Source organism: Cetorhinus maximus, chromosome 15, assembly GCF_964194155.1.
Source record: "Cetorhinus maximus chromosome 15, sCetMax3.hap1.1, whole genome shotgun sequence".
NCBI classification, from domain to species: Eukaryota; Metazoa; Chordata; class Chondrichthyes; order Lamniformes; family Cetorhinidae; genus Cetorhinus; species Cetorhinus maximus.
The window spans coordinates 37,408,270-38,489,723 of record NC_135893.1 but is presented as its reverse complement, the minus strand read 5'-3'; the positions used below and the strand labels follow the sequence as shown (position 1 = coordinate 38,489,723).

Sequence of the window (1,081,454 nt, the reverse complement as noted above, 5' to 3'; positions counted from 1 at the left end):
AGTATGATGTTTCAAGAGGCAAAGGCAGGCTTGACAGAGAAGATATGCAGCCTGTTCCAAACAGACAGTAGCCCCTTCAAACTATTTAGCACATGCCAAAACCACATATGAGCTTATAGTGGAGACTCTGTTTTCTGATGATTCTGGCAGACACACAGGAGGCAATGCAACTCATTGTAAGCATTTTCTCTGAGGCAGCAAATGCCTTTGGCCTTACTATTAGTCTAAATAGAAGTGCTGTACCAACCATGGCCCTGAGGAAATTACGATTGACTGCAGATCAGTATTGATTGCAGCAAACTCAGTGCAGGAGAACAGTTTACCTATATTATCTCAAATTATACCACTGCCACCAAGGACATGGACAATCCATCGCCCAAGGCCAAGAGCTCCTTTGCTCACCTCTCAAAGCTTCAGGTGGCAGGACTGCATCACAAAAAATGAAGTCCTCAACAGAGCCAATCTGCCCAGCATTTAATGCATTCTCTTCTAACACCAATTGCACTGGGCAGGACATGTGTCACACATGGAGGATCCTAGAATGCCAAAATAGTGCTTTCTGGTGAACTATGCTTCAGTAAGAGAGATCACAAACACTTCCAAGACCAGCTGAAATGACAGCTCTCTCTGGTTGACATTGACCAATGGGTGTGGGAGCAAGAGGCTGGTGACATAGATACACACAACAACAGGAAAGCAAACCACTTGTTCAAAACAAACAGATGCAAAACTGTGAAAGAAAGGCACACAGTACCGAAGGAGACTGCCTATATCAGACCCCTTCCAAACCAAGAGTTCCTGTTGCCCGACAGCTCAAGAGCCTGCAGATCAAGAATTGGCCTCTTCAGACATGAATGATCATGCCAAAATCCACAGGAACAAGCCTTCCCATGATCTTTAGCTGAGAAGAATCTGCCATCAGATGGCCCATCAGCATTTTGCTGACAGAAGACCGGTGCCCTGCTACATTGAGAGGACGCCATCTGGAGGCAATGTCCCTGTGGCATTAGAGGTGGCCATCAGAACAGGAGGCTCCATGCCCCAAAAAGGGAGCCACAGTTAGGAAAGGCAGCCCTCACCCTTCCCACCCACATCTCCCTCCCAGAACCATGAAGATCTGTTTCCCCACCAATCCAAGGAGCCTACATGCTTGGCCCCTCTGAATTTTTATTTTAAACTTATCCCTCCAAGGGTTCTTCCATGTGGAGGCATTTGTCACCCAGTACACCCACTGGGAGCTAATCTTGCCAATTTTCTTCCCATGTAATTTACCCCTCCTGCTAGGGATCTGCCTGTGGATCAGCTCTCACTGGCTCTACGCATCCCTGTTCACGTGTGAACAAGGCCCTTTCCATCCATGGATTTATTGTGGATGGTTGCATTGAGATCATGGCTGTAATGGAAACCTGACTGAGGGGTGATGGCATCTTTCCTCTAAGTGAAGCCTCCCCACTTGGCTATACTTTGCACCAGTTATTCCATCAAGACCATCATATTGCCAGTTTGGAGCGTATCACCAAATTACTGTCACTTTTTGACCTTGCCATTTCACGTGCTCTTGCTACTCCCATCATACCAATTACAGATAAGGCCATCTTTGATCAATTCCTTGTATCCTGTATCACTCTCCACCCGCATCACCCTTCCATGCCCAAACTTAATTTCCTTCTGTATCCACCCCTGGAAAAACAATGCCTGAATTCGCTTGCAATTGCACTTTCAAAATTGCAACTCCCATTTACCACAACCTTTCTGCAGCTATCGATTTCAGTGTGTCACTGGTTTACCACAGGATGATTTTGTGTGTCAAGTGCAGCTGCATGATCCATTGCTGCTGGTTAGCTTACTGTGAAGAGAGAGCCAAGAGCCTAAGTCTGTCCTGCCAATACACAGCCTCTGCATCACCATGACGCCTGATAGTGCCTTTTTCATGGCAACACACAGCAATGGAGAGAGTGTTTCACCTTTAATAACAAATACAGAAGACACTTCATCCTTAATGCTATCAGAGGGAACCAAACAGGAGGTTGCAGTTCCTGGGTTATATGCCCCATTAAATTGGTGACATTGGGAAGGATCATCGCATTCTAATTGTCAGTGTCCACCTCAAGCTGGACTACCCCCACCCAATAAGTAACTGATCCAGCAACATCTGCTTTCCTTTCTAGCTGTGTGAGGATTAAATATCATACCATCATAAGCAGATGCTAAATGGATATCCATGAAGCAAAAGGTGAAGATTCTCTGGCTTGAAAAGTGGAACGTTAGGACTGTGTGTTCTGGCATGTGTGAGGGCTTGCAGTCAACAGGCAATGTACATAAGATGGCTCTGATTGATTGAGGGCTACAAAAGTTCAACAACGGCATTGCTGTTCTCCAAGAGACTAGATTGGTGAACACTGGATCAATGCGTGAGGCCAATTATGCCTTCTACTGTCATGGCAAAAGTGCAATAACCACTGTGAACATGAAGTTGGCTTTGCTGTCAACAACAAATTGACAGCTAATTGAGAGGCCTGTTGCGACATTTGAATGACTCGCATCCATTTGATGGTAATCAGATGGAGGTTTTGTCTCTGCTTATGCACCAGCTTCCTATGCCAAAGACAAAGATCACTCTTCAACATTCTGGCTGATACGCTACAGCATCTGCCAATGGAGAAAAGTTACTTCTCCTGGGGCACTTTTAACGTAAGAGTTGGATCAGACAGAATTTCATGACAAATGTGCCTCAGTCATCATGTTGTTGGCGAGGTGAACAAAAATGGACAGTGGCTACTAGAACTTTATGCGTGGCATGGGCTTTGTGTTACCAACAGCTTCTTCCAGGGCAGACATCAACACAAGGCGTCATGGTGCCATCCAAGATTGGGCCATTGGCACCAGCTTCACCTGATAATCACCAGAACACATGATTTGTCCAGCATTCTTCACACCCACATCTATCACAGTTCAGACTGCGATACTGATCACTTATTTATCAGTAGCAGGGTGAAGGTGCAACCATAGAAAATACAAGGAAAGACAATAAATGTCAGAAACTCTCGGGCAGTACCTTCCACCGGGGGAGTGGGGGGGCGGGGGGGGGGCGGGGGGTCACCGGATAAGGCTGATGAAGCATGGAAGTCTCAACGGTCAATCATCTATGAAGCTAAAGTAAACACATTTGGCAAAGGAAGAAACTGGAACAAAGATTGGTTCGAGAACCATCTTGCAGAAATGAGTCCTGTCAGTGAAGCGAAGAGCACAACTCACCTGCTTTGCATCATGTCTTCTAACCCTAAAGCATGTGACAATCTCATGCTCGCCAAGGCAGTTGTGTAGAAAACAACAAGGTACTGTGCCAACAAGTACTGGATAAATCTATGCGAAAAAATGCAAACTGCTAGTTACAATGGCACCTTTGTGCTATGTATGCCAGTATCAAAAGAGCACTCATCCCCATCATCACCAATGTTGCCCATTTGAATGACAGGGACAAGCAAATGGCCCACTAGATAGAGCACTACTCCGAGCTATACTCATATGAGATGGACATCTCTCTGCCTGTGCTTTATGATCTTCTGCAGCTCCCTGTCATGTCTGAGCTTGATGCAGAACCTTCATTACTTGAGCTTGAAAGGGCCATTGGCTCCCTAGCAACAAGGAAAGCACCTAGAAAGGAAGGAATACCAGCTGAGCTACACAAGAATGGAAAGCCACACCAGTTGCCATCCTCAGTGACTTCCTGCTCCTCTGCTGGAGAGAAGGCTCTGACTCACAGGATATATGTGACTCAAAGATCATTGTGTTGTACAAGAATAAAGATGATCGATGGGATTGCAACAATGTGGGGCATCTCACTCTTCAGCATCACTGGGAAGTCCTTTGCCAGAGTCATTCTAAGGAAGCTTCATTGATTAGCCAACAGAATATACCCTGATGCACAAGATGGTTTCAGGGTAGGCTGATCTATGGTAGATATATTCTCCCTATGTTAGCTTCAAGAGAAGTGCAGAAAGCAGCAAACACCACACTCCACCTTGTTTTTGTGGATCTTACAAAAACATTTGACACTGTGAGCAGGACATGCCTCTACCGGCTGTCCTCCCAAGCTTCACAGTCTCATATGATCTTTCCATGATAACAAGCATAGCACCATTCTGTTTGACAGCTCCACCCCTGATGGTTTTGAGATCAAGGATGGGGTGAAACAGGACTGCGTTTTAGCCTTTACTCTGTTTGGTATCTTTTTGTTTGACCTACTAACCTGTGCTTTGCCTGCTGACATGGGAGGAGTTTACCTCCACATACGATAAGATGGGAAACTCCACAACCTTTCAAGATTGAAAGCCATGCCAAAAGATTGGCATGTCCTGATCAGAGAACTTCTGTATGGCTGTCATGCCCAGTGAATGCATGCCTTATTCGTGACTTCAAACCTGGATTGTGTTCCTGTGGATGCTTCTGGAACTGTCTTTTATATTTTAAAATGGATATCCACAAGGTGGCTAAGATGGTTGCCAAAGGGTCAGGTGACCATTGCAGCTTCAACACAGAATATCTCAAGCTTCCAGAAAGTTCCAATCGAATCATCCTGGGTGGAGGGCTTCCCCTTGAATGGACATGCCTAGATAGCACCCCTCTGTGGAATTTACCCCTGCCATTCTTCAAAGTTTACTCCAAACACAGAATCAATGGACCTTATCTCCAAGATCAATGCTTCACACCAGAGAGCTGAAGTGACCAGTTATCCACAAAATAAGTGAAAGACTACAATCTATCTCCTTAATCACCTTGAACTCAGCAAATGAGGAGGCTATCACATGGCTTCAGGGATTTGCATTCACTAAATAAATAAGTAAATCTATCTCCTATTGTGAAATGATGTCTTTAGACTTCCAAACCATTCTGGTTAAACAATACAAATATTGTTCATTTGATGGAAACCAGCTGGAGAAAACGAGTTTTGATCTGAAGGCCCCTTTTAAAAAAGACCTGGGCAGTCTGCAGAGAAACTCCAAAAAGACAACAGCTGCGGAAAAGGCAGTACCATATTTTCCCTTTAAGAACCTGGAGGCTGTAAAGTCTTCAAAAGCCTCACAGCTTGATTCCTAAATTCAAGTCCACCTGCAAATAAATTGGACCTCCTGACACGAAAGCCACAAGTGCCTAGCTTCATGACCTGCTGAAAATTCATCTCATAGAGGAAATCCTACAATAATCCTGATACCAAACTCCAGCTATCTGAACTCGTCCAAACTACATCTCAAGAGCAGAAAAGACTTCCTTCTTCACCAGACCCTCAAAGACTGCTTTCCTACAATGAGCTGGACGCATGAACAATGAACTATTCTTTTGTTTACAATTTGTAAAAGTATACCATTTTCTTTAACTGTGCGCTTTTTTGTGTGTGGGAGTGATTGATAAACCATTTAGACTGTCACGTAGAATGTGAATAAATAAACCTCTTTATGTAAACCTACAAACGCTTGCTGCTGTTATTTCTAAATTCACCACACACACACACTGGGCGCTAAGAACCACACCTATCTCCCTCTCCAAAACCTCATTGATTACAAGGGGAAAGGAATTGGGAGTTTCAGCTATTTCCCCTTCCCTGTTCATAACAGTGCTGATGATGCAATACTAGTTGCTCAGACAGAAGGCCAGCTCCAAAGATTCATGGATCATCTGTCCATGCCTTTGTCATGTTCTCCCTCACCATCAGTGTCAAAAAAAACAGTAGTTATGGGACAGGCTGTTGTGTCTCTGCCTGTGCTTAGACCCAACAATAAACCACTGGAAGAGTCAGTAAATTCTGCTACCTTGGATCTACAGTGTCAGACAACCTGCCTGTTGACAAAGAGCTCAGCTCACAGATCGAAAAGGCAGCTACCATCATTGGCTGACGAACAAGCGGGCATGGAAAAACAACAAACTCGTAGGATCAAGATGGTTATATGCAAGGTCTGTATCCTCAGCATCTTACTGTATGGCAGCAATGCCTGAACAACTTACACCTACCAAGAAAAAAGGCTCAATAACTTCTATCTCGGGGCTTATGATGCATCTTTGGCATCACATGGAAAGACAAAGTCATAAATGAAGCAGTCCGTTCTATAATCATGCCTAGCACTAATCAAACAAAGAAGGCTTCACTGGCTTTGGCATGTGCACAGGCTGGAAGATGGCCACATCCCCAAGGATATGCTGTATAGGGATATAGCCCGTGCCAAGAGACCAGCAGGGCACCCTAAGCGCTAATTGAAGGATGCTGTCAAAAATATCATGAAAGCTCTCAACATCAATAATGACAATTCGAAACTCTAGCTGACAATCAATGCAAATGATGATACCGGCTACCATAACGACATATGGTTTGAAGCTCCAAAGCTGACGCGCAGCCTTGCAAACAAGGCGTCAGCAGAGATCATCCAGCAACACCGACAAGAGATAACTTCATGTGTGACACTTGTGGCAGACTTTGCCTTTCTAAAATCGACTTGTTCAGCCATCAAAAAAAGTGCAGTAGATAATCTCAACTGATCGCACCTAAATTCCGAGGCTGTATGCCCATCATCCCTCACAGATGGACCGAAGCCAACACGACTTCCTCAGCCACATCCTCACTTCAAACTTTGCTACCCTAGTCCCCAATAAAATCATTATTCTCTCTCTCTCACCCTGACTGTGCCCCTGGTACCGCCTTCACCTCTACCCCCTTAAGTACAAAGAATGCAGACATGAAAGGATATGTGGACAACTGATTAGTCATTTGCTACCAGATCTGGACCACAAAAAGCCCTATCAGGTCCTGCTCTTGTCTGTTAAGACTGCTCACTATTCCAGGATCACCCCACGCGCGCCCCCACCCCCCCCCACTACTTCTTTGTTCTACGGCAACTGTCTTCTTAAACTCCTTTCCACTGTCCTTTCCACCCTCACCTCCAATTATGTGTGAGGAGCTTATTGACTTTTTTGTCACTGAGATTGCGATCATCCAATCAGCTGCCTCAAACATTTCCCTCCCTTTCATTAGCCCGCCAGTCCAAACTTCTTCTAAAAGCTCCCTCTGCCCTTGCCTGGAACTTGCATCTTTCTATAGCCTCTATCCGATCTCCCACCACAAGTTCCCAAAGCTCATCTTGTCCATGTGTTATGATCCCACACCAGAACCCCAAATTTTGTTAGGATCTGGGTAGTAACAGTAACTTTTGTTGTAAAGTGGAGAAAATTTGAAATCCCAGTTACTTACTAAGAGAATAAAGCCACAAGATTCCATGGCTTTAAACAAACTTTTGCTATACAAAAGTCAGCAAAGCAAACAGCCAACAACACCTATCTTATACTCTAACATCCAGAATTAATATGAGATAAACATGAATTAATGGGCAAACTGTGATCAAACACATCACAAACTGAACATTACATGGCAGTCACAACGTAGCCAGGTCCTCTGAATTTTCTCAACAACACACCCAGATGTTAGCAAGTCTTTAAAACTTTGCCTTGCTCCTGAGGGATTTCAGCACCACTCTTTTGATAATCTATCTGCTGATTTCCCTCCAACTCAGACTGCCCAATGACTGCTCACATCCCAGTTGCTCAGTCTCCTCCCAACACTGTGCCCCAGTGGATTCATAAGGCTGCACCTCAGCAGTTACTGGCACAATTTCAGCTCTCTAGTTACTCTGAGCAGAATCAACGACTGCCTTTCACTTCAGCTTCACTGGGTTGATAACTGCCCTGGGTTACTCTTAACCTCAATCTCCTCAGCAGCACAAAGCTAGCAACCTTCTGCTGTCTCCTCCAGCTCCAGACTCACTTAAGCAACACTGCTCACCACAGGCTGCTGTTCCCTCTGCCCCTTGAACTGATCCGTGTGACCTGTTAATATCTCAGAATGAAGTTCCGCTCTGCTCTGAGCCAGGGTCTAATGTATCAACCTTGGTATATTCTGTACTTTAAGTGTCAAATCTCCATTCAAAGGTCATCCCCACAGGTGCTAACTTATAAAAACAAACAGACAAAAATATTGACTTCCTCACAATTCCACCCCTTGGGAAAAAGAAAGCTTCACGATAATGGAAGTTTGTTTACAATAGCTTTACAGTTTCTTTACAAGTTCTTATCATAAACTTTTAACAAATGGCTTGTTGGATACTGTACAAGTTGCCTTTTCATATTTCACAATTACACCTCTTGTGTTTACAGAGTTATAAGAACTTAACCAAAATAATCGAACGTAGTGAAGGAACATTGAAGTTCTCTTTAGAAACAACTTGACCAGCTTATATTTTTATTTTGTGCTGTGGCTTTTCAGCTTTTCTAATGGAACTGCAAACCAATACATTGGTTCCCTCTTCACATATGGATATGTATTTGTCAAGCTATATGATGCAAACATACATACAAATTAGGAGGAGTAGGCCATTCGGCCCCTTGAGCTTACTCTCCCATTCAATAAGATCATGGCTGATCTGATTGCGACGTCAACTCTACATTCCCGCCTACCTGTGATATTCTTTGACTCCTTTGTTAGTCAAGAATCTATCAACTCTGCCTTAACAATATTCAAGGACCCTGCCTCCACCACTCCCTGGGGAAGAGAGTTCTAAAGAGTCATGGCTCAGAGAAAAGCTTTCCTCATCTCCATCTTAAATGCGAGACCCTTTATTTTCAAACTGTGTCTGCTATTTCTAACCTGTCCCAGGAGGGGAAACATCCTTTCAGCATCCACCCTGTGAAGTCCCCTCAGGATCTTATGTGTTTCAATATGACCACCTCATTCTTCCGAAATCTAATGGATACAGGCCCAGCCTGTCCAACCTTACCTCAAAAAGATACCCCTCCCAATCCCAGGAATCAGTCAAGTGAACCTTCTCTGAACTGCTTCTAATGCATTTATATCCTTTCTTAAAAAAGACCAAAACTGTACACATTACTCTAGGCGTGGGGCAAATTTTTCCATGCCTATTGGCATCAGGCATGTTCAAAGTTGTGAAACCAGTTTGCAATTGTCTGCTCAGCCCGCCAATGGTGGGCTGCGTTTCTTGCCATCAGACATCAGGAACCTCATTGTAATACATCTGCATATCATTACAAGCCCAGCCCACCGGAATCATCCCCCAACGCTGCATCATCCACCCACGTTGGTGGAAAAACACGCCGGTGCAGGACACATCTTGACAAGTGTGAAATGCAGAACTCAAAACTTACCATCACATCACAAACAACCGAGGAACAGAAGGCGCTGGAGCCCGACAGCAGGGGAACCTGGAGGAATGTCTATTGCATGCTGGGTGGATTCTCATGGACACGGCTCCGCTGTGAAGCAGTTCACGGAAGTCACCGTCGAGAGTCTGCTCCAAGCGGATGATTGCCAAGGGGGTGGAGAGGAAGGTCCAGCTGTGTTTGGGACAGCAAGATGTACATTGGTACAAATGACATAGGTAAAAAAAGGGATGAGGCCCTAAAAGCAGAATATAGGGAGTTAGGAAGTAAGTTGAAAAGTAGGACCTCAAAGGTAGTGATCTCAGGATTCCAACCAGTGCCATGTGCCAGTCAGAGTAGAAATAGCAGGATATATCGGATGAATACGTGGCTGAAGAGATGGTGTGAAGGAGAGGGTTTCAGATTCCTGTGGCATTGGGACCGGTTCTGGGGGAGGTGGGACCAGTACAAACTGGACGGGTTACACCTGGGCAGGACCGGGACTAATGTCCTAGGGGCAACATTTGCCAGAGTGGTTGGGGAGGGTTTAAACTAAAATGGCAGGGGAACGGGAACCTATGCAAGGAGTCAAGAGGAAGGGGAATCAAAGACAAGAACAAAAGACAAAAAGCGGAATAAGAAAAGTGATAGAGAAATCAAGGGCAAAAATCAAGCAGGGCCTCAGTGAAAAATAGTGGGAACGGGACAAGTAATGTTAAAAAGACAAGCCTTAAGGCTTTGTGCCTTAACGTGAGGAGCATTTGCAATAAAGTGGATGAATTAACCGCGCAAATAAATGTAAACAGGTATGATATAGTCGGGATTACGGAGACATGGCTGCAGGGTGACCAGGGATGGGAACTAAACATCCAGGGGTATTCAGTATTTAGAAAGGACAGACAAAAAGGAAAAGGCGGTGGAGTTACATTGCTGGTTAAAGAGGAAATTAACACAATAGTGTGGAAAGATATTAGCTCCGACGATGTGGAATCTGGAAGGGTAGAGCTGAGAAACACTAAGGGGCAAAAAGCGCAAGTGGGGGTTGTATATAGACCCAAACTGTAGTGGTGATGTTGGGAGTGGCATTAAACTGGAAATTAGAGACACATGTAATAAAGGAAAATCTGTAATTATGGGTGACTTTAATATGCATATAGATTGGGCAAATCAAATTAGTAACAATACCATAGAGGAGGAATTCCTGGACTGTATACGGGATGGTTTTTTGGACCAATACATTGAGGAAGCAATGAAAGAACAGGCCATCCTCGACTGGGTATTGTGTAATGAGAAAGGAATAATTAGCAATCTAGTTGTGCGAGGCCCCTTGGGGATGAGCGACCATAATATGATAGAATTCTTCATCAAGATGGAGAGTGATGTAGTTGATTCTGAGACTTGGGTCCTGAATCTTAATAAAGGAAACTACGATGGTACGAGTTGGCTATGATGGATTGGGAAACGTTACTTAAAGAGATGACAGTGGATAGGCAATGGCAAACATTCAAAGAGTGCATGGGTGAACTGCAACAATTGTTTATTTCTAAACAAAAACAGAATTACCCAGAAAAACTCAGCAGGTCTGGCAGCATCAGTGGAGAAGAAAAGAGTCGACGTTTTGAGTCCTCACGACCCGTCAACAGTTCTGTTGAAGGGTCGTGAGGACTCGAAACGTCGACTCTTTTCTTCTCCACCGATGCTGCCAGACCTGCTGAGTTTTTCCAGGTAATTCTGTTTTTGTTTTGGATTTCCAGCATCCGCAGTAGTTTTTTGTTTTTATAATTGTTTATTCCTATCTGGCGCAAAAGTAAAATAGGAAAGGTGGCCAAACTATGGCTTACAAGGGAAATTAGAGATAGTATTAGATGCAAGGAAGAGGCATACAAATTGGCCAGAAAAAACAACAGACCTGAGGATTGGGAGCAGTTTAGAATTCAGCAAATGAGGACCAAGGGATTGATTAAGAATGGGAAAACAGAATACAAGAGTAAGTTTGCAGGGAACATAAAAACTGACTGTAAAAGTTTCTCAGTATGTGAAGAGAAAAAGATTGGTGAAGACAAATGTATGTCCCTTGCAGTCAGAAACAGGGAAATTTATAATGGGGAACGAAGAAATGGCTGACCAACTAAATACATACTTTGGTTCTGTCTTCACAAAGGAGGACACTAATAACATACCAGAAATGTTGGGGAACACGGGGTTTAGTGAGAGGGAGGAACTAAAAGAAATCAGTAGTAGTAGGGAAATGGTGTTGGGGAAATCGATGGGATTGAAGGCCGATAAATCCCTAGGGCCTGATAATCTACATCCCAGAGTACTTAAGGAAGTGGCCCTAGAAATAGTGGATGCATTGGTGGTCATCTTCCAAAATTCTATAGACTCTGGATTTGCACCTGAAGCGCTGTAACCTGCATGGCTACGGACCGGGTGCTGGAAAGTGGGATTAAAAATTAGTGGACTAGTTTCTTTTTTTTGTCTTTTTTTGGCTAACACAGGCATGACGGGCTGAATGGCCTCTTTCTGCACTGTAACTTTTCTATGGTACACCAATAGTGCTATTAGGAAGGGAGTTATCAAAGGCACTGAAGACTCTGCAATCATCCCACTTCTGACTGTATGCTGGAGAGGAGGTTATTGGTGAAGCAGCTGAAGATTGTTGGGCATAGGACCCTAAGGAACTCCTGCAACAGTACCCTTGGACTAAGATGACTGGCTTCCAACAACCATCTTCCTTTGTGGTACATGTGACTCCAACCAGTAGAGAGATTTTCCCCCAATTCCCATTGATTTCAATTTTTCCAGAGCTCCTTGACGCCACACTCAGTTAAATGCTGCCTTGATGTCAAAGGCATCACTCTCAGATCATATCTTCAGTTCAGCACTTTTGTCCATGTTTGGACCAAGGCTGTAATGAGGTCTGGAGTTGAGTAGCTCTGGAGGAACCCAAACCGAGTATCAGTGAGTAGGTTATTGCTGAGTAAGTGCCACTGAAAAGCACCGTTGATGACACCTTCCATTACTTTGCTGATGATTGATAATACACTGCATTGGATTTGTCCTGCTTTTTGCAGTCAGGGCAAACCTGGGCAACTTTTAACATTGTCAGGTAGATGCCAGTGTTTTACTGGAACAGCTTCGCTAAGTGTGTGGCTACTTCTGTAGCATAATTCTTCATTACTACAGTTAAGATGTTGTCAGGCCCCATAGACTTTGTAGTAGCCAGTGCCTTCAGCCATTTCTTGATATCATATGGAGTGAATCTAATTATCTGAAGACTGGGATCGATGGTAATGGGGAACCCATGAGGAGGCCGAGATGGATTAACTGCAGAACATTTCTGACTGAAGATGGGTACAAATGCTTCAGCCTTATCTTTTGTACTGACATGCTGGGTTCCCCCATCATTGAAGATAGGGATGTTTTTAAAGCCTCCTTCTTCGGTTAGTTATTTGACTGACCACACCTTTCATGACTGGATTTGGCAGAGGGGGGTGGTTTGATGTGATCAGTTGTTTGTGGGATTGCTTAGCTCTATTTATAGCATGCTGTTTCTGCTGTTTAGCGTGCAAGTAGTGCTGTGTTGTAGCTGCGCCATGTTTCATCTTAATTTTTTTTGCATACCTGGTGCTGCTCTGGCACGCTTTTCTAAACTCCTCACCGAACCAATGCCATTTCCTGTTCTTGCCCTGAACTGAAAAATTTTGCTGACTTTGCTCCCAATTTCCACCCTTCTCTCACTTTCACCTTCTCTTCCCTGCCTGGACTTCTCTGTCTCCATTTCTGAAGATAGGCTATCAAATAATATTCATTATTAGTCCACTGATTCCCACAGCTACCTTGACTACACATCCTTACCCTAAACTTCCTGTAAGATTCAATTCCTTTCTCCCGGTTTCTCCGATTCCAACGCACCTATTCGGACAATACTAGTGCTTCCGATATGCCTTCCTTTTTCCTCAGCTGATGTCCTCTACCCCTGCTCTGGCTGCAGGGCGGGCAGTGGCATCACCAATTCGGCTTGGCAGGAGGTGGTCAGCGCCAACGCCCTGCAAAAGTGGGCAGCTAACCATTGCCACAAGAGGATGAATAATCTCCTTCATTCCACCAGGGTAAGCCACTCTTCTCATCAATTTCAACTCTCACACTCACAAACCCATCACATATCCACAGGGACCTCACTCGCTGCCAGTTCAAGGGACATCACCATTCACTCCCTCACACACAACTTCATTGTCCTCATCCCGTTCATGGGACCACTCATCACCCACACATGCCAGGCATACTTATCATCTGGCTGGCGGGCGTCCTGCTTACACTCCATCTCTATTCATGCAGGACAAGCTGGCACACAAGGGCAGACCGGTGAAGGAATGCCTGAAATCAAGGTCCTCACGGACTTTGAATACAGAGCCATCCAGTTGGCCGGCGATGATCTGGACCATTCCTGTGCTGATAGTGAGGTCGGTGCTGCTCTACCAAGTGAGGATCCAGCAGTGCCACATGCATCAAGCAACCATGCTGTGAGTGATGTGTCATGTTTCACAGGCCACTGCCATGCACTAATTATCTCCCTTGCTTTCGCAGGCACATCTGCCAAACAGCCGACGGTGCCCTCAGCCCAGAGCCTCCAATCAAGCCCAGAAGAAACCTCTGAAGAGGTACCTTAATGTACCCTCCTTGAAGTCCCATCACAATGCTCACCTACACCCTCTATCAGCGCAGAGACACACACCTTGGTGGGACGGAGCTTTAGAGTAGCCTCGGGATAACAACCTGATGAGCACATTGCACTCTGATCCACAGCAGGCAGCAGCAGGGGCTTCCCAGGTGTCCGGCACTTGAAGTGATGCTGGAGGCCAGAAATTTGCTGAGTCCAAGTCGGATGACGAACCTCTGAGTTCAGTTATGTCACAGTTGCTGGAGCTAGAATGGCAAGCTCAGAGGCCAATGAGCTGAGGTCAAAACTGGTAGGATGGTGGCCGCCATGGACACTTTGGTCTAGGACCTCACTCCTGCACGGGCTCAACTCCATCGCTGACACCATAGTTGGCCTCCAACACTGTGTATGCGAGAAGGGTGTGGGGCACATCGATATCACTCCAACTTTCCCTTCTCCTCAAGGAGTCAGCCAGGGACCCTTGGGGCACCCATAGGGAAGAGGATCAGCACCTAGGTGACTCCGTGAGTGTTCGGCCCATCCATATCCCCTCTTCCTGTGACCTCAGCAGCTCCAGCTCCAAAGCTCAAGGAGGATGTCACTGCCACACAGCAGGACCCTGAAAGCAGGCCAGGGCCCTCCAGGTCTCAGCCCTCCATGGATGCCCATCAAGGTCATCACATAGGGCATAGCAGTCAGCAGGCTGCCTCCACCTCTGCTGTGGAAGTCCGGGGAGCACCAAGATGTAGCGGCATGGTTAGGGAAGTTAAGATGATATAGTTGCACGGGTGCTGGGCACGGGTGTTAATCACTTGTACTGTGGCTTCTTGTTCTGATGAGCAGTGTTCATGTCACTCAGACGTGAAACTTGCTCCCTGCACAATGTAGAGGCAGGTGTCTCAGTCCAGGGCCTCTTCCCTGTGCAGTGTCTAACCTTCAGACCAAAGTGATGGTCCAGCTTCACACTCATGGTCACATTAGTGATGCCTGCACCTCGATGATGCGTGTCATTGCTGCAGGATGTCATGACAGGTGTCACCGAGTTCTGTCATTCTCTGTGTGCTCTCAACACCTTTAACATGGGGCTGGCCACCATCTCCTCAGCAATTGTGACCAGCGACGCTGTGCTCCTGAAGGGGTCAGATGCTGAAAGCAGACAAAAGATCAGATGCTTTTAAAGTTTCATGGCTGCGTCTCCATGATATGACCTTGATCACAGAGCGCAAGCAAGCTGCCCTCGGCCAGGCAGGAGTCAGACATTCTCGGAGGCTATGTGAAGGTCTATGGAGTGTCCTCACTGCATGTTGTCATCATCCCCCTGCAATCGAGTGACTATTAAGGCCTCCACTGCGTCTCCATAACAGGAGCATTATCATAGAGGGTATGAGAGCTGCCATAAGCCAAACTGGAGTCAAACATTCATTGGTGCAATGTGAGGACCAATGGTGTCTCATCACTGCATGTCGCCATCATCTTCCTCCACAAATATAGCAGTTATGAGGGCCTCCCGAGCACGCCTGCCTCGTCTGGCCAGTGCGAGGGCCTCATCGCCGTCATTGTCCCTCCTCACCCTCATCCCCGTCAACATCCTCCTCATCGGAGGAGACCTCCAGCTCCTGCATTCCTCCTCAGGCAGCTCCTCTCCCCGTTGCAGCGCTAGGTTGCAAAGGGCGCAGCAGCAACAATACGTCTTACCCTCTGTGGACTATATTGCAGGGCTCCACCAGACCAGACTAGGCACTGGAACCTAATTTTCAGCATACCGATGGCTTGCTCCACCAAGTTGCAACTTGCAGCATGAGCCTCGTTATACCTTTGCTCTGCCATTGCAGTCTGAGGCTGCCACACAGGTGTCATCAGCCAAGTCCTCTGCGGGTAGCCCTCGTCTCCGAGGAGCAATCCCTGCAGCCTATGTGGACCCTGGAAAACGTGCGCAGGCCTGCAGGATGCGTTTGTGGTGGCCACACACCAGCTGCACATTCAGTGATGGGAAGCCCTTGCGATTAACATAGTTTACCACTCGTTGCAATAAAGATCTGAGCGAGTGTAATCGATCGCACCCTGCACATGTGGGAAACCCGAGACCTGGGCAAATCCAATCACTCTTGCAACTGGCTCTACTCGTCCCAGGCAAAATGCACATAGTTGTGTGCCCTCGTGAAGATGGCATCCATGACCTCATGGATGCATTTGTGGGTGGAGGCTTGTGATATACCACAGAGGTCACCTGTGGAACCCTGAAAGGAGCCACTGGCATAAAAATTGAGCATCACAGTCACTTTCATGGCAACTGGCAGTGGATGCCCTCCATGGCACCAAATGCTGCAGCAGGTGTCAGATGTGACCAACCAGTTTCCTAGAAATGCACAATCTTCAGCGACACTGGTTTTCTGTCATCTGCAGGGATGAAAGGCGGCATCTATAGACCCTGGGCCTAGCTAGGCGCTGACAAGTGACGGCTCGCTGTAGCTCTTCTGGAGCATGTGCCGGAGCCCCAGCCTTCTTCCTGAGAATTGATAGACCTCGTGAAGGGACATTTTCAGCCCAAGCCCTCAGTCATGATGCAGAGGTTCCGGTTCAATTCTTGCAATAGAGCCCCAGGTGAGACAATTGCTAGCTACGTGGCGAATTTGAAGCAACTAATGGAACATTGCAAGTCCGCTGAGACTCTGAACGACATGCTCAGAGATCGTTTAGTGTGTGGAGTGAAAGGAGACACTATTCAGAGAAGATTGCTGGCCATGTAAAGCGCTGTAAGAGATTCACAAACAATACAAGGGGCACAAAATCGTACCGTATTCCAAATCGGGTGGGAACAGTCAGCCGAAAGTGGCGCATAAAAGCAAGACTCCACTGTGAAGCGGGAAGCAGCCCCTGCTAACCGAAAAATAAGAAGAAATAATTTAGCAGCTCAGTCGAAGAACACTTTAATCGATATGGAAACAGTCTTTTAGCGATTGGCAGTTTAAATAAGTAGAATGTTACTTTTGAGGGGACTATAAGCTAACGGTCAACAGAGCAGCCAAACTGGACAGGTACCCGTATCCAGAAATCGAAGGCCTATATGCCAAGCTAGCAGAAGGGGAAATGTATACAAAGCTTGACAAGTCATGCATCTCAGCAATTAGAGTTGGATGACGCCTCCCGGGCATTCATCACAATTGATATCCACAAAGGGTTGTACCAATATACACACTTACCTTTCGGTGTTTCCTCAGCCTGTGCCATTTTTCAGAGAACAATGGAAAGCTTACTGCAGGGACTACCCCAGGTTGTAGTCTACTTAGACGATGTGCTGATAACTGGATTCAGTGAAAAGGAATATTTGGCTAACCTAGAGGAAGTTCTAAAATGCTTTTTACAAGCAGGAGTGTGACTAAAAAAGGAAAAATACACTTTTCAAGCAAAGGAAGTAATCTATTTGGGCCACCAGGTAGTTTCTCAGAGGTTACACCCAGTTGAAGAGAAGGTTAAAGCAATAAGAGAGGCATCTGCGCCCAAGAACGCCTCTGGACTTAAATCATTTTTAGGATGATAAATTATTATGGGTGATTTTTACCTGTTTTATCTACAGTTCTGGCCCCTCTGCATTCACTGCTAAGAAAGAACCAATATTGGTCTTGGGAGGCACCACAAAAAGAAGTTTTAATGAAAGTGAAACAGCTGTTACACTCATCCAATCCGTTAGTGCATTATGACCAGACGAAAGATTTGGTGCTAAGGGGTGCTCCCTATGGAGTGGGCGCAGTACTCTCTCATAGAATAGACGATGGCACAGAGCGGCCAATAGGCTATGTATCCAGGATGCTTACCACAGCTGAAAAGTATATTCTCAGATTGAAAAGGAAGGTCTGTCGATCATTTTTGGTGTAAAAAAAAATTTCACCAATATGTGCATGATTGTATCAGGCCACAAACCACTATTGTGTTTGTTTAGCGAGGAAAAGGCTATACCACCAATAGCCTCAGCAAGAATACAATGATGAACCCTGATTTTGGCAGCTTATGAATATACCTTTGTACATAGGTCTGGCATTTACATCGCAAATAGTGATGCCCTGAGTCGCCTGCCCTTACAAGAGAATGAGGAACATGTCCCAGTTCCATAGGAACTCGTTTTACTGTTAAATTTTCTAGATGCCTTGCCAGTATGTGCCAGACAGATCCCAAAACTCAATGAGTGGGGACTCAGTCCTATCTCAAGTGAGAAATCAAGGGTTACATGGTTGGTCTCAGGAGCCAGTCTCCAATTAAATGAAACCGTTCTTCAACCAAAGAAGAGATGAGCAGTCAAGATGGCATTCTATTGTGGGGTCCACAGGTAAAAGTTCCTCCAAAGAGGAGGGAGCCACTTTTAGTCGAACTACACAGTGCCCATCCAGGAATCTCCTGAATGAAGACCATAGCGTGCAGCTATGGTGGCTGGGGGTGGATGGTGATATTGAAAATGTGGTAAAGCACTGTTTGCAATGTCAGCAACTGCAAAAGTTGCCGGTAGCAGCTCCATTGCACCCATGGGAGTGGCACCCAGGTAGACCCTGCATGCGATTACACATCGACCAAGTCAGACCATTCCTTGGAACCATTTTTCTACTGATTATAGATGCCCATTCCAAGTGCTTAGATGTTCATGAGGTCAAATCACCAACATCGGGTGCTACAATAGAGAAACTACTCCAGAGCTTCACCACCCACGGACTACCAGAAGCAGTCGTATCCGATAACGGCACTGCATTCACGAGTGCCGAGTTCCAACGATTTATCAGCCTCAATGTTATCACCCATGTAAGCACTGCACCATACCATCCATCATCAAACAGACTGGTGTAAAAGGCAGTTCAAACTTTTAAGGCAGGCATGAAGCAGTTAACAGGTAATTCGTTGGAGACCAAGCTTGCACGCTTTCTTTTTCACTACAGAACGACCCCCCACACAACAACAGGAGCAACACCTGCAGAATTGTTGATGAGGCGCTGTCTTAGGATAAAACTGAGCCTAATATTTCCAAATTTGGAGGGGAAGGTGGAAAAGAAAGTCAAGGAAACCAAAAAGCTACACATAATTTGCATAGCCGTGAGAGACAATTTACTGTTGGGGAAGCAGTATATGTAATAATTTCGGTGGAGGACCGAAGTGGTTACCGGATAAAGTAAGTTCAGTGACTGCACCATTATCATAACATGTGGAAGTGAAAGGCCGAATCACCTGTAAGCATGTGGACCTTTTAAGAAAAAGAAATAGCACAAGAAGATATGGTTCCATCTGTAACCATTACTGAATCAGTGTTTCCTGTTGAAGATGCTCAACCAAGGACTGACATGTCTGATGTCTCTATCAGAGTGGAAGGCACTGAACTGCAAGTGCCCAACAAGGTACCTGATGTTCATGCAGTTCCAGAGAATGTGGTTCCTGAAAAAGAATCTGGAAGTCGTGGAGCTGCGACATTCCACATGAATCAGGAAACCACCTGAAAGACTGAACTTGTAAACTTCATGACCTGTGTAAATATTATAATGTCATAAGGTAAATATACTTGTAAATACAATATGTACAGCAAAGTTAAAGGGGGAGGAATGTAGTAATTATGGTTTTGTTAAATGTTTGATTGTACCTTTAAGAATAGTCCTGTGATATAAAATCACATGATTGGAGTAAACCAACGTGTTGGCAGCATGGGCTGCCTCCACAATCAGTATAGAGATAGAGGTGGATTTGAAAGCACACGTGTGGTTGCTGCTGGCTGTATTGTAAATAAACCTAATGTTTCCACTTAGAAAGTTGTCTGCAGATCAACTCTATTACATATAGGCGACAAGGCCACACTACAACAATGCCTTGGGGCAACAATAAACCCTTTTCCTGCTAACAAACAATATTTCCGCTTCCGCTATCCCTCACGTCAGGGGATATTAGCTGTGCCAAATTTATTTTTGCAAGAACCCAAACTTTCAAACAAATTTGTTCATTCATGTTTGAATTATTCTGTCTGAGAAAGTAGAAAATCGCCCGGGTATGTCCTGTTCACAAAAAGCAGGGCAAATCCAATTCAGCCAAATGCAGCCCACTCTCAGGCATCGGCAAAGTAATGTAAGTTGTTGAGAGAGCTATCAAGCGGCACTTAATCAGCAATAACCTGGTTACCAATACTTAGTTTGGATTCAACTCTAGACTCTCATTGCAGCCTTTGACCAATCTTGGGTAAAGGAACTGAGCTCCAAATCGCACTCGCACCTCAGCGAGCGACTGCCCTTGACACCAAGGCAGCTTTTGGTCGAGTGTGGCATCAAGGAGCCCTAGCAAAATTGAAATCAATGGGAATCAGGCAAAAACTCTTCCCCGATTGGAGTTATATTTAGCACAAAAGGAAGATGGTTGCGGTCATTGGAGGCCAATCAAATCAGCAACAGAACATCTCTGTAAGAGTTCTTCAGGGTAGTGTCCTAGGTCCAATCATCTTCAACTGCTTCAAAGATATTCCCACCAACCTATGCAGCGAAGTGGGGACATTCGCTGATGAACATCAAATGTTGGTAGCATAGAAAAAGTAACAGGGACAGAAACACAATGAGGGAGAGTTGGCCAAGGGAGAGGTTGGGTTGGGGGGGGTGGGGGCGGGTGTTGTGGTGAGATGAGATACTCCATGTTGTGATTTTGCCAACTGCTAGTTCTTTGACAAATCCAGCACTGCCAGTTGATTAAAGACATTCGCAGGTATCAAAACTCATTTTGTTCCACACATCAGAATGTCTGAATTTAATGCAAAACATCGCACTCTGAAGGGTGAATGAGCAGGTAATAGCTGATTTTGGCTATGAATTCCAGATTAAACACTCAACTCTGTTTCATTCCTTTTCATAATTTAAAATAAAACTATATATTTTTCTGCTTTTAATTATATTACACTTGTCCTTATCCATGCCCATTTTGAGAGTTTTCTGGCAAAAGCAGCAGCTTAGGGTCCAAGGAAACTGGAGAGAACCACTTTCATATTAAAACAATTTATTTCAGGGTTGGTTCAATATAACGAGAGAGAAGCCTCCTGAGCTTTGCTTTGTAGGTCCTACTACCCTCCTCAAGTGTACTATTTGAGTGTTGAAGATGTCAGCTGTTATTCTAGGCAGCATATCTCCAGAAAGTTTGAAATGATGCTACCTGCAATTTTCCTGTCCTCTTTAGGGATGTGCTTTGCTTCATGGGTAAATCTAACATGATAAAGCAAGCAAATGCAAGCAAAGTTCAGCTTTCAATTCATCAAGTTTACTAACGAACAGATGGGACACCAATCTTGGTTTTTAAAATCAATTTAAGTATGCCTATCTGCTACTCCACCTCTATCAGTAACCCTTTACTCTTCTGTTTACTGCTATGTTTTCTTGTATCTGCTATTCATTCACTCTTACTTTTCATTTCCCTGCTACATTATCCCATTTCTCTTACTCTGTGTTTTCTATTGTTCACCTGGTACGTTACTCCCTCCTTTTCTCTGCAACAGTTACTTTTACTTTGGTGTTAGTTACTTTCTTCCACTCCCTTTCTTTCTGTTACTGTCTGACTGATCCTTGTGTTTCCTCTAACATTCCAGTGATCTCTAGTCCTTTCCAACTGCTCCAGTGATCTTCCAGCAATCACCCCCAGTTTCCAAAAGAGCCCATGATGTACCAGACACTGTCAAACCCCCAGTTTCTAAAGAGCTGATCAATTAGCTGTACAAAATGCCCATCAGGCCTCTGAAAAACCGATTGGTGTGTTGCACAAGTGGGCTATCCTCTCCTGACCCTGAATTGGTGAATTAATATGCCTTTGGCAGCTTAACAGCAGCAAAAGACACTGTAGAATTGTGCAGAATTTGTATCAACCCAGGGTCCATGTTACTACTGGATTCACAGTGCCTTAAAGTGCAATTTAGTAATGCAAAACTGACCAGAAACAGATGGGGGATGACTGGGAGATTTAACTTCATTCAATCAAACACAGTGAGGAAGACTGTCTATTATAAATAACCTAATTTTGTAATTGTTGGTATTTTCAAACACAACATAGTGAGGTGGCAAACTGTCAAAACCTGACTAAAACAATGTGTTTAGCCATTTTGTTGGAAACGCAGTTAGAACGATGTAGAGTAAGCATTCCATGAAGATAGAATCAATAAAGTTGCAGAGGCAATCTATTACTTAGCTGATTCTAGAGGTGGAATCATCCCAGATTTGCACTAAGTGCGTTAGTGGGCGGGGAAAAGAACGTTTTACCCACTGGCCGCAATGGTGGCTTTTCACGCCGTATCACACCAATCCTGCCTCATTAATCATGCACAAACACGCCATTTCACTGGCAGACAGCCTCTGATTCACCCACCACACCATCACCTCACCGCTTCCTCACGCCAGGCGCCATATTTAAAGTGCAGCTGTGCACACACCTCAGTGTTTCTAACCCCGACATGGCCCCGAAAGGCAAGATGACTGCAGCCCCCCGATTCAGTGATGCATCCCTGGAACAACTTTTAGATGCAGTGGATGCCTACCACGATGACCTGTACCTTCACTCTGGCAGAAGCAACAACAGCACCACCAATCTGGCTTGGGATACGGTGGCAGTGGTGGTCAGTGCCAATGCCCTGCAAAAGAGGACTGCCACCCAGTGCCAAAAGAGGATGACTAATCTCCTCTGTTCTGCTAGGGTAAATTACTCTTCTCATCAATCTCAACTCTCACAAATTCATCTCACACATCCACAGGGATCTCATGCACTGCCAGTTCAAGGGACATCACAATTCACTCTCTCTCTCACACACCTTCGTTGTCCTCATCTCGTCCACGGGAGCACTCACCACCCACACATGCCAGGCGTACTTATCATCTGGCTTGGCAGGCACCCTGCTTATGCTCTCTCCATCTCTATTCATGCAGGACAAGCTGGCACACAAAAGGGGAGAGGTCACAGACTGGTGGAGGAATGCCTGAAATCAAGGTCCCCATGGGCTTTGCAAACAGAGCCATCCAGCTGGCCAGCGAAGATCTGGACCATTTCTGTGCTGACGGTGCTCAACCAAGTGAGGATCCAGCAGTGCAACATCCATCAAACAACCATTCTGTGAGTGATGTGTCCTGTTCCACAGGTCACTGCCATGCACTAAATATCTCTCCTTGCTTTTGCAGGCACATCTAGGAAACAGCTGAGGGAGTCCACGATTCAAGCCCCAAAGGCACCTCAGGAAAGGAATCTGTTGCAACCCTCAGTAAAGACCCGTCACAGCACACACCCACACCCTCTACCAGTGCAGAGGCACACACCTCGGTGGGACCTAGCTTTAGGTAGCCTCGGGGTCACAATCTGGTGAGCATATCACACTGTCTGATCCATAGCAGGTGGTTGCAGGTTTCCGGCATTCGGAGGACTGCTGGAGACCAGAAATCTGCTGAGCCCAAATTAGATCATGAGGCTGTGGACTCGATCATACCTCAGTTGCTGGAGCTGCAGAGGCAAGCTCGGGAACATCAGGAAGGGATGTCCGCTGCTCCCCTCAGATTGCAAGGCACAATGGAGGAGTCTGTCTGCCTTCAGTCTAAGGTGATAACGCAGGCATGCCAATGCGCTGAGGTCAACACTGGTAGGATTGCGGACGCCATGGAGGCCTTGGTCCAAGACATCATTCAGTTGGGCGTAGGCTGAACTCCATTGCTGACACCATGGCTGGCCTCCAACAGTGTCAACTCGAGAGGGGTGCGGGGCAGCTCGATATCCCTCCAGCTTCCCCTTCTCCTCAAGGAGTCAGCCTTGTGCACCCATAGGGAGGAGGATCAACAGGTGCACACCCTGGGGCCATCCATCCAGGTGACTCCGGGAGTATCCAGCCCATCCAAATCCCCTCTTCCTGTGACCCCAGAAGCTCGAAGAGGGTGGCACTGCCACACAGCAATATTCATGTCACTCAGATGTGAAATCTTTCTGCACAAGATAAAGACAGGTGTCTCAGTCCAAGGCCTCTTCCCTGTGCTCTGTGCAGCCTTCAGACCAAAGTGATGGTCCGGCCTCACACTCCTTGGACACATTACTGATGCCTGCACTGCGACGGTGTTCGTCATTGCTGCCAGAATGTTGTGGGCAGATGCCACAGAGTGTTCTCATTCTCTCTGTGTGCTCCCAGCACCTTTATGGAGGGGTTGGCCCCCATCTTTTCAGCACCTGTGACCAGTGACGCTGTGCTCCTGAAGGGCTCAGGTGCTGAAGGTGGACAAAGGATCAGGTGACTCTAGAGTTTCATGACTGCATCTCCACGATCATGGAGCGCAAGCGAGCAGCCCTCGGCCAGACAGGAGTCAGACATTCTCAGAGGCTATGTGAAGATCTATGGAGTGTCCTCATTGTATGTCGTCATCATCCTCCTGGAATCCAGCGACTATTAGAGGGGCAAAAACAAAAAATGCTGGAAAAACTCAGCAGGTCTGACAGCATCTGTGGAGAGAATGACAGAGTTAACGTTTCGAGTCTGTATGACTCTTCTTCATATCGACTCAAAATGTTAACTCTGTCTTTCTCTCCACAGATGCTATCAGACCTGCTGAGATTTTCCAGCATTTTTTGTTTTTGTTTCAGATTTCCAGAATCCGCAGAATTTTGCCTTTGACTATTAGAGGGCCTCTGCTGCGCTTCCATGACAGGAGCTTTATCACAGAGGGTATGTGTGCTGCCGTAAGCCAGACTGGAGTCAAACATTCACGGATGCGATGTGAGGATCTCTGGTGTCACCTCACCACATGTCGTCATTATCCTCCACAAATCTAGCAGCTATGAGGGCCTCTCGAGCATGCCTGCCTTGTCTGGCCAGTGCAAGGGCCTCATAAGCTGTCATTATCGCCTTCAAGGACCTCCTCACCCTCATCACCAACAACATCCTCCTCATTGGAGGAGACCTCCAGCTCCTTCCATTTCCTCCTCAGCTAGCTCCTCTCCCCACTGCAGCACCAGGCTGTAAAGGGCGCAGCAGACAATGACGATGCGTGACGACCTCTGTGGACTATATTGCAGGACCCCACCAGACCAGTCCAGGCACCGGAACCTCATTTTCAGCAACCTGATGGTTTGCTCCACCAAGTTGCGAGTTGCAGCATGAACCTCGTTATACCTTCGCTCTGCTACAGTCTAAGGCCACCGCACGCGTGTCATCAGCCACGTCCTCTGCGGGTCGCCCTTGTCCCCGAGGAGCCATATCTGTGGACTCTGGAAACCATTAGGGATCTGCGACTGACTGAGAATGCAGACATCGTACACACTCCCTGGAAACCGTGTGCAGACCTGCAGGATGTGTTTGTGTGAATGCAGTAGATGGCACCCTGCACCTGTGGGAAACCTGAGATCTGGGCAAATCCAATTGCTCTTGCATCTGGCTCTCCCGGTCCTGTGCGAAATGCACAAAGTTGTGTGCCCTCGTGAAGATGGCATCTGTGACCTCATGAACGCAATTGTGGGCAGAGGCTTGTGGTATCCCACAGAGGTCACCTGTGGACCCCAGAAAGGACCCACTGGCATAGAAATTGAGTGCCACTGGACGGCCAGTGGCAGTGGATTCCTTCCATGTCCCCGTGGCGCTAAATCCTGCAGTAGCTCGCAGATCAGTTCCTTAGATTCTGGTTCTCGGTCATCTGCAGTGAAAGGTGGCATCTATAGACCCTGGGTCTAGCTAGGCGCCAACCAGCGATGGCTCGCTGTGGCTCTTTGATAGAGTGTGCGGGAGCCCCAGCCGCCCCTTCTTCCAGAAGGGGCTGCTCCTCCCTCTGCTTGGCTAGGTGCCTCAGCTGCTCTCTTCTCCATTGTCCTCACTCTCTGTGCGTCAGTAGGCATACAGCTCGTTCACCAGGCTCCATGCCCCTGATGTACTCCTCCTGCAGGATGAAAGAGAGACGTGTGGATGAGCAGGGCTGCACTAAGAACTTGTATTTGTTCAGTCTGAGGGCCCCTGAATGCACCCTGGAGAGTGCTGGCCACCACCTGGATGACCAGATATTAGTGCACTGCATAACTGCCCAAAACCCCACCTTCCTCCACCCCACTCCACCCGACCAATTGGTGGCAGCTTTGCCCATTGGACTGCATGCTGTGCTCTCAGCTCAGGCACAGGCATTCTCCTAATCCACACTGCAAGGCTGCACAGTTAGCTTCTTTTAGAGTTAAAACAATTAACTAAATTAACAATAACAAGGGAGAAATCAAGCACAGCCCCTAAGTCAGGTCAGCTGTAAAATCAAGGAAAAAACTTTAAAGGAACCTTACAAACATTAAACCAAAATGTGATTAAAGGGGTCAACAAACCACCCCAGTCCCTGCGGCGCCCACCGGGCACGGAAGGCCTCGAGAGTGCTGGCAGACACCGCGTGCTCCCTTTCCAGGCCACGAACGTAGCCACGGAAGAGGGACAAACAATCGGGCGGGACTCCCCCCTCGATCGTCCGCTGCCTGGACTTGTTAATGGCCAACCTGGCCAGGCCCAGGAGCAGGTTCACGAGGAGGTCCTCCTCCTTCCCGACCCCCTTCCGCACCGGGTGTCCGTAGATCAGGAGCGTGGGACTGAAGTGCAAACAAAACAGCAACAGAAGGTTTTTTAAATAACTAAAAAGGGAGTGCAGCCTATCACACCCTATATAAACGTGGTCCACGGACTCCACAAGACCACAAAAAGAGCAGGTGTCTTGGGAGTCTGTGAACCTACACATTTTACGATTGTAGGGGACTGCTGCATGCAACACCCTCCAACCCAGGTCCCCGATAGAAAGCGGGAGGACACCTCCGTAGAGGGCCTCCCATCGGGGGCCTCCACCACCGGACGGCAACAAGGCATGCCAGGGTGTGTCCGGGCGGCGGACGAGGGCGAGAAAATGGAAGGTGTGCAGCAGCAGTCCGTACAGGAAACTCCTCCGCGCCGTGCCAAATGGCACGGAGAGCATGTCCCCGAGGCGGCTCATATTATTGCGGGGCACCGGCACCCGAGGGAGGGTTCAGGGCTTGGGGCCAATGTGAAATTTCGTCCGAACAGGGGAACGTTCAGCCAGAAGATCACCGCGCACCTGGGCCACCTCGAGACCTAAAATGACATCGGGTCCGAGCACGACCGTCCTTAGGTCTTGGATGGCATCGGCTGCGACCTGGACACTCACTGACGCGCGACGCGCCAACTCCTGCGGGAGCATCCAGCCCAGTCCTCCGCCACCCAGCACGTCCCCGATCCTGGTCACCCCGGCAGCCACAGCCCTCCTCTCCGCCAGCCACTGAAAAGGACGGAGGGGCGGATTCCTGAGCAGCGGCTCTCTGACGATAGCCGCTACTCCTGACAGGGGAGAGCTGCGTCGCGAGGCGACCACGTTCCAGACTTTGATCAGGTCCTGGTAAAAGACGGGCAACGCCTGTAAGGAGCCACCGAGGCCCCTCTGCTCTATAAACAGGAGCTGCACGTCATAATTCAGGCCGTGCACCTGGCGGAAGAAATACGTCGCCAGGGCACACCATCTCGGAGGAGGCTCGACGTAAAGGTATCGCAGCAGGGTCTGAAGACGGAAAGTCGCCATCTGCGTGCGTAGGCACACTAGCGCCTGACCGCCTTCCCTAAGCAGTAGACTCAGAACCTCAGCAGCGACCCAGTGCAATCTTTTGTCCCAGAAGAAGTCAATGAGCATTCTCTGGATTTTGGCGACAAGTCCGGGGGAGGGGTCAAAGTGACCAGCCGATACCACAACATGGCGGCGATCAGCTGGTTTATGACCAGACTGTTAGCTTGAACATGGGGGAGACTGGGCTAAACAGGGTTGACGACATTGCAAGGGACTGTAAGCGCCTCCACCAGTGACTGCTCCATGGCCAGCTTTAGCAAGGAGAGTATACAATGTGCCCAGTCGCCCAACTGTTCTGCAGTCCATAAAGATGCTCATTAGTTTGCAGTCTGTGCCCGAGGGATGAAAAGTTCTGGAGCATTTGGTGGCATTTTCAAGCCTCTGTGTTGCTTGAGTGGGCAGATAAGCTAGAGGCCCGATTCCATGCATATCAACGTGGCTGCCCCCGAACTGTCTCAGCTGCGGAGAAATGGTCACTTTATGCAAGGTGTCCCTAATGCGTTGCCGCTTTCCTCCCCCACCAGGCTGCACTTGATTTTGCACTACCTTCAACCGCAGGTCAGCCTTTACCCAGCACCCCAACGCGCCTCAACTGCAAGGCAGCCTTTGTCCCCTACCCCCCCAAAGTCACCTCAACTACGTGACAGCCTTTGTTCCACCCCCCCCAATGCGCCTCAACCGCAGGGCAGCCTCCCCCCCACCATGTGCCTCAATTGCAGGGCAGCCTTTGTCCCCCGCCACCATCCCCCCCATACGCCTCAACCTTGAAGTCCAACAGGGGTCCCTCACAAGCGCTCTGCAATGTTACTGTGCACTCACCTCCAAGTTCCCCCGTCAAAGTACAGCCCGCTAAGGACACACCTTTTAAATATTGTGAAATACGTCGGCATGATTGGGCAGATGATCCAGTGGGGTGGATGAGTCTGTTAAGCTGGCCTTATAATGAAATGCAGATGTATTACAACAAGGTTCCCAACATCCGATGGCCAGGAATGCCCACCATCGATGGGCTGAGTGGATGATTGCAAACTGGTTTCACGACGTCATGAAACCAATTTTTGGCCTCCTCGTTATATTGTCTGCTCACTCCACTGAACACGCCCGACGCCAAGGGGCACGGACGATTTCACCCTATAGTTTACGACACCTCTGAAGGTCCATGAGCCACAAGCCCTTGAGAAGCTGGCAAAATTCCTCAAAAACTTCAGGGTGCTAAGAGATACATCCCCACAATGGAATTGGCCAGGTTGGGTGTGCAGGGTGTGGACTCGTTCCCCAGACCCTTTTCCCACACTAGTGAAAAATTGGGGGCACCAGGAATGGGGGCATAAATCCTGGAATCTGGTCCCATCTACCATTTTTAAAGGTCCGCAGAGTCTGGCGAATATCTAGCCCTTAATGTCAGTGGTGGTGATCAAAAAACTAAAAATAAAAAATGCTGGAAATACTCAGCAACCTCTGTGGAGAGTTCTTCTCCCAGACCTGTCATGTCTTTCCAGCATTATCTGTTTTGATTTCAGCGTTCCAGCAACCACAGTATTTTGCTTTGGTATTTGTGATCATGAATTTTGAGGGAAGGAAATCCGCTTTACCTAGTCTGGCCTATACATTAATTCAGAAACACAGCAACATATTTGACTCTGAACTTCCTTCCGAAATGGTCTAGCAAGCCACTCAGATTCAACAAACCACTACCAAACTCCAGAAGGACAAGATTGAATGGATCACCCTGCATAGACCTCAGCACCAGATTCTGGCACAAATAAAAGACATCCAGCCCAGTCAACCCTACAAAGTCCTCTCGAATAACATCTGAGTACTTATGCTAAAATTGGGAAAGCTGTCCCAGAGACTAGTCAAGCAATAGCCTGACTTACTCACATGGCCAACCTTGCAACCAATATTCCAGACTCCTCCATCACCAATCTACTGGCAGGGCAGATCCACCAGATGTGATCACACAGTGGTATAAATTGGGAAGGAGTGGCCCTTGGAGTCCTCAATTTTGACTCCAGACCTCATGGAGTCCCATGGCATCAAGTCAAATACTGGCAAGGAAGCCTCCCGCTGCTTGCTACGCATCACTCTCTCTCAGCTTATGAGTCAGTGTTCCTCCATGTTGAGCACCACTTCAAAGAAAAACCAAGGGTAGCAAAGGCACAGAATGTACTCTGGGTGGACGATCTTCAATTTCAAAACCAAAGAATGGCTCAGTACCACCACTACTGATTGAACCAGCGGAGTCCTCGAAGACATATGTGCCATGCTGGGCCTGTGGCAATTGGTGAGCGAACCAACACAAGGGAACATAGGACTCAGGAGTAGGAGGAGGCCATTCAGCCCTGCAAGCCTGCTCTGCCATTTAATAAGATTATGGCTGATCTGGTTGTGGTCTCAACTCCACTTTGCCACCTGTCTGCCATAACCCTTGACTCCCTTATCTATCAAAAATCTGCCTAACTATGTCTTGAATAAATTTAATGACCCAGCCTCTACTGCTCTCTGGGGAAGAGAATTCCACATGCTATCAACCCTCAGAGAAAAAAATTCTCCTTATCTCAGTCTTAAAAGGAAGACTTCTTATTCTTAAACTGTGTCTCCTAGTTCTAGTCTCCCCCACGTGTGATATCTACCCTGTCAAGTCCCCTCAGGATCTAATATGTTTCAATAAGATCACCTCTCATTCTTCTAAACTCCAATGGTAATAGGCCCAACCTGTTCAACCTTTCTTCATAGGATAAGCCCTTCATCCCAGAAATGAATCGAGCGAACCTTCTCTGTAATGCTTCTAACACAATTATATCCTTTTTCACAGACCAAAACTGTGCACAATATTCCAGATGTGGTCTCACCAAGACCCTGTGCAACTGCAGCAAAACTTCCTTACTTTTATATTCCATTCCTCTTGCAATAAACACCAACATTCTATCTGCCTTCCCAATCACTTGCCTGCATACTAACTTTTTGTGACTCATGTATCAGGGCACCCAGATCCCTCTTTACCATTGAATTCTGCAATCTCTCTCCATTTAAACAGTATACAGTTTTTTCATTCTTCCTGTTAAAATTGACAAGTTCACATTTTCCCACATTATATTCCATCTGCCAATTTTTCCCCACTCACTGGCTATATCCTTTTGCAGGTTCTCTACCTTCTCTTGACAACTTACTTTCCTACCCATCTTGGTGCCATCATCAAATTTAGCTACCATACCCTTCATCCAAGTCATTAATATAGATTGTAAATAGTTGGGGCCCCAGCGCTGATCCCTATGACACTCCACTAGTTACAGCGTGCCAACCCAAAAAAGACCCATTTTACCTACTCTTTGTTTCCTGTTAGCTAACCAATCCTTTATCAATGCTAATATGTTACCCCCACACCATGTGCTCTTATCTTGTGTATTAACCTTTGATGTGGCACCGTATCAAATGCCTTTTAGAAATCAAGTATACCACATCTACAGGTTCCCTTCTTTCCACCTTGCTTGTTACTTCCTCAAAAACTCTAAAATAAATTAGTTAAACACAATTTCCTTTTCACAAAGCCATGTTGACTCTGCCTGATCACACTGATTTTCTAAGTATCCTGCTATAACCTCCTTAATAGTGGATTCTAGCAATTTCCTTGTGACAGGTGTTAGGCTAACTGGCCTGCTTTCTCTCTCCCTCCTTTCTCAAATGAAGATGTTACATTAGCTATTTTCCAATGCTCTAGGACCTCTTCCAGAATCTAAGGAATTTTGGAAGATTATAACCAATGCATCTACCATTTCTGCAGTGTCCTGGGCACGTGCCAGCCTTTAGGTCTAATACTTTTCCTAGCACCTTTCCAATCGTGATGAGTATTGTTTTAAGTTCCTCTCTCCTCTCCACCTTTCGATTTTCAAATATTTTTGGGAAATTTTCTAAGGTTTTCTACAGTGAAGACAGACACAAAATACCCATTCGACACCTCTACCATTTCATTGTTTTCTATTACCAATTCCTCATGCTCACTCTAAAGAACCAACATCAACTTTAGTTATACTTTTCCTATTTAAATACTTGTAAAAACTCTTACTGTCCATTTTTATGTTACTAGCTATCTTTCTCTCATGCTCCACTTTCTCCCTCTTTATTTTTTTTTAGTCATTCATTGATTTAGTCATTCACTTAAAATCTGACCAATCTTCTGACCTACCACTAATCTTTGCAGGTTTGTACAGTGTTTTTTTTTCAATTTGATGCAATCCTTGACTTGTTTATTCAGCCATGGATGATGCATCCTTCTAAAAGGGTCTTTCTTTCTTACTGGAATGCATCTTTGCTGAGATATATTAAATATCTCTTTAGAAGTCTGCCACTGCATCTCTACTGTCCTACCTTTTAAGCTAGTTTCCCAGTTCACTTTAGCTAGCCTTGCATTCATACTCTTATAATTACCTTTATTCAGGTTTAAAACAGTAGTCTTAAACCCATACTTTAACTCTTCAAACTGAACATGAAATTTTACCGTATTCTGATTGCTATCACCTAAAGGCTCCTTTCCCATGAGGTTATTAATTAATCCTATTTCATTGCTCATTACCAGGTCTAGAATAGCTTGCTCCTTAGTTGGTTCTAGAAGGTACTACTGTAAGAAATTGTCCCATATACACTATGAACTCATTTTCCAGGCCACCTTTGCCAATCTGATTCTTCCAATCTACATGTAGATTAAGTTATCGCATGATAATTATAGTACCTTTCTTGCACACTCCATTTATTTCTTCCTGTAAACTCTGTCCTACAGTATAACTGCTGTCAGAGGACCTGTAAACTACTTCCACAAGTGACCTTTTACCTTTCCTATTTTTTATCTCTACCCAAAATTATTCTACATCTTGCTCTTTCAAGCCAAGGTCATCTCTCACTACTGTACTCCTTAATTAACAGAACTACCCCACCACCTTTTCCTAACATCTTACCTTTTGAAATGTCAAACACCCTTCAATATTGAGGTCCCAATCTTGGTCACCCTGCAACCATGTCTCTATGATGGCTATCAGGTCAAACATATTTATTTCTGTCTATGCTAACAATTCATCCATTTTGTTACAAATGCTGCATACATTCAACTACAGAGCCTTTAACTCTATCTTTTTACCATTTTTGTAATCTCTAGCCTCGTCTGCTGGTGCATTCTTAAATTTGTATTCTCTGCCCCTTCCTGTGCCACACTCTGGTTAGCTTAAACCAAATCACTACCCTACTCTAGTACTTCGTTGTTACCCCTTGATTTACAATATCTCCTCTCACACAATCCCTTCCCCTCCACTATTTAGTGTAAAGCCCTCTTTACTGCACTAGTTATATGACTAGTTATTTGAAGGGAGGCATTGGTGTAGTGGCATTGTCACTGGACTAGTAATCCAGAGGCCCAGGATAATGCCCTGGGGCAGATGGTGAAATTTGAGTTCAATAAAATCTGGAATCAAAAGTCTAATTTAATGATACAAAAACAAAAAATGCTGGAAAAACTCAGCAGGTCTAACAGCATCTGTGGAGAGATAAACAGCGTTAACGTTTTGAGTATGTTCTTCGGTCACACAGACTCAAAACGTTAACTCTGTTTTTCTGCCCACAGATGCTGTTCGACCTGCTGAGTTTTTCCAGCATTTTCTGTTTTTGTTTCAGATTTCCATCATCCACAGTATTTTGCTTTTATCTAATTTAATGATGACCATTGTCAATTGTTGTAAACATCCATCTAGTTCACTAGTCTGCCATCCTGCCATTACATGACTCCTCTGAAATGGCTTGTAAGGTGTGGGTCTAAAAGGAATGAAAGTCTAAAAGGAATGAAACTGGACGGACCCGCTAACATCAACCTATGCACTAGAAATGACAATGACAAAGTCAGCCCTATCAACCCTGCAAAATCCTCCTTACCAACATCCTCAGGGTAGTGCCCTTAGTCCAACCTATTCAGCTGTTTCATCAATGACCTTCCTTCCATCATAAGGTCAGAAGTGGGGATGTTTGCTGATGATTGCATAATGTTCAGCACCATTTGCAGCTCCTCAGATACTGAAGCAGTCCATGTCCAAATGCAGCAAGACCTGGACAATATCCAGGCTTGGGCTGACAAGTGGCAAGGGCCAGGCAATGGCCTTCTCCAACAAGAGAGAATCTAACCATCACCCCTTGACATTCAATGGCATTATCTTCACTGAATCACCCATTATCAACATCCTGGGAGTTATCATTGACCAGAAACTGAACCGGACTAGCCATATAAATACTATGGCTACAAGAGCAGGTCAGAGGCTAGGAATCCTGCAGCGAGTAACTCAACTCCTGACTCCCCAAAGCCTGTCCACCATCTACAAGACACAAATCAGGAGTGTGATGGAATACACCCCCACTTGCTGGATGAATGCAGCTCCAACAACACTCGAAAAACTTGACACCATGCAGGACAAAGCTTGATTGGCACCTCATCCACAAACTTTCACCCCCTCCACCACCAATGCACAGTGGCAACAGTGTGTACCATCTACAAGATGCACTGCAGGAACTCACCAAGGCTCCTTAGACAGCAACTTCCAAACCCACGACCACTACCATCTAAAAGGACAAGGGCAGCAGGCATATGGGAACACCACCACCTGGAAGTTCCATCCACTCACCATCCTGACTTGGAACTATATTGTTGTTTCTTCACTGTCACTGGGTCAAAATCCTGGAACTCCCTCCCTAACAGCACTGTGGATGTATCTACACCACATGGACTGCAGCACTTCAAGAAGGCAGCTCACCACCACCTTAAGGGGCAATTAGGGATGGGCAACAAATGCTGGCCTAGCCAGCGACACTCACATCCCATGAACGAATATTTTTTTAAAAAACTTGCCAGCACACTGGTCCCAGCACAGTTCAGGTGAAGCCTGCCCCGATGGCACAGCTCCCACTTGCCCCAGTACTGGTGCCAATGCCCCATGAATGGAAACCCATTTCTCCCACACTAGTCTTTGAGCCATGCATTCATTTCTGTAATATTATTTACCCTATACCAATTTGCTCATGGCTCAGGTAATAATCCAGAGATCATTACCTTTTAGGTTTTGCTTTTAAATTTGGCCCCTAGCTGCTCATAATCCCTAAGCAGAGCCTCTTCCCTCATCTTATCTATGTCGTTCGTACCAATGTGGACCATGACAAGTGGATCCTCCCCCTTCAACTGCAAGTTCCTCTAAAGCCCTAGGCAGATGTCCAGAGCCCTGGCACTGGGCAGGCAACAGTTGTCTGGACACTCACTCTCTGATGCAGAGAACTGTGTCAATCCCCCTAACTATATTGTCCCCTAATGCCACTATGTTCTATTAACTGCCCCCCACTTGAACAACTTCCTGCACCACGGTGCCATGGTCACTTCGCTTAACCACCTTGCAGCCCCACTTTCCTCTCTGCCAGCTTCAAGAACCTCAAACCTATTGGGCAATTGCATGGACTCATGCTCCTCCATATCTACCTTCTCGATCCCCTTACCTGCTCACTTGCAGTCACACCCTCCTGTTCCTGAAAAAATCAGAAGGCCCTAACCAAGGGGTGTGACTGCCTCCTGAATTAAAGCCTGCAGGAAACTTGCCCCCTCCCTGAAGCATTGCAGCATCTGCAACTAGGCCTCCTGCTCAATGATTCTGAGCCAAAGCTCCTTAAGCTGCTGACACTTACTAGGGACATGTTTTCCCTGGATCACACTGGTGGCCAGGAACTCCCATATTTTGCAGCCGCAATATATCACCTTTTCTCATATCTTTATAATGTTTAATTAATTATCATTTTCTTAATTAATAAACCCTACTACTCCCAGTGGGCTCTACTACTGCTAGCAAACCTTATTAGCACTTTTGAAACGTTTTATTACTTTGGTAATTTATTAGTAAATGTATGATAAATGAGCACAATACTCACCAACCAATCACTTACCTGCTTCTCTCTTCCCTCACTGCACCAAATACTCTTACTCACCAAATTCCCAAGCTCACACTCTTGTCACAAGTTTCACTCAGTGATGAGTTGCTTTCTTTATGTGCTTGGCAAGACCATCTAGTTTTATACGAGCAAATTCTCAAGTTCACACTCTGTGACTAGCTGCACTCAATGATGAGTTGCTGTCTTCAGCTTACTTACTGAAATCCTGCTTGACCTCGTTCTTGCCAATGAACTTGATGCATCTGAACATGACAGCATTGGGTGGAGTGATCACCCACAGGCTTTGGGGAAACAAAGTCCTGTCTTCACATTGATGACACCCTTCATTTTGTTCTGTGACATTACTGATAAGCTAGCAACTCAAAACTGAGCATCCATGAGGAACAGAATTTAAGAAAAAATTAAATCCTGTCTTTTGGTTTTCTTTTTGCTGGCTTCATGGGGATTCCTTTTTTTTTTCCAAAAGGGTATTGGTCTCTGTGGGGATCATAACAAATTTGGAGCTCAACCAGGATCTCAAAACACAGACAGGAAAACAGGTACACTGGAATTTTCCAGAATTTTAACCAACAAAATTTCACATTTACTTCTGCTGTCTTCATTAGGAATAAAACTGGCTACCTTTCATGCTCAGGCCTTTTTGGAGAAAGATGATTTGTCTGTTAGTGCTTTAGAACAGTTGACAAAGGTTAATTTGAAGGCTGTGGCAGATGAATTAGGAGTCAACATGAAAATCAGGAACTAGGAAAGCAACGATTGTTGAAATAGTTGCTCAGCACTTGGAGCCGAAGGAAGAAAAGGATGGTCCTACAAATGTTCAGGTCGAATTAGCAAACATTGAATTAGAGAGAGGATGAAATTAGTGCCATGCTCCAGTATATTATGAACTATCAGACAATACTTTAAAATTTTGGACCCAAATAGACTATTAAAATGGCCACCGAATTCATGTGGTCCTTGGCATTTTGGGCTGCAGATAGTCGCATGGACATTCACAGCCAGCCGGGAAATTCACACATCTGCTTGTTTAAGAATGGACCGTCAACAACAAAACTATAGCATTCCAGCTAACTCATCTTTCTATTTCACAATGGACAAAGGAAACATCAAAATTCGGTGTATGTTAGACAAACGTAAAAGGGATCCCATCAACCCTCCATTTTATTATGATGATTTTTGTCATCCAGACTAGACAAGGTGAATTGCGATGTGTCAAATGACAACGCAGGGTGTGTAATCAACATCCCACCTTTGTTTAGACAAAGAACTTTGAACTTGTACAAGTCAAATGCCAAGAACAGCTATGTTTTTGTCTGCTTTAAAAAACAGAAAAATCTGTTTGCAGAGACAGAGTTCCATCAAAGTCCATCAGAGAAGACATCGAACCAGCTGCAAGTCAACTACACAAGTTAATAAATAGCAATACCATGAAAGTGGCAGAAAGATTCCCCCAAAGTATTCCAACTTCGCATACACCTGAGAACCAATCTCCTGGAAATATAACCAGAAGTTTCTGTTTACAAAATCTTCACTTCAACTAAAAGCACCAACTCATCTAAGAAACTATAGGCCTGCCATAAAACAAACACTGAGACAATTATACCTTGTGATTATATATTTTTTCTTCATCTGTACCTATTCCGAATAAGATGGATGAGTGAGGCATTGCTTTTTTAAACCTCCAGAACAAGCGTGGGATAATAAATAACTATGTTTATTTTTAAACAAAAAAAAAGCTTGCTGCAGGAATTACTTAAATTGGGACAATCACTCTGAGGGTAAGAAAATACACACACCTCACATAACAACACATAGTTCACAGACAGTAAGAAAACACTTAAATTTTGTCCGTTACAGAAAGAAATGAAAAAAAATATGAATTAGAAGGGCAGAAAAGGAAAGAGAAGGAGCAACGTGAAAACTTTAGTTAGAATTAGAAAGGGAGAACTGAGAAAGAGAGGAAAGGAGTAAGAAAAGAGGCAGGGAATTGGAAAGAGCACGTGCATTGGAGGGGAATGGTGAGGGTAACCCAGGGCCAACAACTCATCATTTTGAATTGTTAAGGAGTATTTGCTTGGTGCCTAAGATTAGTGAGGAAAGAGTAGAAATGTACTTTGTGTCGTTTGAGAAAGTTGCTACAAAACTGAAATGGCCTAAAAAAGACTGGAGTGTACACCTACAGGGTGTTTTCGGGGGGGAAAAGCTTTAGAGGTTCCTTTCAGAAGGGTAATAAGGTGACTGTGACAGAGTAAAAATGCTGTTCTCGGTGCCTATGAGTTAGTAGCAGAAACCACAGGCAGAAATTTAGAAATTTGAAAAGAAAACAGAGGAACTTTGTGGAGTTTGCTAGAGCAAAGAAATGGCATTTAATAGGTGGTGTAGATCGATGAATGTTGAACAAGACTTTGAGAACATTAGGCAAGTGATTCTGGTGGAATAATCTAAAAAAAAGTGTTCCTGTGGGTAAAAAGTCCCAACTAGACAAACTTAATGCGCACCAAATAAAGGATGCTGCAGAAATGGCAGTAATCACAAACTGACCAAGCATATTGGTAACATGCCCCAGTTTGGAAACTCACAAGGGAAACTGGAGAGATAGAGGGCTTAATAGTGAAAAAAAGTTTGTTTTGGCGAGAAAAATGGCAAAGGTAAAATAATAGGAGGTTTGCTAAAAGGGAAAGTCTGGGGGATAAGTTTGATTCAAGGGAATGACTTGTTATCCTTGTCACAAAAGAGAACATGTAAAGGTGGAATGTTGGAAGTGGAAAAGCAAGTCTGTAGCAATAGTACAGTTGCACAGTGTGCTCCCATAGGGTACTGCCCTAAGGGTAAAGTGTCCTCAATTTTGTCTGGTGAGGCAGACAAGGCAATTGTTATCTTTAGAGGAATGCAGGTGATATAAAGCTTTCTCCAGAAAGTTTGCTGAATGCATAAGTATTGATACGGTGTGTTGATAAAAATCATTTACCTGTTCCTCTGCGTAAGGTTAAGATGCGACTACATTAATGATCATTTTTCTGTGGGGGTTGTCCTAGTTTACTTATTGAAGGGGTAGATTTCTTATTGGGAAAGGACTTGGTTGGAGATAAAGTATTGCTGTTTCTAGTGGTTTTGGGAAAACCTGCTGAAGATGCTGAAACTGAAGTATTTCAGGGAAGGCTGTGACTTGGAGAGACAAATTTCTTTTCGTGGACGCAATGTTAAAATTGATGCTCTGACTAAAGATGTGCTGGGAGTCAGAAGCTTGGCCTGCTAGTTTAGAAAGGATATTGGAGCATCAGGCTAAGAGGGAAAAGTTAATGAGAGTTGGAGAAGTTATAAAACAGCCCAAATTAAAAATGCAGATAAAGCATGTGCAAGATGTGGCAAAGCCAGTAGGGACAGGATTCACAGCTAATGATGACACAAAGGAAAGGGATTGCTCTGATAGAAAATTGGGAACTTGAGTCCAGTGTTAATGCTATAGAGCTGCAGGAACAAATACATGTTCTTGCTAATTAGAACTTCAGAAAGAGGAAATGGCAACTTTTACTAACGATCATCAGCCACTTCCGCAATGACCTTCTCTCCATCAAAAGTGGGGATGTTCGCTTATTATTGAATAGTGTTCAGTACCATTCATAACTCCTCAGATGCTGAAGCGTTTGCATGCAGAAAGACCTAGACAATAATCAGCCTAAGCCTGAAAAGTGGTAAAAAAACATTTGTGGCTCATAACTGATGGGCAATCTCCAGTAAGAGAACATTTAACCACCTCCTGTTGAAATTCAACATCATTACTATTGCTGAATCCCCTACCATCAACATCCTGTGGGTCACCATTGACCAGGAACTTACTTGGACTAGCCATATAAATACTGTGGCTACAAAAGCAGGTCAGAGGCTAGCTATACTGTGGTGAGTGACTCACCTCCTGGTTCACCAAATCCTGTCCAGCATCTACAAGGCACAAGTCAGGAATGTGTTGGAATGCTCTCCACTTGCCTTGATGAGTACAGCTCCAACAGCACATGAAAATCTGGACACCATCCAGAACAAAACAGCCCAGTTGATTGATGAAGCAGCTGAAAATGGCCAAGGACACTATCCTGCAGAACTCTCATAGCAATGTCCTTGGACTGAGATGAGTGTCCTCCAGCAACCATCTTCCTTTGTGCTAGGTATGATACCAACCAGTGGAGAGCTCCATCCCACCACCCCCCTCCCCCGATTTCCATTGGCTTCAACTTTGCTAGGGCTTCTTGACACCACGCCCTCGGTCAAATGTGGCCTTGATGTCAAGGGCAGTCACTCTCACTTCACTTCAAGTTCAGCTCTTTTTTCCATGTTTGACCCAAGGCTGTTACGAGGTCAGGAGCTGAGTGATCTTTTCAGGACTTAAGCTGAGCAATAACCTGCTCATTAATGCTGTGTAAGAGCCGCTTGATAGCACTGCCGATGACACCTTCCATCGCTTTGGTTATGATTGAGAGTAGACTGCTGGTGCGGTAATTGGCAGGATTAGATTTGTTTTGCATTTTGTGGATAGAAGATTCCTGGGCAATTCTCCACATTGTAGGGTAGATGTCTGTATCATAGCCATACTGGAACAGCTTGGCTAGGTGTGTGGCGAGGTCTGGAGCACAAGTCTTCAGTACCACTGTTGGGATGTTGGTGGTGTTCATAGACTTTGCTGTATCATTATATTATCTAAAGAGACATTTTGTACAACACTAATAGCCAATAGTGAAACTCAGGCCAAGGTTTATTTTCGTTTGTTTATTTTAGTATTAATATTTAATACTTACATTCTTCTATCAGATTTTCAATGTCGAAGATGACCCACTGTGTTCACCCAATGCTTTCTGTATCAACCTGAGTCAAGTTAAGAATCCTTAAAGTAGGAACCCCAGTAAGAATTGCAGTAAGCTGAAAAATCTCCAATTGCTATAATCTGTTTCCGTCTTCTGAGTTAGTTACTAATCCAGTCCAACAGCTAATCACATTTGCTAAATGTAATTTCCCAAAGATTGGGTGACATGTTAACAATGCTCTTAGGTCATGAATATTTTCTATGACTGCAGATATATACTCCATACAGAAGCCTTAAGTTTGAAAATTAAACTTCTCCACCTCCTACTGAGTAAAGATGGCATCAGTGTAGTTCAAATTTATCCGCACCTCGAGTTCCCAGGTGCCATTCCTGGTCTGTGTTGAATTACTTGATCTTCGGCAGGTCAGGAATTGGAACACTATAATTGGTTAGGCTAAAGAGTCCCTTAGGCTAAAGAATAAAAAATGTCAGCTGAGGCATTCTGTTCTGGCGTGGATAAACAAGACTAGATGGCTCCACTCTGATTTCTCCATTGTCAGTACCTCAGGGAGAAAGTGGGCCTGGTGGGGTTGAGATGGGAGAGCAGGGGTGGAAGAGGAGGCAATTGGTAAAGGGAGATGAAAATCGACAGATGGGCATGCCCCATTGGCTCCGTTTCACACTGGTTATCTGTTCCCATTTCAAACATTTCCCCTTGGCTGGTTTTAATATTAGTAACAAGATATAATTTAACTCTCTAAACTTATTTAATTCTCCTTTCTGTACCTTTGTTCTCTGGTGTAGGATTCCTGTAGGATTCAGGAACACTGCCAGGGTATTGAATAGTACAAAGTGACAGAATTCCCTCCTTATCTGTAACGGCCTCTTCCCAACTCCCCCCAAAAAGTGCCTTAGTTGTACAAAAAGACTATGGGGTGAATTTCCGCAAGGCATCTCATATTCTAGTAGTGGAACTATGGTGGAAACCACAAGTGGCATCAGAGAAGTTACAAGGAAACTGGCCCCGTCCTCATTTCCTCCCTGCTACTCCTAAATCAGAACTTGCTTAGAGTCAATGTGTTATCCTGAGGAGAAAGATTGATACGAGTACAGACAATTATTTACAACAAACTTTTGCATTACTTAACCTTTAGCATGTGAACTCTGCCCATTGCTGATCATTACCCCAATACTTCAGAGATGGCATTTAAAGGTTATATCCTGAACTATTCTTAATCTCTTGCAGCTGTTACTGCCCTCATTGCGACAATCACAATCTCTTCTAAAATATTCCACTTTCTGCGGTTGCCAAACATCAAAGAGCATCAGTGCTGCTTTTGGAAATGAACAACTGGTTTCCCATTAAATTGAAAGCTCAGCCATCACAGCAAATTCACCTGGCAGCAGAGTTGCTTAATTACCTCAGCTGATGGTAGCCCCTTAAAGTCTTCGATTAATAATAATAGCATTCAGTCAACCTGTATTCACGGCTTTCACCTAGTCTGCAATTCCCACTTTCCTCCAGCTAGGCAAAAATTCTGCTATTCAGCTTAGTGCTCACTGTGGCCACCATTGAGCATTTAGTTTCAGTTTATGAATTGCTCACAGCCTTGCTGTCTTTGTTGTACTTCTCGTCAGAAAACCCCAGCAGCTTGTTTGTATTGGTCGAGGTCAAGGTCTTCAGCTACTTGCAGCAACTTAACTCCATCAGCATTGTTCATCAAGGACTCTAGCTTATTGATCAACTCTGACCAGTTTGGCCTGTCATAGGGTTTCCATTGCCAGCAGTGTTTCATCAAGTCATATCTGGAGGGCAAAGCAGAGAAAAAAAAGAGTTTCTTTTAAAAGAATATAGCTGATAAAATTTCCACGCTGGTGTTTGAGACTTCAATTCTATTTTACTATGTGGAAGAGGTGCTGAACGTTCTTCCTTTTCATAGCTGGCATGATAATAGTTCTTCTGAAGAAATGTTTAATCTCTCCTTTGTTCTCTGCAGCACGAAATTCCTTTTCAGAACAAATATCGCTACTGACCAACAGTGCAGGACCTCCTGTTACTAATATATATTGATCAGTAACTGGGGGATGTCACTGCTATAATGTTAGGGGTAGGTTTTTGATCATTGTGTTTCACCTGTTCTGTGCAAAGACAGAGAGATCTGGGGGTTTATGTGCATTGATCTTTGAAAGCAACAGAAGATACTGAGACGGTAGCTAGCAAAGCAAATGGGATCTTGGGCTTCATAAATGAATGTATCCAGTACAAAAGCAGGGATGTTATATTGAACCTTTATAAAGCTCTGGCTCGGCCACAACTAGAATAGTGTGCCCAGTTCTGGTCGCCACACTTTAGGAAGGATGTGAGAGTCCTTGAGAGGGTGCACAGCAGACTTACCAGTACCATTCCAGGGATGAGAGATTTTAGCTACAAGGTTAGTTTGGAGAAGCTGGGGTTGTTCTCCTCGGGGCAAAGGAGATTGAGGGGAGATTTGATAGAGTACAACAATATTGTGATACGTTTAGATAAGGTAGACAAAGAAACGCTGTGCCCACTAGCTAATGGTACAGGACCGGGGCAAGAGGACTGAGGTCCAAGGCAAGAGTTATGACGACTGGTGGGGTGGGGGGGGGGGGGTAAAATGTGAAGTGATAATAGCCTGAAACTCGCGGCCTACTGGGGTGGTGGAAGTGAAAATTATCACTAAGTTCAAAAGAAATTGAATAGGAACGTGAGGGAAATAAACTTGCGGGGCTACAGGCATAGAGCGGTGGGTGGTTCTGATTAGTTTGCTCTACAGAGAACCAGCATGGACTCGATGGATCAAATGGTCTCCTTCTGTGCCGTCATGACTATGTTCAGTTGGGAGATGAAATAAACCGGGCAAACTATGAGGGAGCAAGTTATATGTGGAAGGAACAGGACTGATGGGTTGAATGGTCCTTTCTCATTCTAAGCATTTTTTCAACCTCAGAGATCAAATTAAATATTTTAAAATGAGTTTGGATTATGCATAGTTTTTACAGAAGATGAATAATTACACACCAAACGATCTAGAGAGCGATAACCGGCAACAGAAAATGCATGCCCAATTCATGTATCTGGCAATACCACCTCAGGGCAGCTCAATTGATCTGTGAATTGAATACCAGTTTTCCAATTGCGCCTGTTGATTTTGTCACATTGGAACAGTGGGTGGTTATAGCATGGGAAATAGCAGTGAATCCAACTAATCAGCTCCTTCTGATAGAAGTCACACTGAGATCCACCTGGCAAGGGCCAGTTAAGCCTCCTAGCGCCAGCCATTCTGGTTTCATCAAAGAGTTCAGCATCACTCTCCTGGGTCAGTTAGCCCATTTTGGTTTGTTGTCCTTGTCTGACTATATGACCAGACTTGGACAATTTCTCAGAGTGTATTACTGAATGTTTCCCTCATGATCAGAAGGGGTTTAGAGGAAAGAAAGGCTAATTCAATTAGGATCAATCATTTTATGTGGAGAAAGATGAATACAACACACCTATTTTTAAAAATCAAAGCAGCAAGTCTCAAAACATTTTTATTTTGAATAATATCTCAAGAACAAATGGACGAAGTTTTCTAACTACTGCTCCTTGAACATCAAATTCTACGGAGAAAGTCGGAAGTTTTAAACACCAGAACAATTCAAAAACATTTGGATTTTAGAAACAGTGGCAAAACAGTGTATAACATTTGGTAGAATTCTTCCATAACATTTACACTTGAATGGTGAAGGATCTAGTAGTTGCAAGGCTTAAGAATTAGATTTTAACAAATGAAAAATTAACACTTGATCCCACTCATAAAGGTGAATGATCATAGTCAGTCAGATGTTAACAAACTGGATCAATGGTAATTTAGTGCTGAATGTGTTCACTGATATTGGTTTTGTTGATCAATTGTCAGGACTAATATGTTCCATTACACTGGATGGAGAAATGAAGGGTTTCTGGTGATAGCCAGAGCTGGTTATAGTCATCCCATGAAGTCCACAGCTACAGAAAATCATTGATGGATCATAAAGCTAATCTACATTCACTTTTACCATTATAACTTCTAAACTCTAACTTGGAGTGTTCCATATCTCATACAGTTGATTGCCAATTCCATTTATCATCTTTCATTAATACTTTAATTTCACCTACAGGTGTAGAAGCGCAGGAATTACAGCACAGAAAGATGACCCTTCGCCCATTGTGCCTGGTCAGATCACTGATTGTTCCTTTCATTGTTCTATATTCTTTGCTTTCAAAAGCTTTTCAAATTCCATTTTTAAAAATGTAATAATCTCTGCCTCAATAGTCAATTGTAGTAAAGTGTTCCATGTGTTAATAACCCTCTATGTAAACGCCTTTTCTAACTTCCCCTTCATTCTTTCAGATAATCCTGACTCGATTCCCACTCATTACAGATTCACCATTCAACAGAAACAACCTTTCATTATTTGCTCTCTAAAATATTTAATCATCTTGAAAACCTCTTCACAAATAACGCTTACAGATGTTTTCCATGTGCAAGCATACAGTGCTTGCATAGTAATACACTAGTCCATTAGGGTAGTTTGTACAGTGTGTACCGTTTGGAGTCCAAGGTGTTTTAATGAGAGTTCCTGAAATTTAACCAAATTGGAAGCATCAGGTGTCTTCAAAAATAGAGCAAGGAGCTTCAGAATGTTTGGGTATTGCTCTGAGAGTCTGGGTCTGGGTGGACCTCTAGGAGCACGTTCCAGGTCATTATCACTTCCCCAATTCCAGGCAGAGCCCAATTATCAAATCTCCTCACTACCATATCTCCTAGAGATATTGCATAGATTTTATTTGTTATGGGGAAGGTGTGGTTTACTATTGAAGTGAGAATATTTGCTGGTGAATGCAGAGTGTTCAGTATCATTCGCAACTCCTCGGATACTGAAACATTCTGTGTCTGCATGCAGCAAGAACGGGGCAACATTCAGGCTTGGGCTGAGAATAGGCAAGGAACATTTGTCCCACACAAGGCCAGGAGATGGTGAGTTCAACCACCTCCCCTTGACATTCAAAGGAATTACCATCACGGAACCCCCAACATCAACATTCTGGAAGGTCACCATTGACCAGATACTTAACTGGAGCAGCCACATAAATACTGAGCAGAATACAAGAATAGGTCAGAAATTAGGAATTTTGCAGTAACTCAACTCCTGACTCCCCAAAGTCTGTCCATCATCTAGAAGGCGCAAGTCAGGGGTGCGATGGAATATTCTCCACTTGTCTGGATGAGTACAGCTCCAACAACACTCAAGAAACTTGACACCAAGAGTGCTTGATTAGCACTTCACCTACCATCTTAAACATTCATCCCCTCCACCACTGGCACTCAGTGGCAGTGGTGTGTACCAGATACAAGATATACTGCAGAAACTCATCAAGTTTCCTTCAACAGCACCTTCAAAACCACCAATTTCTACCAATTAGAAGGACAGGGCAGCAGACGCATTGGAACACCACCACCTGCTAGTTCCCCACCAAGCCACATACTATCCTGATTTGGATCTATAATCGCCGTTCCTTCACTGTCACTAGGTCAAAATTCTGGAACTCCCTTCCAAACAGCACTGTGGGTTTACCTACACTACAGACTGCAGCAGCTCAAGATGGCAGCCCATCGCCACTTTCTCAAGGGCAATTAGGAGTGGGCAACAAATGGTGGTCTTGTCAGTGATGACCATGTCCCATGAATGAACAAAAAGCATAAAAGTGCACATCTTTTTATTGGAAAATGTATATGTGGATGGAAGTTGAAAGCCATTGTGGTTTGTTTGTAAACTTTCCTTTAATCAAGTAGCCTGTCGGCATTGAGGGTCACATGTGAAGAATGACCATTTAACCAATGTACCAGGAGGATGTTGGTGTCAGCAGAACCAAATCATACCCTTGTCAGCTTGTAAAACCAAGCCACACTCACCAACAGCCTACAGAACCAAAGCCTACCCATAAACATCTTCAGGATATATTCAAAGGGAAGGAAAGAAATTGGAGAAAAAGTATTTCAAATTGTACAACATTTCTTAGTTTCTGTAGCTTTGCTAGGAACCAAAAATTACCCTATAATTAATCTATTAAAATGGAAAAAAATGATTCCTAGATCTGTATAATAGCCTAGAAGAAAAATATAGCTGATTGAACACAGAACACTAATGGCAACATAAAGATGGGGAAGGAACAGGCTTGGATGAGCTCTTGAGATGAACGATGTGACAGCTGAATATCTGTTGAACTCATTAACCTGGATTGCTGCAGTGATTACTTATTTTCAATTGTGCATGTGCACTCAACTCACTCGGTTCAACAATTAGTCCAAACATGGTTTTATAACCAAGTCCTTAGCACTTCATACTTAAATCAAAAACATTATTCCTAACAAAAAACAAATAGGCGAAAGGGAGAGTTAATGTTGTAATTGTGCAAAAACATATTTGACATTTAATTGCGAGTAAAATGCCAGATCTTTTTGCTCATCACTAAATTGTTTGCACGTCTAAAGTGTCACAATAGATCTCTCCAACAACTATTCTTGCTCCCTAGTGTTCAATGTAATGCTGCACCACAATCATTTGAAATTCAGGCTACTGGTGGGGCGGGGTGGGGGGCACAATATGGCGAGAAGGCCAAAGATCCGGGGGTGGGGTGGGGGGAGGAGTCCAGGAGTGGGCGGAAAAGGAGTTCAGAGGCGGGGGTTTGGAGGGTGCGGTGGGGAAGGGAGTTGGTGGGGGGGGGGAAAGGAGTCAGAGGGCAGTGGAGGGGGAAAGAGGGAAGAAGTATGGGTGAGTGATTAAGGGGGTTGGTGGTGTCAGGTGAACGTGCAAGGGAGAGGTCTGTGGAGTCAATGCCTGCCTCTTGGGGAACGAACTGAAGGTGGGCTTGGTAGGGTTGAAAGGCAAATGTTAGAGGAGGCAGAGTGAGCCGAAAGGGTGGGAGGGTGAGTCTGTGACAGTAGCAATAGAGGGTACGGCAATGGGTGGTTGGTGGGAACTCAGAGGCAGACACAGACTCCGGGGATGGGATGGAGGAAGTTGGGGAGGTCAATGTTGAAGGGGTGGGATTCTCAGGAAGGAAGGAAACATGCATGTTCACCTGTACATCCTGGAAAGAAAAGGGTTCAGGGTGGTAGGTGACGGTAGGAAGGTGATGCTGGCGTGGGGGGGTCAACAGTGATAAGGGAAAGGACATGGGTGACTCCTTTCCCCCTTGCCCCCTTTCTCCCCTGCCCCCCTGACTCCTTTCCCACCAACCCTCGACTGTGATGAGGGTAAGGACATGGATGACTGGGAAAGGACAGGGGAGCTGAGCAGAAACGTGATGACTACCATTTTTCTCAAATGGAAAGTGAGCACAGCCTCGTGTTGGACGGGCACAGGTGCTGCATGGGAATGTGATCAGTGGCTGGGCGGAGATGCAGCTCAGCTCAGATGGACAACTGAAAGAGAACCCCAGCAGGCAGCATTGAAAATGCTCAGGACATTGAGATGAGTGTGATGGAGGAATGCTCTGCCTACGTAGGAGAGTGCTTGCACGAGAATCAGAAAGGCCCTGTCACACACACACTGCTCCCTCGTAGTCCTGCTGCATGCAGCTGAATGGCTAGTGGGGTAGAATGCAGGGCAAGGACCTGCAAAGCCTGTAAATAAAGTTGAAAGACAACATTACACAGTGAAAGTGAATATATTTTCAGAATATAAAGTGACAAAATGTGTTCACCCGTGTAGCTACTTATGATCAGAAATTCTTAGTTTTTCCAGGCCTGCCACTTCTCCTAGGTGCTGCCCTGACATCCGTAGGAAGGGTGGAGACAGCCTGTGCAATGGATGGCCCTATTGCCTTTGATGACATTAGTGTGCGTCCTCTGTAGAGCTGAGGTCTTGAGGGCCCGGTTTGCTTTGGCTGTCCTCCTGTGGGCCAGCTGTTCCCTCTGTGGTTACAGAGGACTAAGTTGAAGGGGTCACAGGCAAAGGGGACTTGGAGGAAGAGGATAGCCTCTGAGATTCTTGAGTGGATGACCCACAGGTGTCCAGCTACAACTCCTCCTCCCTTCAGGTGCCCAAGGGCCCTGACATGACTCCTTGAGGGAAAGAAGCACCTGAAGGGATATCAAGGTGCCCCATTTCCCTCTGATGTGGCCACTGCAGGAACTCACCAATGGCTACCGCGATGCAGTGCAGGTCTGCGCACATCTCCACGTTCTGCTGAACCAGGATCTCTATGGCTTTCCCATGGAGACCTCCACGCATATGTGGGCACCACTTCATGAGAGAGCAGGTGGACGCACACCTCTGACTCACGAGCCACTCTGTGGAGGGTTTCCAACAGCTGTGAGATGTTTCCCCCGTCTTCTGCTGACTCTCCGCAATGAGTTGGAAGGCCAAATCCAGAGGCTCGTTATCTGACTCAGACCTCACAGATACCTCTTCCCCAACAGTCCTCTGAATGTCAGGGAGCTTGGCTGAACCTGCCTCTCCTGCTGCGGACACGTGCCCATGTGGTGACCACCAGACTGTGAACCCAAGCCTGCTCTAGATCTAGGTCCCACCGAGGTGTGTCTCTCTGCGCTGGTTGAGGGTGTGGGTAAGTGCTGGGACGGGTCTTCCAGGCTGCTTATTTCCAGCTCTTCAATGGAGGAGGTGCCTCTTGGCTGGAAGTGAGGACATGGATGGAGCTGAGAGACTGGCTGGCTGAGGGTGTCAGTCACTTGGCAGAGCTCCCTGTGAACCAAAGTATAGATAATTAGTGCATGACAGCAGTGTCAAAAGCAGGAGAGAGTACTCAAAAGTTGCGTTGAGAGGGATGATGTGGTGCAGGATCCTCACATGGGTGTTTGCCGCCGACCTCACTGTCACCGCAGCCACGGTCCACGTCCTCACCAGTCAGTGTGATGGCACACCCCTCAGTGAGTGAGGGGCCTAACGTGCGTCACTCCACCCCCGATCTCCCTGCTGTTGTGACCCAGCTTCTCCTACATGAAAACAGGTGGAGAGAGTGAGAGCAGGATGCTGGCGTGGAACGTTTGTGTGGTGAGCGGAGCCATGGACAGGATGAGGATGAGACTGATGGGGATGTGAGTGTGTTTGAGAGGACTAGCGGTGTTGTCCCTTGGGGTGTGAGATCCCTGTGGATGTGTGATGGGTTTCTGAGCGTGTGAGTTGGCGGTGATGAGATGGAACAGATGACAGCATTCATCCTCTTCCTGCACTGAATGGCTGACCTCCTCTGTGCTCTCGTGGCACTGACTGCCACTGTCACTGCCTCTCAAGCCGGATTGGTGACTCTGGTGGATCTCCTGCAGCCAGAGTGGGGGTAGAGGACATTGCGGCAGCCTTCCACTGCATCCAGCAGGCATACAGAGTGATGTCACTGAATTTGGGGACTGCCGTCTTCTTTGCTTTCTGGGCCATCTGTCACCTGGAGCAGTCCTGGTCTGAAGACATGAAGTAGGCTGTGCTCTGGTGCACTTTAAATATGGCACCCAGAGCGAGAAAGCTCTGAGGTCACAGTGTGGTGGGAAAATCTGAGCCTGCCCGCCAGCAAGCCATCATGTTCCCCGTGAATGCATAATTAATGAGGCAGGACATGCCGGGAATGGGATGATACAGCGCAAAAAGCCACCAGTGTGGCCAGCGGATAAAACGTCCTTTTTCCCGCCCGCTATCGCACTGTGTGTAAATCTGGGACGATTCTTCCCTCAGACAGAGTTACATTGCTTCCCATTAAACTAAACATTCCACCATCAAATAGTGAGCACCTTAATGATAAAAGGACCAGATTTAATATTTCATAGAACATAAAAAAGTTAACTTGTTTAGCTATAAGTTATTTAAACAGAATGTCATTTTTAATGTTTTATCTTTAAATCATTCATAACTAAAATGGTTTGGAAATATGTACATGGAATCCAAAACCACAAAGATGAAATAAAGTGAGAGCAAAAAAAAGAATCACTGAATCAAAAGAAACAGCAAGCTTCTGATGTGTGACTTGTGGGAAGTGATAAACGGAGCTTAAAAGTGCATCAGATTCGCTATTTAGTTTTTACAAAGCAAGGCGGTCAAGATCCTGTGAGCAGGCCAGTTGCCTGCCTTCATCAGGAAAGGTGTCCAACATGCAGTGTTAACCATGGATAGCAGCTGAAATAAACAGGATAAAATAAGGCTTTTGTTAATGGGATGTGGGCATCACTGGCTAGCCCAGCATTTATTGCCCATCCCCAATTGCATTTAAGAGTCAACTACATTATTGTGGGCAGAATCTTGCCTTTGGATGGCGGGCGGGCCCCACTGGCTTGGGAGCGGGCGGGCAGCCAACCCCTGCCACTGAAACAAGGCCCGCCGCCATATTAAGTGGGCGGGCCAATTAAGGCCCGCCCAGCAGCATCCCCGACGGGAAGCGCTATGTGCTTCCTGTTCTGGCGGGGGGGGGGGGGGGGGTGGGGGGGATTCCCCATCTGTCAAAGTGTGCTTTTTCACGCATGCGCACAAAAGAGCGCACTTCTCCCTGAGGCAAAGTCCTGTCTCAGGGAGAATACTGACAGTGGTAAAAAAATTAAAAATAGAAACATTAAAAAATTATTAACTTGTCCCCCTCATGTGACAATGTCACACGAGATGGAACATGTTAATAAAGAACACAAACTTTATTATTTTTGTACAAAACAGACATGAAACTTCATCCCGCCAGTGGATGAAGTTTCATGAATAATCAGAAGCCCGCTGGGGCTCCTGGCCTGCTCACCAGCCTTAAGGTTGGCCGGGCAGTTCTTTAAGTACTTCAACTAGCCTGTCAATGGCCTCACTTGGCCATTGACAGGTCGGCGGGCGGACAGCTGATTTTGCTGTCTGCCCGCCTTCCTAAAAATTTAAATGGCCCGGGATGACGTTGGGGATTCCTCCCGACGTCATCACACATCATTTTCCCCTCAGCAGCCGGGCCCCACCCCCAAATCGCCAAAGGGGAAAATCCTGGCCTGTGGATCTGGAGTCGCATGTAGGCCAGACCAGGGAAAGATGGCAGATTCCCTTCCCTAAAGGACATTAGTGAACCAGATGGGTTTTTACAACAATCAACAATGGTTTCATCGACTTAACTCCAGAATTTTGTTAGATTCACATTTCACCATCTGCCATGAAATTGGAACCCAGGTCCCCAGAGGATTACACTGGGTCTCTGGAATACTAGTCCAGTGACAATACCACTATGCCACCACTTCCCCTGGCTGCTAAGGACACTAGGAAATGGAAGAGTCACATCTTTTAATCCATTAGATAGGGAAAAAATAAAAGTCTAGAACAATAAACTGCTACAATACAGACACAGAACAGGACCAGTGTTTGTTGTCTGTTTAAAAAAAGGCAACCTGTGCATCTGCCAGGGATTGGGAATAGTGAGGGGAGGAGACACTCCACGAGAGTCCTTGCAGTATTTAAATAATGGATGGCTAGTGAGTTGGGTTGCCAAATTGGTTGCAATATGCCTTTAAGGCATAGCAGCATGCCATCGCATTGTCTCATGTGATCAAGCCTCAGTTTCACTTTGGTCTGGAACAGAACACAGCAGGCACATCCCTGCTGCCTTCAAGCTTTCTATATATATATATATATATATATATATATATATATATATGTATATATATATATTCACATGTGCCTGTTCTTAATAAATGAACTCACAACGTGTTTGCACAATCCCTTATGAGCGATTGATGCCTTTATATTGTTATAAAATCTGGTTGGCTTCAATTTTGAAGGTTTCATCAAATATCCTCCTGACCCAAGTTGCCCTGCCCCCACACTTCCACCATTGGTCCACCCACCAGGCACACTGCCTTTCCATGGCCAACTGGAAAGCGAACAGTCTCCTCAGATATTTCAATTGGATTCATAGTGACTGTAAGTGAAACAGCCTTTCCTGCCCCATCTCCAATACTTTTATAACTGATATATGCAAGTATTAATAGAGAACAAGTAAAACACTTTCTTAAAACGTCCCTATAATTTTTCTAGAGCATCCTAGCGATTAATCTTCAATTTTGCTGAAATGACACATTTTGCCAAAGTTTTTCGTCTTGCACTCATCAGGACAAATGCAAGAATACCAAATTTTGAACCATCACAACAATTTATACTACAGGGGAGAAGGGTTTTGATTGGTTGGCAAGTCAACTCCAATTAGCCAAATTTTATTTCCTAGAGATTCCAGGACAATCCTGGAGAGTTCGCAACCCAATAGTGAGTAGATAATTGAGGGACTCCCAAATTCTTCAAAGCTGCAGTCTCCCTGACTAAGAGGGAAGATTTGTTAGATTAATTACACCCCAAATAGGAGAATAAAAAGAAAGCCAGGAGGAAATTTCTGCACAAATTACTCAGGCCTTGGTCGTACATCACCATTTCATCATCGTCATTGGGTCAATATTCTGGAACTGGCTACCTTATACCATCACAGGAGCCCTGTCAGCACATGGATCTCAGCAGTCTAAGGAGATGGCCCACCATCACCCTCTCAGACAATTAGGAGTCAGGCATAAATGCAGTCTTGCCAGTGATAACACATCCAGAAAATATTAAAAAAAGACAATGCACATCTGATTGTACCAAATATATTACATGGGCGGCAATCGCTAATGTTCATTGAACTTTTGACAACAGTTTCTGTAATCCTCCACACAGTAAATCCTGGGAGTGTTTCAACACCCTCCTCCTGTCAGAAACTGGCTGGAACAGAAGTTAATTTCAAAGCAGTCCACTCACTGTGGATGGAACTAACCTGACAGCTCTTTCAATGGGCTGAATGGCTTTCTTCTCTATTTTAAGATTTTATGATTGCGGGGCCAGGAGGAACAGCTGTGCTTGCTCAGGACTCCACTGCTGCTTCCGGTTCCACCTCCAACCCCAGCCCTAATGACGTTTGGAAAATCCTTCTGAATTCTTCACCACCACTGGCTAACTTAGCCAGGTGCCGGCTGAGCAGCACTGTCTATTCACCAGCCAAAGCAGACAAGCTGCCATGGAGCTGAGGTACAGATCAACCATAATCTAATCAAATGAGATCACAGACTGGAGCAGCTAAATGGCCTACCCCTGTTCCTACACAAGAACAACTGAATATATACAATAAAAACAGGTGAAAGTTCTCTGTTCAGATAGCAAATGGCGATTTACTTACAGTGCATTGCTACTGTTAGACGGTTTGGGCATTCTGTAATTTCTCTGCAGCTTTGGAAAAATTTCTAGAGGCTGAAACTCAGGATACGGAGGAGAACCTGTAAAGCAAAATGATTAGGGGGTCAAACACTTACTGTTGACATAGAATTTAGATGGCGCATCAGTAGTGTGTGAAACATCTACCTGTTGGTGACAGTACTTGAACCAAAGCCATGTTTCAAATCAGCAGTTTAAACATCACTTAGGGAACATGAAGTAACCACTACATTGAAGTGCATATTCAACATATCTTCCTACCTTTCTACTTCAAAGGGTTAAGGAAACCTTTGTACCAGAGGCCTAGCATCAATACAAAGTGGTTTCCAGTGTGAATTTTAAATTCATAAATTTACAGTAACAGTGTAGATACAGCCTAAATCCAGAATCACACCCCAGCACGGAGGAAGGAGTTTCACTCCACACCAGAATGTCAAGATTTGACTCTAGATTTATGTAAATGCAGTATCAAGTCCTGACCTGATTCTGGAGTGAAGTGGAGTGAGACTCCTTCTTCCATGCTGTGGGTGTGGCTCTGAATTGAGGCTGGATCTACACCATTACTGTAGTGATATATAGCATGATACAAATGCTATTATTGCATAAATGACACCTAGCAGCTTGCAGCACAGAAATTCAATACTAGTGATATCATCAAAGTCTCAATGCCTTTATTAAAACTGTATTTCTGAATATTTTTAAAGAAGAGTTTCACATTGAGTCCTTAACATCGATTAGGAACATGAGACAAAAATCCATCAGACACATCAGAAGAGAGGGTGGCAGAGCAATAATAGAATTATGCATTTAAAATTCATTAAATCAGTCTGTTTACAGAGCAACATACCTAGAGTAACTACTTCATAAATAAGGATCCCAAATGACCACCTGTGAATAAAAACAAAATTGAAATACAATTCTTCACTCTCAATGTAGGAGCAAGGTCACTCTCAAAGCATCAATGGATATCATTGCCACAGAAGGCTGTGGAGGCCAGGTCATTGAGTGTATTTAAGACTGAGATAGATAGGTTCTTGATTGGTAAGGGGATCAAAGGTTACGGGGAGAAGGCGGGAGAATGGGGTTGAGAAACTTATCAGCCATGATTGAATGGCAGAGCAGACTCGATGGGCCGAATGGCCTAATTTCTGCTCCTATGTCTTATGGTCTTATGATATTTAGGCAAAAGTACAGTTAAGGGTTAATATCACAACCATTTGGCAATGACTTTCTAGAAAGCATTATTTAATGGTCTTCAGTTTCAAACAAACAGGCTGTAACTAAGAAGTGAGCTAGGAATTTAAATCACAGACACACAGAACATTTAACATGTGACATGACACTGACATGTTTGACCATCTTTGACTGAGCTCTCCACCTCGTGGCTCCTGAACGTGTCGTGATCTAGTCCACAAATGATAACGAAGGGAGATGGTGGCATAGTGATAAAGTCACTTGACTACTAATCCAGAGGCCCAAGCTAATGCTGGAGAGACATGGGTTCAAATCCCACCACGGCAGCTGGTGGAATTGAAAATCGATTAATTAATAAATCTGGAATTGAAAGTTAGCCATTGGCAATGGTAACTATGAGACTATCATCAATTGTCATAAAATCTCATCTGGTTCAGTAATGCCCTTTAGGGAAGGAAATCTGGCATCCTTACTCTGTCTAGCCTACATGTGACTCGAGACTCACAGCAATGTGGTTGACTCTCAACTGCCCTCTGAAATGGCCGAGCAAGCCACTCAGTTCAATGGATGGGGCAAAAAAAATGCTGGCCTTGCCAGCGAGGCCCACATCTCATGAAGGAATAAGTAAAATACTAGTCCAGATGAAAAAAATGGAAGTGAGAGAATTCAATAATACCCCAGTGGTGCCCAGAATCTATAAAGTACCCTTTCCCATTGTGCACCCATGTTACACCTCACAATGGTTTAGATCCAATTGAACTGTGTCCCCCTTTCCCAATTGAAATAAGTTATCTCATACTCACGTATCACTCTTTTCTGTGATTGGTCGCTTTATGACCCTCTCTGGTGCAAGCCATTTAATCGGAACCTGGGTTGCTTTGTGGGATGACAGGGTTCCAGTTTTGTAAACATCAAATGCCAGACTCAGACCAGTGAGTTTAACAGTCAGATCTTCATGGATCAAAATATTCCGGGCAGCGATATCCCCATGGATTAGTTTGTGCTTTGTAGTCAGATAATCCTGTTCCAAATGGATAGACAGTCTGAATAATGTTTTGGATGCACGGTATTGGAAGTCTTATTTAAATGGGTTTTAATATGAACGCGACAGTGATTCTGCTGAAGAAACTGAACAACAGTTAATCTGCCGATGACACCAACAGGGTCAGGATTTCCATTCTCTCTCTGTGACCAGCTTATGCCAGTTAATTCATCAAAAAGTATCAGCTATGACAAACAACCAGGATACTAAAGAGGTTTTGTCCCAGAAATCTACCTAATCTACTAACTAATTCTGAAACTATTGTAAACTTGAATAGTGATTTACAAATTACCAGTGAATTTGTCCCTGACATGCTATTAATCTGACTCAGTCACAACAGTTTAGTATTTCTGCAGACACAACAGAACTTCTTGCCCACAAATCGAACAGGTTTTTTTCGCAAGGCAGAAATGAGACACAAAATGCCACATCTGCATCTCAAAAATTTGAGCAACAGGTAAAGCTAGCTGTTTCATGCTGCTACTATGCAGTAGAAACACGAGTGGTATTCACCACTAACAGGATGCTGCCATCAAGCCAAAAAGGCGTTCTGCCTATCACACAAATGAGTAATGTGATGTATGAATTTCAATGCTAGTGTGATGCTAGGTATGTAGGCCGTACGTCCCAATGACTGGCGGATCACATCAAGTAGCATGTCCCAGCCACTGTTCACAATGGGCAAGATACCCAACCAGCCCGTGTTTGCAAAATTCAAAACCCAGTGTCCAACATTAGATCTGATTCCGCGATTGGACAACATTTGCTAAATAATTCTGAGTGTGCTAAGAATTACGCTGACAACCAATTTAAGATTGTCAATCAAGCTCAGAGTGTGGCACATTTGCGTGTACTGGAAGCTACATATATTAATACAAAGGCCTTGTTCTTTGCAGATTGAAAGATCATGTACACATATTGCGCCTGTTTCAGCAAAACAAAATAAGTTATAGCCATTCGCTGGTTCATTCCCCAGGGCAATGTCTTGACCAGAGTCAAGCTGCCTGGTTTAAATTTCAAACAATGCTTGGCAGTTAACTGCCAGTCACCATCAACTGATGCATTCTCCATGGCAACGCCTCTACCAGAGTCCACATGCCAACCAATCAGCATTCTCTTGTCATACAGTATAAATGTATTGTTTCCCCTGACATTGGTATTTTCTTGCAAATTGTCTTGATGAGTGTAAGACGAAAAGCTTCAACAGAAAAAAGAAAAAAAAAAATCAATTTTTTCAACAATACTTAAGTTCTGTACTACAAAATGACTACATCTACAAGGACAAGGGCAGCAGATATATGGGAAAACCACCACCTGGAAGTTCCCCTCCAAACCACTCACCATCCTGACTTGGAAATATATCACTGTTTCTTCACTGTCGCTGGGTCAAAATCCTAGAACTCCCCCCTAACAGCACTGTGGGTATACCTACGCCACAGGGACCGTAGCGGTTCAATAAGGCAGCTCATCACCACCTTCTCAAGGGCAATTAGGGATGGACAATAAATGCTGGCCTAGCCAGCGACACCCACATCCCATAAATGAATAAAATTAAATGTTTCTTTCCAATTTTATTTTCCCATCTCCACAAAACACATTTGAGTTTCCTCTTCAAACAGCTGTCTCCTCCTAATGTAACTGACTGACAATGACCAGCCTAATGCAAATGGGGCTAGAATCTGAATCTGGTCAGCTCGTCAAGTTTAATGGCTGTAATCCTGATAGGAATTGGAGCTAGAAACACCTTATGGCTCTGAACCACTCCATTTCACCCAGTGACCCAAAAGGATGCTAAAAGCATCTGCATTACTCTCTGGGGACACAACTACACTTCCAAAGTGAAAATATTTGAATTATTTTTTGAGACACTTGCCTTTTATACTGTAACAGAACAAATGGTTGGACAAATCAGGCTTCCTACCCTACCATGGGGGCCATAGATAGTCCCTGATTGAAGAGGGATCTGTTACTACAATCCAGAAATATAGAGGATGAATCAGAATTTGGAAACTTTTGAGCCATTTGTGAGATTAAGACCTCACCCTGTGTGTTTTTTTATAAAATATATACAGATGTCCTCATGGCTATTTCTAAAATTTTAAAACCTGGACAAAGGTCTTTTAAAATGGCGGAGTCCGTGACCCTTGAACAAAAGGAGCTACCTGACAGTATCAGAGAAACTTACACCTTGTTATCTCTAGACAGGCCCTAACTATCCCCATGGGTTACACACACCAAATTCAAAGAGAACTATACAAAGGCCATCTACATTTCCTATCCCGGGCTGGCCAACCAGAGTCTGCTAGGACAAAGCACACTGTGTCTCCTTTCAATTCTTAATGGTTGGGATATTTAACAATGTTGGGGGCCCAGACAAGGGATACACGTCCTTTGTCAAAGGCGGTGTAGAGAGATGAGTCATGTGACATGGCCCCAACTACACTGTTTCTACTGGTAGGAGATGGTATAGAAGTCTAAAACTGATTCACTTCTGCATGCCTACCTCATTGTGTGAAGTCAACACCACCAGAAACGTGAATTAACCAGCATCAGTTTCAACCTGCTGACCTCCATGAAGGAATACCTCATTGGACTTTGATTCAGGACTCTGGAACCCACATGAAACAACAATTCTTTTTCTCTGTGGTCTTTGCCCTGTAAATCTTTCTTTCACTATCCCTCTTTTACTGTACGAGGGCACAGGAGTTAACGTTGTGCCCCTCCTCCCACATTTTGAGCATGACTGAAGTCCCAATAAACACCATGAAAGAACAAACCATGAACTGCTATAAAAAAAAACTGCGGATGCTGGAAATCCAAAACAAAAACAGAAATACCTGGAAAAACTCAGCAGGTCTGGCAGCATCGGCGGAGAAGAGCAAAGTTGACGTTTCGAGTCCTCATGACCCTTCAACAGAACTAAGTAGAAATAGGAAAGGGGTGAAATATAAGCTGGTTTAAGTGGGGGGTGGGGGGGGAAGAAGTGGGGGGGTTGTTGGGACAAGCAAGCAGTGATAGGAGGAGATAACCAAAAGATGTCACAGACAAAAGAACAAAGAGGTGTTGAAGGTGGTGATATTATCTAAAAGAATGTGCTAATTAAGAGTGGAGAGCAGGACAAGCAAGGTAGCTCTGGTGGGGGTGGGGTGGAATACATTTAAAAATAATGGAAATAGGTGGGAAAAGAAAAATCTATATAAATTATTGGAAAAAACAAAAGGGAGGGGGAAGAAACGGAAAAGGGGTGGGGATGGAGGAGGGAGTTCAAGATCTAAAGTTGTTGAACTCAATATTCAGTGCGGAAGGCTGTAAAGTGCCTAGTCGGAAGATGAGGTGCTGTTCCTCCAGTTTGCATTGAGCTTCACTGGAACAATGCAGCAAGCCAAGGACAGACATGTGGGCAAGAGAGCAGGGTGGAGTGTTAAAATGGCAAGCGACAGGGAGGTCTGGGTCATGAACTGCGTTCTATCACACAAAATAAATAATTTCAAATCACAGTGAATTAGTTTGCAATGGCTGTATCCCAATTTAGCCTCATAATTACTATGGGCTTTATTTTTGACCCACCCCACCCCACACCACCGTCCAAACCGGGCATATTTTCGGTGGGCAGGGGGAACATAAAATATGAGGGGTGCCCAGCCCACCACCTTCCTACCCACCCCCAAGCTGCTCCTCATAATACCGAAATCGACAGCCCACCCACCATATTTAAAACATTGACGATCAATTGAGCTTGTTACCAAGCCAATTGACCCACCCACCCCACCCTCCTTCGGCTCTCGAGTCCCTCCTCACCTTAAAAACCTGAGACTTATCATTCACTGGCAGTCATCGCTCTTGTTCCTGTTCCTTCTGCAGTCTTAGCAGTACCCACTACCAAGCTCTGGCACTGCCAGGACTGCTAGAGTTGCCAGCCAATCAGATTAACCAGCAGCTCTCAAGGGTGAGACTTCCTGAAGGGCAGAAATCCCACTCTCACCTAGTTTAACCCATCAGCACCATGTTATGGCTGTGGGACAGGCTTCTTTCTAGTGCATTAGCTGCCAGCCGACTTTCCTTCTGGTAGAGGTGGGGAGGAAAAGAGGGGCAAGCAGTCTACAGCCCCTCCCCCACACCCCCTGTAAAGTCCAACCCTTTGAAAAACTCAAGACCTCCATCAATCAGACTGATGTGATTCCATCAGTGAAATCAGCCTCAAAGGTTAAATACTTTCTCTACCTTGGCAGTGTGCTCTCAATCACTGCAGACTATGCAGAACAAGACTTCCTTAAAGGTATGGCCACCGTGCGCTCTTTCAGCCTCACGAAAATCACTAAGAACAGGGCAGGCAGTATGATAAGGTAAAGAATTGCATCAGGCTAAACACCTTTACAGGTAGGAATTATTAGAAGACAATATAAAGAGGAAATGCAAATATGATTGATCATAGGCAACATTCCACAATATTAGAACATAAGAACTAGGAGCAGGAGTAGGCAATTCAGCCCCTCGAGTCTGCCCCGCCATTCAATATGATCATGGCTGATCTCATTTCAGTCTCAACTCCAATTTCCCGCCCTCTCCTCATAACCTTTCAACCCGTTACTAATTAAAAATCTGTCTATCTCCTCAAATTTATTTAGCGTCCCGTCATCCACTGCACTCTAAGGTAGTGAAGTCCACAGATTCACGACCCTTTAAGAAAAGTAATTCCTCCTCATCTCTGATTTAAATCTACCACCCCTTAGCCTAAAACTATGGCCTCTTGTTCTAGAATGCCCCACAATGGGAAACATCCGCTCCACGTCTACTTTGTATATCCCCTTTAGGATCTTATATACCTCAATTAGATCTCCTCTCATCCTTCTATTCACTGGAATCCTTAAATTAGTCATCATCACTAGCAGCCAGAACCTGTTCAACTGTCTCCAAACCATCACATCTCAGTAGGCCAAGGCATAAAGACATCACTAGGAGGAACATGGAATGAAACTTCAAATGTTTCAACACAAAATCACAGGGGAAAATCTTTCAAAAGAGCTTTCGTGCTTCAATGTTCAAAAATCTAAAAGAAAAAGTGCTAACGCTGGAACAAAGGACTTTCCACGCAATAACTGAGTCATCTTTGAGGTGGGAGTCGGGAGATTTCTCAATGTCGCGATCGTGCTTCCAATCCGATCGTGCCCGCCTGCACTATTTACATCTGACAGAGTTGGGCCTGCTGCCAGAGAAGGCGGCAGAACCAGGCTGATATCAAGGTGGCCAGGTTAAAAGGCCTGCCTCTGTTTACTGAGACATCAGCCCAGTTCTGGAGATCAATGTGAGGCCTCCAACCCTCACCCTCTGCCCTCTGCTTAACCTCTCACCCCATATGCCTCTTCACCCTCCCCTCATCCCCCACCACCCCTACCATCACTCTGCATACCTCCCATACACCGCCTCAGCCCCCACCAACTCACCCAGTATCCACTATAAACAGAACTCAAGTTCTATAACCACATTTGGAAGTCTGTGAAAAGCTCATATTCAGTCAAAATTTGAACATATGAATTAGGAACAGGAGTAGGCCACTCGGCCCCTCAAGCCTGCTCCATCACCCAACAAGATCATCGCTGATCTGATTGCAACCTCAATCCCACATTCCCACCTACCCCTGATGACCTTTCACCCCCTTGCTTATCAAAAATCTAACTAACTAAGCCTTAAAAATGTTCAAATACTTTTGAGGAAGAGTTCCAAAGACTCACCACCCTCAGAGAAAAAATTTCTCCTCATCACTGTGTTGAATGGACGACCCCTTATTTTTAAACAGTGACCCCTAGTTCTAGATTCTCCCACTCGGAGGAAACATCCTCTCCACATCCACCCTGTCAAGACCCCTTAGGATCTTATATGTTTCAATCAAGACAGCTCTTACTCTTCTAAACTCAAGCCTAGCCTGTCCAACCTTTCCTCATAAGACAATTCTCCCATTCCGGGCATTAGTCTAGTAAACCTTCTCTGAAATGCTTCCAACACAATTACATCCTTCCTTAAATAAGGAGACTAATACTGTACACAGTACTCCAGATGTGGTCTCATCAATGTACTGTAGAACTGAAACATAAGCTCTCTACTTTTGTATTTAATTCCCCTTGCAATAAATGAGAACATTCTATTAGTTTTCCCAATTACCAGCTGTACCTGCATGCTAACCTTTTGTGATTGATATATTGAGACACCCAGATCCCTCTGCACCTCAGAGCTCTGCAATCTCTCAGTATTTAGATAATGCTTCTTTTTTATTCTTCCTGCCAAAATGGACAATTTTACATTTTCCCAGATTATACTCCATTTGCCAGATCTCTTCCCACTCACTTAACCTATCTATATCCCTTTGTAGCCTCCTTATGTCCTCTTCACAGCTTACTTTCCTACCCATCTTTGTATCATCAGCAAATGTAGCAACCATATCTTTGGTCCTTTAATCCAAATCATTTATACAAATTGTAAAAAGTTGAGGCCCCAGCACTGATCCCTGTGGCACACCACTCGTTACATCTTGCCAACCAGGAAATGACCCATCTATGCCTACTCTCTGTTCCTGTTAGCTAATCAATCTTCTATCTATGCTAATAAACAAACATTACTTGAATAACTTAAAAACCATAATCCTCTTTGATAGGCTCATAAATCTGTCAAAAAGAACAAGCATACATTCCCCTGGACAGCTGTCTCAACATGTCCTGCTGAGCAGAATCCATTAGAGTCTGTGCATATGCCTGAGCTTCTGGTGATGTTCAAAGCTTTGAAAAAGCCAAACAGATGGCTGAGCTGAACTTTAAGAAAAAAGTGAAAGCAATGGGACATTTCACACAATCAGATCTGGATTCCAAAGTGGGCTAGCCTTTGAATATTACACAATCCAGAATAGCAATTTATCCAGACAATAATGTACTCCATTGCAGCTGAAAACTTTTCCACACTTACAATGCTGGCCTTTCCCTTGACAGCTTGTCAGAAGGGACAACATGGCATCCACATTATTTGATGTCCACTGACCTTTTTAAATCAAATCCCTATGATTACTCACTGTAGTAAAACCATATATAATTTATGTCACAGCATTTCATAATGACTTGTGGAGTAGACAACACCTTTTGTACTTACCTTTCATATGGCTTCCGGCTCCAAACCCTGGTTCACAACACCTTGGTGATGGTGTGATTCACGTCACCTACAAAAAGCCACCCTCCTCTATCAAAATTTTGGAAGGTCTTCTACAATGGTACCGACAATGTTGAAACTGCATCATGTGGGCTCCCAAACCGTCCCCTTATCCTGCACTAATGAAAATTGCCGATGCTGGGAATAGGGGCAAAATCCTGGATTCGGGCTCTACCCGCCATATGCACTTCTGCCCCTGTCAAGGACATGAAAATCTGGCCCGGAACATTTCGCAAAGTGGAAGAATAGAAACATGACCCTGTTCCCGGAACAAAACTAATTACAACTAGTATGGGAAAGTTTTGGTTTGTGCTAATATATAAAGGGCCATCAGCTTATGAATCTGTGGAGAAGCTGCTCCTTGAGCCCTAAATATGGACAACATAACTATGTACAGAAAAGCAGATAATTTTTTAATTGTTTTTTTTTCCCCCTTAATTTCCATTTTGGTATTGGTTTCATTATTCAGTCCTAGTGCCAGAAACACCCTTGTTCAAACATGTGTCAACACAGCACCACCCAGAGGTTTCCAAACGCACAGGAAGAGGTCAAATTGTACCAAGTAATTCAGGAAATTATAAGCATTAAAACTTCCCCACCTGAAAGATGGGAGATTAGGGGCACAACTCAATATTTTAAGCTTAGAATCATTTTGCTGAAAGTAACATAACTAATCAAATTCAATATAATTAGAGCCAGTACATTAAAGAGGCAGAATTTGATTAAGAGCCTTGAACATCTAGATAAGGATTCCAATGAAAGCAGTGCCCCTACACCTCTTTGGATGAACACTGCTGACTTGGGGCAACCATATACAACATACACCCCAGCACAAACATTTTTTACTCTGAAATTTGACCTTCCATATTCTAGCATTGAAAGTAACAACAAAATCACAGAAATACAGAAGCAGGCCACTTGGCACATTGAGTTAAAGAAAAGGCACATTCACAGGATGTGGGCATCGCTGGCTGGGCCAGCATTTATTGTCCATCCCTAATTGCCCTAGAGAAGGTGGTGGTGAGCCACCTTCTTGAACCTTTGCAGTCCATGAGGTGTAGGTACACCCACAGTGCTGTTAGGGAGGGAGTTCCAGGATTTTGGCCCAGAAACCGTGAAAGTGCTTCACCTGACTCCAAGAAAGAAGTTATGTTTAGACCCACACCTCGTTTTTTTTTTGTCTATGACCCTGTAAGTTCCTCAACTCCAAGTAACTGTACAACTCCTTTTTAAAGTTATCTATAGAATCGGCTTCCATCATCTTTTCAGATAAAACATTCCAGGTTCTGATAGCTGTCTGGGTAAATTTTTTTTAAAAATCACCTCCCTGCTTAATCTTTGTCAATGAATCTGAATCTATGATTTTTGGTTATTGTCCCACTTCCCAAAAATTAAAGATTTGCGTTTATATTGCTCTTCTCACAACTACACTCTAAGTCCTCTACAGCCAATGCAGTACTTTTTGAAGTGTAGTTACTGTTGTAATTTAGGAAATGCAGCAGCCAATTTGCACACAACAAACTCCCACAAACAGCAATGTGATCATGGCCAGGTTATCTGATTTTTTTGTAATGTTGTTTGAGGGATAAATATTGGATAAGACTTCAGGGATAATTCCCCTTCTCTTATTCGAAATAGTGCGATGGGATCATTTACGTCCACCTGAGAGCGCAGACACAGTTTCTGTTTACTATCGCCTCCAAAATACAGTGCATCTCCTCCAAAATTTCAACACTCTCGCAGTAACGCACTGAAGACTCAGTCTTGAGTTTTGTGCTCAAGTCCTGGAGTGGGACTTGAACCCACAAAGGCATGTGTGTTGGCAACTGAGCCATGGCTGACATCTAAAGGAAATAATTTTCCCCTATCTACTCCAGAAGAACTTCTCAGGATCTTGAAAACCTTTAATCCACCAGCTCTTAACGTTCCCTTTTCCAAGGGAAACAGTCCTAACTTTAAAAACCCCACCCCACAACAACTCCCTCATTCCCGGCAATTCTCTTCCACAGCTTTTCTAAGGCTTTTATATCTTTCCCAAAGTGTGGTGCCTAAAATTGTCCACAATACACCAGCTGAGGCCTAACTAGTAACTTATAAGCCCAATTAACCTATATGTTTTTTCTTAATTGCCTTATCAACTTGTCCTGTCACCCTTAAGGATTCGTGAATATGAACACCAAAGTCTCTCTGTTCATCAACATTTTTCAAAACCCTGCCAGTTATGGTGTACTGTCTTTCCTTATTAGATCTCCAAAAGTGCATTGCTTCACATTTCTCCACATTGAAGTCCATCTGTCATAACTTTGCCCATTTCACCATCTTGTCTATTTTACACTGAAGCCTAGAACTGTTCGCATCACTATCTATTACTTCACCAAATTTCATATCATATACAAACTTTATAATGCTGCTCCCTACACCCAAGTCTGGATTGTTTATAAAAATTGAAAAGAGTAATGGACACAAAATTCATCCTCCAAAACCACTTCTCAGTTTGAGGACCATCCACCCAAAACCACTTTTTCTTTCCACCCTTTCTTAATCCATACCACCATTTCCCCTTAATTCCATGGGCTTCCATCTTCTCTTAATAAGCCTCTTGTATGGTACTTAGAATCATAAAAAGCTTACGGCACACAAAGAGGCCACTTGTGCCTGTGCTGGCCGAAAAATCAGCCACCCAAACTAATCCCACTTTCCAGCATTTGGCCCTGCAGGTTACGGCACTTGAGATGCATACCCAGGCACCTTTTAAATGAGTTAAGGATTTCTGCCTCTACCACCCTTTCAGGCAGTGAGTTCCAGAGGCCCACAACCCTCTAGATGAAATTTATTTTTCCTCATCTCCCCTCTAATCATTCTACCAGTCACTTTAAATCTATTAACCCTTAGTCAATAACCTCTCTCTGCTAAGGTAAATAGGTCCTTCCCATCCACTCTGTCCAGGCCCCTCACATATTTGTACATCTCAATCAAATCTCCCTTCAGCCTCCTCTACTCCAAGCATAACAGCCCTAGTCTATCCAATCTTTCCTCGTAGCTGCAATTTTCCAGTCCTGGCAAGGTGGCAACATCCTTGTAAATCTCCTCTGTACGTACTTTAATGGAATTATATCCTTTCTGTAATGAGGTGACCAGAACTGCACACAAGTGCTCAAGTTGGGGCCTAACTAATGTTTTATATAGTTCCATGCGTTGTTGAATGCCTGCTGAAGGTCCATATACACAACATCTACTGCACTATTTAGATTAGTGTTGCCTCAAAGAATTCAATCAAGTTAGTCAAACAGGCCATGCTAGCCTCTCTGTTGGCTCTCCTTGATTAACCCTAAATACCTACTGTCGATTAATATTGATTGCAGTTTCCAATTTATAAATTTAGAATCATTACCTGATGAATTAGCCCTTCAAGAATTAATATCCTTCCATCAAAGATGTATTGGCATCCAAAAATCTCTAAAATTCAATTAGAATTTTAGAGCACACAAGGAGGCTATTCATACCGTGCCACCAGTGTTGGTTCTCCGAAACAGCAACGCACTCTAACCCGACTGGTTTCATTCCTCTACCCTTTCTCCATACTCAATTTTTATGTTTCAAGTATTTATCCATTTCTTTTTTATACTCTATTATAGATTCTGCTTCTCCCACTATTTCTGGTCAGGCATTCCATGTTAACAGCTCTCTGCATAAAGAAAAATCCTCCTAAATTCCTTTGCTTTTTTTAATGATTTTAAATCCATGCCTTCTCATTACAAACTCATGGATCCTTGCTATTATAAAGCTATTAATGAAACATTTGCCCTTTTGGGAACACATGTTTAAAGCATCCAACATCTTCCTGAGTGAATGAGCAACAAGTTTTAGGAGAAGCTGGGGTTGAGTTGTGCTTATAATTTGCCTTCTTCCCTTTATGAAAGGCGGCGGAACAGCACAGGGAATCTTGGCAAGTCAATTGGTTGTGTCACTCAAACTAAGCATCTGACATTGGCATTTTCTTTGTACATATTTTTGGCGAGAAACCAATTCCTGGCACTGATATCTCTCATGGTCTGATGATTGGTCATACATCTGAAACATTAACTCTGTTTCTCTCTCCACAGATGCTGCCTGATCTGCCGAATATATCCAGCATTTTCTGTTTTAATTTCAGATTTCCAGCTTCTTTGGCATTTTGCTTTTGTAAAATTAGTTTAAGTCTGGGCCAAGTGCAGAACAATTATCTGACAATTAGATGCATCATCCCAAATGTGAATGTGACTATTTGTTACGGTAGTTAAGCTGTACTTTCTCTTGCTAAAATAATGCTGGCTATTCCAAATTTTGGTAAACTCTGTTTTAGTGGACAGACCTGATAGGGAATTTATGCGATACGGCCCCAGCTTATTTCACTTCAGACTCTTAAGGCCAGCTGGTGAAAAGAAATGGCCTTTTACCTAGAGTTTGGGCTAGATTCAAACTCAAGCCTCAGGAATGAAAGAATATAATCCAGTACAACCCAGTCAGACTAAGAATTTATAACAATTAAAATTCACTGTATATCTTTATGGGTGACTAACTATAGTATCTAGCCAGTTTCACTAATGAAAATACAGGGCAGAAATCCATGTGTTATCTCTGGTGCAAACAAATTAAAGCAAAATTCTAAGTGTAAACCTACCAGTCCACATGCTACTTGTTTTACAATGCTGTACACACTTTTCTCTGTGAGTCTCAGTACAACTTCTCCAGATCTAGCTTCAGTCTATTAATAGAGAAAAAAAAAATAGGCATTAGAAAAATAAACCGGGTACTCCAGGTAAAATCTAACATGGTCCAAACATTGAATTCCCTGAGGATACAATAAATTTCAGCTTTATTCCATAATTTAGAAAGATGGTGCAAACTGTAAATCTGGATTAGAATAAAATGTTCATTGTAGAGTATTTTAATGCTCATTATATTGAATATTGGTGGTTGGGTGCAGATCCAGAGACACATAAGCAAGTTCTTATTTAAAAACTTTGGCAAAAGGATAATTCACATTCATGGTCTAGAAATGTCTGACAGGTGTGAAGAGGGGGAAAGAATGGATTTGCCTCACAAATATTAAGGGTGACAAAGTGGTTGCAAAACCTGAGAGAACTACAGAATATCGGATGGTCCAGTACAGAAACAGGCAAGTCAAACCATCCATTCTGTGCCAGTATGTTATGAGCTGCCCAGTCCAATTTGACTAACACACTCAACTTAGTTTCCCTTTTTAAAAATAATTCTCTGCATTGTTCGAACAGTGGTTTGTGGAAGAAAATTCCATATTATAATTATCCTCTACAAAGAAATGGTTCTACCCTTTCCTTTAATTCTTTGCCTTTATCTTAAAACATTGTGTTCTCTTTTAAGCTTTCACTGGACATGCAAAAGAATTCACCACTATGGTGGACAGGAAGGCCCGATACACTATAGTCCATATGGGTCCATAACCAAGGGGTGTAGATTTAGGGCAAGAGGGGATTTGAGGGAAAACATTTTCACCCACAGCAGATCTGACATTCACTGCCAGAAGCTGTGATAGAGGCAGAAACCTTCATAACATTTAAAATAGCACTTGGATTTGCAATTGAAGTGGCATAACCTACAAGGATTACATGGACCTACACGGACCAAAAGAATTGGAAAGTGGGAATAGGCTGAATGGCTCCTCGTCGGCCAGCACAGACTCAATGGGCCAAATGGCCTCCTCTTGTGCTGTAAATTTCCATGATTTCTATTGTTCTATGATACTTACTTTACCAGAACCATCTGTAAATCTAGAAGATCTCTAGGAAGTCATCCCTTAACCCTCTCAGCTCCAGTGGAAAAGCCCTAACTTCTCAAATCTGTCTCCATTATAGTAACCCTTCAAGCCTGAAAATAGTTTCTCTCTTTACCCTATTTAATTCTTTTGTCATTTTAAATACCTCAATTAGGTTATCCCTCAACTTTCCAAGTTCAAACATTATGCAATCTATCTTCATAATTTAACTCTTCAAACCCTAGTATTCTGGTGAATCTTCCAAGGCCAATATATCTGTCCTCAGGTGCAGTATTAATAAATGGGACCCGACCAAGACTTTAGCATTACTTTGCATTCTAGCTCCTTTAAGTTAAAGGTCAACATTCCATTAGCCTTTTGGATTAGTTCTTGTACCAGCATACCTGCTTTTAGTAAATCAGTAGAAATGAACACTTTCATCATGTTAAAATAACTCTGAACCAATGCTTTGTTTCTCTACTACAACCATTACCACTCCCTTTGCCTTTTGTTCCATGACATATTTGCTACTTAATCTCTCACTCCCGCTAACCTATCCCTTTTGTTCTATCTCTCCCTCTGACCTTCAACAGCATCAAGCCCATCACATTTCTAGCTCCCTTCGGTGCCAAAGAAGTTATATTCCACTCAAAACATTGGGCCGTAACTTCCTCGGACTGGCAATCAGCATTGGATTGCCATTCCGTGCCCAATTACTTATGTGATTTTTCTTCCAATCCTCTCTTGCCGGACTTTCCGACTCACACCGGGCAAGTTCCAGGCAGTGCAGCTCTTCCCCGGGGCCCAGCACCCAAGTCCAGCTCCATTGAAGTGAAGGACACGCCCCTTTTCTCTCAGCACGAACTGCTATAAACCAGGTAAGTTAAAGGTCCTATTGAAAATTTAAAGGTGCTTGACCGGCCAGGGAGAAGGATAGGAGGTCAGGGGGGTTCGGGCCAGGTTGGGAGGTATGGTATCAGGTTCCAGTTGGGCTTGCATGGGGGATTTGGTCAGGTCAGGTTGGGCCTGCGGGGATGGGGAAGGCCTGAAGTATGTGTGTGTGGGGGTGAGAGTTGAGCCCCTGGAGAGAAGAGGTGGGGCTGGGGGGCAGGGACGAGTCCTGTGCAGGTGGAGTGAATCCCATCCCAGAAGGAAAAAATAGTTCGGACCTGTACTCATATTTACCAGTTTTACTGGTGTTCCATTTTAAGGTGTACAAGCTCTGTTTGGACCAGTATTCTTATTTCCCAGCTTTAACTGTTTTTTCCTCCTGGGATGGGGTGTCAGGAGTGTGGCGAATACTGTGGGGTGGGGGGGGGGGGGGGGGGGGGGGGGGGGTAGAGAGAGAGAGAGAGAGAGGTAGTATGGGGTGTGGGTGAAGCCCCGTTTGTGGGGCAGGGGGTCTGGATTTGTACAATAGTTACCCAGAAGTTAGAAGAGGTTTTAATTTTTCTAGCTTTTTCTGGGTAACTACTAGTGCAACACGGTTGGAACCATCTGAGGTTTGCGATTTAAATCGCATTTTCAGATGTTTCCCAGTGCAGGGCAATTGCCCAGAAGTTAGCACTTCTGGGCAATTGCCATGCAAACTGTTACCTGGGAACTTCCAAAGGGGATTCCTCACCGCATCTCTGGGGTACCCCTCAAATACGACACTGGGGAGCTCGGAAGTTAGGGCCTATTAGATCTGTTTCTCTCTCCACTGATGCTGCCAGACCTGCTGAGTATTTCCATCACTTCCTGTTCTTAGTTACTATATTTACTATAATTTATTATATATATCAAGTTTCTTTCCATTATGAAAATCATCCCATTTTTCTTTCTTGGGCCAAAGTGAATAACCTCACATTTCCCCACATTGAATTCCATTTCCATAGTTCTGCCTGCTCATTTAATATATGTCCATTTTAACTTTATCCTCTCATCTACAGGACTTATTGTTCCTGCTGTCATCTACAAATTTGGATATATAACTCTCTACTCCTTTATACAAGTCATTCATCTGGCCTACAATGGAGATCCCTGGGGAACATCACTTTACACATCCTGCCAATCAGATTACTTACTATCTATCCCTATTCTCCGTCTCCTAGCTTCCAACCACTAACCAATCCATGTCACAAGGTTACCCCCAATTCTGTACGATTTAATTTTTGCTGATAATCTCTAATGTAGAGCATCATAATCAAATGTTTTTCGGCAGTCCATAAAGACAACATCCATAGACACTCCTGTATTGACCACGTTAATGACCTCCCCATAAAATTCAAGTGGATTATAATCAGCTGTCTTTCACAAGTTAACACTGGCTCTTTCTGATCAGTTCATCTTTGTCCAACTACTCGGTCAAATGATAAACTGCAGTAATTTCCTAACAACTGACATTAAACTGGTAGATTTGTAATTTCCAGGTCTGTATTTACCTTCCATCTCTCTCAAACAATGGAGCAACATTTGCGATTTGACACTCCAAAAGCCACAATTACTGAATCCAGACACCTTTGGGAAATTGCTTCTGTAACAATGCCTCTAATTTCTTCACCTATTTCCCTTCGTTACCCTGGGGTAGAAACCATCAGCTCTTGGAGGGTTGTTTGTCTTAAATCAGATTATTTTCTGCATTACCATTTCTTAGTTATATTAATTCAGTAAATTTCTCCCCTTGACTTGTACCACTGAAGTTTGGTTCTATTCCTCTGTGAGAATGAATGCAATATGATCAATTAGCTAGTCTGTTATGTTTAATTATCTATTACAGCTTCACATGCATCTCACTGTAATGGACCACACATTCCTCCCACCCCCATTTCCACTCTGGAAATATATTCCACAAAACTTTTACCATTACTTTTGGTATTCATTGTAACAGCAACCTTTATTTACATAGCACTTCTAATGCCTTTTAAAAAGGAACTACAATAATCATGGGAGGTTTTAATCTTCATATAGATTAGATGAATCAAACTTGCAAAGGTAGACTAGACAATGAGTTCATAGAATATATTTGGGGCATTTTTTGAGAACAACATGTTCTGGAACCAAGGGCCAGGCTATTTTAGAGATCTGGTAATGTGGTTAATCTGGTTTAAATAATTACCTATTAGTAAAAGGGTCCTCTAGGCAAAAGTAATCATCGCACGATGAATTCCACTTTCAGTTTGAGGGTAAGAAATCTCGGTCTGAAACTAGTGATTTAAACTTAAATAAAGGCAATTACAAGGATATTGTGATGAAATCAATAATTTTGTGTGGATTTTTTTAACTGTGTTTTTAAGTTAGCACCTGTGGAAGTGACCCTTGGTTGACTGGAGATTGTCACATTTAAGGCACAGAATGTTCCAGATTGTTACATCTGATTGTCTCCAGGCAGGCGGCTTTACCCTGTTGGGAGGTATCACAGCTTATGAGTCAGTTCAAGGGTTAGAGAACAACAGTTAGAAGACAGTGCACCTGGCCAATATTTGCCCTTGAACCAGCATCACTGTCTGGCCATTCATCTGTTTGCATGTTTGCGGGAGATTGCTGTGTGCAAACTGCTGAGTTTCCCAAATTACAACAGTGACTACACTTCACATATTTAATTGGCTGTAAAGTGCTTTTAGACACCCTGGGATCATGAAAGGTGTTATGCAAATGAAAATTCTTTATTTTTAACCACAACCACTTGCACCTTTGTCCTTCTATATGCTTAATTCTTGTGGCATGCTAGCACAGTATTTACACGGCACGTCCAGTTCAGTTTCTGGTCAGTGGTGGAGTGGTTTGATGATGGTGATGCCATGATCATTATTTAATTATAATTAGGGAACCGACACTTTCAGTCATACCTCATTAAATGCTCGGGAATTATACAACACAATAAGTTATTCACAAACCTCACGTAATTGCCACAAGGAATGCAATAGGCATCCCCCACTCACATACTCCAGAAACAGGTAAAGGGGCAGTGTCTGTGTTCGACATCCCAACAGTTTCACAATGGACTCATGGTTACAAACTTTCATGTGGAACTTCAACAGGTCCAAGAAATCTAATATCTCCTTTCCATTTGCATTATCTATGGAAAACAAGCCAAAAACACAATTCAGCTTTATAGATTATGGAAACAGTATGGTTGGAAACAGGCAAGGATCGAACAAACTTTACAGCGAGCTAAACGTGGGACTAGGATTTCGGACGGTCTCATGAGAGAGCATGACCTTCCTCACAGGGTCCAGAGGAGCACTTATGTTCCACCTGGACTCTCAAAAAGGACATTTTTTTTGACTTACCTGGATAGCCTCTTCTCCCTTCCTGCCAGCTTCCAACCTGATTCAGCCTGGCAGTAAAACCCATCCAAGCTCAGGCTCTGGTTATGATGGCACAGGAAGACCCAGTTTACAGAGATTCCTGCCCGTTTTGGGCAGACACGTGATCCATATGCAGAACGAGAAAGGGCCAAGTACTGCGCAGGCAAGTAGTTTGCCCATTCTTAACTGTTCACCCGCCACTGGGCATGAGGTGTTAAAATCAACCTCGTGGATAAGTGAGAATATAGCTCCCTCCGCTGACAAAACTCTGCTACAACCCCAAAAGCAGAACAACATCCCACAAATATCACTGCAGGAGAAATTATTTCCACCACAAGCTAACTGATCAAAAGCAAAACAAAGTTCTTGGATAAAAGAAACCATTTAGCCTAGTGTCCTAGTATTCCATTATTTCTTCATATTATTATAGTTTTATTATCGTATTAATGAGCCAGGCCTTCCGGTCTCCGGATAGTTGGAGCCCGGACATACAGTTCAAGATGCACGTTGGGACCCCACAGAAGTCCCGCCATGCTGACCTCTGTGGGAATTGCCCTGGATGTTTGAACTGCCAATGGGCAATTTCCTCTCCTCCCTGGGACCCTCCATGAATGCCTCCAACTCGGAGTTAGAGTCGGAGACTTCAGACAGTTCCGTAGAACTTAGCTGAATAGTTACCCAGGAAATGTTAGACAGATTAAAACCTAGTTCAAATTCTGCTTAACTACAGAATTTATAGCTCCCCAATACTCACAATGACTACCCCCCTGACCCGACTACCCAACTACCCCCCACCATCCAACTATCCCTCCTATCCTGACTACCCCCCACCCACCAGATGGCTGTCCTTCCCATCCAGATCCGACTACCCCCATCACCCAACCCCACCCAGTCGTTCATTTATCTACTCACCTATTCACACACCTTCATCCATTCACTAACAATCACATAGGATCTTTAAACTTAGCATACAGCAGCTAGTGCCGTAAAAAGATGGGGTGACTTGTCTTCCCTCACAACGCCATAGTACTGTGATGGAGCTCTCTGATGGATGCTGCACTCTGCATTTCTGGAGAAGCCAAGCTGGAAAGACCCAGCAAGAAACATGGAGTAGCCTCTGGGCATGGAAAAGTTTGAGAAGAGCAGCAATCCGATCATGATAACTGCTTCATACAAGATCTGAACCATCATATTTAGTCGATGAGCTGAATGGCCTCCTTGTGCCGTAAATGAGTTTTTGACCCATAAAGTCGTAAAATGCCTCAAGACAAGGAGCATAACCAGAAACATATTGACACAGAAGCAAAGGAGGACACATGGTGCCAAGTGACCAAAAGCTTAGTCAAAGATTTTAAGGATGGTCTTAAAGGAGAGTGATAGAGAGACGAAGAGGAATTCCAGAGCACAGGGTCTAGATGGCCAAAGGTGCACCCACCAATGGCAGAGTGAAGGAAATCAGAGTTCCACAGAAGGCCAGAGTTGGAGACCAACAGAGTTCGAGAAGGGTTGTAGGAGGTTGCAGAGAGGAGCAAGGCCAAGGAGAGATGAGAATTTTAACAATTGAGGTGTGGCAGAACAAGGAGTAAATGTGGGTCAATGAGCACAGGGATGATAGATAAATGAGACTTGGTGCAAGTTAAGGTATGGGCAGAGGAGTTTTGGATATGCTGAAGTCAATGTCAATAAGGAATTCATGACCACAAACTATTCATCCATGTAGTAACTGGTTGATGTTAAGTAAAACCTTGCATATTATGTGCTTGTAAAGCATATCAATGTATTTCATATGAATATACAAAATAGGAGCAGAAATAAGCCATTCGGCCCCTTGAGCCTGCTCCACCATTTGATAAGATCATGGCTGATCTGTTTGTGTTTCGAGTTTTACATTCCCATCTACCCCCAATAACCTTTGATCCCCTTGCCTAACAAGAATCTGCCTTAAAAATATTCAGTGACCCCGCTTCCACCGCCTTCTGAGGCAGAGTTCCGAAGTCGCACAACCCTTAGAAAAAAATTGTCCTCACCTCTGTCCTAAACGGGCGACCCCCTAATTTTAAAACATTGCCCCCTAGTTTTGGACTCACCCACAAAAGGAAACATCCTTTCCATATCCACCTTGTCAAGGCCGTTCAGGATCTTATATACTTCAATCAAGTCACTCCTCACTCTTCTAAACTCCAGTGGAAACAAGCCCAGCCTGTCCACCCTATCCTTATAAGACAACCCACTCATTCCAGGTATCAATCTAGTGAACCTCCTCTGAACCACCTCCAAATTATTTACATCCTTCCTTAAATGAGACGACCAAAACTGCACACAATATTCAAATTGCAGTCTCAAAATGCTCTGTATAACTGAAGCATAACATCCTTACTTTTATGTTCAATTCTTCTCATAATAAAGGATAGCATTCCATTAGCTTTATTAATTACTTACTGTACCTGCATATTAACTTTGTGACTCATGCACGAGAACATCTAGATCCTCTGCAGCTCAGAATTCTGCAGTCATTCTCCGTTTAAGTAATACTCTGCTTTTTTATTCTTCCTGCCAAAGTGAACAACTTCACATTTTCCCACATTATACTCCATCTGCCAGATGTTTGCCCACTCACTCAACTTATCTATATCCATCTGCAAACTCTTTGTCCTCTTCACAACATACTTTCCTACCTATCTTTGTCTCGTCTGCAATTTTAGCTACAATGCCTTTGTTCTCCTCATCCAAGTCATTGATATAAATTGTAAAAATTTGAGGCCCCAGCAGAGACTCCTGCAGGAGTCTACTAGGCACATCCTGCCAAATCAGACAAAGACCCATTTATGCATAGTCGGTTTTCTGCCAGCCAGCCAATCCTCTATCCAGGCTAATATGTTACCCCCTCCACCTTGAGCTTTTATTTTCCGCAATAACTTTTGATGTGGCACCTTATCAAATGCCTTCTATAAATCCAAGTATAGCACATCTACAGGATCCCCTTTATCCACATTGCATGTACTCCTTCAAAGAAATCCAATAAATTGGTTAAACATGATTTCCATTTCACAAAACCATGCCGACTCTTCCCGATTATCCTGTGTTTTTGTAAGTGCCCAGTTAGCCAGCTATAACCTCTAATGACTAACTCTAACACCTTCCCCACGACCGATGTCAAGCCAACTGGCCTATACTTTCCTGTTTTCTGCCTCCCTCCCTTTTTGAATACAGGGGTTATATTTGCTACTTTCCAGCCTGATGGAACCTTTCCAGAATCTAGAGAATTTTGGAAAACTAACACCAACACATCTACTACCTTATTAGCCACCTCTTTTAAGACCCTAGGATGATGTCCATGTGGACTCAGAGACTTGTCAGCCCGCAGCTCCATCAGTTTGCTCACTACCGCTTCCATAGTGATTGTAATTTCACCAAGTTCCTCTCTCCCTTCCACTTCCCAATTTACAGCTATTACTGGAATGTTTTTTGCATCCTCTGTAGTGAAGACAGAAGCAAATTATTTGTTCATTTCATCCATCATTTCCTTATTAACTCCCCACTGTCACTCTCTAGAGGACCAACACTCACTTTACTTACTTTAATCCTTTTTAAATACCTGAAGCTATTGCTATCTGTTTTTACATTTCTAGCTAGCTTCTTCTCATACTCTAACTTCTCTCTCCTGATTAACCTTTTAGTCATTTTCTGCCGTTCTTTATATTCTAACCAATCATCTGAGCTGTCACTCATCCTTGCACAGTTATATGTTTTTCTTTAAGTTTGATGCTTTCCTTAACTTCTTTAGTTAACCACAGATGGTGGGTTCTCCCTTTAGAATTTTTCTTTGTAGTAGGAATGTACTTATTCTGAGTATTCTGAAAAATCCCCTTAAATATCTGCCACTGCTTCTCTGTTGATATATCCCTAGCCTAGTGTCCCAGTTCACTTCAGCTAGCTCAGCTTTCATGCCCACATAGTTGCCCTTATTTAAGTTTAAAATATTAGTCTTAGACCCATTCTTATCCCTTTCATATCGGATGTAAAATTCAATCATTTTGTGGTCACTGCTACCTAGGGGTGCCTTTACCCTAACATTATTAATTAATCCTGTCACATTACACAATAACAAGTCTAATTTAGCACGCTCTCTGGTTGGTTCCAGAACGTGCTGCTCTAAGAAACTCTCTCAAAAACATTCTATGAATTCCTCATCCTCGCTAATACTGCCAATCTGATTTTCCCAGTTTATATATAGGTGAAAGTCACCCATGATTATTGCTGTCATTTTATCACAAACACCCAATATTTATTCTTGTATTCTTGTTTGTCCTACATTGTGGTTACTATTAGGACCACTCCCACTAGTGACCTCTTTCCCCTATTATTCATCTCAACCCAAACTGAATCTACCTCCTGAGCCAAGGTCATCTCTAATTATTGCACAAATGGTATCCATAAGATTAACAGTGCTACGCCTCCACCTTTACCTATCTTCCCATTCTTCTTGAAAGCCATATACGCCCCAATATTCAGGACCCAATCTGTGTCATCCTGCAGCTACGTCTCCATAATGGCTATCAGATCATATTTATTTACTTCAATGTGCGCTATCAATTTGTTTACTTTGTTATGAGTGCATTCAGGTACAGAGCCTTTAGTTTTGTCTTTTTGTTATCTTTGTGACATCTAGTCTTGATTCTTGGTGCATGCTTAGGTTTTTTCTCTCTGCCCCTTCCTGCCGTTCTCCGACCCTCATTTCCCATATAACTATTTTCCTCTCTTACCTTGTCTTTACTCTTCGATATACCACATATTTCCACATTTGATCCCTTTCCCCCACTATTGTGTTTAAAACCCTCTCTATTTAAACAGTTCACAAGAACACTGGTCCCAGCACGGTTCAAGTGCAGACCGCCCCTACAGTACAGCCCCCACTTTCCCCAGTACTGGTGCCAGTGCCCCACAAACCGGAACCCACTTCTCCCACTCCAGTCTTTGAGCCACATGTTCATCTCTCTAATTTTATGTACCCTATGCCAATTTGCATGTGGTTCAGGTAATAACCCAGAGATCATAACCTTTGAGGTTCTGCTTTTCAATTTAGTACCTAGCTCCTCATACTCTCTATGCAGAACCTCATTCCTAGTTCTACTCATGTCATTGATACCTACATGGACCACAACAACCAGATCCTCCCCCTCCCACTGCAATTTCCCCTCCAGCCCTGAGCAGATGCCCCGAGCCCTGGTACTGGGCAGGCAACACAGCTGTCTGGACTCTTGCTCTTGGTTGCAAAGAACAGTGTCATTCCCCCTCACTATACTGCCCCCAACAACAAAAGATTAGAACATGGTAAGCAGTTGCTTTCACTGACACTGAAGGTCATTCATGTAAAGACCTGCTACACATCACATCACCATGTTCCACATCAGCACAACTTCAAGTTCAAACTTCAGATCATCTTTTCTTCAGATCGAGCAGGGAAGCTGATGAACGGCTCAAAACCTGCTTTCCCCAGGAAGCTATCCATATCTTTCACAGAGACACAGACAGACATATTTGTTAATTCATAACAGGTTTTGCTTCAGAGAAAGCGAGAATGGGAGGCAAAATTTCAGATCCTTTACAGAACAAGGGTTAGCATGGAGTTAAGAATCTATATTAGTTATTTTTAAATTATGTCATTAAATGTAGATTTTAGCCTAACCTATACATGAATAAATTCTGTGATTAAGGGCCCAGATCATTTTTTAAAAAGCTTCAAAGCTGTCAGCCTCAAGTACTCACCCAATGACAGCTAGGCTAAGGGATAGTCAACTCCCGCTGTCTGTACCCCCACTCTATTGCAAATTTGTTTACCTGCACAAATTTGTTTGTACACCTGATTGAGGTTTACGTTCCCAAAGCTTCTCTCATCCACAATTTAAAATGTTAAACTTCTCATCTAAACACATGTTGGTCCCGAAAGGTTAATAAAATATTGAATACAGAGGCCATAAAAAACGCGGCGCATTTTCTTCCCCACATAGAAAGTGCACACTGCGCATGTGCCATCTCTAACTGCACGTGGTTTGCTGTGATTTACAGGATACGGTAACTCCGGGCCAGTATTTTGGAGTCCAGGTACAGACAGCACTTTACTAAAAATGAGCAAGTGAGAGCCAAGCAGAAAATGTCCCAAGAAAGTGATGAGATTTGCACAGAAAGTCACAATCTTAGATAGACTGAAAAATGGTGCAGGTACTACCATGTTGGCCAGGGAATACTCTGGGAATGAATCCACAATCATGTACATTAAGCAACCTGGGGGAAAAATAAGTGCCAGTGTCAGTGTTTCTGGTAGTCATACTGCCAGGTTAACTTTTGTGAGCAGGAGAGATCCACACTTTGAGTAGCTTCTCCATTTCCTCTATGTGAATAGAGCACCAGCATCAAAGGCGGACCCCAGTTAACGGTCCAATCATTTGAAACAAAGCACTTGAATTGTACCAGTACATAGAGTAGTAAAGATGACGAAGGTGGTGCAGAAGGTGCTCCTCCTTTGACTTCCAAAGGATTCTCAGCTAGCACTGGATGGTTTGATCGCTTTAAAAAGCTTTTCGGTTGTATAATGTGAAGTTGGTGGGGGAGGCCGCTTCTGCTGACCATGCAGCTGCAGGAGAGTTTCCCAAGGTGCTGTAGGAATACACTGAGGAGAGAGGTTATCAGGCAGAGCAGGTCTTCAACACAGACAAAACTGGCTTGTTCTGGAAGAAGATGCCAAGTAGGGCCTACATTTCAAAAGAAGGAAAAACAGCTCCTGGGTTTAAAGCAGCAAAGGACAGCTTGACACTTCTGCTATGTGTCAATGTAGCTGGCTTTAAATGTAAACCAACACTGGTTCATAGGTCAGGAAACCCTTGAACTTTCAAAGGGAAAAATAAATATTGTTTGCCAGTCTTTAGGAAGGCTAACTGCAATGCCTGGGTTACCCATATTTGAAGACCAGTTTGCCAATTGCTTTGTGCCAGAGGTCCGCATTTATCCTAGGGAAAAGAACCTGTCTTTCAAAGTTTTACTAATCCTCGATAATGCACCTGGGCATCCACAGTCTTTCGCTGAGAACCATCCAGATGTTGACATTTTGTTTAGATCCCCAAATACAACCTCACTTATCCAACCAGTGAACCAGAGGGTCATTGCCTCATTCAAGGCTTACTACACCCAATGAAGTTTCAGCCAAATCTTTCATCTTCTGGAAGCAGACCAGTCAACTACATCCTATGATTGCTGGAAGCAATTCAACATCCTCATAGCAGTCGGCATAATTAAACATTCACAGGATGAAGTTTGTGCTTCAACCATAAATGCCTGCTGAAAAAAAACTTAGCCTGAGACTGTGAATGATTTCACAGGGTTCTCAATGTGGATTCTGAAGTGGCCAGGGTTGTTGACTTGGTGAAACAAGTTGGAGGGGAGGGCTTTGAAGATGTCACTATAGCTGAAGTGGATGAGTTGCTTCAATCTCATCAAGAGGAACTTTCTACAGAAGAATTGATTGAATTGATGAGATTAAATGAGCCTAAACAGGAGCAGGAGCAGGAAGAAGAGCCTAAAAAGGCTCAATTCACAACTAAGATTCACAATTCACAACCAAGCAGATCTCATAAGGTCAGCCGAGGATTTGAAGAAACAGGCGACAGATCACGATACAAAAATGGAAAGAAGCATTGCCTTCTGTTGAGCGATTGACAGCTATTGCTCCTTACAGAGAACTTAACAAAACTGAAAAACAAAAGGCGAAGCGGTCAACAATAATGTTGTTCTTTCCATCCACATCAACGCCTGCATCAGCCACGTCACCCACTCCCTCTACCTCCACTCTCAAGTACAATATGGTACCTGGACAGTACAGTCATGTACTGTAATTTATACTATTCTGTAATTGATATGTTTTACATTGTTCTTGTTTTCCTGCATTGCCAAACAATCTCTGCAGTAAAATTGTCTTAAATTTACTCAAAAAAACACTTTTTATTGCTTTTTTTTCCCTTTAAAAATGTCAAATTTTGAGATGGCTGGAACCTTTCTAATTCACTCCCATTATAAAGTATGTTCACCATTTGTGATTTCACCCTTTGAGAGATTTTGTGGGAACAGAACCCCCACGAATGGTGGAACTTTACTGTAATTTCAAAATTATAAAGCACACACACCCCATAATGACAGGCGCCCCCACACACACACACACGCTCGCCCCCCCACACACACACACACGCGCGCGTGCGCCCCCCCCCACACACACGCGTGCGCGCGCCCCCCCCACACACACACACACACACACACACACGCGCGCGCGCCCCCCCCCACACACACGCGCGCGCACGCCCCCCCCCACACACACGCGCGCGCACGCCCCCCCCACACACACGCGCGCGCACGCCCCCCCCACACACACGCGCGCGCACGCCCCCCCCCACACACGCGCGCGCGCGCCCCCCCCACACACACGCGCGCGCGCCCCCCCCACACACACGCGCGCGCGCCCCCCCCACACACACGCGCGCGCGCCCCCCCCACACACACGCGCGCGCGCCCCCCCCCACACATACGCGCGCGCCCCCCCCCACACACACGCGCGCGCCCCCCCCCACACACACGCGCGCGCACCCCCCCCCCACACACACACACGCGCACACGCCCCCCACACTTTCCTCTCCCTGTGAAAAGCATCTGACTGATGATTCAGATGATGCAATAGATTTCTAGGCACATTGTTTACAGTTAAGACATACACCACTGGGGCATTTATAGTTTATAAATAGGTGCCTTGCAGAACATTATCAGCAAAGATTACTGCTAATACCTTTCAAAAGAAATTGACTGCGATTGGTTCAAGTATGTGCTGTCCCATGTACTTCAATGAACACGTCCCCAGTTAGATTGAATTTTAGCTTGTAAACTATAATGTATTCACTTTTGGCTTGTCTTGCAATCACAAACAATGAAGTGGGCTTAACTTGGCATTGTCCAACTATGTAATCATACCAGCATGGCAAAACTACAAGAAACAAACCTTTAAAAAAAGCTCAAGAAATGGACCCTTAGGGCCGGATATTCCCCTTGGAGACGAAAGTCATTATTTGGGAGATTTCCTGACATTGGTCCTGCCTCCTGCCAGCATTGCTCGCCCATGCTACCTTCGCAGTGAATGGCAGGAGTCAGGGCTGCCACCTCCTGAAGCAGACCCAAGGTAGCAATGGAAGTGGGCTGATAATGAGGCAGATAGGTTTGAAGGCCCGCGCCTGTTCACTGGGACTTCGGCCAAGTTCTATACATGAATATTAAGCACCCTAGCCCTCACCCCTCTCCCACCCCCAATGCTTACTCCCCCAGTATCCACTATGGACAGAACTCAAGTCCTATAATAACATTGGGAGGTCTTTGAGATGTTTTTGAAACCATCAAAGAAAACAAACAGTGATTCAAAAACCTCCAAAATATACTCCTCTTAGGAGCTCAAACTGTCAATCCAAACAAAGCTCCCAGTTCCCTTGATGGCTATATCAATAATCCCTGCTGAGCTGAATCCATTAGTGGAGACCAGAGCTCAGCCAAGCATTCATAATGAGTCAAAATGCTTCCAGAGCTAAATACACTGAAACCTTTTAAATAGTGGAGCAGATGGCCCCCTGTTGCATTGCTTCAAAGGCTAAACAGATGACTGAGCTGTCAATCAAAGAAGTCACTCATCTGTTCAGTTATTTCAAAGGCTCAACAAATGGCCATCAATCAATGTAAAGATTAAAGCACAGGTTCCAAATGACACATTAAAATCTGAATCTCAATACCGCTGCATGCAGAAGAGCAATTTATGCATCTGAAAACTTTCACAATGATAGTCAATTTAATGGTCACTTACCTTTTAAGAACAGAAGTCCTATCATCAATCACTGCATTAAAAACATACTTAAATTATCATACAGCATCTAATTGTGACATGACGTTGGCAACAACTTTTTAAAACTTATCTGTCAAAAGGTTCCCAATTCCAGAATAGGCATCCCCCACGGCTCATGGCTCCTCTGACATGATGTGGTTCACACAAGCTTCATAAACCCACCCATCTCACTGAAAATCTCAAACTCAATGAAATTCAAAATTGAAGTTGGCATTGGCACTGCCAAATTTCTGCCTGTGTGCAAGTGCATTGGGTCGTGACCTGCCACGTTTTCTGCACTGATCAAAGTAGCAACCAGCGGGCATGAGGTAGCAATTTCAGATTTCCAGTCCCCCCACCACCCCACCCCTCCATTTGCTTGGGTTTGCCCCGTGTAGAGATGGCAAAGTAAGATCAGTAAGTACTACCATTGCTTACTATTATGCCTCTTGATTCAACTCAAGGAATGCTTCAATGGTGTAGTTTCGTGATAAAAGGAATTTTCTGCATTTCTTTCTACTGTATTGTGCTTAACCTATAGGATTTAAACTATTGAAATGGAGCTAGAGTAAAATCCAGAATATCAAAACTTGAATTCCAATTTGAATCTTCTAATTGGGCATTCAGTATAGCATGAAAGCTACCAATTAGTTAAGAATGTCATGTTCTATGAAGATCGCATTGGTCATATGCTCTAATTTGACAAAATTAAGAAAGTATATAAAATGAGTATCTCTGTACCATCCAAAATAGAGTGTTAAGGCCTTAGTTTTCAGAATACCATTTATCCCACTGTTAAAGGCTGTACAAAGTAGAGTTGAGCCATTCAAAAAAAAGGTAGGATTGGAAAGCAGGAAGAAATATTCCTCACTTACCATGGAGAGATTTAAATACGGCTTTCACTTCTCCAGACCCATCCGTAGTAAGGATATTGGCCTTATATATTGGTCCATAGCTTCCACTCTGCATGTACTCCAAATTCCCAGTTAGGTTTTCTGCTGGGATTTCCCATCGTTTTAGAGAAGGATCCTTGGCTGCCAGAATCCATTCTGTTGCATTTGTCATTAATTCATATTCATTCTCCAACCGCTTCACAGGCTCATGTTTGTCTACACAAAGATTCAGGTTCAAAAACTACAATTACTCAAAAAAAAGTTAAAAAGGCTGCAATCATACAAGTACAAATATAAAAGAAATGCATAAGATGCAGACTTTGGATAGTGTAAATTATAAAATGATGCCTGGTATGGAATTATTATCGCAAGGGTTCAGAATATTTCAGAATCCAAAATCCCAAAACTTAAGGAGCCAATGAACATGATTTCAATGTAATTACATTGAGAAAGCACAAACAGCAATTGATTGAGCTGGTTATAATCCCAATGGAGGGTAGCACAAAAAAACATTAACAAGCAGTTTCCATCAATGGGTTTTGGAAGCAGAGAGGATTGTAAACATTTGAAATTGGTTTTATCTTCCCCAAACAGCATGTTTAGCATGTGACTATGAGGCTCAAACTGCTTTTATTCCCCTGAGCATCAATGCTAAACTTGCTATATTAATGCAAGGTGCAGTTGATTTATAAGCTACCTTTTAGACATTATCATGGGGACAGCCCGTGCATGTTCACTGATAACATTCTGCTCTGCCTCAACCTTCTGCATCAGCTTCATGGCCCACATTATTGCTTCCAGCTGCCTTTCAAACAGTTAAAGTAAAGAGAAATGAAAGGATGACTGAATTGCTGTTTAAAAGAATCAGCGCAGGCCTGCTGGGCTGAATAGTCACCTTCTGTACTACATTATTCTATGATAAGGATGGAGAAGCAGTTTGTTCCTTCACACAGTTGCTTCTGGTGCCAACTTGAAGATTCTTCACATTCTAAGATTCTAAAATCATACAACTTTCCTTCAGGAATTCGTTTCCTCTGTTCCTATCATGCCCAAACTGTGATTACTCCCAATAACTCTCCTGAAAAATCCGCTACCTTAAACATTCACTCCCTCCACCACTGATGCACAGTAGCAGCTGTGTGTACCAGCTACAAGATGCACTGCAGGAACTCACCAAGCCTCCTTTGACAGCACCTTCCAAACTCGCAACCACTACCATCTAGAAGGACAAGGGCAGCAGATACATGGGAACACCACCACCTGCAAGTTCTCCTCCAAGCCACTCACCATCCTGACTTGGAACCATATCACCATTCCTTCACTGTCACTTGATCAAAATCCTTGAACTCCCTTACAGCACCGTGCGTGTACCTATACCACATGGACTGCAGCGGTTCAAGGCGGCAGTTCACCATCACTTTCTCCAGAGCAATTAGGGATGGGCAACAAATGCTGGCCTGGCCAGCGACGCCCACATCTTGTGAAAAAATAAATAAAATGGGAAGTACTGCATGTTCAGTAATTGCAGATTAGCCCATAGACCTGCAGGATTGAAGAGGAGAAGGTAACTACAAAGCTCCAACATTTGCTAATGCCCCACTATAATCTCAGGTAATAGAAGATCACCCACCTTGCAGTATTATGACTGGAGCACGCTCCCTCTCTTGTTTCATCTTACAAGTCTTCCATAAGACTATAATGATCAGAACCACTGATGAGAAGCCAAGGATCACTGGGATGATGATAACCCCATTGTTCACACCATTTACATCTGTGAGGGGAGGAAGAGACAGGTATCTGTTGTGTGACAAAACCTCAAACACACAACCCCAGAAATTTCCATTAATGTAATCTTCAGTGGCATTGATGTCCATGAATTAGAATGGTTCAGTACAACATGGTTAGCTGTAATGAGGAACGCTCCCTCTACTCTCTCCTATGAAGGGCAGTGTGACCACTTGACACACTTTCCATGGTGTACCTTCTTTGAGTGGAATTGTCAATTCACTGCCGAGATGAGGCAGTTCAACAATCTAGGGCCAGTCATATCCTACAGAGACATCATAAAATCATAATACCAAAATACTGCATATGCTGGAAATCTGAAATAAAAACAAAAAAATGCTAGAAATACTCAGCAGCATCTGTGGAGAGAAAGAGAGTTAACATTTCAGGTCCTGAATGGGATCTGGTGAAAGGTCATTAACCTTGTGTTTATGAGAGACTTGATGAGATCAGCCCAAACTATAAAATAGTCTGCTCTTTCCCAAATATTAACAAGGGGTTAAATTGAAATTAGGACTCAAACAGCTAGACCCAAGCATGCAGTTGTTACACCACTATAACCTACATTTTTTTTTTTAAAAAGTGCTTAAAAATTGTTCTGCTGCTGGAAGATGAGAAGCATTAAAATCACAAACTGCATAATATAGAAAATAGAGAAAGGAAGAGTTGCATTTATAGAGTGCCTTTCAGGACCATAGGATGTTCTAAAGTGCTTTACAGCCAATGATGAACTTCATTGTAGTCACTGTTGTTGGAAATGTGACAGACGATTGACACACATATGGGGAGATGGGGTGTAGTGGTAATATCACTGGACTAGTAATCCAGAGGCCAGGTTAGTGCTCTGGGGACATGGGTTTAAATCCCACTGCAGGGGCTAGTAGATTTTAAATTCAATTAATTAAAAAAATCGAATTGAAAATGAGTCTCAGTAATAGAGACCATGAAATTATCACCAGTTCTCTAATGCCCTTTGGGGAAGGAAATCTGTCATCCATCCTTACCTGGTCTGGTCTACACATGATTCCAGATCCACGGGGTATTGTGGTTGACTCTTAGTTGCCCTCTGAAATGGCCTAGCAAGCCACTCAGTTCAAGGCATTTAAGGATGGGGAACAAGTGCTGGCCTTGCCAGCAACACCCACATCCTATGAAGGAATAAAAACATTTAAAATCTCACAAACAACAATGAGATAATGACCAAATGCCAAATAATTGTTTCTAGTGCTGTTGGTTGAGAGGTAAGTTTTGGCAGACATTTGGAAGAACACCCGGCTCTTCTTCAAAATATTGTCACATAATGTTTTAAGAACAGAAGGGGACTCAGTTTAGCAACTCAACTTAAAGACAGCACTTCCAACAGTGCAGCACCCCTCTCAGTACTGCACCGGAATGTCAGCCTATATTTTGTGCTCAAGTGTCTGGAATGGCATCTTTCTGGCATCTACAATCTTCCGACTCAGACGAGAATGCCCCCACCGGCCATGCAATTCACCAAAAAAATTAAAATTAAACAAAAGAGGTAAATAGAGACTTACTACATCGGTTTGAGGTGCTGAAATTGCACTGGAGGCTCATTAGAATTGAACAGATGGTGACAGCCAGCAGACAGAATCTGGAAAACATGCAAGCATCAGCAAGTAAGAGAAAGAGGAGGTCAATAATACGTCAGGTATCTTCGAATTAAGCAGGTGCATTTTTGAAAACCGCAGTTAGAAGAGGGAGAGCTCTTCCTAACTGCAGCATCCCCCGATCCCTGCCCCACTAATAACATCCTGACCAATCCCAGCTCATCACCTGTTATAATTCGCGCTCAGTCACTGAGTAAAGGAGGAATCTGGAGCCAGTCTTTCCTTAGCGTAGGTTTATTCACAAAACTCAGGGAACACAGGCACAGGCGCCCTCTTCCATGCCCCCACCCCACACAGGTGAAAATCAGTTCTTACATAAACTTAAGGATAATGCCTTAACTTCTCCCCCAATTAGTAACAGCCGCTCTCAACTAGAGCATGCATTTCATTGTGATGGGACTGCAACATTAATGCACCGACAAGCTGACAGTACAAAAGCCAGATAAGCCTGGGAGCCAAGAGAAGATTTATCGATCTCCAAGATTGATTGTGATGAGACTGCCAGCAGACAGGGGCCAAACATTAGGTGCTACAATTTCTGGGACTTCTTCTCTGGTCTATTCTGGCTCTCAATATCCCTCTTCCAGAGCAGCTGGATTCTATTCTGACAGCTAGCTCCTCAACTGTGTCAAAAAGCACAACCCCATCCCAATATTTTGGGAGAGGTCAACAGCTAGCCAAAGCATCAGGCAGAATTTTTGCCTCATTGCAGTTCAACCCTCATTATGAAATTTTTATTCAAATTTATATTTTGCAAACTTTCATCATATTCTTTAAACTCTCCGCTCTCAAAATCCTCTTTCCTGCAGTTAAAGAAAAGACTTCTGTGCATTTCTCTTCAGAAGTTATACCTTCATGTACTTTAATGTTGGGTAGTACATGTCTAAATCCCGAGTGACTAGGGAGGTACCACAGGATTGGATAGTGGCAAATGTGACACCCTTATTCAAAAAAGGGCGCAAGGACAATTCTAGTAACTACAGGCCAAGCAGTTTAATACCAATGGTGGGTAAGGTTTTATAAAGAATAATCAGGGAAAATAAAAATCAACAGGCATTTGGGAGAGTTTGAGTTAATTAAGGAGAGCCAGAATGGATTTGTAAAAGGCAGATCAAGCTTGACTAATCTAATGGAATTTTTTGATGGGGTAACAGTGAAGGTAGATGAAGGGAAAGAAATGGATGTTGTCTGCATGGATGTTAAGAAAACATTTGGCAAAGTACCACTTAAAAGGCTGGTTCACAAAATTGAATCTTATGGAATAGGAGGAAAAATATTAGATAAAAATTGGCAGACATAAAATACCGTGTCATGGTAAATGGCTGTTTTTTCAGACTGAAGGATGGTGGACCGTGGTGTTCCCCAAGGGTCAGTGCTTGAGCCATTTACTGACTTGGATATTGGGACAAAGAGTAAATTTTCAAAATTTGCTGATGAAATGAAACTTGGAGGTTTGACAAAAAAGTGAGGATGATAGTAATCGACTGCAACAGGGCATGGATAGACCAGCAGAATGGGCAGACAAGTAACAGATAGAATTTAATACAGAAAAGTGTGAGATGATGCATTTTGGCAGAAGGGATAGGGAGAGATAATTAAGACTTAATGGCACAATTCTAAAGAGCGTTCAGGAACCTGGGCTGCATGTGCACAGATCTCTGAAGGTGGCAGGACATATTGAGAGAGGGATTAGCAAAGCATACAGTATCTTGAGCTCCATAAATAGGAGGTATTGAGTACAAAATCAGGGAAGTTATGCTGAACCTTTGTAAAGCTCTGGTTAAGCCCCTGTCAGAATACTGCATCCAGTTTTGCTCACACTTTAGGAAGGATGTGAGGGTCATTGAGAGGGTGCAGAGGAGATTTACCAGAATGGTTTCAGGGATGAGGGGAATTTAACTACAAGGTTAGGGTGGAGAAACTGGGGTTAATCTCCTTGAGGCAAAGGAGATTGAGGGGAGATTTCATAGGGGTGTACAAGATTGTGAAAGTTTGGAGAAGGTAGACATGGCAAAACTGTTCCCATTAATTGATCGTACAAGGACTAGGGGATACAGATTTAAAGTTTTGGGCAAGAGATGTGGGGGATGTGTGTAAGAACCTCTTTATGCAACAAGTGGTGATGACCTGGAATCCGCTGCCCATAAGGGTGGTGGAACTGGAGACAATTAATGATTTCAAAAGGAAATTGAATGGGGGCTTAAAGGTGTTATGGCACAGCTGATATTAAATGTCGAGCTGCCCAAATCCCAAAAGGAAACTTGTAACAGCTGTCAAAATGGGTTTTTGCAATTTGTATAGTATGAGGAGAGGTTCTGAAATCAGGGAATTATGTATCTGACTACTTGTGATGATTTTATAGTAAAATAAACATTTATTTTAAAAAATTAAAGCAAAAAAAACAATTACACTTAAACACAAGAATGGCTTTGCCCAGTAAACAGTACTTTAAAATAGTTCTACGAGATCTTAACTACCCTCAGAGCTAACCTTCCCCTTTCTGGTCAGCAACTATCCTTATAGATTTTAAAATCTATAAAATTCCGGTAATTTCACCACACAGTGCCTTTTTCCTTGGGGTGTCCTCTGAAGCTGATGGCAACTGGTTCTCAACTGGTCTGGCCTTGTTCACACGGTCTTCTGGGAGTTCTGACCAGCTATCCTGCTGTCTTCTGGGAGATCTAAACAGCTACCCCTTCACATTGGCTTCAATATTTCCTTCCCTTTGATCTCTCTATTGTCTCAACCAGTCTCTTCAGAAATGCTTTCTTCCCAGCCTTGATTTGACTCTTCTTTACTTTAGCTCTTAGGTATTTTAAAAAAGTAAACTTAACCTATCTTTACCGTATTTACTTACACCTTTTTACAATCTGCATATATCCCCCTTTGAGCTAAAACAACTTAATTCATATCTACTCATGTTATTGCTTTATGTAAAACTCTGATTGAAGTTCCCCTTGGTTAATTAACATATCAAAATCACTTCTTACTGTTGGCTTTAGACTCTTGCAGTCACTCTGGCTCTTACTGCAAATACCATATTTACACCCCCAACAGCCTGTCTTCCAGTGCATAAGAAATATGACAGTTATTAACAGAAGAAAAATATTACCATTTCTTATTTTCTTGACAGCTACCCCCTTTTTTAGAAAATGAACATTCATCATTCAAAAAGATGCTTTCATTTTCTCAACCTCTTTCCTATTAATTATTACTTATCTCTATACACTATACTATAATGTTATAAAATGCATGCAATAACATGATAATATACCCAAGGTTTCAGTAAAAATAGAGTCCATTTCAGTCATTTTTTCCCCAGGTTTCACAAGTCCAATCTTCCTTACACCTTAAACCCTTGATAATGCATCAGCAATTAGGTTTTCCCATCCAGCCACGTTTTTAATTTGCAAGTGAAATGGTTGTAATAATAGACTCCATCTAAACAGTCTAGCATTCTGGTTTCAAACTTTTCTAAAAATCTTAACAGGTTATGGTCAGTGTAAACAATTGCTTCTGATGAATTGCTCGCAACATAAATTTCAAAATGTTGCAATGCCAGTACCAAACTCAGTATTTCCTTTTCAACGGTGGAGTATTCTTTTCTAAGAATATTTAACTTCTTTGAAAAATATCCCACAGGCTTTTCAAACCAGTGCTGTTGTGAACACAGTTTTCAGATTCTTGAATGTATTTTGGGACTCTGATGTCTAATGAACTTCTTGTTCTGTTTTTTTTAAAAAGTTCAGTTAATGGAGCAACCATGCTGCTAAAGTTTGGCACGAGCTTCCTGTAAAATCATTCATGCCCAGAAATCATAAAAATTCCCTTTTCGTTGAAGGCACTGGGAACTCATCAATTGCCTTTATTTTTACATCTCATGGGCCATCTTACCATGTCCAACAGGATGGCCTAAATATTTGGCCTGTGCTTTCGCAAATTCACTCTTAGCTAAGTTCACCACCAAATTAGCTTCTTGTAGATGACTGAATGGTTCTCCCAGATGCTGTAAGTGCTCCTCCCATTTTTGACTGAATACCAGTGAATCATCAATGTACACAACACAGTGACTCATTCCATCAATAACCTTATTTGTTAGTCTCTGGAAGGTTGCTGGTGCCTTTTTCATACCAAACAGCATGACTTTGAAATGACAGGGCCATCTGATGTTACAAAAGCTGAAACCTCTTTCGCCCTTTCCGATAGGTACTTGCCAATATCCTTTCAGCAAGTCAAACTTTGTAGTGAACTTTGATTGTCCCGCTTTCTCCATGCAGTTTCCAAACATGGAATAGGATATGAACCCACTTTCGTCACTGCATTCGCTTTTCAATAATCCACATAGTCTTTATGTTCCATCCGGCTTCGGTACCATCACAACAGGTGAACTCCAATTGCTGCAACTCAACTTAATAATGTCATCCTTCAGCATAAATTCAATTTACTTTTGCACTTGTAATAATTTTAACTGGATTCAACCAATACGGATATTGCTTGATTGGAACAGAATTCCCCACATCTACATCATGTTTTTCCCAATTTACCTCCACATAGTTTTATGTGACTGCAATAGCTCTCTCAAGTCACTTTGATTCTTAGCTGGAAGGTAGCTCAGTATTTCACTCAAATTTTTAAGCGCTTCCTCATTGTCCAATTGAATTTGAGGAAAGTCAATTTCCATCCCTACTTCCTTTTCTTGATTCATCACTACTAATACTTCTTTTTGGTTATCCTCCCTATCGAAGTGTATTATATTTATATGACATACCCTCTAGGTTTTTCTTCTATCTGGATTTATTACTAAATAATCAACTTAATTTCTTTACAATTTCGTAAGGCCCACTAAACCTGGCTTTTAACAGTTCGCCTGATGCTGGCAACAAAACTAACACTTTTTCCCCAGCTACAAAGCTACAAGTCTTTGCCTTCCTATCTGCTTCTGTCTTCATCACCTGCTGTGATATTTTTAAATGCTCTTTAGCTAACTCACATGCTCTGTTCAATCTTTCCCTGAATTTTGATACATGATCCAAGAGTGTGGTTTCTGAATTCTTACTCACAAACATCTCCTGAATTAATTTGAATGGTTCTCTCACTTTATGACAATACACTAATTCAAAAGGACTAAACTTTGTTGAGTCATTAGGTGCATCTCTATTAGCGAATCATAGGAGCTGAATTCCTCTATCCTAGTTTTGTGGGTAATCCTGACTATATGCCCTCATCATAGTCTTTAGAATTTGATGCCATCGCTCTCATGCCACTTGTGATTCAGGATGATAAGCTGACGATTTAAACTGCTTTATCCCCAGTTCATGACTTCCCTAAGCAACTGTGACATGAAATTTGAACCATGATCTGATTGTATTTATTTTGGAAAAGAATTTGGTCAATTCTTCTATGATTTTTTGCTGTGATATTTCTCAATGGTATCGCTTTTAGGAATCTAGTGGATATATCCATGATTGTCAGCAAGGTACTGATTTCCAGTTTTGTCTTAGGGAGGGGTCCTACACAATCAATTAGGACCCTAGTAAAAGGTTCCTCAAATGCTGGAATAGGAATTAAAGGTGTAGGTTTTATTATGGCTTGAGGTTTTCTTATCACCTGACATGTGTGACATGTTCAACAGAACCTGACTGCTTCTTAATGCAGTCCAGGCCAGTAAAACTGTTTTGGTATTTTGGCCTGGGTTTTCTTTATTCCTAAATGCCCCCCTACTGGAACTTCATGAGCTACTCTCAGAATTTCCTTCCTGAATCCAGAAGGTATTACTACCTGATACACTTCTACTCACTTCTCATCTGTAAGAGTATGAAAAGGTCTCCACTTCTTCATTAATACATTATCCTTAAGATAATATTCTGGAATACACTTTCCCTTTGTGTCTGAATAAGCTGTTTGGTATAACTGCTTTATTTTTGGATCTTTTTGCTGTAACTCTATCATTTTCCTTGAGCTAAACACTGTAGCTTCATTCTCCTCCATTCTCTCTTCCTGAACAATCTTATCAAAGATAGTATAAGCTAATTGCACTTCAGTTTCTTTGTCCTGTCTTCTGGACTCCTCCTCCTTTCTCAACTTATGAGAGTGTGATCGTGACACCACACTGTCCAGAAACAAACCAAGATATTCTTCCTGCAACACTTCTTTTTTGCAGGCTGTTCAACTACAGTTGGCATCACCAACATCTGTGACCCAGCTACATCATTTCCTAAGATAAATTGAACCCCTGAAACAGGCAATTTTTCCTCTACTCCTAGAACCACCTCACCTGTTTTCTACTTACTCTTTAAATTTACCTTCCACAATGGAACAGGTTTAGCATCTCCAGGAATCCCACTTATCATCACCTTTTCCTGTAACACTCCCTCTGGATAACAAATATCACTATCCCTTAACATTAAGGATCGACTAGCCCCTGTGTCTCTTAAAATCTTATCTTTACCAACTCCTCCTTGTATACATGAAAAGACTTTTCCCTCACAGATGAAATCTTTAAACATGTTTGCAAGCTGCCTTTCAATGCCTTTGAATAGGCTGTGAACCCATTTTCACACTTTTGGCTAATACTTGTGCTTGCTTTTCTGCTTGAACAAATCCTGTCAGTTTGTCCTGTTCTAAAGCCTCTGACGTTACAACCCCTTTCATAGTCCCTACTAATCCTAAATGTTTCGCATGTAACCCCAACACATTGTAATAAGATTGGCCATACAAAGTCAATGAAACTTAAGTTTTCTTACATCTCGTCCACTCTCAGCACCCTCCTTCCTAGTCTGAGGTGAAATCTCCTTAGAATCTCCCGCTGTTCCTTCTCTTCCTCTCACTTTCCCATTTTCTATCCTTTTCAGATTTGAAAAGGTGTCAAAAAAAAAGTTTTGATTTATGACCCAGCTCATAATCATCTGCTATCTCTGCTGCCTGCCTAGCAGTTTTAACCCTTTGTTCCTCCACATGGGTTCTTACTACTGAAAGAAGTGAATCATTAAATTCTTCCAAAAGAATTACTTCCCTAAGAGCATCATAGGTTCCTTCTATTTTTAATGCCCTTATCCACCTGTCAAAATTACTTTGTTTGACTCTTTCAAACTCAATACAAGTCTGTCCAGGCTGCTTTCTCACATTTCAAAATTTCTGTCTGTATGCCTTTGGAACCAATTCATAGGCACTCAGAATAACCTTCACTGCATCATATTCCCCAGATATTTCTTCTGACAGCGATGCAAATACCTCATTAGTTCTACCTACCAACCTAGACTGTAACTGCAATGTCCAAATTTCTTTTGGCCATTTCATCTGTTTACCTCTCTTCTCAAATGAGATAAAGAATATTTCAACATCTCTTTCCTCAAACTTTTGAAGAGCTTGTACAAATTTAAATATCTCTCCACTTGTACAAAAGTGGCCATTTTATCCTCAGAACCTCCCTCAGCCTCAGATTTATTTTTTAACTTCCAGCTTTCTGACCTGATATTCTTGTTCTCTATCTCTTTCCTCCATTGCCAATTTCTCCAGTTCCAATTCCCTTTCCCATTTTCTTTCTCTCTCCTGCCTTTCTGAGTGTTCCCTTTGGAATGCCCTTCATCGTTCTTTTTCTTTTGCTTCCAATTCAGGTTTCTTCAGTTCCTTTGCTTGTTCAAGTTCAAGCTTCTTCATTTCTAACTGAAGTCTCACTACCTCCAGCTGTGACTCACTAGTTTCAGGTATCCCTTCCAATTTCAAACACTGTGCTATTATTTCAATTATGTCTCATTTCCTTACCCTTGTAGGTAAACCTAATTGTAACGTATCTGCTAATCTTGTTAACTTAGCTTTAGTTATCTTTTGTAAACCATCCAAGGTTATATATAACTTCTACTCCCAGATAAGTATTAGTAACTGCCAAAGCCATTTTGCAGTCTCCCACTTTAAAATCTCACAATACCACTTCTGGTTCATTATACTCCTCACCCTTGTTGTCTTTAAATTCACCAATTCCAAGCCAATCAAGGAATTATTCTTTTAATATCCCACAAAGAGTCCCCAATTTTGTTATGCCATGGCTGATGGTAAATGCCAAGCTGCCCAAATCCCAAAGGGAAGCTTGAAACAGCTGCCAAAATAGTTTTGGCAATTTGTGTAGTAGGTTCTGAAATCAGGGAATTATGTATCTGACTACTTGTGATGATTTTATGGTAAAATAAACATTTATTTTAAAAAATTAAAGCAAAAAAAAAAACAATTACCCTTAAACACAAGAATGGCTTCACACAGTAAACAGTACTTTAAAACAGTTCCACAAAATCTTGACTACCCTCAGAGCTAACCTTCCCCTTTTCTGGTCAGCAACTATTCTTATAGATTTTAAAATCTATAAAATTCGAATAATTTTAACTACACGGTGCCTTTTCCTTGGGGTGTCCTCTGAGGCTGATGGCAACTGGCTCTCCCAATCGGCCTTGTTAATATTGTCTTCTGGGAGTTCTGACCAGCTATCCTGCTGTCTTCTGGGAGATCTAAACAGCTACCCCTCACATAGGCTTCAATATTTCCTTAAATGCATTCCTTCCCTTTTATCTTTCTATTGTCTCAACCAGACTCTTCAGAAATGCTTTCTTCCCAGCCTTGATTTGACTCTTCTTTACTTTAGTTCTTAGGTTTTTTAAAAAAGTAAACGTAACCTATCTTTACTTACACCTTTTTACAAGTTGCATATGTCCCCTTTGAGCTAAAACAACTCAATTCAAATCTACTCCTGTTATTGCTTTATGTAAAACTCTGATTGAAGTTCCTCTTGGTTCATTAACATATCAACACCACTTCTTACTGTTGGCTTTAGACTCTTGTAGCCACTCTGGCTCTTACTCCAATTACCTTATTTACATCCCCAACAGCCTGTCTTCCAGTACGTAAGAAATATGACAGGGTTATTAACAGAAGAAAAATATTACCATTTTTTGATTTCTTGACAAAGGAAATAAACTTGCCGGGCTACAGGGATAGAGCGAATAAATGAGACTGACAGGATTGCTCCATTGGGAGACAGCATAGATTCAGTGGGCCAAATGGTCTCCTTCTTTGCCATAAATGACTAACTGGAGATCAGGATAAACCTCAACACCACACTAAAAATCCAACTTCAAGCAGCTCCGCAAGTTGTTAAGATATCTGAATGTTTAAAGAGAGTAAACCAGAGCCTCCAGGTTATCTGGTGAGACAGAGCAAGTGCTTCCAACTAAAACTAGGTAGAGATGCCAGTCATTATTAGGAACTCTGTGGCAAAATCCAGAAATCAAAGCAGTATACATCAATGGCAAATGGTGGCAGGGTTACCGGTGCCAACTTCACCCACAGCAACACAAAGCTGACAAAAGTTTGTCACAGCTAAGAGAGAAGCCAGCCATCCTTTACCTACCCTTCTCTCACCATCTGCCTTCCCCAAAACAACTGTTCACATTCCTTACCTCGCTTAGCCAAGTGCTGCAATTGCTTTCTGTCTGTACCCAAGAGGCACCTCGTAGCCTTTTACTCCCTCAGTCTTCCTTAAACTATACTTTCAAACACATCCTGGTATATTCAGTCCTTTCCTCCATCACCTGTATACAACATGAATAAGAATTCATCATTTAAAAAGTTGCTAGTCTACAGCGATGCCAAAGAAACCTAACACAACCAGCAAATGTGGCTAAATTTGTTCAGCACCTCGTTATTCAGTGAACTCTCCTGGTTCAGGTTCCTGTGTAAAGTTTCCTCTTCCCTAACTAAGCCTGATTTCATTGGCAGAACCAAGATAAACATTAGACATTTGTCTACTCTTCATTATTAGTAAAGCGATGGAAGGGATCATCAACCATGTCATCAAAAGGCACTTGTTTAGCAATAACCTGCTCACTGATGTCCAGTTTGGGTTCCGCCAGGGTCACTCAGCTACTGATCTCATTACAGCCTTGGTTCAAACAGGGACAATAGAGCTGAACTCCAGAGATGAGGTGAGAGTGACTGCTCTTGACATCAAGGCAGCATTTGACCGAGTGTGGCATCAAGGAGCCCTAGCAAGACTGAAGTCAATGGGAATCAAGGGGAAAATTCTCCACTGGTTGGAGTTATTCCTAGCACAAAGGAAGATAGTTTTGGAGGTCAATCATCTCAGTTCTAGGACATCACTGCAGGAGTGCCTCAGGGTAGCATCCCAGGCCCAACCACCTTCAGCTGCTTCATCAATGACCCTCCTTCCATCATAAGGTCAGAAGTGGGGATGTTCGCTGATGATTGCACAATATTCAGCACCATTCATGACTCCTCAGATACTGAAGCAGCCCATGTCCAAATGCAGCAAGATCTGGACGATATCCAGGCTTGGGCTGACCAGTGACAAGTAACATTCGTGCCACACAAGTGCCAGGCAATGACCATCTCCAACAAGAGAGAATCTAACCTTCTTCCCTTGACGTTCAATGGCATTACCATCATTGAATCCGCCATTATCAACATCCTGGGGGGCTACCATTGACCAGAAATGGTACCGGGCTAGCCATATAAATGCTGTGGCTACAAGAGCAGGTCAAAGGCTAGGAATCCTGTGGCAAATAACACACCTCAACTCCCCAAAGCCTGCCCATCAACGGCAAGGCACAAGTCAGGAGTGTGATGGCATACCCTCCACTTGCCTGGATGAGTGCAGCTCCATCAATACTCAAGGAGCTTGACACCATCCAAGAGAAAGCAGCCTGCTTGATTGGCACCCTATCCACAAACATTCATTCCCTCCACCACCGACGCAAGTGGCAGCAGTGTGTACCATCTACAAGATGCACTGCAGAAATTCACCAAGGCTTCTTAGACAGCACCTTCCACACCCACGACTGCTACCACATAGGAGGATAAGGGCAGCAGATCCATGGGAACATCACCACCTGGAAGTTCCCCTCCAAGCCACTCACCATCCTGACTTGGAAATATATCGCCGTTCCTTCACTGTCACTGGGTCAAAATCCTGGAACTCCCTAACAGCACTGTGGATGTACCTACACCACATGGACTGCAGCGGTTTAAGGAGGCAGCTCACCACCACCTTCTCAAGGGTAATTAGGGATGGACAATAAATGCTGACCCAGCCAGCGATGCCCACATCCCCTAAATAAATAAAAAAGTCTTATGCACACTCTTACCCTTAAATTCTGCTTAATGAACAATAAATCCAATCAAACGAACAGCAATACACTGCAGAGAGTATATTATACTTTAAATACAATCAAGTCTCACAATGACTTGAAATGTTATCAGTGCTGCAGCTCCTATTCTCAGTGGACATCCGATGGTGTTGCTATTCTGGAGAGTAAATACAAACTGTAACAAACCACCCTATTAAGGCATTGTGTGGCAAATGACTCAGTAAACGCCGTGTACATGGCATATAACATTCTCTCACTGAATCAGCTCAACTCTACCTGTGGCTCCAATTTCAAACAGTATAGTGTGATTAAAAAGTTGAATATTTGAAACAAAGCCTATAAGAAGTATATGGGGATTAAACAGCCAACCCCTCTAAAATAGATGTGGGGTGCGCAAGTATACAACTGATACAGATGCAATGCAGGCAGCAGGCTAATCTGATGCATCCTGCTCTTTTAAATGATTGCTGTATGCAGCCAGAGTTACGAACGCTGTATGTAGGCTCCCTGCTGATGCAGCCAGATATCATGAGAAACTAGTATTACTTAAAAGGCAGCCTGAACATTTCAAGGTGAAGTGTGGCTGCAGGAAGTGGTAGGAGCTTTTTGAAAAGTGAACCCAGGTATTCAACCCTTCCCTTCTCGCCAAGAATAGACACAGGTAATGTAGCAAATGCAATATACCTGCAGTTTCAAAAAACCTTTGATTAGGTACCACTTAGTGGACCCGAGACTATGTCAGGACGTGTGCAGCACAGAGACATGTAGTAGGATGACAGCAAACTGCCAACAAAACAGAAGACAGGTTAGGGATTAAAGATGATTCTTCAGGTTCGCAAAAGTTGAGAAGCAGTATTCCACAAGGATCACTGCTGGGACCACTTGTTCATTATTTATACAAATGGATTTAGACTTTGGAATTGGAAGTGCAATTTCAAACATTGCAGATGACTCCAACTTGGGAGCTGCTAAGGTAAACTGTGACAAGATGCCACTGAGAGTACTTTTAAACCCCAAGAATGGGCAGGTTGGGTAAGGACGAGATGCAAAATTTTGTAAATATCAAGTCCAATCTTAGTTAACCCACTTTGTTATTTTACAATCACCAGAGGAAATAATCTTTCCACACTCATTTCAAACCTCCGCATAGTTTTAAAAACCTACGTCAAAATTTCTTATTAGCCTCGTTTTGTTCGAATGAAAATCCTGAAGTTTTTTCTCATCTCTTAGCCATCCTGGTCCTGATGAATCTACACCGTACTCTCTCTCTCTGCTATTAATTTCTGTTTCATACGGAGTTGTCCAAAATTGCACACAGTATATTCTATATGAGTGGGTGGTATGGCGGTGGCCAACAGACCAACATGGTACAAACTCAGGCTTGCCCTGTCCTTTTGACATAAATTGAACCATACACATTTCAGGTGGGGCAAAACCATTCTTATGGTTTGAACGAATGTGGAAGAAATAACAATTGTAATGTTGTTATATTTTTATAAATTGATGCTTTATGCCTATTGGTTATTGGTTGCCCTTTTCAAAAGCAGACATTGTGCACCAGGTACATGGGGATAGGGCAAAGAATACTGTAAAAAAGTGGGCAAATTTGTACAGCCCATGATCACATTAAGAAAACACGTCCCGTTGAGTGAGGCATCGATACGGAACTGTTTGATAAAGGAAACCCCTCCCCTTTATAAGCAACTAAAACAAAAAGCTTCAGGAAAAGGAAACAAAAAGTCTTTGTTTTTCTTTGACAAATAAACCTTTGGGTCACAGATTTTATACAAAAGGTGTTTAAACAATGAAAATGCACCTGTAATGGCAGCTTAAAATATCTGTAAATGATCAACTACAGCATCTGATATTTATAATAATCATTTCATTGGTTACCTTGGTATATCAGACTTGCTTAAGTCATCATTTAATTTTGTAAAATTAAATGAAGATTGCAGAGGTCTCTGGTGCATTGCTTTATGCAATAGGTACAAGGGGCACCTTTGGAATACTATGAACTATGTGAACATCTCAAAACTCAATAGCTCCTACAGTAGATCATTTTTGTTCAAAGACTGTGACAAGATAGAGTGTTTTTTTTTATTGTGAGTTCTCATTTTGTTCCTCTTAGCTTAAAAATATAGGTTCTTGTATGAGAGTGATGTCTTTCGAAATGGTTTCTGAAGCTGCACACCGAGGGATTGTGTCACCTCCTGACTTTACTTGAAGTATATCAGAATGAAGTCTGCAAAGTTAAGATTGTTGATTAACAAAAGAAGTATGTGATAGAAAAGGAGTCACCATGCATCATTATTGATCTAGGGAGGTCTTGTGGCACATTGGTAGTGCCCCTGCCTCTGGTTCAAGTCCCACTCCAGGACTTGATGACCAAGGAAGATGCATTCAATATGCAGCCAAACAGGTTGAGTATCAACCTGTAAATCTTTCCAACACATGCCAATGGACTGGACTAGCCATATAAATACTGTGGCTAAAACAGGTCAGAGGGTAGGGAATCATGCGACGAGTAACTCACCTCCTGACTCCCCAAAGCCTGTCCACCATCTACAAGGCACAAGTCAGGAGTGTGATGGAATACTCCCCACTTGCCTGGATGAGTGCAGCTCCCACAACACTCAAGAAGCTGGACACCGTCCAGGACAAAGCAGCCCACTTGATTGGCACCACATCCACAAACATACACTCCCTCCACCACTGATGCACAGTAGTAGCAGCAGTGTGTACCACCTACAAGATGCACTGCAGGAATTCACCAAGGCTCCTTAGACAGCACCTTCCAAACCCATGGCCACTACCATCTAGAAAGACAAGGGCAGCAAATAGATGGGAACACCATACCTGTATTTCTCCTCCAAGTAACTCACCATCCTGACTTGGAAATATATCACCCTTCCATCACTGTCGCTGGGTCAAAATCCTGGAACTCCCTTCCTAACAGCACTATGGGTGTACCTACACCACATGGACTGCAGCAGTTCAAGGTGGCAGCTCACCACCAGCTTCTCAAGGACAACTAGGGATGGGCAATAAATGCTGGCCCAGCCAGCGACACCCACATCCCTTGAATTAATAATTTATTTGTTTTTTTTAAATACAGCATGATGAACCAGGAGATGTTACATATGTCACCTTCTCCAGCCTGGAAGGATCTTGACACAATGAAATTCAGGGCTATGGTCATCTTTACAGCCACTGGCAGTGCTCTCCTTGCCCTGCAGGTCTGGCTGCAAGCACTGACCAAGTTCTGTAAGCACCTCCTCCATAAAATGCGCATATTGTTCCTGGCTTCAGTTAAGGTTAACAGAAGTGGTCCTGGCAGACTTAAGATGGAGAATGCCTCCTGTTGAGAGCCCTCCTTCCTGTTCTCATCCTCCTTCTGTATGCAATTTTGGTCTACATACTTAAGGAAGGATATACCTGCCTTGGAGACAGTACAGGGGAGATTCACCAGATTGGTTCCTGGGATGAGGGGGCTGTCAGAGGCTGAGTAAATTGGGCCTTTGCTCTCTGGAGTTTAGAAGAATGAGAGGTTATCTCATTGAAACAAGATTATGAACGGGGGTGACAGAGTAGACAATGAGATGTTGTTCCCTCTGACTAGGGAATCTAGAACATAGAGGCAGGGGCTCAACATAAAGGGTCCATCATTTAGAATGGAGGTGGGGAGTAATTTATTCACTCAGAAAGTTGTGCATCTTTGGAATTATCTACCCTAGGGGATTGTGGATGCTCCATTGTTGAATATATTCAAGGCTGAGATAGGCAGATTTTTGGTCTCTGAGGGAATTGAGGAGTATGGAGAGTGAGCAGAAAAGTGGAGTTGAGGTAAAAGATTGGCCATGTTCATATTGGATGGTGGAGCAGGCTCAAGGGGTCAAATGGTCTACTTCTGCTCCTATTTCTTGTATTCTAATGTTCTTATGAGCAGCTTTTCCTCTGCTTTGCTGCCTATGTTCCATCTCTATATCATGCTGGAGCCAAAGGGAATTGCAACTATAGCCCCATGTCTGGGATCAAGTAGTATGCCCAGAGCCCCTGCCACCCCATCCAAGGCCTTCTCCAAATGCAGCACTGCTCCCTGCAGAATTCTGAAACTTAAAACAACACATCAAAACATCCAGCACTTCCACTAACTCAAACAGATCCAGTAGAAAGTCATCAGCAACTAACCTGCAAGCTGGTGGGTGGCTCCTTCATGTTGCTGAGCACATGATCAGCTGTGCAAGCTCAACAGAGGGTATTAGCTAGAGTGGCGAGGTCAGAAAAGGCAGTACTTACAACAAATCAGCATTGCACACTGACTGACATCGCATTTTGCCTACACTGCACATGTCTGTTGCACGCTCATAATTCCTATGCTAATGCCCTCACTGGATGACATTGGGCGTGCGCTGAAAGGGTTCTTTATTCTTTCATGGGGTGTGGGCATTGCCAGCATTTGTAGCCCATCCTTATTGCCCTTGAACTTTTTAGCTTGCTAGGCCATTTCAGAGGGCAGTTAAGAGTCAACCACTTTGCTGTGGGTCTGGAGTCACATGTAGGCCAGACCAGGTAAGGGCTGCAGATTTCCTTCCCTAAAGGACATTATTGAACCAGGTGTTTTTTTTTTTTACAACAATCGATGATAGTCTCAGTCACCATTACTGAGACTACCTTTCAATTCCAGATTTATTAATTGAAGTTAAATTTCACCAGTGATGGCATTCAAACCCATCCACCCCCCCCGCAACCCCCGGGGAATTAGCTTGGGTCTCTGGATTACTAGTCCAGTGACATCACCACTACGCCACCATCTTCCCCCATATGGGTCTGACGCAAATGTCATTTTGAATCTAAAACAGCACCCATAGTGCCGAATTAATGGACGCTATGAAATCAGACAAGTGGTAATGATGGTATTGTCAATAATTACTTTGCATCAGTATTTACAATAGAGGCCAGAATGTCAGACATCCCAAAGTAACTAACATTGAGTCAGGGACAAGGGTTCGCCAAAATTAACATAAGCAAAATAATAGCAATGAAGAAAATAATGATGCTAAAGAGTGACAAATCCTTAGGACAAGATGGTGTCTATCCAAAGGTTTTAAAGGGAGTAGGTGAAAACATTGTAGATGCCCCAAGATTTACCTTATAAAAAATTATCCTGTTTCGGGAACTATTCCATTAAATTGGAAAATTGTGCATGTCACTTTGCTATTTAAGAAATACGAGAGGGAGGAATGAGGGGATTATAGATCAGGTCAAATTATTGATCAAAATCCTGGAACTCCCTTCCTAACAGTGGGTGTACCTACACCACAGGGGCAGCAGCGGTTCAAGAAGTCAGCTCACCACCACCTTCTCAAGGGCGATTAGGGATGGGCAATAAATGCTGGCCCAGCCAGTGAAGCCTACATCCCGTAAATGAATTTTTAAAAAAGTAGCCTAACATCTGTTGTTGGGAAATTACTAGAATCTACAATTAGGGAAAAGATTGCTGAACACCTTGAAAATTCAGCTGATCAGAGAGAGCCACCATGGATTTGGAAAGGGGAGATCAAGCCTGACGAATCTGACTGTATTTTTTGAAGATGTGACTAAAGTGAAGAACAGGGGACTGTCTATGGATGCTGCTTATGTAGACTTTCAGAAGGCATTTCTTTTATAATGCCCCTCATTAAAGACTGTTGGCTAAAGTTGAAGCCCATGGAATTGAAGGCAAATTAGGGACAATGGGCAGATACTTTAATTGACAGGATAAGTCTAGTTGTGTCCTGCAAGGATCTGTATTGGGGCCTCAAAATTTATTAACGACCTAGACAATGGGAAAGAAAGCCACATGCCTAAGTCTGCCAATGACAAAAAGAAAGAACACAGAGTAAGCAATGTAGATGGAAGCATAAAACTACAAAGAGATATCAACAGATTAAGTGAAGGAGCGAAACTCTGGTAAATGGATTTCAATGTAGGAAAATACAAGGTTGTCTACTTTATACCTAAAAAGAATAGAAGAGGGTACTTTCTAAATGTTGGAAAGCAAGAAACAGTAAATGTAATAATCATTTCCACTCACATCTTCATTTAAGAACTAAACCAACAATCACTATCTACAAAAATAGCATCTTAAGCATGACTAATTGAAACATTAATTAGCGTCAAACAACACAACATATTGAGCAAGAATATGTAGTCATGTGAAAAGGTGTTACCAGGTTGGCTGAACATTTCAATCCTCCCGTTGATTCATCCCTGATAAGCCAGAACTGTACACTGCAAGTAAATAAATAATGACACTGCCAGAGACTTTAAAAATCTGGCCCAGGTAATGTAATCAAGTATTTTACTAATTGTAACAACAGAAACAGCTTTAATCTGTCCGGGGAAATGACTGCCTCCTGTGTTTGAAACCCAAATACACATTATTGTCATTTGCCAAGTGATAAATGTCTAACACAATTTTGCCAACTATAAAAATACTTTTTTAAAAATTCTATTAAAGTCCAATTCTCCATTGTTTTCCCTTTTCTTCATTGCAACTCCTTCTTTGTTTTTAATTTTAAATTTTACTTTGCTTCCCACCAAATCTAACAGTTCATTTCTCAAAAGAAAAACACCACCTACTTATCCCCTTTTATCCCTGTATTGGAAGCGAGGGACAGTGGCCACAGCAACGTGACAGCAGGTGTCAACAATGCAAACAGCAACTCACAACACCAGCTGATAACCACCCCACTTGTGGCAGAAGCTGCCTCTACCTCTTATGAAACAAAAACAGAATTACCTGGAAAAACTCAGCAGGTCTGGCAGCATCGGTGGAGAAGAAAACAGTTGACGTTTCGAGTCCTCACAACCCTTCGGCAGAACTGAAGTATAGTTAGGAGAGAGGTGAAATATAAGCTGGTCTAAGGTGGGGGGCGGGGGGAGAGAGAAGTTGAGGGTGGGGTGGTTGTAGGGATAACCAAGCAGTGATAGGAGCAGATAATCAAAAGATGTCACAGACAAAAGGATCAAAGAGGTTTTGAAGGTGGTGATATTGTCTAAGAAAAGTGCTAATTAAGAATGGAAGACAGGACACTCAAGGTACAGCTCTAGTGGGGGTGGGGTGGAAAGACTAACAAAGTTTTAGTTTTAGATTTAAAAATAATGGAAATAGGTGGGAAAAGAAGAATCTATATAAATTATTGGAAAAAAAAAAGGGAGGGGGGAGAAACGGGGTGGGGATGGCGGGAGGGGGAGTTTAAGATCTAAAGTTGTTGAATTCAATATTCAGCCCGGAAGGCTGTAAAGTGCCTAGTCGGAAGATGAGGTGCTGTTCCTCCAGTTTGCGTTGGGCTTCACTGGAACAATACAGCAAGCCAAGGACAGACATGTGGGCAAGAGAACAGGGTAGAGTGTTAAAATGGCAAGCGACAGGGAGGTTTGGGTCTTTCTTGAATTGGGCACTTCAGCCAGCAGCTAAAGTGCACCTTATGCAGGGATGAGAGTGGTTTGAAATTCTTTTGTGACAAGAAATATGTACACATTATAGTGCAAAGCAGCAAAGTCACTGCAGGGTGAAGGGCCAGAAAATTATAGCGCTTTTTATGATCTGTAGTGAAATGCAAATGCTTCTAGGTCACTTCAAATATGTGGAATTATTAGGCTTCATGTGGATTTAGTTTCCCCTTTGTTTACCTTCTATTACTGTCAAGACAGTGGATCAAAGCATTTGTCAAATGCATTTTCAAATCACCAAAGTGGTCTCAGCATTTCAGCATTCAATGCAGTTAGCACATGTAATACAGGATGAAGTCTATACTAACATAAAGTGACATTGCTGGGTTATGTACAGTTATCCCTTGTTTAGAATTCCTAGCGTATTCATAAAAAGTGGGCATGTTGAACAAAAATCACTTTTGCATAAAAAAGACATGTAATAAGGATGTATTTTATTCCTGACCTGTAATTTTTACATTAAAAACCTATTGGCTGCCTTGAATCTAACTGGCCCAAGAATCCCCTTAGTAACTTACTAACTCTTAGTAAATTGCCTCTTGCTCACCACTTCCCATCTCCAACTCATCGCTTCCCACTTGCCACCTCTTCTGCTCGCCGCCTCCCTCCCCATCCTCCCACTCACTGACCTTCTTGCTAGCCACTTCCCTCCGACCCTCCCACTCACTGCCTCTCCCACTCGCTAACCTTCCCTCTTGTGAGCCCTCACTGTCCATTTAGCAACGGGTCAAGAGAAGGGGGGGAAGAAGTGGGGCAGGAAGCGGCAAGCAGGGGGGAAGCAGCGAGCAGGAGGGTCAGCGGCGAAGCTGTAGTTTGGTTTTTTTTATAAAAGACTGAGCATACTCAGTAACCGCGCTAAAATGAAAACATGCTTTAAATGCAGGGTGCCTGTGTATGCGAAGTGAAGCAAAGGACTAAAGAGAAGGGTGGGGTGGTAGGTCAGAAAAGTATTTCAAAAGGGCAGAATTCCATAATCAAAAAGTCAGAATTCCAGCAAAAGGCTGGAAAGGAAATTTCTCATCCCTACATATGAAACTATCCCATTGCCAATGGATTTGCTACATGTCCATCGTCTCATGGAAATGGAATGATGATGACGAAGGGGAGGTGGGGGAATGTTAAACTGAAAATTGGACTCATCATGATTAAGGAGGCATTCCACAGGAATTTTGTTGGCACAAATCAAAAGGCAGAAACGTGATGAAAGTCATGGGTTGAATCTCAATTGAAACCAGGACAATTTCAGAGGCATTTCAAAACAACAATTACGCTGGCTCCCAATAAATCCCACACAATAGATGTGGGCAGGTAAATGCATTCATAGAACACCAAGGAGGGGCTAAATTAGGTAATCCTGAAAACATGCACAGGGAAAACGGTCTGCGATTAACCTGCCCCACAATCAGTTTCACAAACGATGAGAATATCTGCATAACGAATCCCCCTTCTCACATCCCACAATCTCTTCTGATTTAGGAGCTGCAGATGGTGTAAGCTCACACCTCTTACTTTCTCCTCTCCCCTCACCACAATCCAATCCTTGTACCTGTTTCCTTTCAGAAATCCAAGAGCTGCGGCCTGCCCAGGGAAGAATGCAGGAAGAGCAAGATGACCTTGAAGATAAACAAACATTGTCATAGTCCCAGCCACCAGCTCAGATATGGACACTGCAGATAATTCTGAGGATAGAATGGATGTGGAATCTGCACGTGGTGAGTTGCTGGGAACAGGGAAGAGGATAGCACAGGTTCTAGCTCATTGGAGGGTGAGGTCACACACTCAGATGATGGCTTTGATGGAGTGTGCTACAGAAGGCTCATGGTTACATGCAATCAAATACTTGGTGCACAGGAAAGCCTGCCAGAAAGCAAGCAGTCAAAGCCAAAGAACATGGAGGTGGCTCACCCAATTCGTGACAGGGCTTTATGCAGAGATTGGAGCCCATCCTTTCCAACATGGAACAGATGACCAATGTCTCAGCATCCATTGCAGCATAAGCTGCATTATCCAAAGTCTTGGTGCTGCAGTAGAAGCTCAGACCACCATCATGGCTCTGAATACCAGTTTGCAAAGGGGCTTCCAGGCCATCACAATACTCCTGCAATCTGTCCGTCTACAGATCTGCTCTGGAAAGACTCTCCACAGATATAGCATCCTGCTGAGGGCTCTTCTGCTCCTCCTCCCTCTTCCAGCAGATGGTCCTGCTCTGCTGGCATCTCTTCATTCTCCCAGTTATCGTCAATGCCAAGAGGAAGCCCGACTAGGTCACCAATGTCTGAAAGAAACTGATTTGTGCACAAGCCTTTAAGTCACCCTAAAAGTAACTTAGCACCAGCCAGACCACTCCCTGTGCATTAATGAAACTTTAACCAACTACAGAAAACACCCAAAACTAGCAGAATTGCAACAACAGTGAGGAGAAATAAACCAGCAGCTGGACTCTAAGTAGTTAATGATTCCTTTAAATAGCACTGGTTCTTCAGGCTGCTAAAGTTCATATTCCACTGTGTGAGGTTAAGCAAGGGCATTGACTGCAGCGTCGAGCTCCAGAATGGCAAAGCTGACATCAAATCAATATTGCACACTGATTGACCTCAGGATTTCCCTGCTCAGCATGCTGCTGATGGACATTAGGTTGTACAAACTAAACCCCATTACCAATCTAGCATCTGGTACACTCCTTGTGGAAGTGTGGCTAGGTGTCCTGAACACCATTCAGGATACTCAAGGATCATAGTGTTACTGAGTCCAAGTTCACCCAACAATGCCTTCTAATGCCACAGTATGGTCTACACTCCATCATTCTGTCAAACATCTGTTACTTGAGACACTGGAATTGTGGAAATCAGGTACAAAACACTCAATTGTCCTTTTTTCCCTTTTTCTTGACTCCTCAAAGCCTGTACACCATCTACAAGGCACAAGTCAGGAATGTGATGGAATACTCTCCACTTGCCTGGATGAGTGCAGCTCCCACAACTCAAGAAGCTTGACATCTTCCAGGACAAAGCAGCCCAATTGACTGGCACCCCATCCACCAGCTTAAACATTCACTCCATGCACCAACAAGCCACAGTGGCAGCTGTGTACCACCTACAAGCTGCACTGCAGCAACTTACCAAGGCTCCTTAGACAGCACCTTCCAAACCTACAACTGTTACCATCTAGAAGGACAAGGGCAAAAGATGCATGGGAACACCATCACCTGGAAGTTCCCCTCCAAGCCACTCACCATCCTGACTTGGAAATGTATCGCCGTTCCTTCACTGTCGCTGGGTCAAAATCCTGGATCTCCCTCCCTAACAGCACTGTGGGTGTACCGACACCACATGGACTGCAGTGGTTCAAGAAGTGATCCAATTAAGGATGGACAATAAATGATGGCCTAGCCAGTGACACCCACATCCCGTGAAAGAATTTTTAAAATGGCCTTTATGAGCAACCATTTTTTCATTTGCCAACAACACTTGCGGAATAGAAGTAAATCCCAACAGTAACACAGCACTGTACCAATTCCATATGAGATCATGTCAATGCAAAGCAGGTTCAGGTACATACCCACATAGATCTGCTTGTATAAATGAATGGGTATGTAGCAACTCTAATAGCTGAGCAGCAAAATTATGTGTTGGAGACATCCTCTAGTAATAAAAAAGTAATGAGGTGTTCAGCAAAAATATGAAAAATACTTGCAAAGTTATCAAAAGCTGAGATTAAGAGATTTTATAAATATATTGGAAGCCACAGTGATTAGGGGCAACATGAGCCAATTAAAGATGCAGGCTAGAACCTAATGAACAATAAGGAAAGGGCAGATTTATTTGATGAGTAATTAGGCCTATTTACAAGGAGATGGGGAGGGAGTGGGGGAGCAGGGGTACCTGGGCATCCCGAGGAGGCAGAGATCCTAATGAATTTAAAAGCAGGGCCTCATTATATAATCATTTTGTTCCCCTTCTGGCATCCAGCCAAATTGACAGACTAGCTGTCAGGCAAAAAGGCTGGCAGCAGAACACTCCAATCAGGGTTCCTCAGAAACTAGCCCAGTCAACAGGGGAAGGTTGGTCACTGGTGATGGGGGAGACAACCACAGCAGTGAGGAGAGACCATAATCAGCAAAGCGTTTGTTGGAGGGGTCGGGGTCAGGGGGAATAAGGGTGGGGGTGCACTCCTCCTTCTCATGATCCGAAAGGAGTGCTCAGCACTTACCTTCAGCAGCCAGCTGCTCCCCCATCCTTTTAGCTGCTGGTTTCTGAGCCCTGAGAAATCCGGCCTATGTGGCAGGTTGCGGTGGCATTTCATGAATTTTAAGGACCCCAACCCTCTCCGCCCATTGTGGGGTTGGGTGAGGGAGCTGGGGGATTGTCTAATATTGACCCCTTTGAATCCATTTTCACAGTAAAGGAAGAGAACAAATACCGGTGGTACCAGGGAACCTAGGAATAAATAAAAAGGAACATAATGGACTTTTAACATTAATTCAAAAAAGTAATGAAGTAAATAATAGGACTTAAGCTGGACGAATCCTGGAGATAAGATGGTAATTGGCTGGAAATCAGGAGACAGTGGTGTAGTGGTAATGTCACTGGAATAGTCATCCAGAGGCTCAGGCTAATGCTCTGGGGACACAGGTTCAAATCCCACCACGGCAGCTGGTGGAATTTAAATTTAATTAATAAAATCTGTTATTAAAAGCTAGTCTCAGTAATAGTGACCATAAAACCATTGTCAATTGTCGTAAAAACCCATCTGGTTCACTAGTGCCCTTTAGGGAAGGAAATCTGCCATCCTTACCTGGTCTGGCCTACATGTGACTCCAGACCCACAGCAATGCGACTGACTCTTAACTGCCCTCTGAAATGGCCCAGCAAGCCACTCAGTTCAAGGGCAATTAGGGATGGGCAACAAATGCTGGCCCTGCCAGTGACACCCACATCCCATGAAAAAAATAAAAAATGAAAGGCTAGGGAGAGAAAGGAATTTACTCTGATTGGCATGGTGTGACAATTAATGTTCCACAGGGATCCGTACTGGGGCCACAGCTTTTCACTATATAGTAATGATATGGTTAGGATACATGTGAATGGGAACTACTAAAAACTGGTGAATAAGTACAAAAAGAGATAAAAAGGCTAATGGAATATGGGTCTATAATCTCAAAGAGTCTGCAATTTAAAAGTGTTTCAGTTGTACAGAGTCTTGGTCACGTCCCCCGATACAGCACAGGTTCACCAGAGTGACACCGGGGGTTAAAACATTAAACTATGAGGACAAATTGCATAAACTTGACTTGCATTCCTTGACCTAATAAACGTCTTTAAAATGGCAAGGGGATTCAAGGGGTGGATAAAGAGAAAACACTGCTGCCTTTGGCAAATCCAGAAGAAGACATAACCTTAAAACTAAAGCCAGGTCATTTAGAAGTGAAATTGATTAGCACGTTTTCCACACAAGGGCTCGTAGAAATCCAGTACTAATCCCACCCAAATAAATTGTGGGACAATTGGAGCTTTCAAGACAGAGATAGATGGAATTTTGTTCAGAAAGTTGGCAAAGGCCATGGAGCAAAGGCAGGCAAATGGAGTTAAAGTGCAGATCAGCCATAACATAATTAAATGGCAGTACAGGTTAGAGGAACAGAATGGCCTTCTCCCGTTGCTATAATTAATGCACCTCGTGGTCAGTCATGGCAGTATTCAGGCTTCCGACATCTGAACATAACTGGGAAGACTGCATCCTATTTGCTGAGCTGTTTTGATCTGTAATCACGCTGACTGCCTCCTCCTTCAACTGATCCAGGAACAATCCTAACTTTCTACAGCCCACATCTTAAGTAAGGTTTTCATCAGCCATGGTGGTCAGAGGATGCAGATTATAGTAATCACCGCACCAATTAAAGTTAAAACCCGAACTTTAATCCTTCCTGCCGAGCCCTTGGGACTTGTACCAACTCCATCCATTGCTCCCAGAGCAGTCTCTGCAATGCTGGAAGCTCACCCACAGCTTCTACTTCCAGTTATCTGCCCATCTCATCCACTGATACTGAAACATTCCCTCAAACACCTTGCTCCTCATATTGAAAACACAGGGTGGGGATACAAGAATCATTAAGTTTTATTCATGGGTGGGGAACTGCCTAGGAATTAACTCATGTTAATTACACACAATTCAGACTACCCAAATTGATTGCAAAAAGCTCTCAATAGCAACCTTGGGCAACATCAACCATCTCTCTGGAAAACAGGGGAGAAGCCACCCTTACCCATTCCTTGAGTCAGTCAGATGGTAAAATGCCCACAGTTCATTCTCCCAAGCTTATGACCTGTAAAAGCCTTCAGTCCGGTTCTGACAGGGTCTCTGTTACTTAGCATATGACACAAGCAAAGCAGAATCTAAAACAAAAAAAATGCAGGAAATATTCAGCAGGTCAGGCAGCATCCATGGAGAGAGCCCAGTTGTTGACCTCTCATCATAGGATAAGTGAAAAGGAAGCTTTACCCTGTATCCAACCTGTACTCTCTTCTCTCTGCCTGCCCTGGAAATCCTGAATGCCTTTTTGCGTGTTTTCTCTCTCTCCACAAGTGTTGCCTGTGACCGACTGAGTATCTATTTTCATTGCGATAGGTCACACTTCACTGCAGTCTACCCTGGGATAATAAGACCAGGAAATTCTCCATCCCGGGAGAGGCTTCCCAATTTAAAACCTCGCGCGCGCGCGCGCACAGCTACAATCTCATCCTCAGCTTTGGAAATCTCCGACCCCCTCAGGCATGAGCATCCCTCACTGAGCTCCGGAAACGGGTTACTTTTCTTTTTCTAAAATGAACAGATACACGTGCCAAACTTTACTTTTACTTCTTATTAAAAATGAGAAAGTAGCGTGTATCACATCACAGTACCAGGTCTCGGAGGGAGACGAATGGACCTCTCATACACAATAAGAGGTTTCTCAACTCAGCTTCAAGGATCCCCGACGGTTTCCATCCGATGTAAACCACACTCGCTGCTTTAATGATCACGGCAGAATCTGCAATTAGAGACGTACAGCCCTGACAATTGACATTTTCTCCTGGTTTCACTGTCCCTTTCCTTTATCTGGGTATAGTTTACACGATTAGAAAGATTAAGTGCTTTGTTGAACAAACCAGTCACCAAAGGTGAACCTGTCATGGGAGAGTGCAGTTCCTAATAGAGATCAGCTCACCTTTTGGAGGATGTGACGCACTGTGCAAGGGTGTGGCTGTGGAGTCTCCTGATGGCACTATTGCCCAAATAACTCATCTTTGTGGTATTTACCCTGGGTGAAGGAGGGACCTTTGAATCTACGTTGTAATTACAAACCCGAGTCGACTGCCATTTTGGATAATTTTGTCTTTTGGTGCCAGACAGAAACTCCTGTCTGGAACTGTACGAAAGGGTGTCACTGGGCCAGAAATCAAGTGTCTCCTCCAGCTGAGGCAGAGCCGCTAATAACACACCCTCACAAAGCAAATTCCACTCTCATGGTCAATGATGCAGATTAACATCCTGTGGACTGGTCAGTCAGGAGCTATCTGCTGATCTCTACAATCACCCAGGCATACACAAGACAGTGGAAGAGAGAGGGAGAGTGAATCCAACCCTGCAGATCCTATGGAGGGGAGTTAGTCCTGACCAGCATTTATCCCTCATACAATATCAGTAAAGCAGATTATCTGGTTATTACCAAATTCCTGTTTGTGGAAAAGTATCCAGGAACCCTTGAAACATTTTGGATGCCTTTTAAATCTACCTTCAGTAAATGTTTCCAGAGTGTAGCCAACATCAGCTATCCTCCCTAATCCTATCAATTTCAATGGCTTTAAGATGAGTTTGTGGTCAAATTCAGCCAGGTGTTGTAAAGTAGTTGCTATTTAAATGCAGTTTAGGATGAATTATTTAACTGAACGAGACAGGCCGGTGCCAAGATTGTCCCAATACCTGTCCTCATTGAGTGTGTAAACAAGATGGACTTGCAAATGGAGCTGTGGCAACGTCCCATTGAGGCTCCTTTAAATAGAGTCTAAACTCAAGTATACAGAGTGACTGTCTTCACCATCTGCTTGTATGGATCAGAATCATGTACAGAAAACAAATGTGACTGCTGGAGCACTTCCATTAATGCTGTCTTCAATCCATCATGAACATCAGGTGGCAGGAACTACATCACAAAAAATGAAGTCCTCAACAGAGCCAATCTGCATTGAAAGCATTCTCTTGAACACTGGACATGTATCACACATGGAGGATTCCAAAATGCCAAAAAACCATGCTTTGTTGTGGACTATGAGACTGTGATGCACCTCACAAACAGTTCCAAGACCAGATAAAAAGACAGGTCTCTCTGGCTGACAATGACCAATGGGTGTGGGAGCAGGAGGTGACAGAGCTGGATGGTGCTCAAAAACCAAGAAAGCAACCTATTTTTGAAACAAATAGACATGAGGATGTTGAAGAAAGGCACAGATAATGAACAAGTCTATATATATCAGAGCCCCTCCAAACCAGGAATTCCTCTGCTCAGCTGCTCAAAAGCTGCAGATCAAAAATTGGGTTCTTCGCTCACCAAGGATTATGCCGGCAACCACAGAGAGAAGCCTTCCCATTATCTTCACTTGCAACAAACCTGTCACCATCATCAGGATAAATTATTCTTTTTCTTGCTTGTCATTTTATGATTGTTTATTGAAGATGTGTTAAAATCCAGGAGAGATAACCATCTGTTTGTATTCACTGTCTGGAGATTGTTCTTTGAAGATTTTAGGAACATTCAGTAAAATTCATCATGCATTAAGATGTAAAATTTTATTTAATCAACTTTTGTAATTTTTTTACACAGATCCTTGGATACCTTTTAGAGAAAAGCTTGAGCAAATTTCCTCTGCTTGGATTACAGGGTAAAATAAACAAATGCCAACTCCATCAAGTCAGTGCCGACTTTTCAAAAAGTTTGGTGCAATTTAGCAAAAAGATGACACATAGCCTAGAAATGTAGTAAACAGTGAGGAGGATATTAACAGGCTTCGGAGGACAGAATGAAATGGACAGTGTTACAATCCCTGTGGGGGAACCATAAACCAAATTAAGCAAATTTACCGAAAGACTGCGAAATGAAGAAATTACCACCAAGATTTCACTTTATGCATCTTTTACTTTAACACATATCAGGACCAACATAAATTAAACATGAATTAACAGGCAAATGATAATTCATATAAAAAGCTAAATTTCACTTTAAATAGTCCATACGACAAAGATATGTCTTACACAACCACAAGCACCCACATCACTCCCCACACAAATTTGGCATTATATAGCTACACAGCTCCACAATATGCTGTCCTTTATTCATTCAGGGTAAGTTAGGGGTCCTATCCAACAACGGCCTTCACCTCTGAGTGGTACCACCTGTATCTAGTGAGGATTGGAAAATGATCCTCAGAGCATCCGTTCTTTCTTCCCTGGCTTCCTTTAACAACCTGGGATACAATCCGTCTGGCCCTGGTGATTTATATACCTTCAAGGATGTTAGTCCCTCCAATACTTCCTCTCTCATTATGCTTATTGTATCTAATATTTCACGCTCCTCTTTAACTAGAATGTCTGCATCATCCCTCTCCTTAGTGAAGACAGAGACAAAGTATTAATTGACAACCCTGCACTCATCTTTAACATCAATGCACAAATTATCATATGCAGCCCTGATAGACCCTATCCTTGCCTTAGTTATTCTCCTGCTCTTAATGTACCGGTAAAACATCTTTGGGTTTTCTTTGATTTTGCCTGACAATATTTTTGTCATATCCTCTCTATGCTTTCCTAATTTCATTTTTTACTTCACTCCTATTCTTTCTATACTCCTCTAGGCTTTCTGCAGTATTCATCTTTTGCGCTGACGTGCTGGGCTCTCCAATGATACCTCAAAGATTTTGCAATTTTTATTTATAACGAGAAGATTTGTGCACTGAATTCAGGAGTAATAAGTCCACTAACACTTTAGAGATTTTAAAAACTAAATTAGAACATTTACTAACAGAAGAAAAGATTTCAAGCACATAAGGTCACAATTGCTTAATACTATAACAAATCACAAAATTCCTAATTAACCTGACTCCCAACTATACACCCTCTTTAAGGAAAGAGTCCAAATTAGTTTATAATTTAAAAAAAACAAGCCAACAAGCTTACCACAGCACCCACTCGACAGTGGAATTCCAAAGGCTTTCTTCCACCTTTGGTTACTGGATACAGCAGACTTCTGCAAAAGTGGCTGGAGGCTCCCCCAAGGCTGTTTTGAGATCTTACATGGCATGGCTCCACAACATAGACTTCCATTTCTTTTTATATATGTTTCTCTCTTGTTAATCTGTAAATTCCATTGTTCTATATGTCTTTGGAAATTTACTTTTCCCATCATAGAAAAATTTTTCATGTTGCCAATATGGTCAGTACCTTTGGGAAAAATAAACACACTGCTTGGCCTTGCTTATCTTATTAGTTGTAAACATCCTATCATCCCTTTGAAGACTAAATAACTCACAAAGGTAGTGCAGTGGATGTTGTGTACATGCATTTTAGCAAGGCATTTGACAAGGTCCCACATGGCAGATTGGTCTGGAAAGTGAAAGCCCATGGGATTCAGGGAAATGTGGCAAACTGGATAAAAGGTTGGCTTTGTAACAGGAAACAAAGGGTAATGGTCGATGGATGCCCTTGAAAATGGAAAGTCGTCTCAAGTGGTGTTCCACAGGGTTCGGTGTTGGGACCCTTACTGTTTGTGTTATATATTAACGATTTGGACATGAACATGGGGGGCACGATTGTGAAGTTTGCAGATGACACAAAGATTGGCCGAGTAGTGGATAGTGTAGAGGATAGCCATAATCTCCAAAATGATATAGATGAGTTGGTGGAGTGGGCAGTAATGTGGCAGATGGATTTTAACATAGACAAGTGTGAGGTCATACATTTAGGAAGGTCAAACAGTTACAGGGATTACACAATAAATGGGAATATACTAAGAGGGGTAGATGAAGTGAGAGATCTTGGTGCACAAGTACACAGGTCCCTGAAGGCAGCGGTTCAAGTAGACAAGGTTGTAAAGAAGGCATATGGAATGCTCTCTTTCATTGGCAGAGGTATAGAATATAAAAGTAAGGATATAATGTTGGAATTGTATAAAACACTGGTGAGGCCACAGCTGGAGTATTGTGTGCAGTTCTGGTCACTACATTACAGGAAGGACATAATCGTTCTGGAGAGAGTGCAGAGGAGGTTTACAAGAATGTTGCCAGGGTTAGAAAAGTGTAGCTACGAGGAGAGATTGGATAGGTTGGGGTTATTTTCCTTAGAACAAAGAAGGCTGAAAGGTAACTTGATTGAGGTGTACAAAATTATGAGGGGAATATATAGAATGGACAGGATAAAATTGTTTCCCTTGGTGGAGAATTCTAGAACCAGGGGACATAGATTCAAGATAAGTGGCAGAAGGTTTAGGGGGGAAATGAGGAAGAACTTTTTTACGCAGAGGGTAGTGGGTGTCTGGAATTCGCTGCCCAAGTTGGTGGTAGATGCAGAAACTCTAAACTCTTTTAAAAAGTACCTGGATCTGCACCTTAAGCGCTGTAAGCTGCAGGGCCAAGGGCCGGGTGCAGGAAGGTGGGATCAGAAAGGGCACTTGGGTGTCCTTGGGCTGGCTGGGCAAGATGGGCCAAACGGCCTCCTTCTGTGCTGTAACTTTTCTATGGTTCTATTTATGTAAAAATGCAAATTTCCTTCATACCTCATATGCTAAGACCTCATCCATTTTTACTCATTAGCATTTCAAATGCCTTTTACCCCTAACTTTTTTTGATAATTTTAAGCTTGCAGTCTATCTGACTCTAATTCAATTAAATCAGCTACACAACCAACTACACTCACACCCATAAACCTGCTTTACAATAAACCACAATAATATCATGAAAAAAATGTTAGTTTCACGACAAACAGCACTCAAGAAGCTCAGCACCATCCAGGACAAAGCAGCCCATTTGATTGGCACCCGATCCATCAACTTAAACATTCACTCCCATCACCACTGATGCACATTAGTTGCAGTGTGTACTTTATATAAGATACACTGCAGGAACATACCAAGCTTCCTTCCTTCCAAGCCAACAACTTCTACCATTTTGAAGGACAAGGCAGCAGATGCAGAGAAACACCACCACCTGCAAGTTCCCCTCAAAGCCGGACACTATCCTGACTTGGAACTATGTCGCTGTTCCTTCACTGTTGCTGTGTCAATATCCAGGAACTCCCTAATAGCACTGTGGGTGTGCCTGCAACAGACGGACTGAAGTGCCTCACTGCACCTTCTCAGGGGCAATTAGGGATGTGCAACCAATGCTGGCCTATGAAAGAATAAAAAAAGTTAACTGTAACCAAATGGATTCTGTTGAGGACATTCTCTCTCTCCCCAACACTGTAATATTCTCCTTAATCAATACTGTCACCGCTCCTCCTCCTCTTTTCTTCCCTACCTTTCCTGAACACCTTGTATCCAGGAATATTTGATACTCAGTCCTACCTTTTTTAAGCCAGGTTTCTGCTTTCACCACATCATTATATCGCCATATATCTATCTGCACCTACTGATCACCATTTTATTCTCACACTCTGTGTTTACATACATGTACTGCAATCCTAATTTACACATTATTTTCCCTCTTACTTTGAACCTACCTTGCATATCTCTATATCCACGGGGGAGTAGAGACCATGATTCAATTCAATGGGATCTCTGAAAAGCTCCATTTCTTTTCTTGACACCTCATTGGCTGCTGATGGAACCAATACCTAGAAGTAAGGTGTCTGTGACAAGCCAGGTTCACTCCAATGATGAGCAACGCCCGTTATTTAAAATCAGCATTATATCAACATTTTTAAATATCACTTTTACCTTTCTGAATGTTTTCACAGAATCACAGTGCAGAAGAGGCCCTTTGGCCTATCGAGTCTGCAACGACACGTGAGAAACACCTGACCTACCTACCTAATCCCATTTACCAGCACTTGGCCCATAGCCTTGAATGTTATGATGTTCCAAGTGCTCATCCAGGTACTTTTTAAAGGATGTGAGGCACCACCCTCCACCACCACCCTCCCAGGCAGCGCATTCCAGACCGTCACCACCCTCTGGGTAAAAAAGTTTTTCCTCACATCCCCCCTAAACCTCCTGCCCCTCACCTTGAACTTATGCCCCCTTGTGACTGACCTTTCAACTAAGGGGAACAGCTGCTCCCTATCCACCCTGTCCATGCCCCTCATAATCTTGTACACCTCGATCAGGTCACCCCTCAGTCTTCTCTGCTCCAATGAAAACAACCCAAGTCTATCCAACCTCTCTTCATAACTTAAATGTTTCATCCCAGGCAACATCCTGGTGAATCTCCTCTGCACCCCCTCCAGTGCAATCAAATCCTTCCTATAATGTGGCAACCAGAACTGCACACAGTAATCCAGCTATGGCCTCACCAAGGTTCTATACAACTCCAACATGACCTCCCTACTTTTGTAATCTATGCCTCAATTGATAAAGGCAAGTATCCCATATGCCTTTTTCACCACCCCACTAACATGCCCCTCTGCCTTCAGAGATCTATGGACACACACACCAAGGTCCCTTTGTTCCTCAGAACTTCCTAGTGCCATGCCGTTCATTGAATACTTCCTTGTCAAATTACTTCTTCCAAAGTGTATCACCTCGCACTTTTCAGGGTTAAATTCCATCTGCCACTTATCTGCCCAATTGACCATCCCGTCTATATCTTCCTGTAGCCCAAGACACTCAACTCACTGTTAAACACCCGGCCAATCTTTGTGTCATCCGCAAACTTACTAATCCTATCCCCCACATAGTCATCTATGTCGTTTATATAAATGACAAATAATAGGGGACCGAGCACAGATCCCTGTGGTATGCCACTGGACACTGGCTTCCAGTCACTAAAGCATCCTTCTGTCATCACCCTCTGCCTCCTACAACTAAGCCAATTTTGAATCCACCTTATCAAATTACCCTGTATCCCATGTGCATTTGCCTTATTTATAAGTCTCCCATGTGGGAACTTGTCAAAGGCTTTGCTGAAATCCATATAAACTATATGGTTATATTAAAGCCTCTTAGATATTCTTAAAGTATATCGAGTCAGATCACAGTCAGGGTCAGGCATGAACTCATTGAATGGTAGCAGAACAAGCTCAAGGTGCTAACTGACCTACTGTTGTTCCTATGGCCAGCCTTAACTCTAACCAAACATTATGTTCCCTACAATCAGGAGTTTAGCTTTACCAGCCAGTATCTAGTCATATGACAACATGACTAGAGTCCACAGCTTTTTGAGTTGTCATTCCAAATTGTCATTATCCTTTATGTGATCAATTACTTCCTGATTTCATTCCTGAACGGATTAGCACTAACTTTAAGATTACACCCCTTTGCTCTTGGCATCCTATGCAACTGTGATGAAGGTAAACTTTTCCTCCTGGTCCTTCTCAAACTCTTTGCAGCCTTTGCCACGATTGATCAGACCATCCTCCTCCAACGTCTCTCAGCTGTTGTCCAGCTGGGTGGGACTGCTCTCACCTGGTTCCATCCTTATCTGTCTAGTCATAGCTAGGGAATCACCGACAATGGCTTCTCTTCCTGCTCCTGCACCATTGCTTTAGGTGTCCCCCAATGACCTATCCTTGGCCACGACCTATTTCTTACCTGCCTGCTGCCCCTCACTGACATCATCCAAAAGCAGTGTTCGTTTTCACATGTACTCTGATGGCATCCAACTCTACCTCACCACCATCTCTCTCGACTCCTCCACTGTTACTAGACTATCAGACTGTTTATCTGACATCCAGTAAAGGATGAGCAGAAATTTCCTCCAATTTAATATTAGGAAGACTGAAGCCATTGTTTTCAGTCCCCACTCCAAACTCCGTTCCTTAGCTACTCACCCCATCTGTCCCTTGGCAACAGTCTGATATTAATTCAGTCTGTTTGCAACCTTGGTATCACATTTGACCCCAAGATAAGCTTCCAGCCTTATGTTCATGCTGTCAGTGAGACTACCCATTTCCACCTCTGTGACGTCGCCAAACTTCACCCATCTCAGCTCAAATGCTGCTGAAACCCTCACTGATGCCTTCATTTCCCCTAGACTTGACTACTGGTCACCTACTTCCTACCCTCCATAAACTTGTTATCCAAAACGCTGCTGCTCGTGTCTTAACTCAAACCAAATCCTACTCACCTATCACCCCTGTGCTCACTGACCTGCATTGACCCCAGGCCAAGCAAGGTCTTGATTTTAAAATTCTCATTCATATTTTCAAATCCTTCCATAGCCTCGCCTTTCCCTATCTCGTTGATCTCTTCTAGCCGCACAACCCACGGAGGTATCCACGCTCCTCTAATTCTGCCCTCTTGAGCATCCCCAATTTTAATTACTCTACCTTTGGTGGCTGTGCCTTCAGTTGGCTAGGTCCTAAGCTCTAAAAGACCCTCTTTACACCTCTCCACCTCACTTTCCTTCTTTAAGATAATCCTCAAACCTACCTCTGACCAAGATTTTGGGCATCTGACCTAATGTCACCTTTTGTGGCTCAGTGTCATATTTTTGTTTTGTAATGCTCCTGTGAAGGACCTTGTCATTCAAATTCTTAAAATAAACACAGAATACAGACAAAATAAAGACAGAAAATGCTAGAAATACTCAGTAAGGTCAGGCAGCATCTGCGGACAGAGAAAATGTTTCAGGTTGATGATCCTTCTGGGAGAAAGTTAGAAATGTAATAGGTTTTAAGCAAGTGACAGAGAGGAGGACTGGGAAAAGAGCAAAATGGAAGGTCTGTGATAGGGTGAGAGGCAGGAGAGAGTAAACGACAAAAAGGTTCCTGGTACAAGGCCAAAGGAAGTGGTAATGGGACATCATAAACAGCTGCTGTCGGAAAGTAGAAGAAAAACGCATGATAAACAAAACCAGCAAAGAGAAAGTTTGTGGTCTAAAATTAGAATGTCGAGGCTGGAAGGCTGCAAAATGCCTAATCGAAAGATGAGGTACTATTCCTTAGGTTGAGGTTCACTGGTAAAATACAGGAGTAGAGGCACAGAAAAATCAGCTTGGGAGCAAGGTGGAGAATTACAATGAAAAGCGACTGAAAGCTCGTGGGCAGACTTGGGGATTGAACAGAAATGTTCCACAAAACAGTCATCCAATCTACGTTTAATTCTGTTTATCATTTTAAAAATATTGATAGCTAACCCTTCAAGGGAATTCAAATTCAAAGTAAACCAAGTTTATGTATCTTGGCCTCATGCTTTAACCCTTGAAGCCTTGGTATCATTCTAGCGAATCTGCACAGTACTCCATCAGTTACTGCAGTAGCATTATACTCAGCCCACCACCAGAGCGAGACAGTCTCCCATTGAGGGTGCTAATAATACTGGGAGCCAACCAGTATTTAATGTAGGTGCATGGAGGCTTGTTGGGCTGGTTGTGCAGTTCTGGTGCACAGTGATAAATCCACCACTGAGGAGAATCTAGCTGTTTCTCAAACATCCAGTGATTCCAAGATAATTAACAGGAAAACAATGTTATTAGTATTTTGGATGCTATATATTTGCTGGCTACCAACAATCTAATTGAACAGTTCGGCTGACACTGCAAGACATTTCCTTCTATGGTTTATAAAATCATCGGAACAGATATTCAATTACTCCTTTTATGAACAAGTACTCAATAATTTGTAACCAATTAGAAGGTAGCTTAGGTTTAAGTTGTTTACATATTGTGCTGAGCTTCTGTGTTTGAAAATAGTTTGAAAGGGTGCAGTATAAAGAGCAATCGTGTAATCAGGTACATGAGGCATCACATTAACTAAAATTATAATAATGCTACATGTTTCGGCCTACGACACTAACGCATGATACTTGTTATACATCACGTTTCACTGCAATTGTTAGCCATGACTTCACCATGTCTTTGTTACATGTATAAGTGCACAGGTAACGAAGGCAGGATCCAGTGAGCAAGACAAGAGATAAGGGTTCAATTTACTGTTTGCTAGACTTAGTCTAAGGAGTTTCCATGGCACTGAACTGAGTGTTCCCCAGGGTTGAAAATTGTTGTTCATGATATTTTGCTCATGTTATTTATTGCCACGTGTAAGAGCTTTACTGAAGGAGAAAGAAGTCATAATATGCCCAGGGTGCTTCAGAGGTGCAAGGATTAAAAAGGTGTACACAGACATACACACATGCAAAATACTGCAGATGCTGGAAATCTGAAAAACAGAAAATGCTGGAAATACTCAGCAGGTCTGAGGTGGAGAAACAGAATGAAAGTTTCAGGATAAGTTAGAGATGTAACAGGTTTTAAGCAAGTAGAGGCAGTGAAATGGGTTTGGTGGGGTGGGGGTGGTGGGGGGGGGGGGGGGGGGGAGGAAGGGGAAGAACAAACGGAAGGTCAGTGTTGCAATGGAAGGCAGGAAAAATTAAATGCCAAGAGGGGTAATGGTACAAGGGAAAAGGTGTTAATGGCTCAAGTTAAGAAACTAAAGATAGATTGAGTAACAGTAAGTGGCAACAATAGAATCATGTAGGAGCAGTGGTTATGATCGGAAATTCACTGTTGAATTTGGAAGCTGTAAAGTGCCTAATAGAATGATGAGGTGATGTTTCTCGAGTTTCCGTTGCGGTTCATTGGAACAGTGTAGGAGGTTGAGGACAGAGTGAGAGTGGGCGGAAAATTAAAATTGTAAGCAACTGGAAGTTCAGGGTCACGCTTTTCGACTGAATGGAGGCTTTCCATTAAGAAATCTCACAATCTGCATTTGGTTTCCCCATGCTACAGCAGGTGGATGGTAAATGCCAAGCTGCCCAAATCCCAGAGGGAAACATGAAGCAGCTGCCACAGCTATTTACAATTATACTTATTTCCAGATGCGGGCTTTGGATTCAGTAAAAGGAGGCCACCAAAACTAAATTAAAACTTTATTAATAGAATAAATGATTTTAAGCACATACATAGATCTACAAATTACTACTATGTTATCTTCTAAGTCCCCTAATTACTCTAAACCCCAGTTACACCTGTTAAGGCAACAGTGAGACATACAGATTTTAAAAGGCCCAGGCAAAGTAACACACAGTACCCTGAACAGTCAAATTCAAAGTGAGTTTTTCTCAGCTTCGGTTCCTCAAAGACAGCAGCTTGAGGCTTAGATGCTGGAGGCTTTTCACACTTGTGTTAGATCTTAGACTTCGTGCCCTTACACGTAACCTTCGCTCCTTTATACATATCTTTCCCTTTGAATGCAAATTCCCACTGTTTCACTATGTCTTTGGGCTTTACCTCTCTAATAATAAAATCTATCATAGTATGAATTTTACCAGCAATCCTTAGGAAAAATAAACGCACTGTTCCTTCTCCTGGCTAAGTGTAACATTTCATTCCCTCTTTTGAATTCAAGCTAGTCTGGTTTATTTAAAATTGCAAATGTTCCCTTTATGCCTTACATTTTAAAACTTCCTCCGTGTTTACCGACTTAACATTTCAAACCTAGCTTATCTTGATACATCAAAGACTTCAGACAAGCTGCCTTTAATTTAATTAAGTCACTCACACACAAACATAGACACAGACACCACTATTACTCTACTTTACAATAAATTCCAATAACATTATGAAAATTAATATATTTTCCTGACACCCCAGTGTAGAGGGGGTTGCAATAGTACTGAAGATATGTGCTCCAGAACTAGCTGTGCCAAGCTGGTCCAGTACAACTACAACACTGCCATCTACCCGACTATGTGGAAAATTGCCCAGGTATGTCCTGTACACAGAAAGCAGGAGAAATCTGACCTGGCCAATTACCACCCCATCAGTCTACTCTCCATTATCAGCCAAGTGGTGGAAAGTGTCATTGACAGTGCTATTGAACAGCACTTACTTAGCAATAACCTGATCACTGATGCTCAGTTTGGATTCCGCCAGGGTCACTGAGCTCCTGACCTTGTTATGCCTTGGTCCAAACATGGACAAAAGAGCTTAACCACAGGAGTGTGATAGAATACACTCCAGTTGATTGGATGAGTGCAGCTCCAACAACACAAGAAGCTCAACACAATCCAGGACAAAGCAACCAGCTTGATTGGCACCCAAGACACCACAATAAACATTCGCACCCTCCACCACCAGTACGTACCATCTACTGCACTGCAGCAACTGACCAAGATACCTTTGACAGCACCTTCCAAACCCACAACCTCTATCACCTAGCAATACAAGGGCAGCAGACACATGGGAACATCACCACATGCAAGTTCCTCTCCAAGCCACTTACCACCCTGACTTAAAAACTATTGCCATTCCTTCACTGTCGCTGGGTCAAAATCCTGGAACTCCCTCCCTAATAGTACCGTGGGAGTACCTGCACCACATGGACTGCAGTGCTTCAAGAAGGTAGTTCACCACCTTCTCAAGGCAATTATGGACGGACAATAAATGCTGGCCTAGCCAGTGATGCCCACATCCCATGAATGAACATAAAAAAAACATGAGCAGTGAATACAGTATACTAAATTGGAAGCAGTACAGTAAATTGCTCTTTCACCTGGAAGGCACGTTTGAGACCTTGGACAGTGTAAGGGAGGTGGTGAAAAAACAGTGGTGCATCTCCTGTACTTGCATGAAAAGCTAAGAGCACATTGGGGGTGGTGGAAGGATGCATAGGGGTATCACGGACAGAATTATCCCTTTGGAATGCTGAAAGGGGAGGGGAAGGTAGTGGCATCATTGGAGGTGGTGGAAATGGCAGAGAATGATCCACTGAACGTGGACACTGGTAGGGCAGAAGGTAAGGACAAGGGAGTGCAACTCTGGGAGGGAGTGGACAGGGATGAGGATACAAGTGTAGGAAATGGGACAAAATAGCCAAGGTTCTGTCAATCACGGTGAAGAGAAATCCTTGTTGAGGAAATAGAAAAACGTATCAGAAGCACTGGTATGCAAGGGAGCACTGTCAGGACGGATGCGATGAAAAACTGGAATAATCGGATCAAGTTGGTGCAGGAAACAGGGTGGGAGGAAGCGTAGCCAAGGTAATTGGGAGTTGGTGGGCTTACAGTGGAAATTGATTTACCACTTAAAAGCAGGAAGGGAGATAAGAGAAGTGGAGCCGAACATGAGAAAGTGAGGGAGGTAGAAATTTGAAGGGACCCTGACACAGTCATCAATATACCATAAACGAGGGGAGGGACTTGAATAGGACAGGGACAAAGAATGCTCCACGTGTCCCACTAAAAAAGCAGGCATAGCTCAGACCCATACAAGTCTCCCATTACAATACCTTTTGTGTGGAAGGAGTCATAGTAGTTGTTCAGTGAAGAACAAATTCAGCTAAGCAGAGAAGGATAAAGATGGTGGATGGCGTTTGTTTGGGCCTCTGTTCAAGGAAGAAGCGTAAAGCCCTCAGATTGTCGTGGTAGGGGGGGTTGGAAGTGTAGAGGGACTGAATGTCTACGGTGAGAGAGAGAATTAGGATCTAGACGCTGTTAAAGTGGCAGAGGATTTCAGAAGTTCCTCCCCAAGTTCACTTTTAATAGCATTAAATATTTTCTAGGCAAATGAATTGTTTCACTTTTTCGGCCTTTTATTTAAGTTTGTGTGGATTCAGAACACTGTTCATCGCTTTCTTTATATCTTCAGGAATAAAGTTAAAGATTCTAATGGCTCAAATAAAAACCGTCTTAGGAATGCAGCAAGCTTCAGCAGTGACTAGTGCTTTATACGTAACCATCATGGACCATTGCCGGCCATGTACTTTTCTACAGTTTCCATCTAAGCTTCTTCAGTTGCAATAACTCAACTGAACTGGGAATCTAGCACCCTATCACAGGAATTACTATATTAAAGCATATGTAGTCCATCCTTTAGCTGACTGCATTCAATTATTGAGCTAAACAAATACAAACTTATTTGATGCAAAAGTACAGTCGTCCAAAGAAAGGTTTCAGTCCATTTATTTGCTCCAGTATAGCGAGACCTGAAGCTCTGATTTCTAGAGGACAGGTGAGAGATTCTCCAGTTCAGAGAGTGGTGCTCAGATTTCCATATCGCTTACTACTGGACCTGTCCATCTTATCACCAAAGGTTCTGAAGAGTCATATTGGACTTGAAATGTTAATTCAGTTCTCCATGTTGCCAGACCGGAGTTTTTCCAGCATTTTCTGTTTTTATTTCTTACCAATGGCACCTCGTAAACAAAGAAAACCAGCCCAGAAGGCGGAATCGAACTAGGAAGTTGAATCAATGACAGTCTGAACTTGCAGATTGTGCTCAGGTAGAGTGCTGACCATTGCTTCGATGAATGTAAAATGCTCATTATGTTTATGTTTATTATACAAAAGAGCAGCTGGACAAAAATTTACACCCAGACTCTGAAATAGTGAACCAGAGAGTCCTGGTTGGTAGCACTTTGTGCATCAGTAGCTAGGTTTTTGCCACTAGGCAATGCTAGTACTGCATCTACCAATTATCTCAGAATCACCTTAACTTGAACAAGGTAATATTCCCACCTTCAAATGAAATGGTTGCAGCACATTATGGCAACAGAAATGGTACTAGAACAGGATGAGATCAAATTTCTTATTGTTTTGACCATTTGCCGGCTTATTACAAAATCCAATGTTTTTGCCAGGGTGAAGCCAAACCAACCAAGCAATTCCCAACACATTCTACACATTCTCCGATTCTTTTTGATGATTGTAAGAGTTCCTGCCCTTACACCTATGTGCAACTGCACGTCAGCCAACTAGCTCTTCAAATTCTCATCACGGATCCCCTACTTCTCTGGTTTTCGAGGACTCATCACTTACACACATTGCTATGTGATCTCTGAGCTGATCAGCTTTTCTAACGTCTTTGATGTATGACTATTCAGCACTAATAGGTGGTCTGCCCTGATTTTACTACCAGGATTGGGAACTCACTTAGAGTCCTAAGGTGCAGACCAGAATTTGACTGTTTCATGGTGCTACGTTAGACACTAAACCATTTGAAGGTATTAAATTACACATTGAGAATCCCTGATGGTTCAGAATTACTGAGGAGACAACAGCGCACTCGGGTGCCCAAGGAGACAGCAACACATCAGTACTCCAGGGAGGTAGCAGAGTCAAATGAAAGCTTAAAAAAATGTAGAATCAATATTTACTTTAAAATTCTTCACTTCCCCCCTGTTGGAGCATTTAACTTTCTTAACTTGATTTATCAGAGTTCTCAAAGAACCTGCATGATGCATCTCCTCAAGGGTTAACTTGGCAAAAGTTCAAGGGTACGGTAGCATAAGTGATTACACAAGTAATCAAGAGGAGAGAGAGGCTGGATTAATGGTTTGGAGATGATTTTAAATCCTGCCACAGCAGATGGAGCGACTTGAATTTAATTTACAAATCTGAAAAAAAAACCTGCTAGTCTCTTAATAATGATCATGAAATTTCAAGATTGTTGTAAAAATCCATCTGGTTCACTAATGTCCTTCATGGGAGGAAATCGGTTGTCCTTAAACAGTCTGGCCTATATGTGACTCCAGACCCACAGCGATGTGGTTGACTCCTTAAACTGCCCTGAGAAATGGCCTAGCAAGTCACTCAGTTGTAGGCAGCTCACCACCACCTGTTCGATAGCAATTAGGGATGGGTAATAAATGCTGGCCTTGCCAGTAACGCTTACATCCCAGGAATAGATAACAAAAAACACAATGCCATTTGATATGAATCATTGGGCATTGTGTAATGGGGCTAATGCCTCAATATTTTTTATAAAATATATAATTATACCATGGCTAATTTCTAAAATATTAAAACTGCACAGTTACCTTTTAAAATGGCTGAAGTGATGTCTGGCGGTGACCCTCAAACAACACGAGCTATTTGGCAGTATTGCAGAAACTTGTGCCTCATTATCTCTGAAGAGGCACTAAGAACCCATGTGGGCTGCAGAGATCAAATTCAAAGCAAATAATACCAAGACAATCTGCCTTCAGAACCCAGGCTGGCCAGCCAGAGACTACTAGTCTGCTAGGACAAAGGGCTCTGCAGCCTTCCTTTCAAATTCTTAACGGTTGGAATTTCAACAACCTCAGGAACCAAGACAAAGGGATATATAAACCCTTTGTCCAAGCCAAAATGGAGAGGTGGGAGTCATGTCACATGACACCCCCCCCTAGCTGCAGAACCTGTAATATTGCTTTGTGGTGCTGCAAAGCCCAGTCTGCTATCTCCCATTTATCAAGCAGCAGCACAGAAAAGGGGCTTTGTCCTGGTTTGAATGCCTGGCCCTATCTACACTGTTTCTACTGGAACTTCCATACCATTGGCTACAAGACTGATTCATCTCCATGCACCTCTCATGATGGAAATCAACTTTATTGGAAAAGTGAATTGTCCAGCCTCAGCTCAGCCTGCTGACCTCTGTGAAGGAATACACCAAGGGACTTTGATTCTGGACTTTGGACTTTGTGAAACAATAGTTCTTTTCTCTGGTTTTTGCCCTGTAGATCTTTCTCTATGAGTGAAAACCCTCCTCTCGTGTTTGAGTGTGTGCAAATAAACTAACCCTCTAAGTTGACCCTATCTCAAGCTTGCTGTGGGGTTATTAATAGAAAATTGGATCACACCAAAACCAAGGGGTTGGGGAATACACCAGCGCATATAAAAGAGGAAGCAAATCAAAACGCCTTTCTGTTTACAGATGGGTGGCGAAAGGAGAAATCAGGGCTGGTTAAATTAAATTCCCTCCTGTTTTTAACACATTGATTTCCAATTACCATTGCCAACTGCTCAATTGCCAGGCAAACTGCCAACAATGTGTTCTGTTATATTAGCAGGTTAAAATTAAAAGCTAAGGATTTAGGAAAGAGGTGTGGCCTCATGTCCTGTACGCAGGGGTGAAACAGACTTCAGGCAAGTCTGCACACTGGCTTCAATGATTGTATAACTGAAATCTCAAAGACACCTTCCAAACTGGGATGGAACCGCTTCATAAGTAGCAGTTTTATGACTGTCACAATTCAATATTTACCCGTCACAGATGACATTCTGCTACGCGAGATACACATGTAGGTTGATCCAGCCAGTGGTGCAGTGGGCACCTTCAGGCCTCACCTTAAAAAAAAATCACATCTCATTTTCTATAACGATCTGCTCTTTTATTTGGTACAGTAAAGATAAGCAATATAACAATTCTAGTGGATTTATCAAGATAGCATTCTTACCACAGCATTTCTACAACAAACGCAATTTGCACAACCCTTTTAACAGGATTTGGAAAAACCTATTTCAGCACACTTTCAATTCTTTTCCAAGCAAAAGGCAGTATCAAAAAACAAAACAGTAAAATGTATTAAATCAAGAAGCATTGCATTTATTTACAGCACTTCAGTGGTCCTAGTACAATATTACTTGAATATATCAGAAACATTAATGTAATAATGCAGGCAACTATTTCACTGTGTATACAGCTTACAAGTTGCAAGGAACAACCTGGCTGGAGATCTCTGTTTCATTCTCGTACACTTGTTCATCTTGTTCTTGCATATTATACATTTTGAAATGCAGTAGTGACTTGTTAATCTGATGTGTGTTAAACAATGTAACTCAGTATTAACACAAATTTACAGTTACATTGGTGTGTCATTCTAAGCAGAAATCAACTTTAAGCGTGTGAAGTCACACAGAGAAAAGTTAATTATTGGCCGAGTGATCAAAACAACTTGCCAACAACAGTTGTGAGTGCTCAAGGAGGAAACTTTACATCAAATTGCTTGAACAGAACAGCCATCAAGACACCATTTTGGCTTCAAACATGTTTTTAGACACAGTGAATCGAGGGGAATTTTCTCTCTCAACATCAGTCACTATCATATGTCAAGGCAGAATCAAAAGGGGTTCAATTTTCCTCTATTGCCCCATCGACTGAATTCAGGACACTGTGTGCTTTTGCATAAAAAGGCAGGAGATGCAAGCAAACTTTCAGACTGGTCCTTTCTTTTTAAAAGTATAAACCAAGTCAATGTATGCTCTGTATGCCTGGTGCAATGTTTGAGTGACTTCACCTCTGTCCTTCTTCCTTACTGCACACTTCCACTCAGCCGTCTACAGCAAGTTTCATCACTTCAGTGGCCCAATAGACCAGTACCTGTAACAAGAACCATACAAAGGATTAAATGTTTCTTTGTGACCAGCCAGGCCAAAAAAATAATAAAGGGGGAGAAAATAAACTTTGAGGGTAAACTAACAAGTATTATAAAAACAGACAGAAAGAGCTTCTTTACATAAATAAAAAGGAAGCGAGGCACCAAAGTAAACATAGGCCCCTTAGGTAGTGAGGCTGTGGAAATAATAATGGGGAACCAGGAAATGGCAGAGGAGTTGAATAAATACTTTGCATCAGTCTTCACGGTAGAAGACACTAATAGCATTCCAAAAATACTGAATAAAAAAGTGGGGGGGGTGGGAAGAGGAGGAAATAAATACAATAACCATCACTAGGGAAAAAGTACTCGGGAAACTAATGGAGCTAAAGGCTGATAAGTCCCTGGACCTGATAGGTTGCATCCTAGGATATTAAAGTAAGTAGCTACAGAGATGACGGATGTACTGGTAGTAATAATACAAAAATCCTCAGATTCTGGAAAAGTCCCAGAGGATTGGAAAACAGCCAATGTAACATCCTTATTCAAAAGAGAGGGAGACAAAAAACAGCTAACTATAGACCAGTTAGCTTAATATCTGCGATTGAGAAAATGTTGGAGTCTATTATGAAGGATATAATAGCAGAGCATTTAGAAATACATAATATAATCAAACAGAGTCAGCATGGCTTCATAAGGGGAAACCATGTCTGACAAATTTATTAGAATTCTTTGAGGTAACAAGCAGGATAGATAAATGGGAACCAGTTGATGGAAAATATTTATATTTCCAAAAGGTATTTGATAAGGTACTGCACATAAGGCTACTTAATGAGCCCGTGGTGTTGGGGGTAGCATATTAGCATGGATAGAGGATTGGCAAATTAATAGAAGACAGAGTCGGGATAAGGGGGGCATTTTCAGGATGGCAACCTGTAACTAGTGGATTGCCACAGGGATCAGTGCTGGGGCCACAATTATTTACAACATATATTAATTACTTGGATGGGGGAAGTGAATGTATTATCACCAAGTTTGCAGATGACACAAAAATAGGTGGGAAGGCAAGTGGTGAGGATGACACCAAGGGTTTACAGAGGGACAGGTTAAGTGAGTGGGCAAAAACTTGGCAGTGGAATATAATGAGAGAAAAGGTGAGGTTATGCACTTTGGCATAGAGGAGTTGAATATTATTTAAATGGAGAAACACTGCAGAAAGCTGCAGCACAGAGGGATTTGGGGGTCCTCATGCATGAATCCCAAAAAGCTAGCATACAAGATCAGCAGGTAATAGGTAAGGCAAGTGGAATGTTGGCCTTTATTTCAAAGGTAATGGAGTATAAAAATAGAGAAGTCTTGCTAAAACTATACTAGGCACTACTTAGGCCACACCTAGACTACTGTGAAGAGTTTTGGGCCCCTTATCTAAGGGGAGATATACTGTCATTGGAGGTAGTGCAGAGAAGGTTCACTAGATTGCTCCCAGGCATGGAGGGATTTTCTTATGAGAGGCTGAGTTGGTTGGGCCTGTACTCGTTGGAGTTTAGAAGAATGAGAAGGCGGCCTTATTGAAACATATAAGATTCTTAGAGGACTTGACAGGGTAGATGAAGAGAGGTTGTTTCCCCTTGTGGGAGAGCCGAGAACCAGAGGGCATAATCTCAGTGTAAGGGGCGCTCATTTAAAACAGAGTTGAGGAGGAATTTCTTCTGAGAGCAGTGAATCTGTGGAATTCTTTACCGCAGAGGGCTAGATATTCAAGTATATTCAAGGCGGAGATAGACAGATTTTTAATCAGGAAGGGAATCAAGGGCTATGGGGAAAAGGCAGGAAACTGGAATTGAGGGCTATCAGATCAGCCATGATCTCACTGAATGGCAGAGCAGACTCGATGGGCCGAATGGCCTGCTTCTGCTCCTACGTCTTATGGTCTTATTAGTGGCTTAGCAATTCAGTTCGTAAATATTATCTCCAACAAAAACAGCATGAATGGCAAGCTGTCTGTCCTCTATCTTGAGTCACTAGATCAGAAAACCATTCTCAGCATACTGACGTCAAAGGTATCGATTACTTGCATACTAATATCAGTATCGCTGTACTGGTAGGAAATTCTTGCATATATTGTACTTATTATTTATGGGCCAAATCTAGAGTGTTGTATACAGTTTTGGTATCTTTATTTGAAGAGGGGTACACTTATGTTGGAGGCAGTTCACTCGGTCAATTCCTGGGATGAAGAGGTTGATTTATAAGGAAAAGTTGATCAGGTTGGCCTTATACTCATTGGAGTTTAGAAGAATGAGAGGTGATCTTATTGCAACATAAAAGATTCTGATGGGGCTTGTCTGGGTAGATGCTGAGAGGATGTTTCCTCTTGTGGGGGAATTCAGAATTAGAGGATTAAAACTAAGGGGTCTCCGGCTTAAGATGGTGACGAGGAGGAATTTCTAGAGGGTCGTGAATCTTTTGAATCTCCACCAGAGAGATGTGTGGAAGCTGAATCATTGAATATATTCAAAGCTGAGATAGACAGATTCTTAAACTACAGGGGAGTCAAGTGTTATGAGGAACAGGCAGGAAAGTGGGATTGAGACCAAGATAAAATTCATATGAGTAGTGGGACAAGCTCAAGGTGCTCCTACTTATGTTCTTATTTGGCATACTGATACCTAAAATACCAATATCAAAACATGGTTTTGCAACACCGATATCTGCTATATTGATATCGATAACCTGGTATACTGTTATCTGGCATTTCACTACCAAGATCTAGAATAATAAGGCATCCAAACAAGCCAGCAGGCAGTGGTAGATCACAAACTCCCTTTGAAAAAAACAAGACTCACCTTTAAAACCCTCTTCAGGCATACATACTGGGGGAAAAAAGAAAAGTTAGTTGCTGTAAGTAGAAACCTCTTCATTGTAAAATTCTGCACAGAAATCAGGTACATTTTAAGATCAAAATTTACCAACTATAAAACATTAAATCATATCTATATGTTTTACTTCTTTAAATGTTTAGAAATTCTATTGGTATTTTATAGTTACAAATAATCTGTATCAAAATGATCATTGACCACTTTACAAATGAAATCAAGTTAGATTGTTCAACTGTAATTTATTTCAAATTAAGGTAAATTTACAAATTCTAAGAAAACATCCAAACTCTCCTACCTTGCATTATATCATCCATTGCTGTATAATCAGCAATTGGTTCATCAGCCTTAAGTGCAAAAGATAACGAAACAGAATTTAACTGCTTGCCATAAATTTGCACATTAACACAAGATTATTTTAATGATCCGTCAAAAGTCTGCTCAGATCAAATTTGTCAAGTATTTTTTGTGACTTGCACAAGAATTTTAAATATATTTTTAAGAACAATTTGAAGTACAGAAATCATATGCTTTTGTACTGCAGATACGAACAGGAAATTGCAGGCCAGTTAGTCTCACCTGGCTTGTAGTTAAAGTCCTAGGGTCTATAATACAGGATGAAATTAGTGAACACTTACCAAGGATCGGAATAATCAGAAACAGTCAATGTGGATTTTTAAGGGCTAATTTTACTTTTTTGGGTCGAAATCAAAGTTTAGAGAGAAAGGGAATTAAATGGATACTGTTTATACATTTTTTTTAAATAGAAGGTAACAATTAGGTTGAAGTTTATGAAAATTATGGCACTTGCACTAAAAAGAATGTAGCTGCTGCAGAGGGATGGCTCAGTCATAGAAAGCAACAACTGGGGTAAAAATGGATGATTTCCAGAATGTTGGTCATGGTGTACCCAGGGATCCCTTGTCTTCTACTTGTATCAATCATTTTGAAACAGACATTCAATTACTTACAACTTTAACAACCATACTAAATTAAAGCCATGTCAAATTATCTGTTAGGATGAAAAAGATTGTGTGGATGAGCAGAATGGGTGGACGCAGTTAAATACAGAGAATTGTGCACTAATGCATTTTGGGAAAAACCATGAAATTAATTCACCTCTTAACAGAGTTGAGGAACAGATCTGGTAGTGAAATCAAATTTTTTTGAAATATAAAAAGACAGAATTTAAGATAAAAAGGCTATCAAAAAGTCTGGGCTTTGTATATTTGGCACTTTGCCAGATACCCCATTGCAAGATTATTGAATGAACCATGGAAAATGTACATTCATTGGAATTATACCAGAATGAGAAAAAATTGTGAAGATAGGCATGAAAGATTGGATTTTTTCACTGGAATAAAGGTGAAGTTGGGCACCGATAAAACATTTCACATTCGTCCCAGGTTTAGAGAGAGTCATTAAGAGATGCACTGCTTCCACTGGTTGACAAATCAGTAACATGGGAGCACAAAGTCAGACTAAAGGGGGAAATCTGAAGAATTGTTTCACAAGGATCACTGGAATATTTACTCTAAGTGGGTATTGAGGCAGGGACCATGACACTTTAAAATTAAGTTGGATAAACATCTCAGAAGGACAAATATAAATAGATATGAGGAAGACAAGGAAATCAGATTGCAGTAGACAGTAGCAGAGCTAACTCAATGGGGTTAATGACCTTCTACTATGCTGTAGATTCCATGATTCCACGAGGTTCAATTTTTGCAGCCTTGTCCGTGGTTTTAACCTAAAGCAGTTTTGCAGGGTCAAAGGCAGTACAGAATGCTAGCTTTAAACACACTACATTTAATTAATTCTTTTTTTTAAAAATGCATCTAGTTACCTGCAGTATTAAATCACCCGAGTGATGGAGGGAGTTTCATCAATTTGCTGCAACTGTTTACAAACAAAAGCTGAAACCAGGAGGATGACTAGAAATCTGGAATGTTACCAGAGCGTAACAGAATATAAATTTAACACACCCTGTTGGATAATTCATCAGTAGGTGTTTGCAATCCCGTTGGAGGTGAAACCACTGCCAGTCAGTAAAGAGGAAAATAAAATATCTTGACTACATTTCTATCAACGTATTACCACTAAATCATGGCTTTAACAAAAAAAAGTTAACACACAGCAATTCCAGAATCGCCAATTGTTGAATAAAAATACCTTTAACAGAATGACTGATTCTGGGATGACTCCCAGGTTTCCCAGTGTTGCAGTGTCATCAGTTAGCATTCGTCCTTCCAGTGACAAATTCTGGTCAAATGGTGCAACAGAAAAGGCGTGCATGATCTGGAAGAGAGGTGAAGGTTTTAATAGGCAGCTGGAAATCAGGAATTCCTGCTGAAAACAATCTGCCCAATCAGCACCCTACGGACATTTCCCAATACTTCCCCTTGTGCAAATCCATGAACGTTATGTAGAAAACACAATTAGTCATTTGGTAAAACTAACGGGGGAGGAAAACTTAAAATTAACAATAATGTCTCCAAAAAGTGAATTCTTAATATAGATCATACTTCATGTGACACCTCCTGCTTTGGGAAATAGAATATCGAAAGTAACTATTTTACCGGAAAGCTCATACTGTTGGTATTTCTTACTATACGCAGAAAAAAAAACACACAAGGTTTGCGTTTGGAGGAGTATCATTTCATCCTGTAAAATAGCAGCTTAAATTCTAGCCCTACATAATTGGTAGTTTTGTCCTTTATTCGCCACCAATTGTCCTGCCACATGGTAAGCAACTGTTTCTAACCATCTGAAATGCTTTCGGTTATTCTATTACCCCCACTATTCCTCAAGTGCAACCAGAGTGAAGCTGCTCCCAACAATAACCACTGACCTCTGCAGGATTCAGATAATAGCCAAACAGTTTGAATTTTGCTTTAGTGGATTGTTAACTGACCCCCTCAACATGATTACTGCTTCGTACTCTGGTATGCTGCTACCTAAAAACACAATGGAAGTGAAAAGAAAAATCATACAGAACGTGCCACATAGAATTCTTTGGATCATGAAATAAATGATCCAACATTCTCATTACTTTTTGACAGATCTGAACTCAATCTACTTTCTTGCAACACCCAGAATACCTTCTTTCTCTAGATACACATCCACACGTCTTTTGAAACCATTTATAATGGTTAATTTTAATGGTTCTCTTGTTAACTTACTCTATAAACAAAATCAAATCTGATAGTTACATAACAGGAGCTTTATCTCACTTAAAATCAGCATCTAATTTACCTAAAACATTTGAAAATAGTTTACCTGTATTTTCAATTCTTTGAGAGTTTGGTTGGCTGACACGATGAGTTCCTTTTCTCCACGAACTCTATGTCGTGTACTACGTCGAATTCCCTGTTTATAGTACGTGCTGCTGTTACCTCCACCAATGCAAGGGTGCGTCAGCTTCCGCCGTTTTGCTCCATTACTCTGAAAGCAGAAGGTTTGACATCTACTTTTGCTTTCAACTACATAAAGTGGAGAAACTTTACCTATTAATTTCCGAGTCCAATTAGTGTAGAACATGGAGGAAAACATTTCAACTTCATAGTCCGTAGACATCACTGTTTAATTCACTATTAAATGCTAAACGGGTTGCTCACTGGTCAGCCATGGTATGTCCACCATTTGAGTGTGCGATTGAGAGTGAGTGTGTTCCTCCCAATTCCCGAATTACTCATCTCTATGCTTTCAAGTTCTGATAAAAGATTGTGCCTGAAAGATTGTCCATTAGCTTCACAGATGCTGACTAACCAGCTGACATTTTCTATTTTGTTTCAGATTTCCAACATGTGTAGTTTTTTTTAAACTTAGATCTGTTGAGAACACATTTATTTTGCCTAACCATATCCTACCCTAGTTTGAATCACTAACAGTCAGGTGAGGCAGGGGCGGGCACTCTCAGTAAGACCCTCCTCCACGAAGAGACTAGAACTATCTGCAGGTCGACAGAGTGTTGTTGAAAAAGCTGAACTGTCAATAACATCATGGGAGCACAAGAGTTGGTTACTTGATTGTGATCTTGCTAATCAACACTGGCAAGGTTCAATCACATAACCTATGTGGTGGGTGGGCCTTGCCCGTACCACTTAGGACCAGGTTCCTGTGAAGGGGCTGCTGTGAAAAGGCTATAATTGTAAGCTCAGTTAAAAACCCTGGTGAAATTAATATTTGTGCACTGATATACTGTCTCCCAGAACCAGACACAAGATGGAGGTAAACGCATGGTTCTTTGAAGAATAGTGCACAACAGTGACAATCAGCCCCTTCTTGAGGGCACCAGACGCTCAGAATACTTTGGAGGATGCATAAGAACCATGTACAAACTTTCAGTGGTAGAAAAGCCAAAGTCTAAGTTAACAGCTGATAAATAAAAACACTACAAATTATCAGTGAAAACAAAATATTCTTTGCAAAATTTAATCTCTTTTGCAGTGGTAAAACACACCATAACTATCTGAGACAAAATAAGATGGCTTACGGTGCAGTACTGCAGTCAAAGCAATCTCTTAAAATGCCCCTCTACTGTTCCAGTTGAATGGTTTACCTTGGTCATGTTAATTGGAAGTACAAATTCAAAAATAAATTACACCGTTGCAAATGTGTTATGTACTAATTTGGCATTTAGAAAATGAACTTGAGTATTATACCAGGTTAATGCCTTCCTTTTAATGTGCGTGGAAAATGGAGAGGAATTATTCCATCTCATTCTCTTTGTTTATTGAATTATTTCAATGAAAATACCAAGTTTCTATTTTTGTCCCCTATGCAAGTTACGATGGCACAATAAATGGGTTGCAACGCCCTTGATCCCTGGTGTCAGCCTCGAGTTTATTAGTCAACTATTACAGAAACATACAGTAATATTGTGCTAGCCATGTATAAATATACACCAGCAAGGAAAAAGAAAATTCTTCAAATTTAAAAGAAGTTTGTTCGTAATTTATTTATTTTAGAAATATAAGACTGCAGTTTTAAATCCCAGATGAGGCCAACAATATAACCAATTATCCAAGTTTGAAATATGAACATATATGCAATGTTTAAGAACAAACTCAATGAGATTCCTTCCAACCACTCTTATGCCACTTCAAATAGATCGAAATACTACCTGGTTAAAGTCAGGATCCTTCTCTCCTTCTACCTTGCATTCCTCTCTCTCCTCCTCTGCCTCAGAACCACTCAAGTTTAGCTCTGGTGCACCTTCTTTCATCACCTGAGAAATTAAACATTGATCATGCAATATACCCTTATTATAAAATAACCAGTTTACTTAAAGATAAACATTGCTGCAATGTCAATTAGGCAACTCAGTTGTTCTACTTTAAAGAGGTCGTAGGTGCTTGCTCCATCATTCTGTGACTATCATCCTGACCTTGGGGGAATGTTTCAAGATTGTAGTGAGCAAAGGTCCAGTCACCTCAGCATTTCACTTGGTGCAGTATTAGTGAACAATCCCATTTTTCAAACCTCACACTGCAGAGGATATGAAGCTGTTTTTTGCCTCCCCAAGCGTAGGATTCTGATGGCCATACGCTATTTAAATTATGGTTGAACGGTCCGTAAAGTCAGCAAATCCTATTAATTAATTTGGTCTTTTCATCCTATTAACTTTATCAACCACATTTCACAACCAGTCCAAGATCATGAAAGGAAATCAGAAGCCCTAGTTATTGGAAAACGTTTATTTAGTGCGTTACTTCTCAGTACACACAGGTAATGTAATCCTCAGATGAGTTTTTAGAAAGTATTATGAGAAGTTAAACTCAAAACAACCTCTAATTAAAATTGGTGGCACAGGATTTCAGGACACCAACTACCTGTGACACTAATCAGGATTAAAGAAACTGTACTTTACAATCCTTACATTGTTTTCTGTCAATTTATTTCTTAAAGTTCCAAAGCAAAACATGAGAACATTAAAGAAATAAGAGCTGGAGTAGGCCATTTGACCCCTTGAGCCTGCTTTGCCATTTAATAAGAACATGGCTGATCTGATTGTGGTCTTATCTCCACTTTCCTGCCTGTCCCCCATAACTCTCGTCAATCAAAAATCTGTCTAACTCAGTCTTGAATATATTCGATGACCCGGCCTCCACTGCTTGTTGGAGAACAGAGTTCCAAACACGAATGACCCCCTGAAAGAAGAAATTCTTGCCACTTCTGTCTTAAATGGGAGACCCCTTATTTTGAGATTGTGCCCCCTAGCTCTAGGTTTCCCCCACAAGGGGAAACATCCCCTCAGCAGCAGATACTCAGCATAACCCCTCATAATCTTGTGTTTCAATAAGACCGCCTCTCATTCTTCTACACTCCAATGAGTATAGGCCCAACCTGCTCAACCCTTCCCCATAAGACAAACTCCTTATCCCAAGAATCGGCAATGTCAACCTTCTCCAAACTGCTTCCAATGCAAATGTGTCCCTCCTTAAGTAAGGTGACCAAAACTATGCACAGTGCTCTAGATGTGGTCTCACCAATTCCCTGTACATGCTAAAGCAAAACTTCCTGACTTTTATACTCCATACCCCTTGCAATAAAGGCCAACATCTGTACAACACATTTGCACAGCAATGTGGAATAAGTAGTTCAGGTGCAACTGAGTCTTGGGAACCAGTCATCTGCTCAAGGTCTCCAATGGGAAATGGGATAATTGGATGGGCAATTACATTGATGACAAAGAAGCTGTTTTTTCAGCAGGGCATCTAGGGAAATGTTCAAGAGGAAGGGAAAACCAAAAAATGTTTGCAACAGAAAAAAAATTGCATTAAAAATTGCTAATACAAAGATATTCAGGGTGACAGCATAATAAATAATATTTATAATAATGAAGAAAATGCAGGAAATACTCAGGTCTGGCAGAATCTTTGAGACAGAGAAACAGAGTTAATATTTCAGGTATCACCTTTCATCAGAACTGGAGGAGAAATTTCTCCCCTCTAATCCATCTGCCAATTGCTTCAAATCTACGGCCCTTGTTGTTGACCTCTTTGCCAAGGGAAATTGGTCGCACTATATTTAGGTGTCTCAGTTTCATACACCTCAATTAAATCTGTCCTCTTCTATAAGCCCTGCCTATTCAGTCTTTCCTCAGAGTCAAAATTCTCCATACCTGGCAACAACCCCTTAAATTGCTTCTGTAGCTTTTCCAGTGCAATCATCCTTCCTATAATGCAGTGGCCAGAAGAGTCTGCAGTCTTTTGGCTGTAGTCCAACCAGTGTTTTATACAGTTCTAGCGTGATCCCTTTGTTCTTATATTTTATGCCTTGGCTAATAAAGGAAAATATCCTGTATGCTTTCTTAACCACCTTATCTACCTGTCCTACGACCGTCAGAGAACCATGGGCCACTGATAGTGCTATCAAGCAACTGGTATTAACCGATAACACACTGACACTCAGTTTGGGTTCTGCCAGGACAACTCAGCTCCAGACCTTATTACAGCCTTAATTCAAATATGCACAAATTTGATGAATTCCAGAGGTGAGGTCAAAGTGACTGCACCTGACATCAAGGCAGCATTTGACAGTATGCGTCATCAAGGATTCCTAGTAAAGTTCAATAGGAACCAGGGGAACTCTCCACTAGCTGATGTTATACCTAGTGCAAACAAAGGGAGATGGCTGTGGTTGTTGGAGGCTAATTATCTCAGGAATTTCTCAGGGAAGTGGCCCTAGCCCAACCACTTCAAATACTTCATCAACAACCTTTCCTCCAACATAAGGTCAAGAGTGGGGATGTTCAGTGATGGTTGCAGTGTTCAGTTCCATTTGCATCTCCTCAGATAATAAGCAGTCCATGTCTGCATGCAGCAAGACCTAGACAATATCCAGGCCTGGGCTGATGAATGGCAAGAAACATTCACGCCACAAGTGCCAGACAATGACCACCTCCAACAGGAGCAATTCTAACCACCACCCCCACCCCCACCCCGTGACATTCAACTCCCCTACCATCAACATCCCGGCAGGTAGCACTGACCAGAAATTTCACTGGACCAACCAGAGTTAATATTTCAAGTATCACCTTTCATCAGAACTGGTGGAGACACCTAAACATCAACTCTGTGGCTGCAAATGCCAGTCAGAAGCTGGCTAATTAGCAGCAAGCAACTCACTTCCTGACCCCTAGAAACCTTCCACCATCTGCAAAGCACAAGTCAAGAGCATAATGGAATAATACTCTCCCCTCGCCTAGACGCATGCAGCTTCAATAATACAAGAAGGTTGACACTATCCAGGATGCTCTGCTTTTCTATTTTCCCTACCAAAGTAAATAACTGCACATTTCTCCAGATCACTTAACCTACCTATATCCATTCACAGGTTCTTTGCATCTCCTCATAGCTTACTTTCCCACTTAATTTTGTACCATCAGCAAACTTGGACACATTACTCGATCCCCTCATTTAAGTCATTGATATAGACTGTAAATAGCTGATGTCTAAGCACTGATCCTTAGTGAAGTAGTCCACTGTTGCAGCCTTCCAACCTGAAAATGGCCCGTTTATCCCTACTTTCTGTCCATTAACCAATCCTCAATGCATGCTAATATATTACCCACAATTCCACGAGCCCTAATCTTGTCTAATAACCTCATGCGGCACTTTATGAAATGCCTTTTACAAATACCATCCAGTGATGCCTCCTTAGCTACGCTGCTGGTTACAATTTCAAAAAAACTAAGTTGTCAAGCCTTTCATAAAAATGTGTTGGCTCTGCTTAATCATATTATGATTTTCCAATTGCCCTTTTTCCACATCTAAGTATTTTCCCTACTATTGATATCAGGCAAACTAGTTCAATGTTTACAGTCTCTCTTTCTCTCTTCAATAACAGGGTGACATGTGCCACCTTCCAATCCATGAGGACCATTCTGGAAGATCAAAAACAATGTATCCGCTATTGCTGTAACTACCTGTTTCAAAACCCTAAGATGTAGGCCATCAGGGCCAGGGGATTTGTCAGCTTTTAATCCAAATAATTTCTCCAGCACTATTTCTTTCCCAATTCCAATTTCTTCAAGCTCCTCATTCTCACTAGTATTTCCAGAATGTTACTTGTTTTCTACCATAGAGACAGGTGCAAAGTATTCCATGCCTCTGTCATTTCCTTATAATTTCTCCTGTCTCCTAAAATGTCTCATCTAAGGGGCCTATGTTTACTTTTGTTAATCTCTTCCTTTTTACTTACATATAGAAGCATGGGTAATCTGCTTTTATGTCTCTTGCAAGTTTACTCTAATTCTCTTCCCTCCAATTTTGTGGTCATCTTTTGCTGAATTCTAAAATCTTCCCAATCCTCAGGCTTCCTACTCTTCCTGGCAAGATTATGAGCCTCTTCTTTAACCTAATAGTATTTTTAACTTTTCTTGACAAACACAGTTGAACCACCAGAGCAGCAATACATGCATAAACAAGCACACATTGATATTTAAAAAGATATTGTGATTTAACAATATACTATACAAGGGTAAAGCAGCTGGAAATTATATTTATGTTAAATGCTGGCTTTTTTTGAAATTTTTAGTAATGTAGGATTAGCTAGAATAACAAGTGGAATTTTTAATGGAATACAAGCTTGAGAAAGCTGCTTTCAGTTAAGTTCCAGTAATTAAATTACAAAAGTCTCTCAGGAATACAATTTATGAAACAAAGTCTCACCTTTATACTCTCCACCACTTTGCGAATATAGATAGTTGCCTGTGTGTACTCTCTCAAATCCCGTTGCTGTTGACAAAGCAAGCCCTCCCGACATTCTCCACAAAGATCTACACATTAAAAAGCAGAGTTTGCAACTTGGCATTTTCAGTGATATAAAGAGCGGGAGGTCTGAAGCATCCCGGACTCCAACAGGTTTTCCAGTCCTATCCTTTTTGCTGTTCCTATCATTCACCCACACACATCCTTGGTTTACAGCTTCTTCCAATGGTTATGCAACCTCAGTAACAGCAGACCAAAATGCAGCCTATACCATGATCGAGAGCTCGCTCTCTTTAAATGTGGGGTTGGGAGGAGCAGTCTTGCTTCCTCCCTTTCCACATTCAGATGAATCAACTTACCTGTTAGCAACAGGCGATCCTTGAGGCCTGGCTTCAGAGGGCCCGATGCTTGCACTGGCTACCTCAAGGCATGCCCATTTGAAACAGGAGCCTTGAAGTATTAGGCTCCTTGTTTGCTTATGCAAAGAGCCTTACGCATGTTTCAGGTGTGGGCCCAGCACAAAATCTTCTATCCTTTCCCAATATGACAGGGAGCACACTTCTAAACAAACATGTGCACGCGCTTCCTGGCCACCATAATGGGATCTTAGTAGGACCTTTAGCACCCAAAAGACAGGTTTTGTGCAATCAAATTTCCAAGACACTGTTGGCTCAGTTCTTGATTACTTTTACATTCATTAGTGTTTTATAGTAGGGCACTGTTTGATTTCACTTGATATCATTTTTAAATCTTGTAATTGAAAGCAGGAAACAAAAATTTGCTGTTCAAAATATTGTGGCAACAGTGGTTCAGTAGCTTGTTCAATAGTGGCAGCAAATTCTACTGGCCATGTAATCAAAATGAATTATATTTCTGCTTTCTGACGAAGAAACTGACAAAGAATCTTGCCAAATTGGTTTTATTTATGTGCTACAAAGTAATTAACCCATTTTGTGGGAATATCACGATGAAATACATGTCACTGTATTGTAAAAAGCTAGTTATGCTTTCTCCTTGCAGAATATTAGCCAGTTTCAGCTTCCAAAGAGATTGTGGCTGATTGGGCTTGCATCTTTTAAGTGTGAGAAAGGCTATACTTTGGATTTGTGCAAATACCACAGCTGAACATGACTCTGTGGCCATGGGTGATAGAGCGTATCAATACCCATTTCACTTGATGTGTAGGCATCCTGCTGTATGCTGCAGCTCATGTTGGAACTCGAGCAAAACCTCACCAGTACTACAGGTTTTAAACATGAGGGGGAACAGTATGGTTACAGTAAGTGCAATTATGGTGAGGGGAATGATCTAATTTACAGCATATACAGCATTATAACCAGTGCTTGAAAACTCTTTACAAAAGTAGGGACTCGAGAAAGCATCAGACCTTTCAAGTTAAAATAATTTACATTAATTGCAGAAATATAACAATCAAACCCAAGCAGGAAAATCCGCTTACCAGGGCTGGTGCTATATTCCAGTTGTACAGTGCCAGTTTCTCCAGTGTTCACCAGTCGAATAACTTTAATTGTATTGTCAACAACAAATAATTTGTGGATGATTTCCCATTCATTTGGCCATAAAAGAGCTACACTGTGCAAAGGAAGATACAGGTTATTGAATTTTGAAGGAATGTTTTAGTTAAACAAAACCACAAACACACAAAATATAAGAGGTTTAATATTGCAGGAGAAATGCATCTCAAAAATAGCACAAATATTACAGGCTTTTGAGCCAAAATAGTCAAACACTACCTAAAACAGCTATCAGCATGAAGGTGCCAATCATCCTTATCCTGATAGGTTTGACTGGATGGATGTAATCTGAACTGCCGAGATCTATTTATTCAGTCTTCTCCAGTCTTATCTGAGAATACTTTTAAGTCACTATCCCCACAAAATTTTGAAGTATTCATAGCAATCTCCAAAGTAATGAATTTCTTGCTGCAGGTAAAATGCTTACTTTGAAAGTTCAGCTGCCACACGCAAGTAAAAACTGCCATCAGTGCATTGTGAACATTAGCAGGTTCAGTGCCTCTTCAATAATATACACTACGGGTCAAAGGCCCATGGCATCGGAGCCTCTATCTGAGACAGGCTTCCAATTGCAAGAGCACTTAGGAACAAAACACAATTCTAAGATACTTCATCTCTGATAGAGAAAAATGGACAGACTGAGATAGAGCTTTGCATATGTAGACAGAACTTAAAGGCAGAGGAAAGTCAATTACAAAAAGTAACATCCACCATTCAACCTCCACATCTGGATGAGCTTAAGTTTATGGAAGGTACAAGATGGAAGGCTGGCTAAACAGCACATTAGAATAGTCATGTTGGAGGTAGCAGAGATATGTGTACAGAAATAATGGTGAAACACAGCAAGCCTCCGAAAGGATTGACACCACCATATCAGCTGTCAAGCAGAGGGCGAGGATGAGGGCAAGGGCGAGCCAGTGGATGCGAGTGTGAGGTGCTGAGCAAGTGGTAGAGTGTGGGTGCGAGTGGGTGAATGAGCAGGTGTGGGAGTAAGCAAGTAGGCTGGTGTGTATGGGTGAGGGTTGTGAGGGAGTGAAGGGCAAGCGGGTGTGCGTGGTGGAGAGACAGGTAGAGGGTCGGGCGAGAGAAGGGGAGAGGGTCGGGCGAGAGAAGGGGAGAGGGTCGGGCGAGAGAAGGGGAGAGGGTCGGGCGAGAGAAGGGGAGAGGGTCGGGCGAGAGAAGGGGAGAGGGTCGGCCGGCAGAGGGCCAGAGGGTCGGGCGGCAGAGGGCCAGAGGGTCGGGCGGCAGAGGGCCAGAGGGTCGGGCGGCAGAGGGCCAGAGGGTCGGGCGGCAGAGGGCCAGAGGGTCGGGCGGCAGAGGGCCAGAGGGTCGGGCGGCAGAGGGCCAGAGGGTCGGGCGGCAGAGGGCCAGAGGGTCGGGCGGCAGAGGGCCAGAGGGTCGGGCGGCAGAGGGCCAGAGGGTCGGGCGGCAGAGGGCCAGAGGGTCGGGCGGCAGAGGGCCAGAGGGTCGGGCGGCAGAGGGCCAGAGGGGCGGGCGGCAGAGGGCCAGAGGGGCGGGCGGCAGAGGGCCAGAGGGGCGGGCGGCAGAGGGCCAGAGGGGCGGGCGGCAGAGGGCCAGAGGGGCGGGCGGCAGAGGGCCAGAGGGGCGGGCGGCAGAGGGCCAGAGGGGCGGGCGGCAGAGGGCCAGAGGGGCGGGCGGCAGAGGGCCAGAGGGGCGGGCGGCAGAGGGCCAGAGGGGCGGGCGGCAGAGGGCCAGAGGGGCGGGCGGCAGAGGGCCAGAGGGGCGGGCGGCAGAGGGCCAGAGGGGCGGGCGGCAGAGGGCCAGAGGGGCGGGCGGCAGAGGGCCAGAGGGGCGGGCGGCAGAGGGCCAGAGGGGCGGGCGGCAGAGGGCCAGAGGGGCGGGCGGCAGAGGGCCAGAGGGGCGGGCGGCAGAGGGCCAGAGGGGCGGGCGGCAGAGGGCCAGAGGGGCGGGCGGCAGAGGGCCAGAGGGGCGGGCGGCAGAGGGCCAGAGGGGCGGGCGGCAGAGGGCCAGAGGGGCGGGCGGCAGAGGGCCAGAGGGGCGGGCGGCAGAGGGCCAGAGGGGCGGGCGGCAGAGGGCCAGAGGGGCGGGCGGCAGAGGGCCAGAGGGGCGGGCGGCAGAGGGCCAGAGGGGCGGGCGGCAGAGGGCCAGAGGGGCGGGCGGCAGAGGGCCAGAGGGGCGGGCGGCAGAGGGCCAGAGGGGCGGGCGGCAGAGGGCCAGAGGGGCGGGCGGCAGAGGGCCAGAGGGGCGGGCGGCAGAGGGCCAGAGGGGCGGGCGGCAGAGGGCCAGAGGGGCGGGCGGCAGAGGGCCAGAGGGGCGGGCGGCAGAGGGCCAGAGGGGCGGGCGGCAGAGGGCCAGAGGGGCGGGCGGCAGAGGGCCAGAGGGGCGGGCGGCAGAGGGCCAGAGGGGCGGGCGGCAGAGGGCCAGAGGGGCGGGCGGCAGAGGGCCAGAGGGGCGGGCGGCAGAGGGCCAGAGGGGCGGGCGGCAGAGGGCCAGAGGGGCGGGCGGCAGAGGGCCAGAGGGGCGGGCGGCAGAGGGCCAGAGGGGCGGGCGGCAGAGGGCCAGAGGGGCGGGCGGCAGAGGGCCAGAGGGGCGGGCGGCAGAGGGCCAGAGGGGCGGGCGGCAGAGGGCCAGAGGGGCGGGCGGCAGAGGGCCAGAGGGGCGGGCGGCAGAGGGCCAGAGGGGCGGGCGGCAGAGGGCCAGAGGGGCGGGCGGCAGAGGGCCAGAGGGGCGGGCGGCAGAGGGCCAGAGGGGCGGGCGGCAGAGGGCCAGAGGGGCGGGCGGCAGAGGGCCGGGCGGCAGAGGGCCAGAGGGGCGGGCGGCAGAGGGCCAGAGGGGCGGGCGGCAGAGGGCCAGAGGGGCGGGCGGCAGAGGGCCAGAGGGGCGCCCGGCAGAGGGCCAGAGGGGTGGGCGGCAGAGGGCCAGAGGGGCGGGCGGCAGAGGGCCAGAGGGGCGGGCGGCAGAGGGCGAGAGGGGCGGGCGGCAGAGGGCGAGAGGGGCGGGCGGCAGAGGGCGAGAGGGGCGGGCGGCAGAGGGCGAGAGGGGCGGGCGGCAGAGGACGAGAGGGGCGGGCGGCAGAGGGCGAGAGGGGCGGGCGGCAGAGGGCGAGAGAAAGACGAGCGCGAGACGAGTGGGGGTAGGGGGGTGCAGGGGCGGTGAATGGGAGGGGAGCATGCACATTTAGCTCACCAGTCTCAGGGTTCTCGTTCACCCTCACCCCCACACACCAACAGGCACTCTCACAATAGGAGAGTGAGCAGGGTGCACACACACTCACTCTTTCACATTCACCACTTTTCTTTCTGACATTTGTTCATCGGCCCCCTGAGGCTGAGAAAAATTGACATGTGGCACCCACGCGACAAGGACACGCCTGCACTATACAAATGAAGCACAACTTGCTCTGCTTTGTATTCCAGTCTGTTTCACATCCTCCCCCACCTGATTTTTTGCATGTCGAGACTGAACCAGTGAGGGGAGACTACACATTATTTTCATTTCAGTTTTCAATGAAGCAAGTTTCGAAAGAAAATAAAAGTTAATTACATTGGAACCATAACTTAATCAGTTGCTTAAAAATGGATTACATGTTTGACCCTCTGCAGGCACACATTATTAAAACGATGGAATAAGACTCACTGTTTTGAATCCTCTTTGGTCATCGACTCCGCTGTAAACATGAGACCTCCGTGCGGACAGAGAAGTGCATTGTTGCCCACAGATGATACCGGACTGCATTTCGTTGGCTTCCTTCAGCAAACAGAATCAAATGAATGCACAGGGGAGGGATTTATAACAATGTAACATGTTCTACATTGAAGTAGATTCTTTTGCTCTGAGAACAAGATCATTTCCCCTCTCAATTAGAACGTTGTTAAAATGCAGATATTATTTTAAGACCCATGCTCAGATTGCACCTTCAAGTGATTTTTCTGCCTTGCACCATGCACCTCCTTATCTAAAAAAAACTGAGCTTACGTGCACTGATATGGGTTGATGATACTGCATTCTTCCAATGTGGCATCACCAAAGTTGCCAGGTCTGTTGCTGAGCCATAACTTTCTTACAACTCAACAGTGGCAAAGCTGAAGCCCATCCTGCTCATTTCTCATCAACAGAAATGTACCTCTGACACAAGCTCTATCAAATAGTGCAAGCACCGAGGAAACACTAGGTGATAGGATTTGGTTATCAATTAACTTTCAGTGCTATAGTGGACAACTGACCTTGGCTGCAAATGTACTTGCATGTTAATTAACTAATAATATATGTGAACTTATTCATAGTGTAAGTACTATAGCTCATAAAGGTTGATCATAAATATTGGTTTATTTATTCTTTGAAGATAACTTCCACATACAAATGAAATGCCCATCATCCAAGAACAGGTAAAAGCACAGCAACACTGCCCCAGTAACATTTTGGTGCCTTACTGGTCACTTAGTCCTTCTCCATCCTTGCTACATTTAGTGACATGGTCTGGAACTTTAATCTAGTTCTTTTCAAAAGCAACAGCAACAAGGAGACCAACTGATGCAGTGAGGAACTGAACACACAAAACAGGAAGCTTTCCCATGTACAGAATTACACAGAGACAATTAAGGAGGAAGCTTTGTATGTGGATGCGAACTATCAAAAAAACTGACAATTACCCATGGGATGTTATTTTAATATTTCTTCCATTATGAACCCACATACAAATAAATCATACAAAACCCCACACAAAATGGAGTCAAAATGGCGACATAGTTCTAAGTTAGGATGATGAGTGGCTTAGAGGAGAGCTTTGGTGGTGCTCCCATGCATCTGCTGTCCTTGTCCTTGTTGGAAGGCCAGATGGTAGAGGTTGCAGCTTTGGAAGGTGCTGTCGAAGGAACTTTGGCAAGTTGCTGCAGTGCATCTTGTAGATGGTACACACTGCTGCCAATTTGCACCAGTCATGGAGGAAGCAAATATTTAAGGTGGTGCCGATCGTGCAGACTGCTTTCTCTTGGATGGTGCTGAGCTTCTCGAGCTGCACTCATCCAAGTAAGTGGAGAGTATTCCATCACGCTCCTGACATGTGTCTTGTACAAAGTGGACAGGCCTTGGGGAGTCAGGTGGTGAGATAAACACTGTAGAATTTCCAGCCTCAGACCTGCTCTTGTAGACACAGAATTTATATGGATGGTCAGTTCAGTTTCTGGTCAAGATTAAACCCAGGATGCTGATGTTGAGGGATTCAGTGATGGTAAATCCATCGAATGGCAAGGGGAAATGACTAGATTCTCTCTTGTTAGGGGATGGTCATTGACTGGCACTTGTGTGGTATGAATGTTACTTGCCACTTATCAGCCCAAGACAGAACGTTGTCCAGGTCTTGCTACACGCAGACAAGGGCTGCTTCAGTACCTGAGTTATGAACGGTACTGCACAATGTGCAATCATCCCCAGTTCCGATATTATGATGGAGGGAAGGTCGCTGATGATTCAGCTGAGGACTGAGCCTACCATACTACCCTGAGGAACTCTTGCAGCAATATCCTCGGGCTGAGATGACTGGCCTCCAACAATCACAACTGTCTACCTCTGTGCTGGGCATAGCTCTAACCAATGGAGGGATTTCCCAGATTCTCGCTGGCTTCAATTTTGCTAGGGTTCCTTGATGTCACACTTGGTCAAGTGCTGTGTCGATGTCAAAGACAATCACTCCCACCTCACCTCTTGAATTCAGCGATTTTGTCCTTATTTGGGCCAAGGCTCGATTGAGGTCTGGAGCTGAATAGCCCTGACGGAACCAAACTGAGCATCAGTGAATAGATAGAAACATAAAAGTAGGAGCAGGAGTAGGCCATTCGGCTCTTCGGGCCTGCTCCACCATTCGATATGATCATGGCTGATCCTCTATCTCAATGCCATATTCCCACTTTCTCTCCATACCCCTTGTTGCCCTTGATACCCAAAAATTGATCAATTCCTTTCTTGAATATATTCAGTGACGCGGCCTCCACAGCCTTCTGTGGTAGAGAATCCCACAGGTTGACCACCCTCAGTGGAACTTTTCTTCATCTCAGTCCCAAATGGCTTGCCCTGTATCTTGAGACTGTGGGACCTGGTTCTAGACTCCCCTACAGGGGAAAACATCCTCCCTGCATCTAGTCTGTCTAGCCTTGTTAGAATTTTATACGTTTCAATCAGATCCCCTCTCATTCTTCTAAACTCTAGTGAATACAGGCCTAGTCGAACCAATCTCTCTTCATATGACAGTCCTGCCATCCCCAATATCAGCCTAGTGAACCTTCGCTGCACTACCTCTGTAGCTAGTATATCCTTACTTAGGTAGGGAGACCAAAATTGCATGCAATACTCTAGGTGTGGTCTCACCAAGGCCTTGTATAACTGCAGTAAGACATCCCTACTTCTGAACTCAAATCCTCTTGCAATGAAAGCCAACATACTACTTGCCTTCTTAATTGCTTGCTGCAGCTCCCTGTTTACTTTCATTGACTGGTGTACAAGGACACCCAGGTCCCTTTGTACATCCACATTTCCCAATATATCACCATTTAAATAATACTCTGCCTTTCACATGTTTTTCACATTGAAGCATTTAACTTCACATTTATCCGCGTAATGCAGCATCTGCCGTGTGTTTTCCCACACACTTGTCTAAATTGTCCTGAAGCTTCCTTGCATCTTCGTCACAGCCCTGCCCAGTTTTGTGTTGTTAGTGAACTTGAAAATATTGCATTTGGTTCCCTCAGCCAAGTCACTTACATATATCATGAATAGATGGGGCCCAAGCACTGATCTCTGCGGTACAGTACTAATCACCGTCTGCCACCCAGAAAAAGACCCATTTATTCCCACACTCTGTTTCGGGTCTGTCAGCAAATTCTCAATCCATGCCAGTATATTACCCCCAATCCCATGTGCTTTAATTTTGCCCACTAGCCTCTTATGTGGGACCTTATCAAAAGCCTTCTTGAAATCCAAATACATCGCATCCGCTGGTTCTCCCTTATCTATTCTACTAAATTACATCCTCAAAAAACTCCAGTAGATTAGTTAAGCATAATTTTCCTTTCATTAGCCCATGTTGACTTTGTCTAATCCTGTTGTTCCTTTCTAAGTGTTCTGTTACCATGTTGTTTATAATAAACTCTAGCATTTTTGCCACTGCTGATGTTAGGCTAACTGGTCTGTAATTTTCTTTTTTCTCTCCCTCCTGTTTTAAATAGTGGGGTTACATTTACCACCCTCCAATCTGTAGGAACTGATAGAATTTTGGAAGATGACCACCAATGCATCCAATATTTCCAGGGCCACTTCCTTTAGTACTCTGGAATGTAGATTATCAGGCCCTGGGGATTTTTCAGGCTTTAACCCCATTAATTTCTCTAGCACAATTTTTCTTTACCAATACTGATTTTCTTCAATTCCTCCCTTAGTTCCCTAACATTTTTGAGAAATTGTGTGTGTCCGCTTTTGTGAAGGCAGAACCAAAATATGTGTTCAATTCTTCTGCCATTTCTTTGTTCCCCATTATAATTTCCCCCGTTTGACTGGAATGAACCTACATTTGTCTTCACTAATCTTTATCTCTTCACACATTTATAGAAGCTTTTGCAGTCAGTTTTTATGTTCCCTTCAAGTTTACTCTCATATTCCATTTTCCCCTTCTTGATCAATCTTTTTGTCCACTTTTGCTGAATTCTAAACTGCTCCCAATCCTTAGGCTTGCTGCTTTTTCAGGCAATTTTCTTTTGTCTCCTCTTCAGATCTAATACTATCCCTTATTTCTTTTGTAAGCCATGGTTGAACCACCTTTCCTGTTTTATTTTTGCACCAAGCAGGAATGAATAATTGTTGTAATTCATGCATACGTTCCTTAAATATTAGCAATTGCCTATCCACCCTCAACCCTTTTAGTAAGGTTCCCCAATCCATCATTGCCAACTCACGCTTCATACCCCCGCAGTTCCCTTTATTTAGATTTAGGACCCTAGTTTCGGATTCAACTTCTTCACTTTCCATCCTAATGAACAATTCTGACATTTATGGTCGCTCTTCCCCAAGATTGTTCAATCTTGTTCAACGTCAAGATTGTTAATTAATCCTCTCTCATTGCACGATACCCAGTCTAGGATAGCCTGTTTTCTAGTTGGCTCCTCAACGTGTTGGTCTTAAAAACCATCACGTACACACTCCAGGAAATCCTCCTCCACTGTATGATTGCTAGTTTGGTTTGTCCAATCTATATGTAGATTAAAATCACCCATAATTACAGTAGTACCTTTATTGCATGCATCTCTAATTTCCTGTTTAATGCCTTCTCTTACATCCCCATTACTGTTTGGGGGCCTATAGACAACCCCCAAAGTTTTCTGCCCCTTGGTGTTTCTTATCTCCGCCCAAACAGATTCCACATCATGATTTTCCGAGCCAATATCCTTCCTCACTATTGCATTGATTTCCTCCTTTACTAGCAATGCTACCCCACCTCCACCTCCTTTCCCTATTTTTCTGTCCTTCCTAAATACTGAATACTCCTGGATGTTCAGTTCCCATCCTTGGTCACCCTGCAGCCATATTTCCGTAATTGCAACTATGTCATGATCATTTTTATCTATTTGCGCTGTTAATCCATCTACCTTATTGCAAATGCTCCGCGCATTAAGATACAATGCCTTTAGACTTGTCTTTCTAACCTTGTTAGTCAACTTAGCTTTATATTGCACCATGACAATATATGCCTTCCACTTATGCTTCTTACTTTTCTGTCTTTCGTTTCTACCCTTGTTTCCCCCTCCTCTGTCCCCTTACTCAGGTTCCCGTCCCCCTGCTATTCTAGTTTAAACCTTCCCCGACAGCACTAGCCAACACCCCCCACCCCCAAACAACCCAAGGGCATCGGTCCCGGTCCTGCCCAGATGCAACCCGCCCTGTTTGTACTGGTCCCGCCTTTCCCAGAACCATTCCCAATGTCCCAGGAATCGGAAACCCTGCCCTCTACACCGTTTTTTCAGCCACGTATTCATCTGATATATCTTGTTATTTCCACTATCGCTAGCATGTGGCACTGGTAGTAATCCTGAGATTACTACCTTTGAGGTCCTACTTTTTAATTTACATCCTAACACCCTACATTCAGCTTGTAAGACCTTATCCCTTTTTTTTAACGTATGTCATCGGTACCAACATGTACCACGAACATTGTCTGTTCAACCTTCCCCTTCAGAATGCCCTGCAGCCTCTCCGAGACATCCTTGACTCTAGCACCAGCGAGGCAACATCCATCCTGGGGTCTCTTTTGCGGCCGCAGAAACGCCTGTCTGTTCCCCTTACTATTGAATCCCATAGCACAATAGCCCTGCCACTCTTCTTTCTCCCCTCTTGTGCAGCAGAGACACCCGTGATGCTATGGGCTTGGTTCCTGTTGCTTTCCCTGGAGAATTAGATTCCTCCAACAGTATCCAAAATGGTATATATATGTTAGAGGAGGCAGCCACAGGGGACTCTTGTAATACCTGCCTTTCTCTACTCTGCCTGGTGGTCGCCCATTGCCTTTCTGCCTGTTCAGTCTTTACCTGTGGTGTGACCAACTCACTGAACGTGCTCTCTACGATAATCTCAGCATCATGGATGCTCCACAGTGAATCCACCTGCATCTCCAGCTCCGAAATGCGGTTAGCCAGTAGCTGCAGCTGGACCCACTTCCTGCACACATAGTCACCAGGGACACTGGAAGTGTCCATGACTTCCCACATAGCATAGATTATTGCTGGGTAAGTACCAGTTGGTAGCACTCTCGGCAACACCTTCCATCATTTTGCTGATGAATGAGACTAGGCTGACAGGGTATTAATTGGCTCAACTAGATTTGTCTTGCTTTCTTTGGGCAAGACATCCCTGGGCCATTTTCCATATTGTTGTTTAGATGCCTACGACAGTTCTATTGGAACAGTTTGACTAAGGGTACAGCTAGTTCTGGAACATAAATCTTCAGTACTACAGCTGGGGTGTTATCAGGCCCACAGACTTTGCTGTATCCAGTGCCTTCAGCCGTTTGATATCATGTGGACTGAACTGAATTGGCTGAAGACTGGCATCTGTGATGTCAGGGACATCAGGAAAAGGCTGGAGATGGATCACCCACTTGGCACTTCTGGCAGAATATAGCTGCAAATGCTTCAGCCTCGTCTTTCACGCTGGTGTGCTGGGCTCCCCCATTACTGAAGATTGGGATATTTGTGTAGTCGTCTCTTCCTGTTAGTTGTATAAAATTAGAGAGCACACAGCTCACAAACCTAGTGAGATTCTTGTATTAGGTCATAAAAAAATGGTGGGGAATAACAACTTGTTTAAAAAAGCAAATTTAATGTAAAAAAAAATCCCCAGGTGCTTAACAAGACAGATATCATTAAAAATGTTTTCACCCTGAGCCACAGGAGTTTGATCAAATGCTTGGTTGAAGACATAGGTTTTAAGGAACATCTTAAAAAGGAGAGTTAGGTAGAGACAGGGGGATTTAGAAAGGAAATTCCAGAGCTTGGGACCTAAGCAGCTGAAAGCATGTTCAATGGTGGTGCGATTAAAATCCAGGAAGCAAAAGAGGCCAGAATTGAAGGAACACAGATCTCGAAGGCTACTGGAGGAAATTAGAGGGATTGGAAAGGACGACCCTATGGAGGAATTTGAAACTAAGGATGAAGATTTTAAAATGCAGGCTGGGAGACAACATAGAGATCAGCAAGCTCAGAGGTAATATGTGAATGGGCTTTCATGCAAGTTAAGATATAGGCAGCAAAGTTTTGGATAAGCACAAGTTTATGTAGGATGGAAGGTAGAAGGCTGGCTATACTAAAATAGACAAATATCAAGATAACAAATGCGTGGATGAGGGTTATAACATCAAATGAGCTGAGGTATGGACAAAGTCAAGCATGTTATGGGGGTGGAAGACAGAAATCTAGGAAATAAGAGCAGATGTGTGGTTGGAAGCTCAGCTTGTGGTAAAACACAACACCAAGGTTGCGAGCAGTCTGACTCAGCTTCAGATAGTTGTCAGGGGTGGAAACAGTGGAAAGGGAATGAAGCCGAAGCTGGGAACAAAGGCAACGGCTCTGGTTCTCCCAACATTTAGCTGGAGGAAATTTCTGCTCATACAATACTGGGTGTCAGGCAAACAAAAATGACAAATCAAAGGCAGCGGAGGATTAAGAGAGCTGGTGGAGAGATGAGGCTGAGCATCTTCAACATACATGTCGAACCCAATGTGCTTTTGGTTGATATCGCCAAGAAGTAGCATGTAGATGGGAAATAGAATGAGGCCAATGATAAACCCTTGGGGCACTCGAGGTTATGGTATGGGAGTTAACGGTGCAAGGTTCAACAGCAATAAAAATCAAACTTTTAGAAGCCATTTAATAAAGTTTCACTTCAGGCTTTTGGAAAAAAGTTTAAGGCCTGCCGAATAATCAACAATCATTAAACTTATAAATCTGATTAAGGACTGAGGTGCAAATTTGAGGTCCAGTTGAAGCAACTTATTGTAAAGTTATCTGTAGATCATCAGGACCATATTTAGAAAACCATGAACAATTTGGGGCACATTCGGGCAACAGTTCTGGCAGTTATGCCAAGATCATGCTCAACAGTGGCCACTAGCATTGACTCTGCTTAATTTGTGCGATCACTTAGAGGATATCACGTTAGCGTGGGGCCAGCAGCTGCCCATGCCACAATGTGCATCTGACAATGTGCATTCCATCAGAAGCTCCAGTGCCAACCAGCTTTCTAGCTCTCTATAACTGCCAATCCTGAACCAAGCATTCAGAAATCCCTAACCAGACTTGTTGAATAGGCTGAACAACGCTGCGCTCTTCTGGAAATCAAATAATACTCAGAGGGGATGATGCAAGGACCAGTTGTCAGGGAGACCGTATGGGAAAAATGCGCAAGTCTAAATTTAATGATGACAGTCAGATTCAAGACCAACAACAGACTGGGGAAAGTTTGACTAAAAATACTTGAAATATAATGCATTCTAAAAATCAGAAATCTGCAGCGGTGACTGTCAAATTGAGCACTTTAGAACAAAATAAAAAGCTTAGAAAGATGGCAATTGAAGTAACAACTACAAAAACTTGGTGTTTCTGGTGATAGGAGAAAATGTACTAAGGTGCTATCCTAGAATAAGGCCCAATATGCATCAAGGACCAGGATGAAGTGGTGCTTGTATTTCCCCCACGTGACTAAATTTGTAAATAGAGGCAGCATTCGTGGCGGGTTTTGCCATTTATATGTGCAGTTGATGAATATGAAAGCCATTTTCAAAGTAAGGCCAAAGTATAAATTGTACTTGACCAATAACTGAAGCCAGGAAGCATAATTCTTTCCCCACCTTACGAAAAATGCACACATCAGTTTAAAATCTTACATTATTTGGAACAGCCAAAGTGTAATTAAATAATATGCAGAACTTATATAAAAACAAAACAAAATGTCACCTGATAAACTTTTTCCATTCTTCGACAAAAAACTGGGAAACAACGTATAGAACATCAGTCTCCTGGAAAACATACATTAAGGTACTGTAAATAAAAACCTACATGATTATCGAACAAAGTCAAAATTATCAGTACATTGTGACCTGCATGAGAAATATGTCAAACAAAACGTTTAATCATGGCAGCCATATTTTACAATTCTTAATTTTTTTGGTGATATACCTCAATTAAGAAATGTTATAGTCAACATCTCTTTTTCATTGAAGGCTTGCTATTATCCTAGTTGAACATGGTGTTATATTATTTCTCCATATTAATGAAAACTCAGATCACTTTGCCATGATGGGTAATTCCAAGCAGATTCCAGTGCTTCTTCACAAGAGGAAAAATCAAGACTCAGTTCTCTGCAGGATGCTCGTGTACCAAACTGACAATGGAATATTGGGAAGCTTGGGAATAAGCAATTTGCCGTCAGCCCTTTCCACTATTTTCCTGTCTTTCTTTGTGCTTTATTTGTAATAATTGTGATAGTGAGCTAATCCCCACATTCTACCCTCCCATAATTTTTGTCAAGCTCCAGGCCTCCTTTTCACACTGCTGCTAAATCCTAGTATAGTATCAGCTACATGTATCTGCCTCTCAGATTACCATAACCCATCCATCCCACCGTCCACTCCAGAAGAAACACATCCAGTTGCATCAACACTTTGAATAAGCAGCCCTGGTAATTTATTTATATCATCCTTTGTTCAATGGAAATGCTACCAGACTCTTGTCGTGGATGTGAGTGGGGTGGGGTGCAGAGTGATGGGGTTTCCTTGAAGTAAATCATGCTGCTGGTGCACCTTTGAAAATGCTACGCCCGCCACTGGCATGTAAAGGGATTTATCCAGGTTTCCTGGGTCTGCTCATTTGCATATCGGAGTCTCTGGCGTGACATGGAAAAAACGTGCAGTTCCCCTGGTTGCCAATGTTAGAAAAGAATAGGGAGACTGCCACTTTGCAATTGCTGTATTAAACTAAACTACACATTGGCATGGCGCTTTGCTACTTATGAAGATTCCAATCATACAAGAAAAGGTTCGATCATTCGGTGCTAACTTATTTACGCAGGTGATGATTAAAGGAGCATTCACGTAGGGGCAGAGGGCTAAAAAAAAATGTTCGTATTGTAGGATGGCTAGTAGTTTGAGAGAATGCCCTTTCTTTGAAAGTGAGGAAGGGGAGGTCAGACTATGATGGCAAAGATGGACTGTGTTTTGGGAAGAGAAGAGTGCAGAAATGATTTGGGTTCTGATGCCCCTTGCAGCAGTCACTGAGGACTCCTTTGAGTGCTCACCATGATTGTCTGCTCCATGTAGTTCTGCATCCAACTGAACAACAGTCTTCTCATCAAACAGGTCAAAGTCCAGCCCTTCCTGAACGGTGAAGTGAAGGATACAATAGGCTCCAACTATTCCACATCATAACCCAGTTTCGCTCCTGACCTGTCAGGCAGTGAAAACATCTCTTTAACACCTTACGGTCCCCTCAGTCTAGTAGAGGCATGTGCCTCTTTGTAGTGCTGTCAACGTCAATTTGCATTTATGGTCACTCTTATAAAACTATTGCCCTATCTCGCAGCTGTCCTGCTGTAATGTCAAAAGTGATGAATTGCCCCTCTCTCCACAAATTGCAACAGTGACTCAACAAATGCAGACCTGTACCGCACCATGGCTGATATTTTCAGATAGATCCCATAGCGGTTTGAATTGACCCTGGCGTCACTTAAGTTAGGGGGCTGCTAACTGCCACTCTGGTAATAGAGTTGTACAGGCAGGTGAGTGTGGTTGGAGATTTTCCTGCAGCAGGTCTCTAGATGATGCTGCCTTCTTGTTGAAAATGGAGCCAAACTCTCCTTAGCCCCAACCTGTGCTCCTCCTCCACAATAACTTACAGGGAATGTTGTATCTACTCCAGGGAAGTCCTGAAAGCCAACAGTGGAATCTGAAAGTTTACTAGTGGATGAGCCGGTGTGAACCAGCTCAGGTATTTGTAGCCAAAAAGCCTAAAAACTAAAGTATTTAAACTGTAGAAAGCAGTGTTCAAATTCTCCAGATTCTTCCGGAATAAACTTTGCACTTCCACGTTGATCAGATGGTACCAACATCTCATATTTCAGTCTAATTTATCAAGAGCGCTTTAGCAGTGAAAGCTTAGGAAATCCTCAGCTGCTAGGTGCAGTTCCTACTGACAGATGCAAACGCGGCCAGTGGTGAATCTGCAGGTAGATTGTGGGGAGATTTTAAAAGGTTTGACGGAACCCGGGTAGACATTTTTTGGCGGAAATTGAGCACAAACGACCCGATTTTCTTGTGCCATTTATACACTGTTAGTGTGCTGAAAACAATGAGGAAATTCTCCCTTGCCCCATCCCATTCACTGCTCTTAAGAGTACTGCATTGTAGTAGGGAACATCCTCTGGGTGAAGCTAATCCCAGCTCAAGTGAATACCAAAGGGTGTAATAGCATTCCTCAACCCATGCCATCTAACGGCAGATAAACCCAATGCTGTTTGAAGGATGTCGCGGGTGTAAAATGGCAGCAACAATTAAACAGATAATGCTACTCACTGCACTTCTAAATGAGTTAATTCAGTGAAGTACTTGGGAGAGATTATAAGTACTTCATAAATTAAAGTATTTAGTACGTATTTTGCTTGTACCTCTAGACCATGTTTTACATGCTTCCAACAGTCAATAAGAACCTCTGACAAGTACTTCTGCCGCATGGAAAGAAAATAATTACCCATTTAACATGAATCACTTCCCTCACAACTAAACAATTGTAATTAAGATATATACCAATATTTCACATGCTAAATTCAGTGGCAGAAAAATAAATATGTTTTGCTTATTTTCATGATTGAAAGGTAATAACAAATAGGATCGCCTTGTCAAGCCTCTTACCTCAGGCCATTTGATTAGCAGCGGTCTGTTCTTGTCTTGAAAAAGACATAGAAGTGCTGATTTCTGCTCATTTGCCATCATCTTGCTCAGAGTCTCATTCTCTTCACCCTCCTTTTCTAATACCTTCTCCACAAAACAAAAAGTTTGCAGTTAGACATAGGAAGTTAGGCTTCAGCTAAGTGTTGAGTCCAATTCTAAACATATTTCCTAAAGCTTGGTGCCAAAGCCTTGGAGAGGATGCACAATAGATTTCCTACAATGGTAGAAGAGATGAGGGGCTTCAGTCATGCAGTGAGACTTTAGAAGCTGGATTTATTCTGCTTAGAGAACAGAAGGTTTAAGGGGCGATTTAACAAAGATGCTCAAAATTATGAGGGGTTTTGCTAAAGTAAGTAAACCAATCAGGAGGAAGATGAGACACTATGTGGCAAGTTATGATGATCTGTAATGCACAGCCTGATTGGGTGGGAGAAGCAGATTTAACAGTAACTTCAAAAGGGAATTAGATATATTCTTGAAAAGGAAACACTCTGAGAAAAGAACTGGAAATTGGGAATAATTGGATAATTCAAAAAGCCATCACAGGCACCATGGACCGAACAGATGACGCCTACTCTGTAAAATTCTGATTGTATAGTCTGCAATTCTATGCAGCTCACTGCCATGCAACTAATTCCAAAAAATTAAAAACCACGTCCTTTGATTATACTTTATTTCCTGCAAAAAAACAGAAATTAGCGAAGAGCAAGTGACTTTACTGGCACAAAAATATAAAATATTTTTCTACAGGATGATTCTATAACTACAGCATGATAAAAGACTGGGTAAACTAGCAGGATACAGTAGTGTTAAGAGATGAGGTTACAGGGCGACATGATATCTAGGTAAAGATTCACCCCTCTAGTGGGGAAACAGAACAAGGGAAATTAATCTTAAATTAGAACTAAACTTGTCAAAGGCAGGTCCAGGAAAAAAAAGCTCATTGTACAAAAAAGATGAGGAATGCACTGTCCCTGAAGGGTACTGAGGGGGTGTTTAAGCTGAAATGGTATAGTTGATATTGAGAAAGACTGTGACAAAATACAAGACAACATTAGCAAACCTAATGAATGGCCTATAAATGGCAAAGCTATTTCAATATAGGTACGTAAGGTGGTGCATTTTGGATGAAAGAATAGGAAACCACATTTTCTGGAAAGGAAGAGTCTGAATGAGGTAGAGCCACAAAGCAATCTAGCGGCACAAATACACAAATCACAAAGTAGCTATATATGTTAAAATGGCCATAAAAAAAGCAAACAAAACAGCAAGATTCATTGCTAGTGGGACAGAATTAAAAAGCAGAAAAGATGCATTAAGCTTGTATAGGTCCTTGATTAGACCATACTCAGCACTGTGCATAATTCTGGTCTCTATATAATGAAAAGGATATAGAGGCACTGGAGAGGATGCAAACAAATTTGCAAAAATGTTACCAGAACTGAGAGGTTATGCCTATTAGGAGATTGAACAGGCTGCGGCTCTTTTCCCTAGAAAAATCTGAGGGAGACCTGCTGGAGGCCTTTGAAGAGATGAAAGGGCTTGATGGGGTCAGCATAGAAAAGGTTTTTTCCATTTTTGACTTGCTGTCTAACATGATTGATGAATTTTGTTGTCCAATTCCAAGGAAGTATCTGTCTTGCTATGCAAGAAACAAACCAATTGCATTTATAACAGATTGAAGTTAGTTTCTTTTAAAAAACATCAAGTGTTGCTATTACCTGACACTGTACACAAGGCGAGTGATAATGTGGGAACTCAGGGGATTTTGGGAAATAAGCCTTTAGTCTACGCCACGTTTCAACAGACACGAGTCTTCTTTCAGTTTCAGATGTGCACAAGTCCCCTGTTGAAAAGATTTATGAATTACTAAACCTCAGTTTCTCTGGCTAAATTAGTGATTTTTTTGATCCTCAATCGTTCAAAATCCTCAAGTTTCAGATGCACCCTGGGCAGCAGACATAGGAGTTTCACCTACACATCCTAGGACAAAAGGTAAATTCTCATTTCTCAGATCCTTACCCTGGCAGCATTAATTTTTGCCTCACGTATTTATCTCGTCATGTTTTATACTCTGAATAAGATTGCGACACATCCAATCTTTCCTTCCCTCTATTTTACTTCCTGTACCTGATTTGATTCTAATTCATCCTCCTTAGTCGCTCCGGTTTCTTCCTCAATCCGTTAATCTTACCAGTTGAGACAATGCACTGTTAGTTTCACCTTCGCTAATGGTCCCAGATGTTCTGTTGCCCTTGCTTTCAGCTCACATTTCCAGCCAAGTCATGATAAATAATATTTGACCAGAAACAAAAAAACGGGGTATACTGTGAGATGCCCCACTCCAGCAAGATCTGGCCCAATATCTGGTTAACAACTAGCTAATTAAAGAGAAATGTAAGTTTAAAAAAAATAAATTTCATTTCATTAAACATCTCTCACATACCATGTGGACAGACAAGATCTTCATTGAAGTTCAGGTCTTCATCATCATCTTTTTCTCCTGTCATTTCGTCATCCCCTTCAACAAATTACAATGTTGGATGATTTCCCCAAAACATACACAACAAAAATAAATGTCAAATTACACTAAATAGGCAATGGTTATACATTAAATGAGATATTTTAATATGAGCAGTACAACACATCATAAAGGGTCAAAACATAGCAAGAGTTAAAATGAGGTGGAAGTGAGCCAACATAATCTTTCTTCAGAATTCAAATAGACACTTTCTAAATCTGAGCACCAAGTTTTGTTACAGCCATGTTGTTAATAAGACCAAAATTTATTGTACCTTTCAGATACCCTTAACAACAACCAGGAGCTATCCCTAAAATTTTGATCCAAGTGAATTACAAATTTTCAACAAAAAATTACAGGCAACTGAAAATCTTTTTCGCAATGCAAGGTTATGTATTTATGTCATATGGTTTGTTCCGAATGATCAGATTATTTACCAATGATAGGTTCTTGTTCCCATTCTGAGAAGGAAGTTCAACTTAGCATTTTACTTCTATCAAAGATTATGGGTTTCAGCCCCACACCAGCACACAATGGAGGCTGGTGCTCCACTAGAGGGAATGCTTTAATGCCAAAGGTGCCATATTTTAGATAGGATGTTAAACTAAGGCTCCATCAACTATTCAGATGTATGATAAAGATCCTGTAAAATAGGCTTCCATTTGTATAGCACCTTTAACATAGTAAAATGTCCCATGCTACTATACAAAGAACAACAGGCAGTTCTCCCAGTGTCCTTCCAACATTCCTCCTCAACCAATAACACCTAAAATAAACAAATTAACCATTTATCATTGCTGATGCAGAATACCTGCCATGTTCGCTGCACTCAGAAATTCTGTGCAAGAGTCTCAAGATATTGATGTAATAAAATGCTACATAAATATAACTACCTTTCCCTGGGTCTCTAAACATATTGCAAGTGCTGTAATTTTAATCAAGTGACTTTCTTCATTCTGTTCAACTCTGTACTCGTAGTTAAAAAATCATGACTCTTCAGAAGCAGATAAAATCCTTTGGTATTCAAGCTGTAATCATCCCCATGGTCTCCTTTGCACAGCCACCCAATTGCTTAGGATCAAGTTTTGTACACTATAGAAGTACTTTGAATTGCTTTGGGAAGTTACATGCTGAACTCATACATGAAAATGCTGTCACATAATAGATTGGCAGTAGTGAACATGGGCTTACTCTTACAGTAGAAAGATCTCCAGGATCTGGACTGCTCGCTCTGAACTGGGGCCAACTGTAAACTCAGCACTTAACACCAATATTCCCAAAATTATACCCCTGAACGGATTTCTTGCTTGTGATGAATGAAGGATGTTCCTCATTAAACTAATACTATTCTACAAAAGCGTTTGGTGACTAAATGATCCATATAACCACCTGTGCTCTTGACATTAAGCAAGATGAAAGGACTGCCTCTCCCTCCGGGCTTTTCTCTCGAGTCTGCAATGGATATATTGAAGCCCGCACAATGTCAGTTGTAGACTTTAGTTTGTGATAGAGTTAGGGAACATGGGATGCAACCAAGATATATGTTTATAGTGCGCCTGGATCAAAGGCTCTGAACAGAGCTACTTTCGAAGTAAGACTGCTATGAGCAAGAATAGTTAAATCCTGGTTTTTTTTGAAGAGAGAGAACAGTTTATTACTTTTAAAGCAAATATTCAGGCAAACAAAATCTTTATGGGCCAATTTTAACACAGTCTTCCTAGCAGAAACCAGATGGCAGGCATTTAAAATGGCAGTAGTGGGCTGCAATTTTAACCTGTTCTTTTGGGCAGGCATTCAGAAGACGGCAGCATAAGTCTTCTTTAAATATATTAATCGGGCTCTGATTACATCATTGTGGTCTGACTGCAATTGTAACTTGAGGCCTGCACAGGAAAACATTATGATCTCCCCTGGTAGATCAACCCAGTAGCAAGTGGGCCTGTGGCCAGAAAGGCAAGCTGCTTTTAATATTTTGTGCGCTTCCTTGTGGACCAAGAGCAGTTGAAGGGCTCCCTCTTTCTGCCAGGAAATTGTGGGTCACCCCAACCTTGGTCTACCCTTCCCCCCTCCTCTGACCACGATGTTTCCCCTAAGCCTCTTAAGCATTTATCTAGCTGCTGGTAACAGTTCTCCCAAGTCCTCAGCAGAAGCCTCCTGCTGCCTGAAACCCCACTCCTGTCTATTGTTTAGCAAGTGCTTCTCACCAGAGAGCAGGTCCAACACTGAAGAGAGACAGAGTTTCCATCCACCTCAACCCCTACATGCACAACTTTCTTTTGAAGTTAAAATATGGGCTTTAGTGACTGTCTTAGTGCCCTGGGTGTTTATTGCTTTCTGGAATGTCCAAACACAATTCCTTCAGATTTTTTGGTCTTGTGTCTTGAAAAGGACAGATTCTGCCTTGGCTGAGGGACGTAATGGTTGTTTGTTACAGCAGATTTGAATTGGCCCACGGCATGTTCCACCAAGTAGCCCAAAGGTGAAAGTGAACAAGGCTGACGATACAGTAAAGCAATTGAGGCCCCAGTAATCATTGCAATCTACATGTGTTTCCTTGAAGTGTTAAAAGCTGCAGACAGTGTCTGAACTTGGAAAAGTGCAATGATGAGAGCAGAGAACTTCAAGAATGAGGAAAACTGCACTAGCAGTATTACTAAGAACCTAAGGCTTTTGCAAGATGGGACATATGCCATCCAGTACCACGTCAGGATACTTTTTATGGCTGTGATTAGCATGTGCTGCCACCAGGACCAAAGCCGAAGCAAATTCCTACGCCACGTGAAGAACGTTACAATGATTTACCACAAATTTTCAATCAGACACAGATGCAAAACATATTACAAGGCACATACAACAATACTGTGGTTAAATCAGTTATCTAAAAATTTCCTACAGGAAAGCGGCTGTGTGTTTGAGAAGCACCCATCTCATTATTTCTCATCACCTACTTAAGCTGAATAATGGAATCGCTGCACCCTTAATGAGTCCCTTTTGGAAAAATACCTTTGGCATGCAGATTGTTTGGGCCTTCTCCATTGCTTTTCCCATCAGCATGTTCTGGGTCATCTTCCTTCCCATCCAACTGATTCAGTGCTAGTTGGCGCCAGCTTCGAAGTGAGGCTTTTCCCACCCAGTATCCTTCATGGCTAGAAAAGTGAGGAGATGATAACTAGTTAGGTTTCAAACAAGCATCTAATTAACAACCTAATAAAATAGTTTAACCTTACTAATCTGGAATTCAAAGTGTCAGGACAATACCAAATTCAAGTTCAGACATTAAAAACAATAAATCTCAGTAACAGAACAGGACAAATGCACAACAAGATTACTTACACAAACACATTACTTAACATAAATACGTTAGGAGAGCTGTTAACCATCTTCATCTTCTGGTTTGAAGGAGGTAACTGAGATCATCTATCAGTGAATAGCATCATTCGCAGAACGAGATGCAACATCCAGGGTACATTTGGGGTTACAGTCGTCATCATGGTGGCAGCATTCTGTTTCTCCACCAGCCAATCCTAATTCCTGCCACCCCAGAATAGAGTTGGTTCTCTGAAGTATCAGAAAGGTCATGAAGCCAGTGGCTTCTCTACAGCAGAAGCTGGTGACAGCACAAAATGTTGGGGGGGGCGGGCGGTGCCACTGCAGCTGAGAGAAATTTAAAGGCTAGGTTCGCTTTGACTGCTAACAGCAGTGCCTCGTGAACCAATGCCCAGTCTGGGACATTCCTGGGAAATCTGGGAGGGCAGTAACTCTCGGTTATCATCCACACTGATGTTCTAAGGCCCATTACAAGAAAGGCTTTGCTCTGGTATTCTTGCTTATGAAAATTAGTGGTAGCATAGAAATTAAGCTGATGCAACAACATAAGTGAAACATGCATAACTATGTTTCAACGCAAAGACAAAGCAAAGGTGGAAATAAAGCTTTATTTAAGAAAGGAAAGTATAAAAGGGAGTTAGGTAGCCTGTCACACCCTCTCATTGCAAAAAGCAATCTGGTAGAATGGTTCACCTACTTATTAGCAAACCTGCTCAAACGTCATTCCATTAAAAGCGATGGAATGAAATCAGGCTGATTTGTTAATGGCAGGGCACAGTCTAGGACATTACAACTAATGTGGTGAAGGTAAAAAAAAATACTTCCACATGTAGACTCTGTTCACACAAGGTAATTGAGTGGGTTTCTGGATTAACTACCGCCCTTACACATTCATTAGTCATTTCTCTGGTTGACTGTTTTGCACAGCTTACCTTTCTGTGGTCACAGCAGCATGGGGAGTATCATATATCATGGAATATTTACTCATCCAAGTTTATATATATGCCTATACATATAACCCATACCTACTATGAAGATTTTTTTCCAACACATGCTAAAATTCCTGCCTATGACATGCAGTTCCTGTCTACAAGCTACTTATGCTACTGTTTCCAAATCAGCCTTGAAAATCACTAAATTATGAGAAAATTATATGTAAGGGTATAAACATTTATAAACATCTCCTATGTAAACACTTCACAGTTAAAAATGGATCATAAATTAAATGATCAAACCACTTAAATGTTTTGGAGCTGAAAAGTCTCAAGTCTTAAAAAAAAACAAAAAAAAAGTTAATAGATGGCGGTTAAATTAATCCACTGAATTATCTTTTAGGACCTTTACTAATGTTATTTCCAGGGTTTCAGCCAGGGATTCAATTAGCTACTTTTACCTCAACAACCGTGACAGCAATGCCTTCAAGCACATCTTTGCATTGAGCATGTGTAGGTTGTCCAGCATGCAGTCTATGTATCACCAAAAGTTGAAAAGTAGAAGAGTTGTCTCTAAGGATTTGGGAGTTCTAAAATATCAGCTTGCTTAATAGTAGTACTTACACCTCAATCAAATAGTCATGGGTTCAAGTTCTACCCAAAGACTTGAGCAAATAATTTGCGTCAGTGCTGTCCAATGCATTTGTCACAAGTCACATGTGGCTAATTGGAAATTCAGACATAGCCAATTGTATTCTTCATTAGCAAACACAAAGCAATTACTAGGCACCATCATTAGGCTAGTGATCTCAATACTCGGATTTGCATGTGTAATCTGTGTGCAATTATTGGCAACACAGAAATGTCAAAAAGCAGTGTGAAAATATCCTGTGATGCGAACGTAAAAATGTGCAGGATTAGGCCATTCAGCCCTTCGAGCCTATTCCACCATTTGATAAGATCATGGCTGATCTGATTGTGGCTTCGAGACCCCAAAACCTTGTCTGGGGTTGCAACCCACAGTTTGGGAAGTCCTGCCCTATACCCCTTTGACTCCTTTGTTAGTCAAGAATATATCTAACTCTGCATTAAATAGATTTAATGACCCTGCCTCCATCGCTCTCTAGGGAAAAGAACTCCACAGACTCAAGAGCACGAGGGCCCCTGGGTTCTATGGGCTTTACTTCCTGTTTCTGCTTATTGGTTGTCTGTTAAAATAGCGAGCAACATGGATGAAGACGCCAAATCTCAATACCATGGAGACTGCAGCAATATTGTATGAACAGGGCCGTTCAACCAATCGGAATAAACACTCTAGTCCAGAAGAAAACAGCCAAATCACCTCTATTTCGACTGCATATAGTCAGTTATAAAACTCTCTTCTGAAAAATTGTAATCATAAATCTTGGAGATCATATAATTGATGAGTATTTAATGGGATAACCAAAGAATATTATTCATGCAAACTGTCTAAGTACCTTGAAGGTTAAATTTACCTGGAAATTAAACTTCTCAAATGTTCATTAAATGCTTTAGGGCAAGAATGAAAAGACATGAGCTGGTCAATGATGGGCAAAATGGTTGAACAGTACCACAGGGGCAATATAGAAGGCAATGGATTGATCAGGGGAGGCTGACTAACAGGAATGTGAGGAGCATTATGACAGATGACTCAAATGTTTCATGGGCATTTTGGGTTCCAGTCTCTTGGGTCCATTCCCCTTTGAGGTTGCCCGATCCTGTTCCCAATACCATGTTCCAGTATATTATGAACTTTAAGGCAACGCTTTAAAATTTTGAACAAAAACAGACTGTTAAAATGGCTGCTGCAAACCATGTGGCTTCGGCAGTTTCAGCTCCAGCCATGTTTGTTACCTGCTTTTAAAAACAGCAAGACTCAGCTCTGCAGAGACAAAGACCACCGGGAAGCCATCGAACCAGCTTCAGTCAACTAAGCAGCCAAGGTAATAAGCAGCAATCTTTGAAAGTGGGAGAAGGACTTTCCCCAGCCTGTTCCAACTTCAAGTTCAACTGAAAACCAATCACCTGGAAATTCAACTACAATAAGCCTCACAGCTTACTGAGAAAACTCTGCTTTTTAAAAAAATTCATTCATGGGATGTGGCCATCAATGGCTGGGCCAGCATTTATTGCCCATCCCCAAATGCCACTGAGAAGGTGGTGGCGAGCTACCTTCTTGAACCATTGCAGTCCATGTGGTGTAGGTACACCCGCAGTGCTGTTAGGGAGGGAGTTCCAGGACTTTGACCCAGCAACAGTGAAGGAATGGCAATATATTTCCAAGTCGTGGCTTGGGGAGAAACTTGCAGGTGGTGGTGTTCTCAAATGTCTGCTGCCCTTGTCCATCTAGATGCTACTTGGAACGTGCTGTCAAGGAGGCTTGGCAAGTTCCTGCAGTGCATCTTGTAGATGGTACACACTGCTGCCACTGTGCGGTGGTGGAGGGAGTGAATGTTTGTGGATGGGGTGCCATTCAAGCGACCTGCATTACCCTGGATGATGTCAAGCTTTGAGTTTTGTTGGAGCTGCACTCATCCAGGCAAATGGAGAATATTCCATCACACTCCTGACTTGTGCCTTGTAGGTTCTGGGGCACCAGGGGGTTAGTTACTTGCTGCAGGATTCCTATCCTCTGACCTGCTCTTGTAGCCACAGTATTTATATGGCTTGTCCTATTCAGTTCTGGCCAATAGTAACTCCCAGGATGTTGATAGTGTGGGATTCAGCGATGGCAATGCCATTGAATGTCAAGGGACAACGGTTAGATTCTCTCTTGTTGGAGATGGTCATTGCCTGGCACTTGTAAGGCACGAATGTTTCTTGCTATTTGTCAGCCCAAGCCTGGATACTGTCCTGGTCTTGCTGCATTTGGACATGGACCGCTTCAGTATCTTGAGGAGTCACGAATGGTGAACATTGTGCAATCATCAGCAAACATCTCCACTTCTGACCTTATGATGGAAGGAAGGTCATTGATGAAGCAGCTGAAGATGGTTGGGCCTTGGACAACACCCTGAGGAACTCGTGAAGTGATGGCCTAGAACTGAGATGACTGACCACTAACAACCACTTCTATCTTCCTTTGTTCTAGGTTTGACTCCAACCAGCGGAAAGTTCTCCCCAATTCCCATTAACTCCAGTTTTGCTAGGGTGCCTTGACGCTACACTTTGTCAATGCTGCATCAACAAGCATCAACTTATCAAATAAACTACAGGCTTGCCAAGAAAGAGGATTATACATTGTAATCGTATTTTATTTTCTTCTTCAGTATCTATTCTTAGTGAGAGTGATAGTGTCAGATTAGATTGAGTGAGGTGTTACGGTTTTAAACCTCCGCTGCAAATTTGGACTAATAAATAACCTTTATTTTTAAACTCACAAAAAGGCTTGCTGCTTGAGTATTTAAATTGGGGCAACCACGCTCAAGGATAAAAAAACACACACCTCACATACACAAAATCAGATTAATCATGGTCAGCAAAACACACAAATCCTGGCCGTGACAACAATCACTGTCTATTACCCAACACTCCCCACCCAATACTGCCAAGCTCTAAAGCCCCTCTCCAATCTTGGTCGGTGCCCACTCAATTCCAGACTGTATTCTCAGCACTCCCTGATTCAATAAATAATACAATTGCCCTTCTTCCCAGTAAACCCACAATCTGTCCAGTACTGCCGGGACGTCTCTTTTCAGTGTTTCTGGGACTCCCTCCCAGTGCTACCAGATTTTGAGATTCCCCTCCCCCAGAAACAGCATTGAACCAAGAGACCTGGATTCTCAGGATGGCAGACTCTGGACTCTTTTGTACTTCCTGGCCCCAAGATTGCAGTCACTGCTATTAAGTCAGTGAGCGTGGTAGCACTGCTTCACACAACATCCTTGTTCTTATAAAACCACCACCTGATCAAGCAAATCTTTGGGAAATCTGTTAGTGCAAATGAATGTAATTCAGAAATTAAAATTGAGAAACTGGTTTAATATTGTGCCCAGCTTGAAGTGCCAGAACTCAATTTGCAACACTAGATTCAGACAATATGCTTTATAAATGCCAGTGGATTTTTGTCTGCAGCTGCTTACATGTGAAGTGAACAGAAATCCTTTGCAAAACAAAAACAGAATTACCTGGAAAAACTCAGCAGGTCTGGCAGCATCGGCGGAGAAGAATAAAGTTGACGTTTCGAGTCCTCATGACCCTTCAACAGAACTGAGTAAAATTAGGAGAGGGGTGAAATATAAGCTGGTTTAAGGGGGGAGAGAATTCTCTCCCCCCACCCCCACCTTAAACCAGCTTATATTTCACCCCTCTCCTAATTTTACTCAGTTCTGTTGAAGGGTCATGAGGACTCGAAACGTCAACTTTATTCTTCTCCGCCAATGCTGCCAGACCTGCTGAGTTTTTCCAGGTAATTCTGTTTTTGTTTTGGATTTCCAGCATCCGCAGTTTTTTGTTTTTAGAAATCCTTTGCATATTGGGTAGTGATATTTCCATAGTGCAGCTTTCCTTGATGGATTACAACTATCGAAAATCACAAAACAGTTTATTACACATAAAGGCAAATGGTGCTTAGTAACGGGCATCATCAAACTAAACAACTGGCTAAACTACAAGATGTACTTGTTAATTTTAACTGTAGGAGGTGAGTTCAGTACCAGTTACCCTGTGCCAAGCAAGAGACTCAACAGCAGCCACAGGACTTAATCTATCAAACTGACAGTGAACTTAAACCCCAGTTGGTGGACAGTAGGGTGCAAACTGCCTGAAGAAAGAAGTTCTTGAAACTTAAGCAAGGGCACGTGGCACAAGGCAACAGTAAAAAGTGCAATCAACAATTAAGGGTTTCAACCAGAATGCGCATCAGTGGTAATTAAGTGTCCTTCTTTATTCGAAGCTCCTTCAATCAAATACTTCAGCCTCAAATTCCCATTTTGCTATTCTGTTCACGCATTGTCCAGCACAGATATCCAAATCATCCAAAATTCTGTAGCATTAAAATTCTTCAAATTCTGGATACACCACCCATCATTATGAAACTATGGGTATCAGCAAAGAGGTGACCGAAGAGAACTGAGATGAGAAATTTCTTCACTCAGAGGGTTGCAAACCTTTGAAATGCTCTACCCCAGAGGGCTGTGGATGCTCAATTGTTGAGTATATGCAAGAGTTTTGGACATTTAAGGGAATCAAGGGATATGGTAATCAGGTGGCAAAGTGGAGTTGATAAAGATGATAAGCCGTTATCTAATTGAATGGGAGAGCAGTCTTTAGGGGGCCATATGGCCTACTCTTATTTCTTTTTTAATATACATGAGACATGAGCAGCTCTGGTAAGGATTGGTTTTAGACCTAATATATCTACTTCATAGTTTTACCCTAAAATCTTGTTATATGGTTGGCACCAACTCTGTCTTGGTTTTAGACTGTCAAATCAGTTATTTTTTTCCATCAGCACTTAGACATCAAATAGATCTGTACCAGGGAGAAGTTTATATCAACTCTAAGTACTAGGAAATACAAAGTCAGGAAAGATACCATGAGCAGAAGGTATGGATGAGGTAAAATGTTCCACTGGTATATGAGGCTTCTTTACAATCTTTTTGTGCTTTTATAAAAGTTCAAAAGTCTGCAAGAAACTGTTACTGATGACCACAACTTAGGAAACAAAGTGTTTTATCCGCAAGTATAGAAGATCAAAAACAAGTTAAATCCGCACAATGATCACCTGGAAAAATAGGTCTGGAGAAACCTTGTGGCTCCAGGCACTTACCCTGAGTGACAATGTCTCTCAGGCTGCCTTCCCTCTTGATGAAACATTCCTTCAAAGATTCCCTTAAACATGCAAGAGCAAACTGGGCGTACAATAAAAGCACCTTGTGCTTCAATAGGCAGCAGACATGAAGACACCCCAGTCGTAAATTGCATAGCATTCAAGCAGAGAACCGTCTTGCTCCTTCAGGATGAGATGATGAACACAGCTGAGAGTGCCAATGGAGAACGGTGACCCCACCCAGCAGCAGACACCTTTAATAATGTACGTGACCACCATCAGTGCTCAGAACATCTTATAAGGCTACACTTCAACTCCTTGCCCAGACCCTTAATCTTTTGGCAGCATTCAAATGAATCACAGAAAATCCCAAGGTCCATCTAGTCTTCCCTCTTGTTGTCCAAGCAGTTATAACTTATGCGCTTTTTAAGATACTTGCTGACCTTGGAAATCTCAGCTATTTTCTACTTTCACCACTCTAATAAGGTATTCCAAAATCTGATGACCCTCAGTACCTTCTGAAGTCAGGTTTGAACTTTGCACTCGTGTCTCCTTGTTCTGATGTTCTATACCCCTGACTGATCCTCAACATTAAAAACAATAGCATTTAATCTGATGCCTCAAGACCATCACAACTATGGCAGATGATTGACTAATAAGCTCAGAACAGATATCCATGATGCCACACACACAATCGTCAAGAAATGCTGGCTTCTGTTCTAAGGTGGTTCAAATGCTGGCTAAAGCTTGAGGGTAACTTGCTTTATCACCTCATAAGAACATAATAAGAACATAAGAAATAGGAGCCATTTGGCTCCTTGACCCTGCTCCTCCATTCAATGAGGTCATGGTCAACCTGATCTTGGCCTCAACTCCACTTTCCTGCCTGTCCCCTATAACCCTTGGTCCCCCTATTGTTCAAAAGCGTCTCTCAGCCTTGAATAAGTTCAATGATTCAACCTCCATAGCTCTCTGCGGTAGGGAATTCCAAAGATTCATGACCCTCAGAGAAGAAATTCCTCATCTCAGTTTTGGGAGGCCCCTTATTCTGAAACTTTGCCCCCTAGTTCTAGATTTCACCACAAGGAGAAGCAACCTCACAGCATCTACTCTCCCAAGCCCCCTCAGAATCTTATATGTTGCAATAAGATTACATCTCATTCTTCTAAATTTAAAGAGTATAGACTCATCTTGCTCAACAACATCATTTCTCCTTGCACATAACTACCTAAACTTAAATTTCAGTGATACCAGTTAGGTGAAGCCAGGTAAGAAAGATGAGAAATGAATAAATGCAAGCACAAAGTCACAAAATATATTAGTTAAAGTTTTAAAATAAATATGCCAATAGAACTATACCAAAATCTACAAGAGAAATAAGCAGTAGTCTTCAGACAAATACAAACCATTTATCTGGCCTGTTTAATGGATGGTTTCAAAACAAAAAGTACCTTTGTAATGTAGACCTGGTCAGGTTGGAGATAATCTTGTAATCTTCATTTAACTGATTCTTTAATCTAAGAATCCTGCATTTCTCCACCACACAATCTCTACATAGAGCAGAAGCTAAGGATAAGAAAAGTGTTTCATTAGTATGCAGTACTTAGTTTGCAACTTTTATACTCTACATTTTTGGTTCTTACAAGACCAAGACTGTTACTAATAGTCATATCTAGATTAATATTAGTGTTTATTGTTTAGCTCAAAAGATACTTCCAGATGTTTAACAAGCAGAGGGTTTTGCTGGCAAAGTAAAGGCTCACGAGAATACAGAATTATAGCTCAAGCAGGTGTGCAAAACACTCAGGAGGTGCTCCGACACAGTTCTTACAATTGATAAGTAGGCACAACCAATCCCAGATAAAAAGACAAAATAGTGGCTGGGTAGGCTCTATGAAAATGAAGCACAGGCAGGAAAAAGGAGAAAAAAATATTAAAATAGGCTCTGGAAGATGATCGCGCAACAGGCTCATTTTAGCCACACACTCTCCCCCATAACACTGCGAAGTTCAGATGGAGTGTTGAAAATGGCTTTGCAAAAAAGGCTTAGCAGATCAGCACAGCATGCCATGTGCTACACAAGAACCACATGCAGGGTATACCAGGTATGTTTTACTGGACTCTATTGCCCATAAAACTAATCAGCTCTGAATAAAATAGATCAACAAAAATATTCATTGGTTGTGAAGTGCTCTGGGGCTTCCTGAGGACATGCAAGGTGGTAAATGTATGCAAGTTTGTTATTTCACTAAAGTCAACATGAACACAATTATAAATTACTAGCAAATGGGCTACACTTCACTCCATATGCTTTATACTTTTAATATCTGATATAATGTGCACACAATAAAGGAAAAGAAATACAACCAAGACAACTGTTGAGTAAAAATCTGAAATTTAGCCCCAAAGTTATACAGGGCTGGCTCTGTTGCAAATGGTTCATCCTTACCAGGGCATCAAATGAAATGGTTTCCTTTTTAACTTTGCCTTACAACGACCAGTCCTGCTAGAACCACTTTTACAATTCATTTTGGTAGGAAGCATGAGAGTCAATATAAGCTAAATGGGACAATTTTAAGAGGGGGGAGGGGTGCAGGAACAGAGAAACATGGGGAAAAAGTCCTATCACCTTGAAAGGCTGATGTACAAATTGAGAATGCTGTTGAAAAGGAAAACGATCATTTATAAATAGAAGCACAAGTACAAAAGCAAGGAAATGATGCTAAATCTTTATATAATACTGGTTAGGGCCTGTGGAGTATTGTGGCCAATTCTGGACACCACACTTTAGAGAGAGCGCTAGAACGGCATAAGGGATGAAAGACTAAAAGAGCTGGGATTGTTCTCCCTCCAACAGAGATGGAGAAGTGGGGATTTGATAGGTGTTCAAAATCAAAAGGATTTTAGCAGAGTAAATAAGGAGAAACTGTTTCTAGTGGCATAAGGATCAGTAACCAGAGGATACAGATTTAAAGCAATTGGCAAAAGAACCAGAGGCAACACAAGGAAAAAAAGTTATGTAATAGTTCTCATGGTGTGGAATGCACTGTCTGAAAGGGAGGCAAAAGCTGATTCGATAGCAACCATAAAAAGGTAATTGGAGAAAGACTTGAAGGGGAAATTTTTCAAGGCTGTGGGGAAAAAAGGAGCATAGAACTATTGGATAGCTCATCCAAGGAGCTGGCACAGGCAAAATGGGCTGAATGGCTTTCTTCTGTGCTGTGTCAGCTTATGAATCCAAAATACTCCTCTGTCTTGACGACTCAGAACTTAAGATTTCTCCTGTAAATGCTGCTTCATAACTTTACAACTCATTATCGCATTTCTGTGTTAAAGAGGCTGATCATTGTTTTATTCTGGAGAGCAAGTTTGAGATTCCTTTACTAAAATAATTCAATATTTTCTTTGGTCACATTTTAAAATACTGCCAGTTATAAAACGCAGACACCTCCAATATGTTACGGTCATGACAACAGTAACTATCAGATTTTCATTGGTGCAGAAGCCAAAAGAAGAACATGAACACTTTATACTCCTAATTATCAGATATAGTACCTCAAGATTACTCAGGTTTATAAGAACGGAACACAGCTTCAACTACATTTAAAACTATAGAGAGGGCTGTAGAGAGGGCTTTAAACTAAATGGGTAGGGGGGCGGGGGGGGGGGGGGGGGGGGGTTCTGGAAAGGGGATAAGTAGGCTTACAAAACAAAAGGACATGGCAGCCTTGCAGGGCAGCTATTTCGGCAATGATACCCCGAGCGTGACAGCAAGGGACAGGGTGTACAAACATAAAAAAAGGCAACAAATAGGGTCAAAAAGGGAAAAAATGGTAAAAAGCCAAAATTAATGGCTCTTTACTTAAATGCACATAGTATTTGGAACAATATCAATGAATTAACGGCACAAATAAAGGTTAACGGGTATGATCTTCAGAGCCAAATTATTGGTTACAAGGAAATCATAGCTGGGAACCAAATATTCATGGGTATGTGACTTTTCGAAAGGGCAGGCAGGAAGAAAAGGGTGGTGGAGTAGCTTTGTTAGTGCAAGATGGAAAAAGTATGATAACAAGAAAGGGTCTTGGGTCGGAAGATGTAGAATCCATATGGGTGGAGGTAAGAAATAACAAGGGGAGGACGACACTGGTGGAGTGGTCTATAGGCCCCCTGACAGTAGCTATACTGTAGGGCAGAGAATAAATCAGGAGATAATGAGGGCATGTAATAAAGGCAGTTCATTAATCATGGGTGACTTTAATCTTCATGTAGATTGGGAAGATCAAATTGGCAGAGGTAGACACGAGCAAGAATTCATACAGCTTATTTGGGACAGTTTCTTGGAACAATATGTTGTGAATCCAACCAGGGATCAGGCTATTTTGGATCTGGTAATGTGTAATGAGGCAGGTTTAATAAATGATCTCAGAGCAAAGGATCCCATAGGAAACAGTGACCATAACATGGTAGAATTTAGCCTTCAGTTTGAGAGTGAGAAACTCAGGTCAGAAACAACTGTGCTAAACTTAAATAAGAGTAATTACAATGGCATGAGGACAGAGTTGGCTGGAGCGGACTGGGAAAGCAGTTTAGCAGAAAAGACCGTTGATAAACAATGGCAGACATTTAAGAAAACAGTTCATGACTCTCAACAAAGATATATCCCAGTGAGGAAGAAGGATTCAAGGAAGGGGATAAACCAACCATGGTTAACCAAGGAAGTTAAGGACAGTATCAAATTGAAAGAAAAAACATACAACGTGGCAAAGATTAGTGGTAAGCCAGATAATTGGGAAAGCTTTAAAAACCAAAGATGACCAAAAAAAAAAATAAAGAGGGAGAAAATAAATTTTGAGGGTAAACTAGCAAGTAATGTAAAAACGGACAGTAAGAGCTTCTTTAAATATATAAAAATGAAGAGAGACCAAGTAAACATAGGCCCCTTAGTAAATGAGGCTGTGGAACTAATAATGGGGAACCAGGAAATGGCAGAGGAATTGAATAAATACTTTGCTTCAGTCTTCATGGTAGAAGATACAAATAGCATTCCAAAAATACTAAATAATCAAGAGGCAAAAAGGTTGGGGGGTAGGGGAGGAAATAAATACAATAACTATCACTACAGAAAAAGTACTAGGGAAACTATTGGGACTAAAGGCCAATAAGTCCCCTGGTCCTGATGGGTTGCATCCTAGGATAATAAAGGAAGTAGCTATAGAGATAGTGGATGCACTGGTAGTAATCTTCCAAGAATCCGGAGATTCTGGAAAAGTCCCAGGGGATTGGAAAACGGCCAATGTAACACCCTTATTCAAAAAGAGAGACAGACAAAAAACAGGTAACTATAGGCTAGTTAGCTTAACATCTGTCATTGGGAAAATGTTGGAGTTTATAATAAAGGATGTAATAGCAGAGCATTTAGAAATACATAATGTAATACTGCAGGGTCAGCATGGCTTCATGAAGGGGAAATCATGCCTAACAATTTTATTAGAATTCTTTGAGGAGGTAACAAGCAGGATAGATAATGGGGAACCAGTAGACATAATATATTTGGATTTCCAAAAGGCGTTTGATAAGGTACCGCACATAAAGTTACTTGATATAAGAGCCCATTCTGTTGGGGGTAATATATTAACATGGATAGAGGATTGGCTAACTAATCAAAGAAAGAGAGTTGGGATAAGGGGGGTATTTTCGGGATGGCAACCTGTAACTGGTGGAGTGCCACAGGGATCAGTGCTGGGGCCTCAATTATTTACAATATATATTACTGACTTAGATGAGGGAAGTGAATGTTCTATCGCCAAGTTTGCAGATGATAAAAATAGGTGGGAAGGCAAGTGGTGAGGACAACACAAGGAGTCTACAGAGGGGTCCAGACAGGTTAAATGAGTGGACAAAAACTTGGCAGATGGAATATAATATGGGGAAAATGTGAGGTTATGCACTTTGGCGGGAAGCATAGAGGAGCTGAATATTATTTAAATGGAGAAAGACTGCAGAAGGCCGCAGCACAGAGGGATCTGGGAGTCCTTGTGCATGAATCCCAAAAAGCTAACATACAAGTTCAACGGGTAATAGGGAAGGCAAATGGAATGTTGGCCTTTATTTCAAAGGGACTGAGTATAAAAATAGGGAAGTCTTGCGAAAACTATACAAGGCACTAGTTTGACAACATCTAGAATACTGTGAACAATTTTGGTCCCCTTACCTAAGGAAACGTATTCTGGCATTGGAAGCAGTCCATAGAAGGTTCACTAGGTTGATCCTGGGTATGGAGGGATTTTCTTATGAGGAAAGGTTGAGTAGATTGGGCCTGTACGCATTGTAATTTAGAAGAATGAGAGGCGGCCTTATTGAAACATGTAAGATTCTTAGGGGGCTTGACAGGGTAGATGCTGAGAGTTGTTTCCCTTTGTGGGAGAGTCTGGGAACAGAGGGCATAATCTCAGAGTAAGAGGTCGCCTATTTAACACAGAGACGAGGAGGAATTTCTTCCCTCAGAGGGTAGTCAATCTGTTGAATTCTTTACCGCAGGATGGCTGTAGAGGCTGGGTTGTTAAGTACATTCAAGGCTGAGACAGACAGATTTTTAATTAGTAAGGGAATCAAAGGCTATCAAAGGGGGAAAAAAGGCAGGAAAGTGGAGTTGAGTATTATTGGATTAGCCATGACCTCAACGAATGGTGGAGCAGATTTGATGGGCCGAATGGCCTACTTCTGCTCCTATGTATTATGGTCTTGTCGTCCAAAAGGGTGTATTTTGTCCTTTAGCGTTTGTTCATTTTATGACAAACAGCACCAATCTCCTTCTCGTGATGCTTGTGAAAACGGAAGAAAGAGGAGAACAATGGAGTGAAGATGAACTTTAATGCTGCAGGTAACTATCAGAAATGCACACAGGTAAAACAATGAACTTGGAACATGAGGCACCTCAGAGTCAAAATAGATGCTGAAAATATCAACAGATCCCTAATCAACATGGTTCACAGTTCCCTGCATAGCCCTTAGCTGGGCACAAATGTATAAGGGCTTCCGTTTACAGTTATATTGCAAAATACTAGTAAATTGAACTTAAATATCAAGTCTTCAAGAGCTTGAAAGCACAGTAAACAAAGAATGAGAAAAGAGAGATCGAATGGCCTGGCTATTGGTCAGTATGGATTCAAGGTGGGTATTTTTTTGAGAGTGGCGATAACAATGGTTTTGAAGAGAAAGCAGTTTCAGAGAAGAGTGAGCTATTGAATGTTAGATGGCAAGAAGGCATGGAAAAAGCAATAGGTGGTCAGGAGATAAATGGGAAAGGCATCAACAGGAGCATAAGATCTCGAATAGATGAGCTTGTCGACAGCAGTGTGATAGATGTGGGAGAAACAGCAGAAAGATGGAGGATCACAACAAAAACAGGTGGGGAATTGGGGGAGAAAGGGAAAGGGAAAACCAAGATACAATTTCACAAATGCTTTCAATTGTGGAGATTAAATCTTTGCATTATTTGCACTTGATATTCAAGGTTAGGATGGAGGGGTTGAGGGAGAATACTTTAAGGCAGTTGCTTGTAAAGAAAAATGCTTGCTTTGATTAATTATGCTTAATCAAAGTAATATCTTGCTGTTTGTCAAAATGCATTTTCAGTAGCCTCCAAAATATTGGTAGCAATTGCACAAACTCCCAACTATGGTCAAAACAAATTAACATAATATGATCAAAAGTAATTTTGTCGCTTATAAGTAAATTATCCTACTTTTATCAGCCCATGTCAACAGAGAGCAATTCAAAGACCAATATAACAGGCCTGGTGCAAAGCAATGCTCACTCGGCTTGCCTCCAAACTCAGAATAGTGGTCTCTACTGCAATGCGGTTGATCCATTCACCACAGTCGTCTTTGTGGAAAGCTAGTTTTTGATACCAATTTGTGTTACAGGTCTGTATCCTCCAAGATAAATAAACAATCTTCTTCAAGAAATTTCAGTTCTTGGAGGAAGACATCTGACAAGAATACTTAATTTTCAAATCTGTCTTCATAATGACAGCAAGATAAGCATTGTATGCTCCTTGGTTATCACTCTGAATTCCACATACAGTACAGTACCCACACCTTCAACCCTCTGCCACAAATAATGAAAGGGGCTCAGTTTCTCAGGGGTATCATATTCCTGAAAGTAATTAAATTTTGCTGTTTTTATTTTTATTAAAATATGCTTGTTATTTGATTATGAGATACCAAGTCTCACAGATGTGAAGGTTTGGGCTACTGTTCTAATTGGTGCAGATTACTTACAGATAACATTGACCCAAATGCTAACACAATGCACCAATTTCAGGTAAAGAACGTCTTGCGCAGTCCAAAAAAAGTTTCCTCAATTATATTCAACTCTTCCTCTGGGAGCAAGAGAAAAAGATGCTTTCCCCAGTATAATTTCCCATTCTCAGCTGGATGTAGAATCAAGGAAAATCTTCCTTAAATTGAGGGATTATGAATTCATCTATAGTAAGATCCTGTTGCTCAGAGCAATTGGGAGTAGCTGAATCGATTCTATGCTATTTGTGTAATTATTGAGCCCTGAGATTCAGTAAAACTGGAGTTGGAGGTTGCCAAACTGCAGAAGGTTCTTCAGAACTTAAGACAGATGTGGTTATTAGCTTATAACAAATTTCTGTATCAGTTCTGAGAATGGAGTACAAGTAGGTACCATTCTTTTTCTGACATGATGCTAGCTGCAGATGTGTTGGTTTCTGGTGAAGGATTGAGTGCGGGATTTTTTTGGAGGGTGGGGGAAATGGTGTAATAATCATGATTTCAGAAAGAAAGACAATGTTAGAGAAGAACCAACTATTGACAATGTCAACATGGGAGTAGATCAAATATATTAACAATCAAAGGTGGCAAATCTCACCTAAAGAGCTGCCATCCCTTGACTCAGCTCACAGTGGGCACCTTGCAGAGCTTGGGAAACACATCAAAATGTCTGGAAATCATGAGTCAAGAGATCAGGCGCACTGGAAAGGAGCTTTAAGAATCTAGGTTGATCTTAGGGTACATTTATTCTACAAACTTAACTGTGCAAAATGGTTCTAGCTTAGCACCAATGCTGAACTTGTAGTGGAAACCCAAAGATAAGGCTCAACTGCTTCAGGGTGTCTGCAGCGACTTCATGGGCACTTTTTAGACCTACCAGACATTAATTTAAATAACAAGTGTGAGGATTCTTCCTATTGCACACTTGCATTTAAATTTTAATCCTTGGGGGAAGTTCCTCTATTTGTACATCTACAACACTCTTTTCTGTTCACAACTGGAGTTCCAGTCAGACAGGATCCAGGCTGTATGACACAGGGTACTGCCACGCTGCTTCCACTTAATACACCCCCAAGGAGTGGCAATCAAAGCCCAAACCCAAGCAATATGGAAACATTTTAAAAAGTGGATTGGAATGTGCCAATGAGCAAAACTAAGGAAAGTTTTGAAAAAACTCAAAAGGAAGCTTTCTGTAAAAGAATCAGACAAAACGACACTGGGTAATACAGCACTTTTGTACACCAAGAAAACAGTATTCTTAACCCAAAAAAATCTTATTTGTAATCCAAAGGACAATAAAGAGGCAAAAACACAAACACAAAAACACCTTTGGAAAAAAACTAAGGCAAGCAAAGGAAAATTGCATAGAATTGCACAGCATTTAAAACAGAAAGAGGTAATTTGGCCCCAGATAGCCCATGTCAGTGTTTATGTTCCATACAAGCCCCCTCCCATTCTACATCATCAAACCCAATTGATATTCTCTATTCTTATCTCCCTCATGTGCATCAAACTCATCTTGAAATGAATCTCTGCTATTTGCTTCAACTACTTGTTGTGGCAGTGGATTCCACATTCTAATCACTCTAGGAATTGAAGTTTCTCCTGAACTTTCTTCTGGATTTATTTGTGACTTCTTATATATCTATATATATATATATATATATATATATATATATGAGAACTAGTTCTGGTCTCCTCCACAAGTGGAAATATCTTCCCTATATCCACCCTATCAAACTCTTTCATAATATTGTAATATCTATCAGGTCACCGCTAAGCATTCTCTTTTCCAGAGAAAGAGACTCATAATCTGGTCAATCTTTCCTGATAGGTATAATCTCAGTTCCATAGTGTCTCAGTTCTGGTGGCACTCTTGTAAATTTGTGTATTTTTGCAACTTCAGTGCTTTGATATCCTCTTTATAAGCTGGAGACCAGAATTCTACACAGTATTAAGTGTGATCTAACCAAAGTTCTTCACAAATTTAACGAACTCCCCCACTTTCAATTGTGCTCCTCTAGATATGAACACCAGAGCTTTGTTTGCTTTTTTCTAAAATGGCCCATGTAACTCCTTCAGGATATATGTATCTGTACCCCAGATTACTTTGCTCCTCTATCCCATTTCAACACAATTTTGTGAGAAATGTGGCCTCCTTATTCTTCCTACCAAAATGCATCATATCACCTATCTATATTAAAATTCATTTGCCACTTACACGCCCATTCTGCGGGTTTAGTGCAGTGCACTCGAACCAACAAAACTGAGTTTAATTTAATTAAGATTTCTAAATTTAACTCTTCCAATCAGTTTTTGACCATAGTGAGCTCTGCAGACCTTTTACAAAATGTTACAAACTGGTTTACTTACCATCCAATCTGGGACCACCTCCGTATCTAGCATAGAAGATGTCTGCTGCTTTCTGAGAGATTCTTTTAACATCACAGATTTTGTCAGGAATAAGTCTGTTATGCGCACACAGGTGGCAAGAATTATCAATTGGCTTTGTTACTGCAGAGTCATCCAGCCACTTCCGTAACCAGTCTACTGGTAGAAATTCATAGTGCTCATCTAAAACAAAAAATGAAAGTTTTAGTTCACGTTCTGTAACGAGTAGACATTTAATGTTACTTTGACACTATATATAAAATATCAAGACAGTTTTTTCTTGTGTGAAAGCTTTCAGCCTACACCTTCAGTAGCTGTACAGGTAGTGTTCACTTGTAAGGAAAAGTAGAGGCAGCTGTGATGATGCACAATTGACCAAGTTTACTGTCAAAACTCTCCTTTCGAGCTCACATGCAGAATGACCATTCGGGGAAACAGCTCAAGGGATACTGACATACATGGAACTTTATCTACCAGGTTTTGCTTGTAGGAGACATGGGAATTTTTTTTTTTTAAGATTACAAAGCGGCTGGTGCAAGTGGAGCATGGGGAGGAGATGCAGGGAACATGTCAACTCATTGCAACATGGTTAAATGTGACAGGCTCACTGAGCCAGGAACACAGGTAATGTTTCATCAAGTTTGCCCTCTTCCATTTTGGCATGGTACTTGGAGCTATTGACTAATCATAGCAATCAATCTCTATCAATCAGTCTACAACAGATCCAGACAACAAAGGCGAGAAAAACCACAGTAATGGAAAGAATGAGAATTATACGCCCAAAGTCACCGGCGCATTCTAAACATGCTACACTTAACTACGTCGTTTCTCAAATTTCTCATATACTGCATCACCAAAATATTATTTTATGAAAGAAATCTTTTATTTTTATTTGAATGAATCAATACTATCTGCTTACACTGTCTCCTAGGGAGCCTATTCTAATAAACTTATCACTCGCTGACAAATAATCTTTCCAGAGTGGCTTTGAATTTACCTCCTTTCAAGCTCAGTGCTTTCTGGTTCTGCTGTTCTGGACAACATGAAACAGTTCCATCACGGGCAACATAACTAGGTCCTAAAGAATCCTAAAAGAGAGCAACACCTCTCAGCCTTTTTTGCAGTGGAAAGGTGCCCAATTTATACAATTCAATCCCTCCTGTACTTCTTCAATAGCTGCAATATCCTTTTTTGTATTGTGGTTCACCAATTGGGCTTTTTCTATCCACCTTTCTTGTATGCTATGTTCACTTTCTTTACATAATAAAATGGTCTTTCAAAACCACAATGAAGTTTTTTTATGTGCATCAGCCAGCAATGCTCAATTTTCACAATACCTGAAAAGAATGCTGCCTCATATCATTTTTTAAAAATTATTCTGCAGAACATGCAACATTCGTAATGCTAATTTCCACAAAGGCATTAGGGAGGCTGGAGAAAGACTTAGAAAAGTAGTTTCAGGGATGGGGGACTTTAGTTATGTGGAGAGATTGAAAAACTGTTCTCCTTAGAGAAGAGAAGGTTGTGAGGAGATTTGATAGAGGTGTTCAAAATCATGGGGGATCTGGACAGAGTCAATAGAGAAGAACTGTTCCCATGGGTAGAAGGGTCAAGAAACAGAGGACACTGATTTGAGGTGAATGTCAAAACAATCATAAGCAACACGAGGGAAAACATTTTCCTTGACGCAGCATGTGGTTAAGACCTGGAATGCACAGCCTGCAAGTGCAGAGGAGGCAGATTCAATCATGGCTTTCAAAAGGATATTGGATAATTATCTGAAGAGAAAGAAATGACAGGGCTATGGGTAAAAGATAGGGAGTGGCAATGCAAAGATACAGCACAGGTATGATACGCTGAATGGCCTCCTTCTGTGCTGAACCATTCCATAATTAAATAAGCTCTACACTGCTCTGACATTATTTTGAGTCCAGAATAAGCAAGCAAAAATCTCTCAGCTGGTATTAGAGTTCATGGTTCCCCTCTATTCCAGATGAGATAGTAGTTTCTTATGGTTCCACTTATATCTCACGACCACTCCACAAACACATTTTAAAACAAGACTACTAATTTTATTTAGTACAGGTCTTCAATAAGGTGCTGCACACCAAGTTGGCTACAAAACGCAAAACATTAGGGATAAGTATTTACTCAGGCCTGGCATATTTTTTTTATTCATTCACGAGATGTCAGCTTCGCTGGCTGGGCCAACATTTATTGCCCATCCCTGGTTGCCCTTGAGAAGGTGGTGGTGAGCTGCCTTCTTGAACCACTCCAGTTCATGTCGTATAGGTACACCCACAGTGCTGTTAGGGAGTTCCAGGATTTTGACCCAGCGACAGTGAAGGAACGGCGATATATTTCCAAGTCAGGATGGTGAGTGACTTATAGGAGAACTTCCAGATGGTGGTGTTCCCATGTATCTGCTGCCCTTGTCCTTCTAGACGGCAGTGGTTGTGGGTTTGGAAGGTGCTGTCGAAGGAGCCTTGGTGAATTCCTGCAGTGCATCTTGTAGATGGTACATACTGTTGCTACTGTGCATCGGCGGTGGAGGGATTTTATGTTTGTGGACGTGTGCCAATCAAGTGGGCTGCTTTGTCCTGGACAGTGTCAAGCTTCTTCAGTATTGTGGGAGCTGCACTCATCCAGGCAAGTGGAGAGAGTTCCATCATACTCCTGACCTGTGCCTTGTAGATGGTGGACAGGCTTTGGGGAGTCATGAGGTGAGTTACTCGTCACACGATTCCTAGCCTTTAACCTGCTCTTGTAGCCACAGTATTTATATGGCTAGTCCAGTTGAGTTTCTGGTCAATGGTAACCGCCAGGATGGTGACAGGGGGTATATATTGATGGTAATGCCATTGAACATCAAGGGGCGATGGTTGGATTATCTCTTGTTGGAGATGGTCACTGCCTGACAATTGTGTGGCGTGAATGCTACTTGCCACTTGTCAGCCCAAGCCTGGATATTGTTCAGGTCTTGCTGCATTTGGACAGTATCTGAGGAGTCACAAATGGTGAACATTGTGCAATCATCAGTAAACATTCCCACTTCTGACCATATAATGGGAGGAAGGTCACTGATGAAGCAGCTGAGAATGGTTGACCCCCAACAGCCACAACCATCTTCTTTTGTGCTAGGTAAGACTCCAACCAGCAGAGTGTTTTCCCCGATTCCCATTGACTCCAGTTTTGCTAGGGTTCCTTGATGCCACACTCGGTCAATTGCGGCCTTGACGTCAAGGGCAGTCACTCTCACCTGACGTATTCAACTCTTTTGTCCATGTTTGAACCAAGGTCAGGAGCTGAGTGGCCCTGGCGGAACCCAAACTGGGTGTCAGTGAGCAAGTTACTGCTAAGCAAGTGCTGTTTGATAACACTGGGTTCAAGTATCTGTGGTGCCCTAGTCAGTCTTAACAGCAGTTTTGGATCATATTATTTGTGTTAATGCCTTTTGATTGCCAAACTTGTCAGTGAGGTAGTCGATGCATTGGTTTTAATTTTCCAAAACTCCCTAGATTCAGGGAAGGTCTCATTAGATTGGACGACAGCAAATGTAACATTTTTCAAACAGGGAGGGAGACAGAAAGCAAAATGACAGGCCAGTTAGCTTAACATCTGTCATAGGGGGTCCATTAACTATCTCACTAGCCACTTCTTTTTAGACCCTAGGATGGTCCATCAGGACCCAGGCACTTGTCAGCCTGCAGCTCCAACAATTTTAAGATGCTCCTTAAAACTTATGGCCAAGCTCTTGGTCGTCTGCCTTCATATCATCTTGATTTAGTATCAGATTTTGATTTAATGTTCCTATGAAGCACTTCTATATTAAGGGTGCATATAATTACAAGTTGTCTTGTAATTTGTCTGCCTTCTCAGTCATAATTACACTCCTAAATTTGGTGTCTGTATATTTTGAAATTGTGCTCTGATTCCTGAGCCAAATCGTTTGAATAATTAATGGATTACAACAGCCCCAGCAGCAATAGGGAAAATGTTAGAAACTATTATTAAAGAATCCAAAGCAGGGCACTTGGATAAATTAAGGTAATCAGGCAGAGTCAACATGGTTTTGTGAAAGGGAAATCATGTTTAACCAACTTATTGAAGTTCTTTGAGGAAGTAACATTTGCTGTGGCTAAAGGGGAACCAGGTGTATGTACCGTACTTAGATTTCGAGAAGGCATTTAATAAAGTGCCACATCAAAAATTATTACGGAAAATAAAAGCTCATAGTGGGTAACATACTGGCATGGGCAGAAGATTGGCTGGCTAACAGGAAGCAGAGATGGGTGTTTTTCAGGCTGGCGAGATGTAACAAGTGGTGTGCCAGAGATCAGTGCTAGGACCTCAACTGTTTACAATTTATATAAATGACTTGGATGAAGGGAAGGACAGCATGGCTGCCAAATTTGCTGACAACATGAAGATGGATAGGAAAGTAAGTTGTGAACAGGACATAAGGAGGCCACAGACAGATAGGTTAATTGAGTGGGCAAAGATCTAACAAATGGAGAATAATATGGGAAAATGTGAAATTGCCCATTTTGGCAGGAAGAATAAAAGCATATGATCTAAATGGTGAGAGTACAGAGCTCTGAGATGAAGAGCGATCTGGGTGTCTTAGTTCATGAATTGCAAAAGGCTAGTATGCAGGTACAGCAAATAATTAGGAAAGATAAAAGAATGTTATCATTTATTGCAAGGGGAACTGAATACAAAAGTAGGGAACTTATGCTTCAGTTATACAGCGCTAGTGAGACCACATCTGGAGTGTTGTGTACAGTATTGGTCACCTTATTTAAGGAAGGATGTAAATGCATTGGAAGCAGATCAGGGAATGTTTACCAGACTCATACCAGGAATGGGCGGGTTGTCTTATGAGGAAAGGTTGGACAGGCTAGGCTTGTATCCACTGGAGTTTAGAAGAGTAAGAGGCGACTTGACTGAAACTTTTAAGATCCTGAGGGGTCTTGACAGGGTGGATGTGGAGAGAATGTTTCCTCTTGTGGGAGAACCTAGAACTAGGGGTCACTGTTTAAAAATAAGGGATCGCCCATTTAAAACAGAGATGAGGTGAAATTTTTTCATTCACAGGGTCACGAGTCTTTGGAACTCTCTTCCTGAAAAGGCGGTGGAAACAGAATCTTTGAATATTTTCAAGGCAGAGGTGGATAACTTTTTGGTAAGCAAGAGGGTGATAGGTTATCGGGGGTAGGCAGCATGCAAATTTGAGGTTACTATCAGATCAGCCACGATCTTATTAAATGGAGGATCGGGTTCGAGGGGCCGAATGGCCTACTCCTGCGCCTTGTTCATATTTTAATGAGGACAGTTAGAGGTAGGAAGGAATAGAAGGAATTTAGAGACAATATTAATAAACTTGCAGAATGGCAAATTATTTTCGATATGAATAAATGAGAGATGAGCATTTTAATACGGGGAATAAGCAGGTCACATGCCCCTTGGAAAATAGGAATGTGAATATGGAAGATCTAGGAGCACAGATTCATAAATTGTTAAAAGTAGCAATGCAAGCCAACAAAACTACAGAAAGTGTAAACAAAGCTCCGAGGATCATTTCTAGATGACGATGACTGAAAACAGCAAGGTTGTTAAACTTGTATAGAATCCTGGTTACTCAACTGTGTACAGTCTGGTCCCCATATTATAAAAAGGATAATTAAGACCCTGGAGAGGACACAAAAAAGATTTACAAAGATGATACCAGAATTGAGAGGATGTAACTATCAGGAAAGACAGATCAGGCTGGGGTCTTTTCTCCAGTGATCTAATAGAGGTCTTTAAAATAACGAAGTGGTTTGACATGGAAGACAGAGATGTTTTCACTACAAGAGTCCAAAACTACAGGAGTCATCAATACATATCAGTCACTGATCAGAATGTGATGTCAATGCAGTTTTGAGAATTTTAAACCTTAGCAAGTATGGCATAATTTAGCATCATTTATTTTTGTTTCTTTTTAAGACAAGGTATTGGCCTGGATTTTGATGCACTGACTGGCAAGGCTGTCAGCGCTCACCGTTATTACAAAATGTATAGCAACTCCTGACATCAACAGATTAAGGCTGAAATTCAGAAGTTGTCAGTGAAAACCTACTCCACCATAGGCTGCGCTGTTGCAGTCTCCACCAATTGAATCTGCACACAGATCACTGCCAGGGCGTGAGCTTTGAGTAATTACCAACCACACACACTAAAGACAGATGAAAAAGTTAGAGCTACTGTAATCAGGAGGAAGTGATTCTTTTTAAAAATGGCATAAGTAAATAGTTCTGAACTCCTGCTCTGGCCCTGAAAAATTAAGTACAGAATCTCATTCCCTTGAAAATAATTAATAATGTTGCAGATTTTATTTTTCTAAAAAGCTTGTGTGTTTTTCTCTTATGTCTCAAACACAATCCTGTGTGTCCAACTTTAATTTTGCTTCCTATACAATGAGTTAAATGTAATTTCTTATTTCCTGTTTTTTTTAAACTTCCTCTCAGTGAGGGTTCTTCAATCTGATTGGTTGAAGAGCCACTCTGCTGCTTGCAGTGCTCAGAAGCCCAAAAGGGGGGCACACTCGATCAGGTGCCAGATGACTCCACTGACAAGCCTGCAAAGAATCTCTGGTGAACAGCAAAATCTGGGCCTATGTATATTAACTGCTCAAGAGCATGGTCCAATTATGCAGTCATCAGCAAACTAATGGTGCTAGTTGTTCATTACACTTAGGCTTACCCACGGACTTCTTGTGGACTTTTGCACTGGGACTTGATCTAAAAGGGTCAAAACAATGCATTTCCTTCTATGGGGAACGTGGAGCCCATGTGAACAGGGCAATCATGTTCAATTAGGCTGAAGAATTTTTACGGAGTCTAAATAAAGAATGCTTAATTCAACATCAAATCATGTACAGAAATCAAAAACAAAGTGAAAGAAAGATGGGATTGAGGGAGAAATACATGAGGCAGGACAGAAAAAGTACAAATAAAGTCCACACTTGTAGAAGTTAATATTCATTGCCATTGGGTTTGTTTGGTAGTAATTAAGATTGAACATGCTGTTAAAAATTCACATACACTTGAATGGACAAGCCCTAGCTTTTTCTGGTGTGTTTAGTGGGTAACAAGCAAGTACCGCAACTTCACAGTCTTCATGTATATGAATGCTCAGTCTCTCGGCGAGGTAATGTAGCTTATGGAGAAGCAGAGCGACTTGGACACCAACTTCCTGATTTTTCGTGATGTGTGGTCTGAAGATGTGGCTATCTGATTTATTCTTTAATAAGCGAGCGCTGTTAGTGTCACCTTAATGCCTAACCGCAAAATTTAGGCCATAATTTTTTAAACAAGAGCACTAATCAACAATCAATGATTGATATTTTTCTATACTTATTTCCACATATTCAAATGTATAAAGACATCGTCTTCAAAAGATTTGCTATGGATTTGACTTTTTCCCCCCCATTATTTCCCTTTTCCACCCAGATACATATAATCCAGCGAGACTGGCAGTGTTGTCTCATCGCACCCCAGGGGGAATTCTTTTTGCAAGGGTGTGGCGTCAGGCTATTATCATGGACACAGTTGTAGCACAGTTGAGCTCAGCAACATGCATAGAGACTGGAAGCAAGTTTTCCATTCGCATGTCCTTTTGTCCATAAGACCGTCAGGGCAATTTAGGAGTAAACAACGACTCTATGAAATATTTACTTTTCACTTAAAATTGTTTTTCTTGTCAAGGAATCAATACATTAAATAAGATCCTGGTTGATTCTTGTGTGTTCAACTATTCCTACAGGATCAAGAAACTTTCCACCATTACGACCAGCAATGTCACCTACACAGCATTATCGGACAGGTTTCCTGTACAAACATCACAGCAAGATGAATGGGTTCCTTCAAAGAAAATTCTTTACACAAGTGTACATACAATAACCGTACTCCATCCTCTGTTAAATTTACAGACCTTCTTTAGCTGGTAACATGTTAAAGAGCTCTTGCACCTCCTCATGCTTGGCTTTGCCTTTGTCCACACTCTGCTTCCGCATCTCAGCCATTTCCATGCACCACTCCTCAAATTTTTTGTTGTCACGTTCAACCATCTTTTGTAAATGTGCTGCAAAAAGGGAAGGAAAGTTCCTTAGGAACTGGGAAAAACCCGTGACTAATGTAGTGCCAACAAATCTTAAAAGTTCCACGACAAATGTAACATTTTTACCAGGTTTCAAACCCATAAATTTATTGATTTCTATGCCCAAGATATTAACAATAGCAAAGCTCATCAACAATAATTATTTAAGAAATATTTTCTCAATTATCTAATAACATAACATTTGATTTATTTTAATATTGCATCACTAGATGCAGTTAACAGCTATAAAGTTGTAGAAATTAGTCTGAAAGTAGTGCTACAGGTAGAATTCATGGGTTCATGGACTAAAGGTTATGCCTCTTCCAGTATTGAAATGTACATTGTACTGTAAACTAAATAACTTTTCTGAAAATAACACTCAAATTCTTCAGATTAACTGAAACTGAATGAGGGAAAAAGAACTGACTAACAAAAAGTGCATTGGGGAGATGTTCCAATGTTCCTCCACCAACCAAATCACTTCCCCATTTTCCAGAAGTGACAACATATCTTCCCAAATATAGGCTTTAGATAGCAAGACACAAATGGCTGGATGTCATACATCATACATGCCACTTGCACCCCAGTAAAACCAAGGTTTTCCTCCTGCGATCTCAGCCAGCACTCCCAACCAACAATGGTGCTGCAGAGATTTCTCTCCCACCATTGAGATGGGTGCCCCAGCAGCACTAAACAACGAAAGCAGCTCCTCTTAATTTTGTAAATGTTGAAGAGTCAGTGGTGCAATGTTTGAATGGAGACCTTGTTCTGCCCTAGGAGGTTTTCTTTATTTCCAAACTACTTTCCAACATTTAACAGTGTGGACACAAAAGGAATACCAGTGATCAGAATATTGAATTACCAGCAAATTTCAGGTGCATTTCCAAGCACATAATTGTAATTTTTGCACTTAAAATGCTTCGGACAGACCAGGACTGTTGGTTTATTGCAATATGAAATCACTAACATTAAAATCTATCAAATGTGCAGTTCTGGTCACCTCATTACAGAAAGGATGTAATTGCACTAGAGAGGGTACAGATGAGATTTATGAGGATGTTGCCAGGACTGGAAAATTGCAGCTAGGAGGAAAGATTGGATAGACTGGGGTTGTTTTCCTTGGAACAGGGGAGGCTGAGGGGTGATATGACTGAGATGTTGAAGGTTGTGAGGGGCCCGGATAGAGCGGATGGGAAGGACCTATTTCGCTTAGCAGAGAGGTCAGTGACTAGAGGTCACAGATTTAAAGTGATTGGTAGAAGTATTAGAGTGGAGATAGGTAAAATTCTTTCACCCAGAGGGTGGTAGGAGTCTGGAACTCACTGCCTGAAGGGGTAGTGGAGGCAGAAACTCTCAACTCATTTAAAAGGTGCCTGAATATGCACCTGAAGTGCTGTAACCTCCAGGGCTACAGACGGAGTACTGGAAAGTGGGATTAGGCTGGGTGGCTTGTTTCTCAGCCAGCGTGGACACACAGGTAGAGTGGCCTCCTTCTGTGCTGTAAATTGTTCCAAGTATCTAAAAAGGAGAAATGTGCAGGGATGTGGGGAGAGGTGGGGGAGCAGCAGTATGTGAATTGCTTCTTAGGAGAGCCAGCACAGGCACAATAGGCTGAATGGCTGCCTTCTGTGCTGCAATGATTCTAGGAAAAGCACTGTGGAAAAAATAAATTGAAAGAGATATTAATGCTTACGTGGGAGTTGAACAGTTATTTCCTTTTCCTTGCCTCCTTCCACTTTACGCCTGTACACCAACATGTAAGCATTCCTTGAACAGTGAACACCTTTAACACATTTGGGTTTTCTTGTCTGTGACTTTGAAGGCTCTGCTAAAAAAGCGCAATGCAAAACCAGAATATCAATACTGGCAACAGAATTGAAATATACAAAAAAGGACAAGACCACATCATAGGTATATCAGGAATAAGATTAATGTTAGAGAATTCAATAGCACGGTTTATTTTAAGTAATTAGCATGCTGCAATTTTGTTGCAACAGCAATTATATTTGCATTATTATGCTGTGCAATGAAACATTCTAACAAGGTGTTCAAATGACAAAGTGTAGGCATTCAACTTCCAATGTGGTTTCATTGAAGACAGCAATTCATCTTAAACCTTTAGTGTAATTATGAGATCAAGAAAATCGCCAGAGTGTTGAACTATTTCTACTTCCCAATTATATGCTGCCCCTCTGCAACATCATGCGAAAAACATCACAGTGTTCGAGAAACTACACTGATAACACCCAGCTCTATCTCACCATCCTTCTCACGACCCCTCTGATGCCTCTATATTGTCAAGCAACTTGTCCGACATCCAGTCCAGGATGCACCAAAGTTTCCTCCATTTAAACATTGAGAAGGCTAAAACCATTGTCTTCAGTCTATGACATAAACTCAATTCCCTAATCACTGACTTTATTCCCATCCCTGGTCACTGTCTCAAGTGGACCAAGACTGTTCACAACACTGGGGGTCTACTTGACCCAGAGATGAGCTTCTGACTCCATGTCCTCTGCATCACAAAGACTGCCTACTTGCAACTCCGTAATATTGCCTAGTTCCACCTCTACTTCAGGCCATCTGCTGCTTTTGCTACCTCCAGACTCAACTATTCAAATGTTATCTGGGTAGCCACCCACCTTCAATTCTGTATAAACTTTAAGTCCATCCAAAACTCTGCTGCACATACCCTAACTCACACCCAGCTTCATTCACCCGTCACTCTTCTGCTCCCTGATCAGCAGTGGCAAACGACCAGTCCATTTTAAAATTCTCAGTGTGTTCAAATCCCTGTGGTCCTGGACCTCTCCATCTCAAACCTTCTCCAATCCTACAGCTGTTCAAACATTCAGCATTCTTTCAACTCTATCCTCTTGTACATTCCTCACTCCATCACTGGTAGCCATCCCTTCTGCCATTTAGACCCAAGGTCTGGAATTCCCACACTAAACCTACTTTCTTCTCTGACCTCTCAAGTTGTTCTTAAAACTCACTTCTTTGAACAAGTTTTTGGTCACCTGCCCTAATGTCTGCTTATGTGGCCCAGTTAATTTTTTGTTTCACTGTGCTCCAGTGAAGCAGTCTGGGGACATTTTATTCTTTAAAGGTACTACATTAATGCAAGCTTTTGAATCAGAGATCCTACTTTTCTGTTTAGCCTTGCTACTTACTGGAAGGAATGAAGAAAGTTATACCCTACAGATGGAATACTGTGTGGGTCAATAACTAAGATGTAGCACTAGTACTTACAAAATTAACGAATGGATTTCCAATTATTGCAACAACACCAGTTCAAAGACTTGAGAAGCTTAAAATATGAAGAGACAGATATGTTGAGATTAGAAGCAGATGCTGGTGATTTCTAAGAATTAAAGCCCTCAAAATCCTTCAAGAACCCAAAAAAAGGATCAAACACAAAATGCAAAAATCTGATTATACAGTGAAGATATGCTAATTTGTCACTATAATTGGCCTCAGCACCACTGGGTTAAGGAGGGGGCAAATGGCCATGATTCCTGCTTCCGATGGTTATCCAACAACCTTCATTAGAAGTGTAGGCTCATGAACGAGGACTCAGTGGGGTGTAATCCTGATTCCACCCTCAATACTGTATTTGAATGAAGGTGTGAAGGAGGAGAAGGAAAAGAAAAGGAAGATGGCCATGGAAAAAGGAGAGAGAGAAAAAGAGCAGGGGAGGAAAATTCACACAATATGAACTAATTATTCTGGCCAAAAGCAACAGGTGATGGTTTAATCATAATAAGTAATGAACAGGAGCAAGTCCTCAAGCAGATCTATTTTTTAAACTAAAGCCAAAGACTAAAATATCAGATTGCACCACATTGGCATGGAACTCATGGAGGGTTGAGATGTAGATCTGTGAGAACGATTTCTTACAAGGTCCCACCACAGGGTGGAGCAGGCTGGATACTAGGGAAAACGGAAAGGCCAGCCAGCTAAAGCTACTCCTGCAAACCCCCAATTATGGAATCATTAGCAAGCAGCATTAACAAAAGACTATGAAATCATCAGCCTATTCCCTCTGCTTGAAAGGTGCACAACACGCAAGTCTCTATGAAGGTAAAGGGACAGAAAAAAGTTCAAGTTTTTTGTGAATTATCAGATATTGCACTAAAGCAGCTATTAGTAGTATACATTTATTTCAACCCATAACTGTAGCACTTCTCAGTTACTGAGATTACAGCAGTACAATTAATATTTCACCCAACAGCGCAAAATAACTATGTTGTTGATACAAAATTGGTGATTAATTTTGTCATTCTCTCTCATCGGCTCATCTATCACTGGAGTTTGTGAATCAATACACTAGTTAAATGTCAACTGTTCAAGCATTTAAACTTGTTTAAGGTTAGAATGTGAATTGCATGGGAACATTTCGCTCAGCACCTGAGTCACAATATGCTGACAGGAGTGGTATACATGGGCTACCCACCATGATCCTCTAGGTGCTGAGCTCACCACCTCAGGCACAACAAGAATACATGTCAGCGGACCACTCTTGGGCATTTCAGCGCACAGTTTCAGAGCCACATTGGCACATGAATTGATTGCCTGACTTACCACCAAGCCAATGCAGCCTGCAGCACTGAAAACCTCAAGGACCAAGCATGCATCAAGGAGGTGTCTCACTCTAAACACAAAATATATCTGTAAAACTTCTGAACATGGCCCAACATCAAGCCACTGGTTGCTCACCAAGATCTTCCTCTATCCCCAACTGTAGCTTCTTCCCTTCCATTTTCTCAATCTCCTCATCATTAAACTTATACCAGTCGCCGGTCCTGTCATCTCGCACGTGTGCAATGTAATGGCCGGAATATGCACTCACCCCTCTGTGGATCAGCACCGCACTCAGTTCATAAACACAGCCAATATCTAGAGGTGTACAGAAATGGAAGAAAGCATTTAAATCAATGCATAATGCTGCTGGAACAACAATTCTAACATTAACCAGCAAAATACTAATTTTTGCACGTAGACCATATTTAACAACGTGCAGCGGAAAAGGGATTTTGCCGTTATTTCCTTGGACAACGCTATGCATAGCTAAAATACAAAATTGACATAGATGAAATAAGATGTTGCTGCATCCATCCCTTAAGTTGTTAATCATTATGCCTATAAATGTTACCAAATTCTGACTAACAAGCAAGTCACAAAACCTTACATATTGTCAGAAGTTCCACAAGTATGCTCCAGATATAAATGGCAGCATGCTATATAATTAGCTACATTCAAGGCTCAGATAATCTGCCATACATACAGTAAAGCAACAATTACATTCAAATTCCCAGGGACTGAGTCTTCAATTCACCCATTTGTTGGTTCAACAACAACTGTAGATAGAACTAGGAGCCTGCTGTGAATCTTAAGTTCCTCAATTTCTGTTCTCACTGATATCATTCACTAGATCTCAAATCTTCTTACTGCTTCTGGAACATTTACAGGGTGATGCAAATTGACTAAACAGCACTTACAAAAAGCTAGAATTTGATGGAACTTGCGATGCTCAGTAATATCCTATAATTTTATACACAGGCCAATGGGAGTATATAACAATGTAACTCAACATAGAATAGCCCAATAACAGTCAATACTTGTTAACTTGTGCTTCGGTGACGCATTATCAACATTTAATTGCAATCCATTATTCAGCTCCTCATGGCCCTGTACAAACCAACTCTAAACCATCACAATTCATGCTTAAACCATTCATTAAAGAGTAAGGGCTTGTCTAACATTGACACTCATTAGCACGTGCAAACGACACCACAAAACTTGTGCATCAATGAGATTCTGTTATATTTACCCAATCACTAGCTCTCGTGGACAACCCCTGTTATGATCAATAAAGGCACTCAGCAATACTATTTTTTCATTCTTATTTCATAAAATGCAGGTGGCATTTTTAAAAATAGAAGCTATTTTCTGTTCTGAGCAAAACATTTAACCTTATGTTTGCTGGGCAGGTAACCGCCATTTATACACTACTCATCTTGATATTAAACTTTATGATGGATTTAACAGGGCTTTTTTTAATCCATAATTACAATCAAATTGGTTATATCATCTACAAACTTTAGGAACATAATTTTAAACAAAATAAAACATTATTCCAATATAAAATGCATAAATGTCTTAATTAAGCAACCTGCACTTGTGTCGCAGTACAAAAATGTCAGATATAAATATACACGGTTGCTAAATTGTTAGTGTGAATTGCTAACCTAAAATATTTGCATCCGTCAGTGGCATACTTTAAATAAAGATCATTTCAAATGCTTTTTGGGTTTCAAAGCAAGACAGTTTTGTAGGAGATAAATTCAATTCAGTGTTCCACATGAAACAAATAAAATGTTTATTTTCATTATACAACAGGAACAGGTTTTATAAAAGCTGAGCATTAAAAACTATTCATTAACAGTCCTATGCACGTCTACAGAACTTATTATATTGGAGGGCCTACTCACAATATCGCTTTTGTTTGAAATTGCTATTTAAATCGGCTACCTACAGAGAAGCTCATGGTCATACTGTTGCTAGAACATTTAAAGGGTGATGCAAAATTAATGATGACCTCATTCCCAAATAACACAATCCTACAAAGTAAAATCTCAATGGGTCAAACTCGGATGACACAAAATTCCGCCTGTGTCGAAGTTATCAACCATTCTCGCCAGCAGAATAGCAAAAGCTATAGAACAATGCCTGTGACCAGAGGAAATTCTGCAGCAGTTGATCTGGATTAGTAGAACTTTTTGCGCCAGCAAGAAAAATAATGCCAAAATCCCTTGAGAGGTGCTTCCGTGGCACAAACAAGTCGGCCTCTTCCGCCAGGGATCAGGTGACCACGTCAAACTGAATGGAGTCATTAGATCTAAGTGCACTCAAATTTCTCTGTGAAGCAACATTCAAAGCATGCGAGTATGGTGAAAATTGAGAGAAAGTTAAGCGTTGTTGATCAGAGGGGAGAGGTTGATAGAGCAAGCGGAAAATTGTGGCGCAAAGCAGAAAGCAGACATCAGAAAGTAATAAGTATTAGAATGACTCAATTTGTTGCATTTCAAATACAGTGTAGACTGTGCTTGTATATAGGATTTCATAAAGACTTATTCATGTGGCAAATTAGGCCTCCTTGACTATCACGAAGCTCTGCTTAGCCCAAATTTGAAGGTTCCCCTGGGATTTGACTCAGTTCACTATAGGATTGAATGAGCCTCTCTCATCTTGTCATGGCTGCAAAATCAACCATAGTTCTGCATTTGCAGGTGGCAGGGGGAAAATGCTTTCAGAAACACTGCTAGTGGAGCGAAGTAGTGGAGCAAGTGTTTGTTATCCAGTTGGTATATAGGCATTATTAGCAGTTCAACCTCACAACATGCTCTCATATTTTTGCTACTTCTCTAAGTAAATTTTCACAGATACCAATGACCTGAATTACCAAGGAAACGATCCTTGAATTTAGTGCGCTTTCATCAACCTCAACGCACTAATAAATTACTTTCACTGCACTTGTACAGCAAAGCAATCTTAAATTTTACTTTTAGTACCCTGTTTTCTGTGCTTTTCTATCCCACACACAGACAAAGGTACACAGAGAGGCTTTGAAAGACTCCTGGCTGATGTACTATAGCCTCCCTGGTGTGACAGGCATTGAAACCAGTGACATCAATATAAATTTAATTTAGTGAAGATCAAACCAGCAAGTTAAGGCTACAACATATTAATTTGTAGCAACCATTTGATAAGTTATGTACAGTCACTGTATTTACACTAGTCTCACAAGCACTTCGTAAAAAGAGTAACAGTAACAGATTAAATATAACTCCAAGGAATAACTGTAAACTGTCTGATCAGTTTACCAGATTTGCTCCTTTTTGCTCCACTACTTGGAAATTGTGTAGAAACAATTTACTTGCATAAGCCAAATATTTCATTTTCTCACTTGCTGTTCATTTAAACATGTGACAATCTCACACAGTGAGAATCACTCTCATCAGTCCATCTCTGAGAAAATCCATTTGAAAATAAGTTAATTCTGTTGCTGTGGAAACAGAAGCCAAAAGCATCACAACATTAGATTACCCACTTTCCATTCAGCCTTCCTCATTCTTCTAATGCTCTTCATGCAAAGTAGGAGGAAAAAATGAGCCAATATTCCTGATAAGGATGTCTCTGACAGCAAGCACACTACAGAGCAAATGACAGTGCAAAAGTATCAGACAAAATACTCACTGATCATAGCTTCACTCTGTATAGTGGAAGTAAGATCTTCCATTTTACGTAGAATTATCAGAGAAACAGGCCATTCGGCCCATCCGGTCTGAGCCACTGTTTATGTTTCCCATGAGCCTCCTCCTACTCAACTTAATTTAACCTCCAACAAAATCTCCTATTCCTTTCTCCCCTACGTTCTTATCTAGATTTCCCCAAGTGCATTAATGCTAGTCGCCCCAACTACTCCTTGTGGCACTAATTTCCACATTTTAACCACTTTCTGGGTAAAGAAGTCCCTTTTCTATTTCTTATTGGTTTCATTAGTGATCATGTTATATTTATGACCACTAATTTTGTATTCCCACAAATGGAAGCATCTCTTCACCTACCCTATAAAAACTCCTTCATCATTTTAACAAACTCTATTAGGTAATCCCCAGAGAATAAAGCTCTAACCTGTTCAGTCTTCCTATCAGTTCTGGTATTATCCTTGTAAATCTAATCATCTAGACTTGGGTATGCAGAGAACAATTTCAAAATGTGCAGATGTCCCAAAATTTGGAAGCATTGCGAACTGTGAGGAGGATAATGATAAAACTTCAGGAGGACATAGGCTGGTGGTATAGGTGGATATGTGGCAGATGAAATTCAACGTATAGTAGTGTGAAGTGACGGACCTTGGTACAAAGAATGAGGAATGGCAACATAAAATAAAGGTACCATTCTAAACGGGGTGCAGGAGTAGAGGGACCCGAGGGGGGATATATGTGCATAGATCATTGAAGATTGCTGGGTTTTATAAACAGAGGCATAAGAATACAAAAGCAAAGTTATGAAAGTTTATAAAACACTGGTTCAGTCTTAACTGGAGTATTGTGACCAATTCTGGATATTGCACTTTAGGAAGGATAGGAAGGCATTGGAGAGGGTGGAGAAAAGATTTACAAGAATGTAATGAGATAGATTGGCAACGTTGGTGCTATCCTCTTCACAGCAGCGAAAATTAAGAGGAAATTTGATAGAGGTGCTCAAAATCACGAGGAGCCTGAACAGAGTGAAACCGCTCCAATTGACAAAAGGGTCAAGAATCAGAGGTGACATGAGGAAAAACTTGTTTAATGCAGCAGTTGGTAAAGTTCTGGAATGCATAGCCTGAGTGTGGAGGAAGCAAATTCAAAAGGAAACTGGACAATTTTTTTACAAACAAATTGCAGGCTTTGAGGAGAGAGCAGGGGAGCAGGGCTAAGTAGTTCTTACTGAGAACCCAAGGCAGGAAAAATGGTCTCCTCCTGTCCTGTAACCACTCAAAGGTTTTAAATTTGCAGATCAAAATGTGCATAGTATTCCAAATGTGGTCTAACTAAGGTTTTATGAAAGTTTAATTTACCTTCTCTCCTTTTCAATTCTATTCCATGACAAAAGAACACCAGTGCTTAGTTTGCATTTTTTAATGGCCTTTTTATCTCGACCCTGATTGTGGGTAGTTGCTCTAAGGTTGGCTACTGTCTAAAACAGCAAACCTGATAGTATTATAGTGGAACACTATAAACAAGGTATCCTTTTTTGGGTCACCCATTTTTTCATGGGCAGATATTTATCACCATGCTTCAGGTTCTCCAAATAAAGCTTTTGGGAAATGCACATGGCAGAGTTTTCATCTGCTTGATGAATGGACTACAATTTCTCTCCTGGAAGTACGTTCTCACTTGAACAACTTCAAGGATCATAGGTGCAAGTAGACAAGAGCCAAGTGAATTTAAACATGTGGAGCCAAGCAGCTAGCCAATAAGGGGCTCCCACCCAGTGTATAGCCTACCATACTGGTTTACAAGGTTAGCTAACAAAGGGTGCAAAGAATCCCAGCGCTCAGTGACAGGCCCACTTCTCCAGGTCTGAAGACCAAGCCAATTGCCTATACAATCATCAAAAGTACTGCACAGGTATCAGGTTTGACTCTTCTGATTGTCCTTCAACAGGCAGGCTTAGGGTTAAATTGGATGGCCCACGAATACAGTAGGGGGAAATCATAAAAACTCAATAATTTCATGGAATGCATGCAGCATGCCAAATAAATTCTACCTACCCATTGTAACAATTTCTGTATGCAACCAGTGCTCTCCCAATAGCTTATCAGCTGTGCATATCAGCAAGAAGCCTGATATTGATGCCAACCTGAACCACTAAAGCTAGCTTCGACTACTTAAACAGAAAGTTCATTTTGAGCCGGTACTGAAAGTTGTTCTGCAACTGAATATGAGTTGAGAAAATAACTTGGCCCCAGGTTTTTGGACACTTCAATACAGGTCTTGGTGGCAGAGTTGGAAAGATGTCCTGCATCCTGAAAGGGTCAGGAAGCCCTCCAGGCACAAAATGAGAAGGCAATGGGAGCAGATATCCAGGGGAGATTAATACCAGGAGCGTAGCCCCAAGGGCCTGGATGCAGTGGCCAAAATTTATGACCTCACAAGTGGTCAAGGCCAATGAGTGATCATGCCCCATATCCTACCAATTGCAACATTAGTCTCAAGACACTGCACAATTCACAACATCCCACACCCCCTTCAATCATTTAACAAAAATCTTTATCAATCAGGACTCATGCCTAACATTCATATGCTTCAGCTCACAATCACAGATTTTGCATTTTTGCAAGCCTCACAGCCATATCTCTCAGCTTGCACACCCCGCTCGACTATTCACTCACGACAGTCACATCTCCAAGGCCTTGTTCAATTTCCTTCAATAAACATCAGCAGCCTCCCACCAGCCATGCTGCAGCCTCACAGGAGCACTAGGACAGGCAAAGGTACCTGGAAGACAGGCACTAAGGAAATGCACAGAAGTGATTAATTTATTTTTGCCTGCAATACGGCATGGCTTCATTAATAAATTTGGATTGATATGTTTTGATAATTTTTATTTTTGCATTGTGACCAAGAGGACAAATGTGAAGGTCAGCGATAGAGAGAAGGTAAGATGTAGGACTGTCAATGAATGGGGAGCTGATGTTGGCCTTACTTGTATCGCTTTAGAGTTACTTGATCACATTCAGCCTAAGCTGAAGGGAGCTGCATAGGTTTCAGCCTCCCTTCCTTATACTCTTTGCGTTCCTGCTCCTCAACTTCTTGTCTCAACAGTTGAATACAGCAAGGTTGTGCAGCATACCAGAACAAATCTTGAGCCCCACTCAGCTGAGAACTGCAGGGCTCCTTCCAGAGCAGTCCAGGCTGATCCAGATCAGTGCTTCAACACAGCTTTGTTGTACTACTGTATAATACTCAGGGCAGGCGGTGGCATAGTGGTAACGTCACTGGGCTAGTAATCCAGAGACCCAGGGTAATGCTCTGAGGTGGCGAAATTTGAATCCAATAAAAATCTGGAATTAAAAGTCTACTGATGACCAGCTGGTTCACTAATGCCCTTTAGGGAGGAAAATTTGCTGTCCTTACCTTGTCTGGCTCCATGTGACCCCAGGCCCACAGCAATGTGGTTGACTCTTAAATGTCCTCTGAAATGGGAGCAAGCCACTCAGTAATGATAAACTCAGCCCTGTCGACCCTGCAAAGTCCTCCTACACAACATTTAGCGCCAAAATTGGCAGAGCTGTCTCACATACTAGTCAAGCAACAGCCTGACAAACTTACTCACAGAATCATACCTACAGGTAATGTCCCACCATCATCGCTATCCCACTGGCAGGACAGATCCAGCAGAGGTGGTGGGCACAGTGGGGAGGGAGTTGCCCTGGGAGTCCTCAACATCGACCCAGACCCCATGAAGTTGCTTGGCATCAGGTTCAACATAGGCAAGGAAACCTCGAGGCTCAGGAAACACTGTGGGTGGTAAGGACACAATGTCCATCACCAAGAAATCGAGCTGGCCGAGTCCTAAAGGGCACGACTGCTAGATTGAGTCTGTGGTAGGTAGTGTGGGAACCAACTAGAGAGGAAAACATGCTTGACCTCATCCTCACAAACCTGCCTGCCACAGATGCATCTGTCCATTGCAATATCAGTAGGAGCGACCACCGTACAGTGTTTGTGGATATGAAGTCCTGTCTTCACATCGAGGATGCTATTCATTGCGTTGTGTGACACGATTTCAAACAGATTTAGCAACGTAAGACTGGGCAACCATGAGGCACAGAATTAGCAGCAGCAGAATTGTACACAGCCATAATCTGTGCCTCATGGCCCAGCATATTCCCGAGTCTACCATTACCACAAAGCCAGGGGATCAACCCTGGTTCAATGAAGAGTGCAGGAGTGCATGTCAGGAACAACACCAGGCATAAAAATGTGGTGTCAACCTGGTGAAACTACAACACAGAATGACTTGCATGCCAAACAGCATAAGCAGCAAGCAATAGACAGTTATACGATTCTACAAACAACCGGTCAGATCTAAGATCTGCAGTCCTGCCACATCAGTCGTGAATGGTAGTAGGCAATTAAACAACTCACTGGAGGCGGTGGCTCCACAAATATCCCCATCTTCAACGATGGGGGGGGGGGGGGGGGCACAGCACATAAGTGTAAAAGAAGTGCCTAGTGGATGATCCATCTTGGCCTCCTCCAGAGGAACCCAGCATCACAGGTGCCAGTCTTCATCAATTCGATTCACTACACGTGATAAAGAAAGGCTGAAGACACTGGATACTGCAAAGGCTGTGGGCGATGCCAATACTCCAGCAATAGTAGTGAAGATTTGCACTACTGAAGTTGTCACGCCCCTAGCTAAGGTGTTCCAGCACAGGTACAACACAGGCATCTACCCTGCAATGTGGAAAATTGCCCAGATATATCCTGTACACAAAAAGCAGTACAAATCCAACCCGGCCAATTACCAGCCCAACGGTCTACTCTCGGTCAGTCAATTGGCAGAAGGGGTCATCGACAGTACTATCAAGCAGCACTTGCTTAGCAATAACCTGCTCACTGATGCTCAGTTTGGGTTCTGCCCGGGCCACTCAGCTCCTGACCTCATTACAGCCTTAGTTCAAACATGGACAAAAGAGCTGAATTCCAGAGGTGAGGCGAGAGTGACAGCCCTTGACATCAAGGCAGCATTTGACCAAATGTGGCATCAAGGAGCACTAGCAAAACTGGTGTCAATGGGAATTGGGGGAAAGCTCTCCGCTGACTGGAGTCATACCTAGCACAAAGGAAGATGGTTGAGATTGTTGGAGGTCAATCATCTCAGTTCCAGGACATCATTGCAGGAGTTCCTCAGGGTAGGTCATAGGCCCAACCATTTTCAGCTACTTCATCAATGACCTTCCCTATATCGCAAAGTCAGGAGTGGGGATGTTCGCTTATGATTGCACAATGCTCAGCACCATTCTCAGCTCCTCAGATGCTGAAGAAGTCCAAATGCAACAAGACCCGGACAATATCCAGGTTTGGGCTGAAAAGTGGCAAGTAACATGCATGCTACACAAGTCCCAGGCAACGACCATCTCCAACAAGAGAGAATCTAACCTCTTGACATTCAATGGCATCACCACCATCAACGTCCTTGGCAATGGGGGTTACCATTGACCAGAAACTGAGCTAGACGAGCCATGTAAATACTGTGGCTACAAGAGCAGGTCAGAGGTTAGGAATCCTGTGGCGAGTAACTCACCTCCTGACTCCCCAAAGCCTGTCCACCATTTACAAGGCACAAGGCAGGAGTGTGATGAAATACTCTCCACTTGCCTGGATGAATGCAGCTCCCACAACACTCAAGAAACTTGATACCATGCAAGACATAGCAGCCCACTCGACTGGCACCCCATCCACAAACATTCACTCCCTCCACTGATACAATGACAGCAGTGTACACCATCTACAAAACACACTGCAGGAACTCACCAAGCCCCTATAGACAGCATCTTTCAAACCCATGGCCAGTACCATCTAGAAGGACAAGGGCAGCAGACACATGGGAACACCATCACCTTCAGCCACCCAACATCCTGGCTTGGAAATATATCGCCATTCCTTCCTTGTCGCTGGGTCAAAATCCTGGAACTCCCTCCCTTACAGCACTGTGGGTGTACCTACACCACATGGATGGCAGCGGTTCAAGAAGGCAGCTCACCACCACTTTCTCAAGGGCAATTAGGGATGGGCAATATATGCTGGCCTAGCCAATGACACCCACATCCCATGAATGAATGAAAAAGCTGTGTTGCAGTATTGCACTTGTTATGCACCTGCTACACCCAAGTGCATGCTTCGCAAACCGGAGTTATCAGCCATGGAGTCACTGGACAGCCTTGACCATCCAGCAGCCACCCTTTGGTTTGCCATAGTAATTAAAATACAGCTGGCACAGAGGACTGCCACAAAATGAATGCATGAGTATTGACGGGATACGGGCATTGGCCTGCATGATGCATTGCCTGTCTGGCAGAGTTGACATTTGACATATGAAAACGAATGCGCATGCAGTCAATGGCACCCTGCACCATGGGGAAGACTGCAATCCTCGCAAACCTCTGTGCTTGTTCTGGTTACTTCTCTCTGGCAAGAGGGAATGAAATAAAATTTGAGTTATCATTCTTTGCTTAGAGAATGACCTTCCCTGTGCAGCTGTACACTGCAGACTGAGAGATATTGCTAAAATCTCCAGGAGCTTAGCAGTTAGGTACCAAGTTCATAGCCAGCCACTTTCAAAGCCACAGTGGTCCTTGCCTTGCTCAGAGGTTGGGCTGTGGCTGCAGTAATTGACCTATTTCACCAACAGCCTCCTAAAGGGAAGTGCTGACATCTCAAGCATTGGTCACCGCTAAAGTTCAGTTCAGAGAGTTGGTTCCTAACTGGGTGTATATAATTTCTTTCCAAGAGACTTCCTCCACTTTTCCCTCTTCCAGCAGCTTGCCCTGCTTTCTGTGGTCTAAGCTCAATTTCCCACTTATACTTAATACCAAGAGGCCTACTAGTCCACCAATGTTTAGAAGCAGCTTGTTTTTGCAGAAACCTTTAAGTCAGCTGAAAAATATTTCAGTAACTGTCAGACCACCCCCTGTACTTTTTGAAATGTTAAACAGAAAGCACCTGAAAACAGAATTGCAGCAACAGCATGACGTTATGATCTGCCTACTCTACATGTTGCTAGCAGGTGTTAGGTGCACATGTACCAAACTCTTTATCAATATAGCACACTTTGCATCAGCAATGTGTACTAGCACTGCAATTACTATTTTGGAAGCTTAAGGTTGTGTAGCAGCCAAAAAAGAGTCACTATCAAAACAAATTTCACCCCTGCATCTTGGAATCAACTCGACCCAAAAAAAAAATCTAACTTCTCCACTTGCCCCCACAAAGACAGTTACTGTTCTGATGAAAGGTCACAGACTTGAAACACTAACGTTGTTTCTGTCTCCACAAATGCTGCCAGACCTGCTGAGTATTTTCAGCACTTTGTTGTTTTTCAGGGTTATCACTAGCTGGCTTTTAAAAGATTATTTCATGATGTGGGAGTCACTGACAAGGCCAGCATATGTTATCCAACCTGAATTTCCCTTGCAACTGAATGGCTTGCTGGGCCACTTCAGAGCGCTGTTAATAGTCAACCACATTGCTGTGGGTCTGGAGTCACATTTTGACAAGACCAGGTAAGGATGGCAGGTTTCCTTCCTAATGCTAAAGGGCATTAGTGAAGGATATGATTAACAAGTGTGAGGCTAGATCGCTGCAAGTATTTAAAGAGGAGGTAGATAGATTTCTGAAATATCGGGGAGTTGAGGGCTATGAGGAGCTGGCACGAAAGGGGAGTTGAGGCCTGGGGCAGATCAGCCATGATCTTACTGAATGGCAGGGCAGGCTCGAGGGACCAAATAGCCTATTCCTGCTCCCATTTCTTATGTTATCAACCCTCAGCAGGAAGGCAACAGGCACATGAGTGGCATGAGGAGCGGCACAAACCTGCTATTCGGTTGCTTCCATACAAGATATTGATATTCCAAGTGACAGAGGCTAAATCTGCCAGAAGAGCATTTGCACTACTAGGTGGTGACCTGAGAGCGGGCAAAGGATTTTGACTAATGAATTGACAAGTTTTGCTTAAATTCAGCACCATGTTGGCAGCTCACATTCACTTCAGTTATGCACTTAAATGGGTAAAAAATCCAAGGTATTTCATTATGGTAATGAGCACATATCTTCTCCCCAGGAAAAAATTCTGCTGTAGTACAAGTTTTGGCCCAGCATTAAAAAACTCTTTCAAAGAACACATCTTTAAAACTAAGTTGATACAACACGGCTGCCAAACTTAAACCCATGTTAACTATTTCTGCGCGCATAGCAGAAGGCAACCAGTCTACTTTCATCTGCACACCTATGTTCATCAGCAAATTGAAGAGCTGAATCAGGCACGTTTATTTGGAGCAAAAACAAGTTGAGTGATGAGTGTCTTCTCATAACTGGAAACCCAAGGCTCCAGAATCACCACAGGCACTCCTCACAATCAACTCTATCTAATGCATGCATCTCTTTTTCAAGCTAGGGTGTTTAAAATTGCACAATATTTCAAATGTGGCCTCAGCAGAGATCTACAAGGGTAGAATAGTTTCCCTCAATCTAGTTAAATTTGATAGATATTTATACCATAGCTTTACAATGACTGGAAATATGTAGTTAGTTAATTCAATATAATCACAGCCAGATCTTTTCCTTCCACATCAGATCTACAAATTTCTGTTCCTCTCCCAATCCTTGAAAGTGTTGTCAGCCCCAAATCTCAGCCTATCATTTCTACATGTCTGAATATCTCCAATTAGGCTTCCACCCTTACAACAACACTGAAACAGCCTTAACCAAAGTCACAAAAGACATCTTCTGTGACCATGTCCATGGTGCACAATCCTTCCTTGCCCTTCTAGACGTTTTTTGCAGCCAACCTTCTCCAACACCTCCCCTGTCATTTAGTTCAATGGGATTACTCTCCGTTGGTTCCATTCTAACCATCAGGGCATCTCCAGCAAATGCTTCCCTTTTTCACCTCTGCACTCGCTTGAAATCTATACTTGGTCCCCTGCTCTTCCTCATCTTCAGGCTGCCCCTTGGTAACATTACCTGAAGATATGGGGTCAAATCTCACATTGAAAATAATTTGTTCAAACCATATGCTGCAACTTGTACTATCTACTTGCCAAAACGCGAGAACTTATTGAACACATGGCATTTGTTTTTGCTTCATGTATTTTCTTGCCAGTGGACCCTTTAAAAGTTTAAAACAATCCCATTCCTGTCTTCTGAAATCTCTACCTCCATTGTCTTCTAAACATGCCTTTTAGTTAATCTCAGCTGGTTTTAAAATTAAACTCTCAATCCTCATCACTTCTTCTTTTGGAGTATTTTACATGTTGTGCTTTTAGTAATTTTAGTTGCGATCCCAAAGTTTCACCTTTGCATCTAAGGACATCTTTGTCTTCAATATCCTTTCAAACAATCTGGAAATAAATTAACTTTTGCTTTTGAGCAAACAGTGTAAAACATGCAAGAACTGAGTCAGTCCTTGAGCAAATATTTTCACTAACCAAGTGCCAGCTAATCAGCATGTTAATGGGCCATCAGGAGAAGCAAACACTCATTTCCCACATAACAGATTAATTTGAACTGGGACCTCACAACTAAGGGAGAAAAACAATTCTTGAAATAACTGAAATCCAACATAATGACTGAAAGCATTAATATGAAATTATTCCTTACCTTTCCTTTCAAGGTATGCAGTTAGGTCTAAAACTTCAGGAAAGCTGATGTAAGAGTTTAGTTTTTTCTTATGACCAGTTTGCCTGCAGAAGTTAAATTTGAGAAATTCAGATTATGAACTCTAACTGTAAAGCTTTCAGGATGGAAATTCACCTTGGGCTGCGGTGCGATAGAGGTGGTATTGTATTGGCTGCCCGTTATACATAGCACTAGATATTCAGTTCCATTGCAGTTAACGGAATTAAAAACCAAGTTCTGGGAATAATGGGCGGTGAATCAACAGCACCAATTTTGCTTCATGACCAGAGACAGATTTCTACCCCATGATGTCTTATCAAAAAAAGGTTAATGTTTTATTATAAGGTGGTTAAAAGTTAAATGGCTGCCCAAATATTGGATTTAAAAAACCAATATTGAAATAAAATCTAAAAATTAATACCTCAATCACAAAATTTTAATTTCATGAATGTTATTTTCTGTGTTTTAAACTGAAAGGGTGGTGGAAGCAAATTCAATAATTACTTTAAAAAGGGAACTGGATATACTTTAATAGGAAAAAAAGCTCAGCACTAAAGGGAACGACTGGAAGGGTGGTACCAATTGAATAGCTCTTTCAAAGGGCTGGCACACTGTATTGGATTGCATGACAATGAACTGTGTTATAAGATTCTAAGATTCTCTAAGTGGTCACAACAAGCTTGCTGGAGGCGGAGTGCTTAAAGATGTGGATTGCTGGAAGACAATACAGTCGCTGGTCACACGCACCAGCCACCAAAATGAATCACTGGCAGAATCTACAAGTTTCCAATCTGGCTGAGGGAATTGATCAAAACTTGAAAACACTACATCAAAAACCAAACCTACTACCTGGTGTTAACCATGCACTTAATGTAGCAAATAAAACAGATTCTCAAATCAAAGCCAATATCATTAGCTAAGCAGAGCAATGAAAATTGTTATAGAGCACTTAGAAAACTTGAGAACCACAATTCTTTGGCAAACTACTCAAAACAGGAATATCAATTTAAATGTAGCTGATTTTTGTTTTAAAACCGGTTCTGCATCAATAAAATGAACTGCTGCAGGCCCTGAGAAAGAATGCACTTCAGGTGTAGTACTGACAATGAATAAACAGTGAGATCTGGAGTAATATCAAGTGGTTACTGACTGGGTGTCTCTAAATTCCTAAAGAAGCAGTGTCCCAGTGGAATTTGGATGACAATTCAATTTTATTCGATTGTCGAACAAACGCAAAAAACATAGTGTTACTTGATCTTTTCTTTTGAATAAATGGTAAAAGGCTACAAATGCTTTTGTAAATTTCTGGCAGTGTAAATGTGCAAAATAATGCAGGCTAATAGTGGATTCAATCAAGGTATTCAAAAAGGTATTGGATGGCTATCTGAAAAGAAAGAATGTGCAAGGTTACGGGGATAAGACAGGGGAGTGGGACTAGGTAGAATGCTCTTTCAGAGAGCCAGAGCAGACTCGAAGGGCCGAATGGCCTCCTTCTTCACTGTAAAGATTCTGTGGTTCTGGATATTTAGCATTGACCTTTCCACTTCATGACCAAATTTGACTTCAGAAAACCTCATGTGGTGTTTACAGGATATTTCTAATTGGAATAAGCATCTCTTGATAAAAGCAGTATATAACCAAGCTATACAGGTTGGCAGTGCCTAAATTCATTGTTGTGTTGATCAAAGTCCAGGCATCTGAAAGGGTCATTGCTATTGGTTTCAATGTTCGTGGCAAGATAATGGGTTAAAAAAATAACCAAACACCTGCCCCTGTATGGTGCTTGCCAGTGACGAGCCCTCATGTCTGGCCATCATTGGTGACAGGATCAGGCACGACAATTTCCCATACTCATGTGGTGGAATAGCTGCCTACACTCGTTATCTGAGCTAACACATGAAGAATTGCTACTTGAGCATGGTAATGAAGGGTAAACAGCAGCCTCTGGCACAGGACTCCAGCAAGAGGAGTGCAGAAAAATTAGAAAACCAAGCCAGAATGCTACACAGGGATCATACTCAGAGAAAGAAACTTCTTGTAACCTTCACCATCAACCCAATCCACGTGTTCAACAAATTGTATATGATTTCCACATTCGAACTGATTCAAAAGCTACACAAGAAAGTGTGGAGAAAGTCTACTTCATAAACACACACACCTGTGAAAGTGAATGAAGTTTCAACTGATTGTCACAAATTATAAGAATCATAATCCTAAATAGTTTCCACACCCCACTACTGAGCAACAATTTCAATACTTACATTCTTCAAATGAAGCATAGAATTACATAGAATGTGCAGCACAGAAACAGATCATGCAACTCAACCAGTCCATGCCAGTGTTTATGCTCGATTCGAACCTCCTCCCATCCTTCCCCATCTATCAGAATATCCCTCCATCCCCTTCTCCTTAATATGTTTATCCAGCCTCCCCTGAAGTGCATCTATACAATTTGCTGCAACTACTCAGTGTGGTAGCAAATTCCAAACTCTCACCACTCTCTGGGTAAAGATATTTCTTCTGAATTCCCTATTTGATTTCAAACTGACTATATAATTATGATGTTCTAATCTGATTTATTGACTAGTTCTGCTGTTCCCAAATGAAACTGCATTAATAAAACCTCTCAATTTTGACGGTCTCTATTGGGTCATCCCACAGCCTTCTCTTTTCCAGAGGAAGAGGCCCAGCCTGTTCAGCTTTTCTTGATGTGCACAACCTCTCAGTTCTGGTGTAATCCTTGTAAATAGTTTTTGCACCCTCTCCAGTGCCTCTAAATCCTTTTCATAATGTGGCAATGAAACTGCACTCAGGAGTCCAAGTGTGATCTAACCAAGGATCGATACAAGCTTGTTTTCAATCCTATCCCTCCAGAAATACCATAGATTGCGGCGTATAAGTCAACATGTGAAGGCTCAAAAAATCCTTCCAAAAATGAGGGTCAACTTATATGTCAAGTATAATACATGAAGCGGCATTGGTTTTGGATGCAGATGTTCTACTGCAAGCATTGAAATTATACAGCAAATCATGGCTCGAAAACTGACTGCCGAAGTAAACAAACATGTTCGTGAAAACAAGCACAAATATTCACTGATAATGCTTTCAGCAAACTGAATGCGACTGACCTGTCAAAGACAAACCTCAAAAGCTGCAAATTGAGTGTTCTCGGAAGGCTGAGTAGTTTAATTTTTCTAGTGGCATTCTGTTTGTCCTGACATTCATCACAAAAGTACCTATTATCTCCTTCCAACTTTTCTTCCTGAAAGAAAATTCAAAATTAGTGCAAGGGCTCTAAAAGGGAGCAAAAACATGCAAAGCAAATTCTACATGCATGAATTGGTTTCTTCTAAATAACATATGCCATGTTCGTGATAATTTTCCTCACTAATTCGTGGGAGACTGTGGAGCATCTCTGTTCAATCCACAAGCATGACCTCAAGCTTCCGGTTGCCTGTCATTTTAATTCTCTGCCCCACTCCAACTTCTCTGTCCTTAGTCTTTTATGTTATTCCAATGAAGCTCAGCATAAGCATGAAGAATAGCATCCACCTCATCTTTTGATGAAGCATCTTACAACCTCTGGATTCAACATGCGCTCAATTTCAGATCATAACCACTGCTGCCATTTGTTCGGACAACAGCTTTTGGTGATGATTTTATTATTCCCATTTACGCCTCCTCTGGACCCACCTTTTCTTTATTTGTCCCATTGTTATCCCTGTTGCCTTGCATCATCTCTTTTGTCATTTAATCTCTTCTGCTTTCCACCCTATCCCAGACCTCACTGCCTCCTTTACTTGCCCCTCTATTTTTTTAAAATTTTGTTCGTGGGATATGAGCCTCGCTGCCCAGGACAGCATTTATCGACCATCCCTAATTGCTCTCGAGAAGGCGGTGGTGAGCTGCCTTCTTAACCACTGCAGTCCATGTGGTGTAGATACACCCACAGTGCTCTTAGGGAGGGAGTTCCAGGGTTTTGACCCAGAAGCTGTGAAGGAACAGTGATATACTTCCAAGTCAGGATGTTGTGCAGCTTAGAGGGGAGTTTCTAGGTGGTAGTGTCCCCATGCATCTCCTGCACTTGCTATCTAGTTGGTGGAGGTGACAGGTTTGGACGGTGCTGATAAAGGAGCGTTGGTGAGTTGCTGCAGTGCATCTTATAAATGGTACACACTGCTGCCACTGTTTGCTGGTGGCGGAGGAAGTGACTGTTCAAGGTGCTGGATGTGTTGCCAATCAAGCAGGTTTGCTGTGCCCTGAATGGTGTCAAGCTTGATTGTTGGAGTTGCACTCATCCAGGCAAGTGGAGAGTATTCCATTACAGTCCCAACTTGTGCCTTGTAGATGGTGGATAGACTTTGGTGAGTCAGGTGATGAGTTACACCCGACAGAATTCCCATCCTCTGACCTGCTCTTGTAGTCGCAGTATTTATATGGCTAGCCCAGTTCAGTTTTTGGTCAATGGTAACCCCCCCAAGATGTTGATAGAAGATTCAATGATGCCCCTTGACATTCAATGGCGTCACCAATGGTTGGATTCTCTCTTGTTGGAGATGGTCATTGCTTGGCACTTGTGTAACATGAATGTTACTTGTCACTTGTCAGCCCAAGCCTGGATATTGTCCAGGTCTTGCTGTATATATATATATATATATATATATATACACATGGGCAGCTTCAATATCTGGGGAGTTGCACAATGTTCAGCACCATTCACAATCATCTGCAAGTATTCCCACTTCTGACCTTATGATGGAGGGAAGGTCACTGATGAAGTAGCTGTAGATGCTTGGGGCTAGGGCCCCAAGCATAACTATCTTCCTTTGTGGTAGGTATGACTCCAACCAGTGGAGTTTCCCTCTGATATGCAATGACTTTTGCTCGGACTCTTTGATGCCATACTCAGTCAAATGCCGTTATGATGTCAAGGGCAGTCATTCTCACCTCTTGAGTTCAGCCCTTTGTCCATGTTTGGACCAAGGCTGTAATGAGGTCAGGATCTGAGTGGCCCTGGCTAAACCCAAACTGAGTGTCAGCAGCAGGTTATTGCTGAGTAAGTGCTGCTTTATAGCACCATCTACAACACTATCTATCACTTTGCTGATGGCTGAGAGTAAACTGATGAGGCTGTAATTGGCTGCGTTGGAACTGGCCTGATTTTTGTGGACAGGACATACCTGGGCAATTTTCTACATTGCTGGGTAGATGCCTGTGTTGTAGCCGTACTGGAATAGCTTGGCTCGGGGCACATCTAGTTCTAGAGCACAGGTCTTCAGTACTATTGCTGGAATATTGTCAGAGCCCATAGCCTTTGCAGTATCCAGTGCCTTCAGTTGTTTCTTGATACCGTGTGGAGTGAATCAAATTGGCTGAAGACAGGCATCTGTGATGCTGGGCACCTCAGGGGGAAGCAGAGGTGGATCATCCACTCAGCACATCTGGCTAAAGATGGCTGCAAATGCTCCTTGTCTTTTGCACTAATGTGTTGAGCTCCCTCAACATTGAGGATGGGGATATTTGTGGAGACTGCTCCTCCAGTTAATTGTTTAACTTTCCAATATCATTCACGGCTGGGTGTGGCAGGACTGTCGAGCTTAGATTTGATCTGTTGGCTGTGGGATCGCTTAGCTCTGCCTATCATATGCTGCTTCCGTTGTTTGGCACGCATGTTGTTCCGTGTTCGGCACGCATGTTGTTCCATGTTCGGCACGCATGTTGTGTTCCAGCTTCACCGGGTTGACGCCATATTTTTAGGTATGCCTGGTGCTGCTCCTGGCACACCCACCTGCACTATTCATTGAGCCAGAGTGATCCTCTGGTTTGATGGTAATGGTAGAGTGGGGTATATGCAGGGCCATGAGATTACAGATTATGGTTGCATACAATTCTACTGCTGCTGACAGCTAAGATGTACCAGCTTAAAATCCATTACATTTCTAACTTTTTCCAGTTCTGATGAAAAGGTCATCAAACCTGAAAAATTAACTTTGTTTCCCTCTACAGATGCAACTCGCTTTGCTGAGCATTTTTGTTTTTATTTCAGATTGCCTTCAACCGCAGTATTCTGTTTTATAAAGGAGATTTTCTATGCTTCAACTTTTCAAAAGAAGTTGGGCTTCCAATATAAACAAAAAGCAAACACTTTTTGCAATACCACAGAACTTAAGTGGGTTTTATGAACATTATTTTTATTTACTGTATGACACGAAAGCTGTGGCCGAACCTCAATCCATAATGTATTGAATGGAGTACCCTTCGATAAAATGCTGATTAAGTTGATCTACAAGAAATAAGCTTCCAGGCTTGAAAACCAACTGACTGCACTTTGTATTATGTACAAAGAGGAAAATATATTGAAGATATATCCTATAAGAATGTCAACTGAGATGTCAGAAAGAGGTATTAATGTCTATAATGTTATTGGAAATTATTTTTTAAAATAGAGTTCTAGTGGGGTCTGTGCCTGTGTATGTCTTAATTGGATTAAAGCCAGCTAGTCTAGGTGTTTAGATGTATAGTAGTTTTCAGATGGTAATTAGATAAACGTTAAGGAGGGTAGAAGATAAGGTGTAAATTTGCATTTGTTAAAAGAAACATTCAAGACTGCGGGTGAAATCTTATACCTAGCTAGAAGATGCCAAGCAATGTATTTATTTTTTCAGTTTGCTAACAAAATTGGTGGGATGAAAGGATGTTATTATTAGAAGAGGTAAAGTTAAAAGCCTAGCGATACAATGGAAAATTTACATTCAAAGAGAAAGATATGTATAAAGGAGATTGTTGTAAGGTAGAGGCATTTTAAAATCCAACAAGTCTGAGAAGCCTCCAGCCTGTAAGCCCTAAGTCTGTCTGCAAGGACCCAGAGCTGAAAGAAACTAATTTTGAATGCGACTGTCCAGGGTGTGCTTTGCCAAGGATCTGTTAAATCTTTTGAGTTTTACTGTTGCCTTAACGGTGGTGTAACAGGGTCAGATTAATTAGGGGATTTTTGTAGTTATTGTAGTAGTAATTTTGTAGACATATGTATGTGTTTACAATTCAAAGCCTGCATCTCGAAACATATAAATTGCAAAAATGGGCTATGACAGTTGTTTCAAGTTTCCCTCTGGTATTTGAACAACTCAGCCTTTATCATCGGCTGTGTCATAATAGAGATTCAGGGAGACAATGCAGCAGATGGATGGCAAATCCAGGGGATGTAAAAGTTCGGGGATGTGGAGGGAAGGAGGTTACAAAGATAGGGAGGAAAAAGATTAAGAGGAATTTAAATAGGAGGGTGAAAATTTTATATTTAAATGAGTTATCAGGAGCTGGGAGTCTATACAAGTCAGTGGCGCAGGGATGATGGATAGGATGGGACGAGCAGAATTTTGGATGAAAGTTAACAGGTCTGGAGAATGGAAGGTTAGCCAGGAGTTCATTGGGGCAGTCGAAGTTGGAGATCTCTTCATGAGTACACTTATTTATAAGCCAATTTCTAACCAGTTCTTTTCTTTCCACCCCTCTGCGTAGTTTTTTGGCGATTTTGAAATCTTTTATAAGGAACTTCAGCAGAAGCTTTCTGAAAATCTACAATTGTATCTCAAGGAACGCCATCTCCATGCTGTCAAAGCCAATGAGGGGTCAGGCATAAATGTTTCCATTTATGCAGATTGGAAACAAAATACAACTATAAGTTGCTCAAAATTTCTCAAGAAACAAAAACAGGGAGCAAATTTAGAATCAAGGAATGGTGTAGATATTAAAACTTTAATTCCTTTCACAAATGCATTGAGTGAAGCATTCTTGGAAGGGCTTTTCACGGTTACCACAAAACGCTAATGTTTCCTCTCCTGGAATAAAATTTATGAATGAATGGGCATTATTTTGCAAACAAACTACCAAACCAGCTGCACAGGCTTAAAGCCCTGCCGAAGACCAAAAAAAATGGTTGGTATCAGTCCTAAAACTGCTTAGATGTCAAGTATGCACTGATCACCAAACAGGAGCCTGAACTTGATCCCATATCTTGCACATTAAAAGATGACTGCCATTCACCAATTGTTCGTCTGCAAATAGTTCTTTTCCCCTCCAACTATCCTTGTCACTGCCATGGGCCTGACTAAAGCTTTTCAGAACCAAGTAGTACAGTGCACAATTACGTGCAAAATACTTTTCTATTCATGCAGGCTGCTCACCCATGTGCAAATATAAATATACGCAAAGCTTCAAATTTTGAATAGGAATTTGCTATCATTTCTCATACTGAGATATTAAATCCACAATGCAAGTTGTGTTCTAAAAAAATTCTGAATGTTCAATACAAAAGGAAAATTTCCATGGACTGCATCTGCACAAGTAAAATTTATATGAAGATTAATGCAACACAAGAAGAACTACGGCACCTCAAACCTGCTCCACATTTATTAAGATCATGGTCGAACTTATACATCAACTCCAGCTTACAATCCATTCCCCATATCCCTCAATTCCCTTAGTGCCTGAAAATCTATCGACTGAATGCACACAACTGAGCATCTACAGCTTTTTGGGTACAGTATTCCAACGACTCATAACACTCAGGTGAAGAAATTTCCCCTCAACTCAATCCTAAATAGCAAATCCTTAGTCCAAGGCTACAACCTGCTACTTTTGGTCTCTTTAACCAGAACAAAGTCTCTCAGCATCCACCCTTTTAAGCCCTCAATTTTATACATTTCAATGAGATCACCTCTCATTCTTCTAAACCACAGAGGACGTAGGTCCATTCTACTCAATCTCTCCTCATAGAGCAGGCATCTCATCCCAGGAATAAATTTAGTGAACTTTCATTGCACTCCCTCTAAGGAAAGCTCTAAGACAACATCCTTTCTTAGATATGACGACCAAAGTTGCACACAATACTCCAGGTACGAACTCAGAATCACAATTGTTGCAGGGTTGGAGGCCATTTGGCCCATCTTGTTTGTACCTGCTCTCCAAATGAGCAACTCACCTCCTGCTATTCCTTCGCCTTCTTCCTATAGCCCTGCACATTCTTCCTTTTCAGATAACAGTCTAATTCCCTTTTGAATGCTTCTATTGAACCTGCCTCCACCACACTAAGGTAGTGCGCATTCCAGACTCTGACCACTCATTGCACAGAAATGTTTTTCCTCATATCATTTTTGCTTCTTTTACCAATTACTTTAAATCTGTGCCTTCTCACAAGTGGGAACAGTTTATCCTGATCTACTCTGTCCAGACCCTCCCTCAAAACCTTAATTAACTGCAGCAAGACTTCTTACTCTTATAAGTCAACCCCCCTTGTAATAAACATACAATTTGCTTTTCTCGTTGCTTGCTGGCCCTGCATGTTTACTTGGGTGATTTGTGTACAAGGGCCCCCAAATCCTTTTGCATACCAACATCTGTTAGTGTCTCACCTTTTAAAAAATATTCTGCTTTTCCATTCTTCCTACCAAGCAGATAATCTCACTTCACCACATTATTCTCCTTGGCCAATCACTTAACCTGTCTTTTTCCCCTCACCATCCTCCTAACAGTTAACTTTCACACCTAGCTTTTGTAACACCAGGAAAACTGGGTATTTTACAATTGGTCCTCTTGCCTAAAGATTGCAAATAGCTGCAGCCCAAGCACTGATCCTTGCAGCACTCTATTAGTTGTAACTTGCCATACATAACAAGCCGTTTATTCCTCCTGTTGACCAACCCACACTAAAACACTACCCATAATCCTATAAGCAGTAATCTTATATAACAACCTCATGTGTTACCTTATCAGATGCCTTTTGAAAATCCAAAAAATACTATTTACTGGTTCCCCCTCATCCATACTGAAAAAATCCTTAACAGATTTCTCAAACAGGACTTCTTTTTCATAATACCATGTTGACTCTGCTAACCATATTATCATTTTCCAAGTGCCATGTCCTTTATAATACATTTCAGTGTTTTTCCTATATTCCTTTAATTAGAGATGCTGGCATCACTGGCAAGACCAGCATTTATTACCCATCCCCAACTGCCTTTGAGAAAGTGGTGGCAAGCTCCCTATGTGACAAAGGAGTGACTTGCTAGGCATTTTAGAGTTAACCACATTGATGTGGGCCTGAGGTTACACATCGATCAGGCCAGGTAAAGTTAGCAGGTTTCTTCCCCTAAAGAGCATTAGTAAGCAGGATGGGTTTTTAGAACAGATAGTTGCATGGTCATCATAACTGATACTAGCTTTTTATTCCAGATTTACTTAATCAATTGAATTTAAATTCCCCAGCAGGCATGGTGGGATTTGAACTCATGTCGCAGGATCATTGGTTCAGGGCTCTGGATTAATAGTCCAGTATTATAACCACTATTGCTGCTACTAATAATCAGGCCAAATGATTTAGAATTCCTTGTTTTTTCCCACTCCCCTCTCTTGAACAGCAGGGTTACATTTGCCACCTTCTAATTCAGGCTACTATCCTAGATTCTAGGGAGTTCTGGACGATCAAAACCAACACAGTCACTATCTCTGCAGCCAGCTCTTTTAAATCCCTAGGGTGCAGGCCACTGCGTCTGGGGATTTTTCAGCTTTTAGCCCCAGTAATTTCTGCAGCCCATTTTTTTCACTAATATTAATTACTTTAAGTTTCTCACTCTCATTACAAATTCTAGCGTGTTCTTTGAATCTTCTACTGTGAAGACAGATAGAAAATATTTGTTTCACTCTCTGCCCATTTCCTTACCTCCCATTATAATTTCTCCTGTCTCTGCTTCTATGGGGCTCTCATTTATTTCCACTAATCTCTTCCATTTTACATACTTATCTAAGCTCCTGTATCCGTTTTTCCATTTCTTGCTAGCTTACTCTCTTATTCTATTTTTTCCTTCTTTATCAATTTCTAGGTCAGCCACGTTGATTTTTAAAACCCTCCTAATCCTCAGGCTTACTTTCCTTTCTCCCATCGTAAATCTATTCTTTTAATATAACACTATCCTGAACTTTTCACTTTCCAGTCAAGTTTTTATTTCTCAAGGGAATATATGTTTGTTCAGAATTGTGAATTATTTCTTTAAATCCTTTCGATTTCTTACCTCTTGTCACATCTTTTGACAATTTCTTAACTTTCTCCAGCCAACATGCCCATCATACCTTTGGAATTGGTTTTGATCAGTTAGTTGTGAATACAGTTTTGGACTTAACCACATCATTCTGAAACTTCATATCCTATTATATCATGGTTACCCTTCGCCAAAAAATCCTTTACTAAAATATTACTAATTAACGCTGTCCCGTTACACAATACTAGATCTTAAATAGCCTGTTCCCTAATTGGTTCCTTGACATATTATTCTATAAAACTGTCAAGTGCATTCCATGCACTTGGCTTCTAAGCTACTTTTGCCAATTTGGCTTCTCCAGTTCATGTGACGATTAAAATCCTCCAGGATTATTGCATTAACATTGTTGTATATTCTCAATTTCCTAATTTAAATATTAGATACTGATATTATAACTCTCTTCAATCGTCTCCTGTCTGCACCAGGGTAAATGAAAAAATATGACTTTTGATTGGGGCAAAAAGCTGTAAGATTAGTGAAATTCAAATGGACTCGACAATTATTTCTGTATTGTGGGGGTCAGTATGGTGGGTGAAAAAAATATTCCTGCAGAATGAGCCATGGGGCCTTTTGTCCCCATTACTGAATACCAAGGTACCTTCAGAAATTCCTCAATGCAATCTGTCAGTTGCTTGTGTCCTTGGATATTTAACTCCAGTTCATAAAAACGGGATAACAGCTTAGACTCCCTCCCGCACTGATTACACCTGAAATTAAACAGAGATATTCCTAATTAAGCGGAGACTAAACAAATTACTGTTTTGAAAATGCAGTAGTATAGTATAAATTATAGCTTGACAAGTGGAACTCAGCTTCCATGTTAGATGTACTTGGGATATAAGATGTTGAATTAAACAACCATCAGATTCCCGCCTGGATCACCACAAATTTCATTCATTTCGAATAGCTGAACATTTGGTCAGATTACTCGTCTTCTCTCAGACTTGCTAACAATTACTTTCAAAAATTCTGCTCGGTCACAGGTTAGCAAATCAATTTATTTCAAAATTTCGATAAGTCAGCTTTCATTGTTCTATTTAATTTTAATGTTCTGTTTAATTAGTTTGTGCAACCAATGTTAAGCTGCTAACTGTCAGTGTGGATGTAAAATGTATACAACAGGAAAAAGATAATTATATTTACAGATCATCTGCATCACTTTGTATATAGTGAGGTAAATTCAAGATATAGTTATTTGATGTCGACATCATGTTATTTAAAAAGTAATGGACAGTTGCAGAAAACACAAAAGTGCTAAAATGCCTTCAGCAAAAAACTTGCATTTATAAAGCGCTTTTAATGTAATAAGACTCAAGGGGCACTTCACAGGGGCAGAGTCAGGGAATAGCTGGCAGTGGGGCAAAAGGGGAGGAAGTTAAAAGGATAGGCGACTAAATAGGTGATTTTATGAAGCACTTTAAATAGAATGGAGAAAGTGGGGGGAGTGATCAGGGGAGTGAATGCCAACACTTAGGGCCTAGACAGCTGATGATATGGCTGTCAATGGTAGGGCACAGAGAGCCAGGGTGTGCAATGGGACAGATGGGGGTTTCAGCAGCAGAAGGGCTGAGGCAGAAGGAGAGACAGACAATAGTTATTGAGAAATAGTCAGTCTTGGTGACGGACAGGATCTGGGGTTGGAAACTGAGCTCAGGGTCAAAGTAAAAGCAAAATACTGCGAATGATGATGATCTGAAATATAAACAAAGAGCTGGAAAAACTCAGCATCTGTGGAGAGAGAAGAGAGAAAGATAGTTGACGTAGAGTCCAATATGACTCTTCATGATTAAATTGGAGGCTAGAGAATGGAGATTGTGGCGTGATCTACAAACAGTGGGCCTGATTTTCCCCTCCCAACGCTGAACACACCCACTTCAAAACCAAAAGAAAGGTAAACTTATTACAAGCTCATAAAATGGTCAGTTAACAATCCCTTTCGCAGCTGTGTAAGCAAGCCCCAATAGACCCAAATCCATTAGTGTCTTGGGGCTCAGCCAGGCATTCATAATGAAGTCATTTTGCAAAACACACATCTAGCCATCTGTTCAGCCTGCTTTGTTGATACAGTTGCCGGTGAACGGAGGTGGGCCTTGGCATCTGCCCGCCTCCGTTGCTGCCCTGGTTGGTAACAGTCCCAACTTGACCCTTGAGGACCAAAATTCCGGTGAATGCGCTGACTTTACGAAGTCAGGATTGCAATGCCTATAAATGGCCCGACTCACACTTCCTGAACCAAGGAGAAAAATTCAGCCTAATGACTTGGGTTGTTCCAGTGGAGGAAATTTCTGCTCATCCAAGACTGGATGTCGGAGGGCGAGCCAAACAACAAATGACCAATGTTTTCAGAAAACAATCTCTAACCTAGTTTGGTTTATCTTGAGTTTTGGTGATAAGAATCAGTTAACTGTTTATGTTGGTTGTGAGTTTTCCCCCACAATTTGGAACAAAAAGAATACAGGTTTTGAGGCCATTATCCCTTTTGCCATTCATCTCTCCTGTCTTCTATCTTATCATAGACCCTCCCTTTTGTTCTTTTCTGCCCGTTCTCCCTTTCTCTGCCTTGATACTTGGTTAAAACCGGTTTTGTCTCCAAGCATTTTCCAGTTCTGAGAAAAAAGTTATCAACTTGAAATATTAATTGGTTCTCTCTCCACAGATGCAACCTGACAGGAGTTCAGCACAAAAATCCAAGCTAGCTCGCCAGTGTGGTATTGAGGAAGTACTTCACTACCAGAGGGGCAATTTTTCAGATGAGACATTAAACCAAAGCCCCATCCGTCCTCTCAGTGGGTCCCATAGCACTATTTTGAAGAAGTGCAGTAGAGTTAACCCTGCCGTCCTGGTTAATATTTATCCCTCAGTCACAAATATAGGTAATGGTTTCTGAGAACTTGAGTGCAAATTGGCTGTCACATTTCCTATATTATAACAGTAACTACATATCAAAAAAATAGTACTTCATTGGTTATAAAGTATTTTGGAACGTCCTGAGGTTGTGAAAGATACTACATCAATGCAAGTTTTTTTAACTTTTATTCAGCAGTTCCTATTTTTAATTACAGGTTTTTCATTGCACACCTTGCTCTTATGTAAAAACCCATTTAGCTAATTCCTTTTAAACTGCTAAAGGATAGCTTAAAAATAGCTCATGATACTCTTCATCACAATGAGAAGCAGAGCTCCATCTTGCCTCAAACAGGTTTTTTTTGCATATGATTGCCTAATGTATTATAAAGACTGGTATCAGGAAATGAGTTTGCCTTTGTGGGCTGATATTATAGACAGTTGAGTCTTGTCTTAGTAAATGGCTTTGAGAGGACATAAACAGTCATTTTGTCGGGGGTGGGTGCGGAGGAGTGGGATGGGGGAGGGTGTACCAGTGCCTGCAATCAGAACCTAAGTTTGTTTAAGTAAGTTTGCTTCACAATTCTAATTTTTGAAATGTTAACAAGTTTCAGTTCTCAGCCAGGTTTCCAGGGCAGACAACTAAGAGGCTGCATGAATTCATAACTTATCTACTTGAAATAGAGGCTCTGCTGATTGCCTGTGAAGAACGTCTTTGATTTTCAGAGGAATTCTACATTTTGGAAGTACTGCAGAATTGTACATAAGCTGGGGATTTCCATATACTTGGCTACTACTTACTGCACTTCTCATACAAGGTGACCAAGAGGGGCTAATTCAGTGACTGAGCTCAAATGTTATTGGACGGAGCTAGCTCTAAAGACGGGCATGTACTGAAATAGTTCACACTTCATTTAAGTCAAATCTTTGATTGCTATTTTCTTGCTGAGTCTTTCTTCTGTGTTATAAAACAAGTAAACCAATCTGACCATCAGTTTGAAGTTGAAGATGACAAACAGCCATTGTTAATATCCACTGCTCAAATTGTACAGAACTAGGTGAGCAGCCCCAGTGGCTGCCACTGCTTAAACCTGCAACAAAAACAGTAGTGGTTAGTCCAATGGAATGCTATTCCATTCACAATGCTTGCCAGAATGCAAGTTTCAGTTCAAAGAAGATACATGTTGCTTATGGAAACTGACTTTTCACTGTGAATCTGAATTAGCAGTGTTTGGATAGCACCTGAATTATAATCATCATCACAGAGCACCTTTCAGTTTAGGTTATCACCAATATTTGCTTTAAGCTGCATGGTCATGCAGCAGCCTAAAAATCCTTGCATACACCACGCACAAGCCAATCCTACCAAGTTGCTGCGCAAACAAATTTAATGGCCCCATGAACCTAAAGGAGTCAGCCACAAACTACAAAATAAAATCAGGATTATGTCAGTCATCACCCGACTGCAAGTTCATGTATAGCTTGAATGACTGCATCCAGATCAATCTAAGTAAACCTGATACATTTCTTTACAAGATGAAGGATTTATTCACCATTTGGCCAAATAAACTTCACAAAACACCAATGATTGCAGCACACAAACTTTGTAACAAGTGTAAACATTAAACATTGCCTTGAAATTTGTAATTTCATTACAATTAAAAATGTGGTGACCATGAGAATACCAATACACAATAACTATTCATGAAGAAGTCTCCCGATCTCAGTGGTGATGGGAAGAATCCAGCATGAAAATTCAGCATTTCAGCCCCAACAGAAAAAGCTTTGGGATCACAATCACTCAGCTGCCCCTGTGCACCTACTAGGAAGCAATTACAAGATAGTCCCAGCAAAGGCAGAGGAATCATCTATGGAACCTGAACAAAATGGCATTACAACGAGAGGTAAATAAACTCATAATACAGAGATTCCCAGACAAAACACACAAGAAAAATAAATAACTTGCATTTATATAGCACCTTTTATGACCTTAGGAATGAAGTATTTCTCAAGTGTAACCAATGTTGTAGCTTAGAGAAACAGCAACCAATTTGCACTCAGCAAACCCCAAAAGCAGCATCAAGATAAATGACCAATCTGCCTTAGCTATGTTGATTGAGGATAAATATTGGCTCAGAAACCTGGAAACTCCCTGACTCCTGTCCGAATACAGTAAAACTTTTGTTACCCGGCATGCTCCAGGAATGGGTGGTGCTGGTTAGCAGGGAGTTACATTACTCTGGAAACAGGGCACAGTGCTGCTCTGTCTTTGAGGGGTTGAGGGGAGAGGGGAAGCAGCTGGGCAGTCAAGGGCCCCAGCACAGCAGGGAATCAAAGTCAAGCCACAACAGCTGAAATCCAAGCCAACACCATGACCTTCAAACTGGCTTTAGAGCTGTCAGTTTCACATGATAATTGCTCCGAGTGGTAACTGCTGCTTCAGATTTCCACACAACTTCGTGGGTTTCCAGCTTTACAACTGAAAACCAAGCTGACACCACAACTGAAGACCAACCCCGACATTGGTGTGTTGGAAACCGCCATTTAACTCTGTTTCTGACCTTCAGGCTGGCTTTTTAAAAAAAATCGAGCATTCAGCTGGTAGCGCGCCAGATAACATGAAGTTGATCCATTTCAGAAATCAGACAGGGCCAGAGTTTAACATCTCAGCTAAAGGCAGCGCCTCCGACAATGCAGTGCTTCCTCAGTGCTGTCCTGAAGCATTAGCCTAGATTGCTATGGAAATCTCTGGAATGAAGCTTGAATCCATGACCCACCGACTCAGAAATGAGAATGCGGTCATCTAGTCTAGGCTGACTCCTTAGAAATCAAAACAACAATTTACTATCTGTGACATTGTTCATCGAGTCAGAAGGACCAGTTTTATAACAATAGACATCTTCTCAACAGAATGAATTGGGCAAGTGTGACAGGAAGTAACTCAGATTTGGATGAAGTGATATAGGTCTCCCATGGCATTGCTCTTGTTTTAAAATTAGGGGTTGCTCTTTTAGGACAGAAATGAAGAGCTCTATATCACTTCATTTTTATCTGAGGATTGTGCGACTTTGGAACACTACCTCAGAAGGCGGTGGAGGCAGGGGTCATTGAATATTTTTAAGACAGAGGTAGACTGATTCCTTTGCCTGTTATCAGGGACAGATGGGAATGTGGAATTCAAAACACATTCAGTCATGATCTTATTGAATATATTGACCAGGCTCGAGGAGTCCAATGGCCTACTCCTGTTCCTATTTCTTATGTTGACAATGCCAGTTCTGTACCTACCTTTTCTACTTTATTCTTGGGATGTGGGTGTCACTGGCAAGGCCAGCATGTGTTGCCCATCCCTAATTGCCCTTGAACTGAGTGGCTTGCTGGGCCATTTCAGAGGATGGTTAAGACTCAGCCACAGTGCTATGGGTCTGGAGTCACATGTAGGCCAGACCAGATAAGGATGGCAGATTCCTTGTCTAAAGGACATTAGTGAATTAGATGGATTTCTTACAATAATCGATGATAATTTCATGGGCACCATTACCAAGGCTAGCTTTTTATTAAATGAATTCAAATTCTACCAGCTGTCATGATAGGATTTGAACCCGTGTCCCCAGAGCATTAGCCTGGGACTCTGGATTGCTAGTCCAGTGACATTACCACTACGTCACCATCTCCCTCTGAAACCAGAGCAAACAGGGCAACAAACTGCACCACCTTAACCAATCAGATTTAAAACTGAGGAGTAAACAGCACAAGGACTGAGTAGGAAGAGTAAGTTAGAGTAGATCGATTCAATGCTAAGTCAAGTACAGAAAGAGGAACATGGTGAGGAAAAGAAAGACTGGATTAACAGAGGGGGGAAAACAAACAGGTAAAAACACATTTTAAATTTAAATTTCCAACAATTAATAGCTGAAGGAATGAGACTCCACACTCGTAATAGTTAATTTTCAGTACTAGAAAGTAATTAACAAGTACCACATTAAAATTGAACTTAAGACTTGACTTGTTAAGACTCAACTTTCTATGGAGAGTTTAGACTGCATTTACTATGTAGCTGCAGCTACATTTCAATGGTTATGAAGACAATGACCATTGACTTCATAACCATGAAAGACATGCCATTTTTTCAAAATTAATGGCAGTGACAAAATTCAGACAGCAACTTCTGGATAATGACATTTAAACGTGTGCCTTGCCTGAAATTGCTGTTCTAGTTGTGCAGAACAACAGTAAGGGCCATTAGGCTCACCATTATTTTGACATCACAATCTGAAACCATTGGTTTGACTTTGCAAATATATTAAAATAACTGCACTCCTGGTGTTGGGGGAAACAAATGTAGAAAAGTAATATACTGATTTTTTTCTTTAATTCATTCATGGGATGTGGGCATTGCTGGCAAGGCCAGCATTTATTGTCCATCTCTAATTGGCCTCGAGAAGGTGGTGGTGAGCTGCCTTCTTGAACTGCCGCAGTCCAGGAGTAATTTGCTCGAGAAGTTCCTTTTTAAATTGTTGACCTTTCAGACTCAGAGATAGACTACCTAAAAGGCTTAATTCGACATTCTAAATGAAAAATTGTTTGAAATGAGAGTTCCCCTACTGTAAGCAGTTAAAAAAAAAATTTTACTGTTCAAATTCCATGCTGAAAGCAATTACTCACTTGCTGTGTCTGAGCTCCTGGTATATAAAGACAATCTTTCTAGAGTACAGTAGGTTCTCATGAACCAATAGTCACATGGAAAATTCTAATGAAATTTCACAACTTCATCTCCATAATCCTACACGGCCAAATCAGACCCACTGTCTACAGCACTGGAATGAGTAAAAAACGACTTATTGTACATTTCATACTGTGAAAAAAGGAGCAAACGCCAAATCAATATGGATATTGTCTAAAAACTAGAATCGAGGACAGGAAAACTTGTGGGATATTATTTTGTACTAGCGTGATTGTTAGTACACAATGACCAGCATTAGAAATGGGACCAATAGCAAAACTGCAAGCCTCATCTTACAAAAGTATTGCTACTATTTCACCAGTGATTTAAATTATCTAAGACTCTTCCTCTAACCCAGGCTTCAATGGATTATCCTAAATAAATTTAACATTATTGTGTGGTTTCCAGTTAGAAAAATTATTCACTAAAGAAAAGGGGATAAAGGCAAAATCCAGATTATAAATAATGTTAAAGGTGATTGTAGTAATTATGGGTTTATTTAGTGTGTAATGTACCTTTAAGAATAATACTGAAGATCACGGTTGGCAGTAAGTAATAAGAGAGTAGCGCAGGCTACCTCAGCAGCCAGTGTAGAGATAGAATTGGAGTTGAGAGCACACGTGTAGTTGCTGCTGAGTATATTGTAAACAAACAAAGTTTCCACCCAATAAGTGTCTTCTGATCAACACTATCACTAATAGCACAACTCGACCACCCTACAACAGTAATATAAATAATTCAGTTTAGAAAAAAATATAGGGAATAACGTAACTGGAAATACAATAGGAGGGAGAAGAAAACAAGTGTGGCAATTTACAGCATCAGGACAAAAAGTCTAATTTGCTCAAATAGGAGCGTTCTATACACACAAGAAATAAAGCAAAATGTTAATCCAGTTTAAAGGGTATAATGTGGTTGCCATCCCCAAGATATGGCTAGGCTATTGAGTTGGATGATCAGCCATGAATGAATGGTGGAGCAGGCTCAAAGGGCCGAATGGCCTACTCCTGCTCCTTGTTTCTATGTTAAAAGCTAGGCTTAACTGGGAGATGGATGAGGTTATAAGGGCGGACAGGGAAGTTGAAAAAGGTGGAATTGTAGAAAGAGAGAGAGCATCACTTAACAGTAGGTAGTGAAAACTCTGCATAGAATTTAAAGAATAGAAAAAGATGGAAGACATTGGTGGGAGTTTTCTAGACCATCTGACAGCAATGATAAAGCAACTGAATGCATAAACACAAATTAGGACAGCTTGTTGCAAAAACAGAGTGGTTATAATTGGACATTTCAGTTTTCATTAACTAGAAGCAAAACAGCTCACGTCCCAAAGGCAGGAAGTTTCTCTAGTGTATGAGACACAGTTTCAGGGAACAATAAGTTCCAGAACCAACATGAGAACATGAGTGATGAGCCTGAATTAGTCAGCAACCTAAATGGTAAAATAACACCTAATTAATTGTGGCCATAACAATAGCATAGTGGTTATGCTAGGCTAATGCTCAGAGGACATGCAACCAAACAGCACTGCAGCAGCTGAGGAATTTAAATTATTTTAATAAATAAAATTGGAATCAAAACATTAGCCTTAGTATGTGACTGAAACTATCAGATTGTTGGAAAAACCCATCTGGTTCACTAATGTCCTTCAGAGAAGGAAATCTACCTTCCTTATCTGGTCTGGCTTATTTGTGACTCCAGACCTATAGCAAATGTGGCTGCCATTTAAATGCCCTATGAAATGGCCCAGCAAGGCACTTGGTTACATCACACCACTCTGAAAAAAATGTATTAATATCAAACTGATCATCAACCTGGGCATTGAATTCAGACAGAACAAAAGAAAACACTGCTCAGCCTACCCTGCAAACTCCTCTTCACAAACAAAACTGGGCCAGCTGTCCCACAGTCCATTCAAGCAGCAGCCTGACATAGGTATGGTACTGAGAGAATGTCTTCCCTGTGCATCCTATCCCTGGGCAAGTCTCACTGGCAGGACAGACCCATCAGAGGTGATGGCACAGTGGTATACATTTGGCAGGGAGTGGCCTTGGGGGGTCCTCAATAATAACTCCAGACCCAATGGAATGTTATGGCTTCAGGAAAACTACAGCAAAGAAACCTCCTGCTGATTACCAACTACAAGAGATGAATCAGTACTCCATGTTGTACACCACTTGGGGAAAGCAAGTAGGTAGTACAGGACGTACTCTCTATGGTGACTTCAATGTACGTCACCTTTTGTGGCCCTGGAGAACCACTGCTGGCCAAGTCCCAAAGGACTTAGTTGCCAGACCCTGCTTATAGCAGAGAACCAGAGGGAAAAGCCTACTTGATCTTATCCTCACCAATCTGTCACTGACGTATCCATGACAGTATCAGTAGGAGTGATCCCAGGGTCCTTGTAGAGACAAAATCCTGCCTTCACACTGAGGACACCATCCATCATGACCAAGACCAGCCCAATGAGACTATATCTGGAGTGCTGTGTAGTTTTGCTCTCCTTATTTGAAAAACAGGATAGAATTGCATTAGCAGTTCAGAGAAGGTTCACGCGACTCATTCCTCAGATGAAGGGCTTGTCTTATGACAAAATGTTGAACAGATTGCGCCTATACCCATTGGAGTTTAGAAGAGAGGTGATCTTATTTAAACTTATAAGATCTTGAGGGGACTTTATAAGTTGGTTACCGGTAGGATGTTTGATCTTGAGGGGGAGACTAGAACTAGGGGAGTTTAGAAAAAAGGTCTCACTGTTAAGATGGACATGGGGAGAAATTCTCTCTCTCAGAGGGTCATTAATATGTGGCATTCTCGTCCTCAGAAATCAGGAGGCTGGGTCAGTGAATTTATTCAAGGCTGAGTTAGACAGGTTTTTGATAGAAAAGGGAGTCAAAGGTTATGAAGGGCAGACAGGAAAGCAGGGTTGATACCACAATCAGATCAGCCATGATCTTATCAAAAAGCATAGCAGGTTCAAAGGGCCAAATGGCTTATTCCTGTTCCTAAGTCCTATGTTCTCATGAAATCTTCAAGGACAGTGGGGCCCAGCACATCAGTGCAAAAGATCAGGTTGAAGCATTTGCAATTATCTGCAGCCAGAAGTACCAAGTGGATGATCCATCTCAGCGACCTCAAGGACCCACCATCACAGATGCCCATCTTCAGTCAATTCAGTTCACTCCATGTGATATCAAGAGATGCTCTGCACATTGAATACAACAAAGGCTAATGTGCCTTGCTAACATCCCAAATGGAGTATAAACTTGTACTCCAGAATTAAACTTGCCTCTAGCCAAGCTTTTGTTTTACAACTACAACACTGGCACCTACTCAGGTATGTTGTGGCCACAAAAGACAGGGCAAATCCAATCAGCTAATTAATGTCTAGTCCACTTCCTACTGCCTTCTTGAACCGCTGCAGTCCCTGTGGTGTAGGTATACCCACAGTGCTGTTAGGAGGGAGTTCCAGGATTTTGATCGAGCGAAGGAACAGGAAAAGGATGGTGAGTGGCTTGGAGGGAAACTTTCAGGTGGTGGTGTTCCCATGCATCTGCCACCCATGTCCTTATAGATGGTAGTGGTAGGTTGGAAGATGCTGCATCAAGGCTCCTTAGGAAGCACCTTCCAAACCTATGACCAATGAAGATGGTGCCCAACCATCTTCAGCTGCTTCATCAATGACCTTTCCTCTATCATAAGGTTAGAAGTGGGGATGTTCACTGATGATTGCAGTATCCAGATCCATTTGCAATGCTCAGATAATGAAGCAGTCCATGCCACCTGCAGCAAGACCTGAACAACATTAAGGCTTGGGCTAAAAAGTGGGAAGTAATACTTGCATCACAGAAGTGCCGGGCGATGACCATCTGCAACAAGAGAACCTAAACATCTGCCCTTGACATTCGATGGCATTACCATTGTCAAATCCCTAATCAACAACATCCTGGGTGTCACATTTACAGAAACTTAACTGGACAAGACACACAAATATTGTGCCGACAAGAGTGGGTCAGAGGTTAGGTATTCACAGCAAGTGGCTCTCAGCCTGTGAACCAACAAATGCAAACTATTTGAACAGAATGTACATATAGAGATCAGATCAATTACCTACTGCACCTCATATCATAACATTTTTTAAAATGCCATTCTGCTCCTTGTGTAGATTTTCACAATCCTTGTACTAATGGCACTGAACTTTTCTCTCGTAAGCTATAAATCTTCATGCCATAACCTGGGGTCTCCAGGTCATGCTCACAGAATAGAGGGTGGGATATCCCATTAGAGACATAAAGGATGACCTCTGAGACCACCTTCAACTCTGACCAGGATTTTCATCATCTTGAATGAATCACACTTCCTTTTGATGTGTCTCACAGCAGCTACAATATTTGTTCAGGCAAACGCATTGCTGGGCTTTTTCAATGAAGATTGATTTGAATCTGGGATGCAAACTTTTACAATGACTATCATGCAGATGGAGCAGAAAGTTGTAAAGAGACATTGATAGATTAAGTGAGTGGGTAAAACTGTGGTAGATGGAGTTAATGTGGCGATGTGAGAGATCATTCATTTTAGATCCAAAAAGATAGATCAGTATTTTCTAAGTTTTTCTAATTTTCTAAGAAACTGGGAAGTGTGTAGCAACTGAGCAATTAAGCAGTCAATATACAGAAATATAAAGCTCGTGGACAAGCACAAAAAATAATTAAAAGCTGAATGTTAGGCTTTATCTTAAAGCAACTGGATACAAAGGGCTGAAAGCTTTGGTTAGACAGCACCTGGAGTGCTACCTCAATTCTGTGCACAACACCTCAGGAAGGATATTCTAGCTTTGGAGTGAGTGCAGTGCAGATTTACCAGAACTATACTGGAGTTAGAAGGGTTAAGCAATAGTGGCAGATGGTATAGACTCAGCTTGTACACCCTTGAATACAGAAGGTTATGGGATGAGAAAATTGAAGTGTCTCATATGATTGAAGAATTTGATAGGGTAGATACAGAATATGCATTTTCTCTGGTCATAGAGTCCAGACAAGGGGACATAGCCCTGAAATTAGGGCTAGGACATTCAGGGAGCATCTCTTTACACAAAGTGTATTGGAAGGTTGGAACACTCTCCCTCAAAAAGCTGAGGCTAGGCCAATTGAAAATTCAAAACTAAGATACAGGTAGATTTTTGTTAGGCAAATATATTAGGGATAATGAGCAAAGATGGGCAAATGGAATTGAGGGACAGATAATCTAACTCAATAGTGAAACAGGCTTGAGGTGTTAAGCAGCCTACTTCTGCTCCTATGCACCCTAGAAGATGGCATTTACACCCCTAGAAATATGGTCAGGTTCAGCAGCTATGTTCAACGAATTAAATCTTCTAACCCAAACAGGTGAAAACCCTTATTTGGTCGAAGTGCTCTACTTTACCCTTGGGATGCTCCAAAATGCTCGGCATTCAATACATTACTTTTTGATGTGCAGTGACAGTTCACCAATAAACCTTTTGCAAACAGCAAGATCCAACAAATGACACAAGATGAATGACCAGTTAAATTGGTGTTTATTAATGTTAGTCAAGAAAAGCGTGCTGCCCACGACACTGGGAGAACAGTGGTTCGCTCTGGATAGCGACAAGGAATACAACAATCTCTTGCACTATCAGGTCTGGCTTTAGTTTAATGACAACACCTTTGACAATGCAGCATGGGGACAGAGGCACAGGTGGTTATCGATTCTCTGGAGAGCAATTTAATCAGTCCCATTCCCCTGCTCCATCCCATAGCCCTGCAAGTTTATTTCCTTCAACTGCCTATCTAAATCGTCACCACTTCCACAATCCTCATGGACACCAAGGTCATGACCACTGGCTGCATAACCACGTTCTTCCTAACCGCCACCCAAATCCCTCGCCTAAAACTTTAAGTCCGTGTTCCCTAATCGTTGCTCCATTAGTTAATGGGAACAGCTTCTCTTCGGCTACCTCATCTAAGCCTGTAAACCTCGATCAAATCTCACCTCAACCTCCTTGACTCAAGGAGAACAACCCCAACTTCTCCAACCTAACCACGCAGGTAAAAGCCCTCTAACCCTGGAACCATTCTTATAAATCTGCTCTGCACCCTTTCTAGAACCCTCACAACCTTCCTAACCCTAGATGGTGGATAACACCACCCTATTCCCCTTGACTGTGGGGTCCACAACCAACGGAAATAGATTTAGGGTGAGACACAAGAGGATTAGAGGGGATTGGAGGAGAGGGTGTAGGAGATCTGGAACACTACCTGAAAGGGTGATAGAGCCAGAAACCATGACAACATTTAAAAGGTACTTGGATATGCATGTGAAATGCCAAAGCTTAGAGGGCTACAGGCTATGAGTCGGAAGGTGAGATTAGGCTGGGTGGCTTCTGGTCGACCTGCGCTGACACAATGGGCCGAATGGATTCCTTCTATAAATTTCTTTGATTGCTATGAAGTGCAGTGACTAGAATTGGATGCAATACTCTACTTGCCAGAATTTTATTAAGGTTCAGCATAACTTCCTTACTTTTGTACACAATACCTTTAATCATGAAGCACAAGATCCCATTTACGGTGCTGACTGCTCTCTCAATTTGTCCTGCCACCTTTGAAGATCTACATACACGTGTCCAGAGGTTCCCTCTGTCCCTGCATAATCTATAAAACTGCACCATTAAATCTATATTGCTTCTCCCTATCTTTTCTCCTAAAATGCAACACCTTATAGTTCTCTGCATTAAATTCATATTTTCAATACCACACTGAAGAAGTGTCATTTTAGAATGTGTGCTTAAGTTCTGGAGTAGGGTTTGAAACTACAACCTTCTGATTTAGTGTGTGAGATTAGCAACTTAACTAACGTGATCCAAAAGACAGGTCTTTTAGTGGAGGTGCTCTTAACGCTGAGTTCAAAACCAGCCCACTAAGCTGGAAAGTATAAAATTCACATGTATGGCCCCAAAAAGCTTGACGTAAATTCTTCAACTGTCACACCATCCAAAATTGCTGCCTCATGCTTGTAGGTGAAACAAGATATATTGCCCAAATAGAAATACATAGTATTTGGTAATTGTGTCCTCAAAGGGTTATGTTGAGGGATTCAGAGTGACCAGAATGCAGAATTAACTAGATGCATTTGCATCAGGCTCTGAATCAGTGAGGGTGACCTTCAAGGAATGGGTAGAGACACATCTGTGAAAGAGTATTCACAAAAGGCAAAGAAACCTGCAGATGGTTGAAACCGTTAAGCAAGTCAATCAGCACCTAAAATCAGCTATTAAAAAAATAGGGTTAAATTAGTACTGTGGGCTACAGTAAAGACTTAAAACAGATAACTAAATTTAATAAATAAACAAAGTTATTAGCTAGATTAAAACCTACAGACAAATGAATGATATTTGAAAACTTGAAAACCTAATTAAATAAAATAGAGACAGAAGCGCAAGTGACGTGCTGCAGTTGTACGGGCACCACTGTGATCCACAATAAGTACATGTGCAGTAAGTGTCTGCAGCTAGAGGAACGTCAGCTCAGGAGCTGATGAGTAGGAGTCCGAGTTTCAGACACTGCAATGCAGCAGCAAGGAAGAAAGTTATCTGAACACCTTGTTCCAAGAAGCAGTCACATGCCTTAGGTTAAGAACTTCAGATTTACTCTGCAGTAAGGGACAGGACGATGTGGCTACGAGTGAGACAGGTATGGAAATCCAGATGGCAACATTGGAAGAGCCTCAGTCCTTGAACCTGTCCAATGGGTTCAAGATTCTTCCACCTTGTATGGATGAGAGCAGGGACTGCATGGTGGGGGCGGGGGGGGGAATGAGCAAACTGACCACAAGCCATGGTGCAGGGTCCCATTCAAGTCGGAGTAACAAGAAATGTAGTAGTGGTAGGGGAATCGATACTGTTCTCCGCAGCCAAGCATGGGAGTCCCAAAGGTTATGTTACCTGCCCTGTGCCAAGGTTAAGGGCATCTCCTCAAAGCTGGAGAGGAACTTGGAATATGAGGAAAAAGTCCAGTTGTCATGGTACACTTGAGTACCAACAACATAGGTAGGACCAAGAAGAGGTTCTGCTGAGGGATTACAAGCAACCAGGGTCAAAAGTTTTTTTTAAAAAGCAGGACCTCTGATAATCTCAGAGATGATAATCTCTGGATCACTACCTAACGCATGATCAAATTGGCAGAGGGTCAATAAGATCAGATAGTTGAACTTATGGCTCAAAAATTGATTTGGGAGAAATGGGTTTCAATTCATCAGGTACCGGCATCAGTACTGGGGAAAGAGGGAACTGTACTTTGGGGCAGCTTCACTTGAAACATGCTGGGGCCAATGGCCTGGCGAATTGAATAACTAAGGCAGCAGATAGGGCTTTTAACTAAATAATTGGTGGGTAGCAGGTGGTGCTGGCTGCAAGTGAGGAGAAATTTAGAAAGTGAAAGAGAAAGTACAAGTCAATAATGCAGGGTAGTAATATGAGTAATGATAACCAGAGTGTGACAGGAAGGAACAGAGCATACAACATTAGGAGCACATCAGCAAATAAAGAGTAGGGAAAAAATGGTAGAGATAAAATTGATGGTTGATTCCTGGGATGAGAGGGTTCTTGTATGTGGAAAGGTCGAGCAGGCTAAATCTACGCTTGTTGGATTTTAGAAGAATGAAAGATTACTTTATTGAAACATAAGATTCTGAGGGGACTTGACAGGGTAGATGTTGGGGGCACAATTTCAGCATAAGGAGTGGCCCATTTAAAATATAAATTAGGAGAATTTCCTAGCTCAGAGGGCTGTGAATTGTTGGAATTCTTTATCCCAGAAAGCTGTGGAGGCTGAGTCATTGAACATATTCAAGGCTGAGATAGACAATTTCTTGAGTCAAGGGTTTTGGGGAACAGGCAGGAAAGTGGAGTTGAGGCCAAGGTCAGATCAGCCATGATCTTATTGAATGGTAGAGCAGGCATGAGGGACCATCTGGCCTACTCCTCCTCCTACTTATCTTATGTAGCATCCATGGACGGAATGAAGAAATTAAAATTTCAGGTGTGGACTCCGTCAGAATCTCCTGAGTGTTTCCACCGTTTTCTCAGATGTTATTTTTCTGATCCGCACAAGTTTTGCTGATGATAGGATTGAATTATTCCAGGCAGTAAGGTTTTTGATTTTGCCCCGAATGAGTGATTGCCACAGTTTAGTCATCTGGAATCCACTGGCTTGTTTCACCACCATTGTTTGAAATATATCATTTGCAACACTGCATTGTATTTTCTGTTCTGAAAAGGAGTGTGTTAGAGTATATATACCTGCATTTGCAGGTTTTACTGAAACCAAGGCAGTTTGGCTAACTTAAGAAAATTATGGGTGGAATAAAATGTTTTGAAATTCTTGACACAAGACAAAAACATCTTAAAGTTAACCAATATGAAGCAGTAGCTTCTTACTTTGCTGAAGGAAGGTATTGCAGCAGAAAAATGCGTAACAGAACATAATTAACCACTGCCTAACCTTCAGGCAATGGTACAGGGTATTGAAGTGAGATAATCAGTTGAATGCTCATGACAGTTAAAGTGATATAATGTTCCAATTAAGTGTATGACAGGGAATCCAAAACGTTTAAAATCGTGCAAACTGGCTTGTTTTCTCCTTATAGTGGTTAATCTCTGAATCAAACACTGAATTAAATGTTACATTATTGTATCACAGGGTGCATTTTTGTTAACATTCTATAGAAGATAGATATGAAAGAGACATTGAATAGTATGAAAACAACGTACAGTTTAAAAATCATATGCATGAATTGAAATAAATCAAATCAGCCAAATTCACTCATCACAAAAGAACATATACTACCAGCAACAAATTACCAGCTTCTGTTTCTCTTCCTTTTCCCACTGCAATTTCTTTACTGATACGTTTTACACTGAAGTATATCTGAAAAGTTCTGCAGCACAAGCAAAGTTCAGTAATAGATTCCAGCACACTCACACTGTAACGTAGGCGTACTGTCCACAGAACTGTTGCTGTATAATATTCTGTACATCTGGATTGTTCTGTTTTGATAGTGTGTCCTCTAGCAGTGACATAAAAAGCTTGGAGAATTCTTGAGCATCCTGTGGATGCAATTGTTAAATATTTTAATCATTTGCAATTAAGATAAAAGTAATCATCGTAACTACCAGATATAGTTAATTAAGCAATGCATAAATTAATGGTTAGGAGAATTTATAAAACGGGAAAATCTTAGAAAGGACATTTCCATCGAGTGCGAAGTGAAGTATGTCATTGCTAATGTAGTCTTCAAAATCCTAACAATTTAATAAAGTTGTGATCTATTGGACTTGATTACCAGTTTTTTGTCGTATTTACAGCTTGAAGTTAAGCGTCCATCAAAAGCAGAGTGGACCCTCAACCACAAACAATGTGAAATTATCTTCTATTTTAGTACTCTGTACCTGCCAAAAAGGACTAAACATTTTAAAGCTAGAATAATTATTACAAAGGCACTAAGAAAGTTTAATACAGCTCTTGAAAATCTAGCATTAAAAATGATCTGTAAAACTGTAGTTAACAGCAATTAAAACACTGGCATGCTACTCCAGCAGACTATTGCATTTAGGTAACAAGATATTTCTCTCTCCAGAGATGCTGCATGACCTAAGTATTTGCAGCACATTTTGTTTTTATTTCAGATTTCCAGTATCTACAGTATTTTGCTTTGCAGAAGATATTTCTGTGAATGCTCACTAATTTAGAAGCAAATAACTGACGATGCTCAACTTTTTACTGTGCTCCCACCAGATTTTTACTTGCCCTTCCACATTTACACTTTCTGACCCTAGATTACATGGTCTCAAAAATCATTCCCTTAATCTTCCTCCACCTTCACCTTCACAATATTAACTACATCATCTGCTGCCTGTCTTCATGCTTTCTCCTTAGCTATAGGCACTCACGATTTCGAACACTTTTCCCATCTCCAGCCATCTAAATCTACTTGGACTCTCCTGCTGGTCTCTTTGCAAATTTTTATCTTAAAGCAGTTTTGCTTAAAGATCTACCCAAATTGTTAATTATCTTGCAGATGCTGACCAATACGTATTATTTGCAGTTTTCCCACATTTAGTGCTTACTTTTTATTAACTGAACCACCACTGTTGGATTGGGCATTAGGTTTCCCTGTTCACTGCTACACCAATTATAATTCTTTATGTTCCTGCAACATGCAATACAAAAGCACAACCCAAGCATGAAATGCCCTCTGACTTGGTATTTAATACTCAAGAAACTATAGTGCCAACTATAAGCCAACAGAAAATATTAGCAAAAAAAGAATTTCCTATTGTTCAAATTGGATAGTTTAACTAGGGTGTTTATTTGCAATTTGGGGGTCATAGGAATCCTGATCCATGCATTACATTTCTTAGCAAACTAGTTGCTTGGATTCACATCCATTTACCTGCTGTTGCCCTGTATCCAGGCCCAGTGCTTTTACAAAACCAGAAGGATCGATATACCGTCTATTGCTACTTTGCAGCAAAGCAAACAAGTACTGAAGGTGCTCACAGATGGACTGCGGTTCAAATTCTGAGGTAGAAAACACAATATTAGTAACTGATCATTGTTGTAATTAATCTTGTTTTTCTCTAGAATGCCTCACCTTCACGCTTTATAGCCTATAGAGCAAAACATACAAAACAATCCACTTTAGTGATCACTTCTTGTTATAATATGGATGTAAATGGTTAAATATTGCTTGCTAAAACACATTTGTATTGAATTGGCACCATTTCCATTGATCATACGGCCCTACATTCCATTGTACCAAACAACCCATAAAGAACACTTTACTCTTGTCTCAACTCTATAATATACTGCAGGTATACTGAAATGGAGCCAAGACTAAGCAGTGCACAGTACTTTTATATAGTTTACCAATCAGCTGTGTAAACTGCTGGTCAACTCTGCTCAGCCTTTTCGCAAAACTGCCTACCAGCACTTTAAAGCTCTCAGTTCTAATGGTTTTGAGATCACCATCGTCTGATTTAATGATCATTCAGGCCCCTTTCCAAATCTGCCATTATAACTCAATTGCGCTGCATTTAAGTCTATTTCTTCTACAAAGTGTAAGCCACATTGTTTGAAGAAAAGCAACACCTCCACACAAGAAACTGCCTTCATCTTTCAAGTGTGGTGAATAAATGATACTGTATTTGTTTAAACAAATTCTCATTGCATTCAAGAGCATCATACGAACAGCAAAATTGCTGCTTCACCCACTGTGCAAGCCAAGTGCGTTTGTGAGGCATCAGTGCAGTTTTGAACTCTACAGCATAACCACTGGGGTGGGTGGGGAGGGTATATTTTCATTTTATAAACTATGCACATACTTACATTTTATAAATGTGTACATTTATTTGTATATACCAGAATGTCAAACATTAGACATTCATTACGTACATCATTATCCTCGAACAACACCGCATGGGGAAATAACATTCATGTTCAAACAGTAGTCTTCAAGAGTTTTTTTAATAAAAATAACTCCAAAGAATATATTAATTTGAAATCAACCTAACAATGACTTACATTAGGATGAATGCAACAAGAAAGTTGCCATGCTGTGATGTAACAGATACCTCTTCTACTATTAAAGGCGCTTAAGTTTTGGGGCCACATGATGATTGAGCAAATTCAAAAGCAATCTGAATAAATTAACTGAATGGGTCTTAATGTCAATGGATAGCCTTTGATGGAGATGATGCCTTTACGGGGAAGCCAGTTAAGTACACGAGTGAGAAAGAAGGTTATGCAGATAAGGTTAAATGAAGTAGGGTGTGAGGAGGTTCATGTGGAGCATAACCACCGGCACAGACAAATTAGGTTGAGTGTTACAGCACAGAAACAGGCCAACGTACAATGGAAACGCAAACACAATAAAAGAATGCTCATTTGTAAAGGCAGAAAACAAACAAGTTTGAGGATCATTACTAAGCATTCAATGAAAGCATCCAGTTAATGAGAATTTATTAACAAAGGGTATTCACTTACCTGGGTGCATCTAAAGGGGTTTGACTAAAAATTATTCTAATCTAGTATCTAGGCCATAAAGTTTGGCCACAACTGAAATAACTCATGCCTTCTTGGGAAGCCTATTTTCAAAAAGAAAATGACCATCTGGAATCAGAGAAGGGCCAACTGGGACTCCTATTCCTATAAATTACGAACCAGTCTTACATTTTTGTATAATGTCCCTTCCTTTCTCCTTATGTCTAGTTTTCAAAGCAGACGTCAACTTCAAAAACCCACAGTTTAGACCTTAACAGAAATTGAGCTTTTACACTAAATGTCTGATTCAATAAATAAGGGTAAAACAGGGAAGAAAATTTAGACACATCCTGACCTCAAAATACATTCTCAAAACTGACCCTCACTGTGACAGTTTCTAGCTTCATCATACAAAGAGGGAATACATTATTCCTTAACCAAGTGAAAAAGGAACTTCAGCCCAGGACTGCCAATCCTGTTCTTGCAGGTGCTATAATTCAGTGCAGGCTCTCTCACTCACTACCTCTCCACACAACTTGGGCTGAGATCAAGAACTCAACAGGTAATGAACGCACAGAACCCATGTCCTATGACAAAGCACATTACCACATCCATGTACTGGGACATTTTCCACAGCTGCTTGTTTTTACACTGTCTATCTAAGGGAAACTGCCATATCAAGTTCTGGATAAGTTTGTCTTGAGCTGAATTAATGATCATGCTTATCATCATCCAGGCCATGACCACACATCTAATAATACAGAAACTATTAAAAAACTACTGCACTGAAATGTGGTCGAAGACAGTTTTTTCTCAATTTCCTCAAGGCTAATCTACAGCCAATACTCACCTGCATCTTCCTCAATCCCTTCTCCAGTCCCTATCTCCTTTCGAGGACCATGGCAGAGATACAGTGCTTGTCGCAACTCAAGGTTGTGAAACCAAACCTGAAGCAAGGTGTTGACGTAACAAGTAGCTCCGAGATTAGTCAGTCCTACAAAGGTATTCTTAGAAAAAAGAAAAAGAGTTTGAATTATGAGAAATAATTTATTTTTTTTTACAAACAAGGTGAGGATTCTGGGTTTCTAAAATTGCTAAACTATAGAGCTTAAAGGGAACTTTCTGTAGATACCAGCCCAACTGCCCAGTAACTGACCAAAAATATGAAGGGCCTAGCTCTCAGGATGTATTCTAAATACAGGAAAGGCAGTGTTAAAAAAAAACATTTAACACCATATTCACAACTTTGCCCAATGCATTTCTGATTCAAATTGCTGGGAATGCAATCTCAATACTCATTCTCATGGCATATATATTTGTACTTTATTCTTTTGGTGCATCTCTGACAAAGTGTGCCAACGTTTGTAAAATGTTATTGATATAGCCATGAGCAGCTATTCAGCAGTTTTTAAACAGTGATAAATTACTTCCCATTAAGACAAAGATTAAAATTATCCAGCACCATTTTATTCAAATATTATACAACCTAAAACTGAAAGAAGTCAAAAAGCACCATCTCCTAGACAGCCTATACTCACTAGCAAGTATTCCATTAAACATCTCCTCCTCCAAGAGCCTTTGGATATTTTACCAATTAACCCCCTACTGCGTATCTACACAGCATATTACAAATATCCAAACAATTCAGATCTACCAGCGGAGTTTCCAGTAGGTCATGCAGATCAATTCACCCAAAAATCAGTCAAACCAGCACCAAAGGTGAAAGAATAAGAAATAGTAAAAGATAAGTAGTCACTTGTAGGAGTGGTTTGCAGGCCCCCTAACAGTAACTATATTGTAGGATGAAGTATACAGGAAAAAATAATTGGCGCTTGTGAGAAAGTACAGTGATAATCATGAGTGACTTTAATCCAAAAATAGATTGACGAATCAGATTGGCAAAGGTAGCCTTGAAGCTCAGAGTGTGCTTTTGGGAGTTTCTTACAGCAGCACTTTCTACAGCCAACCAGAGACAGCAGGCTATACTAGACCTAGTAATGTGTAACAAGATTGGATCACATCATGGGAAAGACCCCTAGGTAGTAGTGATCATAACATGATTGAATTTCACATTCAGTTTGAGGAAGAGAGGAGTGGGTCTAAGACCAGTGTTTTAAACTTAAATAAAGGCAATTATAAAGTTATGAGGAGAGAGCTGCTCAAGGTTTTTTTTAAATTCATTTTATGGGATGTGGGCATCACTGGCTAGGCCAGCATTTATTGCCCATCAAGAAGCTGGTGGTGAGCTGCCTTTCATGAACTGCTGCAATCAATTTCACCCACAGTGCTATTACGGAGGGAGTTCCAGGATTTTGACCCAGCAACAGTGAAGGAACGGCGATATATTTCCAAGTCAGGATGGTGTGTGGCTTGGAGGGGAACTTGTAGGTGGTGGTTTCCTATGCATTTGCTGCCCTCGTCCTTCTAGGGGGCAGAGGCCATGGGTTTGGAAGGTGTTGTCAAAGGAACCTTGGTGAGTTCCTGCAGTGTATCTTGTAGATGGTACACAGTGATAACAATGTGCATACATGGTGAAGGGAATGAATTTTTAAGGTGGTGGATGGGGTGCCAATCAAGTGGGTTGCTTTTCCCTGGTTGGTGTCGAGCTTCTTGTGTTATTGGAGCTGCACTCAACCAGGCAGGAGGACAGCATTCCATTATAGTCCTGACTTGTGCCTTGTAGTTTGTGGGCAGGCTCTGGGGAGTCAGGAGGTGGGTTACACTCTGCAGAATTCCTAGCCACTGACCTGCTCTTGAAGCCACAGTATTTATATGGTCAGTCCAGTTCAGTGTCGTGTCAACGGTAGCCCCGAGGATGTTGATAGTGGGGGGTTCAGCAATGGTAATGCCATTTAATGTCATGGGGAAATGGTTAAATTCTCTCCTGTTGGAAATGGTCATTGACTGGCACTCGTGGGGCACAAATGTTACTTGCCACTTATCAGCCCAAACCTGAACATTGTCCAGATCTTGCTGCATTTGGGCATGGACTGCTTCAGCACCCAAAGGCTCAGTGCTAGGGCCACAACTATTTACAGTCTATATCAATGACTTGGATGAAGGAACGCAACGTGTGGTTGCTAAATTTGCCGATGACACAAAGGTAAGTAGAAGATTACGTTGTGAAGAGGACATAAGGAGTGTGCAAAGGGATATCGACAGGTTGAATGAAAAGGCAAAAATTTGGCAGGTGGAGTATAACGTGGGAAAATGTGAACTTTTCCACGTTGGTAGGAAGAACAGAAAATAGAAAAGCAGCATATTATGTAAATGGAGAGATTGCAGAACTCTGCGGTACAGAGGGATCTGGACGTCCTGGTTCATGAATCACAAAAAGTTAGTATGTAGGTACACCACGTGTTTAGGAAGGCAAATGCAATGTTGGTGTTTATTGCATGTAGAATTGAATATAAAAGTTACCACAGTTCTACAGGGCATTGGTGAAACCACATCTTGGGCACTGTGAAAAGCTTTGGCCTCCTTATTTAAGAAAGGATCTGATTATCTCAGAAGCAGTGCAGAGAAGGTTCACTCAACTGATTCCTGGGATGAAGGGGTTATCTTATGAGGAATGGTTGGGCCTGTTGGAGTTCGAGTTTAAACTCCCATTGGAGTTCAGAAGAATGAGAGGTGATCTTATTGAAACATAAGGTCCTGAGGGGACTTGAAAAGGTGGGTGCTGAAACGATGTTTCCCTTTGTGGGAGAGACCAGAACTAGGAGACAGAGTTTAAAAATAAACAGTCTCCTATTTAAGATGGGGATGAGGAGAAAATTTTTCTTCGAGGATCACGAGTCTACGGAATTCTCTTTCTCAGAGAGCAGTGGAGGCAGGGTCATTGAATATTTTTATGGGTGAGTTGGTTAGATTCTTGACTAACAACACAATCAAAGGATACAAGGGTTAGGAAGGAAAATGGAGCTGAGGCCACAATCAGGTCTGCCATGATCTTATCAAATACAGAGCAGGCTTGTATGAATTGCAAAGGCAAATTACATAGGGCAGAAAATCGAGTTTCCATGATCTTTTGCACTGATTTGAATAAATACTGCACTCAAAGCTGGCCCAGCACATAAAACTGGCCAGAACCCGAGACTGAATTCATCACTATGGCGCGTTTCCACTAATTCTGCCACTGTGCCATTAGGGGCCTTCAAGGAGGCTCTCAAAATTAAGCTTTTATGGTGGAAGAACAATAGACATCTTTAAGGAAGTAAGTATTTAATTTACAAAGGAATTGACTACTGTACACCAGTGTAACTAATAAATGGTTTTCTTGGTTCTTTTCAATTATTTTAAATTAGATTAGTCACAGGTGCCGGACCGGGCACTGATTAAAATGCTTACATTCTGCGATAAACTCATTTTTCAGTTGTATTAATGAAACTGCACCAGGTTACCACTCAAATAAGTCAATTAATTATTTTTTAATGTAAGAAAAAAATTATATTCTAACATACTTCCTGAATGCACCGGTCCATGGAAGATATAAGCTTGTGACTGTGCAAATGAGTTTGAGCAGGAGCTTGAACCAATTGTTATTAATTCAGAAAACTAGTGTAATTCTGATCACAATTCATGCCCAGATGGCAGATTTCACTTGAAAAGAAAACTCTACCCATTTACATTTTGCACCAAACTATTGCCAAAACACACTATTTACTCACCTTGCACCTCCTTTCAGAGTTTGGATCATCAATGTTGTGGAAGCTATTTTCATCAATTTCTCCCAGCCACACATGTTCACCAAGACCCACTAAGCAGTTTGGGTTTCCTCTACAGTTGCGTCTAGATTGTGGAAGGGGAAAGCAAACATCAGTAATAAAGCCATGCATGAATTCTGCAGACAATTACTATAGCCCCCTTGCCAGCAAAAAACTGTTACAGCATATGGTAATCTAATTGTCTAATCTTGCCATTTTAGTTTGTGATTTTTGTTTTACTAACTCACTCAAAGCTTCCTATCGTGCACCCTATTGGATGTCCTTGATTTGACTGTACACTCTGCTGAGTGAACAAAAGCAACAAAGCATCTATTAGAGACAGGGAGGTAAGGAAAGTGGGTGGAGAAGCCAGTTTCCATTTCTGATCACTATCCAGTGACCAAGGCAGCAAAATTAACATCTGAGGAAGGACAAGATCAGGCTGCCTTCCTACCATGGTCTGAATCTCAGTACTCACTACCTATGCTCACAAAGAATGGGTCTGGGTAGAGTTGCAGAGAGCTCATTTCCACAGAACCAAATCTAAGTTACTGCTTTCCACAAGAGAGTATTTCCAATTCTTACTGGCTACATTCATGGCTGGCAAATTAACCCTCATTTAAATTCATTCTATAATTTACATGGGATTACTTACATGGGATTACTACTTACATGGGATTTTATAGCACAGATATAGACCACAATCCAAAGGTCAACATGCCTGCACTTATGCTTCACGAGCCTCCTGCCACCTTGCTCTGCTTATCTTAACATATACTTCAGAGTTCTTTCTCCTTCATGTACTTATCTGCCACCCAATAGATAAATCTATGCTATTTAATTTAACCACCTCTTGTAAGAGTTCCACATTATCACCACAATGAGTGAAGGAATTTCTCCTAAATTCCTCAGTGTATTTCTTTTTGACTATCTTGTATTTATGACCCGTAGTTTTAGATTCCCCCCACAAGCTGAAACATCCCTATGCCCACCATATTGAACCACATCATAATTAAAGAACTCTATTAGATCATGTTTCAGGCTTCCTTTTTTGTTAATGTAAAAATGAGACAAGGGCCCAGCCAGTTCAGTCTTTCCTGATAGTTGCACCCTCAGTTCTGGCATCATCCTTGTAAATCTGTTATGCATTTTTCTCCAGTGCCTCTATATCCCTTTTATAATTTGAAGACAAGAGCATATGTATATACTCCAAGTGTGGTCTAATCAAGGTCTATACAAGTTTAACATAACTTCCCTGCTTTTGAATTCTATTCCACTAGAAATGATCCCTGATGTCGATTGCATTTTCATGGCTTCACTAAACTGTATTGCTCGTTTTAATGATTTGTGATGCAGGTTTATATGCCCATTCTGTAAGTTTGTTACTGTTTTTGTGTATCTGGCATGGTGAAACAAGTCTCACTGTGTTGATTTAAGCGAAGCTTAAACTTTTGTTAGACCACAAAACCAGTTTTAAAAGGTCACAATTACACAGATCTGTGGATAAGAACTGCTTTTGAAATCCTTGATAAAACTGCAGTTATATTAACTCAAAAAATTCCATAGCATACTGTGAACCATAGCATACTGTGAATTTAAGTTAAAAGCTTAGGTGAAGAATTAAGAAAGTGAAGGAGAAAAATGGAGACGACCAGTAAATAATGGTAATGCCAAATTGCTGAGCATCTACAGAGCATAACTTTTATTGTATATTATTAAATGTGACCTAATGGCATCCAGAAAGTGGGCAGAGGCCCAAAAGGGAGAACAGAAGCACTGGAAGGGCCAACCCAACCTCAAGATTACAAAGTGGCTTTAATGTTTTGCTGGGCATACAGAAGGAAGAGAAGAGCAGGAGTAAGCCAGAAACTGCAAGATCAGATAAGTGTCCATTTTGGCTGCAATCGTGAGATACAACGAGATCAGAGGCAGTGTGTAAACACGGATATATCCATCACAATGCAAACTAGGTTTTATTTGGATTGGCTGATATTCAGAGCTATTCTTCTCTGGGGCCTTATTGTAACATTATTGGCTATCCCTCACTAGTGAGGGTGATTGTCCTCCAATGAAGATGGCTTATGTGGCCAATTCAGGATCTGCAGACAATAAGGCACATGGGGAATTTGTGGTCACGTAGGACACTTGGTCTTTTAAAAGTTTAGGTCATGGCGTGTTCTTTTAGCCACTCTCGCTTTTCTCCTTCATTTCATCGTCATTGGGTTCTCAACATGTTGGGATTCTTCCCAAAGACTCTGCCACCATCTGGTTCGGTCCAAGGCGAAGTTCTCCCAGGAGTTGATGTTAATGTTGCATTTCTTCATGTAGGCATTCAGCATATTCAGTGCTTCTTCTGTACTGCCTGAGCTGGGAGAAGACGATCTGCTTTGGGAGCCTGGTATCTGACATCCGAACCATACGACTAACCCAACAAAGCTGAATATCATAGCCTAAATGCTTGTGCTTGCCTGCCTATTTTAATAAGCATTTGAAGAAACATCAGCAACAGTTCCTTTTCCTGATCTAACAAGGTCTACAGTGGCATTTTTTTTTTTATTCATTCATGTGAGTGTTGCTGGCTTGGCCAGCATTTATTACCCATCTCTAATCGCCCTTGTTCAGAGGGCAGTTAAGAGTCAACCACATTGCTGCGGGTCTGCAGTCACATGTAGACCAGACAAGGTAAGGACAGCAGATTTCCTTCCCTAAAGAACATTAGTGAACCAGATGGTTTTTTACAACAATCAACAATGGTTTCATGGTCATCATCAGACTTTTAATTCCAGATTTTTTATTAAATTCAAATTTCACCATCTGCCGTGGTGGGATGCGAACCCGGTTCTCCAGACCATTACCCTGGGTCTCTGGACTAACAGTCCAGTGACAATACCACTATGCCACCAGGAGCACCTATATTAGACAGTGAATCCAGGTTCTGGCAGGGTTGTCACTCTGTCACTGGAATGTTGCCTATTGGGCACAAAATAATTTCAAACAGGATTAGATTACCAACATACATTTCAAAAACATTTTCTTACTGATTGCAGCACCATAACAACCAACTAGGCATGGGGTTTAGAAGGTTAATACCAAATTAAATATTGGAAAAAGTACAGCTGTAAGTTCAATCCACATGGCTGTTGCAATATCAGGATACTGGATGAGTATCTACTTTCCCCTGACAGGGACCAACTAAAACTTGAGGTTGCGGTGAGTCAAACAAAATAAACAAGTCCTCAAGAGCCATCAGAACATATTTAACATTCTCATGCAATTTAAAAAATAAACTGTACATATCTATTTATTAAAATTAACAAAACTCCCATGACACCAGCCACACATGGTGTATCCTGTAACATTCTAACATATCACAAAGTAGAATGTTGTTGTGATGCCAAGAATGCAGATATGTGCTCCCTTGAAGCTAGATGGTGTAATTGCTCTGAATGGATTGCGTGTTCATGTGCAGGTTAAGTTAAACAAAGGCCCTTATAGTTTCTTTGACAGGTCAGTTAACAAGCTGGATAGTGTCATACCAGTACATTCTTCAAGAGGAAGCTGAAACAAAACATTTTAAGATTATTTTACATCTGGTAAGATAAGAGAACAGAATGCAGGAGGGGAAAAGTGTACATTACCTAAACTTCAAAAATCTTTGTTTAAAAAGTTAAAACTCTCATTTTGAGATTTAGGTTGGGTTGTTTTGTTTGCTAATCTGCTAAAGCTCCCGAAAAATTACAAGTTGGGGATAAGGGCAATGTTTCCTCTCAGCTACACGGCAACCCAAAAGTCCCCACATGTGTCACACAGAAGTTGGCCACTTTAAGTTGGCATGTGTGTACAGCCATGACAAAAAATTTAAATGGGTCACACACACAAGCAAATCACCCATGCACTCCTAAAGAAATTAGAGCATATGTTGGAAAGGAGTGCATCATATAAGAATGATCCAATTAGATGTGCAAGATAAGTTTAATTAAGAGTGCCAAAGCGTGACAAGTGCAACAGAAAAAAAGGGTTACACTTAATAGCACATGCCAGATTCAAGCTTTAAAATTTTATTCATTTGCAGCAATGTAAAAGCGGCACAGGAAGCAAAATATCCTGAGTTTCACAGAAATTAGTGCAGCCTCTGAAAGTGTACACGTTAATCAACCACTACGGAAAACAGGCCAACGACATCAGTATTCTGAGTTCTAACCCCATTTACTGCCATCCTTGGCCGCACTGCCACATCCAGCTTGCATTATGCTTCTGGGGTGGACAAGTGAGAGAATGAGTGTAAGGAATGGGAAATCGGGCAAAATCGCACACCCTCATTTCAACACAGCCTGTGTTATTTGAGCTGCACCATTAGCAGATAAAACACAATTTCCAGTTGGTCGGGAACCGAACTCCAATCAACTTACAAACTCCAAAACTTTGCATCAATTCCAAGGACGATGATGGTGTTGCATTTCATGATTCTGCAAGGTGAACCCGTTGCCTCAGTGACTCTTGAGGCCAAGGAAGTAAAGGACATCCAAACCATTTCAAGGAATCATGCATACAAGTATGGTTTGAAGATTATTTTCAACTGCACCAATAAAATCAGCTATGCACTTCAGCTTCATCTATGAGTTCACAGTGATAAGCAGGACCTTCAGAGTAGTCCTCATCTGGTTTTGCAGTGGAAGGCAATGCTCCCGCTAAGCTAGGTGCATGTACGGTCATGCATCAGCTTGAAAGTAACCGCACAAGCCTTGCTCTGCATTGAGCAGTGTGTTTGGGTCTGAGCAAATAAAGAAATTTTAAAGGGAACTTTAGTGGAAGGTTAGTTCTTGCCCTGAAGTTGATGATGTACTTTATCAGTTACATATCAAGCTTCAGTAAATCTTGTTGGCAAACTAGATGTCTATTACCAAAACAAATATTTTCAGAATGTCCAGCACAGAAACAGATCACTCAGTCCAAGCCAGGGTTTATGTTTCACGTGAGCCTTTTCTCATCCCTTCCCATCTATCAGCTTCTCCCTCATAAGCTTATCTAGCCTCCCCTGAAGTGCATCTATATAATTTGCTGCAACTACTCAGCGTGGTAGCAAATTCCACACTCTCACCACTCTCTGGGTGAAGATGTTTCTTCTGAATTCCCTATTTAATTTCATAACTATATAATTATGATGTTCTAATCTACTGATTTATTGAGTTTTATTTATTTTATTTATTTATTTAGTTCTGCTGTTCCCAAGTGGGGAACCACACTAACAAAACCTTTCATAATTTTAAAGGTCTCTATTGGGTCATCCCACAGCCTTCTCTTTTCCAGAGGAAGAGACCCAGCCTGTTCAGCTTTTCTTGACAGGCACAACCTCTCAGCTCTGGTGTAATCCTTGTAAATAGTTTTTGCATAGTGCCTCTAAATACTTCTCATAATAATGGCGACGAAACTGCACTTAGGAGTCCAAGTGTGATCTAACCAAGGATCAATACAAGCTTGTTTTCAATCCTATCCCTCCAGAAATACCATATATTGCGGCGTATAAGGCGACATTTGAAGTCTTGAAAAATCCTTCCAAAAATTAGGGACAACTTACACGTCAAGTATAACATGTGAACGGTGTTGGTATAGGTGGTTGCCATTTTAAAAACCGTCAAATTCATTGTCTTTGGCATATGATGCAAAGAGTTCATTGAATTTATTGAGTCACTATGGCTATGGTGTCATCGCAACGGATCAGATTTGGTGTTTCCGGTTTTAGAATCATCTCTCCACAACAAATAAACTTCCTCTTCATCCAACGGGTTCGATATTCTGCATCTTTTGAATAATCGGATGAGTTTGTACACTAATAGCATCCCACAATTTGATAATGAAACCACACAAAACATCAAAGGGGCAGCATGCATGTTCCCACTCTTTGTGAAGATTTTTTTCTGTCAACCATCCACCTGCTCCATTCAATGCGAACATGATCCTTGAATGGCATGTTGAGGCATACATCCAAAGGTTGAACAACGGGTGTTAGACCCTCAGTATAACTGCAATTTAGATGTCATTTCTTCACAGGTGCCTCATGATCTCATCAGTTATGTTGGATCTGAACCTGTCACACACTAATAAGCTCCATTCTTTTGAGTGGGCCACTGGATGCCTATTCCACACATTAGCGACCCACAGTTTCACTCCATTCTCATCCATCCAACCGTTGTCATGGATATGCACAAAAACTCTTGCAAAGCACTTGATTTTCAGCATATTTTTATATTTGAAAATTACCATAGGCTTTAATTTTGTTCCGTCAGCCCTGGAGACTAGTACCACCACTGTGAATCTTGTCTTCTCACATACTGTGGTTTTCACCAGAACTGTTTTCGAACCTTTCCACTCAACAGTTCGGTAGCTGTGTGACATAACTGGTACTCATGATTGCCACTGCCTGATGAAGAACCGCTTGAAACTGGTAATTTGGCATAGAGATTTTTTTGGAAGTCTCTAAGCAATCTTGGTCTTCTGCCACAACATAGACATTTTCCTTCCATAAAATGGCTACACCAGTTAACTTTGGGTTTGAAATTTTTGCTGGACTCCGTTTTATTTGGCCCACTTAAGTTTGCATATATGCTTTGCATTTCTGGTGACAACATAACTATTCTGATCATTTGAGCGCCAATTCCGATAAATGTTTCACAAGATCAAGGCCAAAAGCTGGTCCCTGTTCTCATGGCACATTTATTCTTGGGCATCTTCTTCAGGCCGGATTCCTCCTCCTCCCATTCTCACACCAGTTTTTCACCAACTCCGAATTCCCTCGCTGCATCACAGTTATTTGACGAATTAGCAAGTGTTACGACTTTTAGTTTGAAATCAGCTTTGAACACTAATTTTTTTTGCCGGAGGATCCATTTCTGTTTATCATATCGCCATCATGTTCCCATGCGCTGACTTATAAGTGAAACATGCATTTCTGAGGTGAAAACTGAGGTTGGCTCCTGCTGCAAGTTTGACATTTCTTAGCAGAACAGGGTGCACAGGGAAATCGACTTATACACCGAGTATAGGCCAAACCATGAATTTTTAGCATAAAATTTCAGGTTGACTTATATGTTCAATCAACTTATACACCATGACCTATGGTAAACCCTAGCGATTGGTTAGCTTTTGTTTATGGTCTTTATGACCTGCATCACAGCTTTTAATAGTTTGCGTATTTGTACTCCTTTTCTCCTCTACCCTATTTAGGCTCTTACAAGTAATACTTAACAAAATGTAATACTTCGCACTTATCTGTGTAGTGATGATCTATCCAAGAACAGGTCCTCTGCTCATTTTTTCATACCTCACAATCCTGCACTTTCCTCGTCAGCCTCCCATTTTCAACTGCAATGAGCAATATGACCAGGGAAAAGAATACTGAGGTAGTTTCCAGTCACCTTCCTCATATATGTTTAGAGGAAACACAAGTCCTCTTCCTGAAGGATCCTCTGCCACTTAATTGTGCTGAATTTCATTTGCCAAATGTATGTCCATTCTTCAAGTTTAATGTCTTCTTGTGGTTTGTTGTACTTCTTAAGTGTTGACTATGCCTCCCAATTTGGTGTCATCTACAAATTTAGGAACTGTGGCTTTGATTCCAGTATGTTAATATAAATTGTAAACAACATAGAAACAAGAGAAGGCCATTCAGCCCACCGAGCCTGCTCCGCCATTCCCTATGATCATGGCTGATCGAACACTTCAATGCCTTTTACCCACACTATCTCCAAAACCCTTTACGTTATTGTTAATCAGAAATCTATCAATCTCTACTTTAAACATACTCAATGACTTAAGCTTCCACAGCCCGCTGGGGTAGAGAATTCCAAAGATTCACAACCCTCTGAGTAAATAAATTTCTCCTTATTTCGGTCTTAAGTGGCTTCCCCTTATTTTGAAAGTGTGTCCCCTGGTTCTAGACTCCCCAACCAGGGGAAACATCTTACCTGCATCTACCCTGTCTATTCCTTTAAGTATTTTGTAGATTTCAATGAAATCACCTCATTCTTCAAAACTCTAGAAATTACAGGCCCAGTTTCCCAATCTTCCTTCATATGACAGTCCCTCCCATCCCCGGAACAAGTCTGGTGAACCTTCATTGCACTTCCTCTTTGGCAATAATATCCTTTCTGAGTTGAGGGGACCAAAACTACACACAGTCTTCCAGGTGCGGTCTAACCAAGCTTCTATACAATTGAAGCAAGACTTCACTACTCCTGTACTCAAATCCTCTTGCAATAAAGGCTAACATTCCTAATAGCCTTCCTAATAGCTTCCTGCACCTGCATGTTAGCCTTCAGTGCCTTATGGACAAGAACACCCAGGTCCCTTTGTACATCTACACTTTCTAATCTCTTACCATTTAGGAAATACTCTGCACATCTGTTCCTTCTACCAAAGTGAATAACCTCACATTTTTCCACATTATATTCCATCTGCCATGTTCTTACCCACTCACTAAGTCTGTCCAAATCCTCCTGTAGCCACTTTACATCTTCCTCACAACACACATTCCCGCCTAGCTTTGTATCATCCACATCCAAATCATTGATATATATTGTGAACAGCTGGGGCCTAAGTACCGATCTTTGTGGTACCCCACTAGTTACAGCCTGCCAACACGAGAATGACTCGTTTTCTGCCTGTTAGTCAATCCTTAATCCATGCCAGCATATAGCCTCCGATCCCACGTGCTTTTATTTTGCTAATCAATCTCCTGTGGGAGATTTTATCAAAAGCCTTCTGAATATCTAAGTATACCACGTCCATCTACTTTCATTTGTCAATTTTGTTAGCAATATCCTCAAAAAACACCAAATTCATCAAACATGATTTCCCATTCTCAAATCCATGCTGACTATGGCCAATCAGCTCTTGATTATCCAAGTATCCATTTATCACATCCTTTGAAATAGATTCTAGCATTTCCCTACTACTGATGTAAGGCTAACAGGTCTGTTAGCCCTGGTTTTCTCTCTCCCTCTCTTCTTAGATAGTGGGTTGACATTTGCTACCTTCCAATCTTCAAGGACCATGCCAGGATCTATAGAAATTTGGAAAATGATCAATGCATCCACTATCTCTATAGCAACCTCTTTCAACACTGGTGTGCAGAATATCAGGTCCCAGGGACTTATCAACTTTTAGTCCCATTAATTTCTCCAATACAACCTTCTTTCTTGTACTAATTGCCTTCAACTCCTCATTCTCCTTAGTCCCTTGGATCTCTAAATCTGGGAGATTTCCTGTATCCTCCTTAGTGAAAACAGACACAAAGTAATTATTAAGCTTCTCTGCCATTTCTCTATTTCCCCATTATGAATTCTCCTGACAGTGCCCTCAATTTGTCTTAGCCAAACGCTTCCTTTTTCCGGCCGTTTGAAAATCAAATATTTTACACCTAGTGTATTACATGTGACTATTCTCTGTTACCCTTCAAAAAATTCACAGATTGGTTAAGTAAGACTTTCCTTTTTGAAATCCATGTTGATTGTTCAGTACTATATTTTAACTTCAAGACACAAATGAAGCCAATAATCCAAACACAGATGAAGCCAATAATCCAAACTATCAGTAATTTACTTCCTTTGGCTTCATTATTTCAAAGACACACTTGTAGCTGCCTTCTGAGTGTGAACTAGTCTTCACAGCCATCAATATCTCTACCTCATTCTCTCAATTCACCACATGAAGTTATACAACTCATTATCAATAAGAAAAGCACTTGAAGGGGAAGCTCCACAATTATCTAAATTTTCCATCATACTTTTATTAGTTTGATTAATTCCATTTGCATCATGCCCAAAATTCTAAAATACAGTGATTTCTAGACTATGAATCCCTGGATAGGGCTATTAAATTTGTCAGCCTTCATGGGTCCGAGTACGTCAAACCATATGGAATACCAGTAAAAGGAACATTTTTATTTAAGGCCAATATCCCATTTTAATGAAGAGCAAACATTTGCCTGAGAAAAATATATTGCAATAAGCAGAGCGTGTCGATTTAAAACCATCTCCAGAAAATGGGGCACAGAATCCTCTCTTAACCTATGTGAAGATCATTCCCAAGAAGATGCCTGTGATACTGATCATTCTGAATTTACCATCACCCCTGTCTCAAAGATCTACATTGGCTCCCAGACCAGTAATGCCTCAATTTTAAAATTCTCATCCTCATTTTCAAATCCTTCCATGATTTCACACCTTCCATTCTGTAACCTCCTCCAGTCCTTCAATCCCAAGGTCTCTGTGCTCCTCCAATTATTTTGCACATTCCCGATTGTTTTTGCTCCATCACTAGCTGTCATGCATTCAGCTACCTAGGCCATTAATGTCTAGGATTCTGTCCTTAAACTGCTGCCTGGCTCCTTCTAGATACTCCTTCAAACCTACCCTTATCTCTGTGTCACCTATCCTAATATCTCATGTGGCTCAGAGTTGAGTTTTGTTTATCATCCTGAGGGTCTTGAAATATTTTACAACTTTAAAGATACCAAATACTTGCAAGTTGTTACAGTACAATTTCTCTCCAAAATTATAGTTTTCAGCATGAAAGCTTATTATTCTATTTTAATATTTCACTAAAATTTTGTTTTAAATGTTGTATTATTTAAAACAGAAGATTTGCCACTTTTCTGCCAACCTGCATGTTTTGTCCAACTCGCAAATTTTTTGCTGCCTACTCCAAATTCACTGCCTGACTGAGAATCATCTACAAATCTGATCAATATGCATCGAGTTTCTGAAACCAGCTCAATGATCCATGTTGGAAACAACAATGGTTCCAACAGTGGACACTGAGGTACCGGCTTAATAATTCTCCCCATCTTGACATAATGGATATTTAGTCAGTAAACAACTATGTGGAGATGATTGATAACTCTCACATCAGAGCGCTGGCGGCTAAATAGGTACTGGGGAATTCTCCTATTGCCTCTAATTGAAGGATGGAACCTGTAATTTGAATGAACCAAGACTTGCACTGCCCAGAGACACCACAGCTGGATTTTGTACCAAGACTTAAAATTGGTTGCTACAAAAGTCTTAGAATTTAACAGTTTACTTTTAGAATGATTCCAATTTTGCTTTAAAGCCCTGTCCAATATCTTGTATGTATTATTTTGTCTGTGTGTTAATTAACTTAATCTCACCAAGTAGCTTTAGCCTACAAGTATTAATCTGGCAACATCACATTTTCCAACATTCAGGACAGACAAGAGAACATAATGGGCATCCCAATTGGCTGACAGTGAGTTAAATGAATTGGGGGTAATACCTGATACATAAAAGGGTGCAGTTTTTAGGTCATGGGAGACGTGTTCCATTTACAGAAATTAATTATTTCTGAGAAGACAAGAATGTTAGGCAAAAACCCAAAATGTAACAATTGATGTCAGCTAAAATGTCACCTCACAGGCAAAACAAGCTGCTCTAAGTATTAATTTAATTAAATTATCAGAAGTACAAGAGGCCATTCAGCCCATCGTGCCTATGCCAGCTCTTTGAAAGAGGGATCCATTAGTCGCACACGTGTGCACTTTCCCTGTCGCTCTGCAAATCTCCCCCTCATCGCGCATTTATCTAATTCTCTTTTGAAGGTTGCGACTGAACCTGCTTCCACCACCTTCTAAGGCAGTGCATTCCAAATCTTGACTCAATGTGTAAAAACCTTTTTCATCAGGTAGTCTCTGGTTCATTTACCAATTACCTTAAGTCTGTATCCTTTGGTTACAATACTCCAGCTGAGGCCTAACCAGTGATTTATAAAAGTTGAGCATAACCTCCTTGTTTTTGTACTCCATTCATAAAGGCAAGGATCCCATAAGCTATTTATTATGAATAAAAAAGGTCTTATCAATGTGTCTTGCCTTCATCAGCTATTTCTGTAAATACACCCAGGTCTGTCTCTTCCTGCATTCCCTTTAAAATTGTACCATTTACTTTATATTGACTCTCATTCTTCCTACCAAATGCATCTCTTCACTGTACTAAATTTCATCAGCCATGTACCTGCCCTTTTCACTAATCTGTCTCCCTAAAGTCTATTACTATCCTCATGGTTGACTATCTATCCAAGTTTCGTGTCATCTGCAAACTTTAAAATTATGTCCTGTATAGCCAAGTGCAGGTCATTAATAGATCAAAAAGAACAATGGTCCTAATACCGACCCCTGGGGAATGGTCAATAACCACCAGTCTGGAAAACCATTTTAAAAAAACTACTGTTTTCTGTCCCTTGTCCAATTTTGTCTCCATGGTAGCACTGTCACTTTAATATCACAGGTTTCAATTTTCTCAACTGTTACTTTACCTTCTGAAAGCCCATATACACATCAACTGCTCAACTGTCATCAACTCTCTCTCCATTATTCCAAAGGACTGAATCAAGTTAGTCAAATACAATTTGCTTTTAACAAATCCATACCAGCTTTGGTTTATTAACCGTTTCTTTTTCAAGTGCCACTTAATTTTGTTCCATTTTTGTCTCAAAGTTTTGCCAACACTAGGCTGTTATTGCACAGTTTACTTATCTTCCCTTTCTTGAACAGTGGTGTAATGTTTTCAATCCTGCAGTCCTCTGGCATTGCCCCCATATCTAATAAGGAGTTGAATGTTGTGGACTCTGTATTCATAAAGAGCAAAAAAGGCAAAGCCTATGAAATTGTAGGCCCATTAGCTCAATAATTCTTGGAAAGTTATTCAAAAGAATCATTAGGGATATTCTGTGCTGTGGGATTGGAGGACAAATCCTGAATTTATTGTAGACGGAGGGCTGTCATTAATGGAAGTGGTCCTGCATGGTTATTAATACTAGTAGAGTCATGTGGGTCCTGTTTTAGATGCATTACTGCCCACCTTTTTTAGATTTGTTCACAGGATGTGGGCACCGCTGTAAGGTTGGTATTTTTGCCCATCCCTAATTGTCCGAGAGTAGGTAGTGGTGAGCCACTTTCTTGAATTGCTGCAGTCAAAGCTGTACTGTTAGGTAGGGAGTTCCAGGATTTTGGCCCAGTGACAAAGCCAGTGTCTAGGTCAATGCAGGTTGATCCTTCCAGTTGCCTTATTAGACTTTCTCATAGGGGCTTGAGTCGTTTGGTAGGCCATTTCAAAGAGCGGTTAAGAATCAACCACATTGTTGTGGGTCTGGTTACACAGTAAAGCCAGACGACTGCAGGTTGAGATTTCCGAATCAACATCCTGGAAGTTACCATTGACCAGAAACTTAACTACAGCATAAAAACAAAAAACTACTGCGGATGCTGGAAATCCAAAACAAAAACAGAATTACCTGGAAAAACTCAGCAGGTCTGGCAGCATCAGCGGAGAAGAAAAGAGTTGACGTTTCAAGTCCTCATGACCTCATCAGTTGTTCTGTTGAAGGGTCATGAGGACTCGAAACGTCAACTCTTTTCTTCTCGCTGATGCTGCCAGACCTGCTGAGTTTTTCCAGGTAATTATGTTTTTGTTTTACTTAACTACAGCAGCCATGTGAACACTGTGGCTGCAAGAGCAAGTCAGAGACTGGGAACTCTGCAGCAAGCAATTCACATAATGAGTGCCCAAAGTCTGTTTATCATCTGCATGGCAAAGCAACCCACTTGATCGGCACCACATCCACCATCTTAAACATTCACTTACATTCACCAGTGCACAGTGGATGCACTGCAGCAACTCGCCAAGGCTCCTTCAACAGTACCTTCCAAACCATGACCTCTACCACCTAAAAGAACAAGGGCAGCAGATGCATGGGAACAGCAGCACCTACAAGTTTCCCTCCAAGGTATACACCATTGCCCAACCTTCATTGTCACTGGGTCAAAATCCTGGAACTCCCTCCCTAACAGCACTATGGCTGTATCTGGCTGCAGTGGTTCAAGAAGGTAGCTCACCACCACCTTCTGAAGGGAATTTAGACATGGAAAATACATGTTGGCCTTGCCAACGACACTTACATCCAAAGAACGAATAAAAGAAAATAAAGTGCTGGGCACAGCAGAACAAGGATACACCAAATCAATGGCCTCCTTCAGGAGTCAATTCTAGTTCCATTCCTTTTTAATCTGTACGTAAACACGCCTGTGACCATGTGGAAATCCATCTATGCCGACGACAGTGCGTTTGCTACTCAAGCTAATAACTTTCCACCTGGAAATTACACACATGAAATTTATGGCAGAGAACTGCCTGAAATCATGTTTTGAACTAAGTTTTTAACTACGTGTGCCCACCTTTGGCCCATGGTTTGAATTAGCCAAAAGTATTATCAAGCTCAAATTGAAAATGAACAACTGATCTGGCATCAACTGCCACTTGGGAAAAAGAGTTCCCCTTACAACACCTGGTTAACGCCGACAAGACAATGCTCACCCTACTGCTATGGAAGACATCCTTAGCCAGTTCCTAATCCAGAAAACCTGACAGTGAGCAAGTTCAAAACTGAAAATAACTCATTACCAAACCAGTCAACTCTGCCGAGCAGGAACACCTCCACTTTCCAATTGTATGCTCTCATGTTCCAGAGATTGGGGGGTGGGAGACGGGGATGGATGGATGGATTGGGGGGGGGGGGGGGAGAGAGAGAGAGAGAGAGAGACAGACAGAGAGAGGTGGCGGTGGGGGGGCAGGGAGAGAGGTGGCGGTGGGGGGAGGGAGGGAGAGATGTGGCGGTGGGGGGAGGGAGGGAGATAGGTGGCGTGGAGGGGGGAGGGAGAGAGGTGGCGTGGAGAGGGTGGGGAAGAGGTGGCGTGGAGGGGGTGGGGAAGAGGTGGCGTGGAGGGGGGGGGGGGAAGAGGTGGTGTGGAGGGGGGGGGGAAGAGGTGGTGTGGAGGGGGGGGGGGGAAGAGGTGGTGTGGAGGGGGGGGGGAAGAGGTGGTGTGGAGGGGGGGGAAGAGGTGGTGTGGAGGGGGGGGGAAGAGGTGGTGTGGAGGGGGGGGGAAGAGGTGGTGTGGAGGGGGGGGGAAGAGGTGGTGTGGAGGTGGGGGGGGAAAGAGGTGGTGTGGAGGGGGGGAAAGAGGTGGTGTGGAGGGGGGGAAAGAGGTGGTGTGGGGGGGGGAAGAGGTGGTGTGTGGGGGGGGGGGAAGAGGTGGTGTGTGGGGGGGGGGGAAGAGGTGGTGTGTGGGGGGGGGAAGAGGTGGTGTGTGGGGGAAGGGAAAGAGGTGGTGTGGGGGGGGGAAGAGGTGGTGTGGGGGAAGGGAAGGGGGGGGTGGGTGTGTTGGGGGGAAGAGGTGGTGGTGTTCGGGGGGGTGGTGGGGGGAGAGCCGCACGGAAGGTGGTGTTGGGAGCTGATGTCGCTCCCTCTCCGCAATCTGGGGCGAGTCCCAGTGCAGATTCCCGCCCCCCGGGTGAGAGCAAAATCCGCCGCCCGCCGCTGAGTCCTCTCGCCCGGCTCCGCTGTGTCTCCCCCTGCCGGCCTCCAGCCCCGCCGTTACCTGCGGGCATCCCTGCGACAGGAGCCCAGGCGGATGCGGTACGCCAGCTCGATGTGCTCCTGTTTCACCTCCTCCGGCCTGACGCTCTCGGTCCACTGCCAGGCCGCCTTCTCCAGCTGCTGCTTGGGGGCCATAGGCGCCGCTCAGCCTACGGGGAGGAACCGGGGACTATCCGCTCTGCCTGCCCGCCCGCGGCCTTCACTCCGAGCCTCGGGCCGGGGACTGTCCGCTCTGCCCGCCCGCGGCCTTCACTCCGAATCCTAGGGCCTGCTCCGCGCCGCCAAGCAGCCGGGAGGGTGACGTAGTCCACACAGGAGCACAGGTTCGGGTGACGTCATGGCCGCAGCAACCTGTGACGTAGTACACAGGCTGGAGCTGCCTCTCATTTGCTCTTCATTGTGGAAATGGTTCTTCATTATCCTGCAGTGTGCAGGAGGAGGTCATTCAGCCCATTGTGTTTGCACTGGCTCTCTGAAGGAGCTATTCACCTCGTGACATTCCCCTTCTTCCCATAAACCTGCACATTCTTCCTTTTCAAACAATAATCCAATTATCTTTTGAATGCTTCAATTGAAGCTGCCCCCACCACGCTTTCAGGCAGCGCATTTAGGATCTTAACCACTCAATGCATGAAAAAGTTTCTTGTCATGTTGCTTTTGCGTCTGTTACGGACAGGAGGAAATTTAATTTAAAACAGCCCTGATTTCTCCTCTCACCACTCATCCACAAACAGAAAGGTGTTTTGATTTTTGATTTCCCCCTTTATAAGTGGAGGTGTATTTTGCCCCACACTTCAGTTTTTGGAGTGATCCAATCCTCTATTAATAACCGCACAGCAAACTCGAGGTAGGGTAAAATCAGAGGGTTAGTTTATTTTACACACATTCAAAAACGCGGGAAAGGGGTTCGCAACGTAGCCCCTGTACATTCACGTATCAAAGAAGGGATGAAGGCAAGAAAGGGGTACAGGGCAAAGACAACAGAAAAATAAGAATTACTGTTTCACGTGAGTCCAGAGCCCAGACTTATAAGTCCAATGGTGTATTCCTTCAGAGAGTTTAGCTGGCTGAAACTGATGCAGGGTGATCCACTTTTCCAGTAGTGCTGACTTCCACAATGAGAGAGCACATAGAGATAAACCAGTCTTGCAGTAGGCACTGGTACAGATGCTCAGATGTTCCAGTAGAAAACAGTGTAGATAAGGACGAGGCAATTTAAACCCGAACAGAGTTCTGTTTCTGCTGCTGCTTTGTTGATGGAAGATGGCAGACTGCCTGGATTCAGCTCCACAAGGCAATATTACAGATTCCAGCAGCTTGGGGGGAGGGGTCATGTGACATAACTCCCACTTCTTCCCATTGGTTTGGACAAAGGGTGCATATTCCTGGCTGGATTCTTGAGATGGTTAATATTGCATCCTTAATAAGTTTCAGCGGTTTCAGGGCTCCTTTTACCTCGCAGATGTATTGTCTCCAGTGGCCAGAGCTCTGCCTTAGAAAAGTAAAGGGTCTTTGTGCATTTCCTTGGAATTTGATCTCTGCAGTCACAGGGGGCATTAGCACCTCTTCAGAGATAACGAGATCCTTGCTGTTTATGAAGATTAGTATTCCTTTTGTGTGAGCCGAAGCTAATCAGGCTTCAGTCAATGTAAAGCCTTTGTCCATTTTTTAAAAATTATAAAGTAGCCAGGACAATATAGACATGTGTATATATTTCCTTTATGTCTTCTGGGCATGACATTTCCCTTTTGCCAATTACTTTAAATCTTGCCCTCTCATTCCCAAACTTTTCATGAGTGAGTAGTGTTTCTCCCTACCTACTCTGTCCAGACCCCTCATGATTTTGAATACCTCCATCGAATCTCCTCTCAGCCTTCTTTTCTCCAAGGAAAACAGTCCCAACTTCTTCAATCTATAAATATAACTCATCTGAGCTTTATTATGCCACTCGTAGAATGAGCTACTTTCTATATTGGCCGCTAAAAGGAGATTTTCACCTTCCCTTTAGATCAGAAGGACAGGATAGGATAAACATTCTTTAGACAAATGCAGTGAGTCTATAAACTGAATGAATTTCAGGCACAAATTCAACTTGGCGTGGTAGCCATAACTGAATCACGACTACAGTATGGTCAGGGGATTTACAAGGGTGGTTCCAGAGGTGAGAAACTTTGGTCACATAGATAGATTGGAGAAGCTGAGGCTCTTCTCCTTGGAGAAGAGAAGTTTGAAGGGAGAGTGTTCAAAACCAGAAAGGGTCTAGACTAAGAACACAGAAAGAAGCTGTTCTCATTGGCGGATGGATAAAGAACCACAGGGCACTAATTTTGTGTGATTGGCAAAAGAAGCAACAGTGCAATGAGTGGTTAAGATTTGGAATGTACTGCTCCGGAGTGTGATGGAAGCAGATTCAATCAGAATAGTCAAAAGAGAATTATCTGGAGAAAAAAAAATTGCTGGGCTATGGGGAAAAGGCGGGTAAGTGGCACTAGGTGGGTTGTTCTTGCAGAGAGCCAGCACGGATACAAGGGGCCAAATTACCTCCTGTGCTGTAAGCATTCTTTGAGCCTATGGCTAGGAACTATGTACAACGTATTGTAAGGTCAATGGGAAGCATAGGGAAAATGGTAGGGTGTAGAAGTAGCCTTTGAAATTAAGGATGTAATCCCTTCACCAATAAGGGAGATGACAGGGGGTAAGCAGGTAGCGGAGACTTTATGGGAAGATTAAAAAGTGAGGGTTGTGTTTATGCCCATTGGTAGCCTCTTTGAGGTGGGACACTAAATTGCATCAAAATGGCTATGAAAAAGACAAATAAATAAACAGGACAGACCACCCAGCATCATCCTAGGCATCGGATATGACAAGATACACCCATCCATCAAGTGGTACTTACTCAGCAAGGCCTGATCACTGAAGCTTACTTTAGGTTCTACAAGAACCACTTGGCTCATTTCCTAAGTTCTGGTATGGACAAAAGAGCTGAATTCCAGAGCTGAAGTCAACGGAAATCAGAGAGAAAACTCTCCACTGGCTAAAATCATACCAAGCACAAAATAAAGATGGTTCTGGTTAGTGGAAGCCAATCAACTTAGCACCAGTACATCGACAGCATTGAACCATTATAAGGATATAAGTGGGAATGTTTGCTGATGATCAGTCCCATTCATAACTCCTCACATACTGATGCAGTCCATGCTATATGCAGCAGGTTCTGGACAACATTCAGGCTTGGGCTGATAAGTGGCAAGTAGCATTCGCGCCACAAAAGTGCCAGGCAATGACTATCTCCAATAAGAGAGAATCTAACCATCTCCCCTTGATATTCAAAGGCATTACCATCACTGAAACCCCCACTATCAACATCCTGGGGGATGAGTGCCAATCACGCAGACTTCTTTTTCCTGGATGCTTCTTAAGTTTTGTTGGATCCTCACTCCTTCCACCACCAATGCACACAGAGAGCAGTATATACCATCTATAAGATGCACTGCAGCAACTCGCCAAGTCTACTTCCAAACCCACAACCTCGACTGCCTAGAAGTACATGGGCGGCAGATGCATGGGAACACCACCACTTGCAAATTCTCCTCCAAGCCACTCACCATCCTGACTTGAAACTATATCGCCATTCCTTTACTGTTACTGGGTCAAAATCTTGGAATTCCCTCCCGAACAGCACTGTGGATGTACATACATCAGATGAATTGCAGCATTTCAAAGAGACAGCTCACCACCACCTTCTCAAGGGTCATTATGGATAGGCAACAAATGTTGGCCTCACCAGTGATGCCCACATCTGATGCAAGAAGATAAAATTCATGGTGAGCTGTCAGGTGCATTGATAAAAATGATGGACTCTTCTTGTGACCACATTTTCAGCATTCATTTCTAAAGGTGATGTACTCCCCATCATCTCAGTTCCAGGACATCACTGCAGGAGTTCCTAGGCCCAACCATCTTCAGCTGCTTCATCAATTACCTTCCCTCCGTCATAACGTCAGAAGTAGGGATGTTGGCTGATGATTGCACAATGTTCAGCACCATTTGCAACTCCTCAGATACTGAAGCAGTCCATGTTCAAATGCAGCAAGATCTGGACAATATCAAAGCTTGGGCTGACATGTGGCAAATAACATTCACGCCACACAAGTGTCAGGCAATGACCATCTTCAACAAGAGAGAATATAACCATTACCCATTGACATTCAATGGCATGATCATCGCTGAATCCCCCACTATGTACAGCCTGGGGGTTACCATTGACCAGAAGCTGAACTGGACTAGCCAAATAAATACTGTGGCTACAAGAGCAGGTCAAAGGCTAGGAATCCTGTGACGAGTAACTCACCTCCCGACTCCCCAAAGCCTGTCCACCATCTACAAGGCACAAGTCAGGAGTGTGATGGAATATCCCCCACTCGCCTGGATGAGTGCAGCTCCAACAACACTCAAGAAGCTTGACATCATCCAGAACAAAGCAGCCCGCTTGATTGGCCCCACATCCACAAACACTCACTCCCTCCGCCACTGATGCACAGTAGCAGCAGTGTGTACCATCTACAAGATGCTCTGCAGGAATTCACCAAGGCTTCTTAGGCAGCCCCTTCCAAACCTATGACCGCTACCATCTAGAAGGAGAAGGACAGCAGACACATGGGAACACCATCACCGTTAAATTCCCCTCCAAGCCACTCACCATCCTGACTTGGAAATATATTGCCGTTCTCTCAATGTCGCTGGGTCAAAATCCTGGAACTCCCTTCCTAACAGGTCTGTTGGTGTACCTACACGACATGGACTGCAGCGGTTCAAGAAGGCAGCTCACCACCATCTTCTCAAGGGAAATTAGGGAAGGGCAATAAATGCTGGCCCAGCCAGCGATGTCCAATCCTGTGAATGGATAAAAGGAAAATCTGATGAAGAAGTGGAAACTACATGATGGCTTGAAGAGATAGATTTAATAAACAGTGCATTGCTGTCAGTGCAGAGAAAGAATAACCATGATATTGTGTGACAAGTGAACATATGTTCTCAATTCTTTCTTTCTCAATCAGAGTTCATTTTACAATCTAAATTACATGCATTATAAATCATATCCCTCTCCCTGACTACTGTCTGAGGCTGTATCAGACTGTCTGCACCCTTTGTGTAATATTTCACCTTGAGATGAGTGTCCTACCTAATATCCATGCTATTACTAAGACTACCTATTTCCATCCCTGTAACACTGCCTGACTCTACCCTTGCCCCAGCTCACCAGTTGTTGAAACCCTCATCCATGCTTTTGTTTGCTCTAGACTTGGACTATTCCAATGTAATCCTGACTGGCCTCTCTAGTTCTCTCCACAAACTTGAGGTAATTCAAATCCCTTCTGCCCATGTCATAACTCGTACAAGTTCCTGTCCACCCATCTGCCCTGTCTTAAAGGAAGAAAGCAAAGTAGAAAGACAAATAAGTTTGGGGAACTTCGGACCTCAGCAGCTGGAGGCATGGCTATGAGTGCTGGCACGAGTAAGATCATGAATGCTCAAGAGGCCAGAATTGGAGCAGCACATAGATCTCAGAGGGTTTTTCTTTTCCTTTGTGGGATGTCAGCATCGCTGGCAAGGTCAGCATTTGTTACTCATCCTAATTGGCCTTGAGAAGGTGTTGGTGTGCTGCTTTCTTAAACCACTGCAGTACATCTGATGTAGATACACCAACAGTGCTAATAAGAAGGGAGTTCCAGGATTTTGACACATTGACAGTGAAGGAATGGTCATATAGTTCCAAATCAGGATGGTGTGTTTCCATGCATCTGCTGCCCTTCTCCTTCTAAATGGTAGGGGTCGTGGGTTTGGAAGGTGCTGTCGAAATAGCCTTGATCTGTTGCTGCAGTGCATCTTGTAAATGGTACTGCTGCCACTGTGCGTCAGTGGTGGAGGGAGTGAATGTTAAGACTGTAATGTCAAGTGTTATAATGCTGGAGGAAATTACAGAGATAGGGAGGAGCAAGGCCATGGAGGAATTTGAAATCATGGATGAGAATTTTAAAATCAAGACATTGCTCAACTGGGATATAGGACAGTGAGCACAGGAGTGATTGATGAGCAGGGCTTGGTGTGAATAGGACTTAAGCAGCATTCATTTGATATTATTAACATATAAGAGTTGGTGTGACTCATTTCAGAGCTCCATGTGGAAGTGGCAACTGGAGAGCATAAATGAGATCTTTTTTAAAAGGGCTTGGGAAGAAGGAAGAGCTGTACATCCTTTGTGTCGGTGTCAGCCAGGGTTCAATTTGTAGCACTGTTGCCTCAGAATCAGAGGTTGTGAGTTCAGGTTCCACAGCAGAGACATAAGCATAAAAATCTAGGTTGACATTCCAGTGTGGTACTGAGGGAGTGCTGCATTGTTGGAAGCGCTGTCTTTCAGATGAGATGTTAACTGAGGTTATGTCTTCCCTCTCAGGTGGACATAAAAGATCTCATGCACTATTTTAAAGAAGAGCAGGGAATCATGTCCCAGTGTTCCTGACCGATATTTATCCCTTAATCAATGTCACTAAAAACAGATTAGTTAATCATTATCACATCTCAGTTTGTGGGAGCTTGCTGTGTGCAAATTGATGTCTGCATTTCTTACACTACAACAATGATTACATTTCAAAAGTACATCATTGGCTGTAAATAGTTTGGGAAATCCTGAAGCCATGAGGACTTGATGCCTTTGTTGGGATGGCATATTGGTAAATGCACAACAAATAAATACAATAGGCAGAATTTTCTGCCTGTCGGGTGGGCGGGTCCAACCCAATTTCTGGCAGGTGGGGAGCCGATCCCCGCCGGAGAAGTGGGCCGCCCCACCATTTTACGTGGGCGGGCCAACTTAAGGCCCGCCCAGCGTGACATCTGGCAGGAAGCGCTATGCGCTTCCTGTGCGGGTGGGGGGGATTCCCCAAAAGTGAGAGTGCGCTCTTTTGCACATGCGCACAAAAGAGCGCACATCTCCCTGAGGCAAAGTGCAGCCTCAGGGAGATCGCCTGGAGTTTGAAAACTATTAAAAATAGAAAGAAAAAAAACCCTTACATGCCCCCCTCATGTGACAATGTCACATGAGATGGGGCATGTTCATAATTTACACTATAACTTTATTAAACTTTTTAAAGCCCTGCATGAAACCTCATCCCGCTGCTGGACGAGGTTTCATGTTTTTTCTATTTGCTGCCAGGGCTCCTGGCCTGCCCGCCAACCTTAAGGTTGGATGGGCAGGTCCTTTAATTGTTTAAATGATCCTGTCAATGGCCTCAATTGGCCATTGATAGGTCGGTGGGCCCACAGCTGATTTTGCTGTGCCCCCGCCTTCCTGAAAATTTAAATGAGGCGGGATGACGACGGGGGTTCAGTCCGACTTAATTCCACGTCATTTTACACGTCGGTGAGTGGGCCCTGCCCTCTGCTCGCCAACGGCAAAATTCTGCCCAATGTGTTACCAATCCCATAGACACCAATAACTTTGAAAAAGAGATATGAATTTCCCAGCCAACAACGGAAATCATTGTATGACAAGATTTTGGCCTAAATCTCCCAAGGAGTGGCGCAATCACCATTGGGTTGCCGCTCCAATCTCCTAATTTTCTGTGCCATGCCTGAGTTCCTTAGGCCGATATTTCCAATCCCGGCTTCTCCAGAAATGCAGAATGTACCTGAAATGGAGCTGCTTCCTCGTAGCCTGGATTGCCAGGGGAAGACAAGCCATGTCCACTTTTTACAGCACTTGCTGCCGTATTCTGGTAAGTAAAGAGTTTGAATGTCCCAGAGCTTCTTTGCAGAGCTATGGAGGAAAGGTAAGTGCGTAAGGGGGCAGGGGTAGCAGGTTGGTAGGGTGGTGGGTGGGCAGAGTAATAGGCGGGTAGGTTAGAAGGTGAGCTATGTTGGTAGAGTGGCAGGTGGGTGAGGTGGATAAGGTGGCAGGTGGAAAGGTGGGTCGGGGGCTAGCCGGGTCAGGTCAGGGGGTGGGGTGGAGTTGGGTGTTTAGTCACCCGGTGGGGGCTAGTCATGTCGGATGGAGGGGGAGACAGGAGAGTCAGTCAGGAAGTACAGGGGTTCGAGGGAATAGTCAGGGGTCAGGGGGTGTATCAGACAGGTCAGTGTAAGGGATTGGGGCGGGGGGGGGTGTCAGTTGTATAGTTACCTATGTTGCAACCATATGATGAGGGGTAAAATTACTCCCCTATTCTACCACTCCAGATGTGACTGTAACAGGGTTTTGTTATGAATTTAGCAAGGATGTGCTTTGCTAATACTACGGGAGTCCCACTTTCAGATTATAAAGAATTAATCAGACAGGTTTTCTGAGTTTCAACAAAAAGCAAGATAAGTTCATTGACACTAGTTTCCGAATTAAAAGAAAACTAGGGAGCCACGATTTGTACGTCACACACATTCCCTAAGCCCACACATACACAGGCACAGATGGTAAAATAAGAGGATAGGCTTAAAGATGTCCTACTGTTCATGAAGAAGATAAACAAACAAAGGAATATATGGTTAACTATCCTTTGGCGTTTCACGCTGGCCAATTACTGGCCAGCCAACGTGAAACGCGTGCCGAAAAGCTCAGCACTGCCGGGGTGGGGGTGGGAACAGGGCGGACACTGACGTCACTGCGGATGCTGGTGAGACCTTCCACTGAGCTCCCTGAAGGCAGACAGCTGCCTCAGTGAACTGCAGACCTCTAAATGATAAAAGAAAGAACAGAAAAGCTGCATGAAGCACAATCAATCACCTGAAAGCCTACCTCATAAAAGTGCTGTCCCCAGATATTTCTTTTTATTTTATATCCTAACGGAGATTTCATCCCGCCCTTGGACGAGGTTTCATCAGAAAGGTAAAGCCCTCCTGGCAGATTGGCCCGTCCACCAACCGTAAGGGTGAACGGTCCACGAAAAATCACTTACAATTGTGCCATTAATGGGCTTAATTGCTTGTTTAATCGTCAGCGAGCAGTCTTCCAACTGCCGCGTGCGCCCGCCGAGCGAAATATCGCGCGAATGTGCGATGACGTTGGGACGCTTGCCCGATGCCATCTCGCGCGATTTTACTCCTGTTCAAGTCAGGCGCGCACCAGCTCGTGGGATGTAAAATTATGCCCTTTATTCCCAAAAGATCTCAGTTTGCAGTAGACTTCTCTTCTCAGGATGGTTACTTTGTAAATCCTGGCACAATAATTTAGAGAGAGAGAGAGAGAGACCGCTGCTTTGCAGTGTTTCGGTGCAGCATTCTGAACTCTGGGCCAGAATTTTTCGCTCGGCATGCGGGCATGCGCCCAACACGCTCGAACATAAAATGACGTGCAATGACATCGGGCAACCCTCCCTACGCCATCACTCACTCGCGCGATATTTCAGTCAGCAGGCGCACGCATGCGCGGCAGTGAGCCCGCCGACAATTAAGCGGCCTATTAAGGCCCTGAATCAACTAATTGATTGGAATTTTTCGTTGCCCATCCAACCGTTCAGCTTTTCCATTTTTGGTGAAACCTCATCCACAGGCAGGATGAGGTTTTGACCAGGGATTTTAAAACTTTTTACACTCATAATTAACATGTCCGAGCTCATGTGACAGAATCACATGAGGGGCCACGTTTTCATTATGTTAAAAATCTTTATTTTTATTGATAAAATTCTTCAGCCCCCTGAGTGAGCTCTGTGCCTCAGGAATCTTTTACTGCATGCACTCGCGTGCATGGGCGAACTTCAGTGTTCGCGCTCCTCCCGCCCACACCCCAGCAGCACTGCAGCGTGTGTTTCACGCTGGCTGGCCGTTAATTGGTCAGCCAGTGTGAAATTGCGGTCAGAGCCTGATCGCAGGCAGTGGCCGGTTTCTCGGTTTCTGCCAGGCCCACCCGACGAGGACAAAATTCTGCCCCTGATATCTCTGGCTCATCAAGTAATTCTAAAAGTCTCGCTGGCTGTATATTCCAGAGGAATTCAATTAATTCCGTGCCTGTTGTAGTCATCGTTTTGTTTAGAACAGGTAATTGCATTTTGATGTCTCATCTCAGAAATGTTTAAAGAGTTCAAGATAGTGTGAAAGCCAACAGGAGAATGGGTCTTTCACACTCCGCAGGGGGTTTGGGGTGTCTGTTCCCATTTCATCCCACTTGGGTGGAATGCAAGTTGTATATTGTGGCAGGCTGGCAGTCCTCCATTTTCTTAATAAGGTTACAGTTTATTGTTTTTTAAAATCCAGCCAGAATAAGAAAAATTAGGATTTTTTTTTAAAGCATATCCTCGTAACACCCAGGAGTTATACTAGTTTTTTTTCTGTCTAACATTTCCTGGGCAACTATCTAGGTAATCAAGTTAAAACTGTCCAAAGTCTCTTACTCTAACTCAGAGTTGGCAGCTTTTTGGAGGGCCCTGGGGAGCCAGGGAATTGTCCATTGGAAGTTCAAACTTCTGGGCAATTGCCACAGAGTCGGTGCATTGTGACTTCAGAGGTGTCCTGTACCACATCTTCCGGGGTACATCTGGTCTCCAACTATCTGGAGATCAGAAGACCTGGGCCTTCATGTTTAAGCATTTTATGTAACAAATAAATTAAAATCAATATAGGCTAAACATTACTTCATAGGCAACTATACACTAAACTACAGAAAAGGTGCTTTCCCGATTGACCAATTAACACAACTACAAACCTCACACCATATTTACACAATATCCAATATTTTCAGCAGATATGTGGCCTTGTAGTGTCAAATTCCTCCCAGCTATTTAGCAGGCTCTCTTCTCCCTGCCCCGTTGAGGTGAGTCTTCCAGTGTCCCCTTCACTCAATCTCCTGAATATCATCAAGTATCATCTCTGACTGAGAGTCTGTGTCCAGCAAGATCAGCTGCCCCACTTTTGTGTCATGGTGTGAAAACTGGCACTTGAGTTTCTATGGGTTACAACCTGGACCTCTGTCCCCATGCATCCAGATCACATGGACCCGTCTCCAGCAGAGTTTAGGATGATAAACATTCCTATTCTTCAGGTTTTACCCTAAATTAAAGGAAATACTTCAAAACATAACCATCTTATAGTCTTGCATTAGTAACAACTAATAGAATTATTTAAAGTTTGAAGTCAGCTCATAGCTCATCCATAGAAAAGCAATGATTAAAAAGCAGATCTTAATGACCTAACTAATAGTGATTTAGAAGTTGTAAGAGCCCTTTACCAAGGCTTTTAATTGGCCTCCACGTAGCTGGTGTTGGTAATTGGTTTAACGCCTGGTCTGTTGTCAGGTTAGCCAGTGTCAGCCAGAACGGGAGTCAGGGTTTAAGCATTAGCCTTCAGCTTCCCCTGAGCTCGGGAGGAAATATCTGGCCGGTTTTAAGCCCTATAAGTTCCTAGTCATCCCCTAACAGGACAAGATTAGGCTGAACTGTGATGGCCCTGGGGTAAGAAAGTCTCTCTTCAAATGCAAAGAAAACATAAGTTCCAACTTCAGATGAGAGAAATGTGGAGTGGGGACGATTAATAACATTCTTTTGGCTGAAAGTTATCTACATAAACGATTGCCATGTATAGCATCGACTGTCAGCTCCCTTTCCCAGGAATACCAATCGCTAGACTGTAACTCTTCACCATTTATTTGCAAAATGGGAACTATAACTCGAGATTAATTGTCGATGAGAATACTACATATCCATCTCTTTAAGTAGAAAAATATTTACATTGAAGCTTCCGACACATTTAAAACAATAACAATATCCTGGAAAGTGATAACATTTCATCACCTACAAATCAACCTGCAACAAGTGAGAAAGTTTCAACTCTCTTCAGGTTGAGTTCAGAATTTGTCGCGAACGCTGATGTGTTCGCTTTAAGAGCAGAAGGTCTGGGATAAATCTGGTGGCCAAAGTTCGATTCCCCAACTTGCAAAAGGAGCGTTTTCTAACTCTAGTTAAAATAGTATAGGTTAGTAACATTCCTCAAAAAGCCCGGCAAGAGTTATTTGTAAAAGATGAATGCTAGCTGCTTATCTAGTTTGTATAATCAGGAACGCTAAATATTGTCAGTTTGTTGCAGTACGTTTTATGATTACAGAACAAATAATTTGAAATGTGGAGCTCGGACGATCTCGAGTTTGACCCTGTGGGCGAAGGCGCCAGATTCTGTTTTAATGAGTCGGACCTTAAGGCCAACATTAATATTTATCGCAATTCAACAAAGTATAAAACAAGTACAAAGGCGGTTAGTGCCCAGCTTCGAAGTGCTCGGTGTAGTAAACACTCGAAGGAAGGGTGGGACTATTAATTCTGCAATTTATAAAACACTGCATTGTCAAACAGCTAACATTGGAAGAAAAATGTGCCATTATCTCAGCTGCACTGTGGTGTCTCCTTGCTCTATTAAACTCGCATTGTTTCCATGGTACCCCCCCAAAACACACACATTGGGGAATAAAATGGACAAAGAAAGAATGTCGCCTCTTTGTGCATCAAAACATCCTTGTCCTTTGGGATATCCCACCGCCACTTCCCTCCAAAAAACAATCTCGACCCTGCCTGGAATAATCTCAGCACTTGCTTTCCCCTGAATGTTTGCTCAAGAAATGGTGAGTTCGTTGGTTGAGCGGGGTTAGCTGTGTAACCGCAGGGAGGGACAGGCGCTACAATACCCAGTAGAACTTCACCACCCTCCCCACCGCCGTCCCGTCGGAGTTCAGGAAAACTCCGAATCGTTGAAGGAGCGAGAAGATGGAGAGAAACCTAAGAAGATTTCTGCAGCCGCTTCTGTTGCTTCTGGTGAACACGTTGCCTGTGGATTCCATGCGGACAGGTAAGTCCCTCCCTGTCCTGAGCTAGTTTGAGTGTTTGAGGAAGCAGTCATTTTCAGACCACCTCGCTGTTTCTGTATTTGTTCCCTGTTTTCTCCATGTTCGCCCTGTCCCATCCGTTTGCGTTAACCTTCTTGAAATGTTCCTTAACATTGTATTCTAGTCTCCTTTCCCGCAGCCACCGATACTTACCCAGGTCTGTCCCCGTATCTTTTCTAGATTTGCTTATTTCTTTCTGCCCCCGGTCTTTATTCCCCGTCCCTGATCCGAAATACATCAATCCCCCCTGTTTAGCTGAAAGCAATTCTCTTTATAAAGACCTGTTTAGTTAAAATAAGTATTTGGGGTTTTTGAGCTGATTGAGGAGTGTTTTACGCAATGTACAATATAATAAGATCAAGTAGCTTGCTGTGTTGTGAAGTGTTAGATCCATCCAGAATGAACATTTTCTAGCTATTTCTCAGTCTTGTCCTCTTCCCTCACTGAAGTGTGTATGAATAACTTTCCAATTCAGTTTTTCATTTTTGTGAAACATAGGTTGGGTCAAATCCCTATCTGCCTGTAGAGGAGGTGCCATGTCCACCAGACACAACATCTACTCCCCTCACCCTTTTCCCAGCAAACTGCGGACTACCCAACTTTTCTCCTGGTCTCCATGTTAGCTGATATCATTAATGATTGTCTCCTCGGGCACTGTCCCACTGCCATTCGTATCTGCCATCATTATCCCTCTCCTAAAAACAACCCTTGGCGCCTCTGTCCTTGCAACTACTGCTCCATCCCCAACCTCCCTTTCCTCTCCAAAGTCCTGGAACGTGCTGTCCCCTCCCATCTTTCCCGAAATTCCATGTTTGAATCTGATCAGGTTTCTGCCCCTGCCACAGTACCAAAATGGCACTTATCAGAGTCACAAATGGCACCCAGTGTGACTGTGACCACGGTAAACTATCCCTCCTCATCTTTCTCGACCCGCCTACAACCTTTGACATGGTTCGCCTCACCATCCTTCTCCAACGTCACTCTTCCACTGTCCAGTTGGGTGAGACTGCACTTGCCTGGTTCCATTCTTATCTATCCGGTTGTAGCCAAAGAATCACCTGCAATGATTTCTCTTCCCATTGTCATGCTGCTAACTGGATTCCCCAAGGGATCTATTCTTGGCCCTCTCCTATTTCTCAGCCACATGTCACCCCACTCCACCATACCACTAGCTCTCATGACCACTCCACTCTCTTAATTGTCAGACGACTTATCCAATATCCAGTACTGGACAGCAGAAATTTCCTCCAACTAAACATTGGGGAGAATGAAGCCATTGGGCAGAATTTTCTGCCTGTCGGGCGGGCGGGCCCGACCCAATCCCCGGCGGGCGGGGAGCTGACCCCTGCTGGAGAAGCGGGCCGCACCGCCATTTTACGTGGGGGGGCCAATTAAGGCCTGCCCAGCGTGACGTCCGGCGGGAAGCACTATGCGCTCCCTGTGCAGGCGAGGGGGATTCCCCAAAAGCGAGAATGTGCTCTTTTGCGCATGCGCACGTAAGAGCGCACATCTCCCTGAGGCAAAGTGCAGCCTCAGGGAGATCGCTTCCACTTTGAAAAAGATTAAAAATAGAAAAAAAAAATTCCCTAACATGTCCCCCTCATGTGACAATGTCACATGAGATGGGACATGTTCATAATTTACACTATAACTTTATTAAATTTTTAAAACCCTGCATGAAACCTCATCCCGCCGCTGGATGAGGTTTCATGTTTTTTCTATTTGCTGCCGGGGCTCCTGGCCTGCCTGCCAACCTTAAGGTTGGACGGGCCGGTCCTTTAATTGTTGAAATGATCCTGTCAATGGCCTCAATTGGCCATTGACAGGTCAGCGGGCCCACAGCTGATTTTGCTGCGCCCCCGCCTTCCTTAAAATTTAAATGGGGTGGGATGATGTCAGGAGTTCTGCCTGACATCATCCCGCGTCATTTTATGCGTCGGCGAGCGGGCCCCGCCCCCTGCTCGCCGATGGCAAAATACTGCCCATTGTCTTTTATCCTCACCACAATCTCGATACCTTAACCATCAACTCCATCCCCCTCCCTGGAAACAGTCTGAGGCTGAATTAGACTATTCACAACCTTGGTATTGTAGTTTATCCTGAGATGAGCTTCTGACCAGATATTTGCACCATTTCCGTACTAAGATCACCTATTCCCATCGCCATTCCATCATTTAATTCTCCTCACCTCGGCTCATCTATTGCTGAAATTCTTGTCCATATCTTTGTCACCTCTAGAGTTGACTATTTCAATACTCTTCTTGGCGGCCTCCCACTTTCCACACTTCAAATTAATCTCTTCCAAATCTCTCATGCCTGTATCCTAAATTGCACCGAGTCCTATCCACCTATGACCCCATGCACTCAATGAACCATATTGGCTTCTGGTTAAGCAATGCCTTAGTTTCAAAATTCTCATCCTTGCTTAGACTTCTGCGTTGCTCCAATTCCAGCCTCATGTGCATCCCTGATTTTAATCACTCCATCATTTGGGATTGTACCTTCTGTTGCCAAGGACCGAAGATCTGGAATTCCTTCCCTTAGTATCTCCACCTCCCTAATTATCTCCACCTCCCTAAGTATCTCCACCTCATTAACTCTCTTTCCTCCTTTAAGATGCTCCTTAAAACTTACCTTCCATGATCATGCTTTTGATTATCTACCCTGCTGTCTCTTTATGTGGCTCTGTGCCAAAGTTTGTTTGATAATGTACCTGTGAAGCATCTGGGGACACATTGTTTTGTATTAAAGGTGCTTCATAAATGTAAGTTGTTGTTGTTGAAAAGCAGCAGCATGCTGGCCTGGATATAGCTGAAATATTATACAAGCACAGAAGGAGGCCATTTGGCCCATCATGCCTGCATTGGCTCTTTGAAAGAGCTATCCAATTTGTCCCACTTTCCTGCTGTTTGCTATTTACCTGTATTTATCCAACTTTCCTTCAGAAGTCAGTATTGAGCCTGCTTCCACCAACCTTTCAGGCAGTACATCGCAACATGTGAAAACATATTTCCTTAAGCCGCCTCTGTTTTTTTGCCAATCACATTAAATCTGTCTCCTCTGGTTACTGGCCCTGCTGCCAATGGAAACAATTTCTTCTAAATTACTCTGTCAAAATCCTTCACGATTTTGACCACCTCCATCAAATCTCCTCTTAACCTATTTTGTTCTAAGGAGAACAACAACAGCTTACAATTAAAATGTGCCTATAATGCTGTAAAACATCTTGAGGCACTTCACAGGCACATTATGAAACAAAATTTGAAACCAAGCCACATACTAGGGGAGATGACCAAAAGCTTTTTGAAAGAGATTTATTTTTAAGGAGCACCTTGAAGGAGGAAAGAGGGGTAGCAAGGCAGAAAAGTTTAGGGAGGGAATTCCAGAGCTTAGGGCCTCAGCAGCTGAAGGTATGGCCACTAATGGTGGCACAATTAACATCAGGGATGCTTAACGGACTAGAATTAAATGAGTGTAGATATCTCAGAGAGTAGTGAGGCTGGAGATTATTACAGAGATAGGGAGGGGCGAGGCCTTGGAGGGATTTGAAAACAAGGATGAGAGTTTTAAAACCAAGGCATTGCTTGACCTGAAGCCAATATAGATCAGCAATGTAGTACATTGCAAGATCTGAGCATTTTGTTATATCGCTCAATCTGCTGCCTTTTCTGTTGGGAAGGTACAAATAATGCTAATTCAATAATAACTGCCTGTAATTGAGCACTTGTTAGTCTTACTCAGTGCAATACACAATAGAAATTTGGCAAAGAGGATAGGATGGAATTCTTTTTTATATTTCATTTGAGGAATGAAGGACTGAAGAACATTGTGATAGACTTTCTGGAAATTCTAAAGTTGATTTCGAGGAAGTTTGAGCAGTTTGAAAGATTACTTGTGTGTACACCTCATGTCCAGGTACACAATGATTCAGTACAGTATGTAACTGAGAAATGGCACTGAAAGCATATTTGGGGATAAATGAATTCAACCCTAACTAAGAGGACTGGTATAATTATGAACAAAACTTTCACATTTGACTGAAAATGGATAAAATAGGAGAGGAGGATAAAGTAAATGCTTTCTTCATCATGATGGGGTCAGATGCTTTCAGATGCAGTTTTTAACCAATGTTGTTCAAGATACCCCAGTTCTATGAAATGAATGAGCTTCTGGACTCATATTATGGCACAAGTAAGAATGAAATTGCACGGAGAGTTATGTTTCATCAAAGGAAGCAGTTGCCAAGTGAGGCTATTGCCGATTAGTTTCTCGAATTAAAGAAAATCTCTTGTCACTGTGGGTATGTCATGAACTTAGAAATCAGCCTTAGAGGCAAATTCATAGGAGCCTAAAGAACAAGAAAATCCAGGCCAACCTTTAGAGCAAAGGCAATAAGCTCATGTGGAACTCGACCAATTACCGCCCCATCAGTCTACTCTCCATCATCAGTAAAGTGATGGAAGGGGTCATCAACAGTGCTATCAAGCAGTACTTGCTTAGCAATACCCTGCTCACTGATGCCCAGTTTGGGTTCCACCAGGGCCACTCAGTTCCTGACCTCGTTACAGCCTTGGTTCAAACATGGACAAAAGAGCTGAACCGGTGAGGTGAGAGTGACTGCCCTTGACATCAAGGCAGCATTTGACCAAGTGTGGCATCAAGGAGCCCTAGCAAAACTTGAGTAAATGGGAATCAGGGGGAAAACTCTCCGCTGACTGGAGTCATACCTAGCACAAAGAAAGATGGTTGTGGTTGTTGGAGGTCAGTCATCTCAGCTCCAGGACATCACTGCAGGAGTTCCTCAGGGTAGTGTCCAAGGCCCAACCATCTTCAGCTGCTTCATCAATGACCTTCCTTTCATCATAAGGTTGGAAGTGGGGATGTTTGCTGATGATTGCACAATGTTCAGTACCATTCATGATTCCTCAGATACTGAAGCAGCCCATGTCCAAATGCAGCAAGACCTGAACAATATCCAGGCTTGGGCTGACAAGTGGCAAGTAACATTCACGCCACACAAGTATCAGGCAATGACTATCTCCAACAAGAGAGAATCCAACCATCGCCCCTTGATATTCAGTGGCATTGCCATCATTGAATCCCCCCACTATCAACATCCTGGGGGCTACCATTGACCAGAAACTGAACTGGACTAGCCATATAAATACAGTGGCTACAAAAGCAGGTCAGAGGCTAGGAATCATGCGATGAATAACTCACCGCCTGACTCCACAAAGCCTGTCCACCATCTACAGGGCACAAGTCAGGAATGTGATGGAATACTCCCCACTTGCCTGGATGAGTGCAGCTCCTACAACACTGAAGAAGCTTGACACCGTCCAGGACAAAGCAGTCCGCTTGATTGGTACCACATCCACTAACATTCACTCCCTCCACCACTGACACACAGTAGCAGCAGTGTGTGCCATCTACAAGAAGCACTGCAGGAATTCATCAAGGCTCCTTGGACAGCACCTTCCAAACCCATGACCACTACCCCTAGAAGGACAAGGACAACAGATAGATGGGAACACCACCACCTGGGAGTTCCCCTCCAAGTCACTCGCCATCCTGACTTGGAAATATATCGCCGTTCCTTCACTGTTGCTGGGTCAAAATCCTGGAACTCCCTCCCTAACAGCACTGTGGGTGTACCTACACCACATGAACTGCAGAGGTTCAAAAAGGCAGCTCACCACCACCTTCTTAAGGGCAACTAGGGATGGGCAATAAATGCTGGCCCAGCCAGCGAAGCCCACATCCCGTGAATGAATAAAAATAAAAGGCCAAGGTCATGGAAATGGCAGAGAAAGATAGTTGCAAATTGCAAGGGGGTTCTTTTCCTGAGCCAGCTGGAGAGGTCCACCAGATTTCAGTGATGTCCAGGCCATGGCTGATAAGTTCACAGCCTCAGAGTCTGAAATTTAGATGCTATCATTGCCATGGTAGCCAACAATCACTTAAATTTCCCCCATTTCCAGTCAAAGTGTACGCCTGTGGAAAAGTCAGTTATATCTGGACAACATGCAGGAGCAGAGGAAACAGTAACACTCCAGGCTGTGGTAAAGCTCCAGAATGCAGCCATGCACCAGTTTTGGAATCATGGTAGATCTAAAGCTAGTTCAGGAAATCCTTGAATACCCATATGATAAATATGGATACAGAAGTTGCTGTTATTGAGCAGGAAGATAAAGAGTTGTAATCAGTCAGAGAGCAAGAAAAAGAGCACATGGAAGAAGAGAGTAACAGGGCTGAAGATAAAATTCCTTTGTTCACAGTAGAAATGAAAGTCAGAGCTTCCCAGCTCATTTTCATCATTGATACAGCTGCAGCCAAGTCTGTTATCTCTGAAGAAGAGTGTAAGATATCCCTAAGTCATATTCCTTTATGCAAAACTGATGTAAAACTGACTAGCTATGCTAATTACAATGTTCCAGCATTAGATGGAGTTATTGTCATGGTGGAGTATGATGATGTATCCTATTACTTGCCATTAGTAGTAGTTGGAGAGAACAAAATCTCCTTGATGGGAAAGAATTGGCTTAAGAAAATATAGTTAAACTTGGCTGAGTTATTTACTGTAAGAATATGTCTGACATTGAGGAAATGCTAAGAGAGCACAAAGTAGTCTTTGAGTAAGGAGGATCAAATTATAAGATTAGCCATCAGTACAATATCAAATATCATAAGTTAGCAGATCATGTAAATGCAGATGTTCTTTCAGGATTTCCTGTGAAGGGTGATTTATTTCTAACTGCTGAGTTACCTGTGAATTACTTTACAGACACAAATGACATTCCAATGTCTGCCGGAGAAATTAGTGATGAAACTCGAAAGGATGTGGTGCTCAGGAAAGTGCTCAATTATGTCATAACTGGCTGGCCTAAAGAGCGTGATGATGAGAAATTGCAGGAGAATTTCACATGTAGAAATGAACTGAAGGTAGACTAAGGCTGTCTCCTATGGGGTTTAATAGTCATTATTCCGCCAAGGTTTAGAGAGAGATTGTTAGAGGAACTTCATCAAGAGCACACAGGGATAATCCATGTGAAAACAGCAGCAAGAAGCTATTTTTGGTATCCAAAGGTAAACAGAGATATTGAAGAGTTGGTGAAAAGTTGTGAAGTGTGTCTCAGAATGAGAAATGATCCAACCAAGGTTTCTTTCATTACATAGTCAAACACCATGGGAACAAGTTTCAGAAGTGGAAGAGAAACTTTGGTTTTAGATGCAAATGGACAAGTGTTGCATCTATGCACAAACCACAAGTGCCAAAACTATTGAGGTTTTGAGAAGTTGTTTTGCAATTTATGGATCACCAGATGTGTTGGGTGTCAGATAATGGTCCACAATTTATGTCAAAAGAATTTGAAATATTTCAGAGTAAAAATGGAATCAAACAAATGCTAATACCACCAATATCACCCAGCATAGAATAGTGCTGTAGAAAGAATTATACAGATTGTGGAGGGGTTTTTGCAGATGTATTTGCTGGGTGACAAGCTAGGCTGTAATTTTCATATTTCTCTTCACCACAGGAGTAGTCAATTTTCTGTTCTTCTAAAGAATTACCCCACAGCCTAAAACAGTTTGCTTATCTTACGAGTTAGTGTTTAAACACACTCCTAGGACAAGGTTTAGTTTGCTTAAGCCTGATGTCAATAACAAAGTAAGAGAAAAGCCAATATAGCAGAATGTGCTGGAAAAACTCAGTAGGTCTGACAGCATCTGTGGAGAGAGAAACAGAGTAAATGTTTTGAGTCCAACATGACTCTTCTTAGGAAAGAGTTTCAAAGAAGAGTCATATTTGGAATCAAAATGTGAACTCTTGCTTTTCTCTCCATAAAGACCATAAGACCATAAAACATGGGAGCAGAAATTAGGCCATTCGGCCCATCGAGTCTGCTCTGCCATTCAATCATGGCTGATAAGTTTCTCAACCCCATTCTCCCGCCTTCTCCCCGTAACCTTTGATCCCTTTACCAATCAAGAACCTATCTATCTCGGTCTTAAATACACTCAATGACCTGGCCTCCACAGCCTTCTGTGGCAATGAATTCCATAGATTCACCACTCTCTGTCCTCATCTCTGTTCTAAAAGGTCTTCCCTTTACTCTGAGGCTGTGCCCTCAGGTCCTAGTCTCTCCTACTAATGGAAACATCTTCCCCACATCCACTCTATCCAGGCCTTTCAGTATTCTGTAAGTTTCAATCAGATCCCCCCTCATCCTTCTAAACTCCATTGAGTATAGACCCAGAGTCCTCAAACGTTCCTCATATGTTAAGCCTTTCTTCCTGGGATCATTCTCGTGAACTTCCTCTGGACCCTCTCCAGGGCCAGCACATCCTTCCTGAGATACGGGACCCAAAATCGCTCACAATATTCTAAATGTGGTCTGACGAGAGCCTTATAAAGCTTCAGCAAAACATCCCTGCTTTTATATTCTAGTACTCTCAAAATAAAAGCCAACATTGAATTTGCCTTCCTAACTACCGACTCAACCTGCAAGTTAACCTTAAGAGAATCCTGGAGTAGGACTCCCAAGTCCCTTTGCAGTCCAGATTTCTGAATTCTCTCCCCATTTAGAAAATAGCCTATGCCTCTATTCTTCCTACCAAAGCGCATGACCTCACACTTCCCCACGTTGTATTCCATCTGCCACTTCTTTGCCCATTCTCCTAACCTGTCCAAATCCTTCTGCAGCCTCCCCGCCTCCTCAATACTACCTGTCCCTCAACCTATCTTTGTATCATCTGCAAACTTAGCCAGAATGCCCTCAGTTCCTTCATTTAGATCATTAATGTATAAAGTGAAAAGTTGTGGTCCCAACACTGACCCTTGCAGAACTCCACTAGTCACCAGCCGCCATCCTGAGAAGGACCCCCTTATCCCCACTCTGCCTCCTGCCAGACAGCCAGTCTTCTATCCTTGCTAGTACCTTGCCTCTAACACCATGGGCTCTTATCTTACTGAGCAGCCTCCTGTGCGGCACCTTGTCAAGGGCCTTCTGGAAGTCCAAGTAGATAACATCCATTGGCTCTCCTTTGTCTAACCTGCTCGTTACCTCCTCAAAGAATTCTAACAGATTCGTCAAGCATGTCCTCCCCTTGATGAAACCATGCTGACTTTGCCCTATTTTACCATGCACTTCCAAGTATTCTGAAATCTCATCCTTAATAATGGACTCAAAATCTTACCAACGACTGAGGTCAGGCTAATTGGCCTGTAATTTCCCGTCTTTTGCCTCACTCCTTCTTAAACAGGGGGGTTACATTAGCGATTTTCCAGTCCTCTGGGATCCTCCCTGATTCGAGTGATTCCTGAAAGATCACCACTAATGCCTCCACTATCTCTTCAGCTATCTCCTTCAGAACTCTGGGGTGTAATCCATCTGGTCCAGGTGATTTATCCACCTTCAGACCTTTCATTTTCCTAGCACCTTCTCCTTGGTAATGGCCACCATACTCACCTCTGCCCCCCAACTCTCTTGAACTTTGGGGATGTTACTCGTGTCTTCCACCGTGAAGACTGACGCAAAGTACCTATATAGTTCTTCCGCCATTTCTTTGTTCCCCACTACTACTTCTCCAGCGTCATTTTCCAGCGGCCCAATGTCCACTTTTGCCTCTCTCTTACCTTTTATATATCTAAAAAAACTCTTGCAATCTTCTTTTATATTACTGGCTAGTTTACCCTCATATTTAATCTTTTCCCTCCTTATTTCTTTTTTATTTGTCCTCTGTTGGTCTTTGTAGGCTTCTCAATCCCCTGGTTTCCCACTGCTCTTCGCCGCATTGTATGCTTTCTTTTTAGCTTTTATGCTGTCCCTGACTTCCCTTGTCAGCCATGGTTGCCTCATCCTCCCTTTAGTATGCTTCTTCTTCCTAGGGATGAATTTTTGCTGTGTCTCCCAAATTACTCCCAGAAACTCCTGCCATTGCTGTTCCACTGTCTTTCCTGCTAGGCTCATCTCCCAGTCAATTCTGGCCAGCTCCTCCCTCATGCCTCTGTAGTTGCCTTTATTCAACTGTAATACCGTTACAACTGATTCCAGCTTTTTCCTCTCAAATTTCAGGGTAAATTCTATCATATTATGGTCACTTCCTCCTAAGGGTTCCTTCACCTTAAGCTCTCTTATCAAATCTGCCTCATTACACATCATTAAATCTAGAATTGCCAGTTCCCTAGTGGGCTCCACCACAAGCTGCTCCAAAAAGCCATCTCGTAGACATTCCACAAATTCCTTTTCTTGATACCACCAACCTGATTTTCCCAGTCTACCTGCATATTGAAATCTCCCATGATCACTGTAACCTTGCCTTTCTTACACGCCTTTTCTATCTCCTGGTGTATCTTGTGCCCCACATCCTGGCTACTTGTTCGGAGGCCTGTACATAACTCCCATTATGGTTTTTTCACCTTTGTGATTTCCGATAATCCTTAATTATTCCATTACTTCATCAAAGAACTCAATCAAGTTGGTCAAACATGATTCTCCTCTGCCAAGTCGATGTTGACTTTCATTCATTAGTCTATCCTTTTCCAAGTGCCAATTAATTGTGTTTCAGATTATTGTCTCTAAAAGCTTCCCCACCACCCACATTAGTCTGACTGGCTTGTAATTATTGGGTTTATCCCTCTCCCCTTTTTGAACAGAGTTGGAACACCCGCAATTCTCCAGTCCTCTTGCGCTATTTCTATATCTAAGGAGGATTGGAAGTTTGTGGCCAGAGCCTCCACCAGTGCATCCTCACTACCCTTATCAATTTAGGATGTATCCTATCTGGTCCGTGTGACTTTTCTAATTTTTTAGTACCTCCTTTTTACGTATTCTTATCTTATCCAATATCACTGCTATCTCCTTCTTTTACAGAATCACAGAAATTCACAGCAGATTGACAGCATTTTCTTCTCCAGCAAAGATCAATGCAAAATAGTCATTTAGTGTTTCAACCTCCAAAAGGAGATCTCCATTTTTGACCCTAATTAGCCCTACCCTTCCAGTATGGTATCAAACTGGGTTCCAGAGATGCTCTCAGTATTTTATAAACAGAAACCATGTTATTCCCAGTGTACTAAGAGTATAAGGGCTCAAAACCCCATTCTCAAACCATTTAAAGATTTTCCGACAAGTGTAGCCATAGAGTTCTCTCAATGCACTGCAAATATAGATGTACAGCCATAGGGAGATTACAGTATAACTCGCATGCTTCCATGTAGAAAGCACCAGATGCAGCTAGTGGTTTCAAACTGGTATGCAGCATAACTACTGCCTTATTTATCTGAAATCAGTAGGTATTAGAGCCGAGATCTTGGAACAAAATTTGTCATATTACCGTTTGCTACCTCATGGAATTTTTACTATGGTGCACTCACCATAATTCACATGTACGTTGCTCCCAAGCACCATGTTCTTTGGAGGATGTAACCTAATCAGCGTGCCAAACAAAGGCATCCATTATCAGGGGCATTTTTAAAATAATCCTTTCAAAACAATGTTTTCAAATGCGATTGTCAAAGTGTGAGGCAAACAGGCTCAGAGAAACCGCTAACAATGGACTCGAGGAATGAACAAAGCAAATTAACTTTAAACATTCTTCTAAATGTCCTAACCAGACTTCCCTCAGCCCCTGGAAACCTCACTAATAAATGCTGAGAAGCACAATAAATCTCTGTGTTCTCCATGTCATCCTTGGGTTGTGTGGTGTGAGAGAGAGGACAATGATAGATCTAAGCTCTGGCATCTCTTTCATTAAGATGCCCATAGAACCCTAATAAAGGTCTCATTTTCTTACTTTACTACTGTATGCCCCATAGAATACAAGATGGAGCAGATTGTGTTCATTGTTAAAGAAAGTAATTTCAATTTATAGCAATCTCAATAAAAGTTATCCATATAAATTGAGGTGATTTATGAGAATTCCAAGGAGTGTTTCCAGACGTTCATTTCCTTACAATCAAGACACTCTTTGTACTTCCATGTTTCTTCTCTTTATTTTATACTTTTGCATTTTGTTAACATTGAATAATTATGTCTAAAGGCAGAATACATAATGGTCGATCATTTGAAATATTCACAAGGGGCAAATATCATGCTTAAGGGAGCACGGTGTTGGGATATAAAATATTTTCACAGTTTTGTGCCTCAAGATGCACTCTATATCAGTTCCAGGAAAATTTTACAGGGGTCAGATCAGAGCATTCCTAACCTATAACATCATACAAGCATTCTTAAATGCAACTTTTATATTCAGGATGAGAAGCCACCCTTTCTGATACATCAGCTCCATTTCTTATGACTTGCTCAATAAAAGGCAAACCATATTAAATGTCATTATCACACATTACATTCACTTTATGCTGTTAATCATAGAAAGATTGAGAGGGTCAAGTTTACATAATAAAATATTTTTCAAAAATATTTTTTCTGATTAGATTTGCTGAGACATTGTAACCAAGTATATACAACAAGTAATACAACTGTATTTTCTATTGCTCCAAGTCAGTCTGGTGGATTTCTGTGGACAGACCATCAAGGCTGATGGAATAATTATTAACTCCCATCAAGAATCTCAGAAGGACTATCTTGTCACAGTTGGGACTGACTGTGAGTTTACAATGCAGGCTACTTCCCCGAAGGACAAAGTTCAGTTCCAGTTTAGATTCTTCTTGGTATACAGTCTGCTGCGAGAGTCTGCTATCCTTCAGCCCACCACAGCACTTCAACTACTGCAGCGCAATGCAACAGGACCTCTGTCCCTACTAGAGACCACCAGACCTGGGCAAAAAGCAGGTGCACCACCACTAGGAGAAGAGATTACTAACACATGCAAAGCTGGATCATATGTACAATTTTATGATGGGAAGAATAGAAATTCACCACCTATTGGCTCCCTTTTATGTGGGAAGAGTATCCCCAAGCCAATTTTATCAACTGGGAACTACCTTACGTTGAGACTGGTCACCAGAGGTCAACAACCCAGAGTGGACTTTGTTGGAGATTTCACATCCTTTCGACCAGGTAAAAGATAGCTTTTGTTAATTGGATTAAAAAATTATATTTCGCCTTAAAGAGGGAATACTATTACCAGAACCACTTTTTAAAAAACAGTGGTAATATTAACATCTTTTGTGTGTTTGTACTGTCCATTTTTATTCACTTCCAATAAGTGCTGATGTCCGAAAGAAACTACTGAGGCCATTTATGATTGGCCATATTGAATATTGTTAGAAATACATTCACAAGGTGAGGGATGAGTTGTGATGATCTGTGATTGTTAATCCAGGTGCCTTACATTGTTACAACAACAAAAATTGCTGGAAAAACTCAGCAGGTCCGACAGCATCTGTGGAGAGGAAGACAGAGTTAACGTTTCGAGTCTGTATGCCTCTTCATCAGAATTAAAGAGAAATAGAAATGTGGTGAAATATAAGCTGTTAAAAGGGGGGTGGGACAGGTGGAGCTGGATAGAGGGCCAGTGATAGGTGGAGGCAAAGGAGAGATTGCCAAAGATGTCACAAACAAAAAGTCAAAGGGGTGTTGACGGTGGTGATATTAGCTAAAGGATGTGCAAATGGTGACATTAAGGGTAGGATTCAGGATAAACAAGTGACAGATAGCCCTAGTGGGGGTGGGGTGGGGGGAAGGGATCGAAATAGGCTAAAAGGTGGAGATAAAACAATGGATGGAAATAAATTTTAAAAATAATAATAGAAATAGGTGGGAAAAGAAAAATATATATATAAAAAATATATAATAATTATTAGAAAAAAAGGGATCAAAAAGGGGGTGAGGATGGGGGAGAGAATTCATGATCTGAAGTTGTTGAACTCAATGTTAAGTCCAGAAGGCTGTAAAGTGCCTAATTGGAAGATGAGGTGCTGTTCTTCCAGTTTGCGTTGAGCTTCACTGGAACATTGCAGCAGGCCAAGGACGGACATGTGGATATGAGAGCAGGGTGGAGTGTAAAAATGACAAGCGACAGGGAGGTCTGGGTCATGCTTGCGGACAGACCGAAGGTGTTCCGCAAAGCGGTCACCCAGTCTGCGTTTGGTCTCTCCAATGTAGAGGAAACCGCATTGGGAGCAGCGAGTGCAGTAGACCAAATTGAGGGAAGTGCAAGTGAAATGCTGCTTCACTTGAAAGGAGTGTTTGGGCCCTTGGACGGTGAGGAGGTGGGAAGTAAAGGGGCAGGTATTGCACCTTCTGCGGTTGCATGGGAAGGTGCCATGGGAGGGGGTTGAGGTGTAGGGGGTGATGGAGGAGTGGACCAGGGTGTCCCGGAGGGAATGGTCCTTACAGAATGCCAACAGTGGGGGTGAAGGGAAGATGTGTTTGGTGGTGGCATCATGCTGGAGTGGGCAAAAATGGTGAAGGATGACCCTTTGAATGCAGAGGCTAGTGGGGTGATAAGTGAGGACAATGGGGACCCTATCATGGTTCTGGGAGGGAGAGGAAGGTGTGAGGGTGGATGCACGGGAGATGGGCTGGACATGGTTGAGGGCCCTGTCAACCACCGTGGGTGGAAAACCTTGGTTAAGGAAGAAGGAGGACATGTCAGAAGAACTGTTTTGGAAAGTGGCATCATCGGAACAGATGTGACAGAGCTGAAGGAACTGAGAGAATGGGATGGAGCCCTTACAGGAAGCAGGGTGTGAGGAGCTGTAGTCAAGGTAGCTGTGGGAGTTGGTGGGCTTGTAATGAATATTGGTGGACAGTCTATCACCAGAAATTGAGACAGAGAGGTCAAGGAAGGGAAGGGAAGTGTCAGTGATGGACCATGTGAAAATGATGGAGGGGTGGAAATTGGAAGCAAAATTAATACATTTTTCCAGGTCCGGACGAGAGCATGAAGCGGCACCGAAGCGGTCATTAATGTACCGGAGAAAGAGTTGTGGGAGGGGGCCTGAGTAGGACTGAAACAAGGAATGTTCCTCAAACCCCATGAGGAGACAGGCATAACTGGGGCCCATGCAGGTACCCATAGCCACACCTTTTATTTGGAGGAAGTGAGATGAGTTTAAGGAGAAATTGTTCAGTGAGAGAACAAGTTCAGCCAGACAGAGGAGAGTGGTGTTGGATGGGGATTGTTTGAGCCTCTGTTCAAGGAAGAAGCAGAGAGCCCTCAGACCATCCCAGTAGGGGATGGAGGTGTAAAGGGATTGGACGTCCATGGTGAAGAGGAGGTGGTTGGGGCCAGGGAACTGGAAATTGTTGATATGATGTAGGGGCATCAGAGGAATCGCGGATGTAGGTGGGAAGAGACTGGATAAGGGGAGAGAGAATGGAGTCAAGATAGCAAGAAATGAGTTCCGTGGGATAGGAACAGGTTGACACAATCGGTCTGCTGGGACAGTCCAGTTTGTGGATTTTGGGTAGGAGGTAAAAGTGGGCCGTCCGAGTTTGGGAGACTATGAGGTTGGTAGCTGTGGAGGGAAGATCTTCAGAGGAGATGAGGTCAGTGACAGTCCTGGAAACAATGGCTTGATGTTCAGTGGTGGGGTCATGGTCCAGGGGGAGGTAGGAGGAAGTGTCTGCGAGTTGACGCTCAGCCTCTGTCAGGTAGAGATCAGTGCGCCAGAAAACAACAGCACCACCCTTGTCAGCAGGTTTGATGACAAATTCAGTGTTGGACCTGAGAGAACGGATTGCGGCAAGTTCAGAAAGAGACAGGTTAGAGTGGGTGAGAGGAGCAGAGAAATTGAGACGACTGATGTCACGCCGACAGTTTTCAATGAAAAGACCAAGAGCAGGTAAGAATCCAGAGGGAGGGGTCCAGGTGGAGAGAGAATATTGGATATATGAATATTCATCCGCAGCCTTACATTGTTAGTTGGATTCAATGGGAGTCATTTTGACATTGGGCAATTGTGTAATGTAGGTAATATTTGATTTTACTGCTTGTTACGCACCTCACCCAAGTTTTGTTTCCTTTGCAGGCAATGTAAATGAAATGGTGAGAGATGTATAACAGGTGGCTGATCAGATATCGCTCATTTTACATGCTCGCTCAAAGACAAAATATCTTTCTTCAAGTTACTGGAGAAATAAGTTTGCTCCTGCAGCAACGATGGTGCAAGGCTGAAACTAAGATGGCAGGGGAAGTGTTGAAATTTAACGGGAATGCGCTGTATATCTGCATTTACCAAGCACTATACCCCTGATTACAGAGCTTATTGGAGCCTGGGTGCACAGGTCTCAGTGGAGATCAACATCTTTTGTAGTCCTTATTGGGAAACACCTTAGAGCTAAAGACCCATATAACATTTAATCTCCATGTAATTAATCTCCCTTAACGTGCGGCTGTGGCATTTGAAAGAGGTATTTGCTGTAATTTCAAGAAAGTTGCATAGTGCATGTCTCCATTGTTCCCAGTTCTGGTCTTTGAAGACTATACAGTTGTTAATTTGTAAGCCTGATTCAACAAGTAGAAATTGCAGAGCTATGGAAGAAAGAACAGGGGAGTGAGATTAATCAGCAACTCTTTCAAAGAGCTGGCACAGACACAATGGTCTGAATTACCTCCTTCTCTGCTGTATGATTCTATGATCTTATAATTATTATTGATCACATTTGGTAGTTTTGCCAGCTCAGCAAACATTTCCTAAGTTCCCACTGCCAATATCTGAACAGTTTCTACATTCTTTCCGGTGATAAGACAATGGAGACAAAATTGGGTGGGGTGTAGAAAGTGTGACTCCGTCTTTCAGATGAAATGTTAAACTGAGGCCCATCTGCCAGCTTGGGTGGATGTACAAGATCCCACGGCACTATTTCAAAGAAAAAGGGAATTATCTCCGGTGTTCTAGCCAATATTTATCCCTCAATCAACATGACAAAAAAAAATTATCTGGTCATATCACATTGCTGTTTGTCGGAGTTTGCTGAGCACAAATTAGCGTTACAACAATGACTACACTTCAAAAAGTATAGAGAAATGTTCATAGGCAAATATTAAGATAAAAGAGACAAGGAAGTTTGTAATGAAGAGAGATTTAAGGCTAGAGACAAAAGAAGATCACTTACCAGAAGACAAATGGGAGAAATCCTCCCCACATGTGGGGACAGGATTTAAGTCTTGGATACACATGGGCTTGATAGAGAGTTAAAAGTTGGAAGGCCCAACACTTTACGGTACCCAAGGCCAGGGGGATAAATCATGGGCCCTGGTGCTTCTCAAGTTCCTGGGTCCCTTAATCCACCCTTTCACATTCTTTGAGTGTCCAGAATTGGGAACCATTGTCACAGTGGGGTCAAACTTTTATACTGGTTTAGCACAACTTCTTGTCTTTTTATCCTATGCCTCTAACTATAAAGCCCATTAAAAACTCAAGTTTCAGTACGATACACTTTACAACCATGTCATGCAATTACACAAAACTTAGTCACTCATATTATGCAACCAACTTCTTTGAGCCAGGCCCTATGTAAATATCCAGACAGCAACATCCAAAAGATTTGAACCTCACAAGCACTGCAAACAATAATCCCACGTCCAAATGAGAATATCTTGAACTAACAGTGACACATCCTATTGGCGCATGTCTCCTAGTTTCCCTTCTAAGTTTAAAAATGGCAAAACCTTCCTTAGTACTAACCAATTCACCTGCAATAACGTGCTATTTCTATCCACACAAGTGAGCTTTGTTAACAGAAAAATTACGCTTTGCATTGAGCGATGAATATTTTCTCATTTTAAGTTTAAAATAACCACACTGACAAATACAAGTATATATGAAGCATATAATAGGAGAGCAAAGTGCTGCAGATGCTGAATCTAAAATATAAACAAAAATTGCTGGAAATACTCAGCAGGTCAGACAGCATCTGTGGAGAGAGAAACAGAGTCAATGCTTCAGGTCCATGATCGGTACAAGTTCTGAGGAAGAGTCACTGACCTCTGTTTCTCTCTGCGCCAATGCTGCCAGATGTGCTGAGCATTTCCAACACTTCCCGTTTCTATTGGAGTCAAAATGACCCCTTTTGCCAGCCTCCAAAGAGCATTCAGACTCTTGTGAGCCTCTCACACCCCTTTATCAAGAAACTCAGCAGCAGCTGCCTGAGATCTGATTTGGCTCAACATTAAACATGACTTTCAGAAAGATAAGTTAAGGTATGAAGAAAATATAAACAACTTGCTGAGAAAAAAGAAAAGAAATCCTCCTCCTCCCCAAAAACCTATCCACACGTTGGGCTGGGAGAGGAGGAAAACCCAGGCTGAAAGGCAACTGGCTTCCTACTGCCACTTCCGTATGAATTCTGCCGAGATCAACTTGGGGTGTGCATCACCGGAGGCGAATGCAAGGTCGGTGTTAGTTAAACCCAACTCCTTAGCTTGGCCCCAGTCCCAGTCCCCTTTCTTTTTCCCCTCCTCTTTCCTTGGTGACCAAGACTTTGGGCCTAGTCTGCCTGTCTCTCTCTCTCTCTCTCTAGCTCTGCTTCTTAAGCAAAAAGTTGAAAAAGGTTTTATTAGTTAGCTCTGCTGTTTGGCACTTTTTAATGGTCATATTTATTAATTATCACTTTTTAAAAATTGCTAATTTACTGCTTTGATTTTTTTGGCAAAAAGGGTTATTTTTTCTTCATTAAAAACGAGAAGTATTGGAAATGCTGAGCACGTCTGGCAGCATCTGTGCAGAGAGAAATGCAGAGGTCAGTGAACCTTCATCAGAGCGAGTGCGGATCGTGGATCTGAAACAGTGCGTGGGATTTTCCGTTAATGAGACTAAGTGCGTTTCGGCAGCGTCCACTCCAATGGCTGTAATGGCAGGAACCCATGCCTGATTCTGCACTTGGAGGGTCATTTATTATGCAAAGGTGTGTATTGGTCCAAATAACCTGGCAGGACGGGAGCTGATTCGTCTGCCCGCCGTCAGCTAGTGAGTTCGAAGGTCCAGACGCCACATTTAAAAGCCAGTCCAACACATAATCCTACTCTCTCCTGCCCATCAGAGATGTCTGGCAGCCAGAAGAGGAAGGCCGAGAGCCTGAAGAAGGAGGTAGCACCCACTTCATGCATCAGGCCCTCCAGAGTTGATCAGGGTTGCAGGTGCACAGGCAAGTGCTCTATCCCAGGGATGGCTGCAGAAAGCACAGCAGCCTCACCTCTCCGGCCTAGGAGGCTGTCGTGGAGCAGGTCGCTGCGGCTGCCAACCACACCAGAAATGCCATCCAATGCTAGAAGAGGATAAATGATCTCATCCACTCTGCCAGGGTAAGTCAGCCTTCAAAACCCTCCAATATCAAACTCTCATCATGGCATCATGCACTCAAACAGCGACTCTCTTCAGGGGTCTCACACAACCATTAGCGGGGGACACATATCAGCACTCATTCTCTCACCGAGACTTTCACATCACCACCATCCCATCTATCATGTTGCTCACACTCCATCCTCTGGCCCTTCTGGGGAGGGCTCACCACACACAGGGGACATGCAGCTCACCCAACCTCTGCTCCATCCCTTCTCATCACCTGCCTTTCTTTCTTCTTCATACAGGCCAAGCTGGAGCACAACAGGCGCGAGAGAGCGCAGACCCGGGGAGGGATGGCCGACATCATTGCCCTCACTGAGTTTGAGGAGGCTGCAGTCAAGCTGGCTGGGGAGGACAGGGATTGCTTCTGTGGGGAAGGGGAGATTAGCCTCTCCCACCAACCCAGTACGGACCACAGCTCCATCACTTCATCAAATCCTGACATTCACAGTGAGTCACGTGCTGTCTTATCTAGCTCATGCTCATTAACTGAACTCTATTTTCTAGGCACCAGCAGATCGAGGCCCTCAAGCCAGTCCAGCACCACCAGTGTGAGCCCACAGACTACATTCAAAGAGGAATCTCTGGAAGAACCGTCACAGCGTTCACACACACCCTCCACCAGCTCAGAGACACACATCGGTGGGGCACAGCTACAGATTAGGCTCGGACTCACTTTCTGGGGAGCACCTCACTGACACGTCCCTGCAGCAGTCGGAGGCAGGGACTGGACAGGTCTCCGGCACTCGGAGGGCTGCTGGAGACCAGCCACCCACTCGGTCCAGGTCAAATGTTGAGCCTCTGGAAGCGGCTGCCAAATTGATGCTGGAGATACAACGACAGGCGCGGAAAATCAGGCAGAGACTCAACAGTCACTCAGCAGACTGTAGCAAACGATGGAGGAGTCCCCCTATGTTCTGTCTGATGTCGTGGCTCCAACATGCAAGCGCTTCGCGATCACCATGGGAAGGCTAGTGATCACCATGGAGACCTTGGTGCAGCAGGCCTTGCTGGATTTGCACTCGGCCCTGCACTCCATGGCCACACACCCTGGTGGGCACCATCAGGCGACATGGGGACAAGGCACTTCAACCTCGGTCCAGGTGCACCATCTCCTTTAGGAGTCAGGGCAGGACCCTCGGGCACCCACAGGGAAGATAAGCATCAGCCGGACACTCCGGGGGCCTCTCAGGGCACTCCAAGGGTGCGCAGTCGCTCACAGCCCCCTCTGCCTGTGACCCCATCCACTGCAGCTTCTCAAGCCTCAGAGGGTGCTTCCACCCCTGAACAGGTGACCAATATCAGGCCGGGGCCCTCCAGGCCTCAGGCCACCAGAGGACGTCCGCCAAGCTCATCACAGACATCAAGACATAGCAGTCAGCAGGCTGCCTCCACCTCTGCTGCGGATGTGGGAGCTGCACCCAGGAGTAGCGCTAGAGTTAGGAAAGCTAAGAACAATTGATGTCTCTGTTGTTTCATGAGTGTGCTAGATATATAAATAAATTGCAATTTTGTGAATACATTTGATGGTTATGTAAATGTTCCTGTCAACTGAAGGCATTGTGATTTTGTACTTTGGAATCCTCTTATTTCGAGGTTTAGCCTCCCTCCCACTCAGTGATAGTGTCTCACTGTGAGATTCACATTCCTGTGATGTCAAGCTCAGTTGAACCAGTCTCCACACCCCTTGTGTGATGTCAGGAAGATGTGTTTAAATCTTTATTGGAAGTGTGTGATGTAAGCGTTTCTAACTCTTTTTCCTCAAGGAACACCATTGAGTGAGGGCAGCTCAGCAGCATTGATATTCTAGTGGCATTCATGTCTCTTCAGTGGTAGTGGCAGAAGGAAAGACATGCGCGGGAGGAGGAGATCCCTAGATGTGTCCACATCTCAGTCGCAGGGTGTTTGCATCATTAGATGGCAGCAAAGGCTTCAAGTCTTGTGTTTCATCACTCTTGTTCCTAAGTGGATTCTCAATTTCCAGAGTGAGGTCACTCACAGGACCCCATGGACCAAGTAAAGATCATGGCCTGGCGATTCATGAGGTCAGAACACGCAAATGTGAATGCGGGACTCATTCTCGCTACAAGTGGGTGGACATCCCCTGAGTTGAAAGAAGATGGCATTGGGGGCTAGGAGAGATGTGGCCATATTCCCTCACTTAACTTTACTCTTCCTGGAACCTGTCATTGATTAATTTATCATGGGCACGTCTCCCACGTCTTCCTTCCTCCATGGCGTGATACTGACCCTCAGCAGCCTCCTGAGGTCCTGGGCCTCCGAATCGTCATCCTCCAATGAACTCTCATCCTCCTCCAGTTCATCTTCTGGCAGGGGTTCACCTCTTTGCTTTGCCAGATTGTGAAGGGCGCAACACACTGCGATGATGCGGAACACCTTCAGTCTGTCCGCAAGCATGACCCAGACCTTCCTGTCGCTTGCCATTTCAACACACCATCCTGCTCTCATGCCCACATGTCCGTCCTTGACCTGCTGCAATGTTCCAGTGAAGCTCAACGCAAACTGGAGGAACAGCACCTTATCTTCTGATTAGGCACTTTACAGCCTTCCGGACTTAACATTGAGTTCAACAAGTTCAGACCATGAACTCTGTCCTCCATCCTCACCCCTTTTTGATCCTCTTTTTTCAAATATTTATTTTTTAATTTTTATAGATATATATTTTTTCCCACCTATTTTTATTATTATTTAAAAAATTTATTGCCATTTTTATTCATTGTTTTATTCCCATCTTTTAGCCCATTTCGATCTTTTTTCCCCACACTGTCCCCTCCCCCCACCCCACCTCCACTTGGGCCATCTGTCACTTGCTGATTCTGCTCTCTACTCTTAATGTCACCATTAGCACCTCCTTTAGCCAGTATCACCACCAACAACACCCCTTCGACATTTTGTTTATGACATCTTTTGCAATCTCTCTTTTGCCTCCACCTATCACTGGCCCTCTATCCAGCTTCACCTGTCCCATCCCCCCTTAAACAATATATATTTCACCACATTTTTACTTATCTCTAGTTCTGAAGAAGTCATACAGACTCAAAACATTAATTCTGTCTTTCCCTCCACTGATGCTGTCAGAGCTGCTGAGTTTTTCCAGCACTTTTTGTTTTTGTTTCAGATTTCCAGCATCTGCAGTATTTTGCCTTTATCTTATCAGGGAAACCCTGTCGGGAGTGTATTGGAGTGAGCCACCTGAGTGGCCAAAGCATCTGAAATGCATCTTCAGAAGCCCTATGGCCTGCTCTATAAGGGAGCATGTGGAGCTGGGGCAGCGTTGTACCTCTCCTCGGAACGACTGTGAGGGTGACTCACCGGTGTCATCAGCAGCGTTTCATTGGGTCCCCCTTATCCCCAAGCAGCCATCTCTGCAGACTTAATGGCCCCTCAAAAATGTCAGGCATCTGGGAATGACTCAGGATGTAGGAGTCATGACAACTCCCAGGGTACCGTGCACAAATGTGCAGTATGTGCTTCCGGTGATCGCACACCAGTTGTACATTGATGGAATGATAGCCCTTGCGGTTTATAAACATTAGGGACTGCTGCCATGGAGCCCGTACAACCACATGGGTGCAGTCTATTGCACACTGCACTCTTGGGAAGCCTGAGATGGCGGCGAAGCCAGTGAATCTCGCAGCCTGGCTATCTTCATCCAGAGCAAACCTGACATAATGATGGGCTTTCCTGTAAAGGGCAGCTGTGACCTCCTTCATGCATCAACGTGTTGTGGACTGAGAGATGCCACACAGGTTCCCTGTTGATCCTTGGAAAGAACCAGAGGCCAAGAAATTGAGTGCAGTGGTCACCTTCAAAGCCACTGGCAGGGAACACCCTCCAACTCCATGTAGCATCAGGTCTTCACGAAAAATGTGGCACATGTGATGTACCAGAGCTCGGGACAAGCGCAGAGGTGCACAACATTGCCTCCCACTCATCAGTAAATAGGAGACTCTTCTACGATAAACCCTTGGTGATTCATCTCCATTGTCTGGGTCTCACATCCTGACCCTCCTGTTCATGCTCTGGCTCCGCTTGACCATGTCCCTCCTGCTGGAGCTGCGCGCGGAGTCACCTCTCCCTCCTTCACATCCTCCATTGCGTTAGGACCCTGACAGAGGCAGCAACGAGCCCTGGATCCATATCTGCTTTTGCCTTCTCTCTGAAAGGAAACATTGAAGACATTAATGATTCAAGGGACAAGAAAGTGAAGCTCAGAGGATGACACGTTTGGAAACTGTAAGGGTTCATAGCTTTTCCTGCCCTACTTGCCTTGTCCCTGAGAGACTAGCACACACATCAAGGTGACCAAGATGGCATCTCAGATGTGACATCTTCAGCCCCGCGTGGGATGCTAAAGTTTAATTAAGATGAGTGACTCAACCTAGCTCTGAGTTCCAAACACTGATTTGGCACATTAATGACCAATTAGTTGCTCATGGTCAGTGAGTGGATGACCTTTTTGGTCCATTAGGAGTGTCACTTCTGGTAAACACTTCATTGATGGAATGCCATATTTGATACAGCTGTGCCTCCTTCACTATTGCCTACATTCCCAAATTCTACATTCCTGTGTGTTATACATGAGATGCAGCGACTGTGATGTGAAGCCACTGAGTTCTGAGTAGCCCTTTAACAATGCTAATGAAGCCATTGGCTTTTAGTGGCTATCATCGCAAGGTGGTCCTCCTCCTTTCTTTTTAAACTGTCTCCTGTTCACTCCTGCACAACAAGAGCTTAGAAGGCGACCCCAGAAAGGTCCCCCTCGCGTTCGCCCTTCTACCTGACTGACATTCCACAGCCTTACCCATTACCCCACTTCATGTTCATCACCCCACCATCGCCTCACAGCCCATCCCGGGTTGAAGTGTTTCTGAAAGTGGATCCTACATGAGTACCACAGCGCAGTGGTGTTCGTCAGGACAACGTAGGCAAAGAGCAGGGGCGGACCAACCTTACAGCCCCAGCAGAGTGGTGTTCATCGCAACAAGACCGGTGCAGCGCTATGGCAGGTATGTTCCACTCACCTCGAAGTTACCAGTGAACTGAGGTCCGAATTGTGCACGCCACCTCTTTTCAATCGGGTTTGAGGCCGACGTAATTTCCCGTCGGCGTGACGCAAGATTGGAAGGTGCGGCAAGATTCCGGCGAGCAGCTGTTTCAATGAGCATTAATGACATGTTAATGAATACAAATGGCATTCACACCACTAGTCGGTGGGATAACTGACCCACCATGAATCCACCATCGGGAGAATTACATGTTGTTTTTACGATGGCGGATTTCTGACTTTTTTACCTGCCGCTGGATTCCCCGCTCCCACCCGCCACGAGCGAGATGGGAAAATTCTGCCCAATGACTGCTTCTCCCTCCACAGATGCTGTCCGGCCAGCTGAGTATTTCTAGCATTTTCTGTTTAGATTTCAGATTCGGCATCTGCAGTAGTTTGCTCTTCTGTTGGACACTTCATGCTGGGTATCTGCAAGCGTGGTTATAAGTGTGGTTCAATTTAAAATGAGAAGATATTTATCACTCAATGCAAAACATTATTTTTCAGTTAACAAAACTCGCTTGTGTGGAGAGAAATAACACATTATTGCAGGTGAATTGGTTTGTGCTAATTTACTGGAAGGTTTTGCCAATTTTAAACTTGAAATGGAAAGCAGGAATCATGCGCCAAAAGAATATGTCACTTTTAGCTCAAGATATTCTCACTTGTACATGGGATTATTGTTTGCAGTGTTTGTGAGCTTCATGTCTTTTGGATGTTGTTGTCCGAACATTGCATAGGGCTAGGTTCAAAATGCGGAGCTGGTTACATAATATGAACGATCAAGTGGTGCATAATTGTCTAACAGAGCTGCGGTTGTAAAGTGTGTCACACTGAAACCTGAGTTTTGGATGGGCTTTATAAATAGAGGCACATAGTACAAAAGCCAAGAAGTTTTGCAAAACCTATCGAAAACAATTTAACACCCCTGTGGTTATGGTTCTCAATTCTGGGCACCAGAAGGATGTAAGGTGGGGGGAGGGGGTTAAAGGTGTGGGGAGGGGGGGTGGAATAAGGGGTCGAGAAACAGAACAAACTCCAGGGGCCCATGATTTCTCTCCCTGACCCTGCTGATGCCTGTGGGGAGGGGTGTGGTTAGGGGCCTTGAGGTCAGAGGCCTCATAGTAGGGCGAAGATCAGAGGTCTCGGCAGAAGGTCCTTGGGAGAGTGCCGAACATGGAGGCCTTCCAGCCAGGCATCTGGATCCAGGAGACGCTTACCTCCTGAATCCACTTAGCCTTCGCTGGGGCAACCCAGCCAACAGCTGTTAAAGTTCATAAGCTGTATGACGGTGAAGCTTGCAGTCTCATTATCGTATTTGAATTCTCAGCCTTGATTACTTGATTAGGAAGGGCATTTAGGGATGGGCAATAAATGTTGGCCTAGCCAGCGCCACCCACATCCCATGAATGAATAAAAAAAAATTCTAGCCTCGGTCAAAGTGATAAATGGATGGGTAGGAGGCAGGTTTGGATTGGGAAACAGATTTTGAAGACTTTAAACTCCCCCTCACCCACCATCTCAAACCTGCCCATTTTGTTAGGTTAAAATTCAGTCCATAATGTAAACGGGCATGTTTCAATCAGTTCAGTGATCTATAATTGAATGCAGACTGTGAGGGATTTTCAAAAGCACACACTATGAAGAAGCACAGAATCACCGATAGGATCTTCTGGATTTCCAGGTTTAACTGCACATGTGCGGACTCAAGATTCAATATATAATCAATAAATGAGTATTGGAAGTTTGAACAAATAAGGAATAAATTAAATACATAAATATTTACTGTATGTAAAGAGACAGAAATGTGTTGCATTCATTCCCCAGAATGTTACAATGATATTACTTGTGTTTAATTGTGTAAGTGAAGTGTTTAATTTCTACTCATGATAGTTATATTTAAATTGTTTCTTTAAATGTGCCTTGGATGGATGTGCATGATATTGGTGTGTATGGGGTGGGTCTGTATTGGATAAGTCAGTCAGGCAGCAGCAGGTCAAATATTGGATGGTAGTGGTCCAGCGTTAACAGATAATAGTTATGTAGAGTTACAGTCCAAAATCCCTATGCCTATGGTCCAAATGCAAAGTTGTTTAACCAAAGATTCATCCTCTTATTCATGCTCCTAGATCAGTTTTATTCTCACGTACATTGTAGCCTGTATAAAGGTTTATGTTTATTATTATGCTGTCTGCATGTAAAGCCATTTCTCCATCCAGTGTCCACACAGGCTTCCCTTATTGCGACTTATCCAAGTAACATATTCCAACGGCTAGTGTATGAACATTTGCTAGCATCTAATTAAATAGCTCCCTTGATTATGAAGAGTCATTTGTGTGGTAGAAACTGCATTAACTGAACAATTAAAGAAAGGGTCCTTTTTGTTCCTGCATCAAAATGGAATATCAATAGCAACACTAAATTACTAATTACAATTTTTAAAATTCTTTGTGGGATGTGGACGTTGCTGGCTAGGTCAGCATTTTTTGCCCATCCCTTGTTGCCCTTGAGAAGGTGGTGGTGAGCTGCCTTCTTGAACTGCTGCAGTCCATGTGGTGTAGGTACACCCACAGTGCTGTTAGGGAGGGAGTTCCAGGATTTTAACCCCATAACAGTGAAGGAACGGTGATATATTTCCAAGTTACACATCATTCATTTTGACACTGCTGAATCAGGTCTGTGAGATACCTGTATGTTAGCTAATGTTTTTGTGCTGTATGCATTTCCTGCGCAACTTCCTGTTGTCATGAATTATGGTCACACTTTTATATACACTCACCAAGGCTCCTTAGACAACACCTTCAAAACTTACGACTGCTACCATCTAGAAGGACAAGGGCAGTGGACAGATGGGAATGCCACCACCTGGAAGTTCCCCTCCAAGCCACTCATCATCCTGACTTGAAAATCTGTCGCCGTTCCTTCACTGTCGCTGGGTCAAAGTCCTGGAACTCCTTCCCCAACAGCACTGTGGGTGTACAGTTCAAGAAGGCAGCTCACCACCACCTCCTCAAGGGCAATTAAGGATGGGCAATAAATGCAGGCCTAGCCAGCGATGCCTACATGCTGTGAATGAATAAAAATAAATAAATACTTAACACTGAAACTGTCTATATAAATATTAGAATAAAAATCCTGCATATAAACAGTTGCCTGTAATAATATGCCTGTGAGCTCTACCCCGTAGATGTTGCTGCCATGTATTGAGTTTCTGAGTCTCATTCTAACTACAGTCACCACCTTGTGAAAAAAAATGATATTCATCAACTGATCTTGGGCAATGTCATGGGCTGGATACTAAAGACAATATCGTCACTCTGACACTGGAATAACGGAAGTAGAAATAATAATGGAAATAGAGAACCTGAAGCTTTCAACTCTTTAATCATAGGTTTCAAATCTTCAACGTGCAGTGATGAGCCATACTTTCAATGTCAAAACGGGAAATGCATTCCCAAGAGTCTGGTCTGTGATTCAGAAAGTATTGATAACTGTGGAGATGGCAGTGATGAGACCGGACTTCTTCCAGCAAAATGCAAAGGTAAGACCAGAGTATTTACATTGAACAGAACTCACACAGTGGCATAAATTGGGATTAGAATCAAGATAGCACAGAAGGAGACCATTTTCCCCATTGGGCCTGTGGTGGATTAAACCTATAATATTTCAGGAATCAGAAACATTTCCGATTTAACTCTACTCTTGCTACCTTTTTGAAAATGCATGTGGGACTAAATGATGCACGGGGTTAACCTGGATTGATAGGATAGAGGTGTCCTCTATCCTCCCGATTGGTAAGACTTGAGCATCCCATCCACTCCCTGAGAAGGCTGAGGGCAACGATTGAGGACACAAGGCCTGGATGTTCAGTTCTTTAAAGTTCGCTGTGGACATTGGTCCCTGTATCTTGTTCCCATGTGCACTGTTCATTACTGTCCTCCAATCTGTCAGTTTCTACTCCTCCCACCCCCTCAAAAATCAGAATCAATCTACATTCGTCCTGTCTTAATTGACAACTAGGACGTTGTGGAAATATGGTAAGTGTAACTTTTTTATTGAGTAACAAATTGTGATTTTTGATGCAGTTGTAGAGGTTAATTTTTGGGCTCTGCTCCCTGAAAAAGTAGGATCAACTTTGATGTGAAGCATTCGAAAAAAATACGATTTTTTAATCATGAAATTGACTTTTACATGAGTATATACGGTAAATTAGCTTGTCGCATCTTCACCCATTCCTAATACGATTGGGCTAACAACACTAACCTCCTCATTTGGCACTAATTCACACACATTCACTCAGAGGTGCTAAACGTATACAAGTTATACTCAGTGTTAAAGTTGTTAATTTGTTGCCTCTGCTCTGTGGGCTGGATATTAAATAGGGGATATAATTGGTCATATTCTGATTGACAGTTTGTCTTGCAATAGTTGCACTGTCGTGCAATTTAAGAAGGCATAAATGTGAATTTCCGAATTGGATGGGTAAATGTTAAGATTGCTCTGGGTGAATTAAATTAGGCTGGAAGGCCTTCCTTGTCTGTTGTTATCATGTAAAGTGTTGCATCCTGCTCCAGAACTTTTTTCAGACACTGAACTTTACGCGTCGCTATAGTAGAAATGGTTGCTGCATGGGTGATATTTTTAAGGCTGATTTTCAGTACTTGCAGTTTTTAACAAATTGGCCCCAAAATTTGTCATCCCACAATCCATTCGAAGTTGGATAAACCGTATCTTTTCAAAGTTTCAAATTTTGGCTCCACTTCCCTCAATAGATTCATAGGATTTATGCCCTATAAAACTATCATAATATTTATCATTGTTTCCATAACTTGAAAAGTAAAAATGTTATCACTTGTTGAAAGTTTTGAAATGTGTTTAATTAATAATGTGGCCAGTAGGTTTTTTCAGTGGAAAGTTATTAGTTTGATTTTCAGGAAGAATATTTCTGCTTTTTGTTTGCCAAATCCATTTGTCTGAAAGAGCATTTTCATTATATCAAACCTGCCACCTTCAATTTCAAAAGTATTTTAATTTCAAACCCAATCCAGAGGTTCTCCATCACTCACATCCTTTGTTTCCTTAATGTCTTTATTAGAAAAACAACGTTTATCATATATATTCCATTTGGTCCAACAATGCTGGTCACTCCAATATATGGTCTACGGAGAGAGGAAGGGATGGGCAGGTGAAAGGTTGATTTATATATATAAAACTTTTGCTGAGGGAAAATTTAGGTACATAAATTTTATGTTTAAGAATAGCATATATTTACAATGAAATTATAGATAATTATTATTCTATACAATCCAATACAAGGTTTCAGTCCTGGGGGGGTTGGGGGGGTGTTGTCCCCAATGTGTATAGGGCATACCCCAAAGGATGTAACCCCCTTCCTTCCCACCCTTTCATCAATTTTGGTTAAAAAAAACAGCCTTTCCACTCTCATCTAGCTTCCACTGCCCAGGGTATTATGGCAATGGAGGTGGATTGAGGTCCTTAAGTGGACATGATTAGCCCTTAAGGGCCTCAATAGGCCTAAGAGCAGGCGGGCTAGTAGGCATCATACCCACGCCCCCATATCACAGGGACTGGATTGAGGGGTGGCCGGGAAGGCAGCAAGCTACCCACCCGTCATATTTCACATCCGCCCCTGCTGAACACACGCCTGTCTGGGGAATGTAAAAGCACATAATGCAGGTTGATATTTCAGAGTGGGATTGCATTTAGACCGTGCCTAAGGTGTTTGTGTGCATGGGATTTTAAATTGAGGCCCTGTCTGTCCTCTCAGGTGAATACAAAAGATTCCGTGGCTCCATTTTGAAGAGCAGAGATCCCCCCAAAGCCCTGGCCAATACTCAACCCTCACCCAACATCCATGAAACAGAGTGGGTAATTTTAACTGCCCAAAACAGGTAGCCATTATTGTGTTGCTGTTTGTGGGAGTTTGCCTTGTGCAAATTGGCTGCCATGTTTCCTGTATTTTAACAGTGACTACATTTCAAAAGCATTTCACTGGCTGCTAAGTGCTTTGGGATGACCTTGAGATCAAAGCAACCATTTCTTGTGCAATTTGATTGGTCAGTTTTGTGGTACTTACTGGTTCACGACTGGTAGCTTTGAAAAAGTTAGGAAATTTGATTGATCTGCCAGTTACTTATTCGTCACTAATTTATTAATTTATAATAAGTTGAGAAGTTATTTGATTCAATTAAGCATTTATCTAAGTTATCAATCACAATGTTTTACATGATGGATATGTGATGCTTTGGAGTTACTGTGACTATAATTCTAGGTGTTATACATTTGAAAGACTTTTAATTACATAAATGTTTATTTTAGCTTGTGTTACCCACTGTAATCTTCTTCTTCTGTAGATAATTTCTTCAACTCAGCAACTGTTGGTAAGGCCAGCTCAAGCACCATGGAGCCTAACAATTCACTGTCGCCTTCTGTCAACCTTACTGCTCTTTGTCAAACGCCAAATAGACGTCATCACCTTCTACCAGCCAGCGTCCTTTATCCGGGCTCTGCTACAGGTTAACAATTTTCCCTTTACTTTTAGTGTAGTTCACAGAGCTCATTAAAGTTTGTTGCCTCAGAATGAAAGCACCTTGACCCTAAATTCCGTGGCTTCCAATCTCGTCAAATATGCTGGCATCATGCCCGATGGTGTCCGGCACTGACCCCTGCCCAGAGTTAGTTGAATCAGTGGGACAACACACCCCATTTGTACCCACCTACCTCATGTGCCTGGCAGTGTCACCCCACACCCAATCCGAATGCTGTTCTATTTGCTCCAAGCAATGGGGCTCATCAATTAAACTTAAAACTGCAGCAGATCAGGCAGCATCTGTGGAGAAAAAAACAGAGTTATCGTTTTAGGTCAGTGAACTGGAAAAAGTTAGAGATGGAAAGGTTTTAAGCATGTACAGAAGCAGAGAAAGGGGGTGGAGAGAACAAATATTGAGTCCAGAGGGCTGCAAAATGCCCAATCGAAAGATGAGGTGCTGCTCCTTGAGCTTATTTCAGCTTCATTAGGGTGGCAAGGACAGAGAGGTTAGAGTGCAACTGGGACAGAGAATTAAAATGACAGGTGACTGGAAGCTCAGGACCACACACACTGAGCAAAAGTTGTCTGAAAAGTGGTCAATCTGCTTTGAGGAAACCATATTGTGAGCAGTGAATACACTATACTAAATTGAAATAAATGCAACTACATATACTTTTACTTTCATGAATATTCTGTGGTTGGAAAATTATTGTATATTTGGGAATAAGTCCATTTTGCAGCCATTTTTTTAATCTTAGGCTTAAACCGGATGTATTTCAGTTGCTTCATTTCAAACTTTCATAATTGGTATGTTTACACTGTTATTTGCCATCTTCCCAAGATACTTCATAAACTCGTTGTGGCTTGCAACTGATGTGCTACATCACTGCTACTTCACTGCTCCGTCACTTCTCCACGTACTTCCTCACATGTATTTCTTCACCCATCCATGTACTCCCTCCCCCCTCCATGTCCTGCTGCTCTCGAACAGTGGAGTTGATGTTGTGTCTATTACTTTCAAAAGGTGTTTGTTAGAAAAATTGAAGCCCATGGGATAAAAGGGCAGTCGCAGCATGGAACAAAATTAGTGAAAGGATAGAAGACAGGGTAGTGGTTACTGGCTGTTTTGCAGACTGGAGAGAGGTATCCAGTGAGGTTCCCCAAGTTTCCGTACTAGGACCACTGCTGCTTTCAACATACATTAATAATTGACTATGACTACCTTGAACTTGGGAGTACAGGGCACAATTTGGAAATTTGCAGATGACAAAACTTTTAAATGTAGGAAACAGTGATGAAGATAATAAACTTCAAGAGGAAGTAAACAGACCGGTGGAACAAGCAGACTCATGGTAGATGAAATTCAACACAGAAAAGTGTAAGGGGAAACATTTTGGTAGGATGAATGAGGCAAACCAATACATAAATGGTGTAATTTTAAAGGAAGCGTAAGAAAAGGAAGACCTGGGGATGTTTGTGCACAAATCTTTGCTATTGATAGGACAGGTGAACAAAGCAGTTAGCAAAACACATTGGATTAGGGGCTCTATTAATAGATGCATAGATTACAGCAGGCAGGAAAGTTATGCTAAATCTATATAAAACGCTAGTTTAGCCCCAGCTGAACAATTGTATCTGATTTTAGGCACCACTCTTTAGGAAGGACATTAAGGCTTTCGAGAGGGTACAGAAGAGATTTACCAGAACATATGAATTAGGAGCAGGAGTAGGCCATTCGCCCCCTCGAGCCTGCTGCGCCATTCAATAAGATCATGGCTGAGATGATTGTGGCCTCGTTGCCACTATCCTGCAAACCTCTTATACGTTTTGATTCCTTTGTTAGTCAAGAATCTATCTACTTCTGCCTCAAGAATATTCAATGACCCTGCCTCTAACACTCCCTGGGGAAAGAGAGTTCCACAGATTCACGATCCTCTGAGAGAAAAAAAATTCTGCCCATCTCTCCCTTATTTTTAAACTGTGTCCCCTGGTTCTGATCTCTCGCACAAGGGGGAACACCCTTTCAGCACCCACCTTGTCAGAATGGTTCCAGAGTGAGAGATTCCAGTTATGGGGATAGACTGGAGAAACTGGGGCTGTTCCCTAACTAGTAGTTAGGATTTGGAATACACTGCTTAAGAGGATGGTGGATACAGAATTAATAGTAGCCTTCAGAAAGGAATTAGATAACTGTTTGAAGGCAGAAATTGCAGGGATTTAGGGAAAGAGCAAGGGAGTGAGACTACCTGGATTGCTCTTTGAAAGAGCTGCACTATTCAAGATTCTAAGATTCTATATTCTCACCCTATCATCCATGTACTCCTGCCTTCCCCCATCCACATCCTCAAATGGCAAGTCAGGGTTGGGACCTGCAGCAGGAATTCCCTAAACTGGGGGTTCCCAATCCTGAACCGGGTCTGAGGGCCACTGTTGCAATAACCCCACCCTGAGATGGGGTACTTTGGGCTCTACAAGAGTAGATGGGGGTCTCAACAGGCAGTGTCCAGGGTTGGCAAGTGGTGTGAATTCCTCTTAAGAATGACAAGTTTTTAAAATCTGATTGCCCCATCCCTTTCTATGCTCATTGGGCTGATTGGTCTAGTGTCGAGGGAGAGGGGGAGTGTACTGGGCTATACTTCCTGGGGTGGGAGAAGTCCAGAACTTCCAGCATCATGGATCAGGCTCCTGTTAGCACATAACACACTTATTCCCTCACCACCTCAGCCCCATGCTCATGAGGAGTTCTTCTGTTAACCCTACAAACTCAGTCAGTGTCATTGCTGGAGATCTGCCCTGCAAATAAATTATTGTAACAGATGTGTTTCTGGTTGATTAAAAGGTAAATTGATCCTAAACCCGTTGAATCTCTGATGCAACTTGTACTTGTCTTTTTCTTCCTTGCAGACACCAAGTCGTACGTTTCACTGCTCACCCTCTACATCATCCTGGGAGTCATTGCTGGGGTGATCCTGCTGTTCTGGTGTTGTTGGTCACCAGGCTGGTTGGTTTGGAGGCTCAGTGTCTGTAGGTTCCTCCCGTGCTGCAACTCCTTCTGTGCGGCCTGTCAGCTCTGCACTCACAGCTGCTGTCGGACGGACAACAGTCGACTGGCCAAGGTCACACCGCAAAGCACAGTCCCTGTACCTGTGTAATATACGTTGCCTAGGATACCCCTCCTCCCTTTGACAGCATATTATTAATAGCCTGACCAGCACTATACAATACTCCAGCCTGACATTGCTACATTCCTACAGGTCAGGATTGCATTGGAACTTCCTACGGACTAATTTAACACTTACAATATGATCCACTATATTTGTTTGACTAATTCATGGATTCCCTGTTCTTCAGGAATAAAACAGTATAGGTATATTATTGTCTACTTTCATCTGGCCTAAGCAGTATGGGATTGTACTGATTTGTCCCAGTGTTTCCAGCCTTGTGTGTTGCATTTTGTACAAAGACAGATTTCCTTTGCCACTGCGGGAGGCAGTTAGCTGTTTGTAAGTGAGTTGATTCAGTCTAATTCTGAAGCAGAACTGGGCCCTTCAAGGCAGCGGAAGCACAGCACCATAACACTAATAAACCATCATCAACAACCATAGATTTTGTGGGAAAATTTCTTTCAGAGTTAGGCCTTGTCTGTTTTTTGGCCTTTGCTTCATTGATCCACGGAGCTCTCCGGAAGGCCCAATATGCAATGTATCATGGTTTCTCCAGGTTGGGCAGCCTGAGGCCAATGTGTCTATGGAGCCATTATAGGAAATCAACGTTGATTGATGTCAACAGATGTAGCAGCAAATGGCCTAATCTGTCTCTGCCTCAGTTGAGAAACCTCCCTTTTTTTTGTGACGTGTGGCTTCACTGCAAGGTAGGGAAGTACATTAAAGAAAAGAACTGTCTCAGGCTTTCCTTTTACACCAAGGTTTAATTTGTTGGAGGTAGCATGCCCTAGGGGCAGTCATCGGCAAACAAATAAGGCAACCCTGATGTGGTAAAATGCATTCCTTATTTTCCATTGTTGGTGTTGATTCATGAATAGGGTTGCTGGCACCATGAGGAAGGTAGAGAGCAGTTAAAGAACAAAAGAAAGGCAACAGTTAAAAGCATATTTCTATCCCTATTTCTGTCATCTCCAGCCCCACAACTCTCCAAGATATCTGTGCTCAACTAATTTTGGCCTCTTGAGCACCCTGATTTTAATTCTTCCACCTTCCACCTGCCTATGTCCTAAGCTTTGGAATTTCCTCCTTACCGCTCTCTACCTCTGTACCTCTCCTTGTACCTCTAAGGCACTCATTAAAAGCTACCTCTTTGATGAAGCTTTTGGCCAACTGCCCTAATATTTTTCCATCCGTTCATGGGATGTGGGTGTCGCTGGCTGGGCCATCACTTATTGCCCATCCCTAGTTGCCCTTGAGAAAGTGGTGATGAGCTGCTGCAGTCCCAGTGTTGAAGGAACACCCACAGTGCATGTTAGGGAGGGAGTTCCAGGATTTTGACCCAGCCACAGTAAAGGAGAAGTGATATATTTCCAAGTCAGGATGGTGTGTGGCTTGGAGGGGATCTTGCAGGTGGTGGTGTTCCCAGGTGTCTGCTGCCCTTATCCTTCTAGATGGTAGAGGTCATGGGTTTGGAAGGTGCTGTCAAAGGAGCCTTGGTGAGTTGCTGCAGTGCATCTTGTAGATGGTATACACTGCTGCCACTGTGCGGCACTGGTGGAGGGTGTGAATGTTTAAGATGGTGAATGGGGTGCCAATCAAGCAGGCTGCTTTCTCCTGGATGGTGTCAAGCTTCTTCAGTGTTGTTGGAGCTGCACTCATCCAGGCAAGTGGGGAGTATTCTATCATACTCCTGAATGGTGCCTTGTAGATGGCAGACAGGCTTTGGGGTGTCAGGAGGTGGTTTACTCTGCACAGAATTCCCAGCCTCTGACCTGCTTTTGCAGCTACAGTATTTATATGGCTGGTCTTGTTAACTCCTGGTCCATCATAACCTCCAGGACAATAGTGGGGCATTCAGCGATAGTAATGCCATTGAATGTCAAGGGGATGGTTAGATTCTCTCCTGTCGGAGATGGTCATTGCCTGGCCCTTGTATGGCACAAATGTTACCTGCTACTTTTCAGCCCAAGCCTGAATGTTGTCCAGGTCTTGCTGCATATGGCCATGGAGTGTTTCAGTATCTGAGGAGCCATGAATGGTATTGAACATTGTGCAATCATCAGTGAACATCCCCACTTCTGACCTTATGATGGAAGGAAGGTCATTGATGAAGCAGCTGAAGATGGTTGGGTCTAGGACACTACCTTGAGGAACTCATGCGGTGATGTCCTGGGACTGAGATGATTGACCTCCAACAACCACAACCATCTTCCTTTGTGCTAGGTATGACTCCAAGCAATGGAAAGTTTTCCCCCTGAATTCCCATTGACTCAAGTTTTGCTTGGGATCCTTGATGCCACATTCGGTCAAATGCTGCCTTGATGTTAAGGGCTGTCACTCTCACCTCTTGAGTTCATATCATTTTTCCATGTTTGGACCAAGGCTGTAATGAGGTCAGGAGCTGAGTAGCCCTGGCAGAACCCAAACTGAACATCAGTAAGCAGTTTATTGCTGACTAAATGCTGCACTGTGAATAACCTCTTCCATCACTTTGCTGATGATTGGGAGTAGAATGCTGGGACGGTAATTGGCCAGGTTGGATTTGTCCTGCTTTGCGTACATGATATACCTGGGCAATTTTCCACATTGCTGGGTAGATGCCAGTGTTGTAGATGTTACTGGAACAGCTTGGCTAAGGGCGCAGCTAGTTCTGGAGCACAAGTCTTCAGTACTATCGCCTGAATATTGTCAGGGCCCATAGCCTTTTCAGTATCCAGTAATTTCAGCAGTTTCTTGATATTACATGGAGCAAATCGAATTGGCTGAAGACTGACATCTGTGATGCTGGGGACCTCTGGAGGAGGCCGAGATGGATCATCCGCTTGGCACTTTTGGCTGAAGATTGTTGCAAATGCTTCAGCCTTATCTTTTGCACTGATGTGTTGGCTCCCACATCATTGAGGATGGGAATATTTGTGAAGCCTCCTCCTCCTCCAGTGAGTTGTTTAGTTGTCTACCACCATGCACAACTGGATGTGGCAGTACTGCAGAGGTTAGATCTGATCAGTTGGTTGTGGATTCACTTAGCCTTGTCTATCACTTGCTGCTTCTACTTTTTGGCATGCAAGTTGTCCTGTGTTGCAGCTTCACCAGATTGACACCTCATTTTTAAGTATATCTGGTGCTGCTCCTGGCATGCCCTCCTGCACCCTTCATTGAACCACGCTTGATCCCCCAGCTTGATGGTAGCGGTAGAGTGGGGGATATACCAGGCCATGAGGTTACAGATTGTGTTTGAGTACAATTCTGCTGCTGCTGATGGCCCACAGCGCCTCATGAATGCCCAGTTTTGAGTTGCTAGATGTGTTCAAAATCTATCCCACTTAGCATGGTGGTAGTGCCACACAACACAATACTCAATGTCAAGGCAGGACTTTGTCTCCACAATGACTGTGCAGTTGTCACTCCTATCAATACTGTGATGGACAGATGCATCTGTAGCAGGCAGGTTGGTGAGGATGAGGTCAAGAATGTTTTTCCCTCTAGTTGGTTTCCTCACCACCTGCCGCAGACCCAGTCTAGCAGCTATGTCCTTTAGGACTTGACCAGCTCGGTCAGTAGTGGTGCTACTGAGCCAGCCTTGGTGATGGCCTTTCATGGATTGTTATCACATTTTGCTTTACAGCAATTTTGCGTAGTGCTTTAGGATATTTTATTCCATTAAAGACGTTATATAAATATGAGTTGTTGTTATTTTACAGCCAATTTTCTTAGTTTTGTTACTTTGAGCTGACAACTAGTTTCGCATCTCTTTGAGGAACTGCCATTCCCCTCCACCGCACCTCCGGTCAGTCACAATGAGTTTTCCATTAGGAATTTCTTTCTCTCTCTGTTTCTTGGAAAAAGGGGAGGAATGGCAATGGGAGCATCCCAGACTGGTGAGGCTGCACATGGCACCTGCCCATGGTCACCTCCCACCAGGCAGGGGTGGTTCTACCTGCATTTAAGCTCCGCCTGTGGAGGCTTTGCTTTCTAAAGGACAGCATCATTGAATGGTGCCATGTGCTGTGAGTGGACCAACAGCTCATTTCCAACCCAGTCATTGTTTGTTCTCATGTGGCCACATACACACTCACTTGCTCAATACTAATTTAAACAGGAAAGGATTCCACTGTCTTAAGTGTGCTGCTCATTTATAATTGACAGTGCACCATATTTCAAGTGAATGTGGGTGTTGCTATGGTGAAGACAATTTGTTGTTGCATCATCTCCTCTTCCTGACAAGCAAGTTTCTGGAAAATCAAAGTCATAGCCTATGACAATCTGAGTTTTCTCCCAGGACACAAGCTAATTCTCCACTGTCATCATTACTTAAGTTCAATTTTTAAATTAAATATTTTTAAACAAGGTTCTTTTGCTTCTACCTTCACACCATATGTACGTGCCATTTTCTAATTGGCTCTATGTAAAAAAAATTTTAAAGTGATTTTATTGTACTTATTTTTGTTTCTTGGTTATATGAAAATTGTTTAATATGATTTGCTGCTTGGATAGCCTGATGGCAACACTCTAGGTGGGAATACCCAGTGGAGAACATGGAAAAAGTTACGGTATCTCAACAAGGTTAAGGAGCAGAAATTTGATCTGCAAGACTTGCTTCAAAGTAAGCAGCAAGTACTCTTGCTTCACGACTGGCCACAAACTCTGCGCCAATGTCTCACTGGAAAGATTGGTCAGGCAGGATGGATAGGAGCTGATTCACACAGAAGGCGCTGTAAAAATGACACAGGTAGCAGTAGGAAAGGGTGTAGGGGTACTTCAGGGACCAAAATCTAATTGGAGCATGCCGCAATACAGTACAGCTAGTCCCTCAATCATTATGGTGTTGTACAAGAGATATCCTCAAAAAGACCCCAAAGACAAAGACCTCAACGGGCAATGAGGACATCAAGAAGAGAAACAGCAGCAGCTATCTGCCTGTTGCCAATGGACCAGGAATATTCAACCCTTTGTGTCCTCCTCACAGCTTGCTTTCCCACCCATCTTTCTATCTTCAGCAAATTTGGCTACAATACACTGGGTTCCTTCATCCAAGTCATTAATATAGGTTGTAAATAGCTGAAGCCCCAGCACTGGTGCCTGTGGCACTCGACTAGTTATAGATTGTCAACCTGAAAATGACCCATTTATCCCAACTCTCTGTTTCCTGATAGTTAATCATCTATCCAGGCTAATGTATCAACCCTAACACAATGAGCTCTTATCTTGTGCAGTTACCTTTTATGTGGTACCTTATGAAATGCCTTTTGGAAATCCAAATACACACAGCTCCTGGTTCCCCTTTATCCACCCTGCTCATTATAATCTCAAAGAACTGTAATAATTTTATCAAACATGATTTCCCTTTCATAAAACTATGTCGACTCTGCCTGATTGCACAATGATTTTCTAAATGTTGTACAACTACTTCCTCAATAATGGATTCCAGCACTTTCCCATTGACAAATGTTAGGCTAGCTGGCACATAGTTTCCTGCTTCCCATCCCCCAGCCTTCTTGATTAGGGCTGTCACATTTGTGGTTTTTCAATCTGCTGGGATCTTTCCAGAATCCAGGGAATTTTGGAAGGTTACAAGGAATACATCCACTATCTGTGCAGCCACTTCTTTCAAGACCAAAGGATGCAGGCTATCTGGTCCAGGAGACTGGTCAGCCTTTAGTCCCATTCGTTTTCCTAGTACACATCCTCCAGTAACAGTGATTATTTGAAGCTCCTCCCTCCCTTTTGCCCCCTGATTTTCTAGTATCATTGGGATCATTAATTAACCCTGTCTCGGTACACAGTACCAAGTCAAAAATAGCCTTGCTTCCTGCTTGGTTTATGGCACACTGTTGTAAGGAACGGTCCTGAATATACTCTGAATTCATCCTCAAAGCTACCTATGCCAATTTGATTTGTTCAATCTAACTAGTGGCTGGTGCAATTAGATGTTATTCTGCAGCCAAATTCGGCCCAATGTAATTGTTTCCTCATCAGGAAATATTCCATTGCATTTAAAGTGCAGAATAAATTGTGAAATAGGCAATTGCTAATTTTGTTTCAATAACTAAATACAATTGATTTGAAAAGTTGGTTCAGGAATAGATTTTGTTGGGGTAGATTGAAGCAGGACCTTTCACTAATAGGAGGGGTCAAGAGCAAGGGCCAGAGATACAAAGATTAAATGGAAGAGAGTTAGAACAGAGGGCAGGAAAAACCTCTTCACAGGGAGTTGTGAGACAATGGAACTCACTTGCAGAGTTAGTGTTTGAGGCAGAAACTGAATTAACATTGAAGCTTAAATTGGATAGGGGGATGATGGAGAACAGAGGCAATGGCTGCTCCTGCAGTAACAGAGCTGCCAGTGCTCCATGACCACACCCATCTTCCCCCCCATCACCAAACCTTACACCCAGCTCTTCGATGGTACCCCCATCATTGAGGCACCCTCTCCCTGCATCTGCAGCCTCGGCACCAGACGTCACTGGCAATGGTGCTGCTGATATGAGAAGCGATATAGGAACATTGTGGTTAGAAATGCTTTCTTGTGTGGTAGTAAACACTGATATGGACTAGTTGGGTCAAATGGCCTGTTTCCCTGTCATAACTTCCATGTATTTCTGTGCATATCAGTAAATGTGCATAAGAAATATCTCCATGCCATTGCAATGTTTCTTAAAAACTCAATCAACCTCTCTTCAAATCATCTGCTGAAAAATGAGTTCCTATTATATAAATTATATAATTTAGGATTCTAGTTTGAACAGTATATTTCATGTAATGTTGATTTGAGTGCTTTCTCTAAAATTACTAAAAAAAAATCATAAAAGGAACTAAATGTGCAAAAGAAAACAGCCAGATTAAATTAGAAAAGCTAAACACAAGCTACAGGCTAAGGAATGGAAACATTGGTGTGTGCTTTAATGTTCATTATTGTAGTGACTGTAATGTAACATCTATAATTGTAAAAGTAGATTGTGCAACATGTGAACGATTAAAAGATGTAAAACCAACACTGGAACCAGAAGGTGGACTGGTCTTTATTTCATGAGGGAGGTCTCTCACAATGCCCTCAGCTCTGTTAAGGGCAAGTCCCTAGTTTATCAAACACTTTCTCATTTCATGTAGATGACCGATACACCCCCAGCCCGCACAGTTTGCTGGGGCTCTGTTAACTTTACATATTCTATTACCTTTCTTTTCCACAACACAACAAATATTAACAAGATAATAAAACCAAAATACTGCAGTGCTGGAAATCTGAAACAAAAACAGAAAATGCTGCAAAAACTCAGCAGGTCTGACAGCATCTGTGGAGAGAGAAACAGAGTTAACGTTTCGAGTCTGTATGACCCTTCTACTGTAACAAGTTTCAGCTGTTGTTGTTTGGATTTTGAATTGAACAATTGAGTTGGTGAGTAAAATGGGAAGTATTGGAAATCTCAGAACTGCAACAGAAAGGTTCAATGGACATCATAGTCAGCATCAGTGGATGGAATACTCAGTGAATCTTTTCAACAAGACAACTGAAAATCTTTGTTTCTGCTGTATTTTGCTGTCTGCAGGTTCCCATCTGTGTAAGTCAATGCTGATAGTCAGTGGAACCTTTTACCCCATTTTAATTTGAATGGCCTGTCATAGATGCACTGAACATTGATACAACTGAACGTATTCATGCTTGTTACTTGGACAACTGGGGATGAATTAAGGAAAGCCAGCACGGATTAGCGAAAGGCAAGTAATGTTTAACTAACCTGATTGAGCTTTTTGGTGAGTTAACAGAGAGGTTGATGAGGGGAATGGTTGCGAGTGGTGTACGTGGATTTCCGAAAGGTGTTTGATAAAGTGTCAGTCAACAGGCTTATCAGCAAAATCAAAGCTGAATAAAAGGGACAGTTGCAGCATGGATATGAAGTTGGCTGAGTGACAGGAAACAGAGAATAATGGTCAACAGACTGGAGGAAGGTTAACAGTGAAGCTCCCCAGGGGTCAGTACTAGGACCATTGCTTGGTATCTTTCAAGAAAACACAAGACGGAATTTTCCCACCCCGCCCTCAGTGGGTTTCATGGCGGGCGGGAGCGGAGAATCCAGCGGCAGGCCAAAAGTTGCTAATCGGCTGTTGTGCAATTCTCCTGATGATGTGTCTGTGGCAGGTCGGGTGTTCCACCAACTAGTGGCGAGAACACCACTTGCCTTCATTACCATGTCATGAATACTTATTAAAACAGCTACTCACCAGGATCTTGTCAGGCCTTCCAATCTTGCATCATGCCAGCGGGAAATTACGTCAGCCTCAAATCCGTTTGCAAAGGGGTGGCGTGCACAAGTCAGACCTCAATTCGCTGGTAACTTCGAGGTGAGTGCAACATACATAGCCTACCTGCCATAGCGCTGCGTGGGTCTTGTTGCGATGAACACCACACTGCTGGGGCTGTAGGGTTGGTCTGCTCCTGCTCTTTGCCTACATTGTCTTGAGGAACACCACTGTGCTGTGGTACTCATACAGGCCTCCACTTTCAGAAATGAGCATTTCAACCGGGGGTGGGCTGAGGGGCGAGGATGGGGTTGATGAACACGAAGGGGGCAACGGGGAGGAAAGGCTGAGGAGTGGCAGTCAGGGTGAAGGGCGAACACGAGAGGGGTCTTTCTGGGGTCGTTCTCTAACCTCTTGTTGCCACAGGAATAAGCAGGAGTCTTCTTAGAAGGGAAGAAGGAAGACATTTAAAGTCTCCATCGTTCGCTCTAGTCTGCCGAGTGACTGCCGAATCTCTGCCTGATGCTCCACCACCTGTCGTTGCATCTCCAGCATTGCAGCTGCTTCCAGGGGCTCATCATCTGACTCAGATCGAGTGGGTGGCTGGTCTCCAGCGGCCCTCCGAGTGCCGGAGACCTGGGCTGTCCCTGCCTCCAACTGCTGCAGGGACGTGTCAGTGAGGTTCTCCCCAGAAAGTGAGGCTGAGCCTAATCTACAGCTGTGCCCCACTGACGTGTGTGTCTCTCAGCTGGTGGAGGGTGTGTGTGAGCGCTGTGATGGTTCATCCAGAGCTTCCTCCTCGGATGTACATCTGGGGGCTCACACTGGTGGTGCTGGACTGGCTTGGGGGCTTCGATCTGCTGGTGCCTAGAAAATAGAGTTTCAGTTAATGAGCATGAGCTAGATAAGACTGCACATGACTCACTGTGAATGTCAGGATTTGATGAAATGATGGAGCTGTGATCTGTACTGGGTTGGTGGGAGAGGCCAATCTCCCCTTCCCCACAGGAGCGATCCCTGTCCTTCCCAGCCAGCTTGACTGCAGCCTCCTCAAACTCAGTGAGGGCAATGATGTCGGCCATCCCTCCCCGGGTCTGCGCTCTCTCGCGCCTGTTGTGCTCCAGCTTGGCCTGTGTGAAGAAGAAAGAAAGGCAGGTGATGAGAAGGGATGGAGCAGAGGTTGGGTGAGCTGCATGTCCCCTGTGTGTGGTGAGTCCTCCCCAAGAGGGCCAGGGGATGGAGTGTGAGCAACATGATAGATGGGATGGTGGTGATGTGAAAGTCTCGGTGAGAGAATGAGTGTTGGTATGTGTCCCCCGCTAATGGTTGTGTGAGACCCCCGAAGAGAGTCGTCATTTGAGTGCATGATGCCATGATGCGAGTTTGATATTGGAGAGTTTTGAAGGCTGACTTATCCTGGTGGAGCGGATGAGGCCCTTCATCCTTTTCCTGCACTGGATGGCATTTTGGGCGTGGGTGCCAGCCACGCTGACCTGCCCTGCGATGGTGTCCCAGGCCGGAGTGGTGAGGCTGCTGTTCTTCGTGCAGCCATCCCTGGGATAGAGCACATGCCTGTGCACCTGCACCCCTCTGGTCAAGGCCTGGAGGGCCTGGTGCGTGAAGCAGGTGCTGCCTCCTTCTTCAGTCTCTCGGCCTTCCTCTTCTGGCTGCCAGACATCTCTGGTGGGCTGGAGAGAGAGAATGTTCCTTTCCTTTCAATTCCTTTCAATATGGCGCCCAGACCTTCGAACTTTCCAGCTAACGGCAGCTGCGTGAATCAACTCCCGACCCACCAGGTGATTCAGACCAATACATGCTTTACATAATTAATGAGACTCCAAGCGCAGAATTGGGCGCATGTTCCCGCCATTCCGGAAAGCGGGGTGGGTATTGCTGAAAACTCCCACCACTGCACTTAGGCTCACTTACGGAAAACTCCACCCATTGAATACAAAAGCAAGGAAGTTATGGTGAACCTGTATAAAACACTGGGTTGGCCTCAACTGGAGTATTGCATCATATTCTGGGCACCAGGCTTTAGGAAGGATATGAAGGCATCCGAGAGGGTGCAGAAAAGATTGAAGAGGATTGTTCTACGGATGAGGGACTTCAGTTACATGGATAGATTGGAGAAGCTGGGACTGTTCCCCATAGAGAAGAGAAGGTCTAGAGTAGATTTGATAGAAAATCATGAGGGATCTGGATAGGGATGATAGAAACTGTTCCCATTTTGGAAGAGTTGAGAACCAAAGGACACTGATTTAAGATGAATGGCAAAAGAACCCAAGGTGACATGAAGAAAAACATTTTTACATGTGGCTAGGATCTGGAATGTACTGCCCACAAATTGGGGGAGGCAGATTCAATTGCGGCATTCAAAAAGGGAATTGGATCATTATATGAAGAGAAAAGGTTTGCAGGGCTACGAGGAAAAGGGCTGGGGAGTGGGACTAGCTGAGTTACTCTTGCAGAGGGCTATGGACACAAAGGACTGAATAGCCTCCTTCAGTGCTGTAACCATTCAATGATTGTAATTCAGAGTAGGTGTCTCCTAATTATGGCCTGAGCGCCATATTGAGGTCCATGAAGCCTCAGTTACTTATGCCTCATTTTTCATCTGCGCACTTAAACTGCATTCTCTTCAGTTGCTGGATTTGACATTTTGGAGGTCACATGCCTGATGGTGGAAAAGGGCTGCACTCTGATTTCAGTTCCATCATTCATGGGAATGGTCAAAAAAAAGATCAGGGTCCATCTTATTTACCTTCTATTATCCTGGTATTTACATGATACAAGGATAATGGAGTTGTTGCCTAATCATAGGAATCAATCTGTTTCAATTAATCTGCAACAGACCCAGACATGAGGTGAGGTAAACCCTTAGTGATGGAGAACTTTGGGAACCATAGGTCCATCGTTATCTTTTTCCTCCTAAAAACACTCACAAGGACATGATAAATAGAAGCAAGAGTAGACCATACAGCCTGTCATGCCTGCTCTGCCATTCAATATGATCATGGCTAATCTTGGGCTTCAACTCCACTTTCCCGCCCACTCACCATATCCCTTAATTCCCTGAGGGACCAAAATTCTGTCTATCCCAGCCTAAAATGTATTCAATAATGGAGCATCCACAAGCATCAGGGGCAGAGAATTCCAAAGGTTCACAAACCTTTGAGTGAAATAATTTCTCCTCATCTCAATCCCTTATCTTGAGACTGTGTCCCTTTGCTTTGGATTGCCGACAACCATAAACAATCTCTCAGTGTCTTCCCTATCAAGCCACTTCAGAATCTTGTATGTTTCAATGAAATCGCATCGTATCACCATCACCAAGACTGGCTTGGTAGCACCACCACAGACCACACTGGCCAAGTCCTAAATGGCATAGCTGTTAGACTGGGTCAGTGGCAGGTGGTGAGGGAACCAACAAGAGGGAAAAACACTTGACGAAATTCTCACCAACCTGCTTGCTGCAGATGCACCTGTCCATGACAGTATCAGTAGGAGTGACTACCTCACAGTCCTTGTGGAGATGAAGTCCCGTCTTCATATTGAGGATACCCTCCACTGTGCTGTGTGGCACTACCACTGTGCTAAACGGGATCTAGCAACTCAAGACTGGGCATCCATGAGGTGCTGTGGGCCATCAGCAGCTTCAGAATTGTACTCAACCACAATCTGTAACCTCATGGCCCGGCATATCCCCAACTTTACCATTATCACCAAGCCAGGGGATCAACCCTGGTACAATGAAGAGTGCAAGAGTGCTTGTCAGGAGCAACACCAGGCATACCTAAAAATGAGGTGTCAACCTGGTGAAGCTATAACATAGGACTACTTGCATGCCAAACAGCATAAGCAGCAAGTGATAGAAAGAGCTAAGCAATTCCACAACCAACAGATAAGATCTAACCTCTGCAGTACTGCCACAACCAGTCACGAATGGTAGTGGACAATTAAACAACTCACTGGAGGAGGAGGCTTCACAAATATCCCCATTCTCAGTGATGGGGGAGCCCAGCACAACAGGGCAAAAGATAAGGCGGAAGCATTTGCAACCATCTTCGTCCAAAAGTGCTGAATGGAAGACACATCTCGGCCTCCTCCGGAGGTCTCCAGCCTCATAGATGCCAGTCTTTAGCCAATTCCATTTACTCCACATGATATCAAGAAATGGCTAAAGGCATGGGTGGTGGTGTCATAGTGGTAATGTCACTGGACTAGTATTCCAGAAGACCCCGGGTAATTCTCTGGGGACCTGGGTTCGATAGTAAGATTTGAATTCAATAAAAATCTTGAATTAAAAGTCTGATGACCACAAAACCATTGCTGATTGTTCTAAAAACCCATCTGGTTCACTAATGCCCTTTAGGGAAGGAAATCTGCTGTTCTTACATGGTGACCTACATGTGACTCCAAACCCACAGCAATGTGGTTGACTCTTAAATGTCCTCTGAACAAGGACAATAAATGCTGACCTAGCCAGTGATGCCCACATCCCATGAATGAATTAAAAAACAATATAGGCCACACTATCCCCTCTAGCTTCAGATGGAACTCTGACATCTACATTGTTAAAACTGCTTTCAAGATGTTCACTTTCCTTTTTTATATCATTAGAAACTTCCAACAACATCCTGGGGGTTACCGTTGGCCAGAAACCGAACTGGGCCAACCACATAAATACAGTGGCTACAAGCACAGGTCAGAAGCTGAGAATTCTGCAGCGAGTAACTCGCCACCTGACTCCCCAAAAGCTTGTCCATCATCTACAAGGTACAAATCATGAGTGGGATGGAATATGCTCCATTTGCCTGGATGACTGAGGCTCCAATAGTCAAGAAGCTCGACACAATCCCAAGATAAAGCAGCCTGCTTGATTGACATCCCATCCACCACCTTAAACATTCACTCCCTCGACCACCGACACACAGTGGCAGCTGTGTACCATCTACAAGATACAGTCCAGCAATTTGCCAAACCGCTTTCAGTCATATCTTACAAACCCATAACATATACCACTTAGAAGGACAAGAGCAGCAGATGTATGGGAACACCACCATATGCTAATTTCCCTCCAAGCCACAGACCATCCTGACGTGGAACTATATTGCCATTCCTTCACTGTCAGTGGGTCAAAAACCTGGGAACTCCCTCCTCAACAGTACTGTGGGTGTACCTGCACCAGTTGGACTGAAGCGGTTCAAAAAGGTGGCTAACCATCATTTTTTCAAGTGCAATTAGGGATGGGCAATAAATGCTGACCTTGCTAGTGATGGCCACGTACCATGAAAAGAATGAAAGACAAAATCAACTCTCTCTGCAAATCTTTTTGAGGCTTGAATACCATTTCCATATCTGGGTAGCATTGTGATTTATGCCTTGGAGATATGCAGAGATGACACACCAGTTTGTACTTGTGTAACAGGAGTTCTATTCAATGCTTTAAAATGTCTACTCCCACATTTAGAGCTTCTTGCCTCAATTTAGTTTCTCTTCCTCAGTAACCACACTCAGGCTTGACTAACAGCACACAGAACAGTTAACAGACACACATAAACAAACATCGAAGAATCAAGCAACTACATCAACAGGCTGGTTCTCCTGTCACATCTCTCGCATTCACTCAAATGATAAAGGAATAAACTGGCCAAACTCTATGTTACCTCTAGGCTCTAACCCATCCCTCCACTACAATCTTGTCTTTATGTTGCTGATTGAGCTATGATAAATGCTCTTATGAGCATTTTACTGCACATCTTCCATCCCCACTGTTTTAATTCCTCATGGTGCAAATTAGGATAATGAATAATCATGCATGGGAGTGTAGAAATAGGATGGAGCAGATAAACGCATGGCTGGAGTGATGATGCAGGAAGGAAGACTTTGGATTCCTGGGATATTGGGACCAGTTCTGGGGGGAGGTGGGGCCTGTACAGGCTCTAGAGGTTGTACCTCAACAGTGATGGGACCAGTGTCTTCATGGGGCAGTTTGGTAGCAATGTTGGAAAGAATTTAACCTAATTTTCCTGGTGGATGAGCCAGGGGATCAAGCAGGTGATAGCAAAGATGCACAGGAGTTTAAGACACACCCACTCTTTGCGTCAGATGCTGATGACATTTCATGAAGGCGAACACCCATACCCATGCCAGCAGTTCACTTTTATACTTGGCGTAAAGTTGACCCCTGTGTTTTAGAGCGATTTTTCAAGGTTTCAAAGGTCAACTTATACGTTGACATCTATGGTATCAACATGGGAATACGATGTTGTGGCAATAATGGATTCCCAGCTCAAAAACGGGCACATCTGGGTGCAAAATATTCTTGGATCCAAAGTGTTCAGAAGAGATAGGGAAGGAAGGAGAGTAGGAGAGGTAGCAGTGTTGATTATGGGGAATCCTTGATCGTCTTTGCCTTGAAAGAGGAATACGTTCACCATCTGGAGTGTTTGGTAGGGTTCCAGTTGGTACATAGGTGACTGCTAAGGCTGATCTGCACCTGGAAGGTTCTTCTACAAATAGAGCAGGATACCACAGGCGATTGAGTTTTGGTTGAGCTGCAGGCTCAGGGATTCATCTCCCTGCATTTTCTCTCTCCCTCTGATGTGCACCTGCTTTCCAAGGAGGTCGCACCATTTTTTATTTGGTTGTGCCAGGTGCAGCGATCCTGGATGAGCTTCTCCCTGGAATCCTGGGATTATGGAGAATATTAGAGTGCTGGAGGGAGCAGGTGACCAAAGGGATCAACGATAATGCTAACCAAATAGATTCTAAGAAACAATACTGGGAGTATTCTATAGGTCACAATCTAGTGGGATAGATATAGTGTAAAGGGCAGAGAGGGGAAGAGTTTCTTAAGTGTATTCTGGAGAATTTTCTTGATTATGCATTTCCAGCCCAATGAAGCCATAACAGAATTCATGGTGTTATTTAAGAAGAGCAGGGGAGTTCTTCGGCTGCCTTCGTCAACATTTATTTCTTAACTAACATCACTCAAACAGATGACCTGGTCATTATAACACTGTTTTTTTCATGGATCTTGCTGTGCACAAATTAACTGCTGCAGTTCCTGCATTACAGCAGTGACTACACTTCATTGGCTGTAAAGCATTCAGCATCCTGAGTTTGTCAGAAATGTGCTTCTTTCTTTTCCACAGCAGAGGTGAAAAAGTCAGACAGACGCAGCAAGAATGTTCTTCAGTTAGAGTTGCCAACCCTCCAGGAATTGCCAAGAATTGGAAAATCAATCTCCAGGAAACTGCTGTGTGCAAACCTGGAGAAAAATCATCAAGACATTAAAAAAAAAATGTTTTCTTTGTCATTTTCTTTGAGCTTTTCTCTTAACCAGATATAAAAATATTGAAAACAGGAGAAAAAAGGCTGTTTGGCTGACAGTCAAGCATCATCCAATTGGGTGATAAGTCTTATTGCTTTCCCATTGGCATAGAAAGGCAGTGAGTCGCAAGGATGGATGTGTTGGCTGTAGTTTAGGCGAAAGTCATGTGATGAAATCTCCAGGGCTACATTTAATCGATTAATGGCAACTTTATCTTCAATGGGGCTGAGGCACATTGTTATGGGAGAGAAGTGGAAGTTTCGCTTCATGCCACACTGTGTTATAATGATCTGGGAGTGTTTGATGTTAACACTGCAAACCCAACATGAAAAATATCTCATTTTTCAGCACTAACATTCCTGATCTTGATAAGCACTGAATTCAAATTAAAAAAAGATACAAGACACAAACATCTCTCTAAGGGCTGAACATTCAAAAAAGTTAACTTCAAAGCCCTAATGAATTCTTATAAATCTAAGGCCTATTCCTCGTGACTATAATCTGGTTTTGCAGACCTCCCACAGAACATGGCCATATCCCTGCTCCTCAAGGGATACAGATACATCAAGACCACAGAATGATCAGAGAGAATCTCCTCTTCCCCTCCCCTAACTATCTAGACTAACAGAAACAGCACTAAGATCCATATATGCTTGAGCAGACTTGAACAGAATCAAGTCCTGAACACAGAGGTCACAACGCAAGTATCTTGTCCAAGGCCATCAAAAATAACATCAAATCGCTATAGTGACATTCTTGGCTGGCTGCCCATCACCAACCACATGGTAACAGGTACCTACTGGCAGGGTGTTTAAAGTGGCACACCGTACATGTTACAGTTCTTTCCGTACTGTTGTTTCGATGGAATGGCTAATTGGAGACAAGTCTGGTCATCCACTGAATATACCAATTCAGATTTTTAGGTTCTCAATTCACTTCAGTTCTCAACTCTACTTATTTTGGTTTTAAGGTTCATTTTTCAGCTTCAAGCCATGTTAAAGGGTTATTTTTGCACAGTAATGTCTCACAGACAGCAATAAAAGAACAAACCATTTAATCTGTTTTTTGTGAGGGATAAATGTTGGCCAGAATACCAGGAGAGCTTCCCTACTGTTCCTCAAATATTGTCATGGAATCGTTGATGTTCACCTGAACAGGTAGAAGGGTCTTGGTTTAAAGGGTCATCCAATGGAATGCATCTCCAACAATACATCACTGTCTCAGCACTGCCCCAATGTATCAATGCAGGTTGAACATGTCCTGGTATGGGACCGTGAACCCTTGACCATTTGGTCAACAGTGGTGCCACTGAACCGAGGCTAATAATACTGTTGATATACTCTAGGCAATGGTATATCACTGGCTTCATGACTAATGGCTCTGTGCTCTGAGAAGGCACATTGGGGTGTTGCAGATTTTTAATAATTCATTCTCAGGTGAAAAGTGATCATTGAAAACGCATTTGGTCATCTCAAGAGAGACTGGAAGCCAAATGACACTAGTCTTGAATCACTACAAGTAGTAAGCCTGGGTGGATGAATTTTACACAACTTGAGAGACGGCTTAAACCCGCAAGTGAACAGAAATGTAACCGCACATCATGCGATTAGATTCAAATTAGATTTGTGGCAGTCTTGGGGAGAGCATGGTTTCTGTATGTTACAGTCACACAAGACAACCAGAGATAGAAGCAGGAGTAGACCACCCAGCCCATCGAGCCTGCTCTGCCATTCAATACGATCATGGCTGATCTTGGCTTCACCTCCATCTTCGCACCTGCTCCCCACATCCCTTAATTCCCCGAGAAACCAAAAATTCTGTCTATTCCAGCATTAAATATAGTCAATGATGGAGCATCCACAACCTTCTGGGGCAGAGAATTCCAAAGATTTCTCCTCATCTCCATAAGACCATAAGACATAGGAGCAGAAATTAGGCCAATCGGCCCATCGAGTCTGCTCCGCCATTCAATCATGGCTGAGAAGTTTCTCAATCCCATTCTCCCGCCTTCTCCCCATAACCTTTGATCCCCTTACCAATCAAGAACCTATCTATCTCGGTCTTAAATACACTCAATGACCTGGCCTCCACAGCCTTCTGTGGCAATGAATTCCATAGATTCACCACTCTCTGGCTTAAGAAGTTTCTCCTCATCTCTGTTCCAAAAGGTCTTCCCTTTACTCTGAGGCTGTGCCCTCGGGTCCTAGTCTCTCCTACTAATGGAAACATCTTCCTCACGTACACTCTATCCAGGCCTTTCAATATTCTGTAAGTCTCAGTCCTAAATGATCAGCCCCTAATCCTGAGACTGTGCCCCCATGTTTTAGTTTCCCCGACGAGCAGAAACAATCTCTCAGCATCCTCCCTATCAAACCCCTTCAGAATCTTGTAGGTTTCAATGAGATCGCCTCTCATTCTTCTAAACTCCAGAGGATATAAACCCAATTTACTCAGCCTCTCATCTTGTAAATGCAATGTGCTGTGATATTGGAAATGTTTATATTGAGAGGGCTGGGTTGTGTAGGCAATGGGGAGGGGTTTTGGGCGCCCCTGTATGCTGTGGAGTTTTAACTGCAAAGCAGACTTCTTTGCTAGCAATAGCTTTCCCACCCAGAAGCCAGACTGATTAACCGGCTTAGCTTTATGTCAGGCAGGGAACAATCTGAAGGAGGCCACAGCTGCAGGAGCGGATGGGGAGCTTGCTGCTGCATTACTGGGATTGTGTTAGGAGCAGTGGGGGTGGGGGGGGATGCTCACCTCTTCTGAGGGCAGTCAGAATGTGGGGTTTGGATGGGGCAGGGTGGTGGGCAGGGTGGGAGAGGGTAGAGGGGGAATCTGATGGTGGGGGGTGGGGTGGGGAAGGGTTCCAATGGGAGGAAACTTGTTAGCTGGCTGGGTTGATAGGAAGCACTCCTGCTCCTCCCGGTTGACAAGCAGTGCTGTCCTCATCTCCCTTGAGCTGTTAGGTTTCATGAGGCCTTGGAAATCTGGTCAGCTAGGGTTAAATCTGCAAGACAGATTAAATATATCTGTTATATTTGGTTATCATACAATAAATCCATATGGTGCACCTACATCACAGGGACTGCAGCGGTTCAAGAAAGCAACTCATCGCCATCTTCTCAAGGGCAATTAGGGATGGGCAATAAATGCTGGCCCAGCCAGCGACGCCCACATCCCATGAATGAATAAAAAAGATATGAAGCCCTCAACATCATTCTACTATTTAAATTTCCAACCCACTGCCTGGCTTGCTTTTTCTCCCTGACCACCTCCATTAACCCAGAAAGTGGGCAGGCTGGAGTTGGTTTGCAATTTTGAACATTTTTACATCTCACCTGACACAACCCACCTGTGTTTGGAGGTTAAAATTACCCCCAATTAGTGTGTGGTTCTGGTATACATAGCAATCAGAATCTGTTAATTCTGGTCGCAGCCTTCATCAGTTACGATATTCCCTCTTATCAGTATGATCAGTCAACAGAAACTGTGGCCAGGATTTTATGGCCCCTCCCTCCCGACGGGATATTATGGTCCCACCGAACTGAATGGAGGTTTAAATGGCTCACTGCATCCAACGGGGGGAGACAAGCCGCAGCAGGGCCATAAAGCCCTGGCCCCTGAATCTGATGACCCTGAAATCCCTTGAATGGATGAGTGATATATTTATAGAAGTGAGGGTGAAGAGGAAACGAGAGGGGCCAAATCCACTAGGATTCAGCTCCTTCCTGATCTCAGGGGAAATCTTAGCTCTTTAGAGATTTGGTTCATTATTTTCCCCACACATTTTATATTGCAATATGTCTTTAAGTGATATCGGCAAGATATCAATAGGATGGAAATGTGTCATGTGATCCGGTCTCAGTTTCACTTTTGCTTTGTGTAGAGCGCACAAAACTCTGTTCTCTTCAAGCTTTATAGCTATGTATAACTGTTCTCATGTGCCTAGTCTTAATAAATGAACCCATAACATCTTTGCCAAATCGCTTAAGAGCAATTGGTGCCTTGTGTCTCATACAGTAAATAAGCTCAAGGACTTATATTATTACAATAACACATTATGAACACAATTTAAATAAGGGAAATAAATTATCTGCTCTTCAACTAGAGGTTGATTGTATTTCCCATTACCTTATGGAAGGTTTGCTATTTGCTCGATTGGTTTTAGTGTCCTCCATAAAATCTGAATGTGGAATGTTGCTGTAAGACTCAGGCCTATTATATTCACTGGGTTAACCTCATAAACCAATTGAGTTCCTTACTTGAAATTCCAATGTTAAATGTTAAAGGCATGGGTCTGAGTATTTCCCTCACTAATAGTCCTGTGCTGCACTACATTTACTATGTGGTGCTGGACCAGATTGGTTTAAGCTCTGATCTAAAGACAGGGTTTGACACACCCATTTTCCAGTGATTTTCCAGTGCTATTGGATGTCCTGAGGCTGTGAAAGGCACAGTACAAATGTAAGTTATTTCTGTTTACAATGGGACGCTGGTTATCATACAATATCCAATTTTGTTCATTCCACATGAAGCATGTGCACTACTACCCAAGTCATTCTGAGCATTTACTCAATGATAGCACTATAGAGATGTTAAACCAAGACCCCAACTAAACGCCCAGGTGGATATAAAAGATCCCATGGTGGGTCAAAGTCAAAGTTTGTGCCTCTGGAAAATTGTGAAGAGAAACATGAAGATTTTAATGTCACTCTGAAGAAACTGAAGAACCAGTTGGCAGAGAGGATGCCACAATGTTCAAGGTTCCAGGAGGAAGCCAAGAGGTATAAGAAGGAGACAGAAGAGCTGAAGAATTAGCTGAATGAAGCTAAAGTAGCTTTAAAAGCAAAAGTTGTAGAACTTTCCAAGGTGCGAGTAGATGAAGTCATGGGTAGTTCAACTACTGAACTAAGACAGTATGAGATTTCACCTGAGAGAAGTTCTGCCAACAGTGAAGTCAAAAAGAAGGCCAAGACTAAATTCTGTGGTAAGAAGAAGACGACACGTAGGATGAGGATGCAGAATTACTGATGAGGCGCCATCTTCGAATAAGACTAAGCCTGATACTTCCCAATTTGGAGGGGAAGGTGGAGAAAAGTCAAGGGAACCAAAAAGCAACTCATGATTGGCATAGTCATGAGCGACAATTTACTGTTGGAGAGGCAGTATATGTCAGGAATTTCAGTGGAGGACTGAAGTGGTTACCTGGTAAAGTAAGCTCTGTGACCGGACCATTATCATACCACATGGAAGTGGAGGACCAGTTCACCCATTGACAAGTGGATCATTTAAGAAGAAGGGAGATACCCCAACAAAATGATGTTCCACCTGTAACCTGTGGTTCCTGTTGAAGTTGCTCAACCCAAGGATGGACATGCCCAATGTCTGTCGGAGTAGAAGACACTGAACTGCCTGTGCCTAATGAGGTACCTGATGTTAATGCAGTTCCAGAGAATGTGGTTCCTGCAAAAGAATCGGAAATTGTGGAGCTACGACGTTCTACATGGATCAGGAAACCACCCGGAAGACTGAACTTGTTATTTCATGACCTGTGTAAATGCTGTAATGTCATGAGATTCCTTGTAAATACAAAATGTACAGAGAAATTAACGGGGGAGGAATATAGTAATTATAGTTTTGATAAAAGTAGGACTGTAGATTTAGGAATAATCATGTATTGTAAGATCACATGATCTGTATAAACCAGTGAGTTAGCAGTGCGGGAAACCTCAGGGGGTGAGTTCTTCTTTAGTTACAGAGTTTGATGCACGCATGTAGTTGCTGCTGCAGTCTTGTAAATAAAGTTCAATGTTTCCACCAAGAAAAGTTGCCTGGAAAATCAACTCTGTAACAACAAGTGACTAGTTTTCTGTGTTTACATGACTCAACAGGCTAATCTACTGTTTAGGCTGGGGAGTGCACACCTGTGTCACAGAGGGGTAGGATTTAGGCTTATGGCTGCTATTCCTCATGGAGCAAAGCCTTGATCTCAGATGAGGTGTGATTGGCAGAGGGTCCTGAAGAGCCTGTGGTTGGCCACAAGAAAAGGGGAGGCCGGGAGAACCAACCAATTTCATGACAGGTTGAGCTAGGGGCAGGTTTCACATGATCTGCCTCTGAAGTGGGGATGATGTGTGTGATCCAGAAGGGAATCAAAGGGGTCAAAGAATTTTTTTTTGGAAAGAGAACACTAAGAAGTGGTGCTAAATGTCATGAATATGATAAATAACTGTTTCACTGTGACGTTCTGAGTTCCTTCTTTCAAACAGGAATAAAACTTTCACTTAATGTGTTAACTTCAGTCAAAGTTTGATCCACTTTCAGAATTGTACAAAGGGCTGAGTTAAGAGAAAGTAGTCTTTTAATATTTAGTAACTCATTCAAACAAAGCATTTATCAACAAACGTGTCTATTTGCCCTGCCCTAGCTGATTAAGCAGGAGTCCCTGGCAGTTGGAACAACAAACTACATGACTTAGTGCTTTGAAAGTCAGCCAGCATTCAAATGTATATCTGCACCATTGACGAGTGGACACTCCCTGACAATCAGGTAGTGAAGAGAAAGAATGCGGACATGCACCCATCAAACAAAGCCCCACGGATAAAGGCATAGATCGTGAAATTGAAATCCTGGAGCTGACTTCAATAGAAGTAGTGAAGCATTTACATTCCAGTCACCCCATAGACAAAATACCTTGAAACCTTTTGAGAGCGTTTTGTAGCTCTCTGAGGGCAGTATCATTTTAAAAGTCTTGAGTTTGGTACGATGGGATAGATTATTCATTGGATTAATAACGAACGTCTGTTCCTACCATGGAAGCTTGAGAATTTGAACTGAATTCAACTAAAAAGTTGGTCTCAGTAAAAATGTTCATGAAGCTGTAAGGCCGTATCAAATCCCCAACTGGTTCACTAATGTCCTTCAGGGGAATAAACCTGCCGTCCTTACCAGGTCTGTCCTGCTTGTGACTCCAGACCCATAACTCCTTACTGTCTTTTGAAATGGCCTAGCAAACCACACAGTTGTCTCAAACCGCTACCAATAGTTCAAGAACTAACCACCAACACCCTCTCAGAGCGACTATGGATGGACAATAAACATTGGATTTGACAGCGATGCTCACAACATGAGTTAATAAAGGAAAAAAATAATCTCCATGAGTTATTTTCTGCAAAATTTTTAGAAGTATTTCTATTCCTCTTGTTTTGAGCTCTCAAAGCTGAACGGGATTTCCCAGGCACTTGGGGAACTATTCCATGAATTCTGCAAATACTGCTTTGTTACTGGCTACCAGGGGTTGGATTATAATGAATCGATTTAACTTACTGGCAAATTCAGCAGGGCCTGTTCTTCCAGGTTTCCTGGCTACAAAACTGCATCCCCAACCCACCACACCCAACTCCCATCCTGACTACCATCCCCAACCCCACACCCAACACACACACCTACACTGAAACTGATGTCTGGGAAATTGGATGAACCAACCTGTCTACCTTTGTGTTTTACACTATAACTCCTGCTGTCGACTGGAAAGGCATCAGGAAGAATTCCACATGCACACACAGCCCACACAGTGGCCACTGGCGCATGCGCAGCTCTTCCGACACCTTCCCAGTCAGTGGCAGGAGTTCAGAATATGGGGGCACCAGCAATTTTGTTATTCATTCATGGGAAGCGAGTGTTATTGTTGCCCATTCCTAATTGCCCTTGAAAAGGTGGTGGTGAGCTGCCTTCTTGAACCACTGCAGTCCATGTGGTGTCGGTGCACCCACAGTGCTGTTAGGGAGGGAGTTCAGGATTTTGACCCAGTGACAGTGAAGGAACAGTGGTTCCAAGTCAGGATGGTGTGTGGCTTGGAGGGGAACTTCCAGTTGGTGGTGTTCCCATGCGTCTGCTGCGCTATTCCTTCTAAGTAGTCGAGGTCGCGGGTTTGGAAGATGCTGATGAAGGAGCCTTGGCGAATTGCTGAAGTGCATCTAATGCATGGTACACACAACAACCACTCTGCACCAATGGTGGGGGGAGTGAATGTTGGTGGACGGGGTGCCAATCACATGGGTTGCTTTATCCTGGATGGTGTCAAGCTTCTTGAGTGTTGTTGGAGTTGCACACGCCCAGGCAATTGGAGAGTATTCTATTGCACCCCTGACTTGTGCCTTGTCGATGGTGGACAGGCTTTGAGGAGAAACTCACGTGAAGTATAACAGAACCAGTTCAATCAGTGCTTCTATCATATGAGACAGCATAGCAAAATTAAACATTGAGCTTCTGATCTTTCCAAGCTCAAAGTGTGATTATTAACAACACCTGGGAACCAAAGGACAACAAGAACACATTGCACAGGGTTTACTGAATGCTTTTAAACTAATTTAGCTCCAACTCCCAAAACAAAAACATCTTCCTGTCCTGCAATGATCTCTCCCAAAACGTCCCCAGATACGTTGTGCATTGTTTCTCCACCTGCTGTTTTATGATCTTACCTTTCTTGCTGTTAACTTCTTAAGTCAATATGGCTGCAGCCTTTTAAGTGTAATAGGCTCCAAGCTTGTTCTAATTGCATTTACCTTATTTTCTACAGTTAAAACTTTAATTCCCAAAACCAAAAGTTATATACTAAAACACATGAACCATGAACTAGATATTTGAAACACAATCCACAGCTGGATTAGCCTGGCTGCATGCAGCAATCATTGAAACAAAGGAAACTGAATTCTGAAGAAGAGTCATACGGACTCGAAACATTAACTCTGTTTCATCCTCCACAGATGCTGTCAGACCTGCTGAGGTTTTCCAGCAATTTTTGTTTTTGTTTCAGATTTCCAGCATCCGCAGTATTTTGCTTTTATTGAAATGAAAGAGGTTGGCATGCTGCCTGCATTCAATCAATAAATAAGGGTTATTTACACATCAAAATCCCCATGCGCCCTTTCAGGAGCTGTCAAATATCACCCCCAAAATCACCAGATCGTGACTGTGGAACTACCTGGGACAAAAACTATGGGGTATTAGTAAAGTAAATGTACTTTGCCTCATTTTCTTCAAACATTTATGTTTATCAATTGTAAAAGTATTCTAATTGGCAGATGAGGGGAGGGAATAGCTTAAGAGTCATGTTCCATCTAATCAGGTATCAAAGATTCTGATTGCTTTCCAATTGGGGCGGGAAGGTGGGAAATTGTGAGGATGGATATGCAACAACCAATGCCAGGAGAGTGGATGTGGAGTGGTTGGGGAAGGAGGGTCATGTAATGAAAACTCCAGGAATCCAGCCAACCAGAGATGGGAATACTATTATCGAGTGGCATCATTGGTGGAAGTGCCAGGGTGGGGCCAGGATCACCTGGAAGACATAGCCCCCAAAGTCTCATTGTTTCATATAATTGAAGGGGGTGAGAGTGGTGAACATGAGGGTTGGTTGGTGGAGGTTCCCCCTACCCTGATCATAATTTAGGCTGAAGGTAGCATGGACCCATTTTCTGCCCCAAATTTTCACTCCCTGCTCCATGGTCACTGTGCCCACCTTCTGCCATCTCACTCAATTTCAGCCCCATAGTCAAGTCATCATGGCACAGAAGGAGGCTATTTGACCGATCAAGTCCATGCTAGTAGATAGCTGGAAAATATTCAGTGGGGTTGTAAGCTTCTCTCTGCTGCAAACCCACCTGGTGATCAATTATGAATTTTGTAAAACGATCCCATTTCATGTGCTAATTCAGAGAGCCAAGAAGCGTAATCTGGTCAGGTACTGGGAGGGCAGCATGAGCAGACTGATGCTGAAGATGCACTGTCCCTCGATTTCACACCCACAGCCACCAGCTCAAATACTGACTCTGTGCGGAACTTGGAGGATAGCATAAAGGCACATATTGCTGCTGTGTATCTTGTAGGTGGTACACACTGCTGTCATGGTGCGCTGATGGTGGAGGCAGTGAATGTTTAAAGTGGTGGATAGATTGCCTATGTAGCGGACTGGTTTGTCCTGGATGGTGTCGAGCTCCTTGTGTGTTGGTGCAAGGAGACTATTTCCCAGAACCCACCATCAATGGTTAACTAAAGAAGTTAAGGAAAGCATCAAGCTTAAGAAAAAAGCATATAGCTATGCAAAGATGAGTGACAAGTCAGATGATTGGTCAAAATATAAAGAACAGCAGAGAGTGGCTAAAAGGTTAATCAGGAGAAAGAAATCAGAGTATGACAGGAAGCTAGCTAGAAATGTGAAAATGAATATCAAGAGCTTCTTCAGGTATTTAAAAAGGAAAAGAGTAACTAAAGTGAGTGTTGGTCCTCCAGAGAGTGAAAATGGGGAGTTAATAGTCGATAATAAGGAAATGACGGATGAAATGAACAAATATTTTGCTTCTGCTTCACTACAGAGGATACAAAAAACATTCTAGTAATAGCGGTAAATTAGGAGGTGGAAGGGAGAGGGGAACTTGGTGAAATTACAATCGCTAGGGAAGTGATACTGAGCAAACTGATGGAGCTGTGGGCTGATGAGTCCTGATGGACTTCACTCTAGGGTCTTAAAAGAGGTGGCTAATGAGGTAGTAGATATGTTAGTGTTAATTTTCCAAAATCCCCTAGATTCTGGAAAGGTTCAATCAGATTGGAAAGTAGCAAATTTTACCCCTCTATTCAAAAAGGGAGGGAAGCAGAAAACAGGAAACTATAGGCCAGTTAGCTTGATGTCTGTCATGGGGAACGTGCTAGAATCGATCATTAAGGAGGTTATAGCTGGGCACATAGAAAAACTCAAGGTAATCGAGAAGAGTCAGCATGGTTTTGTGAAAGGGAAATCATGTTTAAGCAGTTTATTGGAATTCTTCAAGGTTGTGCCGTGGATAAAGGTGAGCCTGTAGATGTGTTGTACTTGGATTTCCAGAAGGCGTTTGAGAAGGTGCCACATCAAAGGTTATTGTGGAAAATAAATGTTCATCGAGTGGGGGATAAAATATTAGCATGGACAGAAAATTGGCAGGCTGGCAGTAAACAGAGAGTATGCAAAAATAGGTCATTTTCTGATTGGCAGGATATGATGAGTGGAGTCCCGCAGGGGTCTGTGCTGGGGCCTCAACTTTTTACAATTTATATCAATGACTTAGGCGAGGAGAGAGGAGGCATGGTAGCTAAATTTGCAGATGACACAAAGATAGGTAGGAAAATATATTATTAAGAGGATAGATATAGAGGTTGGGTGAGTGGGAAAAAATCTGGTAGATGGAGTATAATGTGGGCAAATATGAAGTTGTTCACTTTGGCAGGAGGAATAAAAAAGCAAAGTATTACTTAAATGGAGAACGACGGCAGAATTCTGAGGTGCAGAGGGATCTAGCTGTTCTAGTGCATGAGTCACAAAAAGTTAGTATTCAGGTACAAGTAATTAAGAAGGCTAATGGAATGCTATCCTTTATTACAAGAGGCATTGAACATAACAGTAAGGATGTTACGCTTCAGTTATACAGGGCATTGGTGAGGCCACATCTCGAATACTGTGCGCAGTTTTGGTCTCCTTATTTAATGAAGGATGAAAATGCATTGGAGGCAGTTCAGAGGAAATTTACTAGATTGATACCTGGAATAAGCGGGTTGTCTTATGAGGAAAGGTTAGACAGGCTGGGCTTGTTTCCACTGGAGTTTAGAGGAGCAAGGGGTGATTTGATTGAAGTGTAAAAGATCCTGAATGGTCTTGACAAGGTGGACACAGAAAGGATGTTTCCTTTTGTAGGTGAGTCCAGAACTAGGGGGCGCCCTTTTAGCACAGTGAGGAGGAGAAATTTTTTCCCTCAGAGGGTTGTGTGACTTTGGAATTCTCTTCTTCAGAAGGTGGTGGAGGCGGGGTCATTGAATATCTTTAAGGCAGAGGTAGATAGTTAGATTCTTGTTCGGCAAGAAAATCAAAGGTTATTGGGGTAGATGGGAATGTGGAATTAGAAATACGAACAGATCAGCCATGATCTTATTGAATGGTGGAGCAGGCTCAAGGGGTCGAATGACTTACTCCTGCTCCTATTTTGTATGTTCGTACGTAGAGCAAAGTGCTTGGTGCATTGGCAGGTCTGCCAGAAAGCCTGTGGTCAAGGGGCATGGAGGTGGAGCCCAGCACCAACTTGGAACAGGGCTTTACACAGAGCTTGAAGCCCATCCTTTCCAGTGTGGAAGTGGTGACCACCTCCATTCACCTGCAGCGTCTGATCGCCAAAGTCTCAGTTTCCATTGTAGAGCAGCAGCAGCCACTCAACATCTTAGTGCTGGAAAGGCAGATTGCTTCCAGAATTGCTGTGGATTACAGGAAGGTAAAGGGGCTTGTTCAGTATCACAATCTGTCCTATAACAATTACTAGTGCTGCTGAAGCACTGGCCTGGGAGAATAACAATAGTTTCATGAAGCACAAAACTTCTGCCCACTCTTTGGAAGATAGAATTTGTGCTCCGACCCCTGCCACTGCCCTTGCCATTGCTTGAGCTGTAAAAAACCCTGGAGTACCATGAGCAATTCTGGGTAGCTCACCTTGGCCTTGGATGGAGTGCGCTGTAGATTCACTAGAATGATGCCTGGACTCTACGGATTGAATTACATGGAGAGATCACACAAATCAGGGTTGCTTTCCCTAAAATGTAAAAGGTTAAGAGGTAATTTGATTGAATTTTTCAAGATACTGAGGGGAACAGATAGGGTAGATGGAGAGAAACTATTTCTGCTTTGACTGGAGGAATTTAGGAAACACTTTTACACTTGGAAGAAGTTTGGAACTCTTCTTCAAATGGCAATTGATGCTACAGCAATTATTAATTTTAAATCTGAGATTGATAGATTTCTTTTAACCAAATGTATCCAGGGATATAGTAAGCTGTGAATCAAGCGCTAGGTTTCAGATGAGCCATGATTTCATAGCATGGCGGAAAATGTTTGAGAGGTTAAATGGCCTGCTCCTGTTCCTGTGTTACCCCTCGGCTAGCTAGCTCGAACTGCTGCCCCCATGTTGAGATGGTGATATCTGCAGCTCAGCTAGGCACAGAGCCACTCAAGTTCATTGTTTCCCAGCAATCTCCCACAGTGAAAGTCAGCAGTCTTCCACCAGCCATACTGTAGCTACTGGAGTCGGACTGTGCAGGTAGAGGAGCAGGAGGACAGGCAAAGGCACGGAGAGAATGGACAAGGTCGATTAAATGTCTTTAATGTGGAATATTGGGTGATTTGTTTGATAAAGTCAGCTTGGAATGTGTGTTTCTTGGTGGCATTTATTGCAGCATTAAGGCCAAGCACTGTGGTGATCAGCGACTGAGGGATGATAAGGTGTGGGGCTGTTGGTGAAGGGGGAATTGGGGTTGCAGTTACTGGTATCGGACTCAGATGTGATCTTCATGGAAAGCCTGGCCAGAAAGAATTGTTTAGGTTGGCTCTTCTTTTCCTCTTCCTCCTCCTCATGTTGCCAGCTGCTGGCATGGGCTGTCCCCTCATGATGGAGAGGCTGTGTAGCATGCAGCTCTTGGCATCTGTCTGAATCGGAGGCGATGGACTGTGTATGTTCTATATTTATTCTATATGTACTTCTAGATTGTCTGTTGTGGCTATACAAGCCGATGCGTGAGTGGCAATCCTTTCCGCAGCTGGCACAGATGAATACCGAGGTTGACCTGATGTTTTTTTCCTTCCAGCTGGCTCTCTTTTCCACCATCTGGTCAGTTCTTTTGTCCTCTGCTTTTTTCCAAACCGTTCCTAACAGCTCGTCTCCAGGCTCTCAGCCCTCTCAGCGAGGGCTTCCCAGGCATAGACTTCAATCCCAGCCAACTTGAGGTCTCACTTTCAGACATCCTTGTATTGTAGACGTGGGTGACCTGTTGGTCTCATGCCAACAGCCAGTTCACCATAGAACATGTGTTTGGGGATGCGGCCCTCATCCATTTGGCTCACATGACCCAGCCAATTGAGTCACCACTGACTCAAGAGGGCAAACATGTTGAAGATCCCTGCATGCTGATGTACTTCCATATTTGACAGGTAGAATGGTGAGGACGAGGTCAAGTAGGTTTTTCCCTTTTGTCAGTTCCCTCACCCCGTCGAAGACCCAGTCTAACAGCCATACGAAATAGGAGAAGTAGGCCATTCAGCCCTCGAGCCTGCTCCGCCATTCAATAAGATCATGGCTGATCTCCTTGTGTTTCGAGTTCTACATTCCCATCTACCCATGATAACCTTTGATTGTCTTGCCTAACAAAAATCTATCGACCTCTGCCTTTAAATATTCAGTGACTCTGCTTCCACTGCCTTCTGAGGCAGTGTTCCAAAGTCGCAAAACTCTCAGAGAAAAGATTTATCCGCATCTCTGTCGTAAAATAGCGATCCCTAATTTTAAAACAGTGCCCCCCCAATTCTGGACTCACCCACAAGAGGAAACATCCTTTCCATGTCCACCTTGTCAAGACCATTCAGAATCTTAAATACTTCAATCAAGTCACCCCCCCCTCCACTCTTCTAAATTCCAGTGGAAACAAGTCCAGCCTGTCCAAATTATCCTCATAAGACAATCCGCCTCCAATGCATTTACATCCTTCCTTAAAAGCAAATAAGTTTGAAAAGGAGGAGGCAAAATTACAAGCCAATATACTTAAGTTTAAGTAAGGCTGACCCAGAAGGGATGGGGCAGAAAGTGACCACAGTAGGCTGGGCTGAACTGCTAACTGGTATCAGAGGAAGGTGTTCAAAATAGTAATAGTAATAAATACCTCCCCCAAAAGAGGTTCTACATATGTAATTAAGCAACCCTGATCAACCAAAGAAGTGAAATATATTATAGAACTAGAGTGCTTGTACAAAGTCAAAGGACAGTGAAGATCCCACAAACTGAGAGTTGAAGTTTTTTTGGTCACAATGACCCTGGGTCAGCATATTGCCGGTGACAGCGAATTAAGAGACTGCCATCAAACTGCCATCCAGTTGAGGACAGCAGCCACATCCAAGAATTGACAGTGTAATCAGAGAGCTGCCAGCACAACAGCACCACCATGGACAGTGGCCAGTGCTGAAGCTGCATCTCCATGGAAGGATGGGGTTCCCTCAAAGGCGGGTAAGAAGGATTGGGGGAAATCAAAGCCAAACAGGCAGGCAAAAACTGCTGACCCTTGATCACTTGAAAATGTCAAAACAGAGATGAACTGGTTTTCATTAACCAAGAGTAACATAGGCTACCAAGCCAAGGTGGGTAAATGGAGTCACAATCTAACCAAATGATGGAACAGGCTCAAGGGCCTAAATGACCTACTCCTGTTTCTATGATGAACAAAGGTCTTATAACAGATTTGTGGGCTGTAAGGCAGCTGAAACATATATCAAAATGAAGATTTTTCTCTCCTTCTTGGCTTTTAAGATGTTACCTCTGGGTTTAAACATTATTTAGACTAGTAATGATGTTGCATTGAGCATTTGTGACATCAGAAGAATAGAATTGTTGAAACTTCCAACACAGAAGGAGGCCATTCAAAACATCAGCTCTGTGCAGACTTTATCAGCAGTGCAAATAAGTCCACTCACCCATTATTCCCCACATATCACTGCCAATTTGTGAATTCATTTCTAGATATCAACAGTCTCCTACTTGCAAATTCATTTCGGAGATAGTTATAGTTGCACTTGTGAATAGGTTACTTACAATTATTTTCTTTTGCTACTGTATTATTGCATATTATTGTTTCAGAACAGGCAATTGCATTTTGATGTCTCATTTCAAACATTTGAAAAGTCTCAGGATGGTGTGAAGCCAACAGGGGATGGGGTCTTCCAAGCTCCCCAGCGGGTTGAGTGTTTTTTTTTCATTGTGGAATGCAAAATCCTGTGTATTGAAGCAGCCTGGGCAGTTTCCTTGTAGTCTCTTAGACGGTTTTAATTTTTTAAAATCCAACCTGTAAAAGAAAATTAGAAATTGTGTCTTTAAAAAGCACATCCTCGTAACAGGAGTCAGGAGATTAGTTACTCGGTGCAGGATTTCCAGCCTCTGACTTGCTTTTGCTGCCACAGTATTTATATGGCTGGTCTAGTTAAGTTTCTAATCAATGGTAACCCCAGGATATTGAAGGTGGGGGATTCAGCAATGATAATGCTGTGAATGTCAAATAGACATGGTTATATTTTCTCTTGTTAGTGATGGTCATCGCTTGGCACTTGTGTGATGCAAATGTCACTTGCCAGTTCTCAGCACAAGTCCGAATGTTGCCCAGGTCTTGCTACATGTCGGCATAGACTGCTTCAGTATCTGAGGAATCACAAATTGTAATGAATAATGTACAATAAGCAGTGAACATCCCCACTTCTGAGAAAAGGTCATTGATGAAGCAGCTGAAGATGGTTGGGCCACCGACACTACCCTGAGGAACTCCTGCAGTGATGATGTGCAGGGGTTGAAATGGTTGTCCAACAACCCCAAACAAATGCCTTTGTGCGAGGGTATGACTCAAAGCAGTGGCACGTTTTCCCCATGATTTCCATTGACTTTAATTTTGCGAGGACTCCTTGGCTGCACTCGATTGTATGGCATCGAGTGCAATCGTGTCCTTCAGGATTCGGCCAGCTTGGCCTGTAGTGGTGCTATCGAGCCACATTGAAGTCACCCATCCAGAATACATCCTGCGCTCTTGCCACCCTCAGTGCTTCTACCAAGTGATGTTCAACATGGAGGAGCACTGATTCACCAGCTGAGTGGGGACGGTAGGTGGTAAGCGGCAGGCGGTTTTCTTGCCCATGTTTAACCTGATGCCAGAAGACTTCATGGGCTCCGGAGTCAATGTTGAGGATTCCCAGGGCAACTCGCTCCCGACTGTATACCACTGTGCCGCCACCTCTGCTGGACCTGTCCTGCCGGTGATGGTGGTGTCTGGGACATTGTCTGTAAGGTATGATTCGGTGAGGATGACGACGTCAGGCTTTTGCTTGACTAATCTGTGGGACAGCTCTCCCAATTTTGGCACTAGCCCCAGATATTAGTTAGGAGGACTTTGCAGGGTCGACAGGGCTGGATGTGATGTTGTTGTTTCTGCTGCCTGGATTGATGCTGGGTGGTCTGTTAGTCTGTTTTCATTCCTTTTACACTTTGTAGCGGTTTGATACTGAGTGGCTTGCTAGGCCATTTCAGAGACCAGTTAAGAGTCAACCACATTTCTGTGGGTCTGGAGTCACAGGTAGGCCAGATTAGGTAAGGATGGCAGATTTCCTTCCCTAAAGGGCATTAGTGAACCAGATGAGTTTTTACAACAATGGTTTCATGGTCACCATTAGACTGGCTTTTAATTCCAGATTTACTAATTGAATTCATTTCACCAGCTGTTGCAGTGGGATTTGAACCTGTCCCACCCCGAGCATTAGCCTGGGACTCTGGATTACAATGTCCAATGACATTGCCACTACTCCACTGCCTCCCAACTACAGGACCACATCCCTCTTTCTACCTATGTGGTACATACCATTGTGGACCATGACTGCTGGCCGTTCATCCTACCCCATCAGGGTGCTCTGCAGCCATTCAGTGTCATCCTTGACCCTGGCACCAGGGAGGCAACACACCATCCTAGAGTCATGTCTGCGGCTACAGAAACGCCTTTCTATTTGTCTATTCCCCTAACTATCGAATCACCTATCACTATTGCTCTTTCAGTCTTCCTTGTACCCCCTGTACAGCTCAGCCACCCGTGGTGCAATGGACTTGGCTCTGGCTGCATCATCACTCTCATTGGTATTCAGAACCGAATATGAGTGGGAGAGTGGGATGCACTCAGGGGACTCCTGCACCACCTTTCTATTTCTTCTTGACTGTCTCGTGGTCACCCATTCGCTCTCTCCCTGAATGTTCTTAAGCTGTGGAGTGACTCCATCTATAAACACGCTACCTGCAAAGCTGCAGATGTGCAGCAGTGATGCCAGTTGCTGCTCAAGTTCTGAAACCCAGAGCTCAAGCTGGTGCAGCTTAAGACCATCAGGTCATAAGATGAAGGAGCAGAAGTAGACCATTCGACCTATCGGGTCTGCTCTGCAATTCAATGAGGTCATGGCTGATCTGAAAATCCTCAGCTCCACTTGCCTGCCTTTTCCGCATGACCCTTGATTCCCTTACTGATTAAAAATCTGTCTATCTCAGCCTTGAGTATACTTAACGATTCAGCCTCTACAACCCTCAGTGGTAAAGCATCCACAGATTGACTACCCTCAGAGAAGAAATTCCTCCTCATCTCTGTCTTAAATGGATGGCTCCTTACTCTGAGATTATGCCCTCTGGTCCTAGGCTCTCCCACAAGGGGAAACAATCTCTCAGCATCTACCCTGTCAAGCCCCCTAATAATCTTATATTATTCAATAAGGTCACCTCTCATTCTTTTAAACTCCAATGAGTACAGGTCCAATCTACTCAATCTCTCCTCATAAGAAAGTCCCTCCATACCCGGGATCAACCTAGGAATGCCTCCGATGCCAGTATAACTTTCTTTAGATAAGGGAACCAAAACTGCTCACAGTATTCTAGGTGTGGTCTAACTAGTGCCTTGCATAGTTTTAACAAGAGTTCCCTATTTTTATACTCCATTCCCTTTGAAATAAAGGCCAACATTCCATTTGCCTTCCCTACTACCTGCTGAACTTGTATGCTGGCTTTTTGTGATTCATGCATGAGGACCCCCAAATCCCCCCTGTGCTACAGCTTTCTGCAGTCTTTCTCCAATTAAATAATATTCAGCTCCTCTATTCTTCCTTCCAAAGTGCATAACCTCACATTTTCCCACATTATATTCTATCTGATAAGTTTTTGCCCACTCACTTAACCTGTCTATATCCCTCTGCAGACTCTGTGTCATCCTCAACACTTGCCTTCCCACCTATTTTTGTGTCATACGCAAACTTGGCGATAGTACATTCACTTCCCTCATCCAAGTAATTAATATATATTGTAAATAATTGTGGCCCCAGCACTGATCCCTGTGGCACTCCACTAGTTACAGGCTGCCATCCTGAAAATGCCCCCCTTATCCCAACTCTGTCTTTTATTAGTTAGTCAATCCTTTATCCATGCTAATATACTACCCCCAACACCATGGGCTCTTATCTTATTACGTAGCCTTATGTGCTGTACCTTAAGGAACACCTTTTCGAAATCCAAAGATATTATATCTACTGGTTCCCCTTTATCTATCCTGCTTATTACCTCCTCAAAGAACTCTAATATATTTGTCAGATGTGATTTCTCCTTCATGAAGCCATGTTGACCTTGCTTAATTATATTATGCATTTCTTAATGCTCTGCTATTACATCCTTTGCAATAGACTCTGACATTTTACCAATGACGGATGTTAAGCTAACTGGCCTATAGTTACCTGTTTTTTGTCTCCCTCCCTTTTTGAATAAGGGTGTTACATTGGCAGTTTTCCAATCCTCTGGGGCTTTTCCAGAACCTAACCAATCTTGGAAGATTCCTACAAGTGCATCCACTACCTCTGTAGCTATTTCCTTTAATATCCAAGGTGCAACCCATCAAGAACAGGTGACTTATTGGCCTTTAGTCCCATTAGTTTCCCTAGTACTTTTTCTCTAGTGATAGTTATTGTGTTTATTTCCTCCCCCCCACCACCCACTTTGCCCCTTGATTGTTTAGTATTTTTGGAATGCTATTAGTGTCTTCTACTGTGAAGACTGATGCAAAGTATTTATTCAACTCCCCTGTCATTTCCTGGTTCCCCATTATATCCCCAGCCTCATTATCTAAGGGGCCTCTGCTCATTTTGGCCTCTCTCTTCCTTTTTATATATTTAAAGAAGCTCTTACTGTCCATTTTTATATTACTTGCTAGTTTACCCTCAAAGTTTATTTTCTCCCTCTGTTATTTTTTAGTCATCTTTTGTTGGTTTTTAAAACTTTCTCAATTCTCTGGCTTACCACTAATCTTTGCCACATTGTATGTTTTTTTCTTTCAATTTGGTATTATCCTTAACTTCCTTGGTTAACCATGGTTGGTTTATCCCCTTGAATCCTTCTTCCTCACTGGGGTATATCTTTGTTGAGAGTCATGAACTGTTTTCTTAAATGTCTGCCATTGTTCATCAACCCTCTTTTCTGCTAAACTGCTTTCCCAGTCCACTCCAGCCAACTCTGCACTCATCCCATTGTAATTACTCTTATTTAAGTTTAGTACAGTTGTTTCCGACCCAAGTTTCTCACTCTCAAACTGAATGCTAAATTCTACCATGCTATGGACACTGTTTCCTATGGGATCTTTTACTCAGAGATCATTTATTAACCCTGCGTCATTACACATTACCACATCCAAAATAGCCTGATTCCTGGATGGGTCCACAACATATTTTTCTAGGAAACTGTCCCAAATACACTCTATGAATTCTTGCTTGTGGCTACTTCTGCCAATTTGATTTTCCAAATCTACATGAAGATTAAAGTTACCCATGATTAATGTACTGCCTTTTTTTACATGCCTTCATTATCTCCTGATTTATTCTTGTCCTACTGTATAACTATAGTTAGGGGGCCTGTAGACTACTCCTAACAGTACCTTCTTCCCTTTGTTGTTTCTTACCCTCCACCCATATGGATTCTACATCTTCTGACCCAAGATTATTTCTTGCTATCATACTTATTCTATCTCGTACCAACAAAGCTACCCCCAATTCTTTCCTTCCTGTCTGCCCTTTCAAAAAGTCACATTCCCCTGAATAAAGATCTGCTTCCTGCGCATATGGTTTTCCAGTAAATGTCCTGGAATTCCCACATGAAACAGGAGATGTACTCTGGGGGCCGAAGCTGCCCTGCTCTTCCTCTATTAGATAATAAAATGTATAACTTAAAATCAAGACTCACCAGCTACTCACTTCTCTTCCATTGTCACTGAATTAAAGCATTTCAATTAACCCAACGCGTATTATAAAAAAAAATGTTTAATTTCCCAGCTCCTTAGACTAACTTCCCAATGAGAAAGGGAAACAAAACTGCAATACTGACCAGCCAATCAACTCACGGTCTTCCTGTGATGTCACGGTTTGATTTTTTTTCTCTCCCTCTCGCATTTCAGTGATTCCGATCTGCTTCACAGTGACCCTAGCCTGCTTTACACTCCTCCCGGCCTGCTTCACAGTGACCCTAGCCTGCTATACACTCCTCCCGGTCTGCTTCACAGTGATGCTGACCTGCTTCACATTCCTCCTGGTCTGGTTCACAGTGATCCCCAGTTGCTTCACACTGTTCCTGATTTGTTCACACTCTTCCCAGTCTATTTCACAGTGATGCTGACCTGCTTCACATTACTCCTGGTCTGCTTCACATTACTCCTGGTCTGCTTCACACTCCTCCCAGCCTGCTTCACAGTGATTCTGACCTGCTTCACTCTCCTCCCGGTTAGTTCCAGTCTAGGGTTAAGGCGATATGTAGTGCCTGCAGAGTGATGTGTTTTCAGTCAGTGGTGTCCTGGGCCATTGGGAAAGCTGCAGCCTTAGTGAAACTATGTGCTCGCTCTGCCTGCTTCACTCTGACAGGAGAGAATGAAGTGTAATTAGCTCTCATTGAATAAGGATTCAGTGATCTCTCTTACATATCAGTGGATGGTCAACCGCAGGGTGAGGCCTAGAGGGAGCCAGATACATAAATGCTCATTGTATCAGTGACCTTCACAGCCATTGGCAATGGGATCCAGCCCTGATCTGAGACTGCTCTTGTGGATGCAGCTGGTGGCAGATTTCAGTGAGGACATCCTTTCTGAAACATAGATATCTGACTCATTGTTAGGGCCAATATGGCCTCATGTTGAGAGCTCTTCTCCTGCTCCTCCTTCTTCCAGCAGCTTGTCCTGCTCGAAGAGGCCTCTGTTCATTGTCCAAGTCATGCTGTTTTCCAAGGGAAATGGCCATAAATGCACTCCTGTCTGGGAGCAACTGGCTTGTGCAGAAGCTTTGAAGTCATCAAAAAATCCTTGAGCACCTGCCACACCACTCCTTCTTGACTTTTGCAGTTTGAAACAATAGAAAACACCAAATACTTGGAGAATCAAAGAAACAGCCAGATGAAATCAACCAGTAACTAACCAATAGGTAGCGGATAATCTATTTAAATAACACTGGTGGAGGGGGGTCCTGCCTGCTGCTGACCACATGATCAGTTGTACTAAGTTAAGAATGTGTGTTAGCTGGAGCATTGGGCTTCAGAAGCAGCACCACTGGTTTCAAATCAGTGAAACATGCTGGTTGATTTTATAATCTACCTGTTCTGCAAATGCACTAAACTCCTCAACAATATGGCATCCAGCATGATATACTCCAAATTGCCTGTGCCACAGACATCATTTTTAGAACTCCAAGGGCACTGTACCGCCCCACAAATGCATCAAATGGTCCCAATTTCTCACCCTTTATTTCTAAATCCTGGAGACTGCAGAACATTCCTAATGGGCTTGTAAATATATCTAGTGGGCATAGCAGAAACTATGCCTGCTGAAAGGCTCCTAACAGACTGAGATAATAGCAATCTATTCTAAATGCCAATGGATATCTTCCAACTAATGGCTCTTTCCTCCTGCCGGAGTATTGGAAAAACTTGACCTGTGTTTTACCTTTGGTCGTTCTCAGGGCTTGCTATCCCCCTGTCGGAGAAACAGTTTCAGACTGAGTCAGGTTATGCTTTTAAAAAATCGTTCTTGGTCAGTGGGCAATTCTGGAATTGTCAGTGTGGATGGTTGGACGGAGATACTGCTGGGGCTCTCTCCTTGAACATCAGCAATCCCTGGGCTAATGGCGCTTCCACTTTGACATTAGGGAATTCCAGGTGACAATGACGGAATAAGTTATACATGCCCAAATGATGATAATGTGCAATTTGGAGGGGAAATTAAGAAGTGGTGCTGTTTCCACAACATCTTTTTTCTCATCCGTTTGGTGGAAACATTGGAGGGGAGGGAGAAGCTGCCAAAGCAAACTTGGAGAGCTGCTGCAGCGTTCTGCGATTCATGTAAACCATACACACTGCAGGCATAGTGTGCCAATGATGACATAGAAAGATATGAATCCTAGTGGCATGGGTGCTAATCGAGCAAAGTGTTCTATCCTGGATGGTGTTGAGATTTCTTGGGCAGAATCTTCTGCCCTCTCCAGTGGCATGTTTGAAGGCGGGAGGGCATTTAATTGGCTGGGGGAGGGTGGCGAGTGAGCACCTTGCCACCTCTCTCCCGATTGAGTGCAGGGTGGGAAGGCCTTCCACCCATTGCCAATTGAGGCCCTTAAATGGAAAATTAATGACTACTTAAGAGCTTCACCCACCACCATTAGTATTAATCCAGCTGTGGGTGGGCCTGCTGTCACACGGTGAGCACGGTGAGTAAAACTGTGCGAGCTGCTTGTTGTCTTTGGCGTGGGGGCGGGGTAGGGGTGTTCCTCCTTCAAAGGCACTCAGTGCCTGATTGAGGGATCTGGCATCGGGAAAGGGGTGGCCCACTGAAAGCCACCCTTCTGCCCTTGCTGCAAACCAACGCCTACAGCACAACCCGCACCCTGTAAAACCCCTCACACCGTTACTCACCTGCTGCTGTATGATCCCGGGCCTCCAGTGGCTGTCATTCTGGCAGCAGCCACCGACTCCCAATGGCGCTGCTCTTCAAAAGGGCTGCTGGCCTCTGATTGGCTGGCAGCTCTCAGTAGGCAAGACTTCTGCCTCCCCCTCCCCTGGGTTGCTGATCTCAAGAAAAGACCACTGCTAGCCTCGCAATTCCTTGTGATTTGGCAGGCCATCCCCGAAGGTGGCATTGTGGATCTCGTGCTGATTTTCTAGCCAGCAGGCAAGACCCTGGTTGCTTCCACAATGTTCCACCCCTTGAGTGGTGTGGCATTATGCTCCTGATTGATCCTTGTAGATAGTAGAAAGGTTTTGAAGGGTCAGGAGGTGGCAACATTTGCCGCTGAATGTGGCTGGTTCATTTAAGCTTCTGATGACTCCCAAGATTTTGGTGATGGTGGAATTCAGCGATGGTGCTGTTGTTAAAAGTAGGAGGGGGTTGGGCTCTCTCTTTTTCAAGATGATCATGACATCACACCAGTTCCAGTGAATTAAAAAGCTTTAATTGTTTAAATAATATGCATTGAACACAGACAGCAACAGTAGGTTCACTTGCAAATCCCAAGGAACCTGCTTAAGCACCAAACAAGTGGCATTTTTGATATATAGTTGCCAGGACAAAAAATCTTAAACAGTTCTGATTTGGTAAACAACACAATATCCACTGGAATTGTAGTTTCAGTTACATTTCTCACCAGGCCGTGCCACCCAGACTGTTATAAACCCCCCGCTCCCCACCCCCACCGGTGACAGCTGTGTTATGTTAAATGGCCGTTACATTTTCCTGCAAGCAGTAGAAAAATGTCATTCTGTATAAAAGTGAAATTGCTTATGAACGTGCTTTTGACCATTTTCTGCGGCTGCCAATGTTCTTTTCAATCATATCTCCAACTCCACTCACGATATGCACCTTTCCAGGGTCTTTGGTTTATATACAGCCCCTGCACTCAATGACTTTGGAACCTTTTGAAACTGACAACTAATTGAGACATGCTAAATTGGGACACCTAGGACTGAATGCCTGAAAGCTGCCAGGTGACACCAGTCGTGTCCGCCAGCACCTTGTACAGATTCTTATGTTCTGTTGTCACAGTGACTGAGGTAGGAGTTTTGAAAATGATGGTCCAAAATTAATGGAGGTGACTCGGGAAATTACCGGATAAAAGGCTGATAAGTTCGGAATGAGCCTTGTATAGGTTAGCACGGCAGGTACATAATTCAAACCAAATTCTTGTCCATGAAAGGATATATATCTGAATAAAAAAAAAGGAACTGCCTCTCGGGATGTTGCTGAACGTAGAGAAACCTGGGCAGAAACAAATCTCACAGGCAAATCGAGAGGCACTGGTGCTAAAAAAAAACTACAATTTTCATAGTGCCTGATTTCAAAGATTACCTGCACAATTTGACAAGCTGCTGGCAGTGTCATCATCTTGAACAGAACCACGGGAGGCATCGGTTTACCTGATCTAATGTGAAGACGATTAACTGTTTTTAAAAGGATGTAATTTCATTGTATCCCTGTCCAAATTTATCAGGGAAACTCTGCCCTGCTTAGACCTGAATCAAAGCTTAAGTGATTTCTCCAGTGAGCTTTCATTTCTGAAATGCTCCTCTTTAGCACCATATATAGTGTTGTCCTGGATCGCTCCTATTAGAAGTGGCATGTGTAAATAATAACTGGGACAATAATGAAGAAAATGTTGGCAAGTAAGTTTGGATGATTGTCACGTATTTTGATTCTGTAACCTCACCATGCTTGCACAGAGTTTGAGGCTGTGGTGGTGGAACATCAGCAGCTGCTGTGATTTCACAGCCATGACACTGAGGGCCTGTTGTACTTGTTGGTGAGCTGTACAGCTGGCAGATGATCATAAGGGTCAAGGTGGGCAATGAGGAACGACTAAGTAAATGGACAGGGTAGGTTTGGCTTGGAGCAAGATCATGAGAAAATGACAGAGAAAAATAGTTCTGATAACATTTTTGGAATTGGGGAGAATAACCAAATAGGGCTCCAGGGTGAGTTACTATGGGATAGATACTGGTACAGTTTTTTTGCTGTGATATACAACTACTGTATATTTAAACATGTCAAAGTTTAAGAAACCCATTAAAAAAAAATCCCTTTGAATAGTTTCTATGATATATACTCCTAGATTATTTCCCCATCGTGTGGCCTACAGTGTTTAGTGCTTAAAGCTTAAAGAATTTAAGACAGTGTCAGCGCTCACTTTATTATGTGGCCAAGTAGCTTAGAATTCTGTGACATGAGATGGCCCTATCCTGGGCTCTCAAACTCAACTACTGTTATCAGAATGCTTCATCCAGCAGAGGCAGAACATTGGACAGCAAATCAGCCCACATGTTTTCTGACAACACAAATTTGCAGAGGGATAGTCTTTAGAGTCTCTCTCAATTAGAGAGCTCGTGTGGCCAGGGAGAGGGAGCTAAAAAAAATATAGATTTGAATCCAGGTCCCTGAATCAGTGCTACCCAATAACTATTGCAATAGCCCCTACTTAAGGTGAGCCATGAAGGTTTAAATATTTTGGCAATTGGACTATTGTACGATGGTGGGTTTCCCATTATGATATATCATACAGGCAGGTAGGAGTCTAAAAAAAATTGAAATATGGGGTTTACTTCAGGCAAACTTAAAAACATTTTAAAAATTCAGCATCCCAGATGCTTCTTTTAATAATTCAGTTGTATCCTTACTTCCCATTGCCCAAGTCATTGAATCACCTCCAAATGGACTGCAGTTTCGTATAACAATCTACATTGCAAGGCCGTCATTCTTGGTGTCAAAAAGTTAATATCAGTAAGAGTTTATTTTTCACATAAAAATACTGTATATCCTTCAGGAATCTTTAGTAGGTTAATACAACACACAGAATATGGATACCCTGGCTAGTAGGATTGTTAGAAGATCTCAATAGATTTGGGGGTGAATGTTTTTGGTGCATGGACTGGGGGGAGGGGTGACCATTGGTGCCAAATGCTCCCATTTCCATATTAAAACAAAGTGACAAGATAACAATCTGTTTTGGGGTCTCAGACTTGTAAATGCTTAATCCATATATGGAAATAAGCTGCAAAATACAAAGAGATTGTATCGAATACAACAGGGATCAAGTGTAGAAATGGCACAGGAAGTAAATGACAAATTTTAATGTATCTCAGCATATGTATAGTACACTCTATTGTAGCCCAGACAGGATCAAATCATCAGGTAGCTCATCAGATCCTGTCTGGCTGCTTTGCTCTGTTTATTTGACCACATTGGCACCAGGAAATCAAATTAGTCAAATATGGCTAACACAAAATGCATAAAAATGTTTAGAGGACACATTCTAAATACCCATGTAACAATATGTGGGGAATACTGGAGGCACTGGCTCCTTCCTTCCCAGGGATGCAACATTAGGAAAGCACAGTAACCAACAGCTGTGTATTAAATTGCTGTCTTCACTCTGGAACCAGCCAGTACAATGTGCAGATCTGTAACTGCCAAGGGAAATAAAAGGTTTCTCTTCATCCTTGAAGCAGGACTTTAACCCAGGTATGTATTCTTTAATTTCTTCTGGCCCCCTCCTTCTCCAGTCCCGTTCCACCCCCACTGCCTTAACTAGAGGAAAGAACTTGTATCCTAGACAGTTTGCAGAATGAAAAGTGAATTCAATCACCACCAGGATGCATTTTGAAGAAACTGTGAAAGGGAACCTAGGTTCCTAATTATTCTAGTAGTCCACAGCACTAGTGCCTAATTGAAAATGATGTATATACCAGTGGTATTCTTCTTACAGCTTCCTAAACCAGAATGAAAATTAATTACTACAACTTTCTAACGTGGAGCCAGTAGTGTCTACCTAACAAAGAATGATGTGAAGAAAAATGAAGCCATTATAAATTATTCCATTGAACAAAGTAAGATTAAGATTGTTATTTTTTATGGCTTTGTAGATACACACAATAAATCTAAGGCATGTCTCAAACCTGCTCTACTTAATAGTAGCATACTGAGGGATAGGTAGCTGAAATGCTGACTCACTATTGAGGAATCAGGTTTCATTAATACTGCAGCTGTTGGAAGAAAATGTCTTTGGTTAAAAAAAAACAGAAAATGATCAAACATTACAATCATGTTCAAGGATGTCGTACATACCAGTAAAATGCATAGTTAAATGTTAAGAGCACTAACATATGCTTTGTGTGTGATTGCCTTGGCTATGCTTGGAGAGGGATGTCAGTAGTTCTAATAAGGTATTAACTATGCAAGGATGCTCTGGTTTGATTTTCTTTTTAAAAAGTGTGTGTGTTGGATATATGTCCAGAAAATATTTTTCACAAAAAGGTTCACAAGGTGGCTTTCTTAATGAATAAGTCAATTCTGAACAATACCTGGAAGGTTTGGAACTGCAAATAGTGTTTTAAGTTTCAAAATAAAATCTCAATCCGCCATTAAACGTTAAAATGCATACTTGCACCTGAATTTAAAGCCCAGGACTGGAGCGAAGATATTATTGGTGCCAGAGGTGCTAGTGTCTCATTGACTGTTTTATTCTCTTCTAGCTTGTTTGTGAACTGTACACCTGCTCCCTTAGTATTTCAGTTAAGCACCATGCCACGTGCATGACAATGTGTTACCAACAGTTCGAGGGTAGCTCTGTCGTCAGGAGGTTGGATGCAAAAGCTGATCACACATTTAATAGAACTTCCTTGACCTTTACCCTGTCTAATAAGCAGCACCACTCAAATCCTTAAAGCAAATGATGAGGACAGCATGTTGGGAGTTGGAGGCAATCTCTTCTTCAGGTGGATTTACACCAACAGGCCAACTCAGCAAGGAAGAGAAAAAACATTCACAGATTCTTTCTCGTGCAGGTCAATACTTTCATCCTCGGGAAGTCCCATTTACTCCATAAAAGGAACCAACTAACATAAAAACAATCCAGACATTGACAGAAGTCTTGCTCGTAAGTTCAAGAGGCATTGTCTTCATGGAAACATGAGGAACCATTTTGTACTTGGGAAGTCCGTTGTCAGTGTAACTTCACGTCAAATCTTTCGCACTGTCTAAATCATATGCTAATGAATTTTGATGTAGCAAATTGTGTGCTTGCAAACACTGAAAAGGTAGCTAAATGCTTCTCCTGAAGACAGTGTCCTTTCACTGATTTCAATTTTGGCATTTGCTGAATTCCTTGATTTCAAGAGACAATTACCTTGAACAGAAGCTTTTTGTAAAGGCACACAAGAGTATGCGCTGGGTGGAATTGAGCTTTGCGCTATTAAAAGAAAATCATGCTCAGGATTTGAGCGCTGGAGGCAAGGCTGGTATTTATTATCTACTCCTAGTTACCCTAAGGGCATTAAGAGTGAGCCATATAGCTTGGGACTGGAGCCATGTGTTGGATTGTTTTAGTATTTGTCGGCCCAAATTTAACAAATTCGTTTCCTAATTTTCTCTGTTGTGACGGGAACTCACAACGCCTGGCTTGCTAGTCCAGCATCATTACCACTACGCCACTAAAAAATTGAACTTTCAGAACAATCTTGAGTGAGTTTTTTTCTTTTTCCTTAATGTGTTATGATATTACTGTCTTCTGTCCAGCTAACCCTAGGATCTCAAACCTTAACTCATGTTGTATCTTATTCAATGGCTATCTTTGTGAGTATGAAGTCCAGGAAGACCTCTGCACCTTTGCAGTATTTTAAGAAGTGGCATTTTACACCAATACATACATGGGCATACATTCCAGAGCAGGTTTAAGCATAATTCTCGACTTCAATGTGTGCTGAACAATTGGTAAACCAGCAGTGTACATGCACAGAAAATGGCTGCCAGTCTGATAGAAGCAAAATTGTTATAAACCCTTGTCATTTTTCTGTATGGTACCAATTCAGATATCTGTATATTTTGTACAATTAAAGAACTCCTACAATGGCCAGCCCTCCGATACTTAAGTAATAAACCTTCAGGCGTACAGCTTGTGAACCTTTCTTTTGTAAAACAAGTGATGATTGAACTGGGCCTAGTTCATTTCAAGTAGGCACCAACCAGGCCAGAGTGCCTTCAAACACAGTACTAGAATCCAGAGGCAAAGGTAGAAGACTGATTCCTAGCTGTTGTTGTTCACTAATATTCCAAAAATTCAGTGCTAGAGAAATCTAAATCCATAGGAGCTTCGGCCTCAAAGGATAATGCTAGTGTTCTTGTATGGCTGTTGTAGGTACAAAATAAACCAATCCAAGTTGCCGAAAACCTTCATTCAACGGAATACAATTGGATGACATTGTGATGATTTTTTTTTGGTTAAAGAGGACTGCATTAAAGAACACAAAACAATCCAATTTAATAGCAGCAAAGCACCTTTCCCAGAAGTCTCTACTTTGCCTTTAGTGAGTCAGAATGTCTATGATGAACACTCTCGAGCGTTTACCCCTCCCTCAGCGTGAACCTGTAGGTCGACAGGCTGAACCTGATGTTGGTCAGGTCTTTTATTTACAAGGACCACTTTCCTGATACAGCCGGTAATTCCTGAGGTGAATTTTCCCCCTGTAAAGAGTTCAATGTCTGGAGCACCACCTGAGGATAGAAAGGAAACATTACACCAGGGCGGAGATATGGAGTAGAAGTTATGCCGCACAGGTTCTTGGCGTGGGATCAGGGCACACAATTTGGTGGCATGCATGCCGCATGTGCACAAGTGGTGCTTCTGGTCCATTAATTAAATCAATAACATTGTTCAATAATTCAAGGTAGTCAACAACATTTTGGCTCCTCTTATTAACGATTAATAGCAATAACAACTGCCACTTATACTGCATCTTTAACATAATAAGACACCCTAAAGCACTTCACAGATGTGACTCTGAGACAAACTTTGACACCGAGCTACCTAATGCAATCCTTGGACAAGATGACCAAAAGCTTGGTCGACAAGTTAAGTTCTGAGGAATGCCTTAAAGGAGGAGAGAGGGGTAGAGAGGCAGAGAGGGTTAGGAAGGGAATTCCAGACCCTAGTGGCTAGGCAGCTGAAGGTATGGCCAACAATGGTGGACTGATTAAAATTGGGGATACGCAAATGCTAGAACTGGAGGCAGAATCCTAATGAGACTTGAGGTGTCAGCAGTAGCTCCGTGGTGCCACTAGCACCTGTGACTCAGAAGATTGTGGGTTCAAGCCCCATACTGTGAACTTAATCACATATTCTATGCATATCTCCAATGCAATACTGAGCAGGCACTGCACCAATGCAGGTGCAGTCTTTCAGAGGAGACCTTACACCAAAGTCCTGTCTGCCCTCTCACGTGGACCAATGAAGAACAACAGGGGAGTTCTCCTTGGTGTCCTGGTCAACTAACAACACTATCAATAGATCTTATGGTCATTCATAGCATTGCTGTTTTTAGGATCTTGCTGTGCACAACCTGACTGCAGCCTTTCCCTTTACTGCAACAGCAATGATACTTCCAAGGTAATTAATTGGCTGTTAAGAGCTTTGGGGGCATTCTGAGTTTGTGAAAGGCAAGCTTTTCTTTTTCTCTTTCTGTCTACAAGACACCTTCTGATGGGACAGGGGAAACAGAGGCTATCCAGTCACCACTCCACGTTCTGACATTAAATCAGCTGAGCTGATGAAAATTACCTCATGAAAATTCACACTCACCCAAATAGACACTTCCCCTTGTGTTCACCATGACCTTGTCTCCTTTGGACTCTCCCCTCACAATCTCGTCACCATCCACTTGGATATATCCCAATTTTCCTTCTCTGTGGAGAGAAATGTTGCTTAGATTCTGAACAGACTCCAACTTCACATACACATTGCTTGAGCTTTAGACATCATGAAAAACATTTGACCTCAGTCTGATATCGTTTCAATTTGCTGCAAAGTTCAAAGACGAGCTGACTGGGAGTAGCTCAACTGGGACCAGTTCCAATTCCCATTTAGCTGGTCAACTGGGAGCTAGTCAACTGGCCAGCTTGGAGCTAGTCAACTGGGAATAGCTCAACTGGGACCAGTTTCAATTCCCATTTAAATTTGAACCAGTTACAAATGATTTTTCCACGCGGGATACTCAGATTCAAAGGAAAACAATAATTAGAGGGTTCTGAATGAAGATCATACTTTAAACATTAACCTTTGCCTTTCAGATGATGATTAACTTTTTGGGAACTTAGAACTTGTTCTTGGTTTCATTTGAGATTTACAGCCTTCATTTTTTTTTCATACTGGGCCCTATTTTCCAGTGCTAGCAGAAATGGGCTTGTTCTGGCCCAAATCTTAGGTACGCCCACAGTCAGGAGCGCCAGCTGTGTCCAACTTTCCAAGCTGAGCTCCGTTCTCTTGTTCAGTTGGGTGTAAAGAATCCCATAGCACTGTTTGAAGAAGTGCAGGGGAATTCTCCACATGTCCCATTCTCACTGAGCATCCTGACTGTTTGAAACCTTGTTTTGTGTAAATTGGCTGTTACATAACAACAGTGACTACACTTCAGGAACAACTTCAAAGCTTTCTGAGGACATGAAAGGCACTACATAAATAGAAGAAAAAACTCTGTATTTATATAGCAACTTCCACATCCTCAGGATGCTCCAAAAGGTACTTGAGCACCACTTAATACACTGCATAAGATATTGTTGATAGGGCATTTTTATTTTTTATTTTCATGCGATGCAAGTGTAGCTGGGAGACCACCATTTATTGCACATCCCTAATTGTCCTTGAAAAGTTAGTGGTGAGTTGCATTTATGAACCACTGCAGTCCAAGCAGGTATTTAGATATTCTATAACTTTTAGGGAAGCAGTGGCATAGTGGTAATGTCTCTGGGCTAGTAATCCAGAAGCCCAGGCTAATGCCCTGGGGACATGGGTTCAAATCCTACCACAGCAGCTGACGGAATTTAAATACAATTAACAAATCTGGAATATAAAGATAGCCTCAGTGACCATGAGAACCATCATCGATTGTCGTAAAAACCTATCGGGTTCACCAATGTCTTTTAGGGAAGGAAATCTGTCATCCTTACCTGGTCTGGCCTATATGTGACTCCAGATCTACTGCAATGTGGTTGACTCTTAACTGCCCTCTGAAATGGCCTGGGAAGTCACTCAGCTCAAGGGCAATTAGGAATGGGCAACAAATGCTGGCCTTGTCAATGACGCTAGTATCCCATGAAAGCTAAAAATGGACAACTGTGTGGCTTGCTAGACCATTTCAGAGGGCGGTTAAGTGTCAAACACATTGCTGTGGGTCTGGAGTCACAAGTTGGCAGATTTCTTTCCCAAAAGGACATTAGTGAACCAGATGGGTTTTTACGACAATCTGGTAGTTCCATGATCATTACTAACATTAGTTGTTTTATCCCAGATTTATTAATTAATTGAATTTAGATGATTCCAGCTGTCGTGGTGGAATTTGAGCTGAAACATTAGTACGTACCTCTGATCATGATTCCAGTAGCATTACCATTATACTATTGTACATATTAACATTACCAGAAGTGTATTTCCTCACCGGACAGCAATTATTCTATGCCATTCCCCGTCATTAATCGGATCTTCTGACAGGATATTGGCTTCACCGCTTCCCAGCTGGTAACTGAATGGAGAAAAATAAAATGTGCAAAAAATTGTATCACAAAAAACATTAGAGAAGAATCTGTTGTTACTGTGCCACAATTCTGAGGTACATCATGAATGGCTGAATATGGATGGGAAGAGGAGTAGGCAGTTCAGCTCCTGGAGCCACTCAATTTGATCATGGCTGATTTGTACCCTCAACCCTGCTATGCTCCATAGCTCCCAATACCCTTACTCCATGACCTCCACCACCGGTAGGACAAGGAGGCAGGTCCCAAATCCACCCCAGCCGTAACGGGGAATTAAACACCATGCTGTTGGCACCAATCAGATCCACACCTGCCATCCAGCCAACTGCGCCCCCAACTGCTGTGGCAACATACGCTTTTACCTGCATGTTGTAATCTGGAGCTATGGATTGTGATGGTAAAGGCTCCAATTTCTTTCCATCTCATGGCTGACCAGGAATCTCTCCTGCTCTTACCACCTGCCATTGGCATGTATTGGAAGGGTTTACTCAACCCGTTATCCTCGTTGAACACACCTTCCTTGACCAACAAGTCCTGGAGTGGGACTTGAACCTGGAGCTTCTGGCCCAGAGACAAGGATGCTACCCACTGTGTCACAAGACCTCATGGATTACCACTACCCACAGTGATTTCAATCTGAAATGTACTAGCTATAACGTTAATATTATTGCTCCTTGTTTGGGATTCCTCCATCAGAGAAAACAGTCTTTCTGTATCCACCCTGCTGAATCCCTTTAAGACTTTGGTTAGATCACTCTCAACCTTCTAAATGCAAGGCAACATGATTCCATGAAAGGGATATTGCCATAGACTGGGTGTTTGGTATGTTATTTTACAATAGTGAATGACAGGTGAGTGTACAGTGATCAAGTGATGACATCCATTATCATTAATTATATCTATCTCCATAAATTATTTGGATCACAGCTAATTGAAAATAAGAACAGAAAAACAAGCCATTATACAATAGCAAAAACTGTTGGTGTCATCATACAGATGCTAAAGCATTTGCCCCATGTTCATTTTTTTAATGGAGAGTATCAACCCATTATTTTAAAAGTGATCATAAAATCAAAGGATAACTACAGATAAGGAAGGCTATTCATCCCTCCCACCCTATCCTAGCTCATCCATCCAGAAATACTCTACAGTTCCCCCATTGCAGGCTCGAAAATGATGCTGGATTTGTCACCTGCAATGCTCTACCCCGGAGTCTATTATATATGTTGGTTGTTCTATGTGAAGAAGATTGCCTGATTTCTGAGGTGAAGGCTCTGTATCAGAAGCAACCACAAGAATATAATCCAAGCTTACATTCTACTGCAGTACTGAGGGTGTGTTGCACGATTGAAGATGCCATCTTCTGTGTGAGGCATTAAACTGTGGCCCCACATGCCCTCTCAGGTGGACATAAAAGATTCCACGTACTATCTGAAGAAAAGCAGGGGCATTCCCCCTGTGTCATGGGCAATAATTATCCCTCAAGTAACTTCAGTAAACACATTACCTAGTCATGATCACATTGCTGTGGCTGTTTGCTGTGTACAAACTGGCTGCTGTGTTTCATATATTACAACAGCAACCACACTTGACTGTACGGCACAAGTACAGTACTGTACTTCGGGATGTACTGAAGTGATGTCAGGCACTATATGAATGCAAGTTCTTTCCTTCTTTCTAAATTGACCTGAATTATCTCTGGTATCACGAGCACGTTGACCTTTTTCTTTGAAGTGAAAAGATTCAAGACTCAATCGTGTGAATGGGACAGAATGGTCCCTTTGAAGCCTCAGTGAGCCACTGAGCCAGACAGACTGGACCAGTCTCTAGTCTGACATGAGTTTAGTGGTCTCAGGTAGATAGATGACTGTGTTCCTACCATTGACCTCAGTACCTCAGGTGAGAACGGATGTCATCCTATCTGTTGGTTCCTGCTGGAAATCTCTGGGATTGGCCTTAAATCTTTGGGTGGCTGTTCTGGTAGTGAAGATGCTGCAGCCATTTTGATGTCAAGGCCTCATTTAAATAAATAGATGAGCTGCCCACCTAAAAACGGGCATTCTGATGCAACTGACCATGTTCCATATTATCCTGGCCAGCAAGGCGCATCTGGGACAGGGTGGGGGGAGCAAGTGGGGGGGGGGGAAGGAAAGAGAAAGCAGGTGTTGCAGAACTTGGGGTGGCATCAGCCCAGAATATTTGTGGTGCCTGGAGAACCACAAGAGACTTACTCTTCCTGGCCCACAAGAATAATTGAAAATTCTCCTTCTCAGGGTCTCTGTCAGTGAAACTGGACAGGAAGTTCACAGTGTCACCACTAGTTCTATCCTATAATGGTGGTTGGAATCTGATGTATGTCATATGAACTTGATTTGTATATTAAAGTGACACCCATCTGAAACTGGTAGGCTGCTTGGTGCCCATGTTAAGGTGGCGAAAGGAAGACTGTTGGCAGTAAAGAGGGGAATAAGTCTACTGACCACATTTCGAGGCCAATAATACTCTATTAACATTGAATTTGGCAAGTTAAAATCACACAATGTCACAAAATATGAGGCAAAGGACAGAAGAATAAGAGTATCTGTACAAGCCTTCAACTATAATGGGTAGGCATGGAGAAAGAAGAGCATACTAATGCTCACATGTACAATGCAATAGGGACAGAGGAAGCAGAAAGGAAATTATACGTTACACAACACACAACTATGTTATGGTCTTAGTGTTACATGACTGGAAGAGCTTTCTGGGCCCTGGGTGAATAAATAAGTTTTTTTCATTGAATCACATCACACCTTGCTTGCCTTACCTGAAGAGCACGTGACCATTTTGTAGACCGAGAGCGACAAAGTCCTTTCCTCTTCCATTTTCCCCGTGTTTCTACAAACACAAGAAAATCTATTATTGACAAAAATAAAACTAAAGCCAGCAAGCTGGAAAATACACATTGGGCTAGACAGCCAATGAACGAAAGAGAAAGCTTAACATTTCATCAGAACTTAGAAATCTGTTATCCTCTTCACTTATAACAACAGACGACTTCTCTTTGTGAGATATGGAACTGTAGGCCCCAGTTGAATACAGGCATGTATGTAGAGAATAAAAATGCTAAACATTGTGATCTATGACAAGGATTCAGATGATATCAAACAACAGAAGTTAAAGCAGTTTGAAAATATTTAAAACCCCAAGGTTAGATTATAATTTGTACGCTATCTGATTTTGTAAAAATCTATATTAACACTCATGTCTGCATGCTTCTCCTGTTGTAATATTTCTGTCACACTTTTCTCTCGCCTTTTCCTATTATAATTTCCTACATTGACATTTATAATGCAAACATCGTATGTAAACCTGCCATTCTGTAATTACACCCTCCCACCAATAGTGGCACCAAAGCGCCTTAGTTCTGTGCCTCTCAGCAACTCAGCCTATACTGCAGAAAAATTCCTTTGCGCCAAACAACTCTACTTCCCAAAGCTTTGTTAATTGCCTACAAATAATAACATAATACCAAAGTATTATATACAAATAAGGACAGGATGCATGAATGTAGAATGTGCTGAATCACAGAGAAATGTTTCAACTATCCCACTTCACCTGATCTTGACTCCCATGTGCAATGGCATGGGAGATTAACTCATGTTGTTTCTTTCTCTGTCTGTTGTGATGTGGGATGTGTCTGTGTGTAGGGTGGGGGTTGGGGAGCTGTAGCAGAACACAACTTGTTTTGGTCACATTACACTCCAATATTTGCTCCTGGTTGCTGTTATTCACTGAATTGTATATTCACCGTGACTGTTTGTTCCCCATACCTTGTATCTAACTATTGTTCAAACCCTATATGCAACATATACACAAGGCAGGTGATGTCCTGGTGTTAACCTTTCCTGTGAAGTAACCACTGTGAATCATTTGATAACCTTGTCTTGCATATTTATCAACATGAAGGAATTCCCATCTTAATCCAATCTTCCCCAGAGGTTCTTCATTATCCCAATGTCAGCTTCAAGATACTTTTAAAACTGATTCCAGGATTCTCATCTCCACTCCTCTCTCTGGAAGCCCATTCCAAGAGTTGACCATGTTTTTATGTGGAGAAATGTTTCCTGATTTCAGTCCAGCTTTGGCTCACTGGGCTCAAGAGAGTGATAGACTAATGAAATGAGAGAGTAATACTGGAGTGAGAGAGTAATAGACAAATTGAATAAGTTACCACAGGTCAGGAAAGCAGAGTACAAACCTCCTGTGTGATCTGTACTGCAGTATGGCCAGGACAAAATAATTGCCTAGGTTTTATATGATGAATGTTATGTTGATGATTGTTTAATTGTTTCTAATGTGTGAAAAGCACCCAACAAGCACCCATATACGTCAAGACGTACATTTCTGAAAGGTGCTGCACCAGTATGTTGCACAGCTGTTTCCGAAAAGCCTTGGGAGGAAGAGCTGTAAGAACAGTTATGCCCCAATTTTATCCTTAGCTCAATGAGAGTTCATTCTGGAACTAATTCCATAGATTGTGACAGCCCTTCTGATACCATGGTCATTCACCTTGCTCTTGTGTGAGTCTAGATTGTGAGTGTTAGCAATCTATGTAACTAAGGCAGATAATGAAGCCAAGTCCAATCCTGTTTGGACCAAGAGTACAAACTGAGATTACGTGACCACAAGATATGGCTGGTTTGATCTTCTCCTTTGAGAATATCAATCCTATTTTCTGCTCATCATCCAGAGTAGTTTTGAATTTACTTTTCAAAAAAAAAAATGAAATCGCTGATTATCTTGCCTGTCATGATTCAGCCCAAAATGAATTATTCTGATAATTTCATGTCCATGTGTGTCTTTAAATGTATGTGCGTGGGTGTGTTGGTATGTTTGTGTCGACAAGAGTGTGTCAGCATCTGATAGCGTCCCTGTGTCTGGGCAATCTTCACATACCTTAACAAATCCATCTGTGACAATTCTCTGCATAATTTAGAAACATTTAATGCTGAATTTCCACTCTGTTGCCAAGACATACAATGTTTCCTTTGCAGACTGGGATCATAAATTCAGATCAGATAGTGAGCTTCCAAAGAACAGCAGAGAGAAATACAGGTCTGTTTTTGAGCTACTGGTCTATTAAAAGAAACAGCATCATTCTGCTTTATTTCAGGAAATTAGCTATTGTCAATTCAATAATGGGACAAAAGCATTCCTGGCTCCTGGCTTTAACTCAAATCACAAACAACTGAATTAAATACACACCACAATGGGAGTGACTACTTGATAATTTCTTTGTCAATGATTTAGTTCCCTTGTTGGGAGGATCTGGAGCAGCTCAGTCCTTTAAATGGCCTTAAAATTCTGGTAGCAGCAGGCCATTCTGAAAACTGGATAGGTCCTCAGGCTGACCTTACTGGGGGAAATGGCAGGGTCTAACTGGAGGGAGTACAGGGTCACTCTCCACTCCCATTATTATCCCACTGGATGTCAACCCAGCATTCAAAGGGCAGAGCTCTCATCTTCCCCCACCAGGAGTGAGGCTCGGACCCATTACCTCCAGGCTCAGGGGAATGTGAACACTGTGCCAAGGTTCATTTCAAAAATGTCAAAGGAACTATAATACCAGAAACTGTAAGAGCACAGAGTATAATCAGCAAAATGTCAGCAGGCAAGGAAGGCCTATCTGAGGAAGAGGATTCACAGGTAAAACAGGCTAAACATGAAGTCTGCGGCCACAAACACAATCAAAATGGCCATTAGGTCAGTGCACTTGGAGCTTCTGCCCCTCTGGTGCAAGACAAGCATCCAGTCATAATGAGGAGCTAAACGATGTTTGCTCAGTCATTACAAGGTGGCATTGCTACTCTGGGTGCAGATTGGGTGAAATTCCAATATTTCTTCATGGTTAAGTTGTACCTGCTGTAGTATACAAGTCTGGCACATATAGGGTTAACATGGAACTGAGTACAGTACCGCCCACACAATGATGTAAGAGAACAGCTGACCCACATCTACGGGTCAGTCTAGTGTTGGACAGAGCCGTGTGCACAAGCAAGCATGGAGACAGCGCCTAGCTTGAACCCTTTACTGTGTATATGTACATAGTTCTTGTAGTTAATAAATACATACAGTTAACCTACTTAAGACTATGAAGGCTTCATGATGACCTACTGAATGGTATCCAAACCCTACAGGCCTGCCTCTCAATCTAATCAACAGACAGGAATTTCACCCCAAGATATCCAGGTATAAATTCAACTGAGACTAAAGGGATAGCATGTGCAACCTAGTGGCAGAACTGGCAATTACAGATCAAAACACCAAAGATTAACATTAAAGCTCATAGTGAAGTGTTGAAAGCGAGACCCCTTAAAGGATTATTGCCATCCTGGTAAAAGGGACAGGCACATTGGTGTCTGAAGATTTGTAAACAGAGACAAATGCAGTAATGGGACTTGCAATGCAGTAATGTTATTACATTAATGTCTGCTGCTAAATATTTTATATTTGTCCATTAAAATGCATATAAACCAAACTAAAACTGATAAACACACACCTGAATAGGGCATTTGTATCTTAGAGTTTAGTGTGATCTCAGAATTCAGGAATAGTGAAGTGTCCTGGGGACAATTTTGCACGAACACCACAAGAACGCAAGAAACAGGAGTAGGAGTAAACCAAACAGCCCAACGAGCCTGCTCCACCATTCAATACCATCATAGCTTCAACTCCATTTTCCCATCAGCTCCCATATCCCTTAATTCCCTGAGGGACCAAGAATTTGTCTATCCCAGCCTTAAATGTATTCAGTGATGAAGCAACCACAACCCTCTCGGGTAGAGAATTCCAAAGATTCACAAACCTTTGAGTGAAGAAATTTCTCCTCCTCTCAGTCCTAAATGATTGGCCCCTTATCCTGAGACTGTGCCCCTGTGTTTTAGACTCCCTGGCCAGCAGAAACAATCTCTCTGTGTCTACCCTGTCAAGCCTCATCAGAATTTTGTAGGTTTCAATGAGATCATGTCTCATTCTTCTAGACTCTAGACAGTATGAGCCCAATTTGCTCAGCCTCTTCATCAAAAGGTTCTGATACTCGTGGGCTGATGAACATTTTGTCTTCAGTATTATCAATATGGTGACTTTTAACAAGGCTATACTGAATTGGTATGAAGTGGGGCGGGTGGAGGGTGCAGTGGGGGCTGTGGTGAAATTAAACTGTATGATGTATGGTGCTGAAGTGATGCCATGCTCCTGAGAGTTTACCCACAGCCTGTATGGATCATCAAGCAAAGTTCAGTCAAGCAATCCTTTCACATTGTGTTGGATCTAAAAAAGCAACCAGGAAATGGCTGCTGCTGCCTAGGAATACAGGAATTGTTGCTTTATCATTTTTTCTTCTGTTCCCTGCCTAGCAAACAGCCAAATTTTCAGGTTAGCTGGGTGCTGTGGCGGGGGTGGGGATTGGTGGCGGAGCCAGCAGCAGGAGGCCATGGGGTCCGTTTCTATGGAACTCCGGCAATCAGTATCCCAGGGCAGGCTGCAGACAGGGGGTTGGGGCTACAGGCAACAATCAGCATTATGAATGTTGAAGCCAGGAATGAGGGGCTGGATGAACACTCCTGCCCCTCCTGGCCTAGCAAGGAGTGCTGGGAAAAGGAATTGATATTGTGGAGTCATTATCTCCTCCTCCATATCACTGCCTTGTTTCATAATCAGGAACCTGTAGTGTGGAAAAACTATAGGTCAATAAATTGTTTGTTGATTTTACAATTGTTAATTGGGTTAGCTGGAATAATATGGTCACACTAGGAGGAAATATAAATACGGCTATGGTAACCATCGATTCTTTGAGGAGAGCTAAGTCCACTAGGTATTTCTCCCCTGCAAATGCTTGAATAAAACTTTGATATTCCGCACTTTTCTGCCTCCAGACTGGTGCTTGAAATTCCCACAAGACGTGGCACAGTTGGCAGGATCTCCAGGATGGGACCAAGGAGGGCACTCGTGACTAACAGCGGACAGGTGAGTACATTTATATACCACCCTTTAGATGGAACTGTTGGAGCGACGGGTCACCCCTCCGACTTGACTGGGATCCGAATCAAAGTAAAGAGGCCAGACCTGGAGTCTCGAAGTTGGCACAGTGCACGGCACACGGGTGTTCCTAGGGTAAATGGAGGCGGTTGCCATTCCTTGGACAAATGCTTAAGGATTGTTGGGCATACAGCAGGAAAAAGAAGGATGTCCAAACAGGAAGGGTCATCATGCAAGGTATAAAAAGGTAGCAGGAGGCTCATCAGCAATCTCTGGAGGTGCAGAACATGGAGGGGCCTAGTAAATGATACACTGCAATATTTAATACAGGCACATCTGTGGCCAACACTACTGACCTGGCCACATTGGACAACATGGGATTTGGGGAATAGGATTAAGAATATTTTACGGAAAAATAATCAGAACCAAGATGCTCACATTCTGAGCGTTCACCTGCAGGACATTACTATCATTTTCGAAGCCCACACCTCGTAAGATCAGAATGCCTCTTATGAGACAGCAAGAAATGATCTGTGTGGTACCGATGGGAATTGTATTGCTGAACAGACTAGGGAAAATATGCGGTAAATTCATAACGGAGAGTTCCCCCTCTGCATGAGTAAAGAACAGTTCCTCTCTTCATTGTGTAATATTTCAAAGTTTTCAATAAAACACAAGTTCCAAAATTTTATATTAACTTGTCAGGACATGTTTGAGGCACTTACCACTCCCTGCCAGAGCAGGGCGCCATTAAGCGATGTTGTGTGAATCTCCATTTCAATGGTTTCAGGAGCAGTTGGAGAACTGTGAAAATTCAACCACAGAATTTTTAAATGGAAGGAATATAAATTTCTCTCGACTGTCACAGTGCCTTCCCAATGTACCCAAAGGTTGCGGTTCATAAGGTGCATGATGTCTGTGGCCTTTCATGGAAGAGGAAGGGGCACAACTGCTGTAAGGCTGGACTGGAGAGTGCCTTGAGGCCTGGGTGTTAGGCCCGAACCTGGAGCTTTCAGTCCTGGCTTTCTCTGCTATTTCTGTCAGGCCGTGCGGAACTTCAGTCCCAAGGTTGGCCATATCAGAGGGATGTATCTGGGTGGAGGGAGTTTACACACCCCCCAGTCTGGTGGAAAGCGGTAATCCCACTGAATTTTCTGTGAGCTGACAGTTTGGTTACTGCAAGGATAGAAATGGCCGCCCATCAAGAGGGACCAATCCTGGGTCGTGGGCATGGAAGAAAAGGCAGAATTCTGAATAAAGGAGGTGATTGGAATATCTGAAGATACTTTCCTGTGGGCAAAAGTTTGCCACCATCTGCCCCTGACTTTGGGGAGGAGAGGGTGGGTGGCAAAGATTTATTAAAGAGACAGAACCTTTCCCCTGGTGGGATCAATGCTCAATGGGCTAATCCTGGCCGGGGATCAAAGCCTGGTGGATTTTAAATCCATAAGAGAGAGAAAGTCAACTGATATCCTTTTAAATCCACATGCTATTGAACCCCCACCCTTCACAATCCAATAAAGATTCACACATTGTTACAGCTATAATCACTGGTCCTTCCAGGAGTGGTCTCAGGATGTGTGACTCACAACTAGACCTGGCAGGTGCCTTAACTGTCACTCTGACACTCACTCATTGCTCTTACCTCCTTGGGAACATCTGTTTTGGTAACACGATGTATCCTCCATTGTGGAAGAAAGCTCCATACTGCACAGGAGAGTCTGTATAAAAAGATAATATTGAAAGCTTACACCAGTAATAAGCCACAGGAATCGAGAACCTCCCTTTCTACAGCGCAAATTTCCATTGAGTGATTTTTTTTCTCAATCATTCGCAGGGAGAACTTAGAATCAAACAACCACTATATGAGGAGCTATTACATTCTTTGCCATCCACCTGATCTAGGCCTCGCTAAGATACATACTGGCTTATCAAAATATTGTTACTGAACCACCTTAAGTATTTTGATTAAAGGTTTCATTACAGCTTACTAATCCTTAAAATGCTTCCTCCTCATCATCAGGCTTTATCTTTATGTTTTTGTGTAACATGTTAATTCAAATAAAGTGGGATTAAACACTCATTATATGTCCTTCTAATTACTTAGAAGGGAGTCAACAGAACTCCAATCTTCATTGTATTATCTCACCAGTGCTTTGCCTACCCTATTTGGGCTTCATCTAATGAGATCCCACTCAACAGTGAACTTTTCAAATCAATTGCGAGATTACAGTTTTAGCCCTGACTGTTACTCTGTCACTTTTATTACAATATTTCTCTGGGGGAAACGGAGCTTTTCTCTTCAGATTTTAAAATAAGATCTCACTTCCAGGAAATGGATTCCTTTTCCCGCAAAACTATTTTATTCGATCAGCTGAAATATGAATTGTATAAAAGTTCACACCAGCTCCTGTAATAATGCAGCTGTGCTGCGGTTCACAACAGTCCATGTGCAGATCGAACAACAATGGGAAGCTTTCATTTCACTCATTTCCACACTCCAGTGACAGGCTGATAAGAAAATCACACAAATGAAATACATTTTTATGTTCCACCCCTGAATATTCCTCAGCTGTGGCCCAATATCAAAACTTACACTTGTTTTTAATCAATGTTTGAGGAAACTCTGCAAATCAGAGATTCCCTCTACTATTTCCATTTGACACGAAAACCCAATGAAACAATGAAGTACCCCACCCCACGCTGTCTAGGCCCAAGGCCTCCCCATCTGTGACCTTACCTCTCACTTCGCAACCCCAGACTTGCTCTCTCCTCTCCTCCCTCCGAACCCTGTCCTTGCCTCTCCTCTCCTCACCTTGAACCCTGGCCTTGCCTCTCCTCTCCTCCCTCTGAACCCTGGTCTTGCCTCTCCTCTCCTCACCTTGAACCCTGGCCTTGCCTCTCCTCTCCTCCCTCTGAACCCTGGCCTTGCCTCTCCTCTCCTCCCTCCGAACCCTGGTCTTGCCGCTCCTCTCCTCCCTCCAAAACCTGGCTTTGCCTCTCCTCTCCTCACCATAAACCCTGGCCTCTCCTCTCCTCACCCCTGGTCCTGGCGTTGTCTTTCTTCCCCCTCACCCCAAACCCTATACCCTTCCTCTCCTCTCCTCACTCCAAACCCTATCGCCATGCCTCTCCTCTCCTCACTCCGAACCCTGGCCTTGCCTCTCCTCTCCTTACCCAAATCCTGGCCTTGCCTTTCCTCTCCTCACCCCAAACCCTGGCCTCCTTTCTCCTCACCCCGAACCCTAGCCTTGCCTCTCCCCCCTCAGTGCAGTATCCTGGGTGAAGCCCCACTTCCCAGCAATAATAGCTCCCTGGAATATGACTGGGTTCCTGATCCAAGTCCTGTTCCCACCTGCTGGCCCTGGCGTCACTCCTAGCAGGAGAAACTTGAAGGGGGCCAGGGCATTAAATTGACCTCAGGCACCCCACTGAACTCTCTGTGAATGACAGATTCCCTCCCAACCCACACCTGAGTTAAAACCAACCCTAATCATTTGTTGCAGTCTTCTCATTGCAGCCCAAGGAAGCAAATAGAATAGAGAGAATTAGAGAATTAAAACTGGAGGTCACCCCTAACCCAAATCTCCAAATATCGTTACACATTCCTGGACACTGCTGGTGACCATGTTATAGAGCCCTCTGTACCTTCCTGATCAGGGAACCTGCAGAGACACCCAGAAGCAGACATCTCACTTCCCTCTCTCACCATCGTGCCTCTTAGAAGGAGAATTAAACTACGTAGCAGGAGACACCCAGGGTGTAATATCACCCAGGGGAAAGATCAGGGAAAGAACAAATGGGTCACACCAGAGACTGGACATGGTTGGCAGAGTTTCCTCATATGGACCCTTCACTTTATGCTGTGCAAATGGCTTGCTATGTAGTGATGGTGAATAAGTGGCAAAAGAAAAGAATTGTAATTGTGTAGCACCTTTCACAATTCAGGACATCCCAAAGTGCTTTACAACCAATGACGTATTCACTGTAGCAATGTAGGGAATCGTGGCAGCAAATTTGTACACAGCAAGGGCCCACAAACAGCAATATGATAAATGACCAGATAATCTGTTCCAAGTGCTTGTTGAGGGGTAAACATTGGATGGGAGACATGGGACAACTCCCCTGCTCTTCTTCAAATTGTGTTGTGGGATCTTCTATGTCTACAAGAGGGGGCAGATAGCACTTGGTTTAATGTCGCATCTGAAAGACAGCACCTCTGACAGCACAGCATTCCCTCAGTAACTGCACTGGAATGTCAACCTGGATTATGTGCTCACAACTCTGGAATTTTAAGACTGTATGCTTCGCCTCCCTGGAGCTTCGATGGGAAATCACACAATCTTCCTGACACAGAGTGATCAACATGTGAAATAATCAACAAAAGGAAAAATGCCCAAGAAGTGGGCCAGGTTTCCATGGGCTGCTAATAGTATGTTCATTATATTGTTAAGATATACAGGTGAAGGGCATTGTTTAATTAAGTACTTTGAGTACCTGGAGAGGGAACATGCGGTGTCTGCAGGTACACTTGAGGCCTTCTGTGACCGGTGGACGTTGCAGAGGCTAGAGTGCATCAGCAGCCCCGAGAACATTATTTTAATTTAATAAGTTTCCTTTAAAGCTTTGTCTTTTTGTTACAGTGCTCCTTTTGGGACTTTCAATTAGTTTGTTAGTTAATTTGTTTATTTTATTTGTTTTAAAAAGGCATATAAAAACGGGACAGCTGGGACACTGGGTGTGAGAGGAGAGCCATGAGACTGAACAAAAGTCAATTAACTCTCTCAGGAATGAAAGCTGTGTCTTGCTTTTGATACCAACCGGTTTAGATTTGATCAACATTGGCAAGGGAAGTGGTCAGTGTTTTAGGGTAGTACAGTCAATGTGAAAGGAATGGCAGCTCAACCCCACACTAAACAGAGGGCACAGGAACTCCACCAGTCAAAGCTAGAAAAGCAAAAAAAAACTTGCCTAATATGGAACAAGCAATAAGCTCATCAAAGTTGGACACAAAGGCAATGAGTTGACCTGTAACAGCTCTCAGGGGTTGCCACACTGTTGGGCCCAGATGATACTTATTGCTACACCAGGATGATAATGCACCAAGGGCATAAAGCAGCATCATTTCTGGAGGTGATTGGTGATGCCTCCAAAATACCCTTCATATGTATTGAAATGCATATTACAGGTTGAATTATAATTTCTTGTTTTATAATCATAAGATGCCATCCATGGCTCAGTGGTAAAATTCTTACTGCTGAGTCAGGAGGTCGTGCATTCAAACCCCACTTGAAGGGCTTGAGTACTTAATGTACGGAGGGATTGTTGTAGAAGTCCTGGCATTCAGATGAACGTCTGCGCCCTCAGGTGGATGCTTAAAAAAAATCTTTCCAAAAAGAGCAGGGGAGTTCCCGCAGTGCCCTGACCAACATTTGTTCATCACCAAAATAGATTACCTGGTTATTCTCACAATGCTGTTTCTGGGTGCTTACAGTGTGCAAAATAGCTGCCATGTTTTCTCCATTATAACAGTGAACACGCTTCAAAAAGTACATCAATGGCTTTGAAACAGGTTAAGTTTTTAGGCAACAAAGTGGCAGATGGAGTATAACGTGGGGAAGTGTGATGTTATTCACTTTGTTAATAAGAATAGAAAAATAGAATATTTTTTAAAAGGCATGAAACTCCTAGGTGTTCAGAGACACTTGGGCGTACTTGTACAAAGAACACAAAGTTAGCATGCAGGTACAGCAAGCAATTAGAAAAGCAAATTGCATGTTAGTCTTTATTGCAAAGGGATTGGGGTACAAGAATAAAGAAGTCTTGCTACAATTGTACAGGGATTCGGTGAGACCACATCTGGAATACGGTGTGTGGTTTGGTCTCCATATTTAAAGAGCAGCATAATTGCCTTGGAGACAGTACAGTGAATGTTCACTTGGTTCCTGGGATGAGAGGCTTGTCCTATGATGAAAGGCTGAGAAAACTGGGCCAAGACTCTTGAGTTTGTAAGAATAAAAGGTGATCTTAATGAAGATTCTGAAGGGGTAGACACAGAGAGGTTGTTTCCCCTGGCTGGGGAAACTAGAACATGGGGGCACAGTCTCAGGATAAGGGGTCAATCATTTAGGACTGAGATGAGGAGAAATTGCTTCACTCAAAGGATTATGTATCTTTGCAATGCTTTACCCGAGGGTTGAGGGTGCTCCATCCTTAAGTATATTTAAGTCTGAAATGGACAGAACTTTGGTCTCTTGGAGGTTCGGGGGATATGGGAAGCTGGCAGGAAAGTGGAGTTTAGGCAGTAGAGCAGCCATGACTGTATTGAATGGTAGAGCAGGCTCGAGTGGCCCCATGGTCTACTCCTGCTCCTTCCTCTTGTGTTACAGAGGGTGTGAAAAATGCTATAGAAATGCAAGCGTTTTTCTTGTTTCCTAATTTAACAAGCTGAAAAACAATCCTCCCTATAAAGCGTAGATAATAGTATATATAGTGAATAGAGAATAATTTAATTATACATGAGTTCCTGATCAACTAGCAATAAAGTCAGCAAAAGGGGTCCATCCCCCTGTGAGACTGTATGTATTGGGAACATGGGCTATATTCGCCTGACTAGACCCAGCACCAAAGTAAATACAAGTCAGATTAAAACACTCACATCAAATGGAAATTGTATGTATTATCAAAATAACAGACACCAAAAAACTAATGTCACATGTTACAGCTGGAGTTTTGACTTGCTATGTATATCATCTGAACCCTTCAAACTAGCTGATTGTTTGTGATTACTCCCTGGTGTCTATTATTCTCGATGCAATCATCATTTTATTAATAAGGTTTTCAATAGTTAGCCTTTAAGCTCCATTCTGGGGAGGGGAGATAATCAAATGCAAGCATGGATTGTAACCTGTTCTCCCATAAGACAGAAAATGGTTTATTTGCAATGTTAAATAGTTTTCACACTGGCTGCTAAACATATTTTTAAAATTTAACAGAATCACCCATCATTTAAACATGGAATCAACTGTGCTTCCAATTGGAAAAAAAGCTGTACAAAATTATCACTAGATGTGTTGCTGAATGCTAAATTCTGATAACCATTTAACATAATTTGCAATCCAGCAATATCACCAACTACTAGGGTTAATTTTGTTAAAGCAACTGGTGAATCCTTTCATATAGTGTGCCTTGAACTACTATGAGCATGGCCAGCATAGATTTCTCGTGTCCTTATGTAGATTCAATAATGAGACAAGGGGAAAGGTGCTGAACCTGAGCTCCAGATGAACTTGTCCATCAATAGTCCTCATTCGCACCACATTTCCCTGTTGAAGACAGTGCTGCTCAGCACGTGCTCCAGGATGAACAAGTAGTCAGACACCCAATCCTCAGCTGAAAAGGTTTGTGTGGTGGGTGATTAAGTCACCAAAGCACTTCATTCTCAACAGGAGGAGATGCATTATGTTTTTTGTTTAAACATTTTCTTCCTTCTCCCCCAAAAGTTTATATAACATGGGGTGTCACATTAGACTGGGTTATCTCATTCCAACAGGTGCTTTAAGGCACTATATGAAAGTGTTAGTATATGGTCAAATTTAGATTAAAGCTAAATGATGCACTACAGGATTGATTTGGGCCAAGAGCTTTCCTTTAAGCCCAAATCAATAGCAAATTATTATCCTCCACTCTATTACTTCCTTGCTATTTCTTTACGCACTCCATTTTCAAGTTACAACACGAACATCTATTGGAGCCGCTATTGGAGTGTTGATTCAACCTATAAGCTGACTGTGTTTAAGTGTTTTTGTAATCATTTTTGGCATTAAAGCATTGATAGTACTTCCCTTCAGGGTGACCTGGTGTCTCAGCTGGTCACACATGCTGTTCTCAATGCTGAGATCGAGTCTTGGGTTTAGATCTGATGATCAGTCTCAAGATGGTCCATGTTGAGAGTGGGTGAAGCAGCTCATCCAGTCCATCACATTCTGTTTACTGCTATTTATTCAGCCAATGGTAGCACTGATGGGAAAGGTCTTGACCTGGTCTGGCCCATCCTCCCATCTGAAGGAAGGTGTATGTATCAACCCAACAGGGCAAAGAAAAACTGGGACAAACCTAGGGTTATCCTGGAGTCCCTGGGGATTAATCTCCTGGACATTGCAATGAGCATTCTGGGAGAGAGATTTGGCGGGGGTGGGGGGGGGGGGGGCGTTAGTTTTAAAAACAGTGCTTTTTAAAATTTGCATTTAACAATTATAAAAATATCAAAGTTGGGGCTAAAAGGCTGTTTGGCCAATTAGAAGTGGCAGGTTATTTGACGAAACCTCCAAGATTATGTTCATTGAGAATTGGCAATCCCAGACGAAACTAAAGCCCTCAAAAATGAAAAATAAAAGCAAAAACCCTCAAGCTGAAGTCATCAAAAATGAAAGTGTCCTTTAAATTGCTGCTCCATACTAAGAGGTGGATTAGAAGCTGAATTCAGACTAAATATCAGACAATACTCTCTATATTGGGCCTGTGATTGGGCAACATTTCTGTCTGTCAATCAATCAACAACTGTTCAGGACTGAGGCTTGCTGTAGCATAACAGCCAGAAGCCCATCTTGTTTCCTCTCTTCCCTCAGGTTTCAGTGCATCATTTAACAACCAAATGTTACAAATGGGATTATAGGCGACTAGGACTAGGAGTCATGCCAAATTAGACACCATTACCACTTCTTTGTTAGATTAAAAATCAACACAGACTAAATGACATTACCCGCACTACCCTCCATGTGCCATTCTGGTGCTGGAGTAACAGCAGACATACCTGTGTAGGTGTAAATAAAGTCATTAACAAGCCATTGTATCTTGTTGTGCATCATTAAATTTCCTAGTCTGGGGGAGAAGAAATGTTAGTGCCCACACCCAGCCTTATCCACCTTACAAAGTCCTCCTCACCAACATCTGGGGACTTGTGCCAAACTGGGAGAGCTGTCCCACCGATTAGTCCAGCAACAGCCTGACATTGTCACACCTAGCGAATCATACCTTTCAGCCAGCATCATAGGTTCTTCCATCATCATTCCCGGGTATGGCCTGTTCCATCAGGACGACAGATTGATCAGAGGTGGAGGCACAGTGGTATACGTTAGGAGGGAGTGTCCCTGGACATCCTCAATATTGACTCCATGATGTATCCTGGCATCAGGTCAAACATGGGCAAAGAAACCTCCTGCTGATTACCACCTACTGCCTCCACTCAGCTGATGGATTGACACTCCTCCATGTTGAACAAAACTTTGAAGAAAGCATGGAGATTGGCAAGGGTGCAGAATGGGGACTTCAAAAAGTCCAACACCAAGAGTGGCTTGGTAGCACCACTACTGACTGAGCTGGCCAAGTCCTACAGACTGGGCCTGCAGCAGGTAGTGGGAGAACTTAAAGGGGAAAACCTACTTGGCCTTATCCTCACCAATCTACCTATCAATGATGCATCTGTTATTGAGAGTATAGATAGGAATGACCACACCGCAGTCCTTAAGACAAAGTCCTGTCTTCACAAAGGACACCATCCATCATGTTGTGTGGTACCACTATCATGGTAAATGAAGTAGATTTAGAACAGATTTAGCAGCTTAAAACATACCTAAAAATGAGGTGCCAACCTAGTGAAGCTACAACACAAGGACAATATGCATGTTAAACAGCATTCTTTAGCAGAACTATGCAATCCCATGATCAACAGATCAGATCTAAGTTCTGCTGGTCTGTTACTTCCAGTCATGAACAGTAGTGGGCAGTTAAACAAATAACAGGAGGAGGTTCTACATGTATCCCCTTCCTCAATGATGCAGGAGCCCAGCACATCACTGTATAAGATAAGACTAAAGCATTTGCAACTGTCTTCAGTCAGAGTTTCATCTCCACCTCCTCCTGAGGTCCCCAGCATCACAGATGCCAATCTTCAGCCAATTCAATTCACTCCACGTGATATCAAGAAATGGCTGAATGCACTGAATACTGCAAAGGCTATGGGCCCTGACAACACTCAGGAAATAGAACTGAAGACTTGTGCTCCAGAACTTGCTGTGCCCCTAGCCAAGCTGTTTCAGTACAGCTTCAGCACTAGCATCTACACAGCAATGTGGAAAATTGCCCAGGTATGTCCTGTACACAAAAATCAGGACAAATCCAACCTGGCAAATTACTGCCCCATCAGCCCATCTTGATCATCAGTAAAGTGATGGAAGATGTTGTCGACAATCAAGCAGCACTTACACAGCAATAACATCGCCAATACTTATTTGGGTTCTGCCAGGGCCACTTCTCTCCAGACCTCATTGCAGCTTTCATCCAAACATGAACAAAAGAGCTGAACTCCAGAGGTGAGGTGAGAGTGACTGCCCTTGACATCAAGGCAGCATTTGACCGAGTGTGGCATCAAGGAGCAAAACTGAAGCCAATTGGAATCGGGGGTTGGAGTCATACCTAGCACAAAGGAAGATGGTTGTGGTTGTTGGAGGTCAGTCATCTCAGTTCCAGGACATCACTGCAAGAGTTCCTCAAGTAAATGTCCTGACCCCAACAATCTTCAGCTGCTTCATCTATGACCTTTCTTCCAAAAATGTTCAGAATGTTTGCAGCGTTTTGGTTCCATTCATAACTCCTCAGATACTGAAGCAGTCCGTGTCTATATGCAGCAAGACCGGGACAACATTCAGGCTCGGGCACTTGAAGTGGCAAATAACATTCACGCCACACAAGTGCCAGATAATGACCATCTCCAACAAGAGAGAATCTAACCATCTCCCCTTGACATTCAACAGCATTACATCACTGAATCCCCCACTTTCAACATCCTGGGGGTTACCATTGACAAGAAACTGAACTGGACCAGCCATATAAATACTGTGGCTACAAGTGCAGGTCAGAGGCTGGGAATTCCGCGGTGAGATATTTTAATTCATGTTTTAAATGCTGTTTGTTGACAATTTGGAGCAATAGACAACTAGTACTTGACTGTCGCATCTAAATTCATCATTTATAAATGATCCAAAATTACTTTGAAACCTGTTACATGTCCCAATACCTAACAGAACTAAGTTGCTAATTTAAATAACTTTTGTTTTTATTCATTCACAACACTGGGGGGGATGAGGGTCGCTAGCAAGGACAGCACTTATAGCCCATCTGTAATTACTCTTCAGAAGCTGGTGGTGAGCCACTTTCTTAAACTGTTGCAGTCCATGTGGTGAAGATACCCCCTCAGTGCTGTTAGATAGGGAGTTCCAGGACTTAAACTCATGGCAGTGAAAGAACGGTGATATAGTTCCAAGTCGGGATGGTGTGTGACTTGGAGGGGAACATGCAGGTGGTGTTCCCATGCATCTGCTGCCCTTGTTCTTTATGTGGTACAGGTCATGGATTTGGAAGCTGCTGTCGAAGGAGCCTTGGTCCTTGCTGCAGTGCATCTTGTAGATGGTACACACTGCTGCCACTGTGCGTCGGGGGTGGAGGGAGTGAATGTTTGGTGCCAATCAAGCAGGCCGTTTTGTCCTGGATGGTGTCAAGCTTCTTGAGTGCTGTAGGAGCTGCACTCATCTAGGCAAGTGGGAAGTATTCCATCACACTCCTGACTTGTTCCCTGTAGATGGTGGACAGGTAAAGGCAAAATACTGTGGATGCTGGAAATCCAAAATAAAAACAGAAAGTGTTGGAAAAACTCAGCAGGTCTGACAGCATCTGTGGAGAGAGAAACAGAGTTTGGACAGGCTTTGGGGAATCAGGAAGTATCAAAACAAAGAATTTCAGATTATGGAAAAATGATTAACTTAGACACGTGAGTGAAGCACTATTTGGACAAATAAAAGTGCTAATATTCCAAAAATCTGGATAACATCAGAAGCTCCTCCTGCCAAAGGAGTTTGAAAAGTTGCAGATGGAATCAGCTGCTAGTGAACCAAGTGAGAGGCATCGGTGGGAGAAAGGGTTTCAAATAGAGTAAAACAACAACCCAGCTAGTTACACAGAACCAAAAGACAGGTGGTTATAGATACTTGGGCCCTACTCCAGCAGTGTTCTTGTTACAGAGCTCCCACTGTCCTCACCTTAAGGCTGCAGACTCTGTACCGATTCCCGGTGATGGGATCATTTGCATAGCTGGGAAGGGTTACTGGAGCCTGTAAGGGAACATCAGCAACAACTACCCTGACCTTTTGTGGAGCAGTAGCATCCTCACAAGGCGAAAATGTGCAAAGGATAAATGTAAAAAAATCTAGACAAAGCCATTAATCCTGGAGGATCAATGACCTTCTTCTGCCAAAGGTTAGGGACTTTCATGCACAAAGGTGTAACTGGGACATAAAGGGAGCAACTACCCCCCTGACATACCCTCTGGATGTAGCCCCCCCCTAGTCCTAGACAGAAATGGGACCTATGACACTCCTGGAATTTCAGGGCCCAATTCTTTTTCCAGTCGGCATTATTAGAATCGAGACTGAAGGCTTTCCAGCATGTTACAGATCAGTAAAATCTTTGCTAGCAAGTTATTCCTCTCCATCAAATGGAAGCAGTGAGTTCAGAACCGTTGTCTCTGACCTCTAATATCCACCGGCACTGTGTGGGGGATGGGGGGGCGGGGGTTGGTGGTGGTGGTGGTGCATGTGTGAGGCAGAGCTGTGTCCAGAATTCAAATCCAGTCATCACTATGTTTTGCTTGGTCACAATGGAATCATCAGGATCACTGTTGTCATCTCTGATCAGATTTTCAGAACTGAGAAGTAAATAAGGAGGAATAGGTACTATAATCTTAACAGGAAATGATCGGCCATTTTACCTCAGCTCAGGAGATATTCTTCAAACCTGTGCAGCTTGGAGGACACTAATGTTCAAGCTGCATAGCCTTTCTGCACAGATTCATCTCAGTGCTATCAACTGTCAAAGGTCCATTCTTGAAGAACAAGGTTAAACCACACTGCCCACACATGCAGTCTATTGATGTGGTAACTGGGCTGTGGTTGGGTCCATATGCTTTGAGTCTAGATTCTCAGACAGTGGAAATGCAAATTACTGAGTACAGTGTAATTAAAGCTTTAAAAAAAACTCACCACTTGCTTGGCGTCCTGTTTTAAGGTGATTGCTGCTCTTCTGATCCAGTTTTGAGGCCAGCAAAAACTTAATTCTAACGCTTCCCGAACGTTTACCAGTGTTGCCACAAAAATGACTGTCAGCTTCAGACCTTACTCATGCCTGAAGTCTGCATTCTTCGGGGATCATTCACGCTACACAGTTAGTAAATGACCCTCTCAGAGCAGGTGTAAGTGACTGATACTGTAACTGTTGTAAGTTTATATATAATTGCTGCTGTGAGAGACAGGCCCTCAGCACTTGGCAAACAACAAGGTGATAAGTGTTCACCCTTTGATGGTGGAAGTGGAAATAAATGCAAGCAATACATCGCTCTTAAAACTCAGAAGCCTAAGTTTGTAAAAATCGGGTAGTAATTTTAGCTCAGGACAGGTGTTGGTCAAGCCCTTTGCGGTTGATGAGGAAACCCATCCATTGGCCCAGAAACGAGGCTGGGGAAATTTGTAATGCCTGGGCCCCCTTTAAACCCCATCGCCAATCTCCCTCCCATGGCCAATCTCCCTCCCATGCTGTGCAGGATGCCATTGGGAAGTGGCAAAAAAAAATCGCAGATAAAACGAATGATCAGGTTGTTTATGTCATTGTGGTTTGTGGGAGCTTGCTGTGCATGCAAATTGGCTGCCTACATCGCAACAGTGACGCCAAGTCAACAGTACTTCAATGGCGGTGAGGAGCTGTGGGGTGTCCTGAGGGTATGAAAGAGTCTATATAAATGCAAGTTCTTCTTTAGCCATGGAATACAGGAACAACAAAATACTTGAGTGTGGGAGAGCACACATGACCTGAAAAGAGGCAAATTTTCCCCTTGGAATGTTTTGCTTTGGTCCTTTCCTTTGTTTCATATCGCCTTGAACCAATGCCCTATTATCTGATCATTAATCACAACTGAGCAATGTTGTGCAAATTGACAAAATTCAGCAAGAGCTTTAGCAAAATTAAGCTTCAGTAATTAAAGGATAGAAGCCAGTTGTGGCATTTTGGGTAAATCATGTGGTGAAAGGTGAGTGGATCTAAAATCTCGTTAGCAACTCTTTCATCCTAATGTTTTATTTACATTCCTGTACTGTACCATTTCCCAGGCAGAGAGAATAAGTGGTTGTTAACTGTTGGATGTTTGCAGTTACAGCAGTCCTGAGCTTTGAGACCCTTTGCTAGGGGTTTTTATAAGACCAGCCCAGAGTGACTCATCATCTAATGTTCCTTGTGATGAAAATGCTCTGCTCGCAGGAGAATTAATGGTGGTGGGACAATGAAACAATGCATCACCTCACCACCAAGACCTTCCATTGATCTGTTGCTTGCACTGGAATTCTCCCAGTGACTGCAGGAATAGCAGGGTGTAGTAATCTGATGTGTAATATACCTTTAGGCAAAGTATTGTAATGTAAGGTCACATGATCTTAATACCCAATAGCAGAGTAGCATGGGCTACCTCTATGAGGGAGAGTCTTGAGTTAGTCACTGATGAGTGAAGACAGAGTTTTATGTTGTGAGCACACAAGCATAGCAGCTGAGTTTAGCTTGTAAATAAACAGCATGTGTTGATTCTAACAACGATCTCCTGATGCTCTCTGTCTCTGTGCCAACTTGGTTATCCTGAAATAAGCGTGCAACCCAGATCCTTTAGCCCCAACAAACCAAGGGCACTGGATCCAACAAACTGGCAATGAGAGTAAAAACATGAAAAATCACATGAAAAATGAGGTAAAGAAATGCAGAAAAACAAAGGAACCCAGAAGAACCGAAATTGGGCCGGACCTTGCATGGTAGTTGTAAATAAAAGAAAATTTCCTTCTGAGCGTCGAAGTAATCCCCTCAGATCATACCGCAATTTGGAAGAGTGGAGCCTTTCAATCCAACCTCGGACAACTGGTCTCACTATGCTGAGTGTCTCGCGTTCTTCTACCAGGTGAGCGACAGTGCGGGGGAGGAGAAGAGGCAAGCAATCCTTCAGTTCACGTGTGGAAGTAAGACGTACAGACTAATTTGGAATCTGTTGATGCCCAATGGTTCAGACTCAAAATGTTTTGATGACTTAGTGAGCCTCGTAAAGAGTCATTACCAGCCCAAGCCGTCGGTGACGATGCAATGGTTTAAATTTAACTCAAGAAATAGAGCTGCGGGGCGGAGACAGTCGCAAGTCTGGAGCAATTAACTGAATATTGCGAGCTTGGTACTTCTATTAATTATATGCTTAGAGAGTGTTTGGTGTGCTGTTTAAATGAAAGTGCGATTCAGAAAAGATTACTTGCTGAAACAAATCTAGCTTTTCAGAAGGCATTGGAAATCGCTCTGGCAATGGAAGGTGCAGTGAGAGACTCGGAAACCATTTGAGGAGCGCAAAATGGTGCCGTCCTTCATATTGGGCAGGGAGCCTCAACCAAAAAGAGCGTGAAAGTGAAGAGCTTTGTTCTGAAGCAGGAAACAGCCACCACTAACAGAGAAATTAAAAGGGATAACTTAGCAGCAAAAACATGGCATAATAAGACCATAAGACCTAGGAGCAGAAATTAGGCTATTCGGCCCATCGAGTCTGCTCCGCCATTCAATCATGGCTGATAAGTTTCTCAACCCCATTCTCCCGCCTTCTCCACGTAACCTTTGATCCCCTTACCAATCAAGAACCTATCTATCTCAGTCTTAAATACACTCAATGACCTGGCCTCCACAGCCTTCTGTGGCAATGAATTCTATAGATTCACCACTCTCTGGCTAAAGAAGTTTCTCCTCATCTCTGTTCTAAAAGGTCTTCCCTTTACTCTGAGGCTGTGCCCTCGGGTCCTAGTCTCTCCTACCAATGGAAACATCTTCCCCACGTCCACTCTATCCAGGCCTTTTAGTATTCTGTAAGTTTCAATCAGATCCCCCCTCATCCTTCTAAACTCCATCAAGTATAGACCCAGAGTCCTCAAATGTTCCTCATATGTTAAGCCTTTCATTCCTGGGATCATTCTCGTGAACCTCCTCTGGACCCTCTCCAGGGCCAGCACATCCTTCCTGAGATACGGGGCCCAAAATTGCTCACAATATTCGAAATGTGGTCTGACTAGAGCCTTATAAAGCCTCAGCAGCACATCCCTGCTTTTATATTCTAGTACTCTCGAAATAAATGCCAACATTACATTTGCCTTCCTAACTACTGACTCAACCTGCAAGTTAACCTTAAGAGAATCCTGGACTAGGGCTCCCAGGTCCCTTTGCACTCCAGATTTCTGAATTCTCTCCCCATTTAGAAAATAGTCTATGCCTCTATTCTTCCTACCAAAGTGCATGACCTCACACTTCCCCATGTTGTATTCCATCTGCCACTTCTTTGCCTATTCTCCTAACCTGTCTAAATCCTTCTGCAGCCTCCCCAATACTACCTGTCCCTCCACCTATCTTTGTATCATCTGCAAACTTAGCCAAAATGCCCTCAGTTCCTTCATCTAGATCATTAATGTATAAAGTGAAAAGTTGTGGTCCCAACACTGACCCTTGCGGAACTCCACTAGTCACCGGCCACCATCCTGAGAAGGACCCCCTTATCCCCACTCTCTGCCTCCTGCCAGATAGCCAATCTTCTGTCCATGCTAGTACCTTGCCTCTAACACCAGGGGCTCTTATCTTCCTGAGCAGCCTCCTGTGCGGCACCTTGTCAAAGGCCTTCTGGAAGTCCAAGTAAATAACATCCATTGGCTTTCCTTTGTCTAACCTGCTCGTTACCTCCTCAAAGAATTCTAACAGATTTGTCAGGCATGACCTCCCCTTGATGAAACCATGCTGACTTTGCCCTATTTTACCATGCACTTCCAAGTATTCTGAAATCTCATCCTTAATAATGGACTCTAAAATCTTACCAACGACCGAGGTCAGGCTAATCGGCCTGTAATTTCCCGTCTTTTGCCTCACTCCCTTCTTAGCAGGGGGGTTACACGAGCGATTTTCCAGTCCTCTGGGACCCTCCCTGACTCGAGTGATTCCTGAAAGATCACCACTAGTGCCTCCACTATCTCTTCAGCTATCTCCTTCAGAACTCTGGGGTGTAATCCATCTGGTCCAGGTGATTTATCCACCTTCAGACCTTTCAGTTTTCCTACCACCTTCTCCTTGGTAATGGCCACCATACTCACCTCTGCCCCCCGACTCTCTTGAATTTTGGGGATGTTACTCGTGTCTTCCTCCGTGAAGACTGACGCAAAGTACCTATTCAGTTCCTCTGCCATTTCTTTGTTCCCCATTATTACTTCTCCAGCGTCATTTTCCAGCGGCCCAATGTCCACTTTTGCCTCTCTCTTACCCTTTATATATCTAAAAAAACTCTTGCAATCTTCTTTTATATTACTGGCTAGTTTACCCTCATATTTAATCTTCTCCCTCCTTATTTCTTTTTTTGTAGTAACAGAGGTGGAAGCAGACAATCTTGCAATCAATCACAGTTTAAAAAGATCAAATGTTTCTTCTCCCATCGATAATGACACCTCATGAGACATTGTAAATATAGAATTAGGCAGACTTTCAGACAAAAGCAAAAACCGAATGAGATTAACAGCATTGAAAAGCCTGAAGTAATAGATTCTGATATCTATTGGCTGTATAATTTAAAGGTGGGAAGAACAGGGCCTATCTATGTAACCATGAGAGTGAATGAGAAGCCTATCAGAATGGAGGTGGATACTGGTACAGCCACTACGGTGATTGGTGAGCATACTTTAAAATACCTGAATCATGGAGAACATTAGTCTTTTCTAAATTCAGCTTGTGAAAAATTAAAAACTTACACAGGAGAAAACTTACAATTCAAGGGTGTATGTAAAGTCACAGTACACTATAGAGGTCAAACAGTGAGATTACCCTTGATGGTAGTAGCAGGTGAGGGACCTAGTCTCCTTGGGTGAAACCGGCTGAAAGAAATTAAATTGGAATGGACTGAAATCTTCCAACTGAGAACTAATGGGTTACCACAGCTACTACAAAATTATGCCTCAGTTTTCAAGGAAGAACTTGGAAAAACTGAGGGGCTACAAGCAAAGTTCATATAGATCCAAAGGCAACACCAAGATTCATGAAGGCAAGACCAATACCTTGTGCAATGTGGGATAAGGTAGACGCTGAACTGGACAGATTAGAAAAGCTGGGAGTGATACAGCCAGTGCACTTTTCAGAGTGGGCAGCACCAATTGTGTCTGTTCTGAAACCTGACCGAAGCATCCACATATGTGGGGACTACAAATTAACAGTTAATAAAGTGGCAAAATTGGATAGACGCCCCATACCTAAAATTGACGATTTATTTGCGAAACTGGCAGGTGGAACGGCCTACATGAAGTTAGATATGAGCCATGCCTACCAACAACTGGAATTAGAGAAGGCATCTCAGAAGTTTTGTCACCATAAATACACATAAGAGATTGCACCAATACACCCAGTACAGAAGAAGCATTTCTTCTGCTTGCGCCATATTCCAAAGAACCATGGAAAGTTTATTACAGGGATTTCCCCATGTTGTAGTTTATTTGGATGACATTCTCGTGACTGGACTCACTGATAAGTAATACTTGATGAACTTAGAAGAAGTTCTGAAAGGTTTTTCGCAGGTTGGAGTGAGATTGAAAAAGGAAAAGTGCACATTCCAGGCAAAAGAGATAACTTACCTCGGTCACAAGGTAGATTCACAAGGCCTACATCCAGTTGAAGAAAAAATGAAAGCCATTAGAGAAACCCCAGTGCCAAAGAATACATCCAAACTGAAATCATTCTTGGGGATGATCAATTACTATGGATGCTTCTCGCCTAATGTGTTGACAGAACTGGCACCACTGTATTACTTGCTCAAGAAAAACCAGAGATGGTCATGGCCATCACCACAAGAAGCAGCTTTCACAAAAGTGAAGCAGTTGCTACAATCCTCTGCACTTCTAGTACATTTTGATCCAAAATGGAGTTGATATTAACGTGTGATGCATCACGTTATGGAGTGGGAGCAATGCTTTCCCATTGAATGATGGATCAGAACAACCTATAGGATGTATGGCAAGATCACTTAGTGCTGCAGAGGAAAAGTCCTCACAAATAGAAAAAGGCAGCCTGGCAATCATTTTCGGTGTTAAGAAGTTTCATCAATATGTACATAGTCATCATTTTACTATCATAACGGACCACAAGCCATTATTAGGGCTATTCGGTGAAGACAAGGCTATACCCTCTATAGCTTCAGCAAGAGTACAAAGATGGGCATTGATCTTAGCAACCTATGAGTATACTTTTATTCATAGACCCGGAAGTCAAATTGTAAATGCAGATGCACTCAGTCATTTACCCTTGCAAATAAAGGGTGAGAATGTTCCAATTCCTCAGCAATTCAACTTATTGAACTTCCTGGACTCATCACCGATATGTGCTAAACAAATTAAAGATTGGATGAAACGAGACCCAGTCTTATCCAAAGTGAGGAATCAAGTTCTTTATGGTTGGTCACAAACACAAGAGTCTGATGAAATGAAATCGTATTTCCAGGGAAGATACGAGATAACCGGCCAAGAAGGTATTTTATTGTGGGGAGCTCGGGTGATCGTTCCTCCAAAAGGACGAAAGCCATTGTTATCTGAACTTCACAGTGCACATCCCGGAATTTCCAAAATGAAGGCAATAGCATATAGCAATATGTGGTGGCCGGGAATGGATGGAGAAATAGAAAACTTGTTGACACTGCATACAACTTCTCATTAAGTACAAAAATTACCTGCAACAGCTCCGTAACACCCCTGGGAGTGGCCAGGAAGGCCACGAGTAAGTGTACCCATGGGACCTTTTATGGGAACAATGTTTCTATTTATCGTAGACGCTCATTCAAAATGGATGGACATATACGAAGTGAGGTCACCCATATCTTCAGTGACAATAGGCAAGCTATCACAAAGCTTCGCTATAAATGGATTACCTGAGTGCTAGTATCAGATAATGGAACAGAATTCACAAGTGCTGAATTTAACTGATTTACAAGCCTCATGTTCATGTGAAAACATCTCCATACCATCCTTCTTCAAATAGACTTGCCGAGAGAGCAGTTCAGTGGTTCAAATCTGGCATGAATAAATTATCTGGAGATTCGATAGCAACTAAATTGGCATGTTTTCTTTTCCATTATAGCACCACCCCTCATTCGACAACAGGCATCACACCTGCGGAATTGTTGATGAAGCGCTGTCTCCAGTCGAAATTGAGTCTAACCATGCCAAACTTGGAGGGATGGGGGAAGGTAGAAAGAAGGCAGGAAAATCAGAAATTGGGACATGATTGTCACAGTCGGGACAGAATATTTAATATAGGTATTTGTGAAAAGTTTTAGAGAAGGACCAGCATGGTTGTTCGGTGAGATAAGTGCAGTAATGGGACCTCTTTCCTACCACGTGAAAGTTGGAGATCGAATAGTAAGGAGACGTGTGGATCACATACGAAGAGGAGGAACCAAATATCCAGAAGTGATTCCACCAGTGTTTGAGACTGAATTTACATTTCCTGTTGAAAGAACTCAGCCAAGTATTTGAAGGGCCGACTGTACCTGAAAGAGTTGAAGAAACAAGTTTACAGGTACCTGAAGAACCAGATGCTCAGGTGACTTCAGTAAGGGAGGTTCCAAAGAAAACTTCAGAAGCTGTAGAGCTGAGATGCACTTCGCGCATAAGGAAACCCCCAGAGAGACTGACTTTGTAAATAATTGATCTGTGTAAATATCTTGATATATTGAAAAATTGTAAAATATATCTTTCAGTAAAAGGGGAGGGGGTGTAGTAACCTGAAATGTGATATACCTTTAAGGCAAGTATTGTAATGTAAGGTCATATGATCTTAATACCCAATAGCAGAGTAGCGCAGGCTACCACTGTGGGAGAGTCTCAAGTTAGACACTGAAGAGTGAAGACAGAGTTTTGAGTTGTGATCACACAAGTGTAGCTGCTGAGTTTAGTTTGCAAACAAACAGCATGTGTTCATTCTAACAACGATCTGATGTTCTCTGTCTCTGTGCCAACTCGGTCACCCCGAAACAAGCATGCAGCCTGGATCCTTTAGCCCCAACAAACCAAGGGCACTGGATCCAACACAGGGTTGGTATAATGATTTTCTCTTGCTAAACCACCCCTTAAAAGTCATCAGGGACAAAAGTAAGTGATCACTCGCCAGTTCCAGGTCTAAGCAATCAGTTCTCACTTGGTGAGGCTGCAGGGCAAGTGACTGATCGTAGGTTATTTTTGACTTGCTGAGAACAGACTCATTCAGTTTGAAAGATAATAACATTACTGTAAGTTTCTGTATAATTGCCAAAATGAGAGATAAGCCTTCGGCATTTGAGAAACAAGATGATACACAAGACGTTCATTTGAGGGCAGCAGTAATCAGCTGAACCTTTGCTTATTTTTCACATCTGCGAGTGGAAAGTGTGCAGTAGGACACACTCATAACGAATCACCTTCAATTTTGCACTGCTGCAGTTGGTCTTTCAGATCAGAAACCCTGTCAGCCTGGCACAGGGATTTCTAACCGTATTATGAGTGGTTGGGGAATTGTGTGTGCAGCATTGGTCTGAGATTCTGGTATGCAGTCAAGGTGCCCGGCATGTAATTAAGAATAACTGAGAGAGATTTTAACCATCGTTTCAATGTAGAATTACAACTTCACAACAGAAGATCAAAGTAAGTGTCAGACACTATTTACGGCAGTGAAACTAGGTGGGAGAATTATATCCACTAGCTTTTGAACTTGGAGAATCCTAAATGAAAAGTTATCCACCGCCTTTTCACTGCCCACACTCTCACTTAGTTTTAACTTTGGATGACATTAACCGACCATGCCTTTGTGAATACCACAGATAAAAACCATAATAGGAAATCAAACAGATTGAGAAAGCTCTGCATATTAATGGGAGAATTTGATGAACATCAGCTTGTGAGGACACTTGCCCGCCAAGAGGGCATTGCCAGAAATTCTGTCACATTGCCCAGGAATGAGCAGAGGGTCATGAACATTACACACCCAAGTTTCTGATACCGAGTCATGGTGACTACAGGTCTCTGGTCAAATTGGGCATCAGGACAATTCTGCCTCACGTCTTTAACTGCTCACCGTATCCCGACACCTCAAAATTAAAATTCCCTTCCTCGTGCTTTATTCCTTCATGATCTTTTCCTCCCCATCTCTGCCATACAATCCTCAAAGGGCTCAGCATTCCTGCAACTCTGTCCTCCTGTTCAATCTCCACTCCCTTTGCCCTGCCCTTACCACTCAGATCTTCAACTAACTAGGCCCCACACATTCCAATTCGCTCCTTAAATCGCTCTGCCTCCCTCTCGCCCTTTAAGACCCTCCTCAAAACTCCTCTCTTTCACAAAGTTTTTAAGTCATCTCTCCTCATTCTCTCTTTCCTTGGCTTGGTGTTCGTTTTTTTTTCATTACTCTTCTGTGAAGTATCTTGAGGTATTTTTATATTCTAAAGGGACTGCACAAATATATTTTGTCATCCTTGATCGTAAAATTCATGAGTGGCTAAATAAATATCAAACGACAGTAATTCTCTCCATTACTAAACAGATGGATCATTCAGGGATAACTTCTTAACAACTCAGCGAGAGCATCTGTACAAAGATAAGTACAATAGATCATATCAAATATGCTCTCACATTTGCGAAAACATTAAAGAGATCCTTTGAGGGATCATTAATTAGATCTGAGACCCACATTTCCTTCAGGATATATGGAACATTCTTAAATGGCTCTCGGATTTCAAAGAGTTGGAGATAGGATTGTGATGAAATATTTGTCTCTCAGTCTGTACCTAGCTGACAGTATGATCCAGTATATCCCATTGGACACGAGCATTGATTCTTCTCACAGGTCCCGCCGTTCATGCAGGGGTTCCCCTGCAAACACACGTCCTGGAAGGTTTCACAGTTCTCACCTAGAATCAGAGCAGAGTTAAAATTAAACACCAGCTCTCCTTTCATGTTAATCAGGGCAAAACAAACACAGAATTCCAATGAAAGGGGCGAGGGATAATATTTTCTCCTAAGTGTTAGGTTTTATGAGATAAGGGCAAGAATGAGCAGGTGAATAAGACTCATAGAAAGCAGCAGGAAAAGACCTTTCGACCCTGATGATAACTGCCAGGTGGGAAGGCAGTTCGGGTATATGCATCTGAACATAGGAATTAAGAGCAGGAGTAGACCACTTGGGCTCTCAAGCCTGCTCCGCCATTCAGTAAGATCATGGCTGATCTGATTTTAAGCTCACATTCCTGCCTACTCCCAATAACCTTTCACCCCCTTGCTTATCAAGAATCTATCTACCTCTGCCTTAAAGATATTCAAGATACTTAATTTAAGGATGCAGCCTCAACCATCTTTTGAGGAAGAGAATTCCAAACTCTTGGGTAGCAGGAGGGAGGAGAATTTGAAGCTAGGATGAACACAGGTTTCCTGCAAGTCCTGCCAAATTTGATGGCAGGCCCCATTTTGAATTTTTTTTCAACAGGTTTCCAAGCTGCCGCTTGGCAATTTGTCTGCCCGTTAGGGTGGTGGCAGGAGGGGGCAGGGAAGACAGGCAGCTGGGGAGAGGACCAGAACTAAGCCCAGCATGAGGGAGGGAGAGGGTGCTGTTGACTGATCACTGATGTCCAATCCCTTGGAGGTAAGCTCGTTGGGCCAGCAGCGGAGACACTCCTGCTCTTCTTGGCCCACAAGCAGCGCTCGACAGGCACTTGATGGATGCTGCCTGTCACACCTCCCTTCAGCTGCCAGGTTTCTCCCAGAGTCCAGAAAATGTGGTCCACAGGCAATAAAACTAAAAGTTTAGTTAAATAGGAGGCACGCAACCTTCTTAAAGGTTACCAACCTGCCACCTAAGAATGGGTCCATTGCCTGCCCTGTCCCCTGCTTCCAATAAAACTGAAAGAGGGTGGATTGGGGTAAGGCTGTTCATTTATTTAAGTTTTTACCCCTTGTCTGCCTTGGGAGTTAAAATGATCCCCTTTGTTAGGCCCCTAGCTCAAATTCAGAATCACCATCTGATTAGAACTAATCAAGATTTCCAACTACTGCTGGGACTTGGAGCTTATAAACATACGTTGTTCAGTAATTAATATGGCAATATGATCAATAATTCAGATGGGTTTTACAAAAAATCCATGTCCAACTGAACAAGTGTGACATTTTATTAAACATGCAATGTGGGTTTAATGTAAATTATTCACTGTAACAGTTCTGTTAGTTGGTTTGAGCGATTGTCTTTCACTCTAATACAAACGCCAAATCTTAAACATTTTGTTTTATACTGGCACATTCTTATTTCCTCAGACAGATTAATATTTTTTTAATTCTTTCATGGAATGAGCGTGTCACTGGCAAGGCCAAGATTTGTTGCCCATCCCTAAATGCCCTTGACTGTAATTAAGAGTCAGCCACATTGCTGTGGTTCTGGAATCACATGTAGGCCAGACCAGGCAAGGACAGCAGATTTCCTTCCCTAAAGGGCCAGATAGGTTTTCACGACAATCGACGACAGTTTCATGGACACCACTACTGAGACTAGCTTTCAATTCCAGATTTGTAAATTCTAATTCCTTAAATAAATACAAATTTGCATTAGTAGCTTTATTTACATGTCTTAGCTCATAAATTTATAGAAATAATGGACAGATCCAAATGATAAATTCATGTTAGCTTCATACGAAAAGTTACAGTCGCAACCATTTTTCTTATACAATAAAAGCAAAATACTGCAGCTTCTGGATATCTGAAATAAAACAGAAAATGCTGGAAAAACTCAGGTCTGGCAACATCTGTGGAGAGAGAAACAGAGTTAATGTTTCGAGTCCAATATGACTCTTTGGAACTGAAGAGTGGTCGGAATGTGATGGGATTTATTTGTTGAAAAAGGGGGGAGGGGGAGGTGGAGCAAAATAGAAGGTCAGGGATAGGTTGGAAGGCAGGAGAGGTTAAATGACAAAGATGTTATAGAATACAAGTCAAAGGAACTGCTAATGATAGTTTATAGGCAAAAGCTTTGGTCCAGAGTAGGTGTTAATAGCAGAATAAAGGTAAGCACTATCTGAAAGGAAAACAGCAGAACTTGGTAATAGCAGAGAAAGAGGTTGGCAGTCTCTGAAAGCAAAAACATAAGAACAAGAAACAGACTGGCACTTGGTGGGAAAAAATCAAAATGGAGGACAGAGTCCATGGTCTGAAGCTATTGAACTCAATATTAAGTTCAGGAGGCTGTAAAGTGCCTAACTGGAAGGTGAGGTGCTGTTTCTCCAGCTTGCGTTAAGCTTCACTCAAACATTGTAGCAGGCTGAGGACAGAAATGTGAACATGAAAATGCAAACATATTGCATTTACAACATTACCCTTGTCTAACCTTTTTTCCTATAGCTCTATAAATAACAAAGACAAGATTTTAGTCTGAATCAGTTGGGTATGGATCTGAAACAGGGTGCTGAGGTCAAGGGCAATGTCAGGTTTAATCAGTCATCAAGTCCCCAGCAATTCTGGAAAAAATATGCATTGTGACTTTAACTGATAGATAATTGTCAGTCACAATTTTAGTCCTGGTGTTACCAATACCACAAGAGGTGGAAGATTTACCATGCAGACTATTGGCAACTAAACTGTACATCTTTCTGTAAATGTGCCAACGTTTCAATATTCAAAATGCGATAGGAAATCTGGTCTTCACCTCTCAATATTACTTTACTGATGTCAACCAGAGTAAGTTTAAACCCGTTTCATTAACTGAGAGGCCCCTGTCCATCGGCATTTGAGCAGAATGAGACACATGGCAGCTCCTTCTTCCTGCAGACTCACCCTGATATTCATTTGTACAGATGCACTGATATTCATACTCTCCAGTTACGATACACCTTCCACCATGCAGGCAAGGCACACGGTCACATGGTGAGCTGTCATAACACTGGTCGACATTCAGGCTGTCCGTAAAGGTATAGGAGAGATCAACCTTCTTCCCATTGATAGACACCTGATTAATGGAGAGAGATAGAATTACACAGAATGTGGGGACAGAAACAGCCCATTCAGCCCAGCCAGTTTATTCTCCATTTGATCCTCCTCCCGTCTTCCCTCATCTAACTCTATTAACATAACCCTCTGTTCCCTTCTCCCACAAATGCTTAACTAGCCTCACCTTAAATGCCTCTATACTATTTGCCTCATCCTGTGTTACAGGGCTCCACATTCTCACCATTCTCTGGGTAAAGAGGTTTCTTCTGAATTCCTTACTTGATATTTTTTATTCTTTCATGGGATGGGGCATCGCTGGCTAGGCCAGCGTTTGTTGCCCATCCCTCATTTGCTTTGAGAAGGTGGTGGTGGTGAGCCACCTTCTTGAACTGCTGCAGTCCATGCGGTGTAGGTACACCCACGCAGATTTCTTGGTGACTATCTTAGATTGATGGCCTCTGATTATGCTCTTCACCATAAGAGGATACAAACTCTGGCTACACTATTAAAACCTTCTGAATTTTAAAAACCACTGTTAGGTCACCTCGTAACTTTTACTTTTCAAGATAAAAGAACCCCAGCCTATTCAACCGAGCCCTTACCCGATAGGTATAACCTTGCATGCTTGTAACTCATTTTTCACCCTGTCCACTGCCTCTATATCCTGTTTATAATATGACAACCTGAAGTGTACGGAGCATTCCAAGTGTGGTTTAATCAAGTTTGATACAAGTTTAACATAACGTCTCTACTTTTTAATTCCATCCCTCTAGAAATAAATCCTAGTGCTTGGTTTGCCTTCTTTATGGCCTTATTAATTAGCACCGATAGTTTTAGTCATTTGGTAGTGCAGAACTTAAGTATTGCTGAAAAAAGTTTTTTGTCGAAGTTTTTCATCTAGCACTCATCAGGACAATTCGCAAATGTTGACATTGTTCCAGATCTCTCTGCTCCTCTACTCCATTTAGTTTCTTACTTTTGAAAGTAATATGTCACCTCCTCACTCTTCTTTCCAAAATGGACGACTTCACATTTATCTGTGTTAAAGTTCATTTGCCAGTTATATGCCCCCTCTCCAAGTTTTTAACATATTGTAATTTGTTGCAGTTCTCCTCCGTGTCGATTATCCTTCCCAATTTGGTTGTCTCAAATTTAGAAATTGTATATTTGATTCCGAGGTCTAAATTATTAACACCAACTGTGAAAAACAATGTATCCAGCACTGAATCTTGTGGTAATCCATTTTCTACCTTTGACCATTCTGAACTATTCCCACTCTCTGCTTTCTGTCTTGCAGCTGGTTAGCAATCCATTCTAGTTATCCCTCGATTCCGCACGCTCTGACCTTGTTCATTAGTCTATTATGTGGCACCTTATCAAAGGCCTCTTGGAAATCTAGATAAATTACATACACTGCATTACCCTTGTCTACTCTCGGTTACCTCTTCAAAGAGTTCAATAAGGTTGGTTGACATTTTGAAACCCATTTGAAATTCGTGCTGACTATGCCTTGCAATATTTTTGGTGAAAGATGAACTGTGTAAGCTCAACACACTGTACGTATCAAAATAAAGCAAAGGCAATGGGTTCATGTCAACAAAAGGGAGCATAGTTATCACTCAAACTCAGAGTAGAAAGGGGTTAGATGCATTGGGGGTAAGAGAGTCCAGATCAGTTTACAATCATATTGGAGGTGGTCCAGCCTTAAAAATTGGATCATTCAATTTTTTTTCCCCAAATGGACCAAACAAATAAAGCAGCCTTTATCCAACAACAAAGACTATTTTTTAGTTTGGAGAACCATATGGGAGCAGTAAGCTCTATAACAGTCATGCTCAGAGCTAGTTAGACATGAATTAGGAGTTTAGAAGAATGAGAGGTGATTTCATTCAAACATACAAGATTCTTAAAGGGCTCAACAGGGTAGATGCAGGAAGAATGTTTCCTCTGGGTTGGGGTTGGGGGGGAGGGGGGGGGGTGGGGATCTTAACCAGGGGACACAGTCTCAGGATAAGGGACAGGCCATTTAGGACTGAGATGAGGAGGAATTTCTTCACTCAGAGCGTGGTGAATTTTTGGAATTCTCTGTCCCAGAGGACTGTGGAGGCTCGATCATTGAGGATGTTCAAGACAGAGATCAATAGATTTCTAAAATATCAAGGGGTATGGGAATAGTGCAGGAAAATAGTGTTGAAGTGGAAGATCAGCCATGATGTCATAGAATGGTGAAGAGGACTTGAAGGGCTAAGTGGCCTACTCCAGCTCATATTTCTTCTGTACTTATGAACTTGAGCCTACAATTCCCTGACACAGTTTCATTTGTATGCCACAGGGTTAGCCCAAGTTCTATTGTGCGCTATTTTAACACAGTGCTTCACTTGTTTAAAATAAATCAGCTCATTTAGGCAGTGCACAAAAGAATTTGACACGAATGGGTTACTTTGTGCAGCACCAGAGGAAATCAAACCCCAAAGGTGAGTTCCTCATCTGGGCCAGGATGTTGGAGGTTGGGGTTTGGAGTGGTGGAGAGGGGCGAGGTTGAGGGATAGATCAAGGCAGGCTGCTCTCACTGGTTCCTTATAGAATGATAACAGAGTGCAATAGAGAGGAGTTTGGGAACAGTGGGCAAGTCCCTCTCACCTTCAGCTCATGGAATGTGTTTAACACACAGGCGAAAGTACATAATGTGGCTGTGTGATAATAAGAGGGCTTTCCTCAATCATTGGTGGACAATGATGTTGAGTTGTATTTACTCCAGAGACTCACCTCAGCAATACAGCCATCAATCCCCTCTGTGACATTTACTGCTTTGGGGAGAACTTCTGATCCGGGCACACCACCAAGATACATAGGGCTTCGCAGGTTAAGACCTTGGCTTTTGCCCGGAGAGACGCTTCTGATCTCTTTCTCATTATCAATGGTCAGCAAGCCGTCCCTGTTGTGTCGATGGGCTTTCAATCTGTGCCATTTGTTGAGAGCCACTGGTTTGATGCTCTGCAGAACAGCAAGTCCTGTGAAAATCCAAAGTGGGGCGGGATTGAGTAAATGAACGCAATGATGCATGCACTCATCTCAATGATATGGACCTTTCCTCAGAAATCTGTCCCTTAATGAAGAGCTGCAAACATAGAAACTCAAAAATATATGGGTTGCCTGAACAGTCACGTAACTGAGCTCCTTTCTCCCAATCAAGAGGCAAAGAGACTGAGGCCCTTTACACAAATCCTGAGGGGAGCACGTCCCAAGGTTGAATGTTGAGGCTGTGTCACGGATGTAGTTTACAAACAAACAGCTTTATTTTTCCCTTAAGCACTTGTGGTGATTGAGGTGAGGGAGTTAGTGCTGGGAATGGAACTCACCAGAAACAGTCTCAGGGCTGGGGCAGCACACACAGAGGCCCCTTCACTGCACTAAGAGCCACATGGGCACACGGACCAACAACAACATCCCCTCCACCCACACCCTCCAATCAAAATTCCTTCAAAGGTGTGGTGCAGCTGGACTCATACATGGCAGCAGCCAAAGATTGGTGACGCGATAATTCCCACAGTGTGATCGGATGGCAAACATCTGTTTGGGCATTTCAGATGCCCCGTTATGCTGGTGGCAGTCAAAGCAGCATCCAGCACTCCCACCAGAGAATCTGGAGCAATGGGAAGGGCCAAAGGACACGGGCATTTAGTTTTGGAATTCTCCAAAAGGAGCGAAGTGCCAATATTTTAAAAAGTAAGTGACTTCTATTTGAAAAATGTAGTAGCTTCAGTGACTTCTTCTTGAAAAATGACAACTGCTTGGAGACTATAAATGGATCCAACAGGCAAGGTTCACAAACATGCAACACCCTAGAACAAGCGTACAATGTCAAAGCAAGCTAAATAGCAGATTGTAGGAGGAGCTCTGCACATGGAGGCTGAGCTCCTTTAATGGAAGAAGTTATCAATCCAGGTTAATTGTCACCTACCTGACCCCAGTTCATAGCGGAACTCCAGGTGTCCATCGAGCATGGCGACAGAGATGAAGTCATTCATCTTCATTCTCTGGCTGCTGCTGTAGAACATCAGGCCGGAGGGTGAGCGAGGTTTGAACTCCAGCTCAATTGTCAGCTCATTGTGAACGTTGGTCAGTGGTGGATAAGCCACAAAAGAATTACCTGCCCTGAAGGAAGGAGCTGTGATTAAGACACCTGTGAGGCAAAAAAAAAAAAGGCAGGTAATGAGAGTCAGGTTTACAATTTTGTAGCCTACATGGTGTTAGTTAAAGCGAGGATACCGGAGAAGTAGTTCTACAGAAATATTTGATCTGCCTGATCCCCAAGCGCTAAATGCCCAGCGAGGCCGCCACACCTCAAATACCAATCTCCACTGTGATATTAAGGATGGACAACAAATGCTGGCCTTGCCAGCGATGCCCAAGTCCCATGAAAGAATAAAAGAAAAGCAGGTGGTGGTCTTCTGAGTTGGAGAGTAATGCACATTATTAGGGTAATAGAAATCAAACTTGGCTTTGCACAGGACTACCTGATCTCGGAGTAGTAGGAGTTGACATTGATTGACAAAAATGGGCAAAATAAAGATGATTTTTTAAAATTAAAAATGTAAGGTATTTGGAATCATTTTGTTTTCACTGCAAGCTCTGAGCTATTATTTTAATAAGTTAGCAGTATTAAAAAAACACAGCTGAAACGTTAGTTAGTTATTGTTAAGTTAGTCAGTGTGGAATAACCCTCTTGTCTTGTAATTAAAACTAAAAGGAGAGACTCACCATCCATACATTTTGGCCCTTGTTTGCCCAGGTGGCATCGGCAGTTATATCCAAGGCCATCTGGTTTGTTCACACAAGTTGCATCTGATCCACAGGCCTCTGCAGACCCAAACCACAAACAGGCGTCATCAACTTCATCATAGAACACTGACATTGCTAGACTTTTCTAAACAGAGAAGTTTATCCCGTTTGCCCTTCCTTAGTTTCCACAAATTAGATCACTGTAGAACTCTTCAGGCCAGAGGCCCGACAGCGGCCTTGCTTGTAAGACCTCTGCCAACACTTGGATAAATAGCCAGTGGAATCTCTTCATCATCTTCTCATAATGACACTGCTTAGAACAGGAGCTCATTCCATGAAGAATAAAGAAGACCGGTCTATACCACTCTAGCAGTAGGGTCCTAGTCTCTACGATTCTTATTGGATAGCATTCTTCAGTTGTGAAACAAAGGGATCACTAACCATCTTGAATAATTTTCTTTGTAGTTACTAAATCTTTGCCCAGCACAGCTACCTCCCTGACCCAACAATCTTGGAAGAGAAAGAATACTTATTTTCTCAGAAGTTCTTTGATCTTTTCAAGTTTACTGTTTTTACTACAACTCTGTCTTCGAAGACAACTGGTTGACCACTTGGAGACACTGTGATGGTACAGGCACGTTTAAAAGAACTTGCATTGATGTGGCATTTTCACATCCTCATAGCTGCGCAAAGCACTTCACAATTAATTATTTTCAAAATGCAGTTACTGCTGTTCTGTAGTACATGCACCAGCCAATGTGTATACAACAAGGCTCCACAAACAGCAAGGTGATAAATAATTAGTTAATCTAGGAACACAGGAACAGGAGAAGGCCATTTAACCCTTTGAGCCTGCTCCACCCATTCAATAAGATCATGGCTGATCTGGTTGCGGTCTCAGCTCCACTTTCCTGTCTGCCCTCCATAACCCTTGACTCCCTTGCATAACAAAATCTGTCCAACTTTACCTTGAATAAATTCAGTGAGCCAGCTTCTGCTACTTTCTGGGGAAGAGAATTTCACACACCAATGACTCTTTTGGAAAAAAAAAAATTCTCTTCATTTGTCTTCAAAGGGAGACCTCTTATTTTTAAACGATGTCCCTGGATTTTAGTCTCCCCTACAAGAGGAAATATCCTCCAGGTACCCACCCTATCAAGTCCCATCAGGATCTTATATGTTTCAAGAAGGACACCTTTAATCTACTTCAATTGTGTTGGTTGAGGGATAAATGTTGACCAGGGCATCAGAAGAAAAGCCCTGCTGCTTTATAACCTAATCAGACACACAGGACTTAGTTTAATCTCCCATGCAAAAAAAACAGCTCTTCGGGCAATTCAGCACTCCCTTCGTATTGCACTAGAGTTTCAACCCAGAGTGGGGCTTGAACCCACACCTCTGACTTAGGGGTAAGTGCTACCAGTTTGCTGAGCAGACACTCTGAGACCAAAACCTCTCGTCCACCTAATGGAGAAGACATTGTGTACAGTCTTTCCCCAGCTGTTCAATAACAATTATTTTGAAAGCGAGGTGAAATCAGGGTCAGTATTATGTTTGCCCTCCTGACAGTCAAAACCAGGTGAAACTACCTGAGTATTATCTTTTACGTTCATTGGCGCCAGCTGCAGTTCTAAATACACATTTACCTGGGTGACAGTGCAAAGCCAGTGAATGTTCACAGTTGCTCCCAGTATATCCCCTCCTACACTGACACGCATAGCTGCTAGTCTCAGAGTCGACACATTGACCTCCATTCTGAAAAACATCAAAGTTGCTGCATTAATAAATCATAAATCCTCAATAATGACATCAGCCTATAACAATGATTAACCGATTGTAGTGACATTATCCATTAATGTTCCTTATCATTGTAAAATGTTAACTAGAAAATTGACAGGACTGTCACAGTGCTGTATTCTAAGCACAGCTGCACATATCTCTGGAATTTAACAATTGCAGCAAGTCAGGCTTAACATCAAAATGATTGCAAGTGTGCAAAATTATGTGTGCATTTAACTTTCTTTGCTATGCACCCTGATGAATGATTTGAGACCAATAAACAAGGATGTTTAACTGAAGTGATTTAAAAGAGCCTCATATCTTGCACCACTAAATGACAGCTGATCAGATTGAAATCAAGCAACGAACTTGGGGGTCAGGACTGTACATTCTGCAATACACAAGGTGTCACAGTTGTGTGGGATAGGCAGGATGGATCGAAGGATCTCTATGTGTCCATCATTGCTCGTATATTCACTTCCCTTTGCAAAGTCAGAAACACCACAATCTGGAGCGGTAGGAACTAGTTTACTGGGAGAGAGGTAATTCCCTAAAAACATCCTTTCACTCCACGAAGATTTATCTTAGTTGACGAAGGCCTTGAAACATACAGAATCGATTGTATTTGTGTTTTTTTCTGAACTGGAGAAACTTTGTGTTTTTGAGCCTTGAAATGAAGCCCCCACAGTGATCTTGCAGAGGTGTGTAAGTTGAATGGGACAGGTTAATCCAAAACATTACTTTCAATTGAAAGAGTAGGACAAGGGAATAAGGGTTGAAACTAGCGGAATTAATCACTTGAAATGGACCTTCAGATTCACTGATGGAGGCAAAAACTCTAGAATCGTTTAAGAGATAATTTGATTTAGTGCTGGGGGAAAGGAGGGGTGCAGACTGTGAAATCTCTCTGAATGGATGAATTAAGATGGCTGGTTTCCCTGAATTGATCGGCTGAATGGCCTTCTCATCGACAAGTCCCTTGCGATTTTTCTGAGACATTTTGTTAGCTGGTGCAGACCCTGGCTGGAGTAAAACTGATTTTTTTCAGGGATTATGTAGTAATAAAAATAAACCTGCTTTACTTTCTAACCAATTGGAATCTCTTCTACATCACCTGTGTCTATTTCATGTTCCACAACGTCTTATGAGTATTAACCCTCAATGATTCCCTTCAATTTTAGAGATCATTAACTCAAAATAAAGATGCTGTCCACAATGTGCACATTTCCTGATTCAATGACTTGTTACATCAATTGACTAAGTTGTAATACATATGATCTCCCTTCCCTGTGGAAACATCCATCAACCAAAAGTCCAACCTTTTAATGATACTTGGGTTAACTACAAAGGCCAATAATCAACCTGGCATCTGGAACTAACAGAAAGATCTACTCTGTAACCAGGAAGGCCATGTTCTCTTCTGGATTCCACATGAAGTTATTGTATGTGCTCATGAATTCATGCCATGTACACATGGCTCATCCCTTCCCCTCATGACATTAAAGCAATTACCCTGATATCATCATTAACTCCAGAAGAATGGGTTTATTCAACTCCTATTTAGAGTAGAAATTTAGAGTAGAAATACCAATTGGTGCAAATATACAACTAATGTAAGTTCATTTTGCAACCAAATTATAAGGCATAATGGGCCTTGTAATATTTCAAGATCTTAGCAAAGTGCTCCTTTGCTGATGCAGCACTCTTTAACCCCATGGGTGTGTGTCTGGTAATAACATTATGCTCCCATTATTTTCCAGAAGATTTCCTATCTTAACTAAGCTGATGGAGGTGGTGCTGAAAGAGGCCTAGTTGTTTCTCATCACTTGGGAAGCCAATAATGAGAGGATAGTTGACTCCACGTCAGGCTTGCAGACTTCCTATTAGAGGACTGCACTGGGGGATCTTAAAGGAAGTTACTTATCCCCTACTTCAGCCAGGAAATGAAATGTTGGATGGAAAGCTTGTTCAAAAAAGGGATATGAAAATGCAGCAACAAACTCCCTGATGCTGTGAAAATAATTTTTCACTTGACAATCAATCACTGTACCCTCATCTAAACAGCCCTGTTGATGTCTTGTACCTTGCAAGGGTTGTCTTTGCAGGTTGGGCAGTTGGATATTCCTCTCGCTTTTAGTCCTGGAGCTGAGAAGATCACCTCATCACCTTGAATTATGAGCTGACGGATACAGCCTAGTCAGAGAGAAGAGTGAGTCAGCTGAAATATTGACATTGTATTATTTGTTCTGCAAACATAAGCATTAATGTTTACTAAGAGGTTTCTTTTCCACAATTGATAATAGAATTCAAAGACATATTTTCCTCTACTAAAAGCAACATGACGGTCAATGGGAGCTCTGTGAATGGTTCTAGCACAATAGCTATCTGACATCACACACACAACCCTTTGGCATTATAAAACACTGTGGCTCCTGCTGATGCAAAATGGCCACTGAGACCAGTTATAAAAACGGAAAGGGCCGGAAATACTTAACAGGTCAGACAGCAGCTGAGGAGACAGAAGCAGAGTCAATGTTTCAGGTTGATGGCCTTTCACCAGATGTTGGAGAATGGACAGTTTCTAAGAAAGTGCACAGTCAGGGGAGATGGGAGAGGGCGGTAAGTTTGGAGAAATGGAATGAGGAAAGAATGAATGATAGGGGCAGGTTCATGATAGGGTGGACGGCAGGAAGGGTTCACTGACACAAGGGAAAATAATGCTACCTGTCCAGAGGAATGCCCTCCACCAGCAGCTTCTGCCTTCATTTCAGACTTGAGGATTTGGTTTTGCTGTAATTGGTTGTGGCATTCTCAAAGCTCGGGGAGGTGAGGGCAGTGCTGCAGTGAGCCAGAGACCGCCAATCGGGGAACAGCTGGACTGGCACAAACCACCAGTCATGGAGCAACATTGATGCATACTGGCAGGCAGGTCACCTGACCCTCCCTCACTCAACACCCCAACCCCCCGCCCTGCCCCGCCAACGATGAGGAACAGAAACAAAAAGGGAAATGCAGTATTACTGTGAAAGACGGTTTGGGGGAGGGGGGTGGATGGTGGGGTGGGGAAGGAGCACGATAGTTTGTCCACTACCAATTTCGAAAAATAAAAATTAAAATTTTGTAGCATTCAATCGTGCCCCAGTGGATGTTGTGCTAAAATTAAAATAAAACCAAGGTGACTGTGAGTCTAACCGACAAATGGGTTCAGACAAAAATATAAAGCTTGCAGCCAATTGCGCCAATTATATTTTAGCGGAAGCAAAATACCGCGGATGCTGGAAATCTTAGATAATAAGAGAAAATGCTAGAAAAACTCAGCAGGTCTGGCAGCATCTGTGGAGAGAGAAACAGAGTTAACGTTTCCAGTTCATATGACTTCTTCGAGAGAGACAGAGTGCGAAAGGGGGGGAGTGAGAAACAGAGTGGGGGAAGGGGGCAAAATGAGAGAGACAGAGTGGAGAAATGGGGAAAGTGAGAGAGAAGATTGGGGAAAGGGGGGAGAGTGGGAGAAACAGAGTGAGAAAGGGGGGAGAGTGAGAGAGACAGAGTAGAAAGGGGGAGAGTGAGAGAGTGAGAAAGGGGAGAGTGAGAGAGACAGAGTGAGAAAGGGGAGAATGAGAGAGACAGAGTGAGAAAAGGGGGAGAGTGAGAGAGAGTAGAAAGGGGGAGAGTGAGAGACACAGAGCGAGAAAGGGGGAGAGTGAGAGAGACAGTGAGAAAGGGGGAGAGTGAGAGAGACAGAGCGAGAAATGGGGGAAGGGGGGAGAGAGAGAGATAGGGTGGCCACCTGCTGCTTGTGGACATTGAATGAATCAGTTGGGTTTTTTACGACAATTCTGTAGTTTCATGGTCACCATTACTAAGAGTAGCTTTTTATTGCAGATTTAATTCATTCATTGAATTTAAATCCCCCAGCTACAATGGTGGGATTTAAACTCATAACTCTGGATTACGAATTTACAAATATGTAAACCAAAGGAATGAAAATTGTGAAAACTATTTAAGACCAAAGGGACAGTGATTTGCCCTTATCTCCCCAAGGTGTAGTGATTAATTATAGCTTCAACATCACAACACCTACTGTTTTAGGTCTTTGAAGCAATAATTAATTATAGGTAGACTTTGGGAGGTGGAAACTGGTAGTGGAGGGAAGCCAGTCTTTATATTGTTGCCATGGTTACCTCTCGGCCTTTGCTAGTGTCGACTAATGGGGTGCAGGACAGCTGTTTCCTGATGATTGGAAGGAGCTCACATACAAAACCTGATCTGGAGGAGCGAGCTTGGCAACTTCAACTCACTAAACTCTGAATGGGAGTCATGCCACCTCGGAACATACTGTGCTGCGCTAGATGTAAAACTTGAATGCGAAAGCAGCTGCCAACAATGGTCCTTGGGGATCTTTTAACAGTCGACTTAAAACTCTGTATAGTCATTTTCTGAACAGCTTTCTCACCCATAAACCCACTGTTGCTTCCAGTGACTTTTGAAATGTTATCAAAATCGGGGTATCCACCGACATACAGCTCTTCATTCAAATCCAGGCCGCGGAAATTTCCCTAAAATGAGAGTAAAATATTTTAATTGGACGAAATAGAAACATGAGGAACGTGAAAAAATGGTTCTTTCTTCTAAAGGAACACCACAGATTACCAGACAATGTGATGGACATCGTTGCAGGGTGGCCGAGTTGTACTATTAATGATAGAGTTGAACTGCAGACACTTCTTGGGTGGAAAGATTAAGGTTGTTTACAAAATACTCAACAGCAACTATACGCGCGCTCTCAACTCCAACTCTACACTGACGCTGAGGCAACCCACGCTACTCTCCTATTGGTTACTACAGATCATGTGATCTCTCCTAACAAGTATTATTCTTAAAGGTACATTAGACACTAAATAAAACCATAATTACTATAGGCATGTTTAAAATAATGAAAGAATGGAATAAGGTAAATCGAGACAGGCTGCTTCCAGTAGTTGCGGGGTCAAAATATGAGTGGCCATAGATATAAGATTGAATGGGAGATTTAGAACAGAGAGAAGGAGAGTCTTCTCCACACCGAGAGTTGTGAGGCGGTGGAATTTATGTCCGGAGTTAGTGACTGAGGCAGAAACTGTGACAACACTGAAAATTAGGTGGATGCAGGAAAACAAGTAGACAGGTTACGGGAACAGGGGAGCAGGGTATTTTCCAGGACCGTCCTGTAATTTGGCCTTTTGCCCCACCTCCTGGGCTGTGAATTTTTCTTCCCCAGGCTAGCTTGGCATTGGACAGCTTTTCGCTGCTGATTGGTTTGCCTTTCAGTGCCCCAATTGGCCATTTGGTCAGAATGCTCTGATTGGTTAATCAGGGATTCCAGGGAAGCGCACCATTTGACCCCACACTTTCATGTGCATGGCAAAATGGAGGTTCCTGTTTAGATTAATTCATTTGGTTTAAAAAAAATTAGCTTTTCCAAAAATGTATAAAAGTCGCTCTGAAAATAATCAGTGACTTTGGTTTGAAGATGAAATGTTTGCAAAAGGATTGGGGGTAATCGTGGTAATCTGGGGTAATTTCTCGCTCCCTCTCTCTCCCTTTCCCAGTCCCTCTCTCTCGCCCTCGTCTCCCTTTCCCAGTCCCTCTCTCTCGCCCTCGTCTCCCTTTCCCACTCCCTCTCTCTCCCTCGTCTCCCTTTCCCACTCCCTCTCTCTCTCTCCAAAACAAAAACAAAAATACCTGGAAAAACTCAGCAGGTCTGGCAGCATCTGCGGAGAGGAACACAGTTAACGTTTCGAGTCCGTACGACTCTTCAACAGAACTAATTTTTAAAAAAAAATTCTCTCTCCCTCCTCTGTCTCCCTTTCACTCTCCGTCTCTCTCTCCCACTGTCTCTCTCTCTTTCTCCTCCCTTTCCAACTGTCTCTCTTTCTCCTCCCTCTCCCAGTCTCTCTCTTTCTCCTCCCTCTCCCAGTCTCTCTCTCTCTTTCTCCTCCCTCTCCCAATCTCTCTCTCTTTCTCCTCCCTCTCCCAATCTCTCTCTTTCTCCTCCCTCTCCCAATCCCTGTCTCTCTTTCTCCTCCCTCTCCCAATCTCTCTCTCTTTCTCCTCCCTCTCCCAATCTCTCTCTCGCTTTCTCCTCCCTCTCCCAATCTCTCTCTCTCTTTCTCCTCCCTCTCCCAATCTCTCTCTCTCTTTCTCCTCCCTCTCCCAATCTCTCTCTCGCTTTCTCCTCCCTCTCCCAATCTCTCTCTCTCTCCTCCCTCTCCCAATCTCTCTTTCTCCTCCCTCTCCCAATCTCTCTTTCTCCTCCCTCTCCCAATCTCTCTCTTTCTCCTCCCTCTCCCAATCTCTCTCTTTCTCCTCCCTCTCCCAATCTCTCTCTCTCTTTCTCCTCCCTCTCCCAATCTCTCTTTCTCCTCCCTCTCCCAATCTCTCTCTCTTTCTCCTCCCTCTCCCAGTCTCTCTCTTTCTCCTCCCTCTCCCAGTCTCTCTCTCTCTTTCTCCTCCCTCTCCCAATCTCTCTCTCTTTCTCCTCCCTCTCCCAATCTCTCTCTTTCTCCTCCCTCTCCCAATCCCTGTCTCTCTTTCTCCTCCCTCTCCCAATCTCTCTCTCTTTCTCCTCCCTCTCCCAATCTCTCTCTCGCTTTCTCCTCCCTCTCCCAATCTCTCTCTCTCTTTCTCCTCCCTCTCCCAATCTCTCTCTCTCTTTCTCCTCCCTCTCCCAATCTCTCTCTCTCTTTCTCCTCCCTCTCCCAATCTCTCTCTCGCTTTCTCCTCCCTCTCCCAATCTCTCTCTCTCTCCTCCCTCTCCCAATCTCTCTTTCTCCTCCCTCTCCCAATCTCTCTTTCTCCTCCCTCTCCCAATCTCTCTCTTTCTCCTCCCTCTCCCAATCTCTCTCTTTCTCCTCCCTCTCCCAATCTCTCTCTCTCTTTCTCCTCCCTCTCCCAATCTCTCTTTCTCCTCCCTCTCCCAATCTCTCTTTCTCCTCCCTCTCCCAATCTCTCTCTCTTTCTCCTCCCTCTCCCAATCTCTCTCTTTCTCCTCCCTCTCCCAATCTCTCTCTCTTTCTCCTCCCTCTCCCAATCTCTCTCTTTCTCCTCCCTCTCCCAATCTCTCTCTCTCCTCCCTCTCCCAATCTCTCTCTCTCTTTCTCTTCCCTTTCCCAATCTCTCTCTCTCTCTTTTCCCTCTCTCTCCTCTCTTTCTGTCCCTCTCTCCTCTCTTTCTGTCCCTCTCTCCTCTCTTTCTGTCCCTCTCTCCTCTCTTCCCCACTTTCTCTCTCTCTCATCTCTAACTCCTATAAAAATAACCTATATAACCTCCAAAAATTTCACTACCCGTGTCACTGCCCGATTTTTTCATAAACATTTTGCCTTCAAATCGAAGACATCGATGTTTCTTTCAGAGTGATTTCCCTACAGTTATGTAAAAGGTGATTTCTTTTTAGCCGAGTGAATTCACCTAAACAGGAACCTCCATTGCACCATGTGCACAAAGTGCGATCAGACTGAGTGCACCCCTGGAATCCCTGATTAACCAGAGCATTCTGACCGAATGACCAATCGGAGTATTCTGACCGAATGGCCAATCAGAGCGTTCTGAACGAATGGCCAATCAGAGCGTTCTGAACGAATGGCCAATCAGAGCGTTCTGAACGAATGGCCAATCAGAGCGTTCTGAAAGGCGAACCAATCGGGACAGTGAAAAGCTGTCCAATGCCAAACTAGTTTGGGAAAGAAAAATTCACTCTCGGGCCGTGCCTTCTCAGGATGTGTTTTGTCCTGGAATTCCTCTGTCATGCCTTTCTGTGTGTTTGTGCATGTGTCTGCTCCAGAAATACTGTGATCTTTGCTTGGGGCTTTTCAGCATGTGTCCAGTGGATGTTGTACTGAGCGGCTTAGGTACCTGCTGTCATGATTCCCCCCACCTACCTCCCAACCCCTCCCCTGCTCACAGAGGTCTGCCAGCCCACCACACTGCCCTCCCAGTGCCCCTTAACTTATTCCCCAAGAATTGGTCACCCTGCAGGGAAGGTAAATGTGATCTGAACTATTTACTCATGTGAATGGTAATTGATAACATCGATTACTTGGGCCGAATGGCCTATTGTTATTTTAATTTATTTCTCTGTGCTTATGTCCTCATTTAAATCAAATTGAATTGCATTTGTTCTGTGGATTTTTGATTGTGCAGAGGTTCAATTCTGCTTCATATTTTAGAGGCATTCAGTGCCAAGGTCAGGAATTTTAGGTCACGCACAAGGCTAATTAAAGTTCCCTCCACTCTGTCCCGACCTCCAAAGAGCACATTGTACTGTACCAGTGGGGCATTTTCCCATTTCCTGTACAGCAGCAATTCTCTGAGGCTGCTGCAATTTAGCACCTAGTTAGAGGCAGCCACACACTGTGAGCACACGCTCACCAGGAACTGGATGGAGACTGCCCAAACACATTTCACACCAGGCCATCAGTCTGAAGTGGATGTGAATGCCTGTCCCAAAGGCGAGATGTCAGTGTCTGAGCCTCCACAGCACACGTGCAGCCCTAGAACAATTTTGTTTCTGAGCTGCGAAATAGTTCCTGAATTCCAACTTCACTGCCAGTCCAGCGACAGCATAATGGCATCCCAATAGACTTTCCGAATCTTAAAACAATGCACTTTCAGCTCATTTTAAATTGTCATTAGTATAATTCCCACTCCTAATTTGAGTAATGAAGTAATACGGGGAGAGAGTAAACACGATGTAGCCTTGATAGAACCACAATGATCAGAAGTGTAGGCTTTTAACAGCAAAAGTTCCAATAATTTAGAAAGATTGAATCACTTCATTTGCTCCGGGGCAAAGCTATTACGGGATGTTATGTGAAGAAATGGAAGACAATTTCGGGGAAAGGAAAATTCCAAACCGAAGGCTGCACTTCAAACATTTGTAACCAGATACTTGTCACATTGCATGTGCTAATGTTCACCCGAGTGCGAGGGATTGGCCATGGCTCAGTGGTAGCACTCTCACCTCTGACTCAGATAGTTGTCGGTCAGAGTCTCACTCCAGACCCAAGCGCATCAGACCAGTGCAGTACTGAGGAAGAGCTGCACTGTCAGGCATGCTGTCTTCCGAATGAGCTGTTTGATCTTTCACATGAATCTGAAAGGGCCTAAGAGCAGGGGAGTTCTCCTGGTGTCCCGGTCAACATTTACACCTCAACTAACACTTAAATTCTGATTATCTAGTCATTATCACATTGCTGTTTGTGGGAGCTTGCTGCGAGAAAATTGATTGCCACGTTTCCTGCATTAAAACAGTGACTACACTTCAAAAGTACTTCACTGGCCACAAAGCACTCTAGAATTTCCTTAGGTTGTGGAAGGTACTATTTAAATCTTTCTTTCCTGAGGAGGAAAGGAAGAATGTGCATTTATATAGCACCTCAACACACCCTCAGAACATGGAGAAGTGACTTCACTTTTAATTAATTACTTTTGAAGTGCAGTCGCTCTTGTCATATACGTAAAATAGAGAAAATAACCAGTTAATCTGTTTTTAGTGGTGCTGGTTAAAGGAGACATGTTGGTCAAGGCACCAGGAGAGTTCATAGTTATTCTTTGAACATTACCTGAATAAGCAGATGGTACAATATCTCTTCTGAAACACTGGAATAACTCAGCGCTCCCGCACTGCTCCGAAGTGTCACTTTAGATTATGTAATCCTGGAGTGGGACTTGGACCCACAACCTTCTGACTCAAGAGGCGGGTTACCTGAGCCAGGTTGGCTCTTTTGAAGAACTCCAAGTGCCCAACAGGCAGTGCAAACATCCACAATACAAACATTGACACAAAGCAGTCAGGCACTCAAAACTCACCCTCAACATCTGAAATACTGATCACACTATTACTGTTTCTCTTACCTGAGAACTCCCGTTGACAGGCAGGTCGTTGTCTACAAACAGTGAGCCCTGAGTCAAGTTCCGATATAGAACCACAGTGTGGTACTCCCCCAGAGAAATGGGGTTAGGGTGGCGAATGGTGGCCATGCCAGAACCCACATTGAACCTTTGGAAGGAAGCAAGTGCATTAATGTTACATATCAGGAAACTGTGCGGGAATGTAATTATCAGTGAGTGTGAATGGGTGCAAAGAGTGTATGAAATTATTAACAAGGTATGCTGTAAGACTCCTTTAAGGTAATCCTGCAATGGACATGCATAGCTGCTCTTTCATGATTTAGTCCCACCTCTTTGCTGCAGTTTCTTTATGTAATATATTAGAATTGGAAGGCACCATTGTACAAAAATGCTCATGTAACAGTATTTTGGAGGGTTTGTTATACACTGGAGTCTGTGAAAGGTGTTGGCAAGACTCCTGCCGGATAATATATTGATAATGAGACCATCTGCTGGATTCAAATCAAACTTCAACATTTGGGGTCAAGCAACACCAGAAGGCAGTGCCGATAGGTCCATGTGGCAGAAAATGACCCTTTAGCCAATGCAATGCTTGTATCTTAGTGCAGATGACTTGTTGATCAGCACGAGCTTGGTGTACCAATCTGCATGGTCACCCAATGAGGGAAGCCTGCATAAACTCTGAAAAACTTCGTTATAAACTATAGAAACAAAGATGGAACGAAAGTTTGGTTCATCACAGCCCTCCTTGGTGGAAGGAAAGAAATAAGGATGTAACCCTGAAACTCTAGTCTCCCCTGATAGAGGGGAGAGATGGACAGGTAGAGATGGGAAGGTAGTTTATTCGTATTAGTGAAGATAACTTTATTTCTGGATGATCAGATAGTGTCATTGTTTTTTTTCTTTATTCTTTCATGGGATGTGGGCATCACTGGCAAAGCCAGCATTTCTTCCCTTCAACTGAGTTGTCTTGCTAGGCCATTACAGAGGCTGTTAAAGAGCCACATGTAGGCCAGACCAGATAAGGATGGCAGATTTCCTTCCCTAAAGGACATTAGCGAACTAGATGGGTCTTTATGACAATCGATGATAGTTTCATTGTCACCATTACTGAGATTTATGATTTATGAACTGAATTTAAATTCCACCAGCCGCCATGGTGGGATTTGAACCCATGTTCCCCAGAGCATTAGCCTGGACCTCAGGATTACTAGTTCAATGACATTACCACGACATCACCATCTCCCCCTATAGGTTTGGTTTGCTCCAGGATTGATGGGTGTGTGTGTTTACTATTCTTGTAAACCTGTTCATTATCTTACCCAAGATTTTAAACATCCAATGTTCTATACACGTAACTGAACCAAAGCACTATCATTACCTGAATTCAGGGCGACCTCCCACTAACGCAAATGAGATGAAATCTGCTCCAGTTGTTTGTTTCTGGCCATTGTATATAATCATACCTGAAACACAGAGAATGAGAGCGGGGTCAACGTAAGGAGTATCACTGCCGATGGAATTGTACAGATGCATTGCTTCAATGCAATGTACAGACGAGGTTTATGAGGGCTTTCCAGGACTGGGAAATTACAGCTATGATGGAAGATTGGATAGGCTGGAGCTGTTCTTGGAACAGAGGTGACTGAAGGGAGATTTGATTGAAGTGTACACAAGGTTATGAGATGCCTGGATAGAGTGAATGTCTATTTTCCTTAGCAGGGAGGCCAGTGACTAGGGGGTCATAGATTTAAAGTGATTGGTAGAAAGATTAGAGAGGAGATGAGGAAAAACTTTTTCACCCAGAGGGTGGTAGGAGTTTAAACTCACTGCCTGAAAGGATGGTAGAGGCAGAAACCGTCAACTCATTTCAAAGGTGTCTGGATATGCACCTGAAGTTCCGGAACGTCCAGGGCTATGGACAAAATGCTGGAAAATGGGATTAGGCTGGGTGGCTTGTTTTATTGCCGGCACAGACATGATGGGCGGAGCCGCCTCCTGTGTGCTGCAAATATTTCTACATTCTCTAAACTTTCTAAATATTTGAAAAGGAGGAATGTGAAAGGATGTGGGGAGAGGGCACGGCAGAGGCAGTATGTAAATTGCTCCTTAGGAGATGGGCCTAACCTCATTACAGCCTTAGTTCAAACAAAACAGCTGAACTCCTGAGGTGAGGTGAGAGTGACTGCCCTTGATATCAAGGCAGAATTTGACCGAGTGTAGCATCAAGGAGCCCTAGCAAAACTGGAGTCAGTGGGAATCAGGGGGAAAACACTTGGCTAGTCATACCTAGCACAAAGGTAGATGGTTGTGATTGTTGGATGTCAATCATCTCAGCTCCAGGACATCACTGCATGAGTTCCTCAGGGTTGTGTCCTAGGCCCAACCATCTTCAGCTGCTTCATCAGTGACGTTCCCTCCATCATAAGGTCAGGAGTGGGGATGTTCACTGATGATTGCGCAATGTTCAGCACCATTCATGACTCCTCAGATACTGAAGCAGTCCATGTCCAAATGCAGCAAGACATGGACAATACCCAGGCTTGGGCTGACAAGTGGCAAGTAAAATTTGTGCCACCCAAGTGTCAGGCAATGACCATCTTCAACAAGAGAGAATCCAACCATCGCCCCTTGATATTCAATGGCATTACCATCACTGAATCCCCCACTATCAACATCCTGGGGTTACCATTGACCAGAAACTGAACTGGATGAGCCATATAAATACTGTGGCGACAAGAGAAGGTCAGAGGCTAGGAATCCTACGGTGAGTAACTCACCTCCTGACTCCCCAAAGCCTGTCCACCTTCTGCAAGACACAAGTCAGGAGTGTGATGGAATACTCTCCACTTGCTTGGATGAGTGCAGCTCCAACAATACTCAAGAAGCTTGACACCATCCAGGACAAAGCAGCCTGCTTGATTGGCACCCCATCCACAAACATTCACTCCCTCCACCACCAATGCACAGTAACAGCAGTGTGTACCATCTACAAGGTGCACTGCAGGAATTCACCGAGGCTCATCAGACAGCACCTTCCAAACCCACGATCATTACCATCTAGAAGGGCAGGGGCAGCAGATGCATGGGAATACCATCACCTGGAATTTCCCCTCCAATCCACTCATCATCCTGACTTGAAAATATATCGCCATTCCTTCACCGTCGCTGGGTCAAAATTTTGGAACTCTCTCCCTAACAGCACTGTGGATGTGCCTACATCACATGGACTGCAGCGGTTCAAGAAGGCAGCTCACCATCACCTTCTCAAGGGCAATTAGGGATGGGCAATAAATGCTGGCATAGCCAGCGATGCCCACATCCTGTGAATGAATAAAAAAAATTGCTTTCTTCTGTGCTGTAACGATTCTGTGCTTCGGGTTCATTGTTAAGGATTGTAATTTTTGCATTCTGAGATCAATTATAGAGGTGCGATTGGGCAGGGAACCAGAACAGGTTACACTACCAAGTTCTGCGGCATGTGTCCGCTCCCCTACATTTCACTTATGTCTCGATCTCAGCCATGTTGCTATGGAGTGGAGGCTGACCACGTGTCCATCAAGAAAAGCAGATGGAGTTGGAGCTGGAATGCCGTGTACAGTTTTGGCCTCCATACCTAAGGAAGGATATACTTGCATTGGAGGCGGTACAGCGAAGGATCACTAGATTGGTTCCTGGGATGAGGGGGTTGGCCGATGAGGAGGGGCTGAGTAAATTGCACCTATACTCTCTGGAGTTTAGAAGAATGAGGCGTGATCTCATTGAAACAAACAGGATTCTGAAGGGGCTTGACAAGGGGTTATTCCCCCTGATTTGGCAATCAAAAACATGGGGGTCACAGCCTCAGGATAAGGGATCAATCAATTAAGACTGGGATGAGGAGAAATTACTTCAAAGGGTGATTAAATCTTTGGAATTCTCTACCCCAGAAGTTTGTGGATGCCCCATCATTAAATATATTTAAAACTGAGGTCGGCAGATATTTGGTCTCTCAGGAAATCAAAGGATTTGGGGATTGTGCAACGAGGGGGAGTTGAAGCCCAGGATCAGTCATAATCTTATTGAATGGGAGAGCAGGCTCGACAGTCCCTATGGTCTACTCCTGCTCCTATTTCTTACAACCTTATGAGCTGAAGCAAGAGATCAGCCACCTTTTAGCCTGAATGCAGGAGCTCAGCTGACTGGCTCTGTAAGCTAGGGAGACACAATAGTGCTAAGCGGAGGAGAGAAAGAAACCCCAAACCAAATGCTGAAGAGGTTGCCTGGCAACACATTGAAGCCTATCAGAGACCAAAGTGGTTTAATTCAGCCCAAGCCAGTCAGGCTGAAGTAATTAATGCTCTTCAATAATTAATTGTTTTGCTTTCAACAAATAGGGCTGGATGAGATGAACCTTGTATTATTGCCTCAGCTGCTCAGTGGGAAGTGCTACACTGGACAGTAGTTTGGTAACAAAATCCTCTTTTCGCAGAGCAATACAATTATGGAATTTAGTCATCTGATAAAGTAAAAAACAAAGGCATAAACATATTCAGAAGATCAGCTGAGGCTAAATACAAAATAGCTTTGTGCCCAAGACATTATAGGCAACACAGAGGCAGGCAATGGGTTTAGAAGCATTAACATGGGCTTTTGAGTAGAGCAGCAGAATGTGTAATAAATTCAAACCAATCCTCGGTATCCACATGAAAGTCACCCCATCTTGTAACTGGTTTAAATCGGAACTTTAAAAGCACAAACATTATTTTCCCCAAAAAACTCCTTACTTGGATTAATATATTCACTAAACCTGATCCGCCTCCTTTTCAATCTTTGTATGAACGCCTACTCGAGCAATTAGCAATTTAATTTCAGATTACGTAATTAGAATACTAAAATGCACTTTTCTCCAGTATTTGGAGTATTCCAGTATTCATTCATGGGATGTGTCGCTGGCCAGGCCAGCATTTATTACCCATCTCTAATTCAGAGGGCATTTAAAAGTCAATTTATAGGCCAGACCCCAGGTAAGGATCGCAGACTTCCTTCCCTAAAGGACATTAGTGAACAATCAACAATGGTTTCATGGTCATCAATGGGCTTTTAATTCCAGATTTTTATTGAATTCAAATTCCACCATCTGCCATGGCAGGATTTGAACCCAGGTCCTCAGATCATTACCCTGGGTGTCTGGATTACTAGTAATCTCTGGATTATCTCAGTGACAATACCATTATGCCATCACCTCCCCTGGCATTAGGCGACTTATTACATTTAATGTACTGCAGAAATGAAAAATTATCCAACTTCTTGTTCCCTCATTTAACTTTCATACATAAACATGTACATGACAATATCATTTCTCTATAATTTAATAGCCAGCCAGCTTTGAAAAGAGCAATGCCTGAAACGTTAATACAGTGTTTTGTAAAGGCATGCAGATTACTTCAAGTAGCTTTCTTGCAGATAGCAGCAACGGAAAACTTTTTCATTATCAAACCAACAAATGGTTTTAGCATTAGTAGGGTAAATGACAACTGTACCCAATGACTTCCTGTCAGTCAGGCACTGACAATACATAACCCAATCATTCCAGATTCCAGTTTGCTACTAAGGGTTGGATTTGACTAGGGTTTTGTTTCCAAATTAAACACCTGCCACTGCTGTTAAGTAGCCTTGGCTCTAGTTACACAAACAATGAATCAAACGTATTGGTGCAGGAAGAGACTTCTGGCTTGATATTGGATGTTGAATGACACAAAGGTCCAAACGAAGCAAAATTTGGTTATTCTAGGCTTCAGAAGAATTGTGACTGGTTGACATTGTATGGCAGTATTAAGACCTTTTTCCTTCTCCACTTGTCACACATGATTTCATGTGGTCAAGAGTGACCATCTGCTCCATTCAGCTGATGGGGTCAAATGATCAGGGGGTGTCTGCTCGTCATTTAGAGTAATATTGGTTAGTTGGGGAAATTGATGGGATTGAAGGCCGATAAATCCCTGGGGCCTGATAATCTGCATCCCAGAGTACTTAAGGAAGTGGCCCTAGAGACAGTGAATGCAATGGTGGTCATCTTCCGAGATTCTATAGACTCTGGAACAGTTCCTACAGATTGGAGGGTAGCTAATGTAACCCCACTATTTAAAAAGGGAGGCAGAGACAAAACAGAGAATTATAGACCAGTCAGCCTGACGTCGGTAGTGGGGAAAATTCTAGAGTCCATTATAAAAGATTTAATAGCTGTGCACGTGGAAAACAGTGGCAGAATCGGACAGAGTCAGCATGGATTTATGAAAGGGAAATCATGCTTGATAAATCTACTGAAATTTTTCGAGGTTGTAACTAGTAGAGTTGATGAGGGGGAGCCAGTGGATGTGGTTTATTTGGACTTTCAGAAGGCTTTCGACAAAGTCCCACATTAGAGATTGGCGTCTAAAATTAAAGCGTATGGGATTGAGGGTAGTGTATTGAGATGGATAGAAAACTGGTTGGAAGACAGGAAACAAAGAGTAGGAATAAATGGGTCTTTTTTTGAATGGTAGGCAGTGACTAGTGGGGTACCGCAGGGATCGGTGCTGGGACCCCAGCTATTCACAATATATATTAATGATTTAGATGACGGAATTAAATGTAATATCTCCAAATTTGCAGATAACACAAAGTTGGGTGGGAGGGTGAGCTGTGAGGAGGATGCAGAGATGCTTCAGTGTGATTTGGACAAGCTGAGTGAATGGGCAAATGCATGGCAGATGCAGTATAATGTGGATAAATGTGAGGTTATCCACTTTGGTAGAAAAAATAGGAAGGCAGATTATCTGAATGGCTATAAATTGAGAGGGGGGAATGTGCAACGAGACCTGGGTGTCCTTGTACACCAGTCGCTGAAGGTAAGCAGGCAGGTGCAGCAGGTGGTAAAGAAGGCAAATGGTATGTTGGCCTTCATAGCCAGAGGATTCGAGTACAGGAACAGGGATGTCCTGCTGCAATTGTGCAGGGCCTTGGTGAGACCTGCAGTTTTGGTCTCCTTATCTGAAGAAGGATGTACTTGCTATAGAGGGAGTGCTGCGAAGGTTTACCCTACTGATTCCTGGGATGGCGGAGCTGACATATGAGGAGAGATTGAGTCGATTAGGATTATATTCACTGGAGTTCAGAAGAATGAAGGGGGGATCTCATAGAAACCTATAAAATTCTAACAGGACTAGAGAGGGTAGATGCAGGAAGGATGTTCCCGATGATGGGGGACTCCAGAACCAGGGGTCACAGTCTGAGGATATGGGGTAGACCATTTAGGACTGAGATGAGGAGAAATTTCTTCACCCAGAGAGTGGTGAGCCTGTGAAATTCGTTACCACAGAAAGTAGTTGAGACCAAAACATTGCATGTTTTCAAGGAGTTAGATATAGCTCTTGGGGTGAAAGGGATCAAATGGTATGGGGAGAAATCGGGAGCAGGCTATTGAGTTGGATGATCAGCCATGATCATAATGAATGGCGGAGCAGGCTCGAAGGGCCAAATGGCCTACTCCTGCTCCTAGTTTCTATGTTAATCTTCTAGGATCCTAATGCCTAATTTGTTTCAGTTGAATGGCCAGCCAATGGTCAGAAAGATTTAAATGCTGGACCTATATTCACAAGGTGCAAGATAACTGCAAGGGAGGGAGACCAGTCAGCCCATCTCAGCTGAGCCATCCAAAAACACATGGCCATCCTCATCACATTATCAAACTCTATTCTCAATGAGTCTCAAGTTATGCCCAGGAGACCACACCCGTTGCATGTGTCAGTCACTCTTGACGTGAAGAATCTTTCTACTTTAAATTGGCATTTAAAGTAGGCCTCCTTGTCCTAGTATCTCTGCTTATCTCTAGTGTGAAGTGTCCTAAATGTTTTAATGGGATCTACAGTACAAGCAGATTACCGAAGGGAAATTTGGATTGATAGAGATCGTCACACATTTTCACTTCTAAGAATGTGGCCATTTTTTTCTGGCGCTACTTGTTCATTGTATTCAGGATAGCATGACTGCTGAGACAGTCAGGGAGGTGAAGTCCAATGGTTAATGAACGAGAAGGGCATTACAAATAAATTCATATCAGTCAAAATCAACCCAAAACTGTTTAGTTCTAAAAACTTACTGCCTTTCCATTCACAACACAAGCCATAGCTACATTGATGGGTGAAATAATCAATTTAAATATTTTAATTAGAATCCAAGAACATTAATAGATCAAAAATTCATATAAGCATCTCGTAAGGCATTTATGGTCTCTGTTAAACCAACGAAAGCCTTTCTTTATACCGTCATCATAGAATCATACAACACTGGAGGCCATTCAGCCCATTGACCCGCGCTGGCTCTTTGAAAGAATCAATCAATTAGTCCCACTTACCTGAAATATATGGCAGCTTTGGTAACAAATGTTAGCGCTCTGTTATGCCCCATATCATATTAGGAACAGGGGAAGGCCATTCAGCCTTGAGCCTGTTCCATCATTCAATTAGATCATTGTATTGCATTCTTATTCACGTTGCATTTGATAACAAATTAAACTGATATAAAGGTAGCAAATCTGCATAATAAGGCAAAGGTCCAAGGCTTAAAGCAGTTGATGGTCTGTTTTTTTTTAGTAGTTTTATAATGAAGCTCAGCACAATCCAAACATAAAGCACAGTTTTTGCCAATAACAGCTAGTGGAATTTGTGGAGATGCACAACAAACTCACCAGAGTACAGTAAGAGAGCTTGGATATAGAGATGGGGAAAAGAACACAAAGAAACACAAACAAAAAGTGAGAAAAACTGAACATAGGAACAAACAACAGACTATAGACTTACAGAGTGACATATCAATATGAAAAGTTTTTGTACAGGTTAAGGTTGAGAGGCAAGACTTTACAAATGTATTTACAATTTGAACAGTACTGTTCACTTTACAAAGTACCAAAAATGAAGATAACCCTGTCTGTCCTGTTGGAAGGAAGGATTGAATACATATACATATATATATACATATATATATCATGTGACATCTCAACTTGGCTGTAAGAGCCTGTGAGTTAACACATGTGCAACATGAGTTAGACCATCAGAGCCCATTGTGAAATCAGGATCGTCCCCGACTGCCCCTCCATTTTGGTTGATATCTAAAGAGTAAGTGCCGATGACACCATTGAGCGAGCTGGTTGGGAAGAATCTTAGTTCTGAGACTGTAGGAATTTAATCAGCACTCATCATCTAAAACAAAATCAGCAACTGATGGAGCAAATCAAAACAACCACGTATATCAAACATGTTTAACTATTTATTTTCTCACAGGATCTCCTGTTGATCAGGTCCCCACAGTAATATTCTTACTGGAGGATATGGACTGTAACTGAGCTACACTCACATAGAAGGTGCAAAGATTGGCCGTTGGGCTATTTTGGTGTCAAGTGAGGAGAGGGTTAGATTCTATGTCATTTCTCCAGCTTCCACCCGCTAACACGCACTTCACACATGAAGGTTGCTTGGGTGAGTCACTGAATGGCTTTTTTACTTGAGCATAATTCAGAGCTTTTATGAGAATCACAGAGGGTAGGAATTCTTACCATCAGCTGCATCTGGGCGGAATGTTATCCTGATTTCAAACTCATGGTAGGCATCCTTTATGGTGGGCAGAGCAATGTAGGAGATGGGGTCCTGTGTGAAATATGGGATCTTACGTTCTGTAAAGACAAGAAAATGTACAAAGGTTTATTGAAGTAATAAAAAAGCCCCTCTTGAGCTTTTAACATTTAAAGTGGTTCAGCAGTAGCCTCATGGCCCCCAAGTCAAAAGGGCTTTGGTTCAAATCTCACTTTATATAATTTAGGCTGACACTTCAGTGAATTACTGAGGGAGTGCGGCACTGTCAGATGTGCAGGCTTTCAAATGAGACATTAAACCGAGGCCCTGCAAGCTCTCACAGGTGGACATCAAAGATCCCATGGCACTACTTCAAAGAAGAGCAAGGGAGTTATATCTGGTTGCCCTGGCCAATAATGTTTAGAGGAACTTGGATGTACTCTTAGGAAGGCAAATGGCATGTTGGCATTTAGTGCAAGGGGTCTTGAGTCCAAGAATAAGGAAGTCTTGCTACAATTGCATAGGACTTTGGTGAAATCGCACCTGGAGCCCTCTAACCTGTTTTGGTCTCCATATATAAGGAAGGAAGAGCTTGCCTTTGAGGCAGTATAATGAAGATTTACGAGATTGGTTCCTGGGTTGAGAGGATTGTCCTATAATGAGAGGCTGAGTAAAATAGGCCTATACTCTCTGGAGTTTAGAAGAATGAGGGGTGATCTTATTGAAATAAAAAAGGTTCTGAAAAGGCTTTTTCAGGGTAGATACTGAGGCCACAATTTTCTGGCCCCGTCATGGCGGGACCCCACTGCAGGAGATTCGGTGGCCCAGCCAAAAGTCCATTGCCTTTCTGTGGGACCGGACAATCTGGGCGGTGGGTGGGGCCAGAAAATCCCGCCCCGAGAGTTGGGGAACCCAGAACACAAGGGCACAGTATCAGGACAGGATCGATCATTTAAGGACTGAGATGAAGAGACATTTCTTCACTCAGTGGTTATGAATCCTTTGAATTCTCTACCCCAGAGGGTTGTGGATGTACCATCATTGATTATACTCAAGGCTGAGATAGACAGATGTTTGGTTCCTCAGGGAATCAAGGAATATGGGGATGGGGTAGGGAAATGGAGTTGAGGCAGAAAATCAGCCATGATCGTAATGAACGGTGGAGCAAGTTCTAGGGGATGTATGGTCTACTCCTCCTCCTATTTCTTATGTTCTTATATTGCAGCAACACACAGGGCAAATATGTTATACCTCTGACTTTCAGCATGGCGTATGCTGTTTCCATTCCCTGTTCATTCATAGCTGTGCAAACGTACGTCCCAGTATGTTCGGTGGTGGCTGATGGTATGGTCAACACGTTGTTCTCAACATACGCTCCGGGTGGGAGGTCTCCCTCAAGCTAAAAGCAAGTGCAAAAATGTGTGAACATGGAAACAGGATGCAAGCCTCCTGACAAGACTAACTCAACACCAAATATCTTATCAGCATGTTTGGTCAAAGATAGAAATTCAATGTGGGCTTGCTTATATCAATTAATAAATGATGTACCCAAAAACTAAATCAATTTCCAATTTATAATCCAAAACTACATTCCATTTCATCCCATCTCATTTTTGCCAAGAATCTTTTGCATGGGCCTTTATTGCCTTCTGGAAATCAACATAGACAACATTTGTCTACCTTAATAATGACCTCCTCAAAAAAATTCAACCAGAATAATTAGTCATGACTTCCACTTAACAAACCTATGCTGGCTCTCTCTGACCTACACATATTTGTTCAAGTGTTTAGTCGCTTGATTGCTAATGACGGACTTGGGTAGCTTCCCCACAGGCCTGTAGTTATCTCAATGATCTCTCCCACCATTCTTAAAAAAGGAGTATCAGCAATTTTGCTGTCTAATGGCACGCTTTATGAATCAAGAGATGAATCTACCCCCTCATCGACTCTGCCCAGGCTATTTAATCTTCTTAAGGGAAATTCCACATAAATGCTTTGTTAACCAATGGGTAATCAAAATTGCAGAGTATCTACCCATTCTCTAACTCACTTATATGACGTAACAACTGGCTGCTGACAGTTAAAGGAGCCATGAAATATTTCATCACCTCATTCTATGCTCTTTGTTACAACCTCCAATCCTATTCACAACCGAATATTAATCCAGTTCGTGAAGGAGTTAATCAGCTCAGTATCAGCTGCTTATGAGTTAGTGGCAAAATATTTTTTTTCATTCATTCAAAGGATGTGAGCATCGCTGGCTAGGCCAACACTTATTGCCCATCCCTAATTACCCTTGAGAAGGTGGTGGTGAGCTGCCTTCTTGATCGCTGCAGTCCATGTGGTGTAGGTACACCCACAGTGCTGTTAGGAAGGAGTTCCAGGATTTTGAAGCAGTGTCAGTGAAGGAATGGCAATATATTTCCAAGTCAGGATGGCATGTGGCTTGAAGGGGAACTTCCAGGTGGCGGTCCCATGTGTCTGCTATCCTTGTCCTTCTAGAAGGTAGCGGTTGTGGGTGTGGAAGGTGCTGCCTAAGGAGCCTTGGTGAGTTCCTGCAGTGCACCTTGTAGATGGTACACACTGCTGCCACCGTGTCGGTGGTGGAGGGAGTGAATGTTTGCGGATGTGGTGTCAATCAAGCGGGCTGCTTTGTACGGATGGTGTCGAGCTTCTTGAGTGTTGTTAGAGCTTTACTCATTCAGGCAAGTGGGGAGTATTCCATCGCACTCCTGACTTGTGCCTTGTAGTTGGTGGACAGGCTTCGGGGAGTCAGAAGGCGAGTTACTCGCTGCAGGATTCTTAGCCTCTGACCTGCTCTTGTAGCCACAGTATTTATATGGTTAGTGCAGTTCAATTCCTGGTCAATGGTAACCTCCAGGATATGCAGGATCTTCCTTTTGGACAGGGGAATGAGTGCATTTTTGACCCTACAAAGGACACATTTCTCAAAACAATATTGAAGGAAACAGATACCCAAGCAAGAAGCTACCTTATTCCAGGTGACCTCTGGTACTGGGTACCCTGAGGCTAGACATGGAAAGACTGCCGTGGATCCAACTGCTACTTCTTTGAGCTCTGGCTGAGGGGCAATCATGGGGACAGCTATAAAAACAAGAAGTATTTTGTTAACAGCGCAACATAGAAAAAGAAGTTTTAAAAACCAATTTTTGAACACACAGAACAAATGATGGGATTCAGTAAACTCCCTGACTCGGGTGTTAGTTAGAGCCTTGTACAACAGGACCACCTTTGTCTCCATTCATGTACTTCAAAGTTATGGAAAGGCCTTGTAGTTTTAAAAAATATATACTTTAATGAAATATTAATTTATGGAGGTCAGTGGTAGAAGTATGAAGAAGATTATATTTTCTGGAACAAATGCAAATTGTAGTTGTTTTTAGGGATGTGGCCAACATTGGCAAGGACACATTTATTGTCCATTCCCTAACTGTTCTGAGGCCATTAAGGATCAAGCAATTGGAGTCAACTGTTGCATACATAAATTATTGTAGAACAATGTTTGCACTTGGTTTTGCAGGGCGCAATAGCCTGGTGGTTGGTTATGGGACTGAACGAATAACTCAAAGGCATAAGTCAAATCCCATTGGAGCAAGTTGTAAAACTGAATTCAATAAATCTGGTCCTTTAAGGGCTGGCACCTAAAATGTAACCATGAAGTACCGGATTCTCGATAAAGCCCAAACTGGTTAAACTAATGCCCTTCTGTGTTATTCCTACCATGTCTGGCCTGACGTGACTCAAGTCCCACATAAAGACACATGGCTATAAGTCTTTATATCTTTATAATAGTTGGGAGATGCAATGACAAAGGTCACATACTAAGACCAAACAAGAAGAAAGTATGACATGAGTCATGTGCAAACTAACAATTCCAATAAAGTATCTGTCAATGCATGCAGAGCCTTACAGCATTCCATTAAAGCATCCCATCATCCACACACCCATATGTCATCATGGTAAACCTTAGGGAGGTTGATAATATAAAGAAGATAAAGCTTATTCTTGTTTCAACTACTTTGGGTAAAGATTCATTCTAGAGTAGGACACTCAAATGTGTGAAGAAGCATTTTAATACCAGGAATTTCACTGCAATGCATTATAGTAAAATACAATTGTGAATGAACCTTGTAGAAGTCTTGAGGTTAAGGTTAGAGTCTCTTCTCCACGTTATAAAAAGGATGTGGAAGCAGTGGGCAAAAGTGCTAAAAAGTTTAGCAAGGATGTTAGCAGAGCTCAGAGGTTAGAACCATCAGGAAAGACTCAACAGGCTGGGGTTCTTTTCTCTGGAAAGAACAGGTGGAGGGATGAAGTAATAGAGATCTTTAAATTATGAAGGGGTCTGATGGGTTTGGTGTTCAGATCATGTTACCCACTTGTTGGGGAGTCCCAAACTAGGATTAATGAATATAACATTTAGTACATTCTCACTGAAAGTTGTGGTGATGTTACTGAAAATCACGACTTTAAATGAATCATGAGTTCCCATAAGAATTAACGTTAAAGCCAGGGTTAGGTTCCTTCGGACACTTCTTACCCAGAAAACCCAATATTCAAGTTGAAATACTGTACCGTATATGTGCAGCACTGTGCATTCCTAGTTGAAATAACTTGCAAAATAAAATGCATCACTAATATAAAAGTACAATATATATCACAATTAAAATTTAAAACTTACAATACTGACCTCAGTACATTATTTTTAGATTGACCAGGCTCTAGCTAGTGGCAGTAGTTGGTCAGTGCAGTCAAGAGTTGAAGTCCTGATTATCTGCACTGATTGACTTCTGCCAGTAGATGGAGCCCAGGTCTTCAGTGTGAGTTCAGAAGCGAAGCCAGCAGGAGAGCCAAGAGGTGGCAGTCGTTAAAGAGCAGACTTCAAGGACTAAGGCAAGAACAGAGGCTGCAAGGTGAGGGTGAGAGTCGGCAAGGCAGGAGCCAACAAGGGCAGGAGCAGGAGGAAGAGCGACTGAGGTTGAGGGCAGAAGCACTGCGGGAAAAGTCACGTGAGCAGACAGGCCACAGAAGAGGAAGTCTGCGGCAAATGATGTTAAAGTGAAACTGGCTATGTTAAACGGATATATTGACAACTACGCTATTAACAGCATTAAAGTGAAATAACATTAAGTAAGTTGATGTTAAGCGAGGACCTTACTGCAGCCAACAATGAATCCAATAAGGAATTCAGGAGAAACGTCTTTATCCAGAGTGTGGTTAGAATGTGGAACTTGCAATTATATGACATGATTACGGCAATTTGTATAGATGCATTTAAGGAGAAGCTAAATAAGTATGAGGGAGAAAGAAGAGGGAGGGGGGATATGGTGACACAGTTAGATGAAGTAGGGCGGGAGGAAGCTTATGTTGAGCATAAACACCAGTCCACACTAGTTAGGCAGAATAGTCTATTCCTGTGCTGTAAATACTATGGAGGCAACTAGATGAATTCTAGATCCTGACCCCGTGCCTGAACTGCATCGCTATAGCAAGACGATCTTTAAATGCAAGTGGCCTAATTAACCAGGAGGTGAGCTGGGCTCCAATTAGAGAAGCCAAGTGTCTCCAGGAAGTGGGAGCTGCCTGCCTGGCACCAGCAGCAAAGGCAGGCAGCAGCCATGTTGGGGGTTGTTGCTGCCCTGCTGATTAGACCAGGCAGCTCTTCAGAAGTGGAAGGGGGCAGACCGTGACCTTGCACGAACAGCAGTCCTGCCGGCATTGGCTGGTCCCATGTGCTGGTTGAGAAAAGCACTGCAAATAAAGTGATTTGGGCACCATGGTGAACTCAAACAGCTGAGCACTGGTGCACAAAACCGTTTGAGGTTGCCGAGAAAAATTTCCACAATCTCATTCCATTTCAGACAGACCCTTTAACCAGCTCCGCAAGGAGTTTAAGGAATTGTCAATTGGAGCTGAGTGACTTCCCTGCTCTCTCCCCTCTCAATGGCCAATTGAAAATTCAAGACTGCTCCGGAGGTGCGGAATCCTGACACGGTCTCCAGGATCGTGATTTTCATGGGCCGCACACACCAGGTCCCAACCCTGTAGCCCTTTGGATATCTGGTCCTATGCCACTCAAAATATGATAGAGAACAATTCAAGTTTCACTCACTCTGTACGTATAGGACCACTTCAGACTTGACGGATCCAGCATCGTTGGTAGCTGTACATCGGTAACGTCCAGCATCAGACCCCTTCACATGTTCAATTTTCAGCATTCCGTTCCGAATGATGACATCAGGAGACAGCCTTCCATCTGCTTTACTCCAGTGAATAGAAGGCTGGGGATCCCCGATAGCCTGGCATTCGAATTCCACCGAGCCACCCACCATTACCATCTGCATAGATGCCCTCACATTTATCATGACAATGGGTAAGGCTGAAAATAACCAGGGAGAAAGTCATTTTAATTTTTCATCCACAACCCCCCAATACAACCCCCCACTCCTGGCACCCCTGAGCATACGTGAAGCTGGATTAGTTTGTCTATCTCAGCATCACAGGTGGCTGATAACTTTCTGTCATGCTCATTGTTTATTGTCTCCCATCTTCTCCTGATTCATTGTGGTATAAACTATGAAGTGCATTGGTGTTGCTTTGTGACTTACCTACATGGCCATTTTTCTCAAGTGGGTGCTGCTGGGTTAGTCAATTGTGAAGGTCCATCTAAACCAGGCCAGATCCTGAAAATCTTTCACAGCCTTTCTTGCTGTTTGCCCAAATTTTTACATTTGTGTCACCCACAAATTTCCCTATGCCTAAGTCCAAATCCTCCTTGACATTGGAAGATGAGCTGCGCAGTTTTGGAAGGATCAATCCCTGGATATCAGCTACTAGCTCCAACATGGTTGCTGCACTACGATTTAAAATTGAATATCTTGCAACATCAATGACATCTACAGTGCAGTCCTCAGTTAAACAGGTCACGGGTACAGAAGACACAACTGTCATGAAGGCTCATATTGGTGTCACTGAGCTTTAAACTCCAAGTTGCACTCATGATGCTGTTCTCTGCACTGTTCCTATACTCAGACTGAAGGGTGGACCATGCAAACAGATGTTCACCAGCAGAGTGGACACATGGAGCTCCACAGGTGGCCCAGGTAAGTTCACATCATAGGAATGTCATGCTGTCAAGTAGCTCTCCTCGTGTGATGGAGCAAGTAATCTCTAACAGCAATTATCTCTCATCTACTGCACCAGAAGAGACCCCTGGGCACTGAATGCCCTGCATTGGAATGGCTGCAGATATCGCCAGTGGACCTTTCATCTCATCTGCGGCTGACCAGCTGGCTAAAATTCTCCAATCAGGTTTCTGCCCTGGAGAACAATGAAATTGAGTTCAATAAAGTCACAAATGACATCCTCTGTGACTGTGGTGTATTCACCTCCACAACCTCTTTCTCCGCAGCCTTTGTCATGATGAACAATGACACCTTTCCTTAATGGTGCCATCATCTGAAACATAAGATTAGCTTCCACACATTGCTTCATGACACCTGATTCTACCTCTCAACCACCTCTCTCGACCTCTCCGGTTAAACATCGTGAAGACAAAATCTAGGCCACAAATTTTGTACCCCTGACACCAACTCCATTCCTTTCCCCAGCCACAGTCTCAGGCTGAAACAGAGTATTGGCAATCATATGACTTAGTGGACCCATAGCTGAGCACTGACCTCATATTCTTCCCACAAAAAGATACCTACTGTTCTCTCTGTAACATTTCCCATTTCCACCCATCTCAGCTCACCTGTTACTAAAACCCATCCCTATGCTGAGATTACCTCCGGACTTGACTATTTCGATGCTTTCCTGGTTGGCCTCCCATCCTCCAAACTCTGTAAACTTCAAGCTAAAAGCTAAAAACTCTGTAAACTTCAGCTGATCCAAAACTTTGCTTTTCATATCCTATACCACACCAAGTCTATTACCTCATCATCCCTCTCCTTGGTCACCTACAATGACTCCTGGTTCTCTAATACGTCCATTTAAAAATTCTCATCGTGTGTTGAAATCTCTTTCAGACCTGACCCTCTCCCTGTCTCTGAAACCTCCTTCAACCCTACAGTTCCACAGAACTTCCTGATTCTCTGACTCTGAACTCTTGTGCGTTGTCCCGCTCCACTCTATTTGCTTCTCCAATGACAGCCATACCTTCAACTCTGGAAGTTGTCCAAAAACCACTCAACCTGTCTCAGTCCTGCTACATCCAGTCATGAATGGCGGTGGACAATTAAACAACTCACTGGAGGAGGAAGTTCCACAAATATCCCCATCCTCCATGATGGGGGAGCCCAGCACATCAGTGCAAAAGATAAAGCTGAAACATTCGCAACAATCTTCAGCCAGAAGTGCTGATTGGATGATCCATCTCGGCCTCCTCTGGAGGTCTCCAGCATCACAGATATCAATCTTCAGCCAATTCGATTCACTCCATGTGAAATCAAGAAACGGCTAAAGGCACTGGATACTGCAAAGGCTATAGGCCCTGACAATATTTCAGCAATAGTACTGAAGACTTGTGTTCCAGAACTTGCCACACTCCTGGACAAGTTGTTTCAGTACAGCTACAACACTAGCATCTACTCGGCAATATGGAAAATTGCTCAGGTATGTCCTGTACACAAAAAGCAGGTCAAATCCAACCTGGCAATTACTGACCCATTAGTCTACTCTCAATCATCAGTAAACTGATGGAAGGGTTCATCAACAGTGCTATCATGCGGCACTTGCTTAGAAATAACCTGCTCACTGATGCTCAGTTTGGGCTCCACCAGGACCACTCAGCTACTGACCTCATTACAGCCTTGGTTCAAACATGGACAAAAGAGCTGAATTCCCAAGATGAGGCAAGAGTGACCGCCCATGACATCAAGGCAGCATTTGAGCGAGTGTGGCATCAAGGAGCCCTGGCAAAACTGGAGTCAATGGGAATCTGGGGGAAAACGCTCCACTAGTTGGAGTCATACCTAGCACAAAGGAAGATGGTTGTGGTTGCTGGAGGTCAATTATCTCAGTCCCAGGGCAACAATGCAGGAGTTCCTCAGGGTAGTGTCCTCAGCCCAACCATCTTCAGCTGCTTCATCAATGACTTTCCTTCTATCATAAGGTCAGGAGTAGGGATGTTCGCTGATGATTGCACAATGTGCCTCCTGAGATAGTGAAGCAGTCCATGTCCAAATGCAGCAAGATATGGACAATATCCAGGCTTGGGCTGACAACTGGCAAGTAACTGCGTCACACAAGTGCCAGGCAATGACCACCTCCAACAAGAGAGAATCTAACTATCGCCCCCTGACATTCAATGGCACTACCATCACTGAACCCCCCACTATCAACACCCTGGGGGTTACCATTGACTGGAAAGTGAACTGGACTAGCCATGTAAATACTGTAGCTACAACAGCAGGTCAGAGGTTGGGAATCCTGCAGTAAATAACTCACCACCTGACTCCCAAAGCCTGTCCATCATCTACAAGGCACAAGTCAGGAGTGTGAAGGAATATTCTCCATTTGCCTGGATGAGTGCAGCTCCAACAATACTCAAGAAGCTTGACACCATCCAGGACAAAGCAGCCCGCTTGATCGGCACCCCATCCACAAACATTTACTCCCCCCACCACTGACGTACAGTGGCAGTAGTGTGTACCATCCAGAAAATGCACTGCAGGAAGTCACCAAGCCTTCTTAGACAGCACCTTCCAAACCCAGTGACCACTACCATCTAGAAGGACAAGGGCAGCAGGTACGTGGGAACACCACCACCTAGAAGTTTCCCTCCAAGTGATTCACCATCCTGATTTGGAAATATATCGCCGTTGCTTCACTGTTGCTGGGTCAAAATCCTGGAAATCCCAGCACTGTGGCTGTACCTATAACACATGGACTGCAGAGGTTCAAGGCAGCATCTCACCACCACCTTCTCAAGGGCAATTAGGGATGGGCAATAAATGCTGGCCCAGCCAGCGATACCCACATCCCATGAATAAATAGAAAAGTATCTCACCAGTGTCCTACAGACCCACCTCTTTGACCAAGGTTTGATCACCCCTTTGAATATTCCCCCTTTGACTCAGCATCCATTTTTTTAATCCGGTTATGCCTCTGTGAAGCACCTTGGAAAGTTTTTCTACATTACGGGCGCCATATAAATGCAAGTTGTTACTCAACTACTTATCGAGTGCTCATTCTTGAACCTTGAAAATGCATCATCAGCACTGGGCAGTTCACAACGCACAGGAAACAAACATGCCAGCAAAACGACAAATATGGCATAAGAGCTATTCATCTGATTGTGTCTTTCTCTGTTGAAGGGAGAGATGACCTTCATTAGCAGCATTATCAGATCGCAGCTGGCCAATCCTCTCTGTAAATGTTTATGGCTGTTCGGCACATCATAGTCGCAGTGTACAAGTTGAGCAGCAGGCTCCTCATGTACTTATCATCTGACATGCCCAGGTGGATGGCTCCCTTGCAGCCAACTCACTGCCTTAACTTGTTAACCATTAAAGTCATGTCTCCGGTATCCTGTGTCCCTGGGCCGTCCACCCTTCTTCATTCTCCAGCTCCATTGTGATATATCCGCCAATGTCTGCCTTTCTGTAACATCTTTCACATCTTCCTCTTTGCATATCCTGGAATAAAACAGCCGGTGCGATCTGACTGCGCAGCTGTGCAATGCTGCATGAGTTCATTGATAAGAACCCTATTTTAGGGCTAGGAGTTGACATTTTCTCTCAATTTTTCCAAAAGTCCACCACTGCACTCAAGAGAGGTAAAAGATAATCCATTTCTTTCTCTTGGCATTTTACTCTTTTTAATCACATTTTTTTAAAAAAAAAAACAGGGGCAACATAGCTCCCTCTTTCAACTGCGATGACAAATCTAATCTAAAGCCTACCTTGGATGGTGAGTTTGGCACTGTCCTGCACCTGCCCAAATGGATTTGATGCTCTGCAGATGTACACTCCTTCATTTCCATCTTGTATATTTTCTATTCTGTAAAGATAACAAACAATGTAATTTGATATCAGATAAACACCATCCCTAAAGGAACTGAACACACTAATAACACAAAGCACAGCCTTTACTCTCTTTCACTTTGTTACATGTGCCAATGGTGCCTCAAGTCAGTAAAGCTCTCGCCTCTGGGTCAGAAAGTTTCGGGTTCAAGTCAAATTTCAGGACCTGTGCACAAAGATCAAGGCTGGTATTCTCGAACTGAGGGTATGCTACACTGTTGGAGGTGCCGTCTTTCGGATGAGACGAGAAACCAAGGCCCCATCTGCTCTCCCATGTGGACATAAAGGATCTCATGGCAATATTTGGAAGAGCCAGGAGGTTCTGCATGATCGCCTGGCTGTTATTTATCTCTCAATCAACATCATTAAAACACATTATCTTATTATCAGGACATTGCTGTTTATGGGAGCTTGCTGTGAACAAATTGGCTGCCGCATTGCTTACAACAGCGACTACACTTCCACAGTACTTAATCTGAAATATAAAAACAGATAGCAAGAGTTTCTACAGATATTTAAAATGGAAAAAAAGCTACTAAATGGAGCATTAGTCCTCTAGAGAGTTAATGTGGGGAATGAAAAATGGAACTAAAATGGTGGAAGCATTGAACAGATATTTTGTGCCTGTCTTCACTGTAGAAGACACAAATAACATTCCAGAAATACCTGTAAATCAAGGGGTGAAAGGGAGGGAGGAACTTAAAACAATTACAGTCAACAGGGAAAGGGTACTGAGAAAACTATTAGAAATAAAATCTGACAAGTCCCCAGGACCTGATGGCTTACATCTTAAGGTTTTAAAAGAAGTGGCTGCTGAGATAGTAGATGAATTGGTTGTAATTTTCAAAAATTCCTTCGGTCCTGGAAAGGTCCTATCCAATTGGAAAATAGCAAATGTAACTCCTTTATTCAAGAAAGGAGGGAGACCGAAAACAGGAACTACAGGTCAGTTAGCCTAACGCATGACACAGGGAAAATGCTAGAATCTAATATTGAGGTTACAGTAGGGCACTTAGAAAAATCTTAATGCAATTGGGCAGTCATAATGGATTTGTGAAAGGGATCATGTTTGACCAATTTACTAGAGTTCTTTGAGGAAATAACACACAGCATGGATGAAGGGGAACCTGTAGATGTGGTGTACTTGGATTTCCTAAAGGCATATGATAAGGTGCCACATCTAAGATTACTATACAAAATAAGAGCTTGTGGCATACGGGGTCACATTTTAGCATGGATAGAGGATTGGTTAGCTAACAGGAAGCAGAGAGTAGGGATAAATGGGTCATTTTCAGGTTTGCAAGCTGTAACTAGAGTGCCCCAGGGATGAGTGCTAGGGCCTCAACTATTTACAATTTATATCAATGACTTAGATAAAGGGATGGAACGTATGGTTGTTAAATTTGCTGAAGACACAAAGATAGGTAGGAAAGTAAGCTATGAAGAGAACATAAGGAGACTGCAAAGGGTTAGAGATAGGTTAAGTGAGTGGAAAAAATGTGACTGATGGAATATAACATGGGTAAATGTGAACTTGTTCACGTTGATAGGAAGAATAGAAAAACAGCATATTATTTAAATGGTGAAAGATTGAAAAACTCTGCGGCGCAGAGAGATCTGGGTGTTCTAGCACATGACTCACAAGAAGTTAATGTGCAGGTACAGCAAGTGATTAGGAAGGCAAATGGAATGTTGGCGTTTATTGCAAGGGGAATGGAATATAAAATAGGTGAGTTTCATTACAGTCGTAGAGGGCAGTGGTGAGACCACATCTTGAGCACTGTATACAGTTTTGATACACTTAAGAAAGGTCATAATTGCATTAGAAGCAGTTCAGAAAAGGTTCACCTGACTGATCATGACTGGCATGAAGGGGTTATCTTATGAGAGGACAGGTCAGGCCTGGCGTTTAGAAGAATGAGGCGTGATCTTATTGAACCATATAAGATTCTGAGGGTACATGACAGGGTGGATGCTGAAAGGATGTTTCCCCTTGTGGAAGAGACTAGAACTAGGGGACTAGGTCTCCTGCTTAAGATGGAGATGAAGAGAAATTTTTCTGTCAGGGGTCCGTTAGTCTGGGGAACTCTTCCCCAGAGAACAGTGTCATTGAATATTTTTAAGGCTGAATTAGATAGATTCTTGATTAACAAGGGATTCAAAGGTTATAGGAGGTAGACAGGAAAGTAGAGTTGAGGCCACAATCAGATCAACCATGACCTTATCAAATGGTGGAGCAGGCTCGAGCGGCTGCATGGCCTAATCCTGCTCCTAATTAGAGTGTGTTCATTGGTTACCAAATGCTTAAGGATGTCCTAAGGCTGTGAAAGATCGTGTATAAATGCAAATTTTTCTTTCCTTTTCATTTATGCAAGGCAATGTATCAGTGCCATGTGGTAAAATAAAGGTAACATTCCAACAAGTTAGGTGTGGCCCCTATTGCTTTACTGCAGTTGGATTGTCACATTCAAATGCCGGTGTCAGTGATTTAGATGGAAAGAAATAATTTGCTAATAAATAACACCATTCACAACGATACCCTAAAGTGCTTTCCAGCCAATGGAGGACTTTTGCAGTGTAATCACCCTTAAATTATAAGAAAGCACAGCACACATTTTGCACACAGCAAAGTCTTATGTTACAAAAGTATAATAATTTTCACAATATTTTTCTGGTTTATTGTGAGGTAGGTTTATGAGCGCAAATATAGGTGGTTCTGTCTGTGTGCTTTAATTACTTTTGGAGTCAAGTAGACTGCAAGCTTGAAACCATCAAAAGGAGCTAGGTGTAAAAATGTTGACATGCTAATGAGTAAACATGGATGCTAGCTTAGCATGTAAGATGTGAAGGGAATTTGCATTTTTTGATAAGGGAAGGGATTGTTTGGATTTCAAATGGATGTTAGTCTGTTTACAACTAGCCAGGTAAGCAAGGCTAAGGAGTGTGTTTATTTTTTCTACATATTACTGACAATATTGGAAACATGACATTTTTATATATTATGAAGATGATACAGTTTCAAAGACACATGGAACAATAGAATTTACATATTAAAGAGACAGAAACATATATAAAGGAGGATGAAAGGCTAAGTGAAGAGAGGGCCATGTAAGATCTAACAGGAGTATGTGAAACAGCCTTCAAGAAGCCTCCAGCCATTTGTGCATAAGTCTGCTGTATAAAGTAACTGAAGTAGGGGAAGCCATTTGGAATTCGACTGTCAAATGGGTACTTGCTGGTTTTGTTTAAAATCTAAAAGCTATTTTGGACTGTTGCCTTAAAGGGGGTGTGTAACTGGGAGTCAGGTTAATTAGGAATTTTAGGATTTGTTATAATATTAAATAATTGTAGTCTTATGTATGTACTTGAGATCTTTTTTTAAATAAATATTCTAATTTAATTTTTAAAATCTCTAAAGGTCTTGGTGGACTCATTACTTCTGAATTCTGTGCACACATCTCGTAATAAATACAAATTGCAAAACCATTGTGATAGCGTGGCCAAGTTTTCCTTGTGGATTTGGTCTGCCTGGCACACATCATCTGCCACGTCATAACACCTAGGAATGGCAATGAGCTAATTCATTAGACCATCTGCCTTTGTGCTTATATTTGAGGGTTAAATGCTGTTTAGGGTTAACTCCCCTGCCCTAGAATCTCTTCATTGGGATGTTGGTAAAAACTAAGGAAGTTATGTTAAACCTTTATAAGTCACTGGTTAGACATCAGTGGGAGTAGCGTGCTCAGTTTTGGTCATCATGCTTTGGAAAGGGTGTGAAGATATGGATGCAGGGGAGATTTACCAAAATGATGCCAGGAAATTCAGTTATGTCAAGAGACTGGAGGCTTCAGAGTTGTTCATTTTATAATAAAGAAAGTTAAAGAGATATTTAATCGAGGTGTTCAAAATTATGAGGGGTTCAGATAGAGTAAATTGGGAGAACCCATTTCTACTGGAAGGAGGGTCAGCAGCTAGAGGACAATAATTTAAGATAATTGGTAAAAAAGCAAGTGGGAGGATGCTTGACTCATGAAAGGATCGAGGAGGCAATCGGCAAAAGCAGTAAAACTGATAGAAGAAAAAACTTTTTCACGCAGTGAGTGGTTAAGGTCTGGAACGCATGGGCTGAGAGTGTGGTGGAGGCAGGTTCAATTGAGGCATTCAAGAAGGGATTGCTCCTTTGGAGAGTTGGTGCAGACACAATGGGCCAAATGGCCACCTTCAGCACCGTAAAAATTCTGTGATTCTGTTTGGTGAGTTGTTGCGATCTGGAATGCGCATCCTCAAAGACTGTTGGGAGCAGATTCAACCAGGAACTTTTCAAAGGGAATTGGATAAAACTTGAAAGAGATTTACAGCAATATGGGGAAAGAGCAGCGGAGTGGAATGAATTGGATAGCTCGTTCAAAAAGCTGGTACAGCAATGATGGGCTAAGTGGTCCTCTGTCTGTGCTAAAGAACCCCAAACGATGCTCTATCTTGATGCACAGAAACATGAACGTTCCTGTGCACAAGCAGTCCCCCTAAATTAATATGTGTGTACGCAGCCATACAAAATATTTTAAAGGGCCCTTGCACTTAAAGGAATATGCTACACACTCCAAAAAAGAAAAATTAAAGGGTGTGTTGACCCCGAAGTGGAAAGCTCAGCTCTGGGACATAGGTTTGCGCCAGGGGGGCAATTCCATCAGGCTGGATAAGTGTCCCAATTCTGCAAGGCACAAGATCCAACACTATGTGATTCCAAATCCACCTGATATCCATGGATCTCCTTTCGCTCTGCCCCTGGAAAGTGAGAGTGAAGAGAATTTTTCTCTGAGTGTACTAATGATGCTGTCGGTAGGAATCTGTGACCGAGGAGAGGGCCATCTGTTAGCAGAAATGTGCAACTGTAGGACTGACTGCATCTCCAAATGACAATGTCCAAATAAGGACCATGCAACATGGTAAATTATATATATTGTAGACATTAGACGGTCACTATCTTAGTAACACTTTGCAAAAGGAATATCTTTGTAAGATTCGATCTGTGGGATAATAACTGAAGACTCCACACACGAGCCAAGTAACCCCTCATTAATGGGGCAAAGTTATCATTTAAACAAAAACTGGCATTCTTTGTTCATGTAAATACAACGGAATTAAATAAATCACAACAAAATAGTTAATTTGTAACAATTACATGAGTAAAATGCACACATTGTTCAGGCACCTTGCTGTTTCTAAATAAGAACGTTCTCAACCAGTTTTTTTTTGATACATTATCCCTTTAACGGAGATTGAACCGTTTTTAAGCTCCATAGAACATGCGACTGGATCACATGATAATTACGAATGTGGAAAATCACTCCATCTTGATTCATCCCCCTAGAGATATCCCAATGCCTGCCCCCGGGCATCCCCCACTGTAGTCTCTAATTCTTTCCACAACTCCATTCTATATGCAAGCATATTCCACATAATGATCACCCTGCCTGTGCAGAAACATTTCTCAACATTAGTCCTAAAGTTATCATTTACTAATTTGAACCCATCTCCCTTAGGTCTACCTCTCTGGTTTAATTTAAATTAATATTCTGGCTTAACTTCTCTATGTTTATCCATCTGTAAGATGATCTTTCAGGCACCTTATTTCAAAGTTGAATGACAGGGAATTTGGACCTTTACTTAGATTTCAGTTGAGAAAAGGCTACTGTTAGAGCTGTCGGAAATAACAATTCATCATCTTACCTCAAGATTCCTTTACTGATTCTGTGATTTGGTGGCAACTGCCCTCCCTCCTTCAGCCACTCGATCCTGGGTTCTGGGTGGCCGGTTACTGAACAGGTGAATTCTGCAGTGCCGCCAACATTTCGCACCTCAATTTGTGGTGACATTTTCACTGCTGGGGGAGCTGATGTGATAAAACAGTACAAAACGCAGCAAAGAGTTACATGTTGTGATGTTTTTTTCCCCACAAAGTTCCCACACATGACCACTTCCTTTTCCTTTTCTACTCCAATTTATTCCATTCCAAGCATGTAACAATAGAACCCCAGCTGTGGATTCTTCAGGACTACATTAGATACAGCACATGCAGTGATATTGTCTTTTCTGAGAGTTGCCATTCCATAACTTGTACCAAGCAATTTATTGGAACTTCACAAAATTTACCTTTTACACCTGAAGATCAGGCAAAACAAGATCCAAATTTTGAGCCAGAAAATAACATAGTTATAGGTCTTCCATTATAAAAGTGGAAACATAGGATTTAAAAAAAAATATGTATCTGATGCAAGCAAGAGAATCAAGTTTGCTAATTTGTCAGATAATGTTATATTTGAATTAGGATTATACCCAGATAAGATTTCCATAAGTTTACAATAACCATTCAGCAATCTGTCAGCAGGTCATTTCAACACTGAACAAATACATTTTATCCAGGGCGATTGGATTGTGTATTTAAACTACGCGTGTTCAGAATGTCAAGGCAATGGTACATCAAGTTATCAGTGCGACTGTGTATGTGTCAAACTGGGGAAAAAATACCAGCATTTCAGAATGATAGTCGGAACTGTCATGCCAGGGCTATTTCAAGAATCACAAGTGTGTGTATTTTTGTTCGCTGGTTTTGTTGATTTTGTTGAATATTTGTGGGTTTTTTTTAAACCCATAAGGTAATAGTGCCAGTTACCATTCCAAGCACTGAATCATCAAAACCAACTAAATCCGCCCCCATTCACTTCCTCAATGAGAAGTTGACCAAATACCTATTGCAAATGCTTAACGAGTAAAAAAATCATCAGAATGCAATAAAGTTTCTCCCTGTGGGTCTCACAATTTAGAGATTCAACATTTTTCACTATTTTCTGCTCCTGTTTGGACTTGAGATGCTAATCAGCTGTGGTACAAAAACTTATCTGATTATAATTCTAATTCAACAAAAACACTCTGCAGCAAACTACCAAGGCAATTATCAGGGAATGCAGTCGATATTTGTTTTTTAAAAAACTTATGTTAAAAGTTCCAGGGTTATTTTGGGCAGTCGACAATGATCGGCAGCTGATATTTTTGCTCACCTGCAAACTGACATCAGTTAGAGGCACAACAGTGAAAACCGATTCTCACTGGCATCCCATTCAATCCATGTTTAGAATATGACATGTAAATGTGGTTTGTGCTGGAAGGCTGCAGCCATACGCTGCTATCAGAATGTTAGAAAGATGCCAGGAGGATAATCACGAATGATTGTACATTGATCTCAGTAGCTGCTGAGACAACTGTTTCTTATAAAAACAATTTATTCCTTTATATGTTTAGTCTAAAGTGAATAAAAATACAAGCAGGCTGGTGAGCGAAGGCTGAAGCCAGCTTCACTTTCTGAACTAACTGTGAAATGACCCTTGGTAGGTGCAACAATACAAGCCTTTAATCACCCGGGCATGTCCTTCCTTCATGCAGGGCACAATATGAATACGTTACTTCTGAGGAATCAGTCAGGCATCCACATCTCACTGGGATGTCACAAGGATCTGCTGGGGCAATCTTCTTTGGGGAGGCAAGCCTCAAGCAAAGTACCTTGAGTAAAGATGTCTTGCAGCAATTTTAAGAGCCTTGGTGAGACTGCACCTGGAGTACAGTTTTGATCTCCTTATTTAATACTTGCCATAGAGGGAGGTTCACCAGACTAATCCCTGGGATATCACGACTGTCTTATGAGGAGAGATTGAGGGAATTTGGGCCTGTATTCTCTAGTGTTTTGAAGAATGAGGTGTGATCTCGACAAAACTTACAAAATTCTTACAGGGCAGATGTGGATAGGATGTTTCTCCTGGCTGGTGAATCTAGAACCAGGGGACACAGTTTCAGAATAAGGGGGAGGCCATTTAAGACTAAGGTGAGGAGGAATTTCTTCACTCAGGGTGGTGAATCTTTGGAATTCTCTACCTCAGAGGGCTGTGGATGCTCAATGATCATTGAGGCATGTTCAGGACAGAAATTGGTTACTTGAACCCCTTTCACACAGTGACAAAACTCCCACCTCCTCAAGACGGGAACTCCATACACTTGCCCCAGGTCCAACCAGAACCATCAGTTCCTATAACCAAAACGAGTATGTCAGAGCCCCTATTCTCACCAGAATTCCTAATTTTTGCCCCATCAGTGCCCCAATTGGATGTTAAAATATGAGAAATTCAGCCCCAATAAATCCAGAAGTCAGGCTGATAGACAAATACCATCACCATCATTTTCTGCACTTTCCATTTTATCCTACTGGCAGTTGAATTGCTGAGGTACTTGGAGGATTATCTTGGTCTTGTTAAAGAACTACTTGTATGTAATTGGTTCAAATTCAACTAACTACCTCTGTTGGTCTTTATCAGCTGACCATTGCCATTCTAGACCCAAGGTAATAAATCCTCACTTTTAATTAGGGAATAAAGTGCCTAGGAATGTAAAAGTTGGTCTTTGGAACCATACAAAGGCGAGGCTATTCGGTCCATTGTGCCAGTGCCTGTTCTTTGAAAGAGTTATCCAATTAGTCCTCCACCCCCAACTCTTTAGCCATAGCCCTACAAATTTTCCTCCAAGTATTTATCAATTTGCTTCTGAAGTTTAGTATAATGGAAGAGGAGAAAAGAATGAGAAGAAAATGAACCAAAGTAAGACATTATACTCACATTTCACATTTACTGTTGCAATTGCATCACTTTGGCCAACTTTGTTCTTCACTAGGCATCGGTACATGCCAGAGTCAGATACAACGGCTAGGTTGATCTGCAGGAACCCATTGCGTATGACTGCCCGGCTCGGCAAGCTTCCATTTACCTTAGACCATTCATACTTTATTGGAGGAGTTCCTTGGGATAGACAGTGCAATCGGATTATCTCGCCCACCCTTACGGTGACAACCTCAACGTTAAAGGTGGCATATGGTGCGGCTGAGGAACAAGATAAGGCAGTGTTGAAATGTGACATTTGATGTTAACTTTTTAATTAGAAATTAGCTATGGCTAATGAAGGATTGTGATTGGTTCCATGTTCACTTGTGGCAGATAGTCGCATAGTCAAGTTGCCCACAGGTCTTTAGTTCTACACCTCTTTGACCATTACCAACCTTCCATTGAGGTTCTCCTGTAACAAGTCCCACCATCTCAGCGATTCACATGGTCTTAATGCACAAATTGTGTGTGTGCGCTTCAATCCAAGAGACCAAAACCGTATGATTGAACAATTAATGAATGCCAGATCGATGCATTTCGTAGCACTCTCAACACTGAGTAAGAAGATTCAGATGGATGTTGAAATTATCAGTCCTGCCTGAAGAAAAGCAGGGAATTCCGGTACCTTGGCTAATTTTCTTCTCATAAGAAGCTGATTGTCTCATTGCTGTTTATGGGAGTTGTTGAGTGTATAACTTCTGCTTACTTGTCTACAACAATTCATGTCTCTCAAAGGGAATTGCTTGCCTATGAATTGCTTCGAGAACTTTCTGAGAAATTTGATACAAGTGTTATAATAAATGGAATTATTTATTTCAACACTTATTACCAGAAGTTTAAGATGGGGTTGTTGTTATTCAATGCTATCCAATACTTTCCCATATTTGATTGGTCAAGTATGGTACTTTTGATGGTATCTGTGGAGGGAAAGACGGAGTTAACGTTTCGAGTCTGTATGACTCTTCTTCAGAGCTGAAGAAGTCATATGGACTCGAAATGTTAACTTTATCTTTCTCTCCACAGATGCTGTCAGGACTGCTGAGATTTTCCAGCACTTTTTGTTTTTGTTTCAGATTTCCAGCATCTCCAGTATTTTGTCTTTATATTATGGTACTTTTGATGTTTGTTATGTTTTTATTGGGAACAAACTTGTTCAAAGTGGTAAAAGGTTTGTAATGTCCAGAACTCCCAATAAACTAATCGTGTGGGCAGTAAATCAGTGGTTAAGTGAATACGACATCCTGGCCAATAGCTATCCCTCAACCAACATCTCAAAAAGCATATTGTCTGGTCATCATCGTTTGTGGGAGCTTGCTGTGCACAAATTGGCCGCTGCATTTCCTGCATTACAACAGTAACTATATTTCAGAAGTACTTCATTGGCTGTAATGGGCTTGGGGAAGTCTTGAAAGGCAATCTAAAAATGCAAATCTTTTCCAATCCCTGATCACACAGGCACTGCTGGCAGAAACATCTCCAGTGAGTAGAGTCAAGTGCAAAGTCTCCAAATACCTCAAAGGAGATACTCAGAAAATATCACCCGCCCACTAAAAAGTAACAGTTCAGGCTAGAACATTTGACATTCAAAGGATATTGAAAAAAATACCAGCGAGCCAGCTCTTACTTTCTACATCTAGCTGTATGTACAACTCAGCGAATCCAGCAGAATTGGAGGCATTGCAGATGTACTGGCCCGAATCCTGCAGTCCTACGTTAGGAATAAATAAAGATCCATTGACAATCCTGTGCTGCCATGGCAGTGGGGCTCGCAGTTTAGACCACTGAATAATCGGAGTGGGGTAACCTAGAGAGAACAAAGAGAAGAATCAAGGTGTAATCCAAAAAAAGAAACTTGTTACATTTTAGATTCAATTCTCTTTTGTTCCTGCAAGGGTGCTTAATGCCTGGAGGAGATGGTGGGTTAGTGGTAATGTCACTAGACTAGTAGTTCAGAGGCCCAAGCTAAGGCTTTGCTGACATTGGTTCAAATCCCACCATGGCAACTGGTGGAATTTAAATTCAATTAATAAAGTAAAATCTTTTTTAATTTCATTTAAAAAAATCTGGAATTTAAACCTCGTCACAGTAATGGTGGCTGTGAAACTGTCATCGATTGTCGTAAAAGCCCATCTGGTTCACTAATGTCCTTTAGCGAAGGAAACCTGCCATCCTAACCTGTTTTGGCCTACATGTGACTCCAGGCCCACAGCAATGTGGTTGGCTCTTAATGGTTCTCATAGGATGGGCAACAAATGATAGCCTTGCCAGACATGCCCAGATCTCATGAATGATTGAAAGATAGATACTTACACCTCCTTACCAATTAAAAAAAAATATCATGGGCCCAATTCCCTACTATGCTTAAAAACTAGTACAAATCCAACAGAAGTGTTAAGTGCCAGTGTAAGCTTGTTTGTATCATTCTTCCAAACATCAGGTTGAGATTCAGGTAGATCTGGGGAGGACATTAACCGTGGGCATTAAAAATGGCAAACTTCTGAATAGCGTGACAAGAATTCTGGAGAGTCTCTAAAGTCATTTCAACCCATTAACAATCCTGACCAAGGGTTAAGAAGCAGCAAGATAAAATGCAAACATAGGAAACCCTAGGTGCATGTTCAAGTCTGCGAAGTTCAGCACCTGATTTCCTGCTGAACGGCCATTGCAATCGAGCATGAGATGCTTGTGAGGAGGGCTGCCCCCTCTGTGACACTCTGCAATAACACTCACATGCCTCTTCACATCATTCTTGCAAGTGGTTGCAGACAGGCTTGTGGGTACAGTCGGTGGTTACTCTCCCTGTGTGCGCCCCTTGAGAGCAATAAGATTTGGTCAACTGCACATTCCACTTTAGATAAAGACCACATGCAACGTAGTTGACTCTTAACTGCCTTCTGAAATGGCCTAACAAGCCACTCAGTTCAAGGGCAATTAGAGGTGGGCAACAATTAGTAGGGAATTGGGCCCATGATATTTTTTTTTAATTGGTAAGGAGGTGTAAGTATCTATCTTTCAATCATTCATGAGATCTTGCCAGCCAGAATAATGAAAAGAAAAGCATAGTGAAGCTCTGCATATATAGGTAAAAATGTCTACCTGAAAGTGGCAGTCCTTAATATTGACTTCCTTACACCTTCTACCTTGCTATACCATCTTATTGTTGCAAAGAATTTTGAACTCTTTCATTAAGCTATCTAAGCTACTGCCTTAGGAAAGAACTTCCTTATCAAAGTTAAACATTCATCTCTTGAAGAGTGAACTTAGTGACGTCCTAATGCATTTGTAGGGCACATTGTCAACAGTGGTCTGGCGGGCTTAGATAAGCCAGAGAGGGAAGAAAGGATAAAACCTTATTGATTATATTTGAAAAGCCAAATGTCGTACTGCAGTATCATGACATCACTGACATACCTGCAGCTGAGCAGCGCAGTGTAGCAACCTGCCCTGCTGTAATGGTTAATGATGGTTCTTCTGAGGTAACCTGAGGAACCTGTGGTGTGGAGGCTGAACGCTCGACTATCACCTCCACCTGAGCCTCATTAGTGCCAAACGAATTAGAGGATGTACAGGAGTAGGTCCCAGAATCCTGTAGACGAGCAGAAGTAATCTGAAATAGAAAATTTAATAAATTTTATCCTTTAATAAATTTTCTAGGTCATATTGACATACGTTAAAGAAGCACAATCTTTGTGTTAAGTGTTTGCCAAACTCTTTATTTCCGCTTGGAGCAATGTCACAAATCATTAAAAATAGAATAACAGAAAATGAATCTTTGCTTGTGGACCTCCCATGGTGTGGCTCCCAGTGAGTAAAGGCCAAGATGTCTGAATTCAGTTGAAGCAGAGGTTAGAGAATGGGGCTTAATTAAACCAGACTGTGCTAACTTCATTCACTACCCATTTTACGCATATTATTATGTCATACTTTGATTTTATAGACATTTACTGTAATGTCGGTTGAGGAGCTGGGAGACATAAAATCAAGGCACAGCAGCGCCATCAATGATGGGATGGTGTAATTACAGCACATTAAATTTGCCTGGGCAGTTTCCATTCTGAATGTAGATAGGGAACGTTATAACAGGAAAACGTCAACACAAAAACATGATAAGAACATGGCAAAGAGGAAATAAGATTTTGTAGTCAGGAAATGCATGTAAATTTAAGATTTTAAAAATATATCAATATTCGGTTCGATACGGATTTTAAAGTGACATCAGTTCCTGCATTTTGCACTTGATAATCGTTTCCTTTGGATAAAGTTAAACACATGCATCTGTCTGGAAACGGCATTTATGTATGTCATGCAGCTGAGTAATGCTAGACTCGAGGGTCATTATGTTGACAGAAGTGTAGGGAAACAGCTTAGATCTGTTCTGAATCTTCAGGTGCTGTTGATGCCTTTAAGGGGAAGCTAGATAAGAACATGGAGTAGAATTTTATGGCCCCTCTTGGCAGCGGAAATTTCCAGCCTCGCCGAAGTCAATCGACTTTTGAAAGGCTCGCTGCATTTTACGGCCACATCTCTGCAGTGACAGGCCCATAAAATTCTGCCCATTGACACAGAAAGGAGTAGAATGATAAACAAATAGATATGGATGCAGTTAGAGTGGGTGGAAATTTGTGGGGAGCATAAACACTGGCATTAGTTGGGCTGAATGGCCTATTTCTGTGCTGTAATTCTATATCAATATTGTTAACATTCATCTGATTTCTTATTTCAAAGAAATCTTCATAATTCAAAGAAATGAACTGGAAAAAAAAGCTGGAATCTTCTACTGCACTTGTCTTAACTGAAGGGTCAGAAAAGAGGGCTATATACGCAAACAGTTTATAAATTCCTTGTGTAACACCCTCCCTGAGGGTACTGAGATGTTAATCTATTATGGAAAGCAGCACAAAAGCACTAATCTGTTTACCTATATTGTGCCAGTTCTTGGGGCTCTGCATAATCTAGAGAAGGACATGCAACAGCATTTGTTGTGTGTGTGAGATGAAGGTGCGTGAACATCTGCATATTAGCCCAAGCTTGTTGATTTCATAACTCTCCTTAATTTATAAATTATAAATAAATGTTACCGGGGCAGAATATTGCCATTGGCGTGCGGGGGTGGGCCCAACATGTAAAATGACGTGCAATGACATTGGGCGTGCATCCTGATGCCTTCGCACATCATTTCGATATTTTGGCCCCTTAAGAAAGCAATTTACCCTATTAACAACGCTGTTTGTCCAATCTTAAGGTTGGTGGGCAGGCGAAGAGCCCAAGCGGCCTTCGCATTTTTCAGGAAACCTCATCCACGGGCAGGATGAGGTTTCCTGAAGCTTGCATAAAATAAATAAATAAATTTTCTTGACTTCACAAGCATGTCCCAGCTCATGTGACATTGTCACATGAGGGGACATGTTTAAATAATTTTTTACTTAATTATTTAAAAACTTATTATGTACTTAATCTCCCTGAGGCATGGAGTTGCCCCAGGGAGAGTGCTGCACTCTTTTGCGCGCATGCGTGAAAGAGCGCAGGCCCCACCTCTCCCTCCTCCCCCCACCCACACAGGTAGTGCTGTGCAGGCCCACGTAAAATGGCGGTGTATAGCTGATTGCGGGCGGCGATCGGCTCCGCGCCCTCTCCCACCTGCTCCCGCCCAGCATAGGTAAGATTCTACCCCAGATGTTCTGGCCTGGAAACAATTAACCTCTGGATCATATATTTTATGCGCATGCTAACTAAAGTTTGGAATGTAGCACAAGGCTGAGTTTAGTTCACTCACAGCTCCCTAAGTAAGTTCATTGCTCACCCAGGGCATTGCCCTTCACTGAAAGGGTAGCAGTGCAACAATTGCAGATTCTACTTCTCAAAACTATTACTGAATGAGAAAATGGAGCAAAGCCACAGCAAACGCGGTGATAACATTATCGCTGGGTTAAAATGCTGGAACTTCATACCACCAGCACCATGGAGTGCTCTGGTTCAAGAAGACAACATCTCCACCTTCTCAGGGCCCCTAGGAATGGGCAACAATGACCTGCCAGTAAAGCCCATATGGCCAGAATGAAGAAACTAAATAATTGACACCATTTGGGCTATAACCTAAGGGAGCCATCACCACATTGGGCACTTTGACTTTATCACAACTAAGATGTCCTACGACCAATCTGCTCTCTGATTTAAATTCCTCACAATGTTGGGAGAAGGGACAATGAGTGCCAATATTTACTCACCGTCAGGATGGGATCGCCTTCCCTAGGCAGCTGCCTCCCCATGTTATTCCTTTGCCTGCCACGAACCCGACTCCAGCTGATTGCAGGCCGGGGCTCCCCCATGCCTATACATTCCAGACTGATAGAATTGCCCACACCCAGTCTGACTGGACCTCTCGGGGAGACGGATACAGTGGGAGGTCCTGGTGGCAAAGAAGGAAAAACAAACTTCCATTGATCAGACACACACGTAGATTGAAGGATGAGCACTAGTGTGATGGATTACTTTGCACAATCCAGGAAGGCTACGCCAGATTCCCGGGCAATGAACCAGGGAATGACTGTTCCCTAAGCTTTTGTTTAAATGAAAAAGACGCAAAGCGCGGACATGTTTCTTCTGTCTGTAAATCTTCCCTCAATTCACTGAGCACTTATTGAAATAGCAAGTTAGATAAGCAACTGGCTACGATTTTAAGGCACAATTAGATGAACACCCATTGCCATTCCTGTGGCCAAAATAAATGTCTCATTGCTCTGAATAGACAGTCACTAATATCGAGCTCCGGGTGAGAAGTCAGACCCTGAACTGACAACCAAGGAGAGAAATTTTTATATAGTGTCTCTCATGCCCTCAGGATATCCCAAAGGGCTTCACAGCCAATAAGTTACTTTTTGAAATGTAGTCACTGCCGTCATGTAGGAAAATGTGGCAATCAATTGGCGCACAGCAAGATCCCACAAACAGCCACGCGATAAATGACCAACTTAACTGTTTTAGTGGTAATGGGTGATGGATAATGGTGGCAAAAACCCTGGGAATACTCCACTGTTCTTCTTTGTAGGGTGCAGTGGGATCTTTTACACCCACCTGAGAGGGCAGGCAGGGTTCCGAATTTACCATCTCATCCAAAAGAGGAACCTCTGACAGTGCAGTGCTGCATTGGTGTGGCAAATAGGATGACGTGCTCATGTCCTGGTGCAAAGTTTGAACCCACAACTTTCTGACTCAGAGGTGAGTCTGCCACCCACTGAGGCAAAGCTGACACTTAAGGCCACAATGTGGGCAGTTCCACATATTAAGTTAAGACATATGAGTTAAGACATATTAGGCTGGTTTGGGCTTTGCTGAAACGTAACTTTAGTTTTGAATTAAAGAACTTAAGGCAACCACTAGGATCATATTGAACTGAAACAGGAATGATTTACTTTAGGTGGGAGAGTTAAGTGTGGAAAGATAATTCAGAGAGAGATGAGGATAAATACCATGGTCATGTGGAGAGAGGAAATGTCAATAAAATGCCAAACATTCTTTGATAAGGCACAAAAGGAAGGAAGAAGTGGTCATAACATGAATAGTGCACTCAGCCCAGTAACCTTTGGAAAAAATCCACAAAAACACGGATCATCTCACCAGGAGAGAGAAACATTGAGAACTGACCAATGGTCATATCTGGACAGGTGACATAATGCAGTGATAGCTGGGAAATGATACTTATAGAGATGAGCTTAAAAGCATTGCTGCTTTATAACTTTGTACCTTGTACGATCAGAGTCATTATGCTGGATGCTGATCCAAACCGATTATGAGCCACACACTTGTACTGGCCTTGATCACGTTGACGAGCTCGAGTGATTGTAATCACAGAGCCAGCACTGCTGATCTTCACATTGTCTGAAACAGGAGATGAGCAGATAAAGCTGCTGAAAGTCCTATTGCAATAGTTAGAAATGTTCTGTGCTTGCTACACAAATGCCTTCACTGCAGAGACTGACATATAAGTCTTGAGCAGTGAAGGTAAGTAACAATTGTCATTTTGTTAACAGTTTATTGATGCTTTCATTGTTCCATATATACTACTATAAATTTGCTATCAGTATTTTTAAATGGGTGTTGTTTGAAGCTAGGATATATCCAGGAATGACAAGGTTTTATTGGGAACAATATAAAACTTAATAAACATAGCAGCACCCAGCCTTTAGATATTTCATTCAAAAAATAAATATGTCTAGACATTAATTGAAATGGTGAACTCTAGAGTCCTTCTCTAGGCTTTTACAAACAGAGACTCAACACTTCACCCTATGCTGCCTTTAGTACCTTGGGGCGCAGAGTGCTAAAACTCTCAAAATCCAATACCTTGTTAAAGTTCAGTGGAACATCCCAAATACAAACCACAGGCATCTTATTGACGAAGCAATGATTAAAATTCATGCCGCATCCTGTTCCCTCATTTACCATGTTGCAAACTTGAAGAAATACTTGGCAATTAAGTTTGCCCAGGCGGCGACCAAAGTGAGTATTAACTTTCAAATAATAAGACAGTGTTTTTCTCAACTAAAACATAATTAAATAAGTGATTCCTCCTAAATAAATAAAATTCTGGCATTAAATTTGATAGACAGAATAGGCAGAGAACATGGACTCTGGGTGAAATTAAAACAGAATGCTGGAAAAACTCAGCAGGTTTGGCAGCACCTGTGGAGAGAGAAACAGAGTTCACGTTTTGAGTCTGTATGACTCTCCTTCAGACTCTGGGTCATTTGGTGATGTTGCAATGTGACCCACATTTATGCCAGTTTACAGTCATGAGTTCACACAGAGGCAGATAAAACTTCAGACTGGCAGAGTTCAAGCATGGACACAATACATTTCTGTAAACATGCACATTAAGAAGTTCATCACTCAGTTGGAATACCTTCATGGGGCAGTGAACAAGAGAGGAAATTCTATGGACCAGTAGTTGATCTTGTGCACCTATTAGAAGCCGCTTAGAGGCAGGGCTTGAGACAGTTTACAAACCAACTCTCCTTGCGTAGTACATTATGTGGCTAAAGATACCATAAAGAGAACAAGGAAAGTATAATCCCCACCACTTAATGTGGACATGTTGGGTCTAATGTTAAACAGTTTACATTTCAAAGTGTTCTGTTTGAAGTCCATTAATTGTTCCTGTTGATGGATTTCTGTGATCTATCCTGTACTAATCATGGGAGACGCTGCTTGGACTCAGCACTCTGGAACTTCAACCCACTCATACTGTTCCCTGGCTCACTGTACACCGTGGTGACTGTGCTAAGGTTCTGCATGAATGTCACACTGACAGGACTCAGCAAAATATCACAAACCCCTCACTTGCCCTTCCACACTGAAGCTGTTTGCAGAGATCACTCAGCTTTGCCTCAACCTCTGCAGCTGAACTCCATGGACAGAGTTTTCCCCCTGTTGGGGGGGGGGGAAGAGAGTTGATGGGCGGGCATGCTTCCGATCGGTGTCCCCGATTGGAGGCACGGCTGCCATTTTACGTGGGCGGACCAATTAAGGCCCGCCCAGCATGACGTCCGCAGGGAAGCGCTATGCGCTCCCTGTGTGGGCAGGGGGGGATCCCTAAAATCAAGAGTGTGCTCTTTCACACATGCGCACGAAAGAGCGCACATCTCCCTGAGGCTAAGTGTTGCCTCAGGGAGGTCGGCTCTACTGTCAACAATATTAAAGATATTTTTTAAAAATGCCCTTACATGTCCCCTCATGTGACAATGTCACATGAGTTGGGACATGTTCATAATTTCCATAACAATTTTATTAAAATTTTTAAAATCCTACATGAAACCTCATCCCGCCGGTGGATGAGGTTTCATGTTTTTTCTACTTCCTGCCAGGGCTCCTGGCCGACCCATCAACCTTAAGGTTGGACGGGCAGGTCCACTGATTACTTTAATTGATCTGTCAATGGCCTCAATTGGCCATTGACAGGTCGGTGGGCGCGCAGCTGATTTTGTTGCGTCCCAGCTTTCCTGAAAATTTAAATGGGGCGGGGTGACATCAGGAGTTTCGCCCGACATCATCCTGCGTCATTTTATGCGTCGACGAGCGAGCCCTGCCCCCTGCTCGCCGACGGGAAAATCCTGCCCCATGTGTGGCTCCATGGCTGATACGTGCAGTAGTAATTTGAAGTGAGAGTTACTCACTGGACCCCTGTGGTTGCCTCAAATAACCAGTGTGCTTACCATACATGAAACAGCAACTCTGTTATTGACAGCAAATGGGTCATGCTTTTTACGACATTATATAAAAATCATATAACATTATATAAAAAAGACCCTCATGAAATGGCCATTCATGAAGCCCCCATAAAAACACATTCCAGGCAATGTCATTTATCTTAGTGTTTAATTGACTGCCACTTCTCTTCAAGGAATGCCTACCTTGAAGAAGTATTGCACTTCTCTCCGTCAGGATTTTCGTATCTCTCTTTTGCCTTGTTCACCTTCACTGCGTTCCATTTCTCTCCTGGTGTTTGACAAGGTGTTTACTAAAACCCGCTTTCACAGCCATATTTCCTTCCTCAGTGACAGTCTCCGTCTCCGACTTACCCCACGTGGATTTCAACTGAAGTTCCATCCCTCATGTTTTGAATCCACCCAGGATTACAGGTATCTCCAGGACATACAACGCTCCTCGGACTGCTGTTCTCGTCGCATTCTGAGATCTACACTCAGTGCCATGCGCCGCCATATGAACACACTCGACCTCTCCCTCCAGCAGCACCGCCGCACCCTTTTTCAAAGCTGCGTGTGCCCCCAGTTTCATTTTATTCTTCGTCTCATCCGACGCCTCAACAAGAAACTTTGTCTCTTTTTTTCAGGTGCAAAGGAACGCAAGCTCTAACAACTCATCGACACCAACACCCATCCAGGACCCTCCAACCCTGCCTGTCCCTCTGTCCCCATCTCATCTTCCAATCTCAGCCACGGCCGTGTATTGACCATACCCCCTGACCTTCCCCTCAGATGCTGAACGTTCAGTGCTCAGCAAAGGACTGTTTCATATCCTTACGCCCTCATCTCAATGAATTTCGGGCTCGGCACGATGCTGAACTCTTCTTCCGCCGCCTTCGTCTCCATGCTCACTTCTTTGGGCAGGAGTCCTCTCCCCGATCAATGGATGCTTTTACCCACCTCCAATATTCTTCCTCCATCTGGACCCCTCCCTCTGGATTGTTACCTTCTCTTGATCTTTTCATTGAGAACTGTTGGCGTGACATTAGTCATCTCAATTTCTCTGCTCCTCTCACCCACTCTAACCTGTCTCTCTCTGAACTTGCTGCACTCCGTTCTCTCAGGTCCAACCCTGACATTGTCATCAAACCCGCTGACAAGGGTGGTGCTGTTGCTGTCTGGCGCAGTGACCTCTACCTCGCAGAGGCTGAGCGTCATCTTGCAGACACTTCCTCCTACCTCCCCCTGGACCATGACCCCATCACTGAACATCAAGCCATTGTTTCCAGGACTGTTACTGACCTCATCTCCTCTGGAGATCTTCCTTCCACAGCTTCCAACCTGATAGTCTCCCAACCTCGGACAGCCCGCTTCTACCTTCTACCCAAAATCCACAAACAGGACTGTCCTGGCAGACCGATCATGTCAGCCTGTTCCTGCCCTATGGAACTAATTTCTTGATATCTTGACTCCATTCTCTCTCCCCTTGTCCAGTCCCTTCCCACCTACATCCGTGATTCCTCTGACACCCTACATCATATCAACAATTTCCAGTTCCCTGGCCCCAACCGCCTCCTGTTCACCATGGATGTCCAACCCCTCTACACCTCCATCCCCCACGGGGATGGTTTGATGGCTCTCCACTTCTTCCTCGAACGGAGGCCCGAACAATCCCCATCCACCAGTACTCTCCTCCGTCTGGTTGAACTTGTTCTCATACTGAACAATTTCTCCTTAAACTCCTCTCACTTCCTCCAAATAAAAGGTGTGGCTACGGGGACCCGCATGGGCCCCAGCTATGCCTGTCTCTTTATGGGGTATGTGGAACATTCCTTGTTCCAGTCCTACTCCGGCCCCCTCCCACAACTCTTTCTCCGGTACATCGATGATTACTTCGGTGCTGCTTCATGCTCTCGTCTGGATCTGGAAAAATTTATTAATTTTGCTTCCAATTTCCACCCCTCCATCATTTTCACATGGTCCATCTCTGACACTTCCCTTCCCTTCCTTGACCTCTCTGTCTCAATTTCTGGTGATACACTGTCCACCAATATCCATTACAAGCCTACCGACTCCCACAGCTACCTCGACTACAGCTCCTCACACCCCGCTTCCTGTAAGGACTCCATCACATTCTCTCAGTTCCTTTGCGTCCATCGCATCTGTTCTGATGATGCCACTTTCAAAAACAGTTCTTCTGACATGTCTTCCTTCTTCCTTAACCGAGGTTTTCCACCCACGGTGGTTGACAGGGCCCTCAACCGTGTCCGGTCTATCTCCTACGCATCTGCCCTCACACCTTCCTTTCCCTCCCAGAAACATGATAGGGTCCTCCTTGTCCTCACTTATCACCCCACCAAGCCTCCGCATTCAAAGGATCATCCTCCGTCATTTCCGCCAACTCCAGCATGATGCCACCACCAAACACATCTTCCCTTCACTCCCCCTGGTGGCATTCTGTAGGGATCATTCCCTCCGGGACACCCTGGTCCACTCCTCCATCACCCCCTACACCTCAACCCCCTCCCACGGAACCTTCCCATGCAACTGCAGAAGGTGCAACACCTGCCCCTTTACTTCCCCTCTCCTCACCGTCCAAGGGCCCAAACACTCCTTTCAAGTGAAGCAGCATTTCACTTGCACTTCCCTAAATTTAGTCTACTGCATTCGTTGCTCCCAATGCGGTTTCCTCTACATTGGAGACACCAAACGCAGATTGGGTGACCGCTTTGCAGAACACCTTCGGTCTATCCACAAGCATTACCCAGACCTCCCTGTCGCTTGCCATTTCAACACTCCACCCTGCTCTCATGCCTACATGTCCGTCCTTGGCTTGCTGCATTGTTCCAGTGAAGCTCAACGCAAACTGGAGGAACAGCACTTCATCTTCCGACTAGGCACTTTACAGCCTTCCGGGCTGAATATTGAGTTCAACAATTTTAGATCATGAACTCTCTCCTCCATCCCCACCCCCTTTCTGATCTCCCCCTTTTTTTTTCAATAATTTATGTAGATTTTTCTTTTCCCACCTATTTCCATTATTTTTAAATGTATTTCCATCCATTGTTTTATCTCTACCTTTTAGCCTTTTTTGATTCCTTCACCCCACCCCCACTAGGGCTATCTGTACCTTGCTTGTCCTGCTTTCTACCCTTAATTAGCACATTCCTTAGATAATATCACCACCTCCAACACCTCTTTGACCTTTTGTCTGTGACATCTTTTGGTTATCTCCACCTATCACTGGCCCTCTATCCAGCTCTACTTGTCCCACCCCCCCTTAAACCAGTTTATATTTCACTTCTCTTTTATTTTTACTTAGTTCTGTTGAAGGGTCATTCGGACTCGAAACGTTAACTGTGTTCCTCTCCGCAGATGCTGCCAGACCTGCTGAGTTTTTCCAGGTATTTTTGTTTTTGTCATAAAAAGTACAAACTGTTGACAAGCTCAACGCTGCCTTTAGGTATCAGCATATTACAAAAAGGGGCTGTAAATCCCATTGCAGTGTACCTTGTTGTGGTTCATTAGGTGTTTTCCACTCTACGCTGAATGGCTGAGCTCCCTCAACAACTTGACAACTGAAGGATGCATCATTGCCCTGGATTACAGTAACATCCTGTGGCCCAGTATTAATAATTGGTATCAGATCCCCTACAGCACAATACAAAAGGTTAAAATTAATTATAAGGTAACAAACAAGGGAACAAACAGATTTTTTAAAACAATAAACTCATTAAATATCATGCCAACGTGCATGTACAAGTAAGAGCTTGCATTTGTAAAGTACCTTTCACAACCTAAAACACTTTACAACTAATTACATTGTGTTGTAATGTAGGGAAAAGCAGCCATTATTAAAATCCCACAAACAGCAACGTGATAATTGAGCAGATTATTTGTTTTGCTTCAGCGATGTTGGTTAGGGATCAATATCTTAAGATCATAGAATGATGCAAGACAAATGGAGGTCATCTGGCCCCATTGGACTGGTGCAGGTTCTTTGGTAGAGTTTTCCAATTAATCCTATTCCCTGCTCTTTCCTTTTGGTGTTGTAAAGTTTATGTTTCAAGTATTTATCAATTTCCTTTTGAATCAGCATTCAGCATCCTTTCAGGCAGTGCACTCCAGATCACACCAACTCACTGAGTAAAAAAAACATTTCCTCATGTCACCTCTAGCTCCTTCGGAAATCACCTTAAATAAGCGTCCTGTTTTCAGATGCTCTGTCGGCATAAACAGTTTGTCCTTATTTGCTCGATCAAAACTGTTCATAGTTTCGAACATCACAACATTGGCTCAGACACTGGGGAAATCTCTCTCACTCTTTTTAGGGTAGTGGCATGGAACCTTTACATCCATGTGAGGGGGCAGATGGGGCCTCGGTTTAATGCCTCATCTTAAAGACAGCACCTCTGACAGTGCAGCACTTTCTCAAAGTGACAGCCTAGATTGTGTACTCAAGCTGCTGGAGTGCAACTTGAACTCATAACCTTCTGACTCAGAGGCAAGAGTGCTAACCACTAAGCCACTGGTAACTATGGCCTGTGTTCTCTCCAGCTGAGCACTAATTATATTCAATAAAATGTTTTGAAGCCTTTTCCCCATTAGAGATGGTAGACCAACTAGATATAATTTTCTGACTTTAGCTTCAGTCTTTTTTCGAACATTTTATCAAAGATTCCAGTCTTCAAGGATCTTCAAATATTAACCAAAACCTCACTTACTTACTCCAAGGTTAAAATCAATCTTAGTTTTAACCCAGTCCTCCGGTAAATCTGTCATGTTATAAAACTCTCCATATAATGAGTATTTGTACTTTGTTCCAAAAAGCTTTCATGTAAGTTATGAACCAATCCCTACACTATAACAGTGACTACACTGCAAAATTACTTAGGTGCTTTGAATGGCTTTGAGAAGTCCTGAGGTTATGAAGGGCACTATAGAAATGAAAATTCTGTTTGCTTCCATCCATAATTGAACATTTCTTAAATAACAAGAACGACTGGGTTTACGCACTGGATACTGTGGAGGTGACTGAGACCGAGAATTTAAGTTGTTGCATTCCGAAGATGTTTTCAGCTCGGCAGATATAATCACCATCGTCAGCCCGAGACACCTGCAGGATTCTCAGCACAGGGCCCTCCACCTAGGACATCAACAGAAAAATTTCAAGTTTTTGTCACTTAAACTATTGCTTTTAGCATTGCTACGCCTAACACAGCTGCCATGAAGCGGAGGTGAGATTCTCTGGATATTGTGTTGACATCCAATGGGAGTGTAGTGATTACATACAAAAATATGAATTAGGAGCAGGAGTAGGCCACTCGGCCCCTCGAGCCTGCTCTGCCATTTAGTACGATCGTGGCTAATCTGATTCTAACCTCAACTGCACATTCCCACCTACTCCTGATAACCTTTCACCCCCTTCCGTATCAAGAAGTTATCTAGCTCTGCCTTAAAAATATTCAAAGACTCTGCTTCCTTCACCTTTTGAAGAAGAGTGTTCCAGGCTCATTACCCTCAGAGAGAAAATTTGTCCTCTTCTCTGTCTTATATGGGTGACCCCTTATTTTTAAACATGACCCCGAGTTCTAGATTTCCCACAAGAGGAAACATCCCTTCCACATCCACCCTGTCAAGACCCCTCAGGACCTTATACATTTCAATCAAGTCACTCCTTACTCTTCTAAACTCCTGTGGATACAAGCCTAACCTGTCCACCCTTTCCTCACAAGGCAGCCTGCCCATTCCCGGTATTAGTCTAGTAAACCTCTGAACTGCTTCCAACGCATTTACATCCTTCCTTAAATAAGGAGACCAGTACTGTACACAGTATTTCAGATGTGGTCTCACCAATGCCCCGTATAACTGAAGCATAACCTCCCTACTTTTGTATTCAATTCCCCTTGCAATAAACAATAAGCTTTCCTAATTATTTGCTGTACCTGCATACTAGCCTTTTGCGATTCATGCACTAGGACTGCAGCGGTTCAAGAAGGCAGCTCACCACCACCTTCTCAAGAGCAATTGGGGATGGGCAATAAATGCTGGCCTAGCCAGCGATGCCCACATCCTATAAACGAAAGAAAAACACTAGGACATCCAGATCCCTTTGCATCTCAGAGGTCTGCAATCTCTCACCATTTAGGTAATATGCTTTTTTATTCTTCCAGCCAAAATGGACAATTTCACATTTTCCCACATTACACTCCATTTGCCAAATATTTCCCCCTCACTTAACCTACCTATATCTCTTTGTAGCCTGTTTATGTCCTCTTCACAACTTACTTTCCTACCTATCTTTGTGTCATCAGCAAATTTAGCACCACATACATTCGATCCATTCATCCAAGTCATTTATATAAATTATAAATAGTTGAGGCCCCAAAACTGATCCCTGTGGCACATCACTCATTACATCTTGTCAACCAGAAAATGACCCATTTATGCCTACCCTTTACTTCTTGTTAGCCAGCCAATCTTCTATCCATGCCAATATGTTACCCCCTACACCAGAGCTTTTATTTTCTGCAATAACCTTTGATGTGGCACTTTATCAAATGCCTTCTGGAAATCTAAATACAGTACATCCACCAGTTCCTCTTTATCCACAGCATGTGTGACTTCTTCAAAGAACTCCAATAAATTGATTAAACATGATTTCCCTTTCACAAAACCATGTTGATTCTCCTTGATTACTTTGAATTTTTCTAAGTGTCCTGCTATAACGTCTTTAATAATAGCTTTTAACATTTCCCTGTGACAAATGTTAAGCTAACTGGCCTGTAGTTTCCTGCTTTGTGTCTCCCTCCTTTTTCTGAATAAAGGAGTTACATTCGTCATTTCCAATCTAACAGGACCTTTCCCGAATCTAGGGAGTTTTGGAAAATTAAAACCAACACATCAACTATCCCACTAGCCACTTCTTTTAAGACCTTAGGGTGAAGTCCATCAGGACCCGGGGACTTGTCGGCCAACAGCTCCAACAATTTGTTCAGTACCGCTTCCCTAGTGATTATAATTTTTTTCAGTTCCTCCCTCCCTTCCATTTCTTGATTTGCAGATATTTCTGGGATGTTACTTGTATCCTCTATAGTGAAGACCAATGCAAAATACCCATTCAATTCATCTGCCATTTCCTTATTTTCCATTACTAATTCCCCAGACTCACTTTCTTAGGACCAATACTCACTTTGTTAATACTTTTCTTTTTAAATAGCTATAGAAACTCTTACTATCTGTCTTTATCCCCGTATGCATCTAGTCCTCTGGGAGGTTGAGAGTCAGACTAATGACCTGTCCAGGTAAAATCGGGCTCCGGTATGGAAACAACTGAGAGCATAAACTGCTACTTGTAAAAGCAGCGAAAGGGAAAGATTGTCTCATGTGCCGCTAGGCAAGGTAGGGAAGATGAGGATTTATATTACTAAACGGTCACTGGTGGGAGCAAGTCAAGTGGCCTCTATTATCAGGCACAAAGGCCTGAGGCCTACTGCACCTTCAAATACACATTCCACATGCCTCTATGTAAGGCACTTGAAGCTGTGCACAGACTATCAAGGTTCATCAATGCCCCAGTTTCTACACTGAATAAACATCTTTCCATAACTGCCTGAAGTGCCATTGCTCTAGGTGCCCAATGCAGGCGAGGAATGGGTGGTATAAGCAAGGCACGTGAAACTAAAAAGATTAAATCTTCTTCCTGGGTAGACTTTCCTTCCAAATGGCCACCCAGCCTTTCAAATGCTCAATTCTTTTGCCTCTCTAGAGCAATTGTTTCGATGGGGCCTCTGTGCCCCATAGTATTGAGCCATTAAAAAAGTGTTGGCACGAGAACAACAGCCTTCGGCCCTTTAGTAGCTACTGCTGCCCAATATTCTGGAGATCAATCCACCATGTGAGGTCAGTTCCTCTGGCCACAGGTCGGACCAGTGGGCAACTCCCAGAGGGCTCCAGGCTGCATTAGAGACTGGTCTGCAGTATGTGCCCTGCGAATTTGAGGGTTCCTCGTGTTAGCTGCTCAACTGGGAGCAGAAACCAGCTTCATTCCCACTCCTGGTAACTCCTGAGATAATGTATGCAGGTTGATAATAGGAATTGGCTCACGACTGATGCTCAGTTTAAAGTGGTTTTCATGGGAAACCTAGCCTCCAGCTTTTAGCTCTTGTGTATTAAGAATCAAATCAGAAACAAACCTTAAATTAAAGGAGCATTTTCACTCATTTTGTTTTTTTAAAGAAACAAAAATTTTAATAATTACAATAGTCTTTTTGTGAATAAATAAATCACATGGCCTGGGTCTTAGCCAAACAAACCATGAGGGCCCAATGATTCGACTGGGGGCCTGTAATCGATTAACCAACCTGGTCACAACTACAAATGATAGCAGAAGACAAAGGGCTCCCTGTCCTGGTTGCTATGAGGTTCCCACTCACTGTTGAACAGCTGGTAAACAGTAATGACTCATGCTAACACCAGAAAGAATGCCACTGGGACAGAAAACTGAGGGCTGACATGGAGCCACATACCCCAGGCGGAGTCATTGACCCGAACAGAAGAGAAAGGTGAAGATTATCAAACAGTTTTAAGTTGAACGACACTAAGTTTCTTTGCACAAAGAAACCCAACAAACTAAAAAGTTGTACAATCATTAATTTCTGTGTATCGACTGTTATTAGCGTTTCCCAAGATAGACATTCTTCTTCAGGCTAATATACAGCTGATGTAACTACCCAAATATGACATTTCTGTTGTATCGATACCAATGTTTTTACACCAGGCCAGGGAGGGGGTAATTAGTGACACAGTCTTTATTCTTTAGTATATAAATATTTGTAATTTCCCCTTTTTCTGTACGGTGACAAATGCTAGCAAACTGAATCTGGTGCTAGTTGACATTTTGGGCATAAAAAGGGAAAAAGTTTTTTGTTTAAAAAAGGGTGACATTTTCTCAAGAGCACGCTGAAAGATTGCTGTACTTCAGCACAGTCAAAGCGACACACATAAGCTAGGGAAAAAACTGTAGAAGTTTTTAAAGATAGGCAATTTAATTAGATCTAAAATAATGCTGCCACTTTACTACATTTAAATTGCTACATTGTACATAGTACGTTTTAATCTCCCTTTGAAAACCAATTCTTCCTGGAAACAAACTGTTTGCCAGCTCGAAATCCCAGTTAACCAGGAGCTGAGCTTTAAACTCCACATCCTATCCATCATCAGAACCTTCCAACTCTCTGACATACCCTGCCACCACCTCCTCCATTTAAGAATGCAGGTTTGATAATAACTTAAGTAAATTTAAAAACTTGACCAAATTTTATTCCAGCATAAAAGCAAAATACTGTGGATGCTGGAAATCTGAAATAAAAACAAAAATAGCTGGAAAAGCTCAGCAGGTCTGACAGCATCTGTGGAGAGGAAGACAGAGTTAACGTTTTGAGTCCATATGACTCTTCAACAGAACTAAAGAAACTAGGGCCATCTGTCACTTGCTCGTCCTGCTTTCTACCCTTAATGTCACCATTAGCACATCCTTTAGCTAATATCACCACCGTCAACACCCATTTGTCCTTTTGTTTATGACATCTTTGGCAATCTCTTCTTTGCCTCCACCTAGCACTGTCCCACCCCCCTCAAACAGCTTATATTTCACTTCATTTCTATTTTTCTTTAGCTCTGATGAAGAGTGTGCGAAAGTCCTAGAGGGTTGTGGAGGATGGGTAATGTTGTTGGGTGGGCTCGAATTCCACAGTTCAAACAAAGAATTTGATGTTTCTTTGGTTAATTTATGTCACAGAAGACTTTTGTTCGACAGTGAGCTCCTGTCAGTGTAAAATCCTGTCTGCTATTGAAGAAAACATATAAAAAGTGGCTGTTAAGGAAACCTCATTGCTGTAGCCTAAAGGTGGTGACTTTGTCATCTCACTGGGAGGACCTGAATCAACAATGCCGGATCACTCATTGGTGGTTGTATATTTGATTATCACCTGTAACATTATTGGCGTAGTACTTGCACTGTACAGCTAACTTTAGATTGTGTGGGAGTGGTAGTTTAGAATATATCTTGGAGATACAAATTACATCATTAAGAATTTGAGAGTCCTGTGTAATTTCTCATAAATCTCAAGTGAAAGAATAAAGCTGTCAACTTTAGGAATGAGGTCTTCAACTGCAATCCAAAGGTAGGTGGCCTTTGTCACTTCCACACTATTCCAACATCCTCTCAGCAAGTCATTGTAAACTCCCGACCTGCTCAAAACGTCATTTCCCTCATCCACCCAACCCCCTTCCACATTTGCTAGTCTCACTGATTCTCATCCTCCCCCCTCCAAAAATGGTCAACTTAAAACACTTGTCCTTACCTTTAGACCACTGAGTATCACTCCCAACGCCAGTCCCTAACTTTGGCAACCCTATAGCCACGTTCTAATGATTCACTCTTTGTACTCTGGCCTTCTGTTCCTCCACCCCTCTCTATACCCCACCATTAGTGGCAAAGCCTTCATTCGCCTGTGTCCAGTGGAATTCTTTCTCTAGGTGTCTTCGTGTTCACCTCTCTCTTCACTCAAAGAGCTTGTCAAAGGTTTCAGTCATTCTTCTGAATCACTCTATCTGGCACAGCATTCAGTTCCTCACGCACATTAGTGACATGCCTTCAGATGTTTAGTGATATTATAGAATACACAAATGCATCAAGTCCCAGAAACTTTCAATCACCTCCGAGCTTTGGTCTCACTTATTCCTGGAATGTAGTTCAGCCTCCATGTATGTAGAAAGATGCAGTCAACCAAACCTGAGGGGGAGGGGGCAGGGGTGAGGGCCACTTGGGCATGCTTCCCTTTAAGAGTTTGCACTATATCATTCAAGCAGTCTTCCCAGAGCATGACTGCGCATAGACCCTTGATCTAGAAGTTTCTCAGCATTGTTTTGAAAGCAGATGCCAGAGTTTATAGTGCAAGGAGCAAGAAAATTACAGATGGCAATTGAGAGGAAAATAAGGAACATTAAGGGAGGCAGCTGTGAATGCAGAGGGTCAGATACATTTACTAAGTTAGATCACAACTGGATTTATTGTCTAACAACATGAGCCAACGCGATACAAAAATTCACGGTTGGACATGCACTGATGAATCCCGATATGAGTTACAGCCACAAAGCTGAAGAACTTGGGGGAGTGTAATTTTGTCTGGTGCTTTCTTGCAAAGTGTCTCCATTGCAAACTCCCTGTTCCCTGACAATTTAGTTTTCCATTACATTTTATCTGTATAAAATAACCCAGAAAATGCAGTGTAATTCCACCACAATTACATACCTGGTGATTGGCTGTTAGATAACCATCTGCTTTGTACCATGTGATCATGGGTTCCGGCTGACCTGTGACCTGGCAGCGTATCTCCAGCATTTGTCCCTCTGTTACTGAGACAGGTCTGGGCTGGGCTCTCACTATTGGCGCCCCTTCACGTGCTGTGGGGAGGGCGGAGATCAGAAGAGGCTTTAATAAGACAGATCAAAATGTGGGCACTGCAGACGCTGTCACTGGCTGAATCTCACATTGGTGCATCCGTACTGACATTATTCGATAACAGTTTGTGTAAAATCAAGGTGTACAATCAAATTTGTGGCAGCGATCTTACAATAGGTTTTTAGTATGTAACCTCTGAACTACATCAATGTCCTTTTGAAGGTTGCAAACCCTAAACTGGATACAACAGGGATCTTGTTCATCCTTCGAGGTGAAGGAGACCATGTTTGTCAACTGAGGTGTTTGATAGGGTTCTGGTAGGTACACAGGTGACTGCTAAGACAGATTTGCGGCTGGAAGGCTCTGCTACAAATAGTGCAGGATTCGGAAGACGATTGAGCCTTGGATGAGTTGCTGGTTCAGGATTTCCTCTCCTTGCCTTTTCTCTCTGCCTCTAATACACGCTTGCTTTCAAAGGGTACACCAACAGCATTAATTCGGGAAAGCTGCATTTGAGCCAAGGCCTTGCTCATCAAAAGTCTGGGTCAGAGAATGTGATTGCCATTCTCAGACCAACTTTGCAACCTGCTGAGTCAGAGCCAGGGGCTTCACTGCATTTACCCTCAAATACCCAATGTTGCTGCATCCAGGATCTATACAAGCCGAGACTAACTTCTTTCCACTTAACAGTTAGTTGAATTCTGTAAGTACCGTTGAATTCTGTAAGTACCAGAGAAGAGGCTATTATATAAAATTAGGGCTCATGGAATCAAGGGATATTAGCATGGACTGAGGGCTTGTTGATGGACAGAAAACAGAGAGTAGCAATAAGCGTATCATTTTCTGGTTGGAAGGCTGTAAAAAAGATTAGTATTTGGGCCTTGATAATTTGCAATTTATATCAATAATTAAGATGAGGGGACTGAGTGTAATAGTCTAAGTTTGCTGACAATACAAAGTTAGATGGGAAACCAAGTGGTGAGGAGGATGCAAAGAGGCTGCATAGGGATATAGACAGATCCAGTGAGCGGCAAATACTGTGTACAGTTTTGATCTCCTTAAATAAGGAAGAATATATTTGCCTTAGAGTGAGTGCAATAAAGACTGGTTCCTGGGGTGAAAGGATTGCCCCTCTAAAATTCTTAAGGGCTTAGCAGGGTAGATAATGGGGCGATGTTTCCCCTAGCTGTGAGTCTATAACTAAAGCTAGAGATCATAGAATAAGGAGTTGGCCATTTAGGTCTGGGATGAAAATGATATTTCTTCACTCAAGTAGCTATGAATCTTTGGAATCCTCTAGCTCAAAGGGCCTTGGATGCTCAGTTGTTGAAAGTATTCAAGATGGAGATCGATAAACTTCTGAATACTAAAGGTATCGAGGGATACCTGTCCACCATCTGCATGGCACAAGTCAGGAGTGTGATGGAATGCTCTCCACTTGTCTGGATGAGTGCAGCTCCAACAACACTCAAGAAGCTCAAAACCAAACAAGACATAGCAGCCCGCTTGATTGGCATCCCATCTACAAACATCCACTCCCAACACCACTGACACAAAGTGGCAGAAATGTGTACCATCTACAAGACGCACTGCAGGAATTCATCAAGGCTCCTTCAACAGCACCATCCAAACCCACGACCACTAACATTTATAAGGACAAGGGCAGCAGATGCATGGGAACACCACCACCTGGAAGTTCCCCTCCAAGCCACATGCCATCCTGACTTCGAAATATATCGCCGATCCTGCACCGTTGCTGAGTTAAAATCCTGGAACTCCCTTCCTAACAACACGGTGGGTGTACCTACACAGATGGACTCCAGCAGTTCAAGAAGGCAGCTCACCACCATCTTCTCAAGGACAATTAGGGATGGGCAATAAATGCTGGCCTAGCCAGTGAAGCCCACATCCCATGAATGAGTAGAAATAAAATATGGGGATTGTACGAGAAAGTGGAGTTGAGGAAAATTATTAGCCATGATCTTGTTGAATGGTGGATCAGGCTCGAATAGCTGAATGGCCTATTCCTGCCCCTATTTTTTAAGGAGGTGGTTGCCATATTACCTATATATCTACAATTCAGAGAACAATCTGAGACATTTGGAGAGGTAAAATAAGGCACTATATATATATATATATATATATATATCTATATAGAACTGTCTTTATTTCTCTACGTCTTTCAGCAATATCTTCATATTGAATGGTGCTCCTAGAGTGAATGTTTTATAATTACACACATTCTTTTCTTTCCACCATTTGAAAACAATTACTGGGGTTTAGAAATCTGATGATGGTTTGCTCATTTTTCCAAGTATAAAACAGGTGCCTAAGAACCCAATGTGGCTACCAGTACATGCATATTCCTAGTGTGCTGGAAGTGCACCGTTTGCCATATTGGCAGAGAAAGAGGTGTTTAGGATCAGCATTCCCTGTTGGCTGTGCACACGGATGTGCAGCAACCCAAAAGCTTCCACACAAGCTGCGCATATGTTGGCCTTTTTAAGTTACCATTTGTGAGCGCCTTTGCAAAGAAATTTAAAGTGTTGCACACTTAAATAAACCTCCTGCACAATTCAAAAAAAAATTAAAGGGAATGTTGTCTTGGGCCCATGCCCGCAAAAGGCTTTGAATATGCAAATAGGGAGCTATTTTGAGGCCCTTTGCAAAACTGGATGGCCCTGACTGCAGTTGGCACTAATTTTAGTCCTGCGTTCCTTCTGTGCTTTCATTCTTCCTAGGTGCATTACCTGACAATTAAAATTTTCTTAAATAGCACACAGAATCTTCTGGTTCCAAACTGAAAGTGAACAAGGTTAAAGAGGGTGGAAAATAGGAAACATACAGAACAGGAATGACTGAGTTACGCACTGGATGGAGTGGAAGCGAACGAGACGGAGAATTTGACTTCCCGTGTTCCAACAACGTTTTCTGCACGGCAGATGTAATCCCCGACGTCAGCGGGACTCATGCGGAGGATGCGCAGCACGTGGCCCTGCACCTAGAGCATCAACAGAAGAATCACAGCCTCTGTCATTCACACTCTCTCAGGCTGTTTACAGCAATTACAAATATACTGATAACCACAACGCACAGTCACCATTCCAGAGGAGTGAATGCTGATAATTATCATCCGATATAATGATTTAATCTCTGCTTCAACGCACACCTGATTTATACGTGCAGACTCGAAGGGCTAAACACCCTAGTCCCGCTTCTATATAAAAAACACTTAATTCTCTACTCTTAAGATTATTCAAATAATTATTCATACCCCCAGGTGCAAACTTGAATAGGTCTAGGGACGATGCCAGTGTTAAGAGAGCGAAGTGCAGGGAGATGGGGGGAAGATTAAAGGGGAGGGAGAATTAAAGGGAAGACAGTTAAAGAGCAATATCATAATGGGTTTTGTGGGAGGGGGACTAAATTCATAAATCTATTAAAGAACCTAAAAAGGGATCTCAGCTCTGACCTTTTCCAAGGCTGTGGTGGTGGAGGATTAAGAAACACCAGATAAAAACAAAGGGTTACAGAGCCCCAGATAGAAGCTTGAGCAACTGACAAGTCACATCTTACTAGCACTCCAACTCCATGTTTAATTGCCACAGGACTCAATGTGGTGTTGCATGAATTGCCAACAAGGAGTGTTTCCCTCAGCGCTGGTCAAGGGAACCGCCCCGTATGTCAGTACAGCTGCGTGCCTACGAGGGAGTGCAACTAAGTTTCAGGCTGCAAGTCATTATTACTGCCCAGCACCACAAACTCTCTGATGTAAGATTGACGCTGGCATCCTTGCAGCAAATGGTGCATCATTGCATCGGCTTCTCCACTGACCTGGAACAGGAGAGGCTAGGTTCCCCTCAGCTCCAGATAGACGGCAACCTGGCAGTCTGACCGCGTGACTGCCTGGTCACCTCGCTGCCTCCTGCTGTGTGACAGTTAAGCAAAACATGGCATGCAGTGGTTGGGATGCTTCTGAGTAACCTTCCAACACTGTGGCCTTTGACATCTCAGGGTGAGACCAATCAGGGATCAGCTAAAAATGTCTCCTTTGTGAAGAAAACCTCTTCAAAACAACAACTGCTGAAGCAAAAGGGATAATCACTTGGTGCCGTTTGGGAGTTGGGGTGTGTGGTGAGGGGGCTCGATGTTGGGGGTGGTGGGGGCGGGGTGACCTTATTTGGTATTTTCTTGGAAATACCTGTCCCTTCACCAGGGTGACATTAAATTTTAGATTAAATGCTTAATTGTGCCCAAATAAAATAATTCCTCACAAAAGGAAAATCCAGGTTTGTCCTATCACTTTCACCTACCTGGTGATTGGTTGTGAGAGAACCAGCTGCCCTGTACCATGTGATCCTGGGTTCTGGCTGACCTGTGGCCTGGCAACGTAACTCCAGCATTTCTCCTTCACTGACTGAGGTGGAAGAGGGATAAATCTTTGCCGTTGGAGCAGTTCCTTGTGCTGTGGGGTGGTTGGAGATCAGAAGAGATTTTTAACCAATCAAGCAGATCGAAAGTACACAATACTGAGGCTGTTATTTGTGGAATCACAAAGATGTTTCTTGGTCCCCGACATGGGCAATTGTTCTCTCCTCTTGCTTCTCATGCCTCATCTCCAATCACAACAAGATACTTCACTGGACCTCTTCCTCCTCATCCCTCTTCCCATTATTCCACAGGGAGTTTTGTGGGGGTGGAACAGTCAATTTTCCATTCATGCTGATTATGTTTATGGATTTTGTTCTTTAGGGTAGTTCTGAAAACACAGGATTTGTGAAGCTCCTAAACATTTTACCCCCTTCTAATATTGGGTCTACAATGCTGGCCCTATCATCTGCTAATAGGAACATAGGAAATAGGAGCAGGAGTAAGCCATTCAGCCCATTGAATGTGCTCCACCATTCAAACAGGTCAAGGCTGATCATCTGCCTCTACACCATTTTTCCCACCATCCCTTGATGTCATGAGTACCCAGAAAACTATCAATTTCTGTCTTGAACATGCTCAATGAATGAGCTTCCACAGCCCTCTGGAGTAGAGAATTCCAAAGATTCACCACCCTCTGAGTGAAGAAATTCCCCCTCATCTCAGTTTTACGTGGCCTGCCCCTTATTCTGAGACTGTCCCACCTTGGTTCTGGACTTACCAGCCAGGGGAAACAACCTATTCACATCTACTCTGTCACGCCCAGCAAGGATTTAGTCTCAGATTGTAACACTCTCTCAATTATAAGGCTTCTTTCCCTACGTTAGAGGCTACTGAAGTTGTGGAACACTTTTCTAACAATACAAAAAATCCTTGGATTCCAACTGTATGCAAACTATATGCAAATAAGCAAACAGAAATAAGGAGTAAAAGATGGTGCAAATCAAAGTCTAAAAGAATGACAGGTTACATACAGGTGGAAGGAGTGACTGAGACGGAGAATTTGACCTCCTGTATCCCGTAGACATTTTCTGCACGGCAGATGTAATCCCCGACATCAGCAGAAGTCACACGAACGATGTGTAGCACAGGGCCCTGCAGCTACATCAAGAGGAAGATCACAGCCTCTGTTACTCACACTCTCATTTCAGCATTCACAAAAATACTGATAACTACAACACATGAGGAGTAAGGGCTGGTAATTGCTTGTGCTCCTGTCTGAATGAGGAATGAAAATCAAGACTTGAAAGGATAACCCGGCTTGTGTCCCTACTCTTCACAACCACCCAGTGACTGATGAGGGCAAATATAGATGTTCATCTAGGGTAAGACTTGATTCCACCTGTTTACTTAGCAGATACATATGAAATTGTACTTTGTGCAGAGTGTAGAAGAGCTTAGTTCCGCCCCTCATCTGTGTTCAGTCAGCCAATTACAGCCAGGTTACTACACTTTAAAGTTAATGTCTTATTGAGCAGCGACCTGTTCTAGTGGAAACTCATTCACTCACTTTTCCAGAGCCACTTCATCCGATTCAGGGTCACAGGGAGTCAGAGCCTATCCCGACAGGCAATGGGCGCTAGGCGATGTACACCAAGGACCATCACAGGGCATACACACTAAGGGGCAATGTACCGTAGCCAATCCACCTCACCTTTGGTGGGAGGAAACCGGCACACCCGGCGAAAACCCACACAGACACGAGGAGAACGTGCAAACTCCACATAGGCAGACACCTGAGGTCAGGATCAAACCCGGGTCCCTGGAGCTGTGAGGCAGCAGCGCTAACCACTGCGCCACCATCGAAACTAAATCTGATATTTTCCAGATTTCGAAATAAGGAGCCTCTTGACCCAGTCACCTCCCTCAATTAGTTTTGTTATAACTATTGCTCATGGACACTTCAGAATGAGGTCAGAAATTTGGCAAGAAAAATAAACAAAAACTGAAGGTGAATGGACGTCCAGACTGAGTGAGAATAAATGTTTGGCTTGTCAGCCAATTTGATCTCACACAGGCTGTATAATCAGCTTCTTTTCTGCCAGCTTACCTCGGTTATTTGAAATTAGATTGAACCCAATACGACAAGTAATGAAACACAGGGCAGAGAGGAGAAGTTCACTGTCTCTCTGCTCAGAGAGAGGGAAGTGACAGGCAGGTCAGGAGGCAGCTGTGAATGGGGAGGTTGAGCCACAGAGTAGCTGATGTGACACTCTCGGGGCAATCTTAATTGAATCTGCCCACCACCTTTTACCTCAGTGATGAGCCGAAGTTCAGATCACGCACTTACGTCCAGATAAAATTATTTCCCATAAAAAGGAAAACTGATGGTTGCCCCACCACTTTCACCTACCTGGTGATTGGTTGTTAGAGGACCAGCTGCTCTGTACCATGTGATCCTGGGTTGTGGGTGACCTGTGACCTGGCAGTGTAATTCTAGCATTTCTCCCTCTGTTATAGAGAGAGGAGAGGGCTGAGCCAGCACTGTCGGGGCATTTCTTGCTGTGGGAGGAGTGGAGACAAGAGTGAGGCAAATGGATCAAAAGTGGACAATACAGATGTTGTAATTTATTGAACCCCAGATTTGTTTCTTGCCTGGATATCCCTTGTGTAATAGTTTGTGCAAATGTTTAAATACTTCAATCCTTGACCATCTAGTGCAATGCATTGGACAGAACCCCTTGTGTATTGAATTCAATTTTAACTGTCCTTGGGTTAGCCTGGCTCAATCAGTATCCATCCAGCCTCTGAACCAGGGTTAAGATTAGCAACCCTACCAGAGTAGAGCACAAAATCTAAGTTGACCTTTCAGTGCTGTACTGGTGGATTGCTGCATTGTCATTATTGAATAATGGTGCGTCGTTTGTTACCTTCCAAACCACTGCCGTCATCCAAAGTTTATTTTCATATGTAAAAGTCCTCTTTGCTTTTTTAATTATTTTCATTTTGCTGTTTTCCAAAACCTTTCCAACCATAATTCTGGACACTATCAGGATGTTCTTCAGTTGCAGGGCAGTGCGTAGGCTACATACTTCACCCAAGGACATTGCAGGAGGCCCGATTGATTTTTGTAATCAGACTTAGTTGAAATATTGGGGGAGGAGCCAGCATTAATTTTGCTGCTTACATAAAGCTTTCTGTTTAGGAGGGTGGGTAACCTGTTGGGTTCTCAGCTCTTAAAGTGTTTTCTTTCATTCTGCACTTGCCTTTGTCCCTTGTCGTGAAGTCATGGCTTACACCAAAGAGTGCTCAGAATACTTGGAAGTGCATGGTAAAATTGGGCAAAGTCAGCATGGTTTCGTCAAGGGGAGGTCATGCCTGACAAATCTGTTAGAATTCTTTGGAGAGGTAATGAGTAGGTTAGACAAAGGAGAGCCAATGGATGTTATCTACTTGTATTTCCAGAAGGCCTTTGACAAGGAGCTGCACAGGAGGCTGCTCAGGAAGATAAGAGCCCAGGGTGTTAGAGGCAAGGTACTAGCATGGATAGAAGATTGGCTGTCTGACAAGAGGCAGAGAATGGGGATAAGTGGGTCCTTCTCAGGATGGCGGCCGGTGACTAGTGGAGTTCCGCAGGGGTCAGTGTTGGGACCACAACTTTTCACTTTATACATAATGATCTAGATGAAGGAACTGAGGGTATCCTGGCTAAGTTTGCAGATGATACAAAGATAGGTGGAGGGACAGGTAGTATTGAGGAGGCGGGGAGGCTGCAGAAGGATTTAGACAGGTTAGGAGAATGGGCAAAGAAGTGGCAGATGGAATACAACGTGTGGAAGTGTGAGGTCATGCACTTTGGTAGGAAGAATAGAGGCATAGACTATTTTCTAAATGGGGAGAGAATTCAGAAATCTGGAGTGCAAAGGGACTTGGGAGTCCTAGTCCAGGATTCTCTTAAGGTTAACTTGCAGGTTGAGTCGGTAGTTAGGAAGGCAAATGCAATGTTGGCATTTATTTCGAGAGGACTAGAATATAAAAGCAGGGATGTGCTGCTGAGGCTTTATAAGGCTCTGGTCAGACCACATTTAGAATATTGAGAGCAATTTTGGGTCCCGTATCTCAGGAAGGATGTGTTGGCCCTGGAGAGGGTCCAGAGGAGGTTCATGAGAATGATCCCAGGAATGAAAGGCTTAATTTATGAGGAACGTTTGAAGACTCTGGATCTATACTCGATGGAGTTTAGAAGGATGAGGGGGGGATCTGATTGAAACTTACAGAATACTTCTTAAAGGCCTGGATAGAGTAGACGTGGGGAAGACGTTTCCATTAGTTGGAGAGACTAGGACCCGAGGGAACACACTCAGAGTAAAAGGAAGACCTTTTAGAACAGAGAGGAGGAGAAACTTCTTTAGCCAGAGAGTGGTGAATCTATGGAATTCATTGCCAATGAAGGCTGTGGAGGCCAGGTCATTGAGTGTATTTAAGACCAAGATAGATAGGTTCTTGATTGGTAAGGGGATCAAAGGTTACGGGGAGAAGGTGGGAGAATGGGGTTGAGAAATTTATCAGCCATGATTGAATGGCGGAGCAGACTCGATGGGCCAAATGGCCTAATTTCTGCTCCTCTGTCTTATGGATTGGTATTTCTTACTGCACTTAGTGTCATATACTTTGCTACAAGGCTCCCTCACATCCACCCCCTTTTAGGATTGAGAACTCATTCTAACATTTCCTCAGCATTGGTGGGTTTGCAGTTATCACATTCACTTTTCCAGAAAATACTTAACACACCAGCTGTTCTGAAACTGGGTCCTGTCTTGGACTCAAGGCATGGGTCTTGGCTCTTAGACATACTATAGATATATTCCGATATCTGCTTAACATTTGTTTATTAGTGCCACTTCTAAACAGGTTACAGTACCTCTTAGGCATGATACCAACCTCTAGCAAAAGTCTAACACGTGACTGACTAGTGTCAGTGGTACATCATCATCTATGTCATACATTAGCATATTCCACCTTTATACTACACCAGGTTTTTCCCAAACCACTGGATCTCCTAACTTTTAATTGGCTCCCTCATGATGTGACAGCTCTGAGACATTTTGTCATAGGTTTCACTTAATCATCTTGTATAACATCCATTCCTGAAGACCTACTCATTCTGAGCCCACAGCTTGGCAACGATCTCCAGCTAAATGATATCAAAATATGAGTCCTGGGACTTTCTCTGAGCAGTCGTACATTAGCAGAATCTTCTCTTGTGAATTCTTGCAAGAAGTACCAACTTAAGAGATTACCAACTTTGAATTCATTCTTACTTTGGTGAGAGTCATCATCGTATCGTAAGGTTTAGATTAGTAAAGTAGAAGACCAAGGAACAAGTTAAAGTAGAGCATCTAAATTGGAAGGGGGATAACTCAATCCACATGGATAATCTGCCATTATCGCCATGAGCCATAACCATCCTCTAAAGGCTCACAGATTGGAATCGTATCAAATGTCTTCAGGAATCCCAAATAAGAATTATCCTTTGGATAGCTCTCATACACAACTTCAGTTACCTACTTAAAACATCAGGGGAGATTAGAGAATTAGAACCAGTTGAATTTTTCTTCACAATGATTATGCTCATGAATTCTTCTTTAGGGTTGTTCTGGCAATGTAAAACATGCAATGCTAATTAACATCTTCTTCCCTGTTAGGTTAATTAGGTTATCCATCATGCTGACATCATCTTTCTATAATAGTCTCAGCTCAAAGAACTCTCTTGGTTATAAGGCTGCTCGGCCTTGTTTTCCAATGCTGGAGGCCACTGCAGTTACAGTGCACTTTCCAAAGAATAAAGGAAATAATTGGCATCTAAGTATTTTGAAAACTGTGCAGAATGGTAAAGTAGACAGTTGTAAAACACACAAAAGATGGTGCAATTAAATGCTATAAGAATGATGGGTTACTTACCAGTGGAAGGGGTGACTGAGACAGAGAATTTGACCTCCCGTGTTCCAACAATATTTTCTGCACGGCAGATGTAATCCCCAACATCAGCAGGACTCACATGAAGGATGCGTAGAATAGCACCGTGCACCTAGAGCATCAAGAGGAAAATCACAGCCTTTGTTACTCACACTCTCCCAGGTTGCTTTCAGCATTCACAACAATATAGGGTGACAGATAACTATTCCCCACTTCTTCCAAGGTTAGAAATTTGAAGTTAAAGAAAAACAGAGCAAATGGACTCCAGCCAATCTGGATATGTCACCTACCTGGTGGTTGGCTGTCAGAGAGCCAGCTGCCCTATGCCATGTGATCCTAGGTTCTGGCTGACCAGTGACCTGGCAGTGTAACTCCAGCATTTCTCCCTCCCTAACTGAGGTACGTGAGGGGTGAACATTCACTGTAGGGGCTGTTCCTTGTGCTGAGGGGAGAGACCAGAATAAGCGTAATTATCAAAAGTGGACATGCAGTTGCTGTTATTGAATCCCAGATTTGTTTCTTCCCTTGATATTCACTTCAATAGTTTGTGTGAATTTTTAAATGTTTCAGTTGACTTTTCCTCTGTGACCATCTGATGAAATGCATTGGACAAAGTCCTGTGCGTGAAGAAAATACACTTTTAACTGACATCATGTTGGCCTGACTCAATTGGTATCCGTCTATAGCCTCTGAACCAGGGCTCAGATTTGGAACACTACCAGAGTAGTGCACAAAAACAAAGTTGACAGCTCAGTATTGTATTGGTGGATTGCTGCATTGTCATTATTAATGACAAGGTATTGTTTGTTACTTTCCAAACAACTGCCACCATCCAAGTTTATTTTCATATATCAAACTCCTCTTTGCCTTTTGGATTATTTCCTATGCCATTTTTCATGACTTTTAAAACTTTCCAACCATTGTTTTGGAGATTATTCGCCCATGGTGCAGACTGAAGGTAGGACAGCGCATGGGGACCCACCTCATTCACCCAAGGACACCGGGGCAGCGGTGGGGGGCAAATCATATGACTTTGCTGAAATATCGCGGGGGTGCCAGTGCTAATCATGTTGCTTACACGTAGCTGTTTAGGAGGGTGGGTAATCTGGTGGGTTCTCAGCTCTTAAAGTACTTCCTCACACTCTGCGCTTGCCTTTGTCCCTTGTTGTGAAGTCATGGCTTACATTAAAGAGTGCTCAGGGCTAGTATTATTTACTGCAGTCAGTGTCACATACTTTGCTACAAGGCTCCTTTCAGGATTGAGAACTCACCCTAACATTTCCGCATCACTGGTGGGTTTGCAGTTATCACATTCACTTTTCCAGAAAATACTTAACACACCAGCTGTTCTGAGACTGGGTCCTGTCTTGGACTCATGGCGTGGGTCTTGGCTCTTAAGCCATACTGTGGACATATTCCGATATCTGCTTAACACTTGTTTATTACTGCCACTTCTAAACAGGTTGCAGTACCTCTTAGGCATGATACCAACCTCTATCAAAAGTCTAACACGTGACTGACTAGTGTCAGTGGTACATCATCATCTATGTCATACATTAGCATATCCCACCTTTATACTACACCAGGTTTTTCCCAAACCACTGGCTCTCCTAATTTTTAATTGGCTCCCTCATGATGTGACAGCTCTGGGACATTTTGTCACAGGTTTCACTTAATCATCTTGTATAACATCCATTCCTGAAGACCTACTCATTCTGAGCCCACAGCTTGGCAACGATCTCCAGCTAAATGATATCAAAACATGAGTCCTGGAACTTTCTCTGAGCAGTTGCACATTAGCAGAATCTTCTCTTGTGAATTCTTGCAAGAAGTAACAACTTAAGAGATTGCCTACTTTGAATTCATTCTTACTTTGGTAAGAGTCATCATCGTATTGTAAGGTTTAGATTAGTAATGTAGAAGACCAAGGACCAAATTAAAGTAGAGCTTTTAAATTGGAAGGGGGATAACTTCAATGGGATGAGAAGGGATCTAGTCAGGGTAAAATGGTGCTAAAGTCAAAAAGAAAAATACTGTAATGGAACAAAGGGTGATCTTTAAGGAGGAGATGTTTCAGCTACAGGCTAGGTACATTGCAACAAGGATGAAAGATAAGGGATCCAAAGCCAGGGTTCCTTGGATGATAAGGGAGATAGAGAATAGGATTAAATGAAAAAACAGGAGGGTGTTTGCTGCATGTCAGGTAAATTCTTAAGACAGAACCAAACCAAATACGATAAGGTGAGAGGGTAAGTGATGAGGAAAACAAGAATGGCAAAGAGAGAATATCAGAATAGAATGGCAGTAAGCATAAAAGGGAAACTAAAACTCTTCTACCAGCATGTAAACAGTAAGCAGGCAGTAAGAGATGGGACAAAGAAAGTGATAAATGACAAGGTGCAGGACAATGCTAGCATACTTAATATGACTACATTATACCAGTGTTTACTAAGGGAGAGGTTGCTGATAAAGTATCAGGGGAAGTGGAAATGGTAGAGGTAGTGGATGGGGTGAAAACTGATAGGCAGAATGCAATGGAAATGCTGCCTATGCTTAGAGTAGCTAAGGTTCTGGATGGATCACATCCCAGGTTGTTAATTGGGAGTGGAGATAGCAGAAGGGCTTGCAATGATCTTCCAAAATTTCCATGGATTCAGGGGAAGTACCAGAGAATTGGAGAGTGGCAAATGTGACACCCTTTTTCAAGAAAGGGTAAGTGGTGGCTCAGGTTTTATTCAGGGGAAAAAAAAATCAACAGGCACTTGGAGAGATCGGAGTTAATTAAAGGAGAGGCAGCACAGATTTGTAAAAGGCAAATCAGGTGCTTGAATAATCTAATTGAATATTTTTGAGAGAGGAATGTGGTGGATGTTGTGTATAAGAACTTTAAGAAAGCGTTTGACAAAGTACCATGTAAAAAGTTGATTAACAAAACTGAAGTTCTTGGAATAGGATTATCTATATGATTGAATAAAAAATTGGCTAAAGGACAGAAAACTGCAATTTGCGGTAAATGGTTGTTTTTCAGAATGGAAGATGTTAGACAGTGGTGTTCCCCAAGTTTCAGGGTTAGGATCATTACTTTTTTTACATACACATCAATAACTTGGATATTGAAATACAGAGTAAAATCTCCAAATCTGCTGATGATACTATTGGAGCTGTGACAAACAGTGATAATAATATCAATCGACTGCAACAGGACATGGATAGGCTAGCAGAGTGGGCAGACACAAGTGACAAATGGAATTTAATATGGAGAAATGTCAGATGATTGTTTTTGTCCAAAGGGATACTGAGAAGCAATATAGATTTAATCGTACAGTTCTAAAGTGTGTGCAGGAGCAGAGGGACCTGATGATTCATGTGCATAGGTTTTTGAAGGTATCAGGATATATTGAGAGAGGTTAGCAAAGCATATGGGATCACAGTGAAGCTCATTGGATATGAGCTGGAGAATCCTTTGTGAACATTGTTAAGAGTGATGGGATGAGAGACACAGACTGTTGTGTATTGCACTCAGAAAACTCACCATGTGGATTTACAGCAATCAGTCATTATTGAAGCAACTTTATTTACACCATGCCAACAGAGAGGGCAGCAGAGAGAGCTCTGTTGTGTTTTACTCGCTACTGATGAGAATATCATCTAAGAAGCAGCACACTCCTTTCATCTCACTTAGTACCTGATCCATGATGCTCTGGAACACTGAGAGCAATAGACACCCCAGATAGACACCGCCTTTCGTATTGGTACAATCCTTTGTGTGTATGAATGGTAAGCAGTTCCTTGTTGTCAGTCAATTCTAATTGCAAATATGCATCTGAAAAATCTACCTTCCATTGGCTAAATTAGAAAACAAATCTTTACTGGTAGGCAGTGTGTAAGCATCAATCTCAATCAGTTTATTTACTGTCTGTTTATAATCTCCTCAAATCTGAGCAGACCCATCTGCTTTTTAAACTACCACAATGGGTGTGGCCCATTCACTGCTCTTCATCTTCTTAACTGCCAGTTCTTTCTATCTATTCAGCTCTTTACTTACTCCTACTAACTCTGCATAAGGCACTGGCCTAGCCTTGCAAAACACCAGCTGTACATTGACTTTTATCCTGACTTTGGTCTTGTGATGCCTAATTTTACCATGTGGCCTTTCTTAATCAAAGACCACTTTGTGCTCTCTTCGCACTCTCTCAGTGTCAGATGTATTCTTACTGATTTCTACTGTAAATAACTCGACCCAGTTAAGCTGTAGCTTCTTAAGCCAATTCCTTCCCATCAGGGAGACTTCGTAACCTCCTTCTACTACCAATGGCAAATAATAGGATGGGTCACTGTATTCCATCCTAACACTAACTTGACCTAACACTGGGATACTATCATTGAAATAACTAGTCAGCTTCACACCACTTTTTTTATAAGGGAATGTGACTCAGGGATTTCTTATAATCTCCTTCCGAGATAACAGATACTGCAACGATGAAAACGAGTTGTGAATCTCTGGCTTTCATTTCGACTGTGGGTGCTGCAATTTTATCTTCAGCCCTGTTACTCTCATCCTCCATGTGCTGTTTTTCTCACTCTCTGACTGAGTACAACTCTTGATCCTCCTGCTTGATAGCATCAACTTCTGCTTCCATCTAATAGTATGCATATTCGAGGATTTCCAGACTCCTGAATCAGCTTTAGATCTACCATGACCTCGACCTGGTGCATGGTCGCTGGAATCCCAAGTAAGCATTATCCTTTGGATAGCTCCACATACACAACTACAGTTACCTACTCAAAACATCAGGGGAGATTAGAGAGATAGAACCAGTTGAATTTTTAAAACGGTAATTATGCTCATGAACTCTTTTGGGTATTACTGGATTGCAAAAAATACAATACTTGTTAACATTTTCTCCCCTGCTACTATTAGGTTAATTAGGTTATCTATCATGCTGACACCATCTTTCTATAATAGTCTCAGCTCATAGAACTCTCTTGGTTATAAGGCTGCTTGATCTTGTTTCCCAATGCTGGAGGTCACTGCATTTTACAGAGCACTTTGCAAAGAAAAAATACTTGGCACCAAAGTACATTGAAAACGAGGCAGAAAGATAAAGCAGATAAAACGCATAAAAGATGGTGCAAATAAATGTTATAAGGTTGACAGGTTACATACCGGTGGAAGGAGTGACTGAGACGGAGAATTTGACCTCCTGCATCCCATAGACATTTTCTGCACGGCAGATGTAATCCCCGACATCAGCAGGACTCATGCGAAGGATGCGTAGCACACGGCCCTGCACCTACATCAAGAGGAAGATCACAGCCTCTGTTACTCACAGGCTGCTTTCAGTATTCCCTTTGAGCATTTTTTCTAAGGTCAGAAATTTGAAGAACAGATAAAGACAAACAGAAAGCAAATGGACCATTGACAAACTGGAAAATGTCACCTACCTGGTGATTGGTTGTTAGAGGACCAGCTGCCCTATACCATGTGATCCTGGGTTCTGGTTGACCAGTGACCTGGCAGTGTAACTCCAGCATTTCTCCCTCCCTAACTGAGGTTGGTGAGGGGTGAACCATCACTGATGGGGCAGTTTCTTGTGCTGTGGGGAGAATGGAGATTCAGTCATTGCTGTAGATTGCAAACAGTTGAGGACCAAGCACTGATCCTTGCGGAATTTCACAAGTTACACCCCCTGCCATTTCAAAAATGCGCTGTTTATTCCTGCTCTCTGTTTTCTATCCATTAACCAATCCTCAATCTATGTTAACACATTACCCCAGCACCATGGACCCTAATCTTGTGTTATAACCTCCTGTATGGCAGATTATCAAATGCCTTTTGAAAATCCAAATATGCTACAACCACCTGTTCCCTCTTACCTACTCCACTAGTTACATCTTCAAAAAACTCTAACAGGTTTGTCAAACAGGATTTTGTTTTGTAAAACCATGCCGGCTCTGCCTAATCATATCATGATTTTCTAACTGCTCTGTTCCATGTTCCTATTGGCAAATTCCAGCATATCCCATACCACTGATGTCAGGCTAACTGGACTATAATTCCTTGCTGTCTCTCTTTCTCCATTTTGAACAGCATCTGCTACCTTCCAATACGTGTTCTCGAATCTAGGGAGTTCTGGAAGATACCAAGGTTGTTTCAATAACCATCAGTGGAACTCATCTGAATTTATACAATTTCTGGTTTCAATCGGAGTGGTTATTCTTTAAAAGTTTTCTGGAATTAATCAATAAGTTTCTCCCTTCAGTTATCCCTAAACCTCTTGCACTGTCAACAACTTCTTCACTGTAAAGACCAAACCAAAATAATCTTTTAGCACTTCTTCTACATCCTTCTCCTTTCCTACATTATAACAGTGACTAAATCTCTTATTACAATCTTTTAGAAATATATCTGTATTCCAGTGACTGACTGAAAAGATCAAATGGCAAGATCTCACAATTTAAGACTTTTACTGCAATAAACAAATTTAAAACAACATGGATAGACACTATTTTTTGTAGGCAATATATACTCTAAACTACAAAAAGGTTTCCACATTTAACTTTTAAAATAACCAAAAATCCACCGCCATGATTATACTTTACTCTGTCCTTAAGTGGACACTTTATTCTCCCAGAATCAGTCCAAAGCTATTTTCCTCTCCCGATGACCTGCTTCCTTTGTCCCTAGCTGGGTAACTTCTAACCCCAGAACTGGCTTTCACTGTGCAGGTAACACTGGAGATTTTTCTGCTCTAGACCAAGCTAGGTGAACCCTCCAGCCTCCTTTAAATCTCCATGAACTCGATCTCTTTGATCCAAGTGTGAGCTTTCAACCACATTCTACAACATGAACAATAGATTCAGCATTTTCTCTGCTTCAGGTGTAGGACTGGCTGCCTCTATATCTCTGCGCTCTCTCTCTCTCTCACAGATTCTTGCAGACAGATTTGGGTTTGTGAGGTTCAGTGATATCTTAGGAAACCTTATAACCTCTTACCACAATGGTTTGCTATGGACGCTTCCCTTTTCTAAAGCCCATTTCTATGCCAACGCGAATCACATGAGTTTTGTTTCCAAGCAGAAATGCTAATTAGCTATCCTCTAGACCCCAGACTCCATTCTATCTTTGAATTAAACAGACAGCTTAAAGTATAACAATTTATAAATCCTGACATTCCTAACATCTCTCTATGAGATGAACAATCAACCCACAGTCAGCACAGATGCTCTTGCCATTGTCTACAAGTGTGAACATCTTGCACCTTCTCAACAAATCTCTTGACTTGGCCCCTCTTGTCCCCATAGAAACCAAGATATTCAGGCTTGTTGTCGGGCAGAATCCAGAGTAGGTCAAATGACCACTTTCACTACTCCATTTTACCTAAATTAAAGAGACAATCCCAAAACACAACTATTTTATAAACTCGGTATGTGTAACATTTTGAAGTATTTAATTGGCTGTAGACTGTTTTGAAACATCCTGAGCTTATGAAAGGTGCGATATAAATGTAATTTTTTTCTTAGCTAATGTCTTCTAGGATGATCTTTGGTTGTTGCGAAGAGAAAGGGTGGGGGGGTGGGGGTGGTGTGGGGGGTAGTGGAGGAGCGGCAGGTGGGGGAAGCAGTAGGTATTGACAAAAATGGGTTGGGAGGGGTGGGGGGGCGACAGAGGACAGAGTCCATTTTCCTCAGAAAATCTAACTAGATTAGTTAGACAGGACTTAAACTTAACAAAGCTATGCTCAGTCACTCTATCCCTAATGACAGATGCCAGTACACTCCACTCAATTGGTATTAAATATGTTGTAAAGCTTTCTGTTATAAGGTCGCTAAATCTTGTTTCCTCAGAAGTAACAGATTATTTTTCAATCAATACACAAGATCCATGGATCTCAATTGTAGTCAAGAGTGGGCACAAGATTAAAACAAATAGCCATAAAAAGAGTCAAAGAAAGTGCAAGTCAAATACCAAAAGAATGACCAGGTTACATACAGGGTACAGTAGAAGTGGAAGTGACCGAGACCGAGAATTTGACTTCCCGCATTCCAAGGACATTTTCTGCGCGACAGACGTAATCCCCGATGTCAGCAGGAGTCATGTGAAGGATACGGAGCACAGGACCCTCCACCTAGAGCATTAACAGGAAAAATCACAGACCCCATTACTCTCACTCCCCCAGGCTGATTTCAAGATTCACAAATATACGAACAGCCAGAACACACAGTTGCGGGACAAGAGGGGCCAAGTCAGGAGTGAGGGCTGAAATTTGCTGGCTTTGACTGAAGGATGGAAAACAGGAAAATGAGCCAGTGTTCCCATTGCCCATGGCCATCCACTGACGTGCCAGGGAAGATGCACAGCCATGTATGTTGGGTAAAGGCTCATGCTGTGTACACTTGTGATGCCCCTGAGTCGAATAGCCTGTCCAGCTTCACACAAAGAATTACCATTTGGCTGTAATGCTGAGTGATTGTAGTACTGAGTATCGGATAGATACCGAAACTATCAGTGTCAACATTTGGATGTTAGAGGTGATTTTGTTTCTTTTCAGAACACATTCTCTGCTTCAACAATAGTTAAACTTTAGATCACACACTGCTGTTCACATAAAATAATTCTGCATAAAAAGAAAAGCAGGGTGGTTCCACCATCTTCACCTACCTGGTGATTGGCTGATAGAGAGCCAGCTGCCCTGTACCATGTGATCCTGGGTTGCGGTTGACCTGTGACCTGGCAGTACAACTCCAGCATTTCTCCCTCACTTATTGACATGCGTGAGGGGTGAACCTTCACCACAGGGGCAGTTCTATGTGCTGTGGAGACCAGACGAGGTTTTTAAATGAGACAAACAGATCAAAAGATTGTCACTGGCTGTATCCCAGATACGTTCCTTCCAACAATTAATGTAAAATTGAAGGATGGAATCAAATTGTTGAGTTGTATTGGAACTGTTTTTGAATAATGATCTTTTTGTTCAATATTTTTCCGATGATATTGTACTAATTGTGTAGAAATTAGTTCTGATATGGCCTCATCTCTGTTCTATGCCAAGGCATGACATTCTATTGATTTACAGTAAGATGTCCTTGTAATTGATAAGCTTTGATTGTGTTGACTTGGAACCATCCAGATGTTTCTCTGTTTCACACATGTTTCACATTTTCATTTTGATTATGCTTTGCATTAACCAATCTGTATTAAATTTTATGTTACTTAATCAACTACTTAGTTTGGGCATTTTTGATATTTCATTCTTCTTTAAACCCCCTTGTTCCATTTCCCTTTGTCCGCTTGGGGATGATCTTAACTTATTCCGACTAGTTACTGACCGACTGGCCAGTTAAAATAGTTGATCCCTCTACACCCATCACGATTTTCTACGCTGTTAACAATTCTCATCTTAGCCTCGTTTGTTAAAATGAAGCAGCCCCTAGTGTCTCAAATGTCCTCTCATAACTAAATCTTTAATCCCTGGTAACATCCTGTTGAATCTCTTCTGCACCCTTTCTATGACTCTGACATCTTTCCCCAGATCCAGTTCCAATGCTTGAGGTGCTTTTAAAAGTATTTACGCAAACCTCACTGATGTTGATCTTTAATTTCCTCAAGCATTCTAATAACATTACAAGGTTAAAAATTCATGACCGACAGAAGAACTGCAATTTACTCTCACGGAACAATCTTAAATTCTAGATTATTACACATCGTTTCAATCACACTCAAATCTTGGTCTCCCAAGAACAGTGAAAGCGTCAATAAGAACAACACAAGAATTAGGAGCAGGAGTAGACCATTCGGCCCTTAAAGTTTGCTCCGCCATTTCATGGCTGATCTGATTGTGATCTCAACTCGACTTTCCTGTCTACCCCCATAACCTTTGACGTCCTTGTCAATCAAGAATCTATCAGCCTTAAAAATATTCAAGGGCACAGCCTGCACTGCTCTCTGGGGTAAAGAATTCCACAGACTAACAATGCGCAGAGAAAAAAAAATCTAATTTCTGTCTTAAATGGGAAACCCCTTATTTTTAGTCTCTCCCACAAGGGCAAATATCCTCTCAGCATCCACCCAGTCAAACCCCTCAGGATCTTATATGTTTCAATAAAATTGCCTCTCCTTCATCTAAACTCCAATGGATACAGACCCAAACTGTCCACATAAGATAACCCTTCACCCCAGGAATCAGTTGAGTGAGTCTGCTCTGCACTGCTTCTAATGAAATTATATCCTTCCTTAAGTAAGGAGACCAAAAGTGTACACAGACGTGGTCTCACCAGGGCCCTGTACAGCTGTAGCAACACTTCCCTGCTTTTATACTCAATGCTCCTTGTAACAAATGCCAACATTCCATCTGCCTTCCTAAACACTTGCCGCATCTACATACTAACTTTTTACGATTCCTGTACCAAGACACTGTAGAATGCTGCAGTCTCTCTCCATTTAAATGATATATTGCTTTTCTATTCTTCCTGCCAAAGTGGACAAGCTCACATTTTCCCACATTATATTCATCTGCCAAATTTTTGCCCACTCACTTAACCTACCTATATCCCTTTGCAGACTCCTTATGTGCTCTTCATAACCTACTATTTTATCTATCTTTGTGTCATCAGCAAACCTGGTAATCATATATTCAGTACCTTCGTCCAAATCATTGACATACATTGTAAATAGTTGAGGCCCCAACACTGGTCCCTCCAGCACTCCACTAGTTACAGCTTGCCCACACCAAAATGACCCATTTATCCCTACTCTTTGCGTCCTATTAGCTAGCCAATCCTCTTTCCATGCTAATATGTTACCCCCTATAGCATGAGCTCTTATTTTGTGTAGTAACCTTTGATGTGGCACCTGTTCAAATGTCTTTTGGAAATCCAAGTACACCACATCTACAGGTTCCCCTTTCTCCACATTACTTGTTACTTCTTCAAAGAACTTTAATAAATTAGTCAAACACGATTCTTCCTCCACAAAACCATGTTGACTTTGCCTGATTGCAGTGAGATTTTCTAAGTGCCCTGCTATTACCTCCTTAATAATAGGTTCTAGCATTTTCCCTATGCCAGATGTTAGGCTAACTGGCCTGTAGTTTCCAGCTTTCTGTCTCCCTTCTTTCTTGAATAGAGGCGTTACATTCACTATTTTCCAATCTGATGGGACCTTTCCTAAATCTAGTGAATTTTGGAAAATTACAACCAATGCATTTGCTAACTCCAAAGCCACTTCCTTAAAGAACCTATCAAAATAACTACTGTACAGTCCTTAAGGGAAAAAATGGGGCAGAAGTTATCTGATGCTATTCAATAAGAACAAGTGGGTTACATACTGTAAACGCTGGAGGTGACCGACACAGAGACTGTAACTTCTTGCATTCCAAACTTGTTTTCAACGTGGCAGATGTAATCCGCAGCGTCAGCACCAGTGGCCTGCCGAATGCGTAACACAGGGCCCTGCACCTACAAAATCAATGCAAAATCAGAGCCATGGAACCCTTTCTTAGAAACAACTAGGAGGATGGTAACATGGTAATGTTACTAGACTGGGAATCCAGAGGCCTGGACTAATGCTTTGGAAGCATGAGTTCGAACCCCACCAAGGCAGCTAGGTGAATTTAACTTCAATTAATTAATCAACTAATTAATTAATTAATGCCTCTGGAATAAAGTGCTTGTCTTGTTAATAATGATCACAAAATTACAGGATTGTTGTAAAAACCGCCTGATTCACTAATGCTCTTACAGGAAGGAAATCTGCCATCCTTATTCAGTCTGGCTTGGTATGTGACTCCAGATCGACAGCAATGTGATTGACTCTTGACTGCCCTCTGAATAGGCCTAGCAAGCCAGTCAGTTGTATTAAAACCACTACAGAAAAAAGCACTGTGGATGTACCTACACCACATGGGCTGCAGTGGTTCAAAATGGTGGCGCACCACCCACTTTCTCAATGGCAATTAGGAACAGGCATTAAATGTTGACCTTGCCAGCGACACGCACATTTCAAGAATCAAATGATTGTTTTCAGCAATCAGGACATGTACTGCTAAGCACGGCACATCTGATGCACCTCATCAGAGTGAATGTCAGATCTTTTCCTGAGTTTGATATTTGATTGATAAACAAAGATTTGAAGAAGGAAGCCAGTCAGGATTCCCTCTCCTGATTACTGCCTAGTGGCCCAGAAAGGGAAGGGCTTGTGTTTCATGATCTCACAGTATCCCGGTGCCTCTTCTGCAACCGGTTAGGTACTTCTGAGGTGTTGCTACTGTTGCAATGTAGGAGACAGTGCAGCCAACTTGCACACAGCAAGCTCCCACAAAAGCAGTGATATAAATGGCCAGGTTATCTGTGGTAGTGATATTGGTTGAGAGATTAACATTGGCTAGGACACTGGGAGAACTCCCATCCTCTTCCTTGAAGAGTTCCACAGGGAATAGCTTGGGATGTCTTTGCCCTAGCCCATCCCCAATCCAGAAATTACAATTGCACACCTGGTGATTGGTCGTTAGGTAACCACTTGACTTGCGCCATGTGATCTTGGGTTGAGGCTCCCCTGTCACCTGGCAGTATAACTCCAGCATTTCTCCCTCTGTTACTGAGGCAGGAGAGGGCTGAATTTGAGCGGTTGGTGCAGATTCTTCTGCTGTTGGGAGAGTAGACACCAGAAACAAACAGATCAAAATGTGGAACAAAGAAACTCCTCCTGAAAACCAAAAAAAGGGTGCAGATAGGATGGGAAAAACACACATAAATTGCTTGCACAAGAGTCAACATTCTTCAAACGGAATTCAATGTGTGATGAATCTGAGAAATTTCTAGATGAAACAGGCAACTAAGTGCAGATACCACAAATTAAATAGGCTATAATTACAGAAGGCAGTGCAAGTGCAAATATATTTTAATGATACATTTATTTTAGATAATAACATTTTAGAGCAATGGATAATTCTAAATGAGCATTTTGATCCTGGTACAAAGTTTGTTTAATATTTATGGAGTTAGGTTAGTGGTGAAATAGATGAACAGCACATGTCAGCTCATTTTTAATCAAATGCTTTTGGTTGAATTCTATTAAAACTTTCTAAACTGTAAGTTTGAAAATGATTGTTTGAGTTTTCCAAATATTTAAAGGCCTAGGTTCCAGTTAATGTTTTGTGAAAAAGAAAACTGGCCGGAGGGTTTAGTTACAGCATGATAGGATTCTTTTATAAATGTGATGTAGGAATTTATAATGGGAAGTTGATAAAGGAGATCGACCAATCAACAATTAAAGATACAAAGATGGCTTGAGTATGTCTAGTTTGAAGATAAACCAGGTAAAAGAAAGGACATTTACTTAATTTATTAACATTTCATACACTATGAAACTATCACAACTGCAAAAGACCATCATATTTCACCTTATGGAGAACCTTTTGCAGTGACTGCGCTTGATGTAAAGTTACTCTTTAACAAGTACAAAATTCACTACACAGGAATGGAAAAAAAACATGAACATGTGTTGCTCTGTTCTTAACTAGCTCTGGAGGCACCTCCTGGAATAAAATAAACTCTGTACACCAAGCTCACTAATGGAAAATTCTGAGGTGAAGTCAATGGAGTGAATGTAGGGTTTGTCACATATCTGCATTTGGATATTCTTGGTTGTCCTTCCGTTGAAATGGGATTTAGCTATGCACCCAGACAGACCATGTGCGTGTCTACAGAAGACTGACTCTCAAGGTAACTTATATTCGTTACCTTCCAAGTTTCAGAAGCTAAGAAGCCAACCTATTTGGTGCCAGTGTGAGCCCTTCATTGCAGCAATATGATTTGCTTTCTAGTTAGTTTTTAAGCTGGGAAAGTTTAAAACGCTTCAGCTCCCAGTGATACTGAACTTTTCAGTTGTATTCAAGCACCAGAATTGGCCAGCCTGTCAGTTCTGCTCAGCTGAAACTTGGCTAGTGGAGGATTCCACTGATTACGCAGATCATGCCTGATTGGGGAATGCAGAATGCCAGGTCCCTTGGAGGCTACCTGTGACCTAGTAGAAATGGAATAGCTTCCTTCGGGTAGGAAAAATCTGAAATGGATTTTTTTGAAGCAGTGCCCTTGAAGTTAGAAGAGTAATTTATTTTGAAGGTCATAGTTGGGGACAAGAGCAAGAGTAAACTGAATGGGAGACAACTTTAGGCATCAGCACAAATAAACTCAATACTTGTGGAAAAACCAATACCTACAGGATAACACTGAGACCTCTATGCGACCTTCTGAGGAGCCAGCAGAATTGGTTCCCACACACAGGTAGATACCAGCTTGGGCAGTAGTGATTGAAGGGATAATGAGAGTCCCAATGTCTGTCCGTTCAACCTTGGCCTGGAAAAAAATTAAAAGCAATGTACATCACATAGCACTGTTTATAGATTTGTATCTATCTATAACATATTAAACATCTTACATTTCTGTGCATTGTCAACGTTTCGCATTATAAATGCCTATGTCCAGAAGTATATTGTCAACTGCCAACAAACAGCCCCTCCAATGGGGGTGGGGGGGTAATTACACTGTAAGATGCTCACACAGTTACCTTTAAACAGTGCCTCCACTGGAGGAGAGGTGTAATTGCATCATGACAATTTAACAAACTGTTTGCATTGTAAATGTGGACTTGGAGATTTATAATGGAAAGCTAACATTGACAATGTGAGAGCTAAATATTAGGGATTGAAGTAATGCCTGTGCATCAATTACCTCTGATCTCTAACCCCGATTCACCTGAAGTCTCGACGATCCAGACTAGTACTGGCGATTTCTTTTGCCCTTTGCCTTATTAGAAGAGGAACAGATCCATGCGTTTTCATGCAGGGGATATACAAGCTCCTGAAAAACTCAAGTACTTTCCCAGTAGATTTGGCTTATGTCTGGGCAGGGTAAAATATGACTAGAATCTTTTGTAGGGCAATTCCAAACATTATCTTTGTCTTTGGTCCTTCTCATGCTTACATACCACTCATGTGGAGTGAACAGCTTTACCTACCTTACGGACTCTGCCACCGCAGCTCTGCGACAAAGTGTGGTGGTACATTCTCCCTCCCTGAACTTCTAATACCCTGTGGGGAACTATCTTCTCTCGGCTCAGAATCTCCTTTCATCCTGCCCAAACGCTGAAAGGCCCAGTAAGGGTTAGCAGCTCAGCCAATGACAACTTGTAAACACAAATTCACAGCTCATCATTAGGGCAGCTCTCTGGCAGATGAACACACAACCACATCATACAGAAGTACCATCGCCTCACAGCTCTGATTATGGATCGCAGTGGATTTGGGCCTTTAGGCACAGCAATGGTGTTGCACTTACAGCAGCCACAATGGCCACAGGCAAATGCTGTTGTGATGCTTTCAGAAGTATTGGATTGGATTTGATTGGAGTCAGTATGATCAGCGAATGTGAACACCAGCCATGTTCATTTACAATTTGTTGTTCCAGTAATGGCACAAACTGCATGAGATATTCAGCATCTTGACATACACACAACGCACTTCAGTGTATCATCTTTCCTAATGTCTCTTCCTGTGGCTCCGTGTCCAGTTTAGTCTGATAATGTGCCTGTGAAGCACCTTATGACATTTTATTACTTTCAAGATAACGTTTACATAAATATAAGTTGTTGTTGGACAGCTCACTTCTATCTCCTACCTTCATTGAGACTTCAAGCACGATCATGTGAACAGTTTTATTGCAATGTGACTGGGACTTATTGCAACTTGCTACATGAAGATCTCACATAACAATCAGAACTCTCCTATTCCATCAGTTTTTCACTTACTGGTAACCGTGATGAACATGCACCTCTGCTCCAGGACAAAATTGTTCAGTAACATGCGGTCTTTTGATGCACTCAGTTTATAAGCGTCATATATTTTGATAAAATAAAGCAAAACAAAATATTTCAAAAGCTGCAAACGGCAGTTAGCAGTCAAATGCTAATGGGTTATTTCACATTATTAATGCAGAGATATATTCAAACTGCAGTATTTCGCCAGCCACCAGGGGATGCACTTGCCAAGGGCTGAAGCAGCAAGTCAAGGATTTGCAAAGCCACAGCTGAAATGCTTAGCATCAGATAAGCCTGGGACTGGATACAGTCTTAACCTTAATATGTTCCAGCCTCTTGCCCTATTTTTCTAAGTTTATTTTTGTTCCAGAGCTGTTACCTTAGCTTTGCAATGGAGATACAGCCAGACTATTCCTGATCATCATGGAGGAAAGGACTTCTGAATTCTGGATAGAATTTACTTTGCACTTTTTAGGACCTCTGGTTATGTCGAATTCTTTTACAACAGAGTCACACAGATGAGAAAAAACCTCAGGCTAAATCCCTAGACTGCACTGAGTTAGTCAGTCCAAACAGCAATGACAATTGGCCTTGGTGGTCATGGGCTGATGCCAGAATTATTACCCAGACACTCCTGCTTGAAAATGCATGTGTAGACATAGGGTGAGAATTGGCTTAGCAGAGCTGTGATGAGACAGACTGGCCCGTGGGCAATTGCAGCTTGGACCCACTTGGTTGACTCTCAAGAAGTTGGCCCAGCAAGTTCAAACAAGTGGAGAAGGGTGTGAGGATTGAGGAGAGAGGGCGGCTGAAGGCCCTGTCACCATTTGCGGGACAAAGTCAAGAGACAAGGGATAACTGGTGAAGTCAGAGGAAGAGAAGATTCGGGAAGGGTTGGAGGAATTTGCAGAAACAGGATGTGGTGAGGCTGTGGAAGGATTAACAGACGGGGAAGCTCAATCATTGAGCATGTTCAAAACAAAAAGCGATAAATTTCTGGATACTAAAGACATCAAGGGAGATGGGGATAGTGGAGAAAAATGGCGTGGAGGTAGATAGTCAGCCATGATCTGTTTGAATGGCAGGACAGGTTCGACGGGCTGAATGGCCTACTCTTGCTCCTATTTCCTATGATAGAGATTTTGAATTAAATGGTTCTGGTGATGGGAGGCTCGTGTAGGGAAGGTTGGGTGAGGAGAGAGTGGGACTTTCAGAGGGATTGGATACGGGTAGATGAATTTATGGAGGGTGGAACAGTGCAAAGTGCCACTGCACCCAGAATGTATATTACAAATCCACCTTAACCTGTCCTCATAATGTCTCGGATCACATTACATTGAAGGGATTAATTGTTTTGTGACACTGTTGCTTTGCAGACAAACACGGTGGTCAATTTGTGCACAGCAAGGCCCCACAAGGCAGACAAGATGAATGATGTGTTATCCTGCTTCTGGCATTGCTGGCAGAGGGGTGGTGGGCAGGAATGTAAAATTGGGCTAGTTTTATGTTGTGTGGAAAGATTCCTTTTTAAGTGCTGCACTTCTGTCAAATTCTTTGCTACTCTTTTTTGCCTACTCATACTGCAGTGCACTTTGAACATTCATCGCAGAAAGTTCCTGACATTAGACTCAACACTTCAAGATAAAGAGTCATTTCCATGTGTTTGCTGAGTGAAATTACTTGAAGCAGTTGCCTGTCAAGCCCAGAGGGGAAACCCTAAAGAGATTGGGGACTGCAGAGGAACTAAGAGATTTAGGAGGCTAAATACAGAAATGATTGAACTCCACAACTCAAGTGAAAAAAATAATCAAAAAGGCTAATGGAGTGTTGGCCTGTATCTCGGGGCGGGGGGGGGGCTGGAATACAAAGGGGAGGAAGTGATACTTCAGCCGTCTAGCAATTTGGTCAGACTGCATCTGGAATACTGCATTCAGCTCTGAGCACCGCGCCTCAGGAAGGATATGGAAGGGGTGTAGTGCAGATTCATCAGAATGACACTGGGGCCCAAAAGAGTTAAAATTGTGAGGAAAGGTGGCATAAACTCTGCTTGTATTCCCATGAGCATGGAAGTTTGAGATTAAATTTGATCTAAGTGCTTAAAACATTAAAAGGCGTAAATATGGAGAAACTGTTTCCTTCTGTTGGGCCTCCTGAGGGACCGAAGGGCCTACCCCTGTTCCCATGCTCGCAGTTTGCTCTGAGTGAGTGAGGTAGGCGTTACTTGTGAAAACACTGACTTCAGAAGTAGTCATCAGAAGTAGCTGATGGTCCAGTCGGACATGAAGTAACATAGGGTCACGGGTGCTCCTGCTCCGCCAGCTGGCTCCTGCTGAACACAAGGGCAAGGCCACCCTATACCTATGACTGCTGGAAGTGTGAGGGGCAGATCAGACCTGAGGTTTAGTCAGGGAGCATTAAGGGAATTGTGGTGGACTTCTTTTGGTTAAGTGGTGACCAATCAGGAAGAGGAGACAAATTACTCTCAAGAGGCTAAAAACATGATGTTGATAAAACAAAATTTCCAAATACTCTGAAAAGATGAGGAGTCATCAGATGTTGCCAAAGTTTTACAATAAACTTTTACTGAAGTTGAACATTGAAGAACTAATGCCGAAACAGGAACGTGCCTGAATCCACAGTGATGCTATAATTAAACAGCAAAACCCCAAAAAATTATTGGAAGTCATTTAACACACACTTTATTTATCATCTGATAGCTCAAGCGACAAACACAACACTTCAATGAGGTCCTTAGCACATATTCCTTTGTATACATGGGTTTGGCTAATAGTCACAGGGGTGGAGATCTTATATTGACTTCAAGGACATCTCTGTCTAGTGAATGCCCAATAGAAAGACAGGTGACACTGTCATTGAAAATCCTCATCACATACACACGCACCCAGGCACACCGAGACACACATAGACAATTATTGCGATTATTGCATTGCAAACAAATTGCTTTCAGACCATTCCACTTGATATCTCGGATGGGCAAGTCGCTATGATTGAATAAGTGTTGACTTATTTGCAGCGAGACTTTGGTTTAAATGTGTGACGAATTCAAACGTTTCCCACTTCTAAATAGAATCACAGTTTCATGTATTTAAATGGAGTTTGAAATTTGTCAAGCTTATTCAGTTCATAAATCTCACGTCTACCAATCAGGGTTGGGGGAACTTCAATAAAGCTTCACTAAAATAGGTTTTGTATTGGCAGCAGTTCTCTCTGTGCATTGGGCCTCTGTATTTGGGGATTATTGGCCTTGGAGAAGGTGTAGATGATATTTACTAGAATGGTCCCAAGGGTGCAAGACTAGTTACATGGAGACAGATGGGAAGCTGGGGTTGCTCTCCTTAGAGCAAAAGAGGTTAAGGGGGGATTTAATTGAGGTGTTCAAAATTATGAAGGAATTGGACAAAGTAAATAAGGAGAACTGTTTCCATTGGCAGTAGGGCTGGTATCCAGAGAGCACAGGCTCAGGGCGTTTGGCAAAAGAGCCAAAGTGGAGTAAGGAGAATTTCTTTTAGGTGCTTTATAAATGCAAATTGTTGTTGGTAAAACTGGCATTGTGAATTTAGGCGGAGTTTTATATTCTGGTTCCTCCAAAATGATTTTATGCAAGTTGGAAATCAACTCAGAGTGGGACAAGTCAGTGTGCGACTGGAATGTGGACAGATCGGTTAGGGATGAGGATAATTTTTAATTTGGCAAAGGTAAAACTGAAGGTAAAAAAAACCAGACATGTTCTGCAAGGGTCAAGTGTCAGTACTTTCAAAGAGTGGGAGAATTTTGTAGCATTAATGCAGTGAAACAATTAAGTCTGTTCTATCAGGTGCTGAATGTTAGATGTTAGACTGCATCGTGGACAGACCTGAGTTTCCAAGTACAGGTGATCTGCTGCACTGGACATGTCCTGCATACCTGCTCCAGCCCTGCACACTTGCTACCACTACGCATACCTGCTTGTATCCTGCAAACCTGCTGCAGCACTGCATGTCTGCTGCACATTTCTTGCTACTCTGCACATCTGCTTCTCCCCTGCACATCTGCTACGATGCACACCTGTTTGTACCCTGCTTACTTGCTGCTACCCTGGACACGCCCTGCATACTGCTGCACATTTCCTGCTACCTACATGATGGAATGGTCTGAAAGCCAGTGGATCAGTAGCTGCTCAGCAAGCTCCAGTGCCCAGACAAGTGCAGCTACCTGCAGCTCTTGGATGCGCCTCTGGAAAACATGAGCATTGTAGCCATTTCCCATCGGAAAGAAACCAAATACGGACATAGCCTGGACAGAGAGCAGAGAGGGTGAAAAAGAGAGTGCAAACAGCAAAGAAAGATCAGACGCAAGCAGTACATCATGAAACGACTTGTATGGCAATGTTGCTAAGAGATCAGTTAAACACTGGAAAGTTGATTTTATCTAGAGCTTGACCTTTTATTGTTCCCTCACCGACACTTCCCACTTCCTTCTTTAGATCTGTGAAAGTCAAATTCTTCCCCTATTTTCCATCAAATCCATTCTGCTGGTAGAGCTGTAGATGGAGTCTCAGTTCAGAACACCTAATTATCTCACCAAACCTGGACTTTATTCAGCAGTTCACAAGGCAAAACGCTGGCATGCAGGATTGTAATTCTAACCGCTTCCAACATTGGCTTAAACATAAAGATAAAAACAAAAAGCTAAAAGCTACTGCGGATGCTGGAAATCCAAAACAAAATAAAAACAGAATTACCTGGAAAAACTCAGCAAGTCTGGCAGCATCGGCGGAGAAGAAATCAGTCAACGTTTCGAGCCCTCATGGCCCTTCAGCAGTTCTGCTGAAGGGCCATGAGGGCTCGAAACGTTGACTGATTTCTTCTCCGCCGATGCTGCCAGACTTGCTGAGTTTTTCCAGGTAATTCTGTTTTTATTTTGTATTGGCTTAAACATCATGGTCGGAAATGAGAAGCTCATTGTTACCTTGGAGGAATTTATTATAAAACTATCTACACAGTTATGACCCCTGCTTGGAACAGGTAAATATAGCAAGTAGATGATTATGCGGAAGGAAGATCCCAGGTCAAGCCCCTAGCTTTTGCAGAATTGCCCGATTCGAGACACTCGGCAGTGGGGAGGGTACAATTGGCTTCCAGCAACACCAGGCTAAGACTGGGATTGGAGGGTAAAGTTAGACAAGGCTCCCTTGGCTGATTGTTACCAATCACTCCCACTGGAAAGTGTACCCATGATCACTTGATGATAACGGGATTGGCTTGACACTTTTGGCACACCAGGGGTGCCACCCTTAGCCAGATGGCTCACCTGAAGAGTGGCCACCTCAGAAAATTCCAGGGAGCTAACAGCGTCCATGGAACCAGGCAGGACAGGATGGGAGAGAGGAAGAGAAGTGGTAAAGAGAGGATGATAAGCAAGCAACAAACAGTTCTCCAAATTAAGAGTGGGCCCATGTCTTGTGTGGTTCAAGCCATGGAGAGAAGCAGCAAGGCAGTGTAGGTTTCCTTCTGTGACCCAGTGCTTCTTGCAAAGGTTAGGAGACAGTGGAATGAATGGATTTTGCTTTCCCATCCAGCTGAGCACCTATGCTTTTCTGAGATGTGCTCCCTTGGCAGAGTGTCCAATCTCAGAATCCCTCCACATGGTTTTCTGTTTCCGCTGCCTGTTCATGGGTAGGTCAATGAGGACTACCTTCCCAGCGGCAGTAATGAGTGAAATATTTATGAATATTTAATATTTTCATGACAAGAGAAAGCTTTAGTATTCTGCCTCAGGTCTAGATATATCAAAGGATTAACAAGACAGCAATAAATATCAGAGAAATGTTAAATTAGCCAGACTCCAACATTCTACTGCTATATTAGAGACCCTATAATCACAGCAATTGTCAAGTAGCCTCTCTGTTTTTAGAGAATATATTAAAAAATGCACAGAGTGCAGTTTACACATAACTAACCCAGTATTAGTTATATTGAAGCTGTGGATCCCTGAGTTAGGGTTTATACCTCAGTCTGAAGTTAGCCAGTCGAGCCCAAATCCAAATGATTAACTCTTAACAGCGTTCTCTCTCCACAGATGCTGCTCTCTCTGGGTTTCTCTCTCCACAGATGCTGCTCTCTCTGGGTTTCTCTCTCCACAGATGCTGCTCTCTCTCTGTGTTTCTCTCCCCATAGATGTTGCTCTCTCTGTGTTTCTCTTTCCACAGATGCTGCTCTCTCTGTGTTTCTCTTTCCACAGATGCTGCTATATCTGCTGAGTTTTTCCAGCATTTTCTGTTTTTGCTTCAGATTTCCAGCATCTGCAGTATTTTGCTTTTAGGCTTCTCAAATGGCTTGGTTAGCCATTCAGATAGATCTCCAATGCATTTACTTTCTACTTGATGTAGAGTTTGGATCTACTCAAAAGAGATTTCAAATCTGCACAGAAGCAGCATTGATGAGAACCACATTAAGGTTCAGGTTGAGTAATTGGGGTATAGTGTGTATTTGCAAACTGATTGCATCAGATATGGACAATATTTTATCATTTCCAATACCCTACCTGTAGCAGTGTTTCCAGCTGTTTTTGATGTCTTTCCCCACTGTTCCTGGAAACTGGGGGTTTCTGCATTATTGGGAAATTCTCTACCCAATTTCTCAAACAGGTAGGACAGAGAATCTTCAGATCTTGGTAAGCAAAGGATTATTTTTAAGATTTGAGATTATTGTTCCTGCTGATATGGTTTGCCGTTCAAACTCTCTTAGGCAACAGGGATTTTGGGTTATCACTGTGGATGGTTCTGTGGAGATTGTTGGGTAGAATGTGTCTCAAAACCAAATCTATCAAAAATGTACTTCACTCACAAACTGGAACATAGTTCAAAGTGGGATGTCAAAAACCAAAGTTCCAACTAAGATGCAACAGTTAAAAGTGTATTTTCTTACTTTTAAATATATTAACATAGCATTAATACATCAATAAATATATTAATACATTATACTCCCACTGTCATTCTTGCTCAGTTGTACAGCGTTTAGTAGAATAATTCATCTTTTATCTTAACTGCTCTCCAGTGTCATTTGCCACTGATCTATAAGCCACTGAAGAAAAGAATTACTCTGCCTTGGTATAGCACCACCATTGACCAACAGTTGTTGGCAACATTCCAGTGGAGCTGTTGGGATCCTGGGGAAGACAAAAAGGATGGCTTCTTCAAGCACAGGGGAACAATTTACTTATATTACAGGTGTGAAAATTAATGGCATTGTATTCAGAGATCATTGGAGTTGCCCTCAATTCACATCAACATGAAGACACCTAAACAAAAACAGAATTACCTGGAAAAACTCAGCAGGTCTGGCAGCATCGGTGGAGAAGAAATCAGTTGACGTTTCGAGTCCTCACGACCCTTCGGCAGAACTGAGTATAGTTAGGACAGAGGTGAACTATAAGCTGGTCTAAGGTGGGGGGTGGGGGGAGAGGACACCTAGCCACCTGACTAAATCAACAGCAGAATGCCAGGCATTTGAATGCAGCTTTTAAGTGAATAAGGTCAGTAGTACCTGTGGTGGTAGTTCTCCTCCACGCTTCTTCCACAAGAGCATTGGTGAAGGATGTCCCCCAGCTCGACAGTACAGCCTAACAGTGTCGCCCGCTGGTACCTCTATCCGCTGTGGACTAACCTGTACCTGAGGCAGGTTACCACTACCTACAGAGACAATTTGGAGACATTAAACTTAAAAATTCAGATATACAAATCAATACTGAGTAGGAATCAACATTCTTGGAATTATAAGACTCAAAACAATAGTGTTGGCAATTGTTTTGAACAGCTATCATTGAGTGACTCAAATTATTCGATTAGTTCAGACTGGTGCATTTTGATTATCATCATTTTTGTTTCCAATTTTTAAAGGTAGATAAATTCTAAAATGTACAATTACATGTGATAGATTTGATGCTACTCTTTTTTTGGTTCAGTATGTATGTCATTTGTATGAACACATAAAACTGGCTCTGTAAGCTTTTGGCATTCCCCCTAAGCTTCTATAACATGTCGGGACTTATTTAAAACTGCAAAGGAGTTAGTACCACAGCAGAATACACTGAACACAATAAGAAACTCAAATGTGTAACTGAGACAGGGGTGAGAGAAACTGGTTTTTAAGGAGGTCAGGCCACATTGAAAGAATGAGGGAGACAACCCCCAATTTAGCCTTTTCCATTTTAGGATGCTCATAAACAAATGAAATATTTCAAGAAATCCTGTGCATAAAAATGTAGAGGCCAGTGTGGACCAGAAAAATACAAAAGTTGCCTTACAAATAGAGTCGAGTGAAGTGCGTTGCTTATTGACCCAAGATTTGGCTAGGAGAATAAAAGCCTTTACCTGACTTTGCAATAAAAAACATACACTAGGTAAAGACATGAGCTGAACAATAACACACTGCCAATGCTTATTTCTAAATGAGTCCTATACTGTTGGTCCCCTCAATAAACACCCTTGATTCACTCAGGTTCTTTTCCTTTCACAATGAGCATCAACAACAGAATTGAATTAATCTGAAGAACCCTGTCTGGAGCAGGACAAGAGGACAAATGACAAGTTGTGCAAGAAAGCATCACTGGGAGCAGGTGAGGTCGAGTACACATAATGGAGCTGCTCTGGTCAAGATGTAGAGCAGCAACGTAAAATATGTTCTTTTCAAATGCATTTGAATGTCAATAACCAAAGCAATTAGAAAAGGTTGGGTCTATACTCATTGGAGTTTAGAAAAACAAGAGGTGATCTTATTGAAACATATAAGGCTCTGAGGGGACTTGACAAGGTAGAATGATTCCCCTCATTTAAGATGGAGATAAGGAGGAATTTCTTCTCTCAGAGGGTCGTTAGTCTTTGGAATTCTCTTCCCCAGAGAGCAGTGTAGGCTGGGTTATTGAATATATTCAAGGCTAAGTTAGACAGAATTTTGATTGACAAGGGAGTCAAGGGTTGTTGTGTGGTGGTGGGGGGAGGGGGGGAAAGAGTGGGCGCATTGGCACAGTTGGAAAGTGGAGTTAAGGCCACAATAAGTTCAGCCGTGATCTTGTTGAATGGTGGAGCAGGCTCCAGGGGCCCAATGACCTACTCCTGTTTCTTATGTTCTTAAAATCTTTTCCTTCCAGTTCCTGTGTTATATAGTCTAAAGTAATCATGTCCTCTAGACAATGGCCCATTGGATATAGAGGTGGAATGATTGAAAAAAGACTTGTTATTGCCTTAATATTTAAGGGGAAAAATTATTCAGATGGGTTTTAACCTTCAGCCTTGGCCTAATTTTCACTGGACAAGTTTTCATCCATCATTTCAGGGTGGTGAAACAAGGTATTGAAATTGCAAACCTCATTATACTTTGGATTACTGTGGAGCTTGGTGATAAAGTGAATCAAATCAGACATAAGTAAAAGAATGAAGGCAGGATTATATCATACCTTGAGCCTACTCTGCCATTCAATTAGGTCGTGGACACTCTATGCCTTAATGCCACTTCCCTGCACTATCCCCATATCCCTTGATTCCCTTATTGACCAAAAATCTATCGATCTCAGTCTTGAATACACATCAATTAAGCATCCACAGGCCTCTGGGGTAGAGAATTCCAAAGATTTGCAACCCCTCTAAAAGAAGGAATTTCTTCTCATCTCAGTCTTAAATAGCTCACCCCTTATCCATGGATCAATGCCGCTAGCTCCAGAATCCAAACAGAAAAAGCAGCCTCCGAGTTGTTCAAAAATTCAATACATTTTTTCTCTTGAAAAAAAGTTCAATATTTTTGTATTGAAATTTTACACATTTCAATGAGATTATCTCTCATTCTTCTAAACTCCAAAGGTAGAGCGAATCGAATGGGCCTTTCTTCATAGGGCAACTTTCTCACCCTGGAATGATCTGAGCTGTCCTTTAATATCATGACTAATGTTAGTGCAACTTTTAAGTGGGCTTTTCTTATCAGATTTTCCATTTTTTCCCTTGGAGACGATGACAAAAAATGACAAAACCACTTCAAATTAATACCTGATTATGCTTGAAGCCATTTTCAAAATTAAACAACTCCCCATGGAGTATATCTTTAAACTATACCAAAAATAATCAAAATGGTTGTGACATATTCTAATGTATCCTGTCTAGTGAGAAGTTTACTCAATAGTGTTTTTTAAAAAGACAAGTACCAGATCCAAATCATCCATTCATAACCCCTTGTCATGGCAACAGCTAGAGAATTAATGCAAAGCAACTTCTTTGATGTGTCTACACATCAGAGTAAAACTTAACAATACTTTACAGAAAGATTTAAAATGAATGCCTAGCTTGGTTTTATGGGATAAGTTTAATGAGATCGCACCAAGTGTATGTGTCGCAGAGACAGTAAGCAGCATTCTGCATGATACTTTCTGTTGCATTGGGAATTGGTCTACATATCCTCAATAGGCTTCTGGGCAGTGGGTTTTTAAAATAGGATGTTACGGACTTCAAATCCAAGAGGGTTGCCACAGCAACACGAAACTAGGGCAGGTTGGCCAAAGACCGGAAGAAGGAATGCAGACAGTTTTGGTTACACAGTTTAGCTGCACTGTGGCAGACAATCCACAAAATCAACAATGCTCATTCCCTTTTATAATGGCCACGCCAAATCTAATCAATCCAAAATAGACACCTAATCCCCATTTATATATTTCAGCACTGCCCGACTGCACAAGAACTTTTCTGCAAATGTAGTGATAGGCTCCATCCTGCCTCTTAGGTGGGGACATTAGTAATGCTGTCTTGGCCTGAGTTGTCCATTAGTCCAGTGAAGCCTGCTTATCACAGAATTATTACTACTATGAAACAATGTTTTTTAATTATCTGTGTGGACCCATTTTCCATATTTTACTTGGGCTTTGTTGGTTCACTTTATTTATTTCTACTCTTCCTGTATCCTAATTTACACCAAGTTCCGTTTGACAATCACCACATGCTCACTGACCAATGCTGGCTCCCTGGCCCACTACCACCTCAAATTTAAAATTCCTGCCTTTTTGCATTGAAATCCCTCCATGGCTTCAACCCTCCTCCTCTCTTAGGTCTCCGCATTCCTCTCAATTCTGGTCTCTTTTGAAATCCCCAATTCTTTCAGCCACCATTGACAGTCTTGCCTTCAGCTATCCAGGTCCTTCACTCTGGAAATCCATCCCTAAATTTCTCTATCACTGTACCTCTCCCTCCTCCTTTAAGATGCTCCTTAAAACCTACCTTTTTGAACAAGTTTGCGGTCACCTCTTTTTGTGGCTTGGTGTTGCATTTTAATGGATAATGCTCCTGTGAAATGCCTTGGGATGTTTTACTGCTTTATCAATGCAGGATGTTGCTGTATACATGGGAGTGAATAAACCCTCTGAATGGCTCTCGTCTGTTTTGCAAAATTTCATGCATTATTTTGAATTTTACTTTTAACACCATCCAAAAAGAATCAGAATTTGAAAGTGACAAATATTTTGCCAGTTTGCATTTGTTCCTTGTAAAAACAAAGCATTTCTGAAACAAAAAGTTAGATAATGTACAGGCGTAGGGCAACTGCTGTTGCTATAATTTCTAAACCACACTGCCCCAAATTTTCTGCATCTATGTCACACTGAATACAGGATGGGTCCTTCTTGGCGAATAGTAAGGCAACGAGAATAGGCTGCAGTCAAAGTAGGAGCTTCTGTGGAATAAGTTCCAGAAAAACAAATACAGCCAAGAGACTGCAGAGATAATTCTTGTGGTGACTAAGTTAATAAATTTCTTTTTTGTTACTTTGCAGACTCATAGAAGGCCAATTTGTTTCTAGCATATGTTTAACACTCAAACTGGAAATGACAAACAGAACATACTCTGCTCCCGTAATTGTTGAACAAAATAATAGGTTATAAATAGGGGGGGGTTGAACGCAATCAGCAATGCAGAAAGTGAAGCTTCCATTCTTTTGACTCAAGCCAAGTAGATAAATCTCAAAGAAAATAATTCCTTGAATCCCTTTGTGCTAAAGGGCAGAAATAAATACTACCATGTTCCTTGATTTATTGAGATGATTATGAAAGTTCTGATACATCATCGCAGATCTTGTGAACATCACCTGCAGACCTTGGGTTGTTACTAATGCATTTCTTTGCAAGTAACCTTTGGTGATAGGAACTTTTAGAGCAGATGCCCTTCATTGAGAGGAGCCCATTCTCTTGTCCTGCACATGTATATCATCCATTACATGAACTCACTTGCTACTGAGAATTTAATGAGGCCTGATTTTAACTCCATTTCAGTCTTGTAACTGTAACGCATAACTCTTTATTTCCATGTCTTGGCCTAATTGCAGTCAATGTGATGTTTACGATTTTTGACAAGCCCACGGCTTTGAGGAGATGTCAGAGGCCATGATTGTGGCAGCTGCTGTACAGAGTGACCACACCAAATTATTACACAAGGACAGTGCACATTGATTGAGTGTGTAAATGTGGGATATTTCAGATGCGAACTGTGTCCATGATCTAATCAATGCACTTTCCAATTATGCAGCACATTCTAGGCTGATTGTCACCCACTGAGATAATTTATAGGTGGTACTTTTCCAATTCATCATGAAATTCAAGGAAAGCATCAAGCAAGGACTGTGAACTATCAAATTTCCATTCAGCGGTACTGCTCCCTTTGCCTGCTTCTCCCTTCAAATACAATGATTCCTATTAGCTTGTGTCTGCTAGGGGGCTCTGAGCTTCCACTATCTTATCCAAGTTACCACAGTTCACGCAAGAACCTTGATAGGTCATGGAATAACGACGATCAGAATGCAAGGATCTGACCTGGATTCTCTCCTACTCAGTTCATTGGTATTGGATTAAATATGGTGCCAAGGGTGCTGTGATCATTTGACTCAGCACAGACCAAGGATTAAAAAAGGGCTTTCCTAGTTTGAGTATCGCTCAGTATCCCAGCCTTAGGGGAGCTAATCCTACTTCATTAATTAGTTGCACAGTAAACATGGTTTTCAGGGTGCAGGTAACAAGAATACATCTTGACTTAAACTTAATTTGGTTCTTACTCTGCACGTAGAGAATGGATGTGTCCGTGTGATGTCCAGCACTGTTTGAAGCTTTGCAGGAGTACTCAGCTTCATCTGAATGCTCCACAGCAACAATTCGAAGAAGTCCACCCTGAATTACTGCATTTGGTGAAATAATATTACCTTGACCTCCTGAAATATAGAAAGGAAAAAAATGATATAATTGCCATAATAATCACATTGTGGGCAATGTTTTTCTAGTAGTCAAACCAGGAGATTATTTTGGATTTTAACAGGTTGGAATCAGATTAATATGGGCTATTAATTAGAAATTGCACATCCTCACCCATAATAGAGATTGCCTATGTAAACTTGTCACGCTGTAATTACACCTGTAGCCTCCCAATGGAGACACTGCAGCACCACCACTGGTATGAGGTTGTAATTACAGCATGGGGTGAAATTGGTCTCGTTAACGGCACAAAATGGGCTCGTCATGAAGTGGCAGCCAGCTTCTTGCCACGCCTGATCTTTCCCTGAAATTTACAGAGCAATAGTCCAATCCCTTTTTGGAGACTCGTTTCCTGGTCTCACTGTTTTCCAAGTCAAAGGAAAATAAAAAACTGGCGCAGTGGAAAGATGGTTGCTTGATTCGCTACGAGCCCATTCACGCTGCCAGGGTAGACCAGTTTCACCCTCACAGTTTGCATTCTAAATGTAGACATAGGGATTTATAATGGAAATTATTTTCACCTTTTTAGGCTGATGGAAGCAACATGTTGTTCCCATTGCTCAGATTATGGTCTTTTTCACCTTTTTCAATGCAAATTAGAGGGGAAATTACAAATCTGTGTCACTGCACAGTACAATGTATTGGTAACTGATGTTTTGCAAAACTGGTACATTTCTGGATGTAACTGAGCCCAGAAGTTTGGACGTTAAGTGATCTCCATCTCACGCTCTGGTTTGCCAGAACAAGGAGGACATTTCTGGTAATTTACTCACCATTACAGTCTAAAAATTAGTGTTACACATGACATTCCTCTTCCAGTATTCGAACAGTCATTGAACAATTCATCTAAATGAGTTAGCGCTGCTAATAATATAGCAGTAAGAGGGGTTGAAGTGTCTGTCCATAAGCAGTGTATAAACTTGCATAAACTCCTTGGAAGTGGCTGTGCAAGTTTCCTTGTAAATTCAGGAATCTTGAAAAGCTTTCACCAAAATTTCCAAAGTATGTGCTATCAGATTCAGACAGTATTAGGGAGACTTGAATGGCTGTAATCCTGACACTTAACATGCATTTCCCAGATTTTACTTAGCTGCATTTGTGATGTGGTCAAGAATTGGTCTGGAAACTTTTAGTTTGTTTGGTGTGTGCAAAATTACTGTGTCTGATGATTTAAAAAAAAATAAGAATCTGTGTTACAGAATGTCTCACTGAAGTAAAGGGAGCATTGTGTTTACAATACCAAAGAATGCTTTGATGATTAGTCCAATTGCAACTAAAGAAAGATGGCTAGCTTTCATCTTGGAAACACGCATGATTTCTTTAAATAAAATTGGTCACATTTTGGGCATTTCAAAGTCTCATGTGTGGTTACCATACCGGTTTTCCAGTCCTAACTTAGCCCCAGGAAGAACTTTTTAACAAAAACAAAAATTGCTGTAAAAACTCAGGTCTGGCAGCATCTGTGGAGGGAAAGACAGAGTTAACCTTTCGAGTCCGTATGACTCTTCTTCAGAACTAAAGAGAAGTAAAAATTTGGTGAAATATATACAGTTTAAGGGGGGTGGGACAAGTAAGGCTGGATAGAAGGCCAGCGATAGGTGGAGGCAAAGGAGAGATTGCAAAAGATGTCATAAACAAAAGGTTGAAGGGGTGTTAATAATGGTGGTGATACTGGCTAAAGGAGGTGCTAATGGTGACATTAAGAGTAGAAAGCAGAATCAGCAAGTGACAGATGGCCCTAGTGGGGGTGGGGTGGGGGAAGGGGATGGTGTGGGGAAAAAGATCGAAATAGGCTAAAAGGTGGGGATAAAACAATGAATGGAAATAAATTTTAAAAATAATAATAGTAAAATATTTCCATTCATTGTTTTATCCCCACTTTTTAGCCCATTTCGATCTTTTTTCCCATACCATCCCCTCCCCCCATCCCACCAGAGCCATCTGTCACTTGCTTATTCTGCTTTCTACTCTTAATGTCACCATTAACACATCCTTTAGCCAGTATCGCCACCACTATTAACACCCCTTCGACCTTTTGTTTATGATATCTTTTGCAATCTCTCCTTTGCCTCCACCTATCGCTGGCCTTCTATCCAGCTTTACCTGTCCCACCCCCCTTAAACAGTATATATTTTACTACATTTTAGTTCTCTTTAGTTCTGAAGAAGAGTCATACGGACTCGAAACGTTAACTCTGTCTTTCCCTCCACAGATGCTGTCAAACCTGAGTTTTTCCAGCAATTTTTGTTTGTGTTTCATATTTCCAGCATCCGCAGTATTTTGCTTTTATCTTAGTGTTAGGAACTGTTAACACGTTTTTCAGATTGATAAGAAGCAATTTCAGATCTGCATGAGCAGTTGGCAAGTTGGCAATCTGACTCCAGACTTTGTCAAGGTTAAAGGTTCAAGGTCACTGCCAGTAGGTAACTTTTCTTAGATTTGGGCCTCTTGCCACCTGCAGTATGACAACAGATCAGTGCAAAGACAATTTTAAAAGGTGCCCAGAAGGTATTATGGATCTCCTTGATAAAATGAGGCTTCAAAATGTTTCAATGAAAAAGACAGAAACTTAATTCCTCAAGTTAGGAATTGTCTATCTTGCAAATTGATCATTACACAAACATTCAAGCAAAGCACTCTTTCCTCATTAAATCTAGTGTGGGTACAGTCAGCAGTATAACTCATGTCTGCTAGTTGAATGCTATCGAAACCAATCTTAGGCAGGCAGAGGCACCTATTACCCGCAGCCGTTCATTAGAGTTTCTTCATGAATTTCCAGTCAAGTGAAATTTTTGGGAGTCAGGGGGTGGTAGCATGGATGGAATGGGGAGTTCAGAAGAATTTATTTTGCATTCTTAAGCTTACCCATGATTGCTTATGTGAAAGGTACTGGCCTGCAATGCTTGGATAGTAATGAAAGAGGCCTCATTATGCCATGGGCAATTTTTATGTGTTTCATCAAAACCACAGGGGAAGCCCTGGGAAGCGAAAGGCATGACCTCAACGAGATGACTGCCAAGACCAGGTGTCAATGGATTCCACTGGCAATTCTATAAGTATGTTGGAGGTCAATACAGCTGAGCTGATGGCAACACAAGCAGCAGTATTTTGGTGCTGACCTCATCGATAGGCTTTTTGAATCTTGACACAAAAAGAGAGTTCTTTTGCCTTGAAAGGCAACACATTGAATTAGGCTTTGTATTTTAAGAGTTATCAGAACAGCCTACGATGGTCATTTTTTTTGACCACCGAAACAATTCCCAGGAATTGTCATAGGTTTTCCCTGTACATTCACATGGAAACCGGGTGTCTTAAGATACTTGCGCACAGAAGCTCGGCAGCTGATCTGACCCCTTTATTTAGGATTCTCAATGGTGAGCTGTTGGAGCAGCTATATGTGAATGATTCCAACATTGTAAGAATGACTACAATTCAAAAGTGCTTAATTGGCTGTAAAGCACTTTGGGACTTCGTGAGGATGTTAAAGGCGCTAGAACGTTATATGTTCTTTCTTAATCCATGCAAACCTAAGCACCTCTCATTAACTGCGAAGGTTTCAGCTACCACACTATCACTTTGATTCAGTGGGCCTGATGAGTCAGCGATCTTATTGACATTTGTTGCAATTATCTCACTTTGCAGACTCTGTGTGGGATTATTGTGTGTGGATCCTTTTCATTTTCTGAATGCAGAAAGCTTGTCTACGACAAACTGAGTAAAAGGAGGTTTGGAGCAGCTCAGGGTGATTCTGAAGAGCTCGATAGACCTGGGTGAGGCTGTAACAAGTTGGCCTAAACTCTCCCTGAGCATAAAAGCAAAATACTGTGGATGTTGGCATTCCTGGAAGGGAAGTGATTCTTTGGAGGGATGAGGTACGAAAAATATTGAAGTTCTTTAAAATGAAGACTCTACTTGAGTTAAGAAATTCAAACCCTATTTGGCAGTAGGTAAGAGAATTGCAAGAGATCTGTACAAGGCCAAAGGCTAAGGATTACCTGCTCCCTTGATTTTCTCTGTAAAATGTAATTCACCTTACCTTCCCCCATCCTGGAGAAGGTTGGGACTCATCCCTGCTTTTTGAATAGATGCATCCTAGGCTTTAGCTATCTTACCCAATTAGTCAAGTCCTGGTTGGTACCAAACAGAAATGATCGATATTGATTAGCACTGGATCTGGTAGGCAATCTGTATGAAGTCTAACAAGTGGTGAGAGAACTCTCTTTTAAAGATATCCTTCTCCCTGGTTAGAACAAGATTTGAGGTTGGTATCATAGTGGAGTGGTTGTGTACCTGACTTGTAATGGACTAACAAACCACTGAACACGAGTGCAAATACCACCCAGGCAGTATGAGAATTGAAACATCCTTGAAAGAAGAATTTGGAAATAAAATTCATAAAGCCAATGCCCATTAGGGAAGGAAACCTACCGTCTTTATCCTGTTTACCCTACATGTGATTCTGGTCCCAACACGAATGCAATTGATTCTTAAATGCCTTCTGAAGTGGTCCAGCAGATCACTTAGTTATATCAAAACAGGAATGGACAATAAATGCTGGTCTTCTCGGCAATGCCCACATCCCAACTATAAATTTAAAAAAGCTTTCTGTGGGACTCTGCTGTGGATTCTACCTCATGAACTTGGCAGTTTGGATTGGGAGCTACATTTCAGAGGTTCAACAGCTTCTCAGAGTTCACTGCTTGTACTATCTGTAGCTTACTTAAACACTTTGATATTTTAGTCACCATATTTGCTCTCATAGCACCACTTAAAAAGATGAAACCCAATGGCTTTGTTACCTTACTGGGAGGAGGATAACAGAGCCCCAGATTACCTTATTGCCTCCGCCTAGATCTTTTTAGGTAATAATTTAGATGGCCTCATTTTGGAATCACTCTTCGGTCTAAGGTTTGAACTTGAGTCTGTCAGCTGAGAATCCAATATTCTAGCATTGCAGATAATTCCTGGTATATTAGCACAGGAGAAGGCCATTTGGCCTACAAAGTCCATGCCAGCCCTCTGCCTGTAACCCTGCACATTTTTTTCTCTTCAGTTGCTTGTCCAGCTCAGTTTTGAAATTCACAATTGAATCTGCCTCCACCACACTGTCAGGCAGTGCATTTCAGGTCTAAACCACTCACTGTGTAAAAGAAGGGTTTTCCCATTTTGCCTTTGGTTTTTTTGCCAATCACCTTAAGACTAATTCCCAACTCCTCTGCCAATAGGAACAGTTTCTCCTTTTCTATTCTGTCCAGGCCCCTCATGAAGTTGAACACCTCAATCAATCTCCTCTCAGCCTCCAAGGAGAACAGCCCCAGCTTCTCCAATGGATCCTTGCAATTGAAGTCCCTTAGCTTTGGAATCATTCTCTTAACTCTTTCTGCACCCTCTCTAATGCCTTCACACCCTTCCTAAAGATGGTACTCAGAAATGGACACATACTCCAGTTGAGGCTAGACTGATGTTTTATAAAGTTTCATCATAATTTCCTTGCTTTTGTACTTTATTTCATTTTACTTAAGTTAGGACATATGACTTTTGACAAACTCCTTATATTGATACAACCTATTGTTCTAAGAAAACATTTAGTTTTGAAAGAGGACTAACAATAGGCCAATTCTAACATTACAGTACCAAATGACCATGGAAATTTTGTTGGAATTACATACCGAACCATTCCAAGGTTGGAGGTGGATTCCCAGTTGCGGTGCATCGGAATTCTGCTGTCTGCCCCCGCTTGACTGTTAGGATGGGAGGCTCAATTGTCGCTACAGGTGCTGTTGCTATGGCAAGGCAAAACATAATTTTATTCTACTTAAACATTTTAATAAGAAAGCATTTTTCGAGGCCATCCGGTTTGCTTGGAACTGTACAGAAGCTCTTCTCCCAAACTCCATTGTCTAGGAAGGCCAGGAATTGAGGAATCAAGTAGATCTGTCAAGTGAGTAGCACGCTTTAGATAATAAAAATAAATAGTTCAGCGGCAGGTTATTTAAAGAGCAGGACATGTTTTTACTCCAGGCATGACAGACTGGAGTGCAGTGGTTGAGAGGTACATTGAGGCGGTAAACGTTGCTGGTTTACAGGTGCATTGAATGAAGCCCAACATCTGCATATATTCTGTTCGACTCATCGTGGATAGATGCCATTTACTAATGAAGTGATGTAACAACAAAGATGAAGTATGTAGCCTCTTGCTACTAAGAGGAAACAATGTGCCCTGTGTGACTGCCAACCTATTAGATTGCAATTCAGCAATCAAATTGATGTTTGAACCAAGATTTAGGTAATTTCGGACTATTTACATCCTCTTTATCATGCGTTCACCTGTGATTGGATCCACAGGTTCCTTGACTAAGAATAGGAATAAAATTGTCTGTCATCGATTATCCAACACACCTCACTTTTATAAATTGTGCTGATCTGTTGGCAACACACTGTGTCACCTTGACTTTCGATTATCACTTGCACCGAGATGGGACTGTGAGGCCATGATTTTTCAAAATTGCCTTTTTCTTTCAAGAGACACAGTTAACAGAAACATGCACTGATTCTGAAAGATTCTATGTTTTAAAAAATAACTTGTCAACGAAGCTGTGCCTGACCAAAATGTCGAAGGAAGTTACCTAAATGAACTGCTGGATCCGAATTACTTTCTTAACTTCTCACATTGGTTTACTTAGGGAAAGAATGAGAACAATTTATTTTAATGAAACAAAATAAATTAAGACAATTTGAAATGTATGGGGAAAACAGATTCTACTCAAACTCTCAGATAGAAAATAAAGGACCCCTGATTTTCTTCAATGTTTGAAGAAATAGAATGCCTTGGAGGCGGCGAGCTTTCCTCCTTTGAATTTTCTTCAGTCTCCATCAGGCAGTATGGGGTCTTCTGCAATGTACAAATGGCACTCCGGCCCATGCTGAGATTTAGATCTAGGGCCATTATGAACAGGAGGAGGCCATTCAGCCCTTTGAGCCTGTCTCATTATTCAATGAGATCATGGCTGCTCTACCCTTCAACTCTTTTTATCTGCTTTTGCTCCATATCCCTCAATGATCTTATCTAGCAAAAGATCCATCACCATTCTCTGTCTCGAAAATTTCAACTGCCCCAGCATCTGCTTCTATAAAGCTTAACGGCATGGAGTGCAACACATTGTTTCTCAAGCAATGTGGAACAGGTTTGGAAACGGCATCAAACATGTGCACAGTAAGATCCAGATAATGCTTTTAACTTGGGGGCTTTCAAAAGTACATGTTTTAAGCAAAACACGTTTTTACCCCATTGTTGGATGGGTTACATGAACCAGCATAATCCTCTGACAAGAATAATACCATGACAATGGCTTCATTAAATAGCTCCCAAGGAAGTTAAGGTTTGCCCTGAAATTATTGCTGAAATCAAAGTATCCCAATTAACAGGTTTTCCAATGAATTGAATAATCCGCTTGGTTTGTCGGTCCTGGAACCCTCCCTTGTTGCACTGGTTAATTGAATCTGTCTCGGCTGTTGCAAACACAGGATATTATCCTCTCATTTATTCGTTATATTGGTGCAATATTCATTGTTGCTGGGGGTCTGAAAATCTTAAACACTTTATGACCGATATATGCTGTTGTGAGGGGTACTAGATTCTACAATCTCAATCTCTAGTTTCATTTTTATCTGAGGGCTTTTGAGAGGAATTTCAAAATGGGTTAACTTTTATACTTGGGCAGTCTTCTTTTCCCTCAAGTTTTCAATGTATGCATTGACTTATTTCTGCATCTAACAAATGTGTCCTTTGTAAATTTTGAGATCAAGGGGAAGGACATTCGTGGTGGAAATGAAGCAGGCAGCCAGTGTCAGCACTAACCATGCAGGTGGTGTATAGCACAGCAAAAATTTAGAGTAGGGCATTCTCTATTCTGCCTAACTTTCTAATAATATTTCCTACCACACCAGTGTGACAGTTCCCCATTTTCCTGTGGCCTTACTAAGTGAGCTGGCTAATTGAGTGCCAGTTAGGGGGGCAGTTTCATACAAGCCTGTGGATTGGACTAGCCAAACTCCTTTAACACACAACTTACTATACATAGGAGAGTTTCACCCCATCAGTCTGAACTTTCCCTTACTTAAAACTTCCCAATTTCCCTTTCACTTAGCATCCTATGTTCTTCGTTCCTTCAAGTTTGCTTTCCAAGTTTCCTTTCCCCAGGATCCCTTCATCCATATCTCACTCCAGCAGCTTTTGGCAGCCATTCTACTGCATTAGCTATCAACAGAAGATCCATTTCCATTCACAGATGCAACTTGTTATTGAAGCCTGTATCACATCTGGCTACATTATTTCTATCACTATCAGATTCTTGTATTTCCACCACTGAGAAAGGTCTTTGGGACTTATGCAATTATACGCATTAAACACAACCGAAAAGGATTAAAGAAAATACATTGAAACAGTCTAAGTCGAGTTGAATAGTTCACCCTTACTTATTGAACAAGTTCCAATGGAACAAGGTTAAAATAAAGAATCCTGGACAAATTATTTAAGCCTAAATAAAGGAAAACATTAAAGGCTTCAATTGACATCACTGAGGGCAAAACGCCACAATATGAATAATTGGGATCCATCATTCCCCTCAACAATACTCCTCTATTACTACATCTTCTAAACAAAAGTTCTTAGAATCAGATTAGCTGCCTAAAAGTAGAATACAGCTCAAAATCAGGTCAAGTCGGCAGGGTATCATGACCATGTCCTTTGAAGAACTTGGCTTTTGTTAATTTCTTTAAATTCTCTATGGAGTTGGTTGATTTTTTTTTATATAAGGGATTTCTATTCCAGTCACTGAAAACATCCAGATCGGACTAGAACATTAATACTGAAATAACCATATCTGAACCCCTGTTTTAACTGAAAACTTGTCTTTAAGGCTTGTTTTTAAAGAGTTTGATTTGCAATTTTTTGGGAAAAACTTGAAATGAAATGTAAAACTTCTATACGTTAGAGTCATCTGAGAACTAAAGTGATTTTTGAGAAATTCTGTCATTTGCACATGTCCCTTTTAAAGGGTAAAAACAAGTTACTTAGCAAAAATGAAACAAAGTTTTGCTATTTGCAATGAACCAAAGTAGTAAATGATTACAAAGTGATTTCAGATAAAGAATGACATGAACGTCCTAGCTATGCCACAGTAATGGTCTGACCCTACAATGCTGATGCAAACTGACAGTCCCAACAAAGCCGTTAAGCTGGTTTCGCACTCTCTGTGCCAGCTTGGCAGCAGACAAGTTCGAACAATAATGCTGTGTAAAGTAAGGGGAGATAATTCAGAATTCTGGCGAAACGGCCTGGGATTACAGCCAGCTTTTGAATACATTATAGCAGTCGCGCGAGGAGTCAGTTTTTGTTATTTATGCTGATGGGTGCAATGAAAAATGAGGACAAATGCCAATAGTACAATGAGTTAACTCTACTCCCTCGGCAAGGTTACGAGTTCTCACCGAATTCTCCCACAGTCGGACTGTTACCAAAAGTCATAGGCTTAGTCTCTGTAACAATTTTGACTTTACATTAATCTACAGGGTATCCCTGGGAGCCAGACATTAGACACTTTTAGGGACTTTGCTTGGTGATGATAGTGCTGGGGGAAATAAGTGGAGCAATGGGTGGAGGAATGCCTGCAAAAGACTCACTGAGCTCAATGGGACACATTTAGAATAACTCTGGAACCCAGTGCAGAAGAAAAATGATCATGGATATTGCACTTTAGCTGTATTACCTGATAGAGCCTTGCTGTTTGAAAAATGCATTGGGTAAATTGAAATATATTCTGATTTCAAAGTTGCCAAAAAAAATGCATGTATTTTCCATTGTTAGCAATGTAGGAACAGGTGTTGGCTATTCAGACCCCTGAGCCTGTTACACCATTTAATTAGATCATGACTGATCTGTATTTCAACCCCATAATGCCTTGGTTCCATGATCCTTAATCCCATTAAGCAACAAAAATCTCTCTGCTCAGGTTTGAAATTTGCAACTTCCCAGCCTCAAAGGAATTTGGGGGACAAAGTTCCAGACTCCTACCACCATGTGTGTGAAGTGTTTCTTGATACCACCCCTGAGTGACCTAACTCTAATTTTAAGGTTTTTCCCCCTTAATCTGAACTCCCAGTCAAGGAAGTAGCTTTCCTCTATCTGCCCTGTTTGATCTTAAATGCCTCAATTAGATAACCCCATAATCTTCTATATTCAAGGGAATACAAGCCTAGTCTATGCAACTTGTCTTCATTATTTAACCCTTTTAATCCTGGCATCATCCTGGTGAATCTGCAATGCACCTCATCCAAAACCAACATATCCTCTGAGGTGTAGTGCCTAAAACTGAACACAGTACCCCAGATGTGGTCTGACCAAAGCTTTTATAAATGCCGCATCCCTTGGCATTCCAACCCTCATGATAGAAAGGCTTACATTCCATTTTTATATTGCAGATGAAGTTCAGTCTTCACTTTGCCTTTCACCAATATAAATCTAGTGATCAGGCAAAGTCACCTCCTCCTGAAAATGTGCCTTCTTACTCAGCTATCATTTAACTTTAACTTGGGCTGTCACATGTGAAGTATTATAATTCCCACTAGTTGAAATTGTGTGCAATGACTTGGGATACAGAATGGCGATCCCCATGGACAAATGCAGCCTTGCCAGCTTCACTCACATCCCAAAACACAAATACTAAAAAAAAGATAGAATGTTAAAAATTGCCATCCATTGACAATAAAGCAGATTGACAAATTACATTATGCATATAAATGTAATCTCATGCTGACTCAACATGTGTAGTCCGATGTTCAAGCAAACAAATGATTCAGTCAGGTTCATGCACAAAATTGGGGGGAAATAACATGCCAGAAATAGGTCACATGAAAATTGTCCAGTCTTCTGTCTGCATGCACTCTTTAAATATCATTCTTACAAGGTCACAATGCGTGAGAATTAACCGCACCCAGTCAAACATCTCAGTTGCATCCGGAATCAAGGACTAATGTTGGTGTACGCACTCCATTGAAAATGCAGGCATGGCTGGGTGAGGAACGGCTAGTTTAGTAATGGTTCTTTCTCAATTCGCGTTCTTTATCCCTTCACTTTGAGAGATTGGGCCGACTAGGCCTGTATTCACTGGAGTTTAGAAGAATGAGCGATCTCATTGAAGCTTATAAAATTCTGACAGATTGGATGCAGGGATGATCTTCCCTCTGGCTGGGGGGGTCTGGAACAAGGGGTCACTGTCTCAGGATACAGGGTAGACCATTTAGGACTGAGATGAGGAGAAACTTCTTCACTTGAGGAGGGTGGTGAACCTATGGAATTCTCTACCACGGAAGGCTGTGGAGGCCAAGTCACTGAATATATTTAAGAAGGAAATGGGTAGATTTCTGGACTCTAAAGGTCTCAAGGGGTATGGGGAGAGCACAGGAGTACGGCGTTGAGATAAAGGATCAGCCATGATCATACTGAATGGTGGAGCAGGCTCGAAGAGCCGAATGACCTACTCCTGCTCCTGTTTTCTGTGGAACCAGCAAGAAACCGCTTCCAAAACACACACAAAAGTGGTGTATCAGAATAGTGCTCATTTGATAAAAAGGGACAGGTCTACAAGAATGGATGAAAGTGCCTTACTTTATGCACTTACAGAAGGTATGGCAGCACATAGAAATTGGCTTTTTAAACAATATATTTTCATCTTGGGAGAGGGTGACGAAAATTCCCTGTGGCACCAAATGCCAGATGTCTTGAGTCATCTTTTATAAGTTCTGCTTGGCTTATGAAGAATGTACACCAACATTTTGATAACTTTTGGACAAAAGTATTGGAGATAAATATGTACATGAGAAAGAGAGAGAAAGATTCCAGAAAAATTAACTTCATACCATGCCAACTTACATTGTCTGTATACTTCTAGTGTTTCAAATGCCTGAAAATGGGCCTGTGGCGTAGCTGTGGAGTTAACATGTCAGATTAAATAGCTAGCAAATAAGTATCCATTACATGATGTAAGGAAAAACATGCCCCATTCTTTTCTTGACAGTGGAAGGCCTGTTAGCCAAACTTAAAAAAAACACTTGTGCACAGCTTGATTCAAACTCGGGTTCCCCTGCCATGACCTAATTGAGTGTGTTGTCAGGCTAATTGCACCGAATGCCCTAAACACTGCTCTTGCAACAGAATCTGAATGTGGAGGCATCAGAAGATGAGTCTTTTCAGGACATCACTGTATCACAGGAAAACCAATTGTCCAGTAATGTTTATTTTCAAGAAATGTTGATATTCTTAATACTTTCAATTTGTCCTATTGTTGCCAAGACTTAGGGGAGGATTTTCCTGCTCCACCCGCCGCTGGAATTGTCTGGTCCCACTGAAAGTCAATGCACTTTTGGCTGGGGCTGGAAAATCCTGGCCTTAGCCTTGGATGGTTGTAGGGCTGGACAGGAAAAATGAGGGTTGAGGCCATGGAGGGATTTGAAAACAAGGATGAGAACTTTAAATCAAGACGTTGATCAGCCAGGAGCCAGAATAGTGAACACAGAGTTATTGGTGAACAGGACTTGGCATGAGTAAGGGCACAAGGTCATCCATCACTCTGCTGGCCAAGTTTACATAGGGTAGAATGTGGGAGGCCAGCCAGGAATGCATTGGAATAGGCAAACCTAGAGATAACAAAGGCATGAATGGGGGTTCAGCAGCAGATGAGCTGAGGCAGGGACAGAGTCAGGTCATGTTCCAGAGGGTATAGCCAGTTTTTGTGATGATGTGGATATATGATCAGAAGCTCGTCTCGGGGTCAAATGTGACACCAAGGTTGCAAATGGTCTGATTCAGGCTCAGGCAGTCACTGGGGAGAGTGATGAAACTAGTATCAATGGAGTGGGGACTGAAGCAATGGCTTTGCTCTTCTCAATATTTAAATAGGAATAATAATCATTTTCACATGTACTTTATTCAGTCAATATTGTAAGCATGTAAGGATTTTACCATGCTTCACTGAATAGCAAATTATTTAGAATAGTGACCCTTTTTTTACATTAATTGCTTTCAAAATACAAACTCACCACGATGGACTCCACTGCCCTTCTCCAACAAAACCACAGGAGTTTTGAAAGAAAATTCTAATTACTTAAAGAATGTTGGCAAACTGGTTAGGGAAGCCTGTACACTGCCTGCAACTTTGTATAACCAGCATCTTCAACCTTTACAATTAAACGTAAACTTTTCACTACGGAGATGAGCACACCCTCAGAATGCAGCATGGTCCAACGAAAGGCTGACAGCATCAGCAACATTGTGTAAAGTTCGAGGTGCAGTTTGTGGATTTCAGAGCATTTCCTATGTTAGGAATAACGCACAAAAAAAATCAGTGACCCCGTAGCCGGTAACAAGCAGGAGCAGAGTAGGAGATGGAAGACTCTGAGAGGCATAGAACACCTGCTGAAGTCAGTACAAAGGAGATGCAGTGAGGCTGAGAAGCAGAAATAGAAAGAGAGAGCAGGACAAGACTCGAGGAACTGAAGGAAAAAGCAGGCACAGGAACATATAGAAGGATGGACCTATGATGCAAAGATGGCTAGAGTTGGACATCAACTCTTACACGAAGAGGACCCAATTACAGCAAATAATATTATGTTGAGGAAACCAAAACAAACAAATGATTTTCCTATAACATATACAGAATCACAGTTGAAAAAAAATCATTGCAAGGGCAATTGGTTAAAAAAATTACAAAAGCACTCTGATGAAATACCTGTGAAGTCAAAACAGCCAATACTTTACTAAATACTAGGAACAATCTACAAGATCAGCTGACTTTACCTTACTTGAAGCATGTGCCTCCCTTTTTTTAGTTTCTACCAGGAAGTATAGAATGAGGAAAGGCCAATCTGCCAGTGAAGGATATTCTCCACACTGAATACAATCTTCCCTTATTCTGACTCTCCAAACAACTTAATTTACTGAATGAGACAAATCTCCATGAAATTCTCTCTGAATACAACTATCTCCAGATTACTAATCCTATTTACAACCCACACTTCCTAGTCAAACCTACTGAAATAAAAACAGAATTCTGGAAAACACACAGCAGATCACTCAGCATCTATGGATAGAACAGAGGAGCCATCTTAATGTTTTATTCTTTCTTCAGCACCATTGAGGAGAAATGTACAAAACCAAAAAAAGACTATTCTCTCCATTAAAATCAACTAACCTGCTTGTCATTAAAACTACTTTCCTCTGTTCTCTATAAGAACATTAGATCATAGGATAGGAATTCCCAGAACTATATAGACTGTCCACCCAGCCCCTCTTGAACTACTTCTCTCTGTTGGCCTATCACCGAACACTGACAGCAGCCATGAAGTGTGAAATCTTCTTATAACTGCAGTAAAAGGAAACTCGATTGTTGAAATCCCCAACAGTGGTCACACTTGATTTTTGGTTGCTCGACAAAGTGGTGATGAGAAACTTCATTAGTTCATTTCAAGGCTGTGTTTGCTGCCAACGCACAGTTGTACCGCTTCACTCCATGATGTTATTGTGAATGATGGAGATCAGGACACTATTCATTCCCCCAACCTCAGTGTGATACTTACCCCACCCATTTAGTTCCTCTTTTTTTTAAAAAGGATTTTGGAACCAGAAAGGGCTATTTTATTCAGAACAAAATACAATGTCCATTTTTGCCTAAAAAAAAAATCAAGGAAAATACTAAATATATAGATCATGTTTTATCTAGCACCAAGTTCTGAGTGGCAATTTAAATTTTTGCCTCTGTTTTCAATTGCCGACAAGATTCAGCTTTAGGTTTTCTGCATGTGCACGGACAAGTACACATGTGCAGACTGATGTTGCTGGCCATCTTGTGTTGGCAGCAGACATAGCTTAATTTCATGTCCAGCTTGTAGTGAGTGCCAAGGTGCTTCTTTTGAGGTGTCCGGCCAGGACACTAATGGCTTCTAATAGCATTGCAAGTAGATGTGGCACTAACTTCATACCTCAACTTTTCCCCAGAGGTTCATAACCGATAAAGAGCAACATACACAAAATAAGGCAGTATGTTTCAGCTATCCATCTAGCCTTACTACGCTTCGTAAAGGATTTAGTAAAGAGTTTTTTTTCCTAAAGCAAGAGATTAGCCGAGACAGATGTGTATTCTTAGTTCCATTAATAAGGAAAAAGAACAAGGTGATGCTTTTATCAAAATGGACAACATGGTGGTGGGTATACCATGGTTTTCTGAGGAGAATATAAAAAAGAAAATGTAGGTATAAATGTTTATATTGTCACATATTCAGGATCAGGTGAACCTACTTTATTTACTGGATACTTTGGATATGTGGCAGATTTCTAAGTGGATGTTTTCATGATATCAAGCTGAAACACATGCAACAAACCCTTTGCAAGCTTTTGATCCAAAACTTTGGCAGGATATCTATCAGCCAAAGACTTGAATCATATGGAAATCCACCCGCCCTTTGTGCACACTCCCCCACCCTCACCCCACACTGCTCAAGATGTCGACTGTGACATTCTGCACCTGTGAAGTGGTTAGTAGAAAGGGTGGTGAATTGATGATACCCAACTCATCTTTCCTTTGCTTATACTGTCTCAAGCTGCAAGATGAACCAGCTTAAAAGCCATTCCCCGGTTTTATTAGTGTTTCTTGCAATTCTTTAACATCGCTCCGAGACCTAGGTTTTAGCCGTGACAGAGAGGCACCTCCCAATTACCCGGAGGGGGAGGGGTGCATTTCGCACATGCACAGCTGGCCACTTAAATCATAAACTGCCTCCACTGAAGTGAGATTTTGGTAGCTCAGGAGTGTGAAATCTGCAGTGTGCAGATTAGACCAGGTAAGAGTAGGTCTGAATTTGGTGAATTTGTTTCAATAGCTAGGGCACGTACCCCTTTGTAAAGGTAAGGCGCACCCCTTGGATCTGGTCCTGAACCACCTTTGGAGTAGGTCAGATGCCCCTTTGGAAGTGTTAAAAGTAGGGAAAAATATGCGTCAAACGTGCATAAATTCATTGGAACGGTCAACAGACCTGTCAAAACTGTCAGCAGCATCTGTCAAAGGGAACAGTAGACCTGTCAAGGCTTTTATAAGTCCAGCCCTTTAAATCTTTGAAAAAAAATGTCTGGAGTCTGAAAAAGAATTGCTTGCTGATTCAATCTGTCTGCAGACATTACTGGATTAGTGCTGCATGACTCATTTCACAACCATCCATTATTGCAGTAGGGTGCCTTCCATTTCACAGTTTGATTGACAGCTACATGGTTTATGGGCTCCTTGGATGTGGGACTAAGAATTCCAATGCTTATTGTTAAAAGGGGCAGTGTACCTGAATGAAATGTTTGTTGTTATAAGGCTTAACTCATCAATACAAGGTAACATTTTTACTTTAGAATGATACCGAGATAAGGTTGTTTAAATCATGGAGCACCCAGATGTTGTTTCCCTGGACATAGAGGGTAAATGAAAAGCATGGATTATGTTCAATCAATTCCAGAGTAGTGTGATCTGCATTTGATTTTATATTTGACCTGGGGCTCTTGCTGATTTGTAGTTTACTACATAATGTATCAGCTTGAATACTGCCTAAAAGAAATACATGCTGCCGAAGCTTTTTGTCTTGCACTCATCAGGACAAATGCAAGAATGCCAAATTTCAAACCATCACAACAATTTGTACTAGAGGAGAAGAGGGTGCTGATTGGGGGTTGGCAAGTCAACTCTCTTTGATTGATTGAGGCATTGTCATGGAGAAAGCAACGGGGAACTAAAGGCTCCCAAAGCTCCCGGGTAATTCAAAACAGGAGCAGATTGTTATATATAAATTGTCATGATCATTTGAAATTTGGCACTCTATGTCTGCCCTGATGAGTGCACGATGAAAAGCTTCGGCAACATGTCTCTCTTTTCAGCAAGATTCAAGTTTTATACTACCAAGCGACTAAGTATCAACTTCCTCAGATTCAATTAACCTGTGCACAGTACAGGAATGGGAAATTGCTGTGGGCTTGAGGAACCAATGTAGAGTGGTCAAACCAGACCTGTTATCAGATTTTTTTCTGAAGTTAATTTTCAAGGACTATGGGGTTCTTGCATCATAAGAGGGGCCACAACGGGAAAGAAATGTTTGGACTTAACCTGAAGACCTTGTTTACAATGTGGCTAGAGATTTGCATGTCAGATTTAAAACCGACAGATATGCTAGGTTTCATTTTCCAGTTCCAATTTTGATCTGGATTTAAGTGACACATCTAAATCTCTGTACACTCTAATTTTAGTACAGTGCAAATCCTTGTGTTGTAATGCTAAACCTCTTGTGTAAACGCGCTCTTAGATTACTGCCATTTTATCGTAGTCACAACAAGTTTTGGTTGAGAGCATGGAAGAAATAATTTATCTAGCGGATCTCCCATATTGTTGCTCATTGCAAGTCAGATGATGTGCTATTCAATAATGATATGTGTGCTATTCTATTGCAGACCTGTGCCCCTTCAATACCTAATTATAAAGTGAGCATAGGCTCAAAGGTCACTCAGAGCTTAACCGCTGTTTGGTCAGGAAACCTTGAAATTGGAATCTGCATGTTAATGTTAATCTGTTATTTCTGTTATCAGAAGCATTTTTAAGGCTGTTTTTATCTTGAAGCTGTAAGTCAGAATCTAGGATGGCGATTTGGTTTTGAAATTACTGGCCTCCTTGTCAGGATTGTGGGAGGAAATCTGCACACTGGTCAATCAGCTACAAGAAATTTGTTCAAACTTGCCTATTATTCCATGACACATCTGAAACATGACAGGCAAGAAACAGCTATGCATGCACCACTATTGTATCAGTAAATAACCCTTCTTGTTGGCCATTTAGTCATAGGACAAACTATTTTCCAACAGTAAGGGTTTTATAAATATGTAGTGTATAACTCAAATGCCATTTGTACTGAGCATATAGTAGAATTAGACTTTAAAGTGAAAGGACAAGTTCACATAATAACTATAATAATTGCTCCTAGATTATCTGATTTGGTTCAATACATAAACTGGGATAGAACATTATTACCAGTTGCTCCTCATTAGAAAAAAGTTTTGAATCTGGTAGTAATAAGCCAACAAGGATTCAGCTGGAATTTTTTGACCAATATATCACTTACCAATGCAAGTGCTAGCCAAAAGGTATCCCAAACCTGGAAATCAATGTCAAAATAACTACGCAGAAAAGCAAATGTTTGTTAAGAACTCTTACAATCGTGTGGAATGTAAACACCAATATGGACCAATTGGGCTGAATGGCCTGTTTCTGTGCTGTAAATACTATGCAGTTCTATATAATCTTTGATTAAATAAAATTCAATTAAGTTACTATAATATACAACATGACTTACAGAGAAGGACCAAGTTAAACAAATATTTTTCTTGTGCTGGCTACAGACTAGAATGTAGCTAAAGACAAGGGGAGAGCACAAATACAAAACTAGAAACAAGCCCGTAAAATGTGGCGAATTGCGGCATTTAACATGGCTCATGTATGGCACCAAATCTCAAAGAGGCAAGGTCTGAATGTTACGTCTGCCCCTCACCTGAAATTTAAATGTTAAGATTATTGAGGGATTGAGGAATTGATAATGTATAAAGGAATAAAGTTCTTGTGGTCTTTTCTTTGCCAAGCATTCCTCGTCCCATCCTTGGATCATTCTTGCCTGCACAAAATGATTTCCTGTACAGGGCTTTGTGAATAGGCAGATCATCCTGCTGCCCAACCCTAGGTTAATTTATTGAATTATGAATGAGATCTCTTCTCATGTTGCCCTAGTGGTCCTTAAAACTGAGAGCACTGCACTCCAGTGTTCTGTGCAAGCCTGATTTCAGGCAAGAAAATAAACTACTGAAAGAAAAACATTGAAACCTTTACATCAATATGCACAATGTTGAAAATGAGATGCTGATCAACAGAAGTGAGTGAATGTATGCAAAAAAAAAGTAAAAAGCAATGATGTGTAGCAGGATTTGAAGGCTCTTGATTACAAAAAAAGAGGCTAGGCACACACATGCATGTTAGTATATGCAAAAGCTTTACTTCTGTACAAAATACAATAAAACAGATTTACATGGCTTTTATTTTTGACTTGATTCGCCATCTATAATGGTGGCAGGAGAAAGGGAGGTAATTTCAGATCAGTAGTTCACATTGTATCATTTAAGCACCGATAACAGCTGTGATAAAAAGCACTGTCTCATCAGAAACTTCGTGAATGTAAGCAGAAAATTCTGGTCGAGAAACAGAACAAGGGGCCTTAAACAGTTCACAGAGCAAGCCACTTAGTAATAGCAGAAGTTGTCTTAACTGTTCCAACAGTACGATCAAATACATCAGCATTCATATTTTACCAAGATCCTACCATTGCACCATTGTTGTTTGTAAAATCATGAAGGACCCAAGTTGCCCATGACTATCTTTGCTATTACTATAAAAACTGCTCCATGAAACACATCTCCTGAATGCTTGCATCGTAGAAATCCCTGTCAACAGCCCTTTAAGATATCTCAGTAGCTGAGGTTCAAGTTTGGGATTCTGTACATAACTCTTCAATTGTATAACCTGATGGCAGTAGAAACTCATTCTCATTATTAATAAGACTTCCCACTGCCAGTCTGACTGATAAGAAATGTAGTCAGACTTTGAAAAAGTATCTGCTTTCTGTGTAGAGAATAACAATGCAACATTAACCCATCCATACATACGTGATCCTTAGTACAGTTGATGGGCATTGGTTGGGCTATGCTGCTGTAAAGTAAATTTTCCCAGACAACTACTGATCCTCAAATTGTTTAAATTGACATTAGTCAAATGATTTTCGTCACTGGATGCTGACTATTAGAGCCGGCCATTTCAATTTATTATTCTCTCTGGGGTTCCCCACTATTTTTCAGCACATTGCTACACGAATCCTCTATTAGTTGGGAGAGTAGAGTTGGAGCTTTATAGCATGACCCTCTGTCAATGTTTCTTCTTCATCAAACTAGCCAAGTCATACTTGTAACAGCAAAAAAGCATCACTAGCACATTTCTCCTGAGATAAATATTGCAGAATCATTCCCAATGATCTGGCCAAACATTACCAATGTTAATTATTAGAGTTCCAGCCACCTTAGGTTTATTAGCCGTTTAGCTGATTTTGAAGCAGTTTTAAAATAATGTTGGCTGCTGGTTTAAATTGACAATACTGGTAACATTTTTCATGATTCCATTATATCGTATTACAATTCCATATATTGTTTTTATAAAATACCACTAAATTGCCGGCTAGAAACTCACAGCAGCTTCAAAACCCAGACTAAAAAGCTCAGCTAACATTGCTGCTCTTGGGTCTCAAACGCACAGTTTGAATTGTGATGCAAGTAGTCTGGTTTTACTGCTATGCACCTGGCCATTAGTACCACAGTCAACTTGTCTTCCTCAATCATGCCTAGCCTACCGCATCTTGCATGTTTTCCCACTGAAACCTGTTTGAAATCAGCAGCTATACTCCCATTGCCTTACAGCCATTAAATGGAACATGTCAGGAGCAGCATCAAGTACTTCTCGGGTTAGGTGAAGAATGAACTGGGAATAGAGCAAAGCTATACTGACGCACCCCAGCAATGAATCTTAATCTGAAAAAGCACCTCACTATGAAATTTCCTTTCCTCTTACTAGTCAGTTTCGCTTTCATTGCTGCCCAGCACTAAGCGACTGCCAGTTCTGGTCTTTGGGGTGTGGACTTCTATCTAAAAGGAATTGCGTGAATTAAAACCATCTCAACACACTGAATTTCGGATCTTTTTTAGCCATTAGCAACAAGTGCCTTTTATTCAATCAGTGTAATACAGACTTCAACTCTGTGCTGAATGAACAAATCTATGACTATAGAATTCAGAATTTGAAACGGGAAAACATCACCCCATCCCCTTGACAAATTAACCTCCCTAAGTAATTGAACAATGATGGCTGGCAGTTGTGTAAATATTCTTGTTGACTAGAAAAAGTGAAACCTATGTTACAACTGGCCCCCACACACACTTTTTAAAGCAAAGATCTTCATTGTCTTCATCTCTGCACAGAAAGCAAGCGGACTCATCATTCATCTCAGTGCAGACACCAATTTGGTCACCTCTGTAGTTCAGTGTTGCTTTGTTCAAGAGCTCAAACAAACAGCTGATTAACGAATATGTTTCAGGACCATCCCTGCTCCTTAAAAAAGGGGTCTTACAGTGCACAGCAAGTGAAAGTTGAGCTCTCAGTCAATCTTATTTAAACGCATGGCCTGCCCTTATTTTAGTGCCAATAACTCTAACAAGCATAATCTGGGCATAAACATTTTCTGAACTAGTTATAGTTGTATTTACTAGTTTTGATTATACGGCGAGAAAACAAGTCTTGATCAATCTAATTGGTTTTTCGCTGTGTTACAGTTCTCGCAAATATGACGAGCTCATTCAGAGTTTATCTGGGAATCCTTGCAACTATTGCAAATGCAAATTTCTACTTTTGTACTGGTCTGCTAAATTGTCATGTGGGAACAGTAGTGTCAACAGCAGAGGGGCATAAAACTATATCCGTGGATTATAAAACCATATAGCACAGGAAATGCCCATTTGCGTTAGCACACTGAAAGAGCTATCCAATTAGCTCCACCCCCCAACTCTTTCCCAATGGCCCTATAAATTATGAGATAGTTTATTGGCCATTGTTGTGGTGATGAGAGCCAGAAGATGGGAAACAAGAGGCACTATTATGTCATTATTCACACCCTGAGCTTCTGCAAAACCTGTCTTTCAATCAACAAAAGCCCTCTCTAAAAAATAATTCCTCCAAAACAGATGGTAGGAGCTGGAAGGCTGAGAAAGGCAGCTAAGTGGAAAATGACTGAATTAAACTAAATAGCCTAAAAAGGTAAAGCAAGAAAGAAGGAAAGTTGCATGTATAGAGCACCTTCATCATCTCAGGATATCCCAAAGTGCTTCACAGTTAACGAAGTACAGCAAGATAGGGGAGGCAAAGTGGATGACAGAGAAAGTGCAAACAAAATTTTTTTTATTTTCTGGTTGTATCTTAGGTGCAGTTGGCAGCTTATTCAGCCATAATATATTATGCCTGTGGAACGTCTTTCCAAAACTCCTTTGCCTCAATGCTTTCGAAAACTTCTTTAAGGCTTCTCTCTCTGACCAAAGCTTGCCCCCTCGTTCTAATCTTGTTTCCTTCCTTCATGGATGTTTTTCTTTCTCAATATAAAACCCTCAGAGTTTCCTCTGCACAAGCAGACTTATAGAAAGAAAGCTGTCATTAATTTAATACTGGGTTAATATGTTGCAGCAATAAAAGCTGTTCCTGAAGTTTGAGTAGGTTTATTATTGCAATAGGTGTGCTTATTTCAACATCGCTGTGAGTCTGTCTGTGTTTGGAGGATGGGGAAAGTATTTGGTTGCATTGCTGGAAATACACGTTTCCTGAGCCGAACATTCCTCACTTAACGACTACCAAACACAGATGGACCAGTCATTGCTGTTTGTGGGATCTTGCTGTGTGTAACTGACTGTCACGCTCGCCCAAGTTACTTCATTCCGAAGTAATTCATTATTCATGCGATGCTTTGATCCACTCCTGAAATGAAATCTGTCCTTTTCTTTAACTAACGTGCTCATTTCACTTGCTGCTAACTGTGCACTTCCAACAAATTTGATTCCTGCAAAACAGCAGTAAGTATAACCACTTTCCAGCTCTTCTCAGGAGGATGGAGGAGTTTAGAATTACAGCAGGCACCTAACTTTGTTTGAGCCCTATTTAATAACAGTGGTAAAATCCAATGATTTCCAAAAAGGGGTCACAGTTCATTGCATACAGGTAAACAGGCCATCAGTAACAGAACTGACAGTTAAATAAAACAGATAATTATACATAGTTATTGTTTTAATAAAAATACACAAGATCAGAAGAAAAAAATTCTACAACTTTTCAGATCATTTCGTAGCACCAAACAAAAAATTGGAAACAAGCACCTTTGGAATATGAAAGCTTCACTGAATCCCAACAGGAATCCTCTTTGCCCTGGTTGTTCACACACTTAACATGATTTTGGAATGCAAAAACCTACAAGCCAACCCCAGCAATAGTATATACAAGCACATGGGAATCAGAGAGATCAGAAATAATTTTGGATTGCAGTTTGAAAAAAAACAGGAATTACATTGCTTTCTGTTCCATGATGTTGCCATGGTGTTTACAAGAGCATGAGAGAGAGTCTAGCCTGAGTACTGTAAGAGTTGTAAGTGTAAAGTATCAATACAATCCAGTGAGACCGATCTCTTATAATTTCAAAAGGATCAGCGTACCTCCAATCGTTATGTACTTAAAAATGAACCAGCTACTTCTTCAGCATATGCTGTATCTAAACAGATACCGTTAAGTATATATTATCGATGGGGTTGACTTCAACATGTTGTCTGCTTTGACATTTTATAACAAGTGACTCTAATGCTAGTGATAAAAAACCTCTTGTCTACAGCTTTCAAGGATGGAACTGTCAATTTTAATTAGTCTTTTCAGTGTCTGATGAATAATTTAAAACTGTTAATTAAATCTTTTCAGATATGGAGTCCAGTTTTTTTTAAAAGAAACAGTTGAAAAAACCTGTTTTGACATGGACAATTTTCCAAGTAGTTTTAAACAATGTCCATGATGGGTCATAAGATGGCAGACTCTCTTGGAAGGAAAAGGTTGGATGTTGATTTGCGAATATCAAAAAGGCTCGCTGCACCACCAGAATATGATTGGTTACCTCATCACCCACGACTACCTGATGTCTTAACAGAGCGTCAGCAGAAATAAACCTCAAACCAATGGAAAGGAACACCAAGACCAAGACCAAGACCCACTGATACAACAGAAATACTGGGAAGGGAAAGAGAGGGGACTGAGGCAACCTGCATTCATTTTATAATGTAATCATCTGGACTTCAAAATAACGTGGAAGGGGTGAAGGGTTTGAAAAGAAAATGTTTCACGGAGAAAGGAGGATGGGCCGAAGGCCTCAGTTCTGTTCTGTAAGATGCTGAAAGATACACCAGTGTTTCTAACCTTAGATGGGCACTGCTAAAACCACTGTGGGTAGGGAAGAATGCGAGATCCAAGGAGCCCAAATTAGATGCAAGGAGCACCATGGGCATTTTCTGGCATCACTGCCCCAGCCTCTACAGGTAGGCGTTTATGCGTCACAATATCCCAACTCTATGTTAACTATTCAGCAAAAATATCAATTTCCTACAACTAGGGTCTGCCACATGGATCCAACATAACTGGAGGTGCCGGGTTTTGTAAATCAAATGGCTTAAATCATGTGACCGGTTTTCAAACGCTAGGAGTTACAGGGTACTATGGTTAGATTTTTCTTGAGTTTATTCCACGACCCCCACAGCAAGTGATAAATACATAAAATATACAGTATGCAAATTATCTACAAGTTACAATGTGCGGTGCAAACAATGATTATCTAAATAAAGGAAGCAGATTTAAGTAAAAATATTAAATGTATATTTTAATTTTCACATTTCAAAGGGGCATAAAAATCATTTTAATTGCAAGGTTTTCTATTTTCATAAGCTCTGTTCTCTAACTGTATGAAGTAGAATATTATAAGCTAATGTACGGATGTTCAGGGGAACATCACAGACCATTTCATGCCAGTGCTCAATTATAGTCAGACTGCAAAACAATTACTGCACATAGGAACAACAGTAGGCCATTCAGCCCCTCCAGCCTGGTCCCTGATCATGGCTGAACTGTTTCTTAATTCCATCTACCAGCCTTGGTTCTATAACCTTGGCTAAGCAAAAATCTTTACAGATCCCACTGCTAACTGCACTAACTCCTGCTGTGCCGAATTTATGAGCAACTCTACATGCCTGATACATTGATGGCTCTAGCTAAGCACTTTTAAGGGTTGCCTGCAGAGATTACCTCGATATGGTTAACAGAAGTCTTCAGGTGAGAACATTATAGAAAAACAAATCAGTAGATGCTCCTCTTTTTACCCTTTAATTTGCAACCCTGGCAGAATGTTAAGGCAGACTTTACTGAAACCTTTCAGAGATAGCTAACCCCTTGGGAACAGGCTAAAACCAAGAATTTACGTCCAGCTCAGGCCACATGGAAAATACAGATCAAGGATTTCCGTGGGGACTGGCAGCCATGTTGTACCCAACTAGTATCATTAATGCATTAAAGCTCTAAGCGGGACTAGGAAAAATAAAATGGTGTGAATGAAAATGAAGACAGCTAGCTAGAAGAAACTCTTCAACCTTCTCTGAGAAGGTTCCTATTATTTACTAAAAACAAATTCAATCACTATAAATATTGAAATTTCATTTTATTTAATAGGGCCAGATTGTATTAAAGAGATCAATTAAAAAAACGGGGAAAAAAAAGACATACCCAATCAGAAAAGTCTGTATCGCAAGGCTGCATTTGAAAAATTTAAACAGGTGAAGCAAGGGATCAGCCAGAGCATAGAGGAAGCAAAAGGTGAAAAAATAAAGCAGAAAGATGGCAGGGCAAAGCACAGCACTGTTTGCAGGTCAAAGGGCACAGGGAGGCAGTTGTTGGAATGCCATGCACCATGGGAGGAGAGGATGATGAGTACTCAACGGTGCAGTTCACGAACCTGGTACATGTAAGACAGCAGTCCCCTCGTCCATGGCGAACATGTTGGAGCCTGTGCAGGTGTACACACCAGCATCCTCAGGACGAACGTTGCGAATAGTCAAGATTCCATTGAAGTCCACTGCGGTGTTCGGGAGTTTACCTCCAAGTTGTCGGGTCCACACCAATGTGTATGCTGGGGACTGGAAGTCAAAATGACATGAAACGTCACACCACCTATATCACCAAACATTTATATCAAGTCTATTGTCAATATTACAGTCACCAATTAGCAAGAAAGTTGCACTGGTAACAATGTCCAAGTGTAAAACTGATATGTCATTATTGCATTGATGCTTTTCAAATTGAGCAGTAAAAAATAAAGTTCAGAGAATAATGGTCAGCTGAGGCTCAGTGAGTAGCACTCTCACCCGCAGGTCAGAAACTCATGGGTTCAAACCCAACTCCCACGATCTAGCTCGAAATTCAGGCTGACACTCCATTGCACTAGGGCAGGTGTCATAGCTACCATCTTGCTGATGAGATGTTAACTCGAGGCACTGTCTCCCCTCTCCAGTGGAAGGAAAAGATCTTGTGGCAGTGTTCAAAGAATTTCCAATATCCTGGCTAATACTCGTTCTTCAGATACAACCACTAAAAACACTGGGCTGTAACTTCTGTGGAGTAACAATCACTGTTAGATTGCCACTCTGCTTCTAGTTATTTACCTTGGAAGTGCAGCCACACCTTTCTTGCCCGACCTTCGGTCTCGGGCCGGGTGAGAAAGGTGCAGTGCACCAGGTTCCCAGGGCCTTGTGTTGAGGACAGCTGAGTCAAAGGTAAGGAAGATACGCTCCTTGTTTTCAAATGGCACCAGCTGCAGTAAAGCAGGTAAGTTTAAAGCTTTCAGCCACTTTAGGAAGCCAGGGAAAACATAAGTGTGTAAGATAAGTCGGTAGGATTGGATGGGCGGGGGGGGGGGGGGGGGGGGGGGGTCTTCCCTGGGGGAGGAAGTGGAGGGAGGGGGAGGTCAGTTGGTGGGGGGGGGGGTGGTCAGGTGGTCTAGGGGTAGTCAGTGGGGGAAGTAGGGTGGTCAATGGGGGATGAGGAGGGTAGTTGGGTGAGGGGAGGGTCATCATGGGGTGGGGGTATTTGGGAAGGGGTAGAGGGTAGTCGGGGGTCTTGGTGAGGGATTGGGGGGAGGTTGGGATTGTTGGCAGGTAGTGGGGGGTGGGAGGTAGTCAGGGTATCCTGTGGAGGGGCTGGGAGGGGGTCCAGTGGTAGGGTCAGCACAATAGTTACCCAGGAGTTAGAAGTGGTTTTAATTCTGCTAACGTTTTCTGAGTAACTACTCCTGTAAGATAGTCAGAATCATCTGAAGACTGAGATTTATATCAGAGTATCAGATGGTTCCCATTGCAGGGCAATTGCCCAACAGAAGTCTGAACATGCTGGGCAATTGTCGTGCAATCCTTACATGGGGAGCTCTGGGTTTGGGCTGGGGAGGCTCCCCCTGTACCCCCTGGCTACAACACCCTGGAGCTTGGAAGTTATGGGCCATTCTATCTACTCATTAACTAACTCCTCTTTGTGGGAGTTTACTGTGTGCAAATTAACAGCTGGATTTCCGTCCAACAGTGACTACATTTAAAAAGTACTTCATGGACTGGGAAGCATTTTGGGACCTTCTGAGATTGTAAAAGACACTATGTAAATGTAAGTTCTTTCCTTCTAAATTCTATTTCCACTATTTTTCTCTATTGCTCAAGTATCTGCCTTTTGAAAGAGCAATTGCCTTTCATGTAACTACACAGTATCTGAAGGATAACTGACTGACTAATCAGGGCTCCTGTGTACTTTCTAACACCAGTCCCTCACAATGTTTGCAGACAATTTCTTACTTAGTAATGAATACCAAACTAATATCAATGGTTTTAGTTTACATTTGAAAGTTTTTCCCCTTATAGGAGAGACTAGGACTAGGGGATACATAAGAGGTCTCCCATTTTCGACAGAGATGAAGAGAAATGTTTTCCCTCAGAGGGTCATTAGCCTGTGAAATTCTCTTCCCCAGAGTGCAGAGGAGACTGGGTCATTGAATATATTCAAGGCTGAATTACATAGATTCTTGGTGGACAAGGGAGACAAAGGTTATCGGGGGATAGACAGGAAAGAAGGGTTAAGGCCACAATTAGATCAGCCATGATCTTACTGAATAGTAGAACAGGCTCGAGGGACCAAATGGGCTACTCCTGTTCCTAATTTCGTATGTTCTTAAGCCTGTGTGTAACTGCACATTGTAAGCCAATAATTCTGCATCATTTCCATGCTTTATTAAGTCTCACCTCCAGAAATAATTTTATTCATGTCTTTTGTACTGAATCCCATTCAGTGGCCAGGATGACTACCAGGGGAGACATAGGAGCATCCTAGGAAGGAGCATTGCTTTACACAGTATCATGAAGCTATTAATGTATAAGGAAAATATTTGTTTTTTAAAATAGAGGTTTAGTCTGTGGGTGTGTCTTAATTGGATTAAAGCCAGCTAGTCTGGGTGCTTTGATGTGTACTAGTTTTGATATGTAAGAGAGGTAGTGTGCATTTGCATTTTTTGAATAGAGCATTCTAGAAGTGGGGTGAAAACTACCACCTAGCTAGCAGATACCAAGTAATATGTTTATATTACTAATAAAATTGGTACTATGAAAGGGGTTTAATTGTAAAAAATGGAGTTCAAGGAGGCTAGTGATACAATGAGAATTTACATTCAATGGCCGGTGCTAGGTATGACTTCAGCAGTTTTGTGTGTGCAGAGCAGAGGCAATGTGAGTTCAAAAGGCAGTTGTAAGCCTCCAAAAGTCTCCACAGGTACCAAAGCGAAAAGAACCTCATTTTGAATTCGTAAGGTAAAAATGCTTTGCCTGGTGTTTGGTTAAGCCTATGGGTTGCTGTTGCAACAATGGAGATTGGTTTGAGAATTTGTTAAAAGTTATGATAGTAGTCATTTGTATGTACATGTATGTGTATGTATATTTTAACCTGTGTAAATTAATAAAATGTTTCATTTAATTTAATGTAAAGCCTCGAGAACTGATTCCTGAATTTAGAGTCGCATCTCAAACATAACACTTAAAAATATAGGTTATGACAGTTTTTTAAAGTTTCCCTCTGGGATTTTTAAATAATTCAGCTGTACCAACTGCATCGGTCATAACAATAGTCATTACTTCCAGGGGAATAAACCAAAAAATGACTCAACAAATACCATTGCTTTTAGTCAGCAACTTCTAATATCAGTGTAAAACTTTCTGTTTTTCTCTCCAGCTTGTGTGCTGATTACAGCTGGAAGGATGAGTGACTGGTTCCCAGGCATTTGTTTACAATAATCTAAATTAGCTAGGAAATGCAGTCTGTGAAAAGTAACTTGAAATGAAGTGCTGAAAATGTTGAACTTACAAAACTCCATTCATAAACATTTGAAGAGGTTTGCGTGAAAATATGATTTTTAAGAGAAGAATTCCAGACCTACTTCATGCGGTGATGTCTATGATACCAAATGTCAGCCCAGACCTGAAGGCGTCCTCTATAACTGTTGCAAGTTATCGCAACATTTCCAATTTTAGTCCTAACACACCAACTTTTCAGACTTCCGATATGACTGCAAATCTTTTCAGCAGAACCTGTAGGAATCCCTGTATGATTGAAAGGTCTGTTCATACCCTTAATGTACAATGTGCTAGTGAGTTCCTTCGGTGTATCACTCTCCCTTTAGAGTGAATGACACAGGGGTAGATTATCTGCTTTGACGATTTGGCAATCAGCGATTCTGGCATAAATTGTGCCTGTTCTGAAAATAATTTTCTTCAACACCCCCACCCACCCCAGTTTCCACTCAAACTCACTTGCACATCACAAGAGCACAAAATCTGCCATAAATCAGCACAAATGGGCAGCTTTTAGGAACAAACTTTACTTTTTAAAGTTAAAAAGAATTCTTGATTTATTTAAGCGTGGCAACTTGATGCAGTTTGATTAAACACCTGAAAAGGCTCTGTTCACAAAGAAATAAGCTTTTTAAAGAATTACCAATCCACCACCTGTGAGTAACCTGATTTTTAAATAACCAAAAATGGCTTTAAACATGTTCAAAACTATCTTCTATTCATTGAGGTATGGCGGCCAGTTCCTGAGTAAATTAAAAAAAACATTCAAAGCATGTCTGTTAGTGACCTTGTGTCCACAAGGGTCCAATTTAATTTTGGAGCCACCTTGAAGGCCTGAAAATAAGAGCAATTATTGGAATGTTGCCACGGTGATTAATTCACCTAGGGGTGTGGCCAGTGTTGTGGGCAGGGCCTGTTTCTAGCACAATATTTTAAAAATTAACGCAAAAGATTGCAAGAAACTTGCGTTACACAGAGTGAAATTTACAGTTAAAATTCCTCGATCTATTGTGCTGGTTATGCCGATATTGGGCAAATCACACCGATGAAACCAATGCAGTGAACAGAAACTCCAGGTGATAGTCGGAATTTCCCGATGCTACTTTGTTTAAGCGCCAGGTTATCGCACAAGTACCACTGACTCTCAGCTATGGACCGACTGAGGGATGGTTACCTGACTTTTTGCTGTGCAGATAAAATTGACAGTGACGCCAGATCCCACTGTTTGTGTCCTTGGTTCTTCCACGGTCACTGTTATGGCTTTGAAAGAGGGGACTGCGGGTAAAACAGGAAGGTGTACATTACGGATACATCCAGTTACTTCCAGCAGGAGCAGCAACATCAATATACTGGAAAGCCCAATCTTAAACAAGCTACAAAATTAGAACCAAAATTTGCATTTGGTTGCTCTGACGTAGTGTTAAATCGTAAACAAAAATCTTTACACAAAGAGAGAAGAAATCAGGATGGTTAAAAAAAAAACACCTTACACAGCTCCAGTTTATATAAGTGTGAGGAAAATCTAGTAACTGAGAAGTGATGTTGTTTTGGAAATAGTGTAGGTCTTGCAGGAGTTAAACTATCCCACATTGTATATTCTATAGGTGCTGGCATTCTGGTTAATTCAAATTCACTTTTTGCATAAGACAATTTGAATTATCCTGTTACCAAATTAACCAATGCAGGAAGCTTTTTGTACTCAAAACAAAGTTTGATTTAACAAATGATTTAAATCAAGTGACTTCTGGTTAAGAGTAATGAATTGTACACTTTTGCAACAGGAGTTGCTGCTCCTGTGCAGAGTACTTAACATGTCACAGGCTCTCTCTCCTGCTGTTGTCCAAATGCTGTTTCAAAAACCACTGATGGAGGAGGGATTCACAGGATTGTTTGATCCAACAGATGAATCCCCTCCCATGTGACTCATAGAACTAATGTGAACAGCTACCTACGCTGAACTGTACTAAATTAGCTTAGAATATACTGGCTACAAGCTGGAAAGAAGTATCATACCACACTGTTTCCACTATTTCGTGTGACTCAACAGCAGTAAAGCAATTGTGACAATAGATTCACGCTCCCAGGGTTAGGCAAATTTATAACACATTTCAGTGTGACACCTTTTAATGTAACTGGGTCTCTCGAAGCACCTGCTCTTTATATGTTTTGATAATTTAAAATATTATTTGACTTTGAATTCCACAGTAACTACCAGGTCTACTCATCCTTTTTGAGAAATCATGCATGCAAACACACAAATGAGAACAATGCTTTAGCAATCATATGCAAGGAAATTAAAGCTAAATACTTCTTGATCAAATAATGCTCACTGCTCCTCCAGTCTGATGTCCTCATTAAACCAATTAGCCGGGAGAAACATAAGCTTCAATGAGCTGGAATTTAAGGGTTGCATGGCTCTCCACGCCACACTCCGCCCCAAACCCGGCTTACAAGGGTGCCCACCCATGTTCCCAATGGCTGCCCTGTAGCAATTTAATGCTGGGAGCAGCGGTAATGGCTTTAAGGCGAGACATTTCTGGGGAGGAGGTCAGGCCTTAGAGACCTGCCAGCCAATCAGATGGCTGGCTGCCTATGCACTCCCAGCAGCAACTGCCAGGAGCGGTGGTCACTGATGGGGTTACAGGCAGTCCTACCAAGCGCTGAGGGGCCTGGTTAAATCCAGGGTCGAGGGTCGAGGGTCTCAGTGAGGGGGGTGAGGGAGTGGGAGGCTTGGTTCAAAAGAGGTCGGGGGTGTGCGGGGGAGGATTAGAGGGGTGGGAATAATCTTTGGGCGGGGTGGTGAGGGGCGCCGCTGCCTCCGATGGGCCAAGGGGATCCGCTAAGGAGGTCACAACCCCTCCCCCTTGCCCCACACCAGCCCACGCAGCCAAAGCTGCCAGGCTTCCCACATGGTATGGGCCTCCCCCCAGTGTGGGTCAAATACCAATAACTGCCCACTTAAGGGCCTCAATGGGCCCCAAGTGTGAGTGGGCTTTCTGAAGCTTCCTCCACCCCTAGCAATATTTCAAACAGGTCAGTGGCGGGGGAGGGGGGGTGGCAGGGAGAGTGGTGCAGGCCATTCGCTAGATTTTATATACCCCCTCTACCTCCTTCAGCCTGCTGGTATGGGAGCTTAAAGCCCAGTCCTAGGGCTCTGGTGGAGAATGTGTCCTTACTGCTCACTAAAAACTCTTAACATTTGGAAACATAAGTTAACAGGAAATAGTGCAAGAAATAAAGCTTGTACAATACAGTATACGCTGGTTCACAAATTAGTTTTAAAAATGACTGGAAACAAGATTTGGTTATGGGCTGGAACAAGGGTCATTCTCAATGGGAACAGAGAGGAAAGAGGAAGGCACGTGTACATAAACTGAAGCAGCAGTACATTCATTTCAAGGCGAGATGACCGATTCTTCTTTTAAAATAAGACAAAAACAGTAAATCACAAAAACAATAAAGAAAGATGTCAAGCGTTCGAGAGGAAACAGCAGCAGTAAAATATGAGTCTTCGATTTCCTGGAGATTGTGAAAGTGAGAAGTGAGGTTTAATTTGTTTCTATGCTGCAGAGATTTGTTTGAACTATAATCTCATTAGATTTTGATTGCGGTCTGAACTTGTTTCTGTAACTCACCAGTAACAATGACTTCAACTCGACTTGAATTGGTGCTTTGCATATTGCGACAGGTACATACGTAAATCCCAGCATCAGATGATTTAATTTCCTGGATCAACAGCTCTTCTCCTGGTAAAGAAGAATTCAGAAGTAACTGTTAGCCGCCTCATGTTACTTACAGCAACAGATGTACAAATTCCATGTTCCTAAACTCAATAAGCTTGACATTATCAACAGTCAATGCATGCAGACAGGAAGGTAATCAATTTCATACCAAGGTTATTCTTTACAACAACAAAGATAAATGGCTACACTGTCATTTCCCTAAAAATCAGCACTGCAAGCTTGCTAGTGCTTAAGTCAATCCGTGTCTACACTAGCAACATCACTATCCTAAAATATCACATCCTTCCTCATTAAACTGAAAACCCCACATTGAGTATGTGAACCCTGTACAGTTCTTTTCAAACTCGTCCTTTTAAACAGTGAAATATAGACTTTAGTCATCAACTATTGGGACTGGGTTTTTTGATCAAGTGTCACCATAAGATTGGTCCAAACAAGTGCGATCGCGAATCCCTTAAGGGCACAGAATCTTTCATGGGCACTGGTGAAACAACTTTCCCAAAAGAAAAACTGCCACCATTCCCAACAGTGGAATTCAATGGTTAAGCTAATTTGTTACAAAATTAAGAGAGCAATATATGTCATTAATAATGTTTTCATCCTCATGTTAGCTAGGGCACTAAAGGAGTGGGGAAAAGCACCTTTAGGTGGCAACTAAAGCTGGGCATGGTCTCAAAAATAGAGATGCTGTGACTTTCCAATACTTCAGATACTTACCCTGGACCCATCACCAAAACAGCTGTTTTCCGCACCTACTTCAACAATTATCTAAGACTTCTAATACTGAAGAGCAGTCTTCCTGACTACTGCATGATAATACAGGAACATCCTACAACCCTTACACTTGGGGTTGAGCTCCAGGTCAACCAGAATTTCTGGATTTTGAGGAGAAAGGTTGTTTTAACTGATGAATTTAAAGGAAGACAATGATCATTCTCCACGATATCAGAATTGCCCACAGCCCCAGAACACATGGACCAGCTCATCTTTCTGTGTCCAGCTTAGTCTGTTACCCCAAAATGCTCATCCAATTTAATTAATTCAGAGTTATACCTCTTACCAATGATCGTGAATTTTTGAGTGCTCATAGGCAGGGTATAAGGTTCTAACTAATTCATGCTCGCCCACTAGATACCACACATGCGCTGCTGGATAATTCAACAGAAACTGCTTCGAGCTCTTGAGAACAAGAAATGCTCTTTCATCAAGTCAGAATATGTTTTTAATGCAAGTGTAGACTGTGTTCCCAGTTTTAAATATTGAGTAAGTTGTTGGAGAGATTCTCTTGGTTACCTTGGTTCCTCTGCTGAATGCGGCTGGACAAAGGCTGACCATCAGCTCTGCTCCAGTAGTAATAAAATGGAGCTTGGCCAAAGACCTGGCATTTTAGTATCACGGTGCTACCTTGTTCCACCGTTGTTCTCTCAGGGATAACAGTAACCAGGAAAGGATTGCGATCTATAGGCAAAAGTAAATTTAGTTAAATCCATGCTATTAAGTTTTGTCCAACTAAAACGCAAACAGGGTCAAATCTGGTCAATGTAAAATATGAGATTTTTCCATACACTTCTGTTGCCTTTATTTAACTCATAGCTTGGCAGCAGGTCCAGGAAAATTCCAGTCGAGCCCTGATACCCTCTTGATTGTATTCAGTCACTCTTCTATTATTCAACTATTGTTTTTTTAAGTGAATAAAAACCCATTTCAATATTTTTATTCTGTACTTTTACTAACAATCAGACCACTCACAATCCAAGTGCATAAGGCAAGAGGTGTCCAATCTGTAGCAGAGAGGTGTGCAGTTAATGAGCTGCTTTGATGGCTGAAAAGATTCCTGCCACATCACATCCCACTTTAGCACCAACACATACTGCAGCTAAATCCCCAGGGAGAGTTCAAACTGGTGGATTTCGCTAGTGACCCATCATTAATTAATGGAGTCTCCCAGACTAATCCCATCAGTAACATTCTCAAGTAAGGTGCTTTTAAAGTAGACGAATGTGCTTCAAGAGGCGTAGCTAAAGAAGGAAGGACCACAGGTACCAAAAAAGGAGAGATTAAGTGGGGTGCTTGAACAATTGGTTAAAGAGGTGGGTTTAAAGGGGAGACTTAAAGAAGGAAAAGGAGGTGGAGAGGCAGAGAGGGAATAGGGAGGGAGTTCCAGAATGAAGGATTTCGACAGTTTAAGGCACAGCACCAATGATGGGGAAAAATGAGGGAGAAATGTCCAAGGTTATAAAAATTTGCATTAGATTTATAAGAGGAAAAAGGAGATGCGTTACACCAGGTGTCTGCCCTCATTCTGCAGCCCTGGTACTTTCTAGCATCTTCCCACGAATTGTAACCTGCATCTTGTCTGTTGTAGGAGCAAGGCCAGTGTCCTAGCCTCCAACCTCAGTGCCGTGCCCCTACTGCAAGGACCTGTCCTCAGATCCCCAATATAGCATCATGCACATCTTCAGGACATCACAAAGTGTTTCATAGTGAATGAAGTACTTTTCAATGAGAGTCACTGCTGTAATGTAGGAAGCATGGCAGCTAATTCACACACAGCAAACTGACAGAAACTGTTAAGATGAATGATTAGTCAATTTTTGGTGTTGGATCAGTACAGAGTATCTTCAGGAGTAATAAATGATTTACATGAAGGTATGTTCTTCACTTTTTGAATTTAGATGAACACTCACCTAAACCATGGCTTCCATCCTCCTCATCTCTGTAACCCTCTCTATCCCTATAACAATCTGACAATTCTCCATTCCCCTTCCTCGGGCCCTCTGTATATCCACCCCACAGCCCCCATGTATGCGACCCCATCCCCTCAACCACTCCCTCCCCCACCCTATCACCCACTCCCATTGCCGACAGTGCCTTCAAATGCCAAAGTACTGTGCTCTGGAATTTCCTAAACTGTTCTCCACGTCTCTCCTCTTTTAAAAACTGCTTTTTGAATCAAGTCGTTAGTCAGCTTTCCTAATGGTTTCTCCCGTGGATCAGTGTCCTTTTTATCTGACGCTGCCTCTGTGAAACACCGAGACATTTTCCTACATTAAGGATTATATTTAAATTTAAAATCATTCTGGGGAGAAACATTTGGATGCTACCTTTTGAAACACAATGTGCAGCTGGTTTAGGGAGGCAGACTTTACTATGCTTTATGTCTATTAGGCTTTTCGCAGAGGATCAACTGCAGCACAGGCAGAGTAAGATGAATTAAAAGTTTATTTTTATTTATTGGTTCATGGGATGTGGGCAGTGCTGGCAAGACCAGTTCTTGTAGCTCATCCCTAATTGCCCTCAAGAATGTGGTGGGGAGCTAAAAGTATGAGTGAAATAATCTAATTGTCAGAAGATGAATGTAGGATGAGGAAGAGGGAGGAAGCGAGTATGATACAACTTTGTATTTGGAAGTTCAATATACTTCTTTGAGTATATTCAACCTCCATATACGTGGCGGTATCATGCCAAAGGGAATCATGGTCGTGTGATGTAAATGTTAAAATCGGTTTGCTACATTAAACTGTCGGATATCCTGGACTGTAGAACTTAGTCAACGTAAGAACATAAGATAATGGCTGATCTGATGTGACCTTAACCCCACTTTCCTGCCTGTCCCCCATAACCTTCGACCCCCTTGTAGATCAAAAATCTGTCTAGCTCAGTCTTGAATATAATCAATGACCCGACCTCCACCGCTCTCTGAAGAAGAAAATTCCAAACACGAGTGACCCTCAGAAGAAATTCCTCATCTCCGTCTTAAATGGGAGACCCCTTATTTTGAAAATGTCTCCCCCTAGATTCCCCCATGACAGAAACATCCTTGCAGCATCTAAGCCATGTTGGAGTCAGTGTGCTGCAGCTTGGAAATGCTGTTGACGTCCACCTTGTGTACATTGTGTGGGACAATGAGTCAGAGGAACAGACTTGCAACATGGTTAAAAATGACAATAAAACGAGTTGGTGAGCTTAATGTTTACAAGATTGAGGGCTACGATCAAGAACACACTTTGTGCGTGCATATTTAGTGTGATTAAAAGAACCTGACGTTTTCCAAATATTGAGTTTCCTGAGCAGCAGACAGAAATCTGAGGGGGAAATTAATCCTGGAAGGTGGCGTGTGAATGGAGACTTTGAGGTTGCAGAATTCCAATTGGTTTAGAATCAGACCCATGATCTGAGACTGGTTTTGATAACTGCAAATCTAATCCTTTGTGGTGTTTGGTTTTCCAAAAGAATTTTGGAAGTAAAGATTCAGCCTGCAGATCCCTTGCATATTAATGGTGTTCAACAATTCTATGTCGATGGTGTGAAAATGTAAATCTCAAACCCCCTCATCTCCCAGGGCTTGCTGCCAACATACCGACTGGATGACACTTCTGTCCTGCGATACCTGGATTGCCTGAATACCCCGGGGCACAGCTGAAAAGGAAGTCAAAAGGTTACCAGCAAAGGGAAAATAAAGAGCGGAGTGTCAGAGCCACTACCAAGTGAGTAATACATCATTCGATAAAATGCATTATATCAAACTAATTAAAGGCTAGCAGAAAGTTACACAGCTCCAGTACTATTACACTTCTTAGCTCAACTCCAAGGGTGAAAACTACAATTGGCACCATCCCTACACGTCCCCTTAAAGCACTTATGCCATGTTCCTCTCTGTGCTGTTGTAACCCCAGCATTGACCCATTAAAATCACAGAATCATAGAATGGTTACAGCACAGAAGGAAGCCATTCGACCCATCATATCTGTGCTGGTTCTCTGAAGAAGCGTTTCATCTACACAACACTGCTGCTTTCCCCTTGTAGCCCTGCAAATTCCTCATTTTAAGATATGAATTTCAACCCAACAGTCCTGCATTACCATAAAATGTAAGAACTCCTTACTAAACCAAGCATGCTCATTGGAAATTTAAGGGCCAATTTCCCTGCTTTTTACTCCTGCCCCCAAGTACTGGACAAGAGCAGCAACTCCAAAGGTACCAGCACTTTGAGGTTCAGGGGGTGCCTAGAATTCCTGTCCAGGACCATCAGGGGTTTGGAGAAACCTTCAGTGCAGGTGTATCTTCTGGGGGAGCCTAAGTCCAGAAAATGGGGCAGAAAACAAGGCAACAAATGTCAGCCTGAAAATCTACTGGGAAAGCAAAATTTAAGCCCAGGGCTCTTCTCCAGTTTGTTGCGGGAGCCTCTCAAATCCTCCAATCAGAGGATGACTCCTATGGTGGTTTGGTGATATGTCACTGCATCCATACACATGATCATGGGCACATGATCAGGAGAAAGCAGGCTGGCATTAACACACCTCCTCAGCATACTATTTTTGAGCCTGCGCCCATTAACTGCTCTGTTCCCCCTCCTGCAGTGGGGGAATGGGGAAGGGGATGCTGATATTTTGGGGCAATGCAAAGTGGGGCAGAGACCTTAGGCAAGAAAGTGGTCACCACCCACTTTTCCTGACCTCTACACCAGGGAGTTGGCATATCCCGGAGCCAAAGGTCAAGAATATTACCCCTGTGACTCAGGAAATTAGCAGAGGGCTGTACAGGAGTTTGTCTTAATTTCTTACTTTTGATTATCTAAGCCTTGAAGAACCTCAACTAGTGATCATATACACTTACCGTTCACAGTACTGGCCTGTGTAGCCAGGGAGACAAGCTGTACATCTGTAGCCACCGACTCCATTACTTTCACAGATGGGAGAAAACCTAGAAGGCAGCAGAAAGTGAACACACCACAGAAAGTATTCCAGTTATAACGTCTTTGATCCACACGATCAGATGCAGAAATGACTTATATAGAAATGACTATGATAACTTAAGGGTAGAACCGTACACCTTTCACAACGTTACTGTTAGCAATAATGACCAGCAGTTAAGAGGGGGCTGGGGCATTGATTGTTGGGCATTAATGCCACTCCCATTAACTCTCTGACACCCTGTGCTAGTACCCCCCCCCCACCCTGGCACCCCCTGCCAGTGGCACCCCCCCCTCCGCCCCCCGACACTGACCCTCTGTGTTTGCCAGTGCCAGTTTTTGCTGCTGCTCTGTAAAGAAGCAAATGGCTTCACTCAGTGTATCTCCATAGTGACAGAACACTGGAAGTCTGGAAATAGAAATTGGAAAAGCTGGATACACTCAGCAGGTGCAGCATGCAGAAAAACTGAAATCCACATTTCTTAATGCTGTCCCTCTCTCAAGCCCAGCAATTCTCATAACAGTAACAGGGCTGAGGTCAGGAACTCAAGGCCCTGTGGCAATCACTGAAACAAATCTACATTGGTTAATTTAAAACATAACTTGAAACATTAAAAAACTGCATAAGGCTACACAACAATATTACTAATCTTACATACAGCGCACTGAGCAACAAGTTACTAGATGGCAGCACAACGCAACGAGACATTTGTAAATTAGGTAACTTACTGGTTCTCTTGAATTGTCAGTGGACAGGCACAAGGTTGGCAATCCTCTGGCGTACCCGCTGTGGCATCACCGTAATATCCAGGGGCGCATTGATCACAGAACTCCCCAGCCGTGTTATGTAAACAGTTCTGTTTAAGAGATTAAAAAAAAAAAATCTTGCTTCAGTTGAGCATTTTCTGTGCCAAGGTTTATTACTAAGGTTCGTCAGTGCATTAGTATCAGGGGGCATTTGAAAGAAAATCACTCAGTTTAATACATTTCCAAATAGTGGTACACACTCCTAGTGTGACACTCTTAATTTATCATCCCAACTTCTTCCCACCATCAGTTGTAACCATGTCAGCAACTCATCCTGTGCCAATAATAAGCCAATAGGGGATGAAACTTGTCTTGGGTGATAGCACAGAACAAGGAATAGCGCGTTAGTAAGCGTTTCACTGCTGCCCAATTGAAGTCAATGGAAAATAAATTCATAGAGAGTGTAAATTTGTTCTGCCTAACCCCCCTAACAATTTTTATCCCCATGATGTCTCAGAGTGATAGAATCATTGCTGACATCAGAAGATTGCTTTGGCTATACCGTTCCGAATGTTTTCTCAGGGAAGCACCCTATATTCGGTGAGACAAATCTAGAACTTTATAACTAGGTGTTTTTTCATAGTTGGATCACCCAGCCTTATTCTCCATTATAAAGCTGATAGCACCCCAGTTGCTGGGCTTTGCACACAATGCCCATCACTGTGTCAGTCTCTTTGCCAAAACAAGACCTGTGCTCTGACTCTGCCTTCCAGGGTAAACAAATGCAAAGAAGGATTACAACAGGTTTCTTCACAGAAGATGCGGCTGTTCACAAATGTCAATATCCAAAAGAGCAACAAATGAATTGGAAATGGTCAAATAATTTAATCTTTTTAACATCTATGTTTACAAAACATCCAGGAAGGAGAACGCGTCTGAAGATAGTTCAAATCTTATTTCACATTCATATTGTCTCTAGTTTTGAGAGTGTTTCAATGCAATGCTTTCCAAATAAAATTGAAACCTTTGGATATACAATTTTGTTTCTCCTCTAAACACCAGAGTGCAGCAGCCAATATATTCCCTTTCTGTACCATTGCCATTTCCCAGGGGAAAAGTACAGGATTCAATTTAATGTGAAGTAGTTTCAGGCCTACGATAGGTTGGAAAATCTGTGCTTTCGAATAGAATGGGGCGATGCTGCAGTATAACTCAAGTAGCTGGGCTAGATTCACCTCATATCCACTGAGCTTCCCAATATCACAAATTTAATTACTCAGTTGCAATCCCACTGCTTAAAGTTGGTCAGTCCATACATATCATTTCACTGTGGCAAAAACCTATAGTTACATACTCTCAACCCTGCTGCTTTGAGACTGCATCTGATCAGCATAATTCCAGATTGGTACCTTGTGCCACGCTTCACTGTGGAACACGTGAGTGCAGATGGTAACTACTCCTTCCTCTCTCACCATCAGCTATAAATATAAACCACGCCTCCATCCTTCGACACCTGTTTTTTTTTCTCTCTCTGCTTTTACACTAATATTACACTTCTGTTCCACTTCTTACAGTTCATGAAATCATATACACAGGAGGCCATTCAGCCCTTCATGCCTCTGCCAGCTCTTTGTGAGAACTTTGCAGTTAGTCTCATTTCTTCGCTGTTTCCCAAGAGCCCTGTAATTTTTTCCTTTTCATTTATTTTTCCAATTCCCTTCTGAAAGTTACCATTGAATCTGCTTCCACCGCCCTTTCAGGCAGCACATACAAGATTATAATAACTTGCTATGTGAAAAATAAATCTCCTCTCTAGTTCTTTTGCCAATTATCTTAAATCAATGTCCTGCCCCTCCTTTCCATGGAAATAGTTTCTTCTCTGTTAAAACCTCACAAAATTTTGCACACTATTATTGAAATATTAACCAAGGACATCTTCAATCCTTCAGATAAGTAGCTATTCATCAAATGTGAATCTAGCCAGTGAATGTCAGCAATGGGAGTATTCCCACTTCCAACAGGACTCCCTCACAGCTTTGAACAGCACACACTGAGGTCATACGCAGAACTTCCTTAGTCTGCAGGCTTAGCTACTCACCAGCTTAACTAGCAGAGCTACTGGGGAGTGTCAACACTCTTTTGACAGAGAAAACACTTGAGAGAATGTGGTGCAGGGATCAAACCACTCAGTGAATAGGCTACCTTTCATATTCCACCCACTTGGTCATGGGAACTGTAAAAGGCCTTTTTAAAATTGTTGACATTTCCTGCAAACGTGAGACAGAGATATCTGAGGACCATTATTGAAGGGAGACATTTTGATGCTGCTCACTCTTTGCTAAATTCCTAACACATTGAAATAGACAGTGAAATTACATACCGAGCAAAGGCCAGTCTCTGGGTGGCAGGAGTCGGAGTGCCCATTACATTCACATAGTTTGCAGTCTCCGAGGTAGAGGCCTCCTCCAGTCCTTGTGTAACCAGGAGCACAGTCCTAGGAGAGAAACAGGATAACACAGAAAGAGATTGAACACATCGTCCTTTATTCAATTGTCTTCCTGGTTGCACTAGAGTTTTCTTTTACCTGAGAGAAATCAAAAATTAGAATTCTGAAATTGGGATGCACATTGCTTGCCTACCCATTGAATCATGGGCTACAACAACAGCAGTCCTGGGTCCAAATCAACATTTCCGATATTCACAACTCAAAGGTCTTGTCGAGACCAATGTACAGAAGTCTTTAACTGGTTTACAGATTCTTACAGCACAGGAGGTGGCAATTCATCCCATTGATCCTTTGAAAGGTCTATCCGATTAGTCCCATTTTGGCTTCTTTCCCCCATAGCCTGACAAATTGTTCCTTTTCTAGTATTTACCTATTCCCTTTTGAAAATTACTGAGTCTGCTCCCACCACACTTTCCAACAGTGCTTTCCCGATCATCATAACTCACAACATAAAAAAATCCTATTCTCTCATCTTCACCTTCTTTATTTATTTGTGTTTTTGTCTTTATGCAAGCGCTGATTATTTGTTAAAAAAACAAATACTGTAGATCACGGCGTATAAATTGGTCTGGCGTATAAGGCGACTCAAATTTTTTGGCCCCAAAGGCAATGTCCTATCAATTACATTCTTAAGGTTTGTTAATGTCAATTACATTTTTAAGGGAAACCGGTGATGCGTAATGAACACATATAAATAAGGGATAGCAGGGACACTGGACAGACGCTAACACTGAACAAAGTCAATAAACTCTCAGCAAGGAAAGGCTGTGTGTCTTATTTTTGACTTCACAACTGGCATGGATCCTATTAAAACCAAAAATCATATTTTTGCATATACCTGGCATATAAGTCGACCCCCCCACAATGTGCGATATTCACTTTAGTAGCCAGTCTCAATTTTTCATCCCAAATATGCATGTTTTACTTATTGGTACCTCATAACTGGGTACAAGGGATCAAGCAGGTGATATGGGCTGTGGTAAGAAAGTTCTGTTGGAGAAGACAACATGCCCAAGCAGAGGAGACCCACATGGCAAATGACAAAGATGGTGACCACACACACTGGCAGTTCACTCTTATACTTGACATATAAGTTGACACCCGTTTTTGAAGGGATATTGAAGCTTCAAACGTTGACTTATACGCCGACATCCACAGTAATCTGCAGGTGGACTGAATATTGTTGCTGCTGACTGTTGGTAGGAGTGCCTGGAGACAAGCAGTCAGGAGGGACGTGGAAAAAGCAGAGGACAAAAGAAATGACCAAATGGCGGACAAGAGAGCTCACTGGAAGGGAAAAAATCATCAGTTGACCTTGGGCCAACACTATTCATCTGCCACTCATGAATCGACCTCTACAGCCACAACAGAGGGTGTTCAATCCAGAGCGACATTCACCCTGGGTGCAGTCTATCATCTCCTGAAATGGGCGATGGCATCATATTACCACAGCTTTTGCAATGGAAGCTCCTATAGTAACTCCTATTAGAAGTGTACAGACATGCATTCTAATTGAGAGTCAGGTGGGATTTGGCTACTATAAACCCCATGGTTGAGCAGCCCATGTACATTCATTGCCTAGAGTTACTCACAAATGAACAATGAGATACGGGGGCTGCCTCTCCCTATTGAACACCCAGCACAGCGGTGGCAGGCATTGATGGGAACACCAGGCTTTGATCTCTGTGCCAGATATCTTGCTTTTTAAAACTTACTCCTGTCATCAGTGGATGCCCAGGTCTCCCACTGCTTCAAGTACATTGTGCAGGAAATATCTATCCCTTTAACTGACCATATGCGATACAACTTAAAAAGAAAAATAAAAAGTCAAATGAAAGGGAAATGTTAAGAGGATATAGTGTGTGGACCTCATCTTCATGTTCAAATCCTTCCATGGCCTTGCTTCTCCCTATCTCTTTCATATCCTACAGCCCTACACTTTTGCTCCTCTAATTCTGGCACCTATTCATCCCCAATTTTAATCACTCCACCACTGGCAGCCATGCCTTCAGCTGCCAAGGCCCTAGGCTGCCAAGGCCCTAGGCTCTGGAATTTCCTCCTAAACTTCTCCCCCTCTCTACCTTTCCCCCCACCCCGTTATGATGTCCCTTAAAGCCTTCCTCTTTGACCAAGTTTTTGGTCATCTCTCCTTGAATCTCTTTATGTGGTTTGGTAGATTTTGTTTGATAACAATCCTGTGAAATGCCTTGAGATTTTTTTTTTACACTATGTTAAAGGTACACTATAAACACAAGTTGCTGCTGTTGACCTTACAATAAGCTGCAGCTTCAAGTGAAGGCCAGATTCAGCCAGAGAAATTTTGCTGCAGTCACCTGGCAGGACAAGCCGTGGTAAGCCGGGGGGCAACGACATTCTTCCACTTGCAGTGCCTGTGCCAGGTTGGTGTAGTACGGAACTGCAACCTCCATGCTCACATCGGAGAGGCTGGCAGAGATCATGTCAGTCGAGTAGGTGGCACGGATGAGGACTTCATCTAAGTCAGCGAGGACCATCAGGAGATGTTCCCGGGTGGCTTGCTGACCATCTGGGCGCTTCCAGAATTGCTGAAAAGGAAGATGATCAGATTCACATTTTGCTCACTCCCAAATGGTCTTGAACAATGATCCCTCATTTACTGAGGACCAAAATTAATATTCAGCTCACGTCAAACCCAGACACCAAACTGAAGATCACCTAAAAGGTGATTTGAAAACTAACACAAGACATCTTAAATGTTCAGAAGGCAGTGCGCTTGACAATGCTTACATTATTTATTTAGTTACCTAACTGGCATAAAAGATTAAGTTGAGTGTTTGCAACTAAATTGAGCCCCAAATACAAATTGTACCTGTTTTTTGTTAGTCTTTTGGAGAACTGCAAACCTCCCTCGATTGACAAGGGAGTCAAAGGGTATAGGGGGTAGGAAGGAAAGTGGCTTTGAGGCCACAATCAGCCATGATCTTATTGAATGTCGGAGCAGACTCGAGGGGCCGAATGGCCAACTCATGCTTCCAATTTGTATGCAAATTTACTTAAAAACCCACAAAAAGTTGCAGCCGGGCTTCAACTAGTTTTTCTTAAAGATATACAATAATAAAATTACAATATTCTTTCCTTCACCATACTATATAGAACCTTGAAGGAAAACCAAAGCTGCATTCAAACATAAATAATTTATAGAGAATAGTCCATCTTCATGATTTGTGGATAGTTTTTGTACAAAGGTAAGTGTGAACCAATACTGTATATTGGTTCCTCTCAGTAGCACATGCATTGGCTTGGCTCAGTTAGGATCACTCACTTCTCAATCAGGGAGTTCAAGCCTCATTTTCAGGATCTAAGTACAGAACCAAGGAAACAACACAGCTCAGTTGTGAGGGAGCTCTGCCCTGTCAGAGGTGCCAACATTCCAATGAGATATTACACTTTAAGTATTTAAAAGTACATAAAAGATCCCATGGAGTAAACAAGGGTTAGAATTTTCTCTAAGCTCCTTAACCAACATGCATATCATTATATTCACAACTATACCCGTGAATAAATGTGCAGCATTTGCTTATTGTAGTTGTACAGAGTTTATCATAGACATTTTCCAATTATAACAGAACACTATATATTTTTAAAAATTATATTACTACATTTTCTGCAAAAAAATCAGCTATAATCGCCAAACATTTTCAAAATATTGCCTTTTAAAACCTTGATGCGTCTTATGCCAAACGTGGTAATTATTTGTGGTGTGAAGTGTTCCTCTACCTTGCTCGGCATGGCAGCAAGTTCAAGTCCCCATGGTACTGGCCATAGTCCACGAGGGACCAAAGGCATCTTTCTCCCTTTGAGAGAGACAGACAGGCACATTGTTATATAGCTTGAGGGGCACCACTCTGCATCAAGTGTGGGGCAAGGCGAGGAGGCAGACCTCCATGAACTACCTCAACCAGTCGTGATTGAACCCCAATCCGTAGGTGTCATTCCGCACCCCACTCAAGCCGTCTAGTCAACAGGGCTAACTGACCTCCATCCATGGAGCCGAGTCAAAATTAGGAAGTTGGGAGTAAAATGTTAATCAGGCCGAACTCTTTTATCCCAAGAACAATTGTCCTGTGGAGTAACTTACCAGAGAAGGGCACCGACACCAGCAGTACTTGTGGGAATGGGAGGGAATTGGTTGTGTTTCTGGAGAGCGATGGGGCACAAGATCATGATGGGATGGTTAATATTTGGATTAATTCATTGAAAAAGGGCAGGTTTGTTTTGTGTTGACTCATCCTTTCTCATTCTAAAAACGTACATTCTTACTGCCCAATGTAACATCAGGTCTTCCTTTCCTCATTTCTGGAATGCAATTCATCCCCAAGACACAAATGGATATGCTATTGCCATTCTTGAAGATATTTAACAGGGAAATGGTGAAATGGGATAAGCAAAATTTAACCCTTTACCTCCTTGAACATGACCTCAAAGGCCTTTATCTCTCTTGGTTGCAGCTGGTGATGGTGGTAGGTCACCAAGGTGATATCATTGCCCTGAAGGATCACATAAACAAAAACGTTTTCAGGTGAACAATCAATAGGTCTGTACACTTAAGCATGGAAGAAGTACAATGCAATAGCTGTTCCCGCAAAAAGGATTGTACAATGATTCTTTTATACTTTTATTAAAAAACCCCATTGCTGAATCAGGAAAGTCCTCTCAATGCTCTTGCTGGAGTGCTGACCTGCTTCAGCAGCCCAAAGGACGCAACTGCATCTAACTCAAATTTAAGAAATGTGTCATAGAATAATATAGCACTGAAGCCCATTGAGTCTGTGCTTACTCATTTGAAGAGCAACTCAATCCCACTCACCTGCTCTTTCCCTATATTCCTGAAATTCTTTTTCCTTCACACATTTATCCAATTCTCTTTTGAAGGCTGCTTTTGAATCTGCATCCACCACCCTGTCAGGCAGTACATTCTAAATCCTAACCACATGCTGCATGAAAAAAAGCTTTTTCTCATGTCGCCTCTAGTTTTTTGCTGATCACCTTAAACCTGTGCGCTCTGGTTATCAGCCAGTCAGCCACTGGAAACAGTCTCTCTTTATTTACTCTGTCAAAACCTTTCATGATTTTAACAGCTTTATCATATCCACAAAACCATTTTTTAAGCTTCGGTTAGTTTGGGATTTAGAGATAAATTGTTTGATAAAAAGACTCCCATGTGGCAGGGGGAGAAGATTTACCTCCGAAATTAGCCTAAGTGTGGAATGCTTCATAATTCTGTCGTCCTCATCCAACTGGGCACAATCTGTTTGACATTTGCTATTGTCATCTGAAGGCAGCTACCAGAGCAGTTAGCTCCCTCATTCTTTTCCTCCCTTTTACTGGGAGATGCTGCAGTCCATCTCCAATCTGAGTAACAGTGCGCTGGTATTACTATCTTCAGCCAGGCATACTTTATAAGCTTAATATATCAACCAGGTTACCAGGCAGATTAACCAGGTTTTTTTGTGTGTGTATTTTATTAGGTACTTCTATAGTGATGTGACAAAGATGACACAAGGGCTAATTTTCTGCTTTGGGTTAAGGTCAGGATTTTCAGTCCAACCGCTATTGCAAAACTAACCTGCAGTCTAGTGAGCTGATTGCCCACGATTGTGTGCGAACAGCTCACTGGACTAATTACCGATAGATACTGACACATTTACGATTTGGTGCAAGGAGCCAGTTTAATATGGTATGGATATCATCTAATGGAAACACAAACTACAAGGGTCAGCGCATCCAAGACCAAGTGGCTGCAATAAGGACAAACATAATTTCATCTTTTATACAGCTACAAAATTAATTTTAAATACTCGCCAACCTTCATCAAGGGCTGACAAAAGAAGCGAAAGAGAAGACAGGGGCGAGGCACAAAACGTTTTCAGTGGGTGAATGATGTGAATCTCACCCAGTCCGCTTTGATGGTCGACAAATTGGATATACTGCTGCATGGGAAGAGATGTCCATTCTGGCAATTCATGCTACTCTCCTCAGAGCACAGAAGTGCATCATTCCTTGGCAGCAGGTTCTGGCCAAACTGAACATTATGTACCCTACCTGGACACAGGTACATAAGAAGGCTGCACAGTTCAGAAAATCTGTAAGATAAGACTACCGTGCATTGGATAGATGGCCGAAGATTCTGTATCACACAGTGCTGCCTGTCAACCTGTTCTAAATTAACTCATCTTTCACAAGTCAACTTTTTCACTGCACCTCATACATTCCCATTTCCCAGTAGGGCTCACGTTCATCAATAATTGAAAGTTGGATCTTACACACATAAGTCCTGGCAAATCACTGTAACGCACAAATGCTGCATGATGTAAAGGCACCTGCCAACACCTATCTCTCAACAGCCATGAGCTCCTTCAAAGTCACAACATGAAAACAAACAAGCAAAAACCAAAAATAAATTCAAAGAATTTAAAAGCACAACAACAAATCCCAACAATAAATAAAGATAGGACCCAGAAAGTAAAATAAGCAATGAAAAGTCCTGAAGCAGCACACCCCAAAAAGGAGCAAAAGTGCCTTCAACAGCCACCATCTTGTAGAGGCCAAGAGAGCTGTCCACCCGTTTCCCTGGCAACAGTTCAAATATCATGAGCCAGGTATATTGAAACAACTGGGCTTGCTAATGAACATGTGCTCAGTCAGCAAGAACCTGTATCCATCCCAGTGTAAGCCAGCTTAAGAAAATCGGCCACATGATCTACAGGGCTGGTGCAAGGGATTATTCCCTGGTTTCAAAAGCTTGTGTGTTTAACATCTAGATACTAATCTCTCAAAACAATGCCGCACCCACAACTTGGTCTTCCCGCAAAGGTACATGGTGGGAATCCAAGATCAAAATTTCGCTAATGGCTTTCTTCATTTTCACAGGCTCAAGTGAAGTGTGTGTTAGCTGGGCAACTACAGTCACTTACGATGATCTGTACGTCAGCATCTGGTACTGTGGAACCCCGGAACCCAGCATCGTAGGACAATGTGTACCGAAGGAGTCCACCGTAGGAAGTCACCTATGCAAAAGGAAAAAAAAAAATCACTGACAAGAATGCTTCATATTGATGCAACACGTGGATTAGCACCACTCCTTAACCAGGAGCAGAGAGAGAGAACAGGTGTCAATGGCACACCTTGGATTTAACAGTCAGACACTATGTCAAAGTACATACCTACAGAAATAAAATGATCAATTTTATAAATTGATGATGCACTGTATCAGTTGAAAAGTTATCAAAATTAACACTTTATGGATTATAGATTTATTTTTTAAAAAATGCCAAGTTCCAATGCTTCAGTTAAAGCTTCCATTATTATAGATATAGATATTTAGATATAGATATAGATTCCCTGTGGCACTGCTCACAGAGAGTCCAGGACATGGGCCAGGAAGATGGAGAGCCGCAGAGCAGCCAAGCATGGAGTGGAACACAGGGCAAAGGAATGAAGCATGTGTGGGAAGGAGGAGTTGGAACAAGGCAGGAATCCCACAGAGATGGAGCTGGATGAGTCTCATTTTACCTGTTAGCTAGTAATTGCTGTCATTTTGAGAACAGACATGCCTGGGTACTGGAAACAGGACAGCGACGGTGAACTGGAAGAATGATGGATCAATGCTAATTTGGGATATTTACTTAGATGTCCTGATATTTCAAATCAACATGGCAAAACGCAAACATCCATACCAAAGCATGTCATAGTGTTTATCGAGAGGGACATGTTTATAGGGCTTCGGTTGGGGCTGGAACCTGGAACCAGAAACCAGTGGCTCCGTTAGTGGGTGTTATATTTTTAAAAATTCTTTCTCGGGATGTAAGCATCGTTGGCTAGGCCAGCATTTGTTGCCCGTTCCTAATTGACCTTGAGAAGGTGGTGGTGAGCTGCCTTCTTGAACCGCTGCAGTTCATGTGGTGTAGGTACACCCACAGTGCTGTTAGGGAGGGAGTTCCAGGACTTTGACCCAGCAACAGTGAAGGAACAACGATATATTTCCAAGTTAATATGGTGTGTGGTTTGGAGGGGAACTTGCAGGTGGTGGTGTTCCTATACATCTGCTAACCTTGTCCTTCTAGGTGGTAGAGGTTGTGGGTTTGGAAGGTGCTGTTGAAGGATCCTTAGCGAGTTGCTGCCGTGCATCTTGTAGATGACACACACGGCTGCCACTGTGTGTCGGTGGTGGATAGGGTGCCAATCAAGCGGGCTGCTTTGTCCTGGATGGTGTCGAGTTGTACTCAACCAAGGAAATGCAGAGTCAGGTGGTGAGTTACTCTTTGCAGAACTCCCAGCCTCTGACCTGCTTTTGTAGCCATGGTATTTAACTGGCTGGTCCAGTTCAATTTCTGGTCAATGGTAACCCCCAGGCTGTTGATGGTGGGGGATTCAGCGATGGTAATGCCATCGAACATCAAGGAGAGATGGTTTGGTTTTCTCTTGTTGGAGATGGTCATTACCTGGCACTTGCATGGCACGAATGCTACTTGTCACTTATCAGCCCAAGCATGCATGCCTTGCTGCACATGGGCACGGACTGCCTCAGTATCTGAGTCATCGTGAATGGTGCTGAACATTGTGCAATCATCAGCGAACATCCTCACTTCTGCCCTTATGATGGAGGAAAGGTAATTGAAGCAGCAACTGAAGATGGTGGGCCAGGGACAATGCCTGAGGAACTCCTCAGGGGAGGAACATAATCAGAGCGCCACAGTGACAGTGCTCTTATCATGACTAGCCATGAAATATCACAGTGAGTGATAAATATCTTAGAATAGGTCATTATTTCTGACTGTGCTCTCATTTTTCATCTCCATAAAGGTGCCCTGCCATTGTATATCCCAACTAATCCCCAGGGTAGAGTAATCTGGTCTGGAAAACTATGTTTTACTATTATCATTGACCGTAAGGTAACACAATACCCTTAATAATATCTCTCGACTATCTCATGGTGAGGTGCTGACCTTCCACTTCAGGCCCAACAAGTAGATGTGACCGAGAACTGGTAATTCACCCAGATAAAACTGAGTTGCACCATTCCAGATACCCATTGAACTTGACACAAAACATCTGTTCCAAGGTTCCTTTTGATCAGTATTTATAAGCTAAATATCTCGCATCTCCCTTCAGAACTAGGGGGTGCTAAATCATACTGGGAATTGCATAAAACTTACAGCACAGAAACAGGCAATTTGATCCATGGTCATTGCCTGCGGTCATTGCCTGTGCTTATGCTTCACATCAGCTTCCTCCTACTCTAACTACTTCTTCCTAGCCTGCCCCTATTCCCTAACCCTTCATGTATGCTGTAAGCCACCCCTTAAATTTATCTGCTTCAGCCACTCCATGGGCTAGTGAGTTCCACATACTCTATGTAATGAAATACTTTATTGATCTGTTAGTTTTATATTTTGCCCTGTTGCTCAGGGCTCTCCAACAAGTGCAAGCAGTTTCTCCACCTTCTACTGCCATCGACCCTCTGCGGAGGAAGTCCAGTTCAAGGGGGCATAACTTTAAAATTAGAGGTAGGGTGTTGAGGGGTGACATCAGAAAATACTTCACACCCAGGGTAGTGAAAATCTAGAACACTCTCCTCTGCCCTTCCCCTCCCCACCACCAAAAAAAATGTTGAGGTTGGGAGAAAATCAATTGAAAATTTCAAAACTGAGAACAACAGACTTTTGTTTGGTAAGGAAATTAAGGAATATGAAGCTAAGCAGCTAAACGGAGTTAAGATATATAACAACCATAATCTAACAGAGCGGTAGAACAGGCTTGCGAAGTCAAATGGTCTACTCCTATTCCTTTGAGCCCTCCATAATTTGAGCAACCTCTATCAGGTCTCCTCTGAGTCTTTTCTATTATTGAATGAAGACTTCCAGCCAACTCAATCTTTCTTGAAAGATGCATCCTTTCAGGCATTTCTGAGTAAAAGATGCCATTTGTTATTTTTTTCCCCATCATTTCCAATGTACACATGGCCCATTACCTGAGTATAATGACAGGCATTAGACTTTTCCCCTAATTTATTTGTAGATTGGGCGAGACAGTCTGGATGTGTTAACTAGAAATATTGATTATTTGACTGCTAGCACTCATTTGTTAGTATTCCTTTATGAATTGATAGGTAAATATAGACGTTAATCTGACTACTCTGTGCTAGGATGCTGGTCTAATTTGTCAGGTTTGTTGTCAATCGCATTGGGTCGTAATTTCCAATGGAGTGGCAATTGAGTCGGATTGCCACTCCGCTCGAAAGTTATCATCTGAAAATCCAGCCACTCCGATCTCGCCCGACCTTCCAACTCAGGCCGGGTGAGACCTGTGTAGTGCAGATCAGGGCCCAGCGTTGAAGGTAAGTAAGCCATGCCCCCTTTTTTTTTAAGGCTCTAGCTGCTGTAAACTAGGTATGTTTAAAGGTCCAACCAAGTTTAAAGGCCTTCAACAAGGTAAATGTATACGGTAAACGGGTAAGATTTGTGCTGGTGGGGGTGGGGTCCTGGGTCAGGATTTGGGGGGGTGGGTTCGGTCAGACCTCGGGCTGTGTGGTTGGGTCAGGTCTTTTAGGGGGGTGGGGTCAGGCCTTGGAGGGGGGCTGGGGTTGGTTGGGCGGGGGAGGAGGAGGAGGAGGAGGGTGGCGGGGGGTGTGGTGGCCGGGCCGGGGAGTCCTGTGGGTGTGGGTGTGTTTCCCAGCACATCTTTGGGCTACCCCCCCACCCCCAGATATGTTACCCTGGAGCTCGGAAGTTACGGCCCATTGTCGCATCATAGGTGTACTGTAACTCTCATTGCTGGGCTGTGTGCAGTGAAACGAGAGTTATTTGATCTGATGATAGTATGCTTCAGTTTCCTCAACTGATGTAATAACAATAAACTTAGCAAACCCATCCCAAGTAGAAAGGAAACCCTCCCCTTTCTCAAGTAGAGAGGTCTCAGCAATCAGCAATGGATGATGCTGACTACAATCCTATCACTTAAGTGTTAGAAAGACCCTCAGAGGAGACCAAATAATAAACTTGTGTCTCCTCCAAACAGCAATTGGCAATGTAATTTTTGAACAGATTCTTCCCTCAGCCTAGGAGTCGAGGGAGACATTTTTTGGTTGGGTTGAGGAAAAGAGAAGATATAGGGCACAGGGGCAGGGAATGGAGATATAAAAGGTTGCTATTGGAAACATGAGACACTTATCATTCTGGAACTCCCCACTTTTAATTTTCTACAATAGAATGACATAACTGCTCCGATGCCAATACATCTATCACCAACAAAGCACCTTGCATCAGGTGGCTTGGCCAGCTATCCTCATCCATGTCAGACAACACAAACGTTGGCTTAGCATCAGCGCACCAACTTCAGTTTTAGGTTCCAAGATCCTATGAGGATGGGTCAAAACTGAGGGCAATTTTAACTTAACCCAACCAGTGGGAAACTGTCTGGATGAGGCCAGCCGCAATTCTATGCCTCACCTGATATTAGTCTCCACTGACTTCAATTGGACAAGGTGTAAAATGGGTAGCTGACACAAGCCTGGCATTTTTTCACTGGAGACTAAAATGACCATAGCCTCAAGGGAAGACAGAAAATTAACATGCTCTTGCCTAAAGTCTTTAATGGAGGCTTCTGGTCAACACTTCGCTCTTTTCTTGATGTTGACCAATGATGGCCTTTTGGGAAACTGGCACCTGAAAATCTTGGTAACTCAAAAGATGCTGAATGAAGAGAACTCAACAGTTGCGTTGATTTTTTTGGACCAGTAACAGAGGATCTGATATATGATCCAGAGGCTTTCAACACTTTCTCCACCAATCCAGAGCACGGGCCAACCAGTGAATCTCTCTTCAAAAATACATACAAAGACGTTGTCATATTAAATTAGAAAAACACACATAACTCGTCCCAGCTGGAATTATTATCCAAACTACAATTGTGCAAAGATTTGGTTTCTCATTCAGTATTGGAAACACTGGTTACCTTGTTCCCCAGGTACTGGCGAGGTAGTTGCCAATAGTAATTGCTTTCAGGTAGGAGGCTGAAGCCCTTGTAAAGCAGAGAATACTGGGAAAAGAGGCAGACACAAGATGAACAGAGGAAGTATATGCAGAGAAGCAGTCAAAGGCACATTCAAGGACATGCTCTGAAACCCTTTCCCCAGGATTGTTTCAGGAAGCAGAGACACCCCATAACATCCCCAATTCTCTGCTGAAAAAATACAAACAGGTTTGTTTTCACAAGAGTGTTTCATGGAATTATTGAAAAGCAATGGGCCTTTGTAAAGGTACCAAATCCTAACAGTTTATCAGAAGTACTAGGCTCTCAGTAAAATCCACATGGCTGAGCAAAGTGAACTAAGCAGAAATTAATGCAGTGGCAAGAAAAGCAGTTTTGATGAAAGGTCATCAACCTGAAATGCTAACACGGTTTCTTCTTTCACAGATGCTGCCTAATCTGTTGTTAGTGACAACATTTTCTGTTTTATTACAAAATTAATTTACCATTTTACATCCTATGTTTGGTCAGCTGACTGTCAGATGTGCACAGAAACCCAGCGACGAGTTCAAGACTCTCCAAGCCTAACTACAGAGAGCTGTAAACTGGTAGAGTTTCTGTGTGCTGAAATACAAAGCACAGTTTGCCTACAGAGCCTAGCTGCAAGTTGGCAATACCCAAGATGGAGGGGACCCAGGTTGGGAGTGCTGGAACTTTAGTTAGCCACAAGTTCACTAAGTCTTCCCTCAAGTCTTGGAAAATTTCCCACTGTTTGTTTTCCTGGTACCATCTTATCCATTAGAGTGTTAGATGATGGGATGATCAGAAGCTGTGTGGGAAGAATCCATTCTTCCATCATGACACCTATCTCATGTTACAAATGATTGCTTTAAGAGTTCAGGATATAGTTAGTCTGTTTTATAACAAATAAAGACAAGTGCCACCAAGTTCCTTGTGTGGGAATTGGCAGGGCGAAAGATAGCAGACTCTTTTCTGCCTAGTCTAAAAACCAGTACTTTTTCTGAATGGGGATCACCCCTAAAGTTCATGGATGGGGAAAGATCATTTGCAAAAATGTTTCATTTTATTTCTCCAATTACTCCTCCATTTCAAAATGCTCTTCATCAGTCTGCAACTTCCTAGCCATCTGAAATCCAGGTTATTTCTTAGCTGAAAGCACGGTGAAAATTAACCAAAGGAGGGCACGTTCCTGCCACTTACTGTGGCATTTGGAAATTGGAAAGCATGGGCGACCTACAATAACATTGAAAGCTGAAAAATAATGGAACACTGGAAACAGGAGAGTAGGCCATTCGGCCCCTTGAGCCTGCTCTGTCATTCAATAAGTTTACGTCTGACCTTCGACTTCAATGTTATTTTTCTGCACTATCCCCATATCCTTAATATCTAGAAATCTAGTTTCCCATCACTTTCCACATGAGAGACTGGAACTTTTAGCAAGAAATGTAGCTGGGATCTTTCACTAGTAGAAACCTAATGTAAAGTTGGCAAGCATTCCAGGGTCAACCTCGTTCTTTTAGGTTTGAAGGTTTCCAACAGAATTCCCACCTGTGCATGGGAAGCCCACTTAGGAGGGGAGGTGGGATGGTGGAAATGGCTATTGCAGGCCTCATTGGCTAGTGAAGCTTTTGAATAGGAGGTCAATTTGTTTTTATGTAGTCATTTTTTAAAACAGGGTTACGGAAATCCTGTTCAGTTTCTTGGCTCTGTTTGACTTCCTTGCTAAAAAGAAAACTTTCTGAAACCATTGTTCAATAATGCATTGCTTCAGGGGACTAATAAAATGTAAATTTCCTCCTGCCTGCCAAACCAATGCTGGATTCCAATTACACCTACAGGTCTGTCTTACATTCAGCGTTGTTATGGCGACCAATGGAAAATGTGATGCCTGGCATCACTCCACCATGGCCACACAATTTGAAGACGCTCGTCACATTATGGCAAAGACACCCGAAAGCTGATCTTCAATAGCAAGTCTAGGAAAAGACGGTGACCAGTGGAACTCCTCTCATACTTAGAACTTTTAATAGATAAGAAACGTGAAAGTCTCCTCTCAAGAGTGTTGCCTTAACACAATAACTAATGAGATCCCCCTTTTAATCATTTACAAATGACACTGGGTATCAAGAGAGCTTAAGTTCAAACATGCACTTTTGAACCAATCACAGTAAAGCTGTACATACACAGTTTTAGTCCTAGCTAAAACTCAGCCCAAATAAGATAAAGGTAACTATACCCAGCAGGGTATTTATGACCACGTTAAAATCTCATGCAGAATGATCTACATTTTTCAGTGACCTCAGCTATTTTCAACATAACTTTACTAACATGCTGCTTTGCTGTTATTTTTAAATATCTTGAACCAGTTGACATGGTGAATAATGAAATCATCCACAAATACAGGCAATCTGATGAGCTCCTCGGGCCAACTAGGACCCTTGTCCAAAGGTCTTGAACTTTAGTCCAACAGGCAGCTTTCCAAAGCCATTCACATCTTAGACACGCATGCAATCACGGAGATACTAGAACATTCCATGCAGAAGTTAACTCTGGCTACCTTCTTGAAGCCTCCAGGCCTTGGGCCTGACATGGGGGAAGAAATTAGGTTTGCTGATTCCTGAGCTTGCAGTGAAGAGCCCTGAGGAATGGTTCTCATCTGTATGTTGGTCCAGAGAAAATCAACACTGAATTTCATCAATTTATAATGGAATTGGTTTTAAAAATAATGCAAACCCTCACATACAAATGGAGAACACCACTATGACATTTTCTTTTAAACTCCTATCTTTCTCCCCTTCCACGTCTCAGGTGGGAGTATTATTATCCTCGCCTTCCCAGTGAGTGAACTTGCCCAACTGATCCCACAAGGGAGTTCAGATGGAAGCCTAATCCTTCGCAACTGCCTTTTTCCAGTAGGGTGCAGAAAACAACACAGCCACTTCCCCCCTCCCCAGACAGATGTTGCTTTGGCTGATGAGGGCAAATATTCAAAAGGCGAAGCAGTCAACCCCTGAGCCGTCGTGTCCTGTATCACACCGCACACACACACACACACAGTGGGCATCGTCAAGATTAACATTCTTCACGCCCAAGGCTGAGGACAGCATTGGTGTGGTTGCTAAATTTGCTGACGACACAAAGATAAGTAGGAAAGTAAGTTGTGAGGAGGGCGTAAGGAGGCTACAAAGTGACATAGATAGGTTAAGTGAGTGGGCAAAGACTTGGCAAATGGAGTATAATGTGGACAAATGTGAAATTGTCCATTTTGGCAAGAAGAATAAAACAAGAAGCTTATTATTTAAATGGTGAGAGATTGCAGAGCTCTGAGATTCAGAGGAATCTGGGTGTCCTAGTGCAGGAATGACAAAAGGCTAGTATGCAAGTACAGTAAGTACAATAAGTAATTAGGAAGGCTAACAGAATGTTATCATTTATTGCGAGGGGAATTGGATACAAAGGTAGGGAGGGTATGCTTCAGTTATACTGGGCACCGGTGAGACCACACCTGGAATACTGTGTACAGTATTGGTCTCTTTATTTAAGGAAGGATTAAATGCATTGGAAGCAGTTCAGAGGTTTACTAGACTCATACCAGGAATGGGCAGGTTGTCTTATGAGGAAAGGATGGACAGGCTAGGCTTGTATCCACTGGAGTTTAGAAGAGTAAGAGGCAATTTGATTGAAACATAAGATTCTGAGGAGTCTTGACAGGGTGGGTGTGGGGAGGATGTTTCCTCTTGTGGGAGAATTAGGGGTCACTGTTTAAAAACAAGGGGTTGCTCATTTAAGACAGAGATGAAGCAAAATTTTTTCTCTGAGAGTCATGAGTCTTTGGAATTCTCTTCCTCGAAAGGCAGTGGAAGCAAAGCCTTTTGAATATTTTAAAGGCAGAACTAGAAAAATTCTTGATTAAGAAAGGGGTGAAAGGTTATTGGGGGTAAGGGGGTGGTTACAATCAGATCAGCCATGATTTTATTGAATGTTGGACCAGGCTTGAAGGGCCAAGTGGCCTACTCCTGCTCCTTGTTTGTATTTCAAGTCTTCAAACTTTTGCAAAAGCAAACCTCTGCCCTCTGACAGCCTCAACAGTGATGAACCATTGATAATTCCGCTTTTGCCATTTACAGCTCCTCTACATCCATCTTTTATGTCTTTACTTGTCTCATTGCTATCCCTTTTTTGCCTTGCTCCAACATCCCTTGCGTCATTTAATCCCTTGCCTCCCACCCTATCACGAACCTTCCATTTTGTCCTTTCCTCACTTTCCCCTTTCCCCATGACTGTATTTCACAGAATCACAGAATTGTTACTGCAGAGGAGGTGGTCATTCGGCCCATCATGCCTGCACCAGCTCTTCAAACGAGCAACTCACTTAGTGTTATTCCCCCGCCTTTTCCCTGTAACCCTGCACATTCTTCCTCTTCAGCTAATTGTCTCATTCCCTTTTGAATGCCTCGATTGAATCTGCCTTCACCACAGTCTGAGGCAGCACATCCAGGTCCTAAACACTTGCTGTTTAAAATCTGTTACATTTCCAGCTCTCATGAAGGTCACCGAGCTGAAACGTTAACTGTGTTTCTCCACAGGTGCTGCCTGACCTGCTGAGTGCTTCCAGCATTTTCTGTTTTTATTCCAGTTTACGCCTACTTACGTTCCCTCTTGGTGGAAGCACCTCAAATCCATTTCCATCTTCTCCTGGTGACCTTGGAGGTTGAGGAATTGACAGACTGTCACATACAACCACTGTGGGGGGGGGGCGCACTGTATGATTTATCAACACATTTTGCCACTTGACCATTTAAATTCCAATTTTTCCAAGCCCGGCATGCTAAAGTCACAGTTAACCTTAACTGTTCACCATTTGCAACAGTTATCAATGGAGTGCTCTACATTGCTGATGAAGATAGCTTACAAACAGGCATCCCCTGATGCACGGGTTGCAACTACATTTTTGGGCATTTTACCAAACGGAAAACTGTGCCTCGACTTTTTACTAATCTTAAACCTACAGACACAAGGATTCATCTTAAATTGATGATTCTATTTCCCACTGAAGCAAGATTTCCATACCTTTTCGTAGTGGCCAGGAGGGGAAAGTAGAGATGAGGGGCGAGAAGAGTGGAAAGTAGCAGATCTTGAAGAAAAAGATGAGCGTGCAGAATGAGGTGCTGAATTGCGAGAGGAAGAGGGAGCAGGAGGTCCAGCAGGCCCCGCTGAGGCCAGTCGAGATAATGGACGGGATGTATTAGACAGATCCCTGTCAATGGATGGGGTACGATTGAGTGGCTTGTGCAACTGCTCAGCAGTAAAGCCAGTTATAATTGCCCATATCTCGTCATCTATGCGCTTCTGCTCTTCCATATCAGGCACAGACTACAAGGAAGTGAAGGAACAAGTCATGTATAAGAGTGTTTACATCGAAAACAATCACCACTGCAATCCAGCCACAAACTTATCACTTAATACTAAACATGCATGAAATCATAGCACAAATGAGGATAATTAATTTTTTTTCTTTATTCGTTTATGGGATGTGGGCGTCACTGCCAATGGGCCAGCATTTATTGCCTGCCCCTAACTGCCCTTGCAACTGAGTGGCTTGCTCGGCCATTTCAGAGGGCAGTTAAGAGTCAACCACATTGCTGTGGGTCTGGAGTTGCATCTAGGCCCAGGCTAGGTAAGGATGGCAGTTTTCCTTCCCGAAAGGACATTGTGCAGCTTGTTTTCAAAATAGTTCTATAAATTTTCTTCCCCCTTTGAACTGTCATGCACTTATTCAAATCTGTGCATCCCACAGGCAAACTCAATTTTCACTGCTGTCCTTTGAAGGACTACCATCAGATGTTAAATCATAAGTGTTAAGGCCAAAATACCATTCAAAAAAGACCAAAACATGCAGTAGAAACAATCAAGGTGGTCACTGGTTTGATAATTCATCCTTTCCCTGCATCACTTTGAGATCCAATCGTGAAGGATCAATGTGATGCCATGGGTCCAATTATGTTCTGACTTAACCTTTATCTGAAGGGCACCTGGAGTATGACTGCAGATCATCACCATTCGCAAACAACACAACTAATCACCAGGGATGAGAGAGAGCGGTCATGTGGAGGGACTGGGATTGTCAGACTTAGAGCAGAGAGGGTCACGGGGTGGGGATTAATAGTGGTGTTCAAAATTATGAGTATGTTTCACAAAGCAGGTAGGGGGGAATTGTTTCCACTGGCAGGAGAGGCAGTAACCAGTAGACTCAGGTTTAAGTGATCGACAAAGAACCAGAGGAAAGGTGAAGAGAATTTTAAAATCTTTTATACAGTCAGTTATGATGATCTGGAATGCGCTGCCTGAAAGTAGGGCCGGGATTTTCTGACCCACCGCAGGCGAGGCGGCGCCCCAGCCAGAAGTCCATTGGCTTGCAGCAGGGCCGGAGGATCGCGGTGACGGGTGGCTGCGGAAAATCCCGCCGTAGGTTCAATGGTACCTTTCAAAAATGAATCAGGTTTATACTTGAAAAGGAAATCTCCACAGGGTTACAGGGAAAGAGAATGGGAGTGGGACTAATTGTCCCTTTCACAGAGCTGGTACAGGCACGATGGGCCGAATGGCTTCCTCCTGTGCTAAAACACCTGACTTCTCAAGCTCTTTGGGAAGATGCTTGAATGATTAGTGTCTAAAACTAAGACAGTTTATTCCATGTACAAATGGTGTATCTAACCTTCTACTATATAGGGTGGCTGAACCCGACTTGTAAAAAAACCTGTGCTACATGCAGGAGGCACATGAGTCTCCAATCCCTACAGAAATTCATTTTGAGTCCTCAATAACAACTTAGATAAAGTAATTCCCTATGCTTCATTTACAGCACACGTGCAAAGTTGTCAAAGATGAGCTTAATAATGAATTGTATATTGTTTTATTACTTTAGTAAACTTCTTTGCAGTGGGAGAAAGAAATTTTAAAAATTATCAAAATGCAGTCTTTAAAATAGCTGAAATAATCTTGTGCATGAGATGGACTGGGCAGGGTTAAATCTACTCTATATGCAGCTTGCACTGTCCACAGTCAGAGAGATTCATGCTCAACACTGTCATGCAGTTTCACTGCTACCTTTGAGGATCGTTTAACCCGAGGAAGTGATGAAGAGGAGCCTAAGAGTTCCCAGATGGCCGCATCCTTCCTCAGCTGGTCCTCAGTCAAAGACAGGTCTTTCTAATGAATGCAATTTTGAACGTTATTTACAACATACAACTCATCCTCCGGCTCAGCAAGGTGCTCCAGTTAACTCAGAATCAGCACAAACACGTACAGGCAAGAAGGTACCATGTAAGCAAATTCTGGCAATATCGGAAAGTACGGCTTGGTTATCTTGTTGAGGTAGGCTAAGGTGAGTAGTTCAAGTCATTGCAGATCAAAAATACAGCAGCTTTGATTTAACATGAAACATCGTCCCTCAAACAATATCAAAGCATGCTGAATGTTAATAGAAACATCAGAAAACTAGTTTTATATATTTTAATTTCAGGCTCTGCAGATGCAAGTAAAAGCCAATAGTGTTTTCTGATCATTGACACCTTTCCAACAGCAAGGGCAAACAAAAATTACTGACCATTTAGAACGATTCCAATTGCACAGTGGATGCCAATTTCCATTTATTATCCAAAAATGGCTTATTCTGATTTTGGCTTAAAATTAATCTTCCGGTCATGGAGTGCATTGTTAAAAAAAAGTTAATAGTCAAGGGGCTTCAACTTAGGCTTAGGAACAGGAGGAGGCCATTCAGCCCCTCAAGCTTGTTCTGCCATTCAATTAAATCATTGTTGATCTGCACCTCAGCCTATTTAACAGGCTTTGCACTAAATACCTCAATATCCTGACACCAGCAAAAAAGGCTATTGCTCCCAGTGCTCATAGTTTCAACTGACTCAGCACCTATGCCTTTAGGGGGAGCGAGTTCCATGTTTTATGCCATTATAGCCAAATTTGAGCCAATATCTGGAAAGTTCAGTTTTAAAAAAACATGATACATGTGACAGGCTGACAGACATTGCAAAGCACATTCATGTTGTAAATTTAGCAGATCAAGATTTTCTGGTCTGTGTGGATTTATCATCTTTACAGTGAATGATTAACATTCAGTTATTTTAATACATCTAGCCTGGGGGAGGGGAGAGGAGGAAAGAGCAGCTTAGAAAAAAAACAGCAATTTGCAAATCTGTATTCAGATACGACTATTGAAATACCTGAGGCAGGGGGAAAAAAATGGAGAAAATGAAAAATAAAAGGTGCAGAGGTTCACCAGGGTTACCTCAAAAGTATCCCCCTCTCTTGTGACCTCTACCACTGAGAAAGGTAAGGGCAAGAAAGTTGTGGGAATATCAAAGAAAAGGCTTGCATTTATATAGCACCTGTCATGAACTCAGGGTGTCTCAAAGTGCTGCACCCCCAACAAAGTACTTTTGAAGTACTGTTGTAATGTATGAAATGTGGCAGCCAATGTGTGCATAGCAAGCTCCCACAAGCAGCAATGAGAAAATGACCACATCATCACCAGCACTATTGCACTACCACCACTCTAACCATTTCCTACGATTTGTCATACTGTTTTTCAGGCATCTGGCAATACATGAGCAGAGGTGAAATATTCCAACTTAATATAAGAAAGACTACAGCAACTGTATTTTGTCCCCTCTACAAACATTGTTCCCAAGCCACAGATCTTATCCTCCCCCCTCCCTGGTTGAACCAGTCCATTTGCAACCTTGCTACATTATTTGACCCTTAGCTGAACTTCTGATGGCATATCCTTTCCAGCAACACCACATGCTTCCATCTTTATAATATCATGTCTCCATGCCTGCCTCAGCTTATCTGCTGCCGAAACTGTCATCTATGGCTTATTATCCCTAGACTTTACGATATCCAATGCTCTCAAGGCCAGCCTCCAATCTTCCACTTGCTAATTGTGAGCTCATCCAAACTCTGTTAGCCATATCCTAACTCACACTAAGTCTCAGTCAAGCACTATCTTTGTGCTCACATTACCTCCTAGTCCTAGCAATGCCTCAATTTAAACTCATCATCCATCTGTTCAAATCCCTGCAGGTCTCGCTCCTCCCTACTGCTGCGTCCTCTGCCAGCCCCATGACCTTCTAAGCTCCTTGCATTCCCGCAATTCTGGCCTTTTGAGTATCTCAAATTTCTTCTGTTCCCACCATTTATGGCCATACCCTCAGTTGCCCGGACCCCAAGCTCTGGAATTCCTTCCCTAAACCTCTCTGCCTCTCTCTCCTCCTTCAATATGCTTCTTAAAACCTACCTCTTTGACCAATCTTTTGCTCACCTATCCTAATATCTCCTTCTGTGGTTCAGTGTCAAAATTTGCCTGGTAACAACACTCTTGTTAAGTGCCTGGAGATGTTTTATGTTAAAGGTGCTTTATAAATGTTGCTATGATGCTGGTTGATGAATATATATTGGCCAGGATACCAGGATCCTGTTTGGACACATCTGGGCAAGTGAAAGATTTGCTGGGAAAAGGATGAAAATAAATTAGATTTTGAAATTGTGCACAGTGCGCTTTTCTCAGAATGATGAGCAGATCTCTCATCTGAACACTGGGCTACGGGGTCATCATTTCCCTGTTCGAATACGATTTTCATGACAAAAGTTGGCCTTGTCACTTCCACATGTCAATCTTTTCTGAATCTATGCTTCTGAACATCTGGAAAATTGCTTCGAGCTACAAAGTTACTCCAAGTTGCAAGGTAGCCAATGGGCAGTGGGAGATGGAGAGGTGATGGAAGGCAATTTACAAGGTTTTAAGCTTAAGACTAAACAACGCAGGAGGATTAGAGTGGGCAGAGGAAAGTATCATTAAAAAAATTAGGAAACAGAGAAAACAGCTTAAAATATAGCGGGAGAAAGAAAGGATTAAGGGGGTGGATGCAGCAAAGGATTTCTTAGTGTCTATTTCAGAGTCATAATATGGGAGTTGACAACAAACTAAATTGATTAAGCTGAAGTGATGAGGGGTTTACATGATGGCAGTTCCATATTCACCAACAGCTACAGGGTATTGGAGCGATACATTGATCTTCCCAGGCCCTTTTTTCCAAGTCTTGACAATATAACAGACATTAAACTTGAGTATTGGTGAAAAAGAGAGACATGCTGTTGAAGCTTTTTGTCTGGCACCCATCAGGACAGACACAAGATTGCCAAATTTCAGACGGAGCAACAATTTATACTATGTGAGAAAAGGGTTCAAGTTGATTCTAATTGGTCGCAGTATTGCCATGGAGAATGCACCAGGGAATTATTGTTTCTCCCTGCTTTCGCTTAACTCAAAAACGGCACATGCCTAGACATGTTCCTTTTGCCTGCAGAGGGACTGGCCAACCAATCAGCAACCTTTTCTCAAGCAGCATAAATTGTTGCTCCCTTTGAAATTTGGCATTCTTGCATCTGTCCTGATGAGTGCAAGAGGAAAAGCTTCGACAGTGTGATTCTTTTATCAGGAATACTCATGTTCTGTCCTACCAAGGAACATCAAATTAATTATACAGCTCATATTCACTTCTTGTTCCGAATGTGAAAATCTGAACATTTTCTTTGGAGGAAATATACATTTATCGCAGTGCCTTTTCTTTTAGACAGGGATATTTTCCTGTCTTCTTTCCTAGGCTCCCTTTGCCAACCATTCAGAATTGAGAGGAAAGGTAGGCAATCTGCTCTCAGTCTGGCTGCTGTAGGAAAAACTGGCAAGTAACCTGGATCAAGGCCAGACATTTGTTCAGCACCTGGCCACCTAAACCTGGTGGAGACAGTAGGTGCACAATTTCATTCGAGGACTCTGCAGTAGCCTCCACTATCTAATCTCAAGGCACAGTGACTTTGCAAAGCAAGGCACGTTTTCACTACTGCAAGCTAACAGCGCAAAGCCAAACCCAAGCAGACAAACATAGCGGTCAAGCCATGAGAAGGACATCACAGCAGGCCCAATGCAAATGCTACCTTATGTCCACGTCTAATACGGGCAAAGAATTGCTCCCTCTGAAGAAAGGGAATAGACAACAGTGAGAGGTAAACTAGCACAAAGCGGTGAACAGTGCGTTAGAGATAAAGCTGAAAACAATAGACCAAAGTGCAGTGGTCTGCCTTGGGAGCATAAAGTAGAAGCGGACTGAAGAAACCCATAAAACTTCACAGTTGTGGTTGTAGAAGCAATATGACTGTAAGATCCATGTATTCAGGCCCTGACTAAATATTATTTTAATTTGCTTTGCTGAGAGAATTTATTACCAGGTCAATTCTACCCCTTCCATTTTTGCCCAATTGGCTAAGCCCTTGGCTCAAAATATTTCTGCCTTTGTCACAGGTTTGTAATGCTGGTCTCAGCCAATCTCAGCAGTTGCTCTACAGGCACCAATTACTCTGCTTTGAAAGAACAGTATCATCTTTTCCATGTACATGTGCAAGACTTGTGTAATGCTCATTTATACGATCCCAGATTAAACTTCAGTCATTGTTAGTTCCACGCATATCAACATCTGTTAATGGCATCTGGGGTAGAGTTCTTGGCAGATCAATTTTTAAGAGAAAAAAAGAAAATTTAATTGCTGGCAGAATTTAATCTTAATACTTTGGAACTTGGCATTTTTTGACTGAAAATGGATCAAAGCTTTCAGTAAGACTCAAAATTCAAATCTAGGTTTTCAGGCTGTGGTCTTACATCAGAACTTCTGAGGGGGATGGTTAATCTTTGAACAATGCTGTGAATATGATGAGACTGGAGGCTTGCATGTTACACTAAGAATGTATTGGATCACATACACAGATGTTCTATTCCACAGGTATATTGTTCTTAGCTACACAATTTGAGCGAAATTGAACAGTGCTGCTCATCTTTGGGAGACTGCACCTGTCATGTAATAAAGATTGTGAACTCATTAGACATGTATCATGTTCATTAGGTTCATTTCTATATGTAAATAAAATATCCCATTGTTAACATTATAGCACTGGCCTCAGTGTTAACTCCCCCACAGCAGGAGATTGGGTTAAAAGTGAAATACATGGATCGAGACATCAACATATCACCATTTTTTACATGGCAGATATTAGGGAGCCTGAGTGATGCTCATGAACATAACTAAATGGGGTGACAGTGCAATAAGAAACTCCATTTAAATTTTGCTGCTGCTGCACTGGTTTCCCTGGGGTTGGGAAATTTGGCAGTGAATGGGTGTGGGAGCTGAGGGCTCCACAAGGTAAGTGCCTTTTCCAGCACTCCTTGTGGGCCAAGTGGAGCAGGAGTGCTCACCCTGGCTGCTCAAGGAAACCTTCTGTTTCCAGTCACAGCCTGGTCACCAGCCTCTGACCCCAACTGCTGATTTCCATTCCAACCAAGTGACAGGGGCAGTCCCCAAGGGGCCCCACCTAGAGCCTCTTGCGGTTAGTGCCCTTTCCCGCCTTCTGGTCAGGCTGTTGGATAGAGGGCAGAGCTACAGGGTGTTGATGAGGCCCTGCTGTTCACATTGGCAGGACTTCCTTAATAACTGCACACTGGGTCCTCACTTCCCTGTAATCGCACCAGCTCCTGCTCGCTCAGACTGTTATCAAGAAATGTCACAACACAGACAACAAGCAACCTCCAAAGCCTTGAACTATAAATATCAAAACATTATCATGAAAGGAGAGTGGCAGAAAATTCAATCCTAAATAATCACAACTTAAGGTTTTGTTCAACAATCTTGATCACCAGTAGGAGACACCATGTCGAGTATCACCAAGTTCTTAAACCTGCAAAGTTCTAGGGTCCAAAGGATTTAAATTGAGAGAGTCTGGAGCTGTACCTTGTCTCCCTGAAATGCCTCTGGAAGCTGCCAGTAGTAGGATTCCTGCATGTGCTGCCCAAACTGTCCAAAAGAGAGCTGTGGCTGCCCGTCTCTCACTGTCACCGTGAATCCCGAGGTGATGCGTGTGGTGCGCTGGCGATTCACCAGCGAGAAGTTTTGGAAGTTGTTTGGTGGAACAAATGGACTTGCAACCTACAGAAGTGAACAGAACGAAAGGTCATTTGTTTAACTGCTTATAAATCATATCTGATCATTAAGGCCTTACAGTATCATCCAAACCAGGCAACTTACACAAGAACTATGATATACAAGTGTTACCGAAAAATCACTTGCAACAGAATCACACAGAATTGTTACAGGACAGAAGGAGCCCATTCGGCCTGTCATGTCTGCACTGGCTCTCTGAAGGAACAATTTGCCTTGTGCCATTTCCTCAGCTTCTCCCCGTAACCCTGCACGTTCTTCCTTTTTAGGCAATAATCCAATTCTCTCTTAAATGCCTTGATTGAATGTGCCTCCACCACACTCTCAGGGAGTGCATACCAGATCTTAACCACTCACTGTGTGAAAAAGCTTTTCCTCATATCACTTTTGCTTCTTTTGCCAATTACTTTAAATCTGTGCCCCCTTGTTTGCGATCTTTTCATCAATGGGAATAGTTTCTCCCTATCCACTCTGCCCAGACACCTCATGATTTTGAATGCCTCTATCGAATCTCCTCTCCAAGGGAAACAGTCCCAACTTCTCCAATCTATCCACATAACTGAAGTTCCTCATCCCTGGAACCATTCTCGTAAATCATTTCTGCACTCTCTCCAATGACTTCACATCGTTCCTAAAGTCTGTGCCCAGAATTGGACACAATACTCCAGCTGAGGCTGAACCAGTGTTCTATACAAGTTTAACATAGCCTCCTTGCTTTTCTACTCTAAGCTCCTATGAATTAAGCCCCGTGATACTGTATGCTTTAACCGCTCTCTCAACCTGTACTGCCACCTGCGATGATTTGTGCACATATACCCCCAGGTTCCACTGCTCCTGTACCCCCTTTAGAATTGTACCCTTTATGTTATATTGTCCCTCCGCACTCTTCCTAACAAAATTTATCACTTCACACTTCTCTGCGTTAAATTTCATCTGCCCATTCCACCAACTAGTCTATGTCCTTTTGACATTCTACACTATTCTCCTCATTGTTCACAACATTTCCAAGTTTTGTATCATCTGCTAATTTTGAAATTGTGAAACAAAATGATCCTTTTTAAGTAAAGAAACATTTCATTCTGTATAACTTCAATGTGATCTTCTCTAGTATTCTAATTTACTTTAGGCAAATCAATAGCGTGCTATCCAAATTTTGATATGGATGGGATGGGGCTGGGAGGTGTAGAGAATTAGTGAACAATTTCTGCTTAAGACTCTGATCATCCTTACAGAGATTGTGCACAACATCCAGTCAGAAAGACAGTTACAACACAAAAAGATGGTTACACATATCCAACAACATCTGTCCCTTTGTCAACATCTGGAGAACACCCATCAGGAAGAAACAACATTGAGCTATCATCATGCTGTGATGCCCTGCAACAAAATAGTTCCAAAATGGATGGCCACCAGACAGTCAAATAGGAACAGGCAGGTAGCACAGGAGTCCCCTGAGTGCATCTCAATCTCCAACTAGTATTCAGTTCTGAATACTGATGAGAATGATGGTTCATCTGGGGAGTGCAGTTAGAGCCAAGTCCATGGCACTAGAAGCGGCTCAGCTGTACAGGTGGGTACAAGAAAGATTGGAAGTGATAGTGATAGGTGATTCAAAAGTTAGGAAACAGGCAGGCGTTCCTGTGGCCGCAGACCTGAATCCAGGATGTCGTGTTGCTTCCCTTGTGCCAGGGTCAAGGATGTTACTGAACGGCTGCAGAGCTCCTTGAGCGGGGAGGCCGAACAACTAGCAGTCCTGGGTCCATGGTGGTACCAACAACATAGGCAGAAAGAGGGATGCAGTCCCACAGTCAGAATTTAAGGAGCTATGTCAGAAATTAGCAAGTAGGACCTCAAAAGTAGTAACCTCTGGATTACTCCCAGTAACCACACACAAGTCAGTACAGGAATAGGAAGACTGAGCAGATGAATGTGTGGCTGTATAAATGGTACAGAAGGGAGGGCTTTAGATTCTTGGGACATCAGGACTGGCTCTGGGGGAGGTGGGACCTACAGACTGAACATGTTGCATTGAAATAGAGCTGGGACTGAGTACCTTGTGGGATGATCTGCTAGTGCTATTTTGGAAGGTTTAAACTAATTTAGCAGGGGTGTGGGAACCAGGAAGAATTATCAGAGAGGAATGCCAAGGTGCACAGAATGCTGAGAGAGATAGCACTATAGTAGGGAATAGTAAGTTGTTAGATAGGGCCAAAGTTAGAGAGAAAGTAATAAAGTCTAAAACAGGATTAATGTGCATGTATATGAATGCACAAAGTGTACTTAATAAGATTGGTGAGTTACAGGCGCAGATTAACATGTGGAAATATGATGTTGTGGTTATAACAGAGGCATGGATCAAAGAAGGGCTGGACTGGGTGTTAAAATATTCCTGGGTACAAGGTGTTCAGGAAAGATAGGAAAGAAAGAAAAGGAGAAGGAACTGCAGTTTTGATGTAGGAGGACACTGCAGTGCTGGAGAGAGAGAATATGCCAGTGAGGTCAAGGACAGAATCTACCTGAACAAAAATTAGATTGCTCAGTGTAATCCATAGGCCACCAACTCGTGGAAAGGTTGTAGAGGAACAAATTTGCAAGGAAATTACCAAGAGGTGCAGGAATTATAAAGTAGTTATAATGGGGGCCTTTAATTATCTGAATATAGGCTAGGATAGTTGCAGTGTAAAGGGCAGAGTTCCTAGAGTGTGTTCTGGAAAATTTTCTACATCAGTATGTTTCCAGTCCAATGAGAAAGGAAGCACTGCTAGACCTGGTTCTAGGGAATGAGGTGAGCCAATTGGATCAAGTGTTGGGGGCAGGGGGTGGGGTTGTGGGGGGGGGCATTTAGAGAACACTGATCATTATATCATAAGGTTTAGGCTTGCTATGTAAAAGGACAAAGAACAATATATTGTAAGAATAATTCACTGAGGGAAAGGCAACTTCAATGAGGTACAAACGGATCTGGGCCAAACACACTAGAGTCAAAGGTTGGCAGGTAACGCTGTAGCTGAACAATGGGGTGCCTTCAAAGAAGAGATAGGTCAGGCACAGTCAACATATATTTCCTTGAAGGGGAAAGTTGGGCAAACAAATCCAGAGCTCACTGGGTGCCAAAAGAGTAGAGGTTAAGATAAAGAAGAAAATGTGTGCTTATGAGAGATTTCAGGTGGATAATACAATGGAGAACCAGGCTGAATACAGAAGGTTCATAGGGGAAGTATAAAAGCAAACAGGCTCACTGGCCTGTAATTACCTGGTTTACTTTTGGAGCCTTTTTTAAACAACGGAACAACATGGGGTACCCTCCAATCCTCCGACACCTCACCCGTGGCTAAGGACATTTTAAATATTTCTGCCAGGGCCCCTGCAATTTCTACACTAGTCTCCCTCAAGGTCCGAGGGAATATCATGTCAGGCCCGGGGGATTTATCTACCTTTATTCGCTGTAAGGCAGCAAGCACCTCCTCCTCTTTAATCTCTATATGTTCCATGACACTACTGCTTGTTTCCCTTCCTTACACACTATGCCAGTTTCCTGAGTAAATACTGATGCAAAAAAAGCTGTTTAAGATCTCCCCCATCTCGTGAGGCTCCACACATAGACAACCACTATGATCTTCAAGGGGACCAATTGTGTCCCTTACTATCCTTTTACTCTTAATATACTTGTAGAAACCCTTTGGGTTTACCTTCACATTATCTGCCAAAGCAACCTCATGTCTTCTTTTTGCCTTCCTGATTTCCTTTTTTAGTATTTTCTTATATTTTCTATACTCTACAAGTACCTCATTTGCTCCTTGTTGCCTATACCTGCTATAGACCTCTCCCTTCTTCTTAACTAGATCACCAATATCTCTTGAAAACCAAGGTTCCCTATGCCTGTTAACTTTGCCTTTAATCCTGACAGGAACATGCAAACTCTGCACTCTCAAAATTTCGCCTTTGAATGCCTTCCACTTACTGAACACATCCTTGCCAGAAAACAACTTATCCCAATCCACTCTTCCTAGATCCTTTCTTATTTCCATAAAATTGGCCTTTCTCCAATTTAGAATCTCAACTCGAGGACCAGACCTATCCTTATCCATAATTAGCTTAAAACTAATGACATTGTGGTCACTGGACCCAAAATGTTCATAGGTCATGTTTAACGAACCTTGTAGAGTTTTTCGAGGAGGTTACCAAGGAAGTAGATGAAGGAAAGGCTGTAGATGTTGTCTACATGGACTTTAGTAAGGCCTTTGACAAGGTCCCACATGGGAGGTTAGTTCAGAAGGTTCAGACACTTGGTATCCATGGAGAGGTTGTAAACTGGATTCAAAATTGGCTGTGTGGGAGAAGACAGAGAGTGGTAGTGGATGATTGCTTCTCAGACTGGAGGTCTGTGACTAGTGGTGTGCCTCAGGGATCTGTGCTGGGACCATTGTTGTTTGTTGTCTATATCAATGATTTGGATGATAATGTGGTGAATTGGATCAGCAAGTTTGCTGATGACACTAAGATTGGAGGCGTTGTGGACAGCGAGGAAGGCTTTCAAAGCTTGCAGAGGGATCTGGACCAACTGGAAAAATGGGCCAGAAAATGGCAGATGGAATTTAATGCGGAAAAGTGTGAGGTGTTACATTTTGGAAGGTCAAACCAAGGTAGGACATATACAGTAAATTGTAGGGCACTGAGGAGTGCGGAGGAACAAAGGGATCTGGGAGTTCAGATACATAATTCCCTGAAAGTGGCGTCACAGGTAGACAAGGTTGTAAAGAAAGCTTTTGGCATACTGGCCTTCATAAATCAAAGTATTGAGTATAAGAGTTGGGATGTTATGGTGAGGTTGTATAAGACATTGGTGAGGCCAACTTTGGAGTATTGTGTGCAGTTCTGGTCGCCTAACTACAGGAAGGATATCAGTAAGATTGAGGGAGTGCAGAGAAGATTTACTAGGATGTTGCTGGGTCTTAAGGAGTTGAGTTACAGGGAAAGATTAAACAGGTTAGGACATTATTCCTTGGAGCGTAGAAGAATGGGGAGAGATTTGATAGAAGTTTACAAAATTATGAGGGGTATAGACAGAGTAAATGCGAGTAGGCTCTTTCCACTTAGATTAGGAGAGATAAACACGAGAGAACATGGCTTTAGGGTGAAAGGGGAAAGGTTTAGGGGGAACATTAGGGGGAACTTCTTCACTCAGAGAGTGGTGAGAGTGTGGAACGAGCTACCATCTGACGTGGTAAATGCGGGCTCACTCTTAAGCTTTAAGAATAAATTGGATAGATACATGGATGGGAGAGGTCTGGAGGGTTATGGATTAGGTGCAGGTCAATGGGACTAGCGGAATAATATTTCGGCACAGACTAGAAGGGCCGAATGGCCTGTTTTCTGTGCTGTAGTGTTCTATGGTTCTAAGCAAAGACAGAGTATGAAAAGAGGCTGGCTGCTAATATAAAAAGAATCCAAAAGTCTTCTATAAGCATAAAAATAATATAAGGGTGGTAAAAGGAGGAGCAAAGCCATTTAGGAACCAAAAAGGGGAATTACACATGGTGGCAGGGAGTCTCCCAAAGTATTAAATCAATATTTTGCATCTGTCTTTACCAAAGAAGATGATGCTACTAAGGCCACGAGGAGGTAATTAATACACTAGGAGGATTTAAAATTGATGAGGAGGATGTTAGATAGGCTGTCTGTACTTAAAGTTTATAAAGCGCCAGGACCAGATGAGATGCATCCAAGGATACTGAGGGAAGTGAGAGGAAATTGCGATAATTTTCCAGTCTTCCTTAGGTTCGGGGGTGGCACCAAAGGGCTAGAAAATTGCAAATGTTATATCCTTGTTCAAAATAGGGTGTAAAGACAAGCCCAGCAACTACAGGCCAATCAGTTTAACTTCAGTGGTGGGGAAACTTCTAGAAACAATAATTCAGGACAAAATTAATACTCACACAGACAACTGTGAATTAATTAAGGAAAATCATGTTTGAAGAACTGACTGGAGTTTTTTTGACAAGTTAACAGAGAGGGTTGACAAGGGCAATGATGTTAATGTGGTGTACATGGACTTCCAAAAGGTATTTGATAAAGTGCCGCACAGCAGATTTGTGAGCAAAGTTATAGCTCATGGAATAAAAGTGGCAGTAGCAACATAGATAGGAAATTGGCTGAGCGACAGGAGAAAGAGAGTGATTAATGGATGTTTTTCAGCCTGGTGGAAGATTTGTAGTGGAATTCCCCAGGAGCCAGTTTTGGGACCTGTGATGACCATCACTTTAAGATCAGTTCAATTGAGTAGGGGTCACATGATTTGTTCAACCAATGTGCGGCTAGCGCGGGGGAATAAATTCGAGGGAGGGATTTCCTAGGAAAAGAAAATGGCTGTACGAGGGGCTGGCTGGAAACAAGCAGCCATGGAAGTTCTTGTGTAAATAAAGTTCATTTTGTTTGACTATGAAGCCTCCCAGAGCGTGTTTCTACAGGGTCCTTGCTCTTTCTGATATATATTAATGACCCAGGGCACAATTTCAAAATTTGTGGATGATACAAAACTTGGAAACATTATGAATTGTGAGGAGGGTAGTGTAGAACTTCAAAAGGGACATAGACAAGTTGGTGGAAGGGGCAGACAGATGACAGATGAAATTCAATGTGGAGAATTTTTGGTAGGTAGAACATCAAAAGACAATACAAAATAAAGGGTACAACTCTAAAGAGGGTGCAAGTGCAGAGAGACCTGGGTGTATATGGTTAGAAGTCACTGAAGGTGGCAAGGCAAGTTGAGACAGTGGTTAATAAAATATAGAGTATCCTAGGTTTTATTAATAGGGCATAGACTACACGAGCAAGGAGGTTATGTTGAATTTGTACAAGACACTAAGTTCAGCCTCAGCTGGAGTATTGCATCTGGTTCTGGACATCACATTTAGGAAATATATGAAGGCACTGGAGAGAGTGCAGAAAAAGATTCATGAGAATGGTTTTACGGATGAGGAACTTGAGTTATGAAGATAGATTGGAGAGGTTAGGATTGTTTTCCTTGAAGAAAAGGCGGCTGAGAGGAGACTTGACAGAGGTATTCAGAATCATGAAATGTCTGGACAGAGTGGATAGGGAGAAACTGTTCCTCCTCACGAAAGAATCGAGAATGAGAGGGCACAGATTTAAAATCATCAGCAAAAGAAGCAAAAGCGACAAGAGGGAAAACTTTTTCACATATCGAGTGGTTAAGGTCTGCAATGCACTGCCTGAGAGTGTGGTGGAGGCAGGTTCAATCAAGGTATTCAAAAGGGAATTAGACTGTTATCTGAAAAGGAAGGATGTGCAGGGTTACAGCGAGAAGGTGGAAAAATGGCACAAAGTGAATTGCTCATTCGGAGAGCTGGTGCAGACATGATGGGCTGCAACTATTCTGTGATTCTGAATATGACAGTAACATATGTGGATACTGCTACTTATCAATTAGATCCATCACACTGAACAGGAAGGTTCATTGGCACACCCACCTCCACTGAGTGTGCATGTTACTTCATTCTTCATCGTGAGATGTGATGGGCTGACACATCTATAGAATCTGACTGACTATAATTCCAAACCTGCATGATATGAAGTGAAGTAGAGAGGTCCAGGCTACACACTGATGGTGTTCCAAACTTGCCCTATGTGCTGGGCCAGGATCAGCATGACTGCCTGATGCATGCATCTGTAGTGTTAACGGAGGAACATCCTATGTCAAAGTCCCCTCTATGTGCAATTCCTATTCTACAAATGTCAGACCAGTCACTACAGCTGGAGTTGAACATTGTGTGTGGATGATTTACAAGGGGAAAGTTTTAAGCTGCTTGGTGGAACAAATGAGATCATAACCTACAAAAATTACCAGTATTAACTGCAGCAGCTTTTCCATATGCTGGTCACATGTTAGCTCATATCTGAGAATTATAACTTATATTTATATAGTGCCTTCAAACGTAATAAATCGGTCTAAGGCGCTTCAGAGGAGCATTATAAAACAAAGTGTGACACCGAGTCACATAAGGGGACATTAGATCAGACAGATTACATGTGACTTAAACACTCCTGGATAGGGAGGCAAATGTCAGTGGGAAAGGGAGAACTAAGGCTTGTTCCCAGCCCAAAGATCCTGGATGCATTTAACCTGTGCTGACGTGAATATCTTATATGGACAGCATTCGTAAGTAATTTTCCCTAGGGGATGATTGAAGTTACAGTTTATACACAGGTTGATGAAGATTGAAGAGTTAATATAAAACTTACCAGTTTTCTATAGTACGAGGAGCTGCTGCACTGCTGCGTCACTCCCATACAGAAACACGGCAGGCATCCTTCTCTGCCCTCTGCACTCAGGTAGAAGTGACCAGCTTTGCAAGTGTCACAGGTCTGGCCTTGCACATTAGGCTGTAATCAAAATGAAAATTACATATCTGCACTAAAATGACACTTAATGGAAATGGGTCACATCGTTCTGCAGTAAAACATTATAAATTATATAAACTGAAATTGGATTTAACCAGCAGCGCTCTGTAGGTAAATTTTTAGGTTTCTGACTTGAAGTGGCATAGCGTTAGAATTCTCACTTAAACCAGAATGTCAGTATGATCAATCTCAGCAGGAGTAACTAGGCTCCATTTTGCAGACAGTGCAGCTGGAGTTGAATGAAGTTTGAAAAAGGACCAGGTAGACAAGTGGAAATCCCAACATCAAACCAGAAGACTATGATATCAGGACTAGATTTTCATGAAGGAGTTCTTTACGACACTGATGCTCATCAGAGAGGATAAAATCACCTCGACCACTCAATACTCCTACCTTCACCCCCAGGTGATTTCATTCTGTTTCAAAGCCCTACTGAGGGGGATCCATTTGGTGATATGTTGAGGAACCACACCTATGACTATCTGTGAGAATAGACTACGTCTTATCTGCAGTGCAGTGAGGTGTATTGGTAGGCGGCAGCCACAAATTAATTTAATGCTTAAAATGAAGACATTCACTTTATTTGCATCCCTGCAACCCAATTTTCTCTCCTGAAACGGTTGACTAATTGCTAGAATGTGGCTTCACGGACACCTGTCACCCTCCGGTGCCTTGTCCAAGTGACTGTTATTCATGTGTGAGCTGCGACAGGGAGTGAAAACAGGCATCGCTGCCAAGGCCGGCCTCATTTGCATGTGATATCTGCCCCCGCGTGGACCCTGGAGAGTGATCAGCACGAACTCTGGCTGGTTCGTCCTTCCTAATCTCGAGACTTCAACTGTAGCACCCGAACCTGTAGCTGAGCCTGAAATGAAGCACCCACCCAAATATCAGTTCCCAAGCTGGAACCTCATGAAGTATCACAGCCCGACAGCGTCTTCACTGTATATTGTTGGACTGACAGGATCTTCTTTAAAATAGCTTCCCCATGGTTGTGAGACCAGACGCTTTTAGAATTTGCTGTGTTATACCCAAGGGAAATGTCTTTTAAAAATATGATTCTTTCCATCCCTACTCCCAAATGTAAAAATAAAATAATTATCCTACAATATAACTCAATTATATTTGACTACTTTGGTCAGGTGGTTTAGGAAAATCTCCAATGGTTGCTCTCCAATGGGTAGTATTCAATCATTACCTTGCATTGGCAGTGCCCAGTGGCATCACATTGGCCTCCAGTACTTCCTCTCCAATCACATGTACAGCCAGCTGCAAACACAGCAAATGAAACATTTCTGGTTTCATTCATAAACTGAGGAAAATCACAAAAGTTACCAGAAAGAAGATCCGAATTTTAACAGGCGCCTCAAGATCCACTATGGTGGGTCTCTCAGTGGGATGAGAGTTGCTCTTGCTATTGTAGAATGTGGACCCATCGCTGCACTCATCTCACTGTGTTGACTCTTCAGTATTGGCTAGCAGCTCCAGAGTCCCAGTGATGTTTGAGAAGAGCCCAATGCTGACCAGGAAACTGGTTGCCTCACTTAAAACAAAATAAATGCACTGGAGAAGGTTTAAGACGGAAGAATGACAAAGAAAAGTTGGAGAAGCTTAATCTCTGCTATCTGGAGAAAAGGTCTTAAATCACTTAAAGGTAAGTCAGGCCAGCTGGGCAAGGTTAGTTAAAAATATATTTAAAATAGATGTTAAGAAAGGCTTCTTAACTTAAGGAGTGAGAAGCATTTGGGGTAATCTACCAGGCAAGGTAGTAGACTCAAATACATGAGAAGGAAAAGTTAAGTTGTAATTGGCCTCTAGGCCTTGGCTCAGAGGTAGAATTCTCATCTCTGGGTCACAGGTTCAAGTTTCAATCCAGAGTCCTGTAATCTCAATCCATTTAGATAACATTCTGCTTTTTTATTCTTCTTGCCAATGTGGGGAACCTCATATTTTCCCATGGTATACTCCATCTGCCAAACTTTTTCCGCTCATTTAACCTATCTATATCCCTTTGCAGACTCCTTATGTTTTCTTCACAATTTACTCTCCTACCTATCTTTGTGTCATCAGCAAATTTAGCAATCACACATTCGGTCCTGTCATCCAAGTCATTGATGTAGATTGTAAATAGCTCAGGCCCAGCACTGATCTCAGTCACTCCACTAATTACAGCTTGCCTACTCAACCCATTTATCCCTACTCTTTAATCCTGTTAGCTAACCAATTCTCTATCTATGCTAATATGTGACCCCATGTACCATGAGCTCTTATTTTGTCTGATAACCTTTGATGTGGCACCTCATCAAATGTCTTTTGGAAATCCAAGTACATCACATCTACAGGTTCCCCTTTATCCATGTTGCTTGCTATTTCCTCAAAGGACTCTTAATAAATTAGTCAAACACGACGTCCCTTTCACAAAACCAAGTTGACTCTGCCTGATTGCATTAAGGTTTTCTAAGTGCCCAGCTATAACCTCCTTAATAATAGCTTCTAGTATTTTCTCTCTGACAGATGTCAAGCCTGTAGTTTCATGTTTTCTGTCTCCCTCCTTTCCTGAATGGAGGAATTACATTCACCATTTTCCAATCTAATAGGACCTTTTCAGAATCTAGGGAACTTTGAAAAATTAACCAATGTATCTAATATCTCCACAGGTATTTCTTTTCAGACCATAAGATGCAGGCCATCAAGTCCTGGGGACTTCTCAACCTTTAGTTCTAATAGTTTTCCTCAGTACTCTTTCCCTGTTGATTGTAATTGTTTTAAGTTCCTCCCTCCCTTTCACCTCTTGATTTACAGATATTTCTGGGGTGTTATTTGTGTCTTCTACAGTGAAGACAGACACAATATCTGTTCAATGCTTGCGTCATTTCCTTATTTCCCATTATTAATTCTCCAGACTCTCTCTTGAGGACCAAAACTCACCTTAGTTACTCTTTTCCTTTTTAAAAGAAACTCTTACTATTATATTTCTAGCTAGCTTTCTCTTATACTCTAATTTATCCCTCCTGTTTTTGAGTCATTCTTTGCTGGTTTTTAAATTCTATCCAATTTACCGTCCTAACACTGATCTTCATAAAATTGTATGCTTTTTCTTTTAATTTGACACTATCCTCAGCTTCCTTAGTTAGGCAATGGATGGTGCATCCTTCTCCTAGCATCTTTCTTTCATACTGGAATATATCTTTGCTGAGTGTTATTAAATATTTCCTTAAATATCTGCCACTGCATCTCTATGGACCTATCCTTAACCTTATTTCCCAATTCACTTTAGCCAGCCCTGTATTCATACCCTTGCAATTGTTTTTATTCAAGTTTAAAACACTCATCTTAGACCCACTCTTCCCTTCCTCAAACTGAATGCGAAATTCAATCATGTTAAAATCACTGTTACCAAGAGGCTCCTATACTATGAGGTCATCAATTAATCCTGTCTCATTACACATTACCAGGTCCAGAATAGCCTGCTCTCTGGTTGGCTTTAGAACATACTGCTCTAAGAAACTGTCCCTAAAACACTCTATGACCTCATCTTACAGGCTACCTTTGCCAACCTGATATGTCCAATCTATATGTAGAGTAAAATCACCCATGCTTATTGCCTAGCATTCTTATGAGCCCCCATTATTTCTTCCTGTATACGCTGTCCTACAGTGTAGTTACTTTTTAGGGCCCTATAAACTACTCCCACAAGTGACTTCTTACCTTTGCTATTTCTTATATCTACTCAAACTAATTCAACACCTTGATCTTTAAAACTAAGGTCATTTCTCACTCCTGTACAGATGCTGTCCTTAACAGAGCTACCCCACCACCTTTCCCTAGCTTCCTATCCTTTCAAATTGTCAAATGCTCTAGAATATTTAGGTCCCAGCTTTGGTCACCTTGCAGCCTCTGTAATGGCTACCAAACCATATGTATGTCACTTACATGGCGCCTAATCAACAAGGAATGGTAGCTTGGTGGTAATGTTAGTGGTCTAATAATCCAAAGACCAGGTCTAGTGTTCCAAGTCCCACCATGGCAGCCAGGGAATTAAATTCAATTTTGAAATAATTAGGAAGGCAAATAGAATGTTGACCTTAATTGCAAGGTGGCTGGAGTACACAAGTAGGGAAGTCTTGATACAACAATGCAAGACATTGGTGAGACCGCACCTACAGTACTTTGTACGTTTTTGATCAAGATGGATATACTTGCATTGGAAGCTGTCAGAATAGGTTTATTAGGCTGATTCCTGGGATGAAGGGGTTGTCTTAAGAGGAAAGGTTGAGCAGCTTGGGCCTATACAGATTGGAGTTAAGAAGAATGAGGTGATCTTATTGAAACATATAAGATTCTGAGGGGTCTTGATGGGGTAGATGTTGAGAGGATGCTTTCTCTCATAGGTGAATCTAGAATGAGGGGATCTCCTGTTTAAGATAGAGATGAAGAGGAATTTCTTCTCTCAGCAGGTCGCTGGAATATCAGCATATCTTTGGAATTCTCTTCCCCAGAGGGCAGTGGAGGCTGGGTCATTGAATATATCAAGGTTGAGTTAGACAGACTTTTGATTGACAAGGGAGTCAAGGGTTAGGGAGGACAGCCTGAAAAGTGGAGTTAAGACCACAATCACATCAGCCATGATCTTATCAAACAGTGGAGCAGGCTCGATGGGTCGAATGGACTACTCCTACTCTTACTGCTTATTATCATTTGATCTTCTGAAAGTTCATGTTTACCACATTCATGAATTATGCTGGTCAATCTTTGTTATCTCTATCAAAGAATTCAATAAGGTTAATTGAACATGACCTTCCTTTTGGAAATCCTTGATGACTAGTTTTATTCTCTTCTCCGTCTCTACTTGTTTTGTTAGTTTCCATTATCTTACTGATATTAAGCTAATTCATCAATAGTTACCTGTACTAATTTTATCTCCCTTTATGAAACTACGAACTATATTATCTGCGACTGGTCCTCCACTATGACTAATCCTTTTACTGCTGGATTTTTAAAACATGGATACTAGTACCTTTGCTATCCTCTGCCTGCCCTGAATATCAACGGGCATAACCCATCAGGACCTGGTGTTTTATCCTCAAATTTAATTTAATTTCAGCAGGTAGGGAAGGTGGAATTAATAGTCATAGTAATAATCACTATTAAGTTTAGGTACTTACTAGTGCAACTTTGTCCGTATAAGGGATTCCCAGTGTAACCTGGAGCACACCTGTAACAAGAATTACAAACAGAAATTAGAAATAATTCTTTATACAGGACGCAAAAGTGTTTACATTTGAACCTTTCTTGAACCCGCTGACAAAGGTCAAATTTACACTGGAATTTAATTCTGGTTTGAAGTCTGCAGGATAATTATACCCTCAGTTACATGAGCACCTCGGTTGTGTCAGTCAAGGGAACGTGGGTCAAAGTGTGATCCAGCCTCCAGTAAAATAATTATGAATCAATGGGAAGGCAATGGCAGCTGAAAGAGATCATGGGTTTTGGCAGATCTTTAAAAATGTGACCGAAGAATTTGCAATCTTGGAATTGGACACCATGCCTGTGGTGAAAGCAGTCCTTGGATACAAAGGAAAGGTGATCTGCCCCAGCAATTGCCTCCCTCTTGTCTAAAGCCCTCCTGATGGTCGTTAGCAAATTTTGATTGGTTTCTCTGTCTATCTATGCAAAAATTACTTCCTAAAAATATCAGAATGAGTTTTCAGCAGGCTGTGGTGAGCACAGGTGTAAAAGCAAAGCATCTACCCTGGTTCTCAGGAGCAACCACTGCATATATAGGGCTATGACTACACACTTACAATTATGTGGACAGTCTAGAGAAGCTGGGATTATTCTCCTTACAGCTAAGATGATTAGTGGGAGAGAGGTGTTCAAAATGATTAAAAGCTTTGATAGTTTCTCACTACTCCATTAACAGGAGGGTCAGTGACCAGAGGAACCAGGTTTAGGTCATTGACAAAAGAACAAGGGGGGATTTTTTTTACAAGGCGAGTTGTTAAGATCCGGAATGCACTGCCTGAAAGGCCGCTGGAAGCAAATTCAATAGTAACTTGCAAAATGGAAATGGAGATATATTTGAAAAGTAAAAAACTGCAGAACTATGGGACTAATTGGATACCTCTTTCAAAGAGCTGGCACAAGCACGATGAGCCGAATGGCCTCCTTCTGTGCTGTGTATTGTGTACTGTCACATAAGCAGGTAATTCTTGTGCCATTATCACAGTTGGCTTAGTTTTTGTTGAGCACACCTCTGTTGTCCTCTTGCCCAATAATTGTTCAACTGCAGTATTTGCACTTTTGACTTTACTTTCTGATGTATGTTTTGGTACACCACGTATCAATTATAAAACCACAGTCAACAATTAGTTGCAAACAACTATTGACCTTCAATTTACTTTCGAATAACCAGTGAGTCAGTGGGAGCATTCCAACGCTTCCGCACTAACTGATTTGACTCCAGTTACCGCCCCCTCCCAAAAAGAAACATGCTGTGTTGTTTAAAAGTTTAACAATCTTACTATTTATTGATTTTACACATTAATAAAAAGGCAGAAAATGATTGTTTTACTTAGACGAAGACATTACATATACACAACTGATGTAGAAACAAACACACACACACAAACACACACTAGAGCTGAGGGCAGCATCAGCAAACCTGCACCAACACTAACTAAAATCAACAGTGACAAAGTTCAGAGAGACCAAGGCAGCAAATCAGGCGGCTATTTATTATGAGAACTGGCAAAGCAAATTAAATAGCAGATCAGAATTACTGACAACTACGGGGCACCAAGGCCAGAGGTTAAGAATGGCAGGCAGATAAGATTACTGTTCTGACTACAAACCCTTGGTAAAGGTCTCCTCCTTCAAATATTTATTGTACAGCATTTGGATAAACGTCATCCAAATTTAGCCAAAATCATTCCACATAACAAGGCAAGGGAACACTGTCACTCAGTTGCATATACCAACACAGCGTCAATAGGAAATGCTACCAGGTTTCACAGGTCAGAGGCCAGGGTCCCCCCATGTAATCAGCTATGGCACTAACCTTTTATTTTAAAAATACTAACAGATTAATCTAACCCGCCACGTTTGAAGATTAATGTGATGATTCTTTTACTAAACACTTCACTCAGAACATTCCTTTGCATGTCGCTAAGAGGCTTGTGTCACATCAAAAGCATTGTCTACCCTGCGATCATTTCACGGTTACACTCAAATTAGAACCAAACCCTATTTTTTATTTCTAGCTGATATTTCACATTGGGACAATTTAACCTTCTTCTGTCATCAAAACGTAAGCACTGTACAAACCCACAATACTGTGCAACTTCTCATTCACGGTCACATGGGAACTTAAGCAGTGGTAGAAATCCAGATATTTTATGAAGTGTTAACGACTCAAGCCAAAGAGTGCTGCATTCCACCTCTGGGGTCTAGTCCTCACCCCAAGGCAAGAACAACATGTGAATCAGCTTTTGAAAATGTCCCTGTTACAAGGTACAAGAGGACTGCAGTGGTACAGTAATTTATGTTTTAATGTCCTCTCTCATTTTAAGCCTTCCTTCTATAAAATATTTGTTTTGGAATTTTCTCTGCAGTTTCACATCTGTCAGACAGTCCTTGACATTTACTTCATTTTGTCTGACAGTGCTCCTGTGAAGTGCCTTGGAATGCTTTCATTAAAGACACTATATAAATTCAAACCTGTTGTTGTTACTTGACTGGTTTTATTTGAAGTTGCCCGCCTTGCCCAAGATATTTTGTTAGGGAGCTCAGTCACAGTCTTGGTGTGATGAATTAAGCAAAGGGCAAACTGGATTCCTGCAATGCCCCCTCAATATCTGGCTACTGAATGGGGAAGCCATAGTGCTGCAAGGCGGCCCAGACAGAATGGGCTGCTGATAAAGGAGTCCTGAAAGTAGAAATGTTTGAGTACTGAGAGTTTACAAGCCAGTTCTTTCGGCACTGCTGGAAACCTTGTGGTTTTCAACTGGAGCTGAACTTGTAAAAATCTGTCTCCATCACATCAAAGCAACCAACTGGTTTCAATGTGTCCTAATGTAATACTAAACTAGCTCTTTCATGGTGATATACAGCTGAGGGCTGTGCATAAGTTATGCTATGGCTAGCAGCATGAGGGGTTAAATGCTTCTTATTCATGGGGCTTCTGATAATTCACTTAAGTGTCAGCCATAACTCAATGGTATCACTCTGACCTGGGAGTCAAAAAGGCTGTTGGTTCAAATCATACTTCCAAGACTTGAGCGGATCACCTATAGGCTGGCACTTCTATGTAGTCCTGTCAGAGGTGACATCTTTCGATGAGATGGTGAACCAGTTCAGGTAGACATAAAAGCATTCATTGACGAAGGGGGGGCGGGAGGGCAATTCTCCAGGTGGCCTGTCTAACATCGCTCAAATTTATTAACAAGTCATTGGTCTCACTGCTGTCTGTGTCTAGGTACTGATTATGACCAACCAGTCACTCAAGTAATAACAATATTTGCCCACATAACAGTGACTGTATTTCAGAAGCAATTCTTTGGCTGTGATACACTTTGGGACATCCTGAAGATATGCACTTCCCTATTAAACTGAAAGCTTTTTCTATGATCCCATCCCCTGGAATTATCCGGACAGCAGACACTGGAATAAATGGATCAAGTGTGCAAGATCATAAAACAAAATAGGCACCACGACTGTGAACAAACTGTGCTGGCCATATCACACTTATAAAAATATAGTAATATTTTCTGATTCAATACAACCAACCCCAGCAGAAGGCTGGTTTGTAAACTTCCCGTGACTCCTCCTTACGTACAATTTGAGTTGACCAGAAGAATCCTAGCAAAGCATTTGATTGGCTAACTGCCAGCGTCTACTGGACACCAATGCCACTAGAGGATGGAAAGTTGTGGTAATAGCCCTATTGTATTAAGTGTAGAAATACTAGCTTTCTTAATGCCCATTCTCTAAGTTAACCTGACTGCCATAAACAATTTACAGGTAAATATATTGAAAGAAAAATAGTCCAATACTTAAATAATGTAGCAAATATTGGACCTGACCTGGTTCAGGACTGTAACAATCAAAGCAAGGAAGACAAAACAAAGGCATGCTACAGGAAAGGATAAGCAATGTGCAAGTTCTCACAGCTTAACTATAATGCTCGTTTTTTTTTGTATATATGAACGCACACACAGAGACACTTAAAGCTTTGTTCACACATAAAGCCACCTGCACCCAAAAGTAATGGGAATAGCTTGAAGTCGAACTAACCCAGCACAGCACCTCTTCCCAAAAGGATGTGAAAGGGATTGTGGAAACAGAATTACAAGCGCACCAGCTGGCTTGTGCATCATGGGAATCTTACCTTGCGAGTCTGTGGCCTATCGTAACCATTTCTGTATGGCCAACCAGAACAATTCTTGTGCCAAACTAAAGGCCTGAACCTATAAACACTTCATTACATAAATTGCATTAAAACACCCAAAACAGTGAGGTCTTAAATTAGGTAAAAATATTAGAAGCATTCATACTACACTTACCAAAATAATAATACACTTTAACAAACTATTCCTCAGCATCTTCAACAGAAAGATGCGCGATTATTTTAAGGACACTTATGATTAACTAAGTCCTGATTATGGCCAGCCAGTCATCTCTCATTGATGATCAGATTCAAGCAACTATTGGATAATCATATTACCCCATAGCTTCCAACTTACTAAATAAGAAAATAGAGAATAGAGAATGGGGTATAGTGAGAATATCCAAACATACTGTACCCTGAATAACAAGAATGTCCAAACACATTGTACCCTGAATGGCAAGAAAGTCCAAGCGTACTGTACCTAGAGTGCCTTAAGCTTTAACCGACAGCTAGGATTGTTTGTCCGAGAGGCACTTACAAGACCACTGCTCCCCTGCAGTTACTGGAAAAAATAGTAATGGGCACAGATGCATTGATTTTGAGGTAATGTCAGTGCATGTGAACATCCCACGTTTAGGTGCTGGGCTTGGAACTTGCTGTGAATTTGAACAAAATTCCCTTTGAATTTCCCATCACAAGAAAGGCATCGTCCTGCCCAATACAAACTGGGGACAAGCTGAAAGTCATATGCAGTGCCAGACCTTCCAGAGTCTACTGCTGTACACTGATAAGGATCAGGGTGCATATATTCTCCTACTGAGGGCAGGGCAAGCTGCACTGGCGATAGATGAGCTCTTATTAGTCTACCATCTCATGGATACAGCAGTTCAAAGGCTACTCGAAGGGTACAGGGTTGTAGTGGGGGCAGAGAAGAGAGCAAGACAGTGGAATTAGTTTTGGATTGCTCCATTAATAAGCCAGTAACACAATGGGCTGAATGGTCTCTTTGTGCTGTAATTGCTTATGGTTTACTATTGAGCAGTGTGTATATATTTATGGGATACAGAAAATATTTGCTTCAACATGACATATAGTGAAGCCTTAATTTTTAACATTGGCATTACTGTTCCCTTCTCTGGGTTCACTAAGACGCAAACATACTCAGATAATGATCACAGAAGATGATAAATAATGACCTGTTTATCTTCTGAAGAGAATTTTATTTGTATTCTTAGAATTAATTCCAATATTGAAAACATTTCAAAAAGTCTAAGTTCGGGCAGCATTGAAGAGCCAAAGGCACATAATTTAATTTGTAAAAATGTAGTACCTCACCTGTCCAATGCAAATGTTTTCACACCTAATCATTGCATCCTGTAAATTTATAGTACAGAATGTCACTTAATCATCTGGAAGGATACAGGATGTTGAAGAGCAGAATAATCGTGGTGAGCCAATGAGAGGCTGACTATCGTGGTACCTCAGGTAGATGCAGGAACCCAGAATTATGACAGTGAGTTGCCTTTACTTAACAAAGCAAACCTGTCAAAACTCAGGAGTGACAAGCATCCATTTTAGATAAATCATTGCCTATTTTGCTGCATCACACTTCAAAAATATAAATGCTAGCCCTACAGCACACTTGAGAATCAGAGATTTCACCAACGCTCCTTTGATGTTGACAGTTGTCACCTGGACAGAATGATTAATGGTCAACTTGCAAATCCAATAAGAGGGAATATTTTCCTCAGTGTTGTAATAAAATTATTACAAATAAAATAAAATTAGATTCTTTTCAAAATTTTTTGTGAAACAGTGGACAGAATTTAATGCCCTCCCCCAAGGCAGGTTTGGAGGTGAGAGGGATTTAATCAGGTGGTGGGGAGGGTGGTGGGTGTGGACCCTGCCACCTTTCTGCCACTGCTGATTAAGTTCAAGGTGGGGAGGTTTGTGGATGGCCTTCCCACCCCACTGCCAATTAATGCCCACTTAAGGGCCTCATTCCACCACCGCTAGCAGCAAATGAGGGAGTCACTATGCAGGAAACCTATTTGGGCTCTTAGTAACAGCCACCCCCTGCTCTTGCTGCTGACCCTCCTCCAGCCACCTCCCTCACAATCCCCACCTTGCGACTCCCATTACACCCTCACTCACCTTCGGCCTAGGGTTCCTCAGCTTTCCTGGACTCCTCTCTGGGTGCATTACCAACAGCAGCCACCGCTTCAGCTGACTGCCTGCAACGCACAGCTTCCGGCCTCTGATTGGCTGGCAGTACATGGGAGACCGGGATTTCCATCCCCGGCGGTCCCTGATCCCAGGAAAGGCCCACCGCTGACCATTTGAGTCCCTAAGAGGCACCTAATGCAGCGGTCCTTCCTGACAAGTGGTGGTACAGGGCTCTCGGTGGCTCTCCCGCCCAGTCAGCGGCGTTAAATACTACCCAGTATCTGAGTAATTTGAATGTTTGGGAGGATCCGGTGCCAATGGATCCCAAAGCTCTCCATCACTGGGACTTTCCTTGCCTCATGTCTGGGTCTGAACAAACTGATAGAGATTGATTGCTGTGATTAGCATTATCATTGGATCCTGTGACGACCAGCAGGGTTGAAGACAAACTAGATGGGGCTTGCTCTCTCTTTATCTAGCAATTCCTATGTTCTCACATATACTTAAAAGGAGCATCCAAACTGTGGCAGTTGGATACCGAACTTTGGCAATCGATCGTGAAGCCAAGCTAGCTCAGTTTTATTTGTTGGTTTGGCCTATTTCAACGTTGTGGGCCTTGGGGTTTGGAAATGGCTGTTTACAGTGTCATTGATGATGTCCTAAATCAGGACACCAAGTTCGGTAAGCACCAGCAATATAAGATACATACAAATTAATGGGGCATGGATGTAAACTTTACTTGAGTCTTACAAGACTCCATGATATGCACCTATGTAGCTCACAAAAACAAAACAAAATTCTTGAACAGTGGTGTAGCCAGTAATATCAATAAGCTCCATTCTCAATGCATAGCCACTCTAGATAGGAATATGGATCAAAGATAAGGCTCTAGCACTCAGGCTAATTCTGTGATCCATCCTCCAGCCTAGTGGAGCTCAGTTCTTGAAGCGCTTGTACCTTGGAAAATGATAGCTCAGCTAACAACATATGGCAACCTAGAGTGAAACCATAGAGTCAGAACAATGATGTTTAGCTGTAGAGAAATCACAGAACACTAAACTAAACCTGCACAAAGCAGGTTGTGAAAATGGTGGCTGATATCATTATGAATCTTAATTATCATAAAAGGAGAAGCACAAAATCATTTTTAAAACGTCAACATAAACACAATATATAAATAATTACTTAAATAGCAGCTACAAGCTCGACACAATTTAAAAATACAACTGCTTCTGTTTTTTAAGCTTTGTAATCATTGTCCAGGAGGTACAATAGCTGAGAAGAGAGCAGAACGTGTGGCACCAAAAACAGAATGGAGGGAAGGCATTTCCTGTCTGTTACTAGGCAGGAGTGGTTATTCATTGCTGTTTCTCCAGCTTTATGGAGCCATACGATTGTCCGGAAATGTTTATTAAGTTCACATAATCTCCACAGCAAATGACCAATGGTGATTTAGATCTGTTGAAAGTGAACATAAGTAGAGCCAACTTTAAAAAAAACTGCCAGGAACGCCGTTTTTATTGGTAGTTGAACTATATGCTTTAGCCTAATATTTCAAGTCAGTTGTCTGTTGGCAACTTATTTTGACTCCATCCTTCAACAAGAAGTCACAAGCGGTACCTACTGAGAGATCACCAATTGCTGGCTTTGGTTCACTTTGCTCTAGTTCACCAGTGCATGTACGGTGTCCATTAACTTCCAGCCAAACTGTTCGGAAAAGGATTCCACCCTTCAAAGAAGTGTACCAGATTAATTTCCTTTTGCCAGTTTGCTTTGCCATCACCTTTTAATGTTCCACTTGGAATGAAAACTCTTTGTGGGAATGAGATGCTGAGTACTTAGCAACAGCAGTGAGCATTATACTTCCTATTCCTTCACAAGATAGCCCACGATTGAAAGCTGTAACAGAGTTATTTAACTTTGTATAAATCATTGCTAAAACCATGGTCAGGTCAATGCTCTTCTCCACCTTGCTGCATAAAACCAGTCTCATTCTCAGTAATATCTTAACTTTTTAATGAAAGGCAAACGAAATGAGAGAAACCCTCAAAAAAGGCCTTTAAAAAGCTCCAGATTTGATAAAGACCCAAGAGGCATAAAGAGAGAGAGCTCTTTCCATCGAGGATGTAAACTATCACATATACAGCTAAATTTCTGCAACGATATGAGAGGATTTGTACTGATTGCTGAAATAATTTCTCACACCGAGATATCACCAGTTTTTCATTGTTAATGAGCAACATGGAGATTTAATTCATCCATTATAAACTAACACCTTGTAAAAACATTTTCATCCTGTTCTTCCCTGGGCTATGGGCTCACTTAGGCTGCAAAGCAGATTACAAGTTTCCCCATACCACACTTCATGTGGAAGAGTTGGGTCAGATTGTTTAATTTATTCTACTTCCCATGCGTTGATCACATGCAAATGTGGCTCATTTTCTCACTAATCATTGAGCAGAGGAACTGCACCCCATTGACCATTGGACTTTTTCACTCTTAGCATTTTGTAGAAAATCCATTCAGACAAGCTTTTTGAGAAAGGAGCTCTTGATACGAGCGCCTTCATTTTTTAGTCTAGCTCTTTAGAAAGCGAGCTTAACAAACTAGGATTTTCTGCTAGGGAACCCGCATTCAGCTGAATTTTAGCACACAAATCCTACCATGTCACTGGGGAGATTTATCGTGGTTAAGGGTATAGATTCAAAGCAGCCCTTTATTAGGATCGGAAGACGACTTTTTCAGTTTCCAGCGTATTCCAGGATGCAAAGATGCTTCAAGGAGATTTGGAGAGGCTAAGCAAGTGGGCAAAAATTTGGCATGAGTAATACAATGTGAAGAAATGTGAGGTTATTCACTTTGGTAGGAAAAATAGAAATACAGAGTATTTCCAAAATGGAGAGAGGCTGGGAAGTGTTGAACTTCAAAGGGTCTTGGTTGTCCTTGTTCATGAGTCACTGAAACCTAATGTGCAGATACAGTGAGCGGCAAATGGTATGTTAGCCTTTATTACAAGGGGATTTGGGTATAGGACTAAAGAGGCCTTACTGCCATTATATAGAGCCTTGGTGAGACCACGCCTGGAGTACTGTGTGTCATTTTGGTCTCCGTCCCTAAGGAGACCATAGGGGGAGTGCAACAAAGGTTCAGCAAGCTAATTCCTGGGATGGAAAGATTGTCCTATGAGGAGAGATTAAATAGACTGGGCCTTTATTCTCTGGAGTTTACAAGAATGAGAGGTGATCTCATTGAAGCATACAAAATTTTTACAGGACTCGACAGGGTAGATGCAGGAAGGATGTTTTCCCTGGTTGGAGGATGTCTAGAACTATTTGATACAGTTTCAGAATAAGGGGCAGGCCATTTGGGACTGAGATTAGGAGGAATTTCTTCACTCAGAGAGTGGTGAATCTTTGGAATTCTCTGCCCCAGAGGGCTGTGGAGGGTCAATCATCGAGGATGTTCAAGACTGAGATCGATAGGTTTCTGCATATTAAAAACATCAAGGGAAATGCGGATAGTGTAGGAAAATAGTGTTGAAGTAGATGATTAGCCATGACCTCATTGAATGGTGGAGTAGGCTCGAAGGACTGCACGGCCTACTCCTGCTCCTATTTCTTATGTTCTTATGTATCAGCAGGAGATCTCCACCGACCAAGTTAATTCCTGCCAAATCAATACATAGGAGTTTTGTACAAACTCCACTTTGGAATCTCTACTGATCAGAATTGGAAACACACTTGTACTTGCACAGGAACAAGCTGAAGGGTGCACAATGTTTAATACTCCATTAACTAGGCATCGACTGGAGCTTTCAAATGGTTTTGTCACTTCTTCTGTTGATGTTGGTTAACAAGAGAAGCAAATTGGAACCCCAAAACTGACCAATTGTCACTGAAGCAAGTTCTGTAATGTTGGAAGATAGAGAGAGAGATGCTCTGCAATGTAGTCCTGCCAACCTTGTTTGGATCGTTTTAATTAGTGGTCCCTATTCTCCTTCTAATTAGGAAGTAAAGGTACATTTCTCCAAGCAAAGCAAACTTGACGCTTCTTTAGCTGGAGGATCGAGTGTTACCATTCTTTGGCCCTTCGTTGAACCATACTAAACAGATGGCCAAAAGAATTAACACCTCTGGAAAGAGGTTGTAGTCAATAAGCAATGGTCAATAAGCCTTAGAACCAGGATCACCACCACTTGCAAGATAAAAAAGGCACACAAACCTGGACTTCAGTCAATTGAAAGTAAGAAATATGCATCGGCCAAGTGCTGGATTGATGACATAAAATGGCCAAAACTTGCTAAAAGCAAATAAAGCTTCACCGAATTTCTATAAAGCACAAAGTCTGAGGCATATCATCTCTTGTTTGTTAATTTTAGCAGTAAGTTGGATGCAAATATAAAACACTGTACTCTGCATTATGCAAGTCCCCTTTTTACCCCGTAAGTTAGAGATGGAGGAAAATATACCCTCATGTAGCTTAATGATGTAAACTTACTGTTTAAAATGATGGAAACAACTTTCTCCTCATGGATAACAGGCAGATAAGAGATAAACAGCTGAGATACCCCAGAAGATGGCCTTCTATAAAATAGGCTCTCATGAAAAGTCCTGAAACGTTAACTCTGTTTCTCTCTCCACAGGTGCTGCCTGGCCTGCTTTCCAGCATTTCCTGTTTTTATTTAAGATTTGCAGCTTCAGCGGTATTTTGTTTTTATGTTCTATCAATTAGGTGTTGGGAAGAGCATCCGTCAATGTGTTACCACAGGATCAGATCAGACTGTACAAACCATGAAGAGATTCCCCTCTCTCTTCGGATGAATATAGGGAATAAGGAATGGGGAAAAGAGATTATTTCTTTTGGAAGATAATTTTAGAAAAATCGCGAATCCAAGCGTATTTGCTTTCTAGTCTGTAATTCAGTGCTGCATACAGCAAGATTTTATTAAATAAAGTACATTTAAACAGCAATATGTGATTTCCTTTCTGGCAATGCAAACTTTCAAATGGGAGAATTCAATCCCGGTTTACAATAAGGATTTAAATATTCTCCGAAAAAACAGCATTTATGGTGTGCGGAAACGACTGAAATTAAGTGGAGATGGGCAAGTGAAATGAAATAAGCCTGACTTTGAGCCCAGGCTTACCCAGAATAAGAGAACTTAAAAGGTTTGAAACGTAGTCTTTCATTTACCTTGGTGTTGCCTTGGAGTTCCTGCACTCGCAAACATAGTCGACCTGGTCACACAAATGTGGCTAGTTGACCACTGTAATTAACTGATTGTTAAATCTACATCGATCTAAGGGACATAGGACATGCAATGTAACAAGACAGATGCACGATTTAAGTTAACAATCTATAATCCTTCAGCAAACAAATCGCAAGCACTCTATTGAAAACAACCTAGATCTATGTGGAGGTACAAAAGGAATCCCATTTTCTTTGAGCACAGTAATTCAATATTTGAGTCAAAAAGAGACTAATTTATTGAATTCAATAAATTATTAATGCAGGCATGTTTCTGTACAGATTATTCAAATAGAACAAATGAGAGGAAACCAAGTGTGTCACTTGTACTGAGGTAGTTATTTGCACCTCATTACTGTTTGAAATGAGTTACATTTTACTTTCACAAACTACATTGCATAACACCTTCAAAACTTTTGACAAATGTTTGTATGTTGTTTTATACAGATAAGTGCAAAAGAATCTCGATCAGTTCTCAGTGAATCTCCATCTTACATTTAAGTAAATGAGATTCTCAAGCACAAAACCAGCTACTAGATGGAAATGTCTTCACATATTTTTCATTAAGCTGAACTCTGAAAGTCAGCACAGGGACTCATCAATCTGGAATAATTTTTATTGGTATGGCTAGGCGACCCAGCGTAATATAAAGCGGCAGGTCCTTCCTTTTGCCATTTGAGTTGGAATAATGATGTTGCCCTCCCCGCAGTAATTGCAGGATGTCCAGAGCGGTTGCTTTCTTTGTCTTTCTCTTTCTGCCTCTTGTCAGTTTTTTTCTGCGGGGGTCATCACCATCACATTTTTTAGTCTGTGACCCACGTATTGGTCGACTTTCAGGTCTTTTCAGTGGCGGTGCAGTTGCTGGGAGCGCTGTGGTAATCGTCAACAGGGTTTCCACCTTTTCAGAAATCTTCCTGGTGAATGTCAATGTTGGCAGTGAGCTTGTTTTGCCTGCAAGTTTCGGCTGTGTTGTCACTGGGGGCAATGTGGTAGCACCTGATTTAAAGGATGTATTTCCTCTCCTATGGACGGATGTATTATTACTATCTGATGGCTGTTTGATTTTACGCCTCCGAGACCCACCTTTATTCTGCACTGCTGCAGCTGATGGTTTCACGGTTGAATTAAGATGTCCTGTGGTTGTTTTACCACCACGATTTGTTTTATCCTGAGACTGTGCTGGTGCTTTTTCACCAGGTTTTAGTTTATGCTTCGAGTGCCCAGTTCCATTTTTACCAAGTTTGGTTTTGCTTTTAGACTTTGTGACCATTTTCCCACCAGAGTTTAGTTTACCCTTAACTCTAACCGGGATCTTTGCATTATTTACAGTTTCTACGTATCTGGGTTTCACTTTCATTCTTGATACCTGTAAATGTGATTTTGTGGGTTTCCCCAGCACAGTAGGAACTGGCTGAGTTGTCAAATCCTTAGGCTCTATGCTGACCATAGTCACACTGGGATGCAATGTAAACGTGGTAGATGAGACTCGTTTAAGTGTGACTGCAGGCTTCACTGTTATTGCTGATGTAGCTGTTGTGGGAATCTGCTTAACAACAGCTCCGCCTTTACCAAATAGAGCTGAATTTTTTCGCCCATTATTAGCAGGCACTCCAAATTTCTTCTTAACCTGGACTTTGCCTGTGGACTGCATGGGAGAAGATGTGGATTTGACACGTGTTCGTACAGTTGTCAAAGAAGCAACGGTAGCTGCTGCTTTTCTGTGAAAGTGAAACGCTTTGCTCTTGATTTGTGTTGGGGTGGTAAGAACGAGATTTTTAACAGGAGGTCTTTTGGAAACAAACCTTGAAGTTTTGTTGTTGCTGCCATAAAATGTTGGCTTCACTTTCGATATTGTACTGGAGTACTTTGTAAACGAATTTGTAGGGGAGCTAGTAGTAATTTTAGTGAGATCTGGTTGATCGCTATTGGTGAGTGAAGTCCTCCTTTTCTTTAGCTCTGAGATCTCTTCAGCCAAAGCTGCAAAACCATCGATAAGAATCTCCAGCCGTACTTGCAACGCGATCAGCTTGTCATCGACATCTTTGTACTTCCACTGTAAGTCTGAAATCAGCTTATCTTTGGGTGGGGCTGATAACATATGGGTGAGGTTCTTCAGTTGTAAGCTTAAAGTATCTTGCCTTTTCTGCAAGTACTTGAAGCTGTCTTTAAGGTCCAAACCTGTGTCCTCTAACATGGTTAGTCTTCTGTTGAAGCTGATGAGAGATGTTTTCATCAAGTGCCTGAAGTTATATGTCCTCCGTTTCGAGGTGGTGCCCACTGGCAGAATTTTCGTTGCTGCTGTTGGCACGGTAACTGCACTGGCACTGGAAGCATTGTCCATTTTCCCTGCATCCCCATTTATTAGACCAGTGGTGTTAGTGATCGGTGAAGATGCCCCCGGCTTATCATTACCGCTCCAATCAACAGTTTCCGTCACATTGTCACTTGGATCTTTGGCATTGTCTTTGAACCCACCTCCAATGATCTTCTGGCACTCAACTGGAATCAGCTCCTGACTCCAGGCTTTGCAGAATTGTGTCAGATTTCTTCTTAAAGGATTAAAAGGTCTTGGTCAGCAAACAAAAACATCTTTCCCTTCTTTAAAGAAATATTGACATAGAATTTGATCATTTGGCCTCAGATTGATAGCCAGTTGGTTAGTTTAAAATTGGTTTCATTTTAGGCAGGCTGCTTTGAGCTGTTTTACTTGAGCACAAAGACAGTGTGCTGAAGACTCTATTGTTCACAGCAATAGACATGTTTCAGCCAAGTAGGTTTTCTATTGCTTATATGTACTTGTGCGTCAGTGTGGAAAGGCTTTACGCATTTGCAAGCCCTGACCAACAAGTAGCAAACATGGTAGCCCCATGTTAGTGCACAGGTTAGTTAGCAGCAGAAGCAGAGCTTGATTAGGCAATGATTAAAGCAAAAGCCCCAGACTAGTCTGTACATGAAAGCCAATTATCATCCTTGCACGAAAATCTGCTCTCACCTGCTCCTCACCTCAATGCAAATCCTCAAAAAAAAATACTACTACTGTTCCAAAAGCAAACTTTCATCCTGTATTTGGCTGCATTCTGCAGGCTGTCGTAAGCTGGAAAGCAGACTGAGCTCTTAGTCACGTAGAAGGGAAGCACTTAAAGGGATGCAAATTAGGTCAAATATCATTCATTTGCATACAGATAATTCCAAACAATCCCCGTGACTTGAAATAAAGTGAAGCACCAGCTTGACAGTGAGAATGCTGGGGCCTGAAGATTCCCCAACATTCACTAATTAGCTTTGTACAACTAACTTGGCAACTCTGACCCTTAATTCAAGTGTATTTAATGTTCACCTCAATAGACCTGGCCAGCCAATTGCAAGGAAATGACAAAAGTAAAATACACACAGTGAGTTTTTGCAATTCAGCTGACCAGTAGTTTTTACATGGTGTTACAGAAATTGCCTGACACCTCTCTCATTACCTACTACATTATAAATGAAGTCTTCAAACCCATTGTTCAGTTGATTTAGGTGAAGCTAAGGCAACAAACTGGAGACATTAGCTGTAGTGAGGATTGAACCAATAACAGAAGAGTCTGTTCTGAGAGTTTATAGTGCAAACAAGTCAGACTCTGTTCAGTTGCACAAATTGTCTCCTTGATGCAGGACAGCTGGAGCGTGTGATTTCATTTCACAGCGTGTAAAAATGTTAGAGAAAATCCTCAGGCATAGTAGTAAAACCAAACCAGAAACAACACATCTGGATGTAATAATGGGATAGCTAGAGTATTCAAAGGGTGAGTTACAATGGGTGCAATTTTTTTCTCTCATCATATGACCTTTGTGGATATTAGAAAAGAACATCCAACAAATTTCACAAGTGATTTTTTTTTATTATTCGTTCATGGGATGTGGGTGTCTCTGGCTCAGCCAGCATTTATTGCCCATCCCCAATTGCCCTTGTTCAGAGGGCATTTAAGAGTCAACCACATTGCTGTGGGTCTGGAGTCATATGTAGGCCAGACCAGACAAGGACAGCAGATTTCTTTCCCTAAAGGACATTAGTGAACCAGATGGGTTTTTATGACAAGTGGCAATGGTTTCACAGTTTGACTTTTATATGTACTTGATGTGTCAGTGTGGAAAGGCTTTATGCAGCAAAATGCCATGTTTGCAAGCCCTGACCAACAAGTAGCAAACATGGTAGTCCCATGATTTATTAGACTTTTAACTCCATATTTTTATTGGATTCAAATTCCACTATCTGCTGTGGTGGGATTTGAACCCAGGTCCCCAGAGAATTACCCCTGGGTTTCTGGGTTACCAGTCTAGTGACAATGCCACTAGGCCACCGCCTCCCCCATTAATGCTAGTTACTTCCCTCTATCAATAATAAAAAGTGTAATTGAAAGAATTATCTCTATCACTGCCCAACAAATGGTGTGAAGTAATCGTTATGGAAAGGTGGGAAGATGCCAACAGGTGGCGAGAAAAAGAACCCCAGGTACATGCCCAATGCCAGAGTGAGAATAAAACTACTGTAACCCATAGTAGGAGCTCGATTCTTGCTGAGCCACTTAATTGACACACTTTACAGGGAGTGTACTGTAGCTGCGCCACTGGAGGAGGAGGTCAATTTCAAAGTACCCCCACAGAGACACTCTCGACCCCACCAACCCAGGGTCATCAACCTGTTTTGGGTTGTTTATAGGAGCCACTCTGGGGCCCTTCCAGTACTTGATATCACCAAAGCAGCCTAATGGGAAGACGTGACTTGAGGGTCTAACTGTGGCAGGAAAATATTCATTCCAAGAGAAAAAATAAAGTACATTCCAGGTGTGTTTGCCTTTTCTTTCTATTACTGAGAACAGAGATTTTAACAGGACCATTTCCTCGAGCCTTTCCTATGCCAGGTTAAAAAACAACTTGTTTTATTAATATCTCAACCTCTGTTTCTGCATTGGGTATTCAGATGGATTTTAATAGTGCCATACCTGCTAACATTTACTGATTCCGAAGAAGAGTCATATTAACGTTAACTCTGTTTCTCTCTCCACAGATTCTGTCAGACCTGCTGAGTTTTTCCAGCACTTTATCTCTTTTCATTTCAGATTTCCAGCATCTGCAGTATTACACTAATACTTATCTCATCATTCCACTTAGTGAGGTGTCACAGCTTTCAGCCACATTGTACAGGGCAAACATTATAATCGCAACTCAGTGGTCGCACTCTCTCCATTGTGCAGCAGGTCTTGGTTCCACTCTGTTGCTTGAGCACATATTCCAGACTGACATTTTAGTGCAGCTCTGAGAGAGTGCTGCAGTGTCTGATATGCCATCTTTCAGTTGAGATGTTAACACAAGGCCCTGTCTGTCCTCTCAGGTGGAAATCTGCCAAACTATGCTGAAACTCAATGATCCTTCATTAGCTAATCCGAGAAACCAGTTTCGCAGCAACAACACACTGTCACCTAACTACAGGGTGGGAGATAAACGGAGACAATTCCAGGCACTGCAGCTTTAACCTCACTGAAAGAAAGATCATTCCTGTATTTACAAAATCACACAGCTGCAAGGAAACAATTTTACAGCGTGGCAGAAGGTTAGAACAGGCAGCGTCTAAAAATTGATAAAAGGAAGTTGCCCTCAACCTCTATAAATCACAAATTCAGCCCCAGTTCGAGCACTGTGTCTAATTCTGAGTACCACAATGTAGGAGGAATGTAAAAGCCTTAATGAGGGTGGAAAGGAGAATTACTAGAATAGAACCAGAGAAATGGAACTTCAGTAGTGTGGAGAAACAACAGAAGCTGGGGTTGTTTTCCTCAGAGCAGAGAAAATTAAAGGAAGGTGAGGGTGTTGAAAAACCATGAAGGCTTTTGACAGGGTAAATAAGGAGAAACTGTTTCCACTGACAGGAGGGTCGGTAACCAGAGGACACAGATTGAAGATAATTGGTAAAAGAACCAGATGGGAGAGGGGGAAAATGTTTTCTTTAATGCAGTGGGTTTTGTAATCTGGAATGCACTGCCTGAAAGGCTGGTGGAAGCAGATTCAATCATTATTTTCAAAAGGAAATGAGATAAATACTTTAAGGAGAAAAAAAGTTGGAGGGGGAAAAGGAAATAATCAGATAGCTCTTTCAAAGGGCGTTGATGGGCTGAATGGCCTGCTTCTGTGCTGTATGATTCTAGGATTCCAAATCTAGGCATGTTTATTAAGATGAGGGGTCAGACTTGAGGAAGCTAATATGCCATGGACACTACAGTGAGTACTGAGCATTCATGAACCTGTTACATGCCTACTCTACAACTTAACTCCAACCACAGAATTGCCCCACACAATTTAAAATGCACTACATCCTACTCGAGCTATCCTCATGGCCTCACTGGGCGACGCTACTAATAGGCACCACACTCATTAGTTCTACAGGTCCATGTCCATCAGGAAGCTGACTGAAACTGCCCCAAATTACCTTACTGAAGATTCAAATTGGTAGAACGGGGGAACTTTCAGCCATCATCATGGGCTAAATTCAAACTCAGGTCCTGGAGGAAAAGTATTTCCGACGGTACCAATCAGCCCCCAAATACAAATCTGTTTAAAATACCTCAGTGTTTCTATCAATCACCACATTAAATATGGTTGATCCTCACTGGAAGGTAACAGCTGAAGTCAGCCCCAGCCAGGCTAGTCAGGTTCAACACAGGGTTGGTCACACATCAAAATCTTTCAGATCCCAGCAAAATTGTCTGACCAAAAAGGAGTAGATTAAACAAGTAACTGGAGCTCTTCCAATCTCTCAAAGTAGCTATTTAATGGGGTTATGAGATGCGCCTGGTGCCAGGCTATGCAATGGCAATTTGTATAGTGTGTGTCACTGAATTTCAGTGGGGGAGGTAACATACAGAGCGAGGTTAAACAAAGATGGCAGAAAAAATTAACAATACAACTTACAGAAACCTGTGTATACTAACTGAATTGTGGGATTGGAGCAGACGGTGGGATTGGTGGGGATTGTGGGATTGGAGCAGACTATTTGGAATTGTGGATACATCCAACCACAAAGACAATGTCATCAGACATTCAGCAGTTATGCCCAATTCTCTGGGTGTGAGACCATCAGTTAATATTATAGCTTCATTTTATGGTACCATCCACCAATAGTCAGACATTGAGGCCTCCAAGGGAAGTCAATCTCAACAACCCACAACCGTTAATAGATTTGTTGATTGCAATTACATCTAATTTGCACCAAGCATGAAGAATAAAAACTCAACTCTTTTAAATAGTGCCAAACCAAGTAGCAGTTATATATTTTGCTTTCCATGAATCAAAGTTTGCAATATGAAAGGACCATAACGGACAAAAATGCACAGCAATCACCATTACTACAGTAAGCCTTCAGTACAGACACATGAGAGAGTCTAAGCCACCCAGAAGCACCTGAAGATCACCAGTCTGCAACTATACACAAACTCCCACAACACAAAGCACCAACTCCAACTGATTCATGCAAAGCTCTTTGGCTTTCCCACAGTAAGTAAGGGTCAACATATCTCGTTAACTCCTTTTTACAGAAGCTGAAAGTCCAGTCTCTTGGTCTGTTGTTCAAAAAGAAGCTCTCGCTATCAGCCGTATTGACAGAGGCTGGCCAGTAATCTGCTTTAGATCAGATGCCTAGCTTCCATTAAGGCCAGAAGGAATTCCCCTCTCCTTCTAAGAAATTTTACAAATTTGACAATGAACCCAAAACATATGGAATGGTGGTGATTGATAAATGTAGGGAACATACTTAAAGCCATTAAAGTCATCTCAACAGCCAGCCATTCTGCCCTTCCAGCTTCTGCCTCAGGGAGTGAGGTAGTTATTGAATGTTCAGTCCAGTAATGTTTACTATTTAATCCTTGGCTTCTCTCCAGACTCTCAACATATAGCATGCAGAAGATCCTATTTGTCTCTATGAATATACAGTCCTGAAATAAATTACTTTCAATGTACTACACCCCATTAACAATCAGTGATATGCTTCAGCTCAATGGTACTTACAGAAATAATCCAAGAGCAGTGCCATCTGAACAGCACAGGTAACTTTCTACTGATATTTAAAATACATCTTGTATGACTGGTTTATTGTCTCTAGAAAATCACATAGTATCTTCCTGCTCATTTCACTCACAGTTGACGAGGCTGGGTTTTTTCATACATTAAGCTTCTACAAGTTATACTCCTGCATGCTCAAACTACTGTATAGAGTTTGGGAGAAGCTATATGAGAGTTGTCTGCTTTCAACAGAGGTAGCGTGATGTCATATTCCTGATAAAGAATGAAGTGCTGCCTTAGGAGGATTTTCAACGTTATACTGCTTTCTTTGTAGGGAGTTAACAGTGGAAGCAGTGACACTGCACAAAGAGGCTTTATTGTCATCTCAACTTTAAAATGCCCATACCCACCATGGTTGAGATGAGCCAATCTCATTCTCATTGGGGCTCTACGACATCAGATAAAAGGGATCTCCATCCCTTCTCTAACTGGGCTGGGCTGCAAGTCAGGCCTGATATGGAGTATGCTGAATCAATACTTCAACAACTCTTTGAGAAGACATATTATCATTTTGAAGCTGATATTTGTACCAAAGAAAGCAGATTTCAATTGAAAATCTTAAAACAGATCTTCGCTTTTTAAACGGAATCCCTGATTCAATGAGCAACAGCGAGCTTCTTTTAGTCAGAGAATTACTGGTCAAAGTACAAAGAACCTGCTGTTAAGTCGGGGATTCACGTTATACGGGTTCGGTTAAATTGAACCCTTTCACCGGAGCTCGATAATAGTTAGGACTAAACACAATTTTCCTGGATGGTAACTGAATTTGAATATGTTGGTCGAGTTCTGGGTACTTTACTTGTGGCACGTAGTGAACAACATGAATGCAAACGAGATACAGAACTTGGTGCATACAGGCCGGTGAAGGGGTCAGTGCATCTGAATGAGATGCTGGTTCTTGGAAATGACACCACATTGGAAGCAGCTCCACATTCTATATTAAATAAGTGGGCCCTTGGGCTAATTACCTGGAATACCCACTTAGGAAATAGCAATGTACAGTAAAAATAGTCATGATAAACCAAGACATAAAAGGGTCTTGGCAAACTATACCTTTCACAGTTTCTGCCTTCGTAACCGCTAGAGCAATGATCACAAGTTGGCTGTCCGTCTGCGTCCAGGAAACAAGTCGGGGAGAACCTGAGTGGAAAACGAAACCATTAAAAAAGGTTTGAGCTAATCACTAAGGTTTTCAAGGTTTTGGAGTAAAATTTTCACATCAGCTAGACAAATGAGATGCTTAGCGGCCCGGATACAAGTGAAAAGCATTTGGAAAGTTTTAATTTTGAAAAATTATTTATTTTTTTTGTTTTTCTTTTACGCATGTTTGACCCAACTTGCCCACCTTGCTGGAGGTTTGTTACAATCAATGTGAAAAATTCCCTGCCTTTTGTAGCATTCTGGCTAGAATTTCTGATCAGTGGCTTGATGAGTGGGTTAGATAGTTACTCTCAAACTACTACACTGTTGCGCAAGTGAGTCCACTCACAGAGGCTTGGAACTCAGCTCAGAAACAGGGGAAGCAATGACTGTAACATACACATACCTGAGCAATGTGTGCAATGACAAAATCAGAGCCCTACCAAAGCACAAAGTACGGATTGTCTTGTGAATCTTCAAAAGGCTCTTTGGCCTGAGCTTATGGCTGCAATATTGAATGGTCAGGTATAAATTTGTACAAACTCCTATTAAATCTTAAATTACCCGCTACCTGAATCCCTAGCTGATAAACACTGCTCTGGAACACAGGTTACTCATCTGCCATTGCCTTGGACAGCTCCAAAGCCTTTCAGAAGGTGCATTTCTAAAAAACGTTATTTTGAATGCTCGCCCATTAAATGTGCAAAGCTATCTAGTTTCCTCTCTAGCCTTCTTATTTCTGATGGAATCAATGACTCATCATCTTTTAACAACACAGGAGTTCCCCACAATTCTCTCTTCTCTCCCGTTGTTTCTTCTCCATCCAATCATGTCTATTCGTTTACAGGTGATTCTCGAGTCACCATGCTCACAGTTGCTTGCAGCAGAATAGTGGAATCATTGTCATCTTCAATTCTTCAATGAGACAATGTATGTCACTTCTTTCCTACTCTTTGAAGATGGTGGAGTAGAGTTTCCACTGGATTGTGCTGTGCAATTCGCCCAAAATTGGCCAAACCAGCACACAAGACTGGGAAAAGTGAATAACTTCACATTTATTCACAGTATATCCCATCTGCCATGTTCCAGCCCATTCACTTAGCCTGTCCAAGTCCTCCTGAAGCCTCCTTGTATCCTCCTCACAACTTACATTCCCACCCAGTTTGGTGTCATCAGCAAATTTGGAAAATTACACTTGGTCCCCACATCCAAATCATTGATATAAATTGTGAATAGCTGTGGACCTAGCACCGATCCCTGCGGTACCCCACCAGTAACAGCCTGCCATCCCGAGAATTATCCATTTATTCCTACCTTCTGCTTTCTGCCTGTTAACCAATTCTCAATCCATACTCATATTTCCTCCAATCCCATGCACTCTAATTTTATTTACTAATCTCCTGTGTGGGACCTTATCAAAAGCCTTCTGAAAATCCAAATGCACCACATCCACTAGTTCTCCTTTATCAATGCTATCAGTAATATCCTAAAAAAAAACTCAAACAAGTTTGTCAAACATGATTTCCCTTTCATTAATCCACATTGACTGCCCAATTTTACCATTCTTTTCTAAATGTCCAGTTATCACATCCTTTATAATAGATTCTAACATTTTCCCCACTGCTGACGTCAAACTAACAGGTCTACAGTTCTCCATTCTCCGTCTCTTTTTAAATAATGGGGTTACATTTGCTACTTTCCAGCCTGCAGGAACATTTCCAAAATCAATAGAATTTTGAAAGATAACCACCAATGCATCCACTATCTCTCTAGCCACCTCCTTCAACACTCTGAAATGAAGCTCACCTGGTCCTGGGGATTTATCAACCTTCAATCCAGTTAACTTTTCAAGTACCATCTCTTTATTAACACTAATTTCTTTTAGTTCCTCAGTTTCACAAGTCCCTTGGTTGCCAAGTACTTCTGGGAGATTTTCTGTATCTTCTTCCGTGAAGATGCAAAGTAACCGTTAGTTTTTCCACTATTTCCCTAATCTCCACTATAAATTCCCCTGTCCCATCCGTAATGGGCTCACATTTGTCCTAGCTAATCTTTTCCTTTTCGCACACCTAAAGTTTTTACTGTCTGCCTTTATATTCTCTTTACCCATTCTTAATCAGTTTCTTGTTCCTTCTTTCCTGGGTTCTAAATCACTGACAATCCTCAGGTTTACCACCTTTTCTGGCATCCTTATAAGCCACTTCCTTACTTCCTTTGGTCTAATGCAATTTTTAACTTATTTTGTTAACCACAGTTGATTTACCTTTCCCTTTGTATGTCTGTGCCTTAGAGAAATGTATGTCGGTTGCAGACCATGTAGTATTTCTTTAAAAATTACCTGTCTTTCTTTAAAAACAGCTTGTCTACTGTCAAATATTTTAGTGTATTTTGCCAATCCACCATAGCCAACTTGCCCGTCATGCCTTCATAATTTTTATTCAGGTTTAAGATCCTAGTTTCAGAATGAACTATATCGCGTTCAAACCTAATGCAAAATTCTATCATATTATGGTCACTATTTCCCAAAGGCTCCTTTACAGCAAGGTTATTAATTAGCCCTTTCTCATTGCACAACACTAAATCCAAAATAGCCCAATCCCTAGTTGACTCCTCAATGAACTGCTCCAGAAACCCATCTTGTTCACAATCCAGGAATTCTTCCTCCAGAGCATTACTGATTTGGTTAACTCAGTCTGTGCAAATTGAAGTTGCCCATTATTACTGTATTACTCATGTTAAATCTCTAATTTCCTGATTTATACCATGCCCAACGTTACCACGACAGTTAGGTGGCCCTACAAACAACTCCCACCAGTGTTTACTGCCCCTTAACCCCACTTAAACTGATTCCACATTTTGATCCTTCGATCTAAGATCCTCACTTACTAATGTATTGATCTTGCCCCTTATTAAGTTTGCTACTCCATCTCCTTTTCCTTTTTGCCTATCTCTCCTAAATGCTGAATATCCTTGGATATTCAGTTCCCAAGTTTGGTCACCCTGTAGCCACGTCTCCATAATGGGCATTAAGTCATACCCATTTACCTCAATTTGTGCATTCAAATCGTCAACCATTTATCTGAATAAACGTAGCATTCACAAGAGTGCTTTAAATTATGCTTTTTTAACATTATTCTCTATTTGGATCCTAATCAATGCTTGCCTATGCTTCGTCTGCCTTCTATCTTTGCTTTCTACTTCCACCAGTTTTGCTTCCCTCCAATCTGAGCACCCTCTCAGGTTTTCATCCCCCTGCTAATCTAGTTTAAACCCTCCCCATACAGCACTAATGAATCTCCCTGGAAGGATGTTAGCCCCAGTCCTGCTAAGGTGCAGCCTGTCCATCTTGTACATGTCCCACCCACCCAGAACTCTAACTAAAAAATCCCCTATCACTACTACTCTCTCCGCTTTCTTCCTCCACTCCTGTATGGCTGTGCCGCCTGTGGTGCCACAAACTGGCTCTGACTGCACTCCTCTAAAGAACCAACGCCCTCACCAGTATCCAAAACAGAAAACTGATTAGCCAGCAGGACCTCAGTGAACGCCGGTACCACCTGCCTGGTTCTCTTGGACTGCCTGGCAGTCACCCATTCCCTTTCTGCCTCCATGCTCCTAGCCTGCTGTGTGACCACCTCCCTGAATGTGTTATCCACGTAGCTCTCAACCTCACAGGTACACCATAGTGACTCCAGCTGCTGCTCGAGCTCTGAAACCCGGAGCTCAAGTTTCTGCAGCTGGTGACACTTCCTGCACATGTGGTTGTCTAGGTCACCGGTAGCGTCCACGACTTCTCATGTACTACAAGACACACATTCCAAGTGACTGAGCTGCCCTGCCATGTCTTAACTTTACTTCACTTACGTCAACTTTATTTTACTATAGTTTACTTATATTAATTTTATTTGGCCGAACTAAATAAACCTTAAAACTATTCATAAACCTTACCGGTACTGATAAATCCGACTAATACTTAACACATTTTACAAGTTGCAATAAACCTTACTTAAAGGATCTCTTTCCCCAGTGCACCAAATTCCCACGTGAATTGCTGATTCACCACTCACTCCGTCTACGTCTCATTCAGGCGGAGTCTCCTGACCTTGCGCCCCCTAACTGACAAGTCAATGGAGTTTGATGCAACCTGATGAAAAACTAAAAAAGCTGCCATTTCTTCGGGGGTGAAAAAGCAGAACATTTCGAACTAATGATCATCTTCAACGTAATACAAATCACACCACCTTCTGGAAGAAAGGGCTATACTGTATGCTATACTGAGGAACGTGGTGTGAAGAAAGGGGACAGTTACCAGCAATGGGAGAGTAAAGGATTGAGCTACAACATCAGAATAGGGCCTTATTTTGTCTTAGAGCGAGGGGTATACCACATGCTCATGCGGTCATTGTAAGGTTCCAATCTCTAAGGAGACACAGATTTTTAGGCAGTTTCCCCAATTTGCATAGTTCGTCATTGCATATGGAGATTGAATATTACATTATTATGCTACATATTCATTCTTTGAAGTTGCTTCATTGACATTGATCAACAGCAGACTTTCCATTAAACAACAGTGCTGAAGGGAAAGGAAAATCTACGGAAGTGTTCTTTATTCATGGCACTTTTTTTATATTATAAATACATAGCAGCAAAGTTTTTTTTTTAAAAAGGAAACTCACTGATTTGAGGGAGTGGCTCCTGGACAAGGACAAGGAGTACAGTCATTTGGTGTTCCATGTCTGGCGTCCCCGTAGAAACCTGACCCACACCGTTCACATCTGAGGCCCTCGGTATTGTGTTGGCACCTCTGTAGTGACATTACAAGAAAAAGAAACTTCAAATCACAGCCGCCAACATCGGGTAAGATCACAATCTGATAAAAGACCAAAAAAAGATAAAAATCTGTGATAATTCAGACAGTCTGCACAACATTGAACAACAAATTAGCACAGATTTCACAAAAGGAGAGTTGCAAATGCACACTCTCTTGATATAAAGCCATTTGTGAGAGACGAGGGAAAATAGCCTTGTATCAAGAGAGCAACTGTATTTGAAACCTATTTAAAATAGGATGTTATATTTCTTTAATGTTGAAATATAATGTTGATCAATAGCAGATTTAAAGGTGTAATAACATGTTATATGAAAGCAGGCCAAAAGTGAAAACTTAATATGGCTAAATTATGTCATTATTAATTGTAATACTTACTCATTCCTCAAAACTGCTTCATTGACACTGATCAACAGTGGAGTCTCCATAAAATAACAGTACCGAAAGAGAAGGGAAGTCTAAGGGAGTACTTTTTAATTCACATACTCTCCTATTTTATAATATACTTACAGACATGACAGCAATTTGGCATTTTACTAAAAATAATCATCAGTGTTATTGCCTTGAGTAGGGTCTTCCTCCTTTCTAGGCCAATTATATCCAAAATAAAGGACACCCATTGACACAGAGCATCTCTATGGCACCTCCAAGGAACTTTGACCTCCATCCCAGGGTGTGAACTTAATGCTGATGAAGTCCCCCACTATTTCTGCTATGATTCCTTTTGGTGGTAGAGGTTGGAGGGGAGGGGGATTAATCCTGAAGTAATCTGGGCGAGTTGCTGTAGTGGAGAACCTGTAGATTGTACAAACTATTGGTCCCAGTTTGCTGGATGCCAAGTCCAATGGTACAAGCACTAATCGAGTGAACTGTTTTCCCCTGATGATGCTTAGCTTCTTGAGTGCTGTGGCAGCCGCACCCATCCAGGCAAGCAGAAATGATAAGCTCAGCTGGTAAAGAAGAGGGTCCAGAAAAAACATAGGCCAGTAAATTTTCTAACACCTCACTTGAGCCTTGTAGACGGTGGGGAGAGTTTGTGGGATCAGGTGAGCCACTTATCACAAGAGAACCCAATTTCTGTCCTGCTCTTGTAGATAAGGCATTAATAAAACTGGTCCAATTCAACCCTGGTGACCCTAAGATGTTGATGGTGTGGGACCCTGGGATAGTAGTATGGCAGGGTTTTCCCTGGCTCAAAATGGCTACTGATGACACTTACATAACTCGTTACTCTTACTGGGCTGCTAATCCAGGGAATAACTTCAAGTTGTACTGTGGAAATGTGAGACTTTCAATCCTTTTTTTTAAAGAATGCAATAGTAAATGTGACTTCGAATACTGGACTGTCAAAAAAAAACCCCAACTGATTGGCCATGAGCTCTGGATGCTGACTGTTTGGAGGGGCATTAGAATAAGCGAGCAGAAATTATAAGCTCAGCTGACTGAGAAAAGGGTCCAGAGAAAACAGAGGCCACTGAATTGTGCACCTTCTCAGCCCACTGTCTTCCTCTGCAGCAAACACAGGATGTGGGTGTCACTGTCTGGGCCAGCATTTATTGCCCATCCCTAACTGCCCTCGAGAAGGTGGTGGTGAGCTGCCTTCTTGAACTGCTGCAGTCCATGTGGTGTAGGTACACCCACAGTGCTGTTAGGGAGGGAGTTTCAGGATTTTGACCCAGCGCCAGTGAAGGAATGGCAATATAGTTGTGTCGCTTAAAGGGAGACTTGTAGCCAGTTATGTTCCCTTGCATGTGCTCCCCTTGTCCTTCCAGAAGGTGCTGTCGAAAGAGCCTTGGCGAGTTGCTGCAGTTCATCTTGTACACACTGCTACCACAGTGGTGGAAAGAGTGAATGTTGAAGGTAGTGGATGGGGTGCCAATCAAGCAGGTCGCTTTGTCTTGGATGATCCTGCTGTAGGCTGGCATGTGTTGCTGTCACTCTGAGTGGAGTTTTGAATTATGATCAAAACTGTGGATTTGGTAAAATTGAATGAAGTTTACTGAATTTACAATGTGATTCACTAACTGATCCAAAGTGAAGACAGAAACTCGCCAAGTGCAGGTTGCAGGTGTGGGTGAGACACTGTGAACTCTCATTCTGTCACACAATGACAAATCTCCAACACACTGACTGCACCAACTGGAGAAGTGTTTCTAAACTGCTGAGTTGACAAGTTTATTTTACCAAGAGCATATACAGACCGTGCCATGAAAATTATATGAAGCAGAGTGAGAGCAAAGAGATGGAAGAATTAAAAGTCCAACCATGAAAAGGATACAATTGTAGAAATGGGGCTAGTCAGAGAAAAAAAAAATTTCTTGAAGTCCCTATCAACATTGGAAAATGCTATATAACGTATCAATTCGTATTTGGAACCGAAGAAGCATTTCATGGTTTTATCCATACCAGACATTCCCCGGTGTCTGCATCACAGTCGGAGTGTCCGTTACATTCACAGCGCTCACACATTCCCAGGTACAATCCACTCGCTGTGCGTGTATAGCCAAAAGCACATTCCTACACAAAAGGAATTCCACATGGGTTTGTTTCAAAAATAAACAATGTGAATCTATTTTTTTTTAAATCACGTAAAGCTATCGCAACCACTTCTTTGTATTTGGTGAAAAATTCAACAACATCAACTAAATTAAACATTGTGTTTTCAAATTGCTGCGAATGGGAACTAGTTAGCTATAAATGTCCGATTGTGACATGCTAATAGATTCGGAATTTTGATCTCCTGGTTTTTAGTCAAGATGAAAATTTTTCCAGTTTGACCATGGAGCACTTGCTGATATCCAGAGATCATGAAAGGTGCTGAATTAATGAAAGCTTTTCTTTTCTTTTTACCTGACAAGATGATCCCTTGTAACCTTCTGGGCAAATACATTCCTCCACCTCAACAGCCTTTTCCTGTCCAGTGGAATGTGGGACTGCTACATCCATATGGATTTGGGATATTCTGAAAATGAACAGCCGCATTAGTCCCCAAACATTGCAGGACTCCTGAAAATGGTCGGGCTTCTTGTCCCTGGTTCACCGTTACATACAGACAGAATTTCTATCCAAATGTGTCCCCAGTCTTGAGAGAAAATTGTTCTCTAACATTGAGGACATGTAATCATCTGAAAACTAACAGGCAGCTGTCATGAAGAGATATTAACATATATAATGTAATCAGAAATTATTTTTAAATTGGAATTGTAGTTGGGTCTGTATCTAATGTGTGTGTCTGTGTGTGTGTGTATGTGCGTGGCTTAATTGGATTAAAGCCAGCTAGTCTCGGCGCTTTGGTGTATAGTATTTTGAGATGTTAATTAGGTAAACATAAGGAGTAGAAGGTAAAGGACAATTTGCATTTTTAAATAAACCATTCAAAAGAGGATTATTATTAGGAAAGGTAAAATTATAAAAACCTAGTAATACAATGGAAAAATTACATTCAAAGGGGAAGCTAGGTATAAACAGAAAGGAGTTTGTGTGTCAGGCAGAGGCATTTAAGATCTAACCAGCCTGTAAGCCTACAACTGTCTGCAAAGGGAACAAATTGCAAGGAACCTCATTTTGAATTCGTAAGGTCAAATGTGCTTTGCCTGGTGACTGTTTAAAATCTATGGGTTATTGTTGCCTTGGTGAAGGTTTACCCGGGAGTGATTCATTTCGGGATTTGTTTAAAAGTTATTATGGTAGTAATTTGTAGACATGTGCATATGTTTAATTAGTTGCTAAATTAATAAGTGTTTAATTTAGTTTTATATTAAAAACCTCTTGAGGTTTGGTGGTTTTATTCCTGAATTCAGAGCTGCATCTCAAACATACCAATTGAAAATCTAGGTTATGACAGTTGTTCAAGCTTCCCTCTGGGATTTAAACAACTAAGCCTTTACCAACTGCTGCGTCATAACACAATGCAATATACATTTAGCTAAACCACTTCTCAAAAAAATCTGAACGCCTTTTGTTTTGAGTGTAATACAAGCTCCACATCAAAAGAACTATGCATCATCCAAAGAGGTCATGCCTCTTTAACAGTATGGTGAGGTACTGGGGCTAGGACAATCCTTGTGGTCTAACATGAGGCCTATTCACTTGGGTCTTGGTCTGGGAAGGGATCAATTTTAGAAAAAGGCAGAAACAGAAAAACTGATCAAATGCAAGAAAAATTCGCAATGCCACTGTTTAAGAATTCATTTTAAGAAAAAACTCTGTTTCCCCACCCTCACCCCCTGGCCCCACCCCACCAAACCTCTTGTTCTTCTATATGTCAGCTATACAATTTGCAAACCATTTTCTATAAATTTCAAAGTTTCCTTGATGCTTCTGCTATATTTTGAGGAGGCCCAACATCCCAAATCAATCCTAATGAGCTGGCATCAACTGCTGACTCAACTCTCAATTGCCACAATGACACAGCAGAGGCTGGCTTTTTCTTTTGTTTTGGATACCAAGCCAAATGGAACCAAGTGCGCAGCGCTGCCAGAAGATAACGTGCAAAAGATACTAGAGTTTTCCACACACAACTTTTGCTTCAAGTTATTATAAAATATTTATCCACGGATCTGTTGATACTTAACCTGCTTTCAGTCGTCCCTTCTGTGTAACTTGCTCGAATCATGAAAACATTAATATTGGCCAGAGCCATCAGGAGATGTTCTCTGGTGGAGGGCTGGCCATCTGCCCGTCGCCATGCCGACTAAAAAAGAAAACAAGGTCGCTTGTGAATCATTGAGAAGAGGCACCAATAGGAAGAATGATCTTTCTTAGTTCACAAATCCAACAACAGAATTGCTGATATCAAAGAATGTAACTACACCACACTAATGGGGATCTTCATCAGCATCAGTATTCCCTCCAAGAGTTTGCATGCTTCCCTCTCATTCTTCCAACCCATGCAATTCTAACAAGGTTGACAATTTGTTCTGCGGTGGGGAGGCTGGTGCAGTTCTACATTTGACAATGAGAAGCCACATTGGTAGCAAGAGCACACAAAGAAATTAACTGTTCTCTTTTCTGTTTGACTATTGAGAGGTTATCTGTCTGGTAGTGAGACTAAGTAAACTAAACAAACCCATCACAGCTGTTGCAAAATGATGGGCAGCAAGATGTCAATCTCACCACAACCCAATTTGGCAGCTGCATCATAATCGTGAGTCTTTAGTTAGACTGGACTTGAAGAGAGCTGGTAATCAGAAATCTGAAGAGCAATTCCAGGCATTACTAATGAAAGTAAGTCCCAAGAAGTTACTTAGGTATCAGGAGGGAGCTAGAACAACATACAATATATGAACTAGGTGAAGGAGTTGGCTGTGTGAATACTGCTTCCGCTTTTCAATACGAATGATGTCAAGCACATCCTGCGCAAAATTCATTTGCACAATTTAGTTATTACATCAAAAAGATGCAACAGAAATGGCTCTCCGTTACACAGAAAAACGGGGCTACACTCAACTTACCTCCATTTCACCGAATTGCCCCACATTTTGATGTAAGGAAGACAGCTGCACTGTATCAAAGGGAAGGTCCCGTGTGCATGACACAAGGGAGTGGATAGAAGCTGCACACTGCTCTCTACATGTTAAGACATGCAAGGCAAAAGGGCTCTGGATGTGGGGAGCGGTAAAAAAGCAGGACAGAGTCCCTGAATTCCGGTAAAACTGGTCTTTTGAGGCCAACAATCTCGTGTTAGGTCAATTAATTGATCCTACTGGGCCAGGTTTGGGGGGTGGGGGGGATGCAAGAATTTCCTGCAACCCTCCCTTGCAGTACCCACTCCAAAATGGAATAAGGATTCATAGGATCCTGGACATCAAGGCTATTAGGGGTCCCTTTGTGTAACCTCCCTCCACATTCCCCAATCCATTACAACACAAACGCGTGAGTTAATATAATATTTACACATTGAACTCAGAATGAAGCAAATCATAATATACCATGCTTAAGTTAAACGTAATTGCCAACGCCATGGGCATGAATCCCACACCCCGCCCCGATCCCAGCATAAACACCACTGGCCTGTACATTAACCCCCCACCCTGATCCCAAGCATGAACCCTATTGGCCTGTGCATTAACCTCCCCTGCTCCCAACTGCAGTGGCTGTTGAACACTTTCAGTGGTCTGTCAAGTGCACCAACTGCATTATGCCACGATGATCTCAGCTGTATTCCATCACTTGCTGCCCACACTGCCCTGTATTCAGCCATGTGCAGTGTAGACCTCTTACCTCATCTCATTGGATGCCAAGTGTATCATTAATAGGTCCCCTAATGTCACTGAATAGCATACGCAGATATTGTAAATAGTTGTGCAACTGAAGGTCACCTCAATGCTGATGATCTCATCCTTGAATAATCCAATCCATCCTCAGCTCAACAGAACATTACATACACATATTATGGTGCCTCTTAACTGAACACTAAGGTCTTCTAAACCCCACTTGTGGGTGGACGATCTCACAATCTAATCAGCAAAGGACTCTCTTCTCCACTTAAGCATTCACTGTACATCTCAAATATATATGCAATAGGTTAAAAAAATACAATGACAACCTACTTCTTTAAAAGGAACAGAGAAAGTTGAGGGAATGCCAGGTTGCGGCTTCTTTGCCGTGTAGTGCTCCAAGAAGATGTTGTTGCCTTGTAGAATAACATCAGGCATCCCAGTGATTGGTGAGGAGACAGGGGAGACACTGTGCTGGATAGTGTAATGTAATTCACCTCCATAAGAAGTAACCTATAAAAATGAATAGGGGGAGGCATGTAACAACAAGGCATGTAACTTGTTGACAGCATGCTAATATAGCCATGCATTAGGTCATGCATCGAACGGAATTGGTGTAAACAGCATCTTTGGCAACCAAATGTGCCAACAGAACTGAGACAGAACAAACATTATTCTTTCCCTATGATTAGGTAATTAAATTAAGCACTTAGACACTTGCATAATTATCCTCATGCAACAGAAGACTAATTTCATAAGGAAACTATTAAATGACCTCTTGCAGGAGACAGTGCTCCTCATTCTTTGCCCACAGTATAATGTCTCTATACAAGTTCACTGGTCAAATGTTAGCAAAACCAGGCTTTTGCCCTACACAATTTGTCACTTTACATGATCCTGAGTCGATGCATGTGTTCTCTCATCACCCCCCACTCCCCTGGTTTGTGTAAAGTTTTGTTCTGGAACATGCACTTCAATCTTTCTGAAAGGAGGTATCAGCAAAGAGCTCGGGTTGATAGAGTGAGCATAAACAGGAAGTGCCAAATGCAGTTTGAGAGTGACAGAACCAAGCAGCAGGAAATTGAACAGCATCTAAAAAATGACTGGTGACCAGTAAGCACTCTTACATCTTTGACTGTTCCAAATAAAATAACACAGAAACAAAGAGGTGGAAATAAGTATTGAGGCCACTCAGGCCTCGATGCAACAATTCACAAACTGAGGGGAATCACAACTTTTGTTTTGCCTCTATAATGCCGTGGCATCCATTTGAAATGTCAACCCAAATCAGGCGGATCTCCATTTACCTTATCGCCTTTAAACCGATTAGGCAGCACCCAGTAATAGATGTCACGAGGGATGGTATCAAAGTTCGCAAAAACCAGCTCATTCAAGGCATTCATTTGAACTCCTTCAGTGACTCTCTGCGTGTGCGCCATATTTGTCAACATGTAAAGATTCCTTTCCTGCTCATCATAAAGAGCTCGGACCTTGCAAAGAACAAGCAGCACAATTAGATTGTGGAACAATGAGGAACTGTCAGCAAATCTAACAGTCAAATTCATTTCTAACTAGTTCAACTCAAACACTAATAAATCAGTATAGTAATAATAGTCCATGTCCTCCCCCACAACAGCCATTTTTAAGATTTCAGCCAACTTAATATCCATTGCAGTAACTTCCACATCATATTTAAAACTACCTAATATTACAATATTGACATGTTGAAATAGATGGTTATTACTGTGTTACTATGATATAAAGCTTACATCCATATTGTGCCAGTCCTAAAGAACACACTTTTAAACAAAATCCTTCCTTTGTTTATTATACAACTCTGTGCACAGTGAAATGAAACAGTAACACTATCCCACTGAATTGGTTCTCAAATCCAGCATCACATTCCCTTAACAGGAGCATTTTCTATAATATCTTCCAAATCCAGCCAGCTCCAGGTTGTCATTGAAGAATTGGCCAACAAAAACATTCAAGGTTATAAATCACCCCAAATGTCGAAGAATTGCTGAAGAGTTGAAACTTTATTGCAAACTCTCAATACTTGAAATGCCAACAAAATCCATGAAACAGGTGAAGTTCTGCAAAGGTGAAAGTTGTGCCAAATCCGAGCTTTAATCTCCCAAATGGAACACAGAGCATGCACAAATTCCAACATTGGAAGAGTCTTGGTACAAAAATTGCTCATTTAACCTGACTTCCAGTAACAAAATGAGGTTACAGCCCCTGAGCAGAGGATGTTTAGCATGATGAAGGGATATCCAGTTTTTCTCTCCGTAGATCCTCTGCACCTATTCTCTGCCAAGTTGAAAAATGAAACCAGTAAATTGAGATCGTGTTAAAAAATCTAAAAATCAACCACTCCATGGAAAGGTACCCTTACAGATGCTTCCCCACAAGATGCCCAAACGCATTGCTGCTTGCATACTAACCTGGTCTCGGTGCCAAGATGAGCTGGCACACTGTTTGCTGATCCCCATGCAGAAACATTTCAGACAACCATCCACATTGGAGTCATCCAAATTGAAGGACCCCGACGAGCATTCATCACATAGTCTTCCAACAACATTGGCCTGTAAAACAGCCAACATAGTGAGAGCTGTATAATAGGCTGTGTGAAAGCCTGGACACAGCAGGGCCTGATTAGAACCCTCTGACATACCAAGGGTACTGAGATTCAAAAACACAGAACAAAATAAAAGACGTTAATGATAACCACATTCTTCTTGTTACAATAGGATTTTAAAAGAAAATTCCCAACTGTAAGACTCTTTCCTCTAACATTTTTAAATGCCACATCAAACGTCAAAGAAAAAAATTATGAAAAGTACTGGTTTTCATTTTATTTCATTCTCCCAACCATTTGAATGTTGCCTGCTTATTTTAAAGATCTTCAACCCTATACATAATCTTGAATATTCTGCAATTTTTTTTTATCTAACCCATACCTAGAGGTATTGCCGGGGTGGGTTTGGGAAATCCAATGCCACGACAGATTCCAAAATCAGGGTGTTATCACGTATTCTAAAATCTATGAATAATTAACACGGTCATCGCAGTAAAGAGGGCGTAGAGACTGGGATTGTTGTCCTTAGAATAGAGAAGGCTAAGGAGAAATTCTCAAAACTATTGCTTAAAATTATGAAGGGTTTTAATAGAGTAAATAAAGGGAAAATGTTTCCACAAGAAGGGTCGGTAACCAAAGCGCACAGATTTAAGATAATTGACAAGATGAGGAGAAGCTTTTTTTTTCACATAAACAGTTGGCGTGATCTGGAATGTGCTTTTTGAGGGGGTGGTAGAAACAGATTGATTAGTAACTTTACAAAGAAAATTGAATACATACTTAAAAAGAAAAAAATTGCTATGGAGAAGGATCAAGAGAGTGGGAATAATTGGAAAACTCAGCTAAAGAACCAGCAGAGGCATGATGGGCCAAAAGGCCTCCTTTCTGCTGTAGGAACCTACGATCATCCATCTGAGATTTTGGTCTGGACATAATCAGAATAGTTATTTCATACAATTCAAGCAAATCAACAAATTCAATAGAAAAGAGAGAAAAATAATCCATGACAGAGCTCTGGAGCCAATAAAGAGAGAGCAGGCTTGAAGTTGATTATATCGAGTACACTGGTCGACTGGTGGAAGGGGCAATGTTGGGGTTATTACCGTTTGCAATGTTATTAGTTATTAAAAGGACATGGTTAGATGGAATGGGCAGGTTTAACATCAGGAGCTGGTAAATTTCCAGCTGTGAAGCGACCAAAATATATAGAGTTCATTAGTCACTGATCTCTAAACATGGCAGTAAAAGGAGGGGGAGGAGGGAAGGAGGATAGTGCACAGAGGGAGGAATGGTGACAGAGGAATTCACACACGCAGAGTGAGGGAGAATTTGGCGAAAGGATGTGACACATCCAAAAACCAGATTACCATGGATTTTAAAATCATCATTTGAGCGCCAACAAATTGACCATCCAGCAAGTGGAAAGATAAAGAAACTACAAAATAAGTGACTGTGCGTTGGTAAAAATACAATAATATGACTGAACTAAAGATACATAAAATACCGAGTAGCGAAAACAGGCCAATAGACACAGGGAAGTCTCCTTTCTTGTCGATACTATCGCCATGATTGACTCAAGCACGTTTCTCAAAGTAACTACTGATTTTGAACTTTTTACTCATGTCCATGCTCTTTGCATCCACTTCATGGATGTTCTATGCAATACCGCCAGGTCTAGAGAGATATGCTCTGCGTATTCATGTTCGTCATTCTCTGGTCATTAGAACATATACCTACCTTACACGCACAAGATCCATCATATGATTCTGTGGAGTCCGTTCCTCTGCTGTCGCAATTTGAAATGTGTCCCGCTGCACAACAAAACAAATTTCCTTCAAAATTCTGCTCTGGATTGTATCAAAGCGTGTCAAGATTCATGAGAGAAAATTTCCTACATTACAACAGTAACTACACTCAATTGAAACACCTGGCCAGGTTCTCAGCTGTGAAAGGAGCTATATAAATGGAAGCTCTTCCTTTAGAATATGGGACCTGAAGCTGGGGAATCACAAGTTTTTTTTCATTCAGTAACAGTATCGCTACATAAAATATGGGACATTAAAGCGAGTATGTGCACCAGCAGCTCTATTTCACAGTACTATCCTTTCCGACACCAGCCACATCTTCCTCGTTCCCAGATTAATGACCTGGGTGGGACTGGCAAGCATTGAGAGCAATCCTGCTTCTGTAACCTCTAGGAACAGATCCAGAGGGAAACTACCTGGACTCTGCTCACTTTGGATCTCACTTCACCAGAGAGATGGTTTACTCCATCTGTTCAGTTTGATTAAAACCAATGTCCAGAGAGAGGTTGTATTGCTACAAATGTGCGGTTTTATGCGATGGCTGTTTTAAATTGCCTCTTTAAATTTAAGGTAAAGCAGGATATCCTGCAATGGGAGATGGCGCTCAGACTGATTCTGCCCAGAGACAAGCCCTTGTGATCTGTAGCCAAAACCTATTGAAAATCAAGTGAGAGGTTTCACACCTGGAACACAGGCGACACAGAGGGTCACAAAGAATTTACTGCTGTGAGGAGAAGCAGCCTCTATTGTTGTGAAGGACAGGGTGAAGTGCTTTTGTGTTAAGAGCTAAGCAGAATGCTTGCCAAAGTTGATTTTACAAGTTTTACATTTGGAGAGGAAGGGAACAGGACTGACGGGTCTTTTAGAGGTTCAAGGAGCAAAGAGTCAATGAGGTGGGCCTTGTTGGTGAAAGTCTGATCTAGATTACTTTGTCCGAGCGGCTCGATTTCCAAAGGACACCAAGAGGATTTGACCTGGTATGACAGGGAGAAGTAAGCCTGCTGGAAGCTGGGAATGTCTTCAGGCTTAATCTTGTATTGCTATCCAGCTGCCAGAAGTGTGGAGTAAAGTAAAAATGTTGCATGGCATATTTTGTTGGAAATAATTAGTTAACGCAAAAGTACATTTTCTGTAAGTTGGTGTGCTAGTTACCTGTTAAGGTGTGTTTGACCTGTGTTGATTTTAGTCTTAAAAACATGAAATCTTGTCCTTCAATAATTTCCGTTGATTGTTGGGAAATTCATCTCTTTTTAAAACTTACTGGTCTCTATGGGGATTGTAAAAATATCTCATCCCAACAGGCAGCCCACACTTGAATGTGGAAGTTCTCCTGAATTGATGCTGCATTTCCATACTGAGGGAATGCAGTTTATTTGGAGTTCAGCTAATCTGCTCAATTTCAGACACCATCCAATGGGCTAACTTAATTAGCAAGCAGCAATGAAATAAAAACAGAAGGTGCAGGAAAATCTCAGCAGGTCTGGCAACATCTGTGGAGAGAGAAACAGAGTTAACGTTTCGAGTCCAATATGAACATGTTCATCGGATGAAAATTCATATCGGGCTCGAAACATTTACTCTGTTTCTCCCACCACAGATGCTGCCAGGCCTGCTGAGTTTTTCTAGCACTTTCTGTTTTTATTTCAGATTTCCAGCATCCATAGTTTTTTTGCTTTTAAACAGCAGTGGAATTTGGTTGTAGATTGAGTTCTGAGATCCTGCGAACTGTTTTTTAACAACAACTGGGGGATTTGATGTGACCCTAAATGATAAAATTTAGCGCAAAACACCAGTTATCGGGACACTTGTGTGAAAAGCGGCCGGCTTTCTGGAGCTTACCATGTGGTCTACATTTTCCACCTGGAGTCATTGGGTTTCCTTCATAACCAGTGGCACATCTACAAGAAGAAAAAAACAAGCACAAGTTAAGCAACATCTCTTCGACCAGACCAGAGAATTGCATTGTTGTGGAGATAAACCTACATTTCACATCGACGTCCAGTATAGCCAACACTACAAGCATCACAGGTGGGACGCCCATCTGTATCCAGGAAGCAGGTATCTGAAAATCTGGAGAGAGAACACATGTCAGTGTGGTTCCTGCAAATGGCAATCACTCCCTAAATTTATCCTGGATTTTGCTATTTTTAAAGGCACTTCATTCTTAAATTAACCTCCACCCTGAAGCATTTTCTGCAAAAACAATTATACAGAGCGTCAGCTGTAGATCATACAGGGTACACCAGTTCATAAGAACATATCAAATGTCCTACATATAGACTCTTCAACTCAAGAGGGGGAGTGGAGAGGGAATGGAGAGTGGAGAGGGAGTGGAGAGGAAGGGAGTGCCGAGGGTGAGAGCGTGGAGAGGGAGGAAGCATAGAGGGAGAGTGGAGAGGGAGGGAGCATTGAGGGAGAGTGGAAAGGGAGAGGGCAGAGAGGAAGGGAAAGTAGAGAGTAGAGGGGGCGGGAGTGCCAAGGGAGAGTGGAGAGAGAGGGAGCAGCAAGGAAGGGAACATGGAGAGTAGAGAGGGCGGGAGAGTGAAGTAGAGTGGAGAGAGAGGGACCATGAGATGGAGGGAGCGCAAAAGGAGTGTGGAGAGGGAGTGCAGTACTCACAGGTCAGGAGTTAAGGTGAAGCTTCTCCATTCTATCAAACTATGTTCTCTAACTCCTACACTGAAACCCTTTACTGCACACTGGTGGGAATTTTTCCATTCAGTGCATCAATCTAATGTCAGCCCTGGGTCACACTGCCGATTTATCATAGGTCTGGTGTTGTTAGTCTACACTCATTAGAAAACACATTCATAGGTCACTCATTGAGCCAAAAGAGAGCAGAAATTTTTGGTCCATCTGTTTGGGCGGGATTCAAACCAAGGGGCCCAGAGAACAACAACGATCTGCAATTATATAGCACCCTTAATAAAGTACAACAGGCCAAGGCATTTCAAATAAAGTTAGCAAACAAAATTTGACACTGAGCTACAAATGGAAATATTAGATCAGGTGATTAAAAGCTCAAAGTGGTAGGTTTTCAGGAGTGCCTTAAAGGAAGAGAGAGAGGTACAGGGGTTTAGGAAGGGAATTCAGAGCATAGGATCTTGGCAACTGAAGCATGGCCACCAAGGGGGGAACGGTTAAAATTGGGGATGCTTAAGAGGTCAGAATTTGAGGAGCACAGACACCTTGGAGGAAACCAGCAAACCACTGTAGTAATTTGCCAAGCATATGATGAACCAATCCTATGGAAGTCCATGGTCGCCATCGCACTCTCAGGGTATGGTACCTGAAGAAGGAGGAGGAGGAAGGGAGTCAAGGGTTATGGGAGGCAGACAGGAAGGTAGAGTTGAGACCATAACCAGATCAGCCATGACCTTAATGAATGTTGAACCAGGCTCAAAGGGCTGAATGGCCTACTCCTGCTCCTGAGTCCTATATTCCTATGTACCTATGTTCAATCTTTGGAAAACAGGTTATCAGTTTCTCCATTTCCTATAATTATTCACAAAGTGAAGGCATAGTGAGGAAATGCATGGAGTGAGCGGGAAGGCACACAGTTCCGTCTGGCCTTTGTTATGAGGCTGCAGGGCTCATCCTGAATATAGTGAAGGTGCAATAAGTCTCAAACTCCCAGGCTGGGATAGTCAACCTGACTGGTAACAGCTGTCCCTTTGAGACAACAACATGTGAGAGTGGATTTCAAAGGTGGTCAGGAACATGTTCAGGTTGAACAGCACGCCAATAATCAGAAATTAAATTCACACATAGGGGCTACTGAAATCCTCTTCAGGGCAGGGTTGAGGGGGAAATTGGTAAAGGGCAACTGATAAGTAAACAGAAGATGTGTGAACAATAGATTGCCCATTAATATGGAAACAAAACAAAAATCATTCCCAAGTCTACACCAAACCACAAATCTGACACACACAGCTCGGCCTTGTCAGGTTCACAAATATTTGTTCCAGTAATGCTGTTTTTCCAGAGTTTTTCAGCTGTGGGACACTGACCTCCTGTGGGATTCAATAAATGGGCATGGACACGGCATGCAGTCGTTGGCAGTTCCTCGAGTGGGATTGCCAAAAAATCCAGCCTTGCACTTGTCACAGTGTGGGCCTTCCGTGTTGTGTTGGCAGCTCTGTGAGGTATGAAGAAACATATTAACTGATAAAAGCCATTCAAAACCTTTAGCAAAGTTTGCACAAGGAAACAGAATTTACTTGGGAACTTCGTCTTTATTCAATGCCTCAAGAAAACACCTGCACCTCAAATCCAAAACAGGCAGATCGTGAGATTACATATGCAACAGGAACTGCGTGTGAAGCCCAACTCTCAGTCACCTGGATCACAACTGGATCCAAATCCACCCTTCTTCAGAGGGTCTTGGCAGTTTTTTGATGAAGGGTCTCCACACACAACATTAATCTGCCTTTTCTCTTTTTAGATACTGACTGAGCTGCTGCATATATTGAGTATTGCTGAAAAAAAGAAGCTTTTTGTCTTGCACTTATCAGGACAGATTCAAGAATGCCAAATTTCGAAGGGAGCAACAATTTATACTGCACAAGAGAAAAGATGCCAAGTAAGTGAGCCACATGTAACGTGGCATATGAATTTCAATGCCGGAGCAATGCCAGGTATGTAAGCCACATGCTCCAACAGCTGGCGGATCGTATAAAACAGCACAGCGCTTCAGCTGTTTATAATAGGCAGAACACAGACCACACTCAACTAGCCCATGCTTGCAAAACTCAGAACATAATGACTAACATTGGACATGATTCTGCGATTGGACAGCAATTGCCAAGCAATCCTGAGTATGCTAAGAATTACACTCAACCAATTTGCGATCATCAACTGGGCTCAAAACGTGGCTCACGTACGCTTGCTAGGAGCTACATATATTCATACACAAGGATCTGTCTTATGCAGGCAGGAGGAACATGCCCAGGCATTGTGCCTTTTTTGAATTAAACAAAAGCCTGGGAAACAATAGTTGCCTGGTGCATTCTTCATGGCATTGCCTCAAACAGTCTGAATCAACATGCTATCCTTTTCTGATGCAGCATAAATTGTTGCTCCCTTTCAAATTTGGCATGTGTAAATCTGTCCTGATGGGTGCAAGATGAAAAGCTTCAACAGCATGTCTCTTTTTTTCAGCAATACTCAAGTTCTGTCCTACCAAGCACTAATTGCTGTATACTTTCAGACGTTTCTGATTTTGCTGTATGTTAGCACGGGTGTGATAACTGGTACAATTAGCACACTCCTCCAGAGGCAGTGAAGTTGGATAGTGTGAGGAAAGGAAAGAAAGTTCACTAGTGCAGATGGGATGTTCTTTTAAACAAATTTCTGGGGCAGAAGGAAGTATTTTCTTCTGAATTGGGCTGGCCTGTAACCGATCAAAGATCTCCAACGTGGGCGCATTCCATTCCCCAAGCACCAACCCACTTAACTTTTTCAACAGTTTTACATAATTGGCTTGTTTGATAAATTACTTCAAAGGGCAGTTAAGAGTCAATCACATTAGCCTGGGACTAGAGTCACATATAGACCAGACCAGGAAAGGAGGTCAAGTTTCCTTCCCCAAAGGGTAATAGTGAACTAGTTGGGCTTTTACGCCAATCGAACAAGTTCACAGCCACTTTTACTGGCACTGTTTTCTTATTGGCTGGGTTTTTAAAACCTGATTTGAAATTCTCAAGGTGCCAGGGTTATTATTTATGGCCTCTGGACTACAAATCCAGTAACATAATAACTATGCTCGTGTATCTAAGCTGCAATGCACCAAGTCACTGTGGCTTCTTTGGCAGCACCTCCGAAACCCACACCTTCCATGTTGAACAAGAACATCAGGCACATTGGGAACACCATCGCCTCAAAGTTACTCCCAAAATCACGCACCATCCTGGCTTAGCAATGCACAATCATTCATTCACTGTTACTGCATCTCCATATCGAACTCACTAATTAGCTCATCATGGGAGCATCTTCCCTACAAGGACTTGTGTCATTCAGGGCAGTGGCAACTAGAAATGGGTAATAAATGCCAGCCTTGTCAGTGACGCCTCTATTTCAAGAATTAAGAAAAAGGCCTTGATTAGCCCAAAAGTTCAGACAAAAATGTAGTTCCATTCACAAATCAAGAAATCAAAAAATACACTAATCTACCATGTATAAATTGTTAGAATCATATCCCTCAAGACTGAATTATTCTTTTACAAAATGGAAGGAGATGGCATGATCTGGCCATTTGGATGTTAACCTGGGATTTTTTTTTTAAAAAGGTCATAAGTTCACCTTGGAACCGACAGCAAGCAGGCCTCTTCCGAGAAATCACCTGACCTTTATGGTACTTGAGGAAGATCTGGCTGTTTGTTTTAAACTGCAATCACTTTAATTGATGACGAAAAAAAAAGCTGAAAAGGAAGGTTGGTAACTTGCTGGAAATCACATGGGTAAGAGGAAAAAAAACTTAAGCTGCGAACCTGCTTGTTTTGAAGGCTGTCTTGTTGTGGATCAAGCTGAGGAAGGAAGGCTGCCCTAGCTGGTTCTCTCTCTATCATGCCAAAAGCTGTGTGGGGCTATCCATGTGTAGCTAGAGAACCCTCATCTGAGTGTAACCTGTCTGCATTTGGACCTGCAAAGCTGAGACCAGTGGGTGAGAACTTCCACACATCCACAGGATTGGCCCATCTTCACACGCGGGAACTCCAGGTCAACAGCATTGAGACCCCGCAGACGTTATCCTTTATTTTATAACACCCATCCTGCAGAGCCCATCTCTGCAGAGAGACTGTTTGTCCTTTGTTTGTCTGTGTCTGTGTGTGTGTGTCTGTCTGTGTGCTGCAGGAATTCTTTAGGAAGAGGTAGTTATACTTTCCGATTACAATAGTGTGTTAACCAGTACTCGCAATTTGTTAAAAGAACAGCACAAAGAACATAGACTCTAAACTAAACTGCTTAACTCAAATTTCGTCCTACATCCATTTGACTTACACCCCCAGTAACTTAGGTCAGGGAATTATCAGATTAACTACTTGGTCTGAGTACTGTTTCAACAATTTGTATAAGGGCTGAGATTTATTGGGCCTTCCGCTTACTTCCAGCAAGATTGTTCCTTCAAATCTCCTCCAACTGCCATCGCTGCAGATTCCCCATTCAACACGGGCATCACTAACGTTTTAAGCATTGTCACCTTGGGTCAGAACTCTCCTGATTCTCATCTTTTTTAACTCTGGAGTCTTGCATCTAAAACTCACTCTCTCTCTCCTGAGCTTGACTACCCCAGGAGCCCAACTTACTGTCAGTAAATTCCTTCAGTTGACAAGAGTTTTAAACTCTTTTAGCCAGTACACTGAATTTCAACTGAATTCTACTAGAAAGAGATGGCCCCTATAGCAAGCTTGTTCTAAAAACTAAATCCTAAAACTGTTTGAACAGAGAGCCACACGTAGGAACCTACTTACCCCTATAATTAACTTCTTGTTGACCCTTTGCTATTGCTGTTGACCTCCCAGGCAAGCTGGTCACATGATCAATTACTGGAAGTAAGCTGCTTTACCAGAAATCATCTCCCAGAGAAACCTAGTTCTTAAAGGGACCGTCACTCCAACATAAAATACACATTTTTTCCCCAAAAGTACATGGGCCATCACACATCCATGACAAAAAGTAGATGACTGAATAATCTCTGAATAGCTAAATTTCTTTCCCTGACATTTCCTTGTTCCCAATTACAACATGATGTTTGTTAAGAGATAGTGTGCACCAGTACTAGCCACCAGAGTTCTCTTAAGGAGTCTGAATTTTCTTGCTGCAGTGTTTGAAATCCTTACCAGACAATATCCTGTGACTTTGTCACAGCTGCTGGCATGGCCATTGCAGCTGCAGCCATCACAAATACCCAGATACGGCCCGGTCGAAACACGTTTAAATCCTTGGGCACAGATCTCACATGACAGACCGCTGTAACTTACAGGGCACCTGGAAGAGAGAGAAATTTTTACCTTGTATGTATCTGCTCTAAATTAGCGACACTTTGAACTTAGATTCCTGTCCCCATAAACATGCTAGGTTGTTCCTTTCATATAGTGTTACACGGTAATCAACACAACAGGTGGAATTTCCTGGGAAGTATTGGTGTTAACTAGGGTGTAAGCAGGGTGGCCAACCACCCCTTATTTTACGGAATCATCCTGTATCTGAGCACACGTCCCACGTCCCCGGCTTCATGGTGCCAGGGTGCTGTTTGCCCTGTAATTCACACCATTAAACTTCATGCTCGTGGAGTACTTGCTCTCATCCTGTTTGCTTGACCACCTCCCCAGACCCCCTACCGGGCAGGCTGTCCCTTCATTTCCTCCGCAAGAGTTGGCCATCCAAATCTTCTAAGAGGAGATTTGCCGAACTGACTTGCACCCATTCTACACTTTGCCGCTACAGGCAAATTTCCTTAACATCTGCACCATTCCCAAGTTGCATATGGCACGCCCCACTTTGCTCATGAGTATAGTTCCACTCCTTCACAAAAAAGAGCGCAGAGCACTAATTTTCTGCACTTATGCCAATGCTGAATGAGCGTAAATTTACCACAAAGAATTTAAATGCTTTGGAACCCAAAGTCACTGTCTTCGATATTTTCTGCTGATGATTTTTTTTTAAGTCTCAGGAAATTTCAGTGTAAGTTGCCATTGAGCAAAAATCAGTGTAGAAATGGTTGCAATTTTCAGTGTAAGCTGGATAAAGGAAATTTCAGCCATAATGAGATTTCTCAGAGACCAATAAAATAGCACCAGGTGGGGAGGAACTCTGCCTGGTACCTGCACTGCTCAACAAGCTGTGGTTTTCCCAGAGTTGTGAATTCCACACTGGTGGTATCCATGACGATGTCGCTAAGACCAACGCTGGCCATCTTGTTGTCGTACTTTGTTCGGATCATAATTTTGTCCAGGTTAACCAATGTCATCATAAGATCTTCACGGGTCACAGGGGTACCTGACTCATGCTGCCAGTTATCCTATTAAAAAAACATGAAACATTTAAAGCAATATACAAGAGTTATCATGCCTGCTTCAACCGTTGGACATTAAATATTGAATTTTGACTCATAGCTTTAAAAAAATGCATATCTTTGAGGATAGTAAAGACAGTAAATGTCCAGAAGTCCACTTGGGCTGCACGACAGATGCCAAGATTTACCAGAGACATGGTTAAATAAGATCTTGGTTCATAAACCAGTTTCAGAACAACTTTAAGGTCATCACTTGCCAAGGCAGTTAGGTACCAAACGCCACAAAATGTTACAACCCATAATTCACATTCCCAAAGATGGAGCACCATATGATATTCAATAACTTACAGCCATGTGATAGGGTCTATATCCCACAACCCTCTGAATTACAGCCATGTCATTGGTCAGCTACTGAGAAAGCACTTACAAGTCTCTTAACTGATGATCACATACGTTGCAGGATGTGCAAACTCTAGAAATGCCCAGATTACATGAGTTAACATATTAACAACACTCAAAAGAATGGGCATGACCAGTTTCGTCCAAAAGTCACCCATGCATACTAATCAGGGAAACAACATTGGGCTGCGCATCAGGGTCAAAACATAAAACAGCCATGGAAATTTTTATTTCTTTTAAGTGGCTGTAAGTAAAATAGAATTTGTTAAACGTACGGAACTAGGATTTGTTGTTTTATTTACACTGTAGTTTTCATCCCAGGTTCTGTGAACATGATATAGCAACGGTATTCCAATAATAGTAGTAATAATAATAGTAATTGAATTGCTCCTCAAGCAAAAATACATCTTTGAGCTTCAGCAGAGACATGCTCCCACCAAAATTCAACTAGTTAATGAGCTTTTAAGTTAAATACTTTTAAATTAAATTAGAAAATGAAATATAAAAAGACGACAGTCACGAAGAACTCTATACAGCCTCTTGTTATTGATTTATTCAAATTGTGTATAAATGCCCTGAATGATTGGGGAAACAAGAGCTCGAATGAATTTAAAAAGCTGCACTTTTGTAGAAAACAAGGCTTCAAAGCTTCAATTTGTTTGGGACCAAAACTACTCAAAGCAGAGACCAGACCAGAGAAATCAGAACTAGAACAAGGGCTTCCTAGTTTCATTCGTCAAGCCCAAACGCTAGAAAATCAAAGCCTCAAGGCCTTAAGACTTCAAAGAAAATCTTGGTGCTGGTGATTATGTGTTCATTTTAATCAAAGGCACCCACTGTGACAGAAACAAGGGATCTCAACTGCTTCCACAACAATTAAAAACAAGAGTTGAAATCCAATAAAATTCTGTTGGTTCTAACATAAGACATTGGATAACTGCAGCTGGTTTTCCAGTCTGCCCCAGAACACCCAAATTTCATGTGCTGGGTCATCAGAATGGCCTGTCAGGGCCCTGATGCAGCTCCACCCCTGACAAGCCTTGCATCAGGAAACGAGCATCTACAGATGAGGAAGATGAGAATTTTAAGTAAAATTGATTGGAATTGGAAATTCCCTTCTTACCTCAGTGAACAGGATTTCCTTCTGATTAATGACACCAGGCTGGGTAGGGGTCCTCATTTTATAAATTAGTTTTCTTCCATTTCCTATTATGATCACATCTGCCTTTTCCTCAGGCTCTGCTTGCCCCCTTGCCACACTGTAGCGAACCTTGTAGCGCAGGAACCCACCGTATGAATCGACCTGCGCAAAAGACAAGTCACATTTTCAAAACAGGTGTCATTTTGGTATCCTGAACTTTAAACATGTATGAGTTGCAATAAAAAGCACTCTCTGACCTGGAAACTAACATATCCAACTATCAAGATTCAGCTCAGTTTAAGTGGATGACTATGTTAGTACACATATTTTCAACTAACTGAAACACATGTTGAATCCTTCGCCATCCAGCTCATGTAAATACCATTAAGTCAAAGATTTCTTGCCCACATTAGGCATTTTATTATACTTGCAACCCAACAGTTACATCATTTATTGATTAAAATACAATTTGTATATTTCGACATTTAGTACTGCAGAAATCACAAAGTGGGTGACAAGCCAGGCACATATCAGACATCGTGTGCATAAGGTCACATTCAGCTCATAACAAGAAAAGGTTTGTGTACAGGAGCGTTCCTTACTACATTAAGAGAAATATCTGGTGCAACCCAGAATTCCAAATAATGACTGTACCAATGGTGGATAATGAAATGTTCTTCTTCATCCTGTTAATTCTCGCATTATGCCAAATTACTGGAGAAAACTGCAAGTACAAAACCCAATGGCCTAGTGTTAAGGCCAGCTTAGATCCCATCACCACCAAAATAATGGTCAGCTTGAATTGCCTGATCAAGATAATAAAAAGATTTTACTGCCTTACGTGCAGTGATGAGATAAATCTTATTACTGTTGGCCTGTAAAGTGGCCACAGCACAAGCAGAAAGGCCAAAACACTACTTAGCGATGGATTTGACTGACTGCATTGCTAAATCAGATTAATGGCTAGCTCCTTTGCCAAATGCCTTTTATACTAATCTATACGGAAGAAAAAAAATCGTCTTTCTCAGCAAGCAGCATGTGATGGCAAATAAAATCTAACAGTTATTCGGGGATAATTGAGGCTTTTCGTTTTACTAAAAAGTCAAGCATGCGATCTGTGACTATAGGTCCAAGCATCAAAGTAAGATATTGCCACTGGATCAGGGGTCTACGTCACTATACCTACAAGATGAAATGAGAGCAAACAGAAGGACCTTTAAAAAGGATAAATTTTAGGTCACAAGAAACCAAAATTACGCCAGTATGAAATTTATGCAAAATAAAATGCTAATGCCAGGTATTAACCTTCTAATGCTTACAAACTTGGATCTCCTTTATAAATTTCCCACTGAACAATGGTTGTTGCAAGGCTCATTGAATTAGCCACGAGAACATTTGTCAACAAGACAATAATAAAGGAAAACTGAAATATCACACTGCAATACGTCACAGCCCTGATTCTGTCACAAACGCCTTCAAGTTTTTGATGCCTTTCTAAATGTCGTCGAATATAGCAAGGAGTTTATTTTAGTTAGGCTGTCCCCTTTAACAGTCAAATCAAATTAAATGAATAGACCAAAATTCTCATAAATCATTTGGACCGAGGTATAAACAGATGAGGAAAAAGAATGAAGCAAGCACAGAAGGCCTCTTATATCTAGGGAAGAATCATTGCCCGTGTCAGGGATTTTCTTTGAAATGTACACAGTTGCGTCTGGGAGGCATTAAAGGTGCAACAATCAAAGGTGAGATGAGATTAGGACTAGAATATAAAAATGATCTTGATTCGTGATGTGATAGTTAAAAAACAGAACTCACTGTCTCTTTCAAAGGAATGACCCACAAGGCAATACTTATCAGAATAATTTCTTTCCCTGTGAATTCAACACTTATAATATCTCCTGCTGCCAATCTTTGTACAAGTTTAGGATTATCGCAAACTGTGCCACATTGAGTAAAAGCTCCAAGAGGTAGAGAAATATCAGTCACAAGGAATAGTAGGAAGTGCTAGTTCAGGACAAAACAGAGCTGAGAAAAACAAATCACAGAATGGTCAATGCTGGATAATTCGTAAGTTTGAAACAGTCACAAGACAGACATCTGAAGGGCTGCCTTACACCAAAACAAATAAATAAAGGTGTCAACGAACAGGCATTATTGTGTTCTCTCCTCTTTAACCATTGAATAATTTTCTCCCTTGCCCTTTTAACTTCCCTGCCTCCATAGGCCACCTGACAAGTGTTCCACTGCAATAATAAAGGCATGGTTATTCCGACATTCACTATGCAGGCATAGCGAAACCATTAAAATTATAGAGGCTCTCAGTTTTCCTAGAAATCGATCACTCCTGCTATGAATAGCACTCTTTTGCTTCCTTTCTTGGAAGGGAAAGATAAATGCCATTAGTTACCATCACAGTTCATTCATGCATTAGGCATGGAGGGCAGGGGGTGATCACAAGCGAGAGTACACAGGCTTGCCAAGATGGCTGCTGTATGGCTCACATGCTTAAAGGAACAGCGCATCTGACCCATTTGACAACATTGCACTAATATACTTCCAAAGATGTACAGATAAGAAATTAGATAGCTGGATAATCTGCAATATCAGCAAGACAAAGCCCTTCTTTATTCTTACTCACGAGCTATGACTACAGTTTGTGCCAAGTAATAATAGCTCGAAGTGTGCATTTCATAAATCTTCACTCATAATTAAAAGCAGGACTATGATCCTGGCCAGTTTTAGTCTGAACCTCCAGTGAGGGGCAAACAGGGTGGCAAAACTCGCGAGATTAACCAACAGCTAAAGATCTCAAAAACTTCAAATGCACCTTATTTCCCAGAAACTGCCTTGGGAGAGTCCAGAATGAATCATGGCTGAGGAACCGTCTCGAGAGGTCGACCATCTGGAATTCTCCTGAGTCAAGATCCACAATCATCTGAGAGGTCGAAAGGGGAGGTGTCACTGGCTGAGCTGGTACTGTCACGTTCACACCTAGGAGAGGAAAGACAATTGTACCTCAGAATAAGGTCGAAAGCTGATTAGTTTAACGATATCCTCAACCAAGGCTGATTGTGGCTGAGCTGGACAGGACAATTCTCTGAGGATAAACAACAGACTGGAGTTCAACAACAACTTACATTTATATGGTACCTTTAACGTAATTAAACTTCCCAAGGTGCTTCGCAGAAGCATTATAAAACACCGAGCCCATTTTCTCAGCCCCAAAAGTCATGTTTCTGCATATACTCGGAGTATAGGTCAACACCCGTCACCCACTGCCTCCCTTTCCAGCTATGACATGCTATACTCGCATTAGTAGTCAGCCTCAATTTTTCACCCCACAATTGGATTTTTTACTTACCGGTACCTTATAGCTGGGTGCAAGGAACCAAGCAGACAATACTGGTGGTGTTGCATAGATGTGTGGGAGACACAGCCACACAGAGCAGGCCCAACCTAGGGAATGACAAAGAGGGGGACCAGCCACACACCCATGCCAGTGGTTCACTTTTAATACTCGGCGTTTAAATCAAGCCCATTCTTGGAGAGATTATTTGAGGCTTCAAGATCAACTCATACACTGACATCTATGGTTACAAAATTCATCTTGTATTTCTTTAGGGAGCTCCCAGATTCCTGTGCCAACTAGTAGTTAGTCACCAACTCTGCAACGTTTTCTCAATTACTCTCTACTTCTGTTTAAAGTCTCATTGTGCCAACAAAACCATTGAGTCATGAGTTTGGATGAAAATTCTATTTCTAACATTGCTGCTTCAGTTATCAGGCAAAGTAAGAGAGTGACGTTAAGATGTGTCTGCACCCCCTCCTAAGACAAACCAGCTGAGTGCAAACTCTGCTTGCAGGCAATCACTGCTACAGAGTGAAGCAGTTCCAAAAGTGCAATAAGACAACTTGCAGTCGTAATGTGGTATCAACTGCTGTGGTTTCTGGCCTTCTAGTCACATTCATAAAGTTGTATCATAATAATGAGTGACGTATCCTTTTTCCATTCTAGCCCTTTTGAGAAACATAGCTAACATGGACAGAAAGATGACCAAAGAAATCTCTCAAAAAAGTCTTCAAAGCACAAATGAAGATAGGGTTTCAAAAAGCTGCTTGCAAAGGAGCAGGCAATATTTAGAATTGTTTACCCATAAAGTTGTCTTCCTCAGTGAAACGCAGATGTATCTGGTTTCTATAGCGGCTTGTAGATTCACACTTTCTGGTAACACCAAAGCAGAAACAGGGAACACATTGCAGACTGCCCTCCACATTGAAGTGACCTTCAGAGCAGATTCCTGAAAAGCAAAACAGTGTGTTAGATTAATGGCAACTACTGGAGAGGAACAGGAAAGGAGGTAATGAAACTAAAATCCCAACTTTGTTTCACCTGTGTTTTTCTCAGACTATCAGCTGATATTTATACAACTGGATGGATTTCAGCATGGATTTGTTAAAGGAAGGTCTTGCCTCACAAATTTGTTTGAATTATTTGAGGAAGTGACAAGAAGGGTTGATGAAGGTAGTGCAGTGGTTGTTGTGTACATGGATTTTAGCAAGGCATTTGACAAGGTCCCACATTGCAAATTGGTCAGGAAAGTAAAAGCCGATGGGATTCAGGGTAATGTGGCAAACTGGATAAAAGGTTGGCTTTGTAACAGGAAACAAAGGGTAATGGTTCATGGATGCCTTTGCGAATGGAAAATTGTCTCAAGTGGTGTTCCACAGGGTTCGGTGTTGGGACCCTTGCTGTTTGTGTTATATATTAACGATTTGGACGTGAACGTGGGGGGCACGATTGGGAAATTTGCAGATGACACAAAGATTGGCCGAGTAGTGGATAGTGTGGAGGATAGCCATAATCCCCAAAATGATATAGATGGATTAGTGGAGTGGGCGGTAAAGTGGCAGATGGATTTTAACATAGAGAAGTGTGAGGTCATACATTTAGGGAGGTCAAACAGTTATAGGGATTTCACAATAAATGGGAATATACTAAGAGGGGTAGATGAAGTGAGAGATCTTGGCTTACAAGTACACAGGTCCCTGAAGGCAGCAGTTCAAGCAGACAAGATTGTAAAGAAGGCATATGGAATGCTCTCCTTCATTGGCAGATGTATAGAATATAAAAGTAAGGATATAATGTTGGAATTGTATAAAACACTGGTGAGGCCACAACTGGAGTACTGTGTGCAGTTCTGGTCACCACATTACAGGAAGGATGTAATAGCTCTGGAGAGAGTGCAGAGGAGGTTTACAAGAATATTGCCAGGGTTAGAAAAGTGTAGTTACGAGGAGAGATTGGATAGGTTGGGGTTAATTTCCTTAGAACAAAGAAGGCTGAGAGGTGACTTGATTGAGGTGTACAAAATTATGAGGGGAATAGATAGAGTGGACAGGATAAAATTGTTTCCCTTGGTGGAGAATTCTAGAACCAGGGGACATAAATTCAAGATAAGTGGCAGAAGGTGTAGGGGGGACATGAGGAAGAACTTTTTTACGCATAGGGTAGTGGGTGTCTGGAATTTGCTGCCCAAGTTAGTGGTAGAGGCAGAAACTCTAAACTCTTTTAAAAAGTACCTGGATCTGCACCTTAAGTGCTGTAAGCTGCAGGGCTATGGGCTAGGTGCAGGGAGGTGGGATTAGAAAGGGCACCTGGGTGTCCTCGGGCTGCCATGGACAAGATGGGCCGAATGGCCTCCTTCTGTGCTGTAACTTTTCTATGGTTCTATGGATCTCAATGGCTAGATACCATCATTCTGAAACAATTGCATTTGTCCATCCTTGCTTGTTTGAAAGCAATTTACTTGTAGGATTTTCAGTTATTTCAGATATTTTCCATTCACCTTTTTTTAATTGTCTCTCCCTTGGCCCCTCCCCATCTGCCCACACTCCCAACTCAGACCATTCAAGAATTCAACCCATTTTACCATGTCCGGCTAGAGAAGTCATGAATAGACTGCTGAAAAAGTAAGGAACGCAGTGCCGATTAATCAGGTTGAGATTGTAAATTCACCATAAACCACTTCTAGACTGCCAACCTGTCAATTCAATTCCTTCATAACAAAATATTGAAATTATAGTTTTGGAAATTAAAACAAAAACAGAAATATGAGACTGAGCCACATAAAGTGATATTAGGACAGATGACCAACAGCTTGGTCAAAGAGGCAAGTTCTAAGAAGTGCCTTAAAGGAGGAAAGCAGATAGAAATAAACTTCTTCAACCAAACAGTGGTGACAACGTGGAACTTGTGACTACTGGGAGTGGAAGCAAATAGTGTAGATGCATTTAAGGGAGGCTAGACTAGAGGGTTACAATGATAGATTTAGATGAGGAAAGATGTGAGGAGGCTCGAATGGAGCACAGACTAGTTGGGCTGAATAGCCTATTTCTGTGCCTTATATCCTATGTAATCCTGCAGAGCAGTTGCAGAATCAGTCAAAGGAAGATGTCACAAAATCAATTGTACAAATTTTATTTTAATGTTCTTTCTTCATCCCCTGAAAGGACTGACTCTTTGCTGGATCACAATTCCATTTCTGCCAGTCAGCTTCCAGTGCCAGGCATGCTGGTGCCAAGCATCTGCTGACTGCACAACTATGTGGGGCATCACACCTGTGTTCCAGCCTCCTCTCGCTCTGACAAGGGTGGACTGGTGCCAAACCAGCGGATCAATCTTCCCGTCCCTGTCCCAATGGTTCAAACACGAATTGAAGAGTTCTTGCCGCCACCTGAGAAAAGCTCGCTCCACACGGAGCAGGCAATGATCTCCAGCCTCGCAGGTTCTGCATGACTTAGCTCCTCTCAAAGCACACTTGCTGCGCCTTGTGGGAGCATTTCAATAATTTAAGCAAAAGGGTGGACAGTGTTAATGGTCAGGTAGGGATGCAGCAGGGTGCAACTGACAACATGTAATGTGAGTTCAAAGCTGAAAAATAGCTGGGCAATGAATGGCATTTGGCCCTCAGAATATTTGGAGTGGAGAATAATTCTATTGGTGACAACAACTGATTAACTATTGATCCCCACGCCCAGTATAAGGCTTATCTGGTTGTTCCCTGCCTTACCCACTCTTTTCACCATCCACCCCACATGGGAAGTTCCCGGCTGCACAGGGTCAACCAAGTTCATTGCAAGGGAAACATCAGATGGATTACTCTTCTGGTTTGGTCAAGAGATATCTATCATTCCTTAGCATCTGCAAAAAGCCAGGGAGCAAATTTGTACCACTGATCCTTAAATATTAAAACCAACAGGACCAAAGGTTTGCCTACAAACTGAAAGGTGGATTTCTGGAGTATAATAGAAGTCCATCCCTGTGTCAATGGCCTCCATTGTCAATTCAAACTCCTGACCAGCCACAGAGTTTGGAATTAATGCTTACAATGATGAATCAAGGATGTTCTATATTATTAACTAATACTTTCTGTTGAGCTTAGTGTGAAGGGTTACCTGGATTGGATTGCAAAATCAGCAGCGCATCAGGGATTGCGAAGATCATTCCTTTGGCGTTGATGGCCTCACAGGTGTACGCTCCTTGATCTGACTCCTTGACATCCCTAATGATCAGTGTGCCCTGGCCATTCTGGCTAGTCATGCTAACTCTGCAGAAAAAATAAATCAATGAGAATCAGTCGCAGTTGTCTTTTTGGCATAAAGCTGTGCTAGAACAACACGCTACACTAGTGTGTGTCCAGAGACTCACCGCAAACTCAAATTGCGCTAGCCCACATTCCAAAACAATAAGTAAGTTTCCTTAACTTGACAGGAAGGCTGCTGTAAGCACATGCAAACTGCATATGCTAAGTAATGCAACATAGATCCCATATAATTTCATTTATAGTCAGGAAACATGGACAGTGTATTTTGCCGTTTCAACACCCTATCATTATTAGCCGCTCTTTTCCCTTGTTCTGGACCTGAAATTTCCCTTATAGCCCATCAGTAGGGGAGGGTGGGGAGGGTGCAGCAGAGGCAAGGGGAAAGTTGAAGAGAAAGCAGGGGAAAGAGAGGAGAGGGTGAGAGAGAAAGAAATAGAGAAAGAAAAAGAAATAGACCCGTTTACCTTCATGCAGCAACACACAAAACATCTGTTTGACATAATCATTTTTCTTGTGCTACAGTCTCCTCAGTCCAAGGAATAACGCTTGGATATACACATTAAAAATTATGAGGGTATAACATGTTAGAGAATGCCATGAGTCTGAATACAGTGCCCTGTAGCTTTTAGTGAGGAATATTCAGGACTATTGTAAAGACCCCACAAATACACTACCTCTAATTACAGTAATAAGCTAATGATTTGGAAAATTCAAAGGAAGAATGGTTGTAATTTTAGAAAGCTGGAAACACTAAACCAATTAAAATACAGGAAAAATCATTAAATTATGCACCCACTGACTTCATTACAGTCTTGGCTCTGTTTAGAGAGCTCTGCACATAGGGAAAAGACAAGTAACAACTGAGAATCTGTAGCACTGGGTGACATTACAGCAGGGTCAGCATGGTTTCTTAGGCTAGTTTGGATCATCTTAGCAGGTCAGAGGGAGAATTCCCAGATTTTATTTTTCCCCAACTTGACCAAGGTTTTTACCCAGTTTTTCACCTCTCCCAGGTTTTTTTTCTTCACTCATTGAGGGGACATGGATGTCACTGACAGGGCCAGTGTTTGCTGCCCATCCCTAATTGCCCTTGACCCGAGTGGCTTACCAGGCATTATCCCTTGTGGGGATAATGGGCACATTGCTAACGTTCAACCAACTCACAGACCACGTAATAGTTACCTGCTGGTAATAGGGATGTGACCCCAGTTCAATCTCCACGTAATGATTGGAGTCGGAACACCTGCCGCCATACAAGTTAATGTGATGGTAGCTCCACGCTTCACCATGACTGTTTCTTGTGGTGGTGTGATGACCTGGGGAGGAGCTGTAGAGAATAATATTCAACAATGACTTATAACCCTACACACCTCTGTGCCAATTTCTTGGTCATAGATTAAGAACAGCTTCAAGTCAAAACAGAAGAATCTTCAAATAAATTGAGCTTTAAAGACTCGATGGGAAAGAAAAAGAAGTGTCATTGGCAGTTTCAACAAATGTCCCATCCAGGAGAGGGGACGGCTCATGATCACAAAACCCACCGTTGTGAGCTCTCGGTCTTAACCCTGCTGCGATGGGAAGAAACAAAACAGAAGCCCACATTGGTTCTTAAAAAAAAAGGATGGTGACAAGAAAGCAAAATCAGCAACAATATGACGACAAGTTCCCATTGGACTCTGCAGACTATCGACCTGCCTCCCAAATCACTATCATATTCTTTTTGTTTAAAAAACAGACCAGTGACTTAATTCATTATTTCAACCTTGGAACCATTTTATCAAAGTAATATTTGCCTTTATGCAGTGCCTTTGAAATGCCTCAGAGGCTCGTTCAGTGAATGACTTTTCCTTCATAAATCGCTAGTTAGGCCCCGACTGGAGTACTGCATCCAATTCTGTGCACCACACTTTAGGAAGGAAATCAAGGCTTAGAGAGGGTCTGGAGGAGATTTATTAGGGTTAGAGGACTTCAGTTATGTGGAAAGACTTGAGGAGCCAGGGTTGCAGTCCTTGGAGCAGAGATGATCAGAGGTGTTCAAAATCATCAAGGGTTGAAGCAGCTGTTTCTGATAGCAGAAGATAGAAAGAGGCCATTCAGCCCATCTTGTCAGAGTTAGCTCTTTGAAAGAGCTATCCAATTAGTCTTACACCCCTACTCCCCCACCCCAACAAAGAATACCAACAAAATAAGTAACATGAACGCAAATTTCAAAGTGGGAGTTTCAACAAAGCTTCAATATCGTCCTCACTTCCCTGAATGCAAACATGGCCAACAAAGTGGATTAGTTAGGGCGACACAGTTTCTTTACATAATGACAGCACTGATTACTTACTGCATCCAAATTCATCTGACCGATCAGGACAGTCAGCCTCCTCATCACACTGATAACTTGCCGGGATACACGTTTGGGTTGAAACACAGACAAATTGCTCAGGAGCACACGTATCTCCAGGTCCTTTGGTGGCTGAAAGTTGACAGAACACTTTTACTAGAACTTATTCACTGGAAAAGACATTGATCAGATCTCACACCACACAGCCTGCTCATGGTTTACAATGTGTCCGGTTGGGGGGGGGGGTCACAGATGACATAAACAAGAGAAAAATATCAGGGCAATATAGCGATTAAGCAAAAAAGTTACATGTCAATCCCTTATCTTCATTTCATCTGGCTTTAAGTTTGTGAGTCATAAAGTATGAGCATATATTCTGCCAGGTAAGTTTATCTTCAGATTTGGGTTTAATATGAGAGTGGCCACCTGCGATGGATCCCGTCGAGATTTAGGTGTTCTTCATTCTGTATCCTAAAGTTCGACATTTTGAGAACTAAACTTTCATATTCATTGCCTAGGTAGACAGTGGCCTAAATTTCCTAGTTTATCATTCTGCATTAGAACAATACCGATCAAAAAATCCAGGCCATGATCTCCAAACGTGTCTCTACAAGAGTGAAACTGGTCATTCACAGTGGCCAGCTTTCCCTTCAACTGGTTGGAATTCTTAGACCACCATCAGCAAAATCACTGACACACGGACACAACCTGTACAGGAGTCAGGTCTAATGATATACTACAGATGATGAGCACCCTCTTAAATCTGTCAGCAACGCTTGCACTGCCATTTGTCTGCACTGTAACATCCCCAGACCATATATCAACAGCAATTAGAAATAAAAAGGCATTAGCCCAATGTAGATTTCTCTCTCTCTCATTAGGTCCCATGTCCTAAGAAGGCGTTGGTGACCATGAACCTCCATATTAATCTTGCTCTGCAGGTGTGGGTCATCTTTGTTGATGGTACATTTATCCAGCTTGCAAGGCTCTTTAGAAAGATTGTTCTTTGTCTACCTCGATCTCTTTTACCATCGATCTTTCCCATCAGCATCAGACTTTCTAAATCATGATTTCTTATTATGCGCCCAAGAAATTCCAACTATCTCTTCCTGAACTTGGTCGGCAGAGTTCTTCTGGTCTCAGATTTTACTAGCACTTCTTCACTGCTGGTGTGACTTGTCCAAGATATCTTCATTATTTGCCTCAAAAACCGTAAGTCTGCAGCTTCAATTCTTCTCTGCATTGCTTCACTGATTGTCCCAACACTCACTTTTATATGTCAAAATTGGTGTGATGTTGCATTCCAGGATTCTCAGCTTTGTTTTCACGGCTAATTTTGAGTTGATCATAATCTTTTCTATTTTTTTGAAATGCATCTTTGACCATTCCAATCCTTCGTCTTACTTCTTGGTTGCACTTTCCATCCAATGTTAACATACGTCCTGGATAACAAAATTAGTTTACTTGTGTGACCTTTTCATTCTTCACTGTGATCTCACATCCTGGTGTGATTTTCTTTGGATGATTTTCTTTTTTTTCCAATTTATGCTCAGCCCTTTCTCCTCACTACTCTATCCAAAATCTTTGCCGACTCTGCAGAGAAACTTCAAATGAGAACAGTGTCATCGGCGTATCTTATATTATTAAAGTTGTAGCCTCCAACTAATAATCCAGGAAGGTCTTCAATCTCTTGAAGAATATTTTCACGATATAAACTGAATAAATTTGTGGAGGAAGTACCCCTGTCTGACCCTGTTTTAATCTTCACAAAATCTCTTACATCATTCTTAACTTTCACAGCTGCAGTTTGTTCACAATGAAAATTTCTCATTATTCTCAGATCCTTGCCTTCAAGGTCAAGAGGCTTTAACACATCAGTTCTCCATGTTTCACCTCATCAAATACCTTACTATAATCAATAAAACACACGACTACATCTTTTTTCGTTTCCATAGCTCTTTCTGATAGCATTTCTTATTCCTTTATCTTCTACAAAACCACATTGAAGAGCTGAAGTTTCTGGCTTTATCTTGCCCCTGGCCCTTTTCATGTGTACTCGACGAAGGATCTTAGCAATGTGACTCATCAGGCTGAGAATGCGATGGAGTTCACATTCAATTTCTCCGGGCATTTTAGGGAGTGCAAGAAATATTGATTTACTTAAGTGAGAGACTTAATTACTTTCTCTTAATTAGCATTTCATTACAATAACCCACTTCCTGCAATCGAAAACCAGCCCGAGTACAAAGAGTTTTAAATGAATTAGCTGACAAAGCACATCAACGTGCAATCTGTTTCTGGGGCAGGGATATGGCTGAAGGATACTTTCCGCTGACTTACGACAGTATTCTTCATCAGAGTTGTCTCCGCAATCGTTATCGCCATCACAATGCCACAGCTTCAGGGCACAGCGACCGTTCTTGCACTTGAACTCATTGGGCTCACATGGTGATGGCGTTCCTAGGGAACAAGAAAAAGTGAATTCACATTGCCTGAGCTGTGCTTTTCAAAAATTGCCCGATACAAAACAATTAGATCTACTGCTGCATGTCCCCTGGCTTTGCCTATGGAGACTGAGTGCCCAGACTGATGCTGTATATGTAAGTTTAGGGACCTGCCACTTCTGGGACTTAGGAAGAAAAGATGCACATAATGGAAGTGCAACTGTTTGTCACAGAATGATATCAAAATAAGGAGTGTGAGATTGACATACCAAATTTAATAATATATTGTATAGATTTATGGAAGTAAATGTGGAGAATAGCTTTCACCCCTCAACTAATCGGTGGCTAAATGGAGTTTTCTGTTGTAGTGAGATACTGAGTAGAAGAGTATGGTGTTGAGGGTGATATATTAGCATGGGTAGAGTATTGACTAACTAACAGGAAAGGGGTAAATGGGTCATTTTCAGGTTCATAAACTGTAGCAAGTGGAGTGCCACAGGGAGCAGTGCTGGAATCTAGACCATTTGCAATGTATATTTCTGACTTGGATGAAGGGATCAACTGCACTGCAGTCAAATTTATTGACAATACAAAAATAGGCATAAGTTCTGAGGGAGATACAATGATTCTGCAAAGGGATATAGATAGGTTAAGTGAGTGGGCAAAAATTTGGCAGATGGAGTACAATCTGAGAAAAATGTGAGGTTGTCTACTTTGGCAGGAAGAACAGAAAAGCAACATATTATTTAAAAGGAGAGAGACCTCAGAATGCTGAGATACAAAAGCATCTGGGTGTCTTTGTACATGAATCACAAAAAGTTAGCATGCAGGTACAAAAAGTTAGCATGCAGGTACAAGTAGTTAGCAACCCAAATGGAATGTTGACCTTTATTGCAAGGGGGGTGGAGCATAAAAGTAGGGAAGTCTTGCTACAAAGGTACAGGGCAATGAGAAGGCTGCATCTGAAGTATTGTGTAGTTTTAGTCTCCTTACTTAATGAGGGATATACTTGCATTGCAGTCAATTAAGGAAGGTTCACTAGGTTGGTTCTTGGGATGAAGGAGCTGTCTTATTATTGTCGAGTTAAGGCCACAATCAGGTCAGCCATGATGCTATTGAATAGCGGAGCAGGCCGAATGGGTTGAATGACCTACTCCTGCGCCTCTTTCTTATAATCTCATGAAGATCCTAGCATCAATCCCTAAATCAGAGTTTGTGGGTCTCAGTTAGGGCTATCAGTGGGGTCACAAATTGTCTTTTATCCCTGGGTTAAGGAGGAGGACAAATTAAATGGGTGTTAGTTTTGTCCAAGTCTGATCCAGTGAGGCCGGTTGGAAAATTCCACGTGTGTTTGGACAGTTTGAGGGGAGCGGATAAAATGTGGCTGTGAACACCACCTCATGGCTGACCAGACCCAGGATACTTGCCATGCAGGTTCAGAAGGGAAGTGTCTACTTGAATGAGGTACATGAGGTTTCTGGGCAGCCACAGTGGTGTGCCAGCCCCCATCCAGGCCTGAATTAGTGGTATCCATTGGATGAGGCAATAAACTGAGACTCCATCTGACTCTTTAGGGAGACATAACACATCTCACTGCACATTTCAAAGATAAGCAGAGGCATTTTCCTGATGCCCTGGTCAATATTTATTCCTCGACCAAAACCACCAAGAGCAGGGTAACTGGCCACTCAGCTCACGGTGTGTGTTAGATCGGAATGTGGAAGGAATCAGTTACCCTATTGGCTGTCTAACAGCAGTGACAACTCTTCACAAGTCATTCACATGCCCTAAGAATGGAAGTGGTGCCATATAAATGCAAAGTCTTTCAGGATTGAGGAGAAACAGAGCACTTGGCTGTGCCTCAACAATTTTATTTTGAAGTATAAATTCTTCAAACTCTGTTTTCAAAAGGACTTGGTGGGAGGGCTGCTTCTTTCCTCCCACTCTTCACGCACCAAGTCCTTCACCCTTCAGCTTACTCAACATCTTATCTCAGCATCTCAAGGTCCCAGGTGCTGGTTCAAAGCCTCCAAGAAGTTGGATGCCAGAGTGATCTCCAGTTACCTTTAATTGTTAAGCTCAGTCTCTGATAGTCTTTCGTGGTTAAGCAAGAAATAACTATATTTCAGAACTACAACTGAGGGGGCATCACAAGAATCTGGGCAGATCAGAGTGTGGGGGGGTGGTTTAGGAGATGTAGAAGTATGACAGAGAAGGTCAAGTGGTTCATCAGCATCTTGTAAAACAACAACTTACATTAATGTGGCATCTTTAACGTAGTAAAATGTTCCAAGATGCTACACAGGAATGATATCAAACAGAATTTAACAGTGAGCCACATCAGGAAACAACTGTTGGCCAAAAACTGGATCAAGTAGGTAAGTCTTAAAGGGTGACTTAAATGGGGGAGCAGGGGAGAGGGGCTTGGGGAGAGGGGCCAATAGTGGAGTGATTAAAATCATGGTGGCACAAAACAGCAATTTATGGCAAAGTGCAGTCCCACAGGCACCACAGGACTGATAATCCTGGTCAGTAATATCATTCGGACATTCAATCCACAATATAGCCTGACCCTGGCTCTTCCCCAATGTGTGTGCATGGAAACCTCTAAGATTGGTTCATTGTCTCTATGACCATTATATTCACACACTTTCCAGCAGGGGTCAGAGGTAACCAATTAGAAGTGGAGGTCATAGCCAATTTTCTGCATTTGAGGCTGGAAACACCTTAGCAATTCTCCATTGCTGCTTATTTTCCAGAACATTCTAACAGTTAATAACAGCAATGTTCAGTTCCCTTCTTATGTGAAAACCAGTGACAAAAAATAATTCAACAACAACAAATGCTCTTCATGCTCTCCTAAACAAATTAGTGCTCAGGAAATTCTACTTCAGGTACTTACCACAGTCCAGCTCATCGCTTCCGTCAGTGCAATCCCTTTCTCCGTCACACAGGTAGTCCCTGGGGATACACTGCCCATTCTGGCACACTGCCTTGTCTATTGGGCAGGGTCTCAGCACGTCAATAGTGGGGGGAGTCGGTGCTGCAGTAACCAGCGGCCTTGGTGGTCGTCGCTCTGGTTTGGCTGTAATAAATGCAGGTGTTGTAGGGGCTGCCGGTGTTCTTGGCCGAATGGGTGGAACAGTGGAAACTGGTTCAATTACATCCGCTGTGGGTTTTGAAAATGTAATATGCAGATGTGAGAACCAAGACTTCTTAGTGCAGATAGACCATCCCGGCTAAAGCTTTCCTTACAGGGCTCGGAAAAGTCATTTCTAATTTTACTCTCTGAGAATTCAACCTTAATATTTACACCTTGCAATGATTGATATTATACCCCAATAATTTCACATGTGTACAAGTTAATCTCAGAGAGTGGCACAAAATGGGTGTTATCATCCCACACCTTTTACTCCCACACACTTTCTTTTGCAATGACATTTGTTGGGTGGGCTGTAAAACAGGCGTCAGGGTCACTATCCCCCAAACAGCTAGCAACCAGGATGAATTTACACCCTATTAACTCTATTTTCCACCCACTGTCTACTGGCAATTGTGGAAGGGCAGCACAGGGCGGGAAGCATGAGGCCAGAAAACTGCCATAGTTTTCCCTTCATTGTAAAGGAATCATTGAGAGGGATGGGACAGGGAGGCCAGGTGGTGAGTGTTCAAGTTGTAAACGTGTACTAAGTGGTGAAAAAATGCACTTCGAAAATAAATCACAGAAAGTTGAGGCCACAGGCTCCAAAAGGACACATTAAGGTTCCCTTAATAACAGGTTGCTTAGAGGTTTTAAGGGCCAACAGAAGCAGATGTAGGAAAGTTGATGTTGGAATACTGATGGAACTTTCCTTGCAGATGGGCACAGATTGGTTGCAGAACTTGTCCCTACTGTAACACACCAGTGTCATGGACTGTTCATATTTAGATATTGTAGTGAACCAGCCTGAGACATAGGGAAGAGAGGCCAACGAGGTTTAAAAGATACTGGAACATTCTATCGTCAATTTTCTTCCCTGGGGTTTAAAGCAAGTTTCAATCTTAAATGCACTTGAAGCACTGAGAAATTCTTAAAGATTAGACAGCACACAGTTTGAATCACAAAACATTGGCATGCAGTAATTAGGAAGACAAATGGCACGTCGGCCTTTATTACAAGGGAGTTGGAGAATAAAAGTAGAGAAGTCTTGCAACAGCCGTACAAGGTATTGCTAAGACCACACCTGGAGTACAGTGTGCAGTTTTGGTCTCCTTACTTATGGAGAGTTATTTTTGCATTGGAAACAGTTCAGAGGAGCTTCACCAGGCGGGTCCCTGGGATGAAGGGGTTATCTTATGAGGAAAAGTTGAGTAGGTTGGGCCTGTACTCAATGGAGTTCAGAAGGATGAGAGATGATCTTGTTGAAACATAAAAAACCCTGAGGGGGCTTGACAGGGTAAATGCGGAAAGGATATTTACCCTCATGAGGGAATCTAGAACTAGGGGGCACAGCTTAAAAATAAGGGATCTTCCATTTAACACAAAGATGAGGAGACATTTCTTTCTCAGACGGTTCTTAGTCTGTGGAATTCTCTTCCCCAGAGAGCAGTGGAGGCTAGGTCATTGAGTACATTCAAGGCTGAGTAAGACAAATTTTTCACTGACAAGGAAGTCAAAGATTATGGGGGACAGACAGGAAAATGGAGTTAAGACCACAGTCAGGTCTGCCATGATCTTACTGAATGGTGCAGCAGGCTCAAGGGGCTGAATGGCTTACTCCCACTCCTATTTCTTATGATCAATCAGCCCAACCAGTCCATACCAATGATAATTCTCTATTCAAGCCTCGTGCCATGTTTCCTCACCTATATCTACCACTATAACCCTCTATTCTCTTTGCCTCATGTGCTTGTCCAGCTTCCCTTTAAATATTTCTGTTCTATTGTTTCAACCACTCCCTGGGGTAGTGAGCTCCACATTCTCGCCATCCTTTGGGTAAAAGAGTTTCTTCTGAATTGCCTACTGGGCGTCTAGGTGATTATCTTATATTGATGGCCTCTAGTCATGTTCTTCACTACAAGAGGAAACATCCTCTCTATATTGAGAATATCAAAGACCTACGGTTTACGTGTAATTATATATTTATTAATCCAGAGATGTGGGTATTATTGACAAAGTCGGCATTTATCGCCCATTACTAGTTCCCTTCACATGGTCAGCATTCTTATTGAAGCGCTGCAGTCTGGGTACGCTGAGGCGCTGCAGTCTGGGTACGCTGAGGCGCTGCAGTCTGGGTACGCTGAGGCGCTGCAGTCTGGGTACGCTGAGGCGCTGCAGTCTGGGTACGCTGAGGCGCTGCAGTCTGGGTACGCTGAGGCGCTGCAGTCTGGGTACGCTGAGGCGCTGCAGTCTGGGTACGCTGAGGCGCTGCAGTCTGGGTACGCTGAGGCGCTGCAGTCTGGGTACGCTGAGGCGCTGCAGTCTGGGGACGCTGAGGCGCTGCAGTCTGGGGACGCTGAGGCGCTGCAGTCTGGGGACGCTGAGGCGCTGCAGTCTGGGGACGCTGAGGCGCTGCAGTCTGGGTACGCTGAGGCGCTGCAGTCTGGGTACGCTGAGGCGCTGCAGTCTGGGTACGCTGAGGCGCTGCAGTCTGGGTACACTGAGGCGCTGCAGTCTGGGTACGCTGAGGCGCTGCAATCTGGGTACTGAAGCTGCTCCCCCGGTGCTAGTAATGTTAGTTGGGGGGCATTGCATTTTGATACGGACTCCCACAGAGACACTGCTTCATAATACTGGAAAACACAGGCCACTTTGAAATTGGTATTTATTTCTTGTAAACAGGAAAGAAATTTCAGAAAACATCAAGATAATTAGTTTAAAATAAAAACTATTCCTTGAAGCAATTCTATCTGCTTGCTGTGGTCAATGCCAAGAGCAAGTAAATATTATCCCACCTGTTTGTTCACCAGGAGAGCTATAATGATATAAAATCCACCCAAATGATACAGCAGGGAGACAAGTGAAGGTCACCAGTTTATTGCTGGTCCAAGTTTTAAATAACAAGGGATCTTTCTACTTGGTCTGAGAACAATCGTCACACCAACTTCTTCCGGAAGTAAGAGAAACTCTACAATCCTCGCCAATGTATGTGTTGGAGGACAAGGCCTCGAAAGGCCTAACAAGCCTCTCCAACCAAATACCCCACTGGCTTCCTCTGTAGTTTACCCATCTGAAACCAGCAAGAGGGAAGCCATGATATTGGAGACAGATTCTGAAAGTAGCAGCTGGCACCAATGAGAAGCTATCCAGATCTTAACCAATCATGAGAAGCCATGGGATGATGTCCAAGGTGATGTTGCACAGTTGGTACAAGAATACTTTAAACATTTAAAACAAAAATATTAAACTCAAAACCAAACAAACAATATCCCAGTGGGCACTGTGGACCGTAACAACAACATATAATTACATAGCACCTTTAACAGAATAAAAATGTTCCAAGATACTTCAGAGGCTAGATAAAATAAAATATGATACCAAGCAATGTAAGGAGGTGAGGTCAGGTGACCAAATGCTTGGTCAAAGGGGTAGGTCTTAAGGAGTGTCTTAAAGGAAAAAAGTGAGGTAGTGAGATGGAGAGGCTTGGGAGGGACTTCCAGAGCTTAGGGCCTAGACAACGGAAGGCACAGCCACCAGTGACAGAGTAATTAAAATCGGGGGTGTTCAAAAGGCTAGAATTAAAGGAGTGTGGATATCTCAGAGGGATGTGGAGCTGGAGGATGTTACAGAAATAGGCAGGGGGTGAAGCAATGACAAGAATTTTAAAAATGAGGCATTGCTTAATCAGGAGCTAATGCAGGTCAGTGAGCACAGGGGTCATGGATCTGGCGCGAGTTAGGACAAGGACAGTAGAGTTCTGGATGACCTCAAGTTTATGGAGGGTAGAATGTAGCAGCCCAGCCAGGAGTATGTTGGAAGAGTTAGAAATAGCAAAGGTAGGGATGAGCATTTCAGCAGCAGATGAGCTGAGATGGGGCAGAGATGGGTGATGTAACAGAGGTGGAAATAGGTGGTTTTCGTGATGGTGCAGATATGTGGTTGAAAACTCTGTAAAATAGGAGTAAGTTTGGGAGACAAGAGAGATGACCCAGTCTCTGGGTTGTTGGTCCAGTACATTACTGCAGGGTTTTCAACCTCTGCTTCTGAGACAACCCCTCCTGTATTGTAAAAAAACTCCAAGGACCTCTTGTAAAACAAGTACTTTTTCTAAGAAAAAATTGTTATACAATTAAACATGTATTTACTAATTTTGTTTTACTTAATGTGAAACTTGTTACTAAGCAATAATTCTGACAAGACATGAAGGTATTGGATGAAAAATTATCCCCTGGTATTGATTGTGGCATTTACGACGAATTTTCCTGTTCTTTGTAATTTATCTTGTTGCTACTGATTTATTTTTGCTGATATTGGTCTCACTGAAGTCTGTACACGGTCACTGAGGTTAATAAACTGTGGCTCAGGTTAGTGGTGTTCTGCTGAAGCTGGTTGAGTGTTACTTAGGTTGGTAAGTTGGCACTGAGTCTGCTCATTATTATGAGGTTAAGGCTGGACCAAGGTTGTTCGAGCTCTGCTTAAGTGAGAAGATCATCACTGAGGCCGGTGAACTGACAGAGGCTGGTAAAGTCATAGTGAAATTAGCAGATGGTCATAGAGGTTGGTAAACTGTCAGTAAGGCTGATAATATGTTACTGGAGCTCAGAGTATTGATGAAACCAATGGTGTTGATGCCATTAGAGCTCTCACTTCTCTCATCCGTTACTAGAGAGCTGAGCAGAGCGTGTCTGCTGAGACAGGACAGCGTCTCCATAACGACAAGGCTGACTGATGACCATGAGGCTCTGGGGCCCAGTGGTGCTTTCCATGGCAGGCCCGGACCTTATTCAGCAATGTTCCTACAGCATCTATAGGAATACATTATTTGTGGCAGAGTCCTTGAAACCTTCTCGTAAAGGCCCAGTTAAAACCCCCTGCAGTAATGTACTGATATACTCTTATTTCCAAAGAAAGGCAACACATTAAAAAAATTCGGATGCGATAAAAATTGCTCCACATGGTTGCACACTGTAACTTGTTGGGCATAATTAGTAACATATGGCTTACACACTATTTTACCCACGTTTTATTCAGTTCCTCCTCCCATCTTGGCAAAGCCTGGATGGACCAGAGGTGGTTTCCTCATGTGACTGAAAGTCATTGTTTATCATTCTCCACACCTTTCACTCCATTTCCAATGTGACTGGAATCCTGAGTCCATGATAAAGACCTTTGGGCGGCCCTGATTAGTGAGTCAAAATTACCATAAAGAAGACATGCAACAAGATACAGATCTGGTGGTTGCTCTGGTGGGCAAAGATTAGCACCACTACAGCAATCCTCAGAGGAAGGAGGAGGTGCGCATTGAATTCCAAACTCCTTTACATCAAGATATATAGAGCTCTTACCACAGTTGTCTTCATCAGACATGTCGTTGCAATCAGCCCTGAAGTCACAGCGATAATCAAGAGGGACACACTCGCCAGAACCACAGGAAAATTCATCGGGACGACACTCACGAGGGATAAGTATCACATCTAAATACAAGGGTAGAATGAAGCTCATTAAAACAAAACAACTTGTAGCATTTATTGTTGCACACCAGTTCATAAATATCTGCTGTGTGTGTCAACTGGGTCAGCACCTAGCAATTTTACTTCCCCCTCCTAGCCCCTGCTCTCTGGCTGTATTGTCCAGCCATGTTTCACAACAGCACATAAAAAGCATGCACTTGTGGGCTGCACTTTGAGGAGAACTCGGAGGTGAGTGCACAGTAATGTTGTGCAGCACATGCATCAGGGACACCTTGTATCACAGTATCTTTGCAGTGCAGAAGGAGGTCATTCAGCCCCTCAAGTCTGCACTGGCTCTCCGAAAGAGCATTCCACCTAGTCCCACTCCCCTGCCTTAGCCCCGTAACCTTGCACATTCTCTCTTTTCAGGTAGCAATCCAATTCCCTTTTGAATACCTCGATTGAACCTGTCTCACCACCCTTTCAGGAAGTTTGTTCCAGACTCCAACCACCCTCTGGGTGAAAAAAACTTTTCCTCACATCATTTTTACTCCTTTTGCCAGTTATTTTGAATCTTTGCCCTCTTGTTCTTGATGTTTCCTAGAGTGGGAACAGTTTCTCACTATTTACCCTGTCCATACCCCTCAGGATCTTGAATAACTCTATCAAGTCTCCTCTCAGCCATCTTTTCTTCAAGGAAAACAGTCCCAACCTCTCCACTCTATCCTCATAGCTACAGTTCTTCATCCTGGGAATCATTCTTGTGCATCTCCTCTGTACTCTCTCCAATGCCTTCACATCCTTCCTCAAGTATGGCATCCAGAACTGGACGCAGTGCACCAGATGAAGCCTAACTAGTGTCTTATACAAGTTCAACATGACCTCCTTACGCTTGCACTCAATGCCCCTATTAATAAAGCCTAAGATGCTATATGCTTTTATTAACTGCTCTCTCAACATGTCCTGTCATCTTCAATGACATATGTACGTATAAACCGAGGTCCCTCTGTTCCTGCACCTCCTTTAGAGGCTCTCCCTTTATTTTATATTGTCTTACTATATCTTTCCTGCCAAAACAAATCACCTCACATTTCTCTGCATTAAACTTCATCTGCCACTTTTCTGCCCAATCCACCAACATGTCCATGTCCTATTGAAGTTCAAGGTTATCCCCATCACATTTCCAATCTTCGTATCATCTGCAAATTTTGAAATCATGCCATGCACACCACAGTCTAGGTCATTAACATGTATCAGGAAGAGCAAGGGTCCCAACACTGACCCCTGAGGAACTCCACTACAAACCTTCCTCTATTCTGAAAAACAACCATTTAACAACAACTCTCTCTGTTTCCTGTTGCTCACTGTCTAAGTGATTATTGATTTTATCCCATACTATAATTTCCATAAGTTTCCCTACCACTGAGGTCGAACTGACTGCTCTATAGTTGCCAGCTTTATCCTTACACCTCTTTTTGAACAAGGGTGTAACATTTGCAATTCTCCAGTCCTCTGGCACTTCCCCTGTATCTAAGGAAGACTGAAAGATTACCACTAGTGCCTCTGTAATTTTCACTCAGTGCCCTTGGATGCATCTCATCTGGTCCTGGTACCTTATCTATTTTAAATAAAGATAGGCTTTCCAACACCTCCTTTCTCACAATTGTAAGTTCTTCCAGTGTACCAGTTACCTCCTCTCTCACCTCGGCCTGGGTAGCAAGTTCTTCCTTTGTAATGACAGATGCGAAGTACTCGTTCAACACCTACGCTATTTCTCCAGCCTCCGCATACAAGTCCCCCTTTTTGACCCTAATTGGCCCCAATTTCTTTTACCACCCTTTAATTATTTATATGCTTATAGAAGACCTTGTATGTTCGCTGCCAGCTTCTTTTTATGCTCTCTCCTTGCTTTTCTTATTAGTTTCTTCACTTCCCCTCTGGTCCTTCTATATTCAGCTTGATTCTCCATTGTATTTTCCACTTGACATCTGTTGTACATGCACTTCTTCCTTTCCATCTTCACCTCTGTCTCTCTCACCATCCAGGGCACTCTGGATTTATTTGTCCTACGTTTCCCCTTCAAGGGAACATACCATGACATTGCCTGCAATACTTTTTCTTTGAAGGTGGCCCATTGTTCAGCCACTGTCTTTTCTGCCAACATTTGATTCCAACTCAATCGACTCAGTTGCATTCTCATCCCATCGGAGTTGGCTTTCCGCCAATTAATTATCCCTGCTCTGGATTGTTCCGTGTTTTGTTCCGTGATTAACCTAAACCTTATGATACAATGGTTGCTGTTTCCTAGAGGGTCTCCCGCTGATATCTGATCCACTTGGGCCATCTCATTCCCCAGAACTAGGTCTAAAAGTGCATGTCCTCTCGTTGGACTGGAAACATACTGCTGTAGAAAATTATCTTGAACACATTCCAGGAACGCTCACCCTTCTTGTCCTTTTGTACTATTCCAATCCCAGTCTATATTTGGATAATTGAAGTCCCCCATTATGATTAATCTATAACTCTTGCATCTCTCCGTAATTTCTTTGCAAATCTTTTTCTCCACATCCCTTCCACTAGTTGGTGTCTATATACTACACTGAACAATGTTACTGCACCTTTTTCATTCCCTACCTCTAGCCAGAGAGATTCCATCCTTAACCCCTTGGAACATCCTCTCTCTCCAATGTTGTAATGCCATCTTTAACCAATATTGCCACTCCATCCCCCCACCCCTTTCCTTCCTTTCCTGTCTCTCCTGAACACCTTGTACCCAGGAATATTTAACGCCCAGTCCTATCATAATTCCATTTGTTAACCTGCGCCTGCAGTTCACCAATCTTATTAATCACACTTTGTGCATTCACAAACATACACATTAGCCCTGATTTTGGCTTTTTTTTACTTTCCCACTTATTCTGACCCCATCTAATGACTTACTGTTGCCTACTCTCATTCTATCAAAATCCCCAAGTTTTCTATCTACCTTGAGGCAATTCTCTGATATATCCTCCTTATAAGTTGACACTTCTCTACTTCCCACTGCCAGTTTTTCTCCTCTGCACTTTGAATTTCCCCTCAGGTTCCCATCCCCCTGCCAATCTAGTTTAATTCCTCCCCAACAACACTAGCAAACCTCCCCATGAGGATACGTCTCCCAGTCCTGTTAAGGTATAACCCGTCCTTCTTGTACAGGTCTCGCCTGCCCCAGAACTGATCTCAATGCCTCAGAAATCTAGGCTTTTAATTCCAGATTTTTATTGAATTCAAATTTCACCATCTGCCGTGAATTGAACCCGGGTCCCCAGAGCATTACCCTGGGTCTCTGGAATATTAGTCCAGTGACGATACCATTATGCCACTGCCTCCCCATGATTAGAGAGCAAAACAGCCTCAAGGGATTCCTGCACTACCTGCCTGGTTCTCTTAGATACTCTGGGGGTCACCGATTCCCTCTCTGCCTGTGTACTACTTAGCTGTGGTGTGACCACCTCTCTAAACGTGCTGTCCACGTAATGCTCAGCCTTGCGGATAAAACACAATGACTCCGACCGCTACTCATGCTCCACAACTTAAGTTGTGCTCAAGTGACTATTCCTCTGCAGCTGAGACAGTTCAGTTACACCCACAGTGACATGATTGGAGTCGGGCCTCCGGCTTCTCTGCCCACTCAAGCAACACAGAGACATCAAAGTGCCATCAAGTGCTCCAGAGCTTTTCACCCGCCCCGGCACAGACTGCAAACTAATGAGTGTTTTAGTGGACTGCAGTTGTACAATCTCCTCACTAAAGCTGACCATGGAGTAGTCACTGGTGGAGGCGCTCACAGCCCATGGCAATGTCATCATCCCGGTTTGGACCAGTCTCCCCCATGGTTCAAGCTAACAGTGCAGCCTTGCAGTGCGGGTTAGGAGAATGCCTGTGCCTGAGCTGAGAGCACAGCATGCAGCCCAGTGGGCAAAGCTGCCACCAATTGGTCAGGTGGAGTGGGGCGGAGGTGGGTGGGGTTTCGAGCAGCCATGCAGTGCACTAAACTCTGGCCATCCAAGTGGTGGCCAGCACTCTCCAGGATGCATTAAGGCGTCTTCAGACTTAACTAAAACAGGTTCTTAATATACCCATGCTAACCCACACATCTCTTTCTTTCATCCTACAGGAGGAGTACATCACGATCATGGGGCCTGGTGAACTACCTGTATGCCTCAAGGCGTACAGAAAATGAGGACGACAGAGAAGAGAGTGACTGAGGCACCTGGCCGCGCAGAGGGAAGAGCAGCACCCTCTGGAAGAAGGGGCGGCCAGGGCTCCCGCACACACTGCCGAAGAGCCACAGTGAGCAGTTGTTGATCAGTGCCTAGTTAGACCCAGGGTCTACCGACGCCGCCTTTCATTCCTGCAGATGACCGAGAACCAGTGTCGCCGAAGGCTGTACAGGTCTAGGGAACCGGTCGGTCACATCTGCCAGCTACTGCAGGATTTGACGCCACGGGGAGGGCATCTACTGCCAGCGGCCATTAAAGTGACCATGGCATTCTATTTTTATGGCTGTGGCTCATTTCAGGGCTCCACAGGTGACCCCTGTGGGATATCACAAACCTCCACCCACAAATGCATCCATGAGGTCCCAGATGCCATCTTCACACAACTTTGTGCATTTCACCTGGGACCAGGAGAGCTAGGATGCAAAGTGGTTGGATTTCCCCAGATCTCGGGTTTCCCACAGGTGCAGGGTGCGATCGACTGCACTCACGTGGCGCTCAGTCTCTGTCATAACACGTGGCCAGCTATGTCAACTGCAAGGGCTTCCATTCGCTGAATGTGCAGCTGGTGTGCGACCACCACAAATGCATCCTGCAGGTCTGCGCACGGTTTCCAGGGAGTGTCCATGGCTCCTACATTCTCAGTCCGTCACAGATCTCTGACATCTTCCAGGGTTCACAGAGGCTGCAGGGATGGCTCCTCGGGGACAAGGGCTACCCACAGAGGACGTGGCTGATGACACCTGTGCGGCAGCCTCAGACTGCAGCAGAGCGGCGGTATAACAAGGTTCTTGCTGCAACTCGCAACTTGGTGGAGCAAACCATCGGGATGCTGAAGATGAGGTTCCGCTGCTTGGGCTGATCTGGTGGAGCCCTGCAATACAGTCCACAGAGGGTGTCACACATCGTCGTCGTCTGCTGCGTCCTTTACAACCTGGCGCTGCAGCAGGGAGAGGAGCTGGCTGAGGCGATGATGCAGGAACTGGAGGTCTCCTCCAATGAGGAGGACATCGACGGTGATGAGGGTGAGGAGGCCCTCGAAGGCGATGATGACGGCAATGAGGTACTCTCACTGGCCAGACGAGACAGGCGCACTCGGGAGGCCCTCATAGCTGCTAGATTTGTGGAGGATGACGAAAACATGCTAAGAGGAGACCCCAGAGATCTTCACATTGCATCTGTGAACATTTGACTTCAGTCTGGCTTATGGCAGCACACATACTCCATGTGATAATGCTCCTGTCTTAGGGTCACAGTGGAGGGAACGCAGTGGCGGGGATACAGTGGAAGCCCTAATAGTTGCTCGATTGCAGGAGGATGATGATGACATGCAGTGAGGACACTCCACAGATCTTCACATAGCTTCCAAGAATGTCTGACATCTGTCTGGCCGAGGGCAGTTCGCTTGCTCTCTGTGATCAGCGTCATATCACAGAGATGCAGCTATGAAGTTTGAAAGGCATCTGTCCACCTTCAGCACCTGACCCCTTCAGGAGCACAGTGTCACTGGTCACAGATGCTGAAGAGATGAGGGCCAGCCCCACCTTAAAGGTGCTGAGAGCACACAGAATGACGGAACTCTGAGACACTTGCCTACGACATTCTGGCAGCAATGACAAGCACCATCGAGGTGCAGGCATCAGTAATGTGTCCAGGGAGTGTGAGGCTGGATCATCACTTTGGTCTGAAGGCTGCACAAAGCACAGGGAAGAGGCCCTGGACTGAGACACCTGCCTTTATCTTGTGCAGAAAGGTTTCACATCTGAGTCGCACAAACATTGCTCATCAGAACAAGGAGCCATAGGCAGGGGAATATTGTTCAGAGTTTATTGACACTAGTGAACATTATGTACAAGTGATTAAAACCTGTGCCCAGGCTGTGCAACTACATCTTCTTAACCTTCTTAACCCTGCAGCTGTGTCTTGGTGCTCCCCTGACATCCACAGCGGAGGTGGAGACAGCCGGCTGACTGCTACGCCCTGTCTGTGATGACCTTGGTGGGTGTCTCTGGAGGGCTGAGTCCTGGAGGGCCCCAGCCTGCTTTTGGGGTCCTGCTGTGTGGCAGTGAAACTCTCCTCAGCCTGTGGAGCTGGAGCTGCTGAGGTCACAGGAAGAGGGGATTCGAATGGGCCGGACACTCCCGGGGTCACCTGGATGGATGGGCCCAGGGGATACACCTGCTGGTCCTCCTCCCTGTGGGCGCCCAAGGGCCCCGGCTGACTCCTTGAGGAGAAGGGGTAGCTGGAATGAGATCGGGCCGCCCCGCATCCCTCTCGTGTACACACTGTTGGAGGCCAACAGTGATGGAGTTCAGCCAGCGCAGCAGCATAGGAGTGGCATCCTGGACTAAGGTCTCATCCTACCAGTGTTGACCTCAGTGTGTAGGCCTTTGGTGTGCCCACTGATCTGGCCTACCATCATTGGGGATTCTCGCTGTGATCCTGGTCACATAACCTCAATGTTAACTCTTCAATGGTATCTGCTATGAGTGCTTCCTTCAGATTTACCAGTGCTTCTTCAAGCTATCTTTGAAATCCTTCAAGCAGCTAGAGATTCCAACAGGCATGCACAACAATGTGTGTCTATATCATTGGCCAACGGAAGGTCCAGAAAGTGCCTTTGAATTATCCCTCTCCCAAGACACCCTGGTGCATGGTGTTGAAATGGTAGTCAAGCAGACTCAATCCTTCATTTAGTGCAACATGCATAATCCCACTCTTTGCATCCACAATCACAAGTAGTTCCACTTTCACCGGTTTAGGAATGATATCACTTACGGTACAAAGTGACTAATGATTTTATTTGAGGACTTGGGAATAAAGTTTGGGCCTATGCATATATACAGTGAATCATTCTCTTCATTATTACTTCTATGGAAGGGATTTATGGATAGATTTCCATCAGTACTAACTGCGCTGGGCATAGGGTAAAACCGGCCAAGGAGGATCAGAATGTTCATATTGTAACTAGGCCTGTGGCATTTTGCCCCCATTTAAATAAATGCAACGATAATTGGTCAGGCCCCACTGTGACCCTCCCACCCAACGTATCCCTCCACAATCTGCCCAGGCAATACTTTAAGATAAACATCTATTCTATAGCGGTGGTGTAAAGGGTAGAGAGGAGCAAGAGTCCCTAGAGTCTGTTCAGGAAAATTTTCTACAGCAGTGTGTTTCCAGTTCAATGAGGAAGGAGGCATTGCTCAACCTGGTTCTTGGGAGAGATGGGCCGATTGGATCATGTATATGTCGGAGAACATTTAGGGAACAGTGATCAATTAGGGAACAGTGATCATTGCATCATAAGGCTTATGGAAAAGGACAAGAATAATTAATTAGGGGAAAGCCAGCTTCAAGGGGTAAGAATGGATCTGGGCCAAATAAATTGAGTCAGAGGTTGGAAAAACAGTAGCTGAACAATGGGCTACCTTCAAAGAAGAGGTAGTTTGGGCACAATCAAGGTATATTCACATGAAAGGGCAAGGTAGGGCAAACAAATCTAAAGCTCCTTGGATGAACTGGAGACTGGAGAAGCTGCAATTGTTTTCTTTAGAGAAGGTTAAGAGGAGGTTTAATAGAGGTGCTCAAAATTTTGAAGGGTTTGATGAGGTGGTTAGGAAGAAACTGTTTCCATTGGCAGAAGAGTCAGAAACCTAAGGACACAGATTTAAAATAAAAGGCAAAGAATCAGGGGCGAGATGAGGAGGATAATTTTTACTCAGTGAGTTACAATGATCTAGAATGCATTGCCTGAAATGGATTCAACAGTAACTTTCCAAAGAGAATCAGGTAAATTCTGAAAAAAAGAAACATTTGAAGGGCTATGGGGAAACAGCAGGGGAGTGGGACTTTTGGACAACTCTTTCAAAGAGGCAACATGGGTACGATAGGCCCAATGGCTTCCTTCTGTGCTGTTGATTCTATGGCCCCCAAATTCAGCAAGTCCCTGAAAACAGTTGTGTTTAACTCATGCCCCTTGCTTCTGATGCACGCAAACCTCCTGCTGCATGATCATTTAAATGCTTGTAGCATCCAGTCAATTTAAGCACATGGAAGACAAGCATTAAGGGAATGCACAAGGGTGAACTGTTGACTTTTGTATGCAATAAGGCAATGTTCAATTTATAAACTTGGTTTACATTGCTGTCAAGAGGACACTGTGATGGTCAGGAACAGAGGGAAGGGAAGGACTGGGAGTGTTGTTGAATGAGGAATTACAGTTGTGGTCACTGATATTGCCATTGGATGGGTCAGTCAAAGACAGCTCAGCCAGAAAGGGAATGTGCTGGTTGACCCCTTCGATTCCTCCCTCCCCACCTCACCTTCAGCTGGTCGCTGTTTGGCTGGTGTCAAAGGCTGTGCCCACATGATGTGGTGGGGTGGTACATCATGCAGCAGACCACAGCAAATCATTACACATGCTATGGCGTGTACTGCAGGGTTCCTCCACAGTGGTCTAGGCAGCACAAGTGTTGTTTCAGCACTTCAATGGTCTGCCCAATTACATTTGAGTGGCAACATGGCTTTCACTATATGAATGCTGCCCACGTGTGCGCGGGTCACACAACAGGCTCATGAGTTAAGTGGTCGGTGAATGACTCTTGTTGCTCAGTAAACTACCCTCTAGCTTGCCATAGTGCCTCAAATGCAGATACAGTGGCTTGCCGCAGAATGAAGGCATCATGACTGCTGTCAGAATAGCGGACAATGACCTGTGTGAAATGTAGAGTATAGTTGCACACGAGCTAGACATTGGGGAGTGCAATTCTTTCTGGTTGCGGTATATGTCACCCGCAAAGCCACATGTGAGCAGTCAATGGCTCACTGCACCATGGGAAGCCAGCAATCCTAATGAATGCCTGCTTGCTCCATTGTTTCTCTCTGGCAAAGAGACAATGAAATGTATTCAACCCTCTTAGTACACAAAGCCTCTATGAATTGCAAAATGGGGGACGTTACAAACATTGCCTGCTCCAGCCTGGAATGAGCCAGGCACATACAAGTTCATTGTCACAGTCACCCTCATAGCCACTGCCAAAGTGATCCTTGCACATGTAAACCTGAATCTGGTTGTCAACAGGTGACCAAAGCAAAACTGACCAAGGTTTCCTGGAGGAGAATGATAATTTTATAACCAAGTCAGTTCCAGCCTTCACACTCAATTTATACATTTGTTTAGTGTTACTGCAAAGTGGTTCTTGCTTTACCAGATCTGCGAAGAATGAATACACCTCAGGATTATTAATTATGAAATACTTATGTTTCTTAAAACTTAAGAAATAGGAGTAGGAGTTGGCCATTTCGGCCCTTCGAGTCTGCTCTGCCATTTAATAAGGTCATCGATGATCATCTACCTCAACTCTACCTTCCCGCATTATCCTCAAAACTGTTACTTCCCTAAATACACAAAAATCGATCAACTTCTGTCTTGAATATACTCAACGAATGAGTATCCACCGCCCTCTGGGATAAGGAAAGATAGAATAGGTAGAAAGAAACTATTTTAAAGGCAGGAGGGTCGGTAATCAGAGGACACAGATTTAAGATAATTAGATAAAGAACCAGAGGGCGAGATAAGGATAAGCTTTTTTCAATGCAGTGAATTATGATGTTGCGGAATGCACTGCCTATAATCACCGGAAGCAGTTTCAGTGGTAAATTTTAAAATGGGACTGAATAAATACATGTAAAAGGAAATATTTTTTGGGCTCTTGAGAAAGAGCAGGACAATGTGACTGCTTTTTGAAAGAGCCGGCACAGGAAGGATGGACTAAATGGCTTCCTTCTATGCTGTTGGATTCTACGATATTCACTGGGCTCCAGGTAAAATTGGGCCTAGGGCCCTGATTAGCTCATGCAGCAAAATGTGTCTTTCAGTCAGGTCATCATAAGGTGTCAAATTAATGTATGTATCACAAGGCACAATGTAAAAGTCTGTGAAATTTTAAAATACTGCACAAACATACAGAGTAAGCCACTGTGTCCAGATTGAGAAAGGCTTAATTTAGCCAGTAGGAAGTTCAGAGTAGGAAATTAAAAATCCGCTCCATTTGCTAATGTTATAGACTGCAGCTGCTCAGCAGGAAAACATTCAATCCCAGAACAGCAATTAACAGTAACAGAACATTTTATACAAAAGATGTAACTGTCATGAGTACAGTCCCTCTATTTATTAACCAAAGGTTTGCAGTCAGCCAGACCATGGATGTGAGTTCTTACATTTCCATCTAAACTGGCAGAGGGGAGCAATGAATAAAACAAAGAGTTGGAGCACAAGTCGGAGCTTAAAGTCGCACAGCTTGTTCCCACCCAGGGTGAGAAAATCAAACTAAACTAACCTAGCAGAAGAATAGTGGGTATAATGTGTTAATGTCTTATCAATGTCATTGTTAAGGTTTGTTAATGTCATGTCAAATACATTACTAAAGTGAAGAGAAACAGGTGATGGCCATTAATGGTCTTTGAGCACATATTAATAGGAGATAGCTGGGACACTGGGTTGAGTGGGAAGAGAGTTCTGAGACTGAACTAGTCAATAAACTCTCTCAACAAAGAAAAGTTCTGTGTCTTGGTTTCAGCTTCACCAACCAGCTTGGATCCTGTCAACATTAGGTTTGTCAATTTGATAAGTAGCAAGGTATTCTCCAGCACCAGCTTTTCATAGCTACAATATTTCAATTTTTAGCTATCGTATTTCCTGCATTACAACTGTGACTACACTTCAAAAAGTCCTTTATTGGTTGTAAAATGCTTTGGAATGTCCTAAAATCATGAGTGGGGATATCTAAATGCAATTTTGTTCATTCTCCTTGCTGGCTTAGTTACTAAACCCTAAAACACAGAACACAGTTTCTCAGAAGTATTATAAAAACTGACCAGTGAGGCAAACAAGGGAGTCACATTGTTGCAGTGATGTGCGATCTTCTGGCAAAGGCACTTAAGTGGAGCAGGAGGTGACTGCACGTGTGTCTGTGCCAGGGTTATTCGTAAACAATGCTGGCATTAAAAGAGACAAAAACATCGCTTCCCTAATGATGGACACCTCACATTTTGCTAAACGCAAATAAAAATGGTTATTCAAAATAAAATGGTGGAGAACCTCAGGAATGAGCGCCCAGGAAAAAACGTTTTCCAACTGTCTGCAATATTTTGAAGCTGCACATTTATGCCAATGGGACACACAGCACTTCACATTGTGAACAATACACCAGCTTCAGTCCTACATCAACGCAGAGGGATAAAGTCAAAATCTACGATACATTCTCAGCCCTGACTAGTGTGGACTATTTATTATGTTTTGGGGCTGTCTTTAATTTAGGGTAAAATGAAGGGGGCTACGTGTCTGCCTGACAATAGGTCTGGGTGATATGGTTGTTCAAGAGTATAGGAAGGCCTTGATTGTTTTGCTGGGAGGAAAGTGCAAGGTATTCATACTTGAGATAATGGCAGCTGTGAGGGTGACGAATAAGTCTCCAAGTCTCAGGGAAGTACTTAAAATGTCAGGGTGTCAAAGGATATACTTAGGACTGTCCATTTGGGTAGGATAGAGTTGGGGTCTAAGGAATAGCTAATCAGCATTTCTACATGGATACAAGGTCCATGTGATTCACATTGTCATGGGGGTGGGTACAGACGAAGCCATTGTAAGAATTGGTTATAGGCTTTCCTAAAACATCACCGAGTATCACAACAGATGGGTTAGTCTGCCAGGACCCGGGGGAAGGAGCAAGTGTGGTTCATCACACAAGAATATGGGTGGAAGCTCACGCTCGGATTGGAAAGACAAAATTTATGGGGGGTTTAAAACGAGGCTGGAAGATTTTCCTAGCTTTAGATAGGGGAAGAAGTTTCCAGGAAAACTCACATCATGAATAACAGTTCTGGGTTAAAAGTTGGCAGGCTGGGAAAGGAAAAGAGCTCCCGACAGTTTACTTCCAATAGGGATCATTTTGGACTGGTTCTGGGAGAATTGAATGTCTACTTAAAGGACAGTGCAATGTATATCTGATACAGCCATTTTAAAAAAAGGCACGATTAAAACTTCTGTTCTGTAGTTTAAAGTATAAGTTGCCTACAAAAATAGTGTTTAGTCAATAGTGCTTACAGTAAATGTCTTAAAACGTGAAATTGTATTTGTAATTTGTTCAGCTTTTTACTCAGAACTCTTTTTAAAAAAGTTATCTGTCTCTACCGGAATCATAACAATTGCTAGAGTCTGGAATCATTATATTCTGATCCAGGTCCATTCATCTGGGTGAGATCTGCACTGGTTCTCATATCAGAGCTGACTTTTCCTCAATCTTAATTGAGCATCCAGATTTTCAGTTCAATGTTAGTGCATCTTTTGACTATCCGCATAGACACACCAACTAATCTAGGAACAAATAACAAATACCTTCTCCTAGGTGTCGGAATTTGAAGCCTTCGACTGAGGTTTCATAAGGGCCAATGGATCCACTCCTCACAACCGAGTAAACGACATCCCGTATCTCTTCATCATTGCTGTTTCCATCAGATCCCACATCCAGCTCCACAATCACATTTTGGTCCTCTTGCCTGCAAAGTTAAACAGAAACAATTCTGAAATGATATGACACATCATTCAGCCTAGTCAGTCTAGACTGAACACTTTGGGTCCTAGCTACCAAATGGGATAGGACAATACAGAACTAGACAAACCAAAGATAAATCAACAAAAGAACAGTACTGAATTACACCAACCAAAATTAAAAGATTGTAAATGATCCCATCCTATTTTTCCAGAGCCTTATAAACTAAGTAACTTTTAACCAACTGGATGCAATATGCAACCATGTTGGTCATCCAAGGCCTTTCAATTCTATAGTCTGATTGATAATGCGTACTCACATTATCCAGCATGTTGATATGAATATTAATTTATTCATTACCACAAATGTAGGAACAGGAATAGGTCATTCAAATTCTCAAGCCTGTTCCTCTATTCGCTGAGACCATGAATGATCTATACCTTGTCTCTAACTGCCTTGGCTTCATAGTCATCGATACCTTTGTCTCGCAAAAATCAGTTGATCTCAGGTTTAAAATTAATCTAGCACTTACTGCTTTTTGTGGGCGTGTGTTCCAAATTTGATGGTACAATGGCAAGGGAACACAGATTTCAAGTTTTGGGCAAGAGATGCAATGGGAATGTGAGGAAGAAGTTTTTTTTTACATAGCAAGTAGTAATGACCTGGAACTTGCTGTTGACAAGGGTGGTGGAAATGGGAACAATGAACAGTTTCAAACTGAATGGGCACTGAAGGAAATAAACCTGTAGGACTATGGGGATAGGGCAGGAGGGTAGGTGACTGGATCGCTCTACAGAGAGCTGGTATGGACTCGATGGATCAAATGGACTTCTTTGTGCAACATGACTCCACGTGATGAACTGCTTCCCAGCCTCTACCCTGAATGACCTGGTTCTGATTTTACGGTAACGTCTCCTTGCTTTAGTCTCCCTCCATTAGTGGAAGATGTTTCTCCCCATCTATCCGATCAAATCCTTTCAAAGTCTTAAAGCCTCAATCAAATTACTAATTAACCCTCCAGGCAATACAAGTCTAGTGTATGTGATCTCTCTTAATCTAACATCCCCGGTAACATTCTGTTGACTCTGTGCTGCACTGCTTCCAAGCTCAATATATCCTAAGGTGTCATGCCCAGATGTGTACACACTGCTCCAGATGTGGTCTACCTGCCTGCTCCATTTTAGTGACCTGTGCACATCTCTTTGGCCCTTCACTGTTCCTAGCTTTTCATCATTTAAAAAATATTCCTGATTACTATCAAGTTGGAAAGTCTAAATGTGGTCATTGTATTGGGAAAAACTGAGGCCCCATTGTCCTCATGTGTCAAACAGCCTGCCAACACTCTCAGCCTAGCCTTATACTTGAAGAGCAACCATTCATGGAGGCATTTGTATGTAACAGGCATCTAATGAACTAATTTCCAACAAAAATCAGGACCATCAAAAGAAAAGGGCTATGAAGTAAAAGGTCATCAATAGTGACCCATCGTTTGTCATGCATTTAAAGAGGAGATTGTCAGGTTAATTTAACATTGGGTTAGCCTCAAAGCACAGTGCACTAGAAACCCAAACCCTGATCCTAAGGCAAGAAGGGGGCATTGATTCAACATCTGACCTAATCAGTTTTAAAAAACCAATGCTGCTATGGGAAGGCACTAAGCAGAGGTCACTGGATGGACTAGAGAAGGTGAGATTGGTCTCCTTACAGCAGAAAAGGTTAAGGAGAGTTTTAATAAAGGTGCTCAAAGTTGAGAGGTTTTGATAGAGTAAACAAGGAGGAAATGTCTCTACTGTTTCACAGGAGGGTGAATAACCACAGGACACAGATTTAAAGCAATTAGCAAAAGAACCAGAGCAGCAGCTGAGGAGAATTTTCTTTGCTTTTACACAGCATGTTTTCATGATCTGGAATGTGCTGATTTAAAAGGATGGTGGAAGCAGATCCAATAGTAACTTTCCAAAGGCAACTGAGTAAATTTTTGAAAAGGAGAAATTTGCAGGGTGGTAGGAAAGGACAGAGTATCGGGACTAAAGGCATAGCTCTTTCAAAGAGATACGATGGATTAAATGGCCTCGTGTTGTGCTGTGTGATTCTATGATTCCCCAAAGCTAGCGAGGGAGAGATCAGACACAAGCTTTGGCAGTTTGGTTCCTGCTATTTGCTGTCTCAGCTTCAGGGAATGAACCAGTTACACTGCAGGCAAAATTAAGGGATTTGTTGCTATCACAAAAGGCATTAAGGCCATTACATATTAAGCACAAGCCCTTCATAAAATAAAAGCGGACAGTGATTACAGCAAGGGAGCCTGAAATGTGGCAGCTATATCATTTATTTTTATAATTGGGAGTTGCAGCGAAGGGCATTGGTCGGACAACACAATAGAAATGGCAGGAGGTTTGGTCAAAAAAAAACCAAAATAGTTTCCACAGTTTAATAAGGAGACAGGATATCAAAACAAAAGATTAAGAAAAGGGTTCAAACTCATTAACACAAACTCAGGAAACAGAAGGCATCTGTTGCAGTGATTTCAAGTAAAAGGATGATTCTGTGAATAGCTCGATATAATCCAAAAACAATGGGTGAATCTGATCTGGAAAAATGGGGGCAGCAAGGTGGACAGGTTTAAGAGGGTGACACTGACCTGGTTCAGCTTTCCCAAGTAATAAAATTGGTTTGCACTGTCGGCGATAGGGGTGTCATAGGGAGTTGGAAAGTCTTCACACCATGTTTAACTTGTTAAAATCAATGGGGTACCTTCAATTAAAGAGAATCTGAAGAATCTACATCAGGAGGCAGAGGTACAGCAGGTGAGGAGGCATCAGAGGAAGACTGACAGAAGAGGAAGCTCATGGGAGGAGAGGCATCAAGGTTGGTCTAGTCAATTCTGTGCTGATAATGTTTCTATATTTATCAAATTGCTTTGTTCTTGGAGACAATCCCAGTACAATGTCAGAGAGACGAAGGGAGAACATAGGTTTTCAGATGGAATTCTGGGTGGTTGGGGCATGGCAAGTGATTCGTTGATGAAAAGGACTCCATTTTCAAGTAATTGTGGAGGCTGAATAAGGGTTAACTTGAAATATTCTATCGTCCAAAGTGGCCAGTGAAAAGGTGCATATTGCTGGCGGGAGTGAACATCAGAGATGCAGGAATGGTCAGACATTCTGGAGATTGTTTTGGGAATAGGCTTTACACATACTCCTGGGGAAAAGGGAACAACATTTACAAAGACAAGTAATACCTCTCAAGTCTTGCTTGTCAAATAAGTTGTCATGTGCATTGGATCCAGAGTGTAGATTAATTATAACTTTGCACTAGCACTTTAATCAAGACAAGAAGTCAAATAAATTTGTTATGAGGTACTTGTACTCTGGACACTCAATGACTTGTAAATAGTGAATGGCAAAACACCTCTTTGCCACACTTATTTCTTTGAGCTGGAACTTCTGCAGTTACATTCCTTAGGGTCAAAGGAGCCCTGTTCAGCCTCTGCAATAATCTGAAGATGTTAACTGTTGCCTGGGCAGTAGCTCCATGAGCTTGAGTCCCTCCTGTACATCTCCAAGTGGTCATCAGTCATTCATGAACTCCAGACAGAAGTTCAGCCAGTTATTCGACAAGGCAAGCGGGGGTGGACCAGGGGAGGCTAATCCAGTCATCACACATTTGCTATCGATAGCCATGAGCAGTGGGAGCCCTAGTTTCCTACACCAATCCGGAGGCACAGAAGCTAACGGCAGTGACCCTATGGCCCCCGTTAACATCAACTAACTTACCACAAAGCATAGGCAGAGTTAGGGTTCCCACAGGTCACATGAGCCACATGAGAATAGACTCATGAGGTAGCAGGGAAACGGGGCTGAAATATTGACATTTGAGCTGCTGTACATAGTTTTAAGAAGTTCTGTGCATTTTGGGGAGGTAGAGGTTTTTCAAATTAGCATTCTCACGAATGATGAGGCAACATGATAATAAGACTGAGAAAAGCAATCTTGGAAAATGTAAACATTCGATATGGAGTCAGGTAAAGATTAAAACTATTCCACCAAATGCAGTAAGGAGCCAATAGATCTCACAAAGCTCACTAAGCCAGACAGAATAATACACTGATTGTAACTGGAGGAAAGTGTGGGAGTGGGTCATCTGTAGGAGCAAAAAGCGTCTTTTTTTTATAAAGAACATTTTGGTGTTTTGGAGCGTAGGGAGCGATGACTGATGAAGTTGGAATGCTGTGGGCCAATGGGATAGTTATCTGTCTTCTCGTGCCACGTGATCAAAGTGTCTGCTTGTTAAAATCACTCTTGGCTACAGCTGCAGACAGATGCCGTTCTCCAGGCAATTTCGTTTTCATTGATCCCCAGAGAAATCATCAATTACTATTCACAGCTTTTAATCATTCACTTTATATCTCACTGTTATGTTATCAGCCTCAGTTGATTAAGACTGAGAAAAGAAATCATCTCATTTTCCAGCAGTGGATATTTTGTAGCCTCATTAGGAGTTTGGTCAACTGCTAAAATCATTGTGCCTTCTATCCTCCCCATGTACATACAAGTGCACAGACAGACAGAGCAGCTGGTGCATGCAATAGACTCAGACCCATTTTATTCCATTATAATAGCCCTGGATTTACACATCTCATTATAACCAGTGCTATCATTATAGAAATAGTACTTTATTGGTCACCTTTAAGCCTAGAAAACCAAATTTGATATTGACTCTTTATCGGAACTGTCAGTGAGAGTTGTGTTCACGTCAGCTGTTGTAATGGCTTTCTTCCATCGGAGGAGTTTGCAGGTCTATGGGGAAAGAGCTGGGATGAGACTAATCAGAACCCCCCTTCAAAGAGCTGGCAAATATATGATGGGCTGAATGGCTTCCCTCTGTGCTGTAAGATTCTAGGACTGAGGATTATGGAAATGTGCAAATAGAGTTGATCAAATGTTCTGTGGTCCAATGTGGTTCCTGCATTGAATAGAGGGTGTGGTCAGTGATTGGACAGCCAGTCAGGGTGAAGAATGAAGGTGTGGATATGGATAGACATTCTTCAGTTTTGTTCATCTATGATTGAGAATCAGATTCACACATACTTTTCCTTTAGGAAATTAAATAATTGTGATAGCAGCCAAGTCAGGCGAGATACAAGATGGCTTACAGCTTTATCACTTCAGGCTTTAGGTAGCCAGTTAAAGCAAACATTATCTAAACCTTGTACTTGACTCCAGCGTCATCACCAATCCAGAATAAATTCTTCATGGTAGCTGGGTTCAGCTGCTACACAAGCAAAAGGAACAAACAGAATAAAATTAATCTGGATGAGAAGGCCAAAAAAGTTGTAAGGTGCAAGTGGGCACTGTATGTTAAACATCTCCAGGGTGAAATCCCTGCTCTTGCCCCCAGTGAAATAAATTTAATGTGAACACCTTGTCAACAACTCCCCAGTGCAAAGGTACTTCCACAAACCTTTCCGTGATCGGTACTGATCATGCATCACCAAATGAGGACTTAACAATCCATGACAATGACATTAATTTAGAAGCCAAATCTTGAAGGGACAGAAAAACAGAGGTTTATGTTACATCAACATGTGTCAGTAGGAATAATTGTGAAATAAATAGATACCAGATGACAGAGTTACCTTTAAGAATGGAGGGGAGAAAAGGAGAAGGTCCAAGAGTGTTAATGATTTCAGGGTTATCTGGACTCACTTGAACTGAAAATCCCTTTCCCTCAACTGGTGGAGAAGCCTTCATAGCTACGATAGATGTTAAAAGTAATTTGAGAATGATCATATTGTGCTTTGCTTTGTCTGAGGCTGGGCCTACAGGAGATCATTTTGGCATAAACTGAGATTGAGATGAAGCGGCACTTACTTGATCCATACCACAGTGACTGATTGGTCTCCTGGAATCCGATAAAATTCAGACTCAAGCTGTAAAGAAAGCACATTCATTAAAGATTCTGAATTGAGGGGAGGCTTCAAAGCTTCTGAGATTGTGTTTACTTCAAAATATTGTATTTGAATAGATCATTCAGGAATCAACCAGACACAGTCCATCTTGAGTGATGGGACACATGATAGGGTGTCATTCAATCAGCATGTTGGCCACAATGTAACATTCTAAATTCTTTCAGTCAGGGCCCCAAGGTTAGTCCAGTGAAAGCAAAGAGGGTCAGAGCAGAAAGGGTCTTTCACAGCAAACATGTCAATACGAGCTGCTTCTTACTGGATTGAGGGTCCTGGCATTGGCTGCCGATGCCAATCTCAGTTCAATGTAATAAACAATTGACGTATCAGTCAATAAGCTACATCATAAAAGATCACATCAGTTGCAGTCAACCTCCAGAAAATGACGTAATGGACCACAGTTCTCAAGGGACCCTACAGGCGACCAAAGCTCAGACACTGGGCTTCATACAGAAAAACCTGCTGGAGTTTGCAGACAGACCAGCATGACGACTCCTCCTCACAACCTACCAACTTGTTACTGTGTCATTATTGACATATTTAGGTAGACCACTTATAGAGCATGTTATGAGGTTACGGCCAGGTAGTAGGCTGTTATAAAATGGTCCAGCGTCTGGGAAGGGACATGTGCTTGGTCTATCAGCAAGGGCTTTACACTGACCAGGAGATGGCCAACATATCCTGGGGAGAGGACTGAAAACGATTACTTCTGAGACCACATGTGGTAAAACAGAGGACCGATTTTGTGGGATAAATAAATAATTAAATGATGATAAATGTACTACGAGTTAGGAGATACAGGTTTGCGAGGACTGGGTTGAACCACAGTTGGTCTTGTGCTTGTGGGTAGAGGAGAGGTAAGTATGCTGGTCTCACGAATTGTGGAGTGGGAAAGTGGGCAAAATCAACCAAAGCTCCCGGCTCTCGATTGCTATTCACATTTAAAAAATGTTTTTAAATTCATTTATGGGATTTGGGCATCGCTGGCTTGGCCAGCATTTATTGCCCATCCCTAACTGCCCTTGTTCAGAGGGCATTTAAGAGTCAACCACATTGATGTGGGTCTGGAGTCACATGTAGACCAGGTAAGGGCTGCAGATTTCCTTCCCTAAAGGACATTAGTGAGCCAGATGGGTTTTTACGTCAATTGACAATGATTCTATGGTCATCATTAGACTTTTAATTCCAGATTTTTATTGAATTCAAATTTCACCACCTGCCATAGTGGGATTCGAATCCAGGTCCCCAGAGCATTACCCTGGGTCTCTGGAGCATTAGTCCAGTGACAATACCACTATTCCAATGCCTCCCCCGTGGAGAAGCATCAGGATGACAACTGGGCTCTAAAGCCCCTCACAGTGGAATAGCTCTCATACTTTAAGCTCACACATTAGAATTGGCCATTTGGACAATTAGAACCTACGGAATGGTATGTCAGCATGAGTTACTGTCTTTGAAAGAGGTTGGAGAGGCACGGAAGAGAAGTTTTGTCAAGTAGAAAATGTGCAATCAGATGCCAGAGCAAGAGATCACAATCTCTCACACAAATCAGGTTAGAGAAACATGAAATCATGACCAATTAAAGCCAAGAATCTTAACTATAGTGTCACACAGGTTAACCCTCCCTCTGGTGAGCGAGTTGGATTATTTGGATGCTGTCAACCTCACCCGATACTGCTGTTCACCTGCTACATTCCTCTCTCTTCCTGTAGCCTCTAACATGCGAACTGATCTTTAAATAGCAATACTCTGGGAAATAAAGGGTGTTTCTGGGGATAATTTTGACTTCAGAAATGTCCAAAAATCCCACACAATTTTACACAGGTTCACTACAGCACAAGAAGTCCTCATCAACTGCTCAACAGCTTCAAAGCTATCTTCTATACCCTCATACACTCAAATTATATTAAATCCAGCAGCAAAAATTCAGCAATTCACTGAATTGCATGGAATCTACAGCACAGAAACAGGTCATTCAGACAAACTCTGTGTTGGTGCTAAAGTTCCACACAATGCTCCACTCACCCTACTTCATCTTACCATATCACCATAATCTCCTGCTCTTTTCTTCCCCTATGTATTTGTCCAGGTTCCATTAAATGATTCTACACTATTAATCTCCCTGGGTAAACACGTTACTGCTGAATTCCCCCATTGGATTTATTACAACCTTATATTCAGCGCCCCTAGTTCCCCCATAAGTGGAAACATCTTCTCTAGGCCTGTGCTGAATAATTGTCTCAATCTTGAAGACCTGTTATTAAGCAACTTCTCAGCCTTCTCTTTTCTGAAGAGCCCAACCTGCTCAGTCCTTCCTGGTAGTCATAAAAAAAAAATCAATAAGCTTTAAAATCAGAACCGTGCAGTGGGATTGCCCCTCCTGTACTTACTGTGTCTATGATTCCTTCAGATACTTCTTTGAATGTTTCAGATTCAAAGTTCTCCAACTGAGGATTGTACTCGATTGAAGTTGTGAAGTTGACCAACACGCGGTAGTACACTGAAAATTAACACATGGAAATAATAGCAAACAGCAAACTGGGGCTTTTCTCTCTGATTAAAAAATTACATCATATGACTGACAGAAAACTAGATTAAGTCTCAAGTTTCCCCTCAAGTAAGGCAAATTACAAAGCAAAAATTATCACCCAATCCTTTCCTCAATGCCACGGTTAAACAACACTACCATAAATATACATCAACCTGCAATATTGTCCTCTGGGAAGCAGAGGACCTCCTGGAGGAAAACCCCTCCTGTTTTCCAAAGCTCCTCTGAGGAACCAGTGCCTCCGGTGATAAATATCCATGTCCAGTCTACCTTTCCTAACCAACAATAGCCCCAAATATTAATGAGGGTCCATGGCCTGAAACTGAAGACCACAACTCAAATTCCCAGCCAACCAGCATATCCAAGGTTCTGTATTTTTGCTTGCTCATATAAAATTCAGCACTAAATGTGAAGACAGTAAATGTCACATCAGTAGTCGTGCACTGCAGAAACACTTGAACTGGAAGTAGGTTGGTAGTACAAAGGAGTCATGAAAGTAAATGCTTTACTGCTCTCACCCCTCAAACCTCTCATACACCCTGTAGAAAATTTACATAGAGCTTGATAAAATATGTCATACAAAACAAACCATGTAGGACTATTTGCAGTATAAGTGCCATGCAACAGCAGTTGCTAGTAAGTACATCAACCAGGTAGGAACATACACAATTTCATTTCTAGTGCCTCTTACAACCTTAGGACATCCCAAATTTCTTCACAAGCAATGAATTATTTTTCTATTTGAAATGTATTCACTGCCATGATACAGGGAAATGCAATGGCCAATCTGCACAGCAAGGTCCCACCAATAGCAATGAGATAAATACCCATTTCATCTGTTTTCAGTGGTATCGGTTGTGGGATCAATATTGGCTAGTGTCAGTGTTTCAGTAATTACATTGTCAAAGTCCAATAACAATCATCTTTTTGACTGGCAATTACATTGCATAGCAATTACATTGTGAAGATAAATGCTTGTTAAGACAGGTGATGGGCGTTGGTTTCCTGCTGCAATCATTTGTACCGTTTCTCTAATGTAGCGGTTCTCACGTTTGCTTTAGTGCAAAGGTGCCCGTTTCGAAACTGGGAAGAAATATTATTAACAGGTACAGCTGTAACACTCCAGAGTGGAAGGGATTGAAAGAGTCTGTCACTGTGCTGAGCTGGCTTAAGAATAAACCTGCTTGTGGTAAAAGACTAGCTTTGGATTCATTCTTCCGTGGTGAGCACTTATTGGAACTAACAGCTAGGACACCAGGAAAGCTCCCCTGCTCCTCTTCAAAATAAAGTCATGATATTTTTTGTATCTATCTGAGGAGGGACCTCAGTTTAGGATCTCATCTGAAAGTCAACACTTCTAACAATGGAGCACTTGCCACTGCATTGGAGCATCAGCTCTTCGGAGTGATGTTTGAACTTACAAATCTTCTGCACAAGCAAGTAGCATTGACTCAATCTCCTACTTTTTCCCCATCTTCTGTTTAGATTTCTCTTGGAATGTGTTCATATGTTAAATCTCTATTCAAATCAAGGTTCTGCTCCTTTTGATCTTTTTGCAATTACCTCAAATTTGTGCCCTCTCATTACCATCTCCAGTGCAAACAGGTTATCACCATTTGCCTCCTCATAAACCTCGATAGTCCAGCAACTCACCAGTAACATATATTCAATCTACAATGTATATTTTATCATTTTCAGCTTCTGCAATATCTTTGCATTTCTAAATCTTCCTTCATTGACTATATAAATTAAGCCATTGTCCGTGTGCTGAAGGTGTTCCTGAAAAGATTTTACAAAGAGCCTCAATTGTATGGCATGGCGCCTCAGCAATATTTAGTAGATTAACGATGTATTTAGGTTACATAACTGCTTCAAGTAGTCTCTTGATCTCTCAAGCTGTGGAATCCATTCCATTTACACCAATAAAACCAAATACATTTAAGCAATTATCTGACAACAGTGCAGTCTGGCAGCCATCACAGCGGCTTAGGGGAGGACGGGGTCTGTGCAGATAATAACCAGGGCATGGATAGACCAAAGGCTGTGTGTGGGGAAGGAAAGAGGGTCTCTACAACAACTTAACTGAGGAACAAAGATCAACGCTGGAAAGAAAGGGTAGTATTCAGATTGATGTTCCAGTTTTACTGCCTCCAGGGAAGACTAGTCTTTAGGCAATTGGAAAGCAGTAACATCACCTCTTTGTCTCACTGTGCTGCTGCTGACAGCCAATTTATCAGAGAATGGAGCTTAATGTCCTCGGCAACAGTTATTTCAAGGACACAACATGCATAATCCTCCTTATTCAAGTCCAATTAGCTATGGCTGGTAACTATCTCTCAAGAGCTGAGAGATCCACTTGAGATCATTACCAAGTTCTTTGATAGGCAAGTGATGAACATTTCATATAGCAAGGAACAAGTTTCAATGCACCAGAGAAATTCAAATCCTGCTTCCCCGGTCAATAAATAACACTGCTCTGTTCAGCAAAGCCCCGCCATATAAAACTATTCACTTTTGATTACCAGAGTAGCATTAAACAGTTCAATGAAGAAGATAAAATTATGATGGGGTTTAATGGGGGTAGAGGTAGAGAAGATGTTTCTGCTTGTGATATCCAAAACTCGATGCCATGTACTAAAGCCACTAATAAAGCAAATAAGCAATTCGGGTGAAACTTCTTTACTCAAGAGTGGTGATAGCGTGGAACTCACTACCACATGGTGTGAATAGCATAAATGTATTCAAGGGAAACCAGACAAAAACACTTTTGGGGAAGGGTAATAGGGTGATAAGAATTTGGGAGAGATGAACCTCATGAAGCAGAATAAACATGTTCGGCCAAATGGCCTGTTGCTGTGTAGTAAAATTCTATGTGAAGCTATATCAATAAACATAGCACAAATCGCAGGATATCTAATTCTATACATACAAGTAAATATTATCAACACAGCCCTAAGGTATGACTAAGTTTGATGGTTCCGAATACATACAGTAATTTCAGCTTTGCATTAACAGCAAACTTTGTGTGGTGTAAATTGAATCTTAATGCCCAAACCAATTCAAAAGCCTCCATGATGCACCTTGGCAAGTTTCTTTTCTATGTTGAAGATTCTGTATGATACAACAACAGATTCAGGCTGCTTTGACATCATAGTATTTTGTAGCAAAATAGCCATCAGGTCACTTGGTAGATGTGTTTCCCAGCACTTTATTTAAGACACATTTTAACATAGGCCATTTCAAGTACCAGTCATGTGGTGAGATCTGGTTTATGAGGAATATACAGATCGTTGACCTGGTGATGTATAATAATTATTTTTCCACATGGAAGATCAGAGCTGAAACGAAGGGACTGTGTTCGAGAAAGACAAGCCTTCACAATTTTAGGACATCCAGAAATGTTTTATGGTCAATGTTTTTTTTTTAAGTGCGATCACTGATATAATGTAGGAAATGTGGCATCCAATTTTCACACAGCAGAGATAATGACCAAATACCTGTTTTTGTGTGTTAGTTGAGGAAAATATATTGGCCCTGGCACCGTGGAGAACCACCCTGCTATTCACTGAATTACTGCCATGGGATAGTTTATGCTCACCTGAGATGGCAGACAGGGCCCGAGTTTAACATCTCATCTGAAAGACAGTATCTTCAACAGTGCAGCACTCCCACAGTGCTACACTGCAGCGTCAGCCTAGATTTTATGCTCAAATTCCAACGGATAGGGTCTGTCAGCGTATAGACTGAATTGGCCGTGGTACTGAACCCACAGCCTTCTGACTCAAGGTTAGCACTGAGCCACAGCTGGCTCCTAAGAGTCACGAAGAAAGAGCGGTGAAGAGCAGATAGCTTCACCGGGTGCCAATGGCAAAGAGCGCAGTCTTGTAGTATCTACAAGAAGCCCTGTGATCAGTTGATATACACTCAGCATTGTCAATGCTTTTTAAATGCTGACATGGTCCAATGTGGGAAGGGTCAATACGACTCCATGCAACCCTAAAATCAGAGCCAGTTAATACTCAAAAAGCAGCTGAGATCCTTGCACATATCAGGAGTTGCTCTGTCTAAGACTTGGCTTCAGCACTGTTGTGGCCATGGAAAGAGCTCTAATTTATTGCCCTGTGCAACAACCATTCACAGCAACCAAGCCTGCAATCCTTGGAATCGTACTGACTTTCCGACTTCCTTCCCATTTCCTCTCAAAGAGGAGCATTGTGCCCTCACAGCCACGCATTTCTCAACAGCACATCACGTAGAGGCTTGTGATCTTGAGGGCTTTTTCCGATGAAAGCCAAATTATTTAAAGGTCTGTTTGCAGCTGTTCCGACGCCATGCCCCACTATTCACACTGTGGTGTGAAAGCACTAAATGGAGTTCTACAAAAAAAGACTATCAGGTCAGGCTCCACTCAGGTAGATAATCTTACAGCAGCACCCAGCCTCCTCCCTGTACCGCAGTCCCTCACCAAACCTGGGCCTCTCAGTGCCCTAAACACCAGTGTCATGTTGAACCATATTGGTATGGGGAGACAAGGCCTTTCCCCAATGGGTCTTAATGAGCCCCGGGCTTGGCTGACGCAGGTCAACAAATGAAACCGAAAACAATGTTCAGATTAAAACCATTAACTACTGCCAAGGAGATCTCTTACCAAAAGCTGTGCTGAGTGAACACATTTTCTAAACTGCTATTCATACAGCAGTGCTTCTAAGCAAAGACAACATATTGCAGAACATGTTAAAATGCAAGGGTTTTAATTCAAAAACTTCGCACTGTTTCCTGGTTGTGGGAAAACAAGCCACAATCAATTCTCAACCTTTGGTTGGTTTGCAACTATTCAGCTGTGCCACAGTTTCAGCTCCAGCCACCCCCTCAATAAGCTCATCCTCCTCCCTGCAACCTCAAGATTCATCACCCGCCTCCCCTAACTCCAACTCATCCTTTCCCAGGATCTCAAAACTGTTGAACTTCAAAATGAAAGAAAGGCAAAGTAGAAAAGGTCACTGCTGTAGTGTGCAGAGCAAGATCTTTCAACACAATTATCACCAAGTAATTTGCTTTTGTGATACACACTTAAGCAAGACTTAAGATAAACTTGCATTTATGTAGTGACTTTCATAATAACCAGACATCTCCAAGTGCTTTACTGCCAATTGAGAACTTTTTGAAGTATAGTCACTGTTGTAATGTAGGAAACGCAGCAGCTAATTTACACTTTAAAAAATCCCAGGAGCTGCAATCTGATAATCAGATGTTCTGTTTTTGTGATGTTGATTGAGGGATAAACCTTGACCAGGTCACCAGGGATAACTCCCCTGCTCTTCTTCAAAGTAGTGCCATGGGATCTTCTGCACCAATCGGGCGGATGGGGCCTCAGTTTAACGCCTCATCCAAAAGATGGCACCTCCAACAGTGCAGTGCTCCCTCAGTGCTGCACTAGAACGTAAGCCTTCAATTTTGTGTTCAAGGCCTGGAGTGGGAATTGAACCCGGAACCTTGTGATTCAGAGGCAAGAGTGCCACCAGCTGAGTGATACCTGACATACATAGATAAATATTCATCAGCACACTGGGAGGACTCCCCTGCTTTTGTTTGAAATAAAACCATGAGATTTCTTGTATCCACCTCAATGGCCTCTTACTACCTCGTCGTAACTATCTGACATCACCTGCACTCTAACCACTTTGAACCTTGATGGCCTGGATTATAAGTCATGACCCTTCACCTCGGTTTCTCAGCATGAAGTCCCCTCAAAACACAAGAAAAACAACTGGTTCAAAAGCCAGCTCTATCTCTCATCGCACAGCCAGCTTCTAATCTAAAATCAAGAGTGAACGTCAAGGGACAAAGATGCTACTGGAGGGATCATCCCCTCACACCACTCCCATGACCAGAAGAGACAAAAGCAACACTGGATAAAGGCCTTGTAACAGGAAACTTTATTCTGCTTTTGGCAGACAATGAGTTTGTTGGCTGCGGGACCAGATACGTTTTTAAAGTGGATGAGAACATAATTCTAAAGAACAATGCCACAATAATGGAAGTAGAGCTGTTTGGGACAGAAGTGCATGCAAAAAATATTCAGTAACAGGACCCATATAGATCAGCCATGGCAGAACAGATTTAAGGGGCTGAATGGCCTACTCTTGTTCCAGTGACTGAGTGAAGCAATGGTTGATAATCTAGAATTTAACAGACTCCATCCTGTAATGTGGGCATTGCAAGCAAGGCCAGCATTTATTGCCAATCTCTTGTTGCCCTTGAGTAGGTGGTCATGAGCTACCTTCTGAAACCACTGCAGTCCATGTGGTGAAGGTGCTCCCAAAATGCTGTTAGGTAGGGAGTTCCAGATTACTGAATGTCAGTCATTAGTTGTGCTGGCCAAAACAAAAACAGAAATACCTGGAAAAACTTTGCTCTTCTCCGCCGATGCTGCCAGACTTGCTAAGTTGACATTTCGAGTCCTCATGACCCTTCAACAGAACTAAGTAGAAATAGGAAAGGGGTGAAATATAAGCTGGTTTAAGGGGTGGGGGGGAAGGGGTTGTTGGGACAAGCAAGAAGTGATAGGTGGAGATAACCAAAAGATGTCACAGACAAAAGAACAAAGAGGTGTTGAAGGTGGTGATATTATCTAAAAGAATGTGCTAATTAAGATTGGAGAGCAGGACAAGCAAGGTAGCTCTAGTGGGGGTGGGGTGAAATAAACCATGGGTGGAATACATTTAAAAATAATGGAAATAGGTAGGAAAAGAAAAATCTATATAAATTATTGGAAAAAACAAAAGGGAGGGGGAAGTAACGGAAAGGGGGTGGGGATGGAGGAGGGAGTTCAAGATCTAAAGTTGTTGAACTCAATATTCAGTCCAGAAGGCTGTAAAGTGCCTAGTCGGAAGATGAGGTGCTGTTCCTTAATTAGCACATTCTTTTAGATAATATCACCACCTTCAACACCTCTTTGTTCTTTTGTCTGTGACATCTTTTGGTTATCTCCTCCTATCACTGCTTGCTTGTCCCAACAAATCCACCCCCCCACTTAAACCAGCCTATGTTTCACCCCTTTCCTATTTCTACTTAATTCTGTTGAAGGGTCATGAGGACTCGAAACGTCAACTTTGCTCTTCTCCGCCGATGCTGCTAGACCTGCTGAGTTTTTCCAGGTATTTCTGTTTTTATTAGTTGTGCTGGTGATTGCTCACTTAAGTTTAAAAATGTGGTACCTCCTCAGTGTACACCACTCTTAGTGAACATAGGTTTGGAAGCTGCAATGCTTACTGACCACAGGTCTCCCCATTAGTTCTGACATGTGTAGTTCCCAGGTCAGGATTTAAATGCAGTCTAGACAAGTGAGAGCTAATGAGGCTCATTTTGAATACACAGTTAGAGAGTTTAACTCAAGGCTGAGTTAGACAGATTTTTGATTGACAAGGGAGTCAAGGGTTACAGGAGACAGACAGGAAGGTGGAGTGGAAGCCACAATCTGATCAGTCATGATCTTATTGAATCACAGGGCAGGTTCAGGGCGGGGTTGAATGGCCTACTCCTGTTCCTGTTTCTTGTGTTATGTTTCTTATTGCTGGTCACTTTTAATTCACTTCAGTCTTCCCCCAACTAGACCCAAAATGGTGACCCAGTGGCAAAAGGCCATAGAAACAAGCTGTTTGTATTTGTTCCTGTCGTTTACTCGTCACTGTAGGCTGCCTCACTGAATAAACGGAGCATTAGTAAACTGCCTACTGTCCATATTCATATGCAGCTGGACCTTGACGTTCAGGCTTGGGCTAATAAGTGGCAAGTAACATTAGCGCCACACTAGTGCCAGGCAATGACCATCGCCAAAATGAGAGAATCTAACTACCTTCCCTTGACATTCACTGGCACTACCATTGCAGAATCCCCCACCATCAACAACCTAGGGGGGCTTACCACTCACCAGAAACTGAACTGGACCATCCATGTAAATACTGTGGATACAAGAGCAGGTCAAGTGATGGGAACTCTGTGGAGAGTAACTCACCTCCTGATTCCTCAAAGCCTGTCCAACATCTACAAGGTGCAAGTCAGGAGTGTGATGGAATACTCTCCACTTGCCTGGATGAGTGCAGCTCCAACAACACTCAAGAAGCTCGACACCATCCAGGAGAACAAAGCAGCCCACTTGATTGGCATCCCTTTCACCAACTTAAACATTCAATATCTCCACCACTGGTCACAGTGACAAGCGTGTACCACCTATAAGGTGCACTGTGGTAACCACGGTTCCTTAGACAGCATCTTCCAAACCTGCAACCTCTATCACCTAGATGGGCAAGGGTAGCAGAAGTATGCGAACATCACCACCTGGAAGTTCCCCTCCAAGCCACAGACCATTGTGACTTGGAAATATATCGCCATTCCTTCACTGTCGCTGGGTCAAAATCCTGGAACTTCCTCCCTTGCTGCACCATGGGTGTACCTACACCACAGGGACTGCAGAGGCTCAAGAATGTGGGCTCACTCCCACCTTCTCAAGGGCAGTTAGGGATGGGAAACAAACACTGATCTTGCCAACAACACCCATATTCTATGAAAGAATAAAAAAAGAATCCAAGTTACCCATTATTCTACCATACGCTTGCCAGCTTCTCATTTTGCCATATGGGAGGCCTTCAGCCCTAGGTTTCTGAGTTTCTGCTAGGGGCAGGAAGTCTCATCCACCACCACACTTTGGGCAAATGGCATACTAGCAAGGTGTTCTTAGAAAACCACCTGTGAGATTTCAAATGATCTGTGCGGAAAAATCAAGCATCTTGGTAAATTGTACAAAAGCACAATTATTAAAAACAGCTTTTAAGATTTTACCTGGACTGTGGCAAAAATCAGTGCAACACTTTATTAAACATTCATGTATGTAACTCCTCATACTCATTTGCTTTTAAAAGATGCAATTGCAGAACAAAATCGAGAGGCTGAATGACCTACACCTGTTTCTAATTTCCTCTGTTATAGCATTGATTCAGTTGAATAACACATTTTGCATTAAAATTGTCCAAATACATATGATTGGTGCTTCAGTTTAGCTTTGGATCCTGGCCACAGCAGTCAAGGAGAAGCAGGATTCATTAGCTTTCAATAAAACATCACCACTGTTTTCGAACAATAGGTGGCTTCTGCCCAGCATCACTAATGTTACTTCCACACGAAATTCCAATACTGCAGCACAATTATGGATATAAACAAGAGAAATAAAAATACTTTCAATGCAATTAATAGGAAGCTATGTTCTTCACTTCCTTCTGCAAAAATGTATTTTCCACTGGGACCGATGAGATCCAGATTATTCATGGCACATGATGCAGTCAAATAACACTAGACCAGCTGAGCTCCTACTTCATAACTAGAAATTTTAACTGCCAATTAAGCCTCAAAGGTTAGTTCAAGCCTTCATCAGAATGGAACCGTTACTTCGACAGCACCTTCCTCCCTTGTGACCAATGGGAAGGACATGGGCAGCAGCGCTGTGGGGACACAATCACCTCAACAGTTCCCCTCCAACTCAAACACTATCACAATTTGGGCATGTGTCTCCTTTCCTTCAATGTTGCTAGGCTAATATCCTGAACTTCCCAGCCAACAACACTACTAGGTCCCTATCACCACAAGACCATCAACACCAGCTATTGAGGGACAGTAAAGCCTTATCAATATAATCCACCTACCAAAACCAAATAAACTTTAAAAAAAAATACAAAAACTAACCTTTGGCCTTGGTATGGAGCTCAGTGAAACAATGAGCTAATTGAGATAATGGCCAGTGTGCTGTCGTGAAGAAGTGTTGAGGCACACAGACTCAGGAAGATGCTTTGTATGCTGGTCTGTGCTGATGTAACTGGCCACAGTCGGTGGCGGGGGGGGGGGGGTTGTGGAGAGATAGCTGAGTAGCAAAGTTGGTGAACATGGCAAACACTTGGTCTCACTTTTGATCATAATGCAATGACCTTTGTTGGAAAGGCCCCACAGACATTGTTAGGGCAGGGCCATGCTCCACTCTTCCATGGGTGAGTACCCTACTAGATTATTGAAGGTAATGGAAGGCAGCAGCTGCCTATGGGGCCATATCTGAGTACAGGTCATCACAGGCAGAAGGATTGGGGCAGGGGGATAAAAAAAAGAGGGAAATCAAAAAACCTTTTCAAACCAGGAAATGAGATCAAGTATGAAGAATAATCAGCAGCAGAGCTGGTGCCCAATTCGTTCCTCAGCTCTTTAAGGCCCTAGGAGTAAATATTTAAAAGCCACTTTTATTGATGGCTTTCCTTGTGTGCTGGTTTGGAATAAGACCAGAGGAGCTCTAAAATTGTGCCACCAACATTGTACAGCATTGGTTGATATTGGCCAGGACACCAGGTGGAACTCCCCTTGCTCTTCTTTAGATAATGTCATGAGATCTGTTCCATCCACTTGAACAGGCAATAGGGCCTCAGTTTAACTTCTCATCTGAAATATGGCAGCTTTGACAGTACAGCAGTCCCTCAGCACTGTAGTGGAGCTACAACCAGTAACATTCTGACTGTAGCTGAGACTAAACAGAAGTTCAAGAATTTCTCATAATCGAAGAAAAAATCCCAATCAATGAATGAGAGGACAACCTGCGAGGGCTTCTTTTACTGGGTAGGTCTTTGATTGCTGAGCACAGTTTGGATCTCTCCTGTATTCAAAGGACCTTCCAACACAACTAAATTACAATCCAACAACTAAATCTTATCGATCTGAGACATAGTTAACCAAAAGTGTTTTTGGACACTACTCTTCAAATATTTGTACCTGAAGGCCAATTCTTTGGTTCATTGTTTTAAGCCCAATTTTTAAAGAAAAAGCTAGCTTCTTCAGGCACCTGTCTCACGGTTGACTCACCAGATTTAAATCTTCTAAAATCAATTGGTCTTCAAACCAGAATGGGAGTGGCAGTATCAGAGATTGTGGGGGTCTGGGAAGCCTGTTGAAGCCTAAATTTCTACGCATCTTCAAATACTTCTTTTTCGTAAACCATTGAGATGCAATTTGAAAATACAGTAGTGCTAAAATTTACACTGATGTCGTAGGTGCCTCACTGATGAGGTTCTAAGTTTGGAAGAGCTATCTACTGTAAACGTTATTATTTTCTATTTCTGAAAGACAATACTGCAAGAAAAGGTTTTCTAATTGTAAAATGGCACTGGAAGCTCGTTTCCTACATGGTTTCACCCTTCCCTATCTCCATAACCTTCTCTAGCCCTACAACCCTCTGAGAATTCTTCCTTAATGTAGGACAGACATTAAATACTGAAGCAGTTTTATATGTTATTAATCTATTAGAGCCCTGGACACTGCATAATTTTCAAAATCCCTTGAATTACAACCCATAATACGCATGGCAAAATAGCATTTAGTTTCGAATCCTGATTGACATTTATGCAAAGCCCTTTGCAATTTAGGCCACTTAGCTCTCATAAATGTCAGACCTGCCTTTGGAATGGAAAATCAGTTGAGTGCCAGTGTGGCTTCCACTAATTTCTACCAAAAAGAGAATTAGATAGTTAGATTTCTACAGTCACCATTAAGGGTGGGCAGCTTGGGGAACCTAGTTTGCACCATAGCTATCACAGAACAAGGTGTGAAGAGAGATTCTGTGATCCCACACTCTCAGCGAGTAAACATATTCACAGAGCATTAAAGAACTAGTGCTGCAACTAATGTTGCTGTCCCATCTCTGACCTGCACTCCCTGCGGACACTGCTGGGGAGCGCACCATTTATTTTGAAAGATGAAACACCAAAAAAGTTGCAGCTTGTTCGGTAGGAGCAACTAGCACCACTGGGTAGAGCAACTGGGAGCTAAGAGAAGAAAATGACCAATATTGGTAGCAACCTTTATTGTGCTGCTGAGGTTTTCTTGCCAGTGAGGAGTTTAGAAAAGTGCTTCCGCAGAACAGTAAGGGGTAGCAATGAGAGATCAGAGATGTAGAAAGCAAATTTGAATTCCTTCTGTACTCGGGTTGGCCAATTAACTTCTGAGCATATTTCTGGATTTATTAGGATAGCTCCTAACTTGAGATATCCAGTTTTTTTTTTGGCAGTACCATTTATAGAGTCTTACTTTTTCTCACAAATAAATCTGTCAGCCGCAGCTCAGTGGTTGAACTCTCACCTCTGAGTCAGAAAGTTGTGGGCACAAGCCCCATTCCAGAAACTGGAGCACGAAACTGGAGCTGATACTCTAGTTCAGTACTGATTGAGTGCTCAATGGTCAGAGGTTTGGGTTTTTAGATGAGAGGTTAAACAGAGATCCCATCTGCCCTCTCGAAGATACCAGATCCCAGGGCACCATTCCAAAGTGGAGTAAAGGAGTTATCCCTGATGTACTGGGCAATAATTGTCCCTTAGTCAATGTCACAAAAACAGATTATCTGATCATTATCATATTGCTGTGTAGAAATGGGCTGCTGCTTTTTCTTTACAATACTTTAAAAGTACTTCACTGGCTGTAAAGTCCTTTGAGATTGTCTGAGATTGTGAACGGCTCAAAACAAACGCAAGTCCTTCTTTCTATTATTAACCTTTGCATGGTGAACAACGAAAGGTCAAATGTCACCAACGAGTTGTACAATTAATGAATATGTGGGACCCACTTTCACCTTTGAAAAGCCTCAGAAGCTCTGGTTAGATCATGGCTAGGGTACTGCACCCAGTTCTGGTCACCACACTTTAGGAAGGATATGTGAAGGTCCTTGAGAGGGTGCAGAGGAGATAAACCAGAATAGTTTCAGGGGTGAGGAATTTTAGCTATTAGATTAGGTTGGCAAAGCTGGAGTCATTTTCCTTGACCAAAGGAAGTTGAGGGCAGATTTGATGGAGAAGAACATGATTATGACAGCTTGGATAAAGTAGACAAAGAAAAGCTGTTCCCATTAACTGATCATACAAGGATTAAGGTTTTGGGAAAGGGATACAGATGGGATGTGAGGAAGAGATTTTTTTTTACACACAGTGAGTAGTAATGACCTTGAACTCTTTGCCCTCGAAGGTGGTGGAAGCAGAGACAGTGATTTCACAAGGACACTGGATAGGAACTTGGGGGAATAAATCACAGGGCTATGGATACAAAGCGAGGTAACAGTACCGACTAGGTGGCTCTACAGAGAGCTGGCATGCACTCGATGGGCTGAATGACCTCCTTCTGTGCCATAATGATTCTATTGTGGAGCTTTGCAGTTTCTCTCTGGCAGCTCAAGCAACTTCCATTCTTTGGCAATATAATAAATTAAATGAAAGCAAAATATTGCGGACATTGGAAATCTGAAACAAAAATAGAAAATGCTGGAAAAACTCAGCAGGTCTGGCAGCATCTGTGGAGAGAGAAACAGAGTTAATGTTGAGAGTCCATATGACTCTTCTTCAGAGCTGGAGAAAGGTAAGATATGTGACAGGTTTTAGACTATTTAAGAGTGAGTGGAGCAAGATGGACGGGGATAGGTGGGAGCTCAGAAGAGATTGACAAAGATGTCATGGACATAGGACAAATGGAGTGTAAATGGTAGTGTTAAAGATTAAAGAAGGTGCTGAGAGTACTGAGCTGACCTCGCCACTTATTGTGGATAAGACAAAACGTTCATCTTTACACACCAATCCACTGAGCCACACTAACCTTAACAAAGAACAAGCTACCAGCTGAAGGTAGACAGGAACTAATGCATTATTAATTGAAAAATTAGGTTGAATACATGAAGGACACCGGCCAATATAAAAGTTGAAAATACTAATGTTAATCTTATCTATGCTATAACTGGACCGCAGCTATCCTGGGAAAGATTTGAACCATATACCAAACTGTGTAATGATGAATTTCATTTCATGTGATTGTCTTGAGCTCTCTAATGCACATTCCCATGGCTTGAGCTTTTCCAGATCACGAGGTAAAACACATTTACAGCCTTCATAGACACAAATAAAAATGTTATTCTTCATTATAATGGCAGCCTTGATTCAATTGCCACATTCTGGTCTGCAAATCAGAAGTTCTTGCTTTCAAGTCCCACCCCAGAGACTGGAGTATATAATCTAGGTTGACGTTCTTCAGCAGTGCTGAGGGAGTGCTGCACTGTCAGCTGAGACTTGAAACAAAGGTCCTTATCTGCCCTCAGGTGGAAGTAAAAGATTCCAAGGCACGAACCAAAGTGCAGGGGAGGGCTTCTGGTGTCCTAGCCAATATTCACCCCTCAACCAACACCACCAGGAACAGATCATCTCATCAGTCATCTCACTGTTGTTTGTGGGATCTTGCTGTGCACAAATTGGGTGCCGTCTTTGTCTCCAAAATATGACTAGACTTCAAAACTAATTCATGAGCTGTGAAATGCTCTGGGGCATTGTGTGTGTGTGTGAAACATGCTTTGTGAACGCACCTCCTGAAGTCAGCATGCTTCAACGAGCTTGTGAACTTTTGGTCAGATATGGAAAAGTCTTGAATAAAGTCACACTAGAGAACCATGTTGTGCTTTTAATAAGGTCTATTTCATCCTTACTTTATGTTTGGTTTGTCAGTATTAAATCATAAAATCTAAAAGCAAGAGTATTCATGTGCAATATACTTCTGCTTTTATATTCAGTAATTCAAATTAAGCAATTAAAATAAAGCACACACACAGCATTTTATGCCTGAAAGAAATCAAATTAATTCAAGTTAGGCAAACTTGAATTTTAAAAGAAGTGCTCTATTTATACAGAAAAGATCAGCTTTTTAAATTAAGCTGCCCTCCTTCGCCAAGCAGGCAGTTTTCCTTTATCCATGGGGAGGCGCACCAGGTTTCTCTTGTTACTTGGCCACATCACCAACAGGGAGCAGTCCAGACAAGTCTTGGGGCTCCTCCACACCAGTCTGACCAAGAAGGCCACTGGACAAGCTATGTACTTGGGGCTTTTCGCAATTTGTCACAGAGGCCTAAGGCCTACCCCTTCGTGATCAATGTGGGTAACACAGGTATGATCAGGTATGAGTGGGGGTTAAATACACTTTCGATGCAGAGTCAATAGTATCCCCACCAATTGAGCCAAGGTGTTATTAAGAATGCACAGGGCTAATCATGGTTTTTAAATCTCAAAGCAGCCCAGTGCAACGAAAACTGTGATCTACCATGCCACTATGAGATTTTTGTTCCCCCTTTAAAAAAATGGAGAGTCTCTCGAATCAACAAGGGCCATTGTTGCTGAAACTGTTTGTTCGTGGGTGGATACATATTCGGGTTTACAAGTTGGATCTGTTGCCTTGGTCACAAAATTATGAATGATGCCCTTGGAGACCACATGACTCTGAATGTCAACTGTTACTGGCACTGACCCTGCTCTTGAGTGAGCAGCCAATGCCCGACTCCTAGACCATCTGTGCTGGCTGTGTGGTGGAACCTCATTACGGTCAGGTGCCATTCATGCAAACTGTTCTTGAAAACACCATTATTCTGATATGTGAAGAATTCTGGAAAAAGGATTGCGTATGTGGGAAGAAGGTCAAAGAGTAATTATGCAACATTTGCTCTCAACACTAAGTGGCTGAGATAAGTTGGATTGGACAGTTGATTCTTCAATATCTAACAGCAGATGTGCTAATACACAGCTCACATTACATCAGATATCATAGGAATGGCAACCTGATTTCATACAAGGCATAGTGTACTATTCTGCTGCTAAGGTACATCAGATGCTTAAACTAGCCTGTCTCTTGAGAAGCCACCAGGACCAGATGAGATGCATCTGAGGATGCTGGAGGAAGTGAGAGCGGAAATTCTGAAGGCACTGGCCATAATCTTTCAGTCTTAGACTCAGACATGATGCCAGAGGACTGGAGAATTGCAAACGTCACACACTTGTTCAGAAAAGGGTGTAAAGATAAGCCTAGCTTACAGGCCAGTCAGTTTAAATTCAGTGGCGGGGAAACTTCTAGAAACAATAATTAGGAACAAAATTAAGAGTCACATGGCCAAATGCAGGTTAAGGGAAAATCGTGTTTAACTAATTTGTCTGAGTTTTCTGAAGAGGTGACAGCAAGAGTTCATGTGGTGTACGTGGACTTTCAGGAGGCATTTGATACAGTACCACACAAAAGACTTGGGAGCAACACTATAGCACATGGGACAAAGGGAAAGTAGCAACATGGATCCAAAATTGGCTGAGTGACAGAAAACAGTGTAGTGGTTAATGGATGTTTATCGGGCTGGAGGAAGGTTCATAGCGGAGCTCCCCAGGAGTCAGTGTTGGGACCCTTACATTTGCTGATATATATTAATGACCTCGAAGTTCAATGCAGAGAAATGTGAAATGATTCATTTTGGTAGAAAGAACAGGGAGAGACAATATAAAATAAAGGGTACAATTCTAAAGAGGGTGCAGTAGCAGAGGGACCTGGGTGTATATGTGAAAAGTCATTGAAGGTGGCAGGACAGGCTGAGAGAGTGGTTAATAAAATATACACTATCCTGGGCTTTATTAAATAGGGCAGAGAGTACAAGAGCAAGGAGGTTATGTTGAATTTGTACAACTTCAACTGAAGTACTGCATCCAGTTTTGGGCACCAGACTTTAAGATGTAAAGGCATTGGAGAGAGCGCAGTAAAGATTCATGATAATGGTTACAGTGATGAGGAACTTCAGTTCTGAAGATAGATTGGAGGAGTTGGGACAGTTTTCCTTGGGGAAAAAACGCTGAGTGGTGACTTTATAGAGGTATTCAAAATCATGAGGGGTCTGGACAGAGTAGGTATAGAGTGCAGTTCCCACTCCTGAAAGATTGAGAACAAGAGAGCACAGGCTTAAAGTAATTTGAAAAAGAAGCAAAAGCGATATGTGGGAAAAAAAACACTGCTTGAGAAAGTTAAGGCCTGGAATGCACTGCCTGAGAGTGTGGTGGAAGCAGGTCCAATAAAAGCATTCAAAAGGGAATTAGGCTGTTACTTGAAAAGGAACAGTATGCAAGGTTATGGGGAGAAGGCAGGAGAATGGCACAAAGTTAATTGCTGATTTGGAGAGCGGGTGTAGACACGATGGGCCAAATGGCATCCTTCTGCACTATAAGAATTCTGTGATGGCTACAAAGCCTGGTATAGCAAATAAACACAGCCTGGGTCAGTCAGAGTATAATTGTCATTTGGTAGGCAGTTTGCATATTGGAAGGTGTTGCAGAATTTTTGGCTCCAGGTTGGAAACACATCATAAAATGACAGCATAAAATGCTCTCTTTCTCTTCAATACTTTTTACCATCTGAAGTGTGACAACATTCTCAACAATTTACTATTATCTACTTAGCATCCTGTGGTGTTGCTTGTATGGGTTGACAGATTCCAATTAGCAATTATTTCAATGTTCCATTAATTCAGCACAAAAGCTCACGCAATCACACGTGCACAGCATGTTAGGAGATAAATAACATGCAGGTCAACATAAGCCTTGCTATGTTCACCTGGTCTCAAGACATTGTTAGTGTCCATTGCAAACCTCTTACTGTGACAAGATGAGCTGCCAGAAAGTACTAGTTTGTAAATCTCCACAAGCCTACAATAATGATGCTAAACTGTAGTTTCAAAAATCTTTAACAACCCTTAACTTACTGTTGCAACTATTACAGGCAGTAATTGTCCTATCAGGTGGTGATTTAGTGGTATTTTGAAAAATGCAGATTTCCAGTATGTAAGAAGAGGAGTAAGGAATGACTTACTTTGAATTTCATAACGGAATGAACCAGAGCAGATAAGAGAAGTAAAATTGGGAACAGTTAAGCAACAGTGTCCATAATATACCAACTAATGGTAAAGATGTGGCTTAGGATAATAATTGCGAAGGATACAAGCATGGTAAAGATCTGGTTAATAAATTGGAATAAAGTTGATTTTGAAGAGCTGAGAACAGAACCTAGGAAAATAAAATGGACAACAATATTGGCAAAAAATTGGAAATGTTCCAAACAATGTTCAACAGAGCCGAGGAAAAGTATATTCTACTAAAATACATGAACAAACTGCACACTAATGAGACATCATGAATGAATAGAGACATGAGGGAAAAATTGAAGGAGGCACTAAGGACACAGACAGTAGAAAATAGCCTGACAAGGGAGAATATGAAGGGACTAGGAGAAAATTCAAAAAATAATTAGGAAGGCAAAGAGGAACTATGAAACTCATACATCAAGGATCATAAAACAAAATAGCAAATATACAAAAAGGAAAGTTGGAATGGGAATAGGTTCACTAAGATACGGTCAGGATAAAAGTCAGAGGCAGTGATAGAAAAACAAAACAAACATTAAATAATTATTTTGCTTCAGCGCTTACCAGGGAGATGGATCAAGTGTACAACATCGGAAGTTGAGATTACAAGTGATAAAACCACATTTAAAATGAAAAGAGGAGAAATATTCAATAAACTAACTAAACTCAAAGGGGGATAAACCCCTGGTCTGGATGGATTGCATTCACACATTCTAGGAGCATCTCTAAGAGATAGCAAAGGAATTATTATACATGTTTAATAATTGCTTAGACAATGGTGCAGTGCAGAGGACTGGCTGATAACTAACTTTATACCTGTGTTTAGGGAGGGAGATAGAACATGTTCTGGAAACTCTTGGACAACCAAATTAACACTGGCAAGTAAGAGAAAGGGAAAAATAAAAAAAACATCTAAAAACCAAAATGCTATAATGAATAATCAACATGGATTTCAAAAGGGAAAGTCTTATTGATCAATCATACTGAATTCCTTGGAGAGGTAACTGAGAGGCTGGGCAAGGATAATTCAGTAGATGCAATATATTTGGATTTTCAAAAATATTTCAAATAAGGTAGACTAATGAATGAAGTCAGAACACATGGAGTCAGGGGGCAATTAGCTGAATGGGATAGCAAGGAGGCAGAAAGACAAAAAACAGGGATTAAGGGTAAAGGCTAGTTATTCAGTCTCACAAGTTAGGTCCTACATGCATCAGTCTGGCACCATTATTGTTCACAATTTATATTAGGCTTTGGAACCAAAAACACTATTTCTAAATCCATGGGCGACACCAAATTCAGGGGGCAGTTGACACTTGGAGGACTGCAACAAATTGCAAGATGACATTAATAAACTTGTAGAATGGGCAAATAATTGGCAAATGATTTTCAACATTGATAAGCGTGAGGTATGATGTTTTCGAAAGGAAAATAAGGAGGTTGCATATTACTTAGAAAATAAGAATCTAAATGGGGTCGAGGAGCAAAAGGACCTGGGAGTGATGCCCCCAACCATAACAAAAGCAAACTAAGCTTATTTCTAGGGGGATAAAATTGGAAAGTAGGGAAGTTATGCTAAGCTTGTATCAAACCTTGGTTACACCACATTTGGAGTACTGTGTACAATTCTTTAATGTGTAGGGGCGCACTGGAGATTGAGTAAAGATTTACAAGGATGATATCTGAACCGTGAGGTTATGCCCATCAAAAAATGAACAAGCCGGGTCTCTTTTCTCTTGAAAAGAGGAAGCTGAGGGAGAATCTAAAAGAGGTCTTTACAATTCTGAAAGATGATGAGATGATGATTGAATAGACAAAGAGAGAATGCTTGCACTTGTGGGAAAAGCAAAGCCAGAGGCCATCATAATAAGATAGTCACCAAGCAATACAACAGGGAATTCAGAGGAAACTTCTTTACCCAGAAAGTGGTGAGAAAGTGGAATTCACCGCCACAGGAAGTCACTAAAGTGAATAGTATAGATACATTTAAGGGGAAGTTATGGGAAGCATATGCAGCAGAACGGAATAAAAGATTATGTTGATAGCAACAGATGAGGAAATTTAGAAGGAAGAGGCTGGACTGTTTGGGTTGAATCATCTGTTTCTGTGCCACATATCCGTAGTAATATTCTATGCAACTCCAAATACAGTAATCTAGGTACTGCATTAGAATACAATAAAAGCAAAATACTGCGGATGCTGGAAATCTGAAACAAAAACAGAAAATGCTGGAAAAACTCAGCAGGTCTGACAGCATCTGTGGAGAGAAAAAGAGTTAACGTTTCGAGTCCATATAACTCTTCTTCAGAGCCTCCTCTTCACTGCATGAGAGTGTCAGCCTGGATTTTGTGCTCAATTTTCTGGAATGTGACTTAAACGCACAAACCTTCTGACCCTGAGGCGAGAGTGCTAACCACTGAGCCAAGGTGACACCGAAGCAGCAGTCCTGACTGATTTTCCCCTTCCGAGCTTTATACCCATTCTTGGAATGTAGGTGTTGCTGGCAAAGCTGTATGATTTATGGTCTGCCCCTAGTTGCCCTGAGAAGGGTGCTGGTGGTTGTTCTCTTGAACCATCTGTTTGATACCTGTGGCTCACCAGGCCGTTCCAAAGGGCAGTTAAGAGGCCGTGGGCTTGAGACACGTTTCAAAAATTTGAGCACATATCCTAGGCCATCATAATGCAGACATGGTGTTGCACTGCCAGAGATGCAGTTTTTCAGATAGCACATATAAAGCAAGGCCTCGTTGGCCCTCGCAGGTGGACTTAAAAGATCCCTTGGTACTGTTTCAAAAAAAGGGCAGGCAAATTCCCTCTGGCTTCCTGGCCAATAATTATTCTTCAACCAACATCAGCAACTGCTCATTATGCCAATGTTAGTTGTGGGACCTGTGTGCAAAAACCAGCTGCCACAATTCTCTACCACAGTGACGATACTGTAAGTACTCAATTTGTCTGTAAAGTCCTTTGGGACATCCCGAGTTCATGAAAGCTGCTACATTCAGTTCTTTCTTTCACACTTTAAGCTGATCCAGCCTAGGAATAGTTAGGGCTGCCCGTTGCCTTTAACTGAAATGACTTTCAATCTAGTATACTTGTAAAGTTTCACTGAAAAGGAAACACATAAAATAGGATGCAACCTCCACAAGTTTTATTTGAAATCTTTCCCATAACAGCTCAATTTAGGTAGACACAGCTGGCTGACTGAAAGGTCTGATCTACCATCTCAGCAACTTAAAACAATGTTCACTGGCATGCCTACCAACTCCCAGTGGGTCAATTTTTAAAAAACCGCGAGCATCGGCTGATAAAAAACCAAAGACGGAATGACAGAGCAGGCCCGAAGGGCTGAGTAGCCTACTCCTGCTCCTAATTCATATGTTCGTATGTAATCCTGACGCATGCTGAAATGTTTCATGAACAGAATATCCATCAGTAGCAGCAGTGTGTACCATCTACAAGATGCACTGCAGGAATTCACCAAGGCTCCATAGACAGCAGCTTCCAAACCTACGACCCGCTACCATCGAGAAGGACAAAGGCAGCAGATAGATGGGAATACCACCACCTAGAAGTTCCCCTCCAAGTTACTTACCATCCTGACTTGGAAATATAGCACCGTTCCCTCACTGTCACTGGGTCAAAATCCTGGAACTAACTCCCTAACAGCACTGTGGGTGTACCCACACCATAGGGACTGCAGCGGTTCAAGAAGGCAGCTCACCACCACCTTCTCAAGGGAAACTATGGATGGGCAATAAATGGTCTAGCCAGTGATGCCCACATCCCATGATGAATAAACAAAAAAACACTGCTGCTGAAACCCTCATTAATGGCTCTGCTACCTCTAGATTCAATTATTCCAATGCACTCCTGGCTGGTCTCCTACATTCCACCTTCCATAACTTGAGGCCATCCAAAACTCAGCTGTCAGTATCTTAACTCTCACCAAGTCTTGTTCATCCTTCACCATTGTACTCTCTGATCATACTGGCGTCTGATTAAGCAATTCCTGGATTTAAAAATTTTCTTTCTCGTTTACAAATCCCTCCATCGCCTTGCCCCCTCCCTACCTCTATAATCTCCTCCAGCCCCACCGTCCTCTGAGATAACTGCACTCATCTAATTCTAGCCTCTTGAAAATCCCCGATTTTAATAACTCCATCACTGGTGGCCATGCCTTCAGTTGTCTAGGCCCTAAGCTCTGGAATTCCCTCCCCTACTTGTTTCTACCTCGCTTTCATCCTTGACAATCCTTAACACCTACCTCTTTGACCAAGCTTTTAGTCATCTGACCTAATGTCTTCTTATGTAGCTCGGTGTCCTATTTTGTTTTCCTATGAAGGACCTTGGGATGTTTTAGTAAGTTAGGGTATGAGAAATTTCAATTACAGGGCTAGGCTGCAGAAGCTAAAGTAGATAAGAGACGATAGAGGTGAGCAGATAGGGAAATATTTATCCCATTTCCTTCCCGAAAGGACATTAGTGAACCAGATGGGTTTTTATGACAATGGTTTCATGGTCATCATCAGGCTTTTCATTCCAGATTTTTATTGGATTCAAATTTCACCATCTGCCATGGTAGGATTCAAACCCAGGTCCCCAGAGAATTATCCTGGGTCTCTGGAATACCAGTCCAGTGACAATACCACTATGCCACCACCTCCCCCACTGATTTCAGGCGAATATAAGAAATAGGAGCAGGAGTAGACCATAAGGCCTGTTGAGCCTGTTCCGCCATTCAACATGAATATGGCTGATCTTGGGCTTCAACTCCGCTTTCTTGCCCACTCCCCACATTCCTTGATTTCCCAAGAGGCCTAAAATCTGTCTATCTGGGCCTTAAATATATTCTATGATGGCATGTCCATAATCTTCTGGGGTAGAGAATTACCAAGGTTCACAACCCTTTGAACGAAAAAATTTCTCCTCATCTCAGTTCTAAATGATCAGCCCTTTATCCTGAAACTGCGATCCCTTTATCTAGGTTCCCTAGCCACAGGAGACAACGTTTTAGTATCTACTTTGTCAAGTCCCTTCATGGCCTTAAATGTTTCAATGAGATCACCTCTCGTTCTTCTAAGCCCCAGAGAAGTTTGTGATGAAACCTAAACTCACCACCTTTACTTCATAGGTCTGGGCGAACTTCAAGCCTCTCGCGCATGCACCGGGTGGGAAATGGCCGCACACGCGCAGTTCAGTGGCTTTGCATTGTTCAGGACGGGAACTGGCCCTGCTCACCTGCGCAGAAGGGAAAAGAGAAAACGGAAAATGAAGAGGAAGGTCAGGTGACCTGGAAGGGATCGGTATTGTAAGAGTGTGTCCCAGGGAGCAGGGGGAAGGTCCCAAATCAGGGAGAGGTCACAAAAGGTAGTTCCAGGCAATGAATGAAGACAGGAATAAGTCCCCTTAAGTGAAGTTAAAGAAAGGAGCAGGGTAATCACTCCAAATTCAAGAGCAAGCTGCAGAGAATGGACCTTAAATGAAGTGGGCATGAGAGGAGTCCTGAAGATCTGAGAAGGCAGCTGAAGGTTGGTGATGCTGTGCTGCGGTCCTTTGGGGGAAAAGGTATCCCTGTGGAGCAGTGCCTGCTCTGCTTGGCACGGCCAAAGATCTGAAATTGTGCATGGAAAGTGAAGCTTGAGTGTGCTCGGTGATCCAGGGGAAAAGAATTTTGGAAGGCAAGTCTGAATCGTTGTTGAAGGCGTCAGAGTGGGAGCGGCCTTTGAAGACGAGATCCTCAAATGTAGAGATTGGAAATCCTCATGAGAAAGACCAAGTTTCAGTAAGATTGGGTGGCTCGCAATGTGACAAATGTCTAGATGTGTTGTCAAGAAATCCATGGAATCAGCTTTGGTCGCATCTGTCTTCTATCGTGCTGTGTCTGACCATAGTTTGCCTGTTAATTCACATGTACCTCATACTTACCATGAATGTTGCAGTGCAAGGTAGATATTGTAAGTTGTTTCTGAACTTGTTAGTAAAGTTTATTTTTGTTTGTTCAAAACCCATGGAACCTTATGGCTCTACTCAGTCAGCATCTTGAATCTCAAACTTTATCTACTTTAAACAAAATGTTACTGGTCCCTAACCGGATCTCCCCGGGATCTGGCCAAGGATCATTACAATGCCTGGCATCCTTCCATCTCTGGAGGTGAAGGGCTGCACCCGGGGTGTGTGTAACTTATGTACCGAACGCTGTCTGTTCTGGTTATAGGGGCTGATAGCCAGTTCACCATAGAGCACGTCTTTCGGGATGCGGCCATCATCCATTCGGCTGAGTTGCTGCTGACTCAAGAGGGCAAACATATTGAGGATCCCTGAACGCTGGCGTACTTCCATATTCGGCACTCTGTTCTGTCCGGCAGGAGATGTTCAATATTCATTTGAGGCAGTGATGGTGAAAGCTGTTCAGCTGCTTTTCTTGGCTTGCATAAGTTGCCTATGCTTCACTACACTAAAGGAGGGTGCCGAGAATACAAAACTGGTACAAACAGGGCTTTGCATTTTTGGTGTATTTCAGCATCAGGGGACAGGTTGCTGGTAATTGCTTATCCAAGGTATGTGAATCTGTCGATGACCTTCAGAGTGAGGTTGTCGATGTTGATGGAAGATGGAGTCTCTATATTCTGGCCTATAACTTTGGTTTTCCTGACGGTGATTGTCAGTCCAAACTCCTCACAGGCCCAGGAGAGCTGACCCTCAAGCTGTTGCGAGTGACCTTCAATATGGAATGCTACTGCGGCGTCATCAGCAACAGCAACTCACGGACTAGGACATTACGCACTTTGGTCTTGGCGTGCAGTCTTGCCAAGTTGAACAGCTTGCCGGCAGCTCTGGCATGCAGGTAGGCACCCTCATTTGAGTCACCGAAAGCGTACAATTGCAGCATGGAAAAAAAAATACCAAAGAGAGCTGGCACCAGGACATAGCCTGGCTTTCTCCCGCTGCTGATCTTGCAAGTGTCTGACGATGCTCCGTTATAACTGATGAAGCTGTGCATGTTCTGGTGTAAAGAAGAAATGACACTCAGGAGCCCAGGAGGGAAGCCTATTTTCCACAGCAGTTTGAAGAGTCTGTCTCTGCTGACAAGATCGGATGCCTTGGTGAGGCCTATGAAGCAAAGGTAGACTGACTTGCATGGTTCGTGGCACTTCCCCTGTAACTGCTGAAGTGAGAAAATCATGTCAATCTGCCAACTCTGAAGCAGCACTGAGGCTCAGTAGACACGTGATGTGATCTAGTCACAGCAGCGTGGGTAAAGACCTTCCCCACGATACTTAACAAGGAGATGCCCCAGTAATTGTTGCAGTCACTGCGATCCCTTTTGTTTTTGTACAAAGTGACAATATTTACATCGCGCATGCCTTGAGGGACAAATCTTTCCTTCCAGGAGAAAGAAGTTCGTGGAGATGCTGCAGCAGCAGCACCAGTTTTCCACTTTTGATGATTTCAGGCGGTATACCATTGTTTCCTAGGGTTTTACCACTGGCAAGATAGTCAATAGCCTTGTTGAGCTCTACTACGGTGGGCTCACTGTCCAGCTCAGTGACAGGGAGGTCTGGAATGGCGCTGAGATCTTCAGTACAACATTCCCTGTCGCAGATCTTGAGGTAATGCTCCACCCACCTTTCCATCTGCTTGTTAGGCTCAGTGATGATCATCCTTGTCTTTGTCTTCAAAGGGGTGATTTAGTTGCTGATGGGCCCATTGCTTTCTTACTTCCTTCATACATCCCTCCAGCAACCTCGGATTCAGCAGCAGATTGTATGTTGCTGCAGAGTTTCAACCAGCAGTGCTGAGCAGTCTGCTGAAACTTGATCCTGGCAGCTCGGAGAGCATCTGGATTTTGTTTGTTGGGGACTTGCTTGTAGTTCATGAGGGCTTTCCTCGTGGTTGTGGTAACTGGCTCCATTTCAGTCCAATAAGTCTCAAACCAGTCAGCATTCCTCTGATCTCTTTTCCCGTATGCAGTGAGTACAGAATTACTGATGGTGTTGCGCAGATGATCCTACTTTGACATTTCCTCTGGCCCTGGGTGTTTGTTGTCTAAAAGAGCCTGATCAAGGATGTTGAGGAACTCCTGGGCCCTTTCTGTGTCAGTGGTACAGACTACAGATGACCATTCTTCTTGACATAGTGTAGTTTCCTTGGCTTCAGCCTGACCTGGCTATAGCCAAGTGGTGAGTGTCACAGACAGCACTGCAATAGCTACGAGTGATGAGGACACTGTTGAAGATGGAACATCTGGTGGATGATGAGATCCAGCCGGTGCCAGTAGCTTGATCTTGGATGTCGCCAGGGCACCTTGTGGCACGGCTTGGTTTAGGAAGTAGCTGTATGCCATGCTAACACCACACCTACAGCAGCCTCAGCTCATTTAGGTTCATCTCACCAATTCTCTGGTGCCCTACGCATATTGCAAGTCTGTGCAGTCAGTTCCCATCCTTGTGTTGAAGACCCCTAGGAGGTCCAGCCCCTAATGCTGGCAATTCTGCTGACGGCAGCATCAAGTGCTTCAGAGAATTGACCCTTGACATCTTGGGTGGAGGTGAGTTTCAGGGCAGAGATGCACGAGGTTAACTGTGCCCACACTTGTTGACAAGCAGAGTAAGAAGTCTCTCAGCCTTCTGTAGGGGGTTTAATCTTCGCAAATAGAGTGACTTTTACTGCAAAATCCACTCCATGCTCCTGTGTTGCCTGTTGAGTTTTCCCCTGCCAGAAGAACATGTAGTGTTTCTCTTTACGGAATCCACTTGGAATGAGCCTAGTTTTCTACAGCCCAGCAATGTCCATATTGAGTCTTGTAAGTTCTTTGTCAATCACAGCTGTCTTGCATGTGTCACAAACCTGCAGAAGGTCATCAGTAATGGCAAGGATGCATGGTCCTTATGTTCCAGCTTGCGATGTGAAAGACTGGTATCTTCTTTGTTGAGTTTGCCTGGTGCATAGATTATTCGTCGAAAGATGGCCTTCCAAGCACCAGTGAAGCAAGTAGGCATTGGCAGGACAGCATCCAAAAGACTGGGGGCTGCCAGGCTTGAGATGGGCCGTGGCTATCCAATGAGAGGCAATGATCTCTCCTATTGTTGGAAGTAACCCCTGGCACTTGCGTTCTACGCCAATCGAATGAAGGCTTATTACTGGTAACTGTTTCTTCCTGTGTTGTGCCAACATTAAACTTCAAAGCTAGAATGCCCTCTCCAGCCACCAGTCTGGGCAAAGAGTTTGGAGATCTCGGGTTGCTTAAGCATCAGGGCCACCCTCTTGGCATTGCTAGTACTGTCCAAAGGAAAGTATAAACCTGTACTGTTTGATACCAGCTCTGCTGCAAGAGTGCCAGAAAGCTGCCTGATAGATGACAGATTGCCACCTAAGGGACTCCACCCCTGATTTTATGTTGGGGTTTACATCTTCTCTCCCAAAGCATCCATAAGATAGTGGGGCTAATTGCCCATAGCTGGGCGTCTGGTCCGTGGGCAGTAGGGCATAACATGCTGGTGGGTCTGTATGACATGCATCTGGGGGGCAGGCCTCCTCCGAATCCCCTGTAGTTTAGCCTGGATCGGTGAGTTACCCAGTTTACGTTTGTCGCCTCAGGAGGCACTCCATGGGGCTTATTGATGGAGAAACTTTGTACTAGCGGGAGAGGCTAATGGGCTCGGCTCTCTTTCGCAGTAGTTATACTGTTACCCAGCGTCGAGAGCTGAAATCAAGAGGTGACAAACAGGCTAACCACTACACACCACCCACTGCACTAACAAACTTGATGCATCATATCAATAGGAGACACATACTCCACAGAATATAGACCCAGTTTACTCAGCCTCTCACCCCAGGGACCAATCTAGTGAGCCTTCTCCCTCCAACGCAAGTGTATACTTCCTTAAATATGGAAACTAAAATTACACAGTTTTCCAGGTGTGGTCTCACCAAAGCTACATTCAGTTGTAGCAAGACTTCATTATTTTTGACTTCAACCCCTGGCAATAAAAGCCAACATGCTATTTGCTTTCCTAACTGCTGCTGTACCTGCATGCCCTCTGAACAACATTTACAAGTTTCATGCCTTTTAAAAAATATTCTGCTTTTCTATTCTTAGGACCAAAAAGTGAATAACCTCACACCTCCCCACATTTTATTTCATCTGCCACCTTGATGCCCACTCACTTAACCTGTATGTCTCTTTGCAGCCTTTTTGAGTCCTCCTCACAGCTTACCTTCCCACCTAGCTTTATATTGTCAGCAAACTAAGACACATTACTCTCTGTCTCTTCATCTAAGTCTTTAATAAAGATTGTAAAAAGCTGAGGCCCCAGCACTGATCCTTGTGATACTCCACCGGTCCCTGCCTGCCAACTTTAAATCTTCATCCTATTTATCCCTATCCAGAGACCTACTCTCTCTTTCCGTTCCATTGATCAATCTTCTATCTGCACTGCACCAAACTGAATGAATCCTCAGATTCAACTCATCTATATAACCTGGCCTTCACCAAGGCATGGACAGGTGCCCAGATCCAGGGAGGAAACTTGGACACGACTCCAGGCTTGAGGTTCCAACTGGATTCAAAATCTCCAGGCAACTTCCTAAAACATGGGCCAAGTGGTCTCTATCTCTGCTGCTCTTCCTTCCTTGCCCAACATACTGACCTTTCTGCAGTGCCAGGAGGTACCCAAGCAGGCCCTTTGGAAACTTTACCACCTGAAGGGGTTTATCATGACCCCTACTTTCTCTGGATCATTCTGGGCTTTCATCCAGCACCCAAGGAAATGATGCAAGCAGCACCCTCCATCACAAACAATCTAAATGTCACACCCATTTCAGGTGGGAGTTTTCACCCTTTGATGTCCGAGTAGATGCTCCGTAACAGTTCCCTGCTCCAATTTCCTCTGCCTAGTGATCTAAAGTCAAGCACTAAGTGGTAGAAAATTTTTTTTTCATTCATTCATGGGATGTGGGCATCGCTGGCTAGGCCAGAAATTTATTGCCCATCCCTAACTGCCCTTGAGAACTGGTGCAGCAAAGCTTTACACACGACTTGACAATTAACCCTCCTCCTGAATCATTGGCGACTTGCATAAAACATTTCTCCTTCCATTCCTGAAGATGTAAATTCTCCCTCTCACGTTACCACAGGCAAATTCTCCAGTGGGGAGTGGGCAGTCTGTGCATGTGGTAAATACGTGAAGCGCTACTAAACGTTTGAACAGTTGGTCAGTGTCCATTACTTCAGACAGTGAGCGGCATCTCATTCTACCTTTCAAATCGCGTCAGCTTTATTCTGTCAAGGGATGTGGGCGTCACTGACAAGGCCGGCATTTGTTCCCCACCCCTAATTGCGCTTGAATCGAGTGGCTTTTGCTAGGCTGTTTCAGAGGGCAGTTAAGAGTCAACTACGTTGCTGTGGGTCTGAAGTCGCATGTAGGCCAGACCAGGGTAGGATAGCAGATTTCCTTCCCTCAAGGACATTAATGAACCAGATGGGTTTTTACTACAATCAATGAGAGATTCAAGGTCACCATTAGGCTAGCTTTTAGTTGCTGTGGTGGGATTTGAACCCATGTCTCCAGAACAGCCCAGTGACATTACCACTTTGCCACCATCCTCTATCCTGATCAGTCATGGTTCATTGTGCAAATGGCGGGAAGCTATCTCGGCAAGAAGTGAAGCTCAGCTTCTATATTTCATTGAATGCTGCAGGAAGCCGTGTGTATTTTTAATTCTACTATTGCTAAACAACATCCACCCGTCCGGGAACTGATCAACCAGCATCCAAAAGCAATCTGTAACGTGCATCAAGCAGCATGAGTCATCAAGATCCAAGGTATCAGAAAAACACATTTATATGCATTATAAAATAAAACTAGGGGGTTTTCCAGTTCAGCAGTACATTTTGGACCTGTGGGAGACCTGAGCTTCTCCAAGCACAATTCATGTGAAGCTGGCTGCACACCAAACCTGAAACTTCGGAGGCTGAGACAGGCAGCCTGGAAGATGTGCTTTTAATGGGTCCTGCTAGTGGTACACTTGCTTCATGGGGAACACAGTGCCAGTCATGCAGAGTGAATGTCCAAACTGAACTCGGAGGCTTGAATTACATGCACCGTTTCTCCTTTACAATCAACTCAGGGGAGATACAAGACACAACTTGCTCAATTCAACTTGCCAGTATTACAGTCTGTGTGTTCCAAAATGCAAAGTACTGTCACACTTCAAGAAGTTACTGGAATGCATAATTAACCCATTCTGTATTTTTCATGTTATGCTGCATTGACAGTATTTGAAAAATGTTTTTATGCTTCATATTCCCAATAGCAAATAAATAATTTTTAGTTTCTGTCTCTTTAATTGAAGGTAAAATGGAATAATGAAGGGGGGAGGGGTCATGTGGCCTGCTCTGAATGACAACAAGCCTTGGTTGCTATGGGGACAAAAGGGGCACACGTCAAGAAACTTGTTGGGAAGGTGCAAGATGTTCGCAGCTGTGAACAATGGCAAAAGCATCTGTGCTGAGGGTGAGTAGACTGTTAAGTCTCGTATTCCCACAAAGAAAGAAGTGTCAGGAACATTATGTTTTATAAATGATTATACTTTAAACTGTCTGTTTAGTTCCAAACTAAAATGGAGTTGGGAGTCGACGGATGGCTAATTGGCATTTATAACTACTTACAAAACCCATGTGATTCATGGCGCCATGGAGATGGGTTTTGAGAGGGGGGGAGTTCACAGAAAGCTATTGTAGTGTCAGGTCACAGGGTTTGAGATATCTCAAACTCAGAAACACAAGTGAGTCTGCAAGAATCTGGCGGCAAAAGAGCTGGAAAAGGCAGCCAGTCCTACACCTGAAGCAGAGAAAATGACCATCCTATTGTTCATCACCCAGAATGTGGTGGAAGCTTGCATTCAGATTGAAGAGACCAAGCTCATGAAGATCTAAAGGAAGTTGGAAGATTCGCCTAGATTGGGCTAAAGAGAAGGAATCTCCGGCATAACCTCACAGTTATGTCAGCGCTGGGGTTAGAATTTACCCGGCTGGGAAAGGAAAAAGGAAGCAAGCCAATGGGAGTGGAGAATAGCTGTGTACTGGCTCCGGGAGAATAAAGTGTCCACTTAGGGGACACAGTTAGTGGCCTGGGATTGTTAATCATGTTCAAAGTCAAATGGGTAAACGTTTCTGTATTTTGAAGTATAAATTACCTAAAAGATGGTGTTTAGTCAATGTTGCCATCAGCTTGCTTGTTATAGTAAAAGTCTTAAAACTTTAAATATTGTCATGTGATCCTTTCCAGTCACTGGAAATTCAAATATAATTTTAAAAGTTATCATTCTCTACAGGAATTGTACCACTGGTTGAACGCAGGTACGTTTGTAGGTCTGAGGTTTGGTGGCATTTTAAAACTTCTTCCACCAGTCAGCAACGACTTATATTTATATAGTGCCTGTAATCTAATAAAACGTCCCAAGGTACTTCACAGGACGTTATGAAGCAAAATTAGGCACCAAGCCACATAAGATTAGGTCAGATGGCCAAAATATTGCTCAATAAGGTAGGTCTTAAGGAGTGTCTTAAAGGAAGAAAGAGGGGCAAAGAGGTTTAGGGAGGGAATTCCAGTGCTCAGGGCCCAGGCAGCTGAGGGCATGGCCACCAATGGTAGAACAATTAAAATTGGGGATGCACAAGAGGCCAGAATTAGAGATTACAGAGATAGGAGGGATCTGAAAACATGGATCAGAATTTTAAAATTGAGGCATTGCCTAGAAGCAGTACAGCAAGTACAGGGATGATAGGTGATTGAGACTTGGTGCGAGTTGAGACATAGGCAGCAGAGTTTTGGATGACCTCAAGTTTTTGGAGCGTAGAATGTGGGAGACTAGCTACGGGTGGGTTGGAATAGTCGGGTTTTGAGATAACAGAGGCACGAATGAGGGTTTCAGCAGCAGATGAGCTGAGACAGGAAAAGTTGAATAATGTTAGAGGTGGAAATAGGCGGTCTTAATGACAGTGTGGATATGAGTTTGGAAAATCATCTAAGGGCTAAACATGACACTAAAGTTTTGATCAGTTTAGTTTAGCCTCAGACAGTTGTCAGGGAGGGGCATGAAGTCAGTAGCTAGAGACTGGAGTTTGGATTGCCTCTGTGCTGTACATATTTTGTAATTCTATGTAATGAGTAACGTGCATTTTCAGTTCAGGGTACTCAAAGCAATTTAATTTTTGGAGGAAGTGTTTGCTTTTATTCGTTTGAGAGATGTGAGCATCACTGGGAAGGACAGCAATAATTACCCATCCCTAACTGCCCTCGAGGTGATGGTGGGTGAGCCCCATTCTTGAACCGCTGCAATCCATATGGTATAAATAACGTTAATGCACAAAACAACATGCATTCAAAGTCACTTGCCAAGCCATTCTCCCTTTGCATGCAGCATGACATATCCAACACAGACAGCTGGGGTGCTGTAACAAGCAGAAAGCTCACAGTGCAGTAGCAGACTGTGTTACAGTACAACACATACTAGGTGCAGAAACACTTACCGTACTGAGGGGGTTCTGGGCTGCTATTCATTTCTGCTACTACTGGAATCATTAGAGGGTAAACTGAGGTCTCTGAGCCTTCCCATAGGGAGACAGACAGACAAACAGAGAGGATATGGAGTGGGAGAGGGCAGCGGAATGAGTAAAACAGCACATGTTAATACGGAGAAGGAAAATGGGGCAAAAAAGGGACAGAAAAACAGAGAGAGGAAAGGCAGAGGGTACAAATGGATTAAAAAAAGGTGGGAGAGGAAAGAAGAAAAAGAAAGTGAATAACGATAGATAAATACAAAATGGATAACAATAGCTTGAACATACAATCAGAAATTAAAATCTAATCCCATTTACAATTCAATGTTGTCTAACTCACGTAAACAGTTGATTATTTTTACTTCAAAAGGCAATTTTTAGATAATGGCAGGGAATTTGCTTTTGCATCATCTTCACTCTAACATTCCCGCCTATGGAGAGGGCAGGACGTTTGCAGAAACACTTGTTAAACGTTTGGATGTCTCTTCTAAAGCCAGAGTCTCTGATTTACTACAGGATGGACAACTCGTAGGAGAAAGCTGAAAATCAGGTCTTCCTTTTTTTAAAAAATTTAATTTCCGTGATTGGGTGGCCTCCCCGTTTGTTGGTGATGGAAGTTAAACACCCCCAGTTACTCCGAGCTCACACAGCCTTGCTAATGGAAGCAGACATCCTGATGCCGATTAAACGTCTCCAAATACAGCAATGTGCTCAAAATCTCTGGATAAGGTAGACAAGGAAATACTGTTCCCATTGGCTGACAGTACAAGATGGAGGCGGGGGGGTGTGAGGAAGAATTTTTTTTTCATGACTCACAACTTAAAACTTTATTTGTTGTTTTGTGGGATGTGGGCATTACTGGCAACGTCAGCATTTGTTGTCCACCCTGAATTACTCTTGAACTGAGTGGCTTGCTTGGCTATTTCAGATGGTCTAGAATCACATGTCGGTCAGACCAGGTAAGAACGGCAGATTTCCTTCCCTAAAGGTCATTAGTGAAGTTTACAATCAACGATAGCTGTCATGGTCACAATTACTGAGTAGCTTTTTATTCCAGCTTTATTAATTAATTGAATTTAAATTCCACCAGCTGCCATGGTGGGATTTGAACTCGTGCTCCCAGATGATTAAACTGGGCCTCTGGATTACTAGCCCAGTGACACTACTACTATGCCACCGTCTCCCTCTTTTGCTTTATAGTCCTTTATTCTTCTGAACATATCCAATTGCCAAACTTAAAGCTTTCTGTTAAAGAAAAAAAATGGATAATCAACATCAGCAAATCTGAGCTGGCCATCAGCATTTTATCACAGGGAGACACACAGTCATAACATGTCAGTAATAAAGCCCAATGATCTAGATTTCACTTGCAGCTGACAGGCAAAAACCAGCTGATGAACAGCAAGTTGAAGCAAATCCTTTTTATATATGAACATACAAAATAGGAGTAGGCCATTCGGCCCCTCTAGCCTGCTCTGCCATTTAATAAAATCATGGCTGAATTGTTTGTGTTTCAAACTCCACATTCCCATCTACCTCCAGTAACCTTTGATTCCCTTGCCTAACAAGAATCTATCTACTTCTGCCTTAAAAATATTCAATGACCCCGCCTCCACTGCCTTTGGAGAGTTCCAAAGTCAAAATCATCACCCAATGTGGGGTCCAAAACCATGATCCTGGGATTAAGAGTTCCATTATTTTCCAGCTGAGCTAGCTGGGCTGTAATTATCTATGTTTTTTTTTTGCAATTCTTTAAAATTGCTTCCAGTTCCTACCAATTTTTCCTCCAAGGTGCACGTATGTGTGTGTGTGTGTGTGTGTGTGGAGGCACAGTTACCCTGAAGGTAACACACAGCTGCCCCCGAGCTGTCCTGTTAAGGTGTCATTGAGATGAACTGTTGCGCGCAACAAAATAAATGAGAGGAAACACTGACTTTCAACTGACCCAGACTGCAGAAATGAACAGGGTTCCTCCTAGTTTTAACTCCCTGGCATTCGCAAAGTCACAGAAATCAGAATATTCTGATTTTTGTGAAGTTGCATTTGTCATTTCCTCCCTGTTGATTGACTCCAACAATAACATGACTGGTAATCTCACTGAGTTACAGTTAGTTTAAAATATTCATCCTTGTTCTCAAACCCATTCCTCTCTGTAATCTCCTCCAGCCCTCCAACCGTCCGAGATATGTACATTCCTCCAATTCTGGCCTCCAGTGCATCCTCAGTTTTTAATCACGCCACGAGTGGCAGCCATACCTTCAGCTGCCTTGGCCCTGAGCTATGGAATTCCTTCTCTAAACCCCTCTGCCTCTCTACCTCACCTCTAAGAAGCTCCATACAATCTATATCTGTGATCAAGGTTTTGGTCAGCTTAGTTCAGTATCAGAGTAGTTAAGTAATTCAGTATCAAGTTTTATTTGATAACACAGGTGCTACATAAATGCAAGCTGTTGATGTAGGAATTTCCTTTGTAGAAGGGTGCAGCATGACAAAGGCCTGATACAGACCCAAAGTAATGAAGTGTTAAGTGCAGACATGTAGATATTATGCAGCATGCAACCTGTTCAAACCTGAATGATTCAAATTGAAAGTTAACTTTCAAGCCAAATCAAGCCAAAGGTGTTCTAGGCACATCAGCTGTAGCAGGAACAAAGCGTAAATGTTCAAACATGGGAACACGAAGGCCAGTTTGCCTCTGGTGTTGCAGCTGGAAGTGTGCAAGGTCATTCTACACGGGTGTGTGGGTTGGACTCTGTGGCATTTTCATAATGGTTCATTCTTCCCACCGTGTACTGGGACATGCTCTGAGAGTGTGGAGGTAGTGGGAATTGAGCTGTTGTGTTCAATAGCTGATTTAACTGATTATGCTGAACTGTTTCAAAAGGTCTCAAATTCAATGCATTATTACAGAAAATAAAAAAAATAAAAAGGGATGGGAGCTGTGCTGCGGCCCATGGAAGAGGCAGCTCTTCTCATTTAAGGAGACTTCTAGAGGCTATATTGAGGGAGGCTTTTATTTTATTCTTTCATGGGATGTGGGTGTCGCTGGCTAGGCCAACATCTATTGCCCATCCCTAATTGCCCTAGAGAAGGTGGTGGTGAGCCGCCTTCTTAAACCGCTGCAGTCCATCCGGTGTAGGTGCACCCACAGTGCTGTAAGGGAGGCTTTTTTTTTATTCTTTCATGGGCTGTGGGCATTACTGGCAAAGACCACATTTGTTGCCCATCCCTAATTGCTGAACCATTGTGGAGGGCAGTTGAGAGTCAACCACGTTGCAGTGGGTCTGCAGACTCATGTAGGCCAGACCAGGTATGGAAGGGAGGATGGTGATTTGTTCAGCAATGGCAGTTATCTTCAAACTTGCAGAATTTCACTCAGCTAACAGCAGGAAGAGAGAGTCCATGAGAGAAGGAAAAGTTAAGAACTGGTAGTGCCTGCTATTAAAGCCTCTGCACCAGCTTGGATTGCATTGCCCTGGATTCAAAGGAGCTCACGAGAGGTCATGCAGGAGGCCAACCTGCACAATATATTCAAAAACAAATGACTTGATCATTATCTCATTGCTGTTTGTGGGAGCTTGCTATGTAGAAAATGGCTGCCCCATTTCCCTACATTATAACGATGATTACAACTTTTTTTTAAAAAAAAACTTCATTGGCTTTAAAGCACTTTGGCTTGGCTTGAGGTCACATAAAGCACTGTATAAATGCAGGTCTCACTCTTTCTTTACCATTATCTCTATCCACAAACACAAAGGCACTCTACTAACTCCAAATGAAGGAGGTGCCACAACAACATAGCACGATATATCTTGGGAAGTCACATTTGCATGGTGCTGGCATCATTTTATGCTTGCTTGCAAGACTAAAGGATGCTGAGCCCCAATGCCACACAGGCTGACACCAGCAGTCAATCCACAAGTTAGGAGAGACAGGAAGTGACTTTGGAAATGCACCCAAATCATTTTGTCTATTCACAAGGACCAGCAGCATGAGTTTCCTGTATCATCTGTGAAACCCAGTTGAAAAGTCTCAGGCAGACATTCCCGATACAATTTTAGGACTGTGAGTCTGCTTGTACATGAGTCTCCAATAGTGAATCTCCCTAAAGTTTCTACACGATGCATAGCTGTAAACATTTTCTGTTAAATCAGCTAATTCTACAAATATACAAGGCAAGTAATAGATCAAGGTGTGTAAATACAATGTCACCCCTGTTGTACTGTGCAGTTAAGGGATAGCAGCATGACTGGAAGGGAGGTGTGTCATGCGATTCAGTTTTAGTTTCACTTTTGCTTTGGAGCAGAGCACAGCACAGCACAGACAGCTCTGCTGGTCATGTCTTCAAGCTTTATATCCATGTATATCTATTCACATGTGCCTGGTCTCAATAAACGAACCCACAACTTGTTTACCCAATCCCTTATGAGTGATTGGTGCCTTTATATCATTATAAAACCATGACAATCCCCATTTTCCAGGTTGGATACTTTGTCCTTATTTTTCCATGAGAAATGTTATTGTTTATATTGGAAACTGCCTATGTAAACTTGTCGTCACACTGTAGTTACACCCTTCTGACAGTGGTGGTGCTATACCCTCCACTAGTGGAGGCACTGGAGTATTATTACATACCAATAAGCTTTAAATGGAAGGTCTTCATTATGGGACGCAGCGCGAGTAGACACCAACAAAACATAGACACTGACGCTTTGTGACAAATGCAAAATAGGCTTAAAAAGAGAAAGCAAGTTACTGAATTGTTAGTTGAAGTTTACCAGTTATTTTCATTTGGCACAGTTCAATCACCAAGCAATTAATCTCTGATGCTTTGTTTACTTATTATACTTTATAACCTTAAGACCGTGCTCCAGCTTAGCAGCAGAATAATACATTCTCCCATTACATGACATTGAACTCCTGCTCTTAGAAGCTGCACACATTCTACTGCGAGCAATGTCATGGGAAATCCACTAGCAACAATGATATTCTGTAGAAAAATTGTATGTAGTTTTAAGTTTGGAACATTCCCAAATGTGCTACTTTCATTCAGTGAATAAAATTAGATAAGCAACATTGAACAGGAAATGTTTTTGTTTTTTGACTGACAATCTTGAAACTTTATCGTGACAGATAACCTCGCGAGCAGACCTTCTGATATTGGATTTTACTTTTTTCCCCTCAAGGCTAAAATCAGATGAAATAAGCTCTGATCCAACTAGGTGCTTTTTTACACAAAAATCAGAAAATTCCTCAGAGAACCAGAAAAACAAACTGGAAGAAATAAAATAAAATATCGTTTGGTAATGAAGATGTACAATTTGTCAAGAACACGAAGCTAGCAGGTGCAGCCGGCATCATGAGATAATCAGGTAACCTGACACAGGCAACCACTCTGGGGCGATGTTGTTCTTCAGTTCTGTGCCAGTTGACACTGAATGGTAGCACTTCCTTCACTGAGTCAGAAGGTTGTGGGGTTCATGTCCCACTCCACAGACTTGAGCAGATAATCTCGGTTGGCACTCCAGCGGAGTACTGGGCGAGTGCTGCATCGTCAGAGGTGCGGCTTTTCGGATGAGATATTAAACCAAGGTCCCGCCTGCCTTCTCAGGTAGACATAAAGAAAGATCCCATAGTGCGATTTGAATAACAGGTGAGTACTACCCACCCCAATGCTCGGGTTAATATTTATCCCTCATCCAACATTTAGAATGGGTGATCTGGTCATTATTACATTGCTGTATGTGGGATCTTGCTGTGTGAAAATTTGTTGCTACTTTTCCTACATTACAATAGTGACTACACTTCAGAATTAAATTGGCTGTGAAATGTTTTAGGGCATCCTGAGATTGTAAAAGGCACTATATAAATGCAAGTCTTTCTGTTTTGGAGCTCTCTCTTCCCTGTACATTATACCACTGGTACTTCCAAGTTTGGTCAAATTTAAACCAATACAGTTTGATTTTCTTTTACATTGGAAGAATCAAAACCTTAAACACCTCAGGAGTGTTTGGAGCTCAGAACATCCCCAATTCTCAGCAAACAGGCACAGGCAACTTCCATCCAACCTCTTTCAGGGAGTATACAAGTGAAATTCCCAGGAGCGAGTGTACGGACCAAGTGATTGATTTGTTCTCCATAAACTCACACCATCAGTCTCCTGCCTGACTCTCATTCAGACTGTGGTAAAATGGAGACTCCTTACAGGAAAGGCAAAGTTTATTTATGTCTGCAGAAAGCTTTTGTGACGATTACAAGGCAAATGTAAAGTTGAGATTAAGGGAAATATAAACAAACAGATTTCAAGCAAAATACATTCCCATTAAAAAAAAATTAAATCAATTTCAAATCACTGGCTGTGCATAGCCTCTCGGTGTCTTCATGACTCATACAGGGGCAGAGACAACAGGGAATCAAACTTACCTAGTGAGCAAAAGTCAGGAATCTGGTTTAGACGATAACTGGCTCTTGGTGATACGAGGAGAAGTTCCAATAATCCCCTTTTAGAAATAGCTCACATATTGCACATTTTCCAAGATATAAACACTCCTTTAAGTTACTCCAGTAGCAGTGATTTTATCACTAAGAGTGCTGCCTCTTCAATCCAATGTTTTAAATGAAGCATTGCCACACTGTAAGCATATTTTATCACACTCAATTCCAAGTGTTACATTTGGGCCACATCCTGATACATTTCACTTGTGCTCTCTGCGAATGTCAATTTCCACAGGCTTGCCTGCTCTTTCTATAAACCCTCAACCACATCTGGCATGATCGTCTACTCACCACATGTTCTAGATCTTTCAGAACCAGCGCACAGGCCAAATACCTAAAACTCAAAACTAATTCGTACTTATTAATAAGTAAAATTATACAGAATAAATCAGCAAATAAATGGAGCACTGGATGTCCGCTCCAAAATAGTACAAATTTCAAAATGTTATGTTTTCTTTTGATCCATACATGGGGAATAGCATGGGCAAGATGCATAGGCCGGGATTTTCCAACCCCACCCACGGCAGGAGCCATCGGGGCAGGACCGGAAAATCACGACCACAGAGTTAAGTAGAACTAGACCTGCTGGGCTGCAAATTCTGAATAAATTTAGGGAAAGGACGGTCTATGAAGTATAGCTGGTGAGGAATGGGGAACAGTAGCATTGTGCTTATGTTACTGGACTAGTGATCATGTTACTTCACAGAATCGTTACAGCACATGAGACTATTCAGCCCATCATGCCTGTGCCGGCTCTCCAAATGAGCAAAACATCTAGTGCCATTGCCTCATCTTCTCCCCGGAACCCTGTACATTCTTCCTTTTCAGAAAATAATCCAATTCCCTCTTGAATGCCTCAATTGACCTAGCCTCCACCACACTCTCAGGCACTGCCTTCTTAACCACTTGGCCACCTGCTGCGTGAAAATGTTTCTCCTCCTGCTGCTGTTGCTGGTCTTCTCCCTCACTGCCAGCCCCAAGCCCTGGCCTGTCCATCCCAAAAGCACTAAGCCTGAACCTGGCCCAGGCACAACTCAAGCACCAGGGTCGCAGGCCTCAGCTGAGTGTCGCTGAGCGAGGCCTCCCGCTGCTTGTTGCTGCTCTGCTCTCCCTCATCCGGGCCCAGGCTCAGCATCAGGACGTCGATGTAGATTTCCAGTAGGGCTGAGCCCGAGTTAACTTCAGCTCCCTCCACCGGCACCACCATCTCCAACGTCACCATGGCTGCCCTGCCAGTGCTGGTCATTAAAATGGCGTAAACAGGGACATAAAATAATCGAAAGGGCTCATGGAATGCTGGATTCTGTATTGAGATGATACCTGGAATACTGTGAGCAGTTCTAGGCACCACACATTAGGAAGTATATACTGGCCTTGGAGATGGTGCATTCACCAGGGTTAAATTACAAGGAGGTTACACAAACTAGGATAGTATTTCCTGAACTTTAGAAAGTTAAGGGGTGATTTGATCCAAGTTTTCAAGATATTAAGGGGATCAGATAGGGTGGCTTGAGAGAAACTATTTCCATTGGTTGGTGAGTCCAGGGCAAAACAACTCGCAGGAGTGAATAGTCTAGTCCTGCTCCTGTTTCTCATGTTATGTTCTGAAGAGATTATCCAACCAAATCCACTTGACATTCAATGGAGTTGCCACTGAAAACCCAATATCAACATTCTGGGGGTCACCAATGACCAGAAACTAAACTGGACCAGCCATTAAATACTGTGGCTACACAACAGCAGATCAGAGGTTGGGAATTCTGCAGTGAGTAACTCATCTCCTGACTCCCCAAAGCTTGTCCCTCATCTACAAGGTATAAGTCAGGAGTGTGATGAAATACTCTTCGCCTGCCTGGAAGAGTGCAGCTCCCACAACACTCAAGAAGCTCACCACCATCCAGGACAATGCACTCAGCTTGACTGGCACCCCATTCACCACCTTTCATCCCCTCCATGACCAATGTACAGTGGCAACAATGTGCATCATCTACAATATGCACTGCGGCAACTCACCAAGGCTCCTTCAACAGCACCTTCCAAACTGCATGCTTTACCACCTGGAAGGACAAGGGCAGCAGATGCATGGGAACACCACCACCTGCAAGATCCCCTCCAAGTCACACACCTTCCAAACTTGAGTTCCTTCACTGTCACTGGATCAAAATCCCAGAACTCCTCTCCTAAAAGCACAATGGGCATACCCAAACTCCATGGACTGCAGCAGTTTAATACAGCAGCTCACCACCACCTTCTCAAGGACAATAAATGCTAGCCTTGCTAGTGACACCCACATCCTATGATCAGATTAAAACAATAAACCCGATGAAACAGGAATGAAGGGGAACATGAGGCATCAGCCTGGCCTGGTTACTGTATTTCTTTGCTTCAATATCTAAGATGGTAGTAAGGAAGCTCCAAATGGTACTATTCCCAAAATTGAGTCATTGGCCAGAGTAGATCTGAGACAAAAAAGAAATCCATGAGTGTAAATAAATCAAATTAGACTTGATCCCAATCCCAGGCCAAGTCAGTTTGTGTATTTACATCAGGGTGAAAAAGCAAACAATTGCTGGTTGTCCAGCTCTCAAGCTAAGACTCTCTTAATCAGACCAGCGACGAAGTCTGCTTTAAATATTCCAGCGCCTTGGAGTCAAGCAGAGTTTGTTTTAAAAAAACACAGAATTTTCTATAAACTGAAACAGGATTAGTCTGTGCACAAGTTTAATAAACCTTTGACAGATGTCTTCCTCCCTGGTTCCCATTTATCTTTCATTTGCTTCTTGAACTCGACATCTAACCCTGGACTCGACGTACCCCTCACTCTCCTTCCTCCCTGTGTCCCCGGGCAGTTAGAGAACTGGGAACTGGTGGAAGTTTTATGACATAGTAACTCCTCATTGCTCTGCTTGTTGCCACTCAGCTTTCCAGCTGATAGCCAAAGCCTCAAAAGCCTGACCACTCCCTGAGGGCCAATACCACAGCAATTTACACTGTTAGTCACACAGACAGTTCTGTTATCAACCCATCCATACTCTGCCCAGAGGAGTCATTTTACTTTGATTTACTGATAAAAGGACAGCTGGGATTCAGTGTTGATACAACTATTACCCTGGATGACGCACGTGCAGCTGAGACTCCGCATTACAACCTTAGACTGATACAGAAATTGCACAGGATCTGTTCTGCATAGCTGTTGGAAAAGTGGGGGAAAAAAGCAGAAAATGCTGATCATGCTCAGCAGATCAGGCAGCATCCGTAGAGAGAAGCAAACACTTAGCATTTTATAGTGACCACTTCATCAGCACTGAGAAAAGTCAGAGGTGTAACAGGTTTCAAGTAAGTACAGAGGCAGGGGAAGCAGGAGGGGCAAAAACATAATGGAAAGTCTGTGATCGGATGGAAGGCAGGAGAGATTAAATGGAAAAAAGGGTTGCTTGGTGCAAGACAAAAGGGAGAAGTAAAGAAACAAAAGATGTGTCTGGAGGTGGTGTAAATAGATATAGCAGATTATCACCAAAAGCTGCGGTCCAAACAAATGGGGAGCAGGAGTTCTGGTCTGAAATTGTTGAACTCTATGTTGAACCTTGATTGCTGTAAAGTGTCTAATTGAAAGATGAGGTGCTGTTCTTTAAACTTACATTGAGCTTCATTGAAACAGTGTCGGAAGCTGAGAACAGGTCAGTGCGGGAGGTGGGCTGAGAATTAAAATAGCAGGCTTTTTAGTTTACTTTGCCCTACAAGAGTAGGATGCGCCTCATCTTACAAAATGGCAATGATGCCACCCCTTCCAGAGCTCAACATCCTAACAAATCATATGGAAAAACCATCAACCTACTTCAGCCTTTTTTGGGATCCTGACCAAAGAACTACTAACACTGGAAAAGGAGGAGGCTATTCAATCCCTTGAGCCTATTCTGCCAATTAATTAGGTCATGGTGATCTTCATTAGCTCCATATCCTTCGCCATCCTTATCCAATATAATCTACCTAATGTGGTCTTCATAGCTCCCCAGCATTTTGGGGGAAAAAGTTCCAGATTTTTAGCACCGTGTGTGTGAAGATGTGCTTCCCAATTTCCCTCCTAAATGGTCTGGCTCTAATGTTAACATGTTCCAGCCTCCCCAGCCTCTGTTATGGATTCCCCCAGCAGAGGAAGTACTTTACCTCCATCTATCCTACTGAATTCTTCTAACATTTCAAAAGGGTCATTCAGATCGCCCCTTAATTTTCTACATCCAAAGGAATGCAAATTAAGTTTATGCAACCAGTCCTCATAATGTTTCGCACTAAGCTCCGGTTATCATGCTGACCATTCTGCGCTGCCCCCTCTCAAAGGCCAAAATATCCTTCACGATGCCCAGGACTGAATGCAGTTACTCCAGATGGGTTCTGACGGAGGCTCTGTGCAACTGAAGCATCACAGATCTGTCGGGTCTGCAAAGGGCAGAATATCTCTTTCTGTATAACCTGCAACCAGACGACTAGGGTGAGGTTACAGGAAGGCAAGTGTGTAGTTCCTGACAATACCCTACGTTTAAAATAGCAAAAGTCATGTCTATAACCAACATTCCCTGCGCTTTTCCATTTTTGGTTTTAAAAGGATGACTTTTCTTATAGCAGCTTAAACTAAGGTTTATTTTACACATGCTCGGTGGTAGAATTTCCAGCTGTTTAAATACTACAAGTGCCATCAGGTCACGATGTACAGGACTCCCAATGCACGGAGGTACCACTTCTTCAAAAGAAAGTCACAATGTCAATTCCTTTTTTGTTTAACAAAGCAATAACTTTCCCTTGTATCCCTCTAGCCTCATTTTGCCAGCACTTCAAGCTGTTTTCATCTTCACTAAGATTGGAATAACTCATCTATGTCAGCCCCCTCCTCCCCCACCTAGCCCACAGCTCTCGGAAGATTCAGCTCCCTCACCTCTTCTGTCCTCCACTCCCTCTTAAACACACAACTTCCTTCCCTTGATGATGCTCAGTGACCTTCTTATGAACTCCCTTTCTTCAGGTACTACTCCCCTGCCCTGCATTTCAAAATGGTTGCCATCTTTGCCTTCCTGAAACCATTCCATTGTCTTCAAATAATGGCCCAAGTCTTACTTCACTTTCCTCTCCAAAGCCTTCGAGGAGTGCCCCCAATATCCAGTTCCCATCCACTTCCCCCACCTTCAAACATCTCCGCAGCAGTTAGCTCTTTGACTATGTCTGCAGTTCTCTTGCCTAGCACTACTGCTCATTCCCATGTCTGTGGAGCCCTGGGACATTGATGCTGCAGGCATTACATTAATGTAAGTTCGTGCATCTGTTCTCCCACCTCATGGAACCATAAAATTGTTACAGTACAGAAGGAAGCCATTCAGTCCGTCATGTCTGTGCTGGCTCTCTGAAGGAGCAATTCACCTAGTACCACTCCTCCATCTTCTCCCAGCAGCCCAGCACATTCTTCCTTTTCAGATAATGATCCAATACCCCCTTGAATGCCTCAATTGAACCACACTCTCAGACAGCACATTCCAGATCCTATCCACTCACTGCATGAAAAGGTTTTCCCTCGTGTTGCTATTGCTTATTTTGTCAATTACTTAACATCTGTGCCCTCTGGTTCTCGATCCTTCCGTCAATGGGAACAGTTTCTCCCTATCTACTCCGACCAGACCCCTCATGATTTCAAATACCTTTATGTAATCTCCTCCCAATCTTCTCTTCTCCAAGGAAAACAGTCCCAAATTCTCCAATCTATGTAACTGATGTGCCTTGTCCCTGGAACCATTCTTGTGATCTTTTCTGCACCCTCTCCAATGCCTTCTCATCCTTCCTAAAGAGCCCAGAACTGGTTGCAATACTCCAGTTGAGGCCAAACCAGTGTTCAATACAAGTCTCCTTGGTTCCTTGCTTTTGAATTCTATGGCCCTATTGATAAAGCCCAGGAAATCTGGAGGAGACTGAATAAAGACAATGACCTTTAAGACAATAGATTGAAGGTGGACTGCAGGATAGGGAGATAAGAACAGGTGAATGGTGAATCTACACAACTATAGTTCCACACATGCTTCGTTTTTGATGCAATGCATTAAATCAACAAGTTGCTGACAGGTTGTATGTGGTCAGGGCCATGTGTTGACCTGTGGGATCAGCTGCTATCACAATGCTGAGAAAAGATCGCACCTTCTTTTTGACATACAAAAGATTTAATTTTAAAGAACATATGTACGGGGGAGAAAGCAGACAAGGAACAGAAGACGAGATAAAGGGAGTCTATCAGTACTTGCCATCTTCAGAACAATGTAAATATTAATTTAATGGCATATTTCTAGAAAACATGATTACTTCCTAACAAGTTTATACCTTGGTACAATGTTTTCAGCTGCAAACTAATTATACAGCAACATGAATAAAATTAAACAGTGATTGTAACTCATTAACAACTCATGTAGTTACCAGCAACACAACTGAAAGTTCACTTCAAAGTCCTTAGGTACAAGGCAACCAGAGATACTACAAATTTAAAAGGTGACTGATAATATCCTTTTCCTTAGTGCAGAGAAATCACATCAAAGGACAAGGATATTGTCTGAAGAACGTTTCCTTTGATGCATTCCCAAAACAATCCCAAAGCATACTTGCTGCACTCTGCTCTGTAATTAGAGTCCTCACAATAGCAACCAAGATCGCTTCAAACCTTAGTGATATAAGTGCCCCAGCTAGGGTGGCTAAACAACAAAGCTCTCAAACAAAAGATTGTCAGACCTGGAGAATTTATCATGCCTCACCCCCTCAGCCATTTATCAAAGGACACCTCTCAATTGTTCCAGCAGAGGGGATCTTATGCTTCTGTTTCACCTAATGGTAAATGTCCACAGCGATGGATGCACCAGGTCTATTGTGCCAAACACATTCATAGGAAGCTGTTGCTCCAAGTATTACCATTGGTCGGGCTTGTTCTAAAACTCAGTTGGTTTACATTGGTGTGTTGGAACAGTTCTGCAATATTACCAAAAAAACGTGCATCTCTGTAATACTTTCAACAATCTCAGGACGTCTTAAAGTGCTTTACAGCTACACTGTCGCTGGGTCAAAATCCTGGAACTCCCTCCCTAACAGTGCTGTGGGTGTACCTACAGCACATGGACTGCAGCAGTTCAAGAAGGAAGCACTCCACTACTTTCTCAAGGACAGTTAGGGATGGGCAATAAAAACTGGCCTAGCTAGTGACATCCCATGAATGAATTTTTAAAAATGAAGTACTTTTGAATAGTCACTGCTGAGATTTAGAAATGCAGCAGTCAATTTGCACACAGCAAGCTCTCACATTCAGCAACATTACAATGACCAGGTAACGTACTTTTATAGTGATGTTGATTGAAGGATAAACATTGACTAGGGCATCAGGGATAGTTTTCTGCTCTTCTTTGAAATATTGCCTTGGGGTTTATTTTTGTTGCAGAGAGAGCAGACGGGGTCTTGGTTTAACATCTCAACCAAAAGACAACACCTCTGACAGTGCAGCATTCCCTCAGCACTGCACTGTAGTGTCAGCCTCAGTTTTTTTGTGCTTAAATCCTGGATTGGGACTTGAACACGCAACCATTCGAATCAGAGGTGAGAGTGCTACCTACTGTGAGACAGCAGAGCACAAGGTATTATGACCACAACTCGCATTTATATTGCACCTTTAATGTTGCCTGGCACCAAACCAAGTATTTGGGCAGGTGACTAAAAGCTTGGTCAAAGAGTTAAGGTTTAAGGAGTGTTTTAAAGGAAGCAAGAGAGGCAGAGAGGCTAGGGAGGGAATTTCAGAGCACAGGGCCTAGGCAACTGAAGGCTGGGCTGCCAAAGGAAATCAGGAATGCACAAGGGACTAATATTGGAGGATTGTAGGGCTAGAGGGGGTTCCAGCGATAGGAAGGGGTGGCCAGAGAATTCAGAGAACCCTCATCTTTCTTAGCCCAAAAGACAGAAGGCTGACTTCATACCAGATTGGAGTCAGTTCACTTCTCTTTAGTAACAGCATAATCACTGCTGCCATGTAGGTAAATACAACAGCTAATTTTATACACAGGATGCTAAATCTGCTTTTTGCTGGTGTTAGTTAAGGAAGGAATGTCAACAGGAAAATGCATGCCCTGTGCCTCTTTGAACTTGTGATCTTTCATCTCAATTTGATAGGTAGACAGTGGCCTCAAAATTCAAAGGAAATCTAAAAATAGGTTCCTCTGACAGTGCAGCATTCCCTCAGGACACACTACAACATCAGCCTGGATTACGTGTTGAAGTTTTGGGAGTAGAACCTGAACCCACACCTTTCTGACAAATCATAAGAATTCAGCAATTATCTCAAGATGCATAATGCGCCCTTTTTATTTCTCAATGATGCAGCAGCTCATCTCCCTCACTATTGCTCACAGTGAGTGAATCAGAAGCCCATGGGGAGTTAAGGAGGGGGGGGGAGACTTTGGGGTTGATTGTGAGTGTGTAGTCATGTCTGGGTAAAGAGATTGAATGATAACCAAAAGCCACAGCTCATGGAGCTATTGGGTAACGAAAGCTAGTGGTGATCAGGTGGGAGAGAGACCAAAAAGCTTATCTCACTAAAAGGTGGAAGACTGAGAGAAAGTGTGGGAGGACACTATGCAAGTGGGAGAGAATGATTAAGGCTGAAGAGAGATAAGGGTACCTCCCAAGAATGTAACACCTTAAATGCTTTTTTGGTTAAAATGCTTTTTTGGTATCCTAAATAAGCTGTCTGACGACAAGGCAGGAGTCCACTGTCATGAATAACAGGAGTGACTGGATTGTGAGGACAGTAAGATGATTTTAGAATTACTTAAACTCTTTGTCAAAGTATTCTCCACAAAGAAAAAACTTACATTTATCTCACACCTTTTTCAACCTTAGGACATACAAAGGTGCTTTGCAGGCAATAAAATACCTTCTGAATCATCGTCATTGGAGTAAAATGAGGAAATGTGGCAGCCAATTAGCGCACATCAAGATCTCACACACTGCAATGAGATACATGACCATATTATCTACATATTAGCCCAGGGATTAATATTGCCCAGGACATCAGGGAGAACACCCCTGCTCTTCTTCAAATAGTGCCATGAGATCTTTTGACATTCACCTCAGACAGTACAGCACTCCTTCAGTACTGCACTGAATGGTTAAAGCGTGCTCAAGTTTCAGGAGTGGGACTTGAACCCACAACTTTCTGAGACAGAGGCAAACATGGTACCACTGAGCCAAGGCTGACACTTCTTGTGGACTTCAATCTAAGTAAACGTATCAACAATGTTCCAATTGGCCTCTAAATCCACACTGCAATTTGAGCGAAGAAAGAAATTTCTGGCCTGCAAATCAAGTCAAAACATTAATAAGGCTTTTATGTTCATATCAGATTCAACTGACAGATACTCCCAAGATCATTACAAACAACAGCAATTGATTGAGAAATGATGATGAAATCAAGTCCTTGAACTATCTGCTACCACAAGTTTAATCAGTTGCTTTCTGTTGATGAGTGTCTTGTGATGAGTAAGCTGCACTCTGGGTATCTCCTCGGACACTGTAATGGGGTGTGCTGCCCAATCAGCAACACCATTATGCCTTAACACACACCATTCTGGTTTCCTGGCTTAACAGGGAGACACAAGACCATCAGGAAGTGAAGATGGGAATGAGATGAAGAAAAGCAGAAGAAATTAAACCAAAACCATGAAAACCTGCACTGAAGGACATTCAATCATGACCCAAAGATAGTTAGCTCAGTTCTCAGGTCTCAAATTATTTTACATCACTTAGAAAATGATCTTTGTTTGGAGGTCAATTGTCATTTGATATACATCAGCCATGATCTCAGCGAGGGGTCAAATGTCTACTGTCCTTATGTACGTAAACTGAATCTTATACAGTGGTTAAGACCACAGGTAAATAAATAAGCCATTTCATAATATTATCAGCCAGCTGTGACAGAGTGCATGTGTAACAGGAAGCAGGCAAGGGGCTGACAGGAGCTGTACACTACATAGGAGGCTGTTCTTAACATATGATACAATTGGGAATCTGGGATCTGGCAAGTATTTTGGGAATCAGAATTTGCAATCCGCCCATTTCTTCCTAGAAAAACAAGGCCCAATTGGCCCTAACTAGGATGATAACATAGCTAAGTAAAAAATACTGAAGGCATTTGAAGCATGGATATTAATAATGGAATTTACACTGCCTCTACTTGATCAAACCACTAGGATTACAAATCCCTCAAATAAATCTTGGTGAATTTAGCTCCTCTGGATGTTGGTAGAAAATATAGGGAGGCAAAATACATGCACAGCACCTCTCCTCCCCTCCAAAGCCATGAGAACATCAAGGCATTGTTTCCAGGACTGTCACTGACCTCATCTCCTCTGGAGATCTTCCTCCCACAGCTTCCAACTTGATAGTCGCCCAACCTCGGACGGCCCGCTTCTACCTCCTACCCAAAATCCACAAACAGAACTGTCCTGGCAGACCGATCGTGTCAGCCTGTTCCTGCCCCACGGAACTCATTTCTCGTTATCTTGACTGCCTTCTCTCTCCCCTTGTCCAGTCCCTTCCCACCTACATCCGTGATTCCTCTGACACCTTACGTCACATCAACAATTTCCAGTTCCCTGGCCCCAACCGCTTCCTCTTCACCATGGATGTCCAATCCCTCTACACCTCCATCCCCCACCAGGATGGTCTGAGGGCCCTTAGCTTCTTCCTTGAACAGAGGCCCCAACAATCCCCATCCACCACTACTCTCCTCCGTCTGGCTGAACTTGTTCTCACACTGAACAATTTCTCCTTTAACTCCTCTCACTTCCTCCAAATAAAAGGTGTGGCTATGGGTACCCGCATGGGCCCCAGCTATGCCTGTCTCTTTATGGGGTATGTGGAACATTCCTTGTTCCAGTCCTACTCCGGCCCCCTCCCATAAGTCTTTCTCCGGTACATCGATGATTACTTCGGTGCTGCTTCATGCTCTCGTCGGGACCTGGAAAAATTTATTAATTTTGCTTCCAATCTCCACCCCTCCATCATTTTCACATGGTCCATCTCTGACACTTCTCTTCCCTTCCTTGACCTCTCTGTCTCCATTTCTGATGATAGACTGTCCACCAATATCCATTACAAGCCTACCGACTCCCACAGCTACCTCGACTACAGCTCCTCACACCCCGCTTCCTGTAAGGACTCCATTCCATTCTCTCAGTTCCTTCGCCTCCGCCGCATCTGTTCTGATGATGCTACCTTCAAAAACAGCTCCTCTGACATATCCTCCTTCTTCCTTAACCGAGGTTTTCCACCCACAGTCGTTGACAGGGCCCTCAACCGTGTCCGGCCCATATCCCGCGCATCCTCCCTCAAGCCTTCTCCTCCTTCCCAGAAACATGATAGGGTCCCCCTTGTCCTCGCTTATCACCCCACCAGCCTCCGCATTCAAAGGATCATCCTCCGCCATTTCCGCCAACTCCAGCATGATGCCACCACCAAACACATCTTCCCTTCACCCCCCCTGACGGCATTCCATAGGGATCGTTCCCTCCGGGACACCCTGCTCCACTCCTCCATCACCCCCTACTCCTCAACCCCCACCTATGGCACCTCCCCATGCCCACGCAGAAGATGCAACACCTGCCCCTTCACTTCCTCTCTCCTCACCGTCCAAGGGCCCAAACACTCCTTTCAAGTGAAGCAGCATTTCACTTGCATTTCCCCTAACTTAGTCTACTGCATTCGTTGCTCCCAATGCAGTCTCCTCTACATTGGAGAGACCAAACGCAAACTGGGCGACCGCTTTGCAGAACACCTGCGGTCTGTCCGCAAGAAAGACCCAAACCTCCCTGTCGCTTGCCATTTTAACACTCCACCCTGTTCTCTTGCCCACATGTCTGTCCTTGGCTTGCTGCATTGTTCCAGTGAAGCCCAACGCAAACTGGAGGAACAGCACCTCATCTTCCGACTAGGCACTTTACAGCCTTCCGGGCTGAATATTGAATTCAACAGCTTTAGATCTTAATATCCCTCTCCCCCCATCCCCACCCCGTTTCTCCCCCCTCCCTTTTTTTTCAATAATTTATATAGATTCTTCTTTTCCCACCTATTTCCATTATTTTAAAATCTAAAACTAAAACTTTGTTAGTCTTTCCACCCCACCCCCACTAGAGCTGTACCTTGAGTGTCCTGTCTTCCATTCTTAATTAGCACTTTTCTTAGACAATATCACCACCTTCAACACCTCTTTGATCCTTTTGTCTGTGACATCTTTTGATTATCTGCTCCTATCACTGCTTGCTTATCTCCACAATTACCACACCTTCAACTTCTCTCTCCTCCCACCCCCCCACCTTAAACCAGCTTATATTTCACCTTTCTCCTAACTATGCTTCAGTTCTGCCGAAGGGTCATGAAGACTCGAAACGTTAACTGATTTCTTCTCCACCGATGCTGCCAGACCTGCTGAGTTTTTCCAGGTAATTCTGTTTTTGATCTAAAATAATAAGTTCCTTCTAGCAACAAATTGATACACCTGATAAATGATGCCATTGCCCAGTGAGCTCCCAATCCCAGGAACTGAGGAAGGGAAGAAATCTGGGGGAAAGATTACATTTTAAAATAAGCCAATAGAGACAAAAATAAATTATGGTCAAAAATAAATGAACACGCCCAACAGCCACATTAGCTAACTGAGAGCCGGATGTGCAAAAAGCAGCGACACAATAGGCTATTAAAATCCATATTGTCCTTTGTGTGGCCTTTAGCGTCAACTTGCTAGATGCATCCACAAACAGCCAAGAATAAATCCAAGTACATTTTCACCAACTATATTGTGAAGATAACTCCAGTCTTTAGCTGTACAAAACTTGGAAGTCAACGTGTTGCTGAACCCTGCAGAAGGTTTGTGATTAATTTCAGCAGTGCTGAGGTGCATCGAAGCCATGTTGTCTCTTCTTCTACCTCTTGTCCCTGCATCCACCAGACAGTCCACCATTACCCACTGCATCGTAAACAAACCTACTTCCACATAATATCTTTCCTTAGCCCAAAGTTTCGCACAGTCGATGAAGCGTAGTATCTGCTGTGATCTAGGGACATTACATCTTACAGCAAAATCCAAGGAACTTGTGATATACTTGAACACAAGTCCTTCCAGGATTAGGTTGATTGGGTGATGGATTTAGCACAGTGGTTTCCAAAACGGGGTACACATACCTCTTGAGGTAGGGTAGATGTCTTCAGGGGGTACTTAAGAGAAACTGTAATGATGGATATCTCCCATTTAAAGTGAGCCTATATTCCCTGAATAGCCTGCCTCCATTTTTGTTTTAGCAGTTACTGCACATGTCCAGTCTTTTTTAAAAGCAAACCACCGGCTTCCTTGCCGCTTCCCGCCCTCGATCCTCCTGGTCAATGCTTCCCCCTCTCCCAACCCACCCACTTGCCGCTTTCCCTCTCCAGCCCTCCCACTCACCGCTTCCAACCCTTTTGCTCACTTCTTCCCCCTCCCCGACCCTCCCACTCATCACTTTCTCCACCTCCAACCCTCGCATTCGCCACTTTCCTCTCCCCGACCCTCCAGTTCACCACTTTTCCCTCCCTCAACCCTCCCACTCACCGCTTAACCTCCTGGCCCTCCTGCTCACCGCCTCCCTCTTCCCTGACCTTTCCACTTGCTGCTTACCTCCCCGACTCTCCTGCATGCTCATTCCCTCCCTCAGAGCGAAAGTGGCACACTGGAGGCTCCACAACCAAGCCATCCATCACATTAACGGTTAGTATACAATTATTATTGAAAGATGTTTACCTGTAATTTATAATTATAATGATTTACAAAATGTGTGGTCATCAAAGGAGCACATAAAAAAAGAAACTGCCTGTAGGGGTACGCAAAAAGTTGGTAAATCTGAATAAGATACACAACCAAAAAAGTTTGGAAACCACTGATTTAGTATAAATAATTCAGCCCAAAGGTTTAAGCTTTTAGGTGAAATATTCCAATATAATGGGCTACAGGGAATTTAACATGGCTAGATTTACTAGTTGCCTTCTTAGTGTCTTAAAGAGCATAGAGACATGGATAGGTCTCTGGGTTGACACACAAAGCTTTGATTTGGACAAGTTGAATGTCCCAATGTTTTGGGACACAAGCTTCACATTTTCTGAGGGACAACAATAAGCTAAGCTCACATTGCAGCTGGATGCAATTCTACTGCACAGAGCCATCTGTAAATCAGTATGAGCTCTACATAGAGAAAGCTAAATCCATTCCCCCGCACTGTCATCAGCTTGATTGTATCTTGCTCATCCAAAGCAAAGTAAAGAAATGAAAGTTTGAGAATAATGTGATGATTACCCAGGGATTATTAATTTATCTCCAGAGACATAAATAACTTCGATTTCTCCAGGGTAATGACAAGCTCAGTTCAAATTAAGTACATTTACTGCTCCACTTAATATGCCTCAAGGCCACCACCAAAATTCAGTCATAAGCCCATTGTGACCTGGGAAGGCCTAAATTATATATTTGTTTAAGGATTGTTAAACCTCGATGTTAAAGTGATTAAATTAATTACCCACTCTTCTTTCCCTTTAATTACTCCTTCTGACAATCGGCAGGCAGACTATTGCACGGCTTTCTCGTGCTTGACTTGGGCCTATTTTCAAACTTTAAATTGAGGTAAATCATGTGGGAGTAAAACTTGGTCTGAAACAGTTGCACCTAATTGTGTTGTAGCCAATGCCCTTGAGAACTTCGACTCATTTCCAATCTGGGTTGAAAATAACCAGATTAAGCCACTTCCAATATTCTCTTCTGGTCACAGTTTGCCCTCTGGTCACGGAGCTAAATGTGTACAGCTCATATATTTTGCTATATGGCTATAAAGCTTTGGCAAATACAACTTCAATAAAATTTCAAGCAAGCAGAATCAAAGACACTAAAGGAAAGATGCTCAATGCTACAGGCTATTGCCTCCATTCATCTTACTACTCTCAGTTCCTTCACTGTCGCTGGGTCAAAATCCTGCAACTCCCTTCCTAACAGCACTGCGGGTATACCTGCATCACATGGACTGCAGCGGTTCATGGCGGAGGCTCACCACCATCTTCTCAAGGGCAATAAGGGGTGGGCAATAACCGCGGGCCTAGCCAGCAACGCCCACATCCCGTGAACGAATAAACAAAAGAAATGAAAGGCTTGAAAACATTCTTAAAACACTTGCATTTATATAGCAATTTCAACATGCCAAAGCATTCACAGGATAAAAACTGAACAGAGCCAAAGGACAAGATGTTAGAATGCGTGGCTAAACTATTGGCCAAAGAGGAATGTTTTGAGGAACATCTTATAGAGGAGAGAGAGGTGGAGATGCTTAGGATTTTTAAAATTTATTCTTTCATGGGGTGTGGGCATTGCAGTTAACGCCAGCTTTTGTTTCCCATCCCTAATTGCCCTTGAACTGAGGGGCTTGCGAGGCCATCTTGTAGGGCAGTTAAGAATCAACCACATTGCTGTGGGTCCAGAGTCACATGTAGGCCAGACCAGATAAGGATGGCAGATTTCCTTCCCTAAAGAACACCAGTGAACCAGATGGGTTTTTACGACAATTGACCATGGTTTCATGGTTACCATTCATGAGACTCGCTTTTAATTCCAGATTTATTAATTGAGTTTAAATTCTACTAGCTGCCATGGCAGGATTTGAACCCGTGCTCCCAGAGGAATAGCCTGGGCCACGAGATTACTAGTCCAGTGACATTACTACCAAGCCACCGTCTCCCCCAAAGGGTAGGAATTCGAGAGCTTAGGGTCTAGACGGATGAAGACACAGCAGCCAATGGTAGAGTGAAGGAAGTAGAGGATGCACAAGAGGTCAGAGTTCAAGAACGTTGAGTTTCTGGAGAGTTGTAAGCTGGGGGAGGTTTCAGGAATAGAGAGGAGAAGGCGACAGAGGGATCTGAAGACAAAGATGGGAATTTTTTTTTTTTTAAATGAGGGATTGTTAGACCAGGAACCAATGTCGTTCAGTGAGCTCAGGGGTGGATGGGCGAACGGGACTTAGTGCAAAGAAGATAAAGACAGGCAATGAAGATATAGACAGTGAGGCACCCAGGTTTTTGGAAGCTGGTTAGGCCTGCTAGGACAGTTTTTAAGGTCCGAATAAACGTGTACAGAACATCTGTACAACTGGTACAGAACCAAGAGAGTGTCAAAAGGCAAATAAATTGAAGCCAGTATCCTGGCCTGTATCCAAACATTTTGCAAAATTACTCCTGCCACAATTATTTTCAAACATATCTCCACTTCTATTTTTGGTACAGATTAACTAAGGTTCCATAAGCCTTCCTGCAGATTTCTGGAGCCTTTTGAAGTAAACATTACAGACAAGCTCGTGAATTAATTAGATGCAGGAAGTAGAGTACAGTGCTGGCTACAGATATACCGTGTGTGAAAATTTCAACTGTAATCTTGAATATCTGAAGGTTCACATTCTGGTGCATTTACTAACTTGCACATTGCAAGTGACTTCTTTGGCTCTGGCTATACTGAGGTTGTGAAAGGTGTTATATAAATGCAAATTATTTCTATTAAGTTTGCTTAATGGATAGCCGAGAAGAAATCCCCACTTCTTTCATGGAATAAGGGCTAACTTGCATTTATATAGCACCTTTCAAATGCTCAGAACCTCCCTATGTGTTGCACAGCCAATGCCTTACCTTAGCAGAAAAGTCTCTGTTAATCGACAAATGCAACAGCCAACTTGCATTCAGCAAGAATGCACAAACTTCAAACGAGTTAAATGATCAGCTACCCAGCTTGGTGATGTTAGCTGAGGGGAAAATGCTTGTTTAGGACAGTGGGAGGACTCCCCTGCTCCCATGTGAATAATGTCAATGTGAAGAATGGATCTTTTACTGCCCATCTGAAGAGGCCAATGAAACTGTTAAACTTTTGACAGCCAGTTGGTGAAGGAGACCAGAAGTCAATGTTTACTCAGTTTTAGATTTATTCACAAGTAAAATATTATAATCATATAGTTCCTAACTCTACAACCTATTGCCAGTGTAAGTGTCTCTTTATGCAACTTCTGCTAACACTTATTCAACAAAGCACCCCATTTGAAAGAAGCAATGTCTCTTTATATTCTTTTTATTTGTTCATGGGATGTGGGCGTCGCTGGCTAGGCCAGCATTTATTGCCCATCCCTAATTGCCCTTGTTCAGAGGGCATTTAAGAGTCAACCACATTGCTGCGGTTCTAGAGTCACAGCAGATTTGTCTGGAGGATAAATTAAGTCCATTGGTGAACCAGATGGGTTTTTACGACAATTGGCAATGGTTTTGTGGTCATTAGACTTTTAATTTCAGATTTTTATTGAATTCAAATTTCATCATCTGCCGTGGTGAGATTCGAACCCGGCTCCCCAGCACATTAATAATAGCCCAGTGACAATACGACTATGCCATTACTCAGCAGGTCTAGCAGCATCTGCGGAGAGAGAAACAGAGTTAACTTTTCAAGTCCACATGACTCTTCTTCAGAGCTGAGGAAGGGTCATATGGACTCAAAACGTTAACTCTGTCTTTCTCTCCACAGATGCTGTCAGGCCTGCTGAGTTTTTCCAGCATTTTCTGTTTTTGTTTCAGATTTCCAGCATCCGCGGTATTTTGCTATTACCACTATGCCATTGCCTCCCCGGCATCAATTAACTAATAAAAAATAAACAATTAACCACCTTTACAGGGGCACTGTAATTAAAACAAAAATATCAAAGGAAATTTAAATTAAAATGCCATTATAGGGAGTGGTAATGCACTCCAGCTATTGTGGCGCTCAGCAGTTGTGGAAGGCCTCAAGCTGGTAGACACTAAGTAGTCCTTTCTCCAGGGACATCCAGGGATGGCTGTAACCATGGAAGAGAGGCAGACAGTTGGGTCAAATGACCCCCCCCCCCCCAAATCAAACCAACAAATTAACTAATTACTGTCGCTGGGTCAAAATCCTGGAACTCCCTCCCCAACAGCACTGTGGGTTTACCTACACCACATGGACTGCAGCGGTTCAAGAAGGCAGCTCATCACCACCACCTCCTCAAGGGCAACTAGGAATGGGCAATAAATGCCGATCAACCCAGCGAAGCCCACATCCCATGAATAAGTAAAAAAAAAAATCAAATTGACAGCCCCTTAAAGGGGCACTGTAACTAAAAGCATAAACTTCAATGGAAACTTACCAAAATTAAACTAAAATAAAATTTTGAGGACTGATGATGCACTCCAGCCCCTGCGGCACCCACTGGTTGTGGAAGGCTTCAAATGTACCAGCGAACACCACATGCGCCCTCTCCAGGGACACCCAGGCACGGGATGTAACCACGAAAGAGAGACAAACAGTCAGGTCGAACAACCCCCCTCCTCAACTGCCCAGTGCCTCTTTATACGTTTTTCAAAAAATATATTGATTCTATTTCACAAAATCAATAAATTAAAGGGAGTAAGCAGCTCCTGATGGGGCACTGTAAGAAAAACAAAACCTCAAAAGAAACTTACAAAAACCAAATCAAAATGTCATTTCCAGGGGTGCTGGTGATGCACCCCAGCCCCCACGGTACGGTGCCCACTGAGCGCTGAAGACCTCGGGCATGCCGGTGGACACTGTGTGCACTCTCTCCAGGGCCACCCGGCCATAAACACAGCCGTAATGGAGGGGCAGAACTCGGGTTCTACCCCCCCGCAGTGTCTCTTTATATGTGCACAAGTAATTAACCAATGAGTGCCCCACTTCTGTATACATACTTATCCTAATTTATACAATTAACAGAGACCCCAAGTGTGATGTTTCAAATGAAAGACATCACCTCCAACAAGACAGTGCTCCCTCAGTACTGCACTGAACTATCAGCCCAGATTATGTACCGAAGGCCCTTGACTTCAACTGATGCCCTAAACTGTCCTTTATTGAGCCAAAACTACAATCTCCAGTTAAATGAACGCAGCACTCTATCACATCTGAGAAATGCTTCAATGTCTTTCACAGAATGAACTATTTTGAAGTGGTTAATATGGCAGCCATTTTGTACACAGCAAGGCTCCTCAAATAGCAATTAAATGACTACTCTGTATTTTGGTGTTGTGAGTTGAGGAACATAGTTAAAAATAGTGAGAGAAGTCCCTACTACTGTCTGAGCAGTGCCTTCAGGTCCTTAACATCTGCCTGATCCACCATCTCTCTGAAGGATAGCATCTCTGATAGCATTCCATAATATTTCATGGAATATTTCAGCCTAGAGTATAGGCTTAAATCCAAGGATAACAGTAGCTTTCTTCTAAGTCGCCCCTTCTTAGAATCAACAGTTTCTCAGTCCTTTTTTCCAATGAGCACTCTGGTGTAGTCCCACTTGCCTGCTTATTCACCACAGCCTTTAACAAGGTATTTTACTAAATCAGAGTTTTCTAAATTTCACATTAGCATTCTGGCTTCTATTTTTGAATAGAAATGCTCAGTGCCATGTTAAGTATAGATGATCAATACAGCAGAACTATCCATCAATATTCCACACCTTTTCCCTTGTGTCTACTATTTTTGCTAGGATTCCAGAGGAATTTCCACCTCCTGATGCTCTTGTGACCAACACAAAATTCACTTCTGTTAAGCTTCTCATGTGTCACTGCTGCCATGCCAACACAGCAAGTAGGAGGGGTTTACAAATTTCATTCCAGGGAGTGAGTGGTAAGTTTATGAAACAGGTACCTTCAAGAGGTGGGGAGAAAACAGGAAGTGTTGATTTGTCCAAATGCAAACTCGATGGATTTTTTTTTATATAGGAAATAACATCTTGGGATACATTGTGTGTGTAATTTAATAAATGACATGTGGCGAGTGTAGCATGCTTGGGAAGGGCAAGTGATTTTGGACCTCTGGACCCAAAGTTCTTCGTCGCATACCTGGGTCTGTTTTAGGTTATTTGATAGCAACTGATTGGTGCGATTAGTCAACAGCTCCATTATTAATTATATCATGTGACCAGCAAGATGGTAGAAGCTAAACTAGAGAAATGCTGATCCTTTGTCTATCAGCAATTCCTGTGTTCGCATGATGATTTCAGCAAAACGCTTAGAAATTGAGCACAATGTTAGGCTCAGGAACTCTGAGACCAGCAAGCATAAACATACTGATCGGAGCCTTGTTTAAAACTAGACTGCAAAGCTCAACTGTACAGATGACTATATTAAGCCCATGTGAAATGAGTTAGTCTGCTAATTGCAGACTTGCTCCATACTGTGAAATTATTCCCTATTTTGGGAGGGCAGTGAACAATATAGTGTAATAAATAAGGGTCCCATTTCAACAGCTGCAACCTTGTGAACTGCATGCAATAATCCCAAAATACTCATCAGGAAACTTTCAAAAAGAAAGTCTAGGCCCAAATGCTTGTTCCCTCTCTGAAAGTCAATCACGTCATTGAGCATAAACTCTGACAAGCTTTTCAAATATATTGCAACACTCAGCCAGCTGAGTTAGAAATAAGATTGCAATCATCTGTCAAGTCTAAAATCAGGCAAAGGAGCAGGGTGATGAGAATCATCAAAAACCTTTAAAAATTGTAGAGAGGCAAATCATTCCAACTATTGTGCAGTCCCGACATTCCTCTAGTATAAGGAGCACATTCATTTCAATACAGTCACAATGGTTTTCCTGGCTGCAGCCTGGTTGCCAGCATTTTTACTTTAGATGTTGCAGCCATATATGCAGTGCTTTTAGCTCCATATTACTGTTCAGTTTTTGGAGCATAGTTAGTTTTGTTTTTATAGCTGGTTCTAAATATTGGTGAGTCATTCCCCTAATCACAAGTCATAGTGAGGGCTGTTTATTTGGAGCCTTTTCTTTATGCTGTTTGTCATTTTAAAAATATTTTTCCTTACAGCTGGCCAAGTTAGTTCCCCCCCCACATGGGGCTCAGGCTCCCCCATCCTCCCACTGGGTACACGGGGCTCCCCTGCGCTGAACATCAGTTTAACGCCCTTGTGATTTTCTAATTCAGTGACAAGCTGAAATTTGTCTCTTATTAATATTTACGTGATATAGGGTGAAAAATATTGCCATAGAAACAAGTTTTTTTAAAAAAATGCATTTAGGGGATGTGAACTTCGCTGGCTGGGCCAGCATTTATTACCCATCCCTAGTTGCCCTTGAGAAAGTGGTGGTGAGCTGCTTTCTTGAACTGCTGCAGTCCATGTGGTGTAGGTACACCCGCAGTGCAGTTAGGGAGGGAGTTCCAGGATTTTGACCCAGCGACAGTGAAGGAACGGTGATATATTTCCAAGTCAGGATGGTGAGTGACTTGGAGGGGAACTTCCAGGCAGTGGTGTTCCCGTCTATCTGCTGCCCATGTCTTTCTAGATGGTAACGGTCGTGGGTTTGGGAGTTGCCCTCCAAGGATTGTTGGTGAATTTCTGCAGTGCATCTTGTAGATGGTACACACTGCTGCTACTGTGCATCGGTGGCGGAGGGAGTAAATGTTTGTGAATGTGGTGCCAATCAAGCGGGCTGCTTTGTCCTAGATGGTGTCAAGCTTCTTGAGTGTAGTGGGAGTTGCACTCATTCAGGCAAGTGAGGAGTATTCCATCACACTCCTGACTTGTGGATGGTGGAGAGGCTTTGGGGAGTCAGGTGGTGAGTTAATCATTACAGGATTCCTGGCCTCTGAATTGCTCTTGTAGCCACAGTATTTATATGGCTAGTCCAGTTCACTTTCTGGTCTATGGTAACCCCCAGGATCTTGATAGTGGGGGGAGTTCACTGATGGTAATGCCATTGAACATCATGGGGCAATGGTTAGATTCTCTCTTGTTGGAGATGGTCATTGCCTGGCATTTGTGTGGCACGAATGTAACTTGCCTCTTGTCAGCCCAAGCCTGGATATTGTCCAGGTCTTGCTGCATTTGGACATGGACTGCTTCAGTATCTGAGGAGTCACGAATGGTGCTGAACATTGTGTAATCATCAGCGAACATCCCCACTTCTGACCTTATGATGGAAGGAAGGTCATTGATGAAGCAGCTGAAGATGGTTGGACCGAGAACACTACCCTGAGGAACTCCTGCAGTGATGTCCTGGAGCTGAGATCACTGACCTCCAACAACCATAAACATCTTCCTTTGTGCTAGGTATGACTCCAAGCAGTGAATCGTTTTCTCCAATTCCCATTGACTCCAGTTTTGCTGGGGCTCCTTAATGCCACACTCGGTCAAATGCTGCCTTGATGTCAAAGGCAGTCAATCTTACCTCACCTCAGGAGTTCAGCTCCTTCATCCATATTTGAACCAAGGCTGTGATGAGGTCAGGAGCCGAGTGGCCCAGGCAGAGCCCAAACTGGGCGCCAGTGAGCAGGTTATTGCTAAGCAAGTGTCACTTGATAGCACTGTTGATGACGCTTTCCAATACTTTACTGATGATCGAGAGTAGACTGATGGGGCGGTAATTGGCTGGGTTGGATTTGTCCTGCTTTTTGTGGACAGGACATATCTGGGCAATTTTCCACAAAGCTGGGTGGATGTCAGTGTTGTAGCTGTACAGGGACAGCTTGACCAGGGTTGTGCCAAGTTCTGGAGCACAAATCTTCAGTACTATTGCTGGAATACTGTCAGGGTCAGTGCCTTTGCGGTATCCAGTGTCTTCAGCCATTTCTTGATATCACGTGGAGTGAATTGAATTGGCTGAAGACTGGCATCTGTGATGCTGGGGACTTCTGAAGAAGGATAAGGCTTGGCACTTCTGGCTGAAGATTGTGGCAAATGCTTCAGCCTTGTCTTTTGTGCTGATGCGCTGGGCTCCCCCATCATTGAGGATGGGGATATTTGTGGAGCCACCTGCTCCAGTGAATTGTTTAATTGTCCGCCACCATTCACAACTGGATGTGGCAGGGCTACAGAGCTCAAATCTGATCCATTGGCTGTGGGATCACTTTGCGCTGTCTATCACTTGCTGCTTATGCTGTTTGGCATGCAAGTAGTCCTGTATGCCTGGTGCAGCTCCTGGCATGCCCTCCTGCATTCTTCATTGAACCAGGGTTTATCCCCCTGGTTTGATGGTAATGATAGAGTGGGGGATATGCCGGGTCATGAGGTTACAGATTGTGTTCAAGTACAATTCAGCTGTTGCTGATGGCCCACAGCGCCTCATGGATGCCCAGTCTCGAGTCGCTAGATCTGTTCGAAAGCTATCCCTTTTAGCAGATGGTAGTGCCACACAACACGATGGAGGGTATCCTCAATGTGGAGGGATTTTGTCTGTACAATGACTGTGCAGTGGTCACTCCTACCAATATAGACATGGGCAGATGCATCCGGGGCAGGCAGGTTGGTGAGGATGGGGTCAAGTATATTTTTCCCTCTTGTTGGCTCCCTTACCACCTGCTGCAGACCCAGTCTAGCAGCTATGTCCTTTAGGACTCGGCCAGCTCGGTCAACAGTGATGCTACTGAGCCACTCTTGGTGATAAGCGTTTAAGTCCCCCACCCAGAGTATATTCTGCATCCTTGCCACCCTCAGTGTTTCCTCCAAGTGGTGTTCAACATGGAGGAGCAGTGATTCATCAGCTGAGGGAGGGCGGTACGTGGTAATCAGCAGGAGGTTTTCTTGCCCATGTTCGACCTGATGCCATGAGACTTCATGGGATCCGGAGTCGATGTTGAGGACTGTATACCATGCTGCCGCCACCTCTGCTGAGTCCATCCTGCCGCTGGGGCAGGCCCAGGGATAGTGATGGTGGTGTCTGGGACATTATCTCTCAGATATGATTCTGCGAGGATGAGTATGTCAGGCTGTTGCTTGACCAGTCTGTGAGACAGCTCTCCCAATTTTGGCACTAGCCCCCAGATGTTACTAAGGAGGACTTTGCAGGGTCGACAGGGCTGAGATTGCTGTTGTCGTTTCTGATGCCTAGGTCGATGCCGGGTGGTCCATCGGGTTTCATTCCTTTTTTGAGACTTTATAGTGGTTTGTTACAACTGGGGCCATTTCAAAGGGCATATAAGAGTCGACCACGTTGCTGTGAGTCTGGAGTCATAAGTAGGCCAGACCAGCTAAGGACGGCAGATTTCCTTCCCTAAATTAGTGAACTAGGTAGGTTTTAACAACAATCAACAATAGTTTCATCATCAGACTTTTAATTCCAGATTTTTATCGAATTCAAATTCCAACATCTACTGTGGTGTGATTCAAACCCAGGTCCCCAGAGCGTTAAGATAAAGGCAAAATACTGCTGATGCTGGTAATACGAAACAGTATCAAAAAATGCTGGAACGACTCAGGTCTGGCAGCATCTGTCGAAACGTTAACTCTGTCTTTCTCTCCATAGATGCTGTCAGACCTGCTGAGCTTTTCCAGCATTTTTTCTTTTTGCCCCCAGAGCATTACCCTGGGTCTCTAGAGTATTAGTCTAGCGACAATAGCACTACGCCATCGCCTCCCAATAAACATGTCTTTGAAAATAAGAAAGAATCAGAAGCACAGATTGGTTGAAGAAGGGATTTCTGGAGAAGAGAGCCAAGATGCAGGTTCTACCGTCAATGAAATCATAAGGGAAGAGGAAGAGGATTTCGTAAGAGGACAGAGCAGTCGGAGCAAAGGCCACTGGCTGTTGCACAGAGTTTTAGCTGTTTGCAGAAGCCAGGTAGGATGAGGCCAGGAAATTCTCTCCTGCCGCAGTGCCATAAGTTACCCTCAACATGATTCCACTCCTGCACATCTCCAACAAGCTAGGATGTGAGAACTCACATTCACTGAGCCCAATCCACATTCTGGGGGTGACTCAAGTACATAACAGCCTAAGAAATAATCCTGGACTGTAGCTATTGCTATTCTATGGCAGTTAATTTGTATACTACAAGGTCTTATAAACAGTATTTGAAAAACATTTATCAGTCTTGGTGTTGGTTAGGGGATAAATGTTGGTCAAAAAAAGCAGGGGAATTTATCTTCAAAGATCTCTACATGGCTGCTGAAACCTGCAGCCTGGAACTCAGAGTGGCAGAAGGGGGAAGAATGAGGACAGGCAATATAGTCTAACACTCACAGCAACCTATAATCCACTTACATTACTGGGGTACTGAGACAGAGTTTAGTAACAACAAGCACATGACTGCAATCAAGTATCTCGCAAGGAAAAGATTTTAGTTTCCCATCTACAAATCCTTCCCTTCGAACCCCCTGTAAAAGGAGTTTCCAAAATCCATCACTGTCAGTCCAGGATAGAATTCCAACATTCTCTTCCTGCTGCCAGGTACAGTGATGGCTGCGAACGAGTCCTGCTACACACTGCCCCCTATAAAGATGGTGGCTGCGCATGCACCCGCTGGACATTGCCCCTATAAAGATGGTGGCTGCGCATGACCCCGCTGGACATTGCCCCCTATAAAGATGGTGGCTGCACATGCACCCTGCAACGCATTGCCCCCCATAAAGATGGTGGCCGCTAACCTGGGCCTACCATCAGCATACAACTGCGCATGCACATATTGGCAGCAAATGCAGCCTTTCCAGCCTCCCTAAAGCAATCCCACATTAGCAGCATATACAACATACAGTGAAGAGCAGTCAAAGTAACTTAGTGACATTTTCTTACCTGTTTTTTGCTTTGGAATCACTGATATTGTTGGAATCTCACCCTCAGTTTCAACTGTGCTGGGTGTGCTGCCCTCTTCGAACTCAGCACTCCCCTCTGGCAAAAGAACAGCAAATTCTCCATAAACAATTACAATAATTCCAGGTCTTTCTTAAGACGTTACGTTGCGATTTGGGTGGACGGTCTACTCCTGGTAATTCAAAGTGCAAAGTCAGTTAATTATCCAATAATTTGAATTTCAATTTGCACACTGATTTACAGGAGATTTAAGGCATTACTGCGCTGTAGGCCCGTGAGTAGCTGTGTGGAGGCTGCCCAACCGAAACCACATTGAGCAGCTGACATACAGAGTGGGGGCAAACAACTGACAAGACTAGAGTGAGGCTATTGTGTGAATCAACCATCCCAAAACCCCTGTCTTGAACCTGAATCTGTTAGCCTCAGAGATACACATTCAGGACACCTGCTCAGAACACTTTCTTCAACAAAATACTGTTTTGTCCAGAGTAATTTAAGAGGAAACCATGTTTATACCTTCCCCACCCCTCCCCGATTCAAGAGTGTGACACTAATCCACCTTTTGTTTCAGCTTACCTTAAGTCAGCTGGTGACGCATATCTCAGTGTAGCTGTTAATAACTTGTGGACTTGCTTTATCAATAAAGGGAAGTTCTGCAATGGCTCAGCAAGTTTTGGCCTTTCAATGGCTGAATAACAGAGACAATGAAGGCCTTCAGGTTTGGTTCCCATCCTGTGTTTGGCTAGCTGCCCTCAGCTAGACCAGGCATTAAAATTAACTCCAGAACCCCAGGGCAAGGAGGGAAGAATCAATAGAACTCCAGCTCCTGATTACAAGCCTGCAGCAGCCCCCTATTCCCCACCATGGCACTGGTCAGCGACCATTCCCTTCTCACCCTCAGCCCCCCCGCCTCCATCACCCCCGTCAGCATGGCACCAGCCAGCAAGCCTCACTGGCAATACAGGAAGTGACCATTGGGTGAGGGCAGCATGAAGATTTACTGTGATGCTCCCATGGTAAAAGAGGCACTCTTTCATATTGGATTGGACATGAATAATAGCCAGCTGACCTTGTCTTGGAGAGTGCCAGTGAAACCTCAGCCCAGCAAGGAGCCATCAAATTCCACAGAGCATAGGGGAAAGGAGCAGTCTTTCTCTCTTTGTGCACTGGATACGGAATCAGCCGTTCTAATGTTAGTAGTCAAATTTCATCCCATCTTTCTATTGGATTCCTTTATCATCTTACCAGCAGATGCTACAAAGTCCTCATCATCAGATTCCACGGGGAACCTCCGCCGTCGAAAATGGCTCTGGTCCAGCTCGGAGTCCTCTGGGATCGGGACTTCATCTAAAACCTTTGATGCATTTACAATCTGAAGAGACAAGAAAAGAGAAAGCCTTTTATTTTGCAGTAAATTCACATTCCATCTGTACAGAAAGAACATCAAATCACTGATTTGAGACAAAGCTTCCAAACTGGAAAAACTTCATTAACTGGCTCAAGTCGCTCAGCAGTTTCAGCAATTTTACATACAAGGACCCAATCAGTACATGTAAAACTAAATGCAATTTGTTACAAATAAACCACTTGATTGGTGGTTGAATGATAGGCTTAGCTCATGAATCACAAAAAGTTAGTATGCAGGTACAGCAAGTGATTAGGAAGGCAAATGGAATGTTGGTGTTTTTTGTCAGGGGAATGGAATATAAAAGTAGGGAAGTGTTGCCACAGCTGTACTGGGCCTTGGTTGAACTGCATCTGGAGTACAGAGTACTCCTTTGATCTCCTCACTTAAGAAAGAATGTAACTGCATTCAAAGCAATTCAGAGAAGGTTCGCTAAATTGACTCCAGGGATGAAGGGGTTATACAATGAGAAAAGGTTGAGCAGTTTGGTCCTGTACTCATTGGAGTTTAGAAGAATGAAAGGTGATCTTATTGAAACATAAAATCCTGAGGCTTGACAGAGTGGATGCCGAGAGGATGTTTCCCCTTGTGGGGGAGCCTAGAACTAGGCGGCACAGTGTAAAAATAAGGGGTCTCCCATTTAAGATAGAGATGAGGAGAATTTTTTTTCTCTCAGTGGGTCATTAGTCTGTGGAACTCTTTTCCCCTGAAAGCAGTGGAGGCTGGGTAAGTGAAGATATTCAGGGCTTGTTGAATAGATTTTTGATCGACAAGGGAGTCAAGGGTTATGGGGGACAGACAAGAAAGTCTCCCTGGCAACAGTCTGAGATTAAGCCAGTCCGTTCACAACCTTGGTGTCATATTTGACCCCGGGGTAAGCTTCCGACCTCATATTCGTACTAAGACCACGGTTTCCACCTCCATTACCTCTGTCTAAGTTCTGCTACTAAAACCCCCAACAATGCCTTTGTTACCTTCAGACTCGACTATCCCAACGCACTCCTGGCTAGCCTCTCACATTCTATCCTCTAAAATTCAGCTGCCAGTGCCTTAACTCACACCCAGAGCCATTCCTTGATCAATCCAGAGCTCACTGACCTACACTGGCTCCTGGTCAAGCAAAGTCTTGATTTTAAAATTGTTTTCCAATTCCCTCCATGGCCTCATCCTCCAACTCCACAACTAGGTTTGCCAATCCTCCCGGAACAGCTAGGAGTCCATCGGAATTGGCTTCTGTCTCCTGGTGGCTATTGAAATCAATCCAGGAGATTTTAGAACGATATTTCGTGCAAGGTAATAAATTGATATGCTCAATAATTCATACACAGAAGTTCATCATTCACTGTAAAACTGCGATCTGATTATTAACTGATGACATAAAATGTAAACTAGTACTGATGCAGGTCACACAGACGTGTGTTAAAAATGAAGCTATTGTGCAAATTGGTGAGAATTTAAACAAGTAGTTTTAGCCGGTACGAAATGGGCTTTTGCAGTGGGTTCAATTGAAGCTTCAGTCTGTTTTCCTCAGAACCTGCTCATGCCACACCGTCAGCTTTCAGTGACATCACTTCCGCCGACATCTCCTGGAAGATGTCCAGCCAGAGTCCGCAACCCTACCTACAACACTCTGAGATATCTGTGCTATTTTAGTTCTGGCCTCTTGAGCATCCCCGATTTTAACCACTCGACCATTGGCTGCTGTGGCTTCAGTTGCCTAGTCCTTAAGCTCTGGAATACCCTCCCTATACCTTTCCACCTCTCTTTCCCCTTTTAAGACACGCTTTAAAAGCCATCTCTTTGACCAAGCATTTGGCCATCTGACCTAATATCTCCTTATGTGGCTGGGTGGCATTTTTTTTTGTAACACTCCTGGTGAAGCACCTTTAGGATGTTTTATGATGTTAAAGGTACAACAGAAGTTGCTTTTCACAGAATCTCAGAATTGTTACAGCGCAGAAAGAGGCCACTCAGCCCATCGTGCCTGCACCAGCTCTCCAAATGAGCAATTCCCTTAGTGCCATTCCCCTGCCCTCTCCCCGTAACCCCTGCACATTTTTCCTTTACAGATAACGGTCCAATTCCCTTTTGAATGCCTCAATTGAACCTGCCTTCATCACAATCTCAGGCAGTGTATACCAGACTTTAACCACTCATGCATGCAGCCATTTATTGAACATATGCAATTGCAGTGCTGTAGGTAATTAATATAAACAGATATCCTAAAATTCTGCAGCACAATCAAGGCAATTTCAGCTGCAAACCTAATCACATTCTGCACAGAAGCTTTCCAGTGTGGGGTCTTGTATCAGTACTTTAATGCAGCATTTTTAACAAAGTGCTTCTACATAAGAAATAGTTCTTAAAATATGCTGTTTAAAATTAGGCACTGCAAACTGTAAAAGCCCATTTAAGTCCAGCCTCCAAACTGCCCCCGAGTTCCTCAGCAGGTCACAGTGACCAGCATCATTGAAAATCTCTCTCTGATTCTTGCTGAATACCCAGTTCTTGCTGTGCGATGGCAACTAACTGAACCAACAGTGATATGTCTAAAATGTTGCCGTCCAGCACATGTGCACTGATGGTGAGTAAAAACCGAGCCTTAAAATTAAATGGGCTCAGTGTTTTCCTATTCCAGATAAGAGTGTTTAAGATGACAGCATTTCATCTCCTGCTGCCTTTGAAGTGTGAGTGAAGCAGGTGCTGCCAGACGTGGTCACCAGCTGGCGTAACGGTCAAACACAGCTTGCACTTCATCAGTCGCTGGAATGTGGAAAAATGCCCTGTCATTTAGAGGGGCAATTTTTATATATGTGTGTTTTTATATATACATATTATATATTTATTGAGAATGAGTTAGAAAATGGTTTTAAATGCAATAAGCGTAGAAAATTAGAAGGCAAAGGACTGCGGATTCTAGAAATCGGAGAGAGAATACTGCATGGCCTGCTGAGTATTTCCAGCATTTGGAAAGCTCGAGGGATTAGAAAATTCTGGGACAAAAGTCCCAGGAGCTAAGGTGGCATTGGAAGATGAGGAGGTTCCAATCTATTGTACTGGGAAATGCTCCAGCACTTGTAGGATGTAGGGTTGCCAACTATGATTAAACATTTCCTGGAGGTTTCATCACATGACTTGCCTCCCACACTCTAGCCATTATTCAGCCAACACGTTTAGGATGTCCTTAGCTCATAAAAGGTGCTTGATGCATGCAAGTTTGTTCCTAAAGGCCCACTCAACTCATTCTCTAATCATTGGTTTTGCTGAATCTCTGAGCCTGTGATGCATTGCTCAATCTCTGTGTACCAAATGCTTGTATCTCCATGTGTGCTGAGTGCATCTTCAGGCTAATCTAAATTTCAGACATGCATTTTCCAGTTTAATTAAATGTAACTCACCTCCTGACTTCCCAAAGCCTGTCCACCATCTACAAGGCACAAGTTAGGAGTGTAATGGAATACCCTCCACTTGCCTGGATGAGTGCAGCTCCAACAACACTCAAGAAGCTTGACATCATCCAGGACAAAGCAGCCCGCTTGATTGGCACCACATCCACAAACATTTACACCCTACACCACTGACACATAGTGGCAGCAGTGTGCACCATCTACAAGGTGCACTGCAGAAACCAAAGCTCCTTAGACAGCACCTTCCAAACCCATGACTACTACCATCTAAATGGACAAGGGCAGCAGATAGATGGGAACGCCACCACCTGGAAGCTCTCCGCCAAGCCACTCACCATCCTGATTTGGAAATATATCACCGTTCCTTCACTGTTGCTGGGTCAAAATCCTGGAATTCCCTCCCTAACAGCAGTGTGGGTATACCTACACCACATGGACTGCAGTGGTTCAAGAAGGCAGCTCACCACCACCTTCTCAAGGGCAATTAGGGATGGGCAATAAATGCTGGCTCAACCAGTGAAGCCCATATCCTGCAAACAATTTAAAAGAAAATTATTTGCCTCCACTCCCTCTCAAACTTGTTGCTGATGAAAACCTTATCGACATTTTTGTCAAGTCTAGACTTCATTCCTCCAACATCTCCCTTTCCAGATATCTGAACACTCGTTACCTCCCAGTGATTGTTATTTTCAAACTTCCAACAGCTCAGGAATCACCTGTGATTGTGAATAGACCTGTTTACTACAGGTGATATAAAAACAGTTGGCACAATGATGGGGATCAGCTTACTGCCAGTGTGTATGGCCCTTTTCCAGGAGCTAGTCAGGGATTGTGCCAACCTAGGCGCCCTGTCCAATCAGACAGTCGCAGTCTGGCACAACAGGCCAAAGTCTATCACTGGCAGCTCGCCGTGTCTGAAGTGCCCGATGCAATGATAGTTGAATAAAGCTAGAAATTGTGGAGGCTCAATTTTCACAATACCTTGTTTAAAATTCCAATAAAGGGCTCTGAGCTGATTCCAACACCTGTTTGGAACACTAATGCCTTGTCTACAGATGCAAAACTGAGTGGAATGATTTTGCTGCAAGTGTTGCAGGCCAAAAAAAAAGACTAATTAAATGGAACGGTCTTTCCAATAGGAGGAGGAGAAGGAACCTGAAGCCACAGGCATCAAAACGCAACTTCAGATCTCATTCACTGCTGTAAGATATAGCATCTAAAGACAAGTCAGAATAACACGACCACCCTTTCCACTCAGAGCAAACTGAAGCTGTTTTAGAGCCGCTTTCTATCAAACTACATGCAAAAGAATAAAGATTTTTTTAAAATGCACTGTGTTTCCTTGCCTGTGCCCTGGCCAATAGTTATCCCTCAATCGTCACAAAAACAATTTCTCTCATCATTATCACGTTGTCATTTGTGGGTGCTCGCTGCCTGAAAATTGTCTCCCCCTTTTCCTACAATAGTAACTACACTTCAAAAACACTTCCTCATGTATTAAACAATTTTGGGTGCCCCGGGATTGTGAAAGGTGCTGTATAAATGCAAGTGCTTTCTTAAAAAAGAGCAGCAGCCATCATTTTAGGCATATAACATAGGCAGGGAGGTACTGGGGTTTGTGGGGACCCAATGTTTTTGGCTATCCTTCTAAAGCACCTGGTAAAGCAGCCTCTGCTATGGCCAGGGGCTTTCCTTGGATGAGAGCAGGTTCCTAGCATTAGAAACATAGCATGAACATCAGAAACTCCAGGACACATCGCAGGCCCCTCGTTTCAGATCTGAAACTATTCAAAATCCTTGACATTGGGCAGCTGGCCAAGCTCCACACACCTGAAATATCATCTGCAGCTCTCAATCCTCTTAGCGACGGCAGGGGCTGAACAAATATAATACTGAAGAATGAGACTTCGAACCAAGACCCCACCTGCTCTCTCACGTGGGTGTAAAAGGTTCCATGATGCCATTTGAAAGAGCAGGTCTCCCCGGTATCCTGGCCAATATTTATCTCTTAATCAACGTCATTAACAGAAAATGCTGGAAAAACTCAGCAGCTCTGACAGCATCTGTGGAGAAAGAAACAGAGCTAATGTTTCAAGTCTGTATGACCCTGCGTCAGAGGTAGGGGCAGTGAAGGGGTGGAATTAGAGGGGAGGGGGGAATTGGTGAGGAGGGGTTGGGTGGTGTGGTGTGTATTTACTCAGAACATACCAGCTGACCTGAGAGCTGGAGCAGGGTTGATGGGTCAGCTGGTCTTTTCCTGCTTGACAATTTTGCACGTTCTTCATCAATACTATACAAGGCCAAAGCTCATGTTTGTTACTCAATTCTAATTAATGTCAATGGCTGAATTTTATGAAAATAAGGTCGGAATGTATGACTGGAAATGGGGGCCCCGAGTTATTTCTGTACAAAGTGATCCAATTACCCTCCTTGAAGACAGCCCAAAGTGCAAGCTTCCAGGAGATGGCCTGATCAAACTCAGTACAGCCACAGCTGGATAACTTCAACCTTATAGGCAGAACAGTTTGGCCTGGTCTTGTCAAACCAAATGAATCCCTCATCTAATCTCCACTGGCTGCTCTTCAACGATAAAGTTTAACAGCTGGACTGGCCTTTGTTGACAAGTGCTCTTGCACAGAGCATCACTGAGACCCAACACGTGTGTAAAAGAGGGTAAGCCAGAATTAAAAAGACAAATAGTCATGCGGTTCAAGATCTTATTATTCATTAAACTGCAGAATTCCTTTCCCTGAATCTTCCACAGATGAACAAAGACCTCAAAGGGAAACGGAACCGGCCAACTAACTTAGGTTATACTGTTGGGTATTTTCTCCCCTCCACACACCCTACTCCAAACAGATATGCTGCCTTCATCAACCAGGAGGAGGCACTGCACTCATGGGAAATTTCTTGAGAGAGATTCCCAGAAAAGGATTTTCAGCAGCATGAATAATTGGACTAATTTTCTGCCTGAGGAACCCCACCTACAAAGCTCACCCACAGGGAAGTCATGGGAACTCGACCCATGATTTTTATATGCACGGGACCAGAAAGGCAGGCTAGTGCATCTCACACAGAAAGGAGATGCATAGCTGCTACAGAAAAGACCAATTCTTACCACCACAGATATATGGATTAAGCATACAGTACAGAGCCCAATGTGAGAGAGGAAGGGAAGTCAGCCTAGGCTTCCATTCCAGACAGTTTTATTCCATGCTGGAAGTGTCTCTTCAGATGAGGACAGGATTGGGGTGGGCTATAATTGGCCTTGTGAAGAGCCTAATAACCATGAATAGCAGGATCAGCCATAAAATAGAGGTATATGGACAGGTATGAAAGGCTGGCGGACACCTGACGAATCATACTTTTAAAAAATTCTTTCATGGGATGCGAGCATCGCTGGGAAGGCCAGCGTTTGTTGCCCATCCCTAATTGCCCTTGAGAAGGTGGTGGTGAGCTGCCTTCTTGAACTGCTGTAGTCCAAGTGGGACAGCCACAACCACCATGCTATTAGGGATGGAGTTCCAGAATTTTGACACAGTGGCAATGAAGGAATGACAATATTGTACCAAGTCAGGATGGTATGAGGCTTGGAGTGATGGTGCTCCCATACAACTGCTGCCCTTGTCCTTCTAGGTGGTAGAGGTCATAGGTTTGGAAAGTGCTGCCCAAGGAGGTTTGGTGAGTTGCTGCACTGCATCTTCCATATAGTACACACTGCTGCCACTGCACGTCAATGGGGGAGGGAGTGAAAATTTAAGTTGTTGGATGGGGTGCCGATCTAGCAGGCTACCTTGTCCTGGATAGTTTCAAGCTTCTTGCATGTCGTTGGAACTGCACACATCTGGGCAAGTGGAGAATATTCATCACACTCCTGACTCATGCCTTGTAGATGGTGGACAGGCTTTGGGGACTCAGGAGGTGGATTCCTAGCCTCTGACCTGCTCTTGCAGCCACAGTATTTATTTGACTAGTCTACTTCAGTTTCTGGTCAATGGTAACCCCAGGATGTCGAGAGAGGGGGATTCAGTGATGGTAATGCCAAGGGGAGATGGTTAGATGCTCATTTACTGAGATGGTCATACCCTGACACAAATGTTACTTGTCACGTATCAGCCCAAGCCTGGATAGTGTCCAGGTCTTGTTGTATAAGGACACAGACTGCTTCAGTACCTTAGGAGTTGCGAATGATGCTGAACATCGTGCAATCATCAGCAAATTCCACCCTAATGATGGAGGGAATGCCATTGATGAAGCAGCTGAAGATGTTTGGGCCGAGGACACTGTCCTAAGCAATATTCTGGGTCTGGGATGATTGGTCTCCAACAACCTCAGCCATCTTCCTTTGACTCCAACCAGCGGAGAATTTTCCCACCGATTCACATTGAATCCAGTTTTGCTAGGTCTTCTTGATGCCACACTCGGTCAAATGCTGCCTTAATGTCAAGGGCAGTCACTCTCACTCCCCTCTTGAGTTTAGGTCTTTTGTCCATATTTGGACCAAGGTTGTAATGAGGTCAGGAGCTGAATGGCCTCAGGGGAACCCAAGCTGAGCGTCAGTGAGCAGGTTGTTGCTGTGTAAAGTGCCGCTTGGTAGCACCTGTCTTGCTTTTTGTGGATAGGGCATACTTGAGCAATTTTCTACATGGTCAGGTACATGCCAGTTTTGTAGCTATACTTCAGCTAGTTAACTAGGAGAGGCTGACTGCAGCCTCACTCCAGCTCAGAGTCAACACTTTCAGGAGGGGACCCTGGAAAAAAAACTGATGCGAAAACATACACACAAACTGCAAAAAGGCAGTAGGTCAAACTCCTTCCAACAGGCTATGTATACCAGGACAAATATCATATCCTGAGGTAAAAGACAAGACACAGATAGGATAACCAAAAAAGGGTGTAAAGATAGGCCCAGCAACTACAGGCAGTTCAGTTTAACTTCAGTGGTGTGGAAGCTTCTAGAAACAATAATTCAGGACAAAATTAATAGTCATATGGACAAATGTGGGTAATTAAGAAAAGCCAGTATGCATTTCTTAAGGGAAAGTCCTGTTTAAGTAACTTGCAGTTTCTTGAAGTAAGAGAAAAGTTTGATGAGGGCAATGCTGTTGATGTGGTGTATGGGGACTTCCAAAAGGCATTTGATACAGTGCTGCACAACAGAACTGTGAGCAAAGTTGCAGCTCATGGAATAAAAGGGAGGGTAGCAATATGGATACAAAATTGGCTGAGTGACAGGAAAGTGATGAACGGATGTTTTTCTTGCTGGAGAAAGGTTCGCAGTGGAGTTGCCCAGGGATCAGTGTTGGGATCCTTGCTTTTCCTGATATATATTAATGGCCCAGGGTGCACAGGGAACAATTTCAAAGTTTGTGGTTGATGCAAAACTTGGAAGCACTGTGAACTGTGAGGAGGATAGTGTAAAACTTCAAAAGGGACATAGACAAGTTGGTGGAGCGGGCGGACAGGTGGCAGAGGAAATTCAATGCAAAGAAATGTGAATTGATTCACTTTGGTAGGGAGATTATGGAGAGACAATATAAAGTAAAGGATACAACTCTGAAGCGGGTGCAGGAACAGAGGGGCCTGGCTGTATATGTGCATTAGTCACCAAAGGTGACAGGATGGGTTGAGAGAGCAGTTAAACAGTATCCTGGGCTTTATTCATTGGGGCATGGAGTACAAGAGCAAGGAGATTATGTTGAACTTGGACAAGACAGTAGTTCGGCCTCAGCTAGAGTACTGCGTCCAGTTCTGGGCGGTGTACTTTAGGAAGGATGTGAAGGCACTGGAGAGAGTGTCGAAAAGGTTCACAAGAATGGTTCCAGGGATGAGGAACTTCAGTTATGAAGATAGGTTGGAGAAGTTAGAACTGTTTTCCTTAGAGTAAAGAAGGCTAAGAGGAGATTTGGTAGAGGTATTCAAAATTATGAGGGTTCTGGACAGAGTAGGTAGGGAGAAACTGTTCCCACTTGTGAAAGGATCGAGAATGAGGGGGGAAAGCTATTAGCAAAAGAAGCAAACACGATATGAGGAAAAGCTTTTTCACGTAGTGAGTGGTTAGGGTTTGGAATGTACTTCCTGAGACTGTGGTGGAGGCAGGTTCAATTGAAGCATTCTGAAGGGAATGAGACTGTTATTTGAAAAGGAAGAATGTCATATGGGGACAAATGTGGGTAATTAAGAAAAGCCAGCATGGATTTCATAAGGGAAAGTCCTGTTCAACTAACTTGGAGTTTCTTGAAGTAAGAGAAAAGTTTAATGAGGGCAATGCTGCTGATGTGGTGTATGGGGACTTCCGAAAGGCATCTGATACAGTGCTGCACAACAGAACTGTGAGCAAAGTTACAGCTCATGGAATAAAAGGGAGGGTAGCAACATGGATACAAAATTGGCTGAGCCATTCACCCGCCTTGGGGGAATGGCACTGGATGAGTTGCTCAGAGAGCCAGTGCAGACACAATGGGCCAAATGGCCTCCCTTCTGCACCGTAACAATTCTATGATTCTGTGAAGTCAAAGCTGTGAAATTAATGAGTAAATCCTGAAGACAATACACAGGGCATTCAGGCCAACATGTCAGTGTCTACACACCACAGGAACCTCCTCCTAACTGCATCTGACCCTGGCTTGGTGTCATACTTGTTTTATGATGCTCCTCTGAAGCATCTTGGGACATTTTACTGCACTAAAAGTGCTATATAAATAAAAGTTGTTGCCATTATCTATTCCTTTCTCCCTCCTTCTCTAGCTTTCCCTTGAATGTATCGATGTTATTAAACTCAACTTGTGGTAGTGAGTTCCACATTCTCACCACTTTGTGAGATGTGGTTTTACTCCAAGATGTTTGTCTAAGATTGCAAACAGCCTTGTTCAATCAAGTCCACAACTAAGAATTTTGCAATCTCAAGCAAGATGATCTTTAAAAAAAAAAGTCATCCTTAAAACATATGCAACTAATCCAATTTAAAAGGGGCTTAACAGATAAACTCAGAATCCTATCTGAGGAAGGTTGATCCACGTTCATCCCATCTGTATCTGCATCCACTGGGAGGTGCCATGGCGCCTACTTTACTTTACACTCCAATAAATCTCAGCTAAGGCACTGGGAATGGTTTAGATGATGACTGTCAGCCTCTTGTCCCAATCCCACTCCGAGTGCTGTTACTCCATATTCTAGCCTACACACATTGCCTTCATTTCCAATAATAATGAGTTTGTACTATTCAGTTCTATGGAGCAATACAATTAAAGTGTCCTGGGATGCCAAGTGGATTAGTTGCCTTATCATTTGGATTCAACGGAATACAACCACGCCTTTCCCTGTTTCAAGTAACAAACATACCGTTTACAACGTCCTCAACACCCCACCCCGCCCCCCCGCACACCTCAAAAGTCATTAATGGAAAAAAACAAACAGAAACGATCAGAGAATGAGAACGGGCCAAGAATTTTGTTAACAGTGCGTGAAGCTTGCAGTGTTTCACAACATTTAAAGAAAGCTACAGACTTCCTCACTGTCAATTTGTCTCTGTGTGGGGTCTTCAAAAAGGACTCCAAACCAAGGAGTCGATGCATGACTTCACTGAGATCATAAAGGTAATTGCAGCATGATTTAATTTAGATTTACAACCCAGGGCTTCAGACATATTGCTTGTTCCAGATTAAATTTTTAAGCAAAGTGTCACCTTCCAAACTTGTCTCCAGCCATTAATTTCAATTTATTTATAACTTGTAACAGCTTGTTACATTCTATTTTCAAGCCAGTGCATATTGAGGGGGTGGGGTGTGATTTAATTGCACTCGATTTACAGATGAAAAAATTTCTCCCTCAATCAGCAGCACCGAACTTATTTACTATTCAAAATCTATTCTTGGGATGTAGGTGACAATGACAAGATTGCAGCTGTTGCCCATCAACCTGAGAAGATGGTGATGGTTGTAGCCTTGTGGTGACTTGTTTGCCACATCACTTCAGAAGGGACTGGAGTCACATGTAGGCCAGATCAAAAAACAAATGGGTTTTCACAACAATCCAGGAACTTCAACAGCACCTTCCAAACTCATGGCTTACCACCTGGAAGGAAAGGGACAGCAGATGATTGGGAACATCACCTGGAAGTTCCCCTTCAAGTCACACACATCCTGACTCAGAAATATATCGGCTGTTCCTTCACTGTCGCTGGGTCAAAATCCTGAAACTCCCTTCCTAACAGCACTGTGGGTGTACCTAGACCAGGCAGATTGTGGAGGTTCAAGGAAGCAGCTCACCGCCATCTTCTCAAGGGTAATTAGGAATAATCAATAAACGCTGGCCCAGCCAGCAAATAAAGCAAATTAAAAACATATCCAAGGTCACTCAGCCTCACCATTTGTCATGATGGAATCCAAGGACTCTGGATTGCTACTCCAGCACTGTGCCATAACCACTGCACTGTTATTACCATTCGATATTTCACTGCATCTACTTTCACCTACATAACAAGTCACTGCGAAGGGATTCACTGCAGCTGAGGCAGACTGATTCAATTTCAAACGGTGTGAAAGGCAATGCCGGGTTTCCTCATTTCTACAAAAAAAAGACTTGAAATATTTACTAAAGCAGGTGCTGAACATTGTGCCTGAGTAATGATCAGTAAAGTGGGAGGCACCCAAATGTCAGACAAAATGGCAGTATTAACCAACGACTGCAGAATCAAAGAGACAGCAACAGCAAAGTTTTCAGTCAAGTGAATTTCCTGAAATATGAGTGTTATAGCTTCCCCTTTACAACCTCCACAGACGAGTAGAACATACCATTATCTAACTTGGGCGGGGATGGTGGCCCAGAGAGTATACCTTGTAGCATCATCCTTCCACTATTGTCCAAAGCTAACGGCACTTTGTGCAGTTTTGTTAATCTGGTCAGTGGTGTGGATAGCTCACACTAGAAATCACATCACATCACATTAGGATCTCTACATGGTCGAGCATATCCTGGAAAAAACTTGGAAGGTGGAGTAATCTACTAGAATCAAGAGATCACGCTGATTTAGGACAAAGTATTGATACTGGAATGAGACATTGTTTTGGAAGGGAATCCAAGTTTTTTTTTACATAAAACTGAAACTCAAAGGGAACCCACAACCAGCCTTGACAATTATTTTTCTTAAATTAAGCGAAGACACCACCCAAGCTGAAAATAGTAAACGAGGTGAAATAATAACAGCAGCAACCAGATGAAGCATTGTGGATGGGAGATGACGGAGTCCCGCGGTTCTGGACCCCAGGATTGAGGAGATGTAGCAGGGACGCAACACCTGCAAATTTAAGGAGGCACTGACTAAGGTAGATCCTGGAGTTGATGGCCTTTTCCTCATTGCATACGAAATAGGAGCAGAAGTAGGCCATTTGCCCCCCCCCCCCCCCCAAGCCTGTTGTGCCATTCAATAAGATCATGACTGATCTGTTTGTGTTTCGAATTCCACATTCCCATCTACCCCCGATAACCTTTGATACAGTCTCACCAATGCCCTGTATAACTGAAGCATAACATTCTTACTTTTATGTTCAATCCCTCTCTTAACAAAGGATAGCATTCCATTAACCTTCTTAATTACATGTTATACCCGCACTCTAACTTTTTGTAACTCATGCACTAGAACACCTAGATCCCTCTGCACCTTAGGATTCTGCAACCATCTCTGTTTAAGTAATACTCTGATTTTTTTATTCTTCCTGCCAAAGTGAACAACTTCACATTTTCCTACATTATATGCCATCTGCCAGATTTTTGCCCACTCACTCAACCTATCTTTTTCTGTTTGCAACCTCATGTCTCTTCACAACCTACTTTCCTACCTATATTTGTGTCATCTGCAAACTTAGCTATCATGCCTTCACTCCCCTCATCTAAGTAATTGATATAAATTGTAAAAAGTTAAGGCCCCAGCACAGACCCCTGCCAGACTCCACTTGTCACACCCTGCCAATCAGAAAAAGGCCCATTTATGCATACTCTGTTTTCTGCCAGCCAGCCAATCTTCTATCCAGGCTAATACGTTACCCCCTACACCATGAGCTTTTATTTTCCGCAATAACCTTTGATGTGGCACCTTATCAAATGCCCTCTGGAAATCACCTGGAGGTCATAAATTAATCCTGTCACAGCACACTGCAGATCCGTAAATGAGTGTAGCATTGCACTTGGACAACAGATTGGCTGTGAGACTCATGCGCCTATGCCTAGGCCAGTCTTCACAACCTCCAGACAGCGACCTGTATTTTTATGTTTCAGCAACGGTCAGTATTGAAGGTTTTTAGTGATAGGCGAGGGGACAGTACATGGACCCTGCATCTCTTGATTATGTCAATCAACGCTGGACACAATGCAGTTGGTAGTGTTCATGTAGCTCAGTCTTGACACTGTCTACATTGCCCTGAACACAAATTGGATTCAAGGTTTCATCAGCTGTGTGCAGATGATGAAGCAACACCATCCATTCACACAGAATTAACTAATTCCAATGAGCTTTCTCTTGGGTACTCGCACATTGTTAGATGATGAAAGTCAAAGAGGAGATTGTGAATTCAGAACACGAAGAGGGCATTACATCCACTGGTCATTGCAAGAGTGCAGGTTAAGGGTAACCACGTCGTACTGACCTTGTGGATGAACAGATTAATCAGGATGGATGTAAAAGCTCTGCTGACAAATCAGCTTGCCTGTCAGAACAAACCCCTGCCGAAAAATAATTTCGACCTGTCACAGCACAAACTTGTTTGAAGTGCTCTTTTTGTTTTCTTCTCATTTTACAAATTAACAAAAAAAAAGTCTGCAAGTAGGCAGCATTTCTAACACAAAGAAATCATCAAGCTGCACACTACACACCCATTCACAAACCTGGTAATTTTTGCAAGATATCATTAACGTGGCTCTTTGTAATCAGCAACGGATTCTGCACAAGCCTGAATCAAACCACACAGATTTAAGTGACTCACTATCCCCTTGATATGTTCATATCTTATTAAGCCTTGCAATTCCATTGCCAACTTGTCAAAAGTTATTAAATTTGTGTTGTAGTAGCTGATCCCAGCAGGAACAGTAGTAAGGACATTACAACTGTAATTCAGCGTTCATGGTTTGAGAAGGAGCACAAAGTAAAGCTAGAGCGGCAGAAGGTGCAAAAGCTCACTTGGCTGTGATTCACCTGCTGTCTATTCCCTCCACCCGTTGAAACAGTTGGCTGATGTTGATTGTCTAAGTTCCCCATAGCCAGTTTGGAAGGCAAGTATTGAGGTGGTTGGCAGCAGTGAAACTGGAGCCCGCATTCAGCATCAGGTCAGACAGAGAGCAAAAAACAAAAACATGGAGGATTTCTGTTGTATATGATATATGGCCTTAAATAGATAGGGTAAATGTGATTGAAAAATTAATGTCCAACAGCTGAATGTCCATTGTTCTTCTGACAATAGAGACTAATGCATGTAGCTGGTTCACACTCAAGCTAAGGCAATAGGTGGTTTTTAATTCAACATCTTACGTGATTTCCTTTTATCACAATGACTGGGGCAAGGCATACGATTCATGGCGTTGCTTCATTTCAAAGAAGATTCTACATCTACATAGTCTAATTGCTGTGAAAGTTACCATCACGAGCCTCACGCACAGTGTAAAGACCCCATGTAGTCCTCAGATAGAAAGGGGTGAAAGGGCTGGGAATAAGTGGACCACAGATGAAATTCAGTCACCGTTTTACAGTCTTAAGCCTTCTTTAAAAAAAATTCTTCAAGTCTCACATTTATAAAGGAAACTGCATATGTAAACTTGTCACACTGTAATTACAATCTGTGGCCAGGGGTGGTGCTGCAGCCAGTTCACTGGTCAGGAAGTGTAATTACAATACAATTTTTTTTCCCCATTGTTGGGACATGGGTGTTGCTGGGAAGGACAGCATTCATTGCTCATTCCGAATTGCCCTCGAGAAGGTGGTGGTGAGAAGATTCTTGAACCGCTGCAGTCCATCTGGTGAAAGTACTCCCATAGTGCTGTTAGGAAAGGAGTTGCAGGGTTTTACCCGAGATATAATGATATACTTGCAATTCAGGACAGGGGAACTTGGCAGTAGCGGTGTTCCTAAGCATCTGCTGCCCTTGTCCTTTCAGTTGGCACAGGTCTGGAAGATGCTGTCAAAGAAACCTCACCAAGTTGTACAAGGATTCGGGGGTCCTCTTGCATGAATCCCAAAAAGCTAACATACAGGTTCAGCAGGTTATAGGTAAGGCAAATAGAATGTTGGCCTTTATTTCAAAGGGAATGGAGTATAGAAATAGGAAGTCTTGCTAAAACTATACAAGACACAAGTTAGACCACGCCTGGAATACTGTGAACAGTTTTGGTCCCCTTATCTAAGGAAAGATATGCTGGCATTGGAGGCAGTCCAGAGATGGTTCACTAGGTTGATCCCGGGGATGGAGGGATTTTCTTATGAGGAGAGGTCGAGTAGGTTGGGCCTGCACTCATTGGAATTTAGAAGAATGAGAGGCGACCTTATTGAATCATATAAGATTCTTAGGGGGCTTGACAGGGTAGATGCTGAGAGGTTGTTTCCCCATGTAGGAGAGTCTAGGAACAGGGGGCATAATCTCAGAGTAAGGGGTCACCCATTTAAGACAGAGATGAGGAGGAATTTCTTCTCTCAGTGGAATTCTTTACTGCAGAGGGCTGTAGAGGCTGGATCATTAATGATATTCAAGGCCGAGATAGACAGGTTTTTAATCAGTAAGGGAATCAAGGGTTATGGGAAAAGGCAGGAAAGTGGAGTTGAGGATTATCAGGTCAGCCATGATCTCAGTAAATGGCGGAGCAGACTCAATGGGCTGAATGGCCTACTTCTGCTCCTATGTTTTATGGGTCTACATGGCACACTGCTGCCACAATGCACTGGTGATGGAGGAAGTGAATGTTTAAGGTGGTGGATGACATGCCAATAAAGCAAGTTGCTTTATCCAGGTGTTGAGCTTCTGGAGCATTGTTTTAATCCAGGCAAATTGAGAGTATTCTATCACACACCTGACTTGTGCCTTGTAAATATTAGACAGACTTTGGGGAGTCAGGTGGTGAGGAACTTGCCACAGAATATCCAGCCTCTGGCGTGATCTTGTAACTATTAATGTCAATAGGTGGTTAGACTCTATCTTATGAGAAGTGGTCATTACCTGGCGCTTGTGTGGCATGCATGTTATTTGCTACTTTTCGGCCCATGCCTTAATGTTGCCCAGGTCTCGCTGCATATGAACACTGACTGCTTCAGTATTTGAGGAGTTGCAATCATCACAAACATCCCCACTTTTGGCCTTATGCCATCATTGATGAAACAGCTGAAGATGATTTGACCTATGACACTACCCTGAAGAATTCATGCAGCGATGTCCTGGGGTAATGTCATAGGGCTGAGATAATTGGCCTCCAAAAACCACAACAATCTTTCTTTGTACTAGATATGGCTCCAACCAGTGGAGTGTTTTCCTGCTGATCCACAATTACTTCAGTTTTACTAGGGGCCCTTGATGTCACACTTGATCACATGTGGGTTATGATGGAGGCAAAGTCATTGATGAGGCAGCTGAAGATAATTTGACCTAGGGCTCCAGCGGGATGCTGCTGCGGCCCACGGCCTCTACTATACCCACTGTGCTCAGCCATTCCTTGCTATCGCTTGTAGTAAATCGAACTGACTGAAGACCAGCATCTGTGATGCTAGGAAGCTCGGGAGGAAGCAGAGATGGATCATCCACTCGGCATCTCTGACTGAAGATGGTTGCAAATGCTCCAGCCTTGTCTTTTGCTGGGCTTGGTTTTGCCTCCTCCTCCAGTTCCATGCTTAATTGTCCACCACCATTCACAACTGGATGTAAAAGGACTGCAGAGCTTTGATCTGATCCATTGGTTGTGGGATCACCTAGCTCTGTCTAGCACATGCTGCCTCCACTGTTTAGCATGCATGCAGTCATGTCTTGTAGCTTCACTAGCTTGGCATCTCATTTTTAGGTATGCCTGGTGCTGTTCCTGGATTGCCCTCCTGCACTCTTCATTGAACCAGGTTTGATCCCCCAGCTTTATGGTAGTGGCAGAGCAAGGGATATGCTGGGTCATGAAGTTACAGATTGTGGTTGAATATAATTCTGCAACTGCTGATGGCCCACAGCACCTTGTGGATACCCAGTTTTGAGTTGCTAGATCTATTTCAAATCTATTCCATTCAACATGGTGGTGGTACTACGACTTTGTCTCCTCAAGGGACGGTGTGATGGTCACTCCTACCAATACTGGAACAAGTTTACTTAGAGAGCTTCCATTATAAAGATGGCCATAGGAACTTATGTGAACACTTTGACATGAAGGACACGTTAATTTCTGATATATTATCAATAAATGTCATTTCATCATGACAATTATTGAAAGTGTTCTTAAAATGGGAAGTAATTTGAACATATCATTAAAACAATCAGAGGATATTTCAGTGAATAGTTTAATAACTTGGTCTGACATCCTGACAACACAATTTATTTAACAAGTGAAAGGAAAGCAGTGAGATTGGAATGGTGTGATGAGAGGGTGAATGTTCCTGAATCTACAGTGCATCAGATAGCTCAATTACTCTGCCAATCAGTGCATGCTGCCAACTTTATTTGAAAGAATTTAAGGACACAGCACTTTTAGAGGAAAATTACAATAGGAATATTATTACAGGCTGCTCAGTCAATAGGGAAAAGAGGATTTGCAAACTGGCAGAAATCTCAATGATGGCGCAGGTAGAAATCAGATGTGTCATGCTGCCTGCACTATATAATGCTGGAACAGCAATCTGCCGCGATGGCGTGCATGGGATAGACTCAGATAGGGAGAAAGGCAGATAGAGATCGAGTGAAAGAAGGAGCAAATAAGAGGAGGAAACAAGACAGCAATTGCTCAGGACTGAGAACGAGCAAGGAAATAAGCAAGAGAGATTGAAAGTGGCAGAAAACACTTTGACATTACATTTTCTTATCTTTTATGGCTAATGTCAAGGTTTAGCAACAATTATAATTTTACATCCAGGCAGTTAAACTCTAATTGTATCAGGAGCAGTGAAGCAAAAGGCTATGAAGCCTCCTTCATATTGGTGAATCAGGCATTGAGAAGTTATATGTTCCATGGTCTGTTCTGGGTGACCACAGTTGCACACTGGAGAGCTTTCAGTTTTCTATTTTATGCATCAAGTATCCACATCTGCCATAAATTGCACTTAATAGGGTTACCCAATAGCCTTGCTGACGATAAAAGCCAGGGATACATCAGGTCTTTCACAAGGTGTCTGTTTGTGACTTGTGAACTTTGTGTAGCTTTCCAAGCTTCTTTAAGAGTGAAGTCACATTGAGGTTGAACCTCCGTTGCAAAAGGATGCGAGCAAGCCATGTTGGAGGATACTGCTGAGGTCCTGGTGGATTGAAAGAAATTTGTTTTCCTCGATTTGCCGAACTTCCAGAGTGTTACGGCTTTGTGGCGAGTAAATAGGGGAGATGGGGACGTGATGTGCGATAGCACAGGCCACCAGGGTGTTGACATCGATTTGAGGTTTCCAATGACACATAGTATTGGTTTGTTTGCTTAGGCATCAATAAGTCAAGCAGGACTACTTCGGGTTCATACTGGTGCACTGTACTCAACTACAGAGCATTCAAGGCCATCGCTGATGGCCAAAGTGCCAAGCTTCCCAGCTTGTATGTGCACTTTCAGGGCCAATTTGACCCTTGTCTTCATCTTGGCAGCCACCTTGTTCAGGTGGCCATGGAGGGTTAAAGTGCGGTCAAGTTTCACCCCTGAGGAGGTCAGAGTGGGGTCATGTCGCACAGTATTGCCAAGGGAGGTCAGTTCCATAGTGTGTTTAGTATTCCTGTTAGCAATGTGGAGTGCACTGACTGTTGTTTTGTGAGGGTTTTGCTTGAGCTCAGGTTTCTGGAAATGTTCCTCCATGATGTTTACGTCCCCCTTCAAGGTGGACTCGATATCAATGAAGGTGCTGCTCGTCTTGTCGGGGGAAGCTCATCCACATTTGGAAAGTTGTTGGCAGAATGCCGCCCATGTAAACACTGAAGAGCATTGGCATGAGAGTTGAGTTTTGTGGCAGTCCATTGTTGAGGAACCAGGGCAAGATAACTGTCGCACAAATGGACATGCCCACCAATCAGCATCATCTTTAGCACCGGAAGATCCTTATGGGGTATTGACACCGAATTGATCCCCACCTGCGAGTTCCCCTCCCAGTCACACACAATCCTTCACTGCCGCTGGATCAAAATCCTGGAACTCCCTCCCTAACAGCACTGTGGGTGGATCAACACCAGAAGGTAGTTCATCACCACCTTCCCAAGGGCAATTAGTGGTGGGCAATAAATCAGTGATGCTCACACCCATGCAAGAATAAAATGTGCCTCTCTGTATTTGTTAACTTTTAGCTCCTGCACACACAGGAGCATGAATTGCCATTTTATGAACTGGCCTCCAAATCGTCCACAGGACAGTAAGGAAGTAGATTTTTTATGAAGAAACTGATTCCCTAAACTTTGAGTTGGCCCAGTTCACCTCAAAACCCAAGATGTAGTAAACTGGTTTGTATGTCTCTTGAGGTCTTGAGAAATCAGAAGGTATAGCTCTTTGGGCCTATAGTCTCTGCAATTTATTGGGACCAGGTCCTATAATATAGTGGAAAAAATTACAGGATCATGAAGAAAGTGTAGAGAGGTGTGGGGCAACTTAGATAACTTTCTCAAAGAGCTACCACAGGCACAATGGCATCCTTCTGTGTTCTATAATTCTACAATTCAATAGTTCCATTCCTGAAGGTTTGTGTATTTCAGTCATAACAGAGAAACACCTAGACACACACAGGTAATCAGGAAGAGGAAAGAAACAAGCACACAGACATAGCTGAAGTGAGCAGTCAGCAATAACAAAAGGACATTAAAATCAACCAGTAAAAAAATGACAGATTTCGATAGATAAAAAGATAGAATGAGGGATTTTAACAGGTGAACAGACACTGATGTGAGCAAATGATTCAGCAGACAGACATTTGGCTAAGAACAGAGCACAAAGATAGATATCTCAGACGCACTCGAATGGGCGAGATGGATATGCTGCCAACAAATGTGCATCCACAAGGAAATCAGATCCCGCTGCCCTTGGGTAATGTTGTACTTGAAAATGGAGCGACTGATTTTAAGGATATGGACTTTCTTAGATTTAAATGTTAAAAATAACTGATATTAGGAGCTCTCATTGAAGGTGGTCATTCAATTGGCAAATTTTATATTTTAAAGGGCAGGATAAGAAATAAAATTCAAATATTGAAAATAGACCATATCGTGCTCACACCGGGAACTCCCTCACTCCCCCAACACCGGGAACTCCCTCACTCCATTCACACCGGGAACTCCTTTACTCCCCCAACACCTGGAACTCCCTCACTCAACTCTGTGATCCTGGACCATGTCGCAGCACCGACACTCCAGGACACAGTGACTCTGGACCATGTTGCAGGACTGACACACCAGGATAGTGATCCTGGACCATGTCTTGGAACCAACACTCTGGATAGTGATCCTGGACCATGTCGTAGCACTGACACACCAGAGTGCAAAGTGACAGCAAGTGGTTGCCTCATTTCTCAGCAACTCCCTTTGCTGCTGACATTTCATATCACCGAGCACATTTTCTTCTTCAGGTATGCACTTATCTCAAGATATATTTGCCATTGACTGAATAAGATGTCTGACAATGATCCCTTCTTTTACCTTTAATGTTGATACAACTAAAATAAAACTCCGGCTAATTGGGTCATGAGACCTGTTCAATTTTTGGCCCTTGCCTAGCCTTCCAGTCAACTTGTTCACAAATCAAGGATTGTACCCCACTGAGATTGATGGAACAGCTTTAGCAGAAACATGGCAACCATAGCCACAGAGGAAAGAGGGTTTTTTTTTGGTAGCATTGGTTGATTAAGGTGCTGGCTCATAGTCAAGTGGTACAATGTGATCCTCATCTCCCTGAACCAGTGAATCAATGGATCACTTTGTGGCTTAATTGAAGAACAAAGCATGCAGTGTCAAATTAAATAGTGTCTTTGTGTGGGACTCAAACCAACAGCTCTGAACAAAAACAAGTCAACATGCTTGCCAAGAAAAGACATGCCTTTGGCATCAAAAATAAAAACACCTCAATTGCCACTGGAACAAGTGGAAGATGTGAATAGCTAGCAGTAATATCCATGCAGCAAATTCATGTGTCAAGCCTGACAAAATTTTGTAAGGGGCACGATACATTTCTATCAGCTGAACTTCAAACATGCTTTAATTTGGTAATCCATGAAGGCAAAATGTACACAAAATACTGATTTGACCCTCATATACAATTCTAAGCAAATTCTTCAACAAAAGCAAAGCTCATTTACTGATTCAAAATCAGTACAGGTAGACTACCTCAAATCTGGCACCCGAAAGCTGGACATTTTTTTTCTTGTCCTCCAGTTGACCCCACCCAACCCAGTGCAGAAAGGTTTGGGGAGTTGCCAAGTACTGATTGGCTTAGTATGCCTGACATTTCCTGCGCTCCAGTGAACCTTGAACCCCCCAGAAAGGGAAACCCTTTGACATGAACCCATATCTATGATATGGTCCCTCGAAAACCAGCAAGTTCTGAAATCTGGCATGGCCTCAAAGTTGCCAGATTTGAGGTACTCTACCTGTATAGGGAACAAGAGAACTGTACATCACAATTGGCAATATTTTCATCTCCAAGAACTGACAATTCACTACTTCCCATTCTGACTAGTTAAATAATGGCTTTATTTGCACATGCCAGCTCAGTTTTCCAGATGACTCATGTAATTTTCCAACTGACTCAGAGGCCTCCTACCTCCTCCTCCACTCAGCAGGCACAGCCCTACTATCTGAGAGGACTCTACCGTGGGAAAATTAGGTTTCAGCCCAGTGCAAACACTGTTCATTTTCAGCTGTTCAAAAATGTGTGATAAAGTAGCAAGTTCACACTAATAATCGATGACATAATCTACAAATGGACCCCAAGCTGAGGACTGTTCTATCAGAATGGAACAATGGGCAGCAGTCACCAGTTCTCCTGTACAATCGAGCAGGCAGCCTTGAAAGAATTATCCAAGTTCAGCAAGGTTAACTTGGACATATCACGTCAACTGCACTTGTTCCCAGTTTTGTTACAATACGTCAGTTATGATCTAGCTTCCATCAATAAGGGCTGCCTCGCCTCTCAAAGACTGTGGGGTCGGAGGCGAGAGAGCCATTGTTGCACAATTGCCCAATTGTAATTCTTAGCAGTGACGTCAATGAGAAACTTCTCAAGTGTTTCGTTCTGAATTTAAAATATATGGTGCTTTTGAAGATAGGCCAAACTATAATCTTAATGTTCTTCACTTTGTTTTTTAGTTCAGTGAACTGGTCAATCCAATACATAGAGACATGCCTGGCATCACATGAGAAACTGTGGCCACACTTCAACAAAGTACTTAATTGTCTTTAAAGTGCTCTGGGATGGCCCAAGGCCGTGAAATACATTATGTAAACGCGAGTCTTTCTTTTTAGCCCACAGCTGAATAGCTGCCAACATGCTCAGACTTGCCTTACACAAGAATGGCTTTCAGGCAGGGCTATGGTGCCCATGCAATATCATCTCAGCAATGGGTCAGCGCCTACATGAGGAGGATGGTGAGGAAAGGAGAATGAATATTGATTGGAAAAAAAGAGGCCAACCTGTTCGCTCCCTTTGTTTTACATCCCACAATGTTGTTAGGCAGGAAATCTAAGATGTTAAACCAGTGATAATCAATGAATGCTGATATATGGCCAAACCAGAGTGAAGTTAGACAATTCAGACAAGTAGAGAGTATGCCATCATACTCCTGATTTGTGAAATGTGGTCCTCATGTGATGAATGCACACGTCTATATGGAGCCAAATCATCTCCCCTTGACATTCAATAGCATTACATTGTTACAAGTCACAGTTAACCAGAATAAAGGCAAAATACTGCGGATGCTGGAAAAACTCAGCAGGTGACAGCATCTGTGGAGAGAAATTAACCAGAATCACAACTGGGTCATCCACATAAATGTCTTGGCTACAAGGGCAGCTCTGAGGCTGGGTATTCGCAGCAAGTGGCTTACCATCTAACTCTCTTCCACAACTTATTGATGACAGGCCAAGTTATATCCTTAATTTTCTTCATTGGGAGGAAACTATACTTCGATTCTTAGTTCAGTCTCTATGCATATGCCTATCTTCAATAAGTGCTGCATAATACCCAGCATCTGACCTGCCCTAGTCGCCAAGGTACTTGTGTGGCTGATCCAGTTGTGCTTTTGGTTGACTGTGACTTATAGCAATGTAATGCTACTGAATGTCAAGGGAGATGGTTAGGCTCCATCCTGTTAGAGATGGCCACTGCCTGGCACATGTGGCAGGAATGTTGCTTGCCATTTATCAGCCCAAGCCTGAATGCTGAATAGGTCGTTCTACATGTGGGCATGGACTGCTTCAGTATCTAAAGAAGTCCACAAGGACATGAACACTGTGCAATCATCAGCAAACATCCCCACTTCTGACCTCATAATGGAGGAAAGGCCTTTGATGGGCTTAGGACACTACCCTGGGGAAGTCCTGCAGTGATGTCATAGGGTTGAGATGATTGACCTCCAACAATCTTCCTTTATGCCAGGCATGACTCCGAGTGGAGTTTCCCTCCTGATTCCCAATTATTTCAATTTTACTAAGGCCCCTTGATTCCAAACAAGGTCAGGTGTTGCTTTGGTGTCAAGAGCAGTCACTCTAACCTTATCTCTGGAATTCAGCTATTTTGCCCATATTTGGAGCAAGGTTGCAATGGAGGTCTGGAGCTGAGAGGTCACGATGGAACAGAAACTCAGCAATGTGAGCAGCAATGTTCCCTTCAATTTGTTTTTTCCCTGCGTGTGGTCTGTTTGTTGCATTCTGCTGTACATTCTGGAATGCCGCACTACCGTGCAGCCTAGACGGAGGATCTTAGTAAGTAGATGTTGTTTGATAACACTGTCCACAACTCTTCCATCACTTGGCTGATGATTGAGTGTAGGCTGATGGAGTACTAATTGGCTGGGTTCAATTTGTCCTGCTTTTTTTTGTGTGTATGTGTGTTCAAATACAATTTCAAAACCCCTGATAATAATATGTACAGTAAGTTAGAAAGAAATGGCATAGTACCAGGTAATTTTAACATTTCCTCCCTATCGCTCAGATGTTAGGCAGAGAAATAAATTAACCAACTGGATAGGAAACCTATAGGATCAGGTGGAATACCCATTTTACACCCCACTAAGATCAGTGGAGACTAATATTAAATGAGCAGCAAAGCTAAGCAGGGTGTGGTAGCAGCTTTGCATCCAATCCCATCAGGTTCGCAATGAGCAGGATAAATTAAGATCGCCCCCAATGTCCAAACATGTACATGTGAGTAAATTAGTTTACACAAGTATCAGTGTTGATCTGTGCTACACAAGACAATCAGAAGAAATCAAAGACTGTTCTGATTTTTATTTGTCCTCCCTGAGGGACAATTGTGTCCTTGTAAGGATACATAATCCTGCCATTCTCTGACAGTGTCATGTGCTACCGAGCAATAGACTGGCAATTCCCTGGGATGTCTGTAAATTCAGGGTAAATTCAACATCGTGCGACAGGTGACCTGACAGCTTCGATGACTGAAAGCTTTTATCTCCTCCTTCACCTCAGATGTCCCCATATCTGACTCTGTGGTGCTGCCTCTGTGGAATGGTAGACACGTGGCTACTGCATTAACATTAAATTTTATTTTCAATGAAGAAAATTCAATTAGTAATTTTTGCTGCTTTTTGAAAGCGGGTGACGGGCGAAGCCTACCATCAGCATTGCTCAGGTTTGAAAGAAACACATTGTTTGCATTTATCTATCGCCTTTCATGACCATCGGGTGTCCCAAAGCACTTTACAAGTCTGCTTGAAGTGTAGTCACTGTTGTAGTGTAGGAAATGTGGCAGCCAATTTGCACACAGCAAACACCCACAAACAGAAATATCGGTCGAGTTATAACTATTGGCCAGGAAACCAGAGTTGCTCCTTTTCTTCAAAATAGTGCTATGGGATCCTTAACGTCCAACTGATAAGAGGGCAGGCAAGGTCTCGGTTTAATGTCTCACCCGAAAGATGACACCTCTGACAGTACAGCACTCCCTCAGTATGGGGCTGCAATGTCAGCTTTGATTTTTAGGCTCAAGTTCTTGATTGGGGTTTAAACCCACAATGTTCTAACCAATCTACCAATCAACAGCTTCCAGAAGTGACCTGAAAGAGCTTTATTTACTCAATGATGAATCCCAACAGGGTTAGTGGATAAATTGCTGACTGAACAAATCATTTAAGTCATCACATTTCTGTTGTTATTGGATTATGTGCAAAAATCAATCACCTTTCCTATCTATTAAATAATATTTATTTTATTCACTGTATGGGCAATCCTTATGGGAGGGTTGATTGTAAACAGCAGGTTTACATGTACAGATCCATTTGTACACGTTCATGTCCACCGCTTTCTAGAATGAGCTGAAAATCTTGTTAAATTTATTGTTCAGTTTGTTCGCAATCACTTTCAAAACGTACGGATACAATACAAATACTGTTCCACACACACGCAATCTGACTTCTCACCGAAAAAATAAAATTCACAAATAAATCAGAATGTGAAGTCAGATCTTCAATAGTTTCTGAGAGCTTCTTTCTCTCAGGGTTAAACTACTTAAACATTTTGTTCAATTCAATTATGCCAGGTTGAAGCTTTTCCAATTTGTGCTTTAGCTCTTCAACAAATAATTCTGACAAACAACCAGGTAATTTTAAAGGCTGAAGTGAAAAATTCTTCCATTCCAATCCAGCTGAAAGTGACCCCAAAAGTAACCCCAAGACACAGCCTCAACCCCAGCCTCAGAAAGCTTATAGCTCTCTGCTTTAAAAAAAATCTTCTCACAAACCTCAAGCTGATTGTGGGTCTCTGGTACTGCGTGAGAACGCAGTTTTTCTTGGTTCTTAGTTGGATTCCCAAATGGGTTCCCTAAGCAGCAATCTGTTACTATTTAAAATAAACACTGTTTCTGGGCAAACTGTAGCAAATAAATCTCCTTCACCCTCAAGCCTTCACTTTCACCTATCCCCTTCACCACACCCCGCTCAGCATTATTTTTCTTTCATGGGATGTGGGTGTCGCTGGCAAGGTCAGCATTTGTTGCCCATCCCTAATTGCCCTTCAACCGAGTAGCCTGCCAGAAGGCAGTTAAGAGTCAACTGTATTGTGTGGGTCTGGAGTCAGGTAAGGACAGCAGATTTTCTTCTCTAAAGGACATTAATGAACCAGATGGGTTTTTACAACAATCGATGATAGTTCATTTTAATTTAAACTCCATCATAGGATTTGAACTCATGTCCCCTGAGCATTAGCCTGGGCCTCTACATTACCAGTCCAGTGACATTGTCACTACACCACCATCTCCCCCCACCCCCCCACCCCCCTCCCTCCCCCCTCATTGCTTCAAATCTAAACACCATTATTTCTCCGCTCTATCTTGTCATGTCTCATCCCTCACACACTCCCCATGCCTATCTTCCCATTTCTCATTGCCAACCCATCACAGTAACACTCATCCCGATATGTTTGTAAATGGTTTTGTTTCCTCCAGTCAGAATTGCCCTCCCAGTGCTCCCACCCAGATACTCCATCACCCTCCCCCTCCCCCGATCTCCAAATGTTCCAACTTCCGATACCACCTCTTCACCACCGGCACACTCCAACACTCCTCTCCCAGTGCTTCCAAACCTCAGGACTCCACTTCCCATTCACGGCACCCTGACATCTCCTTCCCACTTGTAGCAAAACTTTCCAAGACTCCAAAACACCAGAACCACCATCTCCAAGTATTCCCAACATTCAGCAACTTACTTCTAACTTGTCAGAGATCTTCACTCTGCAGTGTTACAATATTACATGATCCACACTCCCAATTACTCCCAGACATAAGGAGCATACTCCCCATCTGCACAACTCTCCCTCTCTCCAGTCCTAGTACACACAACTCTTGTAACCTTCCTCCTAGTTACGTGCAACATGGGACATCACCCCCATCACTTCAATCTGTATCCATTAACAGTGCAGTTAATTTGATCTGTTTTATAGCAGTCAAGACAATGTGAACTATTCTGATGTGGGCTTTAGTCCATTTGTCAAATAATTTTAATCCCATCATTAATTAGCAGAGGACGAAACTGCATACAAATACTTAAGGGTTAGTGTACTACATGCACAGCATGACTTCAAGAGCAGAATCACCACAGTGTAAGTAAAATGCAGTTGATTAAAATGGGAGGAGAGGTGGGGATGGGGAGTGGGCAGGAATGGGAAGCGGGCAGGATCCGGGCATGAATAGGAAGCTGGCAAAAACCGGGCAGGAATGGGAAGTGGGCAGAGCCAGAGACGGGAAGCAGGCTGCTCGTCTGTTCACAGCTGTGGGTTTTGTTTTGTTTGCGCTGTCTGCAGTTCATGAGAAAGTTGAGTGATCCTCATTCTTCAGACAATGACTTTTCAGAAATGGGTTCTATTTTAATCTCCTTCACTTCCATTTGCGATTTTTGCGAGAGGATGAGAATCTGGTTTGTGACTATTGATGTGCTGCACACCACCATTGATTCAAAGCAGACATCACGTCACTTTGCCCTTTGTTTTACACAGGAGTCACCGGCCAGTGTGCGAGTGAGAGGAAGGCAGCAGGAAGTGTCCAACTGATGGCGTTGCAGGAATCACGTCACATTACAAAAACACTTCTTTTAAATAAAAAACTAAATGTTAAACCTGGTGATGCTTTCCTCAGAAGTTTTTTGGAAATTCTTTAAATATCGACTGTACAACAGGACCAAGTAAAAGTTTATTTTGGGTGCCACTGGCAGGGCCAGCATTTGTTGCCCATCCCCAATTGCCCTTGAAGTGAGTGGCTTGCTGGGCCATTTTGGAAGGCAGTTACGAGTCAACCACATTGCTGTGGGTCTGGAGTCACATGTAGGCCAGACCAGGTAAGAATGGCAGATTTCCTTCCGTAAAGGACATTAGTGAACCAGATGGGTTTTTACAACAATCAATTATAGTTGTTATGGTCACCATTACTGAGGCTTTAAGAGAGGATTTGAGTCTGGTTTGTGACTATTGATGGGCTGTTTTATATTCCAGATTTATTAATTGAATTTAAATTCCACTGGAGGCTATGGTGGGACTTGAACCCATGTCAAGGTGCCACACACAAATGGCTGGTAAAAATAAATATTAGCAAATTGATTTCAAGAAGAGAGTTTAACTGTGGATACTTGTGAATGTAGCTGATTGCCTCTCCTCTCGCACACACGTGTACCATAGCTGTTTCACTAATTAACTTGTCAGCAATTACCCCTGTCAGAACCAAATAAGTCTTTAAGATGCAACTTTCTTTTAAACCAGCCTGTCTACAACAGGGGTTCCCAAACTGTGGGTTGCGACCCTGGGATGAGATTTAGGGGTCGCAAGTTCCAAAGCAGCCATGGAGCTCGGGCAGAGTTTTGAAGTTGCCAGACCCCTTTAAATGTTCCGGTTTTTTCTGTTGGTGGGTGTGATAATCGTCTGTTCTCTGAAGCCAGATTGCTGCTAAACCCACAGCCTATAAAAAGGGGGTTCTCTGCTTCTTTCAGGGAAAACCCAACAGTTTTAACCAGCTCCCGACCCCCCTTAACAATTCTCCAAACCCCCACCACAGCCAACAATTCCGCTCTGCAACTCTGCACTGCCACCTCCCCCCTGCCCCCTTCACTTTCACTTTGGGATCAAACAAAGCAGTCCAAAGCATAAAAATAGGGGCACAACAGGAAAAAATTTGGGAAGCACTGGTCAGCCTGGGTGACTTGGTTGTTAGAAGGGTGCACAGGTTGTCCTACTGGGAAGAATGTGCAAGATATTCACACTCACAAACTCACAAACAATGATCTGAGCAGCTGTGCTGATGGTGGATAGACTGCTCATCTCCAAGTCACAAAGAAATTTAGGAATATTAGGTTTCGTAAATGGTTATACTTTAAACTGTCTATTTAATTCCAGGATAAAGTGTAGTTGGGGGGGGTGGTGGTGGTGGTGGTGTCGGGAGGATAGCAAATTAGCATTTCAACTTGGATACAAGGCCCATGTGATTCTTGCTGCCATGAAGATGAAAGAGAGCAAGAGAGCGCAAGAGAGAGAGAGCGCGAGCAAGACTGACAGACACAGTCTCCATTGTTCACAATGCAAAATGTGGGTGGAAGCCTATGTCTGGATTCAAGAGACCAAGATTGTGAGGGTTTAAACAAAGCTGGAAGATTTGCCTAGCTTTGACTTGAGGTAGGGATCACCAGGGCAACCCACACCGTGAAAGTCAATGGGGATCAGAAGCTATCCTGCTGAAAAAGGAGCCTACTTAAGGAACAGAGTAAAGAGGGAGATTTTTGGTATTTTAACAGTTAAATGCGAGATCTTTTCTATTGTTTAGAGAAGTTGCCCAATGAAACAGTGTTTAGTCACTGCTGCTTTTAGTTTGTGTGTTACAGTAAAATTCTTGAAACTTTAAATCTTGTGTTATCCTTTCAGTCAGTCACTGGAAGTTCAAATTTCTTTTTAAAAGCTAGTGGTCTGTACTCGAAACAACACACAACCCCTGGCCTGCAACTTAAATATTCTGAACAGGCTAGAAATAGAACAGTTTAACATGTATCATAGTGAGGGTGAGTGAGTGAAAGAAAGCATGCATCTGCGTGTAAAGTGTGCACATACCTGCATGTGAAAAGTATATATTATAGTGAAACTAGTTTATCGCACACTCCCCCAAAGGTAAGAGAAGCACCATAGGACATGCCCTAAAATACATTCCAATATATCGTAGCTTCAGTCTACAAGATCTGTCTGTAAAAGCGACATGCAATCCTGTTTTCTAATGTTACATCTAAATATTTGAGGTTCTCTGCATCGGCTCCACACATCTCAAGCTATTTAAATAGGAGCCCATAAAACACAGGCTTCAATAATAGGATCACTCGATGTAACATGGGTCAGCAACAGACTGACAGAACCTTCCTAGTTATCTTATCAAGGCTTGTTAAATAAAACTGAAGCCTGAATTTTAACAGAAGCATATCATTACCCAGGAAGACAGAATACAACAGGCATCCTCAGTGCTGTTTTTAAACAAAGGACTTATTCAAAGAAGAAATTAACTATCAAAACTCTCAAGTTCCCTAATACCATGCCACAGCATGAATCTGGGCATGCGGACCAGGAATGCAATAACAGTTTGGTGCATCTTGAAGCAGGCAGCCAACTCAGTATTTTAACATACAAAATATCCAAGATAGGAGGCTAAACATTCACTCCATACAGCAGGGTATGCATATTTTTCATCTTTTTTCTCCCCAAATCATAGCCAAAATCTCAGCGAGTATAATAGGCAACTTCTCATCTCAGTCTTCCCTCCCTTTCTCCCACCAACATTCCATCCTCAGCGCTGCCTACCTCCCCCCCACTGAACCCCCCAACTTCCCCATCAGGATCCTAATTCAGGAATTGTTCACAGTCAGGATTAAATTGATCACTTAGAAGTTAAACTAGCTCAGTAACACTGGTGTTTGCATCAAGCTACAGGGGCGACTGATATTCAATGCAAGTGTGTTTTTGGTTGAAAGCATTGTTAGCATTGAGTGAAGCTGCCGATGTTTGTTCCTGTTTATTTCTTCAATTCTTCTAACTAAAAGAAACATTTGGTGGCACAGGACATTGAAGCATCATCAGGCTGTGGCAGGACTGTGCCCAATCCTAAGTCAAATGGGAGTAGTGCAGAATAGAAGCCAAATGCTTCTTCACAAAGAGGAAAAGGAGAAATTAAAAAACTAAATAGAAAATCATTCTGGTTATAAAATTGTCTTTGTTTTAGTCTTTTACTGTAAATGCATTAATCACCAGTCGTCACCTCAAATCCAGTGACTTATCTTTCCTAAGAATCTTAAATTACTAATAGGCCTTTCTGGTAAGCCTGTGAATATTTAGTCAGGCATGCTTGTCCATTGAATTACCTGGAAAAACTCAGCAGGTCTGGCAGCATCGGCGGAGAAGAAAGAATTGACGTTTCGAGTCCTCATGACCCTTCCGCAGAACTGAGTAAAGTTAGGAGAGGGGTGAAATATAAGCTGGTTTAAGGTGGGGGGAGAGAAGTTGGAGGGGGGGGCGCATTGTAGGGACAAGCAAGCAGTGATAGGAGCAGATAATCAAAAGATGTCACAGACAAAAGGAACAAAGACGTGTTAAAGGTGGTGATATTATCTAAGAGAATGTGCTAATTAAGAATGGATGGCAGGACACTCAAGGTACAGCTCTAGTGGGAGTGGGGTGGAAAGACTGACAGGGTATTACAGTTATAGATTTAAAAATAATGGAAACAGGTGGGAAAAGAAAAATCTATATAAATTATTGGAAAAAACAAAAGGGAGGGGGAAGAAACGGAAAGGGGGTGGGGATGGGGGAGGGAGTTTAAGATCTAAAGTTGTTGAATTCAATATTCAGCCCGGAAGGCTGTAAAGTGCCTAGTCGGAAGATGAGGTGCTGTTCCTCCAGTTTGCGTTGGGCTTCACTGGAACAATGCAGCAAGCCAAGGACAGACATGTGGGCAAGAGAGCAGGGTGGAGTGTTAAAATGGCAAGCGACAGGGAGGTTAGACTGTTCCTGCCCCACGGAACTCATTTCTCGTTATCTTGACTGCCTTCTCTCTCCCCTTGTCCAGTCCCTTCCCACCTACATCCGTGATTCCTCTGACACCTTACGTCACATCAACAATTTCCAGTTCCCTGGTCCCAACCGTTTCCTCTTCACCATGGACGTCCAATCCCTCTACACCTCCATCCCCCACCAGGATGGTCTGAGGGCCCTTAGCTTCTTCCTTGAACAGAGGCCCCAACAATCCCCATCCACCACTACTCTCCTCTGTCTGGCTGGACTTGTTCTCACACTGAACAATTTCTCCTTTAACTCCTCTCACTTCCTCCAAATAAAAGGTGTTGCTATGGGTACCCGCATGGGCCCCAGCTATGCCTGTCTCTTTATGGGGTACGTGGAACAATCCTTGTTCCAGTTCTACTCCGGCCCCCTCCCACAACTCTTTCTCCGGTACATCGATGATTACTTCGGTGCTGCTTCATGCTCTCGTCGGGACCTGGAATAATTTATTAATTTTGCTTCCAATCTCCACCCCTCCATCATTTTCACATGGTCCATCTCTGACACCCCTTCCCTTCCTTGACCTCTCTGTCTCAATTTCTGATGATAGACTGTCCACCAATATCCATCACAAGCCTACCGACTCCCACAGCTACCTCGACTACAGCTCCTCACACCCCGCTTCCTGTAAGGACTCCATTCCATTCTCTCAGTTCCTTCGCCTCCGTTGCATCTGTTCTGATGATGCTACCTTCAAAAACAGTTCCTCTGACATGTCCTCCTTCCTCCTTAACCGAGGTTTTCCACCCACGGTCGTTGACAAGGCCCTCAACCGTGTCCGGCCCATCTCCCGTGCATCCGCCCTCACGCCTTCTCCTCCCTCCCAGAAACATGATAGGGTCCCCCTTGTCCTCACTTATCACCCCACCAGCCTCCGCATTCAAAGGATCATCCTCCGCCATTTCTGCCAACTCCAGCATGATGCCACCACCAAACACATCTTCCCTTCACCCCCCTGGCGGCATTCCGTAGGGATCGTTCCCTCCGGGATACCCTGGTCCACTCCTCCATCACCCCCTACTCCTCAACCCCCACCTATGCCATCTCCCCATGCCCACGCAGAAGAGGCAACACCTGCCCCTTCACTTCCTCTCTTCTCACCGTCCAAGGGCCCAAACACTCCTTTCAAGTGAAGCAGCATTTCACTTGCATTTCCCCTAACTTGGTCTACTGCATTCGTTGCTCCCAATGCGGTCTCCTCTACATTGGAGAGACCAAACGCAAACTGGGCGACCGCTTTGCAGAACACCTGCGGTCTGTCTGCAAGAAAGACCCAAACCTCCCTGTCGCTTGCCATTTTAGCACTCCACCCTGCTCTCTTGCCCACATGTCTGTTCTTGGCTTGCTGCATTGTTCCAGTGAAGCCCAACGCAAACTGGAGGAACAGCACCTCATCTTCCGACTAGGCACTTTACAGCCTTCCGGGCTGAATATTGAATTCAACAACTTTAGATCTTAAACTCCCACCCCCATCCCCACCCCCTTTCTGTTTCTGCCCCCTCCCTTTTGTTTTTTCTAATAATTTATATAGATTTTTCTTTTCCCACCTATTTCCATTATTTTTAAATCTATAACTGTAATACCCTGTCAGTCTTTCCACCCCACCCCCACTAGAGCTGTACCTTGAGTGTCCTGCCATCCATTCTTAATTAGTACATTCTCTTAGATAATATCACCACCTTTAACACGTCTTTGTTCCTTTTGTCTGTGACATCTTTTGATTATCTGCTCCTATCACTGCTTGCTTGTCCCTACAACCACCCCTCCCCCAACTTCTCTCCCCCCACCTTAAACCAGCTTATATTTCACCCCTCTCCTAACTTTACTCAGTTCTGCGGAAGGGTCATGAGGACTCAAAACGTCAATTCTTTCTTCTCCGCCGATGCTGCCAGACCTGCTGAGTTTTTCCAGGTAATTCTGTTTTTGTTTTGGATTTCCAGCATCCGCAGTAGTTTTTTGTTTTTACGCTTGTCCATTGTCCAAGTTACCTCACCCTTCTTTTATTACCCGTTTTTAGGGCCTGAAATAACTCAAAGCATTTTCTTATACCTTTTAAAGCAACAAAAAGAACTCAAATAAATATCACAAAAAATCATTACCAAATCACAATCAATGCCACTGGGGAATGAAATAAATTAGCACAGAATTACAAAACAAAGGAGGCATGTTTCATAAAAGAATGCACACCTTATTAAGTCACCAGGATGTCCCAAAGCACATTTCACCTGCACTTCTTGAATTAGTGACTGTTGTAATGCAAGCAAATGTCACAGCAAACTTGCACACAGCAAGATTCCAAAACAGTAAACTAACTAAACAACCAGCTGTCACTGATGCTGCTGGATAATGGGAGAATTACATAACAACAACAAAGTTAAAAAAAAGTCCAAAGGGATAACCATGGCAGGGTTAGAATGATAAAGAATGAAAGCTCAGGAATCAAATAGTGCAGCAGGTTAAGCAAGGGTTCATGCAACGATTACCACTTCACTTAAATCAACAGAGATTAGAATAAAGAGCCATGATCTCTAACTACTGTAATTATAAATGAGCATCATGAAGCAGGAATGTAGGCTGATCATTCCCAAGTCCTGGCTCCCAGCACAATTGAAATAGAGACTGCTAAATTGAAGGCACTTGATATCCTAGAACCATAAGATAAGTTGCTAACTTGCTCATTGGATTATAATTGGTTTTATATAGCGGCAAAATATGGATTTACAAGAGGTTAAGTCACTTTCAATGGATTTAGTGCCCTTGATGTGCCAAAGATCTGTGAAGTGATTGAGTAGGGCAAAAAGAAACATGGCACAGGCACCTTCAATATAATACATGCACAGAAAAAACACCATATGACTTGTTCAGTCACCACCTTCATTTTGAGAACATTACATCTCATGGTGACCACACTAATATAGTTTGGGATCTGTGAACAATTCATCACTGGATGCTAACAAAGGTCGGGTTATTTTTCACAGATTCATTGCTGCCCACTTTTTAAAAAATCCCAGCCTGAGTAAGGGCATAAGATTTCCTTCCCTGAAGGATATTGGTGAACCAGTTAGGTTTTTACAATAATCCAACAGCTTTGTGGTCACTTGCACTGATACCAGGCTTTTTAAAAAACAAACAGGGTGTCAATTGGATGTGAACTCGGATTTCTATATTTTTGATCAAGGCCTCTTGACTAAAGTGGCTAACTTGCTCGCTGGATTATAATTGGTTTAATATAGATTTATGAGTGGTGAAGTCATTTTCAATACATTTAGTACCCTTAATGTGCCAATGATCTGTGAAGCAAGTGGTTAGCACATTGAAGCATATCAAAAACTAGTTTAAAAAGTGTCTTCAATAGTTTTGTCAATAGAAGGGGTTTTGGGACAACCTGAGGTTATCAAAGGCGTCATTGATAAGGCTGGCTATTCCCATCTCCACAACTCTGGTTTCAATTCCATCTCTGCTTCTGTTCACCTGTTGCTGAAAACTTCACCCATGTCCTTAGCTCCAGACTCCAGTGCACTCCTGCCCAGCATCCCACGTTCTATCCTCCATAAACTTGAGGTCATCTATACTCTACTGCCCAAGTCCAAACTTATACCAAACCCCACTTCCCTATCACTCCTGTGCTCAGTCACCTACACGGGCTCACGGTTAAGCAACACCTCAATTTTAAAATTCTCATTCTTGTTTCCAATTTTCTAAAATTCATTTATGGGATGTGAGCTTTGCTGGCTGGGCCAGCATTTACTGCCCATCCCTAATTGCCCTTGAAGTGGTGGTGATCTGCCTTCTTGAACTGCTGCAGTTCATGTGGTGTAGGTACACCCACAGTGCTGTTAGAACAAAGTTCCAGGATTTTGACCCAGTGACAGTGAAGGAACGACGATATATTTCCAAGTCAGGATGGTGAATGACTTGGAGGGGAACTTCAGGTGGTGTTCCCATCTATCTGCTGCCCTTGTCCTTCTAGATGGTAGTGGTCGTGGATTTGGAAGATGCTGTCTAAGGAGCCTTGGTGAATTCCTGCAATGCATCTTGTGGATGGTACACACTGCTGCTACTGTGCGTTGGTGGTGGATGGAGTGAATGTTTGTGGATGTGGTAACAATAAAGCAGGCTGCTTTCTCCTGGACGGTGTCAAGCTTCTTGAGCGTTGTGGGAGTTGCACTCATCCAGGTAAGTGGGGAGTATTCCATCACACTCCTGACTTGTGGCCTTGCCTCTCCCTATCTCTGTCATCTCTTTCAGCCCCACAGCCCTCTGATACATCTGCACTCCTCCAATTCAGGCCTCTTGATCAAAGTGTTAGGTCTTAAGGAGTGTCTTAAAGCGGGAAAGAAAGTTGGCGTGTGTTATGCTGGAAATTCCAGAGTTTAGTGCTGGGGCAACTGAAGTTACAGCCACCAGTGTTGGAGCAATTAAAATTGGGAATGCTCAAGAGGCCAGAATTAGCACAGGATTCTCAGAGAGTTTCTGTGTTGGAGGGGATTACAGAGATAGGGAGGACTGAGGCCATGGAGGGGTTTGGAAACAAGGACACAGGCTCTAACCATGTACATCAGCTTAAGTCATGATTTGACTTACACAACTTCCCAATTAGTTCCTACGCTAAATTGCCTGTTGTGGTCCTCAAGGTAATTTGTAATATATTTCCGTGCTTCCTCCTTTCAGGAATTCTACATAATGGAAGAGAGAGAGATTCTGCTGGGGTGGGAAATCTGGCTCCATTGGGCACAAGTTTATTTGGAACCGGTTGCATTAAACATACAGCTTAAACAGTCTGCTCCAGCTTCAACACAAGTGCCAAGTCTACACAGGATTCCAATTTAAGCTGCATTAAAACTTTCCACCCAATAAGGGTTTATGCAGCATTAAGCCCAATATGGGAGCTGACCAGTTACAACTACTAAATTCTCTTAAGAAATTGATGAGTCCTGAAATTGCACGTGTGTAGAATAGGAGATATCTGGCAGATTTCCAAGCCATTGAGGTGTTTTAAATGTGTGCTGGTGTAAGGGGCCCTCAGAAATCCTGTTGCCATAGAAACCACTTGCTACTGCAAGCACATGCCACAAAAATGTTCTGAATTCCTCGTGTACATTATTCAATAAAGCCCTTGACCAACCCTCCCCTTGAGAAGTTTATGTTCCGCTCTGATTTAATGTTCCACTCTGTATGAAGGTTCTATTTGTCTTCTTACACTGGGTCCTCTTCTGTTTAACCCTTTTAATAGCCAACTCAAGTACAGGGCTCTTTATATTCTGGTTAGGGTCATGAATTCTTATTGGTATCCTTGAGCAACCATGAGAAATATTCGGTGCAAGTCCATCAATTTCTTCTCCATTTCATTCACAGAATCAGTGCCAGTCTGGAGCGATACTTCATTCAACTAAAATAAGCCACAATGGAATGTGGCTCAAGTCAACAGCTTAGAATTCAAGAGTTCCTTCTGCTACAACAGGGAGAACAGTGAACTCCCGAGGCCTGACAAATACATCCAACCTATCAAGAGCGGCGTAATTGAAAACAAATGGCACATGCACATTCATTGACCAGTCAACATCACCCCGGGGGGGATAGTAAACTCTGTCTAGCCACCCATGGTGGAGGACAGCCTGAAGGAGTGTTCCGTGCATGCCAGCAACTAGTAAGGGTTCTCCTTACAAGAAATCAATATTTATAGACCTTGAAATGATTTATCCATGTTTACATTGAACTTAGCTCTGGCTGGTTCCTCTGTGTGAATTGTTCCAGGATCTTTCAACACCATGAAATTTCAGTACCAGGGCCCATTAAGAGGGTCTAGCATAGATCCAGGGCCATCTAATCTCTTGTATTGACTAGAATCATTGTCTTCTGAGCTTTGCTGGTGGTGTTGTCTCAATAGCAAGCAATAATGTTGTACCTTCTGTGAAGCCTGACTGGACAGGATTACGACTTCAGTGTCTGCCTTGGCTCAGAGAGTAGCACTCTTGGCTCAGAGTCAGAAAGTTTTGGGGTCTAGATCCACTTTAGAGGCCTCAGAACTTAAACCAATCCGGCACTCCAATGTAGCACTGAGGGAGGTCAACAGTGTCTTTCAGATAAGATGTCAAACCAAGGCGCGGTCTACCCACTTGTTAAAAAAAATCTCATGGCATTATTTCAAAGAAGAGCTGGAGAATTCTCTCCAGTGCCCTGGGCAATATTTATTCCTCAGTAAATGTCACTGAAACATATGATCTGGAGCTTACCATGTGAAAATTGGCTGCCGTGTTTCCTACATTACAAAAGTGGCTACACCTCAGAAGTATCTCACTAGTTGTAAATTGCCTTGGGGTGTCCTGAGCTTGTGAAAGGAGCTATATAAATGCCAGTTTGTTCTTCTTTCCTTCCTGTTCTTGTTATTCTTACTCTGAATAACGCTGTCCACTCTTTTGTGCACAAGTTTGGCAAGTCACTGTAATCATATTTAAACAACAATTTTACACACCAACTATGAATGGGTTTCGCAATCAATACCTTCAATAGGTCTTGGTGTTAACATGTTGAACCCATTGCGGAGGTGCTTGGTTTTGCGGAACACAGAAGTATTGAATGGACTGGTTCTAAAAAGCGCAGCTCTCTCTGTACCGAGCTGAAGTTTCAATCTGTGCCTTTTGAACGAAGGAATCACTCTTCCCCCAAACGCCCTGCCCAGAGGTTAGAAGAAATCTGGAACTTTTGCGCCAGAAGGCTGTGGGTGGTGGGTCAATTGGAATCTTCAAGACAGACATTTGTTAGGTAAGGATATCGAGGGACATGAAATAGAGGTGGATAAATGGAGCTGAGGTACAGATCAGCCATCATCTCATTAACTTGTGGTATAGGCTCAAGGGGCTGAATAGACCACTCCTGTTCTTGGAAATTAGCAGAAGCTCCTCTCCAGGTGGAATGGTCAGCAGCCTCACATTAAAATGAGGACAACTTTGGTGAAATGTTCACCATCAACCCGAGATTAGATGCTGCAAACATACACTGTATTGGGAAACAATAATAGGTTCAAAGGAGTCAATATTCATGCAGGCGAGGGGATAGGGGGCACTGCAAAGGATAAGGAGAGACTAAACCATCCATCCGAAGAAATACAATAAAAATTAAACCTCCAGGATGGAAGAGAAACGCCACCAGCCAAGTTCCTACACACTCGAGCTTTGCTGCTGACCTAGAACCTGTTTCTCATCAATCCCACCACTTCCCACAACTGCAGTTCTACTGTCCCTTGACATTTCCCCAACCCGCTCCATAATGCAAAGAGGGTAACTTCTAGCCTGGGGTGCAATAAAAGCTTCGTAGAAAAAGAAGACAACAGGTTCATTAATGCCCTGAAGGAGTCTCCAGCTGTACTCACATGGGCTAGGGTTTTCCGGTCCCGCCAGCATTGTGGGCAGTGTCACAGGCGGGACCAAGAGCGGCCAAAAGTTATTAGCCAAAAGTTAATAGCCAAAAAAGTTATTTTTACTTAATTCTGTTGAAGGGTCATTCGGACTCGAAACGTTAACTGTGTTCCTCTCCACAGATGCTGCCAGACTTGCTGAGTTTTTCCAGGTATTTTTGTTTTTGTTTTGGATTTCCAGCATCCGCAGTTTTTTGCTTTTATCTTAGCGGCCAAAAGTCTGTTGATTATTGGTGGGAATTTCTGGTCCCACCAGCCATGGCTGAGTTAGCTATTAAACTAACCCTTAATCCCCACTTGTGAGTTACGTGTAACTGATGTGGATTGTCCAGGTTTTTATTGCAATCGTCAGGTTGGTACAAGTGAAGTGCAGGCTGTCAGGCACATTATTGGTGCCAACTTTGTGCCAGGTGACCTGCACTTCTTGCAACACTCGATGTCCATGCGGCACACGCTATCGCAGCGGGAGGGAGAAAGAGGCAATGATCGACAGAGGGAAGGCTGAAAGCTTCCTCGAGGGGCTGCTTCTTCTGGCCCACAAGTAGTGCTGGAAAAGGCAACTTCCTGTACAAGCAGCTGCCTCATCCCTTTCCCTGCCAGCTCTCCCGAGTCCAGAGAAACATGCGTAGCAACCGGAGGACGCTAGCACGCTAATCCCCCGTGGCCGTTAGCGGCCCACTCACTGTTTTTGCCATGTGCAACCCCCAGCCTATTATGGGGGGGAGGCAATAATGTCAAGACTATGATCCCTTGCGGCTCAATGGTTGCACTCATACGTGGGTACAGGTTGGTAGAAATGTGCCGTGTTTAGAGTGTCTCAGTGCTATCTATTCTCCTTACACTCTTTCACAAACTCCATGAGTATTTTCACACTGAACCCTCACTGCCTATCGGCAGACGGCCAGAGAAAGAAATCATTGTTTTAACAACAGCATTAAAAACTAAGAAATGAAAAATACAAGATGACCCTTTTTTTGGATCTCGTTCTGCATGAGTCAGAGAAGTAATTTATATTTCAAAAACTGGCATGTAGACATGTTTTATAGCCAAGTTTCATTGCTCTGCTTCATCTAATGTCCTTCTAGGGTGGTTAATTCACAACCACTTCATCAAAACAAGTTTAGCCCATGAATAAAACTAAATATGGACCTTAAAACAGAGGTCAGCCGAACAGTAAAAAAAAAGGAACAAAATGGCGTTCATCCTGCTTTTCCCCGGTTAGTATTTAACCCACAGGTAATCACCATCTTGGAATTCTCAGCTAGACCTTCCTTTCTTGGCTTAAACTAAACATTAGGTTTCCTTCAACTAATAACTGACATCTTTTTTCAAGACAGGTCACCAGAACACAACGAGGGAGTCAAGGGTTATGGGAACAGGTAGGAAAGTAGAACTAAGGCCACAACCAGATCAGCCATGATCTTACTGAATGGCGGAGCAGGCTCGAGGGGCCAAATAGTCTACGCCTGCTCCTAAATCCTATGTTCCTAACATACACCCTGTCTGTCCCCTCATTCTTGCAGCTGCCCACAGGAACGGTAGCATAGCAGTAATGTTCCTGGGCTAGTAATCTGGAGGGTGGTGCTAATGGTCCTGGAGACATGAGTTCAAATGTCACCAGGCAGCTGGTGGAATTTAATTTCAATTAATTAATAAATATGGAATAAGGAAAAGCTAATTTCAAGTAATAGTGACCATAAAACTACCAGACTGTCATAAAAACCCATCTGGTTCACTAATATCCTTCAGAGGAGGAAATCTGCCATCCTTATCCAGTTTGGTCTACATGTCACTCGAAATCTGCAACAAGATGATTGGCTCTTAACAGCCCCCTGGATTGGCCAGGCAAGCAAATCTGTTATACCCAATAGAGCACTGTGGGTGTATCTACACCACACGGCCTGCAGCAGTTCAAAAGGCAGCTCATCAACACGTTCTCAAGGACAATTGGAATGGACCATAAATGACAGCCTTGCCTGCATCCCATGAGCAAGTAAAAAAATCTCCCCAATGCCATTCAAAGATTGTGCATCTCAAGGCAAACAAGAACAGCTCAGAGTAACCTTCCAGCCCCATGGAACAGCACCTGCCACTTACTATGACATTCCCGACAGCAGCATTCCTCAGGTCACAAAGCCAGCATGCAGAGGTTCAAAGCTTAAAATCCTACGATCTAATGTTCTGTGAAATGGTACAAGTTTTCCAACCAGATCATTTTTTACCCAAAGTGAGAGGCGAGTATTGTTGCAAACAGCCAACAATAATTGTATTACACAGTCATTTAAACAAGTGTGAGAGATAATCCCGCCGCAGAATGAATTCGCAAATTTGGAAGGTTAGCAACTGCTTCCTAGGAAGTGAAACAATCAGCTGAAAGTCTAACCCTTTCTCACAGGATTGTCTGAAATTTCCATCCTTTTCGACAGGAATTCACAGCTGGCTTTGTCAGTTACAGCTTTCCAAATTAATTCGGCATCTGGGATCTGGAAACTGGACACCACATTCCAAAATGTGTGTCAGGATCTGTCCAAAGAATGCTAAGATTGGGTTGTGTTGATGTCTGAAGTTCCGTGCCATCTCAGAAATCAGAAAAACCTCACGGGGAAAGTACATAAAAAGCAGATGATCCCAAGCATATTTGTTTCAAATATGTATAACCGAGAGAAGTGAGATTAGAAATTTACTTGTGGCATTTAGATTTTCATCTTTAAAGTTCAAAGTATTTCAACTGGAAGCACAGGCATTAGCTTGATTTAATATTCCTTCTCAGGATTTGGGAATCATATAAAGGCTGGCAATTATTGTCTTGAGAAAGCAGTGCTGGTGATGGGCTGCCTTCTTGAACTGCCACATATTCAGTGCAAAAGTTACATTTCAAAATCAGCCGATTCCACATGGTGAGGTGGGAGTGACTGCCCTTGACATCATGGCCACATTTGACCGAGTGTGGCATCAAGGAACCCTAGCAAAACTGGAGTCAATGGGAATCAAGGGAGAAAACTGGCTGCAGCCACACCTAGCATAAAGGAAGATGGTTGTGGTTGTTGGAGGTCAGTCATCTCAGCTCCGGGGCATCATTGCAGGAGTTCCTCAGGGTAGTGTCCTCAACCCAACCATCTTCAGCTGCTTCTTCAATGACCTTCCTTCCATCATAAGGTCAGAAGTGGGAACGTTCGCTGATGACTGCACAATGTTCAACACCATTCGCGACTCCTCAGATACTGAAGCAGTCCATGTCCAAATGCAGCAAGCTCTGGACAATATCCAGGCTTGGGCTGACAAATGGCAAGTAACATTCATGTCACACAAGTGCCAGGCAATGACCACCTCCAACAAGAGAGAATCTAACCATCACCCCTTGACATTCAATGGCATTACCATCACTGAATCCCCCACTATCAGCATCCAGGGGGTTACCACTGAGCAGAAACTGAACCGGACTAGCCATATAAATACTGTGGCTACAAGAGCAGGTCAGAGGCTAGGAATCCTGCAAAGAGTAACTCACCTCCTGACTCCCCAAAGCCTCTCCACCGCCTAAAAGGCACAAGTTAGGAATGTGATGGAATACTCCCCATATGCCTGGGTGAGTGTAGCTCCCACAACACTGAAAAAACTTGACACCGTCCAGGACAAAGCAGTCCACTTGATTGGCACCACATCCACAAACATTCACTCCCTACACCCCCGATGCACAGTGGCAGCAGTGTGTACCATCTACAAGAAACACTGCAGGAATTCACCAAGGCTCCTTAGACAGCACCTTCCAAACCCACGACCACTACCACCTAGAAGGACAAGGCAGATAGATGGGAACACCACCACCTGGAAGTTCCCCTCCAAGCCACTCACCATCCTGATTTGGAAATATATCGCCGTTTCTTCACTGTCGCTGGGTCAAAATCCTGGAACTCTCTCCCTAACAGCACTGTGGGTGTACCTACACCACATGGACTGCAGTGGTTCAAGAAGGCAGCTCACCACCACCTCCTCAAGGGCAATTAGGGATGGGCAATAACTGCTGACCCAGCCAGCGAAGCCCGTGAATGAATAAAAAAAGTAAAAATGCACCCAGGCAGAACATCCAATTCATATTAGAGATGCCTACAGGCATACGGTGCAACTCCAAAATTAGGCTATAAAAGTTAGCAACTGTTGGCTGCAAATCACAAATTCAGTGTTGCCACAGCAACCACAGTTTGAAATTTAGAATGGATGTTGTACAAAGTAAATAATTTTATTCAGTGTACAACATAGCAGCACTGTGTATCAACACATCCCGTCAAACCAAACTCAAAGAAATGGCAACACCTTGATTAAGCAGCACTATTTTGCTACACTGACAACATTAATATTACTCTGCACTTTATACCTCATAACTAGAGCCACGGGTTTATGGTAACCAGTAAAAAGAAAGGAATTAACAAAAGAGGAGTGGAAATAGTGTGATGGGCTTGGGTCTGGAGCAACAGCCAACATGTGCACACAAATGGTCTCAAGAAGAGCTCAAGTTTCAGAAGCCTGATGACATAAAAACCTTGTTACATAAAAATCTGATGGTAAACGGGAAATAGGAAATAAACAGGAGACAGTAGGAAAGCGTAGAGAATTAATGTCAGAGGTTCCATGGTGGATAGAGCGTCAACAAATCCTTGTCTGAGTTTGGTGACAGGCATAGTGAGTGAAGCTCAGAAGCTATTTTGAGGATCTTCTCTTTTAACCCAGTGGCCTTGTGTTTGATGGATCAAAAATGTCCTACAGAATACACTCGGTATCCAAATCTGATTTTAAAAAGTTACAAAATATTTAATTAACCGATTGTCAGCCCACAAGAACAGAACTTCATTGAATCTACAATCCCACCAAACATGAACACATTCCACAAAGCAAGGCCCACAAACCAAACAGAAGCTGTGCTTTTTAAAAAGTGACTCTCCCTCTGTGGGCTGAGTGATCAAAAGCACTAGTCTGCCCTGGTCTGTCCTGATTCCCTGAATGTTTAATGTATAAAGGTACTTCAGGGTTTAGCATTGGTCCCATGGATAGCTAAATGTAGCTATGGTGTATCCTTCCGCCCTCTCTGTCAGTGTCCAGCCTTCTCTGCCTCTCCAGTGAGAAGGGTCAATAACAGATTATGGACAGGACATCAAAAGCCCATACAGTGGCCAACAGACCTTCACCGCACTCATCCAAATCACCAACACCGCTGCCGCACGTTTGGAGAGAAACAGTCAATGATACTCAGTGACCACTAAATCTCCCTTGGCTCCACCCCACTGCTCTTATTGTAGCAGTGTGGGGTATCAGCTTGACCATGAGTTCAGCAGGACTCTCAAACCCTGTAACATCGTCCAGGGTTAGCGACATTCCTACTGGGCACCCAGGCCCTCTCCAGTTGTGACGAAGCTGGCTGTGGTATCTTGTCGCGATGCAAGTAAGTCTGCAGTACATCAAAGTCTTTCTTAAAAAGTTATTTTTTCAACAAGTCCATGTCCATACTTGAAATGGTGCAACCTGAAACTGAACCCTTCAATTTTAAACTCCAATCCCCTCACGGCCCCCTGCCCACACTCAATGCTGTGACATACATACATCCCTTGTCTAGTACACAAGGGACAGGAAACACAACTGGCAGCTGCAGATCACCAATATACGCTCAGCCATACTTTGAATGCAAACACTGATGAGCGGACAAAGGGTCAGGCACCCAGTATAATCAGGTCCTGCCTCAGTTTTCACTCCTGTCTGTCAAATTTTGGCATTTATATGATAATTTAACACAGGAAATGCGAGGTCAATGCCAATAAATAAATTGAAACAAGAACAAGTCACTTTTAGCTGCCCCAGTGTAATTTCTCCCTGGGGATTTCACAAATACCACTTGCTGCACTCCAACAGCAGCCCTGATGACAGCTAGTGCTACCTTAAGGCAAAGTGATACCTCCAAATAGATCTAGCAACTGAAGTTTAATAGGAGAATTTTTCTCTTCCACGTTGGACCCAGGAAAGATAGATCAGGACATTTTCTAAATGATGAGATGCTAGAACCCAGTGTGGGGCAGAGCAACCTTGCGGCTCAAATACAGAAACCACTAAAAGCTAACGGGCAGATACAAAAAAAATAACTGGTTAATGGAATGTTAGGACATGAAGGGTCAATAGAGAAACCAGAACAATGGGGCATAAGCTTAAAATTAGAGCTGGACTGTTCAGGAGTGATGTCAAGAAGCACTTCGACACACAAAACATATTGGAAAGCTGGAAACTCTACCCCTAAAAAAATCCAGAAGCTGGGGGTCAATTGAACATTTCAAAACTGAGATTGATAAAAATTGTTAGGCAAGGGTAACAAAGTTTATGCAGCTAAGGCAAGGGAATTGAGTTAACATACAGAACACCTACGATCTCATCAAATGGCAGAACAGGCTCGAAGGGCTGAATGGACAACTGCTGTTCCTATATCCGTCATACAAATTATCTTGAAGAATTCCTAATCAGAACAATGTCCATTGCAATTTGAACTCAGCTGTATGAGTATTTTTTTTTTAAAAACATATTCAACAATCAAGTAGAATATTTGGTAACAGGTGGTTTGTGTGTCTCTCCCCTCACTGCCTTTTCAGTATTTTTATCTGTGTCTCAGATTCACACTGCGACATTTGAACATCAGAATGTCATCACACAAGACATATTTAGATGTCAAATGCCACTGAACCTAGTTGATCGTCTCATTTCTGACGCTGAGTCCGGTCATCTTTAGGGACGGTCAGCGGGTGGGGTCAAAGGCCTTGGGTGTCTCGTTTAGAAATGAGAAGCTGAACTTGACCCTTGGGGCTCTGAACTGTCACTAACAGCAGCAAGCAACAGTGGTGCAGGATATGTTGGATGGGAATTACAGACATGGCGATATTTCTATAGACTAATTCTGGCCATCTCTAAGCCACATCACCTTTTTATGAGCCATCTCCCCCCAGCCTCAACTCTTGCCAGAAGGGACACTACACAAGTCAGTGTTAATCACTCCCTGCCAAAAACAAGAGCTAACTGGCTAATCCTACTAAAACTGCATACTGTGTTGGCCATGAGCTGTGCATTTATTACATTTATGTTTAGAAGAGCTCATGCAGAGTGATTCAGAATAAAAGTTCAATTCAGTTATACTGAGGCCCAGGCTGCTTAGCTCTATCCAATTTTCAGAGAAATTAATGTTGCTTCTTATTCAACTACAAAAAGAGTTCAAAATGTCAGCCTTAAACTTCCGACTATCCCACACTAAATTCAAAACTGTGCAGTGATCTAAACCGGAATCAATGCGGAGCTGCAACTCAGCCCTTGACCATTAGCCTGGGAATTCTTCCACTACTTCCCCACTATTCCCCAAAGGGGAAAACAAAATGTGTGAAGATATGCTTAAGAAAAAACTCAGCCCTGGCTCAGAGACTGAGCAAAAGGCTGCAGGTTCAAGTTCAAATTCAGAATAAAATCGAAGATAATACTCCCAAAGCGGACCTGAAAGAGTGCTGCACTGTCAAAGCTGCTGTTTTTCAGATGAGACATTAAACCAAGGTCCCATCTGCACTCTCGGGTGATGGTATAAGATTTCATGGCACTATTGTCAAGAAGAGCAAGGGGGTTCTCCCCAGTGACTTCAGGCCAACATTTATCATCCAATTATCTAGACATCACCATATTGCTGTTTGTGAGAGCTTGCTGCATGCATATTGGCTGCTTGTTTCCTACATTACAACAATGACTACACTTCAAAAGTACATCATTGGCTGTAAAGAATTTTAGGATGTTCTGAGGTCATGAAAGGCACTATGTAAATGCAAGGTTTTCTTTATTTTTTAAGTTAGTGAATCACAGAAATGGAATGGAAAATCAGTTTTATGTTGGATTTGCAAGGCTCAAGCACCACTCCTGGTAATATACCACTGTTGAACAGTTAGTCCTCTGAATCTTGGTTCCAACAGAATTATACAGCAATGGAAGAAAGCCATTTGACCCATCGTGCATGTGCTGACTCTCTGAAGGAGAGTCCAATTAGTCTCTCTCCTCCTTCATAGGCTGAGGTCTTGTGACACAGTGGGTAGTATCCCTGCCTCTGAGCCAGAAGCTCCTGGTTCGAGTCCCGCCCCAGGGCTTGATGAATTGAAATGAAGATTGCCCACGTAAGGTGCATTCATAACGCGATCAAACAGGTTGAGTATCAACCTGTAAATCATTCCAACACACACCAATGACAGGCAGTAAGAGTGGGAAACATTCCTAGTCATCCATGTGATGGAAAGAAAATTGGAGCCTCTACCATCACTATCCACTGTTCCAGGCTACACACGCATATAAAAGTGCATGTTGCCACAGCAACTCGGACTTCCCGAGTAATCTGCCACACTTCACTACAGACCCGCAAATTTCTTCCCTTTCAAATATATTCCCAATTTCCTTATTGAAAGTTACTATTGAACCTACATCCACCATCCTTTCAGACAGTGCTTCCAGAATACCAATATTTCAGCACCCATTTAATACCAGTTTATTAATTTTGCTAAATTGACCCACAACTAGCTAGCACATGCATACATAGCAAAGTCGACTTCTCTAAACACTGAGCATAGCTGTAACGGGACAATATAGCCTAACATTGATATTACTACACAATCTCATAAGGCAAATTCATGTGACACTATAGAAACTCAACTGAATAATTTCACCATTGGCTACGTTCGCTCCTTGAGCAGTTTCTCCTCCTGCAAATGAACAGTTTTTAATTTACTGCTGCAGGAAAACTATCTTCACTCCACTCAAAACGACCACAAACCAACCCTAAATGCCATCTAATTGCCGCTTCTGGTGGTGACACTGTACTTGATGAAGGAATGCAATATAACTGATGCCACACCCTCACAACCAAAAGCACCGCTTCCCGGTACCAACCTTCTGGGTTTTATTTCAATAACAATTATGATGTGGTCCAAAACTTCACATGCTTGAGGTGCAAACTAATTTTTAACAGCTCATATCCAGATATATGAGGGGGCACAGAACTGGACTGATGTTCCACAATCTCATTCACTGTTCCAACCAACTAGAATTTATCCCAGAAAACATATAAAGCTTTTGTAAAAAAAAAAATCCAAGCCTTTTAAATTAAATTTGTATTTGTGATCTCAATGAAGGATTTATATTATGAGCCCTTCACAAACTCAAAATACCAAAGGGTTACAATTTACAACCAATTAATTATTTATGAAGGCCCTGTAGTCATGCAGGAAACCATTTGCCAATTTGTCCACAGCTAGCCCCTACACATAAAAATGAGATAAACTAGATTATCTGTTTTTAGTTTTATTGATTGGGGTAACAAGAGAAAACCCACGCTCTTTGAAGAGTTGCCATGGTTCTTTACAACAACCTGATTGGGCAGGCTTGGTTAAACATTTCATCCAAGTGAGAGCACCTCTGACAGTGCAGCACCCTCTCAGTGCTGCACTGAAGTATCAATCAAGATCACGTGCTCAAACATCTGGACTGGAGCTTGAACCCGCCTCCTTGTGAATCAAAGTGTCAGGGTCACCTTGGAGACATGAATGGCACCCAATAATCAATATTAAGTCCCCTTGTCACCGATTTGAACTTGGCTACTAACACTTGCAAAGTTGTTCACCACGACAAAGGTGATTCATTATAATCTAGAGTGACTTGGAATGAGGCAAAGTAATGTCAATTCTTTGACACACTATGTATCTAGCATGTAAAATCAATTGATAAGTTTATACTGGAGTAACACTCAAATCACAAAGGTGCCTGTATAAAACGGACACCCAGAGTTATTAAGGGCTAAAGTTGTATGCCAAAGTACAATTATAGGACCCGAATGGTCAACATTGCTGTGTTTTGAGATTCAAGTACTAATATAGGTTAGGACATTCCTGATCAAGATGTCCGGTAGCGTAACCAACTTGCATGACACCCAACGAAAAAATTTAAACACCAACAATAGGGAGTCTAAAGTTAATGGTTTTACAGCCTGCAGCACACTGTGCAAAAAATAACACATTCTAAACTCAAGATTGTGACTGCTTCCAACTGCATTCGTGCTCCCACACTATGACACATAACTGGAAAAAATGCACAACCTCAGACGTGGGTAACAGATTAAGAAAGGGAACATTCCCAAAAGCATCATGTCAATTTCCATCACTCCAGGGAAGGGTGTGAGAGAGAACAACAGCTATTCTATTGTCTTACAAGGCGTGAGCTAGCATGCAGCAGGAATGCAAATCTGTGTGGTATTTACAGGGCTGGTGACAGGTAGAAAGAAAGGAAACCTGTGTAGGAGATTTACTGAATAGACCAGGTATTAAATTGAGTGTTTAGTGGGAAAATCATAGTCTTACACATTCCAAAAAATGTACAGCCTCTCACAGGCCAAACTGAAGCCAATTTAAACTATTAACGATTCAGAATCACAGAATGGTTACAGCACAGAGGAGGCCATTCGGCCCTCGGTATCTACACCAGTTCCCTGAATGGCACCTAGTGCCATTTCCCTCCTTCTCCCTGTAGCCCTGCACATTCTCCTTTTTCAGATAAGAATCCAATTTTCTCTTGAACGCCTTGATCCATGGAGGCTCGAAACGTTGACTGATTTCTTCTCCGCCGATGCTGCCAGACTTGCTGAGTTTTTCCAGGTAATTCTGTTTTTGTTTTGTATTCAATCTGTCTATTTCTCTTCACTCAAAGTTGCTAAATTCAAAGCATCTGGTCGTTCAGTGTTTTTAAATGCTCTATCCAAACTTCATTATTTATGTTGCTTTATTTCAATTATTGGATAATTCTAACTTGTAAGCAAAGAAATTGACTGAATCATTAAAAGTTAATTGCATCCATACATAAGGGAACAAGACTGGCACTGATGGATCTGAGCAACGCAGGAAAGGACATGCCTTTCACATCCCTCAGAACATCCCAAAGTAGATGAAGTTCTTGAGAATTGTAATTACTGCTGGCATGCAAGCAGAAGTGGCAACCAGTTTACAAACATCGAGGTTCCAATACCAGCAGCAGGATCAGTAACCAGGTAATCTGAATTGGTAGAGATGGTTGGGGAATAAATACTGGCCAGGAGACCATGAGAATTTCCCTACTCATCTTCAGAACAGGAAACTTTTGCAGGAGGGCAGAATGGGCCTTGGTTTAGTGTCTCACCTGAAAGATAGCACCACTGTCAGTGCAGCACTCCCTCAGTACAGCAATAGAGTTTTGGCTAGTTTGGTACTCAAATCTCTGGAATGGGACTTGAACCTACAGCCACTGACTCCGAGGTGACAGAGCTACCCGCAACTGGCATCAACAGCATAAGCACAATCTTTTTGACTCAGCACTGGCTGCAGCCATTTCTCACCGCAACTTCACCTTCTAAACCGTGTTACAGTTAGAGAAAGTACTGCGTCACCTACTGAGCTGCTCTATAATCTTGCAAAGTACTGTGTCTGCTTGCAGTGATGTTTTACAGCTGACCTATATAACCATTTTGAATTGCTGTTTAGAGCGAGCCAAGAAGTAACCATTTTGCCTCAACTTCACCTTTCTGTACCATCATGAAGTCCCACTCTAGGGGCAGGGGCCCACATTCCATCTTCCTATTCATGATGTGGCCAGAGGATCACTGTACAAGGGGGTTTCTGTGATTCCTCTCTGCTTATAACCAGCAATCTTAAAATATAATACACAGTGACGACAGGCAGCCAGGAAAACTGAACCTGCTGATTCACACTCTCCCCTAAAGCATCCTGCAACCCACAGTAAACAAGTTTATATGTGCTAGAATATACGAGAACAACTGTATTCATCTCAATTGCCAGTGAGACTATATGTGACACATACGGTCACTTGGTACCAATAGGATTCATTTGACTGTAAACACGGCAGTTCAAGTTGGTCATTTTGAAAAATAAACTTAGCCCAAAATTAAGCGTGAAACATGAGCACAGGTTTTCAGAATTGTACAAGGAACGTCAAATTTTTACCCCCACTGACTATGATCAGTTGAGATACATCACTTCTGTATCTCAATTCAATCATTGCCACTCTTCAGGTACCACATGGCACAAGGCAGAACTACCAGAAACCATCCAAAACAAAACCAGAAGGCGCATTCATACTTGCTCCAGATAGAAATTTATAAACTGTTCGAGCTTTGTTGGACTCCTTGCAACTCACCGACAGATAACCACAGTCTAACTTTTATTGTTTTACATTTGCTTCCCATATCAATCCCACGGCCAGGAAAATGAACACCAGTCCTAACTATTCAATTAGTCATGCTGGGGTTAGTCTGAATCCATTGTTTCACCAGTGGGGTTCATTCACAAGACGCATTCAGATAATTCAAATTCTCAGCACTGATGCAGCATGCAATACACATTCAATTCAGGTATCAAGAGCACATGAGTTTAATATAAACAGAGACAAATGGCCAAGAAGATGAGCTCTTTAGTGTGAGGCTTAATAGTCTCTCCCTGCCCTGCAACCACCCCTCTCCCATTCTTCAGCTAAGGAGGTTTTTTTTTTTTTTTGTAAAAATATACTTTATTCATAAAAAATCTTCAATCACATTCAAAACCATTTCAAAAACAACATTACAAGGGTACAATCCAGGTTAAACTTTTACAAAATGTATCACCAGGTGCATCAGTACAGACAATATTACAATCATTTACAGCCTTTCATTTTGATCTGTACAGCCCGAGGGGCTCTAAACAGTTCCCAGTCTCTCGGTGCGCTGTGGTAGAAAGGTCTTAGACAGCGACCCTTCCCCATTGCGCCTTTGCGGCAGCTGCCCCAAGCTTTAGTGCGTCCCTCAGCACGTAGTCCTGGACTTTGGATTGTGCCAGTCCGCAACAATCGGTCGGGGACAACTCTTTGTGCTGGAAGACCAACAAGTTTCGGGCAGACCAAAGCGCGTCTTTCACCGAGTTGATGATCCTCCAGCTGCAGTCGATGTTTGTCTCGGTGTGTGTCCCTGGGAACAGCCCGTAGAGCACAGAGTCCTGTGTCACAGAACTGCTCGGGATGAACCTCGACAGCAACCACTGCATCTCTCTCCAGACTTTCTTTGCAAAGGCACAATCCACAAGGAGGTGAACAACGGTCTCTTCCCCACCGCAGCCACCTCGAGGGCAACGTGCAGAGGGGGTGAGACTCCTGGCGTGTAGGAAGGATCTGACGGGGAGGGCCTTTCTCACCACCAGCCAAGCTACGTCTTGGTGCTTGTTGGAAAGTTCTGGCGATGAGGCATTCTGCCAAATGACTTTGACAGTCTGCTCGGGGAACCATCCCACAGGGTCCACCCTCTCCTTTTCCCTCAGGGCCTCTAGGACGTTACGTGCTGACCACTGCCTGATGGACTTGTGGTCAAAGGTGTTTTTCTGCATAAATTTTTCCACCAGGGACAGGTGGTACGGCACGGTCCAACTACTTGGAGCGTTCCGCGGCAGCGTGGCCAGACCCATCCTTCGCAACACCGGGGACAGGTAGAACCTCAGCACGTAGTGACACTTGGTGTTTGCGTACTGAGGGTCTACGCACCGCTTGATGCAGCCACACACAAAGGTGGCCATCAGTATGAGGGCGATGTTGGGCACGTTTTTTCCCCCTTTATCTAGAGGCTTGTACATCGCGTCCCTGCAGACACGATCCATTTTCGACCTCCAGATAAAGCGGAAGATGGCTCGAGTGATCGCCATCGCGCAGGAGTGTGGAATGGGCCAGACCTGCGCCACGTACAGCAACAGCGAGAGTACCTCACACCTGATGACCAGGTTCTTACCCGCAATGGAGAGGGAGCGTCGCTCCCACATGCCCAGTTTCCTTTTCACCATAGCCACTCGCTCCTTCCAGTTTCTAACGCATGCCCCGGTCCCTCCGAACCATATCCCCAGCACCTTCAGGCCGTCAGCCCTGACAGTGAAGGGGACAAAGGATCGGTCAGCCCAGTTCCCAAAGAACATGGCCTCGCTCTTCCCACGATTTACCTTGGCTCCCGAGGCCAGTTCGAACTGGTCGCAGATGTGCATCAGTCTGCGCACCGACAGCGGATCCGAGCAGAAGACGGCGACGTCGTCCATGTACAGGGAGGCTTTTACCTGAGTGCCTCCACTGCCTGGGATCGTCACTCCTCTTATGCCCGGATCCTTCCTGATGGACTCGGCAAAGGGTTCTATGCAGCACACGAAAAGGACAGGCGAGAGAGGACAGCCCTGCCTGACTCCAGATTTAATCGGAAAGCTATCTGTTTCCCACCCATTGATTGAGACTGCGCTACTGATGTTAGTGTAGAGCAGTTGGATCCAATTTCGAATTCCCTCCCCAAACCCCATTTTGGAGAGCACATCCCCCATGTAGGTGTGCGATATTCTGTCAAAGGCCTTCTCCTGATCCAAGCTGATGAGGCAGGTATCCACACCCCTGTCCTGTACATAGGCAATCGTATCCCTGAGCAGCGCCAGGCTGTCAGAGATCTTCCTGCCTGGCACAGAGCAGGTCTGGTCAGGGTGAATCACCAATTCCAGAGCGGATTTGACCCGGTTGGCGATGACCTTGGACAGAATCTTATAGTCCACATTCAACAGTGAAATGGGTCGCCAATTTCTAATTTCCTCCCTTTCCCCCTTGTGCTTGTAGATGAGGGTGATGATGCCTTTCCTCATGGATTCTGACATGCTGCCGGCCAGGAGCATACTCTCGTACACTTCTAGCAGGTCTGGGCCGATCAAGTCCCACAGAGCCGAATACAACTCCGCCGGCAGGCCGTCGCTTCCGGGGGTTTTACTCTTCTCGAAGGACTCGAGGGCCTTAGTCAGTTCGTCAGGAGTTAGCGGTTTGTCTAGGCTCTCCCGCGTACTGTGGTCTAAGACCTCCGTGATAGAGGACAGGAAGGACTGGGAGGCCGTGCTGTCCGTGGGCTTCACGTCATACAGTCCGGCATAAAAGGATTTGCTGATCCTCAGAATGTCGGACCGTGATGACTTTACTGAGCCGTCTTCTTCCTTCAGGCTGCTGATCACAGAGCGCTCTCTGTGTACCTTTTGGAAGAAGAAACGTGAGCACGTCTCATCCTGCTCCACGGAGCGGACTCTGGAACGGAAGATGATCTTGGAGGCCTCCGAGGCAAAGTGCGAGGCTTGCTGGCCCTTCACCTCTTGGAGCTCCTCCTTGACATCGACCCCCATCGACTGCAGCCGGAGCAGATTCTGCATCTTTTCCTGGAGTCGGGACATTTCCCTCTGTTCCTTTCTAGCTTTCTGGGTGCCTTTGCGGATGAAAAACCTCTTGATGCTTCCCTTGATCACTTCCCACCAGTGTGTCAGGGACTCAAAGAGGGGTTTCACGGTTCTCCAACCTTTGTAATCCCTCTTGAGCTCCTCAATGTTCTCTGGGGTCAGCAGTTGCACATTTAGCTTCCATGCCCCCCTGCCCACCCTCAGGTCTTCCTCCAAGTGGCAGTCCGCCAGTAGGAGGCAGTGGTCAGAGAAGAACACCGGCCTGACGTCGGTGGATCTGACTGTGAATGCACGGGACACAAACAGGAAGTCTATCCTGGAACGAATGGACCCGTCTGGCCGCGACCAGGTGTATCTACGCTGCGCTCCGTCTGCAGGGTTGCTGAAGACGTCGTGCAGCTTGGCATCCTTAACTGTTTCCATCAGGGATCTGGACGTAGCGTCCAATCTGCTTCCGGCCCTGCCGGATCGTCCAGCCGCATCGATGATGCAGTTGAAGTCCCCGCCCAGAATGACCGGCCTGGAGGTCGCCAGCAGCAGTGGGAGCTGCTGAAAAACCTCCAGCCGCTCAGCCCCTTGTGCCGGGCCATACACGTTAATTAACCGGAGTGGAGCGTTCTTGTACATTACGTCTGCTACGAGGAGTCGCCTGCCCACCACCTCCTTGACCTCGGAGACGGTGAAGTTGCCTCCCCGCAGCAGAATACCCAGGCCGGAGGAACGAGAGTCGTTTCCGCCCGACCAGATCGATGGCCCGTGGGACCACCATCGTGACCATTGCCTGTAGGAGCTGAGGTGCGGTATCGCACACTCCTGCAGAAACAACAGGTCAGCTTTGACCTTGGCTAGGTAGTCCAAGGTCGCAACACATCGCGTAGTAGATTTAATGCTACGCACATTTATGGATACAATCTTTAAACCCATTTTAAAGCATTTATTCTCCTACCAAACCCACTGTCTCTGAGAGTCCCAGACCTTTAGTCTGCTCCTTCATACCCGTAGTGAGCTCAAATTCCTTCACTTTGGATGGGCTGAGGTAGATCTCCTTGGCCGTGTTCTGCTCCAGTGGCATCTGGAGGTTCACGTAGAGAGCGGGTTTTGAGATGGGGAGGTGGCAAAGCAAATTAACCCCATTCTCTGCTCGTGAGCTTTTCAATCCATTTTGCATCCCATCCCATCTTATATCGGTACACCTTTGCCATATCTGGCTTACAGCTCCATATAGGAATTTCACCTGTACAAAACCTCATGCACTATCCTTACTACACAGGGTGATACAGCCCCCACCCCCTCCTCCAATTACTTTCCAATATTCTGTTAAAAGTTCTTCCAGTCAGCAGAAGACGCCTCTTCATTTCTTTCAGCGAGTCAACAACTTCATAAGTATATCACCACTTCCACTTGTTTAGGAACGTCTTGTTCTACTGTTGCCTTCATCTCACTTTTCCCTCATACAATGAGCATCATTGTGCTTCTTGAACTGATAACGAGCTTCCTCAACTCCTTGATATGGGCTTTTTGTAATGAATTAATTTTGGGATCCAGGCATTACTAGCAAGGCCAGCATTTATTACGCATTCCTAATTCCCCTTGAGAATGAGCTGGTGAGCCACCTCTTGAACTAATTCAACTCGTGTGAAGGTGCATCCACAGCCTGGCTAGTTGGGAATTGCAGAATTTTGACCCAGCGCCAATGAAGGAATGGCCACATATTTCAAGTGAGGATGGTGCGTGGCTTGGAGGAAAACTGACAGGTGGTGGTGCTCCCATGCATCTGCTGCTCTTGTCCTTCTAGGTCGCAGGTTTGGAAGGCACTCCTGAAGGAGAATTGGAGCGTTGCTGCAGTGCATTTTGCATGCACTGCTGCCATTGTGCATCGATGGTGGAGGGAGTGAATGGTTAAGGTGGTGGCTGGGATGCTGATCAAATGGGCTGCTTTGTCCTGATTTTCTTGAGTGTTTTTGGAGCCACGTGTAACCAGGCAGCTGGAGAATACTCAATTGCCAAGGATACAACATGTGACACTAAGCAAGAGATTTAGCTGTCCATATTTGATAAGTTTGGCTGCTGTATGAACAGGTCTTTAGGTCACTGACCTCAACAAGTTCAGTCGTCTTACATTTGAATTGCAACCAGCTGCAGAAAGAGCTGGGAACACAAGTGCATTGTAGAAGTTCCTCCGCATATTGAAGTTTCTTCGTGGAAACATAAGAGAAGAAAATGGAATTTTTAAAAAAACTACACTCTAGTAGAAGAGCCTGAAGATCTGCTCAACTTACCAAACTAAGGATGGGAGGATGAACACATCGAACAGAACAATTTTACAGCTGCAAAGTGAGACAGGTTTTACAAGAAGCACGTGCAAAATTGCACAACAGTATTGAAAGTTACACCTCATTTCCCCAGGGTCTTCATGAGCCCAGGAACCAGGACTTATTCAGTTTTTCTCCCTAGAAAGTGATGGAAAGATGGAAAATAATTCTTCACCAAAAGCGGTTACTGAATGATTGTTATACAACTAAAGGCGGCAGGCTATGGGGATACCATAGAATACAGCTGTTACATGACCATCCCGGGACCAGAAAACAAGCCATTTCCATTGCCAATAGGTGCCTCTATTGTATATGATATTCTAAATGCCAAAGTTGGAATGTGGAAATTGTGAACAATCAGATTGCCTGTGGAAGGCTTCAAGATGAACTAACAGATTTGGACATCATTCTAAGATAATGGACTTTGCTCATCAAAAAGAGATAATGGTTGAAAGACATGGATTGTCCTCATGCGAATGTTCATATTTTCCTGATTAACTTGATCAGGAGTTGAATGCCCTATTCTATAAAATAACAGCTTCAGAATAAAATGCTGTAGTAATCTATATAGCACCCCCATTTTGGTCTCAGCCCATATTCCAATTGAATCAAATCTCATAATGGTCTCTGGTCAGTTGCTAAGGTCTAAAACAGTATGCTACGGATGAACAAAGTATTGAAGTCAAGTCCTTGAGGATAACTGATAATGGGATGTTATCAAATATGCACAGAGCCTCCTCTCCCAAAGGTTAAACAGTAAATTTTCGGAAAACACATTGAGATTCACTCCAGATATGTAGTGGACAGGCGATTTTGTGGTGCAGTGGGTAGTGGCCCTGTCTGCGGACAATCAGGGTTCAAGTACCACCCCAGGACTTGATGGCCATGGATGGTGTGTTCATCACACAGCCAAACAGATTGAGCATCAACCTGTAAATCCTTTCAATGCACACCAATTTTCAGGTAGTAAGATCAGGAGAGATTCCTGGTCAGCTATGTGAGGAGAGAACGTTGGAGCCTTTACCATCACTATTCATAGCTCCAGACCACAAGATGCATGTTAAGGTTCATGTTGCCACAGCAACCTGGACTTGCTGAGTGAGCTGTAACACACCACACCATGTACTGGACTAGAATTGTACTACAATTTCAGTTTTGCTGCAAAACAGAAATCTATTGCTGGGTGTGGTAAAGTTGCAGTGGAAACACAACCTCATAGTATCTTTAATCCAAATAGGATGAATGTTCTGCTTTAGAATGCTAGTAGCCTGCCAAGCCTGAACCTAAGCACCTCTTGGGGACAAGATGGATCGCTCTCAGAATGGTGTTTCAGCTTTGTTCTTCTATTTAGAATCATTCCAATTGGGTAAATTTCATAATAAAGACAAACGTAGTCAGTGGAAGAGGAAATTGGGTGGTGTATAAAATGCCTTCCTGATTTGTTACTAAGAAGAAGAAGCCCAATAAGGTAGATTTACCCATTTGATCTACAAACTTAACAGGTGTACAATTCACATTGTTGTCAGACATGCCACGTCTCTGTAATTCTGCTCTATACAACCCCTGCACTTCCAAATTCCCATTCGTTTAACTCGTGCTTTTTGTACATTACTTCTCTTCCACCCCTGGCCCCCACCAACCCAATAATTGGCAACTGTGCCATCAGCGTTTGAAGCCCCAAATTCCAGAATAACCTCTTTCTTGAAGACCCAAATCTATAACTGCTACCATCTAAAAGAATAAGGGCAGCAGATAGATGGGAACACCATCACCTGAAAGTTCCCCTCCAAGCCACTCACCATCCTGACTTGGAAATAAAACACCGTTGCTTCACTGTAGCTGGGTCAAAATCCTGGAACTCCCTTGCTAACAGCACGATGGGTGTACCTACACCACATGGACTGCAGCGGTTCAAGAAGGCAGCTCACCACCACCTTCACACAGGCAATTAGGGATGGGTAATAAATGCTGGCCTAGCCAGCAACACCCAAATCCCATGAATGAATAATTAAAAAATGGAATAATAATCTCTCAAAACCCACTTATTTGACCAAGCTTTTTCTCACTCCTCCTAGTGGTTCTGCTTTGTCTTGTTGTCCTTTCTTATCCAATCAAGCCTCAATGCCTTGACATAGTTTTCTACATTAAAGTCACTACATAAATGCAAGTTGTTGCTGCTGTTGTAGTAGGCTCAAAAAGCATACATAAAACTGCAGTAATTATATGCAGCCTTCTATTACCCACTCCAAGCAGCAAGCTGCTCGACCTTGTACACCTTCTAAAGATCAAAAGGCAAGTTTAGTTTAGAATGAGTAAATATAAATTACTTGGATATTTTTCTGAATGCACTGCAGATCTCCAAATGCATACTGAAATCTGCACTCTCGGTCACTAATCAAAAATACCGGGGAAATCCAAGCAGCTTATTCCAGCTGGTACCCAACGCTCACTTAGTGCTAGATCTGACTGACATTGCTAGAAGGTAATGACCAAGCGATTAGCCCTTTGCAGGAATCTGTATCCTCCAAGGTCGGCACTAACAACCTTAGCAAATCTTGCCAGAGAGAAAATGGCAAGACTTGTTTTCAGAACACAACAACAGTCAAAGATCTGGCCGTCACTGAGAAAATCAATCTGTCTTTGGAATGGAGCACTCCTACTCAATGTAGGAGACATAGTCTGAAATCCAGAAAGATATATTCTATAGGTTAACAGCTGACTAAAACAGCTGGAGGCAACTGGGAATTGCGATGATAAAAGTAACATGAATTTTTGTATGCTGAGAATTGTGGGGGCAGTTGTGTGTTTCTTGGGACCCTAACAACTGGGAATTTAGCTGAGAATGGCTATTCTATCCAGAACTCTTAACTCTTTGACTGGCCAGTTACACTGATGCTGCAAGAAGTCTTCTGCTCTCTTTACATTTCAGGGTAAAGGAGGTTCTGCTTTATTCTAACCTTCTGGGAGAAGGTAACTAACTAACCAATCCCATTCCCAATGAAGGATGAGCAGCCACATCAACCACAGAACCACACTTTTGGCATAGCCTTTGGGTTGTATACTAAGTCTGTCAGTGATTAAACAAGATGGTGGCTTCAATCTCCAGGAGTCCTTTTCATATTCTCAGTGTTTGAATCTATTGACTTTGCTAATCCTTGATCTGCAGGCAAAGTTACATGGATACCAGATGTAAACCAAAGACAGAAAACCTATACTATCATGAAATTTCAGAAGCTTTTCTCCTGTTAACTCTGCTTCTCAAAAATTTACAACGAACTGCATCCATTTCACAAACAAGACATCAAACAGCCAAACTATTTGTTATCTAACCTACAGATGAGGGGAGAAGCTATGGTTCCCTATGGGTTACTGATTTGTGGAGCTTGTCCAGTTTATGCAGATGTAAAAAGGTCAGCAAGTTATTCAGGAGAATGGGACTGTTCTCATCGGACTGGCCTACTTTCAATTGCAAATCCCTGGAGAAGGAAATTATTTTTTGAGCGATTCCAGAAAGCAGTTGTGGGGTGGGAAGATGCATTTCGATCAGGTGTCAGTCAGCTGCAGGGTATCCCACAAACAAGCCTTTCTCACTGCAAATATTGCCAGCAATGTTGCAACAGGTATGCTAAGTATTACTTTTCTTGCTGATTGCAGCATTTTGCCAAGTGGAGATACTCCAAATTACCCTTGTGTAATTACTGTTTGGGAAGGGCACGTGTGTGTATTTTTTTAATGGGAACAGCATCCTTTAACAGGCCAAATGATTTTAGCTCTCATTCGAACACAGGTGTAAGGAAGCTAGCAGGCAAGGGGTTTGCCTCTGTCACTGGAATAAGCACCACAGCACATCATGAACATGGCAAGAGACACCACATGATTCTCATTCACACAAGGGCGTCTGAAACCAATACTGAAGGCCATTGTAAGCTTAGACTAAAGTTGCAAGTAGACTCTTATGGCCCACAATTCAAAATGGCTCACAGTTTAGTGTGTTTTACATCTTGTGCTTCAGATGTTAGCAATAAATTAAAGACTTACATTTATATAGGACCTTTAATGACTGCTAGGCAGCCAATATTGTACTTTTGAAGAGTCGTCATTGTCGTTTGAGATCGGGCTCAGAGTTAACGTTTCCTATTTCATTTAGTGTATTTTGTAACTTCATAATCTCTCCCATCATTCATCTCCTTGCAAAGTTGAACAATTCCAGGTTTTTTCCAACCTCCCCTCATAATTCAGTCTTTGGACACTAGGGATCAGACAAGAGACCTTTTCTGCAGGTCTTTTTCTGGTCAAGGCTGAGCTCCAAGTGAGGTGAGCCATGGTTTAGAGGGTAGAACTCTCATCTCAGAGTCAGAAGGTCGTGGGTTCATGCTCTACCCTGGAGACTCGAGCATTTTATCTATGCCAATTCTCCAGCACAGCACCGAGGGAGAATTACACTATCGGAGATTCCATCTTTGGGATATGAGACGTCAAACTCAGGTGCTATCTGCCCTCTCAAATAGCCATGAAAGATCCCGTGGCACGATTTGAGCAATAGCAGGGGAGCTCTCATCAGTAACCAGACTAATATTTATCACTGGAACAATATCACTTAAAAAAAATCATTATCACAATACTGTTTATGGGATCTTGCAGCTTTTAAATTGGCTGCTACATTTCCTACATTGTAACAGAGGCTACACTTCCAATCATTCCATTGACTTAAAGGGCCCTGTGACAACAGACATCATGGAAGGTGCTATACATATGCAAGTCTTTCTTTTGAATTTTATGAAATTGAGGACTGTGATGATCATTTAGGATTAGACAAGACAGCTCACCATCAGCTGTCTATACTTTGCATATGGTATGGATTCCAGCTATCTTTGCACGTGCTCTGTCCTCAGGCCTGTGAGCAGTTTTAAATCCAGCATTTCTTTGGTTGACTGCAGCTTTCAGTTACTATCTAGAGCACAAAAGTTGTTTATTGGATTCCTTCAGGTTACCATGGTGATTGGCATTTTGAGGAGGAAAGGGTTTTTTCCAGTGTAAGGCGTGTGCTTCCGGAGCAAGGCTAATGCGCAGATCAGTGATGGTGAACCTCCCTGAACTCAAGTGCCATAAAGTGATTGTTACACAGCAATGTCCTGTGCTGTCGTAATACTGAGCAATCATTCCAAGACTGGTTGCTCATTTGTGCTCAATGCTATTTCCCCTGCATATCCCTGGCACTAGGTTTCCTTTCCACTCGGAACACAACAGGAGGGACGTACAACTGGCGAATGAGTTTCAACACAGGTAACTGAGATGTAGAATAGCGGGGTTACTTATTATTTGGAAGATGCAAGTCTAGGGAGTGTAGAAGAACAAAGAGATTTCGGATTACAAATACAACAATCACGGAAAAGTTGTGCCACAGGTTAGCAAGATCTAAAAAAAAATGAAAGCAAGTATTGGCTAGGGATAGTTGAAAAGTAGGGAAGTTATGCTGAATCTGTATTGAACCTTGGTTAGACCACACTTACGGCACTAAATACAGTTCTGATCACCATATTATAAAAAGGATACAGAGGCACGAGAGGGGGTGCAGAAAAGATTTATGAGGATAATACCAGAAATGTGTGGGTACACATATCAGGAGAAGGATTGACAGGCTGGTCTCTTTTCTCTTGAAAAAATATGACTGTCACGAAAGTATAATAATTCTCAAAATATTATTGCGATTTATTGTAAAAGTAATTTAATAGTGGGGTTTGGATAGTTTGTGTGTGTGTGTATGTGTGTCTGCGCGCGTGCGTTTTTTAATTCATTCACTTCGCTGGCCGGACCAGCATTTATTGCCCATCCCTAGTTGCCCTTGAGAAGGCAGTGGTGAGGTGGTGTGCGTGTGCACGTGCGCGTGCATGTATGGGAGGGTACTTAATTGAACTGGAGGCAGCTGGTCTGGAGGCTTTGACTCATTAAAATGCTAAATACATAAACATGGCTGAAGTCCTAGAATGTGAGGTGAGGAGAATTTGCATTTTTAGATAAATCAGAGTAGTTTGAATTTCAAAGAGATGGTAGGATGTTTACACCTAGCCAGAGAAGCTAGGCTAAGCAGAGTGTTTATTTTTCCCAAAGGCTACTGACAATATTAGCACCATGAAAAGATTTATATTATGAGAAAGGTAAAGTTCCAAAGACAAATGGGGACAATGGAATTTACATTAAAAGGGAGAAACATGTATAAAGGAGATTGAGGTTATGTGTTAGGGAAGGCATTGTAAGATCTACCAGAAGTGTGAGAAGCCTCCAGTATTTGTGCATTAAGCTGCTGTCTACAGAAACCGAAGCTGGGAAAAGCCATTTTGAATTCTACTGTCCAGGTTATTGCGTTGACTTGCCTGGATCTGTTTAAAATCTTTTTTTTTTCCCCCACTGTTGCCTTAAACTGGGGTGTAACTGGAAGCCAGATTAATTAGGGGTTTTAGTAGTTATTATAGTAGTAATTTGTAGACCTATGTATGTGTCTGAAATCTTTTCTTAATAAATGTTTAATTTAGTTATCGAAAAAAAATCTCTTAAGTCTAGGTGGACTTATTACTTCAGAATTCAAGGCGTGCATCTCAAAATGAATACAAATTGCAAAACCATTGTGATAGCGGGATCAAGTTTCCCTCGTGGATTTGATCTGCCTGGCACACATCATCTGCCGCATCATAACAGTGACCAAGGAATGACCTAATAGAGATCTTTAAAATTATGAAAGGTTAGTGGATAGAGAGAGAATGTTTCCCCGTGTGGGGAAGAGCGTAACTAGAGGCCGTCAATATAAGATAGTCACTAAGAAATCCAACAGGGAATTCAGAAGAAACTTCTTTACTTAAAGAGTGGTGAGAATGTGGAACTCGCTACTACAGGGGGTGGTTGAAATGAATAGAATAGAATAGAATAGATACATTTAACAGGAAGTAAGGCAAGCATATGAGGGGGAAGGGAATAGAGGGTTACAATAATAGGTTTAGGTGGGGAAAAGGTGGGAGGCCGCTCGAGTGGAGCATGAACACCAGCATGGACTGGTTGATCTGAATGGTTTGTTTCTGTACCGAATATCCTATGTGAATTAATTCAGTGTGATTTTGTGAGGGGGGAAACTGACCAACTAAGAAACAAAGAGCCATGGGGCAATCTTAAAAATTCCCAGAACTGGGACACCCTCTGGGTTTAATTTCACACTGATTCATTTAATCACCATTAACTCTCTAGTTGCAAGTATTTGAATTCTACTCTGGTAGCCAAGAGATTTATTTGAAAGAAAGGCTCGCATCTGTCATTGGAATCGGCCACTTGACAGGCAAGAACCTGGCATCACATGAGTGAGCCTGGAGATGTGTTCCTCCTGAGAGGGCAACATGCAGCAGTAACCGTTTGCTTTGAAACCAGGAATTCCCATTCTTTAGAAAAAAACAATTGCAGGGTCAATAAAAATTTTGGCAGCATTTGCAACATATTCCCGCAAGCACAATTCCCAAACAGTTTGAAACCATTCAAAAGCCAATAAATATTATTCCAAAATTGGACGATCACCGTTACGTTTGATATCCCAAAACAGCCTTTGAAGTTGCATTAAGTTTCAGGCGCTTATCCATTTAAGTCTCTTAAAGGTTACAATTCTGAACTTAGTATTTGATAAGATCTGCACAGATAGCACAGATAGATATTGTGCTTCATGAAGGAATGTGAAGCTGCCTAGGAGTATCCAGGAAGAAAAATGACCCCCATTCAGTCAGCTGGGCAAGCTGACTAATGATACCCATGACCAAAAGCAATGGAGACACACTCTGCTGTGGTACGATGGATCTATCCCAGGTTAGAACTGGGATCTCTTGAGCACTAAGTAGGTTGGCATACTGCCAGCCATCATGGGACTTAGACTCAAGCCCACTAATTTTAAGTGATCTACATGTCTAGCATTGAAAACGCTCTCCTTTTTGCTTCTGAATACAGAAACCTTGTACCCTCCAACTCTGAAAGTGAGACATTTAATATTGCAAATAGTTTCTGAATCCAATGATAGGCCAAAACATTGTTGCCAAAACACCTCTTCAGCACAGTACCCTCCTTTATGCAGCTGACTCCCACAATCTTTTTTGTCACAACTTACCGAGGTCCTGTCTGCCTTCACAAGTGGATGTGAAAGGTCCAATGGCACTATGAAGGCAGCTGAGCTCCCCTAGTGTCTTGGCCAATATTTATCCGTCAACCAACATCAATTAAAAAAAAGACAGATTATTACTGTTTGTGGGAGCTTGCTGTGCACAAATGGCCTGCTGTGTTTTCCTGCATTACAACAGTGACGACACTTCAAAAGTATGTCTTTGGCTGCAAGACAACTTGGGCAGCCCTGAGTGCATGAACGAGGCTACATAAATGCAAGTCTTTGTTACAGTGAATGTCAGAGGTGGGAACAGTAGAGCTTCAGGGGCCTTAGCTGAATTTCTGCAGATGCAGCTGTGAATGGATAAATGCACGTTGGTTTCTTTTGCTTAATCCACATTTACAAACAGTCCTGTATCATATGCTGTCGATCTTTGTACAAAAAGTGAGAAATGCCCCAATTAGCACCTTGGGAGATTGAACCATTCAAGCACTTTTCACTGAAATTACTTTCCCCTTTTTGAAAACATGAATTAGAAACAGACAAAACTGTTCTTTAATAAACTTCCATCCCATAATGAGCCTGATTCAGTAGAGAGTGAACGTATGGTGCAAATCAGGATCTGGAGAGGCAAAGATTGCACACAGGCATGGGCCTCCAGGCTTCTGCTCCATTACAGCTCTGTTAAGCATTTAAAATACCGTACCACCAGGCCCAAATTAAAGACAGATTTTAAAATGAGATTAGTGTTGTAGTTTGATGCACTTAATCTCACATTAAGTCATGCTTTTATGTACAATTGTTTCAGTGCAGTTCTGTGTTCAAGACGTCTTCCCAATACTTACAATGGAATACACTTCACTTTTTCCACCCAGTGTCAGGCACCCACAAGTCAGGACTCGAAACGTCAACTCTTTTCTTCTCTGCCGATGCTGCCAGACCTGCTGAGTTTTTCCAGGTAATTCTGTTTTTGTTTTGGATTTCCAGCATCCGCAGTAGTTTTTTGTTTTTAACCCACAAGTCAGGTACAGCCAGCATACGGTGAGGGTGGAAGTTCTCCCCCTCTGCTCTAATAATTCACTTTCATCCCTAGCTTAGAGGGGTGCACCTATCCAATACCAACATGGTAGGCACCACTGAAAGAGAACCTGTACGTGAGTTAACATGAGTTCTCAAATGCCAAGTCATCACGTGTTGAGTCTGCTATGTGCACCCATCCCTTCCTTCTGTGACAATTGGCCACGGCTGCACGGCATCATTTGTGGCCTCAGCACGGACAGGTTTATAAACCAAGTATTCTCCACAGAATGCCGTGCTACTTCAGCATCAAAGCAGCTGTTAAGCATTTTAATGCGTTTGATAATTCATTAGGAGTACAGTAGGCTTTTCTGGGAACTGTCAAAATGAGTGAATATAGTTCTTCGTGCCTTCAAAACAAGATGTCATCTTTCACATTTGAGCTATATGAGACAAGCTGAATAAAGCAGGATGTATGCTGGTTCACATATGAAGTGCACAGCGTTAAGACTCAGCTGCTGCGACACACAGCTGAATAGAGTAAGCTCTTGGAAGCAGAAGCCCTGTTGACAGCTTGTCCCATTGCCCAACCCATTTAGCCCAGAAAGCTGTGGAAATGGCAAAAATGCAAGGGATGGCCAGTTTCTATATAAAATGTACTTTAAAATCACAAAAGGTCAAAGAAAATGGCATCAACTCCGTCCAGTAAGGGGCTTCCTTATTCATTGTCTATAATTTAAAGTTCCACAGACAGATGAATACATCCCCCATCTAAACAGGGAAAAAGCATATGGGACAGTTCCCCTTTAAGAGTTTGGTTCCATGTTGGATCAGGTGCCCCCTCTACCTTACCATATATACAAGAACTTCATTCTGAACCACTATCTTAAGCTCTTGTGCCTTCCCATCAAAATATCTGTGTGTATATTGGTACTAAATAGTGCTTCTACCCACATAAAGGAGTAAAGGGACTTATTTATACAAGGTTAAAGGCACAAAATAAAAGGTGTGAAGCCACATCAGGTCACAGAGGTCCACACAGAGAGAGAGAGAGAGAGAGAGAGAGAGGAAGTGAGAGGTTTTTAAAGGTGGAATTTGAACTAAACATCAAAGGCAGGTTATCCAGTATACCTCCTCAGGAAATCAGCAGAACTATATTAAAGTAATACCATAGGTATTAGACACAAACAGATGTGGGAACTTCTGTAAAACATAATGTTGAGATCAACTCTGAGCCTGAGAACCTTTGGCAGTTTCAGAATTATAGGTAATGCTTTGTAAACATGCCCAGATAGTGCAAACACTTGCCCAAAAAAGATCAAAACTGAATGAAGTTCCATTCTCCTTGGCAATTTCCCAACATCCAAGAAATATCCATGAATATTTTAGACAATCCCAGTTCACGAGTTTATCCATTTTGTAAGGCACCTCATTTTATTCATGAAAAATCCAACGGGACACAAAAATCTCTGAGGCTGCTTTCTATTAGTAGGTCATGCAGTTAATAAATGTAAGGCAAGCCCATTTGTTTTTAAAGGAAAGCCTCTTCAAAGCCCAGTTGTTCAAAGAACAGTTTACCTCCAGGCACTAATTGAACTGAACATCTACCAGCCTCCAGGATCCCTCTGCTGATCCTCATGAACCTACTGACAACACCGTCAGCTTTGAAGCCAGCTTTCTCCCAGCTCAGGTGGAGTTCTAACTTTACAATTATTAATGCAAACCTAGCACCTTCTTCATAAATGCCCCTCAACCACCTTTAGCCAACTTTCAACCTCGGTTAAGGGGATTTCTACATCCAATAACTGCACTTTGGAGGTGTCAATATTCCTCTTCATTTCTACTTCATCACTCTCACCTTGGGTATTAATGGGAGTACATACAATCAATTCTCCATCAATGAGAGCAGACGTCTTTAAGGTTCATAGGAAGGGCCATTGATACTGAAGAGATATAATAGAAGCTAATCACAGATAAAAGTCACTGAAAACATTACTCCACAAACTGAAGCGTGTCTGAACAACAAGAATGGCTTAAACAAGATATGATCAAAACCTCAAGACACCCTATGCCAAGCAGATATCATGTTTTTAACATGAATGTTTCAATTGAATCATCATCAGGCCTTTGAAAGCTAATCCATCCACTTGAAGCTCCATATTTCCCCTAATGCCCACAGGGAGTCACTGAGAACAAAAACCGAGGGTAAAAACAAAAATCTAGGAAGATAAGAAAACATTCATCCCGAGTCTGCTCCACTAATAAGATAGATCATGGCTGATCTGTACCTCAAACTACATCTACACCTCGGTCCCATAATCCTTATGTTATAAAAAATTATCAATCTGTCCTGAAATATTCAATTGATTTCTATCTTCAACAGCTTTTGAGAGAGTTCCATATTTCCACTAACCATTGTATAAAGAAATATTTCCTGATATCTGCCTTGAATAACTAGCCCTCATCTTAACATTTTGCCCCTAGACTCTAGTTCTAGCCTCTTCCAGAGGAAAGAGTTTCTTTCTATCCACCATATCTGATGTTTTAATCATCTTTAAACACCTCAGTCAGGGCATCCCTTAATCTTCTACACTCAGGAGAATACTAGCTTTGTCTATGCAAACTGACCTCACGATTTAACTCTTAACTCTATCCAGTAAAGATTTCCTCACAGGCAAACTAGGGGCAGAGGTAGGCCATTCGGACCCTCGAACCTGCTCTGCCTTTCAATAAGATCACAGCTGATCTGTGTGTTGAGCTCTATATTCCTATCTATCCCTGATAACCTTTGATTCCCTTGCCTAACACAAATTTATCTACCTCTGCCTTAAAAATATTCAGTGACCCCACTTCCACTGCCTTCTGAGGCAGAGAGTTCCAAAGTCACACAATCTTCAGAGAAAAAAAAATCTCCTCATCTGTCCTATAAGGGCGACCCCTAATTTTAAAACAGTGCCCCCTAGTTCTGGACTCAATGGCAAGAGGAAACATCCTTTCCACATCCACCTTGTCGAGGCCATTCAGGAACTTACATACTTCAATCAAGTCACCCCTCACTCTTCTAAATTCCAGTGGAAACAAGCCCAGCCTGTCCAACCTTTCCTCATTAGACATGTAACTGCCTTCTCATCAATCTCTTGGGAATTATTCTTCCTTCAAGAACGAGCAATTTAAAACAGGCACAAGTGAAAGTTGGACTCTTTAATGTTAACCAGTTAAAGAATAGACCCTTTGATGCAATCGTGCATTAATTCTAGTGTCGCTGAAGTGTTGCTTTTCATGCCAGCATTGCCTCTTCATTGGTATCATGTGTGCTCAAGCTCTATTCTTGCCTGAATTACTTGACATTGTGTGTTCTCTTTGTCTGGCTGACCTCAGTGTCTGAGGAGTTTATTCAAACCCCAGACCCTCTAACTGGTTTTTAAAGCCTATTGTACCACAAGCACTCTACAAATCTACTTCTGTCAGGGCCGACTGCTTCAATGGGATTTATGACATTACCAGGGAAAAGTTGCAGTCCCCCATCTACAGAACATTGCAGGACTCAAAAGAGCCAGACTCATCTGGCAGTCATTGAAGATGATTTGCTAGTTTACAACTGGGTGTTGATATATCAACTGCTTACCATGGGCTCTGTCCCTGGGTCAGGCCTGCGATCAGCAACAATAGGCATAAAGTTTGCTAAAACACAAAGCCCACATGGTTGATTAGAAGACATATTAATTGCATTCAGCTTTCCTCATGTTGAGTCATGCTGAACAAAGCAGAATGGAGTCAGGGCAGGATGTGCTGTGTTAACCAACACACTAAAGCCGTAGCTTGATTTTCTGCATCACTGAAGGTGCTGATCCAAACTGCACGAGAGCGAGAGGTGAAATGGAGCAAGACTGATAAAGAATGCTAACTATTATATTTATACAGGTGGCCGGCTTCTCAACAGCAATGGCAACCGAACAAAAGAAAACATCTGCATTGACATAACACAATAAAATAAACTTGTTTTTAATAAGTGCAACATTAATATTAGTCGCTTTTCCATCTGGGATTTTACATTCATTGTGTTTAAAAGGCCATTCAGTGCAACAAAAGCTGGGACTGAAATCAGTTCATTAATCACTATGTGATGATGAAAAATTATTCAAATCCAATACATTTTAATCATTTCCAAATGACATGTCAGTAAACAGAGAAAGTGAACTGGGTAAGGAATAGCAGAAAGAGTCATCTGGAAGAATCGGGCCTGGCCAGAGACAGACATCTAGGTTCAGAAGAAGCAGGACCTGTCTAACTGGGAGGGATGGTGGTGCAGTGGCAATGTCACTGGACTAGTAATTCAGAGACCCAGGCTAATATACCCTGATGACATGGGTTCAAATCCCACCATGGCAGCTGGTGGAATTTAAAATCAATTAAAACTTGGAATTAAAAGCTAGTCTCAGTAATGGTGACCATGATCTATCATCGATTGTCACAAAAACCCATCCCCCTTTAGGCCTACATGTAACTCCAGATCCACAGCATTGTATTGTGGTTCACTTTGAAATGGCCGAACAAGGCATTCAGTTCAAGGGCAATTAGGGATGGGCAACAAATGTTGGCCTTGCCAGTGACATCCACCTCCCATGAAAGAATTAAAAAAACTCCCTGCAACTTTTTGACAATCCAACAGATCAGGCCAAGGCAAGGGAATGTTATCTACCTGGGCTTCAGGAAGGCATCTGACAAGGTTTAGGCCCATGGAATAGATGGCAAGATATTAGTTGGATTAACACATGCCTGAAAGACAATGTGATGCCTGGGTAGGTATTGGGGAAAGTCAGCTGCCAGTGGAGTCAAATGGGGTTGGTGTCAAGGCAATGCTTTTTTAATACAAGTGAGAGAACCAAATATTCTCCAGGGTGTCTTAGTTTTGGAAATGATGGGAGGTGACATAGAGGCCAAGGGTGCCGGTAACGTGCAACATCACAAGGGACTAAGGCAAGCCTGGACGAAAGGACAGAGAGGCGCTGTTTAACACAGGCAAGTGTCCAGTCAGAAAATGAGGTGGAAGAAGTGAGAATATAGATTATGTTGTTAAGTAGCAATACGTTTGAGGTGAGTGAGCAAGGGAAATTGTGGATAGGCTATTAGAACAGTTCAAACCTACAGGCAGTACAAAAAAAATTACTCAAGGATGCATAACTAAAGGTTACATCAAGCCTTGGTGAGGCCTTATCTGGAGTACAGCATCTAGTTTTAGTCTCCTTATTACAGGAAAGCTGTGAAATTGTTAAAGAGATTCAAGGGAGAGACTGTGATTTTATTTTAATCCTTTCATAGGATGTGGGCATCACTGGCCAGGCTAGCATTTATAGCCCATTCCTAGCTACCCCTTGAGAAGGTGGTGGTGAGCCGCCTTCTTGAAATGCTGCAGTCCATGTGGTGTAGGTACATCAACAGTGCTGTTAGGAAGGGAGTTCCAGGATTTTGATCCCACAACAGTGATGGAAAGGTGAAAAAGTTCCAAGTCAGAATGGAGTGTGGCTCGGAGGGAAATTTGCAGGGAGCACTCCCATGTGTCTGCTGCCCTGTCCTTCTAGGTGGTAGAGGCCGCAGGTTTGGAAGATGCTGTCGAAAGAGGCTTGGCCGGTTGCTGCAGTGCATCTTGCATATAGTACACACTGCTGCTATTCTGCATCAATGGTGAAGGGAGTGAATGTTTAAGGTGGTAGATGTGGTGCCGATCAAGCGGGCTGCTTTGTCCTGGATGGTGTTGAGCTTCTGGAGTGTTGTTGGAGCTGCACTCATCCAGGCAAGTGGGGTGTATTCCATCACACTCCTGACTTGTCCCTTGTAGATGGTGGACAGGCTTTGGGGAGTCAGGAGGTGAGTTAATCGCCTCGACATTCCCAGCTACTGACTTGCTTTTGTAGCCACAGTATTTATATGGCTGGTGCAGTTCAGTTTCTGGTCAATGGTAACGCCCAGAATGTGATCGTAATGCCATTGAATGTCAAGGGAAAATGGCTGGATTCTCTCCTGTTGGTGATGGTCATTGCCTGGCACTTGTGTGGCACAAATGTTACTTGCCACTTTAAGCACCAGTTTACTGAACTTTAAAAGGACAGCTTAATTGTGAGGGTAGATATCCCGGAAGTTCACCCTCTGAAGAAAAAGAGGATGTTGTGGACTTGTTAGAAGTTATTAGGGTTTTCACTGTTGTGGAGAATGTGGATCCAGAACAGCCTGTCAGGGTCAGGATTCAACTACTATGGGGCACAATTTAAATTAAAGATATCAAAGAAAAATGGGAGGCTTTGGCAACTTTTGTTTTTGGCAGGATGTTTCAAAAAACAATAAATAATTTCCCCATTAAGAAAAGGAAAATAGGACTTCAAGTTACAGAATCACAGAAAGGAACCAATGTATGTTAATGGACCAATGTTCTCCTCCCAGTCAAAACATTACTATGTTAATATGGAACTATGAAACATATTATGGGGTTGAACAAACAGAATTCTCAGTCAGCAAATCAGGCCAGTAACCTGGTACCTACAGCATCTACAGATTGAAGAATGGAAAGGTCACTTAAAAATCTAAGCTTTATGTAAGATCCTGTAAACAGCATGAGAATAAGGAGATACCATGATCACATGAAATAGAACACTGAACTAAGTCTGCACTAAACTCACAAGAGAACACGAGGCATAGCTGAAAAGTGTGGAGATCATGACTAGGAAACTTGGCATCCCACTTTCTTTCAAAAATTTACAAGATTTACACATTTCAGCTGGTTCAGGATTTACTCAATCCTGCTGCTCCTCAACTTCAACCCATCTTCACTTCCCACAGTCATTGCCTCCCACCACAAAACATCCCACAGTTACAATAATACATCTCTTAAACAATGCTCACTGATTCTTTGGTCGGAAACAGATGGCTCAACATTGGAAATTGTGGCGATACGTTAAAGCAAGCAACCCAAAATCTATAGCTCATTTCCCCGACGTGCTCATCCAGGGCCAATTAACAATGATGAGCTCACATTATCATTGCCCAAGTCAGAAGGTTGTGGATACAAGTTCCACTCCAGAGACTTGAGGGGAAAAAAACTAGATTGCTACTCCAATGCAGCACAAGTGCTACACAGTCAGAGCTGCCATCTTTTGGATGAGATGTTAAACCAAGGCCTCTCAGGTGGACATAAAGATTCCATGGCTTTACTTCAAAGAGGAGGCGAGTCCTCCCTGGTCTCCTTCGTAAAATTTATCCATCAGAAAAGTTCACTAAAACACATTATCTGATCATTATCACACTGTTGTGGGAGTTTGCTGTGCGCAAAATTAGCTGCCTCATTTCCTGTATTACAACAGTAACTGCACTTCAAAAGTCCTCAATTGGCTGGCAGTAAAGCAATTTGGAACATCCCAAGGTCATGATGGTGCAATATAAATGCAAGTCTTTCTTTCAGCAATTGGAATTCTACAGGTAAATGGAAATGAAAGAACAAGTATAATTATTGCTATGGTTACAGCACACTACTGAATACTGTAGACATGATGGTCCTCATTTATTGACTTTGGTTCAACCTGCACATACAATCAAACCAAGTATGCAAAAAAAAACACTGGCACTACCAAATGCTGAGGTTGAGTGGCCTTGTGACCAATGAGGCTGTGCACGCCCTGTAAAATGCTGTTCCCAAATGTCTTCAGAACTCATAGGCAACTGGCAACATCTTGGGTAGGACAGTGGGGGAGGCGGTGTAGACCTCAAAATGGTCACACAACTGGATCCTCATTCTGACTACAGAAGGAGAAGTTGAGGCCAGTTTTCCTGAACAACTATGAGGGCCCAGTTACAGTAAATAATCCGAAGAAGCATGTGGTGTAAATGTTTCCGGTTTAGGTTGATGTTCAACTCCAGAGAGAATCTGTGGTCTGCCAATGCTGAATGTGAAGGATTGAACATTTGAGATGCATGGTCTTGAAGTGGTCCAAGAGACTTATACTGGCAAGGCCCTGGTTAGGCTTGCTCACTTTGGCAGGAAGAATAGAAAGGCAGAATATTATTTAAATGGAAAGAGACTGCGGGACTCTGCACTACACATCTGGGTGCCCTGGTACATGAATCACAAAAAGCTAGCATGCAAGTACAGCAAGTGATTGGGAAGGCAAATGGAATGTTGGCTTTTATTGGTAGAGGGATTAAGTATAAAAGCCAGGAAGTGTTGCTACAGCTGCACAGGGCCTTAGTGAGACTGTATATGGAATACTATGTATAGTTTTGGTCTCCTTACTTAAGGAGTTATATACTTGCATTAGAAACATTTCAGAGAAGGTTCACAAGGGTGATTTCTGAGATGAAGGGGTTATCTTAGGTGGAAAGGTTGAGCAGGCTAGACCTATACTCATTGGAGTTTAGAAGAATGAGAAATGATCTTATTGAAACATAAAAGATTCTGAAGGGACTTGACTGGCTGGGAGAGTGTTGCCACTTGTGGGAGAGTCTAGAACTAGGGAGCAGTGAAAAAAATACAGGATCTCCCATTTAAAATGGAGGTGAAGAGGAATTTTTTTCTCTGAGGGTCGTTAATATTTAGGATTCTCTTCCCCAGGAGCGGTGGAGGCTGGGTCATTGAATATATTCAAAGCTGAATTAGACAGATTTTTGATCGACAAATGAGTCAAAGGTTATAGGGGACAGGCAGGAAAGTGGCGCTACAGCCATAATCACATCAGCTACGATCTTATTGAATGGTAGAGCAGGCTCCAGGGGCCAAATAGCCTACTCCTGCTCCTATTTCTAGTGATCTTACTCAGAGCCATATGAGCTGCTGTGTTTTGTAGAAGGAAAACTTGGAGGAGGAAATCATCCTAACACTGAAGTGTGAAGTTACTGCCTACATTGAAATAAAGCCTATGTGGAGCATATTTCACCATCAAGCTAGGTAAGACAGAACAGCACATCTTCAGACTGGTACTTAATTGCGTGTAGAGTGAACTTCAAGTACTTTCCAGGTGAGTCTTATTCTAGTTTGAAAACTTCCCCTGCACACAGCAACCGATGTTCAAAGGCACAATAATGGTATATCGCAAAATTATACTGCTTACTAATCACCACAGATTTCCTAACAGGTTAGTATGTGCCCCAGCAAGCTTGCTTTAACCCAGTATTTAAACTTCTTTGCACAAGTGACAGGGCTCCAGGGAAAGCCATCTCGAGCCTTGGTGCTTGCACTCTGTGCAATCGTGTTGATACAGATGTTGAGGTACAAAGGCAGCAGTTCTCATTAGCCGGGCAGAGTTCTTGATCCAGAACTCAACCACTCACAAGGGTCCAGTGCACGCTTGTATCTGTTTGATATTATAGGATAAGCTCGGGCATACGAGTCATCAATAAGTCTGTTTTTGGGCTGTTCAAAATTGAAGAATGCCAAATAAGTTTCCCCACAGGGCTTGCCAAACAGGGATACAAAATCCTGCCAGTTAGATGCAGGTTTTGTAAAGCACTAAATGGCCAATGGTGATTCCGTCCATTCATCCATCAACGCATCCATCTACAGTAGAATTAGGCAAAGCATAATCCTTGCAAGGTCCTCGTATTGGCTCCACAATGCTTCCCTGAGGAAGTCAGGCATAGTTCAGCAATTCACCACATTTACTAGGAGAACCTGGTTTGTCTAAGGGACCCAGGATCCGTCAAACGTTCAAACCTTAAAAAGACTGAGGACCTTAATATGGGCAGCAACAGTTCTCCAAAAATAGTACAGCTGAGAGTTGCAATGTTAGTAGAAGAGTAATTTATATTTGACTAGGAAACTTCCTGATGACTCAGCAATTCAGCAATTTTTCCACAAACTGGCAAAATTTATAAATTTTCAATCAGATAACCGAAGTCAAACATTCCACTGGCATCCAGTCAATGCCAGCAGAAACTGTTCTATTGTGGGCTGACAAATCAGTAGGTAGAAAGACCCAGATTTGGAATGAATAATAATGAAAGGAAATTGTGAGCAGATTCATTTTTCAACAATTCATGTCCCTGGCCAACATGTGAACAGAAATAGAAAATACCAAAAATGGAAGAATGAACAGCAGAGAGAGAAAAAAAATCACTCCAAGAAAAGGGCTGGATTCTAATTTTAGTTAAGACTTTCACAACACACACATACACACCTTTTGCCCACTATATGGAATGCAGAGACAAACAGTTACCCAAAACCGTGATACTGTCCCATTGATTTAAAACTGTACCAATTCTGTACAATGTAGGACAATATAGCTGTTACATCCACCCTTCCCTACTCACCCAGAGGGGCACAGTTTATAGTATCCCATCAGGTGTGTTTTCAAAAAGCAATGAAAGACCCTGGTTCCTCTCTCACTGTGCAACTAGATACCTATGTAATGCAGGTATGCTTGCGTCTGCGTGGTGGTGCTTCACACTGTAGTATAAGGGTCTGGCACATATAGGGTTAATGTGGGACCAAGTATAGTACCAAAAACAGTGATGCAAGAGGCACATGACCCGCACCCAGAGTCAGTCTGTTGTTGGACAAAGCCACGTGCAGAACCAAGCATGGAGAGGGGCCCTAGCTTATACCCTTTACTGTATATTTGTAAATAGTTCTAGTTGTTGAAGACTTAGTTAACCTATGTATGACTACAATGACTTCTTCAGACCTACCAACATGTCACCAGCAACCCTAAAACACACGAGGGAGGAAACAGAGTGCCTTGGTGTGCTGTCAGTATGCACCAACACACAAGTTATATCTACCAAAGCATCGCATGCAATCCTGGGTATCAGTAGTGGTATTTATCCACAGCACAAATTGCTTCAGGTCACAGCCACGGCCTGGCACAATGTTAACCACAGCATGTTTAGACTTCGGAGGTCCATTTTTAATTTTTGCATTGGTAGCATCCTAACCCCTATATACGGTGAAAATATCCAGCAAAAGCCTGGACTTTTGAGGCAGACTTTTGTGTCCAAGCAAAAACATGACAGTCAGAAAAGGGCAATGGATACATTTACCCATCTTACTGTAAAATACAATGTTTCAAATTTTAAAATCCCACTTTGACATCAATTTCACTTACTAAAAAGAATGGCAAGTGAACATTTTTTGAGTGATTCAACTGGTAATAAACCGTATCTTTCAATGTTAACAAATCAAAACTGATTTTTGACCGGAAAGCATGACAACAGAAGGAAGTTGCGGACAGCAAGTGTACAAGATCTTTAACGGTAGACAGATGAAACTGTAATGGGGAAATAGGGCCTGGTTTTAAACCTACCACTTTTGGAGATTGAGATTTTTGTCACTCAAGGGATAGGAGTGTTCTGCCTTCCAGCATCTCCTCAATATAACCAGATTCTAATATGATGTTCAGAACTGTAGCCATCCACGAGCAAAAGACAATAATTAAACAAGCACAATTTCAACAGACCTCTGTGCAGATGGTTTCACTTTCCAAGTACTTAAATGATAACTGCCTAAATAACTAAACTAGACTTTAGCTCTGCCAGGAATACTACAACTAACCTAGCGCACAATCCAATCATATGTTTTTCAATTCTAACTTGTTGCTGTCCTGGTAATAAGAGTTGTTTGCAAATTTGTCCAAGATATGCTTCACGTTCCTCCTACCTCTCCCTGGACCATGACCCCACCACTGAACATCAAGCCACTGTTTCCAGGACTGTTGCTGACCTCATCTCCTCTGGAGATCTTCCTTCCACAGCTTCCAACCTGATAGTCTCCCTACCTCGGACGGCCCGCTTCTACCTCCTACCCAAAATCCACAAACAGGACTATCTTGGCAGACCGATCATGTCAGCCTGTTCCTGCCCCACGGAACTAATTTCTTGTTATCTTGACTCCATTCTCTCTCCCCCCTTGTCCAGCCCCTTCCCACCTACATCCGTGATTCCTCTGACACCCTACTTCATATCAACGATTTCCAGTTCCCTGGCCCCAACCGCCTCTTCTTCACCATGGACGTCCAATCCCTCTACACCTCCATCCCCCACCGGGATGGTCTGATGGCTCTCCGCTTCTTCCTCGAACAGAGGCCCGAACAATCCCCATCCACCACTACTCTCCTCCGTCTGGCTGAACTTGTTCTCACACTGAACAATTTCTCCTTAAACTCCTCTCACTTCCTCCAAATAAAAGGTGTGGCTATGGGTACCCGCATGGGCCCCAGCTATGCCTGTCTCTTTATGGGGTATGTGGAACAATCCTTGTTCCAGTCCTACTCCGGCCCCCTCCCACAACTCTTTCTCCGGTACATCGATGATTACTTTGGTGCTGCTTCATGCTCTCGTCTGGACCTGGAAAAATTTGTTAATTTTGCTTCCAATTTCCACCCCTCCATCATTTTCACATGGTCCATCTCTGACACTTCCCTTCCCTTCCTTGACCTCTCTGTCTCAATTTCTGGTGATAGACTGCCCACCAATATCCATTACAAGCCTACCGACTCCCACAGCTACCTCGACTACAGCTCCTCACACCCCACTTCCTGTAAGGACTCCATCGGACTCCATCCCATTCTCTCAGTTCCTTCGCCTCCGTCGCATCTGTTCTGATGATGCCACTTTCAAAAACAGTTCCTCCGACATGTCCTCCTTCTTCCTTAACCGAGGTTTTCCACCCACGGTGGTTGACAGGGCCCTCAACCGTGTCCGGCCCATCTCCTGCACATCCGCCCTCACGCCTTCTCCTCCCTCCCAGAAACATGATAGGGTCCCCCTTGTCCTCACTTATCACCCCACCAACCTCCGCATTCAAAGGATCATCCTCCGCCATTTCCGCCAACTCCAGCATGATGCCACCACCAAACACATCTTCCCTTCACCCCCCCGGCGGTATTCCGCAGGGATCGTTCCCTCCAGGACACCCTGGTCCACTCCTCCATCACCCCCTACACCTCAACCCCTTCCCACGGCACCTTCCCATGCAACTGCAGAAGGTGCAACACCTGCCCCTTTACTTCCACTCTCCTCACCGTTCAAGGGCCCAAACACTCCTTACAAGTGAAGCAGCTTTTCACCTGCACTTCCCTCAATTTAGTCTACTGCATTCGTTACTCCCAATGCGGTTTCCTCTACATTGGAGAGACCAAAAGCAGACTGAGTGACCATTTTGCAGAACACCTTCGGTCTGTCCTCAAGCATTACCCAGACCTCCCTGTCATTGGCATTTCAACACTCCACCCTGCTCTCATGCCCACATGTCCATCCTTGGCTTGCTGCATTGTTCCAGTGAAGCTCAACGCAAACTGGAGGAACAGCACCTCATCTTCCGACTAGGCACTTTACAGCCTTCCGGACTGAATATTGAGTTCAACAATTTTAGATCATGAACTCTCTCCTCCACCCCCACCCACTTTATGATTCCCCTCACCTTTTTTTTCAAATAATTTATATAGATTTTTCTTTTCCCACCTACTTCCATTATTTTTAAATGTATTTCCATCCATTGTTTTACCTCTACCTTTTAGCCTTTTTTGATTCCTTCACCCCACCCCACCCCTACTAGGGCTATCTGTACCTTGCTTGTCCTGCTTTCTACCCTTAATTAGCACATTCCTTAGATAATATCACCACTTTCAACACCTCTTTGTCCTTTTGTCTGTGACATCTTTTGGTTATCTCCACCTATCACTGGCCCTCTATCCAGCTCTACTTGTCCCACCCCTCCTTAAACCAACTTATATTTCACCTCTTTTCTATTTTTACTTAGTTCTGTTGAAGAGTCATTCGGACTCGAAACGTTAACTGTGTTCCTCTCCGCAGATGCCGCCAGACCTGCTGAGTTTTTCCAGGTATTTTTGTTTTTGTTTTGGATTTCCAGCATCTGCAGTTTTTTGCTTTTATCTTAGTGTTTAATTGCTTCACCTTTGACGGCCATGTTTTCATCTGCCTGGGCCCTAAGCACGAGAATTCCTTCTCTAAACCTCTCCATCTCGCTACCTCGTTTTCCTCCTTAAAACCTACTGGCCAAGCTTTTGGCTGTCTACCCTAATATTTCCTTATGTGGATCAGTGTCCCATTTCGTTTCTTAGCACTGAAGCAGCTTGGGGCATTTTATTACATTAAAAGGTTCTATATAAGTTCTAGCATTTGATTTTGTTGCATAAACAACAAAGACATTAGGCAAGCAAACTGTACGACACAACAGGGGCATTCCAGATGGGAATGGCATAATACACTTCTAGCATCTACACTTGGGAGTTACTTCTTCAGCTGCCCCACTGAGTTAATATATCCAATGGAAACTCTACAAATTCTGACAGGAAATAACTGGGCTGACAAAGATCCGACAATCAAATACAAACTTTAACCAGCAGAAACTAACATGCAAACATCTGTTGATCACAACAGCTGGCTGGGCTTATGGTAATGAGAGCAGCAAGATCGATGAAGGTTCGTATTACTGCAATAAAACACAACGTACCAACTCATCTGGGATTTCTCGTTTACAAGCTGGACCATCAACATTTGTCCTGGAGGAAAAAGTGGAATCGAAACAAAACAGAGATTGGATAACATCATTGTCCACAATCTCGGAGCACAGCTTGAACCCAGGGGGTGAGCTATAATCAGGGCTTCAAGCTGAAGGATGCCTCAAAGATTACATGCTTCTTCTACTGTAGACCTTCAAATAGCTCAACTTAAAAAGCAGTCCCTCTTCTCCTCACTACTCAAAGCAGTAAGCCCATGCGGAGTGCAGGTCCACAGGTGGCTATTGCCATTCAGTGCCACGGACATACCCATGTGTGAGAGCAGGTCCACTTGGCCAATGCTATTCTTTCCCAACATTCACATACCAACACTTTCCAATAAGGGTGGTTGCCCTTGTAACCCTCTCCCCCTTTCTCTCATGAAATCTGGGGTCATTCTTGCTTGTGCAGCTCAGGACCACAGTCACTCGTCTGGTTGTCAATTAAGTAATTCAGGAATACGGAGTTATCATTAAGAGGAAATCCACAACAACAACAACAACCTTAAGCAGCCAGGAACAAAAAGAGACACTTCACCTTCTGCACGGCACCACACCACACATTGGTGGCACAATGGCGTTTACATGTGAACTGAGTCACTACAGCAACTCTTTGACAGAAGGGAGTTTGCCACTCAGTTAAGTTAACTTTCAATGTACTTAAGTGTTCTAAAAATCACAAGTTGATTTACCATGGTGTTGCCCACAGGCAGTGTGAAAGATTTTAATATATTAAAATATTGGAGTGTTTAAACCTGGCCTGGCTTCTTAAGGTCACTTGTCACAGGGAATGTGGTCAAAAGCATAAAAAGGGAATCCTGAGTTTAAATCCCAGCCAGGTGGCAAACAGGACTGAGTGTTTACTCACCCCACACTCCAGTGATTCTACTGAGGCGGGAACTATAGCAGCATGTATAGGATTGAACAAAATTTCAAAAAGCAAAAATATTAATAGAATGTAGCGAAATGGCAGGGAATTGAGATTAGAGTGGACTACTCCAGTTCAATAGCTAGTCCTTCCGCATGGCCTCCTTCTGTACTGTGAACCCTAGGCAATCCCAAGGTCAGCTAGAGACTACTTGCTGCTAATTTAATGCCTGTAAGTTGTCAATAATTGCTTGGTCTTCCTCTGGGGAACAGGTCCTGTTATCAACGTCAAAGGAAACAGCACAAAGTCAGCATCTTTTGCTCCATTTTATTTATAAGAAATTGTTCAGTTGCTCTCCCATTTGCCAAGACAGACATTTCGCTCTTATTGAAGATATTTTGCTGATTAATGGAAAGTCAAGTTGCCCAAAATCTCATGGCAGGACAGTTCTCAAAAGTGCAATTAACTTTCTCAGAATAGTTCCAGCTGTTTCAAGCCACATCTCCCCGAGAACAGGTTTTTCTCACGTGAAACAAGTTACAGACGGGCCAGTCTGTATCAGTTGCAGCTCTGTAATTACCAACTGATGATAAAGAATCTGCTTCAGTTAAACAAGGGTAGCTAGTATATTCTGCTAATGCGTTGTAACAGAGAGCTGCAGGACTTGGATCTGTAAGAGAGTCTGTACACAGGGTTCCCAATCTTGATTACACCTTCACAGGGATAGATACACATCAAGAATCTGCACCACAGGAGCAAAGCAAAAGTGGAGAGAGAAACTACCTTAGACCGTGGACACATTCCCCTTCCAGTGGGCTGGGCAGTGCTACGAGCAGAGGCCAGGTAGCCCAGAGCACACCCACCCTCCATGTTGAACAGTGCCGATTGCAAGGGATGTCAAACGGGGGTGAAGACTCATTTTATTTCCTTCCAAGATGATGATCTCTTACAACTGAAACTGAACTGCAAACTACGTCTGGGCATTATTCAGTAACTGGGAAATAATCACAATCTGGTTCTGATTAGTATAAAAGCGTGTTTCTTAATTGCATTTATTGTTTGGTTACAACATACTGTTTTACATTATGTTCCTAGTGCACTGTATGTCTAACGGTACAGGGTAAATGGTACAATATGGCAGGGAGCTGGGTGCACAGTTCGACATGTGAATGACTTGGAGGCTACTTCTGGGAGTATGTCATTCAACCCCTCAAACCTGCTCTGCCATTCAGTTAGGCCATGGCTGGTCTGTATCTTAACTCTATCTTAGAATTAGCCTTAGTTCCATATCCCTCTATGCTTTAACAAAAAAATCCATCAAGTTCACTGTTGAAATTTTTAATTAATCCCCAGCCTCAGCAGCATTTTAGCAAAGGGGGTGGGGAGGGGGGGGGTTCCAGATTTCCACTCCCTTTTGTGTGAAGTGTTTAAAGACAAACTGACTATCTACTTTTTTTCCACAGCTATACCATTATAATTCTGGTTGGTGACCATATTCAGAGTTCGATGTTCAATGTTCTGCTCACGGAGTGCTAACAGTGGAACTGAGTTCTACCGAGATGCAGCCACAGTGCGGTTGAGAGGCCAGGAACCAGGAACCAAATTTACTTTTACATCTGCAATTCAACCTGGGTACATCAGTTTAATTGGACTGGGTCATTTGTATTGTGACCCACACTGACCGAGCGTGGTAACACAACTCATGCTGACTGAGAGTGGGCTTGCGGAGAGATGGCAGAGAGTGGGCGACTTCCTCCTGCTAACCTGGGATGCACCATCTGAAAGGCCATGAGTTTCCTCACATTCAAGGAGGGCGAATGGACTCGTTCATTCCTGGAACGAATGAGCAAGGCCTATAGCAAGCACTAATCAATGGTGACATTGTGCTAGTTCAGGTTTCGATTGGGTGCTTTTGCATTGCTGTCTTTTTCTGAGCAGGGTTGGATCTTTGGACATGCCTAGAAAAGACACCAGATGATGGCTGCTCCACAGTACTTTCACACAGGGGTTTTAAACAGGAGATGGAGAGAAAAATCACTTGGATCTCTGTGCTCTGCTCACATGGAACAAACACTGGGATTTCACAACCTCCATGATGTAATAACCTATTCAACCCAAAAATCCCAGGAATTCAGGCTGTTGGGTGCTGGGAGCTGATGCACAGCAAAAAGTTCTCTCAGTTCCCCCAACTTTGGGTATTCGGTTCTTGTGATAACTGGTTCACTCTTCTCATCACTGCTAAAAAGCTGCTCTCTCTGCAAAAACTACATGTCCACCAGCCCTTCCATCATGACAAACATCCTGCTTGAACTATGCTTTGTACTGTCAGTAAAGAATGGCACTCAGTGATAAAGTCAATAAACAGGAGGGGATTGGAATTAGTTAGAAAACTGCACAAAGAACCTTTAACAGTGCAAATTCATAAATATGCATCAATCAGTGTCTGCACAGCCAGGCTCGGAAATAAATAGGCACTGGAAAATGTACAGAGAGGAGGGACAAAACTTACATGCAGCAGAATGTAACGCACCTTTAGTGCAGAAAAACAAAGTCCTGAAGGAGTGTTATAAGACACACTTTGGAACCAAACCGCGAAGAAATATTAGGACAGATCAAGTAGGTTTTGAGGAGTGTCTTAAAGGAAGAAAGAGCGGTAGAGAGGTGGAGAGATTGAGAGGGTTAATTCCACAGTTTAGGGCCTAGACAGCTGTAGGCAGGGCCACCAATGGTTGAGCAATTAAACCAAGGACGTTCAAGAGGCCAGAACGGGAGTGAGCAGAAAAATCAAACAGTTGGCAGGGCTTTCAGAGGTTACAGTGATAAGGAAGGGTGAAGCCATGGAGCAGCTTCTAAACAAGGCTGAGAATTTTAAACCTGAGGCACTGATAAACGGGAGCCAGTGGACTCTGTGCAAGTTAGTATGCAGCTGGAAGAATTCTGCACGAGCTCAAGTTTACGGGGAATAAGGGGAATGAACTATAAAATTTATTAGAGAAGCTTTGATTTTACAGTCCAGGAATTGAGGGTCTCACTGAAGTATATATAAATGGTGCAAGAGGGTAAAAAACTAGAGTCTACAAACAATGGGTTTATTGCAGGGAACCTCCAGGCTGTTGGGAGTTTCAGTCACCGGTTTGGTATGTGTTCTGGTTGTATTTTAACAACAATCAGCACCCCATCCAATTAGGAAAAATGTTTAAACTTTCCTGTCACCTCAGAGACAATGAAGAACTTTTCCCAATCTCCTGACTTGTCTCATTAAAAAAGAATCTGTCACTCATCAGCCTTTCCTCCATCGATCAAGTTCCAACTCAAGATGTTCAAAATTTAGTCTTCTATTAAAGTGACTCATTGCAACAGAAAAAAATCTCAAATGTAATGAAGGACAGGGGACTTCAAAGCACCGAAGCCTTTCAAACACATAATTCATGATTTATCATCGAAAGTATAGTATCCAAGTAGAACCACAGGCCAAGTTAACAGAAGACCAGGCAGTGTGTAATATGTGGCAGTGACGAATACAATACTGAAAGTGGGTCATATTCTGAAATTGAATCACTGCCTTAAACATAATCCCATATTATCAGTAAAACCAGCCCTAACAATCATTCTTTTTGGTCTCCTCCTTTGCTGTATGATCCTACATACAAACATACGAATTAGGAGCAGAAGTAGGCCACTCGGCCCCAAGAGTCTGCTCCACCGTTCAATAAATTCACGGCTGATCTGATTTTAATCTCACAATCCTGCCTGCCCCCGATAATCTTTCCACTCCCTCCCCCGCCCTTGCTTATCGAGAATCTATCTACCTCTGCCTTACAAATATTCAGTGATACTGCCTCAACCTCCTTTTGAGGAAGAGACTTCCAAAGTCTCACAACTCTCAGGGAAAAAAAAATTCCTCATCTGTCCTAAACGGGCGACCCCTTATTTTTAAACAGTGACCCCGAGTTCTAGGTTCTCCCAGAAGAGGAAACATCCTTTACACATTCTCATTTCATTTCCTATCGGTCCATTGTGCCAGTTCTTAGAAAGAGCTTTCCAATTAGTTCCATTCTTTGTCCTTCACCCTGCAAGTTTCTCCTTTTTTTCAACTATTTGTCCAATCCCTTTTGAAAACCATGATAGCATCTTCTCCCTCAATCCTTTCAGGGAATCCATTCCAGGTCTCTATATAAAATCATTGCCCCTCATCTCACCCTAGTTCTTTTGCCATTCTTCATATTAAAAATTCCTCCTCTCAGCCATTCCACCATAGTAATACAGTGAGAAGCAAACAGGGAATTCCATCCAGAGGGAGAGAAATTAAATCAGCCAGAGCTTCAGGCAACCTTGAACATCTTCCAGTGAGTGAACCAGAATTGGACAAGCAACTTTTGGGAGGTTTGACAGTGTGGGGAGACTCCGGGAAGGAGGGAGAACATGGGGAATCGAGGAAGGAGGGAGAATATGGAGGATCTAGGAAGGAGGGAGAACATGGAGGATCCGGGAAGGAGGGAGAACATGGAGGATCCGGGAAGGAGGGAGAACATGGAGACTCCAGGAAGGAGGCCCCAACAACATAGGGAGACTCCAGGGAGCAAGTTTCTACAGCACCATCCAGGAAAGGATTTAAAAAAGCTGGAACACATTACCTCCTGCACTTTCCAAACAGGCCAACCTGCAGTGGGCAGGTCATTCATTTTGATTTAAAACACCTTGGCTTTTAAAATCAGTATCAGAGTCACTCATTACCCCTCGTAACCTCAGCCATTAATTTTGATCACAGCTGGTAACTGAAGAGAAGCAGAAGGCAGTCAGGCTGGACAAATGTTCCACGGCTAAACAACACAGGATCAGCTTTGGCTAACATTACCACCCATGCCTTCAATTTGGCATGTCCTGTTTTTTCAGGGTGTGTTAGCGGGGAGCAAGGATGAAGAGCCTGGAAAGGGGGGAGCGGGAAAAGATTGTGCTCAAAATCCCAGTCAACTGTTAACATTCCTGAAGTCCAAACACACCAATCACTCAACGTCATAGGGTTTCATCAGTTCCAGGACCATGTGAACAGACAGAAAAGGAGACAGTGGTCTGGTCACGGAGAGATCCCATGTGGTTACAAACCTCTGGGGAAAGGAATTACAAACATTTAATCAGATCATTCAGAAGAGGAGTATGGAAAGGAAGAGGGAACAAGTTATTTACTTCCATTCTCCGTCTATTTTCCAAAACACTCAGTTAAGGCCACCTCTCCATTGACAACAACAATTTACATTGATATAGCATCTTGCTACACAGGAACATTATAAAACAAAATATGACACCAAGCCACAGAAGGAGATATGAGGAGCCCCTTCAAGGAGGAAAGTGGGTACAGGGATAGAGAGGTATAGGGAAGGTACTCCAGAGGTTAGGGCCTGGGCAACTGAAAGTACCAATGGTGCAGCAATTAAAACTGGCGATGTTCAAGAGGCCAGAATTAGAGGAGTGCAGGTATCTCAGAGGATTGTGGGTTTGGAGGAGATTACAGAGATAGGGAGGGGCGAGGCCATGGAAGGCTTCGAAAACAAGCATGAGAGTTTTAAATTCAAGATGTTGCTTGACTGGGAGTCAAAGTGAGTCAATGAGCACAAGGGTGATTGAGAAGCAGGACTTGGTGCGAGTGAAGACAGGGCAGCAGATTTTTAGATGACCTCAAGTTTAAGGAGGGTAGAATGTGGGAGACCAGCAAGGAGTGCATCGGAATAGTTGATTCTAGAGGTAACAAAGGCATGAATGAGGGTTGCAGCAGCAGATGGACTGAGACAGGGGAGAAGTCAGGTCATGTTACTGAGGTGGAAATAGGCCTCTTAGTGACGCTGTCAATATCTCAGAAGCAATTCTCTAGGTCAAATATGATGCCAAGATTGCAAACAGGTTGGTTTAGTCTGAGATTGTTGCCAAGAACAGGGATGGAGTTAGTAGCTCGGGAATGGAGTTTGGAGCGAGGACTAACAACAATGGCCTCAATCTTCCCAATATTTAATTGGAAGAAATTTCTGCTCAGCCAGTACTTTATGTCAGATAAACAGTCTGATAAGTTAGTAACAGCGGCGGAGTCGAGGGAGGGGGTAGCGGGTAGAGCTGGGTGCCATGAGCGTACATGTGAAAACTAACACTGTGCTTTTGGATGATGTCGGCGAGCAGGAACGTGTAGATGAGAAATTGGAGGGGGCCAAAAAATCCTTGAGGGATACTCAAGCTCCCACGAACAGCAATATAATAACGACCAGATATTCAGTTGAAGGTATTGATTGAGGGAACGGCCCTGTTCTTCTTAAAAACGTTGCCATGCAATCTTTTTGCTCCAGCTGGGAGGACAGACTGTTTAATGCCTCATCAAGAAGACATCTCTGCCAGTGCAGCACTCCCTCAGTACTGCAGTGAAGTGTAAGCCTGCAGTTCATGCCAGGGTAAGATGCACTCAGTTCAACCTTTTGGGAAAAAGATGGAGGCTGGGTGGGGGATTTAAAGAACTTTGGATTTAGATTTTGTACATCAGTGGCAGAACTTAATGCCCTTCCCCGAGGCGGGGAAGCATTCAATCAGGCGGGAGGGTGGCAAGCGGGGATCCCGCTGCCTTCCTGCCTCTACCTTGATTGAATCTGGACAGGAAGGTTCATGGACAGCCATCCTGACCCGCCACCAATTCAGGTCCTTAAGTGGGCAATTAATGTCTGCTCAAATGCCTAGTTAATCAGCAGCGGGCATGACAGTCACCAGGTGGGAAGCCTGAAAAGCAAAGCCTTTCGAGATTGCTTGTGGGCTCCCACAGCAGTGGTCGGAGGTGTCCTTCAGTACCTGATCAAGGGGCCTGGAATCAGGAAATGGGGCATTAAGAGTCACTCCCCTGCCCTTGCTTTTGAGCACCCCCCTCCCTTTGCTGTACTGCAATCCTCATCCTGCGACCCCCATCCCGCCCTCACTCACTCGTGGCTTGGGCACCTTGGTGATCCTAAGCCTCTCTGTGGGTGCATTGCCTGCTGCTGCCACTGCTCCCGCTAGCGCTGCCAGTAATGGAGAGCTGCCAGCCTCTGATTGGCCAGCAGCTCTTAGGCTTTCTACCCCTGGGGGTCCTTGATCCTGGGAAACGTCCACCGCTGGCAGCTTAAATGCCTGGGAGGCCTTTAACTTGGCAGGCCTTCCCCAAAGGCTCTCAAGCAAGTTCCCCGTCTCCTGCATTAAATACCACCCCATGTTTTTAGCTTCTTAAGGAGCAAGGGCATTCACATCGATAGTTCTTCCTCTCCACGTTCCTTCCCTTCAGAGAGACATTGCTCTGTTGTGGAGCATCACGCATATTTTGCTACACCAGGTGTTCCTCGGAGTACACTTTCAGGTCATGACTCTTTCGTTTTAAATTACGTGCCCTGATCAGATTTTGGAATCAACCCTAATTCTGACCCACAAGATTTCTGCTGCCATTTCTCCTGGTCACTCTTTGGATTTCTACAACACTAAACAGATTCCCTCCCTCCTCCCCCTCCCAGTGCATCATTCACTGATGCCACATGCGTCACGGTTCAAAACAGTTTTTCGTGCTTTAAGTCAGGTGCTCACAACAGAGGGACAAGGAAGCAATATGCAACCAATTCTCCAAAGTTTTTATAAGAATCAATTCCTTTCACTCGAACTGTAATCTTCATTTCTTCCCACCCGATTTTGTTTTATTTTCAAAGAAAAACCCCAAAAAAATCACAGGAATTTTTTTTTTGGAAGAAGCAAAACCTTAAAATTTTCATGCATGACAAGTGGCCGTGAAAGTAACAGGCTCTTGAATGAACCTTGGCAAAGTTTTACGTGCAGTGGTGCACAGCTCCCTATAAAACAAGGACAGTAAGTCAAGCTTTGAAAGAAGTGAATCATCATCCAGCCAGTGACCTCATTGACACTGCTCCCTCCTCTCGAGACAGCCAGCATCAGCAGACACAGACTCTTTCAGACCTCACAAGGTGCAACTCCAGCACGGCAAAACTCTGCCAGATCAAAATCCATGACTGGAATCTCAGCTGTATAAAAAGTTCAAGGCAAATAGCTGAAAGGTGACTGATGACCACATCAGTATACTTTTACAGACGAGAGAGCTTGAAGCCAGGACACTTACTATTTGCTTCCATCTGGCCTTCTGAATGGATTTCCTTATCCATGGGCTGGACTCATACACAGGGTGAGTGGGGCACTGCACGTTACATGGTTTTAGAGCCAAAAGAGTTGGGAGTAAAACTGTAGCCCACTTGTTACATGCAAGTACGTGCGCAACCAGTTTACAAGATGCGTTTTTGGGCAATGTGAACAGCAATAACATGCGAAGGAGGACCCATTGAAACAATTTTACATTAAAGCAGGAAACAAGAAAACGGAAAGAAAGGACTTGCATTTTTCTAGCATCTTTCACAATCTTAGGATGTCCCAAGGTGCTTCACAGCCAACATAGCAGTCAGTATCATGATGTAGGAAATGTGGCAGCCAATTTCTACTCTGTACAGCTCCACCTGCTGATTGGATAATGTTGCTGACCAATGGGGGAGGAACATCAATGGTTATTTATAGGGCCGGTTTGAGCGTGCGTACTTTGCTACAGAAAGAAACAAGGGTCCAGCACTTCCCAGCAACACAATCCAACTCAGCTCCCAGTGTTTTATGGCCCATGCTCTATCACAAAACTACTTTCACTATCCAAAATGTTTCGTTCGCTGGGTCCACAAAAGTCACACCGTTACATCGGGCGCAAGCTCAAATTCTCCCACCACTATCTTCCCTAAGCAAAAGGGAAAATAAAATCAAATCACAAGATGACTACAGATGACGAAGGCCATTTGGCCCATAAATTTGTCCATCCAGCCGGATCCGAAAGCCTCATCGCAGCATCCAATAGGCTCTGAGCATTCTGCCTCGATTACTCTTTGTGGAAAGAGTTTCCTGATATCAGTCCCAAAATTACTCTTTACCGGTGTAAACAGGGGCCCGTTATCCTCCTCCTTCAACTTCATCTGAAGTGATATTCTGGAACTATCCTTTCCATTCCTTTCACTATCTCATTTACCTCAAAGATGACCCCTCTGATTTCTTCTTTCCAAGCTGAGTCATAGAATGATACAGGAATGAAAGAGGCCATTTGGCCCACTGTGCCTATATTAGCTCTCTGATAAAGACCTATCCAAATAATGCTACACCCTTCTCTTTCACCAACGACCTGCAGATAGTTTCTTTTGAAGTATTTATTCCCTGAATGTGCTCCAGATCACCACAACTCGCTGTTTAAAAGGATTCTCACCACCCCCAGCCAAGTATTTTGCCTCTGGACCGAGCCAGTGGAAACAGTTGCTCCTTATTTGCTGAAAGGCATAAGTTGTACCTGATAACCCAATATCTTTGACAGGAAGATTTGCAGGTCTCCCACATTCCACTTGTCTCACTTATAGCTTGATGACGAGCATTGGACACAGTATTCTTGGTGCCCAGAAAACCTGATGGTTTCATTCTGTTTCAGCCATGTTGTTAATCATTCTATTGGTCTTCTGACTGCACCAAGCTGCCTCGTTCTGAAAGGTATATTGTGTCTGCTTGAACGTTCTTTGTAAGCTCCACAAAACATGCCCCAGCGCATACACCCACTGCACGCGCCCAGTCTATACAAGGGACTGGGATGAGACAGCTCATGGAGGCAAGCTTCCGGGCAAACAGTCAAATCCACACAGCAAAGCGGGCTTTATCTGATGGATTCTTGTTCGGCACAATGGAAATGATTACAAAAAGGAGGTTTAGAGAGTGATAACATGATAATATGACTATGATTTATGGCAGACAGAACACAAAGGATTGTACAGTCTGTTCAGCCGACATTTCAGCAAATACTTCCACATCAGACAGCTCACATTCCTACAATTTTTCCCACCCCTGCCTCACAGCCAACCCCTTCCCACAACCAAATGACCAAAACTATTGCAACACTAATCAACCCTGAAGCTGAGAAAACTCAGGTCTGAACTCATCCAGTGCTTGGCATTAACGTGGACAGAATTCTCACTTACAGTCACACTTTTGACCTGCAAAACAAACATCTCAAATAAATGAGAGCCTGCCCTTACCTCAGAGGGTCGTTAATCTTTGGAATTCTCTACCCAAGAGGGCAGTGGAGGCTGGGTCATTGAATATTTTCAACTTTGAGTTAGGCAGATTGTTCTACAAGGGAGTCGAGGGTTACAGGTGACAGGTGGGGAAATGGAGTAGAAGCCATGATCAGATCAGCTATGACCTTACTGAATGGTGGAGCAGGCTCGAGGGGCCAAATGATAAACTCCTGCTCCTATACGTTACGTTCTACCAACAAATAAGCCAGCAGTGACAGACCAGCACCTACCAGACAGCGCTAACATACTGCCATCGTATTCTCAAAACAGCCCAAGGTGTATCACATAATGAATGAAGTTTTCCATTGGCACAACAAGCTGGGCACTGAATGAACACTTTCATCATCTTCAATTACAGTCCTGGCATTTTGAATGCTCACCTGAAGAGGAGGACCAGTCTCAGTTTAACATTCCATCCAGTGACAGTGTCAACAGCAAAGCATTTATTCAGCTCTAGAGTCACAGAGTCATTGCAGCACAGAGGGAAGAAATGCCAGTTCTCTGTACACAATCCGCTTAGTCCTGTCCAGCCACTCAATCCCCGCAGCAAGTTCAATTCTCTCAAACGCAGATCCAATTTCCTCTTGAAACTAGTGATCATCTTCACTTCTGCCACCCTCATAGGCAGTGTTCCAGATCGTCACCAGTCACTGTGTAAAAATGGTTCTTCCTCACATCCAACACCCACCCACCCTGCTCCCCCTCCACCCCATACTGCATTGCCCATCTAAATTAAATGCTAGACTGCTGCAATGTGGTTTGAGCAAGCCAAGTGACAGAATGCAAACATAACATTATAGCATCTTGTTGCTTCTTAAAGTACACTCACACTGCCTTGTTTCACTGGTTGCTTTTTTTGTATTGTCCATTCAGCAGACGGACTTGGCATTAATATTTCCACCGACATTTTTTAGGTAAAAGCAGTGCCACGGGACTCGAGATCTACCACCTCCTCCATTGACACACTGTAACCCCAACCTGCACTGTCCTCAGGAAACGCGGCAGCAACTCACTAATTACAATTAATAGTGTCTCCCAACCCCATGACCTCTTGACACCTAGAAGGACAATATCATTGAAATGTCACCTCCAGGTTCAGCTCCAGGTCATGCTCCATTCTGACTGGGACATACTGCAAACTCCATCATGGGAAAAACATCACTACAAGGATTCAAGAAAGCAGCTTCTTGGGGTAACTGGGTAATCTTATATGAGCAATGCCAACATACCAGGAACAAAAAAACAAAACTAACTTATGAAGGAAGAACTTGCAAACAACTACAGGCAAGTCTTAAAAAGATGCACGCAGGGCAACACCATTCTCGCACACCCCAGTGATGTTAGCAAGATACCATAATTAGAAATAAAAAACAGAAAACGCTGAAAATACTCAGCAGGACTGGCGGCATCTATGGAGTGAGCAAGAGAGTTAATGGGCGGGATTTCCTGGTGTCGCCCATGACAGGAATTGGCGCGGGCGGGACCAGAGAATTTGGAAAGCAGACAAAAGTCCATTGACTTTGGGCGGGAATTTCCATTCTTGCCAAAAATCCCACCCAATGTTTCAGGTCAGTGGTCTGTCATCAGGCGAAAGGTCATTGACCTGAAATGTTAACTGTTCCTCTCTCCACAGACGCTGCCAGACCTGCTGAGTATTTCCAGCACTTTGAAACAGCACCTGCAGCATTTTGCTTTTCATTTTATTTTAACCAGAATTAGAAGATTAGGCAGTAGAGCGACAGAGGAGATTTAATCCATTTTGACACAAAATGGAACAATACGCGTTTGTCCCTTGTGGAACAATTGTGAAACATGATAGACACAGCCAACAACTGTTCCTGTTGCTAGATCATGCCTTGCACAGGCCGACAATCACCCTAGACACGAGAGCTGTGATTTAAAACATGATAAAAGGCTGCCATAAATGTTAGTGCCAAGAAACAAGGGCACGTGAATAATGGATAATGTGCATGATAGGCAGGGTCATCAATTGTATTGCTCAGCAAGCCCTGTACAACAGAAGAGCACACAGGGATCAATTGACTCGCATATTCATGCTTGAAAGCACATTATAGTATAAAAGATTTAAATAACAATTACAGCATTTGGGCAAAATTAGGATACAAAAGTGACTACATTTCAAAAGCACTTCATTGGCTATAAAGCAACTCAAGACGTTCTGAGGCCATGAACGGCGCTACATCAATGTAAGTCCTTCTTTTCGTTGTTGCTGGATCTGTGATCTCCACCTTTCACTCAAATGGAATGAATTTAGCTTCCGCTGTGCATATAGAACTGGTTAAAGTATAACATATTTTGTTCAGAATTTAAAATCAGATAGGAATGGGTGCGGGGGGAGGTGGTGGGGAGGCAGCGGTGGTCTGAATGGATGGACTTTATCAGCAGTAAGACACTGAATACACTAAAGGACATTCCTCAGTACCAAGTACAGACTCCACTATGCAGCAGAGGTACTCCTGTCATCTAAGTATTCGGGAAGGCAGCTTCTCTGCAACAGGATAAATCCAAGAGCAAACAGTGCAAAAAGCAAGTAGCATTTTCTGTAGGGTTAACCAGTTGAAAGCACATGGTGGGGAGGCAACAAGTGGAGGCTAGAAGTTAGAGAGCACAGAAGGGGCACTAACTGCTGACTGCTACTAGGTTATAGATGCTAACGCATGACCTGGGAGAAGATTCCTAAACCAACCTCTTAGCGACACTTTGGGGCCACAGAGATGGAGTAATTTCCTTAAAAAAAAAATACAAATACTTTCACACCTGGACTACTTGACACTGTTATATTTTTAAACAGTAAAGCTTAACAGAAATTAAGCTCGTAGGTCAAACGTTTCTCTGGGATAGAAAGTTGGGCAACGGATCATGTGACTTTCAACCAACACAATCATGGCCAATGTACTGCACCCAAAACATGGCAGCTTCTACACCTCTGTTGCTAACACTATGGTTCTGTTTACAGTAAAAGCGCTGCATAGGTTTTAAAAATGAATCAATGACTCGTGTATGGTAGAACTCCTGGTTCTGACACCTCACTGTTACCCTCACGCTAGAGTTTGATTTACTCTTTCTGGCCTGTCTCATTTACAGCCAGGTTCACTGGCTGTTCACCAAGGACGAACATGCAGACTTAAATTAACAATGAAAACTGAACAGTATTTAGCACATTTCAACTATTTCAGTAGCCAAACGAGCAATTCCACATAAGCACTTAGAATCCTTCAAACAGAACATGCCTCCTGATCACGATTTGAACAATTATTTATTCTCTAAATGAATGGTGCTTTTCCTCCAGAGATTTGATTGGTTAAACAGCCTATGCTGGTTTTCAAAGAGAAAACAGGTCTATAATTCATCTTTGGCAATCTCTTTTTTGCCTCCACCTATCACTGGCCCTCTATCCAGCTCCACCTGTCCCACCCCCCTCTAACAGCTTATATTTCACCTCATTTCTATTTTTCTTTAGTTCTGATGAAGAGTCATGTGGACTCGAAACGTTAACTCTGTCTTCCTCTCCACAGATGCTGTCAGACCTGCTGAGTTTTTCTAGCTACTTTTGTTTTTGTTTCAGATTTCCAGCATCCGCACTATTTTGCTTTTATCTATAATTCATATACCTAACTGGTGTTTGATCAAACATACAGGCTCACAGAGTGAATATTGCTACAGGTCCAAGCTTCATACAAAGGTCAGAATTGAATTTGAGTGGCCACATTTGGCCTGTAACACGAAAGTAGTCCGTCTGCATGGGCAAAGAAACGCTTCAGACTGAAGGAGCCATTTACAAGAAACAATTATACTTGCCAGATCTCAGGGTATATCCAGGAGAAACTAGAATCTTAGTTATAGTTCTGTACAAACACTAATATGAAGAGCTTTAGGATGCACCAACAGCAAAAGAGGTAGTATCACTTGTGATGACCAAGTGGACAGAAATCTGCTGGAGGCCATCTCACAGGGTTTGAGTTTGCACTGGATGCAGTATAACTCCTGTCTTATGGTTCCCTCGGGAGCTCCTCATTATGCATGTCTATCAATGCCCATCTGCTGCCATTCATTGATCTTTCTCCCTCTAAATCCTCATTTCTATTTACCTTCTCCTGATCCTAGCAGTGGGCACATTTTAGCCCAAGCATCAGGGTACTACTTAACTTAAACGACCCTTGTCTGATGGTACAAAGCCAATCCCAAGGCCTAACCTTGTGAGCTCCGGAGAAGTTCTGGCTGTGGATTTTCTGTCAAACTCAGCGTCAAATTCCTGGACTTCTCCGGACATCAAGACCACAGTTCTGCTCTGGACTACACTGGTTATGCCAACTCATTGACTTGCTGTTCTTTTGTGATATTTAAATTATCTTTGATCAATTTATTTTCCTTCCCCCATGACTGCTATGATTGAGACCTCAATCTTCTGCTGAGCCTGTCATTGGCCACTGGTTCTACAAATCGAGTATCCTTTATCCAAAACCCTTGGGGCCGACTGTGTTTCGGTTTGCAGATATTTTTGGAGCTACCGTACATATGGGAGGACTAGGCCTACTCACATTACAATAGCCTCAGCCTAGGCTAGCTATAATCACAAATATTAGGTTGTTTCTCCACTTGCCAACTCTCTCACACCCTACTTGCTACCTGTTAACTAACACTTATTACACCTGTAATATAATATTACATCGCTTTACTAACATACAAATTAACTGCATAGCTGTTCAAAAAAATGTTCAGTTTTAGGATGTGTTCAATGTTTCGGATATATGGATAAAGGATATTCAACCTATTATTCAGCTTCAGTCTGTTCCTGGCCAGAATATCACCTCCCTGGGCTGAAGAACAAACCTCTGCTGCTCCTGGATTTCATGGTGTCCTCCAACTTTGCCATCATCTTTCCAATCCTGCAACTGACTCTGTAGCCCCTTCCTGGATCCTCATTCCCACCAACATTCCTCTATCAGTGTGTCCTCCAATACTCTCCCATCAAACAGCTTCTCAACTTCAACCTTTACACCCATCTCCAATTCAAACAACAGTTCATTGATGGTCCATGGTCCCACCACCAGACCTCAGATTTCAACTCGAGACTCCTTCCTATTGTCTCCTATCAGGCTTTTATGTATGCTAATTTGTATGTAGCCAGGCTCATGTAACTTGAACTTTCCATAACTATCTTGGCTGCAGCTCCGGACCCAAAACCATCACTCTATTTCTACTTATACTCGTTCTTTCAACTTCTTTTCTCTCTACCCCTCCTAGTCTCTCTTCTATTCTCATGCCTCCTTTCATTTCTCTATGCTAAGGTACTCTGCCCTCCCAATTCCCTAGCTCAGCCTTTCAGTACTCCTCAGCCTTTCTGTTCTCTTGGCACCAACCCAGGCTGGTTTCCCTGTTAGATAAGCCCACAGCTTCCCTCTGTGCCTCTCTTCACATCCTCCAATGGGGTCATCGAGAAACTTGGCACAGGCTCATTATGAGTAACAATCCCAAGTGCCTCATCTAACTCTCTCAGTGACCTTCCCACGCAGTGCACCTACTTGGGAAGCTAATCTTGTCAATCTCCTTCCCGCCCAGCTCACTCCTCCCATTGCTGACCCTGTGCACTCTGCCAGTGGATCAGCTCTCACCACCCCTCTACCCATCTCTCGCCAGCACGTCCACTCACTTGTGAACAAGGCCCTTGCCACCCCTGAACTTATTGTGGATGGTTGCGTCAACATGGCATCAGGGGTGATGACACCTTCCCCTTTAATGAAGTCCCCTGGTCTGGCTACATGTCCCACCATGTGCCCTGTCAAGACTGCCATGGTGCCAATGTGGCACTGCTCATCAGGTCACACTTTGGACTGACCCCCTACTCCCCTGGCACTTTCACTTCCTTTGAGCATTTCACCTTGCTCCATACCTCTCACTAATCATTCAAAATCATCGTTCTCTACCGCCCTCCCAAGTAGGATTAAAACATTTTTTTTAATCACCAAGAGATCTTCAATGCCTCCCTCAGCCTCTGCACCGAAAAATTTACCATCAGAGATTTTGACCTCCATCTCAACTCATGCTTTCTCCCCTTTCAGAGTTCTCCTCTTATCCTCCCTTAATCTCTCCCTCCAAGACAATTCGCCAACCCATATTCACAGCCATTCCCTTGACCTTGCCATCTCACGTAATTTTGTAACTCCCATCCTATCAATGACAGCTAAGGCCATCCATGGTCACTTCCTTGCTTCAAGCTCCTTCCACATCCCAACACTTTCTCCTTCTGTATCTGGCTCAGGCAAAAAAAATATCCCCCATTTCACTCATAACTGGAGAGCAGTGCCACCCAGCTGGACAGCGGTGGAGAGGCATTGGAGGAAGGTGGTGTGGTCAACCTTGCCAAAAGCTGCAGACAGGTTGGGAAGGACAAGGAAGGAAAGTTTACTATGTCAAAGTCACATAGGATGTCATTTGCGAATTTGATAAGAGCTGTTCTGAGGCAGGAACACAAACCTGATTTACGGGATTCAAACATGGATTTTGGGGAAAATGGGAAGGGATTTGGGAGACATCATGTTTAATGGAGAGAAAAGGGAGGCTGGAGATGGAATGATAGTTTGCAAGATAATGGAGTCAAGGGTTGGTTTTTTTTGAGGAGCGGTGTGATGACAGCAGTTTTAAAGTTGAGAGGGACAACACCTGAAGAACCCGTTTACAACACTGGCTAACATGGGGGCCAGGAGAGGGAGCTGGAGGATCAGCAGTTTAGTGGGAATAGGACCGAGGGAACAGAAGGTCAGTCGCAGAGACAAGAAAGGGCATGAGAGAAGATAGGAGAGAAACAAGAAAAAGATGAGTTCAGGGCTAGGGCAGGGGGAAGCATTAAAGGAAGTTTGGCCAGGTGGACTAGTGGAAGGGAGGGACACGGCAGAGGCAGCTGACTGTCACGAAGACCAAGACAAACCAAAGAACTCCATGAGCTTCTCGCACTTGTTGCTGGAGGTGAGGGTGGAGGGGAAAGGGGTTAAAGAAGATAGTTTGCAGTAGACAAAAGATGTCAGGGGTGATCTTTGCATTCCAGGATGATCCTGGAATAGTGAACAGTTTTAGCAGGCTAGCGAAAGACCCGATAGTGTTTTAAGTGTTCCAGCCAGATTTGGCATTGGATGGCTAAACCAGTTGTCTGCTATATCTTTTCAAGTCTGCATTCCTTGGATTTAAGGGAGCAGTGATGAGGACCGTACTGGGGGAATGGCCAGGTTGAGAGCGAGAGAGAGAAAGAGAGAGAGAGAGATAGATAGATAGAGAGAGAGAGAGAGAGGAAGAGAGAGAGAGATAGAGAGATAGAGAGAGAGAGAGAGGGAGATAAAGAGAGAGAGAGAGAGAAAGATAAAGAGAGAGAGAGAAAGATAAAGAGAGAGAGAGAGAGAGAAAGGGTTTTGTTGGGGACGAGGGCATCAAAGATGGAGGTGAGCGTGTGGTTGAGTAAATTAGTAGCTGTAGAAATAGTTGTTTGGTAGTACAGAACTTGAATATTGCTGAAAAAAGACATTTTGTCACAGCTTCTCATCTTGCACGCATCAGGACAATCACAAGAATATCAATGCCAGGGGAAGCAACAACTTTATACTGTACGAAGAGAGTGCTGATTGGTTGGCAAGTAGACTGTGATTGGTCGAGGTGTTGCCATGTAAAATGCACCAGTTAATGGTGAGTGACAGTTAACTGCCAAGTATTGTTTCAATTTTAAACCAGGCAGCTGATTGGTCAAGGAATTGCCCTGAGGAATGAAACAGCGAGTGGCCATCACTTATTTTGAGCGCAGGATGGAGCACATTAAGACATGCAAGGAAATTATTACATGCTGCTACGGATTTAAATATATATTAAATCAGACCCTAGGAAGGGCAAGGTATCTCAAAAATTTGAGCAACAAGTGAAGGTCGCTGTTTCACGCTGCTACTATGCAGTAGCAACAAGAGTGGTATTCGCCACTAACAGGATGCTGCCATCAAGCCAAAAAGACGTTCTGCCTATCACACAAATGAGTAATGTGCCATATGAATTTTAGTGCCAGTGTGATGCTAGATATGTAGGCCGTACAACCCAAAGACTGGTGGATCATATCAAACGCTATATCCCAGCTGCTGTTCACAACGGGCAAGGTACAGGCCGTACCTAACCAGCCCGTGCTTGCAAAACTCAAAACACAGTGTCCGACATTAGATTTGATTCCGCGATTGGACATTTGCCAAATAATCCTCAGTGCGCTAAGAATTACGCTGACAACCAATTAAAAATTATCAGTCAGGCTCACAGTGTGGTGCATTTGTGTGTACTGGAAGATACATATATTAATACACAGGGCCCTGTTCTTTGCAGACAGAAAGAACATGTACACACATTGTGTCTGTTTCAGCTAAACAAAACAAGTGACAGCTATTCGCTGGTTCATTCCTCAGGGCAATGCCTTGACAAATCAGGGTCAAACTGCCTGGTTTAAAATTCAAACAATGCTTGGCTATTAACCGGCAGTCACCATTAACTGGTGCATTCTCCATGGCAATGCCTCTACCTACCAGAGCCCACCTGCAACCAATCAGCACTCTCTTCTCAAAGAGTATAAATTTCCCCTGATATTGGTATTCTTGCAATTGTCCTGACGAGAGCAAGGCAAAACACTTCGACAAAATTTCTCTTATTTCAGCAATACTCAGGGACTCCCAGGGTCAGATACAGGAGGAGGTAGGATTGAGGCAAGGAATGGGAATATGGGTGGTGAGCGATACAAGGAAATGATCAGAGGTGGTCTTATCTGGAATTATGTGCGTGTGACTAATTTGGAATGAATGCAGATGAAAGTAATGAATGAAAAATGAGTGATACAGTTCCCCATTGGTCATTGGATCTCAATCAATACTTGTATTTGCAGGCCTTGTGAACTTTAAACCATTTGTGCATTTGTTGGTACTATATGAGGTTAACAGAGGGTTGTCAGCACCATGAAATTGTACCAAACAGGAATCTGCAAGAGACAGAGACACATGCACACACAAAATCGGGGGAAAAAAAGGTTATAAAGGAGGCAGCTCCAAACCTTGCACGTCTGTTTTGAATGTTGGATCTTGTACTGTAATTCTCAACATACCGTCACAATCCATTTGGTTTGCAAGCTGTTTACTGCTCTATCTCCCTCTGAATGGAGTCGCAGACTGCAACAGGTTATGTTTAAGAGACCATGAGATTTAATGTGCAACATTACGAGGGAACAAGAACATTAACCAGTCAGCTTCAATTCTTGACCGACTGTTTGTCCTCCTCCCCCACCTACTACCGTACCCAAACCCTGACACAGTCCACTGATGAAAGGTAACAGGGTCACTCAGACCTACACTAATAGGCTGCTTTTAAATCACACACAGTTGCAACTCCACCCTCTTTGCAATCAGGAGAGATCAAAGTAAATCTCTCAAACGCAGTCTTTTACAGAGGAAGGCCACTTTTTATCTGCCCCATTGCAATGCCCTAAGTAAACATCACTATCAAAATCCTTCTGAAAGCCTTCTGAAGAGGTTCAATGCTTGGAGAATTCATGGAATTTATGGCCCAGGAAGCATTATGGAGTCTACACAGAATGTGCCAGTATTTGAATCAAACAGGAATCTTTTCAGTTCCACGAACTCAGGCTGCTGTTTGAAGAGCCTAACTCTCGAGTCGAGATATACTTTGCTAGTGCAGGTGCAAATAAAGCCAAGTTGAAGGGTTTTTAATTTATATATAAAACAAAATCTCCCTTTCTTTAGCTATTTGTTTTACTTGGGTGGGGCCAGCGCTGTGCACAATACAAGTGACTGTTAAATGGATTCAAGCCAGATGGCAAAGTATGACATAGGTCGTTTTCTTGATAGTTGGCTTATTCACAGAATGCAGCATTACATATTTCTGCCTCCTACCTATCAGCACCCCAGTGTCTCAGCAGTCCCTTTTTATATGTACTCAGGATACTTCATCAATCAATACCCTCAACTTGTTTATTCTTAACTTCAACAATACAATTAAGATAACAATAAGAGTCACCTACAGAACGGTGAGAGTGGAAACTCGCTGTAGCCCACCTACAAAACTGCAGACCTGAAATGAGAGTTTGAGTGTCAACAAGCAAAAATATGCATTGCACTTTTAACACAGTAAAACATCCCAACACCTAGCCACAAAGTAGAATTAGGGCTGGTGAGGGGCACCATGGCCAGCGAGAGGTAGTTTTTTTGGGAACATTTTAAGAGAAGTGGAGAGGTTGAGGGAACAGATGCTAGGGTGGGTAAGTAAGCAAGTTATAGTGAATCTGATGTGTTTTTACAGAGAAAAACTACTATAGAATTCAACTAGATAAATGGGAGTGGGGGAGGCAGGGAAAGAGGATGTCAGAGGGATGGGGAAGGAAAGAAAACTGTTCCCTTGATCAAATGTGCACGTGCATTGAAGGTAAACAAGAGCCAGTTCAATTGTGATGCCTTGCAGGGTCAAATGCCTACCCAGCTCCCCAATGCCCACTTTCTAGGCTTACGCATGATGCTAGAAAGCTGCTGGCATCCCTAGCAGAGCACAGAGACAACCGCCTTTAGAGTTGGGCTCCAACATCTCCCAGCCAGGCCATCCCAAGGACACAGACCAAAATGAGCCTGAGGCTTCCTAGGAGAACAGAAAGACTTGAATCAACTCCCCTGAGGCACCAACAGACAAGTTTCCTTCGCTGAACACACACTCCAAAACCATGAGCCAAGTGACAATGAACTTTGGATCTGAATTTGTGCATTCCAGCAATGGATTTCAAGCACAAAACTGTCAGGCAGAGCACAAGAGGTCAAAGAGGCAAGCAGTGCGCAAAGTTTTGCTGGCACCAGGCTTTTGGATTGCTCCAGGATTCAGAGTCACTGCTCTAATGTTTCTTGGCATAAACACAAAAAAAACCTGGATTAAAGAAGCAAGTGTAACAAATCCTGCAGAAGGCTGGAACCTGGCACACCTTTACAATATCAGAGGATTAAGCCAGGCACCGTTTAGACCTCGCTCGCCTAGCTTGTCGATGCATGTTCAGTAGCGTGTCACAAGCTGAACTTCAAAGGAAACGCAAATGCTTCAAGACAAGGAACAATCTGCAATTTAATCCCAATTTAAAACTCGCTTGTGTTTTCCCCTGGCAGATGGGATTGTTCCTGTGTAAATTGCTATCTGGTCACATTTCAATCTCCAATGTGGTCCATTGCCAGACTATTAAAAGCTAAAAAGCTAATGCATCATCAAGTTTTGGCTTTATAAAGTAATGTACCCATTAAAAATCTCAATCCCACATGGTACAATCCTAGTAATGAGTCTTTACAGATGACAGTAAACAGATGGTTAGGACTACTCAATGGTACAACAACCACTATAAAACAGACTATTGCAGGCTCACTTTTAAGGGCAGTTTTATGTACCACAAGCCATCAATGCAGCAAGATACGGTAACAGCCCCCTTACTGTTGAAACCCTCCATAAATACACACACTTCGCAGCACACTTTTTATTATAACCTACAGGGCTAAAGACGAGGAGCCAGATGATGGGATTAAACTGGATTCCTCTTTCACAACAAGCACTGACACAATGAACCAAATGGCCTCCTTCTGTGTCACAAATCTATGTTTTTACCATTATAGAGAAAGTAGACTCTGATTTGCTACAGATATGGAAACAAGAATACAAATAAAGGATTTAGCCAAAGTCTATAGTTCCCCATTTCTTTCGCCATGGCAATGCCTCAATCAATCAGCACACTTTTCTTCTGTAGTATAAACTTTTGCATTGGCTTGAAATTTGGCATTCTTGTGTTTGTCCTCATGAGTGCAAGAAGCTTCAACAATGTCTCTCCTTTCAGCAACATTCAAGGTTTGTACCACCAATTGAGTAATTGTATTTTTTTTACCATTCATTCATGGGATGTGGGGCGTCGCTGGCTAATCCAACATTTATTCCCAATTCCTAATTACCCTTGAGAAGGTGGTGGTGAGCTACCTTCTTGAACCACTGCAATCCATGTGGTGTAGGTACACCCACAATGTTGTTAGCGAGGGGGTTCCAGGATTGTGACCCAGCGACAGTGAAGGAACAGCGATATATTTCCAAGTCAGGAAGGTGAGCAGCCTGGAGGGGAGCTTGCAGCTGGTGGTGTTCCCATGTGTCTGCTCCCCTTGTCCTTCAAGATGGTAGTGGTCGTGGGTTTGGAAGGTGCTCTCTAAGGAGTCTCGGTGAGTTTCTGCAGTGGTAGATGGTACACACTGCTGCCACTGTGTGTCAGTGGTAGACAAAGTGAATGTTTGTGGATGTGGTGTCAATCAATGGGCTGCTTTGTTCTGGACAGTGTCAAGCTTCTTCAGTGTTGTTGGAGCTGCATTCAACCAGGCAAGTGGAGAGTATTCCATCACACACCTGACTTGTGTTTTGTAGATTGTGGACAGGCTTTGTGGAGTCAGGAGGTGAGTTGCTCGCTGCAGGATTCCTAGTCTCTGACTTGCTCTTGTAGCCACAGTATTTATATGGCTAGTCCAGTTCAGTTTCTGGTCAATGGTAGCCCCCAGGGTGTTGATAGTGGGGGATTCAGTGATGGCAATGGCACTGAATGTTAAGGGGTGATGGTTAGATTCTCTCTTGTTGGAAATAGTCATTGCCTGGCACTTGTGTGGCACAAATGCTATTTGCCACTTATCAGCTCAAGCCTGGATGTTGTCCAGGTCTTGCTGCATTTAGATATGGTCTGCTTCAGTATCTGAGGAGTTGTGAATGATGTTGAACACTGTGCAATTGTCAGTGAACATCCCCACTTCGGACCTTATGATGGAAGGAAGGTCATTAATGAAGCAGCTGAAGATGGTTGGCCCTAGGACACAACCCTGAGGAACTCCTGCAGTGATGTCCTGGAGCTGAGATGACTGACCTCCAACAACCACAACCATCTTCCTGTCTGCTAGGTATGACACCAACCGGTGGAGAGTTTTCCCCCTTATTCCTATTGACTCCAGTTTTGCTGGGGCTCCTTGATGCCACACTCGGTCAAATGCAGCCTTGATGTCAAGGGCAGTCACTCTCACCTCACTTCTGGAATTTAGTTCTTTTGTTCATGTCTGAAATGATTGTAATGAGGTCAGGAGCTGAGCGGCCCTGGTGGAACCCAAGTGAGCGGGTTATTGCTAAGCAAGTGCCGTTGATAGCACTGTTGATGACCCTTTCCAACACTTTACTGATGATCGAGAGTGGACTGATGGGGCGGTAACTGGCCAGGTTGGATTTGTCTTGCTTTGTGTATACAAGGCATGCCTGGGCAATTTTCCACATTGCTGGGTAGATGCCAGTGTTGCAGCTGTACTGGAACAGCTTGGCTAAGCAAGCGGCAAGTTTTGGGGCACAAGTCTTCAGTACCTTTGTCAGAATATCGTGAGGCCCATAGCCTTTTCAGCATTCCGTGCCTTCAGCTGTTTCTTGACATCATGTGGAGTGAATCAAATTTGCTGAAGACTGGCATCCATGATGCTGGGGAGCTCCGGAGGAGGCAGAGATCAGATCATCCACTCGGCTTAGCAAATGCCTTATCTTTTGCACTGATGTGCTGGGCTCCCCCATCATTAAGGATGGGGATATTTGTCGAGCCTCTTCTTCCTCCAGTGAGTTGTTCAATTGTCCACCACCATTCAGGGCTGGAGGTGGCAGGACTGCAGAGCTTAGATCTGATCCATTGTTTCTGGAATCACTTGTCTATCACTTGCCACTTAGGCTGTTTGGCACGCAAGTAGTCCTGTGTTGTAGCTTCACCATGTTGACACCTCATTTTTAGGTATGCCTGGTGCTGCTCCTGGAATGCCCTCCTGCACTCTTCATTGAACCAGGGTTGATCCCCTGGCTTGATGATAATGGTAAAGTGGGGTAAATGCCGGGCCATGAGGTTATGGATTGTGGTTGAGTACAATTCTGCTGCTGCTGATGGCCCACGGCGCCTCATCGTTGCCCAGTCTTGAGTTGCTAGATCTGTTCGAAATCTATCCATTTAGCACAGTGGTAGTGCCACACAATGCAATGGAGGGTACTCTCAATGTGAAGACAGGACTTCATCTCCACAAGGACTGTGCGGTGGTTAGTCCTACTGGTACTGTCATGGACAGGTGCATCTGTGGCAGGCAGGTTGGTGAGGAAGTGCGTTTTTCCCTGTTGTTAGTCTCTCACCACCTGCTGCTGACTCAGTCTAGCAGCTAGCAACTACCAGCTCGGTCAGTAGTGGTGCTACGGAGCCACTCATGGGGATGGACAGTGAAGTCCCCACCCAGAGTACATTCTGCATCCTTGCCACCCTCAGTGCTTCCTCCAAGTGGTGTTCAACATGGAGGAGCACTGATTCATCAGCTGAAGGGGATTGGGGGGTGGGGGTGCGGTACGTGGTAATCAGCAGGAGGTTTCCTTGCCCATGATTGACCGGATGCCATAAGACTTCGTGGGATCTGGAGTCGATGCTAGGACAACTGCCTCCTGACTGTATACCACTGTGCCACCACCTCTTCTGGGTCTGTCCTGCCGGTGGGACAAGACATACCAGGGATTACACTGTCTGCAAGATATGATTCCGTGAGAATGACTATGTCAGGGTCTTGCTTGACTAGTCTGTGAGACAGCTCTCCCAATTTTGGCCCAAGCCCCCAGATGTTAATAAGGAGGGCTTTGCAGGGTTTGCCGTTGTCGTTTCTGATGCCTAGGTCGATGTCGGGTAGTCATTTGAGACTTGAGGTTTGATAGAACCGAGTGGCTTGCTAGGCCATTTCGGAGGGCATTTGAGAGTCAATCACATTGCTGCGAGTCTGGAGTCACATGTAGGCCAGACCACGTAAAGACGGCAGATTTCCTTCCCTAAAGGACATTAGTGAACCAGATGGGTCTTTACGACAATTGACAGTGGTTTCATGGTCATCATTAGGCTTTTAACTCTAGATTTTTACTGAATTCAAAGTTCTCTGGATTACTATTCCAGCGACAATACCACTACACCACTATGCCAAATACTTCATAACATTTATCAAGCTTTGCTCAAATCAAGATATTATCATGACTTTGGAGAATTCCAATTCCTATGTCATTTCTACAGATGTTTAACTCACATATGAAAAAGCTGCACTAATGTGAAAGAGCCTCCAGCTAGACTTGCTTCAATCATTTACGAACCTATCTTTGACAGTTCACAGAAGGTGGGATTCGAACCTAGTCCCCCTGGGTCTCTGGAATACGAGTCCAGTGATTATGCCACCGCCGCTTCCTATTGCTCCTTCTGATGAACGAGACATTACACCACGACCCAGTCTGCTCTCTCAGAAGAACGTAAAGGATCCCACGGCACTATTTCAAAGAAGAGCAGGGGCGTTCTCCACATATTCTGGCCAACATTTATACTTCAACCAACATCACTAAAAACACGCATTGTCTGGTCTTTATCACATTGCTGTTTGTGGGAGTTTGCTGTGCACAAATTGGTTGATCCATTTCCTACATTACAACAATGACTATACTTCAAAAATACCTCATTGGCTATAAAGTACTTCAGAACATCCTGAGGTCATGAAAGGCGCCATATAATTGCAGGTCTTTCATTACGTCTGGAAAATTCATTCACTGGAAGTTTTAAAAAGGCAGAGCGGTAATGTCACTGGACTAGTAATCCAGAGGTCCAGGCTAATACCCTGGGGACATGGGTTTGAATCCCACCATAGCAGCCAGTAGAATTTGAATTTAATTAATAAATTCAATCGATTTCAAGTCAATTTTTTAATAATAAAAAAGTCTGGAATTGAAAGTCTCAGTAATGGTGAAACTATCATTGTCGTAAAAACCCATCTGGTTCACTAATGAACTTTAGGGAGGGAAATCTGCCACCCTTACCAGGTCTGGCCTACATGTGACTCCAGACCCACAGCAATATGGTTAACTCTTAACTACCCTCGGAAATGACCTAGCAAGCTAATCAAGGACAATTAGGGATGGGCAACAAATGCTGGTCTTGCAGCGATGCCGCATCCCAAGAATAAAGAATTCAGCCATGGTCCCCACCTTCACTCGAGGTCCCAGGGCTACAAATTCCAGCTCACCTGGCACATGGCTGGTACAGTCACTCTTCCCCCATTGCAGGATGGGATCTCGTGTAACATTGCTCATCTGCAACACTATGGTCACATTTTCACCAGCACTCCCTGGTGTGGGAAATGTGGCAGCCAATAGGTGCACAGCAAGCTCCCATAAACAGCAGTGTGGTAATAACCAGGTAACCTGTTTCTGTGATGCTGATTGAGGCATAAATATGGCTGCTTGACGTCTCCTTCTTGAAGCCAGCTCCACAAGCATTCAGGCAAAATTCATGCAAAATCAACTTTGATGGGGCAGATGCTGTGCCCGGATGGCCAAAAAGCACCTACCCCACCAGGGCCTGTTTTCTCAACTCTCAAATGGCCAACGTTCCAGGGGAGGGCAAAGAAAACCCTTCAAGAATGCCCTGAAGCATGTGGATCCCAGGATCCAAGTTCTCGAGGAAGCTGAATTCCAGGAATGAAGAATGGTATTTCCATGAGATTCTTCATTTCTGCCTCATGCTGTTATCCTTTACTGAACCAGTGCGACCACACTAGCTATCTGAATGAGACATCCAATTTAACCATGGCTGGCAGCTCTGCACTGATTCCCTAAGAATCATTACAATCAGTTTTCCACAGACTAAATGAATGGACAAATCCTTACTAATAGCAGAGTCATCTGCTGGCATGCACAGACCACCTTTTTAGCAATCAATATGGATTTGATTTAAAGGGGCACGGATCTTCTTTAGGTACAGCTGCCAGGACAACGTTCTTTATACTCTGACTCTCCATCTCTCTCATGCCCCCTTTGAGGCGTTTCACGAAACCAAGCTTTTAGTGACCTGGCCCAATCACTCATTCTTTGATTCAGTGTCACTTTTTCTTGTCTGATTACACTCCCATGATGCCTTGGGACATTTCACCATGTTAAAGATGCTATATAAACCTAAGGTGGTGTCATACGTATGGCTTTTTTATTTATTCATGGGATGCTGGCTAGGCCAGCATTTATTGCCCATCCCTAATTGTCCTCGGGAAGGTGATGGTGAGCTGCCTTCTTGAACCGCTGCAGTCCATGTGGTGTAGGTACACCCACAATGTTGTTAGGGAGTTAGTTCCAGGATGTTGACCCAGTGACAGTGAAGGAATGGCGATATATTTCCAAGTCAGGATGGTGAGTGGCTTGGAGGGGAAATCCCAGGTGGTGGTGTTCCCACATGCCAGCTGCCCTTGTCCTTCTAAATGGTAGTGGGTTTGGAAGATGCTGTCTAAGGAGGCTTAGTGAGTTCCTGATCTTATAGTGCATCTTATAGACGGTGTACACTGCTGCCACTGTGTGTTGGCAATGGAGGGAGTGAATGTTTGTGGATGGGGTGCCAATCAAGCAGGCTGCTTTGTCCTGGATAGTGTCAAGCTTCTCAAGTGTTGTTGGAGCTGCACTCATCCAGGCAAGTGGGGAGTATTCCATCACACTCCTGACTTGTGCCTTGTAGATGGTGGACAGGCTTCTGGGAGTCAGGAGGTGAGTTACACACCACAGGATGCCTAGCCTCTGACCTGCTCTTGTAGCCACAGTACTTATATGGCTAGTCCAGTTTGGTTTCTGGTCAATGGTAACTCCTAGGATGTTGATAGTGGGGGATTCAGCGATGGTAATGCCATTGAATGTCAAGGGGAAATGGTTAGATTCTCTCTTGTTGGAGATGGTCACTGCCTGGCACTTGTGTGGTGCGAATGTCACTTGTCACTCGTCAGCCCAAGCCTGGATATTGTCGAGGTCTTACTTCATTTAGACATGGACTGCTTCTGTATCTGAGGAGTTCCCATCTGAGGATTTGGTGTTGTATGTAAATGTAGGTTGGTGTCATACATAAACATAAAAGTGAGTCAATTGTTCAATCTGAGTTGGGTAAGGATCAAGGACTAAAGTGTGCTGACAGACTTATCACACTGATGCTCATCTCAAGTTTGAAGCCATCGAAGATTAACTAAGGTTACCCAAGAATACTTTCTTTTAAAATTAAATCAAGATCATAATGATTTCTCTGTGTATCCTCTTGCATACATACAAACATACAAATGAGGAGGAGTAGGCCACTTGGCCCCTCGAGCCTGCTCTGCCATTCAATAAGATCATGGCTGATCTGTTTGTAATCTCAATTCCATATTCCTGCCTACCCTCAATAACCTTCACCCCCTTGCTTATCAAGAATTATCTACCTTTGCTTTAAAAATATTCAAAGACTCTGCTTCCACCATTTCAGCATCAGAGTGCCACTTAATTCCTGGCTTCCATCACCCTGTGAGAAAGAGAGTTCCAAAGACTCAAATCCCTCAGAAAAAAATTCTTCTCATGTCTGCTCTAAATGGCGACCCTTTATTTTTAAACAGTGATCCCCTAGTACTAGATTCTCCCACAAGATGAAACATCTTCTCCACATCCACCCTGTCAAGAGCCCTCAGGATCTTATATCCTTCAATCAAGTCCACTCTCATTCTTCGAAACTCCAGTGGATACAAGCCTAACCTGTCCAACCTTTCCTCATAAGACAACCTGCCAATCCACGTATGGGTTTAGTGAACTCTTTCTGAACTGCTTCTAATGCATTTACATCCTTCCTTAAATAAGGAGACCAATACTGTACACAATACTCCAGATGTGCTCTCACCAATGCCTTGTATAGCTGAAGCATAACCTCCCTACTTTTGTATTCAATTTCCCTCACAATAAATGATAACATTCTATTAGCTTTCCTAATTACTTACTGTGCCTGCATACTAACCTTTTGTGATTTATGTACGAGGACACCCAGGTCCCCCTCATCTCAGAGCTCTGCAATCTTTCACCATTTAGGTAATATGCTTTTTAATTTTTTCCTGCCAAAATGGCCAATTTCACACTTTCCCACATTATACTCCATTTGGCAGATGTTTGCCCATTCACTTATCCTATCTATATTTCTAACTTGCACCATTTTTATTAACCCACCAAAGTAGCAAGTTAAATGGCTGAAGCTACAATAAATATATTTGCTTAATTAACAGTAAAACTGAAGCACCTTAATCCAGCCAGGGATTAAGCGGCACTCTGATGCCGAGGCCAATATAAATGATGTAAATAATTGTGGCTTATTATTTAGCTTTACTCAACTTGGTATAATAACTTTTGGAGTTCACCTCTTGCTTCCTCCAGCTTGTGTGATATTCAAAAGAAGCTTCTCTTCTCTGCATTGACCCAGGCTTGATGGTTCCAATTTTCTTTGGGATTTACTCCCTTTTTAAACACAAAAAATAAAATTCTTATGCTGGCAATGAAAATAGGCTTGGGTGATCCTGACGTTTTGAGGACAAAAGGGAACTGGACAGAGACAGAACAAACTCTGTTACCATAGACAGAAGTCGTGTTAGGGCAGCATTTGAATCCATGTCCCAGTCAAAAGGTCAATGTTTTACCACTTTACATTATCCAGTTCCACCTCAAGTTTATTAACCAAGTGTAATGTAAGACGGACAAGCCACGATTAAAATAAGCTGCCCTTCATTTGTTTTATGAGCCAGAAGAAAGCCAGATTAAAAGATTGCACATGTGCTGCTCCTAGGCTAAGAAGAGAGCCATATAAACACACCCTGAAGCATAACAGGAAGGAGCTTTCGTGTTTGCTGTATATACATTTAAGAGTGGCAGCTGTGACTCAGTTACTAACACTCTTGCCCTTGAGTCATAAGGTTCTGGGTTCAAACCACTTCAGGGCTTGAGTATAAAAATCAAGGCTGTCACTCGAGTCCAGTATTGAGGGAGCACTGCACTGTTGGAGGCGCTGTCTTTCAGAGATGTTAAACCAAGATCCCATCTACCTGCTGGGGTGGAAGTTAAAGATTCCATGGCACTATTTCAAGGTGAGTCATCCCTGGTAGGATAGCCAATATGTCATCACTGTCAGCAGCTATCCCTCGCTATCTACTCAGAGTCGAAAGTTTCTGCCATGGGTCTCCATGTGACTGAACAGGCTAATTCGTGATTCACAAATCTTTGGGCACATGGAGCAGGGTGTCCCACGAGGTAGTGGGATCCAGAGTGTAGGATTCACTTCCTTTGTTTTCTTTGTTTACCGCCACTCCACCTCATCATTAAGATGTTGTGACTCAAAGCTGGATGGCCAAGCTGTCGCCATTTTGAAGGACTGGTAGCAAGTTCTTCCCGGTCATTAATGTCAATGCTGTCGCACTTCAAGGAGAATTTCAGAGTGTTGAAATAGTTTCTTTGTCCTATCCTGGAAGGTTGGCCATTTGAGAGTTGGGAAACAGGACCTGGCAGGGGAGGCACTTTTGGTCATCTGGACACAGTGTCCAACCCACTGAAAGTTGGTTTTGCAGGAATTTTGCCCAAATGCTTGTGGAGCTGCATTCAAGAAGGAAACATCGAGCAAACAATATTTATCCATCAATCAACATCATAAAAACAGATTATCTGGTCATTATCACGTTGCTGTTTATGGGAGCTTGCTGTGCACATATTGGCTGCCGCATATCCTACATGACAACAGTCATACGATTCAAAAAGCACTTCATTGTCTGTGCTTTGAGATGCTTGGGGATCGTGAAAAGTGCTACGTGAATACAAATCTTTCTTTTTTCAGTTTGCAAACCTATTTAGAGAGAGTCTGGGCGGCACAGAAATCCCAAAATGATTTACATTGGGGTAATTTGCTTCTTGGTGATCCCAATTGGTCATGGAAATCAGGCCGGAGAATGAGAAATAAAGAGGTTAGTCATGCGAGACAAACATACCACTAACCTCCTCCAGGCAGACAATAACCAGACAAAACAACAGAAAAATTAATCACTAGTCAATCTGTGGGTGGCGGAAAGGCATGCATCTTTTTTATCAGGGAATTTATGTGCACAGCCTGTTCCTGCATCCGCAAACAGAAATATGAGCCATAAGCTTCAAGGTGAAGACAGGCCCATTAAACGGAAAGGTTTGATATGCCAATTATTAACATAGCAAGACAGTATTGTTGCTGGCCTGTCACATCAGAGAAAGAAACCTAAAGGATAGGTTTTTTTTTCCCCCCACAGCTCTCTGAAAGTCACATGTTTCTGTCCATCAGACATTCCCTCGTGATGCTGAAGGATCCAGGTGGAATCTGCATCGCTTGCTCACTCATAGGTTAAAAATTAAACAGCAAAACTGCTCACGATTAGAAAAAAAACACGTGTCCCTTCAAGTGCACTACATGGAGGGAGCAAATTCACCTTACTTACTTTACAGTAGTGAAGTCAAGTTCAACTGAATGTATAATTTGGGGCAGTGAGATTCTGCACTAACGTATGTTTAGCAACCCGTCCAAACCCACACTGGGCAATATTTTGGTAAGTTGATTGAATTAACTGAATTACTTTCTTGTATCTGCAAGGGAGAATGTCAAAGGGAAATGGGTGGATTGCATAGAATCCGGTTGCAACGTTTAGATTTTCATTGTTAAAGACCTTATGAAGGTCTCCAGTTGAACCTCACCAACACAAGGCAAGACAATGAGGAAACTCAGAGCGTTTAAGTTACATGGTCAGAACTGATTGCCTGGTCTTAAGCAGCTTGAGAGCAGGGAACAAACTCAAATGGAACAGGTCCACATATCATGTTGAAGTCATAATATCGATAACTTTGAGGAAATACAATTTGGTAAAATTTCTGACAGGCAGAATTTCACCCCATAACCTTCAAAATGACAACACACGCACAAGCATCAGAGATGAGACAGCATTCATCACCAAAGCACTGTATTTGTTCCCTAAAGAATACATACTCTGTGAAATCATCCTTGGTTGAGCCTTTATCCACGATGTCAACTTCAATTTTAAGCAAACGCTAACACACTCACTCTTGTTTGTTTTGTCTATTCCTATTTGTCATTTGCCATGAATTCAGATTGATAGAAAACCAAAACAAGGTCTCCAGCCAACAGCTCCTATCACGCATCCACCCTTCACAAGTCTTTTCCAAACTTCATGCAAATTCCTCCCCCTCTCATATGTAAAGAATTGAATTAGTTTTCCCTCACAGGTTTCATTGCTTCGCTCCCAATGTGCTAGCTCTTACTGTGTGTGGTCCAGACACTGGCAATCGTCCATTACCTCACTCTTAAAGAACACATGAGCAGAATTAGGCCATTCAGTCCCTCGAGCACGTTCCGCCACTCAATCAGATCGTGGTTGATCTGTATCTTATCTCCATCTACTCACCTTGGTTTTGTAATCCTTAATATTCTTGCCTAACAAAAATCCATTGTGTTGACTAGGGGCATCAAGAAATGTGGAGCAACGGCTGACAAACATGGATGAGGGACAGATCAGCTAGGATTTAACTGAACGGTGGAACAGGCACCAGAAGCAGACGGATCTGCTGTTCAGTACGCAGCAGACACAAAGGTGTGTTTTGGAAAGTTCAAGCCTATAACTGGACTATGGAGATGTTTCACAGTTCAACTTGTCAGTACAAAAACTGGGCACACCCATAACCAGACTTCAGCTAAACCCCACTGACAATACTGTTCCCATTTTTATAGCCGTCGGCTGCGAAATTCTGTATCAAACTCCCAACCCTGGAGAACCAATAGTCCACTTGATTCTCTTTAACCCCACCCCCTCCAACACACATCATAGTTCAGCTAAGATGTTACGTGAATGGCCTGTTCTCCAGCCTTGAGCCAGGGCTGGATGTTTTGAAGTGGCCAATCCCATCTCACCCTCACCATCACATCCTGTGGAGGATTGAAAGATGAATCTCACCCTTGACATAAGACCATAAGACATAGGAGCAGAAACAGGCCATTCGGCCCATTGAGTCTGTTCTGCCATTCAATGAGATCATGGCTGATCTGATAATCCTCAACTTCACTTTCCTGCCTTTTCCCCATAACCCTTGATTCCCTTACTGATTAAAAGTCTGCCTATCTCAGCCTTGAATATACTTAACGACCCAGCCTCTACAGCCCTCTGCGGTAAAGAATTCCACAGATTCACTACCCTCAGAGAAGAAATTCCTCCTCATCTCTGTCTTAAATGGGCGACCCCTTACTCTGAGATTATGCCCTCTGGTCCTAGACCCTCCCACAAAGGGAAACAACCTCTCAGCATCTACCCTATCAAGCCCCCTAAGAACCTTATATGATTCAAGAAGGTCACCTCTCATTCTTCTAAACTCCAATGAGTACAGGCCCAATCTACTCAACCTCTCCTCATAAGAAAATCCCTCCATACCCAGGATCAACCTAGTGAGCCTTCTCTGGACTGCCTCCAATGCCAGTAAATACTTGCTTAGATAAGGGGACCAAAAATGTTCACAGTATTCCAGGTGTGGTCTAACTAGTGCCTTGTATAGTTTTAGCAAGACTTCCCTATTTTTATACTCCATTCCCTTTGAAATAAAGGCCAACATTCCATTTGCCTTACCTATTACCTGCTGAACCTTTATGTTAGCTTTTTGTGATTCATGCACGAGGACTCCCAAATCTCTTTGTGCTTCAGCTTTCTGCAGTCTTTCGTCATTTAAATAATATTCAGCTCTATTCTTCCTGTCAAAGTGCATAACTTCACATTTTCCCACATTATATTCCATTTGCCAAGTTTTTGCCCACTCACTTAACCTAACTATATCCCTCTGTAGACTCTTTGTGTCATCCTCACCACTTGCATTCCCACCTATTTTTGTGTCATCCGCAAACCTGGTGATAGTACATTCACTTCCCTCAACAAAGTCATTAATATATATTGTAAATAATTGTGGCCTCAGCACTGATCCCTGTGGCACTCCACCAGTTACAGGTTGCCATCCTGAAAATGCCCCCCATATCCCAACTCTGTCTTCTATTAGTTAGCCAATCCTCTATCCATGCTAATATACTACCCCCAACACCACAGGCTCTTATCTTATTAAATAGCCTCATGTGTGGTACCTTATCAAATGTCTTTTGGAAATCCAAATATATTACATCTACTGGTTCTCCTTTATCTATCCAGCTTGTTATCTCCTCAAAGAATTCTAATAAACTTGTCAGGCATGATTTCCCCTTCATGAAGCCACGATGACTCTGCTTGATTATGTTATGCATTTCTAAAAGCTCTGCTGTGAGATCCTATATAATGGGCTCAAACATTTTCCCAATGACGGATGTTAAGCTAAATGGCCTATGTGTTTTTTTGTCTCCCTCCCTTTTTGAATAAGGGTGTTACATTAGCAGTTTTCCAATCTTCTGGGACTTTTCCAGAATCTAAGGATTCATGGAATATTACTACCAGTGCATCTACTATCTGTGTAGCCACTTCTTTTAATATCCTAGGATGCAATCCATCAGGTCCAGGGAACTTATCGGCCTTTAGCCCCATTAGTTTCCCTTGTACTTTTTCTCTTGTGATAGTTATTGTATTTATTTCCTCCCTGCCTTTCGCCCTTTGATTATTTAGTAATTTTGGAATGCTATTAGTGTCTTCTACCGTGAAGACTGATGCAAAGTATTTATTCAACCCCTCTGCCATTCCCTGGTTCCCCATTATTATTTCCCAGCTTTATTCTATAAGGGGCCTATGTTCACTTTGGCCTCTTTCTTCCTTTTTATATATTTAAAGAAGCTCTTATTGGCCGTTTTTATATTACTTGCTAGTTTACCCTCAAAGTTTATTTTCTCCATTTTTTTTTGGTCATCTTTTGTTGGTTTTTAAAACTTTCCCAATCCTCTGGCTCACCACAAATCTTTGCCACATTTTATGTTTTTTCTTTTCAATTTGATACTATCCTTCAATTCTTTGGTTAACCATGGTTGGTTTATCCCCTTCCTAGAATCCTTCTTCCTCATTGCTGAACTATAGCCCAACACTGAGCCAACCCCTATAGCAAGCTAACTACTCAAGGAACGATATTGGGCAGAATAACCAACCTCCAGATGTTTGTACCCCAGACATACCCCCCAAAATGCACTACTGGACCCGTCAAAGGTTCCAATGCACTGACTATGTGAGAATTGTCCTGGAAATTTGGACTTCTGATGGGCAATTCCTCTGCGGCCAGAGCCTTCCGAAAAAGTCTTTAAATCTGAGTTAGAGTCGGAGACTTTGGAGAGTTCCAACTTAGTTACCTGGATAGTTACCAGGAAATGTTAGACAGGAAAAAAACCAGTTCAACATCCTGGATAACTATACATAATCACTTACACCCACCGCGCACCCGCAGCCCCCCCCCCGCCAACCCCCAACACCCCCCTCCTTCCCCAACTCTCCCCGATCCTCTGAGACTCTCAGCAACCCGACCTGACTAGCCCCCCGACCCCTCCCCGATCTTCCGATTTGACCTCAAATCTCCAACTCCCCCCCGCCCCCGTTCTGACATCACCACCCTGCCACCCTACCCAGCAGCACCCTCCCCACCCTACCCATTTACCTCACTCACACTGATTCACCAACACACTGAAAAGCTACTTAAATATCTCAAAGCTTTTCAACGTGTTAGTGAATGAAAACTGAACAAAACACGGCAGCTGATGCTATAAAATGGGGGTCGTGACTTGGCTACTCCCGACAATCCTGCACTATGAGGCAGGACTCCAAGACAGGTACGCTCTGCATTTCTACAAATGCCTGGTTTGGAAGTCCGGGCCAGAAATGTGGAGCTCCGCCACTGTGTAAAAAAAATAGAGACTGAGTGGCAATCCGATGGACATTGCCTATCTTCAGAAGTTTCGGCCCATAATGTTTTTACTGAAACCAATCAATGCTTTTAGCCACATCTTAACTAAACTTCATGACGTCCTGAGCTATGAACTGATGTCCTCTATTCACACAACCTGATAAATGGCAAAGCCCAAGCAAAACAAGCAGAAAAGTGGAAGGTACTTCATTGTCCAGTTGAAACTACTGGCAGTAAATCAGGGAGTTTCTCTGCCTTCCTGCTGCTGGCTCAATGCGTTCCAGTCTGTCTGGTCAAGTACCACAGTAATTACTGAGCGCTGGCCTTTCATACTGAGGCCTGTTGCGTTCATGTTTGCTCCTGCTGGTATTCTGTCACTTTAAAGAAGAGTCCTATGATGAACAGGATCCATTCCAGTCATTGACTGATGGAAGGAAGTTATTTCCACAGCAAAACTACTGCTGGCATCACAGGGGTCATCTCATCTCGTCTCGTCTCACACATGCACTGAGGATAGCCTGACTCTGGAGTGCCAGTGATTGCAGAAAGAAAGACTTGCAGCATCTTTCACAACCTCAAGACATCCCAGAGTGCTTCACAGCCAATGAACTATATTCAAAGTGCGATCACTCTTGTAATGTAGGAAACACAGCAGAAAGGTCAATGATAACAATGACAAAAGACAAATCGCTGGCTTTAAGGTGTTGGTTGTGGGATAAATATTGGCCAGGAAACTGGGGAGAACTCCCCTGCTGTTCTTGAAATGGGATCTTTTTGTTCATTTACGAGGGTAGGCGGGGCCTTGCAAACACACCCAAAAAGCTTGACACCATCCAGGACAAATCAGCCCACATGAGTGGCACCCCATCCACCACCTTAAACATTCACTCGCTCCACCACCGACACACAGTAGCAGCAGTGCGTACAAGATGCACTGCAGGAACTCACCAAGCCTCCTTCGACAGCACCTTCCGAACCTGTGATCTCTACCACCTAGAAGGACATGGGCAGCAGAGACATGGGAACACCATCACCTACAAGGTCCCCTCTAAGCCACTCACCATCCTGACTTGGAACCACTGTTCCTTCACTGCTGCCGGGTCAAAATCCTAGAACACCCTCCCCAACAGCACGGAAGGTGTAGCTACAACACAGACTGCAGCGGTTCAAGAAGTCAGCTCACCACCACCTTCTTGAGGGCAGTTAGGGATGGGCAACAAACGCTGGCCCAGCCAGCGACACCCACATCCCATGAAAGAATTTTAAAAACTCTCTTGTCCCCTGTTCTAAATCCTTTACATGGAATTCTCTGTCCATGGGTTCGAAATACAGCAATGACAGTCTACTTGTATCCACCCTGTCCCACCCTTCCATAATTTTAACATATGGCCCCATAATGTGTTGTTCTGATGTAAAAAGCCACAATTAGTCAATGCACTAAAACAGGCAGTGATTTAGTGGACCCTCTGTGAAACCTCAATATCCTTTCTATAGCATGGAGCCTAATACTGTACACAGTACTCCAACTGAGGTCTTAAGCTTTTACAGAGATTCTCCATTACCCCCCAGATTTTGTGCTCTATATCTTGTGATGAAGAAGAGCTAATGGACTCTTAGGATTTTTCAAACAGCCTTGTCAACCTGAAGTGCTGCCTTTAATGTCCTGTGAACTCTCACCCCCCACCGCCCCCCACTGCCCCCCACCACCACCAAAAACACCTCTGTGCTTTCACAGTGCCGAGACCACTTCCATCCAGAGTATGATTAGTTCTTGATTTTTATGGAAATGCATCATCCCACACTTACAACCAATGCTGAGGTTCTTACTGCAATCACAGCATTGATGCAAAGCAGATTACGTCACACTGACCTCAGTTAAGTTATCGTGTAAATGCAAAGTTAAGGATCAACGTGGATCCCAAGCAAAGGAGAGCAGGCTGTTGTGTAAAAGCCGCAATCTTCTGCACACTGGATTATTGGGCAGAGTGTATTGTGAAACCTGGAGCATAGCTAAGCAGGCTTTTAATGATTTATCAACCTTGTGCTCTCAATGATTTTACCACAGCAGACACCACATCCCCCCTGTGATACACTATTGTCTTTTGTGCCTGCACTTATATGTTTCAGAGCAGCATCAGACCTTGTAACTTGAACCTTGGATCTTCCCAACCTCTGCCACAGAAGGTACTGAAAGGTAGGAACTGAGAGGGGATAATGTTTTCAGGCTGTCCGTTGAAAATAGATCATATATAAATATTTACCTAAAACAAATCTTCCAAAAAAAAAGGGCCAGTTAACCAGGCCATGTCTACACATGTTCTAGTAGACTATCCAGAAGTGGCACAGGGCCAAGAACCTGTGCTTTCCCAACTGGGGAATAAATGGTTATATGAAGAACTCAGGGAGTTGAGAAGGGGCACAAAGAGAAACTAGGAAACCCGGGTGTGTAGCATGTTCCTGTGAACATTATCCTGCAATATTTCCAAGTTTGCTGATGACACAAAACTAGGTGGGAATGTGAATGGTGAGGAGGATGTAAAGAGGCTTCAAAGCAATTTAGACAAGTTGAGTGAGTGGGCAAATACATAGCAAATGCAGTATTACGTAGATAAGTGTGAAGTTATCCATTTCGGAAGGAAAAACAGAAGGCAGAGTATTATTTGAATGGTGATAAATTAGGAAACGTTGATGTACAAAGGGACCTGGGTGTCCTTGTACATCAATCACTGAAAGCAAGCATGCAGATGCAGCGAGCAGTTAAGAAGGCAAATGGTGTGTTGGCCTTCATTGCAAGAGGATTTGAGTACAGAAGCAAGGATGTCTTACTGCAGCTATACAGGACCTTGCCATAGAGGGAGTGCAGTGAAGGTTCACCAGAATGATTCCTGGGATGACAGGATTGTCATAAGAGAGATTGGATCGGCTATGCCTGTATTCATTGGAATTTAGAAGAATGAGAGGGAATCGCATTGAAAAGTATAAAGTTCTGACGGGGCTGGACAGACTGGATGCGGGGATAATGTTTCAACTGGTTAGGGGGTGTAGAACAAGGGATCACATCTCAGGATACAGGGTAGACCATTTGGGGCTGAGATGAGGAGAAATTTCTTCATTCAGAGGGTGGTGAGCCTGTGGAATTCTCTGCCACAGAAGGTTGTGGAGACCAAGTCACTGAATATATTTAAGAAGAAAATAGATAGATTTCTAGACACAAAAGGCATCAAGGGGAATGGGGAGAGAGTGGAGTATGGAGTTGAGATAGAGGATCAGCCATGATCACATTGAATAGGAGAGCAGGCTCGAGGGTCCCAACAGCTTACTCCTGCCCATAGTTCCTATGTTTCTGTCCCACCTGCAGTAACTGAGTATCATTCTAAAATGAAAACAAAAAGACTCGCATTTGTATAGCACCTTTCACAACCTCAAGACGCTCCCAAAGTGTTTTACAGCCAATAAAGTACTTTCCTTGTGCAGTCACTGTTTTAATGTAGGAAACACAGTAGCTAGTTTATGCATGGCAACAAAATGACATGTATATACTATAGAGCAGGATAGTAGGGAGTACTCCCTGCTCTTGTTCAAACAATGCTTCTACATCCACCCAAGGTGACAGGCCTTAGTTTAACGGCTCATTTGAAAGACGGCATCTCTGATAGCACAGTGTTCCCTCCGTACTGTGCTAATGTGTTAGTCTAGATTACATGCTCAAATCTCTGGAGTCTGAGGTGAGAATGCCACCACTGAGTCAGAGCAAGCCTGTTTCAACCACATGGTACATTCCCAAATCTGTGGTTTCCTCCAATCTCACGGCAGTCAATATCTCCGTCACAGATATTGCCTCTGAATTATGCTGTTGTTCCTGAGGTTCAATTTCAGAATTAATTTAAGAATGCTTTGCTCCAAAATTTACCAGAGCCATCTCACAATCATGCAGATATATGACAGAATTTTCATTTTTACATCTGTGGGGCTATGAAATGGCTGTGGTTTTTTTATAGCTTGGTTGTGGTTTTTATAAACCAATGTCTCTTAATCCCAATACGTACATGAGTAATCTGCAGGTAGTTTTAAGCTTTGTTTCTGAATTCATTGTTTGTCTTTCCTCATACAAACCTACCGGTTGACTTGGAAACCATGCATCCCCATCTCATGTTCTATGTAAATATAATTAAAGCAGTCTGGACATGTCTCTATACCAAATGTTTACATCGGCCCCTTTGTGCTGCTGATTGATCTGTGATGGTCCATTTTATCCCATTATAAACCATCCATTATAAAATAGTTCTCTCAACCTGTAGCCAGGACATGTCAATTTAGAATACACATTCCTCCACTTATCCTATTACATCCTCTGATCCTCCTTCCCCCAGTTTTCAAATTTAAAAAAAACTCTGCTGGAAGCTCGCTCAGCAAGTGAACAGGCTGAGCTATGCACACCAGCAAAGTGCCAGTGTCTAACTGTGCTCTCTGCGAATTTCAGCCAAAGGAGCAACAAGGTGAGTGGTCCCTTTCAGCCATCAAGAGGCCCCCCCCACCCGCCCTTGCAATCCTAAATATACTAGCGCTAGCTCAGCAGTAGCCCAAGTTAGAAGGTCATGAGTTGAAGTGCTACTCCAGAGGCTTGAGCACCTAATCCAGACGACACCACAGTCGAAAACTATTGGGGGGGCGGGGGAGAGAGTGCTTTTTGGAGAGAAGCTTAAACTGAGGCCCTGTCTGCCCTCTCAGGTGAGCATGAGAGATATGAAAGATCCCATGGCATCTTGAAGAAGAGCAAGGGAGATCTCTCCGGTCTCCTATTGCTCAACCAAGATCGCCAAAACAGATCTGGTCATTATCTCATTGCTATTTATGGGGGTTTACTATGTGAGAATTGGCTGATTGGCTGCCATGTTGCCCCACATCATCCTGGCTGTGAAACTATTCGAGGTCCCTGAGAAATTGAAAGGCGCTATAGAAATGCAAGCTTATTCTTCGGTTGTTAAAGCCAATAAAAGAAACACCTGGGAAACATTCACATTTTAAACATTCTGTATAAAATCACACTGCTATATCATTCCTGGATGGGCAGAAGGGCACATGAGTGGATTAGATCAAGAGCTTGGAAATCAAAAGGGTTGCTAAGTACAGTCAGAGAGAGAATGATAGACAAGTACAGCCATTGGAAATAAAGACCTGACAGCCTTGTCCTGGCAACAATGGAAGGATAAATTGAGGGTAAAAGCAGAAGAGGAGGAAGAAAATTCAGATGGGTGGATAACATCGAGATGTGAGCTGAGGGAGGATTGAAGAAAATCAGAGAAGCAAGACAACGGCAATGGCCCCGCTAAAGCTACGGTGACAACGAACCAAAAACTTCATTTCCACACTTAAATGGTTTCAAAAAGTTACAAGTTAAAATACACCAGACTTAAAAGCATTACTAAATTCTAACTATACCAATGTGCAGGGAGCTTCCCTCCTCCACTCTGCCCTTGCTCTAGCAGTTCCAACATCAGCAGACAGTGGTGCCCTGACTCATACTGCAACAGTTCAACCATCAAGCTGCATCTTGCAACACAAGGAACAGTCAAACCACACACCATCATTATACAATCAAATAAATTGCTCTGGAATGATTGTTCTGCAGCCGAGAAAACCTCAATTCCACCTGCAATAAAGAAATGTCTGTACTGCTGCCATTTCCAACACACACACACACACTTACGCGAGGTCAGAATTAGAGCTGGTTTGGCTGAAAGAAGACAGGTATTCACCCTTTGCAATGAACAAACCACCCCGACCCTCACCCCGCCCGGAGTGAGGGTTGGGGACCATGGCATACCGGTAATGCCACCAGACTAGTAATCCAGGCTGATGCTCTGGGGACAGGGGTTCGAATCCCATCATGGCAGCTGGTGGAATTTAAATAGATCTGGAATTTAATAACACTGATTGTCAGAAAAACCCATCTGCTTCACTAACGTTCTTGAGGGAAGGAAATCTGCCGCCCTTGTGACTCCAGGCCCACAGCAATGCGGTTGACTCTTAACTGCCCTCCAAAATGGCCTAGCAAGCTATTCAGTTGTATCAAACTGCTACAATGTCCACAAAAAGGAATGAATCCAGACGGACCAACCGGCATTGATCGAGGCACCAGAAACGACAACGGCAAATCCTCCTTGCGAAGTCCCCCTTACTAACATCTGGGGGCTTGTGCCAAAATTGGGAGAGACCACAAAATTGTCCCACAGACTAGTCAAGCAACAGCCTGACATAGTCATATTCTGAGAATCACACCTTACAGGCAATGTCCCAGGCATCAACATCACCACCCCTGGGTATGTCCTGTCCCAATGGCAGGACAGACCCAGCAGAGGTGGCACACAGAGCTAGACAGTCAGGAGGGAGTTGCCCTGGTAGCCCTCAACATCGACTCTGGACCCAATGAAATCTCATGGTATCAAGTTAAACATGGGCAAGGAAACCTCCTGCTGATTACGACGTACCATCCCCACACCCCGGCACTCAGGTAATGAATCATTGCTCCTCCTCAATTGGAGGAAGCACTGAGGGTGGCAAGGGTGCAGAATGCACTCTGGGTGGGAACTACAATGTCCAGCACCAACAGTGGCTCAGTAGACTGAGCTGGCCAAGTCCTGAAGGACATAGCTGCTAGGCTTTGTCTGTGTGGCAGGTAGCGAAGAACCAACAAGAGGTAAAAACCTACTTGACCTCATCCTCACCAACCTGCCTGCCACAGATGCATCTGTCCATGACAGTATTGGTAGGAATGGCCACTACATAGTCCTTGTGGAGACAAAGTCCCGCCTTCACATCGAGGATACCCTCCATCGTGTTGTGTGGCATTGCCACCATGCTAAATGGGATAGATTTCGAACAAATCTAGCAGCTCAAGACTGGGCAACCATGAGGCGCTGTGGGCCATCAGCAGCAGAATTTGTACTCAACCACAATCTGCAACCTTATGGCCTGGCATATCTCCAACTCTACTTTTACCATCAAGTCAGGGGATTAACTCTGGTTCAATGAAGAATGCAGGAGGATTTATCGGGAGCAGCACCAGGCATACCTAAAAACAAGGTGTCAACCTGATGCTATATCACAGGGCTACTTGCGTGCCAAACAAAGAAAGCAGTGTTTGATGGACAGAGCTAAGCGATCCAAACTCTGTAGTCCTGCCACATCCAGTCGTGAATAGTGATGGACAATTGAACAACTTCACTGGAGGAGGCGGCTCCACAAATATCCCCATTCTCAATGATGGGGGAGCCCAGCACATCAGTGCAAAAGATAAGACTGAAGCATTTGCAACAACCTTCAGCCAGAAGTGCTGAGTGGATGATCCATCTCGGCCTCCTCTGGAGGTCCCCAGCATCATAGGTGCCAGTCTTCAGCCAATTCGGTTCACTCAACATGATATCAAAAAAAGGCTGAAGGCACTGGATCCTGCAAAGGCTATGGACCCTGACAACGTTCTGGCAATAGTACTGAAGACTTGTATTCCAGAACTTGCCGCACCCTTAGCCAAGATGTTCCAGTACAGCTACAACATTGGCATCTACCCAGCTATGTGGAAATTTGCCCAGATATGTCCTATACACAAAAAGCAGGACAAACCCAACCTGACCAATTACCTCCCCATCAGTCTACTCTCGATCATCAGTAAAGTAATGGAAGGGATCATCAACAGTGCTATCAAGCAGCACCTACTCAGCAACAATGTGCTCACTGACATTCAGTTTGGGTTCTGCCAGGGCCACTCAGCTCCTGATCTCATTACAGCCTTAGTTGAAACATAAACAAAAGAGCTGAACTTGAGATGTGAGATAAAAGTGACTGTCCTTGAAATCAAGGCAGCATTTGACCGAGTGTGGCATCAAGAAGCCCGAGCAAAACTGGAGTCAATGGGAATCGGGGGAAAACTCTCCACTGGCTGGAGTCATACCTAGCAGAAAGTGGGATGGTTGGAGGTCAATCATCTCAGTTCCAGGACATCACTGCAGAAGTTCCTCAGGGTAGTGTCCAAGGCCCAAACATCTTCAGCTGCTTCTTCAGTGATCTTCCTTCCATCATAAGGTCAGAAGTGGGGATGTTCGCTGATGATTACACAATGTTCAGCACCATTCACAACTCCTCAGATACTGAAGCAGTGCATGCCCATTTTGTTGGGGGGTGACAACATTCAGGCTTGGGTTGATATATAACAAGTAACATTTGCGACCCCCACATTCCATGAAAGAGTAAAATAAAATTGCAGGACAGGAGGACAATTTAATGATTGGAAAAGCTAAGCCCAACCCCTGTCCACACTGGCAAGGGTGTACTCAAGTTCCAAAACTGGTACCACTCAGCTGGGGAGCCCAGAGCAATAAATGTAAGATCAGCACAAATTGAACAAATGAAAAATTTAAGAGGAACATCTTTACAGAGAGATTGGGGAGAATGTAGAATGCACTATCACAGGGAAAAGCTGTGTCAAATACACTCCCTATATATTTTACGTAAAAAGGATCTATAACACCTACTATTATCTTACCCAGACATAGCTTACCCTATAATAGGTCCAACTATAATCACCGATTGCCCAAATCTCTCAGCAAATCCAAATTTCAGAGAACTCCCCCACTTAATTATGTGCTTTCCAGCACATCTGCCTTTTATTTCCTCCAATTGTTTATTTTATTACTGTACTTCTTCACTTGATTTGAAGCCACATTTAGGGTCAAGGATTTTGCTGTCAAAAAGTAGTTCTGATTAAAGAATATTTCTGTGTTTAACAGTTAACTCGCACTGGAAGAGAGTTATGTATATTAAAAGGTTTAAAGTTACTCTTAGCCACCTTCATTGTCTTTGTTCAAAAAAATACATTTTGATTGGAATAAAAATTAGTTTCCTTCCATGTCCAACATTGAATTTATGTCCATGGTTTCCATACATTTCTCCAGCCTGCAGAATTCTTGGAAATAGCTGGCAGGCAAGTGTATGTTGAAGCTCTCATTGTGAGACAGATAAGCATCTGGAGTCTTCAAGGGGGTTAAACACAAATAATACCAAAATATCAAATAAGAAAGTATTTTTTCATTTTTGCTCTCCACATTACTATATAATCTCCACATCTCACACGGCTCAGAACCAGGCCTCCTCAATGCCAGTGGCAGCTTGTCTCAGTCTGCATCACACACCTCTGAGTCAAACATTTCTGGCCTAAAGCCACGACTCAAAAACATTGTACTAGGTGGAAACTTGACAGCAGTACTGGAGTTTATTACAGTGTCGAGGGAGCATGGCAGCGCTGGAGTTTATTTCAGTGTCGAGGCAGCGTGGCAGTGCTGGAGTTTATTACAGTGTCGAGGCAGCGCGGCAGTGCTGGAGTTTATTACAGTGTCGAGGCAGCGCAGCAGTGCTGGAGTTTATTACAGTGTCGAGGGAGCACAGCAGTGCTGGAGTTTATTACAGTGTCGAGTCAGCGCGGCAGTGCTGGAGTTTATTACAGTGTCGAGGCAGCGCGGCAGTGCTGGAGTTTATTACAGTGTCGAGAGAGCACAGCAGTGCTGGGGTTTATTACAGTGTCGAGGGGGAGCACGGCAGTGCTGGGGTTTATTACAGTGTCGAGGGAGCACGGCAGTGCTGGGGTTTATTACAGTGTCGAGGGAGCACGGCAGTGCTGGGGTTTATTACAGTGTCGAGGGGGCACGGCAGTGGTGGGGTTTATTACAGTGTCGAGGGGGCGCGGCAGTGCTGGAGTTTATTTCATTGTCGAGGCAGCGCGGTAGTGCTGGGGTTTATTACAGTGTCGAGGGAGCACGGCAGTGCTGGGGTTTATTACAGTGTCGAGGGGGCGCGGCAATGCTGGAGTTTATTACAGTGTCGAGGGAGCACGGCAGTGCTGGAGTTTATTGCAGTGTCGAGGCAGCGCGGCAGTGCTGGGGTTTATTACAGTGTCGAGGGAGCGCAGCAGTGGAGTTTATTACAGTGTCAAGGGGGCGCGGCAGTGCTGGGGTTTATTACAGTGTCGAGGGGGCGCGGCAGTGCTGGGGTTTATTACAGTGTCGAGGGGGCGCGGCAGTGCCGGAGTTTATTACAGTGTCAAGGGGGCACGGCAGTGCTGGAGTTTATTACAGTGTTGAGGGAGCGCGGCAGTGCTGGAGTTTATTACAGTGTTGAGGGAGCGCGGCAGTGCTGGGGTTTATTACAGTGTCAAGGGGGCGCGGCAGTGCTGGAGTTTATTACAGTGTTGAGGGAGCGCGGCAGTGCTGGGGTTTATTACAGTGTCGAGGGAGCGCGGCAGTGCTGGGGTTTATTACAGTGTCGAGGGGGAGTGGCAGTGCTGGGGTTTATTACAGTGTCGAGGGGGAGCGGCAGTGCTGGAGTTTATTACAGTGTCGAGGGAGCGCGGCAGTGCTGGGGTTTATTACAGTGTCAAGGGGGCGAGGCAGTGCTGGGGTTTATTACAGTGTCGAGGGAGCACGGCAGTGCTGGAGTTTATTACAGTGTCGAGGGAGCACAGCAGTGCTGGGGTTTATTACAGTGTCGAGGGAGCACGGCAGTGCTGGTGTTTATTACAGAGTCGAGGGAGCACAGCAGTGCTGGGGCTTATTACAGTGTCGAGGGAGCGCGGCAGTGCTGGGGTTTATTACAGTGTCGAGAGGGCGTGGCAGTGCTGGGGTTTATTACAGTGTCGAGGGAGTGCGGCAGTGATGGGGCTTATTACAGTGTAGAGGGAGCACAGCAGTGCTGGGGTTTATTACAGCGTCGAGAGGGCGTGGCAGTGCTGGAGTTTATTACAGTGTCGAGAGGGCGTGGCAGTGCTGGGGTTTATTACAGTGTCATGGGAGCGCGGCAGTGCTGGGGTTTATTATAGTGTCGAGGGAGCGCGGCAGTGCTGGGGTTTATTACAGTTTTGAGGGAGCGCGGCAGTGCTGGGGTTTATTAGTGTCAAGGGAGCGCGGCAATGCTGGGGTTTATTAGTGTCAAGGGAGCACGGCAGTGCTGGAGTTTATTACAGTGTCGAGGGAGCACGGCACTGTTGGGGTTTGGTGTTGGCCCGAGTGCTGGCAGGGCAGCAGACACAAGCTCCCCCACAAGCCCTACCTAATCCTGACACAGAAGCAAATCGCCGTTCCTTCATCATCGCTGGATTAACATCCTCGAACTCCCTCTCTAAGAGCGCTTAGGTTGCCTTCATGGACTCCACCGGTTCAAGGAGACAGCTCACCACCAACCTCTCAAGTGCAAACAGGGATGGGCAAACAGGCTGGCCTGGCCTGTAATAGTCCCGTCTCATAAAAGAAAAAAATTATTTTTTTTTTCCACCTCTCCCTGGCCCTCTATCCAGCTCTACTTGTCCCACCCCGCCTTAAACCAGCTTATATTTCACCTCTTTTCTATTTTTCCTTAGTTCTGTTGAAGAGTCATACGGACTCGAAACGTTAACTGTGCTCCTCTCCGCAGCTGCTGTCAGACCTGCTGGGTTTTTCCAGGTATTTGTGTTTTTGTTTTGGATTTCCAGCCTCCGCAGTTTTTTGCTTTTATCTTAAAAAAAAATTCCTGGCACACACCAACTATCCCTGTCTCTAAATCTCAGCATTAATTCATCATTTTTTTCAACTTCAATGCGAATCTAACATAACATTGTTGTTGTTCAATCAACTCTCCCGAAATTTAATTTTAAGAAAAGAGCTTCCACACAGTCGCACATTCCAGCTTTACTGCAGCCACAGGGCACAGTAACCACTTATCACTGGTGTTTGAAAGTTCGCCGCTGAGCCCCAGACAATATCCTCCGGCATACAGGCTTAAATGAAGCCTGAACACGCCTGGCCAGGTGACAGAATCCTTGAATTCAGCTTCCCGAACCCTTCCCTATCCGGTTTCTTTCCTTTCAGACATACCCTATCCTTCCTCTGATCTCAGAGCTGTGGAATGCCTGGGGATACTCGGCCTGGGTTTGTACGGTGGAGCCAAGAGCAGAGCTGCTTTCACCCATGCAGGGCTGGGGCTGACGGAGCAGCAGCACACAGCAAAATGCTGGATTTTCTCAATGCTCCCAAAAAAACCCCAGTAAAACATAAGGATTCCATGACGGGTGGCAGGGGTGCTGCTACTTCAGAGAGCGAAATAAAAATTGTAGTTGGCAAGTGTTATTTTTAGGGTTATAATCGCTTTGGTTTAAACAAACAGGAAAACACTAATAGAATTTACTGGAAAAATAAGACATTGTTTGAAACAAGGAACAATTAGCTGAACACAAATTTGCAGCAAACTCAAATCCAAAGCATATAATAATATTCTTCAAAATCATTCATAAAGGGCCATGCTATAATTAGCTTCCACTGTTTACCTGCAGTTAGAAGATTTAAAACAAAGATTACAGGCATTTTATTTCTGGAGACAATCATATAAAGCTATCTCATATCTGTGTTGCAACAGAACCAGGTTCATGTGCCAGGGGAGATCGGGCAAAATGTTCTTACGCACGGAGTTATGATCTGGGACGCGGTCCCTGACAGAATAGTGGAAGCACGCATGATGGGCTGAATGGCCTCCATCTGTACTCTTACGATTCTGTAAATCGGACATGAATTCTTAACTAAACGCAAGGCAATACAACCATATGAATTCGGAGCAGGAGTAGGCCATTCAGTCCCTCAAGCCTGTTCTCAATAAGATCATGACTGACCTGATTGTGGCCTCAACTCCACATTCCCACCTACCCCACCCCGCTTAACCTATATGAACTAACATAAGATCACTCTTGGCAAACCAACAATTCAGGTACTCTAAATACAACATTCCCCTGGTCTATTTCTCCCAGAGTCTTGACAGCAGCAGTTGATGCTGGATAATCTCATAAGAAGCTCACTCAAAAGGCCATAGATCCAGCTAGAATGCTTCTGAGGTGCTGGCAACCTATTTGTAGTTTCTTTCCCCTTAATATAAATATTTGAGCTGTTAATTCTTCAAAAGCTTACCTTCAAAGCAGCAGATTATTGATCTCCTGTAACTCGATGGCAATAGCAAAAATGTTTACCCACTCTAATAATCTAATCTCTTAACTCCCTCCAATGGCTTGAGAATGCAGATTGCGTTGCTATTAAGGTGAAATCATTACTTTTCACTCACTCATGGAAAGCCCAGCCAAGCTACATGACAAGCGCAGACAGGCAACTAGCACACAGGCCCTCTCCTATTTTCTGTTTTGATTCCCAGCTGGAACATAACAGGTGACCCAATGACAGCTCTACAGGCTTCACAACAAATCTTGAAGGTTTCACCCCCTTTTGTGAAACGTGACTAAAATAAGCCCCATGTTAAACAATATTCGAGTATTGTTTTATTAAGGCAACTGCGCACGGAGCCATTTTATAGACTGCACAGACTGATCAATCCCTTGTGCCAACCATGTCTGGTTGAAGTCCACACAGATTTAGCTGCCAAATCCACGGATGTTTCCCCAGCGTTAATTCCAGCTTGGCTTCAGCACAAAGTGCTCAGGATCTTGTTAACATCACAGCTAGCATCTATTCACAGTATTGGCACAGCACAGAAAGGGGCCATTTGGCCAGACACGTCTGTGCTGGCTCTCTCAATAAGCAATATGCTTAGTGCCCCCACCTTCTCCCTACAACCCTTATTACAGTGTCGAGGAAGCGTGGCAGTGCTGGAGTTTATTACAGTGTCGAGGGAGCGCGGCAGTGCTGGGGTTTATTACAGTGTCGAGGGAGCGCGGCAGTGCTGGGGTTTATTACAGTGTAGAGGGAGCGCGGCAGTGCTGGGGTTTATTACAGTGTCGAGGGAGCGCGGCAGTGCTGGGGTTTATTACAGTGTCGAGGGAGCGCAGCAGTGCTGGGGTTTATTAGAGTGTCGAGGGAGCACGGCAGTGTTGGGGTTTGGTGTTGACCCAAGTGCTGGCAGGGCAGCGGACACAAGCTCCCCCACAAGCCCTACCTAATCCTGACACAGAAGCAAATCGCCGTTCCTTCATCATCGCTGGGTCAACATCCTGGAACCCAAGCGCATTCATCCTTTTCCAGATAATAATCGAATTCCCTTTTGAATGCCTCGATTGACCCTGTCTCCACCACGCGCAGACAGTGCAGTCCAGATCCTAACCACTCACTGTGTGAAAACATTTCTCATGTCTCCATTGCTGCTTTTGCCAATTACCTTGAATTTGTGCCCTCTCATTCCCAATCCTTCCCCCAGTGGGAACAGTTTCTCCTATCTACTCTGTCCAGACCCCTCATGATTTTGAACACCTCTATTAAGTCTCCTTTCAACCTTCTCTTCTCCAAGGGAAACAATCCCAACTTCTCCAAACTTTCTAATGAAGTTCCTCATCCCTCGAACCATTCTCGAGAATCTTTTCTGTTGAACCTGGTAAATATCTGAAGACTTTTGTTTCGCCATCTAGAACGAATGGTTCTTTAGTCTGTAGGGCTGGTTTCTTTCCAGTTTTAATTCTATAAGGAATTGGAGGCAAATACGGATTCTATGAGTTGTCTTTCTCAAATTAAATATTTTTTATATGGCGATGTGACCAACATTGTGAGGATTTCTATTTCTTTGAGAATTTTCACCAAAGGTACCTAGGAGAACTCCACTCTCCTATTAATGCAGACTTTCTGTTAATCAATCAAGTCAATTTTTAGCCTAAATCATATGTGTGTTGTTTCCCTCACTTTAGTGATCAGGTGTGATCCTGGTCTCCTGTATTATCCCCAGTGTGTAGCTCACTGATAAATGCCTTCATTTACCACCCTAGAATCTGCTGTCCCAGTCTCCCTGCAAATACGGTCCCATTCCAGTTCTACTGGAGTGAGAGCTTGCCAATGCGAGTGGATTTTATTGTTGTGCATAGAAGAAGTATCTGGAGATGGCCCGAATCTCCGTAATTAAAATTTTTTGCCCCTGCCATGGGCATACATACTGGCCAGTCAAACGTTTGAATGTGAGAGATCAGCCATGGTTTAAGTGAATGTGAGGGATCAGCCAATGGTTTAAGTGAATGTGAGAGATCAGCCAATGGTTTAAGTGAATGTGAGGGATCAGCCAATGGTTTAAGTGAATGTGAGGGATCAGCCAATGGTTTAAGTGAATGAGAGAGATCAGCCAATGGTTTAAGTGAATGAGAGAGATCAGCCAATGGTTTAAGTGAATGTGAGAGATCAGCCATGGTTTAAGTGAATGTGAGAGATCAGCCATGGTTTAAGTGAATGTGAGAGATCAGCCATGGTTTAAGTGAATGTGAGAGATCAGCCATGGTTTAAGTGAATGGCAAAACAAGCTCGAAGAGCTGAAGGGCTTTCTCCTGTTCTCGATATGTTGAAAGGCGCCATGCACTAACTAGCCCACAATTATAAGGGCAGCTTTGTACAGTAAAATGAGCTTTTCCAAAAACACTGCATCATAGAAAGAAGATTCAGTTACAGTAATTTTCAAAAGAACTTGTTTGAGCATGGTGTCAAAGGCCTGACGAGATGCTTTCTAAGACTTGGGTGGATTAACACTTGCCACCACCTCTCCTGAAGATGGACTTATTGGGGTTCTGGTCTGCGACCATTAACTCTTCAGCACCTCATCCAACAGACCATTCAATTTTAAGTCACAGTGAGGCACTAAGCACAAGGAGGGTGGTCAATCCTGTGCTTACCTCATGTTCCTGTACACATACTTTCTAGTCAGATCTACTGCCACCACACTCCTTCCCCACTTTCCCAACCCCTGCATCCAGCCTACGACACAAGCCAGCTCAACAGAAACCAACTGAGATAATACAGACCAAGAGTCAATTCTTGAACATGTGCATTCTGTAAAGCAGAACAACAGACAAGGCAGAGCAATTAAACCAGGCGAGCACCTCAGGCACTTGGTTTCTGAACGGAACAATACATTCCCCATGATGCAAGTTAAGGATAATGACATTTCTTTGGTTCTTGGACTGAATTGACATGCACACAAGTCATAGTTACCTGTAATCTAATTTTCATCTCTTTCTTGGTATTTTTCGGTACTCTCTTTGTCTCTCTACCATATCAGCTCAAATTGGGACAGCATCAATTTTGGATTACAATCAAAAGATTGACATTCTGTCAGTCACTGTGATTATCCATCCATATTATTCCCTTCCCCATCTCAGCGAGAGAATATTCTTACAGATCGCTAACCAGCAGTTTTCTCGCTCTCACCAAGTCCTGTTCACCCATCAGCCTGAGCTCACTAACCTACCGTGCCTCCCAGCTGACCAATGTCTCCATTCTAAAACTCTCATCCTTGTTTTCAGGGCCCTCCATGCCTTGATCCTTCCCTTTCTCTGTAACTTTCGCCAACCCTGCAACCCTCCAAGTTCTCTTCTCCAATTCTGGCCTCTAGTGCGTTCTGGATTTTAATCGCTCCACCATTGACAGCCATGCCTTCAGCTACCTGGTTCTGAAATTCCCTCCCTATACCTCTCCACCTCTATCTCTGCCTTTCAAACACACCTTGAAACATACCTCTAATCAAGCTTTTGTTCACCTATCCTAATATCTATCGCCTCACTTACTTGCTTTGCTGTCAATTTTCTTCCTGTAAAACACCTTGACATGTTTTACCACATTAACAATTATATATAAATGCAAGTTATTTCTGTTGTCTGGTTGAGACTGCACTCGGATGTATACAGTAGGTGGCTCAGCCAGGTATACAGGTATAACATGGCTAGAACTCCAGGAACTGAAGATCAATCTCCAGGACACTGCTGCATGCAACCCTGGAGACAAATCATCGGGACATTAAAAATGATTTAAAATAAAATTTCTTTGAACATTTCTCTTCATCAGATATAAAAATATTGAAAACGGAGAAACAAGGCTGTTTGGCTGACAGTCAAGCCTCATCGAACTGGGTAGAGTCATTTTGCTTTCCAATTGGCTTGGGAAGGCAGTGCGTCGCAAGGATGCATGCGTTGGTCGATTAATGGCTGGTGCGTGGGGGAAAGTCATGTGATGAAATCTCCAGGAATATATTTAATTGCAGTTGGCAACCGTAAACATGGCAGAAAGCTAGTCAGTATATCTTACATTGTCTTAACCCTATAGTAAAAAACACAATCGTGTCATAGCTGTCTACAATGACAATAGCTGCTATCTTGAATACAAAAAGCACCCGTCACTATACAAATAGGTACTGAAAATGGATGCCAAGGCAGACGGAATGAGAATAGGATTACCAAAGCCTACAGCAGAGATGGATTTACAGGAGTTTCTTTTCAATTGGAAAGGTTTAGGAAGGGAGGTCCAAAGAGTAAGACCAATGAAGTTAAAAGCTATAACATCAATGATGCATCAAATAGATGCAGAAAGAGCCAGAAGAATCAGCAGACCACGATAGGAGGGGACAAGGTCGTGGAGAGATTTCTAGATGAGAACAAGGATTTTAACTTTAACAACTGAGGGATGGCAAGCAAGTAGGAGAAATTAGTGCAATTGTGATGTGCAACAGGGACGTAATGTGGCACTGGATACATCCAGAGTGTTGGACAAGTTCAAGTTCATTAAAGTTGGATTATGAGGGGACTCCAAGATGAACATTAGAGTAGACAGGATCAGCATGACAAAAAGCAATAACCTTTATGCTGAGGTAGGCTTGAAGGACTGCAATATTCCAGAGGTAAGCAATGTTTCAAAAAGTGGAGGTAAGTAGCCTTAAGAGACAGAGGTTAACTGGAGTTCGGGGGACACGGTGATGTAGTGGTAATGTCATGGGCATAGTAATCCCGCGGCCCAGGCTGGTGCTCTAGGGACATAGATTCAAATCCCACCATGACAGCTGGTGGAATTTGAATTCAATTCATAATCTGGAATATAAAGTTAGTAACTAGAATGGTGACCATGAAACTATCATCGATTGTTCATCTGGTTCAGTAATGCCGTTTAGGGAAGAAAATCTGCCGTCCTTACCTGGTCTAGCCTACACGTGACTCCGGACCCCACAGCAATGTGGTTGACTCTCAATTGCCCTCTGAACTGGCCTAGCAAGCTACTCAGTTCAAGGGCAATTAGGGATGAGCAACGAATGCTGGGCTTGCCAGTGACACCCACATCCCATGAAAGAATTTTTTAACAAACTCAGTGTCATTGAGAGCAGCAAGATTGCAGTCAGTACAGTTCAGATCAAGAGAAGAAAATGGAGTCATTGGCAAGTGAAGAGACCAGCAGGGGCATTATGTTGGCCTCAGTCTTTCTGATGATGAGCTGAAGGAAGTTATGATTCATCCAGAACTTGATGTTGGACAATTATTTAAGCATGGAGGCTGTGAAGAGCTTGAGAGGGGTGGTGGTGGTGAGGTAATGCTCAGCATCATCAGCCGGTGAGCCAAACCTGACCCTATTCTTTTGGATGTCATCAAGGGGCAGCAAAGCAGACGAGGAAGAGGATGGAGTACCAGAGACAGACTTTTAGGCAATAGTTGGAGATGGTGGTGTTGCAATAGAAAAACGTGCTAATCTAGGAGATGCTCTGGCTGCCTTCAGATGGTGAAGGGATAGTGACACAATACACAAGCAGCTCGACAGTGTTGTAGAACAGAAGGAGCAGGGTTAATCATACTGATTGTAGTGAAAAGGTCGAGGGAGGGACGGTGGGCTACAATTTGCTCATGGTTTCAGCCAGCGATGTTTCACTGTTGTATGAACGGCAGAAGTCAGACTCGAGAGATTCACATGATGCCATGTACATTCGAACAACGACCTCCCAAACTCTGACCTCCTCCCCACATTCACTCACGACAGAGAGTCATGCTGGAGTTATCACTCCGCCTGCACCAGCCACATTTCAGCACTGCAACAGAATGACCATTTCTACAAGTGAATATATAAAGCAGGAGGGCCCATTGGCAACATTGACAGAAGCAGGAAACTGGCCACTGATCAGACACCCATTACAGGCCCCGTCAGTCAAAGCCAATGGAGAGGAGAATGAGGGAGCAGGGGTGCAAGGGACGGGGTGCAGATGTGAGTGCAATGGCCATCTGATCCCCTGCTGTCAGTTTACTGCCTCCACCATAGACTCTTTGAGCTATGCCAGCAGCCTCAAATCCAATCATAGCCCACTAAGCTTCCAGCAGGGGGCACTAGATTGCATTCAAGATCACACATCCATAATCATTGCTTATCCGTCCCCACCCCGACCATCATCATTCATGCTCCAGGGGCACAGAAACCAAATGGAGACCCCTTACTCAACCTCCAGAGACCATCAAACTCAGCACAGAGCAGGGTTCAAATCTGCAACCCTCCCGACCTGGAGGACTGATTATGCTTACCAGCAGAGCTATTTGGAGAGTTAAGACAGAATGTGCAGACTGGTTTCACATTCTGCTTCTGAATTACTTTTAAGGGTTCTTTAAGCATGGTCGTGTAATAAAGAGAAAATGTAACAGAGCTGCAACTTTGCCAAGGCTGATTTAACAAGGTTCACACCATTTCCAGAAATCACCGAGTTTTCACAAAGCTTCAATTCACAACTGTCAGAACAACTGTACTGAGATACATCGCCTGCACTTTCAGATTTCTAAGACGTGACTGAAGACAGGTCCTGTGAATAGACTTGGATTTGCTCCACCGGTGCACCTAGGGGGAGGGTTCGCAAAAGTTATGAAAGCCTGGCATTACAATTCAGCTTGAAGAGCTAAACCAGATCAGTGAAAAGATTCAGAGATAGGCTCGAGGTTTCTGCCCAGACTCTTCCCACTATAAGCAACTTTCTTGATGTGTGCAGTCAGCTCCCCCACACCGCTCCCGCCAAACCCCCAGCCATGCAGGCTGCAGGGGGGTCCAGAATGCATCCAGTTGAGCTGATAAAGCAGGAGCCCAGTTGGGTCCAAAGATGATATCTGGTCTGTAACCTGCTGAGGAACACCAGCACAGAGTACTGGAACTCAGTGGGTGTCTAAGGGCCCCCTGAAGTGAATATAAATCTTGCAACATCTAAACACATTACCCAAACCATTCAGGAACCAATTTAATTATTCCCAGTGACTTACAGTTTAACAGTCTCTCTCTTTTTTTGGCTTTAGTGTTTTATTGCAATCATCTTTTCAAACTACAAACAAGTCGTCTAGCATCGTAAGAAACATATGTATGTAAAAATAATGTGAGGCCGGGGAGGTGGACAGACTGATTTAGAGGAAACTCTATGAATAGGTTTTAAGGCATAGCAACAGTTCCAGGCTGGATAAAATTAGCCTTTACTGCTAGCTGGTAGCATTTTTACACAAATACACTCAAGGATTTGAGTTTGGGAAGGTACAACCTCAAACTTTCCTCTAAGCCCGGGCTGGGAGGTTGGGCTCCAAAATTTGCACAACTTCTTCAGAAGTTTGTGAAAACTTTTTTTTTCGGGGTGGTGGTTACTTTTGGAAAGTCGCCCTCCCGCGCCACGTTAAATGAGCTCAAAACCTACCGAGAAACGCAAAAGAAAAGAAAAAGCGGGGACACTTGTACTCACACAGGAGGAGAGGAAAAGAGCCTGGATGAGGAGTCGCCAGTGAAGCAGCGAAACTTTTCTCCGGCCCATTTCTCTTCTCTTCTGTTCTGTTCTCTCTCTCTCTCTCCCAACCCAAACCCCTCACAAAAAGTTCCCGCTAACCGGCCGCTGGGGCTGGGAGAAGAAAGTGAATCAAAGTCCTTGAGTGCAGCTGTCCCGGCTCTGCTTCTTGCTCCAGCTTTAGACAAAGTTCGCCCGCACCCTCCCTCCCAGCCTGAGCTTCACTCACTCCTCAGTCAGATTCCTGGATTCCCAGGAATGGCTTTCCGGACTTTCCGGACTGGATTTTCCGGAACCGGAGTTAACTTCTATTTCCCCACCAATCCATGGGTCCCATTGTTCCCAGCAACTTTCCAGTCTCAAAATGGTTTATCTTCCTATTTGTTAGCTCCTTTCTGGGGGGGGGGGGGGGGGAGTGAGGGGGTGTCTCAATGGGTAGCTCTCCCACCCCCTGAGTTTGAGAATTGAATCCCACTTGGCAGGCTCAAGTGCCTAGCTCACTGAGGGAGGGCCGCACTGCCGAAGGTGCCAGCTTTCAGATCATAATTTAAACTGAGGTCCTGTTTACCTGGTGGGGAGTCGTTCAGACTCGAGGCGTTGGCTGTGTTCCTCTCCGCAGATGCTGTCGGACCTGCTGAGTTTTTCCCAGGTATTTTTGTTTTTGTTCCTGTTTACCTTACTTAGGTGAATGGCAAAGACCCCAAGGCATTATCCCAGTAAAGAAAAGGTTTGCATTTAAATAGCACATTTTGTAACCTCTGGATGTTTCAAAGTGCTTTTTGAAGTGTAATCACTGTTGTGGGTTGATCGTCAACCTGTAAATCCTTCCAATGTGCCTGATGGCAGGTAGTAAAAGCGGGAGAGTTTCCTGTTCAGCCATACTGCAGAGGGCAACGGCAAACCACTGCAATACTTTGCCAAACATCATCATGGACCAACCCAATCGACGTTTATGGTTGCCAACGCCATCTTAGGACATGGTACCTCAAGGAGGAGTCACTATCTAATGTAGGAAACGTGGCAGCCAATTTGCGCACAGCAAGCTCCCACAAACATCAATATAATAATGACTTGATAATCTATTTTTTGTGACATTGATTGAAGGATAAATTTTGGCCAAGACATTGGGATTACTCTCCTGTTCTTCTTCAAAATAGTGGCATGGGAGGGTAGACAGGGCCTCGGTTCAATGTCTCATCTGTAAGCCCTGGAGTTGGACTTGAACCCAGAACCTGACTCAGAGGCAAGAGTGCTACCAACTGGGTCATGGCTGACACTCAATATTTATCAATATGTATCCCTCAACCGGCACCACTAAATCCAATCATCAGTCCTTATCATTCTTTGCGAGACTTTGCTGAGAACAAATTGGCTGCCACGTTCCCTTCAATACCTATACTTCAAAAGTACTTCATGGGGCTGTAAAGCACTTTGACACATTCCGAGGTTGTTAAAGGCAGTATAGATAATTGCAAGTATTCACCATTTAACTTGTCTCACTTCCTCCAAATGAAAGATGTAGTTATGGGTACCCGCATGGGCCTCAGTTATGCCTATCTTTTTGTGATGTATGTGGAACACTCCTTGTTCCATTCCTACTCAGGTCCCCTCCCACAACTCCTTTTCCGGTACATCAATGACTGTATTGGTGAGGCATCATGCTCTCATCTGGACCTGGAAAAATTCATCAATTTTGCTTCCAAGTTCCACCCCTCTCTCACCTTCACATGGTCCATCTCTGACACTTCCCTTCCCTTCCTTGACCTCTCTGTCTCCATTTCTGGTGATCGACTGTCCACCAATAGACATTACAAGCCCACCAACTCCCACAGCTACCTCGACTACACTGTCTCACACTCTGCTTCCTGTAAGGACTTCATTCCATTCTCCCAGTTTCTCCGTCTACATCACATCTGTTCTGATGATGCTTCTGACATAGAACCATAGAAAAGTTACAGCACAGAAGGAGGCCATTCAGCCCATCTTGTCCATGCCAGCCCAAGGACACCCAGGTGCCCTTTCTAATCCCACCTTCCTGCACCCGGCCCATAGCCCTGCAGCTTACAGCACTTAAGGTGCAGATCCAGGTACTTTTTAAAAGAGTTTAGAGTTTCTGCATCTACCACCAACTTGGGCGGCGAATTCCAGACACCCACTACCCTCTGCATAAAAAAGTTCTTCCTCATGTCCCCCCTACACCTTCTGCCACTTATCTTGAATCTATGTCCCCTGGTTCTAGAATTCTCCACCAAGGGAAACAATTTTTTCCTGTCCACTCTATCTATTCCCCTCATAATTTTGTACACCTCAACCAAGTCACCTCTCAGCCTTCTTTGTTCTAAGGAAAATAACCCCAACCTATCCAATCTCTCCTTGTAGCTACACTTTTCTAACCCTGGCAACATTCTTGTAAACCTCCTCTGCACTCTCTCCAGAGCTATTACGTCCTTCCTGTAATGTGGTGACCAGAACTGCACACAATACTCCAGTTGTGGCCTCACCAGTGTTTTATACAATTCCAACATTATATCCTTACTTTTATATTCTATACCTCTGCCAGTGAAGGAGAGCATTCCATATGCTTTCTTTACAACCTTGTCTACTTGAACTGCCACCTTCAGGGACCTGTGTACTTGTACACCAAGATCTCTCACTTCACCTACCCCTCTTAGTATATTCCCATTTATTGTGTAATCCCTGTAACTGTTTGACCTCCCTAAATGTATGACCTCACACTTCTCTATGTTAAAATCCATCTGCCACTTTACCGCCCACTCCACCAACCCATCTATATCGTTTTGGAGATTATGGCTATCCTCCACACTATCCACTACTCGGCCAATCTTTGTGTCATCTGCAAATTTCCCAATCGTGCCCCCCATGTTCACATCCAAATCGTTAATATATAACACAAACAGCAAGGGTCCCAATACCGAGCCCTGTGGAACACCACTTGAGACAACTTTCCATTTGCAAGGGCATCCATCGACCATTACCCTTTGTTTCCCGTTACAAAGCCAACCTTTTATCCAGTTTGCCACATTACCCTGAATCCCATGGGCTTTTACTTTCCTGACCAATCTGCCATGTGGGACCTTGTCAAATGCCTTGCTAAAATCCATGTACACAACATCCACTGCACTACCTCCATCAACCCTTCTTGTCACTTCCTCAAAGAATTCAATCAGATTTGTGAGACAAGACCTTCCTTTAACAAATCCATGCTGACCATCCCTGACTAGTCCATGCCTTTCCACATGACAGTTAAGCCTATCTCTCAGGATTGATTCTACTAATTGGCTCACCACCGATGTAAGACTAGCTGGCCTATAATTGTTCGGCATTTCCTTTGATCCCTTTTTAAACAATGGAACTACGTTTGCATTTCTCCAGTCCTCCGGTACCTCCCCTGTATCTAGTAAAGATTGGAAAATCATCCTCAGATCATCTGCTATCTCCTCCCTGACTTCCTTCAGCAGCCTCGGAAACAATCCATCTGGCCCTGGTGACTTATCAACTTGCAAGGATTTCAACCCTTCGAGTACTTCCTCTCTCTTTATGACTATCCTGTCCAATATCTTGCAGTGTTCCTCCTGGACTACTATATCTACATCCTCCCTTTCCTTTGTAAACACGGAGACGAAATATTCATTCAAAACCCTTCCCACAGCCTCTGCATCTACACACAAGTTTCCATCTTCATTTCTGATAGGTCCCACTTTTTCCTTAACTAACCTTTCAGCATTAATGTATCGGTAAAACATCTTTGGGTTATCTTTAACTTTACTTGCTAATCTTTTTTCACGCCCTCTCTTTGATTTCCTTATTTCCTTCTTTACTTTGTCCCTGCACTTTCTATATTCGCCTAGGCGATCTGCAATGCTTAGTTCTTTGTGCCTATCATACGCTTTCTTTTTCTGTTTGATCTTCCCCTGTATTCCTCTAGACAACCAGGGGGGTCTAGATTTGGCAGTACCACTCTTATTTTTGTAGGGGACATGTCTACTTTGTATAATTAGGATCTTGCTTTTTAGTGCTTCCCACTGGTTTTCCATTGTTTTATCCTCCAGCAGTGCTGTCCAGTCCACCTCAGCCAAGTCCCTTCTCGTTTCTGCAAAATTTGCCTTCCCCCAGTTCAAGACTTTTACTCCTGCCTTATCTCTGTCTTTTTCCATGGTAATGCTAAATCTAACTGAATTGTGATCACTGTCCCCGATATGGTCGCCAACTGTCACTTCACCCACTTTCCCTTCTTCATTCCCCAAGACTAGGTCTAGAATTACATCTCCTCTCATTGGGTTTGTCGCTAATTGGTTGAAAAAATTTTCCTGGACACACTGGATGAATTTGTCTCCCTCAGTGCCCCTTATATTGTTTGAATGCCAGTTGATATTAGGATAGTTGAAGTCTCCTAATATTATTGCCCTTTTGTTCTTACAAGCAGAAATTTGCCTACATATTTGTTCTTCTATCTCCCTTTCACTATTTGGGGGTCTGTAGTATACTCCCAGTAGTGTGACTGCCCCTTTTTTTATTTCTAAGCTCAATCCATAAAGCCTCGTTTGTTGACCCATTTAGTATATCATCCCTTCTCACAACTGGAATTGATTCTTTAACCATTAGTGCCACCCCCCCCCCCCGCGCCCCTCCGCGCCCCCCCCCCCCCTCCTTTTTTGTCTCTTACTCTATCATGTCTGAAGACTCTATAACCAGGGATATTAAGCTGTCAGTTTTGTCCCTCCTTTAGCCAGGTCTCCGTTATAGCAATGACATCCTGCTGCCATGTGTCTACCTGTGCCCTTAACTCATCTACCTTGTTTGTAATACTCCTTGCATTGAAGTATAAACAGTTTAACCCCGTCAATTTCCCTTGCTGGACACTTTTTAAACTTTGCTTCTCCTGTAACTCCATGTCTATCACAATGTCCCTAGCTAATGTTCTACCTCCATTTTTCTGATCTGAACCTGACCTATCTGATCCTACTCCTGGGATCCCATCCCCCTGCCACACTAGTTTAAATACTCCCCAACAAAACTAGCAAAAGCCCCCGCAAGGACACAGGTCCCAGCTCTGCCTGGGTGCAGCCTCTCTGGTTTGTACAGGTCCCACCTTCCCCAGAACCGGTCCCAGTGCCTCAAGAATCTGAATCCCTCCCGGCTACACCATCTCTCCAGCCACATGTTCATTTGGTCTATCCTCTTATTCCTGCTCTCGCTAGCACGTGGAACTGGGAGTAATCCTGAGATTACTACATTTGAGGTCCTGCATTTTAATTTATCTCCTAACTTCCTGTACTGAGCTTGCAGGTCCTCATCCCTTAATTTATCTATGTTGCTGGTACCAATGTGTACCACGGCCACTGGCTGTTTACTTTCCCTCCCCAGAACCTCCTGCAGCCGCTCAGTGACATCCTGGACCCTGGCACCGGGGAGGCAACATACCATCCTTAATTCACGTTTGCATGAACAGAAGCATCTGTCTGTGCCCCTAACTATTGAATCCCCTCTCACTATAGCCCTGCTACTTGTTTCCCTCCCGCCCCTCTGAGCAGCAGAGCCACCCACGATGCCGTGAACTTGGCTGTTGCCGCTTTCCCCTGAGAGGCCATCTCCCCCCCAACAGTATCCAAAGTGGTATATCTGTTAGAGAGGGGGATGACTACAGGGGACTCCTGCACTACATTCCTGAGTCTTTTACTGTTCCTGATGGCCACCCATTCCCTCTCTTCACCTGCGGTGTGACCACCTCACTAAACATGCTATCCACGACTTGCTCAGCATCGCAGATGCTCCACAATGAGTCCACCCGCAGCTCCAGCTCCAAAATCTGGTTAGCTAGAAGCTGCATTTGGACACATCTTCCGCACACATGGTCACCAGGGATGCTGGAAGCATCCTGTATTTCCCACATCCTACAGGAGGAGCATATCATGGGTCTGAGTTCTCCTGCCATGACGTCCCTCTTGATTAAGCTAGTTACTCCCTTAAAAAATACACTAGCTCAGGGCCTTATTTATGTTAGCTAGGAACCTTGTTTCTTGACTAATTATACTTGTACAGTACTACTCTATATTTTTTTAAGCTCCTACCTCAGAATTAAGCAATGAATTACTTTAATAGATTGAAAAAAAAGATTCACCAGGATTTACTCACCAATCAGCTGCTTTTTAAAAAAATCCACTTTCAGAAGAGTGTCCCTCGCAGGACTGGTGCGCTCCTGAAGGTACTGCCTCTCCTTCTCTCTCTCATTTTTTTTGGTTTGAGGAGGAGGGAGGGATGGAAACACAACAGCAATATAATGTTTGGGGCTATTCCGTTCTTTGACAGTGGGTCCTCCTCGATCCCCTTCTGAGTTGCAGTGACCGCGCTGACTTCTCCCAGAATGCTTCTCAGTCACTTCTCACTACCACCCTTTGTTGGATGCTCTTCCTCCTGTTGAGTGCAAGGGTCCTTCTCCTCGATCCCTTTCTGAGTTGCGGTGAATGCGTTGACTTCTCCCAGAATGCTTCTCAGTAACTTCTCACTACCGCCCTCTGTTGGATGCTCTTCCTCCTGTTGGCTGGATGCTCTTCCTCCTGTTGGTTGGATGCTCTTCCTTTTTCCTCAGCCAAGGACTTCCCCCCACCACTGTGGTTGACAGGGCTCTCATCCGTGACCAACTCATTCCCCGTGCTTTTACCCTCATCCCTCCCCGTCTCTCCCAGAACCATGATAGGCTTCTCATCATCCTCACTTTCCACCCCACCAGCCTCCGTATTTAAAATATCATCCTCCGCCGTTTCCGTCAACTCAAGCATGATGCCACCACCAAACACATCTTCCCTTCACCTCCCTGTCAGCATTCCAAAGGGACTGTTCCCTCCGTGACACCCCGGTCCACTCCTCTATCACCTCCAACACCTCATCCCCTTCCCACGGCACCTTCCCATACAATCACAGGAGGTATAACGCCTGCCCCTTTACCTCTTTCCTTCTCTCTGTCCAAGGCCCCAAACACTCCTTCCAGGTGAAGCAGTGATTTACTTGCACTTCTTTCAATTTGGTCTACTGTATTCGCTGCTCACAATGCAGACCCCTCTATACCGGGGAGACTAAATGCAGACTGAGTCATCGCTTTGTGGAATGCTTATACTCAGTCCACAAGCATGACCCAGACCTTCTTGTCGCTTGCCATTTCAATTTACCATCTTGCTCTCATGCTCACATTTCTGTCCATGGCCTGCTACAATGTTCCTGTGAAGCCCAATGCAAACTGGAGGCACAGCACCTCATCTTCTGAGCAGGTACTTTACACCCTTCTGGGCTCAACATTGAGTTCAACAACTTCAGACCATGAGCTCTGTCCACCCAAAGTGCTGGTCTGTGACTGTATCTTGTTTTCATATTTTTGCTTTCAGACAGTTCTAGTAACACATTATGCTATTTTGCTTTCAAACAGTGCGGACCTTTATTCCACTATCAACACCTGCATTAGTCTTTAATATATCATCACCACTCCTTTTGTTTTGTGTTCCGTTACATCTTTGTCATTTAATCTCTCCTGATCTCCAACCTATTCCTGTCCTTCCATTTTGCTCCACCTGACTCTACCCCCTTTCTCAACAGCATAAAACTCATCACATTTCTACCTCTCTCCAGTTCTGATGAAGGGTCATTTCAGACTCGAAACATTAACTCTGTTTCTCTCTCCGCAGATGCTACCAGACCTGCAGTGTTTTTCCAGCATTTTCTGTTTTTCTTCCTAATTGCTTACTGTACCATCATGCCCTACACACTCACCAGCCTCCTGAAGAGGTGCAAAATGTATGGTGTGCATCCCCAAGGTGTTGGATCTGGTGCTGCTCTCACTCACCTGCTTGTGACCAGTTACAGACAGACATTATTGAATGCCGAGGGGAGGTCACCTGCTTGTTTTCTCACTGGAGAAATGGTTCTTGTGTTGGAGAAGCTGGGGAGGGGAGGAAACGGCGTGAAGGGAAGAAAATGAAATTGATGGAAGTTTCTCATTTTCAGAGACACTTTGAAAAACCAAAGAAACCAACCCTCACATATTAAAGTTTAAGGCATAATATTAATGAATAATTCAAGCGATAATGGGAATATTGACTTAACCTTAGGCCACACCATCCCTCTTTGACATAATACCATTCCTTTTATTAAACCCCTTTGAAGTACTGTGCAACTTTTTAAATTAAAGATGTTATATTAATGCAAGCTGTTCTTTTATAACACATGATTAATAGCAGTTAATGAAAATATATTTGTTGGTGAAATACATTGACAAACATAAAATGCTGCAACCAAGGGATAGTGCTGGACAAAACTCACACGTAAAGCATTGGATCTTGGGTGGAAAATCTCCTGCTGAATTTCTAAATCATTCTTAGAAGAGCCAGAAGATTTTAAGCCACAGCAGTGATTCAGTAGTTAAGCTAAAAGCTAACTTAGCCATTGCTGAGCTGAGTCAGCTTGCTGGTACCAGAAACTCCATTCTGAGGATTACAAATAACCCATAGTTTGAGGGCCAGCCCTTCATTTTAATGGAAAACCTTGTGGTTGAAGCAACCAGTCACTATCCTATAATCTTCAACTGTGAGAAGCAGAATCAACTTTCCTATTTTCTTCTCAGGACTTCAGATACCATTAACTTTCATTTTGCTTGGAATCGAGAGACAGAGAGGTGGTTAATCGTGAAGAGACACTGTGAATATTTGTCAGAAAGTAATCCACACAGTCCCTGCAATTTTTTGATTATCAAATGGATTAGTGGCTACAGGCTGAGATTAAACCAGTCTGTTTGCAAACCTGGTGTCACATTTGAACCTGAGATAAGCTTCTGACCTCATATTGGTGCCACCACTAAGACCACTTTTTTCTACTTCCATAATATCAATTGACTTCACCCTGTCTCAGCTCATCTGCTGTTGAAACCCTCATTCATGCCTTTGTTATCTTAAGACTCAACTATTCCAATGCACTCCTGGCTTTTATTTTTCACATTCTACCCTCTGTAAACTTGAGGTCATCCAAAATTCTGCTGCCTATATCTTAACTGGCACTGATTCCCATTCATCTATCATCCCTGTGCTCACTGCCCTACGCTGGCTTCCGGTCAAGCAATGTCTTGATTTTGAAATGCTCACCCTTTTTTTCAAATCACTCCATGGCCTTGTCCCCTCCTTATCTCTATAATCTTTTCCAGTCCCATAGCCCTCTGAGATATCTGTGCTCCTCTAATTCTGGCCTCTTGAGCATCCCCGATTTTAATCACCCCACCATTGCTGCCTGCACCTTCAGTTGCCTCGGACCTGAGCTCTGGAATTCCCTCCCTAAACCTCTCTGCCTCTCTACCTCACTTTCTTCCTTTAAGATGCTCCTTAAAACTTACCTTTTTGACTAAAGTTTTGGCCATGTGACCTAATATCTCTCTAAGCTTGGTGTCATATTTTGTGTTATAATGCTCCTGTGAAGAGCTTTGGGATATTTTATTATGTTAAAGTTACTACATAAATAGAAGTTGTTGTTGTACACAGGGATATACTTGTCAACAAACTCAGTCTAATAATTTTGAGAAAGAAAAATAAAATTGGGTCCTTCCATGGTTCATTGGACTACAAACACTGTCCCAATTTTAACCTTTGGTAGGTTTTAGGCAGGTATGTGAACTGGAATCTCACTCTCGAATCCATTTGGGGTCCAGGTTATTTTAACTCCGGGCCCACATTTAAATCACGTTAGCTGGGTGGAAGTTTAACAGCAGCAATGGAAAATCGCAGAATTGGCTTCAAGGGCCATCTACTTGGGCTCTGAGAATTGGGAAGGGGGAAGAGGCCTAAGTTTGCCATGTGGGTCTCAGGTGAGCACACTCCTGGTTCCACTCGGAGCTGTTTTGGGCCAATTCTGCCCTCGTCCCACCGCTTTCACCTGCCAGGAAAGTCACAACTGCTTCTCCACTCAGGCCAGTGTTGAAATTGCAGTCTGGTTCTGATGGCAACTTTGGGATCCAACAAGCTCTTGTGAAGAAGGAGCCCATCAGCTTTGGGAAAGAGCTCTTGCCATCTGCTCAGAAGGTCAGGTTTAAACTCTGAACGGTGGCTTTCCGGCAGACGAGTAACCCGACGTGTTTCACTTTCCATCCACCTATGCTCAAATCCCCCAGACGTACTAAGCAATAGAGATCAGGGTCCATCAATGGATGGTCAAGTGGCATCAACTGGCTAAAGTGGGAAATGACAATTGCTTTAGTGAAGGGTCATTGAAGCAAAGTCCCTGTTCCTGGGTGCACCCTGGAACGTGTGGACATGCGATAGTGAAACACGTCAGGTTTCTCACCTGCCGGAAAGCCACTATTCAGGGTTTAAAGCTGACCTCCTGAGCTGACGGCTGTTGATGTGGTGTACATGGACTTTGAAAAGGCATTTGACACAGTGCCACACAACCGACTTGTGTGAAAATTGATTGCTCATGGAATAAAAGGGACAGCAGCAGTGTGGATACAAAATTGGCTGAAAATTAGGAAACAGAGATGTCAATGGATATTTTTCAGGCTGGAGGAAGGTTTGTAGTGGAGTTCCCCAGGGGTCGGTATTGAGACCCTTGCTTATCCTGATATACATTAATGATCTAGACCTTGGTGTGCAGCAGACAATTGCAAAGGTTGTGGATGATATGAAGCTTGGGAGCATTATGAGCTGTGAGGGGAATGATGCGGAATTTCAAGAGGACATAGACAAGTTGGTTGAGTGGACAGATAGGTGGCAGATGAACTTCAATACGGAGAAGTGTGAGGTGATGCATTCTGGTAGGAAGAATGTGGACAGACAATATAAAATAAGGGGTGAAATTTTGAAGGGGGTGCAGGAGCAGAAAGACTTGGGTGTATATGTGTATAGGTCATTGGCAGGACAGGTGGAGAGAGCAGTTAATAAAGCATATAGTGTCCTGGGCTTTATTAATAGGGGCATAGAGTACAAGAGTAGGAAGGTTATGCTGAATTTACATAAGATATTCGTTAGACCTCAGCTGGAATATTGTGTACAGTTCTGGGAGATTTGATAGAGATGTTCAAAATCATGAGGGGGCTGGACAGAGTAGATAGGGAGAAGCAGTTCCCACTTGTAAAAGGATCGAGAACGAGAGGGCACAGATTTAAAGTGATTTGCAAAAGAAACAAGTGTGATGTGAGAAAAATCTTTTTCACACAACGAATGGTTCGGGTCTGGAATGCACTGCCTGGAAGTGTGGTGGAGGCAGGTTCAATCGAGGCATTCAAGGGGGAATTAGATGATTATTTGAATAGAAACAATGTGCAAGGGTATGGGGAAAAGGCAGGGCAATGGCACTAGGTCATAATGCTCATTTGGAGAGCCGGTGCAGACATGATGGGCTGAATGGCCTCCTTCTGTACTGTTAAGATGCTGTGATTCAACCTGCCACATTCCTTTCATGTAATCTCTGCACACTGGCATTGTGATACAATTTTAAACACAGCTGTAATGGCCTCAATCTTGTGAGGACCAGAGTGTAGAGTGGGCAGGAAGCCAGACAAATAGTATTTTGAAACAAACTATCGGTGGACATTTTTAATGCAGGCTAGTTTTCCTCTTTACATATTTATTTTTCTCCTGCTTTTAGGTCTTCAGATCTCAATGCGAACCTTTCTATTACATTTCAATTTCTGGCCAAGAAATGAGTGACTTACTGATAGACCTCCACAGTCCTGCTCTTGAACAGGCTGCTACAGATGTTAGCTGTGGTTCAGTGGGTAGCCCTCTTGCATCTGAGTGAGAAAACATTGTGGGTTTAAGCCTTCCCTCCATGGACAAAAGTCAGGCTGACTCTCCAGTGCAATAGTGAGGGAGTGCTGCATGGTTGAAGGTGCTGTTCTTCAAAGAAACCAAGGCTCTATCTGTCCTCTCAGGAAAAAGTGCAGCCCAATATTTATCCCTTGATAACACTTAAAAAGTAGATTACCTGCTCCTTATCACATGGCTGTTTATCTCTCTGCCTCTCTGCTTTAAAATGCTTCTTCGAATCTACTTCTATGAACAAGCTTCTGGTCACAATATCCCAGTCTTTGATTCTGTATCAAACTTTATCTGAACATTTTTCTGAAGTGTTTTGGAAATTTAACAATGTTAAAGATGCTACTAGATGGTTATTGTTGGGACATGGAATTCTTAAAATTAGACAGTGAACAGCAGCATGGAAAATCGACTAGTAGTTATAATTTTCTGTTTCTTTGAAATGCTACCTCAGACTGTAGTGGAAAGAACTACACCATTCAGTACAGCAGTTTAATTGTTCAGCTATATAATTAATAACTAGAATCTATACAAGTGCAGGCAGGCATGTTTAAAAATTAATTAAGCACATTTAATTGTTGAAATCAATTACAATTCCATTTTTTTACCTCCTGAAGAAACTGTGCTTTCCCTCACACTGATACTAGACTTACTGTATTTTCTTTCCTCTATTCCGCTCCATATTCCATCAAGAACAAAAGTTCCCCTGCCGCTATCATTGAATATTGCTGGAGAAGTCTTGGTTCAAATTGCAGTCGTGTACGGGAGATGAATCTTTCGTACTAAGTGGTTTGATGCTAGTTTGATGGACAGAGCACCAAGATGAGCAGTTGTGTGCTGGAGGTAGCCTCAGGGTTTGAAGACGTCCTATATTAGGTCAGTTAAGAGGCAGTTAAAACCCAATTATAATTGTGGCAGAAATAAAAGGTCACTGAGGTGGGGGTCAATTTTCTGCAAGTCAATCTGAGTCACAATTACTACTTTAGGAACTTTGTGCAGTCAACACTGTTGTGGAGGGGTGCGACTTCATGACCACAACTCCCTTTGCAGCAAGTTCCCAACTTAGTCATGGCATCAAGGGATGCTCTTTTTAGTCTATGGCTGTATGGCTGTCAGTTTGTCTCAGTGGTAACACTCTCATTTCTAAGTCAGAGGTTTAGGAGTTCAAGTCTCTGGGACATAAGCTCATGATCTAGGCAACACACCTCATCCGAAAGACGGCACCTCTGGCAAAGCAGCACTACATCAGTACTGAGAGTCAATACTCTTTCTCAGATGAGGGGCTAAACAGAGGCCTTCTAAACCCATTCAAGTGGCCAGATTTGAGAAGAGTTGGGAGTTGTCCTAGCCAACATTCTTCCCTCAATTAACATGAGCAAAAACAGAGTATTTGCTGCTGTGTTTACCTACATGACACTTTAAACAGACAGTCGTGTGAATGAGTCTTCTGTCTATGTGTTGCTCATATGTTGTCTGAGCAAATGCAGCCTCAACTTGCTGGGTCAGTTGATTAGATTGGTGTGGGTGGATCGGGCACTTGCTCGCAGGGAGATTGATAGTTAAGTTAATGGTTGACGCTGCTGATGAATCCAATGGATTGTTACTGCCCCTGTGCTCCAGTGCCAGTCAGAGGCTTTGGGCTCAACTCCAACCTTGGGCCCCGTGTAGAAATGGTCTGAGGAAGTTGTTATGTAGGGTGGAAAATCTGATCATTCAGGTTATGATTTATTTGTGGTGAATCATTTGAAATTTTACAAATTATATTATATGAAAGGTTTCATTTCAGCGTTATACAATAGGCTGCACAAGCAGCTATCATATAATCATAGAACTTGCAGCATAGGAGGCCATTCAGTCCATCGTGCCTTTACAGGAGTCAGCACTTGAGCTTGAATAGTCTACCCTAATTCCATTCCACGATATCTGTAGCTCAGAATTTATTTGAAAGAATGTGGTTGTCTGTATTCGTAGCTTTTTTTAAAGAATGTAATTGGTTACCTTGGAAAAAATGGATTTATTTTCTAGCCTCCGATTGGCAGGCACTTTATCAATCAGAATGAGGAAATTGTACCTACACTTAACCAATCAGAAGCTTGTGCATGTGCTTAAAGAGAACAAATCTGAAGGGTGTGCAGGAGGCTTCGGACAGATGGAAATAAAGAAGTTACACTAGATGGACAGCCACATTTATAATGTGACAATATGATGCATGTTAAACACAAGATTTTATCAGATATTTTTACAAGAACAAAATTTATAAGTTTGCTAGGTTTTGGGACTATTTCTTTAATTTAGGGTAAATTGGAGGGATGAAGGGGGGGTCATGTGACCTGTTCTGAATTCTGCCTGACAATAAGCTTGGGTGGCTTAGTTGTTAAAGATTAAAGAGGGGCCTGGGCTGTTTTACTGGGAAGAAGGTGCAAGATATTCATGCCTATGAACAATGACTAGAGTAGTTGTGCTGACAGTGGATAGACTTTTAGTCTCTGAGTCTCACAGGGAGGTGTTAGGAATATCAGGTTTTATAAATGGTTGTATTTATAAGCTGTCAATTTAATGTATAGATAAAATGGAGTTGAGGGTTTAAAGGATAGCTAATTAGCATTTCTACCTGTATACAAGACCTATGTAATTCACATTGCCATGAGGATGAGCTTTAGGAGGGTATAGTCCATAGGAATCCATTGTGGAATTGGGTTCCAGATTTTCCTATAATTCATTGAACCTGACAGAAAGGTCAACCTGCAAGAATCTGAGAGACAGAGAGAGAGGGAGAGAAGCCTGTCTCTATTTTTCACCATGCAAAATGTAGTTGAGAGCTTGTGCTCAGATTGAAGAGACCAAATTTGTAAGGATTTAAGTGAGGCTAGAAGATTTGCATAACTTCGGCTAGAGGGAGAAATCACCAGGGTAATACTCACTGTGAAAGTCACTGTGAAGGTTTGGGCATCATACGTTAGACAGCTGTAAAAAGTAAAATGAAGCAAGCCTTCAGGAGTTGAGAATAGCTTTAGACTGGTTCCTGGAGAATGAAGTATCCACTTAAGGGACAGCGTAAAGTATAACCGTAGAAAGGAATTTTCTGTTGTTTTAAAAGTTAAAAAGGGAACCTTTTCTGTAGTTAGAGTATAGGTTGCCTACTGAAATAGTGTTTAGTCATGTTGCTTTTAATTTGTTTGTTACAGAAAAAATCTTAACTTGAAATCTTGTGTGATCCTTCTAGTCAGCCACTGGAAATTCAAATATCTTTTTTATATGTTATTGGTCTCTGCGGTGATCATAACACTATACAGACATACACAGATAGGCAGAAATGTGTGCACATGTATAGATGGATAAGTGCCTATAGATAGATTGATAGAATAAGTATATGTACGTATAGACACAACAGATGGATCAATCTTTCAAGTCAACTTCGTCGTAATGTATGATAAAAGTTTGCTGAACTCCATTTAGTATAATTGTTAGGTTTGGATCATAACTTAATTTTGCCCATCTCATACATTTGATTCTTTTTAAATGTAGTTTTTAAATGGTTCGAATTGTTACTTGTCTCCCACAAGTATGAATGTTTGATTCAGTTTACTTTTTATTACATGGGTTTTGCTGGGAGTTAACCCAATTATTACCTTTTATTCTCAAGTACTTTGCTTCATGAACTTTCTGTGTAGTAGTTTGCCTGTGTTTCAGATTACAGGCATTTCTGAGTTGTGTCAGGCGTAACCTAGTAACAGTTGTAACTATTGGCAGCACCTCTACCACATTGTGTAGGACTCTAAAGGCATCAACGGGGATAGGGAGAGTACAGGAGTACAGCGTTGAGATAGAGGATCAGCCATGATCATATTGAATGGCGGAGCAGGCTTGAAGGGCCAAATGACCTACTTCTGCTCCAATTTTCTATGTTCCTATGTTTCTAGAATGCACAACAGCACCATTCCCTTTCCTGGATTTTTAATCTCAAAAATAGACTGAACCTTCTCTCTGTGTATTGTGCAGTTGATTCATTGTCGTGGTTGAGTGTGATGGAATTCAGAAATTCTTGTTACAATGCAAATGAGTGCCTTGTGAATAATCTCACAGAGCTATATATCTCCAATACCCTTTCATAGTTTTCATATCTCAAGCACTTCATGCTATCCTTGGTATGTGTAACAGACTGCCTGATAGAGGTTCACACAAGGCTAACAACTGGTCCTGATTTCACCAGTAGCCATTAAACCTCAGCACCCTTACCTGGTCCAGAGGAAGAGGGCAACTCAAGACAATGGAGGCTTTTTAATCACCCAGCGCCAGATTTCCTGCAATTTTTATTGCCGGAGGTCTGTTGTTCTTTTTGTACTGAAGAGCATTCTTCCCTGGAACAACTACTGGAGGAATTTGATCGGAAATAGATAACTTGCTTACATTTTATATGCTAAGAAGCTACTCTAAGTAACTAAACTACAAAATGTTCTCATAACTCGTTTCTTGCTGCCCCTACCAAAGCAGCCATACATCCTAGCAATCCCTTGAATGTTTGCTGAGCGTACAGCGACAGCAGTGTATGTACCAACCACAAGATGCACTGCAGCAACTCGCCAAGGCTTCGTCAACAGCACCTCTGTTGCAAGTGGTGGCCGAGCTGGTACAATTGATAGAGTTGATCAGCAGACACTTCTTAGGTGGAAACTTTTAGTTTATTTACGAAGGTACTCAGCAGCAACTAAACATGTGCTTTCACTTCAAACTCTATCTCTGCACTACTAACTATAGAGGTAGCCCATGCTACTCTTCTCTTGGGTACTAAGGATCATGTGACCTTTCTTAACAAACTTTATTCTTAAAGGTATATTACACACTAAATAAAACCATAATTACCACATCCCTCCCCCTATACTCAGATATACATTTTATATTCACAAGTACAATTTTCTCAAGACAACAAAATATTTATGCTGGTAAGTAATTTACAAGTTCAGTCTTTCTGGTGGTTTCCTTATGCATGTAGAACATCTCAGCTCAACAACTTCAGATACTTTGTCAGGAACCTCATTTCCCAGAGTTGCCTGAACATCAAGTGCTTCATTGGGCACCTGCAGTTCTGTATCCTCAACTCTAACAGGGACATCAGACATGTCTGTGCTGGGCTGAGTATCCTCAACAGGAAACACTGACTCGGTTGTGAACACTGGTGGAATCAATTCTTAGTGAACTGTTTCTCTCTTCCTTAGATGATCCACATGTCTCTGTATGACTTGGCCTTCCACCTCCACGTGGTAAGATAGAGGTCCAGTCACTGTACTTATTTCACCCGGTAACCACATTGGTCCTTCTCCAAAGTTCTTCACGTGTACCATCTCTCCCACAGTAAATTTCCTCACACGACTATGCCAGTCGTGTCTAGTTTTCTGGCTTCACTGACTCCTTTCTACCTTCTCATCTAAATTCAGCATTATTAATCTCAATCTCGACCCGAGACAGCGTTTCAACAATAACTCCGCAGATGTGACACCTGTTGTTGTGTGAGGGGTGGTCCTATAATGGAAAAGAAAGCGTGCTAGCTTGGTTGCTAAAGAATCTCCAGTTAACTTCTTCATCCCTGCCTTGAATGTTTGAACTGCCCTTTTGGTCAGTCCATTTGAGGAAGGGTGATATGGTGAGGTTTTTACATGAGTGATACCGTTGAGGCTGAAAAACCGTTGAAACTCAGCACTCGTAAATGCCGTACCGTTATCAGAAATGACTAGTTCTAGTAGTCTGTTGATGGCAAAACTTTGACATAGCTTTTCAATTGTAGCAGAAGACGTTGGTGACTTCACCTCATATATGTCCATCCATTTTGAGTGAGCATCAAAAATGAGCAGAAGCATTGTTCCCATGAATGGTCCCACATAGTCAATGTGTAAGCACACCGATAGTCTTCCTGGCCATTCCCAAGGGTGTAACAGCTGTTGATGGTAACTTTTGTGGTTGCTGACATTGCACATAATTCTTCACTAAACTGTCTATTTCACCATCAATCCCAGGTCACCATAAGTAGCTGCGTGCTTCGTTTGGGAAATTCCTGGATGGTCACTGTATAGTTCAATTAAAAGTGGCTCCTTCCTTTTGGAGGAACCATCACTCATGCTCCCCACAATAAGATGCCATCCTGGCTGGTTATTTCATGTCTTCTGTTGAAGTACGGTATCATTTTATCAGGTACGGGCTCTTGTGCCCAACCATGAAACATTTGTTCTCATACTTGAGATAGGACTGGGTCCCGACTTGCCCAGTCTCTGATCTGTCGAGCGCATACCGGCGAGGAATCTAAGAAATTTAACAGTGAAACAAGTTCCTGTGGAACTGGGACATCCTCATCTTTTTCTTGTAAAGGCAAACAACTAAATGCATCAGAGTTTGCGATTTGATTGCCAGGCCTATGTATGAAAGTGTACTCTTATGCTGCCAGGATTAAAGTCTTATTTGTGTTTCTGTGTCTTCTTTCTTATGTGCCTTCTTCCTTCTAGCGCTGACTTTAATCTCGGCCTCCTTTTTGACCTCAATATTGGCCAGACTACTCTCAGGTGCGAGCTTGACTTGAGTGAACTCAGTGGTTGAGTCTCCCAAAATTTCATCATCTGTCTGTTTCTTAGAAAATTCTGTGACTTTCACTTCCAAAGTCTCTTTTGTTTCATGCAGCTGATTCTTCAGCTCTTCCATCTTATTGTATTTGTTTGCTGCCTCCTGGAAAACTGAGCATTGTTGTGTCTTCTCTGCCAACTCATCCTTCAGTTTATTCAGAGAGGTGCTGAATACTTTCTGTTTCTCTTCATACTTTTCTAGAGGTACAAACTTTGACCTGAGGGAATCTTGTAGTGTGTGAAGGTCTTTCAGCAGGCTTTCCTTTTCCCTGCAAAGGTTGCTCACCTCGTCTCGAACTCTGTCATTAAGCAGGGTCTCTTTGAGTTTCTTCTGCTGTTCTTCCAGGTTTTGGCTTAAGACAGCCTGCATTTCTTCAGCTTGTTGAGTCCTTACACACTCTTTTTCCAAAACAGGATAGTTTCCAACTTCCTTTTGGAATCCCAGTGGCCAATCAAGGTTGATTTCCCTTAGCCAGTTTTGCCCTAGGAGGCTTGGTCCTCTGCCTCTCAATACCAACTTTGCCGATTGGCTTCCATAATGGACAGTTACTCTACTTATGCCTTTGACTTGAATGTCTTCACACGTGTATGTTTTTAGTATAGTTTTAGTATGTTTCTTCTAAATTTAATTGATGTTCACCATTATTCAGATACTGAAGGTATGTTCCCCAATTACGGTAGTGGAAGGTCCTGTGTCCACTTCCATTCTAACAGGTCTGCCATTTACTTTCACTGTTACAAATATTGGTTTTGTCTTTCCAACTTTCAGATTAATTCTCAGAATTTGTTGTTTCAGGCTTTTCTACATTGTAGATCTCACTGGGTTTTTTCTTTTGTTTAAAAGCCTGCTTGAATCTTTCCTTGCGTTGTCTCATTATATGTCCATTTCTGTGGCAATAAAAACATTCGACTTTTTTAAACTGCCAATCATTAAAAGGCTGCTTGTTTCCATCTCTATTGAAATTGTTCTTTGTTTTCGCTGCTAAGTCATTTTTTTTTTCATTTTCCGGCTAGCGGGGGCTGTTTCCCACTTCTCGGCAGAGTCTTGCATTTTTTAACCCTTTTCGGTTGGGGTTTCCTGCCTGATGTGGAGAACGACACCATTTTGCATGCCCTGTATGGCTTTTGAATCTCTTACTGTGCTTTCCATGCCTAGTGCTATCTCCAGCACCTTCTTGAAATCCAAATTCGCTCCGGACAACAATCTCTTCTGAATCGTGTCCTCATTCACACCGCACACTAAACAATCTCTGAGCATGTCATTTAGAGATGTACCAACCTCAGAATGTTCCGTTAACTGCTTCAAACTTGCCACATTGCAACTGTCTCCCGCAGGACTCTATATCCTGAGTTAAACCTGAACCTTGCATCATTACCGAGGGCTTTGGTTGATAATGACCCTTCACAAGGTCCACCAATTCATCAAAATTTTTCGAATTTGGGGCACTGGGTGCCGTCAAACCTCGAATCAAACCATAGATTTTATTCCCATGTGTACTTAAGAGGGTCGCTTGCCTCTTCTCTTCCCCCGTAATCGCATTTGCTTGGAAAAAGAATGTGAGACGTTCAATGTAATGAGATCAATTGGCCATGGTTGGATCAAAAGAATCAATTCTTCTGAATTGCAGCATTCTGAGAGGGAATTACTTCTTCAATTCAAATGAAACTTCTACTTGCAATTACTGGGCGAGGTACAGTGCTGATTTCGTTTCACTTGATTTCTTCTGTTAAACTTGTTTTATCCTCATTGCCAGTTTGTTGTGAGTGATGGTCAAGTTGGTACAATTGATAGAGTTGATCAGCAGACACTTCTTAGGTGGCAACTTTTAGTTTATTTACAATGGTACTCAGCAGCAACTACATGCATGCTTTCCCTTCAAACTCTATCTCTACACTAACTACTGATTACTAACTACTAACCACAGAGGTAGCCCATGCCACTCTCCTATTGGGCCATGTGATCTTCCTTAACAAGCATTATTCTTAAAGGTATATTACACACTAAATAAAACCATAATTACCACAACCTCCCAAACCTGTAACCTCTGCTGCCTAGAAGAACAAGGGCAGCAGACACATGGTAACAACAGCACAAACAATATCCTTTCCAAGCCACACACCATCTCAGCTTGGAGCTATATCATTATGCATTCGCTATCGCTGGGTCAAAATCCTGGAATTCCCTTCCAACAGAGTGCAGATCTACTCCACACAGAATGTAAAGGTTCAAGAAGAACTTCCTTGAGGCTTTTTCCTGTCTGGTTGATGCTCTATAAAAACAAAGCTGAACAAAAAATCTTTTTACTAAGAGCTTCCATCCCACTGAAGAGGTTTCAGAGTCAATCCACATCTGGCACGTTTTGTTGAAATCTGTCCATTAGTTTTTGAGATATATTGTTTATAAACAACCAGGCTAACAGGACCTCTGCCCACCTGCAGTGGCGGAGGTCATTAGGGTGGGCAATAAATGCCAGCGATATCCATATCCCAAGAAGGAAGTAAAAATATATATCCATGTTGAGACATGGCAAAAATGAAAGCTATAACTTAGGTCTGTAGCTGTTACCCCATTTGAATGTTAAAAGGGCTTCACACAAGAAATCAGCATTCCCCATTTAGTCCTTTGGTGGCACAGATCTTGAGTATCACTGAAAAAAGACATGTTGTTGAAGCTTTTCATCTTGCACTCATCAGGACAATTCGCAAGAAAATACCAAATGTAAAGGGTACAACAGTTTATATTTCATGAGAAGAGAGTGCTGATTGGTTGGCAAGAGGACTCTGATTGACGGAGGCATTGCTATGGAGAATGTACCAGTTAACTGGCACATCCCAAGGACTGGTGGATCATATCAAACAGCATGTCCCTTCCGCTGATTGCAACAGGCAAGGTACTGACCGTACTCAACCAGCCTGTGCTTGCAAAACTCAAAATACAGTGTCCAACATTAGACGTGATTCTGTGATTGGACAACACTTGATAAACAATCCTGAGTGTGGTAAGAATTACACTAACAACCAATTTAAGATTATCAGTTGGGCTCGCGGTGTGATGCACTTACGCATGCTAGAGGCTTCATATATTAATACACAGGGCCCTGTTCTTTGCAGACAGGAAGATCATGTACACACATTGCGCCTGTATCAGCTAAACAAAATAAGTGATAGTCATTCTTTGGTTCAATCCCCAGGGCAACGCCTTGACCAACCAGAGTCAACCTGCCTGGTTTGAATTTAAACAAAGCTTGGCAGTGAACTGTCAGTCTTCAGTTAACTGGTGCAATCTCCAGGGCAACGCCTTCACTAGGGTCCACTTGCCACAATCAGCACTGTCTTCTCCTGAAATATAAATTGTTGTACTTTTTACATTTGGTATTTTTACAAAAGGCGAAAAGCTTCAACAACATGTGTCTTTTTTCAGCGATTCCTCATTTGGTAAAACTCCTGTGTTTGAAGCTTGAGAGCCCATGATTTCAGGTAGCACTTCAATGCAGCACTGAGGGCCTGCTAAATACAACCCACCTGTTCTAGTGCATGTACAAGGTCCAAAGGCAGTGTCGGAAGAGTAGAGAGTTTCTCTGCTGTCCTAACATTCCTCCCTCAATCTAAAGCAGATTAATTAGCAGTTTGTTTCATTTGCTATGCACAAATTGGCAGCTGAGAATGCATTTGGCAAAGTTCCTAAAAACACAATGAGACGATAACCATATATTTTGTTTTATTGGTGATAAGTGAAAGATAATTTTTTTAAAATTTATTCATGGAGTGTGAACTTCGCTAGCTGGGCCAGCATTTATTGCCCATCCCTAATTATCCTTGAGAAGGTGGTGGTGAGCTGCCTTCATGAACCGCTGCAGTCGTGTGGTGTAGGCAGACCCACAGTGCTGTTAGGAAGGGAGTTCCAGGATTTTGACCCAACGACAGTGAAGGAACGGCGATATATTTCCAAGTCAGGATGATGAGTGTCCTGGAGGGGAACTTCCAGTTAGTGGTTTTCCCATGCATCTGCTGCCCTTGTTCTTCTAGATGATAGCGGTCATGGGTTTGGAAGGTGCTGTCTAAGGAGCCTTGGTGAGTTTCTGCAATGCAGCTTGTAGATGGTACACACTGCTGTTACTGTTGGTCGGTGATGGAAGGTGTGAATGTTTGTGGATGGGGTGCCAATCAAGCAGGCTGCTTTGCCCTGGATGGTGTCAAACTTCTTGAATGTTGTGGGAGCTGCACTCATCCAGGCAAGTGGAAAGTATTCCATCACACTTCTGACATGTGCCTCGTAGATTGTGGACAGGGTTTGGGGAGTCAAGAGGTGAGTTACTCACAACAGGATTCCTAACCTCTGACCTGCTCTTGAAGCCACAGTATTTATATGGCTAGTCCAGTTCAGTTTCTGGTCAATGGTAGCCCCAGGATATTGATAGTAAGGCATTCAGCAATGGTAATGCCATTGAATGTCAAGGGGCAATGATTGGATTCTCGTCGGAAATGATCATTGCCTGACACTTGTGTGGCACGTATGTTACTTGCCACTTGTCAGCCCTAGCCTTGATATTGTCCAGGTCTTGCTGCATTTGGACATGGACTGCTTCAATATCTGAGGAGTCGTGAATGGTGCTGAACATTGTGCAATCATCAGCGAACATCTCCACTTCTGACCTTACGATGGAAGGAAGATCATTGATGAAGCAGCTGAAGATGGTTGGTCCAGATACTGAAAGAACTCCCTTGTTCTTCTTTGAAAAGCCATGGGATCCTTTATGTCTACCTGTATTTGTTTAGCATTTGAACTGATGAATAGTACCTCAGAGACTGCAACGCCATCTCAGCAAAGATGGATTTCTCTCTTTAGTATTGACAAATTGGATCATGCTCAGAAAAGAGTGCGAGAGGTAATTGGGAGAATTTAAAACTATTATAAAGAGAGATGGAAATATTGAAGAATTAGGGGTAGTTTTGGGGGAAGCGGGAGCGAAATGAGGAAGGGGAACGATGCAGATTTTGAATTTGCAGGAAAAACACAGGTTGAATAGATGGAAACAGTTTACTTAACCTGGATTGCAAGCCTGGCTGAAAGGTGCATGTAAAAATAAATCGACAAGCTTCAAACAGGACAATATCTTCCTCCCACTTCCTCAGCGATTGTACAATTGCTTTCCGTCCACATCAGTTCGGTTCTAATCTTGCTGATACCTGTCTCTGCACCTGAAAACTGGATGCAAAATTGTTCCTGGCAACATTTGCACAACACACTCTGGCTTTATGGGCCATGTGGTTTATCTGCTGATGAACTATTGCTCTATCTACCTACATAGGCAGAGATATGAACATTTTTCAGCTCCAAAGTATTCGCACAGGAGAAAATTTGAGCACAGTAATATATTGATATGAAAGAATCAATGCTGTATATAGTCTGACCTTTTGAACTTTCTAAGCTTCAGAGCTGATGAACCATGTAACCATTCTCACCCTGTGACAATGGGGAGGAGGATCGAGCAGCTGTAGGAATGTGAGCTGTCTGATGTGGAAGTATTTACTGAAATGTCAGCTGAACAGACTGTACAAGCCTTTGTGTTCTGTCTGCCATGAATCGCAAGGCATATTATCATGTTATCACTTTAAATCTCCTTTTTGTAATCATTTCCATTGTGGTGAGCAAGGAGCCATCAGATAAAGCTCACTTTGCCGTGCGGATTTGACTGTTTGCCAAGAAGCTTGCCTCCATGAGCTGTCTCATCCCAGTCCCTAGTGTAGCCTGTGAATGTGCAGTGGCTGTATGGTTAGCAGACAAGATACAGCTTCAGACTGGGTGCACCAAACCTTCTCCTCCAACCCTAAAATGCATCTCCATATAGATTATTTTAAAGTCATGCCTTTGACCACACTTTCGGTCATTTCTCCTAAAATTACTACCTTTGGCTTGATGGCCATTTGTGATTATGCTCTGAAGCAGTTTCTACATTGAGGGAACTAGATAAATCCCTGCCCCCCCAACACCCCCCTTTCATGAAGGAAAAAGAGAGAGGACTTGCAATTATACAGCATTTTCCATAACCTCAAGACATCCCAAAGTGCTTCACAGCTTCATGACGTACTTTTGATGTCCAATCATTGTTGTAAGGTAGGACAATACAGGAGCCAATTTGTACACAGCAAGGTCTCTCAAAAAACCATGAGGTAAATGGCCAGATCACTTACTTGTACACTGCACAATTGTTTGCAGACAACCTCTCGACCAAGAACGTCTCTCAGTGGAAAACTGAAAAACATAACGTTTTCATGCTGACCCAGAAAATATCTACCACATATAGCCTGCAGTTCTCTGATGTATCAAGCAGTTGACCAATATGACATTTGAAACACCATCTCCACATTTTGGAAAGAAAAGTTTAATTGGATAGCATTTAGTGGATTGACTGTGTGGCACAATCATTGGAATGCAAGATATTGTAGACGGAACCCATGTGAGTATCAGGCCCATGACCAACACAAAGAAAAACAGTCGGCACACAGTCACTGTTCAGGTGGTATTTGACCATCGAAAAGTCAGGATCAATGGCTGTTATACAGAATGTCTTCATTGTGTAAATTCCACATTTTTTTTGAAGGAGAATAAACACTCAATGGTTCTTTAGAGAACAGGGCTTCCCTCAGCATCCAAGGTTCCTTGATCTATTGAACACCATCCTCTGCCCCCACTGCCCTCCCACTGCTTCCTTCGCACCACAACCCCTTGACCTGGTTTGGCAGATTTACCTCCATCTTTAAGAACATCATGCAGCTTAGGAACAATTAAAGAGAGCATGTTCAAAGTTCTCATCTTGCTTCTGATAACATCTCAGTTCTTCCTCATTTATAGCCAGTGTAATCAATTGTCCTTTGTCTAACGATATCCAGCATTTGTTTCACCCTTTTATATTTTGAACACAGAAATCTGACACTTCATTTCGATGCTGAGGAACTGCTGCAGTGCCAGAAGTGCTGTCTTTCATGTGAGACTTTAAACCAAGGACTTGTCTGCCCTCGAAGGTACAAAGATCCCATAGCAGTATTCAAAGAAGAGCAAGGACATTATCCTTGGTATCCTGGCCAATATTAATCCCTCAATCAACATCACAAAAAAAGATCATGTGGTCATTATCGTATTGCTGTTTCAGTGAGCTTGCTGTGTTTAAATTGGCTGCAACACTTCAAAAGTACTACATTGGCTGCAAAGCACTTTAGCACATCCTGATGTCATGAAAGGCGCTATTTAAATGCAGATCTTTCTTTTTTTCTCTCCCAAAACCAATTCAATCTACTCCAGTTAACCAAAGGCAGTGCTGCCACTCTGCACACTTTTATTGTTAGATACACCAAACAAAATACACTTTCTCAAAAATTGTCACACACCTATGTCTCCCCCTAACCTGAAACTTTTGATTTTTATAAATCCCCTTGTCTGTTGGCTTAACCAGGAACATCCAGATTGCTGCCTCCATCTACTCCCCATAGGCATAGTGCTCTATAGTATTGAGTATACGCTTCATCAGACCAAGTACAAGAGAACTAAGTGCCTGCTTTGACTTGGGTGCCAATATTTCCCCACACAGCTGGCACCTGAGCTTTTATTAAAGGGTGGGCATCCTCGCTTTGTAGCATCAAGGAGCTTGATTTAGAGTCAGTAAAGCACTTCCTCATGCAAATACAAGTGTCTTCTATGACAAGTCGTTGAGGCTGGAGATCAATTGAAAATTTCAAAACTGGAATGGATATATTTTGGCTAGATAAAGGTATTAAGAGCTGTGCTGTCAAGGTGGGAAAGCTAAATAAAGGTGAGGATCAACCATGGTCTAGCTGAATGGGGGAACAGGTTCAAGGGGCTGAATGGCCTCCCGCTAAGTTCACATAACCATCATGGAACACTTCTGAAGGTCTTAATTGACACCACATTAATTGTGCTTGCTCAATCTGTTTAATATGTTCAGTGCTTTTCAAAAATAATCTTAAGGCTCTGAATCAGCAAAAAAGGTAACATGTTATCTACACATCTCCACTGTGCTAATGTGAATAATTGGTCCACTTTCCTTTCATGGTAAAATGTTGCTCCTTTTTAAGAACTGTGGTCTCAATGAGTCTCGAGGGTGGGACTTTCTCCCACTGAGGGGGCTCAAGTCCCACTCTCAGCCTGCTTAACCCACCAGCAACGTGTTATTGCTGAGGGGCAGGTTTTCTTTTGGGTCCATTGGCTGCCAGCCGACTCGTGCAATGTAGGTGCAGGGGCAAGCAATACCACACCCCCCCCACCCCCACCGGTGAAATTCCGCCCTCCATTTCTGCATCTTCACAAAGTAGAGACGCTTGTCATTGGAGCCAGGTAAGTTGGGCCTTTTTGGGTGGGAGGGTTTGGGTACCCTAAGGAGGGGTGTAGGGGTGCAGGTTTTGGAGGCCAGGTGGGGAGATGCAATGGAGGAGTAACATTGTTGTGGGGGGGGGGCACTCCCGATACACAAAAAGCAGCCCCCAGATGCTGTGCCCCTTCTTTCTTCATAATGCATTCCCTGCCCAAGCGTGCCACAGGCCAAACTCTTGTGCCAACCTTTCTTGTGCCAATAGCCTATCTAAATAATGGTGAAGAAAGATTTCCATCGCACAATGCCATGGTCCCTAGCCTGGGCTAGTGGTTCAGGTGAGCCAGATACTGTAGGCCAATGCAAGACCATTTTTGCCCAGGAACAAAGGAACAGGAGGAAGCCATTTCACCCCTTGAGCCTGGTCCACCATTCAATGCTATAATGGTGATCTGTAACCTAACTCCATATACCCGCCATATCTCTTAATACAAAATAGAAGCAAGATGCTGGAAATCTGAAATAAAAACAGAAAATGTTGGAAAAGCTCAGCAGGTTGGGCGGCATCTGTGGAGAGAGAAACAGAGTTAATGTTTCAAGTCCGTATGACCCTTCATCCTTTGCACCTGACTCCCCCTAACCTGAAACCTTTGGTTTTTATAAATCCCCTTGTCTGTTGGCTGAATCAGGAACATCCAGACTGCTGCTTCCATCTACTCCCCATGAGCATAGTGCTCTATAGTATTTGGGTGTATGCTTCATCAGACCGAAGAAGGGTCATACGGACTTGAAACGTTAACTCTGTTTCTCTCTCCACAGACGCCGCCAGACCTGCTGAGCTTTTTCAGCATTTTTTGTTTTTATATTTCTCAATACCTTTGGTTCACAAAAATCTATCAATCTCAGATTTTAAGTTATAGATTCATCGAGCATCAATTGCCATTTGTGGAATAGGATTTTCAATTTCTACCCACATTTGTATCAGGAAGTCCTTCCCAATTTCATTCCTGAGAGGCCTGGCTCTAACTTTTACACAATGCCACCTAGTCCTGGATTCCCTAACCAGCAGAAATAGTTTTTCTCTATCTTTCAGTCCATATGGCCAGCCATATTAGATTTAATAATGAGTAATGTGCAAGATTTAGTTAACAGCCCTAATGGCCTGGTGATACAGGCTGTGTTGCAAACTTGCACAGGAGTTTAAGACATGCCCACGCTTTGCATCGGATGCTGATGATATTTCAAAATGGCGACACCCCCCCCCACTGAGCCAGTGGTTCACATTTATACTCCGCTTATAAGTTGACCCCTGTTTTTGGAGGGACTTTTCAAGGCTTCAAAGGTGGACTTATACACGAACATCTATGGTATATTAGGGAAAAGAGGATGTTCACAAAGTAATGTGGACCCCATAAAAACTGACAATGGCGACAATACAAAAAAAATACAATGAAAATCAGGAAATGGTGTTTGAGTGAAATAATTACTTCCATCAGTGTTTATAGTAGAGAATGAGAACAGCATGCCAGACATCCCAAGGAAATGAATATTGACTCAGCAATGGGCTCTCAGAAAAATAAATATAATGAAGTTAACAGTAATGAAGGTGAGTGACCAACCACCAGGACCAGATGCTTTTCATCCCAGAAGTTTAAAGGAATTCGCTGAGAAATTTGCCCTAACTACGATGTTACAAAGTTCTCCCAATTCAAAAACTATTTCTTTAAATAAGAAAATTGCTCATGTCACCCAGCCATTTAAGAAAGGCAAGCAAGCAAAACTGGGAATTATAGGCCAGTTAGCTTAACATCTATTTTCGGGAAATTGCTTGAGTCTATCATTAAGGAAAGGGTGAATGAATGTTTTCAGCTGATCAGGGAGAGCTGACCTGGCTTTGTTAAAGGTTGATCATGCCTAACAAACTGATCGAACTACTTGAAGAGGCGACTGAAGTAGTGGACAGGAGAATGTCAATGGATGTTATTTATATAGGACTTCCAGAAGGCAGTTGACAAAGTCCTTCATAAGAGAAGTTGGAGTTTATGGAATTGAGGGCCAATTATGGACTTGATTAAGAGATTGGCTATGTGCTCGGAGACAGTCGGGATAATTGGCAAGAATTCTAAATGGCAATCTGTGACTAGTGGCATCCCACAAAGATGTGTTAGGATCTCAACTAGTCAATATATTCATTAACAGCTTAAATGATGAGATAGAGAGCTAACATGTCCAAGTTTTCTGATGATACAAAGATACAATTACAACAATTACAAAGTGATAATAATAGATTAAGTGAATGGGTAAAACTGTGGCAAATGGATCGCAACCTAGGGAAGCGAGGTCATCCATTTTGGACTTAAAAGATAGAACAGGCTAATTTCTAAATGGTAAAAAGCTGAAAGCAGTGGAGGTCCAAAGAGATTTGGGGGTCCAGTTGCACGGATCATTAAAATGTCACGAAAAAGTACAAAAAATAATCTAAAAGTTTATGGAATGCTGGTCTTTGTCCCAGAAGACTAGAATACAAGGGGTCAGAGTTATACTTCAGTTATACAAAGCCCTGGTTAGATCACACCTGGAGTGTTGTGTTCAGTTTTGGGCAACACATCCTCAGTATGGATATTTTGGCCTTGGAGGGAGTGCAATGTAGATTTACTAAAATAATACCCGGCTTCCAAGGGTTAAATCACAAGGAGCAACGACACAAACCAGGGTTGTATTCTCTGGAATTTAAAAAGTTAAGCCTTGATTTGATTGAAGTTCTTAAGATATAAAGGGGAACAGATAGGTCAGATAGAGAGAAACTATTTCCGCTGTGGATTCAAAAACTAGGGGACATGGCCTAAAAATTAGAGGCAGACCTTTCAAAAGTCATTTTAAGGGCCACATCTATACCCGTAGGGTCGTGGAAGTTTGGAACTCTCTATGGCAAATGTTAGTTGATGCTAAATCAACCTCTATTAAATGTATTAAGGGATATGGGGCAAAGACCAGTATTTGGATTTAGGTCAGAGATCAGCCATGATCTCATTGATTGGTGAAACAGTCTCAAGGGGTAGAATGGCCTACTCCTGTTTCTATGTATTGATGTTACTATGAGGATCTGGTCCTTTCTGTGTGGTCTTTTTTACGATGTGTAAATAAGCAATCTTTTTACAGTCCTTCAGTCTCTTTAAGAGTCCTTTTTTTTCAGCATGCTGGAGCTGATTAACTATCAAGTTTCATTTTATCAGATTTAATTTTACTACTTTCCCTTCTCTGATCTAGGGGACACTGAAGCCAGTGTGGTGTCCACCAGACTGGCTCAGATCATTTAATTAAGCGGAGATCAATCGTTGGCCTCAGCTGATGGAACCAGCTCTTAGTAAAATGTTAACCAACAACATAAATAGCACATATTTACAAAGTAAAACATCCTAAAGCTCTTCATGGGAGAAAGAAATCGCACTGAGCCACGTAAAGAGATCCTTGGCCAAATAAGAAGAGTCATCTTGGACTCAAAATATGGACTCTGTTTTTTTCATTCGATCATGGGATATGGGTATTGCTGACTAGGTCAGCATTTACTGCCCACCCCTAACTGCCCTTGTTCAGAGGGCATTGAAGTATCAACCACATTGCTGCGGGTCTGGAGTCACATATAGGCCAGACCAACAGATTTCCTTCCCTAAAGGACATTAGATGGGTTTTCACATCAAGGTTTCATGGTCATCATCAGACTTTTAATTCCAGATTTTTATTAAACTCAAACTTCATCATCTGCCAGGGCAGGATTCAAACCCAGGCCCCCAGAGTATTACCCTGGGCCTCTGGAATACTAGTCCAGTGGCAGTACTACTATACTACCACCTCTCCACAGGTGCTGCCAGACCTGCTGAGTTTTTCCAGCACTTTTTGTTTTTAATTTTGTCAACAAGCTTGGTTTTAAGGTGTGCCTAATGGAGCAGAGAGAGACTGAGAGATTTAGGGTGGCATTTGATGGAGACGATAGGGGCCTTGCCCACCAGCTGAAGACCCAGCAGGAGCCTGTGTTGCCTCTTTTAGGGAAGGCCCGCCAAAATAAGTGCCACTCAGGCACTTAACTGGACAGTGGCAGGCCTTTCCTGGAACCAAGAGCCCTGGGTCCACAAGTCCTGCCCATCAAGAGCTGCTAGCCAATCAGAGGCTGCAAACTCTATTGACTGGCATCACCATTGTGGAGGTGCTGTTGGCACGACACCCAACCAAGGCCTAGTGTCGTTGTTGGATCCCAGGTCATGGATGAGTGATGGTGGGAGGGAGGTCGCAGGCTTGGGGGGGCGGTGGTTGCAGGAGAGAGGGAAAGGGCATTTGGCACCAAGGTTGGCGTCTGTGTCTCACCTGGCTCCTCCTTCCCAATGCTGGGTCCTTCAATCAGGCACTGAGTGCCTTTGAATGAGGGGCCTGCTTCCCTCCACCCTGGGAGCCAGGAAACAAACCTGCTTGGGTTTGTTTGTTGTGATCCCTGCATGCTGAATATCCCCTCCACCACCATTGGGTTAATGGAGAGGCAGCAGGATGATTTAAGGGCTTCAATTGGTGGTGGGGCAGTGCTAAGGAGGCATTTCTTCACTCAGAGGGTGGCGAAAATTCTTTACCCCAGAGGGCCGTGGAAGCTCAATCACTGAGTCTGATCAAGACAGAAATTGATAGATCTCTCAATACTAATGACATCAAGGGAAATGGTGATAGTGGGGAAAATGGCATAGAGGTAGATGACCAGCCATGATCTGTTTGAATGGTAAGGCAGGCTCGATGGGCCGAAAGACCTACTCCTGCTCCTATTTTCTATGTTCCTACGTTCCTGCCCATTGGCCTTTCCGCCACGGACTTAATTGGGGTGGAGACAGGAAGTCGGTGGGGTCTCCATCCCCCCCCCCTCACCCTCCTGTCTGATTAAATGTCCCTTGGCCACCAAACTCCCTACAGGGGAGGTCATTAAATTCTACCCTTAGGGGAGGAACCGAAGAGCTTCGGGCCAAGGTAGCCGTGGGCAACTGTGAAGAGATGAAAAATCAAGGATGCACAAGAAGCCGGAGTTGGAGTAATGCAGGGATCTCGGAGGCTTGTAGGGCTGGAAGAGGTTACAGCGGTTAGGGGCTGGGGGTGCGAGGCCATGGTGGAATTTGCACAAGAAGATATGATTTTTAAAGTTGGGGCATTGATGTACTGGGAGGCAATGGAGGTCAGTGAGCGCAAGGCAATGGTTCAATGGGACTTGGTGCAAGTTAGGATAAATGGAGTACAGTGTTGATGATATCAAGTTTATGGAGAGTGGAAGTTGGGTGGCCAGCCATGAGAGCGTTGGAACAGTCGAGTCTGAATGAATAACTGACGCTTCATTACTTGTTTTTGCTCAATCTGTTTGACATATTCAGTGCTTTGTTTGTTTTCATAAAGAAATCTCATCTTTGAGTTCATTTCGGGATTATTGATTTAGAACTTAATGTTCTTGTTTGATCGGGAACTGTGCACTAGTGCATGGGAAGCTTTGCTGTTTGCCAGCATGTTTTAAAGAAGCCATTTATTTAATGACATTCAGTGTGGAATGTACTTCTTTATTTATGAGGTTTTGCTAAAAGTGACTCTTGCAAATTTTGTAGTTTTTAATCAAAATGCAAGTAAAATTGGGTGGAAGAAATAACTTGAACCTTGCGGAAGTGAACGTCCCGGTTATTCCGATATTCTGCTCCCTGGCTCCTTGTCAGGTCTAGTTTGCCCAATGCTCCATCCCTTCCTGCACCAAGTCCCACTTGCCTATAATTCCTAAGCTACCTACATTAGCTGCTGTTCCCCCATTGCCTGAATTTGAAAAGTCTTAGGACTGTTGTGGGGATTTTCAAGCACCACTCTGGGGGCAAAGATGTGTAGAATATCGAAGTCTATTCAAGCATGTACAGGGGAGAGTCCTTTCTCAAAGAATCAATGGTTACAGTAGCCATATTTATACCTCCATCTGTGACCATATTATCCCGGCTAGCCCAATTAACGACTGTAAAACTCAATCAACAAGACAGAGTTTCTGTGACCCACATTATCCTGGCTAACCCAATTAACCTCAACCTAATAATCTTAAACTAATAATGACCACACGGTTTTTCAATCGTATTACCTACACTACTTCAAGGCCCAACATTCTGACCTTACTCATCTTGCACATTGTTTTTTGAGGGGCTGGGATGGAGGAATAGTGCAGAAAATGGAGGAAAGCCTAGTCGTGACAATACACATCCAGTGTTGGCGAGGGTGGGGGAGGGCGTGGGGAGCCCTCTGGTAAATAATGTCATAATGTAATATCAACTGGCCTAGATTAATTTGGTGAGGGTGTGGGGCTTCCCTGAGAATTTCTACTGAAGGAGACAGACCCGCAGGAACTAAAATCTGCCAAGAACAGGTATAGTTTCTGTTGCGAACCTTCTAAAGGTCCCAAAATGTCAGACGGAGCAAGTAATTCACCCTAAACAAAAACAAAAATAAAAATAAAAATACCTGGAAAAACTCAGCAGGTCTGACAGCATCTGCGGAGAGGAATATTTTTATTTTTGTTTTTGTTTTAGATTTCCAGCATCCGCAGTTTTTTGCTTTTATCTTAGTAGGGAAATCACCCTGTTGGGGATCAATTATCCTGCAGCGATGTTCTGATAACTCCTTTGTGAGTTGCAGAGTACGGCTTCCTCTCTTTTCCTTTTAGGTGTTTTTTGAGTCGGACCTGATGAGCCGGACCTGATCTGCCATTTCGCTTGTTGGAACAGACATTGCTGGTGCAGATTACAGGTGTGATTTGTGCACTGAATCCTTGCTAATCACCCTGTCCCTGCATTTTGAGTAAAAAATCGATGGCTTTCGTTTTGAGAGACTGTGGATTCTGCTCGGTGGTACTTGTAGTCGAGTGGGCCCATATTAATGTACATTGTTGACAGTAATTCCTTGTCAATTTACTAGATTGTCAAAACCTCTAATAAAATAACTGTTGCCTGAGGCATTTAGACACTAATATTGAACAGCAATTTCTGGCTTTGTTTTGGATTGTATTTTTTGATACATCCTTGCAGCAATACCTCCATTTTTTTATTCTTATGGGATGTGGCCATCACTGGCTAGGCCAGCATTTATTACTTATCCCTAATTGCTCTTGAGGAAGTGGTGGTGAGCTGCCATCTTGAACCTCTGCTTGTACCACTACCTGTGGCGTGACATCTTGCCAAACAAGCCAAATATTTTTAATAACATGAGCTCCAACAGTTTCAGGCCACTTTATCATTATCTTTCAGCCCCTGGATGGACTTACCCCTCCCTCCCATTTCTATATCCTCCCCCACTCCCTCCTTACCAACCTCGCCACTTATCTGACTCCAGCCTCTTGTTCAGCTTGTCTCCCTTTATCCCCACCATGATTTCAGCTGCCTCAGCCTCAACCTCTGGAATCTCCTCCCTAAGTCCTTCCATCTCTCTTTATCAAACTTGTGGTGACCCCTCCTAGCTCTCCTTCCTTGACTCAGTACCTGTTTTCCTTCATGCCTTGTTGAGGCACCTTGGGATACTTGGCACTGCTAAAGATGCTACATAACTGCAAGCTGTTGTTGAAATAAGGGGGTGGGGGGGAATTGATTTTTCTTTTATTAATTCTCAGGATGCGAGTGACGTGGCCAGAAGTTGGGCTGTCTTCTTAAATCATTTGATGCAGCTGAATGGCTTGTTAGGCCAGAGGACAGTTAAGAGCCATTCACATTGGTGTGGGACAGGAGTCACATGGAGGCCAGATTGGGTAAGGATAGCAGTATTCCTGCCCTGAAGGACATTAGATAATGATAAATTGGATAAACATTTATTGTTTATAATAAACATAAGTATGTTGTCTCTCACTTGCTTCTTTAAAATGTATTCACAGGATGTGGGCTTCGCTGGCTGGGCCAGCATTTCTTGCCCATCTGTAGTTGCCCTTGAGACGGTGGTGGTGAGCTGCCTTCTTGAACTGCTGCAGTCCCTGTGGTGTAGGTACATCCACTGTGCTGTTTGATAAGTTGAACCAAAAAAAACAGCAAAATATTATATTGAGATCATTGTGTTTTTACAATCGTCAGTGGACCTCAGCCGAGTTTTAAGGCTCCTAAATATGAGTGTGTGGATATTAATGTACTTTGTTGACAGTAATCCCTTGTCAATTTAATAGATGGTTAAAACCTCTAATGAAATAACCATTGCCTGAGGTATTTAGACACTAGTATTGAACAGCAATTTCTAGCTTTTTTTTGGATTTTCAGTACATCCTTGTGGTAATAGTAGGGCACCTCCTGTGGTGTGACATCTTGTCAAACAAGCCAAACATTTTTAATAACATGAGCTAGTTGCAGGAGTGACCCCTTCAGCCACTCACATTGCACATGGCTAGAGGCTTGAGATGTTGCTGCATCCAGTTCCACAGCCCTTTTACTATTTTTAACAAACTCCCATCAATCTTTCTTACTCAATGGGTGTCAGGGGGATGTGTGAAAGGCGGATGTCTATCAATCTTAAAAGGGTCAATTGCTGTTTCTCAGGTACTTCTTTACCTCCCAGTTGGCGGTTTTGACATTTGGAGCAATTTGAGTTGCTGGTTCTTCTCTTGGCAGGCTGCAGAGGTGCCCTGTATCCCTACTGGCATGATAAGGTGGGTGCCTTTGACAGACACTGGCCACCTGCCCTGTATGTTACATTGAGGCCAATTGCTGTGCAACTCTGGACAAAGCTGTGCTTGGCCCAAACATTACTGCCGCTTTCTTCCTGTAAATGCAAGTCCGTGCAGAACATAGATCAATGGAGTACAACATTAATGGAGTGGCCTTGCAACTATATTCTTTTCCCCCAGTCATTTTTTTTTATTACTTCATGCAACCTGGGTGTGGCTGGCTAGACCAGCATTTATATTGCCCATCTCTAAATGCCCTTCAAAAAGTGGTGGTGAGCTACCGTCTTGAATCACTGCAGTACATGATTGCTATGAGTATATCGCAGTCCAATGGAGTTCCTGGAGTTAATACTTTCTCTTACCATCTCTTTATGTCCCCGTTGAATATTCTATGCAGAGAAAAACTGAGCTTTGATGCCCCTTTAACCGGTCACACCAAGCTGAATCTGGAACGGGCTTTGCAATACAAAAACCTGGTGCCGAGACAGGTTTTGTAAACGCTGGACACTGAGCCACTCTCAGTGCCTGAAGTGAGTTGCAGCTGCCTGATGCTTAAAGTGGAAGTGACCCTAAAGGAAAAAAAACATGGGCAAGAACTTTGCAGAGTGAGTTAGAAAGACAAACATAATGGAGCCACGAGGGGGTCTATTCCACAGAGCATCAGTAAGTGACCCAGCAAACCTTTCCATGTTAGCAAGGAGGCCATCCTAGAGGAAAGGGTGAGGGAAAAAAAACGAATGATGCTCCTGGTAAAATACACCTATAAAAACACAAGAGGATTTATGTCAAGGAATAATCTTCAGACAGCGAACCTAGTACTATACAGAGTTGGTGGGAGGGGGTTTACATCATGTCGAAACAACTGTTGGAGACATAGACAGTGACAATCACCAGCTGGTTACAAATAGAATGTGAGATTTTCAGGGTGACTTTCCATGACAAAACTTGCGCAGGAAAATATATCTTTTGCACCTGCACGCTCCCTCTAAATTTCTGAAATACAAACAGCCACAGAGTCTGTTTCCCAGCCTCAGTCAACTTGACCATAGACAGCTCGCCCCACAGGTTCTCTGGTCACGCCAGCTGCAACCACAGAGGGGATTTATACTGAAGCAGTGGTAAGTCTCACATGGGATTAATCCCACCCCATGAAAGTGTGAAAGCGCCAGGTCCTGCTAATGATCAGTTAAGGAAGATTATCAACATGCCGTACTCTCCAGCCCAAACATTTCCACCCCTTCCCTAAAGGAGGGCAGCACAATTATAGGAGAATATAGGGATTTTAAAACAAGTTAATGTTTTAATGCAGACTATTTAAAAGTCTTTTGTGAAATTATCAAAATGAAATTAATTCTTCAGGTCTCATTTTTAGACCTTGAGCAAGTCCAAAGTGTTATAATCTCACCCTTGTTTGTTACTGACTCAACACATAATTATCTTTGTATTGAGTCTTTTCTGGTCAGGTAGAGACTTGTGGATATGTTTGTTATGTGAATTACCAGGGACCTATCGCTGATGAAAAGATTTGTCATTTGTCAGTGTGGGGTTGTACAGTGCTTCCTCACGCAAGTATTTTAATTAGCAGGTTCTCTTGGCAAAACCTTCACCTTCACCAGCTGGAAGGGATATGTTTTTCAGGTTAGATCCAGTGATATCATCATGCCAGTGCAGTAGCCTTGTCCTTATGGTGCAGGACTAACAACCCAGAATATTACAATTCAGCTCTCACCACATTGGGAAAAAGCAATGACCATGGAAGCTGCTGGATAAAACTTAATTTGTTTCCCTGATGCCCTCCAGAGAAAGGAACCTGTCACCGTTACCCAGTCTTCTCTACATATGACTCTAGTCCCACACCGCATGGTTAACTTGGAGGCAACTAGGTTTGAGCAATAAACGATGCCTTGTCAGTGGTCACTGTTGCCCACACTCCAAGAACGGACAGAATAGCAAGTATTAATTTCAACTTTACCTGCTCCCAGTGCAGGAATCTGACTGTGTCAATTCTGAGATGCACGAGAGTGGAGCATTGAAAGAGACCTGGCCCTTGTCTTTGACATTCAGACATGAAGATATCTTAGGCAGGTAAACCTAGCCAGTTACTGCTCAGAAGTGTTCTATTTTTCAATCCACCATACCTCAACTCATTTTCAAAAGTTTAGACACCTCATGGGAAATCAGTAGGAATTATTACAACAAGATGGCGGACGGTTGACAAGTTGAAGAGCCAAGGCTCCAACGAAGGCATTAATGGGCCTAGAGTCGGCAGGCAGGAGAGGCAGTGAGTGGGAGGATCAGGAAGTGAAGCAGTGAGTAGGAGAGAGGCGATAAGTGGGACAGAGTTGGCAAATGGGGGTGGGGGGTGGGGCTGGTAAGCAGGAAGGTCAAAGGGGAAAGTGGCAAGCAGGAGGGAAGAGGTGCACGGGAGAGAGGTGGCGAGCTGGAGGGTGGGAAGGTAAGAGACGAGTGGGAGAGAGGTGGTGAGTGGGAGTGGGGACGAGTGGGAGTGTCATGGAGGGAAGAGATGAATGAGAGAGGCAGCGAGTGGGAGGGTGGGAAAGGGAAGTGGCGAGCGGGAGGGAGGTGGCAGGTCAGAGAAGATTCACTAGGTTGATCCCTGGGATGAAGGGGTTGTCTTATGAGGAAAGGCTGAGCAAGTTGGGTCTATAATCATTGGACTTGAGAAGAGTGTGATCTTATTGAAACATATAAGATTCTGAGAGGGCTTGACAGGGTCGATGCTGAGAGAATGTTTACCCTCTGGCAGGGAGGGGCTGGGTGGTGGAGAGTGAGAGTTGGGGGGAGGATCTAGAACTAGTGAAATACAGCTTAAAAATAAGGGATCTCCCATTTAACACAGAGATGCGGAGGAAATTATTCTCTCAGATAGTGGTTAGTGTTTGGGATTCTCTTCCTTAGAGAGCAGTGGAGGCTGGGTCATTGAATATATTCAAGGCTGAGTTAGAGTCAAGGGTCATTGGGGACAGGCAGGAAAATGGAGTTAAGGCCAAGAATAGATCAGCCATGGTCTCATTAAATGGCGTAGCAGGCTCAAGGGGCAGAATGGTCTAATCCTGCTCCTATTTCTTATGTTCTTATGCCCTCTACAATATCCGACTTTTGACCCTCACTAGAGAAGGCTGTGCATGTGCTTAGCTCCAGGTCAACATCCGATTCTATTTATAATTTACTGGAATTTGAATAAAGACTTGCTCCTTAGTGTGAAGTTTTACAGTATGTTGCAAGAATGTTTTCAAAGAAGGTTTCTCAACCCCTTTCCTTGTTTGCAGCCTCAAAGACCAGCATTCAGTGCTAACATTTACTGTCAAATAGACGCGTCAGACCAGTCCATAATCCAAACTTTAAATGGAAGATATTAGACAAATATTTCTGAAAAAGTTCTTGTGGAACTAATAACATACATACTGCATTCATTATATCATCATGAGTTGGAAATTGCTGTGTTTCCTTCGCTCCAGCGAATAAAATCACCAAAACAATACTGACAATATAGGCAGAAACCTAGAAATTCGTTCTGGTTGGGTGGGGGGTAATGATTCTTATGCCTGATTGGGCAGGCTGGAGGCGCACCCAATATTGGGCCTTGGGCCTTAGTTAAATGAAACTGGCAAGCTGTGAACACCTTCTGGGCCTTTAAGGACCACCGGTTAAGCTGGTTAGTTAGAGTAGTTAGAATGATATTTAGGCCTCATGTAGGCCTCAATCACTCCACCCCAATTTTGCAGAGGGGGTCTTGAACAATTAAGCGTTAGACCTCTTCTTTGAATATGCAAAACAACTCATGCCTGTTTCAGACGAGCACTCGAGATGTCTATTTTTACCTTTACCAATAATGATGGGTGGCGCGTTTCTGGCTCGTAACCAGTATGATCCATTGCCACCATTTTGGAGGCTTAGGCTCCCATTTAGCGTCTGAAAAAACAGGTGCTACAGAATTTCAAGACCAGAGGCCGGGATTTTCCATGCCCGCTGGCGCGGGCGTGTTCAGTGGCGCGGGCGTGTTCAGTGGCGTGAGCGGACAATATTGCGAGGAGGCTAAAAATCGGTTTCACGACGTCATGAAACCAGTTTGTGATCATTCGCTCTGCCCATCGAAGGCGGACTGTGTTTCCCGCCATCGGACGTCAGTCAGTGACTATGTTTCTATAGTGACTATGTTTCTATTGGGGAGAAAGCGGGAGCAGGCTATTGAGTTGGATGATCAGCCATGATCATGATGAATGACGGAGCAGGCTCGAAGGGCCGAATGGCCTGCTCCTGTTCCTAGTTTCTATGTTTCTATGAACCTCATTGTAATACCTCTGCATATCATTATAAACCCAGCCTGCCGGAATCGTGCCCCTCCATCCCTGGATCGTCCGCCCACATAGGCGTGATTGCACACTACCTGTTTCACAACAGCTTGTATAAGGCGTCCATTGACAGGCTGCACTTTGAAGGGAACTCAGAGGTGAGTGCACAGTGACGAGGAGCACTCACCCGGGTCGCTCGCTGGACTTCAAGGTTGAGGGGTGCTGGGTGGGGGGGTGGCAAGGGCTGCCTTACAGCTGAGGTGACATTGGGGGGTGCAAGAGCTGCCTCATGAGGTGACTTAGGGGGTGGGAGGTAAGGGCTGCCCTGAGGTTGAAGGTAGTGCATAAACACGGGTAGGGGGAGTGAAGCTGCCATGCATTAGGGAAACCTTGTACAAAGTGACCATTTCTCTGCAGCTGAGACAGTTCAGGCGCAGCCACATTGATATGATTGGAGTCGGGGCCTCCAGCTTATCTACCCACTCAAGCAATGAAGAGGCATCAAAGTGCCACCAAGTGCTCCAGAGATTTTCACCCCTCAAGTGTAGACTACAGGCTAATGAGCATTTTAATGGACTGCAGAACAGTTGGACAACTAGGCACGTTGTACAATCTCCTTGCTAAAGCTGGCCATGGAGCAGTCACTGGTGGAGGTGCTCACAGCCCCTTGCAATGTCATCATCCCGGTTTGGACCAGTCTCCCCCATGGTTCAAGCTAACACTGCAGCCTTGCAGTGTGGGTTAGGAGAATACCTGTGCCTGAGCTGAGAGCACAGCATGCAGTCCAGTGGGCAAAGCTGCTACCAATCAGTCAGGTGGAGTGGGGTGGAAGAGGGTGGGGTTTCAGGCAGCCATGCAGCGCACTAAACTCTGGCCTTCCAAGTGTTGGCCAGCACTTTCCGGGATGTGTTAAGGGGCCGTCAGACTTAACCAAGAGAGGTTCTTAGTACAACCAAGCGAACCCATGCATCTCTCTTTCATCCTGCAGGAGGAGTCCATCAGGAGCATGGAGCCTGGTGAATGAGCTGTATGCCTGATGGCCACAGAAAATGAGGACAATGGAGGAGAGAGTGACGGAGGTGCCTGGCTGCGCAGAGGGAGCAGCACCCTCAGGAAGAAGGGGCGGCCGGGACTCCCGCACACACCGCTGAAGAGCCGCAGCGAGCTGTTGCTGGTCGGCGCCCAGCTAGACCCAGGGTCTATAGACACAGTCTTTCATTACTGCAGATGACTGAGAACCAGTATCGCTAAAGACTGTAAATGTCTAGGGAACTGGTCCATCACATCTGCCAGCTACTGCAGGACTTGGCGCCAAGGGGATATGGAGGGCATCCACTGCCAGTGGCCGTGAAAGTGATCACAGCGCTCAATTTCTACGCCAGTGGCTCCTTTCACGGCTCCACAGGCGACCTCTGTGGGATATCACAAGCCTCCAACCACAAATGTATCCATGAGGTCATGGATGCCATCCTCGCGAGGGCACACAACTTGGTGCATTTCACCCAGGACCAGGAGAGTCAGGATGCAACAGCAATTGGATTTCCCCAGATCTCGGGTTTCCCACAGGTGCAGGGTGTCATCAACTGCACTCACGTGGCGCTCAGATCTCCATGGCAACAAGGGGTCAACTATGTCAACCGTAAGTGATTCCATTCGCTGAATGTTCAGCTGGTGTGTGACCACCACAAACACATCCTGGGTCTGCGCATGGTTTTCAGGGAGTGTCCATGGCTTCCACATTCTCAGTTGGTCACAGATCATCTTCCAGGGTCCACAGAGGCTGCAGGGATGGCTCCTTGGGGACAAGGGCTACCCATAGAGGATGTGGCTGATGACACGCATGTGGCGGCCTCAGACTGCAGCAGAGTGAAGGTACAACGAGGCTCAAGCTGCAACACTGGGATGCTGAAGATGAGGTTCCGGTGCCTGGACCGGTCTGGTGGAGCCTGCAATACAGTCCGCAGAGGGTGTCACGCATCGTCGTCGTCTGATGTGACCTATACAACCTGGCGCTGCAACGGGGAGAGGAGCCAGCTGAGGAGGAGATGCAGGAGCTGGAGTTCTCCTCCAATGAGGAGGACGTCAATGGTGATGAGGGTGAGGAGGTCTTTGAAGACGACGATGACAACAGTGAGGCCATCGCACTGGTCAGACGAGGCAGGTGTGCTCGGGAGGCCCTCATAGATGCTAGATTTGTGGAGGATGATGACGCATGCAGCGAGGAGACCCCATGGATCCTCATATTGCACCTATGAACGTTTGACTCCAGTCCGGCTTATGGCAGCAGACATACCCGCTGTGATAAAGCTCCTGTCGTGGAGACGCAGCGGATGCCCTAATAGTCGCTAGATTCCAGGAGGATGATGACGACATGCAGTGAGAATACTCCATTGACCTTCACATAGCCTCTGAGACTCCTGTTTGGCCGAGGGCAGCTCGCTTGCGCTCTGTGATCAGGGTCATATCATAGAGACGCAGCCATGAAACTTTAAAAGCATCTGATCCTTTGTCCACCTTCAGCACCTGACCCCTTCAGAGCACAGCATCACTGGTCACAGATGCTGAAGAGATGGGGGCCAGCCCCACCTTAAAGGTGCTGAGAGCACACAGAGAGAATGACGGAACTCTGTGGCGACTGCCCACGACATTCTGGCAGCAATGACCAGCACCATCGACGTGCAGGCGTCAGTAATGTGTCCAGGGAGTGTCAGGGCGGACCATCACTTTGGTCTGAAGGCTGCACAGAGCACAGGGAAGAGGCCTTGGACTGAAACACCTGCCTTTATCTTGTGCAGAAAGGCTTCACATCTGAGTGATACGAACACTGCTCATCAGAACAAGGAGCCATAAGCAGGGAGACATTCTTGGGAGTTTATTGACATTAGTGAACACTATGTACAAGTGATTAACACCCGTGCCCAGGATGTGCAATTGCATCTTCTTAAATTTCCTAACCCTGCCGTCTTGGTGCTCCCCAGACATCCACAGCTGAGTTGGGGGCAGCCTGCTGACTGCTACGCCCTGTCTGTGATGACCTTGGCAAGTGTCCACTGGAGGGCTGAGACTTGGAGGACCCTGAACTGCTTTCGGGGTCCTGCTGTGTGGCAGTGGTACTCTCCTCAGCTTGTGAAGCTGGAGCTGCTGAGGTCACAGGAAGAGGGGATTCGAATGGGCCGGACACGCTTGGAGTCACCTGGATGGATGGCCCCGGGGTACACCTGCTAATCCTCCTACCTATGGGTGTCCAAGGGCCTCGGCTGACTCCTTGAGCTTCCCCACACCCTTCTCGGTTACACACTGTTGGAGGCCAACTATAGTGTCAGCGATGGAGTTGAGCCCGTGCAGCAGTGCAGGAGTGACGTCCTGGACCGAGGTCTCCATTGCGGCCGCCATCCTACTAGTGTTGACCTTGGCGCATTGACATGCTGCTGCTATCACCTCAGTTTGAAGGCGGACGGACTCCTCCATCGTGCCTTGCAATCTGAGGAGTGCAGCGGACATCCCTTCCTGATGTTCCTGAGCTTGCCTTTGCAGCTCCAGCAACTGTGACATGACCAAGTCCATCTGACTTGGACTCAGCAAATTTCTGGTCTCCAGCAGTCCTCTGAGTGCTGGGGACCTGGGAAGTCCCTGTCTCTGCCTGCTGTGGATCAGACAGTGAGATGTGCCCACCAGATTGTGATCTCGAGGCTACTCTAAAGCTTGGTCCCACCGAGGTGTGTGTCTCTGCGCTGGTGAGGGCGTGGGTGACGCTGTGATGGGACTTTAGGGAGGGTGCCCCAGATTCCTCTTCGGAGGTTTCTTCGGGGCTTGATTGGAGGCCCTGGGTCATGGACTCTGTCGGCTGTTTCCCAGATGCGAAAGCAAGGAGAGATAATTAGTGCATGGCAGTGGCCTGTGAAACAGGACACATCACTCACAGCATGGCTGTCTGATGGATGTTGCACTGCTGGATCCTCACTTGGTAGAGCAGCGCCGACTTCACCATCAGCACAGGACCGGTCCCGGTCATCGCTGACCAGCTGGGTGGCTGTTTTCAAAGTCCGTGAGGACCTTGATTTCAGACATTCCTCCACCGGTCTGTGACCTCTCCCTCTTGTTGTGTGTCAGTTTGTCCTGCATCAATAGTTGGAGAGAGTGTAAGCAGGATGCCTGCCAGGCCAGATGATAAGTATGCCTGGCATGTGTGGGTGCTGAGTAGTCCCATGGATGGGGATGAGGACAATGACGGTGAGTGTGAGAGAGTGAATGGTGATGTCCCTTGAACAGGGCAGTGAGTGAGGGCCCTGTGGGCGTGTGTTGGGTTTGTGAGTGTGAGAGTTGAGAGTGATGAGAAGAGTGACTTACCCTGGCGGAACGGAGGAGATCATTCATCCTCTTGTGGTACTGATTGGTTGTCTTCTTTTGAAGGGCATTGACGCTGATCAGCGCTGCCACTGCCTCCCAAGCTGGATTAGTGAGGTTGCTGTCCATCTTGCAGCCAGAGCGGGTGTAGAGGACATCATGGAGAGCCTCCATGGCATCCAAAAGGCATTCGAGGGAAGCGTCATTGAACCTGGGGGCTGCAGTCTTGTTGTCTTTCAGGGCCATGTCTTCTTTGCAGCAGTCGTGGGCTGGAAGCACCAACATGTGTCCGTGCGGCTGGACTTTAAATATGGCACCCGGCGTGCTGAAGTGGCGAGGTGATGGCGTGGCGGGCGAATGAGAGCCCACCTGCCATGGAAAGGGTGTGTTTCCCAGGAACACATAATTAATGTGGCAGGTTTGGGATGACACGGGTGAGAAGCCGCCATTGCGGCCGATGGGTAAAACGCCCTTTTCCCTGCCTGCTGCTGCACTTGGTGCAAATCTGGGACCATTCCGCCCAGAATGATTAAATCTTAAATTCCTTTTAGAGTGTGAAAAAAAACGAGCCCATGTAAGGAATTACCTTTTTTCTGACTCTGAGTTCAGCCCAAAGTAAAGTTTTACACATGGAAAGTTTTCACATATAAACAGCATTCCTAACTCAGCTGAATGCCTTGTCATGTTACTGAATGCATTTGGTCCACTCTGTTGGTTCTCTCTTTTTTCATGTTTGCTTTCTGAATTCATTCTCCTAGTGTAGAAAATAGTACTTCAGTGCTTTGTAAGATAAGACATTGTAGTTTCCTTCCTATTTCAGCTCCAAGCAGCTCCGTGTCAAACACTGCACCTTTTGAATTCTGGATTTACTGACTCACTAACACGTTGGGGAAAATTTTAATGTAAGTCTCCCATTGACAAGCTGACGGGATTGGGTGTGACGCTGGTTTGCTTCCTGCCTGATTTTACTCTCTATTGAAGCCAGCAGGCAGTAATATCGGACGGGGCGTAAAACTGACATTCCACCCGATCACGTGGGATTCTCACCCAGTTAAATTAGGTTAAAATTACCCCTATTGTCAAGGGAATCCCTTGGAGTTGCCCCCACTCGACCTTTCTCCGGGGTTGCGGTAGGAAGCCCGGTTTGTGGATGGGTCACGTTCCAGCTGCTTGAAGGGGATGTTGGACAGGAAGCAGCCTGGACGCGTGAAGGCTGAGGTGATCCAGCCACACCCCCTCACGTGAAGCCTGCCAACAATGCTGGTAGCAAACTGCACAATGGGAGATTACAGGATGGGCAACATTGGCCATATTTACCAGAGCAATTAGTGGGAGTCAAATCACCCAATTTATCAGTAATTTAATTTCGTTAAATGCAAAGTTAGTGAAAAGAAAAACAAAATGAGATGCCACTCAATTAGCTCCAGTCCGTATTGTTACTACATCTCATGATCAGATAAAGATTGACAGTGTTTAAGAAAAAACAGCTATGATTTTACGCGCTGTGGTTGTATAGTTCAGTGTTGTCCTATGATGCAGCTGATTGGGAATGTTATGTATGTCTGGCCTAACACAGGGCAGTGTCCTTTGCATTCAATGTCTTCGCGAATGGGATAGATGTGGCTGATTAACCATTCTCACAGAAAGGTCTGAATTAAAACAGTTCTCTCTTCAAAAATTCCTTTTATCACAAAGTTGTTTTCTGTGTCTCTCTTTGTAGAAAAGAGGAAGGAAGAGTTTCATCTATACAACACACATCACCTCAGGACATCCCAAAATATTTCACAATCAACGAAGATAGGTTAGAAATCTTGCATATAGCAACCACTTTTGATAACACATTCTTCGAGGAGAATTTTAAACCCCAATGGATCCCTGTATTTTTTAACGTTTATTACTTAAAAGAAGGAAAGGGTGAATGTGGTCTTGTGGCACAGTGGGTAGTATCCCTAACTCTGAGCCAGAAGCTCCAGGATCGAGTCCAACACCCAGGACAGGATGGCCACAGAAAGTGCAATCATAGCACAGCCAAACAGATTGGTTATCAACTTGCAAATCCTTCCAGTCCGCCAATGGTGAATGGTAACAGCGGGAGAGTCTCCAGGTCAGCCTTGCTTGATGAGGTGTGCCACCCCTAAAGCTCTAACCTCTGGCTTCAGGTTAGTGACCTATTCCAGGAAATACGAGCTATGGCCATGGATGTAAGTGTGTGCTTTGTCTGCCTCAGGCGTCTCTAGATGTGGGAAACCTTCTAAGTCTAAAGGGTGAGTTGGTCCTTGGGATGTGATAATAGGCAAAATATGGAAATGGTGCAAATCATTTTATTTGATTTGGAATTATGATAAAGGAAACTTAACAGTGTAATATTTGTCAAACCCCCATGTGCAGATCTTTGGAATTATATAACTTCTTCTGTTTCAACGTGGTGCAACCTGTTTAACTCCAGCAGAGCTGGACGCAAGCTGTTCACACCCCTGATCTGACTGCTCAGCTGCTTTTGTTTGGCATTCTTTGGGTTTAGGAGTCCTTGAGATCCCTGGCAAAGATTGTTCCACCTGCACCAATGCAGAGGCAGACTCGACCATCGGTAGGTGAGGCCGCTGTGGGAGGTGGGTGGGTGAGTGGTCAGTAACGAGTGAGAAGTGAAAGCGCTTTGAGTGGAGTCACTACTTCCATTCTCCTTCTCACTATCATCCCTCTGCTCGGCCAGCACCACATCACTCTGACCAACCCGCTGTACAATCTGCTTGATGAAGATCAGTGAAACGTTGAAAGGTGATGGTGAGTTATCTGGCATCCAGTTCAAGGAGGAAGAGATTCAAACAGTTGCTTTGTAGTACAGAGCTTGAATCTTGTTGAAAAGCTTTTAGTCTAGCATTCATCAGGACAAACACAAGAATGCCAAATTTCAAACAATCACAAAGTTTATACTACAGGAAAAGAGACTGCTGATTGGTTGGCAAGTCAACTCTGATTGGCCGAGATGTTGCCACGGAGAAAGCAATGTTGAACTATAAGCTACCCAAGCTCCCGGATAATTCAAAAAACAAATGCAAGCAAAAGGAATGTGTTCAAGCCTTGCACCGTTTTTGAATTATCCAGGAGCTTGAGGAGCCTTGCTTTTCTATGTCAACCAAATAGCACTCTCTCCTCCTGCAGTATAAATTGTTATGATGGTTTGAAATTTGGCATTCTTGCATTTGTCCTGATGAGTGCAAGACAAAAACTTCAGCAACATCTTTTCAGCAAGATTCAAGAGATATTGGCATCCAAAGTGTGCTTGAGGTGGCCATTGCCTACATGGACTCATTTAAGAGCTGTGCTTGATTGAGGCAACCACTCTCCCCATGGAGGATCTTTTTGGAAATCTCCATGCCACCAATCCCCTAATGATTGAATTGGTCTACTCTGTTATGATCTTCTTTCCTTCGATGTAAATGTACCAATCAGACACAAGGATTGGTGAAACAACAATGTGGGTTCTTTAATTGAAGATAGGACTTTATACTGATGGAGTTAACTGGGAGACTATTAAACATACATCTTACTCCTGCTGCTGGTAGACTACAAGTCATGAGACTGCTACATCATTTCCTGTCGATGTGGTAATGATTGGCAGTTGTTCAAGACATGCTCCCTTAAAGGTGTTTGTCAACATATCACAACAGCCCTAATTTCTTCTAACTAAAGCTTTCCCGTAAAAGAATCGAACTATTTACATGAAAGTAAAACAAAATAACATTGCGCCTAAATGTACTTTAACACAGGGCAATGAATTTACAAGTCTCTGAAACATATTGGTGGTTTGCTCGCATATCCAACTTTAGTTCTCCATCCCCCACCAGGATGGTCTGAGGGCCCTTAGCTTCTTCCTCGAACAGAGGCCCGAACAATCCCCATCCACCACTACTCTCCTCCGTCTGGCTGAACTTGTTCTCACACTGAACAATTTCTCTTTGAACTCCTCTCACTTCCTCCAAATAAAAGGTGTGGCTATGGGTACTCACATGGGCCCCAGCTATGCCTGTCTCTTTATGGGGTATGTGGAACATTCCTTGTTCCAGTTCTACTCCGGCCCCCTCCCACAACTCTTTCTCCGGTACATCGATGATTACTTTGGTGCTGCTTCATGCTCTCGTCGGGACCTGGAAAAATTTATTAATTTTGCTCCACCCCTCCAACATTTTCACATGGTCCATCTCTGACACTTCCCTTCCCTTCCTTTGACCTCGCTGTCTCAATTTCTGGTGATAGACTGTCCACCAATATCCATTACAAGCCTACCGACTCCCACAGCTACCTCGACTACAGCTCCTCACACCCCGCTTCCTGTAAGGACTCCATCCCATTCTCTCAGTTCCTTCGCCTCCGTTGCATCTGTTCTGATGATGCTACCTTCAAAAACAGTTCCTCTGACATGTCCTTCTTCTTCCTTAACCGAGGTTTTCCACCCACGGTGGTTGACAGGGCCCTCAACCGTGTCCGGCCCATCTCCCGCGCATCCGCCCTCACGCCTTCTCCTCCCTTCCTGAAACATGATCAGGTCCCCTTTGTCCTCACTTATCACCCCACCAGCCTCCGCATTGAAAGGATCATCCTCCGCCATTTCTGCCAACTCCAGCATGATGCCACCACCAAACACATCTTCCCTTCACCCCACCGGCGGCATTCCGTAGGGATCGTTCTCTCCGGGACACCCTGGTCCACTCCTTCATCACCCCCTACTTCTCAACCCCCACCTATGGCACCTCCCCATGCCCACGCAAAAGATGCAACACCTGCCCCTTCACTTCCTCTCTCCTCACCGTCCAAGGGCCCAAACACTCCTTTCAAGTGAAGCAGCATTTCACTTGCATTTCCCCTAACTTAGTCTACTGCATTCATTGCTCCCAATGCGGTCTCCTCTACATTGGAGAGACCAAACATAAACTGGGCGACTGCTTTGCAGAACACCTGCGGTCTGTCCGCAAGAAAGACCCAAACCTCCCTGTCGCTTGCCATTTTAACACTCCACCCTGCTCTCTTGCCCACATGACTGTCCTTGGCTTGCTGCATTGTTCCAGTGAAGCTCAACGCAAACTGGAGGAACAGCACCTCATCTTCCGACTAGGCACTTTACAGCCTTCCGGACTGAATATTGAATTCAACAACTTTAGATCTTGAACTCCCTCCTCCATCCCCACCCCCTTTCCGTTTCTTCCCCCTTCCTTTTGTTTTTTCCAATAATTTATATAGATTTTTCTTTTCCCACCAATTTCCATTATTTTTAAATCTATACCTTTTATGCCCTGTTAGTCTTTCCACCCCACCCCCACTAGAGCTGTACCTTGAGTGTCCTGCCATCCATTCTTAATTAGCACATTCGTTTAGATAATATCACCACCTTCAACACCTCTTTGTTCCTTTTGTCTGTGACATCTTTTGATTATCTGCTCCTATCACTGCTTGCTTGTCCCTACAACCACACTCCCAGCCCCCCCACTTCTCTCCCCCCACCTTAAACCAGCTTATATTTCACCCCTCTCTTAATATTACTCAGTTCTGTTGAAGGGTCATGAGGACTCGAAACGTCAACTCTTTTCTTCTCCGCCGATGCTGCCAGACCTGCTGAGTTTTTCCAGGTAATTCTGTTTTTGTTTTAGTTCTGTTGATCTTTGCTGTAGGATGCTGTATGTTTTCAGAATGCTGGTTAGGGTTGCTTTGTTTGTGTTGTGTCTTAGACCATGTTTGAGTTGCAATAGGATTACTCGGTGTTCCTGGTTGTGGTGTTGTTCTGATTCAGTATGGGTCACACTGTCATTTGATGTCTGTACTTGATACGATCCTGGTTCTGGGCAAATGCTGATGGTTTTTGCTGGATTCCAGGTGCCATCAGTTGGGTGCTGTACTCAAACTTTCTGTACAATGTTCAGGTTGGGTAATCCATTCCCCGCTTGCCAGTCATGGACATCTTTTATCTTCCCCTGTATTTCAATTAACACATCATGGCCCCTTGGGAATATCGACGAGCGATGACTGGGAGATTTGTCCACATTTGTCTGCCGAATAGTAATCTTGTGTTGGTTTCGCAGTGTGATGAAGTGTGCATGTTTGGAATGGGTATTAGTATTCGGTTCACACAATTTCGTGGAGCCTGTTGGCTGATGATCTGCATTGCAGGGTTAGGTGGTCTTCTCCCAGTGTAAGCACAATGTTTCTGATTGTACTTCATGTGGTCTGTGGTCTTTATCATTGTCTTGACAATGCCATTGATGGTGACCTAGGACAGACCCTTACATGCTGGTTGGCCTGGGATCACTGGACCTGTGGCGTCCACAACATAAAATATTTGGGCTGACCAGAGTGAATTGTTGGAGTGACACTGGAGTGTCATGGATCCCAGGAATGGAAACTCTGAACCATTGTAGGCAGTGAGTTTGACAGTGGTTGGTCAAATCAATACCTGCTACTCCTATGGGTACAAACATTTCAGAGTGCAACATGGAAGGATGTTTGCACTTGCACAGGTGTCCAATATTACATTTCGGTTATGCCGACCCTACTTCTGTGGGCATATAATCTGGACGGTGGTAAAGACTCCTGTTGGTACCACTGTGCCAATACATTCTTTGATGATCACCATGCTGAATGTTGGCTCACTTTGTGATCTTCATCCTCTAACTGTGTAGCTTGGTTAGACATTTTGTGGATCTAGTTATGACGCTATTTGGTACAGGCTCTTGATTGGTTGGAATGCTGTACCTGTCTGGCTTTTGGTTGTGGATTCTCCTGATGTAAAATCACTTGTTTTGGCCTTTGCTTTCTGAACTGGCATTTCCAATGTCCCCTTGTGCCACGTGCCTTGAGTACAGCATTAAAAACTGGGCACTTTCTGACTGCATGTATGAGGCTGCACCGTCCACAATGCTCACTAGGATTGCCTGTGTTGGCTCTCATGCCAATAGTGGACGAATTATGCATAGACCGTAGACTCTGTCTACCCAGTAGTATGGCTTCATACTTTAGTCCGCCTTGTAGTAATGCTTCCACTGTGTAACCTTTGGGTTGGTCCAAGATGTTGTTTTGGAATACTTCCATTGGGGTAGATGCTATCACAAGGTTGATTATTCTGTTGGCCAGCTCGGTTGACAAGAAATCACAATCACGCCCCTTGTCTCTACATCTACTTATGAACTGATCAATGATTTCTGTTGGATGTTGTCCTCGAGACATGAATTCAGGGTGGTGCATTCTGAAGTTGAACTTCACTCATAATCGATTGAGTGTTGACCATATTTTCCCTGGATTGTTAAAATGGTCATCGGGCAGACCTAACTTATTCAGTCTGTGGAGGCCTTCGATGCCAATAGCAATTTTAATTTTAATAGCTTTTATATCTGGTTCAAAATATTGAGGTCAAGAAAACATAGTTATCGAAACAAGGTAAATTCAGATAGAAGATCCGTTGCTTTCCAATTGAGTGCTGGCAATTTTGTAGTCATCTTTTAGCTTTTTGCAGGAACTTTAATGCTGTATATGACAACTATGTAAGTTTCCTCATGCACTTATAGAGTTAATTTAGTTGCAGTACTTTTAGTGGCCACTGACTTAGCTGATCATATGTTACTGCTTGACTGCAATGGTGGCTCTTTCTAATTTTTCCTGGGTTTAGCTCTAAGCTCTGTTCACAAAGCGGTGATTATGTTGGGGAAAGGGCTGTAGACTTCAAAAATGAAAGCAAACAGTAAACAAAAACTTTTTTTTTTAACCAGCTTCTTCCTGCTGTTAGGAACTGTTGCTGGATAGAGTCTCCTTCCCACCCCAATCTACAGTATTTAGTTTCAGCAGTAGACAATTCTGTCTGTGGTGTTCCACTTAAACTGAGACCACCTGCAGTCTGCTGTTTAATTTCTGTGCCTGCTTAAACCTTGCAGCAGTTAAACTTTTACTACTTAAGCTCTTCCAGATTTAAACAACCTTATTGGGACCCGATGCTTACTGGCTGGGGTAAGGTGCAATCTCAGAATGGAGGTATGGTTTATAGAATCCCTACAAAGCTATGGGGTCCTTAAATATGGTGAGTCTTGATAGTTATTTCACTTTCACACCAGCTCTTCTACTCTGTGTGAAGAGTTGAGGCTTGTATATTTTGCAGTCAAATCTTCAAAAACTGTGCTGCCACCATGTTACATTCTTCTTTTCTTCATCGTAAACCTCAAGCCTCAATCATACACAAGGATTGGTGAAACAATAATGTGGGCTTTTTATTTGAAGCTAAGTCTATTTACAGGTAGAGTTAACTGGGAGACTATTATACACACATTTTACTCCCAATCCTGTTGCTGATAGACTGACTACAAGTCATAGGGCTACTGCATCATACCCTGTTGAGGTGGTAATGATTGACAGTGGTTTAAGATACTCCCCCTTAAATATGCATGTCATTATAACACAGCATCCTCCATTCTCTCTGCTGTGTGGACAGTGTGTGTGGCTCCTCTGTCAGTACCAGGCTGAGACTCTGATGCATCTCTCGTGATATTCTTCTCAAGGATGGTTCCCTGGGAATTCAGCATCAATGACCAGCTTAGTGGAGCTTGGGGAGGATTGCACCCTCTGACATGAACTCTTCATTGCTACCCCTGCCACCAGAACCTGTGTGCGCTCACTTGTGAGTTGTGAATCGCAAGGTGAAATCTAATAACTGTCTGCACGGACCCACTGAGAAGTGGATATTTGTGCTGATGCATGGCTGTGCAAGCTGTGTTGGTGCATACTCAGGAGGAATGAGGACATCTGAGGAATTGTCCTCCTGGTTGTTCTGTGCACATAAAGGCCCTGCAAGACAGAAGAACAGGGTACGATTTAGTGGTAGCAAAGTCACAATCTTGACATTCACCATACTCGGTCTGCTCATAGTTCAGTCATTGGTGAAATGAAGTCAGTATATTTGTGTCTGAGGGATTTGTAATTCTGTCTCCTGCTTTTTGTTTGCTCCATTTCTCTCCATCTCTGGCAGAGAGGGATGCAGATGTTCCATTTATCTCTAGGGGCTTCTCCTCTGTGAACTGAACTGTTTGTGGTGACAAATTTCAGTTCCCATTTATTGCCCATCCCTAATTGCCCTTGAGAAGGTGGTGGTGAGCTGCCTTCTTGAACCGCTGCAGTCCATGTGGTGTAGGTACACCCACAGTGCTGTTAGGGAGGGAGTTCTAGGCATTTGACCCAGCGACAGTGAAGGAACGGCGATATATTTCCAAGCTGGGATGATGAGTGACTTGGAGAGGAACCTTCAGGTGGTGGTGTTCCCACGTATCTGCTGCCCTTGTTCTTCTAGACGGTAGTGGTCATGGGTTTGGAAGGCGCTGTCCAAAGAGCCTTGGTGAGTTTGCTGCAGTTCATCTTGTAGACGGTACACACTGCTGCTACTGAGCATTGGGGCTGGAGGGAGTGAATGTTTAAGGTGGTTACTGTGGATCCGATCAAGCGGACTGCTTTGTCCCGCACAGTGTCAAGCTTCTTAAGGCAGCTGCACCAATCCATGTGAGCGGAGAATATTTCATCACACTCCTGATTTGTGCCTGATAGGTGTTTGAGAGATTTTGGAGAGTTGGGAGGCAGGGTGGCTAATCCTGCCAGGTTTTCTGGGACTGTCCCGTATTTGAGGTGGTTGTCCTGTGTTCCAGGATTACTGCTGGAACGTTGATTGTTCTATATTTTAAATCTGTCATTCTCATGCAAGTGCCTCCCCCGCCCAACCCCCAGGCCCCCACCCACAGTCTGGACAGCACAGCCCTCCCTGCTGTTAAAGTTTCACCAGCACCTACCCCACCACCCCCTTGCTCATACGGTCCCCCAGGCCAAACTGTCCCTTACTTTTTTCCCCAGGAGGTGGTCGCCTGTTAAGGGGGGAGCGTCTTGCCGCTGAGGACCCAGCTTCTGACCCGCTCTACCATTCATGTCGCTGGCCTGAAGAAAGTCATAGGGACTCGAAACGTTAACTCTGATTCTCTCTCCACAGATGCTGCCAGATCTGCTGAGCTTTTCCAGCATTTTCTGTTTTTATTTCAGATTTCAAGCACCCATAGTATTTTGCTTTTCCAGTTGCGTTTCTGGTTAATAATGACCAATTGTAGCACCTCTGACAGTTTAGCTCTCCCTCAGTACTGTACTGAAAGAGTTGACGCCAACAGCACGGGTTTAATTACCGTACCGGCTGAGGTCATCCGTGTAGGCCCCATCTTCTCAACCTCACCCTCTGCCTGAGGTGTGGTGACCCTCAGGTTAAACTCACCACCAGTCGTCTCTCTCTCTCTCTCTCTCTCTCTCTCTAATGAGAGAGCGGCCTATGGTCCTCTGGGTGACTTTCATTCACTGCACTGATATATCAGCTGATGTTGTGTGGTCGAGCGTCTGGAGTGAGACTTGAGAATTGAGCACATAGTCACCACCACCACAGTATGAGCTGCAGTCACCCAGCTGATGTCTGATAATGGTAATAATAACGTCTGATTAACCTGTGTATCTGAGGGAATCCTGACAGAACACAGTACAATAGGAAGGCACCCTGCTTCAATACTGGCAGTCATTTCATACTTCAATTCCAAAAATGGGGGCCATAAATAAAAGGGAATCACTAATAAATCCAATAACAAATTCAGGAAAAGTCTCTTTACCCAGAGAATGGTGAGAGTGCGGAACTCGCTGCCACATGGAGTAGTTTTAGCGTAAGTTATAGATACGTTTAAGAGGAAGCTGGATAGGCAGAAGAAGAAGAAAGGAATCGAGGATATGTTGATCGGGTGGGAGGAGGTTTGTGTGGAGTACAAACACTGGCATTGACCAATGTAATTTTATGTAATTATGTGACATTATATGTTATAATTCCCACAAATTGCCTTCATTGAATCATGTTTTGAAACTATTAACTTGGCTTTCAGCGCCATCTGCAGGTGAGCTATGTAAATTCACAGTCAGGTTGTGGGGCGCAGCCTCACTGGAAAACCTTTACCTCCCTCAGGTTTGTGTCCCCTGATGGCCCCCACCCACCTCACTGATTCACTTTGGTGCTTAGGGTTGTTGCTGGATGCCAGAAAAGTTGATCCGAATAAGGTAATATTCAATCCATGGCATGAGCATTAGGGAAGTGGTCCTGAGAAGATATAAAAATGTAGAGAGTAACAGAGTTGGGGAGGGATTTAGCTAGGAATTGTAGAGAGTGGGGAACTGAAGGGTCCTTTGTCTTTCCTCAGTGATGGTGTGAGCCTAATGCAAATTTAGTTAGTGGCATATAAGTCACGTGTTAACAGCCAACAACTTGCATTGCTATAGCATCTTCAAAGTGGAAAGTATCCCAAGGAGCTTTTCGGAGGTCTCCTTGGGAAGTGAGAGTGAAAGGAGAGGGTGACAGACACACAGAAAGAAAGAGACAGACTGATACAACGAGAATGGGGAACGTGTCCGCAAGGAATGCAGGGAGAGTGGGGACATACATAGTAAAGAAACAGAGAATAAATTACAGAAATATGGAGGCTAACACAGATATAGGGGAATAAGTTCCTTCCTATCCCAAAACAGGTGCAAAGGAACAGCCCTTGTGCCTGAGGTGCACCTAATATTGGACCTTGTGCCTCATTATTATCGAAATGGTGAGCTATGGACACCTAACGTGTGCCCCAAGACAGCTCCCCTGAGGAGGCACCTGGGTAAGTCCTTAAAGAGAAAGGCAGATCAAAAAATTAAAGAAAGATTTGCATTTATATAGCACCTTTCACAATGAAAGGGCGTCTCAAGGTGCTTTAAATAATTTTGAAGTGTAGTCACTGACACAATATAGGAATGATGCAATGCATTCACCTAGTGATCAGGAGAGAGCAGGGAACTGGGACAGTATTGTGACTGGGATTGAAGAGGATCAAGGTCACGATGAGAGAGTGGGTTGGGCTAAATGTGGAATCAGGTGGAGCACTTATTTACAACATGCTGAGCTTGCTGGTTGATGCCTGCAGTGTCTATAAGACGTGCCTGTCAGGCTGAAGGAAGACCTGGCTTTTCTTAATGCAGCTGCCCAGTGCAGGCTGCATTTGGGACATTGGACAGGGAGTTTCAGATAGGTACTCGGCCCCTTAATTACATTGCAGCATCCCTCGGGAAGTGTGCCCGTGATCAGCTGGTGGGGGTGGGACAATCGAGGGCCAGGATTGGCAATCAGCTGATTTAATATGTGAGTAGAAGGAGCATTTCTATTCCCAGACAAAGTACATTGCTGCAGGCAATCCCTCAGCCTGATTTCCCAGAGATGGAATGGCTGCCTTGGGTAAACCAGTGTTGGAGTGCAGACGTCAAACTAACTGCATACCTTTTACTTACATATGTAAATCCCTAACTGAGGCTTCAGGCTTGAGGAAGAGATGACTCTTGTTTGACCTTCTGTTGGATCCTGTACTCTGGTTCTTTGGGACTTAAGGATCTGGGCTGCACGCTTGTTTCAGGGTGACTCAGTTGGTACCAAAGACAGAGAAGGTCAGTAGATCGATCTTAGAAGAAACACATGCTGTTTATTTACAAAAGAAACTCAGCAGCTACACTTGTGTGCTTATAACTCACAACCCTGACTTCACACTTCAGACTCTAACTCAAGACAACTGACTACAGAGGTAGCCTGTGCTACTCTGCGATTGGATAACAAGATCATGTGATCTTCCATTATAACATTCGTCTTAAAGGTATATTACACATCAGATTACTACACCTTCCCATTATGGCAGGTTGGAAGCATTCATTGTCCACCATTTTGGGGTCTTCAGAGGCTGCATACTGGCTTAAAAAAATCTGAGCCCAATTTCAAAGTTATAAAGTTTCTTAGTGTTCATGGATGATCGGTTCTTAATAATAATGCAAAGTAATATTGTTGTCTGTAAATTCTGAACACATGAATTTGAATAAGGGCTTTGCTAATTATTCAGAGGGATGATATCATTGTGAAATGTTTCACATTACAGGTTCAACCCACAAAGAGGAGAAAACAATTGTGTTGTGTGGTTTTGAACCTGTTCTGAGATTTACTGTTAGAGAGGTGATGTTGGGAAGTTGTGTATGCCTATCTGCCCCCGCCCACCCCCAGCCCCACCCCCACCCCCTGATCAGTGACTGAAATTTGGGTTTTAGCATGAATATTCCACGGAGCTCTATTTCCTCTGCCTTGCCTTCACTGCAAGTGTGGCGGTAATCCTGTCCGCATGTGTTGGACTTGTTGCTGCTTCTCTGGTGAAGTTGGATAGGAGAATTGGCAGTTGAGGAAGACACAAAGAGGTTGCAACATGAAATACATCAGCTAAGTGATTAGGCAGGAAGGTGGCAGATGGAGTATAATGTGGGGAAATGTCAAATTATCTACTTTGGTAGGAAGAATGGAAAAACAGAATATTTGTCAGAAGGTGAGAAAGTAGTAAATGTTGATATTCGGAGGGATTTGAGGACCCTTGTTCATAAAGCATAGAAAGTTAACATGCAGGTGTAGCAAACAATTAGGAAACTAAATGGTATCTTAGCCTTTATTGCAAGGTGGATAGGGTACAAGAGTAAAGGAGTCTTGCTGCAATTGTATATAGGGCTTTGGTGAGACCACATCTGGAGTAGGAATAGTTTACATTGCCCCTCAAGTCTGCTCCACCATTCAACAAAACCACAGTTGAACATCTACATCAACTCCACTTCCCCCTCCCATCAACCCGATTCTCTTAATAATCTTTCTTCATCTCAGTCCTAAATGACCGACCCCTTATTCTGAGGCTATAATTCCTAACTTCTCCACTCTCCAGCCACGGCAAATAATCTCTCAGCATTTACCCTTTCAAACCCTCAGTTTCTGGTCAATGAACCCCCAGGATGTTGATAGTGAGGGATTCAGTGATGGTAATGTCATTGAATGTCAAGGGGTGATGGTTAGATTCCCTCTTATTGGAATACGAGAGGAGGACCCTGGGACAGGCAGTCAGCAGCACCTAGAGGAGAGTGTGAGAGGAGGACCCTGGGACAGGCAGTCAGCAGTACCTAGAGGAGAGTGTGAGAGGAGGTCCCTGGGACAAGCAGTCAACAGCACCTAGAGGAGAGTGTGAGAGGAGGGCCCTGGGACAGGCAGTCAGCAGCACCTAGAGGAGAGTGCAAGAGGAGGTCCCTGGGACAGGCAGTCAGCAGCACCTAGAGGAGAGTGTGAGAGGAGGTCCCTGGGACAGGCAGTCAACAGCATCTAGAGGAGAGTGTGAGAGGAGGACCCTGGGACAGGCAGTCAGCAGCACCTAGAGGAGAGTGCAAGAGGAGGTCCCTGGGACAGGCAGTCAGCAGCACCTAGAGGATCTAGTCTATTTGGAGGATGTAGCATCTAGTCTATACTCAAGCAGGAGTAAATGTAAAATTAAAACAAGGGTCCATATTCTATTTAGTTACGATATGTCTGGGGAGCTCAGTCCTGTAATTTGCACATCCTGCGCTATGTGGGAAATCCTAGATGCTGCTGGCGGTCTGGATGACCTTGTGTGCAGGAAGTGCCTCCGACTGGAGCAACTCGAGCACCAGGTTTTGGAGCTTGAGCGGCAGCTGGGGGCACTACGGTGCATTCATGAGGCTGAGAGGTTCGTGGATAGCACGTTTCAGGATGTGGCCACCCCGCAGCTTCAGGAAGTGCAAGCAGAGAGGGAATGGGTGACTGCCAGACACAAGAAGAGGACCAGGCAGGTAGTGAGGGAATCCCCCTGAGTGCATTTCGCTCAAAAATTGTTTATCAGCCTTGGAAAACAGTGAGAGTGACGGTTCCCCTGTGGAGACCAACCAGAGCCAAGGCCATGGCACTGTGGGTGGTCCAGCTGCTCAGTGGGGGAGGAAGAAGTGTGGAAAGGCAATAGTGGTAGGGGATTCGTTAGGGAGGGGAGTAGACGGGTGCTTCTGTGGCCATAGATGTGACTCCAGGATGGTCTGTTGCCTCCCGGGTGCCAGGGTCAAGGATGTCACGGTACGGCTGCAGGGCATTCTGAAGGGGGAGGGTGAACAGCCAAAGGTCGTGGTCCATGTTGGGGCCAATGACAGAGGAAGAAAGAGAAATGAGGCCTTGCAAGCAGACTTTAGGGAGTTAGGTAGGAAATTGAAAAGCAGGACTTCAAAGGTAGCAATCTCCAGATTACTCCTGGTGCCACGCAGCAGTGAGTATGGGAATAGAAGGATAAAGCTAATAAATGCTGTGGCTGGGGAGATGGTGCAAGAGGGAGGGCTTTAGATTCCTGGGGCATTGGGACCGTTTCTGGAAGAGGTGGGATCTGTACAAGCTGGACAGGTTACATCTGAACAGGAACGGGACCAACATCCTTGTGGGGAGGTTTGCTAATGCTGTTGGGGCTGATTTAAACTAAATTGGCAGGAGGATGGGACCCTGAAAAGTACTTCAGAGGGGAGAGAATCTGAGATGGAGTTAGAAGTTAAAACGCTAGTAAATGAGTCTGGAAGGCAGAGGAAAGATAGACTAGATAAGAAAGAAGTGAGTTTAGCAAGGCTAAATGGAATATATTTTAATACAAGGAGCCTGAGGAATAAGACAGATGAGCTGAGGGCACAGATAGGCATGTGGGAGTATGATGTCATAGCCATGACCGAGACTTGGCTGAAAGAAGGGCAGGATTGGCAGCTCATCATTCCTGGTCATAGGGTATTCAGACGAGATAGAGAGGGGGATGGGGGGGTGGTATTGAATTGGGGGGGAATCAATTATAGCAGTGAGGAGGGATGATACCTTGGAAGGATCGTCAAATGAGGGCATATGGATAGAAGTAAAAAAACACAGAAGGGGCAAACACGCTGTTGGCCCCCAAACAGTCAGGGAGAGATAGAGGATCAAATATGTAATCAAATTTCAGAGAAGTGTGAGAATAATAAGGCAGTAATAGTAGGGGATTTTAACTACCTAAATATTAACTGGGATAGTTTTAGTGTGCTAGGTAGGGAGGGAGCAAAATTCTTAAGTTACATCCAGGAGAACTTTTTTAGCCAGTACGTAGAAAGCCCAGCAAGGTGGGGGCAGTTCTGGACCGAATATTTGGAAATGAGCCTGGGCAGGTGGAAGGGAGATAGTGACTTTAACTCAGTTAGATTTAGGATGGTTATGGAAAAGGAAAAGGTTGGGCCGGGAATTTAAGTTCTAAACTGGGGAAAGGTTAATTTTACTAAGATGAAATACGATTTGGCCCAAGTGGACTGGCAGCAACTACTTGCAGATAAAACTGTGTCAGTTCAATGGGAGCATCCAAGGAGGAAAGAGCGAGAGTACAGGGTAAATATGTTCCCGTAAAGACAAAGGTGGGGGCAGGGGGGGGTGGTGGAATCAAGTCTGGAGAACCCTGGATATCAAGGTTATGAAAAAAAGAGAAGCTTATGACAGATGCCAAGCACTCAATACGGCAGAGTCCCTAGTGGAGTATAAAAAGTGCAGGGGGAGTTTAAAAACGAAATTTGGAAAGCTAAGAGAGTGCATGAGAAAGCATTGGTGGGTAGAATAAAGGAAAACCCAAAGGGGCTTTTAAAATATATGAAGAGCGAGAGAATAACTAGGGAAAGAGTAGGGCCAATTAGGGACCATAGCGGTAATCTGTGTGTGGACCCGGAAGACGTGGGTACAGTTCTCAATGAATACTTTGCATCAGTCTTCACAATGGAAAAGGACGACACAGGTATAGACATCAGGGTGGAGGACTGTGAAATATTAGAGGAAATTAACAGAGAGCGGAGGTATGAGCAGGTTTAGTGGCCTTAAAAGTGGATAAATCCGCAAGCCCAGATGAGATGTATCCCAGGCTGTTGAGGGAGGCAAGGGAAGAGATATCAGGGGTCCTGGCTGTAATTTTCAAATCTTCTCTGGTCACAGGTGAGGTGCCAGAGGACTGGAGGACTGCTAATGTTGTCCCGCTATTAAAAAATGGAGGAAGGGATAGACCAGGAAATTACAGGCCAATCAGTCTAACCTCGGTGGTGGGGAAGTTACTAGAAAGAATCCTGAGGGACAGAATATATCTGTGCTTGGAGAGACACAGATTAATCAGGGATTGTCAGCACTGATTTGTTAAGAGGTCATGTTTGACAAATTTGATTGAATATTTTGAGGAGGTAACCAGGAGTGTTGATGAGGGTAATGCATTTGATGTGGTCTACATGGACTTTAGCAAGGCTTTTGATAAGGTCCCTCATGGCAGACTGATTAAAAAAATGAGAGCCCATGGGATCTAAGGCAAAGTGGCACTTTGGATCTAAAATTAGCTGAGAGGCAGGTAGCAGAGGGTGATGGTAGAGGGATGTTTCTGTGACTGGGAGTCTGTTTCCAGTGGGGTTCCGCAGGGCTCAGTGCTGGGGCCCTTGCTGTTTGTGGTGTACATAAATGATTTGGACTTAAATGTAGGGGGTATGATCAAGAATTTCACAGATGACATGAAAATCGGTAGGGTGGTAAATAGTGAGAAGGATAGCCATAAACTGCAGGAGGATATCAATGGACTGGTCAGGTGGGTAGAGCAGTGGCAAATGGAATTCAACCTGGAAAAGTGTGAGGTAATGCACTTGGGGATGGCTAACAAGCTAAGGGATTACACTATGAATGGTAGAACCCTGGAAAGTATTGAAGATCAGAGGGACCTTGGTGTGCATATCCATAGATCCCTGAAGGTAGCAGGGCAGGTAGATAAGGTAGTTAAGAAGGCATATGGGATATTTGCCTTTATTAGCTGAGGCATAGATTACAAGAGCAGGGAGGTTATGCTGGAACTGTACAAAACGCTGGTTAGGCCACAACTGGAGTATTGCGTGCAGTTCTGGTCACCACATTATAGGAAGGATGTGATTGCAGTGGAGAAGGTGCAGAGGAGATTTATAAGGATGCTGCCTGGGCTGGAGGGCCTGAGCTATGAGGAAAGATTGGATAGGCTGGGGTAGTTTTCCTTGGAGCAGTGGAGGTTGAGAGGGGACCTGATAGAGGTGTATAAGATTATGAGGGACATAGATAGGGTGGATAGGAAGGCAATTTTTCCATTAGTAGAGGGGTCAATAGCCAGGGGGCATAGATTTAAGGTAAGAGGTAGAAGGCTGAGAGGGGAGTTGGGGAGAAAGTTTTTCACCCAGAGGGTGGTGAGAGTCTGGAACTCATTGCCTGAAAATGTGGTTGAGTCAAAAGCTCTTGTAACATTTCAAAAGTATTTAGATATTCACTTGCGTTGCCATAGCCTCCAGGGCTATGGGCCAAAAGCTGGAAAATGGGATTAGTGCAGTCAGATCTTTGTTGACTGGCATGGCCACAATGGGCTGAATGGCCTCCTTCTGTGCTGTAAACCCCTATGAGCCTATGAGATGGTCATTGCCTGGCACTTGTGTGGTGTGAATGTTACTTACATGCATGTAACAGTGGCATTAGAGTGTGTGTGAGTGGACGGATGTGTGGGTGTTTGTGTGTGGTTTGTTGGGGGGTGTGTGTAGTAGATGTGTGTGTGGGTTCGTATGTGTGGGTGTGGGTGGTTGTGTGTAGTCTGTGTGGGTGTGGGTGTGTGGGTGTGCGGGTATGTGCGTGTGCTGAGGGTGGGGGGGTGTGTAGTCGGTGTGGGTGTGTGGGTGTGCGTGTGCTGAGGGCGGGGGGTGTGTGTGTAGTCGATGTGTGTATGGGTGTGTGGGTATGTGCGTGTGCTGAGGGTGGGGGTTGTGTGTAGTGTGGGCATGTGCGTGTGTTGAGGGTGGGGGTTGTGTGTAGTGTGGGTATGTGCATGTGCTGAGGGTGGGGGTTGTGTGTGGGTGTGTGCGTGTGCGTGTGCTGAGGGTGGGGGTGGGGGTTGTGTGTGGGTGTGTGCGTGTGCGTGTGCTGAGGGTGGGGGTGGGGGTTGTGTGTCGTGATATGAAGGATCCCTCCCTGTTTATCAAAGTTAGTTTGTATCACTAGAACTTTGGAATTTCATAGTCACCGTTGTCATGGCATCATTCTTTGATGTCACCAATAAGTCTGATTCTTACTGAAAACATAGGATATTATGACATCAATCAGCTAAGATTTCAGCAAGAGCAACAGCCCCTATTCCTTACTTGATGCTTTTTAAGGCTTATGTTGTTTCAATCACACACTATTCACATTGTCGATTGCCTTTTCTTTGAGAGTGGCCTCCCTCAGAGTGGCTGCAGTGGCAGGTAAGGCAGCAACTCAATCTTTAGTTCGTTAAGACATTCACTCCTGCACTGGGGGCAAAATTCCAAACAATCGTACACTCTGACATTTAAGAACAAGCCTTTTGGGTGATACCACACACTTTAAATCCTGTTTGGCTGAAGGTCTCATCCCTAAGAATAGTTTGTGCAGAATTCTCGTCTATGCTCTATGGAACAATCTGGATCTCTGTCATTGTTGTGAGCTATGTACATTGACGTGGCATGTGAACCAGACAGACAGACGAGCTCACAGACTGCTGAAATTTATTATTGCCCACAATGAACACACATGGTTTCTCAGTATATTTATTTTATTGCCAGAAAATTGGTAAAATAGTACAAGATTGTTACGATGTGTAGGATTGAGGATACTGAGGGAGTGCTGCACTGTAGCAGCTGCCATCTTTCAGATGAAATGTTTAACCCTCTCAGGTGGATATAAAAAAAAACAAAGCACTATTCAAACATGAACAGGGGAGTTGTCCCTGGCGTTCTGGTCAATAACTAACCTTACTAAAAAGCAGCTCAACTGGTCATAATCACGTTGATGCCACTGGGACCTTGCTGTGCACAATTTGTCTACTGTGTTTCAACAATTTTTCACTGTAAAGCACATCAAATGGACTTTATTGGTTGTAAGGTGCTTTAAGATGTGACATGCATTATATATAAGTTCTCAATATGGTGGCAGGAAGTGCGTGCACGTTTCTAACCAGAAGGACTGCATCTGCCACATTAGTAGAGCAGAACAAACTGGGGGCAGGAGCACATGCTGGTAACATTCAAAGCACAGAATGATGGATTCCAAGTGGTGTGCTGCAGTTTTCAATGGTGCCAGTACTTCACTCACCTCCTGCTGGGCACAACAGGGCGCTAAGCAACTCTATTTAAAGAAAGAGCGCATTACTCACACATTAGACAGTGGATTCTCATTTCAAGCTGCTAGTTAACATCTGGGTGTTTCCTGGTGTGTTATATCACATTGGAGCATTCATTTGGTTTACACAGAGAGAGGATTTTGCTGGTCTTTGTCTAAGAAATAGCCTGGCTGCAGGTATGGGTCATCTGAGTCTGTTATTGTTGTCTTACGTCTGGAATGTGGTAGTCGTGGTCCTGGGCTTACAGATAAGGCTGGAGGCGATACTATTGGCACGCTCTATGTTTTATTGAACATTATGCTAACTATTTACAAGGTAGTCTCTACACGAGGCTCTGCATGGAACTATCTCCTGCCATGCTCTGTTATCATGTAATCCTACATCACTGGTGATGTAGACTATATATTTACATATTCAACATTAACCCTTTATACTACATCTCCTCCAAGTCCCTGTCTCAATAAATACTTTTTTCATTATCCTACATAATAGGGTTGTTTTTGGGGCTGGATATCCACTCTGGACTGCATGCAAAACTCCTCTGGTGCACACCAGACAGGAGTGGACAGCAAGGAAGACACCAGAATGCAAGGAGACATTGCCAAAGGAGGGAGGAGGACAGCACTACACAGGAGGCCGTATCCTTAGTGGGTATTCAGAGAGCATTTCCCCTCCATTAACTTTACCCTGGAGCAATGTCTCAGACACATTTACTTCACCAAGGAGGCTGACCCCAACTTGTTGCACTTGTTTCAGCCACAGCTCGAATCTCACACCAGCGCTGTTTATGTCACCACTGTCTTGAACTCTTAATTCACAAGCTCCTTTCGGGCTAGAGGAGGTGACATGAACAACACATTGCAATTCGCAGTCAATGCTCTATCAGGGAAGTCATCGATACTCTCTACACCAGCAGTAACATCACATTTCCTTTCCCATGGACTGAATGAAGAAGAACACAACAGAACTAGGCTTCACTCACAGTGCATGGTGTTCTTCAATGTGCCCACATTGCCTTGCATGTTTCTTATCACCAGCCTGGCACCTTTATCAATCATACAGGATGCCACCACCTCAGTGTTCAGCTAGTTTGCCACCACATCACATCACGTCAGGTCTGTGCACCATATCTTGGAGGCAATTATGGTTAATCCATGGTGCCACTTTCATTATAAATAAGGAAGGAAGTTACAGGCAGGCTACTGGGCAACAAGGCTATATCCTCCAGGCACAGCTCATGCCTGCTCTCATGAAACCAGGCACAGCTGCAGAGAAGGCTTCCAACGCCACAGGGAACATCATGGAGCAAACAGTCAGTGTGGAAAAATAATGTTTCCACAGCCTGGAGTGTGCCAGAGGAGTTCTGCATGCAGCCCAGAGTGGATATCCAGATTTGTCACTGTCTGCTGCATGTTCCACAGCTTAGCCCTCACCAGGGAGCTGCCCTTATCATACATCATCTGGGTAACAAGTATAGGAAGAGGAGGAGCATTGACCACCTGGGCCGCATTGCCAAAGCTCCCAGAGAGCAGCTCAATATGGGTGTGCTTCACCCGAAACATCCTCCCAACCTCAACATTCCCAAAACATCACCCTTATTACCACCATCCCATTACGTTTCTTAAGTCCTGAATTGTTGGGCACTGCAAAGATAAATACCAATTTTGAATCCAGAACAAACATTTAAAAAACAAAAGTTGTCAAATTGGGTCAGGAATGAGAAGCAAAATGACTAATCAGCTTTGTGTAAACCCTGTTTTACACAAAGTTTTGTTGGCTCAATCCCTTATTGCGTTGCTCCTAGAAAGCTCAGTCGGGAGGTCAAAGGTTTCTCAGCTTCCACTGAGGACATCTCAGGTGGCTGTGGTTGGTGACCTCAGACAGCCCAGGACCTTGACTGCAGCTTGCTGTCTGGGCAGCAGCATTCTGGGCTGGTGGGCTCAGTGACACCAGCAAGGGCGGAGTGGGAGCGGGGCGGAGTGGGAGCGGGGTGGAGTGGGAGCGGGGGGAATGGGAGCGGGGCTGGCGGAGTGGGAGCGGGGCGGAGTGGGAGCGGGGCGGAGTGGGAGCGGGGCGGAGTAGGAGCGGGGTGGAGTGGGAGCGGGGTGGAGTGGGAGCGGGGCGGAGTGGGAGCGGGACGGGCGGAGTGGGAGCGGGGCGGAGTGGGAGCGGGGCGGAGTGGGAGCGGGGTAGAGTGGGAGCGGGGTGGGCGGAGTGGGAGCGGGGTGGAGTGGGAGCAGGGCGGAGTGGGAGCAAGGCGGAGTGGGAGCGGGGCGGGCGGAGTGGGAGCAGAGCGGAGTGGGAGAGGAGCGGAGTGGGAGAGGGGCGGAGTGAGAGCAGGGCGGAGTGGGAGCGGGGCGGGCGGAGTGGGAGAGGAGCGGAGTGGGAGAGGGGCGGAGTGGTAGCGGGGCGGAGTGGTAGCGGAGCGGAGTGGGAGCGGGGCGGAGTGGGAGCAGGGTGGAGTGGGAGTGGGGCGGAGTGGGAGAGGGGCGGGCGGACTGGAAGCGGGGCGGAGTGGGAGCAGGGCGGAGTGGGAGCGGGGCGGAGTGGGAGAGGGGCGGGCGGACTGGAAGTGGGGTGGAGTGGGAGCAGGGTGGAGTGGGAGCGGGGCGGAGTGGGAGTGGGGCGGAGTGGGAGCGGGGTGGAGTGGGAGAGGGGCGGAGTGGGAGAGGGGCAGGCGGACTGGAAGCGGGGCGGAGTGGGAGCAGGGCGGAGTGGGAGTGGGGCGGAGTGGGAGTGGGGCGGAGTGGGAGCGGGGCGGAGTGGGAGCGGGGCGGAGTGGGAGTGGGGCGGAGTGGGAATGGGGTGGAGTGGGAGCGGGGCAGGCGGAGTGGGAGCAGAGCGGAGTGGGAGCGGGGCGGGCGGAGTGGGAGCAGAGCAGAGTGGGAGCGGGGCGGAGTGGGAGCGGGGCGGAGTGGGAGCGGGGCGGGTGGAGTGGGAGCAGAGCGGAGTGGGAGCGGGGCGGAGTGGGAGCGGGGCAGACTGGGAGTGGGGCGGACGGAGTGGGAGCAGAGCGGAGTGGGAGAGGGGAGGAATGGGAGCGGGGCGGAGTGGGAGCGGGGCGGAGTGGGAGCGGGGCGAAGTGGGAGCGGGGCGGGCGGAGTGAGAGCAGAGCGGAGTGGGAGAGGGCAGGAGTAGGAGCGGGGAGGAGTGGGAGTGGGAGTGGGGCAGAGTAGGAGAGGGGCGGAGTGGGAGCGGGGCGGAGTGGGGGCGGGGCGGAGTGGGAGCGGGGCGGAGTGGGAGCGGGGTGGAGTGGGAGAGGGGCGGAGTGGGAGAGGGGCGGGCGGACTGGAAGCGGGGCGGAGTGGGAGCAGGGCGGAGTGGGAGCGGGGCGGAGTGGGAGTGGGGCGGAGTGGGAGCAGGGCGGAGTGGGAGCGGGGCGGGCGGAGTTAGAGCAGAGCGGAGTGGGAGAGGGCAGGAGTAGGAGCGGGGAGGAGTGGGAGTGGGAGCGGGGCAGAGTAGGAGAGGGGCGGAGTGGGAGCGGGGCGGAGTGGGAGCGGGGCGGAGTGGGAGCGGGGCGGGCGGAGTGGGGGCGGGGCGGGCGGAGTGGGGCCGGGGCGGGGCGGAGTGGGAGCAGGGCGGAGTGGGGCGGGCGGAGTGGGAGTTGTGCGGAGTGGGAGTGGGGGCGGGGCGGAGTGGGAGCGGGGCAGGGCGGAGTGGGGCGGGCGGAGTGGGGGCGGGGCGGGCGGAGTGGGAGCGGGGCGGGGCGGAGTGGGGGCGGGGCGGAGTGGGAGCGGGGCGGATTGGGAGCGGGGCGGAGTGCGAGCGGGGCGGAGTGGGGGCGGGGCGGAGTGGGGGCGGGGCGGAGTGGGAGCGGGGCGGAGTGGGAGCAGGGCGGGGCGGAGTGGGAGCGGGGTGGAGTGGGAGCGGGGCGGAGTGGGAGCGGGGCGGGCGGAGTGGGAGCGGGGCGGGCAGAGTGGGGCCGGGGTGGGGCGAAGTGGGAGTGGGGCGGAGTGGGAGCAGGGCGGAGTGGGGCGGGCGGAGTGGGAGTGGGGTGGAGTGGGAGTGGGGGTGGGGCGGAGTGGGAGCGGGGCAGGGCGGAGTGGGGCGGGCGGAGTGGGGGCGGGGCGGGCGGAGTGGGAGCGGGGCAGAGCGGGAGCGGGACAGAACGGGAGCGGGGCAGAGTGGGAACGGACATGCTGCCATCCTACAAGACAGAATGGCACTAATGGAGTCAAGGCCAGTCTCCTGGGACTTCCCCTTTGCAGTCCTTCTACACTGCTAGAGAACAGAATGCAGGAGTGGAGTGAGACTCTGGTAGCCCCTGCTAACTGTTTCCCCCCATCCCAGCCACAATGGCAGTCACTTGACCATCCATGGTAGCGGAGTCAGAGTTCTAAGTGGCTCCATCATGGTGGATGGTCTTGTTGTGTTCATGAAGCTGACCGCTCAATCCTGTGAGAAGCTGTGAGGCGAATTAGAGGTGATTCCACTATTCTCTGTAACATTGTGCCCAGGTTCTCTGGCAGCCTAAAGGTAAAGTACTGCGGATGCTGGAAATTTGAAACAAAAACAAAAAATGCTGGTAAAACTCAGCAGGTCTAACAGCATCTGTGGAGAGAAAGACAGAGTTAACGTTTCGAGTCCGCATGACTGTCCGTATGCTCTGAAGAAGAGCCATACGGACTCGAAACATTAACTCTGTCTTTCTCTGATAGGCTGCCTAATGCTACAAGCATTTCCTGATATATGTCCATCAGGCTTCTTCGGTAGACTGGGCCCCCAAGCTTAGCATCTGCATCCCCTGCAGCAGAACTAGTGTGTGGTCTTACTCTGGCGAGCTGGTTTCGGTAGCATCCTATCCTCCTGCCCTGGTTCCTGCACACTTGTACCTGGTGACTCTTCACCCCTTCTAACAAGGCCTCTAAAGTATGCACTGTACCAGACTCTGAGCTGGTGCTTCCAGAGGGTGAAATCGAGTGACAGGGCATCTTCTGCTGGTTTGGTCTCCTCTCCTCCACTGACTGCAGGGTGGCAACCTTCTCAACGATGGACAAGACGTAGGTGTTGAGGACATCTGCAGCTTGTCAGGTAGATTGTCTGGTTGAGGGACAGGCCAGAAGAGACAAAGGGGGAAGGTGTGGAGAACCCCTGTGTGGTGTCTCCTCAAGCATTGCCAGCAGCTTCAGCTCTGCTCCTGTCTATGGTGACAGGGGTAAAGATGTACAGGCAGCATCTTCCTCCATCAGTGGCAGCCTAGTACCTGCAGCTGTTGGCGACCTTCTCTTACAAGAAAGAGGGGTGTGTGTCGGTGAGAGGTTTTGTTTGGAGGGTGTGGCTGTCATGCTGTAGCAGCTGATGGGCTGTGTGTGAGAAGTGAGGGCTGTAATGGTGTGAGCACTGTCAGTGTTGCTATTAAACACCTTTTGCTTCTATTCTTCCAGACACGCTCAGGAAGCCTCTGTTATTTCTGACTAGTCACTAAATTCCTCTGTGTTTCGTCACAGGCGTAAACCTGTTTAAATTAAAATGAGTTACCATTCATCCAAACAGTGCGGAGAGGAATTTGGAGTGGATCTTTTGTTATGGCAAAATGACAAATAATAACATCAGTACAAGTGCTGGCTTCACTTGTGTTTCATTTTGTAACATTTCCTTCCATCCACCCTCACAGTTCTCTTCTCTCCAACAGGAAGATTGAACATTTCAGATTGCTTCTCAGGAAAACTATTTCCCATCTTCCCAGCTCTGAAGAAGGGTCATACAGACTCAAAATGTCAACTTTGTTTCTCTCTCCACAGATGCTGTCAGACCTGCTGAATTTTTCCACCATTTTCTGTTCTTATTTCAGATTTCCAGCATCAGCAGTATTTTGCTTTTATCCCATCTTTAAGCCATTAACTAGTCTTAACCAGCTTTACATGTTCACACAGTCCAGTTACCAATCCACTGACCCAACCAGCTCACTGTATGCTCAGACACAGCTCTCGTCATCTTTTGATTGGTTGGCGGGAACAGGGCGATCTTGGCCTGTTGCAAAACCCGTCTGACTTTACTCTCAAGTAACTGCAGTGCACTGTAAAGTGGGGTGGGGTGTGTAAAGGGCATCTGATCTGACCCCGTAATGTTCAATTGTTCTGTGTTTGATTGTGAAAGTCTAGTAACTGATCTATGCTCACTTTGCTTGATTTGTTAAGTCTGGGTATGGACTCAGAGCAAAGGAAACAAGTGTCATTGAAGTCATGAGAAGCTGAGCATGAGTGCAGACATTTTGTGGTTGCAAAAAAACTTTTAAATTCCTCTAAATAAACCTGTTGCAGTGTCATCTAGTGTAATCTCTGCTTTGCTCTGGGAGTTATAAAATGTACAAAATGTACAACAGACCCCACTGTGTTCCTCTGAGGGGTTAAGTTAAAATCGGGGGTTATTATCTCTTCCTCAATTCGATCTCTGCTCCCTCAGAAACCAGTCATCTTATCATTTCAGTACGACTTGAAACATTGCAGCAGCTTTCATTAAAAGAGGGGAGACTTTGAGGTGTAAAAGTAAAATACTGCAGATGCTAGAAATCTGAAATAAAAACAGCAAGTGCTGAATTAGCTCAGCATGTCTCGAAGCACCTGTGGAGAGGCGTTAACATTTCGGGTTATGACTTTTTATCACCGAGTATTATGGGGTCATTTGATAGAGTTGTTGATAGTAATGATGTGATGGGATACAATGAAATCAGGCTATTTCCAGTGATTGAGGGTCTAGAATGAGGAGGATAGATATAAGATTAAATGTAGGATGTTTAGGACGGAGAGAGAGAGGGAGAAGACATTTTTCCAGAGAGGGCTGTGAGCCTGTAGAATACATTAGAGAGCAAAGGATTGAAAGAGAGGCCATGTGAATATTTAAAGATAAGTTAGATAGGTGGATTAAGAAAAGGGAGAACAAAAGGTTATGGGATCGGCGGGGGGCACATCGGATGCTTGTGTGGGGGGAACGCCAATATTGACTGGTTGACCCAAACAGCCCGTTTCTGTGTTGGAATTTACGGTGAATCTTTGTCCCCAGGCAGGTTGAATATTTCCGACCACAGCTGCTGCACAATTCAGCCACCCAGATGTTTCTAAAATGTAAATGTGTGACTGAGAGTCAAGCACTGAATGTGCTGAGTCCTCTAGGGCACTGGTTGTCTCTGATACCTTGTCCTCTCTGGGCACAGGCAGGGTAAGTGTGGGCAATGTGTTGTCTGATCCAGAGAAACGTCACAGCTGAGCCCCTCCCTGGTCCTCGCCAATTTCCACAAGTACTCTAAGAGCCTCTGGTTAGCAATCTTATCCTGGCCTTTTCCCCCTCACAACCATCTTCCTTTGTGCTAGGTAAGACTCCAACCAGCAGAGAGTTTTCCCCCTGATTCCAATTGACTCCAGTTTTGCTAGGGCTCCTTGATGCCACACTCGGTCATATGCAGCCTTGATGTCAAGGGCTGTCACTCTCGGGAGTTCAGCTCTTTTGTCCATATTTGAACCAAGGCTGTGATGAGGTCAGGTGCTGAGTGGCCCTGGTGGAACCTAAACCGGGCGTCAGTGAGCTTATTGCTAAGCAAGTGCCACTTGATAGTAATGTTGATGACATTACTTTACTGAAGATCAAGAGTAGACTGATGGGGCGGTAATTGGCCAGGTTGGATTTGTCCTGCTTTTTGTGGACTGGACATACCTGGGCAATTTTCCACATAGCCGGGTAGATGCCAGTGTTGTAGCTGTACTGGAACAGCTAGGCTAGGGATGCGGCAAGTTTTGGAGCACAAGTCTTCAGCACTATTGCTGGAATATTGTCAGGCCCCCATAGCCTTTTGCAGTAGCCAGTGCCTTCAGCCGTTTCTTGATATCACGTGGAGTGAATTGAATTGGCTGAAGACTGGCATCTGTGATGTTGGGGACTTCCGGAGGAGGCCGAGATGGATCATCCACTTGGCATTTCTGGCTGAAGATTGTAGCAAATTTGCACAGATGTGCTGGGCTCCTCCATCATTGAGGATGGGGATATTTGTGAAGATTCCTCCTCCTCCTCCTCCACCATCATTCAAGACTGGATATGGCAGGACTGCAGAGCTTATACCTGATCCATTAGTTGTGGGATTGCTTAGCTTTGTTTATCACTTGCTGCTTATGCTGCTTGGCATGCAAGTAGTCCTGTGTAATAGCTTCACCAGGCTGATACCCCATTTATGGTATGCCTGGTGCTGTTCCTGGCATGCACTCTTCATTGAATCAGGGCCGTTGGTAATGGTAGAGTGGGGTATATGCCAGGCCATGAGGCTACAGATTGTATTCGAGTACAATTCTGCTGCTGCTGATGGCTCACTACACCTCATGGATGCCCAGTCTTGAGTTGCTAGATCTGTTCGAAATCTATCCCATTTAGCACGGTTGTAGTGCCACACAACACGATGGAAGGTATCCTCATTGTGAAGCCGGGTCTTCGTCTCCACAAGGACTGTGCAGTGGTTACTCCTAGCAATACTGTCATGGACAGATGCATTTGCAGCAGGCAGGTTGGTGAGGATGAGGTCTATTATGTTTTTCCCTCTTGTTGGTTCCCTCACCACCCAGTCTAGCAGCTATGTCATTAGGACTCTGCCAGCTCAGTCAATAGTGAGGCTACCAAGCCACTCTCGGTGAGTACATTCTGTACCCTTTCCACCTTCAGTGCTTCCTCCAAGTGGTGTTCAACATGGAGGAGCACTGATTCATCAGCTAAGGGAGAGTGGTACATGGTAATCAGCAGGAGGTTTCCTTGCCCATGTTTGACCTGATGCCACGAGACTTCATGGGATCTGGAGTCGATGTTGAGAACTCCCAGGACAACTCCCTCCTGACTGTCTACCACTGTGCCGCCACCTCTGCTGGGCCTGTCCTGCCGCTGGGACAGGACATACCCAGGGTTTGTGATGGTGGTGTCTGGGACATTATCTGTAAGGTATGATTCTGTGAGGATGACTGTCAGGCTGTTGCTTGACTAGTCTGTGAGACAGCTGTCCCAATTTTGGCACTAGCCCCCAGATGTTAGTGAGGTGGACTTTGCAGGGTCGACAGGGCTGAGATTGCCGTCGTCGTTTCATGTGCCTAGGTCAGCGTTGGGTGGGCCATCCAGTTTCATTCCTTTTTTTTTGTGACTTTGTAGCAGTTTGTTACAACTGAGTCAACTACATTGCTGTGGGTCTGGAGTCATGTGAAAGTTAGAACAACAGTTTTCCTTCCTTAAAGGGCAATAGTGAACCAGGTGGGGTTTTTACAACAATCAACAATGGTCACATGGTCACCATTAGACTTTTAATTCCACCATCTGCTGCAGTGGGGTTCAAACCCAGGTCCCCAGAGCATTACCCTGGGCCTCTGGATTACTAGCCCAGTGACAATACCATTACGCCATTGCCTCCCCCTACCAGCAGAGGGAGTCTGCTAGGAAACGATCATAGAGGATCCATGTTTAATAGCTCATGTCGTTCTAATTTCAAATGTTTCTAGCTGAATATATAACTCTTTCTGTTCAAAGATCTTCACAAAAATCAATTCTGACTTTCTGATAGGCCAATGCATTTCTACTCATTAGCCTATATTTTATAGAGGGGGAATCATTTGCCACCAGGTGAATAAGATCTGATTTATTCTCAGCAAATAAATGACTTCACATGCCCAATATCTCTAATGTAACTTTTACATTCCTTTACCTAAGCCTTTTGATTGTACATTCTTACTCCTTTTGTCAATTCCTCCAGTTATTGCTGTTAGTTCCCCCTCCTACATCCCTGGGTTCTGCTTCAGTGAGGTAGCGGACAAGAGGCTGCACTTCAACATGGCCAGTCCAGAAATCTTGACACTGGGTCAGGAACTTAGTATAACTGGGTCCCCCTCACCTCCCTCAGCTTGCCTGCTTCTGGAAACTTCATTGCTGCCTTGTGTCAGCTCCAGCCTCGACTATTCCAATGCAATAAAAAGTCCGTATGGACTTGAAACGTTAACTATGTTTTTTTCTCTCCACAGATGCTTTTGGATCTGCTGAGTTTTTCCAGCATTTTCTTTTTTTGTTTCAGCATCCTCAGTATTTTGCTTTTATTCTAATGCAATCCAGGCTGGACTCTCACTTCCCATAAAATTCCAACTTATCCAGAACTCTGCTGCCTGTATCCTAACTCACCAAGTCCTGTTCGCTCATCAGCTCCTGGTACACGCGTTGGCTCCCAGTTCGCCAAAAAAACTCGATTTTAAAATTCTCACCCTTTAGATTCCTTCATAGCCTCACCTCTCTCTATCTCTCCAGGCCTACAGCCCTCTGAGATCTCTGTGCTCCACCAGTTCCGGTCTCTTGAGCACTTATGATGTTATCACTCCATCACTGGCAGCCATTCTTTCAGCTGCTTGTGGGTTAAGCTCTGGAAATCCCTCCCTAAGCCTTTATGACCCTCTTTCCCACTTTCCTCTTTTAGCATCCTCCTTAAACCTACCTCTTTAGCCAAATCTTTGCCCCGCCCTCATCTATTATCTCCTTATGTGGCTCATATCAATTTTTCCCTGCTAACGATCCAGTGAAGCACCTTGGGACATTTTGCTCTGTCAAAGGTGCTATATAAATGTCACTTTCTGTTACCCTAGGCAGCTGTTTTTAAGACCCCAGGTGAGGTTATGGGAGCCACACTGCACTCGCCATGGAATTTTGACCCCATGTTCAGATCTTTCAAATGAAAATGGAACCATTGCGCCAATCCACTGCATTAAAGTCATGAGACGCTGCAGTCCAATAACAATTTCAAAACCATGAGCGACTTGCTATCACATGGATGATCATACTCGGAGGCTTGTTGTGCATTCCAAAATGAATCAGTTTCCCACAGTTTTCAGAAACTGACACAAACCTGCAAACTGTTTGGGATTCTCACCCATTTCGGGAAAAGTTGTCAATGTTACAGAGGTGGACGTGAGTGGACTTCGGCCATAATTTTCCAGCTCCATTGGCGTTGGGCATCGTGGCAAGTGGGGGTGGGGAGGAACAATATGGTGAGAAGCCCAAAAATCGGTTTCACGCGGTCAATGGCGGGCCACATATCCCTCTGCCTCAGGGCAGGGTCCTCATTTCAATACATTAGCCTCTCATTATAAGCCGATCATCCAAGCACACCGACGTGTTTCACAACTGTACATAAGCGACGTGCACCTGGCGAGCTGTACTTCACTCAGGACCTCGAGGTTTGTTTGCCTACCTTGCTTCAGGCAGCACTCGCAGTCAACAGTGCCAGGCTTCACAGACAGCACCACATCACTTTAATGGGTGTTCACAGGCAGGTCTCTGCCTATTAGACCAGCCATAAGGCGGAGGTGGCTTTTCAATGGCTGTAGAACTAGGGTTTGCTTGGGGAAGGGGGAGAAGTGACCTCAGGCAAGGGTTATATCCCAGGATGTGTGTGGGGACACATGTTGATTGTGCAAGTGGCCTCAAGATGGTGAGGGCTGAGGAGGCAGTCTCCAGAGGAGATGAGCCCAGATGTGAGTGAGATGCCAGTGAGTGTGTGATGGCCTTGTGAGTGTGTGAGTTTAGAATGATAAGATGGTTGCCTTACCCTGGCGGCATGGATGAGATCATTCATCCATTTTCTGCATTGGATGGCCGACCTCTTGTGTGCAGTATTGGCATCGACCACCACTGTCACCGTGTCCCAGCTCGAGTGGTGAGACTGATGGGCCTCCTGCAGCTAGAGCGGGGGTAGATGACATTGTGGCAGGCTCCAATGGTGTCCAGAAGGCATCCCAGGGATGTGTCACTGAATCGGGGGCTTCACTCTTCTTGGTTTTTGGGGCCATATCTTCACTGGAGCAGCCCTGGGCTGCATGCATTGAGAAGTGTGCAGGCGGCTGTATTTTAAATATGGCGCCCTGCATGAGGAAGTGGCGAGGCAACAGTGTGGCAGGCAAATTGGAGGCTGCCCATCAGCGAGATGGCGTACTTCCTGTGGTTGCACAATTAATGAGGCAGGAATGTAACAATACAGTGCGGACAGCTGCCATGTGGCCGGCAGGTAAAATGTTTCCCATCCGCTACCACACGTGTGCAAATATGGGGTGATTCTGCCCTTAGTGATAGTGAAGGTTCAAAGGACATTGAGGCTTTGAACAGTCTGATTCAGCCTGCACTGAAGGAGGGAGATGGAATTGGGGGTGAGATATAGAGTCCACATTTATTTTAATTCGTTCATTGGATGTGGGCATTGCTGGCTAGGTCAGCATTTATTGCCCTTCCCTAATTGCCTTTGATAAGGTGGTGTGCCAGCTGTGGCTCAGTTGGTAGCACTCTCACCTCAATGTTACAAAGTTCCCAGGTTCAAGTCCCACTCCAGGGCTTCAGCACAAAAATCTAGGCTAATACTCCAGTACAGCATGGAGGAAGTGCTGATTGTGTTGCCATGGAGAATGTGGCATGGAACACCAATCAGAGTCCACTTGCCAACCCATCAGCACTCTCTTCCCATGCAGTATAAATTGTTGCTCTCCCATTACTGTTGGAAAATTCTTGCGAGCTATTCTGATGAGTGCAAGACGAAAAGGTTTGATAGCATGTCTCTTTTTTCAGCAATACTTAATTATTTACAGAATTACCTGGAAAAACTCAGCAGGTCTGGCAGCATCGGCGGAGAAGAAAAGCGTTGACGTTTCGAGTCCTCATGACTCGAACAACCAGTTCTGTTGAAGGGTCATGAGGACTCGAAACGTCAATGCTTTTCTTCTCCGCCGATGCTGCCAGACCTGCTGAGTTTTTCCAGGTAATTCTGTTTTTGTTTTGGATTTCCAGCATCCGCAGTAGTTTTTTGTTTTTATACTTAATTATTTAATTGGCTGTAAAGTGCTTTGAGGTGTCCAGTGGTGCTGAAAAGTGCTATATAAAGGCAGGTATGTTTTTCTTTTTCTTTCTTTTCTGGTGGGGCCAAGGTCATTTTCTTGACCCTGTTTGCATGCAGCTAATAGGAACATTGCTCAGATGTAACTAAGATCTCTCATCCCTGGTCTCATTCTGAAATTCATTCCTTGGAGCATATACCCTGATAAATGTCCTCTGCACCCTCTCTAAGCCCTTGGCATCCTTCCTAAAGTGTGCTGTCTAGAATTGGTGACAAAACTCCAGCAACCTAAACTATTGTTTTCTAAAAGATTTGGCCTTGCTTTAACATAACCTCTTTATACACTGTGCTGCAATTTATAAAACCAAGGATCCTGTTAGGTGTTTTAACAACCTTCTCAACAGGTCTTGTTACTTTCAAAGACTTGTATATGTATCCACCCAGGTTTCTCTATTCTTATCTTCTCTTTAAATGGGATTAATTTGGGTTAAAGGGAAGAGGGGTGAGAGCAATAGCCAGACATTCCCTTTTTTCAGTAAGGCACTGTTTGTACTCCATTGTTGAATCATTTGTGCATTTAGCATGTGGATGAACAGGGTAAAAAGACTGTGTGTGTGAAGAATGACGATGTGAGAACAGGGGGAGAGTGCTGTTTTGACTGTGGGGCTTCTGTTTTTACACAAGATGGCATAGATTAGTTTGTATGGTCAGAGAGAAGGAGGATTCCTGCTTTATGGTGGGAAAACTGCATGTTAGTAGTGAACAAGGCAAAATTCTTCAGTTACTGTCTAGGGATATTGTGGTTGTAGCTCCACCTTTACCTCCGAGCAAGTTGCATCATTAAAAAGGGGAGGTGTTGCGCATTACATGGAGCATCGTGGTATCAATCATGGCCCAGTTTGTAGGATTCTGTAATATGAGGGTATTCAGGCAGAACAAGGGTTAATGTGGGACCGGAGAATGCTACCACCCACAGTATGATGTAGAGGGCCACATGATGATAGACTGTGTGTGGTAGAGTCTAGAGAGCGCGAGCATGGAGACAGCATCCATGCAGAGCTGGACCTTGCCTATGTATATAGTTATGAGTTCCCAATACACAGGTTATGTTCAACCATACAAGCCTCCAGACCTTTAGTGACACACCAAACAACTTTACACCAGGAGTCAGGAGGTTGTGGTTTCAAATCCCACCCATAGGACTATAAGACATAGGAGCAGAAATTAGGCCATTCGGCCCATCGAGTCTGCTCCGCCATTCAATCATGGCTGATAAGTTTCTCAACCCCATTCTCCCGCCTTCTCCCCGTAATCTTTGATTCCCTTACTAATCAAGAACCTATCTATCTCGGTGTTAAATACACTCAATGACCTGGCCTCCACAGCCTTCTGTGGCAATGAATTCCATAGATTCACCACTCTCTGGCTAAAGAATTTTCTCCTCATCTCTGTTCTAAAAGGTCTTCCCTTTACTCTGAAACTGTTCCCTTGGGTCCTAGTCTCTCCTACTAATGGAAACATCTTCCCCACGTCCACTCTATCCAGGCCTTTCAGTATTCTGTAAGTTTCAACCAGATCCCCCCTCATCCTTCTAAACTCCATCAAGTATAGACCCAGAATCCTCAAACGTTCCTCATATGTTAAACCTTTCATTCCTGGGATCATTCTCATGAACCTCCTCTGGACCCTCTCCAGGGCCAGCACATCCTTCTTGAGATATGGGGCCCAAAATTGCTCACAATATTCTAAATGTGGTCTGACCAGAGCCTTATAAAGCCTCAGCAGCACAACCCTGCTTTTATATCCTAGTCCCCTTGAAATAAATACCAACATTGCATTTGCCTTCCTAACTACCGACTCAACCTGCAAGTTAACCTTAAGAGAATCCTGGACTAGGACTCCCAAGTCCCTTTGCACTCCAGATTTCTGAATTCTCTCCCCATTTAGAAAATAGTCTATGCCTCTATTCTTCCTACCAAAGTACATGACCTCACACTTCCCCACATTGTATTCCATCTGCCACTACTTTGCCCATTCTCCTAACCTGTCTAAATCCTTCTGCAGCCTCCCTGCCTCCTCAATACTACCTGTCCCTCCACCTACCTTTGTATCATCTGCAAACTTAGCCAGAATGCCCTCAGTTCCTTCATCTAGATCATTAATGTATAAAGTGAAAAGTTGTGATCCCAACATTGACCCTTGTGGAACTCCACTAGTCACTGGCCGCCATCCTGAGAAGGACCCCCTTATCCCCACTCTCTGCCTCCTGCCAGACAGCCAATCTTCTATCCATGCTAGTACCTTGCCTCTAACACCATGGGCTCTTATCTTACTGAGCAGCCTCCTGTGCGGCACCTTGTCAAAGGCCTTCTGGAAGTCCAAGTAGATAACATCCATTGGCTCTCCTTTGTCTAACCTCCTCAAAGAATTCTAACAGATTTGTCAGGCATGACCTCCCCTTGATGAAACCATGCTGACTTTGCCCTATTTTACCATGCACTTCCAAGTATTCTGAAATCTCATCCTTAATAATGGACTCTAAAATCTTACCAACGACCGAAATCAGGCTAATCGGCCTGTAATTTCCTGTCTTTTGCCTCACTCCCTTCTTAAACAGGGGGGGTTACATTAGTGATTTTCCAGTCCTCTGGGACCCTCCCTGACTTGAGTGATTCCTGAAAGATCACCATTAACGCCTCCACTATCTCTTCAGCTATCTCCTTCAGAACTCTGGGGTGTAATCCATCTGGTCCCGGTGATTTATCCACCTTCAGACCTTTCAGTTTTCCTAGCACCTCCTTGGTAATGGCCACCATACTCACCTCTGCCCCCTGACTCTCTTGAACTCTGGGGATGTTACTCGTGTTTTCCACTGTGAAGATTGACGCAAAGTACCTATTCAGTTCCTCCGCCATTTCTTTGTTCCCCACTACTACTTCTCCAGCGTCATTTTCCAGTGGCCCAATGTCCACTTTTGCCTCTCTTTTACCCTTTATATATCTAAAAAAAACTCTTGCAATCTTCTTTTATATTACTGGCTAGTTTACCCTCATATTTAATCTTCTCCCTCCTTATTTCTTTTTTAGTTGCCTTCTGTTGGTCTTTGTAGGCTTCCCAATCCCCTGGTTTCCCACTGCTTTTTGCCGCATTGTATGCTTTCTCTTTAGCTTTTATGCTGTCCCTGACTTCCCTTGTCAGCCATGGTTGCCTCGTCCTCCCTTTAGTATGCTTCTTCTTCCTAGGGATGAATTTTTGCTGTGTCTCCCAAATTACTCCCAGAAACTCCTGCCATTGCTGTTCCACTGTCTTTCCTGCTAGGCTCATCTCCCAGTCAATTCTGACCAGCTCCTCCCTCATGCCTCTGTAGTTGCCTTTATTCAACTGTAATACCGTTACATCTGATTCCAGCTTTTTCCTCTCAAATTGCAGGGTAAATTCTATCATATTATGGTCACTTCCTCCTAAGGGTTCCTTCACCTTAAGCTCCATTATCAAGTCTGCCTCATTACACATCACTAAATCTAGAATTGTCTGTTCCCTAGTGGGCTCCACCACAAGCTGCTCGAAAAAGCCATCTCGTAGACATTCCACAAATTCCTTTTCTTGGGATCCGCTACCGACCTGATTTTCCCAGTCTACCTGCATATTGAAATCCCCTATGATCACTGTAACCTTGCCTTTCTCACACGCCTTTTTCTATCTCCTGGTGTATTTTGTGCCCCACATCCTGACTACTGTTCGGAGGCCTGTACATAACTCCCATTATGGTTTTTTTAACCTTTGCATTTCCTCAACTCTACCCACACAGATTCTGACCCTATGTCATTTCTTGCTATCGATTTAATTTAATTTCTTAATAACAAAGAAACCCCACCCCCTCTGCCAACCTGCCTATCTTTTCGATACGATGTATATCCTTGGATATTTAGCTCCCAGTCCTGATCCCCTTGCAGCCATGTCTCCGTGATGCCCACCACATCATACCTGCCAATTTCAATCTGCGCCACAAGCTCAGTTACCTTATTTCGTATACTGCGTGCATTCAGATACAACACCTTCAGTCCTGTATTTCCCGTCCCCCTTCTCATTGTTGTCCCTTTATCTGATGTGCTTGAAGTTAGATTCCTAGCCCTTTCCAAACACTCTGTCCTATTTTGCGTTCTGGAGACTTTAATAGCCTCTCCTGGGCTCTTCCTTTTCAGTTTTTTCATAATTTTCCATGAAGTTGAATTCACCCCCCCACATGCTAACCTGCTGCTTTGTTTCCCATTAGTCATACTTCTTGGAGTTTTACTCTTCCCTCCCCCCCACTTTCTAGTTTAAAGTCCTGTTGACCACCCGATTTACCCTTTTTGCTAGAACATTGGTCCCAGATCGGTTCAGGTGGAGACCGTCCCAACGGTACAGATCCCTCCTGTTCCAATACTGATGCCAGTGCCCCACGAAATGGAACCCCTCTTTCCCGCACCACTCCTTTAGCCATGTGTTTACTTCCCTTATTCTCGCGTCCCTATGCCAATTTGCACATGGCTCGGGTAGTAATCTGGAGATTATAACCCTTGAGGACCTGTTCTTTAATTTAGTTCCTAGTTCCTGATAATCCCCAAACAGGTCCTCTTTCCTAGTCTTACCTATGTTATTTGTCCCGACGTGGACCACAACAACTGGATCCTCCCCCTCCCTCTCCAATATCCTTTCAAGCCAGTTAGAGATGTCCCTCACCCTGGCACTGGGCAGGCAACATACCATGTGGGACTCTCGATCCTGCTTACAAAGGATGCTATCAATTCCCCTAATTATAGAATCCCCTACTACTACCACTTGTCTTTTTGCTTCCCCCTCTTGAATAGCCTCCTGTGCCAAGCTGCCATGGTCAGCTGGCTCATTCTCCCAACAGCCCTTTTCCTCACCCACACAGGGAGCAAGTACCTTGTACATGTTGGACAAGGTCAAGAGCTGAGGCTTCTCTGTTCCTGAACACGGGATCCCTCTACCTGCCTCACTTGCAGTCACACCCTGCTGACCCTGACTACTGACCGAATTTGAGGTACTTAATCTACCGGGTGTGACCGCCTCCTGAAACAAAGTGTCCAGGTAACTCTCCCCCTCCCAGATGTGCTGCAGCATCTGAAGTTCGGACTCCAGCTCATCAACTCTGAGCCGGAGTTCCTCCAGCAACCAACACTTGCTGCAGATGTGGTCACTGCGGCTCGCAATGGGATCTGCCAGCTCCCACCTCACACAGCTACAGCACATCACCTGCCCAGCCATCTCGACGTAGTTAATTAATTTATTAATTAGCTTTGCAGTGTTTTTTTTTCAAATTTGGTGCAGATTTCCTACCAACCAATCAGGTCACAGCTTTCCTGTGATGTCACTTTTTTCAGTTTTGGCTTCAGTTACTCTGTGCCCCGAGGTCACCGCTCCGGTGCTCCTCCCTCCGAGTCTGCTACCTGGAGACAAGGCCGCGAATCCCCGAGGTAAGCTAGATTTATACTCACCGCTCCGGTGCTCCTCCCTCTGAGTCTGCTCCCTGGAGACAAGGCCGCGAATCCCCGAGGTAAGCTAGATTCATACTCACCGCTCCAGTGCTCCTCCCTCCGAGTGTGCTCCCTGGAGGCAAGGCTGCGCATCCCCGAGGTAAGCTAGATTTATACTCACCACTCCGGTGCTCCTTCCTCCAAGTCTGCTCCCTGGAGACAAGGCCGTGAATCCCCGAGGTAAGCTAGATTTATACTCACCACTCCGGTGCTCCTCCCTCTCAGTCTGCTCCCTGGAGACAAGGCCGCGAATCCCCGAGGTAAACTAGATTTATACTCACCGCTCCGGTGCTCCTCCCTCCGAGTCTGCTCCCTGGAGACAAGGCCGCGAATCCCCGAGGTAAGCTAGATTTATACTCACCGCTCTGGTGCTCCTCCCTCCGAGTCTGCACCCTGGAGACAAGGCCAGAATTAAACGCAAAATGTAGACTAGCATTGAGAGAGTGCAGCACTGTCTGCTGAAATGTTCAAGCAGGGTTCTGACTGTCGCCCCAGACAGACATAAAAGACCTCATGCTACAATTTTGTTGAAGAACAGAGAGTTTTCCCTCAGTGCCCTGGCCAATATTTATCCCTCAATCAACTTCACTAAAGCAGATTATCTGGTCATGCTTAATTTGCTGTATGTGGGAGCTTGCTATGTGTAAATTGGCAGCCACGTTTCCTACGTTACAACCGTGTGATGACACTTTGTAGGCGCCTCATTGGCTGTGAAGTGCTTTGGGTTGCTCTGAGGTTGTGAAAGTCTAAATGAAAAGTCTTATTCGCTGAGCAAAGCCTCTGCTGCTTGGCGGAAAGAATTAACAGCAACATTGCTTTCAATGCAAAAAGCCTAATACAGAAACCTTTCTTAATATTTCTGGCCTGTCCCTTTAGGATTCATATTGCATCAATAGCAGCTCAGGTACCAATAGCACTGGGTTTGAGTTGGGGTGGCTACAGGAATGCGGAGCCACCTGGCATTCACTTGCATGTGATTTCCACAGTTAGAATCCTACTGCACAGAAGGAGGCCATTCTGCCTTTCAGGTCTGTGCTGGCTCTTTAAATGAGCTTTCCATGTCCCACAGCCCAGTTTTTTTCCCCATAACCCTGCAAATTCATCCCCTTTGAGTACGTGTTCAATTGCCCTGTCAGCAAGTGCATTCCAGACCTTCTCAACCCTGAAGACAATTCTGCTCCTTTCCCTTCTAGTTCTTTTGCCAATGATTATAAATCTATGATCTCCTGTTATGAAACCACTTGCTTGAGGAATCAATTTCTCGCTACTTACTGTATCAAGATGCCTCATAATTCATACTACTTATTATTTTGCCCCTTAACTCTCTGATCTAAGGGAAACAATCGCAACAACTCCAATCTCTCCACATAACTGATGTCCTTCATCCCTAGCATTATCTAGATAAAACCTCTGAACTCACCCCAGTGTCTTGACTCGTTTCCTAAAGTTTGGTGCCCTCCAGCTGAGGCCTAACTAGTGATGTGTGGGGGTTTATCATGACTTCCTTGCTTTTCTACTCAGCGCCCCTATTTACAATGCCAATTACACATACATTTTCTTAACTACCTTATTAACTTACCTCACCATCTTCAATGATTTGTGAATATGCTACCCCTCTCACACCACACCTCAAAATAGGACCATTTAGACATACTGCCTCTCCATGTTGTTTCACATCTTCACACTTACCCACATTTAATTCCAACAGCCATGTGTCTGCCCATTTCACCAGACTATGTCCTCCTGAAGTCTCCTACTGCCTTGCTCACTATTTATTACGTTGCCAGGTTTTGGATCATCTGCAAACTTTAAGCTTATACACAATGATACCCAAATCCAGGTCATTTATTTAGAACCATTAAAGGAATAGTCCTTGCCTTGACCCCTGGGGGACCACACTTCATAATTCTCACGAATCAGGAATTAACATCCGTTCACCACTATACTCTGCCTCCTAACCCTTAACCAACTACATACCCAAGTTACCATCATCACTTTACTCCATGTGCTTCTATTTTCTGAATATGTCTGTTGGGAGGCACTTTATCAAATATTTTTTGGAAGTTCATACAGTCAACAGCTACTGCACTACCTTCATCAACTCTCTCCATTACTTCACCAATCTGGTTACACAGACACAATATGCCTTTAACAAATCCAGGCTGACTGTTCCTTATTAACCTATACTTCTCCAAATGAGAATTAATTTTATCCTTGCCAATAGTCTCCAATCATTTTCCATCACTGACATTACATATTGGCCTATAGTTACGTACCAGGTTTCTCCTTCTCCCCTTTCTTGAACGGGGGTTTAAGGTTTGCAGTCCTCTGGCACTGTCCCCATATCCAAGGATATGATCACTATTGTCCAGATGTTCTACAGCAACACACTCCACTGGCACAACTTCAAATGGCATTTACTCAGCAATAACCTGCTCACTGACACTCAGTTTGGGTTCTGCCAGGGCCACTCAGCTTCTGACCTCATTACAGTCTTGGTTCAAACATGGGCAAAAGATCTGAACTCCAGAGGTGAGGTGAGAGTGACATCAAGGCAGCATTTGACCGAGTGTGACTTCAAGGACCCCTAGCAAAACTGAAGTCAATGGGAATCGAAAGGGAGGGGGGGGGGGAACTGCAGTGGGCGGGGAAAACTCTCCAATGGTTTGATGGTTTGAGTCATACCTAGCACAAAGGAAGATGGTTGTGGTTGTTGAAGGTCAATCATCTCAGGCTCAGGACACCACTGCAGGAGTTCCTCAGGATAGTGTCCTCGGCCCAACCATCTTCAGCTGCTTCATTAATGACCTTCCTTCCATCATAAGTTCAGAAGTGGGGATGTTCGCTGATGATTACACAATGTTCACCTTTCACAATTCCTCAGATACTGAAGCAGTCTGTGCTTATATGCAGCAAGACCTGGACAACATTTAGGCTTGGGCTGATAAGTAGCAAGTAACATTTGCACAAGTGCCAGGCAATGATATCTCCAATAAGAGAGAGTCCAACTATCGCCCCTTGACATTCAATGACATTACCATCACTGAATCCCCCACTATCAACTTCCAGGGGGTTACCATTGACCAGAAACTGAACTGGAGCAGCTATGTAAATATTGAGGCTACAAGAGCAGGTCAGAGGCTGGGAATACTGCACAGAGTAACTCACATCTTGGTTTCCCAAAGCCTGTCCACCATCTACAAGGTACAAATGAGGAATTTGATGGAATACTCTCCACTTGCCTGGATGAGTGCAGCTCCAACAACACTCAACAAGCTCAACACCATCTAGGACAAAACAGAGTGTTTGATTGGCACCCCATCCACCACCTTAAACATTCACTCCCTCCACCACCGACACACAGTAGCAGCAGTGTGTACAAGATGCACTGCAGGAATTAGCCAAGGCTCCTTAGACAGCACCTTCCAAACTCGTGACCTCTGCCACCTAGAAGGACAAGGGCAGCAGATACATGGGAACACCACCACCTGGAAGTTCCCCTCCAAGCCACTCACCATCCTGACTTGGAAATATATCACCGTTCCTTCACTGTCGCTGGGTCAAAATCCTGGAACTCCCTCCCTAACAGCACTGTGAGTGTACCTACACCACATGGACTGCAGTGGTTCAAGAAGGCAGCTCACCACCACCTTCTTAAGGGAATTAGGGATGGACAATAAATGCTGGTCTAGCCAGTGACACCCACATCCTGTGAAAAATAAAAGCAATATATAGCTTTACATCCAGCACTGCTTCCTTTCTCATTGGGCGAGAAACATACTGATTAAGACAGTTCTCCTGTACACATTTTAGGAATTCTTCACCCTCCTTGTCCTTTCCTCTGTTTATTTCTCATCTATTTAGGGTAATTGAAGATTCCTACTCTCGCTGCTGTATGGGTTGCCTCTCTTCAGGAGTAGTTAGCTGCAAAGCCACAGAGGAAATTCTCATGCAGCGCTATTCAGGTGCAGAATAGTTGCTGGGGGTGGGGGTGGGGGGTGGGTGCAGCTGGGTGCAGCGGGGGTTATCATATGTGGCAGGGGAGGTGTTGGAGGAGAGGGCAAGAGGAGTCTATTGCATCTGTTTTTGGCACCCAATATGAAAGTCAGAGGAAAACCTACCCTCTCATTATTCCACAAAAGGATCACTTGCCCCAAGTCACAGCATCACCTAAAATAGCTCATACAATGGGGTATCCCAGTAAACAACTCCAAAAAAAAAATAGATGAGGACCCACTGTTACGCTAGCAGAAATCCAGTTATGACTCTCCCTCAACATAAAAGGGATGATTTTAATCAGGGCTGTTAAAACCAGCCGAGTAATTTACTCACTGTTGCCTAGCTCCTCCGCGCAAGGCTCCCTTTTTAATCAGTGTTTTGGAACAAACCCTGGACATCCCTCCCTTAAAATCGGGGCTAAAATCTTTGGAATTGTTAACATATGCCAAAATATTGCACCTTTTGCTATGGTTTGGGCCATGGGTAACAATCACTTTTCCTGCTGTACTATTTGGCATAACAAGAACATTTATAGGGCATTCTATCCCTTTGCCCTTGAACACAACTATCATTATTTAAACTAACAGACACAGACAAGTCAATTTTAATTCGAGGCTGGTTTAGGGGTAAGACCACAACCCCATTAGCTAACTTGGTGATTGGGAATACATTTAGCAGTCATCATTTACACTTGCACATATGCACTGGAGTCGATTTTCACTCAAAGAAAGAAAGACTTGCATTTATATAGCATCTTTCACAACATCTGGAAGCGCTTCACCGACAGGCAGAAGGATTTTTAGTCATTGTTATAATGTAGGAAATATGGCAGCCAATTTATTCATTGCAAACTCCCACAAACAACAATGTGATAATGACCAGATAATCTGTTTTAGTGATGGATAAATATTGAACAGATCAATGGAGATAGCTGTCCCTTGAAATAGTGAGGAGGGTTCTTTAACCTCCATCTTAGAGAGAGTATGCAGATAAGGCCACCATTTAATACCTCACCCACCTCCACAATACTGCACCAGAGTGTTAGCCTTTCTGCTCAAATCACTGGCATAGGACTTGAACCCACAACCTTCTGTTTCAAATGCTAGAGTGCTACCAACTGAGCCATAGCCAACTTTTCATTTTATAGGCTATTAATTGGGCTGGAATGGTTTCAGAATGGTATTGACAGCCTCAGCATCCCACGAGCAACTATAACGTGGCTGGCTTTTGAAAGGGTGTCGATAGTATTTGCCTCATTCAGACAGCAGTAAAATGGAAAATGGGGTGCTATGTTGTAAATGTAAATGTGTAGCTGTAACTCACCATCGCGCTCTTTGAAGTTTGCTGTGAGATAAGAGATTGTGATGGAAAACAATTAACAATAATTGATCTACATGATTCTTTTGTTTTTACAGTTCCGCTGAGGAAAAATGAGGGAGCTTCTTCTCACCTTGCTCTTTATAGCCAGCAGTAAGTCCTGGACTGCACTTTCCATTTTCTTTCTGCATTGGATCTCTATGATAAATAACAATGGGATGTTAAAATTACATCTTGCTTTAGTTAGAAAAGGTTTCCCAATTACCTCCCATCATTGGGATTCCATCTTATGAATGGAATACTTGGATTTTATGCATCAAATTATTTAAAAAGGAAATAATGGATCACATTATTATCTCTATCTAATGTCTATACAGTACTGTGAGTGGTTGTCACCTCATATTTAGAGATAATTGGTGAAAAATCCTGATCTGACTACACATTTCGGGAATGATTTTTCTCACAGACCATTCCTCCCATCCTGCCTGTGCTGAGCTATCCACTTGGTGCCATTCCTGCTCTTTCCCCATGATATAGAATGCACACGGAAAGAAGCCAATTATCCCAAAACAAATACAAAAACAAAAATACCTGGAAAAACTCAGCAGGTCTGACAGCATCTGTGGAGAGGAATACAGTTAACGCTTCGAGTCTGTATGACATTTGTCCCAATGGCTCTATGTCGGGGTTTATGTTCCACATGGGTTTGAGGTTAAATAAGATGCTGAGGTTGCTAGGCAATGAGCTTCAAGTGATCAGGGGGGAAGAATTAATGCACAGAGTTTGTGTCGTGGGCTGATGTCATTTGTTTTGGTCTTCCAAATGTGACAGCATCAGCGACACACCATCTGTACATCTGTGGCCTACAGGTTCAGTCTCGTCACTCAAGTCAATAACTGGAAATAGCAACTGGTTGTAAGCATCCTTTGTTCTAAGATTGCTTAGCATTCACCCTTTCTATGTTTTGAGTTGAGAAGTCTGTTTAAAACAGTGTTTTAAGGCCATTTTACAGACACTGCTTTCCATTCAATCCTTATTTTCTCCTGTACCTGCCTCCATTCTCTCCCTCTCCTCCTACGTCTCTGCTTCTATTCCCTGCTCAATTTGACCCAACCTCTGGGGGTAATTTTAACACACAAATAGGTGAATTTGGGTCATGTGGGTAGGTAAAATGGTAAAAATCTGAAACAAGACCTAATCCAGCCTGAACCCACCCATTTCCAGTTTCAATGGAGGGAACAGGTGACCAATCTGCACTCTGGAGGTGGGGTAGTCAGTAATAGCTTTCTAGGGGCCTACGTGCCTCCATTTTAATAGGATTTATATTTTTAAAGGATTTTGGCTGGGTTGTCCAGGACTCGGGAATGCTTGCGGGTGGAAGGAGGTGAGAAGGGCTGTATCCATGAAGTAAATGGCTTAACAGCACTGCTTGTGGGCCAGGAGGAGGCAGAGTGTTTCCTTCAGATCCACAGGCTTCCTTGCTTCCAGTTTCATGATTGCTGACTCCGCCCAATCTTCCCCCAGATGTGCGGGGAGTGGGCAGTAGTGCGGGGAGTGGGCAGTGGTGCAGGGAGTGGGCAGTGGTATATGGAATGTGAAAATTGGTGTTGTGTGTGGACAGTGGTACGGGGAGTGGACAGTGGTGCGGGGAGTGGGCAGTGGTGTGTGTTGAATTTGGTCTGGGAGTCACAGATTAAGCACTCACCCCCCCACTCCCCCAAAAGGGGATTGAGATCACAAGTGGTTCAGTGCATTTGATGAAGAATCAGCAATTTAGATATGTTATATAGATAGACAGAATCGACATACGATCTGCAGCAGGTCCCAGATCAGATGAGTGGTTGGATGAAGTGAAGTGATGCTGATCTCCTTGGCTGGTGGTGGCAATCCCTTCTGCTCTCAGCCTTCTTGAGCTAACAATGGTGTTAGGCCAAACCAGCATGGATCCACCTTGAGAAATTCTCTGCTGTCCAAAGTGTTTTTTTCCCTCCTGTGTGCCTGCTTATATACCTTATTTCACAGGGCTGGTGGGTGTCCCAAGCCAATCAGTTATTTAGTTCTCCAATTGCCAAAGGACAGGTACCCATGGTAGATCCCTCCTATTTCTGCCTCCCTAGCCCAATCATCTTGTGGCTTTTCCCTTGCTAGGACATCATATTAACCCTACTCAGGCAGTATTTTTAGATATGGGCATGAGATTCCCACCTTAACAGGCTTGGGAATGTCTTGTACTGGAACCTGTGCTAATGTCATATCTTTGGTAGAGAAAACAGCCTGGCAGACTGCTTTAGAATTTTTCTTAATAAGGAAGAGTGGGAGAGAGAGAGCTATATCAGTAATGTTCAATTCATTTCTTAAGATTTTATAAGGTTGTTAGACCAGCATTTCTCATTTTCTCCACACCTTGAGAAGGAAATATCCTTACTGACTTCTCACAATTGGCCTCTGACATCTCTAGCAATTTTTAAGTTGTTGACCTGTCTCCCTAACTTCTTAATCAGACACCATAGGTAATAAAGCTATTAGAATTGCCAACACGAACCCTCGAGCTGCCACCAAAAATAAATGTGAAAGTTTTCCCGATAAAATGTGATCACTATTGACTTGGATTGGCACTCCTCAACTGCAGATCACCTCAGTCAATATACTTTGGCAGGAGTGCTGCTTCTTCTGAATTATTGGCATGTTGTAAATACTTAAGTTTCAAACAACAGATCACACATGTACATTAAAGATTCTCCAGCCCTCTATTCAGCTGTATCCAGTCCTTGCTAAGTGTTAATTCTCCCTAGCTCTCAATTTTCTTAATCCAGATTCAAGATCCCTGGCATGGCTGGTAATCCTGAAATTACTACCCGTGAGATCTTGCATTTTAATTTAACTCCAAGCTCCTGATATCCGTAGGAAATTCTCCCTGTTCCTTCTATGAATCAAATCCTTCTTTATGTTAATTTTACTCCCTCTGACAGGTGCCAATGTGTTTAATTCTATACGAAGAAAGACTTATATTTAGATAGTGCTTTTCGTTACCACATGATGTCTCAAAACGCTTTACAGCCAATTAAGTACTTTTTGAAGTGTAGTCACTGTTGTAACGTAGGAAACTTGGCAGCCAATTTGCGCACAGCAAGCTCCCACAAACAGCAATGTGATAGTCTCCAGATAATCCGCTCTTTTTGTGGTGTTAATTGAAGGATAAATATTGGCCCAGGCACTGGGGCTAACTTCCCTGCTCCTCTTTGACTACTTTAAAGCAGTTTCCCTGTGGAGTATGTGTCAATGCCTTGGTGATTTAAAATATTATCTCACTCTGCTGGTCACATCGCACATTGTTATTCTGTTGTCAAAGTAGCTAGGCATGTCTGTGATTCGTTCTTCAGTGCAGGTTCACCATGCATTCCCACATGTTAGTTGCTTCACATGTAACAAAACACATCTGCACATTCACATCAGCATCCCAATATCATGCCACATGTCCAACACAAACCATTCTTGGACTTTCAGATAATCTTATGAAAAGATTGGAGGGTGACTGTTTCAAGATTTTTATTTATCTACCCTTGCATTGTGCCGTTGCCTTGGGCAGTGGCCAGACTATCAAATGCAGTTTTCTTAAAAAGCTTATAGAAAAGGACAGGAGGAGCTGCCAATAAAATGCAAGGAGGTAAATATTATTTTTTAAAAATGTGTTGTCATAGTCAAGACAGAGGAAGGAATGGCAGAGCTTGAGGAATTTAGCTAAGTTTTTAATGTCCATGGCCAACAAGTCCTGGCATAGGATTTGGATGTGAGCTTCTGGCCCAGAGGTAGGGGCACTACAACTGAATCCCAAGACCTCTATACCGTTTGTTATTAATGGCAATAGACGTTGTTCTCAACATCGAGAGTCCAAAGGGTATGTTACCCATCTTGTTCCAGGGCAAGGAAAATCTCAGTGCGGCTGGAAAGGAATTTGGAGAGGGAGGGTAAAGAGCTAGCAATCATGGTCCATATCCCAATGACAGAGAAGGAACAGGGTGAGTGTCCTGCAGGTATTAAGAGCTTGGAGCTAAATTAAAAAGCATGACCTCACAGGTAATAATTTCGGGATTAGCAGCTGTGCCATTTGCTGATTGGCATAGGTACATACAGAACAGGCAAGTAAAAACGTGGCTGAAAGACTGGTGTCGGAAAGAGGGGTTCCATATCATAAGACGCTGGTACAGCAATGAGGACTGAAAAGATTTGCAGCTTTACTGCATCTGATGGCTAATGTCACAGCTTTCATTGCAGTACAAACAGCTGCCTCAGAAATGAGGCTCCTGCCATCGTGGCTTTGCCTGCCATTTTGAAAGGGACTTCCAGTATATCTCAGCAGTCCACCAATCTGTTCTCCAGTGGATCACTAGGATTGCTGAGATGCCATCCTGGGAGAGTGGCAGTGGCCCTGTGGAAGAGGAACCTGCAATCGTCTCTCAAGGTTGCAGTAGTCCAGCTCCCACCCCGCCATTCGGCCAGTGCTCTTGCTGGTGCCGCTTAACCAGCCAGGCGGCTCCAACCAAGGCCAAGCATGTGCAGTGTGAAACCTGGCCCTGTGGGCCCACAGTTCTCAAGGTTATCCTCCATGGCCAACTGCAGCAAATAGACTTCTATCCATAGGCTCCAGCACTGAGGAAGAGCCTCATGGGAGCACAAGGAAAGGAAAGGACAAGGAACATGGGAAACAGGCACTAAGTGAATCCACAATTTTATTTTGTTAGCTTAATGCAATGATTATTTTGATCAATTATAATTTGAATGCACATTTGGTATTGTTTTTATATCAAGTGAGTGAGATATCAGTAAGTGATATTCGAGAGAGAAAGGGTTAGGGAGAGTAGTAATGATGATGAATGGGGAAGTATTGTTCCAGGCTTTGGAAGCACTTTTTAATAAGCTGGTCTCAGAGAGCCCCAAAGGAAAGAGCTGCTGAGGCTGGCATGTGATCTTTCTTGTGCACCCCATCCTCCTCCTCTTCCTCAGTTTGTTATCCGGCAAGTCAGAGTAACAGCTATTCCCCCGGGTTAGTGACGCTGTGGAGAGTATTTTTAAATTCTTTCACGGGATGTGGGTGTTGCTGGCTAGGCCAACATTTGTTGCCTGTCCCTAATTGCCCTTCAGAAGGTGGTGGTGAGCTGCCTTCTTGAACTGCTGCAGTCCACACTGCACCCACACTGCTCTTAGGGAGCGAGTCCCAGGATTTTGATCCAGCGACAGTGAAGGAATGGCAATATATTTCCAAGTCAGGATGGTGAGTGGCTTGCAGAGGAACTTGCAGGTGATGGTGTTCCAATTTATCTGCTGCCCTTGCCCTTCTAGGTGGTAGTGGTTGTGGGTTTGGAAAGTGCTGCCGAGGGAACCTTGGTGAATTCCTGCAGTGCATCTTGTAGATGCTACACACTGCTGCTACTGTGCGTTGGGGGTGGAGGGAGTGAATGTTTGTGGATGTGGTGCCAATCAAGTGGTCTGCTTTGTCCTGGACAGTGTCAAGCTTCTTGAGTGTTGTGGGGGCTGCACCCATCCAGGCAAGTGGGAAGTATTCCATCACACTCCTGACTTGTGCCTTGTAGGTGGTGGACAGTCTTTGAGGAGTCAGGAGGTGAGTTACTCATCACACGATTCCTAGCCTCTGACCTGCTCTTGTAGCCACAGTATTATATGGCTGGTCCAGTTCAGTTTCTGGTCAATGGCAACCCCCAGGATGCTGATAGTCGGGGGGTTCAGTGATGGTAATGCTATTGAACATCAAGGGGTGATGGTTGGATTCTCTGTTGTTGGAGATGGTCATTGCCTGACACTTGTGTGGCATGAATGTTACTTGCCACTTGTCAGCCCAAGCTTGGATATTGTCCAGGTCTTGCTGCATTTGGACATGGACTGCTTTTCTGAGGAGTTGTGAATGGTGCTGAACATTGTGCAATCATCAGTGAACATCCCCACTTCTGACCTTATAATGGGAGGAAGGTCATTGATGAAGCAGCTGAAGATGGTTGGGCCTAGGATGGATGTTTGGCAGAGCAAGAGTTAATGTGGGACTAGGGGAACAATACCACCCACTATGTGGTGTAAAGAGTCACATGATGGTAGACTGTGTGTAGTGTAGTCAGGTGGGGCCTGGTTCTCCAATGTATTATCCACCTGAGATCTGTCATAAGCACACTTTTTCTTCTTTATCTTAATTTCTATCTATTTTATTAACCACGGAGCTCTGGTTTAGTTTGCCCTACCTTTCCCTTTTGAAAGAATATACCTTGACTGTGCCTGACTTATCTCTTCTTTGAAGGTAGCCCATTGTTCAGCTACAGTTTTTCCCGCCAAGCTTTGACTTCAATTTATTCGGCCCAGATCTGTTTCTTACCCCATTAAAGTTGCCTTTCCCCCAGTTAATTATTCTTACCCTGGATTCTTATTTGTCCTTTTCCGTAGTCAGCCTAAACATTATGATACAATGATCACTGTCCCCTAAATGCTCCCTTCCTGACACTTGATCTACTTGGCCCACCTCGTTCCCACAAAAACAGGCCTAGCAGTGCCTCCTTTCTCATTGGACTGGACACATATTGCTGTAGAAAATTCTCCTGAACACACTCTAGGAACTCTTACCCTTCTCTGTCCTTTACACTACCACTGTCCCTGTCTACGTTCGGGTAATTAAAATCCCCCATTATAACCATGCTATAATGTTTGCACTCTTTGTAATTCTTCTGCAAATTTGTTCCTCTACATCCTTCCCACTACTTGGTGGCCTACAGACTAAACCGAGCAATATAATTGCACCTTTTTTATTTCTTGAACCCTCTGGGACATCCTCTTTCTCCAGCACTGCAATGCTCTCCTTAATCAATACAGCCATCCTTCCCCCTTTTCTTCCTTTCCTACCTTTCCTTAACACCTTGTATCCAGGCCCAGTCCTCCCTTCCTTGAACCAGGTCTCTGTTATCGCCACAACATTGTAATTCCACATGGCAGTCTGCGCCTGTAACTCACCAATCTTATTTGCTGCACTCAGTGCATTGACATACATGCACTGTAACCTTGGCCAGGATTTTCTGGTTTCGCCCATGGTGGGAATCGTTGCAGGCGGGATGGAAAATTTGTTGGACCAGCCAAAGGTTTGCTGGGACTGGACACCCACCTAGTAACTTACTATTCTCGATTCTAGTCTATCTCTCCAGCAAGGAATTCAGTCTCAGCTCTATTTAAGTGCAACCCGTCCTGCTTGTACAGGTACCATCTCCATCAGAGTCAGTCCCAGTGCCCAGGAACCTAAAGCCCTTCCTCCTGCACTATCTTTCCAGCCATGCATTCATCTGCTTTATCCCCCTGTTTCTATACTCACTTGTGCATGGCACTGGGAGTAACCTGGAGAATATTACTTTTGAGGTCCTGCTTGCTAATTTTCCACCTAGCTCCCTAAATCCTGACTGTAGGACCACATCCCTCTTTCTACTAATATCGTTGGTACCAATATGGACCATGACTGCTGGCTGTTCACCTTCCCCCATCAGCATGCTCAGCAGCCGCTCGATGACTTCCTTGACTCTGGCAACAGGGAGGCAACACACCATCCTGGAACCATGTCTGTGGCCCTGGAAACGCCGATCTGTTCCCCTAACTTTGAATCACCAATCACTATTGCTCTTCTAGGCTTTCCTGTACCCACTTCTGGAGTTGAGCCACCCGTGGTGCCATGGACTTGCTCTGGCTGCACTCCCCAGATGAACAATCACTCTCATCAGCATTAACTGGTGAGAGTGTGATGCACTTGGGGGACACTTTCACTACCTGCTGGTTCCTTTTTGATTGCCTGGTAGTCACCCACCTCCTCTTCCCCCAAATAATCTGAAGCTGTGGGGTGACCACATCTATAAATGTCCTATCCACCTAGCTCTCAGCCTCACTGGTGTATCAAAGCGACACCAGCTGCTGCTGAAATTCTGAAACTTGGAGCTCAAGCTGCTTCAACTGATGACACTTCCTGCTCAAAAGGTTGTCCAGGACATAGGAAGCCTCCTGGAGTTCCCACATTGCACAGGATGTGCATTCTCGAGGTTGGAGCAGCCCTGCCGTTCCTTTATTTATTAGTTAACCTTGCAATGCCAAAAACATTTACCAATACTATTACACATCATTGATACTGATAAATTCTACCAATACTTAACACACATTACTCATTGTAATAAACCTTAAAAATAAAAGATAACAGTCACTAGCTACTCAATTATTCCTTAATATTACTACTTAATATTTTTAATCTTCCAGTTGTTGAGATTCAGCCCCTGAGTCCCTGCGATGTTGAGACTCAGTCCTGGCCGTGATGGATAAACAGTAATTTGACAACATGCAATCCAACTGTTAGGGTGCATTCCTCAAGGCTAATTGGCACTGATTATACATTTACAGATCTTGAACTGGGAATAGAATGCAGCATGCACTTCACATACATCTATGTTGGACAATTATGAGGAGCAGATTATAGCAGATAAAGAGCTGAGTTTTTTTTAATTTGTTCATGAGATGAAAGCATCACTGGCTAGGCCAGCATTTATTGCCCATCCGTAATTGCCCTTGAGAACTGAGTGGCTTGCATATAAGAGCCAACCACATTGCTGTGGGTCTGGAGTTATATGTAGGCCAGACCAGGTAAGGGCAACAGATTTACTTCCTGAAAGAGCATTAGCGAACCAATGGTTTCATGGTCACCTTTAGACTTTTAATTCCAGATTTGTTATTGAATTCAAATTTTGCCACCTGCCATGGTGGGATTCGAACCCAGCATTACCCTCGGTCACCAGTCCAGTGACAATACCACTATTTATTAGGATGCCCTGAATATGGACAAAGTGATATTGAAGCACAGGGTAAGACTATTTACCCCAAAAGACAACCACCCCAAAGCTGGCACTAAAGTAACATATATGCCAGTAGGGGCCAGTGAATGGAGAGATGCCACCATTATAGGGAGAGCAGGAAAAGCCACCGACAAATACAAACAATGGATGAGGGAGGGGGGAGGGGGGGAAGACCGACGGATTGGCAAAATGAGGTAAAGATGTGGAAGGCCAGAGAACACAATGTGAGTTCTGAAAGTGGACCGGGAAATGATCACAGCCCTAGGAAAGATCGCAGACTTGTGCGGTGAACTCTGAACATAGGAGGAAGAGATCAATGTGGCAGTATTCCAGAAAGAGAGAGGAGGGCGAGTGGAGGTTTTAGTTTGACAAGAACAAGGACCATAGAACAAGCTAGGAATGCCACTAGGAGTAGAAGCCCTTATGATTGAGAAGTTTTAGTAGCTACTAACAAATTAAAAGATTAGTTGATAAAGGATGGCAAACAAAAAGAGTTGGAAAGATGGAAAGAATTTGGTGTATATACTGAAATACCAGACAGAGGACAGGCAGCCTTATCACCCAGGTGGACAGGCATGAAAAGGTACTTCCTGGTGGCATATATAAGGCTAAAGCAGACTAGTGGCTCGGCATTTGAAAGGGAGACTTGATCAAGATGTCAGGGTGGACTCCCCTACTGCAGGAAACGTGAACTTGAAGATTTTCTTAGCTCTTTTAGCAACATATCCCTGGCAATGTAAACCGATTGATATAAAGACCACATTTTTGTGAAAAGTTTCAAAGGGGAGTGTTTCTGAAACCACCTAAAGAAAGTGGCGATGCAGAAGCAAAACTGTGGCAATTAAACAAGTGTGTTTATGGGTTGAATGACGCATCAAGGTTGTGGATTTTCTCAGCTGGATCCACTCTATTGAAACCGGGTTGTATTCAGCTGAAGGCAGACCCTGCAATGTTCCATTCATATCACAAAGAAAAATTAGCAGGAAACTCTATGATGCACATTGATGATTTTCTGACGGGAGGTTCTGCAGAATTTGAGCAATGGGTAATTGGTAAAATGAAAAAGGAGTTTAAGAATTGAAGTCAGGCTTTGGGGGCCTTTAAATATATAGGGTTAGACATCAAGCGGAATAAGTCAGGACTGACCTTGAATCAACAATCTTATTTAGAAAATGTTAATCGCATCCTAATAAATCAGGCCACATCCTCACACAAAGAGGATCCTGCAGCCAAGGAAGAAACAGATCAACTGAGAAGTTTGACTGGGCAGATGAATTAGTTGTGCACTCAGATTAGACCTGATGTTAGTTATGATGTATTGGAACCAAGTACTATAATGGAGCATGCTAGAGTTGAGGAAGTTCTGAGAACAAATAAAACATTAAAGAAATTAAATTCAGAGAAATGCGCACTCCAGTTCCCAGTCTTGGGTGATCCGGAAGATATGAAGTTAGCCATTTTGAGTGATGCTTCATTTGCCATTCTTCTGGATGAATATACTAGTATGGCAGGGTTGATCATATTCCTGGTGGGAAAGAATAACAAATATTGTCCATTGACCTGGGAAGTGAAGAAAATAAAAAGAATAGTTAAAAGCACCTTAGCTGCAGAAACACTGGCTCTAGTACAAGCGATAGATATGGGATTTTACTTATCAAACATTTGAGGGAAATCCTATACAAGAGGCATTCTGAGAAAAGTTTGCCCATTGAATGTTGTGTGGTAACCTTTCTCTATGGGATAATGTACTTCAACAAAGAATGTGACCGAGAAAAGGTTAAGGGTTGACCTTGCTCGCATAAAAGAAATGTTAGAGAGAAAAGAGATCTAAGATAAGATGGGTCAACACAAGTCACCAGTGATTGGACTGTTTTGTAAAAAGGAATGCTTGCTTGAAGAAATTATTGGAGGCCTTGGAAGAGGAATGAAATGTGGAAAGGAAAAAATGTGATTTGTTTTGAAGTTATTTGAGTGTGTTATAAAGAAGAAATTGTTTGAAGAAAGAAAGGAAAATCTGTTAATGGTATGTTAATTACATTCTTAGGATACACAGGTGAAGGACATTGTTTAATTAAGTACTTGGGGCACATATAAATAGAGGACAGCTAGGACACTGGGAGTGGGAGGAGAGCTGTGAGACTGAACAAAGTCAATAAACTCAATATAGAAAAGCTCTGTGTCTTAGTTTTTGCCTCACTAACCAGCTTGAATCTGATTAACAATAGCTACTCCAGCCTCGCTCTATTTGCTTAACCAAACCTCAGCTTACCCAGTGTTCTACTTGTGATCAGATCTTTGGCCAACAATGAGGGAAGTAATGTGCAGCACAGTGTCTCATTCCACCTGATCTCTCATTATGCTGAGAGGAATCTGGAACTGGGGGACACAGTTTCAAAATAAGGAGTCTCCCATTTAAGATGGAGATGAGGAGGAACTTCTCCTCTCAGAAGGTCATTAGTCTTTGGAATCCTCTTCCCCAAAGAGCAGTGGAGACTTGGTCATTGAATATATTCAAGGCTGAGTTAGATAGAATTTTGACCGGCAAGGGAGTCAAGGGTCATGGGGGGCAGACAGTAAAGTGGAGTTAAGGCCACATCAGATCAGCCATGATCTTATTAAGTGGCGGAGCAGGCTTGAAGGGCCAAAGGGCCTATTCCTGCTCCTATTTCTTATGGTCTTATTGTACATGGGCAAGATGGCCTGCTGTATATTAGAGACTAAGGGCTTTATAGCACCTTCTGAGCATGCAGGAGAGACACAACATTCAGCCCTAAGACCAGTGCCACTGTGATCTCCAGCGCCACTCATGACATGGTGGACTGTAGTCCTGTTAAGCAGTCCTATTTAATGCACAAATACAGCTAGTAGTCTTCTCCAACCTTGCAGCAAGTGTGGCATTATTTCTAATGGTTGCTGAAAACATTGGTTCTCAGGCAGCATCCATTAGATGTGTGCTCCTTGTGTTTGGGAACCATGGACCCTGAGGCAGAGAAAAGGTGTGCTGCATCCTCTCCCCCTTCCCTTGCTCAGTAGCAGCTTCTTGCTCCATATCAACTGCCACCACTGTTCCTATGCTCCAAAGTTCACTTGCTGCACCCAGCTATACCCCGCTTTCTGTCCCTCTGCTGGTAGCGCTATGGGAGTGAATAATGCAGGATACTGTGGTGAGCTGGTGTTTTGTGGGCAAAGGGCACGGCATCCTGTATTGTTCCTATAGGAACATAGGAAATTGGAGTGGAAGTAGGCTATTCAGCCCCTCGAGCCTGCTCCACCATTCAGCTTATTTTCTACCTCAACACCATTTTCCTGCACTATCCCCATATCTCTTGATATCTTTAATATCTAGAAATCTATCCTTCTCTGTCTTAAACACACTCAATGACTGAGCCTCCACAACGCACTAGGGTAGAGAATTCCAAAGATTCACCACCTCCTGAGTGAAGAAATTCCTCCTCAGCTCAATCCTAAATGGCCTACCTCTTATTCTGAGACTGTGCCTCCTGCTTCGAGATCCTGCAGCCAGAGGAAACATCCTTCCTGTATTTACCCTGTCAAGCCAGGTCAGGGTGAGCTGAATTTTCCTCCAATTAAACATTTGGAAGATTGAAGACCGTGGTACAAACTCTATTCCCCAGCCTCCGATTCCATTTCCCCCACCCCCCCAATCCCAGTTGCTGTTTCAGGCAGAACCAGGCTGTTTACAATCTGTGTTGTATTTGACCTTGAGATGAATCTGCAGCTCCATTTCTTCTCCATCACAAACAGAGACTGCAATTTGAAAGAACCAATGGATACTAGGGAGGTTCCAGCAACCTAGGAACAGGCCCATATAATGCCGATATTCAAGCCTCATTAGCCCATGAAGCACCATGGGATGTACATTAAACTGTAGAATAAATACAATGTGACTGTCAGCCTTGGCTCAGTGCGAACACACTTGCTCCTGAATCATCAGGTCATGGGGCCCAGTCCCATTTCAGTAATTTGAGCATGTTTTCGAGGCTTATACCTGAGTGCCGCACTGAGAGAATGCTGGCATTGTTGTCTTTCAGGTGAGACGTTAAATCAAGGTTCCATCTGCCCTTTCAGATAGACTTGGCACAAGTTGACAAAGAGCCAGAAAATTCTCTCTGGTGTTCTGGCCAATATTAATCCTTCAGTCAGCATCAGTTAAACAGATTATCCAGTCATCATCTGGTGGCTATTTGTGGAAGCTTGCCTTGCACAAATTGGTTGCTGCATTTCCTGAGTTACATCAATAGTTACACTTTGAAGGTACTTCTTTGGCTGTAAAGGGCTTTAAGACATCCTGAAGTTGTTCTGTAAATGCTGGCCTTTCTTTCTTCCTTACAGCTGACTTGCATTATGTGTATCATTATGTTGACATTAGCTCACGTTTAGAGCTCAGTGGGGATGGGTGATGGTAATGTTAGCAGAGAGTGGATCACTCACTATTGATTCCTTATGCTTTCAGCCTATGCTTTTGAGTTCAGTTGTGGAGATCCAGTCTACAAGCCAGAGTTAAATGAAAACAGTAACAATGTAGTGCCATTCAGCTGGCCGTGGCAGGTAAATGCAGACTAAGACTTGATTACTAGACAAAATAACACTGTACTATATTGCAAACATCATTGCATCTTTTGTTATTTCTAGGTTTCATTGCAAGCTAAAAGAGGAATTTCATATTCTCATATGTGTGGAGGAGCCCTCATTGATCCAACCTGGATTTTGACTGCTGGAAAATGTATTAAGTGAGTATTGGCTGCTGAAGTTGAAATGTTTTTCCTTTTTAAATTAGTGCACACCCTCTTCACAAAAATAGCAACACTGACTTTCTTTGGGTCTGTATATTGCCACAAGTGACCTTAATATTTATTTTCTTCTCTTTAAAGCGAAGGTATGAAATACCGTGTTGTTTTGGGGAAATACGACTTGACGCTGACTGAAGGTTCAGAACAATATATTGAACCTGTCAAAATGATTGCTCACCCAATGTTTAATCCCAAATGTATCACTTGTGGGTAAGTCCCAACATGCATTGAATTAAGTGTCTGTTTGGAGATTATTATTAGTTGTATTAATTTTAAAGGTGCGTTTAAATCAGAATCAGTGTTTAAAACCAGCTGTCCTCAAATATGCTCAATTTTAAATGAATCTGAAATTTCAGATGGGCTGCACTTGGAATATGAGGTTGAAAGAGATCAGTAGCAGGGGTTGGTGTCTGTGAAGTTCCTGGGTCAGAAATAGTTATATACTCAGCCAGACACATTTAAAATTAAAACTGCACAAGCTGTTAAACATGGATCCTTTATTAACTCTTCCTAGCAGACTCCCTCTGCTGATACATGTGTGTAAGGTAGACTCAAGTGGACAAAATGCTCAATGCAATTTTCAAAACACTGCAGAGACTGACTGCATAGACAGATGGGATGTTTGCTTTAGATTGTGAACATCTTATCTTTGTTTAACTTTACTAATTTCTAAAACCTTTGCCTCAGTATGATGCTTGGTAGATTAATAAACTCCTTTTTTCTGTGTTATTGTTTCTGGTTTTCTTCTCTCCTGTTCTGCCATCTCTGGGGGTGAAGGTGGTCTTTGAGTATAGCCCATAATGAGTAATAGTCAATGGGGAGCCCATTTCATACTCTACTTGATTGTCTTTTCCAATGAAGTCTATAGGAAAGAGATTGGATGTAGTATGAAGCAGGCGGCTGGTTTGCTATCATCTGATTCGCTCTCCTACCCAAGGCAAGTTTCACTCCCGTTTACTCTTTGATGGATATTGCTTCATGGTTCCTCATAGTCTTTGATACTTTTGGTTGTCCAGTGATGAGAGGCTGAGTAAATGGGGCTTATATTCTCTGGAGTTTAGAAGAATGATAGGTGATCTCATTGAAATCTACAAGATTCTAAAGAGGCCTAACAGGGTAGTCAGTGAGAGATTGTTTCTGCTGTTCAGGGAATCTAAAGCACGGACAGACTCAGGATAAGAGGCCAATCATTTAGAACTGAGATGAGGTGAAATTTCTTCACTCGAAGGGTTGCGAATCTTTGGAATTCTCTATCTCAAAGGGTTGTGGATGCTCCATCATTCAATATATTTATGGATGGAATAGACAGATTTTTGATCTCTCAAAGAATTGAGGGATAAGGGGAATGGGCGGGAAAATGGAGTTAAAGCCCGAGATCAGCCATGATCGTATTGAACAGTGGAGTAAGCTCGATGGGCCTTGTGGTTTACGCCCGCTCCTATTTCTTGCATTCTTGTGTTCCAGAAGTGACTACTTATCAAATGATGGTCTTCTCATAGTGTTTCAGCAGTTTATTGGACCAGGGTGGGCTGTCACAGCCAAATGAGGGCCTGTCCTCATTTGACCCACAAACATGCTTTTTTCAGGAGCAGGAACCTGACTGATTCCCCTCTTTCTGTAGAATCTATTGTTGCCATGGTTATCAGCTAACTGTAGGCAGGCTGGTGATTGAACTTGAGAGCTCTCTGGTGTGTATGGATTTGTTACTCTGTAGTATTCATTTGTTCAATTGTTGTGTGTTTGATAATGTGAGTCTGGTAACTGATCTATGCTCACTGTGCTTGATTGGTTAAGCCTGGGTGTGGACTCAGAGCAAAGTAAACAAACACCACAGAAGCTGAGCTATAAGCATGAGTACAGACATTTTGTGATTGCCGAGATATTTTAAAACTCTTGTAAATAGAGCTGTTTGCACACTTAGAAACCAGTGTCATCTCTGCGTAGCTCTGATGAGCATAAAATATACAACATACTCTGCAGACAAACCCACTGAATTGTTATCCATGTGACACTGGATATCACAGAGTCTACTTTGCAATGCTGACAACTCTTTCATTTGGCAAATAAAAAAATTATTATTTTAAAATTATATTCACTGTGCTTGCACCTGCTCCTTGCAGTTGATTTAAAACTAGAATTAAAATACCCAATCGTCCTTCTGGGGCTGCTTCCAGCATGGCCCATGCAACATGCCTTCTTGAGGACGTTTGTATGGCTGTCAGAACAGATGCAGCTGAACTGGCCGTACCCTGATGTTACGCAGCCCTATAGGCTGCTGTGATACCCATGATCCATTGTCAACTAAGATCAAATATTCTAGCATAAGAGGGACCCAGCACTAGCATTATTTAAAGAGCCAGGCACCCAGCTTTGCAGGGAAGATAAATCTGAAGAGCTTCTGCTATTGCAATGTCTCTGGAAGCACTCTGAAGTATTTATGGAGGTGTTGAGGTGAGTTCCTGTATTTGCCAGAGAGTGTTGCTGAATCCTCACAGGGAGGACAGAGGATTAGTGACCTGTCCACACAAAAGCTGCAACAGGTAATGGGGGTGGGGCGCGGAGGAGCTGCATTGTCAGTAACTTTGGGTCTGCAGTACGACAGGGAGATGGAACAGGCCTGTAGGGGGTGAAGGTTCTGTGCCATGCTCTCTGCCACATTGGAGCCAACTCCTCCACATTCACCGACAATGGCCGGAGGCTATCTGGCAGGTCAGCTAGTGTACCCAGTATCTTGGTGTGTGTGACCATTAGTGTTCTCCAGTTTTCCCTCCCTCATCGAGGTCTTCATCTAAGTCCTCTGGCAGCAGGACTTGTGTGATAGCTTGCCCTACGGTGAAACATCCTTTACCCCTGGCCTGGCTGCAGCCCCCAAATGCTCAGTGACTCACCATGTGCTGGTCCTGGTTCCCTAGTAGCCTCCAAAGTAGGTGCAGTGCCAGTGTCTGCGCTGGTGGCTGTGAGTGCCAGATGAAACGACTGCTGTGGCTGGAGGTCCTCAAGGACCACCCTCAAAAGGGAGTGGGAGCATGTGACCAGGAAGGTCAACTCCTGGAGTCTGGATTGGTGGATCTGACAGCAGTGCCACAAGAAGCCTGACCACGTGGGTGGTCAAGGTCAGTGAATGCACCTTCACGTGGCATCTCCTATGCACCAGGCCATCAAACACCATCAGGTAAATAGGGTGGAAACTCCAAATTTTCATGCTGCACAGCTCCACTGGAACCAGCATGGGCAGTTTGTGAATCGTGGCCTGAACAATGGGTCAAACCAATTTTTAGTCCTTTAAAATTAGTGTAAAACTCCTAATAGCAGGTGAAATTCAACTATTATCTTCACTTGTTGGATATTTGTTGAAAATATTCAAATAGCATTTGAATATTTTTGCTAGAACTTCAGTTTCAACTACTTGCATTCCAGAGACCTCAAATCTCCTTCTTTAAGCTTTTTGCTGTTATGCTATTGGAGGAATATTTTATTGTTGTAGTTGCCTTCTACAATTGTGCTTATTTCTAGTTCCCTCTTTGCCTCTCTGAGTGCCTTTGTTTTTACATCTATTGCAGATTTCTTTATTCAAAATGTATGTGTTTTTTCACCCTTCCACTCATGGGCTGGCTGCCTCTAAGCAAACGGGTCTTGGAGAGGTGGGCTCCTCATCTGCATGTGCAAAGGACCTATCACCTGTTTGAGGCATGAGTATAGAATGCCTATTTTTTTGTCCTGACCCAATACAGTAGGAGCATGCTTCCTGCGCGCCATACTGGGGCCTTAGTCCAAGTAACACCCAACAAAAAAAGTGCTGTACTGATCAATTTCAAGACTCTTACCTTCATGATGGCTTAATCCAAAATTAACAGTAAGAGGGGGAGTAGAGAGCTTCTGAAGCTGGCTCTGAAATGTGCTTGTAACATTTCAATCATCTCAAGAAAATAGACAAGACAACATGTGTCATAACGCAAGCAGCTGAAACGCGAGGTGGCGCCGAAACAAAATCAAAGATAGAGCTTCCTGCACTAGGAACAGGCTGGCATGAAACATGTCTGCAAAGCCTGGGACCAAAAAGCCTTTTCATCATCACCTTCTTCTTTCGGCTGCTCCCATTTTACTTGGGGTCACCACAATGCTGGTTGATCACCCTTCTCCATCTCCTCCTGTCAGACGCCCATTCCTTTTCCAATCCTGCTGTGTTTAAATCTCTCGTCACCACATCTTTCCTTCTGGTCTTAGGCCTTCCTCTTCTCAGAACCACAGGACAGTTACAGTGTGCAGGAAGGCCATTAGGCCCAACGAGTCTGCACTGGCTCTCTGAAAGAGCATTCTACCTTTTCTTAATTCATTTATGGGATGTGGGCATCGCTGGCTAGGCCAGCATTTATTGCCCATCCCTAACTGCCCTTGAGAAGGTGGTGCTGAGCTGCCTTCTTGAACTGCTGCAGTCCATGTGATGTAGGTACACCCACAGTGCTGTTAGGGAGGAAGCTCCAGGATTTTGACCCAGCGACAGTGAAGGAACGGCGATATATTTCCAAGTCAGGATGGTGAGTGGCTTGGAGGGAAACTTGCAGGTGGTGGTTTTCCCATGTGCCTTCTGCCCTTGCCCTTCTAGATGGTAGTGGTTTTGGCTTTGGAAGGTGTTGTCTAAGGAGCCTTGCTTTGCAGTGCATCTTGTAGATGGTACACACTGCTGCTACTGTACATCCGTGGTGGAGGGAGTGAACGTTTGTGGGAAGGGGTGCCAATCAAGCGGGCTGCTTTGTCCTGGATGGTGTCAAGCTTATCCCCGTAACCTTGCACATTTCTTTGCTTTTCAGGTAGCAATCCAATTCCCTTTTGAATACCTCGATCGAACCTGCCTCCACCACCCTCTCAGGAAGCTTGTTCCAGACTCCAACCACCCTCTACATGAACATTTTTTTTCTCACATCACTTTTATTCCCTTTGCCAATTATTTTGAAACTGTGCCCTCTAGTTCCTGATGCTCACTTGAGTGGGAATACTTTCTCACTATTTACCCAGTCCATACCCCTCAGGACCTTGAATACCTGTATTAAGTCTCCTCTCGGGCTGTCTTTTCTTCAAACAAAACAGTCCTGGCCCCTCCAAATCTATCCTCATAGCTGCAGTTCTTCATCCTGGGAACCATTCTTGTGAACCTCCTCTGTACTCTCTCCAATGCCTTCACATCCTTCTTCAAGTATGGCGCCCAGAACTGGATGCAGTATTCTAGATGAGGCCTAACTAGCATCTTATACAAGTTCAAGTTGACCCCCACCTCTTGTACTCAAAGCCCCTAGTAATAAAGCCTAAGATACTATATGCTTTATGAACTGCTCTCTCAACATGCCCTGGCATTTTCAATGACTTGTGTACATATACACCGAGGTGCCCCTGTTTCTGCACTTCCTTTCGAGTTTTTCCCTTTATTTTATATTCTCTCCATATTCTTCCTGCCACAATGAATCACCTTACATTTCTCTGCATTGAATTACTTCTCCTCCTTCTTGACAGTCCCATCAGCATCACTCGCCTCATCACATTTCCTCTCTGTCTCTCTCTCTCATTAAATCCAACAGCCTGAAAAATAAGCTAACTTTAACCTCTTGCTGGAAATAGAGGATCTGGTACTTATATGTGAAAGGAGGTCCAGAATGTCACCCTGGACCTTTCTGGCCCAGTTTAACCCTTGCTTCAAAGGCTTGAGACAACCTGACGATGCACCATGTGGCCTATCTCTCCATCGATGTTGTGAGGTGAAGCAATTATATCTGAGTGGGACGCTGTTCTGTAGGCCAAGAAACAGGCTGGATTCACCTACAGGCCAGATGTTGGGCAGCTCCACTCTGTGAGACAGAGGGATGTATCTTGTTCTCATGCTGGACTGAGTTGTAAGTTGTGAGTGACAGAGTCTGCATTATAAATAGAATTATTTTTCCCACGCCACAGAACAGTATTATTCTTACTGACATTATAGCAATATTAGAACGAGTCCCAGCATTAAACTCAACCCTGTGCTCAATTCACTCCTTTCTGCACTTCTGTTCTGTACTGTCTCTAACAGCAAACATCAAATATCCAGGCAAAAGACAGACAGATCGTATCTGTACAGGTTTGTGTTGGGACCATTGCTGCATATCATTTGCGTTATTAGTTTTCACAATGAGGACATCAGTAGAACCACTTGTACATTTGCAGATGACATAATAGTGTACACAGGAGTTTGTAGCTTAGACCAAATCAGTATGTTGCAGGCTGGTTTAGATAGCTTAGGGGAATGGGCCCATTATAGCAGATGTCCATCAGGAATGCAATTTCGTGCATTTGGGTTTGGAAACCTCCAGGTAGTTTATGTTATGCAAGGGTACAGAGCAAGGAAAAGACCTGGGATAATAGCTCATTAAACTTACACAGGTAATGTGAGTTTTCTATAGGGAAGGCAAATAGTGTTTTATTTTTATTGCTAGAACCAGCTAGTGTAAAATGAAAAACACTATAGACTATATGCTCCTTTAATTGGTCTGCAGTTGGAGTGATGTGGGAGGTGCAAAAGGTGACAACCAGAAAAGATACCAAATTGTAGATTGATTAGTTTCGTAGGTTAGACAGACACAGAGAGGATGTGATTACGGTTTTGAAAGTGATGGAAGATTGAATCTGGCCTGGTTGGAGAGGTTATTTGAGATGATTAGGGATGGTAGGACTAATGAGCATGTAAATGTCCTTAGGCAGCGATATCCTTATAAAATGTCCTTAGGCAAGGGTTCGCTTCGCTTCTTACATAATCCTTGTCCTCTTGAACTGCTGACTGAAATATGTAGTGAGTCTGGATTTGTGGCAGTCCTTTCATAGTCACCTGGATAGGTTCCTTAAAGAATAGAACCTTTCCAGTTGCTGGTTTGTTGTGTTAATAGCAGCTCCTGTTTACTGTGGCCTCCTGCAGCCTGGCCTCAGTGAGTCAGAGAGTGACTCCTCATTGTTTCCCCGGTCTTGGCTGCAGGATTGCCCCCCTGTGATATTACTGTACCTAAGGGAGTCCGTGGTCAGGGGATGGGTCTGTGTGTATGTGGTCTCATTGTATTTGAAGAGAGGGTGTGGGTGTGTTTTGCTGGTCAGCGTTTCCCCACACTGCTCTTTTAATGCTTCTAAGGAAAACTATTGAAGATCAGAAAATGAGATTCACGTAACTGGCAAAGAGCATCAAAAAAATAAAATACGGATTCCAATAAACCAGGCTCCTCAATCCACTGAGAACCATCCTCCTGATCTGTCCTGTTTGAAGCTGCTTCTACTAGGAGATCTGCTGCCATGGTGTCTATGACTTTCCATGACTAACCATGGGCCTTATACCTTGTGATGTCCCAGTTACAGGTGACTGGCCACTTACCTACCAAGCATCATGACAATGCCCTGGATGTGTCACATGAGTTGCTGGCCTCCGCCTTCTGATCCTAACTCATTATGATCTTCTGCCTCTTCGACCGTTCCCAGTCTTCATGCGCTTAGAAGTGCTTACGTCCCAACTCCAAACCAGCTGAAGCTGATGTCCGCCCCGCTTAGTTTTGCATGAGCACTGACTCGAGATCCCAGGGTATGGCCGTTGGCGTGTAGAACCAGCTACTTGGAGTCACAGTTGAGAGTTGGAGTGTTGTAGGACACCAGTTTCCCTGATCCTCACCCCTTTTGACATGGATGAGCAGTTTGGTAGGGGATCAAGGAACTAACCCTCACAAACACCTCCCATATACCCCCAAAATACTATCAGAATACAATAAACCAAACTAAAGCTAAAGACATTCAAATAAGAGAATTAACAATTAAATACTCAAAAAGAGAATTACGCAGGGCAGAATTTTGCCCTCGTTGGGTGGGCTCGGCGGGGACGGTTGAAAAGCTTCCTGAGGCACAGAGCAGCCTCAGGGAGATGAACATGTTCAAAATAAAAAATAAAGATTTTAAAAATGTTATAAAACATGTCGCCTCATATGACTTTGTCACATGAGCAGGGACATGTTATAAATGAAATGTAAAATGTTTTATTTTACTTTTATTTGCTGTTGGAAATTTCATCCCGTCTGTGGATGAGGTTTCCTAAAAGATGCAAAGGTCGCTTGGCATTTTCTCCTGATCGCCAGCCGTAAGGTTGGACAGGCAGTGAAAAATTTAAGTTAATTATCTTTTTAATGGCCTTAATCGGCCTTTTAATTGTCGGCTGGTGCGCTGCCGATTCCCGGGTGCGCCTGCCGACCAAAATATTGCGCGACTGCGCGTTGATGTTGGCCGCTCGCCCGATGTCAACAGGCATCATTTTACATTCAAGCGGGTCGGCCACATGTCTGCCCGCTGAGGTAAAACTTCTACTCATAGCATTTACAGGTCATTCTGTCCATCAAGCTTATTCTGGTGTTTGTTACACTTAAGCCTTCTCTCACCCTATATATCCTCTATTTTCTTCTCCCATCTACTTGTTTTTGCTAACTAATGCTGATAGTTACAGATTATCCTCTTATTAAGTTAACTAGGTGACGGCCATGGTACCTTGGAAGGTGGAGAAACAAGGGCTGGAATTCTTCCATCCCGCCCGCAGCAGGTTTTGTGGAGAGTGGGAGCGGAGAATCCAACGGGAAGCAAAATGTCGCAAATCCGGCGTCTTAAAAACAAGTTACAATTCTCCCGACGGTGTGTTCGTGGTGGGTCAATTGTCCTGCCAACCAGTGGCGCGAATGCCATCCGCATTCTTTGGCATGTCATGAATGCTCATTAAAACAGCGGTTAATTTCACCGCATAGTTGTAAGTGATCTCTCCCTGGGCTGTATTCCATGAATTGAACCTGAACCTCTGTGACTGAGGCCTTGGGTTAGAAATATCCCTTAATGAAGTCTACTAATTCGCTGAAAGTCTTTGAATCTGGGACATTGGGGGCCATCAAACTTTGAATTAAATTGTAGTATTTGCTCCCACAAATACTCAGAAGAATTGCCCGCCTCTTTCCCTCCCCCATGATTTTGTTGGCTTCAAGTCAAATGCAAGACATTCTGTATGTTGAGATCATGGCTCATGATCATGGATTGATTCTGCCAAACTGTGCATCTCAGATGAGCATATCTTCCTTTCTTTTTAGTGAACTTAGATACTCGCAATCGCTGGGTGAGGGACAGTACCGGACCTGATTTATCCTCATTGCCAGTTTGTTATAGTGTTGATCTTCCAGGCAACTTGTCTTGGTGGACACATTTAACTTTATTTGTAAGACAGAAACAGAAACTACATGTGTGCATCAAACTCTATAACTAAAGAAGAATTATCTCCTGGAGATTCCCTGTGCTGCTATCTCATTGGTTTACACAGATCATGTGATCTTACAACACCAGATTATTCTTAAAACTACATTTATCATTTATCATTACTACACCCTCTAACGTCTTGTTGCTGCAGGAGTGAACAGGAATCTGCTTAGATACAAAGGAGGAATACCTCCTTGTGATGATAGCCACTTAAAGCCAATGGCTTCATTAGCATTGTTAAAGGGCTACTCAAAACTCAGTGGCTTCACATCACAGTCGCTACATCTCAACAGTAACACATAGGAATGTAGAATTTGGGAATGCAGGCAATAATGAAGGAGCACAGCTGTATCATATAAAACATTCTATCAATGAAAGCCTGTCACGTGTTTACCAGATGTGACAATCTTAATGGGCCAAAGGGCATCCACTCATTGACCATGAGCAACTGATTGGGCATTAAAATGCCACACCAGAGATTGGAGCACAGAGCTGGGTTGGGTCACTCATCTCACTTAAACTTTAGCATCCCACACAGGGCCCAAGATGTTACATACCTGTGAAACCATCTTGGTCACCTCTATGTGTGTGCTAGTCTCTTAGGGACAAGGCAAGTAGGGCAGGAAAAACTATGGACCCTTACAGTCTCCAAACATGTCATCCTCTGAACTTCACTTTCTTGCCCCTTGAATCATTAATGTCTTCAATGTTTCTTTTCAGAGAGAAGGCAAAAGCAGATATGGATCCAGGGCTCAATGCTGCCTTTGTCAGGGTCCTAATGCAATGGAGGAGGCAAAGGAGGGAGAGGCAACTCCGCGCGCAGCTCCAGCAGGAGGGACATGGTCAAGCGGAGCCACAGCATGAATAGGAGGGTCAGGAGGAGAGACCCAGACAATGGGGATGACTCGCCAGACCTTGGGTTAGTCATCTAAGAGTCTCCTTTTTAAAATTAGTGAGGGGCAATGTCGTGCACCTCTGCACTTGTCCTGAGCTCTGGTATATCACATGTGCCACATTCTTCGTGAAGACCTGATGCCACGTGGAGTTGGAGGGTATCTCCTGCAAGTGGCTTTGAAGGTGACCACAGTGCTCAATTTCTTGGTCTCTGGTCCTTTCCAAGGATCAACAGGGAACGTGTGCAGCATCTCTCAGTCTGCAACACATTGATGCATAAAGGAGGTCACAGATGCCCTTTACAGGAAGGCCCATCATTATGTCAGGTTTGTTCTGGATGAAGATAGCCAGGCTGCGCGATTCACCGACTTCACCGCCATCTCAGGCTTCCCTAGAGAGCAGGGTGCAATAGACTGCACCCATGTGGCTATGCGGGCTCCATGGCAGCAGCCCCTAATGTTTATAAACCACAAGGGCTATCATTCCATTAATGTACAACTGGTGTGTGATCACTGGAAGCACATACTGCCCATTTGTACACGGTACCCTGGGAGTTGCCGTGGCTCCTACATCCTGAGTCACTCCCAGGTGACTGAGATTTGAGGGGCCATTAAGTCTGTAGGGATGGCTGCTTGGGGATAACGGGGACCCACTGAAATTCTGGCTGATGACACCAGTGAGTCACCCTCAGAGTCGTTCCGAGGAGAGGTACAACACTGCTCACAGCTCCACACGGTCCCTTATAGAACAGACCATAGGGCTCCTGAAGATGCGTTTCAGATGCTTAGACCGTTCAGGTGGTTCACTCCAATACACTCCTGACTGGGTTTCCTGCATCATCGCAATGTGTTGCGCCCTTCACAATCTGGCAATGCAAAGAGGTGACCCCCTGCAAGAAGATAAATTGGAGGAGGATGAGAACTTCTAGTTCGTGTGCAGCATCTCTCAGTCTGCAACACATTGATGCATAAAGGAGGTCACAGATGCCCTTTACAGGAAGGCCCATCATTATGTCAGGTTTGTTCTGGATGAAGATAGCCAGGCTGCGCGATTCACCGACTCCACCGCCATCTCAGGCTTCCCTAGAGAGCAGGGTGCAGATCGGAGGCCCAGGAAGCTCAGGAGGCTGCTGAGGGTCAGTATCATGCCTTAGAGGAAGGTAGAAGTGGGAGACGGGCCCATGATAAATTAATCACTGACAGGTTCCAGGAAGAGTAAAGTTAAGTGAGGGAATATGGCCACATCTCTCCTGGCTTTCAATGCCACTTTCTTTCAAATCAGGGGATGTCTACCCAATTGTAGCGAGAACGAGTCCCGAATTGACATTTGCGCATTCTGGCCTCATGAATCACCAGGCCATGATCTTTGCTTTGGTCTGTGGGGCTCTAGGTGAGCTCACTCTGGGAACTGAGAATCCACTTAGGAACAAGAGCGATGTGAGAGAAGACCTGAAGCCTTCGCCGCCATCTAATGATGCCAATACCCTGCGACTGAGTTGTGGACATGCCGAGAGATCTCCTCCTCCCGCGCATGTCTTTCCTTCTGTCACTACCACTGAGGAGACACAAATGCTGCTAGATTATCAATGCTGATGAGCTGCCCTTGTTCAACGGTGTTCCTTGAGGAAGGGTTAGAAACGCTTACATCACTTCCAATAAAGATTTAAACACATCTTCCTGACATCACACAAGGGGTGTGGAGACTAGCTCAACTGAGGTTGACATCACAGGAATGTGAATCTCACAGTGAGACACTATCACGGAGTGGGAGGGAGGCTAAACCTTGAAATAAGAGGATTCCAAAGTACAAAATCACAATGCCTTCAGTTGACAGGAACATTCACATAATCATCAAATGTATTAACAAAGATGCAATTTCTTTACATGCCTAGACCCCAAAGTGACATCAATTTCTCTTAACTTTCCTAACTCCAGCGCTACTACTGGGTGCAGCCGCTACATTCGCAGCAGAGGTGGAGGCATCCTGCTGACTGCTATGTCCTGATGTCTGTGATGACTTTGGTGGATGTCCTCTGGTGGCCCGAGGCCTGGAGAGCTCCGGCCTGATAAGGTTCACCTGTTCAGGGTTGGAAGCGCCCTCAGCGGCCTGAGAAGCTGGAGTGGATGCGGTCACAGGCAGATGGGGCTGCGAGCGGCTGCACCTTGGAGTGTCCTGAGAGGCCCCCGGAGTGTCCGGCTGATGCTCATCCTCCATGCGGATGTCCGAGGGCCCCTCCCTGACTCCTTCAGGAGATGGTGCACCTGGAAGGGAGTCAAGGTGCCTCACCCCCATATCACCTACGTCCTGATGGTGCCCACCAGGACGTGTGGCCATGGAGTGCAGGGCCGAGTGCAAATCCGGCAAGACCTGCTGCACCAAGGTCTCCATGGTGATTGCCAGTGATACCATGGTGACCGCGAAGCGCTCGCATGTTGGAGCCACGACATCAGACAGAATGAGGACGGACTCCTCCATCGTTTGCTCTAGTCTGCTGAGTGACTGTCAAATTCTCTTCCTGATGTTCCACCGCCTGTCGTTGTATCTCCAGCATTGGTGTCTGCTTCCAGAGGCTCATCATCCAACTCGGACCGAGTGGGTGGCTACTTTCCAGCAGCCCTCCGAGTGCTGGAGACCTGGGCTGTCCCTGCCCCCGACTGCTGCGGGGACGTGACAGTGAGGTGTTCCCCAGAAAGTGAACCCGAGCCTAATCTACAGCTGTGCCCGACTGACGTGTGTCTCTGAGCTGGTGGAGGGTGTGTGTGAGTGCCGTGACGGTTCTTCTGGAGCCTTGGATGTAGTCTGTGGGCTCACACTGGTGGTGCTGGACTTGCTGGGGGGCCTCAATCCGCTGGTGCCTAGAAAATAGAGTTCCAGTTAATGAGCATGAGCTAGATAAGACTGCACGTGACTCACTGTGAATGTCAGGATTTGATTAAGTGATGGAGCTGTGATCTGTACTGGGTTGGTGGGAGAGGCTAATCTCCCCTTCCCCACAGGAGCGATCCCTGTCCTCCCCAGCCAGCTCGACTGCAGCCTCCTCAAACTCACTGAGGGCAATGATGTCGGCCGTCCCTCCCCGGGTCTGCGCTCTCTCACACCTGTTGTGCTCCAGCTTGGCCTGTATGAAGAAGAAAGAAAGGCAGGTGATGAGAAGGGATGGAGCAGAGGTTGGGTGAGCTGCCTGTCCCCTGTGTGTGGTGAGCCCTCCCCAGGAGGGCCAGAGGATGGAGTGTGAGCAACATGATAGATGGGATGGTGGTGATGTGAAAGTCTCGGTGAGAGAATGAGTGCTGATGTGTCCCCCGCTAATGGTTGTGTGAGACCCCTGAAGGGAGTCACCGTTTGAGTGCATGATGCCATGATGAGAGTTTGATATTGGAGGGTTTTGAATGATGACTTACCCTGGCTGAGCGGATGAGATCATTCATCCTCTTCCTGCACTGGGTGGCACTTTGGACGTGGGTGGCAGCCGCTATGACCTGCTCTGCGACGGTGCCCCAGGCCGGAGTGGTGAGGCTGCTGTGCTTCCTGCAGCTATTCCTGGGATAGGGCACTTGCCTGTGCACCTGCACCCCTCTGATCAAGGCCTGGAGGGCCTGGTGCGTGAAGCAGGTTCTGCCTCCTTCCGTCTCTCGGCCTTTCTCTTCTGGCTGCCAGACATCTCTGGTGGGCTGGAGAGAGTGAGAGTGTGTGTTGGACTTTCCTTTAAAAACGGCTCCTGGAGCTGCAAAGCCGCCAGCTGATGGCAGCCGCACAAATCAACGCCCGACTCACATTCGGACCAATACGCAGCTTTGCATAATTAATGATCTCCAATCGTTGAATCGGGTGCAAGTTCCCACCATTCCGGCCGGCGGGGTGGGAACTGCCAAATCCACCTGCCACTGCACTTAGTCTCATTCATGGCAAATTTTGCCCAAGGGAACTGAACTCCTGGGGTAGATGGTAGATTCCTTGACTGCTCTGGGTTAACTAACACTGGGGCACCCCAGTAGGAGCTAGATTGAGAAAAACTGTTTCCTTTTTGGGAGAATTCAAAATGAGGGGACATAAAATTATAGAGCCAGGCCACTCAGGAATGATTTCATGGGCACCTTCTCATGTGAGGGCGAGTAGAAAGTGGTGCGGATATTGGGACCAGGGAGTTTTTCAGAACAAGATTGATACATTGCTGATATAGGTCAAAGTATCGAGGGAAATGGAACAAAGATCGATGGAGTTGTGGTGCAGACCAGCCATGATCTACTTGAATGGAAGAGCAGGACTGAGGGGCTGAATGGATACCTCCTGTTCACACTAATTTAATTTTGTACTAATGTTCCAAATGAGCAAAACATAAAGAAATGAAAAACGGGCAGGGGCTGATAGAATGTGAAATATTGGGTTGGATTTTGTTTTTACCACCAAAAATTGAATAGCCCAGTGGTGGAAAGGGAAGTGAAAAGGCACGGGCGTATTACACCTGGATCCCCTATCCCCTCAGGATACTTGACCCACCTACCGCTTGTCCAGCTTGCCGCACTTAACTGACACTGTAAGGCCCAGGAAAACTGTTTGAATCCTTTTTCACCCATCGGAACCAGCTCCAACATTAAAATAGAGGGTTGGCGGTACTCCTTGGACCGACAGCGGTAAATCCACGATTGCCACCGTTAGGAGTAGACAGTCCCTAGGAATGCATATTGCACGCTATTCAGCTCCCTCTCCGGTAGCTGGAGGGCTCAGTAGGAGTCCATAGAATTACTTAGAATTTACAGCACAGAAACAGGCCATTCTGCCCAACTGCTCTGTGCTCATGTTTATACTTCACTTAATCCTCCTTCCAGTCTTACTCCTCTGACCCTACTATCATATCCTTTTTCCCTCATACGCTTGTCTAGCTTTTCCTTACATGCATACCCATTTTTTTTAATTGAAAAGACATCTATTATGATGAAATCTGTGGTTTGTGGGATCAGAGGGGAAGTGTGCGTGAGCTGTGGTCTGCTCGTATAGCTTGTCCAATGTTTCGTTGGGTGCACTGACTCTGGTGTCAAACCTTGTTTTTTTGAAAGAGATTCCCTAACTGAAAGAGAAACTAAGATTTCAAGTTTCTGGGAAATGGTTTGTGACCTCAGGTTGTTAGGGAAACAGAAGCCTGTTGAAACCAGACAAAGAACACAGCCCTAAGCTGATTTCAGCAGTGCTGTTCAGTGCAGGCACTCTGATAGAAAGCCATGGCACAGCTGAAAAAGACCCAAAAAGGCTGGATCCGTGAGCAGAGCTGAGAGTGATCTAGAAAAATGCACCTTTTGGTGGAAATTGTACTTGTGAAACTCAGGTGGAGTAAAGCTTTGAAGGAAAGGAACTGGAACTTTACCTGATGAAGGCAAAGTTTTAAAGGACTCTGTGGCTGAGATTGCTGCCAAATGTGCAAAATGAACCATCTGAAAAATCTGAGATCCATCTTTGTTTAATCTACTATTTAATGTGTAATATCTAGTTCATATTGACCATAATTTGCCTGTTAATGCATATTTGATTTATATTGATTTTGATTTGATTGTTAGAATAAAAGTTTTCAAAAGTGAAACCTTGTCCAGTGTTTTTCAGTGGGGGCTGTTTATTAAATTTGATTCTTTTGGTTTGTTGGTCTCCACAGGGTTCACAACACTATATGGCACATTGGCTGCCTTTTAAACCATCCTCTTCTTTCTCCTCTTTCCCATTGCATGACCACCTATTGCAATTGGGCACAATACTCCAGGTGGGACCAAAACCAGTTCATCAGTTCATAAAGGTTCATCATAACTGCCTTGGTCTTGTGTTCCATGGAAGCTGGAATATCAGGTCTGTGTGCCCTGGCTTACATGAGGTTTTACAGTTAATGGACAATGTAGATATCAATCAACGGCATTGATTGATTGCGAGCTACACAAGCTCAACATCAACTTTGCTTTCCAAGACACTAGTTTTGCTGACACTGGGTCAACACATGAGGCCAATTACACCTTCTACTGGCATGGCAAAAATGCAAATGACTATCGTGAACATGGAATGGGCTATGCTGTCAACAACAGATTGATGCAGCTAATTGTGAGGCCTGTCACAACTTCTGAATGACTCGTACCTCTTCACCTACCACCAGCTGGCGGTTTTGCCACCATCATCTATGCCAACCTCCTAAGCCAACGCCAAAGACAAAGATCATTTGACAACAGTCTGGATGATATCCTGGAGCATCTGCCACATGGAGAAATGTTACTTCTCCCAGGAGCTGTTAATGTAAGAGTTGGGTCAGACAGAATTTTGTGGCAAATGTGCCTCAGTCATCATGGTGTTGGTGATACGAACAAAAATGGACAGTGGCTATTAGAACTTTATGCATAGCATGGGCTTTGTGTTACCACAAAGCTTCTTCCAGGGCAGACATCAACACAAGGTGTTCTGGTGCCATCCGAGATCTGGCTATCGGCACCGACTTAACCTGGTAATCACCAGAAGATGTGATTCATCCAGCATTCTTCACACCCACATCTACCACAGTGCAGACTGCGATATTGATCACTAATTTATTAATAGCAGGATCAAGGTGTAACCATGGAAAATACACAAGTCCAAACACAATATCATTCTGTGCATCAACATTCCACTAGCGAGGAATGACAACAAATGTCCAAAGTTCTCAGAAACTCTCGGGCAGTACCTTCCACCGGGGTGGGGGGTCACCAGATAATGCTGATGAAGCATGGAAGTCTCAGTGGTCAATCATCTATGAAGCTAAAGTAAACACATTTGGCAAAGGAAGAAAATGGAACAAAGATTGGTTCGAGAACCATCTTGCAGAAATGAGTCCTGTCAGTGAAGCGAAGAGCACAACTCACCTGCTTTGCATCATGTCTTCTAACCCTAAAGCATGTGACAATCTCATGCTCGCCAAGGCAGTTGTGTAGAAAACAACAAGGTACTGTGTCAACAAGTACTGGATAAATCTATGCGAAAAAATGCAAACTGCTAGTTACAATGGCACCTTTGTGCTATGTATGCCGGCATCAAAAGAGCACTCATCACCATCATCACCAATGTTGCCCATTTGAATGACAGGGACAAGCAAATGGCCCACTAGATAGAGCACTACTCCGAGCTATACTCATATGAGATGGACATCTCTCTGCCGGTGCTTTATGATCTTCTGCAGCTACCTGTCATGTCTGAGCTTAGAACAATAGAACCATGGAAAAGTTACAGAAAGAGGCCATTCAGTCCATCTTGCTTGCACCGGCCAAAAAAGGAAAAAATTGAAAAAAGAACTAGCCATTCATTTTAATCTCACTTTCCAGCACCTGGTCCGTGCCTTGCAGGTTACAGCACTTCAGATGCAAACCCAGGTACCTTTTAAATGAGCTGAGGGTTTCTGCCTCCACCACCAAATTAGGCAGTGAATTCCTAACACCCACCACCCTCTGGGTAAAGAAGTTTTTCCTCATGTCCCCCCAAGCCTTCTTCCAATCATCTTAAAGCTTGATGCAGAACCCTCATTACTTGAGGTTGAAAAGGCCATTGGCAACAAAGGAAGCACCTAGAAAGGAAGGAATACCAGCTGAGCTACACAATGGAAAGTCACATCAGTTGCCATCCTCAGTGACTTCCTGCTCCTCTGCTGGAGAGAAGTCTCTGTCTCACAGGATATATGTGACTCAAAGATCATTGTGTTGTACAAGAATAAAAGTGATCGATGGGATTGCAACAACTGCTGGGGCATCTCACTCTTCAGCATCACTGGGAAGTCCTTTGCCAGAGTCATTCTAAGGAAGCTTCATTGATTAGCCAACAGAATATACTCAGATGCACAAGATGGTTTCAGAGTAGGCTGATCTATGGTAGATATATTCTCCCTATGTTAGCTTCAAGAGAAGTGCAGAAAGCAGCAAACACCACACTCCACCTTGTTTTTGTGGATCTCACAAAAACATTTGACACTGTGAGCAGGACATGCCTCTACCGGCTGTCCTCCCAAGCTTCACAGTCTCATATGATCTTTCCATGATAACAAGCATAGCACCATTCTGTTTGACAGCTCCACCCCTGATGGTTCTGAGATCAAGAATGGGGTGAAGTAGGGCTGCATCTTAGCCCCTACTCTGTTTGGTATCTTATTGTCCTATTGACATATGCTTTCCCTGGCATCATGGAAGGAGTTTATCTCTACACATGATAATATGGGAAACTCCTTAAGCAAAATTGAAAGCCAAAACAGAACTGTGGGGTGTCCTGATCAGAGAACTTCTGTATGATGATGATACTGCACTCATTACCCAGACAGAAGACCAGCTCCAATGGCTCATGGGTTGTCTGTCCCATGCCTGTGTCATTTTCTGTGTCACCATCAGAATCAAGAACACTGTGGTTATGGGACATGGTGTGGTTGCTGTCTGTGATCAGACTCAATAACGCAGCACTGGAAGAGTCAGTAAATTCTACAACCTTAGATCTACGGTGACAGACAATCTGTCTCTTGACAAAGAGCTCAGTGCACAGATTGGAAGGGCAGCCACCAACTTTGGCCGACTAACAAGTGGACATGGAAAAACAACAAACTGACCCACAGGACCAAGATGTTTATATACAAGGCCTGTATCCTCAGCACCTTACTGTGTGGCAGCAAAGCCTGAACAACTTACACCTACCAAGAAAAAAGGCTCAACAATGACCATCTCTGTGATGCATCCTTGGCATCACATGGAGAGACAACGGCAGTAATGGTGTAGTCCTTTCTAGGGCAAACACGCCAAGTACACTAGTGCTCATCAAGCAAAGAAGGCTTCGCTGGCTTGGGCATGTGCACAGGATGGAAGATAGCCACATGCCCAAGGATATGCTTTATAGAGACATAGCCCATGTCAAGAGACCAGCAGGGCACCCAGAGCTCCGATTGAAGGATGCTGTCATTAGAGTCTTGAAAATCCTCAACATCGATCAGAGCAAGTGGGAAACTTTAGCTGACGATTGATGGAAATGGTGACACCAGCTGTGGGCAGGAACTCATCGCTATGGTAACATCTGGGTTCAGAAGCTCCAAAGCGGATGTCAGCCCCACAAACAAGGTGTCAGCAAAGATCATTCCGCAAAACCGGCAAGGGACAAGTTAATGTGTGACACGTGCGGCAGACTTTGCCTTTCCAGAATCGACTTGTTCAGACATCAGAAAAAGTGCAGCAGATAATCTCAACTGAGCGCAGCTAAGTTCCGAGGCTGCATGCCCCTCATCCCTCACAGATGGAAGGATACCCATTATCATAACTTCCTTGATTTTGTACTCTGCGCCTCTATTTATGAAAACCCAGGACACCTAATGCCTTTTTAACTGCTTTCTTAACCTGCCCTGCCACCCTCAGCGACCCCCACGTCTCTCTGCTTCAGAACCCCCTTTAGAACTGTACCTCATTCTTCCAACCAAAATGTATCACTTCACAGTTCATTGAATTAAATTTCATCAGCCAAGTGTCTGTCCTTTCACCCAGCCTGTGAACATCCTCTTAAGGTCGATCACCATTATTCTCACAGTTCAAATCCTTTCGAGTTCTGTGTCATCTGTAACTTTTGAAGTTGTGCCTTAAGTCATTAATATATATCAAGAAAAGCAGTGGTCCTTGTACCGAGTCCTGGGAAATCCCACTGTATACCTTCTGATAAGCAACCATTTGCCAATACTCTCTTTATCTTGCCACTCAGTCAATTTTATATCAATGCTGCCACTGTCCCTTTTAATCCATGGGGAATTCAACTTTGCTGGCAAGGCTATCATGTGGCACTTTATCAAATGCCTTTTGGAAGTCAACTGTCTTACCCTCATCAATCGTCTCTGTTACCTCATCAAAAAACTCAATCAATTTAATTAAACATGATGCTGTCTTAATAAACCTATGCTGGTTTCCCTAATTAATCCACAATGGTCAAAGTGACTGTTAATTTTGTTTCAAATTATGATTTCTATCCTTACACTCTGTTTTGAACAAAGGTGTAACATTTGCAATTCTCCAATCCTCTGGCACCAACCCTCTATCTATTGGGGAATGGAAGATTTTGGCCAGTGCCTCTACAATTTCCACCCTTTACTTCCCTCAGTATCTTCGGATGCATTTGATCCAATTCTGCTGACTTATCAATTTTAAGTACAGGTAGCCGTTCTAACACGTCCTTTTTATCAATTTTTAGCTCATCCAGTATTTCAAATATCTTCTCTTTCACTATGACTTTGGCAGCACCTTCCTTGGGAAACACAGATGCAAGTATTCATTTAGTACCTCAACCATGTCCTTTGCCCGCATGCATAGATCCCTATTTTGGTCCCTAATTGGCTTCACGTCTTACTACCTTTTTTACTATTTATATGCCTATAGAAGACTTTTGGATTCTCCTTTCTGTTAGCTGCCAGTCTCTTCTCATACTGTCTCTTTGCCTTTCATTTCTTTTTCACTTTCTCTCTAAACTTTACGTATTCAGCCTGGTTCTTTGGTATTTTCAAATTGACATCTTTCAATTCAAATGGCTTTGGTTGCCCTATCTTTCCCCTTTGTGGGAATATACTTCGACTGTACCTGATCCATCTCCTCTTTAAAGCCAGCACATTGTTTCATTACAGTTTTGTTTAGTAATTTATGCATCCAATTTACCTAGGATAGGTTCATTCTTACCCCATAGAAATTGGCCTCCTTCAATTAAGTATTTGCACTCTAGATTGCCCCTTATCCTTTTCCATAGATAACCTAAATCTTACGATGCAATGATCACTATTCCTTAAATGCTCCCCTACTGATACTTGATTCACCTGTTCTACCTCATTCCCCAGAGCCAGATCCAGCAATGCCTCCTTTCTTGTTGGGCCAGAACTTTGTGCTTGGGAAGGTGGTGATGTGCCAACTTCTTGCACTGCTGCAGTCCGTGTGGTCTACTCTCACAGTACTATAAGGGAGGGAGTTCTAGGATTTTGCCAGTGGCAATGAAGGAACGGTGATATATTGTCAAGTCAGAATGGTATGTGGTTTCAAAGAGGAGATGGATTGGGTATGGTCAAGATACTTTCCCACAAGGGGGAAAGATAGGGCAAACAAAGCCAGAGGTCCCTGGATGATGAAAGAGATAGAGAGTAAGATGAAGCAGAAAAGGTGTGCGTATGACAGATGTCAGTTTGATAATACAAGTGAGAACTAGGCTGAATGAAGAAAGTTCAGAGGGGAAGTGATAAAGGAAATGAGAAGCAAAGGGAGAGTATAAGAAGAAACTGGCAGCTAATAGAAAAGGGAATCCAAAATTCTTCATTAGGCAGATAAATAATGGAGGTAGTATTGTTCGCATCCACTTGTAAACTTTGTCCATCTAGGTTCACGGGTTTGACGCTTGAAGAAACCTTGGTGAGTTTCTTTGGGATTTTGTTTAATGAGCCAGTCCATTTTAATAACTCTTGCCAACAGGCATCTGGTGTTTGTACTGTGGATAATAATCTCTAAGTTTTATTCCCATATTCAGTCTGAATTAAAATAGAACTTAAAATATATATATTTGGAAGTAAGCTGTACATTGTTGTTTATAGGTTTGATTTAGCTTTATTAAAGCTCTCCTGGCCCGTTGTCTTCACTGACAAGATTAGACTAACCTGTCTCCCTGCAGCAGGTGAAGAACTGCCAGATAACTACACATGCGTGGTGACTGGATGGGGAAAACTGAATGGTACAGTATGTAATTTTTCATTAGCTTTTTTAAGCACAAATATTAAAGACATTTAATATAAATGGGGAGTGAAGTGTCTGCCTGGTGCTTCAGCACAGATTGACTTGAGCCACATAACAAATAGCATGTGGGAGCTGAAGCTGATATCACCAAGTACAGAAGGTAGGTGGGATGTTTAGTGATGTTCCCCATAGTCACCTTGATCTCCAGTCCATCATTTTGATCTCCTCTGGTATTTGGGGAGCATTAGGTTTCCATGATGCTTCCTTGCACCATGACTTTATGGGGCAAGCATTCGACTAACTGCTCTTTCCCTTTCCGGCATTTTTCTATGGTTCTTTTAAATTCATTTATGGAATGTGGGGATCGCTGGCAAGTCCAGCATTTATTGCCTATCCTTAATTGCCCTTGAGAAGGTGGTGGTGGTGGTCTTCAATGTCTGCAGTCCATGTGGTGTAGGTACACCCACAGTGCCGTTAGGAAGGGCGTTCCAGGATTTTGGCCCAATGACAGTGAAGGAACGGCGGTATAGTTCCAAATCAAGATGGTGTGTGGCTTGGAGGGGAACTTGCAGGTGGTGGCGTTCCAAGCAATGTAAGGGGTTCGATCAGTGCTCGTTTACCCTTACTGTTGGTTCTTGACTTTAGGATTTTATAAAGGACAAACTCACAGGGACACAGGGGTTTAGGCTCAACCACAAACTTATCTATTGACAGAACACCTCCACTGCCCCTAAAGCAAGAGCTCTAAACAATGTAATGACACTGCACAGCACTCTAAATCACAAACTCATTTATAAAACTCCACTGAAAAGTAGAACCACAGGCAAAACCCTGTGTTTTTGCCCTAAAACTTACTTGGTCCAACTCAAACCCCCTTTCAGGATTTAGTTACTACCCTTAAAACTACCCTTAATACTCAGCCCCAAAATCTGTGAATCTGGCTGATACTTACAACTCCCCACACGGGGTTGGTGGTTCCGGTGTGAGCTGTAGGTCCGTGAATCAGGTTGACCATTCCTGATCCTCTTTGGTGACTGCAGTGCCAGACCCCACAGTCTTGGCCTTTTTATTGCAAATCTTGATTATAATATCCAAGTACATTTCCTGGAGGACATTCTGCCTGGATGCTCAGTGCTTAGCACCCCTTAATCCCTTTAGTCTGGTTCCTGCCCTGGTTCAGACAACCAATTCATCGCAATGTTGATTCCACAACTGAAACAATGGACCCCATCCCAATGTGATGTGCCTGGATCTCAGGTTAATGTGAATGTGATAAGATCCATTTCTCCTTCGCTGTTGTCGATGTTTGTTTGTGTGATTGCTGTTGTCTAGGGCTATTTGCTGTGATGGTCTCCCAGTTTCTTTAATTGGATTGTCTGATGGCATTTGCTTTGTGTCTTTGAGATGATAATGTCCCAGTATCTTTACACAGTATCGATTTGGTTTTGTTGTTGACATGTTTGAAGATTAACCCCTTGAGGTACAGCCTGCCTCTGTGTTGAGGTTTGGCCTATTTTGTTTTGCAGTGTTTATGTCCGTGAAGCAAGGTCTTTGGGGTTTTTATACTTAATAAAGTCCAGTTGGAGGGGATTCCGATCCTACATTCCCCCGTTTAATATCTCGAACACTTGCGATGACAAACCTTCTCCTGCATTCTGGGAATTGCAAGCCTCAGCCAGATCACTGTCTATACCCTGGAGTCCTCAGGTAAATTGCTTCTTAACCACTTCCCCAGGTTTTGCCTTTTGGTTCTACACCTCAGCTTACAAGCCAAAGCTAATATAACAACATCATGATTAACTATACAATGCCTAACACATGTGAGCAATTCTGATCCCAGAGGCTATTTCAATGTTGGGACCAAGGTCCCACCAAGGTGGGGATGCTATTTCTCTGATTTCATTCCCTGTGTCTCTGTTTCTCTACTCGAGAATGTAATAGTGTTTTTGAGACAATTCCACCCCCTTTACTAATTTAGTGAGATGCTTGGGCAGTGGTGGAATATCATATCCAAAATGAGCTACATAATCTTGGAGGTTTGGGAGGGCACTGTCTACTGGAAGCTTCATCATGGCATGATTCCAGACAGGGATTATCGTCACTAGTGAAATCTCGACTTCCAGCGGGGGTTTCAAACAGAAAGCTGGGTCCTGAATAGGGCACCGCGTATTATTGTGTATCCTATACTGACTGGCATTGGTGGTAACGCAGTATGTCCCATTGCCCTCATCCACCACCTGGGGTGGAACATGGTCGTCCTGGGCCATCACCTCCATAGTGCAATTGATGGGTTATGTACTTTCTGATTCGAACTGGTTGATCGAATTCATTCAGATGATATGGGCATAACACCACATGTGCCCTGTTCCAGCCCTCCCTTCTCAGTTTGTTTAATGTCTGGACATGGATTTCCAGCTCAGCTATTATTTCCTTTAGGTGAATTGTCATAACTTGGTTTTCTTGTAACTCTTGCCCTTCAATCTCGTTGCCCTCCCCTAGTATTCTTTTCAACTGATTCCGCAGGGTATTGACCTGCAACTGGAGCTGGGCACTATCTAGGCTATTGATTAGTGATGTCCCTGTATTAAATACAGTAGTGGCATCATTTATTAACCCCCTCTTTTCTCTTCCTGAGTTGGAGTGCCGGCTACTACCCAATTTGTACAAACTCTCCCGAATTTTGTCCCCATAATCCAGATCGTGGAATTGTCACAACATTTCCTTTAATTGCTTTTCGTATAACCTTCCTGTCTCTACTGGGCATCACCGGGGATGTCTCACTCAGTAAAATGGAGGACGACCGGGGCTATCTCGTAATGCCCATCATAGTACACTACCTTCCCTGTCGGAATTAACACTGACCCGTTCCTGGGACACCTGACTTCCGTGACTTGGGCCTTTGGGGCCCTCGGTGGAGGCTGCCTGTCAAATGCTACCATTTTGGTGGCATTGACGGCATTTGGGGGATCTGGGACCATGCAAGAGTCTAAACTCTGAGTCCGGTCCAGTCCGGATCCGGAGCCCTGCCATTGACGTTTAAAGGCAATGGCTGCCCCCTGCTGGCATTTGTGTTCAGATCCCCCACCCCCCACCCCAACACACACACACACACACACACACACTTATTCTTGCTCCCCCTCCCATCATTTTCCCCAACACAATTTCGTACCCCCCTTTATCCTGGTAACTTGTCTTAATGAGTCATTTCCCAGTCTTGCCCAGTCCCCGAATACATCGGCCTTACTTCTCTCTATCTTTCGTGGCCATAACCACCGTCCCACTGAGATGTTTCCCTGACGCTCCAGGCACACTCACCTTCCCTCTCCCACCCGTACCTTGCCGGCTGTAATATTTAATCTTGGGCAGGGCAGTGATGTCTCACTGAGCTGGTGGCCGGTGGAGTTCGAGTATTTGGTTGAATTTGACCCCAACCAACCTGGCTACTTTCCCTCGTGGGAATATATGTTTATCCCGTCTGTGCACCGTGGTTTTACCCCTGTGTAACAATGGGCCCAGCTCCCCCCCCAACATACACCCATAGGTGTATGGGACATCTCGGTGTCTCCTCGCTCTGTCTGTCCGGCTCCAACCAGGATTGCTACCTGCTCAGCCACATGGCGTGTCCCATTTTGTGTCCTTGGATCCAATTTGCTTCAACAGAAAAAAAAGTAAAAGAAAACTAGCGCTGCTCTGTGAGGGCTCCTCTCTCCACTGGTCAGCCTTTGGTTATGTACAAATTTTAAACAAAAGAAAGCAAGAGAGCACTGATCTGTGAGGGGTTGTCCAACTTTGAAACTTACTCATCTACATGAAATCTTTGTCTCACAGACCTTCCCTCACCATATTATAACTTTGAACACACATTAAACAACCAACTGTTTGGAAACCATAGACAAAAACAGACCACAAGGGGTTAGGCAACACAGTGACACAGTGATACAGACACTAACTTGCAGACACACAGAGAAAACAAAGAGACAAAGACCCACTCTCTCTCTTAGCCCAAGCATGCAACACAATTGGATTTAACACCTCCAACATTCACTCACTGACATACACTGAACCCTGGAGCACAGACACACAAAGCCAAACAGAGCACTCTAGTAAAACACACAGACAGAAACTAAATCCACTCACATACACACTAGGGGCAGCATTTTCCCCCTATCGGTGGGGGGGTTGGGTTTGTACAGGAACCAGTGTGAGCGAGTGGGTTCCCGATCGGTGCCCCCGGTTGGGGGCGCGCCACCATTTTACGTGGGCGGACCAATTAAGGCCTGCCCAGCGTGACACGCGCCCGGAAGCACTGTGTGCTCCCTGTGCAGGTGAGGGGGGTGGTTCCCTGAGTTGGGGGTGTGCTCATTCACGCATGCGGGCAGAAGAGTGCAGAAATCTCGCTGACTGCTACTTTTAAAAACCTAATTAAAGACGGAAATAAATTTAAGGACACGTCCCCTAGTGTGAAACTGACATGAGATGGGACATGCCCATTACTTTTATTTAAAAATTCTCGCGAAATTTTAAATCTTACATGAAACCTCATCCTGCCTGTGGATGAGGTTTCATGCATTATCCCCCAGGGCTCCCGGCCTGCCCGCCAACCTTAAGGTTGGACAGGCAGGCCCATTAAGTTCATTAGTTAGTTTTTTTAATGGCCATAATAGGCTGTTGACAGTTCGGAGGGTGCGCAGCTGACTCAGCTGCCCACCCGCCAACCTGAAAATCTAAATGACGCGGGGTGACATTGGGACGCATGCCCGATGTAACCCCGCGTCATTTTACGTGTCGGTGAGCAGGCCTCGCCCCCGCTCGCTGACCGGAAAATGCTGCCCTAGGTTTCTTTTACTGTTCGCACAGCATTTTAGCTATACAGTTGGCATATCAACTTAACCTCTTATACCTTTCCCTAACCATATTCCATAGCCCCAAAGTGGGGCCCCTTGTGGCTTGGAGTTGGTGTACGAGGAAGTGTCCAGGGTCGGGATGTCCAACTGCTCCTCCTTACCACCCTGCTGTCCACATCCTCGTCATCATCCTAGATCATGGGGAAAGGACTCTCATTTATCAGGCTCATGGCCGTTCCCTGAGCCCTGGTTTCTTTTACCTTCCTGCCCTCGGGATCATAGAGTTTGCACTGGTTAATATGGGGCCATTTTGCCCCTTTCGGCAGCCGCACTGTACAATGACATGGTGGGCCAGCATGAAGTCAGCTCCCAGGACCCCCGCACCAGCCTGTCCCCATTTCATCAGGATACATTTCCACTTGGTGGCAAGGGCTCCTAACTCTATTAGGAGTTTGATACGCTCCCGGCCTGCTCTTTTCCTGTGAAGCCTATTAACTAAATGGAACTCTGCTCGACCAGGGAGAAGTGATTGGGTTGGGCGTGTGGACGACTGTGCTGGGCGCTCCGGTATCCACTAGATACTCCGCCCTAACATCTTGCAGCCTCATTTCTGCATAGAGCCTCCCCCACTCGTTGTATCTGAGTGGGCACAGATGTTCAAGGTGGCCACGGCTTAGTCATTGGGAAGAGGCGGGGGTGCTGGGCTTCTCACTGCTAACAGCAGAGTCTAGTTTCTCCTGTCCCATGCCTGTGACCTACTGTAATGTGGTTACCAGATTTTTCACTGGGATGTCTGCCTTCTCCCTCTCTGCTTCCTTTCGCTGAGGCTCCGCCTCTGCTTCTCACGGCTTCGACCCTGGCGAACCCCCTCTCCCTGGTTTACCCCCTTTTGGAAACCGACACTCCTTGGTCCAATGTCCCGTTTCCCATTATTAAAACATGCTTTGTCTGTGTTAGCCCCTTCAAATTTCCATTCCCTTCTGCCTCTTGGCCTTCCTCCAGCTTATGCACTTTATCCTTCTACTTGAGCTCCTCCCCCCACCCAGTCAGCTTTAAATGCTCGGGTCAGTTTCCTCAATACCCCCTGCCTCTGTATTCGTCAGGCCCTCGGGGTCAAACCATGGCTCTGCCATCGTTCTAGCCTGTGGCAGGCAGTGGGATACCAGCCAATGGTTTCTAGTGGCCCCTGCTAGTTGTGACTGACCCTGGTTGCCTCCTGCTACAGGTTACCTTCAGATTCACAGGCTATAACCTGTCTGCAAACGTGTCTGGTGCCTCCCCCACCAGCTGCTGGGTCTGTTCGACCTGTAAGAATGGGCTGCCCTGACCATGTCACAATGCAACCAAAATCTCATCCTTCAACCCGTTCGCATTTCCACTCCTCCATCTCAGTCGCTGCTGATAAACTCTGATATAACTTCCCGCCCAGGGAGAACAGGATCAGCTTTTTTGTCTCGTTCTCCTCATAGTTGTTAATTCCCCCTTTCTGTTCTATATTCACGAAGTGGACAGAGGTGTCCCCTCCGGGTTTTAACTTTCACACGTTGGCTAGCATCTCCTGCAGCTGGAGGGTTATATATGGGACAACATAGTCACCTTGCAACAGTGCTGGACCACTGCCTACTGGAGGTGGGCCAAACTTCTGCTGTCGCAGAGGGCACATCAGTCTTGGTGGAGCAGCTGCTTCGGGAGCTGGCCGACTCCTGCTATACTAAGCCCCGTCATCGGACATTTTCCCCACTTCATCCCTGCCGATACTACATTCTCCTGGTGCCATGAAGTTGGCCATAGCTCTGGCCCCTGATAATGCTAGGGTCAGCTCCGGATCTTTTCCCTTCAGGGTCCGTGGTCAGCCTCTTCATGTGCCTGATGCTGAGCTACCTTGTGAAGCTGTCTTAACATATTTCAGCTGCCCCTCAGCCTTACCAGCCCTCTCCAGATTCCTGGCACTGTGTTCCCGTTGAGCCTGGCATTCCTTTTTACTTTCTGTAACCTGGCATTGCAAATATCCCACCGTGCTGCTTGAAGCCTTCTCCTACACTCTCCTCTCCTACCTTTCACTTCTTAATTCTGCCGCCTGTTGATCCACCACAAACTCCCTATTGTCTGCCCTGTTCTCCCACTCCTCCTTTTCCTCCTGCACTTGCTTAATTTTCACTGCTAGAATTTGGTTTTGTCTCTGCGTACAGAGCAGCCAAACTGCTTTTTCTTTTGATTTCTTGTGTGAACTATTACCCGCCCTTTCCGCTACCATCTCCTCCGGGCAGGCAGCATTCATCAACTCCTGCACCCACAATGCAGAAAAGTTCAATTTAGCTCCTCACACTTGGATATCCTCTGCTCCATTGAAGGTTTCTTGATCTTAGCCCTGTCCTTAATTTGTCCTTAACCTTAAAGTCCTGTCGCGATCACCAGATATGTAAAGGGTTCGATCAGTGCTTGTTTACCCTTACTGATGATTTTATAAAGGACAAACTCACAGGGACACAGGGGTTTAGACTCAACCACAAACTTATTTATTGACAGAACATCTCCACTTCCCCTAAAACAAGAGCTCTAAACAATGAAATGACCCTGCATAGTACTTTAAATCACAAACTCATTTATAAAACTCCACTAAAAAATAGAACCACAGGCAAAACCCCACGTTTCTGCCCCAAAACTTACTCAGTCCAACTCAAACCCCCTTTCAGGGTTTAGTTACTATCCTTAAAGCTATCCTTAATTCTCAGCCCCAAAATCTGTGAATCTGGCTGATACTTACAACTCCCCACACGGTTGGTGGTTCCGGTGTGAGCTGTAGGTCCGTGAATCAGGTTGACCGTTCCTGACCCTCTTTGGTGACTGCAGTGCCTTTTTATTACAAATCTTGTTTATAATATCTAAGTACATTTCCTGGAGCATGTTCTGCCTGGATGCTCAGTGCTTAGCACCCCTTAATCCCTTTAGTCTGGTTCCTGCCCTGGTTCAGACAACCCATTCATCGCAATGTTGATTCCACGACTGAAACAATGGACCCCATCCCAATGTGATGTCCCTGGATCTCAGGTTAACGTGAATGTGATAAGATCCATTTCTCCTTCGCTGTTGTCGATGTTTGTTTGTGTGATTGCTCTTGTCTAGGGCTATTTGCCGTGATGGTCTCCCAGTTTCTTTAATTGGATTGTCTGATGGCACCTGCTTTGTGTCTTTGAGATGCTAATGTCCCAGTATTTTCACACAGTATTGATTTGGTTTTGATGTTGGCATGTTTGAAGATTAACTCCTTGTGGTACAGTCTGCCACTGTGTTGAGGTTTGGCCTATTTTGTTCTGCAGTGTTTATGTCCATGAAGAAAGATCTTTGGGGTTTTTATATTTAATAAAATCCAGTTGGAGGGGATTCCAATCCTATAGCATCTGCTGCCCTTGCCCTTCTAGGTGGTAGAGGTCGTGGGTTTGGAAGGTGCTGTTAAAGGAGTTCTGGCAAGTTGCTGCAGTGCATCTTGTAAATTGTACACACTGCTGCTACTGTGCGTGGGTGGTGAGGTAGTGAATGTTTAAATTGGTGGATAGGATGCCAATCAAGTGGGCTGCTTTGTCCTGGATGTTGTCGGGCTTCTTGAGTATTGGAGCTGCACTCATCCAGGCAAGTGGAGAGTATTCCATTACACTCCTGACTTGTGTCTTGTAGATGGCAGACAGACTCTGGGGAGTCAGGAGGTGATTACTTGCCATGGTATTCCCAGCCCCTGACCAGCTGTTTACCCACAGTATTTATATGGCTGGTCCAGTTAAATATTTGGTCAATGGTAACCCCCAGGATGGTTGGGGATTCAGCGATGGTCCCGTTGAACATGTGTATCTTACTAAAACAAAAACAGAATTACCTGGAAAAACTCAGCAGGTCTGGCAGCATCGGCGGAGAAGAAATCAGTTAACGTTTCGAGCCTTCATGGCCCTTCGGCAGAACTGGCGAAGCTGAAGGGCCATGAAGGCTTGAAACGTTAACTGATTTCTTCTCCGCCAATGCTGCCAGACCTGCTGAGTTTTTCCAGGTAATTCTGTTTTTGTTTTGGATTTCCAGCATCCGCAGTAGCTTTTAGCTTTTTGATTTTATCTATGTGTATCTTACTGGCATCCTGGGCCACCAAGGAGACAAAAGCAGTTGGGAAATCCAGAGGGCAGCATTTTCCCAAGAGCCTCACCTCCTTCCTCAATGAGAACTCTTCTAAGTTTTTCTTCAAGAGACAATGTTTGTGTTTTTGGGTCCTTTCCAATTTGCTACCCCTGATCGGTCATCTCTTGCCCCTTTTATACCAGAACTTCTACCTAGGCCCTAAGGAAACTGGCAGTCCAAGCCTGTGAGGTTTATAATTGCATTAGTAACTAGCGCTGGGGATGCACAAAGGCTGCTATAGTCGCACATAGCTATATCTGTTCAAGCACTGCAGAAGAATATGGACCTTCTTTGTATTATTTCAAACTTCACAATATTAGCAACTATATCTGTCCAAGTCAGGATGGAAGGGAACATTATTGTGCCTTTATAGCATTTCATCTGCTCTCCTCTGTCGTGATATCCTGGCGAGAGATGCCCATAGAAGATGGCTTTGGGAGTTCAAATAATCAAACATGTGGCTGAGACGTCCAGACCAGCACAACTGGACCTTTTTACCTTGGCCACATTTCCAGTAATACTGCAGGACTTGAGAATGTAAGTGTCAAGCTCCCAGTCCTCCTGCTTGATGCCAGCAATACTGTAGGTCTAGATAGCACAAGTGAAAATAGTTACGTCACTTGATAGGAAACCAGTCCATACTACACTATTGGTTTACCACATTAATCACTAAGGGCAAAACACTCCAACTTATATACCTTAACATATAAGAACTGAATTATTACTGCAGCGGGAATGGCCAATGGACCATTCCTCATCAAAGTTACAACTCCAGTTCACTTCATACTGCGGTTTTTAATGTGCAAATCAACTTCATTTGCACAAAGTTCACTCATTTCTGAGCTTTACCCTAGAAATTCAGGTTTAGCATCACCAATCACTCCTGTAAGCAGAGCTCATGTCCCTTAAGGTCCAGAGTGTGCCCTTTACTGCCCATTGTCTAGATAACAGTATTGAGGGCCAGGGATTTAATAGAGAATTTTAGTCTCCGTACTCCAGTTTGGTGGAGTACACCACATGCCAGCAAGTGATTCATTCCGTTTCTGATAGGTAAATTGAATTTGCACGATATCAGACTCCAGCTGGAAACCACCAGCCAGTTTAACATTGAACATGTGAATGAGGAGTGTTCAGAACAAATCAGTGTATTTGCAGTCATTTAATAATTTTGCTATCTTGGTGTTTTTTCAAAACAATATAGAGAATGAGCTACTTCTCAAAATCCATTGGATCTTGAAAGCAGATGCTCATTTCTACATTGGAACAGGAGTTTGTCATTCAGCCATTTAAAGCTGTCCTGTCATTCATCTAAGTCATGGCTGATGTGTACCTTAACTCCATTTAACCACCTTTGACCCATATCCCTTGATTCCCTTATATTTCTGCAGAAGTATCTGCGTGTACTTTCTAGAAACGCTCGACAGAAACCGATATCAAGTTAGCGTGTACTGTGACTAACAATGAAAAAAAGCAATCAACAAACTAACACAAATACAGAATGGTTCATTTTTACTCACTGTTCTTTGCATCTACAAGTAATTGGAAATTAGTACATTGCACATTATTGCAGGTAAATTCTCTTCAGGATGTAGTTCTCACTATTACTTTACTATTAAAGGTGTGAAGCAATATATACTTTGAATTTTCTTGGTCAACAATGTTGCAATAGTATCTTTGAAAGTGAATATTTAATGTGGAGGGGCTTTGTATCATTTTGCTGCAACTTCTTCTGCCGTGTGATTGGTCAGCCCCAAGTTATTGTGGATCAGGTGAAAGTATTTCTGTGGCTATTACATGACCAAAGTACTTCAGTTTTCATTTATGGTAATCACATTTCTGTCTCATGTAGGTAAGAGCATTCCTCTTGTAATTTCTTTAATAGTTTACTCAGGTTCCGCCAAAGAGACAGGAATATAGAATAAAAACAAAAAACTACTGTGGATGCTGGAAATCCAAAACAAAAACAGAATTACCTGGAAAAACTCAGCAGGTCTGGCAGCATCGGTGGAGAAGAAAAGAGTCGACGTTTCGAGTCCTCACGACCCTTCAACAGAACTGAGTATAGTTAGGAGAGGGGTGAAATATAAGCTGGTTTAAGGTGGGCGGGGGGAGAGAGAAGTTGAGGCGGGTGGGGGGAGTGGTTGTAGGGACAAGCAAGCAGTGATAGGAGCAGATAATCAAAAGATGTCACAGACAAAAGGATCAAAGAGGTGTTGAAGGTGGTGATATTATCTAAGAAAATGTGCTAATTAAGAATGGATGGCAGGACACTCAAGGTATAGCTCTAGTGGGGGTGGGGTGGAAAGACTGACAAGGTATTAGTTGTAGATTTAAAAATAATGGAAATAGGTGGGAAAAGAAAAATCTATATACATTATTGAAAAAAACAAAAGGGAGGGGGAAGAAACGGGGTGGGGATGGGGGGAGGGAGTTTAAGATCTAAAGTTGTTGAATTCAATATTCAGCCCGGAAGGCTGTAAAGTGCCTAGTCGGAAGATGAGGTGCTGTTCCTCCAGTTTGCGTTGGGCTTCACTGGAACAATGCAGCAAGCCAAGGACAGACATGTGGGCAAGAGAGCAGGGTGGAGTGTTAAAATGGCAAGCGACAGGGAGGTGTGGGTCTTTCTTGCGGACAGACCGCAGGTGTTCTGCAAAGCGGTCGCCCAGTTTGTGTTTGGTCTCTCCAATGTAGAGGAGACCGCATTGGGAGCAACGAATGCAGTAGACTAAGTTAGGGGAAATGCAAGTGAAATGCTGCTTCACTTGAAAGGAGTGTTTGGGCCCTTGGACGGTGAGGAGAGAGGAAGAGAAGGGGCAGGTATTGCATCTTCTGCGTGGGCATGGGGAGGTGCCATAGGTGCGGGTTGAGGAGTAGGGGGTGATGGAGGAGTGGACCAGGGTGTCCTGCAGGGAACGATCCCTACGGAATGCCGCCAGGGTGGGGTGAAGGGACGATGTGTTTGGTGGTGGCATCATGCTGGAGTTGGCAGAAATGGCGGAGGATGATCCTTTGAATGCAGAGGCTGGTGGGGTGATAAGTGAGGACAAGGGGGACCCTATCATGTTTCTGGGAGGGAGGAGAAGGCGTGCGGGCGGATGCGCGGGAGATGGGCCGGACACGGTTGAGGGCCCTGTCAACGACTGTGGGTGGAAAACCTCGGTTAAGGAAGAATAGTTAAGGAAGAATATTAAGGAATATAGAATAGTTTTGGCAATGCAGTTGATGTTTTAAACATTGGATGAATAATGTGAGCACACTGAGAGGCATCATGTGGTATTGTTACCATCTCCAGTGAGGGTAAATGTACCGCTTCCAATTATAATCAGTTCCTATCAACTAAGAAAATCTCAGAGCTTGAAATGTGATCTTCAGCCAACTTTTCTTAATGGAAACATTTGGCTTTATTTACAAGACAGCAGCAGCAGCTACACGCATAAAACTCCATAACTAAGAAGTACTCTCCTCTGTAGAGCTTCCCCGCGCTGCTAACACATTGGTTTACACAGATCCTGTGGTCCTACAGCACGGGATTATTTTTAAAGCTAGAGTCCAACATTTTCCAAACTATTGCCTGTGACTGTTCTGAATCTCCGACGTGTGTAACCTCATTCAAATATCTTATCCAAAGTCATTGAGTTTCATCTTCCTTTGCTATCAGTGACAGGGTTTCATTAATGACATGTTTAGCCCTTTTTCCTGTCTCAGCCTCGATCATGATTCCTTTTTTTAATGAATCAATATGGATCGTGGAATCTTTGACTGCATGTCCTAGGTTGACAAATGATTTTAATGTATATAATATACTTAGCTATCATATCTGAAAGTGAACGCAAAGTTATCTCAGTTTCCACCATGCTTCAGAAGTCATTACTGAAGGTTCCATTGATGGTTTCCTTCAGCAAAGCTTATTTTCACTTAGAGTGGAACCTCTACTTGTCCTTGATGGTGAAGGTCACAGACTCTCGGGGGGGAGGGGGGATTTTATGGGGCTTGCAAGAGCGAAAAACATGGCTGGTGGGGTGACTTAAAGAGGTGGGAGCTGAAATTTTGCTTTCCGATGGCAGGTTTAAATTTTAATTAGAATTGTGAGAGAACTGGCAAAAAGCAAGTGAGCATAAGTGGTGCACGCTTCCGGTTCCGCTGTTGGGAATGGCACCATGGTTGAAATTCTGCTCATTGGGTTGGATTTCCCGGCTTGCTTCAGGAACTCCATTTCAGGACCAAATTGGGGTCCCAAACCCATACTTGCTGCCGAGGTGATACTGGCATTGCAGGTTGCACAGAGCTTGCCTCCTAATTGGCTGCCTCCAAGCTCTGTCCAATTAAGCGGGCAGGTTCTCGATGCTGCCAGCCCAATCAGAGAGCTGGCAGCTCCGGAGCCTCGGCAGTTCCACGGGGTGAGTTTGCGCTGCTGAGGCAGGTTGGAGATCGCAAGGGCACCTCAACATAGAGATGTCATTGTAGGAGCTCAGATAAGCAAAATTTTCGGAGGGCTGAAGCTGGTAGGCCCATTGGATTGGAGGAGGAATCCCTTTGCTCAGATAGTTTGGGCTGTGAGTGCAGTCTTTTCTTCCAGCCGCCCCATCATTGGGGCATGGAGCCTCCAGTTCTGAGGGCAACACGCTCGTCTCCACTGAGCTGGCAGCCTCTGCACATGGCATAACAAACCGTTCTGATGGTGGGAAAATGCCAGCCAAGCCACAAAGTCACCCATAATCGGCACCTCAGTTAAGTGAATTGTGCTCCTGTCTCCATGTAACGAGCAGACAGTTGGCTTCTAGGCCACCCCTAGGGGAGTTCCCTGGTGGTAGGAATGTATTGGGGAGCCATCCCAATGTGGCTTCCCCCATTTTCCCCTGCTTCCCCCACCACCTCCAAGCCCATCACCCCTGCCTGGGGCTGGGAAAATTCGGCCCATTGTGATGTGCTGGGTGCTGCAAATATGCATTATGGGAGTCCAACTGGAGATTGTGGCAGAAAGGGTCTGGATTATGCCAAAGGATATGAAGAGCCTGTACTCACTGGTCATGGAGGAGTGAAGGGGGAGATTATATTGTCAAGAGGCTTGGGTAATACTTCAATTAAGGGAACCTTGTTGTTGATGCAGCCTTTTGGTCAATTCAAACACCCTATTCTTTGCTGTATTACACACAATATTCCTTAACTTAATGGTTAATTCCACTCAGCAATAGACTGTATTGGAAGAGGGGTGGATTATTTTGAGCTGTAACCTGTTCCTTACCCACATGATATGGTTGAAGCTGATGCACAGGGAATAATATATAAAGGATTGTAATCTAAGTATATATGTAGCTAAATGTGTTCCTAAATGTTGTCCAAATATATCTGTTGTTTATTTATCATTTTCCTCATGTCAACCATGTACTTTACATCAGTTAGTGTTCTTCACAATTTTGCTCTGATAACAGTATCAATGTGTGAAGGAGGCTCATCCAAATGGAATGTATACCTTCAGAGTGGTGATATAACAGAGCCAGAAGCAACACCCTCCAATATCTGGCCCTTAGGGGACATAATGGATCGAATAGTGAGGGCTGGAGCTTGCGGTTGACAACATCACTTTGAAGGCACTTGACACCACGGACAATGGCAGGGGACGATGTTTATTTGGCAAGCACCACTTTGGATAGACCTAAACCAACATATAATTACAGGAATTACAGCACAGAGGAAATGATTTGGTTCTAACTGTAACTATCTCTTCAAGTAACATTTGCTTTCCCTTTCTACATATTTATTTTCCCCTTTTTTTAAACACTTGTCTGATCACAAAGGAAGAGGAGGAGGCTACTCAGCCTCTTGACCCTTTCCTGCTTTTTAGCTGGCTGATCTGGAATCTTGACTCCATTTACTGGCCTTGGTTCCATTTTCCTTAATTCTCTTCTGCAATAGAAATCCTCTGTGTCGAAATGTTCAATTGAACCACATGCCCCCTCCAGCCTCAACAGCTTTTTGGAGAGGGCAGTTTGAGATTTCCAAAACCCTTCCTGACATCAGTCCTGAACAGCCTAAGGTGATATCCCGTTGTTCTGGACTCTCCCACCAGAAGAAATAGTTTCTTCTACCATATCAACTCCTTTAATCATCTTGCACATCTCATATGGATCACTTCTATACTCCAGGAGATACTCACCTTGGGCTGGATTTTTGCTACCGAGGTGGGTAACTCAAGTTGGGAAATTTTCCAGAATTGGCAGACCCACCTTGGTTTAAATTAAACCAAATTTTTGCCCCAGAGAGGCAGGGGCAGTATAGAGGCTGGCCCACCAAGCCCAGTAACAGATCATAGGCGGCTACAGGGCAGGCTAGTGCGGCTGTGGCCTGGTTAGAAGGCCTGCCTCAGTTCTCTGGGACTTCGCTCGATTATTAAAGGAGCTGTTAGGACCTCTAGCCTTCACCTCTCACAGCCTCTCACACCATCCCCCCTCCCACCCACTCCATGCTAACTCATGTCCCCCACCCATTCCCATGTCCATTCATACCTCCATGGATCCTCCATGCTAACTCATGTCCCAATCAACAACCCTTGACTCCTCATATCCCCCCATTGCCCTTCCATGCCAACTCATGCTACCATCCACTCCCTTGCGCCCTCATACCACCCCCAGGCCCTCCATGTCAACTCATGCCTCCAATCCAGTGCCCCCATGACTCCTCATATATCCCATGGCCCCTGAAACCCCCACGTCACCACCATAATCACTCAACCTGCATCCACCTTGGGCAGCCCTCAGGAGCCATGTGGAGATGAAAAAGATAAATTTCTAACAAGCTGTTACAGCTCTCACTCATCCACAACTGATGGTGAAAAAACTCTGATTCATGAACCCCATTCAAAGCTTTTTAATCTCATCAGCTGGTTAATCTCAAATAGCCCTGCTGAGTTCTGGTTTCCCTCCTGTGGGAATTATGCCCTGACCCCTTCCTCCGCTGGCATAAGTTGGATCTTTCAGAAATGGAGCTGGGCTTCTGCATCTTGGTATCGCCGGCCATTTCTAAAGGTCTGCAAAGCCTTCCTGTCCTTGTGAAAATCTGGCCTCTAATCTATTCAGCCTGTCCTCATAATTGAACCTTTTCAGCCCCAGTATCATCTTGACGACTCCCTCATAAGTTACGTTATAATCTCAGCCTCAACAGCCGCTTGTTACATAGCTTCCCTCTTCCAATAGCCCCCTGTGTGAAACAAAATGTTCTTCAAGCTTCTCCCTCCAGTCTTCTCATTAAGTTTTGTGTCTGTGCCCTTTTATCACCAATTCACCAATCTTTGGAAATGATCTTTCACTCGTTACTATCCCAAAATGTTTAATCGTTTTGAAAAAAACTTATTAATTCTGCCCTCAGAAATCTCTGTTCGAATGAAGACAGCTCCTTTTATGAATCAGTCAGTACTATATACTTTCATTCCTATAATGACAGATTATAGGGAAATTACAGACCGATTAGCCTGACCTCGGTCGTTGGTAAGATTTTAGAGTCCATTATTAAGGATTAGATTTCAGAATACTTGGAAGTGCATGGTAAAATAGGGCAAAGTCAGCATGGTTTCATCAAGGGGAGGTCATGCCTGACAAATCTGCTAGAATTCTTTGAGGAGGTAACGAGCAGGTTAGACAAAGGAGAGCCAATGGATGTTATCTACTTGGACTTCCAGAGGGCCTTTGACAAGATGCCGCACAGGAGGCTGCTCAGAAAGATAAGAGCCCATGGTGTTAGAGGCAAGGTTCTAGCATGGATAGAAGATTGGCTGTCTGGCAGGAGGCAGAGAATGGGGATAAGGGGGTCCTTCTCAGGATGGCGGCTGGTGACTAGTGGAGTTCCGCAGGGGTCAGTGTTGGGACCACAACTTTTCACTTTATACATTAATGATCTAGATGAAGGAACTGAGGGCATTCTGGCTAAGTTTGCAGATGATACAAAGATAGGTGGAGGGGCAGGTAGTATTGAGGAGGCGGGGAGGCTGCAGAAGGATTTGGACAGGTTAGGAGAATGGGCAAAGAAGTGGCAGATGGAATACAACGTGGGGAAGTGTGAGGTCATGCACTTTGGTAGGAAGAATAGAGGCATAGGCTATTTTCTAAATGGGGAGAGAATTCAGAATTCTGGAGTGCAAAGGGACTTGGGAGTCCTAGTCCAGGATTCTCTTAAGGTTAGCTTGCAGGTTGAGTCGGTAGGTAGGAAGGCAAATGCAATGTTGGCATTTATTTCGAAAGGACTAGAATATAAAAGCAGGGATGTGCTGCTGAGGCTTTATAAGGCTCTGGTCAGACCACATTTATAATATTGTGAGCAATTTTGGGCCCTGTATCTCAGGAAGGATGTGCTGGCCCTAGAGAGGGTCCAGAGGAGGTTCATGAGAATGATGCCAGGAATGAAGGGCTTAACATATGAGGAATGTTTGAGGACTCTGGGTCTATACTTGATGGAGTTTAGAAGGATGAGGGGGGATCTGATTGAAACTTACAGAATACTGAAAGGCCTGGATAGAGTGGACATGGGGAAGATGTTTCCATTAGTAGGAGAGACTAGGACCCGAGGGCACAGCCTCAGAGTAAAGGGAAGACCTTTTAGAACAGAGATGAGGAGAAACTTCTTTAGTCAGAGAGTGGTGAATCTATGGAATTCATTCCCACAGAAGGCTGTGGAGGCCAGGTCATTGAGTGTATTTAAGACCGAGGTAGATAGGTTCTTGATTGGTAAGGGGATCAAAGGTTACGGGGAGAAGGCGGGAGAATGGGGTTGAGAAACTTATCAGCCATGATTGAATGGCGGAGCAGACCCGATGGGCAGAATGGCCTAATTTCTGCTCCTATGTCTTATGGTCTTATGGTCTAATGAGGCACCCTGAACTCAACGCAATTATCCATCTTTGCCCTCGGTAAACCCTGAAAATGTTCAATATCTCTTTCTTGCTTTTGAATTCAAAATGATTGTATAAAATCCAGAATGCCTTCTGCAATTTTAATCATCTTTTCTATTTGCACTTCCCTGAATCTAAAGTCTCTCTGTTTCTCCGCTCTATCTTAAGGAATCTTCCCTTCACTCTCCTTTTGCCCGCAAGTATCATAGAATTATCGGGCTAGATTGTGACGTTGTGCGACAGTGTAAAATGGGTGTTTTACATCTTCCACAACTTTTATTTACACTGGCGTCAAAAGCGTGCTCACCAGACCTTACAAAAATAATTCAGAAATGATACCGTTTGCCTTGGAATGTTGCACCCACCTATGACCGTTTAGCCTGGAAGCGATTTTGAATAATTTAATTTCGTTGTCAGTTTAATGCTAGTACTGGCACAGTGAATAGGCTGCCCACTGGTGTCCTGGGCATCATTTCCCCTTTCCATGAGAGCATGCACGGTTTCATCAGTAACAATGGAGTAACATCAGATGGTTTTTAGGCCAGCAATAGGGTAAAGCAGTCCGGTGTCCTGGTGCCATTTCTCTTTGGTAATTTTTTTCCATGCTGTAATTGTACGCTTTCAGTGACTCACATGAGGGTGTCCACCTGTATGCCAGAGCTGATGGCAAGCTGTTCGACTTGGCAAGCATTGCGTGCCAAGACCTAAGTGTGTAACGTCCCAGTCCGTGAGTTGCTGTTGCTGATGATGCTGCACTGGCATCCCATACTGAAGCTCACTTGTAACAACTTGTCGGCCGGTTCTCCCAGGCCTGCGAGGAGTTTGGACTGACAATCAGCCAAAAACCAAAGTTATAGGCCACAATATAGAGACTCCACCTTCCAGCAACATCAACAACCTCACTCTGGAGGTCATCGACACATTCACATGCCTTGGATAAACAATTACCAGCAACCTGTCCCTTAATGCTGAAATCAGCACCAGGATTGACGAGGCTGCAGCTGTCATGTCAAAGTTAAGAAATCGAGAGTGGACCAACAGCAAATTAACCGGAAGTACAAAGCTCCGTGTGTTCCTGGCTTGTGTTCTCGGCAACCTCCTTTACAATGGTGAAGCATGGACAACTTATGCAAGCCAAGAGAAACTGCTGAACAGCTTCCACCCCTGACAAATATTGAGCATCTCCTGGAAGGACAGAGTGACAAATATGGAAGTACACCAGCGTGCAGGGATCCCCAACATGTTTGCCCTCTTCAGTCAGCCGCGACTCCGTTGGCTGGGTCAGGCCATGTGAGCTGAATGGATGACGGCTGCATCTCCAAAGGCATGTTCTATGGTGAAGTGGCTATTGGCATGAGACCAACAGGTCACCCATGCCTGCGGTACAAGGATGTCTGAAAGTGAGACCTCAAGTTGGCTGGGACTGGAGTCGATGCCTGGGAGGTCCTCGCTGCTGACTAGAGTGCCTGCAGATGAGCAAGTCAGGAAGGGTGTGGAAAAAGCAAAGGGCAGAAGAAATGACCAGGTGGTGGAATAGATAGTCCGCTGGAAGGAAAAAAGCATCAGTCAACCTCGGGCTAATGCTATTTATCTGCTAGGCGTGGAAGGGACTGCCACTCATTAATCGATCTCTACAGCCACAACAGACGAGCCAGAAGTGACATACACCCCTAGCACAGTCCATTGCCTCTGACTCAGATGGATGTCATCACAAGGTCAGATTCAGCTTCCAAAGTGTTAGGTCACAGAGACATGCAAGCCACTTACAATGATAATTTTAAAGAAGTCAGGATGGAAGGTCAGATGGATACAAGATGGATACTCTGATGAAGAGTCATACGGACTCGAAACATTAACTCTGTCTTCCTCTCCACAGATGCTGTTAGACCTGCTGAGTTTTTCCAGCTATTTATGTTTTTGTTTCAGATGGATACATTGTTGGATACATTTCATTGCAGTCTGTACCCCATTGGTAGAATGGGTTTTATTCACATTGCCCAGCATGTGGCTTGGCTGAACAGATATTACACAGATACTGAGAGATTTCACACTGAGGGAGGATTTTGTTTCATTCAAGGGGGTAACTTTGAATTGCAGCTTAGTTTGTCAATCCTCAACATTGATGTAACGCGAGATTCAAGGACACGGACTGCATGAAGGTTATAAAAATATTTAAAAAATATATTCTACTGCCATCAAATCTTTATAACCATTAATGGAAAAGCTTAATTTAGAGGAAGTTGTGGCTGGACTAGTAATCCAGAGAGCAGGGTAATGCGCTGGGGACTGGGGTTCAAATCCTGCCCTGGCACATGGTGGAATTTGAATTCAATAAAAATCTGGAATTAATAAGTCTAATGATGACAATGAAACCATTGCTGATTGTTGTAAAAACCCATCTGGCTCACTAATGTCCTTTAGGGAAGGACCTGGTCTGGCCTACATGTGACTCTAAACCCACAGCAATGTGGTTGACACCGAAATAGCCTAGCAAACCACTCAGTTGTAACAAACCACTACAAAGTCACAAAAAAGGAATGAAACCGGATGGACCACCCGGCATCGACCTAGGCACCAGAAATGACAACGGTAATTACAGCCCTGTCGACCATACAAAGTCCACCTTACTAACATCTGGAGGCTTGTGCCAAATGTGGGAGAGCTGTCTCACAGGCTAGTCAAGCAACAGCTTGACATAGTCATCCTCATGGAACCATATCTTACAGATAATGTCCCAGACTCCACCATCACCATCCCTGGGTATGTCCTGTCCCACCGGCAGGACAGTCCCAGCAGAGGTGGCAGCACAGTGATATACAGTCGGGAGGGAATTGCCCTGGGAGTGCTCAACATTGACTCTGGACCCCATGAAGTCTCATGGCATCAGGTCAAACGTGGGCAAGTAAACCACCTGCTGATTACCACATAGTGCCCTCCCTCAGCTGATGAATCAGTGCTCCTCCATGTTGAACACCACTTGGAGGAAGCACTGAGGGTGGCAAAGGTGCAGAACGCACTCTGGATGGGGGACTTCAATGTCCATCACCAAGAGTGGCTCAGTAGCACCACTACTGACTGAGCTGGCTGAGTCTGAAATGACATATCTGCTAGATTGGGTCAGCGGCAGGTGGTGAGGGAACCAACAAGAGGAAAAAACATACTTGATGAAATCCTCACCAACCTGCCTGCTGCGGATGCATCTGTCCAAGACAGTATCAGTAGGAGTGACCATTGTGGAGATGAGGTCCCACCTTCATATTGAGGGTACCCTCCACCATGTTGTGTGGCACTACCATCGTGCTAAATGAGATAGATTTCAAACAGATCTAGCAATTAAAGACTCGGCATCCATGAGGCACTGTGGGCCATTAGCAGCAGCAGAATTGTACTGAACACAATCTGTAACCTCATGGCCCAGCATATCCCCCACTCCACCATTACCATCAAGCCAGGGGATCAACCCTGGTTCAATGAACAGTGCAGGAGGGCATGCCAGGAGCAGCACCAGCACTAAAAATGAGGTGTCAACCTGGTGAAGCTACAACACAGAACTACTTGCATGCCAAACAGCACAAGCAGCAAGTGATAGGCAGAGCTAAGCGATCCCACAACCAACGGATCAGATCTAAGCTCTGCAGTCCCGCCACAGCCTAGTTGTGAATGGTGGTGGACAATTAAACAACTCACTGGAGGAGGAGGCGCCACAAATATCCCCATCCTCAATGACGGGGGAGCCCAGCACAACAGTGCAAAAGATAAGGTTGAAGCATTCGCAACAATCTTCAGCCAGAAGTGCCAAGTGGATGATCCATCTCGGCCTCCTCTAGAGGTCCCCAGCATCATAGATGCCAGTCTTCAGCCAATTTGATTCACTCCGCATGATATCAAGAAACAGCTGAAGGCACTGGATGCTACAAAGGCTATGGGAACTGACAATGTTCCGGCAATAGTACTGAAGACTTGTGTTCCAGAACTTACCGCACCCCTAGCCAATCTGTTCCAGTACAGCTACAACACTGGCATCTACCAGGTTATGTGGAAAATTGCCCAGGTATGTCCTATGCACAAAAATCAGGACAAATCCAACCCAGCCAATTACCACCCCATCAGTCTACTGTCCATCATCAGCAAAGTAATGGAAGGGGTCATCAATAGTGCTATCAAGTGGCACTTGCTTAGAAATAACCTGCTCACTGACATCCAGTTTGGGTTTTGCATGGGCCGCTCAGCTTCTGACCTCATTACGGACTTGGTTAAAACATGGACAAAAGAGCTGAACTCCTGAGGTGAGGTGAGAGTGACTGCCCTTGATATCAAGGCAGCATTTGACTGAGTGTGGCATCAAGGAACCCTAGCAAAACTCAAGCCAATGGGAATCGGGGAAAACTCTCCACTGGTTGGAGTCATACCTAGAATAAAGGAAGATGGTTGTGGTTGTGGTTGTTGGAGGTCAAACATCTCAGTCCCATGACATCACTGCAGGAGTTCCACAGGGTAGTGTCCTAGGCCCAACCATCTTCAGCTGCTTCATCAATGACCTTCCATCCATCATAAGGTCAGAAGTGGGGATGTTCGCTGATGATTGCACAATGTTCAGCACCATTCGTGACTCCTCAGATACTGAAGTAGTCCATGTCCAAATGCAGCAAGACCTGGACAATATCCAGGCTTGGGCTGACAAGTGGCAAGTAACATTTGCGCCACACAAGTGCCAGGCAATGACCATCTCCAACAAGAGAGAACCCAGTCATTGCCCCTGGATGTTCAATGGCATTACCATCATTGAATCCCCCATTATCAGCATCCTGGGGGCTACCATTGACCAGAAACAGATCTGGACTAGCCATATAAATACTGTGGCTACAAGAGCAAGCCAGAGACTAAGAATCCTGCAGCGAGTAACTCACCTCCTGACTCCCCAAAGCCTGTCCACAATCTACAAGGCACAAGTCAGGAGTGTGATGGAATACTCCCCACTTGCCTGGATGAGTGCAGCTCCCACAGCACTCAAGAATCTTGACACTGTCCAGGACAAAGCAGCCTGCATGATTGGCACCACATCCACAACATTCAGTCCCTCCTCCTCCAATGCACAGTAGCAGCAGTGTGTACCATCTACAAGATGCACTGCAGGAATTCACCAAGGCTTCTTCAACAGCACTTTCCAAACCCATGACCACTACTATCTGGAAGGACAAGGGCAGCAGATAGATGGGAACACCACCAACTGGAAGTTCCCCTCCAAGTCACTCACCATCCTGACTTGGAAACATATTGCTGTTCCTTCACTGTCGCTAGGTCAAAATCCTGGAACTCCCTCCCTAACAGCACTGTGGATGTACCTACACCACATGGACTGCAGCAGTTCAAGAAGGCAGCTCACCACCACCTTCCCAAGGGCAACTAGGGATGGGCAATAAATGCTGGCCCAGCCAGCGAAGCCCACATCCCATGAATGAATAATAAAAAAAAGAATGAACTATTTACAATGGATATGCACAACCAACACTCCATATCTACCAGGATATTGTCAAGAGCTTAACTCCTGATCTTTAAACAGCCGGGTAGCAGAGTTCAGTTGGTGGAGCTCCTATTTCTAACTTCTCATAACCACATGAACCAGGTTACTTTGCCTCCCCGACACATTGGGGTTCCACTCCTTGGGGCTTCTTGGACTCAGGGATACTGCCCAGTTGGTCTGACTAGGTCTCCAGCAGCTGTATGCCCATGCCACTTCCGCTTCCTGATTCTCCAGCCACTGTTGAAGGCTTCAAGCTGCCCTATTCATGGCCTTGGCTCTTACCATGCTGTAACTCACAAGTCCTGGACTTCTGCTCCTTGCTGCCTCTTCAGCCCTTGCTCTCTCCTCACAGCCTTTGGTTCTGCCCCCTCCCATAGCCTGCTAAAGACACTACTCTCTGAAAAAAGGGGCCCACATAGGCCAACCAGCTCCTATATCCATTGCTGTCCCCCAACATTGCTATCTACCAGAGGAGGCCCCGCTATATAACATTGATAGGAGAATAAGAGATAGTCCTTGGCTTCTCCCTCTCTCTAGAAAAGAGGAGTCTGACAGCCACAGAGATCTCACTGTCTATTCACAGTCAGGGACATTGAGAGACTTGAGAGTTCATGTCTTATCATTGTATCATAATTTGAGTGGGCTGTTATAATAATGCCTGGATCATGCTTTTCTTTGGCTGGACATTGGGCAGTTGACAGGCACTCCTGATCTTAAGGGACATGATGCCTGTTAATGGCAAAGATGACTTAAGCTGTGGCTATGGAAATATCTAATGCAGACCCATGAAATTTGTAATATCCACATTCATTCCACATGGAACAAGAACGGAGCATTAAATGTATTTCCCTTGGACCTTTTCATCTGACCATATCTTATAGAGTGTTGGATTTAGCTCGGTACATCTGAAGAAGTCTTCATGGTCATATGTAGGTTAATTGTAAGTCTTTATTGACTCTTATAACTATTTGCAAATATACAGTAAAGGGTACAAGCTAGGAGCTGTCTCCATGCTTGCTGGTACACACTGCTCTGTCCAACACTTGACTGACCCCTAGGTGTGGGTCATGTGCCTCTTAAATCACCGTGTGGGCGGCACTGTACTCAGTCTCACGTTATCCTTTTATGTGTCAGACCCTATTACTATATCATCCAGGCAGCATACATTCGATAACATAAATTCCATTTCTCTATTTCAAGGGGTCTCCAAAGACCCTGTTCCCAGAGTGCTCAGGGAACCTGGACCATCTTCCAAACACCTGACACAAACATTGCACAAGTGTCTGCCCAGATACACCCAGTGTGGAAGTTTCGTTTAGAAAGGTGGAGCAAGTGGCCATGACAGTAGAGGAGTCGGAACCAGCTAAATGGAGGGGCGGGGCCAAACATTGTGCTGCAAGGGACATGAATGGGCTGAGGGATGCTTAAGGTGAAGTGCTAGTACTTTATGCAGTTTTTCTTGGAGGATGTTCAGAGTGCTCTGCATGATATGTTGAAGATTCTGCAGAGACCAGCTCTGGCATTGTTGCAGCTTAATTATGAGGACTTGGTAAACCTGGAGTCCAAGCGAACAGCAACTCCATGAGCATTTGCAGGGAACTGCTTCTGAACACCTGACCGTAGAATAGGCACTGCTTCTTTCATGGATACTGTGACTGGGGCTATTGAAACTTGAAACAACAATTTGCATTTGCATTGTAGTGAAGCGTCCCAAGGTACTTCACAGGAGTGTTATCAAACAAAATTTGACATCGAGCCACACAAGGAAATATTAAGACAGGTGACCAAAAGCGAAGTAGGTTTAAAAGAGTATCTTAAAGGAGGAAAGTGAGGTAGCAAGGCGGAGAGATTTAGGGAGGAAATTCCAGAGTTTACTGCCTGGCCAGCTGAAGACATGGCCACCAATGGCAAAAGGTGGCGCAGGTGGCATTAAAATTGGGGATGCTCAAGAGGCCCGATTTGGAGGAATTGTCAACAGCCTCTTGCTCCCACATTGGCAGCCAAGGGAAAGTTTTGTAGAGAGTTGGAATTGAACTCATGACTGAACAACCTGTTCGACAGGCTTACTATCTTCTGACAGAAGACAAACCTCCTGACATCTACCCTCGCATAACTTATATACATGAACTGTTTGGGAATTATGAACCCATTCAGCCAGATCCTTACTCTCTCAACCCCTTTCAATTTTTTTCCATGTTGAATGTAAATATTCTTCATGTCGCTCCTGCGGAATGCATGACACCTGCCTTTATCCAGGTCAAATACTATTTGGCAGAATTTTTTAAAAATTATTCATTCATGGAATGTGGGCTTCGCTGGCTGGGCCAGCATTCATTGCCCATTCCTAATTGCCCTTGAGAAGGTGGTGCTGAGTTGCCTTCTTGAACCGCTGCAGTGCATGTGGTGTAGGTATACCCACAGTGCTGTTTGGGAGGGAGTTCCAGGATTTTGACCCAGCAACAGTGAAGGAACAGCGATATGGCTCCAAGTCAGGATGGTGAGTGGCTTGGAGGGGAACTTCCAGTTGGTGGTGTTCCCATGTATCTGCTGCCCTTGTCCTTCTAGATGATAGTGGTTGTGGGTTTGGAAAGTGCTATCTAAGGACCTTTGGTGAGTTGCTGCAATGCATCTTGTAGATGGTATGCACTGCTGTCACTGTGCGTCAGTGGTGGAGGGCATGAATGTTTGTGGATGTGGTGCCAATCTCCCAGCATATCTCAATTTGCTCACAGAAATTTGTTCTCCTCCACTGTTCTAAAGCATGCCGGGATTTTTGTAATATCCGCAAACCCATGGACCATCCCCCAACACCTGTCTCTGGGTCATTTATGAAGATGGTCGAAAGCAAAGTGGTGTGTGGAACACCACCAGTGACCAGCCTTCAAGCATATTCAGGGCTCTTAATAATAACTTTCTGCTGGCAGGGGTACATCCAATTCTTACTCATTGTAAAAACTTCTTGCTGATGTCTTGTAGCGCAACATATTGTCATCAAAGGGTTTCTGAATATTTGAAATCCTCATCCACTAACCTAGGACCTTCTTCAAAACATTAAATTAGTAAGTCATGACTTTCATTTCCAAAAGTTGCGTTGAGTGTCACTGATGTCTCTTTTTCTAGCCAGTAATCATAAGAAGCATCTCTCTATGATCCCCTCAAGCATTGTCCCAATAATGACTCCAGTCTAACGGGCCCAAAGTTCCCAGGATTCGATTTGTCGTCCTTTATGATAATCAGAGCAACATTAGCATCCTTTCAATCCAATGGAACAATCCCAGATATAACAACAGAAAATGCTGGAAAAACTCAGCAGGTCTGGCAGCATCAGTGGAGAGAGAAACAAAATGTTTCGAGTCCAATATGATTCTTCTTCAGAACAATCCCAGTGCCTAGTAAGCTGTTAAAGATATGGGGAAGAGCTTTTCAGAGCATGTGTCCCATCTCTTTAATCTCTTTAAGTTGGAGGAGATGGTGGTGTGGAGGAGCAGTGGTAATGTCACTACACTAGTGATACAGAGGGCCAAGCTAATGCTCAGGGGACATGGTTTCAAATACCACCAAGGCAACTGCTGATATTAAAACTCAATTAATAAATCTGGACCATAAAGCTAGCCTCAGTGATGGTGACCATGATAACTATCATTGATTGTCAAAAAAGCCCATCTGGTTCACTAGTGCCCTTTAGGGAGGGAAGTCTGCCATTCTTCCCTGGCCTATGTGTGACTCCAGACCCACAGCAATGTTATTGACTCTTAACTGCCCTCTGGAATGGCCTAGAAAGATCAAGAACAATGGACAACAAATGATGGCCTTGCCAATCATGCTTACACTCACATCCATGAAAGAATAAAGAAAAAAAACATCTCTGGTGGATGTCATTAATACCAATAATAAGGCCCCTTATACTTTGTAAAATAACATCCTCAGTTATTTTCTTCTCTACAGCATAACCCCTGGCTGGTAATTTAGCTTTGAACACAGGAGTGAAAATTGCTGCAAAGTACTCATTTAACACCTTGTGAATCGATATGAATCTGTCCTAAGGCTTCTTTTAATGCCTGTCGCATTTTATTGCAATAATAAAAGCAGGAGGATTTTCTAACTTCAAACATCGCTAGTTTGGCCATTGCTAACATAATTATCTAATATCTTTTTCTCCATTAACCTCCTAGCTTCTTAAGTTTCACTTAATTTTGTATATCTGTGAATCATATTTTGTAGAGTAAAAGGTTCACATCAGAAGCATACAAGATGCTGATGCAATAATGATATCTGATCACATGACTGAAAAGTAAGCGAGATCTTGAAGGAGGAGAAGCTCTAACCTCGTGCAGAGGTCCAAATATATAAACACTTACTGTAAATAAAGAGTAATGGTTTTAAGAAACTACAGACTTGAGCAGCATACTTTGGGAGAATAGACAATCTCCAAAACCCCCATCTAGACCCCATCCACACAATGAAACATGGCGGCAGTGTGTAAAAGACCCACTGAACCTTAAACAGAAGATACAAAGCCGACAAGAAAAGACATCCTCGAAGGAAGGACAAAAGGAAAAAAAATTGAGATGTCGAAATATCAAGGGAACAGGAGATGCAAGCTGTGACATAGATCCAGAGACCAGACAGCAGTGAGCACAGGCCTGAAGCAGCAACAGGAACAGCAACAGCAGCAGCAGCAGAACAGAAGCAGGAACAATTCCAGGGCTCAACAGAAGCATGGAATCCACACTACCACTCCCAGAATCATTTCTGAGTGCAGAAGGCTTGCAACAGGCCCAGAGCTAGGACAACTGGTGAAAACGGTACACAAGATATGTATCTGCTTCAAGATTACACAAAAAATATCAAAAAGAACAGGTCAGTATACTACTTATTGCTGTAGGATCTATTGTTAATGATGTGATAACAAAGCAGGGGGTTCATGAGATATCAACTTCTTATGAAGAAGTTCTGCAAGCCTTCGACTCTTATCCCACTGGAATTTAATAATAGACTAGGCTGAATTTAATTAAAGAAAGTAAAGGCCAGGCAAAAGCATGGATTTGTTAATCAACGACCTCTAGAGGCTGGCAGGGAACTGCAATTATGGAATCTTAAAGGATGAGCTGATTTGTAGCAGCATTGTAGTCAGGGTCCTAGGTGAAGCATTATCAGATCTCTTAAAGGCAAGAGAGGATTTAACACTAGTAAAGCAGAGAAGATTGCGAGGGAAATGGAACTCAGGAAGCAGAATTGGGTGTTTGTTTGCAGGGAAGGAGAGGCCCTGCGGAGAAGATCGAGTTAGACCATTCAGCTTGTAGGCCATAAGAGAGAAAAGGTGGAAAAGTCTAATCCCACCAAAATGGGAGAAAGATTGCCAACTGCCATTCTGAGATGTCTATGGCATGAACAACCCACACAAGTGAGATGAATGTCCAGCCGGGGGAGGGTGGGGGCAGAATGCCACAAACAGTGGAAAAATAGGCCACTTCAAAACTGTCGCTTGAAAGTACTGACAACCTGTAAAAAGAGGGAGAAAATTTTAAAACAGAGTCATATACAAGAAGTGGAAGAATCACAAGCAAAGTAACTAACCGTCCTGGAGGAGGTAAATGATACTGAAAATAAGTATTGGAGTATTAAACCTGAAGTGGATGGACACCTCGCAGAGTTTAAACTAGACACAGGGGCAGGGGTTTCTGTATTATCAGATGAAGTCAAATAGCTCAAAAAGATTACATTGCAACCCTCATCTATCAAATTACAAGGTTCTGGTGGGACAATTTTAAAGGTGAAAGGCCAACTCATGGCAAAGGTGAAATATAAAAACTGAGAAATCCGCAAGTCTCTCTATGTCATTCAAAATCAAGAGTGCTTCTGCTAAGCAGAAAGACATGCCTAAAACTGAAATGAATTTATAACGTGGATGAAGTTGCTGATGAGAATTACAGTGGTACATTTTGAAATGAGTTTCCAAAATAGTTTACTGGGGTAGGGAAGTTGAAGACCGAGAACCATATCACGAGCTGATACTGAACCAATTTGCCTCTTTACACCGAGGAGTCCCACATCCGCTCTTGGACAAAGTCAAAGGTAAAATTGAAAAGATGCAGCAGCAAAGGGTTATCTCACCGGTCACCATGCCAACAAAATTGTGTTCAGGAATGGTTACGGTCCCAAAGCCAAATGGTTCTATGAGAATCTGTGTGGTTGTAACTCAACTAAACAAATCAGTGGAGTGCGAGAATCACCCAATGGCCTCAGTGGATGCAAATCTTGCCAAGAGCATTTTATTTGTCAAATTAGATGCAAACAGTGGATTTTGACAGTTGTCTCTGGACAAAGAATCCAGATTGCTGACCGTTTGGTCGTTATTGTTTCAATAGATTGCCATTTGGAATAGTGTCTGCTCGAGTAATTTCCCAGAGAACAATGTCTCACACTTTAGAAGGCATGGAAGGTGTAATATGCTATATGGATGATATACTCATACATGGATCCATGAGAGAAGAGATTGATCACAGGATCTGAGCAGTCCTGAGAGTCTTAAAGGATGCAGGCCTAACATTAAATGAAAAATGTGAGTTTGCCAAACCTATTAAGTTTCTAGATCACATAGTACAAGCCACTGGAATCACAGTTGATTTACAAAAAATGGAAGTGAGCAGAGAATTTCTGCAACTCAGGAACATAACTGAGCTTCAAAGGTTCCTTGGGATGGTCAGCCAAGTTGGCAAGTTCCTAACAAATTTAGCAGAGGTCAATGAGCCCTTGAGACAGCTGTTGAGACAGAGTCAACAGTGGTGCTGGAATGTGGATCAGCAAAATGCTTTGGAACGGATTAAACAACTTCTAATCTCTTCTGAAATCTTGGAACACTATGATCCTGAACCAACCATAGTAGCAGCAGATGCATTGTCTACAGGACTGGGGGCCTATTTTATTTCAAATGCAGTGAGGCAACCAGTCTACTATGCCTCTAGGTCGCTAACAGGAACAGAACAGCAATATGCCATGATAGTAAAAGAAGCATTTGCAGCAATGTGGGCACGCAAAACATTTTCAGACTATGCCATGGGATTGCATTTCAAAATCAAAGCAGACCATAAGCCACTATGTCACTCTTTTGAACATGAAAGAAATTGCGAAGTTGCTACCCAGAATCCAGCAGTTCAGATTAAGATTGATGAATGAGATATGACTCCATCACAGAGTATGTGCAAGGGAAGTATCAAAGAGTGGCAGACACTGTCATGAATACCATCAGAAGGAACGAAACGAGAGGATTTACACCTCATCGAAAAGGTTGAAGCATATACATTCTTAATCACTCAGTACTTACCAGCTATTGCAAAAAGTTGCAGGAAATAACGCAAGCCCAACAACAAGGTGAAGAATGTCTCCATGTCCGAGAATATTGTCCGGAAGGATGGCCAGACTATAACCCCACTAATCCAAAACTACGGCAATACTTTGAACATCACTGGCACCTCACTGTCATTCACAACTCATGGGTCTTCAATGAGATAATAGGCATATCAAAAGCACTTTGGCTTGACATTCTTCAAAAATTTCACCAAGGTCGTATCGCAATAGCAAAGTGTCATGTGGGAGCACAGCAATCACTCTGATGGCCAGGTGTTACCCACTCTATAGAAGAAATGATTTCTAACCATCTCACTTGTGCCATAAACAGCCAAGAACAAAAAGAACCACTATTACCTTCTTCTTTTCTATCAAGGCTGTGGGAGTGTCTGGGGATGGACTTATTTGAATTTAAAGTGAAAACGTGACTTTTGCCATTAGTGGACTGAAGTAAACAGACTGCATAGTATCACAGCAGAAGCAGCCATTCAATCCCTCAAGAGAATTTATTCAACGCAAGGCATTCCGGATATTGTCATGTCCGACTGGGCCACAATTTGCTAATGAGCTATTCCACAATTTCGCAAATGAATATGGCTTTGTTCATGTAACCAGTCCACTTCGCTATCCTCAAGTGAATGGAGAAGCTGAGAGAGGGGTAAGAACCATTAAAGATTTATTGAAGAAAAATGAAGACCTTAATCTAACTCTTCTGAATCATTGAAGCTCATCACTGCAAAATGGTTTCCCACCATCAGGGTTACTAATGGTAGGAAATTGAGAACACAGCTTCCATCTCTAGAACAGAAACTCAAATCGAATATTACCACGAAGGACCACGAGAGGGTAAATCAAGGTGAGGAAGAACAGAGAAACAACCAGGCCAGAGCTTTAATAACAGACATAGGGCATGTGAGTTAGCAGTGCTGACGCACGAATAGAGAGTATGGGTCCGAGATCAACAGAAGAGGCCCAATCATTGAAAAAATTCCCCAACCAAGTTTGTACAGGATTGAGACAGACACAGTATCATAAGGAGAAACCGTAGCACCTTAATATCCTTGGAGAGAAAGCCAATAGAAATTTGGACTGACTACTCAGATCCCGAAGAAACAGAAAGACTTACTACAAGCTCTACAGGCACCCAGGAGAAGATCACTCACACCGACAGAGGGAGAGTACGGAATATTATGAAAAGGAGATCAGAACAAGATCAGGGAGATTGGTCAAGGTACCTCAAAGGCTAATCCTGTGAAGTCTCAGGCTTCAGGGGAAGATGTAGGAGGATGTAAATATGATGGGGATAGAGAGATGTAGAGTAAAGGGTTAATATCAGAAGCAAATATGGCACTGATGTAATGTCATATCACATGACTGAAAAGTAAGAGCGTTTTGAGTATTGCTGAAAAAAAGACAATTTTTGTCAAAGCTTTTCATCTTGCACTCATCAGGACAATGATGCTGAAATGGGACACATCAAAGACATCCTGTGGGATAATGGCTACCCTGATCAGATAATTTTGTGCTGTGTATCACACAAACTCATGAATGGGTCCAAAGTATCACTTTTGGCCCTGAAAAGTGCCCACTCTACCTCAGATTACACTGGAAGGGCAAGGTATCTCAAAGATTTGAGCAACAGGTGAAGCTAGCTGCTTCACGTTGCAACTATGCAGTAGCAACATGAGTGGTATTCGCCACTATCAGGATGCTGCCGTCAAGCCAAAAAAACATTCTACCTATCACACAAATGAATAGTGTGGTGTATGAATTTCAGTGCCTGTGTGATGCTAGGTATGTAGGCCGTAAAAACCAAAGACTGGCAGATCATATCAAACAGCATGTCCCTTCTGCTGTTCACAACAGACAGGGTACAGATCGTACCCAACCAGCCCATGCTTGCAAAACTCAAAACACTGTGTCCGACGTTAGATGTCATTCCGTGATTGGACAACATTTGTTAAATAATCCTCAGTGCGCTAAGAATTACACTGAATATGGCTTTGTTCATGTAACCAGTCCACTTCGATCATCAGTCAGGCTTGCAGTGTGGCACATTTGTGCGTACTGGAACCTACACATATTAATACACAGGGCCCTGTTCTTTGCAGACAGATAGAACATGAACACACATTGTGCCTGTTTCAGCTTTGCAAAATAAGTGACGGCTAGTTCATTCCCCAGGGCAATGTCTTGACCAGTCAGAGTCAAGCTGCCTAGTTTAAATTTCAAGCAATGCTTGGCAGTTAACTGTCAGTCACCATTAACTGGTCCATTCTCCATGGCAACGCTCCTACCAATCAAAGTCCACTTGCCAACCAATCAACACTCTTTTCTCAATATGTTGTTTCCCCCTGACATTGGTATTTTCTTGTGCATTGTCCTGATGAGTCCAAGATGAAAAGCTCCAACAAAAAATGTCTCTTTTTCAGCAAGACTCATGTTCTGCACTACCAAATGACTATAAGAGAGATTTGGAAGGAGGAGAAGCTCCAACCTCATATGGAGGTCCAAATGTGTACATACTTGCTGTAAATAAAGAGTAATGGTTTTAAGAAATTGCAGACTTGAGAATAGACAATTCCCAAAACCCCCGCCTAGGCAGCAAACACACAACAAAGCATATTCCTTTAATCTATAAAAATATTTTTGATTATCCTTGCACATATTTAATTATCCATTTTGACTTGCTAACTTTCCCTTTGATTTATGAATGGCACAATTCAGTTAACTGCCAAGCATTGTTTGAAATTTAAACTAGGCAGATTGACTCTGATCGGCCAAGACATTGCCCTGGGGAATGAACTAGCAAACGGCTGTCACTTATTTTGCAAAGCTGGAACAGGCACAATGTGTGTTCGTGTTCTATCTGTCTGCAAAGAACAGGGCCCTGTGTATTAATATATGTAGGTTCCAGTACACATAAATGTACCACATTGCAAGCCTGACTGACAATCTTAAATTGGCTGTCAGAGTAATTCTTAGCGCACTGAGCATTATTTAACAAATGTTGTCCAATCACGGAATCACATCAAAATGTCGGATACAGTGTTTTGAGTTTTGCAAGCACGGGCTTATTGGGGACGGTCTGTACCCTGCCTGTTGTGAACAGCAGAAGGGGCATGCTGTTTGATATGACCTGCCAGTCTTTGGTAGGGTCAGTGTGTTGTGGTCAGAATGATTGAACTGGAATGGGTTGGATAATGGATTTAGGTGAAAAAAGCTGGAGTCACAGCACCCTCTGATGTCAGCTGTGGCTTAGTGGTGGCACTCGTGCCTCACAAGCTCCAATTCAGAGATAAACGTTTAGGCTGACATTCCAGTGCAAGTACTGAGGCAGTGCAGCACTGTTGAAGGTGCTGTCATTTGAATAAGATGTTAAAGGCCCTAGCTGCCCTCTCTGGTGAATGTGAGAGGTCCCACAGCGCTATTTGAAGAAGAGCAGGGGAGTTGTCCTGGCCTACACTTTATACCTCACATAGCACCTAGAACAAATCATCTGGCCGTTTATTTCATTATTGTTTGTGGGAGCTTGCTGTGCACAATTTGGCATTTGCAAATCCTATATTTTAATAGTGACCTTGCTTCAAAATGCTTCATTGGCTGTAAACGATTTGGACACCCTGAGGTTGCGAAGGGAACTATGGAGATTCAAGACTTTCTCGCTTTCTTTCCTCTCAGCCAATGATTGATTCTGTACTTTGTCTATCTTCCAGGTTTGTTCATCAGTAGCCAGGGCTCCAGTATTCACCAAGCAGTCGGCTGTCTCATCTCTCTCTTCCTTCAAGTGGTGGTAGCTAGTGATTACTAAACAAAAATGCATCATGGCCAATCCCAGTGGGTTTCTCATTTCCATGGCCACTCCCAGTGAGTTTCTCATTCCCATGGCCACTCCCAGTGAGTTTCTCAGTCCCATGGCCACTCCCAGTGTGTTTCTCATTCCCATGGCCACTTCCAGTGAGTTTCTCATTCCCATGGCCACTCCCAGTGAGTTTCTCATTCCCATGGCCACTCCCAGTGAGTTTCTCATTCCCATGGCCACTCCCAGTCAGTTTCTCATTCCCATGGCCACTCCCAGTGAGTTTCTCATTCCCATGGCCACTCCCAGTGTGTTTCTCATTCCCATGGCCACTCCCAGTGTGTTTCTCATTGACATGGCCAATCCCAGTGAGTTTCTCATTCACATGGTCAATCCCAGTGGGTGTCTCATTCCCATGGCCAATCCCAGTGGGTTTCTCATTCCCATGGCCAATCCCAGTGGGTTTCTCATTCCCATGGCCAATTCCAGTGGGTTTCCCATTCCCATGGCCACTCCCAGGGGGTTTCTCATTCCCATGGCCAATCCCAGTAGGTTTCTCATTCCCATCGCCAGTCCCAGTGGGTTTCTCATTCCCATGGCCAATCCCAGTGGGTTTCTCATTCCCATGGCCAATCCCAGTGGGTTTCTCATTCCCATGGCCAATCCCAGTGGGTTTCTCATTCCCATGGCCAATCCCAGTGGGTTTCTCATTCCCATGGCCACTCCCAGTGGGTTTCTCATTTCCATGGCCAATCCCAGTGGGTTTCTCATTCCCATGGCCAATCCCAGTGGGTTTCTCATTCCCATGGCCAATCCCAGTGGGTTTCTCATTCCCATGGCCAATCCCAGTGGGTTTCTCATTCCCATGGCCAATCCCAGTGGGTTTCTCATTCCCAATCTCAGTGGGTTTCCCATTCCCATGGCCAATCCCAGTGGGTTTCTCATTCCCATGGCCAATCCCAGTGGGTTTCTCATTCCCATGGCCAATCCCAGTGGGTTTCTCATTCCCATGGCCAATCTCAGTGGGTTTCCCATTCCCATGGCCAATCCCAGTGGGTTTCTCATTCCCATGGCCAAACCCAGTGGGTTTCTCATTCCCATGACCAATCCCAGTGAGTTTCTCATTCCCATGACCAATCCCAGTGAGTTTCTCATTCCCATGGCCAATCCCAGTGAGTTTCTCATTCCCATGACCAATCCCAGTGGGTTTCTCATTCCCATGGCCAATCCCAGTGGGTTTCTCATTCCCATGACCAATCCTAGTGAGTTTCTCATTCACATGGCCACTCCCAGAGGGTTTCTCATTCCCATGGCCAATCCCAGCGTGTTTCTCATTCCCATGGCCAATCCCAGCGGGTTTTTCATTCTCATGACCAATCCCAGTGGGTTTCCCATTCCCACGTCTGCTAGTATTTTATTGCTCAAACAACACCTGCACTTTAATACAGCAAAGGAAAAAAGGAGGAACTTGCCCTTTATAGCACCTTTCCCAACCTCAGGATATCTAAAGCACTTCACCACCATTGAAGTACTTTCAAAAAGTAGCCACTGTCGTAGGGAAACTTAGTAGCCAATTGCAAAGCAAGGTCCCACTAAGACCAATGAGATAAATGACCAGATAATCTATCTTAGCTGTTGGCTGAAGGATAAATATTGCGTAGGCCACCAGGAGAACTCTTTTTCTTCAAATAGGTCTAATGGACCTTTTATGCCAACCTAAGCGGGCTATCATCAGCCTAACATCTCATCTGAAATCCTTCTGGAATCCGTCAAGACGCTAGTCTTGCCTGTTCTCTTTAGTGGATAATCTCTGAAGCACTGGACTCATATAAATAGAATCATCCCCAACATAATATTTATGGAAAAACTCAGCAGGTCTGACAGCATCTGTGGAGAGGAATACAGTTAACATTTCGAGTCCGTATGACTCTTCATCAGATTCTAATGAAGAGTCATACGGACTCGAAACGTTAATTGTGTTCCTCTCCGCAGATGCTGTCAGACCTGCTGAGTTTTTCCAGCTATTTTTGTTTCAGATTTCCAGCATCCGCAGTATTTTGCTTTTATCATAATATTTATGGATATCTGTTAGGCCATCTGACACATTAACACCTCAAGCTCCTCACTATCTCAGTTCCTGTCCAACCTGCTGGAATTGACCTTGTTGTAAAGCATGACATTTAAACATAACACAATCCCAAATCCTTTCCGTGGAGAGAAAACAATCAAAAATCCCTAAACATGACGCGAATGAAAGGGACGCCTCTTCAGGTGTAGCCAGGTAGATGTGTCTAGCGTTAGACACCTGCTTCCTGAGTTGAGTGGACATCAAGTACAGTTGCACCAATCTTTCTCCTCCCCACACTATACGTCCTCTGCCTCTTCCTCTGCAGCACTGCCATAGGAACACTCAAAGGAATCCCCATTCGAAGAATTTTCTTGCTGCCAGTGAAGGGGCAACAAAAAGTGTGCAAACATACCCTCACCATGGAAATAAAACACTGACAAGTACCACAGCTACTCATGCACTATGGGCATTGCAGATATAGATAGCCAAAAATAGAAACAATTCTATATATCTATTGTATGTCAGTTTATGGGAACCTAACAACAACAGGAAGCCATTCAGCCCCTTGAGTCTGTTCCACCATTTAATTAAATCACAGCTGATCTACATTTTAACTCCATTTGCCCATCCTAGTTCCATAATAACCTGGCTGAACAAAAACCTATCAACTTCAGTTTTTAAGTTTTCAATTTATCCCCAGCCTCAACAATTTTTTTGTTGGAGGAAGAGTTCCAGATTTCTGCTACCTCTAGTGTAGGAAAATGCTTCCTGACATCTCCCCTGAATGGCCTAGCTCAAATTTTACGATCATGCCACAATGTTCTGGAATCCCCCCATCAGAGGAAATAGTTTCTCTCTCTCAACCCTATCAAACTCTTCAATCATTTGTTATGACATGGCAGGTGCTGTGTGCCAGGTGGACCAAATCCACAAGGGAAACTTCATCAAGCTATCACAACGGTTCTGCAATGTGTATTTATTATGAGAAGATGTGTGTACCAACTTCAGAGGTAATGAGCCCACCAAGACCTTTAGAGATTTTAAAAATGAAATTAAAATATTTATTAACAAAGTAAAAGATTTCAAGCATATACATAAGACTACAATTACTACTATAATAACTCCTAAAATTCCTAAATAGCCTGATTCCCAGTTGCACACCCCCTTTAAGGCAATGGGTCAAAACAGATTTTAGATTTTAAACAGAACCAGCAAGTTAACACAATGGAATTCCATTCTTTTCCCCAACTTCAGTTTTGTCACACAGCAGACTCATGCACACAAGACTGGAGGCTTCATTAGGGCTATTTCACACACTCCTGTTAGATCTTACTTGGCCTTCTTTTTACATAACCTTTCATTATCCTTTATATATGTTTCTCTCTTTTTAATATGTAAATTCTATTGTTCCACATGTCTTTGAAACTGTATCTTCCTCATAATATAAAAACTTTCATGTTGTCAATATTGTCAGTAACCTCTGGGAAAAATAAACACACTCCTTAACTCTGGCTAGCTGTAAACAGACTAAGATCCCCTTAAAATCCAAATAATCCCTTTATCTATCTAACCTTACATGCTAAGCCAGCATCCATGTTTACTCATTAGCATGTCAAGCATCTAGCTTCTTTAGATGATTCGAAGCTTGCAGTCTACTTGACTCCAAATGTAATTACATCACGCAAAGACTCACCCAACTATACTTACCCCCATAAACCTACTTCACAATAAGCCAGAAAAATATTATGAAAATTGTTATACTTTCATCACACATTTTAAACAACTCCATTAGGCCATCCCTAAATCTGCTATACCTGAGAGAATTCAAGCCTAGTCCATGAAATATGTCCTCAGAATTTGACCCTTTTAGCACTAGTAATTATGGCATTATGTGGAAGTGCCAATGAATGGAAGAGGCCTTGTGATGCAGTGGGTAGTGGCCCTGCGTCCATGCCAAAAATTTTGGATTTGAGTCCCACCCAGGACTTGATGGCCAAGGAAGATGTGTTCATAGTGTGGTCAAACAGGTTGAGTATCAACCTGTAAATCCTTCCAACATGTGCCAATGGCAGGTGGTAAGAGCGGGAGAGATTCCTGGTCAGCCATGTGATGTAAATGAACGTTGGAGGCTCTACCATCACTATCCATAGCTGTAAACTTGCCATGGCAACTTGGACTCCCTGAGTGATCTGTACCAAATTGCCACCATGTGCGAACAGAGTGCTGCCAATTAGAAGATTTCAAATTAGATATTATATTATTGAATTTCTTTCTGTTGGACCAGAATGAAACATGATCTGATTTTACGTTGACTGACATTGTGTTTGACATTATGTAGCAAAGGGGCCTAAACCACGCAAGTTGCAGCAAGCGCTTCTTCCAGCGGTCGAACACGACACCTGCAGCCGGACTGAATGGTGGGGAAACGACGTGATAGACACCATGATCTGTGTTGGAGGTTATTCCAAGACTGCATGTGAAGTATGTCACTAAGTCTACATGGTTTAATTAAATGTTATTGTATACGCATCAAAGGAAACCATTGCCTTAAAGACTAACTTTTACTTTGCTTACACTCTGTGATTTTTAAAATTCTTTCATAGGATGCGAGTGTCACTGGCAAGGCCAGCATTTGTTGCCTACCCTAATTGCCCTTGAGAAGGTGGTGGTGAATAATTGAATCAGGGGAGTGAATGTATGGTATAACCCATTGGGTCACTGCTCTTTCACCTCCAAGCTCTGAGTTAAAATCTAGTCCGTTCAGATGAGATGCAAGTCTTTCCTTTTGGCCGTAAGTAGTTTAATGAGAATGAACTTACTCAATCTTATTCCAGCTTCCAGTTGTGTGCAAGTCCACAGGATGAAAGTACATATTATTTGGTAGTAACTGGCAGATGAACCCTGAGAGAAGGAGAACTGTAGTGAATGGAAACATTACAGTACTGAGTGAGAGAATGTTCTGAGTGAGAATCCAGGGGGTGAGAGATTTGGAATAGAGTAGAGAGCATTTTACCTCTGATTCTGGAATGCAGGATGAAGGTTAAGAGTTAAACAATCTTCCATTTCCCAGTGCTGGAACACCTCCCATCAAAGAAAAACTAATTCCCTACCCTTGCAAAAACTGTGTTACTTGCAAATAATTGGACATCCCAATCATTTTGAACAGAGTGTAAGGAACTCAAAATGCAAGCGAAATTATAGGATTTTTAAAATTACAAAGTGTGCATGGAATGTCTTATGGAAAATATAGGCTACCCAACAATAGTAGCCAAATTTCAGATCCAAATTAAAATCATAGTTCTGATAAATTTGACTAAAATGCCAACATTTTATCCAATGGAGTTACTGGGTTCTGATCTGTTAATCTCACTTAGGAAAGTGTGAATTCATGGTAACTCACAGAGAGGCAGAATATTCATTTAATAATCTGATTTCTTATTCCCATTGACAGATTTCTTCTGGAGGTGAGGAGGGTGAAAATTCTAACCTCATCTTATGTAAGACTGGGTTTGTGTATCTCTACGTTTCATTATATTGAGAGAAGTATCAATTGTAACCAGGCAGCTTGAGAGGAATAAATACATTGCATTGGAATTGCACTCCTCTGTGCAAGTATCTACATTTTATTGAATCTTAATGGACCATGGCTCTAAAGTCTCAGAGTTACTTTATTCTTTCATGGGATGTGGGCATTGCTGGCAAGACCAGCATTTGTTGCCCATCCCTAATTGCCCTTGAACTGAGTGGCTTCTTAAGCCATTTCAGAGGGCAGTTAAAAGTGAACAATGTGACTGTGGGTCTGGAGTCACATATAGGCCAGACCAGGTAAGGACAGCAGATTTCCTTCCCTAAAGGGCATTAGTGAACCAGGTGGGTTTTTACAACAATCAAGATAGTTTTGTGCCTCCTATCACTGAGACTAGCAGTGGCAGATTGAGTGGCAGTGTGGCAGGAGCCTTGGGCAGATTGAAGCCCCTGAGAGTGGCTAAGGAGCCAGGGAAGGGAATTAGAGACCCTAAACAGACTGACTGGCAACACTCCTGAGCCTGAAAAGCCTCATGGAGAGAACAGAGAGTAGGACTGCAGCCAGGAGCTGAAGCAGCAGATCAAAACTGGTGAGTTACTGTGTTGTGGTGCCAAGGCCACGAATGGAGCAGAGATCTGGAGCATTGGCCGTGAATATTCTCTACAAATAGTTTGTTCCTTGAAGTTAGGCTTTCCCTGGAGGGTTGATACTGTTTCGATGCCAGTGGAATAAAGAATCCTTGTTTTATAACCTTTGTACTGTCAGTGCGCTTGAATCTCACGTTACATTTTGGTGTCAGGAATGGGATTGCACAGTACAGGCATCGAATCATGGTGGACAAAATGGAAAGGCGCCTGGCCAAGATGGAGTAGGTGATGAAAGAACTGAAACTGGCCCTGTCAGCGAGGGAGGCTGAAGTATCTGCAGCTCCAGCTGAGGAGCAGGCTTCACACGGTGAAGCTGAGAGTCGAAGCAGTGACCAGAAAGTGCCTTCCAGTGTCCCCTCCTTTAACATAGCAGGGGAAGGACGGAATATCCCATCATGCATTTCCTGCCTGCCGACGGGGGAAGACCGGAGATGTCCAATGACCTGGCAGCTGAGGACTGGAACGAGGACACACAGCTAGTCATGGCATCCAAGAGTCTCAACGAGAGGGAGCTGGGGGCATTTATGATGGAACATCTGTACATGCAAACATATAAACCTATGAATTAGGAGCAAGAGTAAACCACTTGACTCCTCGAGCCTGCTCTACCATTCAATAAGATCATGGCTGATTTGATTGTAACCTCAACCCCACATTCCTGCCTACCCCCGATAACCTTTCATCCCCTTGTTAATCAAGAATCTATCTAACTGTGCCTTAAAAATATTCAAAGACTCAGCTTCCACGGCCTTTTGAGGAAGAGAGTTCCAAAGACACACGAACCTTTGAGAGAAAAAAATTCTCTTCATCGCTGTCTTAAATAAGTGATCCCTTATTTTTAAACAGTGACCCCTAGTTCTAGATTCTCCCACAAGGCGAAACATCCTCTCCACATCCACCCTGTCAAGACCCCTCAGAATCTTAAAGGTTTCAATCAAGTCGCCTCTTACTCTTTTAAATTGCAGTGAGTACAAGCCTAACCTGTTCAACCTTTCCTCATAAGAAAACCCGCCCATTCCTGGTATTAGTCTAGTAAACCTTGTCTGAACTGCTTCTAATGCATTTGCATCTTTACTTAAGTATGGAGACCAGTACTGTGCACAATACACCAGATGTGGTCTCACCAGTGCCCTGTACAACTAAAGCATAACCTCCCTACTTTGGTAATCAATTTCCCTCACAATAAATTATAACATTCTATTAGCTTTCCTAATTATTTGCTGTACCTGCATACTAGCTTTTGTGATTCCTGGACTAGGGCATCCATATCCCTCAGAATCTCAGAGCTCTGCAATCTCTCACCATTTAGATAATAAACTTCTTTTTAATGCTTCCTGCCAAAATGAACAATTTCACATTTGCCCACATTATACTCCATTTGCCAGATCTTTGCCCACTCACTTAACCTATCTTTGTCACTTTGTTGAGGCCCAAGCACTGATCCCTCTGGCATACCACTCGTCACATCCTGCCAACCAGAAAAAGACCCATTTATGCCAAATCTCTGCTTCCTGTTAGTTAGCCAGTTTTCTATCTATGCCAACATGTTATCCTCTACACTGCGAGCTTTTATTTTCTGCAATAATCTTTGATGTGGCACTTTATCAAATGCCTTCTAGAAATCTAAATACAGTACATCCACTGGTTCTCTTTTATCCACAGCACATGTGACTCCTTCAAAGAACTCCAATAAATTGATTGAACATGATTTCCCTTTCACAAAACCATGTTGACTCTGCATGATTGCCTTGAATTTCTCTAAGTGCCCTGCTATAATATCTTTAATAATAGCTTCTAACATTTTCCCTTTGACAGATGTTAGGCTAACTGACCTCTAGTTTCCTGCTTTCTGTGTCCCTCTCTTTTTGAATAAAGGAGTTACATTTGCTATTTTCCAATGTAATGAAACCTTCCCTGAATGTAGGGAATTTTGGAAACTTAAAACCAATGCATCAACTATCTCACTAGCCACTTCTTTTAAGACTTTAGGATGAAATTCGTCTGGACCTGGGGGATTTGTCAGCCCGCAGCTCCAACAAATTGCTCAATACCACTTCCCTGGTGATGGTAATTTCCCCCAAGTTCCTCCCTCCCTTCCATTTCCTGATTTACAGCTATTTCTGGGATGTTACTTGTGTCCATTTTAGAGGAGACCGAAGCAAAATACCTGTATGGGAAGTCTTGCTGGGAAATACTGGGGAGAGGCGCAGATGTTCAAAGGCGTTCGCTGTGGATCTTTGAGGTCCTGGCCTGGGTTTTTGGGGACAGCTGTAGCCTGTCACAGCTGCAGCAGAGGTTTTATGAATACCAGGAAGCTGTATCCCTGGTGAAGAGGCTCAACCGCATCTTCCGGGATCACTCGTTCAGACGACTGGGGCATGCAGCTGGAAAGTAGCCTAGCTGAAGCAGAGAGTGGTGAAGATGTCTGGCTGGAGTTGAGGAGACTCAACAGTGACAAACTCCGACTGTACTTCTCTGATGTGCGAGATTACATTATCCGGATCATGGGGGAAGACTGGAATGCTAAGACCAGGAAAGAGGCCACCATCAGGGAGGTGACTGTTGGCATGGATGGGGATGTAAACTTCAGGCTGAAAAGGCAGGTGGAGGAGGTTGCTGCACAGCTAGAGCAAATCCAATCCTTGCTGCCCTGTCTCAACTGTGAACCTCGTGACCGAGCACATCCGAGGGATACTCCAAAGAGGTACTGGAATTGTAAATAGGTTGGAACTTCCATGACACGACTGTTTTATGCATTCGCCACAATCTTGAACACAACAGGGGTTGGTTTGGAGATTCCTGAGGAGGAGGAGAAGGAAGAACAGGAGTAGGAGGATAGAGAAGGGGATGAGGACACAGAGGAAGAGCTTCACCCTGTTGTACTGCTAGCTCCCAGTGCTAAGAGGCTGCAAATTGTTGAGAGATTTTGCTGAACAACCCTCAACTCCCCAGAGCACTGACACTCCCTCCTTCCAATTGACTACTGCTCTCAAAATTTACAACTTCATGGGGCTTCCTGTTACATTATGAAGTTCAAGAGTTGTATCAAAACTATTCCAACAGACTCCAGTCTGGACCTGACAAAAAGTTACTGTATATGACTGATGCCTACTCCGTATCACCCTTGTGTAAACCCTTGGTGCCTGTTTTGTGTATTTGGTTATCTAACCTCATGCTTCTTTGGCATAGTTCCTCCGTGGTTACTGTTGGAATTAGGAGGTGTCCAAATCCATTAACCTCTTTACTGTCAAGTTCTGAAATGATTCAAAGTGCTACCTGTTGCGTTTATGCTTTGGAGATATGCAGAGATGATGAACCAGCTTCTATGTGTGAAACAGGAGTTTTATTCAATGCTTTAAAATGTCTGCACTCTCATGCTTACAACAGCTTTCCTCAGTTTAATTTCTTTTGCTCAGTGACACGCCCAGACTTAACTAATTATACAAAATGAGCAGTCAACAGACACACATAGCCAAGCACTGAACAATTGAACACTACACTACCCTTAAACATAACAGTGGTTATATTTTATTCAGTATAAGTAAGACTTGATTGTGTTCCCATCCAGACTCCCAAGATTACAGTTTAGGAGGTGGAAGATCATTGAACTTCTGCTGAGGGTACTTGAGAATGCTGTGGTGGGTGATTGTAAGGAGCTGTGCCTCGTAGGACCCGGTTGCAGATTGCCATTAGCCAGGGCAGTATGGGTATGGCTCTGGCACCACCAGGAGTATTGGTTGAGAGGCTTATGGGGGAGCAGGCTTGCTGTTAGCCTAAGAGAAGAGAACAAGTCCCTTGCCAGTGGAACCAATGCCATTTTCAGTGGCCTGGACATCATCAACAATAGCTTGCTTTATAAAGCCCCTTTACTGTAGTGAAACCTTCCAAGGTACTTCCAAGGAGCTTAAGCAAAGAATTATTCCTGCACTTTTGGTGCTCTGTATGAGGAACATAGGAACATGGGAACATAGGACATGGGAGAAGCAATAGGCTATTTGGCCCTTCAAGCCTGCTCTACCATTTGACTAGGAGGAGGAGAGCGGTCAAGTATACTGGGAGGTTTTTGAATGTTTGATCTGCACTCGCCATTAGCTACAGGACATGTGGCATCCCAGAGCAAAACTGGTCTCAACCTGAGTCCCAGCATGCTTCGCAAGAACAATATCAAACAATAATTGACACCAAAGACACTTAAGAGATCCTAGGGCAAATGGTCAAAAGCTGAGTCAAAGATGTAGGTTTTTAGGAGCATCTTAGAGGAGGAAAGAGAGGTAGAAAGGCAGAGAGGTGTAAGGAGGGAGCAGATAGGTTGGAGCATGACTCCTCTATGCTTGCCCGACATGTATCTACCATCCCCTCCCCATCTCTGATCCAGATTAGTTCACAGGCAATGAAGATGAAAATCTATCTCTTTTTTTAAGTGGGTCTTTGTTTTCATAACTCCTCAAAAGAGTTGGACTGATATTCTTGAACCCACCTCGGGGTTAGTCAATCTGTCATCGCCAATTTTCCTTTGTTATCAAAGATGACTGTTCCTTGCGTGCATAGAGTCATCTGTTGTGCGTTCTAACATGGCTGTGGAGCCCGATTGCAGAGCTGCATGGCTGTCCACAGTGTGGGCAAGGATGAATTGTCTGTTTATGTTGGGTTGCCCAGTCTTTCTAGTTTCCCTTTTGTACTTTGCTGCCTGTATCCTTTGCTGTTTACAACAAACAACGCCACTTGAGATTGCTCCCCAGGTAGTTCTTGTGCATTTTTCTCCCAGTCTGTGGCGAACGGGTCACATTTCCTAATGTTCACCTTTAAGGAGTTCTTGAACCTTAATCTTGACCCACCTACATGTGGTGTCCAAGATTACGTTGTGAATACTGACTGCCTTAGGGGTGTTATCATCAGCCATACTTGCCACATGTCCACTCTTTCTGAGCTGGGCTCAGATGATGAGTGCTTCAATTCCAGACATTTCTGCTCTTTGAAGTACCTCATTATTGGGCACTTTGTCCTCCCATTTGATGCCCATGATGTTCCAAATGCATCTCATGTGGAACCTGTCCAACTTCTTAATCTTTCTGAAGTGGTTAGTCCATGTCTCACAGGCAAATAGGAGAGTAGATATTACCACAGCTTTGTACACAGCAAGTTTTGATACTTCATTTCCACCACAGTCTCTTGATTATTCGGGCAATAGGCTCAGCTTGCTCTGGCAGCTCTATTTGCCACCTTGTTAATGCAGACATTTCTAGAGATTGTGCTTCCGAGATCTACTGCTTCCAGGGCTGCATCATTGATAGCTATAGGAGCTGGGGTAGTTAGAGTTTACTGGTTGTTGGTGGAGCATCTCTGTCTTCCTTAAGCTGATGGTTAGCCCATTGTCATCATCAGCTTTTGAAAAACAGTCCATGATCCCCTGAAGGCCATGCCCAGAGTGTATACGAGGGCACAGTCATTGGCAAACAACAATTCCCTTATCATTATCTCTGTTACCATAGTTGAGGATTTTAGTCATCTCAGGTTGAAGAGATTGCTATCTGTCCTGAATTGGATGTATGGTGCATCAACATTTCCATCAAATGCCCCAGAAAACATGGCAGCAAAGGATATACTGTCAATCTGTAAGTCAGCAGAAAAACAGGGCCAGTTTGAGTCTGAGGCGGCATTTCGCCATTAAGAGGTGGACACATGATTTCAATATTATGATGAACAATAGTTCTGAAGATGCTCCCTTTCGGTTTTTGTATATTGAGGAATAAATTTAAATCTTTAATTACTGGAAATATACTGTTTTGTGCTGAATTCTATTCACTTACAAACATACGAACATAAGAATTAGGAGCATTCGGCCCCTCAAGCCTGCTCCATCATTCAATAAGATCATGGTTGAACTGATTGTGGCTTCAGCACCACTATTCTGCCTATGCCCAATATCCTTTGATTCCCTTGTTAGTCAAGAGTCTATCTGCCTCTGCCTTAAAAATATTCAATGATCCTGCCCCTAACACCCTCTGGAGAGAAGAGTTCCACATACTAATGACTCTCTGAGGGAGACCCCTTATTTTTAAACCATGCACCCTAGATCTGGTGTTTCCCACAAGGGAAAACATCCTTTCAGCGTCCAGTCTGTCAAGGCTCTTCAGGATCTTATACATTTTAATAAAATCACCTCTCGTTCTTTTAAAATCCAAAGGATCCAAGCCCAACCTGTCCAACCTTTCCTCATAAGGTAACCCCCTCATCCCAGGAATCAATCGAGTGAATCTTCCCTGTACTGCTTCTAACGCAAGTATGTCCTTTCTTAAATAAAGAGACCAAAACTGTACACCGTACTCCAGGTGTGGTCTTACCAATGCCCTGTACAACTGCAGCAAAATATCCCTATACTTAAAATCAATTCTCTTGCAATAAACAACATTCTATTTGCCCTCCTAATCACTTGTGTAGCTGCTTATTAACCTTTTGTGATTCATGTACCAGGAACCACGAATCCCTCTGTACAGTTGAGTTTTGCAGTCCCTCTCCATTTAGATAATATGCTGCTTTCCATTCTTCCATGGTGGACAAGTTCACATTTTCCCACAGGATATTCCACCTGCTAAATTTTTATCTGCTCACGTAGCCTATCTATATCCCTTTGCAGACTCCTTAGGTCCTTCTCAAAACTTACTTTCCTACCTATCTTTGCGTTATCAACAAATTTAGCAACTACACATTCGGTCCCTTCCTCCAAGTCACTGATATAAATTGTAAATAGCTGAGGCCCCAGCACTGATCCCTGTGGCATTCCAGTCATTGCATCTTGCCAACCAGAATATGACCCATTTATGCCTACTCTCTGTTTCCTCCTAGCTAACCAATCCATGTTAGTATGTTACCCCTATACCATGAGTAACCTTTGATGTGGCACCTTGTCAAATGCTTTCTGGAAATCTAAGTGCACGGGTTCCCCTTTAGCCACATTGCCAGTTACTTCCTCAAAGAACTCTAATAAATTAGTCAAATATGATTTCCCCTTCACAAAACCATGTTGACTCTGCCTGATTGCATTGAGATTTTCTAAGTGCCTAGCTATAACCTCCTTAATAATAGATTCCAGCATTTTACCTATGACAAATGCTAAGCTAACTGACCTGCAGGTTGCTCCTTTCTTGAATAGAAGTTACATTCCCTATTTTCCAATCTGATGGGACCTTTCCAGAATCTAGGGAATTTTGGAAAATTAAAACCAATGCATCTACTATCTTAGCAGCTACTTCTTTTAAGAGCCTAGGGTGACTTGTCAGCTTTTAGTTCTAATAATTTTCTCAGCATGCTTTCCCTGGTGATTGTAAATGGTTTAAGTTTCTCCCTCCCTTTTACCCCTTGATTCACAATTATTCCTGGGATATTATATGTATCCTCTGCAGTGAAGACAGATGCAAAATATCTGTTCAATTTATCCGCCATTTCCTTATTTTCCAATGTTAATCTTTCTCTAGAGGACCAACGCTCACTTTATTTTAATTTTTATTTTTAAATACCTGTAGAAGCTCTTACTATCTGTTTTTATATTTCTAGCTAGCTTTCTCCCGTAGTCTAATTTTTCTCTCATTATACATTTAGTCATTCTTTGCTGCTCTTTATTCTTTCATGGGATGTGGGCATCGCTGGCAAGGCCAGCATTTATTGCTAATCGTTCTTGAACTGACCTTGCTAGGTCATTTCAGAGGGCAGTTAAGAGTCAACCATATTGCTGTGGATCTGGAGTCACATGTCGGCCAGATTGGATAAGGATGGCAGATTTCCTTCCCTGAAGGTCATTAGTGAACAAGATAGGTTTTACAACAATCAATGATAGTTTCACAGTGACCATTACTGAGACTAACTTTTATATTTGAGATTTATTATTTATAATAATAGATTCCACCAGCTGCCATGGTGGGATTTGAACCCATGTACCCAGAGCACTAGCCTGGGTCTCTGGATTATTAGTCCAGCAATATTACCACTATGCCACCATCTCCACAATTCTGTCATTTAGATTTTGTCCAGTCTTCTGACCTGCCACTAACCTTCATGAAATTGTACACTTTCTTTTAATTTGCTACTATCTTTAAATTTAGTTAGCCATAGTTGGTGTGTCCTTCCCTCAGAGTCTTTCTTCCTCACTGGAATGTATCTTTTCTGAGTGTTATGAAATATTTCCTTAAATGTCTGCTACGACATCGCTACTGACCTATCCCTTAATCTAATTTCCCAGTTCACTTTAGCCAGCTCTGTCTTCAAACCCCCACAAGTAGCCTTTAGTTTAGCTCATCTAAAACCAGTAGTCTGTTGGTTTATAACCTAAGCACTGGTGTAACAGAACAGGAGGAGGTCATTCGGCCCCTCAAGCCTATTCCTTCATTCAGCTAATGGCTGATCCGAATTGTGATTCCATCTACCTGTCTTTGTTTAGTAATCCTTAATATCCTTATGTAAAACTAACCATCAATTTTAGCTTTGAAATTTTCAATTGGCCTAGTCACAGCAGCTTTTTTGGAGAGAGTTCCAGATCTTCTCTACCCAACTTTCAATTTCTATAAACAATAGGGAATGCATTAAACCCACCTACTGAAGATAATCATAATGCATCATTAAATGCTCGTACATATTTTTATATTATAAATTCAATATAGTTTGAAAAACATATGTTTTAAGTTAATAGGTAGCAAACCAAATCTAGGACACCACTTGTGGTGCTGGTAATGATTAATTCTGAAATGATGAGCTAAATAAAGTTATTGTGATTTACTGTTTAATATTCAGCTAAATTGGTGTTTTTAGTTTATCGGCAGTGGACATTTGAGTTAAACTCACATTAGAAGATGCAGAGTAATGATAATAACACTTTGAAAGGGCTATGTTTCACAATATGTGCTCCTGTCATTCTCACTTGGCGGGACTTCATATTGAAGGATCATGGACATGATCTCACAATTTTCCATCCATTATTCATTCCCATTAGGATAGAAGATCCTGGAGAATCTACTTGTGATTTTCTGACATGCTCTACTGATAGGAAATTGGCCTGCTGTTGTGTAAGGTGCTGTTTGGAGTTAAGCAGGTGGTAACAATGCTCAAATACCCCCCAAAACTGGGAAGATCTCTGTAAATTCTAAGAAGGTAATAGGGAACAGGAATAAAATATAAAGGCTAACTGAGCTTCAAGGCAGCAAAATAGCAATGTATTTTAAAACAAACAAAATAACGGAGAGATTTCTTTTACTTCAGGGTGACCCAGGCAGTCCTTTGAATTGCTTTGGTAGTGACGGCAGATGGTATGTCAATGGCGTGGGAAGCTTCACAGGATCCGTTCCATGCAACACAGCGAGGAAGCCCACAGTCTACACTCGAGTGTCAGCCTTCAACAGCTGGATCAATGATGTAAGTTATCTCTGAGCATCAAGTAGGAAGATGTATTTTTGCAATGTAAAATGAGCTCAGCCTTGATGAGCTATTAAATAATAACACGATAGCCTGTTTGAAAGTTTGATACCATTCAGCATAAGTAGTAAAAAGATGCCTCACTAATGGCATCTAGTGGATTTTAAAGGAACCAATGGATAGGTGTAGATAGTGCAGGAAGGTAAAGTTGAGGTAGATATTGGATGGTACAGCATGCTCAAAAGGCTGAATGGCCTACTCCTGCTCCCATTTCTTATATTATGCATGGAAAAGTCAAAGGTCTAGAACATTCTCCCTCTTGTTTAAATAAATAGAATGCTAAACAAATATTGCGGAGGTGGTTTGGATATTTTTATGAGTTTGTCCTTCTGCATAGAGCTTTCATCTTCAGAAGTGGATGCCTGCCAAGAATCGAATTTTATCAATATGAAGCAGACCTCAGAATTCAATAATTAACTCTTTAAGATTGTTTGATTATTCTTATAATCTAGGTTACTGGTTGGATTTTTTGAGGAGTTTCCTGTTTCACAATCCACATTTCCTCATTTGCTGCTGGCTCTTAGTAATCCTGTAAGGCAATGCTTTAATGAGTAGGATAGGATTTGATGGAGCAGCAGGAAACTGATCTGTATTCCATGTTGGTTAGCTATGCGGTATAAGCTGTTGTAACACCATCACCCAGCCACAGTTCCTTGGTTTTTGCCAACCTGCTCATACTGGGAGTTGTTTCGACAAGAGGAGATTGGCCAGACAGTTCCAGTGAAGTCAATGCAATCTGGAGGAGCAACACATCATCTTCTAATTAGGCACTTTACAGCCTTCTGGACTCAACATTGAGATCAACAACTTCAGATCATGAACCCTGTCCTACATTTTGAATTTTTTTTTCCCCACTTGCCAGTTTGTATCTTGTTCTCATGTTTTTGCTTTCAGACAACGCTGACCTTTATTTTGCTATTAACACCTACTCTGGACCGATGTTATGTGTCTTTATTACTATCATTACCGCTCCCTTTGCGTTGCGCTATGATGTCAATTAATCTCCCCTGCACTCTAACCTATCACTGACCTTCTATCTTGCTCCACCTGCCCCTCTCCCCTTTTTCAACAGCATAAAACCCATCACATTCATACCTCTCTCTAGTTCTGAAGAAAAGTCATATTGGACTCAAAACATTAATTCTGTTTCTCTCTCCAAAGATGCTGTCGGACCTGCTGAGTTTTTCTAAAACTTTCTGTTTTTATTTTGGACAGACAGTAACTTGGTGTGTGTGATTATCTCAGCCTGGTTTATGTACCTTTGAGTGTGATTAAAAAAAGGTTCTGAATGTGCCTAAACATTGAAATAATATGGTGAATAGCCCAACAAAGTTAGTTAGTCACATTTAAAAAATTTAAATTAGCATGCTAAAACATCCTTTGCCATTGTTCTCAGTCACATCATTCTTCTGAGTTTGAGGGAAGCTTGTGTGATTCCAGTTTTAAGAAAGGGAAGAAAATCAGGCCCTGAGATTTACATGCCAGTTGATATGGTGTTAGGAAGACATTATTAAGGGTGTAATGTATGTTACCTGAAGAGATTGGAAGTAATTAAAGAATTCCAGCAAAGCTTTAGGTCTTGTCTCAATAGCCTGACTGATGTCTTTGAAGAAGTGACAAGATGAGTGGATGATGGTGTTCCAGTTGATATTGTATACCTTGGTTTCCAGACACCCATCCACAAAATGCCGCACACAACACTATCAGTACAGTTGCATGATGTGAATTGGCGGTCAGCTATTAAACTGGGGATCAAATTGGTTCACAGGCAGAGAGGCTGCAAGCTGATCTGCATGAGGCCAAGTCATGACTGCAGCTTTGCAGGCATCTGTGTTAAGACACTTGCTCTTCACCATCTTCATAATTGTTTGAGATGAGGACATTAATTGAATGATTCACAGGTTTGCTGAACATACAAAGATAAATTGGGTGTGAAAAACTTGCTTCAGATAAATAGGATACAGTTGGTTGTGTAATCATTTCTGAATCAGAAGGTTGTGGGTTTGAGTCCCACTCCAGACACTTCAGCACAAATATCTAGGTCACCACTCCAGTGCAGGACTGAGAGAGTGCTGCACAGTTGGAGCTGCTGGCATTTGGAAGAGATCCCACCTGCCATCTCAGGTGATCATAAGAGATTCTTCCCATGCCACTATTTTGAAGATGAGCAGGAGAGTTCCCTGAACAATATCTATCCCTCAACAAACATCACTAAAAACAAATGATCTGGCCCTTCATCTCATTGCTGTTTGTGCAACCTGACAGTGTATTTGAGGTGTTGTAAAGATGTGAAAGGTGCTATAGAAATGCAAGTTCCTTCCTTGTTTTTAAACTGATTTAGATGGGTTATGGAAAGAGGTGCATGGGGGCCTGATATCTTTCAACATGGACAATTGCAATTTGATGTATGTGGGTCTGGGAAACTTCAGTCATGTGCAGGGTTCCCCAGGAGATTTTAAAGAGCAGAAGAGGAGTTGGGGGCTGGGGTTTGGGGGTGGGGGTAGGGTGTTGGGAGTAGTGAAGGGGATGGGGGCGTTAGGGTTGGGGTTCAAGCAGATAAACTACTGAAGGTCCACAAGCAATGGAACAAGATAATTGGGAGAGCAAAGTGTTTTAGATTACATTGTGAAGAGAAGATAAAATATAATACAAAACTAGTAACACTATACTCAGATTATAGAAGGCCTTAGTGTGCCAGGTTTAATACTTTTACATCCAGTTTTAGACTCCTAACTATTACTAAAATTTTGTGTAACTTTAGGATTCTTGCTATTACAGTTGACTCAAGGCATTGGGGCTTTTATTCACTGGAGGAATTTGTGTAGTATTGGTCTCCTTATTTAAGGAAGGATGTAAATGCGTTGGAAGCAGATCAGAGAAGGCTTACCAGACTAATACCTGGAATGGGCGGGTTGTCTCGTGAGGAAAGGTTGGACAGGCTAGGCTTGTATCTGCTGGAGTTTAGAAGAGTAAGAGGCAACTTAATTGAAACATATAAGATCCTGAGGGGTCTTGACAGGGTGGACGTGGAGAGGATGTTTCCTATTGTGGGAGAATCTAGAACTAGGGGCCACTGTTTAAAAATAAGGGATTGCCCATTTAAGACCAAGATAAGGAGAAACTTTTTCTCTCAGAGGGTTGTGAGAGGCAGCGGAAGCAGAGTCTTTGAATATTTTTAATGCAGAGGCAGATAGATTCATGAAAGCAAGACGTGAAAGGCTATCGGGGGTCGGTGGGAATGTGGAGTTGAGATTACAATCAGATCAGAATGGCGGAGCTGGCTCGAGGGGCCAAGTTGCCTACCCCTGCTCCTACTTCATATGTTTGTATGTTCGTATACCTGAGCTTTTTAAATTGATGAAGGGAATAGACTCTATCAGAGTTTTTCCCCCTTTCCCACTGGGCAGGAAATTCAGCCCAGGGTGAGAACGTGCTTCCTCTACCAACCGCCATTGTTCCTGAATACATTCCTGGGAGATTCTGCTACATGTTTTGTCAAGAAAGGAAGGAATTGTAATATAGTTTCTTCTGGTAATGACCCTGGCACATTTTCTTATTTACTGGAAGTCAAGCTGTAATTGGATTAAGAGATATAGTGACGGCAAGGGCCTAAAGTCAAAAGTAAGGAGTGGTTTTGATATGTTAATTAACCAAGGGGAACTTCAATCAGAGATTTACATAAGGCAATAATAACAGGAATAGTTTTGAATTGAGTTGTTTTAGTTCAAAGTGGGTGTATGCAGATTGTAAAATGGTGTAAGGGAATAAGGTAAAGATAGGGTAAGTTTGTTTTTACAAGTCTAAGAACTAAAGTAAAGAACAATTTAATCAATTCTGGGAAGAAAGCATTTCTGAAGAGACTGGTTGAGACAATAGAAAGATCAAAAGGAAGGAATGCATTTAAGGAACTATTGAAGCCTATGTGATGGGGTAGCTATTTAGATCTCCCAGAAGACAGCAGAATAGCTGGTCAGAACTCCCAGAAGACAGTGTGAACAAGGCCAGACTGAAAGAACCAGATGCTGTCAGCCTCAGAAGACACCCCAAGGAAAAAGGCACTCTGTGGTAAAATTATTGGAATTCTATAGATATTAAAATCTATAAGGATAATTGCTGAACAGAAAAGGGGAAGGTTAGCTCTGAAGGTAGTTAAGTTAAGACGTGTGGAACTGTTTTAAAATACTACTTACTGTGTGCAGCCATTCATGTGTTTAAGTGTAATTGTGTTTTATTTGTTTTTCTTTATTCTTATAATAAATGTTTACTTTACTATAAAATCATTACAAGTAGTCAGGGACATAATTTCCTGTTTTCAGAACCGCTCCTCATACTATACAAATTGCAAAAACTGTTTTGGCAGCTGTTTCAAGTTTCCCTCTGGGGTTTGAGCAGCTCGGCATTTACCATCTGCCGTGTCATAATAGCTTAAAACCTGCAAGCCTTGATCTAATCGATTGGATCTCACAGGAACTGTAGGGAGTAAAGTTGTGCTTCCAGAAACATTTTTTAAAATTTAACCAATTTGGTGCTTTCTCAGTTTGCCAGCACACTTCTGAAATCGTGCAATAAATATTGAGACAAGGGCAGCAAGGCACAGAGGAACACCATCACCTCCAAGTTCCACTCCCAGTCAAACATCATCCTCAATTGCATACATATCAAGGCTGAGATCACACCCTTGAACTACCTACCTGACAGCATGTGGACTGTAGCCATTCAAGGGGAAGTTCCACCATTAGCTTTCTCGAGGGAAACTCAAGATTGGCAATAAAGTGCAGAGACCCACACCCTGAGAATGGATAAAAAAGATAACAGGGCCTATTTCCTGGCTGTTGCATCTACAAACTGAGCTCCTGTGTGTAATAAGGCCAGGGAAATAGGTCAAAGAGCCAGATTACTGGACCTGAACTTCTTTCAGGATGCCCTAGGATTCTCACTGCTGAGCCTTATGGGCGGTCCCTGGAGCAATCCTGCAGGAAGTCACCCCAGGCTGTACCATGTAAATGATGTGGTGGTGGTGAGGGGGGCATTCCCAGCTTCATGCCTCTGTGCCAGGCTCCTCATTCTGAGGTGAGAGAGGTGCCTGAAACCCTGAATTGCTTAAAAGCAGCTCCCAATTCCCATGTCTCTACAGCTGATACTGGGCTCAGGCAGGAGAGGGGGCCTGTGTCTGGGCACTGCCTGGGGAGGAGGAGAGGAGTCAAGAAAATCACCTCCACTGACTCTATTCAATCACTCAAGAAAGATTTCAGATCATTTCTGATAAAGGATTCAGGTGTATTCTAAGAAAAATGGGGAGATCAGGTGCTGTAAGATCATAAGGACTGGGAGCAGGAGTAGGCCATTTGGCCCATCAAACCTGTACCGCCATTCACTAAGACTATGACTGACCTGATTGTGGTCTCAACTCCGTTTCCCTGCCTGTCCCCCATAATCCTTGACTCCCTTGTAGATCAAAATTCTGTCTAGCTCAGCCTTGAATACAATCACTAATCCTTCATCCACTGCTCGCTATGTGCTTCCTGTGCGGGGGGAGATTCCCTCAGCCGAGAGTGCGCTCTTTCGCACATGCGCACGACAGATTGCACAGATCTCCCTGAAGCTAAGTGCTGCCTCAGGGAGATCGGCTACACAGTAAAAAATATTGAAAATGGAAAAAAAAAAATTCCCTGACATGACCCATCATGTGACACTGTCACATGAGTTGGGACATGTCCATCACTTTCAGTTTAACTTATATTAAAAATTTATAAACATATATGAAACCTCATCCTGCCCGTGGATGTGGTTTCATGCTTTTTCCAATGCCCGCCAGGGCTCCTGGCCTGCCCGCCAACCTTAAGGTTGGACGGGCAGGTCCACTAATTACATTAATCACTTTGTCAATGCCTCAATAGGCCATTGACAGGTCAGCAGGCGCACAGCTGATTCGGCTGAGCCCCCGCCAACCTGAAAATTTAAATGGGGCGGGGCGACATCGGGAGTTCCGCCTGACATCATCCCGCGTCATTTTATACGTCACGAGCAGGTGCCTCCCCCCCACTCGCCGACCGGGGAATTCTGGCCTTCATTTTTTTACTCTCCCCACAGAGGCCTGGAGTTTCCTTCGAAATTATGCCCAGAGGCACTCTGAATCTGGACACAAGCTAATTATGTGGTTTAAAGGATTGTGGAATTTTGGACATAACTACAATATGCCGTGGTCTCTTTGCATCTGTCCATCAAACTCAACCTCCAAAGAAATCTTCACCCACAGAACCGGCCACAAGCCCAAGCATCAAACATGAGCTTCCTCCAATTGTGCTTGTTCAAGGGTTCCTCAACACACCGATCAGATTTTCAAAAGCAGCAGGGAATAAAATCATTTTTGAGCCCTTTGACTGCATTTAAACATTTTTTTTTAAATCTTCACTGAGACCAGTTCTTTATTTTCTGTTTCTTTGGTTGGAGTTTTTATGGCATCAGTCACATTAAAGTTTTAAAAGATTCCCTGATGACAGGCTGTGCCTGACTTACGTGAACGGTGGTTGAATGAATTGAGGCTTTAAGTTAGAAGACTCGAGGGAGAAATGCACCAGTGTGAGTTAGACGGTTCCTTCAGCCTTGATTGTTTATGGATGTAACATGACGTTGGCAAAATAAATGTGACATTGGGCAGACATCGAGGTTGTCCCTCACAGAGCAAACTCCAGGCCAACATTTGAGAGTGGGCACTTTGAGATTCAGTTAACACATTTGCAAAGGCCCAAGTCTGTGAACGATCAGACTTTTGATAAGCAAGGGGGTGAAAAGGTATTGGGGGTGAGACGGGAGTGTGGGGTTGAGGTTACAATCAGATCAACCACGACCTTATTGAATGGCGGAGCAGGCTCAAGGGGCTGAGTGGCCTACTCCTGCTCCTAATTCGTATGTTGGTAACCTGATTTGATGTTATTGAACTCACTAATTATTCCATTTCTTTATTTCAGACCATAAGTAGCAACTAAAACAAGGAAACAACAGCCTTCAAGCGATTACATACCTTTGATGAAGAATTAAATCAGACTGCAGATTTGTTGGTGATTTGCACTGCAGATTGCTGCTGCACATTATTGAGAAGAATGTAAAGAAATGTTTTCTACAGTTTAAACATGATTCTTCTGGTTCAAATGAACTACATCTCATGTTATGTTTGATTGTTTGTAATTTATTCTTAAAGCAGTGCGTGTATAGTTTTTAAGTGCCGGGATTTATTTAACAGTAACCTCACGTTAATGCATTTTATTCAGTCAAGATATTTTGGAAACAGCATATGCGTAGATGTCCACACCTTGGGTGAAAGGAAGAATACACAATGCCAGTTATCTTCCTGTTGTATCTACTGCCTCTTTACTTATAAAAAGATGTTGGTACTAACAGTGGCATTACTAAGTTGCCACTCTCTGTAACTGTCCAGGTGACAACAGAGAGGCAGTGTGATCGAGCTGGTACTCGCCATTTGAGGAGGTGGGCACCATCTCATAGGGTGCTTTTAACCTGTGCCCTCATTGTCACAGACAGATAGTCCTGTAGATTGGTCATAAATAAACACATTTGGTTTGTTCTTTCTTGTGGTCCTCACATATTTTTTTCGGATGAGCTGTGGTCTGCCCTGATTCTGTAAACCAATCAATGAAGGGCATTTGTTTCAAAGCTGCTTTCAGGTATTTCCTACAGAAGGAACGATGGACTGGATTGGATGATCCAGCAGAGGCCTTTTAAGATCTGGAAGGAATTTGATAGGGGAGATGCAGCGAAGATGTTTGCACTTGTGGGGGAGTCCAAAATTCTGGATCATTAATAAATGATAGTCACAAATAAATTCTATAAGGAATTCAGGAGAAACTGCTTTACTCAGAGAGTGGTTAGAATGAGGAAGTCGCTGCCTCAAGGAATGGTTGAGGTGATTAGCATCTAAGTATTTTTGAGAAACCTGGATAAGCACATGAGGGAGAAAGGACACAAGAAAGAAATGGGAAGAGACTTTTGTAGAACATAAACCAGTGGGCCGAATGGCCTGTTTATGTGTTGTAAACTTCTATGCAATTCTGTGTAACTTAATGTTTTCCATGTGCTTTTAAAGGATGGATTGAACTCCATTTTCATTAAAAAAAAGGTACATTTCAACTGATTTATCATAAACATCCAATTGTCAGGTCCCAAAACATTGTGTGTGCTGCAGAAACACCTGCATTTGTGACATTGTTCAATATTTTACTGAGAACAAAGTGGTGGAATATTGCCTGGATTTGCCAGTTGTCATGCCAACTAAGAATTAATTCTTTTCCAAGATTATATTCTTAGCAGGTGGCCCTGCTGGGTACCAAGAATATGAACTTGAGTGGATGATCAGGGGGTAGTCCAGTCTGGTGGGTAATGAATGACTTCTCACTCCTGATCATTTTGGAAAACAGTAAGTGACTTGACTCAATCCCCTCTTTGTTTCAGTGGCTGTAAGGTGGAGTTTTAATCTGTGTGCGCTCACTAATGCCATAGCCTGCTTCTTAAATGTAACTCAATCCGAAACCCATTCTGTGGAAAAATAATCAAGGATTGATATAAGATAATCACTGATAATTTAAATAAGTACTTCAAAGTAATTCAGGAGAAACTGCTTTACTGAGAGTGGTTGAGGTGAATAACAGGGAAGCGTTTAAGAGGAAAGCTGAAGGAGGGAGAAAGGAATAGAAGGATGGGCCAATTGGGGTAGATGAAATGGTGGGCGGGGGGAGGAGGCTCGTGTGGAGCAGAAATAGCGATGTAGACAAGTTTGACAGAATTATGTGAAATTTAGGTATTAAAATTTGCAACATATGATCAAAAGGCAAAAGGCCTATCAGGAATTCACGACAAGCATGTTGAAGAGCCAACAGTGGAGATAGTAAATATTCGAAAGGACATTATGAAAAACAATAACGGCCAGCAGTCTCACATCTCAAAGTGCTGAAATCAAGTCTAAGTAAAGTCCCAAACATCCACTGTGACTGTGCTTCACGGCACCTTGTTCTTCTTGAACTCTCCGCAATGCAGTGAACACCAGCCTCTCCACCGTGTGGCGAACACCATTCTCCTCCACAATGCAGTGAACACCAGCCTCTCCACCGTGTGGCGAACACCATTCTCCTCCACAATGCAGTGAACACCAGCCTCTCCACCGTGTGGCGAACACCATTCTCCTCCACAATGCAGTGAACACCAGCCTCTCCACAGTGCGGTGATCACCATTCTCCTCCACAATGCAGTGAACACCAGCCTCTCCACCGTGTGGAGAACACCATTCTCCTCCACAATGCAGTGAACACCAGCCTCTCCACCGTGTGGAGAACACCATTCTCCTCCACAATGCGGTGAACACCAACATCTCTACAGTGCGGTGATCACCATTCTCCCCCAGAATGTGATGAATAACAATCCCTTCCAATGCTTCTCCTTCTAGATTATTACCCTGCATTTTTAAAGTAATAATTACATTCATATAAAATATGCACATTCACCAATATGTAAAGGGTAGGCCACACCTGACAATGCAAAAAGGGTTGTATTTTACGTGCTCCTGCTGGGTATATTTTGTGCGGGGGTTGGGGGGGGGGGTGCAGGTAAAATAGCTGGGCCCCCCCCACTCCAGCTCACCCTCATTGTACCGTGTTGTGCGGGCACCAAAATTGGCAGCACACTCATCATATTTACGTAAGTAATCAAGGGCCAATTAGGCTTATTATCAAGTAAATTGATGTTGATAATATACCACCCATGTCATAAAAGGTTTGGCATGTGCAACTGGGCAGGAGCAGGCTGCCCAATGTAGTTTCCCTACCACTGACGTGAGACTCACTGGCCTGTAGTTCCCTGGCTTATCTCTACAACCCTTCTTAAATAGCGGAACCACATTAGCTGTTCTCCACTCCTCTGGCACCTCCCCTGTGGCCAGAGAGGAATTAAAAATTTGGGTCAGAGCCCCGGCGATCTCCTCCCTTGCCTTCCTCAGCAGTCTGGGACACAAATCATCCAGACCTGGAGATTTGTCCACTTTTAAGCCTGCCAATACCTCCAATACCTTGTCACTCCCTATATCAATTTGCTCAAGAACCTCGCTGTCTCTCTCCCCACATACCATACCTTCATCCTCATTCTCTTGGGTGAAGACAGATGTGAAGTATTTGTTCAACACTCTAGCGATGTCCTCTGGCTCCACCCATAGATTTCCCCCTTAGTCCCTTATGGGTCCTACTCTTTCCCTGGTTATCCTCTTCCCATTGATATACTTATAGAATATCTTGGGATTTTCCCTACTTTTACCAGCCACAGCTTTCTCATGTCCCCTCTTTGATCTCCTAATTGCTTTCTTAAGCTCCACCCTGCACTTTCTGTACTCCACTAATGCCTCCACTGATTTGCTCCCCTTGTACCTGCTAAAAGCCTCTCTTTTCCTTCTCACCGTATCCTGAATATCTCTGATCATCCATGGTTCTCTGGGCTTGTTACTCCTTCCTATCACCCTAGAGGGAACATGTTGAGCCTGTACCCTCCCCATTTCCTTTTTGAACGCCCCCATTGCTCTTCTGTAGATTTCCCCACAAGTAGCTGTTCCCAGTCTACCTTGGCCAGGTCCTGCCTTATTTTACTAAAATCCACTCTCCCCCAATCCAAAACATTTTTTTGCAACTTGTCTATTTCTTTGTTCATAACAAGCTTAAGTTGTACCATGTTGTGGTTGCTATCACTAAAATGCTCCCCCACCACCACCTCAGCCACCAGTCCAGCTTTACTCCCCAGAATTAAGTCCAGCACTGCGCCGTCCCTTGTTGGACCCACTACATATTGACCTAAAAAGTTCTCCTGTACACATTTCAAGAAATCCACTCCATCCAAGCCTGTAACATTATGTCTATCCCAATTAATGTTGGGAAAGTTGAAATCACCTAATATAATTACCTTATTCTTATTGTTTTGATCATCAGCTACCTCTGCTGCTTGTCTTAGAGAATCAACCCTCTGTTCCTCCACATGAGTTTTCACTGCTGAAGAGATTGAATCTTTAAATTCTTCCAAAAGAATGACTTCCCAAAGAGATGCATATGTTGTCTCTATTTTTAATGCTTGTATCCCCTGATCAAAATTGCTTTGTTTTACTCTTTCAATATAAGTTTGCCCAGGCTGTTTTTTCATATTCCTAAATTTCTGCCTGTATGCTTCAGGAACCAACTCATATGCACTCAAAATAGGTTTTTTCACCACATCATAATTCACCGATATTTCTTCTGAAAGCGAAGCATATACCTCAAGCACCCTAACTAATAACTTCGACTGTAATAATAATGTCCAGTTTTCCTGTGGCCATTTCATCTGTTTAGCTAACTTCTCAAATGAAATAAAGAATGCTTCAATATCTGTTTCCTCAAACTTTGGAAGAGGTTGTACAAATTTAAACATATCCTCACTGTGTTATACCCTAGAGATAAATCCTTCCTCACGTACTGAAGTCTCTTTTCTTACTTCCAACATTTTAAGTTGGAATTCTCTTTCTCTCTCTCTTTCTCTTTCCTCCTGCTCCATCTTCACAATTTCTAATCCCCTCATAAAAGCCATTTCTCTTCCGTTTGCTTCTAATTCAAGGTTTTTCATTTGCAACTGAAGTCTCACTACCTCTAGCTGTGACGCACTAGTGTCAGGTTTCACTTCCAACTGTAGATGCTGTGCTAAACTTTTAAAGATATCAGATTTTTAGCTTCCGCCGGTAACCCCAACTGTAATTTATCCACCAACTCTGTTAGCTTACTTTTGTTTATTTTCTCCAATCCAATTAGAGATATCTCTTCAGCTCCCAGACAAGTCTCAGCAATTGCCAAAGCCACCTTGCAGTCTCACCACTTCTAAAATACCTCACCAACTCCTGAATTCAAAGTGCCTCTCGTACTGTCATAACCAATAATTTTAAGTGTTATGTTTGAGATGTGACTGTAAATTCAGGAATCAAACCATCAATTCTCGAGGCTTTACATTAAACTAATTGAAACATTTTATTAACTTACACAGGGTAAAATATAGGGTTAGGGTTAGGGTTACAAATTACTACTATAATAACTTTTAACAAATTCCCAAACTAATCTCCATTAAGGCAACAACAACCCTAGACTTAACCAAACACCAGGCAAAGCATTTTCACCTTACGATCTCAAAATGAGGTTCTGTCCACTGTGGAGCCTGATGGAGGCTTGCACCTTCCTTTTGACCTCCACCTGCACACCCAAAAACTACTGAGGTTATACCTAAAACCACTGATTGAATTCAAATTCTCATTGTCTCACTAGTCTCTTTGAACTTTACATTTTAACAATGAAACCCCTTTCATAGTACCAATTTTATTAGTAATATAAACATCTGCTGGATAGGCATCAAGTTTTCACCCCACTTCTTGAATGCTCTATTCAAAAAATGCAAATGCTCACTATCTCCCTTACATATCAAAACTAGTATATATTATAGCACTCAGACTAGCTGGTTTTAATCCAATTAAGACATACCCGCAGACTAAACCTCTATTTTAAAAGGAAAATATTTTCCAAAATATTATGTACATTAATAGCTTCATTGCAGGTGATAAGTCAAAGGCCTATCTGTACCTTCATCCAATGAGCTCTCTGTGGGTATGTGTGCCTCTGCCAACTGAAGAGTACAGTATTGCTGCTGGTCCTTCTCACCGATGTCGAATGCAGATCGATCATTCTCTCTGGGGTAGGTTTTCACCTTCAGTGTTAGTGACAGATGGCCATCTGCTACATACGCAACTCATCATCCTTTCCATTGATGTTAATGCTTCTGCCATTTTTTTTGGTGATAATATGTCAACATTTAATTGAAACAGCTCACTTTAACATTTTATCATGCTATTTCCCCAATATTGGTCTGTTAATAAACCAATCAAATCAATCAAAACACTTCTTAAAAGAAAGCCTGCTCTCCATAATTTTACTGAGTAGCTGAAATATATAAGGAAAAAGGAGGAAAAAGCTCATGAACAGCCAGTTACACCCCAGCTGCAGCTTATGTGTGTTTTTGAATTATAAACACCACAAAAACTTCAGAATACATATTAAGCATAGGGAGAGAAATACACAGAGAGAAAGACAAAGTATCTTTCCTTTTCTTAATGTGAGTTTTCAAAAACAAAATGAATGAATTGAATTTGACAACAAACAAGAATGGCTGGGATTTTCCGGCCCTGTCATGAGGGGACCCGCTGCAGGAGATTGGTGGCTCAGCCAAAAGCTCATTGTCGTCGGGACCGGATGATCCCGGCAATGGGTGGGGCCAGAAAATCCCGCCCAAAGCCTCTAGTTGTCACACAATTATCAATGATGTCTTGTTTATAAAAAATTTAAATACTCTAGTTACTGACACCTGGGAGAGAACGAACGAGAGAGAGAGAATCTTTCCTCATCCTAATTTTAGTCAACAGAATCTCTAATTGTCTCATTATCATAACCTGTGTTATGTTGCTAGTTAGAAAAACTAGGAGAAAGAGAAGCAAATCTGAGACAGAGACCAACAGACATGTGGAGATATACAATCGCAAAACTCCAAATTGTGCTTTCAGAAATCTCTCAGCCTTAGAATACTACAAACCAGTGTTTCCAAAGCTGGTGAGTTGCCCACCCCAATGCTGACAGGTATTTGCTCCTCTCCTCCCCTCACTACAGATAGATGCCAAAAACTCCCAACGAATCAAGACTCACATTCCACCTGGCAAATCTGCCACACCTCAGTTTCCTGAGGTTAGCCAAACCCTGGGGTTTTCTCTGATTTTGCTAAACTCTGTGAGTTGGCAATATGGTGTATGCTGCCAAAGGCCAGAACCTGAGCTGGATGTTATCTAAATCCAGCACTGTTTCCAGTACTATAGGTTTGCAGGGCTAGCCCCTGGTGCAGCTGAACACACACCCCTGTTCACTATTTCTAAAACCCAAGGCGGAAAATTTCTCCGGGGGTGGGTGGGGGTGGGTGGGGGTGGGTGGGGGTGGTAGGGCATGTGGGGGTGGCCCTCTGAACTCCTGCTAATTCAGCATTATATCGTAGGAGACCCCAGGGGAAATATACCCCAAGAAAACCCTTTATGCCATTCCTCCAAGTTTCAAAGTTGTGATGGGAGTTTTGGTTGGGCCCCCGACGAAGTTTGACCTTTCTGGTGTGCTTTCTCCATTGGGATAGCATGTCCGGAATTAAGCAGTGCCCTCACAGCACCCAGGATGACATCGTGGTTAAGATTGTGGATCAAAGTAAATGAAACATTTTATTGCGAAGCTTTAAATGTTGTGACTCAGAAGATAATACAATGACATGCTTGAAGGTCATATCACTGATAAGGAACATTCCAGTTTAAATAAGCTCTGGGATCGAAGTTGAAAAAGCACATTGTAAATATCTATCTTGCCAAAATGGAACCTCAGAACTTCATAAGATGGCATTGGATTGGGAAGATGGTCCAACCCATTTAAAATCCCCCCATTGTAGCATCCAAGTGTTTCATTAGGAGTATTTGGCATTTTATTCCATGCAGCAAGGTCATGTGGTGCAGTGGGTAATGTCCCTGTCTCTGAGCCAGAAGCTCTGGGTTTGAGTCCCAACCCAGGACTGCTTGGCTAAGGAAAATGTATTCATAATGCAGCCAAACAGGGTGAGTATAAACCTGCAAATCATTCCGACACATGTCAATGCAAGGTGGCAAGACTAAGAGAGATCTCTGGTCAGCCATGTGATGGAAAGAAAGTTGGAGCCTCCACCATCACTATCCATAGCTCCAGACTACAAGGCACATGTAGAAGTGTATATTGCCACAGCAATTCAGACTCCTTGTGTGGTCTGGGACACACCACCACCATGTTCGTCCCTATGACGATCCCTTCTCGTGAGTATAATAATTTCCTGTATCAGTCATAAAATTATCATTATCTTATAAAACAACCACTTTGATCCTGGCAATCACACAGAATAGATTTATTGTGATGACATGTTCCATTTCTCATAGATGAATGTAGTGATTACATGATATATTTTAATTTGGGTATGTATCTAAAAAGGGAAGATTTGTAGGGCCACAGGGAAAGAGCAGGGGCCTGGGACTAATTGATATCTCTTTCAAAGAGCTGGCAAAGGCATGATGGGTTGAATGGCCTCCTTCTGTTCTGTATGATTCTATAACTGTAATTTAAAAGAGCACGATGAAGCTAGATAATGGATGAGAGTGGGAATAAATGACGACCAACAGTCAGCTTTTTCTATGCAGGCTGTTCCTCACCTGGCGTGGGGAGCATTGCTCTTTGAACCATCACAAAAAGTCTTTCCTAGAAAAGCTTTTACCTTCAGAGCAAAACAATGTAACATTGGGAGGTTTGATAATATTGGCCCAATAGTTCAATATTTCTCCTTTGTGTAACCATTATAAGTAAGATAGCCTGTTTAGCATTTATGATGTTGCAGATGTCTACTTACATTCTCCATGATAACTTCTTGTAGTAAACATGTATTTGCGTTTCCAAACACTGAAAGCCATATAATAATATGCAATAAAAAATTCAAACTGAGAGCAAATGCAGTGTCTAATTGCAATGTATTGTACCCAACCAGTGTCCTTCTGACAGGGGTTTCTGCTTTTCCTCTTTGCAGAGGTGGGTGACTTTATCCACTGCAGCAGTCCCTTGTCTTGATGGATAAATCTCAGATCGCACGGGGTCAGTTTCAGAACGTGATGAAGCCAATAAGTCTCCCCTGCACAGAAGGGCTGGATATTGGAGACTGTTGTTGGATGGATCTGTTGTCCATTTATCAGGCACAATGGCTGTACTGAGTAGGTCCAAAGCTTTGTTCCAAAAAGAATGGAAACTTGCAGTTATATAGCTCTTTTCACTAACTCAGTATGTTGCAAAATCCTTTATGGACAATGAAGCACTTTTGGAGTTCTGTAATGTAAGAGTGCAGCAGCCAAACTGAGTACAGCAAACTCCCACAAACAGCAATATGATAATGACACAAATAATCTGTGTTTGTGATGTAGATTAAGGGAGAAATATTGGCCAGGACACTGGGGATAACTCCCTCAGTACTGCCCCCCTGACAGTGCAGCATTCCCTCAGTACTAACCCTCTGACAGTGCAGCACTCCCTCAGTACTGACCCTCTGACAGTGCAGCACCCCCTCAGTGCTGACCGTCTGACAGTGCTGTGCTCCCTCGGTACTGGTCCTCCTACAATGCTGTGATCCCTTGATACTGGCCCTCCTACAGTGCTGTGCTCCCTTGATACTGGCCCTCCTACAGTGCTGTGCTCCCTCAGTACTGACCCTCCTGCAGTGCAGTGCTCCCTCTGAACAGACCCTCCCCCAGTGCAGTGCTCCCTCAGTTCTGACCCTCCTACAGTGATGTGCTCCTTCAGTACTGACCCTTCTACAGTGCAGCACTCCCTCAGTACTGACCCTCCCACAGCGCAGTGCTCCCTTGGTAATGACCCTCCTACAGTGCTGTGCTCCCTCAGTACTGACCCTCCTATAGTGCTGTGCTCCCTCAGTACTGACACTCCTACAGTGTAGTGCTACCTCAATGCTGATCCTCCAGCAGTGCAGTGCTCCCTCAATACTGACCTTCCGACAGTGCAGTGCTCCCTCAGTACTGACCCTTTCACAGTGCAGTGCTCCCTCGGTACTGACCCTCCTACAGTGCAGTGCTCCCTTAGTTCTGACCCTCAGTTCTGACCCTCCCAAAGTGCAGTACTCCCTCAGTACTCACCTTCCTATGGTGCAGTGCTCCCTCAGTACTGACCCTCCTACAGTGCAGTGCTCCCACAGTTCTGACCCTCCTACAGTGCTGTGCTTCCTCAGTACTCACCCTTGTATGATGTAGTGCTCCCTCAGTTCTGATCCTCTCTGCAGTGCAGTGCTCCCTCAGTACTCACCCTCATATGGTGCAGTGCTCCCTCAGTTCTGATCCTCTCTGCAGTGCAGTGCTCCCTTGGTACTGACCCTCCGGCAGTGCTGTGCTGCCTCGGTACTGACCCTCCTACAGTGCAGTGGTCCCTCAGTACTGACTCTCCGACAGTGCCGTGCTGCCTCGGTACTGACCCTCCTACAGTGCAGTGGTCCCTCAGTACTGACTCTCCGACAGTGCCGTGCTGCCTCGGTACTGACCCTCCTACAGTGCAGTGGTCCCTCAGTACTGACTCTCCGACAGTGTAGTGCTGCCTCGGTACTGCACTGGAATGTCAGCCTAGATTGTTGTGCTTAAAGAGCGGGTTACAATTCCAATTGTTGTCACATTAATTTGCTTCTCAGAATTCATAGATCATTGCCAATAAGCATCTGTTCATCCTCATGTCTAAAACGTTCTTTAGTTGGGGCATGGCACGAAAACCAGAGAGATAGCAGCGAAGCTGGAGACAGTCTCAGCTGCTCGATAAACAAAGAGGCCTAGTGGAAGCATTTCAACAGTGACTCCGAGGTTAATCTGTTACAGATGTGGGAGTGACCATGTACCTGAAACCTGCAGATTCGTGGAGGCAGAATGCCACTACTGCCACAAAAAAGGGCACATCATAAAGCAATGCAGGGCAAAATGGGGACAGCCAGTTAGGCAGCAGACCAAGATGATTGAAGTGCACAATATAACCGAACCAGAAGCTGCCGATACTGATAACTATTCCCTATACAATGTCAAAACAGTAAAAACTGAACCAATAACTGTCACCCTTCAAGTGAATGGGAAACCCCTGGTCATGGAAGTAGACACGGGGGCCTCGACCACAGTGGTGGGAGAACACACATTTAAATACCTAAATGAACGTACCCAGCCGCTGAGTCTGGAGTGAACCACGGCTCAGCTGAAGACATACACTGGAGAGCCAACACAGGTAAAAGGCATTGCCACAGTACCTGTGCCCTATAGGCAACAGACAGCCCAGTTTCAAGTGATCATTGTAACAAGTGAAGGACCTACTCTCCTGGGCCGCAATTGGTTACAAAAAATTAAGCTCAACTGGTCAGAAATATTTCAAGTGAGAACAGGAGGAATTCCTGAGTTGTTAAGGACGTTCAGCAGTGTATTTCATGATGAATTGGGAAAGATAAAAAGCTTACAAGCAAAAATATATGTAGATTCAGAGACAACACTCTGGTTCTTTAAGGCCAGACCTGTGCCTTATGCCCTAAAGGAGAAGGTGGATGCAGAATTGTGCTGCTTAGCAAAGCTGGGCATCAACCAGCCAGTCCAATTTTCAGAATGGCATCACCCATAGTCCCTGTGATGAAACCAGGTCAAACTATTCGCATTTGTGTGGACTATAAATTAACTATGAACAAGGCTGCTAAATGAGATAAATATCCTATCCCGAGGATTGAAGATTTGTACACTGAGCTGCTGGAGGCAAATCCTACACCAAACTGGACATGAACTGTGCAAACCAACAGCTAGAGCTGGACAGCACACCTGGAGGGTACATAACCATCAACATGCACAAGGGCCGGTAACAATACACACGCCTACCCTTTGCTGTATCATCTGCCTGTGCGATCTTCCAAAGGACCATGGAAAGCCTATTGCAAGGACTTTCCCGAGTTCTAGTATACCTGGATGACGTCCTGATCACAGGATCAATAGAAGCTGAATACTTGGCCAACCTAGAAAAGGTTTTAAGAAGATTTTTGGGGGCTGGTGTACGATTGAAGAAAGAGGAGTGTACTTTCCAAGCGACTGAAGTCACTTACTTGTGTCACCGAGTGGATGCCCAGGGGTTGCATCCAGTGGAGGAGAAAGTCAGTGCAATCAAGGAGGTGCCCTTCCCCACCAGTGTCACTGAACTCAAGTCTTTTTTGGGCATGATAAATGATTATAAGTCCCTTGTTGCCAATGCTGCACTGCATCCGTGGGTGTGGCCTGGTTGACCCTGGGTTAGACTACATATAGACTATGTAGGTCCATTTTTAGGTGCCATGTTTTTATCGATCATTGATGCGCATTCTAAATGATTGAATGTGTATGAAGTTAGATTACCAACATTATGTGTAACAATTGAAAAGCTGCGTAATTGTTTTAGTACACATGGCCTATCAGAAGTCATTGTTTTGGATAATGGTACAGTCTTTACCAGTACAGCATTTCAGAGATTCATGAGTTTAAATGGGATTAAACATTTTAAAACAGCACCATGTCATCCCTCATCCAATGGGTTAGCAGAAAGAGCAGTGCAAACCTTCAAATCGGGAATGAAGAAGTTATCTAAGGGTACTCTAGAAACTCGAATTCCACGTTTTCTTCTCAATTATTGTACGACTCCACATGCAACTACGGGTTCAACACTGTCTGTATTACTGATGAAACGCTGCCTATGTACAAGGTTAAGTCTGGTGTTTCCAAACTTAGAGGGGAAGGTAGAGAAGACCAGAGTAGTCAGAAATTGAATCACGATATCCATAGCAAAGCATGAAAATTTACTGTGGGATATACTGTTTTCGTGGGGAATTTTGGAAATGGTCTTAGTTGGGCTCCTGGTATAATTGTCTCTGAAACTGGACCTTTGTCATTCCAAGTGGAAGTGGAAGACCAGATATTAGAAAACATGTGGATCATCTAAGGAGTAGAGAGACATTCCAACAACCAGCTATTCCGCCTGTAATTGATGTCGAACCTTTAATGCCTGAGGTGACTGATCGACCGAGAATAGACATACCTGACGTCTCTGTTTAATTACCTGATCCTGAAGTGCCACTTTCTAAGGATGTATCTGATGCTGCAGTTCCTGGTCATGTTGATCCAGTAGGAGAATCTCAAGTGGTAGAGTTTTGTCGCTCTCACCGAATTAGAAAACTACCTCAGAGACTTAATCTTTAATCACATGACCTGTATATATATGTATATGTTGTGGATTAAAATATTCTTTGTAAATAGGAAATGTAAAAAAACTAAAGGGAGAGGAAATGTAACGGTTGAAGGTATAACCTTTCCTGCTGCCTTTAGGGGTCATGTGATTGTTTTGACGAAATAGCCCTAAACGCGGGTAATCCTGGGGTGGAGCTTTCTAGTCGAGGACCTGGTTCAAGCATGTAGCTTCTAAAAGAGCTCTGTTATAAAGTTATCTGTTTCAGGTAAGAAATCTGTCCAGTACATCAAGTTCATTACATCCCTCCATCTCTTTTGCCAATGATTTTGAATCTTTGTCCTCTGGATCTTGACCCACTTGCCAAAGGGAATAGTTTGTCTCTCTCTGCTCTATCAAAACCTCTCATCATCTTGAAAATCTCCATTAGGCCATTTCTTAACCTTCTTTTTTCCAAGTTCAACAGTGTTAATTGTTCCAACCTCTCTTTATAATTGAAAACTCTTATCCCTGGTAACATTCTTGTAAACCTGCTCATACCCTCCCTAAGGCCTTTACACCTTTCCTGGAATGTTGTTCCCAGAATTGTCCACACTGCTCTAGCTGAGGCAGAATTAAAGTTCCAGCAGTATGAATGAGGCATCCTAATGGAATTAGGCTAACACTCCAGAAGCCAGAGGTTCATACCCGACCAAGGCAACAAGTCTGAGCTGGCATCAGATAAAGCAATCATTATGTGTTAAATTGTTTCAAATACCAAACTGATTTAACCGATGATCTCTGACCTATACCTGAGTGTAGTCCCACAACATGTGGTTAACTTTTAAAGCCTTCAAGTCAACTATGATGGACAATAAATGCTGCCTTGCTCACAAACCAACAAACCAACAAATTCTTTACTGTTGAAGTTTATAAGTTCTCTTTGATAGGACTTTGAGGAACGGTTTGTTCAATACACTAAAATTTTTTTATAATCCTTCATGAGGTGTGGGTGTCCCTGTCTAGGTTAGCATCATCCTTAATTGCCCTTGTGAAGATGGTGCAGTCCATGTGGTAGTGCTGTTAGGGAGGGAGTTTCAGGGTTTTGACCCAGTGACAGTGAAGAAATGGTGACACAGTCCCAAGTCAGGATGGTAAGTGGCTTGGAGGGGAACTTGCAGGTGGTGGTGGTGTTCCTACGCATCTGCTATATGGGAATGCCCCCCACCCCTGCTCTCTCCTATCAGTGGTCCAACAGAGGAATTAATGAGTTGGTGAGGTTATTGCAAAAGGTTCAGATGCATGAGGTAATATCCTGCAGAAAACACTATCTGTGAATCTTGCTTTTGAAATGAAAATATTTATTTACTCCCCCTCTTCCTCCTCCTATGGCGACTCTTATCACACCTTTAACATAGTAACATTTGAATATGCAGAAAAAAAACACTTTGTCAAAGCTTTTCGAAGTTACATATATTAATACACAGGCCCGATTCTTTGCAGACAGAAAGAACATGTACACACATTGCACCTGTTTCAGCTAAACAAAATAAGTGACAGCCACTCGCTGGTTCATTCCTCAGGGCAATGCCTTGATCATTCAGAGTCAAGCTGCCTGGTTGAAATGTCAAACACTGTTTTACAGTGAACTGTCAGTCACCATTAACTGGTGCATTCTCTATGGCAATGATTGTCCTCTTCCAATTAGAGTCCACTTGCCAACCAATCGGCACTCTTTTCGTACAGTATAAAGTTGTTGCTTCCCCTGACACTGGCATTCTTGTGATTGTCCTGTTGAGTGCAAGACGATTGTAAACAATTTAGACTTGAATGTAGGAGGGTTGATCAGCAAGTTCACGGGTGACATGAAAACTAGTGGGGTGGTAAATAGTGAGGAGGATAGCTTTAGATTACAGGAGGATATAGATGGGCTGGTCAGCTGGGTGATCTGTGGCAAATGGAATTTAATCTGGATAAGTGTGAGGTGATGCACTTGGGCAGGACAAACAAGGCATGGGAATACACAATAAATGGTAGGACCCTGGGAAGTATCAAGGACCAGAGGGAGCTTGGTGTGCATGTCCAGCGGTCCCTTAAGGTAGCGGGGCAGGTAGATGAGGTGGTTAAGAAGGCATATGGGATGTTTGCCTTTATTAGCCAAGGCATAGAATATAAGAGCAGGGAGGTCATGCTGGAACTGTATAAAACGCAGGTTAGGCCACAGCTAGGGTATTGTGGGCAGTTCTGGAATCCGCATTAAAGGAAGGATGTGATTGCACTAGAGAGTGCAGAGGAGATTTACCAGGATGTTGCCTGGGAAGGAGAGTCAATTATGAGGAGAGATTGGATAGACTGGGGTTATTTTCCCTGGAGAAGAGGAGATTGAGGGGGTACATGATTGAGGTGTATAAAATTATGAGGGGCATAGATGGGTAGACAGGGAGGAACTTTTCCCCTTGGTGGAGGGATCAATAACCAAGGGGCATAGATTTAAGGTAAGGGGCAGGAGGTTTAGAGGGGATGTGAGGAAGAATTTTTTCACCCAGAGGGTGGTGGGAATCTGGAACTCACTGCCTGAAAGGGTGGTAGAGGCAGAAACCCTCATAACTGTTAAGAAGTATTTGAATGTGCACTTGCGATGCCATGGCATGGCATACAAGGCTATGGACCTAATGCTGGAAAATGGGATTAGAATAGTTAGGTACTTGTTTGACCGGCGCAGGCTCCATGGGCCGAAGGGCCTTTTTCTGTGCTGGTGGACTCTATGGGCTGAATTTTGCCCTTGACAGGCGGGCTGGCAGCTGATCGCCGCCACCGAAAGGGGCCCCGCCGCCATTTTACGTGGGCGGGCCAATTAAGGCCCGACGGGAAGCGCTATGCGCTTCCTGTGCGGGCGGTGGGGGGGGCATTCCCCAACTGCGAGAGTGCGCTCATTCGCACATGCGCGCGAAAGAGTGCACATCTCTCTGAGGCTAAGTGGTGCCTCAGGGAGATCGCTGAAAGGCTGTGAAAGATTATAAATAGAATAAAAAAATCATTAACATGTCCCCCTCATGTGAAAATGTCACACGGAATGGGACATGTTAATGAAGTACACAAAAACTTTATTAAACTTTTTAAAATCTGAAATCAAGCTTCATCCTGCCACTGGATGAGGTTTGTTAAAAAATCCCTTACCTGCCTGCCCGTTGGGCCTGTGCGCCAAGCCGAAGTTCGCACGGGCTCCTCAAAATCCTTGTCAATTGGTGACTTAATGGCCTTAACAAGGCCTATAATTAGTGGCGGGCGCGCGTCGCACTGCATAGCATGCCCGCCAACCTAAACATCGCGATGCCGCGTGCTGACGTCGGGACGCTCGTGCGACGTCAGTGCGTGACATTTTAAGCGCTGACGTGCAGGCTCCGCCACCCGCACGTTGGCCAGAAAATTCAGCCTAATGACTCTATGACCCTAAGATGAAAAGCATCAACAAAATGTCCAGGATTTGCCTTGCCCTCTGAAATCGGGTGTGTTCGGTGGCGTGAGCGGACAATATGGCAAGAAGGACGAAAATCAGTTTCACGACATTGCGAAACCAGTTTGTGATCGTCTGCTCAGCCCGTTGATGGCCGCGTTTCTCGCCATCGGACATTGGGAACCTCATTGTAACACATCAGCATATCATTATAAGGCCAACCCACCGGATTCATCCCCCCCCCCCAACCCCCAGCTGGACCATCCACCCACTTCGGTGGGAAAAAATGCCGACGTGTTTCACAACAGCATATATAAGGCGTGCACTTGGCGAGCTGCACTTCACTCAGGACTTCGAGGTTTGTTTGCCTATCTTGCTTCAGTCAGCACTCGCAATCATCAGCGCCAGGCTTCACAAACAGCACCACATCACTTTTAGGGGTTTCACGGGCAAGTCTCTACCTACCAGATCAGCCACATGTGGGTGGCTTTTCAACAGCTGCAAGGCAAGGTCTTGCTTGGGAAAGGGGGAGAAGTGGCCTCAGGCAAGGGAAGAGGCTGCAGGTCGAGGGCTATACTGGGGAAGGAGGGTATCCCATGGTGTTTGTGTGGGGCACATGTTGATCTGTGCAAGTGGCCTCAAGCTGGTGAGGGCTGAGGAGGCAGTCTCCAGAGGAGATGAGGCCAGATAGAGATGTGAGGGTGTGTGTGAGAGAGTGGTAACGTCCCTTGAGCTGGCAGTGAGTGAGATGCCAGTGAATGTGTGATGGGCTTGAGTGTGTGAGATTAGAGTGATAGGATGGTTGCCATACCCTGGTGGCATGGATGAGATCATTCACCCTCTATCTGCATTGAATGGTCAACCTCTTCTGTGCAGCATTGGCACTGATCACTGTTGCCATTGCCTAGCAAGCCAGAGTGGTAATGTTGCTGCCTCTCCTGTGGCCAGAGCAAGGGTAGAGGACATCACAGCGGCCTCCACGGTGTCCAAAAGGTGCTTGAGGGCTGCAGTCTTCTTGCCTTTTGAGGCCATGTCTTCTTTGCTGCAGTCCTGCGCTGGAAACACTGAGCATGGCTGTACTTTAAATATTGCGCCTGGTGAGATGAAGTGGCGAAGTGACGGGGTGGCAGGTGAATAGGAGCCCGCCCACCATGGAAACGGCGTGTATCCTGGGAATGCATAATTAATGTGGCGGGTTTGGGACGATACAGCATGAAAAGCCACCACAGTGGCCGGTGGATAAAACGTTTGGCCCTGGGTGTGGACTCAGAGCAAAGTAAACAGATACCACAGAATCTGCTAGAAGCTGAGCTGTGAGCATGAGTACAGGCATTTTGTGATTGCAGAGATATTTTAAAACTCTTGTAAAAAGAGCTGTTGTGCACTTAGAAACCAGTGCAATCTCTGTATTGCTCTGAGATTATAAAATATACAACAGGAAGTGGTGTCACATCTCACATGACCAGGGAATTGCAGGTGTAGACTACCACGGTAAGAGGTGTACAGGACGTAATCCTGTACATGTGGTGTGTATATATGTTACAGTTACAATAAATAACCTTCGTATTCATCATATATTGTTTATATTCCTGTAACTCCTAAATCAGTCATACAGTTAATGAGCAAATAATATGACAGTGCTAATTCCTAATAACTGCCACCAATCAGGTAGTGTAATATAACAATATGAGAAGGACTTTTAACTTCCAGGCAGTGAATTATCACAATGTCTGGTCTGTCTTCCCAGTCAGAGACTCAGTCAACTTTAATGCCCAGGCCTCATGTAAATGCAGCTGACGAGAAAGACAGCCCACTGGGTTACAGGTGGTAATGCCATTGAACCTCAAGGGGCAATGACTGGGTTCTCTCATGTTGGAGATGGTCATTGCCTGACACTTGTGTGGCACAAATGTTAGTAGCCACTTGTCAGCCTAAGCCTGGATATTGTTCAGGTCTTGCTGCATTTGCACATGGACTGCTTCAGTATCTGAGGAGTCGTGAATGGTGCTGAACATTGTGCAATCATCAGTGAAAATCCCCACTTCTGACCTTATGTTGGAGGGAAGGTCATTGATGAAGCAGCTGAAGGTGGTTGAGCCTAGGACAATACCCTGAGGAACTCCTGCAGTGATGTCCTGGGACTGAGATGACTGACCTCCAACAACCACAACCATCTTCCTTTGTTCTAGGTATGACTCCAACCAGCGGAGAGTTTTCCCCCTGATTCCCATTGGCTCGTTTTGCTAGGGCTCCTTGATGCCACACTTAGTCAAATGCTGCCTTGATGTCAACGGCAGTCACTCTCACCTCACCTCGGGAGTTCGGCTCTTTTGTCCATGTTTGAACGAAGGCTATAATGAAGTCAGGAGCTCATTGACGCTGATAATATGCTACCCACACTATAAAATGGTTGGTGTGGGCAGTGTGGCGATAATGGGCAGGCCGCATTTTTAAAAGCCATTTTCAAAGGACGGAAAGGAAGAGCTGGGTACTATCTCTAGGGGGAGTCCTTTGCACACCACGGGTCAGCCCCCTGTCATAAAGCTATTAATGTTTATAATATTATTGGAAAATATTTTTCTTTTAAATAAAGGTTTAGTTTGTGGTTGTGTCTTAATTGAATTAAAACCAGCTAGCCCAGGTGCTTTAATGTGTACTAGTTTTGAGACGTAAGGGAGGTAGGGTGCATTTGCATTTTTTGAATAGAGCATTCGAGAAGGCGAGTGAAATCTGGCACCTAGCTAGCAGAGACCAAGCAATATGTTTATATTACTAATAAAATTGGTACTATGAACATGTTTATATTGTTAGAAGAGGCTGGTGATACAATGAGAATTTACATTCAATGAGCGGTGCTAGGTATAACTTCAGCAGTTTTCGTGTGTGCAGAACTGAGGCAATGTAAGATCAAAGTAGCTCTGGGCTTCCAACTGTCTCACAGGAACCAAAGAGAATGAAACCTCATTTTGAATTTGTAAGGTGAAAATGCTTTGCCTGGTGTTTTGGTTAAGTCTATGGGTTGCTATTGCCTTAATGGAGATTACATTGGGAATTTGTTAAAAGTTATGTTAGTAGCAATTTGTAGCCATGTGTATACATATATTTAACTTGTATAAATTAATAAAATGTTTCATTTAGTTTAATATAAAACCTCTCAAGAACTGGTGATCTGATTCCTGAATTTAGAGTTGCATCTCAAACATACCGTTTTAAAAATTTAGCTTATGACAGTTGTTGAAAGTTTCCCTGTGGGTTTTTAAATAACTCGGCTTTACCAAACTGCGTCTCATAACACCCCTAAGGTTGTACCCCCTTTCTTCCTACCCAGCTGCTCACCACCCCTAACACCACCACCCGCCCCACCCCCGTCCCTCCCTAAACTGCCCCAATCTTCCCTGCTTAAAATCTGGTCTTACCTCCCTCTCTGGGAATCCATTGGGCCTTCTTCTTGTTTCCCGTTGCAGTCCCGGCAGTGCCCACTAAGGTGCTCTTGCCATTACTAGGACTGCTGGGGCTGGCGGCCAATCCAATTGGCCATCAGCTTACGAGGGCGGGACTTCCTCCCCAGTGAGGGGTGGATGTCCCACACTGTCCCTAGTCCCTATCCAGTCTGCCCGCAGCACATAATGGCTACGGGGCGGGCTAGCATAGAGTGCGTTGGCTCCATGCTGACATTGCCTCCGGGGGCAGAGGGAGGTGGTGTGATCCGTTAGCCCCCTTATAGTATACTGCCCACTATAAACCCAATGGAAAGTCATGAGAGCTGCAATGTGTCAGCTTAGGTCAGTGGCTCTCAGGTCTAAGTTGGATAGTTGAAGGTTCAAGCCCCAATCTTGAAAAGATTGTCTAGACTGACAATCCATTGCAGTTTTGAGGGAGTGCTACACTGTCTGAGGTGCCTTCTTTTGGATGAGACATCAAATTAAGTGCTGGTCTATTTGTTCAAGTGGATGTGAAAGATCTCATTGCACGACTGAAGAAGGCTGGAAAGTTCTCTTCATGTCCTGACTAACATTCATCACTTAGCCAACATAACCAAAAAGAAAAGCAGATTAGCTGTTCGTTTGTTTCGTTGTTGTTTGTGGCAGCTTGCTGTGCATAAATTGGTTGCCACATCTGCTTAAGTTGCAACAGTTATTACACCTCAAATACCTAATTGGCTGTAATATGTTTTGAGATGTCTTGAGGTTGTGAAACGTACTGTATAAATGCAGGTTCTTACTATAGCCCCCATATCATTCACATACCACTTAGTCCCTTCCATCAGTTTATTTCAAATTATGTTTATGGCCAAGTAAAATTGCTATGGTGCTGATGAAGTCTGCCGAAGAATATGAATTAGTCACTTCCAACTCTAATAAAATTAAGCAACAGCTATTTTAAAATATTTATCAAATATTAGCATCATAAGCTATTCTTTTGAAGTATATGTCAAAGTGTTACAATGGCTATTGGTTTGTGTCTGTGTTGATATAGGGCAGAATTTTCTGGGTGATGTGATGATGCGCGGTGACATTGGGCGAGCGTCCTGACGTCACTGAGCGCCATTGCAATATTTCGCTGGGCGGGCGCGTGATGAAGTCCGACGCGCGCACAACTTTAATTAACGGGCCAGTTAAGGCCCTTTAGTCGTCAATCGACGGTGATTTTTAGATGCCCGTGCGATATCCGGGTCAGCGCAGAGGCACAATGGGCAGGCGGATAAGAGACTTTTCTGTGAACCTCATCCACGGGCGGGATGAGAGGGCTCAGTGGGGTCGTCAATCTGCTTTGTGGAGTATTTATTGGAGAAAGTTTTTTAAACTTGCCTGTGTGATCTGCAGCTGTTCAGAACGAATTCCAGCAGCTTTCTGTGCACTTTGAACCTTCAGGTCAGCACTCTGCAGTTAGTAATCTTTATTGGGCCTGCAGCTTTCCGGAGGCCTCCCTTTAGCCTGGGGCTATGGGTTCTGACATGTCCACTGGAGGCAGTTCCTCTGGGGAGGAAGGGAGGGCTAGAAGGAGGAGGCCAGGAGTGCACATTCAGCCTCCAGGGGAGCCACCTTTGGGAGCACAGGCGCAGGTACAAGGGGTGCAGGGCCAAGAGGTAGTCCAAGGTGGAAGGGGCCACAAAAGACGCTACTATCCTGCTGCCAGGGTATACAGGCAGAGAAGCAGCTCAATATGCCAAAGGAGGTTCCGACTGTCAAGGGAGACAGTCAACTACATCTGTCAGATGATTTGCCCTGCGATCTCCCCTAACTGTGTGGGTGGGCACCCCATGCCAGTGGCTCTGAAGCTCACAGCTGCCCTCAACTTCTATGCCTCTGGCTCCTTCCAGGGCTCAGTGGGTGATCTTTGCAGTGCTTCCAATCAGCTATCCACACTTGTGTTAAGCAGGTGACAGACGCTCTGTTCAGACGGGCATTGACCTTCATCCACTTCCACTGGGACCAGGCAAGTCAGGCACAGTGAGCCAGCGGCTTCGCGGCCATTGCTGGCTTCCCCCGTGTCCAGGGTGCAATAGACTGCACACCATCAAGGCACCAGCAGGTGAGCCCGGTGCCTTCGTCAACAGGAAGGGCTTCCACTCCATGAACGTGTAGATAGTGTGTGATCACAGGATGCTGATTCTACAAGTCTGTGCAAGGTACCCAGGCAGCTCCCATGACGCCTACATCCTCAGACACTCCCAGGTGTCGGGGGTCTTCAGTGCTCCAGCTCGGCTGGATGGATGGCTGCTGGGTGACAAGGGCTATCCCCTCAGAAGGTGGCTCATGATGTCCCTCCGCCATCCAAGATCAGAAGCTGAACAGCGGTACAATAGGAGCCACAGCACCACAAGGGCTGTGGTGGAGAGAACCATCGGTCTTCTCAAAATGCACTTTGGATGCCTGGACCGCTCAGGGGGCGCACTCCAGTACCCCCCAGATCATGTGTCGGGGATAGTGGCTGCATGCTGCACTCGCCACAATCTTGCGTTGGAAAAGGGGGACGCAGTGGATGATGAAGACATTGACGCAGTGGCTGCAGCTGCACACGATGAGTCCAGCACTGGTTCTGAGGATGAGCAGGAACAGGGAAATGCTGAGGAGCTAGACGCTGACCCGGGACTACACCAAGGAGGCAGGGACACTCGGGAGACAATCTAACGAACCTTCAGCTAGCTCCACACAAATGGATCAGGAGGACCAGCCTTGCCTGGCACTTCCATACTTGGCACCTAAGTGCTAAATCTGCCAGGTCATCAGCAGGAACTAAGGGCTTTGGATATAAATTTGAATGTCCAAATAAACACTCATGGCAATTTTCTTAAACATACACATGCAGAACAAACGAGCCACCCTCAACTATGGTCACACATCTGATTTTCAATTTTAACATCAGATGTTCTCCCAATTGCAAAACAATACTGTAAGCAAGCAAAAATAAATTATAAGGACCTAATCTCGGGCCAACACAAAAGCACCAGTGAGAAACCCATGGTGTACCTAAGGTGCCTTATGCTTACGTTTGCGGGTGCTATGTCTTGGTGCCGCCCCATCACTTGGAGTGGCATCTGAGACAGCCTGCTGACTCTGCTGTCCTGTTGGCCTTGATGACCTTGGCGGTCGTCCTCTGGCCCGTGGAGCCTGTACCGGGCCCACCTGGGAGGGAGCTGCCAGTTCCACAACTGGCATCTCCCCAGTCGTCGCAGCCTCACCCGATGAAACGGTCACTGGTAGAGGGGCGGAGCAGCTGGTGCCCTCATCCGGAGCGCCCTGAGAGGAGCCCGCAGAGATGACAGGCAGCTGCTGTGCTGACATGAGGTCGCCCCGGACCTCCCTGCTCACCATCGATGGATGGGCAATGAGCTGGGAAGCTTGAAGCCCACACCAGCTCCCACATTAACACTGACCAACTTTGGCCACTGGTACTGTGAGGGCTTGCAGGTCCGAGCGTATCCCCAGGAGGCCCTGATTGTTCTCCTGGAGGAGCCTCTCCATGAAAGTCGCCACTCTCTTCATGGAGGAAGCATGGCGCTCGGCCATGAGGCTCATTGCATCAGTGATGCTCCATGTGGGCTCCTCCACCACGGACACCAAGCCAAGCACAGCCTCATGTATCACTCCCAGATGCTCCCGCATTTCCTGCAGCCGCTGCAGGAGGCATATCATCAGGCACCGACTGAGCACGTGCCTGGTCCCATGTAGTCCTCTGACTGCTGGTGCCATCAGCACTCTCTGTTTCTGCCAGCTCTTCCAGCGAATGTGAAGTGCCCTCACCGCTGTGCTCCAGGACACTAGCCGATGCTCCAATGCCCACCGAGGTGCTAGTATCTGTGCTGGTGCCTGTCTCACAGACATGGTGTGCTGCAGGTGACACTTGAGGGTCCTCAGGTGTGAGAGGGGGGCATCTGCAGCTCCTCCTGCCGGCCATGCTCTGATGATGCTGAAATGAACAAGGACAGTGGATCAGTTGACGTGCACATAGTGACACACTTCATCCCTTTCCCCTTGGCTCATTATGTGCTCAACCTTCCAGAACCAATGGACACGAACATTGGTGGGGTGGCAAATAGTGAAGAGGATAGCCTTACATTACAGATGGCTATAGACGGGCTGGTCAGATGGGCTGATGAATGCAAAATGGAATGTAATGTGGATAAGTGTGAGGTGATGCACTTGGGCAGGACAAACAAAGCTCAGGAATACACAATGAATGGTAGGGCCATGGGAAATAACGAGGATCAGAGGGACCTTGCTGTGCATGTTGACTGGTCCCTTAAGGCAGCCGGACAAGTACATAAGGTGTTTAAGAAGGCAAATGCCATACTTGCCTTTATCAGCCGAGGCATAGCATATAGGAGCAGGGAGGTAATGTTCCAGCTGCAGAAAACGTTGCTTAGGCCACAGCTGTAGTTCTGTGTGCAGTTCTGAAATGCGCTTCATGAGAGGGATGTGATTGCACTAGGGAGAGTGCAGAGGACGTTTATCAGGTTGTTGGCTGGCCTGGAGAGTTTGACTTGTGAGGAGAGATTGCATAAACTGGGGTTATTTCCCCTGGAGCAGAGGAGATTGAGGGGAGACATGATTGAGGTGTATAAACTTATGAGAGGCATAGATAGGATCGACAGAAAGGAACTTTTCCCCTTGGCGGAGGGATCACTAACCAGGTGGCATAGATTTAAGGTAAGGGGCATGAGGTTTACAAGGGATGTGATGAGCAACTTTTGCACACAGAGTGTGTTGGGAATCTGGAACGCACTGCCTGAAAGGGTGGTGGGTGCAGAAACCCTCCTAACATGTAATAAGTATTTGGATGTGCAGTTGCAATACCATGGCATACAAGGCCATGGGCATAGTGCTGGAAAATGGGATTAGGAGACTTAGGAACGTGTTTGACCCGCACATCCTTGAAGGGCCGAAGGGCCTTTTTAAATGACTCACACCTCTGACTCTATCACTCTGTGACTGAGCAATGTTGCAACAATAACAAATTAAACAATCATCAGCACTACGGATGTTGGGAGGACATTGCGGATCTCACTGTTGGCCTCAAATACCTGGCCGTTCCACCCCAGCCTCACCGACACCAGTTGACCTGGGCGCATGGCACCTTTCCAGCTCAAGGCCCTCCTGCTCGAAGCGGCTTAACATGAGGAGGTGAGCCTGGCTGCCTCCAGTCCTCACACGCTCTGAGATATTGGGAGCATTCTTCTCCTGAGAAAGAGGGAAGACCATCCATTACGGCAATTTGAACATTGATTCTGCACGCGCATGCCGCATCCCAACCACAGTAGGCCATATCAGGCCTCCAGCGCCTCATCTCCCCGCTACTGCTGATCAGTCACACAAAGATCATACGCCTGCTCCCAACCCCCCCCCCAACGGCCACCTTTGACACATTCTGCATACATCACATTAGGAACCACATGGTCTTTGCTCCCATAGCAAGGAAACGCAACTACGTGCAGCGTCGAGGGCAGCAGATGGTTCTTGGCCACGACATCTTGAGGCTCCCCTTCCACAGTCTCATCACTCTGAATAGGACATGTGCTGGAGTTCTGAGTATGTGCCTAGCTGCATCTCCTGCAGGTTGCCCCCCTGCTAGTCATGTGCGACTAAGAGCAACACATGGTGCAGGGGAGAACTCATCTCCTCATGAACCACTCAGGCTCATCTAAGCATGGGCACTAACTACTTGCCCACCCAGCGTACGAGAAATGCCCAACATGATTCAATGCAGTCACGACAGTAAGACCTTTGGGGGAGAGGGGTCCTCAAAGGCTAAGGTTACCTGCTGGGTTAAATGCCCAATGCCAACATGGTACTCACTCTTCCAGAACACAACAAATCGTTGAAGTGCTTTCGGCACTGGATCCAGTTGTGCTGCACCACGTCACGGGAGCTCACCACCCCCACCACCTCCTCCCAGGCACGTTTGGTTATGCGGGGGGGGCCTCCTCCTCCCATCCTGGGGGACCAACACCTCCCTCCGTGCTGCCACCTCCTCGAGGAGGGCAGCAAGGCATTCACCTGAAAAGCGAGGGGCGCTTTGGCCTCCCGCTGGCCTACCCTGCAGCCTGCCCTGCTCCTGTGGCAGATCCTGCAGCCTGCCCGGCTCCTCTGCCCTTCCTTAAAAATTGGCCCGCCCGCGTAAAATGGCCGCGCAGACCTGATCGTGGATGCCGATCAGGTCCATGCCCACCCGTGCCCACATCCGCTCTCCCCCCTGCACAACGGAAAATTCTGCCCATAGTTATTTTGTAGGAACATAGCTTCAGGAGGAGACCATTCAGCTCCTTGAGCAAGTCTGCCAATTAGTTAGATCATAGCTGATCTATATGACAACTCCATTTATCCACCTTTGCTCAATATCCATTGATATCTTTGCCTAAAAGAATGTATCCATCTCAGTCTTAGTTTCAATTGTTCCAGAGTTCCAGTAAAAACTCTGCTTCCTGATTTTCCTCCTAAATGACCACAATGATCTAGCTGAAAGAAAAGAAAAACCGTGTTATGGCCCTGTAGTAATTATGGTTTTATTTAGTGTGAAATGTATCTTTAAGAATACTACTTGTTAGGCAAGATCACATGATCCGTAGTAACCAATAAGAGAGTAGTGTGGGTTATCTCAGCAGTCAGCGTATAGAGTGAGTTGGAATTGAAAGCACAAATATAGTTGCTGCTGAGTATATGGTAAATAAACTTAATGTTTCCACCCAAGAAGTTTCTGCAGATCAACTCTATCATTAATAGCACAACTTGACCACCCTACAAAAGGCCCAGTATAAATTTTTCAAAAGTGACCTATCTGAATAAAGTTATCAATCTAGTACCATTGCATCTCAAACTATCAATGGTTTAGATGTAACTGTGGCCAAGATTTCCCTTTGCATCTGGAGCAGGCAGGAGAGATAAGAATCCCAGCTTATTAAAGGGGACCTGATTCATGAGCATGTTGCTGGCTTGATATCAGTCTCTACCCTGTTAAATAACAGGCTTTGGCCTCAAATGTTCACATGCTTCTGGGATGATGCTCAGCCTGGTGGCAGACAGACTGTTACTTGTGCAAACTCTTCTCTCTCATGCTGTATTGCACAGTCTCCCCAACATCTGCCAAATCTGATAGTTGGCTCTAATCTGTTTCTATAGTCTATCAGCCTTGAGCATAGTGCAACCTGAGGCAGCCAATGCTCTAGTTCAGCCCAACTATTTACTGGTATTGTGTAATAATAGCCAATACTTCACTTTGGACCTTACATAGGCAGAAGAGAGTCTAGTATCGTCCAAATGTTAGCTACTAGCCACAATATGACTAACTGGCAATCCAGATGAGGCTAATTTCATTTCTTACTATTAAATAATGAAAGGAGTAATGGACTTCATCATCAGACATGTCGTATTTGCATGGTGTGTCCATAGGAACATTAACCTTTTTATGTGTTTATTGGTAAAAATGATAAGGCAAAAAGCAGAGTTTGCAAGTGTTTTTTAATCATTGTGAGCACTTTACTTCCTTACTTCCTTGGTTATTGAATGGTAGGATATATACGAACATACGAACAAGGAGCAGGAGTAGGCCATTCAGCCCCTCAAGCCTGCTCTGCCATTTGATAAGATATATGTTTGTTAAGTAGCTTTAAACATATGAAGTACGTTTACCTGTATTGTATGTGGAGTATATACAACTATTATTGGTACGTGTGGCTAAAATATTGCCACTGTAACTACACTTGTGGCTAACTTACAATATCTATTGGACAACACTGGTTCAATCCACTCCATTCATTATTGTACTTTGAAATCAAAAGTATTTGAATACTTCAGGAACAGTGTTAAGGATGGGTTGGGGTATTTCTCCTGTGAGTGGATATTTTCCATGTTACGTCATTGAATATTGCTAAATATCAATAGATATAATCTTCATCTAAGCTTTTAAACTTTTACCCTATTACAATGCACTGTAACTCTTGTGTTTTGAAGAAATTGCACAATTACTTATCTTCTGTTATTGAATTTTTATGAGTTTATGAGTTAATGAGATATGAATCTGGGTTGGACTGGCTGTTTCAACATTAACTTCCCTGGGTTAAGATGAAGATTGGTTTATAATACATATTTTATCTTCTTGTTTGAAGTGAATGTATCGCTTGACATTTGGGGTTGACAAAAACTTGACAGAACAATGAACCATCATTTGGTTTGTGCCAACATCTGTTTTTTCAGGTTGAAAAAATGGGTAAGATAAGGGTTTTTCTGCATTTCTTAGAGTCATCCTTATCTCAGTGGCAGCATGCTCAGATCTGAGTTGGAAGTTCGTAGGTTCAAGTCCTATTCCAGAAACTTAAGCTCGCAGACTAGGCTGACATTCCCTCGTACTATAGATGGAGAGTTACACTGTCAGAGGTGCTGTCTTTTGAATGCTATAGACCCCATTTGAAGAGCAGGAGAGTTCTTCCAGGCTCCTGACCAATATTGTTCACCCAACCAATGTCACAAATGTCCTATGGCCCCTGAAAGCGGGTGCAGGGATTGGGATGTATGATTACCCATGCCCGTTCAATGTGCAGCATGAAGACTGCATCGCCTGCCTGCAAAACAATACACCTTCTTAGTAAAGATGTGTTTTTAATTAATTTTACAATTAATTCAGAAGATTGTGGTCAGAACATGTGGGA

General features: G+C 43.3%; 4 protein-coding genes and 1 long non-coding RNA gene across 12 annotated transcripts; 1 reads left to right on the top strand and 4 right to left on the bottom strand.

The window, feature by feature from the left end:
- Positions 1–40,902: 40,902 nt before the first annotated feature.
- On the bottom strand, positions 40,903–112,904 carry LOC144691205 (tyrosine-protein kinase STYK1). 4 transcript variants are annotated; one of them, XM_078559263.1, is made up of 10 exons: positions 112,683–112,904; positions 87,047–87,123; positions 85,354–85,494; positions 83,706–83,939; positions 72,519–72,700; positions 67,531–67,614; positions 55,444–55,661; positions 54,294–54,334; positions 53,412–53,508; positions 40,903–42,010 (listed from the first exon to the last, which is right to left on the bottom strand). In XM_078559263.1, exons 2-10 carry the CDS (start codon positions 87,084–87,086, stop codon positions 41,839–41,841), a joined length of 1,209 nt encoding a protein of 402 aa, XP_078415389.1. In that variant the 5' UTR covers positions 87,087–87,123; positions 112,683–112,904; the 3' UTR covers positions 40,903–41,838. The 4 variants fall into 4 exon arrangements, with proteins under 4 accessions (XP_078415389.1, XP_078415391.1, XP_078415390.1 ...); XM_078559265.1 differs by having other exon boundaries at positions 72,564–72,700; XM_078559264.1 differs by lacking the exon at positions 112,683–112,904 and adding an exon at positions 112,282–112,462.
- Positions 112,905–130,031: 17,127 nt separating this feature from the next.
- usp48 (ubiquitin specific peptidase 48) lies at positions 130,032–262,133 on the bottom strand. Of its 5 annotated transcripts, none has more exons than XM_078558284.1 (27): positions 261,846–262,133; positions 246,365–246,485; positions 242,548–242,704; positions 240,109–240,236; positions 238,638–238,762; positions 221,671–221,779; positions 213,111–213,244; positions 209,965–210,047; positions 196,745–196,924; positions 193,719–193,853; positions 191,861–192,010; positions 183,869–184,069; positions 174,644–174,758; positions 166,146–166,288; positions 163,068–163,142; positions 162,343–162,467; positions 160,583–160,705; positions 157,635–157,696; positions 148,783–148,893; positions 145,089–145,222; positions 143,591–143,697; positions 139,039–139,143; positions 137,193–137,357; positions 136,086–136,211; positions 134,212–134,260; positions 133,884–133,910; positions 130,032–131,042 (listed from the first exon to the last, which is right to left on the bottom strand). In XM_078558284.1, exons 1-27 carry the CDS (start codon positions 261,977–261,979, stop codon positions 131,020–131,022), a joined length of 3,147 nt encoding a protein of 1,048 aa, XP_078414410.1. In that variant the 5' UTR covers positions 261,980–262,133; the 3' UTR covers positions 130,032–131,019. The 5 variants fall into 5 exon arrangements, 4 of the variants coding, with proteins under 4 accessions (XP_078414410.1, XP_078414411.1, XP_078414409.1 ...); XM_078558285.1 differs by having other exon boundaries at positions 130,036–131,042; positions 193,719–193,850; XM_078558281.1 differs by lacking the exons at positions 130,032–131,042; positions 133,884–133,910; positions 134,212–134,260 and adding an exon at positions 135,706–135,951 and having other exon boundaries at positions 261,846–262,026; positions 262,085–262,102.
- Positions 262,134–274,021: 11,888 nt separating this feature from the next.
- Positions 274,022–310,209, top strand: ldlrad2 (low density lipoprotein receptor class A domain containing 2). Its single transcript, XM_078559262.1, has 5 exons — positions 274,022–274,657; positions 287,198–287,716; positions 302,409–302,558; positions 305,392–305,553; positions 308,472–310,209. Exons 1-5 carry the CDS (start codon positions 274,576–274,578, stop codon positions 308,717–308,719), a joined length of 1,161 nt encoding a protein of 386 aa, XP_078415388.1. The 5' UTR covers positions 274,022–274,575; the 3' UTR covers positions 308,720–310,209.
- Positions 310,210–348,365: 38,156 nt separating this feature from the next.
- hspg2 (heparan sulfate proteoglycan 2) lies at positions 348,366–872,623 on the bottom strand. The gene is made up of 92 exons (XM_078558280.1): positions 872,346–872,623; positions 733,917–734,043; positions 732,654–732,749; positions 668,017–668,126; positions 665,532–665,590; positions 659,505–659,665; positions 646,746–646,874; positions 641,164–641,430; positions 638,158–638,277; positions 635,818–635,949; positions 634,668–634,812; positions 633,337–633,488; positions 630,033–630,179; positions 628,709–628,872; positions 625,861–626,040; positions 624,148–624,344; positions 623,164–623,311; positions 619,336–619,463; positions 617,309–617,395; positions 617,165–617,223; positions 615,258–615,331; positions 613,387–613,527; positions 612,247–612,429; positions 611,273–611,452; positions 609,296–609,414; positions 607,572–607,683; positions 607,128–607,238; positions 604,570–604,697; positions 599,807–599,893; positions 579,030–579,079; positions 575,063–575,133; positions 573,706–573,846; positions 565,237–565,431; positions 547,309–547,401; positions 544,798–544,881; positions 542,689–542,919; positions 540,230–540,343; positions 537,832–537,959; positions 537,027–537,113; positions 535,771–535,829; positions 532,704–532,868; positions 531,303–531,413; positions 528,842–528,942; positions 524,247–524,427; positions 510,439–510,492; positions 504,179–504,292; positions 498,317–498,469; positions 492,785–492,930; positions 483,646–483,781; positions 481,918–482,069; positions 480,754–480,883; positions 478,089–478,240; positions 477,420–477,555; positions 474,872–475,023; positions 474,594–474,720; positions 469,717–469,868; positions 469,412–469,538; positions 465,864–466,012; positions 464,485–464,611; positions 463,396–463,547; positions 461,954–462,083; positions 458,933–459,084; positions 452,635–452,764; positions 451,129–451,269; positions 445,160–445,294; positions 443,644–443,825; positions 440,831–441,026; positions 439,044–439,223; positions 437,378–437,638; positions 434,448–434,610; positions 428,597–428,694; positions 423,806–424,072; positions 420,668–420,780; positions 418,927–419,074; positions 417,660–417,776; positions 409,470–409,554; positions 408,092–408,236; positions 402,654–402,756; positions 400,284–400,393; positions 398,068–398,176; positions 396,401–396,499; positions 395,601–395,822; positions 394,406–394,650; positions 391,487–391,658; positions 388,462–388,584; positions 374,284–374,334; positions 367,168–367,243; positions 366,248–366,326; positions 360,310–360,380; positions 357,410–357,493; positions 355,558–355,661; positions 348,366–354,473 (listed from the first exon to the last, which is right to left on the bottom strand). The coding sequence occupies exons 1-92, from the start codon at positions 872,412–872,414 to the stop codon at positions 354,301–354,303; spliced, it is 12,246 nt and encodes a 4,081-aa protein (XP_078414406.1). The 5' UTR covers positions 872,415–872,623; the 3' UTR covers positions 348,366–354,300.
- LOC144690611 (uncharacterized) lies at positions 368,321–368,691 on the bottom strand. Its single transcript, XR_013578916.1, has 3 exons — positions 368,667–368,691; positions 368,404–368,431; positions 368,321–368,365 (listed from the first exon to the last, which is right to left on the bottom strand). It is a non-coding gene; the product is annotated as an uncharacterized LOC144690611 (long non-coding RNA).
- Positions 872,624–1,081,454: the final 208,831 nt, after the last annotated feature.

Excerpts from the sequence above, each read along its gene's own strand:
- LOC144691205 (XM_078559263.1), bottom strand. The coding sequence starts at position 87,086 with ATGAGCCTCCAGTGCAATTTCAGCACCTCAAACCGATGTA. Across the intron at positions 55,662-67,530 it reads AACAAGTAGCATGTGGACTG|GATTATCTGACTACAAAGCA; the intron begins GTAGGTTTACAC and ends CATTTGGAACAG. Across the intron at positions 42,011-53,411 it reads TCTAACAGTAGCAATGCACT|ATATGACTTGATGAAACACT; the intron begins GTAAGTAAATCG and ends TTTGCCCTCCAG.
- usp48 (XM_078558281.1), bottom strand. The coding sequence starts at position 261,979 with ATGGCCCCCAAGCAGCAGCTGGAGAAGGCGGCCTGGCAGTGGACCGAG. Across the intron at positions 174,759-183,868 it reads AGGTGGTCCCAGATTGGATG|CTTCTGCTCTATGTAGAGAT; the intron begins GTAAGTAAACCA and ends TCTTATCCTTAG. Across the intron at positions 135,952-136,085 it reads AATCAGTCATTCTGTTAAAG|TGGTTTCACCTCCAACGGGA; the intron begins GTATTTTTATTC and ends ACTGACTGGCAG.
- ldlrad2 (XM_078559262.1), top strand. The coding sequence starts at position 274,576 with ATGGAGAGAAACCTAAGAAGATTTCTGCAGCCGCTTCTGTTGCTTCTG. Across the intron at positions 274,658-287,197 it reads TGTGGATTCCATGCGGACAG|TCAGTCTGGTGGATTTCTGT; the intron begins GTAAGTCCCTCC and ends TATTGCTCCAAG. Across the intron at positions 302,559-305,391 it reads TCTTCCAGCAAAATGCAAAG|ATAATTTCTTCAACTCAGCA; the intron begins GTAAGACCAGAG and ends CTTCTTCTGTAG.
- hspg2 (XM_078558280.1), bottom strand. The coding sequence starts at position 872,414 with ATGGGCCGGAGAAAAGTTTCGCTGCTTCACTGGCGACTCCTCATCCAG. Across the intron at positions 641,431-646,745 it reads GTCTGATGAAGACAACTGTG|CGGATGTAATTGAACCAGTT; the intron begins GTAAGAGCTCTA and ends CAAAACCCACAG. Across the intron at positions 612,430-613,386 it reads CATCTTGGCACCGAGACCAG|GTCCGAGCTCTTTATGATGA; the intron begins GTTAGTATGCAA and ends GTTCTTTGCAAG.